General features: G+C 49.3%; 2 protein-coding genes and 2 long non-coding RNA genes across 11 annotated transcripts; 1 reads left to right on the top strand and 3 right to left on the bottom strand.

Moving 5' to 3' along the window:
• Positions 1-162,082: 162,082 nt before the first annotated feature.
• Positions 162,083-165,325, top strand: LOC123377492. Its single transcript, XR_006582277.1, has 4 exons — positions 162,083-162,246; positions 162,687-162,912; positions 164,092-164,185; positions 165,192-165,325. It is a non-coding gene; the product is annotated as an uncharacterized LOC123377492 (long non-coding RNA).
• A 102,886-nt stretch (positions 165,326-268,211) lies between these two features.
• On the bottom strand, positions 268,212-276,991 carry LOC123344353. The gene is made up of 4 exons (XM_044980477.1): positions 276,802-276,991; positions 275,888-275,939; positions 272,887-274,715; positions 268,212-272,842 (listed from the first exon to the last, which is right to left on the bottom strand). The coding sequence occupies exons 3-4, from the start codon at positions 273,808-273,810 to the stop codon at positions 268,238-268,240; spliced, it is 5,529 nt and encodes a 1,842-aa protein (XP_044836412.1). The 5' UTR covers positions 273,811-274,715; positions 275,888-275,939; positions 276,802-276,991; the 3' UTR covers positions 268,212-268,237.
• A 55,512-nt stretch (positions 276,992-332,503) lies between these two features.
• Positions 332,504-1,016,557, bottom strand: PLXNA4 (plexin A4). 8 transcript variants are annotated; one of them, XM_045028652.1, is made up of 34 exons: positions 1,016,483-1,016,557; positions 1,008,319-1,008,662; positions 1,003,353-1,003,463; positions 944,553-945,810; positions 922,340-922,522; positions 683,929-684,060; positions 571,541-571,641; positions 527,725-527,848; positions 519,966-520,119; positions 513,861-513,960; positions 511,643-511,757; positions 475,970-476,170; positions 464,163-464,259; positions 460,751-460,941; positions 451,965-452,116; positions 450,986-451,103; positions 442,548-442,684; positions 439,974-440,141; positions 434,715-434,808; positions 428,603-428,842; positions 427,369-427,515; positions 421,104-421,338; positions 420,346-420,488; positions 414,960-415,228; positions 410,594-410,660; positions 402,990-403,136; positions 388,555-388,714; positions 381,021-381,124; positions 377,199-377,298; positions 375,129-375,319; positions 369,136-369,305; positions 360,887-361,099; positions 341,943-342,093; positions 332,504-337,055 (listed from the first exon to the last, which is right to left on the bottom strand). In XM_045028652.1, the coding sequence occupies exons 4-34, from the start codon at positions 945,729-945,731 to the stop codon at positions 336,960-336,962; spliced, it is 5,679 nt and encodes a 1,892-aa protein (XP_044884587.1). In that variant the 5' UTR covers positions 945,732-945,810; positions 1,003,353-1,003,463; positions 1,008,319-1,008,662; positions 1,016,483-1,016,557; the 3' UTR covers positions 332,504-336,959. The 8 variants fall into 8 exon arrangements, with proteins under 8 accessions (XP_044884587.1, XP_044884577.1, XP_044884594.1 ...); XM_045028642.1 differs by lacking the exons at positions 1,003,353-1,003,463; positions 1,008,319-1,008,662; positions 1,016,483-1,016,557 and adding an exon at positions 998,848-999,201; XM_045028659.1 differs by lacking the exons at positions 1,003,353-1,003,463; positions 1,008,319-1,008,662; positions 1,016,483-1,016,557 and adding an exon at positions 983,428-983,589.
• LOC123376590 lies at positions 632,488-637,466 on the bottom strand. Its single transcript, XR_006581840.1, has 3 exons — positions 637,399-637,466; positions 636,564-636,680; positions 632,488-635,021 (listed from the first exon to the last, which is right to left on the bottom strand). It is a non-coding gene; the product is annotated as an uncharacterized LOC123376590 (long non-coding RNA).
• Positions 1,016,558-1,153,433: the final 136,876 nt, after the last annotated feature.

Below are 1,153,433 nucleotides of genomic sequence, written 5' to 3'. Positions count from 1 at the left end.
GAAAAAAACTCTGCAACTACAAAGCTCACCATCTCTACTATGAATCTGATCTCAGAACTGTATTCATGTCTGTATGTATACTGATCTTTTAATCAATACGCTCTTTTCTTTTTTAATAAAATTTTAGTTTAGTTAATAAGAATTGGCTGTAAGTGGGAATTTGGGTAAGATCTGAAATATTCATTAACCTGGGAGGTAACGTGTCAGATCCTTTGGGATTGATAGAACTTTCTTATATGATGAATAAGATTTTCAGTAATCCTCATCAGATTTGACTAGGGTATCTGGGTGGAGGCCTGAGGCTGGGTTGCTTTAAGGGAACTGTGTTGTTGGCTTCTGGGCAACCAGTAAGGTATTGTAGAAGCCTCTTCGTGCTGGCTTGGTGAATCTAAGTATTGGAACATCCACCAGATTGTCTGCCCCATTCTTTGCTGTTTACCTTAATTGAGTAACTCAGCATGGCTCCCCAGGACTCTGGTCAAGGGAGTTTTGCCATTGAATTCAACGGAGCCAGAATTTCACCTAAGAACCCTCTGTCCATCCACTGAACAGATATGGCATGGATAGCAACAATGCGAGCTTCCCATATGCTGCCCCGAGCCTTAGCAATGAACCTGGAGGGACCGCTGATAGGAATTTGAGGAGAGTCCAGTCTCCATGGCCCACGCAGTCCTTGACATCTCTGCATAGTCTTCCACCTATGGTGCCAGTTGTGATGGTGCTTTTGCTCACCAATGCTGCCAATTCATTTCCTAGAGGCCAGTGGATAGTTGGGCACCTTTCAGGCATTATCATGGTGGGATCAGGAGCACCGCCAGCTTTTTTGGCGTCCTAGGTGGCAGAAGGTCCCGCCCCCGAAATACCGATGACGACTGCGGCGGCCAAAGATCCAGCCACTGCAGTCGCCGCCCCCCAAATGTTAGCACCCTAGGCGATTGCCTAGGTTGCCTAATGGCTTGCGGAGCCCTGGGTGGGATGCTTTCAAACCCATAACCTGGAGACAAGAGGCTCCATATCCCACAGCCAAACCCCCTGAGTCATTGATTTTTATAAACGTTATCACAAAAGAAAAGATCAAGAGCTACTGAAAAAAAAATCAATTGCATTGGAAGTCAAAACAAGTTACTCTTATTATCCAAAGAATTTAAAATAAGATTAATACTCTGGCAAAACCTGCTTTGAGTATAAAGAAAGCTTTTGACCCAAATGTCCATCGACATCTTCCCCTTGGCTGGAAGGTAGAGGTCATCACACTGAGGAGTCCATGAATATATCAAATCACAGCGAAATCAAACTAAATCCCTTGATAGCTTTGGACAGTAAACTGCTGGTCTTAATCTTAAACATCAGTAATGTTATCAAAATGGATTCTGTTTGCTTAGCTCTATCAGGGGATCTGTGGCCCTGCATAACTACTTAATCACTGAATGGAGGGTTGGAGAAACACAATGATGGTGGCATTACACTGGGATGTTTGCCTCCTAAAGTGGCATTGCCAACCTCAGAGCTTTTACATATGAATGCAACAGCAGGGTATCTATCTGCAAATACTTTGTGGCTCTCTGCAGCTCCATATAATAATGCTAAGTATTTGCATGTGTAAAAAGCAACAAAGAGTCCTGTGGCACCTTATAGACTAACAGACGTATTGGAGCATAAGCTTTCGTGTGTGAATACCCACGTCGTCATAATACCCTGACGACGTGGGTATTTCACCCATGATGCGTCTGATGAAGCAAGTATTCACCCACAAAACCTTATGCTCCAATACATCTGTTAGTCTATAAGGTGCCACAGGACTCTCTGTTGCTTTTTACAGATCCAGACTAACACGGCTACCCCTCTGATATTTGCATGTGGTTGCACTTTTCATTCAAGTGTGTCAAGGCACTTGCCACAAGTGGTTAAATGCTGTCTCCTCAGTTTTATACAAGGGAAAAATGAGGCTGAGGGGTTGAATGAATCCTCTTAGTAGTAGTATTACAAAATGGAGATTAGAGACCTATTTGTGCTAGACACTGTACAGAAACATAGAGCAAATCCTTGCCCTGAAGAGTTTATGATCTAACTAGACTAGGCAGACAAAGGAAGGATTGTTATTCCTATTTTAGAGATGGGGAGCTGAGACAGTGAGAGATTATGGACCAGATTTTCAAGTGCAGTTGAACCCAGACCTTCTGAATTCTAGTCCAGAGCCTTAACCACAAGACCATTCTTCCTTCTGCCATATAGCAAATCAATGTCAGAGGTGGGAGCAGGACCAAGGTCTCCTAGTCCTCTGACTCCATCTGCTAGACTGCTAGTTTCTCATTCAATTTTTCCATCTCTGTTGTCTAGGATTATCACCACCTCCTAATCAGAATATTGTCAGGAGAAAAGAAGAGCTCAGACTAGAAGGAAAGCTAATTTCCAAGTGGTTCACAAGAATTAGTTCTGGGATTTGATGTGATACTTTGAAGAATGTCTCTCAGCTTTCCAGGAGGCCACCAGGTAGTTGCTGCTATTAGGTATAGATGAAATCTCCCAGGCTATAAGACCCATCACTGGACTATTCATATAATTACTGATTTCTCTTGGCTACTGCCTTGAAATTATTAACAACACATTTGGGAATGGAAGCTCTGTGCATTAAAAAGGAGAGAGTAAAATATCTGTATTAATTTGCCTAATTGAAAGTAAGTAACAGCATGAGGTTGGGTTCATATTCCAGGGCTTCCAAAGGGAGCTCAATGTTGACAATTGGGAAAAACCTGAATTCTTTACTCTTTCTTTGTCATTCTTTACTCTTGGTCAAATCCTGAGTGGTCCTGAGCACTTGCAGCTTCTGTTGCAGAAGGCTTGGCCCGGAGAGTTTTGCCTGAGCTAGGACTCTGTAGAAACTGAAGAATAACCCCAAAATGTTGGCTCGTTGTCATCATTAAGAGTTTTGCCTGAGTAGGTGTGACATTGCCCAGGGTACAATCTGGACAAGCTGATTCCCCTCAGCTCTCCAACCTGGAGTGCCTTTTACACTGCTTTGCTGGGAGAGAAACCACTCCTGGTCAGCTCACACACAGCTCCAGCATGTAAATCACTCCCAGTTATATTGTATGAGTGCATTAGCCAGCCACCCATGAAGTACACTGCAGGGCAACATCAGCAAACTCCCAGTCCCAGACCTCCTCCCCCCAACCCAGATCTGTGTCTTCTACTGCCCAGCACCCTCTTGGACAATACAAGCTCATATAAAGTCCATCATTTCATTAACAGAAAACAATTTGCACAAATCTTGTTATCCCAAATGAAGTTTCCCAAATACATACTGTGTTAGAAAAAAAAATAAAACAAGTTAACTACAGAAAGATGGATTTTAAGTCAAGGAGTCAGTAGCATAGCTGGGAGTCACCCTGAAATCTCTTGAGTCCCCATCCAGTGCTCTATTCATACATAAAACCACCTTTCTTAGGGTTTTTTCAGTGCAATTCATTTTTTCCTGTCTGTCTGCACTTCCTTGTTTGTTTGTTCCCCTTGTTCGTATCCTACAACTCACTAGAGAATGACAGAACGACATGCTGCTCAGGTATGAAGGAAGGGCAGGAAAGAGGCCATTGTTGTCCCTATGGGGTTAGACTACACATGCTATTTCATGCTGATTGCAGTGGGAGCCACCAAGAAACAGAGGGAACTATGACTGGGTTTTAAGGAGCTGCTTGCCTGTTTATCTGCAGGGGCAGGAGCTTGTCTACCGTGAGAGGTGAGGTACATCCATAATCATGCAGCTTTCCTTCTCCTCATTGCTCTTCTCAGTGTTCCTCCTGGATTTGTCTAGCAGGACTCCCCTCCAGAGGATTCTGATCCTCAGGTTGGGAGACAGTGTACAACAGACTATAAAACTAAAACTGGAAGAAAATGTTGAGCTGATCAATGCATATGCTATTGAACAGCTTGAAACTCAGGCTAGAGGACTCAGATGTTGAAAAACTCTCTTACTCCCAATGAGTAAATGCATGACCTGTCTCTGTGAATTGAAACAAAGAACTCTTATATCCTGCATCGTGATGAGCCTTGAAAAACCTGACTCTGCCATTCCAGATGTCCTATTTCAGTTCTATAACTCGATAAACATGGGATGTAGCAAGAGGAAATGGCAACCTCTGGAATGATTTAGACATTTAAGCAAGAGGAAAGGTTAATGGAGTTGAGTTGATTCTTAACAGAAAAGGAGATAATTGGAGGTGACTTTACAGATGTCGTCAGACTTAGGAAAGAAATTGCTGATAGTGTTGGCTGAGATGCATATTCATCCTGGTGTCATGGTTCAATGACTAGGGGGTATAATTTAAAACTTGGGCCATTTGGGTGTGGCTAGGGAGTCCTGGGAGAACTCCAGTGTCTCATGTAAAGGGTAATAGACACATGGAATAAGTTACAAGGGCAGCAAAGAGTTTATACATCATAATAATACTTTGGATTTCTACAGTGCCTTTAATCTAAAGATCTTAAAAGGCTTTACAGACATAGGGACTGATTCTTTACCTGCTGACACAAGTATAAATCAAGAACAACTATTTTGGAGTCAGTGGGGCTATACCAGTGTAACTGAGTGAAGAATCAGGCCTATAAATCATAACACAACATGCCAGAGAGGTAGGTCATTGTTATTCCTCTGAGGCACAGAAAGGCCGAGTGACTTATCTAAGGGTACCCAGGAAATTTGTAGCAAAGCCAGCAAGTGAACACAGGATGGCTGACCCCTGATCTTGTTCTTAAACTAGCGATATATGGGGCCTGATTCCTTCTCACTTTTAAACTGATTCACCCGTCATTGAAATCAATGGAAAGGTTCATATTGATTCAATGGGAATTGGCTCCAGCCCTCGCTCCGGCTTTACCACAGCATAATGCCACTGACATAGTGCAGTCGCTACTGATGGAGAGAGGTAAATAGTGGTGTCCTCCAGGGGTCTGTACTGGGACCAGTCCTATTCAACATATTCATAAATAACCTGGAAAAAGGGGTTAAGAGTGAGGTGGCAAAATTTGCAGATGATACAAAACTACTCAAGGTAGTTAAGTCCAAAGCAGACTGCGAAGAGTTACAAAGGGATTTCACAAAACTGGGTGACTGGGCAACAAAATGGCAGATGAAATTCGGTGTTGATAAATGCAGAGTAATGCACTTTGGAAAACATAATCCCAACTATACATATAAAATTAGGGGCAAATTAGCTGTTACCACGCAGGAAAGAGATCTTGGAGTCATTGTGGTTAGTTATTTGAAAACATCCACTCAAAGTGCATCAGCAGTCAAAAAAGTTAACAGAGTGTTGGCAATCATCAAGAAATGGATAGATAATAAGACAGAGGATACCATATTGCCTCTATATAAATCCATATAAATACACCCACATCTTGAATACTGTGTGCAGATGTGGTCAGCTCATCTCAAAAAAGATATATTGGAATTGGAAAAGGTTCAGAAAAGAGCAACAAAAATGATTAGGAGTATGGAACAGCTTCCATATGAGGTAAGAGCAAGAAGACTGGGACTTTCATCTTGGAAAAGAGATGATTAAGGGGGGATATGATAGAGGTCTATAAAATCATGACTGGTGTGGAGAAAGTAAATAAGGAAGTGTTGTTTACTCCTTCTCATAACACAAGAGCTAGGGGTCAGCAAATTAAATTAATAGGCAGCAGGTTTAAAACAAACAAAAAGAAGTATTTCTTCACCCATTGCACAGTCAACCTGTAGAACTCCTTGCCAGAGGATGTTGTGAAGACCAAGACTATAAAGCACCTGGCATTAGTAGGGTGACCAGATAGCAAATGTGGAAAATTGGGACAGGGGTGGGGGGTTAATCAGTGCCTATATAAGAAAAAGCTCCAAATATTGGGAAGAAAGAAGATCCGGGGAACTACAGGCCAGTCAGCCTTTCCTCAGTCCCTGGAAAAATCATGGAGCAGGTCCTCAAGGAATCAATTCTGAAGCACTTAAAGGAGAGGAAAGTGATCAGGAACAGTCAGCATGGATTCACCAAGGACAAGTCATGCTTGACTAACCTAATTGCCTTCTATGACAAGATAACTGTCTCTGTGGATGAGGGGAATGCAGTGGCTGTGTTATTCCTTGACTTTAGCAAAGCTTTTGATACGGTCTCCCACAGTATTCTTGCCAGCAAGTTAAAGAAGTATGGGCTGAATGAATGGACTATAAGGTGGATAGAAAGCTGGCTAGATCGTCAGGCTCAACGGGTAGTGATCAACAGCTCCATGTCTAGTTGGCAGCCGGTATCAAGCGGGGCACCCCAGGGGTCGGTCCTAGGGCCGGTTTTGTTCAATATCTTCATCAATGATCTGGAGGATGGAGTGGACTGCACCCTCAGCAAGTTTGCAGATGATACTAAATGGGGAGGACTGGTAGATATGCTGGAGGGTAGCGATAGGATACAGAGGGACCTAGACAAATTAGAGGATTGGGCCAAAAGAAATCTGACGATGTTCAACAAAGACAAGTGCAGAGTCCTGCACTGCTACAGACTAGGGACCGAATGGCTAGGCAGCAGTTCTGCAGAAAAGGACCTAAAGGTTACAGTGGACGAGAAGCTGAATATGAGTCAACAGTGTGCACTTGTTGCCAAGAAGGCAAATGGCATTTGGGGCTGTATAAGTAGGGGCATTGCCAGCAGATCGAGGGATGTGATCATTCCCCTCTATTTGACATTGGTGAGGCCTCATCTGGAGTACTGTGTCCAGTTTTGGGCCCCACATGACAAGAAGGATGTGGAAAAATTGGAAAGAGTCCAGCGAAGGGCAACAAAAATGATTAGGGGACTGGAGCACATGATTTATGAGGAGAGGCTGAGGGGACTGGGATTGTTTAGTCTGCAGAAGAGAAGAATGAAGGGGGATTTGATAGCTGCTTTCAGCTACTTGAAAGGGGGTTCCAAAGAGGATGGATCTAGACTGTTCTCAGTGGTAGCAGATGACAGAACAGGGAGTAATGGTCTCAACTTGCAGCGGGGGAGGTTTAGGTTGGATATTAGGAAAATCTTTTTCACTAGTAGGGTGGTGAAGCACTGGAATGGGTTACCTAGGGAGGTGGTGGAATCTTCTTCCTTAGAGTTTTTAAGGTCAGGCTTGACAAAGCCCTGGCTGGGATGATTTAGTTGGGGATTGGTCCTGCTTTGAGGGTTGGACTAGATGACCTCCTGATGCTTTCCCCTCATCCACAGAGCCAGTTATCTCATCATAGGGGGCAATTAGGTTAATCAGGCATGATTTGCCCTTGGTGAATCCATGCTGACTGTTCCTGATCACTTTCCTTTTCTCAAAGTCCTTCAAAATTGATTCCTTGAGGACCTGCTCCATGATTTTTCCAGGGATTGAGGTGAGGCTGACTGGCCTGTAGTTCCCCGGATCCTCCTTCTTCCATTTTTTTAAAGATGGGCACTACATTAGCCTTTTTACAGTCATCTGGGACCTCCCCCGATCACCATGCAGTGCATCCGGACCCATGGACTTGTGCTCGTCCAGCTTTTCTAAATAGTCCCGGACCACTTCTTTCTCCAAAGAGGGCTGGTCACCTCCTCCCCATGCTGTGCTGCCCAGTGCAGTATTCTGGGAGCTGACCTTGTTCATGAAAACAGAGGCAAAAAAAGCATTAAGTACACTAGCTTTTTGCACATCCTCTGTCATTAGGTTGCCTCCCCCATTCAGTAAGGGGCCCACACTTTCCTTGACCTTCTTCTTGTTGCTAACATACCTGAAGAAACCCTTCTTGTTACTCTTAACATCCCTTGCTAGCTGCAACTCCAAGTGTGATTTGGCCTTCCTGATTTCACCTCTGCATGCCTGAGCAATATTTTTATACTCCTCCCTGGTCATTTGTCCAATCTTCCACTTCTTGTAAGCTTCTTTTTTGTGTTTAAGATCAGCAAGGATTTCACTGTTAAGCCAAGCTGGTCGCCTGCCATATTTACTATTCTTTCTACACATCGGGATGGTTTGTTCCTGTAACCTCAATAAGGATTCTTTAAAATACAGCCAGCTCTCCTGGACTCCTTAATGCAGTCTCCCCTCCCAGCTGCTGTGTAGACCTACCCTAAGAGACTTGCCCCAGGTCATACAGGATGCCTGTGATAGACAGGGACATAAACCCATGTCTCCCAAGTCCTAAGCTAGTCTTCTAACCACTGGCCCATCCTTGCTGTCATACTATAATACAAATACTAGATGATAACTATGCTGCTCAGCTCTCATTAACAAGCTGTGATGGCACGCAAAGCTGCTCACGATGCCCTGTCCATTCTGCCCATGCTGATTTAACAACAAAGTTGAAGCATTTTTGAGGGATTCTGGGAAACGGCATCTCCATTGCCCTTGGGAAATAGCATCTGCTCGTTTCCAGCCCGGCTTTAATTCCCCCCTGCCTACTGATTGCCTCAGTGCCTAAAAGGCAGCTTGTTTTTCTCTCAGGGCTTCCTGGTTCTATGGGCCTTCTTATCGCAGCTACTAAGTTTATGGTCTGCACAGCCCAGCTTCCCTGCCCCTGCCCTCAAAGCCCTTCTCAGAGTATTAGCTCCTCTCTTCCTCAGAGCTGCCCAGGCAGCATAGTCTGTGTTGAGGGTTGTCAAATGTTGAGTGGGAGGGGACAGTCTTTCCTCTATGCAGAACAGTCACTCATCACTCTCTCTTCCTTTATTCTTCTCCCTTTGTTTTCTCCCCTCTCTGTGGTGGGAGCCAACCAATTCGGATACAATGGGGCTGTGATGCAGATCAGAGCACGGACCGTGGAGGGGCCCGTGTGCTGATACCTTGGGCTGTGGCACAGACTGGATCAGGGAGCTCTGAGCAGGCCCGTGTGACACCATGTCAGGCAGTGGGGCAGGCCGGAATAGGGAGCGCTGAGGGGCCCATGTGGCACCGTGTCAGGCCTTGGCACAGTCAGAGCAGGGAGTGCTGAGATGCTGTGTGACACTGTGCCAGGCCTAGGGCTGACACCTTTCTATTCACACACAACTGAACACCCTTGCCCCGCCCCTCCTCTGAGGCCCTGTCCCCCGCTCACTCCATCCCCACTCCCTCTGTCGCTCGCTTTCCCCACCCTCACTCACTCGCTCATTTTCACCTGACTGGCTCAGGGGGTGGGGTGGGGGTTGGGGTGGGGGTGAGGGCTCTGGCTGCGGGTGCGGGCTCCGGGGTAGGACCAGGGATGAGGGGTTTGGGGTGCAAGAGGCGGCTCTGGGCTGGGGGTTGGAGCCGAGTAGTATGGGAGGGGGCTCTGGGCTGAGGCAGGGGGTTGGCATGTGCGAGGGGGTACGGTCTCTGGGCTGGAGTGTGGGTTCCAGCATGGGGCCAGAAATGAGGGGTTCAGGGTGCAGGAGCAGGCTCAGGCCCTGTGTGGGGCCAGGGATGAGGGATTTGGGATCCAGGGGGGGCTCCAGGCTGGGATCGAAGGGTTCAGATGGCAGGATGGGGATCAAGGCTGGGGCAGAGGATTGGTGTGCGGGAGGGCATCAGGGGTGAAGGCCCCAGGTAGTGCTTACCTCAGGTGGCTCCTGGGAGCAGTGGCATGTCCCCCACTCCAGAGGCACAGCCAAAATTCTCTGCGCGTTGCCCCATCTGCAGGCACCTCCTTCACAGTTCCCATTGGCTGTGGTTCCTGGCCAATGGGAGCTGCAGAGCCAGCGCTTGGGGTGCGGACAAAGTGTGGAGCCCCCTGGCTGCCCCTATGCATAGGATGAAGATGCTGCTGCTTCTGGAAGCCACGCTGAGCCACAGCAGGCAGGGAGCCTGCAGGGAGCCTGCCTTAGCCCTGCCGACTGGACTTTTAATGACCTGAGCCACCAGGGTCCCTTTTTGACCAGACAACCTGTAAGGCCAGAGTAGGGAGCGCTGAGGGGCCCGTGTGATGCTGAGTCGGGCTGAGGCACAGGCCTGAGCAGGGAGCACTGAAGGGCCCCTGTGATGCTGAGTCAGGCCGTGGTGCAGGCCTGAACAGGGAGCACTGAGGGACCTGCATGATGCCCGAGTTGGGCTGTGGCGCAGGCCGGAGCAGGGAGCGCTGAGGGGCCCCTGTGATGCTGAGTCAGCCCATGGTGCAGGCCTGAAAAGGGAGCGCTGAGGGGCTTGTGTGACACTGTGACGGGCCGGTGCAGGCTGCAGCAGGGAGTGCTGAGGGACCCACATGATGCCTGAGTTGGGCTGTGGCACAGGCCGGAGCAGGGGGTGCTTTGGCCAAGACAGACTGTGGAGCAGGGCGGAGCAGCGGGAGGCCTGTGTGGCTACACCAGAGGTAAGTGCTTTATCAGTGATAACCTGCAAGTCACACAGATGTCAGCTCTTCTTCTGTGAGACCTATAGTATTAACTCTTAAAATTCCTGCTGGCACTAGCTGGTCCCTTGGATAACTTGGGACAGTCCTGGGGAAACTCTATTGATCAGGACCAAACCCCTGTAGTTTGGGCACCGAAGTAAAGAACAGAGCATGAGAACTATGCTGAGCAGATGGAATATTGTAACCTGAATCAACTGTGACATTTTTAAGGCTGGCCTATTAATACCCATGTAGCGCTCCCTCTCTACCCGGTTACTTTCTTTAATGCCGGTCTGCTTACAGGTTTTGATGGACAGGTCTGGGTTCTTCTGGATCCCGCCACCACCTCAGCAGGGTGTATCTTGTTTTTCTTTCCCTATGAATTTATTTGGCAGTGCGTCCACCCCCCTTGCTCCTTCCTGGCAGGGTCACCAGGGCAGCTTGGGAGGAAAATTCTAACCACAGGGTAACCCCAACTTATTTGCCAGATAGTTGGAGACTCCCAAGAAATAACACAAATACATACAAAGTATTCAACACAGTAATTATATTAAAGAGGTGACAAATATAACATAACAGCGTAAAACACTATTATTAGGGTCACCGGTGCCCACGCTGATAACACCTGTGACTTTCCCCAGTCACGTGACCCGATGTAGGAAATGTAAGATCAGTGTCCCGTTGTTAAGAGTACTTTGTAGGGGCCCTTGATGACCTATGACCACGATATCTTCTCTGCCGTGGTTTAGCAGTGTGGCTGACTGGGTTCAGTACAGCCCAAAGGACTCAAGTGGGAGGGGGTGGTAAGTCCCTCCACAGGTTTAATACGCAGCAGGTTATAAAATCCCCAAACCCTCACTCCCTGGCTTGAGGACAGAGTTCAGGGAGTAGGGGGTCCCCAAAACAATTTCCCTGACTAACTAAAAGATGGTGCACTCACAAACTCCATGAATGATCCTCAGGTTCAGCACTTTGGACTCCTCGGTCACTGCAGAGGGGCTGATCTCTGCTGGCAGGGATCCTCTTCAGGCAGGAGTCAGGCTGCTTCGGTCCCAGGATTTCCCCTCACCACAAAGGGGTGCAGGGCTCAAGGTGCAGATTACACAACTGTACTAAAATCCAAACTGTAGTCTCCTACCCCAGGGTCCAGACACGCTCACAGCAGGCAGCAGCCCTGGACTCGCAGCCAGAGCAGAGCTGACCGTGTGGCGACTGGTCTCACCTAGGGAACTGGAGGGTAACTCAGCCTGGCTGGGGAAGTTTCCCAGCAAAATTCTACAAACTGGGAATCCTCAGTGAAGAGGGAAAAGCCCAGCTGAGGGATCTTGCTTTCAGGTTCCTAGAGGCCAGTTCTCAGGGGGAACCCTGCATGCAGGACTGGGACTCACCAGCTCCCCAAACAGCCAGTCCTGCCCTTGCCCTGGCTGGCTCAAGACTGACTCAAAAATGGCTTCTCCCCTTTCCTGAACTCCCTGGGAAGGGCATCTTACTCCCTATTGGTTGCCAGGCTGACTCTGAGTCTGCCTTGGCTCCTTGTCCCTACCAGGGACAGTGTGCCTCTCCCTGAGCTGCCAGCAGACAGAGCCCCAGGAATCTAGGCAATCTCCTTGGGGGTTACACCTATGTACAGAGATTCTTGGCAGCCTCAGCAGGGAAACCAGGGACTAGTGGGCCATGGAGACTGAGCTCCACTCTGACCCTTACAGGTGATTTCTCACGGGAATGGTGGTTAGGGTGGCATGTGGAAAAACTTGTGCTGCTGCTGCTGCTGTTGGTGCTGTACCTCTCTGCCTGCTCCTTCTCACCAGTGCTAAATGTGAAAACCGAGGGTTTTGCAACACATTAACCCCAATGCGAGCAAACAGCATTCACCTGCTGTTTCCAGCATGCTGTGCCTTCTGCATTCCTGAATGAGAATGAGGGATGCTGGGCCACAGTTCAGCTTCCTGTGGATGTTGTTACATAGCCAGAGCCATTACTATGAAATTACCAAATAAAACATATACATTTTCTTTCCACATGATAATAAAATTATTGGAGTGCCTCTCCTGTGACAATTATAACAAGCTAATACACAACTCCTGACTGATTCCAATAGCCATAAAAAAAATCAAAGCACATTCAACAAGCCATTAGTACTTGTCTTGGCTGCAAGCATGTCCCTTCTGAGGGGATAATAAGGTAATCAAATTATGTTTAAAAAGGTGAAAGATCTATTTTCAACCCCCATGACAAGTTCTCTCCAGAATAATGCCATTATGATGAGTTGCATGGGATGGCATGATTGTTTATTGCTTTTGGTCTAGATGCCAAAGGACATTAAGAAATTTCCCCCTTTCCCCTGCCGAGTGTAATGCTTATATTTCAAGCACTCAGGCCCCTTTAATGATAAAGAGCAGTAATTTTTTCTGCACACCTAAAACTAACTAACTAAATCGCTATATTAATACAGGTTTCAGAGTAGCAGCCGTGTTAGTAAAAAGAACAGGAGTACTTGTGGCACCTTAGAGACTAACAAATTTATTTGAGCATAAGCTTTTGTGGGCTACAGCCCATTTCATCAGATGCATGCAGTGGAAAATACAGTAGGAAGATATATGTATACACAGAGAACATGAAACAATGGGTGTTACCATACACACTATAAGGAGAGTGATCAGTTAAGGTGAGCTATTATCAGCAGGAGAGAAAAAGAACTGTTTGTAGTGGTAATGAAAATGGCCCATTTCCAGCAATTGACAAGAAGATGTTAGGAACTGGGGGGAGGGAAATAAGCATGGGGAAATAGTTTTACTTTGTGTAATGGCCAATCCACTCCAAGTCTTTATTCAAGCCTAATTTAATGGTGTCCAATTTGCAAATTAATTCCAATTCAGCAGTCTCTCGTTGGAGTCTGTTTCTGAAGTTTTTTTTTGTTGTAATATTGCGACTTTTAGGTCTGTTATCGAGTGGCCAGGGAGATTGAAATGTTCTCCAACTGGTTTTTGAATGTTATAATTCTTGATGTCTGATTTGTATCCATTTATTCTTTTATGTAGAGACTGTCCAGTTTGGCCAATGTACATGGCAGAGGGACATTGCTGGCACATGATGGCATATATCACATTGGTAGATGTGCAGGTGAACAAGTCTCTGATAGTGTGGCTGATGTGATTAGGTCCTATGATGGTATTCCCTGAATAGATATGTGAACAAAGTTGGCAACGGGCTTTGTTGCAAGGATATGTTCCTGGGTTAGTGTTTTTGTTGTGTGGTGTGTGGTTGCTGGTGAGTATTTGCTTCAGGTTTGGGGGCTGTATGTAAGCAAGGACTGGCCTGTCTCCCAAGATCTGTGAGAGCGATGGATCGTCCTTCACGATAGGTTGTAGATCCTTGATGATGCGCTGGAGAGGTTTTAGTTGGGGGCTGAAGGTGATGGCTAGTGATGTTCTGTTACTTTCTTTGTTGGGCCTGTCCTGTAATAGGTGATTTCTGGGTAATCTTCTGGCTCTGTCAATCTGTTTCTTCACTTCAGCAGGTGGGTATTGTAGTTGTAAGAACACTTAATAGAGATCTTATAGGTGTTTATCTCTGTCTGAGGGGTTGGAGCAAATGCGATTGTATCGTAGAGCTTGGCTGTAGATAATGGATCGAGTGGTGTGGTATGGATGAAAGCTGGAGGCATGTAGGTAAGTATAGCGGTCAGTAGGTTTCCGGTATAGGGTGGTGTTTATGTGGCCATCGTTTATTAGTGCTGTAGTGTCTAGGAAGTGGATATCTTGTGTGGAATGGTCCAGGCTGAGGTTGATGGTGGGGAGGAAATTGTTGAAATCATGATGGAATTCCTCAAGGGCTTCTTTTCCATGGGTCCAGATGATGAAGATGTCATCAATGTAGTGCAAGTAGAGTAGGGGCATTAGGGGACGAGAGCTGAGGAAGTGTTGTTCTAAGTCAGCCGTGAAAATGTTGGCATACTGTGGGGCCATGCGGGTACCCATAGCAGTGCTGCTGATTTGAAGGTACACATTGTCCCCAAATGTGAAATAGTTATGGGTGAGGACAAAGTTACAAAGTTCAGCCACCAGGTTCGCCGTGACATTTTCAGGGATACTGTTCGTGATGGCTTGTAGTCCATCTTTGTGTGGAATGTTGGTGTAGAGAGCTTCTACATCCATAGTGGCCAGGATGGTGTTTTCAGAAAGATCACCAATGGATTGTAGTTTCCTCAGGAAGTCAGTGGTGTCTTGAAGATAGCTGGGAGTGCTGGTAGCGTAGGCCTGGGGAGGGAGTCTACATAGCCAGACAATCCTGCTGTCAGGGTGCCAATGCCTGAGATGATGGGGCATCCAGGATTTCCAGGTTTATGGATCTTGGGTAGCAGATAGAATACCCCTGCTCGGGGTTCTAGCAGTGTGTCTGTGCGGATTTGTTCTTGTGCTTTTTCAGGGACTGACAGACAATGGCCTATTTGGTTATCTAGTCTTTCCTGTTTCCTAGAGCAGAATTATTCCCCATAGTAGATCAAATTCCTTTAAAAGAATAATGCTTGTATGGTTACAGAGGTTTTTAACAGTCTCTGGGCGCTTCTTTGAACTACCCAGGGAACAGCATTTGTTAGCCTGCTTTCATGGTCTCTTGGTCACAAATACACCCAGGCAGTTTCCCTTTCACCATGTGAACATTTACTTTGTGTAATGACTGATGTGATTAGGTCCTATGATGGTGTCCCCTGAATAGATATGTGGACAGAGTTGGCAAAGGGCTTTGTTGCAAGGATAGGTTCCTGGGTTAGTGTTTTTGTTGTGTTGTGTGTGGTTGCTGGTGAGTATTTGCTTCAGGTTGGGGGGGCTGTCTGTAATCACATCAGCCACACTATCAGAGTCTCATTCACCTGCACATCTACCAATGTGATATATGCCATCATGTGCCAGCAATGCCCCTCTGCCATGTACATTGGCCAAACCGGACAGTCTCTACGCAAAAGAATAAATGGACACAAATCAGACATCAAGAATTATAACATTCAAAAACCGGTCAGAGAACACTTCAACCTCCCTGGTCACTCGATTACAGACCTTAGAGTAGCAATACTCAAACAAAAAACCTTAAAAAACAGATTCCAACAAGAAACTACAGAATTGGAATTAATTTGCAAACTTGACACCATTAAATTAGGGTTGAATAAAGACTGGGAGTGGATGGGTCATTACGCAAAGTAAAACCTATTTCCCATGCTAATTTCCCCCCTACTGTTACTCACACCTTCTTGTCAACTGTTGGAAATGGGCCATCCTGATTATCGCAATAAAAGTTTTTTTTCTCCTGCTGATAATGGCCCACTTTAACTGATTTCTCTCATTATAGTTAGTATGGTAACACCCATTTTTTCATGTTCTCTGTATATATATATCTTCCTACTGTATTTTCCATTGCATGCATCTGATGAAGTGGGTTTTAGCCCACGGAAGCTTATGCTCAAATAAATTTGTTAGTCTCTAAGGTGCCACAAGCAGGAGACTTACACACAACCTTCTCTCTTCCCCCAGCTCACCCATTTCCTAGTCCTCCAATTATGTATACTCCCATTAGCTCAGCAGCTACCACATGGGTGTCAGTAATCCCTGCCCGCCACCCACCAGAAACTGGTTAATTTCTTCCAGTTAAGCCCCCAGCCTTCTTTCTGCTAGAGACACCTCAGTGACAGCTAGTACTCTGTCACAATGACAACCATGATCTTCACCTTCACTGGGAACTCCAGAGTGAAGAGTTTGATCTGCTACAGACACAGCTAAATGGCTAAATCCTTTAGCTGGCAGCTGTAGTAGACTCATATCATCTGTGGATCAGGTGCTGAGTGGGTTGTGTAATACCGGTATACAAGGATCAGTGCCAAGTATTCAAGGCCAATAGCAGTTTAAATCTGAGGAGAACTCTTACTTTGGCAATGATCGTCATCTTGGTCCTCGCCAGGAATTGTACAGAGGACTTTCATGGCTAAGACCATCAACCTCTAATCGCTTGAGCTAAAGAATTAACTCCTCCAACTAGCAGCTGTAGCAAGCTCACCTCCATTGTGGATCAGGCACAGAGAGGATTATTTAACACACAATGAGCAGTGGGTTAAAAACTTAAGGCATTCATGTGTATGGTAGCAAATGTGTGTGTGCACATATTGTCTTTGGGACAGAGAATGAGTCTTTCTGGGTGTCCAGAGCTGGTAACAGTAATTCCAGATAACATCTCGGTGGTTTTGAAAAAGGAAAAGGAAACAAAACCAAACATTCTGTATAATCTCCCAAGCTGCCTGTCAGTAATTCAACTCTGGATACTCTCCTGCCGCTACCGTACCTTCAGCCATAGATCTGTCTCATCTCCTTTGTAAATGAGCCTGTAGTGAGGCGGCCTGGGTCCCAGCTGCGCCTGAGAGGGCCGAGCCAGAACGGATGCCACAGTGGGCAGAGCCACCACCACCTGTTCCCGCCCCCTGGAAGTCAAGGGGCGGGACAGGAAGTATAAAGGCCCGGCCCCAGCACTCAGTTGACCGCTGGCTGCCGGAGAGGACAGATGCTAGTGCTCTAGCTCCTGCTGGGCCGGGCCGGCCCCGGGCTTGCTACCTGGAGGAGGACTGGCCAAACCTGCTCCGGGCTCGCCACCCAGAGGAGCTGCCTGAGCTTCCCCTCGCCCAGTATCCTGAGGAGCAGCCCGGCTTACGCAGCGCCCGGTACCCTGAGGAGCCCACGGTGTGGGACACTGTGGAAGACGCTGGGGATGTACAGGTACCAATGGAGGGGGAGAGTGGAAGTGGCCCGGGGGTAGCCGACCCCAGTCTGGCTGCAGCAGACCCCGAGCCAATGTCAGTGTGTTGCGGCCAGGATCCCCACTGACACAGCAGCTGACTGACTGCCGCTGCTAGGGCCCCGGGCTGGGACACAGTGGAGTGGGTGGGCCTGCATCCCCCCTGCCACCTCCTTCCCGGGTGGCAGTCTCCCCCTCACATCAACGCTCAGGCGTAGGAGCCTGGACTTACCGTAGTCAACTACTGGCTGCCCCGCCCTGCTCAAGGGCCGGGGCTTATGTACTGTATTGTTTGTCTGCTCAGCCCCTGCCTGAGGGTCTGAGCCCCTGAACTACTGTTTGTGTGCTCCACCCCTGCTGAAGGGTCTGAGCTTTAAACTGCGGATTGCCCTACTCTGACCCAGGGCCTGGGCTTCTAGACTGTTTGTTCGCTCAACGCCCTGCTGAAGGGTCTGGACCCTGACCTACTGGCTGTTTGTAGTGAGGTGCCCTGGGTCCCAGCTGTGCCTGAGAGGGCCGAGCCCCGACACCGGATGTCCACAGAGCCCCACTATGGCAGGTAACATTTTGTCTCAGTGCATAAACACACGTACCACTATATATATTTTAACACTATCTCAGCCACAAGGCCCTCCAGTAGTGTAGCAGTTGTGTATTTTATCGCCTCCTGGGTATCTTGGTTGCTGCTTCTTCCAATTCTCCCACTACTCATCAGAACAGACAGATTGTTTTACCATGTCTGCTCTCCTTCTCTGAAAGTCATTACCCAGAATGCCAAGGTTCCTTGAAGTAGCACTGAACAAGCTGTGCTGTTTTTTCCCTGTAGGCTTTTTTTACAGCAGTTCTTGGAGGAAGAAGTAATTTATCCAGAATTAAAGCATCTGGTTATCCTGCTACCTGAGTAAGTTAGCATAAAAATAAAAGAGAAACATATTGTCATCATCACAGGAGCTTTAGAACCTGTCTTGCGGTTCCTCCTGGTAGCAAGAAGCCAAGCTCTCCCTGACAGAAGGACTGGGCGGGTTTAGCAAAGTGGCCAAGTTGGCTGAGTGGAGATGAGATACGTGTGCAGTTTTCTGAGGCTAAAGGTGTCAGAGTAAGCTGCTATTTTATCATGCACCATCCTTTTATTTATTTAATTGGTATAATGCAGTAGCTCCTAGAGACCCCAGTCAGGTTCAGAGTCTCGCTGTGCTAGGCGTTGTACAAACACAGAAGATTGTCCCTGATCTGAAGCTCTTGCCATCTACCTATCACTCTGTCTGTTCATGTGTTAAGTTTCTGTAAAGCAGCTGCTGGCAGAAAGGTGCCACATGTTCTAGAATATCTGGGGCTAATGTCCTAACTTCGGTGTAAGCCAGTGATCAGACTCACCAGCTGGGGAAGGAAAAATAGAGTCAGAACTACAGGTCTCCTCAAATCCCTTCTCTAAGCAGTTGCTTTATTTCCAAAACACAAACTCAGGACCAGAATACATCAACACAAACTATTGGGTAGTAAACTCCTGCCCCCTTTCCAGCTTTAGCTAGCTGGGTGGGGAGGGAATATGCCCATGTCCCCTTCCAAGTGATAAGCAAGTGCTGGGTAACCCATTACGTGCCAGAGAGCCTTCACACCTTGTCACAGTTGGCATCTCTTACTACTGCTGAATAGTCTCCCAAGGGAAGTGGCGGAAGCCCTTTTGCTTGGAATACAGAAGACTGGAGTGGACAAAGCCCTGGAGAATCCTGGACTGGTCACTGATGCATGGATTAAATAGCTTGCCAGGTGTTTCCCACTTCTCATTGCTATGCCTTTGTGTTATACAGAACTTTCCTACAGCAGGCTGGGTACTAGTAAGTCTTGCCACAAGTCTTTTGTACCCTTAGAGCAGACTACTCTACCGTAGCTATAAATATGTTTGGGTTCCACTTACAGGCAGAATAGGCGTTTATCTAGGGCAGCAAAATATTCGAAGCAGCAGAAGTTCAGTAACTGTTTGTATGGGCGACTGCAGAATGGCTGGTCAGGACATTTGCCAAGGGCATCAGAGCCCCTGGAGCCAGCCCAGGGTATGAAGAGCTCTGCATTGTATGTAGGCATGCTGGTGAACTGGAGTGGGGTTCGGGCACCAGAGATCCCTCTCAGCCTCCTCTAGTACTCTCTTTAAGTTCTCGCCACCCTGTCCAGTGCTCCATTTCCCCCTTGTTAATCTGCTCCCTCCAATGCTCTCTCGTTCTCCTTTGCACTATAAAGACTCAGCAATCCTGAGGGCTTAAATGGGACTTAGCAGATCACAAGCCTTAGGATCCCCTGCACAGAGATGAATTTCACCCTTCTTGCTTGAAATATGTTTACATGCAGCTGTATATTATTCAGCCATTAGATGTCTGTGCTTTATATCATTTCAAATGATATGGTGCTCCCTAGTAAACAAGGCAGTCGAAACTAGAACTCAAGATGTGGGTGGGACAGTTCTCGGGGTACAAAGGACTGTGAGTCACCCTGTTATCCCCTGCCTCGGCACGAGAGAGTTGCTTGTGCTGCACTGGGTGTCAGCTCCCTGACACTACCAGCCTGTGAACCACCCAAGCATTCTCGTTTTGGGCTCAGCCAGCTCTTACTTTGCCCTGCAGTTTAATGTTAGGTGCAGCCCAATCCTTGAATCCCTTTGAAGTGTTCCCCGGTAGTGTCCAGCCCCTTGTCCACTGAACATTTACAGATATACCAGGTCGGTTGTCCCCAAGGGAACAGTGCACACACCAGCTTGTATGATTCAACTCAGGTTCAGCACCTTGCTTATTACCACAGCACTGAGATACTGTTTTTTTCACTATAACTATAAGTTTATTATCAAAGATTCAAGAGATAGCTAGTAAGGATAATGAAAACAAGTTTACATATAAAACAAAACCATAACACGATTTCTAGAGACTAAACTTAACTAACAGGCTAACCTCCCGTCTAAAAAATTCTATTTCACTCCAAAGTCCCTAAAGCTCATTGTGATCCCGTTTTCATGAATGTAAATGCACTGCCTGCTTACTTCCTAGGTGCAATATAAAGGGGTGTCTTCATTGCCTTCTCTTTATATCCCAAGCATTCATTGTCTGTACTCAGAGACAGTATAACCCCATCGCTTGTTTTTCCAGAGTGCTATTCCCCGTTGACATCATATATCTCTGACTTCGTATGTAAATATGCATCCATTGTGTTAGCTTACAATGCTTAATTTACATGCTGACAGAGAGACAAGTGAATAAACATCTTTTGTTTGTCAGAAAACCTATTTCTCCACTTCTGCTATGACACAGAATCTAAGAACATATTTGTGTCACTATCTCAGTGGGTCACACAGCTGAGGATGCCAAATTCATGACAAACTGCCGAGAAATAGGGTAGACACCCCCCCCAAACTGGTGGCTAGACTATCATAAGATATACCAAGCTAATAACAGCTAAAATGTTACTCAGTCTTAGTTTGTGAAAAATTACAGGTACATGGGCCAGGGTCACATGAGCCAGTCACATGCCCTTGCATACTTTGATGACTCATAGGAGTAGCCATTACCCATATTCTGGCTAAATCATGCACAGGAAGTCTCACCAGGCAGGGATAAACTTCTTCTATAGCCCATTGTGTTCATTAATGGGCTATCAACTTGAATGGTCCATTCACAATGTGCTGGCTAAACTGGATATAAACTACCTTGTGGATGTTACCCCAGGAGCATTTGAAATAGTGGTACATAGTCAATATTCATAACATTACATACAAAGATGATACATGCGTACAAACAGGATAATCATATTTTATCTATTGTAACTTTTCCATTGATACCTTACATGACATACTTTCTACAAGATTTGTTGCAATTGTCTAACAGTGGCAATATTAATGGTCATATGTCAATCATACAGCATCACAAGATGCACAACTCCTTAAATATATACACACATTTCAAAACAATAACAATGACAGTGTGACCATGATGTTCATTTAAGATCTCACGTGACATTCCTTGGTGAGCCAGAATTATAGACCAGAATTAGGGTATTCTTGTAATGTCTTTGCCAGGTGGGATTGACAGGTTCTCAGGTCACAGTTGAGAAGCTAGTTTGTTTGTGTCTGTTGATGTAGCTGTTTTCTTTAACAATTGCCTCCTGTTTAAGATGGTCTGTGATCCCATATATGATGACAAAATTCTGTCAGCTCTTTTAGCCTGTCCTAGTTGGCCTCCAATAGTTTCTGTTGACTGGGGTGGAACAGAACCATCAAAGAGGAGTGTGATGGTAATTTTATGTGCCTAAAATAATGTACCAAGTCATTCCACCTTTCTGCTTCTGTCCACCCTCCCATCGTTAGTTTAGATGGCCACAGCTCTCTAGGGAAGGCATCTTCTATTATCATGCGTGTGTGCAGTGCTTTTGTTGGTGCCTTCAGAGGATACAAATAATAAATAATAACAATAAATGATCACCAATCACTTGGAGATTGAGTCCTCTGTTTCTAAATCAGTTTGAAATTGGTTTTCTCTTGGTGTGAATAATTTGGTGGCAATATCTACATGCAGTCTTGATTGTTTATTTCCTTTCCCCCTCCCAGTAATGAAAATACACTTTATCAGCATTCCAAAATATGATTAATGCTTGACCTTTAAAAAGTTCCATGCTATGCAGCTGATGGCACTTCTGTGTTCTGAGGAATCAAACTGAAAGGTATTTCTAGCCACAATGAAGCATTCTTCATTAATGATTGGACCAGGAACTCCAAGAATTCCTTCCCATTCTTTTTTTTAATAAATCAGGGGCTGTTTAATCAATTGGAGTGGGTAGAAAACATCAATGTATTTATGAATTTCCTTGCTTTCTTTTCAAAAATTGGAATAAAAACTCTATTAGTTAATCACAGTGGGTCAGAGATCATTTTTAGCTCCCTTTAGCCAACACCTGTGCTATCAAGAACATTAATAACTGAGATCAATCAAAATTAAATTTGATGTCTGACTTCAGCTGTATCTGAAAAGGCACTCAGAAGCATGAAAGGAGTACGTGCTGCAAAAGCATGACAAGAATGCATGCTGCACAGACCAGAAAAGATAATACAGAGGGTCCTATTTCCAACTCGGGTGCCGAGATACAAATCTGGGTGCTTTACTCTGGCCTGTGGGCCTGACCTTGAACCCATTCAAATCAACGGCAAAGCTTCCATTGACTTTAGTGGAGTAGCATCCTGTCCTTAGGCACCTGTCTTTATGCCAGCCTGAGCACTCAAATACAAAATCGCTCACCTTCACATTGACGCATGAGTTTGAAAACAGGGCCCATTGGGTGAAATTCACCTGCGCAGATGCTTAGCACAAGGCCTGTGCTCCTCCAGGTACCCAGACCTCATACTGTCCCCTTCGCAAAGGTTGAATATCACCCACTTTGATTAACATAAATGATTGATACTAAAACATGATTAACAATGAGACATTAAATTGAGGCCTGGGCCACTTGGGCTCATCAAAGATCCCAGGCATTTCCCATGCAAACAGGGCTTTAATCCCAGTGGCCTAAAGAAGTTACAGTTGGGGTAACTGACCTACTGATGGAAAGACTCAGATTGACCCCACTGGCACTGGACTTGGCCCTGGGCCTTTGCATTCCCTTTGCACTCCCATTCTGGAGCCTCCTGCAGTTTGGCCCTAACATTAGAATCAGGTGTTTGATTGTAACGTCAGTTAGAGAGATCTCCTCATCGCTTAGTGAAAGGGGCGGGAAAGCATAGGTGTAGATAGTCAGAGGATAATCCATTCAGCTCACCTTCCTCCCCCCTTCATGCTCTGCTCTTCCTCATCCTCCTCTCCCTCCTTCCTTCCTCCTACCCGTGCTAGTGCAATAAGAAAAAAGGAAAAGTCATTCTCCATAAATGTTTTTATTCCCATGAGAATGTGTTGTGGGCGTTAAAACTCAAACACAAAGTGAGGACGGTATTTGGCTATAACAGCTCAGTGTAAAATCCTATCCCATAAAGAGGTGTTTAAATAAAGTGAGCACCTCCCTTTATGGCGACAAGGCTGTTTTTCCTATTATGCCCAAAATATGGTGATTGCGTGTAAGGGAAGAGTTATGTCTTCATATATAGGGCCCTACCAAATTCGCAGCCATTAAAAATGCGTCACGGACCGTGAAATCTGGCCTTTTGTGCGCTTTTACCCTAGACCATACAGATTTCATGGGAGAGACCAGCTTTTCTGAAATTGGGGGTCCTGAGCCAAAAGGGAGTTGCAGGGGAGGTCACAAGGTTATTTTAGGCAGGTCATGGTATTACCACCCTTACTTCTGCACTGCCTTCAGAGCTGGATCGACCAGCAGATCGAGGGATGTGATCAATCCCCTCTATTCGACATTGGTGAGGCCTCATCTGGAGTACTGTGTCCAGTTTTGGGCCCCACACGACAAGAAGGATGTGGAAAAATTGGAGAGTCCAGCGGAGGGCAACAAAAATGATTAGGGGACTGGAGCACGTGACTTATGAGGAGAAGCTGAGGGAACTGGGATTGTTTAGTCTGCAGAAGAGAAGAATGAGGGGGGATTTGATAGCTGCTTTCAACTACTTGAACGGGGGTTCCAAAGAGGATGGATCTAGACTGTTCTCAGTGGTAGCAGATGACAGAACAAGGAGTAATGGTCTCGAGTTGCAGTGGGGGAGGTTTAGGTTGGATATTAGGAAAATCTTTTTCACTAGGAGGGTGGTGAAGCACTGGAATGGGTTACCTAGGAAGGTGGTGGAATCTCCTTCTTTAGCGGTTTTTAAGGTCAGGCTTGACAAAGCCCTGGCTGGGATGATTTAGTTGGGGTTGGTCCTGCTTTGAGCAGGGGGTTGGACTAGATGACCTCCTGAGGTCCCTTCCAACCCTGATAGTCTATGATTCTATGAGAGGGGCATCTGTTAGCCGGGCGCCCAGCTCTGAAGGCTGCACCCAGCCAGCAGTAGCGCAGAAGTAAGGGTGGCAATACCATACCATGCCATCCTTTCTTCAGCACTGCTGCCTTCAGAGCTGGACAGCCAGAGATGGACGGATGCTGAGTGAGGGCTCAGCTCTGCAGGCAGCAGCACAAAAGGGTGGCAATACCATACCATGCTATCCTTACTTGTGTGCTGCTGCTGGTGATCGCTCTGCCTTCAAACCTGGGCTCCCGGCCAGCAGCAGCTGCACTCCAGCTGCCCAGCTCTGAAGGCAGCGCCACCAGTAGGAGCAGTGCAGAAGTAAGGGAAGCAGTACTGCAGCCCCTCAAACAATAACCTTGTGACCCTCCCACAACTCCTTTTTGGGTCAGGGTCCCCACAGTTACAACACCGTGAAATTTCAGATTGAAACAGCTGAAATCATGAAATTTATGATTTTTAAAATCCTATAACCATGAAATTGACCAAAATGGACCATGAATTTGGTAGGGCCCTATTTATAGAACAATAACACTTTCCCTCTCTATAGTATCATGCATCCAAGAACCTTAAAACTTAAACAGTAACGGCCAATCCAGGTCCCACTGAAGTCAAAGTGAGTTTTGCCATTGATTTAAATAAAAATAGGATTGGGCCTCACCTCATTAGGCCTCACCACATTTGTGAGGTAGATAAGGGATATGCTGCCTAAAGGAACTTAGGGCAAGCATTATACAGCCCACACCTCTGGGGTGGAGCACATCAGCTGTTTGATAGTACCCAGCAGGGTAAAGGGAGTGTGGAAGATTACTGTATCCATTTGAAACTGCAGGTGGAATTGAGGGTGGTAGAATGTAATTACTTAAGTTGGAAATTGGCCAGGACAGCAGAGTTAATACCTCTGCTCCTGCAAAGTATGCCAAGGGATCTATTGCCACAAGAGATAGGAATCCGGTATATTTTGATCTCATCTGTGAGATGGCATCTTTTGTCCGTAACACCCAGAATACCATGCAGGTGAATGCCACCGACTGAAGCATCGGCACCACCTTCTGCAGTACGCTGGATAGTTTTTGGCAGGCTGCGATCTATGTACTGACTCAGCCTGCCGCGATGCAGTTAGCAAGAGCTGAAAGGATCACAGCACAAGGTGATATGACTGCAGGCTCACAAAGCATTTTTAAGAGTGACCCCTATTCTGTTTACCTAATTCTTCAGTGCAAGAAGCCATAGGCAAAATTCTTCTCTGGAACCCGCGCAGCTAAGGGCAGAATAAAAACACTGAATTATATCTCAACCCCAACAATCCCCCCTATTTTGGTGAAAGCAAGACATTGTTGCTGAGACAGCTCCTTGGCAGCCCACGTGAAAGGAGTTGGTGGAACTTACTCCAGCTCCTAGTGCCCCCCACTTTTTGACAATTTCAGCAGAAAAGCCAAGGACTGAATGAACTGGCAGCAGTTCTTAAACCACGGCCCCTGCGGCATGTGGACAGACAGTTGGTTGCATGAAGCATAGTCCCAGCCACTGACGAGCTTTAAAAGAAGATACAAATACATTGAATTCTTTTATCACTCTTCTATGTAGGTATTTGCTTTTGTCACCTAAAGAATGTTACAGGATTGCAAAGGGCACTGCACAATTGGGAACGGGAGGGGAGGTGATCAAAGCAATTACAAAGGGGTGGAGAGGTGGTCTGCTTGACTGGGATTGGGTGGGGAGGTGATCATGAATGGTCATCTGTATGGTCAGGAATGCAAGCAATCTATTAAATTATGGTCCACGCTATGAAAATGTTTGGGAATCCCTGAACTGCCAAGTCTGAACATCCCTCTGACTCCTTAAAGGTGGTCTCTCCGAGTCTGAGATGCAACTTAGACCACCGAGGGGCTGTGTCATTGACTGCGGGTGCTTTAAATGCTCTGCAGCTGTGGCTCACAGCTTGAACACTGGCAGTCAGCAAACAAGCATGCATCCAGTGTCTCTGTCTTAAACAGCTCAGAACCAGAAACTCCGATTCCAAGAGCCTGCTTATTACATCCCAGACACACTCAGGTGTACACCAGTTCTGGTTACACCTGGCAAGATGACCGCAACATCTCCTAATGCCAAAATTTCCTGTGTGCTCTGCAACGTCCAGACCTTTCAGAGGAATAACAAGGTTTGTTCACTCCTCTAAAGAGACAAAATGCAGAGCTTATCATTTGAACTGCAATTAGCAATCACTTCAAACACAGCATTGGTTTGGTTTACATTGAAAGTAAAATAAGTTTATTAAAAAAAGCGATAGGATTTTAAATGAATTACAGTATAGAAGATTGTGATAGAAATGGTTACAAGCACATAAAAGTGAAAAAATACACTTTCTAGTGGCTAAGACTTAACACAAGCTACAGCCTTTGTTCAAGGTAGTTTCCTTTACCAATCTACCTCCCATCACGATGGCTGACCATTGCTCTGGTCAGGCTCTCCCACAAAGTCCAAAGTGCTCAGTTCCTTTGTCTTCTTGGGTGATGAACCCCAAATTATCTTTCACCTATCTTTTTATATTCCAGGAAACCTTTGAAATTGATTCTTCAGAAGGTTACCTCCAAAGTCAAGTTCATTCAAGCTGTGAGGAAAGGAGACATGGAGTCTCATGGTGAAGGAAGTTTCATGCAGGTTTCTTCCCCCCCACACTGGTGTTTGATAAAATGCAAATGGGAGGTGTTTTCTACAGTCTCCTCCCCCGTCATGATGTTGAGTGGTTATCTCCTTTCTTTTCGCCTTGATGGCTCTAATGACCTTTTATGTAAATTGCATTCCCATTATCCCTTAATATTCCCTTGGAAATACCTTCAAGGTGGCAGAACCACATTCCTTTGTCTAGGGTGGGGTAACCTCAGCCTTGCGTGGCAGACACACTGTTAGAACATATTTTGATACAGTCTCCCACAGTATTCTTGCCAGCAAGTTAAAGAAGTCTGGGCTGGATGAATGGACGGTAAGGTGGATAGAAAACTGGCTAGATGGTCGGGCTCAACGGGTAGTGATCAATGGTTCCATGTCTAGATGGCAGCCGGTATCAAGTGGAGTGCCCCAAGGGTCGGTGCTGGGGCCGGTTTTGTTCAATATCTTCATTAACGATCTGGAGGATGGTGTGGACTGCACCCTTAGCAAGTTTGCAGATGACACTAAACTGGGAGGAGTGGTTGATACGCTGGAGGGTAGGGATAGGATACAGAGGGACCTAGACAAATTAGAGGATTGGGCCAAAAGAAATATGATGAGGTTCAACAAGGACAAGTGCAGAGTCCTGCACTTAGGACGGAAGAATCCCATGCACTGCTACAGACTAGGGACCGAATGGCTGGGTAGCAGTTCTGCAGAAAAGGACCTAGGGGTTACGGTGACGAAAAGCTGAATATGAGTCAACAGTGTGCCCTTGTTGCCAAGAAGGCTAATGGCATTTTGGGTTGTATAAGTAGGGGCATTTCCAGCAGATCAAGGGATGTGATCATCCCCCTCTACTCAGCACTGGTGAGGCCTCATTTGGAGTACTGTGTCCAGTTTTGGGCCCCACACTACAAGAAGGATGTGGATAAATTGGAGAGAGTCCAGCGGAGGGCAACAAAAATGATTAGGGGGCTGGAGCACATGACTTATGAGGAGAGGCTGAGGGAACTGGGATTGTTTAGTCTGCAGAAGAGAAGAATGAGGGGGGATTTGATAGCTGCTTTCAACTACCTGAAAGGGGGTTCCAAAGAGGATGGATCTAGACTGTTCTCAGTGGTAGAAGATGACAGAACAAGGAGTAATGGTCTCAAGTTGCAGAGGGGGAGGTTTAGGTTGGATATTAGGAAAAACTTTTTCACTAGTAGGGTGGTGAAGAACTGGAATGGGTTACCTAGGGAGGTAGTGGAATCTCCTTCCTTAGAGATTTTTAAGGTCAGGCTTGACAAAGCCCTGGCTGGGATGATTTAGTTGGGTTTGGTCCTGCTTTGAGCAGGGGGTTGGACTAGATGACCTCCTGAGGTCCCTTCCAACCCTGAGATTCTATGATTCTATGATTCTATGATAATTCCCAATATGTTTGTGATTTTGAATTTGTCAGTAATATTAATGATCAGTATGTTATTAGCTTTTTATTGACATCTTACATCAACACCTTTTTCATACAGGCTATAACATTAGTGAGTTGGGGTACACTTAACTGGTCAGGCCAGCTGAAATGCACTGCCAGATGCCAGTGAGTTTCTTGCCATCTTGCATAGGGAAGCTATTAGGTCCACAATCTGAGACTCTCAAAGCAACGGCCAAAGGTAGGGAAATATTATTAATCCCATTAATAGACCATTAGTGTACATATACCCCACCTCCCACCACCACCTCTCAGGTCTATGTGAAAGGCTCTAGACACACACCCTCTGAAAGGTGAGAATTAAACCCTGAAGGTCTGACTCCTTGACCCACTCCTCTAATCACTGGACCGTGCTGCCATCCTGCCTGATTCACTCCTTGATGTGGTAGTCTAGCATTAAGTTACCTGCATCACACTGGTATTACAAGGATTCTTCAGTTAATGTTTGTAAAGCTCTTTAAGATCCATGGATCAGAGGCCCTATAGAACTGCAAGTATTATTATATTTTATTTATATTATTATTATTTATTACTTGCAAACAATTCAGGTCACTTATCTCCACTCATATCCTTGGACCCACTTACATTATTTGCAGTAGGGATGTCTCAGGCTATTAGTGACTAATGCGCTGAATAATTAGGCTGTGAAAATCTAACTGCAGGGATTTTTTTTTATTAGCAATTTTCCGTTCTGTTGTATTAATTCCATTTGGTATCGGTCTGTTTTCTTAGTGAACAATGATCACTAATACAAAATCATTTCCATGCAAAATGCTTTTCATCATCTCATTTAACAGACCATAAAATGTCTTAAGTTGATTTTATTTTACATTTTCAACCTAGTGTTGATGTTCCAATGACTTTAATTCCTTGCTTTCACTTCTCAGGGAGTATTTATTTTAAACCTCCCTCTCACCCTCTGTTCTCTCTGTTTTCTTTCATTTTTCTATTTTTTCCTCTCTCTCTCTCTGCATAACAAATGATTTCTTTTTTGCCCAGTGTTGGAAACTTGACCCTTGTGCTCATTATCTCTGAGACAGTCACATACCTGCATGCTTGTAGAGTGTGCATGGGACACTTCTGTTATTATGGAATGCAGGGGGAAGGGGGCCCACCTGGGACGTTGCTTTTTCTGCACAGATAATACTATTCCCTCCAACAACTCTGCTTTGCTGCTCTATATGCTGCTTAGTACTGGGGAGCATAGGCACACTCTGGCTCTGGCTCAATCTTTCTTTCCTGCTCTGGCCGTGGTGCTGAATGCTAATAAGCCAGGACCCATTGCAGCCTCTGCAGTTATTTTCATCCCAACAGAGCGCACTTTTGAACAACAGCATTCATCTTACAAAGCCAACTAGAATTCCTCTAAGCAAAGAGGGTGGGTATGCACAATATTCCTACTGGCTCTGGTCCAGCAAAGCACTTAAGCACACACTTAATTTTAAGCACGTGAGCAGTCCAGTTGATTTCCACGATCAGGTCTACAGACTGTATCTGAAGTGACCAGCGAGAGGGAAGTTCAGTCTTCATGAGTTTATTCAGCCCTTGGTCCCTCTGCTGAGACTGTAAAAAGGGCTACTAGCTGGAATCAAGGGGCCTTTCGTGCTGTGTCTCAGTTTGTGACAGAGAACCTCCAACTCACTTCACATGGGAATAGGTATTCCTAATGAAAGAGTAAGTTTCAGTTTTGCAGGGTGCTCTGGCATGTTTAACCTATTGCATGACACTGAAGAGAAGTACAATCGAATGAATACAATTGTTATACAAATACCTTCAGTGGCAGGCTTACAAGTGGAACAAATGGCAGAAAAGAAGAATGGTCTTGTAGTTGTGACACTAGACTGGGACTCTTGATATGTTAGTTCAGTTACAGGCTTTGCCACAGACTCTGTGGTCTCAGGAAAGTCACTGAATCTCTTAGCTCGCCATCTGTAAAATGGGGACAGTGCTTCCTTTGTCTGTTTCCATTGTGAGCTCTTATTATGTGTCTGCACAGTACCCAGCACAATGAGGCCCCAATATCAGTTGGAGGCTCCAGAGGGGAACTGTAATATAAATCACAAGAATGATACACTGTGAATGGGAGAGACAACATGTACTTGACCATTTCTATAGTTGGCTGAAATTTCTAAGAGCAGCTTTCATGAGCCTACTCTATATGAATAAAATACATCTGAATCCTTTCCGGTGTTGGCTTATTAAAATGCCTGAAGGAAGAGCACCATCTATTGAATTACCATCACCACTTCCTGTGGGGTCCCGCCTATTTGTCAGCAACTCCTATACAATAACTGACTAGGCCTAACCCTGTTTAAGTTGGGAGACCTCCTGAGAGGCCAGCCGTGGCCTCCTCAAATCACTCAGGGATTAATACACTAGGCATTTTTCAATCTTTTGGCAGTGATGACATATAACTCTTCTCTTCCTCTGCCCTTCACCCATCCTCTCTCCTCCATCTTATTATTTTTAATTATTTGTATTACAGCAGCATTGCACTAGGCCCTGTACATATGCAACAGGACAGTCCCTGAGAGAGTACAGTCTAAATATTCATTATTATCATTTTATTATTACAATTTGTATTGTGGTAGCACTTTTCATGAACTCAGAATCCATTGTGCTTGGCACTGAATAAACACAGAACAAAAACTCCTCAAAAGTCCCTACCCTAAAGAGTTTATAATCTAGGAATAAGACAAGAGGTGAATACAGAAGAACAGATGGAGGAGAACAAGGAAACAATATTGGTCAACATGATAGGCAGGGGTCTTGGCACACCCACTGGCTAACCATTGCTAGCATGGAAGAAAGGGGTAGCATGGAAGAAAGCACAAAGGAAAATAGCCAAGACGAAAGTAGAAACAGAGACAAAGGGACATGCCTAAGGTCACTGACAGAGCTGGAATTAGAACCCGAGTCTCTGGACTACCTCTTTTGTATTTCATTCACTAGACCAGGCTGCTACCTGCTTTTGTGCTGTTCCTTATGTCTCACTCTTTTTTCCTCCACTCTGTGTGTATCTCTCTCCATCTCCCAATTCCAAACCAAAGCTTTTTTGACTAATGGCAAAGCATGTGAAGAACAAATTTGCTTTGAGCCTCTCTAACGTAACTTTAAAAATGGTCTTCTGCATGTGCCATTCACCTCACAAATCAGCGACTCTCCAACGCCTTCTGCATTCCCTGCACTCCAGTAAACTCTGCTCATTTATCTGAAACTCTCTAAAAAATCATTTTTCCCCACAACAAAATGTTGTTGTCAAAAACTTCAAATCATCCCATCCATCAAGTGCATTTGTGTGTATGTGTTTGCGTGTGTGTGTGCGGGTGGGAGGGTGCATGTGAAATACATACAGCTGACACGTTCGTTCTGTCACTGAACTGACACCACATCTTGTCAGAATCTGCTGGGTTTAACAGGCACAGCAGCATTATGTATATGTGTATATATATATAGAGAGAGAGTGAGATACACAGATACACACACACACACACACACTGAATTATTGGTCAAACATTTCTTGTGGGGTAAATTAAATACACCAGAGAAATACTCTTTGTGGAAGGTGCTGTAATGTTGCAGGGGGAAAAAAAATCCCATTAAAACCACTGCCTGCAGCAAGCTTGTAATCCTCTACAGTATTTGTAAAGGAAATGGCTTATTGCTAACAAACCTATAGCTACCCCACTGCTGACTCCTCAGCCCATTCGTTACACCAATTTGCTCCTTCTAGAAAGGGGGTCGGAAACGTATTTTCTTCTTTTCTCCTGTGGTGCGCTTTGTGCGTTTCTTGTATAGTTGGTGACTGAAATCATTGCCTACTGGAGGCTCAAGTCCAAAGAAGTGCCAGTAGGTAGCACCACAGTGAGTGATCAGAGATGGGTTTAAGTGCTGTGCTAGGAGCATGGGTTTATACTGGTGCTGAGATTAGGGAATGGAAGATGCTGCATTTTTACAAATACCATCTTGGGTTAAAACCCTGGGGGGTGAATTCTACCTGGGGCACAAGGGGCCTTGCTTATGCTGGAAGTTATCAGTCACCTTGGCTTGTTCCTTGGTGGCTGCCATGCAAGTGAGAGTTAAAACTCCCACAGTACCTTATGATATACCCTGTTTCTTGGCTGAGGCTCCCTTTGTCATCAGTTAAGCAGAGTCTAACATCCCACAAAATTGGGGGATACTGCAGAGCACTCAGACCTTGATCCATTTGGCTGAATGGTCCCAGCCGTGCTGCCAGCTAACTCACAGCTCTGTCAATCTCTCCAGGGTGTCTTGAGTATCCAAAACACCCCATATACAGCCAAATGCTAATCTGAGCTTTCAGCTGCCTCTCTGGGTTTGCCTCCTGTCCTGCTGGCGAATGGCTCTGTGCAGAGTTTCACTTAGAGAGGCTGGAGAAGGACAGAGTTGATTCAGCTGCTGTTTGCCCTGGTGAGTCATGCTCATGCTTGGCAAGGAAGACTAGTTCTGCAGATTAAGGCTGAAGGGACTGGGAGCCGGCGGAGCCCAAGTCACATGCTCACACATAAGCCATGTAGGCAGATTCTGTGTCCTTGCTTGTTTTGCCCCATCTGCGCCTTCAGCTGTGGCCTGAAGGAGTTGGAAGGAACCTAACCTCAGAGCTGCTTCTCTCCGGAAGAGCAGAGCTTGCCTCGCAAGTCCTGACAGCTTGAAATATTAACCCTACAAAAGCATTTCTAAGTGGAAGCATACAAGGGTTTCCCTGTTTGCAGGAATCTGAGTTCTTGATAGAGCATTTGGTGATTATATATGTATATTAATAACAGTCCATGTTAATGAACATTAAGGTGGCCTGGTTAAACACTCAAAAGTTAGGACATGCCAGAATTATATTTGCTCTTGTACCTCCTGGTGCAGATGCACTGGGATTCAGCCTTTAATTCTATGGTCAGATATTTCACATTTCCTAGGTTATTAACACAATATAAAATCAAAGGTAACCTAATTTAACTTCAAATTTAGATGAACTAAATATGCCAGACAGTTTTCACTCTAATTTTGTGTTATACATAATGGGTAGCATGCTTTTTAAGGATACTTTGCTCTTTTCATAGGATGGGATTCTGTAATTAAAGCGATCATAATGAATATATAACAGGGCAGGCTGGAAAACAAGAATTGAATTTCTCAAAAACATTCTGAGATTTTGAAATTTGTTTTTTATTCTGATGTGGAATGAGAACAAGACCTTTCGATATTTTTCATGACAAAACATAAGAAAGAAAATGCCAGCCCAGCATAGTCAGTAACTAAGGTGTTCATCTCATATGTGGGAGATATAGGCTCAAGACCATACCCTGAAGCTCTACTCCACAGCCTACGTGAGTGCCCTAACCACTGGGCTATAGAATCAGTCAATCTGGCATAGTGAGTGTTTAATCACTTATATAAAGTGGAACACTGTCAACAGGAGAGGTTGATTCTATAACCGATGGTTAGTGCACTCAGCTAGATGTGGGTGACTTGCGTGCAAGAGCCTGTTTTGAATCAAGCAGAGAAGGACTTGAGTCTCTCACATCCCATCAGAGCTATTCTGAGATGACACCCTCCAGGCTAGCTGCGGGTGAATTTCAGAGCAGCCAAATGATGCTGATTTGGCACCCCCGGAAATTGAAGCCCGTAAGGTTGGCCCTGCTCTCTCTTTCTGAAGTCCATCCTGGACCTGAGAAACCTTCCTGATGAAATTTTTGTTGAAATTGATATGCTTCTATGAAAAAAATTGGTTTTAATGAATTGGCATTTTCCAGCTAAAACCATTTCATTGAAAAATCCCCAGCCAGCTCTAGTATGTAACCAACTTTGGTTGGGCCATCAGCAGGGCTTGAACTCAGGATATATAGAGCTAGATGCTTTATTGCTTGAGCATCAAGGAGTGAATTCATTAGCTACAAGCAGGATCAGACTGAGAAGTGGACCAACCACTAAAGGAACAAAGTCCTGAATTTGCTTAGGGCATGTCCACATGGCAGCTGGGAGTGTGCTTCCCAACTTGGGTACACGGACACACACTAGTTCTGCTAGAGTTAGCATGCCAAAAATAGCAGTATAGCCAGGGGTGGCTCAGACTACTGGTGTGAATATAAGCCCACCTGGACTCCCTGTGTACATACTTAGGTGGAGCTGCTACCTCTGGCCACACTGCTGTTTTTACTGTGATCCCAGCTGCAGTGTAGACATACCCTTAGCATGGGCTAGGTACATACAAGGGGGCAGAGTTCAGGTGGTGCAGGCAATCTTAACACTTCCATTTCCTGACTTCTGAGTACTTGTCTGTGCAACTTTCATGTCAGAAGATCTGTGGCCAATGTCCTATTTTTTCATTCCCTGGGGACAGGCGCAGTTGGTGCCTCTGTATAATAAATAATTTTCAGTGGCTCATATCTTGGCCAAATCAAAGCCAAATATATATATATAATTTTTCTCAAAAATGGCTAATTGGATTTGCTCTAATTTCCCCAAAATATTAACTTTTAGGCTGGCTAAGCCTGGAAAATTTTAGCTCACTAGTTGAAAGTTACAGAAGGTAACATATAACTGAAAGCAGGAGTTTAGGATTGAAATGCTTAAATAACCTTAACTACAGCGCTCATGAGCACTACAGCGCTAAACGTATTTGTAGGCCTGAGTAAGTCTCATTTGGGTAACTGCCAGGGCTATGAGACTTTGTGAACAAAAGAAAGTCACAGAATGTTTTACCAATATGTTCACAGTTTTGTTTTGGGCAGTTTAGTACCTATGATGTTCATACAATATTGTGAAATGTGTGAAACATATCACATTTTCACCTGTTTCTGTTGCAAATTCACATGTGCCTGGAAATGGGCCTAGTCTTGCTCAATTTTTTGCTCTTTTTTGTGCAAAATGTTTGCCATTTTCAGCTCAAAATTTCCACCCAAAATGGCCCCATTTCCCTGTGCACATTTGCAAAAATAAGGCAGTTTTCAGTTTCAGAAAACCCCTTCACATTTCAAGGGTTATTAGTTTTACTGTAGAAATTTCACAGCTCTAGTAACTCCATTGCCTACATTTCCTCTATAGCTCCTGCTCTATGGGGCCGCTGTCAAACACAGCTTTCCTTCTGTTGCCTGGACCCCTTAATTTCCCTTTCCCTTGGCTATTAATTATTGTCAATGGGCTCAATGAAGTCAATGCAAAGATTCCAATTGATTTCAATGGGCTTTGGAGCAAGACTTCGCTCTGTAAAACGTTTTGGGAGACAGCTTGCATGAAAGACACTATAAAAGAAAGGTCCAGTCCAAAACTCATTACTCAGATGAGTGCTGCTCACACAAATAATGGCTTCTTCTGTGAGGAAAGGCTTGCAGGATCAGACCCAGGAGTTATTTTGTTTTGTATTAAATGGCTGATAGGGAAGGGAGAAGTGGGCGCCCTACAGAACCATGTGGTACATTAGAAATGTTGGCAGCTAGCAGTCTCTGCTTTGGCTGATTCCCCTCCCAGCTGTTTAAGATCTGAATTGCTACAGTCCCTGATGATTGTATTTGCAAAGCTGTACTTGCTGTGTTGCTGCAAGTCTCTCCAACTGGGGAATTTTACATCATAAAGATAACAGAATAATCACCGCAAAGTTGCTGTGATGTATTGCAGTGTCTTCTGTCCTTGATAAGTTGGAATCTTTGCAAAGCAGCTGTTTGGTACACAGGAGCTGTCCCGGTGTTTGCGCTTCTGCAGAGATCCCAGCAGCCAGCACTGCTGTGAGCTGCAGCATTCCTGGTGAGTCATGCGGGGATTGGCATTTTGGGGTGGTTCTGCATCACGATACTATTAGTATTATAAAAAAGTAGTATGCTACCAACACTGGCAAAGTGCTACATCTCTGTGCAAGGAAGAGTCATGTGGCCTTGGGGGGAATGGCTGTGTACATCTTATTAAAGATTTCCTCCCCACAGCCATGTGCCTCATCACCACATGTGAGTCTAGACACAGAGCCAGCTGTGGATTTTGAGTCATGGCTTGCACTGAAGGGAGCATAGAGGAGTGGTGCTGCAGCAGGAGCTCCTGTGAACAATCCTGGCGGAGTCAACCAAAATTCCCCTGAGGAATGCATTCAGCTGCAGTAGTGCCATCACCCTTTAACCGGGTGTAGCATCCTCTGCCCTCCAGCATCATGGCTTCACCCCTACTCCTCCCATTCCAGATAAGCATCCCTCCCAAGAGCTCTTTGCCCAGCTCCCACTATTCTCCAGTCCAAGCTGGTTAATCCCAGATTTCTGCAATCTCTTGGCATATGTAATTCCCACGCAGACCTCTAACCATCTTCACTGTCCTTCTATGGACCCTGTTCAATTTCCACTATATCCTTCTCAATGTGAGGTCACCGAAGTGGGACATAGCACTTCAGACGAGGCCATGCCATTGTTTTATATTATGCCGGTGCTGTATTTAGATAGGGAGCTGATATGCCTTTATTTTCTGCATACTGTACCTGTAAGGACTCTGCTGTCTGCAAGGACAGACACGAGTTCAGTTCAATGCAGAGGAGGCAGTCATGCTGTGAACTCTCTCTCATGGAGGCTTAATTGATCAGTTAATCTAAAATCTTTGTGTTTGTGCACCAGGTTGGTCTATTGTGTGAGTTTCTGTCTCGCCCTGGTGGTTAGTCCCAATACCTGTAACAGCATGCTACTTTCCCCAGACTCATGAAGCTCTCCCTTAACAGTGGATAGTGAGGCCTGCTTTTTTTGGTGTTGAAGGTGGAGGGTTTGAAATCTACCAACAACCAGGGCCGCCCAGAGGATTCAGGGGGCCTGGGGCAAAGCGGAGGAGCTGCGGCGCTTGTACTCACCCGGTGGCGGTCCGGGTCTTCGGCGGCATTTCGGTGGCGGGGGACCCTTCAGTCGCTCTGCACCTTTGGCAGCACTGAAGGGCCCCCCCACCGCCGAAATGCCGTGAAGACCCGGACTGCTGCCGGGCCAGGGCTCGTGGGGCCCCTGTGGGGCCCGGGGTCTGAGGCAAATTGCCCCACTTGCCCCCCCTTCTCCCGGGCGGCCCTGCCGACAACTGTGGTACCTTTTCATGTGCAGCCACAATTTGTTACATTTGGAAGAACATAAGGAGAATTCTGGCCACAAAGATGGGATTGTGAAACAACAAATTGTTCAGAGGAAGTTAGGAGGCTTCCTGCTTAAAAAGGAAGTGAGAAAAGGTACCGTGGTCACTGATGGGAATATGGAGGGTGTCCAGTTTTGTGAAAAAGAAATTTCAAATATATGTACAAAGGCATAAGAGGGACGTAGCCACTGTAAATACACCACCATTCCTTCATCATATTCTCTGTATTATTCCCTATCTCGTTTTTAGAGCTGTTCCAACTCCCAGTAAAGTTAATGGAAAACCTCCCATTGACTTCCATGCGATTGGGCTTGGATCCTTAACACATGGCAGACACCTTTCTTAAACTGACTTCATCATGATCATTCAGATGCCAGAGCCTTTTCCCTATAGATTCACCGCCCAGCAATCTGCATAAAATGTTTAGACTATTTTTGCCAGTGTGCATTTGCTTTATACATGTGCATGCTGTACTGTGTCGGCCATCCTGCTGCTCATCCACTCTGCATTTAAAATCTTTCTGAAGCTTCCTCCAGTCCCCCATAACTTTGCTAAGCAAAACAACCTGGTATCATCCACAACTTCTCTTAACTCACTGTCTGCCTCTTCCATATCACTGTGAAATACATTAAATAGCAGGGTGCCAAGTTAGGGGTGATTGAATTATTCATTGCGGAGGGACAAATGTGGCCCTTTTTTTCTGTCTGCGAACTGATCCTGATCTTAGTGAATGCATTTGTTATTCATAAGCATTCTCCAGATAATTTGGATGAACATATTTCAAGCCTCCCAGCGTTTCTAAATTGTTCACTACAGCTATCCACTTTTGTTTTTCTGTGGTGGGTGTTTGTCTGCATAAGTCACATGATATTGTGTCTGAACAGGCAACTGAAACTTCAGAAAGAGGAGAATAATGAAAGATGAACAGCAAATGAGAAATAGTGAATGCAGTGTTTGGGCATGGATATCCCTATTCCTATGCACATGTGAATATCCTGATGAGGATCAGGCACTCCCCAAACACTAATGTGAGCAAAAATCCCTTTGTGTGAAAGTTAATTAGTAGCACACAACAAGGGGCATGGGCACTGCCAAACAGAACAGCTGTTTAGAATTCAGACAAATGCCCATAAATGCTGTTTGTCCCAGCACAAACTCTTAAGGTTCCACACTATTAATCTCCAGCTATTAATCTTGTTCCACTCTAAAGAGTAGCCATGCCATTCACTATGGTCTGGTCCACACTCAACATTTAGGTTGATGGAGCTACAGTGCTCAGGGGTAGCTATGCTCTCTGATATAGACGCAGCTAGATCGATGGAAGAATGCTTCCTTCAACCTAGCTGTGGCTGGAGGAGGTGGTGTTCCTACAGCAATGGTGTCCTTTCCATTGCTTTAGGCTCAGTCTACACTATGGGGTGATGCTGGCATAGCTACGAAGCCATAGCAATGCCACTATAGTCCCTGTAGTGTAGACGTGATTTTTTATTTCCTGTTTAGGCACATTTTGACTAGAGGTGGACCTGAGTAACCAAGCTCAGACTTGGATCTAGGTCCAAACTTCTTCAGTCTGGAGGTGTCTGGATCCAGGGTATTTTTTCAGCCCATATGGAGATAGGAGTCAGTTCATTTCGAGAAAAGGGCCAGTGATTGGGATTTGTGTCATATAACATATCTAGAATTTTGTTTCTGACCCAGCTCTAATTTTAACTACAAGACTTATCCTACTCCTTACCCTGCTTTCCTGAATAGGAGTCTTGACAAAGGCCTATGGAAAATCCAGGTAAATTATGTTGCTTGAGCTGCCCTTATCGGCTAGTTTATTAATATTTCCAGAGATTTCTAGCAGATTACAGGAACATGACTTGTTTTTGCAGAAGCCATTTTAGTTTAGTTCCTTCAAATGTTGTACAAATGTGGTACAGGGACCTCAGGGTTTCCCACAGAGTTTTCACAGTGAAATGCAAGGACAACAAACAGTTGCCCTGTATATGTTTGTCACTCTCCACACCAAAGGGTTCATATAAATGGAGCAAGTCAGACTTGGGGAGACGGGAAGATGTGTCTGCCCCTGTTTCCCTGAATCCCACCTTCACTTGTTTAATGCTTCCAGAAAACTATACCACTCAGTCACTTGTGGAAACCCTGTTTACAAATGATTAGTAAAGCTCCAAGGAGTATGGAAATAGGATTGACTAATTATTTTAGAGTAATCAGTGAAGTACATTTATCAGAGCTGGCAATGGAACTCAGGACAAAACCGGGAGTCAGGACTGGATTTAGGGGCAGGCGACCCAGGCAACTGCCTGTGGTGCCGGGCTTAGGGAGCTACTGGCTTGGGGTTCTGTGCATAAATAAATACAGATTTACAGATCCTAGCATGAAAATTTATCGTCTTATATGATAGGTATAAATCATGCATGCAAATCGTACATCATAGTTGTGAAATAGGCTACAAAGGCAATTAAAAAACAAGGTATTCAAAAGTATAACAAGTGGCGAGGGAGGGTGCCGAAGACTCTCCTTGCCCGGAGCGCCATTTGGTCTATAAGGAGCCTCACTCGAACACTGAAAGCAAAACAGCATCGCAGAACTCAACCAAAGCCACTGATCATCATGGAAGATGTTTAACAATTTCTACACCAAAGAACGGATGAGCCAGAGGCTCAGGCACAGATCTGTCTGTCAATAGATCTGGGATCTATTCTTCTTTCGGCAGCAAATGCTCTTCTTGATTCTGCTCCTGGTAGGCTGCAAAATCTGTACAGCTGTGCAGGAGCGAGCTGGATTCTACATGATCTCCTCATGCATCACCTTCCAAATTGCCAGTATCTTGATCACTGATGGATGATTCTCAATGCAGTCAGAGCACAGCTGGATTTTTTCAGATGCCAGGTGTTACTTGCAGCACAGATGAGAAAAGATAAAAACCCGTCTTTTGCCTTGCAAATTAAGCAGATCTGATTTAGAAGTCGTAGAGAGAGAATAAATGTGGTGCTCTACAGTGTCATTTCCACAGACTCACTTTTTTTAGATTATAGCCATTAACTTAGAAACAGTTCTCATTCTTCCACCTGCATAATTGATAACGGACTCAGAGCCAGAAAAAAACACCTGGGGTGTGTTGTGTTACATTTTCTGTAGCACAAAGAAGAAGGCTAAAGACTGGTAAACACAACTGTACTTGTTAAGATGTAATACTACCACAGGAACAATAGTCCAATTTCTGGTTCAGGAGTGCCTGCTAGTTCATCCCTCTTAGAGGATGCATGTCCAAAAACTCTTAACCATTGACTGAACGTTCCCATATCTGATATAGACCAACATGCTTGCAGGAATACCAACCAAGCTGGCAGATTGTACAGAGATGGGAGAGGGCTGACATGCTCTGGATCTCAACTCACAGGGTTTATCTACGCTGCAGCTGGGAGCTGTAATTCCCAGCTCGGGTAGATGTACATACACTAGCTTTGATCAAGCAAGTGCAAGAAAAATAGTACCTGGGCAATGGCTCGGCTAGTCATCCGAATATATATCAAGGATCTTGGATGGAATTGTACTCAGGTGGCTAGCCCATACTGCTGCCTGTGCCACCATGACTGCGTTCTTATTTCAAAGCTCCATCTACCTGCACTAGGATTTACACCTTCCAGCACCTGTGCAGATGTACCCACAGCTACGATAAATCTGCAAGGCTGAAGGAATGTAATAGTGACAGGGTGGTACGGCATTTATGTCAGTGAGACACTTATGACCTGGTACCATGTCATTGTGATGCATCGACCAAACACTACACTTTGATGACCGCAATGGCACACACTGAGGAGCCCTTACTCCACACATCAGCAGCAGCGTGGGAGAGCTGGCCGTGCCCTTGGAGCTCTGAATGGGCAGAAAGGAGAAGCAGGTCTCTTCACCACCCCAGATCCTTGGATGGCTACCGACTAGAGCTGGTAGGAAACACCCCCCCTACTTCCTACTGCCAGCTCTCCTCTGATTGGAGCAATGCCATTTGAGACAGGATTGCATGGACTGAGAGTGGGGCTGGGGAACAGGCCCAGGGAGGCGCCTGAGTGCAGAATCCCTGTGTGCCTGCGCTACACATAAGAACTGGCCACTGCCCAACGGGAAGGAGGTGCCTTATCCAGATCTAGGGTCTGAGACTGGAGGGGCCATCAAGACTGTCTGTGACTGATGGAGGTAGAGTTCCTTTTAGGCACCCGGGATTTACGTTATACTCCCACTGACTGACTGCTCTTCTCAGTGACGCTGGGGTTCAGTCCATCCTGCTAAAGGCACTGGGACAGATCTGGAGCAATTCCTGGGTGAATTCCTGCCTGCTCAAAGATTGCAAGAGTTTTGAACAACGTAGCAGGGAAGGGAGACGCCACTGCAGTGGAAGCCCAATCCCTACTTCGTCTGTAACCGTCACTCCCCACAGTGGTGGCCAGGTAGATGGACACCTCTCTGTAAAAGAGCTCTCCCACTTCATGTTGCCACCCCAGCTGAGAGATCACATGACAGAAGCACCGTTCTGTAAGGACAGAAATGTTATAGCCTCAGAACGCAGCTGGTGTGAAACCCTAGTGGCAGCTGCTCTAAGCTTTTCTAATGCCACCTTCAGAGCCAAGTGCAAATCCTCAGCTGGGTCACAAAACTGAAAATCGGTTTTGTTTCACCTTAGGCCCTCAGGTGCCTTAAATACCTCACAGTTTGGCATGCTGGGCACTTTGTGTAACAGAGACCTGTGGATCAGAACTGAGGTGTACGGGCTGAGCTGAGAAAGCCCAGGACTGGAAGACGAGGGGCGACATCGGACAGGACTAAGGTGCATTAGCAGACTTGGGGGGACTGCAGGGGTAATACAGGCCAGGATTGGAGTACGTAGATTTGTGTGACCCCAGAACCGGAGCAGTCAGGGGTATTGCTAGCCCTGGTTGAGGTGCCTGGGCAAAACAGGTAGTGGGGGGAGCCTGTACAATCCCTGCTCTCTCTTCGCCCGAGTCTAGTAAATGCTCTCAGCCCCTCATGCTCAGAGGCAGAACTAAATTCATTCACAGTGAGAGAAAGGGGAAAGAAAAGGACAATGTCAGCTACTTTATAGAAAGGAAAAACTACTGCCCGCATGAGCATCCCAGAGATTCTGCTTCCAACATAAGTCCCAAACTAAGCCCTTGCTAGGAACGTGGTCTGCTCAGTCAGGCTTCACACAAAGGGTCTCTCTCTCTCCTCATATCTATTCATTCCTAGCTCCACTTCTTTTCTCTCCTAGTTTATTTCCTCTTATTTAACTTTAACATCCTGATGTGTTTTGTGACTCTGTTTTTTCCCCCTTTTTGGTGTACTTGGGCATGAAGATTTGGAACTAGAAAGACCAGCACCCTTCAGCCTTTGTATCATCCGTACAGTAAAAATAATAGGAAAACCATCACAGTTCAGAAACAGCTTGCCTCTCTCCCCCAACCTCCCAGATCTGCCCTCGCACTTGAATCCTAACCTGAAGCACCCACTGCTGTTCCAGGATTAGACCTCCTCCCACCCCTGCCAATGCACCACAGTCCTCCTATTCCACATGCATCTCAATCTTGATGTCCGTCAGAATCAGCTTGCCTGAGGTTCTGCCACACAACCCTCTTTATCTTCATCTGTGGGGTCAGGACCTTTTGTCCGGCTTCCCACCCACCCTCAAGGATTTGTATAAATAATTTAAATCACTGGTTTAGTGTTACATGCATGTACTTGATTGCCGGGACCCTCAGCAGGTGCAAATCATCTGAGCTCCATTAACTTCAACAAAGCTTGGCCGATTTACAATGGTCAAAAATCCATCCCATACCTTACTCAAATCAACACTGGAGATCAGACTCACACAGACAGGGTTTGCACTGCAGCCCTTGGCAGATGCTGTAATCTTAGTATCAAGCTGAGTTAATTATAAATCCCATTGAAACGGATGGGCCACTAAATGTAGGCACTCAAGCCCTTGGATCAAATTCATGCTTAGCCCAAGCCCGTGAAACTGCATTGCCTTCAGTGCCAGATCTGAATTTGGCCCAATGTTTAAGAGAAAGGGTTTGTTAATACTTGAATTCAGGTGGGCTTCTTTTTTGTTTTGCATATTAGCCAATTCATTTTCTGACTCTTCCCCCCGCCTTAAATGAGCTGCAAGGGAGTAGTTTAAAAACCAGTATTAACTCTTTTCACTGGTTTCCAGAGGCAAGGCAGAGTAACCCTCTGTGCGAACAAAACATTCATATCTGCAGCTTGAAAGTGACACGACAAAACCAAATGGGCTGTAGCAACAAAAAGCCGCAGGGGATCTTCCTGCTGCTTTCTTAGGGGGTCTCTATTCACATTTTATTACTGAGGGTTTAAAACCTGGAAGCAATGGGCATCATTCTCAGATCCTTGGATCCTGCACTTGGGGCAGAGATGGATGAAGATGGTGTAAAAATGGCTTTCAGCAACCATTGCACCCCCTCTCTTGTGGGGCCATGAAGATGCCTTCCCAGCTATCAGTGTAAGTCAGGGGTGCAGGGCAGCGCCAAAATGCAGGAAGCAAAGAGTATGTATAGTATATAGTGCTCTGGCTCCATCCCTAATCCACCCCTTACATCCTACCAGGAGCTGGGATCAGGATCAGTGCAGAGCACTTACATCATCTTTACTCCAGCCAGAGAATCCTTCTGCACAGAAGGGATTCTCAGGGGGCCATTTATGCCCATTTTAAATGCCCCTTTACACTGTCAGAGCAGCATAAAAGGGCTCAGGGCCATCCTTACCCATACGCAAAGTACACAGCTGCGTGCTGCTCCAGCCCCTGCTCCGGCTTTTCCCCAGGGCCCACACCCCTGCTCCGCCCTGCCTCACCTCTTCCCTACCCCACCCCCATGGATGCCTGGGGTGAGGCCCCAAATAGCCCCCCAGCAGGGGGGTTGCATAGGGCACCAAAATAGCTAGGGATGGCCCTGAAAGGGCCTTAACCTATTTGAGAATCAGCCCTCTCTGTCTCTCCCTTTCTCTGACACGCGCACACACACACACACACACACACACACACACACACACACACACACACACACTTGAGTCCTATTTCTTGAACAAATGAGCAGGAAGATATCATTAATAAAAAAAAGAAGAGAGAAATTATTTAAGCTCGTCCGCTTTGTACCATAAGGCGGTGATAAGATGCAGCTAAAGTGGCAGCCTGCACTTTGTTCGCAATGAAGTATTATTCTGATAAGATGGAGGCAAGAGATCTTCATTGGGGTAAGGGAAAAAATATCGGTTTAAGGTTATTAAGCAGGAAGCGCCCTGCTGCACGAAATCTATAGGAAATTGCATAGTCTGTCACATTTACTTATTGAATCCCAATTTCATCGTAGCATAAGAAAAAAAAATACATCAACCTCCCTTGTAGCTCTTATTAGATTTCACAACCTTTCAATTTTAAAATGTCAGTGGCTGGTAGCAGAGTTTCTCTCTCCTTTTTCCCCCCTACATCACTGCAGTATTGTAGGTGTGGTAAAGAAACCCTAGCACAGAAACACTTCCTCTTTGAACCTAAATGCCATATACAGAGATGGAAATACCAACCCCATTCATTTGGAGCTTTCCTATTGTCCTGGGAGGATTTATTTTTACAGGGTAGGGGACAATCCTCATAGCTTTCTAAACTTATCAGTTCCCTGGATCAGTAACTTCCCAGCCCAGGAATGGATCCTATCGCCCCCTGCTCCCTCCAGCTTATAGGTCAAATTTGCCCTCCTTCACAGCAGTGTAAATCTGTTGGAACACCAATGAGTCCAGTTTATGCTGATTTAGCTGAGAGCAGAATTTGGCTCTATGGTTTGCATGAATACGTTATGATACTCCATTTAACTTTACACGCACTGCTGTGATCCTTCCCCCCACCCCAAGATTTTCCCAAATAAATTCACCTGGTTCTTCTCCCCCTATCTCTAGAGAAACGAATAACAAGGTAACCTTCCACCCCAGCTAAAATCTAAGGCACTTCTCTGATGGCCCCAGCCTTATAAATCTTCTCTTGTTATGTGGACGCTGCCGGGGAGACTGGCTCTGGAGCGAGCAGGCGTTTAGTATTTCAGAGATGCACTGGGAGGGCCATGCCATTAAGCTGTCAATCCCCTTCAAATGTACAGTGCATCGTAGCTGCTTCAGGGCAAAGCGTGCCGTTTCCTATGTTCTTAAAAATTCTCATCACCATGTAAACAGATCAGTGAAAACAAATGGTTTCTCTCAGTTAAATCTGAAGGCTAGTTTTTCAAAGGAGAGTTCAGGGTTTGGATTTCATATGAGTTGCCGGGAAAAGAAAAAGTACATGAGTTCGGAAGAAATGAATTCTCAGTCTCTGCAGAGTGGGCCTTGTGAATCCAATCTTAATAGCCTCCAGGAATGGCTTTTAATTCTGGCCCAGTTAGGGTAGAAATCCTTGTGTGATCTGAATTTATAATAGGTCTCAGGAAAAATAAATTCTGTACCTAGGTAATAGGGACAGTGATGGGGGAACTTCCAAAGGGTCAAAGGTTTAGTCTGGATAAACACTGTAGCTAATTAGCTGAATCTCACACACACTGCCCAGACCTCCTGAGTCTGCAAAACTGGGCTAGAAACCTCAAGAGACCAGCCTCTCATATAATGTTTCAGCATCTCTACTCCTAGCCCTGGTCCCAATCAGAAAGTGCAGAGCTCAGTGAAAGGGATAAGAAATAAGAACAGCTTTGAGGTTCAGTTCTACGGTGAACATAGCTACAAAACTCAGCTCCTTTAGCTTTCTGTGCAGGGCCGCCCAGAGGATTCCGGGGGCCTCAGGTCTTTGGCGGCGGGGGGCCCTTCTGTTCTGGGACCCGCCGCCGAAGTGCCCCGAAGACCCGCGGCAGGGGCCCCCTGCCGCTGAAGCGGGACCCGCCGCCGAAGTGCAGCTGGGTCTTCGGCGGTAATTCAGCAGCGGGGGGCCCCCACCACGGGTCTTCAGGGCACTTTGGCGGCAGGTCCCGGAACGGAAGGGCCCCCTGCCTCTGAATTACTGCTGAAGACCTTGCTGCATTTCGGCGGCGGGTCCCACTTCGGCGGTAATTCGCCGGCGGGGGGTCCTTCTGCCCCTCTGCCCCGGAGCGGAAGGACCCCCCGCCGGCGAAGACCGGGAGCGGAAGAAGCTCCGGGGGCCCGGGCCCCACAAGAGTTTTCCGGCCCCCCCGGAGCGATTGAAGGACCCCGCTCCAGGGGCCCCGAAAAACTCTCCTGGGGGCCCCGGTGGGACCCGGGGCCTGGGGCAAATTGCCCCACTTGCGCCCCCCTCTGGGCGGCCCTGTTTCTGTGTATGGTACCTTTATATTTTGAAGAGTTCTGCCTGTCTGCTAACTCTAGAGGCAAAGAAGCCACCATTCTATCCCCCCTTATCCACTTAACCCCTACTCCTACCTCCCTCCTTTTCACAGATCAACACCAGACCCAAATGACCGCGTGCAGCAAGCTGGGGTTGAAAGCTAACTGTTCATCTGGACCCTGCAGTCACACACGGAAGGTTCCCTGTGTGTATTTATCTATTCTGCTTTGAAATGGGAGGAGATAAGGATTTTTTAGTATGCAGTTGTAGTGTCCAGATGGCCAGTTCGTGCACAGCACGCTAGTGTGCTGTAGCTTTACACCCCATCACCTGTTGGTCTAGCCATGTCACTAACTGTTGGTCTAGACAAGGTCTCAGTTACAACAAAGCCTGTTGCCAACTCAGTCCACATATCTATTCAAGGGACACCATCACAGGACCTAATCATATCAGTCACACCATCAGAGACTCGTTCACCTGCACATCTACCAATGTGATATATGCCATCAATGTACAATGCCCCTCTGCCATGTACATTGGCCAAACTGGACAGTCTCTACATAAAAGAATAAATGGATACAAATCAGACATCAAGAATTATAACATTCAAAAACCAGCTGGAGAGCAGTTCAATCTTCCTGGCCGCTCAATTACAGACCTAAAAGTCACAATACTCCAACAAAAAAAACGTCAAAAACAGACTCCAATGAGAAACTGCTGAGTTGGCATTAATTTGCAAACTTGACACCATTAAATTAGGCTTGAATAAAGACTGGGAATGGATGGGTCATTAAACAAAGTAAAACTATTTCCCCATGCTAATTTTCTCCCCTACTGTTACTCACACCTTTTTGTCAACTGTTGGAAATGGGCCATCCTGATTATCACTACAAAAGTTTTTTTTCTCCCGCTGATAATAGCCCACCTTAATTGATTAGTCTCATTAGAGTTGGTATGGCAACACCCATTTTTTCATATTCTCTGTTTATATATATCTTCCTACTGTTTTTTCCACTGCATGCATCCGATGAAGTGGGTTTTAGCCCACGAAAGCTTATGCCCAAATAAATTTGTTAGTCTCTAAGGTGCCACAAGTACTCCTCATTCTTTTTGCTGATACAGACTAACATGGCTACCCACTCCGAAACCAGTTATACCTCTGTGACCTTCTTGGATTGAATTGATTTGCACTGTGGTAACTGACTAGAATTTAGTGAGCAACTTTGGATGACGCACCATGATGGAGGGTGTAGTTTTAGAATAGATGGAATAGGACAGCATATCATGACCTTAGCTGTGTTGGCTCTGCAGGGTTAATGGGAGTTGTGACGCTGGTAAACCACATGCCAGCTCTGGCCAAGGTGGTGGGTGTTAGCTAAGAACTGTCAGCCTCATAGTTGGAAACCAAACCGGCTCACCTGTATGTTAGTTTTGTTCAAAAGAGGTATTAGTCTTATAAAAATGCATTTAGTATTTAGACTCTATGAAATGCTTGTAAATTGCAACATGCATTAATCTCACTTGTAATGTCTGTATTCCGCGCTACAAGGTGAAATAAAAGTTTGTTTTATGACTGTGAAAATGCCTGCTCTGAGCTTGTGAATTCAGATGGAAAGATTGGCACCCCCGACCCATCCAGGAGGACTATCAAAAATTAAGTGGGCCATCACAGGACAAAAACTTTGTTAAAGTGCCCATCCACCCATGGAGAAGTATGTGCAGAAGGCCTTCTCCATCCCTTTGAATGCTGGAAGAGGGAGATAAAAATAGCTAACATGAAGATTTCTCATCTCTTTGCTGTTTGGACTCTCACAAGGGCTGGAGCTAAGAAACAAAAAGCAGAGATCCCCAGGGTTGCCCTGGGTTAAGCCCTAAAAAGACATTCAGATTACTACATATCTGTCACATTTTGTGTCACGGACTGAAACTCGTTTGTGTCTATGTGTTTGCTTGCTTTATCTTTTAAATAACTCTCCTATTTTTTTTCTCCTAGTTAATATACCTTTAGTTAGTTTATTACAGGATTGGCTACAGGTGTTGTCTTTAGTGTGAGATCTAAGGTGCAAATTGATCTGGAGTAAGTGACTGGTCTCTTGGTACTGGAAGCAACTTGCATTTTTTTTTTTGTGTGGTGTGTATATGTCCATTTTTCATTAAGTCCAGCTTGCCTAGGTGACAAGATAGAAGAGCCTAAGGGGACTGTCTGTGATTCCATGGTAAGACTGTTACAGTGATTTAAGAGTTCACATTTGTTACAGGGTTGGTGAATTCTAATTATAGAACACACCACCATTTTGGGGTGTCTGCGCTCCTTTGACGGTCTGCCTTAGGTTGGCAATCTTGGTCGTGAGCCACTCCGGATAGCGTGACAGGAGTAAAAAGGGCTAAAAGCTTATTTTAGGAGCACTAGCTCTGAATAACAATAATAATTAATAATATCTGGCTATGGCACTTTCCATCCACAGATCTCAAAGTACTTTACAAAGTAAGGTGCGTATTATTCTACCCATTTTATGGATGGGAAGACAAAGACACACATGGGGAGCCAATATGTTGGCCAAGATGGTGCCAGTTTTCACATTGCATAGCACAGCTTCTCTTTACAAATAAAAACATCAGGCCAGATCCTCCACTGGTGTAAATGGGCCCAATGATTTCCACCAGCTGAGGATCATAAGGGCTTCTTATTCATTTGAAAAGAGATGCGCAACATTACATTATTCCCAGGGGCCAGAGCCAAATCTTGAAGGTCTTTCCTAATTTTTTACTCAGTCCTTAGTCAAGAAAACTCCCTCTGAAATCAATAGGAACCTTGTCGCAGTAAGGACTGAGTAAAATCTAAGACCTTAGGCTTTGGCTCTCTGACAGTGCTTCTTTTCTATTGTTTCTAGCTAGGCCATCTCTGTTATTAGCTGTCAGTATTCCTAAGGGATATTCATAGTCAGCAGGGCCAGAAAAGCCCAGTTCCCTCCTGCCCTCCTTATATATGCCTGGACTGCGTCATGCTCACTGATATCTCAGCCATTCCTGAATGTCCACCACATGTGTCTCACATGCTTTTCCTGAGAGTCTATTTCATCACCCAGTTTTGCGAAAACTTTCGTGTACCCTGGACTTTTCCTTCCTTAGCTACAGGCCATTTCTCCTTGCCCTGCTGCCTTCTCAGACTAATTCCCTTCCTTGACTTATATTATTACCTTGAAGGTTTTTATAGGTTGGGACCATATCCCCCCTGAGCCTTCCCTTTTCTAGTCTGTAAACATTGCTCTCCCTCGCCCTCAGTCTCATCCCACAGAGTGTATCTTTCCCTCCGTTTCATATTGCATTCCAAAAATATTTTCCTCTGAGTTAGCCAGACCTTTCCTCCATTGTGGGGACTAGCAGAGCTATGGGCTCACAGTGATGGTTCTGGTGCAAAGGGGGCAGCAGGGAGATGAATAGCTCGGTAGCACAAGGCAGCAGTTCACTGTAGATCTCCTCACCATCTGCTCAGGTGGAGGGTCTTTGTTAAGTTAGTGCTGGGATGACAGCACTGAAGACTGAGGGTCAGAGCCACAGCCGGTGTAAATGGGTGTAACACCGTTGATTTCAGTCTAGGTTTCTAATATGGAGGGTGTCTGAGTGACTTCACTGGCAGTAAGCCAGCTTACTTCAGTTAAGGTGCTGGACATAAGCTCTTCTCTTTACCCACAGGACAGAAGCATCAACCCAGAGCTGCTGGGGCCTCCTCCAGGGTGGAAGAGCCATTTAGGGTCCATTGCCCACTCAGTCAGTGGCCTCTATGCTCACACTACCAGCAGTGAGCGTTCGGACACTTATATGCTAGAAAAATTGATTGAGATGGGATGCACAAAGTTGGAGGTTGGGGACCAATGTTCCCTCTAATTTTTTCCATCCATGTGAGGGATGAATTTTTGTTATGTGCACCAATATTGAGGTGATGTGCGCCACCAGTGGAAACAAAATCCTAGATATAATATATATATTTTAAAAAGTTGCCATAGGGATAATTGCTCCAGCCAGGACAGGTTAGGCATTTTAGAACTTACTACTGAAAGAATTAAATTTAAGCATAAGAGAGAAATAAAGATTATGAAATGCATAGCCCAGTCAAAAAAGTAAAATAACAGCACTTTGAAAGAATAAAATTACAGAGAATATATGCAAAAAGAACAGGAGTACTTGTGGCACCTTAGGGACTAACAAATGTATTCGAGCATAAGTTTTTGTGGGCTACAGCCCACTTCATCGGATAGCCCACGAAAGCTTATGCTCAAATAAATGTGTTAGTCTCTAAGGTGCCACAAGTACTCCTGTTCTTTTTGTGGATACAGACTAACACGGCTGCTACTCTGAAACCAGAGAATATATGTGCATTGCAGGAAGTATCAAGAAGTAACAACTACAATAATACAAGTATGTGTTGGGAGGTGAGTGTGAAAGACAGTGTGTGTGGGGTATGTGTGTGTGTGAGAGAGAGAGAGTGTGTGAGAGACAGACAGTGTGTGTGTGTGTGTGTGAGAGACAGACAGTGTGTGTGTGTGTGTGAGAGAGTCACGCTATGTGTGTGTGAGAGAGAGAGAGAGAGAGAGAGAGACATGCTGTCCCTTTAAGTAGATCAGCACTCACCAGTCTGAAGCCTGTTTGTTCAGACACAGTAGCAGCCACAAGCAAGCTCCGTCCCACATCCCACTCCTGAGCCCTGTCATGTCCCCTGCCCCAGCTCTGCGGAGATGGGGTACAGGGGCAGGAGGGTGGGGGGAGGGGGACATTTTGACATCAGCGACCCCCTTCCCCGCCACTCTGCACAACAAGCAAGAGGCTCCTGGGAGCCGCTGGCTGGGGCTCAAGGCAGAAGGAGAGAGAGGCACCTGAAGCGCGCGGCACTTGACAGAGTGCTGGGCGACTGCGCAGCTTAGAAGGAACTTAGTTGGGGACAGAGGTTCACTTCCCTGCTCCACCATAGACTTCCTGGGTAAGACTTCTTGGGCAAGTCACTTCGCCTCTCTGTGCCTCAGTTGCTCTCAGTAAAAGGGGGATAATAGCACTGCCTTACCTCACAGGCCATGTGTGTGACTAAATCCATTAAAGATTCTGAAGTGCTCAGATACTACAGTGCCATTTAAGTACCTTATCTAGCACTCATTTCATACAGGCCACGGAACAGCCATTGGACGGTAACAGCGTTCGATCCCTGCCAAGCTGGGCTGGAGTTGAACCTGTGAATTGGAGGGGAAAAATCTGTATTTAAAACATACGCCCCTGAATTACCCAACACATCCAGCTAACAGAGAGTCTAGCAGCTGTTTCATGCTTGCTGTAATAACAGGCCAAGGCCATCTATACAATTGATGGAGAACCCACCAATCCACCTCCAATTGCTTTGTCCCATAAAATTGCAAGATCCATCCTGGAGGGCACCCAGGGCCCGATTCTGGTCACACTCACACTGGTTTACACAGGCATTCCTTCACTGAGTTCATTAGAGTTACTCCTGATTTATACCAGTGTAAATGGGATCAGAATCAGGCCCTCCTGAATGCCTCTCCTTCATCTCAGATTCTGTTAATGGTTGTAAGTGGTGACCTGTAACCCTTCCGCCTGGTAATTCTGCAAGGGAATCAACAATTTTTCTAAGCAGAAAGGTGGCCCATAATAACACTGCAAGCATTACTAGGTCCATTTTGCTGAAATATGAGGCCAGTCACACTGGGTAAAGGGTTTTTATTAACTTTTGTGTTTGGCATTAATGTTACTCCATGATGTCTGAATGATGGAACTGTGTATGTGTGCAAAATGATGATTTCCTGTTGTGTTAATTCCTTCTGAAGCAGCTGGCATTGGCCACTGTTGGAAGACAGGAAATTGGGCTAGATGGACCTTTGGTCTGACCTAGTGTGGCTGTTTTTATATTCTTATGTTCAACGTTAACCTGTCAAATGACCCCTCTTGAAATACTTCATCAGGTTGATATTGGGGAAGATTTGGATACACTGTGAATACACTGTGTATTGATGTCATCAAAATCAGTGGCTGCTTTTGTCAAGGCAGACCTTAATAAATGACATACTGAGAAATCCAGGTTTAAATCCCTAGCTTGTAGACTACATGCAAATAGGGTTGCCAGCCCCCCAGGATTGTCCTGGAGTATCCAGGAATTAAAGTTTAACCTTTAATTAAAGAAATGTCATGTGATGAAACCTCCAGGAATTCAGCCAACCAAAATTGGCAACCCTACATGCAAATGACCTGATCCTCATTTGTCATGTGCTGAGAAGACCTATTATGTAGCACTTTCCCTGCTCCTTTCAGGGGCAACCAGTCTGAGTTAAGGTGAATTGATAGGCAAGTTATTCCTTAACTGCCTTCCTAGGGCTTCTTGCAACTTCCCCTGAAGTAGCTGGAACTGGCCACTGTCATGGAGAGGGTACTGAACTAGAGGGATCAGTGGTCTGACCCCTATGGCTGTTCCTATATTCCTATCATCAGATTGCCAGAACAGAAGCTGCCCTTTGATTCTTAAGTTTTGGTCATTTTAATATGCATAAGACACTTGTACCATTTTATTTTAATGATTTAGGCCCTGAACTTGCAGATTCGTACACATGTGCTTAATCTGAAACAAGAGTTGTTTCACCTGACATCAGTGGGACTACCAGTCTGCTTGAAGCTAAGATAACTTTTAGCCTACTGGTTAGAGAACTCACCTGGGGTGTGGACAATCTGGGTACAATTCCTTCCTCTGCCTGATGAGGAGGAGGGATTTGAACAAGGGTCTACCCCCATTTCTGATGGTGGGGCTCCCTCAATCTCTCCTGGTGAAGCAGTTCCACTTTGGATAAATACCTACAGAGGCACTGGGCCAGAGAGTGAGCCCCAGACAGAGAAAATAACTCTGTAGCCTAGGGGTTAGGGTACCCAGCTCAGAGGTGGGGGACCCAAGATACAGTCTCCATGCTCCAATGACTCTTTAATTAGTTATACACAGTGGGACAACTTCAACAGGAGACACTAAAGGAGCCCTGCATCAGACTATTCCATAGCTCAGTGGTTAGCATAGGCTTATTAAAGCTGTGAGTAACCCCTGTTCAAATCCTTTCTCCCACACAGGCAGAGGGAGGAATTGAACCTAGATCTCCTACCGCCCAGGAAAATGCTCTAATCACTAGCCTAAAAGTTATATAAAGTGTGTTCCTCTTCTAGCCAGATTTTGAATGGGGCCTGATTGGGTAGGCAGCCTCTGAGCACTCCAGCTGGATCAGGTCCCATGGGTGAGATGGGGTTTCTCTGCCTATTTCCCCCACAGTTTGTGGATTGTTCTTGGGCTTTGGCAGGAGATAGGCATCCAGACACCTAGGAGGCAGCAGTTCATAGCCTCAGAGACAGAAACAGAGGCATCTGAGGAACTTGTGTAGCAAAATGTATGTGCCGAGTGAGCTTAGGCACGTACAGGGTTAGGTAGCAGGGGAGTGGGTGTTTTGTAGATCACAGTGGAGCCTAAACTGGGATTTAGGTGTCTATGTACCTTTGTGGATTTGGGCCTAAGTCCACAGCTTGGACCACAGGGGTTCAAAAGTGCTGAGTCAGAACCCTTCAAAAATCATGACTGGCTTAAAAATCATGAGATTAAAAATACAAACCCATAAACTGGATTGGTTTATGGTCTGCCATCTGATTTTTGAGCCTTAAGTGGATTTCCCCTGCCACCAAAACATGTGTGATTTCTTAAGCTTGTAGTGAATTCCTCTGTCCTCCATCTCTGCTGTCAGCCTTCCTCTCTGTCCCCCTACAGTCATGTGGAGTGTGCAGGGGCAGCCATGTTCACTGAGGTCAACCTGGCTTCAGTCCCATTGAAAACAGTGGGAGTGGGTGGTCATTTTGAATTAGGGCAACAGTTCACAAGATTATTGCAAGAGATCATAAGAATCTTTTTAAAAAAAAAAAAAAACATCTTATATTGTGAACCAGCCAATATCTATATTGGTATTGCTCTTGGGCAGAAGCCACGAAGTTAAGATCCAAATTTCCCCTGAATTTGGGTAGTGGTTGCATCTGGGATTTTGGTTTGACTCATGATAGGTGAACGAGCTAGATGGAAAGTTTGGATCCGACTTCTTCAAAGTTTGAACCAAGGGTCTGGCTAGGTCCCATCTCTAATGGTTTTATACAGTGTTAGCCTTGGCTGACTAGGAGGGTTACACACTTGAGCTATGCTTGTTTACCCAGATAAATTGGTATTCAATGCCCTGAAGAATTAACTCTGAAGACTGGAAGTCATGCCCTGTGTATTCTGTGAAGGAAGCAACTGCAGTAGCCATCAGTTGTGGCATTGATCCTGAAGAGAAATGAACCAGCTGAACTCAGGCGTGCTGTGGAATCAGTGATGCTCAGCAGTTGCTAACTTCATTTGCAATTCACCAGTGTTAATGGATTTAAAGCATCGATCCTTCCTAATGTGTTTGCAGCTCAGGCTCCTTTTTGGCATAGCTAACACAACACTCAGCTCTTTCCAAAGCTGGGATGAGCAAGCAGAACCTTTCGCCCCCTAAGACAAACTTATTATTCAAAATGCTTGTAGGCTCACTGCTGCAATTGAATTTGGCAAAAAAGGACCGTGGCAGATAAAATCAGATTATTTCAGAGCATGGAAAAAGAACAGGCAGAGGAAACATCCTACTTGTGGTCTGGGAAAAAAGCTCCAGTACTTCCCTTATTACCATTCAAGTTTTTATATGTACATATCATGAGAGATTGCAAAGAAATGCTGAATTATCTGGATATAATGGGAACAGCGGGTAGCAAGTGTATCCACTGCCTTGCAGAGTCATTGGAAACAGGTGATTTGCCAGTCAAGCCCGTTAGGACATGTATAGACACAGGGCACACGTTTGGAATGACACTACCCGTTTTATTTAATTTAGAGGGTTCCTGGAGGAAAAGCCTGACACCCCATTCATCGTTCCTATAAAATAGTTTGATGTTCTTTCATGACACGAAATGTGTCTGAATATTTTCAGGATAAATCAAAACTGAAACCTGGGAGTGCTGTTTCCAGCTTCGTCCTCCTCCTGTCTATCACAGTTATCTCTATGCTTTCTTCCACGTGGCCCCCTACGTATGTATGACCTCCCTGAGCTCATCCGCAGGGCTCCTACCCTCTCCATATTCAAGTGCCTCTTAAAGACACCCCTCCCACCGTGCGGCTTAAATACATCATATTATTGTCTACATTCCCTGTTGTTGGTCCCCTTCCCCTCACCTCAGCCTACTTGTCTGTCCTTAGACTGCAAGCTCCTCAGAGCAGGGACCACCCTTCAGAAGTGTTTGGAAAGCACCCGGCACATAGCGGGTGCTACCACTAATGATAATTAATAACATACACTAGACAGGCAGCACCAAGTCCATTATTGCTGGTGACTTCCATTTTTACTGATTAGGAGCAGACTTGTGAGCAGTGGATCAATTGAATGGGATGGACCCTTGGCCAGGTACTGCAGTCAGCCAGATCTAATAATGATGCCTGTGGAATCAAGAACAGGACTCACAAAGACATGATTATTTGGGGCTCAGAAGTGATTCTTCCCTGGTTCACAATGAGCTGTAACTTTGCACACCAAAGCTAACAGGAAAGTAACATTTTCAAGCATGGTGAATGGGCCTATGATGTCATCTTCCTTTACATTCTTATGTCTGTACAAAAGTCTGATCCTCTTTCTTTAACTTCTATTATTTTCCTTGTACCACCTGGTATTCTCTGATCCTGTCTTTACTGTCTGGTACTTTTTGAGAGTCTCTGTATGGTCTGGTGCTTTCTAATACTAACTCTGGTAGTCCTCCTTTACTATCTTGCCCTGATACTCTCTCTATACTACCTGGTGCTTTCAAGTTGCTTCTCTCAGGACACTATCCTTATCTTCTATTCTATTCTGGTTCTTATACAGCTCCTCACCATAATATCACACCTCTCTCTGACAGATTCTCCCTCTACTATCTGGTATTCCTACTGTGATGGAGCAAGGCCGGATGGCTACAGGAAAGTACTGAGGAGCAGGTATGTTAGCTCCAGGTTAAGCAAATCCCTAGTACCATGGGAACCAAAATGGCAGTTGCTCCAGGCTAATCAAGGCACCTGGGGCCAATTAAGAACTTTCTAGAAGGCACCGGAGAGAGCTACATTGATTGGAGCACCTGCAGCCAATCAGGACAGGCTAATCAAGGCACCTGGTATAAAAAGGGGAGCTCACTCCAGTCTAGGGAGGAGGAGCCAGAGGAAAGAAGTGCGCATGAGGAGCTGGGAGCAAGAGACACAGGGAGCTGAGAACTGAGAGGGGGTACTACTGGAGGATTGAGGAAAACACCATACAATCAAGCAGCATCAGACACCAGGAGGATCCTGTGGTGAGGATAAAGAAGGTGTTTGAAGGAGGCTATGGGGAAGTAGCCCAGGGAGCTGTAGCGGTCAAGCAGCGGTTACAAGTAGCACTATAGAGACTGCTGCAATTCACAGGGCCCTGGGCTGGAACCCGGAGTAGAGGGCGGGCCCGGGTTCCCCCCTAGCCCCGCTACTCCTAATCAGACATAGGAGTAGTTGATCCAGACTATGGGTTTCATCCAAGGGGAAAACCACTGAGGGGAAGAAATCCGCCAATAAGCGCAGGACCTACTAGAGCAGAGGAGGAACTTTGCCACACTACCTACGCTCCTCAGGCCTGGTCTACACTGGGGCGGGGGCGATGGGGGGGGAATCGATCTAAGATACGCAACTTCAGCTACGAGAATAGCGTAGCTGAAGTCAACGTATCTTAGATCGACTTAGAATCACTTACTTCGCATCCTCACGATGCGGGATCGACGGCCACCACTCCCCTGTCGACTTTGCTTCCACCTTTTGCTGAGCTGGAGTTCAGCAGTCGACGGGAGAGCAATCAGGGATGGATTTATCACATCTACACTACATGCAATAAATTGATCCCCAATAGCCTGATCACTACCCGCTGATCCGGCGGGTAGTGTAGATGTACCCCTAGTATTCACTCTGCCTGAGATGTGTGTGACCTTTCAGGGACGTAGCAGCTATTTCAGCTCCAGCAAATGTGCAATACATTTCCAAACAGCAGCAAAATAACCTTTACAAAATGCACTCTGTGTGTGTGTGTGTGTGTGCGCGCACGCGCGCGCGCCCACTTTAGGTAGCAAGAGAGCTGGTGTTTACTATGAACCAGAAGTTAGCTTTACGATTTCATAATTAGGGAGGATGCTAATATTGCATGATTAGAAAATGTCACCCTGCACAACTAATTTACCAGCAGGGCCTAATTGAAGTTCAGCATCATCTCCAGCTCTTCTAACAATAACTTTTTCAGTAGGTGCTGCAGCAGCAGCAACACAGAGAAGTAGTTTAGGAGAGAGCAGTTTATTACCCTGTTTCATGGCAGATAGGAAGAGTCTGGCATGAGCAGGCTGGAAAGTGGAAATGTTCCATACCAGAGCTTAGCGTAGATGGGCTGGTGGAACAAAGGGCTTTATATATAACTGCAAATGACAGGGTTAATTATCCTGTGGCTGTTGGAGGGAGCAGAGAACATCTTTAGGCATTCTCTCCTGCAGAGCACAAGAAGACAGGTGAATTGGGCACATCATCCTATCACAATGCAATGTCACCATGATACAGATGGGTCTGTTCTTATCTAAAGTACATTCGGAATTGCTTTGTATCCTGCGTACAAGAGAGGCAGTGCTATCTCATGATTAGAGCACAGGGCTCCTGGTTTCTAATTTCAGCTCTGCCACTTTGTGTGGCCTTGGGTAAAGCCCAGATCCTGCTCTCATTTAGACTATGTAAATCCAGAGGAACTCCCTTGATGTCTGTGGCATTATTCCAGATTTACACTAACACAAATTAGATCAGAATCTAGCCCTTACGATGCTGTGTGCTACAAAAAAATCTAGATAGATAGAAACTAGATAGAGATGCATCATGCCTAGGTTTCCCCATCTGTAACATGGGGATGACATTTATTATTTATAACTTGGGAGGGGCCTGAACTACAAAGTTAGGGATCAGGAGCCAGCCTCCCCAAAAGCTCTGATGTGGTGGGTATGGGGGCTGGGTTTGGCCTGTTAGGGAGAAGTGGAAGGTGTGAGATGGAGATGGGACATTTGGATCCAGATCCTATCCCAATGTTTGTAGATGTCTGAATCTGAGGTTTTGGGTTGGGCCCATCTTTAGCTGATTGGGTGACAATGAGGAGCTTTCCTCCTGTGAAAAAGAAAAGGCAAGGAGCTGCTTCTCAGTCTGCCTGCATCTGCGGGATGCTGCACTGGCTCCCACCCACAGTGCCAGAGATAAAGGATGCAGCATCTCTTGGGGGAGTAGGGGTTAGGTGAGGAGGACTTTGGTATTCACTGATGGGGAAAAGACCCAAAGAACCTTTTTCAAGTGGGAGGAGGGATGGGGGCAACTATAATATTATGGTTCAGATCTGAGATAGGCAGTGCAGGGGGGAGGTGGGAAAGCAGGAGAGTAAGGGCAGGTCAAAGCTGGTAAGAAAAGCACCGTTCTGTGTAGACAGGAACGCAGAGGCGCTCTTGTAGTGCAGTGGAGAAACAGGCTGCAGTGAGCAGGGCCGGCTCCAGCTTTTTTGCCGCCCCGAGCAGCAGGAAAAAAAAAAGAAGATAAAGGTGCGATTGGCGGCACTTCGGCAGCAGCTCTACCGAGCCGCTTCAATCTTCGGCGGCAATTCGGCGGCCGGTCCTTCCCTCTGGACGTGCCGCCCCTTCCCGTTGGCCGCCCCAAGCACCTGCTTCCTGCGCTGATGCCTAGAGCCGGCCCTGGTAGAGAGCCACCCAAACCGCATTGGCAGAGATGGGGGACAGGTGTAGCTGCTGGCAGATATTTTGCCATTTCTGATTTCTATTAATATTTCATCAGTGGCTGGCATCTCCGGTTCAGCATCTAGTTCATTTTCCTGGCCAATCTATCAGTGTCACTTTATGCCGGCAGCCTAGCTGGATCTGCAAGTTCCCACACAATTTAATGGTTTATTCCAGCCTATAATTTGCTGTTACACTTGACAGTGCTTCCTCTCCAGCCTCTGCTCCCTCTCCACCTGCCAAAATTGAGACTGGCCTAGCTGGCAGAGCTGTGTTACTGACTTTGCATGACACGCAGGTCGCATTGAAGCCTGTAGGAGTTTTCTGTTGACTTAAATGGGCTCAGGATTTGACCCTTTAAATATGGGCTCACGGAGAGAGGTCTAGTGCTAGTGGTAATTGATGAAAGGCCTCGGGCATTGCCATTGGCTGACAGAAGCCACCAATCAATGCCTGCCATGTCAAGGAAGGCCTACCTGACACCCATTTGAATCATTTTTGCTGGTTATGTAGCTGCTTTCCGCCCTCTCTGGCTACAAGGTAGCTTGGACTGGGATGCATATAAAGCAAAGAAATTTGGCAGGATGGAGGGAATGGGGTGCAATCTCCTGGATCTCTCTTGACTTGGGCTTCATGCTGTTCTCGTCACATTCTGGAATGACCTGGAGAACCATGCCAAAGAGTTTGACGTGGTTGGCTCCACAACTCATGGGAAAGGCTGAAGCAGAAAGGCTTTGGCTACAACCCAGCATCCTTTGCACTAAGCCAAGCCTTGGGGGTTGAGGGTGATTGTTGGCTGGGTCTCCCACCCCTCCCCCATTTAATTAATTAACAGGAGAGAGACAAAAGACGTCTGAATCTGGCAGATGGAAACCCCCAATCCCCATGCCCAACAGCTTATTCAGCTCTGGCAACTAGAAGAGCTGATGCACTGGGTGGAAAACAGCACCTTTCCCTGAATCACTAGTGAGCCCTCACTGCAGTCTGATCCTCTGGTTCACAAGGACTGTAGGTGCCAGGTAGATTTTAAAGCTGAAATCTAACAAGCTGGATTTGCCAGTTTGATGAGTGTTATAGCCAATGTTAGAATGGAATCTAATAGGATAACCCCATTTCACTCAGTCCAGGGAGCATCAGCTTTCTAATTTAACGCTAGGCATTTTTCATGTCAACTTTTAACTTGTACAGTATTTCTCAAATCAGGACACTTGGTTATTCTTAACCAATGAACAATTTATTAATTCACTCACACCCACATCAGTATCAACAGCTACCACTCAAGTGTAGAGACTACTAATGGGCTAGGTATGTACTGCACACACCAATGCAGTTTTGCAAGCAATTGGACTAAGGCTCAGCGGTTATACCAAGGAATAATGCACATCATCAGGTTGTCTTATTTACTAACAATTATTAGTTTGTTAGTAGCTAACACATCTATCGCATTTCCAGTATTTCTCCGAGGAGTAAGGCACTTTGAGAGTGTGATCCCTGCTATTTGAATGGATTGATCCAAAAGAGACAAGTGTAGAATATCAAAAGCAATTGCTTGAAGTTATGGTTCAAATGTCTCTTAGATAAATTTGCTTGGACTTATAAAGGAAAGCATGCCGTTAGCGCTAGTTAAAATCTAAAATATGGTTATTTGAGGTCTCATTAGAGAGTGTTGTGTAATTTACATTAAAGAATAGAAGGAGAAATACTGTCTTTGAAATGAAATCTCACCACTTCTTATGATCCTCCACATGGTGGTGACCTCAGTTTTATATATCTTGATTCCAGGGCCTGTTGGAGGAGGCCACCCTCTGATTTCTATTGGGCATTTGAATACCGAATGCGCAGATGTCATCTTGTGTTTCTCTGCTGTTTCCATTGGTATCCAGCAGAGGGCGATGGTGTGTAACATATTTCTTCAATCCTTTTCTCATCGGAGGCTTGTTATGTTTGATTCATATCAAGGAGTGAAGTATTTACTGGATTTTCCCAACTTTTTAGCAATTTTTTTAAATAGTTCAGAGTTATACTCTGGTTAGGTGATCATATGTTTCAACTTCCCTTTTTGTGCTATACAATCAGGGCCGCCCAGAGGATTCCGGGGGCCTGGGGTCTTCGGCGGCGGGGGGCCCTTCCGTTCCGGGACCCGCCGCCGAAGTGCCGCCGAATTACCGCCGAAGCGGGACCCGCCACCGAAGTGCAGCCCGGTCCTTGGCGGTAATTCGGCGGCGGGGGGCCCCCACTGCAGGTCTTCGGGGCACTTCGGCGGCGGGTCCTGGAACGGAAGGGTCCCCCGCCGCCGAATTACCGCCGGAGACCGAGCTGAACTTCGGCAGCGGATCCCGCTTCGGCGGTAATTCGCCGGCGGGGGGTCCTTCCTCCCCGGAGCGGAAGGACCCCCCGCCGGCGAAGACCGGGAGCGGAAGAAGCTCCTGGGCCCGGCCCCGCAAGAGTTTTCCAGGCCCCCTGGAGCGAGTGAAGGACCCTGTTCCAGGGGCCCCGAAAAACTCTCGTGGGGGCCCCTGTGGGGCCCAGGGCCTGGGGCAAAGTGCCCCTCTTGCCCCCCCCTCTGGGCGGCCCTGTATACAATGCCTATTGCTTCTGGAGTGCAACAAGCATTTGCCCAGAAAACAAACAATATCCATTATAGTCTTCTAAATTTGGTGGGTATGCCCCATGCATTCTTTTATAGTATATAAGCATTTCACATTATTTAGGGCTTACGACAGAACAAGAAATATTTCCTATATATAGAGAGAGAGTTTATCCCGTTCACAGAGGAGACAAATGTGCAGCTTCCAATTTGGGGTGAAAGACATATTAACAGGACAAAGCAGACTATCCTTGGTATATTTAATTTATAAGGCAAGCAAATATATAGTTTATAATTTGGGGGTGAAAACATGTGGTTTGGATTTCTTGGGGTAACAGGCTGTTTGCCCTATTTGATCTTCAGTCGCAGGGCTAGTTATTTCTAGTTTGGTTAATTCACACTTCGCTACCCATTTTTTGATCCACTCAGGCCTTGTCTATACCATAGAGTTTTGTTGACATAAGGCAGCTTTTGTCAACAAAACAGTGAATGCTTACACACTGCAATGCGACTTTTGGTGGCAAAAATGCCCTGTTTTGGCGACAAAATAAAACCACGCCAATGAGAGACATAAGACTTTCTGCGCAAAATTTTTGTCCAAAAAGTGCCCATGTAGACACCACACTTGATTTTATCACTTTAATTGGCCTCCAGGAGGTGTCCCACAATGCTCATCCTGACCCCTCTGGTCAGAAGTTTGAACTCCACTGCCCTGCAGCCAGGTAAACAACCATCGGCCCGTCCCCCATAGAAGCCCTGGGAATTTTTGAAATTCCATTTCCTGTTGGCTCCGTGTAGAGAGGTCTCATTACATCTTCCCAGGTGACCAAGGCAGCTTATCGCAGCAAATGCTCTCCTGCTTGGACCACTGCTGAGTTGCTGGATCTGCCCAGTATATGGGGAGAGGAGGCTGTGCAGTCCCAGCTGCTCTTCAGCTGTAAGAATTTTGTTACCCGACGGGCAGATTTCTTGAGGCTTGTGTGAAAAGGGCTATGATCAGGACATGCTGCAGTGCAGAGCGAAGATAAAGGAGCTGAGGCAGGTGTAGGCAAACTGGCGCTTCGGTGCTGCACCTAACACCGGCTGGTTCTATGAGGAGCTGGACGCTATCCTTGGTGGTGACCCCACCTCCACCACCAAGAGCCCCATGGATACTTTGGCAGGCCTGGAGGCTGCGGAAAGAGGACCTAACCCAGAGGACAAAGTCATCGATGAAGAATTGGAGTTAGATGAGGATGTGGAGCTCCCAGCGGGGTCGCCTGGTGGGGCAGGCAGCCAGGAACTGTTTTCCACTCTGGAGGTGTCTAGCCAGTCTCAGCAGTTGCTCTCCGGCGAGCAAGAAGCAGGAAAGGGAGATGCCTGGTAAGTGGCTGTGGGTGGGTGCGGAGGTGGGTTCAGGGTATAAAAATGTACAAGGCTGGCTGTGTTTATGTGAGCTGGACATTTCCCTGTGAAGCTAATCAGTACAGCGGAACAGAGTGTTGATGCATGCCACGATCTCACGGGAATCCTCCAGAGAGATCTCTAGGAAAGTTTCCTAGAGGTACTCGGTAATCCTCTGCCACAGGTTCCTTGGCAGAGCAACTCTGTTCCTTCCCCCATTGTAGGAAACTTTCCCGCGCCGTTCAGCAGTCACCTGTGCAGGGACTAAAGCAGCAAGTAAGCAGCACAGGGACCAGGGCAGAAGTGACAAGTGTGTAGTAGACGTACCCTTGCTTCCCTGCTTACCCTCAGCAGCGAGATATCTGCTACAATGAGCCCCGCCTGTGGAAAAGGATGGGAGTATTTTAGAATTTTTTCCCTAGTCGGCGTCCCCATGTAGAGCACCCTCCCTCATCCAACACTCACCATGCTTTGGGTGTTCTCCGAGATGTATGCTTGCCAAGGGTCAGTGAGAAAATGATTGTTATGTTACCAGAGGTGTATTTCACTGAAATGTTTCAATAATATGGGTGAACTTAACAATCATGCTTCTGTGCACTGTTCCTTCTGCTTCGACACATATGGCCTTGAGGAACACCCTCCCCCACACCGGCCGAGTGTCTCCGCAAGATAAGAAAGCACTGAAGATGGAGCAAAGTGTCTAAACTGGAGTGCTACAGCCGTGCAGCTGTGCTGCTGTAGCATTTCAAGTGTAGACAAGCCTGTAACATCTGTTACACATGTACGCAGAGACATATTGTTACACACACAGACACACAGAGCTTTAATATCTTACACACACAAGTAGAGATTTAATGTCCCATGAGCACCCAAAGGGGAATCACACCAGTTCTATAGACTCCCCTGCACTACATTACACAAGAGTTAATTCACTAGGGGAAGCTGTAATCTGATTTCAGCTTTACAAGTCAGCGTTATTATTCTGTTCCTTTCTATTCTTTCATGCTTAAACTGATCTGCTTTCATTCTTTGTCTCTCTCCACCTCCCTCCCGTATCGCTTTCAGCGCAGCCTGTCTCCATGTTATTTTCCACCTCCTAATATTTAATTTCATTTTAAAGACATCCCATTCCCAGCTGTGCAAATCCTCCCATGACACGGCTTTCCTCTCTGTGATTTCTACCCCCTCTCTTCATTATCAGCATGTCAGATTAGGATCTGACAAGAAAGTGGAATCGACTGTTCGTCCGGAGCTTTAAAGCCTAGGAAGGATTATTTATCCGGATATAAAGGACATTTTCATTTTCTTTAACCGGAAAATATCTAAAGATTCCCAGCATCTAAGTGAACCTTTGGGCCTATGGGCTTCTTGCAATAGGGAACGGACAATCCATCAGACATCACTCCCCCCACCCTTGTGCTCTCTGATCTACTTTAAGCAGGCTAAAGGTGAGCCGGGTCTTGGATGGGAGACCTCCAAGGAAAACTGAGAGGACCGAGTTCAAAGGTGGGGTACTTGAAGATGCAAGTTATAAAGATTGAATAGATTTTAAGGCCAGAAGGGATCTATTATGACTACTTAGTCTCATCTCCTGCAACAATTATGTGCTGTCTGAAAAGACATTTCCTTTCTACCCTTTGCCACCTTTCAGTTTCATTGAGTGCCCGCTTACTCTTGTGCTACGAGAGAGGGAGAAGAGAAGTTCCCAATCCAGCTTCATTATTTTGTATACATCATCATGCCCCCTCTGACTCATCTCCTTTCTAATGTAGATACTCTCTATTTCTTAACCTCTCTTTCTAGGACAGCTTTTCCACGCAGCTAGTCATTCTCATTGCTGTTCTCTGAACCCTCTCTAATTCTGCAATGTCCTTTTGAGGTAGAGTGATCAGTAATGTATACACTGTTCCAGATGATGTAATGCCATTGATTTGTATAAAGCACTCAAATATTCTCTATATTATTCAGCATCCCATTCCTTATGCAACCTAACGTCTTGTTTGTTTTGTGACCACATCTGCATATTGAGCAGAGGTCTTCATTTAGCTGTCTGCAAGGATGCTCAGGTCCTTTCTCAAGTTGATACAGTTAATTTAGAACCATGCAAAGTGTGTAAATGGTCTAATTTTTTTCTCTCCACTCTGCATTTCTTTTAATTTATCAGCACTGAGCTTTAGCTACCATCATGTTGCTCATTAATGTAGCTTATGTAGATCTCTCTGAAGCTCTCACAGTTTTCTCTGGACTTGACTAACCTAAATAACTTTGGGTCATCTGACAATTTTGTTATGTTACCATTCACTCCCCTTTCCAGATTATTAATAAATAACATCAGAAGACCTAGTACTGGTGACTGCTGCCTCCCTACCCTTCCACACACAACTTGCACGTACATAGAGCTGGACTGAGACTGCAAAAAAAAAATCCGTGAACATTGGTCTGAATCAAAACCAAGAATTTACTTTAACAATCCTCTCCATGTGTTCTCTCAGAGTGTTCATGTAGCCTGCATTAACTCAATGAGGATCTTTGACCCACTTCCAGAGGTTTGACCACATTAGGGGGTTTATGAGCCTACCACTGCATTTATGCGCCAGTCCATTGGCTCAAGTGGTGAAGGCTGTGGCTTTAGCTCATGGGGTGTCTGGTTCAATCTCTGTGGGTAACTCGGCCAAGGTTGTCATTATGCTCAGCTGAGAGATTTTTATATCTCATGAATACAAATGTGAAAGTCTGCGTGGTCATCTTGAAATCTCTTTGATCATTCCTCCCTACTATTTATAAAAGTTTTATCATACAAGGAGACAGAAAACAAAGATGATGGAAATTGGCCATTGAATCCTACTCTTTATTTTCTGTCTCCGAGCCAATTTTTGATCCACGACACACTTTTCTTCTTGCTTCCTAACTACTGAGTTTCATGGTATAACTGACCCCAGAATTTAGTCCATCCATCTTGGCAAGGTACAAAACCCCAAATCCTGCCCATTTGTAGCCATTCTAAGTTTGCATGGCACTTAATGTTTTGCAAGAATTAGGAATGTTAAACCACTGTGCCAGGGCCAAATTCTAATTTGGATAATTGTCCTCTACCTCCCAAAAATCCACACCCCATCCTGCTGTTTCTATCTAATTGTGAGATACTTTTTCATCTCCAGTCCTAAACTGTTGTGAAGCATTCCTCTCTGTTGGTAAACAGCTGCCGCTTCCCCCCCCCACCGCCACCAGAGGTGGCTGCACTTAAATGATGGGTGAAGTGATTCCTCTTATAAAATGCTGTGAGATGAAAGATGCAATCTCTGGGTAAGCTTTCATTATAACCAGTGGTTCCCAAACTTTAACAGCCTGTGAACCCCTTTCACTAAAATGTCAAGTCTCACGAACCCCCTCCTAAAAATGAATATTTCCAGGGATTTTCTCCTTTACCTGCATATAAATTATAAAAGCAGTGATCTTGGAAATATAAAATTGGTTTTTATGACATGATTATTACACACTATTTATTATTAATTATTATTTATCATTACAGTATTTTTTTTACATTATGAAAATGGCAACACTTTCCCAAGATCTCACTTTCGTAGCTTGTATCACTTTGAATAAGCCGGTTATAAAACAAGGCTCCTATGTTTCATCAAGGAGTATCAGATGTGAAGCAGCAGCCAACTCAGCTGCCATTTAAGAAGCCAACTCAGAGAGTTCCTCCTACACAAGCATTCAGGTCTTGAGCAGTCCAGGCAAACAACGCACGTTACAACAAAGCTTAAACTTGTTCTTCATAATAATTTAAAAACCAATAGTAGCTGCCTGTTTCATTTTAAAAACAGCAAAAAATATCCACCTCCCTTTCCATTTCTTATAACGAGTCTTGAAGTTTAAATCTCCTCAGTGTGATAGACATGCTTGCTTTGATCTGCTTAGCTCTTGGAAGTCCAGGGGCTCTGGGCTGCTGGTTCTGTGCTGCCCGGGGTCCCTAGGGAAAGCTGTGTCTGCCATTAGGGAATTTTTTCCTGAGAACCCCCTGTAACATTTCACGAACCCCAGTTTGGGAACCACTGCATTATAACAATGACTAATGCCTACTGGCACAGGATGAGACATACTCTAAACTTCTTTGGTTAAGTGTATGTGTGTGGGGAGGAACATATGAGGAGGTAAAATTGAGTAGAAATTAACTTCTAAGTGAGACTAGCTCAGTGTGGCTTCTACTAGCTCAACACTAGAGGGGAAGCTCATCCAAGACAGCTTCTGTCTGCTTAGGGGCCCTCATTTCAGTCAGTTTCACACACACACTCATAGCAAATCCAGTTTCGTAACGTGTGCTCTTGTGTCTGACTGCCTGTTAGCAAACCCCCCAGCAGACTGCAGGCTCTGGGGAAGATACAAGAGAACCTCTCCCAGGCAAAATCATAATAGAAAATCCATAAAGAGTTCCCAGTTTACTCATTGCAGATGGGCACAGGAATTAGCTGTGGACTAGGGACACTGGGAATCTGGGTGCTTCTCTTCTGCCAACAGTGTTTACATGCCATTGCAAACTGTCGGCATTAGATTGGTCCTTGTCCCGATGGTTGCTGTTTGCTTCTTCCACTCGCCTGTTAGGGAAGAAGAAAAATGCCTTCTGCAGTCATGACCATATGAGTGAATAAACATAAAGTAGTGCACTTCTCCATGGCCTCTGGAAACCTGCCCCAAGCACTGGGCTGTGAAAGTGGGAGAGCGAGAGCAGGAAGAAAAAGGGAGAGACAGGGAAGAGAAATGAAAGGACAGAGAGAGGCAGAAAAGAGATGTCTGTGCGAGAGAGAAAAATGAGGAGAGAGAAAAGAAACAGAGGGAGGGATAACATGAACCATATAACATGCCCAAAGGCATTATCAAAATCTGTACATAAAAGGGTACAAAGAAGTGACGAACACCTCAATCAGGCATCACGCATGGGCGACTAATGTATCTCCAATGTCAATTCGCCTAAAACATTATTAATGCGCCACATCAACTGAAATGTGTTCAAACGATCCAGTAGCTTGTAGAAGGGATAATCGTTTGGCAGCCTGGCCACAATCAGCATGTGGGGGACACCCCCACCCACACCCACTTTTCTTTATGGATTTTTTCAGAGGAATTGATTTGGCTGAGCTGGTAAAACAAGAAACAGGCCATGACGGGATACTGTACTGAGAGAATGGGGCAGAGACAGAAAGAGAGAGAGACAGGGCCTCAGAGGGTAGCTGTTCCCTCTGAAGGGGTCAGGGGCCCAGGCTACCTTTGACAGGCTACCTTTCAACTACCTGAAAGGAGGTTCCAAAGAGGATGGATCTAGACTGTTCTTAGTGGTAGAAGATGACAGAACAAGGAGTAATGGTCTCAAGTTGCAGAGGGGGAGGTTTAGGTTGGACATTAGGCTAAACTTTTTCACTAGTAGGGTGGTGAAGCACTGGAATGGGTGAAGCACTAGGGAGGTGGTGGGATCTCCTTCCTTAGAGGTTTTTAAGGTCAGGCTTGACAAAGCCCTGGCTGGGATGATTTAGTTGGGTTTGATCCTGCTTTGAGCAGGGGGTTGGACTAGATGACCTCCTGAGGTCCCTTCCAACCCTGAGATTCTATGATTCTATGACAGGTTCCACCAGGGGGAATACATCAGCTGAGGTTCACGTGGAAGGAGTTAACTTCTTTGTAAAGAGGAAGCAGATATTATGCAGGGATGCACCTGAGCATGATGAAAGGTTAAGGACCTCACTTAGAGGGGGAAGCTGCAGAGGAGACAGATGATAGTCGGAGAGACAGAGGCCTTATAGAGAGAGGATCCCTCTAACAGACTGGTGAGACGTGGTTAGACAATATCAGTGCTCTAATGAGGGAGAAACAGGGCAGGAGGCTGGGGGAGACTACAGAGATGGGAAGTAGCTCAGGGAATAGTGAAGGACTGGTTCTGGCTGTCTCAATCTAAACAAGGGCCCTGAGCTGGAATTCAGTAGAGTGGGTGGGTCTAGGTTTCCCTATGCACCCCAAGCAGGGACTTTTAGAAAAGGAGATCCTAAACTCAGGAGATGTAAGGCTGATTAGCCCCCTCTAGAGTCACACTCAGCCTCAAGGGGATGCTCTGGAGGTGATGATGCCCCTTCTGCAGAGGGAAAAAAAGAGAGAGGGAAATGAGAATGAAAGGAAAAGAAGGGGGTACAGAGAGGAGAAGAATGAAAAAATGAGAGCAGAAAAGACAGCGAGAAAGAAAACTGAGAGCGCAAGGCTAACATGGGAAGATGAATCCTGTGGGAGTGGGTGTTATTTTTCACATTACTCTCTCCTAATCTGGCTGAAAAAACAATAAGTGGAGGAATATTTTCCTTCTGTTGCATACTCATTTTCTGTCTGAAGCCATTCATTTTAATATTAATACCCCCACCTCTTGCCACTGCACCTGGGGACTCACTCTCCCCTCGGCAAGACCTGGCTGTTCTCACCGTAAGCTCCCTCCTTCCTTAAGGATCATCCTCTGTGATAGGCTTTAGCGTGAGACACAGGTGCCAGCCTCCAGTTCAGTCTGTGCACCTCAGCTGCTGCTACAGCTGAATGGAGGGTGAGCAGCAGGATCCAGTGCTGGGTCAAAGGTTAGGAAAGGACTGAACTAGTTCTACACACTTGGTGTTTTGGGTGAGAGACTTTCCCCAGTTTAAATCCCTGATAGTTCTCTCTCTCTCGCTCCTCCTCTCTTTGGCCATTTGGCACTGACTTCTCTGACCCTTCACAAAAGCCAGCCACTGGTGGGATGAGAGCCTACTCCTCTGCAGCTCCTGCTCTCTGGAACAGCCTCCCACTCTCAATCCATCTCCTTGACTCTCCATTGTACCCCTTTAAGATATGGGTCATTTCTGAACCGGATAAGCATGGCATAGATTGGTTAGCTAGAGAGCCATCATCCCACATCTCCATGAATTAGGTGTGTTAGTCCCTGGATGCTGGCCAGTTTGGGTAACTGCATTCTACTTCCCTGCAGTATCTACCGAATACAGGATTCTTGTCAAGGACTCATTTAAATTATTATCTTTTGTGTTACAGAAGCACTTGGTGGCCCGACTGAGATTAGGGCCCCATTGTGTTAGGCGCTGTACACATGCATAATAAAAGGCAGTGCCTGCCTCCAAGTGCTCACAGTTTGAAGAGACAAGACTGACAACAGGCGTGTGGGAGGGAAAGTGAATTGCCCTAAACCACATCAGAGCTCAGTGGCAGAGTGAGAAATAGAACCCACATCTCCCGATTCCCAGACCTATGCCTGAGACACTAGCCATCATCACCAGCGCTAACTTCAGGCCTTTTAAACTGCTGTGAAGTGTTCCTGCTTAATTATAAAATGGTCCCCCCCATTCCTCCCAGATCTGGAAACAAATCTAAAATCACTGCTAATAAAATTTGTGAATGACATCAAGATTGGCGGAAGGGTAAATAATGAGGAGGACAGGCCAGTGACACTGAGCAATATGTCTCACTCGGTAAGATGGGCCCATTCAAGCAAAATGTGTTTTACTATAGCCAAATGTGACGTTTCACATCTAGGAACAGGGAACATGAGCCATCCCTACAAATTGGGGGACTATAACTCGGAAAGGGGTGACGGAGACCCAGAGTACAAGCAGCTTATCATGATCTCCCAGTGCAATGCTATGGCAAAAACAGCTAATGAGATTCTTGGATGTAGCAATGGGAGAATAGGGGTGGGGAGGTGATTTTACCTTTGTATACAGTACTGGCAAGACTGATACTTAAGTACCGTGTACAGTTCTGGTGTCCACATTTTAAAAAGGATGTTGAAAAATTGGAGAGGATGCAGAAAAGAGCTACAAAAAAATTGCTGGCTGGAGAAAATGCCTTACAGTGAGAGACTTAAAGACCTCAATCTGACTGAGAGGTGACTTGAATACTGTGTGTAAAATACCTTCACAGCAAGAAAATACTAGGTACTAAAGGACTCTTTAATCTAGCAGAGAAAGATATAACAAGATCCAATGGCTGGAAACTAAAGCCAAACAAATTCAACTGAGAAATAAGGCACACGTGATTAACAATTGGAACAAACTACCAAAGGAAGTGATGGATTCTTTATCTCTTGATGCCTTCAGATCAAGACTGGATGCCTTTCTGGAAGATACACTTTAGCCAAAACACAAGTTATGCTTTAATCATCAGTGATTGGGCTCAACACAGGGTAACTGGGTGAAATTAATGATCTCTGTTATACACTAATGTTATACAGGAGGTCAAACTAAATAATCTAATGTTTCCTTCTGGCCTCAAACTCTATGAATCTATGAATGTGGCCATACTTAAATGATGGGTGAAGCGAATCCTGGTAGTTTGTACCGTGCTTTGGGAGTCAGTATTTCAAGATGGGTTCTTAATCTCTCTGGTCCTCAGTTCCCCATCTCTAAAATAGGAAGGAACAACTCTCCTGATTTTCTCAATTTCAAAATTTTGCTGACATTTCCAATGATAGTATAGCTGGTAAAAATAGGTTGAGAGGAATTAATACAAACAGTTGGGTTTTTTTAACATATTTCTTTTTAATATTGAAATTTTATGAAATTCTACCAGCTCCAGTGGTGCTCCTAAATTCATATGTTTATAAGGTTCTTTATTGAAAGTAATTATTATTGAGCCTCCAGATACAATGGAGGACTGTAGACGTGTATAAAGAAATAAAGCAATTATAACATATAATTTTGGGATTCAGAATCTACAAGCAGCTGGACTTGACTTCTGACTCTTCAGGAGCTGAAAGTCAGATCATATAATACTGGAAAGGAAGCTTTCCTAAAGCCTTACAATAAGGTCTTGGATGCTACCTGTGTACTCGCTGTCATGAGAATTCAAGCATTCTTAATGACTGTACACACTTCTTCAGGCAGGTGCCATCCATAGTGAAATATTCATTTAGTATTTCCACATGGAGGATGGATGGCCCTGTGGATAAGTAACGATTGCTATGTAGCTCCCATGACTTGGATTCTGTTCCTGCTTCTATTCCAGTTCTCCTGTGTGTCCCAAAGCCTTGTTTACAAGTCTCTTACTCCTGCCAATGACCAGATATTGGAGAGAGAGAGAAGCTTTTGGGCCACACAGAGCTAAACAATCTGCTCCACCTTGCATGTTGCTGTGACACTGGGAGTAGCTTTCCCAGACCTGAAGAAGAGCTCTGTGTAGCTCGAAAGCTTCTCTCTCACCAACAGAAGTTGGTCTCTCTAATACCCTGGGAGGTACTGACACAGCTACAACTCCACTGCACACAATGATCAGATACTCAGATAAGTATCAGACGGGTAGCCGTGTTAGTCTGGATCTGTAAAAACAGCAAAGAGTCCTGTGGCATGTTATAGACTAACAGACGTTTTGCAGCATGTGCTTTCGTGGGTGAATGCCCACTTCATCAGATAAGTAGACCTTTTAAAGACATACACTTAATATTGCCATTGATGTAAATGGGATTTCTAGCAGTATCTCCTCACCACTGAGGGTAAGGGAGTCACACTCTGGCCCTTCATCTCTCTAGGTTAAATTCTGTCCCACTGAGGTAAGGGGAGTTTTGCCATTGACTTCAACAGGAAGAGGATTTCACCCCGTACATCCCAGTACCCAGCAGAAGACTTGCATGTTCTCACCCTTTTTTCTATATTTTGTCTCTCTCGTCTTTTTAGAATATAAGCTCTTTGGACAGGGACTGTTGTATACAACATATTTGTACTGTACCCGATGTAATCCTGATGTTGGTGGGGGTGACTTTAATACAAATAAATGAAATCTCCTACCCACCCTGGAGCTGTGACATGGCCTTCCACTAAGAACAGAATTCCCCTTTGAAAATTCACCTCAGCCTTTGTTTCTGTGGTATCCAAGCACCTCACAATCTTTAATGGATTTATCTTCACAACATCCTTGTGGGGCAGGGCGGGGCTGTTATCCACATGGTACACAGAGGGAATGGAGGTGCACAGAGGCTAAGCGATTTGCCTAAAGTCCCATAGGAAGTGTGGGGCAGAGCAGGAAGTTGAAGTCAGGTTTCTCAAGATCTTAACCACCGGATAAACTCTCTCACTTACTGTAAAAAGGAAAAAAAGCTCTGCACCATGTCAGTAAGTTTGCTCCATGGGCTCTGGAAGCTCAGTTTCATTACAAACTGCTTACCACAGCTGTGTAAGGATAGGAGCGATTTGGATAATGCTTGATTGGCCTGACACATGCACTTAAGGGCAAGACACTCCAGGAGTGTCTGAAGTGGTGATGAGATGGAGCCGGGCCTATTTAAAGCAGTGCTTTAAATTTAATTTCCTAGTTTGCGGGCAGTGGGGGAAGGCAACAGCTGTCTTATTATCCCACTGAGGGTTCCCTTAAGTGAAAATGGAATAGATTAGTCATGGAGAAAATTAAGACAAGGTCTTTAAGTCATCAGTAGTCCCCTATATGAATGCAGGGAGGGGGAGGGAAGGGAGTCAGATGTTGAGGTGGTGGAATTTTTTCAGTCCAGCATGATGGGGCTTTTATTTTATTTTTAGGTGTGTTTTGGAGCTGGAAGTGGATGATCACTTTTAAAATCTGGCCAAAATCTTCTTCCCAGTGATGAGTGAACCCCGTAGGTCTGACCCGTCTTCCCCATATCAGCCATGGCTCAATGCTGCTCAGGGAAGTGGAGTTACTTTGTTGGCATAATGGAGAGCTTACATGAGTGGGAGACAAACTGAAATGTGGACACATACACAACCAGGTTGACGCAAGACAGCTTATGGCGACTTAACTTTGTTGTGTAGACTAGGCTTTCGTCTCTCTGTGCGTCGGTTTAAAGTGCAGATGACAGCACTTCTTTACTCACCCAGACTTTCCGGTACTGCTGGGAACAGTGTGAGCCTGTCCCCGCGGGTGTGACCTCGCAGGCACAATGTGCACAAGGTCATGCTGCACAAGAGGTGCCATTTTGAAGAGCAGGCCACATCCCCCAGCCAGTGTCACCTTGTACACACAGTGTGTGTGGGGTCATGCCAGCAGGGGCGGAGCAGCGTGCGCTCCATTATGCTATCCCCCATCTGATACCAGACAAAATGGGGGGACAAACATTGCCAAAGCGAGATTGTCCGGTTTAAAACAGGACAAGTGGCCTGCCTACGCACAGGGGTGTTGAGAGGATAAATACATTAAAGACTGGGAGGTGCTCTGATACTGGGGTAATGGGAGCCAGACCTGAAGTAGATGGGGATCTGCAGATATGATGGCCCCTGCTGGGAAGGGGCTACTGTCCCCTGCATCCCTCCCACAGCTCGGCTGCTATTCTCTGACAGCAAGGGAGCTTGTAGGGCTCCAAACTAGCTATCTTGATTTAAAATCCTAGTGCAGACAGGGCATAGCTACGTGAGGGAAACCCCAGGTGTGGGGATAAAGTTGACATTGGCTGCGTACATTAAGTTAAAAACTACCTGTGCCTTGTCTCCTATAATGAAATAGCTATCTTAATGTAAAACACATATCTCTTTTGCAATGAAGACAAAGACTCACTTTTTCTGCTTGACTGTAAAGTTTCTGTCCAGACCTTCCCCCACCCTTCTGCCTGTCTGCTAGTTGCTACAGATCTAAAGTGTGGAAGCAGGGAAAGCTTCAATAAGGATTTGAAGGGGATTTTAATGCGTGTCAGTCAGTTAGCAAGAGTCAGGCCATACTGTAACCCTAATGACGTGAGACTTGTAGGAGCAAAGATAGTGCGAGGCGACAGGACAAGAACTGTGTACAAAGTTATTACGACCTTGCAATCACTAACCAAAATGCAGGCTTGCTTTTCTTAAGAGAGAGACAAATAAGATAAGCCTTTCTGCTATGTATAAACAAAATGTATTTGTTGCTTTTTACTGTCTCCATGATTGCTAGAAATTGTCTGTGACAAAGGTATAAAGGCTTGATGTAATTGTTTACCAGTTGAGAGACCTGTCCAGGACTGGGGCGACCCTGTGTCCTATGGCACTCTCTCCCTCCATTGTAATTACTGGAGAAATAATAAAGTATTTGATTTTGCTGCACCCAAACAAAAAGCGAGAATTGAGTTTTTCTTCGACAAAAGAAACCATGCACATCCTTATGCCACTGCTCTTTATCCTAAACTGGACACTTCTGTCAATTCGTACATAATGGATAACAAGTGAGACTTCTGATGGAAAGGAATCGTATCTTATATATTTAGCAAAATCTAGAATCTGCACTGGATGAAAAATTTCTACACATGCGCAAAATCCCCAGAATTAAAAAATCACTATCACCAAACCAGTGATGCATGTTTCTCCAGACTTGGCTTGATTTTTAAGTCTCACCAAAATCTGAAAACAAGCTAAATTTGACATTTCCATTCTATTTGATGAAGTTTCTCCACAATAACTGGAGTGACATTTTTAACATCTCTTCATTTCATCTTCCTTTCCAAATGTTCTCTTCTTCTGCACATGCTTTTTCTGCCACCCAGCACTTTTCTGCTCCTCCTTATTGCCGTAGGCACTGTACAAACACATAGAAAGAGACAGTCCCCGCCCCAAAGAATTTGCTATTAAATAAACCAGACTGACAGAGTGGGCGGGGAAACAGAAGCACAGAGACATGAATTGACTTCCCAGTGCCCCCCAGCAGCTGTTTGGCAGGGCCAGGAATGGCACACAAGTCTCCCAAGTTTCAAGCCAATGCCCTAACTGACTAGACGACACTGATTCACATTAGTCAGTACCTGGAAAGCATATTGTAACATATGCATGGCCACCTAGGACTTCACAGATGTAACTAGGGAGCACACTATGGCCACCTAGACATTCTTTCTTAGTAGCAAAGAAAATAGAACATTGACCCACCAGCTCTGAAAGTCCAGATCCCTGCCTACAGAGCTAAAGGACAATCTCTGTCACTTGTTGGACGCATAAGGTCTATGACATGCAGCCGAACAGTTGTGATTCTATCCAGGAGAGAGTAATGATGTGAATGCACCTGCTAACCAGCTCAGCGGAGTATTTTTGGACCAGGTATCTGTTTCCGAGCACTACACTGCATCACCGACAAGGGCTTGTCTCTTGAAAATGAACCCAGAGCTATACCGCGGACAGTGAACATGCCACATTTGTGGCGTGTCCAGGGAACTGTTTAATGCAGAGCCATGTATTTGTTTCTGTCCAATTGAGTGGGCAATGTACATTTCGAGCATTTATCCTTGCTCACCGAATCCCTGGGTGAGCATATTCCAAATATCAATATAGCTAAAGATCCATGCTTTGTTGGAGCAAAGGCTGCATCTCTGATGCAAACCAGCCACAGGGCTTCTGATAGGTCTTTGCAACTAAGCTACAGAATTGATTAGAGAATTGCATCCCCATCGTACAAGTTGGTTCACGAAACCTATATCGAGGATCTTATCCTCTCAAATTCTGTAGGGATTTAGAGTAATTTCCATAGAACCTTGTCATATATCTATTGAACCCTATGGGCTTATCTTTAAAAAAATATATAGAACTTTTCTATATACTATCATAGAACCATAGAAATGTAGCTCTGGAAGGGACCTCAAGAGGTCATCTCTGAGGCAGGATTAAGTATACCTAGATCATCCCTGACAGGTGTTTGTCTAATCTGTTCTTAAAAACCTTCAAGGACAGGGGCTTCTACAACCTGTTCCAGTGCTTAACTAGTATGTAGCTAGCAAGCCTTTTTGGAGGGGAGGAATAGCTCAGTGGTTTGAGCATTTGGCCTACTAAACCCAGGGTTGTAACTTCAATCCTTGAGGGGGCCATCTAGAGAACTGGGGTTAAAAAAACCCAACAAGACTGGAGATTTGTCCTGCTTTAAGCAGGGGGTTGGATTAGATGATCTCCTGAGATCCCTTCCAACCCTGATATTCTATGATTCTAATATCTAACTTGAATCCCACTTGTTTCAAATTAAGCCAATTACTTCTTGTTCTACGTTTGGAGAACACTTGAACAAATGTGTGTTTGTGTATAGATGTGCATATCTGGGGTGGGAGGCCCTCAAACTTTCCTGGGATTTCCTGGTCTTCAGAGGCAGCTCCATTGGCTAGCATTGAGTTCCTGTAAAACAATGTCACTCCTTTCCTACAGGGCAGGTGGCACCAGGATGGTGGTGAAAGCACTTGCTATCAACATCCCAGACAAAACCCACCCCTGGTAAAGGAGACTCAAGTCCAATAAATGACAGAAAACAATATTGCCCTACCCAGTTGTTCCCACTGTTCCTTGCCCAGTAAAGCTACTGAACGGATTCGTGTTGCTGCAGCAAATCTGCTGACCACTTTTTGTGGCATTTGTCTTAATGCTGGAATAAATCCTCCAGAATTTATTTCAAATTTGCTTTAAAACTTCATTTGCCTGATTGTAATAATAAAATGACATCATATGCAGATGTCTTGCTACTTTTTAAAAACCCAATTTCTGTTAAATGAACATTTGATTCAGTCTTTGTGTTGGGATTGTGTATGTGTGTGTCAGACAAAGCGAACGTGTGTGTGAGATGGAGCGTGTGATGAGACAGTGGCAGAAAGTCAGAGGGGGAGTTTCTGAGGGTTAGTGTGTGACAGAGAAGGGACAGGACATGTGTCGGGAGGGGAACAGCAGGTGTGGAGCTGTGCACGAGATGCTTTAGGTTCTGTAATTTAGGTGATGCAACTCACATCAGTGAGGTGTGTTTTTTTAATGAAAGTATAGAGCTTCTTACTTAGGAGAAACACCCTCAGACTACAATATTTTATAACAATATTGACTGCAGTGGGAGGTTTGCCTAAATACAAGAGAGTTCAGAGCTTGGGAACGTTTTCCGTAGTTGTCCTTGTGTGGAGGAGCTGACCAAATAATTAAGCCTCATATCATCCCTATGAGTAAGATGAATAATACCATCCTCATTTTACAGATGGGGAAACTGAGGCACAGAGCCATTAAGTGACCTACCAAAGAACACAAAGTAGAGCAGTGGCAGAGCTAGGAACCAAACATTAGAGTGATGCAATGGGTTCTTAGTGTGACTGAGAATCACGCCCATTGGTTCTGATTCTATTCTCTCACACCAGTGTAAATCCAGAGACACTCTGCTGAAATCCTTACAGTTATGCTGATGTGAAGTCTGTATGAGTCAGATCAGGATCAGACCCATTGTATTCAGACAAGACCCTAGAGAACCTTTGACAGTCTGTGCTGAAGGCAAATTATTAGCAACCTTAATGAGAGAGCTTGTGGCTAAACCTTGGTGCTGCTGCTCCGGCATACGGCTGACATTTCTAGACTCAATTTCCTACTCAAGCCTTTGGCAACTTTTAGCTGAGTTGAATCATAAGTAAATGAGTTGTGGCGTGCATCTGGAATTTTAGAAGAATGCTGCAAAAAATGCACACAACTTGCTCAGGATTGCAGGTTGCCTAAATGAAATTGTTTTGTTAAGCCATTTAGTGCCAGCGAAAGGTATCACATTGACGACTCTGGAGAAGGAAGTCATCCCTTCATCCCCAGAGCAATCACTACACAAGCAAACTTCCCACAACACTGCCCTGACTAACATGCCTCAGCAAGGCTCCCTGGAGCCCATTCAATCCTTGGTCTCTTCTGAGACTGCCAAGGAAGGGGTTAGTTCATACCAGCAGCAGTGCAGGTGTGGTGTGGACATCAGGGTAACAGGAATTGGTCTGAGAACAACTACCCATTTCATAGGACATCAAATAACCATTGTCTCTTTGTCCCCCTCCAGTGACTGATGTACATAAGAGGATAAGAGTCTCCTATTGCTGTAAACTAGGGGAGTTGTTTCCTTAGGCATTCTGCTTTTAGTGCTGCAGGTCCCGGGCTCAAGTTCAGTCCCTGCTGATGACTCCTGCTGGGGCAGTCTTGACAGTTGCTTGGATCAACCTGTGTGAATGACTTCTGCAGTCACTGCCTGAATTCATGTGATTTCTAGATGTGCAGCCTGCCCCACCCATTCCATGCCAAGTTCACGGCAAAGCAGCAGGACTATAAGGGGTACCATGCACGTCGATAATGAATCACTCAGTTATTTCGCTCAAAGGAAGAATCACTGGATTAAATTTTGCAGTCTGTTATGTGACAGATCAGAATAGAAGAACATAATAGTTCGCATTAGCCTTAAAATCTGTGAAAGTTTTTAATATGGGGAGATACAGGGAATAGGGATTCATCTACAAAAGCACAGCAGCCCATTTGAGCTCAAGCTGACTGTTTGCAGTATTGGGTTTATGACACATGGCACAGCAGAGAGCAGCAATATACATACACACTAGCCAGTTCATCACACTACAGTTCAGACAGAAAACACTGCGTGACTAGAAGATGGTTTTGCAGGATTTATATTTTTAACATAGGCGTTAGGCCTCTCCTGAGTTGGCATATTAAAATTCAGAGGCTCTCTCATGCTCTTGTCCAGTTCTGTAGTGTTTGGATTGCAAATACCAAAGGGAAATTTTAAATCCAATTCCCCATCTCCTCCTTTAAAATCCCCTTGGAAAAAAGAAATACCAAGAGAAGATTTTAAATATTTAAAGCAAGAGAGCTGTGGGTTGCAATAGTAATATCTTGTTCAGCTGAAATATTTTGAACTACCATAAGCCTCCATGTATTCATATCCATTAACTACTATTGAGGGAGAAAATATTTTTTTTCTGAAAGAACTAAGCCACCGCTAATAGATTGTTAAGAAATCCTTTAGGTGTTTTCCAAGCCTAGTGTGGCAGCTGAACCACTAAGTGGATAATACTTAGTGGAATAATACTTAGGAGTTTAGGATGTGGAGTAGGTTATTTTTTATGCAAAGGAAACAAAATTATTGGGGACTGGAAATGTGGAAAACATGGGCATCTCATTCTGCAGAGCTGTAGGCCAGGATTTTCAAAAGCAGCTAGTGATTTGGAGTGCCCATTTTGAGTCGTCTTAACAGGGCCTGATTTTTAGAAAGCACTGTGCACCCATACTCTGTAGATCAGGTCCCTTTAAGGTGTCTTATGCTGGGCACCCCCCAAAAAGGAGGCATTGTAAATCACTAGTTACTTTTGACACTTCTAGACAGAAGTCTCAATTATTGCATCAACTTAGTTGCAAAGAAACACTTTGTGTTAGCGTGACAGGTATCTTGATGCTAGCAGCAGGAGCTGAAGACAGAACTTTCAGTGCTGAAAGCATGAACTGCTACACCCGGAGCTAAAGATGCTCTCTCCTGTATGTCTATCAGTCTCATATCCTTTGTGGGCACAGAATGAGCCTTCTGCTCACCCGTGGGTTATATTAGCAGTCTCCAGCTTGAGCATTTGTGAGGATGGCGATACACCATGCACTATAGCTGCCAAAAGCAAAAGAGACAGCAATTTGGAACAGCTGCATAGCTCAGGTTAAACATCCAAATTTGGGGAGTTCCCTTCCAGATCCCTGAGCTGTGTGATATAGAAATGCCTTGTCTTTTGTATGGTTCACGTACATTAATAAAAGATAGCGATCAGACGCTTGGTTCCCCAAGGCTGCCCAGTCATCCATGGACTCATTTAGGGTGGTACACTGGTCTCATCAGCATTGAGAAATGGGTGAACTGAAACTGAAGACTAAATAATCAGCAAACACTTCCTAGCAGGGGGATAATCTGGGCTGTGGAATAGCTGTAGGGACATGATAAAAGCCACAGTCCTGCACCAGCCAGGGAGGGTCATGGGACTGACAACCTCATAGAATATACCCATCTCTAGTTTCTATGATAAGATGGTTGTAATGGGATTACCCAGAGGAAGGCAGGTCCTAATACAGACCTGTTCCCCGGGGCCTTCTTCCACCATCCAGTGAATGGGGCAGTGCAGCTGTTATCCATTTACAGAGTATTTGTGAGAGATTGAACAGCATCTTCCACTGGAGACAGCAGCTGGTATCCATGCTGACCTAAGAACGAGATGCCATTTATCCTGCTAATTGTCCAGATCTAGTTGTTGCAAGGAACAGAGAGAGATTCTGAATTTAAAGAAATTTCCCACCCCGCCTTTGGAGGAGGTCTGGCTCCTTTCCACACCACTACCTGATAGAGATAAGGGGACTGCTGCCCCAGCCCTGCCTCCAGTCCTATCACATTAGTCCTGCTGCATCCAGTCCTCCGTGCCCCAGGAAGAAGGGAGGGCAGGTCATTAAACCCAGATAGATCTAGCTCAGTCTACTGCACAAAACAACTTGCTTTTAGCACCTTTTCTGTAGTACAAGGTCATCTTGTCTTCTAGTGATTCCTTGGCCAAGGTCAGTTGATTATTATTTCTTCGGATTACAGTTACAGCTGTCAAAAATGCCAATTATTTTTGTTGGAAATGAATATATTTATGTATATTTTAAAAATTCCGTGAACAATTTTGAGTTTCTGATGAAAAACTCAAACCAGAAGAATGTTCAGTTTCCAGTAACTAAAAAATGTGTATCGAAAATGGAACATTTTACTAAAAAATATTTGGCTTCTGGTTTTCGGTGGCAATTTGTATTTTGGGTTGAAAATCCACTTTTTGTAGGGGGGAAAATGAGCAGTTTCTACCAGCTCTAATTACAGTAGCACTCAGAGACCCCAAATGAGATCAAGGCCTCGTTATGGTAGGCATAGTACATACACATAGTGTGACACAGTTCCTGCTTAGAGAGTTTATCATTTAAACAGAAAAAAAGGGCAGATAGGAAGTAATCTCTCCATTTTACAGATAGGGAACTGAGGCACAGGGGATGAAGTGACTTGCCTGTGGGTTATCAGCCAGTGCCATAGCTAGTCGACTCCCTTTCTTTAGCTAAATTGCATACTGCCAGCCTCAGCTCACCTCTGATTTTATTTTACTTCTTTTTAAGCACTGGACTGGCATTTCCTTTTCAAAACTAACAATGGTGACACTCTGCCTATCCGAACTCATGGTACTGACACTGAAAGTGGAGGTGCTGGGATCCCTGTGTTTTGAATTTGTCTTCCACCATTAAAATTATGCACCACCTTTCATTCATTGTCTTTATCTTCCTCTTTCCTTTGTGTTTTTGTTCCAGGCATCCTTTGTTTCACCTGATTTCTAATATGATTCCTTTCCTCCTCTCTCTGTGAATGTTGACACCAAACCTCCTTGCTGGACGAATGCATTTACAAACCAATATATATTGTAATTACAACCTAGAGTTTATTATACAGGGTTTCCTAGATGATATCTTTACCCAGGGTTTGTGGTGGTGGAAAATAATGAACAAAGGATGTGAGCTAGAATATCTCTCACCAGAAGTTGAGTGTGTTGGTAAAAGCAAAGTAGTCTTCAGCTGGCGGTCTTGGAAGCAACCATTTTAAAGAAGTATCAGTAGGGAAAAGTGATGGGAAGATTCCTATTCTGTGTGGGAGAGATTCCCCATGATGCCTTGCATTCCTTTGCCTCTCTAGAGGGATATCTAACCTCTCTTTCAACGGGGAGGAGATTACTGAAGGGAAGAGGGACACTGCATAAAGTTTGCAATCTACATTTCATAGAGAATTTTTAACAGTTGGAACAGGATGCTTATATTTGCAAGTTTTACCTAGTGGCTAGAGCACACAATTGTGAGTCAAGAGTTGTGAGTTTAAATCTTGGGTCTGCCACCAACTTGCTGTGTGAACCTGGGCAACTCACATAGTCTCTCTGTGCTTTAGTTTCCCCAAGGACAAACCCAGTTTTCATAGTTCTGTTCCTTTTTTTCCTGCAATCTGGCAACATAGTTAAAGTTGCCCCCAAATGTATTTTGTATATTGAGACATCAAAACTTCACAGCACAGCATGGAATGGCATTGTTTCGTGATGATGCCTTATGACCCGTTGATCCAAATGTTGCAACTTCATGGAGAGACATGCAAGGCAGCTTCCATGCAAGGCTAATGTATATAGGTGGGGTGGTTGATGCCTCATTGCCTAGTTAGAGTCTCTGGATGATACTGCCACATAGCTGGATCTGGGGAATTGACATGCAATAGTCTTCTCTGTTGGATGCTGGAGGTCCACAATCCAGTATGTGATTGCTACATCTCACTTTAGCTAGATGACTGCAACTGCATCTGTGAGGTGGACCATGCCACAGCTGTCCAGGTCTTTGTGGCTTCCTGACTGGATGACTATGATATGCCTTGAAGACCACTCAGATACTTCAGCCAGTGCACCTGTTTATTCAGCAGTGACCGCCATATAGTGCATGTAACAGCTATTTTCCAAAGTCGACACTAGCTCCATATTTGCTCCCAAGTGCAGTGCAAGGAGCTTGTTAATATCAATCTTTAACGCTATAATTCACATGCTAGGTAGAGCCAGGTGGATAACTTGTGACTTATGATAATTAATCAGACAAAGGTGACCTCTTTACACAATATCTGTAAGAAGATTTCAACTACCTTGAATTTGAAATTATCCCACTTGGTTATTTTAACTCTGTATATTGATTGTGAATGGTTCACTGAAATTATCTCATATTCAATATTCAAGCTGCGCTGCTTAGTTGGATATTCTTGTTCCCTGATTGGCTGAATGCACAAAACTTCTGGTATTAATATTCATAGACTCACAGAGTTTAACACCAGAAGGGACCATTAGTCTGACCTCCTATGTATCACAGGCCCTTAAATTTCACCCAGTTACTTCTGTGGGCACCAGTAAGTTGTGTTATGGCTAAAGCACACCTTTCAGAAAAGCATCTGAAGACATCATGAGATGGACAATCCACTTTTACTTTGGTAGTGTGTTGCAAGGGTTAATCACCCTCTGTTAAAAGTTTGTGCTTTATTACTAATTGAAATTTGTCATGCTTTAGTTTCCAGCCATTGATTCTTGTTCTGACTTTCTCCGCTAAATTGAAGAGCCCATTAGTCCCTAGTGTTTTTTCCCCATGAGAGTATTTATATACGATGATTGAGTCACCTTGAAATCTTCCTTTTGATAAGTTAAACAAATTGAGCTCTTAAAAATGCCTTATGGTGAGAGATGTAGAATCGTTTTTGTGGTTCTTTTCTACACCTTCTGGACACTAGAAATATATACAGTATTCCAAGATCTGTCTCACCAATGCCATATACAGTTAAAATTGTCTCCCTGCTCCTAGTCACTATTCCCCTGTTTTTACATCCAAGGATCGCATTGGCCCTTTTTTGACACAGCATTGCACCGTGAGTTTATGTAGAGTTGCTTGTCCGTTGTGATCCCTAAATCCTTTTCAGAGTCACTTCTTTGCACGATACAGACACCCATTCTGTAGGTATGGCCTGCATCCCTTGTTCCTAGAGGTAGAACTTAGCGAGTGGCTCTGTTTGTTTGAATGGGCCCAGCTTGCCAAGTGATCTAGTGAGCTCTGTATGACTGCCCTGCCCGCCTCATTATTTATCATTCTGCCCAGCTTTGTGTCGTCTGCAAATTTTATTAGCAGTGATTTTGTATTTACTTCCAGGTCAATGACGAAAATGTTGAATAGAAAACCCACCCCTATTCAGTGCTGATTCTCCTTTGACAACTATTTTCTGAGATCTATCACTTAAGAGATAATAGTCCATTTAACAGAAGTTGATCCAATACAAGATATTACCTCACTTCCCCTGTCTCTCTGGAATTTCCCTGGCATTCCAAGATGTAATTTGTGTGTGTGTGTGTTTTTCTGTGCATCTATGCACCCTGGATCCCCTTAATATAATATATTAGTAACAGCAATAGTGTTGGCTACAGTTTTGTATTATTTCTCCAAAATATCAGAAGGGGGTTGTTTTGGAGGGGGACCCTTTTTAATCTTTGCTTTGACCTTAAAGGACCTGCCAGTGTTATTCCATGAAATCAGCTTAACCATTCCTCATCCCTTCGCTTCTGGTTTACAAAAATAATTTCCCCGTTGGTTTCAATTTCTCCTTCACATCTGCAATTTCATTTTTTAAAAATCCCCATCCCCATCCCCATCAGTTTTGTTTGTGTCCCTGGTCCCTGCAGAGAAATTACTGATTGTGCTAATAATTAGTTGGTAGTGTTATCTGCTTCTGTCCCTCTAATAGCGATCAGAATAAAGCTGTCACCCAGAGCTGACTGACTCGTGTGATCAGAATAATGTAAAAATAACCTTCCCAAGAGGCGGCGATAGTTTTCTTGTTTTGTTTCCTTAATTGTGCTTGTTAATCAGAAAACACGATTAATTTTCACATTGCCTCGTGTGCCTTCATTTTTTTCCAGAGATAAGTTTAAGACTATCTATTCTGTGCCAATCCGTCTATTTATTTTCCATTGCTTTCCTTCCTCCCTGTTCAGGGGTTGACATACCCAGGGCCCTGGGCTGGGACCCAGTGGAGAGGGAGGGCCAAGATCCCCCATACCCCACCCCTAGCCTTAAAGACTGAGGCTTCTCAACCAAACTGCGAGGCCCACATGTTCTAACCAGTAGGCTTCCCAGTGCTCCAAGCCACCTGTTACAATGCCTTGTATGATATACTCAAGGAGCTTGTTCTATTTAGCTTAAAAAGGTAACAGTTAAGGGGAGACTTAATTACAGTCTATAAGTACCTACATGAGGAACAAAAATATACAGACAAAAGTGTAACAAGATCCACTGGCTGAAAGTTGTAGATAGATAAATTCATACTTGAAATAAGATGCACAACAGTATGGGTAATTAACCACTGAAACAACTTACCAAGGTTTCTATCACTGGAAATTTTCAAATCAAGATTGGATATTTTTCTCAAATATATGCTTCAATTCAGCCACAGCTATTGGACTTGAAGCAGGAATCACTTGAGGGAATTTCTGTGGCCTGTGTTATATAGGAGGTCAGACTAGATGATCGCAGTGGTCCCCTCTGGCCTTAAAATCTATTAATCCTCAATGTGGACTGGCATGAGAGGGGGATGAAATGGTTTGCCAGCGTATTTCACAGATATTTGCTAAAATCTGAGGAATGGAGAGACTTGGGAATTTTGAGTTCAATTCCAGACTCTGGAGGGGAGAGTTCTCTAGCGGGCACAGATCCTTCTGCCAGTTTCCCCAAAGCTAGACCCATTCGGCCCTATTCTCCTCCACACTGCCCAGGCACCAAAGAGGTATCATTGAGAGCACAGATGAGACAGTCTCATCACCTGGCCCCAACCCAGCCCAAGACATGACCCTATGGGAAGCAAGCTGCCCAGCAGACTGGACTACAGGGGCAACACCCTGAACAGATTGGTAGGATGTAGCCCAGGGCAGTGGATTTTGATTCCCTGCAGGCAGCTCTTTCTCCTCCCTAGTGTAATTTCTTAGTTTCACTTAATCTTCATTTTTGTTTTTGCTAGTTACTGGCTTTGTTGTTGACAGAGATTTCCAGCAATTTTGGTGGGAGGACAATGTTTTTAAAATGGACCTAGCAGTTGGGGCGGTGGCCTGAGAATCAGGACTCCTGGATTCCATTCCGAGCGTTGTCACTGATTATCAGTGTGACCTTTTGCAAGTCACTTAGGTAATAATTGGAGATATACCAATCTCTTAGAGCTGCAAGGGACCTTGAAAGGTCATTGAGGGCAGCCCCCTGCCTTCACTAGCAGGACCAATTTTTGCCCCAGATCCCTAAGTGGCCCCCTCAAGGATTGAACTCACAACCCTGGGATTAGCAAGCCAATGCTCAAACCACGGAGCTATCCCTCCCCCTGCTTATGCGTTGCATGCTGCGAGCTCCTTATTTGATGAGCGCTTTTTGATTGGTCATGTGGTATAATTTCTAGTCCCTGACTGGAGGAGCATTAACTCTTCAAATCAAGGGGTTGAATCCTTCTGATTGTGGGTGGGATTTTCAGAAGCACATTGGTTTCAGTGGGAACACATAGAATCATAGAATATCAGGGTTGGAAGGGACCTCAGGAGGTCATCTAGTCCAACCCCCCGCTCAAAGCAGGACCAATCCCCAACTAAATCATCCCAGCAACGGCTTTGTCAAGCCTGACCTTAAAAACCTCTAAGGAAGAAGATTCCACCACCTCCCTAGGGAACCCATTCCAGTGCTTCTTCACCACCCTCCTAGTGAAAAAGTTTTTCCTAATATCCAACCTAAACCTCCCCCTCTGCAACTTGAGAGCATTGCTCCTTATTCTGTCATCTGCTACCACTGAGAACAGTCTAGATCCATCCTCTTTGGAACTCCCTTCAGGTAGTTGAAAGCAGCTATCAAATCCCCCCTCATTCTTCTCTTCTGCAGACTAAACAATCCCAGTTCCCTCAGCCTCTCCTCATAAGTCATGTGTCCCAGCCCCCTAATCGTTTTTGTTGCCCTCTGCTGGACTCTTTCCAATTTTTCCACATCCTTCTTGTAGTGTGGGGCCCAAAACTGGACACAGTACTCCAGATGAGGCCTCACCAATTTCGAATAGAGGGGGAATGATCACGTCCCTTGATCTGCTGGCAATGCCCCTACCTATACCGCCCAAAATGCCGTTAGCGTTCTTGGTAACAAGGGCACACTGTTGACTCATATCCAGCTTCTTGTCCACTGTAACCCCTAGGTCCTTTTCTGCAGAACTGCTGCCTAGCCATTCGGTCCCTAGTCTGTAGCAGTGCATGGGATTCTTCCATCCTAAGTGCAGGACTCTGCACTTGTCCTTGTTGAATCTCATCAGACTGGCTAGTTATAAGCACTTTGGAAAATCCCACCCCATGAGTTCAAAATGTGCTTCCTGGGACTATTTGTGTAATGCATGCTGTTCCCATGAATGTTCCTGCCAGGAAACTCATTCGCTGGAATATTCGCAGAAAGCAAACACAGAAGGGCCCAAGTGTATTTGATTTTTCTATATGAACAAATGTTGACTTGAGGTATTCATTTAGTGCTAGTCTTTAACTGGATCCCACTCCTCTTCATTCAAGGAAAGGTCTACTTGACTACAGGACCAGTCTGGTTCCCATGGAAGTCATTGGGAGTTTCATGTGAGTGAAAGTGACTGGATTTGGTTTACGTGAAGATGTATTTCCTTTCTAATTTGTTGACCATCAACTTTATGAACTGAGCCCTAGCCTATTATGGGGCAAGGAGGGACCTTTTACTTTATAAACAGCAATACCTCAGACCACATACCTGGGAAGCAGGCAAATATTATTTCATCATCCTTGTTTTTGAAATGAGGAAAACAACACACAGGGGGACACTTACCCAGGCTACACCGCAGATCTATCGCACAGCTGGGCAGAGAGCCCATTTGTTTTGAGTCCAAGGCCTGTGCTTTAACCCCTAGACCACCCTTCCCTTCATAAACAATAATAACAGGTCCTATAATCAGCACCTAATAGACTGGTAGATAAGGTCCCATGGGCAGAAAATCTAAGGGAAAAAGGAGTTCAGGAGATCTAGACGTTTCTCAAAGTGAAAATATTAAAAGCACAACAGCAAACTACCCTAACGCAAAGGAAAGATAGGAGGAATAGTAAAGGGGCCGTAGCTGAAGGGAGAATCAGGCCCTATGTCCATATTCTTGATCCTGAATAATAAAACAAGACTGGGATCAAGTCCCAGCATGGTTAACTATCTCTGCCAGCTAGCTGGGGACACAGGTAAAGGGTATTTAGCCTCATGCCAGGTTGGCATCCCCAATGCCTCACCCACCCCAATGCACCTTATTTTCTTCTTCTTCTTTTTTTTTTTTTTGCAATTTGCATTTTTCATTCAATTACATGTGATGCTTATCTTCCCTTAATCTCCAGTTCCTCCGTGTGCGTGTGGGGTGGAGGGTGGAGGAGGAATGAATTCCATTTGTTTTTGTTCCACTCTATCAGACACAGCAGTTATAAGATTAAATGATAACAGTGGACCTAATAATAAAAATACAATATAATGTAATGAAAGTAATGTAGATCTAATCCTCTGTTTTATTGCATCCTGAGTGCCTTTGGTCCTATTATTTTTTCCTGTGCCTTCTGCCTTTGACTTTGCCGCATCTTTTCAAGGAAGCAAAGGGATTTGTAAAGATTATAGTATTATTCTGCACAGCACAGACTTGCTGTGGGGCATCTTTAATTACAAAACCCTATCACTGGCTATGGGAGGGGTATGTTTGTGCATGTGTCCTGGAGTACCCCAAAGCGCTACAACCAGTTCATCTTGTAAAGATTTAAACGTGTTGATTGCTCTTACTATGGCAGCTGCTACTTGGTATCTTGGATCATGCTGGATAAGACTTGTTGAGTAGACTTCTTTTCTTTTTCTCCTTTTTTAATCGTCATCCACATTTTGGAACATGCATGTTGAGCTGGAAGGCTCGCAGGAAAGGGCTGCAGCTGTCGCTGAATTCAGCAGCAGAACTCTCACTGATTTCAGTGGGAGTGGACGCTGATATCAGGTTATATTAGTGGGAATTATCTACGCTAGAGAGATCTAGAGTGGGTGAGAATAGATGCTCCAATTGTTGTGTTCTGGCCTTACAATCGACACTTTTCTGATCATGCAGGGAATAATGCATTGAACCCCAGTAGTATCTTTTATCTCAAAGTGCTTTAAAAACACGAGATTAGCCTGAAAGAGTAAAATCATTTTACGGATGGTTCAGCTGTGGGCCAGAGAGGGGAAGTAATGTGCCCAAGGTCACAAATGAGGTCTGTGGCAGTTGGGAATAGAACCCAAGCTCTCAGTCCTATGGTGTAACTGCTAGCACACAAGGCCTTCACAGCAGGCTACCGTCGGGAAATTTGACCAGTTTCTTGTAGGCAAAATGCAGTCATTGACGAAATCATAGAATCATAGGACTGGAAGGGACCTCGAGAGGTCATCTAGTCCAGTCTCCTGCACTCAAGGCAGGACTAAGGATTATCTAGAACAATCCCTGACAAGTGTTTGTCCAACCTGCTCTTAAAAATCTCCGATGATGGAGATTCCACAACCTCCCTAGGCAATTTATTCCAGTGCTTAACCACTCTGACAGTTAGGAAGTTTTTCCTAATGTCTAACCTAAACCGCCCTTGCTGCAATTTAAGCCCATTGCTTCTTGTCCTATCCTCAGAGGTTAAGAAGAACAATTTTTCTCCTTGTAACAACCTTTTATGTACTTGAAAACAGTTATCATGCCCCTCCCACAAGTCTTCTCTTTTCCAGACTAAACAAACCCAGTTTTTTCAATCTTCCCTCACAGGTCGTGTTTTCTTTAATGCTGACCTTTAATCATTTTTGTGCTCTTCTCTGGACCTTCTCCAATTTGTCCACATCTTTCCTGAAATGTCGCGCCCAGAACTGGACACAACACTCCAGTTGAGGCCTAATCAGTGCGGAGTAGAGCAGAAGAATTACTTCTCATGCCTTGCTTACAACACTCCTGCTGATACATTCCAGAATGATGTTTACTTTTTTTGCAACAGCGTTACACTGTTGACTCATATTTAGCTCATATGTTGCTCATATAATGCTGGCTTGCGGTGCTGCCCCACACAGGGAAGTGTGGAGCTCCATGCCTGTGTTACTTTACTGATATTTGGGTAGCACCCCAGCCAAAATATAAACAGGACTGAGAGACCCAAAATGAAATTGGTGGTTGAATGGATCCATAGGGGATAAAAGAAAACTCATCGCTTCGAATTTGTGGTTGAGCAACCACAGCTTTCTAGCCCCATAGGGTGTGTGACTGCCACTTGTTCCCTTCGGAAACCAGCATTTCCTCCATTAATTAGCATTTCAGGGCAGCAGGGCTTAGGAGCCCACATTTTGGTACAATTTTTCCTCACATGAAGAATTTGACCAGTAAGGTGCAAAAATTGGAGCTGGAAAAGACCTATTAAGTCATGAAGGGCTTGATTCAATGACCACTGAAGTCAACTGAAAGACTCCAACATGCTGAGTTCATTTTGCAAACCTGGCCCTTCTCTGTGCCTCACCTCAATTCCCCATCTGGGAAAGTGGGAAGATAATCCTTCTGTTGTCTATCTTGTCTAGTCAGACTGTCCTTTGTCTGGGGGAAGGGTCTGTCTCTTACTATGTGTTTGTACAGCACCTAGCACCACGGGGAACCTGATTTTGTTGACACGATTCAGCCCGATCAGATGACCATGCTCTTGCATATTCCAGGAGTCAGCGTTGCTTTTCTTTCTATTTTGCTATAGTGAAAACAAAAAATAAAATGTGTATTCCTTTTTTCCGTCTTCTGAGTTTGCTTGAGCTTGGAAGGGCTCCGAACATCCCTGGGGAGGCTAGCTCTGTCATCTGAGAAGCTTTCATTACAAAGCACATGGTACCTTTGTTATTTTTTCCCCGAAGGTTATAAAACCTGTCATTGGTTGTATGAGACATTCTACTGATTGTGACATGAAAGCGCAACCCTCACTCTGAACTACAATTACCAGCATATGTTCCAAATTTCTAGCCTCGTGTCTGCCAGCCAGCACTCAGGTGCTATTTATTCATTGATTAGACAACTTTCTGAGGTGCTTATGACTGTGGTATGTGGGGAGAGTAGAGCAGAGGTAAACAAATAGCAGTGCAACAGCAGGTAGCACGGCTCCAAAAGCGTTTGACAAATCCTGGCTACATATTCACTTGTATTGTGGTCCTCAATGGGAACTGAACCTTCTGCATCCACTCTGCCATTTGAACGGAAGAAGTGCTCTGCTAGATGTAAGTAGCAGACCATTGTAGTTGCTGGGGCCAGCCACTAGAAGGATACACAATCCCACGGATTTAACCAGAGTATTCCATTCCTTCTAGTCCTGGGTATTACTGCAGTGAAGAGTCGCACCAGAACTCATGTGGTGTGTAGGCAGCAGCTCTACAAAGTGACCCCAAAGGGAGCATCATCTGGCTGAGCTGTGCTAAGTTTGTCTAGCTGGAAGTGGCTCTTTGCATATACTGTCCTCCTCCTGCTCTCCCCATCAGCCTTTCTCTGTCTGCTGTATCTGCAGACTGGTGGCCAAAGGTTAAAGGGGCACTTAATCAAACAGGGGAGTCTCCGTCAAAAGAGGCTGAATGTGCCTGTACCAGAAAGTCACACGGGAACCGTTGCTTCTTCACTGGTTACAAGGTGACCCCCAAAAACAGCCTCTCTGGTCAGTGAGAGTGGAGGTGCTGTGTCAGCAAGAAGCCATTCTTTGCATGCTGTGCCTTACAACTGTTGAAATGGGAATGGAATGAGAAACGATAATACCCAAGAACGCAACCTTTCACCCAAGCAGCTGTACAATCACTCACAAGACCCCCGACATCAGAAGCAGGAAGCCTGCCAAACAATCCATGGGCCACTGGGTGATGCTAAAGGGGCATTCAAGGAAGACAAGGCTGTTGTGGAGAAGCTAAATGAATTCTTTGCATCAGTCGTCACTGCAGAGGACCTGAGGGAGATTCCCACACCTGAGCCATTCTTTGTAGGTGACCAATCTGAGGAGCTGTCCCAGACTAAGGTGTCAGCTGAGGAGATTTTGGAACAGATCAATAAAGCAAACAGTAATAAGTCACCAGGACCAAACATGAAATTGCAGAATTACTAGCTGTGGTATGTAACTTATCGCTTAAATCAGCCTCTGTACCAGATGACTGGAGGATAACTAATGTAATGTTGATTCTTAAAAAAGGCTCCACAGGTGATCCTGGCAATTACAGGCCAGTAAACCTAACTTCTATACCAGGCAAATTGGTTGGAACTATTAGTAAAGACTCGAATTATTAGACACACAGAGGAACATGAGATGTTGGGGGAAAGCCAGCATGGCTTTTGTAAAGAGAAATGTCTCACTAATCTATTAGAATTGAGGGGGACAATAAACTTGCACAAGGGGGATCCAGTGCATACAGGGTACTAGACTTTCAGAAAGCCTTTGACAAGGTCCCTCACCAAAGGCTTTTAATCAAAATAGGCTCTCCTGGGATAAGAGGGAAGGTCCTCTCATGGATCAGTCACTGGTTAAAAGATAGGAAACAAAGGATGGGAATAAATGGTCAGTTTTCACATTGGAGAAAGGTAAATAGCAGCATCTCCCAAAGAGCTGTACTGGGACCGGTGCTGTTCAACGTATTCATAAATGATCGGAGAAAAGGGGTAAACAGTGAGGTGGCAAAGTTTGCAGATGACACAAAATTACTCAAAATAATTAAGTCCAAAGCTGACTTTGAAGAGTTACAAAGGGATTGCACAAAACTGGGTGACTGGGCAACAAAATGGCAGATGAAATTCAATATCGGTAAATGCAAAGTAATGCACATTGGAAAATAGAATCTCAATTATATGTACAAAATGGTTGGGTCTAAATTAGCTGTTACCACTCAAGAAAGAGACCCTGGAGTCATCATGAGTAGTTCTCTGCATAATGTGCAGTAGCAGTCCAAAAACCGAACAGAATGTTGGGAACCATTAGGAAAGGGATAGACAATAAGACAGAAAATATAATGCCACATCTTGAATGCTGTGTGCAGTTCTGGCCATCCCATTTCAAAAAAGATATATTAGAATTGGAAAAAGGACAGAGAAGGGCAACAAAAATGATTGGGGATATGGAAGAGCTCCTATATGAGGAGAGATTAAAAAGACTGGGACTGGGACTTAGAAAAGAGATGACTATGGGAGGATATGATAGAGGTCTATAAAATCATGGCTGGTGTGGAGAAAGTGAATAGGGAAGTGTTATTTACCCCTACACATAACACAAAAAACAGAGAAACCAATTAAATTAATAGGCAATAGGTTTAAAAAACACTAAGGAAGTACTTCTTCATACAACGCAAAGTCAGCCTGTGGAATTTGTTGCCAGGCGATGTTGTGAAGGCCACAAGTCTAGCTGGGTTCAAAGAAGAAATAGCTAAGTTCATGGAGGATAGATCCATCAATGGCTATTAGCCCAGATGGTCAGGAAGGCATCCCCATTCTCTGTGTGTTTCTACACCTCTGACTGCCAGAAACTGGGAGTGGATGACGGGATGGACCACTCGATAATTGCCCTGTTCTGTTCATTTCCTCTGAAGTATCTGGCACTTGCCACTATTGGAAGGCAGGATACTGGGCTAGATAGACCATCGGTCAGACCCACTATGGCTGTTCTTATGAGATAAGCGGTACTATCCCTATTTCACAGATGGGGAGACTGAGGCACGGGCAGGTTGACATTTGCTTAAGGTATTACAGAAATCCAATGCCAGAGCTGGGATTAGAAATGCCAGGTTCCTGCTCCTGCACTCTACCCACTAGACCATGACAAAACCCACTACACACTCTTAACAGCCATTGTAGTTCCTGATCTTGACATCATTTCCTATTCTTTTCAGCCAGCTTGGACACAGTGTTCAATTGCTTCCTGCAGGTGTGTTGTGTTCGGGCACTGAAGCCACCTGAGCCTGAAAGGCTAGAAGCTGCTGAGCTGATCATTTCAGTTACACAATTTCCTTACAACTCCCCCACTCCCCAAACCTCAAAACCAAATCACCCGATAAACCGGTAGTGCGGCTCTTAAACACACAGATTATTTTCTGGCTGCGATATCCTAAGTGATTTACTTATCACTCACACACTTCAAGCCCAGTGACACTTGTACTGATCTGTGGCGTTCTGTCCCACAGTCTGCAATCAAAGTGTAAGGAGTCACTGAAGCAGAAGGCGTGTGATTCCGGATCTCTGTAATTGTTACCTGCACAAAGTTAGATGTCACGCTATCATAAACCTTCATCGCGGCTGAAGCCTTACTGTGCAGTTATCTCCTTACACTGGGAAATATTACATGTTGTAGAGATGGGTTTTCAATCTGTCTGTTGCGGTAAAGTCGCTGTCTCGAGGTTTTCTGAGAGTGTCTGCTTTCTCTGTGAAGTCTAAGAAACACACAGAGCTGTTGCTGACTTGTGCCTCATCCTAAATTAATCATATTTTACATAAATGCGGCACCTTTCCTTTCAAAGAACTTTACAAAACAAAGTCCATCCTGTACCTTTGAAATGCAGCCACCTCTGGGGAGGAAAGCCTTGGCCATCCCTCTATGTAACAGCAGAGAGAGAGCAAAGTGTTACAATTTCATTGAAAAAAAAATCATAAAATTGCTCCGGTTTCAGGGAAGTTTTCAAGACCTCGCAAATGGGCAAATTTTGTTGATAAATCTTCAGTGGCAAGCATTTCTACCAGCTCTGACCCCTGCCTTCCTCATGACAGTTCAGTGATGCTGAATTCATCATTGTTTGACAGACACTTTGAGATTCTTGGACATAAGGCGCTAAAGAAATCAGGAGAACTGCATGTAGAGCTGCTTCCAAATGAGAACTAGTAAATAAGCTTAATGGAAGGCCATTTAAATGTGAAGGCAGCATGGCCTAGTGGCTGGAGCACACAAGTTGGCATTAGGAACCCTGGATTCTATTCCCAAACCTGTCGTTGATGTGCTGTAATCTCTCCTGCCTATGAGGTGTGATCTCCTTCCCTCACAAACTGAGTATGGAGGGAGTCTGTAAGCACAGGTCTGTGACTCTTCCTTCGGCAGGGGCAAAGGCTGTAGCAAAGCTTGTGCTATCGAGGACCTCCGGGAGAGGGGCAGGCATAGCAGCTAGTGGTGAATCCATGCAGAAGGTAATAAATCCTCAGGCTGCAGTATCTTTTGGGAAAACTTCTCTTCCTCCCTGTCATGGAGCTGTTTCACTGGCAGTGGCTGGTGGGGAGTGCCATGCGTCCAGGAGTTTGAATCTCCTTCTCATTCCACTGGGCTTTCCCACAAGAGAGACTGAATCCTATCTGAGGTTCATTGATGAGATTTTCCAAACTAGATTTCACCCTGCTCTTTGAGTCTTGATAGCTGTCATTACGGATGCAGAAAGTCATGTCTTCTCAGGGCTGCCAGGCATATGTGCTTAAAGCCCCAAGGGTTATACCTGCAAGGCATACAGATGGACTGGAAGCTCAGCTCCACACATCTCTCTCTAGTCTGCAGACCCCATTAGGGATTCTCCCTGATCTTGCCAGGTCAGCACGGAAGCCTTTCTCTCTCTGCTGTTATTAATGTAGATGCTCTCACCTCCAGTGTGCAATTTTGGAAACCTGCATTTTCTCTGCCATTCAGACTCGACAAAGGTCAAAGGAGCAGAGAAACCTTTGGCCCTAAGGCTTCACCAGCTGATCTCCTTGGCAACATGAACTGGCAAAAGATGGATCTGTAAACAATTTTTTGTCCAACAGGAACATTTTCTGTCGGAATAAGAGGCAGACATAAAACCTAAGCAAATATCATCAGCAACAAATGATGTCAAGCCTGCAACGTTCAGGGCCCAGCATGGAAAGAAATCAAGAGTTGAGATTTGTGTCCATCAGCGAATCTGTCTCATTTCTGCCAGCCTGCAGCATGGTTTCTAGAGAGCTTCCTAGCAAGTGAATTGGGCCTTTCCTTGTACCCTGCAGTAACACCTGGGGTGGGGATCAGCCACATGGTCCTGCTTTCAAGATGGGAGCACATTTTTCTCTCTGGTGAATTATACAGCACTTTGCCAGCCAAGGACCTCAGAGTGCTGTACGGGGCTGCATGCACGGGGCTCCATGCAGAATGCACTGAATGTGGCCTCTGTCTCATTCCTGGCACAGGTCGTTAATATGATTACAGGAGGGTCCAGAGGCTCAAGTCAGGGATCAGGCCTTCCTTGCACTACGCACTCTACATAGACATGGGAAAAACACTCAGGGCACGATCCACAAAGAAGCTGTTAGGCATCTAAAAAATCACAGGAACAACCCTGCGATTGACAAAGCCCGGGCTGGGTGCCCAGGGTCCCTATACAATGAATGGGGAAAGACAGGAACCTTGGGGTATGTCTACACGCCAGTTAGACACCTGTGGCTGGCCCGTGCCAGCTGACTCATGCTTGTGGGGCTTGGGCTAAGGGGCTGTTTAATTGCAGTGTAGACGTCTGGGCTTCGGCTGGAGCCTGGGCTTTAGGACACTGCGAGGTGGGAGGGTCCCAGAGCTTGGGCTGCAGCCTGAGCCTGGAAGTGTGCACTGCAATGAACCAGCCCCGCAGCCTCAGCCCCGGGAGCCTGAGTCAGCTGGCCCGGGCCAGCTATGGGTTTTTCTTTGCAGTGTAGACATACAATCCACAAAAGCCAGCACACTAGGCATGGAGCCAGCTACAACAGCCAATGGCAGGTGCTGACAAGAGGAATGTCTGTGCCAAGCCCCACCCCTCTCACAGAGGGAAGTACCTAAGTCTGGGCTGCAGGGAGGCACCTAGCTTGGCTCAGAGACTCTGCGGCCAGGAGTCACGTGGCGTAGGCACCGAAGGCACTTCTTGCAGGAATGAGCTAGGCACTTGCCTCGCACCACACAAAACAGGAGGAGGAGATGGTGATGGTGCCTAGTGGTTAGAGCACTTGCCTGGGAGGTGGGAGACCCAGGTTAGTTCCCCCTTTTCTGCCAGAGGGGGAGAAAAGATTTGAAGAGGGGTCTTCTACCTCTCAGGAAAGTTCTCTGACCACTGGGCTACAAATTATAAGGTGGGCACCACCCCCAGCCCTTCCTCCTCCTCCGGCGGCTGGATTTTGAATGGGACCTGCTCTGGGAGGTGGCCCTGCATGCGCGTGAGGTGGCCAAATGCCTATCTTCCCCTGGTCTGTGAACTGCTCTGGGGCTTAGGCAGGAGACAGGCATCCAGATGCCTAAATTTTACCCTGAAAACTTAGCTGAGTCTAGGTGCCAACAGGATCCTCTGAGAGTTTTGTGGATTGCAGTGGATCCTAACACTTGGACTTAGGTACCTAAACCCCAAACGTAGGTTCCCAAGTCTGGTGTTTAGGTGCCTATGTAACTGTGGATCCCACCCTCAGTGCCCCAAAGAGCTTCCCGTCTTGGTGAGTGGCAATGCACAACAGATGTATGGAACAAACAGATGGAACAAGTGACAGTGACAAGAGCAGCTGCCCAGCCTTGTCGTGCCTCACAAGATGTTCAGCCCGTGAAGCCAGGAACCCTGCAGAACCCTCGCCTCACTCTGAGCACACGTTCATTGCCTGGACTTCCTTAGGTACATTCTTTCAGCCTGATCCAACCTCCACTGGAGTCAGTGGGAGTCTTCCCATCGACTTTGGTGGACTTTGGATCAAGCCCTTTATGAACATAGCGAGAAAACCCTTTGCAAAGTATAATATGCATGGGGAGAGTGAGAGATCATAAATTTTAAACTCAGAGGCAGTCCCCCACCAGAACACTTTAAGGCACTTGTCCTTTAATGGGGATTATACCAAATTTCAACAGCCCATCCCGCTGTGTGAGAGCTGCTCAAAAAATATTGATTTTTTTTAAATCATGGGGAAAGTGTTCCCCCCCCCACCCCCAAACTCTGTTCTCCAAAATGGCAATGCTGAGTTTTGCTGAAGCTTCCTAAAAGAATTGCTCAGTCACCTTCCGGCCAAGTCCAGACTTGTAACACTTCAGCCCCAAAGTTTTAAGGTTTGCAAAGTTATATGTGATTGTAAAGAGGGGGCAAGAAAGGACATACTTAGCCAACCTTAACTGCCACGCTCTCTGCGGCTCCTGCGATGCCTTCCATGCAGCCACCTGTGGGGTGAAACGCAGCAGCTGCTAAACAGGGCACAGCAGCCGTTTGGAAGAGAATGTGAAGAAAATCATGTCCAAATGAAACGACAGATTGTGAATTTCATAGGCGGAATGTACTGGTGACATTAAAGAAAGCGCAGCTTCCTGCACGCCGGATATCTGCAATTGTGACGGGTTGTGGGGTGGGAGTGGGAAGAAATGAAGTACTTGTAAGAAATCTATAAATTGCAAAGACCAGTCCCAGTTACTAAAGGAATCAGCCCCATGCCTGCAGAGCTTGGATTGGAGACCTGCTCCTTTGCTCCCAGATCCTAAGCTCCAGTGCAGTGCTGACGGAGAGCTCCCTTAGCAGTTACTAGTCCTCTGTCCTTTTTCCTTGGGCCAGCAGGAAGCACAGGCCACAGAGGTGGCTGCCTAGAATGCTGATTCTCTACTGGTGGAGACCCTTCACCCCCAGCTAGGAGACATACCAGCGCAGTTACAGCCCTCATTTCTGCTGGGAGCACCTCACCAGCAGGGCTTCAGCCCAGCTCTCCCTCCAGCATCATTTTTGGAGTATGTAGGGGGAGGCTGCCCTTTCTAGCAGCCCTTCCCCACCTTCCTGGGACTCACTGGGCTCACGATCTGAGGCACCTGGCCACCTCCAACAAAACTAGGGGGTTGTGGAATGCTTAGAATGCTAGCTCCTGTTTATCGTCTTCTCCCTGAGTTGTTTTTGTATTGTCTGTATAACACAATTATGCCTCCTATTATACCCAGCTATGGTGTCTTTATGCTGTGTTGTGTCTCTATGCCGTGACCTTTACATTTTTTTATTTTAAAATCCCCCTAAGCTCCAGACACCCTAAGATAGAGAAACCCCTTCAATAAAGGCTTTACTAAAAATATTTCTGTATTACAAGCAAAGCAACATGGACATTGTGGCATAATGCAATTAGTGACATTGGAATTTGGCTGGGAGCCGGTGGTAACCCCTCCCATGCAACCTCTGCTCTGATGCAAAGTGCTATGGGATCTTTAATGACCTCAAAGTGGTCAGGGCCTCCCTCTTACATCTCATTTGAAAGGCCATCTTACCCAATTAGCAACCTATTACTGGGGGCTAATAGACATCTAAAGGAGCCCAGGATTACAGTTAGAGCTAAAAGTCAATTACCAGGCTCCTAGCTTTGCTCCCGTCCAGTGTTAATGGGAGGGAGCAGCGATCTCCCTAATGAGAGACTGATTTATTCCAGCTCCCAAAGCCATTACTGACTGATAACCCCCGAACAATATCAATCATCGTGACTGACACTCACTGGTCGTTTAGTGCCTGATCCTGGATTCCTGACTTCCAGGGGAGTTTTTCCTCACTAAAGAGTCAGGACTGGGGATTTTTACTGCAGTTTCAACAAGGACAAAGGATTGAACAGGTCATGAAGACTGATGGGTTTTTCCAAGGGGTTTAAGGCAGTTAGGCACTCAACCCATGTTGACTTGCAGTGGAGAAATCCCAGCATTCAGTCCTTCACCCCCAGAGGTACGCAGGGTGGGATTGAGGCCTGTTGGCAGGGCTGCCTGGGGGCAGCTGGCAGTCCAAGTGCAGTGCAACCTGTGGGTAAATAGAGGAATTTGGCCCCTTTCACCAGCACTAAATTGTAGACATTCAGATTAGCCAACAGAGATGGGGAACCGCTGTTGCCTTATCTGGCATCTTAACTCAGAGAGAGACACACCTCCAGAAAGAGGACACAGCAACCTGAGGCTGGGGATGTGCCCTGTAACCCCCTAGGGCTCAGCAAGCCTGCAACACACCTTTGCCCTGACATTTCATCTGACTTGTCCTTATACCACAAGAAAATGTTGATAATAATTAACAGACCAGTCCAGAGTGAGGAAGAAGTTTCACTTGCTTGAGCAGGAGAAACAATCCAATAACATAATGCCGATTGAGAAAACTCTGAGAAGTTCTAGTGCACCTTAGGAATTGGATCCCGTGTCCCTTAAACAGGCGAGTCATCCTTGCTCAGGCCATAATGAATCCATGTGCATGTGCTGCAGACAATAGATACAAGTACTAGATGTATCTTGTACACGGTTATGGAGCCAGGACCCTGTTCCTTGAACTCCTCAGACCACCATATAAAGATGACCTGGGTAGCAGAGGGTGTCTGCAAATTCAGCCACTTAGGGACAACATAAGACACCCCATCCGAATCAGTACATTACTGTGCAAGTTGGCCCAGTGACTTATGGATCCATAGTAGCTACTCACAGGAGTAAGAATGACATGTATAAGCCACGGTTGCAGACTCAGCTCCTTAGATTGCCACTTGCGCCTAACATTATAGAATGAGTTTGATTTCACTGGGGCAAGTTTAAGTTCTGGCAGGTCCACTGAAATGTGGTTTGCAATACCTGAATTTACAGGAGGGATCATTAGACCATCTCGTCTGACCTGCATAACACACATAATCGAATTTCCCTCAGTTACCACTGTATTGAGCCCAATAACTAAAGCATACCTTCCAAAAAGGGAATCAGGCTTCATCTGATCTTCTTTTTCATAAGCTAAACAGGCTGAGCTCCTTAAGTCTCTCACTCTAAGGCATTTTCTCCAGTCCTTGAATTATTTTTGTCTCTTTTCTCTGCACCTTCTCCAATTTTTCAACATCCTTTTTAAAATGTGGTCTCCAGAACTGGACATAGTATTTCAGTCTCAGTCTCACCAACGCCATATAAAGAGGTAAAATCACCTCCCTATTCCTACTCACTACTCCCCTGTTTATGCGTCACAGAATGCCAGAGTTTTTGTGCCACAGGTTTTCACTGGGAGCTCATCTTGAGTTGCTTCTCTGTTATGATCTCTAGTCTAGAGCCTTTTCAGAGTCACCTCTTTCTAGGATACTGTCTCCTATTCTGTAGGACTGACCTGTAACACGAGAATACATTGCATCAGAACATCAGTTCCTTTTGCTATGACAAGATACCCCTTTTTTTCTGAGGTCATCACGATGCAACATGTGGTGAAGAGGTTTGGTTGCAACATCAAGATGTGAAGAATGTGTTCGCTCAGGGCAGATTGGAAAAGGTGTCGCTTTAGGTTCTCCAAGATCCCTCTGCCCAGAGTTATACTGTATTTCATGCATCTAGAATCCTCCCTGCTTAGTCTCCTCATCACAAAGAGGAAGCAGATTGGACTCACTGAATTTTTCTGCAAAGGTAAATGGAGGTGAACAAATCAATAAACAATGGCAGCTGGTGAGCTGCCTTCACACAGGAGATGCTGTTGTTATGTCTGTCTGTATACTGCCTAAAAAAAACCAGACCAAGCCAGAGTCTCCGGGCTGTATCTTTTCCACTGGGGAAACCACCATTCAAATTGATGCAGTTTTATATTTTACTTGTTGCGGATGAGGAAAATTTTTAAATGGAATCAATTTGTTCCCTTGCTCTGAAAGACAGTCTCAATTCAGTAAACAACCTCCCTAGCTGAGGATAAAGATAAAAGTCAAGGAAGATGGGTCTAGCTCTGAATGAGAGCCAAGAAAGAGCAGTGACTTCTGACCACAGTTTTTGGACAATCGAGATACTGGGATTCTATTCCCAGCTATACCTGGCCAGGCCAGGATTAGGTGCTGAGATGAACATGCTATAAAACCTTTATGCAGACAGATGGATAACACACACATCTCAAGGGTCAGGCATGGAATACGCCAGTATCCTTAACTAGGCACTATCTCCTTGGATGTGCATGGCCTCTCTCTCTCTCACTCTTCCATAGCTGAAAGTTTTAGGTAATTGGTACATTCTAGCAATAATGACCAAACCATTGTCGTTAACGCCTTTTGATGATTGCAGTCACACACCTCACTTTCTAGCTTCTGTGGATATTTTTATATCTTAGTCTATCTAGACTTGTCATGGCTAGGACACAGGGCAGGCATCTCATTTCAAATGTGTGCAGCTTCTGTTCCAGACACTTTGTCAGTACTCATGTTGCACAACCAGAAAGTAATGTTGGTAAACAGAGCACTGTATATAATCTGGTTTTAGCTGTCATGGGCACTATTTTAAAGTTCCAAAAACTTTTATTCAGGCACATGAATGTTCTGCTGGCAGCAGTTATCTACTTGTCCCTGTCATCTTCAGAGCGGTTGTCATACCTTATGATGGAACCCAAGTAGCAGAAACTGTCTACTTGTTCAATATTTACACCATGAATGACAAGTTTAACCTGTTTGTTGATTTTTGATATTACTATTAGTTCAGTCTTCTGTTCATTCAGTTTTAATCCCCATTCTCTGGCTGTTCGATACCAGTCAGTTGTAGCTTCTTGGCTGTATTCTTCCATAGAGGGGATAGAGATAAAAAGGGGATAGAGAATAAGACTGAGAATATATTATTGCCCTTATATAAATCCGTGGTACGCCCACATCTCGAATACTGCATACAGATGTGGTCTCCTCATCTCAAAAAAGATATACTGGCACTAGAAAAGTTTCAGAAAAGGGCAACTAAAATGATTAGGAGTTTGGAACGGGTCACATATGAGGAGAGATTAAAGAGGCTAGGACTCTTCAGCTTGGAAAAGAGGAGATTAAGCGGGGATATGATAGAGGTATATAAAATCATGAGTGATGTGGAGAAAGTGGATAAGGAAAAGTTATTTACTTATTCCCATAATACAAGAACTAGGAGTCACCAAATGAAATTAATAGGCAGCAGGTTTAAAACAAATACAAGGAAGTTCTTCACGCAGCACACAGTCAACGTATGGAACTCTTTACCTGAGGAAGTTGTGAAGGCTAGGACTATAACAGCGTTTAAAAGAGAACTGGATAAATTCATGATGGTTAAATCCATTAATGGCTATTAGTCAGGACGGGTAAGGAATGGTGTCCCTAGCCTCTGTTTGTCAGAGGATGGAGATAGATGGCAGGAGAGAGATCACTTGATCATTGTCTGTTAGGTCCACTCCCTCAGGAGCACCTGGCATTGGCCACTGTCGGTAGACAGGATACTGGGCTAGATGGACCTTTGGTCTGACCCGGTACGGCTGTTCTTATCTTCTTATAGGCATTATCATTACATTATTGCCAGCAAAGTCAAGGTGATGGATGATGTTCCTCAACGTCCTACAGCCTTCACCAGTGTTACAAGGGGAGTTGGACAAGAAGCTTTTAGGTATAGAGCAAAAAGTATTAGATTGAATATGCATCCCTCTTTGACTCCAGTTTTCACTTCAAAGCACTCTGTCAGCTCACTGCTGACTCATACTGCAAGCTCTGAAATATTTGAATCAACTTGCTGCTAAAACGGTACCATGTGAGAGCTCTCCATAGAGCCTCTCAGTTACCAGAGTCGAATGTTCTGTTAAAATCAAAGAATGTACAACGCAGGTGTTTGCTGAACTCTGTGTGTCTCCCCAAGATTGGACGAAAAAGCAAATATCTGATCGAGGGTGGAGTGTCCAGGTCTAAAACCAGCTTGTGACTCAGAAAGGATTTCCTCTGCTCTTTGCTTCATTTGATCAAGAATAACTCTACAGAATACTTTGCTAGGAATACTTGTAAGATTTATTCCTCAGCAGTTATCGCAATCTTTCATCTCACATTTCTTAAAGAATGGTACAACGTCTGAGCAGTGACAGTCTTCAAGGATTCACCCTTCATCCAAATGAGATTAACTAGTTTGCAAAGGAGCATATCCATGCTTCTGCCGCCATGTCTTAAGCACTTCAGGCTGTATAGTATCTTGACCAGCTGCACTATTGTTTTTCAGGGACCTGGTGGCATCTTCAATTGCTGCTTCCAATAGATGTTCTTCCTCTTTACATGTTTACTGGGATGGGTATCTCTGAAGGGTCTGCATAGATGTGAGAGCAGAATCTGACGCAGGAGCCAAAATATCTGTATAGTGGCTCTTTATATATCACCTTATTTTTCTGTTAGAAGAAATGAGAATGCAATAAGCATCATTAATAATTAGTAGTAGTCGTAACTGAATTATTAATATTAACTTTAATTCAGAAGACTCGCAAAACATTTTAAAAGCATGTGGGCCAAATTCTGCTCTGGCTTTCACTGGCATAAATCCAGTGAAACCTCACTGACTTTGTGGTGAGTTACACCGGTGTAAAGGAGAGCAGAATTTGGCTCTGCATTGGGGAAGCATTAGCAGTGACACTATGGTGAAGGCTGCTTTCAGGATTTCAGTTGAAAGGGGGTTTACGTCCCTTTCTTTTTTTAATTCAGTGGCAAAGGAGTCCAAAAGTAGTTCAGCATGACTCCTTTTCAAGCCACTGAACTCAATAGAGCAACTCTGGATTTACACCATTGTAAGTGTAAGCAGAATTTGGCCCACGGCAGACCAAATAGAGCAAATTCTGCTCGCAATTACAGCTGCGTAAGTCAGGAGTAACTCAACTGAAGCCGTGAAGAGAGCAGATGGCAGGAGAGGAAGGATGGTCCAAGGGGTAGGATGCTAGCTGGCAACTTGGGTCAACTCACTGGCTGTGCCACAGATTCTTTCTGTGACTTTGGGCAAGCTGCTTAGGCTCAGCTCTTCAAAGGTATTTAGGAGCCTAACTCCTATTGAAATCAATGGGAGTTAGGCACCTAAACACCTTTGAGGACCTGAGCCTTAGCATCTCTGTAGCTCAGTTCCCCATCTACAACATGGGGATAATAGCAATTCCCTGCCTCACCTATTCCCCGCCTTCACTTGTACCTCACCTGCAGTAGCACCAACAGGGGTGTGGTGAGGATAAATACATTAAACACTGTGATGTGCTCAGATACTATGCTTATGGGGGGCTGCCAAATTACCTAAGAGACAGAGATGGTGGTTCTGGGGTTGCACTAATGTAACAAATCACAATCTGGCCCGTGTTTATAAAGCACGTCGGGATCCTTCAGGATTGAAGGAGCCATTTAAATAAGAAATATTCTTAACCCCACCATCTCGCCCACCTTCAGCCTGCCCAATAACCCTTGGCAGTGACAGTCATGGGCACAGAATGCAAGATCCGAGATCCAGCTGTGGCCTTCCCATTCCCTGCTCTGTCCTGTCCTCATTGCTCAAGATGGTCACTTAATCCTGACATGGGTTCTCAGTGAATTATCTCATCATTACCAATAATCCTATTTGCTGGATGGGGCTGCCTCTTGAATAGCCCCCCAGGGTATGGTTTCCTTTGATCCATCCCCTAAACGTATCCTGTCCTAATGACAAGCACTCCATTCGTTGCTCACTCTCATCAGGCTGATTGATGTGGGGCATGAATTGATTGCCAGCTGGGGTCAAGACAGTCCTTCCTGCTCTCTTCCCCACATCTCATTGCAGAGTATTGCACAATTAACCAGACGCGCTATGGGGTGCTTGGCTTTCTTCTGAAACACCATGTACAGGCCACCACCCAAGGCAGGTTATTGGACTGAGATGGATGGTTGGTGTAGTTTGACATGGCAGCCCCTGCATGTCCCTTGGCTGCATTCCATAAGTTCTTATGCTGCTGTCTGAGCTCAGCATGGGTCTCCTAGCTACGGCAGTTGTTTGCCTTGCTTACCATCTTGGGCCAGATCCACAGCTGGTGTAAATCAAGTAAGTGGAGCTATTCTGATTTACTCTGGCTGGGGATTTGGCCACTTGGCTTCAGACTCTGAAAAAACAGCAGCTGCAATAGGCATGTAGACCATGCAGATAATAGCTTCCAGCTGAGACAAGCTCTTACCAGCTTAGGAAAAGCAGGCTAGTTCTTCTGGTTCACCTGGTAAAAACTTCTTTGTGTGCCCTAGTGTGATCTTGTCTGAACAGCAAGTTTACAAAGAAGGGATTTTGCCAGTCGATTGTTCACTCTAATGTCTTCATGATACCAGGTAGGAGACTCACCCTGTAATAATATAATATAATATAATATAATATAATATAATTAATATAAAAGTCATCCCAAATATATGCTGAATATCCTGGCTGCAACCTTATTATGATTATGACTGAGCCATGATTATGACTTAGTTACACAGGTGTTACTTCATCCATCAGTGAAATTCAGCCACCTCAGTGTGGAACATGGCAGTTCTTAACAGCTCACAGAAATGCTACATTACTCTGCATAGAGAAGAGGTTCCTAAACTTGGTTCGTGGCTCGTTCAGGGTAAGCCCCTGGCGGGCTGTGAGACACTTTGTTATCTGAGCATCCGCAGGTATGGCCACGCGCAGCTCCCAATGGCCACGGTTTGCTGTTCCCGGCCAATGGGAGCTGCGAGTGGCCATACCTGCAGACGCTCAGGTAAACAAAGCATCTTGTGACCCACCAGGGGCTTATCCTGAACAAGCCACAAACCAAGTTTGAGAACCCCTGGCATAGAGGATCCCCATATACAGTATTTCTATTTGGTGCTGTAGTTAACAAGCCATCTACATTTCAGCTCTACCACATGCTTTTCCAGCATTAATAATTTGCCCATTTTAAGTTGCAGCCAGACAGAACTTGCTATTTGTTAAACTCTGCAAGCCATTTGCAGTACATGAGGGCAATAACCATTGAACCTATACATTTATGAACAGTGCACTATATAATCTTATAAACCAGCAGATGGTGCTCTTTGGATTTGCTATCTACAGGTATACAGGTCTAGTTGTCTTCTACGTATAAACTCTCCAACATTATCCACATCTAGAACTGTAAGAAACTTTTATAACATGCCAGATTTACGGTTTGAGAAACCAACGTGGAATGTTGAGGGAAGCAGGGGCGATTTATGCTGCTGCATCAAACCATGACTGCTTTGCTTGAATTTTATTTTAAGTTTTTGAGGTCACGGGAACCTAATACTCGGAATGAAATCCAAGAGATACAGACACACACAGGTCAAAGCAGAAGCCGAAGGTTCCCATGCAGCTCCTGAGACCATGAACAGTCAAGTTGTGCTTAGCCTGGATATAGAGTTGGAGGGTTGTGTCTTATTTGGATTGATCTTGGTTTCATTTTTAAATAGGGAAGAAACAGACAAACATGTAAATCAGGCATGCCCATGTTTAAGTTAGAGCCCCAGGCTGCGGTGGGCGGGGGGGATTCATTGCATCCTTGCTGACTGAACTGTTTAATCTGACAAAGTGTATTGGCACCCTTCCATCTCAGCCCCCACCCCCCTTCATCTCGAAAGCGTCTTCCTCAATGTTGTATCTTTGATGCTTTTATAATGTAAAGCACTTGTACACCTGTAGGTGGGCTAAACCAGGAGTTCACTCTTTCCTCCCTGGAAAACAAATAGGGCCTCTGAACTGTTACAAGGCCACCCTGGCTGACCATTCAGCCCTGTGCTGGTTTCCTACCCTCTTGTTTATTTCTTTTATATTACAGTAGAATCTAGAGACTCTACCCGACATTGGGGATTGTGCTTGGCACTGTACAAACATAGTGAGAGAATCCTGGTTTGGAAAATTTTATAATCTAAACAAAGAAGCCAGACAATAAGGGGGAGGAGATACATAATAACAGGCAGGTGAAATGACTTGCCCAAAGTCACACGGAAGGTCATTTATAGAGCCCAGAATAGAACGTAGGTTTCCCGAGTCATAGGCCTGGTCTACGGGGGGGTTGGGGTGGGGGGTCGATGTAAGATACGCAACTTCAGCTACGGGAATAGCGTATCTTATTTCGACTTCCCTCCTGTCCTCATGGTGCAGGATCGACGGCACCTCATGGTGCAGGAGTTCCGGAATCGATGGGAACGCATTCAGGGATTGATTTATTGTGTCTAGATGAGACGCGATATATCGATCCCCAATAGATCGATCGCTACCCACCAATCCGGTGGGTAGTGTGGACCTACCCTTACTCACTAGACCATGCTGTCTCCCTGATTGGGTCTTTATCTGACCTGCTCTTGGAAATGTTCAGTGACAATGTCGCTCACCTGATTACAAGGCCCATAGGTCACTTAGATCCAAATGTGTGTCTATCAAGAATGGACCTGATACTATTTCTGTGAATCACTAACATCTCAATTAAAAATGCAGCAGTATCTTGGAACTAGTAGGTCCAGTGTTTTGGATAGTTCTGTTATTTGCTTTAGAAATGCCTTATCCACATTCTCTTCCTGATTTAGTGGTCTATGAGAGCCCTTTTATCTTTACCCAGAGACATTTGACTGGGCTGCATCTCACCTCCTTCTGGACCTCGGAACAAGTATATAATGCAGCCCCTCCTCCCTTCTTCCCACTGCCTTTCCTTTCTGAACAAGCTATACCCCTGTAGATCAGTGGTTTTCAAACTGGGCTACACGAGCTTTTGTCAGGAGGTATCTGAGAAAAAGTCTGTAATGGAGGACAATGCACTTTGCCAAGTCTCACTAAATAATCTAATCATAGGTATATTAAGACCCTATCTCAGATGGGGGTATTATTTGGAAAGGGATACACAGCCTAAAAAGTTTGAAAACCACTGCTCTATACCAATATTCCAGTCATGAGACTTATCCCCCAGGACTTTGTGATGCCAATTACATCATAATTTATCTTATATACTAATATTTCGAGTTCTTCCTGTTTATTCCCCATACTCCTTGGATTTGAATACAGACATCGAAGATGTTCATCTGATTTCCCCACTGATTTCCATCTTGTTGCTCCTACAACCCTATTGTAAATTTCCATGTCCCCTGCCCAAACATCTAACCCTTAGTTACCGTCGGTTTATTTATATTTGCCTGTGGGCTTTTGCCACCTGCCTCCGTTGAACCTAGTTAAAAGCCCTCCTCGCTAGGTTGGCAAGTCAGTTAATAAAGATGCTGTTCCCCTTCTTGGTCAGGTGGACCCCATCTCTTCCCAGTAGACCTTCTACTCAGAACAGCATCCCATGGTCAAAGAAGCCAAACCGCTCCCATCAACACCATCTGCGTAGCCATGTATTCATCTTCAGGATGCACATGTCCCTGCCTGGGCTCTTACCCTGATCTAACATCCCAACTTTAAATCCTAGTCTAGACCAGGCCTTGAAGGGTAACACAAGAATTACTACTCCACTACCTAGTTGCTCTTTACCGTGAAGACATTTTTGTCACAATTACTACTCGGATGCCTTTTGGTTTTGGTGGACTACACCTTTAAACTGCTAAGAAATCTGCCCGGACTGGGAAGACAGCTGCCATTTTGTTCTCAGAGTAGGTGCAGCCTGTTACAGCGCAGACATGCACACACAGTGCTCTCTCCCCAAGGAGACTTTGCTCTTGTTCTTTCTTCCTGTTGGTTTCCTTAACGTACCACTGAGGGCATTTTAGATTGAAAGTCTGTCTCGCTCTCTGTTTGCAAATCTCACAGTAAGGACTGCAGTGTCTGTGTATCCTGCCTTGGTTTTCACTCCTGATGCAACACACGAAAGCTGCTCTGCTAATGTGGGTTTTGAAATGCATAGCATCACCTCCATTATTTGATAAGGGTGCGGGGAATCTAATTTACAATTCATTTTTATCCAGGGCTCCCATTTCCCCATTTTTTCTGCCCTTGACCCCCCTTCCTTTAACAGCCTCTCTCTCTCCTCAGTCGCTAGCTTTGCTCTGTTGCTGTCCAAAGAGGGCATGCTGCCAGGACTCCTCTCGCTCCCTCTCCAGGACTGAATAATAAATATGAGCTAAGTGGTGGACTGATGCCAGGGCATGCTTCTCACAAATATTCCCCCTAGATCCAAGATCAATAACACTTAGCTGTTCTTCTACACTTGAAGACAGGCGAAAAACCACATCATCTTCCCATGAGCACCGGAGGAGCCCGCAAAGAAATCCATTTGCTTCCACCAGGCACCAACATGTGCTTTGAGGAACAGACCCCAGGCGTGTGCTTATGCTGTTAAATGCTCAGCGTGAGCATCATATTCTGTCCAGAGAACTGGGTGGGAGAAGGAAAACAACTGTGAACAGCACTGGGGATTTTCTCTTTCCATGGGGAAGGAGATGTGTTCCAAATGTATTGTGGCACATACTGTGCAGGTACAGATGCAGTCAGGATACCTGGCAGTGAATTTGGCAAGTGAGGAGTATTTTGGATGTGCCTAACACTTTAAGCCAAGATTCTGAGCTCATTTACACTGCTATAAATCCAGAGTAACCTCATCAATTTCAGCAGAGTTAAGACTGGATGGAAACTGCTGTCACGGAGATCTGAATTTGGTCCTTAGTACCTTGGCAATGCTCTATATTCATGCTCTGCTACTGATGTGGGTTCTTAAACAGTATCTCTAGATACATCTCATTTAGTTAGTTACAAACGCTTTTCAATTCAGCTTCCAGGAAGGTTGCCTTTTCTATCCTCTCTGGGCACCTTCGCTCTGCCATAAATTAGAGCCCTCTCTGGTGCCCCCTGGATTTCCCAGACTCGGATCTATTGATTGTCCTCATTGTTCTGCATTAAAAGGCAAAGCTCACATCACTCACCCACTTGACATTGAGTTACAATTTAGCATGCTGAACATACCACTGAGCCCATCTGATTTTTGAATGACTTAAGCGCTGGAAAATAATACATTGTTCTTGACGGGTTAATTGGAAATATCCATGTTTCTGAGTTTGCACTGGTGTTAGATACTGTCAAAGAGAGGGTGAAAGGAAGACCAAATTACAGAGCTTTAGAAGGCTATGTCAAAAATAACACATTTTTGTCTCAAGAGGGGTAGCATTCTCCCTCCATTCCTGTCTTGGATACTTGAGAAATCTACCCCTCCATCAAAGTGCCAACATCCTGGTGTAGCTCAATAGCCCCCGGCTGTGCAAGCCACAGAGGAGAGGAGTTAGGAGAGCTGCTAATTGCAGAGAGTTGGCTCTTCAGCTCAAGCTATAGTAGCTTGTACTTTTAGCTCTTGAGGTCTCCTGATTCAGTACCTGGTGAGCTGGTATTTAGCTTTATTGCATTGATGTGTTGTCTAAAATTGCATCATGGCCACATGCTTGAAGTCACTCTCAGCAGATGTAAGTGGGAGCTGAGGATGCTCAGCAGCAAATCGCAGCAAGAGTCTGATGGAATTTTAGTAGGGATGAAGTTTACGGGCTTCCATAGAAACGTAACAGGGTTCTACAGAAATCAACATGCTAAACCTAATGTAACCCCCCTATTATTTATATTGCAGTAGAAGCCCCAGTTATAGACCACGCCCACATTGCGCTAGGTGCTGCACAAAGGCAGAACAAAAAGTGCTAACAATCAGAAGTGTAGAATCTAATAGAATAGGCAAACCTTTATATGTTTAAAAAAAAAAAGAGCAGTGGTTGTCAAACTAGGGCCGCCACTTGTTCAGGGAAAGCCCCTGGCGGGCCGGGCCGGTTTGTTTACCTGCCATGTCCGCAGGTTCAGCCGATCGCGGCTTCCACTGGCTGCCGTTCACCACTCCAGGCCAATGCGGGCTGCAGGAAGGGCGACCAGCACGTCCCTAGGCCCGCGCCGCTTCCTGCAGCCCCACTGGCCTGGAGCGGTGGGTGAACTGCGGCTAGTGGGAGCCACGATCGGCCGAACCTGTGGACGTGGCAGGTAAACAAACTGGCCCTGCCCGCCAGGGACTTTCCCTGAACAAGCGGCGGCCCTAGCTTGAGAACCACTGCTATAGAGTTCTATCACCAGGGAAACAACTTTATATTACCCAAGATAGGATTTTTCTATCAGGGTTGGGTATTCTGATATATTCTGCTATTGCTCTCAAATCCTGCCACGCTCTACTCCAAAGATGTAATGAACTGGCCAGCGTATATTTGCACCACGGCCCTTTACTGGATGAAAAGAAAACTGCTCAACTGTGTGTCAGAAGCAGAGCTGTGCGAATGACGGATTTTTCAGTTCTTTTGACCTACAGCAACCTGTTTTGTTTAGTTTTCTGGGGTTTGTAGGGTTTTATAAAAGATTTTAAAATAAAACTGAGGGAAATGGCAAAATGAATCATCTTTCCAAAACAAAAAGTCAAAACACCATTTCAGCATTTCTGAAACAAACCGTTTTGACATTTCCATTTTTTTTCATTTTTCCCCAATTTGCCAAAATTAACCAGAATCCACAAATTGTTTTTGTTAACCCAAATCTGTATTTTTTGATGAAAAAGTAGTTGCATGAAAAATTTCCTGCAGCTTGAATCAGAAATTTAAAACGAAAAGCGATACTCTTTAGCTCAAGTGGCAGAAGGCTCTGCTTTAGGGCAGTGGTTCTCAAACTAGGGCCGCCGCTTGTTGCTGCTCCAGGCCAATAGGGGCTGCAGGAAGGGCGGCCAGCACATCCCTCGGCCCGCTCCGCTTCCTGCAGCCCCCATTGGCCTGGAGCGGTGAACCGTGGTGAATCACTGCTTTAGGGAAGTCTGACTTCAACACAAGTTGCTGCTGGGAAATTCTGAGCACGCATGCTGTGTGTAGCATTGTAACCTCTGCAAAATCTGAGGTGGCAGTGGTTTTGCTGAAATATATTTCCTTTGGTTTCTACTAACAGTTTTTGTTAATGGGGCACCTCTCTGTTCCCAAAGAATTTCCCAATCCCTATATCTACTGTTCAGCTCCACTGAAATAATTGCAGCCCTGGCTGGGGTGGTGGCCAGCTTCCAACTTGCACATGGCACAACAATAAAGGAAGCTTCAATTGTGGCAAGAGCAAATGCCCAATGTTATGACAAGTGCCTTGGAGTCTTGTGGGATCACCGCATGGAGCAGTTGCAGAAAGTCTCATCTGAAACAGCCCCAAAACAGTGAGCTTAATGGACCTTAATTTGTCTCCTGTGGAAAGATGAAGGATTAATTTGGCCCCGTGGCTGCAGGAAATCTAGTTGTTTCCAATCATGCATTTCCTACTAGCCCATGCCTTCCAGGTGTTTTATAGGAATATTGCAGCTATTCTTCTCTTTCTTATGAGGGATGTATGATTCAGATAGGTAAGGGAGTGCTAATATACAGACACCAGATTCTCCAAAGACCAGGTGAATGTGTATCTCAGGATACTTAGAACCGATAATTAATTACACTAAAACTCCCAGTAAAGGAAAAGAGCTAACAACTATCCTGAATATGTCCAGTTTGACCTGATGTTTGCATAATACAGACCTAAGTTTTCTGTCCTGACATGCACTGCTTCTTGTGAAAAATACAGCTTGGAGTGTTTGTTTGGAACCTATTTGTCCTTTGGTTGACCCAAAGTCCTGGGCATGGGCACAAAGGGGAATTTTCCCAAGACATTACGCTGTGGTGGCGTGCTAATCTGTAACATAGATAAATTCATGGAGGATAGGTCCATCAATGGCTATTAGACAGGACGGGCAGGGATGGTGTCCCCAGCCTCTGTTTGCCAGAAGTTGGGAATGCGCGCCAGGGAATGGATCACTTGATGATCACCTGTTCTATTGATTCCCTCTGGGGCACCTGGCCTTGGCCACTGTCTGAAGACAGGATACTGGGCTAGATGGACCTTTGGTCTGATGCAGTATGGCCGTTCTTATGCTGGAGCATGGGAACTCCTGAACATTTTCTCTTCAGCTACAGCAACCTGGGAAGGGAGTTTGGGGGCTAGTGATAGAGACAGGAGGGATTTAAGGAGAAAGATCTAGAGAAGTATCTTTTGGGCAAGTGACGACTAAGTGCCCATATATGCTAATGACCTACAGAGGTCTGAAGCACACAAACCCCATGCAGGAGAGAGGAATTGTTTAGGATGGAACATGGGGGCAAAATATAAGGGTTCAGACCAGTTCTTCTTTAATCTGAAATGGATCAGTGGTACCTATTTCTGACCCAACAAGATGTATTTGAGTCAATATAGTCTGCTCAGTTGGGGACCATTCCTGCTTCCATTGACGTCAATGGCAAAACCCTCACTTCAGTAGCACTTAAACCAGGCCTTAAGGGATGCTTTTAAAATATTTTCCCTGAAACAAGCAGCTGCTGCAGTTTCCCTATCTGCAAGATCCTCCACACCACACTCTTGCAGCATCGGTGGGGGAGGGGGTTAGGGTGCACCCTTCTGTCATGCTGCTTACGAGGGATTTTTCATCTTGTCCTGAGGCCATGGAGACCATGATGAAATGCTGAAGCTTGATCCACTAAGCCCCCCAAACTCCTCTTATTAATTATTTCCTTCTGTGTGTCCTGCCCGTGAGCTGTCACATCCATGCCTGAGTCTCCCCAGACAACGCCGCTGATGTGGCACAAGGAGGCATCAGGGAGACTAGACAACATGAGCTGTATTTAACATGCAGAGGCAAGGACAGGGATTACAAGGGTTTAAGATGCAACAAAAGGTGAGTGTTAAATTGACATTTTGATTGACTTACAATAGGAGTTGTTAGAGATGGATTAGCACGCCAAGGGCACAAGCACTGCTGGGAAAGGGAGCGGTTCTCAGAGCAGTCAAACTTCAGCACAATTAGTTCCTTAGTCGTGGAACTTCAGACTGGAGGCTTGCATTTTCCTGGCACTGAATGGAGGGTGTGTATCTGACAGTGTCAGAGAGTCTGTGCCTGTATTTAGAATCATAGAATATCAGGGTTGGGAGAGACCTCAGGAGGTCATCTAGTCCAACCCCCTGCTCAAAGCAGGACCAACCCCAACTAAATCATCCCAGCCAGGGCTTTGTCAAGCTGGGCCATAAAAACCTCTAAGGATGGAGATTACACCACCTCCCTAGGGAACCTATTCCAGTGCTTCACCACCCTCCTAGTGAAATAGTGTTTCCTAATATCCAACCTAGACTTCCCGCATTGCAACTTGAGACATTGCTCCTTGTTCTGTCATCTGCCACCATTGAGAACAGCCGAGCTCCATCCTCTTTGGAACCCCTCTTCAGGTAGTTGAAATTTGCAGTCAAATCCCCCCTCATTCTTCTCTTCTGCAGACTAAATAAGCCCAGTTCCCTCAGCCTCTCCTCATAAGTTATGTGCTCCAGCCCCCTAATCATTTTTGTTGCCCTCTGCTGGACTCTTTCCATTTGTCCCCATCCCTTCTGTAGTGGGGGTCCAAAACTGGATGCAATACTCCAGATGTGGCCTCACCAGTGCAGAATAGAGGGGAATAATCACTTCCCTCGATCTGCTGGCAATGCTCCTACTAATGCAGCCCAATATGCCATTAGCTTTTTTGGCAACAAGGGCACACTGTTGACTCATATCCAGCTTCTCGTCCACTGTAATCCCCAGGTCCTTTTCCGCAGAACTGCTGCTTAGCTAATCAGTCCCCAGCCTGTAATGGTGCATGGGATTCTTCCTTCCTCCTGTCCTTGTTGAACCTCATCAGATTTCTTTTGTCCCAATCCTCCAATTGGTCTAGGTCACTTTGGACCCTATCCCTACCCCACAGCATATCTACCTCCCACCCAGCTTAGTGTCATCCATGAACTTGCTGAGGGTACAATCCATCCCATCCTACAGATCATTAATGAAGATGTTGAACAAAACCGGCCCCATGCTCGACTCCTGGGGCACTCCGTGTGATACCAGCTGCCAACTAGATGTCGAGCCTTTGATCACTACCTGTTGAGCCCGACGATCTAGCCAGCTTTCTATCCATCTTATAGTCCATTCATCCAATCCATACTGTTTTAACTTGCTGGCAAGAATACTGTGGGAGACCATATCAGAAGCTTTGCTAAAGTCAAGATATATCAAGTCCACCACTTTCCCCACATCCACAGAGCCAGTTATCTCATCATAGAAGGCAATCAGGTTGGTCAGGCATGACTTCCCCTTGGTGAATCCATGTTGACTCTTTCTGATCACCTTCCTCTCCTCTAAGTGCTTCAAAATGGATTCCTTGAGGACATGATCCATGATTTTTCCAGGGACTGAGGTGAGCTGAGTTGAGTACAGGCAGGACTTGGCTATAGTGACTGTACAGGATGCTTTTTATTGAGACTACTGGACACAGACACTTTGTGTGGCTCTTCATAGCTAATAAACAGACTGACTACCAGCCTGGCCTTTCAAACATCATGGTAACAACTAAGCACCGTGGAGTTGAACCTGGGGCCTTCAGTACAAAAACACAGGCCTTTACTTGAGCTAAAGGAGTAGCTCTGCTAGCAGTAGTAGGCTATTACCCTTTAGTAGGGCATGGAAAAGAGTCTCTTAAATTCTGGCCTGATCTAAGCAGTCATGGAGGAGGCTGCTGAATACATTACACCCCACATAGTCAAACTGCCTTACTTGCATTAGGGATTTTAATATACAAATATAGTCCCATGCATCAAAACCTAGTGATTTATTACTATCTAGTGTTCCATCTATCGATCGGTCAATAATATTTATCTGGGGTGTCTCTCTGTTGTCAGCCTGTCAAGATAGGCTGTACACCGTCTGCAACGTAGCACTTAAAAAAACAATTGGTTTATTTCCATCTGTCCACAGCCTGGGCTCTGTTTGACTAAACATTAACAACACGCAGTAATCAGCAAAGTTAATTCCACCTTCCCTCCCCTCTGCCTTCCCACTCCGACAGCCAAACTGAAGTTTGACTCACTCCCTCTGAGTTGCTTTCCTTTTTTCTGGTGTGGCTCAGCATGCACAAAACCAGCCTCCAGTTACAGCACGATTTGAAGGTTAACTCAGCGACCTTCATCTGGCTCCTAGGAGGGATAATGATCTTGTGCTCTAATCAACAATGCAGACTCCTTTTGATACCAAAATAGCAACTGTTAAGTAAAGCCGCTTTTTGCCATTTCTTTCTTTTCTCCTTTCCCCTTTTCCTTAGTCCGCGAGCAGCTCAGAAAGCAATGGGAAATCATGCAAACTTGAAATGGACAGGAGAGAGTCTTCAATTAGCCTGCTGATCAAACTCCAATTCAATTAGTTAGGTGCCAGTGTTACGTTAGTTATGGAGAGAGTCCTGGGGAGGAAAGGTGGCAACCCTGTTAAAAGGATGCGGCTCCTTGCTGCAGCTGGACATGTGTATGTACCCAGTGTAGGACTGAGATAATGGCATTGCAGAGCATGCTCTTGTTTTAGTTCCCATTCAGGGCAGGGCCATGGACGCTCCTCTCCAGCACTAAGATCCAGAGGTAATTACACCCAGCTGCTCTTCAGAAATCTTATTTACAGTTCCCGTTGCATAATCCGGAGAGCAGGCTGCTTGTTGTTTTTTTTAAAGGCAGTTAAGTCATTGCTGTTTCAGTCTCCGACACAATGAGAGTTATTATCAGTAGAGCTGGACTCTAACTGGAATCAATGAAGGACTAACAGAATTTTTTGGTTCAAGCCCATATCCAGCCTGAAGCTCGAATCATCTTTAATACTTCACATCCTGGAGGAGCTTCCTGTGCACTGCAGACATTAATGCACCCCTGTGAGAGAGTCAGTATTATTATCCCTGTTTTACAGATTGGGAAACTGAGGCACAAAGGGCTATAGGAGACATTTTCCAATGCGTGTAGCTCACTGCATGCGTCAGCTAGGATACAGAACGTGGTTGGGTGCCCAAGGGATTTCCACCATGGGTTTGCAGTCGTTCTCTCCACCCCAGAGAGCACCGGGCAAGTGGGCCGCAAGGATGGTGTCAGAATATGTATTAGGAACTGAGCGATCCGTCTTCAGTGGACCCCACATGCTCAGTCAAGTGCTGCTGACTACGGGGCTGTCTGGACTAGGATACGAGGTGAATCTTTAAAATGTGTTAGCGGAGACTTTCAAAGTCACCTGTTTCAAGATGCTAGGGCAGACAGGGCAAGTTGTATCCGAACATGCATTAGCCGCTGGAGAGGAGCTCTCCGGCTCACTTTACTGTGTAAATGCTACACACTCACTTGCACCATAGAGCCCTGCTGAGACTAGCAAATGTCTGGTGAATCCAGGTGGCCAGTAGATCTCTCGGCACAGCCAGGAGAGCTCTTCTTCGCCTGCCCTGCTGAAGCTAGCACTCTGCTGAGTCTGCTGGCACCTTTCTTTGAAAGGCTCAAGAGGTTGGCAGGTGATTCATTGCGCAGGGTGTATGGTTGACCTCTTGTGGGCAAAGAAATGCTAATGAGTGTTGTCTCCCGGTGGAATCTCTGGTTTCCATGGCCCGGTCTCCATGTCTCTGCACCCCAAACCTTTATACACTGAGAACATCCACCTCCATCCCATGTCTCAGCTGCAGATCCCACAGCTGAGCTCTCCTTGCTGTCACAGTGGAGTTCGCTCCTCTGCTGTGCTGTAGGCTGAGGATAATTGTGGATGTGGTTTTCCATCATTACATAAATGTATCTTTTTGGAGTGCAGAAGCCCCTTCCCTTTCATGCAACAGCTTTTCCGGGAGTCAGGTGAGCAGCTTCACAACCACCATCTTGACCTACACCAGGGATTGGTGCTAAAGAGCCATTTTTTCAAGGTAACAAACTCACACGCTCTGTGGATTGGTTATAGAGGGGGGTGCATAGCACACTCTGACCCCCACTACATGGCCCTCACTCATACTTACTCACCCTACACTTCAGTGGGAGTTTTGCCTGAGTAGTGGCTGACTAAATACAGAGTATGGACCTCAGGATCTGACCTATCCTTTTGTATTACTGTACAACCCTTTAACTGTCTGTACAACAGCATGCACACTAAGCGTGCTAGTGAAATAATAATTAGTAATAAGTAATATATTCCCGGTTAACAGATGGCAAAATGGAGACACAGAGAACCACTGGCAAAAGGAGGCAGAATTGTAGCTGTTAGAATGGGCATGTGCTTTGTATACGAGAACTGAATGTACAGGAAGAGGCATGTGAAATGTCAGAGTTAGATCCTGTTTTCTCATTGTTAGTAGGGTGTAAATAACATCTAACTGTTCATCGGTAGATTGCAAAATGCTTTACAAAGGAGAGTAATGTCCTGATCCCCATATTGCGAGTACGGAAACTGAGGGCCAGAGGGGGGAAGTGGCTTGCTCAATGTCTCCAGCAAGCTAGTGGGAGAGCCAGGAACAGAATCTAGGTTTTCTGCCTCCCAGCTTAGTGCACTATCAATTAGGCTAAACTGCTTCCTCGAATAACTTCCTTGACATCAATGGAGTCACTCCAGATTTACAGCATACTAACTGAGATCAGTTGACCAGCACCTCAGCTCATGTAGCTCCATTTAAGTCCATTACATCAGCTGAAGATCTGGCTCTGGGTGTGCGTCTTTGTGTATACGTGGTATAGCGGTGCCTCTGTGTAGATGTGAGGGGTGGTTGGATGCTGGCGCTTACAAGCATGGGGAGGGAGTGTGAGGCTATGCAGCTGCGTGTGTGTTTTGTGTGTGTGAGTATTTCTTGGTCATCATCAGATAAAGGCTGAATGATAGATGGAGATTTTATTGATTTAATAGTCCCTCTTTGTGCCAAGCCTTCTACATTTGGATAAAAGGAGCTATAAATCACTCCAGATGGAATGCTACTCTGCTCTGTCTTTCTCTTCTTTCTTACCCCCTTTTAGTGAGATCTTACTCAAAAATACAGCAGAGGAAATGAGGATAAATCATAACATCTGTGGAACAGTCCAGATAAGCCACAATTTGCATTTTCATGTGATAATTTGCCACTCTCAATGTTTTCAGAATACCTTTAGTACCACATTAATTCTGTTCCCATAAACTCCAGCATGGGGAGACAGTAACCAGGAGAATGGGAAGTCAAGTGGCAGGTTTAATTTTCTTCACCAGGTCCTGTATGGCACCGAATGTATAGCAAGCTGAGTATGAATTTCACCTTTTGGAGACTATCTCACGCAGCCTTTATTAATGTTGTGGTAAATTCTATGGTCCCAAACAATATGCAGCCCAAGATTTGCTCAGCCTGCTGTGGGACAGACCCCCAGGGCCTATAAGATTCTCCTTCCCCGTGATTTAAATACTACTCAAGGACACTAGAACAGAGCTGGCATCAGTGGAGGAATTGTATAATTAAGGTCAATAAACATGAGAGACAAAAGGATCAGTTTTGGGAAAACCTACTTCAGTGTCTCTTGCTATGGTTATTGGAATAATTACCTGTTATGATTTATTTTTTAGATGGCTCTAGTTCTACAGAAGGGAGGTGGCTTGATAGCCCTAGAAAATGATGCCCTCTCTCTGCAAAACTAGCTCCCCATTCTTCCTGCTATCCCAGCAATACACTGTAACTCTCCCTGGGAACCACTTCATGGGGAAAACCCCTTCTAACTTTAGCCTAGTCTCCATGCAGCATTCTACAGCTGTGATAGAAAGACTCATGTTGGACAACCCTCAGCTGGACAGGTTCTGTTGGGATAAGCACCAGCGGTGGGTGAGCCTGATGCTCTTTGAGTTTGGGTTCTGATCGCTAAATTCACCCCATCTGACCTATCACTGAATTCTGTTGCAACAACAGGACGTCTGTCTAAAGTTGTGCAGATGTCCTCCTACATCATCTTCTTTTTAATGGGTACATTCTAGGCAGGATTTCGAGGTCAGATGGGATCATTCTGATAATCAGTCTGACCTCCTGCATAACATGAGTCAAATGTTTCCACTCATGATTCCCTCATCAAGCCCAGTAACTTGTGGTTGAACGTTATAGGCAGGCTTTTTCAGGAAATAAACAGCTCCCAGAAAATATTCACCAAACGTTTTCCTACTTCAAAAATCCCATCCCAGCCAGGGTCATCTTTCCCCCTGAACAATACATTAACCACATGGGTCCACTAATTATACAAACTGGTCACTCTTGTATATTTTAAGTGACTATAACTCACATGATTGTTGATTAAGGGTCTAATCTGAGGCCATTGAAGTCCAGGGCAAATACCCTCATTGATTGCAATGGCCCAGGATCAGGCCCTAAAGTAACATCTTTCTAAAACATGTTCTCTGTGGATGGCAATCCTGTGCGATACTGAACACTTCTGGAGAGGTGCCGAGTGCTCTCAGCTCCCACTGACCCTCATAACATATATATGAAATCAGGCATGAGACAATCTTCATCACAAGACAGATTTTGACACTTACCCACTCTACCTTTCAAAGAAAAAACTCACTTTGGCACAAAATTTCGCCTCTAGGGGATCTGTGCTGGACATTTTTTTGTTTTTGTTTTTAGGTTAATTAGTATGGAGTAGTGCAATCTTGTGCACATTTGTGCACAAGAGGAAGTAGGCTAGCGAGACATTGAGACAGACAGAGTTTCCCTGAGTGAGAAATGAAATCCACTTTCTTCATCCGCTATGTTCTTGATGTAATAATTTAATACAATTTCACTCAAAGACTTGAGATGCCCAGCTTCCTTCAGAGCACTGCAACTGGAAAGGCCGTTCTTGAGTTACGGGACTCTGATAAGTGATGGCTTTTCATTTCCATGACAATTGTGCTGAAATGTATTTATCCACTCCCCCGCCTCAAGCCCAGCAACTTCCAATCAGCATAAAGCACCATCCTTCTTATATACCCCAGTCCTCAATGTGGGCTAGGGCATAGGGCTGTGTTTAGTCAGTTGGAAAGCATTTTATTTAGTTATTGGAGATGCTCACAACACATGAGATGCAGGGTGGTTGAGTGGACCACACTGGACTGGAAGTCAGAAAGGCTATTCTTCCCTTTGCCACTGTCCAGTGCGTGACTTTTGGGGTAAATCTGTGGGCCTCAGCTCTGCCGTCTCTCAAATGGAGATAACAATACTTACCCACTCTTGTCAAGCGCTTTGAGATCTACAGTTAGGAGAAAAGCAAAGAGTGGTTATGTGCTGCAACTTCTTGTGAGAGGGCCGGTGACAGTTACAGACTTGTGACCATTCGGCTGCCTCTTTAAGTAATGGTTTGGGTTTGGTTTCTCCCTTTGAGGTTCAGTTTTTTTTCCCATTTGGGGCTTTGCCGTTTTGTGTGGTGAGAGGGGGTGTGAGATGAAGGCTGTGTGGAAGGCAGCATGTTCTTCTTTTGTTTTGTTTTCTTTTCTCTCTCTCTCTCTCTCCTTCTAACCTTCCCTGCAAAAGTCAGAAAAGGGCAAATATAGATGCCCCCCCAGATTACGCAAACCTGATTTACGCAAATCTGCACTTACGGAAAAAGTTCCGTAAACTAGAAATAGGACTTGGGGGGGGGGGTTGTTTGTTTGGGTTTTTTTTGCGTAATTGTCGGGTATACATTTCCGACTTACGCAAAGTTCGAGTTATGCAAGGCGTTCCGGAACAGAACACGTGTGTAAGTCAGGGAGAGTCTGTATGCAAATGCCATTTTGTGAAAGCTACTGGTGGGAATTGCTGAGCTACTGATGACTGGACAAGCCAGATTAGCCAAACCCTGCTGGAGGCACAGTGCAGCAGGCTAACAAACAGGAATCAGATGCACAAGCACCTGGATCCACAAAGGGGACTTAGATGTTGCAATGCTGAGCATCACAATGCCTAACCTTTAGGCATCTTGAAGATCATAGGAACACACTGTGACCCACAAAACCTGGGTTAGGTGCTCAGGCTCCCTAATTAATGAATGGGGAAAGACAGGGGCCTTAGAATGGGATCCACAAAGCCAGCATAGGCAGGTGTGAGCCATCTACGCTGGGTGTGATTGGAGCTGCCATCTTCACACAAAACAGCCTGGGGGACAGAGACAGAATTAGAATGGCTTTATAGCCCAGTGGTTAGGGCACTCACCGTGTCCTGTTCAAATCCCTTCTTCTCAGCAGGTGAAGTGGGGGTCTTGAACCTGTCTACATTCAGTGTGACTACCCTAATCGCTGGGCTAAAGGTTATAAGGAAAACAGACTCATCTCACGCCCAGCTGTCCTGTGGTTTCAGAAAGCCTCTGAGCACACCTACTTGCTCAGGACCTGCACTCAACACAGGCATCTTTCCTCTGGTTTGTGGCTCGCTTGGGGGCTTAGGTGGGAGGTAGGTGTCCGGGCACCTAGCGGGAGCAGCAATGTGCATCCTCGGAGGCAGAGACTTAGGCACCTAGGGAACTTTTACTGCACAAACGTAGGTGCTGAGTGAGTTCAAGCACCTAACAGGGGAGGCAGCAGCCGAGCTGGACTTTTGTGGATCGCAGTGGTGCCTAAAAATGGGACCCAGGTGCTTAAGTATCTTTGTGGATCCCATCTAGGACGTTTGAGGGAAGTTCTCTGGCCTGTATTATACAGGAGGTTGGGCTAGATGATCACTGGGGCCCCTTTTGGCCTTTCACCCTACAAGAAACAGGAGGAAGACGGCAGGCTGGGAAGCTGTGGGTGAGAGCTGGTGAATGAGCCTCATGCTATTGTAAGCCACAACCCTGTTATTGGTGATGCTGTGATTTATTGTAGTCTTTCTTGAGTACATTTTGGTTCTGGGCCTTCCTTCCCCCAAAGGCCAGCGAATTCAGGGATTTTTATCGTTTGCCCTATCTGGACTGGAGACCCTGCTTTCATAGAATCATAGAATCATAGACTTTAAGGTCAGAAGGGACCATTATGATCATCTAGTCTGACCTTCTGCACAATGCAGGCCACCAAATCTCACCCACCCACTCCTGTATCAAACCTGTGTCTGAGCCATTGAAGTCCTCAAATCATAGTTTAAAGACTTAAAGGTGCAGAGAATCTTCCAGCAAGTGACCCGTGCCCCATGCTGCAGAGGAAGGCGAAAAACCCCCAGGGCTTCTGCCAATGTGCCCTGGAGGAAAATTCCTTCCCGACCCCAAATATGGCGATTAGCTAAACCCTGAGCATGTGGGCAAGACTCACCAGCCAGACACCCAGGAAAGAATTATACAGCTGACCTGGGCTTCAATGCAAGTCAATGCTGCATCTAATCCAAGATATGGTGGGTCTTCTAGTCCTTCTCAGTGTGAAGACAGCCTTCTTAGCATGGAAGGGTGTCTCAGTAGACACTGTTTCCATTGCACTGTACCATGTAACCATTACCCTGTCACTGAAGCAAAAATGCCGTTGTGTTATTACCCTGTCACCACCTAACTTAATGGCGGTGAAAACTGACCGCCACTGTGCAGCCATTTCATCTGGGGAAGGGGTTGATTCAAACAAGCTGGTATTCCCTGTAAAGCCGTTCTGTTGGGTCCGGACAACTGCAAGGCCTAAGATGCATTGTGTGACCTCCACCATCCCTGATGTGGCATGGGGAGGAAGGGGTCTCAAAAAAGTGAGAGCAGCAGTAGGAGCTATCTGTGTGCCTCTATAGCCTCAGTCAGTGTAGTATCTAGACAGGAAGGATTGTCTAGTGGTTAGGGCACTTGCCTCAGGTTCAGGAGACCTGCTTTGTGATAGACTCCCTATGCGACCATGGACAAGTCACTAAGCCTGGGTCAGTGTTTCCAAGCCTGTACTTGAACATCCACACTGCATGGTAAACCTGGGTTTACAATTGCTGGAGCTGGGTCTCATAGCCGCGTGATCGTGTCCCTACTGCACTATAATGACTTTCTGACTCAGGTCTGCAGCTTGACCTGTGTCCATATTGCAAAATGACAGGGCTTGGGCCCCAGTCACTGTGGGACTCAAGCTCTGGCCCAGCCTCCTAGCAGGCTCTCATGACCCAGGTCCTGAGTGCTTGCTTGAGTCAGACTGATTTGTCTGTGGATGGAAGGGGCTCTGGGGCTCAACCCTGAGTCAGAACCCAGGGTTAGTGGACAGTGTAGATGTAGCTTTGTGCCTCAGCTCCGCATCTGTAGCATGAGGATTCTAGTCTTGCTCTACTTCACCAGGTTTGTTGTGGGGATGAATACTCAGGTGGTGGGAGCCTTAAAAGTACCTGAGAGAGCTAGATAGAGTACAGAGACCAGTACTGAAGATGACTAGTGGTATGGAAAGAGTGGGGCTATTTAGAGACTCAAAGAAGACATGATGGAGGCATGTAAAGTAAAGGATGATAAAAGGTAAATGTGGGTGCTTCTCTTTATCTTTTTCTTATGACAAAAGGACAAGACCCTATGAAAATAAAGCCAACCAAATTAACACTGTCCTTATACACTGCCCTGCCAACCTGTGGAACTCCCTGCCACAAGATATCAATGAGACCAAGAGTTTGGGGCTTGAAGAAGGATTAGACATTTATCTGATTGTGGAGCTGGAGAACATCCACAATTGCTTTAGAGAGGATAAAAGCATTCTACGGTATACAAACCTTCATTCTTCAGGGCATAAGTCTACCTCTAACTGGGGGGGTAGAAAGAAATGTCCTCTATTTGCAGGTTATTATAGTATGGCCTTTCTTGCACCTTCTTCTGAAGTATCTGGAACTAGCTGCTCTGGCAGACAGGATGCTGCACTACATGGGCCTAATCCAGTCTGGCCTTTCCTGCGTTCCTGAAATATTCCTAAGAGCGGTTGCTTTCAAGGGTGAGCGAGAGAATGAAGCACATTCACAAATGGATTTCAAATCCTGCAGAACTAGCAGAAGGGTAAAGGGAAGTTACCATAGCAACCACCACCTCCACTGCCACTGACTGCAGCATGTGAAAAACAGAAAAAGGAAATAGCTTGAAAAAAATAATAGTGGGGGGCTTGTCTACAGGGGGGAATTGTCCCAAGTAACTATTGCAGACTAAACGGTTCTGCAATTGCTATTCTGGAATAGCTGCTTGTGTGTCCCCATGTGGACACGCCATTCCGGAATAAAAGTCGTTTTACTGCAGAATAATTAGCATGCTCACAAGTGCACGAATTCATTTGGAATAGAATGCCCACAGGGGGAGCTATTCTGCAATAGATATTCTTGTCAATCTGCCCTCGTAGACAATCCCAAAGTGTCTAAAGCACCACACTGGGAGTCAGGACTCCTGGATTCTATCCCTGACTCTGCCACTTATTTCCTCTATGACTTTGGGCAATTCATGTCTCTTCTTTGTGCCTCAGTTTCCCCCCTCTATATTTGGAGATAATGATACTTCCCAACCCCACAGCAGTGGTGGTGGCTATTTGAAAACTATGTTTACAAAATGACTTGAGATCCTTGGATGAGTGCAAAGTGTTATTAGTATATTGTGCATATGAACTCTCTCTCTCTCTAACAGAATACCACATGGTTAAAGGTTTTATCAGTATGAATTTGGGATGCAGGAGAGGAAAACTATAACTGGTACAATTTAGAAACCACTAAAATGCCCTAAAATAACTATTTAATCCATAATAATATGAGACGTTGCTACTCTGGGTTTGTACAGGACCCAGCACAATGGGGTCCCCTTCTCAATCAGTCCCTAGGCACAACCATAATAAACATGAATTATAATACTACATAATAAAGGTCTGATATCTTGGGACATATCACAGCTAGAAGTGCTGTGTACCCACTTGGAAATCTGGGACTTCCACCCTTCCCACACAATGGTGTATGTCTCTGTTTGTAGTGATGGATAGTAAGAGATTAGATCTTAACCCTGTCACTGCTGCAAGCCTGTTCATTGCCAGTTCTGAGCTTCAGACTGGCATCATTTGGAGAGGTGAGGAGGGCAGTTGAGAAAAATCCCGCATTTGCAGGCAGGAGGAGGAATGATGACGATGGTGTTGATTTTGTTCTAATGGGCTGCTCTGTGATGCTACTCGGGGGATTGAATATTAGAAGTAGGCCGTGCAGAAATGGATGAGTGGGCAGAGTGAAGATGATGTGAACAAAGTGTCATGTTACGGTAAATTCTGACTTTGGTGGGACTGTGTGTGAAGTAAGGTACCACTCAGTGGGAGCCAAGGTATCAGAATCTGGCCTTGTGTGCAGCGCAGTGTTATACAGACAAAACTACACAGGATCTTTTCAGGGGGCAAGACAAAGATGCCACATTTATTACGATAATCTGATTTATGACCAATAACTAATTTCTTAATTTTTATACACACGCATTATACCTAATACCTATACACACACACACACATTTACACACACACACACACACACACATTCATCAGATGTTGTGCAGCTGCTGCATAGTTACCAGTCCTGAAGATAGCTTGATTTGTGGCTTGATTTTGCAGCTTGGGTTCGTAGCTTGTGGCGGCTAACTGGCCAGGAAAGCCGGGCACAACAATGAGCTGGATCTCTGTTGGGCATGCACCGATGCCCTTCCATGTTGGCAGCAGAATGTTACCCTCCCAAAGTCTTCTATCTCACCCATCCTTTTTGTAGGCTTTAGTTTGAATCCAGAGTTTATAGGTCTTGCTGTGTCAGGCTGCCTTTGGGTTTGGTGATTGATCACCCGTCAATTGCAGGCGTGACTTTTAGCCTTGGACCTGGCTTTGATCTTCCTTTTATTGTACCTTTTCTTTTTAGGGTGGACTCTTTTTACTTTGTTAGGGCTCTTGTCTGCATCTTCAGCCAGTGGTGTTTGAACTTTATTTCATCAGGACAGGCTGGGGCTGGAGGTTGATTCCATTATCCATTCATACCTCATTCACACATCTAAACTAAACTAATAAGATTACAGCAGGGTTTGCAAAAACGAAGGTTGGAGGAAGCTTTTACAAAATGGAGTGAGTGTTTTAAAATGGGGTTTGAATTACAATATGGCAAACAGTGAACAGAAGGTACAATGTAGGCAAGTGTAGTGAATGGTGAACAGAAGTTACATTAATAAAGTGAACAATTAAAAACAATTTCATTTATCAGTTCTACAGCAGGTATGAAAATGGCTGCAAACCCAACCCATCTGCTTGGACTTTGCGATTCAGGTACAGTGGGGACTTACTCCAGCACTACCCTTTGTTTGCATTTAAAAATGTGATGGGGGATTTGGCAAAATCTAATCCACCCCTGTTTTCCTCCCTCACTTATACACTTCTGTGTAATCTGTTTGAGCCATCAATCCATCCACCTATTGTCCTGCCACTACCAGTCCTGGAGAGTGAAGTCCATTGAATAGCACTGCATTGCTGTCAATAAAATCAACCCCAAACTCTCCCTGCCTACAGGACAGGTGGATTTTTAACTCCCCAAGACTGTAGCTTGCTCTCTCTCTGCCTGCTGATTACAAACCTGTACCAGGCCGGAGGGTAATAGAAGTAAAATATTGTCTGAGGGGGAAAAAACCCAGCTCCTGAGATCCTGGTATTCTCTATGGCAGTGGTCCCCAAACATTTTCTGTCACACACCCCCGACCTGTAATGGAATCTGCCCACACCCTGCTAGGGAGCCTGAGGCTGGAGCTGGAGCTGGAGCTGGAGCTGGAGCTGGAGCTGGGACTGGGGGTGGGGCCTGGGCAGAGATGGGGGCAGAGCGGGGCTGGTTGGCATTCCCTTCCTGCCCCCCATGGGGGCTGGCCCAGGCCCTGCTGCACCCCAGGAACATTCCTTGGCACCCCTAGGGGGCGCACCCCACATTATGGCCTTCATTCCATCCCCTTTCTCATCCCAGTAGGGACAGGGTTGGCTGTGTGACCCTCTGAATGCAATTAGTCCTTCAAAAAAGGATGGTCTTGTGGTCACGGTCTAGGGCTCAGCAGGTGCGGGTTCAACTCCTTACTCCTCTACGGACTCCATGTGAACTGAGGCAAGTCACTTAGGGCAAGATTTTCAAAAGTGAGGAGAGATTTTTGGTGCTCAACTTGAGATACCTGGAAGAGTCTTGATTTTGGGAAAGCACTGAGCCACCTGCCCTCTGAAAACCTAGCCTCTTTCAGATGTCTCAGCCGAGCAGCCAAAATTCAAGACACTCCACATTTAGGGGGAGGGATAGCTCAGTGGTTTGAGCATTGGCCTGCTAAACCCAGGATTGTGAGTTCAATCCTTGAAGAGGCCACTTAGGGATCTGGGGCAAAAAATTGGTCCCACTAGTGAAGGCAGGGGGCTAGACTCAATGACCTTGGAAGGTCTCTTCCAGTTCTAGGAGATTGGTATATCTCCAATTATTACTAGCTACTTTTGAAAATCTTTTAGTGCCATTGTTCCCCATCTGTAAAGTGAGCATAATAATACTTACTCTCTCCCACCCTTTGCCTGTGTTGTCTATATAAAATATAACCTCTTTGTAGCAGAGACTGCCCCTTACTCTGTGTCTGTACAGCACACAGCAGATTGGGACCCCAGTCTCATTTGGAGCTGGTAACAATGCTGATTCCTGCTACCAGCATCAGCTCCTTGGAACAGACATATTGCCCTTCAATGCCCATACCAGACATCAGTGAAAAGATCTGGCGTTAACCTTGGGAAGCCACTGCCAAATATATAATTTTGGTCCCTCAACTGAGCATTAAGCAAGGAGATTTTAATCAAAATAAATCCCTAGGGTTAATAAACACATAGGAGTATCTGCAGGGACAAACTAAATCATTTTCTGTATATTGTTTGACTGTCATTGTTTTACTGCCATATAAACACATATATTAAAGAAAAAAATTTAGCAGCTGTAAGTAATACATAAAGGTTTGTTGTATAAAAATGAATTATGCAAATATGATCTCTCTTCTTGTGAGTGTAATAATAAAAATGTAAAATAAATCTTAATAACGTGTCTCTAACTTAAAATGCTAGGGGGCAAAGGGGGGAAAGGAAGGGGGGGGTCAATTCAGATGTTTATTATTGAATCCAGCGCTGACTCCAACATGCCTAATGTTCTTGGAGAAATTGAAACATCTAATGTCAAATAAGATCTCCGTGGTCTAATTCTTCATTCAGAGCCCTGGGGGATAATGTATCCAACGTGGCAATCCAATAAGCTTTCACATCTTCATCCATTTGTTACCGGGGAAGCCCCCACACCTCTGCTTAGAAATAAAAAAATACCTTTAAAACATCATTATTTCTTCCATTGTAATAAATTTCACTGAAGCAACGGGTGTAATTTAAAAAAGGGATGGGGAAAGGAGGAACGGCTTATGAATTTTCCAGAATAGTATCTATCTATCTGTCTATCTTTCTATCTCCAATGGGTGTTGTAAAATTTCATCTTTACTTATCAACATTTTCCTTATGGCTCATTGGCTTCCATAAAGCTTTGGACAGTTCTAGTGGGGGACTAATAGTGACTGAAAAGGTCAGAAGAGATAAGGCAGCATCCTATGATAAGAATAATTGAATCTCAGGCTCCCATGCACAATCAGGAACAGATTCCACTCCTAGGTGTATAGCAATGCCTGACTGGCCAGGTGCATTGTGGGTGCATCCTCTGTCTTTGAAGCTTCAGGTAGTGGCCAATACCTGAGGCAGGATGCCATGCTAGATGGACCATTGAACTGATCCAGTCAATGGAGACAGACACTGCATTAGATGAACAAGTCACCTGATCCATTATGGCAGGATGACAGCTATCAGAATAGATGAGGGGTCGGCAACCTTTCAGCAGTGGTGTGCTGAGTCTTCATTTATTCACTCTGATTTAAGGTTTCGCGTGCCAGTAATACATGTTAACATTTTTTGAAGGTCTCTTTCTATAAGTCTATAATATATAACTAAACTAGTGTTGTATGTAAAGTAAATAAGATTTTTAAAATGTTTAAGAAGCTTCATTTAAAATTAAATTAAAATGCAAAGTCCCCCGGACCGGTGGCCAGGACCTGGCAGTGCGAGTGCCACTGACAATCAGCTTGCGTGCCGCCTTCGGCACACGTGCCATAGGTTGCCTACCCCTGGAATAGATCATCCACTGATCTGATCTGCTATGAGAGGGGATGAGGTACTAAAACAGATGGACCAAGGGTTGGGTGCAGTATGGTGGAAAGCAGGATATCAATATAGATGGGCCAGTGCTTTAAACTGGTATTGCAGGAATCAGGAAACTGACCCAGATCAGTGGCCCGCAACCTTTCCAGACTACTGTATCCCTTTCAGGAGTCTGATTTGTCCTGCGTACCCGCAAGTTACACCTCACTCAAAAACTACTTGCTTACAAACTCAGACATAAAAATACCAAAGTGTCACAGCGCACTCTCTTACTGAAAAATTGCTCACTGTCTCATTTTTACCATATAATTATAAAATAAATCAATTGGAATATAAATATTGTACTTACATTTCAGTGTATACAGAAGTATAAACAAGTCACTGTCTGTATGAAGTTTTAGTTTGTACTGACTTTACTAGTGCTTTTTATGTAGCCTGTTGTAACACTAGGCAAATATCTAGCTCAGAGTTGAGGAACCCCCTGGAAGATCTCTGTGTACCCCCAGTTGAGAACCACTGACCTAGATGACTGAGTGGTATGATCTTATATGTGTCAGAAGGCTGGATCATAGGCAATCAGGCCTAGTGGTCAGAGTGGGAGTCAGGCCTAGGGGTCAGAGGCCAAATGCCAGAGCCAAGGGTTGAGGCAGTGTCGGGGTCAGGAGTCAGAGCTGAGGGTTGGAACTGGATCACCAGGAGTCAGGGAAGGCAGGAGCAAGGCTGGAACTGGATGGGAACAAGGCTGGGTGCAGGGCAGGATCTGGGCTGGAGCGGTGGAGGGGCAAAGCAGGAGCAGGGCTTGGAGAGATGAGTATCGGGAAGCAGAGAGTCTGTGGGGGGGTGTGCGTTGAGCAGTCAGTGAGCTGCTGCTGCTAGGTTTAAGAACTGGCCTGCTGGCTTCCTCAGGCAGGGCGGTCCATCAGGCAGCTTAGCTGGCTTAGGACATCAGAAATACGGAGCAGCGCAGCTGAGGGCCTTACCCCTGACACTACAGCATGAATTAGGATACCAGGATATATGGACCACTATTCTGATCCAGTCTAATTAATCCAGCATTTCTCAAACTGGGGGTCCTGACTTAAAAGGAGGTCACAAGACTATTGCAGCGATTCGTGTGAGCGGCGGCTGCTGGCTGGTCACCCAGCTCTGAAGGCAATGCAGATGTCAGAGTGGCATGGTATGGGGGTAGGGGTGTCACAGCCTGAAATATTTTCAAAGGGGTTCCCAGCAAAAAAAGTTTGAGAAGAACCCCTTATGTCTTTGGAGCTGAATGGAAGCTTGATTAGCTTCCCAGAAAGGACAGTGTTAGATGTTTAGTCGTGGAAATACTGGCGATAGGTGGGACTCCGTGGGAGCTGCCTGCTGTGTTTTGGAACCCAAGTGAGCCCGGGCATGAAAGATGGGCAAAAGCTGCCGAGTTCTGAACTGGGTCTGAACTTCCCAAAGCTGGGGTACTTTTGTTTCAGCCCATGATAGAGAGGCCAGTGGTGGTGGTCCACCTTGGACTTTATAGCTTTTGTCACTGATGCTTGCAGTATCTGCTAGGTGGGAATCAGAACTTGGGATTCTAACACTGGCATGTGCTGCTGCTCCTCCTACTCCTGGGGGAGGTATGAAATCAGAAAAGGAAAGACACGCCAGTGCTCCCTGCTGAGATATAAAGCTAACGATACACTGTGCTATCACGGTTGCCCACACATTAGCACATCCACATCAAGGTAAACAGCAGTCATTAGTTGCCTTTGGCCAACATGCAGATCAGTCTGTCCCCTGGCACATTACGGAAGTGTTAATCGTTCTTTTCAGACTGAGTTTTCCTGACAGGTGGAGGAGTAATCCTGACGCCAGCTTGAATCCTAGGCTTGCAGCCTTCAATCAGAATGTAAAGAGGCTGTGAAATAATAAAGCAGTGTGACGCTTTCGTTTTGAAACCCAAAGCCATGCAAAGCTTTCCGGGTGCGGGAACTTTTAGCAAACGGCAAAACTTGGGCTCGGCTTCCTGGGAAGTATGCTAACAGCTGAGAACTTCTGCATCAACTCGGGGCCTGGTATTGAGCAAGTCTGGCCCAGAGTTTCAAAAAGAGGCTTTGGTCAAGTTCTAAGTGAGCCTAAGGCCTAGTCTTGAGCCAGCCTGGGGCAAAGTTATATGGAAAGACCAGGGCCAATTTCTGAATCAATCTAAGGCCCAGTCGTCAATGACTCTCAGGTGAAGTTACAGTGAGAGGCAAGGGGCAAGTACTGGGAAATCCTGAGGCCTAGTCTGTGGCTAGGGTTCAAATGAGTCTGAGTTTTGGGGTGATCCTTGGGACGGAGTTTCACAGAGACTAAGGCCAAGTTCTGAGGGAGTCAGGGGCAGAATTTCAAAGGGGCCCTGGGCCTAGTTTCCACTGAGGTCCATGTAACATACTGGCTTTGTGTGTGAGAGAGTATGGAGGTGGGTTCTAGTGGTTGCCTGGAGAGAAGATAAGGAATCTACTACTCTGGGACATGAATGTATCCCCATGAACTGTGTGTAGATTCCCCTGCCCAGGTTACCTGCTTCCATGGTAATGCTCCTGCTTTCCTCAGTAGCCCACAGGACACTTTCAGCAGTTCCAGGTGGATTCACTGATGGGGAACGGGGTTGGAGATGGATGGGACTAGGGTAAGAGTGGGTGGGCTGAGGGTGATGCTAGGAGAGAATGTGCATAGTCTCCCTACTCCATGTGGAGACTTATTGAGGGAGATAAGACCATCCCAGACTGCCTCATCTTCCTGCAGCCAACCACCTCCTCCAAGAGGTGTGTCTGGGACAGCTCTCAGCTGCAGAAGCCCTGCCAGTGAAGCCCCTTAAAAACAGTGGGAGGAGAAGGTAACCAAGGACAGTGATCCAGTATGGAGGGAGAGGATTCTGGCCTCCACTGATCTCCCAAGATTCAGGGCATTTGCTATTTCACAGCAGAGGTGGGGCACGTGGAAATTCCTGGATCCCCCAGTGGAACAAATGGGCTGAAACTCTATGAAGAATTGAGATTTCCTCCACCATAGTCCCCAAATTATTCGTTATAGTATTTATTACTTGTGAGCAATCCAGAATGTAAGCAAGTAAAGACATGGCCACCTGCCACAAAGAGCTTACAGTCTAAATGCAGTTCTCATTCAGTTCAAATGCTATGCACCTGCGTTTCTGGAGCTTGACAGGACAGGTTTATAGTTCCAGCTTTGCAGTGTGCGTGCAGTTTATATCCTGAGTATGTTGTCTGCAGTGAATGGATCATAGAATCATAGAATATCAGGGTTAGAAGGGACCTCAGGAAGTCATCTAGTCCAACCCCCTGCCCAAAGCAGGACCAACCCCAACTAAATCATCCCAGCCAAGGCTTTGTCAAGCCAGGCCTTAAAAACCTCTAAGGAAGGAGATTCCACCACCTCCCTAGGTAACCCATTCCAGTGCTTCGCCACCCTCCTAGTGAAAAAGTTTTTCCTAATATCCAACCTAAACCTCCCCCACTGCAACTTGAGTCCATTAATCCTTGTTCTGTCATCTGCTACCACTGAGAACAGTCTAGATCCATCGTCTAAACTGGCTTTTGTAGGTGACAAATCTGAGGAACTGTCACAGATTGAAGTGTCACTAGAGGAGGTTTTGGAATTAATTGATAAACTCAACATTAACAAGTCACCGGGACCAGATGGCATTCACCCAAGAGTTCTGAAAGAACTCAAATGTGAAGTTGCAGAACTATTAACTAAGGTTTGTAACCTGTCCTTTAAATCGGCTTCGGTACCCAATGACTGGAAGTTAGCTAATGTAACGCCAATATTTAAAAAGGGCTCTAGAGGTGATCCCGGCAATTACAGACCGGTAAGTCTAACATCGGTACCGGGCAAATTAGTCGAAACAATAGTTAAAAATAAAATTGTCAGACACAGAGAAAAACATAAACTGTTGAGCAATAGTCAACATAGTTTCTGTAAAGGGAAATCGTGTCTTACTAATCTATTAGAGTTCTTTGAAGGGGTCAACAAACATGCGGACAAGGGGGATCCGGTGGACATAGTGTACTTAGATTTCCAGAAAGCCTTTGACAAGGTCCCTCACCAAAGGTTCTTACGTAAATTAAGCTGTCATGGGATAAAAGGGAAGGTCCTTTCATGGATTGAGAACTGGTTAAAAGACAGGGAACAAAGGGTAGGAATTAATGGTAAATTCTCAGAATGGAGAGGGGTAACTAGTGGTGTTCTCCAAGGGTTAGTCCTAGGACCAATCCTATTCAATTTATTCATAAATGATCTGGAGAAAGGGGTAAACAGTGAGGTGGCAAAGTTTGCAGATGATACTAAACTACTCAAGATAGTTAAGACCAAAGCAGATTGTGAAGAACTTCAAAAAGATCTCACAAAAATAAGTGATTGGGCAACAAAATGGCAAATGAAATTTAATGTGGATAAATGTAAAGTAATGCACATGGGAAAAAATAACCCCAACTATACATACAATATGATGGGGGCTAATTTAGCTACAACGAGTCAGGAAAAAGATCTTGGAGTCATCATGGATAGTTCTCTGAAGATGTCCATGCAGTGTGCAGAGGCGGTCAAAAAAGCAAACAGGATGTTAGGAATCATTAAAAAGGGGATAGAGAATAAGACTGAGAATATATTATTGCCCTTATATAAATCCATGGTACGCCCACATCTCGAATACTGTGTACAGATGTGGTCTCCTCACCTCAAAAAAGATATTCTAGCACTAGAAAAGGTTCAGAAAAAGGCAACTAAAATGATTAGGGGTTTGGAGAGGGTCCCATACGAGGAAAGATTAAAGAGGCTAGGACTCTTCAGCTTGGAAAAGAGGAGATTAAGCGGGGATATGATAGAGGTATATAAAATCATGAGTGATGTTGAGAAAGTGGATAAGGAAAAGTTATTTACTTATTCCCATAATACAAGAACTAGGGGTCACCAAATGAAATTAATAGGCAGCAGGTTTAAAACAAATAAAAGGAAGTTCTTCTTCATGCAGCGCACAGTCAACTTGTGGAACTCCTTACCTGAGGAGGTTGTGAAGGCTAGGACTATTACAATGTTTAAAAGGGAACTGGATAAATTCATGGTGGCTAAGTCCATAAATGGCTATTAGCCAGGATGGGTAAGAATGGTGTCCCTAGCCTCTGTTTGTCAGAGGATGGAGATGGATGGCAGGAGAGAGATCACTTGATCATTGCCTGTTAGGTTCACTCACTCTGGGGCACCTGGCATTGGCCACTGTCGGTAGACAGATACTGGGCTAGATGGACCTTTGGTCTGACCCGGTATGGCCTTTCTTATGTTCTTATGTCTTTGGAACCCCATTTCAGGTAGTTGAAAGCAGCTATCAAATCCCCCCTCATTCTTCTCTTCTGCAGACTAAACAATCCCAGTTCCCTCAGCCTCTCCTCATAAGTCATGTGCTCCAGCCCCCTAATCATTTTTGTTGCCTTCCGCTGGACTCTTTCCAATTTTTCCACATCCTTCTTCTAATGTGGGGCCCAAAACTGGACACAGTACCCTCTTGCACCAAGAGTGATTTTCAAGCCAGGCCAGGCCAGTTTATGGTTTGGCACTGATAGTTGTGTTGAAACGTGGCCAGTTGAAATGAGTGTTGCTGTGGGATTGATTCTGAACCTGAAACTCAAGGCGAGAGATGAGGAAGTGGGCAGGGAGCACCCATGTGGGCTGACAAAAAATGGCTCACACAGACTAGAATGATTGAGCTTCACACATCTAACCCACTGAATGGGGCAGTGGCTCTTTAATTATTTCTACTGCTAACTTGTCCTCTTTCTCCTGTCCCACCCAGGTTATTATTATTATTATTATTCGTATTACCATAGTGCGTAGGAACCCTAGTCAAGGACCAGGACTCCATGGTGCTGGGGCTTGTTGGTGGCTAGTGAGATACAGGAAGTCAGACTATATTATCTGGTGGTCCCTTCTAGCTTGAAATTGTATGGATGGTTCTAAACCCAGAACAAAAGATAGTTGGTCCCTCAAGTCAATTCAAGACAAGTGCCAATGGATGGATACAGATGGGGGAGGACAAGGAGACAATATTGCTCAGCATGACAGGCAGCAGTCCTGGCCCACCAGTGGCCGAACTGATGTCTGTCCATTCATCTGTTGCATATAGTCTAAATCCTAAACTGTGAGTTCTTCGGGGCGTGTGGTTATTTGCTTGTACAGTACCTAGCGTAATGGGGCCCTGATCTAGTCTGGAGCCCCTTGGCTCTATACCAGTAATACTAATAAATAATTATAGTGCCATGGAGCCTGTTTAGAGTCCTTTTGTGCTATTGCAATAGAAATAATAAATGCCTGTGAACTGTAGTCCCTGGGTAACTTCCTGGTGGCCCACTGAGTAAAGAGGCTAGGACTTTTCAGCGTGGAAAAGAGGAGACTAAGGGGGGATATGATAGAGGTATACAAAATCATGAGTGATGTGGAGAAAGTAGATAAGGAAAAGTTATTTACTTATTCCCATAATACAAGAACTAGGGGCCACCAAATGAAATTAATGGGCAGCAGGTTTAAAACAAATAAAAGGAAGTTCTTCTTCACACAGCGCACAGTCAACCTGTGGAACTCCTTGCCTGAGGAGGTTGTGAAGGCTAGGACTATAACAGGGTTTAAAAGAGAACTAGATAAATTCATAGAGGCTAAGTCCATTAATGGCTATTAGCCAGGATGGGTAAGGAATGGTGTCCCTAGCCTGTGTTTGTCAGAGGGTGGAGATGGATGGCAGGAGAGAGATCACTTGATCATTACCTGTTAGGTTAACTCCCTCTGGGACACCTGGCATTGGCCACTGTCAATAGACAGGATACTGGGCTGGATGGACCTTTGGTCTGACCCAGTATGGCCGTTCTTATGTTATGCCCTCCCCCAGCCTCTTTCTCTCCCCACTCCTCCCCCTCCTTGAGTCCCCCGTGCACTGCTCGCTGCTCTCTACCCTCCCCCAAACCCATCCCCCAGCTGTCAAACAGCTGATCGGCAGCACCCTGCTGAAGAGCTGTGGCTGGTGGGTGCTGAGCACCCACAATTTTTTTTCTGTGGAGCACTGTAGCACTCACAGAGTTGGTGCCTATGCTAGGAACAAAGCACAGTGTAAGAGAAAAAGGATTTTAAAGCAATGAAAGGTCTATATGCACGTCTATTTTAACTAGCTACCTAAGCAGGCCTATCTTACCCCCGTGCAGCCCTAACCTCCGGGGGCTGGGGCTGCTCCCCTTAGCTCTCTCCTCCCTGTCCTTGAGGGACTATGTTTAAATCCAACCAAAGTTCTTTGCTCTCTCTGCTCACATGTTTGCACCATCTGCCCATGGCGAGCTGCCCGGGGGGTCAAGTCAGAGCATCAAGGAAAATGGCTCTTGCATTGTCTCTCAAGGAGCTGCTGTGAAGTATATGTTAGGAAACGTCCCTCATCCTGGGTGCATTTCCTGACTTTCCTATTACTAAATTAACTTTATACGAGAGCTGGGCAAATAACGGATTTCTCACGTGCCTGGCAGTTCTGAAAAATTGAAAAAAAAAATTGGTCCAACCTGCACCAAATCTGCTTCCTTCGAGCTGAAACGAACCATTTCATGTCTGGGCTCTATTTCACTTAACAGCAAAGGAAATAAAGGGCTGGGAGAGGAAGAGCCGAAGACCACCCTATACCTTTTAGTCCAGTGGTTAGAACAATCACTTGGGATATAGCTAGGGTGACTGGATAGCAACTATGAAAAAAACGGGACAGGGGTTGGGGAGTAATAGGCGCCTATATAAGTAAAAGTCCCAAAAAACAGGACTGTCCCTATAAAACCAGGACATCTGGTCACCCTAGATATAGCAGACTCAGGTTCAGTTCCCCCTGTACCTGAAATGGAGCAAGGACTTGAACCTGGGTTTTCCATACTCCATGTGAGGGACCTAACCGCTGGGCTAAAAGTTATGAGGTGGGACTCCTCCCACACCCAGCTCCACGTTTTGCATCTAAATCTCCCAACTTGTTTTTGGCCGAGTCTATTCGGTGAATAAGTGTCAAATTCACAACTAGTTTTGGGTCGACTGAAACTGTATTTTTCAGCAAATTAAACTATTTGTCTGAAAAAATTCAGCAGCTCCACTCTGGGGTCATAGGGCTAGAAGGGACAGCCAGGGTCTAACCCTATGCCAGGGTGCGGGATTGGCCCTCCGAAGACCATCTAGTCTATTCCCCGTGCTGGGTCAGGATGGCGTATACCTAGGCCATCCTGACAGGTGTACATTAATTCAAGGCACTAGGTTACAAGTAAATTCTCTCTTCATTTTCCTAATGGGTATTTAAGTGTCCCACTTGGTAACTTATACCAACTGATCCCCATTCAGTAACTCAGTCACTTCTCATCCCCAGAAGCTGCCATCCTTGCTGAGTTCTTACAATACAGAATTGCCATATCAGGGCTCCTCTCCCACTTTTCCTCCCCTTTCTCTTCATCATCATCCTCAGATACAGCGGATAGATCTTCCTCTGCTTGCATCAAATCCCACCCTTCGTTTCCTTTCCCCAGGGAAACCAGTTCCCATTCTCTGTAACAGAAGGAGAAGAAATGAAAGGTAACAATTATCTCTTCCAATCTGTGTGCACATAAATGGTCTCTAATAATAATAGTACTTAGCACTCTTCATCTTCAAAGTGCTGTACAGGCATTAACTAATTAAGCCGCACAGCACCCCGGCATGTAGCGAGGTAAGGATTGGAACGATTCCATGCCCACCTAGGACTTCACAGCTGTCAGCAAGCTGAAAATTCGGGCCCTAGAGACGATAAGAGGAGCAGAATCCAGGTCTTCCTGCTCTGCATGCACAGTCCCATGCTGCTTGTGGTCTTCATTTGTGCTCTTTTAATATGGTTTTTACATACGCGTTCCCAGAGCTTTCCCCCTTTTTAAAAAAAGAAAAACAACCCCCGCCCCCCACAACCATGCCCTGGACAGCAGTAGAACTGACGGGCGCAGTATGTGGGATCAATGCATTCAGTACTCATCTATCTATCCCAGGGTCTTATACTGCCACCCGCCACTGTGCTATCTGAGCACCTTACACTTATAATCAATGGCAATAGCAGCACAGGCGGCCGGTGAGCTGGTGAAGGACATAAATCCACACCATGGAGAGGCCAAGCCTAGGAGTTTATTACACACAGCGCTGGCGGAGTGTCACCTGGCTTATTAGGCTCAGAGATGCTGTCAATCAATTGATTACAATAGAATATATAGATTTTCCATGGGCGGGGGAAAGTGATGGGGTAGGCAGTTCCACACCCCGGGAGAGTTTTGCAGCAAGACAAGATAGCACATTAGCCAATGGTTAAAAGGTTACATAATGTCTCCGCCCATGGTCTCAAGTTAGCAAGTTAACATTTACTTAATTCTTTGATAAAATGTTATTAGTATAAAATATATATGTTGAATTCTGATTTGGGGTCCATAGGAATGGAGCAACTCCTTTGATTGTCCAACAGGTACATTCCTAGGGGTTAAAGCAAAGAAACAGTGAAAGTATATGGCAATAAAGATTGTCCCCTTTATGTTTTAAGGCAGGGCATTGGTCCCTGGGAAGGGAGGTGGGAGGATGCCATATCTTATACTGACATGTGCCAACTTTTCATAAACTCAAGGTTGGATCTGTGGGAAGAACGTTCCCTACAGAAGAGATTGACACAATAGGAACAGGGATCCTTTGTTCAATTTGCAACTCTGAATAAGACACAATTATTTAGTTCTTAGCTCCAACACCTGGCAATTTGCTGACCAGGCCTATTTTAGCAAAACAAGATTATCTGTTTACCCCAGCTTTCTCTTAGCTAATCACTATTTGCTAGGCCTCTGGTCTCCAGACCAAACTCTGGATTTTGGTTCTGAGAAAGAGCTGGCACAATCCATATACCAATGGAGTGGTTGTTATATAAAATGCACATGGATTTTAACCCTTCAACCGGCCACCGGGGGAGGCCCTGGCCCCTCCCCTTCTGCTTGAGGCCCTGCCTTTCCCCTTCCCCTTCTTCCCCCCCGCCCAGGAGCCCAGAGCACCCCCACTGCGGTCCCCAGCCCTGGACCACCTGAGCACCCCCAGCCCTGGAGAGCCGGGCGGCACGGTCCCAGCGTCCCCAGCCCCGGAGCGCCGGGCGGCACGGTCCCAGCGTCCCCAGCCCCGGAGCGCCGGGCGGCACGGTCCCAGCATCCCCAGCCCCAGAGCGCCGGGCGACACGGTCCCAGCTTCCCCAGCCCCGGAGCGCCGGGCGGCACGGTCCCAGCGTCCCCAGCCCCGGAGCGCCGGGCGGCACGGTCCCAGCGTCCCCAGCCCCGGAGCGCCGGGTGGCACGGTCCCAGCGTCCCCAGCCCCGGAGCGCCGGGTGGCACGGTCCCAGCATCCCCAGCCCCGGAGCGCCAGGCGGCACGGTCCCAGCGTCCCCAGCCCCGGAGCGCCGGGTGGCACGGTCCCAGCGTCCCCAGCCCCGGAGCGCCGGGCGGCCCGGTCCCAGCGTCCCCAGCCCCGGAGCGCCGGGTGGCACGGTCCCAGCGTCCCCAGCCCCGGAGCGCCGGGCGGCACAGTCCCAGCGTCCCAAGCGCCGGGCAGCACAGTCCCATGGCCCCAGGTGCTGGTTGGACAGTGTGGCCCGGTGCCAGCTGACCTGAGTCCTGGTGGCAGGCCAGCCCGCCCCAGCCCCAGCCAGCCTGGGCCAGGGAAGAGTGGGAACTGCAGAAGGGGGCCTGGAGGCAGATTGTGGGCAGGACCATGCCAGGCTGTTTGGGGAGGCACAGCCTCCCCCGGACTATGATACCTGCCGCCCATGAATGGCAAAGTCCCTAGATGACTTCATGGAGGCCCTAACATCTCTCTCTTTTCAAGGCAAAAACTCTGCTTCGGGTTGGGCATTCATTGGTTAGATTTCCTCTGTGTAATTTTTACAGTTATGCCAAAGCAAACATGCTTGAAACTCAGACATCAAGCAGTAACAGCATATTAGAAGGCAAAAACGTCAAGAGAGTTGAACAGTTCATTTACCTGGGCAGCGCCATACTAGCCAATGGAGACCTCAAGAAGTGACATCAAGACTAGGAAAGGCATCCAGAGCATTCACTAAACTCAGCAAAGTATGGATATCACAGACCCACAGTCCCAAAACAAAACAAAATTTTCAACTCAGACGCTATCTCAGTGCTAACACACGGCTGCGAGAGCTGGAGATCTATTCAAAGGTTAGATAGAAAACTAGCTGCCTGTGAAAATAAGCGCCTGTGAAAGATTCTGGGCTAGTGGTGGGCAACCTGCAGTCAGCAGGCCACATGCGGCCAGTAAGGGTAATCCGCTGACGAGCCGCTATTCAGCACAGTGTGGTGTTAACTCTGAATCCCAGGATGACTATCTAAGCCGCAACATTGTTAAATGTTACATGGCTGACCAAGTCCTATAAGAAAGAAGAGGGACAATCATATGATGCAGATATTATTTATTTGTAGGGTAGGGATACCTAGAGGCCTCACCAATATCAGGATGTTGCACAAACACATAGTGAAGAACAGACCTTACCTAGAAGAGTCCAGTTCCCTATCCACTGGGCCATACTGCCTCTGACGTAGTCACTGTCAGTGTCCTTTCATTTTGGCTAAAGCTGTTTGGGAATTTTCTAAGAAAACATTTTTCATCAGAAAATGATGATTTGGTGAAACCAAAACTATTGCAGGAAAGGGCCTGTAGCAATGAATCCCGAATCTATTTTTTTTCAATTTTTTTTAATTGTCTAAATGTCCCCTTTTCATGTTTTCAAAATGAAAAGTTTTGGTTTTGGGTTCAGAATGGCTTTGTTTCAACATTTTAATTTATATTAAAAAACAGGTTTTAAAAAAAATGTTTGAAAACAAAGCACTTCAAAATGAAACATTTCAATTGATCTGGTAAAAAAAATGTTTGTTTTTTTAATATCAGTTTGAGAAAATTTTCAAGATTTTTATTTATTTATTTATTTATTTATTTATTATAAATTTTTCCCAATTTGTGACAGGAAAAACTGCTGACAACCCAAAAACTCCCAAGGGAGGGGAAAGCTGTTTCCCACGCAGCTCTAAGTTTAGTGTCATATATTGCTGGAGCTTGAGTTGTGGGTGGGCCTTAGGAGAATACCAACACTTACTTTGTCCAGTCTGACCCCCAGTTATAAGCCCCATCCAGACTGACTGGTAGCCATGCTGCTTACCAGTCATAAGCCGGAATTATTTTTGGGAAGTTCTATGGCCTGTGTTATATAGGAGTCAAACTATATGATCACAGTGGACCCTTCTGGCCATAGAATCTATGAATGTACGAATAAACCCAATTGCGGAAAATACTTTCAGACCGTGATCAATTTCCCAAAGCACACCTGGCCTTAAAGGGACAAAGACCAGGAGATGAGACTAGTGCCTTTTTGTTGCAACTTTGAGAGAGAGAAAAAAAGAACGTCCTTAATGACTAAAGAATAATTCTTGCACTGAAGGATGCTGTGAAAGAGTTAGACCTGTTAAAGGAATAAGATCTACTGCTCAAAGCAAAAATATTTTTGAAAAGGAGGAAAGAGGCAAGACACAAATTCTCCAAAGTGATGCTATTGTTCATCAATTCAATGCCGTGGTCTCTTCGCTCCCAGTGCAAAGTGTTGCTGCTAATTAAACCAAAGCAGGTGCTGACAGGGTCCTCTCTACTTCTTGGGGGAGTCAGGGAGGATTTGGGCATGCAGCCAATGCTTTTGTCTTTGTAATGGTCACTTTACTGAGTTAAGGGGAAGGAGAAAAGGAAGCAAATACCTAATAGCAAAGGAAAAGAGGAAAACACGGCTTCTCGGCTGAAGATGATGAAGCCGGGAAGTGAGAAAGGCTTTAAAACGGCCTTTCGTTCACAGTGTAATTGGATTGCATGTGTTGGCGGCAAGCGATGATTATTCTCCCTCAAATAAAACACTTTCACATAAGTGATGACCGTGTAGAATTACCGTGGCTAAGGAGTTTAATGATGAGGATGCTTTGCACAACTCCAGCATCTTTCATCCAAGGATCCCAAAGTGCTTTATGCACAGTAATTAGCTGTGTTTCCCGACACCCCTCTGAGGACACTCCTCTGCCTGTTTTGCAGAAAGGGAGACTGGCCTTTTCTACTGGATTCTGCCACTGTAATGCACCTTGAGTGAAATCCTGGCCCCAATGAAGTCAATGGCAAAACTCCTGTTAACTTCAGAGGAGCCAGGATTCACCCCTTGTGTCCCCACAGAAAAGTGCTTCTAACAGTATATATGTGGTGGTTGGGTTTAGACATGTTTCAGGCAAGACTAACCATGATGTCCTCCACCGTTCTAGTTTCCACTCGGGCCGTGCCCCTGTGAATGGGGACTGCTGATCTGATAACCCCAGTGGTGCAAATACTTCTCCCACTGCCATCCCAAAGTTCTCTGGTCACTGCTTAAGTGGTCTGCCAGGTGTGCTCTCTGCTCTCCATTCCCCCGCGGTCATGCTGAGTGGAAGCCGCTTGCCTGTGCGACCAGCGCTGTGCACACCATGGAGCAGAATGGCCTGGTCTTTTCACAGTGATCGACTCTTCCTCCTTCAGCTTTCACATCATCTGATTCTATTGCAAGCCTGTCGCAGAAGAATTCATCCCACAAACATGCTGCCCACTGGCCTAAAGCCACTGTACAGGAACTGCTGGATCTCTGGGGCGACAAGGAGATCCAGGGCTAGTGGACACATACTTTAGTATAGGATCAGGTGACTGGCCAAGGTGGTCATTGCTCAGAACTGTGAGATAAAGGGACTGACGGCTGCATCTGCTGTCTCAGGACCCAGGACAATAACGGCAGGTCTGCCTTGTGGCTGAAAACAAGCCCTTTTTACAATGAATTGGGTGGAATCCTTGGAACTCCAGCCATGAAGCCAGAACTGCTTCTGGACAGCCCTGAAACACCACATGATGCCTTGGTGAGGAGGGTGAGGAGGGGAACACCAGTTCTCTGGACCTGGCAGGTGCCAATCTGGGAGGTAACAGGCATATTGCTGGGATCTCAGCATCTGTTTGTTGAGACCCAGGGGTCAGGGACAACAGCGGAGTCAGTAAGAAGGGGCCTATTTTACAGGCTGGAGAGCTGAGGGAAGAGTTTTCTGCATTCTTATGTGAAAGTAGCTATACCCCACGTGAGGGTGGATGTGCCCACCTTTCCCTCACCATCACTGCCTACCTGGTTTGGTTCTCCGTTAAGCTCAGCCTCCCCCTTGGTAAGCTCCCCTTTGGGGCTGCACGGGCCACAGAGCCTAATCAGGGCAGAAGTGCCTGGTGCAGTATCCATACCAACAGGCCAAACCATGTCACATGGTGAAAAAGATATCCAATCAGGACAATTTGATGTCTAACACTGGAGGATTTTGTTGCACGGAATGACATATTGGAGGCCATGGTCAATGCACCACCATCACTATGTATCTATTGGCCTGTGCTTCTCTGCAGCGCCCATCTCTGTGGCACAGCATGGCAACAGCTTAACCGTGCCCGCCAGTGCCCCATAATAGCTCAGAAGGGGAAATCAATCAATAGATTGATATATATATATAGATATATATATATACACATATATGGAGGGAGGGATAGCTCAGTGGTTTGAGCTAAACCTAGCATTGTGAGTTCAATCCTGGAGGGGGTAATTTGGGGATTTAGTTGGGGATTGGTCCTGCTTTGAGCAGGGGGTTGGACTAGATGACCTCCTGAGGTCCCTTCCAACCCTGATATTCTATGATAATATAGAGGGTTCAACTACAACAGTGATGGGCAGCAGTATCAAACCATCAGAGAGATAACCTGGATATTGCTTTTCATGTTCAAAGTGCTCTATAAATGCCTCCTTGTTAAAGAGCCTAATATTGGAACTGCAGCGAGAAATGAAGGAAGCAGAGTGCAATTTACCCTGGACGAACACACTTCCAAATTACCTTTGTGAAAATGTACCAGAGGATCTTTACATTTAGCTAAATCTGCAGAGAGACAGAAATTAGGGCTTGGGAGACCTGGGTTGTCTCTGCTCTTAAGGGGCTGCTTGCTCCGCCCCAGAGAGGGGGGTGAAGTGATTTCTCTGTTTGTAAAGCTGTTTTGGAATTAGGGTGACCAGATGTCCCAATTTTATAGGGACAGTCCCGATATTTGGGGGTGGGGGAGGGTTATATGGGCTCCTATTACCACCCCCCCACACACACACACACCCATCCCGATTTTTCACACTTGCTGTCTGGTCACTGTATTTGGAGTTCAGGTGCTCAGCACCCTTCTTTATCTGGAACATGTGAAACGACTGCCCTCCCGCCCCCGATCACTGTAAGTGTCAACACTGACTGGAGAGGAAATTTGCCCAGTTCTCAAAGTCCCTTGGAGGGAGAGAGATTTTCATTCAGTGTGAGGGCTGTGAATGTGGGGGATGCGGGAGGAGCTGCGACAGAGACAGAAAGCTGCAGAGTGCTGCTGCAGGAGACTCTGTCAGAATGAATTCTCCCATGCGTCCTTCAGTGAATCAAGACAGAAACTACCAGAGAGAGCATGAAACTTTGGGGAAGGGTTCTCTGGGCCTAGATCCTCCTCTCAGAGGCTGCAGCTTTCATTGGCTTGCTCTCTGTCAGCACCAGCGGGCACTGAGCGGGAGAAGACCTCCTTGTCCTGGCGTGATACTGTCAGTCCTAAGATCTTGAACAGAATGGAACCTTTTAATAGGCTTTTTGGAGCTCCCAAAAATGAACCTTTTGAAAGCTGAAAAAGTTGGGTCAGCTGCTTTTCCATTATCCATTTGTACTACAGGAGCAGCTAGAGACCTCAACTAAGCTGATGCTGCCGTTCTAGGCAATGTACAGAGACGCAGTAAGAAGCAGTCCCTGCACAAGGAGCTTGGAATCTCAGTAGACAAGACAGAGAAAGAAAGTGTCTGTGTCTCCATTTTACAGATTAGGAAGTGAGGCAGAAAGAGAGAGAGAGAGAGATGATATACCGGTATAAGTGACTTACCCAGGGTCACACAAGGAGTCTGTGGCGGAGGTTGCATTGACTCTGGGTTTCCCAAGCCCCAGTCTAGTGCCTCCAACCTCAGTCCACCCTTCCTCTCCTTTCCCCCTTGCTCCCCATTGTTTGTCTTTGAGGAGGTTGTCTCTGCACTGTCACATCAGCACTCTGTAGATAGCTGTGCTCATTGGCCACACAGCCCAGGTTTGCAGAGCTGAATGTGGAGTCAGGTGTGAGCCAGAATCCTTGATACAAACGTCGCTGGCTGTCCACTCCCTGTCCCACTCCCTGTCTCTGGAAACAAACCCCATAGTTTGTCTCTCTTTCTGAAACATGTTGTATCAAAGCCCCAGCTCTGAACTCCCTCGCACTTTGGGGTGTTTCAAAATCTGGATCAGAATTTTACAGTTGGGGATCATCTCTACTCATGAGCCTCACCTAATTCAGAAAAGCAGCCAAAGACTAGGGTGCCTCACTGACCCAAACAAAAAAATTAATGGTAGCTTATGTACAAGTGATCATGACTCAATCACATTTATAATATGCAAACAGAATAAAATCCAAACCAGTTATATATATATATATATATATATATATATATATATATATATATATATATATATATATAGTTCTATATATATATATATATATATATATATATATATATATATATATATATACACACATACTTCATGCTTTAAAAGGGCAAGTTTCACAAAGCTGAAAGCAGTTATGAGCCATTTCAGATGGAAGGAAGAATTTAATCAGAAAAATGTGAATGATAATTGGGAATTGTGTAAGAACACTTTACTAAATATTCCAAAAGCCACAATCCCATAAACAAGAAAGAAGGCTGCACTGCTTTAAAAACTGACCTGGTTTAGAGGGGGAAGAGAAAGCAGCTAGAAAAAATCATACATATAAAACAACTGGAAGAAAGGGGAAGTTGATGATAAAGACTATAAATAGGAAGTTAGGAATTGTAGAAAACTGATAAGGGAGGCAATGGGGCACAAGGCAAAATCTATGTCCTGCAGAGTTAAGGACATCAAGAAGGCTTTTTAAAATTATATTATGAACAAAAAGTATCCTAACAATAGTATTGGCCCGTTACTAGCTAGAAATGGTAGAACTATCAATAATAATGCAGAAAAATTCAATAAAGCTATTCTGTATTTGGGGGGAAAACAGATGATGTGGTCATATCATATCATAATGAAGACATTCTTTCCATTCCACTAGTATCTCAGGAGGATGTTAAACAGCTGGTATTAAAGTTGGACATTTTTAAATCAGCACATCTAGAAAATTTTCATCAAAGAGTTTTAAAAGAGTTGGCTGATGAGCTAATTGGACTGTTAATGTTGATTTTTCAGTAAGTCTTGGAATACTGGGAAGTTCCAGAAGACAGAAAAAAGGATAATGTTGTGCCAATATTTAAAAAGGGTGAAGAGGATGACCCAGGTAATTATAGGCCTGCGAGTTTGACATCAGTCCTGGACAAGATAATGAAGCGGCTGATTTGGGACTAGATAAATAAAGAACTAAAGGACGGTAATATAATTAATGCCAATCAACATTAGTTTATGGAAAATAGATCCTGTCAAACTAATTTGCAATTTTTTTCATGAGATTACAAGTTTGGTTGAAAAAGGTAATAGTCTTGATGTAATAGACTTCTATAAGCCATTTGATTTGGTACCACGTAGCATTCTGATTAAAAAACTAGAATGATACAAAATTAATATGGATTTTAATAGATCAAATCCATGGATTTAAATCGATTAAAAACTGGCTAACTGATAAGTCTCAAAATGTAATTGTAAGTGGGGAATCATTATGGAACATGTCTTTCTAGTAGGGTCATGCAAGGACTGGTTCTTGGCTTTATGCTATTTAACATTTTCATCAATGACCTGGAAGAAAACACAGAATTGTTACTGATAAAATTTGCAGACAACACAAATTGGTGGAGTGGTAAATAATGAAAAAGGCCAAGTCACTGATACATAGTAACCTGGATCGCTTGGTAAGTTGTGTACAGGCAAACAATATAGTCTCAGCTAAATATAGATGTATACATCTAGGAACAAAAAATATAGGCCATACGTACATGATGGGGGAATGCTATCATAGGGAACAGTGACTGAAAAAGATTTGGGGGATGTGGTGGCTAATCAGCTGAACATGAATTCCCAGTAAGATGCTGTGGCCAAAAAGGCTAATGTGATCCAGAGACATGGAAATCTTGAGTAGAAGTAGAGAGGTTATTTTATCTTTGTATTTGGCACTGGTGTGTCTGCTGTTGGAATCCGGTGTCCAGTTCGGGTGTCCACAATTCAAGAAGGATGTTGATAAATTGGAGAGGGTTCAGAGAAGAGCCATGAGAGTGATTAAAGGGTTAGAAAACCTGCCTTACAGTGATAGACTCAATGAGCTCACTCTATTTAGCTTAACAAAGAGAAAGTTTAAAGATCACATGATTACAGTCTATAAGTACCTACATGGGGAGCAGATATTTGATAATGGGCTCTTCAATCTAGCAGGGAAAGGGATAAGAAAATCCAATGGCTAGAAGTTGAAGCTAGTTCAAGTGTGACATCCCAGGTCTTGAGCCCAGACAGATGCTGCATCCCAGCCTCCACCCAATGTCTGCTGGTGGGCCGAGAAGCTAGCAGGACTATAACATTAGCCAAGGCACCACCCACCACCTATGTAAAATTCTATGTTTCTTTAATAAGAACAATACTTTGCATGTCTGTAGTACTCATCTGAATGTTAATGTTGCAGATCTCTTTGCAAACAATCAATTAGGTGTCAAAACCCCTCTAAGGAAGGTGAGCGACTTATATGAAACACTTCCCGAACTAGTGAAAAGCGGCCACCTCTGGGGTGAGATTCATCAGCTGCTAACAGCTGCCAGTAACGCCACACAAAAGTGTAAGCCAGGAAGTGAAGAATGCAGCTTGGGCACCAGGAATGGGCCATGGCCATATCCCTGGGCATCAATCCATTTAAGAACAGTTGAACGAACGCTTTAACGGAGGGAAAAGATGGTCCTGTGACTCAGGAGGAATGTGTTCAGTCCCTGACTCTACCTCAGGCTTCTCCTGTGATCCTAGACAAGTCGCTCTGTGCCTTAGTTAGTTCCCACTTCCTTTCTGCTAGTTACTTAGACTGTAAGTTCTTTGGAGCAGGGAATGTTTCCCCTGACACATTTGTACAGACAGAGAGAAAACACCTGACAGGGCCGGCTCCAGGCACCAGCTTATCAAGCAGGTGCTTGGGGCGGCAACTCCGGAACCAGGCGGCACTTTCAGGTATTCGGTGGCAATTCGGCGGAGGGTCCCTCACTCCCACTCGGAGCGAAGGACCTCCCGCTAACTTGCTGCAGATCACGGCTTTTTTTTTTTTTTTTTTTTTGGCTGCTTGGGGCCGCAAAACCCCTGGAGCCGGCCCTGACCCCTGAGACAGAAATGTGGCCTTTAGTGCCACACTGAGGTTTTGATTACTCACTACTGACTCAAAGGGAAGAGCGCCACCTCTTGGCTGGTGGCCATCCAAATACTGTGCCAGGTCTACCCTCGTTAGACTGAGACCTCCCAAGATCACAATCCAAGGTGGCTGGTGACCTACAGTTTACCACGGATTTTCCATATATGTGCAGCGCATTTTGTCTAACAAGCACATGGGGAAAATACACCATCTATAAGACAATACACAAGGTTCACTGGGTCATGGAGCTCTGCTTCTGGATCTTGTCTATTCCCACAACACAGTGGAAGAAAGTCAGACCTCTGTACATTAACCCTGTGTGTTGGAACAACGGGGAGAGAAAATGCCTTCCTCCAGGTCTGTCTGATTGTTAAACAGGCAGATACTGGCATTAGTTTTAAGTACAACATGTAATAGACCTTTGGAACTCATTGCTGCAGGACATTATATTATACACTAAAATAATGATACTTTATTTCCTTTGCAAAGTGCTTTGAGGGCTGTGGATGAAAATCAGTGTAGAAGAGCTTGTTGTTGTTGCAATAGCTAAGTGAGTTTTCACAGATTCATAGTTTTTAAGACCAGAAAGGACCAGTAGCTCATCTAGTCTGACCTCCTGCATATTACAGGCTATTGAAATTCACTCAGTTACCTCTGTATTGAGACCAGTAACTTGCCTAGGTTAGCATGTTAAGAACATTTACAAGGTAAGAACAGATTCAGCAGTTACACCAGTTATAACTTTCAGTCCTCGTGCTCTATGGTGCTCACCATCATCTGGAGTCTGGAAGGAATTTCTCCGCATGGAAGTGTATTGCACTGTGAGGTACATTATGGGAAGTTGTATACCTGCTCCTGAAGCATCTAGCATTGGCCACTGTCAGAGGCATGACACTGGGCTCCCCTCCATTGAGCTCCTGCAAATTGCATCCTTTGCCTGCCAGTGTGAATGTCTCTCGCACAGACACCCCTTACTGAGTCCCTGGCGCATTCTACAATCTGCCTCTTCCCCACCTTCCTGGGTCAGGTGGAGTCCTGCAAATGGAACGTAACTGCTGCATAAAGGTCTCCCCCACCCTCCGGTTGCTAAGCAATGGCTGTGCTCTCCAAAGTCACTGATACAGACCCTTGGCTGCGGCATTTCACTATTTCATTTGCAATTTAAATTCTCTGACAGGCAGAAGCAACCAAGCTGTTCACTTAAGATTGCACAAAGTTGGATTGAAATACAGGGACTATCCAGTGCCTCAGGCCCTTCAGACATTTCTCTTTGATAGTAATGGAGAGTTGGGAAGAGAGAGGAAGAGGTGGGAGGAGAGAAAGAGACAGAAAGAAAGAGAGGTATATGTGTCAAAGGGATGGGAGGAGGCCTGAAGGGAGAGTAAGAGAGAGGGGAAAGGAAGGAAAGGAGCCGAGAGAGAAAAGATGAGTGAGAATTATTACAACTGGGAAGTTTCCAGTCTGTTTTTGTTTGGTCACTGCATTCTCTGGCTACCAGTGCGTCTCTGCCTGGTACTATTCCTGGGACTGAATCAGCTGCACAGTCCAGCCACCCTATGTAAATGGCCTGTTTTCAACATACCCATCCTGCTACCGGACGACTGCATAGGGCTGTTCTCTTGTTCCGCAGTAAAGGTGTGTGGCATCCCTGTATGTGCTGCCCCGTTATGGTTTCCTGTTGTCCCTGTGTGCTTACTCCAGCAGGACGGCTTCCCCAAACCATCCCCGGAGTGCAGCCATGTCTGGTTAATTACTTACTGTGATCATGTCTCCCTCTAGTGGTCGGACCCAGCAAGTGTAATAGCCCACTACTCGTAGCTAAGAGAGCTCTTTAGGTCAGCTGGCAGTGGCCTGCGACTGGTGCCAAATGTCCTGGGTTTGCTCCTGGCACAGATAACGGCCATGGTTTGTTCTGTCTTGTGCCTGCCAATGACTTGTCTTGTGCCTACCAATGCAGCTGCACCACTATAGCGCTTGTGGTGGTGATGCTCTAAGCCGACAGGAAAGAGCTCTCCCGTCGGCTTACTGACTCCTGCCTCAGCGAGGGGCGGTAACGATGTGAGTGGTAGAAGCTCTCCCGCTGACATAGCACTGTCCACACCAGCACTTAGGTCGGTGTAACTGATGTCGCTCGGGGGTGGATTATTCACACCCCCTGAGTGACGTTATACCAAAGTAACCTGTAGTGTAGACAAGATCAAGCTTTCGAGATACATGGAGCTTTTCTTCAGGTCTGGGAAACATATTCAGAATGTCACAGCTAAATACAAGCTGGGCCAGCTTTTTTAACATAAGTAGTTAATGCATATTTCAAGGGACCGTTGAAGATGAAGTGGCCAGTTAACTCCAGTCACGTGGAGGAAAGGAGAGGAGGGGGAAGGCAGCTGCGGTGTGTGTGTGCTTGTGGGTTATCAATTGATGTAATAAGCCATAAACCCATGTCTCTGTTCAGTCCATGATTTTTAGAGTCCAGCAAAGTTATGAATTTAAGCTCCCAGGCTCGGATTTTGAAAGCGTTGTGCAGATTTCCTTGGAGGATGAGGACTGAGAGGTCAGATACAGAGTGATCGCTTTGTGAGAAGTGTTCACCCACAGGTGATAGGGTGGTTTTGTCTTTTACCATTTTCCTGTGGGAGTTCATTCAAGAGCGTAGTTATTGTCTGGTTTCACCAACATAATTGTTATTGGGGCATTTAGTGCACTGGATGAGGTACACCACATGTTATGAAAGGCGTGTGTAGGATCAATGGATCTTGAAAGGTGTGTTGTGATGGGTGTTTGATCATTGTGGCAGTGGTGGTATGTCTGTAGGTTTTGCATCTGTTGTTCTGGCAGGGTCTGGTGCCACTTTGATTTGGTGTGTCCTGGTCTGCGGGGAGTTTGCTTCTGATGATGAATTTGGAGAGGTTGGGGATTGTTTGAAGCCCAGAAGAGGAGGTTCAGGAAAGATTTTTCAGGAGGGAGTCCCCATTGAGTATTGGTTGTAGTTGTTTGATGGTACTCTGTATAGGTTGCAGTGTGGGGTGGTAGGTGACAACTAGGGATGTGTGGTCGGAGGGAGTTTTATTTCTGTACTAGAGCAGGTTCTCTTGGGGTATTTGGGTGGCTCGTTCCATGATGTGATCTGCTTCTCTGGTGGAATGTCCTTGTTTAGTAAAGATGGTTTTGAGTATGTTTAGGTGCATATCCTGGACATTTTCTCCGGGCATATTCTGTGGTATCTGAGTGCCTGTCTGTAGATAACAGATTTCTGGATGTGTTTGGGGTGGTTACTGGATCTCTGAAGGTAAGTGTGGTGATCTGTGGGGTTTTTGTATATAATTGTCTATAGGGTTCCTTTGTTGAAGCTGATCATGGTGCCCAGGAAGTTGATGCTAGTGTGGAAGTGTTTCAGAGCGAGTTTAATGGCCGGATGGTGGTTGTCGAAGTTGTGATGGAAATCTGTGAGGGAGTTTAAGTCGTCTGTCCAGAGGATGAAAATATCATCACTGTATCTCAGGTATATCATTGATTTTGTGGTGCATTTGCCCAGAAATTCTTCTTCTAGGTGGCCCATGATGAGGTTGGCATATTGGAGAGCCATCCTAGTATCTGTGGTTGGACAAAGTATTTGTTGTTGAATGTGAAATTTTTATGGGTGAGGATGAAATGGATGAGTTTGGAGCTGCGTTTGCGGTGGGTATCTCAGGATCATCCATTTCTTTCTCCTTGCCAAGGCAAGCAGGAGCTCTGCTAAGCTAGGTTCAGGTGGGCAGGAGCTGTTTGTAACTCACAGCTCCCTATCATCTCAGCTCATTTATCCATGCACTTAGCCAGAGAACAAGGCTAAAGTTCATACTCTCCGTAGAGGCAGAGAAGGAGCCATTCCCACAAACCCTCCCATTTTGGTTCTTTCCTCTGATTCTGGAGCCAACCAACCAACCATTCCAGAGCTGCTTTTCTGCAGCGAAACAGGCACTAAATAACAGAGCCAAGGCACCGAAGCCATCACACTTCTGGCCAGTAGAGGGAACCCTCCACCACAGTTAGATTACATTGCAAAAAGAACAAGGCAGGCAGTCCCAAGCAGCACCTCGCTGAACAAAATCTGGGGGTGTCATTCAGAGCAAGGGCTCCGGCTGCTTTCCATGCAGGCTGGTGCGAAACATTAACTCCTACAGAAAAATCTCATTAACCATTAGGAGACTGCAGCGCCTTGTATGCACTAGAGTTGCACAGCGCCTCATCCTGCTCTCGCTTTGCTGGGTGCAAAGCAGGAGTGACTCCGGTGACATCAGTGGAACTACACTGGGGTGAGTGAGAGCAGAATGGCAAATTGGCTCTGAACAATACTTCCCGCATCTGGTGTCACCAGCGGTGCTTAATTTGTGCCAGGGCTGAGCCCAGCACCTCTATGCTTGGCAGTTCAGAGCCCCAGCACATCTGGACTTGGCAGTTCATAGCCCTGGCACATCTGGGCTTTCTGCATCACTTATGAATGTAAACAAATTGCTTGAGCCCCAGCCCCTAATTGCTTGAGCCTTGGCACCTCTTTCATTGCAAATCACCAGCCTCGATTGCTTTGGTGTCGGTGGCAGTTCTGTGGCACAGGCTCCATGCAGCAAGTGGGAAAAGTCCCCAACGGGCTGTAGTTCCCAGAAACACCCTCATAGACTCACACACCAGACACACACACACACACACACACACACACACTCTGAAAATCCCAAATGTCCTGCGCCTGTCAGGGCACCTAGTTCAAGTGGAAATTATTCAAAAGAACATGCCTGCGCTGCCTTTTTCCCCGGCGGCAGGGCCAGCTCTAGACCCCAGCGCGGCAAGCACGCGCGTGGGGCGGCCCTTTCCCGGGGGGGCGGCAGGCTGGGCCGGCGGACCTGCCGCAGGCATGACTGCGGAGGGGGCACTCGTCCCGCAGGTTGGCTGGACCTCCCGTAGGCATGCCTGCGGCAGCTCAACCGGAGCCGCCGGACCTGCGAACCGTCCGCAGCTGCGGGAGGTCCAGCCAAGCCGCGCGACCAGCGGACCCTCCACAGTCATGCCCGCAGGAGGTCCGCTGCTCCCGCGGCTCCGGGGCGCCTCCCGGGCATGACTGCTTGGGGCGGCCAAAAATGTAGAGCCGCCCCTGCCCGGCGGCCTGAGACATGCCTCTCCAAACCACAATGCATTCTGGGATCTGTTCTGAAATCAGTGTAGCGGGAGAGTTAGTGTAACATCCCGATTCCCTTCCTCTCCTGTTGTGGCTGGTTCGTTAGGGGAGACCTGTTGTTCTTTGTACAAGTGCAGTCAATATGAAACAATTAGACTGGACTGATAGACAATGGTCTAGGGGTATATGGAAGATGGTCTAGTGGGTCAGGCACTGGGCTGGGACTCTGGAGACCTGTATTCAGTTCCTGACTTGGACACCCTCTGTGACTTTGGGCAAATCACTTAATCTGCATCAGTTTCCTGGCTATAAAGGAGACATTCTACCTCCCAGGGGTGCTGGGGGGCTAAAACCCATTCATGATCAGTGGGGCTCAGATACTGCGGTGATGGGGGCTGTGTAAGTGCAAAGATGGTGAGGGAAGGAAGCAGGCTGGTCCCAGATTTTGTGCTGTGCTTGCTCCCATAGAGGAGATACTGACACCGTACCTGCTTGTCAGGCTCCAGTAGGAGTAATCGCATGGCCACGTGGGACCCAGCGCTGCAGAAGGAGGTTTGTACTGGGGCAATCTGTCAGACTTCTAGATGTGCCCACTTGATCTTCCCAGGGCATTTCCTGTGTGCTGTGCTCTGCTTTCTTCGGGACACAATTTTTGTGTGAACGGATTCCAGCCCTGTCAGCCCTGGGAATTCACCTGATTCCAGCTGTCAGTGCTGCTGCTGCAGTGCATGCCTCTAGTGCAGGCAGGCAAAGCTGCTATAGCACGGCACATGCACTCCTGCTTGAAACCAGCGTGAGCTGCACCCGTTCACATTGAGCTTTCAGTGGCTTTGCCTGTCTATGCAAGGGGGTTGGCCCTGATGCATCTAAAATCGCCAGTGGAGGCCAGGCCTTAACATGGACAAAAGCTGCCCGATTTACAGCCCTGGAGCTTGAATCCCTCAGTTCACCTATCACAGGCTTATTCCCCCCACCCTCAACTGCCCCAATCCTAACCTGCAAGGGCCCTCTCTGGGGGACGGCCTGGAGGGGTGACTTCTAGTGACATCACGATCCCATTCAGTCATTGTCCTGTCTCCTGAGACAACCTACAAAGGAGCCAGTGAGCGCTGGTCAATTTTGCAACCAGCTGGCCAGAGATCCACCCCCAAACTCTTTCCACACAGGTCAGCTGCTTGTAGCAGCTTTCAGGCACTGGGTTGGATCTGCGCCAGCAGCCTAGAGTTGCGAGGCTCCTGTATCTTATTACCCAGCCCTGGCTGTGTGTTGTAGCTGACAGCAGGACCTGACCTCTTCTCCGAATTCTCAGCTTTCCTATGAAAACAAACCGGCATCTGAGGTGCAGCGAATTGATTCTCAACGCTGTAACTGAGTTACAAGCCTGAAATGTTACCGCTCCCCCTTTCATCTTCCCTAAGTTCCTTGCATTGCAAAGAGAGGATCTTCCCTCCCCACTGCATTGCACCTGGCATTGCTTTCTACCAGGCAAGTTCTGACCAGCAGAGCCATAGGCCGCGCTGCATGTTGTTAAGTGAGCTGCAATTATACATCTGCCGTGGCAACTTAACAGCAGTGCCCATCAACTGAGCAGTAAGGATGGCGTCCCATTCCAGCGCTTTACGATCCCTCCCCCGGCAGTTCAATCTAAAGGTAATCAAAGTAACTTTTATTGGGCAGGGAGCATGAGAGGAATCAGGGCAGGGTGGCGGCTTCGATATTTTGGAGGAGGAACATGCTAGGTGGCCTGCTACAGCTGTCTCAAGAGGAACATGCCAGCATCTGAGCGGCTGCCTTTCTCTCCATGACCCACTGCAATGGCTGCAGAGATGCACAAAGCCCAAGGTGAAAGGCAGGAGCAGGGGGTTGAGCGGATGCGGGATGAGACCAAGTCTCCCATCTTGTAGGGGATGATGCAAACGTGGATTGAGTCACACAGGCCTCCCAGCCACAAAGATGGCTCCACTCTTAGGGGAGCAGAGACAACCGATAGGGTGTTCTCCCTTGGACAAGGAAAAGGCAAGATCAGGGGAGGGATGGAGGGAAGGTCCCCTGGAAAGAATGCTGTTCTCTGAATTGTGCATATGGCATCGACACACCAAGTGGGGTTAGGTAGATACAGGCATGTACAAGAGACCACCGGGGGGGATGGGCAGGACAGGGGGTGCACCAGACCTGCCTAACAAGGGATGCTGCAGGATTGGACTGAGCTGCACCGGCAGCTGCCTGCAAACAGCCACAAGTGGTCAGGGCCTGGGCTTTACATCTCATCCTGCACCGCAGTGAGTGCCAGCACCAGGACCTTTGTAACGAGGGGGGTCCCTACTGAGCCCCCAGTGCCGCTCCCCACTGCACCGTGCTCCTGTCCAAGCACTTGCCAGGCTCTGATTAACTTGTGAGGTCTGTCGACACCTCAGCCCCAGCCTGGCCTGCCGCGGGGCATAGCAGAAGGTCGCTCTTGCTCACCTCTCTAAGTGTTTGACATTCAGCAGCAGACAATGAGAGCCAGAGGTCGAATATCCGGAGGACAAGCAGGGTACGGGGCATCAGTATTTGGGTTCTGCTATGAAGGAGTGAGCTGCGCCGTCAGCAGTCACAGCAGTGAACTCCAGGCTTAGCCGGAGTCCTAGCTCATTAACCTAGTGTAGGGCATTTTAGGCGGAACACTGGGGGCAGGCCCTGGGATCTCCAGAGGAGAGGCAGGTCGGCTCTTCCAGTCTCCAGCACTGGGACAGAGTAATGTTCACGATGAGTCTGAGCCAGAGCCCAGTGACTTCAGCGTGCTTTGGATTGGGTCTTATAACCACAACGGTGTGGTGGGCACTTTTCACTCCAGCTCAGCTCCTCAAAGGTGTTTAGGCACCTAATTACCTTTGAACATCTTGGCCTCAGTGCTTAAGGAGCTCGCAAGACCTGCTTTCTTCTGTATAGAGTCCAAATGATTACATGAGTCGCTCATCCCTTAAACGCACAGTCCCAAATACCAGAGATTCAGCCATGGGGGAATTCCACTGAAGGCAGGGAGGTTACATGAGAGATGAATGTGACCCTTCCCACCTTGTGTCCCTTTGACTCTGTGGAACATACCTGTTCCTGCCTAACTACGGACTTCGCTGTCACCAACAAAGATGGGACCTGGGACCTTCAGCATCAAAAGCACAAATCTGCTGCTGAAGAAACTAATTGTGTGCCTGCCAGCCCACACAACAGTCTCTGCTCTGCCATCTCAGTGCCTCCATGCAGCATCTCACACAGCTCTGCCTTTGCTCCTCAGCCCTGATCTGCAGAACGCACCCCCAGTCTGAACCTGCACCCAGTCGCACCAGGTCTGTATCTGGCCCTGGCTGGGAGAGAGCAGCAAACTCAGTTTCACTTGACCCTGTCGGAGTGTTTACACCAGCTCTGCATTTGGCCCCCGTTGTAGGGCACTGATCCTGTTGGCTGGGCCCAAGGGGAGGATAAGGGACCTATTTGTAGCATCCCCTAGTCGTCATTCCCTTTACCTCATGGCGGAGACGCTGCTTTTTGGAGGTGCAAGGGCTAATCCCAGGGCCACAGGTGTTTTTGCGACTCATATACCGACTGTGCCGGTGCATGGAGCTCCCAGCCTCAGACACTAATACATATACATGCACCTCACACCAAAGTCTCCAGCCCCCTGCAACGTTCCCTCCATACAGCAACTATGTCTCTTAAGGTCTCAAGTAAATTAGGGGCAGAATTGACCCCATCCCCGTGTCTAATGGGATACAACCGTTCAAGGCTCAGCTCCCGTAAGTGTATGATAAATGGGCTCTGCTTAAAATAAATAAATAAATCAAGAGACACCGTAGGGGATAAAGCTGCCTAGGTTCTTCCCGCATTACTCAGTCATCTCAAGGAGAGAGCTGCTATCTGCCAGCAGCTGGCTGAATCATCAGCTTCCTAATGCTGCTTGGAATGAATACAGATGCTTTGGAATTGCCTCGTGCCCGCCACAATAAAGACAACGAAAGCGGCTTTGCTATCTCCAGAATGGTGACTGACAAATTCAATCTAAAAAGCAACCCCAAAAGCAAAGTATGGTAAAGTGTGAAAGGGGGATTGGAGGTGGCAAGAACCGCTGGGCCACTGCAATCACGCTCTCGTTAGGAAAGGGATGGCTGCGCCCAGACTGGCTTGCAGGCTTTGTTCCTTTAACAAGTGTTAATTCATCTCAGCCCGTTGTTTGGTGATTTGTTGATCTGGTTTCTCTTGGAGCCACTGTAGCCTGGGGAAAGGAGATGCATATGGCATGGGCCATGGAGTAATGGTGCTCTCCATCTGGGGATGGGCCTGGCGCAAGGGGCTCACAGGTTTTTAAACCATCCCAGGTTGAGAGTGTGGGGTGTGATGGATTTGTCAGCCAGTCTTGCTCCTCTTTGGGACGCAGTAGATCCAGCGTCGGGGGATCCCATAATGTGTGTTTGCGTGTGTGAGAGACAGATCACACAGCCCTTTAGAGTCACCTGTTTGAGGGGGCCAGAATTTCAAACGAGCACATCTGCCATGTAGGCACACAAAAGAAATGGCCAGGTTTTCCCCGTCGGTTGCTGAGCCGTTCTGAAGCTCCAGCCACGAGTGTCACAGAAGGAGGTGAGCGCTTTCGAAAATGTGGTGCCTCCTGGCTGAGCTGCAGAGAGGTGACAAAATCTTTTGCAAGCGCTGATGCAACCCCCTGGTCAGTGGGTGTTACGGCTCCCCCGCTATGCTCACAACACTGAGGACAGGAGTCTGTTCCCACCCACAGCTCAAGGGCCTTGGCAGCCTTGTAGCAGCTCATCCATCTTAGCTCTGGAGAGGGCGGGTTCAATCACCGGGTTGCTAGCCAAGATGGTGGTCATCACAAGGGTCTCCTTTGGTTCAAGTGGCTGAGAGCTGTGGTTTTGGAGCTTGACAGTCCAGAGTTCTAGTCTTACCTCCCCAGGCATCTTTGTGTGTGATTAAATTAATAATTGGGCCTGTCGTCTGCAGCATGTCGATTTTGTTACCCAGGTAGGATAATTCTTATTCTTAGTTTCTTTCCACCCACCCAACCCAACCCAACCCACCCACTCAGTCTCTCCTCTCCCCTCCCTCCATCCCCTTCCCTACCCCTGCTCTCTTTCCCCCTCACAGAAGAGGTAGGGCAGATCGTCTCTCAGACTCCCTTCTATCCCCGCTCCTTGTGGTGGTAAGGAGGTGGTGACTGACCCCAGCGGTGGCCAGCATGGTGTCCACACTGATCTTTGCTCTTCCAGCTCTGCCTTAAATCACAGCAGTAGTGGCAGACCAAACGGTTCTGTGTTAGATTTAGGAACGGCTCGCAGACGGATGTCTGATTTGATGGGTCCCAGAAGCCGACTATAGGCAGAAGACACCTAGTATAGGCAGAAGCTTATTGGATGCATTGTGACAGTGTGGTGGTTCCGTGGATCAGTGACACACAGATTTCACACTATTCAGCCCTGCGGCTCTGGCTTCAGTGGAATGGCTAATGCATCCCTGGGCCGCTGTCCTCTGCTGTATGGAATCAGAACTGTGCAATGGTCCCTAGATTGCTAACAGCTCATGGAGATCCTCCTTTCTCCTGAGGAGGTAAGGACTGAGCTTTCAGAGCAAGAGGATCTAGGTTTCATCCTCACGGCAGCTGGGAAGTTCTGATGGCAGCAGCATGAGGCATCGTGACAACAGCGATGTCCTAGCTGGCCGGGGATTTGTTACAATATGGTGGAAAGTCATGTTTGTCCCCAGCACCAGAACAAACAGGACCTCCGCTCTGCGGTAGCAGATGCTTCGGGTGGGAGGGAGCCCAAGAGTTTGGCAGTTAGGAGAGTTCTGAGCACTTGCCATAGGCTGAGAGGGGGTGTGAAGGGGAAGGTTTGGCAGCAAACCGGAGCGGGAGCAGCCTCGGTTCACTGGATGGGAAAGAGGAGCTAGCGTCTCATTGCTAGGCGACGGGTTTCTAGGCGGCAGAAATCACTCTGATCTGCACAAATAAACAGCACTTGCTAAGAGCTAAGGCCCTGCCCTGGCCCTTTAAGGATGGGCAGGAGCTGTTGCCTAGCAATGAGATGCTACTTCTTCTCCCTCATCTCTGCACCAAGAGGCTCTCCTGATGGTTCAGCATCTGGCCTGACTGTGCCAGGTTCAGCTGAATAGCCGAGTCCACCCTGGGACTAGGGAAACTGGAGGCCAGTGCCAGCATGCCCCTGCTGCCCCAGGCCCGTCTTCTGCCGTCCCCATCAGGGTAAGGGGGGGCTCCCTCTCCCACCCACATGCTCAGAGGTCAGGGGAAGGGGTCAGGGATTTAGTGGCCAAGCAGTGTTGCTCTTCAGTGTTGTTCCCTGTTTTTTGCTTGGGGAGGCAAAAACCCTGGAGCCGGCCCCGGGGGCAGGGGAGGAAATCTCACCAAGAAATTCTCCAATATCTGGGTATTGCTTTAGGGCTGGCGAAGACCCCAACAAAACCCCAGGTCCAAATATCACCAGATTCTGAGAGCATTCGGATTCTGATCAGAATCTCCTGGCCTGGAGGTAGGACAGAAGGCTGGAGCCGATCACCCCTGAGTTTTGGGGCCGTCAGGATCCAGATCTGAATGTTGTTATTAATTATGTATATGTTGTGGTAGCGCCCAGGCTTGCTTGTCTGCCTATCTTCCCACCAAATCTAAACCCCTTTTCTCCCCAGAGTCCTGATCTGACACCATTGAAATCACCGGGAGTTTTGCCATTAGCTCCTACGGCCACGAGTTCACCGGAGCCAGCCTGCCCCAGTGACGGCGGTTGCACCCTACCCCAAACAGACAGGGTTTGAATTCCACACATCTCACTGACTCCGACTGTCAGAAAAATCTCTCCCCTCCGAGCTCAATCACGCTGTACAAGTTTTGCATTAATTTAGAGCTAATTGTCAGGTAATGAATCCGATTTGGCTCACCATATTGAAATCCCTTATGTTTCCAGCTGAACACTAGTAAATCATTTGCATCACAAATCTCCTGCACTCTGGATCCTCCGCTCACAGAGCTGTTGCTCATATCAGCACTGGTGCCTCCATTCTCTAGAGTGCCAAATACATGACGGGAAAATCTCCTTCCCGTTAAAGGGAGATCGTCGAGATAAACCCTCCTGCATGAACATTGGCACAGAGAGGCAGACGGAGAGTTGAATATCCCACCCGTGCTACCTGCAAACCCTTAGGGTAGATTATTGAGACAGACAGGATTTCAATAATCTAGGCCGGGGTGGCCAGCCTGAGCCTGAGAAGGAGCCAGAATTTACCAATGTACATTGCCAAAGAGCCACAGTAATATGTCAGCAGCACCCCAGCCTGCTCCCAGCATCTCCCACCCACCGGCAAGTCAGTGCCTCTCCCTCCCTCCCCTCAGCTGTTTCCTCATGTGCAGGAGGCTGGGGGGAGGGGGAGGAGCGAGAACAGGGCAGGGGAAGGGGCAGGAAGGGGTGGAGTGGGGGCAGGGTCTGTGGCAGAGCCAGGGGTCGAGCAGTGAGCACCCCCTGGCACAGTGGAAAGTTGGCGCCTGTAGCTCCAGCCATGGAGTCGGTGCCTATACAAGGAGCTGCATGTGGCTCCGGAGCCACAGGTTGGCCACCCCTGTCCTAGGCCAATGTTAACAGAAAGGGCGGCAGGTGCAAAGGTGAAGGCACTACCCAGGGACTTGGGTTAAATTCCCTCCTCTGCCTCTGACATCCTATGCGATCCGGGGCAAATCACGTAGGTCTAGCTTCACACAGGCATCTAGGCTCCTAACCTGCACTGATTTCAATAGACACTAGGAACCTAACTACCTTTCTGAATCTGGGCCCTAGTCCGTCTGTGCCTCAGTGCTCCATCTGAAAAATGGGGATAACAGCACTTCCCTGTGTTGCTGGGGTGCTGCGAGGATAAATGTATTAAAGATTGTGAGGCTTTCAGATACTAAGGTGATGCGGGCCATTGCCTTAGGTAGATGAAGGCTAGAGCTCTTTGGTTAACTCATGTTAAAGGGGCTTGATCTTTAGAAGGCAGGTGCTCAGCACTTTCTGAGAACCAGCACCTTAAGTTGCCCCCCCCCAATCACTGGTTTCTTTTGAAGGTCTTTGCCCCAGTTCCTACACCACAACACTGATGCTGTTTGTTGACTGCGTGTGTGAGACACACGGCACACCCTGGACAGCGAGACCAGACTGGTATGTTTCACTTTCTTCTCGTAGCATTTTCTAGGCACTCTTCCCAGGCGTTTGTGGTTGGAATCCCAATACTGCTGCTCACTGTCTAAACTAGAAACAAGCCAACAGAAATCAAAACGTCATTGATTTTTTTTTAAATGATGAAAATATTTATTTTAGAAATGGAGGAAGTTTTCTGAACAAAACTTTTTTTCACTAAAAAATAAAAATTCTGGTCACCAAAACATTTAGCAAATTTATGTCGATTTTCCCAAATGGTTTTGGTCATGAAAAAAAAAATCTGAAAAAGTTGCAACTTTTTTTTCCCAACATTTTCTAAATGAAACATTTTGATTATTTTCATTTGAAGTGACTTTTTGTTTCACATTTTACAGCAATTTTATTTTAATTTTGTTACATGTTTTTAAAAAGCTCAAAAGCAACTGTTTTTTTTTTCAACTTTTTGGTCTCCGCAAAATGTTTGCTGCACATCAACCTGAAACAATTTTTTTCCTGATTTTTCAGAACTTTCAGTGAACGTTAAAATCAGTTATTTGCCTAGCTTCAATTTATATTCCTAAGAGTTTTCATAAAACTTTCCATTTCTTCAAAAAGCCCCTAAATTTGAGGACTAGAATTGCATATCAGTGTCACTTTAAATAGGTCCCATTTTTGTAAGCTACCCCAGCACAGACTGGGATGTGTAATGCGGAGTAGTGGAAGCCAACAGGCAGAGATGGGCACGTCATTCATTTCAAACAGAGCTAACGGGAGTGCACAGGAGAGCTTGTTTGTGTTCAGGTAGCGCGAGTTAACTCGTCGGTGTGTGTAGCAGTGACTGCTTATACAGGGGATGCAAAGTGTGGAGGCTGTGACGGGTTTGGCAAGGGGAGGTGGAGTTGATTCGAGGGCTGTTGGGCTGGCTTTTTTCTTTCCTCATTTGGATGTACAGCAACAACCGGTTTTACAGGGCTCGATGTGAGGTGGATTAACTAGGCATTGCTTTCCGTTGCTCTTCTTTCTGCAGCATCCAGGGGCTTTAACTGCAGAAAATAAAAAGAGATGAACATGAAACAAAATAAGCCGCTGTGCCCAGGTGAGAGCTTCCTGTGCAGATCCTTCTACTTGGGACATGTGCACCCTTGTTCTAAACTTGGGGCCACCCACCCAGCTTTGTGCCCTTGTTCTAAATGCTCAGCTCTATCAGGGTTATGCTGTAATGAATGCAGAGTCTACAAACAGGCAATTGTAGCCTGGTTTTCATAGGCACTAAGCACCCATAAATCCCACTGAAGTGAACTGGCACCTTTGGAAATCAGGCCATTTCCATATACATCAAACACACCCTATTTGTGGGGAGCCAGGATTAGATCCCTGGTCCTTCAGCTTCAAAGTGACTGGATGCGCCCTCATGAACTAATGGAGAAGTTCCCATAGTAGATTTCTTAGACTCTTTGGGGGCCAACCCAGGCACGTCTTCAAATCAGGCTACTACAGTGCAGACAGCTGCATTGGTCACGGCTTTCCGGAGGGTTCTGAGTGGGCGCACCCCCCCTGAGAGCATGGATATGCCCAGACAATAGACTTGGAGAACTCCAACTACAGGTGAGTGGCCTTCTTTGCAAGACATGAGCTCTGACATGCTGCCAAGGGGCGTGAATTCCAAAGGCAGGCACTGTTGGCTGAGAAATCGCCACTAGGGGTATGTCGACACTACAATTAAAAACGCACCGCTGTGCCAGCTGAGTCAGGCGTCCGGGGCGCAGACTAAGGGGCTGTTTCATTGTGGTGTAGATGTTCGGGCTTGAGCTGCAGCCCGGGCCCTAAGACCTTGTGAGGTGGGAAGATCCCAGAGCTCAGGCTGCAGCCTGAGCCCTAATGTCTACACTGCCGTTAAACAGCCCCTTACCTCAAGCCCCGCGAACCCAAGTCAGCTGGCACGGGCCAGTTGCAGTGTAGAGCAAACCAACAGCACGAGCCAAACGTAACTGCCATCAGAGGGTACTGGATGCACGGAAGGCTCTCCGATGGCCAAGTCCTAGCCCAAGGGTGTCTCGCTCATTCTGAGGGGAAGAGACCAAGGGATCTCACCACCTATGGGCTGTAGACCACAGGGAGGGTGGGACTCCTTGTCTGCTTGGGATTTCTGCAAATATTTGACTGCCACAGGACTGTCCAACGTGGCAGCATCCAGGGTCAGAGCCCGAAAGGAAGATGGAAAGAGAGGGCTAGGGGGTGACAAGGGAAGGGGAACAGAAGAGAGAGAGAGAGAGCGAGCAGAAGAATGTGGCTCTGACAATGACCTATTAGAAGAGCCATTCTTGGTTGGCTATGGCGGGTCAGAAGCGGAGGTAGAGATGAGGGGAGTGGGCCAGCTCAGCTGGGGTATCCTCGCCCTGACACTTTGCCCCTTCACTAACCCCTCTCTCTCCAGTGCGGCATGGCCAATATCCTGCTGCTTAATGCAGGAGAGGAGATGTTTGTTTTACAACTGCAAACAAGCTTATGCAGCCATTGACTCCCTTTCCCCTCCAGCGGTTTAGCCGGAAACAATCAATTAGGCTTTGCTGAATGGATCCGACGTTTCTCAGGTGCAGATTTGTGCCCCAGGCCTGTATGCCATAAACGCCAACATCCGTTCAGCCTGTCATTTGTGCGCCGTTCCCGGCTAGCGAGGTGCCAGCCAGTGACAAGGGGTTGCTTTAAAAGGAAAAGCCAGTCACTGGGGCCAGTTCCGCTCTTTCCAAAGCGCGGTGAGCATCAGTGATGCCTGAGCAGGGAGACAGCGCTGGGCCTGGCATGAAACATGCACCGTTAGTGGGTGGGCCTGAGGATTAATTCCGCATCAAGTGTAACTCTGCTCGCCGCTGTAGTGCCACGTGGGATGTACCTACGCATGGAGTTATCCCTGATTTGCTGCCCTCGATTAGCTCCATGTGTGGACACTCTTATTCCAGAAGAAGAATGACTTGTCTGTTTAGTTTACCCCACTTTCTTCCTCTCACTCTTTGCTGAATCAATACACCCGTGCGCTGGGGCATTATGCCGCTGTTTTTCAAGTGTAATGTAAGACCCAGATCCTGCCTAGCAGCAGTCACTGCAGACCCCTGGTGTGCTGGCAAAATTCCCATTGACGTTCCAAGCTCCCAGCCTCCCACAGTGGTTTCAGTTTGGATGTAGCATCCTTCCTAATTCCCCTTCTTCTAGCCTCACCCTGTAGCCGCTGAAGGAGCAGGAGCAGTGCCGTGTGCTGCTGTGTGCCGTTAAACAGCTGCCTCTTTCCCCCTGCAAAAGTGACTGCATTGCAACCATGGGGACCTCTACTTACAATGGGCCAGATCCCACCGCCGTTATACAGGGCTCGTGGGAGGGATGTTGAGAACCCCCTGAGAGGTGTTGGGTGTCTTCAGCGCTCATTGTTTTCAGCATTTCAATGGTCATGTTGCCTGAGCAAGTCCCTAATAGCCAAATCATCCCTGGTCTGACTTTTCCATTGACTTCAGTGGGGTTACACCGGGGCTGAATTTTGTACTCGGTGTATCCTTCAAACAGAGAGGAGATTTAGATGTTATTGGTAATAATAAATAATCTGTTCCAACAGCTCTTTTCCTGGTCAGTCCCATATTCCATCCCGTGGCCAGAGGGGGAAGTTGGCTCACCCTTTTCATGAGAACACATGGAAATGATCACACCACCAGGCCTTTGGCATCCAGGGGGCTTTATGATCTATGAAAGGATAGAGCTGGGCATGTGGTCGGGGGAGACAATGGCTTCTTCCAGATGGGCTGTCCTGAGAAAGACAGACTTTTGTTTTCTCTCTCCTGAGGTGTCGCTTCAATCTGTATGACCGGGGTGTCTTCAGAAATGGAGCAGTTTCTGCTTCCGGTTACACTGGTGTGAATCTGGAGCTGCTCCATTGAAATCATGGCCCACTGTGGCTTCCTGAGACTGCGTGGCTTGGCTTAGCTGGAATTTGACCTGGTAAGAAGGGGCCTAGCTGCTGCTAATTAGTGTTTCTCTAGCGCTGCTTTATCTGACAGCATTAGGTAACTGATTTGCACCACGCCTCTTGTGAGCTAGGGGAGTAGGGCAAACTGAGGCCCACCTACGTGCTCAAGGCTATAGAGGGCATCAGCGCCAAAGCTGGGATTAGCACTTGAGAATTCCTGGCTCCCACTGCTGGGCTCAGACTATATCACTCCCGCTACTAATAAATGAATGAGCCCCACTCAGGCACTGTCTGACCTTAGCTTACCCGAAGATCTCAAACTATTATCCTGTAGGCCTAAGGGTCTCCAATGGCCAGTGTCAGATGCTTCAGAGGCAATGAACAGAACAAGGCAATTTTGAGAGATCCATCCTCTGTCATCCAGTCCCAGCTTCTGGCAGTTGGAGGTTTAGGGACACCAAAACTTGGGGTTGATGGACGTCCTCCATGAAATTATCTAATTCTTTTTTGAACCCAGTTATACTGGTGGCCTTCACAACATCCCCAGGCAACAAGTTCCATACATTGACTGTGCGTTGTGTGAAGAAATACTTCCTTATGTTTGTTTTAAACCTGCTGCCTATTCATTTCATTGGATGACCCATGGTTTTTATGTTCTGTGAAGGGATAAATAGCACTTCCCTATTCACTTTCTCCACATCATTTATAATTTTATAGACCTCTATCCGATCCCCCTTAGTCATCTATTTTCATTTAGGAATATGTTGAACAGTACTGGTCCCAGTACAGATCCTTGGGGAACCCTGCTATTTACCACTCTCCATTGTGAAAACTGACCATAATAAAGGTAATAAATGGAGATATACCAATCTCCTAGAACTGGAAGGGACCTTGAAAGGTCATTGAGTCCAGCCCCCTGCCTTCACTAGCAGGACCAATTTTTGCCCCAGATCCCTAAGTGGCCCCCTCAAGGATTGAACTCACAACTCTGGGTTTTGCAGGCCAATGCTCAAACCACTGTGCTATCCCTCCCCCTTGTTTATTCCTCCCCTTCGTTTCCTACCTTTTAACCTGTACCCTGGTACTGCCGTGTCCCGTGGCTTTTCCTCATTCCACCAGGGAGTCGTGAGTTATTCCAGCGAATGTAGCTTCATGCCACTTTTGTGCCCTACATATTCTGGGCTGCTCTAGTTTATGGCAGTCTGGCCAAGGTTGCTTATGGGCAGCTGAGCAGCCCAGAAACCCTGTAGCACCATGTGCCAGGGGCCTGACCCGATGCCCCCTCTGCCAAGGCTTGCAAGCGGGACAGTGCAGGGGCTCTGACAGAGCCCCTTTGCGGAACCCTCCCTCAACCTCTCGAAGCAGTTTAATAGCCCCTATGCACTGCTGGAGTGGTGTATAGGGGGCAGGAGCAGGGCACATGCCCTGTCCCTGGGTATTACAGGAGAAGGGGGGACCTGGGCTAACTCCTGGTTTGAGTTCTCCAGTGCTGGGTGTAGGTCTTTTCCCAATACAAACATCTCCAGCCCCAACATAACAAAATAAAGCCTCTGAGTCCAGAGGCAGTGTGGATGAAGCTAATGAAATAACTCCTCATCTGCTTCTGAATCTGCAGTCGTCTTTAGAGAGAGAGAGACTCTCACTCTTTTTCATCTCCTGAAAGCGTATGCACTCCTAGACGTCAGCGGTGGAGACTACCAGGGTTATCTTGCACCCCCACCCCTGCAATGTCCTCTTTCTGTGCGCTACCCATCAATCTTGGCGGCTCTGCCATCTGCTGATGGGTGCACAGGCCGCTTAGCACAAGCCCTGCAGATAAACATCCATCTAATGTATCTCCTGGGATACACCAGCAATGAGTACTGGGCACACATGCCCATGCTATCAGAGAGACAGGCTGCAGCTTGCATTTGTGTGGGGATGGTTTTCTGAACTCATTCTTCTCTTTGCTGGGACTGTGGAATGGGGAGGGTGGGCTCCAGTGCTCATGATGACGAGGGAAATTAAAGAGACAGCACAATGCAGTGGATGGCAGAGTTGCCTAGTGGATAACACAGTTGACTAGGACCCAGGAGACTTGTGTTTTAGTCCCAGTTCTGCTGCTGGGTGACTGTGGGTAAGTCCCTGCGCCTCAGTTTTCTCTTCTGCAAAGTGGGGATACCTTCCTTTGTAAAGCGCTTTGTTGTGCACTGATGAAAAAGCTAGGCACTATTACGAGCGGGGAGCGGGCTGGGCTGGGTTAACGTGCAGACCTGGTACTCAAGGGAGCTGAGCTCTTTTCCTTCTGCCAGAACTCACGGTGTGATCTTAGGCTAGAGTGACCAGACAGCAAAGTGAAAAATCAGGACGGGGGGTGGAGGGTAACAGGAACCTATATAAGAAAAAGACCCAAAAATCGGGACTGTCCCTATAAAATCAGGACATCTGGTCGCCCTATCTTAGGTGAGAAGGCAAAGGACAAAGCACCTCGGTGCCGAGGTGGTACCCGCTATAGCCCATGTACATAGCCAGCATTTTCATGTGACTCACGCCCAGGAGCTCCTGAGTTCTCCGCTTCCCATTTGCTCTGCTGGTTCTGTTTGCCACATGGGTCCAACTTGGCTGCCAGGTCGGGGGCCTGGCTTTCCCAGGTGCTGAGCCCTCACCGCTCCATTGGCTTTAATGAGGTTTACTGTCAGTTATTATTTGGATTACAGCAGCAGCGAGGGCTCCCGCAGAGATCAGTGGCCCATTGCGCTTGGTGCTGGAGACACACAGTCCCTGCCTGGAGAGCTTACAACCCGAACCGGGTCACTATCCCCATTTACAGCCGGGGAACTGAGGCCCAGAGAGAGTGGGTGATGCCGAAAGCCTGGGGCAATCACCCGCGGCTCTCCTGAGTCCCAGTCCAACCCATTCACCTCCTTCCCGGAACCCTGGATTCTCAGCACTGCAGATAACGAGGCCCGAAGTGGGACAAGCTGGGACTGCGAAAGCAGCAGCCACTTCTCCAAATACTGGCTTTAACCTCCCTGGGCCTCTTGTTCCCCAGCTGTAGATTGGAACCATCAGCCAGCCCTGTCTCAGCACAGCCGTGCGAGGAGAAATGAGCGACAGTTTGGTACGGTACTTTGAAGGTGTAAAGTCTTATTAAACCCTCACTAACAGCCCAGCAACAGGGGATTTAAATGCAGGGCGACTTGTGCAATGGTTAGAGCGGGGACTACAGACTCAGAATGCCCGGGTTCTATTTCCAACTCTGCCCATGAATTGCTGCATCACCGTGGGCAAATCACTTAGCTTCTCCTTGTGTCACGTAGGCTACCTGTGGCCTGTCTCCAAAGGGTGTCATAAGGCTAAATCCATGAAGGTTTGTTAAGCCCGTGGCTATCTTCCAAGGTACTGGAGATGTGCTACGTATCAGTTTCTTCTTCATACTCATCCCACATGGCAGTCCTATGAACATGTTATATAATAATACACTGCAACCAGGGCCTGATCCAATCCCTATTGAAGTCTTCTACTGATTTCCGTGGGCTTTAGGATCAGCCCCTTACTGTAAAAAGAACAGGAGTCCTTGTGGCACCTTAGAGACTAACACATTTATTTGGGCATAAGCTTTCGTGGGCTAAACCCCACTTCATCAGATGCAGGCAGTGGAAAATACAGTAGGAAGATATATATACACAGAGAACATGAAAAAAATGGGTGTTGCCATACCAACTCTAATGAGACTAACCGATAAAGGTGGGCTATTAGCAGCAGGAGAAAAAAAAACGTTTGTAGTGATAATCGGGATGACCCATTTCAAACAGTTGACAAGAAGGTGTGAGTAACAGTAGGGGAACAATTAGCATGGGGAAATAGTTTTTACTTTGTATAATGACCCAAAAGCTTATGCCCAAATAAATTTGTTAGTCTCCAAGGTGCCACAAGGACTCCTCATTCTTTTTGCTGATACAAACTAACAGGGCTACCACGCTGACCCCTACTGTATGTGTTAATGAATTAGGCTTTGTCTCACGTCTGTGTGTAGGTACGAGGAGACCCATTTCACAGATTGAATAAACGAGACACAGATGCATCCCTGATGTAACACTGTGGTACCTGTGGCATCACACCAGGGAGGACTCTGGCCCAGAAAGAGGCTATTGGCTTAAAGGACCATGTGGTCTAGTGGGTAAACAACAGCATTAAGCATGACCAGCTCTGTGTTCTAATCCTGCCTTGTACACTGCCTGGCTTTGTAATCAGGAGCAAGCCTCACCACCTCTATGAGCTGGTGTAGTTATACTTTTAGGGCCTGATCCAGAATCCACCCAAGTCAATGGTTTTTTTCCACTGACTGCTGTGGGCTTTGGGGCTGGTCCTTATTTACAGCTTGTTAGATACTCAGAGTCATAAGCATCTTGGCTGAGATTTTCAAAGCTGTCTGGGGGATTTAGACACATATTCCATTAACTTTAATGAAAGATGTCTCTAAACCCCCTAGACCTCTTTAAAAATCGCAACCCTCATTAACAACAATTGTTACTAGCAGTCCTGTGGAGGTTGTGAACATCAGAGGCGGGGGCATGCATTCCGAGGTATTAACCTCTTTAAAGCTCCATATGGTTCCCTCCAGGGGATGCTGTCTTCTGCAGCTCCCAATTAGACACCGTGTTTTGTTTTGTTAGGGTTTTTGTTTGTTTATATAGGAGAAAATTGTTACCCAGAAATAAATTTCTTTCCCCCACCCATAATGGCAAACAGAAGTGCTTTTTACACAGCCAGCCTAGAACTGCATCTGTGCGATGACTCACTCCCAGGTTGACAGAACATTTAGAGAAAGGCCCCAGGCCTGGATTCTACCTTTGCTTATTTCTGTGCTCCTCGACATAGCCGTAAATAGACATAATCTGCTGTTGTCACTCAGGAGCAGGGAGTGGTGTGAGAAACTGGGTGAAAATGACAGGGAATTTTCTCATTTTACATGCTGTGTAATTGATTTTCCATTAGGCTGTAATATATGCCCTTCCAACCCCTTTAAACGTATTGGCATATTGTAAGACATGCAGCAGGGGGGATTGGATGGTTGGCATGTGGGGGTTAATGGGATACAGAACCATTTGCCACCACGCCATCATGATGATGACAGTGCAGGCTGGGAGCACCTGGAGAGATGTCATGCGAGGCACTGAGTTCTAATCCAGACTGGGATTTCAATACTTCTAACAGTCAGTGGAGACCGGTCCATTATAAAGATATTTCAGACCTGGAACTGGGTTCTGAATGCTCCAAGGTTCTGGGAGTTTGGGGATGGGCCTGAACCAAACACTGGATCCTGAGGTTAGATCCAGATCCACATTTGGACCAGGACTCAACTTTGCACTTGGCCCTCCTCCTCAAGCCCCAGCACACTCAGGTTGAGGGAAATTTGGGTTAAAATCCCATCCTGGATCCAGACCCCATGATTTGTTCTATTTCGGGTCAAAATCCTCGTGAAAATGGGATCTCTGCAGAATGTGATGCAAACCTGTAACAAGCTGAGGTTTGGCTGGCAGCGTGGTTCAGGTTGCATCCAAATGGAAGTGAACCTCAGCAAGCTTTTTGAGGAGGGTGATTTGAGTCTGCAGTGAAAACCCCCAAACAAGGAGAGACTGGCATGGTTTGGAATTAATCCCTGCGTACCAGGCCTTCATGGCTGTTGCTACGCTGCACACAATGGGCATTTGGAAATTCAGTGATAGAACGCGGTGCCTCCTGCTCCAAAAACACTGTCCTCTGCCACTTGAGCTGAAGGAGAATTGCCTCTGACTCTTTCAAATAGTGTCCATCTGGTCACAGCTGGGCAGTTCTGATTCCATCCAATAGGAGGCAGTGGTGCAAACACATACCCATAGACTAACCAGTTCATTACAGTGCATTTTAGCAAGAGAAAAAGAATGACGTGTCTTTTAAGGCTTGTGGTTCTTCCCTTTCAGATTGATCATGTCTGTGGTTGCTGTGCTTGGCAATAGAAGATGCTGTCTTGCATGGCAGCGCACAGCAGCTCGTGTCTGTGAAGGTGTTCTAAGCAATCCCGTACACACACTGAATGGCAGGGACCTTCCCTTGATTTGGGCTTCCTTCATTCGTGAGCCCTGATCTGAATTTTGGCTGTATGTGTAGGTGTGCAGGGGAAGGAGGTTGCCTGAGCGGATGATGCATTCCCTTCCTTCTCTATAGCATCTCAGGCCACGTGAAGCAGGAGGTGATTATTAAGGAAAACAGCTAGAACTATGGACACAAACAGGCTTCCACACAACTTGAGTTCTAGCTTTGTCTCCTTTGTTTACCAGGGATCCCACTCTCTCTGGAACTGTATAACACAGAGAGATATATAGTGGCTAACTAACATAAATGCAAACACATACCAGGGCACTCCCCAAGGGCTGATCATGTTGTGCTCCCATCTCCCATGAGCCCGAGGGAACCAATTCTCCGCTCCCACGTGGAGGTCACTTTAACCGGCAATTTAACCACACATTTCTCACAGAGGCTGCTGCAGCGTCCTTCACTATCCTGATTCTTGAGATGGGCCTAAGCCACAAAACTTGGGTCCAGGTCTGAATTCTGAATCTCTTCAAAAGCTGGGGTTGTCAAAGGTTTTAGCTTGGCCCGGAATAAAGACAGGGGTCATTTACACAATTTGCATATGGATTGCAGCCACTCCTGAGGATTGAAGCCCTGTGTATCTGGTGTCTCCATTCAGGCCTATGTGACATTTGGGGGACTACCCAGACCAGTAAGGGGTTCTCGCCACCACCAGCCCTATAGCCTTGGGTACCTTGTGCTGTGGGGCTTTGGTTCAGACTCCTGGCACCAGTGGCCAGCCCACCAGCACATCATCACACCCTGGCTCCCAGCTGCCTAGTTACACCATGCAGGGTGACACCACCAGCCCTTCCAGTCCCGAATCTCCCCAAATCCAGCCTCCCTGAGCTCTTAACTACCAGACACGGGAATGTTTTCCCTCCAGTTGGTCACATGGAAGGCACGAAACCAACCCCCCAGGAAGCAGCTTCCTTTGGTGTGCACACTCCACACGGCCTGCACACCAGAGACCTGCTTGAGGTAAAAACACACAAGTGTATTTAACAGAAAAATCACCGATTCAAAGCAGCAGCAATAAGGAAAAGCAAACACAGACCGGTTACATAGAAAATAAAATAAACATCACCCTGGAACCTCAGGCTTTACATTTTCAAATGAGATAAAATCCCTGATCTAGTACAAGTTACCGATTTCTAAGCCCCTTCGTTTTCAGTGTAAACTGATTTCTACTGAAAAATTCCCGGGTTTTACAAAAAGTATTATTCACTTTTTTTCTGATTTTCACCCTACTTTTGTATCATTCAAATATATAAAAACTAACTTGTTTTATTAGGAAAATACAATACATTGCATGAGATCTATGTATTACGATAATACATTAGTCTGTGTGTATATGCAAAGCTGCCTGCTGAAGTCAGGCTATGTATTAGTCTAGAAGATACATACAATAAACAAACAGGCCCGCCCGCAAGCTCTGAGGCGTGTGCGCATCTGAACATACTGGTGAATCTCACGCCCACCACGTACACACTTCAAGCTGTTAGCAGATAACGGTTTAAAGATCTGACACTAAAATGGGAAGAAAATGAAAAGCTGGATCAGACTAGGTTTCAGAACACAAGGAAGTATTTAAAAGTTTAAAAAAAAAACAGGGGAAAAGGATGAAGTTGAGTGTACGCGCTGCAAATGGTGCGGCCCAATTATTAAATGTAAATATTTATAGGCTAATAGTTCTAAGTCTACAACAGTAAACTGTTTATTTAACTGACAGTTTTATTTGGGGATTAGAGATGTACTGTTTTCTTAAACTCAGAAGTGGCGTTGTGTTTTGAATTCTGTTTTAGTTCTGCAGCAAACCCCACTGATGACCGGAGTTCAGAGCATTAATCTACTGAATACGTTTTCCTCCTTCTTTACATCCACCAAAATAAACCCCGATATTTACCCAGAAAAATGATTAATTGTTTTTTGCACTGATTTTCACCTGTTTTAGTTGTTGTGGTAAAAAACACCGACAAATTCCCAGGAACATTTAAATAATTAAAAACTGAAAATGAATGGCCCTACCTATTGCCTCTGAACGGTTTCCCAGCGCACCCCGGGTTTCACAGAGAGCACGCACCAAGTGACTGCCCCTCAGTTTCTGGATAAAAACTTCAGTTTCAAGCCTCCTTTTTAAAGGCATTTGTTCCCCTCTCCCTCACCTGCTCCTAGCCTGGTAACTCATGGTTATTCAGAGCAGGGGGAAAATCCCAGTTGTTCTTTCCATTGACTTTAACAGTCCTTTCTAGGGGTGGACAAGGGATGAGCACTTGAAGCTGGTTTTATGAAAACAACTAGCTTGTCAGGTGCCGCTCCTTGCCTGACTGCTTCCTGCCTTGCTGTGAAGTGGAGCAGACGTTTATGAGCATGGTCGTCTATATACAAAAATACATCGATTCATAACCATGGACTGTATACATATCCCATAATGCCTGTCAACTTCAGAACATTACAGGCTGTCATAAAAGACCTTATTTGACACAGGGCCACCCGGGGGGGGGGCAAGTGGGGCAATTTGCCCCAGGCCCCGGGCCCCACAGGGGCCCCCACGAGAGTTTTTTGAGGCCCCTGGAGCGGGGTCCCTCACTCGCTCCGGGGGGCCCGGAAAACTCTTGTGGGGCCCGGGCCCCCGGAGCTTCTTCCGCTCCCGGTCTTTGCCGGTGGGGGGTCCTTCTGCTCCGTGGCGGAAGGACCCCCCGCCGGCGAATTATCACCGAAGTGGGACCCGCTGCCGAAGTGCAGCCGGGTCTTCGGCGGTAATTCGGCGACGGGGGGTCCTTCCATTCCGGGACCCGCCGCTGAAGTGCCCTGAAGACCCGGGGTGGGGGCTCCCCGCCACTGAATTACGACCGAAGAGCCGGCTGCACTTTGGCAGTGGGTCCCGCTTCGGCAGCAATTCGGCGGTGGGGGGTCCCCGCCGCAGGTCTTCGGGGCACTTTGGCAGAGGGTCCTGGAATGGAAGGACCCCCCGCCGCCGAATTACCACCAAAGCAGGGCCCCCCGCCGCTGAAGACCCCAGGCTCCCGGAATCCTCTGGGCGGCCCTGATTTGACGTATTTGTACAACACAATGACATAATATTCACTCAGTTTAACTGTTTCTTTTGGGGGTTCTGCTCTCCCCTTGAGGTGTCTGGAGCCTGATTGTCACACGCCTCTGATAGAATCAGCTCGTTCAGAATGAATGGCTGGACAGAACCTCCTCCGGGATCAATCGCCCCATCCACGGAAAGGGCCTTCCCCGAGAGTTGCCACCAAACCTTCAATTTGACCTGTGGCCTCTCAGCGTTTACCTATGACCTTGAACATTCAGACCCAGCCTCCTGATGGACTGGTAGGAGTATTAGGTTGCATAATATGCCACTGAAAAGGCAGTTCCCCTTCACCTGCAATAAAGCCTGGGTTCATCTGTGAATTCAATGCTGAATGCAACTGCACATTCTTAACCTACATACAATGCACCAGTTTCTCAGGAGCGGTGGTTGATGCCTTCTGAACTGCCATTTGTTTTTCTATCAGAAAATGGCCTTTTTTGAAAACGGAAAAGTGACTTGACATTTTTGTTGGGAGGGAGGGACGGACCCACCACCCAAAACCGTTCAATTTCAAACCCTGCCAAACAACTTCAACATTTTGAACGGAATTTAACAATTTTTTTCAACCTTCTCTCTGCATCTGGTCATTCTGATCCCATCAACGTCCAGTAGAGGGCAGACGAGCAGAGCTACCGTTCAACCATAATACACACATGCCAGTTCCTTACTGTATTTACATGTAAAGGGATACATCTTATCTCGGAAAGGAAATCTTGGGCCTTGTCCACTCGCCTGCTTCCCAGCGTAATGGTGACTCTGTGTGACAACAGGCCTGGAACAGGTTGATGGCAGTTTCTCCAAGTGGCCTTTGGTGCACTGTGAAATAGACCCTCTGTGCAAATGCCCTAATGCCTCTGCTGAGACTTGGCTTCTGAACGGTCTCCTCTTTCCTGGTGCATGTTCATTGTTCTCTTCTTTTTGCATCTGTGGTTTATTTATTTGCCTCACGTTATGGCAGGTTTGAGACTGTCGTGGGCTGCAGCCGTCAACGTCTTGTGTTTAATCAGAAGTGGAGGGTGGTCCCAGGAGGAATTTGCGCACGAGGGCTCAGCCACAAGTGGAGAACACAAAAGAATAAGGGGAACTTGGCTGTGACCCCTGCATGGGGCTGGAAGATATTTATTCTGGCACAGGACGTACGTAAACATTATAAAGAACGAGGCCATTAAACTGTCAAACAGCATTTCCGTGAGCCTGGACAATATAAAACATTTCAGAGTGGCCTGGGATTTGAACAGCAGTTTGCAGAAAGAAACGTTTGACTTGCTGGACTGGCTTTGTGAGTTGGACTCTGGCTTGCTCTGCAGTGTGTGGGTGTGTGGAGAACCCCCACAAAGAAAGATCTCAATGGAACTTGCACCTCAGTCACAGCGTTGCCTCCCCAAGGCCTGCTCCCATGGCAGCCAGTGGGAGTTCCGCTAATGATTTCAATGGTGAGGGGCCAGGCCCCAAGATAACCAGCCACTCGGTGCCCAGCAATGGACAAACAGTTCCAGACTGGGGGAAGAGGGACTCTAGCAAGGGACTCCTACAGTGACAGCAGCAGATCCTCCAAGCTAATGATAAGTGTCCTGTGGGACAGTGATCAGCTTTGCACTATAACAACAATGTAGGAAGCATGGACGAGTGGCTCCTTTGTGGCAATTATATGGTCTCATGGTGAAGGCACTGGGCAGGGACTAATGTGATCTAGGGTCAATTTGCAGCTTTGCCACAGACTCCTTGTGTAGCCTTAGGCAAGTCACTAAATCGTTGTGTGCCTCAGTTTCTCCATCTGTAAAATGGGGATAATTCTTCCCTTGTCTGTCTTACCTGTTTAGACTGTAAGACCCAGCCTTTCAAAGGTATTTAGGTGCTATTAATTTCAATGGGAGTTAGGCACCTAAATACCTTTGAACCTAGGCTCTTGGGGGCTGGGACTCTGTGTCTGTACAGCACCTAGCACAATGGGATCCCAATCTGAGCTAGGGTGCTACTGTAGTCTAGATAATTAATAACAATAGTGGATTAAAAAACACGCAACCTGAATGTTATCTGGAATACCAGCTATAGAGCAAAGAAAGAAGATTAACGGGGGAGGGGGATCTGGCAGCGAATTACTCAATTTAGTACATTTCAAACCCAATAATTATTTCTTTAAAAATAGAATTTGCTAAAACAACTTCCAGCCTTTCATTTTTTTTTCGCTGCATAATAAAGTAATTAGTAATTTGTGTCACTCCTGTAATTTTTCTGCTCGGTATAATCACAAGTGGTGACACAGTTCCACAGCACACATGCCGAAAAAAAATAAAGAGAGGGAAGATTCAGAGCTGGCATTTGAACCCCTTCAAAATAAGTAATAAGCATTTTGGTTCCTCCAAGTGATGATTGTGTCAATCACAGTAATGGATTAATTACAGAAACCCTGGATGATGGAGCAGCAGTGGGGGAAATTACTGGGGGACTGGGACAGATTCTGAGCTTGTCTCTGCCCACGTAAATCCCACAGTCATTGCAGAGAAGCTGACTCTACATTGTCACCACTATAGGAGCAGCGAGGGTGTATGGACGGAGTTACAGCACCATACTTAGGCAAGCTCTCACAGAGATCAGAGCCCCATTGTGTTGGGGGCTAATCCAGCCGCTGCCCAGAAGGATTTACACTCTAAACAGACACAGGAAGGATTGACAAGGAACTGAGATGACCTGCCTCACCTACATTCCTACAGGGAGTTGGTGGCAGGAGTAGGACCTGAACCTAGGTCAGCTGGCTCCCACTCTAATGCCTTAAACTCAAGGCGAGACCTGTAGCTGAAAAAGGTTTGACTGACACTGCTGATGTCTTGTCTCTATAAAACAGAGCTAGCCCAAGCCACAGAATTGCAACCTTCTCTCTGCCCAATATACCTCAACTCTGGAGGCCACATCTAGGGAGGAAGGGATGGCTCACTGCCTGCATTAGCTGAGGTAGGATCTGTTACACTCCTCCATCCACCAAGAGAAAATATATGTCCAGACTTTTCGTTTACGTGGAGAGACCAACTAAATGAGAAAGAATAAAAATCAAGTCTCCGTGAAAGAGCACAGTGGGCGTGTCTCCTCTGTAACAGTCAGATCTGAACACAAAATGGCCGGCAGACGCTGCAGGCAGCAGGGTCTGCCAGGTTGACAGGTGTGTTGTGCAGAAACTGGAAGGCTGATTACGCTGCTGTCTTGGAATTTAGGAGATCTGGGTTCAAGGCATATAGGAACTTTTGCAAGTCACTTCCCCTGTCTCCCTCTTTCTCTGTGTGCCTTAGTTTCCCTAACTAGACAATGGGTATATGATTCTTACCTGCCTTCGGGAAGTGCTTTAAGAGCTACACCTGAAAATCTGCTAGTAAGAGGGTTTGGGGGCATGTGTACACATCCCTGTGTGCCCTGCAGGGCCGACTCCAGACCCCAGCGCGCCAAGCGCGTGCTTGGGGTGGCATTTTGCCGGGAGGGCGGCAGGCGGCTCCGGTGGACCTCCCGCAGGCATGCCTGCGGAGGGTCCGCTGGTCCCGTGGCTCCGGTGGACCTCCCGCAGGCGTGCCTGTGGAGGGTCCGCTGGTCCCGCAGCTCCGGTGGACCTCCCGCAGGCACCGGAGCCGCGGGACCAGCGGACCCTCCGCAGGCACGTCTGCGGGAGGTCCACCGGAGCCGCGGGACCGGCGACCGCCAGTGTGCCCCCCCGGGGTGTGCCACTGTGCTTGGGGCGGCGAAATTCCTAGAGCTGCCCCTGGTGCCCTGGGCGCGTTAAACCTGGCAAAAGGTACATGATTAGGAGCCAGCCTGTGACCAGCAGGAAGCCATATAAGGCTTCCTGCCTCTCAGACAGAGCCAGGAGACTCAAGGTCAGAAGAGTCCTGCTCTGGCCCTTCCTTAGTAGCCACGAAAGGCTACTAAAAGGGAAGGGTGAGTCCTTTCTGCTCCCAGCTGGAAAGCCTGAGGTGGCTATTACACAGGGGTTTGGGTTTTGGAAATAAAGCAAATCCTGCAGAAAGGGATTTGAAGTGACTTGTAGCTGGGCCTGTATTTTTCCATTGCCAGCCAGTTAATCTTCCCTGCTCTATTGTCCTAAGTATTACTAGAGGAGGGGATACCAAGCTAAATTCCTTAACAGCTGGGACAGTACCATGAGGTGGGCCATAGAATACAAGCATAGAACTGCAAGTACCTCCAGGGTCACTAGGAGAGAGGGACAGAAGTGGTTTGAGCATTGGCCTGCTAAACTCAGGGTTATGAGTTCAATCCTTGAAGGGGCCATCTAGGGCAAAATTAGTACTTGGTCCTGCTCGTGAAGGCAGGGGGCTGGACTCAATGACCCTTTCCTGTTCTAGGAGATGGGTATATCTCCATTATTATTACTGAGTCCAGTCCCCTGCTAACAGGCAGCCCCATCACATACATAAACTTATCAAGAACCATCTTAAAACAAGTTAGGTAGTTTGCCTGCACTCTTTCCTACTGAGAAGCTGGTCCAGAAGCCGGCTCCTCAGTTGGTGAGAAACCCTCTTCTAATTTTTCATTTATTCCTGGCCAGTTTATACCCAAATAACCTAGAGAGAAACAGACGTGACAGTTAAATAGCAATACGCCGCCCTGGCAAGAAGGGTGTCATCTGTGGGAGCGACCATCTGGAGATGGGGACAATCTCTCATACCTAATGAGAACCAGGCTGAGATCACCACCCACTCATCTCACGCAGGACACTGAACGGAAATCACATTGTAATGGGAGTCACTTTCAGTGGCTGCCTGGAGGACTCAAACTGGGGACATGAGCTGCTGGTATGTCAGAGAGTAACACTGAGGGCTTGTCTTCACTGCAGAGTTAGTCTGGGCTCTTAGTGGGGTGTTGCTCTTAACCCTCCTCCTTCCCACTCGTGAAGCCCCCTCACCGAGCTGGCTCTGCATGAGCTTTCACTCGGGCTCGTGTCCCCATACTGTGCTGGGAGCATGCAGGCTAAACCACTCAAGTGCTGATAGTCCTTCCGTCCCTTCCCACAATCCCCTTTGTGTGCTCAGAAGGACAGACACGTTCTCCCACAACTCCCTGGGAAGGAATCATAGAGCAGCTCAGGTTACTGCAGCACAAAGGGACATGCCCCAGAAGTCCTAGTGGCATAAATGGGGGAACGCAGCACCAGTGAGGGCACGGGAGCTCAGGCTGGACTATGCGATGTGGCTGCCTGCACCTGGGCTAGGCTAACCCAGGCGCGGATCACTCAAGTTAATGCTGCATAAGGACGTACCCTGAGTGGTGTGAGAATATTACAGAGAGGGAAGGAGGGCTAGGCACAGGGCTGGGAGTCAGGGGATTTGGGCTGTATTTCTAACTCTGCCACAAGAGGGCACAGACAGCCTCCCAACCCCCATCTAAATAACGGAGCAGGACCAGTCCAGAATAGAGTAGGAAAGGAACTGGATTACTACCCTAGCCCATAAGACCAAGCCCTCAGACAGCTAATGCCTGTGCTGCTGTTTGTGACACGCTGATCCTTTTTGGAGCAGCAGTAAAGCAGATCTCACAGTGCATGGCCCTGGATGACACAACCTTTGCAGCTGAGGAGGAACCATGCAGCATCCCTGCTCTCCTTCCATTGCTGAGGACAGTCAGAGCTTTGCCTAAGATCGCACAGTGATTGAGTAGCAAGAATGGAACCCAGGAGTCCTGAGTCTTGGTTTCTTGTGCTAACCACTTGATTGAGCTCTGAAGCTAGACTGAACTTTGCACTATAAATTATACGTGTAACATGAGGTGAAAATGACATAGTCTTGATTGACTGGCAACATTCGTGAGGTTTCGCTGGGGGATTGGAAACACAGAAGGGAAGATGAGAGCAGCACACACAGAACTGTGCAAGTAAAGGAATGCACATAGGGGGCCTGATCCTGCCTCCATTGAAATCAATAAACATTTTGCAACTGATTCCAGCAGAAGTGGGATCAGGCTGGAACTGTCCCTATACCCAGACAAGGCAACCTTTTGCAAGATACTGTATCTGCTCCCTGGAGACAAGAGCCATCAGCCCTGCAGCACGTTCCACTGTTGTTCTCTGGGCACAGCATAAAGTATGGTAGGTACCTACAGGCACATCAGGGGCCAGTTTTTTAGCTGCCGTGGATAAGTCATCTGTGATGTGGAGTCACGGATCCTTCAAGAAAGCAGGTCCAAGAGCAAACCTGTTCTGCTGATGGAAGGCTTTGTACTGGACGTATTACAATTAGTGAGATCAGGGTCCTAGTGTGATAGACAATGCGCATACACAGAGTGAGACACAATCTCTGCCCCAAGGAGTCTACAGTCTAGGTAGACAAAGGATGGGAGAGAAAATAGAAGCCGAGGGAGGAGAAATGACTTGTCCACGGTCACGGAGCAGGTCAGTGGCAAGTCTTTTGAATCCCAGGCTGCTGGACCATGCTGTCTCCTTAATGTCATTTTTCAAAGCCCTGAACTGGCTCATTTGGAAAGTTGTTGTTTTTTATTGAGGGCTCAGTGGCATATATTGAAATTTGCATGTAAGATATATTTAAAAAGAAACGCATGTAAGAAATATTCCCATCTATTTGTATGAGTCAGGCTAATGCTTAGGTGGAAGATGTTGTCTCTCTCTTTATGGCACTTAATCTGCCACTAGGCCAAATAAATCCCCAAAGCTCAGAATTTTCTGGGGATAGAAACTCCATTTTGCAACCAGATCCAATGCTGAGCACTTACAGATCTGTCCATCCATGCATGTCTCAGGTTTCTGATGCATTTGAGATGGACATTGGCCCAGGCCATGCCTACCTGGGAAACTTGCACTGGTTTAACTCAAGGTATGTTTTTTAAACCAGTGCAGAAGCCTGCATGTATGCTCTTATTTGGGTTTCAGCCATACTGATTTCAGCTTAGCTGAAGCCTATTCAGAATCGGTTTACGCTAAACCACTCTTAAAATGAAATCAGATTGTTACACAGGGGGTTGCACTGGTTTAACTAAAGCAGTTTAGAAACAGAACTGGTGCAACTTTTTCATGTAGACAAAACTTCGGCATGAAATCCAGGCCCAGTTCGCATCGGTGATCAATTTTGCCATTGAGTTCAATGGAGGGAGGCGTCAATCTTTAGTACCAGCCTGTCATGCCTCTCCCACCTCCCACGATAGTTTCAGAGAACTGGAAAGAGGTACTGAGATGACGCCAACAGCTCTCCAGAGAGGCAGCATTTTCTCCCAGGCTAACATCGCTCTAACAGCTTTGCCCAAACATCAGTCAGTTAATCATGGTAGAGCAGGGCCCTCTGTTTACAGAGCTCCAACCACATCCATATTAATGCCATCTCTAATCCTTCTAAGTTGCTTTGGAGGCCCTAATAAGGAACTCCGATATCTTCAAGCTGAAGGATTGCCCCCTTCCCCCTGTTTATGGCTAAAAAGCAGCCCAGCTCAAAGGCTGCTCCAGGCTCCCTCAGATGACGGCATCTGGGAGCAGCCGATAAACAAAACCGGCTGATAGTTGGGGGACTGGAAACCACACCAAGTTTAAATGGCTTAGAAACTTGGCAGGAAGCACCACGTCCAGAAAGGGAAAGACAAGAGAGAGGCCCGTGTACAATGTAACCCTGATAAATCGGATTGGAGACAACTGGAAGCCGTCAGGAGCCATTTGAAGCTGAGTGAAATTCATGCACGCCAGCAGGTGACCTGTGAATCACTCCCTTCAGTTGTTTTCAGTTCCATTCCCATGGCGCGGCTGGTGCTTTCCCCCTCTCTTTTTAAAGTGCTTTTCTATTTCCAAACAACATTACAGATGTCAAAATACCTCCACTAAATGGGATTTTTAATCTAACTCAGCGGCTGGCCAGAGGAGAGGAGGGTTTTTTTAATCCATCTGGGCTGTGATGTCACTTCTGGCCCCTGTGAATTATGGACTTCATGTTCGTTTGACTGTTACCTTGTCCTCCACCTCTGCCCCCTACCCTGTTTGTTTCACCCACCTATTGTACCCTAGACCCCATATCCTGCAACTGACCCTGTGTGGGAGGATTCCTGTACTGAAGTCAATGGCACTCACTCACAGGGAGCCAATAGCAGGCTTGTGGTGTTAGATTGTAAGCTCTTTGAGGGAGGGGCTGGCTTTTCAAATGATTCTTTGTGCAGCACCTAGGGTCCTGATCTCCATTGGAGCCCCTTAGGCTCAACCTAGATTGCTAGTAAATTTAAAGGAACACAACTCAAATTCTAGCCAATGGAAAAGGAGTGAGTTAAGAGTGACAGCTGCCCAAGTTCCCCTGCAAAGTTGTGTAGCTTTACTACCCTGTTGTCTGGTTAGACTGATTTTAAGAACTTTTTTCCCTCCCCTGTTGCTGTATGAAAGACCCAAACACACTGCAGAGAAATGACTGCTCAGGGGAACAGCGACCTGGGCACCACACCAAGCACTGACAAAGGCACTAATACGCTGGAAAAATAGAAAACATCCCCCCACCCCGCAAACCAGAAGACCCACACAGCTGCCTTGGAGAGATCTAAATTAGATTAGAAAGAAGTTCCAGAGGAAAACATGCACAAATAGGGACCAAAAAACATGCGTTGGGAAAAATAATTTGCTTTCCAGCAAAAACTTTGATTGTTTTGTTGAAAAGCTGAAAGCCCCCAAACCGAGTGAAGAGTGATGGATTTGGATTCTAAAATGCTGCCTCATGGGAGTTGTAATTCAAGTGCCTCAAGCTCCCATTCTCCTTTATGGGCTGGACCCTGTAACACGCTGCTGGGGATACCCAGAGCTGTGACCTACTGTACTATGTTACCTCTCTGCCTCAGCAAGCGTGAGTTTTGCTGGCGATCAGATCTCCCTGCCACACCCAGCTGTCTTCCTCACCAGCAAACTGTCCCCGCCCAAACCTCACCTAGCAGGTAACAGTCAGCGACTTCCAGCCCCTGAGCTCCTCAGAGATGTTTCTCTGCAATGCACAGCCGTTACCACTGTGCATTGACAGACGATATTAAGTTTGCTGCACTGTTAAAGAATCAGTACCTTGCAGCTTGTTAATTTACCTGGGGTAAATACACCCTGCCCTTCACACACAGTACTGAGTTGGTTTATAGTAAAACTTTCTGAGGCAACAAAAGAGCATGGAACCAGTGATACCAAGTAAAACAGATAAAGGCAGAGATGGTTATATGGAAATAAGAGTGGAAACCCATCGAAAAATCTAAAACTTAACTTGGCAAGACAGTCTTTGTTCAAGATGGTTTCTCTCACCTCCACCCCCCGTCTCCTTCCCAGCTTTTTACTGACTAGCCTGCCCAGGACCCATCACAGAGCTCAAATGGCTTGGTTTCTTTGTCGCCTATAAGGAGAAGGATAAATAAAAATGGAGCCTCTTGCAGTTCCTTATAGCCCCAAAGGGATGTCTTTGTCATACAAGTCAGTAAAGCCTTCTAGGGATTCAGTCTTCTATGTCTCTGGGGTGCAGAAGCCATGATAATTCTCTGTGTCTAAGTTCAGGCTCAGGATAACCCCTGCTGGTTTAGCTCGATAGCTCTGCTTATGGCTAATATGTACATTGAGGTAATTCCATATTCTTTTGTCTAGGACAGACGGTTTGTCACCTGTACCTAGGCTAGGCTGTTCTAGTAACATCATACAGAGGGAATTCGTAACTTCATATCTAACATTAACACATGCATTTTACAATGATATTAATAACCAGCATGTAATTAGCTTTCATACGATACCTCACAAGGCATATTTTGTACAGATACCATTGCAATAGTGTATAGGGTATGAATACAGGGGTGCCTAGTAATCACAGGCTCTCAAACTGGATTTTATCTCCCATAATGCACCACAGCCATGCTACCACCACCTCCTCTCACCGAGAGGAAGACCCTGGTGCCTCATGGGAGATACAGTCTGACTGTAGGAAGCCTGCCCTATAAAGGAGAAGAAAGCATGCACTACCAGAATGACAATTCCCATGAGGCACTGCGGGGCAGTTCAGAATTGAAATATGTCGGCTTTTGGCTGAAACATTTCAGACGTTGATTTTTTGCTGAAAACTCAACCTTTTCTGGGTGGGAAAAAAAATGTACTTTCCAACCAGCTCTGTACAGAATCTGCAAAAGCAACCATAGAAACTTCTTGCTGAGCCCTGTGACTGGCCATAGGTTCCTGTGTCTCTAGCTACAGCTTCCTGGCAGAGATCAACAAGCTGGCAATGTGGCTGCTTCCTGCACCATCATTTCCCTTTTTTACAGATAGGCCATTAACACATCCGTGTTCGCGATCTGCAGTGCAATGGGGCAAACCTTCACTCGTGTTTAGTACAGCAAGCAATCCCAGAGACGTCAGTGAGAGCAAATGGCTGCAGAGCTGGCCTGGATTCTCGGTTTGCACTGGATCGAGGGATTAGACTGTATTATTCATTATTATTAGGGACTGTCCGTAAATTACGTAATGCATTAAGGGGTGGGTGGGTCCTTAATTTTTGCATGTTTGTTTCAGTGTTATGAAGATGTAGGAGGGATGGATGGGTCCTAAAAGTCACCAAAAAATGTGTTAGGTAATTAACAGATGGCCCCTTATTTCTCCATTTCATCCTGGCTGCCTTCAGCTCCCAGATACCACAGTGAATGAGCTGTGCTCTTAGACCCCTGCTGCCACCCCGCACCTCATATAAAGTCTCCTTTGCATGCCAACCCACAGAGAAAGAACAAAGGGAAATTAAAATAATCATATGGCTTGTATCCAGTAATATCAGAGCCCTGTGGTGCTAGGTGCTGTACAGACAGTGTGGGAGCTGGTCTCTACCCAAAACATTTAAATAGGTAAGACAGACAGAGGAAATCAAGGCAAAGTGACTGGCTTGAATTCAAGCAGATAAGGAACAGAACCCAGGTCTCCTGCCTCCTACTTTAATGCCCAGGCTGCATCAGCTTACCCCCAAGAGAACATGGCAGAGTTGAGGTGAGTGCAGTGTTGCTGCTCTGAGGCTGGTGGCCCATCTATGCTCCCTCCAGTTCCCAGCTCATCCCCTCCCGATCTGTAATGCCTAGCCCTGTGATTTCCCTCCCACCCATGGATGGACAAAGCTCTGCAGGCAGCACTCCCGGAAAAACAAGTTTCTCCCTCCCCCTCTGCTCTTGTTCTGTTAATACCAATATACCAGTATTGGGGTTTCTCCAGCCGCCTGTGGGACTCCCGCCTCCGTCCAGTCACCCCTCCCACACACGCACTGAAAAGCCAAGCGAGCGATTCCCTGTCATCAGCTCCGCACATGGGTTGGGGACAGGAAGGATGAGAAATTAAGCTGCAGAGTCAAATCCAATACAATTTTATGGGGAAATGGAAAAGCTGCCGCCCTTCTGTGAGCGCATCTTTTATCCGCAGCTGCTTTAATTAATATTCATTGGATTAGACGCGTGTCCCCCTCATCCACATTAGTCAATGCGCAATTCCTCCTCTCATGTGTGTGCCACCAGAGGCAGAGCGTAAAGTCCTTAGCTTGCACTTTCTAATACATCAAGATGCCATTCAACTGCCTTTTGCAGCTGAGCTTATAAATGAGACAAAGATCTAATCTTATTGCCCCTGGTGGACTGTGGGTTGGGGGGAAGGAACAAGGAATTGGTACCCTGGGAACATGCTAGTGGCGCTGGCGGGTTTGTCAGCATGTGACTTGTTTCTGGTTATTGGTAGCAGCCTGCTCAGTGCTGGGGTTTATTGGAAGGAAGCCTGATTACCAGCAGGGTCCCCCAGGAAAGTGGAGCTGTCCTGCTGTGGGGATGGAAGATGTGGTTTTCCTGTTGGGAGGCTGCACTGCTAACCCTACCCCACCCCCTTGTTCCCTGCAGAGCAGGGAGCTTCACAGGCTCCAGGGAAGGGGGCACGGCTGATTCTTCTCAGCCAAAATTACAGAATATCTCTAGCAAAGACCAGGGGCAGAGCCTTGTGGGTAAGACAGCAAGCTAGGACTGAGAGGATCTGGATCCATTTCTTGGCTCTGCCACAGACTTCTGGTGTGACCTTAGGAAGTCACTCACTCTCTGTTCCCCACCTCTGAACCACGGCTAATTCCCCTTTCTCCCCTCCCTCAAAACAGCACACAGAGCAGGGCCTGTAACAGCCTGGGAGTAACCTATTTTCTCTCTTTCCCTCCTCTAGCTCTAAGGCCCACCCAGAGCTATATATAGGGGCCTTAGCCCCACCCCCAGGGAGGGCTTATTCCATAAATTGCCTGTCCTCCATTTTGAATGTCTCTGTTCTCCAAACACACTCAGCTCTTGGTGCACAGAGCAGTGAGGCGCTGAAGAGCTTTACAAAGCAGTGAAAGAGAGAGGGCAGGGGAAAGGGGGGGATAGAGCCTGTGCTGTCTGGTCATGCTGCTTCCTCTGAGATTGCCGAGTGAAGGGGAGGACTGGAGTCAGCCCTACACGTGGTAACTGAGGGGACGGTGGGCGTGTGGGTGAGAGGAACTCCTTCCCACCCCCATCAGTGTGCACTCTGAAGCATTAGACATGGGAGCGTGCTGCGTTCGTGGCGCTTTACTCATGGCTCTGTAGCGGGGCAGAATGCTCTCTCCAAGACAGCTCGCCAGATTCTCTGTTGGTAGTGTCAGACTCTGTCCGCCGTCATGGGGGTATTTCTTTTGCTCTTTAGTGCTTTGAGCTCAGCCACAACCAGGCAACGGTGCTGCCAGTGGGCAGAGCGTCAGATTGAAATGTTTCACAGTGAGAGTTAACAATCACTGGACCAATTTACCAAGGGTCATGGTGGATTTTCCATCATTGGCACATTTTAAATCAAGCTTGGAAGGTTTTTTTAAAAAGGCGTCCTCTTTGAACCAGAGTTGATATTTCAGGGACATTCTGTGGCCTGTATTATATGTGAGGTCAAACCCCATGACCACAATGGTCACTTCTGGCCTTATAATCTAGGTAACTATGACCTCTTTGATCATGTTCCCATATCTTCAGGAGAAACTCTAACTGCCATGGTCCATTTTAGAACGAGTCCCTGGGAAAATGATGCTGTGTCTCCTGGGCTGTATGCAGGTTTCCCCCTCCCCGCTAATGCAGAACCCTGGAGAAGACAGGTCTGGGACAGAGCCATGTTACATGTCCTCCATTGTTATGTCTTCAGCGATGGCTGATGCTAGACACACCTGAGGAACCACACCATAGTGAACCACCAGAGACTTTTCCCTGATCCCAGTTGGTGGGCAGCTTGTGCTTTGAATTGTACTGCGCTGGCTCATGACATGTGGGCATGTCCCCTTTTAGCAGCTAGCACTGAGGACTTCTCATCATAGGCAGAGCTGTTCTACTTTAGCTCGTGGGGGACAGGTTGCTCCCAAAGTCCATGGCCCAAGCCTTGTCTGTGTGCAGCCTCTGCTTCAGGTGACAAACGTGTACAGCAGCATGACACGAGCAAACCTATCCTGTGTATTTAAGGTAGGCAGCAGAGAGGAAGGATGGTCCAGTGGTTACGGGGTAGGGGTGAGTTGGGAGGCCAGGGTTCATTCCCCTGCTCTGCCACACACTCCTGGGCATGCCTCTTAGCTTCTGTGTGCCTCAGTTCCCCCTCTGTAAACAAGGGATAACCGCACTCCTGGGGGTTTTGTGAGGGTAAATACATCTGAGATTTTGAGGTGCTCAGATACTACAGTAATGATGGCTGTAGAAGTGCCTAGGAGATGGAACATAATCCTCCCAATTACAACCTGGTGGTAGATGGGCTCTGACACCTCTTACAAAAAGTGCCAGGGGATCTTTAATACCGAGGCCCTCAGTGTTATGTCTGCTCTGGAAGGCGGATTTATATGGGATCCAAAAGGCAGCCACGTTCCCCTGACCCTTTGCGATCCCAGCAGGCGGGGGAATTGCTGAGGCTGCCTGCCACCAGCTGCATGGGCATTAGCATTTCATTTCAGCGGCTGCTCCTCGCGCGCTGGGCGCTGCCATTCATATGCAGATCGGATAATAATCCAACGCCTGTAGGCTCGTTCCGAGTAGCAGGGATTATTCCAAAACCAGCCTAGTGGAAAATGGTATCACAGAGGGGTGAGGGAGGGAGTGCAGGGGACAGTACTGCAGGATAATGGGTTGGGTGTTTTTAAGAGTGTGAAATAGCTGTAGGCAATTGGCTTTGTCCTTCCCCCAGAGCTGTCACTGCCAGCCCCCCTGGGGCGAGAGAGGATCTTAGATCAGGGAGGCAGCAAAAGGTTTGTCACCATCTCCAATGGCTTTGGTCAGCGCTCCCCTTTAAAAGAAGGAGAAAGGGAGAGTTTTTGGTGGCTCATTGTCAATTCTTCAGGTGTCAGCAGGGAGAGCCTGGACTGGCAGCCCTGCCTGCAACCGTGCTGAAGCCTCAAGGAGCTAGCAGGCTGCTCCTGTCTGAGGAATAAGAATCTGGGTATGGCTACGCTGCATGATAAGCCTAGGCTCTGAGTCAGGGTTGAGCCCACATCCCTACTTCCGTCCACACACAAATCAGTCTGCCTTGGGTCAGCAAGAACTCAGGACCTGGCTCTTAGGATCCTGCTAGAGAGGTGGGTCAGAGCCCCGACTCCCTCTGTGACTTGGGTCCAATCCCTGTCATTGTGCTGTGTAGACGCAGCTCAAGCTGCAGACTTGAGTCAGAAGGCCTGCACAGTGCAGCACGGATGTGTTACTGTGGCTGTGAGGTCTGGGTCCAGCAATTGTAAACCCAGCTTTGCAATCACAGGGGAGACGTGGGGGGGGGGGGGGACAAAGGGTCACATGCCCCTCCCCAAACGCTTGTGTCGGGCAAGGGGCCAGAGCCGGAAGGAAAGAGGCAGGGCCAGAGGCTCTCCTCTTCTGGCCACACTGCCTGGAACGCTGCCCGTTGCGGCGTAGTGACTGCATGCTCCCAGGGAGCTGCTGGCTGGCACCGGGCAGCATCTGGGAGTGGCCCCTCATGCCAGGGGGAGCCGGCGCAGCAGGAAGACAAAGCCCCCACCCCAGGTAACATGGAATGGTGAGGGGACAGGGACCATGTGGGGGGCCCCAGCCTGGGGGCGGGGAGGAGTAAAGCGGGGAGTCACGTGCTTCCCCTTAGCTGATGCCCCCTTTTGTGTCCCTCCAACATGTCGCCTCAAGCATGAGCTTGGACCCACCGAGTCCACAAGCCCAGATCCGACAAACCAGGGCTGCGTGTGCTGTGTAGACGTACATGAGAGAGCTCTGCTGGCTTTGCCATAAGGGTGCGACCGGCACTGCTCCGTCACTGGTGTGCGGCGCGTGCCACAGAGCTGCCTGAAGGCTCAGGCTCTGTTTCTGCTCTCACTTATACCCATTGTACACCATTGACTCCAGTGGGGAGTCTCCTGATTCAAACCATCGAAACTGACAGCAGAATCAAGCTTTCAGATCCCAGCCAGCTCTAGGTGTTTGGCCACCGCCCTGTGCACAGTGACAGCTCTCTGCCCCGACCAGCTTGCAATCACTCACAGCGAGACCATTTCAGCTCCTCTGAAATCCAGAGCCTCGATGAATTATCCCACGATACTTACTGAGAGCTAGAGCAATCCTGGCTTGTGAGAATGTTTGAGCTTTAGAGAAGATTTCCCCCAATTTTTGCAAACCGACAAACCAAATTTCTTTTTCAAAATGGTTTCTATTTTTATTTCTTCTAACTTTTCATTAGTATAAATTAAATTCAGAATGGAAATTCGTTTCAAACCAAACAACTAAAACTTTTTGTTTCCAAAATGTTAGAAAAGGGACATTTTGGCAATTTAGAAACTTATTTTTCCACATTTCTTTCCCGAATCCAGTAATTTGTCAAAGGTGATCCTGTCCCACAGTTTCCTTTTGGACAACTGGCATTTTTGTGGTGAAAAAACATTTTGCCTAAAAATTCCCAACCAGCTGTAATGTAAATGAAGGCACAAGACAGCAACCAATCAGGCCCTTTTGGAGGGAGGGATAGCTCAGTGGTTTGAGCATTGGTCTACTAAACCCAGGGTTGTGAGTTCAATCCTTGAGGGGGCCATTTAAGGAGCTGGGGTAAAAATCTGTCAGGAGGTTGGACTAGATGACCTCCTGAGGTCTTTTCCAACCTTGATATTCTATGAACACTCTTTGGGACACCCTTCCATTGAGTAGGACTGTACCCCTGGTGCAATCTCCTGGGTGTCCCTGGAACTACTCACCAAGGAAGGTAGTACTTGTGGTGAGTAAGCATGGGCAAATCTGGCTCTTTGAGATCATAGAGGATGGAACAGAGCTAGATGGAAGTTCCCAGTATTAGCACCTATATTAACTAACACACCAACCAATCAGCATTCAGTGAAAGGAACCCACTTACAATCCCTCCTACATTGTCTCAAAGGTGAAGCAAGGAGTCAGACTTTTTTGGCCCTGTGTCTTCTAGCCAATGCAGGAATTCGCAACATATTTCCAATTCAATTCAGGGCAGCATAAGAAGCCATTTCAAACAGAATACTTTCTCCCCGCAAGCCTCATTGCCAACAGGTTACCATGGGAACCCAGCCCACTCTCCAACCAATTCTATGAATGAACCGTTACTGTTTTTTAAAAAATTGACACCCCCTGCCCCGCTCTCTGTGATTAAATTGAATTGTACTGCAATGACTTTGCCCATGCACCTGCATGCCACTGCCCTCTAGTGAATGGAATCAGAACTGCTCAGTTGAGTATCAAAGGTCCTTTACTGCTATTAGAGATTCCCATTCATTCAAGTTAGCCGGAAGATTCAAGGGCTGTCCCTGCTGTTGCTGTTAGGTCCCGAATACCCAGGCCATGCAGCAGGGTAAGGACCATGAAGTTGTCATGTTGTAGCATGATATAGGATTTGACACCTGAGCCAGAGCTGGTTACAACCCAAAGAGGAAGAAAAAAACAACAGCATCCAGCAACTGTTCTGGTGTACGTGGGTGCGCATGGGCCCGCAAACATTAATACGCTGCGAATGAGCCTTCATTGACGTGTAATAGCTCATGCACTGTACAGAGTTGCTCCTCGGGAGGTAATAAATTGAACACGCCGTAAATAATCACCTGAGAAGCAGAGCACTTTGGAACTGGCCATCAGGACGTCCGCCCTACCTGTCATTAGCAGATGAGTCTTGAGTGGAGCCAGACGGCTCCATTATATCTGTGGGTCCAGCGTGAACTGAACCCAGACAAACGCAGGTGCATACGCCTGGGGGAAAGTCATCCAAACTGGGCCAAAGGGTGAGAAGCTAGCGGGCCGCTTGCAATGTGATATAACAGCAAAATAAAAGCTAAGGCCGTAGGGGTCTGCATGCTGTACGTATGCCGAGGCACCACGTTAGGGACCAGGGGGAGGTGGGGTCTCTGGACCCCTGGCTGTCTCTGTAGTTATGCTGGTGCTTCTGCTTCTCTATGTATGGGGCTGGAGTAGCAGGAGATCCATCTCATCCAGTCTGGGTTTAAAGGCAAAGTAGAGGAATAACGGCACTTGTTAAGGGAGAGCTATCATGCCCCTGCTCAGCAGTTAAGGAGGAAGGCTGGGGTCCCCCAAGCTGAAGGGGTGACCTACTCCATCCTGCATCCTCTAGAAGGGCAGGTGGGGCTGCCACTGCTGCCCTCCCTTGGAGGTAACTGCTGGGTGGGGGCAGCTTTAAATCACATCTGTGATGGGTGGGAATGCCCATGCTGGAGATTGCCACAGGAGGGCTTTGAATGAACCTATTCCTCTTGTGCTCTAACCAGACCACTCTTTGGACCTCCAGTGAAGGGGGAGGTCCACTCTTTGGACCTCCAGTGGTCAGGTTCCCGTGCTGCAGCCCACGTCTCAACTGACCATGTGCTCTCAGCGGGACTTGGGTAAAATCTGATATGGACCCAGGAATGAATCTGGGCCGGTCTTCCCTAAGACACTCAAACCCCACCCACAACAGGATATTAAGTGACAATGCACTCAACCAATGAAGCGTGAGAAAGAGGCGTTAGGCCTGCAGGACAACTCTCATTGTCTGATAAGTGATGCTGAGGGAGGAACACTGTCGCTACGCCCCACACACTGAATGTGCATTGATTGGTAGAACAGTGACCCGGGGAGGTAGCAGGTGATGTAACTGACTTTGTCTGGGAGGGAGAGCAAGTGATGCCGCTCTCTAGTGGCCGAGCCCCAGGACAACACAAGGGAGCTACTTCTACTACTTGTATCAGCTAAGAGAGTTTTCTTTTATCTCAAGCATTAGAGGCCTGGTGTTTGGAGCTGGATTTTCAGGGTTCTAGTCTCAGCTCCCCGGGTATGCGTGAGCTGTGTCTGTTGTCTATGTCTCATGGATGCCTAACAAGGGGGGAAGAATAATAGTTGGCAAATAGAAACACCAAGCAGGGAGCAGAGTTGTTTAAGGTGGGACAACTTGGAATCAAGCTCTTCAAATTTACATTGATTTGTTTCGAAGTAGGTGCCTTTTCCATGTCCTGATGACAGATTAGCAGAGTGGGAGGGCTGTATTTATGGCCTTGAGGTGCAGAGCAAAAGGCGGAACACTATGCTAACTGTCCTTACTAACGCCAGGTAGAGAGAAGGTTGTTCTCTTAGTTATTACAGCTCTAGAGCCCTCTGGTATTGTATGGGTTAAGGGTGCAAGAGCTGCTTTCTCGTGCTGTGCCATGAGGGATGGGGACTGTTTTCAGCGTGCAGCAGAGAAATGATGAGGCCCTTGTCTGGCATTAGTTGATACCACTGCTTGCAACCCATCCTAAATGTCATTGTCACTATGGCAATTGAAATAACACCACCCGGGGGAGGCATCCTGCTGCTTTGCTGGAGCCTTTTCAAGGGGAGTCCTGGATTCTCTGAAAGTACATGCTAGGGGGTAAGTCTACTGATGGTTAGACCCATTGAGGAAGTCACCTTTCGGATTTTTGTGAGCATTAGGTAGCCTCAGAAAGCAGCTTTTGGTTCCGATGCTTGGTAAATTTCACAGGAACCTCAGGTGTGACATATTGGATTGCACCAGTGGGACATCAGATCTGGCATCCTGACCAGAGGACCCCACGTCCAGACATGCAAGGAACACGTTAGGGCCTAATTCTCCCTCTGCGGTGATCCCAGGAGACCATCCACAATCAACAGGTGAGACTGCCAGGAGATGCGGGCAAGAGCTTCTGCGCAAAGCAAACCCAACTATAGAGCTCGCACCCCAGGAGGAATCCATCTCTTGTTTCTTTCCAAGCTCACCTTCTCTAAAAGTGACAGCAACATAGCAGACAATGAGTGCTTTATCTCCACTAGAGATCTTACTTCCAGAGAAGACAAGTGGGGCATGATCTAAGGTCCCCTGAAGTCAGTGGGAGCCTTTTGGGTCAGGGCCATGGAGTGTAACTTCTCTGATTGATGAAGCAGAGGATTTGGTCAGGCTGGTACAATGCGGAATCGTTTAACTCTTGTATTTGGAGCCTAGCTACCATGGCGTTTGGGCATACCTAGACGCAGTAGGTAGGTAGGTAGGAGATGGGTTAGATCCATCTAGCTAATTGAAGAATGCTATACCTGGCTGCGAATGGAGGGGGAGTCCTTCCTAACCACCATGCTTTTCTCCCTGAAGCATGAGATTTAATTCCCAGATTTTCTTTATGCAGTGCACACACAAGTTCTGGGAAGTTTAGTTTATCTTTCTGCCAGTGTTAATCTTGAATATCTTGATCCTTTTAATGCAATTTAGCAAGTGGAAACAGAATAGACTGCACTGTTTTCACCCAGCTTTCTGCAGCCCTCCAGCCAATGTTCAGTTGACCTCTGGTGACCCAGAGGCCTCTGTACAGGAGCCACTGATTTAAAGAAATACACTGTGGATGTTATCAAGCTTGTCCATTTGGTCCAGTAATCACCGAATAACCTCTTCATTAGATGCCATCTGAGCTGAAGACACAATTCATTTGTTCTCCACAGGTGATGAGTTGTCCTTCCAATGATTTAAAATGATTCCTGAGATCATGTGTGATTAAAATAACTCTCATTCAAATGCCTTTCCCCAAAAAGGTAATTTTTTTTAACACCAGAAATGTCATCTTTCGAGAGAAACTGCCAAGGGTTGTTAGAATATGCAAACCCCGATTATATTCTAACCACCGGGTCTCCACCTTTCTAAATCCAGCCACAGTCTCTTCCTCTGTGCACCTATGGGAATGTGAAATTCAGCACTGATCCTCAGGAGAGGCAGAGGAGCACTCTAGAATGTGAGTTGAGAGACTTGGCTTAGGCTGAATACATGCATAGATTCACTGTGATGAACTAGCCTGACCTCCTGCATAACCCAGGCCAGGGAACTGCCCCCAAATAATTCCTAGAGCAAATCTATTAGAAAAAAACATCCAATCTTGATTTGAATATTGTCAGTGATGGAGAATCCACCACAACCCTTGGTAAATATGCAGGGCCGGCTTTAGGGGAATTCCTCCGAATCCCGGGAATCGGGCCCCGCACCTAAGAGGGCCCCGCACCCTCCGCCAAAGTGCCACGGGAAACAGCGGCAACTGATTGAGCTGCCGCCGAGTTGCCGTCATCTTCAGCGGCATTTCGGCGGCAGCTCTTTCAAATGGGGCCCCGCACGTCCTAAAGCCGGCCCTGTAAATATGTTCCAGTGGCTAATTACTTTCCCCATTAAAGTGACCTGTGATCTGCTGTGTAGGGCAAGTCACTTCACCTCTTTGTGCCTCATTTTCTCTGTGTGCAGAGTCCCTCCTGGGGACAAAAATGCTTCTCCCCCTCACAAGCACCAAAGCTCTTTTAATGACAAGGCAGCTATTATCGATGAATACCTAATGCGTAGCTTTTCATCACGATGTTGAGATACACAAATATTTGGCCAGCTCTACTGGCTCCCCTGTTGTGACCTCAGGACTAGATAAGTGTGTGTTGTACCTGGGGCTGCAGCTTACAAGCTTTCAGAAAGCTACAATTGGTGCAGAATATTGACGGCTTGCAAAGCAGTGCTTGGTGCAGGGGAGAACATTACACTGCTGCTCCAGAGACTCCTCTGGCCTGTGGGTGGAACTGGAGTTGGGGGTGTTGAACTATAATGCACTAAATGGGTTGGGCTCAGAGCCTCACAGGTGTTTAGGTGCCTAATTCCCATTGATTTCAATGGGAGTTAGGCACCTAAATACCTTTGAGGATCTGGACCTTGGCCCCTAAGTACTTTTGAGATGTCTTTGTCCCTGTTTGAGACATTGGTTGTCATCAGAGATCTTCCATCTAGTACTCTCTTGTTAGAAGCAGAAGGAGCTGCCGATAGGGCTTTTTCCCTGTGCAAGTCTGGAACTCACTACTCTCCCCTTTGCTCCCCAGAACCCCCGTACATTGACTTGCAGAGCACATTGCGAGGCTGGACTCTTTTTCTAAAGGGGGCTATGTGGAGGGACCTGAGGCTCTCGGAGGTGGGGCATTAGTTTCAATATCTGTGACCAGGTTGTGGCGCTCTGTACCTCGGGGGAACACCCAGCACCCCCATGTTCATCTTTATAAAATGATTGTGTGGTATCCAAGGCAAAGTTTGTCATGTTGGGTGTCTTCGGAAGGCTCATGATACACTGAGCATGGTTGTTATAGTAATTGTTACAGTGATGTTATAGGTTATAATTTCATGTATATAGTTATGAGGCTGAAAATGTGTCCTCATGGCTTAAAGCAAGCCCAGGAAAAACTCTTCAGAAGCAGAGGGGCAGTTCACACCTCATCAGGGCAGGTATGGGACAAACCCATCCCAGCCTCACAGGAACAAAGGGCTCTGTTAGACTCTCAAGAGAGTCACCCCCGCCCGCCTTCCTTTGGTCAGTTTGGAACTGCGATGAGGTAATGCTCACCTGACTCTGAAGCGGGGTGGGTGGGAAGGGACAAAGCCAAGAGGGAAGAAAGAACACGATAAAAGGGAGAGACGTTTGCCGTGCTCTTCCTCTCTCTTCCACCTCCATCTACAGACACCACCACACCAAGCGACTGAAGCGCTGATCAAAGGGGAGAGCCTGGCTGAAGAGCACCCAGCCAGCCTGTAGTGAGAAGCATCTACGTTTGTAAGGGCATTGAAAGTGTTAAGATCAGCTTAGAATGCGTTTTGCTTTTATTTCATTTGAGTAAATCTGACTCGTCGTGCTTTGACTTTAAATCACTTAAAATTTATCTTTGTGGTTAATAAATCTGTTTGTTTATTCTGCCTGAAACAGTGCGTTTCATTTGAAGCATGACAGAAAGCCCCCTTGGGGTAACAAGCCTGGCACAGATCAATTTCTTTGTTAAATTGATGAACTTATATAAGCTTCCAGCATCCAGTGGGCATAATTGGACACTGCAAGATGAAGGTTCCTAGGGTTGTGTCTGAGACCAGAGATATTGGCTAGTGTCATTCGGTTACAATAGTTGGGAGCAGCTTACATGCCAGAGGCTGTGTGTGAACAGCCCAGGGGTGGGGGTTCTCACAGCAGAGCAGGGTAAGGCTGGCTCCCAAAGTCAAGGATTGGAGTGACCTAGCAGATCACCGGTCCAGACAACACCAGAGGGGAATGTCACACAGGTCCTCATGTGTTGTTGGACTATATGTGTTATCCAAGCCTTGGGAAGCATCCCTGGACATCAGAATCAGTTCATATGAAGGAAATTCAGCCTTGATCATAATTTCTAATATTTGTACATGGGCCTAGGTCCTTTTCTAAGCCAGCAGAACAGCCTGCCACAATATATCACTGAAGACTTAGCAGGATTCAGGAGAGGATTTGGTATTCATAAAGATTAAAGTACACCCAGAGTTACATTAGTAAAGGTTAATACCAAAGTTTGGAAGAACTAGAAACCCTCATGCTGTGAGGCATAAATCAGCCTCTAGCTAATGGGGGTCAGCAGGAAACTCCCTGTGTGAAGAGGTTATTCCATAACTCCTTGCAGGGGCGGCTCTAGTAATTTCGCCGCCCCAAGCACGGCGGCATGCCACGGGGGGTGCTCTGGCGGTCGCTGGTCCCGCGGCTCCAGTGGACCTCCTGCAGACGTGCCTGCGGAGGGTCCACTGCTCCCGCGGCTCCGGTGGAGCATCCGCAGGCATGCCTGCGGGACGTCCACCGGAGTCTCGGACCAGCAGACCCTCTGCAGGCATGCCTGCGGGACGTCCACCGGAGCCTCGGACCAGCAGACCCTCTGCAGGCACGCCTGCGGGAGGTCCACCGGAGCCGCCTGCCACCCTCCCGGCGACAGGCAGAGCACCCCCCGCGGCATGCCGCCCCAAGCGCGCGCTTGGCACGCTGGGGTCTGGAGCCGGCCCTGACTCCTTGCACCTTCCCCTGAAGCATTCATAGATTCTAAGCCCAGAAGGGACCATTAGACCATCTCCTGACCTGCTGTATGGTACAGGCCATAGAACTGCAGCCAGTTACTCCTGCACCGACCCCAATAACTTGTGTGTGACTAATCCATATCTTCCATAAAGGCATCGAATCTCTGGGGCAGAGACCACCTTTTGGTACAATGAGTTCCTGATCCATGACGATTTGCTATGCAGGACAGTCAAACAATCAAATAATAAATACTTCAGTAAAGCATCTTGTACTAACCACTGTCAGGAGACAGGACACCAGGCTAGGTGGACTTCTGGGGAAATCCAGGCAACTGTTGTGGTCCCAAATATAATCAGGGTTTTCCACCAGTCAACATACTGGCAGGAACAGGTTGCAGGACAGAAGTGTAACAATCTTTATAAAAGAAATAAAGAAATTAGTAAAACAAAGAAAGAAATCAGCTAAACAAATGAAAGACTTTTCCGGCTTTTTTAGCTCTTGTCCGTACCCTCCCTGCCGATAACCATTACGGAGGCATAACCAGCCATTTGGTTTCTTTAACTCATGAGACCGAGAACAGTGTCAGCCATTACCCACGGAGATGGCCTTAAAGAAGCCATGTGTGTCAGAGAGGCTGGGACACTGAGCTATGAACTCCCAGTGCAGCTAGCTGGAACCCCGGTGCCTTAGTTAATTAATCAAGTCGTCTGTTTCAAAATTAAACCAAGGAGGAGAAAGTCAATTAGCAGCATAGCAGCTAGTTAGGGGACATGTCTTTTAATGAGTTTTTTTCTCTTTCCTTTTTGAGTTAAGATGTCCCAGACACAAAGCTTTCTGGCTAATTACAACTCACAAAGCCCTGGATGGTCTTTCTTTGTAAATGGTTGAAAACTCTCTCTCCACACACGCACACGCTCTGCTAGACAGACCCCAGCGCGCAGCACTAAAACAAAGTGCTCTCTGTGTAAAACGCCGGAGCATTAAAAAGCCATTAATCACGGCTCTGTATTCCTTTTGGCTGGATGTTAATTTCAATGTACAGCCACCCATTCAGTTCCCCTTCAGCAGGGTGGCTGGCAGAGCTCCTAAGAGCTGGGACGATGAAGAGAATGGGGGAGAAAGTCAGATCAGGCAGAGGGGGGGAAGCCGAGGTGGGGGTGCTCTCTTGGGACGCCCGTGTTCTTTCTCTCCTCTCTGTATTTACAGCTAGAATTTCGGGACGACAAGGATTTTAAAGTGACTAGGGAGGCAATGACATTTCCCAACCTCTAAAAAAAAAAAAAAAGAAGAGGCAACGATTAATCATGTCCTGGCCCATGCGGTAACAATTATCATCATCTTAATGGTGCAGACTTCACTATCGCTGAAGAAAGGAGACGTCTGCCTGGGCTCCTGCCAGTGTAGTTCCAGTCTCGCTAGATAGCTATAGACAGCGGTGTAGACGGATTAGTGGGGCAGTCGTGTAGGCTGAGGGATACCTAGAGAAACGCTGCGTGTCGGGGGTCTGGGGGAAGGACCGTGGGTGTAGGAGTCAGGAATTCCACTGTCATGGTGATAGGGGCCTTGTGAATATCTAGCGTGAATCCAGCCTCTCCCCGGAGTAGCCAGTGGCAAATCACTTAGGGCCTGATCCAGACTCCGTTGGGAGCAGAGGCGATGCGTGGGAGGGCATGCAGGGTCAAGTGCACCCCCAGATTGGCCTGCCGGGGAGGAGGAAGAGGGGCTCTGTCTTCCCTCTGTGCCTGCCCCCCAGCATGCTCGGCCCCTCTCTCTGGCAGCCGGGCTGGGCAGGCAGCGGAGAGAGGGACACCGCCTCCCCAGCCACGCTCTCTCAGGCAGCCGCCACACTTCTCTGAGCAGGGACCCAGAGCGGCTCCGTCCTGCTCTCCGCCCAGGCCCAGCTGCCAGGGAAAGCAGCTGACCGTGCCCGTGGTGGGGGAAGGGTAGCGCAGCGGGAGAAGGACAGAGCCCCCTCCCCGCCCCCGTTGCTTACATCGACCGTTGCTGGTTTTCATGAGCCTTCCCACATTGTGAGAGTTGAATTGGGGCAAATGCTCCTGGTGAAGACGCACACCACCAACAGAAGGAGCAAGGTGTAGACTAGCACAAGTGATGTAATTACTGCCATGCCCGTTTGCTAACCCTAAGAGGGATATGATAGAGGTCTATAAAATCATCATGGGTGCAGAAAAAGTAAATAAGGAAGTGATCTCATAACGCAAGAACTAGGGGTCACCAAATGAAATTAATAGGCAGCAGTTTTATAACAAACAAAAAGAAGTATTTCTTCACACAACGCACTGGCAACCTGTGGAACTCCTTGATGGAGGATGTTGTGAAGGCCACGACTATAACAGGATCCAAAAAAGAACTAGATAAATTCATGGAGGATAAGTCCATCAATGGCTATTAACCAGGTTGGGCAGGGATGGTGTCCCTCGCCTCTGTTTGCCAGAAGCTGGGAATGGGCGACAGGGAATGGATCACTTGATGATTACCTGTTCTATTCACTCCCTCTGAAGCACATGGCATTGGCCACTGTTGGAAGACAGAATACTGGGCTGTGTGGTCCTTTGGTTTGATCCAGTATGGCCGGTCTTATGTTCTTAAGTTAGGTCAACTTAATTTTGTAATGTAGACACAACCTAAGTCACTGCAGGTTTAACTCCAGCAGAGAAGCTTGGCCGGATCTCTTTGCAGACAGATCGTAAGATGAAAGAGACGTCTGAAGAGCCCAGCCCTGTCTGAGTCTGCCGAGTGGGCAACCCCAGCAGAGACAGCAAAAACAACACCCTGTGATTTTTATTTAGCAAGAGGCTGCAGATTCCATCCCAGAGGCTACCGTGGTGTTTTCTGGCAAATCTGCCCACCTGTCATTTCCCTGTGCTTACACAAGGTCTAATTTAAGCAATCAGCGGCGGAGATGACATTATTTCTGTGCTCGGCTCGGGCTCTGAATTGGCAGTAGGGTTTCTGAAATCAGCAGGCTGGCAAGGGTGTGCAGTATGTGTGAGCCATAACAAGGGTCCCCTATTAGAGCTGACCTTTGCAGAAATGAAAGGGAAGAGAACAACAACAACAACAACAAACAAATCAAGCCTTGTCCATGGAATGGATCTCTTCGGCTTAGCCTACTCTCTGCTGCCCGCTTACTTATTTCGTCTTTATTTATTTACTTAGGAGGCAAAGTGACTTTCAAAGCTGCTGCTTCTCATTTGCAGCCTACTCCCTCCCGATTGCAGGTTGCATGCTAATTTTGGATTAGGCTCTGAAAGTGAGTGTCTAGCCGATGTCACTATGGCCAGCACGCTGCCAGGCCACAGAATACACAGCTCGGATGTGGCGGCTGCAGCCTCGAAGACTGAACAGGGAGCTGGACCCTCCCAGCCCGGATCGACAGACTTGGGCTAGCAGGGATCACACTAGCATTCTCAAAATAGCTGTATAGACAGCACTTTGATCTTGTGTCTCCAGCTGGAGCTCGGGTTCTGAAGCCCCACCCTCTGCAGGGAGGGACTCTGTGTGCCCCGGGCTCTGGGCTCTTTAAACGCATGTATGGCTGGTGAGCCGTGCTTGATTTGCAATCCTGAAGAGTAAAATCCTCAGAGCAGATGCAGCATTGGCTGTACAAGCTTCCCTTGTTAGGAATCCTTTGTCCTGCAGTCTTGCCTTCAGGCTCAGCCCCGTTACGCTAGGCACTGTACGGCCATGTAACAAAGAGACAGGCCGTGCTGTGAGAGCATAACCCAGCAGATAGAGCACTGGGCTGGGACTCAGAAGATCTGGCTTCTTTTCATGGCTGTGCTGCTGGACTGTGGTGGGAGCCCTGGCAAATGACTTTCCCTTCTGTGCCTCTGTTTCTGCATCAGTAAAATGGGGATAATGGGTTTTACCTCCTTTGTGAAGCGTGGTGCGGACTCTGGATGAGGCGCAGCATAGAAGAGGTGGATACAGCAGACAGATGTAGGACGCTCCCACTCTCCTGCTTTGCCCATGTGCCCCAGGGCCCTGGATCAGAGGGGAGTTCAGCCTCCCTGGGCCACTGAGGCCTTGGTCTCTTTGCTGAGGGTGCCAACTTTGGGCGCTGGCTTTTGGTGTGGACTCAGAAAAGACTTCTCATAAACAAACTAGGGAAATACAACCTAGATGGAGCTACTATAAGGTGGGTGCATAACTGATTGGAAAACAGTTCCCAGAGAATAGTTATCAGTGGTTCACAGTCATGCTGGAAGGACATAATGAGTGGGGTCCCGCAGGGATTGGTTCTGGGTCTGGTTCTGTTCAATATCTTCCAGGGCCGCCCAGAGAATTCAGGGGGCCTGGGGCAAAGAAATTTTGGGGGCCCCTTCTATAAAAAAATTGCAATGCTATATTCTCCTGGGGGCCCTTGTGGGGCCCACGGCAAATTGCCCCACTTGCTCCCCCCACAGGCACCCCTGGGAAAAATAAACCTTCCGCATTTCGGCACAAACCCAGTTTTGAGAAAACTTCTTTACAAGGTATCACTGGTTCTCAGCATCAGCTAGTGCTAAAAGGCACTAAAGCTCATTAAAAGGGTTGGACAAATATTTTCCATCAAAACTTTTTCTGGATCGAAAACTAGGGGTTTTTAAAAAGCAGAAAAAAATCACGGACAATGTCTGCTTTCCTTCAAAATTTGTTATGGTTTTTTTAATTGAAAAGCTGAAATTAGTCTGCCAAAACCTGAACATGGTTTGGGGTTTCAGAAGTGTGTGGCCAAATATTTGCTGCTTGCTGTGTTTGATTGTTTAAAGAAACAATAAAAAAATTCTGCTTAAAAAAAATCCAAAACTTTTGAACCACCTCAGCTTGTAACCAAACACCTGAGCCCATCCAGGCAGAGATTTTTCCAGGTTTCTGATACTCTGCTGGCTTCCTTGACTCATATCTGTCTCCATAACTTTGGGTTCATTTAGGTTAGAACATAAGAACAGCCATACTGGGTCAAACCAAAGGTCCATCCAGCCCAGTATCCTGTCTACTGACAATGGCCAATGCCAAGTGCCCCAGAGGGAGTAAACCTAACAGGTAATGATCAAGTGATCTCTCTCCTGCCATCCATCTCCACCCTCTGACAAACAGAGGCTAGGGACACCATTCCTTACCCATCCTGGCTAATAGCCATTAATGGACTTAACCTCCATGCATTTATCTGTTTCCTAGACACTGGCTCCATGGGGTCCCTCACAAACTGGAGACGGTTACTGTGGGTTTTTCTTTACTATAGCTTATGTACATACTCCACGAACTGAGCATTTGAGCTTGTTCCAGAATCTGGGATGAGCCTATGTTGTCAAAACTGAAATGGTCAAAATAGCACATACATGTGAATGGATACAAGGTGCTAAAATTAAAGTAACCCAGGGGTTCTCAAACTGGAGGTCAGGACCCCTCAGGGGGTCACGAGGTTATTACTGGGGGTTGTGAGCTGTCAGCCTCCACCTCAAACCCCGCTTTGCCTCCAGCACTTATAATAGTGTTAAATATATTAAAAAGTGTTTTTAATTTATAAGGGGGGGTGGGGTCGCACTCAGAGGTTTGCTATGTGAAAGGATCACCAGGACAAAAGTTTGAGAACCACTGAATTAACCCCTCTGGAGCCTCAGGGAATGCAGGGGAGAAGGGTCTCCCTTGGTAGGGTTGGGAAGGATATTGCTCTTCTCATGTGATCCCTCCCCCCAGTGGCTAATTTTAAATGAAGCTCCCCTCCCCTGACATGAATCTCCCTATGGCACTGAAATTACATGTAGACTATAATTTGGCATTTGAGAAGTGAAAGGGATGGGAGCCCTAATGGAAAAGCTAACAGCTCGGCTCTTCTGCAAGCCTCAAACTGCTGAATGAGCTTTAGGGTAGGGAAGGCTGTGCCTGCCAGACAGCCTGGCCCTGCCCCCTATCCGACCCCCACCCACTTCCTGTCCCCGACTGCCCCCCTTAGAATCCCCAACCCATCCTGCTCCTTGTCCCCTCACCGTCCCCCAGAGACACCACCACCACCACCCTGGGACCCCACCCCGCTCTCTGTCCCCTATCTACCCCCCACTGAGTCCTGACAGACCCCCGCTCCCCCGGAACGCCCACGATCCAACCCCCACCATTCCCTGCCCCCTGACCGCCCCCCCAACCTCTGCCCCCTCCCTGTGTCCTGACTGTCCCCAGGACTCCCTGCCCCTTAGCCAACCCCCCTGGCCCCAGCCTCTTACCCCCGGCTCCCCCCTCACCCGGAGCCTCAGCGCCTCGCTGAACAGCTGCAGCGTGTCTCCGGCGGGGCCTGAGCTCCGTCCCGCTCCGAGCCGCGTGGTGAGGGGGCGGGGCTGGGAGCTCCACGCCGAGCGGAGGGAGCTGAGCTCAACCTGGAGCTCCCAGCCCCGCCCCCTCCCCACGCGGTTCTGAGTGCAGCGGGGCTCAGAGGCCCTGCCGGAGACACGTTGCGGTGCTGTCTGAGGACGCCGCTTGATGCGCGAAGGCTCCAGGAGAGGGGCGGAGGCGGGAGCCTCAGCTGTTCTCTTGGGGGCCCCTGCGGAGCCTGGGGCCCGGGGCAAATTGCCCCACTTGCCCCTCCCTCTGGGCAGCCCTGATATCTTCATCAATGATTTAGATAATGGCATAGAGAGTACACTTACCAAGTTTGCGGATGATACTAAGCTGCGAGTGCTTTGAAGGATAGGAGTAAAACTCAAAATGATCTGAACAAACTGGAGAAATGGTCTGAAGTAAATAGGATGAAATTCAATAAGGACAAATGCAAAGTGCTCCACTTAGGAAGGAACAATCAGTTGCACAAATACAAAATGGGAAATGACTGCCCAGGAAGGAGTACTGCAAAGGGATCTGGGTGTCATAGTGGATCACAAGCTAAACATGAGTCAGCAGTGAAACACTGTTGCAAAAAAAAGCAATCATCATTCTGGGATGTATTAGCAGGAGTATTGTAAGCAAGACACGAGAAGTAATTCTTCCACTCTACTCCGCGCTGATTAGGCCTTAACTGGAGTATTGTGTCCAGTTCTGGGTGCCACATTTCAGGAAAGATGTGAACAAATTGGAGAGAGTCCAGAGAAGAGCAACAAAAATTATTTAAAGTCTAGAAAACATGATCTATGAGGGAAGATTGAAAAAATTGGGTTTGTTTAGTCTGGAGAAGAGAAGACTGAGAGGGGACATGATAAAAGTTTTCAAGTACATATAAGGTTGTTACAAGGAGGAGGGAGAAAAATTGTTCTTCTTAACCTCTGAGGCTAGGACAAGAAGCAATGGGCTTAAATTGCAGCGAGGGCGGTTAAGGTTGGACATTAGGAAAAACTTCCTGTCAGAGTGGTTAAGCACTGGCATAAATTGCCCAGGGAGGTTGTGGAATCTCCATCATTGGGGCTTTTTAAGAGCAGGTTTGACAAACACCTATCAGGGGTGGTTTAGATAATACTTAGTCCTGCCATGAGTACAGGGGACTGGACTAGATGACCTCTCGAGGTCCCTTCCAGTTCTATTATTTTATGATTCTATGAAAGGCCTCCAGGTAACCATCAGAGAGAAATAGCTGCATGTTGTTACTCGGGAGAGGCCCAAGTCTCTGTGACCCATGATGCACTTGACAGGAAATGCCCCAAATGTCTGTGGGGAGCAGCAGTTCCTCTCACACTAAATGGGATGCAAAATGGTTAGTTATAGTCCTTGCTGCAGACAGAGGGATACCCAGGTGCTTCATCCAGCTGCTTCCAGCCAGGGGCGGCTCTACAAATTCGGCCGCCCCAAGCAGTCATGCCCGGGAGGCGCCCCCGAGCCGCGGGAGCAGCGGACCTCCCGCGGGCATGACTGCGGAGGGTCCGCTGGTTGCGCGGCTCGGCTGGACCTCCCGCAGCTGCGGGCGGTTCGCTGGTCCGGCGGCTCCGGTTGAGCTGCCGCAGGCATGCCTGCGGGAGGTCCAGCCGAGCCGCGGGACCAGCGAACCGTCCGCAGTCATGCCTGCGGGAGGTCCACTGGAGCCGCCGGCCAAGCGTCCCCTCCGCAGTCATGCCTGCGGCAGGTCCGCTGCTCCCGGGGCTCCGGTGGACCTCCCGCAGGCATGACTGCGGCAGGTCCGCCGGCCCAGCCTGCCGCCCCCCCGGGAAAGGGCCGCCCCAGGCGGGTGCTTGCCCCGCTGGGCTCTGGAGCCGGCCCTGCTTCCAGCTGTCATACGAGGAGTCTCTGCTGGTCCTCAATGTGAGTTCACAGTCCCCTGCAAGCTCCAGCCCAACAAGGCCACCACCCATGAATGCCTCTCATCAAGTCCATGGGGCATGTGCCAAGAGGCTGTGTTACTTAGGGGTCCATAATAAAACGGGACTGGATTTCCTGGGCAGAAATCAAAGGAGAGGATCAGATATAAAATCTTTATAACATTGCCAGAATCCCATCAAGGACTGGTATGTTGATCATTTGCCCAGCCTCACTCGCTGCTGGCTGCTGGCTGTCTCAGGGGAGGACCTTGTGAGCTGGGCTGCATGGGGCGAGGTCAGCACTCAAACGACCACCATCAAGAAAACCCAGGTTGCTGCCAGAAGTGGTTAGTGAGTAGGTGGCACTTTCCCCAATGAGTCAGTGTCCCAGCATGGTGCCGGGGGCACTGTGCTGCTGGAGATGCCGTCTTTCGGATGGAATATAGCAGGGGTTAGCAACCTTTCAGAAGTGGTGCACCAAGTCTTCATTTATTCGCGGTAATTTAAGGTTTTGCGTGCCAGGAATACATTTTACATTTACAGGGGCTGGCAGATGGAAACCCAGACTGGCAGTGGGCTGAGTGGAACAGCGGCTGGGACCCCAGGCCAGCCCCTGCCAGACGGGGTCCCGGCCACCAGCCCCGCTCAGCCCGCTGCCAGCCCGGGGTTCTGTACCTCCAGGCCGGTAGCAGGTGAGTGGGGCCGGCAGCTGGGACGCTAGGCTGGCAGCAGCGTGCCACAGTAAATCAGCTTGCATGCCGCCTTTGGCACGCGTGCCATAGGTTGCCGACCCCTGGAACATAGACTCGAGTTCCTGATTGCTTGTGACTAGCAAAGATTGCATGGCACTGTTCAGAAGAGCTAACCATGATGTCCTGGCCAGATTAAAATCTGGGCACCTCCCTAAATGCTCCATGTCGTTTCAGCTGGATGCAGTTCTTCACTTTCTGTCCTAAACTCAGGCCAGTGCAACCATTTAGGCGACCGCGGCACTGGGATTTGGGGGGCGCCATTTTCTTCGGTAGCTATCGCGGTGGACGGATCTTTGGCCGCCCCGATCACCGCCGGCATTTAGGTGGAGGGAGCTGGGGCAGGGGAGTGCGGGAAGGGCCACCTGCAGCAAGTAATGGGGGGGGGCGGCACGCAGGGGATCTCCCCGACCCAGCTCACCCCTGCCCCGCCTCCTCCCCGAGCACGCCACGGCCGCTTCACTTCTTCCGCCTCCCAGGCTTGCGGTGCCTAAGCTGGGGCGCAGTGCTGAGCCAGGAGAGGCAGGGAGCCTGCCTTAGCCCTGCTGCGCCGCTGACTGCGAGCCCATACCCCAACCCTGAGCCCCAACCCCCTGCCCCAGTTCTGAGCCCCCAAACACCCAGAGCCCCCTCCTGCACCCCAAACCCCTCACACCTGGCCCCACCTGAGAGCCTGCACCCCCAGCCCTCACCCTCCTGCACTCCAATCCCCTGCCCCAGCCCTGATCCCCCTCCCACACCCTGAACCCCTCATCCCCGGCCCCCCTCCAGAGCCCTCACCCCCTCCTGCACCCAACCCCCTGCCTTAACCTGCAGCCCCACTTCGAATCCCTCGGCCCTATCCCCCCGCCTGGAGCCTCCTCCCACACCATGAACCCCTCATCCCTGGCCCCACCCCAGAACCTGCACACCCAGTTAGAGCCCTCACCCCCCTTCCGCATCCCCACCCCCTGCTCCAGCCCAGGGAAAGTGAGTGAGGGTGGAGGAGAGCGAGCCACCGAGGGAGGGGGAATGTAGTGAGCGGAGAGGCGGGGCCTCGGGGAAGGGGCGGGGTTAGGGTGTTCAGTTGCAACCGTGGGGGTGGGGGAGAAACTGAGGTACAGGAAGCTGCAGTGACCGAGCCATGAACAGTGTCCTGGCTCCTGTCCCATGCCCTGTCCACTGGACCATGATGATAAATCATCGTCATTAATGTGCTCAAAGGCCTGCACAAACCCTCGCCGTGTAATAATAAACAATAATTAAAACACAAAATGCTTCTCACACAGGGGCTGAGCAGGGTGCGGTTGGTTTGAACAGGGAGGAACTTGTTTGTGCTGGATAGGAAACTTGTGACTCCTAAACCAGTGGAGGTGGATAACTTCATTTGGGGGGACCGGGGAGTTGTGACATGTGTTGGAAAGTGAATGTTTAGATCTTTGGTTAGCTGCTTAATAAACTGAAATTAAAAAAGCAGCTAAAAAGCTGGTGGGTCGTCATTCAAAAAGCGGATGGAAATGACATCTTGGTCTGAATGCTCTCCATCCAGGCCTCAAAGCTGGTGGCGAAGGCGCGCATAGCTCATTTCCCGTAGTGGTGGCGCAATGCAACCTAAATAGAATAGAATTTAAAGGGGCCCCGTGCCACCCTATGTTAGGTCCAAAATGTGTGTTTTGTGTAATAATATTTTCCATTGTTATGTCGTCCCCCAGAAGGTCTCAAAGAACTATTCAAGAATTAAGTTATACAACTCCCTTGGAAGCGAAGTAAATATAGTTATCCCCATATTACAGATAGCGCAGAGCAACTTAGATGGCATATCCATGATCACACAATCTGTCACTGATAGAGCCAAGAATAGAATTCAGATCTGTTGACCCCCAGGCCTATGCTTTATCCATGAGATCACCAGCATATTAAACAGCCTAGTGAGATGCTCCACGGGCTGCATTAACAATTTTAATATATCACAAACAGTTGATACATTACATGTTTATATCATAAAAAAAAGCCTATCCAAAAAGCACGATTGGCATCAAAGGGCAATGAAAGCGTTTTTAATATTTTCAATGTCAGTTAAATGAGTATTTCTGTGCATTTTAAGCATTCCTTGCAGTGTTGTGAATGAGAGTTGCATGAAACTGTCTGGTTATGATTATCAGGGGTCCATGAATGTTTCAGTTTTGTGTCATATGGGCTCAGCGCCCTCCTAATTTTTGTTCGGAGTTTTTGTTTTGACAGAATCCCCAAAACTGAAAGCAAACCCCAAACAAAACATTAGTTCCACTTCAGCATTATGCAAAGCGGTGGATTTGACATCGTTTCGATACAGCAGTTAAGTAACCCACGTTAGCTTGGAAGGTTCATAAACCTTTTGATGCCTTTGTGTTGAGTTTGTAACAAAGCCACAAATGATGCAATGTCAGGACTCTTTATTTATCGGTATCTCCACGGTGCCCATCACCAGAGTATTAGGGCTTTCACACACTGTGTTGTTTGGAAACAAATGAAAACCCTTGAGACAAAGGATGGCCGGCAGTGTGTTTTCTGGAAGGTGTCTGCACACAGGTGGGCTGTGAAATAAGAGCTTTGTACAGTGTCTGAGGACCAAGAAGCATAACTGACTAGAACCGATACAGAAAGAAACACGTCAATCCCATTTCATTGGCTAAACCGAAAATAATGTGAATCGTGAGAAGACCAGAGTTGTCCAATTGTTTTAATGATCTCTGGTGGTATTAAGAACCAGGGATTTATCTTATTTTTTTCCCTGTCGATCTCGCTAAGCCTACTTGCGCGAAGAGGTTCTGGAAAGGAAATTACTGAGAGCAGGGGGATAATAATTCAAGTTAATACCACAGGAATTGGCTTTGGTAGTTTATAGGGCAGGCGCTGCAGGCAGAACAGGTGACTTGCCGGGGGCCCCAAACGTTCGATGACATTTATTGAGTTAGTCACTGCAGGAGTTGGGCTGGATATATATTTCCCAGGTTGTCCAGGACACCAAAAATCCTTGACAGCCAGGGTGAGAGAAGCAATTGTGGAGTAAAAATAGTTCTAGGCTCATTAGGAAGGTTTTCAGGCACTGAAATAGTCACTTCCATTGTTTTACTACGGTATGTTGAGGGATTATTTGCTCTTCACAAAGAAAACCCTGTAATAAATCTTAGAAACATGTAGAAATGTGATTCAAACCTCTAGAACTGGCTGCGTGATACGACATATTCTTGAAACCTCTGTTGACTGTGCCTGGAACCAAGATCCAGCTTGGACATTGGCATTGTCTGAGCTGTAATGCGAGCCCCCCTTTTCTCCTCTCCACTCTTGCAGAGCACTTCCCCTCCCCACCCCCCGGCTTTTGGGGAAGGCTGGAGTGGGGCTGTTTTGGGAGGAACCTGCTGTTTTCCTCTTTGCTTATGTTAATTGTATTTACATGTGTGTCAAAGGCATCGTCTTAATGTTTGGTAGAAATAAAAATGTATTTTATGAAATCGGGAAGCAGCAGATTGTGGTGCTAAGGGTCACCTGTCCCATGAACAAGGACTAGGAAAATGGCCCCAAACACTTATTTAAAAAGTTGGATTATTCTATTCCTCTCCCATGCGACTTTTTGTGAAGCCCTCCCTTAGCTATGTACATTTGGCCTATTACTGTTGAACATCGATCTATTGTGATAACATCTAGAGCAGGGGTGGGAAAACTACGGGCCGTGGGCCGGATCTGGCCCCTCAGGGCTTTGGATCCGGCCCACAGGATTGCCACTCCCATGGTACCACGGGCCCTGCGCCGCTCCTGAAGCGGCCGGCACCATGTCCCTGCGGCCCCTGGGTGGGGGTGGGAGGACAGAGGGCTCCACACACTGCCCTTGCCTGTGGGTACCACCCCCAAAGCTCCCATTGGCTGCTGTTCCCCGTTGGGCAGCACATAGCCCTCTGCCCCTCCCCTCCCCTCCTCAGGGGACGCAGGGATGTGGTGCCGGCCACTTCCGGGAGCCGTGTGGGGCCAGGGCAGGCAGGTAGGGAGCCTGTCTTAGCCCCGCAGCGCGCCGCTGCCACCCTGGAGCCACTCCGGGTAAGTGGTGTCTGGGCAGAGCCTGCACCCCAACCCCCTGCCCTGAGCCCCCTGCTACACCCCGCACCTCTCCCTGCACCCCAACCCCCTGCCCTGAGCCCCCTCATACACCCCGCACTCCTCCCTGCACCCCAACCCCCTTCCAGGACCCCCCTCCCACACTCTGCACCCCATCCTGAACCCCAACCCCCTGCCCTGAGCCCCCTCGTACACCCCACACCCCGCACTCCCTCCTGCACCCCAACCCCCTGCCTCAACCCTACATTCATGGCCCTGCATGCAATTTCCTCACCCAGAAGTTTGCCCACCCCTGGTCTAGAGACTGGCCAGATCAATGCCCCATTGTGCTAGGGGCTGTACAAACAATATAGTAAATGGCAGTCGCTTAGGTCTTCTGATCTGACATTTGTCAGGTCTGACTGAAGCTCTGCTTGAATCATTTCTTGCCTCACCTACCTCTGGTTCTTAGTGATCTAGGCCCCAATCCTGCCATTTTACAATGCAATGACAGTGGCCTATGTCTGAACAGAGCCCTACTGAAGTCTTCCGAGGGGCTGCACAGGAATCTGTACGTTGTGAAGTGCAGGATCAGAGCTCTAGTTTTATCGCCTAACTGTTCTTAATCATATAAATACGGAGGATAGTCATTTATTCATGAGATGAATGGGAACTTAGGAACGGTGAATGGGCTACATATGGAACAGGCTGGTAATGCTCAGTTCTATGTCTTCTTTGTCGTGTCTGTTTTATCTGGTGTGCCCTGCTGGACTCCGACCAATAAAGCAACGTCACTGGCACTTATAGGGAACATTCAGAAAACCAAAATGTGTGTGATACATGACAAAATACGGTATTACCATAGCAAAGCTGGCATAGCTGCATTTTCTTGCTTCTTTTCCACTTTGCTTTTGTGCATTGCTGACAATTAGTAGATTGCAGTCACCGTGCTGTCCTTGTGTTGTGACTTATTAGTGGGGATGTTAATAGTTTACCCACATTTTTGTGATGTCATATTAGTATTCAGAAAAACTCACTCGTTACAACTTTGCCAACGTGAGAGCGCCCTCAAATCCCTGTGTTGTGGTACTTTGGGTGAAAGTTACTGTAGAAAGATGAGATGAACCAAGGACCATCCCAAACCTCACCACTTCTGCTCCAAGAGCAAGGCGCACTTCTCTAGGGTGACCAGACGTCCCGATAAAATCAGGACTGTCCCAATTTTGAGGAGTTTGTCCCGCATCCCGACCAGAGTACGGTCGGGACGCCATTTGTCCCGATATTTTGTTTCTTGGTCTTTGGCGGCAATTCGGCGGCATGTGCTTCTGTCTTTGGTGGCAAGGTTTATTACCCACCGCCGAATTGCCGCCGAACTCCCGGATGGGTGAGTGTTAAAAAAACAACAATGCCCCCCCCTGCGGTGGTCCCGATATTTTCCCCTTAACATCTGGTCACCCTACACTTCTCTGACCTGCCTTCTCCGATATAAACACAGAGCAGCGCATGCATTTAAAAAAAAAACCCAAACCCCACCACAACAACCCACTTCACTACACACACAGTTCTCCCCCTGGGGTGAGGATGAGAGCGAACGAACCGCATGTGACGGATGTTAGTCCTATTAGAGAGACAAGGTGGGTGAGGTAATATCTTTTATTAGTCCAACTTCTGATGGTGAAAGAGACAAGCTTTCAAGCTCTGTGTAGCTTGTGTCTTGAAAGCGTGTCTCTTTATAAAAGATACCATAAAGATTTTATAAAAGATATTGCCTCGCCCACCCTGTGTCTCTAACATCCTGGGGTCAACACGGCTCCAACAACACTGCAAACAACAGATGTTAGTCAGATCACTTAATGCGCGACTGGAAGGCGCTCAGAGACTTCGATGATAAAAAGCTCTGCAGAATAGAGTGGACAAGAATGATTCCCATTGTCAGTACTGTGGATCAGATAGCGGTAGGAAGAACCCTTATGCTGCTGTGCATCGGTGATAAGATCTGCCTGGGGTGCGTAGGGGATTTTTCAGACGTGTATGATTATGTGTCAGTGTAATGTCTTCCTGGTTTAGGCTAATAGATTCTCATTCAGTGGAGCTACATCAAGTATGCTTTTGAAACCTGTGTAGGGTGGCAATGGACTCTCTCCTGGAGAGCACTGGGGTGGGAGGTGGGGGAGGGGAGGAAGCCAAGTGTTAATGATCAGAACTAATTCTGATTCCAGATCGCAGCCAGCTGAGCATGAAGAACGGAAGGGCCTCCCTTGCAATCTGAGAGCCTGTAGTAATCAGTGCAGCAGGGAGAGGTCAGACCTTGGCCATAAGGTTACACTCTCAGGGTTGTTACAGGAAATCTCCTGGCTGCAACCAATCTAGTGAGAGATTGCTCCAGGCTTCTGGCTGCTCCCCAGGAGAATTGGCATTTATTCTTAGAGGAAGGCTGCTTGCTCTTTGTCATATGGCGTGTGGTTGTAGGCCTGGTGTTGCTTGATGCTCAGGATTGCATGGTTCTGTCGAGTGCTCTCACACCAAAAGATGGGCGAAGTGGTTCAAACAAAATCAGAAGGTTCCTGAACCTCAGCTCAAAACTTGAATGCTTCGAAAAAGCCGCATTGACTTTTGGTATAAGAATTTCATGTGCTCTAATCCAAACAAAACAAACCAGGACAGTGTCCATAATTCAGGAGGCTTCAATTCTTGCCAAGCCTGAAGCCCAAACTCAGTAAGTTAGTGCTCCTTTTTCTAAGCTCAAAATTCACTCCCAGGCGAGGGTCAAGCAATGGTTCAAGCCAGTTCTTAATTTGTTTTGAGATGAGCCCAAATCACGAAGTTCTGATCTGCATATGTCTAGTGAGCCCTTCAAAGCTGGAGGAGATTGTATTCCAAGTTATTGGGGGCTCCTTAAATCAAAGCACTGAGACTCCATGTGAAGTGAGACAAGGAGCAGAAGCTTAGTTGATCATCCCTGCACTGTGTTGGTATCCAGCAGCGCCCACCGGATTCCCAAAGTCCTGTTACTGCATGGCAATGAGCTCAGCATAAAACCTGGAAAGGAATCACTCTCATCCGCCTCTTCTTTGGTTGTTTCAAAGTTGCGTTCAGGAATCTAGATGGGTGGATATCCATAGGACACTACAAAGAATGTTTAGCTAGGAATATAATTAATGCCACTCAACATGGTGTTTGGAAAATAGGTCTTGTCAACCCTGATGTAATTCTTTGAGGAGATTACAAATTTGATTGAGAAAGGTAACTGTATAGATGTAATATACTTAGACTTTTCTAAGGCATTTGACTTAGTGCAGCCTGACATTCAGATACAAAAATATGCCCTATACAGTAGCAATAAAGCACATGTTAAAAGTTTTAGGCATTGGTGAACTGGCAGATATCAAAAAGTTGTCCTCAATGGGGAGTCATCAAACGGGGCTGTTTCTACTGGGGTTCTGCAGGGATCAGCACTAGATCTGATGTTATTCAATATTTTCATCAATGATCTGGAAGTAAATGGGAAATTACTGCGGATGACACAATGATCTAAACGGGGAGACTTTGCCAAACCAGTAAAGCGCTTGAAACCACTATGGCTTATTGTTAAAGGCCGCCTAGTCAGCAAGCTGCAAATTGGCCATTCAGCAATCTCAGCTTGACCAAGGCAGGAGGGGAGGGAGTTGGCTGCCACAGAAAGGGCAGCTTGACCCCGTGTCCTTCCTGATAAGAATTGTGTTGAAGTTGCTGATACATTTTCGAAGAGCAGGATGTGCCCCAGGAATGTCTTTTGGCGTCTCAAGGCTGCAAACTCTGGAAAAACCCACACCTAGTTAATCAATAATCAGAAGGAGTCTCTTGCTTGATCATTGAAACTGCTTCCTTAACAAGGTTTCTTTAAGGGACATGTCATTCTATTACTAATGTATAAATAAGGGGGGAAAGTTTGAGGTAAGGGGGACCCTTCGGGACTCGTCTCTCCCTCTGGATGCATCTTGTGTTCCCCACCAGCAGACGGGCTGCCACTGTGCCACTCAAGAGCCACACTCAGCTTCAGTAATTATTGAAAGTTGGGGGTGTTTTACTAGCTTGTTGCGGACGTGTGTAAGTGCTTGAGACTAAGTAAAGTTTAGTTTTAAGTGAAATCACTCTTGTGTTGTCCTGTTTGTGCCAGCCATCTATCGGTCGGACGGCCGTGTCTCCCTTGATTTATTTCCTGACACCTCCTTGCCCAGAGTAAAAGTTACCAATAGTTTTGGGTTGAAGGAACTCTGGGTAACAGATTGGCAGAGTGGTAAATAATGAAGAGGACAGGGCAGGCATACAGAGTGATCTGGCTTACTCGTTAACCTGGGCCCATTTAAACAAAATGTGTTTAATGCAGCCAAATGCAAAGTTAGACATCTAGGGACCAGGGATGCAGGCTGTCCTTATGGAACAGAGGACCGTACCCCAGAAAGCGGTGACTCGGAAAGGGATTTAGGGGTCACAGTGGACAAGCAACTCGACGTGAGCTCCCCAAGTGATGCTCTTGCAAAAGGGGCTAATGTGATCCTTGGATGTATAAACAGGAGAGCAGGGAGGTGATTTTCGCTGTATATACAGCATTGGTGAGACCTTTGCTGGAATACCGCGTACAGTTCTGGTGTCTACATTGTAAAAAGGATGTTCACAAATTGGAGAGGAGGAGTAAATAACTATAAAATGCATGAAGGGTGGAGAAAATGTCTCATAGTGAGACACTTAAAGACCTCAGTCTGTTTAGCTTATCAAAAAGAAGATTGAGAGGTGATTTGAATTCAATGTATAAGTACTTACCTGGCGAGAAAATACTGAGTACGAAAGGGGTCTTTAATCTAGCAAGAAAGGCATAATAAGAACCAATGGCTGGAAGCTAATGTCAGACCAAGTCAAATTGGAAATAAGGAACAAATTCATACCGGTGAGGATGTTTAAGCACTGGAGCAAACTACCAAGGGAATTGATGGAGTCTCCATCTTTTGATGCCTTCAGATCAAGACAGGACGCCCCTCTGGAAGATACGCGTTAACCAATCATGTGTTATGCATCCATCAAACACACGTTATTGGGCTCAATAAGGAGTAAGTGGGTGACATTTAATGGCCTGTGGCACACAGAGGGTCGGACTAGATGATCACATGGTCCCTTATGGCCTTTAACTCTATGAATCTGTGAATATGAAGGTTTGGTTCAGGCCAATATAAAGATTTTCAGGCCATTTGCAACATTTGGAGCAGGGAATGAGCTGAGTTCCCAGTATCTGAGCTCAGATTTCAATCCCCACCTTCCCCAAATGTACATCTGGGATTTCAGTTTGGGCCCATTTCTAATTTTAAACAGTCCAGTTGGCCTGTCCCTAATCTGTCCAGATACATAAATACCTTGTACACCTTCAAGCGTTTTGGGATTGAGAGACTCAGCGTAACATCTCCATGGCCTTGCAATATTAATCAGAGGCCCTTTGATCTGCTGTCTAAAGTTATAAAGACGTTCCCAATTTCCAGGCAGCGCAGTCAGGCTCAAACTCGCAATCAGTTTTAATCACAAGTGTAACTGAGTGGATTGCGAGTGATAAGTATAGTCTGCAGACAGCTGTGATATAATGAATATGACAGATCGAAATTGGGACTGAAGGTTATTTTCGGGGAATGCAGAGAACCACAAAATTAGAGTCAGTGCAGGGGAAAGAGACAGAGATTAAAAAAAGCCGGTGCTCTGAATTCACACAGCTGGAGCTCCCCCTCCCCCGCCAGGCAAGAGAAGTTTAAGTAATCAGAATTAATTTGGAGCTAAAGGCAGACACTTTGTAATCAAACAGGTGACCACAGCTGGCATAAAACTTCACAGAGTGATAAGGCAGAAGAGCTGAAAACTAAAGCAACTCTCAGACGTCCCTGCCTTCATGAACCCAATGGAAAAAATAATTCAGTAGCCATTCCCAAGTACATGGATTCTGGTTTGTAAAAAGTTCTCAAGAGGGACCGGACAAAACCACCGGCAATGTAATGAAACACCCCTTGTTCTCTTAAAATCAAGACTAGATGCCTTTCTGGAAGATGTGCTTTAGTCAAACACAAGTGGCTGGGCTCAATACAGGGGTAACAGTGAAATTCTGTAGCCTGTGTTACAAAGCAGGCCTGTCTAGATGATCTAAGGGTCCCTTCTGCCCTTTAACTCTGTGAAAAGAGCCAGGAACTTGTGAGATTCATTTCCTCAAGTGGTCAGATCTTGCTCATGGTTACGTGGTGTAAATCTGGAATCAAGGCATTGCCATCAGTAGGGTTACTCTGGGTTTGCCCCAGTGTAACCAAGAATAGAATTTACCAAGGATTTGTAACGCTGGACCGGACCACTCATCCAACTAGTTTGAAATCCTGGGCGTACAGCATCCGTCCATCTAGTCGCTATCCTGCCTCCTGTCATACTGAGCCTATCATTGAGCCACCCAGCCTTGCATCCACCTTTTGCTGTACTGCATCAGACTCTGTTACGGTGCTTTCTGCAGGCTACATCAGATCATTGGTTCATCCTGCCCCCAGCAGTGGCTTATATGCAATGATTCATAGAAAAGTCCAAATCAGCTCACTATGCACCTGGTCTACAGTGTGATGTTATACCTGGGAGAAAAATCCCCCTTTGTCTCCCCTGGATATACCTGGAAACGTGAAGTTTGACAATCTGTAGTATCTTAATTTACATCACTATAAATCATGGTCATGAAATTATCCAACCCTTTCAAAAACGCAACGTTGACCTCAGTGGCCTCCTGGGACAGTAAGTCCCATATGTACCCTGCAGCCTGCATCAAGCCAGATGAAACAAAACCTCTTATCCAAACATCCTGAACTTTGGTGCCTTGGGTAAAGCCGAGCCAGATCCTCAGTAAAACCAACCCCCTGGCCTCCTTAGCCCATGTCAAGGCAAAGCACGGCAAAGGGCAGCCGCTGAGCAGCACATGGGCCTCTCCTAACCAGCTTTCGTTTAGACTGTACCTGGTGCTCTCTCAAAAAAGAAGACAGCATTCAGGATTGGAAACCTAGATCCTGGGCAGCTTATTGGGCCAGCAGTAGGTTGTCATCCTGTTAAGGGGCATGGCTTTAAAGTGGGGATGGCTGGGCTTGAAGGAATGGCAGGGGCTCGTAGCTCACCAAAGCAAGGGTCAATTCTTGCCTACCTATATGGCCTTGCAGAGTAATATAATCACGCTGTGCCACAGGTCCCCGTCTGCAGAGCGAGAGTAATGATACTTGTTTTGTCAACATATCTCAACACCTTTTCCTGTCCCAGTCCACCCCGACCATCTCATCACCTTCACTCCTAGATGTTAGAGACCTAATAGGCCATCTGATCCATGCACAGTTGTTTCCTATTGGACTTTGACATGTCTTTTGTCCATGCCCCTCTGCTGCAGCAGGCCTACAGGGGTGGTTATACTATTGTCACAGTAGTGCTAGAGGGTCTCATCGAGCCATACGTACACAGAGTGAGAGGCGTTCTGTGCCCTAGTGAGGTCTGAATACAAGACAGCCAAAGGGCAGGAGAGAAGAAGTATCATATCCCTATTGTACAGGTGGGGACCTGAGGCACAGAGAGGGAAAGTGACTTGCCCCAGGCCACACACGGTGTTGGTGGCAGAGCTAGCAACTGACGCCAGCTCTCCTGATCCCCAGTCCCATGCTCAATCACAAGACTGCCTTGCTGCCACTGACTGGCTAGCAGCGGGCTCAACGCTCCTGCACCCAGTGTTCTCCTTGCCGCTTGGCGGGCTGTCATTCTGCCCACGTTTCCTTCTGTTGTGCTGTCTCGGTAATCTCCCTGTAATGAAGTGCCTCTCTCCTAGATTAAAAGGCGGAGAAAAAACCATCTCCCTTCAGACAGCAGCGCTGCAGACAGAAGACGGGCGAATCCATCTGTCGTCTCCTACCAAGGGTGCTGAAGCTTAGGAAGATCCAAGGTGTTTGAGTCTCAAGTTTTGGACTTGGCGTCATTTAGCAAACCCCAGCCTTTCCGTGGGGATGCTCCCTCGCTCTTCGTTTGTGGCAGCAGCTACTGCTGCTGAGACAGATTTTCAGTAGCCAGGAAGCCAAGGGATTAAGCTACGTTTTCACAGCTCCTTTGTTCAGGGAACACAGGGGTGAGTGGACAAGGAGTGGGGAAGAAAGGAAGGGCAGAAGAAGGGAAAAGGTCCCCTCATCATTAAAAGCAGTCACTCTGTGGGATGTAGGGCCCTTGTCAAAGGCAGGAAGACTCACGCGGTCATTGACTCCCGAAAGAAGTTTTGACCCTCACTGTTTCAGTGCTGATCCCCCATTTGGCCCCAGAGCCAGCCTCTCCGCTGCTGGCAGGCAAATCCCATCCCTTCAAAGGCGCAGGAGAGGCTAGCCTGGCAAATGACCTGTATTTTTGCTTGTTTGGGCAGAACACAGCCCTGTGTTTCAAACAGACCAGGCTGGTGTCACCCCCCCAGGCTCTTGTTAGTGGGGACTGGGTAACAGAGAGGGTTAGCAATCTTGATAGCCTTTCTCCAGTTTGGATCAACTTGCATCTCTTCGGTGTCTGCTGTGCCCAAGTGAATGGGGCCGAGGGGTCTCAGTCCATTTCCCAGTGGATCTCATTGTAACTGGCTCCCCACCTCAGCAGAGAATCCAAGGCCTGAACGGGTCCTGGAGATTGAGCTCCCCTCTCACCTAGAGGTGTCCCGTCCAGCTTACGGCTATGGCTCAGTGGTGGGTTGGGGGAAGCTTGCTCCACTCCGTCTGTTACTGTTCCCGTTCTAGGGATAACACACAAAGTTTGCTCTCCAGGGCTATTCATCTGGCACCTTTCACAAGCACTAAACTCATCTGAAAAATTAATTAAAAGGAAGCTGAAATACCCCCTGGATGCACATTTCCAGGAGAGTTTCTTTATTTGGGAGCTGTTCTTCTTAGAGCTCACCAAATGGGGGGCCCAGTGTGACTGGTTTAGCAAAGAAACCGCAACCTGGCTTCCCATTTATGCACAAAGGGCTTAAGTGACTTGACCGAGCTTATCCAGGGAGTCCGTGGCAGGCACTGAGCCTGGATCTCCTGAGTCCCACTCCAGGATTTTGAAGACAAGACCATCTTTCCTCCTACCACAATGCTACTGGTGGCCCTCTGCTACCGGGAGGGCAATTTTTAGTGTCAACAGACCCCATGTCCATGAATGTCCATGAATGGAGAACAAGAAGGGATGTCATGGGATTGGGAATTGGGACATTTGTTCCCAAACACTGCTGTGCAGAATTCAGCCAGCTCTAACCAGAATCCAGAAAGGAGGTAAAGTAAACAAGGGGGGAAGGCAGGACAGAATAATCAAACTGAAGCAGAGAACGGGAGGCAAGGATCTGGGAAGAACCCAGCGAAACAACCACCCGACCGTAATGGACAACTTCTGCTGTTGGTCTCAGCCCAGTCAGGGCCCCATTCATGTCTTCTCAAAGGAGCTCAGCTGCACACACAAAGGAGGATGGATTTCAAAGGAGTGATATGGGGGAGGGAGTCTGGAACTCTGCCAAGGATACAGACTCCAAAAGAACAGATCCAAGGTGCCAGTTAAGGTGTCCTCAGATGGAGAGAGTGGGATTTTAACCCTTCATATCTAAGTACAGCGGGAGAGAGAGGAAGATTGTTTAGTTTAACAGCCTGGCTCTTGTATTTTAAAGGGTTTTTTTACATTATTTTTGTTTCCTCAGCTGCTGAAAAATAAGGACACTGCAAATTTAGTTGGGAGATTCAATGAACTAGCCAGCTGTGGCTACCTGCAGCTGATGGCTGCTAGCCAGCTGTGGCTACTGACAAGATGATGCAGGGTTTTTGGATCCTGGGATATGACTATTTAGGCTGAGTGCAGCAGTGTGGATACAATAAGAATCCACCCAAAATGGGAGCCAGACACCAAGGCTATTTTTCAGGTTAGGAAAAATTGCTTAAGACTCACCACCTACCATTGTTCCTGATTGTGATGCATTTCTGGAGGAGACTGGAAGCAGAGATGTCAAAATACCATGGGAGGGCTTATATCACATGGCATTTCCAGCATCTGGAGAAGTAGGAGATATCTTGGAAGAGAGCTTCTCTTATGAGATTTCCACACAACACGTTTAGATGGCCATTCATACTCCTGGATCCTTTACTGAACCAAACCCAAACCTTAACTCCTATAGGCAGGAGTTCCATATGGTGCGAATATTGATGAAATCCAAGGACTAATAGCCCTTCAGCCTTCTACTTAGGCATTGTAGAGGTACAAGTTTCAGTGCAAACTTTCACACACTGCCCAGTTGATATGCCTCCGTTTTAGTGGGAGGGAGAAGCATCTTTAGGGGTTTGAGAGGAGTCAGGTCTCTTCTTCGCTCCTTGGCCTTCCTGCTGACAGGGCTGCAAGCTATTTCCAGTGGTGAGGATGTGTGTCTGGTGTTGTGGACACCACTTCCCTGGGAATTAGACTGAAACCCAGCAAACTGATTTCAGATGGAACAGCCATCAGACGCCAGCAGCTTTCAGGAGCTGATCCTGTGAGATGCTGAGCCGCCTCAGCTCCCATTGAAGTCATTGAGCTGAAGGTGCCCATCACCTGGCAGGATCAGGCTCTTAGATACTATTGACCAGATCCGGATTTGAACCAGCAGCCTGAAGCTATTGTACTTGTGGCTATTATTATTTCATTTAATGCCTGTGGAGCATTGTAATGATTTCAATGGAATAAATGGGCCCAGATTGTCAAAGGTGTTAACATGATCCTGTCACTGACCAACATTACATGATTTTAAACAAGGTTCAGGGTTCTGGAATACAGAGACTTCATCCTGCTTAGTACCAGGGCACACAACCACCATTCAAATCTCTCAAGCCTTCTATTGGAGATACAGGGGAAAACAGAAAACATTTGACATGCAGAGTATTAAGTAAAGCTTCCATTTTAACAATATCCCTTCCTCTATTTCCCCTCAGCTATAGACAGTTTGTAGAAGGAAGAAAACCCCCAGCCCTGTGTGTAAGTCTCGTAGGTGGTATTCAAGATGGTAAGAGTTGTCCTTTTGGGGAATGGCAAAAACGTTAATTGAGATGGGCTGGAGCAGTCGTTGGTGTTGTTCAAGTCCAGTCTCATTTACTTGAAGACCAAACAGGACAAACAGCACAGAATGGGGAAACACAAGCCCGGCCCATGATCTCATCAACCACGTTGAGACTTAGCAGCTGAGTTCTAGCATTGGGCTGTTTAGGACTTTGCCTTTAGCTGCTTCTCTGGTCACCCAAGGGAATGATGGATAGAATAGCACGTCCCCTCCTGATCTGGTTCACCGAGGAGGCCTAATTTCCGACACACCGATTCCTTTACCCAAGGGCTGCTGGGGGCTTAAACCAGCTGAACTAAAATCATGGTTTGCCAAACAAGGCAACGTCATCGTCATCATGCTGTGTACTCTTACAGCCCGTTTCACCCAGTCACCTCCCAGCACTTCACTAAGGATGCTCCGTATCAGAACAGAGGGGGAATTGACTCATGGAGCAGCAAAGTGCTTCACCCAAGGTCCTACAGAAAGGGAGGAGCCGAGCTGAGTCTAGAACCCAGATCTTGAGCCGGCTGTGCCCATGCCCATGCTACTAAGCCATGGTGCATCCTACAGCCTTACCTAGCCCAGAGCAGAATTCTGTTCCGGGGCAGGCAGTGGCTGCCAATAATTTTGGAGCTAATGCATCCTGGGCAGAGCTCTCCTCAGCTAAGTAGGGTCAGGCCTGGCCCATACTTGGATGGAAGAGCACTGTCCATCTCAGTGATCTCACTGGAAGGGACGCAGCCATAAAGAGCTGCAGGACTGTTCCATCTCTCTCCCCCGCTTCTTGGGGGTTGGAGCAGCTCAGCACAAAGAAACGCGTGGGTTCTTCCTTGCAACCATTTCCCCTCCAGGCTCTGACCATGGTGCTAAAAGCAAATGTGTCAATGTTTGGCCGTTCATTGAATGATCTGTCACAGGAGGAGAACTCCTGGGTGACCTCCGCTACCACTATCAGGTTGGCCAAAGTTGGGGGTGGGATGGGAAAGAGGGAAGAGTACCAGGGATCTGACATGCATCCTCATCCCAGTTTGCTGTTCTACCTGGAGCTAGCTCTCAGCTAACAACAAGTATTGCCAAATTGGAAAAATAAGTGTATTGTATTGGTTTGAAGCTGAGACCTTTAGCACAGACCTCTACCACCTGAGCTAAAGGAATAATCCTATCAGCTGGTAGCAGTAGAAGGCCGTTATCCTTTAGTGGACTAGCCACCAGAGGGTGACACAATGAATGCTTTCCCTGTACATTACATAACCAGTGAGCGGTAGATGAATAAAAGCCCCAGGGACTCATCTGGAGTTTTGAAGCTTCCATCGCTGACACAAATAGATCTTGGTATCTTACGTTTGTGTAATGTCTGAGGGATTCCCACGCACTTTAAAATGTATCTACAGTCCGCACTGCTGCACTGCAGCCACCTCTTCTGTGGAATACAGGAGTTGTTTAAGGGTGCACAGCTACACCCTGCTTAGGACATGACGTGAAGGAGGATTCCAGGTTGAATTCAAAGGAAATGTGCACATGCAGAAATGTAGCCACCAGGGACCCAGAGAGGAATTAGCAGCGAGGCTGCGGTTAACAGCCCTGCTTCTGCGAACTGCCCCCAGGAATCTTTACTAGTCATGGGTGCCCAGGGCCTCGGTTTCACATCTGATCTTAAAACCAGTGTCCCTAAGGCACTGGGAAGGTATCACCTACTGAAACAGCTATGCTTTGTGCTAGTCCAGGACAGAATGCCAGCTCAGTCTGCAGCCACCGGGAAGCTGGAAAATTAATGGAATGGGCCACTGAACTCAATGGAGGTGGGTCTTGGCTACCCTGGGGACTTGCCCTCATTTCACCCCTTGATGGCCAGATACTGGTGTAAGCTGCACCAGTGCAAAGTCCTGGGACAGACCGGATAAATTGAAATAAACTGATATTGGACTGGTTCAGCTGAGGCTGGCTGCAAGCAGGGGTAACCTACACTGGTGGGAATAATCGCTTTGCCTGTTTGCACTGGGGGTTTGCACAAGTGCTGTTACAACAGTGGCTGAAGTCAGAGAAAATCCCCAGTATAAAGAAGGCCATTGATCAAGGCTGAATTTGACCTGTGTGTGTGTGTGTGTGTGTGTGTGTGTGTGATTTGCCTATCTTTGCTCGTGTGTATCTGATCTGCTTATCTTTGCTCATGTGTGTGTGTGATCTGCCTATCTTTGCTCATGTGATTTTGTGTGGTGTGTGTAATTTTGCTCAAGTTCCCCTGAATTTCTTTTATGCTCATTTTGATTCTAATAAAAATCTCCTTTACATTCCCCAGTGCCAAGAACCGAACTTTGAAATGTGAAGGTTAACAGAGACTTTCACAACAACTTTGAAAGCCGCTGAGTTGTAAGTGATCGCCACGTCCTTTAATCAGATGGCTCTTTTTGCAGCTCCAGCCATCTTCACGGATTAACTCCCATGAACTTTCTGAACTGCTTTTATGGAAAGGCACATCAAAGAGATAACTCCGCTATGAAGGAATTAATCAATTAAGCAGAAGCTGAAGAGGCTACCCTCTGCCTAGAGACTGGTCTATTTTTCCCCATTACTTGTTTTCTTTATAGTAGATTAAGGAGATTGAAACCTAGACATACATTGTTTCTCCTGGCCTGAGGCTTCCCCTTCTCCCAGCTCTTCCCTTAAGATAAATACATTATCTAGTCTGTGTTCTCGCCTCTCTAGGGACCAGCTGTCGACAAGAGCAGCAATCTCATTGACACCCAGGTTCCCTCTGAGCCGTGTGGGGGGAGCTGTTAATGGGCTAAATGACCATGCCTTGATCTGAGTGATTAGTGTGTTTTTCACCTTGGTACAAGGTCAGCCCAGTAGGAGCCAAGATGTTTAGGGTTTGTCTATTTCCAGAGACGTTTCGTACTCATAGCCCAGTTATGAAGCTCGGAAACTCCTTGAGGCGCCTAGTGAAAGCGCCGACCAGAACCATTAACTCCTCTGTGCTGAGCTGCGAGAGATGCAGATGGGTTCAAGCACCGTGTGGTCTCCTAGCACATTAACAAGTGCTCCCAGGAGAGAGGAGAATTGGGCCTTGCTATTGCTGCTGCCAGAGACAGGCAGCGCCCAGAGAGCAGGGACTTGCGTCCTATAATAAAGGGTTTATATTCTGGTCTATAATAGCCCTTTGCACTCCTTTAGCATATCCCCTCCTAGGATCGCTAGGTGCTTCCTACTCTCCATGCGTTTAGCATCACAACACACCTTTGAGCTGGCCTCATTTCAGGAGCCCAATGTGGTCTTGGCCTCTCTTAAGAAACTGAGCAAAGTGAAGGGGGGTGGAGGCTTGTGGTTAAGATGCTAACCAGGGCCCTAAGGGCTTGGCTACACTTGCAGATGTGCAGCGCTGGGAGTTACAGCTGTGTTCGTACAGCTGTGTAGGGAAAGCGCTGGTGTGTGGCCACACTCACAGCTACCAGCGCTGCAGTGTGGCCACATTTGCAGCATTTGCAGCGCTGTTGGGAGTGGTGCATTATGGGCAGCTATCCCAGCATTCAAGTGGCAGCAACGTGCTTTTCAAAAGAGGGGGGTGGGGTGGAGTGTGACAGGGAGCGGGGGAGAGAGAGAGAGAGTGGATTTTTGGAGCCGACACTTCAGCTCCCTGCCTTGCAAAATCTGAAAATTTCCTCGACCCCTCATTTACTCTTAACTGCAAATAGCCTGCAGACCAGATAAGCAGCTGCTCCAACAGACTCCCTTTCTCCCCCTCCCCCAGCTGTTTCTATCCTCAAGCAAAAACTCATCCCCCTGCCTGCCTCATTCACAGCAAGGTAGTGGGTTATCTCAATTGATTGTTCACAGTCAGTTACAGATTGATCACAGCAAACAGGAGCTGTGTTTGTTTTTTAGATAAGCAGCTCCTGGAGCCCTGAGTTCACAACAAAACAAAGAGAGGCATCATAACAAAACAAAGAGAGTAATTTAGTTAAAAGCATTCTGGGATATCTCCTAATACCCTGGAGGCCAATAACAGCGCCGGTGTGTGTCCACACCTGACGAGCAGCGCTGCATCACCAGCACTGCACTCGTTATACCCCAAGCAGACCAGGTGTACAGCCAGCGCTGCAGCCAGGGAGTTGCAGCGCTGGATGTGCCTTGCAGGTGTGGACAGTTACTAAGTTGCAGCGCTGTAAAGCCTCCACCAGCGCTGCAACTCTCCAGTGTAGCCAAGCCCTAAGAGATCGGTTGTTCAGTTCTCGGCTCTGCTACAGACTCCCTGTGTGAGCTAGTCAAGTCCCTGCCTCTGTCTGTGCTTCAGTTCCCCCTCCGTAAGGCTGGGGTAGTAGCGCTGACTGTGCCTGTGTAGATTGTTAGCTCTCTGGGGCAGCGGCCACGTACAGCATCGAGCACGACGGGGCCATGATCTCAGTTTGGGCCTGTAGGCACAGTGGTGGATTAGCCACTGGGCTAACGGGGCCTGTGCCCTGGGGCCCCGGCCAATTGGGGGGCCCCAAAAAAATGGGAGCCCCCATGCCCTGACCCCCTCCGCCTGCCCAGCACTCCAGGCAGGGAGCGGGGTTACCGCACAGGGGCTTGTGTGCCACCAGGCAGGCAGGCACAGCGAGGCAAGCCCTTGTGCATTGACCCCGCTCCCCTGCTCCGGGAAGGAGCGTCGTACCGGCGGGGCAAGCCCCAGTGCCCCGACCCCATTTCCCCGCCAGGACTGCCATGGGCGGGAGGCAGAAGGGGTGGGGAGGAGCCCCTACCTGCTCCGGCCCAGGGGCCACACAAAACCCTAATCCGCCCCTGTGTAGGCGCTCCCCTAATAGAATCATTTGACTATTCTGGAAGCATCACAGGACACGCCGCCATTGGTTCACCACTGTCACTGAAGGGAAGGCACTAGCTGTCAAATCCCCAGCCCCCAGCTGGGTCTCACCCCATTGAAGTGATGCTGTGACATGGTCCTGAAAAGCGGTGAGGAGGGGCAGCGCTGCCGGCCCTGTCATGGTGTCGGGGTCACATCGGTCTTTGCAAACAAACCAGCGCTCACTACGGTGTCCTGGCCTGTCTGCACCACCACACAATTCATTTGTCATTTGTGCCGGGCTTTTCGTCTCGTTGTTAAGTCTCCCTCTGCTTTCGCCACTTGAAAGTATATCAGTTACCATGGAAACAATGTCAGAATGCAGCTAGCAATTCCCACACACGCAGCGTTGCATAATAGTTTGGAACGTACATCCAGGTCTTGGCCGGCCTACCGGGCGGGCCAGGCCCCAGGACAGACTACGATATCTGCAGCCCGCTGACTAGCGGAGGACGGCTGCTGTCAAGATGGAGGAGCTGACTGGGGACCAGCTGACTCAGCCTGGTCTAGCCCCTGTAGATGGGGAGCACCCTGAGCCCTGCTTTGAATGCTCATTCTGATGGTCCACATGTGAGCCGCTGCCCAGACAAGCCATTCCTACCCTTCTCCAGTCTATGGGAAGACAAAGAAGACCATGCACCCACCCCGACCCATCCATACACCCCTTGTGTCCCTGCTCCCCGTCTGATGAGGAGGAGAGGCAAAGGGTGAAATCCTGGCTCCACTGAAGTTAATGGGAAAACTCCCATTGACTTCAAAAGGGCTAGAATTTCATATAGACAGAGAGTGTAAGGCCAGAAGAGTCTTTGCAGGAGGTCTGACCTCCTGTATATTACAGACCACCCCCACCACCCAGCCACCCTCATGCCAAGCCTGACAGGATGGGGGAGGGGAGATGGATGTTTTAGGGGTTCAGCAATACCATGGGGCCTCATGATCCTAGGGTACTTGTTCAGGACAATTCTGAATGAAGGTTCTTCCTACTTGATTGCTATTCTCTGGCCTGTGTGAAATGCATTGATATATAGATTTGAAAGCTAGAATGGACCTTTATGATCGTTGTCCAAGCTCCTGTATAACCCAGGCCAGAGAACATCACCTAGGGATTTCTGCATTGGTCCCATCACTTCTGCTTGAGCTACAGCAGATCTTTTAGAAAGATGTCAAGTGTTGACTTAAAGACTTCAGGTGATAGAAAACTGCTAGGTAAGTTGTTCCAATGGTTAATTACCTTCACTGTCAATAAATACATCCTCAAGGAATCCATTTTGAAGCACTTGGAGGAGAGGAACAGTCAACATGGCTGCACCAAGGGCAAGTCATGCCTAACCAATCTGATTGCCTTCTATGATGAGATAACTGGCTCTGTGGATATGGGGAAAGCAGTGAATGTGTATATCTTGACTTTAGCAAAGCTTTGATACGGTCTCCCACAGTATTCTTGCAAGCAAGTTAAAAAAGTATGGATTGGATGAATGGACTATAAGATGGATAGAAAGCTGGCTAGATTGTCGGGTTCAACGGGTAGTGATCAATGGATCAATTTCTAGTTGGCAGCTGGTATCAAGCAGAGTGCCCCAGGGGTCAGTTCTGGGGCCAGTTTTGTTCAACATCTTTATCAATGATCTGGATGATGGGATTAATTGCACCCTCAGAAAGTTTGCAGATGACACTAATCTGGGGGGAGAGGTAAATACACTAGAGGGTAGGGATAGGGTCCAGAGTGACCTAGACAAATTGGAGGATTGGGCCAAAAGAAATCTGATGAGGTTCAACAAGGACAAGTGCAGAGCCCTGCACTTAGGAAGGAAGTATCTCATGCACTGCTATAGGCTGGGGACTGACTGGCTAAACCGCAGTTCTGCAGAAAAGGACCTGGGAATTACAGTGGACGAGAAGCTGGATATGAGTCAACAGTGTGCCCTCGTTGCCAAGAAGGCCAATGGCATATTGGGCTGTATTAGTAGTGCATTGCCAGCAGATCGAGGGAAGTGATTATTCCCCTCTACTCGGCACTCGTGAGGCCACACCTGAAGTATTGCGTCCAGTTTTGGTCCCCCCACTACAGAAGGGATGTGGAAAAATTGGAGACAGTCCAGCAGAGGTCAATGAAAATGATTAGGAGGCTGGGGCACATGACTTACTAGGTGAGGCTGAGGGAACTGGGGTTATTCAGTCTGCAGAAGAGAAGAGTGAAGAGAGGGATTTGATATCAGCCTTCCTGAAGGGGGTTCCAAAGAGGATGGATCTAGGCTGTTCTCAGTGGGTGTCAGATGACAGAACAAGGAGCAATGGTCTCAAGTTGCAGTGGGAGAGGTTTAGGTTGGATATTAGGAAACACTATTTCACTAGTAGGGTGGTGAAGAACTGGAATGGGTTACCTAGGGAGATGGTGGAATCTCCTTCCTTAGAGGTTTTTAAGGGTCAGCTTGACAAAGCCTTGGCTGGGATGATTTAGTTGGTGTTGGTCCTGCTTTGAGCAGGGGATTGGAATAGATGACCTCCTGAGGTCTCTTCCAACCCTAATCTATGATTCTATGATCATGTACCTTATTTCTAGTTTGAACTTATCTAGCTTCAGCTGCCAACCATTGGACCTTGTTTTGACTTTTTCTGCTAGATTAAAGAGCTGTCTACTATCAGAAATGTCTTCCCCATGCAGGCACCTGTAGGTCAAGTCACCTCTTAAACTCTTGGATAAATAAAATAAATAGAGCTTCATCAGCCACTCACTATAAGGCTTTGAATCATTCTTGGAGCCCTTTTCTGACCCCTTTCTAATTTGTTAGCATCCGTTTGGAAGGTGAATTGATTTGTTAGTTTTAAATTTGTTTCCTAATAGGCAGGTGTTCAAATCTTGCATGATGACCGGATGCTGGAGGGAAGAGGGAAATGTACCAAAGGGCCTAGCCAACACCATATCCACCCTCAAAGGAAAACCTCTGCCACTTGCCATCATTCAAGTGGTATTCAGCCTAGGGCTCTTTTTGGACTCCTCACTGACACTAGCTACTCCAGTAGCAACAGCTGTACAATAACATTCTGCTGGCCATGAGACTGCACCCCTTTGCAGTGGGCATGGGCTGGTGACCAATGAACTGGCAACTTTCAGGCTTGATTTTTTACAACACACGATACTTGGGAATGAAATTCGAGTCACTGAAACAGAGTTTCACCTGGTGGAACAAGCCCCACCTGCTAAGCAGCCACGGCCTATCAAGAGCATATCACGCCAATGCTTTTATCTTTGGTCTTGCTCCTCCAAGTCCTGATCTTGATCTTCAAAGCCTCAATGAGCTTTCTAAGAGACTGATTCTCTCTTTGTGTCTCAGGACCTGCTATACCACAGCGGCAGTACTCCTCTAGAATAACGGAGCGGTCGACCACAGGATTGAGGCTAGTGGCAGCGAGACACAGCTTTTTCGGCAGCTGGCCCCTGGCTGTGAAAACTCCATCCCACAAGAGCTCAGAACGGTCACAAACCTGACTGACATCAGACGAAGACCCATCTCTTAGACTAGGAAAAGCGGTCAAGGTTAAGTTGGCGTAAGCTAAGGCAGTGTTGCTACCTTTGACTTCCTCCCTAGTGCAGAAGTAGGTAAACCCCTTTTACCTCAATCCATCTGACTGTGGTCAACCCTAGAGCTGAATGGAAGTAAAAGGGTTAATCTGCCTCTATACTAGTGTAGAGTAAAATCAGCGTTAACTACTCTTAACCTAACCATGGCCTCTTTTTCCTAACAGAGGACTAGTGCCCTGTCTAGGTTGTCAGCAGTGGGAATTGAACCTGGGAACCTTTAACTTCTTAAGTACAGGAGCCTCTATTGGTAGTTCTCGCAGCCATAGCTGTAGCAAGTTCATCAGTTACTATATAGCCTAGCCATATAGCTGGGGACAGAGCACTACGCTGAGTGGGCACGACTCATTAATCTAGACATACCCTTTGACACAGGTTTCCCTCAATCATCACTGATAGGACAAAGAATCAATAGCAAGAATAAAAATAAGCATAAAAACGTACTGAGGACTGAATCTGGAAGGGGTGAGGAAGTTCCAAAGAAAGACATTAGACTAGGCAATCGGTTGGTCACTGAAATTTGGAAAGGCATTCAGATGCCAGTGACTGGGGTACAGACATTAAGGTTGAGACTTTCAAAGCTGTCATGGGAATTGGCAGCCTAGTTCCAGGTACTTTGATATCCAAATCCCTTAGGTGGCTTTGAAAATCTCATCCTTGGTGTTTGTATTTTTGGCTACGTGCCTCTTCTTATTCAACCCCTTGTTAATTTTCCCTGTCAGAAACCTGGTTCCACATTGGTTTAGACACAGTCTGTCCCTTTTCCAATAAGTTCCCTAGTGCCTAATCTGTTCCCCTCCTTTTTACGCCATCAACATACTGAGACCTTGAAGTTCCCCCTGTTTAGCTCGCCCTGTAGGTGAAACTGGAAGCATTTCAGAGAAAGCTACCCCAGACGCTCTTAAACCTTTACCTGAATAGTCTGAAGTTGGCTTCCAGGACATCTGTCTGATACCTACCAACATCCACATGGGCATATTGAGACTGATTCAGACCTCGCTCAAACTCCAACTGGAGTCTTTCCATAGAGGCTCCATCAGCAGCACTTATGGTGATAGAAAGCGGAATTAAGCCCATCTTCCCTGCACTGCTGAGCAGAGCACTCACCAGTGATGATAATAATCAAAACCATCCCATGGGCTAAACCAGTGCCACCTCAATGTCCTTTATACTGTGATAAAAGAGCTAGTTTAGCTATGTGCTGCTGCCCCCTTCTGGATGGAATCCAAACTGTTCCACTCTGTGTCAGATGATCTATAGTGCTCAGAGCTAATGGAGAGTCCTCTTTTAGACTCACACAGCAGGGCTGGTGAAAAGCAGACTTGCTTCACTGAAGTTATGATTATCACCAGCAGAGGAGCTGGCTTTAGATCTTGTCCCTAATATTCTATTCCCCCTACACGTGCAGGACTGCCATTGCTGTTAGCGTGAGAGCCACACTGATTGGCTGAGTAGATTATCCATGCTGGAATCCACAACGTGGCTGTGAGAGGAGGCTGTTGTCCTAGATTTTGTACCATGTCATTCAATAGTAGGACTGCGCTCGCCCAGAATTCCCTCCCAATGCCCATAAGAAGCACTACAGGGTTTTCGGGTGGGTTCCTGGGAAACTGAACCCCAAGCATGAATGATTTTCATTTCTAATTTCCATTCCACTGTGAATATGGCAGGAGCTCCACATACAGGACTGTGTGTTGCTGTCTCGGGGGCCTTTGGGAATCCAGAGGTGTCATGTTAATCGGATTTTTCTGGTTAACGACATAAAATAAATAAATTGAGGATGACAATGTGACAGGCAAGACCCATTATCTACATAGGTAACTGAAAGCTCAGAGGCTACACGTTCTATGTAAAGAGTAATCAATCCATGGCCATGTAGGACTCAGTGGTTATGTCTATGCGGCACACCAGGGCCACTCAGAGCTTCACACAGACAGTGGGAAAGAACTCAGATCCTTCTCCTTTAAACAGCACAGAGCCCTGCCATTTAAGCTGAAGGTGCACCTCCATTAGCTGTATGGGGACTATGTCACACAGTGGATCTGTTCTGATTGCAGGTCAGTGGCAGACACACCCTGGCTAGAACACTACTGATGGAATTAGGATAACCACAAATTGCTTTTAGGGCTAACAATATACTGTTTCCAGTTCAACAAACACTACTGCAATGACGTATGAGAAAATAGAAGGGAGACAGAGAGGCAGATTTCATTCTTAATTACCCTGGTGCAAAGGTCTTTAGCCAATGGGCAGGTTTCATTCTTAGTTACACTGGTGCAAAGAACTTTAGCCAGTGGGGTTGACGAGAGAGGCATTTGGGCCAAATCTTCCTTTTCCTGTATCTACTTGTGATTACATTTTCCTCCACTCACAGTGGGTCTTTTCTCTTTTCTTTTTTTAACACCGTGATAATTTGGTCCCACGTCTGCTCTCATGTGCCCCAGTGCAGCCTTGCTGTTTCAGTGGGGTTCTGGCAGTGTCACTGAGAACAGACCCAGGCTCAGAGTTGACAGTTTCCTGTCCTTTAAACAAATTAAAAGGGAACTGGAGATTAATAAAGGTGGGTGGCTCTACAGCAGTGATGCTCACTCTGGCCAACCGCAGAGTCCAGGAGATAGTGGGATTAGAACTTGGATCTCGCAACTCAAAAACAAACTCCGGCCACTTGAGCTTAAAGAGAATTGCCCATAGTGGGTGCCAGTATGAGGCCTGTCAAACTCAGTTCTGATGCCACCCAGCAGAGGACAGTCATAGAGATGCTGACTTGCCAGTATATTATTCTAGTGCTCTTACTATGGATAATTCTCCTGTTAACAGGAGTTCTACAGGCCTGTCTCAGGGACTCTAACGCTTCCTTTCCACCACTCTTTTTGTAGTCTGTCTCGATCACAAGCTCTGCAGAGCGAAGACTCTCTCTTTGTATGTATATGTACAGCACCTAGCACGTGGGGGCTTGCGATGGGGTATACAAACCCCGTCCCAGGCAAGAAGGGGTGGGTTAACAAGCTGCTTTGGGCTCAGGCAGCCCCACCCCTCCACTCCTGCCAGGCATGAGAGTCTTGGGAGAAGCTCAGTTCAGAAGGCCCCAGCCTCGGGAGGTGGACAGAGCTCTCACGCTCAGCTCGCGGAGAGAAGCACGGCAGGCCTTCGGTGGAGCATGAGCACACAGGGTGGTAGGGTCCAGAGAGGACAGAGATGCTGCAGCAGCTCCTTATTTCTGTTTCCTTTCCTTTGTCACCTGGGGACTGAGACTAGAGGCCCGGGGAGAAGCAAGAGGGAGGGCCAGGATTCTGGTCAGACAGACATTAACCACTTGCCACAAGGGTCCGTGGGCTGGAATCCATGGTAGAGGGAGGGACTGGGTTCCCCTAGAACCTTGCCAGGAGGACTAGCCAGGCACAAGTGCCCAGAATGCTGCTCCTGGCCGAAGGCCTCACACTGAGTGGCCAGTCCCCTGTACCATATTGCCAATAATAAATAAACCTCTGAAGCAAGTCCCCGTGGCTTATTGGAGTCAGAGTCTGCTCGCAGATGCATTGCATGGCTGGCACTGACCTGTAGCCAGTGGGAGGGGGAGGTGGGCAAAGGAGGGCTGGATCGGACCCTGAGCAGTGGCTGCCTTTGAGGTTATCAATTGTGCCTTTGCAATAATCAGCAACGCATTGATTGACAGGCAAGATCCATCTCATTGCTATTATTACCCCCAGCCTCCGACACCAACGGAAAAAGACACGTGAGCTCCATGACGTGTTCTCCAGGATGGAACTTCATAAGCTGGCACGTGGCAGGGAATAAAAAGATTACAGCCCAGAAAATAGTGAACTCGGGGAGCCGTCCATCTTGGCTGGAGTGCGAGCTCTGCTGAAAGGCTGGTTTTCACCTGTTTTCGTGACTAGCTCTTGTGCGTGGTCTCCCCCATTTTTATCATGATTACAAAGCCTGTTTCTGAAGAGTACATCTTACTGCAGGTACGTCGTTGTGACGCGTGAATTAACCGAGCATGGAGTGACACACAACACTCCAGCATTCACGCCCCCCCACATTAATCAACCCTCTTAAACAATACAGTTTTTCAGCCTCTTTTCCTGCTCCTCTCCCTGCTAACTCAAGTGCTGACTGTCCATCGCGCTACACAACCAGAAAGGTGGGCAGGGTGGTGCTTGCCATTCCATGACTCTGCCAGAAGGAGGTGCTGCAGACAGTTAGCTCCAATGAGTCTTCGCTGCAGAGGATGGGAAGGAGATCCCCCAACTGAGCCATTCTGTTTAGGTGACAAAAACGAAGGTCAGTCCCAGATTGAGATGTCAAGAGAGGAGGTGTTGGAACAAATTGATAAACTAAACAGTAACAATGCAAGAGTTCTGGAGGAACTCAAATATGAAATTGCAGAACTACTAACTGGTTGAAACTATAGTAAAGAACAGAATTGTCAGACACATAGATGAACCCAATATGTTACGGAAGAGTCAACATGACTTTTGTAAAGGGAAAGCATGCCTCACCAATCTGTTACAATTCTCTGAGGAACTCAAAAAGCATATGGACAATGGTGATCCAGTTGCTATAGAGTACCTGGACTTTCAGAAAGCCTTTGACAAGTTCCCATCCCAAAGGCCCTTAAGCAAAGTAAGCTAGTGTCATGGGAAAGAGGCAAAGCCTCTCATGGATCAGTAACTGGTTAAAAGATAGGAAACAAAGGGTAGGAAGAAATGATCAGATTTTAGAATGGAGAGAGGTAAACAGTGTGGTTGCCCAAGGATTTGTCCAGGGACCAGTACTGCTCAACGTATTCCTAAATGATTTGAAAAAAGTGGGTGAACAGTGAAATAGCAAAATTTGCAGATGATGCAAAATTACTCAGGGTAGCTAATTCCAAAGCTGACTGCAAAGAGTTCTAAAGGGATCTCTCTAAGCTGGATGACTGGGAAGCAAAATGGCAGATTACATTCAAGGTTGATAAGTTCAAAGTAATGCACATTGGAAAACATAATCCCCACTATACATATACAATGATGGGATCTAAATTAGCTGTTACCACTCAAGGAAGAGATCTTGGAGTTATTGTGGAGAGTTCTCTGAAAACATCCACTCAAGGTGCAGACGCAGTCAAAAAAGCAAACAGAATGTTAGAAACCATTAGGAAAGGGCTAGATAATAAGACAGAAAATATCACAATGCCACTATATAAATCCATGGTACGCCCACACCTTGAATACTGTCTTCAGTTCTGGTCTCCCCGTCTCAAAAAGATATTTTAGAATTGGAAAAAGGTACAGAGAAGGGCAACAAAGTTGTGGCATGTGAGGAAATATTAAAAAGACTGGGACTGTTCAGCTTAGAAAAGAGATACCTAAGGGGGGATATGATAGAAGTGTATACAATCATTAATGGTATGAAGAAAGTGAATAGGGAAGCGTTATTTGCCCTTTCACAGAACACAAGAACCAGGGGTCACCAAATGAAACTAATAGACAATAGGTTTTAAAGAAACATAAGGAAGTACTTCTTCACACAATGCACAATCAATCTGTGGAACTCATTGCCAAGGGATGTTGTGAAGGCCAAGTGTATAAGTGGGTTCAAAAAAGAATTAGATCAGTTCCTAGAGGATAGGTCCATCAATGGCTATTAGCCAAGATGGCCAGGAAGACAAACCCATGCTTTGGGTGTCCCTAAACCTCTGACTGCCAGAAGCCGGGACTAGATGACAGGGGATGGATAATTGCCGTTCTGTTCATTCCCTCTGAAGCATCTAGCATCGGCCACTGTCAGAAGACAGGATACTGGGCTAGATGGACCATTCGTCTGACTGAGTGTGGCCATTCTTATATTCTGATGATAGCATAAGCAAGTGTGGCCAAAGTGTACAACCCCCTGGTACCAGTAAGCGGTAGTATGATCTTCACAGGGGTGGGTTATACACTGTGTTTGGAGTTTGATCCCTTATGTTCTTACCTAATCTGGTGGCAGGTGCTATGCAACCCCATCTCCCCCATCACTCTCCTGTCTCACAGGGTCCAGCATAATTTTCCCTCCTTGCTTTTAGATGAGCTGGCTTGTCCAAGTCCTGGGTTTTGGAGGAAGCCTTTCTCCAGCTCACCTTTCCTTCAGACACAGGAGTTGAAAGCACCTGATTGTCTCAATGTCTCCTCTGACAAGAGCCTCAGCATCTTTCTATATTGGGGTGAAAGTCACCAGCACAGAGGCTATGAACCTTGTAAGCTTTTGAGTACTCAGCACTTCACAGCACTATTATTGCAATACTGGGACCTTCCTTAGTGCCTTCCACCTCAGAGCTCATCTCCTGCCTGCAGAGTGGATTATGGATATGGCAGTAGATGAAACCAGATTCGATCCTCTTCCAACGTTACCTCCACCAGGAAGGATGCTGTCAAGAGCGTTATTCTAGAACCAGTTAATGGCATCTGGGGCCACGGATGGACCCTCCCTAACACCTGAACATGTGCAGTCTACAGTGAGTGCCTGAGTTAATGCTCTTTGCATTTATAGATAGGAATTACTTATCCCAGCTGTTCTTCTTCCCTACTAATAGGCGGGGAGCTGTAATGCTGCAGATGCAAGCAGCAACTGTCCTCCGCTCTCTGCAGAGGTAGCATAATAAGCTTTGCGAGCTTTTCCTCTCCTACGATTACACCGCACACCCTTGTGTTTGGGATAAGCAGCTCAGTGGGCAGATCCTTCCCATGTACAGGCATTTCCTTAACTCCTAGCCTGGTGTAAATACGCTTGGGCTAATGTGCCACAAACTTTCTCTCACATGGGGCAGTGCAATATAACGGGGCCAGACAAACAACAGGCCCTTGCTATGAAGCGTTAAAGGCACAGGCTGATACTGACTAGAACCATTCTACTTCATGGGCTTGATTTTCATTTACACTAAGAGCCCTTTATAAGCGCTGAAGTGTCATCACGCTAAGGCCCCGTTACGTGGCTCGAGCTGTGCGAAGGGGCCTCGGTGTAAATGAGAATCAGGCCAATTGGGTTGTGAAGCTCAATCCATCAATATTTGTAACCGTCTTGTTAAGACCCTCGCATGGAAGGTGCGATGATGGAACTATTCAAAAGGGTCCCTTGATGTTGGGTGCCTGGCTTGAGACATCTGGCTCTGGGTTTTCAGAGGAGCCAAGCACCCATGCCTCCAGGAGCTGCAGACACCACTCAGCACCCCTGAAAACAAGTCTTAGATGTCTCAACTTGGGCATGAAAAAATGGAGATGCCCAAAACAAAGGACGCATTGAAAACGTTGATCTTAATTACAAAGCTTGTGCACTAAAGCGTTAAAACTTTAGCCTGGTTCTGTCCAGCTTTGGGCCAGTCACTACATATTCCAGCCATGCTTATCACAGGGTTCGGGAAAAGCCTTTGCTGTCCAGGGGTGAGACGGCTGCGTGTGTAGGGCAGACAGAGTGCTGGGGTTTGTTAACATTGTCACTGAACTGGCGGGACCCAAGTTTTAAAGCCTTTATGTAGTAAACTGTACAGAGCTTAATGGGCCTGACTCTGCTCTGCAATACATCAGTTCAGTGGAGTCTACATAGCATAAAGCTGATGTGATGGAAAATCAGGCCTCACATATCAACCCTGGAAGAGTGAACGATTGAGTCGACTGGGTTTCGGGGTTGTCATGCCAAGGGATGCTGGCGTCTGACACCTGATGCTTAGATCCCTGAGCCCTGCGCTCCAAGGTTTGGAAACGTTCATACCTCTGTAGCTAGCACGAATGGATGCAAACTGGTGCATCACATCACCCCTAGACAACCGTCCTTTCTCCTGCACTGCTTGGCTCAAACCACTAGGCCAGACGATTTGCTGACGGTAGCCAGGGTACCTGCGTCCCAGCTGAAATTTAGCACCAGCTGGGTCATGGACCAGCAAAGCCCCTGTGCCTTTCGGCGCCCAGGACATGGGCTCCCCGCTCACTAGCAGGTTTCCAGTTAGCCCTGGCTGGGTGAAGCGAAGAGACGCCAAGGCTAAGTTATGCCTCTTTCCGAGTCTCGCTCCCCTTGACAGCAATCAGGATGACACCATCCATCTGGCCCACATTTTCCAAAGGGGAGTCGAACATCCCTCGCAGGGAACATCAAGCAGCACCGTGCTCCACGCATGCCAGGCCTGAAGCGGCTGCTGTCGGTTCCTATGTCAACACACTCCAAGAGCAAGCAACAACTCGTGGCAGGGTCTGGTGCAGACGCCCGGCGAGCTCAAAGCCTTGGGGAAAGCAGAGCCTTCCTTATCGATCGTCTGGGTCTCCCAGATGTCCCAGCCACTCCTCTAATCCCTTCGTTCAGGCGCTGGCAGATTGACAGGCTGCCCGAGGTCGGCCCGAGGATGCAGCGGGGAGGTGAGGAGAATTTTCCTTGTCAAATCATTCACACCTCAGCTTGGCTACAACAGATGGAAGTTCGGAGGAGGAAGGCAGAGGAGGAAACAGCCCACAGCATGACGAGCCCAGCAGTATATATCTGCATGGGGCCTGCCATCCATCCAGAGCTGCCGGGGCTGGGCTGCAGCATCTTGTGGGCTTCTCGCCTTTCATTGCAGACACAGTGTGTTAATGAACCTTGGCAACTGTACCAGAAAGGGGAGGAGGGTCTGCAATGTGCGGGTCCTCGGTGTTAAGTGCCCTTTCTGCCTCTCCTTGGCACTCCGGGGAGAGGCTGGTGCAGTGACAGGCGCTTTGCACACTGACGTGGGCTGTGGATAGATCACATTGCGAAAGCAGCTCAGGGGAGGCAGAGTCAGCGCAGACGGGCGCAGTGGCTCCTCACCAGCCCTGGTTGCATGGGATTCCTATTGGGCTTTACGGTTCGGGCAGGGACAGAGGGGTTGCCAGGAGCCGTCTAATTGTCTCTTGCCTTTAATGACTAACAACGATGGTTAATGATATTAGGGGTGGCTGCGGGGCCAGGAAGCTGGAAATCACCAGGTGGTGGTGTTAACTCTGCGTTTCCCCGCACCTTTCACCAGGGGCGGCTCCAGGCACCAGCACGCCAAGCGCGTGCCTGGGGCGGCAAGCCACGGGGGGGCGTTCTGCTGGTTGCCATGAGGGCGGCAGGCAGGTTGCCTTTGGCGGCTTGCCTGTGGAGGGTCTGCTGGTGGACCTCCCGCAGGCGTGCCGCCGAATCCACGGGACTGGGGACCTCCCACAGGCAAGCTGCCGAAGGCAGCCTGCCTGCCGTGCTTGGGGCGGCAAAATACCTAGAGCCGCCCCTGCCTTTCACCCCATCTCAGTGAGCTTTGCAGATAGTTAAGGAAGCCTCTCCACGAGGCCCCTTTCTGACGTCCGCAGCCCGCCTGCACAGCCACTTCTCCCCCACACTCAAAGTGTAGATTCGGTGCTGAACCTCCCAGCTCAGACCCATCTCTGTGAAACCGCCCAGATCGGCGGCAACACTGGCTTGTTCAGATCCAGAGGTTTGCGTTGGCCAGTGGTAGAAATGGGACTAGTTGCAAAGCTTGGATCTGGATGGGGGCAGGGATATGGCGCCTGGGCTTTGGTCTGCAAAAACCAGCCACCACCCTGTCCAAAAGAGACTGCAATACCCAGACAGAACTTCCGAGGAAGCTGGCCTGGCTGTGATTTTCATTCCGTCGGCAGCCACCCTTCACATAGAGGAGAAGGTGAAGTCAGAAGGGCTGTTTGATTTCCCGGCTGGCTGTCATTTCCAAGCGAAGTGCCTCTGGAAGGTCACTGGGAACGGCGGATTGTGATGATGTTGGCACATTTTTAATTCTGTCTCATTACAGCCCCTGTTAAAGCTGCATTACAATAATTGCTTTAGTTCTGCTACGGTTTTTTCAGGCCCTTTCACGGAACTGTCAGCTAAGTGTGTATGGAACTGACCCAAGCCAAAGAAGCAGAAGGAAGCCCTGTCTGGCCAGCGTAACTAGAGTTGTTTGGGACAGAGAAGCTAAGGGCAGATCAGAAGTTTGGGTGTGTAGCAGCTGAGGCAGAATAAAGTCAATTCAGGGCTGATGGGGCTGTCTCTTGGGGGCTTGTGGCGCGGTGATGACTCACCCGTGTGGCACCTCCTGCTGGTCATCTCAGGAATTAGCTCTTTCCAGCCCAGAGTGCCCTCTGCAGGCCGGTGTCTCGCCTGCCGCTGGCCCCGTGTTCCTCCCTAGTGCCCTTTACCCTAGATCCCTCTGCCCTTCCCAAGCACTGCTCCACCCTAGGTACCCTTCTCAGCTCTCAGGCAGACAGGTTCTTCTACCTCAAGAAGCAAGAGAGAGACTCTCTCCCAGTCTCTGGCCCTCAGCCCTCTTATAGGGCCAGCCATGGCCTGATCGGGGCATGGCCCCACCTGTGGCTGCTTCCCCCAATCAGCCCAGATTTTTCCCCCCGCCACAGGCCTCTCCCAGGGCTGTTTTTAAGCCCTTCAGGGCATGAGCGGGGTGACCACCGCGCTACGGGACTCAAGACCGTCAGATCCATATTTAATATCGTAGTGCCCCGGTGCTCCTGGCTCTGAGGCTGCTCCTCAGGGAGCATTTCATGGCAGCCGGGCTCTGCGGGCAGGGGCCGGCTCCAGGGGGCGTCACCAGCCAGCACCAGTCTCCTTTGGAGGAGAGGCAAGAGCGCGTCAGGGGCACAGCTCTGAGCTGTGCCGCCCGCCCTGCCTGGGGAGCGCCTGGCTGTGCAGAGGAGCAGGGCAGGGCAGGGAGGGATGGCCGACAACTAGCCAGTGCCCCAGTTCCCATAGCGTGGAGAGCCAGAGCACGAGCGAGCTGGGCAGCACCCACCAGCTTCCAATCCACTGGCTCCTGGTTGTAAAACCTCTGTGCTAAATGGAAAGCAGAAATTTGGGGAAGAGCACGTGATCCCGCATCCCGTCCCCCTCCACCTCCATGGCTTTGCGCCCTGGGCGGCTGCCCCACTCGCCCCGCCCTGGTTAGGGCCTTACCCCATCAGATGTTGAGTGTTGCTATAGCAACTCTGTTCATGGATTGTCAGTAGGGTTTGTCAGTACGGCTTGAGCTGGAAGCTGTGGTACAGGGGTCGGCAACCTTTCAGAAGTGCTGTGCCGAGTCTTCATTTAGTCACTCTAATTTAAGGTTTCGCGTGCCAGTCATACATTTTAACATTTTTAGAAGGTCTCTCTCTATAAGTCTCTAATATATAACTAAACTATTGTTGTATGTAAAGTAAATAAGGTTTTTAAAATGTTTAAGAAGCTTCATTTAAAGTTAAATTAAAATGCAGAGCCCTCCGGACCGGTGGCCAGGACCCCGGCAGTGTGAGTGCCACTGAAAATCAGCTCGCGTGCCGCCTTCGGCACGCGTGCCATAGGTTGCCTACCCAGGACTGGCGCTTCCATTAGGCGACCCTATGCGGTCGCCTAGGGCGCCAAGATTCGGGGGAGCGGTATTTTGTGCACTCCCCACAAGGCGCACGGGAGCTTCCGGTTCCGCTCCCGTCGCGCCACCGAAGAAGGACCTTCTGACGACGTGCCACGGAAAACAACGGCAGGCAATTGAGCAGCTCAGTGACTGCCGCTGTCGCCTGCGGCATTTCGGCAGAGGGTCCTTCTTCGGTGGCACGATGGGAGTGGAACCGGAAGCTCCTGCGCGCCCCGTGGCGAGCGCACAAAATGCTGCCCCCCGAATTCTGCTTAGGGCGCCAGAAACCCTGGCGCCGCTCCTGTGCCTACCCCTGCTGTAGTAGGTTGTTATGCTCTATGCAGACTTTCCACTAGAGGGGGACACAGCACACACTTTGGCAGTGTATTACATTATGTTGTGAGGTTTTGGAGCCTTTGTCTTCTGGTGATTGCAGAGCTGCCATGCTGTGTGAGTGCGTCCCTGAATGTTGTCTTTGTGTGAAGTTTGCAGCTACAGCTACGATTGAAGTCCCTGTCAAACTGAGAGCTGGGAAAGCAGGGGCCACTGCCTGTACTAGTTCCTACCTTTGGGCTTTTCATGCCCCAGTTAGTTAAAACACACTTTTAAGGAATCAGAGTGAGGCATTTTCATAGAGGGATTCTTACTCACAAAACAGAAACACCAGATCCGAACACCTGGATCTTCAGATGGATCCAGGTCTGACCTCTGAAATGCCCATCCATCTCAACGGGCTGTTGTCTCTGAGCCCTAATGGTGACCATGTCAATATCATGTTAACTCTTTCACTGCTGATCATTTTGGCAGAAATCTCTGGGTAATTTGCTTCTCTCGCTGTCTCCAAATGAATAACACAGGGGACTGTATTATCCCTTGATACATTTAATGCAGCACAAACTTCCTGTGTCTGAGGACTGAGAAGCTGGCACAGACTTCCCAGGATTTTCAACAGAGCACCATAGAACCCAGGGACCTCACTACAGAGTATATGGGTCCTTGATCTTATGTGAGTCACAAGATCTTTGTGTCGCTCAGCAGGGCATCCAATGTGTTTCACTACAGCTATTCCCCCAGAGACCCTTAATCACCAACACACCCGTGCGTCTCTGCCTCTGTCACTCTCACATACATAACAAACCACCCAGCTTCTCTCTCACACAGACACACAGTATCCATCCCTCCTGCATACCCCTACCCACCAGTATGTCGCAGCCACCCCCGTCACATACACACCTAGCACACTGTCCTTCAATCCCCAGCACGCACACACATCCATCTGCCAGGTTTACTCTTAACCATCAACACATCCCAACCCACACAACCCCACTCCCCATCACACACACAGCAAAATGCCTGACCTTTCAACCAGCCATACACACCCTCCCCATATACCGTTCACCACCAACACTGCCTGTCAATCCCCGACACGTGCACCTCTCTTCACCCGTCTCACACACACCTAGCCACTCTGCACCTCTGCCACGCACACACACTCCCTCTTCGCCTGACTCCGCGGCTATGCCCTCCGTAGGCGTTTGCTGCTATTTGAAGAACCGTCCTTAATTAGTTGAAGCGAACGCACGCCTGGTGAACTGTCGAGCTCCCCCAGAAAACCAGCCACACATATGAGCACCATTTGGTCTCATTAGTCCTGATATTTCACACAACATATTTCTGAGTTTTCTTTTGTGATGGGGATAAAGAAGCCTCCGAGGAGAACAGCCGGAGTATTTTAATGGAGGGATTCTTAGCTATCCAGCCAGTGGGAATTCTTTCTATATTAATAGGTGTTTCTGGTCCTTCACCGGCAGGTTAATCCAGCTCTCGTTGACGAGGGGCTATGTGTGTATGTTACAGGCCCAGATCCCCAGCTGCTGTGAATTAGTACAGCTCCATTGTCTTCCTTTCCGGTCCTGAAACGTGGTATCGTGTTGCGGGTTGTTGTTAAGCAGCTGATGCGTTCCCATCCCAGCGATGGCTGCGCTTCATAAAGCTTGTACTGCCAAGCGAGCTAACCCATTCACACCAGCTGAGCATCTGGGCCTGTAACATGCCTCTGCATAGTTCTGTTGGCCTGAATGGCGCTATGCCCATTTGCCTCCAGCTAACAATTTGGCTCATGGGTGTAGCCACACAACTGCTTGCAGAGAGTGAAATTGACCTCCTCTACATTCATTTCCCAGTCCAGAGGTCTGCATCCCCGGTGGTTCTAACCCAATGCAGCTGATCATTAGGTGAACGTCAGATTCTGTGGGTGACCAGTTCTTGCTGTCAGCTGGATGATCTAGGACAGTGCTAGACAGAGAGACCCCAGCCTAGGCGATGAACCAGGGCCCAGAGCAACAGCTGTCATGGCTGACTTGCCACCGCAGAGCAGCTGTCTGTGTCCAACCTTCAGCCCAGAATCCCAAGAGCAGCAATAAAAGCCGTATTCTGTCCCGCCCTCCCTTACTCTCCTGCCTCTTCTCCCCTTGTGTCTGCCTGCTTGTCAAAAACAGAAACATAGTGACCATCTTCCACCTGTCGGAGCTAAGCAAAAAACCTACCCCTTGCCTTTCCACCAAGAAAGGGTGTCCCGGAAAAGAAGAGGCTCTAGCTGATACCCTCTCTGTTGAAGGGGACTCTAATGGGGTTTGTTTCTATTTCTTTTATATAATCGTTTCATTTCATTTTCCAAGTCCTTTATCGTTTATTTAGCACCTTTTCACTTGTGTCTCCTAACCCAGACACTTCCAAACCTTAGCATGGATTTCCTGGGATGTTTGCCACCCAGCTAAGCAGGCTCAGGTCTCTGAATGCCAAACCTTATCGACAACTGTTTAATGTCAACACCTTCGACTCGCTGGGCCCATGTATTCCACCTAAATTAATACAACAGACCTGCTGGTTGCAAGTCAAATGCACTTGCCACTGGCCCATGCTGCAGACAGGTGATGAAGCAGGAAATTAAGTCTCCTGCATCTGAGGCTAGATCTACACCCGGGGAGGGGAGGGAGTCGACCTAAGATGCGCAACTTCAGCTACGCAAATAGCGTAGCTGAAGTTGGAGTATCTTAGGTCGATTTACCTGGCCGTGAGGACGGCGGCGAGTCAACCGCTGCTGCTCCCGTCGCGCGCGGTGGAGTTCCGGAGTCGACGGCAGAGCGATCGGGGATCGATTTTATTGCGTCTACATTAGACATGATAAATCAATCCCCAACAGATCGATCACTACCCGCCGATGCGGCGGGTAATGTAAACATACCCTGAGAGAAAGAATTGTCCCATGACTAAGGCCCTAGCGGAGGCCTTAGAAGAGTGGGGTTCAAGTCCTGCCTCTGGCAGAGACTTACTTTGGGTGGGTCTCTGGGACCCAGGCACTTAGGCGTTGCTCTGCTCAGTGTCTCAATGCCTAACTGATATAGGAGCATAAATCATTTTCAAAAGGGATTTAGGCACTTTGGAGTCTAAAGCCCATTGACTGGGTCAGGAAGGGGCCGAGCTGTGTTGGAAAGCAGCAGCTGCAGGGAAGCTAGACATGGATTCCCCAGGAGCCATATGCAGAGCTGTGTGTTGGGACAGGCTGTGAGTGCCTGACAGGTGCAGGTCTAGTGGGGCTTACTGGGGAGCAGCAGCGGCTGGGCAGGGTGCCAATTAGGGTTGCCACCTCGGAGGTACAAAACCCCGGCACCTCTGGGACGAGCCTGAGCCCATAAAACTGGCCAGCTGGCAGTGTGTACGGAGCATCCCAGCAGATTTCCCAGGCCAGTTCCTTCAAAAAAGGAACAATCCTGGGAAAACTGGGACAGGTGGCATTCCCAGGCCAGTGCAGAGGGCACCAACTGAGCCTGGTCTTGTAATCTGCAAGCAGGACTGGCTCTAGGCACCAACAAACCAAGCACGGGCTTGGGACGGCACAATTTCAGGGGCGGCATTCCGGACACCTTTTTGTTTTGTTTTGTTTTGTTTCGGCAGTTGCACTCCCAGAGGTATTTATTATTTATTTATTTATTTATTGCTTGGGGCGGCAAAACACCTAGAGCCGGCCCTGTCGGCAAGCCCCTATTTGCTTGGAATAGAGACTCGGCTGGGGCAGGCACTAGGCCTGGAGAGCCCTGGCTCTCGGTTGGGACTCCCCAGAGGCCCAAACAAGAGCCACTACAGCTCATGTTGAACTGAAACCATTTAAGCTTCTGTCCTAGGGGATCTGCAACCTACCCCTTTCCTGCCAGCCCTAGTAAAACACCCTCCCCCTTAGCCATGTGTCTGAGTTGTTTGGGGACCTACCAGGGCTACAGCTGGTGAAGCACCGTACACCTAGCATGCTATGGCACCCTAGGGGTTCACCAGCACTGAGCAGCCCCAGTACTGCAGAGAAATGTCCATGTTCTCTTTCCTACGGCCCCTCCTCGGAAACCATCATAGGCTCACATCTCCCCCTGCCTCCCTCTCCGGCACACAAGCCGCTTACACACCCAGCTGTGCTGGGAGACCACGCCGATCAATGACAAACAGATCAGAGAGCTTCCGAGGGTCCGTGCTGTTGTTCACGTCCGTTTAATTTTCCAGGGTTGGCTCAGAAATCCTCTTGTGATTCTGGCGCAGCGATCCTATCGAGACTCTTTGATACGTTGCATAACATCGGATTCTTTTCACCAGCCTTCGCTTCTGAAGAACTGTGCAAAGGGGGAGGTTTTCTTCTTGTCTTCGCTTTTAACCCATCCTCTTGTCTTGCACCTGCTCATCAGAGATTATGCCTGTTTCCTCTCCCCGGAGCCTTTAGAAGTGGTTCAATGTCAGTACCAAATCGGCTCTGATTAGAGCACTGTACTTTTAACACAAGCTCTTTAGGCGTTTATCCTACAAGGGAAGAGAAATTGCTTTTCCTTCTGCTTTCCTCTCCTTCCCTTAGCCACTTTCTTGCTCATCTGGTCAGACCTCATAAGTTAAGCAGAGTCAGAGCCAGTCAGCCTCGACTGGGAGAGCTGAAGGTGTTGGTGAGTCAACAGGTGGCGCTCTTCCCTTTGCGTCAGTACCAATCTATCGATTAAAAGTACAGCCAGTTGCTTGACTACACTCTCGGTTTGATCTGAAAAATGTTCAAGAGACCAAATAATTGAACGTAGCCAAATTTATTATCTAAAGACAAAGCAGTACAATACGAAAAGGAGTCATGAAATTAACAGGCAGCAGGTTTAAAACAAACAAAAGTATGTATTTCTTCACACAACACACAATCAGTCTGTGGAACTCTTTGCCAGAGGATGTTGTGAAGGCCAAGATTATAACAGGGTTAAAAAAATAACTAGATAAGTTCATGGAGAGTAGGTCCATCAATGGCTATTAACCAGGATGGGCAGAGATGGTGTCCCTAGCCTCTGTTTGCCAGAAGCTGGGAATGAGCGACAGGATAACATGATGATTACCTGTTCTGTTCACTCCCTCTGAAGCACCTGGCACTGGCCACTGTCAGAAGACAGGATACTGGGCTAGATGGACATTTGGTCTGACCCAGTATGGCCGGTCTTATGTTCTTTCATGTACCCTCCTGCAGAGAAGCAATTCTTCTCTCCCAGTGTGTAGCCCTTACACAGAAGGTGTGCTTCAAAGATACACCTGCAAGACTCCTTGTATTTATAGGATGGTTACTCACAAGTTAGAAAGAATTTTGTACACCATCTAAGAGCCAGTTCCTTAACGTGTTCTGTACCTTCTCTTTCTTTTGGATACTTGCATTCCAGATACGAGTCCATGGACGAACCTCCCTGCTTGTACCAGGGCACAATATTAGTGTATTTTGCCTTTGACAGTTTTCCTATCCACTTATGCCAAATGCTGAGTTGTCCTGTTCCAAGGTATTGTGTGATATACCAGTGAATATCACACAAGCATATCACACAAGCAGATTTGGACGACCTTGAAAACTGGAGTAATAGCAATGGGATGAAATTTAATAGTGCAAAGTGCAAGGTCATGCACTTAGGGACTAACAAGAAGAATTTTTGCTCTAAGCTGAGGACGTATCAGTTGGAAGCGAGAGAGGAGGAGGAAGACCCAGGTGTATGCATTGATCACAGCATGACTATGAGCTGCCAGTGTGATACGGCCGTGAAAAGGTCAATGCTGTTTGTGCAGAGGCCGTATTGCGTGCTTTGTGAAAGTGAACCGGCCTTTCAGGAGAGGGTATTTCCTCTAAGAGTCAGGGCTGGGGCTAGGCAGAGGGCATATCAGCAGATGCCAAGAATGATGTTTTTAAGGGGGTGCCCTCAGCCTGTCTTCCATCCCTGCACTATCAGATGGGAGCTGCTGTGCAGTGACTATGTGACTCTGGCCTGTCCATCAGTAGCTGGGAGCCACCTCAGAGGATTTGGCCTGGCTGCCTTCCCCCCAATACAGCTTTTGGGATGCAGGGGACACTGCACCAGTGTGAGGTGCCTAGGGCAGCAAAAGGCCCATCACTGGCGCTGTTAATAGATAGTCTCCATTTGTTTGTGAGTAGGGGTCTGGAACTGTGCCCTATCGCATACATCTCTCTACGTACCACAGACGAGAGCCATGCTCTGCAATAGCCGTTCCCACTGCTTTCCCAGATAGCCCCTTGGATGTATTTCAAGTTGTACACTTCAAACTAAGGTCACTTTCCAAGACTTCTTCTGTCTTTAATTTATCTTCCCTCATTATCAACGTCTGCTGTGCATCTCCGAAGGCAGAATACTCTTACTCTCATACTGCCTGAAATTGAATTAGCCGAGATTAGCTCAGTCGCCCTGGTGTAGATCCACAAAGCCTTGGAGTTCCTTCTTCGTTGGCCGATGCTTGCATCTTCCTCAGCAAACAGCCAGAAAGGTCTGCAGGTGATTTGTACCATGTGGATGATATTGTCAGTGAGGGGCTTTTATCTAAATCCAGTTATCTGCAATATACAGAGGAGTATCTGATTTCGTTGCCTAATGCAATCACTCCAAACCAAAGGGCCGCAGGCGGGTTTGAACCCAGGCCCTACAGCAAAGACCTCTCCCATGTGAGCTAAAGGAGTAAGCCATTTGCCAGTAACGGCAGTAGGCTATTATCCTCTATGTAGACCAGTCACTGGGGGAGAATGTAACACACACTTCATTGTCTTGGCCCCCTGAGAGGCTGGCTGGGTTTAGGTTGATGTGGTGCTGAGCAAAGCTCAATAATGTTGAGCCTGAAAGTTCCTAGATCTAAGGACCAGACATTTACTTCCAGCCCCAAATGCATGTGGTCTTCTCCCCTCCCCCATTCTCTGCACCTGGCTCAGTCCTACGTGGAGCATCACGGCCCCATTGCTAGTAGCACTGTGGCCAGAAAAGAATGGACAGTGTAGAAAAAAGTCCTCTGTGCCCAAGCCTGGTGGATGAAACGCACCTTGCAAGCTGGATGGAGAGCACTGCTTCACCCTAAACCACAGCTCTCTTCCCCAGCTCTCTGTTTCCCCCAGCCCAGCCCTCGCTATTCTGCTGAGCAGCTCCACCTAGTTCAAGCCTTGCCTCCATCCAGGGTCTCAGTGTGAGGGGTCGAAGGCCAGAGAGCCAAACATCTCCTCCGCCAGTGCCCCTCTGAACTGAGTGGGTTTACCCACAGTGCTGGCCAACTGTCGTGTAGGGAGAAAAGTCTGGGAGCTCTCCCATAACAGGGGAAGGAAACAGATGGGGCTTTCTGCCCCTTTCTTACACAGACCATGAAACACTAAGACCAGCCCTGATTTGCATTTACGTCTCCTCCTATGTTCCTTCCTGGTTGTAGCCCCCTTGCTAGGCTTTCTCTGTTGCTATGGCCTTCCCTCCTCCTCCCACATCCCCACCCACGCCCATGCCACAAGATCTCATTGCACCAGTTTCCTTTCTAGCTGGTGGCTGAATATCACAAGTGTGTTTTCAATCAGGGCTCAGATAGACAGGGCCTAAATCTAATTAAAGCTTCGAGGGCGATCAGAATGCAACAAAAATAAGTCGTAAAAATACCTCCCGACCCTGTTCCTGGCTCCTCCATCTGTTACTGTTTTCCTAGTTCTTCATCTCACACCAAGGTTTACAAAACCCCACTGGAACGTCTAAAGCCAGGATGGTTCTGGATACCCCAGGCCCAACAGGAGAATCCAGTGTCGTAATTTGGGATGGAAACAGGTTTGCTTACTAAACGGACACAAATCTGCAGTATCACTGTCTTCCACTAAGAGGTGCTATAAGGTTAATTCAGACGCCTTTCTAAAGGGGAGCTAGCGTGGTAGGGATTGGTTATGCGGAGAGTCCTTGGAGAACCCCAGGTGAATCCTGGGGGCATATTCAGGGGCTGTAAGTTACATGTTAGTGTGTCGGCTCCCATTACAGAACTAGAAGCAAGCTGCAAAATTCACACCTGGCTCGAAACCTGGATTCTGAAACGCCGTCTCTCGTCATCCGCAAGATTAGGGGGTCTGTTTGCCTCAGGCCTATCTCTAGGCATAACCCATGATGTACAAAGAAGGAGATTTGTGTGGCTGATGTAGGACATTTATAAGGAGTGATCAGGTGCTCTGCCTTGCTAGGTGGAGGGATAGCTCAGTGGTTTGAGCACTGGCCTGCTAAACCCAGGGTTGTGAGTTCAATCCTTGCGGGGGCCAGTTAGGGAACTGGGGTAAAATTCCGTCCAGGGATTAGTCCTGCTTTGAGCAGGGGGTGGGACTAGATGACTTCCTGAGGTCCCTTCCAACCCTGATGTTCTATGATTCTGTGTGTGTGGCCCTGACCTGCTGGGGGTGTTCTAGCTAGAGTGCAGTAGCAAGGTCTGCAGTGTCTTGTGGACGCGAGTCCGGGGGGTGCGCGAGCCCCTCACGCCCCCAGGAGGAGGGGTGGGATCCTGCAGCATTCTTGTGCAATCCGCTCCAGCTCCCTCCCGCTGATCGCGGCTGGTGCGCAGCACCAATCTGAAGCTGTATCTCTCCCCTTCCAACACGGCTATCTCTTGGCAGGGGATAAATCGGCATGTAAGGGAAGGCGTTTGGGGAACGGGCGCTGTGATCGCTCAGCCTATCTGCCTTCTGCTCCCTTTACTTTTTTGTCTGAGAACATTAGCACCTTGTAATTGCTGTAGGGAGAGGTGTGCAGCTGTGTATTAATTAAAGAGAGAGCGAGAGAAGGAGGCAGAGGGAAGGGGGAAAAAAATAATACAGGCACCGCCAGGGAGTGTGTTTGTTTAATCTGCACTCTGTAAGTCAGCCTGACTTTGCTTTCCAGGCAGTTTGCAAAGGGAACGCTCGTCCTGTCTAGGAAATACAGAGTCTCTGGAGTGAAGATCCTAGGTCTGCTGGAGTGAGGGTGGAGAAAAAAGTGGTAGGCCAGCCAGTGCCAGCCTTAGCTGAGTTGCAGGATCTCGCCTGCATGCCGTGCCCCTGTTTGAAAGGCCTGTTGTGGAGGAATAAGTCAGGAAGGATGGGTGTGAAATGGCCTGGCCCCGCACCTCTGCTGCGACTCCTTGAGATGACTCCAGCTGCCCCCTTCCCTCTTGGTATCAACTGTCGGTAACAACAATAATGACCTTGGATTTATAGAACACCTGAAGGCTGCACAAAGGGTCACCAACCTGGGAGGGGGGGGCTGGGTCCCAGGGTCTGGTTGAGCTGGGCAGGACTTGGGCTGCGCGAGGGGAACAAGGTCTAAGACACTTTTCTGCTCTCTGATCCTCAGGCCAGCTGGGGCCCAAACCTGCTTCTGGAGTCACCTAGAGCAGCCTAAGGGCTGCTCTAAGGAATGCAGTCCCCTTCAAATTCCCGGCCATGATCCTGGCCTGCCCAGGAACACCCTGCCCCTGGCATTGGGGTAGGATTCCCCCTCCACTGGGGGAGCAGACTAGCTCCCTATTTCAGGAGAATCCTTGGGAGCCCTGTTCAAGAAACTCCCAACCCCGTCCTCTTTGTGCCACTGGAGCAGCACAAAGAAATCAGAGCAGAGGACCCAGAGCTGGCCTTATATAAAAGAATCACTTCACCCAGCTTTGAAATGCAGATGTCTCTGGGGTGGGATGTGGGCGCTGTTTAACAGCTGTGCTGCACAGCGGTTACTAAATGGCTATATTCGTTTATGTAACAATTTCACATAGTGCTGTAGATATGCAAAGTCCCTGGCCCAAGGAGTTTAACCCGCCAAGTTTTATCAGAGTGTCTGACTGGATGGAGCGGGAAGAATATACACAGGAAGGCCATGGGCTTGCTTGGATGGAGGAGAAGCAAGAAGGATTACATTCTTTAACTGCGCCATCAGCCTGGGATCTGAAGGAGCCCCGCTGAGCTGGGTTCTTTTCTGGCTTACACTCTGTCACCAGACACAGAGATTTGGACACTGGGACTTGGCTAACAATTTGGATGGCAGTGCGCCACTCAGCATGGGATCCAGCTCGCCCTCCCAGGGCTGTGTCAGTGTTTCACTCCCAGATCGGATGATCTCCCCGCACTGCCCGCCACATCTGACCCAGCGATTGCAAGAACGGCAGGGTCTGGGCAACACAGCGCTCTTAGCATCATGGGTTCTTTTGGCACATGCCTGGACAGTTTGCTTTAGTAGGTTAATTTGGGCTTTCCCACCGTGGCTCTCATCAGCCCTGGTGTTTAGTTCTCTTATCTTGATGAAGAGGTGGGCGGGATTTTTCGTACAGTTGTAGCCTGCCATTTTTTCCACTAGTCTCTGGGGCCTGTTTGTTTCTTGGACCATGTCCCATGCCCAGTGCAATGATGCCATGACTCAAACCCCGCCCAGTGTCATGATGCACAGGTGCTAACCCCACTCCCTGCTAGTTTGGGGAGGTTTTTTTGGACCAATCGGGCTTGTTTTGCTCATTTTTTAAAGCCACAACACAGAATTACGTGCTACAGCCCCAGCACATGGTCCATTCCACAGCCTCTACTGCTTCACTCCCTCGTCACTTATAGCAGTGCGCAGCTCTCAGCCGAGGTCGCACCTGCAACCTGATTATCTCTTAAATAAGGGCATGTCACAGTCCCAGGACTGTCATTCTGCAGCCCTGTGAGGACTGAATGGAGGGACGTGTTTGTACCAGGACAGGGGCATGTCTGATGTTGGAGTCAGCTTCTTGGGAGGCAGACAGTACTTCCTGTCTCAAATCAAGTGGCCGGAGCAGTAAATCCTGCGGGGGTCTTTTCTGGCTCTTGTACTGCTCTTGAGAACTGGCTTTCCATTGCCTTCACGCTTTCCTGAAACTTCAGTCCAAGCCATTTGAATTTTGCAGCATATTGCTTCCAAATGGTCTCCACTTCCGTTATTTCAGCTGGCTCCTTTTTTGTGCTGTAGCAAAGAGGTGTTATTGCCAGATAGACAATCCAACTCTTCCTGCTCCCTTAAGTAGCTTCTTTTACATTTGATTGATGCAAAACAGCTTTTTGCTGCAGTTTCACTGTGACGTTTCCCAGGAATGCCCAGAGAGTCACCGTTGTTCTTTACCTAGTACAAAAGGCCCCTTGCCTCCATGTTAAGGGCTGTTATAAAGAGGAGGAGGATCAATTCTCTGTGTCCACTGAGGACAGAGCAAGAAGTAATGGGCTTAACCTGCAGCGAGGGAGATTCCGGTTAGATATTAGGGAAAACTTTCTAACTCTAAGGGTAGTTAAGCTCTGGAACGGGCTTCCAAAGGAGGTGGTGGAATCCCCATCATCACAGTTTTTTAAGAACAGGTTTTGAAGGGTCTTCTTGGCCCTTTCTCAGTACAGGGGGCTGGACTAGATGAGGGTCCTTCCAGCCCTGCATTTCAATGCTTCTGTGGGAAGGCTCTCTGCTTCTTTCCCAGCCATTGTGCTTGCAAACCATTAACTCTTCCCTGGCAACCGTTCCTGGCACAGTCTCCAGCACCCTCGGGTAGGTTCGTCTCTCAAAGAGGCCAGATCGTTGCAATTCAGCTTCTGCGGCCTGTGCTTGCCCACCGGTCCACGCCCAGACCGGGCACAGTTTTAAAAGTGGGGTTTATTGAACTTAGTATCAAAGAACAAATAAATACAGCTTGCACAAGCCCCTTTTAGAGTGCGCACCACGCTGCTGGCCCAGCCAGGTCTAGCCCCACTGGCTCCCCTCCGCCAAGGGACAAGGTAAAGCTAACCCGGACAGTCCCGTATGAGTGCTGCGCTGGCAGGGGAATGTGCTAGTGACAGTGGCGTTTCCTCACTAGGTTCAGCAGCTGTGACTCTAAATGTGAACAAGGAGGGGCTCTCTAGTGTGAATGTGTCATTTTATAAGGTCCCACAACCGTGCTTTAAGAAAAGAGGCGTCTTTGCTGCTCTCCTGGAATCCACAGTTATTTCTGTCCCTGTCAACCTCAGTAAAACTGTCTTACACGGACCCTCAACGACTTGAGTGCCCCTAAATCCATTGCCCCATGGAACTAATGGAGCTTCTACATATCTGCTGGGTGCCACAGCCAAAGAGTTAACCAGGCATCTACGCACTTGTCTCGCAAAGGAACTGGAGACAAGTTGGATGGGAAGAAGAGATGACTAGTTTATGTACCCCAGGACCTTGCTACCTCTAGATTAATGAAGGTCACAGCACACTGAACTGTGGAAGGGTCACTCCATCACTAACACACACTTCCATTTCAGCAATGATTTCTATTTCAATCTCTCATCCTGCAAAAAAAAAAAAACAGATGGCTACGACTGGCCATGAAATGACCTTTGAAAACAGCCCGCGTGTCAAACGAATGGTTAGCGCGGCTGCATTTCCGGGAACAATTCTTCTTTCCCTGACTTCCCATGACATTGAATCTGTTCTCCAAAGGAAGGAAGGAGCAACGTTGGGTCGTTCTGGCCAGATTTTTCACCTGCAGCACCCATTGCCTTTAGTGCTTCTGAAAATAAGGCCAAAGGCATGACCTGAGAGAAGCAAGGAGCGGTGTCAGAAAGTATGACAGGGATGGTCGGGCTTAGGGGTCAGCACATTGGCAGTTGGACCTAGTGGATGAAGCCGGGGGGATCAGACCTGGAATGAGTCCAGATCGGGGTTGGAACAAGGGTGGAGCACGCGAAGGTCTGCGGAATCTGTTAGCATTATCAGATACTGGAGAGTTCTAAGCCATGACGTGACACTGGGCAGCATCACTCATAGTTTTGAAACCAAGACTGGCTGTCTTTCTAAACAGGCTTCTCTAGGAATGATTTGGGGGCAGTTCTCTGGCCCGTGCTACACAGGAGGTCAGACTAGATGATCACAACGGTCCCTTCTGGCCTTGGAATCTATGAATCTAATGAATCTCTTGAGCCCCAGGCTATTAGTTATCCACTGGACCAAACTCTAACCAGGAGACCACTCTGGGTCTGAGATGTGACAAAGTGCATGACATCCATCCATCCGCCCATTCACACTCACACACTCAGAGCAAGTCTGGCCGCTGTCTAGGGCACTGCTAGCGAGCAGAGAGTTCAAAGACACAGCTCCCAACGTTTGTTATGGATGCAAAGATTTCCCGCGTTCTTGACCTGGGGTCGGGTCGGCTGAAGCACAGAGCTGGGTTGAGCTGCATTATGCTGCTAAGAAGGAATCTCTGAAATTCTTCTAATGTCCCTCTATATTTCAGTGTCTCTGCTGTTCTCACTCCACTGGGATTACCAGGGAATTGGCAGGGTCCCTGGTACTCCAAGTTAGCTCACCAGGCCAGGCAAATTCTACCCCAGGCTGGAAACTCTTCAGCAGGTTCATTTACGTTTTAAAAGAAAGTAGAGGGTTGTAATGAATTAAACATGCAGATGAAACCAGCCCCCGGCATTTCTATTTCTATGCAATGCCATTTATTTCATGCTGGCCCCATATTTTCCGTTTTCGATGTGCCACCAATTTGTATGTTGACAAATCATTTCTGAATCATAGCTGTTGTGGGCAAAGCTGGGGGGTTGGGCTGGGGGGGACAGTTGGGCTTTCTGGGGAGCCCCCAGTAGGTTCAGCTTTGGCAGCGGAGACACTCACAAAATCAGTTCTCAGCTCTCTCCTTTCCTGCGGGGCCAATAAAGAACTTGACCATGGCTAGGCTGCCGGTGTCATGAGACCACTGCCAGTTATGCTGACCAGTACTGTCTTGTTTCCTTGTACTTCCCCATCTGTCAGTATCCATCTCTTGACTCTTGTCTTATACTTAGATTGTCAGCTCGTAGGCGCAGGGACTGTCCCTTTGTTCTGAGTCCACACAGCCCCGAGCACCCCGGGCGACGGATCCTAGGCACTACGGTGATACAAACAATAAAAAATAAATAAAAGCAAAAATAAATGTGTGATTTTGTGACTATTCCCAGAAAAGAAACTCCTAACTGGATAGCCCAAATCTGAAATTCCCGCTTTATTGAAATTCCCCGTGGTTATTTACAGAAGGCTCCCAATCAGGGGACAGAAGCAATGTCACATGACTCATGCACATGGCCAGTACAGGGTGAAGTTTGAAGATCAAGTAAATGCCGGGAATTCCTTGTGTGCGAGAGAACTATCTGGAAGGAGAAATTCACGAAGAAATTGCAGATTTTGCAGTCTGCTGACCGGGGCCGGTGCTACCATTAAGGCGAACTAGGCGGTTTGGCGCTGCAAGCCTAGGAGGAGAATTAGAGCGGGGGCGGCGTGCTCGGGGAGGAGGCGGAGCAGAGGTGAGCTGGGGTGGGGAGCTGCACGGCTCTCCGGGCCGGGGGGCGGGAACTGCCGCAGTGGGGGCACCTCAGGGAGGGAGGGGGGGAGCTGCCGCAGGGCTGGGGGGGGCGCAAGGTAGAAGTTTCGCCTAGGGTGTGAAACTTCCTTGCACCGGCCCTGCTGCTGACAGATAATGAAGAGGAAAAAAAGAGGCAAAAGTGGAAGAACAAAATAATTTACTATGAATCCTTCACTCGCCTCTGTCAGTCAAAGGCCATTGAAGTCAATGAAAAGAATCCAGTGGAGTTCAGTGAGCTTTGGATCCAGCCCTAAAGACTCTGTCAAAGGGTCTGATTCAGCTAAGAAGGTGGCACTTTTAAAAACAATTTTCTGAGCAGACCATCAGAAACAAATATCTCTAGGATCCACCACAGTCAGAACATTCTCAAGAAGTTACTTATCACCATTAAAATCCTTTTATCCAACTAATCCTTCAAAGGCAGGTGAGATCAGGGTGGATTAGCACAGCCTTGCAAATACATTTGAACATTTTCCGGAAAGTCGAGTGGATGCAAAACATCCTCAAATGCTTTTAATAGGAAAATACTATGTGCAATTAAGTAGCTATTAGGGACTTTCATCAACGTGATTTATGGACTGCATATCTATAAATATCCCTGCAGTCTTCATTAACAGTTTTCTATAATGAAAACAGGACCAGCACCATTTCCTTTAAACAATTCAGCTAGAAAAAAAGCTGCTTTTGGCTTAACCTAACATTTTATTCCAGATGAGCTACATGGACTTATGTAACAATCAGCCTCCGGGGCTGATGGCTCTAGAGGGACGTTATTAACTCACTTGGGAGGGCAAACAGCAGGGGTAAGTGAACAAGGTCAGAGATCACTGCATTACCACTGAGAGAGCATGAGTGTTTACTGGTATAAATAATAGTAATAATAATAATAATAAAACCCTGTAAACTGAGCATATAAGGCCTGATCCAAAGTTAATGGACAGAGATTTTAGTGCGACGGGAAAATCAGATTTGTGAACCATGTCATGGTTTTGGAGTAGCAAAAATGCAAACTACAGCAGAGGGAACCCACTTAGCGAGGGCAGCTGTTAGACAGTGAGGATCTCAAAGCACCGTACGGATATAAGGGGCCAGATCCTCAGCTGGCACAAGACGTCTTGAGAAACAAGTTGGCTGGATGCATGAAAAGCAGGGCAAAGAGGGCTTTCGGTTTCCCGTGGGAAGGGGTTCTCCTCATTTCCTGCATCCCTTGCAGCGAAGAGGTAGTCCACCCAATGCAACACAAACCAGACAGGAGGGCTGGAGTGGGGCCAGTGGCACCAGAGGTATGAGCAGGGTTGGCTGAGCAGAAGACTGAGTAGTGCGCCAGGCACAAGTTGGGGAATAGGAGGAAACGAGAACCAGGGTGAAAGTGTCGACAGGGCCAGCTTTAGGGTGATTCAGCCGATTCCCCAAAATCAGGCCCCGCGCCCCTAAGAGGGCCCCGCAACATCCTGAAGGAGCTGCCACCGAAGTCCCGCCACTGTCTTTGGCCTCAGCTCAATCGTTGCCGCTGTCTTCGGCGGCATTTCGGCGGAGGGACCTTCCTCCACGGCAGCGATCGAGCTGCCACCGAAGACAGCGGCGGGACTTCGGAGGCAGCTCCTTCGAATTGGGCCCCATGGTACCTAAAGCCAGCACTGAGTGTCGACAGAATTGGGTATGGCCTCCAAGGGGCAAAGTCTGCTTGTGTAGGCACAGCCTGGAGGCATCAGCTACACCTGAGAGGTAAGTTATTGAGAGAGAGACTAAAGGAGAACAGTTTACTGGTGACATGCTCATGCTTCTGCATCGCAGCCAACAATACGCATTTCTTCAAGATCTAACTCCAATGTAGTTGGATAAATACAACCACATTAATCATCCCTAAAGAGATTAATAGGGGATCCTAGGGAATGGGTTACCGCAAAATGGTCTGAAGTAAACACGATGAAATTCAATAAGGACAAATGCAAAGTACTCCACTTAGGAAGGACCAATCAGTTGCACGCATACAAAATGGGAAATAACTGCCCAGGAAGGAGCACTGCGGAAAGGGATCTGGGAGTCAGAGTGGACCACAAGCTAAATATGAGTCAACAATGTAACACTTGCAAAAAAAATGAACATCATTCTGGGATGTATTAGCCGGAGTGTTGTAAGCAAGACACGAGAAGTAATTCTTCCACTCTACTCTGCACTGATTAAGCCTCAACGGGAGTATAGTGTCCAGTTCTGGGCACCACTTTCAGGAAGATGTGGACAAATTGGAGAAAGTCCAGAGAAGAGCAACAAAAATGATTAAAGGTCTAGAAAACATGTTCTATGAGGGAAGATTGAAAAAAAGCCCCCTGACAGTTAGGAAGTTTTCCCTAATGTCAAACCTAAACCTCCCTTGCTGCAATTTAGGCCCATTGCTTCTTGTCCTATCCTCAGAGGTTAAGAACAACAATTTTTCACCCACGTTCTTGTAACAACCTTTTATGGACTTGAAAACTATCATGTCCCCTCTCAGTGTTCTCTTCTCCAGATTAAACAAACCCAATTTTTTCAATCTTTCCTTATAGATCATATTTTCTAGACCTTTAATCGTGTTTGTTACTCTCCTCTGGGTTTTCTCCATTTTGTCCACATCTTTCCTGAAATGTGGCGCTCAGAACTGGACAGATGAGGTCTTGTCAGCACGGAGTAGAGCGGAAGAATTACTTCTCGTGTCTTGCTTACAACACTCCTGCTAATACATTCCAGAATGATGTCTGGTTTCTTTGCTACAGTGTTACACTGTTGACTCATATTTAGCTTGTGATCCACTATGAGCCCCAGATCCCTTTCCGCAGTGCTCCTTCCTAGACAGTCATTTCCCATTTTGTATGTGTGCAACTGATTGTTCCTTCCTAAGTGGAGAATACAGGAACTAAGGCAATGGACAGCCACGTAGGAGCCACGGCCCTAAATGTGCTTTATATGCCGTAGGGATTTAACCAAATAGGTTCGGAGTGCGTCACAATCAGGGCCGGCTCTAGGTTTTTTGCTGCCCCAAGCAAAACATTTTTTGGCTGCCCCCTCCCCCCCCCTCCCAGACATGAGCCCCCCCCGCCCACCAGTGCCCCCCACTCACACCCCCTGTTGCCCCAGCACTGGGCTCCCCCCCAAATGTGGGATCTGCTACCAGCACACTGCAGCCGAGCCCTGGCCCAGCTGCGACTTTGTCCCCATGCGGGTGGAGCTGCTGGGCAGCACGAAGCGGAAGTACTTCCAGGTGGTGGCGCGGCTACGAGGTGGCGCAAAGAACACGGCCCCCTCCCTGGGCTTCGCAGCACTGCTGGTGGCCAAGGTGGATCACTTCGCGCTCACTGCCCTCACCCCGACATGCTGGCGGCCGAGGACCTGGAGAGCCCCCTGGACCTGCTGCTCTTCAGCCTCACGGTGCCCTGGTCCAGCCCCGGCAGGAGGGAAGGCGAGGATCTCCGGCTGTGGGGCTACCTGCTCAGCACCGATGAACCCAGCCGGCCGCTCACCTCCTCACACACTCCAGGAGCCCCTCGCCACCATCGCAGCTGGGGCTCGGCTCCAGGAGACCCCGTTTCCCTCCCTCCCCGGCTCCTCACACACACTGGGTAGGGCCGCCCAGAGGATTCAGGGGGCCTGGGGCAAAGCAATTTTGGGGGCCCCTTCCATAAAAAAAAGTTGCAATACTATAGTAACATGTATTTGGAAATGTAAAAAATAACTAGTGAAAATTAATTTGTAATAATTTGAAAATACACCAAATACATTATTTAAAAACATTAAATGCTTTACTGGTCTGTATACATTTGCAATTACATAATGGGCTGTTGCTGGGTGATGGTGATGGTTGGTGCCAATGGGCTGTCACTGCCTGGAGGTGGTGCTGCTGTTGCCCAGGGCTGGGTGGGGAGCTGGGCTCTGGGGGGTGCCCAGCTCACAGGGGCTGGGCTCAGGACTGTGGGGAGATGGGGTCGGAGGTTGTCTGGCTCAGAGGGGCTCGCCTCAGAGCTGGGAGTCTGGGGTGGGGGGGATGGGGTCGGAGGGTGCCCAGCTCAAAGGGGCTGGGCTTGGAGATGAGGGTCAGGGCTGTGGGGGATTGGGTCGGGGGATGCCCGGCTCAACGGGGGCTGGGCTCGGAGCTGGGGGTCTGGGGTGAGGGAGATGGTGTCGGGGGGTGCCCACCTCAGAGGGGCTGGGCTCAGAGCTGGGGGTCAGGGCTGTGGGGGATGGGGTCGGGGGTGCCCAGCTCAGAGGGGCTGGGCTCAGAGCTGGGGGTCAGAGCTGGGGGGGAATGGGTACAGGGGGGTGTCCGGATCAGAGGGGCTGGGCTCGGAGCTGGGGGTCAGGGCTGTGGGGGGAATGGGGTCAGGGGGGTGTCCGGATCAGAGGGGCTGGGCTCAGAGCTGGGGGCATGGGGTCAGGGGGGTGTCCAGCTCAGAGGGGCTGGGCTCAGAGCTGGGGGTCAGGGCTGTGAGGGGGATGGGGCCGGGGGGGTGCCCAGGTCCGAGGGGCTGGGCTTGGAGCTGGGGGTCAGGGCTGGGTGGGGAGGATGGGTTTGGGGTGGTGCCCACCTCAGAGGGGCTGGGCTTGGAGCTGGGGGTCAGGGCTGGGCCTGGGGGGTAATGGGGTCGGGGGGTGCCTGAAAACCACCTCCCTGAGACCCCCCCAAATCCAACACCCCCTTTCCTGGCCTCTGACCCCCCCCCACAGAACCTGTGCCTCCTCCCTGCCCCCTGAGTGTCCCCGGGACTCCCTGCCCCTTAGCCAACCCCCCGGCCCCGGCTGCTTGGCCCCAGCTCACCGCGCGCCTCGAGAAGCGGCCCTGCACAGCGCTGCAGCCGCATGGCTCCCGGAGGGGGCTGAGCTCCTCCCCGCTCAGAGCCGCGTGGTAAGGGGAGGAGCCGCTTGGCCCAGAGCTTGCAGCCCCGCCCCTTACCATGCGGCTCTGAGCGGGGCAGAGCTCAGCCCCCCCGCCCCCAGAGCCACGCGGCTGCAGCGCTGTTTAGGACACGCTGAGGCGCCGGGGGGATGGCGGCCATGGCGCGAACAAGCGGAGGAGGAGCGGCCCGTCTTCTGCAGCCAGGCGGGGCCGCGCTACCGGTAAGGGGACATCCCTCTCCCCCAAGTGGAGCCGGTAGCGCGGCCCTGCCCCGGCTGCAGAGGATGGGCCGCTCCGCAGCTGGCAGCGGCAGGATGAGCTGGGGCCACAGCCTTATGCCGCACCCTACATTTTGCCGCCCTAGGCACCAGTTTGTTTAGCTGGTGCCTAGAGCCGCCCCTGGTCACAATGATCTAGTGATACTATGGTATCCTGGATCTGCTGTAGAACAGCAGACTCTGCCCCTATGGGCAGGGCCGGCTCCACTGTTTTTGCCACCCGAAGCAGAAAAAAAAAAAAAGCCGCGATCGACAGCACTTTGGCAGCAGCTCTACCGCTTCGAGATGAGAGCTAGAATTGGTTAAATGGAATCAATTACATACAGTGATGGCAAAGTTCTTAGTTCAGGCTTGTAGCAGTGATGGCATAAACTGCAGGTTCAAATCAAGTCTCTGGAGTACATCCCCTGCTGGGATGGGTCATTCAGGGCCGCCCAGAGGATTCCGGGGGCCCGGGGTCTTTGGCGGTGGGGGGCCCTTCCGTTCCGGGACCCGCCACCAAAGTGCCCCAAGACCCGCGGCGGGAGCCCCCCGCCGCCAAATTACCGCCGAAGCGGGACCCGCCGCCGAAGCACAGCCCGGTCTTCGGAGGTAATTCGGTGGCGGGGGGGGGTCCCCGCCGCGGGCCTTCGGGGCACTTCGGCGGCAGGTCCCGGAACAGAAGGGCCCCACGCCGCCAAAGACCGGGCTGCGCTTCGGCGGCGGCGGCGGCGGCGGCAAGTCCCGCCCCCCCCCCCCCCCACCGGCCTCAGCCTCAGCCTCAGCCTCTTACCCGAGCGCGTCTCCGGCGGGGCCTGAGCTCCGTCCCACTCAGAGCAGCGTGGTGAGGGGGCGGGGCTGTCAGCTGCCCCGCCCCCTCCCCACGCCGCTCTGAGCGGGGCGGGGCTCAGGCCCCGTTGGAGCTCCCAGCCCCGCCCCCTCACCACGCGGCTCGGATCGGGGCGGGGCTCAGGGACCCCGGCGGAGACTCTGCGCTTGATGCGCTGAGGCTCCAGGAGAGGGGCGGAGGCGGGAGCCTCCGCTCTTCTCTTGGGGGCCCCTGCGGAGCCCGGGGCCCGGGGCAAATTGCCTCCTTTGCCCCCCACTTTGGGCGGCCCTGGGGTCATTCAGTCCTTTGTGCAGAGCTTCAGCTTGTAGCAAAGTCCCTCCAGAGGTAAGAAGCAGGATTGAAGACAAGATGGAGATGAGGCATCAGCCTTACATAGGCTTTTCCAGGTGTAAGAACCTCTTTGTACTTACTGTGGAAAATTACAGCAAAATGGAGTCTGGAGTCACATGGGCAAGTCCCTGCATACTTTGCTGAGTCACAAGGCGGATCTGCCTTCTCTCAATTGGTCAATTGTGTAGCTGATGGTCCTTAATGGGCCATCAAGCAGACTAGGCAGAGCCAACACCAACTTGTCTGGGATGTCTCCCAGAAGCACAGCGTAAGTTTGAAGTACAGACAGTACAGAGCCAATACGTATAACTTCAACTACAAAACGATACATACATACAGACAGCATAATCATAACCAGCAACCCATAACCTGGTCTTAGACACCTTAGATGACCCCCTTTACCTAAGATTTGGTGCCACTATAGGACCTTGGTTGCAAACCATGTTCTATATGGTCCCAGTTTATATCAATAACGTAACAGGGGGATATGACAGAGGTCTATAAAATCATGAGTGATGTGGGGAAAGTAAATAAGGAAGTGTTATTTACTCCTCATAAGACAAGAACTAGGGGTCACCCAATGAAATGAATAGGCAGCAGGTTTAAAACACACAAAAGGAAGTATTTCTTCACACAAATGCACAGCCAACCTGTGCCAGAGGATGCTGTGAAGGGCAAGACTATAACAGGGTTCAAGAACTAGATAAATTCGTGGAGAATAGGTCCATCAATGCCCCTAGCCTCTGTTTGCCAGAAGCTGAGAATGGGCAACAGGGGACGGATCACTTGATGATCACCTGTTCTGTTCATTCCCTCTGGGGCACCTGGCATTGGCCACAGTCGGAAGATGGGACACGGGGCTAGATGGACCTTTGGCATGACCCAGTGTGGCTGTTCTGATGTTCTCAGGGGCTCTGCATTACACTGACTCCTGATCTAGCACGGGTGGGCTGTGCATGGCTCCCCCCGCAGCCTGTAAATGCCAGGGTGAGAGGGCTCCCCTTTCTTTCCTCTCCAGCCTCATAGGCAGGGCCGGCTTCAGGCACCAGCGCAGCAAGCAGGTGCCTGGGGCAGCCAACGGGAAGGGGCAGCATGTCCAGGTTTTCGGCGGCAATTCAGTGGTGGGTTTTTCTGTCCCTCTCAGAGGGGGTCAGGGCTGGGACAGGGGTTGGGGCGCAGGAGGGGGTCAGGGTGAAGGATCTAGGCAGCACTTACTTCAGACAGCTCCCGAAAGCAGTGGCATGTTCCTCCTCTGACTCCCACCCATAGGCATGGCCAGGGGGCTCTGCCCGCTGCCCTGTCTGCAGATGCCGCCCCTGCAGCTCCCATTGGCTGGGAACCACGGCCAATGGGAGCTGTGAAGCTGGTGCTTGGGGTGGAGGCAGCATGCAGAGCCTCCTGGCTACCCCTATGCATAGGAACTGGAAGGGGGACATACCGTTACTTCTGGGTGCCGTGTGAAGCCACGGCAGGCAGGAAACCTACCTTAGCCCCATTGTGCCACCAAGTGGACTTTTAATGGCCTGGTCAGCGGTGCTGACTGGAGCCACCATGGTCCCTTTTCAACCAGACCTTCCTGTCAAAAACTGGACACCTGGCAACAGTAGTGCCAGCCACTAGACCCTGCCCTCCCCTCTGCTGCTGTGTCGGGCCCCAGATCACTCCTGCGGATTGCACACAACATAGAGGTTTATTAGCCACCTGCAAGACCCAACCCTAACTTTCGTCCAAGGCCCGGAGGCAGCTCTCCTCTTCAGAGGCGGCGCTGTTGAGGGATGGGGACAGCTTCCTCCGCCGGGCCTGCATTCTGTCCCGCAGGGCACACAGGTTCTCTCCGCGCAGCGCTGGCATTCTGTCGTGACCCTGGCGAAGGTGGGCGTGAGCACGATGCTGGTGGAACCAGCACACCTGGCCTGCACTCTTGCCAGGACGTGACCCTGGCTGCAGAAGCTCAGTTTCCAGCCCAGCCTGGTGCCCACGGCGCTCCAGGTTAGACGCTCCGGCTGTCCCGGATGTGTCCTCGGTGGCATTTCCTCCCACGCCATTGGCTGGTGTGGCCACCCCGTGTGACCTGGCCTTGCCTGGCCTCCTGCGTGTGCCCTGCTGATCCTGGACTTCCTCTCCCACCAGCGATTCCCCTTCTCTGCTTCTGGAACTTGTTCTTCTACCGGTGGGCCTCCCTCTGCTGCCGGATCTCCACTCTCTGTTGCGGGCCTGGATCCCCTCGCTGTCCGGTCCTCTGGCCCTGCCGCTGCACCGCGGGCCTTCCACCCGGCTCCTGGAGCAGCCCCGTGGGCGAGAAGGGCTGAGTCCCCGACCCCGCTGCTCTCTGAGCTTTTTTCTGGAGGACTCCATGGGAGACGGCTGATTGGAGCCCAGGGATGCTGCACCAGACTGTGAGACTCCTTTGCCTCCTTCTCCGTTGTGACTGCCGGTTGTTCTGGCGTCCCTGGCAGTGGGGCAGGCTGGGGGTGGTGGCCATGGGGCGGAAGGTCCCGCTGACGCAGCCGGCGTCCCACTGGGGTCATGCACCTTCCCCTCCCTGCGTTCGCTCACTCTCAGGTTCACCCGCTCTTGGTATCCACCATACTCTGCTGAGGGCCCTGTTTCCTCTGGAGAAGGTTCTTCTCCCCTGGTCATGCTGTCCCCTCGCCTGGCATCGGGGGAGGCTGCCCCAGATCCCTGGGGAGCCCCATTCCCTAGAAGCCCCCTGGTCCGAGCAGCTTTGGCTGGCTCCTTTCTCCCAGCACTGTCCATCTCCTCCGTGCTGGAACACAGCTGGCATCTCCTGACCTCTGCCCGCACGTGGACATTGGCGTTGAAGGTCACGTTCTTGGGGGATGGGCGAGTTTCTGAGGGGGCGGCGGGGCTCCGCATGGTGCAGCCACTGACCCGTCGACCTGCCCTCTCTTCTCCACCGATGCCCTGGAGGTGACGTGTTTGAGGAAGCCCAGCATGATTCCCCTGAAGGTGGAGCTCTTCCCCTTGCAGGGGACGGACGGTGACTCAGCCCCTCTCCCTGGAGGTGCACGGGGCAGCTGTTCACCCCCAGGCGGTGCCTCAGTCAGCACCAGGGCCTCTGTCTGCTCCGAGGGGCTGGCTGGCCACCGGCTGCTGGAGGCTGCGGACGAAACCTTGTCTCCCGCATTGTCTCTGGTTGCAGGCTGGGGATGATGTACTAGTGGGGCCCACGTCTGGCCCCCTGCTTCCTCTTCATCCTCAGCGCCAGCAGGACCTTCATACAGGGGGGCGCCAGCTCCATGGCCCAGATCCTGAGACCGCTGGTAGGATGCACCTTGCTCCCCTCTGCAGGCATCATCTGACATCTTCCTGCCCCTCGGGTGCATGTGAGTCTCTAGCTGAGCCCTCACCACGTCTGACTTCCCAGCCCCCTTGGCAGGACAAGGAGGGGGGCTGAGTCCCTCCTCACCGGCGGTGAAGAGGCTGTGGCACATCTCACATAGGTACTGGTTTCCCTGGCTCTGGGACTCTCTGATCAGTCTCTGGCCCAAGGAGCCAGCTCTCGGGAATCCCGGTTCTCCTGTGCCCACGGGGCGGGCTCTTTCTCCCAGGGCTTCCTGACGGGGCCCTCCCAGCTGGCTTTTCCAGCCTCTCCTGCGCTGCACCCAGATGTTCATTTCCCGCCTGTGTTCTTGGGCAGCGGCTCTCAGCCGCTCAGCTGCCATGTTGGCATAGATGGCCTGGGAGCGTATGACACAGGGTGGCAGGATGAAGGAGCCCAGGGCCTTCTGCGCCAAGTGGATGTCCAGCCGGTGTGCTGCGGCTCGTGGAGAAACAAGATGCACCCGTGCCAGCGTGGGCCCCTCGGGCGCTGGGCGAGAGGCTGCGCGAGAGCTTTCTCCCTCAGACCAGTCAGAGGCCCTGGACTTGCTGCACTCCAGAGACAACGCAGAGGAGGCAGGCGGTTCATATTTTGCCACGCTGGGAGTGCCCTGCCCTTGCCATCTGGGCTCAGCATGCAGAGGGCTTGGAGCTGCCGCGTCTCCTAGGAGAGTTGCTGACCCCCTTGCATGGATGCGCTGTGTCTGCCACCCAGGAGAGCTGGCCCCCGGACAGCGGGCGCCATCCCACACCTCGAGCTTGCAGCACGGGTAGTCCAAGCATGTGCAATGGCCCATTTCCAGGTGGCCCACGATTTCCAGAGACAAAGGCTGCTTCCCCCCTGGGCCATGGCAGCTGCGGCTCCGGGCTATTCTCCTGAAGCTGGATTCCAGCTTCCGCAAGATCCTCTTCTCATTCCAAATGGCTGTCTCCACAGACGAGCTCCAGGAGCGCCTGCTGGTCCCCGCCATCCGCGGAGCTCCTTCACCATCGTGGGTCCTCCACTGCCTAGGACTTTCCTCAGAGCTCTGCTCTCTCTGCTGTGGGTAAGACTCATGGGCCGCCGGGCGCAAGGCCCGTCTCTGGGACTCCTGGGCCCTGTGGGAAATTCCCAGCAACTTCTTCCTGGGAAAGTCCAGGGTGGATTTCAGCTCTGCCTTGTCCCCCGGGAAGTGGTGTGGGGAGCTGGGGGGCCCTTCCCCATTGCTCGTCCGGGAGATCTCTTGGCTTCTCCTGCTGCTGCTCCCCAGGGTTTGTTGGGACACTGCCTCAGGGCAGCTGGCTTTGCCCTCCTTCACCCCCATTTCAAGCCAGTGCTGGGACCGGTGGGTGAGGGGCTCCCTGGGGCCTGGCTGGAGCTCTTCCGATTGCCCCGTGGAGAGGGCTGTAAGACCTTGGAGGGGTGTAGGGAAGACATGAAGCAGGGGCTGGATTTGGCCTCTGGGCTCTGCTCCTGGTGGGGCAGGCGGCAGGAACACCCGTAAGGACTCCAGGATCCTCTTGGGCAGGCCCCATCTCCGCTCCAGGGCCAGTTTCCTCATGTGTGTCTCCAGGCGCTTCCTGGTTTCCGTGTGCAGGAAGAGCAGGCTGCCCGTGGAGATGCTCTCGCTGGCTGGGGCCTGGGCCTGCCTCAGGGGGCCCCTCCCAGGTGGTGGGGGTGTGAACGCGCCCAGGGATCTCAGCACCACCCGCGGTAAGCCCCACTCATGCTGCAGCTTCTTTCTCAGGATGTGTCTGTCTAGACGGTCCCTGGCCTTGGCTGTGACCAGAGGCGGGCCCGTGACCAGTGGCGGCTCGTTGTAGCCGTTCCTCTCCGGCTCCTCAGCCCCCATGCATCCAGCCAGGCCCATCTGCATCCGGGCCCTCCCCGCTACACTCCCCAGCGGCACAGCCGGAGCCTTCGGCATCATCCTCCGCAGAGACGCCGCCTGCAGCATGGGCAGCCCCCAGAAATGCACCAGCTGCTTGTGTCTCACATTCATGTCTAGTGTATTCACAGCCGTGGGCGGCAGGCAGAGCAGGGAGCCGGCCCTGGGCTTGGGTGGCTTCTGGCCTGCGCAGATCAGCCTGGGGAGGCGGATCCTCTCCCCCTCCCTGGCCACTCTCTGGGATCTCTTCACCAGGGCCGGCCTCACCCCCAGCCTGATCTCTAGGCACTTCCTCGCGAGGTGCCGCTGGAGCGCGGCCCTCCGCTCAGCAGCAAGGCCATGGGTTCTGCTGTCTCCTGCCAAGCGGCTCCCTGCGGGGATGTCTGTCTGTCTGGGCCCCAGCCGGCTTTGCCCAACACCCCTTTCTCCACTGGCCCCAGGAAGCTGCGGGCCAGCCGGCGGGGCAAAAGCAGCAAACAGCCGCAAGGACTCCTGGATCCTCCGGGGAAGGCCCCACCTCCGCTGCAGCGTCATCTTCCGGAGGTGATGCTCCAGGCGGCCTCTCGTGTCCCCGTCCATGAGCGAAGGCTCCTGCCCCAGGACGAGGACGTTCAGCTCAGTGCTCTGGCGGGCTGCGGTCGGCCCCGGCAGCGGGGGCTCCAGCACAAAGGCTCTGAGCGACCGTTCGATGAGTGCGGGGAAGCCCCATTCGTGCTGCAGCCTCTTCTGCCTGACATGCAGCTCCAGGGCCTCTCTGTCCTCCGGGCCCAGGAACAGAGCCTCCCGCGCCCAGAACTCGACTTCAGCCTCACGGGGCGGAACGTGCCCAGGGGGCGCCCTGGGGACCATCCTGCTGAGGGACTGGGTGTAGAGAGTGTCCAGGCCCCACAGGGCCGTGAGATGTTTGTGCTGCACATTCAGCTCGAGGTGGCAGACGTCCTCCGGGTGCACGAAGGGCAGGAGGAGGCTCCTGGCTTTCGGGGCCCTGTCCCCAGCAGGGATCAGCTTGGGGAGGGGCAGCCGGGACACGAGATGCAGCCTTTGCCAAGAGCGTCTCACTGCAGCGGGGACGGCCCCCAGCCGGGTCTCCACACATTTCTTTGCCACGTGGATCTGCAGCCGCTCCTGAGTGTCACGTCCCAGGCTGAGCCGCGGGTGAGGAGCAGCGACCACTCTCCTGGCTTTCCCCACGCCCCGCTCCAGGTGCACGGTGCTCTTGTGCCAGGGCAGCAGGAAAGGCCCCTCTGCATCCCTTTCCGCGGGTACGCGGGGCCTAAGCTCCGCGTGCGCTGAGGCAGGTTGAAGCAGCCGCACCGATTCCTGGATCCTCCTGGGAAGCCCCCAGCACCGGTGCATGAGTCTCTTGTGGAGGCTGAGCTCCAGGTCTCGTCTGCTGCCCTCACTGAGGAAGGACAACTCGGGCTGGAGAACGGCCACGTCCCTGTCGGCCGACGGAGGGGCCTTGGGCTGGCCGGGGCGGGGGGTAACCACCATCAGGCCCCGGATGGATTTCTGGACTATGAGAGGCAGCCCCCACTCGTGCTGCAGCCTCTTCTGCCTGACGTGCAGCTCCAGGGCCTCTCTGGCCTCCGGGCTCAGGAACAAAGCCTCCCGCGCCCAGAACTCGACTTCAGCCTCACGGGGCGGAACGGGCCCAGGGGGCGCCCTGGGGACCATCCTGCTGAGGGACTGGGTGTAGAGAGTGCCCAGGCCCCACAGGGCCGTGAGATGTTTGTGCTGCACATTCAGCTCGAGGTGGCAGACGTCCTCCGGGTGCACGAAGGGTAGCAGGGGGCTCCTGGCTTTCGGGGCCCTGTCCCCAGCAGGGATCAGCTTGGGGAGGGGCAGCCGGGACACGAGATGCAGCCTTTGCCAAGAGCGTCTCACTGCAGCGGGGACGGCCCCCAGCCGGGTCTCCACACATTTCTTTGCCACGTGGATCTGCAGCCGCTCCTGAGCGTCACGTCCCAGGCTGAGCCGCGGGTGGGGAGCAGCGACCACTCTCCTGGCTTTCCCCATGCCCCGCTCCAGGTGCACGGTGCTGTTGTGCCAGGGCAGCAGGAAAGGCCCCTCTGTGTCCTTTTCTGTACGGCTGCGAGGCCTGAACTCCGCAGGGGCTGAGGCAGGCTGGAGCAGCCGCACCGACTCCTGGATCCTCTGGGCAGCCCCCAGCGCCGGTGCATGAGTCTCTTGCGGAGGCTGAGCTCCAGCTCTCGTCTGCTGCCCTCACTGAGGAAGGACAGCTCAGGCTGGAGAACGGCCACGTCCCTGTCGGCCGACGGAGGGGCCTTGGTCTGGCCAGGGCAGGGGGCAGCCGCCATCAGGCCCCGGATGGATTTCTGGACGATCAGAGGAAGCCCCCACTCATGCTGCAGCCTCTTCTTCCTCACGTGGAGCTCCAGCTCCTCCCGGGCTCCCGGTGGGAGGAAGGGCAGTTCCTGCTCCGTGAACTCGGTCCCAGCTGCGCGGGAGCTGGCAGGTGGCGGGGCGGGCGAGGGGCCTGCGTGGAACAGCTTGGCCAGGGACTGTCGGTAGAGCGTGGGCAGCCCCCACCTGAAGCTCAGGTGCTTGTGGAGAAGGTCGAGCTCCAGGTGATCCGAGGCCGCCTGCTCCAGGAAGAGCAGCTCCCGGGGCCGCAGCTCCAGGGATCTCTGGCCCGGCCGAATCAGCCGGGGCAAGGGGAGCTTTCCCACCTGGCGGGCGGCTTCCTGTGAGTGCTGGGCCCTGCGGGGGATCAGGCCCAGACGGATCTCTATGTTTTTCCTGGTCACATGTCTCTCCAGCAGCTGGTGGCACGTGTCCCAGCTGAGCTGCTGGCGCCATGCAGTTCCCAGGGGCCCGGCTAAGGAGACAGCCACCGCTGTGGGGCCCATGGGTGCTGCCCTGGAGGGTGATTCTCTTGGAGCCCTTCTCACTGACAGCCCCCTGAGCGGCCGGCTGGCCCTTCTGCCTTGCGTGTCTGGATGTGTCCCCGGAGCTGCGGTCATGGGGGGCATGAAGCCCTGCAGGGACTCCTGCACCCTCCTGGGGAGACCCCACCTCCTCTCGGCCACCCTCCGCCGGATGTGGGCTTCCAGCTCCCTCTTGGTGGCCAGAGGGATGGGAGGGGCCCCGCTGCTGACACGGAGCTCCATGGCTGCCGGCCGGTCGCTCCCCTTGGGCCTGGGGCGCATGGGCGGGGGTGGCATGAAACACCTCAGCGATCACCGCACCAGGCCCGGCAGGCCCCATTCGTGCTGCAGCCGCTTCCTCAGGACATGTCTCTCCAGCAGCTCCCGGCCCTCGGGGGCCATGGAGGGGGTCTCCAGGGGGCAGAACTCGATGGCCACACCCAGGGGCAGCAGGGGGGCGGGTGGCACGGGCGGGCAGGGCACCATCTTGGCCAGGGACTCCGCGTACAGGGTGGGGAGAGCCGAGAGGTAGTGGATGTGCTTGTGCCTCACGTTGAGCTCCACGCGGCCCGCCTTGCAGCTGAGCAGGGGGCAGAGCCGGTGGCGGGCCAGGGGGGCCTTGCAGCCTGGGGGGATCAGTTTAGGCAGGAGCAAGTCTCTGCGCCCCAGGGCAGCCATTTTCTGAGAGTTCCTCAGCACGGCGGGCAGCGCGCCTAGTCTGATTTCCAAGCCCTTCCTGGCAATGTGCCCCTGCAGCTCCCGGGTGTCTCTGCAGCAGTGCAAGCCGGGCGCAGATTTGGACGCTCTGGCGGGGCCCTGGGAGGCCTGGGCTGGGGCTCTAGCTCTGAGGCCGGGCGTCTGGGCTGCCCTCGTCACTGGGCCTGGCCCCCTTGGAGCCCATCTCCCAGACGGCAGGGGGCCGAGCCGGGGGTGTGGAGGTGTGGCTGGCATCAGCAGGCTTCTCCCTTTGGAGCGGGAGGCGGGAGCAGGAGGTGACCTTGGCCTGGCAGGGACCCGCGCGCTGGCCCTGTCGGCGTATACCAGCCGCTCGGCTTGCCAGGCCGCCTCGTCGCACAGGGCACAGTCTCAGTTGTCACAGAGCAGCTGGCGGATGGAGCGGTGCCTGGCGGCTTGGTGAGCGTGGTGTGGGGGGTCCCGGCACAGACGGTCACGCGGCTGTTTCACCCGCTGCTTCTTTGCACCTAAAACAGAACAGCAGAGAGGGCTTCTGAGGAGAGATGGGGCCTGAACGTAGCGGGGGCCACGGGCACCCGAACCGTGACCCCACCCACCTGTACCGCCCCAACCCCGAATCCCCATTCCCGCACTGCTCCTAACCCCGAGGCCCTGCCCCGTGCCACTCCTTCTCCCAGCGCCCCGCCCGCCTGTGACCCATTCCTCCCGAGGCCTCGCCCCCACACCAAGCCCCACTCCTTCCCTCCAAGAGCCTGCCCCCGGCTTGCTCTTTCTTCTCTGCACACCCTGCCTCCTGTTGCTCGCCCTTCCAGCCAGTCAAAAGTCAGTGGGCATGGCCCCCCGGCCCCCTCATTCCAGTGCCCTGGCCCCAGGCCACTCTGCGCTGCTGCTCCAGAACCAGGCATGCTGAGCTTGTGAGAGCCCAGAGCCCGATGAAATACTCTGCCAGCACCACGCCGGGCCCCCTCTCAAACACTGCCAGTGCTGTGAACCTGGCCACGGTGAAGTCCCAGCGCCATGAACCTGGCCCGGGCATCGTGCCAGGGCCGTGATTCTGGCTGGTGCGCTGTCCCAGTACCAGAAACCCGGATGGCACATGGTCCTGGGGCAAATAACCCAGCCGGTGCCCCATCTTGCAGAAATGGGTCTCGCCAGTGTGCGGGATCCCAGGAAATCTCTCTGGCAAATGTCAGGGGCTGGCGGCACCTAGCAGCCTTGGCCTTGCAAGCCCTGGTACGATGCACAGCAATGGAGTGCCAGGGGCCTACACCCCTATCCAAGACAGAGCAGACGGGGTGAAATAAAGACAAGATCTGCTGGGCAGTGGGCAGTGCCTCCTGCTGGCAAAGCTGCCCTGTTCTGGGAAGGGCAGGTAGCTCCCCCCCGATGCTCACCATTAGCCTGCGCAAAGCCCTGGAGGACATGGGGACAACCTGCCAGAGGGGACAGACAATGGGGTGTTTGCCTCCATCGCTGCAAAGCCCCCAGACGATGGTTTGTTAGCAGCATGTCAGCTTATTCCAGCTCCAGTCAGCACCTTGGCTCCTGCTTCCATCCCCAGAGGCAGGCCAAGTCTGGGGGGCCTAGTGTGGGACCCCTGGGACAGGGTGGAGGGCTTGGGAGAAGCCCTGGGATTCTGAGCCAGGGAGCCGTCAGGGAGCGTGAGGCAGGGCCTTACCTTCTCCCTCGTCCTCCATCCCCCTCCACCGGAGCCTGCTGACCAGAAGAGCCTGCGAGAGCCAAGGAAGCGGCAGAGTTACATGGTACCCAGAATGAGGCCGTGCAGTGCCAGCCTCCCGCCCAGCCCAGCCCGGTGCCAGGGGTGCCCACGCTTCCCTGCACTTCCTGCAGCTGGAGAACTCCAGGCTCCGTCGGCCATGCCCCGGGCTCCCCACCCAAGTGTCATTGGAAGTGTCATCCTGGGTCCCCCACCCTCTGACATCGGGGCATCACCACACCAGAGTGGGTGATTTCTGCCCCCAGTGTTATGAGTCGAATGGGGACCAGGCCCTTGGGCTTCGCAATGTGCTCTGGCTTCCTCTTCTCTCCCCGTCTCCTCTGGTTCCCACCTGCGAGCCCAGCTCCCCAACTGATCTGGGACCCAAGGCAGGATCCCCAACTAACCAAACCCAAAGATCTGTCCTGGATTCCCCCTTTCTCCCCGCACCTCTTGCCTGCCCTCTCCCTGGCCGGCTGGGAGGCCAGGGACCCAGGAAAGCTTGTGGCTTTGGGCAGGAGCTGGGAGGGTTTGTTCAGCTTCCCCCAGCGAAGGGAAATAACTGGCCAGAGCCGGCTTAGTGCCATGGGTGCCGGGAAGCCTGGGACCAGGAGGGAGAGCCCTGGCATTTCTAGCACTAGCTGGTGGTCGGGACAGTAAGGAACAACCAATGAATGGAGCCACGAGCTCTGTCTGTGGCCCTGTCTCTCGCAGCAGATGTGCCCCACCAGCCCAACGGGGCCTGGTCAGAACAGGGGGCCTTGGGCGCTCCTACCTACCCACCCACCCTCCCTCCCATGGGGCTGTGTCCAGGCAAGCTCTGCTGAGAGCGCAGGATGGCTTGGGGGTGGGGGGCTTGGGGAGGGTCCTCCTACCATCCTGCTTCTCCAGGAGAAGCTGTGCTGAGTCACAATGGCCACCCAGACGACCAGGACCAGAAGGATGCAGGTGTACAACACCCAGGAGCTGTCCCAGCAGGCACAGAACCAGCTCTGTATGATCCCCACTCCCGCGTCAAACATGCTGGGGAGGACGGTCTGGACGCACACTGGGGGTGGAGACGCTACACTCTCTGCTACTGCTGTGGCTGGATGTCGCCTGAGGGGCTGTTTGTTCCAGTGACGCATCATAAAGGGCCAGGACCAGGCGGGTCCTGACATCACAAAGGGACTGCAGGCATCAGAGGTGGGCAAGACCCTGGCTCCCTGCAGCCCCTCCCCAGCACCCCATGTAGGTACTTAGAGACTGTGACAGAGTCACCCCGGAACCTTCTCTATGCTAAGCTAATGAGATTGAGCTCCGAGAGTCTCTCACTAGGTGGCAGGGTTTCTAACCTTTGAATCAGTCTTGAGGCTTTTTTCTGACTTCTCTTTCATTGATAACATCCTTCTGGAATGGCATTCACCAGCATAAGCCCTTGGAGAATGGCTTTAAATTGGAGTAACACCACAGTGAATCAGGCAGGCGCTGTGAGGCTCTGGATGGGACTGGTCCCCAGATCGGGTGTCTGTCTGTCAACATCCACCGGCCAATGTCAGAAGACGTGATACTGAGCTAGATGGACCTTTGGTCTGACTCAATATGGCCGTTCTTATGTGCCACCATCTTCCACCCTGGCACTGTTCAATTCAGAGACAGGGAGAGGAGAATTTTCAGAAGAAAATCTGATTAAGCAATTCTCTGCTCAGTATGACTAAGGATATCTCCATTTACTGTACACATTCACACAACATTGCCCATGCTTGCATTTTATCAGGAGATTGGTGACATTTGATGCAAAGCCTCAACTGCTGGAGTCACGTGATTTTATGAGACTCTCGGCTTCCATGACAACAATAACTAAGTTTCTGGCATTCATGGTTGTTCAGAAAAGAAAAAATGTGACCCAAGTGCATCCTAAAGATTGAAAACCCAGAAGGTGAATAAACAGAATCCAAATTAATTTTTTTTTAAATCATGGTTTTGGAACCAATCTCTCGATTTTTATGGGACCTGACTCAAGATTTTTGCACTCTGGAGGGTCATAATACTGAAATTAAATAGTACTAACTGTTCTGTTTGCAACACATTTGTGACCTCTTGATAACCGTCTTATTTTTCATGTAGAGTTTAAATAAATGAAAGTAAACTGAGTTGTGGAGTTTTATTTTTGATAAATCTGGGAATTAGAGCGACAGCCATTCCTGTATTATTATTAGACCTGGTCCAAATTTTCAAAAGAAATATTTTTGCTGAATTTGCTGACTGGGTCAAGACAACACAGAGCCTAGAGCCAGGTCGCTTGACGAAACATGTCTGCTGATGCACAACCTACCTTGTGTAGTGTGTGTGTATGTGTCTGTGAGAGAGCAACAGGCAGACAGTGCACACAGGTACCCCTTCATGGGCTATAAGTCTGCCTGACATAACCTGCCAGGCGTTGCCGTTGTCTTTGGCAGTACGCTGTACTCTGGTCGGAGCAGGCAATATAAAACTCAGTGTAACATTTCTTGTCAAGTTTAGGTCACACCCGTCTACTTTTTCTGGGTACTAGACCTGCATGTCGGGGCATCATTAAACCGAGGCTATTTTTTAAGGTACATGCAGGCCCCCATAGAGGTAGGGTGGGGACAGGCCTTGGGAACAAGGAGCAATGTGGGGTCGGGAGTTCGGGGAGAAGGGACAGGATAGAGGCGCAGCCTCGGGGAGAAGGGGCTGCGTGGGGGCAAGGGAATGGGGAGATGAAGCGGGATGGGGGCAGGGCCTTGGGAATAAGGGGTTATGTGGGTGCAGGGAATTGGGGAGATGGGGTGGCATGGGGGCAGGGGCTCAGGGAGAAGGGGCGGGGTGGGGGCAGGGCCTCGGGGAAAAGGGGCGGGATGGGGGCAGGTATTTGGGGCTTAGGGTGGTGTGGGGACAGGGCCACGGGGAGAAGGAGTTATGTGGGGGCAGGGGCATGGGGACAAGGGGTGGGGTGGGGGCAGGGCCTCAGGGAGAAGTGTGCCAGGCTCAGATATAATGACATGGGCCTATATCTTCAAAGGGTGTCTAGGCAACTAACGCTCAGTGATAAGATTTAGACCCTGGTCCTTGTGCCAATGGGCTGGCAATGTAATTTCCAGCCTGGCACATGGCAGGGGGCAGGGGCAAACAGTGGTGCATAGGAGATGGATAAAGAAGGACCAAGGTTACAGCCAGCTGGTTATTTACTGAGGTCCCCACTTCAGCAAAGTGCCTTGACTTCAGTGAAACTCGAAGAGCTTCAGTTGCTTAGCTGTAGTGAGCCCAGTGTGTGTGGGGGTGGGGGGTGGGGGGGGTGATTCAGTTGTCTCGGAGTTGGTTGTAAATACAGCTAAAGCCCAGGAAGGGAATGGTCCTAAGTTTGTGTCTGCTGGGGAGAATGGCACTGTAACTAGGTTGCATCCAGTTAGTGTCTTAGCAAAATCCCAGAGACCAGACAATTCTGGTGCTTGTAGTTTGCCAGTTGCTAATGTGTGGTTGGAAAAGGGTGTAGCAACTCTGTCTGATCAGGGTGATACCCTAGCCAAGGCACAAGGAGAGCATGAAGGTGATTTAATTGTGTTACCTACTGACAGTTTGACAACTTGTAGCAAGAAGGAAAAGATTCCTGAACTTGTTCATGGCCAAGGGAAGAAGAATACTTCTAACCTGTTAGCTAGAAAGTCTATAAGTTTCCCTAAAAGGGGATTGTGTAGAGATCTGCCTGATGGTCCAGAGGTGATTCTAAATGTAAGTGAGACCCAGCAAGAGTCTGTGGTTGCCCAGGAAAGTGTTCCTTTAGAGCAAGCCCTAGGTGAAGAGGGTGAGAGCAGAATTTCTGAGAGGGGTGAATTGCTGCTTAGAAAAGCTCATAGGGAAGGGAATCCTCATGGTAACCTGTGCAAGCAGTTTACTGCAACTGAAGGGTGTGAAAGTGATTTAATCAAGAAAGTTTTAGTTCCTAACAGCCAGAAATTTTCTGTTGTGAATGGATCCACTGACTTTCCTTTTGAAAGATCCAGTGGGGATCGCTTTGAAAAGGTCTCAGATGGAGTAGAAGCTGTTAAGGAAGTTGAGCAGCCCTATAACCAAGCGGCTGGGTTTGACCAGCTTGTTGGGAAAACAATGGTGTTGGAACAGGAATGTCTCCATGCTGATTCTGTGAGTGAGCAGTCTGTGCTTCAGGGTCTGAGGACAAATTTGGTTGCTGGTGTTTCAGAGCTAAACGGTTTTATGGCTGAATGCTTGAGGATGCAGGGGAGAGCAAGCAAACGCTCACCCTCAGACCCTTTGAATTTGTGTGGTATCTCTGTAAGACAGAGTCCAGCCTTGGAATCCATAGCAGCTAAGAAGTTAAAAACTAGTGTTTGTGTTAATGCAAATTACCTGCCTGGCTGGGAGAAGAAAGACTTGCTAATAGCTGTTAGGGCAAAGAGCCCACCCCATCAGCCAGTGACTTCTGTTAGGCAAAAGCAGATCCAATCCTCTATTGTTCAAACCAAGTTTTACCTTGAGTTTGTAAAGAGATTCAATCATGTTACTGAACATGACTTTGATAAACCATTTCTGTTATACACTGGTACGGCCTCTAGCCCAACACTAGCTGTAGTGAGACAGACCCAAGGAGGGGAAGCTCTTGGGATGCAGTCAGTGATGTTTTGTCATCCCTTCCTGCATCAATTTTGCGTTGGGGGTGTGACGTTATTGATATAAACTGGGACCATATAGAACATGGTTTGCAACCAAGGTCCTGTAGTGGCACCAAATCTTAGGTAAAGGGGGTCATATAAGGTGTCTAAGACCAGGTTATGGGTTGCTGGTTATGATTATGCTGACTGTGTACATGTATCATTTTTAATTGAAGTTATGAATATCGGCTCTATACTGTCTGTATTTCAAGTTGGTGCTGTGCTTATGGGAAACATCCCAGACAAGTTGGTGTTAGCTCTGCCTAGCCTGCTTGATGGCCCATTAAGGACCATCAGCTACACAATTGACCCATGGAGAGAAGGCAGACACGCCTTGTGACTCAGCAAAGTATGCAGGGACTTGTCCATGTGACTCCAGACTCCATTTTGCTGTAATTTTCCACAGTAAGGACAAAGAGGTTCTTACACCTGGAAAAGCCTATATAAGGCTGATGCCTCATCTCCATCTTGTCTTCAATCCTGCTTCTTACCTCTGGAGGGACTTTGCTACAAGCTGAAGCTCTACACAAGGGACTGATGACCCATCCCAGTGGGGGATGTACTCCAGAGACTTGATTTGAACCTGCAGTTTATTCCATCACTGCTACAAGCCTGAACTAAGAACTTTGAGATCACTGTATGTGATTCCATTTAACCAATTCTAGCTCTCATCTCTACCTTTTTCCCTTTATGAATAAACCTTTAGATTTTAGATTCTAAAGGATTGGCAACAGCGTGATTTGTGGGTAAGATCTGATGTGTATATTGACCTGGATCTGGGGCTTGATTCTTTGGGATCGAGAGAACCTTTTTCTTTTATTGGGGTGTTGGTTTTCATAACCATTCATCCCCAGGACGAGTGGCACTGGTGGTGATACTGGGATACTGGAGTGTTTAAGGAAATTGCTTGTGTGACTTGTGGTTAGCCAGTGGGGTGAAACCGAAGTCCTTTTTATCTGGCTGGTTTGGTTTGCCTTAGAGGTGGAAAAACCCCAGCCTTGGGCTGTGACTGCCCTGTTTGAGCAATTGGTCCTGAATTGGCACTCTCAGTTGGGTCCCGCCAGAACCGCCTTGTCACACCCCCCTTAGTCATCTATTTTCCAAGCTGAAAAGTCCCAGTCTTATTAATCTCTCCTCATACAGAAGCCGTTCCATACTCCTCATCATTTTTGTTCCCCTTTTGTGAACCTTTTCCAATTCCAATGTATCTTTTTTTAAAATCAGGTGACCACATCTTCATTCAGTATTTAACATGTGGGTGTGCCATGGATTTATATAGAGGCAATATGATATTTTCTGTCTTATTATCTATCCCTTTCTTAATGATTCCCAACATTCTGTTCACCTTTTTGACTGCCGCTGCACATTGAGCTGATGTTTTCAGAGAACTAGCCACAATCACTCCGAGATCTCTTTCTTGAGTGGTAACAGCTAATTTAGATCCCATCATTTTATATGTATAGTTGGGATTATGTTTTCTGGTGTGCACTACTTTGCATTTATCAACATTGAATTTCATCTGCCATTTTGTTGCCCAGTCCCCCTGTTTTGCGATATTTTTTATAGCTCTTCGCAGTCTGCCTGGGACTTAACTATCTTGAGTAGTTTTCTATCATCTGCAAATTTTGCCACCTCACTGTTTACCCCTTTTTACAGATCGTTTATGAATATGTTGAATAGGACTGGTCTCAGTACAGACCCCTGGGGGACACTGCTCTTTACCTCTCTCCATTCTGAAAACTGACCATTTATTCCTACCTTCTGTTTCCTACCTTTTAACCAGTTACTGATCCATGAGAGGACCTTCCCTCTTATCCCATGGCAGCTGACTTTGCTTAAGAGCCTTTGGTGAGGGACCTTGTCAAAGGATTTCTGAAAATCTAAGTTCACTATATCCATTGGCTCCCCATTGCCCACATGCTTGTTGACCCTCTCAAAGAATTCTAGTAGATTGGAGAGGCATGATTTCCCGTTACAAAAAACATGTTGACTCTTTCCCAACAAAAAATATGTTCATCTATGTGTCTGACAATTTTGTTCTTTACTATAGTTTCAACGAGTTTGCCTGGTACTGAAGTCAGGCTTACTGGCCTGTAATTGCCAGGATCACCTCTGGAGACTTTTTTTAAAAATTGGCATTACATTAGATACCCTTCAGTCATCTCATACAGAGGCTGATTTAAATGATAGGTTACATACCACAGTTAGCAGTTCTGCAATTTCATATTTGAGTTCCTTCAGAACTCTTGGGTGAATACCATCTGGTCATGGTGTCTTATTAGTGTTTAGTTTATCCATTTGTTCCAAAACCTCCTCTAATGAAATCTCACTCTGGGATAGTTCCTTAGATTTGTCACCTAAAAAGAATGGTTCAGGTTTGGGAATCTCCCTCACATCCTCAGCCGTGAATACCCATGCAAAGAGTTCATTTAGTTTCTCCTCAATGGCCTTATCATACTTGGGTGCTCCTTTAGCATCTCAATTGTCCAGTGGCCCCACTCGTTGTTTAGAAGGCTTCCTGCTTCTGATGTACATAAAAAAAAATTGCTATTACTTTTTGAGTCTTTGGCTAGCTGTTCTTCAAATTATTTTTGTCCTTCCTAATTGTATTTTTACATTTCATTTGCCAGAGTTTATGCTCCTTTCTATTTTCCTTACTAGGATTTAACTTCCACTTTTTAGAGGGTGCATTTTTGCCTCTCACTGCTTCTTTTAATTTCTTATTTAGCCACGGTGGCTCTTTTTTGGTTCTCTATGTTTTTTAATTTGGGGGGTACATTTAAGTTGAGCCTCTATTATGGTGTCTTTACAAAGTTTCCATGCAGCTTGCAGGGATTTCACTTTTTGCGCTGTACCTTATAATTTCTGTTTAACTAACCTCCTCATTTTTGTGTAGTTCCCCTTTCTGAAATTAAATGCTACAGTGTTGGGCTGCTGCGGTGTTTTCCCCACCACAGGGATGTTAAATTTAATTATACTATGGTCACTATTACCAAGTGGTCCAGATCCTGTGCTCCACTTAGGACTAAATCAAGAATTGCCTCTTCCCTTGTGGGTTCCAGGACTAGCTGCTCCAAGAAGCAGCCATTTAAGGTGTCAAGAAATTTTATCTCTGCATCCCGTCCTGAGGTGATATGTACCCAGTAAATATGGGGATAGCTGAAAACGCCCATTATTATTGAGTTTTTTTATTTTAATAGCCTCTCTAACCTCCCTGAGCATTCCACAGCCACTGTTACCATCCTGGTCAGGTGGTTGGTAATATATCCTTACTGCTGTATTCTTATTATTAGAGCATGGAAGTACTATCCGTAGAGATTCTATGGTACAGTTTGGTTCATTTAAGACTTTTACTTCATTTGATTCTAGGCTTTCTTTCACAGATAGTGCCACTCCCTCTCCAGCACGACCTGTTCTGTTCTTCTGATATATTTTGTACCCTGGTATTACCGTGTCCCAGTGATTATCCTCATTCCACCAAGTTTCTGTGCTGCCTATTATATCAATATCCTCATTTAATACGAGGCACTCTAGTTCACCCATTTTATTATTTAGACTCCTGCCATTGGTATATAAGCACTTTTAAAATCTTGTCACTTTTTAGCTGTCTGCCATTACATGATGTAATTGAATGGGACTTTTTTTTCATTTGAGTGTTTCCTCATCAGATCCTACCTGTAGTTTATCATCTTCCATCCTCTCCTCCTTACTAGGACATAGAGAATCTCCATTAATAGAGCCTTCCCTAAGAGAGGTCTCTGTCCGAACCACGTGCTCCTCCGCACCTGTCGGCTTTCCCCCAGCCCTTAGTTTTAAAACTGCTCAGTGACCTTTTTAATGTTAAGTGCCAGCAATCTGGTTCCATTTTGGTTTAGGTGGAGCCCATCCTTCTTGTATAGGCTTCTGCTTTCCCTAGGGGAGACCTCCCTCCTCCCCCAGGGGCTGTGCTCAGAGTTAGAAGGAGGGAAGGGATGGGCTTGTGGTTGGCCTGCAGGTCTCTGGGGGTGCACCTGTGGGGTCTGATCCCAGCTCTGCTACAGACCCACTGGCCATGTTCCAAGTTGGCCTGTCTGCATCACTGATTCCCCAGAGATAAAACTGACTTTCTCCAGTTGGGCTGGTTGGCAATTCGCACACAGAACAGTTTTCTGCCAGAGGATGCAGATTCATCACAATGGAAACGGTTTGCTTTTTGCCAAGGGCCGATGGAACACAGACAGATTCTCTGCAACTTGGAGTCTTTAAACCATGATCTGAGGACTTCAATGGCTCAGACACAGGTTTGATAGAGGAGTGGGTGGCTGAGATTCTGTGGCCTGCGTTGTGCAGGAGGTCAGACTAGATGATCATAATGGTCCCTTCTGACCTTAAAGTCTATGATTCTATGACAAGGCTCCGCTGCAAACCTGCCTGCTTCCCTGCCAATTATATCGCCCAGCTCTCCAGAAACCCAGAATTCCCGGCTCCCAGTTCTTCAGCAACCTGCCTGGCGAGCTGACAGGAACTCAAGATCCCAGGAGGCTGGTTCCCAAGCTTTGAACTCCTTGCTCAGCCAGCATTTCCTGGCTCCCAGATACCATTCAGGCCCCCGGCGGGACTATGTTTTGAAATGATCACCGTGAAATGTGTTGATTTTTCAAGACCCCAGTTTTCAGATTCTGCTGCACAGAGAATTTCAGAATCAGAACGAAATCGCCTTTCAAAATTCTGAGCTCCTCCCTGAAACTGAATTACTGTTTTCTGCGCAGCCGGAGTGCTGAGATCCCCATGCGGGAGGTGCCACACAAAGTGTAATGTACTGAGTGGAAGCGCCTGGGGACAGGGACCATTGCTGGGGGGTGGTATACAGCATCTGGCACTATGGGGTCCTGATCCTGATTGAGGCCCCTAGGTGCTGCTCCAGTGCAGCACTCATTATTACCATACAATCACTTTCCTTGACTGCAGCACACACGCCATCCCCACAAACAATAGAACCAAACATTTGGTTCTCATCAGTGTCCAAGTGCTGAGATGTTGACAGTGTTCTCTGTACCTGTCTGGGATAGAAAGCAGCTCCGCTGCTTACGTGCCCAGCCCCGTTCAGAGTCCACACTTTCCCTGCAGCGGATAGTGATATTACAGCCCTGAAACAGTGCAGGGAATGGCACCCAAACTGGGTGTCCAGGAGTGAAAGGCCAGGACCTCAACTAGTGTAAACTGGTATCACTTCCACTGACGTCAGCGGATTTACACCAGCTGAGAATCTTTTTCTCGTGGTTTCCCTCTCCTCCCTGCAGAGATGATATGCCAGGGCTGTGCTGGTATAAACGACAGCCACAGTTGGCCTGTTGCATTCTGGGCTCCAGAAAGGAACACGGGAGGCGCATTCTGGGCTCCAGAAAGGAACACGGGGGGCTCATTCTGGGCTCCAGAAAGGAACACGGGAGGCGCATTCTGGGCTCCAGAAAGGAACACAGGAGGCGCATTCTGGGCTCCAGAAAGGAACACGGGAGGCGCATTCTGGGCTCCAGAAAGGAACACGGGAGGCGCATTCTGGGCTCCAGAAAGGAACACGGGGGGCTCATTCTGGGCTCCAGAAAGGAACACAGGAGGCGCATTCTGGGCTCCAGAAAGGAACACGAAAACAAAGCCGGGAGGTCTAGAAACAAAAGGGAAAAATGAAGTCAGTAATTTAAGAGACAAAAACTCAGGCACAAAACCCAATCTATTTAAGAAGCCTGCAGCAGGTTTTAGACACCTTGATTAATCATAACTCGCTACATATTATTTCCCTATAAACAAACGACAATGTTACTCATATAAACAGCTTTATCTTGACAGCTGCAAAATGTCAGGATTTAATGTAGAACGAGCAGAGACTCACCATATGTTACCACTCTGGGCCTGAAACGCTATAATCCCCAGCATATTGCCTTCCGGAAGCAGTGATTACAAAAGAGAAGCCAGCTCTCCCCTCCTTTTAATTACATTCCTTGTCTCCAGGTTCACATTGTCTCCTTTCTTTCCTAACGGCTTCGAATAAATCAGGGGAGCTCTAAAGTTGCTGGGTTATTTTGAGGGTTTTTTTTTCCCCCTTGATTGCCATTACCAGACAGTGGAGGAGAGTTTATGCATTTAAAGATGACAGGAATAATGGCAGCTGGACAAGGTATTGGACAGTTCAAGCGATTCTCTGATAGGGTTCGTTCTTCTCTTCCTGGCTCAAAGCTGCTTTAGCCACTCTGCTCCCTCACCCCGAACAGAACGGCTGGTGGATCTTGGGCCAAATGACCCCCTCCCACCACTGCTGCCACCCCCTAGGGCCTACCCAGCCCTACCCCCTTGTCATATGTTTATATGCAGTATGTTATTCAGCCACTAGATGTCTCTGTGTGATTGCCAGACAGAGTGTGGTCCCTGGTAAACAAGAGAGACAGAGTTGGAACCCAAGCCGCGTAGAAACCTGTTTCCTTGCGTTTCTAGTTTGAGGCTGTTAGGAAGGATGATCTTATGGTTAAAGCTCTGATCTAGTGCTTAGGAGATCTGGATTCAGTCCCTGGCTCTGCCACAGACTCCCTTTATGACCTTGGGCAAGTTACTTAATCATTCTGTGCTTCAGTTCCCCATCTGTAAAATGAGGATAAAAATACTCCCTTTCCACCTTTTAGGCCTGATTCCCATTTACACTAATGCCACTTGACATCACTCTGGGAGTGTAAAGGGGCCTTAAAGTGTATGTAAATTACAGTCAAGGCCCCTTTATCTAAAATTCACACCCTCTTTATAGCCCCTTTATGCTAATGGAGTGATGTGAAGGCGCCTGAGTGTAAATGAGCATCAGGCTTGTCCATTTAGACTGTAAGTGCCTTGGAGCAGAGACCGTCTCATACTCTGTGAATGTAGATGGCCTCGCCTGGCTCCAGGCTGGGGCCACTTGGCATTACTATAATACACATAATAATAACCCACTGGATTCTTTCCTCCACCACTGTGGCTCAGCCCTGATCCAGTTGGGTGGAGACCATAGGACTATGGTACCAGATCTGTCTCTCTCCGGGTTTTATACTGCTGCCCATCACTGTGGTATCTGAACATCTTCTCTCTCCTGGGGGCATTGAGTCAGCCAGTACTCAGGAACCATGGTGATAAACACCGTCTTCACCAGAAAGACGCACTGCTTCCTGGTGCACCTTGGAGGTCTCTCATGCATGCGCTGAACACACCCAAACCTGCTTGTCTCGCATGAGCCAAGCCCAAGGTAACATGGCCACACCCCAGTAACTAAAGCATATAAATGTGGAGCCACATTATTCCCAATGATGGCTATTACAAAGGGAGAGAGGAAAATGACTGCACCTGACCATCCCCGTAGCAGATAGAGGATGTCAGTGGGAGCCCAGCCCTCTAGCTCAGCCTGATTGGATCCTGATTAGGCAGCATGAGTTCAGATCACACAGTTGATCAGCTGCAATATGTTGTCCCACAGATGACTGGCCAGCTCCTGGCTCCTCTTGGGCTGCTACAGAGCTGCAGGGCTGAGGTGGAAGAAGGTCACAGCTCTGCATGTCAGTTACAGTGTCCCAAATTGAGTATAAGTGGGATGGTCAGGTGATGCAGTTGAGAACACAGTTATAGCAGATAATACCCACCTACCCCTTCCAGCCAAGTAGACAGCAGGGAGGTTGTTCTGGGTGTTAGCAGAGTACAGGTCCCAGGTTCAGTGTGTATCTGCAAAGGTGCTGCACAAATGAAATCGATGGGGGTGCAGGTGCTCTGCAGCTGGGAAAATCAGGCCCTTAATGAATAGGGACCCAGCTACCTCAGAGACTGCCATGTTCTCCACAATCTCCTCCCCAGACAAATGTGCTCCTCTGGGGTGATGCAACTGGATAGATCCAGGTTCTAAATAATCAAGCCCTGGGAACATCTGGGACCGCAGGTGTAGAACTCCCTGCCTGAGGAGTGCAGATATGAGCCCAAGCCTGACTGTGTCCAGATCAAGGTGTAAAATACACCTTGTGGATAAAGCCTTCCATGCTGATAACAGATACTGGGGAGGTCATTGCAGATCCAAAATGAGAAGGGGGTTATTCTCCAAGCCTGTCTTGTCTGTGACTGAAATCTTGGAAGAACCCAGCATCCTTATAAGCTTTTAGCAGAAACTGGTGGAAATTTTGCAAGACTATTTTTGGGTTAAGTTCTGGTAAGGCCCCCTTGCAATCCTGTAGCACTGAGGAATCCAAACCCAAAAGAGGAGCTAAGAGCCTGAAATTCCAATCCTAATCCGGATCCAGATCTGAACACAGCCTTTCTCAGCTACCACTGCAGTGTCCCGAGCAGAGTCTATGTCCCTGACCAGGGCTTTGGAACAGCTGCCAAAGACCTTCCCCATGAGAATCCACCCCAGGCTTTGCACTGGGCCCAGGGCATGCTGGGACGGGACTTTGGCCGTGGAGTATGGCTACCCGTTCTGTGCAGAGGGGATCGATCTCACTCTTGAGTGTCAGGGTCTGACTCTCCCCTGCCCAGCGCCTCGTCTGGTCATTTGCACCCATATAAAGTGAGTGCAGCATGGGTATAAAATCCTACTGTAATTAACCTACTGGCTCATGACTGTTACCCTGAGATACAACCAGTAGGGGGCCCTCTCCCATGCAGGAAAGGGACCTGTCACCTGAGGGCAGAGTCTACCTGGGAGCTGGAGCTGGAGCAGCAGACTGGAGGAAGTAACCTGAAAGCTGGCAGGGCAGGGCAGGGCAGGGCACAGCAGAGTGGGGCAGGCCAGGCCAGGCCAGGCAGCAGGTGACCGGAGAGCTGGGGCTAGAAGGTGGGCAGGGGATCAGCCCTTTGCCAGTTGCTGGCAGGGTGATAACAGTATCAGCAGCAGGAGGATACAGGGCAGCGGCCTGAGGAGCCAGAGTGCAGTTACCCCTGTACTCTGGGGTGTACCTGGGGGCTGGGCTGGGGATTGCTGGTTTGATCTGGTAACTGATCAAGCAGTGGTGCTGTGGGCGGGTTTGCACTGAGTGTCTGGGACAGCCGCAGTAAAGGAACCCTCCGCTACTCAAAGTGTCTGTGTTTATGGGACCCCACCAGGAGTTAGAGCTTGAAGAGCCTGGTGCTGGCAGCAGTGTACAGCGCGACACAGAGCTCGCTAGCGGCCGGCCGGAAGGGAACGGAGTAGCCCGGCGGCGCTCTACAATGAGGTCGGTGACGGTGCCATTACACAAGGTGGAAAGCAGTGACGAATGCCGCTGGGTGTACAGCAAACACTGGGCATGTGCAATGTTCCAAAGGTTTGGGGGTTTAGTGGAGAAGTAACCAAAAGTTTGGGTGTGGCGTCTCAGTGTTCATGGGATTCTTGTAAAAAGAGGCTAAGATCTGAGATGACCCGTATAGTATGTCCTGCCCAGGGCAGAACCCCGGGTGTGACAGGCTGACAATATCCAGTAATGTCCTGAACAAACTTTTACTTAATTCAATGAAAATGTATCGAATTAGGGTTAATACCCTTGGGGTACATTATATGGGACATGCACATGTCTATGTATCCTTGGGCGGGAGTATGGAACATCTTGAGCAGGAAGACAAGATTAATGCAATCTCTGGAAGGGATGAGGAAGTTCTAAGGTCTTTCTGGAACAACACGTGTGCAGTGGATTTCCTTAGGAAATACCTTGAGGTGAGAGGAATGCAAATTCTCCCCCTCCAAAACCAGCCTTTTGAAGATATGCTCTGGGGAGGGAGACCCTTTGTATACTAACTACCTGTTTCTGGAAACTCCAGATCAAAGCCCCTTGATCTGTGTAAATGGGTGGACTAAACTTATCCTGGGGTGCTTGCTCTGAGCTCAAGCTGTGATGAACTTGTAACCCAAAGAACTCCCCTAGGGTGGGGGATTGACGGACCGACCCTGTCAGCACCCATGTTTGAATCGGCATGAACTCTGGTAAGCTTATTAGCGAGCATGCTATTAGCTTATTAGCGTTCTTTCATTGTTTTTAGTAGGTTTTTCTCTGTACTGCTTTAACCTTTAAGAATAAAGTAAGCCTGCCTAGAAGACTCTGCGTGGTAACTTCTATCCATAGCAATCTCACTGTGGTACCAGTCTTGGAAGAGAAAGCAAGCAGATCTGTTTAGGCAGAGCATCTGCGCTGGGAAATGCACAGTGAAGGCAGCGAGCTGTGCAGCCTGGAAATACTCCAGTCAGAAGGGAGGGAGATGTGGCTCTTCACCCAAGAGAGGCAACGGCTGGGGAGCCGGGAGCCGGATAGTTGGCGCCCTGTCTGGACCACTGAGGGGAAATACAGGTGCAGTTGCCCTGAGCTGTGACCCAGGGGGACTTGGAAACCAAAAGGGAACCATGTTATTTCCCCTCCCTTCACAAGGGACTGCTTTGGCTGTAGAAAGTCCAAGAGGAGGTAGCTCTTCTGGCTAGCTATAGTGGTTTGCCTTTCCCTAGTCATTGCTGTAGCCCAGTGTCTGGGTAGGTTTGGGGAAGGGGGCTCTTCTAGTGAATTGGGCTCAAGCCACCCACCTTGGACCTGGATTACAAACACCTTGAGGAGGGAGGTGGTTCAGCTCCAACATTGGGTTTGGTCCACTAACAAGCCAAGGACCACTTACAAAATTCGGATCCCCACCTTGATTACGATGTACTCACCTTACCATAACTCCTAGAGATCCCAGCTGAGATTAGGGTCCCGTTGCGGTAGGTACGGTGAAGACACATAGTGAGAGGGAGCGCCTGGCCCAAAGAACTTGCAGTGCCAGGCAAGGCAGTCTTGTCACCCCCATTTTACAGCAGAACTGAGGTGGCATGTAGAAGTTAAGTGACTTGCTCAAGTTCACACAGGGAGTCTGTAGCAGAACCAGGAATTGAGCCCGGCCTCATTCTGACACTAGCCACTTTGGGACTGGCCTTGGTTCATGAAACCCCTCAGGGTTTAGAGAAGGATGGCATCAGGCTTTGGCTCATGCTCCAGCATCCTCCCTGCACATCAGCCCTTCAGTTAAAAGTCTTTAGCTTCATAGAATCATAGAACTTAAGATCAGAAGGGACCATTATGATCATCTAGTCTGACCTCCCGCAAGATGCAGGCCACAAAAGCTGACCCACCCACTCCTGAAATAATTCTCTCTCTTGACTCAGATGTTGATGTCCCCAAATCCTGATTTAAAGACTTCAAGTAGCAGATAATCCTCCAGCAAGCGACACTGCCCCATGCTGCGGAGGAAGGCGAAAAACCTCCAGGGCCACTGCCAATCTACCCTGGAGGAAAATTCCTTCCCGACCCCAAATATGGCGATCAGCTGAACCCCGAGCATGCGGGCAAGACTCACCAGCCAGACACTCAGGAAAAAGACTTTCAATATCCCAACATTGACCCTCGGTACTAATTACCAGTGGTGGCACGTTATTGACCTATTGACTAAATCACGTTATCCTATCAAACCATTCCCTTCATAAACTTATCAAGCTTAATCTTAAGCTTCCATGCCTCGGGGCCCGCAGCTCCCTTGGTGAAACGAAGGAGAGGAACTGATCTACTGCCGGCACACGGCAGGGAGATAGATGGCCCTGCAAAGCAGCTTTACTGCTGAGTACATATTGTATTTCTCGGCCTCGTTGGAATCCGCCCAGCGACAGCTGTTTACCAACCGGAGGTTGAACTTTGGTTGTGCTAGGAGGAGAGGCTTTCACTCCCCATTTGTGAGGCCCTCCTGGCAGAAAGGGAAGGAGCGGGTGGACAGGGAGTGAGTGGCACTGGGGAAGTAGAGTGCAATCCCAAAGGGATTAGAGCAGTGGTGGGCAACCTGCGGGCTGCATGCGGCTCATCTGGGGAATCTGACTTCAGGCCATGAGACATTTTGCTGACGTTGAGCGTCCGCAGGCAGGCCGTAGCTGACACCCTCACCACCTTGAGTCCTGCGATGCAGGCACTGGGCTGGGTTCAGCAGACCCGCACCCGAGTCAATCCTGCCTCCCAGGTGTATGTGAATCCTGCCTCTCATGTTGCCAGGGGTGAAAGTAGAAATAGGGACTTACCGGTACGGGGCTGGGTTGGGGCCGGCTCTGGCACCCAGAAGGGGCAGGGCCTCGGGTGGAAGGGGCGAGGGTGGGAGGGTCAGAGCCAGCCCCGGCCTGTCCTGTACCAGTAAGTGGCCTCTCACTTCCCCCGCTGGGGTAGCAGCAGCAGCTGGGGGCTCCGGCAGCAGTTTAAAGGACCCAGGGCTCGGCCACTGCTACCGCCATAGGCCCTTTAAACCACTGCTGGAGCCTCCAGCTGCCGCTGCTACCCCAGGGCTCCGGCAGCAGGGTTCTGGGGGCTATTTAAAGGGCCCGGGGCTCCCCTGCCTCTACCACCCCAGGCCCTTTAAATAGCCGCTGGAATCCTGGGGTAGCAGCAGCAGCCGGGGGCTCCGGCAGCGGTTTAAAGGGCCAGGGCCGTAGAGGCAGCGGGAGCCCCTGGCCCTTTAAATAGCCCCCGGAGCCCCACTACTACTCCAGGGTTCTGGGGGCTATTTAAAGGGCCCAGAACTCCCTGCTTCTACCGCCCCAGTCCATCAAATAGCCGCCGGAGCCCTGGGGTAGCAGCGGCGGGGCTCCGGCGGCTATTTAAAGAGCTCAAGGCAGTAGAGGCAGTGGGAGCCCTGGCCCTTTAAATAGTTCTTGCTGGCATGCCGTACCAGGGCGTACCAGCTTACTTTCACCATGTTGCTGACCTAGCATCAGGTCCCCTCCAGTGCCCGCAGGATGCGATGGAGAAGGAGTTCTCATATGAGGAGCTTGCTGCACGAATGGTTCCAAACCAGTTTTCATCCTAAATCCTCTCCATGCACATTTCCTTTCACCCAGACCATTTGCAGAGCCTCACCTTTGGGGCTGAAACGAGGTGTCTTCTTTGGGATGATAGGGTGGGGGGAGGTTGAAAGGAGGAGCACAACTGGCTCCTCTAATGTTGAATGAGGAGCTAAGGGTGATGGGGGGGGGGGAGGGAGCAGCTTTCCCCTTGATTTGAAATCTGTATTTCTTTGTAGCATGTTAGAGAAGAGACGATGCACACTGTGCTCTCTCTCTTGTGTGGAGACGTTACATTTGTTCTTTCAACTTGTGTTCTCCCTTTATCTAACACAAGGCATTTGAAACTGCAAGTGCCTTCTTTGCTCTCCATGTCTGCGGCTGAGGAAGGCCGTGACTCTGTGGTAAATACAGCCACATTCTTCATCAGACATCCAGGGCAGATTAATTAATGGTGACAGGAGCAACTTCGCGGTGCCGAGGGGAGGGCTACAGAGGCCCAGCTTCATCCCTGGAAGAACTCCATTTGGGTTACCTCTTGCCCAGATGGCAGGAAATGTAGGAAACTTCTATAGGAACCAGCAAAGGACACTAACATTCCAAAAATACCAGCGCTATTTGGGAGGACCAGTCGATCAAATGTGGTATGTGAAGCCAGATCCTATAGGGAGGGTTCTTCTCTTCTGTTCGGGGTCTTATCCTGTGGCCGTCACTGTGTTATCTGAGTGCCTGGGTTTGCGCTAGAATTGGAGGATCAGGAAAATTAGTGGAGTCCTCTGAACTGAATTATCCTGTTAACCAGTGGCTAAGGACCAGACTAATTGGCGAGCGGTGGTTTGGAATGTGGCCCATTGGGCGGATGAGGAATGACGGGATCGATGTAATTCCACGCTATGGACTGTTGGTGATTTGAGCGAACCCTGGATTGCCAGGGGTCGACAGCGTCCAAGCTCTGACTGTGCCAGAATGTGGGAGGGTCTTCCTTGTAACAATGAGGAAAATGTTGTTTACAGATACGGCAATGGACCCAGAGCGCTCAGCCTGTTGGTGGATGGACCAGCCGATGAGCTGAGCTTGCCTGAGATCTATGACTATTGGCAGCGCTCTGAGTCAGAACAGCTGGTTATTGTACTGCCATCACCAGATCAGAATGAGCTGTTCAGCTCAGCGGCAGCATCAAGAGATAACGGAGGCTTAGCCCTAAGCAGCAATAACCACATGACAAGAGAGACCAGCATAAAATCTATGGTAGACATTTATTCAGCCACTGAAATAAGCCTCTGTTGCCTAACAAATAAAACAAATGGGATACTAGAGTCCAAAGTACAGTAAGTAAATCATTGTTAGAAAAAGCTACCACGGAAGGTATCGTGAGGGACGGCTGAATGGGCATAGATACAGTAAGAGCCCTTACCAGCCGCTGGGCAGGATTTGAACCCTGAACCTTTTCTGAGGTTCCGTCAACGTTTACTTCCACATTTCCCCCCACAGCAAATTTAAAAGCCATCAGTTGTACAAGGGAGGGGGGATGAGCCATGGCACAGCTGGCTCTGGCTGTTGTCCCAAAAGCTTGGCCAGCTTTCAACTCAAATGTCTGACCCCACACTGGAAATGCACACGTGTGGCTAGATCTTCAGTTGGGGTAAATCAATCTAGCATTGGCCACTGTCAGAAGACAGGATATTGGGCTAGATGGACCTTTGGTCTGCCCCAGTATGGCCGTTCTTATGTTCACTGATCTAAACCATCCAAGGCAGATGGCCAGCCAGCATCTTTCTGAAAACCTCAGTGAGGGAAATTCCATAACCTCCCTGGCAGTCTGTTCCATTGCCCTACTGTTCTTACAGTTAGGAAGTTTTTCCTGAGATTTAATCTAAATCTGCTCTGCTGGAGTTTGAACCTGTTGTCTCTTGTCCTGCCCTCTGCAGCAAGAGAGAACTTTTCTCCATCTTTTTTATAGCTGCCTTTCAAGTATTTGAAGACCACTATCATGTCCCCTCTTAATCTCCTCTTTTCCAAGCTAAATACACCCAGTTCCTCCAGCCTTTGCTCATATGACTTGCATTCTATCCCTTCGATCATCTTTGTCACTCGCCTCCGGACCCTTTCCAGTTTCTCTACATCCTTTCTATACAGCGGTGACTAAATTTGGACACAGTACTACAGCTGAGACCTCACCAGCGCCGAATAGAGCATTACTATCACCTCCCATGACTTGCATGCTCTGCCTCTGTTAATGCAACCCAAAATTGCATTTGTTTTGGGGTTTTTTGGCAGCAGCAGCATCACATTGTTGACTCATGTTGAGGCTGTGATCCACCATGACTCCCAGATCCTTCTCAGCAGTGCTGCTACCAAGCCAGTTATCCCCCAGTCTGTATGTGTGCATTTGGTTTTTCTTTCCTAAGTGGAGAACCTTACATTTGTCTTTGTTGAATTTCATTTTATTGCCTATAGCCTAGTTTTCCAATTTATCAAGATCCCTTTGAATTTTAGTTCTATCCTCCGAAGTGTTTGCAGCCCCACCTAGCACTGTTTCATCTGCAAATTTGATCAGTATGCTCTCTATTCCTATATCCAGGTCATTAATAAAGATGTTAAATAACACTGGACCCAGAACAGATCTGTGTGAAACCGCACTTGACACCTCCCTCCAATCTGACATCATTCCATGCATCCGACGAAGTGGGTATTCACCCACGAAAGCTCATGCTCCAAAACGTCTGTTAGTCTATAAGGTGCCACAAGACTCTTTGCTGCTTTTACAGATCCAGACTAACATGGCTACTCCTCTGATACTTGATTCCATTCATAGTTACTCTTTGTTTGTGGCTGCTTAACCAATTATATATTCACTTAATGGTAGTGGAGCTACACTGATTTATGGCAGTTAAGAATCTAGCCCTTGAAACGTAAAACAATTCTCAGCTCACCATGGGGAGGGATTACTTTGTTTGTGCCATGATATGACGGTGCAGTGTTGTGATGTGGACACGCAATATTGCGACATGGCAATGCAATGTGACACTGTAATCTATATTGTGGCACAGCGAGGCAAACATCGAGAAGACATTTACCAATCTGCATTGGCAATGAGGTAGTTCTTTGCAGCAGACACAACTGGAACTGCTTTGAGATGCTTTGCAGAAGCCTTTGGCTGAGATAAGACTCCTTTAGCCAGGAGGCGAGCCTGCTAAGTGTAGTCTCTAGAAAGTGTGTTATGGTTTTGTTTTATATGTAACTTTTTGTTTCCATTATCCTTACTCACTAGTCCTTTGATAATAAACGTATGGTTGTTTTCACTATCACTATATCTCAGTGCTGCGGTGTTAAACTGAGTACTAATCCTGAGCTAAATCACACAAGCTTGTGTGGGCGCCGTTCCCTTGAGGATTTGGTGTCTGTGAAAGTTCAGGGGATAAGGGGCCGAACACTACAGGGGAATGATTAGAAGGGGCGTGGGGATAGGAGTGCACCTATCGTTAAACTGCAGGGCAAAGCAAGGGCTGGCAGAGCCCAGAGGAAAGTGCTTGTGTGGCTCACAGACTGGTGATGTCAGAGACTGACACCCCGTTAAGCACAAGCAAGTCTCCCTCCAGCTGGAGGCCGGGGAGGACATGGTGACTCACAGTCCTGGGTACCCGAGAACCGTCACGCTAGGGTCATGGCTTAAGGGCTTCTTGACAAGAGGCTGCGGCTACCACTGTCAAGCCACCAAAGCACTGGCAGCTGTGACTCTCAAGAGCCCTGCAGGGCTTCACCAGCAAGTCACTGCTCTCGGCTGCATACACCGGAGAGATCTCTGAAGGTTTCATCCAGCACAGGTAGTAAGGTCCATAGAAATTTGCAGCTGAGCATCTGGCAAATTGCTGGGGGGACTAGACAATAGCTCTTCCTCAATGAGCAATTTGAGTGGGTTCTCCACTTGGGAAGAGAATGAGCCATGCTTTTCACTAGGAAGGAAACACATATTTGGAGGTTAATTTCCCAAAAGCGTGGGGCACATTGGCTTGTTTGTTTTCTCTGTGCGCAAGAGGAATATAATGGACCTGCTCATCCGTAATAGACCAGACTATTAGCAGAGCTAACGAGGTTGTTCCTTTGGGGTTCTAGGCAGTGATTGGTGTTCAAGTGCTGAATTCAAATGTTGTCCCCTCTTGGTGTTCTGCAGGAGATTTATCAGTGCAAAATGAGACATTTTAAGGATCCCCCAGAACCGTTCTGACTTTCCCAGTAACTGCGCAGTTCCTTTGCAGGATGTGGTCTTGGGGGCATGTGCTTATGTGCCCACCGCCCTCTTGATTTACAAACTGGGGTTGAACCTGGGATCTCCAGAGCTGAAAGCACAAGCTGCTACAGCTTTCACTAGGAAGCCAGTCCTCAAGAGCTGGGGGTCTGCAACGGCTCTGCAGGTCAGCAAGGGGAAAAGAGGCCTGTGAAGTACCCTCACCAGTGCTCTACACCCGTGGTTCTCAAAGCCGGTCCGCTGCTTGTGCAGGGAAAGCCCCTGGCGGGCCGGGACGGTTTGTTTACCTGCCATGTCTGCAGGTTCGGCCGGTCGTGGCTCCCACTGGCCGTGGTTCGCCGCTCCAGGCCAATGGGAGCTGCAGGAAGCGGCGCGGGCCAAGGGATGTGCTGGCCGCCCCTCATGCAGGCCCCATTGGCCTGGATCAGCGAACCGCGGCCAGTGGGAGCCACGATCGGCCGAACCTGCGGACACGGCAGGTAGACAAACCTGCCCGGCCCGGCAGGGGCTTTCCCTGAACAAGCAGCGGACCGGCTTTGAGAACCACTGCTCTGCACTATGCTCTGATGGTGGTTTTCACTGCCAGTCTCTTAAACTAAGGAGGGTTAGGCCTGGGCAGTGCTTGGATCAGAGGCCTCAGAGGAAAATGTGGGATGATGCAAGGAACTGAGTTGTTGATTCTGGAGAAATGGCCCAGCAGAGTGCTAGGGGAGGCTGTGCAGCTGGCGGTGCTCCCTTAATTTTAAACTTGGGTGGGCATCAGTAGCTATTAAAGACCCCAACCCACTTCTTACAGGTGCAGGGGAGTCCCAGTCAAAGTCCACCTCTGGGTAATTTATGGTCTGCCTCCCAGAATCCTCCCTGCTGTTTTGAATGGGTGCTTCACTTCTTGTCCTAAGCTGTTGTGCAGTCACATTCCACCCCAGAGCTTGCTGCATTTCAGAGCTGTGTGACCCAATTCCTGGCATGAGATTGGAGAGTGTCTTTAGGCTGTAAAAGAGGCCATTCCGGGGTTTTCATGCAGGGAAGGGCAGCCGAAGTAGAACTACCGATGCTATTGGCCGACACGGTCAGTGGCATTGCATGGAAGCCGGCTCATGAAGTTCATTCACAGGTGACTGATTTGTCAGTAACATTTTTCAGCCTGACCCCTAGGTACACGAAGGAGGATTCCTTCTCTCATGGAAATTAAATGATTCTGGGATTAGTGAGCTAGGAATTACGACGTCTTCCCTTCGACTCCCTCTGGCTCTGAACATCAATCAGATAATTGCCTGGGACATGGAACATCTCTTCCTGCGCCCTCCTGCTGGCCCCCACTACTAAATCTTATCTCTGTACTGGCTTGACTTCATCCGGGCTGGGTTCATGCTGCTACGTATTCTGGACCTGGATTACCCTGGTCATTGGCCTGTGGGAGCGTAGGAGGAAAGAGAAGGGAGAGGAGTAGCTTTTCATCACCACAAAGGCTGAGCAAGAAAGCAAAGGGCTGTGGAATTGTGTTGTACTGCAAGGAAATTCTGATTGCCCTGTATGCATTGTTGCTTAGCACTGGAGTACATACTAGGGGAGAGTCCGGGGTGGAAAATGCATAGGGAGGTAGGGGCATGATCCCAGGCGCCACTTCTAAATCAAGCTCTACACTCTGGTGATGCCAAAATGAGATGCCACCTGCAGTAGATTGTGCAGATCTTCATAATATGTATGTCCCTCTTTCTCTGCATGTTTGATCAGCGGTGAACTAGCTGATTGACTACCAATGCTAATGTTAAACAGTCATGATTGGGCTTCAGCGTTAACGTGCCATTGAGGTGTGCGGGGGCCGTTCACACCTCTCGGAGATACATGTTCAGGCTGCATCTTTTTACACCTGGTTCGTGACGTGCAAGTTTTCTTTGCAGCCACGGTGGCTGCCTCTCTTCTACTGGCATCTCTTCTCCCCACCTCTGGAAGGAATAGACCTGCATGAGCCATGTCCCAAGCTAAAGGGTCATTCCTGCTTCACATGTGACTAATTTGATCCATGCAAATGTGGAGTGTGTGGCTGGTTCATGGTAGCAGTTGGGGCTGCTGCTGGTGAATGGTCAAACTCCCAGTCCATAGAGCCAGTAGAGGGAAGAGTAGCAGGGCTGCTGAGGGAAAATGTCTCACCACCGGGGGGGAAAGAGGGGTATTTGTGCAGAGCCTAGGTTACTCACAATGGACATAGGCCCTTCATTCAGCGTTGGGTTGGATTCCCTGGTCAGAGCATTTCCTCCTCTTTGCAACGTAGCCCTAGGTTTTAAAAAAAATCATTTGCATAATAATATTTTTTCCATGTTGTGGGAAGGGGAAACACCCCCGTAGTCTCTTTGTGGGGACTGGAGCTCCACTAAGAGAAGAGAGCGACTGCCAGACCTAGGACAAGAGCTGGGTGGTTGCAGTCCATTTCATAATGGCCAGGTCCTCACATCACCATGAATCCATGATTTCCAGAGACCTCCGGGACATTTTCTGCTTCAGCCTCTGGGGCTGCCGGACTCTGGAGCTGGCAGCCAGCAGGACCCTGACAGGGTTCGAGTGACAGGCGACAGCTTTGCACAGTGCGGATGGAGCAGGGATGCCTCAGGCGAGCGTTTTCTCTTTGTGAAATATGGTCACCCTGCAGCTCCCAGCTGCCGTGGGCATAGGGGGAACCCCACAGCTCCCAGGCACCACGGTGGCGGGGGAAACCATGGAGGCGCAGCAGCAAAAGTCACACACGGGTCACGGCTTCCGCGAATTTTTGTTTATTGCCGGTGACCTGTCTGTGACTTTTACTAAAAATAACCATGACAAAATCTTAGCCTTAGTGATGACATTGACTCCCCTGTTAGGCGTCTCAGTCGGGAGGCCAGTAACTGAACAGGCCACGAAGACTGAGCACACGCTCTTTGCCTAGGGGGAGCTTCCTTCCAGCTCAAGGTTGAGCCTTGCTGGGCAGCCAGCACTGGGCACTGAGTGTCTGGGTGGCTGGAAGGACTGTGTCAAGGTGCTCATGCACTGCCACTGCTCTGGTGGCACTTTTCAACAGGACAAAGTCCTTCCTTGGGGAGGCAGCTGAGCTGCAGAGAGGGACCCTCGGCTTCAGATGCATCTGAACACCAGGGGAAGATACATGTGTAACCCACTGCTGAGTGGTGTTACGGGTCTCCGTCTTTGTTCAGTTCATAGAGGATATGAGTCTGCTACTGAGCCACTAGGGAGGCCTAGTTCTTTCGCTCAAGCTGTAGCCACTTGTGCTTTTAGCTCTGGACTGTCCCCGGTTCAGTTCCCCAGTGTTAGCCAAGATGATGGCTATCACACGTGGAAAGGCAAGACTTAGTGACTAGCAACATAAGGCACCTGCGCATGGGGAGTATGTGTATCCTCCAACCACTACACAAGAACGGCCAGGCTGGGTCAGACCAATGGTCCATCTAGCCCAGTATCCTGTCTTCCGACAGTGACCGGTGCCAGATGCTTCAAAGGGAATGAACTGAACAGGGTAATTTTGAGTGATCCATCCTCTGTTATCCAGTCCCAGCTTCTGGCAGTTCGGGGTTTAGAGACACACAGACCATGCGGTTGCATTCCTGACCATTTTGGCTGATAGCCACTGATGAACCTGTCCTCCGTGAACTTCTCTCATTCTTTTTTTGAACCCACTTATACTTTTGGTCTTCACAACATCTGCTGGAAAGAAGTTCCACGGGTTGACTGTACATTGTGGGAAGAAGTACTTCCTTTTGTTTGTTTTAAACCTGCTGTCTATTAATTTCATTGGGTGACCCCTGGTTTTTGTGTTATGTGAAGGAGTAAATAACACTTCCTTATTCACTTTGTCCACTCCATTCTTGATTTTATAGCCCTCTATCCTATCCCCCTTAGTTGCCTCTTTCTCAGTAAAGTGGCTGCTTTCTTTGGAAAATCTCAGCTTTTTGACAAAAAATGCCTGGCCCAAAATTGAAATGTTTCCATTCTGAAATGGTACCTCATGCCCAGCAATGCACCTGAGTTATCGTCTGAGTGTTTCATGAGCCCATTTTTCTCCATGGGCCGGGTCTTCAACCAGACTTCACCTCTCATGATGCAACACGGCCATGAGACTGCCATGGTGCACTGCCTCCCGTCACCAGCAGATGGGAGATGTGGTCCATCCAGGGAGCCTGGCCTATCAGTAAGAATGAGCTTGAGATGCTCAACCCATAACTCCCATGAGGCACCATGGTGGCATTTTAGACTTGAAATATTTCAGTTTTCAATGTTTTCACCGAAAACTCGAAACGTTCCATGGAAACCCCGTCCCCTCCATTTTCTGACCAGTGCTAGATGAATGCACAGAGGAAGCTTATGAGGGGGTTGTTGGTGCTGCCAAACTGCACCCTCTGGCCCACCCAGTGTGCCATGGTGCTGACGGCACGCTCTCTGCTCTGCTGTCATGGAAACCACGCTCTCCTCAGCTCCTTCCTGAACAACTTTGTGCAGTTTGCCAAGCTGCCATAAGCTGGCTCACCATCCTGGTTGAGACCATCTCCCCTCTGCCTCCCTTCCTTGCCAATGAGAGGGACGTGATCTTGGCATCTGCATCCACAGTCACTAAAATGGCTAAATGCAAGGGAACCTTCTCAGGTCATTACCCCTGGCAACGGGCCATTAGACCCTTCCTCAAAGTGTCGGCAGCAGTGACTGATGGCAGCAGATTTTGGCCCTGGGGCTGACCTCATTCCTAGCTGGCAGCGAATGGAGGGACGGGAGAAGGGGGATAGACAATAAATTATTCATGATGCACCGGGCAGGGGGAGCCCCTTTTATGATTTGCATGGGGGAGACACCTATTTCTCTAGCCTGATGCATCCCATTAATCAAGGCTGGGTGTGGGATAATGTGTGCGTTGCCTGAGGCCTAGACTTCTCTCGTCAGAGAGCCACGGGGGAGGGAAGGGGGAGGGCGCAGTGTTGCTGACACACTCGTTACCATCGTGATTTCAGAGCAATCTCATGAGCAAACTGGCAAATTTTGCCTCAGCCCCCGCCACTTGGTCACTCCAGCGGCCTGCAGTTCCAGGGCACCCTTGTGCAATGTGCAGGACAGAGCCGGTGTGGCCGGGTGGAACTGCCTCTTTTCCAGCTCAGCAGCATCAGCCTCAGTTGAGGAGGAATGCCTGAATCTTCCAGGAAGGAACCAGGGGGGCTGTGAGTAGTGGGAAGGAGCAGAGGAGGGTTGTGGGGAGCTGATGCCTGCATTTTTTTGTGAGTACTTACAGTTGAATCAGCAATTGGTCTCGTCACACACACACACACACACACACACACACACACACCGACCCAGAGAGAGGGGGAGCCCCAGATCTAGAAGACAGATGACAAACCATGGCTTATTATGATTATGTTAATTTTCTGATTGCCAATCCCAGGGCAGAGCTCATAATTTTGTGGGGTGCTGACTCATGATATTTGAACTCCTGGGATTGGCTGGTCAAGCCTGTTAGCTCAGGAGAAACTGCACAATTTGGGGTGGGGTGCGGGGTTCTGCTGACGCATTTTCCGTGGCCACACAATAAATTAGTAACACTGCTCTAGGAATTGAACCCAGGTGACTGAGAGCGAATGCACCCCTCTATTCGTATCCTACACACAACTGTAATAAGCTCTGTACAGAATCCGCCTTGTGAGGTGTTGTTTGACAACGAATAAATCGCTGGTCAATAATTTCATGATGAAATGTGTGTAGCAACATTGTATGCAAAGTTATGAACATAAGTCAAAATCATGACTGAAATGTGCTTATCAGGCAAGTCAGGAGAGGGGTTGAACCTGTTTCTCAAAGACAAAGAACAAGCTGATGCTTCTAGCCAGGTGTCATCAAAGTTGAAGGGTTGTCACCTATCAAGTGGCCATTCTTTGCAAAGGAAGGGGAGGCGGGGGGACAGGAACAAACAGATCTGTATCTTAGCAAACAACAGCATAGAACTTCTTTCACCAGGAGACTCCATGACTCCAACCTCACCGTGGGAATGAACTTTATCTAGAGGTAACCCTGAGGAAAAAGCATTTCAAACGGGGACTGGACTATAAAGCGAGGGGCAAAAAGACCCCCAAGGACTCTCTCTCCCTATTTACCTCTTGCTTTTTCACCTAATGCGACAAAAGAAGCATCCATAGGATTTTGGAAGAGATCCTGACCTGAAATTTGGTCACCCTATTGCTGGGAACCAATGGTAAGAATTTCCTCTTGCATCAAGTCTAGTTTGTTACATTTTAGCTCTAGAAAGCATCTCATCTTTCTCATGGCACCATTTCTGACTTTCATGCCTTGTGCTCGTACTCACTTAAAACCAGTTGCTGGGTAGTTAAATAAGCGTTTTATTCTTTAATCAAAATGAAGCCAGTGCTGTGAATTGTGTGGGTAGCTCCAGTTAGGGTAGCAGACTGTTGTATCTTTACCCACTTAGCAGGGCAATGGACCGAATATATCTGGACTGCCAGGAGAGGGCTGAACAGCACAAAACCCACATTTTGGGAGAAAATCTGGGACTGGGAGTGTGCTGGGGTCACTCTGCAAGTACTAACCCAGGCTGGTGGAATCCAGAGTGTGGCTGGTGTTTGCTGGCAGGCGGCTGGGGTCAGAGTTGCTGGACCAGGGCCATGGCTAGACACAGATGCTCAGGGTGTGACCTGCATTCTGTCTGGCTGCTTGTGAGGAGCCCAGGTTGGGAGCTACAGCAGCAATGCATTGTGGGGCACCCCAGGTTGCAGGGCAGGGGCGACACAGCCCCTCACTGGTCTGCATTGTCAAAATGATGTGACTCCTAGCTCCCTGGTTTAACCGCTAGACCATATTTTTGCCTCTGTGTAAATCACTTCCCCCTTCTGGTGTGCGTTTGTGTGTGTGAGCCTGCTTGTGCTCACCCACTACTGCCCTCTTGTGGGTGGAATATGTCAGAGTTGTGCTTAATGCACTTGAGCCCCTTTGCTGGCTGCCTTAATGGGGCGGTTCCCTTTGGTGGGGTGAAGGCAAATAGGGTGGCCTATTGTCACTGTTGTCTGTAACTGTGTGGGTGTGTGTAGCAAATAGTTTGGGGCGGCGGATATTACCAGCAGCTAACTGAAAGGCCCTTGAGTATAAGCAATAAAACACAGCCCCATCCACTACCTTAAACCGCGACAAAGCCGAGGGTTATTAGTGTCTGTTACAGCTGTCTCCCTGCTGCTTTCCTTTTTTTCCCTCGCCTTTCTGGTGTTCTGTGTGGCCGCCCCTCCCGGCCTTGGGCTAACAAAAGTCACAGCCTGGCCCTGCTCATTGAAATGGCCTGTGCAGACTAACTGGAGCCATTGCTCTGCTCAGGGAGGGGGGCTTTTGTGCTCCTTTGTTTAGACCTGGGCTCGGTGTAGAGGTGCTCTGCCCAGGTATGCAAGACCTAATATGGCCACATAGCTAAGTGTATGAGTAATGCCTGTGGCTCAGAAACTAGCCCAGACATGTCTGTGCCACCTGAAGTCTCCTCTCCTCCCCTCTAACCAGGGGAACCAATCAAAGTTACTGGCGGGAAACTGCCTAAGTTTGCTTTTATAACCAGACATTTTCTAATCAGACCTTAGGAAAGATTCCTGCATTGCTGCCTGGTCTGATCAGCCAGGAGTTCTGGGGGAGTCCTTTCTCCGCTCTCGTTTTATTTTTGAGCGTACCCCCATTTTTAAACTCCCCTCCCACGAACAACGAATTTTGCCTGGAGATCTCCTGATTATTGTGAGCGAATTGAGTCCTCTGATGCTGAAACTGCTGTACCTGCTTCTCCCTTTGCTGCTGTCCTGGGGATTGGTAAGAACTCCCTCTTGCAAACCCCCCTGTCCTAGCTGCTAGCCTTGTTTCCCCAACGGACAGACCCAAGTTAACTACTTGGTCTGTATCTGTAATCTGCTTCTAGCTTGCAGCCGCCCCACTGCTGCAGCCACCACTGGGCACACACCACTCTGACTTCTGAAACTACCCTTAGCATAAGGTGCACCCATTAGGTTAGGTTTAGCCTTTAGTGTAAATAAATTGTAATTTCATTTTGCATAGCTGTGGTTAAGTTAGGTTTAGCATTGTACTCTGTAAGTTAGGCTTAGAGAATTGTTGCACTGTGTTTTGTTACTTGCTAATTTGTGTAGTCTTGGTTAAGTTAGATCATAGATAAGATTTTGCTGTGTTCTGTATAATTGTGATTAAGTCTGTCTTCCCACTGTCAGCCCCCCCCCCCCGCCCCCCAGGCTTCCCCAGCCATTTATAGTCTGTTTGTTCTTTGTGTCTCCCTAAGTTTAAATCTCCCTCCACCTCATGCTCTCTCTCTTTTAATTCCTTCCCTCACGTGTTCACCCCGCTCCTATTGCTGAAGTCTAGCATAAAACCCCATTGGTTACTTTTTCCTCTCTGATACACCTCACATTCTACATTTACACCACTGTGACACATTTTTACCTAGAATTGTTTGTTATTTGACATATTTTTCCATAACTGTTAGTTGGTTATATGCTGCTGTGACACACCCTTTACATAGAAAATTGTTAGCTACCTGTTACATTTATACTTCAGTGTTAATTCGTGACCCACTGTATTGTATCCTACTGGATTGTACCCCACTATTGAAACCCCCCCTTACTGTTCACCAAAAGAAACCCCTCCCCAATTGTCTACCTTAACAAACCCGATACCCCTCACCATTAAATTTTCTCTGTTTTTGCATTTGCTTAATAAAGTTTATTTTGCACCCCACCAGTGCAGTAATTGTCCCCCAAGATCCCCTACCTGCTGGCAGGGACAATTAGGAAACACTATTTCACTAGGAGGGTGGTGAAGCACTGGAATGGGTTACCTAGGGAGGTGGTGAAATCTCCTTCCTTAGAGCTTTTTAAGGTCAGGTGTGATAAAGCCTTGGGTGGTATGATTTAGTTGGGGATTGGTCCTGCTTTGAGCAGGAGGTTGGACTAGATAACCTCCTGAGATCCCTTCCAACCCTGATATTCTATGATTCTATGCCTCTTGACCATAGCTGCAGAGAGAGCAAGGCTAATTGACGTGAAAACCCCACAAGCAACTTCTTGAACAGCCACACGCTATGAAATATCAACCGAGGTGGCTAGATTTAGCAGCCACAGGAAGTGGCAGAAATCTCAGAAGAGCAGTTGTCCTGGGCGACTGCCCACCCCGACATTGCAGTCTAGAATTTTGCAGCTGGTCGAATTAACGTCTTTAATGTATTTCACAAATTTAGCCCTTCTCGGGTTTTTTGCCAGGCTGTGAATTAGCCAGCACATTTGTATGACCTTATTTGTTAGTTGCGATTATTCAAATACTTGTGTGAATAAACATTATCATCTCAATTGTTCGTAAATCAGGCTGTTGAGTTTGATCTTTGTGCTGTGTGATTGGCTTCCTAAGTCACATGGTGTTATTTCTGTCCATTGATTGAATGGCCCTTTTCATCTTTGCAAACATTCATTATTGCTTGGATCCATTATGTGAATACTGCAAAAGGGCTTTCCCCTATGGATTCCCCCATGGCCACAAGGGGATAGCTGGGGCCACTGCTCGTGGGGATATTTACAACGCGTGTTATTCACAACTCTTTCTACAAACATTCCTGTCAATAGGAACTTGTTTGCTTGAAGGCTCACAGATAAAAGGGGCCGTGAGTACAAGTGGAAGCAAAGAGGGGGCTTTGTCGAGAGTTAAGGAGGCTCTTTCAGTTAAGGCAGTGGATTGGGACTCAGAAGATCTGGGTTCATATCTATGGGGTGTCACATGCGTCCTGATGATCAGTTAACAAGAGTGGATAGCTTAGTGGTTTGAGCATTGGTCTACTAAATCCAGGGTTGTGAGCTCATCTTTGAGGGGGCCATTTAGGGACTTGTGGTTTAAAAAAAAAAGTCTGGGGATTTGTTCTGCTTTGAGCAGGGGGTTGGACTAGATGATCTCCTGAGGTCCCTTCCAACCCTGATATTCTAATTGTCCAGTTTTGCCAAAAAAAGTGGGGTGCGACCTGTACTGGGATGCAGAGGAACGTGCGGAGGGGTGGGGGAAAGAGGGCAAGTGGCAATCATAGACTACCAGGGTTGGAAGGGACCTCAGGAGGTCATCTAGTCCCACCCCCTGCTCAAAGTAGGACCAATTCCCAACTAAATCATCATGCCAACCGTGCGCAGGAGGGAGGGCTCAGGAGAGTGGCTCGGGCTGGGCCAGCCCCCCATGGGCAGGCGGCAGGGGGCCTTGGGCCAGCCCCACGTGCAGAGGGCAGAAGGGAACCCCGGGCTGGCCCCGAGCAGGCGGACAGCATGGGGGGCTTGGGCTGGCACCCTGAAGTGTCCCAGTTGCCCTTTGGGAAAATATGGTCATCATAGTCCAGCACTAATGTAACATGTATTTTAATCCTATATCATTTCCATGAATATTCCCCAGGCACCTTTTTGTTGTAGGAACCCAGATCTGGGTGCATGCCAGCTCTCACTTTATTTGAACCAGTTCACCTATCTTGGAGCCACCTGACCCGTAGACACCATCAGCCACCAACGCCATCGTATGTTCGAGGCCCGCTAATTCTATTGACTTCAGTGGAGTTAATTACCACAGGGTGAATGCTTGATCTGGACCCAGGTCTCCATCTAATGGTGCCATGCTTTCCTCGGGAATCCTAGGCTGTTTCTGGTGGTCTCTGGACAATATGTTTGATATTTTACAGCCTGAGCTAACGGGGATTTTAATTGGTTTTAATTTTTGAAACAGGAAGATTCATGGCTCCTTTAAGACTCTGGAATAGGTTAACAGGGGCCTTCCCATCCTGTTCCTCATGCCAGAGCCGCAGGGGCTACCAGGCAATTAACCAGCGACTGCACTGCCGAGACCAGATTGTATTAAAGATAAACAGATGTGAGCAGATAAAGCGGCCAAAGGAATCTGAGCCTTGTGTGTCTTATCTCTTAAAGTGCTCAATAGATTCTCAGATCCAAAGTTCAAACTGCAGTCACAGCCCTGCAGTATCTCATGCCATGATGTTTATTAGGTTCTGCTGCTGGAGATCTCAGCCCATTAAACTCGCCAGGTGAATGAGAAGGTCAGTGGTTTGAAGGGGAAGGAGGAGTTATGTTCCTGTCTGGTTTTTCTGATCATCGCATCCCCTCCTCTAGGGAAGTTAGACTGTACTGTGCCTATACTGTCTGATGTGTGGCCATGGTGGAGGTCACTGGCAGCCATCTTGGTATCAGCTACTTGCTGAGTTGGTTCTGGTATTGTCAGGCCATGAAGCTGCTAGGATGGTTTGAAGGGCTGGGAGAAGGAACTGGACATCACATTATTGTCCAGGGGAGAAGAACTCCAAGAGTCCATGACTGCATTTTGTTTCTTACTAGGCTTTCGATGGCCAGGGCACCCCTCTGGTGAACTCGCCCAGGCGTGGTGCTCAGAGCCACTGGATCAGACTCTCCCTGTTGGGGTCAATCGGAAGTAGCATGCTTTCTCTCCCTACCTGGAAGAGATACTATACTAGCTAACTCACTAGGTGTCTGCCCCAGTCTGCTGTAGGGGTTATCATGCAATTAACCAGCAAAGTGGGAAGTAGCCTTTCCAGAGCTGAGGCCAGCCTCCCCATATAAGTAGCAGGGGGCAAACAACCTAACTGATTTTAAAATGGAATCATAGAATCATAGAAGATTAGGGTTGGAAGGGACCTCAGGAGGTCATCTAGTCCAAACCCCTGCTCAAAGCAGGACCAATCCCCAACTAAATCATCCCAGCCAGGGCTTTGTCAAGCCGGGTCTTAAAAACCTCTAAGGAAGGAGATTCCACCACCTCCCATAGAGCCTGATAAGTTTCTGAATGGCCTTTTATGACGTGGCTGCCAGTGATAGCACTGGCCTGGACTCGGTGACCCAGGCAGTCCCTTCCAGTTTGATGTGGCTGATTTCTTTCCAGGCATCCAGGAAAGGTACCGTAAACAGGGCCAGCTTTAGGAAGTGTGGGTCCCGATTCAAATATCCGGCGGCGGTCCGGATCTTTGGCAGCACTTCGGTGGCAGGTCCTTTACTTGCTCCGGGTCTTCCGCGGCACTGAAGGACCTGCCACCGCAATGTGGCCAAGACCCGGAGCTAGCGAAGGACCCGCCACCGAAGATCCAGACTGCTGCCGGGTGAGTAAAAATTAAAAAGTTAGGCGATCTTCTTTAGGGTGCAGGGCCCTCTTAGGCACAGGGTCTGATTTGGGGAAATCATGGGCATCTGCCTAAAGCCGGCCCTGACCGTAAATTATAACATCAGGGATCCTCCAAACTCATGACTCATCAGGAGGGCAAATCCTGGCATGAAATGTGCAGATGAGCAAGGCATGTTATTAGCATGTGTGTGTCAGGGCAATATTAACTCTTCAAAGAGGCTAGTCCTCAGCAGGGCTCAGTGCAGACCTGGATTCCAAATCTGCCATATTTAGGTTTTGGTTTGGGCTCATTGCAACCAATGACACTAAAGTAAAGTTTAGCTCAGGGGTGGGCAAACTTTTTGGCCCGAGGGCCACTTTGGGGTTCTGAAACTGTATGGAAGGCTTGGTAGGGAAGGCTGTGCCTCCCCAAACAGCCTGGCCCCCGCCCCCATTCGCCCCTCCCACTTCCCACCCCCTGAGTTTCCCCCCTCAGAAAACCTCCCCCCTGCTCCTTGTCTCCTGACTGCCCCCTCCTGGGACCCCCCGCCCCAACTGCCCCCCGGGGACCCCACCCCTATCCAAACCCCCCAGTCCCTGTCCCATGACTGCCCTGACCCCTATCCACACCCTGCCCCCCTGAAAGGCCCTCCAGGACTCCCACACCTATCCACCTCCCCCCGTTCCCTGTCACCTGACTGCCCCCCCCCGGAACCTCCGCCCCATCCCACTCCCCCCTACTCCCCGTCCCCTTACCATGCCACTCAGAGCAGCAGGACTGGCAGCCGTGCCGCCTGGCCAGAGCTAACCACAACGTCGTGCTGCCCAGCAGGAGTGCGCAGCCCCACTGCCCAGAGCGTTGGCGGCACGGCAAGCTGAGGGTGTGGGGGACAGGGGACAGTAGGAGAGGGGCTGGGGACTAGCTCAAGGGCCAGGCAGGATGGTCTTGCGGGCCAGATGTGGGCGGCATTTTGTGCGCTCCCCACGGGGCGCGCAGGAGCTTCCAGTTCCACTCCCATCGCGCCGCCGAAGAAGGACCCTCTGCCGAAATGCCGCAGGCGACAGCAGCAGTCATTGAGCTGCTCAATTGCCTGCTGCTGTTTTCCGTGGCACATCGGCAGAAGGTCCTTCTTTGGCGGCGCGACGGGAGCGGAACCGGAAACTCCCACATGCCCCGTGGGGAGCGCACAAAATGCCGCCCTCTGAATCCTGGCGCCCTAGGCGACCGCATAGGGTCGCCTAATGGAAGCGTCAGTCCTGCGTGGGCCACAGTTTGCCCACCTCTGGTTTAGCTTCTGTTTAGGCTTCCAGTAAGGTCCCCTGGACACAGCCTCTTACTTGTGGACACCGTTGTTCTTCTTAGAACTAACAGCGGCCATGTGGTGACCTACCTGTCCTCTTATTCTTCTCATGCAGAAGTATGAAGGCAGTGCCAGACCTTTCAGCCAGAAGGCTCTGAAGATAAGAGAGGAGGCTTGTCATACATAGCTAAGGGATTCAGGAGCAGACGTCCCAGCGCCATGCAATCCTACATAACCTTGGCAAATTGGAAAATTTCCCTTATATCTACATAGATCAGTCGTTGTTGACATGCAGCCACTTCTGGGCTGGACCAGAGGAGCACCAGCAACAATACAGGGTTGGGAGTGAAGAATGCTGTAACCATTTGAAACGACTGGATCTTGAAGAGCCGCAAGCGATAGGGTGACCAGATGAGAGGAAGAAAATAGCGGGACACATTTGTGGGGGGGGTCGCTGGTAGAGCAAAAAAATTAAAAAAAAAAAAAAAGCCGGAGCGCAGCAAAATATTGGGACAAATCGCATCCCGACCAAACATCGGTCAGGACACGGGACAAATGCCTAAATATCGGGACAGTCCCAATTTTATCGAGACGTCTGGTCACCCTAGCAAGCGATCCCATGAACACTCCAGCAGCACAGTGTCCCTTAGCACCCTGCTGGGACACTGGGCCAAGCACTGTCTCAGAATGTTCTCGCCAGGCTGTGGGAATTTGTCGTCAACACCTACAGCACCCAGAGTTTTCCTTGGTGCTCTCCCAAATACATACTAGCCAAGGCTCACCATGCTCTGTCCTGGAGCTTGGCCTAGACACTTTGAGATGGCACTAGAGTCTTTCCCCTGCTGATCAGGCAATTTGGCTTAATGAGCCACTTCCTTTCTTTTAGCCTTTTTCTTTGGAGTCAAAGAAAACTATTCAATAGGCAACTTTCCTCCTCTCCCCTTTATTCCCTCTCTCTGACATGCAAACTGGGTTTTTTCACCCAAGTAATCTAAGCTTTACAGGACTGCTACACTCAGGCTATTTCAGATATTCCATCGGCATCTCCTAGCCAGATTTATCTCCACAGCGATTCAGTGCCTCCTGATAGCATTGTCCTTCTGCTAATTGAAATTCAGTCCAAAGGAAGAAACAGGACCATTTTCCAAAGAAACAACAACAAAAAACCCTAAGCAAGCCTCCGAGGTGACCCCCACAGACAAGAGCCACCCCAGTGGCTCTCACCCCTCCCTTCCGGCGACTTTTCTAGGAAGCAGAATTATTAGAAGTGTCAAAGTTAGACTCAGGACTCACAGTTTGTCAGACCACTCTGTTTTATTAGCACAGCACTCTGCTAATAACACCCAGATAATGTGAGCACCATGCAAGACACAAACTATCTTATTTATACAGATAAAAGGGTGAGAACTTAACAAGATAACAAAGGAAGCAGAATCAGATAAGTTTACCTGGGCTAGGCGTGCATATCTTATTTCCTTACTAACTATTACCCATCTTCTGTTAATGTTTTGCCATTAGCACCATTGTTTATGCCTAATGTTTTTTTTCCTGGCACCTGTATTTCAACATTTCTTATTTCTGCTTAAAGGTACATACAACATTTCTTTAATCCATTCTTATTTTTACAATATAATTCATTCTACTTTCACAGAAGTTACACAGCGTAATCTGGCTAATTAAAGGAGTTTATATGCATCTGAAAAACCACGGAGCTGATCACAGGGAACAATCCTATCTGTACCATGCCCTTCTTCTGGGGTTAGCCCAGACATCTGTAAATCTTTAATATTTGAGTGACTTTAATCTCATTTTTCCAGATGTTTTCCCTATCAGCTTTGTCGGCTCCAATTCGCAGCTCCGTTGTTTGCTGACCTTGCCATTGTCTTTCTCTTTCCTTCCCAAAGATTTTAGCATGTGATTTGCAGCGTGCGTTTGAAAGCGCAGTGCACCCTACCGGGTATAATGCTGTTTAGCCATTTCTGGAGAAGGGCTCTGAGGAAAGGGAAATATTTGTAACGCGCGGTCAGATGACCATCTCTGCCTCTTGCGGCTGCAAACCTGCGAGAGGGATCTTGTCACAAACACACGGCAAGCCGACCAAGTGAAACCCTAGCACAGGGGTCGGCAACCTTTCAGAAGTGCTGTGCCGAGTCTTCATTTATTCACTCTGATTTAAGGTTTCACGTGCCGGTCATACATTTTAATGTTTTTAGAAGGTCTCTTTCTATAAGTCTATAATATATAACTAAACTATTGTTGTATGTAAAGTAAATAAGGTTTTTAAAATGTTTAAGAAGCTTCATTTAAAGTTAAATTAAAATGCAGAGCCCTCCGGACCGGTGGCCAGGACCCCGGCAGTGTGAGTGCCACTGAAAATCAGCTTGCGTGCCGCCTTCGGCACCCGTGCCACAGGTTGCCTACCCCTGCCCTAACACTTACCTTGCAATAAATATTTGAAAGTCGCTTGCCTTTTTTTCCATGCACGCCAAGGAAGGCGTTGTTTCCTTGTGTCCGCCTCGACATCACCGCCTGGTCTTCCTGCTGGGAAGCATCAAGGATGGAGGCCGGCACCGTTCAAAGTCACGGAGACGATACGGCGAGAGACTTTTTTTTTAACGAAAGGCAAAACAAGCTCCAACGGGTGGAGGATAACGCCAGGCTAGAACGAAGGTGGGTTGTTTAACAGTGAGGGTCAGTAACCATTGTTACTGAAGGTCATGATGGTTTCGCATTCACTCGACATCTTTAAAACAAGCCTGGATAGCTTTCAAAACAAATATACGCTAGCTCAGCCAGAAGTGGTGGGCTGGCCACAGGAATCTCTGGGTGAAATTCTCGGCCCTGTGTTATACAGGCGTGTAGAGGTGCAGACTCACCCCTGCGGCGCCTCCTACTGGTGACTTCTTGGAATTAGCTCGGTTCCAGCTCCGGACCGCCCTCTGCAGGCCGGTGATCCGCCTGTCCTCTGGCCCCTGTGTCCCTCCCTGGACTCGGTGCCATTTTACCTGGGGTGCTGCCCCTGGCAGTAACCCCCAAGTCTTAGGGTCTCCCCTCCCCAGGGAACCCCCACCCACTATCCCCACCTCGCCTCGGTATCAGGCTACTGCCAGTCATTGTCTAGCCCCCACACTCTGGACAGACTGCAGTATCAGCCAACTCAGCACTGGCAAGGTTGGGTTTGGACCTGCTGCCTTGGCCTACCCCTGGGCTGCCCTTTGCAACCCCCAGTACCTGTTAGCCCACTGCTAGGCCGCAGCCTGGGGCTTTCCAGGCTGGAGCTCCCCAGCTCCTCTGCCTTTCCCCAGCCCTGCTCCCCTCAGGTACCCTGTCTCCAGCTCCCTGCAGCCAGGCCCGTCTCCCTCTACAGGCAGAGGAAGATGGCTGCTTCTGGCTCACAGCCTCTTATAGGGGCCAGCTGGGCCTGACTGGAGCATGGCCACAGCTGAGCCTACTTTTCCCAATCAGCCCAGGCTTCTTGCCCCAGCCCCAGCCCTCTCCTGGGCTGTTTCAAGCCCTTCAGGGCAGGAGCAGGGGACCACCCCGCTACAAGGAGGTTGAATTGGATGATCATAATTTGGCTTTAAAATCTATAGACCAGCGCGTCAGCTGGTGGAAACTGTCAGAGCTCCATGGAAGCCAGTGGAACTCTCACAAGTTAGACCAGCGGAGGAACTGCCTCAGGTCAGTTATCTAGGGCTCTGTATAGCACACACTACGGTAAGAGGTTCACCCTGCCTGATGCAACACAAGGCAGCCCTGCTCCAGCAAAGCAATAAAGCACATTCGTAACTTTATGCACTTGGGTCGTGCTAGTGAAGCCAGTGGCACTGCTCACCTGCTTAAAGTTAAGCACATGCTTAACTTATGTGCATTGCTGGACCAGATTGCGTCACAAGTGCTACCTGAGCTCCTCCTCTGATTTGGATGTGTCCTCACAACAGCGTGTGGCCCGAGGATTATTTCACAGATGGCTCTGGAGGCAGGGGGAGGTTGTGTGACTTGGCCAGGGTCACACAGGACCTTGGCAGCAGATGTGAGACGGCAACTCAACAATCTTGCGCTCCAGCCCAGAGCTTCCCCACCCTGCCCCAAGCCCTCCCTTGCTCCCCCAGACAGGGCCGAGAAATTCTTGTCACTAATCTTGGCTTGAGAGCGAACAAGAGATTTTCAAAACTGCCAAGAGGAGTTGGATGCCTAGTGGCCATTCCGCTGAATGGGAGTTGGGCAACTAAATTCTGTAGGCTGCCATGAAAAACCTGAATCTAGCTCAGTAGAATGACATTGGGCCAGCCCCTCCATTGCAATTTGCTTTTAATCCTTTGGAAAATGTACTGCCAGGGGCTGAAATATTCCATGTTGGGTCTGGGCAAAGTGATGACCCCACCCCTTTCGGATTAAGCACAATGGAGTCCTCGCTGCTGATTGGTCAGTAGGCACTTCCTTGAGCCCAGGGTCCCACCCAGAGGGTTCAGGGGGGCTTGTGCTCAGGGAGCCAGTCTGGGCTGACACCCAGGCTGCACGCTGCTGTTCTAAGCACACTAGTTCAAGCCGAGCTAATACCTGGCTGCCTACCCGGGCCGGGTGGCTCGTTCCCAGACATACCCAGAGAGGGCAGAATTTCTCAATGGTTGTAAGAACTTTTTAGTTCTAGTTTTCCCCACTAACCGCGGCTCAGAAATGGCTGACTATGTTTGCTGGAAAAACTCACAGGCCCAGCCTGGAAAAATTTCAGCCTGCACGGCCAAAGTGCGGCACAAAGTTCTAAGCAACAAAAGCGATCTCCTTATAACGGGAAGTGCCGGACACCCGCCGCGCTGCAGCTGTCTTTTTCCAATGGAGATAAACAGCCAGCAAGAGCAGCCGGCTCAAGATCCCAGCACTGCACCTGTGTTACGGAGCGGCGTGGTTAAACGTGCAATGCTTGGGCCTGCAAACGCGCACATGAGTCACTTTGCTCCAGTGAGCCGGTCACTGCATTTGCTGGCCCCAGAGTGGCCCTGATCGTTGATATTAGACCCTTAGGGCCAAATTCTTCCATCCATTCTCAGACCAACCGCCTTTTGCAGGGCCTGGGCCTTTTGCCTAAGAGCTTGTCTACACAGGGACACTCAGGGAAGCCAAGCATGTGAATTTAAAGTGGAGGCGTTAAACAACATTAAGTCGCTTATGTGGACTCTCTTGGTCAGAATTAAAGTGCCTCCCCCTTTGATTTAGCTTAATTCTCTCCCAGAAGTGACTCAAAGCGCAGAATGAGGAACTCGGGATTTGGGCCTTAAGAGAAATGCATGCGAGTCCTTCATGCACCTCGGGGTGTAGACACAGTCCAGGCCTGAGCCTGAGTCCACACAGGTGTGGCACCAGTGACTTTAGTGGGGTTGCGCCCAGGGCTGGCTCCAGGCAGCAGCACGTGCTTGGGGCGGCCAACGGACAGGGGCAGCACGTCCGGCTCTTCAGCGGTGGGTTCCTCAGTCCCTCTCAGAGGGAAGGACCTGCTGCCGAAGAATGAAGCGGGGACGGTAGAGCTGCCACTGAAGTGCCACCGATCGCGGCTTTTTCTTTTTTTTTCCCCGCCGCTTGGGGTGGCAAAAGTGCTGGAGCCGGCCCTGGTTGCGCCTGATTTCTGCCAGTGCACGTCCGAGGAGAAGCAGCCCCTCAGGCTTGGCACCAGGCCCCGCTGCATCCGAGCAGCAATTTCCAGCCATTTATAACCCCAGTAGTATCCAGCCAAGGCTTTTAACAGGTGCTCGTGGGCACGCGCCTGGCGGAGGGCCAGGGCTCAGTGGCCAGCTGGTTCTGAACGCTCTGGGGCGGTGGGGGGAGCAATGCGGGCACCGTATCAGCAGGAGACCCAGTGTCGAGTGCCAGCTCTGCCCTGGACCTGCTGGGCGACCCTGGGAAAGTCACTCGTCCTGGAGCCCTGACCACGCTTTGCCGAGGAGCCTGTACGCGCTTTGGAACAGGTGGCGCAGAGGCAGGAGGGGAGACGGTCGTGGGAGGGGAGTAGGGGGCTAAAGGACAGGAATTTGGAGGAGCAGCACCTCCTCTGTAACCACTGGGGCTGGAGCAGCAGGGGGGCAGGATGGCGGGAGCGAATGAGAACAGACGATTGACAACCCCCCCTCCGCTTGGCTCCTGGTATCCGCTCTCTCAGACACAAAGCAGGCCCCTCTTGAGTTATGGGGCTATAATTCTATCTGGGAGGACGGGGGAGAGCCATGGTTTATGGCCTCGCCAGAAACCCTTGATGGCATTCCAGCCCCGTAACGCACAGCTGCCTCTTCTGGAGCTAATTCACTGGAGGCCTTTGATAGCATAAGAGAGGCCCAGGCCGGCGCTGCACCCTCCTCCTGCCATCAGCCAGGCTCAGCGTACTGCAGCGGGCGAGTTCCTGGCGCGCCCGTGCGGCCGGCTTGGCGTGGGACGCGAAGGGAGCCAAGAGCTTCAGGAGCCGCTCCCATCATCGGCTCGGTATTCACAGCCCGGGGCTTCACACCCCAGTGGCAGGGAGAACGGAGGGCTCCAGACCTGCATTGGCTGGTAACGAGGCTAGTCTGGCTCTTCCTGCAAGCTCGATGGGCTGAGGGCAGGGGTGAAAGTGAGCCGGGCCGGGCCGGTACAGCACAGCATCCCGGTAAGAAGCCGGTACCGGCCGTATGCAGCCCACATTAAAGTGCTGCCGCAGCAGCAGCTGGAGCCTCAGGCCCTTTAAATCACCGCTGGAGCCCGGGCGGCGCGGGCCAGGCGGCCTGGAAGGGCTGGATGGGGATGCTGACCCCCCAGCCACGTCCCTTCCGCCCAAAGCCACGCCCCTTCGGGGACCAGAGCCGGCCCCAGCCCCCGTACCGGTCAGTCTTTGGGGTTCCTTTCACCCCTGGCGGGGGGTATCGAAGGACACAAGGCCAGGAATTCCGCGGGTAGTCAGTGGCCCTACGCCAGCTGAGGTGCTGGCTCAGGCCGTTGGGTGAGACACTGGGCTAGGACATGGCTGGCCACCACGCCTTGCACCTGGCTAGCAGGCCACGGGTGTTAGCAGGGCTGAGTGCCAGCACTCACACCACCTTCTGAACGTGGCTGCGGCAGCGCCCCCCAGAGGCTGCACCAAGCCATTACAGGCTGAAAAAGGCTGAACAGCAGGGGGAGAATCCCCTTCCTGACAGTGGGACCTATTACTTGGCCGACCAGTTCCCCCTGGGCAGGGCTGGGTGACGCATTGCTCAGGGCTATTCAAACAACCTGGGAAAAGCCCCAGGAAACAGACAAGGCTTAAGCCTGTGCTGGTTGAGGGGTGAGGTCTTGATGCCCTTACAGGTCATCTTCTCTAGCAGCTAAACGGCTCTAATGCACGTGCAGAAAGAGCAGGCCGTTAGGTTCACGTCCACCAACCTCCAGGGCTAGCCACAAACTCCAAACTTAGCAGAGCTCATCCTGTCACCCCTCGCCTCGGCCTAGACTGTGCATGTATCAGTGACATTAAAACTCACTCGGGTGGCACTAGTATGAGCCAGTGGTGTATGGAGCAACCCCTTGGTGACTTCCTGCTTCCTCCAAACACTCCCTGTTGCAGGGTTGCCCGCTCATAGGAATTTTCTCTCTGGCTCCCTTTCTGGGAGCTGGCCCCTTCAATTTGGCACCGAGAAGCAGCTACGCCCTGGAGTGGTCATTTTGCAACTGGCTACTGCAGTTCGCTGCCTCTCCCTCTCTTCCTGCTGGTAAGTACCAGCCTGATTTTAAACTGGGCTCAAAATCTCATGAGAACAAGTTCTCTTGAGCTGGTCCCAGCCAGTCCAGAAGGCGGCGGCCCAGCCTGCCTCATGGGATTTCTAATCTGTCCACATCCCTGGGCCTTGCTCAGTGCCGCGGTACGGGATCGGCGTGCTGGGGAGTCGGTGCTACGTGGGCCCATCCCACCACGCCAGGCTGATGGCAGAGCATGGGTAGATCATTCTGTTAGGAACAGTGTTTGAAGAACTGATAAGAAACACTAACACAACACAGCTGGTACCAACCCCTCACTTATCTCACTCTTTCCCAGGGTTTTGTGAGACAATGCTGCTTCTCAGTATTTTTCCACTCTGGGATTACCCAGAAACCTCTGTTAGCCTGACTTCAGTCAGGTTGGCATAACTGGTTTTTGTGTTACATCTTTATTCAGGCCTAACAATTCTGTAGTGTATTATTGAGGGCGAGCTCGTGTACAATAAGGCTTTGTCTCTGGAGGCGATAACGTTCATGAGGCGCTTCTCAGCTAGAGTTGATGCAACTAGGAAATTCAAAGCAGAACATAACGTGGGATGGGAAAATGTTATGCCCCATTTTTTTTCTTTGAGCCTCTGCGTTTTGGGCAAAGGTCAAGGTTAGGTCTTACGTCAAGCCCTACGTCTATTATGGTAGCACCTGGCTGGCCCAGCTGGGATCGGGCCCTGATGTGCCGGGCGCTGTATGTACATGCCGTGAGAGACAGTTCTGAAGCCACTGCGCTCGGCGTAGTCAAGGCAGCCCGAGGGGCAGGGCGCAGAAACACAGCGAGGGGAGTGAGTGGCTCAAGATCACCTGGCAGGTCCATGGCAGGCCTCCTGCGCCCCGGTGCTCTAGCCGCTAGGGTGCACTGCCTCCCGGCGGATCAGTCCCAAGCAGGTTTGCTTCTCCGTCCCAGTGCAAGAAGAGAAAGGGGTGCTTGGCTAGGGCAGAGCAGGAAGCTCAGGGGCCCAGCCGGGCCGTGACCTCTGGCCGGGCGGTGTGCAGCTCCGGGGGTTTGGCTCAGGATAAATAATTAGTTATCCCCACCCCCCTGCTGTTTATCACCGGCTTCACCTCCCCAAGCAATAGCATGGGTGTGCTTAGGAAAATCAATCTGCAGCCCAACACGCCATCCACCCCTGTTAACAGGGGGCACGAGGGAGCCACTCAGAGCCAAACCATGTGTGGCGGCCGGCTGCCCGCAAAGGACAGTCCACTAGCAAAGCCCCAGTGATCAAAGGAGCCCCCTGAACCACGTGTTCTGCCGAAAGCTGCTTGGTCTCCGCCTGGGCTGTGATTCACACCACGGCTGCTCGTCCCCGTCCCCATCTCGGGGAGACTCACGCGGCAAGGCGTGGAGGGGCTCGGGCCTTGCAAGCAGTCCATTGGGGTGCTCCCTCGTCCACCTGCCGGCCAGCGGGTGTGGGGGAGCTGCTGGGGAGGCTAAGTGAAACGTCCCTCAGAGCAGGTCCCTTCTCAGCTGCCATCTGGGATTGCTTATAGGCTGCAGACCACCTTCCAACCCCTCCCCCGCACTGCGTCCCCCCCCGCCGTAAGGGTAAAGCTCGTCTGGGCAGGAGCCAGAACTTTCTCGGGGGCTGATCCCAAACGGTGCAACTCCCCGGAGATTAACACCCATCACAACCCTCCCCACGTCCCACGCCCGGGGCAGGGTGCATTGGCGCAACCTGCCGTCTCTAACCACAGCAGAGAGCAGCAGGTGTCTTTAACACCCCGCCCAACCCCGCCAAAGCAAGACACGGCTCCGCACACGCGTCGCCTCCTGGGGCGAGGAGGGGAGCACAACACGTGCCCACCTGGCATGGCGCGTCGTGCTCTCCTGGGAGGTGGTCAAGCATCGCGCTGATGACTATAAGCCCCTGCAGAGAAGGGCCCTGTTTTCCCATGTCATTTACTAGGGTTGCTCACGGACGCTGATGAACTTGGGCAGCGGTTCCTCGATGGAAGGAGCGTGGGCCCCAGCAATGCTACGAAGCAGCTCACAGGCCCATCTAGGGAGCGGCCTTCGCACTGCGACAGCAAAGCTGGGCACGGCTGGAGCGCCGGCTGTGGGGCTGGATGCGCTGTCTGCCTGGGCCGTGGGTAGGTGATTGCAGAAAACGGAATCCCTTGCCCCGCCCCTGCCCGAGGCCCCGCCCCCTGTCCACTCCATCCCCCCTCCCTTTGTCACTCGCTCTCCCCCACACTCACTCATTTTCACCAGGCTGGGGAAGAGGGTTGGCATGTAGGGGTGGGGGGAGGTCTCCTGCTGGGGGTGCAGGCTGTGGTAGGGCCGAGGGGTTTGGAGTGTGGTGGGGGCCTAGGGCTGAGGCAGGGACGGGGTGCGAGAGGGGATGCGGGGTGCAGGCTGTGGTAGGGCCGAGGGGTTTGGAGTGTGGTGGGGGCTTAGGGCTGAGGCAGGGATCGGGGTGCGAGAGGGGATGCGGGGTGCAGGCTGTGGTAGGGCCGAGGGGTTTGGAGTGTGGTGGGGGCTTAGGGCTGAGGCAGGGATCGGGGCGGGAGAGGGGATGCGGGGTGCAGGCTGTGGTAGGGCCGAGGGGTTTGGAGTGTGGTGGGGGCCTAGGGCTGAGGCTGGGTTCGGGGTGCGAGAGGGGATGCGGGGTGCAGGCTGTGGTAGGGCCGAGGGGTTTGGAGTGTGGTGGGGGGCTTAGGGCTGAGGCAGGGATCGGGGCGCGAGAGGGGATGCGGGGTGCAGGCTGTGGTAGGGCCGAGGGGTTTGGAGTGTGGTGGGGGCTTAGGGCTGAGGCAGGGAACGGGGTGCGAGAGGGGATGCGGGGTGCAGGCTCTGGTAGGGCCGAGGGGTTTGGAGTGTGGTGGGGGGCCTAGGGCTGAGGCAGGGCTCGGGGTGCGAGAGGGGATGCGGGGTGCAGGCTGTGGTAGGGCCGAGGGGTTTGGAGTGTGGTGGGGGCTTAGGGCTGAGGCAGGGACGGGGTGCGAGAGGGGATGCGGGGTGCAGGCTGTGGTAGGGCCGAGGGGTTTGGAGTGTGGTGGGGGGCTTAGGGCTGAGGCAGGGATCGGGGCGCGAGAGGGGTTGCGGGGTGCAGGCTGTGGTAGGGCCGAGGGGTTTGGAGTGTGGTGGGGGCTTAGGGCTGAGGCAGGGATCGGGGCGGGAGAGGGGATGCGGGGTGCAGGCTGTGGTAGGGCCGAGGGGTTTGGAGTGTGGTGGGGGGCCTAGGGCTGAGGCAGGGATCGGGGTGCGAGAGGGGATGCGAGGTGCAGGCTGTGGTAGGGCCGAGGGGTTTGGAGTGTGGTGGGGGGGCTTAGGGCTGAGGCAGGGATCGGGGCGCGAGAGGGGATGCGGGGTGCAGGCTGTGGTAGGGCCGAGGGGTTTGGAGTGTGGTGGGGGCTTAGGGCTGAGGCAGGGATCGGGGTGCGAGAGGGGATGCGGGGTGCAGGCTGTGGTAGGGCCGAGGGGTTTGGAGTGTGGTGGGGGGCCTAGGGCTGAGGCAGGGATCGGGGTGCGAGAGGGGATGCGGGGTGCAGGCTGTGGTAGGGCCGAGGGGTTTGGAGTGTGGTGGGGGGCTTAGGGCTGAGGCAGGGACGGGGTGCGAGAGGGGATGCGGGGTGCAGGCTGTGGTAGGGCCGAGGGGTTTGGAGTGTGGTGGGGGGCCTAGGGCTGAGGCAGGGATCGGGGTGCGAGAGGGGATGCAGGGTGCAGGCTCTGGTAGGGCCGAGGGGTTTGGAGTGTGGTGGGGGCTTAGGGCTGAGGCAGGGATCGGGGTGCGAGAGGGGATGCGGGGTGCAGGCTCTGGTCGGGAGTTTGGGTGCGGGAGGGAGCTCAGGGCTGAGGAAGCGGGGGAAGGGGTGCGGGCTCCAGCTGGCGCTTACCACAGGTGGCTCCCAGGAAGCAGCAACATGTTCCTCCTGGCTCCGCAGCTCCCATTGGCCATGGGCCTGTGTACGGGGGCAGCGGGAGGAGACCCCTGGTCATTCCTGCACCTAGCAGAGCTGCGTGGAGCCGGCCGCTGTGGCCAACTGGACTTTTAACGGCCCAGTCAGCTGTGCGGACTGGAGCCACCGGGGCATGCCGGTGGCAAACCGGCCGCCTGGGGGCTCGGCCTGCGGCGTGAAGAGGGCCCCACTACCCTCCCTTTAGATGGGGGAGCCTCAAAACGCTTTGCTCTTGCAAGTGGGGGCTTGCTATGGAAAAGGCTGGGAACTGGTGGTCGGGGTTGGTGCAGTGCCCTGGGCCCTTTCTGCTCGCGTCCTGCCTGTCCTGGGGGTGGGGGGGGGCGCACTGAGAGCCCTTGGCTTGCCAGCTCTTTGCTCCTTTCCCTGGCATTAAATCCACGCACAGCAGTTTTTTTAAACAAGGAGCAAAAAATACAGAATGCTGCAAAAACCCTCAGCCACCTGGCTCTCGGGATCCACCTCCCCTGCCCCCGAGCCTCGTGCCAGGGCATCGGCCTAAGGACTCGACCGTGCTGCTGCCAAAGACCCAGCTAGGCCTAGGTGCAATAGACAGTTGCCACGTTGGGGAGGGGATGTGCCATGGGGTTTCCTGTGAATTTTACTAGTTGATGCCTCCACTTGTTAATGAGTCTACGCCCCCTTCTCCTCCCCTACCTGCCAGGGTGGGTAAGGCCAGGGGAGAACCTAGAACCCCTTGAAATACGCTTCCAGCCAAATACCATTGTGAGATGGGCCAAGAGCAATGTCTGGCTTAGCACAGCGCCTCCTACTGGGCTGGCCAGAGAGCGCTCACCTGGCTGATCCGCTTCCTGTAGGCCGCAGCCTGAACACGACTAGCAGCAACCGTCTGTGTCCTGGCTACAGTTAAATCCTCAGTGGTGGCTAACGGCTCCAGCGTAGACATGCCTGTGCCGAATGCACATGTCCCGCTCCCCAGGGAGCAACCTCTGCACAGCTGAGACCTCGCTTGCACTTGCTGGTCTGTATTGCTTTGCACTGCTCATCTGGGGAGAGGTGCCTGCCACCACCCATCATTAGCCAGCACGCTCTGCCCCCGGCTAGCTGGGCAGCAGTCTGCTTGTCGTCTCCCTGGGCATTAGCGCTCTGGCTGCTGTCTGAGTCAAGCCACTGCTAAATCCTCTGCTAATAACAATCAAGCCAAAGTATCCATCCTCTTGTAACTCGATGAGTAGCAAGGGATGGAACGTGGGTGGCTCCCATGAGCCTTCCTCTGGCTGGCTCTGCCGTGCTAAGCAGTGGTAGTCCTGCCTGGTACTTCGGTGGGAGATCTGCAGGGCAGGGCATGGTGCTGCCTGAGGATGAGGGATGTGGGCGTGCTGCTGAGTAAGTATGTGTCATTCCTCTCTCTGACTCACTGCTCTCCACCCCCCAGGGGCCTGTCTTTGGAGTGGGCGGTAATGAAGGATCCTGCTCACGCTTGGCAAGGGAAGATTTCCAACCGAAGAGCGGGGGTGATATTAACCACAGCTTCCTGGCCAGCCTGGTGATTTCATTCTAACCTCCCCCTGCAAGTCCAGTGAGCGACCCTAGTTGTCTGCACCGTTGTGTGTCCTGCTGAACAGCTGCCCTGTTTCACCCCAGCTGTGGGCGCTTTTCAGCCTCAGGTGACATGATTCCTGTGTTGCTTGTGATTATCTATGTCGCCTTTGGCACGAACGGTGCTGCATGAGGGGAAGGAGGTGAGTGCGGCCCTGTCGTGACTCTTTGCCTGACCGATACGAGGCACTGTGTGTCTGACAGGAAGCTGGAGGCTGGACAAGAGACGGCCACCCAAGTGCGTCCTCGCTGTGCGCCATCGCTCATCACCCCCTTTTGTTACAGTAATGGCAGCATTGGCCACTGACTTGTATGACCCTGGGCAAGTCATGGCACACTTCCGTGCCTCAGTTTCCCTTCCTAACCCTTTGCCTTGTCTGTGTAGCGTGTAAGGGCTTCGGGGAAGTGACTGTGTCACACTATGTCTTTGTACCGTGTCTTGCACAATGGGGCCCCCGGCCAGGGCTACTGAGTAAGTAGTGACTGATACACTTGCTATGTAGCCCAGTGGAACCCTGCCTAGGTGCTGTGGGGCGGGGGGCGCTCCTTTTCCCCGCTCACACAGGCTTTCTTGCTTGTTTTCATGCGCCCTTTTCAGCTGATCAGCAACAGGCTGGGATCAATAAGCAGCTACTTGCGTCCCAAAGGCCTGGACAAATTGCGTTTGTACCGTGGCCTGAAAAGCCCATCGATCTTGCCAGCTTTCTTCAGCCTCAGCAGCTTCCGGGGCCTTAACCCCTCGGTGCGCAGGGACAAGGAAGTGCGACGGGAGCAGGGCCGTGACAGCCACGGGGCTGTGAAGCAGCGTCACCAGCCGCCGTGTTTCGAAAGGCAGGCGAATGGGGGAGGTGCATGAGATAATGGGATTCACTTCACTGGTTTGAAGCAGACTCACGGTCCAGGCAGAGCTAACCAGACAGGCTGGCTGGACCCGTGGTTAGGGCACTAGCCAGAGCCTTAGGAGACCTGGGGTCAATGCCCAGCTCTGCCACAGGCTCTCTGGGTGCCCTTGGGCAAGTCCCTTAGCAACTCTGTGCCTCAGGCCCTCAGCGGGCTTAATAGCACAGTCCTACCTCACTGGCGCGGTGGGAGGAAAAATACACCTACGTCTGTGAGGTGCTCAGACGCAGCGGTAATGGGCTGGCCAAAGGAGTAGCAGCGAGAGCCCTGCCACATGCATGCTGCTCCCCACATACTGTGGTCAGTCGGGACTGTGGGTGGTGACTTCCCCAGGGCTACTGACTGGCAGAGCTGGGCAACATTTTGCACCCGAGTCATTTAATTGCCAAAAAATGCAGCCTCGGTCAACCAGACCTTTTGGTGACTTTGACACACAGCATTTTAGCCATTCACAATATGACCAGAGAGGGGTGGGGGTCGTGTTTAGGGCACAGAGCTGGGATGTGGGAGACCCAGATTTGATCCCCTGCTCTGGAATGGACTTACGAGGGTTTTTTTTTTGATAGACTGAAAATTGTGAAAAAAATCAGGTGGGGGGAGGGGGGTGAATTGCCTTTGAACCTGACCAAGCACGTCTCCATCTAGCTTTGCTAATGAGACCCAGTTGTTGCCTGACACAGGGCTCTTCCCCTGGTGCATACACACACCTGCCTTGTCACAGCCTATGGGTCTCAGGGCTCAGCCAGAGTGGGGCCAGTGCCCGGGAGGGGCAGCCATTCACCACCCACCGAAGACTCAGTGGAATGATTTCCAGGGACACCGTGGCTTTTCCTTTGCAGGCCCCTGTCTGCTCACCAAACAAGCCTGGACCCACTTAGCTCTTTGTTTGCTGGGGAGGGAAGGGTTATGAGACATGACCCAGCCACCTTGAGGTTCGATGCTGACAGCAGAGCTTAGCTGGGCTGCATTGGTGGCTTGTACCTTGGGGCTTGAACATTGGGGGCTGGAAATTGTTTCCTCCTTTGGTCAGATGGCAACAGAGTTTGTTGACCTTAGAGGCAAGTTCCAAGACCATGGCTGACAAGGCCCCAGCCCCAGCATGGGCAGCCTCACAGACCAAGCCACCTATTTCCACAGTGGAGAGGATTTGGGTCACACTTATAGGACCTGCAAGGCTGGCTCAGCCCAGGAGGGTCCCTCTGGCCCGGGTTCCTGTCTCTGACAGTGGCCAGCACCAGCGGCTTCAGAGGAAGGTGCAGCAAGTCCCCTCTTGTCACTTTGACGTGTGCACAGTGGCTGTCAGTCAAACGCTCCCACTTGGGAATGGTGCCAGTTCCCATGAGCTCAGCACAGGATTGAATGACTAGGCAGGTGTCATGCGGGGGCGAGGTAGGCCCAGAGGGTGCAGCATTGCACGTCCAGGGCACCCCCCATGGGAGGCTGGATATTCACTAAGGAATATCCCTGTGGGCTATGGCCAGGCCGAGGGAGCGGAGGAACTTTGCAAGCACAGCTGGGGGTTCAGAGTTGGTGCACTTCCCTCAGGGTCCGTCCTGCCCTCTGTGCCCAAGCACGGTGCTAGAGGGTGGGGCTGCCTCTGCCTGGGCTGAGCTCCTGACCACTCGCAGTGACGCTCCCTGGCACGTTTCACAGCTGGAAGAGGGTAACAGCCCCGCACCAGGGCCTGGGGAAAGCTGGATACTGTGCTGCCTTGTGGGCTCGGTGTGGCTCGCTAGCTTCTCGTTGTGCATGTGCTGGTGCCTTTGTTTGCCCGGCTGGGCTGCGTTTGGCTGGCTGTCTCTCTTAGCGGCTTTGTAGCATTGCTTGAAGGCCAATGCCACGTTAGTCCCTGGGATGGGCACAGGGCCCGATCCCGGCTCACAGGGAGGGCCCGAGCCAATGGCCAATCAAGTCAGTGGAAAGACCCCATTGGCCCGAGGGGCAGCTGGCTCGGCTGCAGAGTCCCTGGTATGCCACTGCTTAAAGGGCCAACCTGTGCGAGTCCTCGGCCGCCTTCGAGCTGGTCACGTGACTCCCAGCCCCAGCACTTAAGCAGCGCCAGTGTCAAAGAGAAGGGGGGCCCCCGATTCCCGTCTCTCCACCCTTTTTGTAAACTCAAGCTGTTGATCTGGTGAAGCTTTCCGCCACGCTCTAGAACTGCGGGGAGAACGGGGGAGGGGAAACGTCAACGCCATTTTGTTGAAGGTTTTTTTAACATGTCAAGTGGTGTCAACATTTTAATCTGCGAAACACTCCGCCCAGGTGTGGCTTTCAGCAGTAGCCCATCCTCCGCGTTTGGGGTGCAGGCTGGGGTTCTCCTCCCCCGTCTCTGTGTCGCATCCAGCCCCCCCGGCTCCACACAGTCATAGATGTCAGGGAATCACAATGTTGTTCTTTTTTATTTATTATTTTTTTAATAAACTTTATTCTATATTACAAATAGTTTTTTTTTTGTTCTGGACTGCAAAATAGGAATGCCTTATATTTACATACACAGGTATACAATTAATTATAACAAAGGTACAGAAGCTTTGCCTTTACCAAGTAACAACGGCTTTCCAATTTAAATAGTAGAGAGCTTTCTCCTTTGTAACTAGGATCATTTCCAAAGAAAACAAACCAACAACGACAACAAAAATGATCCCGACCTCCTTTCTGATGCGGTCGTCTCTTTGAGGCGCATAGTAACACTGTCGTCCAAGGATATGTCTTTACGTTGAGTTCGTGTTTAAGGTGGAAGCTTTATCAAAGCCAGCGGGGAGCGTGAGCCATCTGAGAAAATTTGTGTCCAGTTCAGAAACGAGAAAGGGACTGGCCTGTTGCTTGAAATGACCCAGCTGTCACTTATACTGGTTTGTTAGCCAATGCAGTATTTGGGGGCCCTTTGAGAGCACGTTGGGCTAGCACCTAGATCTCCCTTTGATTCCCCCCACCCCCGCTGCCCCACCTCACTGTGTTGGAAAATGGTTTGCTCCCAGGATTTGCAAAAGGCCAGCACCGACATTTAAAACAACACAGAGTTTGTGCAGGATATTTCTGCGTTGGCTTGGACACGGCAGTTATTGTGCAGGATGCAGCTTGGGCACTGTCGGGTTGCTGGCTTAGCTCAGCAAGCTGAGACAACTAGAGAAAGGGTGTCTTTGCAGAGGGGTTTCAGATCAGGGGAGAGATGGCTGGTCAGCCACATGGATCTGTTCTCTCCTCATGTTCTCCTTGCTTGCCATTTACTGGAAGCTATTCCCTCTTTAACAACAGCATCCCTCCCCTACGGCAAAATTCTGCAGGGGGAGCAGAATTTCAGAGTCCAGCTCTCTGGATACTTGAAGGTATTCAACCAGCAGAATGCTGGAGTCTAGAGGTAGAAGAGGATCTTATAGAGAGTGGCATAATCTAGATCTCTGAATCAGACGCATTGGGGCTGGACAGCTCATTGATTGCATTGGTGAGAGTAGCTCATTGAAGTTTGAGTGGCTCTATTGATGTCAATGGAACTACCCTGGTTTACAGCAGCTGAGAAGCTGGCCCAGTGGCTATCCTGATCTGCGTGTATAATTTTAGTCCCTCTCTGCCTCCCCTCGGCAATCTTGCAGATGAAGCTGCAGTGCCGAGTATGGGACTCTAGGTCCATATCCCAGGCACACAGGAATGCAGCCAGCTTGCAGTGTGCAGAGAGAAGGAACCCAGCAGAGACATTTGAGAGCAGAAGGACAAATCTGCTAACGAGCTGAACCCTGGTACAGCTGAGCAGCTGCAAACCCTGCTGGACTCAATGGAGTGATTTCGGAAGGAGCCTATCTCAGGATCTGACCCCACGCGTATTTTCATCGAAAGGGAAATGCAGACATGTACTAACCATAGAATGTTTCCCCCTCCTTTTAATATAAAGGTTCCCTCTCCCCGCCCTCCCTGAATGTTGCTCCCTGGTGAAAAGTCTCTTGCAGGTGATCTGTTTCCAAGCAGAAACAAATTGTTGAGGTAAACGCTCCATTTTTAGAACAGAAAAGCCAACAAACAAACAACGCCGACAACAACAAAAAATCGCACTCGTGACCATTGGATCAGCGTAAGCAGCTTTATATTCACGCTCGCCTTTTTTTTTTTTGGTAAGATTTTCTGGGTTTAAATCTTCTCTCAATATCATTCTGCAAATTAATTCTCCCCCTGAAGCCTGGGCCCTGCCGTGCACCTCTAAAATAGTGTGGAGCACTCGGAACTCAATTGACCAAAATAATCCTTAATACTTAGCACTTCCCGTTTTCAAAGTGCATTGCAAACAATCATTAACCCTCTCGGCCTCGGGACGGGCACAGCGCTGCTAGTCGCCCGTTCCACAGACAGGGGAAGCGAGGTTAAGGACGTGCTCAGGGCCGCCCGAGGAGGTAGGTGCAAAACTGAGCTTAGAATTCAGGCATTCTTGGCACTGGGCTCACTCCATTAGATCAGGCTGCTTCCCTAAGAACAGGAACAGCTGCTGTGTCAAAACTAGGAAAGGGTGAGGGAATGAGTTGGAGGCGTCATTCGCCCCATGCACAACGGGCATGGCAGCTCGCCGAATCACAGCGGCAAGTGGTCCTTCTTTGCATCCCGATCCATGGCAGAATGAGGGTGCTGCTCTGCCACAGCATCGCCACGCCTGTTCTCCCACCTGTCCTGGAGGACGCTGCGGCATATGCGTATCTAATGCATGTCACAGGGGCTATGCTGAGCACGCTCAGGCTGCTGACACACACCGGTCGGTGGTGGGGAGAGGGCCTCGCAGTGTGACTCATAGGAGCTTGGATGGTGGCAGGGAACTCCCCACTACGCCCTCCAATGGTAGGAGACTACTGAAAGCTCATCCCGAGGGTCACTGGGCTGCTCAGTCCCTGCTGGATTAACCTCATTTGCAGATGCAGTGGGCCAGATCCACAAACACTGTAGTTCCGTTGACTTCAGTGGCACCACCATTTACTGATTTACACCAGTGGAGGAGCTGGACCATGGGGGTCTTTTCTTGGTGGCCATGCGGAGTCCCCTGCTGGGGGAGGCACACACATTTACATACCACACCCTCTTCCCTGCATCTTCAGACCCGCACAGTCAAGGAGAAAAGGGGCCAAAACGGCTTCTGGCGGGGGTGGGGGGGAAAGCTGTCTGGATTTATGGCTGATAGCGTCTCTGCATGTGGCACTTTCAAAACGGGGTGGCCTATCCTAGCACAGAAAGCCACAGAACTTTGGTGATGAACAAACCCCTGAAGGCTGAACGACGGGGTGTTCTCCGAAGTCTCCACAACAGAGGCATCTGGACCTGGGTTTGCCTGTACTGCAAGCTGGGGACAGCTTCCAAGCCCAGAAGATGGGGCTGCTTCCCTATTTCAATTTACCTGGTAATGTCAAAGGGACACTAAGAAAGTTGTGTGGCCTATAAATAGCAGCTTCCAAACTTCAGGAGGGTTGCTACCGGGTGCCAGGGCTGTCCCTCGTGATGAGTTGTTTTTTTAAAAAAAGGAAAAACCTGTCCCATCTTTTCCCCCAAAATTTTACACATTTTCCCCTCAACCTTTTCTTTTTAAATTCAAACCATTTTCACCAGCTCATAGATTCACAGCGCTTAAGGCCAGAAGGAACCATTAGATCATCTAGGATAACCTCCTGTATCACAGAACCCCAGGGTTAGACGGGATCGCAAGGGACATCTAGTCTAACCCCCTGCCAAGATGCAGGATTTGTTGGGTCTAAGCCATCCCAGACAGATGGCCACCCAGCCTCATTTTGAAAACCTCCAGTGAAGGAGCTTCCACAACTTCCCTGGCAGTCTGTTCCATTGGCTGTTCCTACACTTAGGAAGTGTTTCCTGAGATTTAATCTAAATCTGCTCTGCTGGAGTTTGAACCTGTTGCTTCTTGTCCGGCCCTCTGTGGCAAGAGAGAACAATTTTTCTCCATCTTTTTTTGGCCGCCTTTCAAGCATTTGAAGACTGCGATCATGTTCCTCCTTAATCTCCCCTTTTCCAACCTAAACATGCCCAGTTCCTCCAGCCTTTGCTCGTATGACTTGCATTCCATCCGTTTGATCATCTTTGTCACTCGCCTCTGGATCCTTTCCAGTTTCTCTACATGCTTGCTATACAGCGGTGACCAACACCGGACACAGAATCTCACAGGCCACTGAATTTCACCCTGTTATGTGTGTATTTAGCTCCATAACTTGTGTTTGGCTAAAGTATAACTTCCAGACAGGCATTCTGGATTTCAAGATATCAAGAGGTGGAGAATTCCTCACTTCCCTAGGTAGTTTGTTCCTGTAGTCTCGAGAATTGGTCAAAAAATTTTTTTTTTAAAAAGTGTGTGTATGTGTATGTGTGCGTGTGGGGGGTGGTGGTTAAATTCAGTTACAATGTTGCCAACATTTATTTTTCAGATCTCAAAATTCAATGAATTTCAGACAGGTTTAACTGACGGGACCTTCAACAAGGACGTTCCCGCTGGAGGAAACACAGTTCATTCTCCTCACCCTGGCTTTTCTGTTTGTCTTGCCGCAATTGCCAGTGACTGAATCACAGATAATTAGAGCTGGAAAAATCAATCACAGTCAGAAACGCCTGTCAATTTTCTGCTGCCATTAGGGCCTGATCCAAACCCCCCTGGAGTCAGTGGGAACGTTTCTACTGACTTCTATAGGCTTTGTGTCAGGGCCTTACTTGTCACTCTCAGGTTTTTTAAGGCTGCCGCTCTTGATTGAAGTCTTTTCTCCAAATCCCAATGTTCAAAATGAGCAGCAGGCCACAAGAATGATACTCCGGCCATATTCTCCTAGCAGCAGCTGAGTGTAGGCCTGTCATACTAATAGGCATAGGTGTCAGAGGCAGGAAAGACAAGTAAAAGTTGAGTTTTTTTGTCCATCCCTCTGTGAGTGCAGGATTGTACTTTAGGGCCGTCTGTCTAGTCACAACTCAGTGCTATTCCCAGCCCAGTTTAACTGGACTCCATCCATTTGGGTTTCTAGCACTTCCCTTAAGAGACTATGCCAAAGATCCACACTTTGTGGCTTTGGTTGTTTTCTACAGTAGAGCTTATTATTAGGCCATTTCCTCTTGATATCAGCCAACGTTTTCTTGTGCTGTCTCATCTCTTGACCACTAGTTACATCTGCCTGTGGACTGCTGTGAGTGGCATGTAACCCTTTTGCTGCCCCAAGTGGCGAAGAAAAAAAGAAAAGATAAGCCGTGATTGGCGGCACTTTGGCGGCAGCTCAGCTGCGCCGCTTCATTCTTCGGCGGCAGCTCAGCTGCACCGCTTCATTCTTCGGCGGCTGATCCTTCCCTCCGAGAGGGACCAAGGGACTTGCTACCGAAGACCCGGACGTGCCGCCCCTTTCCATTGGCTGCCCCAAGCACCTGCTTCCTGCGCTGGTGCCTGGAGCCAGCCCTGGCTGGCTCTCTGCACCAATGGGGAAAAAGGCCATTATACTTTACAAAATCTATCACTATTAATGACCAAAATCTGAATTTGTTGCCCTGACCATCTCTCGTTAGGGTAAGAGCCTCCACTTGGGGATGATGGTTAAGATGGTTCAATTAGCCAGCATGGCACTTTTGACAAGCAATCCAATTATCAACCAGCTATCAGCTGGCAAAGCCTCTTTAGATCTTAGCTTTCATGCCTGGGCACCAAACTCTGAATGAGACGAAGAGGTAATCACAGGAGTCAGAGCCTCAGCTTGTCTAAATCAGTGCTGCAGCTCCTTTAAGCCAGTGGAGTGATGCAGGTGTCCAATGGATGAGGATCTGCCCTATGAATTGAATCTGCCCAGGACCAGTGTGGGGCCAGTCCCATCTGCAAGGAAGTAGGCTGTGGTTCCAGGGTTTCTCCTGGGTTTGTATCATCCCTACGCTTCACAGTGTTTGCTAAAGGTTCCACCATTACAGACCTCAAAGTATGGCTGCAATGCTGAGTTACTCAGCCATTTCCCCAACCTACTGCCTGTCCACACACAAATCCCTCTCACCGGGCTAGCTGGGGATACAGGCTACACTACAGTCTGGGTTCCGTTCTCACTCACGCTGCAGTGAGGACTCAGGCTAAATCACTCGAGTGCTGATTGTCTTCCAGTCCCCTCCCACAATCCTCCCATGTGCCCAGAAGAACAGCCAAGTTCTCCCACAATTCACTAGGAAAGAATCATAGAGCAGCTCAGCTTACGCAGCACAAGGATCCACGGGAGGTGCTCCAGTCGTCCTAGCAACACAGATGGAGGAGCGCAGCACCAGTGAGGACATGGTCGCTTAGGCAATGCTTTGTACTGTGGCTGCCACATGCTCAGACCCAGGTGCCAATCCCCCAAGTTAACTCTTCCTTTCCCTTACCTAAACCCACAGGGCCAGGGCTAGGATTTGTCCGGAAGTCTGCCAGAATCCCCCAGGCCTGCCTCGTGACATCTGGTGACATTCAGAGCTCTTTAATTGTCTTGCCTGCAGCATGTGGGTCACACCCATGAAATAGCAACACGTGATCTAGGAACTCTGGGCCCCGAGACGAAGCCAGGAGGGTGGAGCATTTCTCCACTGATTCAGCTTTGGATCAAACCCTCAATGGGTAGCTTAAATCCCAGGCCTGAGCGTGACATACCACTCAGGTTGGGTGGTCACAGGCAGCCAGAGAAAAGACATAGGCAAAGGAATCAGGAAAGTAACTCACCTAGATTATAGCAAGGCTCATTCTTCCTTCTGTTAGTGTGTCTTTGTTTTTAATTGTATTTCACATGCACATAAAAAAAATAAATTAAATTGGGGAGGGGGGAGCCAAGACATTTCCTAGGACCGTGGATTACAGGGAAGGTGGGAGTACGGGGGGCACAGGGGCATGGAGAGCAGAGCCCACACATTCACATCACAATTTCGGCACATTTTCAAGGCAAAACCAACCAACCAAAAGCTCAGATACAAAAATAAAAATGAAGCAAAATATAGATTTGTTTAAAATCCTCGGGGGTGGGGGGGAAGAAGGGGGTCGGGGTTTGAAGCTCACAATGCTTCCCACTTCCAATGAGTTTTTCATTCTCGCCAGTTCTCTGAGGTGTTCAAGTTCTTCTTTGACAAATTAAAAAAAAAAGTTGAAAAATTCTGTACCGACAAAAAATTAAAATAATGAAAAGCCTGCAACTCTAAACAGAATCAGGACACGTCTCTTCTTTCGCTTTTTTTTTTTTAACTTCTCTAGCTGTGCAAAATCACACATGTTTCCTTCAATACCTCTTACACACACACACATATATATATATGTATGTCGCCTTCCCTCCCTTCACATGTGCAAACAAAATCCATCTCTGGGCAGCACAGCTGGCTGCCGGTCACTCATCTCTCTGAAACCAGCTTTTTATCCTTAGATCCGACCAGCCTGCTGAGTAAAAGTCATGGGAATAGGGTCTGTATTTATCATTTGTGGCACTTTGTCAAAACCTTTGGTTTCTTTCATTTTTAATGTATTTTTTAAAAAAGCAATTTGTGTGTGTTTCCTTATCACTGGCTCCCATGGCTCTTTCCACTTCACTGCCATAACCATCTGATCAGGGACACACTGCAACCTAACCAAATTATTAAAACCATGACGTTGCCAACCCAAACCAAAACGTCCCCAGCACTCAGTCCTCTAGCAAGTGTTGAAATGTCCATAAGGTGCGTGACAAGTTGGTCAGTTGACCAACGTAAAAGAAAGCAAGCACAACAAATAGAAATCACACACACACTCACACACAATGCCTGGTATTTAAAAACCAAAATGTGTCCCTAAGCTTTCCTGTTTGAATATAAATCTTGCAACAGCCTCCTTACTACTGTTGAATCATCGTTCATTGGCCATTGTAGAAAGCACTGCCTATGTATTTAAGTGTGTGGATGAATGAAATCAGCTTGATAACTAATTCTTTCCCCTACTCTGCCCACCCTTCAATCCACGGGCAATACCCTGTCACACAGTGTTTTTGCTTTGATAGCAAGTTATATGAACCAGACTGCATCTGACCATCACCTCCCCATCACACTCAACAGATGTCCTCTTCCCTGCATCCTCCAAAGCTTATCCTCTGTGGATGGAAGCAGCTGGCTGCAGTCCACTCCTGTGCATGTTCTTAGCAAGCATTCTTGTTTTCCTTGAGGGACGGGTGCAAACCCATCGCCTCCTTCCATCCTCGCTCAGTGATGTGCCAAATTCGAGGTTTTCTGGTTTGTGCTCTGGGGTCGGTGTCTCCGCCACGCTGAGCTGAGATGGTATCAAAGTGAGCAGTTTGCGATCATACAAAACGAGGAGAGGACTGGGTCTCTCCTGTGTTTCGTTACAAGATGGCTTGGACCTCGGAGATGCAGCTGTTCTGGGAAAGTGGAGTGGACAAGCATCATCTCACATCCATGCCCATTCCAAGACGACCGTGACCTCGGGAGGGAGGGGAGGCAAATGAATGCTGGCACCAGGGACCGGAGGAGCAGGGATATAGTTTGCAGGCACCAGCTGTGCTTTGAAAATGAGTCAATTGTCGGGGAGGGAGATGAGAGTGGGACATGAGGAATGTCTGGGGACAGGAAAGGAGAGCAAGGGGGAGAAGGGTGGCTCGGTGTTTACCGAAAAAACAGTCACTTAGTTTGGAATATTAAAGAAGAAAACTTTGCACTGTTTTTAAGAAAAAGGCCCAATAGGTGTGAGGTCACTTCCCCCCCTGGCAGCGAGGTCACTTCCTCCTGAGAGCAGCCTGAGAGGAAGTTATTGATGATTGTCCCACGGACCTATGCAGCAAATACCCCACATCATTCAGCAAAAACCATCTTGTTCCAGCTCAGAAAGAGAAGCAAACAAAAATCCCATGGTAGAACTTATCCATTTCCTGGGCCGTCATGATTTTCAAGCCAGAATGAAGCGTGGTTCCTTTGTCTTCTCTGGGACGTGGTTGGAAACGGGGTGCTATACACCGCCAGGAGGACACAATTACCACCAATGGGGTACAACTAGGCAGAGAGCATTTTGTTGCAGTTACATGGTTGACAGGACACACCGGGAAAGACTGGGATGGACACAGATCTGTTTTAAAAATAATAATAAACGTACGAAAAACTGGGCGGGGGGCAAGGTGAGGCCCCCACCTTCCCCCATCCATGGAGAACGGCTCACGTTGCTGTTCACCCAGATAGTTAGTGTCCCCAGTTCCACGCCGGTCCTGCTCCAATTTCAACCAGGTCCCTGGGGCTTCCCAGATCTGCCTTGAATTCCCATCTGTGGGATTGAGGTTGACCAAAGGCGCTGTAACGGCTTTGCTGGAGAAGGATCCAGGTTCACTCCTGCCCCCGTTGGGATCCCTGGAGGCAGGCTAAGCAAGGGGAGTAGCTTCCCCTTGGCAAGACTCTAATAATACTGAGTTTGTTTCCATGGCCGTTCTGGGGCTCTGGGCCCAGGAGGGCAGTTAAAGCAGCATGGCAGAGGCCACCTTCCAGCTTCCCATCTGGATACAGCTGATCTGGTATTTCTAGGGCGAGGGAGGAAGGGGAAGCTGTGAACAAGAGAGCTCCACCTGAATGTCTCCATGTCCCCCAATGCTGAGATTGCTCCACCACCACTTCCCGGGAATCCTGCAGCCTGGCCTAGAGGTTTGGAGAGAGGAGAGAGAGGAAGAGAGAGAGCACTGATCAGGTGACTCTGCTTACACTTGCACTTGGTAAAGATGGTGATCTTGACTGAGGCACGGCTTGGTTTTTCCCTCCCAGGGGTCCCCTGGCAGGCCAGTTCTCAGCTGTCTATGCTCATGAGGGTTATGACTTGTTCAAGTTTGTAGGCGAGTTTCTGTTTCCCGGCCTGGTCATCTTGATCGAGGGCTCCGAGAATCTGCAAAGGAGAGAGAGAGAGAAGAGATGGCGTCAGTCATTACGAGCAGGCCCACGTCCTGTCTCACAAACGAGGGCCAGGCGGTCTGTAAATGGAATGGGGGAGCGGGGAGGCCGGGCGGACTGTAAATGGGATGGGAGGGGGGGAAAGGCCAGGCGGTCTGTAAATGGGATGGAGGGAGCGGGGAGGCCAGGCGGTCTGTAAATGGGATGGGGGGAGCGGGGGGAGGCCAGGCGGTCTGTAAATGGGATGGGGGGAGCGGGGGGAGGCCAGGCGGTCTGTAAATGGGATGGGGGGAGCGGGGGAGGGGCCAGGCGGTCTGTAAATGGGATGGGGGGAGCGGGGGAGGGGCCAGGCGGTCTGTAAATGGGATGGGGGGAGCGGGGGGCCCCAGGCGGTCTGTAAATGGGATGGGAGGAGCGGGGGGCCAGGCGGTCTGTAAATGGGATAGGGGGAGCGGGGGGGCCAGGCGGTCTGTAAATGGGATGGGGGGAGCGGGGGGCCAGGCGGTCTGTAAATGGGATGGGGGGAGCGGGGGGGCCAGGCGGTCTGTAAATGGGATGGAGGGAGCGGGGGGGGCCAGGCGGTCTGTAAATGGGATGGGAGGATTGGGGGAGGGGCCAGGCGGTCTGTAAATGGGATGGGGGGAGCGGGGTGGGCAGGCGGTCTGTAAATGGGATGGGGGGAGTGGGGGAGGGGTCAGGCAGTCTGTAAATGGGATGGGGGGAGCGGGGGGGCCAGGCGGTCTGTAAATGGGATGGGGCGAGCGGGGGGGGCCAGGCGGTCTGTAAATGGGATGGGAGGAGTGGGGGAGGGGCCAGGCGGTCTGTAAATGGGATGGGGGGAGCGGGGAGGCCAGGCGGTCTGTAAATGGGATGGGGGGAGTGGGGGAGGGGCCAGGCGGTCTGTAAATGGGATGGGGGGAGCGGGGGGGGCCAGGCGGTCTGTAAATGGGATGGGGGGAGCGGGGGGGACAGGCGGTCTGTAAATGGGATGGGGGGAGCGGGGGGGGGCAGGCGGTCTGTAAATGGGATGGGGGGAGCGGGGAGGTCAGGTGGTCTGTAAATGGGATGTGGGGAGCGGGGGAGGGGCCAGGCGGTCTGTAAATGGGATGGGGGGAGCGGGGGGGGGGCCAGGCGGTCTGTAAATGGGATGGGGGAGCGGGGAGGCCAGGCGGTCTGTAAATGGGATGGGGGGAGCGGGGGGGGCCACGGGGTCTGTAAATGGGAAGGGGGGAGCGGGGGGCACAGGCGGTCTGTAAATGGGATGGGGGGAGCGGGGGGCCAGGCGGTCTGTAAATGGGATGGGGGGAGCGGGGGGGCCAGGCGGTCTGTAAATGGGATGGGGGGAGCGGGGGGGGCAGGCGGTCTGTAAATGGGATGGGGGGAGCGGGGGGGGCCAGGCGGTCTGTAAATGGGATGGGGGAGCGGGGGGGCCAGGCGGTCTGTAAATGGGATGGGGGGAGCGGGGTGGCCAGGCGGTCTGTTAATGGGATGGGGGGAATGGGTCAGCTTAGCCCGTGGCCCCACACGGCAGTTTACCAGGCAGGGAGGGAGGTTCTGACAGGACAGTGATTGTGCAGGCCGAAGCAGCCCCCCTTCCGCATTTAGCAGGGTGCTTTCACTGTCTGGGCTCTAGAAGCTGCTCCCTTGAGAGGGCAGGTTGGCAGAGACACTACACCTCAGGCTGGTGTCGCAATCTGTATCAAAAAGGTGTCACGTGAGGGATCAGATACGAACCGGCGACACGCTGGTGCCGCCAATCACTGCCGGGGTGGGGGTGTACACGGTGTGTATAAAGGGTTAGCAACACGGGCTAGAATTATGTTCTTAAAATGTGTTTGGCAAACCAGGTATAAGCCCAGTCTGCCCTAGACAAAGGGATGGGGATTTGCTCTGCTGAGCAGCCTGCTCGTGAGGCAAGTGACAGTGAAGGTCCATTTGCAGAGAAGGTAACCAAAGCCATCAGCCTAGTGAGGGGCGGGCAGAGCCACTGGACTAACACCACCGGGGAGGAACCAGCATGAAGTCTTCAGCAGCCCACATGGCCTCTACAATCAGCAGGAGAAAAGGAACTTTATCTGAGAACACATTTCAAAGGCTTCCTGGTCTGTAAAGAGAGTGGGAGCCCACCCCTAAGTTATCCTCCACCTGATGACAAAGGAACCGGGCATTTTGAGATGTGTGAAGGATCCTGGCCAGACAGGAAGGAAAAGACAGAGGTGAGAAACCCTTCTGGGAAGAAGGGAGGCTAATTTGTAAAATCAGGTTTTAGTCTTAGAAGTGTATTTTTACTTTTGGTTGCTTGTAACCCTTCCTTATCTTTATTCCTTATGCTGGGTCCTTTGTTAACTATACTTGTTTTACTTTGCACTAATTGGAGGGGAGCATCTGATTCACCCTCCCAGCCACGGAGGTGAGTGGTACATACGCTGTAGGCCGGCCATTCTGCACAGGGGGGAGTCTTAGCCATGTTGCACTCACCCTATGCGGCAAGGGGCACCCAGTCAAGGGAAGACAGCCCAGGGACTGTAGGAGACTACAGGGCCCTTAACAGCACAATGCTGGATTTTTGACACGGGTGCTTTTCGAGTACTAAACACTGCCCTTCTCCTGGTGTTGCTGCAAAGGGTTCTCTCATTAGCCCTTTGCATCTGGATACTCAGGTTCTGAAACCAAAACCAATTAGGGGCTTGATCCTGCAGCCGTTCACCAATGAGTAGTTCCAGTAGACTTACTCCATTGAGTAAGGGCTGAAAGGTTGGGCTGTAGATCCCAAGTGAAAATGCTGTTAGCCATTTAGTAGTCCCAGTCCTCAGTGGCACACGTCATGACAGCACTGCCCCAAAAGCACACCTGGCCTATCTCTGCTCAAGAGAAGCTGGAAGGACTTGGAGGTGCATGGGCAGAGCTCTGAACTGGAACAGCAGGGGAGCTGCAGGCTAGGGCTAAGAAGCACTGGCAGAGCAAGGTGGTGCCAGACCCTGGCATAGCAGGTATTACTGAATCATAGAATATCAGGGTTGGAAGGGACCTCAGGAGGTCATCTAGTCCAATCCCCTGCTCAAAGCAGGACCAATCCCCAGACAGATTTTTGCCCCAGATCCCTAAATGGCCTCCTCAAGGGTTGAACTCACAATCCTGGGTTTAGCAGGCCAATGCTCAAACCACTGAGCTATCCCTCCCGCTAGGCTCAGGAGGGAGATGCATTGGGGACTCAGGACTGAAGTCACAAAGGATGCTGCAGAGATGTCCCTCGGACTGATTTTGCAGGGAATGCTGCTGAGTATGGTGCATCGGCAGAGCTTTTTGAGGGCTTAGCACTGAAAGGGCATCAGGGGAAGACAGAGCTGCGCCATCAGAGCCGTTAGGAAACTTAATGACCGAAGAGCAGGGGATGTGGGCTGCAGGTTTGGCTAGAAGTGGCCGAGTGAAGCAGTCTGGGGGCACTGCATTCCAATGGCAGTGTTGTGATGCATGCAGGGCCGGTGCAAGGATGTTTCGCGCCCTAGGTGAAACTTCCACGTTGTGCCCCCCCGCACCCCCCACCCTGAGGCGCCCCCCTCCCCGCGGCAGCTCCCCCACTCCGCCCTGAGGCACAGCCCCCCATGGCAGCTCTCCACCCTCTGCCCTGAGACACCCCCCCGCCCCAGGTCACCCCTGCTCCACGCACGAGCACGAGCACCCCGAGCACACCGTCGCTGCTTCACTTCTCCCGCCTCCCAGGCTTGCCGTGCCTAAGCTGATTGGCGCCACAAGCCTGGGAGGCGGGAGAAGTGAAGCAGCCACGGCATGCTCGGGGAGGAAGCGGGGCAGGGGTGAAGTGGGGCGGGGAGTTCCCCTACGTGCCGCCCCCCCCCCTTACTTGCTGCAGGCGGCCCTCCCCGCTCTCCCCCCGCCTAAATGCCGGCGGCAGCCGGGGCGGCCGAAGATCTGGCTGCTGCGGTTGCTGCCGAAGAAAATGGCACCCCCCAAATCCCAGTGCCCTAGGCGACCGCCTAGGTCGCCTAAATGGTTGCACCGGCCCTGGATGCATGGGATGTGGGGAGTAATTTGCAGAGGGCCTGCTGGCTCTAGCCAGTGCAGTTAGCCCCTGTCAAACACCAGGTCCACTCACAAATAGAGCCCTGTGCGGATGCGGATATACGTGGAAATAAATTTGTATCTGTGCAGGGCTCTGCTCACAAACACTGAGAGAAGTGAGAGCCCTCTCTCCTGCTCATCTCTGTCTGGATCTGACCGGGGAATGGCTTCTGTTTCTCTAGCGGCTTGAGAGAATTTGTTTCCCCTGCTAATCCCTCGCCTTAGTGCTGGCAGATGTTGGCCATCCGCACCAGCGGTTAAGTCAGCTCTTTTTAATTAGATTGCAGAATTTCCTGCTTGCCTGGTGTAGCTCATGAGACACAGCCGGCTGTAACTAACCCCCCTGCCCGGCCAAAACTCCCCTCATCCCCGCTTTGCACCGTGCTCAGTTGGGCAGCCTGAGTTTATCTGAGCTGAAATCAGCTTCCTTTTGTTTCTGCACCCAGGGCCTCCGGCATGGTGCCGATGGACATTCAGTTGCATGCGATGCAGAGACGAGACGGGGCTCCGGGTGCTCTATGGGATACAGAACAGGAAGCAAACACTGGGAAGTAGACCCTGAAGGGCCCAGTTCATCCCTGGTGTCACTCCACAGCAAGGCCAGGTGAGAGTGAAATAACAAGGGAGGAGAGTGGGGCGGGTGAGAAGCCTGCACAGTCTGAGTTGCTGCTCTCCGTCCCTCACCCGCACAAGCCCTCTGTTGAAAATAAACCGGACGGGCACCGGTGAGCGATGGGGTTTCTGGCCTGGCCGGCCTGTGCTCTCAGGCAGTCTGGCAGCACGCCCCACTTCCCCTCTCGCTCACCTCCTCGCTGTACTTGCCCACGTAGGAATAGATCTCGGAGAGCGCGCTCATGGTGTTAAACTCGTTCATGTGCATGCGAGACTGCTCCGCCAGGTAGGCGTTCATGTCCTGGTCGCTGATCGCCGGCATTTTGCCGATGTCCGAGTAGTACCTAAGGGGGGAATGGAGAGAGCGACGGGTTTGCTTGGGGAACAGGCGAGGGTCTGGGCTGGCCGAGGCTGCCAGTTAACAACAGGCAGGTGGTATGGAAAAGCTATGTGCGTATTTGCACCATGGGAGCTGGGGCACTTCCTGGGTGTGAAAACACAACAGCCCTCGGAGGGGGTCAGCATCATTCGCCTCATGCTAGAGATGGGCAATCTGAGGCACAGAGAGGAAAAGGAATTTACCTAAGTGCCCCTAGTGAGTCAAAGGCAGAGCTTGGAAAAGAACCCAGACCTCCTGGCTCCCACCCCTGTGCTCTAACTACTGAACCACTCGCCCCAAGGTGGCATCACCTCCCCTAAGAATCCAAGGTAAATCTTCCCCCATAGCCACAAGGGAATAAGCAGCACCCTCTATCCCCCTGTGATGTTGTGTTCCAAGGGCAGATCTTCAGAGGCACAGATCTGTGCACGCTCGACTGGCACCCACACATCAGGGGTTGTTATTTATGGCAGCACCCACCGTGCGCTCTCATCAGCCTCAGGACTTTGGAGATGGTAGGAGGACATCAGCTCATAGACTCATAGACTTTTAGGTCAGAAGGGATCATTATGATCATCTAGTCTGACCTGCACAACGCAGGCCACAGAATCTCACCCACCCACTCCTGTAACAAACCCCTAACCTATGTCTGAGTTATTGAAGTCCTCAAATCGTGGTTTGAAGATCTCAAGGTGCAGAGAATCCTCCAGATAATCAGCTGGGGCCTTAGACAATTATTAATGGTTCTGGGGATTGCCTGCTTCCTCCTAGTGAGCTGGACCATGCAGTCCTGTTTGGTGACAGCACATGTGGAGGGCTCGTCCTGAGAATGGACTCTGCCAACCGCGGCCGGGCTGCAGCTCAGCGGCAGCTTTCTTCTTTGGGGAACGCTTTGTCCTGCCCTCACTGTAAGGTGCTCGGCACGAGGAGTCGAACTGCACTGGCCAAAGCTGCCGCCCATCAGGTAGGTGAGCAGTGGCACTGCCGGTTCAAGAACTGTGCTAAGCAGAAGAGCAGAACTGGGTCCAACCCAAAACCCAGGCTCCAAACAGCCCCCGAGTTCAGCTCTGGAGCTCAGCTCTGCAGCTCTGGCCCAGGTCAGCTGAATCAAAACCACTGTCAGACACAACGTGGGATCAGGCCAGTGCTAAGTGCAGCATGGGGACTGCGGAACCAGACTGCTGGCCAGGGGAATCAGGAGAACCCTATTGCTAGGAGCCGGGGATCTGGTGCTCTCATTATGAGCAGACAGCCCAAGCAACTGCATACAAACCACCCCACCTGCCAGGATAAAAGGTGCTGGATACTGATTTAGTACGGGACAGGCAATTTTCTATTTCAATAAGGGATGTCCCTTGTGAAACGGGACTGTTGGCAACCCTATGCCACATCCATATTGCCAACTGCACATATGCATGCCCCCAGATGTCCCCCACAGGCTGTACCCCCACGTGCACCCCTGCATGCATCTCCTCTCATCCCAATACCTCAACATAGACAACCCACAGTACACACAACCTATGCCAACTCCATTCACACACCCACATGCATCCACAATCACGTCCACACTCCAACCTTCCCAGCACGTCCCCGCCACAACCCCACTGCACCAAAAATCTACCAGCATCTCCCCTTATTTCCCCCCAGATCAGTCTTATAAACACATGTGCTGGCCCAGCGCAGCAGTGAGCTCCCTGTGCACCCAACCTGCTCATGGGGGGAAATCCCAGCCCCAATGGCAAAACTCCCACCGACGTCCATGGGGCCGGGATTCCACCGCTGGGATTTGGAGCTGCGGGGCTACTGCTGCTGCTGCTGCACAGGGCTTTGCACACTGGGCTGTCTCTCTTTAAGGAAGTTGCTATTTTCGATGTCCTTCCTCCCCCGGGTACAGCAGGGCTTGGAGGACAAAGTTTGCAGAAGGCAATCAGTCACTGTCACTCGCAGCTGTGCTCTGCTGTCAACTGGTTAATTAGACACCAGCATTTACATTTTTAATTTCTGCAATTTGACATTTTGTGCACAAAAAAACCCTCTCGCCAACGGGATCCACAATTTTATAATTAGGAGGCAGAAAGGACAAGGAGCCAAAATAGCTGACAGGTGTCCTGTAAACAGCTCCGAGCCACCTGCTGAGCCACAGGCCGCCTTCCGTGGCAGGGAAATTGGACACCGACGTGCTGTATGAGAATCCCTCCATGAGGCAGGCAAGGGAACACCCCTGACTGCGCAGGGTGGAGAGCGGAGTCGTCGCCCACGAAACGGGGCCCTGTTGCTCTCCGGGCAGGGGATGGCCATAAGCTGCAGTGGGAGAGTCCGGCACGTTGTAGTACCCCCGGCTCCTCCAGGTGGCCACGGTGATTGAGCATTGATTGTGTATGCCTGCCCACTTATACTGCTTACACCACTGCGTGGCTCTGAGTTACTATCCCCACTTCACAGAGAGGGGCTGGGATAACGCCGAGGCCACAACAGAGCAAGGACTAGAAGCCAGGTGTCCTGACGCTCAGCTCTGTGCATAGTCTACAGCTTCCAGATCAAGACTCCGAGAGGACGGGGAGAGGACAGTGCAGTCTCCAAGACCCTTGGTCTTTTTGATGAGGCTGCCAACAAGAGCACCAAATCAATGGCAACTGTGGTGTTAGTTTCTGTAACAAAGGCACCTGTCCACTGGGAACTGGACTGAGAGCCAGTCCGGAGCCTCCAGGTCTCCTGACTGACAGCCTTGTGCCCCACTCACTGGACTGTACTACCTCAAGTGGAAAGTGATCTTGGCGTGGTACTTGCCTGATGAGCCTTTGCAACCTGCCCTGCCACTTTGATAACTGGCTCCAGAGCCTGATAACACAATTGGGAAGAGTCTGGATTCAGGCAGAGCATCCCGTAACCTCCTCAGGAGCCAGCTCTGCAGAACTGACTCCAGAAGAAACAGAAGAGCTCAGGGACTCAAACGCCTGCTGCCCATGGCCATGGCTAGTGGGCTCACAGGGGAAATGCTGCCTGGCAAGCCCAAGCTGCAAACTCGGCCCATGCTCTCCCCACATTTACCGTTGCCCAGTCAGCTTAACTTCAGTACCCGGAAAGATAATGGAGCAAATAACTAGGCAATCAATTTGCAGACACCTAGAAGATAATCAGGTGATAAGTAACCGTCAGCAGGGATTTGTCAAAAACAAATCGTGTCAAACCAACCTGAAAACTTTGACAGGGTAACAAGCCTTGTGGATGGGGGGAAGTGGTAGATGTGGTATATCTTGACTTTAGTAAGGCTTTTGATACTGTCTTGCATGACCTTCTCATAAAGAAACTAGGGAAATACAGCCTAGATGGAGCTACTATAAGGTGGGTGCATAACTGGTTGGAAAACTGTTCCAAGAGAGCAGCTATCAGTAGTTCACAGTCATGCTGGAAGGGCATAATGAGTGGGGTCCCGCAGGGATTGGTTCTGGTTCTGTTTAATATCTTCATCAATGATTTAGATAATGGCATAGAGAGTACACTTATAAAGTTTGTGGACAATACCAAGCTAGGAGGGGTTGCAAGTGTTTTGGAAGATAGGATTAAAATTCAAAATGGTCTGCACAAACTAGAGAAATGGTCTGAAGTAAATAGGATGAAATTCAATAAGGACAAATGCAAAGTACTCCACTTAGGAAGGGACAATCAGTTGCACACATACAAAATGGGAAATGACTTCCTAGGAAGGAGTACTGCAAAAGGAGATCTGGGGGTCCTAGTGGATCACAAGCTAAATATGAGTCAACAGTGCAAAAATGTTGCAAAAAAAGCAAACATAATTCAGGGAGGTATTAGCAGGAGTATTGTAAGCAAGACACGAGAAGTAATTCTTCCACTCTACTCCGCACTGATTAGGCCTCAACTGGAGTATTGTGTCCAGTTCTGGGCGCCACATTTCAGAAAAGATGTGGAGAAACTGGAGGAAATCCAGAGAAGAGCAATAAAAATGATTAAAGGTCTAGAAAAGATGACCTATGAGGGAAGATTGAAAACAATGGGTTTGTTTATCCTGGAGAAGGCTGAGGGGGACATGATAATAGTTTTCAAGTACATAGAAGGTTGTTACAAAAAGAAGGGAGAAAATCTGTTCTCTTTAACCTCTGAGGATAGGACAAGAAGCAATGGCCTTAAATTGTAGCAAGGATGGTGTAGGTTGGACATTAGGAGAAACTTCCTGTCGGGGGGGTTAAGCACTGGAATAAATTGCCTGGGGAGGTTGTGGAATCTCCATCATTGGAGATTTTTAAGAGCAGGTTGGACAAACACCTGCCAGAGATGGTCTAGATAATACTTAGTCCTGCCTTGAGAGGACTGGATACAGGACTAGACGACCTCTCGATGTCTCTTCCAGTCCTATGATTCTATGCTACAGGGTCTCTGCTGCTCCTGCTCAGTGCTCCTGCGTTGCTCTCAAGAGGGGGGCTTTGGGGGCTGGGTAACTTCAGTAATGGTTCTGTTGGAGCATAATCCCATGTTCCTCTGAGTTAAAGCTTCCAGTTAAAGTGCCCAGCTGGCTGAGAAATGAACACGTATTTTGGCACATGGAGGACTCCGTGACTAAGTGCAGTCAGCGCAGCTTGTGGGGAAGAGAGGTGGGGATCAGAGCCCACAGTGCAATGTGAGTGCATTGATTTATGGAACCGAAGAGTTGCCAGTGGAGAGAAGCCCTGCTCTTTATAAATATTCCATGGGCGCCCTCCCACTGGGTGAAATGAGAGAGCACTGGGATTACATCACATTCAAAATCAATAAGGCCTTTGGTGAGAAGCCGCAGCACACTATGTAAACGGGCCCGGCTTGAGAACCAGTCTGAACCTTCCCTTGCCCTCCAGTTAATAGTGTCATCAGAACGGTCGGTTGGGAGGAGAAATGTGGCCTGGCAAGCCCAAACCGCACACTCAGCCCAGGCTCTCCCCCACATTTACCGGTGCTCTACCAGTAGCGTGGCTCCCTTACTTGTGGGAGCTGGGAAACACCCCACACTGGCTAGCGGCAGCTATTGCAGAGTGGAACAAGTCCCAGACTTTGAGTGTGAAGCTTCGTTTCTGAGGGGCAGGGCTTTGAGGCAGGGATTCCTGGGTTCTGATCCCAGCTCTCATGCTATCTAACTTTGGGCAAATCCCTTGGCCTCAGGTTGCCCTTCAGTAAAATGGGGACAGCAATGCTGTATCCATCTCACTGGGGAGTTGTGAGAATTCGCTGGTTAACGTTCAGCAGGGCCTTGAAGATGGAAAGTGCTATACAAATGTTAATGGTCAGATTGTGGTATTTCGCCACTTGCCTCCATAGGAGCCAGTGTGGAGCCACAGTGTCCACTGGGGAGGGGTGCCTCAGCAAGGTGCAGGCCAAGGGACAGGTGTACTGAACAGGCTGTGCTGCTCTGCAGGCCGGAGTGGCAGGAGAACGGGGTCGTGGCATGACTGGGATGAACTGACGGTGCACTTCCTGCACGCCCCCTCAGTGCAGGGATTGCCTCTGCGGTCACAGACTGAGAACCCAGGAGTCCCCTGGTCCTCAGCACCTCCATGTGAGGGGCTCGCCCAGCCTGGCCTTGTGGTATTTTAACATGACCCTAGGCAATGCCTCCAGTAGACCACGAGCGTCAACTGCTCCTCCTGTAGGCAGCGACCCCCAGCAAATGCCACTAAAAGGTTGTTGGCATAGATGGGCCCCTCTCTCCTCCCAGGCATGGGGCAGTAACAATGCTGCCCACAGGTGAGGCTCCCCAGGTGGAGGCAGTGTCTCCCACAGGCAGTCTCTGCTCCAGAGGGGCTGCCCCCCCGACAATGTCTCCCCCCACCACCAGGCAATCTTAGAAGAGTCCTTCCACACAAAGCTGCTCACCATTGGCCCCTCACAGTGAGTGGATCCAAGATGGCGGCTGGCCATGAGCAGCCACTGCAGGACCTCACACAGCCCTGCACTTTGTCCCCCTACCATTTTTCCAGTGAATTGTAACCCTCTCCCAGGTGCCGGGTTGAGCGCTCTAGAGATTGATGCCCTCTGTGTGTGCAGAACAGGCTCTGCTGAGGCAGCCCAGGAGCAAGCTAACCCCACCCTGCTCCCTGTGAATGTGCCTCAGATCTAACCTGGAGGGGGCTGCAGTTCAGGCTCTGAAGTCCATTCCTTGGCTTCCCCGCTGAGACTGCCAAGAAGGGGGCCTGGTGTTCAAATTGGTGGTGGTGCATTTTGAGAGGTGGACACTGGACCAACTACAAACCGGACTGAGAACCAGCAACAGGCCACTGTGCATCCAGCCAAACGCAACTGGAGCTGGTCGGGAATTTGTTGCCAAAGCACTTGTCTGTCCATGCTTTAAATAAGGCGAAAGGCTCCTATGAGAAATACCCATGAAGAGGAGAAATATATTGCTGAGAAGAAATACATCGCTGAGGAGCCTAGTGCTTTTGGTGAAAAATGTTGATTTGTCAAAACTGAAAAGCTTTGATTCCTGGTCGGTTTCAATGAATCGCCCAACTCGAAAAAATGTTGAAAAAAAAAACATTTCAAAATTGTCAAAATGCGTCATGTGGACACTTTCTCAATGAAAAATTCCAGTTTTCGGATTCAAAGCTTTTTGTTTAGAAATGTCAGCTAAGTAGACTAAAAAAGAGTTAGAAAAGATTGAAATCAAAACAAACGTTTTGAAATTCTCAAAATGAGACGTTTCGATTGACGCAAACAAATCTTTTTTCTGGTGTTTCAGCGTGTGAACATTTTCAAGACTTTGAAGTTTGGTCCCGATTCAAGACAGGGAAAAAATGTTAAACTCTCAAGAATATTTGAGGGACAAGAAAACAGTTTCCTGGCCAGCTCTAATCACACCAATTCTTAGCCCCTGCTTCCCTGCCTGGAGCTTGTAGTGATATCCTAGATCAGAGGTCGGCAACCTTTCAGAAGTGCTGTGCCGAATCTTCATTTATTCACTCTAATTTAAGGTTTCGCGTGTCAGTCATACATTTTAATGTTTCTAGAAGGTCCCTTTCTATAAGTCTATAATATATAACTAAACTATTGTTGTATGTAAAGTAAATTAGGTTTTTAAAATGTTTAAGAAGCTTAATTTAAAATTAAATAAAATGCAGAGCCCCCCCAGGCCGGTGGCCAGGACCCGGGCAGTGTGAGTGCCACTGAAAATCAGCTCGCGTGCCGCCTTCGGCACCCGTGCCACAGGTTGCCTACCCCTGTCCTAGATTTTCAGTAGGGAGCTAGTGGAGAGGAGCTTCTAGCAGGGAGGATGCCAGGCTGCCTATCTCACCATGTGAATCCCCCTCAGCCAGACTTCGTCCTCCTGCACTGTATACAGAGTAGCCTCTCTGCAGCGCTCGTGAAGTGCTTGGAAGCCAACTGTTTAGTGTTGCAAGGACGTGTACCTGCTCCAGTACTCGTGTCACACCCCTTCCTGTGCTGCTAACATCCCCTTCACTTCTGTCTCTCTTCCACATCATAACCCAGGTGCTCTGTACAGCTGGGTGACAGCCCAACCGAGGTGGCACTGGAGTGGCACTCCAGATACCAAGCTCAAGTGCCTGTGATGGCATGACAGTTCAATTTACAGCAAGCCAGCTCCAGCAGCCTGCTAGGACTGGGAGCTCTGCAGCTCGAGTCTCCTCTGTTATTCCAGATCAGTCATCCCTGCAGAAAGGCGGGGACAGCAGAGAGGGGAGATTGGGAGGCGGAAGATGGCATCTCCTACAGCTCCAGCGCTGCCCGTTTTGTATGTCTTCCCTTCTTCTCTCCGGTGGCTAGCGACCCATGTAGGTGGGGGTGACTGTGCTGCACAACAGAACGAGTTCAGCTCATGGGGGGTTGCCTGGGCACTTCTCAAGCCCTCCGTTAGCACCAGTCATTCTCTGGGATTAATCAGAGATAAATCACCTTGCTCACTTCTCCCGCATCCAGCAACACTCCTGTGCAGAAATCTCTGCTCAGTGCTACAATTGGAGTTGCAGCTAGCAAGGGATGTGAAAGGTAACAAGAAGGGTTTCTATGGGTATGTTAGCATCAAGAAGGTGGTCAGGGAAAGTGTGGGACCCTTACTGAATGGGGAAGGCAACCTAGTGACAGATGATGTGGAAAAATCTGAAGTACTCAATGCTTTTTTTGCCTTGCTCTTCACAGATAAGGTCAGCTCCCAGACTGCTGCACTAGGCAGCACTGTATGGGGAGGAGGTGACCAGCCCTCAGTGGTGAAAGAACAGGTTAAGGACTATTTAGAAAAGCTGGACATGCACAAGTCCATGGGTCCAGATCTAATGCATCCGAGGGTGCTGAGGGAGATGGTTAATGTGATTGCAGAGCCTTGGCCATTATCTTTGAAAATGTGTGGTGATCAGGGGAGGTCCCAGACAATTTGAAAAAGACAAATATAGTGCCCATCTTTTAAAAAGGGAAGAAGGAGAATCCGGGGAACTACAGACCAGTCAGCTTCACCTCAGTCCCAGGAAAATCATGGAGCAGGTCCTCAAGGAATCCATTTTGAAGCACTTGGAGGAGAGGAAGGTGATCAGAAACAGTCAACATGGATTCACCAACGGCTAGTCATGCCTGACCAACCTGATTGCCTTCTATGATGAGATAACTGGCTCTGTGGATATAGAGAAAGTGGTGGATATGATATACCTTGACGAAGGCAAAGCTTTTGCTATGGTCTCCCACAGCATTCTTGCCAGCAAGTTAAAGAAGTGTAGATTGCATGAATGGACTATAAGGTAGATAGAAAGCTGGCTAGATCGTCGGGTTCAATGGGTAGTGATCAATGGCTTGATGTCTAGTTGGCAGCCAGTAGCAAGCAGAGTGCCCCAGGGGTCAGTTCCGGGGCTGGTTTTGTTCAACATCTTCATTAATGATCTGGATGATGGGATGGACTGCACCCTCAGCAAGTTTGCGGATGACACTGAGCTGAGGGGAGAGGTAGATATGCTGGAGGGTAGGGATAGGGTCCAGAGTGATAGGAGAGGTAGATATGCTGGAGGGTAGGGATAGGGTCTAGATAAATTGGAGGATTGGACCAAAAGAAATCTGATGAGGTTCAACAAGCACAAGTGCAGAGTCCTGCACTTAGGAAGGAAGAATCCCATGCACTGCTACAGGCTGGGGCCCGACTGGCTAAGCGGCAGTTCTGCAGAAAAGAACCCGGGGATTACAGTGGACGAGAAGCTGGATATGAGTCAGCAATGTGCCCTCGTTGCCAAGAAGGCTAACGATGTATTCGGCTGCATTAGTAGGAGCATTGCCAGCAGATCGAGGGAAGTAATTATTCCCCTCTATTCAAGCACTGGTGAGGTCACACATGGAGTACTGCATCCAGTCTGGGTCCCACCACTAAAGAAGGGATATGGACAAATTGGAGACTGTCCAGCGGAGGGCAACAAAAATGATTAGGCGGCTGGGGCACATGACTTAGGAGGAGAGGCTGAGGGAACTTGGCTTATTCAGTCTGCAATAGAGAAGAGTGAGGGGGGATTTGATAGCAGCCTTCAACTACCTGAAGGGGGGTTCCGAAGAGGATGGGGCTTGGCTGTTCTCAGTGGTGGCAGATGACAGAACAAGGCGCAATGGTCTCAAGTTGCAGTGGGGGCGTTGGGGGTTTCTAGGTTTATCCAACCTTGTTTTTTATTAGGAAAAACTATTTCACTAGGAGGGTGGTGAAACACTGGAATGAGTTCCCTAGGGAGGTGGTGGCATCTTCATCCTTAGACGTTTTTAAGGCCTGGTTTGACAAAGCCCAGGCTGGGATGATTTAGTTGGGGTTGGTCCTGCTTTGAGCAGGGGGTTGGACTAGATGACCTCCTGAGGTCTCTTCCAGCCCTAATAGTCTATGGTTCTATTTTAATTTTCATAGTTGTAGGAAATTCAGGTTGGAGTTAGGGCAATGCTGACAGCGGGGCCCAAGACACCCACACAGTGGGAGGTGGGGGGAAGGGAGGCTGTGGGCCTGGCACAGCAAAGCTGAGACCCCTGGCCAGGGCTGTGAGTAGGGGGATGAGCTCCCGGCCGAGGGGGAGGCCACCCCACTGCTGAATGGCTTCTGCCTGGCGATGACCCCTGTGCTCCGGCTGCTGAGTGAGCGAGCAGTGAGCGAGCCATGAGAGCAGGGCTGCTGCTGCAGGCTGGTGACACTGGATCCCTGCAGGCATGAGGCATGGGCAGTGTTAGAGCAGAGACACCCCAGCTGAGGGGGAGGCCATCCCACTGCCTGGGGATGGCCCCCGCACGCTCGGCCGGTGAATGAGTGGGGCTATGACAGTGGGACTGCAGAGGGCGCCCTGCAGGGTGCTGGTGGTGTGGGGGAGGCTGCGTGTGGCAATTGTTCTCAATGGATATTCTTCTTAATCGCTTTCGATATGTCAGGTGAAATTGACATTTACTAGCAATGTGTTTACTTTACTGCCTCCAACCTGTATGACCCACTGGATCATTCCTTGGCCGATGCGTCTCAGTTAACACTGCCCCTCCGCCCCACAGGTGCTGTGCAGAACAAGTAGCTTCCACAGGAAGGTGTGACAGGCTGGAGGAGAGAGGATGCAGAACCCTTCCCTGCTTTAGGCATTTGGAGACGCAGTCCTTGGTGGATGAAACTAGACATGGGTGTGTGAATCCAATTGAACAAAGCATCCCCAATGGACCAATCCAAGTGCTCCTGGCTGCCTGCCCTGCGAACTCCACCTGCTGTTCCCCATCCCTCATAGCTACCTCCAGCACTCTCTGGCCATGCCTTCCACCCTCCTGGGTCCAACCTTGGTGGGTCCATGGACCCTCTCCCACCTTATGGCTCAGACCCTCCTCTGTCCACCCCTGCATACACTCTGGCTTATCTACCCATGCTCATCACCATGGCAGTGCAGCAGCTGGGCCCTAACAGTTTTCTCAACTGAGAAATCAGTTTTTGGAGAGGCTTTTAAACCACGTACCCTACAACCAAACTAGGCTGGCCGTTATAGAACCCACCAGTTTCGCTTTCTCCCATCGCAGTCCGACCATAGCTAGGTGAGTTCTTAGCACATATATGTTTCTTAGCCCTGGTCTACACTAGGGGGTGGGGAATTGATCTGAGTTACTCAACTTCAGCTACGTGAATAACGTCACTGAAGTCGACGTACTTAGATCATCTTATCGCGGTGAGTCGATTGCTGCCGCTCCCCCATCGACTCTGCCTGCGCCTCTTGCTGAGCGGGAGTACAGGAGTCGAGGGCAGAGCGCTCAGGGATCAATTTATTGAGTCTAGACTAGACACAATAAATCAATCCCTGCTGGATCCATCGCTGTCTGCGGATCTGGCCGGTAGTGAAGACATACCCTTAGGAACCGATTGATGTAGTATCCAAGCCCATCAGAAATTCATGTAGTAGAGAATCCTGGTAGGCGAAATGGCCACGTCCTTACTGAGTCTTTACTCAGTTTTCACTTAGCCCTTACGCAGCCAAGCAAGGGCGAGGTAAAACTGGAGGAACAGCTGACTTTGTGGTACAGCTCAGAAATTTCCCACCATTGTAGCTAGCCCCTTGAACAAAAGCAGGGCTGGCTCGTATGACTGGGCACTTCTGATCGGTGCTGGGTGGAGTGTATCAGACCTGCTGGTGGGCATCTCACTCATTTTTAGCAAAGGGAAAGAAATTACTCTCCTCCCTTCTGCATGCTCCCTGTCCCCTTAGGAGAATGAGCTTTACAATTAATTATTTCTTGAAAGAAAACGAGCCAAATCAGTCAGAGGAATAAACTTGGCCCCTTTGCTTATGCCTGTGGCAGAAAGCAATGCACTGTGCATGGGGTATCATAAACCCTGTTTTATGGGACCTGTTTCACAGGCTGCAGAATTAGAGCAGTGCCCTGCCATGCTGTCACTGCCTGCACCCAGTCACTCATTAACTCATCAAGGGAGAAGAGACCAACTCTGGTGCGGCCCTTAGCGCTGATCTCTTCCAGGATGCCCTGGGCTTGGCTAGTGGAGCTAATCGCCTTGCTTGGGATTTTTTTGTTGTCGTCGTTGCTGGTTTGGGATCGTGCTCATTAATAATCGTTTTAGCATCTGAGCAGCCTGTAACAAATCCATGTGCTGCAGACGGCAAACGCAATTACAGAAATAACATAATTAGGGTTATGCAATAGCATTCCGAATCCTGCACGCTGCGAAGGAAGAAGCATGCAAATGGGAGTTCGGTATCTGACAGACCCGGCACTGGTAGATCAGAGACGGTCTGGAGAAAAGCTTGGTAATGAACTAGCAGCAAATTGGAGCAATTCAAGCCCATGAAGTTGTTTCATCTGTTGAATCGTATGCAGATGGACTAAGGGGTTGTTTTGGTCGGCTGGTAGGCATCACAGCTGCTTAAGTTTATGTATTAGCTCTCTCAGCTGGGTACCCCCACAAGCCTCTGTTACACCAAATTGGTCTGATTGCAGCGAGAGCCTAGGTTCAAGGCAGGAATCTCAGCATCTAATTGGGGTATGAAATATTTAGTCTTATAGCTGAACAGATGGCCCTGACTCCAAATGAAGCTCAACTCACCCATTCTTCAGATCAAGAGATCTGCTATTAATGGCTTGTAACTAGTGTTCTACCTTTGCAGGCAGCCTCTTGTGTCTTGATTTTATGGCTTTTTCGGCTCCTTACCCTCTCCAAGGGGAACTGGTGGGGCTGTTGTGCCAAAGGCTAGTAAGTCTTCAGCCAGCCTTGCTGTAAAGACAGCTAATCCTACAGTGAATGCCCCAACCTCCGCAAGGCAGGGGAAAGGAACTAACATCTGCTCATTAAAGACCCTTTGAGGGCCATATATTGTACCCTTGCAAATACAGTCTGCCTCCCCTTTCCACTGTCCCATCTCAGCCGCCTGCCCATGCTCCCATCTCCACTGCTCCCCCAGCACCTCTCAGCTCCCTGTTCTGCCCAGCCCAGCCTAGCCCACACACGCTTCCTGCAGGCATCCTACAGTCCAGAGCCAATGAGCATTTGAGGAGGTCTGCAAAAGGGAAGAAGTGGGGCTAGGAAGGACAGGACAGGCAGCACAGGGATGCACCCCTTCCAGCCTGCCACTGAATAGATGAATCGAGTGATTTAATTTTAAGTGGCTCCCTCTCTCTGTTCTCATGTTGCGATCTGTGATGAAAAGATTAGAAGTTTCTAACTGGTGAGCATCGCTTCCTTAAAGTGGATCTCAGCTCATCTGATTAACGCCAGCCTTCTGCTGGAGGCAGCACGGCCTAGTGGGTATAGCACTGGACTGGAACTTAGGCGAAATAGGTTCTAGTCACCTGCTTGTTGATCTTTGGCAAGTCACTTCCCCACTTCATGCCTCAGTTTTCCCATCTGTAACAATGGCACTAATGATACTGACCTCCTTTGAGCTCTACAGGTGACAAGAGCTGGTTATTATTATTATTTCTATTGACAAGACCCCTCCCTAGTGATCAGTTACATTTTGAGCCTCCTCTGTGCCAGAGGGGCTAGAAACTCACTGTTGTTTAAAGTGAAAGCTGAAATTTCCAGCAGTCCTTTGATCTCTCTTCTGAACTCCTTGGAGTTGGTGAACCACCCTGATGTTACTATTTAAAGTCTCGATATTTTTTTATAATTAGAGTTTATTCCGCGAATAAGTTTTTGTTGCACAAGGTCAGACCATTTCATAACCAGCTCTCTTTTCTGGCTGTAAAATGGCCAGAAGAGGTTAGCCAGCTTTTCAAACTCTGTTGAACACCTGGATTTTAGGGTATCATAATTCAGGAACCCCTTGTCCAGTTCACTTCAAACATAGCAGAAAAATTGTCTCCTGGCCCCAGACTCAATCCACCAAGGTTGAGACTTAAATTTCTTTGATGGCAGAATTTGGAAGGGGTAAGAGTGTGTCTAAAATAAAGCTCATAAATGTCGCTTCACCATGTACTCAGAGTAGTTACTGCTACTGCACAGTAAGAGCCTGCGGAAGAGCATCAGGGGTGAGAGGGAAGCACCTGATCTTTTCTTTGTGCCACCACCTGTATCTTAAATGCTTAATGCGATGCATGGGCATAAGCTGGAAACGTACAGTGGCTTTTGGTCTTTTGTCCCCCCTTTTGGGTCCCTGCGTTCCTGCCTTCATGCCACAGGCTTCTGTACAGCAACGATTTATTGATCGTGACGAATGCAATTAAGCCGTGTTAATGAAGTTCAAACAAGTGTTATCATAAATTTGGCAGCGTGGAGAGAAACGAAAGGTCAGCCGCAGCCCTTTGTCATATTTCCAGCGCTAGTGAATGCTAATGAGCCGGTCCCAGCCAGAACACATTCCCCTTCTCAGTGCTCTGGGATTACGTTAAGTGCTCCCAAATCCCCAGGATTTCTAGGCTCAAAGGGACAATATTGGCACTGAAGCAAACTTGAACAGGTTCTGATCTCAGTTCCGCTGATGTAAATCCAGGGTGACTCCAGTGAAGCCTATGGCCTTACACCAGTGTAGGTGAGATCGGCAACAGGTCCACTCTCTCCTCTGTCCTTTCCCCTCTGTCCGGCTGCAGAACAAGGAAGAGCTCCAATCAGACAACAGCGGCACATCTTGGGTCTTGAAAAGCCACCTGTCACTCTAGAACCACCGGTTGAGTGTTGCTGGTACACACACACACACCTGGTTGTCTCTTCCTGTGTTCTCCATCTCATTCTCCTGCCCCTTCCTACCTTCACCTTTTGTGCCAGAGATGCCCAAGCTCTGGCTGGCTCTAGCTAGTTTTCGCTGCATGTTTTCACCCAGAGGTGGCCTCAGCTACAGAGACTGAATCCAGAACTCAGCTCTTCCAAATCTCAGGGCTGTTCAGATCGGGGTTCTGGTTAGAGCTCAGCTCCACGTCCAGCAGCACTGAAACCTAGAAGTCCATTTAAACCATGGACCCAGAAGAGCAAGCTGGGAATATGTCAGGGTCTGAACCTGCTTTTGTTCCCCCCCCCCATCCTGCACCCACAGCCCAAGCTCTGCATGGGTAGTATTTTGCCTGGGTGCTCATCCATACCCAGCACTTACTTTCACCTGGTGCTGCTGGATGTTCTGCTTGAAACATGTACCATGTATTCCTGGGGGAATACTGTGCCACTGTGCATGCGCATAATTCATGTACCATGGATACTTTTAATTGTTTCCGCAGAAAATAGCTTTTGCTGGGAAGTTGCTGCAGTCCCGTCTTTTGCCCACCAGAGGGCACTGTGGCACTAGAACAGAGCAGCCACTCCCGGCCAGCCCCAGCTACCAGAGGGAAGAGAAAGAACCTGCAGTGCCTTCTTCACAGCACCTGTCAGGCCTGGTCAGAAGACAGACAGTGAGAGGCACATGGGGCTGCTGGGAGTGTGTGTCACAGACGGGTTCATACGAGCTAGTGCGGATAGACTGGGCTGGAGCTGAATGGGAGTAGAGGCACAGGGTCACAGGGGGATAGGGTGCGGGGCCACATGGGGATGGAGGAGGGGGTGCAGGGCCACATGGGGGAAGGGGAGTGGCTGAGTGGGAGCACAGAGATACATGGGGTTGGGGGGTGCATGGACACCTGGGGACAGGGAGGGGGGGGTCTGAGTGGGGGTGGAGGGACACATGGGGACAGGTGGAGGGGACTGGCTGAGGGGGTGCAGGGCCACATGGGGATGGGGGGAGTGGGTGTCTGAGTGGGGATGGAGGGACACAGGCAGATGTGCCTGACTGAATGGGAAAGGCTGGGGGTCAGCCAGGGGCTGCATGGAGGAAGCTCCCTAACAATCCCTCCCCGTCGTCCCAAAAAACCTATTCCATACTTTTCCCACCCATACCCAACAACCCTCCAAATTCACTCCCAGGCTCCTTTCCAGCAATTACTTCCCTCTTCCTCAGCTCCTCCGTTGCCCCTGACTCCCCCAAGCCGTTGCACTGCTTCTGAGGGGTGTGGGAAATATGGTTCTGTATTGTAGTGTAAATGAATTATCACTCAGGGTTCTGCATTAATATGCCTGGTAAGGAATCTGTCAAAAAACATTTCCTGAATCTTTTTTGCTGTCTGTATTGTTACAGACATATTTGCTGACGGGTATTTTGAAATAAATTACTACAATAATTGAAACTGGTGGATTATATTGTGTTGTTTTGACAAATAAAAATATGCAGAATGTTTAATTGTTTGGCGCGGAGTTTGTAATTTTTTGACGCAGAATTACCCCAGGAGTAACCATGGCTGCTGACCCTGCTTTGATGTCTTTTGAGCACCCTTACATACAAGTAGCTGGCTTGGAGCACGGGGGTGTCTGGGATGGGCTAGCTAAGTTAGCATTAATTTTAGATAGATGCATACTAGGACAGATACCTGGCTTTTGCTCCAGAGTTCCTCCAGATAGATATTGTCACCAAGCACCCGTGCACAATCACTCTTAGCTCTAATGTTCCTACACAGGACAATTCATCTGATTTCAGGTTCCTTCTTGCAAACTCCTTAGCAACTCAGAAACTCTCTGGCTGTGACTCCCTGTCTTTAAAACCCAACTGTCTTGAGTGACGATCCTGTCAGCTGACGATGACTATTGCATTAACTGGAATAACTCACACCCTACCTGGCTGTAAAAAAGTAGCAAGGAATTCATTAGCAGTTGGGTGCAAATCCGTCCTATCTTCCATCCTTAACACACCCATCACCCTAGGATCTAGGCACTGCTTGCTGGTTTCTCTGAAATGGAAGCAACAATCATCCTCATTCCAGGTGCATTGTGCATCTCAGAGCCAGGCACTTGCATTTCAGAAAAGACAAGAGTGGCAAAACCGACATTGATATTCACAGACTCACAACCTGCTTTGGGCTTCAGCTAATACAACAGCAAGGAACCTTGCAAAGTTTTTGTAGACCATTAAAAATCACCCCAGCAGCTCCCGGGTCTGTCTCAGATAAAAGCTGGCAATATTAACTAGCAGTGGGAGCTTTGATGCACCTGATTTATGAATGCAGACTCATCCAGTTGTTCTGGGAAAGCTTCCAAGAAAGAGTAACACCTACTCTTAATGGGCACACGATCCAGTTTTAATGAATACAGTGCTGGTAAAAGCCCTGGAGACTGAAGCTATCTATTTATCCAGAGAAGAGGCACAGCACTGGGACAAGCTCTCCATACCCCCCTTCCCACCAAAGTGCCCTCACCCCACAACCTGAAGGACAGAGACACCTCTAGGGATGGGAAGGGACTTTGGTCACCATGACCCTTTCAGTCCTTGGACCTATCAGCTGACTGCTAATGAGAGTGACTGTACAAGTTGCAGTGGAGGGTGTGAGCTAGGTATCTGTCCATTGAAACCAACATCCCATTTCACACAAACCACCAAAGAGCTACCAGATCATAACATCTTTGGGTCGTGAATGACCTGAATGCACAATCCACAAATAAATATCTCTATAGCTCATTCCCAGTGTCCAGATACAGCCTGTTCCCAAGCTCTTTACATATGAGCAAACTTGGGCACAGTATAAGAAACAGGTCATAATTAAGCAAGGTAGCTCCTAAGTGCCCGATTGGTTGCTAAGAAACTACATTCGTAAAAAATGGAAGTGTCTAAACTGCTGCTAAAAATAATTGTCTGGACAAAATCAGTAACCGACAGTAGCTGCATTAGAAAGGATTTCATTTAACTCTGACTAAAGCATAGAAACCTTTAACCAGCTATGGTCTCCTTTCGCTGACATATCAGAATGACTAACCCCTCCATTAAAAGAAATATACTGTGATATACAAAGGTATAGCTACAATAACGAAGAATTCATATAAACCAGTGTGGTGTATGATCAACTGTAGACAGTATCTATCTATCCAGCCAGCTGAATAATTGTTTAAAACTGTGCACAGTTTTATATGAACTCCCTGATGTTAACCTTGGGTCCATGTTTAGTGTACAGCAAGCATTTTCCAGCTGTGCATTTCCAAAACCTGTCAGTACTGCCTACCAAACATGGGGACATTGGAAAACAAACTATGCATTAAATTCTACAAAGCTTCCTCAAGCAAACTCCTACTGAAGTCCATAGAAGCTTTGCCAGAGCTGGTCCCATAAGATCTACCTCTCTATTATTAAGATGAAAAGAAAAATCTTACATTAACTGGGCACAAAGCACTGACTGAACTGTGCAGATAGGAACTGGGAGAGTGCACAGTCCACTGCACAGCAGTGAGTATGCAGGTGGGGGAGTTTATGGTTAGGGTGTTTGGGCAAACCCCTGCTCTGTCAGAGAATGCCTGGAGATCTTTAATTCCAAAGTAGCCTGTCCCTTTGTTCTTCAGGGTTTCATCCAAAGGACCCAACACATGGTCACCTGCATGGAAATCTATTAGCTTCAGAAGGTAAACAAGGCAGCTGAACCAGGATTTGCACTGGTGGCTCTGCAGTGTGTAGAGATTCCACACCCAATGCTTAGAACACAGAGCCATCCTTCCCAGACTGGGTGGCAGGCCTCAACCCCGATCAGTCACACTATCCATCTCCCTCAGACTCCACACACCAGTTTCTCCGCCAGAGAAATGACATCCGAAAACAACCTCAGCATATTCCTCTCACTGACCTGTCCATCTTTGGCGTGAGGCATATCGAGCTAAATGGCCCAGATGGTTCTTTCCATCGGGTCTTAAACCAAATTAAATAGCTAAGCGCTGCAGCCTTCTAATGCAGCTCCGTTACCGGCGGCAGCACACGGGACACCAGGCTGCAGCCTCTGCCCACAGAGCTGGCCCACATTGTACAGCTCTGGCTCATGCCAACCCGTCTCCTCGGTGTAGGACTCACCTTTCCACCCAATTCTTGTAGCTGGGGATGTCCTTGGCATACAGAAGCTTGTTGGAAGGGGAGTCTTTGCCCAGACGGTGCTCCGAGGTTGAACAGGAGTCCATGAAGGTCTGAGCCACCACCGAGAGGCAGGCATCTGTGATGCTGTTCTTGTGGATGTCGAATACGAACTGGGGGTTTTTGATCATGTTGACCCAGAACCGTAGTGGCAAACTGCAGGGAGGAAGGCAGAGGTGGAAGAAGATGGTTCAGTCGGGGTGTTGTTTCACAGGCGATCTCGCTACTCTACAGTAACAACAGGATTGGAGCATGTGACTGGGAGGCAGGATTTCTGGCTGTAAACTGCTATGCAATGGCTCAAACTCATTCCTGATGGGACTCTACTCAAGTCAAGGGAGTTGACTCCAGAGCTGGCTTTGGTCCAGGGCATCCTTAGATTTTTCACGGAGGGCCAGATTCGGACACCTTTATTCACCTTGAGAAGCAGCTTACTCCGCAAGGAGCCCCACTGACATCAATGGAACTAGCTGGGCTGGCAGAATTGGCCTCTTACCCTCTCGGTGGTTCCTATTAATGTCTGTAAAATGGGGATAATACTTACCGGCCTTGCAAGGGTGTTGGGATGAGACCTGACTGCTAATCACTCCACCCTATGTGGCCAGAAGAGGTCATATATGTGCAAAGCCTTAGTAGTATTAATGCTTGTAAGTGGGGAGCAGTCTGGCTTTTCGGTCTCAGCAATACCTGGGGTGGACATGGACAGATAATACTGGGGAGTTGGGATTTAGCTTCACAGCTATAACTCTGTGCACCAGTTGATACCGTAATGGCATGTAACCACCCTGTGGCATCCTGCAGAGCTGGATCCTCAGGCAGCCCCCAGTTCCAGCAGGCTGGGCGTTGCACAACTCTGTGTTTATAACTAGGAGTTGGGAGATGAATCCTTGCTATCAGAGCCCACCCACTGGATCTCCATCTCCAGGGTTTTGGTAAGTCCAATTTCAAATGTCTCCGGGGCTGGGGCTTCTATCACTTCCTGGAGGGAGATTACTCCACCCTAACAGATCTTCACAACAGTGGGTTTTTCCTAACAGCCAACGTACATTTTCCTTTCCTTAATTTCATCCCATTGCTTCTGTGACGTTATTGATATAAATGGGGACCATATAGAACATGGGTTGCAACCAAGGTCCTGTAGTGGCACCAAATCCTAAGTAAAGGGGGTCATATAAGGTGTCTAAGACCAGGTTCTGGGTTGCTGATTATAATTATGCTGTCTATATGTCTGTATCATTTTTAGTTGAAGTTATGAATGTTGGCTCTATGCTGTCTGTATTTCAAGTTTGTGCTGTGCTTCTGGGGGAAGCCTCCCAGACAAGCTGGTGTTAGCTCTGCCTAGCCTGTTTGATGGCCCATTAAGGACCATTAAGGACACAATGGACCCATGGAGAGAAGGCAGACACGCCTTGTGACTCAGCAAAGTATGCAGGGACTGGCCCATGTGACTCCAGGCTCCATCTTGCTGTAAATTTCCACAGTGAAGACAAAGAGATTCTTACACCTGGAAAAGCCTATATAAGGCTGATGCTTCATCTCCATCTGGTCTTCAATCCTGCTTCTGACCTCTGGAAGGACTTTGCTACAAACTGAAGCTCTGCACGAAGGACTGTTGACCCATCCCAGCGGGGGATGTTCCAGAGACTTAATCTGAACCTGCAGTTTACTCCAGCACTGCTGCAAGCCTGAACTAAGAACTTTACCATTACTGTATGTAATTGATTCCATTTAACCAATTCTACCTCTCATCTCTACCTTTTTCCTTTTGTAAATAAACCTTTAGATTTTAGATTCTGAAGGATTGGCAACAGCGTGATTTGTGGGTAAGATCTGATGTGTATATTGACCTGGGTCTGGGGCTTGGTCCTCTGGGATCGAGGGAACCTTTTTCTTTTATTGGGGTGTTGGTTTTCATAACCATTCATCCCCAGGACGAGTGCACTGGTGGTGATACTGGGAGACTGGAGTGTCTAAGGAAATTGCTTGTGTGACTTGTGGTTAGCTAGTGGGGTGAGACCAAAGTCCTTTTTGTCTGGCTGGTTTGGTTTGCCTTAGAGGTGGAAAAACCCCAGCCTAGGGCTGTGACTGCCCAGTTTAAGCAATTGGTCCTGATTTGGCACTCTCAGTTGGGTCCCGCCAGAATCGCTCTGTCACAGTGGCGTAGTCGTGCTTGGATCCACAGAACCAGGTCAATTAAGCTTTGGGTCAGAACCCCACGCTATCCAAATTTTAACTTTGGGATTGAGAGTTTGCTTGGTTAAAGATCAGTGACCATGAGACAGAAAGCATCAGGAAAAGCAAGGAAACTGCAAGCCTTGAGAGACAGCCTGCAGTTTGATTATGAGCAAGAACTGGCAGAAATTCGAATGGAGAAAGAGGCTGAGGAGAGAAAGAAAGAAGTTGCTAAGAGAGAAGAAAAAGCTCGTAAGAGGCGTCTGGAGCTGCTGGCTGCTGAGGAGAAAACTCGACAAATGCAACAGGAGACAGCTAGACTCCAAATCCAAGTCAAAAAAGCAATGGAAGAACAGCAGAGACTGTATCCTCTTGAAAGTCCAGTTTGTAACAATGTTGGTATGTTGTATAAATCTGAGCAGTTGTCTGGGGGTAACCAAATGTACCCCAACAATGCCACCTTTTATGTCAATGCTGTTACTGTGTGTTCAATAGGGGGTGGCCCCATAAATTGTGCCAGTGCTATGGATGGGAATGGTAATGGAAAATTCATAGAGAGTGTAAAAGTCAATGGTAAAAGCTGTTTAGGGCAAATTATGGCTTCTAACATCACTCTTGTTAAAGCAGATCTGGTCAAAGAGGAAGATTATTTACCAAATCAGAGTGTGAATGTTGTGATCCTCTGTGAGTTTACTGTCCGTGTGCCTTTAGCCAGAATCCACCTTGAGTGGAATGGGGCTCAGCATGAAGTGATAGCTGGTGTCAGGAAGTTATTGCCTAAAGATCTTTTAATTGGGGAAAATGTGAAAGCTTTGTTCAGTCCAGGTAGCCAGTCACAGGAGAGGAATAATCTTAAACCTGTGTCTATTGTGAGCAATGATTTGCCTGAGGAGGGTTGCTCCAAAGGTTTGTCTGTGCAAAAAAGCAGTGTGTCTGGGAATGAAGTTTCTGAATGTCTGTCTGATGTCTCAGAAGGAAATCTGGAGTTAGATCAAGAGCAGAAAGATCTCATTGGGGAGGAAAATGTATCTCAGGTTAAATCCCTAACTGAGGAAGGAGTGGGTAAATTTGTAATGGGTAATGGATTGGTGGCTAGTGCAGCTTGTAGAAGTAAACCTGAAATGGGTAACTGTGATTTGCTAAAAGTAGCTCAGTGTAGTGAAAAGAGCAGCAGCTTATCTGTTGGGAGAGGCAATGTGCCTGGAAGGGAAAGTTTGGAGGAGCCTAGGCAGCCTTGTGAGCTGATGGCTTTGTCTAATCAGCAGTTTGGGAAGGGAGGGATAGTGGAAAATGAGTGTCCATATCCCTTACCTGTTTCCTGTGTGGAGAAATGTGACAGTGGAGGGAATGTGCCTATCTCTGTCAGGAGTATTGACTTGCCTATGAAGGAAGCTACCCCAGTCTCCAAGCAGTTGTCTGTGAACAGCCCTGTGTGCTGGGACAAGGGAAGTGAAATCCCAAGCTGTGTGTCTGGTGAAGGAGAATGTGTCTCCGGCTCTTCTGTGTCTGTGGAGCAAACAGAAGGGGCCTTTCAGCCTGTGATGGTTGAGGGTGATTCAGTTGTCTCGGAGTTGGTTGTAAATACAGCTAAAGCCCAGGAAGGGAATAGTCCTAAGTTTGTGTCTGCTGGGGAGAATGGCACTGTGACTAGGTTGCATCCAGTTAGTGTCATAGCAAAATCCCAGAGAACAAACAATTCTGGTGCTTGTAGTTTGCCAGTTGCTAATGTGTGGTTGGAAAAGGGTGCAGCAACTCTGTCTGATCAGGGAGATACCCTAGCCAAGGCACAAGGAGAGCATGAAAGTGATTTAAGTGTGTTACGTACTGACAGTTTAACAACTTGTAGCAAGAAGGAAAAGATTCCTGAACTTGTTCATGGCCAAGGGAAGGAGACTGCTTCTGACCTGTTATCTAGAAAGTCTGTAGGTGTGCCTAAAAGGGGATTGTGTAGAAATCCGCCTGTGGGGCCTGAAGTGAGTCTAAGTGTAGGTGAGACCCAGAAAGCGGCTGTGGTTGCTCAGGGAAGTGTTCCTGTAAAGCAAGCCCTAGGTGGAGAGGGGAAGGGCAGAATTTCTGTGAGGGGTGAATTGCTGCTTAGAGAAGCTCCTAGGGAAAGGAATCCTCATGGTAGCCTGTGCAAGCAGTTTACTGCAACTGAAGGGTGTAAAAGTGATTTAATCAGGGAAGTTTCAGTTCCTAACAGCCAGAAATTTTCTGTTGTGAATGGATCCACTGACTTTCCTTTTGAAAGATCCAGTGTGGGCAGCTTTGAAAAGGTCTCAGGTGGAGTAGAAGCTGTTAAGGAAGTTGAGCAGCCCTATAACCACCTGGCTGTGTGTAGCCAGCTTGTTGGGGAGACAATGCTGTTGGGACAGGAATGTCTCCATGCTGAATCGGTAAGTGAGCAGTCTGTGCTTCAGGATCTGAGGACAGATTCAGTTACTGGTTTTTCAAAGCAGAACAGTTTTATGGCTGAATGCTTGAGGAGGCAGGGGAGAGCAAGCCAGCTCTCACCCTCAGACTCTTTGGATTTGTGTGGTATCTCTGTAAGACAAAGTCCAGCCTTGGAATCCATAGCAGCTAAGAAGTTAAAAGCTAGTATCTGTGTTGATGCGAATTACTTGGCTGGCAGGGAGAAGAAAGACTTGCTAATAGCTGTTAGCACAGAGGGCCCACCCCATCAGCCAGTGAATTCTGTTAAGCAAGAGAAGTCAGGGTTTAATCCTGCAGGACAAGAAGGAAAGAGAAGACTGAATTTTGCAAAGGGAAGCCACAGGTTAACCCTAAAAGGCCCAAACTCCAATGGTATTGAGCCAAGGGTGTGGCATGACAAACATGTTTGTAGATGGACACTTGCAATCAATTTGTTGTTATTGCTAATGCTAACTGTAACAATGTATAATGTGCCTAATCTTTTGGAAAATCCCTTGAACATGTTGAAAGGAATACATGAAAACACACTTTATGTTAAAGGGCCTTGCTATACTGATGTTTCACAGTTAATGCCTGTAAACAGTGTTGGAACTTTTCACAGGGGAAAATACATTCCAGACCTGATGTGCTGTATGAAAGGGGAAACTGAGGCACACTACCATATTGCGTTCATGGCTAAATGCCAAAAGTCCTGTACTATGAACAACATCAATATCTACATTGGTTTAATGTTAATTGGGTTCAAAACATTGGCCAAAGCTGGTATGGATAAAGTAGCTGTTTTCTTTAGCTCTTGGCAAGATCACCTGAAACATACAGGAACCATCCTGCAAAAGCTAACCAAGTTATACCTTAAGTTTGTAAAGAGATCCATTCATGTTATTGAACAGGACTTTGATAAACCATTTCGGTTATACACTGGTACGGCCTCTAGCCCAACACTAGCTGTAGTGAGACAGACCCAAGGAAAGGGGGCTCTTGGGATGCAGTCTGCGATGTTTTGTCATCCCTTCCTGCATCAATTTTGCGTTGGGGGTGTGACGTTATTGATATAAATGGGGACCATATAGAACATGGGTTGCAACCAAGGTCCTGTAGTGGCACCAAATCCTAAGTAAAGGGGGTCATATAAGGTGTCTAAGACCAGGTTCTGGGTTGCTGATTATAATTATGCTGTCTATATGTCTGTATCATTTTTAGTTGAAGTTATGAATGTTGGCTCTATGCTGTCTGTATTTCAAGTTTGTGCTGTGCTTCTGGGGGAAGCCTCCCAGACAAGCTGGTGTTAGCTCTGCCTAGCCTGTTTGATGGCCCATTAAGGACCATTAAGGACACAATGGACCCATGGAGAGAAGGCAGACACGCCTTGTGACTCAGCAAAGTATGCAGGGACTGGCCCATGTGACTCCAGGCTCCATCTTGCTGTAAATTTCCACAGTGAAGACAAAGAGATTCTTACACCTGGAAAAGCCTATATAAGGCTGATGCTTCATCTCCATCTGGTCTTCAATCCTGCTTCTGACCTCTGGAAGGACTTTGCTACAAACTGAAGCTCTGCACGAAGGACTGTTGACCCATCCCAGCGGGGGATGTTCCAGAGACTTAATCTGAACCTGCAGTTTACTCCAGCACTGCTGCAAGCCTGAACTAAGAACTTTACCATTACTGTATGTAATTGATTCCATTTAACCAATTCTACCTCTCATCTCTACCTTTTTCCTTTTGTAAATAAACCTTTAGATTTTAGATTCTGAAGGATTGGCAACAGCGTGATTTGTGGGTAAGATCTGATGTGTATATTGACCTGGGTCTGGGGCTTGGTCCTCTGGGATCGAGGGAACCTTTTTCTTTTATTGGGGTGTTGGTTTTCATAACCATTCATCCCCAGGACGAGTGCACTGGTGGTGATACTGGGAGACTGGAGTGTCTAAGGAAATTGCTTGTGTGACTTGTGGTTAGCTAGTGGGGTGAGACCAAAGTCCTTTTTGTCTGGCTGGTTTGGTTTGCCTTAGAGGTGGAAAAACCCCAGCCTAGGGCTGTGACTGCCCAGTTTAAGCAATTGGTCCTGATTTGGCACTCTCAGTTGGGTCCCGCCAGAATCGCTCTGTCACAGCTTCTAGTTGTCCTGTGTCCATAATACCATCCTAAACAATTCACCTCTACCACTGGTGTCTACACCCTCCAGATACCAGCAGGCAGTGTTAATACATCCTTCTTGGCTACATCACCACCTGATCTTCCCCACGGACTCCTCTGGAGCAAGGAAACTTGTGGACTGAACGTCAGAAAAAAGCATCCCAGTAGACAATCACATTAGGCTCCAGTGAAACAGTCTCCCCAAGGGAAGCACCCGAAGCCCAGTTGCTGGAGATATTTGAAACTCAAACTGAGGAAGTGCTAGGAGAATAGAGGCCTGTGCTAGCACCTGCAACAGCAGCAGGCAGGAGGAGGAGGAGCTGGGGAAGGTGGCCTGGAACAGGTCTTTGGCATCTCTAACGTCTCTGATGCTAAGCTCCAGCCAGCCACAGGTAGCGGGGAATGCTGGCTGGGAATGATGAGGCCTGTGAAGTGACTTGGAGTTAATTTAATCTGATTGAGAAGAGATCATTTCTTCCTCCACCCCTACCCCTGTTAAATAAACCTCCTGCTCATTTAGTCTGAGTGGCTGCAATCAGCCTTAGATTAGCACCACAGATAATGTTAATAATATGCTAATGTTTCATTAGCTGAAAGCCTCTTTGATGCATGGGGTTTCTTTTTTTATTTCACGGCACTGTGCCGACCTGCCAGTCACCATGGCTGGTAAAAGGAGAAAACTCATCAGCTGGGAGTCCTGTGGTTCTCCTCTGCTGTGCCTTTTATAGTCCCTCCTATTTACACAGAAGAAGGGAGGGAAAGATTCCCCAGGGGACTCTTTGCAACAGGGAGACGAAAAGGATAAAAGCAGCAGGGATCCTTCTCTCTCGAGATCTCAGCCCCCTGTCTCTAGTCCAGTACGGGCAACAAGTGTGGGGAGGGAAGCGTTGTCTAGTGGTTGGAGCAGAGTCAGGCTCTACCTAGCTCTGTCCTCACTTGGTGCTTGTGTGGCCCTGTCACCACTTGTGCACCTCACGGCCCTTAATGGCTCTATCCCCACAGCACCCCTGGGACTTACCGTGACCCCTTTCACAGAGGGAGACACAGAGACCAAAGGTATGTCTAGCCTGTCGTCACAGGGTGTGATCTCAGCTTGAGAAACACCTGCGCTAGCTTTCATCCAGCTCAGTCAGGTACCGGAGCAATGAAGCTGCGGCAACACGAGCTAGGTGCATGAGTAATTACCCAGGGTCCAGCCCGCACCAGCTCACGTACGTCTCCTGGGGCTACAATCACACCCCCGCCCCCGAATGCAGTAGAGATGCACCCCAAGTAATTTTCCCCAGATGACACCGGGAGTCTGCGGCAGAGCCGGGAGATGAACCCAGGTGTCCTGCAGCCCATGCCAGTGCCTTACCCACAAGCCCATCCTCCCCGGGCATCAGAACCCCAAACCTTTCCCCCTCCGCCTGGGACCCGGAGCAGGGCCGCGCCGGAGGGATCACACTGACCAGTTGCTCTTCCAGGTGTGCCGCACGTGGGGGTCGTGGATGTTGTGCTTATCTGCCTGCTCGTCCAGGAAATCAAACATGTACTTGATGGCCAGGGGCAGGGCGCTGCCGCGGTGCGCCGTGCTGAAGATCGTCTCAAAGAGGTCGTCGACAAACTTCTGCAAAGTGCCCTGCGGGGTCAGGGGAGGAGGAGGAAGAGAGTGAGACACTGCCCTGGGGCTCTGATGTCCTCCCTGGGGAATTTGGGTTGCCAGGCTGGCTCAGAGGAGTGCTACTAGACTGCAGCCCTGGAAGTAGCGACTGAGAGCTGGTGCCATCTGACAGCTGTGCAGTGGGAAATAAGCTGGAGCTTTAAACCCTGTTGCCAGGCACACGTATCACTGGGATCCCCCTCGGCCTTGGACCTGGATAGCAGCCTCAGCAAGCAGCCACAGACTGAACAGGCCAGGTAAGCTGCCTCTCTCTCTCCTTAGAGAGGGCTGAGGTGCAGTGGTGGGGAACACTCAGCGGAGAAAGGGAAGGGTTTGCTCTCCTGTGTTGTTAAATGGGGTCCTCCTGTTGGCCCCCAGGTCACAGAATGCCAAGGGATTTGTGCGCAGCATCAGGCACATTGCATATCGCAAAAGGGACTGGGAGATTTCAGGTTTGGGGTCAGATCTGCCGCAGGTGTACACTGGTGACACTCCAGTGAAGTCAATCTGCTCCAGTGTGTTGTGGGGATGGGGATGGGAGAGGTGGGCATTTTGCATGCGAGAGAAGCCCGACCTGTGCACTGAGCAACAAATGATTGATCCTGCTCCCAACGATATTTTGCCATCCTCTGCACTGGGAGTAGGGCCTGAAAGAGCATCCATCGTGCAATGCATAAGTGGAACCTGACTTCGATATATGCTAGTGTAGAGCTTGATGAGGTTTCCTCTCGCTCCCATAGGAGAGATCCCAGATCACCATGCTTAGAGACCACCGTGATCACTGCCTCATCAGCAAGAACAGGACACCTAACGGGACAATCTGAACGTGAGGGGTCTGGAGGTTGAGTGGGCACATGTACTTAACACACCTAGCATCTTCAATGGCCCAGGGTCCTCCCCATGAGTGATGAACACCATAAAACCACACCCCACTCTTCCTATGAATTCAATCTCTGCTCGCAAGTGAAACAGCGAAGAGTAATGCAGGTCAGGATTGGTGTGCAGGCAGAAGCCAGGAGTGGTGCCCAGGTCTGGGATAGGAGGGGTGACAGAGATCACAATGGAGGTGCATTGATAGCAGGTGCAGTGAGTGCTGGAGGTCAGGTGGGTCAGGACTGGGGGTGCAATGAGGGAAGTGGTGTTGAGGCCTGCGAGTGGAACAGAGGTTCAGGTAGGTCACAGCTGAGGTGCAGTGACCAAGCTGGTGCACGCTGAGGGGGCGCAGGCTTGGCAGTGGAAATCCGAGGGCAGGGCGGGTCAGGAGGACCGGGCTGCCACCGGACTGGAATGGCAAGGTGAGCTCCAGGCCAGGATTGAGATGCAACTGGCAAAGGTGGTTGTGTACGAGCTCCAGCCTGTGTTCCCAGCACTCCTCTTTCAGCAGAGCTAGGAAATCTCCACCTACAACATGTTAATAACTGTAATTGCTTAACCAGTTCAACTCCTAAAGTGACAAATTCCCTGCAATGGAAAGGTTCGTGCTGTCACGGCAGATGCACGACAAGATTCCCCTGGCTGGAAGTGGAGTGCCGAGTTCTGCCAGGGTGGGTAGAGTTTACACAGCACTAACAAACGCACCAAAGCTTAATTAGCAGGCTGATGTCCCTTGCTGATGCCCCATTTGATTTATTCTTTGAGAAACAAACAGAGAGAGAGAGAGAGAGCGCTCCTGAAAAACAGAACAAAACCCTGCAGCACGGGGAGGGCCGGGAGGGGAAATCTGACACAGAGGAGCCGCCCTCAGCATCAGTTTCCAGGGGGAATTGATTCTCTCATTGGCCCAGCCGAATGCAGAGAAACCCTCCAAGGCTTCTAGGCAAAAGATTCCAGTTCTCAGAGGTCAGGGACTTAGCAGGGTAAAAACCATTCTCAGTTTAGCGAAGTATCCCCCGGACTGTGTTAGCAGCAATTGCTCTTCCCTCACTCTCAGAGGCACAAGATGGGGAGAGGAAATTTCTCTTATACCAAGTGCCAGGATGGGGGGGAATAGGCTTTCTGGTTTTCCTTGTCGCTGTGTCAAATTCCCAGCTGGCTCCCTGCCTGGCTCCCAAGAGAGGGCAGACGGGACAGGCAGAATCTGGAGTTCTGTTTGTGGTCCACCAGTATCTGAGCTGAACACCAAGGATGTTCAGTGGCATCCAGATCCCCAGCAGGTGTAAATCAGCCTTGCTCCAATGACTGTTGATTTACATCAGCTAGGGATCTTGCCCCATGGGGGTGCCCCTTTATTTTTACGTTGCCGGACCCATTATGGCCCCTAGATGCTATGGGGAAGGGCACATTCAAAGACAGACAGAGCAATTGCATACTCTGTGTCCATCGACAGAAGAATAACCTGGTTAGAATTTCCTATTCAGTTGCTGGGGATTAGACACCAAAGGCTGTCCCATCAGGGGACTGAGCATACAGCTGAAACACCAGAGCAGGACTTATGAGTTGACAGAGTCCCCTGTCCAGTGGACAGACTCAGACTGTGTGTGTGTGTGTGTGTGAACACAACTATGGCTGTGCACACGAATTCACCACCACTACATCTCCACCGGTCGGAGCAATGGTGGCTGCTACAGAGTAGGAAAGCCTCAGGCTGTCTTGCCACTGTATTGTCCAACTCTGCTCAGAATCGGATTAGATAACTTGATGGTTATAAACGCCTGAGCCTTGTCTACACAGCAGCTTCCAACACCGCTACTGCTGATGGGTCTGCCCCAGAGGAGAGTGACGTGCCGGTGCCAGAGGTTCCCGCTGCAGGATGTGGAAGATGTGCCAGGTGAGCCTCACCCTCTGACAGGTCCTTGTGTGAGCTGTGCTAAGACTGGCCCTCTTCATACCCCTTATCCCCAGGCTGGTGGGCAGACTCCTGGGGCCAGAGAAGAGCGGGCCCAGCAACCTCTCTAATCAGGGGCAGTCGCACAAAGCCCCTTGGTTAGTGGGGAAGTGCCCCGGTCAGCACTGCTAGTTATTCACATCCATGTAATGCTAATAATGCCTGGACATGCTTTAGGTATCTGCCTATCAACCAGCAGTGCTGAAAACTGCCCAGCCCTGACCCAGCGAAGGAGAGACTTTCAGTTTCCATGGATGGAGTCCAAAACCCATCCTTGGCCTCTATAATGAGACTGCCAACAAGGGGAGAATACAGAATGGGAGATAACTGGCTTGGCAGCAGCACTGCTGAGAAGGATCTGGGAGTTATGGTGGATCACAACTTCAACATGAGTCAACAATGTGATGCTGCTGCAAGAATAGCATGTTCAATCTTGGGTTGCATTAACAGAGGCATAGCATGCAAGTCACAGGAGGTGATAGTACTGTTTTACTCAGCACTGGTGAGGCCTCAGCTGGAGTATTGTGTCCAATTTTGGTCACTAATGGATAGAAAGCATGTAGAGAAACTGGAAAGGATCCAGAGGCGAGTGACAAAGATGATAAACGGGATGGAATGCAAGTCATATGAGCAAAGGCTGGAGGACCTGGGTATGTTTAGTTTGGAAAAGAAGAGATTAAGGAGGGACATGATCACAGTCTTCAAATGCTTGAAAGGCTGCCAAAAAAAGATGGAGAAAAATTGTTCTCTCTTGCCACAGAGGGCAGGACAAGAGGTAACAGGTTCAAACTCCAGCAGAGTGGATTTTGATTAAATCTCAGGAAACACTTCCTAAGTGTAAGAACAGCCAATGGAACAGACTGCCAGGGAAGTTGTGGAAGCTCCTTCACTGGAGGTTTTCAAAAGGAGGCTGGGTGGCCATCTGTCTGGGATGGCTTAGACCCAACAAATCCTACATCTTGGCAGGGGGTTAGACTAGATGTCCCTTGCAGTCCCGTCTAACCCTGGGGTTCTATGAGTCTATGATTCTGCTAGAGATCTTTGTACAAGTAACAAGACTTAAATGCAGCCAACTCCTTTTGCCCAGGCCCCTGAACAGCCACCAGACGTTAATGACTATTGGCCACTGTGGACCCGAGCCAGATTTCCACCATCAATAAGGCAGCGAAAGGCTGTGTGGCCCTCTGCTGATCCCCTGAGCCAGCATGTCCTCCCATGTTCTAGTCTACAGGTTCTTATTTCACTCCCATCACTGCAGTATCCGAGGACCTTCTGGTCATGCATTACGCAATGGGATGAACATCGGTCACGTGGTTTGTTCTCTCCTCCTCTCCACTATGCTAGGGTTTGTTTTATACCCATACCTGGTCGCTGTATTGGGGTCAGAGGAGGCAGACCAAAGCAGCACGCTCTGCATGGGGAGCAGAAGGTGGGGAGGTTTGGGATGATCCTTAGTTCTTGGGGGAGTTCACTGCGCAGTCTGGGACCAGCCCCAGAAACCTCTGTCTCCTGCACAGATGAACCTGACCCTGGTGGTGGAGAGTTCTGCTGGACCACGGGAGTGGAGCTGTCAACTATGGTTTTCATCCCAGGGCTTCAGGCTCTTTAGATACCCTGGGTCCAGGCTACAGTGCGCCTTGAAGATAAGGACTGAGAACGGACCTGGACTCGAGCACCCTGTAGTGGCTGTTTCCATCCCCAAATGCAGCATCCCTTTGCAGCCCCTGCCTGCTGCGCTGCCAGCAGCATTTGAGGTGTCAACAAAATCAATTCCGGGTCAATAACTAGGTGCCAGCACCGCGTGACATTGAGGTGGGGCCGTGCAGAAGTTTAGCATTTATGGGACAAAAGTTATAGATCTGTCAGGCAATCTGCCATGCAGGGCTGCGCGGGACGAGAGAGTGAGTGCTCACTGCCAAGGACCAATGTGCTCCCCGCAGCCCGTCAGCCCAGGCAGATGCCTGCTGCTCTCCCCGTCAAGCCAGCATGCTCCACTGAGCGCTTCGCTCCCTCCTTTGTCCATGCATCAGGCAAGATGGCTCCCCCAGCTCTCTGTGAGTGACATAACCTAACCTGCGGAGAGGTGAGCGTGTTTGTCTCAGCCCATCCCGCTGAGCTGCCCCTCCACGATGCATGATGAAGCATCTAACTGGCTGGTACGCCTTCCAGCGCAAGCACCACTGGTGAGACAGCCTGGTGTCCGCGTGGGCCAGAGGGAGGGGTGGGACAGTGAGTAACGTTCCCTACGGGTTTGTGGCATAACTCACAGTCCCATTTTGCCAGGCTGGCTTTGTCCTTTGAACATGTCCAGGACGTGCTCCCTAGGCTCCCCTTGACCTCTTGAATCACATGTGGTCGGCTCTACAAACAATTCAGGGTATATCCTCAAACCAATCTGCTCCTGCCCACATAATTCTGCACACACAGGGATCCCTGTGCAGGAAGCCACTGTTGGTAATGCCACCGTTCCTCCCTCGTCCAGGCTCACAGCCTCGCTGCTGCCCTCTCCCTCCCCCTCCCCAGTCTCTCACTAAACCCTTCGTTCATACCACCAGAAGCCACCCTCCTTTTCTCACTAACCCGTTGTCCGTGCCTTCGTCGCCTCCCACCTTGACTATTGTAACCTGCTTCTTCCTGGTCTCCCCTCTTCTCCCCTCTCCTCCAAGCCAGCCGACCCAAACCATTGCTCCCAGAGCCAACTTCCTGTCCCGTCGCTCTGCACATGTTGTCTCCCCGCCTTCTGGCCCTCTCCACTGACTGGCTCCTAAATTCAAGCTCTTCTCACTTTCTACTGCGCTCTCCCCACGTACTTCCCAAGCTTCTCCCTTTACCCTCCCTTGGCTTCACACCTCGTCTCATGCTTCCCCTTACACTGGGAACAGTCTCTCCTGTCTTGCTCGTGAAGAGTCCCATCTCCTCCTTCAACCCCTCTGAAGCCCACGTCTTCAAAGTTCCACTGCCCTTCTCCAGCATTATACCTTGGTGGCCAGCAGCCGGGTCAGGTAGATCTCGGACACCATCTTGCTGCCCCGGTCACCTTCTTTTTGGTCTCCATGCTCATGATTCTTGACTAGATGCCACATCTTGACACCGCTCTCCAGGTCAGGTGTGATCATGGGTGTGCGGGAGCGCAGGCTGTCCGGGCTGCCCGTGTAACGGATCATGTTTTCTGGAACACAAAGCCACAGCTTGCTCAAGAATCAGCCCTCCACCTTCAGGAAGAGGTGGCCACATTCAGGGGGTCAAGGTGTTTTTCCAGGGAAATACTCTGCGGTCGTGTCTGCTTTAAAAATGGAAATCCACTACCAAATTCCCCACAATGGCTGCCTTAGCTGCACCTACAACATCCGCACACATCTAGATGTTCCTAGGCAACTGAGCAGATACACCGAAAAACTTTCCTACAATGAGTTCAGTTCGCCCGGGAAAGGATCTCCCGGGGGAAAGGATGGGAGCCTCATCCCGCCGCACAAGGACGGCCAGGCTGGACAAGACACTAGTATGTTTAGAAAAGGAGATGGTCCAGCACTGGCGATGTGCTGCTGGACAGGTTACTGCTGTGACTGAGGGCAGGCAGCCACTCCTGGAAATGGGTTCCTTTGTGTGTAATCAGAGCAGGATTCTGAGAATCCACAGCTCTCACTGGCTCCTGCAGAAGTTGCAGATGCTGAGCAGCCATCTGGGCGAGGCCCAAAGAGCTTCACAGTCCATGGGCTTGTCTTTGGGTGTGTGCTGGGCCTGGTACACCTCTCCCCGCAGCCATTTGCTCCCTCCTTCCCCCAATGCACCCCATTCACTGCTCACCACTGTGTCATTCCCTTCTCCAAAGGGGGCTGCTCAGCTCATTGCACCCTGGGTCCCTAAACATGCCCACGTGGATGGCGTGACTCCCCATTGAAAGCCACCTCCAGCATTACTACTTCCCTTTCCACAGGCCTGGGGTGACAGCCTGGGCAACCCCCGCCGGCTCTCCAGCAGTGCCACAAGTTAACTGTATTTCAACTGTAGTTAACACACAGATGGTGCCCCTTCCAGTAGCAGGTTCTGAAGCAGCTTCATTAATGCATTACTGGCCTCCCTGTATTAATTACTGGATGGAGTACCCATGTTCCCTCTGGCTGCTGCTCCCTTTACTGCAATTAACAATCACTTCTGACTCACCACATTTCCTCCACTGGGCCCTCAGCCCTTCTTCTAAAAATCCAGTAGCACAGAAGTCAGGAAATATAACAATAATGAAACCACCCCAAACCCCTTTTTTGCAAAGGTCATAGTGTCCTTCCAGAATGGCAACAACGCTGCAAAGAACATGAATATTAATAAGTCCTGGTGCATTGCTCATGTCCTTGGAGTAAGGGGAAGCGAGTTCCTCTGGACATTGAGTAACTGTACTTTCCCCCAAGCTACAGAGGATGAGGAGGATCAGACTTACTTTCATATATTTAAAAAACTGGATGAGGCAGCTGGATCCAGGGCAGTGGATGGTTTGTATCATTCTCCTGTTGCAGTCTGGAAACTCATTTCCCTTTAACCCTCACCTGCTGCTGCACTTTTTGGGCCAGATGTCCAATCAACAGGCAGCTACGCAGGTGGGGGCATCAGCGGCCGGTTGGGAAGGAGAGAGGAGATGGTCTTGGTGACTCAAGAAAGCTAAGTTCTATTCCGGGCTTTGCAGCAGAATTTCTGTGTGACCCACTTCATCCCTCATGTCACCTAGCCTCAGTCTCCCCATGTGTTAAATGGTAATAATGGAACCTGGGCTGCTCAGTAAAGTGCTTGGAGAGCTAACGCGCTAGAGAAGTGCTAACTTTTACTGTTCCAGGTGTAATCTCACCAGGCCAAAGTCACCTGGATAAAAGAGTGATCTTCCATAGACACCATTAATTAGAATAACGTAGCCCTTGGATTGTCCAGTGCTTTTCATCATCACTTGCTGTACAAATGTCAGTTGGCTGTGGCATGCTGTTCCCTTTGCACGTGCTCAACATCTCCCCACCGTTGTGGCCACCAATATCTCCCCTAACGTATATCAGCAAACAGGCCCTTACCGTACTTGCTAGCTGAGGTCCTGGAGACAGTGGAGTTGTTGACAGCATTGTAGGCAGTGACCTGCTTGGAGACTAATGCTACCACCGATCCATCTGGCACCTGTGGAGGAAAGAGAACTTAAGAATAAGCCTCCTAGAGCTGGCCAAAAAGCACACCCGATAACATAAAGGAAACCCAGCCAGTGAAACTCGAGTGATCAATTACTGTCCCTGCTGGAAGGATCTCATCATTAGTTACTTATGACCCACCCCTGTAAACCCTTCCTCATGGGAGTGAGGCCAAACCCTGCTCACTCCTCTCCTGCCCCCCACTGCAAATCTGGAATCACTCTGCTCAAGTCAATGGGCCTACTTGGTATGAAGGTAGAATCTGGCCCATATAGGGACTGACCCAGAGCCCACTGTAGTCAATGGGAGGCCTTCCATTGACTGCAATGGACTTTGGAGCAGGCCATTAATGGGCTACTCCCATGAGCAAGGGTTTGTAGGACAAGGACACGGAATTGGCTCAAGGGCCTTGTCTTTGTACATGTCTGTGAAGTGCCCAGCATGAGATCCATACCCACACGATTGTTTTTATAATGGACAAGAGACTGCAACAGGCTTATCTTTTAAACGTGGGGAAGTGCCAATTCTTCTAATTGTTCAATAGTCCATAGAACAGAAGTGTGACATTCAAAAGATCCATGACACAAGCTCTTATAATGAGAGATGGTCTGAAGAGTCTGAAATAGGGTTTGGCTAGAGCTTGGGGTTCAAGATCAAGACACACCAGGTTCTGAGGTTCAGATCTGATGGTCCCCAAATCTCCTCAGCTGTTCTCACAAGGTTTCAGCCACAACTAGTGGAAGTTTAATGAGACCAGCTGATCTTGCAAATTCTCCATCATTTTTGGCTGGAATCTGATTTCAGCCTCATCTATGTGGGGCCTGGAAAACAGGCCCACTCCAGTGATGGATCCAAACCAGAACCAGTGATGGGTTAGGATCTGGGAATTCAGATCCTTTCAAGTTTTGAGGAGGTTGGATCTGAGCTTCTGATTCAGGCCATCTCCATGGGAAAAGAACTCAACACTCAAAGAGAAGCTGATGTTAACAGAGACAGTAAATTCATTGGGGAGGCCAAATTCTGAGATCTAGGGGAACAGCTGGGACCCGGTTCCTTGTAGTGCCCCTCACAGACTGAAATTAAGTTGCTCCTCCAAGGTCTCAGCAAATTAGTTGGGCATGACACGTATCAGTATTCTTCCCCCTAGACAACACTTCATGGGAATGGGCATTTCATATACAAGGTGACAAACGACCTCCTGGCATCAGAGCAGACATGCACAGACTCCTGATATGGCACAGGACTTTGCCACACCAGCAGGGCATTGCCACTACTGCAACAGAGGAGGAAAATGGTGTTTCTATTGTTCTGCCCCTGTAGATGGCAGCTGGATATCTGTTGTGCTGCAGGAAGTCTCACATAACATCTCAAAGGGGGAGAGAGCCTCTTGAAATGAGACAAACCTTCCGATCCATTAGCTAGGCATCTGTGTGGCTTCCTTTCAAAAGCAAGTGAAACAATAAGCAATTCTGAGCCAGTGGGGAAGCGAAGCTGTATCAGGAGCATTTTGGAAAAATAAGAAGTTATAAAAAGAAGAAACCTCTCCCACCCACCACCAAAACCTGTGAAGAGCCACTAGCTCTTGTCTCTGTAATAATAATAATTAGCTCTTATACGGAATCTTTTCATCTTCAAAGCACTTTACAGATACTAATTAATCAGCTCTCTCAACCCTTGCGTAAGATCTCTGGGTATTAGCCACATATTACAGGTGGGGCACTAAGAGGTTAAGGATCAGGTTTGTAAATGTATTTACGCACTTAAAGACGGAGCTAGACCCCTAGTGGGATTTTCCAGAGCGTGTCGGTACCGAACTCTCACTGACATCGGATGTTTAACAGGGAGGGTGATTAACCATCGGAACAACTGAAGCTACGGTGGATTCTCCGTCACAGGCAATTTTTAAATCAAGACTGGATGCTTTTTTCTAAAAGATCTGCTCTGACTCAAACAAGGGAAGCTCTCTGGCTTGGGTTCTATGGGGGATTGCACTAGGTGATCACAACGGGCCCTTCTGATTTGACAATCTAGGAACAGGAGTTAGGTGCGTTTCAAAATCCCACTCGGCACCTATCTACAGCTTCAGGCACCTAACTCTGTTTGGCAACCTGGTCCCATGTGACGTGCCCAGGGAGCCAGTGCAAGTCTTAGAACAAGGAGCTCCCAGCCCTGTACTCAGTGTCAGATCCTTAGCTAGTGTAAACTGGTGTGGCTCTACTGACTCCAGTGGAGCTATAGTGGTTTACACCAGCTGGGGATCTGGCCTATAGCATTTACCAGCCGTAGATCTCAAAGTACTTTGCAGCAGTAGGTAAGGACAGCTGTCCCTACTGGCTAGTATCATTATCCCCTCAGGGAAATGACACCCCCTCTATGGGGACAAAGTGGCTGAGCTGGGACTAGAACCAGGATCTGGTCAGCGCCCTCACTGCTGGACAAAGCTGCTGTCTGTTCCACTGCTCTCCCTCCAGCTTCCAGACAACAGGCCATCTCCTACCGCTGCTAATGTCAAAGATCCTCCTTCATTAAAGCCTCCCCTTTAAGAGGGTGGCGGCTTATCTCTCCCTCTAGCCCCACCCCAAATAGTTTGCAGGAGGGTTTTTATTAGGCATCACTGGACTGATATCAGTATGGACAATGCCAGCACTAGTGGCCTGGGGAGAGATACAGGGCCCCTTCCTTCCCAGTGATTGGCAGCTGAGTAGCTGTCAGTCTTCGTCCCTTAAAGCAGAGTTGTTTTCCCTTCTCTTATTCCCCTTCCTACTGTTGATCTGCCCTCTTCCCCGCCTATCGCACAGGGCAGAGTAGGCAGGGGGAAATCCTCACCAGAAGAATCATGGGAGGTCGGTGTTAGAGCTGGCCATCAAATTTTTGTCTAGATATTTTTTTGCTGGAAAATGCTGATTCAACTAAACTGATTTTGGGTGTGAAATTGCATCGATTCTGATGAAATTTTCCACAAAAACAAATATTTTGGAAACAGAAGCAAAATTGTTTAGGAAAATTTTGAAATTTCATTTCAGAAACAAAAATTGTGTTTCAAAATGTAGTTTACTTTAATATTAGTAGCATTATTTTTACATTATTTCAAGACCCATCAGTAATAGTGCAGAATATGATGTCATATCATGTCAAATCATGTTCTCATCTGACATAATATAATAGCAGAAACCGTTTTTATTGAACGTTTATATTATTTATTTTTAAAAACCATTCAGGGCAGCTGCTACTTAGTTCAGCTTGAAACATCTTATCCTACTTTCTAGCTCAAAGTGTCTCCTGTTTGTTGTAGTGAAACAGTCTGACGCTTTGTGGGGGGAAAGGGGGAAACGACAGAACTTATTTACAGAGTGTCATTGCCTGGGATTGCTCTTTGCTTGTTCCAGCCCTGGATCTCAGACAGGGCTGGCAGGGGAGCAGCAGCTCAGATGATGAGAGCAGCAGTGTAACACTCCTGTGGAGAAAGAGAGAAGGTGCAAAGCGACTGTGTTAGGAGGTGCAAAGAGACTGTGTGAGGAGACCAGATGGTGCAACAGCGACAGTCTCTGGGGTGAGATCTGTCGGTGGCCTTTGGAGAAGGGGTAGATGGGTTGGGGCAGAGAGACAAGTGTTGGCAGTGCCAGTCCAGTTGTTTGTTTGGCACTGAGCACTGCTAGCAGAGGCAGGTAACTTGGCCAGGCCTGTGTCCCTGGCAGAGGGCTCCTGTCTCGTTACCTGGTAGTGCGCCAAGGTATTGAGTCTCTTCCAGTCGTTCTCTATCTTGGTGGTGATGTCTTCGTCCTGCAGGATCATTCGGGCCCCACTCGTCTGCCGCCACTCTGCAGGGAGAAAGGGCACATTTCACTCTGCTCTGCCGAGTCCCAGAGAGAAGGAGGCAGCTCAGCATAAACCTTGCACATGTAACATGGAGACCACGTACCATCAAGCATGACAACACCGGCCCATAAACATCTGTCAGGTGACCCAAAGATACACACAGTGCACAGAGATGCACACGACACCTTCCCTAGGGCGACCAGATGTCCTGATTTAATAGGGACAGTCCCGATTTTGGGGTCTTTTTCTTATATAGGCTCCTATTACCCCCCACCCACTGTCCTTATTTTTCACACTTGCTGTCTGGTCACCCTACCCTTCCCCCCACACATGGGAAAAGGCACACTCCATATACCTGCCCATGCCACGTATACCCCTGCAAACCAGGTACAGGTGAACCTTCAAAGATTCAGGGAAGTACCCAAAAGCATAAACTACATGACAAAGTTCTGAGTCAGTTCTTACATTACCTGAACGGGTTTGCTTGCTCAGGATAAAACACATATATCCCACTACCATTCATCACACACACACATGGCCCCAAAGTCTAACTCCTGGCTGAGATGAGCACAGACCAGCTCCTGCGAACTCAGCCGTTGGGATCATGCAATGTAGCTGTTGCCCACAGACCCCAAGGGCCTCTGAGTCTGGTCGTAGGGCCATGGACTTTTTGGGCTGCAAGGTGTAGCTGATTGATGTCAGCTGAAGAGCTGAGCCATAGAGTGACAGCAACTTGGGTGTGGACGGTGCTGTCCTTAGGGGTTTGCACAGCACCAAGTGGACCACTGGGCTCAAGCAATACTAGTGCTTGGTGCTTGTACGGCACTTTTCACCCGCAGATCTCCAAGCGCTGCCTGTAGGGAGGGGGAGGTCCATTGACACTCTTACAGACGAGGAGACTGCAGCGCACAGCCAGCCAGGGGCGAAGCTGGAGACAGAACCCAAGCCTCTTGCCTTCCAATCCCACGCCCTGCCCGTTATAAGACCCTGCCTCCTCCAACACAACCCTACCCAGCCATATGCAAATGCATAGGGATCCTGTTTCTCACCAGCTACAGCAGGCATCTAATCTAATGCCTATCAGCATGGTATCTAAATGCCAAGTGCTGGAATGAGTATGTGGTGCTGGTAATTGTCTCTACGTTCTGCTGACCGGGCAGTCCCATCTGGTGGCTGCCTTTGGGAGAATCTTGTGTTGAAACTAGGGTTGATATATACCTCCATGTGAACGGGACAGCCCCAGTTTCCCTCAGACTGAAGACTTGCCTTATTTGCCCCTGGGCTAACCACGTGTGGGAATAGCCAATAGTACCATGAACGTGACCAAAGATGTCAAACAGTAGTTTAATTGGGAGAAACTACAGCCAACCATGGGTTAGTCATAGACAACTTTGGTTTAACCAAAGGCAAAAAGAACCAGCCATGGTTCAACCATCGTGGTCACTGCCAAATACAGCTGAACCATGAGCCCGGTCATCATAAACCATATCCATGTCCTTGAGTTAATTAAAATGAACCGCTGAATGTGGAAACATCACCTGCCAACTCTCTTTACTGCTTCTAATGTAGAAAGTCAAGAATTGTTGAAAATTTCTTTTGCTTTCAGCATTTTTCTCAACCCACAATTAAACTTTACTCATAAAACTGACCCTTGCTTTTACTATTCATTTTAATTAGAAGAAGATCAGGTGCTGAGTGTTTATTGCTGGATGCCACTGAGAACAGAGATCTCTCAGGGATGTAGCAGTTGGCTGGTCAGTAACAGTTACCATGGTTAGGGATGACCCCAGATTGGCCAGGATTTACCCCAACTCCTTAAATCACACCCGTGATATCACGGTACTGTCAAAGCACAACCCTTTGTTCCGAGCCACACCTGCCAAGAATCCCAGAGCCCAGCTGTTCTAGACCCAGGTGGGAGGGGAGGAGCATGCGGAAGGAGCTCTTTCTATTCCAGAGTGTCCCATAGAGTGTAATAGCTGGCATTTCAGTGCCTCCTAGGCCTTTCCTCATTGGATCCCTTATCCTTGCCAGTACTGCCTGCTCCTGTGTCTAATTCTCCCCCCACCCCAAAAAAGCAGCACCCCTGGTCAGTGACACTGCAATTGTTCAGTGCCATATACACTCCTGCATAGCTAGGTCAGTAGACAGACAGACAGGCCCGATTCTCAGTTTTGTGGGTGGGTTGGGAATGGAGGGGAAACATAGCTTTTGTCTCTCTTTGCTCTCCCGGTATTCTAGGACTGTGCAGGGCTGATCTAACTCATGCTCTGCTTCCGAGGGGCCGCGGGGGGAGAGAATAGCCACAGTGCAGTGCACTCCAGTCACCCCCTCAGATTCCCCCACCCCCCCATCTCCTGGGGACTGGCAGCAGGGCTAATGTAGAGCCATGACACCAGCTCCACACTCTTCAGGGAGTGCCCTGTGCGGGACGTCTTCTCATTTCCACCCACTTTAAGGCCCCTTTAATCAGGCCCCTTGATTTTACATTTGTTTCTCATCAGTTTCATTCGTTTTCTCCCAGGCTAGCCCAGGGCTGCGTTTGGGTTGGGAACTCCGCAGGGGAATGTCCATGGGTGAAAATCCACTGAAAGGTTTGAATCCTGAAGCTCTTACTCAGGATTTCTTGAATTTTTTTCCTCTGGCCAAGCGCCATGGACTTCAGCAGGCATCTGGGGCCGGGCTGAGAAGCGACTCCAGAATTTGGCCGACTGACTTTAGTGGGAGTTTAGTCTGAGTAAAGACACCCTTTAGTAACTAACGTCTCACAGTTTACCCAGCTGTTCCTTAAATCCCCTTTCCCTCTGTGCTAGCACTGACGGGGTTGGTCACTCCCAGCACTGAAAGGGAAGTGCTCGATATGGGGAGGACAGGAAGGAGATAAAGGTGACCCCTGCATTCATATTCACAGCACCGAGGGAAGATTGTTAGCTTTCTCCTCAGCCGCTGCTCCCCGTCCCCTCTCCCATCAGATCAGCGCACTCCTCACAGCACCGGCACAGAGGAGAGAGACACTCCAATCCAATTTGTTACACTTCCACTTTCCAGAGAGCGGGAGGGAGGTAAAAATCCCATTATCTTTATCTTGCCTTCCAATCGGGAGTGGCGGTAAATGCAAACTCAAGAGACAGTGGCTATGAACTCCATATTTCATTCAGCAGACAGCGTATCCTTTTATCGCACGCAGGAATTACTTATTTTTTTAAAAATCCTCTTTTAATTCAAGAGAAAAGGGAAATTCCAGAGGCCTTTGACAAGAGGGGTTATTTGAGCTGCAGCTGATGTCTGGGTGGGGCTTGCGGACTCCCAGGGAGAAGTAGCCTGGAATCTTGGAGTCCTACTGTTTAATCCCATTAACCACTTCCCCTTCCCTGCGAGGTTCCCCGTGGTGCTGTGCAGTGGAATGAGTTAACCCTGCCCACAGCCCCTCTGAGGCAGGTGAGCATTAACAGCCCCAGTCTACCATGGAGGAAACTGAGGCAGAGAGAGATTCAGGGGGAGATTTTCAAGAAGGGCAACTAGGTGCTTGGGTCCCATTTCAAGTCAGTGAACGTTGGTCACCTCACTCCCAGATGTGTCTTGGATGGGCTTGCCCAAGGACACCCCAAGAGTTCATGGCAGAACGCAGATCCCCCAACTGCTAAGCCTGGGCGTTAGCCAGCTTTAGCTCTTGAAAGGTAGAGACTGTAACACACTTAGCCAATCCTACCAGGCCCCAAACGCCTAGACGTTTTGGGAGTATCCCATCGACTCCAAACCCTAATAGGGCCTGGCCAAGATATTCTGATGTGATCAGTGACTTTGGATGTTTCATTTTTTGGGCCCCGAACTGCTAGTGCCCTAAAGGGGCCTGATTTTCAAAGGGTGCCCACCAGGCACTTTCCGAAACCTGGACCCCCTTAAAGCATTTCAAGCTGCACCCCCAAAAATTAAGGCCCCCCAAATCACTGGTTACTTTGGCACCCAAGTGCTGGAGTAGGCAGGACACTTTTCACACCTAACAGTGAGCGCCAGACATGGGATGGGCCGGCTCAGGGGATTAGACTTGAGATGAGGAGCCTTTCCTCCCTATGCTACGGGTTCCAATACCCCCAGACAGGCAGTGACTGAAAGCTGTTACCATTAGCTGACTGGTGGCCTGTGGGAAGTGAGTTGGGAGCCTCCGCCCTGTTCTTAGCGGGCAGGTCTCCACACTGCTGACACAAAGAACATCGCAAGCAGGTAGTGGTTGGCACCGCTGGTGGGCAGAGGGGCCACGAACTCCCACCGCAGAGGTGAGAAGGGAAGAGCCCCGCTAGGCCCCATCTCGTCCATCACCATGTCGGGGCAGGGCCGTCCCGCTCCTGTATTAGTATTTAATTCAAATGGGTCATAGAGACTAAATGAACTCCCCATCCTAGAGTTGATCCTTCCAGGTCACAGCTCACCTGCCCTGCTATCGCCCAGGCTGTACCTGTCCACTACCCAGGGCTGTCAATCAATCACTTTCCACCAGCTACACTCCCTGCTAAAAGCAACCAGAGCACAGCAAGGAGGGAATTTCTCCATTTGGAGAGAGGCTGTTTTGGGATCCTCCCCCACCCCTTAACGCTCGTTTAAAGATGTGGCTATTGCGTTAGTTAGGGGGTTTTGAAATGGGCGCTGTAAAAAGAAGCCTTCAGTAATTTGGCTCTTGGACTAAACTGTAACCTTGAGGTGCCCAGAATGACGGAGTTCAGCCAACAAGCCCCTCAGGGCGTCCTTGTAACTGAACAACAGTAGGACACTTTCAGCAGCTACACACCTCTGCTCCCACCGCAGCTCCCCTGCACTTAACAACACAAAAGAACTCATTAGCTAGCCTGCTGCTTCCTTCCCTGCACAGAGAGCCCCGCAAAGCAGCCCTGGCAATGCAAAACAGAGACCCATGGAGATTAAGGTCAAGAAGGGCCCACTGAGAGCCAGTCTGACCTCCTACATAACATTAGCCAGAGAAGTTCACCCAGTGAGTCCTGCTGTTCAAAGTGGTCACACCAGGGTGGCACTGATCCCCAGAGCTTCATGCTCACCTAGGCTATGAACATGCGAAGAGCAGACCCCCCTCTCGTCCACCTTGTGTCCCTTTCACTGTCACTGAAGGACCCCCATGTTCCAAGGAGCTTCTGTCTCTCCGGGAGGAATGGCTGTGGCTCCCTCTGGACGTACACCCCTCTTCCCCACCGGTCTCCTCCAAAGAGGGTGACCTCTCCATCCTCCCTGGCAGGTGAGCTAAGAGAGCCTGTTGCTTTACTCGCTGCTGGGAACAGGCTTGTCCTGGATGAGGCATGCCTAGGTCTTTTCCATCTCCAGTGTGGATGCCTCATGTTAATAAGCTCTTTATTAATCAGCCCCTTTACGGGCATGAAAAGTTATGTCCTTCCCAGGGGCAGGTGTGTATAATGCCTGTTAATCCCCGCTGGACCCACTACCCCTTCCCCATCACTCAGCGGCTCCAACGCATTTGTAAGGACCAGAGCAGAGATCACATGGCTCATTAGGGTCCTAATCCGAACTCTCCCAGGAAGTGGGGGGCGGTTTTGATACAGGATTCTGGTTCAGATCCAGCTGAGAGATAGGTCCACGCTCGGAGGTTCAGAGTTGGATCTAAACCTGCTCACAGTTTGGAGAGGGCGTGGGATCTGGGGGTCTTGTTCAGGCCTAGCTGATTAAGGCCAAAGCACGTTAACCTTTAGCTCATTTGTCCTCTAGATCACCATTGTCTGAGGTGGTTCGAATCCAGCCTCAGCCCCTCATAGTGCTTATGGATCTCCTGGCTCCCTGTCCTACCAACGCTCCTACGTATTCCGCAGTCCCCTAGCAGACCCAGCACCCTCTGTCAATATATCCAGCCTGACTCCGCCGCCCCCCGGTCTCCAGTTCCTGGCTGGCCTCACTCTCACCCTCACCCAGTCCCTCGCTGACACTCGTCCGCTCCAAAAATATCTCGGGTTCATTCTTGCTAATTTATATGATTTGGTTTTTATTGCTGCTGCTTTTGGCAGCTTGTTCCATTATTTTAACCACCCTTTGTGAGCAAGAATCCTGCTGCAATTGCTGACAGGCATCCCTCTCCTTCCCCCTCCCCCGCCCTTAACTTCAATCCCTGACCTCTCATTTCTGCCTTCATTATCGTCCTGAATGGTTTCTTGGCATCAGTCCATTCCTTTTCCTCTTGGTTTCTTGTCTGCTTTTGCAGGATTTTATAGACTCCATAATTTTCCACTCAAGTCTCTTTCGTTTAAGGTCACAGAGGGCAAATTCTGGCTAGTCTGCTACCAGGATGCAATCGCAAGTACCATACCAGGGACCATAAGGGTGGCCCTGAGCAGCACTTAGTACAGTGCTGTGTCTGTCCATCTATCCTCCTGCCAGAACCTCCAGCAAAGAGGAGCTATCTGGGACCTGCTGTTATACCCGATTGCAGATCTCTCAGCCTTCCCCGTGCTTTCACTTCAGAGCTAGGCTAGAGAGGTTTCTGGACTCAGACCGTGTTTGTGCAACCCCAAACATTGCAGCTTAGAGAATGTGCCTGAGAACTGGACTATGAACCCAACTAGACATGTAACAAACTGACATGTCTCGTTCCATTGTCCAAGCCGAGTGAAGTGCTGAAGAGCAAACAACGTGTCGAGGTGAAAAGCGCATGAGCTCTGTGAAGTCCTTTGGTTTATAACACTCTAAAGCGGTAACGTAATGTAGGGAGGAGCCTACAAGCACTCTGGAGCCCTGGGTGCGTATCTCCCGCTCCTACGCAGGGAGGAGACTCAGCTACTTTCCTGGCACTCCCCCTTGTCCCTGCTGCTCTCCACTGTGGGATCTAGGCAGGGTAGGCAACCAGCAGGGGGTGGGTTGTGTTGGGGACCATGGGGAGTCACATCGCCCATCCCTGTGGCCAGTGGAGCTGAGGGCTGGAAATCAATACTACCTGGGCCAAGGGGCTGTCTCAGCGAGGGCGCAAACCCCATCTGAACCCTCCAGCCTGACAGAAGGACTAGCAAGAGATCTCAGCAAGAGGGACCTAACTGAGATCACCGTCACTCCTGGGGGTTTTCCAGCAGGATGGGGCAACTGGGCCCTAGGGTTCTCAGCACGGCAGCGACCCTTTCCAGTCCTTGGCCAGCTGGGCTCCCCTGCGCCGGAGCAGGAACGCAGGCTTCTCTTCCCTCTGGGCTGTCCTTGAGGCAGGAGGAGCAGAGGTGTATGGTCTGGAGGGCAGGGAGGGTCTAGTGTCTCCAGTTATTGATCCCGCCAGCCCACCTCTCATTTCTGCTGCTCTGCTCTGAACACGTCCCAGTGGGTCCCCTTCTGTCTGGTGAGGTGGTGGCTCAGAACTGAACACAAGGTCCCAGCTGGTTTGAATTACAGCCCTCCCTGCTCCCCCCCCCCGACCGTGATGGGGCACGTGCTCACATACCCAGGTCCATGTCAGCAGCTTTGGGCCTATGGGAGCACGGCACATTCTTGAAGATGGCGTCAAGAATCTTCTCCTTGACTTGCGTGATGGTGTCGCAGTTGAGGATCTTCACGGGGATCTCTGGGCTGTTCACGTTGTCGGGGTTCACGCAGCTCAGGACCTGAGGGAGGGAGACAGAAGGGCAGTGAGAAGAACCACACCCTTGGGGAAGACATGGGACCCCCTCATCGCTATTCCTTCACAGACAGCTCAGAGCTAGCCACAGGGTCCTACAGCATGGGTGGCTCCAGGGCAAACCTGCAGGTGACTCTAGCCAGGAATGGTACAAGAATCATGCTCAACACCTGTATGATTCATTAACCTGGTCATTCTCCTCCCTCACTGGAGACCCAAACAAGGTGTCTATATCGGTCAATCAACGACGGGGCTGCCTACACTCCCTTACACCGGGGTCATTTAGCATCACACAGGGTCTGCTCTTGCTTCCACTGAAGCTAATGGGAAATGTCCCACTGTCTTTAATGGAAGCAGGGTTTGGCCCTTACGGAGTCCAAGCTGCCTGCTCAGGATCTTACAACAAGCAAGATGCAGAGAGATGTCTGCTCTCCTCGTCTGTCTCTCTTCAACCCCTTCCCCTCTATGTGGGGACCTCTCCCAATGGAGTCACAATACCCAGCTAGCTCATCAATTTCCTTGAGCCTCACCTTGGTTTCTCTTCTGTGATTGCCATCCAGGAGCCCATTACTGCCAGCCCTGCATTTGCCATCAGGATACTTGTCCCATTAGGAACGGGACAGTGGCCAACCAATCAACTCATTTCACACAAGCCACCGACAAAATGCTCACAGCTTTCGATCAGTGCTGACCCTGGGCTAGATCTGAACTGATGACCTAGTCCTCCGAGTCTTCCACAGCCCCTTCAAGAGCTTCACAGTTCAATAAACGGCTCCTTGGTTTGACTGTCCAGGTAGCCTGGTCTTGAATCCCTGAACTCCTAGTTTCTTTTCTGTCCAAACTCTTCTGCAGAATGAGGGGACAGGCACTGGAATGGGTTACCTAGGGAGGTGGTGGAATCTCCTTCCTTACAGGTTTTTAAGGTCAGGCTTGACAAAGCCCTGGCTGGGATGATTTAGTTGGGGATTGGTCCTGCTTTGAGAAGGGGGTTGGACTCGATGACCTCCTGAGGTCCCTTCCAACCCTGAGATTCTATAGCCTCTGCATCAGGTGAATTCCATTACTTGGAAAGACAAGGATTCTTGAATAATTACATCTTGCTCTGGTACTTGGCACAAGAAACGTTACCCAACTAAAGAGGCCTCTGGCTCCTCGGAGGACAACAGCATCTGCTCCCCAGCCTCTGTGCAACAGCTAAATGCAAAGCAGATGGAGTCCAGGCAGGGGAGGGGATGTCTTAAAGTCATACACAGAATGTAATGGAAATTTGGCCACTAACTCACGGACATTTATAAGTTCAGCATTCTGTTTTTTTCTTGGCCAGGGAGGGTTAAGTGTATAAACTTTTATAAACGTAAGGCACCTCTATATTTTGGAGGGTAGTTAAATTGAGCTGTTGGTTGCATGTGATTGTTAAAGTTCCCATGGCCCTTTTACAGGAGTAGGGGTGTTAATCTTGGTGTCCTGGCCAAATTATTTTGACTGTAAATTTCCCTGTACTGTTCCATTGCTCCAGGAGTCACTAGATACAGGATTCTTCTTCACTTCCTGTCCTAATCTACTGAGCAGTGCTGTTCTGTGTTATTAAAGGAATGTCACGTGCCACCCCAGAGGCGGCTGCTTTTCAGTGGTGGGTGAAGCAGTTACTGTACGTTGTTTGCAAAGGGCTTTGGGATCTTCTGAATGAAAGGTGCAATATACATGTAAGATATTAATACGATTATAATACTGTTATTTATGTGTCACTCCAGGAGTGGAGGAAACACATGAATTCCGCTAATAAACAAGCCAATAATACAATAACAAGTAAGATTTCTATAGCATCTTTCACCTCAAAGGATCTCACAGAGGTTTACAAAGAGCATCACTACAATGAAGCCATTGCTGGGGGTTAACAACTTGCCCCATCATGCACAACTCTAGAGACGGGACATTTTGATCAAGGACACCTGGGCAAAGCTCAGCTCCTGTGAAAAATCCAGAGAGAGGAGTTTTTGCTAAGGTGTTTCCCCTACAAAATGAATGGCGCAGGGCTCCTTTGATCCATAGCTGACGTACGATGGATTGAGCTGACCTTGATGAGAATGGACCCTGTCAATTTCATCCCTAGCAAGGACGAAAGCGGTCCTGATGGTGCATGCTGATTATTTACCATCCTGCCGCTCATGGCAAGAGCTCACAGGAGAGTGAGTGTACGGCTGTATGTCCGTGTCCGGGTTTGCCAGCAGCAAGCTCCCTTTAATTTTACAGCAGCCACATAGAATCATAGAATCTCAGGGTTGGAAGGGACCTCAGGAGGTATCTAGTCCAATCCCCTGCTCAAAGCAGGATCAAACCCAACTAAATCATCCCAGCCAGGGCTTTGTCAAGCCTGACCTTAAAAACCTCTAAGGAAGGAGATTCCACCACCTCCCTAAGTAACCCATTCCAGTGCTTCACCACCCTACTAGTGAAAAAGTTTTTCCTAATGTCCAACCTAAACCTCACCCTCTGAAACTTGAGACCATTACTCCTTGTTCTGTCATCTTCTACCACTGAGAACAGTCTAGATCCATCCTCTTTGGAACCCCCTTTCAGGTAGTTGAAAGCAGCTATCAAATCCCCCCTCATTCTTCTCTTCTGCAGGCTAAACAATCTCAGTTCCCTCAGCCTCTCCTCATAAGTCATGTGCTCCAGCCCCCTAATCATTTTTGTTGCCCTCCGCTGGACTCTCTCCAATTTATCCACATCCTTCTTGTAGTGTGGGGCCCAAAACTGGACACAGTACTCCAAATGAGGCCTCACCAATGTCAAATAGAGGGGAATGATCACATCCCTCGATCTGCTGGAAATGCCCCTACTTATACAACCAAAATACCATTAGCCTTCTTGGCAACAAGGGCACACTGTTGACTCATATTCAGCTTTTCATCCACCGTAACCCCTAGGTCCCTTTCTGCAGAACTGCTGCCCAGCCATTCGGTCCCTAGTCTATAGCAGTGCATGGGATTCTTCCGTCCTAAATGCAGGACTCTGCACTTGTCCTTGTTGAACCTCATCATATTTCTTTTGGCCCAATCCTCTAATTTGTCTAGGTCCCTCTGTATCCTATCCCTACCCTCCAGCGTATCAACCACTCCTCCCAGTTTAGTGTCATCTGCAAACTTGCTAAGGGTGCAGTCCACACCATCCTCCAGATCATTAATGAAGATATTGAACAAAACCGGCCCCAGCACCGACCCTTGGGGCACTCCACTTGATACCGGCTGCCAACTAGACATGGAACCATTGATCACTACCCGTTGAGCCCGACCATCTAGCCAGTTTTCTATCCACCTTACCGTCCATTCATCCAGCCCAGACTTCTTTAACTTGCTGGCAAGAATACTGTGGGAGACTGTATCAAAAGCTTTGCTAAAGTCCAGAAATAGCACATCCACTGCTTTCCCCTCATCCACAGAGCCACACTGATGTCCAAACTCAAGGTGGCCACCTGGCTTCACATTCGACAATGGAAACAAAACAGCCTTTTGCAGACTCAATCAAAAGATGCAATTAGATCTAGGCACCTTTTCAGGATAAGGCAGGGAGGTTCCTTCTTTCCCTACCACAGCATCACAGAATCATAGAATATCAGGAGGTCATCTAGTCCAACCCCCTGCTCAAAGCGGGAGCAACCCCAACTAAATTATCCCAGCCAGGGCTTCGTTAAGCCTGACCTTAAAAACCTGTAAGGAAGGAGATTCCACCACCTCCCTAGGTAACCCATTCCAGTGCTTCACCACCCTCCTAGTGAAAAAGATTTTCCTAATATCCAACCTAAACCTCCCCCACTGCAACTTGAGACCATTACTCCTTGTTCTGTCATCAGCCACCACTGAGAACAGCCGAGCTCCATCTTCTTTGGAACCCCCCTTCAGGTAGCTGAAAGCAGCTATCAAATCCCTCCTCATTCATCACCTAGAACTGACCCTTGGAGGAAGCAGCCAGCCCTTTTTACCAGCTGGTTGGGCCCTTCTGGTAGCTCCCAGCCCTTCTAGCTGCTGGAGGACCAATTCTCACTGGTTCCACCTGCAGTTGACCCTGGGAGGGCTTTTCTTAGGCCATTCTTGGAGGTCTAAATTTGTTTCTTTGAGTGGGGTGTGCCACAGCACAGGGCAACAAATACTTTGTACAGCCCATCACAGTCCATTCCAGTGAAAAGGTCCTCAGGGTGGGGATGGGAATGGATGTTCTCCCTTAAACTGTGAATGGGGTTGGGAGAGATTAGATACACAGATACTCTCATAATGGAACAGGAGCAGTGACTGTCCAGTCCCTGATGGTGACTAATGCCACCTGTTCTGGAGGAAGATGTCAGCTCCCAATAATGCCCATTGTGTGTATCAGCACTCGGATAGTACCTGTGATGTGCGCCCTAGGGAGATGTCAAGCTATTTTAACTTTGTTGCCTTTCAGTTTCATGGGGTGTCCTCTCCTTATGGGATTAGAAAAACTCCCTCTGGACCAGTCATTCTATGATATGCCTTGATCACATCACTTCTCACTTTTTTCTTTCCCAGACCAGTCATGCTGGAGGGACGAGGGGAGAACACGACTTAATTTGGAGGTAACTCTTCAAAGAGCAGGGCAGGGGCTCCCAAACGCTCTGCTTTGGAAACGTAACCCATCTCTGCGGGAAATCCAAACCAAACGCAGAGAGGGAACCATTATGCCTGTCACCTCCCTGTACTTGCAAAGGCCAGAACCATAGTTTCTCTGGGCTGGGGGCTGTGTAGCCTCTGTTCCCGTCTCTTTCCCATTATACTGCACTGCAGATAGCTGGATTCTTGCAGCCCCCGCAGCTGTACAAATCTGAGCTCTCCCTGCCTCTCACTTGTTTCTCAGCCAGTGTCCAGTTTTCAGTGCAGTTCTACACTCCTCCTCCCATGCAGTGCAATTTAAACACTGTCGTCTGGTGTACATATCAGTGGAGGTCAGGCCTCTTTATTCAGGTTTTTTATGTAACACATTTATTACTTGCCGAAAACAATCCCTTTTCAAGGCCCCGAAACTCAGAGAGACAAGCTGTGGAGCTTGGAGCTAACTTCCTCCATGCATTGCAACTGTGGGGTGAACTGTCCGCTCCCGAGTGGGACAGCTGGAGATGCCCCTAATGAGTCTCTAAGCATTCCCCATAACCAAATGCATGGCCGTGAAAAACATGTCACAGACTGTGAAATCTGCTCTTCCTTCGTGAAAACTGGGGTTTTTTGGTCCACTTTTAACCTATACTATATAGATGTCACAGGGGAGACCAGCGTTTCTCAAACTGGGGTCCTGACCCAAAAGGCAGTCATGGGGGGGCTCACAAGGTTACTGTGGGGGGGTCATGGTATTGCCACCCTTACTTCTGCGCTGCATTCAGAGCTGGGCGGCTGGAGAGCGGCGGCTGCTGGCGAGGCACCCAGCTCTGAAGTCAACGCTCCACCACCAGTAGCGCAGAAGTAAGGGTGGCAATACCATACCATGCCACTCTTACTTCTGTGCTGCTGCCTTCAGAGCTGGGCGTCTGGAGAGCGGCAGCTGCTGGTGTAGGGCCCAGCTCCACAGGCAGCACAGAATTAGTGGTGGCAATACCACGGCCTCCCTACAATAACCTTGCGCTCCCCCAGAGCCTCTTTTGAGTGGGGACCCCCACAGTCACAAAGCTGTGACAGTTCAGATTTAAATATCTGACAGGATGAAATTTATGACTTTTAAAATGTATGACCATGAAATTGACCAAAATGGACCATGAATTGGTGGAGCCCTATCCATAATGCCCTGGGCTGGTGGACATCCCCTTTGCCCCTTTCATGTAGGCTGCGGGATCCAATGGGGGGTTTCTCCAGGATCCCCCAGGATACAAATGGCCAGATTCACTCCAACTCAGCAAACCGAATCCCACGCATGCCTGGAGAGATTCTGTCTGGGGAGGGCAGCTTTAAACTCCAGTGGGGTTGCCACAGGACTCCTCTGGTGGAAGCTGACCAGAAGATGAGTATCCCCTGCCTGGCCTGGTTCCACCCCTTCCAGGACTGGTTCCAACCATGTATTGGGTTGCATGGGACAGCTCCAGTCCCCATGGAAGGGCAGAGCTTGCAGGCAGCTTGTGCCTGGGGACTTTCCATTGCAGCCTGGCTGCGCTCCGGGTTAGGGCAGCCAGTGGGTGACGCGCACCCCAGGACCGTAGTTCTCACAGTGGTCCAGTGAAAGGCACAGACACACTCCTTAGAGCCGGGAGGGGGAGGCTCCTGGTGGCTTGCACTGCTTTATTGTGCTTTCCAGCTAGCTAGTCTTGTATGGGCTGTGTGCTTCACCGAGACTTTGATACTCACACCAATGCATGAGCAGCCAGCACCCAGCCATTCACAACCTGTCCCCGAGCCCTGCAGAGAACCACCAGACAGCTCCTGAGACGAGACATTTCTGCTCCCCCTTTGTCACCTGCCCTGCTTTACCCAGGCCTCTCCTGGGAGGTCACTGGAAGAGCTGAGGGAAGGCTTTGCAGGTGTGTAATGCCACATTGAGCGGCAGCAAGCTGGGCACCAATCACGGAGGCAGCATGGTCTAATGGACAGAGCACAGGAGCAGGCGTCTGGAGACCTGGGTTCTAACCCCAGCTCTGCCCTTGAGCTGCTGGGTGACCTTGGGCATATCATCTCTTTGTGCCTCTTTCCCTTCCCATCTCTTATCTGCTTACATCACAAGCTCTTCAGGCACACGCTGATCCCATACAGTGTGTATATGCAGCACCCTGCTCTCAGCTGGGGCTTCTAGGTAAATAATAATCACAGCCTGGGGATGTTTACACTGCAGTCACGCCTGGACACATCTGTGCTGTGACATGGAGACAACTGCACCCAGAGGCTTGAGGACAGCAGTGGGGGAGTGCCAACTCTTCCTCGCCTGCTCTTAGCCCTGGAAGGAGGCATTCAGTGGCAGTGCTTGGCAGAAATCAATCCAGGAGGTAATCCCCAAAGAGGAGAGACACAGGAGAGCCCTTTCATGGCTCATTAGTGGTTTCTTTCCCTCTGATGGGCCTTACTCAAGGGCTGCTTGGAGAATTTTTCTCCGAACAGGGTACGGTGTCGACCGATGTTAATTGATTAGGCTATTAGTTCTACAGCCGTCGCAGTGCGCGGGGACCACACAGTGTGCGCCTGCCGCTCAGAGACAGACACGCGCTCAACATTTATCGGACACCCCACCACACACACCAACTATAAAATCCTCTCAACAGCTTCAAAGGGACTTTGGGGCCTTTGCTCCTCTGCCTTATTTGTGTCAATTTGTGTTATTTGTGGTTGGACAGGAGATGGGTCATCGTTCATTCCCAGCAGAGGAAGGCAGGGAGGTGGTGCAGGGTGAGGGGCTTCACATCTAGTGTCTTACTCTGCACAGAGCCGCTGAGCGTTTGCAACTCCCAGTGAAGGCAATGAGCGCTCAGCACCTTGCAGACTGGGAGCTAAATGGCTCTAAGTAGGGTGACCAGATGTCCCGATTTTATAGGAACAGTCCCGATTTTTGGGTCTTTTTCTTATATAGGCTCCTATTACCCCCCACCCCCTGTCCTGATTTTTCACATTTGCTGTCTGGTCACCCTAGCTCTAAGATACGGAACAATCTAGGTGAGCTTTATAAAAGGCTTGTAGACCAGGCAGAGGTTCACTCCCATGTGATTAAGGCACAGAACATCAGGTGGCGCTATTAGAGACAGCACTCTCAGTTCTATTGCTCTGAATGTATAGGAATCAGAGTTTGGAGAAATGCTCATTGTCGACTGTGATGCAACTTTTTTTTCGAGCCGAGCATCTGACCACTAAAAATCTGTTCTCCCGTCATCTCTCTCTGACTGACGATTCCTTAGGTACCTGCTGCCTCCAGGGGGCACTCACACCAGTAGACAGAACATTACACAATGCCTAGACATTGCCTTCCTCTACAGCATGTGGGCGCAGGTCACTTACTGGGATTATCTGGGTGTTTCTCACTTAAATCACTTCCCTGTCACTGCAGGGACCTCAGGCACCTGGTGCACCTTGGTCCCTCTTACTCTGCCTGTGGCACATCACAGTTTAATCTCCTGTGGGCTGCAATACTTTGGTCTCATTTTGGTGGTTGGGGGTGGTGTTGGTAGCGTGTCATACACAAGAGGTTAAACTACAGGATCTGGTGGGTCCTTCTGGCCTTGAACTCTAGGACTCCGTGACGTCACTTTCTAGATAGACCAGCAGGACTTTGCTGCCATGGATGGGCAACCCAGTTTGGAGCTGAACCAGCCCCAAGCAGTGTAACCTAGTCAGCCAGGCACATGGGTGAGGTTCAGAAACCCCCGACGGCAATACTGACTCCCTAAATTGCTTCACTTCCCCTCATTCTGTTTTCAGTAATCATTTAAATAAAGCTATGAATAATAAAACATTGTATATAAAAAACCTCATCCTTCCCCAACCCTAGACTGGCACCTCATGGCAATTGCTACAAACAGCCGTTTCCAAGTGTCATGTACCAGGGACCCTGGGCATGTTGGGTGGATTAGGATCGTATAGCCACACCCTGGCACATGCCAAACCCTGTGATTGCTCTCCAGACATAGTGCAAAACTCTTCAGAGGCGACCAGCTGACTTAGAGAGGGGAGGGATCGGGATTTGCTTCAATGGCATTTCTATCACGTTAACAGCAATCTAAAGCAGTTCTTCCTTTGTTTCATTTTTTAAAACAACTCCAAAACAACATCTATTTACGGGGAAAAAACAACCCAGTTGAAACAAGAGAGAGACCAAAAGGAAGAAAAGCCTCATTCGTATTCTGCTTCTTTTTAATCTCCATCGCCGGAGCTGATCTCTGCAAATCGGCTAAGATTCCTATCGGGATATATTTGCCTGCTCTTGAGATGTAAGAGGGAAAGCTGATTAACATCAAACAACACACAAGTGAATGGAAGAGAGCTCTGTTCAGGCTGATGCATAATTACTACCCCGTCTTTATATCCACCAGCCTTAAAGGATTGGAGGGATTTCCTTGGTGGAAAGGATTCCTCTGTCAATCTGGGTCTCTATTTTTCTCTCCCTTGCCGTGTTTCTCAAAGTGAGATCTGGGCCCCATGACACTAGGTGTGGACAAGCACGTAGTGAGACAGTCCCTGCCCTAACAGCTTACAATCTAAACAGGCAAGACAGACAAAGAGCAGGGAAACGGAAGAATTATTATTTTATACACATGCAGTGGAGGCACAGACAGATTAAGGGACTGGGCCATGGCCACACATGGAGTTGGGGCCTGACCCTGCACTCTCCTGAGTCCCTGCCCAAGTTCTGGACCACAAGAACATCCTTCCCCTTATCTCACACCCCTCACCTCATTAGCAAAGCAATTAATCACTCTCTCTTTCCTATTCGCTCGCCCTCTCTTTTCCCCAACCCCTTTTCTCTGAACACCCAAGGGTAGCTTGAGGAGTTGGGTGGGTTTCCCCTTGCATTCCCGCTTCACTTGGGGTGCACACACAGGGAAATATCAAGTGGAGTAGGGAAGTGGTATTAACTTTGTATACAGCACTAGAGACAACATTATTGGAGCCCTGGTTTTGGTTCCCATACTTCAAAAAGGGTGAAGACCAATTGGAAAAGGTTCAGAAAAGAGCCACGAGAACGATTTGAGGTCTGGAAAACTAGAAAACCTGCTTTCTAGTGGAGAGACCTAAGAAGTTGAGTCTACTTAATTTATCCAAGAGAAGGTCAAGGGAGGACTTGGTCCTGGTCTGCAAGTACCTACACAGGGAAGAGATTTCTGATACTTGACAGCTCTTTAGTCTAACAGAAAAAGGCAGAACACGATCCAAGGGATGGAAGCTGAAGCTAGACAAATTCAGGCTACAGATAGGCACAATTTTTTTTTAACAGAGAGTGCAATTAGCCATTGAAACAATTTACCTAGGGACATTCTCCATCACTTGAAGTCTTTACAACAAGACTGGAAAAAAGAGATGCTCTGACTCATGTCATGGGCTTGATGCAGGAACTGTGGCTCAGATTTTCCCTGGCCTGTGGTTTATAGGCAGTCAGGTTGGATGAGGCCTTAGAGGCTATAAATTTTAGACTGATGTGGGGGAGTTCTGTGGTTTGCTGTGGGGGGAAAGTCTGGCTTTCCTTTTGAGAAGCTATGATAGATCTTTACACTGAGTTTCTGCAATGCAAACCTTGGTGCTAAATGCCTCAGCAGAGTGAACGGGAAGTGACTTTTCATGTGGAATACCTTTAAGAGTGGATGTGAAGGATGCTGTTGGGAGGAAGGGGTCACAATACTGAGATGCTGTGTGAACCAGCTCTAGAACAGGATGGCTTTTGTAGAAGCTAGGGATGGAAAAGACCTACTAGCTCATCCAGTCTATCTCAACACTGGCCAAGGAAGGGTCATTCTCTCTGCTTTCTTCAGTCTAAAGCAACGCGGCTTGTCCCATGTTCCTTAGGAGACTGTTCCACAGGTGAATAGGTCCTCCAGTCAGTAAGTTATACTTGATATGCAGCCTCAGTATTCCCCACTCCATTTCATCCTGTTTATCCTAGTTAGGAGCCGATAGACAATAGTCACTGTTAAAAGCCAACACTTGGCCGCAGTTAACAGCACTGTGAAGCTACCGCAGTATTACACTCAGAATAGGAAATCAACTGCAGTAAGGGATATAAACCCTCATGCTTCAGGGCATAACCCAATCATTCTTAGGGGTCAGGAAGAAACTTCCTTGGGGTAGGTAAATCCATAACTACCTTCTGCAGGGTTTTTGATACATTCCTCTGAAGCAGCTTGTACGGCCAATCTCAGAGACAGTATACTGGGCTAGATGGAATTTGGGTCTGATCCATTATGGCCATTCCAATGGGTATGTCTACACTACCTGCCGGATCGGCGGGTAGTGATCAATCTACCAGGGACTGATTTATCGTGTCTAGTTTAGATGCAATAAATCGATCCCCAATCACTCTGCCGTCGACTCCTGTACTCCACCACGGCAAGAGGTGGAAGCAGAGTCGACGGGCAAGTGGCGGCAGTCGACCCTGCGCTGTGAGGACACGAGGTAAGTTGACCTAAGATACGTTGACTTCAGCTACGCTATTCTCATAGCTGAAGTTGCAAATCTTAGGGCGAAGCTCCCCCCCAGTGTAGTGTTCCTGCAAAATAACTGTGGTATCTCAGAAATCACAGTATGGCAACTTGGAGCAACTACTGGATATTTCATGGATGTTCTGGAGATGATAACGACCAATGATCTTTGGAAAAGTTATCAGAATTTTTCCCGACCTCAACAAAGCTTCTGTTCAGGGCTGGCTTGAGTTTTAGGTTCCATATTCCAGGATGTTCTTATTTGCTTTGAACCAGCTGATTCTCCTGTCTTTAACCCTTTAATTCCTATGTACCACTTAGGCACCACATTGGGAGCTGCTCAAAGATCAAAGGTGTTGCTGATCTGAGACTTCTCTACATCAGCGAAATGACCTGCCACTGACAATGGATGTCAAAGAGGGGGTCACCCCAGCTTCTGTTCAATGGTTTGACAGCATCAGTCTGCTGAAATTCTTTGCTCACACACAGCTGATCTTCCTGGGGAAGCCTGCAGCTCCCTACCTGTCCTCACCCATCCCCATGCCTGCCCTCCTCACTTCCCCAGCCGCGACATCACATAGCTTCTCCCACTGCACAGCTGCTGGGCACAGCTGCAGCTCCCATGTCAACCACCTGCCGCAGCTGGTCTCCCGCCCCCACGCGCATCGTCCCTGGGCACTGCCGTCCTTCAGTTCCCTACCTCCATTTCCCCTGACGTAGCTCCCCTCCTCTACTGCTTCTGTCTTCCCCATTGCTCCAGCTCCCCCACCAGCTGCCACTGTCCTTTATCTCTGCTAACAATGCCACGGTGGGAGGGTTAACTGAGAGCTGGCGCGGCTATCTCCTCAGCACACAAAACTTGTGTTTTTGCTGGTGGGTGCTCCACCCCCGCTCTGCCCTGCTCCCACTCTGCCCCCTCACCAGGGCCCCACCCCCACTCCCTCCCCTGAAGCTCCCTCCACTCACCCCCCCACTCGCGTCTCTTCGCCTCCTCCCCCAAGCACCTCCCGCCTGCTACTTTCTGCCCTCTCCTGCCTTAAGGACGAGTGACGAGGGGAGAGGGTGGAGAGGAGTCAGCAGTGGGGGCCTCGGGGGAAGAGGTGGGGTGGGAAGAGGCGCAGCATGGGCGGGGTCACAGGGGAAGAGGCACAGCATGGGCGGGGCCACGTGGGAAGAGGTGGAGCAGGGGTGGGGCCATGGGAGAAGAGGCAGAGAGTGGGGGCGGGGCCATGGGGGAAGAGGCGGAGTGGGGGCGGGAAGAGGCATGGCATGAGCGGGGCCACGGGGAAGAGGCGGAGTGTGGGCGGGGTCACAGGGGAAGAGGCGGGGTGTGGGCAGGGCCATGAGGGATGAGGCAGAGTGGAGGCGGGAAGAGGCGCAGCATGGGCGGGGCCATGGGGGAAGAGGCGGAGTGGGGGCAGGGTCACAGGGGAAGAGGCGGGGTGTGGGCGGGGCCACGGGGAAGAGGCAGAGCTGGGGTGGGAGGAGGAACAGCGTGGGTGGGGCCACGGGGAAGAGGCGGAGTGTGGGCGGGGCCTTGGGGCAGTGTGGGCGGGGCCTCGGTCTGTGGCTGTAGAGCACCTCCTATTTTTTCTGTGGGTGCTTGAGCCCCGGAGCCCCCACAGAGTCGGCGCCTATAGCCTCGTCATACAGGAGATCTGGGATTCTTACCCTCGCCTCTTCTCCCTGCCAGCACAAATTGCACGAACCATAAACCAGCCAGGCGGTTACTCGGCTGTCACTACGTTACCGGGGACACATCTTCATCCCCACTGCAAATCCTGCACGCAAGTCATAGTCGTCCTGCTCCATAGTCTTCGTGCAGGGGGTGAGGGGTGCAGTACAAACCCGCACACGCAGATGGGGAGAGGAAAGGAATTGCCCCCTGTCCATATGTCCTAGACAAATGAAACGCACGGAGCTGCTGAGGCGGCAGGGACTTCACACGGGGAAACGCCGCAGCAGGAGCCTCTGCCCAGTGTGGGAGTGAGCATTGGGGAGGAGCCTCGGTCCGATGGCAGAGAGGAGAGCGGAGGAGGGACGCTGTGGCCAGGCAGAGGGAGCAGGATGGAGGGCACTGGTGCTCCCTATTAACCAGCATCAGCGAAATGCCAGCCTCCTGGGGCGGAGCAGTGCGAGATCCTCCGGCAGAAGCACCACAGAAGTCGGGGGTGGGTTGCTCAGAGGAAGGGTCGGCTGAAGGCTGCAGGGGCAGGAAGGTCCCGGGCGAGAGCTAGAGGGAGAAGGACTCGGGGGGCCAGCTGAGGAAGGGCAGGGAAGAGCTGACAGGCAGGACAGATGGGTGAAAAGCAGCCCTGCACCTACGGGTGGAGGGCTGTTGGAGGTCAGAGCAGTAGGGAAGGAGGCCAGTGGAAGCTCAGAGGGAGGGGTGGAAGGCCCCCCAGAGGTCTGAGATGCCAGGGCAGTGCTGCAGTGGGGTCAGAGGCCCGTAGGAAGCTGTGAGCCTGGCTGCGGGGGATGGAGGGATATAGGCCTGCTCCCCGGAGCGACAGAGTAATCCGCTCTCAGCCATTTGCTTCTCATGAGCAATCTCTCCCCATCTCTCCCCCACCCCAGCGTACACGGCCACGGTGGGACACAAAAAGCATATCGCGAGCTCCGTTTGCAAGCACAGGCAGCCCCGCGAGCACAGGCCGCCCCGAAGCACTCTCTTTGCAGGAACCCGAGCACTGCGGTTTGGGGATGGCTGTTAGCGTAACCTCGGCCTTCGTGGAGTTGGTGCCCAAAGAACGTGCCCCTCGGACTAGCAGCAGATGCAGAGTTCCACTGGGGCGCAGTCAGCGTACATCACACTGAACCAGCAGCAGTGCAGCCTCGCCCTGGTCTGGAGCTCAGATCTCACGCCCTCACTCGGCACCACAAATGGCCCCCCCATGGTCTGTCTCCTCCCGCCTTGTTCCCTTTATTCTCTTCACACACACACGGCCCTGTATGAGTCTCAGCCAGGCCCACACACAACCTGCCAGCTCTCCCTGCACACCGTGCTGCCCAAACCCTGCCTGAGGAGACGCTGGTCCAGCAAGGCTGTGTCCTTCCGGCAGCATAAATGGCCATTGTCCAACCTGGCAGCAGCCCGGCCGCCGACCCCTCCGGAAGACACTTTCCCCAGCAGATCCCAGGGGCTGCTCTGAGCACTCACCAGCGTCTTGTAGTCAATCTGCTGCCGGATGAGCTTGTCCTCGCTCAGCGAATAGCGGGCTTCCCCGGTGATGGAGTCAATGGGGCCCTTTTCCATCTGCTGTTTGATGGCGCAGAAGAGGGAGAACAGCGGCTCGCCAGCGCATTCCTGCACGGAGACACGAGGGAGGGAAACCCGGTGATGTCCGGTGCCGCAGATCATCGGTTCCTACATGCCGGCTTCCAAGCACAAGCCCAGCCCTAAAGGGGGAACCGTCTCCTGCCGGGCTTTGGTACTGCACTGCTGGCACTTGGCCCAGGGTCACACGAGCCCCCACCCTCTCTGCTCCAGACGACTCTCCTCTTCTCTCCTTCCATTCCATTCCCCGTCCTCTCACCCCTTTCCCACTCATCCCCCCACTCTCCTCCCACTGCTTCTCTCTCCCCGGCACGTCCATCCATCCCCTTTCTCTCCCAAATGTCATAACGCTCCTCCCTTCCCCTTCACGCCCTCCGCGCTCCTCCCCTCCCCTCTCCTCCCCTCTCCTCCCCCTCCCCCTTCCCTGCACTGCTTCCCCTCCCCCCTCCCCTCCCCCTTCCCTGCACTGCTTCCCCTCCCCGCTCCCCTCCGCCTTCCCTGCACTGCTTTCCCTCCCCGCTCCCCTCCGCCTTCCCTGCACTGCTTCCCCTCCCCGCTCCCCTCCGCCTTCCCTGCACTGCTTCCCCTCCCCGCTCCCCTCCGCCTTCCCTGCACTGCTTCCCCTCCCCGCTCCCCTCCGCCTTCCCTACACTGCTTCCCCTCCCTCCTCCCTTCCGCCTTCCCTGCACTGCTTCCCCTCCCCCCTCCCTTCCGCCTTCCCTGCACTGCTTCCCCTCCCCCTCCCCTCCGCCTTCCCTGCACTGCTTCCCCTCCTTCCCTCCCCTCCGCCTTCCCTGCACTGCTTCCCCTCCCTCCTCCACCTTCCCTGCACTGCTTCCCCTCCCTCCCTCCCCTCCGCCTTCCCTGATCTGCTTCCCCTCCCTCCCCTCCACCTTCCCTGCACTGCTTCCCCTCCCTCCCTCCCCTCCGCCTTCCCTGCACTGCTTCCCCTCCCTCCCCTCCGCCTTCCCTGCACTGCTTCCCCTCTCTCCCCTCCGCCTTCCCTGCACTGCTTCCCCTCCCCACTCCCCTCCCCCTTCCCTGCACTGCTTCCCCTCCCCCTCCCTCCGCCTTCCCTGCACTGCTTCCCCTCCCCCTCCCCTCCGCCTTCCCTGCACTGATTCCCCTCCTTCCCACCCCTCCACCTTTCCTGCTCTGCTTCCCCTCCCCCCTCCCCTCCGCCTTCCATGCACTGCTTCCCCTCTCTCCCCTCCGCCTTCCCTGCACTGCTTCCCCTCCCCCCTCCCCTCCGCCTTCCCTGCACTGATTCCCCTCCTTCCCACCCCTCCACCTTCCCTGCACTGCTTCCCCCCCCCCTCCCCTCCGCCTTCCCTGCACTGCTTCCCCTCCCCGCTCCCCTCCGCCTTCCCTGCACTGCTTCCCCTCCTTCCCTCCCCTCCCCCTTCCCTGCACTGCTTCCCCTCCCCGCTCCCCTCCGCCTTCCCTGCACTGCTTCCCCTCCCTCCCCTCCCCCTTCCCTGCACTGCTTCCCCTCCCCGCTCCCCTCCGCCTTCCCTGCACTGCTTCCCCTCCCCCTCCCCTCCGCCTTCCCTGCACTGCTTCCCGTCCCCCTCACCTCCGCCTTCCCTGCACTTCTTCCCCTCCCCCTCCCCTCCGCCTTCCCTGCACTGCTTCCCCTCCCTCCCCTCCCCCTTCCCTGCACTGCTTCCCCTCCCTCCCCTCCGCCTTCCCTGCACTGCTTCCCCTCCCTCCCCTCCCCCTTCCCTGCACTGCTTCCCCTCCCTCCAATCCCCCTTCCCTGCACTGCTTCCCCTCCCTCCTCCCCTCCACCTTCCCTGCATTGCTTCCCCTCCCTCCCCTCTGCCTTCCCTGCACTGCTTCCCCTCCCTCCTCCCCTCCCCCTTCCCTGCACTGCTTCCCCTCCCTCCTCCCCTCCACCTTCCCTGCACTGCTTCCACTCCCCCCTCCGCCTTCCCTGCACTGCTTCCCCTCCGGCCCTCCCCACCGCCTTCCCTGCACTGCTTCCCCTCCCTCCCTCCGCCTTCCCTGCACTGCTTCCCCTCCCCGCTCCCCTCCGCCTTCCCTGCACTGCTTCCCCTCCCCGCTCCCCTCCGCCTTCCCTGCACTGCTTCCCCTCCCTCCCCTCCGCCTTCCCTGCACTGCTTCCCCTCCCCCCTCCCCTCCGCCTTCCCTGCACTGCTTCCCCTCCTTCCCTCCCCTCCGCCTTCCCTGCACTGCTTCCCCTCCTTCCCTCCCCTCCGCCTTCCCTGCACTGCTTCCCCTCCCCCCTCCGCTCCGCCTTCCCTGCACTGCTTCCCCTCCCCGCTCCCTTCCGCCTTCCCTGCTCTGCTTCCCCTCCGTCGGTCCGCCTTCCCTGCACTGCTTCCCCTCCCCGCTCCCCTCCGCCTTCCCTGCACTGCTTCCCCTCCCCGCTCCCCTCCGCCTTCCCTGCACTGCTTCCCCTCCCCCCTCCCCTCCGCCTTCCCTGCACTGCTTCCCCTCCCTCCGCGCCGCCTTCCCTGCACTGCTTCCGCTCCCCCCTCCCCTCCGCCTTCCCTGCACTGCTTCCCCTCCCCCCTCCCCTCCACCTTCCCTGCACTGCTTCCCCTCCCCCCTCCCCTCCGCCTTCCCTGCACTGCTTCCCCTCCGTCCCTCCCCTCCGCCTTCCCTGCACTGCTTCCCCTCCCTCCCTCCGCCTTCCCTGCACTGCTTCCCCTCCCCCCGCTCCTCCGCCTTCCCTGCACTGCTTCCCCTCCCCGCTCCCCTCCGCCTTCCCTGCACTGCTTCCCCTCCCCCCTCCCCTCCGCCTTCCCTGCACTGCTTCCCCTCCCTCCCCTCCGCCTTACGTGCACTGCTTTCCCTCCCCCCTCCCCTCTGCCTTCCCTGCACTGCTGCCCCTCCCCCCTCCCCTCCCCCTTCCCTGCACTGCTTCCCCTCCCCGCTCCCCTCCGCCTTCCCTGCACTGCTTCCCCTCCCCGCTCCCCTCCGCCTTCCCTGCACTGCTTCCCCTCCCTCCCCTCCGCCTTCCCTGCACTGCTTCCCCTCCCCGCTCCCCTCCGCCTTCCCTGCACTGCTTCCCCTCCCCGCTCCCCTCCGCCTTCCCTGCACTGCTTCCCCTCCCCGCTCCCCTCCGCCTTCCCTGCACTGCTTCCCCTCCCCCCTCTCCTCCGCCTTCCCTGCACTGCTTCCCCTCCCCTCCCCTCCCCCTTCCCTGCACTGCTTACCCTCCGTCCCTCCCCTCCGCCTTCCCTGCACTGCTTCCCCTCCCCCCTCTCCTCTGCCTTCCCTGCACTGCTTCCCCTCCCTCCCTCCCCTCCGCCTTCCCTGCACTGCTTCCCCTCCCTCCCCTCCTCCTTCCCTGCACTGCTTCCCCTCCCTCCCTCCCCTCCGCCTTCCCTGCACTGCTTCCCCTCCCTCCCCTCCGCCTTCCCTGCACTGCTTCCCCTCTCTCCCCTCCGCCTTCCCTGCACTGCTTCCCCTCCCCCCTCCCCTCCCCCTTCCCTGCACTGCTTCCCCTCCCCCTCCCCTCCGCCTTCCCTGCACTGCTTCCCCTCCCCCTCCCCTCCGCCTTCCCTGCACTGATTCCCCTCCTTCCCACCCCTCCGCCTTCCCTGCACTGCTTCCCCTCCCCCCTCCCCTCCGCCTTCCCTCCAGTGCTTCCCCTCTCTCCCCTCCGCCTTCCCTGCACTGCTTCCCCTCCCCCCTCCCCTCCGCCTTCCCTGCACTGATTCCCCTCCGTCCCACCCCTCCACCTTCCCTGCACTGCTTCCCCTCCCCCCTCCCCTCCGCCTTCCCTGCACTGCTTCCCCTCCCCGCTCCCCTCCGCCTTCCCTGCACTGCTTCCCCTCCTTCCCTCCCCTCCCCCTTCCCTGCACTGCTTCCCCTCCCCGCTCCCCCTCCGCCTTCCCCTCACTGCTTCCCCTCCCTCCCCTCCCCCTTCCCTGCCCTGCTTCCCCTCCCCGCTCCCCTCCGCCTTCCCTGCACTGCTTCCCCTCCCCCTCCCCTCCGCCTTCCCTGCACTGCTTCCCCTCCCCCTCCCCTCCGCCTTCCCTGCACTGCTTCCCCCCCCCCGCCCCTCCGCCTTCCCTGCACTGCTTCCCCTCCCTCCCCCTCCCCCTTCCCTGCACTGCTTCCCCTCCCTCCCCTCCGCCTTCCCTGCACTGCTTCCCCTCCCTCCCCTCCCCCTTCCCTGCACTGCTTCCCCTCCCTCCAATCCCCCGTCCCTGCACTGCTTCCCCTAACTCCTCCCCTCCACCTTCCCTGCACTGCTTCCCCTCCCTCCCCTCCGCCTTCCCTGCACTGCTTCCCCTCCCTCCTCCCCTCCACCTTCCCTGCACTGCTTCCCCTCCCTCCTCCCCTCCACCTTCCCTGCACTGCTTCCACTCCCCCCTCCGCCTTCCCTGCACTGCTTCCCCTCCTTCCCTCCCCTCCGCCTTCCCTGCACTGCTTCCCCTCCCTCCCTCCGCCTTCCCTGCACTGCTTCCCCTCCCCGCTCCCCTCCGCCTTCCCTGCACTGCTTCCCCTCCCCGCTCCCCTCCGCCTTCCCTGCACTGCTTCCCCTCCCCCCTCCCCTCCGCCTTCCCTGCACTGCTTCCCCTCCCCCCTCCCCTCCGCCTTCCCTGCACTGCTTCCCCTCCTTCCCTCCCCTCCGCCTTCCCTGCACTGCTTCCCCTCCTTCCCTCCCCTCCGCCTTCCCTGCACTGCTTCCCCTCCCCCTCCCCTCCGCCTTCCCTGCACTGCTTCCCCTCCCCGCTCCCTTCCGCCTTCCCTGCTCTGCCTCCCCTCCTTCCCTCCGCTTCGCCTGCACTGCTTCCCCTCCCCGCTCCCCTCCGCCTTCCCTGCACTGCTTCCCCTCCCCGCTCCCTCCCCCGCCTTCCCTGCACTGCTTCCCCTCCCCCCTCCCCTCCGCCTTCCCTGCACTGCTTCCCCTCCCCCCCTCCCCTCCGCCTTCCCTGCACTGCTTCCGCTCCCCCCTCCCCTCCGCCTTCCCTGCACTGCTTCCCCTCCCCCCTCCCCTCCACCTTCCCTGCACTGCTTCCCCTCCCCCCTCCCCTCCGCCTTCCCTGCACTGCTTCCCCTCCTTCCCTCCCCTCCGCCTTCCCTGCACGGCTTCCCCTCCCTCCCTCCGCCTTCCCTGCACTGCTTCCCCTCCCCGCTCCCCTCCGCCTTCCCTGCACTGCTTCCCCTCCCCGCTCCCCTCCGCCTTCCCTGCACTGCTTCCCCTCCCCCCTCCCCTCCGCCTTCCCTGCACTGCTTCCCCTCCCGCCCCTCCGCCTTCCCTGCAGTTCTGTCCCTCCCCCCTCCCCTCTGCCTTCCCTGCACTGCTTCCCCTCCCCCCTCCCCTCCCCCTTCCCTGCACTGCTTCCCCTCCCTCCCCTCCGCCTTCCCTGCACGGCTTCCCCTCCCCCTCCCCTCCGCCTTCCCTGCACTGCTTCCCCTCCCCCCTCCCCTCCGCCTTCCCTGCACTGCTTCCCCTCCCCCCTCCCCTCCGCCTTCCCTGCACTGCTTCCCCTCCCTCCCCTCCACCTTCCCTGCACTGCTTCCCCTCCCTCCCCTCCGCCTTCCCTGCACTGATTCACCTCCCCGCTCCCTTCCGCCTTCCCTGCACTGCTTCCCCTCCCCCCCCGCCCTCCCCTCTGCACTGCTTCCCCTCCCTCCCCTCCACCTTCCCTGCACTGCTTCCCCTCCCTCCCCACCGCCTTCCCTGCACTGATTCACCTCCCGCTCCCTTCCGCCTTCCCTGCACTGCTTCCCCTCCCCGCTCCCCTCCACCTTCCCTGCACTGCTTCCCCTCCCTCCCCTCCGCCTTCCCTGCACTGCTTCACCTCCCCGCTCCCTTCCGCCTTCCCTGCACTGCTTCCCCTCCCCGCTCCCCTCCACCTTCCCTGCACTGCTTCCCCTCCCTCCCCTCCGCCTTCCCTGCACTGCTTCCCCTCCCCCTCCCCTCCCCCTTCCCTGCACTGCTTCCCCTCCCTCCCCTCCCCTCCCCCTTCCCTGCACTGCTGCCCCTCTGCTCTGTCCCAAATCAACGAGCTGGATCATTGTCCTCTGGTGTAAATCCTGGAGAAAACAAGTTAATAATCCTAAGCAACGTGGCCCCTTTCTCAGCTCCTACACCCGTCTGCCATTTAATTAGCTTATCTGCCTGCCGCATGTTGCTCCCATGTGCCCGTCTAGTGCCCTTACCAGGCTGGTGTCTAGGCTAGGGCGGGAAGACAAGAAGCTGAAGGTGGGGGGGGGAATGTATCTTATAAAAGCAGAGCTTTAGCGAGTCACCTCGTTTGAGCCCCTCTTTTCATCTGAAAATGGGAACCTGGTACTAGGAGCTACTGAAATTACCATCCAGGGACGTTCCAAACCTTCCTGCTAGGAGAGGCTGTGCCTTGGGGGCGGCTGGCTGGCTCAGGGGAATGGCACTGGGAGAGAGTCTTTTGCCTCCAGCTGGCCAGTTCCCATCCTGCCCCGGAGTGGCTGGAAGGACGAGGAATCTGACGTGTGCTACTGGAAAGCTCAGGCCCATGTCTGAAGTCCAAGTGGGTTCTGTCTCTAGGGTGGGGGCCCAGGGGCGGCACGGTGGGCTCTCACAAGGCAACATCATAATGAGCACCTCTGCTGGCAGTCTCAGCATGGGAACCAAGGCTACAATACCATCTCCTCCCTAGTGAATTCAGTGCTGGTGTCTTGCACACTGAACGTCTTGGCCACCCACAGAGCACGCAAACTTCCACTGCATGCTACTCAGGAGAAACCCTGTTAGGGGTGGGTCTGAAATTCATACTCCGTGGGCCTCTCATTCCTGCCAATTCTGCAGGCGAGGGTGCCAGTGCCATGGACAGAGAACCAGACTGAGAACCGCCAACTCCTCCCACCTAGCCCAGCTGTCAGGAATGGCTTTCTGTCTGTGCTGGGAGGAGAGGCTCCAGGCTATCACGGAGGCAGCACACTCCCCTCCTGACCTTTGGAAAGGTCTAAGCCCAGGGTGAAGGAGGTCTGGTGAGGAGCCTGGTATGAGAGTTACCGAACTGCCTTTGAAAACCAGGATAAGGTAAGGCCTCCTCGTCACCAGCCACTGGACCCAGAAGGTCCCACCAGTGAGGATAAGGGTCTGGTGGGGTCAGAGCTGCACTCTGAACGGGCTGTGATAGAGCACAGCCTGAGCTTTCTGCTGCAATGTGCTCCCTCACCTGCTCACTGAGGCCCCATCCTGGCAGAAACACCCCTCAGGGACCCATCTCTTGTACACTGCCGACAAAAACCTGCCAGCCAGCTGCTCTGAGCAGCGTTCCGTCCTCCTGACCTCCTCTTGGTCTCACCCAGTTCTCACGCCTTCCTACTGCCCCTTTCTCGCAGCATTCAGAAATAATGGCCTGAGCCCGTGATCCCTTTCCTTAAGCCTGGCCCTCCTTGCAGCAGGGCCTGTCCTTTCTCGTGTGTCTGGAAAGCGCCCAGCACCGTCTGCCCACCCCCACCACCAAATCATCCATGAGTGATGTGGTCTCATGGCCAGGCGGGCCACCCCCTCTTACCTTGAGGAACTTGTACAGCAGGAAGGTGAACCAATTAGTGAGCATCTTCTCTGCCACAGACTCCGTCCTACAATCACCCCCGGAAGAAAAAGAGAATGGGAGATGGTTAGTCACGCTGATCAGACGGACCGAAGGAGCTTACTGCTAAGGGTAAGAGGTGTCTGAGCAGGTCAGGGCCACGCACGGGACAGCCCGGGGTGGCAGCAGCTTGCCGTCCCCTTACTGAAGCAAACTACAGAGCATTGATTATTACTGGGACGAGCAAACCAGATCAGACTAAATCAAAAGCACCTGAAATCTTTTCCCACCCACCAAAATGACTGCAAACCTTTATTTGGAGGTTTGGAAAACTCTGGATTAACTTCTCTCCCACCACACGCCATGCCCTGCACCTTCTGGCTTGGATTGAAAGTGCCTGCGTACTGTGTGAGATATCCGATGAAGTGGGCTTTAGCCCATGAAAGCTTATGCTCAAATAAATGTGTTAGTCTCTAAGGTGCCACAAGGACTCCTGTTCTTTTTGTGGATACAGACTAACATGGCTGCCACTCTGAAACCACACACACAAGGACACACTGGAAATGTCCAACCGAGAGGGCTCCAGGGGCCAAGTGCCCCCCATGTGTAGCTCCAGGAAAGTCACTGTCTGGGTTGGCCATAAGATTCTGGTTACCCATCAGGAAGGAGGAGAGTCTGTGAGACTTTGGGCAGGTCACTTAGCTGCTCTGTGCTTCACTTCCCCAGCTGTACAATGGGCTCACCACATCGCCCTGCCTCCTGGGGCCATTAAAGATTGTCAGGCGCTCAGACACTGCGGTGATGGGGGCCAAATAAATCCCTAAGATGGATCCAAACCAGTGGAGGAAATTCACCTGTCGCTGAGTATCAGGGCAGCTGGATCTGTTGACGGAGCTGGGGGAGTTAAAAGCCCTCCTCAGAATTGTGGGGCTCTCGCTCTGTTACGAGTCGATCCGTACTCAAGCAGAACCCGCACTGACTCTCCAGTGGGAGCTCTGCCTGGCGAGGGACTGAGTCAAAACCGCCGCGCCAGACACCAGTTACACCGGCATGAACCCAGAATAACCCCAGCATGGTCAGGGACGCTCCTCTGGGTCTCTGTGCGGTTCCTCTCTCTCTATTGTTAGGACACGCGAGTTTGCTGAACCACCAGAATGTCCTTGTTTCTCTTAATGCCGCCTCTCTGCTCTTGGTGTACCTCACTGCCCTGACTTAAAGACTTGTCGGCTTCCTTTGGTTCCTAGCTAGTTTTGCTTCCTGCTTTGCATGCATAAGCCACACGCTGCGGGTCTGGATGGCAACCATTGCAGGGGCGTGGGTTTGTATGTTCGTTCCTGCGTCTTTGTATTCTGGGAGCAGCCTCCATTCAGTCCAGAGCCCCACTGTACGAAATGCCGCGCAAACACACATTGAAGATCCCGCTTCCCTGAAGAGCCTGTTTTCGATTGAACACTGTTCCCATTAGAATGTCTCCGTTCCCGCGGATACCTCTCGCCCGGTCCGGGGGTGGTGAAAGCAGACCCGAACTTCCAGGCCCTGTCTGACAGGACCATGCTCCTTTTACTATGCAGCCCGGTGAGCTGATAACAAGCTCTTGCCAGCCTCAGAGTCTAGTCTGGGAACTCCCCGGTGCCTTTTCTGTATTTCCTTTCCCGCCGCCTCTGGCTGCCCAGGTGGCTGTGTATGCAGATTTCCCCCTTTCGAATCTGCCTGATTCGCCCACCCGCTTCATTCAGTGATTGCCACTAGCCTGTTGGTTGGTTGCTGTGTCCCACACGGCCCATGATCACGGAGTGTCACGCAGCCTGGTGCTCACATGACCCGTGTTCATGGCACAGCCTGACGCCTGCTGCTCCCTGAGTTTCACACGACCTGCTGCTGCAGCACAAAGATGGCCTGATGCTCACAGTGCATCCTGTGGCCTGGTGTTTCGCGAGTGTCATGCAGCGCACAGCTCGTGGCATGGCACGGTGCCCACGCTGCACCACATGGCCCGATGGTGCAGCGTGCTGTGCACCCTGGGGCAGTGCCCATTCTGCATTATATGGCCCAGCCCTGAAGCCTCATGCTCACCGCATGTCATAAATCCAGTTCCACGTCGATAAAGAAAACCGCATGCCCTGTTGGCCCTGCCGGCTCTGGGGACCCTGATACCTCTTTATTCAGTTATGGATCTAGCATCCTCAGCACTGTCACAGAGATGCTGCAATGGGATTTTACCAGCTAGCACCAGATGGGAAACCCTCTCCGACCGTCTCCTTCCTCCCGGCAGACATGCTGACCCAGACCGTGGAGGGAGGGATTCAGGCTCCGCAAATGAGTGAGATTGCTGCTTGCCAGCAGAGGCTCCATGGGGGAGAAGGAGTTAAGCACCAAGCAGCCTGGCCCCCATCATGGCCTAGCAACAACCTCATTCGCATTCCAAAGTAGAAAAGGGCCTGGGGGCTTTCGTGTTCCCTTGTAAGATCAGAGGGTTCTGTTCCGGCACTGCCCAGCGGGGGACCTCTATTTCAGGAGAACAAGCACCTCGCTGACCTCTGCCAGTGCGCTCCCGCCTTGCACTCAGGTGGAAGCTTCTGCGCAAGTTCCAGGGGACTCGTGCAGTTTGTCAGGAGGAGGACGGGGCAGAGAGAACAGGTGGCGGGAGAAGACAAGGGGGGTTGGGCAGAAAGGGAACAGTGTCCAGAGTGGAGGAGGAGAATGGGGGAAGAAAAAAGAAGCAGAGACAAAGGGAGGAGAGGGAAGGAGGAGCGGGGGGAAAGAGAGGGCGGCTGGAAGCGAGAGCAGGAGATGCAAAGATACCAGAGACACCTCCAGGAGGCGAATGGCTGGTGGGAATTTTGCCAGCACAGCTGTAAGCCTAGAATTATGACAGCGGGTAGTTACTTTACAAGAGTAAAACAAAATACAAGCAAGAGCTGCTTTGTGCTCCTGGCTCCCTACTCAGCAGCCTCAAACGCTGAGAGACGGCTGCACTTGTCCTCTGTTCCACTGATACTGCTCGATGGGCTGCGTGCCACGTAGCGCCCTCCCTCGCAGACGGCACCAGGCGTTCCTCCGCCAGAGCCGCTCGCTCCGTTGTTAACAGCACGGCCAAATTATACGGAGGGCCAATCTCTGCTCAGCTTGTGCTGGTGTAACTCCACTGAGGCCAGTGGGGTGACTGGGGATTTACACCAGTTTCACTGAGAGCAGAGAGAGACCCGGAACGTCTGGCTTGTCCTGGGAAAATCAAGCAGGGTCAGGTGGGTGACCCATTCCATTGTGCAGAGGTACTGATGGGGACTAGCTGGGAGGGTTCATGCCCTGGCAAAAGGGGGGAGCATTAGCTGAAGACAGCACAGCAGATTTATGACTAGAGGACTTCCAGGCACTGGTGTTTTAAATGAGACCCTTCAACTCCAGCAGGAGCCAGCCCAGGCTTCTGCCCCAGCTCAATCACTTTGATTTGCTCAGTCTACTCCGCTTCCTGGTTTCAGATGGAGGCAGAGACACTGTGGGTGCAGTGGTTCCAGCTTGGATCATACCCAACATACCCTCCTTGAGAACTCCTAACAGAGCCACGGCACCCCAGGACTTCACAGTCACCACTATACTGCTCATTGGTGCCACTCAGGGCTTGGCAGCCACAGCAGGGATAGAATTTGCATCCTGGTGCTCCTAAAGACAGTGCTTGAATGGAGATGCAGTCCCTGTCACTGGAGCTGAAGGAGACTCTCCATTTGCTCATATTGGAACAGGGACTGTGACACACAGCTGAGCAGTTCTGGTGCCATCCAGTAGTGGGCAGTGGTGCACATACACTAACCTAGTGGTTGTCAAACGTCTAGCTCATGGGTGGTGTATTTATATGGCCTGCATAACGTACTTAGATTATCAGGCTTTCATTTAAAAAAAAAATAAAGTCAGTTTCTACCTATTGTGGCTTCAGAAACAACCTTCTAGATGTGACCTTCTAGATTTTTTTCCAGAGATTACAGATTGAAAACTTGTCTGTAAGCAAAAAACAAAGAAACAAGAACAACCCATCCCTCCGGACACTGCGTATAAGCGAAGCAGGAAGGCCTGCCTGAGTCTGCAAGCAGCCTGAAACAAGGACTTGGGGAACTGGAATGCTCCTGCCCCAGATCATCTGGTTGAACGATCAACTTTAAACCCCAATGGTGACACCTCAGTGTCAACATTAACTATTTAATCACTGATTATTTTAGTGGCTGGGGAGGACCAAGAGTGGGAGCTGCTGCTGGGAAGGAAATTCAGGGAAGAGGAGAGTACCAAAGAGAGGAGGATGCTGCCAGTAGAGGGCAGCTGGGTGCACACACTAGCCAGCCGCCGAATGGTGACTCACCTCCTCAGCAGCAGCTTGGGGTGGTTTTTGCTCTCCAAGTTCTTGTCAATGAGGTCGGCCAGGAGCTGCTTGAGGACATCGGTGGCGTACTCCAGCTTGCTCTGCAGCACGGTCATGATGAGCGAGGCCACGTTGCCACGGTCCCGCATGGAGAAGCTGCGCTGGGACTCCAGCGTGCGGATGAAGGACAGCAGGAACACCTTGTTGTTGATGAGTTGGGCGAAGAGCTTCAAGCCTTTCTCTACCCGCTCCTGCCGATAGCCGGGGACCTGGGGGGGAAGAGGAAAATGGCTTCCTTCATATTCAAGCCACCATAGGCACTGACTCCACGGGTGCTCCGAGGCTCAAGCACCCACAGAAAAAAATAGGGGGTGCTGAGCACCCACCAGCCACAGTAGTAGGGTAACCAGATGTCCCGATTTTATAGGGACAGTCCCGATTTTGGGGTCTTTTTCTTATATAGGCTCCTATTACCCCCCAACCCCTGTCCTGATTTTTCACACTTGCTGTGTAGTCACCCTACACGGTGGTTCCGGCCCCCGGGGCTGCCCGCCGATCAGCTGTTTGGTGGGCCCAGGCATGGCAACGGGAGCATCAAGTGGCTGGCAGGAGGCACTGGCGGGGCCTCGGGGAGGGGGCAGAGTGAGGGCAGGGCCTCAGGGCAGAGCAGGGGGTGGAGCATCCCCGGGGAAACAAAAAGTCAGCGTCTGTGAAAGCCACTAACTCTCCCCTGATTTCATGGCCTGATGAGGTCACACTGCAACAGTGTACACCATTGTAACGAGGGGCCAGGCCATGCCAGCTCCTACTAACCCGCCCCACACATGCACTCCACCCCATTGGCACTTGGCTCATGCCAACCGTGACACCAAACACCCCTGTATTCACACCCTGCACACAAATCATCTTTGTACAATATATGCCTGCCGAGGTATCATTTGAAAACTAACAACTCACTGATCATTAATATTCTTGCATAAGGTACGTACATGATGGGTATTAAGGGTTGTGAATCTATGCTGGCATTATAACCGACGTCTGTGCCCAGATCCACGCTGGCGGGGGGGGTCGACCTAAGATACGCAATTCAGCTACGTGAATAGTGTAGCTGAAGTCAGTGTATCTTAGGTCGACTTACCTGGCCACGAGGACGGCGGCGAGTCGACCGCTGCTGCTCCCCCATCGACTCCGCTTCTACCTCTCGTGAGCTGGAGTTCCGGAGTCGACGGGGAGCACACATACAAGTGGGGGAGGAAACAGGATGGAGTGTACATCCAGTAGGAGAGAGGAGCTGGGGCTGGGTTTTACTTTTCAGAAGACTCAATTTCAAAGGTTTCCTGATCTATAAAGACAGGGGGGTTGAACTCTAAGTGATAAGCAACTGAATCAGCTGACTGTGTACAATATTACTGTATTGTACAAGTATCAGAGTGAGGCCTTTTCTGAAAGCTAATGACGCACAATGATTAATGCCACGTGAAATGTCTGTATTAACACTATGTAAGGAATTATGGATACTCATTGATATTAGGCTGTACAGTCTGCCCATACAGGAGGGGATGTCACAGCTGTCTACCTGTCTCCTACATACATTAAGCATGGTGGAATTAGAAACAACAGAAGCCCCATTTACACAGGGGGGATGGGAAGCCCACAGGAAGGAAAGAACAGCATGAGATCATCCTGCCTCTTGAAACAAAGTCATTTAACTTGCATCCGAAGAAGTGGATATTCACCCACGAAAGCTCATGCTGCAAAACGTCTGTTAGTCTATAAGGTGCCACAGGATTCTTTGCTGCTTCATTTAATTTTGGAAGACATAAGCAAGGGCAGACACCATCTTTGGCATCCATCGCTAGGCAGACAGAAGGTGGTAGGGCTCTTGCAGGCTGAGAAAGGTGGGTCCTTCAACCAAGGGGGGTTGAAGACTTGGAACGGAATATAGGTGAGAATCCTACTTAGGCAAAGATCTTTCACCTAAGAAGACAAGGGAAGCCAACACCTTGTACTTCTGTGGAAGGTCCAGACTGAGGGAATCAGCCATGGCTGGGAAGAAGAATGACTGATGAGAGAAACCACCTGGAACAAAGCCTGTATCTTGCTAGATTAAATTTTAGACTTTTAAAAGCATATTTTGTTTTGTTTTACTTGTCACTCTTTCTCCTTTCATTCCTCACACGAGTTCACTTCATCCTATGTACATTTTGTTAACAAATTCATTTCATTTCTACCAACAACCCACTCTACACTGTGTTTAGAGGGGAGGGGGGATTTACCTGCGTTAAATTAATAAGCTGTGATGTCCTTTCCTGCAGCAGCCCCTGCTACTCCGGTTCACACTGACGGAGCTCCTCCAGCCTTCCCCTTTGCACGCACTGTTTGCAATCCAGCCCCCACTCCAGCTCGCCAACCCACCTCAATCCTCACCTATCGCAGTGACTATTCCAATCCTGCCCCCGTCCCAGAGCTCCGCCAGTGCCCCCCCCCCATGTAATTCCATTCCTGGGCTCCTACACGCAGCTCAACCGATAAACCTAAAACCTGATGACCTGCATAACCCCTGCTAGTCTAGTCCTGGTGCACGTTCCTGTATGGAGCCATGCCGAGTTGCATTTTCCATTCCACACCCCGTGCCACGGTCCAGGCCCGGGGACTAGACAAAGGCCCCAGGCTCATTTCCACACATCACCTGAACCCTGAATGGCAGCTTCCCAGGAGCTGCCTTCGCTCCTGGGACAGCTGTCCTGCCAGGCACCTGGCTGCGGGATGGAGCATCAGTGCTGCTGTGCAGACTGATAGGTGGACTGAGGGTTCAGCTTTGATGTTTCCAGATTTTGTGTTTAACTGCCTCACTGTCAACTCCTTTAGAGGGGTCAATTTTTTCCCAGAAATTACAGATTGCAAACTTGTCTGTACGCAAAAAACGGAACAAACAAGTACAACCCATCACCCCTGCCAGTGAGGAAATAATTAGCCCTAACTCGCTTGCTTGCATGTTTAATACTGGCTAATCCCATGGAAATTTTGGAGCAGCATAAAGTTTATTTCCGCTGTGTCTGGAAGTAGTTAATTAGTTAAAAAGGTGGTGGGAATGAGAACCTGCTCTGAATAGGCCCCGTGCTGGGGATTTTTCCCAACTGATACCTTCACCAAGCTGGCAAGGCATGGTGTGTGTTTGTTTCATACACTTTAACTCTTTATTGGCGCTAGAAAGAAGGTAGCAGACAGGGCCGGCTCCAGGCACCAGCGAAGCAAGCAGGTGCTTGGGGCAGCCAACGGAGAGGGGCGGCACATCCGGCTCTTCAGAGGGAAGGACCTGCCACCGAATTGCCGTTGAATGAAGTGGCAGCAGTAGAAGTGCCAATCGCGGCTTTTTTTTTTTTTCCGCCGCTTGGGGTGGCAAAAGCACTGGAGCCGGCCCTGGTAGCAGAAAAGACCCTGCACTGGCTTCTTTAGCAAAGCAGACTGGCAGTGGAAGTGCTGCTGTCGCCTACGAGGTGGAAAAAACGTGCCTGGATTTGAATTATGGGGAAACAGAGCAAGAGGTCAAAGGGGTCAGAAGAAATGGTTCGATTTCTGAGCGCTGGAAGGTTTGGTTGGCTGCAATGCACTTGGGAAAAGCTCTCGCTCTCTGTGTATGTGTGTATATGGGATCATGCACTAAGTGCATTGGATAGGCCAATTTCTATTCTAGTCCACTGGTGTTTGCTAGTGTAAATGAGGGCAGAATTTGGCCCTAGGCGTGCAAGCACCTTTGTGTGTGCACGTGTGTGCGCAAATGCATTGTTTGGGGGAAACTGTTTATTCAATAAAACCAAATGAGGAGAGCTTGGGGAGAGCAGGACAAGGCCCAGGGTACGTCTGTGCTCCGGGTACATGGCTGTCCCATGCTCACCAATAAAAAGCCACTGGGCACCACAAAGTAGCATCCGAGCTGCTTCACTACTTCCCTTTCCTTACTGGGGCGCGAGAAACAACTGGCCTCCCTGATAGCCCTCCCGGGAAGATGCTGGCAAATAAGGAAGCTTGAACGGTCACTGCTCTATGCAAGCGTGTTCCTCTAGCGTTAGCTGAATTTCAGCCCCCATGAAAAGGAGTGAGAGCACCAGCTACATCCAATGACTCCACCGTCCAGGGTAGAGCCTGTGCCAGCTTCCCCTATGCAGCTCTGCCAATGCACCTCCGTCCTGGCCTCAGGCATTCCCGGTTAGCCCATTCCTGGGCTTCTCCACAGCATAGAGCCTGCCAAGATTGACAGGGAGCTCTGCCAACGCACCCCTCAGGCTTGGCTCGCAGCACGGCCCAGCTATCCCAGCCCAGGTCTCCCTAGAGCAGAGCTTGGCTGCTGCGCCAAACTCTGACGTGGTCTTTGCAATGTGGACAGACGCTCACTTGGGACTAGTATAAGGCTCACCACACTCACTCCCACCAGTGATGTGCTGCACTGCACCAACCCGCAGCCCCCTGCTCAGCTGCACGATAGGGAGGTTCCCTGGGCAGAAAAAGCCCAGGGAAATTGAGCTCCCTCCAAGCCCAGTGAGTGTTTGAAGCTGAGCACTAATGTGGCTAGTTGGTTATCCCATCCCGAAGAGCAATGCCGCTACAGAGCACGTTTTACATGTTAACAAAATATCTTCTCTGGGTGCTGCCAATCCTTTCTGAAAGTACTGCTGTGCGCATGGGCAGCGCAGATATCCCAGGTGCGCCGCGCCCAGAGGCCGTGCAGACGTCCCGGGTGTGCCGCGCCTATGGGCAGCGCAGAGGTCCCAAGGACCACTGTGCCCATAGGCAGCGCAGATATCCCAGACGCACTGTGCCCATGAGCAGCGCAGATGTCCTGGGGGGCACCATGCCTGGAGGGCTGCACAGACGTCCCGGGGGCCAGCGTGCTACCGGGAAGTGCACTTGCCAGGGAATGCTGCAATGCCATGGACGGGTATGTGGATCTGCCTGGGGCCCCATCTCTAGTGTCTGTTCAGCGAAAAACTCAAGAGCACACACACTCCAGCAGGAAGAGGACCCGATCCCATGAGGAAGTTAATGCAGTGGAGACAGGCAGACAGACACACACACATCCTGGCCCTCTTCAATATGGACGCACCACTCATCCCAGCACTGGTGGAACGCTCCCTTTTTTCTGGTCTCCCCCCTGTGAGCCTGGCATCCGGGCTCATCCGGGAGACCCACCATTATTTCAGCTGTTGCAGAGCAGCCTCCCAGTGAGCTGATGTGGTGTCTTTATGCTGCATCAATACAGATTAGGCCGTGTCACAAGGCAGAGACCTCGCTCGTGTCACTCAGTGTCACGGTGCCGTGACAGACAGAATGGGGAGGCAAGGGCCAAGCAGGCCTCTGGAGGGAGGAGATGGTCATTGTTCCTGCTTACCTCCAGATCCCGCAGGACAGGGTGGTCTTCAATGCCAGGGAAAAGCACTCTCATGGTGTAGGTGCGGTAATCAAGGAAGGGGATGCCAGCACCATCCAAGTCGCTCGTCAGCTCGTGAATGTCTGTCTGAAGCTCTGCAAAAGCTGAGACAAAGAAACCCATCCCCAGTGAAGCGATGGTCCAGATCTACCCTGACCCTACCTGGAAGGTCGTCAGGCTAACACCTGTATGGGTGTAACCAGTGACGGGGGAGGAGGAGGATGTGCAGATGGAGAGATAGGTGGGGAAGGAGCAGGCTGTACTTGCTCACCCACCAGCCTCTGCCCATCATCTAATGCCAGACAAAGGGTCCATCTAGACAGAGCCCCACCCTGATTTAGGAAACTCAGTTTTAACAGGGCTCCAGCAAACCCCATTCTAATCACCATTTGTCCAGCCTGGGTGGATGGGGCCAAACTGTGTCAGAACCAGAGATGAGCCTGACTGGGTCCGAAAATGCTCCTGAGCTCCAAGGATGACTGGCTCCTGTACCGGATTCAGATGCAGTGGCTGAACCTTATCTTTTGAATGGACCCAACTGGATGTTGGATCTAAATTGGCCAGAACTTTGGAGAAGGGTGATCCAAAGCCAGATCCGAACTTGGTGGATTGGGGTCCTCTAGCTAGAGCTGTGTTTTCACTGCAATCCTTCAGGGACTGAATATCTTCCTTTCAGCATGTCCTCTGCCAGGCCTGGGGGCCCCACCTCTCCATCGTACCTTCCTTGCACTCCAGTGCCACCCTGGACTCCAGGTTGTCCATCTGCATCTGCAGTCGCTTGAGGGTCAGGTCGCTCTCGCGGGACTTGCGCTTGTACGCAATCAGCACGGCCACGATGAAGATGATGAGCAGGCCACCAGCCACGGCAATGCTGACGATGGCCGGCAGGCTGAGCGGGCTGTCAGGAGAGATGTAGACCATTCCTGGGGAGAACTCCAATCCTCCCACTCGAGCCTACAGGGGAATTAGCAAACAGACACGTTACAAACACCAGCAAACAGGACCTCCCAGAGCGTGGCTACTCCTCTGAGGAACTCTAACCACCTCAGCCTGTAGCAATAGCACCTAAGCCAATGACCTTCCCTGCTCTCCCAAGCTAAACAGTGTCTGAAGCACTCAGTGCTCGGATGGGAGACCGCTAACCCCAGAACAGTGGTGCCAGTGACACAGGAGGTGGCACGCTTCCTTCTGACTAGACACTGAGCCCAGCATGGTGCTAGAGGCTGGCGTTGGCAGTAAAGTTCACGTGGCGTGTGATCTATAAACACCTTCTTGTGCGAGCAGAATTATTAGTCCCAGTGTCCTGGCTGAACTGCAGCTTGGGTATGTTCTGTCATCTGCTGCCTGACCCTGTTGTGTTGTGTTGTTCTGCGCTGACCCCACCCCACCCCAGAATGTGCATCGGCCTCTCAGCTGCGTTGTGATGAGACAGCCCCCGTTACTGGGCAGGGTGCTAGAAGAAGCCAGATGACATGTCAAAGCCCAGGGACAGTTTGCAGAGCTGGCAGGAAGAACAGTCTTCTACTGATTTGTAAAACTGAACAAACTGGATCCAGAAGCCACAGGGGATGAAAAAACACGGAGCCCAGCATGTCCCCTTAGGGTGAACATCCCCATCAGAGCCCCTGCTCCGTTACTCCAGGGTAACGCAGAGCAGGGCTTAGCCCTAGCGCGTTGCTTTGACCCCTTAGTGCTCTTGGCTATTGCTTGGAGCCGGAGCCGGAGCCATCCCTTGGGTACCCGGAAGTGACGGGTCGGTCCTGGAAGCGATGGATTCGTCACTTCCACCCTGGGCCCCGCATCCCCCTAGGGACGGCCCTGCTTGGAGCTCTAGGTGGACTCCTAGGGGTCACTTCCTGGTGAGGCGATACCATGCAGCAGGCACCCCAACCGATCGTGCTGCTGACCCCCAGAGGTTTCCCCCCCCGGATCACCTCTGAGACGGGGCTGGTGGCAGCCCGTGTGTCGTCAGAGCCTGCCCATAGCTCCAGACTGCAACCCTAGCGGGTTAGTTGTTACATGCTGTTCCCAGTCATTTGTGTAGAGTGGGACACACTTGGCCCTGGGCAGCGTTACCGCCCTGGGGTGGAGCCCCGCGAGCAGGGGTGGCAGAGAGGCGGCGGGGGAGGGGAAGGCAGCGGCTTGGCCTAGAGAGCAGCGTACGTTACTATCGTCCCCAGGAGCTTTGTGCAGGGCCTGTGCCCCCGTCAGCCTTGTCGCTGGGGTTAGCGGATCCTGCCTGAGCTCTTCTTCCCTGCCAGGCACAGCAGGCCCTGCCTGAGACGCTGGCTGCTGCCGAGGAGCACCCAGGGCGTTCCAGCAAAGCCTCGGCGCCAGGCTGGAGCCGCCCCGTGCCACACGGCCCAGCTGCCCCGCAGCACCGACGGCCGCACCACCCAAGTCATCCCCTGGAACTGGGATTGGGCAAGTGCTCCCAGCATGCGGCCTGGCCCCTTTCCAGCACAGTTCCCTCCATCTTAATATGAGCCCCCCACCCCATATTCCCAGCCCCCACAACCATCCCCCCCTCCCAGTCAGGTGGCCAGCCTCATTCGCCCTGCCTGTTCTCAGCTGGCAGCCTGCTCCCTGGCCTGCCACCTCACTCATCTCTGCCCCATTTCACTCTCCATGGTGGGGGCACACAGGCCACCTCCCTGTGCTGCAGTGGGAGCCGACTGGCCCTGGGAAGCTTGGCTGAGGGAGAGGGTGGGGGGGCAGCAGTGGGAGTGGGGCAGGGGCTCACAGGGCGTCCCTGCTGAGCAGGCTGGCAGGAGGCACACCCAGGCTCCTGGGCAGGCAGTGATCCTGGAGAGCCCAGATGTGGCTCCGAGTTGTCTGAGGAGAGACCGCTCCTCTAGTGCCTTGGATTTCATGGTCTTGTCTGCAGGACTCACCCACCTCTGGAACTAAAGGGGCCAGATCTTCAGGGGGTGTAAATCGACACCGCCCCTCTGTGCCGTTACCCTGACTTGCACAAGCTGAAGATCTGGCCCAGCGTGTCTGCCATGGGAAGGTGAAGGGCTGAGTGGGCGCTGCTGGGATTGGGATTGGGACCTGCGGCTCCAGGGTCTCTGCATGTAGAACCTGCTTATCAAGAGCTTGCTAAAAATGAAACACCCGCTCGGTGATGGAAGGGTGATGGAAGGGTGATGGAAGGGAAGCCTGGATTTCCTGCAGAGCGTTCTTGCGAATGCGTGTGCCATGCATAGTGAGAGGCAGCTCTAGAGGCCAGGGCACTGTCTGAGGAGGAGAGCAGGGTGTCTGTCCTGGGGAGTGTACAGGAGCTGCCGAGAAGCAGGGATGAGATTAAGGAACAGGAAAGCTAAACTAAATGTGAGACAATGCTCCCTACCAGAGAGACGCCTCAGCTCATTGGCTTGTCTCCCAAAATGAGGCTGCCCGGTTGCAGGGACTATTTCACATGGACAGGGCCGCCCAGAGGATTCCGGGGGACTGGGGTCTCCGGCGGCGGGGGGCCCCCGCTTCAGCGGTAATTTGGCGGTGGGGGGTCCTTCCACTCCGGGATCCGCCGCCGAAGTGCCCCGAAGACCCGCGGCAGGAACCCCCCGCCGCCGAATTACCGCCAAAGCAGGACCCGCCGCCGAAGTGCAGCCAGGTCATCGGTGGTAATTCGGCGTCGGGGGGGGCCCCGCCACGGGTCTTCGACTGCACTTCGGCGGAAGGACCCCCCGTCAGCAAAGACCAGGAGCGGAAGGACCCCGCTCGAGGGGCACCGAAAAACTCTCGTGGGGGCCCCTGCTGGGCCCGGGGCAAATTGCTCCACTTGCCCCCTCCCGCCCCCGGGTGGCCCTGAACATGGACGTGATTGAGCAATCTTGCCCTGCCTGGGGGACGTACTAGATGTGACCAGACAGTAGGGTGACCAGACAGCAAGTGTGAAAAATCAGGCTGGGGTGGGGGGTAATAGGAGCCCATATAAAAAAAAAGCCCCAAATATCGGGACTGTCCCTATAAAATCGGGACATCTGGTCACTCTAGCAGACAGGCTGATCAGCAGCTCCTAGGATTCTGTGAGTTAACATCCTTGCTCTCAGCTCTGGTTTCACAGGAAGCAACCTGGTTTCCTTGTCAGTTTCTTCTTCTCTTGCCTTCTTTGACCTCGTTTGATTTCACTGCACTGAGGCTAACAATCCGAGCCTCTTGCAAACATACTGCTCAGATCCTTCCTGCAATTCCGAGGACTGGGGGAGACAGAAATCAGCGGAAACCTGGAATCCTGCACTACATATATGGTCCAAGCACAGAGCAGATGCCTCCATATCCTTTCTACACACACATAGCCTGGCCAAGGACCTCGATCTGGACATACTTTCTGGGAGTGAGACTCTGTGTGGTATCAGGTCTCTCCTCCAGCCTCAGGCCAAACTGGAATCCAGCACCAGTGGCAGTAGATTTGTCCCAGATCCTCTACTCACAATCTAGCTTACGATAGGATGATCGTTGTGCTAATTCTATTGTTGCAACAGGACTCTATACATCCCAGCACATGCTCCCTCCCTCCCAGACCTAGCCCTGGAGACCTGACCTCCACACAGGAGTGACTAAGGATTTGGGAGACAGCCTCAGTTGAGGTTTCCATGCAAACCCTATTCTCGTCATCCATTTCCCCCTCACACCTCCTCTCACATACTGTACACGCATCTCTCTCTGCAGCTTCTCCCCTCTGGAAGAGCTCTCCTGCGCCTCTCACCTCAGTGACCCTCTCCCCCTTTTCATAGCTCATCTCAAAACCATGCACTCGATCCAGGTCTTTTAGTTTTCTCTCTCCTCCTGTTATTTAACTCTGTCACTGTTTTGCTGATCCTTGCACCGAGAGCTGACCGAGGGAGGGAACACGCTGACATCAACACGAAACATTATCACTGTGGTTTCCTACTTCACTATCCCACTTTGCAATTGTTCATACAGTCTCACAAGCCCTTGTGGACCTAGGTGAGTGTTACCACCCCGCAGCTTCCCAGCAACGAGGATGGTTAGTGATTTGCTCAAGATCATGCAGCGTATCACTGGCAGAAGGACCCAGGAGATCTGACTGTTAATTCCCACCCCCCTCCTCATCCTCACAGTGGAGTTCCAGTGAAACAGCGAGGCACTAACTTGAGGAACAACAGTGTCATACTGGAGAAGGCATTCCCCAGAACAGCTGTTCCCTTGGTTAATTCCAGCTTCTGTGCCATTCCTAAAACAGTGGCTTTTACTGCAGGTAACCGTCTGTCCTTGATTCGCAGCTCAGCCATTATCAGAGCAATGGCTCTGTGTTTGCAGATTTGTGGCATTAACTCACCCTTAGTGCACTGTCATGTTACTGGTTTCAGAGGGGTAGCTGTGTTGTTCTTTTTGCTGATACAGACTGAGGAGTCCTTGTGGCACCTTAGAGACTAATAAATGTATTTGGGCATATAGCTTATGCCCAAATACATTTGTTAGTCTCTAAGGTGCCACAAGGACTCCTCGTTCTTTTTGTCGCGTTACTGATGCTCACAAACACGTTTAAACACAACCATCTTCCCACGTTTCTAATGGGGCCTTTCCTGTACATGGGAAGCCTCATTCTATGACTCTCTCTACCTGCCCAGAGCTGCAGTGATCAGAGAATCCCTGTGTCATGGAAAGGCCCGATTCTGCTCTCAGTCTCACTGAACCCCTTGGGTTCATTTGCCATCCTCCTGCCTCTTGGCTTATCTCCCAGGCCTTGGCTTTGCCAGCCCGTGACTGAGCACCCTTTTAACTACATCCATGAAAATGCTGGCAGACTCATTATGGGCTATTCAAAAGCCCTGGAATTAAAGCAGAGAATGGCATCCCTAGTGCTTCCCCTGGAGGATCATAATGTGCTCTACAACTGTGGATTAATTGAGCCCCGCATTATGGCTGGCACGGATTATCATCTCCATTTTACAGCAGGAGAAACTCTGGCATAGGGAGGTGAAGTGACCAAGGTCACAAAGTGAGTTTGTGGCAGAGGTAAAAATGGAAACTGGGGCATCCTAACCACCAGTTCTCTGCTCTAACTCAGAAAACACTCCCTCCTTATGTACCCAAATATTATATCTCCAGCAACCTCTACAGATTTCTCATCATTGAAATTAGAACCAAAAAAATCTACCCTACCAGCCTGGAGAGGGGAAGGGGAATAAATTGATCAGGGTCAATCAGAAACATTGCCCGTCCACATTTGCAGACAGCAGCCTTGTCTGTTGGCATGCCCAGGGTGTAATGTCATTTGCAGATTCATTTCTTCCAAGCAATAGGATTGCAGAATGCAAATGATTTTGCTGACTCATTCTGTATGACACTATTCAAAGTGTGGAGAAGAGGAGGATAAAGGAGTGGTGGGGGGGGGGGAGGAGCTACCTCTCAGGCCACAATTTCACCACTGTCTTCATTTTTCATAGGAATAATACTAAAAATAATACTAAATTATGTCGGCGGCAGCGTAATCTTTTGGCACCAAAGCCCAAAGATCCATTCACCCTATGGTCAATGCCCTGCACTTCCTTTCTTTTCCTAGGTGGCAGTTTTTAACTCTTTCCATGCTGACTATTGCTGCAGCCAGTGCTAAGCCAAGCAGAGCACTCCCCTCCCAGCCCCCCCCCCGGAGCATTTGGTGACATGGAGGCATCATGCCCCATACATGTAGCCACATTGCACAAGTACTTTGGCACCACACAACTGATCCCATGCAAAGCAGAGAAGTGGGCTTCTACTGAAGGGATTCCCTATAAGGAGGGTGCCAGCAAGAGGAGGCTATTCGGGGCTGTATGCTGGTAAGAGATCCCGCATGAGCTACAAGGGTCTCCAACTTTGTTTATTTTAACACTCCCACCCAGGACTGGGGCGTTGCCTTCTGGAGAGGGTCACCAAATTCCTAGTGACTACCATAATGGGCTCCAAATTCCAAAGGATCCCGGAATTCTCAGTGGTTCCCATTCTCTCGGGGTTTCCCATTAACGCCCGGCTTACCATCACTTTGTGCCTTCCAATGAGGTTTGGGGACTCGCACAGCAGCTGCACGTCCGACACGGTCACCACACATGGCTTCTCGCCTATCAGCACGGTGTAATTCAGCTTGGCGTTCCCTCCAGTCACCGGCGGGATTAGGTTCTTCCCCTGGACCGAGAGGAGCAAACCCACAAACGTCTCAGCAGGGTGTAACCTGCCATTGGGTTGTCCCTGTGATATGAGTGCCACCACTAGACATGCCCTCCTTGGCTCGTCATTTATGGCCTTCCCCAATGAGTGTAAATCCTGACTCACCCCTGGAAGATCGGGACAGATTGGTACAGGGTTCCCCTGAGTCTTGTCTCTTTGGAATTACAGGCCTATATTTGCAAAACTAGTCTAGTCTGTGCCTGCACAAGCCACTAACTGGACCCACAAAACACACTTACACCTGCAAAATGGTGACCTGTTTTGAATGTGAAAGTGTCTTTTGTCTGTTTGCACACACATTACATACAGGGGCCCATACTGGAAAATGTAGGCCATAAAGTGCTCTTGCTTGCTGTCTGGCTCACAGAATGTCTCACACCACAAAGGGGCTGTTCTCGGATTTGCACAAATGGCGAGTGAGCAAGCTTTATCATTCCAAACGTGCTGCATCTGGCCGTCATAACAAACATATTGTCACGTACGGCAGAGACATGGGGCCAGATTCTCAGCTGGTGTAAATCAGTGTGGCTCCAGGAAAGTCAACAGAGCTATGCTGCGTTACACCAGCTGAGGGTCTACTCCGTGTACTTCCATTAGGGTGAACTGTCAAGAAGTGAAAAGGTTAGTTGTTCGAAGCTCTGTCCCTTGCGGTTAGGATGTTATGGAATATCACAAACGTTCTCGCTCCATGCTTCCCTTTTCAGTGCAGTTTCTGCTGCTGCTAAATCTAATCTGTACACCAGGGTCCTACAGCACAAGACAATATCTGCTATGGTTCGGGGTAAAGTTAAGAACGCTGTGCTGCGATTGGTGGGATGTTAGCAGGAGCAGTGCTGCGATTGGTGGGATGCTGGTGGAGTCTCTGTTGTGATTGGAGGGATGTTGGCAGGCCCTCTGTTAGGACTGGTGATGCTGGGACTGGTGGGATGCTGGTGAGGGCTCTGTTGGGACTGGTGGGATGTTGGCATGAGCTGTGATTGGCCGGATGTGTTCCTGGAGGGCATCATCATTCTCTGATGCTGCCCCCTGACCCCCATCTCCTCACCTTTAGTATGATGGGCGTTCCTGGCTTCAGCTCCAGGATCCCCGAGGGGTTGAAAGCCTCAAAGACTGGGTTTGGGTAGTAGGTGAAGTTGGTTTTGTTGAGGATCAGCAGGGACTGAACATTATCCAGGATAAAACCAAACTCTTCTGGGCGCTCGGTTAGCTCGGGCTGGTGATTTGGGTCCACGGCCAGTGCTGGGGCCTGGCAGGTCATCTCCGTGGCGTTCTGTACCTCGCAGATCTAGAGGGCATGAGCCAAGAGGGAGCGTTATCAGAGCAGCCCCTCCCCCAACAGACACTTTGCAAGCGACTGAATCCCTTCCAATAAAACAACACCCCACCCACGGCTGGGGAGAGGAAGGTACTGGGCTGCTGGGAGGGACCAGCTTGGGCACCACAGTCACTCCACCACTGCGGTCAGCACCTTGAGAGCACACTCAGCTGGGGCCACAGCATGGGGAGTCCGTCGCTCCTGCAAGTGAGTCCTCAGTTACTCCGGCTCCGGCACATTGTGGGGGCCAGTGGAAGGGCAGCTTGCCCCTGTTCCATGGGGGGCTTTGAACTCCAAGGATGCTGGCGTCAACACTTCCCCCCCGGAATGGAAAGCTCTGCCTTGTACTGCAACCCGAGCTCCAGATCCCCTTCTCCCTGGTAACTGTCCAAAAGCTGCACCTGCGGAAGGATCTCAGTTTTGTCAGCGGCCACAATCCCAATAATGGGCTGGTCGACTGAACCTGCCTTCCCCCGCCCCTCAAAGTTTGGAGTATCCAAACTTTGGCTCCAGAGGGTGGCCTGGCATTTAAGGCACTGCACTGGGACCCAGGAGATCTGGGCATTCCTCTTATTCCAGAACAAGAGTGTCCACACCTGGTGTTCATCAGGAAGAGTTATTCTGGAATAACTCCCCATGTAGACAAGGTGCTTCAGAGCCCCACCTGTAAAATGGGTGTAATATTACTTTGTCTGTCCTGCCTATTTGGACTGTTAGCTCTTCAGGGCAGGGACTGTCTCTCACCAAGCATACGTGCGGCACCCAGCAAAGGGGACCGTATCTCAGCGGAGGCCTCTCAAAGTTACTTTAGTACAAATAATCATGAACCCAAGCCTGGCTTTATGATTTTCCTTTTCAAACATCCCTTTCACTGTTTGCCACAATCCGCCCCTGCTCAGACAACGTTCACTATTACGTCTACTTTAATACAGGGGCTGGAGTCGATTTTGCCCAGATTAATTCAGATGAGAAAAGTGATTTGGACCAAATGAAATGCAGAGGATGCAGCCATGCAGATGAGCTGCACTGGGACAGCTCTGCTCTAGCACTGAAAGGCCGAAGATCAGCCTGTGCACAGGAGCTCAGGCTATGACTGGGTACCAAGAGCTCTCACCCGCCGAGTCAACCAGCAGTTCGCAAGTTTAAATCCCTCTCCGGGGGTCATCTGCCCATGACAGCTGGGCAGTCTACATGGGGCCTGATTCTGATCTAAGCTTGGTGTAACTCCAGTGGCGATCTGCTGGTTTGACACCGGAGTAAGTGAAATTAGAACATGGCCTGTTGGCCAGGACCGGCGCCAAGTTTTTTGACGCTCTCAAGCAAAAAAAATTTCCTGCGCTCCCCACCCTCTGGCCCCACCCCAACTCCGCCCCATTCCAAGTCCTTCCTCAAATCCCCGGCCCTGCCTCTTCCCCCGGGCATGCCACATTTCCCCTCCTACCCCTCTCTCCCAAGCAAGCCTAGGAGGGAGCGGGGAGAAGCAGAGCAGCGGCGTGCTCGGGGGAGGAGGCGAGCTGGGGGGGGGGAGCAGTTCCTCTGCCCCCCCTCCCCAGGGTTACTTCCTGCGGCCCTCCGCACGCCCCCCACCGCCGCAGCTCACCTCCGCTCCGCCTGCTCCCCTGGGCGTGCCACCGCCGCTCCGCTTCTCCCCCCTCCTTTCCAGGCTTACCGCAAAACAGCTGATTCGCGTGGCAAGCCTGGGAGGGAGCGGGGAGAAGTGAGAGGCGGCACGCTTGGGGGAGCAGGCGGCAGTGGAGCGGAGGTGAGCTCGGGGGGAGCGGTTACTTCCTGCGGCCCTCCCCGCTCTCTCTGGGTTTGGCCCTACCTCTCAGGCTAGGAGCCATTACATGGCACCGCTGGGATAAAGGGAGGTGGCAGGACAAAAGGGGAGGAGTGTTGTCTAGTGGTTAAAGCAGAGGATGGGAAATCAGGACTCCTGAGTCGTATTCCTGGCTCTACCACGGATTCACTGGGGTAACATGAATTCCCCCTCTGGTCAATTCAGGAGCAGCATAGCCAGCCCTCTGCAGCCAGGAGATCCACCAGGACTTAATGGCCTGGGTCTGCTGTTACTTACCCTGGTGTAAACAGGGGCGGCTCTAGGAATTGCGCCGCCCCAAGCAGGGCGGCACGCTGCAGGAGGCGCTATGGCGGTTGCCGGTCCCGCGGCTCTGGTGGACCTCCTGCAGATGTGCCTGCAGAGGGTCCGCCGGTCCCGCAGCTCCGGTGGACCTCCTGCAAACGTGCCTGCAGAGGGTCCGCTGGTCCCGTGGCTCTGGTGGACCTCCCGCAGGCACGCCTGCGGATGCTCCACCGGCGCCATGGGACCACCAGACCCTCCGCAGGCATGCCTGCGGGAGGTCCACTGGAGCCGCCTGCCGCCCTCCCGCTGGCACGCCGCCCCAAGCACGCGCTTGGCGCACTGGGGTCTGGAGCCGGTTCTGGGTGTAAATTGGGAGCAGCTTCACCAGCCAGTGGTGTTACACCAGTAAGTGAGAGAAGAATTTGTTCAGTAGCACCTGGGGTTTCAGAAGCCACGAACACAGTACAGCTAAAGTCAGTGGGAGCTGTGAGCGCTCAACATCTCTGAAAATGAGGGTCATTTGGCCTGATTTTCAGAAGTGCCAGGTACCCCCAAACTCCAGGGAGCCCATGGAAGCTGGAGGTGCCCAGCGTCTTTGAAAATGAGGGCACTAGTGCCTGTGAGGCTATTGGTGATGTGTGTCCGTGCAAAGGTAAAAGTGAGCAAAGCAAAGAATCGATGCCAAACTCCCTGAGAAAAGCCTGGGCCAGTGTCAGCTGGTGTCCCCTGCAGCAGAGACCTTCCCTAAAAAGCCACCCCTGTGTATAGCAAGGTAAGGCAGGAGGCACTATGAAGCTGATGCTAACCTCCTAGCCAGTCACAATGACCCTTTCTAGTTTGCACCTGTGGCAAATTCAGGCCAATTAGCTACCTGGAGAGGGGTAACAATTAGCCCGGAAGGCTTAGCCAGCAAAATAAGGTTCAGCTGGGGCAGGGGTTAGGAAGAAACTAATCAGGTTCAGCTGGCCCCAGTTGCTAGAGACCTTTTTAAACCCTCCCTGACAAGGCAGCTGGGGAGGGCGGAGGGGAAGGAGGATGAGAGAAGCAGGGCAGCTGCTAGCAAGGAGGGACAGCTGAACTCTGAGACTTGCTGCAGGACGGAGGGCATTCTCCCCAGGGGGGGAAAAGAAACTAGAGCTAGGGGGCTGGCTGAGAAGGAATCAGCCCGGCCTTGTGAGATTGAGAAGGTTTTTTTTTCCCTTGTGCCCTAGCCTGTGCCTCTGAGGCTGGGAAGGACTGAGCTAACAAACAGAGGGGCAGGTATTTTGCCACACACCCTTTTAATTTTGCTCCAGAATCACCCAGGGATGTCTCTGGGTTTTATTTGTTATGGGTTTGTTTGGTGGGTTTTTTCGCTTGATGTTCCAGCATCCGGATGTGTGGTTTCCTTCGGATGAGACAGGGTTTTAAGAGAAGGAAGCTCATTTCTCCCTCCTTGCCCCCCCCGGCTCTTTTGATCTCTGCTCCTCACAGCAACAAGCCCCGATTAAAGCCTGCCCCTGTCAGTCTCCTCGCCCTGCCGCGGGGACTCCTGGGCACAGGCGAATCTCTTCTCGCTGCCGCGGCTGGCCCAGGCGGTGTCACTCCAGATTTAGCTCGACATGAGCGCTCTGGGAGCTGGCATAGAGCCTAATCGAGAGTGGCTTGGCCTATTATACCGGCGAGGCGGAAGGGATGGGGTGGGAAAGGAGGGTGCTGGCTCTTGGTTTGTTGAAGGGATGTATTATTGGAAGGGACCTTGGAGCTTTCAGGGTAATTTCTGCACCAGTCACTTCTGCTAGGCACATAGATCTTCACAGGCTAAAGGGTTGGTGGCATTTTGCAGGGCCTTGTGGGTAACAGATGTAGTTGTGGGTGATAGATGTAGTTTATTGCTGTGCTGTTGCAGAGGCAGAGAAGAGGTGCCAGGGAAGCCAGCGTGTGGGTTTAGCTCCTCGTCATCACCAACCACCAGGGGAGAGGATGAGGATGAGGAATTCCAGCCTGGGATTCCCTGGGACTTTGCTGGAGGAAAGCATTGGTTGGTGGGCTGAGGCAGGCCTCTGTACCTGCCTTTGCCTCCCTCACTCAGAGTCTGGGCCTGATCCCAGCAGAGGCAGAATGCCATCAGCTACTCAACCCTTCTCAGGCTGTGCTCAGCATCCTGCAGGAGCAGGGCCTTGGCCAGCAGTGCCAGAGCCTCAGGTCATGCCCAGGCTGGACTATTGTGTTCACAGTAAGTGGAATCCAGCCACTCCCCTGGGTCAGCAGCCTCTCTCTGTAACTCGCTGTGGAGAACACATCAGGGATGGCTCCAGAAGGCTGGGGACAGCTGACATTTTGAGGGCTGGTTTCTCAAGCAGCCTCATGACTGTCACTCTTCATGTCAGCAGAAGGGCAACACAGCCGCTGCCTGCTTCCTCTCTCCGTGAAAATGGGCCTGCCAGAGCCTCAGCCGCAGTGTGAACAGGCAGCTGGAGTCTGAGGCATCACTCAGTGCTAGCTGTCGGTGGGCAACGAGCATGCAAGGCCACGGGGCCTGGCTGAGCAAGAGTGTGGGTGTTTCATAGGGTCTGGAGCTGGTAGTAAGAACAAATCCTCTGCTCTTCTCTGGGGCTTTTCTTCCAAGGGTTTCACAGACTCGTAGAACTGGAAGGACCTCAAGAGGTCATCTAGTCCAGTCCTCTGCACTCAAGGCAGGACTATGTAACACCCACTAGACCATCCCTTGCAAGTGTTTGTCTTACCTGTTCTTAAACACCTCCAATGATGGAGATTCCACAACCTCCCTAGGCAAGTTGTTCCAGTGGCTAACTACCCTGACAGGAAGTTTTTCCTAATGCCCAGCCTAACCCTCCCTTGCTGCAATTTACACCTACTGCTTTTTGTCCTACCCTCAGAGGTTAACAAGAACAATTTTTCTCCCTCCTCCTTAAAACAACCTTATATGTACTTGAAAACTGTTATCATGTCTCCCCTCAGCCTTCTCTTCTCCAGACTAAACAAACCCAGTTTTTTCAATCTTCCCTCACAGGTCATGTTTTCTAGACCTTTTTGTCATTTTTGTTGCTCTCCTTTGGATTTTCTCCATCTTTCCTGAAATGTGGCCCCCAGAACTGGACACAATACTCCAGCTGAGGCCTTATCAGCACAGAGCGGAGCGGAATAATTACTTCTTGTGTCTTGCTTACAACACTCCTGCTAATACATCCCAGATGATGTTGATTGTTTTTGCATTAGTGTTACACTGTTGACTTATATTTAGCTTGTGGTCCACTATAGCCCGCAGATCCCTTTCCGCAGGACTCCTAGGCAGTCATCTCAAAGCACTTTGCCAACATTAATAGGGTGTTGCTAACGTCACAGCAGGGTGTTCCCAGTCCCTGCTGCCCCAGTGTGCCCGACTTACCTTCCACCCTCTGGCATGGCAGCTGGGTGACCCGCATCATTAATATCGGAACGCAATGTGGGGCCTTGTGTGCAATAGGCAATCGGTGACAATTCCTAGATGACAAGTGTCCACATAACAGAAACTATCCCTGCCACTAACTGTCGCAGCAGAGACTGGGGACCACCTGGATCTTGGAGAATCAACTCTCCTCTCCCTGCTGCAGGTTGGATTTGAGGCACACTGGGCAGGCGGGCTTGCTTGGGCTGCTGACGCTCTGCCTGTTTTGTGGCTAAACAGGAGACTCCAATCTCCAGTGCTGTCCCATAGCCCCTTTCACCAGCCCAGCCACGTTCCTTAACACCGCTCCCCTTCCCAGCAGCAATACTCACATTGACATGTTCCTTCCCACCATGCTTGGCCCGGATCTGAGGGTTCTGGATAAGGTCCAGGTGAGTTCCCCACACGGCTATGGGGGTGTTTCCACTACAGAACAGAAAGAAGGAACAACAAGAATTGCCTGTTATCGAGGCCCAGAACTGAATGTTGCAGTGATGGGTGATCTGCAAATCCCTTGGACAGACAGGCAGAGACGGGCTTCCACACCCCTGGTCTGGGAGGTGATGCCCCGTCTATCAGGTCCAAACGTTCACACAAGAATTTCTGCTGCCACGTCACACTGTAAACCCCCGTCTGATTTGCTGTGACTCCCAGGTACTCCCCTCCCTCTGAGCACCTGTGGCTTGGGTTCTTTCTCACTACGGGTATTAGCTGCATCTCTCCAGGGTGCATATCTTGTTCTGTTGTTTCTGTGACAGGGTCTCAAACTGCTTTGAACACAGAGGCCCCCGCCTTCTGGTGCTCTCCTTCTCAGATCTGTCACCTGCTTTACACTCACTTACTAAACATTCATTGCAAAGTGTATGAATGAGTTGATTGTACCCTCATGGGCACACTGATCTCTGGAGATCAATGGCAGAATCGAAGGGTCTCTCTATATAGCAGCTGGGAGGTGTCATTCCCAATGCGGAGAGACATACCTGCACAAGAGGTGTTCGCACTAGTGCCTCGACGTTGCAGTGACACGGGCAGTGACTCGGGCTAGTTGCCCCAGTATAAACCCACCTGAACCCCTCGCTATGTAATCAGACTAGCCACCATGGCCACACTGCTGTTTTTAGGTGCTAGCTTCCCCTCTGTCTCGCTGACATCTTCACTCAGCCCGCTCCATCTTCCCCCCAGGCTTTAGGTCAACCAGGATTTTCCCCAGCCGGAATCCCTGAGCATCCCGCTTGGCAGTAGCTCAGAGCACAGTCACCCTGGGTCACGGGAGGATGAACAGTGTCTCTGGTTTTAGAAGCGAATGGAGACTGTTCTCAGTGGTACCAGATGACAGAACAAGGAGTAATGGTCTCAAGTTACAGTGGGGGAGGTTTAGGTTGGATAGCAGGAAAAACTTTTTCACTAGGAGGGTGACGAAGCACTGGAATGGGTTACCTAGGGAGGTGGTGGAATCTCCTTCCTTAGAGGTTTTTAAGGTCAGGCTTGACAAAGCCCTGGCTGGGATGATTTAGTTGGGGATTGGTCTTGCTTTGAGCAGGGGGTTGGACTAGATGACCTCCTGAGGTCCCTTCCAACCCTGAGATTCTATGATTCTATGAGACACCAGTAGCTTTGTAAGGATTTCTCCAGCACTCCCTGGCCTCCCTGCTGTGGTGAGAGCTCTCTACCTGACATTAAATGGCCATCTCAATCTCTCTCTTCCTTTATTGTGCATGCTGAGAAATGGAAGGGAAGAAACTATGGGATGTTGAGGACGTGACACTGCATTAGGTGGAGAGATGATGGCTGTCTCTACAACTCCTCACCTCCTACTCTCCCCACCCCACCTCTGGCTCCGGGCTTGGCTGGGAACATCTCGCCTATGGCAGATGGGGATGCTGCTGACAGCTTGTGTGTCAGATAATGCTGGGGTCTGGGATTTTTCTCAAGTGGATCCCTGACTGGACGGGAGGCTCTATGATGTTTTCTTTACTCTTCAGAGCCAGCTGATGCTAAACGTAACTCAAATCAACCCCAGACCATCTGTTTTAATGGAACCTTGTAAAACTCTACTCACCCAGCGTGAGTAATATTTTTTGGACGTGTAAGTCAAATAAGATCCGTTTGTTTCTATTATTGCCATGGAAAATGGCAGGTGAGTGGAATTTGTGCCTGGCCTGATACAGACTTTGCAAGGCTGGTGTAATGACACTCATTCAGCCTTCAGAGATCTTAACTCAGAAGTCAGGGGCAAGTCGAAGAGAGACCCATAAGTTGCTGTGATGAAGTGTATTGTACGATAAAACTCTCTCATCTGGCACCCTGCCCTCTAGCAGTGGCCAATACCTGCAGCTTAGAAGGTGACCTTTCCCCTGCCAAGAATGCAAAACTATAGTAGAGGCAAGAAGGAAAATTCTTCCCTGACCTTGGCAGTTGATCAACTTACAGCCTCAAGCAGGGGGGTCAATTAAACCATTCTTGATTTAGTTCAAAGAGCCGCACATGTCACCACTGGCCATACAGTGATCCAGCCCTTTCTGAAAGCCCTGCTTTGCTGCTTGCCTCTGTGACTGCCTGTAGCGGAGCGCTCCAGAGATTAGCTCCACACTAGGAAAAGAGATGCTGAGATACAGTGCTAATGTAGGATGCTCTGTCCTGTCCCCGTTCTCCGTTCTCCAAGGCTTTGACTTCAAGAAGAGGCTCAGAAGTGGAACTGAAGGCAGGACTGAGGTGCGCTGGATGCCTTGTATTAGACTGCCACACTTGCTGGCACTGTGCCTGACTCAGTGTCAAACTGAGAAGTGGATAGTGAGGCCAAGTGGTTGGAACAGCGGTGGTCAGGCCTAGCGGTCAGGCTGGGGACCAGAGCCAGGGGTCAGAGCAGGAATCAAGAACAGGGTTGGAACAAGGCCAAGGCAGCAGCAGGCGCAGGCTGGAGCAGGAGCAGGAGCAGCGTGTAAGACCCTCCAAGCGGCAGGGGATACTCCGGGCGAGGTAGTGACGTTGAGCAGGCTGGAGTGGCTGCTCTCAATGGGAGCCCCCATCCCTGGCCTTGGGGACTCCTGGTTAGACCTGAGCCTGTGGATTGGCTGAGCCCTGGCAGATAGACGTGCAAGCTGCGGCCGAGGGATAGCTCAGCAGCTCAGCGGCGCTAACTGGCGGGGCTCAGCGAGCACTCGTCGGGTTCAGAGGTGACTCATTACACTCAAGCCATTGCTGTTCATCTCCACCAAATGAACACTGGTGATTCCCCCCTACTAGCCCCTTAGAACAGCAAGGGGCGGAGGGACTAACTGGAGAGCGAGATGCATCCTCCCATCTGTCCGTGCTACCCAGCTGGCAGCTGAACAGACACTCAGTCCGAGGGCACCACAGGTTTTCATTTCTGTCTATAGCAATGGAGCACTGAATGGCTCAGGGGAACGGGCACTGGGACAGGGAGTCTCTCCGCCCTGCTATTCCAGCCCAGAGCCGTCAATCCAGCGCCTTTCGCCAGCACTAAACTCGCTTTCACCGAGGAACAGAGTAAAGCGCTTTCTCATTTCAGCAATAACCTGAACTCTGTGACTAACAACCCCCCCCAAATGAAAAATCCAGACGCTGAAGCCGCAAGCCCAATGTGGAAAGATTCAATCTGGCAAAATTGGTAAATTCCCCACCGTAATTAAAGTCATTAATTGATTTGTGAAAACATCTTCTGGATGGGAGCTGAGCCGGGGTCTTTACAAGACACGACCTAATCCCCAGACACTCCAATCACTCCAGGTTGACAGGGGAGCTGAGAGCTGTGATGGATGGATGAGAGGAGACTCATATTTCTTATTTGGTATCTTTTAAAGGAAATACTAGAGCATTTAATGACCAATTTCTCTCTTCACTGGGCCAGTCTCGCAGGCTTGTGACAGTATTTGTCTAAGGCTTTGCTTCCTTCCACACTCAGGGCCAAAGTCTCCTCTCAGCTACTGTTCTCAGTGCGACCCCGCTGGAGCAAATGGGGTTGCATCAGTGGAACTAAGGGGAAAAGCTGGGCTTGGCACAGGTCAGGGCCATTAGAATGTGCAGCTTGGTGGGCAGGGGCCATGTCTGTCTTTGTGTCTGTGCCGCACAATGGGGTCCTGGGGCCGCTGGGTGCTACGGCAAAACAAATACTAAAACAGTCACAACGGGGTATGGAGCAACTCGGGACTGAGTGACCGGCGCGGTGTGGACCTCTCTGTCCTGGAGGAAACTCGCGAGGGTTCCAATGGCTGCGAGGTTTGGTTAGGATGACGGTTCAGTAATAGGGAGGCATCTCCATGCTATCTGAACCTTTTGGGCCTGCAGACGTGGGCTGGAGATCTAACGAGAGACCCCGCCAGGCCACAAATCGCCTCCGGCGCTTGCAATTTGGAGACCAACTGGAGCAAGTGCAGGAAAGCAGTGGAAAGTAAAGGGATTGTCTGTGATGGGGTAACACGCACTAGGAGGGTGTGATTTCTAAAGCGCACAGTAATTGGCCGGTGTAGACACTGTTGGCGGGCACTGAAGATTCCCTAGTGTGATTTGACGGAGCACAGTTTCAAACAGCGCAATGTTAAAGCACACAAGGGAACCTTTAGTGCTCACCGGCAGGGTCTGAATGGACCAATTAATGTGCAACACGTTTGTGCAATTGAGAAATCACGCCCCTGGAGAGCACATTACCCTATGGTGTAGAAAAGCTCAAAAAGGAAGTAATGTGACGCAAACTTGCTCGAAGCTCATTCGGAAAGGAGCAGTTCAAGTTCCAGAGGGTTTTTATTTTGTCTGCCAAACCCAGAGGGCATCACAAAATTCTCTACTGAGCTCCTCTGGGAGATACATCAGCATAGGTCTAGCCAGCCACAGGGGAAAGTGGAAGAGTCTGCAACAGAAAAGAATCCAGTCCTTTCCCCTACCGCCTATAGGGAAAATCCTGGAGTTGGGAGGCAAGCATGGAAGTTGGGAGGTGGAGGGGTTGGCATAGAAGTGAAGGGTGAAACTCTCCAGTCCTCAGTACCAGGGCAAAAATCTCTAACCTCAGACATGAGACCACCTTGTAATTAAAACAATTGCCACGGTATTCCCAAGACATGCATTCGGCAAAGGCTCCTGTGTGGATTTTGCTTCCTTAAGCAGGGAAGTTGTGCCCTGCTAGAGGAGATGCAAAAGGCTTCTTAGACACAAGCACTGCACAAAGTCCCCTTGCGGCTCCTGGAAGGAACACAGCTACCATCCGAAGTCACCATCGAACTCTTCCTAGTCAACGGAAGATCTTCCATATGCATGGCGCATGCGCACACATAAGACACAACACACAACGTGCTTTGGAAGCCACCCTGCTGAAGAGCACTATATACAACGTAAGGCATCGTCACCCAGGCGTAGCCCTGTGAGCACCCTCCGCTCCCATTAGGCTCTTTGGCCCTGATTCAGCAAAGCACATGCTTAGGCCCCATTGAAGTCAAGGCCACATCACCTAAGTCCCACTGGAAAGTGCATGGCTGAACTGGGGTCTTAATCAGCAGGAGAAGCCCACCCGCCTGGATCCAGCTGTGCAACAGAGAACAAACGGGAGCCAGGGACAGAGGAAATGGGGTCTGTATTAGTACCTGATGATGCTCCACTCTGGCTCAATCCTCAGGATGGTGGGGTCCTCCATGTACTCAAACTGCAACTCCTGATGTATCTTGGCCTTGTCCACCCTCACGGACACCTTCACCTTATCAAAGCCGTCGTCCGAGGCCGTGGTGTTACAGACAATGTGCTTCGTGGACCTCCTGTGAGCGGAACGAACAGCCAGGCATAAACAGTGTGAGCAGGACAATGTCACCATGAAAGGGCTCTGCCACCAACCCTGCTGCCCAGTCCCCATTCAGTGCTTTGTAACCAACCCATCCCTAACCTGGGGAATTCCCTACTGTGGACTTGGTGGGAACAGAATAACACGTGTATCTGAATAAAAATTAGCATCTACATTCACACTAGCTAGGATCAAACTGCAAGGGCTCTCAGTGCTCAGGACTCAGGGCATAAACAGAACCCGACAAGAAACATTTCCGTCCAGGGACAGCCCTGCATGATTAAGAGCCTGATGAGTGCTTGGTTTCTTCCTTCAAAGCCTCAGCAGTGACCACTGCCATAAGAAAGGCCGTGGGTTGGTTCTGCATCAGTTTTCCCATCTGTAATATGGGATGACACCACCCACTTCACAGGGGGACCAGTGGGCTCAGCTAATTAATGTTCACAGTGCATTTTGGGATCTTTGGACGGAAGGTGCTAATGCACTGGGAGGTATTTTACTGTAATTAGAGAGGAGCCCGAACCAAAACCCCAGTTTGTGGCAAGGTTCAAACCCCGATTTAGGTCTGAATTTTGCAGCTGGCCTCCCACTCTGTAATGGGTGGAGCAAAGACCCAAGGTCCTACTGCCTTTGATTTTTAGGAGTCAGTGATCTGTGACTATGTCTCATCACTAACTACAATCACAGGAAGATCAAACTGAGCTCGTTGTTACCTGCATGCTTCACGTCTGCTCCCTTTCTATCCTCCAGCCTCCCTTCAGCTGCCTTCACATACAGTGTCCGTCTACAGGCTCCACTGCTCCTCCAACACTAACTGTTCACTCTTCTTTGATTTAGTTGGGGATTGGTTCTGCTTTAGCAGAGGGTTGGACTAGATGACCTCCTGAGGTCCCTTCCAACCCTGCGATTCTATGATTCTTTAAGCAGTGTCGATGCAGCTGCAGTGCCCATGTGAACTCCTAAATCCCAGGCTGTTACCACATGACCATAAATTACAGGCGTCAGGTCACCACACACCCGTGAATGACTCAAAGGGTTTGAAAAATGCAATAGTGACAGCCCAGGAGACTGAAGTCTTGTAACCCCAGAACAGATGCAGCGTGGGCCATGATAGCTGTGCAATTTCCCCCTCCATCACCTTGCCAATGTGCCTCCACCCTGCAATGGGCAGGCCTCCTTGGACGCGGGAGAAGCATTCACTCTCAAGCCCTGGTCAGTGTTTGGCCTCTCTGGGAACCACTGGTTGCTACTTGCTACATTAGTGTTGATCGTGGGGATGGTAGATTTTGTGTTGTAGATGTCACTAAGACCTGGGCTTGGACTCCTTTTCATGTGGATTAATGAACACCCAGTAGAGGACACTGACTCTTGGACACCACCGTCCTGGAGTGGAAGTGCACTGCTGATCTAGAGCTGAAAAGTTCTGTGTTCTTGTCTCTAGCTGAGCCATCCATTTCACCATCTTGCAAGATCTTTTGCACAGTACTCCCACAATGACTAGCAGAGCACGGGTCCCGCGGAGAACGGTAATGAAATTTAACCAGGGACCATCGAAAATGTACATCAAATACTAATCAAAACAGTGAAATGAATCCTGTCTTCCCACCCAAGGACACGCACAATAAAGATCCTCTCATGGACTGCAGGAGGTGGGTCTCTATCTGCAGAACAGAACTGACACACAACAAGAGATGTGCTTGTGTGCATAGAAGAGAGAAACTATAATGGGCCTGGCTACTATGATTTATATCTGCTTCACACCTATACTAATACGGTCCTCAGGGTGCTTAGGGAAGGTCTAGCCAGTCTTTGGTTTCATGCTCCCTCCCTTTTGAGTTACACCTTTCATGGTGATTTTTAATTTTAATATAAACTGTGCCTGAATGATTTTGGTACTCACAGATGCAAGGGGGAGGGGGTGACAGTACTGTCCTGTCCAGGCGACACGGTCACTCCACTTCCCCTAAGAGCGCTACCCATGTGGCTCAGATGTGACTAGTAACACTCCCAGCTATTCCAGTCCGAAGACTCCAAACGTCTCAGCCAGTGAACCTAATCCCGCATCCACAATCCCCCCTGCTAGTCCAGTTGTCACCTCTCCATGAGCTGGGACCCCCTGTATGGCGATTAGGTGAGGAGAACTAATATCCTATAGGGACCAGGGTGAGACCCAATGAGCTCCCTTTCATATGGGGAAGGTGCTGGAGCACTGTAACCACGTTCCACATGCTCAGCCCAGCACCAAGGACGCTGGACAGACAGAGGGGGGCTAGTTCTTAGCCTGGTGCCCCAACAGTCCCATCAGAAAACGGCGCCAGCCACATCCCTCCGTTCGCGGCTCCCTGCCCCCGGCACGGGCCGCAGGGAAGGACTATGTGCACACCTGTAAAAGAGACAGGGCTGCCGGCCAAATGTCACCACAACGTTGCTGCCAGCATTCAGGTTGGTGCCTGTAATGGTCACCTGTGTGCCCCCCGACACTGGACCCCGCTTTGGCTTCAGGTCAGAGAGAGTCAGAGTCTGTGGAGAGAAAGGGTCACATTGAGAATGCATTGGGGGTATGTTTGCCGGTCGGTACCACTAGGAATGGGGTGTCTTTAGTATTTTGCCTTATTCTATTGGGCTGGTAAGCAACAGAGGCCATGAGCCTTGGCGACCATGATCCCATTGGTTTGTCTTGTCTTGTCTCTTACCTTTTCCCCCCTGAAACTGGGCCAAATGTCCCAGCTGCTCATAGATGTTCAATGATTTCAAAAGGGAGTTGCAGGCATAGAGTGACCAGAGCCAAGGGCCCCAGGGTCTCCCTTGCCCTTCAGAGAAAGCTCAGAAGTAACTTTGCTCTGATACAGCAGCGCCCCAGGAAGCCAAGCCATTCAGATCCTGCACTGGCTAAATGGATCGGAAGCGGCACTGAACGTGTGTTATACCAACCGCATGAAGAAATCCGACAGGGTGTAACAGAGACAAAAACAATAGAGACATTACTCAAAAACCCAGTTGATGTTAATAGCAAATGAGCTCCTTTCTATAAGTTTTCGAAGCCAAGGTATAGAATGTGACAGGATAATAACCCTGCTATGGAATTCTATAGGGGGGTTGAATAATAATAATTGGACATATACCAATCTCCTAGAACTGGAAGGGACCTTGAAAGGTCATTGAGTCCAGCCCCCTGCCTTCACTAGCAGGACCAAGTACTGATTTTTGCCCCAGATCCCTAAGTGGCCCCCTCAAGGATTGAACTCACAACCCTGGGTTTAGCAGGCCAATGCTCAAATCACTGAGCTCTCTCTCCCCCCTTCCATTCTGTAGGAAGCTGACCACTCTCTAGTCGATTACATAGGACTGCCCCATAAGGGAAAAAGGAAAGGAAGGGTAGCCTTGTGCACTGGGGCTCTGAAGATCTGGGTTCAACACATGGCTCTGTCACAGACTTGCTGGGTGACCCCTGAGTAAGTCACTGGATCTTTCTGTGCCTCAGTTACTCATGTGTTAAATAAGGGTAATAATACTACCTGTCTTATCTTGTTAGATGGTGAGATCTTCGGGGCAGGAACTGTCTGGGACTGGGTGTATCTACAATGCCCGGCACAACAAAGCATTTATCTGCTACACTCCTACTAAGGGAAGGTATCATTTCCAAATCATCATTTCATTTAGCTCGTGCTCTTTTTTTATTTTATTTTTTTTTTTTTTAGCTGCTCTTCAAAATATGCCCAGATGCTGGACAAATGTATCTGAAAAGATTCCTTAACGGCCAAGAAAAAATGAACTCCCCCCACCCCTCCAATCAAGATACAATAATCCTACTCCGAAGGCACAGATTACAATGATACCGAAACATAGAGAGGAGGCGTCCATTTTCAGGGAGAAATTTGAAGTTACAGTGTATTCTTTCATTAGCATTTTAATAGAAAAACTTTCCACTCACTCCCAAGTGAAAAGCTACTATCTGCATTTAAATGAAGTTTTTTTTTCTTTTTAAGAATGATAGCACAAAAGCTTGAAGCTCTCCCAACTCCTCTGAACAAGCAGGTACAATACATTATCATATTCCTGAGCTTTGGAGACCATTGATAAAATTGTATAAAACCACCCAACACACGTACTGGTTCCCTCATTCAGCAGCCCCATCACCGGCTAATCATTTTGAAAACACACTGAAACACAACAGAAACCTTTCTGCTCTGCTTTCATTCCAAATGAAGTTAGCACTTAGAAAAGGGGCTGAACTGACAGCAGCCCAGGAGTGTGAAGTTTCTCTACACAGCAGGGTAAGCTCCCTGCATTGGCACCTTGCTCTCATGGGATCATCCTTCGGTGAGATGCAGGTGCAATCACCATGTCCCACTGATTGATTCCTTAGCCTCTCACTCAAGACTGCCAACCAGGGTGCAAATTAGTGCTGACTGTCGAGGTCCTGGCTTTGATGCAGTTTCCTGTCTAGCTAGCAGGATTTGGACTGAGAATCACCAGCTCATTCCACATAAGCCACTAAACAGCCATTGGATGTTGGCTACTTTCAATCACTAAGAATCCCAGTGAAATTTGCCCCAGTGTCCTAAAGGTGACAGGCTCCATATCCCTGTCCCAATCTCCTGAGGCATCTTTCACCTCTTCTGTTTAGTTTTATATGAAACCTATCCAAATGACTTCACCAGCCTGCCTTCAATGGTCCTCAGCAAAAAGGAATCCCAACCAAGATGCCCTGCTGCAGAGGGTCACTGAGTTTTGGGGAGTATTATCAGAGGATTTGTGGCTCAGGGTATTTACACTAAAAATCAGACTCCAGACTCTTTACCGTTTCCTTGTTGGCAAAATGCAACCGAAAATGCAAGGAGGATTAGTGGAGCTGTAACAGGCTGAATGGATGGAGATGGAGATGTCCAATCCATCTTCCACAAACAGTGCGTGTCCTTCCTTGGTGCTTTCGTCCTCTCTTCCCTTTATTTCCTTCTTGTGAACCCGCTTCCCCACCCTGCCACTGGCACAATCTGCACTTACTGATGTTGCCACCCAGGGTATCCTACTCCAGAGCCTCACTTCTCTGCCTGCTACCACCATGCCTGACCTGGGGCCATCCTTCTCCCAACCCTTCCTGCTCCCGTGGCAGCTTCCCCTCCTTGATCACTGAGCATCGCTCTGTCCTTGCAGCTGCCGTCCCTGAGTCTAGTATGTCAAATCCCGCTACAGCCTTGCGAGGCCTGTCGTGATGTGTAGGTAAAGTAACCATCTCCCTGGGACTGGGGCTGAGCAGAGCCAGGAATATGACTTGCCGACGAGGGAGCGATGAACATGGGAGAAGGCATCAGATGGGTGGGCTAGGGAGCAGCTGTTTTCCCTGTCTAGCACAACGCTATGGAGGTATTCAGCAAAGAAAACCCCACTGATGTTAGACTCAGGCACGGATGGAGTAAGTGGCAGCCAAAAGGTAACAGCCAGCAGAAGAAGCTGTTACCAACGGACAAAGGTAACAAGCTAAAGGGTAATGTCTTGTAAGAGCCCTTCTCTCTGCCTGATGGGAACTCTCTGTCTAGGCCAGGCGTCAGCAACCTACAGCACACGTGCCAAAGGTGGCACGCGAGCCAATTTTTGATGGCACGCGGGGCGGGCTGAGCTGCTCAGCCCACCTCCGCTCTGGGGTTCCCACGGCTGGCCCCTTGCCAGCCGAGGTCCCGCCGCTGGTCCCACTCAGCACCCGCTGCTGGCCTGGGGGAAGGAACCCCAGGCTGGCAGCGGGCTGAGACCCTGGCTGGCAGGAGCAGGCAGGGGCGGCTCTCGGCACCAGCAAAGCAAGCACCTGCTTGGGGCAGCCCATTTGCAGGGGCGGCAGGGATAGCCTGGGATCTGAGAACCAACAGGGGGCTCTGGGAGTTGTAGTTCCTTGGTTAGCTCCCTGCCTATAGAGCCAGCCCTGGAGCAGGGAAAGAACTACATTTCCCAGCATTCCTTTGGCCACTACCAACTGGAAAGGAAGGCGGCGGACCTCATGTGGCAGCCTGCTGTGAGTGGAGAGTTGCACTGTGAAGCGTAGGGACACCATATTTTAACATTCAAAAAACAGGACACTCCACGGGGAGGGAGGGTAGCCCCACCCTGCCACCATCCACTCTCTCTGACTGCCCCCCACAGAAACCCCAACCCATCCAACACCCCCACCCGCTCCCTGTCCCCAGATCACCCCCTCCCGGGACCCCTGCCCCTAACTGCCCCCCAGAACCCCACCCCCTATCTAAGCACCGCTGGTCCTTGTCCCCTGATTGCCCCCTCCCGGGACCCCTACCCCTAACTGCCCCTTGGGACCCCAGCCCCTATCTAAGCCTCCCTTCTCCTTGTCCCCAACTGCCCCCTCCAGAGACCCCCCCCCCAACTTTCCCCCTAGGACCCCACCCCCTACCTGTCCCCTGACAAACCCCTGGGACTCCTATGCCTATTCAACCGCTGCCTGTCCCCCGACTGCCTCCCCGAACCCCTGACCCATCTAGCCCCCCCTTCTCCCTGCCCAACTGCCCCCCCAAACCTCCACCCCATCCAACCCCCCCTGCTCCCTGTCCCTTGATTTCCACCCCCCCCCGGAACGCCCTACCCCTTCTCCAACCCCCCAGCCCCCTTACCGTGCCACTCAGACCAGCGTGTCTGGCTCCGCGCAGCGCCAGACACGCTGCTGCATACATGCTGCTGTGCTCCTCCGTGGAGCCCACAGCCCTCCCCTCCCCCCAGCACCTGCCTTCCAGATTTGAACACCTCAAAATTCAGGAGTGCTCAAGCTCAGTTTGGGCAGCAGTTACTTCATTTCTCCCAAATCAAATATACTGATCCACTGTAACTTGCTGTGGAAAAAGTAGGTTAAAATTGAGCAAGAAATGCTTTCCAGTGGTTATTAGGACTGGAATTGGTATTTTCAACAGCCATTGCCTTTTTTTTGTTTGTTTGTTTAAAAGGAAGACAGTGATATTGCACTGGCAAATTCCCCATAGAAAGAAAGAGTGGAACAAAAGAATAATAAAGGCACCTCAACTTTTCCTCATTTATGGAGGACAGTCTTATAATATGCATCCAGATATCCTCCAATCACACAAGCTGAAAATTGTTCCACTTTACTGCAGCTCTGTAACCATATGGGAACCGATCCTGTCTGTGTTTTGTGCACATCTAAAATTCCTGCTGAATGACCCACTCTGGGAGCCAGTTACCAGTGACCCAGGGCTGCGGTGGAAGGAGGGTGCAGGTGTGTGTCAGGGGGGGAGAGCCCAGGGCTGGGGCGGCAGGAGGTGTGTGTGGGGGCACTGGTGGGTGGGGAGGGGGGAGCCCAGGGCTGGGGTGGCAGGGGGGTGGGGGGAGGGCACTAGTGGGGGGGAAAGGGGGAAGCCCAGCACTGGGGCAGCACGGGGGGTGGGTGTGGGGGGGGGAGAGCCCAGGGCTGGGGCAGCAGGGGGGTGTGGGGGGGAGCCCAGGGCTGGGACGGGGGGCAGCCAAAAATTTTTTTGCTTGGGGTGGCAAAAAACCTAGAGCCAGCCCTGGGAGCCGGTGGCTGAAACCCCAGAGAGGGGTGGGCTGAGCACCGCTCTGGGGTTCCCACTGCTGGCCCCTTGCCAGATGGGGTCCCACTGCTGGTCCCACTCAGCACCCGCTGCTGGCCTAGGGGAAGGAACCCCAGGCTGAGACCCCGGCTGGCAGGAGCCAGCGGCCGAAACCCCAGAGCTGGGCAGGCTGCGCCGCTCAGCCCATCTCCGCTCTGGGGTTCCCACTGCTGGCCCCTTGCCAGCCAGGGTCCCGCCACCGGTCCCACTCAGCGCCCGCTGATGGCCGGGGGGAAGGAACCCCAGGCTGGCAGTGGGCTGAGATCCCGGCTGGCAGGAGCCAGCGGCTGAAACCCCAGAGCAGGGACGGGCGGAGACGCTCAGCCCGCTGCCACTCTGGGGTTCTGGCTGCTGGCCCCTTGCCAGCCGGGGTCCCCGCCGCAGCCCCACTCACCTTGCTTCCGGTTGGAACTCCAGTGCAGGGCCCCTGCCAGACAGGGTCCAGGCCTCTGTCCCTGCTCAGCCCTACCAGCCGCCAGCTCCACTAACCTCAGCTGCCGATCTGGGGTTCCAGCCAGTTAACAACTGATCACTCAGAAGCCTGTGTGCAGCTTAAAGTATCCAAATACGTGCCACTAGACATTGGAAAACTCAGCAAGGAAAAGCAAGGGCAAGGATCACACTAAACTAATAAGCTCTGCATTTTAATTTAATTTCAAATAAAGCTTCTGAAACATTTTGAAAACCTTGTTTACTTTACATATAACAGTAGTTTGGTTATATATTATAGACTTATAGAGAGACCTTCTAAAAACGTTAAAATGTATTACCGGCACGCGAAGCCTTAAATTAGAGTGTATACACGAAGACTCGGCACAGCACTGCTGAAAGGCTGCTGATCCCTGGTCTAGGCACTTCTCTGTCCCCATAACCGTAGCTTCTGAATAGCACTGGGAGAGCTAGAGGTTAGCGAAACATCCCTAGCAGAATGTGAAAACCGCGGCTATTGACATTTCATTACCAATGCCCGTTCTGGTGAAAAATGATGCTCAGATGCATTTAAACCCCTTTGAGGCGAAGCCAGCTCTCTTTGGGAATGAAGACAGCATCTCACTGAAAACACATCGAGATCTGCTGGCTTCACGTATGCACATTCACTGACACAAAAAGGGCCGAGTAAGCCCAGCACACCCTAGCAAGGGGCCTTAGCAGGTCTCTTACACAAGTGGTCCATGAGGGAAACGAGGGGAGACGGAGTGAGGGGGAGTTGACTGCACACAGACAGACGATTCCCTTCTCACATCAGTTTTACACCAGTGTCACTCCACTGACTTCAGTGGCATTACTCCTAATTTACATTGATGTAACTGAGCGCAGAGTCAGGCCCAGAGCCTCCTTGTTTGCCTGCCACACCTTATCGCGGACTGATGCCCTGAGCAGAAAGTACAAATCCACTTGCTTGCTGCTACCTCCTTAAAACAGCAGCATTGCTGCCGTGTCCAGGTGGACATTCGAATACAAAGTTGACTCCAGATAAAACCCAAAGCACAGCCTTTTGTTGTGGGGACAGCGGGAATCCTGCACATCCCCTTCTTCTGAGACTCTTCTTTGCAGAAATAAGGGATGGTAAAAGATGTGTCATGCTTGAACGTACGGGCCCAGGACAATGGATAGAGGCACTATCAGAGCTGAGCCCTGGGCTCTGACCACATCTCTCTCCAGCCTCACACATCAGGCACAGGATGTTCCTCTTGGAACATGTGGCCATCCCCAGGACTGCAGCCAGGGCGGGGTGACTGTCCATGGAGCGGCGGTACTAAGGATCAGTGTGTATCCCATACCAGCGGTGGCTCTCACCTGGGTGGCGGTATCGGTGAGCTCTATTGCCTTCCCCCACCCCCTTCAGCAGCTCCTGTTAGTTTCCCAGCTCCTTTTCCAGGGCTGGCTCCAGGCTGCTGCTGTGACTGAAATGCTCATTAGCACTTATGTTGCAGTGGGGCTCCTCTGGGAGCAACAGGCATGACCCACCCCGGCATCTACCATGCAGCTAACGATGGCATCTGCAGGCATAAGTGACCCTGAGAGCCAGGGTGGTGACACACTCCCTGATGGGGTTTGCAGGGTGCCCACTGGATAGGCCGAGAGTTTGCTCCCAGCTGTCACCCAAGCTGTTCCCTTCAGCTGCTCACTCTCTCACGGCACTGTTAGCCTGGCGAAGAGCCTTTCAGTCTTCGCACTGCTTTCTTGCCATTAAATTCTGGTGCTGTCTGGCTATTCCTTAGCCTTTGTGGTCCCAGGCTTGGGACACAAGATGGCTTCTCAGGCCCAGAAGAACCAAGTGTGCTCCCCGCGCTTGGCCCAGGAGATCTGGGCCAGCTCTTCCCCCATCGCCCCTCAGGCCCAGCAGAGCCAAGTGTGTGTCTCCCCTTGGCTCAGGAGATTTAGGCCAGTTCTTCCCCTGTCATCCCTCAGGTCCAGCAGAGCTAGACCACGTCCCTACACACTGCCCCTCAGGCCCGGGAGAGATGGGCCAGCTCTTCCTCTCCCGCAACACCCCCCAGGCCCAGGGCTAAGCACTAGTTCTCCTCAGGATTTGGGGGTAGGTGGGAGGAAGGTCTCACTGCATCAAAATAGTCTGAATACCAAGGTTCTTGTGTTTTAAGCCAGGCCCATCCATCTAGTTTCTCCCCATCCCCATCATCTCCAAGTGCTTGCTGTGGTACCTGGAACAGGAACAAGAGGGCAGCCATGATGAGATGGAGAATATTTGGGATGGGCTAGAAAAGCTCCTGAGGATGACAGTTGCCTGGATCAAACACTGAGTTCCCTGCAGGCAACAATCCTAGCCCATTCCCTATTGGTTCCCCAGTATAGTCTCCATGGCTGCAGGGATGGGGTTTCCTCAGTTTCCTTTGGGAGACTGGTCTATAGTCCAGTGTATCCCACCATTCAGATTTCTGGTTAATCAGCCCAAACTGTCCTCCAGATCACAGCACTGCTTTCCCCAATGCACCCGGAAGGCACCAGCACCACTTGCTACAGCTGTTGCACCTATAGGAACACCAGCCAATGGCATGTAGATTTCTAGCGGGAAGGAATGGTCATGCATGCTGAGTATGGGCCCTGCTGCTGGGGTGGAGGGGAAGGGGGAAGAAGGAGCGTAGAGGAAGGTGAGAGAAAATGACAGACAGACTCCATTCCTATTCAAGCTCAATGGAAAGACGTTAACTGATCTAAATGGCAGTTGGATGGGATCTTAGTTCCTTCTGATCCCAGGGGGATGCTCTGTTATGGGGCTTACCATAAAGTAGTACAGCTGGGAGGACCTGGCCATGAACTCGGGCTTACACTCGGCCACGCAGATCTCCACGAATCCGGCGTGCTGGCTGGGTTTGGCCTCTCCCATCTCGCACACTATCCTGCATGGAAAGCACAGAGGGGAGGGCAAGGGGTTCGGGTCAGTTCACGCTGGTACAACTGACCTGTCTCTGCAGAGCCCGCAGCCCTGGGGACAGACCCTGCTCACTCCTTGCCGGCGCTGGACCCAAAGGAATCCCTGGGGAAAGCTGTTCTCTGATCAGGTACGTCTCTGGACCATTTGGCCAGCTCCTCAGCTTGTGTAAATCAGCAAAGCTCCACTGAAAGCCATAGAACTAGGATAATTTACACCTGCTGAGGATCTGGCCAGTTAGTCTCTCCCCTCTCCTCTTACCAATCCATTTGCTAGTCCAGCACAGCAGTAGGACTCACCTTTGGGTTGGGCTGTGGGTTCCAATCCCACATCGGCTCTTGGGCTCCCACTCATTGCTAGCCACTGCAGTGCAAATTCAGTTCTCAGTGCTTCTGTCCTGAAGATGGGACCTAAACCAGCTCTCTTCTGCCCATCGCTGGTGGCTGTCAACCAAGGTGGGGCAGAGATCCCAGGAGTAGGGGACAATCCACATGCCCTTACTCAACAAAACCGGGGAGGGGGGCGTGGGAGCTCCTGCTGGGAGCATGAACAGGGAAGACCACAACAGACTCACTGCCACGCCATAGTCTGATGCAGTGCTTTGGGAGTGACTTTGTGATTGCTGGAATAGGAGAGGAGCTACGCATTATCCAACCCTCCTCTTCCTGGGCTGTTTGTGCGTGGTTTGTCTGCACAAAGAATACATTCAAATACTGGCTTCTCCTGGCTTCCTAGGGGCTCTGACTCCTCTCACGGAGCTAAGGGGGAGGGGGCAGCAGAGGCTATTACTGAGCATTTTGTTTCACAATCCAGTACGAGTCCAACTTACTGTTCTGCCGGGATGTATCCTTCCACCAGTGGTTTGCACTCCACTCCAGCCACTTTGACATGAGATGCAATGTCCCGGAACTCCAGGCCCAGATTCTCCCCCCGGATGGTCACTTTGGTTCCTCCTTCCCGAGGGCCTGTCACCGGGATGATCTGAAGAAAAGAGGCAAGAGCAAACAGATAAACACACTGGCATATCAAAGGCCACCAAGGCAGAAGTGGTATCAGCATCTCATAGACTATCGCAGGCTCACGTCACCGTGAATGGCTTCCTCCCAAATACATCTAGAATCATAGAATATTAGGGTTAGAAGGGACCTCAGGAGGTCATCTAGTCCAACCCCCTGCTCAAAGCAGGACCAATCCCCAAACAGAATCTTACCGCAGTTCCCTAAATGGCCTCCTCAAGGATTGCGTTGTTGTGTCTCGCTTCTGGTCCCAAACACATGGTTTCCAAAATTCCACCCCATGGGATACATCCCGTTGCCTCTCCTACGTGAGCAATGCTGCACCAGGCCAGCTCTGCATGCGGCCTACCAAGGGATACCTGGGAACAAGTCTATCTACTTGTGCGGGGGTGGGACTTTTGCACTGAGATTAAGCTCCAGGTTTTGTACATGTCCATCAGCCTTAAAACTTCATCAGTGGAAAGCTGTGGGGGAAGAGAGGGAGCAGAAGGAGAAGAGGAATCCAAGACAGAAAGGTCCAACCAATCTCTCCTACATACTCAGGGCCTGATCCAAGACCCATTGACGTCAGGACATGGACTCCCATTCAAGGAGCTTTGGATCGGCCTAAATGATTTGCCATATGAGATGATGAAGGAAAGGTGCTTCTCATGATGGTTCCAAAGGCCTTTGCTGCCCATTCACATGATGCCCTGGGTGCCATCTGCCAGCACTGGCATGGATCATGCCACAGTGAAATGATGGGGCGTGGGAATTCCCTGTTAGATGTTCTCACCTGTTTGCTATTAGCACTGCCAGCTGGGAAGCCATGCTGGCAGCTAGATTCTTGCCTTGCAGTTTCCCCGGCAAAGATATCCTAGATGCTGGCAAGAGCTGGGAGAACCTGGCGGCTCTCTGCTGCTTTCCAGTGCTGAGTTTGAAACACCTCCCACAAACTGCACTGTCAAGGCCCCACCTGCCATTACCGTGGGCACCAGAGTGATGATGGACCCCATGGGAGAGGACCAAGGACTGCAAAGGGGTATGGTATTGGGATTTGCAACCCACCTCCTACAGCTATAGGACTGCTCCACTGACTCTCCAGTATCTGTGCCACCAACCCAGTTTGTACCAGCATGCAAAGGACAGAGACTGTATATAAGAGGGGAGATGGTGAGTTATATTCCCTAGGCCACGTATGCATAGATAGCTGGCAACAGTGGGTGTGTAGCTAAATTATAGCCCCAAAGGGTGCCAATCAGTAACAACTCAGGACCCAGCTGCTACAGCTGCTAGCTAAACGCATAACAGGCAGCATACGGAATAGAACTGACACTCTTCTGCTGCAAAAGCAGACATCTCTTCTCCGTGCAGCCCTTAGGCTTCAGAGCGGAAGTGGGTGAGACACTGGCAGACCCCGGAGCAGATCTGACTGTACTCTATCCAGCAGGGGGCAGCTGTTCTTGATCAGTTTAAGTTTGAGAAAGCTCGATTTTGCAGAAGCTCCTGTAACAGGCCCAGCCTGGAGACGGCACAGTGAGCCTTGGTGTAAGGGGTAACCTGCTGCAGCCTGCTCTTTGCAATGAACCAGCGTTTTTCCAGTGGTGATGAAGTGCCCCGCCATATCATCCCCACCAAACCTGGCAGCTCCAAATCACCAAAGTGAGAATGATCATTTGTTCTGTCCATTGGTGTTTCTTTGAGAGCTTCACACTGGAGCCAGTTTGAGCTAATCTCCTAAATCCAAAAAAAAAACCCTTCTCCACAGCTGACTGCAATTTCTACACCAGGCCAAGCAAAAAAAGCCCCCATTCCAATGCCCCTGAAGTTGGAATCTGAGATTCAAATCCCAGCTCTGTGTGTCACTCCCACCTCTGACACCTAGTAAGATGCTTAATTCCTGTGGGACGGTGCCTTGAACACAATGTTCTCAGAAACAGCTGAGGAGATTTTCCTCAGCCTTGCCAAAGATTTCACCTTTGGGTGGAGATGCTGTGGTGCTAGGAGCTACGGAAAGGCAATTAGAGAGAGAGAGAGAGAGATGAGAATTTTTCAGAAAGCGAGGAGTATGTTTAAAGAGTAGAGCTAGCAGAAAACAGAATTTTCTGTCCAGCAGGAAACTCCAACATTTTGAAATTTGTTTTCTCCTGTATTGCGACAAAAAGTCAAAATCTTGAAATGTTTCCCAGAGTGGAAACCTTCCATTACTGTTGTTCTTCACGATATGTTGCACGTGTCCATTCCACGCTAGATGCCTATGCGCCCCAAGCACAGTTGCTGGAATTTTTTCCCCTCAGCGGCACCCGTTGAGGCAGCTTGAGAGCCCTCTGCTGCCGCAGGCCGTTAGTGCCAGTATAAAGTATCCGACAGCCCCTTCAGTTCCTTCTTTCCGGAAAACTCCGACATAGGGGGGCAGGAGGGTGGGTTGTGGAATGGACATCTGCAGCACAGCTTGAAGAACAACAGTTACGGAAGGTTAGTAACCGTTTTTTTTTCTTCGCGTGATTGCACATGTGCATAACGCTCTAGGTGACGCCCAAGCAGTTGACTAGGCGGAAGGATCGGAGTTAATGAACACACAGACTGCAGCAGAGCTCAACAGTACAGCTCAGCCAAACTTGGCAGCATCTCTGGAATGCTGAGGGATGGCGTAATGGGAGGAGAACATGTACACTGATGACAAGGTTGCTGCTTTACAAATATCCTGAATCGTTCAGTACCAGGGTTGGTACCAGAGTCTGGACTGGCTGCTGCCTGAGGGGACAGTGGTGCCCATCTTTGCAAGGCCACTGAATAGGAGTACCTGGAATACGCCCTGGAAACTGGGGAAAACCTCCATGGGTTCCAAAATGACCACTGGACTGGGGTAGGTCCCCAGTGACCTCCTGACCAACTACGCAATGTTATTCCTATGCCTGGGTCCATGGAAGGGTGGAAATGCCTGGAGGAGTAATGAGAGCAGCTCTTAGGATGGAAGGTCTAGGACCTGATCTCCCACTCGGAAGAGGACGAGTCTCTGTCCAGTGCCACGGGAGTGCCATTCCCACCAGTGCCAGAGATCGATGTCATAGTGGAGAGGTCTACTGCGTGGCAAGCATAGCTGGTTTCCCTTTTGACAGTACCAAAGGGTGTGGTACCGAATGTTGAAAGGACCCAGAAGGTTCACTCCTCTGCACCGGTACTGATAACACCGACTCCTGTACTGTCGGTGATATAGGTACTGACAGCGAGAGAAGGTCCCTGGCAGTGGGAAACGCCTTGGTGTGGTGGGTACCGAGATAGCATTGGTGCTACACACTGCTGCAAATATAGAAGGCTCTTCTGGGACCAAACTTAATGGTATCAACTTCCGTGTTATCAAGGCAGAGGAGCGCTTTGGTTGAGATCACACTCTACTCTGCTCCCCATGCCTGGCTGTCTTCAGTGCCGGGGATCGCCCCCTTTTGGCCGGCCCTTTCTTATACCTTTTTCTGGGCATTGGGAATAGTGATCGGTCCAGTAGGAGGAGCACTCCTTCCCGAAGTCAAGGCACTCGGTGCTGAGTCTGACTGGCCTGGCTCAGATTGGGGTCTCACTCGCTCATCCCTCACATCACTCCTGTGCTCATTAAAACTAGAGATGGGGAAGAAACAAACACTCAGCTCCCAACATGCGAGCAGCTCGGGGAGCTTGGATCTGGGTGCAAACTTTGCTATGTTGGGCCCCTCTGGGATCAAACGGTAGGATTTTCAAAAGCACTCCGCGTTGATCGAACTCTGCTCCCAATGATGTCAGTGGGAGTTTTACCAGCTGACTTCAGTGAAAGCAAGTTGAGGCCTACACAGCGCTTTAGAAAAGCCCATTCATTGTGCAACTTTGGCCACTGCCATGAGTAATTAAACATGGGGGAGGCCTCATTTCTTAGAAGACCGGATTAAGGAGGCTACCAGATCAGCAAGCTGAAAATGGAGTGTTTGTGCTAAACGTCAGCTAAAAGACAGAATGCCTGAGCGAGCTAAGAGAAGAGGGGAGACACCCTGGGAACCAATTACTAAGAGCAAGCTAACAACGGGCAAGAGAATCAGGGGTGTAACCATGAAGTAAAGAGTGAAGTCGAACATGGACAGAGCACGCTGTGTATGGGTTAGTTCCTGCAAAGTAACTAAGCCAATCCCAAAATGCGGGATGCAATGTAGAGTGAATGTAATGTGATGTGTAAAGGTATATAAAAGGAAGGGGGCTGCTGTGTAACTTTGGATGTGTGGCATGCCCTGTACCCAGCCCCTACGCTTGAGCCTGATCGACTCAAGTGTAGTTTGACTGTATGGCAATAAAGAAACCTCAGTGACGAGTTCCGAGTCGAGCTGAGCTCTTGGGAACTGAGTGGATAAGGTCTCCGAGACGACTGAGTGGAGAAGATCTGAGAAGCCACCCCAGGATACTCCTCAGAGGTCTCAGAGGCTACCCCAACAAAAGGCCTGATCCAAAACCCATTGAAATTGAAAGATTCCCCATGACTTCAATGGGCTTTGGATCAGGCTGCCCAGGTATTCCCTCAGCTCCTGTGGGACAGCGTTCTAACCTGCAGACCACACACTCACGCACACAGGAGAGCGTGTTATTGCTTGAGTCTAGATTCAGAGAAAAGAGAGAAGAACTGGCCGCACGTTTCCATCCTGGTTCAAACAAATGGGACACGGATTGTCAGTTTCAGTCTGGGGAGCAGAGGGAGGGTGACTGAAAACTGCCAAGAGGCCTAGGCACCGCCATAAATACATTCAGCCAAGAGACCCCGTGTCACAATTTACACCTGCTGCTAACGACAGCCTAATGCTTCAGCTCTCACTTGTCATTCTTAAAGAGCAATTTTATAGTCCTCTAATTTCATTGACTGGCAATATAAATGCAGGAGCCAGTAAATAACCGGGGAGCTTTTGTGTTGTTGTGTGTGTGCGTTTTTAATTTTCATCCGCTCTACTCCTCGTGGATATTTTCTTGGCTCCCCGCCAGAACGAGAATGCTCTCACCAACTGCTCCAGACATACCATTAGCTGCAATATATATCCAGCCACTTGAGATTACTTCCATGCTAATGGCTCAGAAAAAGACTTTCCAAGAGCTACTTATGAGCATGCCAGACAATCAGAATATTTCATGAGCGAATAGAGCAATGATCTGGAGGAGCCGTGGGGCCGACGTGGCCTGGAGGAAATGCCATCAGAGACAGCAATGCACCTCCCTGCTGCATCTGAAGGATGGAGCATAGATGCTTTACCACCTGTTGCACAAACACAACAGGCGCAGGGAGGAAGCCTGGTGCAAAAACAGGGGGTGGATTCTCAGAATTGTCAACTGCAAGATATGGGCTTGATGGAGGGACTGTGGGTGGAGTTCTCTGGTCTCTGTTATGCAATAAGTCAGAGTAGAGGATCTTAATAGTCCCGTACAGCCTTAAAATCTCTGGGTCTATGAGAAAGTTCTGAACCCTTGGCGGGATTTGGAAAAAATAACTTTGGAAATAGTTTTCAACTTTCCTCCCAATATCAGTTTCAAGTGAAAGTTTTCAGAAGTAGCCACTAACTCTGGGTGCCCAGCTTGAGATGCATTGGCCTGGTGTTGGGAGCTGGCTGAAGACAATAGGAGCTGTGAGTGCCAGGACCTCTGAAAAATCAGGTACCCAGAAATGCAAACACCCAGAATCACAGGGGTGCTTTGGAGAAGGCTGGCAGTTTGTTTGGGATGGACGAGGATGTGCTGAACACAGAGAGAAGCTCCGCTCACGGAAGTTGGGACCCCAGTGGAACTACGTATAAAGGATCAGGATTCCCAGCAGGCTTTGTTCTCAGGAGACTTCCAGCCCCAGACCACACATTCAGACAGACTTTGCTACAGAGTCTGTACCTCTGGATTCTGAACAGAGCTGGCAGAGCCCTTGGAGATTTGCTTATCACCAGCTGAGATCCCTGGACCCTGAGAAAGAAACCCGCTGGCAAACTCTACCATTTTTTATTTGCAAATAACGCATTAGCCATGGCGAGGACTGGCTCACCTCAGTCCTGTTTCATCCCAACAGGCCAGATTGCCTACTTTGTCCCACTTTGACCCAGACATAGGACCTTTGTCCTCCGGGGGCTGTCCTTTGCCCTCCCTCAACCTTGCAGAAACTGCTGCCCGCACACCATCCCCGCACCCCGAACCCCAAGAACAATGCTCATGTAAGTGGCCTTTGGAAAATGGAGACAGTGACTAATCTGGGGGAGGGGCAGGGTCTTCTCCTCGATGGACTGGTCTCCACAGATCTCCCAATAGCTGCAGATTTAGGGGGTCAGTTACCTAGGGAAGGAGAGCCAAGCCCTTCCGCAGTGGACAGTTTGGTAGACATCTGGGAACTCCCCCTTCTTGTGTTTTGTGCCACCTAGAAGATGATATGGGCCTGTATATTTAAGGATCAGTTCACCTTCCACCGCCACCCAGCCACATCTGGGATGGAAGGCACAGCAGCACCACACCAGGGTTCATTCTTAACACTGTATTGCTGCAAACAGCTGGGCAGGCACTGAGCACCAAACATACCACTGGGTCACAGGCGCTTTTATTTTTCCTGGTGGGTGCTCCACCCTCTCTCTGCCCCTGGCCCCGCCCCTTCTCTGCTCTTTTCCCTGAGGCCCCACCCTCGCTCTGCTCCTCCCGCCCCTGTTCTGCCCCTTCTGCCAATGCCCTGCCCTTGCTCTGCCCCTTCCGCCCCTGTTCTGCCCCCTTCCTTGAGGCCCCCTGCCTGTCCGTCGCTCTCCGCCAGCCACCAAACAGCTGATCAGCGGGGCCCCAGGGAACAGCTGCGATGGGTGGGTGCTGAGCACCCTTTTTTTTCCCCATGGGTGCTTGAGCCCATGTGGGGATTCTCAGTGGGGGCAGTCGTGTTATTTCATCAGGTGCCGACTCCTAAAGTTGCTGTTTCTAATCTGTCTCTCTCCCACTCAGACCTCTCCATCTCTCTAGTCATAACCCTCCCTATGCACTTCTGGACGAGTTACTCCAGAACTTACATCCCTAGCACCAGCAGGAAGGAGAGGAATCTCTTTGTCTACCTAGGGAATTATATGGTCCCCATCATTAGTGCTGAGATCTGTCTTAACTACCTGGTGACTATAATGGCACTCATCACCACCGTATCTGAGCACCTCCCAAGGGATAACAACCAAAACCACACGAGACCTGAGACCTCGTTTTCCTCTCTAGTTGTCTTCTCTCTCCTCCCATCTCTCCTACTGCCCCTCTCCCTTTCTTTCTCCCTTCACCTCTTTCTCCTTGAACAATGCAGATGACAGGAACCTCACAGGAAAGCATCCCATTGTAGGTTCCCCCTGTTTCACTGAGGAGGCATTCCTCCTGAGAGCAGCCTTGTTCTCCCTTTGACAGTGACTGACACACCTCCGAGTTCTCTTGTTTTGGCCAGACCTGTGTACTCTGAGAGAGGTTTTTTTTCCCATCTGCTTCCTCTGAAACATCAGGGATGGCAGCAGCTGGAGATGGGACATTGGGTGGGGTGGGGTGGGCCAGGGCTCCGAGGTGGCTTGCTTGGCTGGGCTGGTTCTTGATTACATGCTCAGGATCACCACATGTGGGACCGGGAGGGAATTTTCCCCCAGAGCAGATTGGCAGTGAGCTTGGGGATTTTTCCCCTTCCCCTGCAGCATGAGAGTGTGGGTCACTTCCCAGGACTATCTGGGTATATCTCACTTAAACATTTCCCTGCCATTGGGGGTCCTTCCTGTGCTCTGCCTATGGCAGAGAACAGTCTAGTCGCCTGTGGGCCGTGACACTTCAGTCTCATTTCGGTTGTTGGGTTTTGTGTGCGGGTGCTGGGTGATGGCGGTGGCCTGTGGCATACAGGAGGTCAGGCTAGATATGCTGGTGGTCATAGAAGCATAGAATCGTAGGGCTGGGAGGGACCTTGAGAGGTTCCCCTGCACTCACAGCAGGACTAAATATTATCTAGATTGTCTAACCTGCTCTTAAAAGTCTCCAGCAATGGAGTTTCCATCTATCTGGCCTTAAACTACACAATTCTGTAATTATCCCGCTCACGTGAAGGCTTGAATGCTGGAAGGCCCGTGTTCTCCAGGGCCATGGTGCCTCTGAGGGGGCTTCCCACTCATAAACAATCAGGTGGTGTAAATGGATGTCAATGGAGTCCTGCCAGTTTACACCAGGTGGGCCTCAGATCTCAGCATAATCTAGGCAGTGGTTCTGTCTGTGCTGCTGGTGTCAAGAAGCATTATTGGCAGTCTGCACTCTCACTTCACTTCACACCCACAAAGTGCTCCGGAGAGTGTGGAGTTGGCAGGATGCCTGGGATCAGGGCTGGGATTCAGCAGCCAGCTCCAGGTGGGGGGGGGAGGGGGCTGTGTCATCCCAGCTGGGCTGCTGTCATGGAAGGCACCGGGGACTCCTCCATGAGACATGTTGAGTCTGACCTCCCATCGCAAGAGGCAGCGGGTGCTCTGCTTGAACTGACAGAGCTTAGCCCTGGCGCAGTTCCAATGCTGAGCCAAAGACAAAGCAGAGAAATCCACCAGCTCAAGAGAGATGGGCTCTTTAAGCTGGTGACCTGACACTAACGAGAGTGCGGAGAACAACTTACGTCAGTGATCCGGGGATTGGTGCATTTGCCTTTGGTCCCGGACAGTTCCAGCCACTGGTTCTCTGGGATGGGGCAGTGGTGCTTCAGCGTGCACTGGTTCTGTCCCTCGCACCAGCCACACTCGAAGTCTGGGTCGGCTTTCAGACACAGGCCGCAGCTGTCCCGCATGGCCCCACACTTGTACAGGTGCACTGTGGGGACAGCGAAGGAGAGAGATCCTGAGGGGTGTACACACCATGGAGGGAGGGGAAGTCTGGAGGGAGGGCTGAGAGGGGTAACTAGGAGCAATGGATCAGAAATGGACATAGAGAAACATAGGCCAAATAGAAGTTATTATATATTCTATAGCCAATAACATATTAGATGGAAGGAGAGTCTCCGAAGGGGCATAAAGAACGGAAGCCCAGTCGCTACAGTCCTAGGTTGGGCAAAGATCAGGAATCTCACAACATTTTAGTTGCATCAGAGCCAGGAGGAAGAATGTGCTAGTGGTCAAGGCACTGGCTGGGGAATCAGGAGATAAGGGTTCAGTTCCCACCTCTGCCACAGACTCCCTGTGGACCTTTGGCAAGTCACTTAGTCTGTCTCAGCCTCGATTCTCCATCTGTAAAATGGGGATAATAATCCAGCTTCTATCCCACTTTTTATCTGTCTTGTCTATTTGGATTGTGCCCCTTTGTCAGCAAGGGCCGTCTCTATGTACATTCACAGTGCCTCAGGCAATGGGGATCTTTGTTGGGGCCTCCAGGTGCTATCATAGTACAAATAAGTAATAAAGAATGATAATTAATAACAGATGCAGAATTTCTGGGCATTGGTTTGAATCCAGAATTGAAAAATGAGCATTTCCCCTTCTTCCGCCACCTCAGGAAATGTGGGAGTTGAGGGACTAACTTTGGTCCTTCTCTAATACAAATGCCAAGGATTAAAACTCATCTTTGATTTTTGGTATAATAATATGCTATTATGAAGATGTGAAAGCATTTTCCATATTGCAACTAATGAGCCTTGATAACTAAAGCTACACAAAGAACTGATTTTTTGGTTCCCTGGCAATTCGGGGGGAAAAAATTAAAAAATGGTTTCGGGTCAATCCCAAAAGGCATCTCCAACTTGATCTGCAAGAATCCCTCACTAACCCCAGACCTGGGTCCATTCTCAGCAGAGATTGCCCGTGGAATGGAGTAGTAGGGTGGTTTGGTGATGGGCCTCAGATCTCAGCATAACCTATGCAGTGGCTCTGTCTGTGCCCATCTGGGATTTGGCTGGGCCAATCAAACCCCATGGTCATCGGTGACTTTGGCCAAAATCTGGACTCCCATCTCCAGAGAGGAAAGGCCAGTGTTTAACAACCACATTGCATTACCGAGTGCACTGGCCTAATGGAGTTTGTAGTGGGCCCCTCTGGGGTGACATCTACTCTCGTTCTCGGAGTCACAGTCAGTCTGTCTGTCTGTTAGACTTCACCCAGTGAGCACATAGGCTATGCTAAATGTACTGTGTCGAGTCTCATGGAAATCAGATAATCCAGTGACGCTGAGCAGAGAGCATCCTCGCAGGGTGGTATTATTTGTACAGCACCTAGCACATGCTGAGCACGGCATAGGCAGGTCCTTGCCACTCAGAGCTTGTAGTCTCCATATGGAACAGTCTGTGGCAAGCCCTTCTGCTCTCTGCAGACTGCAGCATGGACTCAGGCTCACAGCATGCTGTGGCAGGGGAAGTGCTTTTAGAACAGCTGATTAGAAGGGCTGGGTTTCTCCCACTGTGAAAATTATACTGTTAACTTGGCCATTCATGTGCCACTGACGGAAAACCCCTTTGATTCCCTCCACACAGTCAATAGCCATTCACGCCCATTACACTCCATGCCACTGACTTTCAAAAGCCAGCAATTCAAGAGAAGGGACAGAGTGGCTTAGGGGATCAGTAACAGGCTGCGGGGCCTTTTGCCTCTCGACTGAGGATTCAAACCCAGTCTAGGTTGGTGGTGACCAACAATGGTGACTATGTGATAGCTGCTATAGGGCCACTAGGCTAGAGGTCACAGTCCAGGGGACAGTGGCCAGCTATGGACATCACCGATGGCCTTCCCTCCTGGCAGCCTCATCAGAGAGGCCCTGGACGGAGTGGACAACGGACAACTGACTCCCGCAGAGCAAGCCAGGCAGCCCTGCGGCTGCATGGGAAGAGGCTGCTCTGCCTGCTTGGAGCCTGGTCAGAGCAGCGCTGATGTGCTCGGCCACCAAGCTGCCAGCGGAGAGGAGGGCCCTGGCACATTGTCCGAACAAGCCGATCAGCAGCTTAGAAGAACTTGTCACCTGTCACTAACTGATTATCAGCCGCCGCGTCCCTGACAATGTGCAGGCAGGAAAACAGCTGCCCAGGGGATCCAGCGGAGGGGCAGAGATCACGGAGGAGGGTGCAGGGAGAAGAAGAGGGAACAGGGGGGCATCCTATGTGGGAGAAGACGTGTTGCCCTCCTGTCGCGCTCCGGTCCCCACTCCCACAGTGCAGCAGGGCAGGTTCTGGAGAGAACCACATCCCCAAACCCCCCAGCCAGAGGGAGGGCCTCTAGATGCCGTAGGGACAGTGAAGTGGGAAGATGCAGAGCTGAGGAGGAGGAAGGAAGTAGGAGAGAGGAGAAGCGAGTGAAGGGAGAAGCAGGGGGACAGGAAAGTGGAAGGGAGGGGGAAAGGAAAACCTCTAAGGGAAGCGACGGAAGGCGAGAGAGGATCTGAGAAGAGAGGGAGCCCAGGGCCACTGGGTAACTGAGGGCAAGGGGCAGGAGGGAAGGAGAGGCTGGCGAAGAAGTGGAAGATCCAGCTGCAGTGAAACTCTGGACTAATATGCTTGTCTCTGGGATGTGGCTGAATGGGCGATAGCGCCCCAGCGAGAGTCAGATCAGCCCCTGGCCATCTGCTGCAATTAACTGGAGCCAGGTTCTCTGGCCAGGAGTGGGCCTCAGTCCTTTTCCATTATCACTTCACTTCATTCAACCTTCCCTCGCCGGCACGCTGCCCCCTCCCTCCCTGTTCATTACCACATCGCATCTGAACCGAGACCAGAGACGAGCTGCGGGTGCATTAACTTGAAGAGCCTTATTGAAAGGGAGGTGAAGGGGAGAGAAGGAGGGGGAGCAGGGATAGGGAGGGACACAAGAGGAGACAGGGAGAGGGGAAGAGGAAACAGAGAAGGTGGAGAGCGTGGGAGGGAGCGGGGGGAGGGGAGTCCCACTTCTCAGGTGCTCGGAGGAAAAACAGAGCACAGAAATTAGTAATTTGCGGAGTGCACAGAACAACCATGAGGTAGATTGCACGGATAAACGGTGGCTGCTTTGTTAAGTGTGTGGAGTGATGTGGTCTGTTGCTAAGGTTACCGCTTCCAAGGACAAGTTGAAATAATTCTTTACCTTTGTTCTGCGCTGGGTTGTCAATGTTGAAATTCCCATTCCACACGACTGTCAGCTCCACCGGCAGGCTGTTAATCTCCATCCCTTCATATGAATACTAAAAACAGCAGAGAAAAACAAAACATCAGGCCCAGCGTGTGGGGCAGCCCCCACCATGAGCCCCAGACACGGGAAATGGCACCCTCTCCACACACCACTGACTGCAGGGACTCCCACTGCTGAGCTCTCAGAGGGATGGTGACCAGCCATTCTCAGTGCAGGGAACTTCTCTCTCTCTCAATGTCTGATGGCCCTGAGGTGCTAGCAGTTAAGGGAACACCCTAGGAGTTAGGTGCATCTCTTAGGTGCGTCTTCCTGATTTTGCATGTATCTCTGAGGTGTACCTTGTAGCTGTTGGGTGTATTTGCTATTGAGTGCATCTCTGAGATGTACCTTCAAGAGATTGAGTGTGCTTTCTTGTTATTTCATATATCTTTGGGGTGTCCCATCCAGTTATTGGATGCATCTCTGTGGCATTGGGTATATCTTTGAGGTGTTGGGTATATCTTTGAGGTGTTGGGTATATCTCTATGGCTTTGGGTGTATCTCTGAAGCATTGCGTGTATCTCTGCGGTGTGGGGTGTATCTCTGAGGTGCATCTGCATGGGGCTTGGTGCTGAAATCGGCATAATCCCACAGAGATTAACCGTATATCAGCTAGAGAAGACTTATTCCCTTACAGAATCACAATCATTAGAATAGATTCAGACAATTATAGGCAGATCAGAGAGATCAGCCCAACAACCAAGCACTCATTTTACTGTATTTTACAGAACCCCGCAGTGCCACATCACTGGCATCTTACGTTTGCTTGGCATCTTCCATCTCAAAGAGACAGAAAATGTTTTACAAGCTGGGTGCAAAATGCAGCTACCTCTGGGGTGGAAGGTGGCAGCTGTTTAACAGTGCAGAGCAACACTACACAGCAAATCAGCATGATGTGAAGAATGCTGTACTGAGTTGACACTGGAACGGGGATTTTAATCTGACTACAGTTACCAGGACTGGAATTCTGCTAGGCCACCAAGGCTAACATCCCTACCCTTGAGACAAGGCTCATTGGATTTTTAATGGACACAAGTGGTGAGAATATGGGTTTCCTATCTCATTTAAAAGACCCCACTTCAGTGCCCCAGGCCCACATGCCTGCATGATTGCTGCTCTGTTTATTCAGAAGGAAAACCACTAGTGACCAAGTCACCAAGGCCACAGTGCGTGGCACGCTCTGCTTCCCCACGCGGCTCCTCTCCCATCACCAGACTGCGGCAGCCCACCTGGAGCAAGGCAATTCGTGCAGAGAGCATGGTGTCCATTCTTTCCTTGCTAATTCAAGTTAAACTCGAACTCTGGCTGGGGGGTGCCTTGAAACTTGTAAACAAACCCAAAGTAACGGCTTGGTGGCAGGGCTTAAACAAAGCCCTGATCCCACCCAGGGCTCTGGGATAGGAGTAAGAAGCTCCGCTCCTGACCCAGCTCTGCCCTGCACTCCCCTGGGAAAAAGCAGGCAAGTCTTCTTAACTGGCCTGCTGGCGCCTGATTGGTTATTGTCCCTTCCTCGCCCTCCAGGCCCTGGAGGGCTAAATTTTGTGGTACCCAGGCCTGGGTAGGTTTTCCTAGGCAGAGGCATGTCAGGGCGCTGATGACTCTAGAGATCCCGTCACATGGACCCACTTCTAATTAGCTGCTGAGAACTAAGATTACAGCCCAGATCCTCACATATCTAGGTACCTAACTCCCACTGATTACTTGTGGCTGTTCTTGAATCTCTGTGGTGCTGGCCCCTGGGCACCCGTCTTGGGTCCATACTGCACTACTTTGTTGCTCGCACTGTTAAGGACTAGCCTGATGCTTCTGAGGGAGGCCTGTGAAGCAGAACCTGATGGTCAAACTGGGCTGGGCAGCAGCTTCCATGACAACGAAGATTCCAGAGCCTACTCTTAAGAGGAGGGCAAGCTACTTTCAGGGATGAGAAAAGGGATTAAGAGCTGATCTGAACCTTCAAGCCAAACTCAAGTGGGAACCTTTCCTGAGGTTTGAGTCACATTTGCTCCTTTCTCCCCTCAACCCGTCATTTTATGCTGCTTCTTGCACTTCCTGCGAGACAGGAAGCAGAACTGCTGACAACCCACAAAGAACGGTGACGGATCCTGGGGCGCTTATTCCAGTTTTGCTCTGTCCACTCTTGGGCCAAACGCCCACTTGACGTCAATGGGAGTTTGTCTAGATACAGACTGAACACAAAGTTAGTAAGGCCCCAGGATTTGGCCTGGGATATTTCTGGCCCACTCTAAAGCACAGGAAAGGTGTGGAGACCCCACAAGACCACCCCCTCGCATGAGATTCCCAGCCTGATTTCCGGACCAAATGGCTGTGCAGAAGCCAAGGCTCTGAACCTTTTGCAGGTGGGTTCACCCAGGACTACAAACTGTCATGTAATTGCAGGGTAAAAGGTATGATGATTTCTGCCCATTACAGCAGAGTTAGTGCTAGTTACATGGTAATTTCTTTCAGAGCAAGCTAAACGCAATTAGCCTGTAATCTGCAGGAACCTGTGATTATGATTTAGTTGCAGGGTATTTACGGGTAAGAGCTGTGTGGTTACCATGGAGGTAAAGTGTGCTCCCAGGATAGCAGTGCCCTGTACTGTATAGTTGCACCCGCCAATCTGCTCCGTATTAGCATTTTTATGACACTTCTCCATGTCACCGGGAATAAACGGTGGGATAATTCAAAACAGCCTCTCCCCCAAACATTGATTTTCCTCAGAGCACCCTTTCACCACAGCAAGGCCAGACCAGCCTGAGACACAGGACTGCCGGACAGGGAAACTGAGGAATGGATTCTCTGCACTTCTGTAGCATCTGCAGATCTCAAAGCACTTTACAAACACCAGTTAATTAAAACTGGCAACACCCTGTTGGATAGGTAGCTGCTAATGTCCCCATTTTACAAGGGAAACTGAGGCACGGAGCGGTGACAGGATTTGCCGAGGGTCAAACAGTGAGTAAGTATGAGCTGCAAAGAGAACTCAGGAGTCCTGGTGCCTAGGTCTGCGCTCTAATCACTAGATCACACTGGCCAGGCAAAGAGAAGCTGCACAGCAGCACACACTATGCTTCTCTCCACCAGCCCACTTTGAGGGTCGCAGGAGATTTTGAGAAGGGTCTGAACTCTGGAGCACTTTCCCAAACCTTTTAAAGTCCCCATCATCACTAACTGACCCCATGGATTAAACAGCAGAGGAAGCCCCTAAATGCTAAAGCCGCCTAGTGGTTAAAGTAAACAGGTGAGAGCCGGGAAACCTGGGTCCTTCACATCCTGGCTCTGCTGCTGACTTGCTGTGGGATCTTGGGCAAGTCACTTTGGTTCTCTGGGCCTCAAATTTCCCCACCTGTGTGATGGTGATAAAAATACTTCCTTGCCTCTTTGCACCATTGTAGGAATGAGTTAAAGCCAGGAAAGCCGTGGGAGATGGCACGATGGGAATCCTATCAGAAAAGATCACAGGGAAAGCCAATGAATGTATCATCTCCCCAGGTGAACTGGCTCCTTCCCACAGCATGTTTTTAGTCTGCAACCCCCCACCCTCTGCTTGAATCAATGCCTTCTGCCCACATTGCTGCATGGGGAGATGCCCAGCCAGCTTCCAAAAGGAGCCTTCATCTTTATGAGACAGTGAAACGTGTCAATTTGTTCTGAATACATCCTGAGCCTGCTGATCTGTCTGAGGCTGCCTTTGCAGACAATTGCCTGATGACAGAAAAGGACTCGCACCAGACAAATGAAAGCCAGTCGGAGGGAGGGGAGGCTTATTCCTCGAGCCGCGATGGCTGAAAGTGTATTGTTCATGGCACAGGATGGTTCTAGGGAGGTAGAACTGTCCTCTGCTGCTCCTTCATGCCAATGAGATGCCAGCGGGAGCTTCGTCAGCTGCCGCAGCTCCAGTGTGAAATGCACGCTTCGCTGAGGGCCAGTCAGTATGAATGATCAGATGCGTTCCTGGGCCACATAGCACCAGGGGGCACTTTTAAACACAGGTATAGTCACATGAGTGACTAACAATATGCACTTTCTGCCTCAACAGCTCATCTCCCTGAGCGTGCTGGGAGTTAGCACTGCAGAGCCAGCACAGTAGGGAACAACCAGCTGGATCCCATCCTGCCTCTCCTGGAGCCTTCCATCCACTGAGGATGTCCGTGCCAGCAGCAAGAACCCAGCTGGCCTTTTAGATCTTGGGCTGTTTGCAGCACTGGAAGTTGCGGTGGGGATGACATTTTTAACTTGTTAACTCAGCAGAGCTGATCTGCAACTGGAATCAACTCAGAGGGAATAAACACTGGGATTCACAGATCTCTCTTGGCAACACTCCTTCGACTCGGCCGGTCTGCACCTGCTGAGGAGCTGAGCCCAAGGCTGCTCATCTTACTGTCGCTGTCCTGGGTTTGAAGGCTGTTCTCGAGGGGGTACAAAGCAATTCACAGGGCAAAACAAAAACCACAACACTCTTGGTCCTGCTTTCCTGGTTTGACTCGGAGTCATTGAGGGCCCAGTCCAAAGCTCACTGGAGTCACTGGGAGTCCTTCCATTGGCCCTAAAAACATGCATTGAGTATGTTGGCGGGTAGAGAGAAGGGCCTGTCAGTCTCTGGGATCCATGGTGGAGCGGCAAGTTTCCTGTGGTTTGGAAAACTTCGAGCATCAGGGTTTGTGTCTGTATACTGCTTAGTGCAGCTTTCCCCAGGGTATTACACAGGGTCTATCCTCCCCTGGCTATGCACAGGTGACTCCTGTTGACATTCATGCGTGCTGCTGCACACACGGAGCAGAACTGACCCCAAAGGGCCCAGGGAGACTGTCCTCTGCTAAGTAGAGAACACCTGAAGAAGGCCCCTTGTAGGCCCAGAAGTTTGTTGGAAGCAATCTGGTGGGCCAATACAAAGGGGTCGTATTAGCTGCAGGGAAGTGCCTGACAGAATCAGAGTTAGCACATTCAGTATTCCCAGCCATTTCCCAGGCCTGTCTCGCTTCCAGACACTATCACGGCCATGCCCGCTTCGTGGGCACTCGGAGAGCGCAGCAGGTGCACAATGCTCCTGCCTGCCCACGTGGCTCTGCTGCACTCAGGGAACATGTTACACCCGCACACCAGAGGCTGCACCACCCTCCAGTTAATTCCCAGGTGCATTCCAAGTGCTGCCTCTCTTTGACAATGGTTTGGCTCTGGCTAGCTCAGAGACCACCTCTTTCTTTGCACACAGAGGTTCAGCATTAGGCCCGGGCACCACTTATGTCCCACTTGAGCCCTATTTTGCATGAGACTGATGGTGCAGTTCCAGCTAGGACACCCCAGGCACCGGATTGGTATATTCGGTGCATTGTCAGTAGCAGGCTCTGGAGTTTGCTCACAGCCCCCTGAGTCTGTTAACCTTCCATTTGCCAGGGACAATTTGCCCCTGTAAAATAGATATCGATAACTGTGGGCTGGCAAAAATTAACCATGAATGCAAATCTCAGCCCTTCCGCCTCTAACAACCGGAGTCACAACCACAGGTCGAATGTGTGTGCAGAATACGAAGCACAAATTGTAGAAGCTCAAATTGCACCTGCAAAGGAGAGGCTGCTCTTTCACAGATGTAGCTCAGTGCTCACGAGCTGATGAAGGGCTGCCTGAGGAAGCCATTTGCAGAGCATACGAAGTTTGATCGGTCCTACAAACTCCAGAAACTATATATATATTCGGGAGTACCAGCTATTGGCTCTTTATTTACTGTTTACATGTACACAGATAGAGAGCAGCCCTGTGATATATACCAAACAGCTTCTGGCCACAGTCCCTCTACATAGCTTAAATCCTTAAGCCACAAGGCACTCTACACAGAATGGCTGTTTGATGCAGGGATGGTTAAACTCTCTGATTATTGCTGTGTCTAGAGAGAGGCTGGGAGTAGAACAGTAAAATCAAGTCTATCGCTACATAACTGAACTTTACAAACGTTAACTGTTTAATCCACAAAGCCCCTCTCGTTTTCTAGATGGGGAAACCAAAGTGAAGAGACTTGCCCAAGGTTACACACACAAGCAGTAGCAGAGATGGGATGAGACATTGGTGTTCCTGCCTCCCACCCCCAGGCACTATTCACTAGCCCCCACTGCCTCTGTTCCTGAAATGCAATCGGAAAAAATGCTCCAGCATTTGCAGCTAGGAAAGAGTGTGCCACAAACCAAAGTTGCTATGTAGTTCACCAAATGCAGAAGATAAGAACTGCCATACTGGGTCAGACCAATGGTCCATCTAGCCCAGGATCCTGTCTTCCGACAGTGGCCAGCGCCAGGTGCTTCAGAGAGAATGAACAGAACAGAGCAATTTATCAAGTGATCCAGCCCCGCCATTCAGTCCCAGCTTCTGGCAGTCAGAGGTTTAGGGACACTCAGAGCATGGGGTTACGTCCCTGACCATCTCATCTAATAGCCATTGACGGACCTGTCCTCCATGAACTTCTCTCACTCTTTTTTTAACCCACTTCTACTTTTAGCCTTCACAACATCCCCGGCAATGCAGGTTGATTGGGTGTTGAGTGAAGAAGTACTTCCTTTTGTTTGTTTTAAACCTGCTGCCTATTAATTTCATTGAGTGACTCCTGGTTCCGGTGTTATGTGAAGGGGTAAATAACGCTTCCTTGTTCCCTTTCTCCACACCAGCCGTGATTTTAAGGACCTCTAGCCTATCCCGCCTTCATCCTCTCTTTTTTAAGATGAACAGTCCCAGTCTTTTTAATCTCTCCTCAGAGGGAAGCTGTTCCACACCCTTAATTATTTTTGTTGCCCTTCTTTGTCTTTTCCAATTCTAATACATCGTCCTTTGAGATGAGGCGAGCAGAACTCCATGCAGTATTCAAGGTGTGGGCATATCATGGATTTATATAGTGGCATTATGACATTTTCATGAGCTGCAGCGTGGGGAGGTGTGTATATGGGGGGGAACGGGGCACAAATGGATCTTTAACAGGGTCCATATGTCGCCCGTCTTGATTTCACATCTGGTTTCCGTGACTGCATTACACATTTCTGTGTAAACCTAGACTGAGTCTGGAGCTATGAAACCTCGACAGATTCTGTGGGGATTTTATTACCACAAGTACCCTTAATTAAAAACCCAACATCAGTCTAACAGGCCTATGAGACTGCGTATTTCCACAGAGCCAGGCACGAGCAGTTAGAGAATCAAACACCCGGCTTGCGTGGAGAAAGGTCAAAGGTCAAGATCACAGGACAAATCCCATTTGTGGCCAGCCTCAGACCAGCACACCCAGGGCAATGCCACGAGGCCAAAGTGTTTCATCACCTCTCCACCCAAGGCTTGGCCTCCACAGGGAGCGGGAAACATCCCCAGGGAGGCTGCACTGTATTATGATTTAGTACTTCCTCTTGTGTCCCCTGAGTATGGTAAGGGTGTTCTTGTGGCGAAGACTCTGGGCTGAGATTCCAGAAACCTGTGTCTGGCTCTGCCACAGACTCCCCGTGTGACCTTGAGCAAGTCATTTAGCCTGTCTCTGCCTCAGTTCCCCACCCATCAATCAGGGATAGTAACCCTTCTGTTCTCCCACCTCGGTCTGTCTGGTCTATGTAGATCCCAGCATCTAGCACAAGGGGGTCCTGAACTTCGCTGGGCCTTCTAGGTGCTACTTTAATATACACACATAAGAATTATTAATTCTGAATTAAGATATGTGTGAGTGCCCAACCCTCTGCCCATCTTTGATTTACACATAAGAGAGCAGTTCTAATGTCTCCTACAAACAGGGTCACAATGTCTCTCTCTCTCTCTCTGTGCCACCCAGACAAACACTCCTGAGCTCAGTAAAGTCAAGTGCAATAAGTTCCCATCAAGGCAACTCATCCTCACTCGGTGTGGAGCTACACAGGGGTCTCAGGCACACAGCGCTGAGGCTCACGTGTGCAGGGGTACGACGAGGAATAAGATGCAGCACTGGCAGGGAATTAACGGCCAAGGATCAGTCCATGCAGCTTGCGAGTGCTGGGGCCAGCCAGGGGCAGAAGATCAAACCGAGTGGGCGTGTGTACATAGATCACAGGAGTTAGTGATGGCAAAGACCTTCGTGGTCCCCCAGTCCATCTCTCACCCACCTGCCAGCTGCCTGTGCATGATGCTTGCTGAGAGCTTTGGCCAGTCCAGCTTCAAATGACTGCAAGCAGCGGGGCTCCCATTGCTTCCCACAGGGGAGGCTGTTCTGCGTGCTAATAGATCTCACCGTTACAGCCATTCTTCCTGATAGGTTTTTTTTTTTCAACACTCCTCCTAAACGCTCTCTGCTTTCATCCCCTCACTCTTGGGCCAGCCTGGCTGCAGCACACAGAATAAGAAGTGCAATATGTAATGGCAGGCAGGGTCTGTCTGGGTGATAATTGCATGCCTTGGGTGATGTGATGGAGCACGAGGCCCAGGCTGAGAGGCTCAAACCACCTGACAAGAGCAATAATTGCTCCGAAATGCACTGCCTGGTGTGACTTATTGCAGTTATTAAATGAAATATTGCCACAAAGGCCAGAAGACAAGGCAGAGCCGGACTCAGCCTTCCAGAGCCAGAGGTGCGTACGGCATCACTCACGGCCACTCAGAGAGGCTGATCCCCTCCCAGTGGCCTCAGAACATTTCTTAATTGAAGTTGTAACTATTTAAAACAAGAGGGCCTGATTCTGATCTCAGCTACCCCCGTGTAAATCCAGAGTAACTCCACAAGGCCAGTAGAGGAAGGGCCCGATTCTGATCTCAGCTACTCCAGTGTAAATCCTAAGCAGCTCCCATGACTTCAGGAGAGTTACTCCCAATTTACCAGTATAACTGAGATCAGAAATTGGGCCTCGCATTTCTTTTTTTGTGTGGGGCTGGGTAAGGACAGGGCTTACTGGGGGGAAATGAGGGAGTTGGCTAAAGCATGCCGCACCCTAGCAGTTTGGGACTGCTGCCATAGGCTGTAGAGGGACTGTTGTAGCAGGGTGCAGGTTAGCTCAATCCCTGGGGCTGCTCTAGCTTATGCCTGGGACCAACAGAATCTGGGAGGCACAAGGGTGGACTAAAACCACCTCCTTTGCTCCTGTGTTGAGACCATCTCGGCTGGAATGGAGAATCTGGCAGCACCAGCACAGGCAGATCCACTTCCTGCCCTGAAGAGCTCAGTTCCCAGGGACTGATGGCTAAGTAACGAAACCCATCAGCACAAGGGACGCCCAGGGGGACCCTCGTGGCAGTCCCAGCAAGGAAGCCAAGGCCTGAAAGGGCCGTGCAGATGGAATGTCATTTTTCACCTGGAGAGGGGTCGCTGTAGACACACCGAGAGGGGCATATGGGGGAAACTTGCCCTGCTGCTCCCCATGCCCATGTAAGGTATCTCAAGCTGGGCCCCCCTAAAATGGAGACACTAAGTCACTGGGCACATTTGAAAATCCTGACCTTCATCTCTGGGGCTGCCAATCCAGCACCGGATTCACTGTGTCTATATCCAGACTGATACTGAACCATATAACAGTGTCCCTGGGAATTCACGGCGTAGACTGGCTGGCTGCTTTCTCTCCCCACTACAGCTTTATGGCCAGCTATAAAGACCTTAGCAGATCCCTCTAATATTCCTCTTAACTTCCGTCTTTCACTCACATGAAAGGAAATGGAAGGTGTTTAATGGGCTCTTCATTTTTCAAACCACAAATTTCTGCAAAATCCTGAACTCAAGCGCTGCCCAGTAATGGAAGCAGGGGGACAAACAGGGGCTGTGATGGGGAAATGCTCACTTGTAACTGATCATAAAATGCGGTTAACGGCCTATAACCTTCAACATGCTGTTTAATGCCACAGAATACTGCCTGAGTTTGAGCGCTGGAGCTGGGGGGAAGTGGCTGATGCCTGTAATTAAGCCTTTGAGTAATAAATCATCAAACAACAATAACAATAATAATGATAATACAGCAAAATCTATACATGAAATCACCCTGCCTGGGCAACCGCCTGCCCTGAAAGACCCTTCCCCACTCACACACACTGCTGGACAACCAGCTTCAGTAAGAAACCACTTTTGGCTCTTAAGACGGGTTTTCCTCCCACGATCCTCATATCCACCCTGTGAGGCAGGGCAGAGTTAGTAATCCTGGGTCACACAGGGAGGAAATTTAGCACAAAGAGACAAAGTGACTTGCCCAACGTCACACAGTGAGTCACTGGCAGGGTGAAGTTGTGATTCTAACCATTTCACACCCCTTCTCGCTCCGGGCCCTTTAACACTCCCTGTTCTTTGCCTGCCCGTCTATCTGGGTTCTCATTTGGCCCCATCACAGTGGTACTGACTGTGTTAACCTTGATTCTTCCCATTACTGTGTGAAATACGCTCCCTTTACAGCTGCTGCTTTGGCTTCCAATTGATGGCCCTTCTGAACAAATGCTTCATCTATTTGGCTTCTCCTGCAGGACAAACTGCGCATGTCAGGATGCTCATGACTAGTGGAGTAGGGGTCTAGGAGTTAGGACTGAGTTCAAGTCTTGGCACTGCCGTTCACCTGCTGGGTGACCTTGGGCAAGGCCCGTCAACTGTCTGTGCCTCAGTTTCCCCATTTGTAAACTGGAGATGATGATCCCATCCTGATAAGGGGTTGTGAGGCTCAATTAACTAATGTCTATAAAGCTCTTTGAGATCATTGGATAGAAGATACTGCAGAAGTGCTCTGGATTATAACACTAGGGTAATAACTTGGCATTGTGGCGAAATGGGAGTGGCTGGGAGACGTGGTAGGGGACTGGAACCACAGGGGCAGCTGCATGAGAGTTGAGGAGACCTGACAGAGCAGTGGATGGCACCCCAGCATTGCTACAGCAAGGGGCGCCGCAAATCAGGATTGAAGTGCATTGGCAGAGTCGCATGCAGCACCCAGCACTGTAATGCCAAGGGGAGCAGAATGACGGGATTGAAGCGCTGGAATTAGCAGTGTGTGATGCCCCAGGACTCTAAAGGCAGCGGATCTAGTCATAAAACCTAGCTTTGATGTAGCACTTTTCATCGCTAGATCTCCAAGCACCTCACAACCTTTAATGGATTCCGCCTCACACCCGGCAGGGGAGCAGGGAGGTGCTATTAGCCCCCTGTTACAGAGGGGGAACTGAAGCAGAGAGGGTGGGCTTCAGAAAGGGAGTCAGGGGCCATTGAAATCAATGGGAGATAGGAGCCTAACTACTATTGGGAATCTGGGCCTAAGTGACTTGCCCTGGGCCACACAGGAAGCCTCTGGCAGAACAGAGAACTGAACCTGGGTCTCTTAAGTCTTAGGCTAAGGTCCTAATGACTGGATTGAGGTGCACTGGCAGGGCTGTGCGGGAAGCCCAGAGCTGGACTGGCGGGGGGGGGCTTCAGCCCTGGGTCGAAGTGCAATGCAGTTGTGCGAGGACAGCCTGAGCAGCTTCCTCCCAGGTGTTAGGCAGCACTTCCCTCACGTCCCCGCGATCTCCAGCCAGGCCAAGGGAGCTGTGAAATGTGGCTCCCACTCCTGGGAATGAGGGTGAGGCGCACGCTGTGGTGTGGGTGAGGGGCCCATCTGCAGTGGTACGTGTGGGGCTGATCTGAGGGCAGCTTGTTCCCTGCAGTAAACAGGGATGGAAACTAGGAATTTGTCACCTTCCTTCAGGGTTCCCACCAGGCCAATACTGCGGGGCTCCTTCCCCTCGCCCACCCCCACCCCGCTGCAAAGGGCCCGCCCGCGGGACTCCCTCACCGAGGTGTTCTGGCACTGCACGCTGGAGCTGTTAAACCTCAGGGCGGGGACCCGCTGCTCGTTGCCCTGGATATTCAGGATACACTCATAGCCCCGCTGCCCCGACTGCGGCTGTGGCAGGTTCTTGGCTTTCAGGGTGATTGGCTTGATCACTTCCACCGGCACCAGGATCTTGTCTGCCTGGAGCAACTGAGGACAGTCCTGGGGGGAGAGGAGAAAACATGCCAAGCCAGTTAGTAGGAGGTCCATGCCCCAGACTGAGTCCTCCTGTGCGCTACAGATACCTCCCAATACCCCCTCACTCCCCCGCACACTGCAGGCTTGGCCTATGAGGACTGGAAGAAGCTCCATATGGAACTCCTCGGTGCCTGTGCCTTAATCAGCTGGTGGGAAACATCTATAAAGAGTCCCTCTCCGCTGGGACTCAGCACTGCTCCACTGCCAAGGCACTGAAAGAGAAAGGCTGGATGTAGGCACAAAGCACCGCCACCCTCACTAGCCAACGAACACTCAGTGGAAAAGCTAGACATGGGATCATGCCACAAAATGTAAGTGCCTTAAGTTTGGAGGTGTTGAGATCGGGGGTTCAGGCTTCACCTACCGCAAGGGGAGGGACAAATAATGGACGAATCAAAACCCTGGATCCAAATATCCTGAAATGTTGGGAAAGTTCAGCGCTGGAAGGGAATCTGATGGCTCAGGCCCATCTAGGAGGCTCTGTCCTGAGCTAGTCACGTAGCGCAGCCCCCAATAGATGGGCTGCCCCTGCCTTTCAGAGAGGGAAGGAATTTAACCCTCGGAGATTCTTTGGGGGCATTGGGATGGCAGTTTGGATCAAAGGGGCTCTGTGAGCATAAGACCTGCTCTACACACACACACGGAATTAACGGCGTGCAATTAAACTGATTTAGCTAACCCAGCGCAACTCTGCAGGTGGGCACTTTACCTGAGTTTAAACCTTAGCTTCGCCAGCTAAACCAAAGCAAGCCAGGTTTAACACCCCTGCGGAGTGTCCCCATACAAAGTTAGGCCAGTTATCTCCAGCTGTTTAACGTCACACTTTTAGTTAACAACTTCTGTATGCAGACAAGGCCTGAGAGATCATCATCAGGGATCTCTCACTGCGCTGCCCCCAATCCTTCACACCGCCTGCCCTCTGCCAGGGTCAGAGCACCATAGGGCAGAGTCTGCTACATCAAGCACACCGTGCAATCCGGTTCACTTTGTCTTGCTTGTTCACACAAAAAGCACCTGACAATCAATCTTTATAATCTATACGGGCAAATGCAGGTGAACCATGTATGTCCCTAAGTTATTGTGTAGGTTGCATGTAGGGGCGTAGGAGGGGGAGGTTTAGCATGACTTATGTAGGAGTGGGGAGGAAAATGGAAGCCTTGAAAGTGGGATTTATGGCTTGAGAGAGTCTGGGACCTTGTTCCTGCAGGTGCTGGGAGTATCTTACGGAGGCAAATATCTAAGGAAGATGGAGAAATGGATTCGACATGTAACATCGGCACTTATACCAGCTAGGAACAGAACGATGAGGGACATCAATGGTCACACTGCAGTGTGAGCTGATTCTCTACAGGGGTCAGGAAGATATCCCAGCCACACCCACCACATGGGATAAGTTAGATGCGTTAAGGTGTGGGACGGTTCACCCCTGCCCCGAAGCTTCGGCACTTGGCCATTGTCTGAGTGGGGACACTGGACCGATAGTCCATTGATCTGTCCTGGCATTGCCACCTGTATGCACCTACATCTACGCTATGTTACTAAGAGCCTCCGAAAAGCTGCTGCCAAGAGATGAAGTGATGCGGGTTTGCCAGGGACTCCTCAGATGGCCAGCACAGCTGGGGAGAGGCTGGACGTGACCACCAGGGGAGCGGCCTCCCTCAGAGGAGCTCCTACTGAGCCACAGCCCGGTTCAGAAGTTGCCTGCCCCTGGCAGAACCTGCTCTCCTCCCAGACAAGCCCCCTCCCACTTTTGCAGAGTTGCCCCCTGGAGATACACGGGTGAATCCATCCAACGGCAACGGCACTGTTAAGAGTAATGGATTCTCAATGAGGGAACAGCCACTTTGCCTTCAACGAGGCTTTGCCAAGGCTAAGTTCTATATGGGCTTGAATATACTTAGCACTGTGGCAGGGCTGGGACAACTTCCCCTAGGCATCCCTGACAGGAATGCATCCAGCCCGGCCTTGAACAAAAGGCCACTCTGGCAGCACTAAGGGGCTATACTGTTGCCTTTGCCAACCAGAAGAGGATTTTTCTCAGTATTACGGCTCCACACCACCCTCACCGGAGCCTCCGAAGCAGGTAGCACCTCACCTCAGGCCTGGCCCAAGGGTTAAACTGCTACTCAGTGGGAGTGAGGCAGAGTACAGCCCAATGTTATAGAGATCAACAGAAAGGCAGATGGTTGTGGGGGCAGGTGGAATGGAAATGGGGTGGCTCCCAGAGTGAGTGGGCCCCAGTCATGGCTCAGTTTTGTAGAGACTCGAGGATGAAGATATCTGTTCATTTGGATCTGCGTGGGGTTCACTACAGTTACAAATCCAAAATCTCAAACGGAAATGCCACCAGAATCCATGAGGGCCACCATGTTTCTGGTGAGACTCATTCAGCCCTGTGCAGTTCTCATGGTCTCAATGCAAATTCCCTCAGCAGGCCCCAGGTTTGCTTGAAAGCAGGTGCCCACTCAGCGATCGCATCAGTGAACATGGTGTCCGAATTTAAACTCTGTAAGGGAGCCAGGCACTGGGCGCGCTCTGCATCACTTCCAATTTGATCGCTAGCCATGCTGCTTGGCTTTCATTGCACAGGGTACCTGCTTCCAAAGGCGACTGAAAGCCTCAGTTTTCTCCCTGCCTCAGTAGGGGCTCAGCCCTCCAGACAGGGTCACCTGTGGCGAAGCTTCCCATAGAACACATCCCAAAATCACCCCCTGCTCCCGCACCGCCCAGAAACCCACCCCAGTGATGGCTTCTGCCTCCAGCTACAGGGTTGCAAGTGGGGACACATTTACACAGCAAATCCTTGGGGCAGAAAGGTGGGCAAACCCTATCTGCCACTGGGGCAGGGGATTCTCTTGACATACATCAAATATAAAGGCCTAAGAACCAGGTGGGAGGCTGAGGGGAGGAAGATATTACCTGGGAGTCACTCCAAGCCCCAAAGACTGAATTTTCTTGTTTCCCTTTATCCCTGGTCCCCCGCATCCTGCCACCACTGCCGCCGCCACCGCCAACCGCTCCCCACAAGCACCGTAACCTTTCTGATAACACTTGTTTCGAGTTCATTAACAAGCGGTGGTTGCGGCAGCCCCAATAAAGGACTCGTTTGCATATAAAAAGGTTTGCGGCTCTGTTAGGAAGTTCATTATAGATAATTGGAGAGGCGAGCGCCATAAAGAGGAAATTCTCACAATGTGGCTTTATCTGATTGACCTAATGTTCTTTCTAATTGAAATTTAAAAAGGCAATTTCTTTGGATGATGTACAGTACAAAGCCAGGGCGCTCTGTCCTGGTCCCGGGTTCGAATCTGCATCCAACATTTACTTCCTACGAAGTGTCAGGAGGAACTAGCTAATAACCTTGATCCCGAAGATACTCTGCGGTAATTAGTTAGGGGTGTTTGCTCAGGACTGTACCTTTAAAGGCAAGAAGTCTGCCTGCTAGCGGCAGGGGGATTCAAGAGAGTGAAACGTACACTGCCATGGACACTACATTTGTTCTTCCTTTGTTGTTTTCCTTAATCTGAAATACATATCACCTAGGCTGGAAAAGCACCTCTTGCTCTGTGTGTACGGAAACCATAACAGACCCACCCTGAATGACTGAAGCATGTAAGGGCCTGATCCCGCTACCGCTGATTAGTAATTAATGGGAGTCTTTCTGCTGTCTCCAATGGGAGTTAGATCAGATTCCAAGAGAACAAAAAAAAAACCTAATCTCATTTATACAAGGCATGCATTGCAGAGTGGATCCTTGTTAATTTATTTAACTTGTGTAGTTTAATTCTATAATTTCGTGTAACTCTTTATATTAAGCTAATAAGCACACACTCAAAGCTTGTAATTCGCCCTGTTGGCACAGACACCCACTGCAAATGGCTGAATTTTGCCAGTTAGCACATCAGTGAACAGAGAATAAAACAACCAAGGATGCTATAGCATTTTGTCAATGGTAGTTTAGTTTTCACTATTTATAAGTCCTTGTAGTATGCTCTAAAGCTTCAAAAATAACAAAGGCTTATATAAGAACTGACATATTGGGTCAGACCAATAGTCCCTCCAGCCCAGTATCCTGTCTTCCGATAGTGTCCAGTGCCAGATGCTTCAGAGGGAATGAACAGAACGACAATTTCAAGTGATCCATCCCCTAACACAGTGTTTCTCAAGCTATTTTTTTTCCAATGTGCCAGGGACCGGTGCCATATTATTATCCTATTCGATGCTCTTATGAGGAAACTCGCCACGGACTGGCAGCCAATGGCTCGCAGACCGGCACCGGTCCGCAGACCACCACTTTGAGAAGCACTGCCCTAACGTCCAGTCCCAGCTTCTGGCAGTCAGAGGTTTAGGAACACCCACAGCATGGGGTTGCATTTCTGACCATCTTGGCTAATAGCCATTCATGGACTTATCCTCCTGTAAGGTCTCTAATTTTTTTTGATCCCTCTTATACTTTTGGCCTTCACATCTCCTGACAACAAGTTCCACAGGTTGACTGTGCGTTGTGTGAAGAAGTACTTCCTTAAGTTTGTTTTAAACCTGCTGCCTATTAATTTCATCAGATGATTCGCAGTTTTTGTTATGTGAAGGGATAAATAACACTTCCCTATTCGCTTTCCCCACACCTTTCATGATTTTATAGACCTCTATCATATCCCCCCAGTCATCTCTTTTCTAAACTGAACAGTCCCAGCCTTTTTAATCTCTCCTCATATGGAAGTTGCTCCATTTCATGCTCCTAATCATTTTCGTTGCTCTTATCTGCACCTTTTCCAATTCTAATATATCTTTTTTGAGATGGGGCGATCAGAACTGCACTTAGTATTCAAGATGTGGGCATGCCATGGATTTATACAGTGGCATATTTTCTGTTTTTAAGTCTACCCTTTTCCTAATGGTTCCTAACACTGTTAGCATTTTTGACTGCCACTGCACATTGAGCAGATGTTTTCAGAGAACTCTCCACAAGGACTCCAAGAGCTCTTTCTTGAGTGGTAACAGCTAATTTGCCTCTAATTTTATATGTATAGTTGGGATTATGTTTTCCAATGTGCATTACTTTGCATTTATCAACACTGAATTTCGTTTGCCATTTTGTCACCCAGCCACCCCATTCAGTGAGATCCCTTTGTAGATCTTCACAGTCAGCTTGGACTTAACTATCTTGAGTAATTTTGTATCGTCCACAAACTTTGCAAACCTCACTGTTCACCCCCTTTTCCGGATCATTTATGAATATGTCGAACAGCACAGGTCCCACTATTTACCTCTCTCCATTCTGAAAACTGATTGTTTATTCCTTCCCTTTGTTTCCTATCTTTTAACCAGTTACTGATCCATGAGAGGACCTTCCATCTTGTCCCATGACTGCTTAGTTTGCTTAAGAACCTTTGGTGAAGGACATTGTCAAAGTCTTTCTGAAAGTCCAAGTACATTATATCCACTGGATCCCACTGGTCCATAAGTCTTGGCAATATGAGACGTCTGTCTATCTTCTAATATGGGCCTCACCACTATAGTATATGAATGACCCCTCTACAGGAGCTTCTGTTAAAACTTTGCCGAGAGGTGGAGAGAGATCTCCAATATTGTGCAGACTATGATGGATGTGGCTTAACAGAGAGCAGATTAGTGACTTTCTTCTGCATGGTTGCATCTATACACATTAATGAAGTTTTGACACCTCACCAGAACACTGTTCCACCAGAGCTAGGATCTGGCCAGGATTTGGGTTGACACCCTTCCTCTTATGAAAAGCATTTGGGGATCTTTGATGGCCATATGATCAGGACCTTGGTTTTAAGTGTCATGGCCAAATTGTTCCATTTTCTGGACGCTAAAGGGGAGAAATGTGTTAAACTATTTTAAATTCCAGGTATTTTAAATGGGAAAAGGTACCGCACCCATGAGGTTGGCCACTTACATGCATCTCTCAATGTCCTCTCTGTGTCCCTGGGTTCCCGGTTTGGGAGAGGCAAAACCACATACCTTCACCTCTGCCATCTGGTCTCACACAAAGCATTCAGAGGATGAAAGCCCCACATCTCCCCTCCATTATCTCTCTGCTCTTCTCCCCCCATTGCACAGCTCTTTTGCAGTGAGATTCAAGCAGAGGTGCCACTTAAAGCCCAGCACCAAAGGGTGAGAAACAGGCTAATACAAACATCACATGGATTATGAGGATTAGCATCAGTGTTGGTACTAATTGGCTTGACACCCTCACTGGGAGTCTCAGCAGGCAGTGGTACCCATTTACCAGTGATATGTGCATTGGAGAGAGACCGGCAAATGACAAGACAAACAAAGCTAGACCTTCAGCCCCCATTTAGATTACCAAAACCTCTTCCTTTCTGGCTTCCACTCCATACAAGACACAGCCACTAAGAGCATCTGCCTTGGCTATCCAACTGACCACAACACCCTACGTTTTGGCTCTATCCACCAGCTCCTTCTTCTCCAGTAGGTCACATTCAGATTTCTTTTCTTCACCATCAAGGCCCTGCATACCCTTGCCCCTCCTGACTGAGTTGACCTGATCCCTCATCATTTCTACCCATCCGCTCTCCCAGGGCCGCCATCCTCAATGCCCGGTTTGTCCATTCCTCCCACCGCCATCTTTATGCTTTGTTCACTCCATCTCCTATAACTGGAATCCCCCTGCTAGACTGATACCCCTGGCCACCATCACCAGATCCTCCTCATTCAAACCCCACAAGACCCAATGCCCAGGAGAAATGAGACAAAGACATTTATCTAGCGCATACACTTTGAAAAAATAAATCTCTGCTCCAACAGGCTGTGTATTAGCCTTGGCTGGATGACTGCATGTCATAGGTCTCACCCCCACTTGGAGCTGTTGGGTTCCAATGTGGGGACCTGCCTTAGTTTCCCTCTAAACTAAAATCCTAGTTTAGGTCTGGTTCTCGCTGCCACCAGTCAGGTTAAAGTGTCTGACACACTGCCTGTCCCCCAACTTTCCCTGGGGAACACAGATTCAATGTCCCTGAATCTCTACACACAGGGAAGCAGCCCACTTCCCCCCTCCCTCTCTCCTAGCCACTCCGGAGAGATATACACCGAGTCAAATCCTTGACTCAACACAAAGAGGGACTTACCTCCCCCTCCCCCTCCCCTTCCCTAGTCCTGGGAAGAGATACCTGATTCAAACTGCTTGAATCAAACCCAGGAGGAACTCTCTCTTCCCCCCTCCCCTTCCCCTGAATTTCCACAAGAGAAGGAATTAACCAAGTCCAAGAAAAGAAAAGAATTTATTAAGAGAACAAAAAGAAAGTAACTTGTCTCTGTAATCCAAGATAGAACCATACAGGGTCTAAACTTATCAATCTCTGGAGAGAATCCCCCCTCCTTTCTTTCTCAGTAAAAGCAAAGTAACAGCAAACAGGAATAAAGAATTTCCTTTAGCAAACACACAATTGCAAATATAGAAAACAACTCAAAAGACTAATTCGCCTTTTTAATTAATACTCACTATTAAATAGTAGAAACTACTCCAGGAGAACTTGGAGACATGACTGACCTCTCTTAGATCCAAAGAGAGCTCTCTAACAAAGAACACAGACAAAGGCTTCCCTCCACAGAGATTTGAAAAAATCTTGTCTCTGATTGGTCCTCTGGTCAGGTGGTCATCAGGTACTGCATGTTAACCCTTTACAGGTAAAAGAGACCTTAACCCTGATCTGTTTATTTATGACACGCCCCCCAAATCGCAGACAGTGGGGGAACCACACTGGCAGTGATTTCCTTCTAGAACTTTAAAATAAACAGATTAACAAAACACATGCACTATTACATATACTACTAAGTATGTAAACAACAAGGTATTTGACATTGAACAACACTTTTTATGCATTTGACCGGACATACTTGGCAACATCCTTGCCCATCCCCTCCCAGTGGAAGGACTTTCCCAACCTGTCCTTGGTTCTGTTCACCCCAGAATGACCACTGGGATGTCATGGCCCAAGCTTAAGAGCTTGTACCGGTCTTAGTTGGAACTACCAACTGTTTTTGAGGATTCTGGCCTTTCTGGTGTCCACCAGAAAGAATCTTGTTATATAAAAGTCCTTGTTTTACAACAAACTGGGATCAATTAGACGAGCTGAGAGGCGGTGGGTTGCTCCGTGCCGCCGCCCAAGCTTTCTTAAGGCTGTCATCGGCTTCCTGCTCAGTCTGGAACTGTTCTCTTGAGGTTGGAGACACCAGTTCCTCCGTAGACCGTGGACTTGGTCCCTCTGGAAGCGATGTAGGTGATGAGGTTGTTTCCGTTGACTGTGAACCGCTCTCCGCTGGTGCACAAGGTGATATTTCAGGCTCTGGCTGAGCCTCTTGGGTAGAGTTGTCTGCTGCTTCTGCCAGTTCAGGCCCATTGGCGCCCCCTGGCGGTGGAGTTGCAAGCGCTGGCGTCAGTGCTGGCGCTGGTTCTGCCGCTGGTTGCTTTTCCAGTTCCGGTCCTGGGACTGGATGTACTATGGCTGCTGTAGTTGTTGGCATGGGATCCAGTTCCACCCCCTCTGTCTGGGTCTCTGGTAACACAGACGGGGTCCTGGTGGATGGCTCAGGAACAGGGATGGGAGTGCCTGCTTGTTTGGCCTGGCTGCGGGTGACCACTCCCCCCTTCTTGGCCAGCTGCACATGGTTGGCCAAGTCTTCCCCCAGTAGCATGGGGATGGAATAATTGTCATAGACAGCAAAAGTCCACTTTTCTGACCAGTCCTTGTACTGGTCTTCAGGGATGCTGTACCCATGGCAGGTCCTTTTAAAATTTTTCAAGAAGGCCTTAGTGTCCTCACCTGCCATGTAGGTGGGAAATTTCTTGGGATGGGGAACTGTGCCTGGAGAAGGATTGTTAGGGTTGGCTGGAACATGTGGGTTAGCTCTGGCTAATTCCAGGTCTTTGTCTTTTAACTCCATTTGTCTTTTGTGCTCAGCCTTTTTGGCTGCCCCTCTGGCTCTGTGGTCAGCTTCTTGTTTCTCCAGCTCCCTCTTGTGGTTAGCCTCTTTGGCTTGTTGCTTTTTCATGTCTTTGTGCTTTCTGGTGCTGGCCACACCCCTCTGCAGTCAGGGAATTGGGTTGCTTGCTTCCCAATTCCTACCCTGTCTACTCGCGATTGAATAGAAAGAAACAAAAGCTTTTGATTTGCAAATGGTGTTTGCTTGTTTGCTGGCTTACAAGAAACTAGAAAATCTGGTTTGGTAACTTGCCTTTAGCAATTTTTAAGTACCTCACAGTGGGGTCCTTCTAACAAAGCCTGTTAGAAAAACTTACACCTCTTTGCTAGCTGTTTTTAAGCAGACACCCTCCGAGACTCTTGGGCCCTTGCTCGAGAGAACTTAAAGGATGCTCAAGCGGAGCAAAAGGTCTGGTATGATAGACACACCAGAGAGCGTTCCTTCAAGGTTGGAGACCAGATCATGGTCTTGAAGGCGCAGCAGGCCCATAAGATGGAAGCGTCATGGGAAGGACCATACATGGTCCAGGAGCGCCTGGGAGCTGTTAACTACCTCATAGCGTTCCCTGATTCCTCTTTAAAGCCTAAAGTGTTTCATGTTAACTCTCTAAAGCCCTTTTACCCCAGAGAATTACAGGTCTGTCAGTTTACAGTCCAGGAAGGAGATGACACCGAGTGGCCTGAAGGTGTCTACTACGAAGGTAAAAGAAATGGTGGTGTGGAAGAGGTGACCCTCTCCACAATCCTGGGACGTCTACAGCGGCAACAGATCAAGGAGCTGTGCACTCACTTCGACACCTTGTTCTCAGCCAACCCAGGACGGACTGAGCACACCTGTCACTCCATTGACACAGGTAATGCTCACCCGATTAGAACCCAACCCTACCGGGTGTCACCTCATGCCAAAGTTGCTATTAAACAGGAGATTGACAACATGTTGGAGATGGGTATCATCCGCCCTTCTACCAGTGCATGGGCATCTCTAGTGGTTCTGGTTCCCAAACCAGATGGGGAAATACGCTTTTGCGTGGACTACCGTAAGCTAAATGCTGTAACTCGTCCTGACAACTATCCAATGCCACGCACTGATGAGCTATTGGAAAAGTTGGGACGTGCTCAGTTCATCTCTACCATTGACTTAACCAAGGGGTACTGGCAAGTACCACTAGATGAACCCGCCAAGGAAAAATCTGCCTTCATCACCCATGCAGGGGTGTATGAATTTAATGTGCTTCCGTTCAGACTGCGGAATGCACCTGCCACCTTCCAAAGGCTGGTCGATGGTCTACTAGCGGGATTGGGAGACTGTGCAGTTGCATAACTCGATGATGTGGCCATTTTCTCTGATTCATGGCCCGAACACCTAGAACATTTGAAAATGGTTTTTGAGCACATCAGGCGGGCAGGACTAACTGTTAAGGCCAAAAAGTGTCAAATAGGCCAAAACAGAGTGACTTACCTAGGACACCAGGTGGGTCAAGGAACCATCAACCCCCTACAGGCCAAGGTGGAGGCTATCCAACAGTGGCCTATCCCAAAGTCAAAGAAGCAGGTCCATTCCTTCTTAGGTTTGGCCGGCTATTACAGGCGATTTGTACCACACTACAGCCAAATCGCTGCCCCACTAACTGATCTGACGAGGAAAACCCAGCCAAATGCAGTTAAGTGGACTGATGAGTGTCAGAAAGCCTTTACCCAGCTTAAGGCGATGCTCATGTCTGACCCTGTATTAAGGGCCCCGGACTTTGACAAACCCTTCCTAGTTACCACCGATGCATCTGAACGTGGGGTAGGAGCGGTACTAATGCAGGAAGGACCGGATCACAACTTCCATCCTGTCGTGTTTCTCAGCAAGAAACTGTCTGAGAGGGAAAGCCACTGGTCCATCAGTGAAAAAGAATGTTACGCCATTGAATATGCCCTGGAAAAGCTACGCCCATACGTTTGGGGCCGGCAGTTCCAGCTACAAACTGACCATGCTGCGCTAAAGTGGCTTCACACCAACAAGGGAAACAACAAGAAACTTCTCCGCTGGAGCTTAGCTCTCCAAGACTTTGACTTTGACATTCAACACATTTCAGGAGCTTCCAACAAAGTTGCTGATGCACTCTCTCGTGAAAGTTTCCCAGAATCAAGTGGCTAAAAACTGTTCTTACCATGTTTTCATGCTTAGTAGTCGATGTAATAGTGCATGTGTTTTATTACTCTGTTTGTTTTACAGTTCTAGGAGGAAATCACCGCCAGTGGGTCCCACTGTGGCGATTTGGGGGGGCGTGTCATAAGTACTTAGTAAAGGGTTAAAACATAGTACCTGGTAGGCACCTGACCTGAGGACCAATCAGGGAAGAGAATTTGAAACTCCTAGGAGGGAACTTTTTCCCTCTGTTTCTGTGTGTGTTGTTCTTAGCCGTTTGAAGTTACAAGAGTCCAGATGTTTTAATCAAGTCTGCTACAAATTTCCACCTTTCTGAACTAATTTCTTCTAGTCAAAATAGTGAGTATTAGAAAGGTACTTTGTGTCCTCATCTAATAATCCTATGTTTGCAATTCTGTGTGTTTGCTATTGATTATTCTTAATTCTGCCTATATTGTTTGTACTGAGAAGGAGAGAGGATTCTCTCCAGAACTTAGCAAGGTTATACCCTATGAGTGTCCAGCTTGGACTCATAAAGATTCTGTATTTTCTGGTTTTTCTTTTAATAAATTCTTTTTATAAAGATCTGATTAAATCCCTCTACTGTGGATACAGGGGGAGGGGCTAAGAAACTCCCTCTCGGTGGTGAGACAGACTTATCTCCGGGCAGAGAGGGGAGGGGGAAGGTTTCTCTCTCTGTGAGTTGATCTGTGTTTCCCCAGGGAACGTCTTTGGAAAGAGGCAGGGGGAAAACAGGGGTGTCCCGGCCCACGAAATTGACCGGGTGGTGGCGGCAAAAAGGGGACCTACCCTAGGATTTTAGGGTGGGGGGATACATGCTGGTCCTCAACTTGAAACCCCCCAGTTTCAAGTGAGGGTAAAACCATGACACTGCATATATTCATTGACGATGCGTATCCCTGCCCTTCCACCTCATGTCACCGCTGAAATGAGATAGTAAGTGTCATAGGGCCACCCTGTGACTGTAAGCTCTTAGGGGCAGGGACCATGTCTTCAAAACTGTACTGTGCAGAACATGGCTAATGACTGCTGTGCCAATGGAAAGGGCTGGATTGACAGTCCTGAAAACAGATGTCTTTTACTCACAGAACAACTACAGCACGGAGATGCTATGGTGATGGGCACAGAATAGCTTGATAGAGAGGGATTTTTGCCATTGATTTCAGTGGTGTTAGGATTTCACCCAGAGAGAGAGAGAAAGAGAGAGATGCCAATGGCTGGATGAGCCTTTCACTGATCTCCCCTCTCCAGTACTGGAGTTACAACAGCACCAATGGTGCTGTGTCCACACTCAGAAGGGGCCCTGCCCCCTGCTCCACCCCAAGGCCCTACCCCTGCTCAGCCTCTTCCCCCAAGGCCTCCGTCACTCCCCCCCTTTCCGCCTCCTCCCCCCATCGCCCCCTGTTCGCTCCTCTCTGCCCCCTCATGCAAGTGGTGGTGGGAGCATCGGGAGGAAGACGCTGAGCGGGGGCAGGGCCTCAGGCAGAGCAAGGGTGGATCCTTGGGGAGAAGAGCCCAAGCAGGGACATGGCCTCAGTATGGGCGGAGCAGGGAGCGGGGCCATGATCTGGGCACTGGGACTCACAAAAGATTAATCCGGCCCTGCCCCTCTCACCCTTAAAGCTCATCCCGCCAGGTCAGGACTGAGATCGTGGGAAGGCAGAGCAGGGGAAGTTTTCCTTGTATTGACCCACACTACAGGTACAGCATGGGAAAACACAAGGCTGTAAGGCTGGCAATCTGGCACCTTTAGACTCCTTTGAAAACACACAGCCACTCTGCCAAAAAAATCCCAGTGGAATAAACCAGTGCACTTAGGTGAAGCGATAAGCAAGCCATCTCTGTACACGGAGCAGGTGGACATTGTTGATTTACAGCGCACACTATGTTTACATTATTACACCACTAATTCTTATTGCTGTAAAATTAAATTTAAAATTTACAGGAAGGGTATCGGGGAACGTTATTAGGTTATAAAGTGGAATCAGGTCAATGCTTTGCCAGCAGGATTCCAGGCTTCATAAATTTCTGGATATACATCCTCCAAATTTACATCGGCACTGGCAGCAATCAAACTGGCTCCGAAAAGCTCAAGTGGCCAAAGAATTGTTTAATGCACCGTATATTTTATCTGTATTTCCGAGGTTTATAATGCCATTAGAGTGACTGAGGGAGAGCAAAAGTAATAATATATAAAAAAATGCCCATAACCTTAAAGGCAGCTGATGAGGAGAAGGCAGTGGGATTTATGGAAAGTGTAAACATCTGCAGAGATAATAACAGAATAATTGAGGACTGGCATAACTGTGGCGACCAGCAACTCTGTCTTAGTTAAGGGTCTGTCAGGGATTCCATTACAAAGACCAGCTCTGTGTCCTTAGACACTGAACGGGGTTAGTTTTGGGTTAAAAGCCGACTCAGCCCCCGAAGCCGTACAGGGTGCGCCCTTGGCATTTCAGGGCATACACCACATCCGTGGCCATCACCGTTGTAGGTCACCGCAACCCGGATCACGTTCTCCAGGAAAACCTTCAGCACCCCGCAGGTCTCTTCATAGATCAGCCCCGAGATGTGCTTCACGTTGCCGCCGCGAGCCAACCGGCAGATCGCAGGCTTTGTAATGCCCTGGATGTTGTCGCGTAAGACTTCGCGGTGCCTCTTAGGACCTCCCTTACCCAGCCCCTTTCCGCCCTTGCCACGACTGGATCTGTTTAGTGCTCGGGAAAGGTGCCTACTTGACAGCCCGGAGACTAGCCCTCTATCCACAGAACAAGTACTTGTCCAGTGCCAGCTTTGTCTACTGTGTTCTAGCACTATGTGTCAATTGTGACCTGGAGGGACTACCCCACTAGGCGCTGCAATACTGGGGTGGAAAGGCAGAAAATAAATTCAGGCTTCATAGTTCATTGTTTGGCCTTTGTGTTGTGACCAGGGCCACCCAGAGGATTCAGGGGGCCTGGGGTCTTCAGCGGCGTGGGGCCCCCGCTGCCGAATTGCCACCGAAGACCCGGCACTTCGACGGTGGGTCCCGGAGCTGAAGGACCCCCCGCCGCCAAATTGCCACCCAAGACCTGGAGTGGAAGAAGCTCTGGGGGCCTGGGCCCCACGAGAGTTTTCTAGGGCTGCCAGAGCAAGTGAAGGACCCCACTGTAGGGGCCCCAAAAAACTCTCGTGGGGGCCCCTGTAGGGCCCGGGGCAAATTGTCCCACTTCCCCCCCCCCTTCTGGGCAGCCCTGGTTGTGACAGCCATAGAGGTGTGATGATGTATGATGGTGGTTGCAGTGATGTCAGCCCCCCTGTACCAGGAACTACATTAAGCCCATCTCATTTCACACAGGTCACTAACAGCCTTGGGATGGTACCTTGAGGTCTCTGCTGACTTGGGATGGATTCATCCCTCCGGGTAATTCAAAGAGAGGGTCTTCAGTCTGGCAGCACCAACTCTAATATACAGCTGGCCAATATGTGGAGAGGCAGAGTATGCAGCCAGACTGGGGACCAAGGTACAATCCTGAGCTTGCGTCTTTGTTGTCCAGGATGGGAGGGGCTGGGAACATGGTGCTGTGAGCACCACATGTCCTCCAGGGAGGAGCAAGGGGAAGAGCCAGTGGGCCAGGCCCTAGGGTGAGGATGAAGGGAGCACTCCATCTGACACAATCAGGAAGGAGAGGAGACTGCCACAGTGTGAGGCCATTGCCATTGGAGATATACTGGGGGAAATCTGACAGGACACCCCCATATGCTCACACATACTTTGACAAAGTGCCAGCTGGCTGCAGTGTTGAGAGAAACCTAGGGCTAAGGAGGGGGATGAAGAGAGTGGATAACATGCTCCTCTGGTCAAGGGAATCCATCTCCCCACCATTTCTGATTCCACGAAGCCCCTTCATGCCAACTCTACATTCTTCCGACAACATGGCTTTCAGGGGACTGAGCTGGGGATGAGCAACTCTCCATAGCAACATTCACCCCCCTGTAACACTGTGAGGGTCTCCCATGGCAAGATCATAAGATCATGCTGATGCTCTTCACATTACGTTATGCAGGTGTTCTCTCTATGCTGTCCAACCCCAGAGAGATAGGCTATTGGCCAGCTGGGGATTGCATGTCAACATGACTCCTGACAAAGCCATAGGGGACAGGAGACTTGGGGGGACATATGGAGGCTCTGGGCCTTCAGGAGAAAGCACTCATCTCCTGTGAACAACTTGACATGTCAGAATCCTCAACAGGATTCTGGTCCATCAGGATTGCATGGCCACACCCCAGTCCATTACATGAGCCGGTAAACCCAGCCCCCCACTAGGAGAAATTTAGTGGCCTCCATTTCTACTCTGAAAAGGGATTGAAAAACAGTGGCGTAGCCAGTTCTCACAATTCTATCACAAGTCTTGCAACATTTTACACTTGCTTAAAGCCCCAGCTTCTGGAGTCATGTGATTACCTGAGACACTCAGCTTTCATTTTTAAAAAAGAGCAAGCTTCTAGCACTCATGCAGAGAAAAGCTTAGAAATGAGACCCAATATACCTCAAAGGCTCAAAAACCAAATAAAATTATTTTTTAAAACAATTTATGATTTGTAGGGGGGCTGATTCATGATTTTTGAATGTTTGGGCATGGCAATCCTGCAACTCGCCTCCTGGGCAGCATATTTATTGTCCCACAGTGATAGAGTGGCCAGATAGCAAGTGTGAAAAATTGGGACATGGGTTAGAGAGTAATAGGCACGAATATAAGACAAAAGCCCTGAATATCGGGACAGCTGGTTACCCTACACAGTGACTTTGGTTACAAGCACCCAGACCTGCAGATCTGAGAGTCAGCCCGCGTCTCTCCCAACCCAGCTGAAGTGCACTAGATGTGTACAGAGGTCACGGGGCAATGGAGGTGCACATCTCTCCACACATTGCTAGGTGCAGCTCCCGTAGCTGGAACACTTGGCTGTTCTCTTGATGATGCATGTGGCCATGCAAACAGACATAGCAGTAGTGCCACTTTATTTCTGTCTCTAAACCAGGCTGCTACAACTCTGAAAGCATCCACAGAGCTGAGCTGTCAAAGGGACTTAGGATTTAGTCCCTTTGCTACAGATACAAACTTGAGGCTGCTTCCGGATATACCAGCATCCTGGGCTACAAACAAGATGCAAGGTGTTTATTAGCTGAGGATACAGTGACTATCCAGTAAAGGGGAAGCACACTCAGCTTGGCCTCATGCTGAACTGACTAATGACCAATGGAAGACGATTGGGAGCAGTGTAAGCTTAGGGGGCTCTTCCTAACTCTGGGTGATCCTCAGCTGCTTTCTCTGGCTCCTGCAAAACTGTCAGCCCCAGCTGACTCTTATCCCTGCTCCCCACTCCTAACGGGGCTTCTGAAGGTCTCAGTTGATGGATGGGTGACACAGCACCAGGCGGCACGAGGGTCTCTTCCGCCCTTCCAAGAAGCCACTACAGGGCCTTTATCCACCCCCATTTTCTGCATGTTTCCGAATACTGGCTGAACTGATTCAATCACTGAAGGCCTGATCCATCCATTTCATTATACTGGGTATTTATTCATGGTCCACAGCAACAGGAATACGGAGGCCAGAACCATACCCTTCACTACTGAAGACAACGGCAGCTTTGCCATTGATTTCAACAGGAACAGGAGCAGCCCTGCTGATGCCACAAGGAGCCCCGCCGTCCCCCAGTGCAGGAGGATTGGATCTGGCATTCCTGTTTGGGCTGTTTATAGAGCCAAGCCCAAGGCTGGAAGCTCAGACCTGGATTCAAATATTCCCCCAGTTCAGGGGGTTTGGATGCACACTTCCTGCTGGAGATGCTCTCTGATTCCTTGCAATGAGGGTATGATCCCTCCTACTCTAAAGGAGGGAGCTGCACTTGAAAACAGGGACATCTCCAGGGTGCTGGTTGGCAGTGATTAAAGAACGTCATTTCAGGAACCAGCTGGAAACGCAGTTTCACTGCATGGTGCCACTTGTTCCTTTTACTTTGGCACATCCCACAGCGACCAATGGGCCCAGCTCACACCACTGCTCATGGGGATTTTGCATGGGAAGAGTAAAAGGCTGCAGGACAGAGTGTAGGAAGTGGTTGCAGACACCGAATTCCAGGGCTGCTGCCAGCATCTCTGCAGGGTTCATGGTATTGATCTAAAGCAAGAAACAATAAGACAAAAGTGCCTCACTCAGATGTTAAAATTTGGGGCAACACTCACAACGCCAAAGGTGGGTGCACAACGTAGGCAGCTAGCTGCCCTGGAGCCACCTCCCTGAGCTCTGTCATTGCGGCTGATCTGGTGTGGAAGAGTCACATCACTGTGTTGCTCCTGAAGGTAGCTGAGGGGGATGGATAGAGGCTAAACGTGCTAAGCACAATGGGGCTCTGATTCTTGATTGGGGTTTTAAGATTCTACTGAAATACTAATAATAGGGTCTGTTATTGATCAAAACCACAAGAGCCCTTGAATGAGCTGGTGTCTGTCACAATCACAACTGAAGATGGGATGAAACACTTTCTAAAGGCTGAGGTCTGATCTGAACTCCCCATTCAACTGGGCTTTCACTGGCACGCCGGCAGCAGGCAATGTAAACCACCGTGGGTTGACACAAAGACGAAGCTTTGGGAGGACATGGCAGGGGTAAATCTGAATTAGAGAGGTCGGGGAAACCTTTTTTTCCCAGCCTGCAAATATTTGAGAGTTCAACATCTCCCCATCTTGAAGTGTGATAAAAGCAAAAATCTCCAACATATTAGTGAAGTGAAAGAGTGATTATTTTTTTTGCCCCATGTTGGGCAAACCCTTTTGTTTCAAATTTGACCTTTTCTTTTTTTAAACCCCCTTTTCACTCTCATTAGGTTAGCTTTCAAAATGAAAAGTTGTTTAGAACCAGAAAACTGGAAAATGTCTAAAAACATTACAACCATTTTAAAACTTTTTTTCCTCAATTTTTTTTCCCCCCAAGTCAGGAAATCCTTCAACATGTGCCTGTTTTGTGAACATGCACAGTAGAGACTTGTTAGAGCATCACAGCTAAAAACCTCTGGTGACTCCATCGCCACTGAGCATGCTCCAGCCGAGGGCAAGTGAGCTGAGCAGGACTTTCCCTGCAATGGCAGCTCCAGAGTGCTGTGGGCTGGGTTGGGGCCAGGTGATGAGACTGTCTCATCTGTGCTCTCAGAGATACCTCTGGTGCCCAGGCAGTGAGGAGGAGAGGGCAGAATGGGCTTTGGTTGAGGAGCCTCAGTCTTTGAGGCTGGGGGGTGGGTGGACCTCAGCCCTCCCTCTCCACTGGGTCCCAGCCCAGGGTCCTGGGTATGTCAAACGACTCCTCCCAGCAAGGAGTAAAAATCTGCTGCCCTGGGCTACTTCCTACCAGTCTGTTCAGTTTGCGGTGTGGCCCCTCTAGTCCAGTGTTGAGCACTGCCTTGCCATGGTCCCAGGCTCCTTTGGGTAGGGCACCCGCAGGTTGTTGAGGACGGGCCCTGTAATGTCTCTGGGGTTCGGTCACTCAGTTAGCTCAGGTTCTGGAAGCGCCTAGGTTCCCTTTGCAGTTTCCCTGGACTGGGGAGACAGTGTTCACTCCCTGTTGGCTGCCTTGGCTGGCTAATGCTCCTTCCCCTCAGGCAGGGAGGCAGCAAGCTCCTGCCTCTGCACCACTTAGCCCCGAACTGGGCCAGGTTCTCTCCTTTTGTTCCCCCTCCAGGCCTGGCATTGGCTGTGGGTATAATGGGGCGGGGCTAGCTGGGCCCAGAGGCTCTCTTTAACCTCTGCTGTGCTGGCTGGCAGTTTCTCTGCTTCATCACAGCATGTTTTCTTAATCATTCTTGTGGTTCTTTGAATCTTCTCCAATTTTTCCAACATCCTTCCTGAAGTGTGGACACCAGAACTGGACACAGTAGTCCAGACGTGGTCACACCAGTGCTAATAGAGAGACAATAATACCTCCCTACTCTTACTCAATATTCCTCTGTTTATATACCCAAGGACCCCATTAGTCCTATTGGGGGTAGTGTTGCACTGGGAGCTCATGTGCAACTGATTAGCCAACATAATCCCCTGGTCTTTTTCAGACTCACCCCTTCCCAAGATAGCCCCTGGAAGTAGAGTTTACATTCTTTGCTCCTGGATGTATGGCTTTACATTTAGCCCTGCTGAAATACATACTATTCCAGCTCACTTAGTGATGCAGATCACTCAGTATCAGCAACCTGCCCTCTTCATTATTTACCATGCCCCCAATTTTTGGGTCCTCTGCAAACTTTGACACCAATGATGTCATGTTTTCTTCCAGGTCATTTATAAAAGTATTAAATAGCATAGGGCCAAGAATCAAGCCCAGCAGGATCCCACTAGAAACACACCCACTCTCTGATGATTCCCCATTTCCAGCTACATTTTGAGACATTTCAGTGGGACAGTTTTTAATCCATTTAATATATGCTGTATTGATTTCATATCATTCTGAATCAAAATGTCATGCAGTACCAAGTCAAATGCTTTACACAAGTCTAAGTCTCTATTACAGCAACTCTGTTACCATTATCAATCAAACCTGTATTCTCATCAGAAAATGAAATCCAGCTACTTTAGGCCCTTATATGGCCCCATAGCATCAAAGCCCCTCACAGTCTTTAATGGGTATTGTAACGGGGGCGAGACTCACCCCTGCGGTGTCTCCTGTTGGTCCTCCTGGGAATTAGCTCCTTTGACCCAGAGCATTCTCTGCAGGCTGGTGCCTCACTGCTGCTGGCCCCTGTGTCCCTCCCAGACCTGGTGCCCCTCATCCTCAGGCACTGTCCCCTGGCAATACACCCACTCTCTGGGTCTCCCCACCCAGGGGAACCCCCACTTCACCTCAGGGGCTACTGCCAGTCATCATCTAGCTCCCTTTCCCTGGGGCTGACTGCAGTCTGTATAAGCCAATCACCACAGGCTGCCTCTCCCTACCCTGGGCTGCACCCTAGTATCTTTCTGGCCTTTGACAAGGCCATAGCCTGGGGCTTTTCCAGGTAAGAGCTCCCTTACCCTATTCCCCAGCCCTGCTCCCCTCAGGTACCCCGTTCAGCTTCCCAGCAGCCAGGCCCTTCTCTCAGTAGAGACAGAGACTGACTTTGCTCCTGGCCCACTGCCCTCTTATAAGGGCCAGCTGAGCCCTGTGGCCACAGCTGAGCCTGCCTCCCCAATCAGCCTGGGAACTGCTTGCTCCCAGCAACAGCCCTCTCAGGCTGGAGCAGGTGACCACCCCCTACAGGTATCCTCACAACACCGCTGTTAGGCAGGGCAGTGCTATTACCCCCATTTTACAGGTTGAGAACAGAGGCACAGAGAGCCTTAAGGGTATGGCTACAGTGCACACCAGGCCTGGGCTCTGACTCAGGTTTCAGCCCAAGCCCTGCTCCCATCCACACAAAAATCAGTCTGACTCAGGTCAGCCAGGACTCAGAACCCAGGCCTCTGCTAGCGGGATGGGCCAGAGCTCAAGTCCCACTATGACGTGGGCCCAAGCCCTGACATTTTGGGTATGGATGCAGCTCAAGGCACAGATCCATGCGAGAGAGTCTGCGTAGTTCAATACGGACATGTTGGCATGGCTGTGAGACCCGAGTCTAGAAATTGTAAGCCCGGTTTTACAATGCAGAGTGGATGCTCAAGTCCAGGCTTGGAAACACCAAGCCCGCAGACCTGGGTCCCACAGACCAGGGCCGTCCAGAGGATTCAGGGGGCCTGTGGTCTTCGGCGGCGGGGGGCCCCTGCCACTGAATTGCCGCTAAAGACCCGGCCCTGCGGTGGTGGGTCCCGGGGCGGAAGGACCCCCCGCCGCGGGTCTTCAGGGCACTTCGGCAGCAGGTCCCGGAGCAGAAGGACCCCCTGCTGCTGAATTGCCACTGAAGTGAAGGACCCTGCTCCAGGGGCCCCGAAAACTCTCGTGGGGGCCCCTGTGGGGCCCAGGGCAAATTGCCCCACTTGCCCCCCTCCATGGGTGGCCCTGCCACAGCCCCGGGTTGACAATGCAGTGTAGACATACACTAGGGGATTTGCCCAAGGTCACAAATGAAGTTTGCAACAGAACAGGAAATTACACCCAGGACTCCCAAGTCCAAGCCCTCTGCTCTAATCACTGGACCATGCTGTCCCTGAGGTTAGTTTGACAAGATCTCTTTTCCATAAACTCATGTTAACCAGCATTAATTATACCACTCTCCTTTAATTCTTTATTAATCAAGTCCCAAATTAGCCATTCCATTATTTTGCCCAGGACTGATATTTAATACTCCTATTATGGTAGCACCTAAAGGTCCCCTTGCACTACGTGTTGTGTGGACATGGGCTCACATTGATTAAACTGTGAAATAGCTCTCCAGGGAAGAGGCGAAAGCCCCCTTGCTTGGGAATTTTAAAAATGGATTGGACAAAGTCGTAGAAAATGTGGCGCAGAGAACAGTTCTGCACAAACTGGATGACCTCATAACGTACATCTTTCCACCTCTAGTTTTGATGAATGTGCGTCCTTCTTTCTAGTATGGACTCCTTTCAGTGAACATGGATACTCATCTTCAGTACTTCTGCAAAGACTTTTATCAGAGGATCTGAAAACCCTTTATACACATTAAATCATTAACCCTCAGAACAGTCCCGTAACATTGTATAGATGGGGAAACTGAGGCACAGAGTGGTTAAAACCCATAGCCACACAGTGAGTCCATGGAGGTGCTAGCAACAGAAGCCAGATCTTCTCATTTCCAGTCCCCACTACAGGAGCTGTCACAGTGGGGCAGAGATGAAAGGAGCTGTCATGCCAGTTGGGCACAAGTGCCCCTGCTGCAGTGTTTTCAGCCCTTTTGCAGTCTCTGCTCCTTTCTGCCTCACGGTTGCAGTGAAGTTGCAGCAGAGAAGGGCAGAGAGCATTCGGGAGCATCTTGCGCACGGTCCGCTGCCCATCAAGTGTGATAGCCCTGGATAAAAGGAGAGTGTCACTGCTCAATGAAGGGCCAAACCACATGGGGACAGGGTTACTTAATGTACCTGAGCCTTTTTTTCGGGGCACCCCATACACAGCCCTCAAAAATGAGACTATATATGAACAGGAGTTTGTAACAGAGTCTCCACCTCTAGAGCGTCCCTGCATGGCCTGCGACAGCCCTGCAGACGGCCTGCCTCGATTTCCCTCTGAGGTTTGCAGAAATCATTCTCACAGCACAAATCTTGAAAACAACATTCCCACTCACTGGGGGGTCTAGTTTGTTTAACCTAGTCCAGCAAAATGAGCCCCCTTTTCACCCAGGGTTTCCACAGCCTTCCTCCTGGGATTACTAAATCCTGGCCAGCCTGGCCCACAAACTCACCCCTTTAGATTAGGGTTTCAAGCCTTCCTTCTAGGCACTGTGGGTTGGCAGCGTTGTTCTTCCTTCCAGCAGCTCCTCTTGCTCAAGTTCCACTTCACCCAAAGCCTCTCCCTTAGCCACCCCTTAGGTCTGATTCAGTCCCATGGCCACATGAGCTTCATTTTACCGTCCTGGGGAGGAGAGCTGGCGGTGTCCAGGTGGGGCTGAGACCCGTCTCCCTTTAAAGGGCCAGCCACCCTGTGACAGAATTCTTCTTGGGAGACTTCCCTTTTGCACCCAAAGTGTTATAGCTGCGTGACTCCCTCCTCCCCCGAGGCTACCCCTGTCCCGCTCAGATACTCACCTGGCCCAACAGAGCTCAATGACAAATTTCCCGTTGCCTTGAGTGGGATCAGGCTCTACAGCTTTTATTTTGAAAAAAAAACATGGATTTGAAACCCTTTGGCCTCTGCAGTTGGAAGGTCAGGAGAGTGACAGTGGGATTGTTCCCACCCTCCTTCTCCCACAGATTGGTGACTGCAAGAGATAAAGCCCAAGCCAAAGCAAATAGATGTGTGGCCAATGGGAGGGTCTGGCCACAGACTCCTGGGACTATGGGAAAGGAGTAGCCCAGGCTGAGTGGAAGACGTATTCCAGTGTCACCTTTTATCTGTTGGCTTAACATCGCCCCTTCCTGAGAGCTTTTCCCCTTGGCTGAGGCCCAGACGCTCAAAGCTCCCAAGGGAGCAAATGCAGCTGAAGTTAAAATGCGGGAAAGACAAAGCCACATACTTCAGAGGCAGGTGAACACCCAAAGCAGGCTCTGAATGGCGGGGTTTTTCCTTCTTCCTTGTACTAGTGGCAACTGCCGGCTCCCAAATAATACTACACTCCTGACGTCCTGTGTTGTAGATTGCAAGCTAGATAGTCAGAAAGTCCCACAATTGCTCTGGGCATCACAGTATTGTGACACTGTATCAGTGCATCAGGTGAAACAGCATCATCTCACACCAATGCAACGTAGCAGTGGGAAAAGCGAAATGTTGCCACGCGTTGCCACGCTGTGATTATTTTGTCCCACGGGATAAATAAGCTCAAACCACTACAGCAACTAGTCCAACTGGTAAGAGTTGGGGGTATGGTTAGTCTATGGTGCCAGAGGCTTCTTTCACCTCCATCATACCACCTCTCAGTGCTGCTCAAGCACATCACAGCAGTACGTCCTTGGTTAGCCACTACCCATGGAGGCCAGGCAAATTCCCCAACAAGGAGCAGACCTGCAGAGGCCACATTAGGTGGGTGGGAAGGGGAGTGGAATGGCAAGATGTGGGGTGGGCACTGGGAGACCAAACCTGTTTGAAACAAATCTCAATTCCCATTGCAATTTGGCAAGAGACCTCGGCAGAGAGAGCAGCTGCAGAGCAGCCCTGAGCCAGCAGCGATTTCCGGCAGATACAACTCTGCAGAAATAAGGAATCCTGATAAGACGCAGATGAAAAGCAGATGCAGTTCTCTGTGCGCTGGCTGGAAGATGGCAAGGACAGCAGGCATGAAGGCAATACAAAACCAGACTGAGTCACACAGCGCCGGGTCACATCTAGTCTCTCTTCTTCCCCATCCCATCCCCGGCCAGTATAAGACTGTTCCCTAAAATCAGTTCTCTAGCCCAGTTCTAAATGTCCCAAATGACAGGGCTTATTAATACTATTGGAACTGCAATTGTACCTGGAAGCCAAATCTGAAATCAGAGCCCCATTGTGCCGGGTGCTGTACAAACACACCGTAAGAGACAGTCCCGGCCCCAAAGACCTTACAATCTAAATAGATAAGGGAGTGAGGGAACCAGAGCAAAGAGAGGGGAACTCACTTTCCCAGAGTGAAGAGAGGGGAGCTGGTCATTGGCACAGCTAGAAATAGAAACCACATCTCCTGAGATGCCATCCAGCACCTTATCCACTAAACCACTTTTCAGTCGTTTCCACTACACCCTTGTCTACTTCTCAGTCTAACAGATCTAAGATCTAATGGATAGGGAATGTCTTTTGACAGTCTACATTTTCCTTATTTAATCTCATCTCATTACTCTGTTACACCCTCCTCTTGAAGATCCAAGTCCTCTCCTTTCTTGGTGTTTGCAGTAGAGATGGGCTGGGACCAAGCCCGCATTTTGGAAATTCCCTCAGTCTCTAGGGAGTCCAGAGCCACATCTGGATTCAAATCTGTGACTCTGGACTTTCTCCAGCTTCCACCTTTCAAATACTTGGAAAGGACGGTCCTCTGTAGGACTGTGCCTTTAACTATCCTGCACTCTAGGGGGTTTCCAAAGACTTCAGCCAATTAGAATGAAAGTACCGATCCTTTCTCCACTTGCACTGTCCAGCTGGGGGCGCTGTGGAGGCCAAGCTCCAAGATGCCTGCTTGACTGTGTCTTAATTGAGCTGCTGTTGGCTCCCAAACTCCGCTCTCATCCCTTCACCTTCACTCCTCTGACAATCCTCTCTTCATGCTCATGCAAATGCAGCAGGTTGCCTGCAAGTTGCTATAGTAACAAAACCTCACTCTTTTTTCTTAATGACAGACAGGTGCCAGGATAAATGAGTGGATAATCAACAAGAGGGGAAGAATTAGAGGCAGCGATATTGGCATCTCTATAGCTGTCACTGGATTCCCCGTGGAATGACGGCCCCATTAATGAGCAGAAATGGAATTTTTCAGCAGTGACACCTTAAGCAGCTGCGTCTCAGGACAGGGACAGTAGCTGGTAAACTAGGCACGGGTTGGAAGTTGAGTTGTTGTCACAGTAACGACTGGACATGTATCACTTCAAGGCCCTGTCCACAATACAAGTGCAACCAGTCCCTGACACTATTCAGAAAACAGACAACCACAGATGTCTCTGCACAGGAGTCTTTTCCCAGAACACAACCATGATGGGCTAGCTGTGTTTCTAGCAATGCATTCTGGGAAAATATGGGTTCCTTTGCCGTAGTGCCTTAGGAGGGGATAGAGAGCCCAGAGGGCATTCACACAAAACAGTGAGGCATAGGGCAATGCATTATGGGAAGCAGGAGGACCGGTGCAATTGAGTTACATGGGCCTGGGTAGAAAGTCCCAACTACACTCCAAAATAACGTGCCCAAGAGGTTACAGGAAGTTCAACTCGTGCCACCTCAGCATTGGGGATATTCAGGACAGGACAGAGGTGCATTGGCAGAGCTGGGAGGAGAGGGAGAGGGAAGAAGTTTCACCGGCACCTGCCTGCACATCTCTGACCAGCACCTGGTTCCCAATGTCACTCTCCGCCCCCCTTTTTCACAAGCACAGTCACCCGCCCCCCCCCCCAATGTTTACTCAGTCAGAACAAGCAGGGGGACAAAGAGAAATCAGCACATTTCACCGCAAAGGCCTCCGGCGCAGCTCCTCATTGAGTGCGAGGCAGGCACAAGCACTTGGGGACTGGGTGCACGGCTTCTCGGCAGCTGTTCCCCCGCGTGCGGCTCCCAGGGCTTTCTCTTGCTTTTGACAAATTAACATCTGAAGCAGTTGCTCTTTTATGTGGGCTTTACTGTCGTTAGCACGTACAACTCAACATAAAACACTTTGGTGCGCGGGTTTTTTCTTCTTTTCCCTTTTAGATGACAGATGAAAACCCTTTTACTGAAAAGCTTGTTTGGGGGAGGCAGAAAAACACATACACACTCACAAGCCGGATGAGCATGGAAAGATGAAAACCTCCTTCAAGGTAATTAAATGATTATGTATCTTTTAAACCCAGCAGATAAAGATTTGTTATCTGGGTTAGCTTTTTGCGTTTCTTTTTTCCCATACAAAGCTAAAATCCTTGCAAGGACCAGAACACGATAGTGTTCATCTGACAGAGCAATACAGCACAAAAGGAACCTTAATTCTTTATCCCATCAACTCAAGTAGGTTACTCCTGGCTTACCATCAAGCCTTAAGACGCAACATGAGAATGCCATTCTGGATCAGAGCAGATTTTCACCTATAGGAGGCAGCATTGCTCTAGTGGGTAGGGGCTCTGCTTACTAACCAGCTGTGTGCCCAAGGACAAATCACTTTGCCTCAGTTTCCCTTCCTACTCCTTGACTGTCTTGTCCATTTAGATCAGGGGTAGGCAACCTGTGGCACGTGTGCCGAAGGCGGCACGTGAGCTGATTTTCAGTGGCACTCACACTGCCTGGGTCCTGGCCACCGGTCCGGGGGGCTCTGCATTTTATTTAATTTTAAATGAATCTTCTTAAACATTTTAAAAACCTTATTTACTTTACATACAACAATCGTTTAGTTATATATTAAAGACTTATAGAAAGAAACCTTCTAAAAACATTAAAATGTATTACTGGCACGCGAAACCTTAAATTAGCATGAATAAATGAAGACTCGGCACACCACTTCTGAAAGGCTGCCGACCCCTGATTTAGATTGTAAGATCTTTACGCCTATACTGTGCCTAGCACAGGGGCCATGATCTCAGTTGTGGCATCTAGGTGCTACTGTAATGTAAACGATAGTCTCATATGCTGTCTCCAACACTGGCTGGTACCAGATGCTTTAGCGGAAGATGCAGGACACCTACCTGTGGAATAAACTACCTCTCTCCTTCTTCCTAAGGGATTCTTAAACCTCTTTGGCTTTTGTAAATGACTCCTTGGACAAAACAGTTTAGTATTTAAATCTCTGATCTGCTTCCTCATCTTCCGTCTCCTCCACACCCAATAGAATAATATCAACTCCTTTTATAAAGCCAGATCTCGCTTGGTATATTTCAAGCCAGCAGACTTAGCCTTCAAAAACCTGCTGTAAAAGGAAATTATATGTCAGGGTGAAGTATTTCTGCCACAAATCACCCTGAGACATCGTCAACTCTATTTGATTGAGTTCAGCGCCATAATCATAAATACTCTTGTTTTATGGGCCCTGCTGAAGTTCTTAACCAGAAGTAAACACGCCTCTTCCAATCAGCTTCAAAACAACTGTATTCATGCCCACCTTTCCAGCGCTGATTCACCAAACTCTTGCCTGGCTTAGGCATGACATGCAGAGCCAAAGTCCTGACAGTGAACATCTGTCTGTCTGTGTAATTTACAAAGCACACGCCACCATAGTATCTAGGCACTTTCTGTGAGCAGGGTCAGGGCAGTATCCTGGCTGAATTCCAAGAGCCAATTCTGCACTCTTAAACCAAGCAAAACTACTATTTAATTAAAGGGCCACAGGCAGGGCCAGATTACCCATAGGCTAATAAGGCTATAGACTTAGGCCCTCCTATTTTTAGGCCCTACATTAGGCCCTAATTTTTAAGCCCTTTAAGCCCTCCATTCCATATTGAAGTAACAGCTGAGCGACGGTAGCGGGGGCCATCGGAATTTTTTTGTCTCATTAGATATTGCTTTGTACAAATTAATCCATCAAAAGTGCAGATTCAGCTGATGGTGGTTGTGATTCTGTCTCTGTGGGCTAAGTAAGTGTTTGTGGGCCCAAGCAATATTGAACTTTGTACAGAGTAGGCTTACACTGCACGATAGAAACTGTGTCGAAGAAAGGAGGATGGCAGAAATTGAAGGAGGCCAAAGAAAGATGGGAAAGATAAGATGCAGTGCTGAAAGGTACTCTCTTTCTCTCCTAACGTTTATGCCTCCTACTAAGGCCATGGCTACACTTGCAAATTTGCAGCGCTGCAGCAGGGTGTGAAAACACACCCTCTCCAGCGCTGCAAATTGCGGCGCTGCAAAGCGCCAGTGTGGTCAAAGCCCCAGCGCTGGGAGCGCGGCTCCCAGCGCTGTACGTTATTCCCCACAGGGAGGTGGAGTACGGACAGCGCTGGGAGAGCTCTCTCCCAGCGCTGGCGCTTTGACTACACTTAGCGCTTCAAAGCGCTGCCGCGGCAGCGCTTTGAAGTGCAAGTGTAGCCATAGCCTTAGTCTGGTGGTGAGGAAGTCCAGGCGAATACCAGCCCAAGTGAACCTGCTATGCCTGATAAAAAGGACCAGCTTCCTGTGACTTCTCTAGCTGCAGTCTCACCCCACTCCTCTTAAGACTTTCCCAGTGATATTAATACAAAAATATCCTTCTCCAGCGATCCAGGCGAGTGGGACATGACTTCTCAAGATCTCATGGCATATTGGACTGAGAAGGGCTCACAAAAATGCCAGAATCTAGATGCTGCCTTTTCACTGACAAAGCGAGAGTACACTAATCAGAATCGTTCTCTGACCAAATCGGTGTTTGAATATGTGAAACCTAACAAACAGATTGGCAAGCGAGAATGGCCCTTCTAAGAAGAAAGTGAATTGTTTTTATTGCTGCCTGGTTTCTGATACCAAAAAGTGGGGAATGTTCTGTGAAGGTGATTGGAAGAAGACTGCATACATTACCAATCACGCAATGAGTGAGCAGCATGCATTGTCAGTTAGCAGCTACCATGCCCGAAAGAAAGTTAGTGGCAGAATTGATACCCAAATGGAAAACCAATTTTTAGAAGCTCATGCTTATTGGAAGAACATTCTCAGATGAGTAGTTGAAACCATAGTTTTTCTTGCTGAGCGTGGTCTGCCATTCTGTGGCTCAGATGAGACTGTTGGATCGAAACACAATGGCAATTACCTTGGCATTTTAGAGCTAATCGCTAAATTCGACTCTTAGCTCAGCATCAATGAACACGCAAATCGTGGAAAAGGCCATACATCACATCTCTCAAAGACTATTTATGATGAATTCATTGCACTGCTGGCAAAGAAGACGCTATCAGCCATTGTAGACGAGATCAAAGATGTGGGATATTTTTCAGTGTCCGTTGACTCAACACCGGATGTGTCACATGTAGATCAGCTGACTGTCATCTTGCGTTATGTCTACCCAGCGGAACAGTTGAGTATTTCATGCCTTTCATAAACGTCACCAACACAGGGGAGAAATTTGCCTCGTATCTACTCATTGAAAATGGGATTTGATGTCAGCCTTTGTTGTGGCCAAAGCTATGACAATGCAAGTAATATGAGTGGCAAATATTCAGGGATGCAGGCCAGGACAAAATGGTTGACTACATACCATGTGCTACACACTCACTCAACCTTGTTGGCCAGTCTGCTGTTTATTGTTATGTTGAAGCAGTTTCTTTTTTTTTGGATTTGTCCAAGAATTGTACATTTTTTTTCTCTGCATCAACCAGTCATTGGTTGATTCTTAGAGATTCACCACCCAAGGGATGCCTACTGCCCAAATCACTCTCAGGGACATGGTGGGGTGCCAATGCTGAATAAATAATATGTAAATATGTGTGTAGAGAAATGTTTGATGACTTCATAATTTTTTTTGCAATATGTAATTCATACTTAGGCCCTCCCCTCCCACAAGCCTTAGGCCCCTCATAACCTTAATTCGGCCCTGGCCACAGGAAACTGGTCCCAAATTAGGAACCAAATCTTGAGGTCTTTATTCCAACTTTTATTGACTTCAGTGGGTGAGAACTGAGCATGGAGCTCAAGATCTGACCCTTGGTAATTATATTCTGCCTGTCTAAAATTCCCCCTGCATGTTCAACTAGGGTATCCTTCTCTCCTTCTGTGGATCTCGTTCAGTGCTGCTGGTGCTGTTATAATGGCTGCCATGTTCCACCCCCAGGGTTGTCACATGCCATGTCGTAGGTGGTGAAAAGGAGCCTATACTGCAAGGAAAATCTTGGCCCTGCTAGAGGTGAAGTAGATGACCTCATAGCCCATAGGATTTAGGGTTTAAAAGAGAACTAGATAAATTCATGGAGGTTAAGTCCATTAATGGCTATTAGCCAGGATGGGTAAGGAATGGTTTCCCTAGCCTCTGTTTGTCAGAGGGTGGAGATGGATGGCAGGAGAGAGATCACTTGCTCATTACCTGTTAGGTTCACTCCCTCTGGGACACCTGGCATTGGCCACTGTCGGTAGACAGGATACTGGGCTGGATGGACCTTTGGTCTGACCTAGTATGGCCATTCTTATGTAGGATAATTCTTCAAAGCAAGCTGGTACCCTATCAAATCAGTAAATAACAATAAAAGACACAACAGTTCTCATCAGAACATACTGTACGAGACTATGAGAGAGACCAGCAAGGGAGTCAGACCTATATATACCAGGAGACGTGAGGAACATCTGAGGAAAGTGGGATATAGACACAAGCTTTGACTACACAAGCCCCTGAGGGATCCCTATCAGCACTCCAGCACGTAAGAGGGGTCATGAATATAAGCACAGCCAGAACATGTGCTACCAAAGTGGGAAGACTGAGTTCACACTAGGCCTGGGGTTTGGTTTCAACATGCTGCAATAGGAGATGGAAAGACAGTCAAATTAAGGTGAGTGGGGCAGCAAATGGGCCAGATTGTGGGGGAGGGAACAAGTCTGATATGCTGAAATGCTGATTAAATAGGAGGAGTTGCTGGCAATTGCACATGTGATGAAGTTCCAGCAATGCTTGTTTGCTTGGCAAGAAGTCACTAAACTGCTTAGCTGTGTGTCTGCAAGATTGCAAATGGGATGCTCTGTCCATCACACTAGGACTTTAAGGTGGTATGAATGCCTGCTCAATTGATACTGCAGATATATCCTTCTCCCAAGTGGTATGCAACATCCCCCTTCCCTGGGGAAGTGAAGAACTTCCTAAAGCAGGGAAAGTGCACATCATGATAGCAAGAAGGGCATTAGGGATGGAGAGGAAAGACCAACAGAAAAAGGTTCACTTAATGACATGGTGTTTTGAATGCTTTGGAAGATGACGGAAAGAAGGCAGGCTGTAGAGGAGACAGAAACTGGGTCCCAGCTGATGCCCACACTGGGCAGTGAAACATCTCATCCACATTCATGAAAGGCTCCTGAGGGTAGGTGAAGGGATAGCCGTATCCGAAGAAGCTCGAAGGCCATATGGCTTGAGGAACCAGTGCTCCAGCACAAGTAGTTAGTGGGTTTGGCAGGAATGGTTAAAGGACTAGAATTGAAAAGGACACAACTTGGAGACATGGAATGGAATTAATAGAGGAAAATATTGGGCTGAATAACAGGAAATACTCACTGAGAAATCTCTCAGGCATGGAATAATGTCTCCAGGAGGTGGTGGAAGACCTGCCACTTGTGAAATTTAAAGGAGACTGGACAAAATATTTCAGAATATTCTCTGGGCCAATCCCCCATTGGCCTTTGTGGAATGGACTAGATGCTTTAGAAGGTCTTTCCCAGCTCCAGTTTCTTTGATTCTATGGTGTAGTTAACTGACGAATGCCAAACATGTGGAGACCAGGCCAGCAACCGCACAGAACCTGCCCTGCAGCCACGTGGCATTCCTCATGCTTCCAGGCAGCAAACCACCATGGTTGATTTTGATTTTGGAGGTTGTCCGTCCCTATTGATGCTGAGTCATCTTTCCAAATACTCAGCAGTGCTTCATCTACATGAGGCAGCAGGACAAAGAATGTCATATCCTGATCTGAGCTGCTTTTTGCCAGATGCTGGGTCCAAAGTGAAAGATGATTGTGCCTGTGCCTCATTTGTAAACCAAGAGACTAAGATTTTTCTCAAGCCACTTAGGAGAATACTGTAACTTTATGGGAGTAAAGTTCCTCTACCAAACGGGGCGACTGAGTGTGCAGTTCACACAGCCAAACATATAATATATCTCAAAAACAAATCAGCTGAAGGTATGAAGCAGCCACCTAAACTGCTGCTTACTTGTTCATGTTTTGAGAGGAGAATTAGGCTACCAGCATCCACTCCAGTTCTCAAAAGCAGGAGGGTGGCACTCCATCTAGATGGCACCAGTTGCAGAGGAAAGGACCGTTTTTGATCAAACAGCACTGCCACCTACCAGTTTTCTCGACTGGGTAACTAGGCATCTGCATGTGCATTGCAGCTTGAACGAAGGGATGGCCAAGGATCCAAACCACGGTGGCATCGCACTGCAGCACCATCAGAAAGCAGAACCATGTGCAACAGAAAATATTACCTATGAGATGAGTTGAGGCCCCACCTGATCCAGAGGTGAAAGGTGGAAAGAAGCTGTGACAGGCAGGGGTGTTTGACCGGGGCCAATTCCGGATGATGCTTGATCCTGGGGAATAACAGCCATCTGGCTGGGAAAGAAACACCAAACGCTGGACTGACGGCCGGAACAGCTCGTCTTCGTGCCAAGTCCCCAGCAAGTTTCAAAGCAGACTAACAGTGAAGGCTGAGTCCCAACAGGCCACGTACCGGCAATCTCCTGCCCATGAATATTTATGTCCTGCACAGTTGTCGCTGTAGTTCAAGATTGCTGCCTCCAGGATTGAACTGTCAACCCACAGGCTGCTAAAGAAGAAGGGTGGCTTCAGAAGTGAGAGGGAAGAGGGTGCAGTAAATGTGTGGCGGCCCAGCAAAAGGACTGGGGACAGACTGGCTGGGTCACAGACCAGGGTGCTATCTATAGCCCCCAGAGAGGCAAGGGTGTCATCTCAACATTGTCAATTTAAGGTTTTATACCTTACGAACCTTCACGGCCAGGAAAAAAAATTGTTACCTGTCAGCGGAGAACAGGGATTCCCAGCTTTCTGCTGGAGTTCAGCGACAGTCTCTGTGCCCGGTGAGTCATGAGATATCAGACCTTGTAATAGATACTGGTCCCTCTGGAGAGGCGATAAACAGGCCAGCTCGGGTCCTTTACCCGCCAGGCCAGAACGCTTTCATGCTTCTCCTCACCACGAAGTCATGAAGTGGCTTTCCATCTGTATTCTCCTGAGCTCCGCTCGGCGGTGACTGCTCACCGGGTTCCGGCCAGGCTGGGCGCAGCAGCTAGTTCTGGTGCTAATCCGTAGGGCCCAATACAGCCCTGTCTTAGGCAAGTGGCACTGAGGCCTCTCCTCGCCTTCCAGGGGCAGCTGCTTACAGCAGTGATGGACTGGGAAATCAAGGCTCCCAGTAACCAGGAGCACAAGCCTAAAAGCCGCTTCCTTCCCCCAGCAGCCCCCCTCACCCGTACGAGTGCGTCCTATCTTTGCAGCCCCCTTGGCTTCGAGAGCCAGGAAGCCTGCTTGTCGGTGAGCAGTGGCAGCTGTAATGGCTTCCATCACTGACGCTCCCTACGTTCCTGTCTTACATTCGGATGTCCAAGTCAAGCCCGGGAAAGGCTGACAACACATTATGTATCCGCGGCGCCTGCTCCGCCATGCGTGGCAGGGACAACAACCCAGCTGGGGAGAGCTCTTGGCTCAGCTCAGAAATGCGGGCACTCAGACGCTGACAGCGAGTCGGACCGCACCGGCTGGCGGCAAGCACCTCTGCGCCTGACGCCCTGACAGTTTGAGAACGGACCCAAACGCAGAGCAAGCCCCGGCGATGGCAGCGCTTGAAAACAGAACCAGAGCACTCCCCCGATCGAACAGGCTGTGCTTTTGTCCCGCCAGCTCTCTCTCCAGTGGTAGCACTTTGATCACCCTCGCCTCTATTCCTGGCAGCTGGCTTCAGCCGTCAGACATTGCAGCAATGCCCGCGTGCGACCCGTTACCGTGCTGAGGGATTGGGGTAGCCAGCCAGCCGGCTGGGGTTAAGTTATTTGGCTTTCAGCCTGATCTCAGAGATGCTGGCCCACATCAGCAGGTGTCCAGCGCACAGAGCAGCAAGGGCCGGGCTCAACGGAGTGAGGGGAAAGTAGGAAGAGGCAGCAAAGTGAGGAAGGGAAGGGGAAGGTGAGTTGAGGGGAGCATGAGAGTGAGGGGTGGGAATGAGGGAGGGGGAGTGACAGGGAGAAAGTTGCAATGAGGGGGTAGAAGGGACAGGAATGGGGGGTGGGGAGGGGCAGGGAGGGTGTTGCAGTGGTGGTGTGGAAGGGACAGGAATGGGGAAGACGGGGAGGATGTTGTAGTGAGAGGGTGGAAGGGACAGGAATGGGCGATGAGGAGGAGCAGGGAGGATGTTGTAATAAGGGGCAGGAATGGGGGAGGGGCAGGGAGGGTGTTGCAGTGAGGGGGTGGAAGGGACAGGAATGGGGGAGGGGAAGGAGCAGGGAGGGTGTTGCAGTGAGGGGGTGGAAAGGGCAGGAATGGGGGAGGGGGAGGGCTGTTGCAGTGACAGGGAGTAAGGGGCAGGAATGGGCGTGGGGGAAGAGGGGGGCAGGGAGGGTGTTGCAGTGACAGGGTAGAAGGGACAGGAATAGGGGAGGGGCAGGGAGGGTGTTGCAGTGAGGGGGTGGAAGGGACAGGAATGGGGGAGAGGGAGGGGCAGGGAGGGTGTTGCAGTGAGGGGGTGGAAGGGACAGGAATGGGGGAGTGGGAAGAGGAGGGGCAGGGAGGGTGTTGCAGTGAGGGGGTGGAAAGGGCAGGAATGGGGGAGAGGGAGGGGCAGGGAGGGTGTTGCAGTGAGGGGGTGGAAAGGGCAGGAATGGGGGAGGGGGAGGGTGTTGCAGTGAGGGGGTGGAAAGGGCAGGAATGGGGGAGGGGGAGGGGCAGGGAGGGTGTTGCAGTGAGGGGGTGGAAGGGACAGGAATGGGGGAGAGGGAGGGGCAGGGAGGATGTTGCAGTGAGGGGGTGGAAGGGGCAGGAATGGGGGAGAGGGAGGGGCAGGGAGGGTGTTGCAGTGAGGGGGTGGAAGGGGCAGGAATGGGGGAGGGGGAGGGGCAGGGAGGGTGTTGCAGTGAGGGGGCGGAAAGGGCAGGAATGGGGGAGGGGAAGGAGCAGGGAGGGTGTTGCAGTGACAGGGTAGAAGGGACAGGAATAGGGGAGGGGCAGGGAGGGTGTTGCAGTGAGGGGGTGGAAGGGACAGGAATGGGGGAGAGGGAGGGGCAGGGAGGATGTTGCAGTGAGGGGGTGGAAAGGGCAGGAATGGGGGAGGGGGAGGGCTGTTGCAGTGACAGGGTAGAAGGGGCAGGAATGGGTGGTTGGGAAAGGAGGCAGTTTGTTGGTTTCAGTCAGACATAAGCATTGCCCAGCCCCCGAACCCTCGGTGTCCCCCCCGTGTCCCTTCCTACCTCTGGCAGCTTGACTCGCCCTTCCTGGAAGGAGCAGGAACGGGGGTCGTGGGTGCAGACGTGGCGATATTTGCACCAGTGACACCGATAGGGGCTCTCCACACAGGACAGACACCTGGGGAGAGAGAGAGAAGAACTCACTGAAGCCCTCAAGAACCCAGGGAGCGCACACACTCCCCTGTCAAGGGCCCCCCTGTCCTACGACCCAGAGGGGAGCACAGTCTCCATGGCCCACTCAGTCCTTGGTCTATCTGTTGAGGCTGCCAATAAGGAAACTGGTTCATGCACATGCCAGTCATGACGGTGTTTTTGGTCAGTGGCGGTGAGCAGAATGGGCACTGCCAACGCTGGTGTGAATCAGAGACGTTAGGCCTGATTCCAAAATCACCTCGGTAAACCCAAAGTAACTCCCGAGAGGTCAACAGAGGTACCCGGGTATTACACCCCGTGTCAGAGAACAGAATTAGGCCCGTTATGACCCTTATCTGCCTGTATAAAATGGCTCTGAATGCACCTTTCCAACAGGGTACAACTCTCTGGTGAGCACGGGGTTAATTTGGCTCCACTCCCCTCTGCCCTGGCACAGGGTGGGCAGGGGGAGGGCTATCAGAGCAGCTACTCGAGAGGCAAGCTCATCACCCAGGGTCAAAGGACAGGTCGGCTTTTTTGCTTATTTTCCCCATATGTTACCATCTCTTGCTTTCTTGGGGGAGAGCCAGGCTGACTGCAACTGCGTGTCCGTGCTCATTACTTCTTTGTGTCTTGTGTGGACTCACTAGGAACTGAACTGAGATCAGCGCCGTCAGATGGTAGGACTCTCAGTTGCTCCCTGCGCACCTGTTCATCTGGCCAGGATGGCCAATGCAGGTCCCACCCGTGTAAGGGAGGGTTTAAATAGTGCTACAAGGGGGAATTTCACTAGCACTGATGTGCCATTTGATCCTTTAAACATGCATGTGTGAAAAATACCACCCAGCCACATCAGGCAGACATCACTTCTCCGTCCTCTCTGAAATCTTGCTCTGTGTCAATCCACCCTAAGCTCTGATGCAAAGAGCTGGTTTTTAAATTGGTAACAAGTACTTACTCTGATAAATCAAATTAAAAATGGATAGCGTATTATAGTTTGTCAAGTCAGAAACCAAAACATGCCATAAATATTTAACACCCCATCACTTTCGTTTCTTTTTTTTCCCTCCCGGCTGCTGTTTGTCAAAGCAGCGGGGACACGGAAATAGGATTTGCCTTTGCTTGTGAATCACTGCGCTGCAGTAATTATCGCCTCTTGGCACTTCCGGAGCCCTGTCTGGGAAAGGTGATGGCCTGGGCGTGGGGGCACAGCCCATCTGCCTTGCTCAGGAACAGAGCAATCCACTGAAGAGGGGTCCCCCCTCTGCCTTGGCATATGAATCCTACACACTCATCTCCTGTGCAGTGATGACTCTAGTCCCACATCGGATGTTCTAAAGGAGGAGTTCTCGGTGGCTCGGTCCAGACCACCCTGCTCTTCCCATAATGCTTAACAGGATGGGCGTTCCAGCCAGATCCCAGATACACAGCAGGAGAATCCAGGATGGAAAAGGGGTTCCTGGTAGGAAAAGGTTATTCTATGGCCAATCAGCCTGTGGTATCAATCCCGTTCCTAGAGTACAGTGTCCACATCACACACAAAAACAAATTTACCATTAATTGGCCCTCTGTCCATTCAAGGCCCAATCCTGCCAACACTTAGTACCGAGCCAGGTGCTAACTAACTGGAGTGGTCCCAGTGACTGATGGCATGAGCAAGGATTGATAGAGCACAAGAGTGTGCAGGATCACGCTCCACATGAGTAGCCGCTAAAGTCCACATGGCCATTTGCCAAGGTTGTGACTCAATTTCCACTCAGTCAGTCCTCTGACAAATCCCCACTGATGTGGTGTTTTGCCTGAGTACAAACCAAGCCAGCTCAAAGTCCATGACTAGGAAGTTTAATAAGTTGTTTCCATGTTGTCCTGCACGTTTCCAATAGCAGGAGGGTACCTGTCACCCAGCATAGGCTAATCTGTGGGACAGATGTTCTACCAAGCCCCAAGAGACATGACTGCAGGTCTCCTCGACACCTAAGTGGCCGTCTCTGTGCTACCTGAACCAGCCAGGGTGGGCAGCTGGGACGGATTCAAAGCAGCATGATAAGGTTGTGGGAGGAAGATGCACGTCAGGGGAATACAAACTTACGAGTTGTGGACGCTGCAGTTGTAGAAGACAAAGCTGGTGCTGGCGAAGGTCATGCCTGTCTCCTTGGACTTGAGCTGGAGCTGGACAATGTGATGGTCTCCTGTGGAAAAAGCATAAGGAACATAAGAGGTGACTGGACGATTGTATTGATAACCAAATGAATCATTAACGGCCAGGTCAAAAATCTGCACCATCGCACAGCCCACAGCAATATCGCCAAACGGGACCAAGAATTTTATGGCAGTTTTTAGGCTCCCAGCTTGGGATGTCTAGGGCTTGATTTTCAGAAGCACAGAGCACCTCCAGCTTCCTTGGGTTTGAATGGAGGGCTGTGTATTCCACTGTCAGGCCAAAAGGGTCTCAAGCCAGACGCCCAAAGATTGAGGCACCAAGAATCAGTGGCCACTTAAGAAAATGCTCTTATTATTCTGAATTTGTATCCCAGTAGCGCCTAGAGGCCCTAATTCAGATCAGAGGCCCGCACAGAGGTAGAGACAGTCCCCTACCCCCAAAGAACCTGCCATCTAAACACGCAAGACAGAGGTGGGATTGGGAAGAGACACAGGCACAAAGAGGGGAAGTGACTTGTCCAAGGTCACACAGCAGGTCAGTGGCAGAGTTGAAAATAGAGCCCAGGCCTCCTGGCACCCAGTCCAGTGCTGTGTGTGTCTGAATTGAGCTGTCTGCCCCTAATTCAGATAGTAAGGTCCTGGAAACAGGGTCTGCCTTTGTGTTTTGTACAGCATTACTCACACTGATCGTGCGCGACAAATAACACTTCATAACACTGCTCTGTTGCCACATCCCCTTTCTGCAGACTCTAGACTTCTTCATGCAGGAGGCTGGACTAGATCTAATACTGCAGGGTCTTTGCCAGCCACGGCTTTTATAGGCTTGTCTACATTTTAAATGCTGCAGCAGTGCCACAGTAGTGCTTCAGTGTAGACACTACCTACACCGACAGGAGGGGTTCTCCTGTTGACATGGGTAATCCACCTTCCCAAGAGGCAGTAGCTAGGGCGACGGTAGAATTCTTCCATAGACCTAGCACTGTCTACATCAGGGGTTAGGTCGGCTTAACTAAGCGGCTCAGGGGGATGGATTTTTCACACCGTGAGCGAAGTTATACTGATCTAATTTCCTAGTGTAGACCAGGCATAAGACTGTACCTCAAATTGCTTATAAATGTTAACTAACCTAAAGCTTTCAATACCTCTGTTAGGGAGGGAAGGGAGAAATAGGGATAATTCCACCTGCCGCTGAAATGCAGCTGCTTCTGGAGTGGAATGTAGCCACTGTTAACAATGCTACGCTCCACTCCATGAATAATAAACTTCAGCAGACAGAAGCCTGCAATGCCACATGGTGGTAGGAAATAAAGCCAATGGGTAACATTTTCCAAAGCACCTAAGTAACTTAGGAGCCTAAATCCCATTTTCAAAAGGCACATATGCATTTGTGACTTAGGCTCCTGGTCATTTATAGAGCCCTGTAAATCCACAGATATTCACTTTGTATCCGCGGACCATTTTTGCAGATGGCGGATTGGATGCAGATACAAATTTTGTATCCGCACAGGCCTCTAAATATAGGCCCTCAAAGGCAGAGAAGCAGCTTTCTGCAGCTCATAGCCTATGAGGCTGCTTCCCTGCCTTCCAGAGCCTACAACCCTCCCAACGCCCCTACAGAGAAAGGGGAGGTGATAGATCAAGACAGGAAGCAAAATCCCCCATGCTCCTATCACGGCAGTTTAAGCAGCCAAGCAATTTAGGAAACCACTCCTGACTTCATTGCTGTTCCAGGTCAGTCGGAGAGGGAAGCCACACTGATGTACTCTGCAGAAGCAGCTGCCTCCCTCTTCAGCTGACCTGGTATGGCACAAATTAATCAATGGCTGAGCAACAGGAGAGCACCTTTGCCCCTGTCATGTACCCCTAACCTTTGCATCCCCCTCCTGAGCCCACGTGGGGAAACTGTCCTGGAATCACAGAGCACCTGTCACTGCTCCTCACTCCCCCACACAGGAGAATGACCTGCCAAGCCGAGAGGTGCCGGGGCTCAGCCCGGGCAAATCCTGACAAAAAAGCGATTGTATTCCCCTTGCATGCTTCCACAGGGTGAACAGTGGCTGGTGCAAAGAAACTGGGATTGGTGAGCTCTTTAAACCACAAGCTGAGGACTTCAATAGCTCAGACATAGGTCAGGGGTTTGTTACAGGAGTGGGTGGGTGAGATTCTGAGGGCTGTGTTGTGCAGGAGGTCAGACTAGAAGATCATAATGGTCCCTTCTGACCTTAAAATCTATGAGTCTATGAGACTTAATAAATCACAAGCTAAATAGGCCACAGACTTTTTTATTTCATAGCTCAGTTTGTGATTTTGAAGCATTATTGAGGTGAGAGGTTTGTTTCATTACTTTTAATGTAAAAAGCTATTTGTTCTGATGCCGGTTGTATAATCAGATTGATGTTTAAAATAACAATAACAACAATAATAGTAATATTAATGTGCATGTTTATTAAGCTATATAGCTTTCTTATACAGTACACAACACATGCACACAGACACTCCAGGTAGCGTGCAGCTGTGGGTGTGGTGCATATGTGGATACAGATAAAAGACGAATTGCGAATCGCGGGGTGGATACAAGTTGATTCCTGCGGACGTGGATCGGATGCAGATCCACATTTCTGAATCCGCACAGGGCTTTAGTCATTTAGGTGTTTTGGAAAACGTTATCCAATGTAATTTTTAGCTGTATGTGTTATCACATCATCAGGCTGTCAGCTTCCACAATGATGGGTGTGTTGGGGTGGCGGGGAAGAGACAGAGAGAGATCACATTTGGAATAGTGCATCTAATTCTGGGCACCTCAGCCCCAGAACGGATCCCTCAAATTGAAAGAATCAGAGAATCACAGAATATAAGGGTTGGAAGAGACCTCAGGAGGTCATCTAGTCCAACCCCCTGCTCAAAGCAGGACCAACCCCAACCACTGAAGAGCAATGAAAGAGCAATGAAAACTCACAAGGAAAGATTCGAGAGGATTAAATATGCATGGCTTGGCCAAGCAATGACTAAGGACTGTCCCTCTAGATTTTTAAACTACACGCATCACTGTGCTATCAGAGCTTGGCATTTCCTAACCCCTGTCCGTTTTTTGAAATTTAGACATGCTGTGGTTGAACTGGTTATGGTATTCCAAGGAGACAGCTAGGAATAATGGGCCAGATCTGGAGTCCTCACACAGGCAAACCTCCCAATGATGTCAGCAGGAGCTATGCCTGAGTACAGGCCCCAGGACTAGGCCTAATAAGTAGGAATTGCGCACAGGAAAATGTAGGTAGATTGGGCCTGACCCCTGAAGTCCTTACTTCAAGAAGCTCAGTCAGTGGGAGTAAAATCTAAGATAAGAGCACCGATGCGAGGAAATATTTCCAGGTTTCTTTTAGACAGTGGACCCTTCTCAGTGATGGGAGTCCCATCTCTTGGGTCATTTAAAATCAGCCAGGGGAAAGTTTACCATTGGGAATACTCTTTCAAACGCCAATGCGGGAGCTGGACTGGCCAGGGCTGGCCAGGTCTTTTCCATCTCTTACTAATCAGAGTCTATGATAATTCAGGCCAACAAGTGAGAGGCTGAGAGCGGAGAGGAGGAGAGAGCGATGTTAGTGTGGAGCTAATCGGACTGAGGACATGAACACTGAAAGCTACGGCAACGGTGCTTCATTCTGCAGGCTGAGGGGGACACAACATGCCCCCAGAAGGGGAGGCCGGGTGGATTGCAGGATGACTGGCTGGCCTGCTGAGCCTTGTGGTGTCACAGGAATGGAAGGGCACGCCTGCTCTCCGTTGCTGGGGACTCATTTTCTGGGTGAACGTTTTGCCCCCATTTATTTCCGCTGCTTGCTGCCAAAGGCTGGGAGCCTGGGCGGGGTGAGTGTGACCCAACGGGGGCGCGGTGCTACATTCACAAGTGATGAGTGAGTGGTGTAAGTTACACTCCCTTACAGACAGGCCCTCCTTACACCTGCTCTGCTGAGGTGGGATGAACCCAGGAACCAGCCTGCTGGGGGGACGTGCAGCACCTCGGGTGGGGGTTCTCCTGTGAACATCACACTGTGCTGAGTCCTGAAGGGGGTGCCCTCTGCGAACTCCACCAAGGCCAATCCCCGTGTGAATAGCAGCCCCGGGGGCTGGGAGGAGCTGCTGAGTTCCCCAGGGGATTGCCATGCTCAGGTGTATGTTGAGTCTTTAGGGGGTTCCTCTCCTAGCATTGAGCCCCCCTAACATTGGGGGCTCAATACCACGGTGAAGTCTCTTTCTGCTTTCCCCCACCTAATCACATCTCTTCGCTTCCTTCCATGCTGCTCCCCTCTGAGCATGCTCTCCCAGAGCAACCTCCGTGCACCACTCTCATCCCATAGGGAACATGCACTGCTCACAGGCTGCCAGCCCTCCATCCACAGCAGACACTGAGCCTCCCCTGGAGCCGACCCCTCCCCCCATTATCCAGCTCCCAAATCCACCCACTCCTTTTCTCACTCCTCATCTACCCCCATCCTCCATCCACTCCACTGTCATTAACCCTTTCTGCCTCTCCACCAACTCCAAACCCCGCATACCTCCCAGCCGGCTCCCTTGGGCCCACTCGCAGCGGATGTTATATGGTTGAAGTAACTGCAGTAATTTTATGATGAAGGAGCCCATGTTTAATTCAAGGCTTTGACCTGGCTGGTCCTTCCACCTCTATTATTTTCCTCCTCACCAGAAAGATTCATTAATCAATCAGGCCAAAGCAAGTTTGACAATTCATCTCCACACGCACATGTACACACACACACGCACACACTCCTGAATACATTGTGCCACCAGCTCTCGACTCTACTGCCCATCTGCTGCCGATGGCTTTGACAGCTCTGTTAACTGCTTCATATTTAACAACTCTGCCAGTGCTCTGGGGACTGGCTGGCTCCGGGGGTTGGGAACAAGCTATGGAACCTCCCTCCCCTCTCTTCAATCCACCCTCTGGCGGTCTGCACCAAGGGCCGTATTTTCAGAGGTGCAGAACACCAGCCATTGACGGTGATGGGAGCCGTGGGAACTCAACCGCTCTGGAAATCAGACTCTAGAAGTGCCCCTTTTTCTCCGTCACTCTAGTGTCACTCCTTTCGTTTGCTCGTGGCTCTGAGCCGGGTCCCTAATGGACAATGGTCCACACCAGAGAAGTCCCCATCACAAGCGCTGCGAGCTAGCATCCTTCTTGGTAGGCTAGTCAACAGCAGGCAAGGATTGAGTGGGAAGTGGAGACGGGTACTGCCTTCTGACTCCTTAGCTTACTCCAGAATTGAAGCACAAGCGGGGAGAGCTTGTGGGCCTCCAGGCATCTTTCACTGGGACTAAATTCACCGCTAGAGTTCACAAATAACACAGAGAATAAGAATGGCAGCTTTTCCCTGCACCTGCCCACCCGCCTGTGACCCAATTTAAGGCCTTGGGGGAAGCCTAGCAGCATAGGCACCTCTTACAGTGTCTTGCTGCGCAACTAGGGGGAGCTATAGCCCTACATGCACCTGAAATATTGCGTTCATTTCTGAGTGCCCATTGCAGAGGGCTGCGGACAAACTGGAGACAACAGAGGGAAGAGAAACCAAACAGATCAGGGGCTAGCATGGAAGGATAAGCACATCTGGCTTGGGCAAGGGGTTATTATGGGAAAGGGATAGGATAACAGATTGCAAATACCTGAAGGGTGTAAAAGCCAGAGAAGAAGAGACTGATTTAGGGAGCTGCACGCAGAGATGTAACTAGGAGGAGTGTGATGAAATTAAGGAGGGAATCATTCAGGCAGAATAGCTGGATAAAGTACCTGACACGGAGATGTACTGGTCTGGGATGCAAGCCCCATCATGTGAGATGGATAAGACTGGACTGGACAAAATGCTCGTAAATGTGCTGTTGCTACACCGGCAGCGTTAGGGCCCGTACGGACACATGCCCAACCAATAATGTCCTGTTCTCCCAGCTGCTGTGCTCTCACCAACAGGTCAGAGGGAAGCAGCGCACCCACCCCAGTGTTCACGTAGGGAAGGCCTGAGACACTCACCGTTCTCCATGATGATCTGGGGCACCTCCTTGGCAGCCGGGGAGATGCATTGGATCTGGTTCCCCACCACCAAGCCGTCCATCTCGGAAAGGTCCTCAAAGGTGCAGTTGACCCCTGCTGACAACTCAGGGACGTTGTAGGTCTCCAAGACCAGCTGCAAGCAAAGGGGGCGGGAGAGAGAGAGAAAGAGAGTGCTGAGCTCAACGACAGACAGACGAGGCCAGCAGAAGAGAATTACACTGGAGAGGTTGGACAAAGAGCCTCTTGCTAGATAAAGGATCCTCCTTCAACAGAAAGCAGCGACTCTGGGGAGTGGGGGATGGAATGCAGATGTAAACACAAGTGGCGTGTGGCTATGCAGGGGCGGTGGCTGCTGCTTCACCGTGCAGGGTGAGTTCAAGTCGGGTCAGTGGCGTGGCGTGCTCGACATCGGTCATGCAAGGGCGTCTTTGGAATAGGCTGTGAAGACTGGGGCTTGCTGGCCCCTTGGCACAAGGTTTCTGAGGAAGGTGACTATTACTCACAAGAGGCACTCTGCGGACTACAGAGAAACTGTAGCGCTCCAGTCTAACTCTCTACGCCTCCTCTCCTAGCATCACCAGCAGAGGGAGCTCTCTGTCACCAACAAGTTCCTGTGTATAGAGAGTCTAGTTACAGCCTTCAGTAAGCCACCAGCATCCGCTCCCTCTAGTGGGCCAGCTGAATTACTTCACCTTTACAGGAAGCTCAGAAATGCCTGCCCCGTTTGATCACTCGGTTATAGGAGCAGCAGGCCTCGAGGTCACAATGTGTTAGGGCACTAGCATCATAAATAAAAGGACACTCTGGAATCCCTGACATCCCCTGGCTTTGCCACTAATAAAGTGTAATGAAATAAACAAATCAAACAGCTGGTTTCCAGGACGTTCACGTTCTCACAAAGCCTCACTGGGATTCTAATTATGACTCTGCTCTCAGTCAGCTGCATCCACCCCACCACCCCCACATGCCATGGTAACAAACCGTGGCCACAAATATACAGACATCAACAGCGGCAGCAGGGTACTTCCACACTAGTAGCACAAGCCCCCTGCCAGCGATCTAAAGGCGTTACTTCGCTCATGGTTAGTAAATACCAGAGCCTTATCCTTGCTGGGGCCAGCCACTAGAGGGCGACATGCATGCTCCCCCATTACATAAGCTAGTTCTGAGCATGAGGTCCGTGAGAGTCTGAGTCTCATCTGAGACCCAATCACATGCAGCGGGAGTGCAGCTACCAGCATAATGGACCTGTCCCTCTGCCCATCCATGAAGCAGTAGAAGGAGGGAACAAAATCCCACTCGTTGCCTTCCCATGGTATGTTCTCATCACCCAGTGAGGTTCATTATGGGAGTTGTGTGCCTTCCCCTAAGGCATCCAGCATTAATCACCTCAGAGACAGCAAGGGCGCAGAAGAGAGGGACCATTAGTCTGACCAGTCTTACAATTCACCTGTAAATTCATTGCCTGGTTAAGGGGAGCAGTTTGTTTCTGCCAAGTTATGGGTGGGGAGAGGGAGAAGCCCTGAGGACTGGGGTGGGCTTGTCCCTGGGACAACACATAGTGCTTCTATTGAATAGCTCCACCTCTGTCACTTTCTTCCTCCCACCAATGCACCCGGACCAGCAGTGGAGGGGAAGGCTGGAGCTCTCACCAGCCCGCTGCCTCAGCCAGGGAACTTGCTCACAAGTGTGTAAAATGCAGAATGCAGATTTGTCGCTTCTCCGAGCACAGTCACCAAGGAAAAGGCCTGGAAAGCTTGGGCACAAATGTGATAAGCCTGGAGCTGCCACCAATGAACAAAAGCTCCTGCTTTGGAACCCCTGCAGTGGGTAGAGAATGCCCTCTTCTCCAGCACCTTTCTCCTCTTGCACAGTCCTAGGACTGAGCCAGACCCAGATGTGACTCCCAATTCCCTGGGCACTTCTGCTGCCAAAGAAGAGTCAGTGTTGCCATATGGACAATACCTTCCATAGGTCTAAGCACGGGCTGAGCAAACAGGCACATTCTCTACCCTCATGTCAGGGAAGAACTTGGCATGATCGCGGAACAGGCTCTCCCCTAACCAGAACTGCCCAAAACTCAGTGTAGTCTCCATGATCCAATCAGTCTTTGACTTGTGCTCGGGTTTGCCAATAAACCATCTGAGATGGTGGTTACTGTGCTGTGGACACCAGTCCACTAGGAGCTGACTGAGACCCAACAACTCAGTTCATATGGGCCATCAGACAGCAATATGCTGAGGACAACAATAGCTCTGGGCTGACTTGCACTGCCATGGTGACTCAATAACCCTGAGCCAGTTTTTATTCTAACATAGGAGAATTCAAAGTCTATTGAGAGAATTAAAAATAATAAGTTGCACTCCCAGAACAAACAATTTACGATGTTTCTGATCACTTTTGTCGTACACCTGGGAAGGTTAAGTCACAGGAAAGGTAAGAGGCAGAAACAAAGCACAGGGACTGGACATACAGGCTAAAAAATAGACCTCAAACACCCTACCATAAATACCTGAGGGATGGCCAACTAGTGGACCTTGAGCACTCCACTGAGCCCACAAAGAATGGGGAGCTACTGACTGGCTCAAAGGAACACTGAAGGGAGATGGAGCTTTTCATTTCTAGGCTGTGAGTTCAAATCCAGCCCAGGTCAATATGACCAGAAAGAGTTACCATGTGGCAGCTGTTCAGTGGTCTGTATAAAATAGGCCCCCGTTCAGCTCCTAGTGGGCACACGTTCACAACACAAAAACTCCAATATAATGGGCACTGCTGACAGGTTGGAAACTGAATGAGTCCTTTACAATGAACTCCCTTCTTGTCCCTAGAAAAGGCCTTTCCACAAGGAACAGAAACACTCGTTGCTCCACTGGCGTCATAACTGTCCTGCTGCCTTTAATAGCTCTCTGCCACAGGGGCCACATCTAGCGCCGAGGAAGAGAGGGGGTTGAATGTAGCAAAGCATAAACCCTGGCAGAGATGAGCTGCAGGCTGCTATTTCTAGCGTCCCCATACCTCTGCTCTGGGGTGTTCAGTGTTGAAATTGTACCAGGCCTGGGTGCTTTGGTAGTTCAAGAAAGAGACCCTGGTCCATGAAGTGAAGGGAAATTGAAGTATATTAAATGGTCCTAGCACACCTCCCCACTGCAGTCCCAGAAGCTGAATTCTAACACAGCCAATGCCAATTGCCCATATTTTGCACACGGCTATAGAGTCCAATATCTTTGGTGTCTGAGGTAAAGAAGTTGGCTGCAATGGGTGAGCATTCCTCTTTGATGGATCTGTGGTTCCTCTTCAGAACTGCATTCAGCTCCTCGCAATGAACTGCAGAAAACAGTTCCTAACCTTTTGTAACTGTTGTTCTTTGAGATGTGCTGCACACATCCATTCCACTCGTGAGGTGCGCCACCCCACGCACAGTCATGGGAAATTTTCCCCTCAGTGGTACCTGTCGGGGAAGCTCGAGTGCCCTCTGGTGCCATGTGCCCATGCATGCTGGTGGAAAGGGCCCAGCCGTCCCTGACCTCCCTCAGTTCCTTCTTGCTGGGCAACTCCGATGCAGAGGGGTAGGAAGGTGGGTGGTGGAATGGACACGTGCAACACATCTCCAAGAACAACAGTTATGCAAGATTAGTTATTCATTTTTCTTCTCTGAGTGATTGCTCATGTGCATTCCACTGGAGGTGACTCATAAAGTAGGAGGAGGGAGAGGCGCTCATGTGCACACAGACTGGAGTAAAACTCCTCAAAATGTAGCATCATCTCTGGAGTACCAAATAATGCCGTAATGGGATGCGAAGGTGTGAAGGACGCTCTACAGATCTCCTGGATGGGGACTTGTGCAAGGAACGCCGCCGAGGCTGCTTGCGATCTTGTGGGATGTGCCATCACTTTGCTTGGCAGGGAAATACCTGCTGAATCCCACACAAATGCAGGAAGTTATCCAAGATGGAATTCTTTGTGAAGAGACCAGGAAATCCTTCATTCTGTCTGCTATGGCCTTGAACAATTGAGTTGACAAACAAAACTGTTTAGTCATGTCTATGTAGAATGCCAGCACCCTTCTAACATCTCATGTGTGCTGATGTTGCTCCTCTCTATTGGCATGTGGCTTTGGTAAGTAAATTGGCTGGTTCATATGAAAATTAGATACCACTTTGGAGAGAAATCTTGGATGAGGGTGCAAGTACACTTTATCCTTAAAAAAGATTGTGCAGGGCGGTTTGAATGTCAGAGCACACAGTTCAGAGATAGGTGCAGTAAGAAACATGTTGTTAGAGGCTAAAATGGTGACCCCATGGTCTTCAATAAAATTAGGTTCAAGTCCCAGGGCGGGATAGGTTCCTTTATTTGCGGGTACAACCTTTCCGGGCCCTTCACATATCTGATTGTCATATCCTTAGAGCATATAGAATAGTTATCCACATGAGTATGAAAAGCTGATATTGCTGCCAGGTGGACCTAGATAGAAGATATTACTAATACTTGCTATTTTAGGTGCAGTAGATAGTCCAGGATATCCTGGATAGAGGACTGCATTGGCTAGGCTCCAGACTGACAAGACCAAACAGAAAAATGCCTCCATATTGACATGTAAGCAGCTCTGCTAGAAGGCTTTGTACTATTTAACAAGACATAGTGAACTTGCTCTGAGCAAGACTTCTCTCTAGAAGTTAGCCATAGACCCTGCAGGCCGTTAAATGAAGGGCCCACGGGTTAGGGTGGTGCAGTCAACCATGATCTTGGGAGATCAAGTCCAGGTGCAACAGGAGCAAAATTGAAGCCTCCACTGACAGATCCAGTAGAGTGGAAAACTAGTGCTGTCAAGGCCTGGTCCACTTGATCATTCTCAGCACTCTGTGTCTGATTGGGGGGAAGGTGTAGTAGAACTTTTTCATCCACGGTAGCAGGAAAGTGTCTGTGACAACTCCGATGCAGAGGGATAGGAAGGTGGGTGGTGGAATGGACACGTGCAACACATCTCCAAGAACAACAGTTATGCAAGATTAGTTATTCATTTTTCTTCTCTGAGTGATTGCTCATGTGCATTCCACTGGAGGTGACTCATAAAGTCAGGACTGTGGCCTTGCAGGGAGAAAAATTATTGGCATTTCCTGTTGTTTTTGGCTGCAAAAGGTCTATCTGGGGAGTCCCCCACTGCTGGAAAATGTATCTGGCAACATCCAGGTGGGAAGACTACTCATGGTGACTCGTAAATGATCTGCTTAGGCGGTCCGCCAGCTAATTCTGCACCCTGGAAGGACTCAAGGTCGATTGAATTGGCAATGCAAAAGTTCCATAGATGAACTGCTTCCTGACAAAGCAGGGAAGAGCGAGCACCTCCTGGCCTGTTGAGGTAAAACATGGCTGCCATGTTGTCTGGGAGAACAAACGGGTTTTTTCCCTTGATGTGCAGTAGGAAGATCTGACAGGCTAGGCAGACAGCCCTTAGCTTCCTGACTTTCATATGAAGAGAGAAATTCCTTGAGGACCCCAAACCTTGAGTTCAGAGAGGGCCCAGATAAACCCCCAACGCCAGGGCAGATGTGTCCATCACCAGTGTCTGTGAAGGTTGATGGTGGACAAAGGGAATGCCCACACAAACATTGAGTGAATCAGTCCACCAATCTAGCGAAGTGAGAACCTGAAAGGGCATAGTGAGTACAGTGTTCAGATGGTGCCAACTTGGCGATTAAATGGAGGCCAGCCAGACCTGAAGAGTCCTGAGGTGCAACCTATGTGCATAAGACCATATGCCCCAAGTGCCTCACACCGTTTCGAGATGCTGTAATTGGGTGAACCTTGAAAACGGTCACAAGACAGCAAATTGTTTTGAATTTTAATGTTCTGGCTTGGGTAGAGGCCAGCACTGCTCCTATAAACTCTATCCTCTGAACTGAACAAAGAGTAGACTTGTCTGTGTTGATCAGTAAACCCACAGCTTTGAAGATTGACTGGATGAGTTGAACACTAGAGAGAAAGTGACCCCTGGATCAGACCTTGACTAGCCAGTCATCCAGGTAAGGGCAGACTCTGTACTCTTAGTCTCCTCAGGAAAGCAGCTGCCACTGCCACACGTTTTGTGAAAATCCAAGGACCTGCTGACATGCCGAAAGGCAGCACAGTCAACTGGTAATGAAAGTGCTTTAGTATGAACCTGAGAAACTTTCTGTCACCTTGATAAACTGCCACATGAAAGTAGGTGTCTCTTAAATCAAGGGCAGTGTATCAGTCTCCAGGATCCAGGGAGGGGATTATGGAAGCCAAGATGACCATGCGAAACTTTATCTCACACTTCTCTACGGACACAGAACAGGAACGTCTCATGTATGACCTGTAAACAGTGGGGAAACCCCACAGATTCCAAAAAAGCCACTGGACAGGTAGTGGCAGTGACCCCTGGCCACCCACTCGATGGCACTCCCACCGAAGGTTCCCTATCAGGGTAGTAGTCCCTTGACGGAGAGTAGCAAGAGTGGCTCTGAGAGTGGGAAACAGGAGCCAATCTCCGATTCAAAGGACCAAGGAGAGGCCACTCCCAACAGTGCCAGAGACCGATGCCTCATCAAAGAAGGACGCAGTGCAGCCAACATTTCAGGCTCCCCCTTCAGCGGTACCAATGGACGTGCAGTTTGAGACAACTGAGGCTGACACAGCATTGAGTGCTGCACCAATGTTGCTGGTGCCCCTCTGTCTGCAGGTACTGAGCGGAGCGGTCTCCTGCACTGCCAGACATACCAGCACTGAAAGGCTCTGAATGTCTCTCTGCAGTGGGGCCGGTACTGAGATGCTCTCAGGATGGTGCAGTTCCGCATATGTAGAAGGTGCTCCCTCAAGCCCCGGACTCGATGATACCTGCCTTGGTGCCGGAGTCAACAGTGCCACAGAAGAGGAGTGCTTAGGTTTCTGCTGCACTCTACTCTTATTCCCACGCTTCTCTGTCTTTCCTTGTCTGAGGCGTAAGGACTTTGTGGATTTGGCAATGATCCTGAATACTAGCTTCCCTGAAACACTTCAAGTAACTTGAGTGTGGGTCACTCACGGGCACTGGCCTCGTGCAAGAGATGCAGGGCTTGAAGCCCAGTGAGTGAGGCACCCCTTTGTACTGACTAACGGAAAAAGCCCCAACTGGGGACCAAAAGAGAAAAGGTACACTCTCTACAGTATTAACTAAGATGCTGTGATTCTAGAAACTGATCTGCAATTAATTTACAATGAACACACTGAGAGCACCTGCTAAGGTAAGCCAAGCAATGCCAACGACTGCCACAGGCAGTTAGAAGGAACTGAGAGGTTTCGGGAGTGGCTGGGCCCTTTATATTGGCACACAGCAGCAGAGGCTGCTCAAGCCGCCCCATTGGGTACCACTGAGAGAAACATTTCTGACGACTGTGTGCGGGGCATGCACACACCATGAGTGGAATGCACATGTGCAAACACTTGAATAAGAAAGATCCCCTCCATGTTCCTAATCGGGAACAATCAAAGTGGAGAGCCTCCTCCCTGGGTGAGACCCCAGTGTATGTCAGGGAGCACCCAGGGAGACTGTGAGTTCTATGTAGACATCCGGCCAGACCAAATATATCCAATAAAGCTGCTAGTCCTTCCCACTGAGCCCGAGTGTGTCAGTGAAAGGTTACGGGTAACCAGGGACATAGTACTGGCAATGAGGATGAGACCTCTTTAGGCTTCCCTGGAAGAAGGAGACACCATGGAGATGAGGGTCAATCCTGCTTACCAGCACGTTGTACTGGGAGACGGAGATGTTGTTGGGATGCACGGTGAGCCGGACACACTGCTTCATCTCCGAGGCGAATCTCCGAGGCTCGCTGGAGCGCTCGCACCGTTCCTTCCTGGTGCACCTAAGAAAAAGGGAACACAGAGCCAGAGATTAACGACAAAGCCACGTGGCACGGCAAGTGATTGCCATGGGACACAAGAAGAGAATCTGTGCCACGGGGGCTGCCACCGGCTAAAGGAGAAGGGGGTAAGTGCCATCACCCCTTCACCACAACCTCACAGGATGATCTGACTGTGTCTCACCAGATTCTGCGGGGCTGGCATTTAGCAATGCACAGCAGCCATTTCGGCTAGGAAGTGCAGCCCATATCCAATCAAAACTACAGGGGGAGTTTTAAGTGGGTAGAATCGCTGCACGTGCAGTGCACTTCACTGGGGAGTTATCTGAGCCTTGGGCTAAAAGCATCTGGTGCCGTCAGAATGCAGCACCGGTTCTGAGGGATGACGTAGCTACAAAGTGAAGCTACACAATGCTGTGTTGCAGGAGGTGCGTAGAGAGGATCCAAGCCCAGCCCCAGGAAAAGATGGACAGCTCTGGAGACAGGTCCTCTACTTATGAACAGAGCAGTGCAAGCTTCCCTCACTATGCAACCCTACATAGCTCAGCCCTGACCTCTGGCAGAGAGGGCTGCCCAGTCTGCATGGCACATTTAATTCTTGGCCTCTCTGCCCGTTAGTACCTCTTCTGTTGGTGACTTTTGGGATGTGGATACCTGTCCATTGGAAATGGCCTGAATCCTCCAACTCAGTTCCCACTGGCCCCTGTTAGCCTTTGGAGGGTAACAGCTTTGGGTCAAAAACAGCCTGGGGACCAAGCAGTTAAAGATCACATGCCCCTTTACCAGCTAGGCTATGGGACACCAGATCAGGATTGGACAGAATATGGGGTACCAGTGGCTGCAACAGTCATATTGCATGCAAGGTACATTCCCTTTGCTCAGGTCACTGCACCTAGGTAGCACATGGGAACAGGAGGTTGCTGCAGGCAGGAGAAATCATCTGGGAGTTGGAAATCCTAGGGTACTTCCCTCACCATGGAATAAAGAATCCTCCAACAGGAACATAAGAACGGCCATACTGGGTTAGACCAATGGTTCATCTAGCCCAATATCCTGTCTTCCAACAGTGGCCAGTGCCAGATGATTCAGATGGAATTAACAAAATGGAAATTTATCAAGTAATCCATTCCCCGTCGTCCAGTCCCAGCTTCTGGCAGTCAGAGGTTTAGGGACACTCAGAGCATGGGGTTGCATCCCTGACCATCTTGGCTAATAGCCATTGATGGACCTATCCTCCATGAACTTCTCTAAATCCCTTTTTGAACCCAGTTATACTTTTGGCTTTCATAACATACGCTGGCAACGAGTTCCACAGGTTGACTGTGCGTTGCGTGATGAAACACTTCCTTTTGTTTGTTTTAAACCTACTGCCTATTAATTTCATTGGGTGACTCCCTGTTGGTGTGTGAAGGGGTAAATAACACTTCCCTGTTCACTGTCTCCACACCATTCATCATTTTATAGACCTCTATCATACCTTCCCCCAATCTTCTTCTATCTAAACTAAACAGACCCAGTCTTTTTAATTTCTCCTCATATGGAAGCTGTTCCATACCCCTAATCATTTTTGTTGCCCTTCTCTGTACTTTTTCCAAATCTACTGTATCTTTTTTGAGATGGGGTGACCAGAACTGCATGCAGTAGTCAAGGTGTGGGTGTACCATGGATTTATATAGAGGTATTATGATATTTTCTGTCTTATTATCTATATCTTTCCTAATGGTTCCTTACATTCTATTTGCTTTTTTGACCGCTGCTGCACATTGAGCAGATGCTTTCAGAGACCTCTCCACAATAACTCCAAGATCTCTTTTCTGAGTGGCAACAGCTAATTTAGACCCCATCATTTTGTATGGATGGTTGGGATTGTGCATTACTTTTCACTTATCAACAGTGAATTTCATCTGCCATTTTGTTGCCCAGTCACCAAGTTTTGTGAGATCCCTTTGTAACTCTTCGCAGTCAGCTTTGGATTTAACTCTCTTGAGTCATTTTGTATAGTCTGAAAACTTTATCACCTCACTTATTACCCCTTTTTCCAGACCATTTATGAATACATTGAACAACATCGGTCCCAATAGAGATCCTTGGGGGACTCTGCTATTTATGTCTCTCCACTGTGATACCTGACCCTTTACTCCTACTCTTTGTTTCCCATCTTTTAACCTGGTACGTCCCTTCCCAGAAAAGGACATAAGGGATTCCCAACTTTCCCTGGCTCACTAGGTGTCCGGAGGCAATTCACTGAGGACTCAGTTTTCAAAAGTGGCCACTGATTTTGAGGCTCCAATGCCCAGAGATTCTTCGAGATGCTAAACAGCCACGATTCCAGTCAAACTCAATGGCAGCTGTGAATGCACTGGGGAAAGCCAGCCCTAAGTGTCCCAATTACGCACCCCAAATCACCAGTCACTTTGGAAAATGTTTGCTCAAACACATTTGGGTCTCAGTTTCCCCATCCATAAAATGGGGCTAATAATATTCACCTCTCCCCCTCCCAGAGGCTGTGAGGATGGAGTAAGGGTCGGACACTACTTTGAAAGTGTAAAGTGTTCCAGGGGTGCTAATATTATCTGTGCTGTTTCAGATTGTCTCGGATCATCTCAGGAGGGCCCCGTAAACATGGCACTAGAATATGAATTGCTAGGCTTGAGACGATTTCTTTCCAAATCTTTTTTCAACCAGCATGAAAAATACAGGCTCCATGCCTGTTGCCCGTCACATTCAGCGTCTGCCTAGAAACCCACAGGGTTAATATAACAGGACAGCTCCAATTGCATGCCAATTACCTTTTGCCATTAAGCTAATGGTATGAATTTGCAAAGGTTGTTTCAATGGATTGTATTATTAGCAGCAATATTGCTTCCATTCAAATCTGCTCAGAAGTTTAAGTGTGGGTGTTAAATTGTTCACCTACTTCCAAACTTGTGTGCAAGGGGAGGGACTGAGAAGTATCTGTACTAAGACGCCTCACTCTTTGGAGCAGGAATGATTTCTTATTCTGAGCATGTACAGCACCTAGCGTAATGGGGCTGTGGTCTTTGAATGAGCTCTCTTGGTGCTACTGCACAACAAATTATATCAATTAAATAATCAGAATATTATACAGCAGAGTACAGCTGCAAGGTATGAGCTAGAGATAGGTCCAACCCCCCTGAGCATGTCTGAGATTTGGGGCAGCCTAGATCTGCATCCAAACTTTGGCCCCTGGGCTTCTTTCTTGTGGCTGAGCCTGGATGAGACAAGAATCATCATCCAAAGCCTAAGTCGCTGATTGGGGGAAAGTTTCTCACTTCCTGGGTTGGGCTGGAAGTGTAGGAACTGGAGATCTCAGCTATTCTCATGAGATTTGCAGCCTGAGTTAGCAAATCTGGAACGTGACAGCCACACATTATCTTTGCACTTATATAATATACCCCCTTCTTGCTAGGAGCCAATGTCTCATTAGTCTTCTTTACTGCTGCTGCAAGCTGGATGGGGAATTTTAAATGCTGGGTCTCCAGAGGGCTGGAAGGACAGAATGCTAACTGCTCTGAATACCACAAGTCAGCCCTCTCCGCGGGAACGCCAGTGGGAAATGCTGCTGAGAGATTTCTGCACGCCACCCTTACAGCAGAAAATGGACACAAAACACTGGAGGAAAAGCTGTGACATGAGGAGTCTTCTCCTGGGCATAGCCCAGCAGGGCTGGCCTTACGGGTGGGTAACGTGGGCAGCCACCCAGGCCGCTGTGGTTAGTGGTGGCACCATGATCAAGAGGCAAGGAGCGTGGCAGGTCTAGGGTGCAAGGCCACAGAAGGGAGCTCGAGGCAATTGGGCGGGGGGGAGGCCAGCAGGGCCTAGGGGAATGGGGGAGGGGAGCCTGGGAAGGCAGAAGGGAACAGGGGCAATGGGGAGCCCAGGGAGGCAGTGCGGGCTGGGAGGACGGGTGAGGGGCCGGGAGAAGCCGTGGAGGCTGGGGGGGGGGGGGGGATAGGGGAATGGGGGGGAGCCGAGGGAGGCAGCAGGGGCCAGGGGCAATGGGGAGATGGATGGGGAGCCCAGGGAGGCAGTGCGGGCTGGGAGGACGGGTGAGGGGCCGGGAGAAGCCGTGGAGGCTGGGGGGGGGGATAGGGAAATGGGGGGGAGCCGAGGGAGGCAGCAGGGGCCAGGGGCAATGGGGAGATGGATGGGGAGCCCAGGGAGGCAGTGCGGGCTGGGAGGACGGGTGAGGGGCCGGGAGAAGCCGTGGAGGCTGGGGGGGGGGGATAGGGGAATGGGGGGGAGCCGAGGGAAGCAGCAGGGGCCAGGGGCAACGGGGAGGTGGGTGAGGAGCCTGGGGAGGCAGCGGGGGATGGGGGGACGGGTGAGGGGCCGGGAGAAGCAGCAGAGGCCATGGGGACGGGTGAGGGGCCGGGAGAAGCAGTAGGGGATGGGGGGATGGGTGAGGGGCCGGGAGAAGCAGTGGGGGATGTGGGGGATGTGTGAGGAGCCTGGGGAGGCAGCGGGGGCCAGGGGGCTGGGTGAGGGGCCAGGAGAAGCAGCAGAGGCCATGGGGACGGGTGAGGGGCCGGGAGAAGCAGTGGGGGATGGGGGGATGGGTGAGGGGCCAGGAGAAGCAGTGGGGGATATGGGGAATGTGTGAGGAGCCTGGGGAGGCAGCGGGGGCCAGGGGGCCGGTGAGGGGCCAGGAGAAGCAGCAGAGGCCATGGGGACGGGTGAGGGGCCGGGAGAAGCAGTGGGGGATGGGGGGATGGGTGAGGGGCCGGGAGAAGCAGTGGGGGATGTGGGGGATGTGTGAGGAGCCTGGGGAGGCAGCGTGGGCCGGGGGGGATGGGTGAGGGGCCGGGAGAAGCAGCAGAGGCTGGGGCGATGGAGGGCTGGGTGGGGAGCCCAGGGAGGAAATGGGGGCCAGGGCAATGGGGGGATGGGTGGGGTGGGGAGCCCAGGATGCCAGTGGGGGCAAGGGGCGATGTGGGGCCGGGGAAGGCAGCAAGCCCAGAATGAAGGGCTACTGGCCTGATGCCAAAAAGCTGATGGAAGAGTTATTTGAGGGACATACACACCTCATGGGCAATTCCTCTCATTCCAGCACTAATGAAATGCCCTGCTTTGCTGAAGTCAGTCAGGCAGACACGTAGGCTCAGATCCTCAAAGGTATTTAGATGCCGAGCTCCTGTTGATTTCAGTAGGAGCAAGGCACCTAAATACCTTTGGGGATCTGGGCCCTGATCAGCATTCTGGTGATCGTAGCCAAAAATGTGTTCCAGCTCTCAGTCAGTCTGCACCTTTCCTCCACTGAGCAGCATGAACCCACATGAGGGACTTCCCAGGGGAACTGGTGAGACAGCATGGTCCAGGGCAGTGGTGCCCAAACTTTTCCCCTCGCGCCCCCCCTTATCAGTAATGGCATCTGTCCCTCCCATCCCCCCCATTCCTGCACACTGGGCTCAGCAGTGGAGCTTGGGATGAAGGCAGAGCTGGGCATGAGAAGCTGGGGCTAGAGCCGGGGCTGGTCTGGGAGCAGAGAGGGAATGAGGGCAGAGCTGCCTGGGGGCGGAGCTGGGGAGGAGTGGAGCTGTGGCTGGGGGCGGAGCTGGGCTGAGGTGGAGCAGTGGAGCTGCGGCTGGGGGTGGGGGCGGAGCTGTGGCTGGGGGCGGAGCTGGGGTGGAGTGGCACTGTGGCTGGGGATAGAGCTGGGGGTGGAGCTGGGCTGGGGGTAGAGCTGGGGGCGGAGCTGAGCTGGGGCGGAGCAAGGGGAGCAGTGGAGCTGCAGCTGGGGGTAGAGCTGGGGGTGGAGCTGTGGCTGGGGGCGGAGCTGGGCTGGGGGCAGAGCAAGGGGCCAAATGGATCTGCGGCTGGGGGCGGAGCTGGGCTGGGGGCGGAGCAGGGGGAGGAGCTGTGCTGGGGTAGAGCTGGGGGAGGAGTGGATCTGCGGCTGGAGGCGGAGCTGGACTGGGGCAGAGCAGGGCTGGGTGCTCCCTACCCACCCCCTGTGGGTGCTGGCCCAGGCACCACTGTGCACCCCCCCCCGAAACGTTCCTCTGCACCCCCCAGAGGGCGTGCCCTACAGTTTGGGGACCACTGGTCTAGGGCATTGGACTGGGACTCAGGAAACCCAGGATCTATTCCCAGCTCTGCCATTCACCTGCTGTGTGACCCTCCCCTTTGTCTCCTGTTCCCCCCTATGCCAGTCATGTCTATTTAGACTGTACGCGCTTCAGGGCAAGGACTGGCTCTCAGTAAATGTTTGTACAACAAGCTGGGACTTCAAGTGCTGCTGTAATATAAATAATTATTCTATCCAATAAACTATGTTAATATAATGTCAAGGTTGCAAAGTCAAGCACTCAAGAGTTAGGATATGCCACAACTGGGTTCCCGCTGCACCCTTAATTTGCCCCCGTCCCCCGTGCACATGCATTATGATACAGCCTTTCACTGCGTGGTCACATATTACTTTTCCCCACACAGTCTTAATTCTACCACTTGAGTGCTAGATTCTGCAGCCTTAACATTTTATTTATTTGTTTTTTAAATGTAATTTCCTAATTTAAAAAAATGCAGCAATGTGACCAAACAGAAATTATATCCAATGGTGCCACAGTGATCCCCAACTTGGGTCACCAGCAGGGTTCAGCCCATTAGATCCACAGCACAGACCTCTACCACGTGAGCTAACAAAGCAACTGGCAGCAGTTGCAGGTTACTCTTATGTGGACCAGCCACTAGAGGAAGATGAGACACAACCTATGCCAGAAAATTTCACAGCTCTTTACTGACAGCAGAGGAATGGTGAGACTCGGACTCCTGGGTTCAATTCCAGGTTCTGGAGGGGAATGTGCTTTAGTAGTTATAGACAATTCTGCCCTGTCTCCTGCAGCTCCTATCTGCCCCACCTTGGCTCCTGTCCCTGTATCCTCGCTCCTGTCCTCATCCACTCCTTGGTTCCTGCTTTACTCTTCCTATTCTCCCATTCTGCTGCATTCCAGTCAGGCAGCTTTCTCCTTCTGCTGCTCCTCCCTTCCTGGGTGCCAGCAGAGGGAGCATTGAGCGAACAGGAGAGACTGTCTCCTTGCTCTCAGTATCTGTGCCTGACACCACAGACAAATCTGACTAGTGGCGGGAACAATTGCAGGGAAAGTCCTGCTCAAACCCTCAATCCCTGGGCTGGAGCATGCCCACTGCAGACAGAATCTTCAGCAAATTTAGGGGCCAAACTCTAACAAATCTCTACTGAGAAAGTGCAAACAGGTTGTTGTTTTTTTAAGGCTTGTAATGTGTCCAAATTTGGGTGGATTTTCATGGGGCAGCAAAAGGCACAGCCCTGACAAAAGGCAAACCCCATGCCAAGTTTCAAGTGCCTGGGTCAAAGCAGAGAGGTGCTAAAGCATTTTCCCCTAATCTCATTCTCAGAAATGGCTGAACCATTCTAGCTGAAATGTAAAAGTATTGAAATAAAAGAATCAGCCTGAGGCAAATACCCGGCATGGAAAATTTCAGACGAAATGATTTAAGTTTGACAAAGTTATAAACAACTGAAAACAGGGTCTTATAATGGGAACTGTCACCCAACCTTAACTATAGGCATCACTACCAGCTACACATATGTTAAGTAAGGGTTCTTGAAATATATGTCCACTATCAAAATGTGAGTCACATGAAAGAATTACAGCCTGTCTAAACAGCTGAGCTATTTGAGGGAATTTGAGACAAGTGGACTGAATAGATTAAAAACCAACCACTGATATGACTTCTTTGATAAGACCCTGCATAGCCCCGAACCTCATAATGTTGCCTTGACTGTTGTATTCTCTTACCCAGTGCATCTGATACCTTCTTTATTACTGCGTATCCAGGAAAATAACCTGCACTGCCAACAATTCTATTTCCCTGTAATAAAACATCAGTAACTCTAAAATATCAGGTCTGTCAATACACGGGGATCCTTTTTCACTGCTGTATAATCTAATTCAGTGCTGTTCACACTGAAATTAGCCTGGGCATTGTTTCTACCCAATGGCATCACATTACATTTAAGACTTATAACATGTCATATTCCACCCTGGAGCCCATTCTCATAAGATTATGGTGTAAAAGAGCCGCTTCCCTCTGTGCTTTAACCACTCCTGCTACGTCAGTATCGGCTGCACATTAAACAAACAAACATGTCCTGGCTCTGTCTGTCTAATCAGTACAAAGATTAAGGAATCTGATCCCAGTCCAGAGCTGGATGGAATCCCAGCTCTGGGCTGGGATCAGATTTCTTAATACGGAATCCCATTTCCTCAGCCGCTTCCATGAAGAACAAATAGTGTTAACTCCAACCCTCTAGGCTCTACCCATTGATCGATTATTTTAATAATATGAAATTTATACTTTGCACTTGTACAGCATCTGGTCCACGGATCTCAAAGGGCTTTGTTCAGAGCTAATTAATCGTCACACAACACCCCTGCGAGGTTGATATTATTCCCATTGTTCAGATGGGAAATGGAGGCACAGAGAGAGGAAATGACTTGTACAAGGTCACACAGTAAGTCTGTGGCAGAGGCAGGAACAGAACCCAGTGCTCCTGAAACCAAGGATGAGGTGAAGGCATTGCACCGGGACTCAGGGGATCAGGGTTCACTTCCCAGCTCTGACCGAGACGCCATTTGGGACTTTGGGCAAGTCACATGATCTCTCTGGCCCAGGTTGTGAGACCCTTACTCTGAGTGAGTAGTGAATTCAGTGGGATTACTTGTGGAGTAAGGGTCTATTCAACGTTAGCAAAAGGTTCACAATTTGACTCTATGTCTGTGCTGCAGAAAAAACCCATCGCAGCAAGTCTCAGAGCACAGGTTAACTGACATGGGCTTGTGGGGCTCACGCATTAGGGTTGCCAACCCTCCCGGATTGGTCAGGAGTCTCTCGGAATTGATCTCCCGGTGGCTACTGAAATCAATCTGGGAGATTTTAATAGGCTGCTCAAAAACTGGTTGGTGGCGCAGTGTGGCTAAGGCAGGCTCCCTATCTGCCCTGGCTCCGTGTGGCTCCCCCAGCACAGAGCTCGCACCCTCTCCGCACCCCAACCACCTGCCCCAGCCCGGCAAAAGTGAGTGAGGGGAGAGTGAGCGATGGAGGGGGGGATGGAATGAGTGGGGGCGGGGCCTCAGAGAAAGGGTGGGGCAGGGGAGGGGCCTCGGGGCAGGGGCAGGGCAAGCACGTTTGGGTTTCTGCGATTAGAGTTGACAACGCTCCTCATGCTCTATGAGTGTAGACATTCCTCCTTGGTCAGGGGCCTGGGGCTCTGAAACCTGCCAACGGGGGGTAGGTCTAGACCCCAGTCTCTCGCCCCAGTGGCATTGTCTACACTGGTATTTTTCAATAGGCGGGTGGTGACGCACTGGGATGGGTTACCTAGGGAGGTGGTGGAATCTCCTTCTTTAGAGGTTGTTAAGGCCTGGCTTGACAAAGCCCTGGCTGGGATGATTTAGTTGGTGTTGGTCCTGCTTTGAGCAGGGGGTTGGTCTCACTAGATACCTCCTGAGGTCCCTTCCAACCCTGATATTCGATGATACTGTGATTCTATGAAACAGGATCGTCTCCATCCCCAAGAGCGAGAGAGAAACAGGATCCAGGGGGTCTCCATCCTTTCGCCCCAGGAGGAAAGCAGTGATTTCACAGCACTGGCCAGAGCGAGGGGAGCAGGATGGCGTATTTGCAGGTGGGCGGCAAAGGGTCCAACTGACAGGATTCTCCCCCTCCTGATGCAGGACTGGATGGGCAGCCCTGGAGTCCAGGGATCAGTACACTCAGGTCTGGCTCCCCCACCAGCCCCAAGAGGAGAATGGGAGAGTTCTTCCCAAATTGAACAGTGCAGGAAGCTCTGTGTCTCCAAGCCCCTGCACATGTACAGCACTGGCATCTGCCACTTTCCCCCCGAGTTCCCAGATAACCCACGGGTCTGATCACACAGTGTGGAAGGGCTAGGGGAGCGGGAAGGGTTATGGTTTCACTAGAAATGCTGATGCAGGGTTTCCAGGATGACACTTACAGAAATGTGCACCGATACGACAGCCTGCCACTGACCCTAATGTGTTTGGGCACAGTATGGGCCCGGATGACAACTTGCAGAGAGATCCCCCAAGACCCAAAATGACACCAAATTGCAGATGGAGACCAGTTCCTTATACAGATCCTGGTCCCAGTTTCCTCATGAGCCCTGATTCTAATCCTTTTCTTTAGTGTTTTCATCCAAAGAACCTGACAAAGGCACATCAGTATCATCATCCCCACTTCTCACAGGGGCAAACTGAGACATCGAGGAGCTAAGTGACTGGCCTGCGGTCATACAGCGAGTCAGTGGAGGAGCAGGGACTAGACCCCCACCCCCAGGTGTCTTGAGTCCTGGGCCCATGTCCTAGCCACTGATAGGGTGTCATTGTGGGATGGAGCCTCATGCTGAGTGAAATGAGTGGAGGCTCCTGTGGACAGAGTCAGGGACAGTACAATTCTTACCCGCGGCTGGGCACTGGCTTATCTGAGCGGATTGATGCAGGGCCACCCAGAGGAGGGGGCAAGTGGGGCAATTTGCCCCAGGCCCCAGGTCCCGCAGGGGCCCCTATGAGAGCTTTTTGAGGCCCCTGGAGCGGGGTCCTTCACTCACTTCGGGGGCCCCGGAAAACTCTTGCGTGGCCCGGGCCCCCGGAGCTTCTTCCGCTCTGGGTCTTCGGCGGTGGGGGGTCCTTCCGCCCCAGAGCTTCTTCCACTCTGGGGCCCCCGCTGCGGGTCTTCAGGGAACTTCGGCGGTGGGTCCCGGAGTGGAAGGACCCCCCACCGCTGAATTACCATCGAAGCGGGGACCCCCCACTGCCGAAGACCCCAGGCCCCCTGAATCCTCTGGGCGGCCCTGGATTGATGTGCCAGGTTTGCCTACACACTCTCTAGAGCTCTGTAACCCGACAGGACCCAACTACAAATGTCGGCTTCAGGTCAGGTCAGAAAACAACACAGCCCACTTGGGCTTGCGTCAGGTCACCTCTGATGGCCTCCTTCTGCCCGTGGGGTTGGCGCGGCAGCTGCATGCCCTGCTCCTGCCGGCCATCGCCACCTCGCTGCACTGCCACTCTCAGCTGTTACCGGCCTTTGCTGAGTAGGTTCCTGAGTCATTTCCCACGGATCAAGCCTTACACAGCGACATCTCCCCAGACCCCTCTCTCTTAGCTCTGTAAACAGCCCTCGTCCTGCTTGATTCGACCTCGGCCCTCTGAAATAAGGAATCCCGGTCAGCTCAGAGATGCCATCCATGAACTGGCCAGCAGAGGGAGCTCTATGGAAGCCAAGTGCCATCATGATCATGGCATATTCAGCCAGCAAAAGGAAGGCTCGCCTGAGCCTAGAGATGGGGCTGCATGACATTGGGATCAGAAATTCCTTGGTGTTCAGAGCGGTTTGCATGGGGGGTTGGGCTCCGCCCCATCTCCCCGGTTAGTCTGTCTGTTGTGCGAGATGGAGCGTGACAAGATGAACTGCTTTGGGGGATGGATTTTGCTTCAAGATGCCAAGTGCCAGATATGGAACAAATAAGCAGGTACCAGGCCCACAAACTGGTCTCATACAGGCACTGCAGAAAACCAGCCTCATCTCTCCTGAGCTCACCCTCCTCTCCTAGCCTGGGAAGATAGCGAGGCTGGGGCAGGAGGGAGGAAGCTGAAATTTGCTTTTCCTTCTACAGGATCCTGGCAATTTTCTGGCTGGAGTCGAGAAAAGGGATAAGGAAACAAAACGGCACTAGCACGTAAAGTTTAAGGTCAGCTCCTGCGATGTTTTGACATTTCCAGTCTCCCCCAGGGTCCTAAGGATAGGAACACCAGAAATGTCGAGACGTAGATATAATTGACCTTAAACTTTCTGTGCTAATGTGGTGAATCTTGATTCTTTCCACCCCCTTTGCCATCCCCTTGCATCAGAGCGGGCGGGGGCGGGCGGCTGGTTTGCTTCCCATTCCTGCTAGAGAACACGCAAGGCCTACCCACCTCAGGCTGAAAGAGGTTAAACCGCCCCAAAATATCAACCCCGGGTGCTGTCATTGCAGGGTGGAAAGGCTGTAAACACCCCCAGAGAGAGAGGGACACAACTAGGGGAGGAGGGATGAAACTCAGCAAAGGATGCATCCGAACTGTGACATCCATTAGAGCAGGGAATGTTATCACGGATGCTACAGCAACACCCGCTCAGATCAAGGCACCATGTGCTACAGAGACACCATCCCGAAGGGCTTACTAGCTAAATTGACAAGGAGGAGTTATTACCCATGGGGAAACCCGGCACAGAGCGGCTAAGTGACTTGGCTAAGGTCACACAAGGAGTCTGTGGCAAAGCTGGGAACTGATCTCATGAGTCCCCGTCCACTGCTTTACCCACAAAGCCTCCTTCCTCTCCAGTAGCCCCATCACTTGGGACATTTAAAACTAGCCTGGAGAAAATATCAGGGGAGCTGGTCTACACGGCATGGCTAACCGATTGACAGTTGGGGTAGTCAATAGGCAAACCGCCACCCAAATCCAGACCACCAGACTCTTTTGAACAGATCCCAAAATCTTTTTATTTACTTATTATCATTATTGTTATTGTCTCTGGACTCTGGACCTTGACTAGACCTTGACCAAGAAATTTGGATCTTGACAAAAAATAATTGACTACCCCTGACCTACAGTAATAGGCCTTTTCCATCTCTGACTCCTAGGAGCCTTGCACTCGCCGCCCGTGGTGTTACTGGGAGAGCCCTGGAGGCAGGGGGCAAGAGGCCAGTGATCTTGCTGCCCCAGGAAGCGGTCCAGGAGGGCAGGGGCTGGCTCCTTCACCTGCACATCTCTGGCCTGCCCCCGACCCTGTCACTTAGCCAAACAGAACGAAGATGATAATTGCGCTGGCTGCTAATCTATTCTAATGCATGGTAATAGAAGCCGAATTGCTGCCCTGATAACTCGCCCGGCTCATGCTGCAGAACCTCAGCGCAGTCTCTGTCCTGTTATCTCTGTCCCCAGGTGGGCCCCTCCCTGAATCGGAGTGATTTAATAAACGTTCCCCCAAGGCCTCGGGGGCATGTGTGCAAGGGATTTGCTCTCCCGCCTCCCGCCCTACAAATTCAAAGATTTCATAAATAACACCCCTGCTCCCGGGGGGCCTGTCCCCCTCCCCCTTTCTGGAGCTGCGGATTGTCTTGTCATTGCTCAGTTTACCCATGGGATGTGGGTAAAGGGAGTGGCAGCCCAGTGACTCTCACCCCCAGCCACAGAAGGATCCAAGCTCCATTAGGGGCCCTGGGAAGCCCAGAACAAGCACTCTTGGTTCTGAGATGGCCCAGCAATGGCCCTGACCCACACTAGACAAGCTCCCGATGAGGAAGGGCCAAGGGTGGGTTGCAAGGGGGTGGGGGGGGGGGTCTATGGTTCATTAATGCCAGAAATGAATGGAAACACTTCACATGCAAATCCCTGGAAATTCGGAGCCTTTGTCTCATGAAAAATTAGAAACGGTTTGCCGGCCCGGGAAATGAGTGGGGAGGAGGGAGGGCTGGGGACAAGAAAATGCACCTCTCAGCTGGCCCTCTTCAGCGTGACAGAAAGACCCCATTTCCCCCTTTCCCACTGCGTGACGGTCGCCGCATTCTGAGAGGGCTCAGGAACACGAGGGATGGGGCAGTGGGAAGGAGAGGTAGAAATGAACTGGAGGGCATAGCTCAGTTCCACCATGCTTAAGACCCAGGCATGCAAAGTTACATGGGCCCAAACACGTAGGAAGAGGGATAAGCAATGTGTAAACAAAAGTTGGGAAACAGACGGATCCACAGTCACTGGTACATAACCCTCGACCAACGCATCAAAATGTCTGTGTAGATGAGGCGGCTGGATGGGATGAGCCCGCTGATGCTGAAGAGGAGGGTGGCAGATGTCATCTCCTATAATCCCTGCCCTTTCTCCTTGGTGGATCTTGAGACCCTGGGGGAAAACCCTGGTGTTTGTATGGCTGCTGAGGATGGAATTGTTTCCTTTTTGTCACCGGAGTATAGATTCCAAGAGATTTCATTGTCGCCCAGGTGCAGGGAAGTGATGTAAGAACTCTCCTCCTCCAGGTGTCAGAGTCCAGATTAGGTTCAAGTTCGACTCTGACTCATGAGCTGCCCACCTCATGAGAACAGATTCCAGTCACATCCAAACTGAGAAATCGGCCCCTGCTGGACTTGGCTCTGGCCCAGAACCATCCCACGGGGTTGGGTTCAGATCCGTGGATTCAGATTTGAATCCACTCACAGCAGACGTTCAAAGGTCTCAGGACTCAAGGCTCTGATTGTGACCTAAAGACAGAGAAACACTCTAGCCAGCCCAGATACCTCGATGCTGGGGGAGGTGCTCTCACAGGGGCACAGAGCAGGAGTAACTCCACTGAAATCAGGATGCAAACCCAGCATAAAGGGGATTCGAATTAGGCCTATTCACTGTCTGTTGAGATAGGGGAATAGTAAGATCTATAAAACTAGAGCGAGGCAGGAGGAACAGAGGACAGTGGCACTGCCCAAGACAAAAGCCTCTTGGTGCAGACACCAGCCCCACCTCACCCCCTTTCACTCTGCCGTAGCCATCCCCACAGTCCGAGGTGCTAAGCACCATTTGAATATGGCACAAGGCGTGAGGTAAAGGTGTTATTATTCAGGTCAGTGGTTCCAGTGAGATTATCCAGTCTAATGGAGCAGCTTGCATGGACCTCCCCTAAGCCTGAACTTTCGCTGTTGGAGAATTCCCAGCCAAGTGGAAAATTAGAACGAAAAGGAAAGAGGGGATTGTAGGGAGGAGAGGATGATTACGTTCTGCAGAACTTAATTTGTAACTACAGCGATGGAAAGAATAACTCCCAGCACCAGTGGACAATCCCTGGCAAACGTATTTCAATTTAGATGCCGGCTCTGCTGCTGCCGCTACAGCATTATTTGGTGCCCGGCTTATGCTGCTCTTGTTGATTTAATTTTCCACCCAAGATATCCGCTTTGTCCCCAGCCTGTGGATTCTGCCTCCTCCCTGCCAAGGTTAGAAGAGTCCATAGCCCTCTCCCCACCCACTGCTGCTCTGTCTGCTGACAGCTCGGCCGCTGTACTCAGTGCCGGACAGGTCCAGCAGACAGGACTCAGGGGGTGGACAAACCTTGTAGTATTACAGCAAGCGAGAGAGAGGCCTGTGATCGACACACAGAGACAGCCCACCTAGCTATTATGGTCAATGCACATTAGAACACCTAGGGTATGTTTTCACTACCCACCGGATCGGCGGGTAGCGATCAATCGAGCAGGGATCGATTTATCACGCCTAGTCTAGATGCGATAAATCAACCCCCGAGCACTCTCCCGTTGACTCCTGTACTCAGGGGCCGCGAGAGGCGCAGGCGGAGTCGACGGGGGTGCGGCAGCAGTCGACTCAGCGTGGTGAAGACACCATGGTAAGTCGATCTAAGTACGTCGACTTCAGCTACGTTATTCATGTAGCTGAAGTTGCGTAACTTAGATTGATCCTCCCCGCAGTGTAGACCAGGGCTATAAAATGTGAAGGGGAGAGAGAGAAAGAATGGGAATGGGAAAGTCCAAGTAGGGGTTAGATGATGCACCCATGGCCACATTAGAAAACAGTGCAGAGCTAAGGACAGGGATAACATTGAGTGGGAGGGGGTACATATGCATTAGGGTTGCCAACACTCCAGGATTGTCCCAGAGTCTCCAGGCATTAGAAATTAATCTTTAATTATAGATTATGTGGTGTGATGAACCCTCCAGGAATATGGCCAATCAAAATTGGCAACCGTCACATGCATGCATGCCACAAAGGCAAGCCCATCCTCTCCTGCTCTGGTGAAGGTAGTCAGCCATCCTGGGGTTTCTGAGACCATCCTGATTTTCATGGCTCTGTTCTCCTTGGACAGTCTGAGAGCCAATCAAGTTCAGGAGCTTGGTTTGTGACCTCATGGAAAAGGTGGTTTCTGCAGCAGCACACAACTTCTTCCTGATGTCCTGCTGTGACCAGGACAGAGGGAAAAACGCCCCCTACTGCATCATCATCACCACTGCCTGCAGTAGCAGTGGTTCTCAAACTATGGGGCGGGCCTCCCAAGGGAGGCGCAGGAACCTGTCAAGGGAGGCGTGAGCTGTGTGGTTTGTTTTTTTTAAGAGCTCTGGCTCTCAGCCCCGGGTGGCTGGGGCTTGTGCAGAAGGGCTGTGCACATGCAGGAGAAAGGGATGAGGGACAGCCGGAGCCACCCCCGACCTGGGGCTGACAGCTGGAACCCTGTCACCCGGGCTCAGGCTCTCCTTCCCCCACCCCCACCATTCCCCAATCCCTCATCCGGAGATGGGTGGTGGGGTGACGGGGCTGACAGATCGGGCTGTTGGGGCTCCAGCTGTCAGCCCAGGAGCAGTAAGGCTCCAGCTGTCAGCCTTGGGGTGGCAGCAGCAGCACGGAAGTAAGGGTGTCAATGGGGCACTAAGTCTGCTGTGAAAAGTGACACTGACAAATATCACTTTCCACATTTCTGCCCTTCTGTGCTGCTGCGGGCGCGGCGCTGCCTTCAGAGCCGGGCGCCCGGCCATCAGCCGCTGCTCTCCCCTCCGCCTTCAGAGCCGAGCGCCCAGCCATCAGCCGCTGCTCTCCCCTCTGCCTTCAGAGCCGGGCGCCCAGCCAGTGGCCGCTGCTCTCTCCTCTGCCTTCAGAGCCGGGCACCCGGCCATCAGCCGCTGCTCTCCCCTCCGCCTTCAGAGCCGGGCACCTGGCCAGCGGCCACTGCTCTCCCCTCTGCCTTCAGAGCCAGGCGCCCAGCCAGCGGCCACTGCTCTCCCCTCTGCCTTCAGAGCTGGGCACCCGGCCAGCAGCCGCTGCTCTCCCCTCTGCCTTCAGAGCTGGGCACCCGGCCATCAGCCGCTGCTCTCCCCTCTGCCTTCAGAGCCGGGCACCCGGCCATCAGCCGCTGCTCTCCCCTCTGCCTTCAGAACTGGGTGGTGGTATATGTACTTGTGTGGCGGCGGGGGTGCTGGTGATGGGCATAAATGACTACAGACACAAAGAAGAGGGGCCCGACCAAATACATTTGAGAATCACTGCCTTAGAAGGCTCCATCCCAAGTCCTGGGCTGACCCCAGCTAGTGTGTGTGATCTGCCAGACTCACAGCACAAGGGATGGGCATGGATCTAGCAAGCCATGGACTAGAAAGATCTCTCTCTAACACCCTACCCAAGGTGCGCACATGTGACTCCGCAGAGGAGCTGACAGACTAATGAAGGCAGCAATGAGCATTTCACAAGCTGAAATGGTTTTTAAAAGGAGTTAGATAAGAACACAGGTACTAATGCGACAGGAGGACTTGGGCCTGTGTCCAGATGTTGGGGAGCTGCACCAGAATCAGCTCTGATATCAGCCGACTTGGCCTGTGGTTTGCAAGAGATCAGACTAGGTGATCACAATGGTCCCTTCCGGCCCTGAAGTCTATGGGCCAGATCCTAGTTCCATGGGAAGCTACATCGGTTTACACAGCTGAGGATCTGGTCTCATGAACTACAGGTAACATGTAGAACTATAGCTATCAAGGCATCAGGGCCGTTAGTTCACCTTGATTTCCCACACGACCCCATGTGCTGATGTGCAGCAAAGCCTGGGTGAACTCTGACCCTAAACCTCTTCCCAGGAGTTCCATATATTCCTCAACACAATGCTCTGATCACCTGGTCTGCAGGGGAATGGGCCTGCACACAAACATAGATGGTGCCTGGAAGGCCAGCAGAGAGCTAATTTATATTTCATGCCTCTGGGAATGAGGTAAACAAATTTTGCCTTGAAGGTTAATTCTCCCCAACGAGGAAAGGAACGAGTGAACGAAAAGCTCTTTCACAGCGTCTCGCTCTTCCCCTTGGAAACAGGCAGGAGACCCTGCTTCTCCTAGCCCCTGACTGCAGCCTGCACCAAGTACCCTCCTGTCTGTGAAGCTCATGCTAACAGGCAAGCCACACAGGAAGGTTGCTCTTGTGGCTTAGATACTGGGCTAGGACTCAGATCTGGATCCAATTTCCAGCTCTGCCACAGACACCCCGTGTCACCTTGGTCAAGGCACAGATCTCCCTGGGCCTGTATTCCCCGCCTGTAAGGTTCTAATTCCCTACCTCACAAGAATGCTGGGATGTGATGATGGGCCAGATATGCACCCAGGCAGAAGGAGAAGGGTGACCCACTGGTGAGCCAGGCAGTCCCTGAAGCCAGGGCCAAGAGGATAAAGGTGAGTGTTCTCAGCAGTCCTGCTTCTAGCTAAGGAGCATTAGATTGCTCCTTAATCAGGGACAAGAAAACCTCTGTTCATTCTTGGTCTGGAGCTGATGACCCTCAAATCCCACCCCAGCAACTCTACCAGTTACACTACAAGATAATCCCCATTAGCTATTAGCAGTAGCAGTCCAGATAGTCTTTTTGTCAGATCTGGAATCTGCACAGGGCGACAGCACTTCAACGTGGACTATTTCCTTCCTCCTGTCTCCAAGCCAGGGGATGAGCACCCTGTCGAAATGCACTCCTATTCCTACCAGGCTGCAGTGGAGAGAGCTGTGACTTGTAACTTGATGGCCTGTCCCAGGTGTGTTTTTAAGCCTCTAAGTTCCAGCCTCTGGTGCCTAGGGTCACCACACAAGGTCTCCTGAAGTCCTGGCCTGGACTTCTCGGTTATGGAACAGGCTGATGATTGCACTTCCCCCAGTGGCAATCAAGGCAGAATTACTGGTGGAAGAAATGTAAAATATTAGACTCCCCTTCAAGCCCTGAGTGTCCTAGTCAGCCATGGAGTACAAGGCCAGCCTCTACACTCCAACCTGGTCTGTCACGAGCAATCCACTAAATCCATCAATTTCCCGCATCGCTCAGGAGAGGATATGAAACACAAAAGGTGGCAGAACACTAATCCATTCTCTCTATAAAACAACCAATAATAAGCGGAACATTTCCTATTACCTGCCACACATTCAGACAATTACGCTGATTGATTCCAGTCAGGTTTTACGCCCCACTTTATCCATCAGCAAAAGGCTTCGTTGCCATTTAATAGAACAGACCAGAACATGCTTAATGCAGCCTGGCAAACTGCACAGTATCGGCATTACCAGTCACAATAATTGATGAAGTAACACAGCATTAGTATGGCCAGGTTTTGTGCAATCTCTGTATGGAAAGTGAAATAAAAAATCTATTAGAACGTCCACACAACAGTGAGTCCTCCAATAATTCTTCTCTTATTTTTAATGAATGTAGTGCTGGTGGAAAGGGCTAGTCTGACAGTCTTGGAGACAGATGTCTTCCACTCTCAGAACAACTACAGCCCTGAGATACCATGGTGATGGGCACAGGATAGATACAGTAGAACCTCTGAGTTACAGACACCTCTGCAATGGAGCTTGTTCGTACCTCTGAATGTTCGTAACTTTGAACAAAACATTCTGGTTGTTCTTTCAAAAGTTTACAACGGAACATTGACTTAATACAGCTTTGAAACTTCACTATGCAGAAGAAAAATGCTGCTTTGCCTTTAGCTTTAGTAGTTTATGTTTAACACAGTACTGTGCTGTATTTGCTGCTTCTTTTTTGGGTCTCTGTTGATGCCTGATTGCGTACTTCCGGTTCCAAACGAGGTGTGTGGTTGACTGGTCAGTTCGTAATTCTGGTGTTCATACCTCTGTGGTTCTACAGACAGAGAGATATTTCCAGTGTTGTTGTAGCCAGATTTGTCCCCGAGATTAGAGACACAAAATGGGGGAGGTAATATCTTGTACTGAACCATCTTCTGTGGGTGAAAGAGACAAGCTTGTCCTGCCTAAAGATAGGACTCTTCTTCAGGATCTGAAAGGCCTAGTATGGTTCAAATTAGAATTAAGCATTTAGATGGCTAATGAGAACATCCGCAGATACCTTAGTGCAGGTGTTCTCAAACTTCATTGCACCGCAACCCCCTTTTGACAACAAACATTACTTCACAACGCCGGGCGGGGCGGGGGGGGCCCCAAAGCCTGAGCCTCACTGCTCTGGGGTGTGGGGGGCAAAGCTGAAGCTCAAAGGCTTTAGCCCCAGGCAGGGGGCCTGCAACCTGAGCCCTTCCCCCCAGGACTGAAGCCCTTGAGCTTTGGCTTCGGCCCTCGGCAGTGGGGCTCGGGCTTCAGCAAGTCTAAGCCAGCCCTGGCGACCCCATTCAAAGGGGGTCGGGACCCACAGTTTGAGAGCCACTGCCTTAGAGAACAATATATGTATATAGTTCTTGCATCCTCTCTGAAACAGCTGGTACTGGCTATTGTTGGAGACAAAATAATGGACTAAACAGACCACTGGTCTGACCTGGTACAGCGCTCCTATGATCCGTCTCCTCTAATACAGCTAAGGTAAGCAAGGAATTTCAGGTCTTCCTGGAGAGAAGGGATGGCTGGGTGAGTACAGAGGGGGCTCTGCAGGAATTGGGGTTAATCCAAGCCAATGCTGAAACTACAAGAGTTGGTTCACATCCCGCCCCTGCAAATTAAACCACAGGGCACCTATCATGAAATCTACACATTAGTAGAGCTATCACTCTAGCCAATCACTAGCCTTCCTCCAACCCCCAAGCTCCATCTGTGGTAAACACCCTGTGTGTCTCTCAACCCAGACAATCCAGTGATGGAAAAACACCTATTAGCTAATGCAGTCTATTTTCTGCCAACAGAGGGTAGGTCCCTACAGCACATTCACTAGCGTTTTGTCCAGTCTCCTGTTAAGATTTCCACCACTTCTACTGGAAAGACAACTCCGCAAGCTGACGGATCTCACTGGCAGGAACTTTCCTCTGACATTCAGCCTCCACTGTCCCATTATTCTTAGTAAACACTCCATGTATTACATTATCTAATCCCCTTCCCTCCTTGGTATTCACACCCTTCCAGTACTTGTGAACTGCTATCACGTCTCCTCTTATTCACTCAGCCAAGCTAGATGTATTCGAGCTCTAACTCTCTCCTCAGCAGCCAGCCCCTCCTGCCCCCTAATCATTTTTAGTTGCTCTTCTCTGCCCGCCCTCCCCTTTGTCAATCCCTGCCTGGTGCCTGGAACTGAACGTGCTATTCCGGGTGCAGTAGCAGCAGCGTCACCCAGACCACCCTCCTCTGTGATGTGATGCCCCAGGCACGCACTGGACTTTCTTTAATGCCGTATCGAACTGCAGACTCATGGACAGATCACTAGCTGCCGGTGAGTTGTGCTTCCTTCCATCAGGGCTCAATGTAGCCAGTATGGCCTGGGTTTCCAGAAGCACAGAGCACTTGTGACTCCGCACAAAGTCAATGGGAGACGTGGATCGTCGGCACCTCTGAAAATTAGACCCTGAATCGCAGTTACTGTCCACAGGCAGCTTTGACCCACCATCGATGTCCCTGCTCTCCCAGGCTTCTCTGCCCTTCTGAGTAGATTATCTTTCTGCAGATGTATTAGCTTGTATTTTTCCAAGTGGGATCACCCCTCTTCTCCTACAAAATCAAGCAATCAATCAATCTAACAAAGCCCTGCCGGCAAAGCATCTTTGACCAAGGCCCTGTGTCATTTTATCAGATGCTGAAGCAATAGAGGGAGATGGCTAACAGCCAAGTCCATTGAACAGCAAGTTCTAGTCTTGTTTATTAATCTGTGCGCCTAGCACTGGCTGCATTGTGCAGAAGGGTCTATAATATGGATTCCAAATAATTAGAGGAAGGTCACTGGCAGGTATAGACCTGGGCAATCCACAGAAACAGCCAGCTCAGGCTGAGCAGACAAGGGGATGCTGACCTCAGCTGTTCTTGGAAGCCTGGCTTCCAGGGGGGCAATTCAATAGGCAATTAAAATGTGCACAGTTCTAGCTGGGTGGTTTGTTGTTGGTTTGTTTTTTTGTTTTAAAGGCTCATCTGCTAGACTGGCAGCTTGTGTGAAAACTGGCACGCTAGTAGAAAAGGCTCCCTGCCCCTGGCTTGGGAATCCACTTCTCCACTGTTTGGGAATAACCAGTGGAACACAACATGGTCCCCTTTTACCGCACCCTTTCATCTAAGGACCTTGTAGTAGGAAGAGGGCCAGAAACATAAGCCCTCGTATCAGAGGCCTGGTATGAGGCCCGAGGCCTGGGCTAAAGTAGCTGTCAAACCTTTGCTGATATAAAGGCTGAGTTAGAGGCAGGCCCTGCTCACAGAATCTGGCAAGAACAGGGCTGACATTGCAAAAACACACATTCCTAAGAAACAGACCTAAGAGTGCTCTGCAGACATTTAGCGTCACAACAGCCTTGTACAATTATCCCCTTGCCTTAGGCAGGTAAACTGAGGCCTAGAGTAATTAACTAGTAATTTGACCCAAGGGCACACATCCAGTCAGTGGCAGAGCTAGGAATGAAGCCCAGGAACACTGGATCTGCCGCCCCTAAACCACACATCCTGCAGAACTCAGGGCACAGATGGAGAAGCTAGAATACAGTGGGGACAATTTATGGTGGCTCTGCCACAGACTCCCTTTGTGTCCTTGGGCAAGTCACTGAATCTCTCTGTGCCTCAGTTCCTGCATTGTAAAATGGGAATCATAATACTCCCCCTCCCTCTCTATCTTGTAAACTCCTCAGAGCAGGGACTCTCTCAATGTGTGTATGTACAGCATCTAGCACAATAGGGTCCTGATCTCAGCTGGATCTTCTAGGTCTTATCATAATACTAATAACATAAATAACGAATAGGGTTGGCTGAATATTTACCATCAAAACAATATTTTAACAGAAAATTGGGTTTTTGTCTAAACATTTTTTTTTGATGGAAACGGTCTGTTTTCCATGGAAATTTTGGCCTTTCATTAAAAACAAAAAACAAAAAGCAAAAAACTATATATATATTCAGAAATGCCAGCACAGTACCTCAGAGGAGACATAGTCCAGATGCCTCATGCCCCCATTCTCCTCTATAGACCAGCTTCCCCAGACAGCCTCCATGATGCACTGCAGCCAGGGACTCCCATGATGCACCACAGCAGCTCAGCAAAGAGGGGAGACTGTGATGCATTATGGGAGATGTAGTCTGGCCACGGACACTGGCTCATAAAGGGTAATGGGAGCATGAAGTGTCCAAACTACAGTGCTCAGGGAGTACCATGGTGGCATTACTGAATCAGAAAAAATTGAGTTCTGGGCAAAATATTCAACCTTTTGCTGAAATCTCAAAATTTTGTGTGTCAAATGCTGATGAAAATGTCCCCCCCTTCACCCCATTTTTAATTAAATTTTCAAGGGGAAATTTTTTGTCTAACTAGCCCTAATAATAATAATAATAATAATAATAATAAAATCCTGCTGGTCATGATAAGAATCAGTGCCCCTAAGAAACAGACAGATTGCACAGTGCTGATAGGCATACATTGTGTGTATCTACATACTTCCTCCCAGCCTTCACTGCTCCCAACCAATCCTCCAGCCACTCAGACACAACCAGACAGTCATGGCTCAATCTCAGCCAGTGTTTACCCTAACGATTTTCTCCCTCCTTCCCTCCCCTCCCCAAAAAATAGTTAGTGACTAGTTCCAAAGGGGGAAAGGGACCATCAATAACACAAGGTAATGCTCTGGGTGCAGCTGGGAAGGAGGAGGCCAGCAATGCAGAGCCTGGAAAAGTTGGCTCACTCTTTGGCTCTAATGAGGGGCTGCTCTCATTAAAACATGAGCTGGATCCAACCATCTGTTCCTGCCCTGGCCTGTGATGAATTCCCACCAATCTCCAAACTTACATGGCCTCTAAGTGGTAGCTTAAGGAAAACTAACAACTCCGTTAGCAAGTCAATGTCAAGGTGAGATGCAGCAGGGGTGTCCAGATATTTCCCAGTAATGGGAGGAGACAAGAGTCAGATCCAGGGGGATCCTTTGGCTAGCTCCTGGCAGGTTGCATTTCTCAGGTGATTCTCGACCCTCCCATCCCTTGTGTCCCAATAGAGTGACCAGCAGGCTGCATTTCAGACCAGTTTGTGTCAGTGACTTTGAACCATCGTATGTTGGGAGTGATGGCGTGAGGGGATATCCATGCATAACGCATCCATCACCCATCTAGAGGCACCTAAGATAAGCTTAGCATGTATCCTACTGGTTAGATGAGGGAGAATATGGCCCTTTGGCTAATCACATTACAGATGGAGAACTTGGGGCACGGAGAAGTGACCTAACAAGGCCAAAGTCACAAAGTAAGTCAGTGGCAGAGGTAGAGACAGAACCCAGGAGTCCTGATCCTTTGGGACGACACTGCTTTATATTACACTCACAAAGACACCGCTGGTACAAACCTCTTTCTCAACCGAAATCAAAGAAGGAAAAAAGAAAGGATGAGAGAGCCAGCGAAAGCGACTTTGACTTGAGCCAAGCTGAACACACATTTTAATGGGCATCTTTACTCCCCGCTGTTGCTGCTGAAAGGCTTGTAAAAAGATCCTGGCTTCCCCTTCACGCAGTTAGTGAGCTAATCAAACACAATTCAGAGAAGGCGCCTGACGGCAGTTCAAAGGCTGCAACTAATAAAAGGGAGTTGAGGTTTCTTAGCAGGACCACTGAGTCGCTGAATGGAAAAGCAGCTCCCTGCTCTGGGGCAGCATGGGGGAGCTGCCAAACCCCATCCTGCTCCAATGTCATTTCAGAGCCAGTCCTGCCTGTTGCATCCTGGGAGAAGTAAGGAGCAGTTTAGCAATTACCTCTGTGGGAAAGGGTCCGAAGCAAGCCCCTTCTGGAACAGCAGGGGCTGAGATTCTCCTCTGAATTCCCCAGCGTAACTCCATGATTATGTGTATTACAATAGCACCCATAGGCTTCAACTGAGCTCAGGGCCCCTTTCTGCTGGGTGCTGCATATACCCAGAGTGAGAGACAGTCACTGCTCTGAAGGGCTTACAATCTAGACAAAGGGAGCAGAGTTATTTCCCTTTTCCAGGTGGAGGACTGAGGTACAGAAAAATTAAGTGACTTGCCCAAGGTCACACGAGGAGCCTGTGGCAGAGCTGGAAATAGAACTCAGATCTCCTGGGTCCCAGTGCAGTGCCCTAACCACTAACCCTCCTTCCTCTTGGTGGAGACATCAGTGAAGTTATGCACATGAGAGGAAAATGAGGCCAGCAGCGTGTACAGGTAACAGGCCGGATCCTGACCTCAGTTACACTGGAGTAAAACTGGCATGACTACGGACTGCAGTGACACACTGCCGCCGATGGAGTCACGCCAGATTTACCCAAATTTCTGCCCTCTTGGTGTTCAAACTGTTCTGAAAAGTGAGCTAACCCCCACTGCGTTCATCCCAAGGGGGAAGCTACAACATCCATTTTTTGCAATCCATTTTCCGGTAGACGTTTGGTCTATAAATGTCTCTGACCCCAAAAGAGACAAGTTGCTATGTCAGATATTTAAAGATATAGTATTGCACTGCTTGGCCTTAATTTTGGGCTTCAGCAGGCTTCTTATATTATGTTAATAATGTCATAATCATGTCAGGGCTACAGGCCAGTCCCATAACGCTCCGGAGTGCAATATGTTTAATAGCTACTATTGTTATTAATCGATTTTGCTGTCCTTTGCTGTATGCGTGTTTTTTTCTTTTAATGTTTTTTATTAGATTCCCCAAACATCCAGGCAGAGTGAAAAGTCAACCCGTTTGCAGCTACTTTTACTTTTAATTCAGGGGAGATCTTCTCCCACTTTCTACCAGGCTCAATAGGATATTAACTGTAACACTCAATAGCTGAACCGATCAGTGCCTGAGCTGCCAGAGCTGCAACCGAATGACGAACTATCAATGGGACAGGAAGACTCCCACTCGGAACCTTTCCTCCTCCTCGCTCAGGCCTTGTAGATGGTGGGAGGGACTTGTTGATTTCAGTATTATGCTTTTAATTCTCTAGGGCAGAGAGAAGAGCATGGGGTAAGAAACTCTTGTTTACATGTTGGCAGGGCCAGTTCAGCTCGGGGCTCCATTGTTGAGAGGCACCGTACAAACACATAGGGGGAGACAGTCCCAGCACATCTCTTTTTGAACTCCATGGGACTATGCACGGGGTTAAAGTTACTCCCATACCTGTTTTCAGGATCGAGGTCTAAGACAAGAAGTGACACATAATGGGAAGGGGGAGAGAGATGCAATCAATTCATGTATTTTTGTATACATTTGCAATCTACCTTTGCCCCCAGTAACTATACACATATCAAATCAGTGACAACTGTCCCAATCTACCCCTCATGCCGTTGTTAACTGGTTGATTCCTTATAGACACCATTGCAGAGGGAGGGCCACCAATCGTGGCTTTAGATGAGCATCAGTGAATTAAAAAAAAATAATACCTCTAGCCAGCAACCTGTGTTAATGTGTCCGACAGAGACGCACCATTCACACAGAGCCATAATCCGGCGGGGTGACATTCAGAGAGCAGAACAGACACAACAAGAAAGCTTTATCTCAATTAAAATCCTGACCCTTGCGCTTCATGGAATACACAAGCCTAGTTGGCAGGGTTGGCCAATTGACTCTGACCTGCCTTCAAAGAGGGCAGAGGAACAGAAGCGGTTTTGACTGCTGGTTCCTGACTCAAAGAGGTTCCAAGGGAGGACACAAGTGGTGGGAGCTCCCTCTCACAGCCTCTTCCAGAGCCAGGCCCTTCCACCTCCCCACGGCCCCCTGAGTCAGGCCCTTCTCCCAGACCTACTTTTTCCTGGCAGCACCACCTGCTGCCTTCACGCCAAACCTAAGCAAGACAAAGCAGCCTGCCGTCTCTCAATGAGTCCAACATTCCAGGGCCAGGCAATGGGATGGAAATGGGTATTTAAAATACTGCCAGCCAGCGCTAAGCTGCAGCGAGCTGCACGGCGCTACTGAGGAGGAATGACACTCCCAGGCATGCGGTAGCTAGATTGTGATTATTTTCTGAATATATCTCAATTCCAATGTAGATCTACTCTCCCGCCTGGGGCCAGAAAGAAGCACAGAGGGGAGAGACTATGCTGCAAGTCAAAAGAGCAGGCAGCTCTCCTCCCCTCCAAACCTGCTGCTGAGATAGAAATGGATCCTTCCTCTTTTAACCCTTCTGATGCTGCCACTTCTCTGCCAGACAAGCAAATGCTCAGGGTGATGTAGGCACAGGCTGTATCGCCAAGAGGTTACACAGCCAATGAGGATTCATTTATCTTTCATCCATTGATACTGATGTCCCATGGTCTAATTCTCTGGTCCCCACTATCCTAAACCTGCTTGTTAGATTGCAAGATGGAAAAGACCTGCACGCCCTATGGCCAGCACTGGGTAGGCCCCTACTGGACAGTGTATTCTTCTCTGGGCCAATTCTACCTGTCCATCGTACTTCTATGACTCCCACCACTAGAGTATCTGAGCGCTTCACAATCTTTAGAGGGGTAGCCGTGTTAGTCTGTATCAGCAAAAACAACGAGGAGTCCTTGTGGCACCTTAGAGACTAACAAATGTATTTGGGCATAAGCTTTTGTGGGCTATGACCCACTTCATCAGATGCATATAATGTAGGGGTTTAATGTAGGGTGTCAATTAATCGCAGTGAACTCACTCCATTAACTCAAAACAAATTAACTCGATTAGAAAAATTAATCTCGATTAAGCGCAGTTTTAATCGAACTGATAAACAATAATAGAATACCAGTTAAATTTATTATAAATAATTTCTGGTGTTTTTCTACATTTTCAAATATATTGATTTCAATTGCAACACAGAATACAAAGTGTACAGGGATCACTTTATATTTATTTTTATTACAAATAGTTACACTGTAAAAAAGAAACAAAAGAAATGGTATTTTTCAGTTCACCTCATACAAGTACTGTGGTGCAATCTCTTTATCATAAAAGTGCAACTCACCAATGTAGATTTTTTTTGCTACATGGCTGCATTCAAAAACAAAACAATGTAAAACTTTAGAGCCTATAAATCCACTCAGTCCTACTTCTTGTTCAGCCAGTCCCTCAGACAAATACGTTTGTTTACATTTACGGGAGATAATGCTGCCCACCTCTTTTTTTACAATTTCACCTGAAAGGGAGAACAGCATTCGCATGGCACTTGTGTAGCCAGTGTTGCCAGGTATTTATGTGCCGGATGTGCTAAACATTTGTTTGTACAGTACTTGTATGAGGTGAACTGAAAAATACTATTTCTTTTATCTATTTACCGTGCAAATATTTGTAATAAAAAAATAATAAAGTGAGCACTATACACTTCGTATTCTGTGTTGCAACTGACATCAATATATTTGAAAACGTAGAAAAACATCCAAAAATATTTAAATAAATGTTATTCTATTGTTTAACAGTGCAATTAATCGTGCGATTAATCATGATTATTATTATTTTAATCTTGCGATTAATTGTGATTATTTTTTCAATCATCTGGCAGTCCTAATTGAATGTCTTTATCCTCCCTCTGAGGGAAGGCCGTGCTATTATCCCCCCTGCCCTGATGGGGAACTGAGGCACAGAGAGGCTAAGTGACTTGACCGCAGTGATGGAGCAGGGAACTGAATGCAGCTCTCTCAAGTCCTAGGTTGGTACCCTAACCACTGGATCTTACTTCCTCTCAGCTCTAAATGTCCCCCACAAAAAGGCTCCCATGGCTTCCCTTGGAACGCTGTTCCACAGCTGAATGGATCTCACCATTAGGAAATTTCCTTAGCATTCAGCACAAACTTTCCTTAACCCGCCCCCCAGTGCTCCTTGCTATAACCTCTTGGCTCCCTTGCTGCTTAGACCCTTACAATCCTTAGAGGCAGCTGCCTACCACAACCCACCCTGGGTCACTGTGTAACCAAGCTTCCCAGCTATCGTTCTTTTAACTTCTCCTGATCCCTCACTCCAGACCCTTCAGCACTTTTGAGACTCACTCCTGTCTTTGCAACAAGATCGCCAGCAGAAGAGTGTGTCTGTTCCTGGCATGTAGCTTCCTAGCAGCGCCCTGTGCTGGCTGTGGCTCAATTTGCCAGGGGCAACTAGGCTGTGATGGGGGAAGGGAAGGAGGAGGAAATAGATTTGCAATTAAACATTCTTGTTCTTTGCATTCGCACATCTTATAGGCCTAGGTCTAGCCATCGCTATCGCAACACGGCCCCCGTGAAAATTCAACACTCGGGCCTCCAACCACCACCGGGTACTAGCCCAGGCCGGTGGATGGGACATTTCCCTGGAAGTCGTGAGTCCTTTGTTCCATACCCAGCTGTGACATTGGCCAAATCTCTTCATTTTTCTTTGCCTCAGTTTCTTCCTCTGTAAACAGCTGATGATGCCCCAGCTCACCAGTCTAAGGGCACGTTGTTCTGTTACTGGGGATCTCCCTATTCTCACAGGAGGAGCCAGTGGTACCAGATTGGAATATATTCCATTTAAATATTCTAAGCCGCACTCTGAACAGACTGAGTAAAGAGGGATGGGGGAGGGAAGGACTCCCGTATCTCCCCGCAAGGCCAGGGTTCAGGCTTTCATCTGGCTGCCCTAATTCATGGCAGGGGGCTAAGGAATTAAAGCAACGGCTTCTGCCTTGGGAGACATTTCATGCTCTCAATTCAATGCTATTCCAAAGCAGCTAAGGAAGAGGCTTGGGGTGAGAGCTGATGGGGGAAGGAATGCTGCAGAAAGGAGAAAGAGGCTCATTGCTCAAAGCCCAGAAGGAAATAAGGGGTCTGTGTGTTGTTGAGGGTGGTGGGGTGTCGGGGGGGGGAGGAGAGTGGCAGAGGATGCGGGGCTGGATGAAACCAAAGCATATAGAGAGAACTGGAAGAAAATAATCTAGGCAAATGTGGAGCCTCAGCTCCCCTCAATGTCTGCTCCCCAGAGAAAGTCCCCACATCAGGACACACTGAGCAGCTCGATCCTTTGCTGCCATATGCAAGCTGTCCACAGCTAGCGGGACTCCGCACAGCCAGCCCAGGTTTCCACCCAGCTCAGCCCTTGGGAGCACTTTTCATTTCTCGCCGAGACTCCTCCTCTCGTGCAGAGCCGCTGTGCGTGGAGGGGACAGTGACAAAGGCCCCCTCGCTTGAGAGCAGGGATGACATGAGGCAATTCAAGGGTTAGCGTGCGTGAGAGGGCGGAGGTGCGAATGTGTGTGTGTGAACATGACAGGGAAAGCTAAGGGGTGGTGTGAGAGAGTGCGCACGGGTGGCCGTGCTAAGGGGAGTTCGTTGGTGTGTTTGTGCGCGCAGAGAATGCGGTGTGTGTTTGTGCGTATGTGTGTGCAAAAAACCCCAAGAGGACTCTCTCTGTATGTGTGTGTGAGTGCGTGCAATAAGAGCAGACAGGCCTGTGTGTGCGCCGTGTGTGCATGAACATCCATACCAGGAGGCAGCTGAGTGTCCTAAAAAGTTCCTAGCGATGATTTCAGGAGGGAAAGCCTCCTGCTTTTCCCCCTTCTGAGACCTGCCAGGAATCTGACACTGTCAAGGATGATGAAATGTCAGGGAGAAAACACATTCGGAGGCAGACGTGACCCCGCCCTGGGAGAACTCATTCGCTGTGCCATTTTCTCTCATTGGCAGGTTATTGGCTGCAGAGATACTGAGGAATGTCTGACAATAAGACAGAAATCAATTCCCTGGAAGCAGCCCTATGACGGAAACCAAATTTTCCAAATCATCCATCCATCATAACTCTCTGTGATTTTGCTCCAGAGGCTGCAAGGCATTGCAAGGAACCCTACAGGGCATTCATTATTCTGATATGTAGCAAGTTAGAAACGCAGTGGAACTGCTTACCAGAAACCCAGCGTGAAATTCTGTATATAGCAAAGAGCGGCCCAAGCTGCAAAACTCAGATCAGGAGTTTGGCCTCCCCTAGGGTGTTCAGATTTGGGGTTTCAATACACCCACTTATACAAACAGGCCCTGATCATGAACATTCAAGTCAGCATCTGGACACCACTCACTAGATTCAAACACAGCATAACTTTCCCCTGCACATCTATTCTGCTTTCCCATGCCTGCATCCACCATGCAGCTCCACCAATGTGCACTTCAATCCTCATCTACCAAAGCACCAGGTAACCTAGGCCTCCTAATGCACATCAATCCAGACCCGTAGCAACCCTGGCTATGTCAGTCCCAGGCTCTCCTCTGACCACACACATAAATGCTGAACAGCACCATCCACTGACTGCTACCCTAGTCTTGGGCCCCCAACATGCTGCTGATGCATCTCAGTCCTGACCTGCAGCCTTGCCTGAGATTCCAGTCCTGGGCCCTGTGGAAGGCAGCCGAGGCACCTTGACTCTGATCTACGGGACGCTCAGCAACTGTAGCCCAGAGATCCCCACACAGCTGTGCTGGGGCGACCTGTGGCAGACGGACAATATCCTGTAATATCCTGAACAAACCTGATGGACTTAAGATCAACTTTACTGAATTAAGTTAAAACCTTATTGAATCAGGGTTAATACCTTTAGGGTCCATTGCATTAAAAATTCACTTGTGTATGTGTTATTGCCAGGGCTGCCCTTACCCATATGCAAAGTACGCAGCTGTGTAGGGCACCAGGAAATTTGGGGCACCAAATTTCCTGGTGCTCTGTGCAGCTGTGTGCTGCTCCAGCCCCTGCTCCGGCTCTTCCCAAGGGCCCTTGCCCCTGCTCCGCCCTGGCCCCACCTCTGCTCTGCCCCCACTCCCCTGAGCTCTGCAGCATGGCTGGGCTTGAACTCACCGGCGGCGGGAAGTGCAGACCCCGCCCCAGCTGCGCCGCCAGTGAGTAGTTCCCCCCTGCCCCCTAAGCCAGCCCTGCTCCCCCCACCCCGGGGAGGCCTGGGGCCTGCCCCCTGCTTCCCCCACCCCATGGAGGCCTGGGGACAGCTCCCCTGTTCCCCGCCCCCACCCCGCAGAGGCCTGGGGCCCCACTCACCCACCCCGCGGGGGAGGCTGCGTAGGGCCCCAGAATAGCTAGGGACGGCCCTGGTTATTGTGGCACTGAATGTACCTTCTCTAGTAGGGAGGGGAGGATGCTAAGGAACTTCCTCTATTATCGACCTTTTGAAGCCACCCCGCTTCCAACTGGATCCTCCAGGGACCAACAGACAGAGAGAGGGGCTGGGGAGAAGTAGCCTGGTTTTAAACTGGGTGTGACGTTATTGATATAAATTGGGACCATATAGAACATGGGTTGCAACCAAGGTCCTGTAGTGGCACCAAATCTTAAGTAAAGGGGGTCATATAAGGTGTCTAAGACCAGGTTCTGGGTTGCTGGTTATGATTATGCTGTCTGTATGTCTGTGTATCATTTTGTAGTTGAAGTTATAAGTATTGGCTCTGTACTGTCTGTATTTTGTATTATGCTCTGCTTCTGGGAAATATCCCAGACAAGCTGGTGTTAGCCCTGCCTAGCTGGCTTGATGGCCCATTAAGGACCATCAGCTACACAATTGACCCATGGAGAGAAGGCAGACACGCCTTGTGACTCAGCAAAGTATGCAGAGACTTGTCCATGTGACTGCAGACTCCATTTTGCTGTAATTTTCCACAGTGAGGACAAAGAGATTCTTACACCTGGAAAAGTCTATATAAGGCTAATGCCTCATCTCCATTTTGTCTTCAATCCTGCTTCTGACCTCTGGAGGGACTTTGCTACAAACTGAAGCTCTATACAAGGGACTGAATGACCCATCCCAGCTGGGGATGTACTCCAGAGACTCAATTTGAACCTGCAGTTTATTCCATCACTGCTACAAGCCTGAACTAAGAACTTTGCCATCACTGTATGTAATTGATTCCATTTAACCAATTCTACCTCTCGTCTCTACCTTTTTCCCTTTGTAAATAAACCTTTAGATTTTAGATTCTAAAGGATTGGCAACAGCGTGATTTGTGGGTAAGATCTGATGTGTATATTGACCTGGGTCTGGGGCTTGGTCCTTTGGGATCGAGAGAACCTTTTTCTTTTATTGGGGTGTTGGTTTTCATAACCATTCATCCCCAGGACGAGTGCACTGGTGGTGATGCTGGGAGACTGGAGTGTCTAAGGAAATTGCTTGTGTGACTTGTGGTTAGCCAGTGGGGTGAGACCAAAGTCCTTTTTGTCTGGCTGGTTTGGTTTGCCTTAGAGGTGGAAAAACCCCAGCCTAGGGCTGTGACTGCCCAGTTTAAGCAATTGGTCCTGATTTGGCACTCTCAGTTGGGTCCCGCCAGAATTGCTCCGTCACACTGGGTCAGGGTGTTCTTCCTGATCCAGCATACAGACAGGATCACTGGTCCATGGAGGGCCCCAATCCTTTGGGAAGGGTTCGAAGGACTGGCCTACTGAACCTCAGAAGACGGGTGCTGAAGCTGTGATGAACTGGTAACCCCAAGGAATCCCCCTTGGGCGGGGGGTTTGAAAGACTCCATGTTCGAGTTGGGGTCGTGCCTGGTAAGCTTATTAGTGCGTAGGTTCATCTACTGTTTTTAATGTTTTCTCTGTACGGCTTTTTCCCGTAAGACTAGAGCAGGCTTGCATCGGAAGTGCTGTGTGGTACCTGGAATCTGTAGCCATTACACCTGTTAACTGTCTCTGAAGAGAAAGCAAGGAGGTGCGCTTCGCTTGGCTAACCTGTCTGCGCTGGGAAATGCACAGCGGAAGCAGCGAGCTGGGCAGGCTGGAGATACCCCAGTCAGAAGGGAGAAAGATGTGGGTCTCCACCCAGAAGGGCAATGGCTGGGGAGCCAGCAGCCTGACAGCGGGCGCCCTGGCTGGACCACTGAAGGGAAATACAGGGGCAGTTGCCCTGAGCTGTGGCAGATCCTAGTCCTGATGTACAACATGCCATGCTCTGGCAGCCCTGCCTCGTGTCCCGACTCGCACACAGAACTTTGCCAATGCTCCTCATTCTTGACCTGTAGCAACAGCCCCCCACCTCCCCACCTCCCCTGAGCAGAGACTGCAAAGTGGCTGCTCTGTCATGGAGACAAATCACAAGTACGACACCAAGCTCGCCAGGTCTGCTGTAGTGAAAGGCTCATTCGGAAACCCGCTGCACAAACTAATTAGCCTCCCACCCCGCCCCACTGCCCTCTAGCTAGGAAGAACTAATCAAGGGAAAAGCCTGTTATCAAAATACATTTACCAGGCACCAGCGTATTCCAGTTTGCGGGGCCCGGTAAAATCCGTGTGTCGCCTCAGGCAGCCACAGCCGTGCCGATGAATCAACCTGCGAAGGGCACAGGCCTGTCCTGCACCACTATTTATGGGAAAGCAAATGGAGTGCTCCTGAAAGGGATCTGAGTGGCATCTTGGCAGGCTGAGATCAGAAAAGGGGCAGGGGCAGTGCCAGCTGGCTCCAGGCTGACCCTGCTACCTCTACCTGTATGGATAGTAGGGTGTCCAGGCCTTGTCACTGGCCTTTCTGCTGAGGCCACCAGGTGCAATTCAGGGTGGTTTGTTCAACGTCCACACCTGTACACCACAGACGGATGTGATTTATCAAGAGCCAACCACTGCCTCAGAGCCTTTCGGACGTTAACAAGGGATTTGCTCTCTCTGGACCTAAAACTCATTTCACAAAGCCATGAAAGAGCCTCCAAGATGATGACACGTTTTGGGCACTTCTGCTCTGCTCCAGGTGAGATCTGATGCTGAGGTGCTAAACGGAGAGGTACATTAGATATGCCTCAACCGACGGATTACGATTAAAGGTTACATAGATGTGATGCAAGATGCTGAATAGCCCAGTATAAATCCACCGAGCCATCTGGTCCCCCTGCTGCGAGCACCTTTATGCAAAGCAGAAAACATCCTCTCCTCTTTCAATAACCACCTGAGAAAGCGATGGATTCACTCTGTGTCAAGGCCCATTGCGGGCAGATTACTCCACTCTGCCTAGCTCTCTGACCAAGCTTCCGCTACAGACTCGTCTGAGTGCCGGCTGAGACAGCGCATGATCCGAACCAGCCACAGCTTGGGGATGCAGCTCAACGGCTACGCCCCGCTCTCCCCCAACTGCCACTTCCGAGCAACCCCTCAGAGAGTTCCAAACCAAATTCCATGTTTCAGGATTTTCTTCCAACGTTTTTCTCCTATGTGACTCCAACCAGTCCAACAACCTTAACTCTGACCAACAGCCATTCCGACTGCACTAGGAAATGGGGCTTAAGCTCAGCTACGCATGTAGGTGGAAGAACAAACAGGGCAAAAGGAGCAAAGTGCAGATCTGAACTTCCCCAGCATTCGGAGGTTCGGCTCAGCTCTTCTGTGCCAGCCACAAGCTTCAGAGCCAGAGCTGGGTTTGAATCTGAAATCTGCCACCATTCAGCGGAAGTCAGGCTCACCTCTAACAAACAATGTACCTTTGTTCTGACTGGAAGCTCTCAAAGCCCTCTGCAGACAGCAAGGCCCCTGCGGGATTAATGCCCGGGGTAGGAAGAGCATAAGAAGCCCTCCAGACCCCACACAGGGTTCCAGTCGCAACTGCAGTTCCTGGGTCTAATTCAGGGGTAGGCAACCTGTGGCACGGGTGACGAAGGCGGCACGCAAGCTGATTTTCAGTGGCACTCACACTGCCCGGGTCCTGGCCACCAGTCCGGGGGGCCCTGCATTTTAATTTAATTTTAAATGAAGCTTCTTAAACATTTTAAAAACCTTATTTACTTTACATACAACAATAGTTTAGTTATATATTATAGACTTATAGAAAGAGATCTTCTAAAAATGTTAAGATGTATTACCGGCACGCGAAACCTTAAATGAGAGTGAATAAGACTCGGCACCGCACTTCTGAAAGGTTGCCGACACCTGGTCTAATTCATCATTGCCCTGCTCTTGTGCAGTTGTTTACACCAATGCAAAACATTACCATTCTGACGTGACAGCAGTTTACATCCTGGTGTAACACAGACAATAATGAATTGGGCCCCTGAGGGCGGGTTTCTTCAGTGAAACTGTGGGTGCAGGATACCTCCCAGGATCAGGCTCAAGCCAGGAGCAGGAATCTACATGCTCCACCATCCCATTCACTCGCCAGTGCTCCGAGCTGACGTTCTGAACAGCGTGGGGCTTGGGGTGCTCTTCCTGTCCCCCCCTCTGAATCCCTCCTGGCCTTCCCATGCAAACATCACTTCCCAGAGCGGGCCCCGACATTTCCTGTCTCCCATGGCAGCGCTTGTTAAAGGAGTTCAGAGCGGGAGAACCTCAGCCCATGGGGGAGCAACATCCTTTCAGCCGACTAAAAGTCAAGCGAGAGAAAGACTTCTAAAGAGCTCGCGCCTGATCTTATCGCTGCCTCTGCAGGCGGCTTGGGTTACCGGAGACTCTCTTTAGCGACTCAGAAGACTTTGACCAAGAAAGGTAAAGTCAGGGTCGATCAATGAGACTGTGCCTACTCTGTGGCATCACGTTACCTGCCGAGGCGAGACAGCGTTATTTTCTGGTCTGGGCATGAGTCTGTGGGAGGAAGAAAAATAAGAAAAAAGCCCCCAGACTAGGCCAGTTGTTTAAGTGCAGTTTTCCTTTGTACCAGGACAGTCTGTTAGAAATGAGCCTCGAGACTTCTGGATGGAGAAGCTTCCCCAGATCCCAGGGTGAAAGGGGGCGGACACCGGAGACCAGAGCTAACTGACGGGATAGATGCCCTCTCAGACAGGACTTTCTGCCCCAGAAACTCTTGTTTCCCCATGGTGGTAGCTAATCGCTAGCCAGGCCCAGCCTGCTCCGCTGGAGGACAGCCGAGAGAGCAGCCTGAGGCAGTCTGGGTGACAGGGCCAATGCATCGCAGCACCTGCACAGAGCCCCGCACGGGGACCCAGAGAGGCAGCTTGTGCTTCCCCTGTCCCAGGACTGTTTGGGGTCAGTTCCTCCCCTGGCATAAGATAGGGCAGTGCTGTGGGGTGCTTCCCACAGACAAGCTGGGCAGGGTGCTGTGAAACTCTTGTTCCAAACAGCCGGCTGGAGCCAGATGCAGAATAAAGCCGCGCTCTTCAAACACTGAGCGGTCCCTGAGCATCACCAGGGTTTCCTAAACCGAGGAAAAATAACACACACATACACACACACTCTCTCTCTCTCTCTCTCCCTCTGGCTTGATTTCAGCAAGAGCAAGGTCAGGTCCCAAGGCTGGGAACTAGCAGATAAATCTCCTGGCAACTCCTTCTTATCCCATTCCCTGGCTGCAGACTGTGCCTGCAGCTGGGCGATGTGCTGTAGCCAGCAGTTCCTGCTGTGACTGCTTAGCCTCGGCCAGGATTTAGGCTATGTCTGGCCTGGAGCTAGAGCTGGAGCTGGAGCTGTCATTTCCAGCTCAGGCAGACGGACCCACACTAGCTTGATCGGCGCTAGCCTGCTAATAACAGCGTAGCCATGGCCGGTGGGACGGCTCAAGTACAATCCCACCTGAAACTCTAGCTATGGACTTAGGCAACTGGGCAAGCCATGGCTAGGCTGCTATTTTTCGTAAGTTAGCTCAACGGGTATGGAATGAAACCTTCCAGCTCTAGGCCAGACATACCCTTACAGCGTCCCTACATAGCAGTGACACTAGGCAGCCCAGCCTGCATTAAACCACAGACTCCTGCCTCTGGCCAGCAGCCTCAGGAAAGAATCCCCTTCCGGTAGTCACTGCAACCACGTCCTAGCTCCACGCTGCCGCTGCTCAGGGCTGGAGGAACAGCAGCTTGTGGCCTAACTTGGTGCTATACGTTGCTAAGATCCTAACTGGTGACCATGTGTGTTTGCAGGAGCAGGGTACGTCTGTAAAGAGGAGGGTGTTTTCACACTCTTTCATCTCCATAAGTGGCACGGGCCCTCTGCTGCAGCTGGCGAGACTGACGTGGAGTGGTGGGGGTCCAGGTTTGGAAGAAAGGCAACCATGTAACTCAGTGTGTGGGGGTGAGGGAGTGAGAGGTGTTGGCCAGTGCGCATTTATGTGGCATACATTTGCATGCGTGTCTCTGTGTGCATGTCTGTTTTGGCACATGTGGGTTGCATGACAGGCAAGAGCGTCGTTGCGGGAAGATGGGGGGTGCTTGTGCATGCTGGAGGTGATTGGGGTGCTGGTGCCTCGGGCTGTGGATGTGTGTGCTTTGGGCAAGTATTTGCTGGTGGGTGTGGTTTTGCATGCTGGGACTGGCATGTATCCCTGTGCGCCTGGCCACAGCCATGTGCGTGCAGGATGCTGCACAGGTATTCATATGGCCACAAGCCAGTGACTCCTCCCCCCATCCAAATAGGGAGGGGGAATTATGGACACAGCAGGTTTATCCCCCATCCTAAAATATACATTCCTTGCCTGAGATTGAGCCACTCTCCAACGTCTTGGAGTCATGATCAAACATCTGGGGAGGATCCTTCCATTTGCCTCCTTGCTCCTCTCAGTCCCTCAACCCTCAGCTGTTCCATGGCTGGGAAGCACTGAGACACCGTTTGGAGCAAGCCCAGAGACAGAGGAGGCAGGGCAGGCGGAGGGAAGTGGCGGGGTGAGGGGTCGGTCCCCAGATTTGGAGGGCGCTGCTGGGCAGGACTCGGCTCAGGAGGCTGGTTGGCACGATGATGCCTCTTGCGGCAGCAAGTGGAAAAGCAGCGATTTGTTTCCCACTGAGAGAAAACTTTCACCGTCCCGTCCTCGTGCTCTGGTTCAGTGACACTATCGTGACCTTGCAGTTGGCCTTGGTTCACCAGCTGCCTTCTGTCCTAGGCACTTGGTCTCTCTGTGCCAGCCTGGTTACCGCCCCTCCCTCAGCCTCCCTGGAGACCTGTGCAGAAGCCGAGCCCCATGTTTTCAATTTACACCATCTAAATGATTCATCACAGCCTAAAGAGGCCTAAACGCAGCCCCGGAGGGGAGCTGAGCCACTGAAAGGAGAGGAATGAGATGAGAGCTAGAGATACAGCAATGCAAAGCTCCAGTGACCGGCTCTCTTCCTTGCCATGTAGAAGCCAATCAATGTCCCTCCCTACCCCCTCCTCACGCTTCCCCCCACCCCCGTCTCTCTCTCTCAATAGAGTCAAATTTCCCCCTGTAAGATTAGGATGGGAGAGTCACAGAAATCAATTCCTGGGCGCTGGCACGCTGCCCCTTGCACAGAGAATTCAGGATCGCAATGCAAAGTTGGATCACAAAGCAGTCACCAGACACCGTCCCAGCTCCCAGCCCTCCGGGCTAAAGCATTCACTAGAGATCAACGGCTGGAGACTCAGAGCTTCCAGAGAACGGATGGATGGGGCTGTGGGGTAACCTTAGAAGCCGCGTGCACTGACATCTACACTGAGCACCTCAGTTACTGATGCTCAGATCCAACAGTGAGAAGCACTCTAGAAATAAACAGACAGCTACGCGCACCCGACAGGCCACCCTTCTCCGTTAGGTGAGCAATTTACGGCATGCCCACGGCATAACCCTGCACTGCCATTAATTAAAGATGATTGATACTGGAGAGGAAGGATGCTCTTGTAGTTAAGGCACACGCCTGGCAGTCTGGAGCTGCGAGTTCCATTCCTACTCTTTCAGCGAGGGCCTAGACAAGTCACGTCTCTGCTCCATGCCTCAGTTTCCCCATATGTAAAACAGGGATCACTTTACCTCAAAGGAGGCTGGACTCCTTCCTGCTTACGAAGCGTTTGAGACCCTTGGCTGAAAGGTGACACAGGGTGATGTATTAACACTAGTGACAGGCAACGGTTCTGACAAGTTTTCCTGGAGATCTCGTGTGGGCGGAGGGGTGGGGGTTTGATTGGACAACAAGTCTAGGAAAGGCTGATTAATGAACTTCACAATGTTCTAAGGTTCAGTGCCAATAAGGACCCAAACACCCAGGTGCTGCTCCCCTGAGGCAGCTGGACAGCTTAACTCTGCAGAACAGGAGCTGGAGGTTATGGGAAACCAGGGATATCTGGCACTGCCGGCTGCTTGCCTGGCTGGAAATGCCCTGGACAGCCTGGCTCATGTGGTTTGGCCCTTCTGTTTCCAAGCCCAGTGTGAGGGGCAGAGGCAGGCAGATAAAAAAAAATAAACCCAGAGATCGCAGAGAAGACAAAGAACTCCTGGCACCTTCTCAGCCTCCCGAGTGCCTAGTTCACTCCAGGTTTGGTTTAAGGGCGAAGCGTCCTTTGCCAGGCCGGGTGGTTCTACCTGGAGCCAAACTTGCTCACCCAGCCCCACCAGATCAGACGTATTACAGGAGCTTTGGAGAGAGGCCCCGGGACGCAATGGGGCGGGAACAGGACAACAAGGCAAGGGCAGAGAGTGGTGAAGTGGCCACAGCACTGTCGTCTTTTCTTAGGGAGTTGGGGTCACTGACTTATACCGTTTCCTAGTAAAACCCATAGAGCCTGAGTCTCCTCCCCCCAGCACTACCTTCCTGAGGTCAGTGGCGTGGCACTGGGGGAAGCGAGGGAGGACTCGGGTTCTAGGCACACAGTGGCTTCGCCCAAGGACAGGCGAGGCCGTGGGCAGCAGTGGCCCGGAGCTCACGCCTGGGAAGCAGGACGAAGGAAAGGAATTTAGAGGGAGGATTTACATGTTTTCCTTTCGGAGCACCTCAAAAGCCAAGGTGAATTAGCCCTCATGGCCCTACCGTAAGGCATGTAAATAAAGGGCAGCCCCATTTACAGAGGAGGAAGCAGAGGTTAAGCAACAAGCTCCCAGGTCTGTCCTAAAGTTGGGAATAGAACCCAGGAATCCTGCTGTGCTGGCCAGTGTATTAACAACAAGGTCATCCTTCCTCCTTAAGGGAGGAGAAGGGGGGTGTTGGGGGGAAGGTTTGCACATGGGATTCCTAGTCTTGAATCCAGTTCTCCTTTCCCTACTATACGCTGGCTAGCATTTTCTTTAGCTCCCTTGCACCAAGTTGCTGTGCAATCTGCAGTTGTCTCTGCCCCTTTTCTCTCTCTGGGGATTTATTGCTAGGTGCATTGATTGCTTGATCCCTGCCACTGACCCTGGGTGGCTGCAGCAATAGCCTGAGATGAAATATCTGGTATTGCCATGGTTCAATCAGCAGCTAATGTGGTGTGATGATCTCTTCTATGCATCTGGAATCCCTATCACTGAGCCAGTCGGGTAGCAATGACACCTACTTCTCCAGGCCAGACCTCGAGACCCAGATTTACATGCTTCCTCCAATAGAAGAAATGAGCTGGGTGACGTCAGGCTGGTATTCAAGGCACACCTGGGTCTGTGCTCTAACTTCACCCACCTTTCAGGGACTCCACTTTCACCTTGCAGGTAAATGAATGGGATTTAGCTAGACAATGGAAATACCCTCCCTGCCTTATCTGCATTGCCATCCCCCAGCCCGACGTCCAATAATTGTCTGAAAAATGTCTGAGCTGCTTTTTAATGCTAGACCCTGGGCAGGGCCCCCCATTCCCGCTCGGTACGGAGGCGGCCGTGTTTGGTTCTTGGTTTGGAGAGGAAGGGATACGTGACGTATTCATGATGTTTGTGCCACAGCTCAGGAACTTTGGTGATGCGGCCGTGTGCTTCATACATCACTATCACAATCACCATCAAACTAATGCACTGCACTGGACAAGCATACCTGTGCCCCCACTCCTCGGGGCTGATCCACACAGGATAACAGCCTGCTACTGCTCTCCAATTAAGGAATGAGTCCTTCAGCTCCAGTAGTAGAGGCTCATGCTTTAGACCAAGAGGTGCTGGGTTCACTCCTCCGCCTGGGGGGTTCTCAGCAGTGATGGGTGCCCGAGTCACACCGAAGTGTTCTTCAGGTTCCTATAGACTTGGGTAGGAGGGAGGATCTGTCACTCCTTGCACCCTCAGAATACGCTGCACGTGATCAGCAGCCACACAGCGCCAGATCCCACAGGTGGGGGGTTCAGCGTGCTTTGACAGCCCCGACACCCCCTATGTGCCTACACAAAGGGTGCTGGGCTGGCAGAGGCACCATACGCTTCCCCTATGCTGATGCCTCCAATATGCCTCAACCTGAACCCAGAGGAACCATCTCTAGAGCTGGGCACGGAGTTCATGGCTGCTCTGCAGAGACCCTCACTGAGGAGACCAATCAGTGCACAAAAGGTGGCTGTTTGTTGGGAGGTGGACACCTGCCTGCTAGGAAATGAACCAAGAGCCACCGATTCATTGCATGCAAGCCACCAAGCACCGATCAGACACTAATGGCATTCAGTCACTCTGGGATGGATGGAGCTGATGACTTAGAGATAAGAGGCCTCCTAGCACATTGCCAAGCCCACACGCCAGCCAATCCCTCTGTCCCGTGAGGGTCATTTGACATAAAGCTGACTGATTCCAGTGAAAGATGCTACATAAACAAATCAATAATGGCAATCCACCCAGGTCCTTGATACAGAAGAGGTGGGCCCCTTCGTTGGCTAGGTCACTGATAGCAAAAAGCACTCTGCTCGGGTGCCACGGTGATGGGCCCGGGAGAAGAAGAGCAGAGGGAGAATACACCAAACCTGGCTGTTGAATACAAGTGTTGGCCTCACGTTCTCAGACCAAGAGGGACTAGCAGGGCCCTGGATGCAGCTTGCTCGGTATAGCTGGGGTAACATTTACAAACCTCAGCTCAGGCCAGGTGTGCCCAGGATCTCCTGAGTGAGTGCAGGGCCTAAGCAAAGGCGGGACCTGACTCCTCGTTTTGGGCATATTCATCCCCGCTGCCCCCAGCTGCACTCTGCTGGTCTATATATGGCCATGAAGATCAGACATGCTGCCAGGCCACGGGCTCCATTGGCATGTGATGCCATCCCACCATTCACAGCTTGCCCCAGCCTTGAGCTCGACAAGCCTGAAACCCAGCTCTCTCTGGCACTGGAAGAGGGTTCTCTGCAGGGCAGAAGGGGAGATGGGTGTTGAGGTTAGTGAGAGGAAGCCTCGGGGTCAAAGGAAAACAATACAAAGTGCTGCAATGTCAGCAGGGCCTGGGGCCACCTCAACTGAAGTTCTGCATTCATTCTAGAGGCACCTGGCAAGGCTGTATTTCAGAGTATGGCTTCCTTCCCTGCAGTGCCATTTTAGTGAGCAGACTCCCTCCTGAACGCTGATCCTGGGACCCACGCGGGGTGGAAATTATCTGCTCAGACTTTGCCCACTGTCCCAGAAGAGCCAGATGGATCTGCATTGAAACAGTTGGGCTGACATTTAAATTGTTGTCACTAGGTTTCAGAGCTAACACTTGACTGAGATGAAACGGGGCAGTTCTCCCTTACACGTTACCTATGAATGTGGCCCCCTGTGCCTATGGAATCCTGAGGTCCTGATTCTCCTCTCCAGATAGTGTAAAGCAGGAGTCACTCCCTTGAAATCAACAGCAGTCAAAACAATGTAAACAGTAGAGAGTCAGTGGAGAGCGAATGGGCCGGATTCAAAACAGAGTGGAGCAAACAGGAGCTTTTCCATTGATTTCAATGGACTTTGGACCAGGGTCTTGCTGAGTCCCTCCTTATCCACTCACATGTGCACTCAGAAGGGAGAAACCCAGACTGCCTTGTCTCTGTCATTATTCTCTTTACCATTCTAAGTGAAAGGAAGACGACTGCTTCAGCAAGGACACTCTCTCTCAGTCTCCGAGGCCCCAACTGAGCTGCTCGGATCGCATTTTCGAGTGATGTCTTGTGCCCCACCAGGGACAGCCCTGTCCATTTGCAGCTTTGCTGCGTGCCCTGGTAGAGAGTGAGAAAAGCGCACGGGAGGCAGGGCCGGATGGAGGGAAATGCCATCGGGCCGTACTCACGTGTTGTGAAGCACACACCAGCCACAGTGGGGGTCCCCGGAGCCCAGGCACGCGCTGCAGGTCTTGTACTGCCCGCACGACTCCACAGGCACTCTGGTCAGCTGCGGGAGGAAGGGAGAGAACATTTCAGTCTTGCTACACTGCTCCCAGTTCCTTTCTGGAGCGCAGGGTGTGAAGCCATTCACGCTCCTTGCTGCAGCAATCTGGAGCCAAGCCTCTCAGAAGGGAACCTGTGCAGAGCTCCCCAGGCCAGCCACGCAGGGAATGCCACAGTGCGGCCCCTGAATAAAGCTGTTTGTAACACATGTTGGTCCAAGTTCCAACCCGGCACAACCCTATTACAATCAATGGCGTTACACCAGGGGATTCTGCCCCACACCCTCTCCCTTGCTCACACACACCCAGCACTGAAACAAACACCCACGCACAGGCTCACGTCCACCCCGCCCCACACATACTGCCCTGTTGCTTCAGTTCTGTTTGGACAGACCCGGGCTCAGCACAGCAGACAGCCTGTTTGCAAAGCTCGGCTCTAGAACGCATTGCTAAATTGCTAATTCATCTGATCAACACACCTTCGGCTTATGCCCTGGAGGGCAACTGCGGGGCCTGAACTGGTACCACAGGCTCTGAAAGTATCTCTAGATACCTCTCTCTGGGACTTATATGGCCCCCCTTTATCACAGCATCTGATCCTCACAACACCCTAGCGAGCTAGTGCAGGCCTATTATCCCCATTTTACTGATGGGAACTAAAGCACCGGAAGACTAAGTGCCTTGACCAAGGGCACACAGGAAGTCTGGGGTGGAGCAGGGACATGAACCCAGTCCTAGGATAACAGCCTACAACCACCTGGCCATTCTTCCATTCTAAGAGCTCTCTCCTGGTCTCTTGTCTCCAGACCTCTCTGCCCCGCCTACTCCATGGTGAATATTTCCTTGGTCAATAAATCGCACACCAAGCGTCGCCCACAAGCCCATCTTTTCTTCTGGAAACTCCAGCTATTTTATTTTCCACGTGCAGCTATCATTCCTCTAGCCCTCGGCCCCCTGGACTTCAGCTCCAACTTAGGGCAGCTGAAGGAATTTCAAAACCTCCCGGCGGTTGTTTATACACCGCACTTCGCTCCACTTGGGCTTTCTGTTTACACACAGTTTCACTTCCTGGTTTTCCTATCCTAGCCCAATGCTGTTGCCAACTGACACATTGGCACCGTGTCTCTTTGTCCCCTCTAGTGGCGAGACAACATAAAGAGGTTTATGACTTTCTCCATGCCTCCAAGCTGCTGCTCCAAGCTCCTGTAGCTCAGTGTGTAGAGGTGCTAATCTCCAGAGAAGGCTATAGGATATAAGCAGTCAGAGAGCTGGAACTAGGGGCACTGTGATCTGAAAGAGACGGCTGCTTGGCTGCAGAGGAGTGTTTTAACCCATCCCACCACGAGAAAGCATCTTTGCATATTCCTTGCTCTCTCTTTCTTTCTTTTTAATTAAAACATTTCACAGAGTCATAGAGTTTAAGGCTAGAAAGGACCTCTCTGATCATTTAGTCTGACCTCCCGTATAACAGGGCAAAGATTTCCATTTTTTTAAACCAAAATCTACATTTTGTGTCCAATGACCTGAGAGTGTCTTTTCCACAGAATGAGCTTCAGAGTGGATCCGTAATATACAGTCAATCGCCCATACCTTCCTACCAGCCCATGATGGCAGGGCAAGTTTATTCCTTCAGATGATACAGTATGTTATTACCCTGATGAAACACCACTGAGAACTGCCAACAATAAACTGCTGAACAGCTCCTAGTGACAGATAACAAGAGAGGACATCCGGTTCTTGTGGGCAATTTTTTAAAAGGATCCAGGTGGGTTTGAACTGTGAAATGTCAGACTAAGATTAATTCTGATGGTAACTTTGCATGAAACAAGAACAGGTTTGTTTGTTTTAACATCACAAGCAAAATCCTAGAGTTACACAACATCTGTGAAAATCCTTTGTTTTGTTTGGAACCTGTTTTTTTTAACCTGTAAACCATCACAGTCCATGGGAAAAGGTTTCAAATCCATATTTCATAGGTCTGACAGGAATTTTCCCAGAAATCCTCAGATGGACCCATGGCATATTTTATTCATCCATTTGACCATTGCCTATGGTAAATCCCCCAAAGAAACCAGCTGCTGCAGCTGGGCACTTTTACATAACTATGGGCAAACATCAAAAGCTCAAAGAAACCTCTAGAAGATTGGGCCTACAAAAGTGGCCACGGAAATCTCATGAGTACAGGCCAAAGGGGCAGAGGAAATAGGTAAAATAATACAGGGAAAACAGGATACAAACTTTTTCACACCTTAAAAAGTTTTGGTGGAAGGTTCAAGAGGTTATGGGGATGCTATGGGGGGCCTGGGGTAGAGAGTCTATAGAACCATAGAGTTTATGGTCAGAAGAGACCATTAGATCATCTAGTCTGACCTCCTGTATAACACATAGAATTTCACTCAGATACTCAGATACTACGACCCGCAGGCCACATCCAGCCTGCAGGACTGTCCTGCCTGGCCCTTGAGTGCCCGGCCCTTGAGCTCCCAGACAGGGAGGCTAGCCCCCCGGCCCCTCCCTTGCTGTCCCCCCTCCCCTGCAGCCTCAGCTCGCCGCACTGCTGGCGCTCTGGCCGGTGGGCCTGTGAGCTCCTCTCGGGCAGTGTGGCAGGCTCCGGTCGGGCCGCATGGCTGCCAATCCTGCCACTCTGAGCGGCATGGTAAGGGGGCGGGGAGCAGGGGGGTTGGATTTAGGGGCAGGGGGTCCCGGGGGACAGTCAGGGGGCAGGGAGCAGGCAGCAGTTAGATGGGGCGGAGGTTCTGGGGCAGGGCGGTTAGGGGACAGGGAACGGTGGGGTTGGATAGGTGTGGGAGTCTGGGGGACCTGTCAGGGGGCAGGAGTGTGGATGGGGGTCAGGGGTCAGTCAGGGGATGGTGGGTTGGATAGGGGGTGGGGTCCTGGGGGGTGGTTAGGGGTGGGGGGGTCCTGGGAGGGGGCGGTCAGGGGACAAGGAGCAGTGGGGGGTTGGATGGGTCGGGAGTTCTGAGGGGGCCAGTCAGGGGGCGGGAAGTGGGAGGGGGCAGAGAGAGAGGGGGCCAGGCTGCTTGGGGAGGCACAGCCTTCCCTACCCGGCCCTCCATACAGTTTTGCAACCCCGATGTGGCCCTCGGGCCAAAAAGTTTGCCCACCCCTACTCCAAAGGCTTTGCCAATACAGCTCTACCAGCAGAGCCCCCTAGTGGAGATGCAGCTTATGCCGTAAAAGGTGTTCTTTTGCCAGTCTAGTCAAACCTCCCTGAACGACAGAACCTGTACTGGTAAAAGAACTCTTTTCCCAGTATAGCTGCACCTACATGGACTGTTTCGCCTGTATCGCTATGTCAGTCAGGGCGTGTGTGTGTTTTTTTCATGCCCCTGACTGTGCCAATCAAACTTGGCATGGTAAACCTGGCCTTACACCTATCTCTCAGAAAGGCATCCAGTTTTGATTGGAAGACATCAAGAGATGAAGACTCTATGACTTCCCTTGGTAGTGTGTTCCACTGGTTAATCACCCTCCGTTAAAAACAGGGCTGGGCTGGTTCTTCCTTTCTCAGGTCTGGTTGGGCCATCCCTAGATTTTAACCCAGTAAAATACTTGCAAAAGTAGCTCATAATTCAGTGGTTAAAGACTGTAAATCTGTCCTTCCCTAATCCAAAAGCAATTTATTATGTATTTGACCTTCATCCACCTTGAAGGACAGAAACTTGTAAATACAGGTGGGTCTAAGCTATGAAGTTCAGATCCAGATCCAAACTACCCTGATGTTAGACAGGGTTCTGCTCTGATTTGCCACTTTAATTGAAGACCTCGACTTCCCCAAAGTCTGACAGGGCTCTAGTCCTGTTTGCACCCGTCTGACATGAAGGGGTCTGAGCTGTGAAGTTTAGATCAGAATGTGCACTTCTCCGTCATCGCATGGGGTTCCAGTCTGGTGTCCTGGTCCACACGCACCTCTAGTTGTGACTACAGCATTAGAATGAAAATGGAGCTCTGGGGAAAAGACAACACTCAGTCAAGCCAGAAGTAAAAGCCTGACTGTGCTAGAAGCAGGTGTTAACTACCCAGGTGAGGTGGCCTCATTGGCAAATTGTTGCAAAGATGTAACAGAAATTAGCTACCTTTGTAGGTTTTTGTATCATTGCCCATCACTGTGGTATCTGATCACCATTCAGCCATCCAGTGAGAGCAGCAGCAGGACCTAGGGAGTATGGTTATTTCACATACCTGGCCCTGTACTGCATGCATCCCATTTGGTGAACCTGAGACACATGGGTATGTGCTACAGCAACACATCTTGTTTTGTGTTAATGCCTCCAAGACACACAGCTACCCAGTATGAACTCACATCAAACCATGCGCCATGTTCCGTGGTGTAGGCCCTAGTGAGAGGGGTCCAGTATAACCACTCCTATCATTGTGTGCTACTGCTGGTACAGTGGGCCCTGTATGAATTCATCTCAAGCAGCTTTATTGTGAGATTAATTACAATTGTACCAGGCTGATAAATGTCTTGAGCTGCAGTGTCAGCCCTTCTAATTAATAAAGGGTGAGACCACAGAAAACAAAGGAGCTGTGACTGAAAGGAAAGCCACCGAGGGGTCATCAGCTTAAGAGAAGGGAACATCGAGCAAATAAGACAACATCAGAGCTCATATTTCACCCTGGAACATAATCTGCAATTAATTCAGCTCATCTCCGTGAGTCTGAAGTCTCAAGAACTGTCTGTGCCCTCTAGGAGCAATCAGCCTTTGACGCTGCCCCAAAGAAATATGAAAAAGAAAAGTCCACACAGCCCTGCAATCACGTCTTCTCCTCATCATTACTGATAGAGGCATTAGAAGAGACGGTTACTCACCGTAGTAACTGTTGTTCTTCGAGATGTGTTGCTCCTATCCATTCCAGTCAGGTGTGCGCGCCGCGCGTGCACGGCTCTTCGGAACATTTTACCCTAGCAACTCCGGCGGGCCGGCTGGCGCCCCCTGGAGTGGCGCCGCTATGGCGCCTGTTATATACCCCAGCCGGCCCGTCCGCTCCTCAGTTCCTTCTTGCCGGCTACTCCGACAGTGGGGAAGGAGGGCGGGTCTGGAATGGATAGGAGCAACACATCTCGAAGAACAACAGTTACTACGGTGAGTAACCGTCTCTTCTTCTTCGAGTGATTGCTCCTATGCATTCCAGTCAGGTGATTCCCAAGCCTTACCTAGGCGGTGGGGTCGGAGTGAGACGTGGCGGAGTGTAATACTGTGGAGCCGAAGGCTGCATCGTCTCTTGATTGCTGCACCAACGCATAGTGGGAGGCGAAGGTGTGGACAGAAGACCAGGTAGCCGCTCTACAGATGTCCTGGATGGGGACATGGGCCAGGAAGGCGGCCGACGAGGCGTGCGCTCTCGTCGAGTGAGCAGTGAGGCGGCATGGTGGCACGCGAGCAAGCTCGTAGCACGTCCGAATACATGCCGTAACCCATGAGGAAATTCGCTGCGAGGAGACCGGCTCGCCCTTCATGCGGTCGGCGACTGCTATAAACAGCTGGGTCGAACATCGGAAGGGCTTCGTCCGCTCGATGTAAAAGGCAAGCGCCCTGCGGACGTCCAGGGTGTGAAGCTGTTGCTCACGAGGTGAGGCATGCGGCTTCGGGAAGAAGACCAGGAGGAAGATCTCCTGGTTGAGGTGGAAGGCCGACACCACCTTAGGGAGGAAGGCCGGGTGTGGCCAAAGCTGCACCTTGTCTCCGTGGAAGACGGTGTATGGTGGACCAACCGTTAGAGCACGGAGCTCAGAGACTCGTTTCGCTGATGTAATTGCGACGAGGAAGGCTGTCTTCCAGGAGAGGTAGAGCAGAGAGCACGTGGCTAGAGGCTCGAAGGGCGGTCCCATAAGCTTGGCCAGAACGAGGTTCAAATCCCAGGTCGGGGCAGGACGCCGCACGGGCGGGTACAAGTGGTCCAGGCCTTTAAGGAAGCGGGAAACCATCTGGTTGGAGAAGACGGACCGACCTCCCGTAGATGGACAAAAGGCGGACACTGCTGCCAGGTGTACCCTCAAGGAGGCGACCGCCAGACCTTGCTCCTTAAGGTACCAGAGGTAGTCCAGGATGGTAGGGACAGGGACTACGAAGGGATTGAGGCCTCGTTGGTCACACCAGAGCGCGAATCGCTTCCATTTCGCAAGGTAGGTGGAGCGAGTGGAAGGCTTTCTACTCTCTAGCAGGACTTGCTGTACCGCCGCCGAACAGTCCCTCTCCGCGTGGGTCAACCACGCAGGTACCAAGCTGTAAGATGGAGGGACCGCAGGTTCGGATGGTGGAGTCTGCCGAAGTCCTGCGTGATGAGGTCCGGCCATAACGGAAGGGGGATGGGATCCCGAACGGAGAGCTCGAGCAGCAGGGTGTACCAGTGCTGCCTCGGCCAGGCCGGAGCTACGAGTATGACGTGGGCTCTGTCCCTCCGAAGCTTCTGTAGCACACGGTGCACGAGCGGGAACGGAGGGAAGGCGTAGAGGAGGTGATCCTTCCAGGAGTAAAGGAAGGCGTCCGACAGGGAGCCTGGCGAGTGACCTCGGAACGAGCAAAACAGGTGGCACTTCCTGTTCTCCTTGGAGGCAAATAGGTCTATTTGGGGAAACCCCCACCTCCGGAAGATTGTGTGCACGACATCTGGACGGAGGGACCACTCGTGGGAGAGGAACGACCTGCTGAGATGGTCGGCCAGCGTGTTCTGCACTCCCGGAAGAAAGGACGCTTCCAGGTGAATTGAGTGGGTCACGCAGAAGTCCCACAGGAGCAGCGCTTCCTTGCAGAGGAGGGAGGAGCGGGCTCCGCCCTGCTTGTTCATGTAGAACATCACTGTCGTGTTGTCCGTGAACACTGTCACGCAGCGGCCTTGCAGGCGGGTGCGGAAGGTGTGACACGCCAAACGGATCGCTCGCAGCTCGTGGATGTTGATGTGCAGAGCGAGCTCCTGGGGTGACCAAAGACCTTGGGTGTGAAGGTCGCCCAGGTGAGCCCCCCAGCCGAGCGCTGAGGCATCCGTGGTCAGAGTGGCGGATGGGCGAGGAGGGTGAAACGGGACTCCCGGACACACGACGTCTGGGTCTAGCCACCAGCTGAGGGACTCGAGGGTTGGCTTGGTGACCGTGACCACCATGTCGACAGGGTCTCGATGCGGGCGGTACACCGACGCTAGCCAGGACTGGAACGGGCGAAGGTGGAGCCGCGCGTACGCGGTAACATACGTACAGGATGCCATGTGGCCCAGGAGGCGGAGGCAGGATCGCACCATCGTGGTAGAAAAGGTGACGAGGTCTCGAATGATGGAGACCAGTGTCTGGTGCCGAGATCGCGGTAGGCAGGCCCTGGCCAACTTGGAGTCGAGAACCGCTCCAATGAACTCCACCCGCTGCGACGGAATTAAGGAGGACTTCTCGGCATTGATGAGAAGACCGAGCCGTTGAAATAGAGACAGGATTTCTGTCATCTGGTCCATTACCAGCCGCCGAGACATTCCGCGAACCAGCCAGTCGTCGAGATATAGGTAGACGTGTATATGACGACGGCGGAGGGCTGCGGCAACCACTGCCATGCACTTGGTAAACACCCTCGGTGCGGTGGATAGGCCGAATGGTAACACTACGAACTGGTAGTGTGCGTTGTTGACCACGAAACGTAGGTAGCGTCGATGGGGAGGGTAGATCGCGACATGGAAGTACGCGTCCTTCATGTCGAGGGCGGCAAACCAGTCTCCCAGATCCAGATAGGGAATGATGGTCCCCAGGGTGACCAGGCGAAACTTGGGCTTGAGCAGATACTTGTTCAGCTCTCGAAGGTCCAGGATAGGACGTAGCCCTCCTTTCGCTTTGGGGATGAGAAAATATCGGGAATAGAATCCCCTGCCCCGCCTGTCTTGAGGCACTGCCTCTATGGCACCCACGCTCAACAGAGTCTGGACCTCTTGTAAGAGGAGTTGCTCGTGAGAGGGGTCCCTGAAGAGGGACAGGGAGGGTGGGTGGGAAGGGGGGGGGCGAAACAAACTGAAGGCGGTATCCCGACTGGACTGTTTGAAGCACCCAGTTGTCCGTTGTTATTTGGGACCATGCCGAAAAGAAATGGGAAAGGTGGTTGTAAAACAAAAGGGTAGGATCCGGTAGGAAGAGTGATGGGCCGTCCTCGGGCGTCCCATCAAAAGGCCTGTTTGGACCCTTGAGGGGCCTTGGAAGGGGCCTGGGCCTGGTTGCGTCTGTTGCCGGATGGTCGACGGCGATTTAGGCCAGGCCGCCTGCTGTTGTAGGGACGGTACCGTGGCTGAGTGAAAGGCCGGGAGGGTTGCTGCCTGAAGGACCTGCGCTGTGTTGCCGGTGTATGCATCCCGAGAGTGCGGATGGCTATGCGACCGTCCTTCAGGGTCTGGATCCGGGAATCAGTTTTTTCCGAGAACAGACCCTGAGTATCAAAAGGCAGGTCCTGCAGCGTGTACTGCACCTCCAGTGGTAGGGTGGAGGACTGCAGCCAGGAGATGCGCCTCATAGTCACTCCTGAGGCCAGGGTCCTTGCTCCCGAATCCGCGGAGTCAAGAGCAGCCTGGATGGAGGACCTGGAAGATTTTTTCCCTTCGTCCAACAGCGCTGAGAACTCCTGGCGGGAGGCTGTTGGGAGCAGTTCTGTAAACTTCGCCAGGGACACCATGATGTCATAGGCGTACCTGGCGAGGAGAGCCATCTGATTGGCGATCCGAAGTTGCAGACCGCCATCAGAGTAGACCTTGCGGCCCAACAGATCCATCCGCCTCGCCTCCTTAGACTTCGGCGCTGGGGCGGGCTGACCATGCCTCTCCCTGTCATTGACCGACTGTACGACCAACGAGTCTGGGGCCGGGTGAGTATACAAATACTCATATCCCGTGCGGGGGACGGAGTACTTTCGCTCGACCCCGCGGGCAGTAGGAGGGACGGACGCCGGTGACTGCCAGATTGTCATGGCGTTCTTTTGGATCGTACGGATGAACGGTAAGGCCACCCGTACTGGAGCCTCCGCTCCAATGACGTTCGTCACTGGGTCCTCGTCCTCCTGAACCTCCGCCACGGGAAGATCGATGGCCTTTGCCACGCGGCGAAGCAGGTCTTGGTGGGCCCTCAAGTCTATTGGTGGAGGATCTGTGGCAGATGCTCCGGCCACCGCCTCGTCTGGTGACGACCACGAGGATAAGCCCTGGACTACAGCCTCCGTAGATGGATCTTCTAACGGTTGGTCGGCTGGCTCGGGCTGAGGATGCCTCTGGGGGTCAGGCGGTATCGAAACCGAACCCGGTGGCGAAGGGGGCGGTCTACTTACGGTGGTCTCTGGTACCCTGCGCTTGGAGGCAGGGGCCCGTGGAGGGAAAGGCACCCCCTGAGTCTCGTATTGGGCCCAGGGGACCCAGAAGCCCCACTGCTGTGCACCCTGAGGTTGACCATGCGGAGCAGGCGGAAGGTGCCCGTTGCTGCCTGCCCCGGAAGCGACCGACGCGGGGCGAGATGGCCATGGGGGTGCAGAGGCGCTGATGGACTGCGCCGTCGAAAGTGGCAGCCTGTCCCCGGACGGTGCCAAGGATCGGTGCCGGTCATCACGGTACCGGGATGGTGACCGAGACCAACGTCCGCCGCGGTGCCGGGAGCTCGACCGGTGCCAGGAGCTCGACCGGGATCTGGACCGGCGGTGCCGGGAGCGGCTGCGAGAGTCACGGTGCCGGGAACGGTACCGGGAAGCGGACCTCCGTCGGTGCCGACGCGAAGGCGATCGGGACCTGGAGCGACGCCGGGAGTGCGACCGGTACCGCGATGTTGAACGGTACCGGGACTGCGACCAGCGTCGAGACAGCGACTGGTACCGCGATGGTGAGCGGTGCCGGGACCTTGAGCGGCAGGATGGTGACCTTCGTCGGGACCGGGAACGAGACCGGGACCGGGAGCGCCGTCTGTGCCGTCCGTCCGGAGAAGGGGGCCGAATCATCATGGCCGGCTTTCCCGCCGATACAACAGCCCGCACCGGCGGTGCCGGGGGCCGGAGGCTCGGTGCCTCTGTGAGCTCTATGAGCTCCCGCGCCGTTGAGAAAGTCTCAGGCGTGGATGGCAGCTGCAGCTCAACCGCGGTCGGCACCGGGGAGCATGGCGATGCCGGACTCGACGACCCTTGGGGCGCCGGAGGCAACGGAACGGTGCACGTCCTGTGCATGGCCACAGCCGGTACCGTAGGTGGTGGTATTGGCTGGGCTTCTTGACCCTGAGCGTGGGTCTTTGCAGCTACCTTCACCGGCTTACGCTTCCTGGATGGCGAGAGGGAGCGGTGCCGGGTCGCCGGTGCCGCTGGCTGAGGTCGAGGAGCCTCGGTGCCGAAGCGGCTCGGGGCCGCCAGTGCGCTACGCGCCGATGAAGCCCTCGGTGCCGGCGCGGTCGGTGCCGGGGGCTGGAGCGATGCCTCCATCAGGAGCTGCTTCAGGCGAATGTCCCGCTCCTTACGCGTCCGGGGCTTAAATGCCAAACAGATAGGGCACTTATCTGTCCTGTGACTCTCCCCGAGGCAACGGAGACAGGAGTCGTGTGGATCCCCGACCGGCATATGCCGCTGGCAAGATGCGCAGGGCTTAAAGCCCGGTGCTTTGGGCATGAGCCCGCACCGGTAGAGGAAAAGGGGGGGAAAAAAACCCCTTATCCTTATCCTAAAACTATCTAACTAACTGAACGAACTATCTACACTAAGTAATGAAACAACTATGTACAGAAAAAGTAGCGAGAGCTAGGGTTGTGGAGGACAGAGAGCACTCCACAGTTCCAACTGGCCGTCACGGGCGGTAAGAAGGAACTGAGGAGCGGATGGGCCGGCTGGGGTATATAACAGGCGCCATAGCGGCGCCACTCCAGGGGGCGCCAGCCGGCCCGCCGGAGTTGCTAGGGTAAAATGTTCCGAAGAGCCGTGCACGCGCGGCGCGCACACCTGACTGGAATGCATAGGAGCAATCACTCGAAGAAGAATCGAGACATCTTCTGCAGTGAAGGCTGAAACAATCTCTGAAACCAGATTTTGATTCCCACCAGGAGCAGCAGAAGTGCCTTAAAAGTGGGGGGGCCACCAGTGCCCAAACCGTGGCCCTGCCCCCCCGTGCCACCCTTCCCCCCCAAGCCCCTGCCCTCACATCACCCATTCACGCCGAGGCCCTGCCCTCGCGCTACTCCTTCTCCCCGAGCCCGCCTCCCTCCCGGCCTGTTCCCCACACTCCCGCCTATTCCCTGTACCACCTATCCCCTTTTTAAAGTGCTGGCGCCATGGCCCCTGGTCCCCATGTTCCAGCACACCTAATTCCCACCCCACCTCTCTGACACACTCAAACCATTCCCGATGACACTTCTTAGGAGTGATCTTCTACCGAGGTGGAATTCTGATGAGTGTTTGGGACACACCTAACCAAGGGTGGGGAGATCGGAGATCCCAAACATTGAGGTGCCGCTGGTGCAGAACAGCACGAGCTGGGATATTATTTATATTACTATTGTGCCTAGAGGCCTAACCAATATCGGGCCCCATTGTGCTTGTCGGCAGATACACTTAGTAAGAGGCTGTCCTGGCCTCAAAGAGCTCGCAATCTACATAGACAAGACAGATGAAGGACGTGTTGCTATCCTCATCTTACAGATGGGAAACAGACTATGATTGGGTGATTTGCCCAGGGTCACACAAGGAGTCGGTGGCAGAGCCAGGAGCTAAACCTAAATCTCCCATGTCCTAACTGAGTGCATAGGCGCCAACTTGCTCTCTACTCAGAGTGGGTGCTCGACCCCCCCCCACCACAGGCTCGCCCCAACTCCACTCCTTCCTCCAAGCCCCCTCCCTCCCTCTTCCCACCCTTGCTCTGCCCCTGGCCCTGCCCCCACTTCACCCCTTCCCCAAAGCCCCACCCCCACCCTGCCTCTTCCTCCCACCGCTCTGCCCCTAGTCCCACCCCACCCCCAGTCCACCCCTACCTCCAAGGTCCCAACCCACCCTCGCTCCACCCCTGCCTCTTCCCACCCCCTCCCCCGAGCACCCCTCCTCCCCATTCCTCCTCCTCCCTCCCAGTGGCTCCTGCACACCACTGAACAGCTGTTCTGCGGCGCACAGGAGGCGCTGGGAGGGATGGGGAGGAGTTGACCGGCAGGGGTGCTAGGGCCGGGGAGCTTGGCTGCCGGTGGATGCTCAGCACTCACTCATTTTTTTCCATGGGTGTTCGGCGCCTATGACTGAGTGTCCTAACCACTAAGCCACCCTTCCTCACAAATCAACTGGAAACCTGAATTCCAATCTTTACATTAACCATAAGTAGGACCAGCTCCCTCCAAAAACCACCTCTTTCATCTCTTTCTAGTATAACTGAGTTACATGGAGTCATTTAAAACAAAATGATGGAGGTCTTGGATTTGGCTGACACTAATCAGCTAATCCTGCTAGAAATTTGGCTGCCCCTTCTGCCATTATACAAGGCTCCTGCTATTTGCTCAGCCCTTGTTTTCTGGTTTCCATATTTGACTCTTTTACAGTGTCAGTATATACACGTTCCTTTTTTCTAAGCTGCCGCCATTCTGGTCAAAATGTGAATTATTGCTCCATCTCTGCTCTTATAATTGGCTGTTAATACAGCAGCTGGATTTATTCAGTCTGATGGACTAAGTCAATTTACATGTACAAAAAGGCATCTTAAGTAGCCAATTTCCTTCCCAATAGTCAAAAGATACATTTCCAAAACACTGAACGTGACTCTGTCAAGCTGTGTGGGTTCAGTGAATGCTGCTCCTATCTTTCAAGGCTCAGCTGGCCCCCAAAAAGCTGCAGCAAGATTAAGAGAGGCTGATTTCATTTCAAAGCCCTGAATAGAGCATTCACGCTAATGCTGTTTGTTGAATAGGTTGAGACAAAAACCACCCAAGAACCAGGTTCTGAGTTCCCTTAGCAAAGCTCCTGAGGATGTGGTTAGTGCAAAGGACTCTGGGAGAGCTGGGATGCCAATCCAGCTTGGGCCATTGACCGTGTGATCTCAGGAAAGTCTCTGCAACTCCTGTGCGTAATCCCAGCAGGAAGGTGTGTGAAAAGCAGGAACCCAACTGAAAACCAAACCCTGGGCCTGATCCACCCACCTCTACCGTATACTGGTGTGAATCAGGAGTAATTTTTTATTTACATGATTCTAAAACCAGTTTAAGAGGAGATCCTCCAGTTGCACTAGAAATGGATCCTGGGTTCCATTCCAGTCCACAACATTGAGACACCTAATGCAAGTGACATCTCACCTCCAATGGGGTGTGGGAATGACACTGCAAACTGCACACAGCTGTCCTCTACCAGCACAGCCAATGCGAACGCCACCCTCCCTTCCCAGCACAGCCAATGCGAACGCCACCCTCCCGTCCCAGCACAGCCAATGCGAATGCCACCCTCCCTTCCCAGCACAGCCAATGCGAACGCCACCCTCCCGTCCCAGCACAGCCAATGCGAATGCCACCCTCCCTTCCCAGCACAGCCAATGCGAATGCCACCCTCCCGTCCCAGCACAGCCAATGCGAACGCCACCCTCCCGTCCCAGCACAGCCAATGCGAATGCCACCCTCCCAATGCGAACGCCACTCTCCTTTCCCAGCACAGCCAATGTGAACGCCACCCTCCCGTCCCAGCACAGCCAATGCGAACGCCACCCTCCCTTCCCAGCACAGCCAATGCGAACGCCACCCTCCCTTCCCAGCACAGCCAATGCAAACGCCACCCTCCTGTCCCAGCACAGCCAATGTGAACGCCACCCTCCCGTCCCAGCACAGCCAATGCGAATGCCACCCTCCCTTCCCAGCACAGCCAATGCGAACGCCACCCTCCCGTCCCAGCACAGCCAATGCGAACGCCACCCTCCCGTCCCAGCACAGCCAATGCGAACGCCACCCTCCCGTCCCAGCACAGCCAATGCGAACGCCACCCTCCCGTCCCAGCACAGCCAATGCGAACGCCACCCTCCCTTCCCAGCACAGCCAATGCAAACGCCACCCTCCTGTCCCAGCACAGCCAATGCGAACACCACCCTCCCGTCCCAGCACAGCCAATGCGAACGCCACCCTCCCGTCCCAGCACAGCCAATGCGAACGCCACCCTCCCGTCCCAGCACAGCCAATGCACATGCCACTCCAAACTATTCCTTCTCAGTGTAAAGCTTCCTCCCAGCAAATCTATTCTCCTATGCTCAGAACGTTGAAAACCAGGGGCTTTAATTAAGGTGAGTTAATTGGAAGCAGCAGTAGCTGCCGAGAACATATGACACAATAATTAAGCTTGAGGTCAATGTGGCTGTTGCGTGGCACTGGTAGGGTAAATTACCTGTTCAAGTCACACACTCATTTCTGCCTATCACCGTGTCCAGGATCTGCCCTCCCTCCTCTGTTATCCCCAACTCTCCTCTCTAGCTGTGTGAGCGGGTTCTCCTCTGTGCAGCCAGTGACACTCCCAGCAATAGACAGAGGGAGATCATATGGGGCAAACATAAAGGTGAAGGAAAAAGACTACTGAGTTCTCTACACTAAGCCAGAGAATTCACAAGGAAAAAACAAAACCCACCCCACTAGCTCAGGCCTCTGGAGGGTTCAGAGCCTCTTCATCCAGGACCAGCAACAATCTTTGCCTCTCCCCCCTAACTTTCCTGCAAGCACCCAACTTTGGTCAACTTGCAATTCATGCTGTCCCTGAGCTCCACTCCTGATCCACGCACCTCAGCTCCCTCCAAATCCCCAGCCTGGTTACTGATGAATCTGGCCTCACGTGGTCCCACAAGTTAAGTGTTTCAAATAATTGCAGGCTGCAAATCGTATAACAAATGAGATTTGGCAAGATGTTTGCACTCAAAAGCCTTCAAAATGGAGAGCCTAGTGTCACAATTAAAGGAGAGAAAGCCCAATCTTAATGAGCACCGGTTCCTGTGCGGTTACTGAGGCGTGCATGCCGAGTGAGGGATAGATCATTAGCTAGGCTCTATAAAGACTATATATAGATTTAATTGGGCCCAGCAATGGAATTTATGTCAAAGCGCTGGGTTTTTCGAAGTCCGGCACCACTTGAGGGCTAATGTCAAAGGCGTGAAAAGCTAAATCACCCAGGGAAAGTCGGATTGTTACTGCTAATGATGATGGCTACCATGTTCCACCCTCTCCCCAGGTCACCTTGTTCCACCATCTCCTCAAGAGGAGTTCCATCCCCTCTCTCAGTTATCCGGTCCCATCTTCTTGCCAATGCATCCACACCTTCCCTCTCCTCACATTAGCACACCTCACCCACTCCCTGGCACAGTCTCCCCCGTCCCCACCGTCTCCCCAGCTTGTTTGTAAATGTTTGGGGTTTACAGGAAGCAGCTGATGTGGGAGCAGATGTTGTACGTAGACGTTAGTCTGGTACAGGGAGCAACCAGCTGAGAAACAGGAAGGAACCTTCATTCAAAGGTGAGCTGATTTGGAGGGGGAGGGGCAATCAGAATAATTTCAGCAACGTAACATTTTTCATTCCCATGAGCCTCAGCACTTCCTGGTTTTGGGTGGAAGCAGAGCTGTTCAGATGCCCCTAGACAAGCTGTCCTTACAGCATTCCCTTATGACACTGCAGGAACCAGGACTCTCAAGAGCCAGCTTGTTCCCCTCCAGTGGGTGGGAAACCTTTGGATTTCCCTATGAAACAAATAGCTGAAACTCCTGAGCTCATCCACCACTAACCCAAACATGTCCAGGCCTCATTCACTGTGTGACTGTAATCCACTCGATTGAACAACTTCTTCCTCGGCCTTGGAATTCAAAGCACTTTACAAAGGTGGACAAGCATCATTAGCCCCATTTTACAGGTGGGGAAACTGAGGCTCAGAGACACAAAGAGACTCAACCAAGGCCACACAGCGAGCCAGTGGCACAGTCTGAATTAGAACATAGGTGTCCTGTCTGGTAAGCTCCTGCCTAAAGCGGGGCATCACTAAAAACAGGGTGCTGCTTCCTATCCCAGTTCCTTGGAGGAAATACATGTCCCTGCATGGAGAGGGACAGTAAATACTTCCCCTGCTGTGACACTGGCACACCAGGTTCCAGCTCATGCCAAGGTCCCCATGTCTCATCTGACTACTAACAAACACATAGCTGGGATCAGCCTGGCTTACCTGTGTGTCTGTATTGTTAAAACAGGTATTAGAATGATAAGAATGTGTTTAGTGTTTGGACTTTATTGAATGCTTGTAAATTGCTCCATGCCTTAATCTCACAGGAAACCTCTATATCACATATTGTAAGGCACTACTTGAGCATTTGTACTGAGGGGCTTGTCTGCGTCACTGTAGTGCTTTACCGAAGACATTACGCCGCCTCCTGTCAGTACAGTTAATCCATCTCCCTGAGGGGCTGTAGCTATGTCGATGGGAGAAGGTCTCCTGTCACCATAGCACTGTCTACATGGGGGCTTAGGTGTGGATTTTTCACCCCCTTGAGCGACGTAGTTATACTGATATAGGTTTGTAGTTTAGCCCTGGTCTAAGTTCCCATGACTGTGTAAATCACGAGAACGAAGAGAGACATTAACTAGTGTGATGTGCTGGTCTCCAACAGAAGATGGTATGTCCAGCCCAAAAGGGAAGGTCCTTCGATACCAGGCAGGCTATTGTGGGACATTAAAGAGGACAAAATACTGTTGTTCTGCTGTCCCTCCCATGAAGACGAGTCATGCAAGTGGATTCCTCCTATCAGTTGAGACCACAGCTCAGAGCACATGGGAGGAGGGGTAAAAACCCCTAACAAGAAGAAACTGTATCTCTGTGCTGCTTGGACTCTGGGGTGCAAGGTTTCTAGGCATAAGCTGATTAGCCGAGGTTAATCCTAAAGGACATATAGACCTTGTTTATTATAGATGCTCCCATTACCTTTCGAAACTTAAGATAATAACTCATGTGTGTATCTATGTTTACCTGCTTTAACCTTATAAATGACTCTTGTTTCCTTTTCCTATTAATAAATCTGTATATAGTTTATCAAAGGATTAGCTAATAGACTTGTCTTTGGTGTGAAATCTAATGTGCAATTGACCTGGGGTAAGTGACTAGTCCTTTAGAACTGGGAGTAACTAGAATATTGTTGTGATTCTTGGTGTAAGGGATCATCTATCAAAACGCTAGGCTCAGCTGGGTGGCAAGACAGATTGGAGAACCCAAGGGGACTGTCTGTGACAATGTATGAGGAGTTTACAGGTGATCATTGGTTGGTGAAATCTAAGTATAGAACTCACAGCCAATTTGGGGTCTGTGCCCTGGTTCTTAAGAGTCTGCCCTGAGGTTGGAACTCACTGCAAGGCAGCTTGACACCCCTCGGACCACTCAGTCTCTCTCCCTTCACCTGTCCGCTCTGTTCTCCACCACGAGTAGTTTTCCATGCAGTGCCCTCGGCTCTCTGCTGACACTGTCTGAGCAGCGTTCATCGGTCTGCCCCAAACACAACTACGATAGCATCAACAGAGATACCGTAAGGTCAGGCCAGCTGATCTACAAACTAGAGGCCTAAGATCGAAGACCAGGGAAGTTGAAGAGCAATAAGCTGCAGTCACAATTCATCTGGGCTTTGGCTAACAAACTCTTGCCAATAAAAGAGCGAGAGATACTTTATTCATGACTATTTGAATACCTGTTCATCCATGGAGCTGAACCCACTGCCACAGTGTTAACAAGGGTCTGAGTCTAGAGCTAACAAGCAGCCCTGGTAGGAAAGAGAGCGGCCTGGGCTCTCAAATACATGTTGCAATTTGTTAAACGAGGGAAAACCAGCAAGTGCCATTACTGCTGGAGGAATCTCATGAAGACTCAGCTGTATACTCAGAAGCTTGGGCAATCATTAGTGCTACCCAGCTGTGGTCGTTTTCAGGCATCTGTACAATTGTTTCTTTGGCTGATGTTCAGCTGGGTTCTGACACCCCAGAGTTTCAGGTTGGAATGAACCAAAATGCTCCAAGAAAAACTCAGTTGGAAACTGCAGCGTTTTCCACGGTTTCAAGTTTCACACATCTGCGATCAGAGCTGGGCCTAAGATGAAAAATTCAGATCCAGACACTGAAACCTCCCTCCCAGCCCCTCGAAGTGTATTTCTGTCGATGGATCAGAAGGCCAGGTCAGGGCTGTAGGTTCTGTACATTCTCTAAAGGATGTTCTAGAGTGTTCAAGTTCAGGGATTTCATAGATTCACAGAGTGTAAGGCGAGAAGGGACCATTAGATCATCTAGTTTGACATCCTGTATGTCACAGGCTATTACATTTCACTCCACCGCCCCTGTATTGAGCCCAATAGCTTGTCTTTGACTAAAACATAACTTGTGATTGGCTAAAGCATATCTTCTGGGAAGGCATCCAGTCGGGTTCTGAAGACATCAAGAGATGGAGAATCCCTCACTTCAGTTAGCAGCCTGTTCCAATGGTTAATCGTCCAAACTCTTAACATTTGTGTCTTTTTCTCATTTGCATTTGTCTGGCTTCAGCTTTCAGCTACTGGTTCTTGTTATGCCTTTCTCTGCTAGATTAGATAAGCCTTCTGATGATGGTATTTTCTCCTCAGGAAGGTGCTTGTACACTCTAATCAAGTCACGCCTCAGTCTTCTTTCTGATAAATGGGTTGAGTTAGTTAAGTCTCTCACTATGAGGAATCTTCTCCGGTCCTCAAATCATTGTTGTAGCTCTTCTCTGCACTCTCTCCAATTTTTCAACATTGTTTTGAAAATGTGGACACCAGAACTGTACACAGTATTGGTCTAACCCAAGCTATGAACAGAGGGAAAGTCACCTCACTACTCCTACTGCCCTGTTTATATACCAAAGGATTGCATTAACCCTATTTGCCACAGCATTGCATTGGAAGCCCGTGTGATGCCTAAATCCTTTTCAGAGGCACTGTCTTCTAGGTTACAGTCACCTATTCTGTAGGCATGGCCTGCATTCCTTGCTCCAGATGTATAACATCCCATTTGGCTGTATTAAAATGCATTTTGTTTGAAAGGACCCAGCTGACCAAGGAGTCCAGATCACTCTGTATGACTGCCCTGTCCTCATCATTATTTTCCACTCTGCCATTTTTGTGTCACCCGCAAATGTTATCTGCAGTGCTTTTGTATTTACTTCCAGATCACCGATGAAAAAGTTGAATAGTGTTGGGTCTACTACTGATCCCCGTGGAAACCCAACAGTAGCAACCCCATTCAGTGATGATTACCCATTAACGACTACTTTTTGATATGTCAGTTAGCCCATTCTTAATCCATTTAACGTGTGCTTGATACTGTATGATTTTTTTATTCAGCATGTCATGTAGTACTAAGTCAACGCAACTATGCAGTTACCTTTATCAATCAAACTTGTAGCCTACTCTAAGAACTAAATCAGGCTTGTTTGAAAAGACCTACTGTCCATAAAACCATGCTGGCTGATTGATTCAGTTTGACACAATTTAGAGACAGGCACCAGAAGCAACATCTGGGTTTGGCTCCCCCGTCAGAGTTCAGGTTTGATCCATTCCTTGGGGTTTTGTTCAGGACCATCTCTCTCCCCACCATTAAAGCTGATCTCTAGTGGGAGCTTCTCTTTCCTTTGTGTTTCTATCTTCTTGGACTGAGGTGATTTCTGACCACTGGCTGGACCAAGGAGTTGAGACTCCAGCTCCTTAAGCCACATGCACACATGGAACCCAGAGCACTTGTGGGAATGGATGGCTTAGGAACTGGTAATGAGGCACTAGATAGCTGATTCAATCTAAGGACTTGATTACCCTCTGATGGCTCTTTGAAAGACTATGTGAAATGGGGGTCTTGATTCAATTCTGCATTGTCAGGCACCCACATCACAAAATCCACCACTAGGCAGGATCCTCGCCCAAGAGAAAAGACTGAACAGGCAGAGAGACTGATGGTGTATGATGGCTGTAGGGAAAACACCATCAACTGCACCACACCTGAGGCACAGTTCCCCCGAGACAGAGATGCCAAACTACACAAAGTCCCTACAGAGCTTTTGCTGATACTATCCAGGTGGTCTCCAGGATGGTATCTTGAAAGCGAGTGGGATCAGCACACTGAGACATGTCAAAGGAGCTCTCCACACGGAAGATCAAAGCAATTCTAACACTGTGGCTCTTATTACACCTAGCTCTTTAAAGGAATCACTTACAAAAGCCCGCAGTGCAATCTGAGTTGGACTCAGGGATTTGCTAAGATGCATTTCACGTGCTTTTCAAGTGAACACCAAGTCTTGTTAACACAAACCTTTGTATCCCAGGCCACAAAGAAAGAGGGGGTCTATTTGGCATCAAGCTACACATAGAAAGAAATACTGCAAGGCTAAAAGGGCTCGTCCTGATCCACCCTCTCAAACGTTAGCACTGCCCTATCTGTCTGTAAGGATCCAAGAATGGGGTCTTTGGTTTCAGTGGGTCTAGAACCTGGGGCTGTGGGGAGCCTAGGTTTCTGACACTCCCTGGTTGTCCAAGGTAGAATGTATGGAGATATATCTATCTCATAGAACTGGAAGGGACCCCGAAAGGTCATTGAGTCCAGCCCCTGCCTTCACTAGCAGGACTGATGAAGCAGCACCTCACAAATCCGGGAAGGTCAGTCCCCACAGGAAATCCTATCGGCACGCCCAAGGCGTGCTGTCGCCTGATTGGCTCGCACCCACTACTCAAGCCAGGAAGTGACTGAAGTGGACTGTCCAAGCAGCCGGGCAGATTCTCAGTTGCTGATGCATTGGACCCAGTTCTTGCCTGTGTCCTGCAATCTGTATCCAGCCCCTGTTCACAGTTCCTGCTCCAGTTCTAGCCTGTTCCTGGTTCCTGCCTCAGTCCTGCCCTTGTCGTCTGTTCCTGCCCTGTACCTGATCCATGCCTAATCCTGGCCTCGTCTCTGGCTCCTGCCCCTACACTCCACTCCTGACCTTTGGCTACCAGTCCTGACTCGACCCTGGCTCCTCTTCTGGCTACCAACGTTGGCTTGACTCCTGACCATGACCCTCAGCTCCATCCCCAACTCTGACTCCGGCTCTGGCCCTCGACTCCCGACTCTGACCATTAAGCCTGACCGCCTATGCCCCAGTTCCTAATACCATCAGGTAGCAGGGCAGGACTCTGAGTTCATAGGGCTTGTCTCTCATTCTGCTCTCCTAACTCCCATCACTACCAAATTCCATGGGTACCAATTGTTTGGCTGTAATTTCAGGATGCCAGAGCCTCCGCTCTCATTGACTCAGAGCACTGGGATGGCAGGGAAGCCCCGCCCCTCAGATCAGCCAGAGTGACTAGGTACAAGTTTCCCTGGGGGCCAGCCCCCACATAAAACAACAGCCTCCCTTTCCAGTGACACTTAACAGGACAGGAAACTGCTGACCCCGCCAAGCCGCTCCAGCAACGTGCTCGCTGAGTCCCATTTCAAGGGCTCAGAGCTGGGCTGCAGAAACTGAGGGACCTTAGGAGAAACAGCAATGACCTCTCCACCTCCCCACATCACCACATCCTTTGTCCCGCTAACACAAGTGCACACCTTGTCGGAACTGCAACAATACCGGCACTATTCACCGATACATCTCAAAGCACTTTACAAAGCGGGGAGAGTAGCATCATCCTGGGGGAAACTGAGACACAGAGCAGTTACGTGGCTTGCTCAAGGTTAAAGAGCGAGTCTAAGGCCTCGTCTATACACAAATTTGCATCAGTTTAATTTAACCGATTCATTTAAGCCAGTAAACCCCCCCGACATGGGCACATTCATTTCTGCTTCTGAGTGGCTTAGCTTAAACCTGTTGCCCATCAACTTGCACTAAAGTGAAATAAGTCTGGTTTTGAACCAAAATCAGAGTGTCCACACAGCCTTTTGCACTGGTTTCACAGTACATTGATTTAAAAATCTTACCTTATGTTAAACTGATGAATCTTCCTCCTGTAGATTAGTCCTAAGGCTGAGCCCCAGGAGCCCAGCCTGAGGCCTTTGCACTGAACCAGAGCTCTTTCTGCCTGGCCAGCATTGCAACTCCGGTCTTTTGGTAAAGGATGGCCAGTTGAGAAGAGCTGTCCTGGTGTTTGTATTACACACACGCTGCACATGCTCACACACACAAACATGCCTGCACACACGTGCCCATGCAGTCAGCTGATAACATTTGCAAGCGCTTGCAGATTTACACAGTGCAGAGGCAGCTGCAGAGAGCACTTTACTTACCGGATTCCATTTCGCACCAGTGAACTGTAAAATTATAACTCCATCTTTTCCCAGCCTCTTCTCTCTCTCTCTACCTCACACACACACAGGCTGCAATGATGAACAAGCTAAGAAGAAGTTTAACTTTAGGCCAGGTCTACACTGTCAGAGTTTTTTTGCCGAAAGTTTTATTGACGATTCAAAAGTGCTAAAAGAAAATGGTTGCTGCATGTTCAAATTGTCTTGCTCTGTCGCCATAGTGCGTCCATACTTGGGTCAGTAGTTCTGACAGTGAGAGCAATGCACTGTGGGAAGCTGTCCCATAGTTCAGCTCTCCACCTTCTGCCTCTAGGTCTTGTGGGAAGGCAGAGTGGATCACAGCACATCATGGGTCCTGGCTCACTGTCCCAGCATTCCATGTGCTTCCATCTTCAGTTTGCAGCATTTTTCAACGTCCCTTGAGTTCTTCTCACCCCGCCATGGATCCTGTGCTGTCCTCCCATGCTCTGCTAGCTGTCAGTAGCACACTGCAAATGGCAGTGAAGTTATTCTTGAAGTTCCGAAGTCAATGGGAGTCACAGTTGCCTGATGTGCTGTCCGACACCGATAGGATCAACATGAGATTGCTTTTGGCATTCATAGAGCAGATGACGAAGTGGGTATTCACCCACGAAAGCTTATGCTCCAATACATCTGTTAGTCTTTTAAGGTGCCACAGGACTCTTTGTTGCTTTTTATAGAGCAGATGCACATGGTGGACTGTCACTTTTGGGCTCGTGAAACAAGCACTGAGTGGTGGGATCGCATAGTTAATGCAGGTCTGGGATGATGAGCAGTGGCTGCAGAACTTTCAGACGAGGAAAGGCAGTTTCCTGGAACTGTGTGCTGAGCTCACCCCAGCCCTGCGGCGCAGGGACACCCAAATGAGAGCTGCCCTCTCTGTGGAGAAGCGTGTGGCAATCACAATGTGGAAGCTGGTGACTCCAGACTGCTACCGCTCGGCTGCAAGTCTCTGGTCTTTCCATGAACATACTCTGCACTCCTCCAGAAAAAGCAGCTCCCCTCCATGTCTTTTATTGCCACCAACAGCAGGCATCAAAAATAACCCTCCAAGGAGAATGAGGCCCATATGTTTACAGAGCACAGGAGAACAGGAACAAATACAAGAACTGGAGATCAGATTCAAATCCCACTGAAGTCAGTGAGTGTCTTTCCTTCGCCTGAAATCAATGGGAGTTGGCTGGGGTCACTGGTATATTTTCTGCTTTAGTCACCTGAGGGATTACAACATTCTTATGGGTTTTTCTTTAGTAAAATAGAAATCAAGTCTTGTGCCCAGCTTCCTTTCTTCGATGGATGTTTGTATCCTTCACGAAGGATGTATAGATTTTATAAGAAACACATCTCAGGCTTGCATGGAAAATAGGGGACATTTGTAACCCCATCATTTTTCATCTTTATTCCTTTCCTTGGAGTTGGCCCAGTAATCCATTGCGAATTCAGCTCTTTTTCCCATCTGGGATTTCTGCAAATGTGTTTATTTGTTCCAGTGGGGAAAAAAATGTCCCGAAATGAAGAACGGCACAGCAGTCAGGCCACCGGCCTTGGATTCAAGCCCCTGCTCTGCCACAGACTTCCTGTGTGACCTTGGACGAGTCACTATCTCCGTGTTTCAGTTCCCCAGCTGTATAGGCCTTCCGTATCTCACAAGGGTGTTGGGAGGTGCCCCAGATGCGATGATACTGAGGGTCATTTAAGAACTAGAAAGAGATACAGAGATACGGATGAGATGGATTCTCTATCTGCGGGCTTGATACAGGAATCACTGGGTGAAATTCTGTAACCTGTGTTATGCAGCAGATTAGACTCAATAAGAACAATGGTCCCTTCTGTCTTTACACTCAATGAATCTATAAGTATTTGCCAAATAGTTGCAATAATAATTTCCACCATGTGATGAGAATAGCTGGGATAGGCATATATAGACCTTCCATACAATTTAAACTTTTATCTTTTTGATGGGTTTCATCTTGGTGAGTTTTAAAATAACTTTTCTCTATCAAGATTTAGATTTCAGAAGGTATGTTCTCTGTCCTAGAGCCCAGTTCCAAACTAGAAAGGCTACCATAATTGCCTTGTTTGCAGGAAGAATAAGAATCTCTGGTTTTAGACAAGCAGAAGAGAAAGTGGAGGTGATAAAATTTACCATAAGTCTGAATTTATTTTTATTTTGCTGATGCCAGGATGTTTGACTGACCGGCTTTGTCGTGCTTTCTCTCATCAGTTATTTTTATAGGGGTTTTATATTGAGTCTTCTGTAAACTGGTGACATAATGTCTTTTTAAGACAGTCGACCCAGAAAAGACCATACTAACTTCTCCAAAATGGTCCTGGACATCTGGACTTTTGCTGTTTCCGGTGAGTCCAATGGGCTCTGTGATATGGCAAATACCAAAAAACTTTGAAATTACTGACTTAAATGAGACTTTTCTGAGTTGATGCTCACTAAAAACAATCTAATTCAAACTCAATTGGACTGAGTTGTAGGCTCCAAGGTAGACCTCACACCTGATTTGCCCCAGGACTTTGGTGGGAGGCTCTGCAAAGCAGAGTAAAATTCGTAAACGATAAGAATCAGGGGTAAGGCTGAGAAGCCTTTAGGTCAACACACTATCTGAGGGAAGACTGATGTTCCAGAATCTCCAGCACTGATCACCCTGGGGAGAGGGAGTCACAACATCCACAAATAGGTCACACCAGCCTTCAGCCAATCTCTCCCTAGACCAAGGGAAGGTCCACTTGGGAGCAGCACTGTGTCAGTAGAACATTACCAGCCGGATCCTTGTCTCCATGTCCTGCACCTGCTCTAGGTGAGTCCAGAAGACACCGAGAGCAGAGGAGTTCACGAGCCCCTTGTCATTTTCAGTGTCACACTTTTTCTATGTTTCTGTTTTATGTCTGTCTTGGGTGAGGTCCCAGCTTTTTGTTTACTTTATTTGTAGGATGTGAAAATGAAAGTAAGTGGGGGCGTGTGAACATCCTTAAAACCCCAATGGGGAAGGTGTAAAAAGTTCCCCAGGTTTAAAGAGGTGTAAATATTGTCTCACAAAGATGCTCATTGTGTACTTGGTTTAAAAGATCTGGAGAGACCCTGAGATTGTCCTCTCTCATTTCTGGTGAGTAAGAGTTGTTCAGCTTCTGCTTATTAAGTGTGTTCTGTTAAAGAGTGTGCGAGGGCTGGTCAAAACTTCTCCATAATGACTGTTTTTGGCGGGAGATTGGGGTTTCCGTTAAATGAATATTTTTGTGGAAAGCATCTCCTTTCCATAGAAAATGTCAACTTCTCATAAAAAAACGAGGATTGAAATCTAATCCAATATTGATGCAAACTTGCTTGACTTTTTTTATCTGATCTTGATTTGATTCTGCTTTGATAGATGTGGTGTTTTAATCTTAGTTTTGCTTTCTTAGGAATAGCTTGGCTTTGGTGATATGTCCTCTTGATTTTATTTCAGTTGTCTAAGAGCTTTCATAAATGTATAAAACAGAGACTGACGGAGTCACATTTCTTTCCATAGGCAACATGGGTCCAGAATCAACAAGAGCCAGGGGTGGACACCAGCCAGTCAACCTAAAAGCCTGACTAGATCCTGCTAATAAGTCTCTGGTTCTCACCCTGTTAGCTTTTGGAAGAAAAGTCGACGTATATATCGATTCACCTTACTGCCACACTGTTTCTGAACTGCTATTTACACGGGGTCTGTTCTCTGAATCACCAGGCTGTTACAGCAAGCAGTGCTGTGACATGCAGAACTAATGCTAGCAGCGAAGTGTCCAGCATGCAGCAGGAAAGACCCATCTGTGGTTTTGCTAGTGAGCAAAGACAGACTCAACCGCCTTTGGATTTCTTCTAAATTGCCGTATTGATTACCTAAGTTATGAATTTTATTTTTGATTCAAGTCCCCTTCAGTTGGATTGGCAAAGTAATGGGGATTTAAATACTAGTGGCTTGCAACTTTGTTGGTGTAAGGTGCTTCCTGAATTTCACACTGCATCAGATCCAGGGTCCATCTAATCCAGTATCCTGTCTCTGACAATGACTCACAGTAGATGCTTCAGCAGAAGGTGCAAGAACCCCACAATAGACAGATGTGGGATAAACTGCCCCCTCCCCACAGGTCTCATCTTGATCTCTAGTAATCAGTGTTTGACTTAAATCCTGAATCATGAGCTTTAATATTCCTACCAACATTGTTGTTGTCATTAATTATAACAACTCTGGATAGTGTTTGCTATCCACGTAAATATCCAATCCCTTTTAAAATTGATACAGACAAGCATGTTCTGAGTTTTAAAGGCATTTCACACTTTTTATATTCCTGCCTTTGCCAGCAAGTGTATTTTTAAAAAGGTGATGCCACAGCAAAAGACCCTGACACTCCTCAAGACAGAAGCCAACTGCCTTAGTCATCATCAGTGAGACTGTCACCAAAATGCAGAAGAACTGCTAGAGTCCACTCCAGGAAGCAGTGAATTGTATTCATTTTCTGGATGCCCCTCTGTACTGAGTGGTAACATACCCCCAACATATCCATCCAACTTCACAGCACAGCACATTTACATAGCTTGATGTTGTGCCTGTTTTATTTTAACCATGAGTCGGCCAATCCAGTTTTTACCATTCAGAATAAGGAGGTTACACCCTATATCCCTATATACTGGAGCGGGGTGCGGAGGTGTTGATCAAGCAGAGTAGGACAGCTGGTACTCTGACAAATTGCAGAAATTCCTACTGGGATTGTGAAGGACAGGAGAAGAGGTATCCTAATGCCAACAGGGATGTTGCATATGGTTTAGCCTTTCTGGTGATTGTGTCAGAGGCGGTTTGAAGAGAAATCCAATGTTCAGGGTTCTGCAGAGGTACAATGATAAACTAAGCTGGTCATTAAATGCAGCATGTGAAAGACTGACTAAGAGGGAGAAAGAATACAAGGAGTTAGAAGAACAGACTCATTAATTAGGCAGAGGGATACTTTGAAGTGGAAATTAGAGAAAACTCAGGAGACACAGGAACTCAGGATGTAGACTTGACTGTATCTTCTAGGCGACAGACTAAGCTCTGGATCCCAGACAAGAGAGGGTTGTCTGAGAAGGCTAAGCAAATTGATATGTAGGACTCTCATAAAGAGGAAGCACAAATCTGTGAGCATATCACCATAGATAGGACTTCCCCAAGGCTTTTGGAAATATCCCAGAAGCTTATAACATGAGTTTCTGAGGTGGACACTGACTACTACTAACCCTAGAGTTTGGCTGGATAAAGTGAGTAGAGACTTTAATTAGTCATGCCAGGAGTTGATGATACATCATACAGAAGTGATAAGCCCAACAGCTCTTACTTATAAAGTTATATGTTATGATGTGATGTTCATCGTTTTCGAAGAAGACCTTAACATCTATCAGGTTGTGAGCTGTCCACAATGCGTCCGCAAATGGCTGGTAAGGCCAATACGGGCACGGAATGTTCTGCCACATGTCGGGCAGACATGCGTGGGCACCACTGTTACAACATTTGCAGCTCTGGCTTTACGGAGTGCTCGCTTCTCTTGTGCTAGTGTTATCCTTCTAGCTTCAGATGTCTGGCAGCCTTGGTGGATCAGCGTACGCCATGTCGATCGGTCTTGTGCCAGGGTTTCCCAGGAGGTGACGTCGATATCCAGGGACTTAAGAGAGGCTTTCAGCGTATCTTTGTATCGCTTCTTTTGTCCCCCGTGCGATCGCTTTCCTTGAGACAGCTCACCATAGAAGAGCTGTTTGGGGATGCGGTGGTCTGGCATCCTCACAACATGGCCTGCCCAGCGTGTCTGGGCTTTCATAAGCAGAGTGTAAACTGATGGCAGGCCTGCTCTGGAAAGGACTTCTGTGTCAGGCACCTTATCCTGCCACCGAATCCTCAGAAGTCTGCGGAGGCAAGTCGTGTGGAAGTGGTTCAATTGCCTAGCGTGCCTCCTGTATACAGTCCAGGTCTCACTGGCATACATCAAGGTAGTTAGCACTACTGCTCGGTAGACTTTAAGCTTTGTAGCAAGGCTTATTCCACGGCGGTCCCACACGTTGGTCAGCAGTCCGCCAAATGCAGAGCTTGCCTTGGCGATTCTGCAGTTGACCTCGATGTCAATTGTCACTGCACGGGAGAGGGTGCTGCCAAGGTATGTAAATTGGTCCACTGCTTGCAGCTTTTGCCCCTTCACTGTGATGATGGGCTCTTGGTGTTGGGCTTTCGGAGCTGGCTGGTGCATCACTTCGGTTTTCTTTATGTTGATAAGAAGGCCAAAGTTATCGCATGCTGCTGCGAATTTGTCCATGCTGGCTTGCATTTCCTGCTCTGATCCAGCATTCAGGGCACAATCGTCAGCAAAAAGGAGGTCTCGTAGCACAGTCTCCTTTATCTTGGTGACAGCCTGGAGTCTTCGCAGGTTGAACAGTTTCCCATCAGTCCTGTATCTCAGGCTGACTCCCAAGGAACTGTTCTGAAAGGCGTCTGACAGCATGGCTGAAAACATCATGCTGAACAGGGTCGGTGCCAACACACACCCTTGCTTGACGCCATTTGTGACGGGAAAGGCCTCTGAAGCTTCTCCGTCGTCCAGAACACGAGCCGTCATGCCGTCGTGGAACTGACGTACCATCAGGATGAATCTATCAGGGCACCCAAACTTCGACATGATACGCCACAGACCTTCACGACTGACAGTGTCAAAAGCCTTAGTGAGATCCACAAAGATGGTGTACAGTTCACGATTCTGCTCTTGACACTTCTCTTGGAGCTGTCGGACTGCGAAGATCATGTCCACAGTGCCACGCTCTTTACGAAAGCCGCACTGTGTCTCGGGTAATAGACCCTGTTCCAGGTGGTCAATCAGGCGATTCAGCAACACTCGTGCAAGGATCTTGCCTGCGCTGGAAAGCAATGATATTCCTCTATGATTGTCGCAGACTTTTCGATTTCCTTTCCTCTTGTAGAGGTGTACGATGGATGCATCTTTCAATTCCTGAGGAATAGACCCTTGATTCCAGAAGGACTGAAACAGTTGAGTGAGTTTGTCAACAAGCACTGCACCACCATCCTTATAAACTTCTGCTGGGATCGCATCAGATCCTGAGGCCTTGCCACTGGACAGCTGGCTGATGGCCTGTAGGATTTCAGACTCTGATGGTGGAACGTCCAGACTGTGGTTGATATCCGCCTGGGGCATTCTATCAATCGCCTCGTTATTAATGGAAGATGGGCGGTTCAGTACAGATTGAAAATGCTCAGCCCAACGCTGTAGAATCAGAGTCTTCTCAGTAATGAGAGTTACACCATCTAAATCCAGTAAAGGAGAGCTCCCTGAGGGCCGAGGTCCGTACAAGGATCTGAGGGCTTCGTAGAACCGTTTGGCATCGTTTCTATCAGCAAACATCTGGATTTCACCTGCCTTGGCACTCAACCAGGAGTCCTGCATCTTGCGAAGCTTGTTCTGTACGGTCCTGCGAGTGTTGTTAAAGGCATTTTTCTTAGCTGATGACGACGGGTCGTTCTGATGAGCACGGTAAAGGCGGTGCTTTTCAGCAAGTAAGGCCTTGATCTCTTCATCGTTTTCATCAAACCAGTCCTGCTGTTTCCTGTGTGAGGGTCCAAGAACCTTTAGTGCAGAAGAGTGCACAATATTCCGGAAGCGTTCCCAGTCCTTCTCAGCATTTTCCTCTAATTGCAGCTCTAAGAGTTGGTTGTCAAGATCTTCTGCTAGTAAAGCTGCTGTATTGGGGTTCCTCAGTTTACTGACGTTAATCTTTTTCACCACAGCTCTGTTTCCCTGCGGACGTCTCTTTGGCTTGATGTAAAGGCTTAATTTAGAGATGATGAGTCTATGATCAGTCCAACAGTCAGCACTCGGCATGGCCTTAGTCACCCTTACATCCTGTCTATCTTTCCTCCGCACGATGACATAATCAATGAGATGCCAGTGCTTGGAGCGTGGATGCATCCAGGACGTCTTTTTGCGAGTGGGCAGGCGAAGATAGTATTGGTAATGATCAGATCATGAGCCACACATGTCTTCAGGAGTAGTAGGCCATTGCTGTTACATTTGCCGATTCCATTTTTTCCAATGACGCCATCCCAGGCAGAGTGATCAGATCCTACTCTCGCGTTAAAATCGCCAAGTAGAATCAGCCTGTCGGTACGCTTCACGGATGAGAGTAGGGCATCAAGATCTTCATAAAACTTGTCCTTTACTTCATCCGGATTCGTCATTGTGGGTGCGTAAGCGCTGATTAGTATAGCTTGCTTTCCTCTCGGTAGTGGAAGATGCAGTGTCATGAGTCGGTCGTTCACACCCTTGGGAAGACTGGCAAATTTGCGGACAAGTTGATTCTTAACCGCAAAGCCAACTCCAGATTCACGACGTTCGTCACTGCTACGTCCACACCAGAAGAATGTGTAACCACCCCCTATTTCTGTGAGCTGACCTTCGTTGGCTAGACGAGTTTCACACAAGGCTGCAATATCGATGTTAAATCTTGCGAGCTCTCTAGCGACCAGGGCTGTTCTTCTTTCTGGTCGATCTGCTGAGGGGTTATCTTGAAGCGTGCGTACGTTCCATGTACCAATAATGAGTGGTGTCACCTTGCGGTTTGTTATTTGAAGTTTTGTTGTTCGACCGCATAAGATGGGATCCCCTCCAGCCGCGGTAAGCTGGCCAGGGTTCTGTGAAGCAAACAATGTTTAGGGCACCTTTTCTAGCCCCTTCCTCTTGCTACGGAGGTGAGCAGTGCGGTCCTAAAAAGGGCTGCTCAGTCACTCAGGTAGACGCCGAATCCAGCTGTTGCTTCGATCAGCAAGAAGACGACCATTAGACCTGAGCCGCCTGTGTGCAGGTCCACGGCTACAGCTCCCAGTGTATCCACACCTGCTGCTTCGTCGCTCGCCCATCGCCACAGGACTTTGAAATTTACGGAAGTTAGATGTCAAGACTTGCGCGTGGATTGGATTAAAGTGAGGGAGAGGTGCGCATAGTCAGCCTCACTCTCTCTTCCCAGATCCCATCTTGCTCCAATGGCAGGACAAGAGTCGAGACGGTTGGAGATGGGCTGGGCGCAGTGGTTGACCAGGGCATCTTTCGTGTCTTGCCGTGCTCTTAGCGTACCACACCGCTTGCAGAAACCGCCTTCATGACCGTTGGTCCTATTCTAGAAGGTCTCATCCGCTCAATCCGCCGGAGTCTGTCTTCACATGCTCGGGATAGACAAAGCCCTATCTCACCGGAGGTCTAAGCCCAACGGCTACCCTCAACCTGGTTTAGCCAGCCTGTCGAAGCTGTTATACGTAACGGATGACACACGCGGGACGCAGTCTGATGAGATGGTTCTGTATTACTGCTGAAAGCAGTGGTGACACACACGATCACCCTCGCTGAAGTAGTTGTGTCTGGAGAAAGTTACCCATTTTTGTAAGGGACTGCAAAGAGTTGATGGTCGACCCAGATAAGAGCCCTATGAGGGAAATCGTTGCTTTAGCTCAGAAAGGATGGCTGGCAAGAGGTTCTCCATGGAAGGCCTCTAGTAACTTGCTAGGTGGGCTCTTGAATCTGGAAATGCTCAGCTAGCGTTGGAAGGTGGAGAACGATCTTCCCCATAAAGTGGGGCAAAGGATCAGGTAATAAGGAACCAAGTGCCCAAGGGAGCAATTCAAAGAAGAAAGTTCAGGTTATAAGACTTGGAAGAAGACTCAGAAGAAAGGGGTTAGGGATGGAAGGTCTGAGACCAGACAGCCTGTCCAAGCAGTGAACGGTAAATTGGAAATGTCCTTGATAACTCATGAGGCCCCAAAGTGTGGCTGCTGGGGCAGAAGCCCAGGTGAAATGGTACAAATCAACCCATGTGCCATGATTATTCTGGTGCCTATGTGGGAAAAGACCACCTGCATTACAATACACAGTGAAGAAAGCAAAGACTGCTTAGTACTTTCAGTGCCATTAACAGAGCGTGAGGAAACTCACTTCTCCAGGCCCTGAGTGAGTCAGAATGCTGTGAAAGAAGTTCAGCCCCTCCCTGAATTCAAGAGGCAGCTAGACGAAAAGGTTCGGTTGACCAGGAGTGCCGGAAGAGGGTAGGCGGGGGGCCATGGGGGCCCTCCCACATTTACCAGCCATAACAGCAAGTGTCGGGGGGTAGGGGGCGGTGAAGAGTGAGCTGGGGACGGAGTCTTGGGGGGAAGAGGTGGTGTGGGAGTGGGACCACAGTTTGGGCCCCCCCACACTTTTAATGAGCTTTTGCTGCTCCTGCAGTTGACTGATGTTCTCTAGACACTGAGCAGCAAAGGGAGGAGCTAAAGCAACTAGATGTGTTTTCAAAAGTCTTGGGGGTGTGGAGAAACAAATGTAAAGGTGGTTAGAATCCCCACAGTGCCAGGGGCTCTGCCTATTTTTGTTAGGCAGTGCTGATTACTGAGGCCTGTTTATGAGCCCATACGAAAAACAATGAATGCTCTGATGGAGAGGAAAATTATATGCAAACACAGTTCTTTTAACACACCTTTTCTTTTACCTTTTCAGTTTCACGTTCCCTTGTCCTTTGCCCTCTCCCCATTTACTGTATTCCTGGATTAAAATCCCACATCTCTGAGTTGTGAAATGCAGATGGGATTCTTATCCAGGACTACAGAGAGACAGACAGAGACTGACAAGGTTTACGGACTGTGAACCTGGAGGGGGAAGCGCACCCACTGGGATTGAGAGCAACCCGCTCATTTTGGAGGGAAAAGCATTTAAAACATGTGGCTCTTGAGAGCAAATGGACATGTTTGATAGCTCAGCAGAGGGCTGGCCCACCTTTATCAGGAGACTGGAACCGTATGTAATAGCTAATGATGTAAATGATGAGAAAAGGTGATGGTTTTACTCAGCGTAATGGAGGCTAAAACGTATAACTTGCTGTGCCGCATAACAGCTCCAGTTAAATCCAGACAAAGTGTTTGCTGAGATGGTGGAAACTCTTCAAACCACTTATCCCTGAAGCCACCGGGGACTGCAAAGCATTTCTGCTCGTATAAATGGGATCAAAATGAAAATGAAGCAATTGCTGAACATGTGGCTAAATTGAGGAAATTAACAGCGCCTCCGGTGCATACATGTAGCCAGGCTATACACAGCGAGTAAATGCTGTGATTTGAACAGCGCTGTACCTGTGTGGTTCCTTTGTATTACCTTGGTTGAGTGAAGGGCAAAAGACAACAGTGTGGCTGGTGGTGGAGCCAGGCCAACGCGCCTCTACCTGGACCTGGAGGGAGCACCTATATGGGATAACAGAGGAGCTCAGTCTCCATGATGCAATCCCTGGCCTCTCCGCTAAGACAGCAAACAAAGGAGCCAGCTAGCACCAATTCTGGTGGCTTATGTGATGTTGACTCCTGCCCTCTAGGAACCGAATTGAGACCACTGACAAGTTAAATATAATCATCAGAAGGTAACGGACAAGTGCACCTAGTAGGTAAGGCTCCATATACTACTAACAATCCCCTGAAGCCATCCAGCCCTCCTGCTTTTTAAGTGTTCACATGCATATCCTATACCCATCCTCTGTCCATATAACTGCAGCTGGACATCCTGGAGAAAAGACGACTGAGGAAAGGTATAATGGAGGATGAATGAAGGGAAAATGGTGGCAGAAGAAAATTGGGACCAAGGAAAGTTCCAGTAGAATATTAGTAGTTTGGATTATGGAACTGGCCACCAAGGAAGGCCTTGACGTCACCCTCACTGGGAATATTCAAGGCGGGACTGAACCCCTATCTATCAGAGATAGTTCTTCGTAGATGGACTGTCTCAGTGATGCTGCAATGGGGAGTACACATCAAGATTTATACATGGGGAACATGTGCATGGGGGAGCAAAAGTCTTTCTATCATCTACACTTGCCTTCTCGCCTGTTGTACAACAGATCTGCCTTCTCCGTGTGGTAGCTAAGGATCCATCGGTTCCCATTATAAACATCATTTCCAGGGGGTTACAATTCATCCATTTTACTTTACATCTAGCTGGGGGACCTGATACACAAATTATTGGCTCAAAATACCACGGATGTTGATTCCTAAAACAAAAACCCAGTTAAGGGAATGTGATGTTTAATCGCAGGGAGGTTGGTTTGGGACAATGTTCTGTTCTAACTTAGAACGAACGCTGAAGGTTGAAATGTGGTATTTGAGAGGAAGGGAATCAAACTGAAGAATCGACTCCCTTTTACCAAATTTAAGGATCCAGTTTCCCAGCTCGGCTTTCTTCCCTCTTGTTGGTTGAATTTAGACTAGGGGTTGCCACTTGATTGAAATCGTCATGTTGCGAGGTTGTGACATTACTGATGATGGCTACGTAATGATGCAGCATCATGACACAATGTCCTACCCCTACTGTGCTAGGATTTCTTGAATGGTCCTATTGATTTGTCTTAAATGGCCTGGGACAAAGCCATCAGAATTGCTACTGTCATTGGTTTTCAAGACATGTTCGAGATTAGGGGCCTTGATGCAGCTGCATTGCTAGAGCGCTTAAGAGAAGACACTCCTACGGCGACAGGAGAGAGCTCTCCCATCGGCGCAGTTAATTCACCTTCCCAAGACGCGATGGTTTCGTTAACAGGAGAAGCTCTCCCATCACCATAGCACTGTCTACATGGGGGGTTAAGGTCACACCCCTGAGCAATGTAGTTATACCGACATAGGTCTGTAGTGTATACCTGACCTAGGAAGGAGTCACACCCACCAGCCAAATTGTGAGACCAGGACAAAGGGACAAACGCATACAAAGCCAACCTATTCTACCTCCGTCCCTATAGCCACCTCTTACCCATTAACTTCTCATTAAGCTGCACTCAGGTTTTGGTTTTAACCTCCCTAGGGCAGCTACATTACAGCATGTGCTTTTCTAACTTGAAAAATTCCCAGAATTCAACAGTAAAACCCTGAGGTCAAGGAGCCTGACATATTCATCCTCTTATGGGTTTCCCGCCCTTCTTTTTAAATGGCAAGGCCATGTCCGGGGAGCAACGCCCTGCCTCTTTTGTGTAAGGCCCATCCTATTTGAGTAATGTCCCCCCGATTCTGAATAAAACCCCGCCTCCCTTTGAACACAGCCCAGCCCTCGTGAAAGAGTCTCACTTTGATTCTTGGCATAGTTGGGAAGGATTTAGATGGTGTAAAGATAGCAGTGAAAATAAAGAGCCTCTCCCTTAATGCCAAGTAAAGACAAGGTGCAGCTAATGTAAATCCACGTTTTAGAAGCAATAAGGAAAGAAATGAGTGAAGTCTTAGGTGATATTTTAGCAGTGCTCAGGTGACACAGGAGCACTGAAAAAACATGAAGCCTAGCACTATTATTCAGAAATGGGAGCACACGATTAGACAAGCAATTATATACCGGGAAGCTTAACATAAATTGTGGGTAAAAATATCAGAAACAATTTTGTAGGATTTAGCAAGAGAGCACCTTGTAAAGCATAATTGGATTAGAGGAGACAGCCAGCGTGGATTTACAAGCATGAGGCCCTTTGCTTAACTAACCTGTTGGAGTTCTTTGAAGCTACAGCAATACCGTCAGGGTAGGCAAGGGAAATGTAATAGGTGTAATGCACTTAGATTTCCCAAAAGCAATCGGTGAGGTTGTACAGCAAGATTATTGGCTAAGGGAAGGAGTCATGGTATAAAAGCAGGCTGGCTAGAAAAGTGACTCAGAAGCAGGAATAGCCAGAGCGTAGGGTGTATTGCCTATGCTGGGAAGAGGTTTGTCAGTAAAGTTAATACAGTGGTTTGCCTGAAGGTTTCAGGGTTTTGAGATCTCTTGTGTTTTGATTCTAGCATGAACTACTGACCACTCCCAACCTGCCAGCAATAATGCACAGCGCTTATGTTCCTGGAGCCTTAGCAATCCTGCAGGAGGGAGAGTTTCCCCTGGAGAGGAGCTCAGGGCTAGTCACCCTGCAGAACAGGTAGAATTTTGAGCCTGGAAGACGACATAGCACTTTCCATCTATTCTTCTCTAGCACGTTTTAAAAGGCAGGCGAGAATCATCACTGCTGTTTTACCAGTGTTGATCTGAGCCACAGAGTGGTGAAGGCACTTGCCAAGCAAGTAACAGAACACGGGTCCCCTGATGCCTGGGCTCTGGCCACCGGACCGGGCTGCTGCTGGGGTCTGTTCCCAGTACTGAATGGAACACTTTTTGTGTATTAGCATTAGCTAACAGTGGCAACCCCTATACTGCAGAAACTGGGTTTTTTAAGCACCCTCTGTGTGGTCATTATTTAACCTGCAGCGAGTGGCCACCCTTCCAATGTAAGCTCAGCCCTGTTCACTGGGTCTGGTGCCCTTGGGATAGGATGGATCAGGGATCACTAGTGGGCTGCGTAGCCTTTCACCTCCAGGGTAGATTGGCAGTGGCCCTGGAGGTTTTTCGCCTTCCTCCGAAGCATGGGGCAGGGGTCGCTTGCTGGTGGATTATCTGCTACTAGAAGTCTTTAAATCATGATTTGGAGCATTCAGCAGCAGAGTCAAGGGAGAGAATTAGTTCAGGAGTGGGTGGATCGGCTTATGTGGCCTGCATCTTGCAGGAGGTCAGACTAGATGATCATAATGGTCCCTTCTGATCTTGAATTCTATGATTCTATGTCAGCTGTGAGCGAAAGCTCTTGCCATCTGAAGACCATCCAGTGATTGGGGTGAAAGAAGCTGGTGGGTTTGTGGCCCATTTCTAAACAGGCTGGTATCCACCCCCCTAAAATAACATCGGACCTGGCATGCTTGGCTGCCTCGTGACCAGCTCCCGGAGACTGAGCTCTCTTCTCTCCACTCCAGGTCAGGCCCAAGGCACTGCAGAGGAAGCCTGCACTGCCCCTGCTCTGTGCATGCCAGGCAGATTCTGCCCTATCACTCTGGTGTAAATATGGAGTAACTCCTGTGGATTTATTCTGGGCTTACACCGAGATGAGAATATGGCCCAAAGAGAGGAGGCCAGTGGCTGGGGGCTGATAATATGACACCTCACACCAACACACAACGCTCTCCAGGGCCACCCGGGGGGAGGGGGGGGGCGGGAGGCGAGTGGGGCAATTTTCCCCGAGCCCCACAGGGGCTCCGCAAGCTGCTCCAGGTTTTCGGCAGCACTTTCGCGATGGGCCCTTCACTCGCTCCGGGTCTTCGGCGGCGGGTCCTTCAGTGCAGCTGAAGACTCGGAGTGAATGAAGGACCCGCTGCTGAAGTGCTGCCGAAGCCTCGGAGCGCCGCCGGATAAGTACAAGCACCTCAAGCTGCGGGAAAAAAAAAAGCCACGATCGGCGACACTTAGGCTGTTCTACCACCACCGCTTCATTCTTTGGCTGCAATTCGTCAGCGGGTCCTTCGCTCCAAGAGGGACCCGCCGCTGAATTGCCGCCGAAGACCCGGCCCTGCCCTGCCCCAGGCGCCCTGAATCCTCCGGGCGGCCCTGCCGCTCTCCAAGCTAATGCCATTCCAGGAACCCAGGCCCTAGGTCGCTTTTTGGACAACATTCCATAACAATGGGCAACATTTTGCTCCCCGCTCCAGCTGCTTTTCTGGGCTGCTCTTGGAGCCATTAAAACTGATAATGATGGAATTTGGGCTTAAGAAAACGCCCCTCCAGTCCAACAACAAGTTCTTGCTCTGCAAAAAGGGCCCATGCTTCCAGTGTCCCTCTCTGCTGCGCTCCCTCATCAGCTGGTCCAAAGGAGACTGGGAAGAGACAGTCTGTGGGCTTGAAAGCAGGAGAGATGCTCCCAAGAATCTCCACCTGTCAGCAATATGAGCCCAAAGGCTCTCTCTAAGCAGCCGGGGGACCCAGTTCCAGCTCTTTGCATGTCGGTGTTTCATTGGACAGAGAGCTCAATGCAACCCACACGACCTTCAGAAAACCCATGTCGTGTCTCGGTAGTTTCCACACTTATCCCCACTCCGCTCTCTCTTTTTTCCCCGTGTTCATTTCCCTCCCACTCTACCATTCCCCCCTCCATCCCTCTCCCCTACACTTCTCTCCTCTTTCCCTTCTGATCTCTCCTCCACGCCATCCTTCTGTTCTACACCCACTCTGTCTCCGTCCCGGTCTCCCAGGGAGCCCCTCCTACTTCTCCCCTCCCTCCTTCCCTCTCCTGTACAACTTGACCCGAGTTTTTATGGATCAGTCTATTTACAAAGCTTAAGCTGAAAATCAATTTCAATTATAAAAATCCGTTTGCCGTATCAATCAGTCATAAAAAGCCTCTGTGAGTTATAGAAGGAAGGTTACACCTGAAAGTGGGGGGTGGGGCTAATAACTCATTTTCCCTTTGGAACAGCCCCCTGCATTCATTGGACAATATTCATCACCGTCATTACCCTTTGCATTATTAATGGCGTAACAGTGAGATGAATGGGACCGGAGTCATTTTTAAACAAATAACACTGGCTGTAACTTGATTTGCAAGCCACCTCTTGACAAGAGCCCTCATTTTTTATATGGGGTGGGGAAGGGGAAATCATTCATTGTGTCTCTTTTTTGGGGGTAAACGATCGATCAAACTGCACTGCAGGAAGCTAATTAATCCTTCCCAACTGGACTGCTGTATCATGTCTCTTAGTGTAACAGGGCTATTTACATTTTTTATTAATTATAATTGTTATGGGTGCCTTTATCGGGACTCGTGCTGCTCTGGAGAGACAGACATTCCGATGATTGTGAAAGGCTCTCAAAGATAGAACGGCATCCTGTGATTCCGCTCTCTGCCACTGGGGGGGCGCAATTATGGGGCTGCTGCTAATTAATGGTAAAGGAACCTCCCACTGACTTCCCTGGGCTTTGAGTCAGGGCCCTGGTTAGTAAGGGGGAGGTGTTCCACTTCAGGACAGGGGGGAGTATATAGCATTGTGTGTGTGAAAGACACACCCACAGACATCGTGACTGAAGGAGCCAACGCGAGTGAAGCAGAAGGGAAAGAGACCAGCTACCTGCAACTATGAACAAAGAAGTGGCAGCATGGTCTAGTGGTCTGAGCTCAGGCTGGGGGCCAGGATTTTCCTATATCTAATCCTGGTTCTGCTACTAACTCAGGACAGTCCCTTCAACTCTCTGGCTTTCCCCATCTTGACAAAGCCCTGGCTGGGATGATTTAGTTGGGGTTGGTCCTGCTTTGAGCAAGGGGTTGGACTAGAGTCCCTTCCAACCCTAATCTTCTATGATTCTACCTCTAACACTACACTTCCCTCATGTCCAAGAGATACAAGATTTAGTTCAAAGAGCTTTGGGAATGCAAAGCAGTAAATGGATTTCCAGAAGCGCTCAACATCCAGCAGCTCCCACTGAAAAAAATCTTGCCACTTCCGTGCCTACATTTGTCTAGCTGCGTGCCTCACAACTGTTTACCCCCAAAGCCCCCTGGGAGGCAGAGCAGTGCTATTATACCCATTGTACAGATGGGGAACTGAGGCACAGAGAGGCCAAGGCCCAGATCTTTAAAGGTATATTGCTTTTCAATGAGACTGAGGCTCCTAGGTGCAACTCTGAGTGGAGCAGCGACTAAAACCTTTAAAAAGGTAGGCCTAAGTGACTTGTCCCAGGTAGTCTGTGGCAGATCAGGGTCTTGAACCTGGGCCTCTCCATTCACCACCTGGCACCCCAACCTTTTTCCCTAACAGGTCGCTGAGCCCTTTGGAAAGCCTACCCCAGTGTTATTAAGGGGCCCAGTCCTGATGTAGTCACTAAGTTTTACCCACACTGGTGAAAGTTTTGGCATGAATAAGACTCCTCCCTAGATACAGCGAATGGCTTTGCTTTCCAGGCACAATTACCCTGGGCCCAGAACTGATCAGTGCGACAGACTTTCTGACTCTTCTCTGAGGAACCAAGTCATGCAGCCTCTCAAGGTCAGGTGAGAGACACAGATAAGAACGTCTGGATTTAATGAGCACACCCCAGAGAACCTAGAAACCTGCTCAAAACAGACCTGTAAATCAAGGCTATTCTCCTCCTGCCTGCTTTCATTCCTCTCCAGTTAATCTTGCCCCAGACGGGTTACAAACAAACAACTGCCACCTTAACGAGCCAGGCAGACATAACAGCCTCCCCTTTATGTGTGACGTGAGAAAGGAGTCTGCTAAAAGGGAAAGCAGAGACCCCAAAGAGACAGGCGGGAGACAGGGACTCCGATCCTGTTCCCGCCCGACTGAGAGAGAAACAGACTAGACAGTAACATTTTGGCATGAAGACCTGGGAGTCGTGGGCTCTGGAGCAGGGCTGCAGCCGTGCCATGAGAGGGGTGTTTATCACGAATCTCAGGCATGCAAGGGAAAGCTGCCCCTTTTCAGGCACTGCATGGCAGGCAGGGATTTTGCTTGGTGACCCCTTAAGAGCCAGGAACCCCATTTCCCTGACTTAGTGCCTGCACTACAGACCCGAGGGATAAGCTGAGACAAACATGGAGAAGGTGAGCTGCTGTCCTTCACTGAGCAGCCACGAAACCAGGGTCTATCACCACCAACCTGCTAAGGTATCCCCTTGACACTAATCACAACAGCAGCTGCCAGACTAACGCCCGCGGGAAACTCTGTCACTGGAACCTGACCCAAGCACACCCAGGAACAAGTCTCAGGCTTGGAGTTTAAACTCACAGTTGAAGGCGAGAAACCGCTCCTTAATGCCAGAGCACCTGCAGATAGTTAGTGCTAAATCGTCAGGAGTTATTAGAGGTGATAACTTACACATCTGCGTCCGTATACTCACTTCTCCACCGCTATGTCTCTCCCCGTTTATCTGCAGCCGCACACAGCCCAGCTCTCTGCGGATGCAGTGCCTGTATCTAAAGTCTATATCACACGTGCAGTTACCCTGGAAGGCTGTGTAACCCCTTTGGGGTTTAGAGAGCATGGCCCCTTTAAATCTTTTTCCTAAGTGGGGAGAGGGAGCAGTGAGAGAAAGGAGGGAAACTCCAGGGGGTGGCTCTGAAGCTCCAAGGAGAGAAGGGCTGCAGCAAGCAGACCCTCGCAAAGTGAAGCAGCAGAGAACCTGCCTGAAGCCTGGGAAGCTGATCGGGGACACCCAGGACAGGAGCCAGGAGGAGCACCGTGCCTGGGAGGAATCGCTGGAGAAGGACAGGCCGGAGCTGGACCCAGTATCACGGCTGCCCAGAGCTCCATGGGGCTGGGAGTACTGGGGCTTGTGACTCTGCATTGGGAACAAGGAGGGAGGCTGTAGCTAGTTAAGTGGGGAGGTGGTCGCTCTGTGTGGCTTTGCAGAGAGCGGCAGAAGAGGGCACCGGAGGGGTTTGTTGGGGGAAAGTTCACAGGCGCCGAAGACGACCAGGTGCACCCACGACTCACCACCGGACTGGAACTTTGCTCAGGACTCCCGAACTCTGTGTGCAGACACATTGCTCAGTGTCTGCCCTTCCAGACTGTGCTACCACTGGGCCCGTGGGGCCTTGGCTTGGATGCAGCCCTGTTCTACAGCTCCCCCTATATTTCCCCTTGTTGTATTTCTCCTCTCATCCCTCTGTAAATAAATATTTCCCTTTCTTATAGCCACTGTACTTTTCTGGTGGGTGGGTCTGTTCACTCTGGGGGGTTTGGGGGTGGAAGGGATTGCCTTCCTGCGCACACCTTCTCTTGGCCAGAGCTGCCTGCAGAGCAGACTCCATCTTGGCCATGCGGGCACTAAAGTTACAGCTGGATTTACTGCTTGGGCCTACAATAAAGGACATAAGATATGACTGTTTCTCCTACGAGGGCTGGATCCTGCATAGCACCTGGGTGGCATGTTGCCTGTGTCAGGACAGCAGGCTCAGGAGTTCAAGGGAAGCCCACTCTGTGTTAAGACGACGCTGCTCAATTACTCCTGCTCAGTAGCAGGGAGGAAGCCAAGGGGGAGCTTCATCATTGGCCTGAGGAGGATCATGCTGGAGCCCGGATCTCTTCAAACACATCCATTTCCTGCCCCTTTTCTTATCTCGTGTAGGAGCGGGACTGCAAGGGTACCTGACTGCAGGTCAGTTCAAGGGGCAACGCACAGCCCCCACTCACACTTAGCCTGGAGGGCAGCAAACACTATTCAGGCGCTTGCAGGATTAAGGTTACCACTGTTAATAACTAGGAGACGTGACCTTTTCTTTCCGATGAGACCTTGCTACCATGAGCGAAGCCTCACTCAGCTCAGGAGTAGTCCTGGGATTTTCAAAAGAGCCTAAGGGAGTTAGACACCTAATTCCTATAGGGATTTCACAACCTCAGTCCCCTAAACTCTATTTAAAACCCCAGCTTGATTGTCTGCAGGAAGCAGCTAACAGAATAACTAGTTTATTGGAACAGCTTTTTTACCTGAAATCTGAACACACTCTCTCTCTCTCAGAGTAGCATTTTTTTCATTATCTCAGTAAAAACCCTAATACTCTTGACAGCCACTGGAAATGGGGCAGCTTCAGATACAGCTGCAGAACAATGATCACCTTGTTCTCTATCCTGGGAGATGTAGACCAGCTTCCAGTCTGTTGTCAGAGGGGAATATCTAACCTTTCCTTTGCACTGAGTGCACGTGATCCACCACTAATGGGGACGAGACAGTGAATTGAATGAATTTGTTCAGTGAGTTGGCTCAGAAGTAGCGTCAACTAAATTTAACACCTGATTTTCCAATACCTGCACCAAAATTACACCCACAAAAATGCATGCACCCATGTAAATGTAATACATGGGCAGAATGTCTGTTGTATACCCTTTCAGTGGCTGCATCCAATAGAGTACAACAGCCTACTGTTGCTGCCAGCTAATGGAGTTACTCCTTTTGCCCAAGCAATAGATCTTTCTGTTGATCCCAGGTACAGCTAGTCAACATTATTTCATCAAAATGTTCTTTGATGAAAAATGGCTTTCTGACCAAAAGAAAAAATGTTGCAGAAAAGTTTCATTTTGGTTTAATTGTTTTGTTGAAAAAAAAATTTTGTTTGGTGAGAAAAATACCATTTTCTTCCACTTTTTTTTACTGCTTCCTACTGGGGGGGAAAAATGGAGCAGGCGTAAAAAAACTGAGAGAAAGTAGAGGGGTGGGTTCCTCACAAAAATGAAAATTTTAAATTAAAATTGTTTTGAAATTTTATCATTGAAAGACGGAAAATGTCATGAAAAATTTTGAACAATAGGATTCTGTTTAGATGTTGTTCAAAACTGTTCAGGAAATATTCTTCCTTTTTTGACCCATAGGACAAATCCCACTGCAAGGTCCAATTAATGATGTTTTTTATTTTGTTCTCTGCTGCTTTTGCTAAAGTTGCAATCATGGAGTTATGATTTTGATTTCCCTCTCTAATTGGAGTATACATCCTAATTATTTGCTAATAAGACTTTTATAAGAGACAGTATTTTGTTTTTCAGACCTGTTTCTAATTATCAGTAGATAAGCAATTACCATCCAAACACGGAGGGCCAAATGCAGGGGTGTGTGTAACGCAGTGTAAGTTAAACTTTAGGCTTTGCCTACACTAGCCTGTTTGCATTGCAACTACCCCTCTGAGCAGGATGGAGCGGGACAAGTCTAAAGGCAGTAGTCACTAGTGCATTGTATATACTAATGCTAGCTTTGGGGGAGTTGCATCACCAGTAGCAAGGATGGGAAATTTTCATGGGGAAAAACAGTTTGTGCACATAACGTTCTAGGCTTCTTTATACTCACATAGACTCAGTGGGCCAAATTCAGGGGAGTCTAGCTACACCACGAGAAGTGGACGCTGGTCTGAAAACCAGCTCTAAGGAAGCCTAAGGCTGAGGGTACTAAAAATAGCCTAAAGTGATGTCAAATTGTACCTATCAAGGAACCTAGAAGAAGGTGAATGTAGATTCACTCTAGGCTTATGCAAACACACTTGAATCAGCTTTGAAGCTGGCCCTGTGGGTGAAATTCCCTCCAGTGTAGGGGACCCTCATAAGGCCCCATACACAGGATAAGTCTCACTTAAGACCTAAAGCTGTATGGTGCTGAGCACTGTCACCTTTATCGCAGGAAGTGTGACGAAGTGGGGCTGTTCTTAATGTTCCCTCTGAATACTGTGTGGGGGCCTCAGTTTCTGGCCGACCCTCTGTCGCCCAGCAACTAATGGCCAGGCCCTTCCCCCCTGCAAGGGGATGCTAAAGGTGTGGGAGAACAAAGAGGTCAGGTGACCTCCTGGCCCGGGAAAGGAACTGAGCAGAGGAGGAGGGGCTGGAGGGGGTTGGCAGTCTGGAGCTGGCTGGGGACGGGAAGTGAGGGCAGACGTGGGGGTCTGGCTCACTGCCCCCCAGAATGGACCCGGCCGAGCGGTCCGGCTCGCAGTACCTACAAGCTCTGTTTTAGCCCGTGTTCCTGTCATTGAATAAACCTCTGTTTTACTGGCTGGCTGAGAGTCACGTCTGACTGCGAAGTGGGGGGCAGGACCCTGTGGCTTCCCCAGGACCCCGCTGAGGTGGGCTCACTGGGGGAAGCGCACGGAGGGGCAGAGGATGCAGAATGCTCCAAGGAGAGACCCAGGAGGTGAAGACGTGTGAGCTTCTTGCCCTGAACAAGTCTGCTCCAAGGGAGAGGAGGCTCCCCAAAGTCCTGACTGGCTTGGTGGGGAGCAGTTCCAGAGCATCGCCCAGTGACTCCGTGACAGGAAGTGTTCAGGACCTTGCTGGACTGGGACCATAAGAAGGACTTGTCCAGTCCCTCTGCACGGAGGTGAATCTCACTCTAGTTAAACATGAACAACCATCTCCCTCCTCCATGAGAATCCACTATGGAATTAATTACCGTTGCTCTTTAGTAGTATCCGAGTCCTTTAGTCCTCAGCTCTAGTTCAAACAGAAATTAATTCAGGGCAGTCCTATGGCCTGTATTATGCAGGAGGTCAGACTAGATGATCACAATGGTCCCTTCTGGCCTTATAATCTAAGAATTTTTTAATTTACTTTAATTCGCTTTGACAAGCATATATCTGTGATGTTCAACACCATTTGGAACAACCTCAGCCTGCTCCCAGAAGGTGAGGGCTTAGTAAGCACCTGGTCTGAAACACCTACATTCTCTGGAGCTGCAGTTTAGATCTTGCCAGGAGAAACCTGATAATTCATCCCCCTGCAGTGGAAAAATATAATTCCATGGACCTCCTGGTATTTCAGATGAGACCTTGAAAACAAACACAAGGTCCTATTGTGACGCTCTGTACCTTGGGGGAACACCCAGCACCCCCATATTCACCCTTGTAAAATGATTGTTGTGTGGTATCCAGTGCAAAGTTTGTTACGTCGGGTGTCTTCGGAATGCTCATGATATACTGAGCATTGTTATTATACACCTCTACCCCGAAATAACGCGACCCGATATAACACGAATTCGGATATAACGCGGTAAAGCAGCGCTCTGGGGGGGCGGGGCTGTGCGCTCCAGCGGATCAAAGCAAGTTCGATATAACGCGGTTTCACCTATAACGCGGTAAGATTTTTTGGCTCCCGAGGACAGTGTTATATTGGGGTAGAGGTGTAATAACTGTTACAGTGATGTTATAGCGATGTTATAGGTTATCATTTCATGTATATAGTTATGAGGCTGAAAATGTGTCCTCATGGCTTAAAGCAAGCCCAGGCAAAAACTCTCCAAGAACAGAGAGGCAGTTCACACCTCATCAGGGCAGGTATGGGACAAACCCAGCCCAGCCTCACAGGAACAAAGGACACTGCCCTAGGCAGCAACAGAAGATTCTGTTGGATTTCGAGTGAGTCACCCCTCTTCCTTTGGCCAGTTTGGGACTGTGATGAGGTAATGCTCACCTGACTCTGAAGGAGGGGGCAGAGCCAAGAGGGAAGAAAGAACATGATAAAAGGGAGAGACGTTTGCCATGCTCTCTCTCTCTCTCTTCCACCTCCATCTACAGACACCACCACACCAACCGACTGAAGCGCTGATCAAAGGGGAGAGCCTGGCTGAAGAGCAACCAGCCAGCCTGTAGTGAGAAGCATCTACGTTTGTAAGGCCATTGAAAGTGTTAAGATCATCTTAGAATGCGTTTTGCTTTTATTTCATTTGACCAAATCTGACTTGTTATGCTTTGACTTATAATCCCTTAAAATCTATCTTTATAGTTAATAAATCTGTTTGTTTATTCTATCTGAAGCAGTGCGTTTGGTTTGAAGTGTGTCAGAGGCTCCCCTTGGGATAACAAGCCTGGTACATATCAATTTCTTTGTAAAATTGACAAACTCATATAAGCTTCCAGCATCTAGCGGGCATAACTGGACACTGCAAGACGGAGGTTCCTAGGGTTGTGTCTGGGACCGGAGATATTGGCTAGTGTCATTCGGTTGCACAATCCAAGGAGCACCTTACATGCCAGAGGCTGTGCGTGAACAGCCCAGGAGTGGGGGTTCTCACAACAGAAGAGGGTAATGCTGGCCCCCAGAATCAAGGATTGGCGTGACCTAGCAGATCACCAGTCCAGATAACACCAGAGGGGAACATCACTGCTCCCAATGAAGACTGAAGATCATAAAGGTTTGTCCTGGTGGTTCTAGTAAAAAATCTGCCTCCCCACCCCACTCTTCTCTATTGTGCAGTGCACTGCTGCTCTCTGGTTCTAAGCTTGGCTGCATTTCAGTGAGGGGCATAGGGATTCCTATTTCTGGCCACTGTCAGCAGCAGGATACAGGATTAGATAGACTGTCGGTCTGATCCGCTATGGCAGTTCCTAAGTAAATCATTTCCTAAACATTTTTGGATCCTAGTGAATAACTGATGCTAAGTAAATATAAACTGAGGCTACTCTGTGTGTTGAACTTTTCTTTCATTGGAAGTTTTTTAACACTTTATAAACAAACATTAAGCAAGCTTCTTTTATCTGCATAAGGAGAGGCCGGGCAGCAGAGGAAGAATGGAGACTATACTCATGCAACATAATGTATGAGTTTGCATGTGTTTTACAGATGACGACCATCATCCTGACCATTCTTCGGGTTGTCTGTGAAGGCAAAACTACCAGGATTCCCGCTGACACGGTGCGGGGGGGGGAGCTGAAGTCCGGAGTGGTGCCAAGTGCAGCAGCTGGATTTGTATTGACTGATATATCCGTGGCTCCCCAATGTGTTTAATGAGCCTGAATCCAACACATAACCTCAGGCAATACCTGGGAGGACTCTTGGAAGAGTTAGTCAGTGATGGGCAACTATGGTTCCACAACTGGGCAATTGGTGCCCAGTCAATGGAACAACGATACATGTTTAAGCTGGAAGATGCTTTGATACAAATTCAGCTAGATGGAGAAGACTTCCAGGTGACAGAAAACCTTGCACCCTCCTTTGACTCATCAGTCAATGATGCCTTCATCTTGATGTCTGGAGCATTCCCTACTTTCGACCTTATTCCTGCCCTCAAGTCAAATATTGAAGCTTTGAAGACAAACATGGAAGCATCCAGAAGCAGCTCTTTAAGCGGCAGAGAGGCCTGGTGAACCTGGGATCAGCTCCTGATGAGGCAATGGTGCTAATTAATCTCTACCACAACCTGGCTAGTAGCCCTTCCCATCATGTCCCTGAAATTGCCACGGTCAGTAAAGACATCTCCATTCGACAGCCAGGTTCACCGTTAATAATCAAGGTGCTAAATCAGATTGACAGATGCCTTTGGGATTTATGCAAAATCCAGATATCAGCCCATCTAGTTCCCCAGGAGGTTCTCAAAGAAATCTTAAAGTATGTGTCACCAGAAGGGGTGGACTTTGATCCTCTTCAAAGTGAAGTCGCATACAGCATAGGGAGTGCCTTCCAAATCCATGCTGATGTTGAGAAGATAGATGTGGCATTTTTGCTAATTTTGCCTGATGCTGAATTGCATTACATGTATCAGCTGAAATTAGTTCTCAGTGTCGGTTACTGGCTGAAAGATACCTACCTGCAATTTGAAACTCCACCCATGTTTGCCTACCAATAATCCAACATCAGTAGACGGTACCCAGAACAAATATGAATTGACAAATCAAAGAGGATCACCGCTTATGCTTTATCAAGCTGTGCCTAACAGATGCTGATGAAGTGATGTGTGGTTTGAAGTCAGGAAGTGACTGAGAAATGTAAACTGTCCATCACAAATTCCAAAGAAGTTGTCAAGATCAGAAAGACACTTGCTGATTCCCAGTGGTTGGTTAGCACCCAGGAGTCAAGTGTAACTCTTGTCTATCCTATGTAAGATATGCATGTTGCGATTCACCTAACATCCAGTGTTAACCTGATAGCTGTGCTACCAGATGCCTTGATCTTTGTAGGAAACTTAATTCTACAGCCAAAATATCACCAGGATGAAGTAGAGACTGCTGATACATTTAGAGGCCACAGACTCCTAGTTGACCAGAACCATTGATCACATGCTGGAAAACAAAGATTCTAGAATTGTCTACCTGGCAGTGAATGACCAGCAGATGCAAGTCTTTTACAGTGGTTGGCCACTCAAGACACAGCAGCCTCCTTGTCCCCTCCTATGCCTATTGTTGTTATTAGTGGCTGCTGTATGGCTTTCTGGAATAATCCCACTCATGTTTGCATTGGAAGGCGAGCTGGAGCAGCCGGAGCAGACATTTGAACAACTCTGGGAGATTGGGAACACACTCCTAGTTGTGCGAGACAACACTATAAAAAACCTGGAAACAACCAAATTATAACCTAATTTTGTGTGTTACTAGTTACTACTGGAGTTCCAGCTCCTGAAGGCCTTGTTCTCTTCTTCCTCTGCCCTTACATGGCAGGGCTTCCACTGATTTTGCTGATTGTTTTGTGTGAAACTAAGTAAGGGTTCCAACATCTGCCTCCTAAGTATCAGTCGATTTACTAGAGTATGCACTTATTGCCTGTTAATTATGTATCAATTACTCAAAGAGTTATGCATCACTTAATTTTATAGTTTGATAATATTGCAATGAAAGCTGCCTACGTGAGAATGGCAACTATTCTAATGGCAAATGGCAAGTCTTGGTAGGTGGAAAGTAGATGTGTTAACAGCAAACCCGTCTTCTGTTCAAAAAGAGGGAACAAGAAGGAAAAGTTGCCCCAGATGCATAGGAAAACGCTTAAACATCTTTAGTAATAAACGATATAACATTTCTTGAGAACACAAGTGACAGGAGCTGTTCAAGGCCAGCTGAAAACACGTATAGGAAGTTTAACTTGAATGAGTCCTTTCAAAATGTTACTTTCAAAAGCCAACTCCATGGTCAAGGCCATTCACCTCCTTGTTTTCATTCTTCTTCAATTAATCCCATTCCAGAGAAGTACCAAATAACTCTAGTAGGACCAGGCTTATGGGAATGCCACTGTTGTGATTAGTCTGTTCAAAGAGGAATGTGTACATAGGGTCTGCAGAGGCTCTGCGGACAACAGAGCATGCAAGAAGGGGAGAGAGAGACCGAAGACAGACAAGAGAGGAAGAGAAAAGATCTGTATCAGAAGTAAAAAAACTAAAGACAGTAACAGCTAGGCCTGAAGACCAGGAGGTCAATGTGGGAAGTTCAAAACCAGGGAACTCTGTAGACATAAGTAACTGCTGACCTGATTTCCAGATGTGGTGGGCACCAAGCCTCTGTTGGCAACAGCAGAAGTTGAGGATGCTCAACAAGGCCATGTGTCTTTAATTGATAGTAGGTTTTCTACTGTGCTAAATAAAGCTGCCAACTTAACTCTCTCTGTCAGGGGAAGAAAGCATTAACCCTCTCAGCCCTACTGCCAATTCCTGGCCTTTAAAAAGGATTGTAAGGCACCTCCAGAGAAAAGAAGTTTTTTTCTCAATGATCCCTGAGAAGTCAGAGACCTGTCTTTACTGGCATGAGATAGCCAACAAGCAAGCCCGACCAGACCTGAAGAAAGCACCTGAGGATAAGTGAGTGAAGATCAGACACAAGATATATGAGACCACACTGAGTACCTTCTGCTGCCCACCAGCCAGGATCATCCAGATGATTAACTACAACAGGCTTCCAAAACAATGCCCAAGAGAAACTAAACAGAACTTTAGCCCCACACTGTTGCAACATAAAATGAGGAGCCACCGCTGAGTGAAATGTTCAGTTCTAGATGATATTTGACAACCTGCCAGAATACCTAGCCTGCAGATCTCTGTAGCGAACTTTGCAGGAATCACCCTGGATTAGAGGCAATCGCTGACATGTTAGGGTTCATATATTCCTTTATCTAGAATAGATTTGTATTTGGTTGCATCCAAGTATACACATATGTAATCCCAAAAGCAGATGTTACGGTTCATGCAGAAATGCTGATCTACTGTATATTCTGGTGATAACTTAAGACCCACTATATAATGCCTGAGTGATTGTTTTGCAAACAGAGTTTACAGAACTATTCATTCCCCTCCTACCTATATTGAACTTTCGTTGTGATTCTTTCTTTTAATTTCCTTTCATTCACTTTTGTTTAATAAAAGTATAGTAGTTTACTAGACTCAGAGATCGAATTTCTAATCCTGGAAAAGCACACAAAAAACTAGGCTCTTAGGTAGCAAAACCAAGCCTTCGTTCAACCTCTAGTCAAAGGATGGGTCCACTTGGAATGAGATGACTGAAACCAGCCTTTCCCGACTACTATTCAGACAAAATGGGCCAGATCCTCAGCTGGTGTAAATCAGATTCACTCAATTGACTTCAGTGACACACCAATTTATACCCAGTCTGGCCCAGTGGGTCCCCGCTGCACAGGACAAGTTGAGACATTTCCAGCTTGTCTATACACAGAAATTGCACTAAATTTAACTTAAAATTGGTTTAGTTAAACCAGAGCAAGGTTTGTATGTGGGTTCTCTTATATCTGTTTAAAATGAGTTCTATTGTTTTAGCTTGCACCTGTACATTAACCAACACCAGCTAAACGGATATAAGCTAGGTTTAAACTGATAGAATAGAGGCCACACACAAAGCTGCTTTGTTTTAAATAATTCAGCATTAAAAAAAATCACATTGTCAATTAAAATGGGACAACTCTTTGTGAGAGGTCAGAGGCATTGGAAAAAATAGGATTAAGAGTCCACTGAACTGGAAGCAGAGAGATAGTGAAGGAAAGATGGTTTGAGGCTTCAAATAAAGGTCTGGGGGCCAAGAGAGACAGAGACTAGATAGACAACACAATTCTTTGGAGCTGGTCAGCCATCGCTGGCTACAGATGGAAATGTTGCCACAGTGCATGGTGTCTCAGACTAGTATAATGAAAACCCAAGCCCCAGCAGACTTTAATTTATGCTTCACTGTTTTTCGTAAGATTTACTTTTTATAAGCACTCCTTCTGTGCCCAAGTTCCAGTTCTGCATAAAAATATCTCAGAGATAAATGGGGGTTTTTTTAGGTTATTTAAAAAAATATATGTGATGCAGCACAAATTGACCTCTGTAATACACAGCCTTTCTGAGCAAGCTAATAAAAGAGATGCAGCCTGCCTCCAAGGAGGGATTCTTTGCTGCGGATGGAGGAAGAAATGCAGAGCCTAATACCCACAGTAATGTGATAAGTGTACACGTTGTACACTTATTACATGTAGTGCATGTAGTGCTTGTGTATGCATTTATTTGTGTTATGTCTGTTTATGTGACTGCTGTGAATGTATTCATGTTGTGGTGGGTTTACATGCTGTATGCATGTGTGTGTTCTATGTACTGTGGAAGGAGGGATAGCTCAGTGGTTTGAGCATTGGCCTCCTAAACCTCAGGGTGTGAGTTCAATCCTTGAAGGGGCCACTTAAAGATCTGGGGCAAAAATCAGTACTGGTCCTGCTAGTGAAGGCAGGGGCTGGACTCAATGACCTTTCAAGGTCTCTTCCAGTTCTAGGAGATATCCATATCTCTCTCTATGTATATACACTTAAATTGTACATTATGTGTGTATATATAAATATACGTGTGTTGTATGTTAGATATCACATATTGTATGTATAAGTAGTATGGTATGTGTATTATTTATTAAAAGTACTGTGCGTGTATGTTTAAATCATCTTTGCATGTGTGTGTTTTATATATAGTGTATTATGTTGTGAGTATCTTATGTTTATGGGTACATATTCATATGCTCTATACAGTGTGTGTTGTGTGGTATGTGTATTTTATATATTGTGTAAGGCATGTTATATGCATAGCATATGTATTGTGTAATAATAACCAGGCAATGCATGGTACACATTTCATGAGTTGTGTGTGCTGTGTCTCATCTGTATAATGTAACAGGATTGTGTGTGCCATGCATGTTCTATATAGTATTGCATGTCCTGTGTATCATATGTATTGTGTAATGTGGCTGTGTGATATGCATGTTATTTATAGGTTGTTTTGGGTGGGCTGTGTTTTATTAGACATGTCATGTAACGCACGTGTGCACACAAGTGGGTGTAGAGAGATAGGGCCCTGTGAATGCTGTCTGGTGGAGATGTACTCTGGGTAAACACGGCTGTGTCACTGGCATAGACACAGGCCGACATTTCCACTGCCTCGAGGGAGAATAATTTATGTGGCTGCACATTAAGTTTGTCAAACAGCTCAGACAAAAGAAGATCCATCTCAGATCTAATCTCCAGGATATGGACAGCGAAAGCAGCAGGCTGGAAAACTCTGCATGCATGAAATTCACTCAGCCTTCACGCATCCCCTTCCTCCTTCTCAAAAGTTATTATGGGAAAGGGGAAACAAACGGGGAAAGGAGAAAGTTATTGATGTAAACAAGGGAAAAACATGCACACAAATAAGTGTACAGTGCAGCGGCTGGAGGTTCCTACATGGGGAGAGAGACTATTCCCCTTCCCCACATCCTCCATCAGCAGGGGATGGCTGGAGCGAGATTAAGGGACAGATCCTCATCTGGTGTAAACTGACATAGCTCCATTGAACTCAATGTTCTCGTTGCTTCTCTAGTGTGAGGGAGTGTTGCCCAATGATCACAGCAGGTGTCATGGCGCTTGGGATTCTATCCCCAGCTTTCCTACTCACTCATAATGTGGCCTCAACCAAATCACTTGTCTTCCTTGTGCCTCAGACTCCTCCTGTATGAAATGGGGGTGATGATATTCACCTACCTCCCAGGGCTGAGGTGTGCACTAAAGAGCCAATGTTCATCAAGTGCTTTGAGACCCTCAGTTAAAAGAGACTTTAGACTCATGTAACTGAGTGTGGGGGCATATTTATTTATTTAACAAATTTGTCTCTTATTAGATCAGACACCTGTTACAGGCACAGCATGATTCCCATTCATTTCCCCATGTTGCTCCGTTTTCTAAGGCTAAGTGTACACTGCATTCCAACAGCAGGTGCCTCTATGAGATGATCACCCCAGAGCTAACAGGTATGGATGGGTAAAGCGGAAGTAACACGGCACTGTATGTGCAGCACTATTAGACACAGCGTTTCTGTACATATTTGCATCCACGTCAGCTGAGAAATTCTTCCCATGCACCACAATTGTCATGGGTGCCCATCTGGGGCATGGGACTATACACCTCTACCCCGATATAACGTGACCTGATATAACACAAATTCGGATATAACGTGGTAAAGTTCTGGGAGGGGGGGCTGCACACTCCGGTGGATCAAAGCAAGTTCGATATAACACGGTTTCACCTGTAATGCGGTAAGAGTTTTTGGCTCCCGAGGACAGCGTTATATCGAGACAGAGGTGTATTTCTATTACCCAATCACCTCCCACATGCGTACTGCGCCTCTACTTGCTTCTGCTGATGCCATCAGCTGCCAGCTGCTACTGCTTCTGTGCTGTGCAGAACAGAAATCTTGCCCAGCCATCCATCCCACACTCATTACTGTGCTAGCCGAGCCGGCGGCTACAGTTACTGGCAATCTACCATGTGCTAGATGCCCAGGAACAGTAAATGAAGGTGCTTTTACAACATTTGGACAAACACTGCCTCTTCCTTACAGGGAAAGCCCACCTCCACTGAAACACTGCACGCTGTCCCACTCCCACAAGGATGACGGGGCCACAGAGAGTTTCCCATACAGTTAATGAGAGAGAAAAGCTAACGGAGGGGACTGGGAGAAGGAGACACAGCTTGGAGGAGCACGCATTAACGGGACAGAGTGACCACGCCATCAGGGGGGCTAACCCAGGGGCACCAACTGAGTCAAACCCGGTGGTGTTTCATTTAGAGGAGCAGAGAATGTCCCCCGCCATCTGAGTGATCGGGCCATTCAGAAACAGGAGCGATTCCTGTGGGGGCTGTTTAGGAATCCCATCTGCCAACCTGGCCAGCACCACGTATCTGTCCGGCTCTCCTCCAGGGTGGGCGTCCCGCAGTGACACAGGGAAGGAGGTGACGGCTAGATTGAGTGCAGGCTGCTCAGTGGGGTGTGAAACCCCTGGTGTTATATAACACACACACACACACACACACACACACACACACACAAACCACGCTTCTGAAACAGATGGAAATAATTCCAGGCCAGCGCCTGCTTTGCAAATACGAAAAGAAGCAGCCGTCCCGATCCGCGGCGCTGCTGCTAGAAGCTGACTCATCGCGCAATCCAATTACTGCTTCCACGAGCCAGTCACCACGTGGGCTGCCCCGTGAATGCCCTCAGCCCTAGCCCCTATGGGCTGCTGGCTGCTTTCGCCAGGGGGTCAGAGAGCTCAGTCAGGCACAGCACATGAGCTTAATGCAGCACTTCTGAACAGAAGCTGCCTGATGCTGAGCTCAGTACGGCCTGCTTGGAGCTGGCTGGGAGAGTGGTGAGAAAGGTGCTCTCCGCTTCATTTTAAAGCCCTAAATAGGTACGTTCTGGCTATGTCTGAGCCCAGACCTCCTCCTTGAGCCTGTGTGTCCTCTGAGATGGTTGCGTCCTTCCTGTAGAGAAGAGACGGGGCTTGGCAGTCATGACTAGCCAGGCAGTCCTTTACTTTTGAACACAGACAGCATCCCTCTGGCCCAGCAGTTCCCAGACTGTGTTGCCTGCTGTCACTAGGACACAGGGTCTCCCCAAATCCTGATCCGGACTAAAGAGTCAGGAGAGGTAATGCCGACGACACTGCAGACACCACCTGCAGGTCAGGGATCCCACCATCATGCCTTATCGTAGCAGGCCCTGAGGTGTGGAACTGACTCACACCTCAGTTTCATTCTTCGCAAAGCTCAAGGGCTTTTCTTTATTTCAGAGGTGCTTCTTGCAATGGCCACTGCTAACCAAATACTGATACCAACCTCCCTCCCAATCGCCCTCTTCCCTTCTGGGTGTGGTAGAGCCCCTTGTTCACTTGAATTTTCAAGAGACTATGCTTTCAGTTGGATGCTAATGATGGTATTTTTCCTGCACAGGGCCCTGAATGCTTTGGCTAAAGAATGAGGAGTCATTTAAGAACATAGCTAGTCCTCCAATGCTGACTATATACATTACCACCTGGTATGGGGCTCACGGAACTGAAGGCTCCGTCTTCTGGGCTGCCGTGGAAACGAGATGAAAGAATTGGGATGAAATGGGAGAGGTATGCACAAAGGCCAAAACCTGGCCCAGAACTGGGTCCTACCGTCTCCGGACGAAGAAGTGCCGATATATACCGGATGCCTGGCTCCTCATCCCCAACCAAACTGACGGCAATGAGAAAGTCCTAACCTCATGCCCTGGTGCAGCAACAGCCTCTCACTCAGACCATCTTTCCAGACCCACCGGGAAATCATCCATTTGGAGGATCCACAGTGCCAGACATCCAAACCCACGTGCATACATACACACAGTCCCTGCTCCCATGCTACTGAGCCGCTCCGCACCATGTCCTGTGGCCACCCAGGGTATGTCTACACTGACATTAAAACCCCCTGGCTGGCCCATGCCAGCTGGCTCGGGCTAAGGGGTTGTTTAATTGCAGTGTAGACTTTTAGGCTGGACTAGCACAGTCACCAGCGCAGGTGGAGGGAGCATGCCAGGAATAGGGGGGGCGGGCACTGTAGGTCAGCATTAAGGTGCCTCAGGCAGTGCCTGCCCTTTGCGATGCCTGATTGTAGCACTAAACTGACCCACTCAGTACACAAAGAGTAGCGTGGAAAGTAGCATCAGAGAATGGAGCAAAAAAACAGGCTTTCAATTCCAGCCAGAAAACCTGCCCTCCTCCTTCGTCAGAAACCAGTAGAATGTACAGATGATCCATCCATCCATAGATGTATATTTGGAAACTACTTAATAGAGTATTCGCCCCCAAATCAGTCTCTTTACTGTGCAAATAACCACCTGAGGATACCTAACAGCCTGCAATAGCCTTACAAATATTAGGTGTATTCGCTTCCTTATCATTATGCAGCTCCTGGTGTCATGAAAGTATTAAATAAAAAAAATCTTATTCGGGGCTTTATTTGGGGGAATGTAGGAAATTTAAGAATAGGATCCATCAGCCTGAGGGAAGAGGAGTGAGAGCTGCTGTATCAGAAATGTGCAGATGGTTTGCAGGTACTTGGGATGAAGATAAAGAAGAGTGATGGGGAGGCCGAGATACTAGAGGGAAAAGAGGCCAGGAGACCGGGGCTAGGGACAGAGACTGGAACATTAAATGTTGTGCATTCCAACAGTACAGGAGTTCCAGCTACATTACCATACTGGGAGGGATGTTCTTTTTCCTCTACTCTCTCTTGTGCCACCAGAACTCCCTACCTGGAAATGAAGGAAATCCTGGCAGGATTGTCTTGTGGTTAAGGCTCTGGGATCCCAGAGACCTGCGTTTACTTCTTGTCCCTTGGTAAAGTTATTTCTCTGTTGGCGCCTCAGTTCCGTTATCTGGATAATGCTTCCCTACCTCACAGGGATGTTTGTGAGAATAAATTCAACAGGGCTTGATTCTCATTTACACTAAGACCCTTACAAGCAGGCTCTTAAAGTGGGCAAACAAATCGACTGAGGTTCTTATACCATGTCAATCAGTGTGGTAGCAGTGCACATACAGCACTAGGTAAGAGTCAGGTCTTATTTAAGATCATTCCAAAGAGTGGAGTGTTTGCACTCCTTCGCTGCCCACATCGACTCCCCTCCCACGGTCATGATTGCGGACAAGAATCCCATAGGACACTCCTGGCTCCCTGCAGCAGCAGAGCCCACACCTGGGCCCATCCCAGCCTGGATGGTGATTGAATCGGACCGCACCGCCTCACACTACGAAAACAGACTTTCAAAGCCACTTGTGCACCCCAGGAGGCAGCTCCTGCTCTCTCCCCTCAGCGCTGTAAAAGGCTGGGAAAGTGGCTAGATACATTGCGTAATGGAGTAGTAAATTACAGCTGCCCAGGTTTTCCCTTATCTCAAGAGTTTAGCCAAATCAGAGGGGAATGAAAGCCTCAAAACTTCCGTCCTCACCTCCCTCAGAATGTGCTGGAGTCCAAAGCTCTAAGAGGAGGGGAATGATAATGCGGGTGGCTACAGCACCAGATGGAATCCAGATGCAGTGCAGTCTCACTGCCTGCCCAGGCTGTACCCTCCACTCCGTCCCTTTCAGATGTTTACAAGGAGGTGTGTTTAATTAGCCAGGGAGCATCCTTGTGCTGGCTGGGCAAATCAGCTCCGACCACTTCAGCACCAGAGCAGCCGGGATTTGGTTGTAGCCGGTTGGGATTTCACGCACCCTTGAACAATCAAAAAATAATCAACTATGCATCGATGCAAGTTTTTGCAGAAAAACTTTGTCATGCACACCTTGACCTTAAGAGACTACACCCTGCATACAGGCCCCGTGGAGTGCTTCTGCCCAGACCCAGTGCTCTAACCCAGTGGTTTTCAACCTGGGGTCCATGGACCCCGGGGGTCCACAGACAATGTCTAAGGGGTCCATGGAAGCTTGTTGTTACCATAGAACAGTGGTTTTCAACCTGGGGGTCCACAGACTATGTCTAAGATTTCCAAAGGGGCCCACACCTCCATTCTAAATTTCTTAGGGGTTCATAAATGAAAAAAGGTTGAAAACCACTGCTCTAGACTGTGCATGCAGTGACTTGGGTTTGTTACACAGTGGACACTGGGTACTCCATGGGAATTTCTTTCAGACCCCTCTCCTCCCTCATGTTACAAACACGCACACACACAGAGTTAGTGTCCCAAGTTCCTACGAGGTGCTTCAATCAAATCACTGAGATGCAGAGAGAGGGATACCTAACCATGAGTTTTAGTATTATATCTGCACTACTGCTGCGCAGGGTGACCAGATAGAAAGTGTGAAAAATGGACATGAGGTGGGGGGTAATTGGTGTCTATATAAGTGTCATAAACAGATAGTTAAGGGTTAAGGTCTGTTTTACCTGTAAAGGGTTAACATGTAGTACCTGGTGACCACCTGACCAGAGGACCAATCGGAGATAAGATTTTTTCAAATCTCTGTGGAGGGAAGCCTTTGTCTGAGTGAGAACTCTTTTTGAATCTAAGAGGACAGTCATGTCTCCAAGTTCTCCTGGAGTAGTTTCTACTAATTAATAGTGAGTATTAATTAGAAAGGCGAATTAGTCTTATGATTTGATTTCTATATTTGCAATTGTGTGTTTGCTAAAGGAAATGCTTTATTCCTGTTTGCTGATATTGCTTTTACTGAGAAAAGGGGGAGGGGGAATTCTCTCCAGAGATTGATAAGGTTATACCCTATGAGTGTCCAGCTTGGGCTCATAGAGATTCTGTATTTTCTTTTTATTCTTTAATAAATTCTTTTCTATTAAGGACTTGTTGGTCTTTCCTTGGGTGGATTCTCAGGGAAAGGGGAGGGGGAGGTATCCCTCTGTAGTTGGATCCTGGTATCTCTCCTAGGAAAAGGGAGGGGGGAGGAAGCAGGGGGAATGGTTTGTTTCTCCTGGGTGTAAGAACTCCATGGATTTGGGGCTCTTGGAATCCCCTAGGATTTTGGGGAAGGACTGTGTCTCAATCCACATTTCTTGATTGAGTGGTGGCAGCGAGAAGGAACCCCACCCTAAGGGTTAGGGTGGTGGCAGAATACCTGCGGGTCCCCATCTTTGAACCCACAAGCTCAAAGTGGGGGTGAGATCCCATAGGACATGGTGGCATGCGGGTCCTCACTTTGAAACCGCCCAGTTCCATGAGTTTTAGTATTATATCTGCACTACTGCTGCGCAGGGTGACCAGATAGAAAGTGTGAAAAATGGACATGAGGTGGGGGGTAATTGGTGTCTATATAAGACAAAACCCTGGATATCAGGACTGTCCCTATAAAACTGGGACATCTGGTCACCGTACTGCTGCGTGAGCACTAGCTAAACCCCCGAAGTCCTATCTCAGCACTGGGCAGAGTGAACAACTTGGATTGGATTTTCTGAGGGTCGGCCACTTGTGTGGATGTTGTGAAATCCTGGGCAGGAATCTGAAGAAGATACCTGAAAACACAAACTCTCACACAGACAAGGTCACCAACCAAGGAACACTGACTTACAGACAAAGCACTCCTGCACACAGAGCAACAAACACCCACACACCCACAATGCCTAACACAAACACACCCACGCACACAATGAGTTTGTCGCCTCGATTTTTCAGATAGCACTGGGTTGGGGAAAGAGAGGAGCAAGCCCAGGGAGGATTGGCTCCTACTATTTGCAGTCCCCTCCAATCCCTGTTAATTGCATTGCAGGAGTACTTACAAACCTCAGTCAAAGATCAGGGCTTTGTTGTGTTAGTGCTGCACAAACACGTAATTAAACCAAGCACAATAGGCAACCAATGTAGAGAGCCAAAGTTATGGAGACCACAGTAACCACAAAAAAATCACTTTTAGTGTAGCCAGTAGCACTTGTGCAGATCACCAAGACACTGGTTTTCAGAGGTTCTGAAGATCCCATTGACGGTCCCATTCCCTTCCACTGGAATTTTGATTGGTCAGCACTTCTGAATGTCCATAGTTCAGGAAGGCACTTAATTTTCAAGAGGTGCCTAGTTAAATGCTTTCCTGAACTGGATCTCAATTGCCATGAGATGTGTAGGCATAAGGCCCCAGGTGAGCACTATGCGTGGTTCTGAAGGACCATTTCTGTTTTCCCTTTATTTCCATGTTACCTAAGAAGCAAGGGGAGACAATAACCAACACAAAGCCACTAAAATTACAAGCTTTTTAATTCAGTTCTGAGCAATTATACAAGACATATGGGCTAGTTGTGAAAGCCTGCCTGTGTCAGAACTAATATAAATTTTAAATCTCCAGCCTCTTCAAATTAATGTGAAATGTAAGTTTCCACATTCTTTGATTAAACATTCTGCTGTGTAATGACTACTTTATTATCCCCCCCACCTCCAAATTACTGATTGTTGTCTTACATTATGGCCTCATTGGCACTTATTAAATTAACAAGACTGTGAAACACTTAATGAATCGAAACTCATCAAGTGTTTCCAAAGTTAATAACTAATCTAAAGATTTTTTTTAATATATCTGCTTGTGAAATTTATACATTCCCTACACAATCGCCGGATGGCCCTAATCTCATGAAAGATTTATTACTGCACAGCTCTGTGATTTATTCGTTTGCTGGAGCAACATGTAGCAAGCTTCTTTTTTTTTCCCTTTTCCCAAGGCTTATTTCAAACTGTTAGAGCTACTCAGAGAGAGAGAGAGAGAGAGTGAGTGAATGAGTGTGTGTGAGAGAGCGAGAGAGAGAGTGTGTGTGTGTGTGTGTGTGTGTGTGTGTGTCAGAGACTGTAATTTAGAAGTGGAAACTGGAAGATGTAAAGCACAACCCAGAGAAAAGCGATTGTGCAATCGCCGTGACAGATGCTGGATCAAGAACTTTCTACTCCGACATCCAAAATACAAAGGAGTGTATTTCCTCAAGCTCTCCGGGACCAGACAAGCCTTCTCACCAGGAAAATCAGCAGAGATAACAGTGCGATGTGCAGCGGCCTTACCCCACATCAGGAATCAAACCCCAAATACAGCGTGAAGACTTATCTTGGGCAGATTGTCATCTCCCTCTGAGAGAGACCTGACAGGTCTGTCTCTGTTACATTTTGACAACACTTGCCATGCTGATGAGGTATTATGGACTGGGTGATCCCGTGTGACTCTGAGCCAGTAATACTGTATGTCTGAGGGCACCTGACGGTGTGTGGCTGTTGGCCTGTCTGTGTAAATGCTGTGTGAATTGTGATGCGCCTACAGGAGCGTGGGACTGTGGTTGGATTAGCCTGGCTGCGTGACTCTGGGGCTGCCACTATGATGAGTGGATGGGTGGGTGTGCGTGGGCCGACGTGACCCTTTTGGTGATAAAGCAAGCAGTGTGGGTGTTTGTGTAGACTGCCATTGTGTGAGTGAGAGTGGGTGTGTCTGGGACACTCAGGGCAGTTGTCTCTGTAGGGAGGGAGAATGTGAGCGTGTCTGGGAGACAAGTGGGTGCGAGTCACCGGCTGTGTGTGCACAATAGCTGCTAGAGCCTACGGGTGACTGCGCTCGAGTGCGACTGCCTCTGTGTCTCCAGGAGGGAGGAGCAGGAACCGAATTAGCTCATTCGCCATCTCTCCTAGAGCCTCAGTAGGGGAAGCACAGAATGTGAGAAACTGAACTGTGGCATCGCCAAGGCCACATAGCAACCACTGGGTCCTCTGACAGACACTCCTGCCCCAGGCTCCCTCAAGGACGGCGGGCCGAAAAACAGCGCAGACAGGAGTGGGGACAAGAAACCCAACTGATTTAACATGGTGTTTGATACATTTCTGAAAGGGATTATACAGAGCTGCCTTGTGATAGGAGGGCCTGGACTCTGAGCCAAGAGTCCTGTCAAATCCTCTGCTCTTACGTTTTAGTATTAAAAGTAGAGCTGGGCAGAAGTTTTCAAACTAAAGGTTGGGGGAAGGGTTGGGGGGGGAGAAATGCAGATTTCTGTTGACCCAACATTTTGTTTTGGTTAAAAACCAAAACTTTACAATATTTTCACAAATGTACATTTGTCAATTCGAAAGGACTTTGTTTCGAAATGTCCTTTAATTTTATTTAAAAATTAGAAGTTGTTAAAGAACTGCTAACAATCAAAGCTAAATGTTTAGTTTGACCCAACATGATTTTTTCCCCCTTTTTGACTGTTTGATTCACTGACAATTTTGGAAAAAAATTCTTTTCGGGTTGACAAAAAACAAATAGTTTTCTTCAATTTTTTGGAATTGCCAGTGAATTTTTTTTAAAATGGTTATTCACACAGCGCTAATTCAGAGTGAATAACCCTGCCTCTGTGAACAAGATGGAGTTGGAAGATCTTGAGTGAGCTCAATGTCTCAGATTAGGAAGTCACCCGGTGTAACAGAATTATTGGAAAAGTCTTGGCAGCCTGGATCCAATGGGCACCAACACTGTCTCAGATGGTGCTGAAGAGCAGTTTTGGGGAGGTGGGAGACCAGTCTCAGACTCTTGTAGGAGGGAGAGGAGGGAACTCGCTGATGGGCATCAATGGAAAAGGAAGGAACCCTAGAGAGGGGGCAGAGGAGGGTAAGAAGGCCGGCAGGACTACTGTACCAGGTGCTTTGTAAAAGGTCTCGACTCAAACCATCACAGCAGCACCAGGTGCTCTAGCTGCCCAGAGGAAGCCTCGTACAACTTGGACAGGATTTACATCTCACCCCTTGTTTATATAAATTACACCTCTCTGCCAGAAGCATGACACATGTCCCCTAGGAAGCTACCCTGCCCCCGCAATCCCCCATCTATGTTCCCGACTAGCTTGGGGCTGTTGGATTTGCGACCATCCACTCCGACACCCCATCAATCTTGGCACGCCTTTTATAAACGCAGTAAGAGATATCCCTTCACTAGGACATCGCCGTAAAACACAGGCCTGCTGTACAGCCTCCGCAAGAGAGAGCTCACATATGTAACTATGAGGACTCCTGATGAGAGAGCGAGGATCAGGGGGATGGAAGGAGCATGAAATATGACCCAGCCTTGCAGAGCTGGATGGCAAAACCCATCAGGCGTACGCAAGCGAAAAATTCTCGCACAATTTATGTTCCTACAGCCGAGACCCAGAAGTGGCCTTTTAACTGAATTTTCGACCAGTTCTACACAATGCATCGAGGAGAGAGAGGCACAGAAGGGCCTTGGCTCAGGCCTGAGGCGATCACGGAGGAAAATGCAATTACATCTGGCTGCTGAACTCCTCCTCGCTGCCTTCCCCCGACTGGGTTTGCGCTCTTGTCTGGGAGAAGTCAAGTCATGTGCAAGAGAAAGAGATCAGAACAAATGGCACTGCTGTTTTCTTTACACAGTCCCCTCCCGAGCAAATAAACACAGGAGCCTAGGAACAGATTAGACACGGTGAGCGGATGGATGGCAAAGGGGGCTCCAGTGCAGACCCCATGAGCCATGCTGCAGGTTGGCTCCTGCTGAGTATTGTCTAGTCTGACTGCAAACGATGCAGGTCCCTTGGGAGTGTTCCTCCGTCAGGAAGGGTTTTCCTAATGTCTAATGCAGGGGTAGGCAACCTATGGCATGCGTGCCGAAGGCGGCACGCGAGATGATTTTCAGTGGCACTCACACTGCCCAGATCCTGGCCACCGGTCTGGGGGGGCTCTGCATTTTAATTTAATTTTAAATGAAGCTTCTTAAACATTTTTAAAACCTTATTTACTTTACATACAACAATCGTTTAGTTATATATTATAGACTTATAGAAAGATACTTAAATTAACTTAAATTAGAGTGAATAAATGAAGATTTGGCACACCATTTCTGAAAGGTTGCCGACCCCTGGTCTAATGTTTCATACCCTGGCTCCTCATTTCCCCCCATACACCTAAGGTGATATTTAGATTTTGAGCAAGTCACTGTGTCCCCAGACTCATTCATGGCCAGGGGAAATGCTTCCACTGCTGCACTTCCTTAGAGATTCCACCACAGAGAGCAGCTTTAGCATGAGGCCAGGACTTCATCAGAGCCCCAGTTGGCGGTAGGCTGACGTGTGTGTGTGTGTGCGCGTGCGCGCGTGCACGCACGTCTATAAGCCCCTCCAGCAGGAGAAATTTGCACCCTCTGATGTGTGCACCAGGGTCTGAGTTGAGTTCTGCCACAAAAGACTCAGGAGTGAATAAGACCCCAAGCCTGGGATCTCCACTTCTAGAGCATGAGAGCAGGTCACTGAGCTCTCAAGTCCTGCCTCTGGCAGTGGCTGACATGGCAGAGGAAATTCACCTGGTCAGACTGGAAATAGGCCCCACAGGTAATTACCTTCCTCCCCAAAACACAAGATCTGCCTAATCTAGTCATTGGGAGGACATACAGGGGTGGGAGCCAGGGACTCCTGAGTTCTAATCCCAGCTGTGGCTCTCACTCTCCTCTTGGGCAAGTCCCTGCAACCTCCCTGCCTCAGTTCCCCCTCCCCATACAAAGGGGACAATGAGATTCCCCCACCTCATAGCGGGGCTGTGAGGGTCAATCAATTCTTGTTTGTAAAGAGTTACATATTATCATTTTATCTGGCACAGCTGCAAATACCATCCGGGGGCATTACGTTGTTGTCTATAATCACTAAGCAAAGACAGGAACGCACAAGAATTAAGCCTGATTATTATTAATTATTTGTATTACAGTCGCAGCTAAAGGCCATAACCAAGGCAGGGGCCCCATTGTGCTAGGTGCTGTACATACAGATCATGAAAGACCATCCTATCCAGAAGAATTTACAATCTCAAAAGACAAGGTAGACACTGGGGGGAATTGAGGCATAGAAAGATTAACTTACTTGCCTGGGGTGCCATAGGAAGTCTATGGAAGAGTTGGGAATGAACCTAGATCTCCTGAGTCCTGCTCCAGTGCCTGACTCATAACGCCAATCTCCATCGAGCCTGGTGTTGCGCTACTGTAATTAGAATGGCAAGGATGAGGTCTAGATGATCATGCTCCTTCAATCTGTACTCACAGGAGTCCCTCCTACTCCACTGAGGATGCCTTCTCATATAAGTACTACCCACATGAGTCCGTACAGCAGGGCTGGGGCCTGGCCAAGCATCCAGAGAAAGAGGAAGAAAAGTTTGTGTTTAGAGGATAGATTTTCCCCCTCGAATGAGGGAATCAGCCCTCCTGGGAAAGAGGTGCACCAACTTCAAACTGCAGACGGAGCAGAGCCCTTCAAAAGCAGCCTGCCATACTGGCAGTGGCGGCTAGTTCATAAATTATCCCTGAAGCCTACTGCATTTTTAATCAGCCCCTTCCCTGATTACTCCCAGCACAGGGCTCCAGGACCCAGTGCTGAGTATTTATCTTGCTTTAATTAGATTAGAAAAGCCGGGGTATTCAATAAACTGACTAATCAAGGGAGGGGATCAATACGGCATGTGGCAGGGCCCTACAAGCAGTGAATTAGCCCTGGAAGGAGCCAAGATTAACCTTGTGTGAGCCAAGGCTGGAGACAAATGTGCCTTCATCTGCTCCCACCACCAAAGGAGAGAGGGACGGGATAAGTGTGTTCATGCAGCTCATGCAAGTCACAGGGTAAGGCTGAGAAGTTAAACCAAGGCCCCAGTCACTTGCAGCCTGTGAAGATCCCATTACAGTTTTCATAAAGTTGGGGGATTTACCTGTGGGTAGTTACATTCTGCCTCCCTAAGCTCCCCCTGAAGTTTCAACTGAACATGGTGTCCTTCAGTTGGAGGAGTTCCTATTCTAAACAGTTGAGCAGCATTGCCATGTACTGTTAGCAGCTGCTGAGTTCCACCCCAGAGGCAACTGCATTTCAGTGACAGGTGATTCAATCCCTGTGTATCTGGCATGCAATGAGTTTGCAAACTTTGCCACACATGTGAGGATCATTCAGGGTAAACAGTATGTTTGGTTGGGTCCCATTAATCTCTAAACCCTGAACCATCATTTCTATCTTTCACTCACTTAGTGGGGCAAATTTCAGGGAAGAGCTGAGGTCTCCGCTGCTTTACTGTTTTGCTAAAGGCCCATCACACTAGTATTTCATGCTGGATGAAGTACCACCTACCGAAAGGTGACCAGAACAAACAGCCAAACACGGGGGGATGATGGCCCAAATTCTGCTATACACAACTCAGCTCAAGCCAATGCCAACTTATTCCAGGGCTGAATTTGGCCCAATGATCTGGTTTGGCTATTGCTTAATATGATTACAGGGGAGAGCTTTAGCCTGGGGGACAGAGGCACAAGGAGAAAGGGGACCCTGAATTAAGCACTTCACATAGTAGGTTTAGAACCCAGGACAAGGGTTACTCATAGGAGGAAGGTATAATAGAACAGGAGAGGCTAAACCTCCCGTGGTGCAGCCCCCGCTGACCCACCACCGAACGAATGGGACATGGTGGTCCCACCTGTGCTCCGCCTCATCCCCTCCCTGCTCCACCCCTTCCCCGAGGCCCCACCGCCCGCCACAGCTGCTACCTGGGGAATCTCTCCTTCCCCCTCCTCTACTCCACCCCCATTTTCTGGAGGTCCACTTGCCTGCTGGTCCCTCCTCTCCTCCACCCCTCCCTGTGAGACCCCCTCCCCGCTACATCCTGCCTCTCCCCTCTCTCCCCAGCAGTTGGAGGGGGCTCAGCTCCAGCTGGTGGCCTGGATCTCAGGGCTTGGGCCGGCCAGTGGGGCCAGCAGTTCGGGAGTTTGGGGAGGCTTGGGCCAGGGCCTAGACTGGTGCTCAGGCCAGCCGGCAGCCCGAGGGTTGGGGCAGTTCGACTGTGGCTCCTCCAGCCATTGGGGGGGCGGGTTTGGGGCTCCGGTGGGCATGTGGGGATGGAAAGGAAGGAGCCTGAGGACCGGGGGTGCTAGCCTTCCCGAAGGGGAGTTTCACTCGCAGCCCATGGTGTTACATCTCTGATGATACCCAGCAGCCAGCTCAGACACAGACTGTGGAATGCTACGAGCACTGCCAGCAGATCGAGGGATGTGATCATTCCTCTCTATTCAGCATTGGTGAGGCCTCATCTGGAGTAGTGTGTCCAGTTTTGGGCCCCACACTACAAGGAGGGTGTGGAAAAATTGGAAAGAGCCCAGCGGAGGGCAGCAAAAATGATTAGGGGGCTGGAGCACATGACTTATGAGGAGAGGCTGAGGGAACTGGGATTGTTTAGTCTGCAGAAGAGAAGAATGAGGGGGGATTTGATAACAGTCGTCAACTCCCTGAAGGGGGGTTCGAAAGAGGATGGATCTAGACTGTTCTCAGTGGTAGTAGATGACAGAACAAGGAGTAATGGTCTCAAGTTGCAGTGGGGGAGGTTTAGATTGGATATTAGGAAACACTATTTCACTAGGAGGGTGGTGAAGCACTGGAATGGGTTCCCTAGGGAGGTGGTGGAATCTCCTTCCTTAGAGGTTTTTAAGGTCAGGCTTGACAAAGCCCTGGCTGGGATGATTTAGTTGGGGATTGGCCCTGCTTTGAGCAGGAGGTTGGACTAGATACCTCCTGAGGTCCCTTCCAACCCTGAGATTCTATGATACTGTGCTGTCTAGCTGTACTGATTGTCTGAGCAGGGTCAGGGCCGCCCAGAGGGGGGGGGGGCAAAGGGGGCAATTTGCCCCGGGCCCCGGGCTCCGCAGGGGCCCCCAAGAGAAGAGCGGAGGCTCCCGCCCCCGCCCCTCTCCTGGAGCCTCAGCGCATCAAGCGCCGAGTCTCCAGCCGAGCCCCTGATCCGAGCCGCGTGGTGAGGGGGCGGGGCTGGGAGCTCCAACGGGGCCTGAGCCCCGCCCCGCTCAGAGCGGCGTGGGGAGGGGGCGGGGCAGCTGCCTCCGCTCGGCGTGGAGCTCACAGCCCCGCCCCCTCACCACGCGGCTCTGAGCGGGACGGAGCTCAGGCCCCGCCGGAGACGCGCTCGGGTAAGAGGCTGGGGCTGAGGCTGGGGCCGGGACGGGGGGGAAGCGGGACCCGCCGCCGCCGAAGCGCAGCCCGGTCTTTGGCGGCGGGGGGCCCCTTCTGTTCCGGGACCCGCCACCGAAGTGCCCCGAAGGCCTGCGGCGGGGGACCCCCCCCGCCACCGAATTACCGCTGAAGACCGGGCTGCGCTTCGGCGGCGGGTCCCGCTTCGGCGGTAATTCAGCGGCGGGGGGCTCCCACCGCGGGTCTTCGGGGCACTTTGGCGGCGGGTCCCGGAATGGAAGGGCCCCCCGCCGCCGAAGAGCCCGGGCCCCCGGAATCCTCTGGGCGGCCCTGAGCAGGGTACTCAGGGTGTCTGCTCCTAATTCACGTGCGGGGATGAGCCCCTGAGTCATGCATACAACTTACTGTGACGTGTTCCTCTGGGAGTCTTTCCTCCTCCCTTGTAGCCTTAATGAACCAGTTCACTGTTAGGAAGCACAGAGCAGGCCCCACTTTGATTCTAAACACATAACTCCCCTTCCCCCATAGTGCAGCTGGACAATCAAACAATAATAGGCTGGACCATGGGCCAGGGGAAAATTTCTTCCTGACCCCTACTGGTGATCAGCCAATGCTCTGAAATATGAGGATTGAGAGCCCTGCTCATTTCTCCCATTTCTCTCATTTCTCATTTCTCTAGATCAAGTCACTGCGTGTTACTGATTTAATAGATTTAAGGACCATTGTGATCAATCTAGTCTGACCTGCTACCCAACACAGGCCAGAGAATTTTGCCCAGTGAATCCTGCATCAAGCCCATATCTTGTGGTTGAGCTAGAACATATCTTTTAGAAAGACATCCAATTTAAAGACTGCAAGTGATGGGGAATCCACCAATTCCCTGGGTAAGCTGGTGCAATGGCTAGTTACCCTCACCAACATCTCAATAAAAATATGGTGTAACTTGGTTAAAGTTCCACCTGTTGAGACTCTTTGTAAACGGATTCACTTTCCCCCTTTGGGGCATTTGTCTCTCATGTGGACGTGCTCTGGCTCCCTCCACTGATGCCAACACTCCTACAGCTCATGGCGAAACCCCTGGGAGTGAACCCATCCAAACCAGTCACGCAAGGGGAGGAGGCAAGGGGAATGCTAGTGCTTCCAGCCACATGCACTCGGGCCAGGCACTAGTTACAAGGAACCACCTGTCTTCTCCCAGCCACCCATATCATCCTTTCTCAAGTATGGGGCTAATCCAGGGAGCTGTGGTGTACCTCCCATGGGGTGCTGGGTACCTCTGCTCCGACAGTTCTCAATCACAATTGCAGGGGCTCAGCTAGATCGGGCCCTAAGCTAGTTTATTTTGTCTTCCTCTATTCACCCTGAAGCAGTTGGCGCCTGCTCTGAGTTGTACTGATCTCCCCCCTACCCCATTTTGTTCTGATCGTGCAAATGAGCCTCTCGCAGTGTCAACAGCTGTTGCTGGCAAAACGAGGGACACCACCAGACAAGGTTCCTGCTTGGGAACTAAATCTTCCCAGTTAAAGTTCTTGAGGATCTCCATTAAGTTTATTGAGCTTGCAGGAGGTCTCAACTACAGCTCAGCGTTTTGTGCTCAGCTGTTCAGATCGATGTGGCAAAACATTTAACAATTTAACAACCTGGTGTGGGGGGAGGCTTGCAGTTAGGAGTGTGTTTATTCCAGGCGTTACCATTAAACAGCAAATGCGCCGAGTTACTGCGTGTCGGTGAAGCGCAGTGAGAGTCAGAAAAGCAACTGTAACCATGGGGCTCCATAGCTATTTTCTCCGTAGAGATGGGAAGATGATGTTATACCCCCAAGTTGTTCAGTTCCAGGGGTTGGGGCTGGCCCATCAGAGTGATCTGAGTCTGCTCTGAAGTTCAGATCTAGATCCAACCCTGCCAAAGTCCGAGTGTGTTTGGGTCTCAAGTGGTCCCTACTGAGTGTCTCAGGTCAAGTCATTTACAAGAAGGTTTGTTTTTATAACTCCAGCACTGCAAGCTGCCCCGGGGATCTGAAAACCCAGCTGGGCTCTTGCATTGGCAGGAAAGATTCTGCCATCAGAACTTAGTTGATGAGACCCGTCCATTAGCAGACTCACTCTCCCACAGCTCTCTGGGCTTTGCACGGCTAAGGAGGGTCAGGATAGATAAATGCACACACTTCCATTGGCTTCAGTGGGAACGGCTCACCTGTACTGGGGCAAAGGGTGGCTCTCTGTTGGTAAAATTAGCAGACGTGACTTGAAGACTCCTAGGGATCTGATATTGGGATGTGAAGAAAGAAGATGCTCTTGTTAGAGTCACTGTCTACTCCAGTGCGATGCTTTCCAGCTCTTTCAGTGAGATTTAGGATTAGTGGGGTTATATTAGTGCCTAGAAGCGGTGACTGCGATCCAGACCCCAACTGCGCTTTACAATACCCATAGTGAGAGTAGATCCCCTCAAAACAGACAATGTGTGGGAGGGAAACAGAGGTGAAGAAGTTTGCCAAGATCAGTAACAGAGCTGGGAATGGCACCCAGGTCTGCCATGTCCCAGTCCAGGGCCCTGTCAATGGGAATGCACCACTGCTTTCCTCAAGCTAGCCAATGGGACTTGAAGACACCCAGGTAGCTGCTGCCAATGGGCCGCTGAATAAGAAGATGCATCTTCTAGAGCAGAGGTGGGCAAACTATGGCCCGTGGGCCACATCCAGCCCGCGGGACCCTCTGCCCGGCCCCTGAGCTCCTGGCCTGGGAGGCTAGCCCCTGGCCCCTCCCCCGCAATTCTCCCTCCCCTGCAGCCTCAGTTCACTGCACCGCCAGCAGGCTGCAAGCTCCTGGGGCAGCGCAGCTGAAGAGCCGTGGCCTGACCCGGTGCTCTGTGCTGCACAGTGGCGTGGCTGGCTCCAGCCGGGTAGTACGGCTGCCTGTCCTGGTGCTCTGGGCAGCTGTAGTGCCACCAGTGCTCCAGGCAGCACAGTAAGGGGGCAGGGAACAGGGGGTGTTTGATAGAGGTCAGAGGATTTGGGGGTGGTGGTCAGGGGCAGGGTTGTGGATAGGGGTCAGGGCAGTCAGAGGGTGGGGAACATGGGGGCAGAGGTCCCGGGGGGCAGTCAGGAATGAGAGGAGAGGTTGGATGGGGTGGTGGGGGGCAGTCAGGGGGAAGGGGTCCAGGGGCGGTCAGGGGACAGGGAACGGGGGTGGTGGTGGATGGGGCAGGAGTCCGGGGGCGGGGGGCCTGTCAGGAATGAGAGGAGAGGTTGGATGGGGTGGTGGGGGGCAGTCAGGGGGAGGGGGTCCGGGCGCAGTCAGGGGACAGGGAGCGGGGGTGGTGGTGGATGGGGCAGGAGTCCAGGGAGGGGCCTGTCAGGGGGCTAGAAGCAGGGGGGGTTGGATAGGGGGCAGAGGGACGGGCCACGCCTGGCTATTTGGGGAGGCACAGCCTCCCCTACCCGGCCCTCCATACAATTTTGGAAACCCGATATGGCCCTCACGCCAAAAGTTTGCCAGCCCCTGTTCTAGAGTCACTTCGCCGACTAGCACTGTGCTTTCCAACTCGCTCCATTGCTACTTCATCTTTCCTCTGCGTAAGCGGCGAGCACCTGATTTATCTTTATTAGCCTCTTCTGTTGCCACCGTTGTTACATTTTGTTGAGTCAAGAGACACCGCTGCGTGTTTTAATAACGCGATCGGGAGCGAGGAGAAGCAGAGCTGAGGTAATAGGCAGTCTGGCAGAGGTCAGAGAAAGCAGCCACGCCGCATTGACGGAAATATGGACCCAGACCCACTTCTAACTAGGAATCGCATGGAACGTGCCTACGCAACTGGCAAAAATAATAGAGAGCAACAGCGTTTGTTTTTCCTAAGAGGAGTCTTGTCTCCCTAGGGCCTGATCCTGCAAGGTGCCCTATCCTGAGCTCCTCACTTGGGATTTACTCAGTCCTTACTCAGGCAAACTCCCACTGAAATCAGTGAGTCAAGAACCCAGAGCTTGGCTCTGCCTGCATGCTCATTTACATGTGTGTGTATGAGCTTGGGGATTGATTCTCTTTAAATACAGACAATGGAACAAGCATAATAGCAAAGTAAACATTTATATTCCTCATAATATTGGTATTATGATAGCATGCAGAGTTCCCATTTGAGATCAGGGCCCCATTGTGCTGGGAGCTACACAGACACAGAGTGAGAGACAGCCCCTGCCCCCAAAGAATTGCAATCTAAATAGGCAAAGAGCATTAAAGGGGAAACCGAGGCACAGAGCCATGAAGTGACTTTCCCCACGTCATACAGCACAATGGCAGAGCCAGCTCTAGACCCCAGCTTTCTCGACTCCCAGCCCAGTGCCCAAACCCTAGGCCCTGATAAAGCAGCTCCCACACACCTGAGTAATCCTTGCTTATGTGAGTAGTCCCAATGAAGTCAATGGGAGTACTCATGTGAGGAAGTCCCCAGCATCAGGCCAAGCATTGTACGGTAATAGAAGTCTTGGTCCCAATCCTGCAACTGGTTCAACACACTGACATGAATGGGGCTCTGTGCAGAGCAGCCGGTCACCCATTCATATGAGCTTGCAGGATCAGAGCCTTCCAATGTACACTGTTTAACATAATCCAGGTGGCCCAATCAGCTAATCAGGCTGCAAAGGGGGGGCTCGAGGCTGGAGACAGGGCCATCCCTACCCGTATGCAAAGTACGCAGCTGCGTAGGGCACCAGGAAATTTGGGGCACCAGATTTCCTGGTGCCCTGCACAGCTGCGTGCTGCTCCAGCCCCTGCCTCACCTCTTCCCCAAATCCCCCACCCCCTGCTCTGCCCCCACCCCACCTCTGCCCCCACTCCACCCCCTTCCCCTGAGGACTGCAGCAGGGGTTGGGCCTGCACTCACCAGGCAGCGGGAAGTGGAACGACCCAGCCCCAATCCGCTCTGCTCTGCCAGCTCGTGCCCCTGCCTCCCAAGCCTGCTTCCCTCCCTGCCCGCCCCTGGAGGCCTGGGAACACACACACACACCCTGTCTTAGGGCACCAAAATGGCTAGGGATGGCCCTGGCTGGAGGCGATTAATTAAAGAGAAGCTCACCTGCGAGCGACAGGAAGGGCTTCTATAAACGACAGGAAAATGGAAGCAGCAAGGAGCAGTCTGCAGTCACTCCCTGGGAGGAGGGTTTGTGGGGCTGCAGAGACAAGTTACCTAAAGTTCCTTCCCGGGAGGGGGAGTGAAGAGACAGGCAAACCCAGGAGGGTAGGGAAAACCAGGAGGGGAGGTATGGAAGCGGCTCAGGGAGCAGCAAGGTGCAGGGGACGGACCTTGGCTGCTGTGTAGAGAGTCCCTGAGGTGGAACCTGGAGGAGAGGGTGGGCGCGGGTTCCCCTGCCAGCCACGGCAGGAGTGGCAGCATGGGGCTGTGAAGCAGAAGACTGCCTGAGACTGCTGGAGAGCAGGAATCTGAATACGCTCCACACCACTCACTGGGGAACTATGATAGAGACCTAGCTGAAGAGCTGAGTCACGAAGAGGACAGCTGTGGCTCCTGAGAGCAACAGAGGAGCTGCAGAGGAGAAACTGCAGGGGTGTAACCACTGAAAGGGGCGTCAGTCTTGACCAAGATAATCCCCAGAACTGCCAGGAGGTGGCACCATCCAGTGGTGAGTAGAGCAACCCATCCCAGAAGGTCATTTCCCGTCTTCCACTTCCAGGATGGTACGTTCTTTAAAAATTAAACCATTAAAACCCACTTGGATGGGGAGGTAATGAAGATAAAACTGAGAATTATACACTGAGCTACAACTGTCTACATACGCATAGCTTAAAATTCAGATCAACCCACCAGCCAGTCAAGCAAAATGGGACTCTGACGCTGGCCATGTTCAAAAGTTTCATATATATGTACACTTAAAACACACTCACATTATGGATAGATGGTTCTCTATAGCGTGTGCGTGGCTCAGAAAAATCTTTGGCCCAGAACAATCTCAAACCAAGATCTATTGACACAGTGCAGCCAAGAGGATATGAGCGCCCTCATTGCCAGGAGGCGTGGAGATGGATCGGCCATGTGCTTCGGATGGAAACTGGTTCCATCACCAGAGTAGCAATGAGATGGACACCTGAAGGGAAGTGAAAACGAGGCCATCGGAAATGAACCTGGCGAAGAGCTGTGGAAGCTGAGCTGAAAAACCCGGGGCACAGCTGGGGAACCATTGAAAGACTTGCCAGAAACAGACAGGAGGGGAGGAGCTTCGTCGCTGCCCTAAACGCCAGAGGCGTAATGGGAACATGATGATGATGATGATATATACAATAAACAAAACTATCGCTAGACAACTATCTATAATTGTGTGATTACTCTGTGCGTGTGAATGTACGTATACACACACACAGAGCAAACAGGAACCACACATGCACTGAAACCTAGGAATTTACTACTAATCTCCAGAGTGAACACATTCACGCCCCTGGCCCCCTGGGGTACGTACCCAGGTGGCTAGCCCAAGTTGCCACAGCCACACTGTTATTTTCAGTAAACTGGCTCGAGCAGAGCTAGTGCATGTCTGTCTACCAGTGCTGGGAAGCACCCTCCGAGCTGTTGTGTAGACATAGCCCTAGGAGCACAAGTAATGACAAGGCGCTGTCCAGGACCCAGTGCTGAAGGTGACTACCGGTACAATCTCACCCTGTGCTGTGCTGCTGGTACAATAAGTAATAACATGATCACGATTAAATATTTATGATGGAATGTTTTCCCCCTGCAGCACAAAAAACAGAAACTCTGAATTAATGACCAGTTCAGTGCACGTACAATGAGAGAGGGGGGATATATATATATATGTAAGAGGCAAAGTGGAGGTTTTATTTTTACAGAGCAGGCTCAAAGTCTATTTGCACCACTGAAATGTGCTAAGTGCTGTAAATATCAAAGCAGCATTAAAGAAATCTGGCGTTTTCACACTGACGCTAAAAGGACAGATTTCAGTTTTCAAGCTGTAGGTGGATGAGCACTGGGCTTCATGCCGCACATGGCTGTAAGATGCTGCTCATATTTCTGATGAAGAGCTCTGCTAACGGACCTCCCCCAGAGCTGGGGCACTATTCCTCCTAGGCCAGGGGTGGGCAAACTTTTTGGCCTGAGGGCCACATCTGGATTGTAAATTGTATGGCGGGCCATGAATGCTCACGGAATTGGGGGTTGGGGTGCGAGCTTCGGCTGGGGGCCCTGGAGTGGGGCTGGGGCTGAGAGGTTGGGGGTGCAGGAGGATGCTCCAGGCTGGGACCGAGGGGTTCAGAGGATGGGAGGGGAATCACGGCTGGGGCAGGGGGTTGGGGCATGGGAGGGAGTCAGGGGTGCAGGCTCTGGGCAGTGCTTACTTCAAGCTGTGGTTCCTGGCCAATGGGAGCTGTGGGGGCGGCGCTTGGGGTGGGGCAGTGCACAGAGCCCCCTGGCTGCCCCTACATGTAGGAGCTGGAAGGGGGACATGCTGCTGCTTCCAGGAGCCACGTGCAGCGTGGCAAGCCCCAGACCCCGTTCCCCGGCAGGAGCTTGAGGGCCGGATTAAAATGTTTGGAGGGCTGGATGCGGCCCCCCCAGGCTGTAGTTTGCCCATCCCTGTCCTAGTCTCATCTTGGGTTTCTGGCCTGACCTGCTATGGGAGACGTGGTGCTCCTGGACAGCTGTGCAGGATGTGTGGCTACATCTACACGTGGAGCCGGGATGCAAATCCCAACACAAGCAGACTTACTCGCACTAGCTCTCATCTAGGTAGCACACTAAAAATAATTGTGTAGCCACACTTGCCACCCCTAGGACCTAGTCGTGGCATTCGAGTGGGTTTGTACTCAGGATGAGTAGCCTGTGCTGCTACTCACCGCTGCCTGCGCTACCGTGGTGACACTAGTAGTTTTAGTGAGCTCACTGAATGACAGCCAGCGTGAGCATGTCCCCTTGAACTGGGAATCACACCCCAGTGCAAAGCGTAGATGTTGTCTTAGATCCACTTAATTTCTTTTGGGAGCAGCTGCATCCTTTGTTATTCCAGTTCTAGACCATACACAGAACTCCGCCAATGGGCCTCAAGCCTGACTCTGCTCCCCTGAGCTATATCAGTGTTAGGCTGCTCACAGCTCTGCCAATACTGATCTGCTGCAGCTCTTTGCTATTCCGCTTTTAGGCCACACCTAACTCTGCCATTGCACTGTTAGCTTGACCCGCTGCACCCTCTGATGTTCCAGTCCTGGCCATTACTACTGATGGGGCATGAGGCAGGACAGACTGCCGCTTGGTCTTCTGTAACCACTAGTTACTGTGAGTCATGAAGGTTGGGTCCAGAATCTCATGTTCTCAATGTGTTTGGCTCTGGGGTTTTGCTTCACGCCTGTCATTAAATTATATAGCACATGCCACCTGAAGAATTCCAAAGCACTTTAAGACTATCTGTTCATGTGCCTCAATACCTTTTAATGGATGGAAGAAGAATGGCTTAACTGTGTGTCATAGGCTCCATACTGCTAACTGTAAATGGAGATTCTCCTTTACCTCAAATAGCAAAGACTTGTGCTTTTGCAATCCTATCCCTGTTATCATGGCAATGTTCTCAGCAGCCATGGTGTGCAGCACTGTGAAAACCAGGAAGTCTTTGGATAGGTTACAATATTACACCAGGAGCACTCTACTATAACTGCAATGCAGACATGTCTGGAGTGGAACCCTGCAATTGCCCCCACACTGTTGTCCGGCAGTTTACAGGAGGAAGTGAAGAATCCTGAACATAATGGAAACTTCAGGAGGAATGTCATAATCTGAACTGGAATCTGGCCATTCTGCCGGGTCACAAATATAAAAACGATGGGGTTTAGCTTAGCAAGCTCCGCCTGTCTAGCTAGGCATTTCCCATGTGCCATCACAGCAAACCCATTCTCAAGAACGGCTTATCAGTTCTCCAGGAAGGACCCTATTGTGCTTTTGCAGAGAGCTGGGCCGTACCGTGCTCTCTGCACCCCAGCAGCACGGATCTCTATCTCATTTCTTCAGCTCTGGAGTTTTCTTGGCCAACATCCCTCTCCCTGCCCTTTGCTCCGACCAGTTCTCCCTTGGGCTCCATCACAGCAGTGATCCTGCTGAGTCATGCATGCTCTGGGCCCTGCCACGCTGTCCAGTTTGCACCCTTCAGCCTATGACTACACTTTCACAAAGAGAGCCACTTAATCTTTCAGTTACTCCAGAGTACTTCCTCGCCTCTTGCTCCAGCAGAGCCACTGGCCATTCACCTGCCAGGAATTAATGTGCCTCATTTGGAGACACCGAGCTAAAGGCTGAGATACTGAGGACTAATCTCTCTGCTGTTAATGCGCTTGGCCAGGTTTCAGCAGCTCAGTATCCCATGGATTAGCAATAGCCACCCTGCCAATGCTCTGAATCTCAGCCCTGGCAACCGCTGTTTGAAAGCTGGCACAGCCCGACTCACAAAAAAATATAAATCCCAGCCTGTGATGCTCCCGCACTCCCGACGCAAGGAGCAGACGGGAACTTTTCTGGGCTGCCTGCAGTGGGATCAGCTCATTGAAGATGTGGTGCACTCAAACCCCGGCCAGCCAATCAGCAGCATGAGTGAGCTCCAAAGGGAGCTGAGGCCACCCCCTTCAACCAGAGGGATGGGCTGCCCAGGTGCAGGATCTTTGGGACTGCAAGGGGAAAAGGAAGAGGGCCCCGTAGGAGGTGCCACCTAAAGCCTTGTCTGTGTCCTTTGTTAACCACATGATCTTTAACAAAACCCAGCGTTAGCTAATCAGACTTCAGTTATGACCCCCCCAGGCTTGAACTTTCAACCCTTCCAGGAGGGGGACCCTCTACAGAGCTTCAAACCCAGAGCCTGGCACAGCCTTGCCATCCACGCCAGCCAGCCTGGGGGATCAAGGGATCTTCAATTCTGCTTCTGGCCTAGAGGCCCAGGCTGGGCTGAAGCCACTGATTTATGGAACCACACTTAACCCGTCATCCCCCGGCACCATCACAGCCTGGTATTTCCCCTTCTAAGGTTTGGGCCCATCCCCTTGTCTTTGGAAACCGGACTTGGACCTCACTCAGAGACTCAGTTCCTCCCATAATAGCAAGAGAGTCTTCCTTTTGGAAAGTGAATTATGCACCCACCCACCAGGTAAGCAAACGAGAAAACGCGGCAACACAGGCCTGGCCTAGCGCTCCAACAACTGCATAACGCAAAGCAGTGAGAAGACTCCAGTATGAGGATCACACGTGGTCTTTCCCTCCCAAGCCAATAAAGATGCAGAGGGCTGAGGAAGCACATTCATGTCATTCACTGGTGACCTCCGACTGGCCCTTTTGGGAACAGCCCCAGGGGAGGAATCTGGATCCAGGCCACCTCAGCTTTAGGGACAAGTTATCTGACCCCGGAGCCCTGTGCATGGTAAAAACGATTGGGTGGGGACGCTGTTGGGACTTCACAAAGGGATAAGAAGAGCTTTCCCGTCTGGAAGAAAATCTCAAGTCGCAGCTCAGGCGGGAGCCCTGGATAAGCAGCCTGAGATATAACTCAGTGCCCTCGCACAATGAAAAGGTGCCCATAGCTTAGTTCAGCTTCCCTGTAAAGATCACTGATGCAACAATAGCAAACAAGAGCAGGGAGGTGGGATTCAGCCCTGAGATCCCTGACTTTCGGTGCACAGCACTTCCACTTCCTGAAGAGCTGAAGGAGCCTGATGAGTGCTCTCAACCGGCAGAGGGGCTTAGAACATGTCCCATCACATTTCTGAAGCGAGAACTCAAGCCTGCGCGCACACACCGTTGAGCAGATGTAGAGCTTGGCCGGCTGGCGTGTCCCTGCAGGATGCATCCCAGCACTGATGGCTGCATTGCTTCAGGCCCAGGCCCAGCAGGTGATGAGCACGCCAAGCGAAGGGAATTAAATGTGCCTCTGAAGCACTAGTCAAACCTTGACATCTGCCTATGAAATAAGAGATGGTACATTCTAGGGCCTGACTGAAAGCATCCCACTGACAATGGGCTTTGGATCAGACTCTTAGACAGCACCGTCTATCTGAGGGGCTCGAGCACTTTATGTACATGAAGGTTGGCTAAATCTCAAGTTCAAAACACCTGCATGCCTTGGAAAAACAGGTCCAGTCACAGCAACATGGACTCAGTGCTTCATTTCCCCCAAGTAAATCAGCAGAGAAGCAGGAATTTAGTGTGCGGGGAACTGTCAGGTGAGACCTCCTAACCCTAGGTGCCGCATGAATGTGCCATGGTGAAGGGAGCTGTACAAATATGTACAGAGATGGATGCTGGGGCCATGATTCAGGCAATGCATTTAAACCACACACTTAACTGCTTTGCTGAATTGGGGCCTAAATCTCCACAGCATTGTTTGTTTGTAAAAGATCTTTGTCCCAGTGCACTTGGTCAAAATTGGTCCTCCTTCCACTAGTGGGCAATGTCCTGCCCACTTTCTATGACCCTCCACCCCAGAAGTGGCTGCATTCCAGTGTTATAGATCCCAGTGTAAACGCCCATTAATATTGGCAAGAACGGTGTTATATACACACAATAAATAGTATTTTAAGCCTCACAACGCCCCTGTGAGATACGCTGATATTATGCTGATTTTACAAATGAGGGAAACTGAGATAGACGAAGGCCTTGGCATCTTATCTCAGAAAAGGAGTGGCTCATCTGGGAATAGAACCGCAGAGTCCTAACTCCCAGGACTGTTCCCCCTATAGCAGTGGAGATGGTGACAGGAAATTTTGGTCTGACGTCCACATGGGCTCCCTCATGCTGATGGCAGCTTTACAGCTGCCGGTACTGTTGTGCTCTCATCTCCTTGATAAAAAGCCTCCTTTCCCAGCGCTAAGTGCTTGAGGGATGCCCCTCATGTGTTTGCAGCTCTGCCCCAGTGATTTTATGGTTATTGGCTATTGTTCCAGCTTTCTCAAAGGAATCCAACATTAAAATAGCTTTCCATATTCCTTGGGTAAGTTCCATCATCTCCGGGCAGCAGCCGTTCGTTCATGTCATCTGAGCGAGGCTGCCGCCGCCGCTGAGCACCTCAATCCCGTCTTCCTGACGCGGTTAATTAAAGCAGAATTGCTCAATAATTCCACTGTGCATTCTCGGGCACCTGGTCGCTCACCTCTCGTGTGCACAGACAACTGATTTTTAGGCTGTTAGTACAGGGGGGACTGGAACGAGAATATTAATTCCAGCTACCGGGGAGAAAGCTTCGCTGGTTCACAAGTCTGTAGGCAAGGCCAAGTCATAAGAGGTGCTGAACCCCCACAATTCTTATGAAAATCACTGGGTGCTGAAGGTGTTCAAGGACTTGCAGGGTAGGACCCAGTTTTGGGGGTAGGGATCTAGAGTTAAAGTGACTTCTCTCCGCTTCATATTCAGTGCTTGTGTCGTTATTATTATGTATCTATTGTGGTAGGACCTGGAAACCTCAACTAAGCTCAGAGCTCCATTGTGCTAGGCGCTGTATACACACACACACACAGACGGTAAGAGAGAGCCCCTACTCAGACCAACTGACAGTAACAATACAAGGCAGACAAAGGGGGAGTACACAAACATTAGCCTTGTATTTCAAAAGGGAAATTGAGGCACAGACTAAGTGATTTGCCAAGGACACATGGGGAGCCTGTGGCAAACGGGGAGTTGCACCCAGATCTCCTTGACTCCTAAAGCAGTGACTTAACCACAAGCCCATCCCCTTCCTCTTAGCCTGTCTAGAAAAGGACAGGACCAAATTATGATTTTCCCCTGGCATTGACTGAAATGTCAATTGAATGAGACCAAACAGCGTTTTATACTCTTTGGGACTACTGATATGGACAAGAGTCCATAAGGACACACGGATCACAGCTCTGATCTAGTTAATGGATATTAGAGACACAAAGTGCTTCCAAATGTGCACAATTAGTTTCATCTGATAATTAGGTAAAGGGGTGAAAGCGCCTTTCTAGGAAATATGGTAATAGGTATTGATTGGGAAATGGTACTGCTTTACCAGAGCCGGGATGCAATATAAGGTTAAAGGATTTTAATTAATGAAAAAGCTTTTTTATGAAATGACGATGTCATTCATGGAGAGAGCAGTCCATGACCTCCAGTTAAGTGGAGACACTTTTTAATAGGGCACTGCATGTAAGATCATTACTCGCTCTTCTTCTCTGCTGAATAAATAATTAGCACTTATGGAAGAGCACAGGCCTGAGTCTATAGTTAACGCTCGGCCAGGGTTTTCCTATTCCATTTTCCTGGGGCGATAGACTTTCTCATGTAAAATCGGTGCTACTGAAACTGGACAGGGCAGGAGACTGAGGTCCTCTGGATATCCATGGAACAGGTACAGGACTCTCCACCACTGTAAGCTTCTCCACTAACATGACTCAGCCCTGCCCTGGTGGGACCATATCAACATATGTGAGCGAAGATCCATGAGGGAGCCAGCTGGTGCTGGCGGAGAAGGGGATTTTTGTAAGACAGCCTGCATGTCCATTGTCCACTAGGAGGTGGATTATAGGCCTGATCCTATGCCCACTGAAATCAATGCCACACCTCCCATTGACTTCAATGGCACAGGATTGGGTTCTAAGGCTTCTAGATTGTTTCACAAAGGCCATCAAACTGGCATCAGATAGGATGAACTGCGAACCGGGACAGCATCTGAACTGGTGGTCTAGAAGTGAAAGGCCCTGTGCCTATCTCCTGAGCCATCTGTTTCCGCAAGGAAATGACTTTCTGTTGGTATATAAAGGTTAATCTGTTTTTAACTCATACAAGTGTAAGCAGAAATAAACATTAGCTCCTTTATGACTCTTTCTGGCATTTGCACTGCTTCCATTTGAAAACCGAAATGTAATGAATTCTAAATGCAGTCCAGAGCAGGAACTGTCAATCCTTTAATTGGTCAGCATGCATTACTGCTGACATGTTCGATGGAGTTATTTCTTTTTAAGGAGACTCTATCAACGTAAGTTGGGACCCAAATGGATGGTGAGTTTACAACACTTGGTAATGGTTCTGCTACCAAGGCAGCTGTGCACTCCAAAAATGATTAAATCAGAGTGAACTAAATTTACCTTCATCCCAGGCTGATGCTCCTTTCGCTGTTAATGATTTAGCAGAATAGCTCTTCTAAACCGTAGACCATAGACCACAGAACATCCCTCAGCCCATGCCGCTTCCCGCAGCGCCCATTGGCCTGGAGCAGTGAACCGTGGCCAGTGGGAGCTGCGGTCGGCCAAACCTGCGGACGCTGCAGGTAAACAAACCGGCCCGGGCCGGCAGTGGATTTCCCTCTTGGGCTTCGTGCCAAAGGTTGCCGATCCCTGCTGTAGGCCATCTAGGGCAGATGATTCAGTGCCCCACATGGCATTCCACTCACAGGCTCCAAAGCAGCAGGACTTGATTATCCTGACAGCCACAGCAGAGCACAGACAGGACCTTGCAAATGTGCCTTTTATTAAGGAGCAAATATGTAGGTCTGGCCCCACCTAAAATGTGCTACAGAGAATTCCTTGTTAATGGGACAGATCCTGAGCCCCAGAGTGTTCTGATACCCACTTCAGGGGGAACAGGAGCAGGGCTTTTCAACTAAGGCAAGTTTTATTTTCTATTTTGTTCCTCACCATGGCATCTTTCTGCATGCCTAAATTCCAGCTGTAAACTGTCTCCCGCCGAGCTGGGAACCCCAACAGAGCAGCACTGTGCAATACTCAGAAAAAGTGAAACTGACCAGACAGGCTAACCAGGCCAGGCCAGCCTTGCTGCCAGAGCTGAATGAAGTGCACAAAGCATACAAACCTCATCTAGGAGGGCACAGTGGATAAAATTCCTTCAGTTTACGGTGGTGTTAGCAACACACCAAAGGGCATTTCTTCTTTTAACTCTGTGATTAGAGATCCATTCACACCCCTTTTAGTGAATTTGGTAAAAGCTAGCCAAATCCAATGAAAAAAATCAGAGAAAAGCAACATTATCCACTGAAACGTCAGACAAATATCGATTTCCTCATGAAGAGCTTACTCGGATGCCCTCAGAGTGTCAATACGCAACATTAAAATTTCACAGGTTCTTGACCAAGGTGACTTTCCCTAAGTAAGAATGATCTACACATCAAGCCAGCCCACTGATCCTGCCACATGTGGCAGATGTGTGGGCTTTCAGGAACCCATCCCTCTGCTGGATCAACAGAAAAGCACCCTTCATCCATATTATACTCTGTTACACATGAACGGAAACTGAGGTGCATAGAGCTTAAGTGACTAGCCCAAGGTCCCAGTAAATCAGCAGCAGAAACAGGGAAAGAACCCAGGAACCTAGATACCATGGTGATGGGCACTTTGCAAATACGATAGGCAGATCCCTGACACTTGTGCACTGCGTTAACCTACAGCCACATTCTCTCTTAGGGCCCGATCTAACAACGACTGAAGCCAGTGGTATTTTTTTCTATTGACTCCAATGGGAGTTGGATCAGGCCCTTAATCCCTCATGGCTTTGTGACTGCAGAGAATTTCCTCTGCATCACATCTCAGCACGCAGATGGGTTAAAGTGAACGTCAATCACATCAAGCCTGATTGTGAAGAGCCCTTGGCTGTAGAAAAGCACTGAGCGTCCACTGGCTGCACATCTCTGTCTCCTTTCCCCCACTCTCTGCATTTTGCGTCAGCTCATCCATATGCACTAACGTCCTGAACTCTCAGAACCAAGCCCAGCAGCACTCCTGGGTTAAATTAAACCAGGGCTAGTCTCTGCTGGGGTCCCAAGTGCTAGTCATGCTCCAGATACTGTCTTTTTCAGTGTGGTTTAGTGGTTAGAGCACAGGGCAGGGTCAGGACTCCTGGGTTCCCTGTTCCCAGCTTAACCTCTTAATGCCTCAGTTTCCCCATCTGTTAGACACTATAATAGCAATAAAGGTGCTGTGGTATCTAAGTGCAGAGTGCCATCGTTATTCCCTTTCCTCTCCAATCCTCCTCCTTTTCTCTCAGGAATGTCATGGGGGAATAAAAAATCAGGAGATGCTCTGAAAAACTGAAAGGGACCTCTCCCCTCCACCCGACTGAGGCTAGGAATACAATTCTAATTTTATTGTCTCAGCCACTCCATTATCCAAATAGCCCCCTCACTCTCCTGGTGCATTTGCAGACACATTAGTATAATGGTGCTGTTAAACAGCTGCTGCCTTCCACCGCAGATGCACGTCAGCGGTGGAAAAAGCCGTGATGATCCCTGTCTATCTCATAGGGCTCTCACTAATTTTAGGGGAGCTTGAGCACACCAGGGTTGCAGAATCAAGTCTACATGGTGTAAAACCCTTTGAGATCCTATGTAAGTGTGCATAGATATATGTTACAGGCATGTATTTTGGCACACATTTGATCACCACATTATAAACAAAGACACCTTATACTGTCTAGTTTATCATTTATAAACCATAAGATTTCTGCTTGAAATACCGGGACCAATTCTCTATCATAGCCTCCTTTCTCTCAATTTCTGGCATACATCTGGCAGACTCAGAGAAGCTGGGAATTTCCTTACAGTAGGGAAACACCAAGGATCGTATAGCATGCAGATTTGCTCCATGTTTCCCTCCACCATTCATTCAGCCCCCCACATATGGGATCTGGCTAGAACATCGCTACACCTCAGCTATTTCCAGGAGCTGGAAGGAGCCCTCGGAGTCATAGATTCCAAGGCCAGAAAGAATCATTGTGATCACGTCTGACCTCCTGCATAGCACAGGCCAGAGAACGTCCCTGAAAAAATTCCTTTTGAACCACATACATCTTTCTTTAAAAATTGCCAATGGTGGAGAATGCACCACGACCCTTGGAAAATTGTTCCAACGGTTAATGACCCTCATTGTTAAACATTTATGCAATACTGCCAGTCTGAATTTGTCTAGCTTCAGCTTCCAGGCACTGGATCTCGTTATACTTTTGTCTGCTAGTCTGAAGAGCCCAAGATTAAATATTTATTCCCCACGTAGGTATTTATAGACCATGATCAAGTCACTTCTTAACCTTCTCTTTGTTAAGCTAAATAGATTGACCTCCTGGAGTTTATCACCACATGGCAGGTTTTCTAATAATTCATTCTCGTGGCTCTTCTCTGAACCCTCTCTAATTTACCAACAGCTTTCTTCAGACAGCTGGGTAAAAGCTAGAGCAGCCCTAAGGGAGCTCTGACTTACACCAGGTAGAAGAAGCAGAGAAGTGCAAAGGTGCCATAAAGCTTTTGCTCCCTGTACCAAGCAGACCTCAGCCAGAGCTGTGGATTGAGCAGATGATAATTCCCCACGTTTAATATTAAGCCTGGGGTAAATTTGCACCAGAGAAGACAGATTGTTCTTTTCTGGGGTAGGATGGTGGCTAGATATAAATGGCAAAAAAAAAATTCATCTCACTGAGATACATGACATGTTTCCAGGCATCTGATCCAGGCCCAAAACAAAAACCAATTGTTCAAGAGAATCTCAGCTGCCCAATAAAAAATTGCCCATTGCTTCTGTAGGACTCAGCGGGGGAATTAGGGATGAGCCACCTGCCCACCAAATAATCTCCCCCCATTTTTGCTTTTGAGAAAAACAGACCAAAACCTGCAATTTTTCACCTTGTGTGCAATTCCCCTCCCCCGCTCTCAATACCTGCATCTATGAACTTTCATTGTTGGGGGCGGGAGGAGTCAGAATTAAAAGCCTCAAACATCTTGCTGCATCTACCTTTAGGTAGAAAGAATAAGCCCCCTAAATCCTTCAGAACAGGTTCCCGTGGTGGCAGGTGGAAGAATCGGTGAATCCAGATGGTTATCTGCTCATGTGATTTTTATGCCACAATTCGTAGTAAATGGATTGATTGTCTGTTTAAAAAAGAAATACAGTCTGATGGAGAAAAGGGAAGGTCGTCTGGCCTGCGTGGGAGTGGGGAGAACCTGTAATAAAAGACGGTTACTCACCTGTAGTAACTGTTGTTCTTCGAGATGTGTTGCTCCAATCCATTCCAGTTAGGTGCGCGCGCCGCGCATGCACGGCTCTTCGGAAGATTTTTACCCTAGCAACTCCGGCGGGCCGGCTGGGCGCCCCCTGGAGTGGCGCCGCTATAGCGCTGAATATATACCCCAGCCGGCCCGTCCGCTCCTCAGTTCCTTCTTGCCGGCTACTCCGACAGTGGGGAAGGAGGGCGGGTCTGGAATGGATTGGAGCAACACATCTCGAAGAACAACAGTTACTACAGGTGAGTAACCGTCTTTTCTTCTTCGAGTGATTGCTCCAATGCATTCCAGTTAGGTGATTCCCAAGCCTTACCTAGGCGGTGGGGTCGGAGTGAGACGTGGCAGAGTGTAAAACTGCTGAGCCGAAGGCTGCGTCGTCTCGAGACTGCTGTACCAACGCATAGTGGGAGGCGAAGGTGTGGACCGAAGACCATGTGGCCGCTCGACAGATGTCCTGGATGGGGACCTGGCTCAGGAAGGCGGCAGACGAGGCTTGCGCCCTCGTGGAATGAGCGGTGAAGCGGCCCGGGGGTACGCGAGCCAGCTCGTAGCACGCTCTGATGCACTGAGTTACCCAGGAGGAGATGCGCTGGGAAGAGACCGGCTCGCCTTTCATGCGATCGGCGACTGCTATGAAGAGTTGTGTAGACCGCCGAAAGGGTTTCGTCCGCTCGATGTAAAAAGCGAGCGCTCTACGGACGTCGAGGGTGTGGAGCTGTTGTTCCCGAGGCGAGGCATGGGGCTTCGGGAAGAAGACCGGGAGAAAGATGTCCTGATTGAGGTGGAAAGCCGAGACCACTTTTGGCAGGAAGGCCGGATGCGGACGAAGCTGCACCTTGTCTGTGTGGAAGACAGTGTATGGCGGACCTACCGTCAGCGCCCGTAGCTCCGAGACTCGTCTAGCCGATGTTATGGCGACGAGAAAGGCCGTCTTCCAGGAGAGGTAAAGAAGAGAACATGTGGCCATCGGTTCGAATGGTGGACCCATGAGTTTGGACAGGACGAGGTTCAAATCCCAGGTTGGGGCCGGACGCCGCACCGGCGGGTACAATCGGTCCAGGCCTTTCAGGAAGCGGGAGACCATCGGATTGGAAAAGATGGAGCGACCTTCCAGAGAAGGACGAAAGGTGGACACCGCTGCCAGGTGTACCCGCAAGGAGGAGACCGCCAGACCTTGCTCCTTAAGGTACCAAAGGTAGTCCAAGATGGTAGGGACGGGTACAACGAAAGGGTTGAGTCCTCGTTGGTCACACCAGAGGGCGAACCTCTTCCACTTCGCCAGGTAGGTGGAGCGAGTGGAAGGCTTTCTGCTCTCAAGCAGGACTTGCTGCACGGCCGCCGAACAGTCCCTCTCTGCGTGGGTCAACCACGTAGGTACCAGGCTGTAAGATGGAGGGACTGCAGGTTCGGATGGTGGAGTCTGCCGAAGTCCTGCGTGATGAGGTCCGGCCATAACGGGAGGGGGATGGGATCCCGAACGGAGAGCTCGAGCAGCAGGGTGTACCAATCCTGTCTCGGCCAGGCCGGAGCCACGAGTATGACGGTGGCTCGATCCCTCCGCAGCTTCTGGAGCACTCTGTGCACGAGAGGAAAGGGAGGGAAGGCATAGAGGAGGTGAGACTGCCAGGGATACAGGAAGGCGTCCGACAGAGAGCCCGGCGAGTGACCTCGGAACGAGCAAAACTGGAGGCACTTCCTGTTCGCCTTGGAGGCGAAGAGGTCGACCCGGGGAAACCCCCACCTCTGGAAAATCGTATGTGCAACGTCGGGACGAAGGGACCACTCGTGGGAGAGAAACGACCTGCTGAGATGGTCGGCCAGCGTGTTCTGCACTCCCAGAAGAAAAGACGCTTCTAGGTGAATGGAGTGGGTCACGCAGAAGTCCCACAGGAGGATCGCTTCCTCGCAGAGGGGAGAAGAGCGGGCTCCGCCCTGCTTGTTTACATAGTACATCGCAGCGGTGTTGTCCGTGAGTACTGTTACACAACGGCGTTGTAGGTGGGAGCAGAAGGTCCGGCAGGCGAGGCGGATGGCACGGAGCTCGCGTACATTGATGTGTAGCGCGAGTTCCTAGGGCGACCAAAGGCCTTGGGTGTGAAGCTTGCCCAGGTGGGCCCCCCAACCGAGCGCTGAGGCATCCGTGGTCAGCGTAACGGATGGGCGAGGAGGATGGAACGGGACCCCCGCACACACGACCTCCGGGGTGAGCCACCAGCGGAGGGAGTCGAGGGCCGTCCTGTTGACCGTGACCACCATGTCGATGGGGTCTCGATGAGGCCGGTACACCGTCGCGAGCCAGGACTGGAAGGGGCGAAGATGGAGCCGCGCATATGCGGTGACATATGTGCAGGAGGCCATGTGACCCAGAAGGCGTAGGCAGGAGCGCACGGTTGTGGTCGGGAAGGCGACGAGATCCCGGATGATGGAGGCCATCGTCTGGTGCCGGGCGCGGGGAAGAGAGGCCCTGCCAACCGTGGAGTCGAGAACCGCTCCGATGAACTCCAGCCGCTGTGTTGGGAGCAAAGTGGACTTCTCGGTGTTGATGAGAAGACCAAGCCGCTGAAAGAGAGACAGAATTTCTGCCATCTGTTCTATCACGAGCTGACGGGACTGAGCTCGGACCAGCCAGTCGTCGAGGTACGGGTAGACGTGCATCTGACGACGGCGGAGGGCTGCTGCTACGACTGCCATGCATTTTGTGAATACCCTCGGTGCCGTGGAGAGTCCGAATGGCAACACGGCGAACTGGTAGTGGGCGTTGTTGACCACAAACCGAAGGTAACGCCGATGAGGAGGATAGATCGCGACATGGAAGTAGGCGTCCTTCATGTCGAGGGCGGCAAACCAGTCTCCCGGATCCAGGGAAGGAATAATGGTCCCCAGGGTGACCATACGAAACTTGGGCTTGAGCAGATATTTGTTCAGCTCGCGAAGGTCCAGGATAGGACGTAGCCCGCCTTTCGCCTTGGGGATGAGAAAATAACGGGAGTAGAATCCCCTGCCCCGCCTGTCTTGAGGCACTGCTTCTATGGCACCCACGCTCAACAGAGTCTGAACCTCTTGCAAGAGGACTTGCTCGTGAGAGGGGTCCCTGAAGAGGGACAGGGAGGGTGGGTGGGAAGGCGGGGGCGAAACAAATTGAAGGCGGTATCCCGACTGGACTGTTTGAAGTACCCAGTTGTCCGATGTTAAGCGGGACCACGCCGAAAAGAAATGGGAAAGGCGGTTGTAAAATAAAGGGGAAGGATCCGGTAGGGAGAGTGATGGGCCGTCCTCGATCGTCCCATCAAAAGGCCTGCTTAGCCCCCTGAGGGGTCTTGGAAGCGGCCTGGCCCTGGTTGCGGCGGTTGCCGGACGGACGACGGCGATTTTGGGTCGGTCGTCTGCTGGTATAGGGGCGATAGCGCTGTTGATAGCGGGAGGGCTGCGGCCGGAAGGGCCTGCGCTGCGTCGCCGGCGTGTGCATTCCGAGCGTGCGGATGGCAACACGCCCGTCCTTCAGGGTCTGGATCCGAGCATCCGTCTTCTCGGAAAACAGACCCTGGGTGTCGAAGGGGAGGTCCTGGAGTGTATATTGCACCTCCGGCGGCAGGGTGGAGGACTGCAGCCAGGAGATGCGCCTCATTGTCACGCCGGATGCCAAGGTCCGAGCCCCGGAGTCCGCGGCGTTGAGGGCGGCCGTAATAGATGACTGAGAGGACTTCTTCCCCTCGTCCAGCAAGGCGGAGAACTCCTGGCGTGATGTGGAAGGCAGGAGCTCCAAGAACTTCGCCAGGGACGTCAGAATGTCAAAGACGTACCTGGCGAGGAGGACCATGATGTTTGCGATCCTCAGCTGCAAACCCCCGGCGGAGTAGATCTTGCGGCCGAGCAAGTCCATGCGCTTGGCGTCCTTGGACTTAGGCGCAGCGGCAGATTGGCCGTGCCTCTCCCGGTCGTTAACAGATTGGACCACGAGGGAGTCCGGGGTTGGGTGGGAGTAAAGGTACTCATAGCCTGATGGTGGGGCTGAGTACTTCCGCTCGACCCCGCGTGCTGTGGGAGGAATGGAAGCGGGGGTCTGCCAGAGCGTAGTGGCGTTCTTTTGAATGGTCCGGACGAAGGGTAACGCCACGCGGACGGGAGCATCCGCACCCACCACATTGGTGATTGGGTCCTCATCCTCCTGGACCTCCTCGACGAGAAGATTCATGGATGCCGCCACCCTGCGAAGCAGGTCTTGGAAGGCCCGGGGGTCAATGGGCGGGGGTTCGCTGGCCGCAGCCCCTGCCACCGCCTCGTCCGGCGAGGATGACGAAGATGCACCCTGCAGAACCGGCTCCGGCTCTACGTCCGGTGGGTGAGCCTCCTCCGAACCGTGAAGCGTGGGCGATTGGCGGACCGGATGAGCAGATGGCTCGTGCGGAGGAGAGGGAGGCGGCCGGCTAACAGTCGCTTCAGGGACCCTGGTGCTGGTGGTCACATCCCTCCTGGGAAACGGGATACCCTGACCTTCATGCTGTCCCCACGGGACCCAGTAGCCCCACTGCTCATGTGGAAGTCCTTGTGGGGTAGGCCGAGGGTCGATACGCAGAGCGCCGACGGGACGGTGACCATGAGCGTGGACTCCGGCGGTGCCGGGAGCTCGACCGGCGCCGGGAGCTCGACCGGGACCGGGATCCGCGGTGCCGGGAGTGACTCCGAGAGTCGCGGTGCCGAGACGATCGCCGATGGTACCGACGGTACGGTGACCTGGATCGGTGCCGGGAGTGCGACCGGTACCGAGATCGAGAGCGGTACCGGGACTCAGACCGGCGTCGGGATGGTGCTCGGTGCCGTGAAGAGGAGCGGCGACGAGACTCGGAGCGGCGGGACGGGGACCTGCGCCGGGACCTGGACCGGGACCGGGACCGGGACCGGGACCTCGACCGTCTTCCACGCCGCTCGTCAACAGAGGGCGGTCTTGTCATCCTGGCTGGCTTGCCGAGAGAGACAACAGCCCGCACCGGCGGTGCCGGGGACCGGAGGCTCGGAGCCTCTATGAGCCTGATGAGGTCTCTGGCAGAGGAGAATGTCTCCGGCGTTGAAGGCAGCCTTGGCTCAACCTCGGTCGGTGCCGGGGAGCGTGGCGGTGCCGGACTCAACGGCGCTTGCGGAGCCGGAGTCGAGGGCTCAGGGCCCGCTTTACGCACTGCCGCAGCCACTCTCGTGGCGGACTCTGTGCGTGCCTTCGCTACCGCCTTCGCCAGTCTCTGCTTGCGTGCAGGCGAGAGCGAGCGGTGCCGGGTCGTCTTAGGCGGCGGTTTAGGTACCGTGGCCACGGTGCCGGCGCCGGTCGGTGCCGCGGGTGCACTCTGCACCGAAGAAGCCCTCGGTGCCGGCGCTGACGGTGCCGGGGGCTGGAGGGACGCCTCCATAAGGAGCTGCTTGAGGCGACTGTCTCTGTCCTTACGCGTCCGCGGCTTAAAAGCCTAACAAATGGCACACTTATCTGTACGGTGTGCCTCGCCCAGGCAACGGAGGCAGGAGCCGTGAGGGTCACCCACTGGCATAGGCCTCTGGCACGCTGCACAGGGCTTAAAGCCCGGTGCCTTGGGCATGAGCCCGCACCGGGGAGGGGGAGGGAGAAAGTACTCCCCCTATCCTTATCTAAACTAACTACCTATACTAACAGTAAAGAACTATATACAAAAACAAGTAGAGAGAGCTAGGGATGTGGAGGACTACTGAGCACTCCACAGTTCCGACTGCCGTCACGGGCGGGAAGAAGGAACTGAGGAGCGGACGGGCCGGCTGGGGTATATATTCAGCGCTATAGCGGCGCCACTCCAGGGGGCGCCCAGCCGGCCCGCCGGAGTTGCTAGGGTAAAAATCTTCCGAAGAGCCGTGCACGCGCGGCGCGCACACCTAACTGGAATGCATTGGAGCAATCACTCGAAGAAGAACCTGTCCGTGCAAAAACCTGTCCATGCAACCGGGCTTCTCCTGTGCTACTCGCTCCTACTGCCTGACTCTGGTCTCCTGGTAACCTGACCCTGCCTGCCGCCTGACACCTCTCAGTCTGCCCCCTGGCATATCTCAGATTCTAACCTCCTGGCATCTGACCCGGCCTGGATTCCAACTCCTGCTCTGATCACTATGTCAAACCGCCCACGTCCTGGCCGGGACAGCCTCCTGAGTCCCTCCCAAGCTAGATCCCTAACCCCATCGGAATGCCCACACGGGCAGTGTTCATGTGGCCATCTTAAAGTTGCAGGAACAACATCATGTGACTTAGGTGACCAATCACATTCCCATCGGGGGTCAAACAACTATGAATAACCACAGAGGCTTGTGCAAATCAAAGCCTGAGGATAAGATGTTAACAGAAAACAAAAGCTAAGTCAATTAGCTAGATGGGAAATAAATCCTTAGCTGGGAATAAGGAGTAGGAGTGAAATGCACCTCTGTGCAAAGCGCCATTTAAATATTCAAAATAGGGGTGATGTGTCTTGGGCTGTCCCTGTGTGCTACCGTGAATTTCACTGCGTAGCAGCATTTCTCGAAGTGGAGGGGTTCGCCCGCTGCAAGGGACTAGCCAGAGGCAGGGACAGATGTCTCAATTGTTCACCAGTCTCAGCTTTCTTTTAAAAAGAGAATTCTCTCACTGTTAGGACCGCGAAGAGAACCTTCAAAATGTGACCGACGTCTGCTTGAATTTGCGGTGAGCCTGAAACAATAGCTCTGAGGTGCAAAGTGCCTCAATCATTTCACTGAGATGCTACCGATGATACTTGAAAAGTTCACGCTGTTAACTGTTTGTCTCAGGGCTCAGAGACGCATGTAAGAAAGGGCAGGAGGGATCGTATTACGAAGATTTACACCAGTGTGGGGCACTAAGGACTAGCAAAGGGTGAAGTGTGTGGAAAAGGGCAGGTCTTTCTTAACACATGGCAGAGCTACATGGGGGAGTGACTGGATTTATTTTCCAGAAGGTGAGAGCTCAGCTTTCCAGCTGATGAATGGCAGGAAAAGCAGACAGGCCCTCAGCTCCCATACAATTCTCTTCCTGAGTATTTCTGTGCAAGAGTCGTGCCCCCAAATGCTACCCAGCCCAAGATGCCCAGCCCGCTGTCAAAGAAGGGGATTAACATCAGATGGGTTCCAGTGCAAGGAAATTCTAGAAGTGTCTCTGTTTACCACCGGCCTGTCTTGGGGACTGGTGTTTCCAATCAATTAGTCATGTCATTGGAGGATTTCTCTGCTAATTATTTGAGTTTATTATTTCTGAAGCCAGGTTACACTCAGAATTCCAGAGGTCAAATGGGGTCACGCAGCCAATCAGTTCCACATTTTCCTAAGCGAAAAGGCCCAGCGTAATCAGTCACTGCCAAGTGGTTCATAATGACCAACCCACTAGTTAATGGCCCGAGGCGAAAGCCTTAGGGGCAGTTAATGCTCTTAGAGAGCAAGAAAGAGACAGGCTGAAACTAAAGGCAAATGGCCACTTTGGAAGATATTACAGGACCGACACTGGAAAGGAGGCAGCAGCCCCTGCTCAGCCACTGATGTCTGTAGATGGGTTTGCTTCTTACGCCAGTTGGCAGGTCAGGGACCCAACCTAGGCTGTTGCTTTGCTTCACTCAACTGCTTCAAGCCATGACTCCTGGGCTCATTTCCTTGGGGGAGGGGGAAACAAGCAGCCTTCTTTGGAAGGGCTCTTCCACTGGAGCCTGATGCAACTGGAACATGCCTGTGGAGATTGATGGTTCGGGATCCAAGCAGTAAAGGGTGTTGCATTTCCAAAGCGCTACACTACGAATGCCCCATTCACACTCCTGTGAAGTGAATTAGTAGCATCCCCATTTTAAAGAGGGGGCAAACGCAGGCCAGAGAGGAGAAGTGATTTCCCAAGGTCATACAGCACAAGGACAGGAACTCAGCAACCCACTGGGCCATACACAAATCCCCCATGTAGCCATGAGCTGTGAGCTCTGCCCTCCACTTCTCCCCTCGCACGTGGATTTAACGTTGGCAAAAGGGGTCAACTTGAGGGCCTGTTTCTACAGGCCAGGGGCAGCCCACTGCATGCTTCCCCATGCTGTGGCCCAGCAATGGGTCACACCTCTGCCCTGAAGAAACCACTGTAGAAGGGAGAAGAACAGGAGTACTTGTGGCACCTTAGAGACTAGCAAATGTATTTGTGTAGAAGGGAGAGTAATTCAGCCTCAACGGCACCTGTAGAGGCTGCCAAGCAGGGAGCAAGCAACCCCAAACTCATTTTGCATTGCCCACCAAACGGCCAGCTGCTTCCATGTGATGATGTTGAGTTTGGCGTTTACCAAACCTTGCAGCTACGATCCAGACGTCAAATCTCTTTTGATCCTACCACCCCCTACTGTGCTGCACGTATTTCAGGAGCGTCCACACAAATACCATAGACAATGAAGCCTTTCAGAGCCTGCTAAAATAAAATTGCTATCCTGCCACCATCACTTTCTCTTCACACCCATGCTCCAGTCTCTTTCCTCTGGCTAGATGGCATGGCTCCCAGACATCATTCCAGCACCAGCTTTACGCCTTGGTTTCCTGGCCAAACTGCCTCTTCTCTTTGGACTAGCAACTTCTCTGCCAAGGGATGTGCCTGTTCCACCTGCTTGGATAACGCGTAACACAAGTGATATCTACATTTCTGTTCCTTATTGGCATTCACAGGATGTGATTCATGATCGGGTGATACTGGAGGGAAAAATAAGAGGCAGATTGATCGTCTGCTTCTGGTCAGGGGGCTTATGGGAAAGGATTGGAGGACCATCGTGACTCGACTGTTGTGAGTTCCCTTGGCTACATGCCTTCACTGTAGTTACCTCGGGGTAGCAACACGCATTAACAGCTACCTTGGGGTCTACCCTGGAGCTCAGGGGGTGCCGCCTACCTCGCCTGAGCCTGGGTTAAGTTTGCCATGAAGACGAACGCTAGACTAGTGAGAGGGCCAGGCACAAAAGCCTGACGTACGTGTATTGTCGTTGAGAATCACTCCATTCCCGTGCCTGGTATACCAGGCATGGGTTAAAGGCTGCAGTCTGCGGCAGCGGCTAGTGATCAGCAGGTTCATTTCAGATCGAGCTTCAGGAACAAGTCCGTTGCCCGCCCCTCTTCCTGGGGCCCACTGGCTGCCCCAATAAAGCACAGAGAGGCTTCTCCTTCTGCAGCACCCGTGGCTTTATTTACACCATGTTCCCCCACCACCAGTGATATGCTATATACAGCTTGCAGGCCTTGCAATCTCCTCTTCTGAGTCTGCCCTCAGCCCGGAGACTGACCTTCCCCTGGCCATTCCCCCCTTCTTCAGGCTGCCAGCCAGCCTGTATAGCCCTCAGGCCTGCGGGTGCAGCCAGTTCTAAAGGCCAGGCACCAGACTTCTCCCCAGCTCCAATCTATTTCCCCTAACTGGGGCTCGCTGAGCAGGGGCTAATTACGTGCCTTTGCACCAGCACCCTGCTACAGCTTCCCCAGGTGTGAATGCTCATCCAAAACTATTACAACGACCTTACATTAATTTAGTGTCTTTCACCACCAGACTTTATAAGCTAATACACACATTATGCACAGGGAGTCATTTATCCATCACTGAAATGCAGCCTCCGGGCGGGAGGAGACAGCAGCAGTTTAACACTGCGCAGTTAAAGACAATAGGTAGATAACAATCCCTATAGCCAGTTAAAACCATGGCAGGGATTTTAGGGAGGCAGAATGGTAATGACCCAAGCTGGCACTGAGTTAGGACAATAGGACTAGTGAGTTTACTCTTTGGAAGAGGGTCATTAGAGCCTTAATGATCAAAATGGTCAAAACCTCTGAAATTTTACACTTGCTCCAAAAAATGGTACATGGGGCATTTGATGGACAAATGGCACTGGCCATCTGGGACCCTGACTCAGAGGAAAGCAAGCCACATAGTCACCTACCAGATTTCAGAGCAGCAACCCTGTTAGTCTGTGTCTGCAAAAAGAACAGGAGTCCTTGTGGCACCTTACAGACTAACACATTTATTTGAGCATAAACTTTCCCACGAACGCTTATGCTCAAATAAATCACCTCCCAGAACCACTTTCTGCATCATCTTGTCTCACTCAGTTCTCATTTGTCGCCAGTCAGGGCTGTAACCAGGGTGGGGCACAAAGCTACGGGGTTGAAAAAATGATGAAAAAAATGGTAAGGGGCACAAATACGCTTGCTTGCCCTGAGCACTAAAATGCCTAGTTACAGCTCTGTCTCCAGTTACAATCAGAAACTTCACAGAGACATTAAAGTTTAAGGCACCTTTTCAAACATTCAACAACAAAAAAGAAGAAGAAAAAGATTCAGTTTGAGTTTTGAGTGAAGGTTTTTGCTGGATCTGATTTTATCTGATCCAATATATTCATCTCCAACAATAATTGCTATAAGATCAATGAAAGGAGAGCTACAGTGCAGTATTATTAAACTGGGAAGTTGTGTTTACTTTACACACAAGAGTGGCCAGGCACTTTCGCTCTCAGAATGACCTTTCCTTTAGATGATGATGATGACAAAAACAAGAAAGAACAAAAGTAAAGTGTGCATGAGAGAGAGAGAGCAGTGTGTCTCTCTCTTCAGACAGTCTGCGCTGAGCTCTGACAACAAAATGGCTACTGAACATTGTACATGTGAAGGAAGCTTAGAAATTTAAAGGTGCAGTGTATAGATAGTAAAAGGCATCTGACTTCGTTAACTCCATGCACCACAGCAGAATGGGTATAATGAAATTCTCAGAGACAGCAATTGTTTTCTTCTAAGAAAGGGCACAGATAGGAAGGTTCAATAACCACCAACGGAAGCAGCTTCCAAGCCCCACTGAAAACGGGAAGGATGTGGGAAACAAGCAGTGCACTCTCTTCCACCCAACTCCCCAAATGATCTGGGGCTCTGATTCAGGAAAGCACTTAAGCACCGGCTTCACTTGAAACATGTACTCAACTACAATTGTGTTGAAATACTTAAAGCCCCTTCCTTGTGGGCACTGGTGCCCTATCCTCCAGGATTGAGTGGAATATCAAAGGGGCGGGGGCGGGGGTTGATTAAGAAATGGTGACCTGAAAACGTAAGGCACTTGAGAGGAGGAGACCTGACTGTCAGAGCAATTGGCGGAGACAGATGTTTAATGGAGTCCAGGATTACAGAGCTGCCAGGCTCCTCATGTAATCACCGGCTTCTTAGATTCCCTCTTTTCTCATCTCCCGGGTCTATTACAGGGTTGGGGGGAAGGGGGAGGATGGAGATTTTCAGATTTGCCACTAAATTCCTCAAGATTAGAAGGAGGTGGCTTTCTGAGCTGCACTTAATATGCTGACCTCTTCTCAACTGCAACCACAAACAGCCAATCTGCCTCCGTTTAGAGCCACTGGAAATCCATGAGCGGGGAGAGAGGAGGAGGAGAAGAATTAAAACCAGACACTTTGGTTCTAACTCCAACGCTCCTTTCAGGTCCCAAGGTGGTTCAGTCATTTCACAAAACATGCTGAGTGTTTCCACATAGGCCATCCCACAGCAGAGCAAACCCATGGCCCATCTAGCCAAGCAGACTGTCTCTGTCAATACCAGAGAATTTGTAATGCACTTGATCAGGCAACACTACACCACAGAGGAAATGTCTGCTTAACTTTCCAACTGGGGATCAGTTCATGCCCTGAAACATGAGACTCAACAGTCCTCATATCCATCCCAGTGAATGGCACCGTTGAGTCTATTCTTCATGTGCAATCTAGTTCTTTTCTTGAATCTCAGTAACATCCTGCAGCAGGGAGTTCCTCCGATCCATTAGACATTGTTCTTAGAAAATATTGTCTTTCTCCCAAATTAAATCTGTCACCTTTTAATTGCATTGTGTGCCTTCTCTTCCTTGCATTATGGAGAAAAGTTGCCTCTGAGCAGCATAAGGAGGAACTATCTTGGAGCTGCAAGAATTCTTTTGCAGACCAAGAGCTTAAATTCAGCATTGGCAAGGGGTTAAGGAAACTAACAGCCAGATGAGACTCAAATAACGCCAAAGCTGGTAGTCTTAAAGCATTGGTTATAGACCTAATGCAGCACACTTAGGACAGGAAACAACTACGGTATTGTCATGTGGCCACTGTGAGTGAACAGGAATCTTTGAAAGGTAACGACTGTACCAAGTGCTACATCACCCTTGAAATAGTCACATCCAAATGGCACAGCAGCACCCCAAAGGCTGCTGCTTTCCACTGCTGCACACAGAGAGGAAGGATGGTCAACTTGTTAGGTCACAAGTCTGAGACTCCCCTAATTTAATTCCCTGCTTTGCCAAAGACTTCCTGTGTGTGCCATGGGCAAGTCACTTAGTCTCCTTGTGCCTCAGTTCCCCCTACAATGGGGCTCGGTAGATAAAAACATTAAAGATTGTGAGGAGCCCCATGCAAGTACCTTAGATAGATGGAATCCAATGGCAAAGTTCTACACCTTTTATCATTTTTTTTGTTCTCCTCTGGACTCTCTCCAATTGGTCCACATCTTTCTTAAAGGGTCGAACTCAGAACTGGACCCAGTACTCCAGCTGAGGCCTCACCAGTGCCAAGTGGAGTGGGACACTTACCTCCCAAGTCTTACAGGCAACATTCCTGTTAATACACCCCAGAATATTAGCCTCTTTTGCAACTGCATCACACTGTTGACTCATATTCAATTTTGCCATCTGCTATAACCCCCAGATCCTTTTCAGCAGTACTACCACCTACCCAGCTGTTCCCCATTTTGTAGTTGTGCATTTGATTTTTAATTACTAAGTGTATCAGTTTCCGCTTATCTTTACTGAATTCCATCTTGTTGATTTCAGGCCAGTTCTCCAATGTGTCAAGGTCATTTTAAATTCTAATTTTGTCCTTTAAAGTGCCTGCAACCCCTCCCAGCCTGGTGTCATCCGCAAATTTTATAAGCATACTCTCCATTTCATTATTCCAATCATTAGTGAACATTCTGAATAGCACCAGACCCAGGACTGACCCCTACAGGACCTCACTGGATACGCCCTCCCAGTTTGACAGAGAACCATTGATAGCTATTCTGAGCACAGTCTCTAAAACAGTTATGCACCCACCTTATATTAATTTCATCCAGGCCACATTTCTCTAATGTGCTTATGAGAATGTCATGTGGGACCCTGTCGAAAGCCTTACTAACATGAAGATATATCCTGTCTACGGCTTGCCCCCATCCACTGGGCCAGTAACCCTATCAAAGAAGGCAGAAGCAGATTACGGTCTCTCCGGCCCTGAGCCAGAGCAGGGGGGGGGGCCCGGCTCCAGAATTTCCACCTCTGGTCCCACTCCCCTTCCACCCCTTCTGCCTGCAGCCCCGCCTATGGCCCCACCCCATTCTGCCCCTTCCCTGGCGGACCCGCCCCTGTTCCACCCGCAGCCCCACCCCATTTCACCCCTTCCTCCGCAGCCCTGCTCCTGTTTCGCCTACAGTCCCACACCATCCCCCCCCCTGCAGCCCCACCCCCATTGACTCCTTTCTGGCCCGCCCGCCCTCCCACTACGGCCCCAAGGCCGAAGAAGCGCTGTTCCCCTGCCACAGTCCCGGGGCCGCGGGGGAGCGAGAGCTCCTCCAGTCCCCAGGGTTGCAGTGGGGGGGTCCGGGCACTAGGACTTCCCCCACCCGACCCGCCCGGCGCTTCTGCTGGGGACCAGGGTCAGAGCACTGGGGCTTCCCCTGCCCACCCCACGGCTTCTGCCAGGGCTCCGGGTTTCTGCTGCCCCGCGGCAGATTTCTGCTGCAGCACCCTTTTTCCAGGGCCCCTCAATTGGCTGGGGGCCCTGAGCATGGCTAATCCGCCACTGAAAGAAGGAAACTAGGAAGGTTTGGCATGATTTTGACCAATCTTTGACAAATCCTGATGTTTCTGACAAATCCTTGCTGGCTGTTCCTTACAACCCTATTATTCTGTAGGTGCTTACAGACTGAGTAATCATTTGTTCCAGTATCTTTCTAGGTATCGAAGTTAGGCTGATGGTCTATAATACTCTGGATACTCTTTGTTCCCCTTTTTAAAGATAGGCGCTATGTTTACCCTTTCCCAGTTCTCTGGGAACTCACCTATGTTCCATGAGTCCTCAAAGATAATCACTTAGGGGCAGGCTTGTCTACATTACCCACTGGATCGAAGGGCAGGGATCAATCCAGCGGGGGTCGATTTATCACATCGAATCTAGACGCGATAAATCGACCGCCGAGCACTCTCCCATCGACTCTGGTACTCCACCAGGGCGAGCGGCGCAGGTGGAGTGTAAGCTGGCGCGTCGGGGCTCAACCCTCCTGCTGGGCCGGAGGGGAGCCACACCGACTCGCTCCTTGTCCCCTCTACGTGGGAAGTCCAGACCCTCTGGAGCAGGGGGGCTGGATAACAGCAAAAAGTCTCAATGTGAGTCCAGTCCCTCTGGAGCCGGGGGGCTGGATAACGGCAATCAGTCTCAATGTGAGTCCAGTCCCTCTGGAGCCGGGGGGCTGGATAACGGCAATCAGTCTCAATGTGAGTCCAGGTCCAGACCCTCAGGCCGGGGCCGCACAAGGCACACAGTCACTAGGTGTACGCCCGGCCCTCAGTTAGGGCGGGCAGCCGGACAGCAGTCCTTGGGCTCAGACCTCTGGAGCAGGGGCTGAGCAATAGCAAAGTCAACGTAGGCTCAGGCCTCTGGATCAGGGGCTGAGCAACAGCAGAGTCAATATAGGCTCAGGCCTCTGGATCAGGGGCTGAGCAACAGCAAAGTCAATATAGGCTCAGGCCTCTGGATCAGGGGCTGAGCAACAGCAAAGTCAATATGAGCTCAGGCCTCTGGAGCAGGGGCTGAGCAACAGCAGAGTCAATATGAGCTCAGGCCTCTGGATCAGGGGCTGAGCAACAGCAAAGTCAATATGAGCTCAGGCCTCTGGAGCAGGGGCTGAGCAACAGCAGAGTCAATATGAGCTCAAGCCTCTGGATCAGGGGCTGAGCAACAGCAAAGTCAATATGAGCTCAGGCCTCTGGATCAGGGGCTGAGCAACAGCAAAGTCAATATGAGCTCAGGCCTCTGGAGCAGGGGCTGAGCAACAGCAGAGTCAATATGAGCTCAGGCCTCTGGATCAGGGGCTGAGCAACAGCAGGTAATTGCAGGCTTCCGTGCCTGAGCGCTGAGGTGAGGGGGAAACTGCCACCCGCGAGTGGGGTGGCAGGGGGAACACAGGCCCGCCCACTCCACTGTGTTCCAGCCCGGGGCCCTATTAGCGGCTCACGGCCGCTGGTCAGTGGGGTCCTGACCGCAACACACTGACATAGGCACCTCAATGTCCGTAGCCTGACAAGGGTCGGCTATCCCCGGGCTACACTCCATATCCCCCTCGGGGCCTACCTGCTCACTTGTACCAGGTCCGGGCCAGTCAAAGGTCCTCGGCTCTTCCGGGTCCGGGCTTGGTGGGAGGTCTGGTAGCACCTCCGGAAAGTCCGGCCAGACCTGCTCCGGCGGCTCCTCCGGGTAGCAGGGCCGGGGAAGCCCCGGCGGCCCCTCTTCTGGGGGGGCGCAGGGGCGGTCCGGCGGCTCGTCCCAGTACCGGTCACGGGGCAGCTCTGGCGGCTCCTCCTCGTAGTGGGCGCGGGGAAGCGGAGGCCAGTCTGGGCAGCTGTCCTGGTTCCTAGAAGGCTCCTGGGCAGGAGCTCCCGCCGGCACGTCTGCTCTCGGCGGCTGCTGGCTCCTGACTGAGCTCTGGCGTCTTCCTTTTATACTTCCTGTCCCGCCCCTCGACTTCCGGGGGGCGGGGACAGGAAGTGGTGTCTCAGCCCACTTGGGCGTCTGACAAGGAGCTCCCTCTGCTGGTCCGGAGGGGAGCCACACCGACTCGCTACATGGAGTCAACAGGGGAGTGTCAGCAGTCAACTCACCGCAGTGAAGTAGATCGAAGTACGTTGACTTCAGCTATGTTATTCACGTAGCTGAAGTTGCATAGCTTAAATCGATCGCCCCAGTGTAGACCAGATCGAAGAGTTCAGATATTGCTTTACCTATTTCCTTATGTACCGTAGGATGAATTTCATTAAGCCCTGCAGACTTGAATACATCTAACTTATCTAAATATTCTTTAACCTGTTCTTCCCCTATTCTGGCTTCTGTTCCTTCCCCCTTGTTGTTAATATTATGTTAAGTATCTGGTCACAATTTATCTTTCTGATGAATACTGATTCAAAATAGGCATTAAACACCTCAGCTTTCTTGATGTCATCAGTTATTAGCTCTTCTTCCCTGCTAAACAGAGGACCTACAATTTTGTCTTTCTCTTGCTCCTAATGTATTTATAAAAGCTTTTCTGATTGCCTTTTATGTCTCTTGCCAGGTGTAACTCATTTTGTGTTTTAGCAGATGGCGGAAAGAAGTGGAGATGGATCACCTACATCCCTTCATGTAACAGGAGTTCCTTGATGGTCCATTTCTTTTCTGTTAGACCTCAGTTCCATTAAGACCAGCATGATTTTTAACCTCCCCTTGCACATTATCTATGTTGATATGCCCTCAACCCTGTACAACATGGGAACCCCCTAATCATTAATGGAGTTCATTTCCCCATCTGTGAGCTAAGAAAGTGCCCTTTTGCCCACTTTACACACAGGTAACTGTCACACACAGAGACTTTTCCAAGGTCACACAAGAAGTTTGTGACACAACCAGGAATGAAACCCAGATCTCCTGAGGCCCTGTCTGGTCCTCTAACCACAAGACCAGCCTTCCTTCCAATACACCATGTCTAATAATACCAGATCCATGAATAAATAGATAACTTCAATCCATCCCCTTTCCTCAGCACCAAATTTGCTTGAAAAAGCATTCCCATGGCAACAAAGAGCTACATCCACGCGCAAAAAGGCTACAGATGAGGCCACCAAACACAGCGATGAAATTCCAAACACAAATGCTGCCCTGCAGGACTGAGCAGAGAAACATGACCCAACAGCCACTGGAATCTCTTCTCCTCCTTTGAATGGGACAGTCTGTGCATCTCAACTCCCTCTGCCTGCTGCCCATGGCACCTGTATTCAGCCCCATCCAGGCGCCGAAACGGAGCAGGCAGCACAGCCCAGAGAACACCAAAGCACCGGCTGCTCATTCAATGTCTGCATGCTGGCAGCAGAAGAGTTAAAACAGGGCTAAATTATGACTCTTTGCCATAATATGCATTGTGCTGATAAAGAAATTATTTCAAGAGAGTCAGCAGCTCAATATGCTGCCGTTTTGCCTTTGGGCCAGAGAGCTTTTATCATTCTTGGCCAAGAAATACAGGCAGGCTTGATCTACACACGCACACACGCACCCGGTGCCTTTCCCCTTTCCAGCTTAGCGCTAGGCCAGTGTGGTGCTGACTCTGTCATTTCTTTGAAGGGATCCACCTGATCTTATTGAACAGATACTTAATGAGGCAAAGGGAAGGGCAGGGGTAGGCTGAGAGTTAGCACTTAACGTATCGCTAAGCATTATGGCTGGGACTGGTAGGGACAGAAGAAAAGAGTGAGAGAGAACACAAATCACACCAAACCTTTGCTGAAAACTGGGACCAAACTCAAACCATCTTCAGGGAACTGTCACCTCCTACCCTCTTGTCTATTGTTTCTGGCCTGGACTGGGAGCAGATCTGCCCAATTACAGAAAGAACATCTCTCCCTCCTTCGGATTTTATCACAAGCTTTGTGATATTTGATTTTTTTTTCTTAAAACATCAGCTGCCAGAGTCATGGGATAATAGGAGAATCTCAGCTTTCACTTTTTAAATAAGTACATTTCTAGGCCTCATGCCTGTGGAGAACTGGGAAATGCGACCCGAGTGTAATCTAAGGGCTCAGAATCCGGAATCCAAATAAAAAGAAATCCAATTAAAAAAAATCTTATGATTTTTAAGCCAATCTTGTTATTTCTGGGCACCGACTCGGGATTTTGGAACACCTGGGATTAGCAATACTATTGAGGAGACCTATTTGGAATAACTCACACATTTCAAATTTTCCATTTGTTGGCATTGTTTCGTCTGCGAGAGACAGTGGGGATTGCAGCGTATGATGTAGATGGTTTGCAATGTCCCATGTGACTGAATAGGCCAATCCGAGATTTGCATGATCTTTGGCAGTTATTGCAAATGTCTGTATCTTGGCTGGGAGCTGCTTGCTTTTTCTCTTCAAGCTGTAGGAGCCAGCTTCTGTCATGGACTTTGATACCCTGATGGAGACAATGGCGCCACTTGTTATGATCACTTGCCAAGACTTCCCATTGGTCAGGATCAATTCCAAATTCCTTTATATCTCACTTGCATGTGTCTTTCTAGCGAAGCTTGGGATGTGCTGTTCTTGTTCCCTCTGATAGCTTCCTGTATAGCATGTCCTTGGGTATGCATCCATCTTCCAACTTACTCAGATGGCCCAGTCAGCAAACTTGTCTTTGCTTGATCAGGGCTGTCACACTTGGTAAATTTGCCCTTTGAAGAACCTCTGCGTTGGTAACTTTATCCTGCCATTTGGTGTTGAGTATGCGGCGTAAACAGCGTAGGTGGAAACTGTTCAACCTTTTCTCCTAGGAGCATAAGTTGTCCATGTTTCCTAACCATACATGAGAGTGGTGAGGATGCAGGCTTGGTACACTAGCATTTTGGTCTTAGTGGTCAGCTTTGGGTTGTTCCATGCTCTTTTAGTCAGTCTCTGAAGGTGGTGGCAGCCTTTCCAATGAGAACATTTAGTTCTTCATCCAGTGAACGGTTGGTGGTCACTGTAGAATCTAAACAGCTGAACATCTGGACTACTTGTAGCTGGTTTGCATTTAAGGTAATTGAAGGATCTTGTGGAACCCTCTGTCCTAGTACAACCATTTTCTTGATGCTGATGATGAGAGCAAATGCCTGACAGCCACTTGAAAGGCAGTCCATGAGTTCTTGTAGTAGATCTTCATTGTGGGCTATGAGGACAGCATCATCAGCGAATAGAAGTTCCCTGATTAGCACCTTTCTGACTTTGGTCTTTGACTTAAGTCAGGACAGGTTGAAGAGTTTTCCATCTGATCTTGTGTGGAGACACACTGCATCTTTCATGTTCTTAAACACACAGTTCAAGAGTACCGAGAAGAAGATTTCAGAGTGTAGGGGCAAGAACACATCCTTGCTTCACTCCGCTTTTCATCTCAAAGCTGTCTGAAGTGGACCTGTCAAACTTTCATGTTGTTGTGGAATGAACATATAAGATTTAGCAGAGTTGGTGAGCATCCTATCTTTTCTAGTATTGCAAACAGACCTGCTCTGCTGATTGTGTCGAATGCTTTGGTTAGGTCCACAAAGGCGATGTACAATGGTCAGTTTTGCTCTCTGCACTTTTCTTGCAGTTGACACAGAGAAAATATCATGTCTATAGTTGATCTTCCAGCCCTGAATCCGTACTGTGATTCAGGGTAGACACGATTCGCCAGCTGTTGTAGGCCAAGAAACTAGAAACATTCCATATAGTTAAAAATAATTGAAATCTTATGCATAGGCTATATTTGAAGAAACTAATTAATGAAGAAACTAATAGGCTCTAGACTGGGGCAGATCAACACCTCAGTTAACTCAAGAGGGGGGACATTGTGACATCAGAAGTTACTCAATCAATCATCACCTTATTCTCTACAGCTAATTTGCATGCAGCTATTCTATTGGCTGTAATGACTCAGTGGTATTAATACATCTCATGAGGCAAGTAAGTATCAATCTTCCCTATTTTGCTGATTGGGAAGCAGACACCAAGAGGTTCAAGATACAGAAGCTGGTCCAATAGAAGATATTACCTCACCCACCTTGTCTCTCTAATATCCTGGGACCAACATGGCTACAACAACACTGCATACTTTTAATAAATCTGTTTTCAGACAGAGCATCCTTTCAGTAGTCCCACCTCAGTGATTTTGTTAAATTCCTTTTAAAACATATTTTATATGAGTATCTCATACTGCTGTGCCAATATTTAGAAGATCCTAGGCCATGCATCAGCCCTGGTGCAGCCCACATACCTATCTCCCACCCACACACATTCCTGTCTGCAACCATTTTAACTTCAGCTTTGCTGCTGCTGCTGCTGCTGATGGTGGTCAAAAAGAGGTTACCCACCAATAATCAGAGTTATTCGGGCTGACCTCTGCAGAGTCCCACTCTTGACATGTGCCATCCTAAGAGTGGGGATGTGCAAAGGCTGTTTCAAAGAACAACAGCCAATTGCAAGTGAACTGCTCCCAGAGCAATGCATTAGAGTAATGTCATCCCAATAGTGCATGAGACAGGAAGTGAAATTTCAAGAGTGAAATTGACTCAAATGTACCAAGTAAACAAATTTTAAAAAATACAGGGGGGGGAACACCCTCTCCATTTTCTTGTCATATAGAGGTTACTTTTGGCAACAGTAAGTACAACGTTGTCAGAATGCAGTATTTGCCAACCATTACTGTTCAAAAATCATGAATCAGCTCCCTTCCCCAAATCATGAGACTGATTAAAAAAACATGAGCTTTGAACATTAATAAGTGTAGGGTTCTTGTTACTGGTCTTCTGGGTTTTGAACCCTTAAGTTTCATGTTTCCCAGCCCTTCTCTGAGAACTTGATGTCTAGGAATGTAACTTCTATTTAAAAAGAAAGTTGAGATTATCATGTAATCACATGACTCCAGGAGCTTGGGGCTTTATGAAACAATACCAAATATCGTGAGACTCACAAGAGTCGACAACACTGATATGGCAATATGATTTTTGGCTTCACTGTCTCCTTTCAAATAACATGCCTGAGCTCACAGTGTGACAACCCAGATTAGAATCCAAGAGTTCCTGGCTCCCAGTCCTGGGCTCAGACTGCTAGATCACACCGTCACCTGAACACTTCTGCGTGAAGCAGGTGTGGAGACATCCTCAGCAAGCAGATCAGAACAGAGATGGCTCACAGAAGAGGGCAGAATGGAGGTGTGTGGGGGACGGGAGGCTGCCTCAAGTAAACCCTACAGTACCAAGATCAGAAGTGGGCAGTGAAACAGAGAGGAAACAAGAGAGATTGGATATAGGCAGGGACAGAGCTAAAGGGACAACAAGGCATTTGACTAGGGTCCCAATCTTGCAAGCTACGCCATGCAGACAGCCCCCCATGAACACCCTGTAAGTCAATAGGACTCTGAGCAGGGGTCCACCCATGGGGAGCAGCTCATAGGATCAGGGCCTTAATGCGGAAGGAGAAAGGAAGGCAGTGTAGGGGCTTGAGGAAGGGAGGTGAGCTGGCTGGAAGTGGGAGAAGAAGCAGGAGAGGTGTAAGAGGTTCTGTGAGCCTGATTCCACACGGCCTTGTATGGCTCCCATTCTGCTCTGAAAGCACTTTACGCCCACTTTGCACAGGCATAAATGACTGCACAAGGCAGTGCAGAATCAGGCCATGTGGGTGTATGTCTCTGTGTGTGTGTGTGTGTGTGTATGTGAGAGAACGATTGACTCTCATGTACCGAAATTCCAATCACCGCGGGGGAATGTCTCCACACACTGAAATTGATGATAAAAACCTGCCAAACTGATGGAGGAGTTGGAGGGGGGGAGGAAAGTGTCATCAAGACAGATAAGTGAGGAAATGACACCTTTGAGCAGCAGCTTTCCTGTCAGCACCTCACAACGCCTCCCATTCACGGAGAAGCAGCCACCCCGCTCATAAGTCACTCGGTGCCCTTTGTGAATCCTTAGACTAAATGGCAGATTTCATGATAAATCATGACAGATCCGCCATACACACCAATCCTACCCACTCCAGGGACAGGCACTTGAAACATATGTTTTCACTGCTTTATTATACAGCTGCACCTTGGCGAAATAATGGAGCCTTTGCGGCTCTCCTTGATCTTTTGGTTACAAATCAATCTCTCTCTCTCTCTCTATCACTCTCTCCCTATTCATATTTATATAGAGTGGAGCCCTTCTGCTGCATCCCGTTCCTAAGCCCACGGGTGCCTCCGACCGTGCCGACAAGTCCTGGTTGTCACGTCTGAGCATACAGAGTTGCTGCTTGAAAGGAACGTGCTGGTATCGGTCACAGAAGGCAGGCTTGGAGCCAGGCCCGCTCTTTACTTTGAATCTAGGCAGCACATGGCACTGTTGTCATTTAGCCACCTACCTCCCGGCTCCCACAAAAAGCCCTAACCGCACGCTGAAAACAAAGACAATTAGGGGCTGTGATAGCACATGAGCATACCGGGGGGGCCTTCTCGGAGCACCATCTAAGAGAGCAAGGGGCTGGGAAACAGGACTCTCAGGGCTGGTTTATATTGAGTATTTATACAAGTGCAGCTGCACTGCGCTGAGCCCGGAGAATGGGGCCGCACGTCTCCATGCAGGGCTGGAGCAGAGTGGCTACCTTGGGACAAGTATCTCCTTTAGTGCCCGTGCCCAGCTCGGCCCCTGGCACTGGCAGGAGGTGGCAGGATAACACGACTAACTTCTCGTTTGTTTTCTAAAGCTTTGTGGTTCGCCTTTAACCCCAGAATCACGTGTCAGCCAGAAAAGCTAGAATCTCCCACAAGCTGCGGGACTTTAAGTCCAGGCCATAAGACACAGGCTCTCCTGAACGACTGGCTCTCGTTTACCATCTCTCAGTAGATCCTGAGCTGTTTCCAGCTCCAGAATAATAAAATCCTGATTGTAAAGGGTTTTTCATCCTAAAGGATCTCAAGGTGTTTTATATGGAGAGGAATCACTTCACCCACCCATGATCTGCAGCTGCCCCCGGAATGTCAGGGTTGAGCACCATGGCTCCGATCCTGCAAAGCACTGAAGCGGTGTTTAACTTGAAGCACAGGAGTAGTTCCAGTGGCTATTCATGCACTTAACGTTAAACATGTGTCTAAGTGCGGGACTGGATCAGGACCTTACAGCATAAAGCAACACTGCGGAACAGCTCAGGACAGGCCGTGAAGAGGAATACTACCCCCAACTACAGCTGCAAGGGGGTTTGGGGAGGCAGGAAGTAATGCCCTGAGTGGGAACCGAGCCCTGGCACTGGAGCTCACGCGCATGCTGTCACGCGATGCCAGGGAACGTTTAGGGATGGAGCTGAGTTTATAAAGCTGATCATTAGCTGAGCATCCAACTCCCGACCAGGCTTGGAAATGTCAGCTTACGTTGTTGGGCCCATTTCCCCCCTGACTCTCGGGGAGAAATCTCACCTCCGGTTCTGCACAGGCCTGAAGACGCCAGGAGCACTTTGTGGGCACAACCCAGGCAGTTTATATGCAGCACAATTAACAGTATCCTGGGAATCTCTATGAAAAACAAATACCCACCACAGCCACAGGAATTGCTCTCAACCCCCACCCCACCCTTCTCTCTGCCCAGCCCTTGCAAATGCTAATTCATTTCAGCACCTGAAGTGCAAGATATCATGAGCATATAGGGAACGTCCTTACTAGGGTAGTTATGCTGTCTCCAGCATGGCTGGCTGCCCTACAGAAAGCATCAGGGACAGGCACTGGCTTATGTTGCTTTGAATGTTTCACCAAATCAGATCATATATAAAATAAAAACACCCTGTGCTCTGTTGGCTACCCCCGATAGCTTGGCCACCCTCAGTGCTGTAAGACAGGGACAGTGGTTTGATACAGTTGAGGGCCAGGACTCCTGGGTTCTATTCTCAGCCCTATCATCACCCTGTATCCCTAAACAGGCCACTTCACCTTGTTTAGCTCCAGTTTAGCCATGTGTCATATGGATCTGGCAATACTGCCATGAGCTAGGTAGCACAGCTGGACAACACTCCAGCAACATTATCTTTGACATTTCAAAGTCTGACAAAAAATGAGAAAAAATATTGATGAGACATGCAACCCCTGTGATGCATCGTTAAATGACTATAACCCTTAGTCGATGGGGACCACATCCTGAAAGAAATCTTTCCCAAACTCCCTCTTCTGGCCTTCAGACAACCCCACAGCCTCCCCAAGCTCATCATCAGAAGCAAGCTCCCCAGAGATCACGACCCACCAACTCACTCTGCCAGAACAACAGATGCGAAACCCGTACACATATCTCCACTGCTACCAAGATCAATAACCCCCCCACAACACACCTTTCAACATCCATGGGTCCTACACAGGCCTATTACCACATGGGATATACCTCAGTCAGTGCAGTAAATGCCGCAATAACAACTATGTGGGTGAAACCAGGCAATCAATGCGCTCTCAAATAAACTCACACAGAAAAATGATAAAAGACAAAACACTATATCACCTGTGGGCAAACACATCTCATAAAGAGATCACTCTGTATCTGACCTCTCAGTCCTCGTCCTCCAAGGAACCCTGAACAACACCTTCAAAACATGAGGAGCTTAAATTCATAACTTTGCTGGACACTAAAAATCATGGACTTAATAATGATACTGGATTTATGGCTTATTGCAACAATCTGTAACCCACTAACCCTCCCTTTTTGTCCTGTGACTGCAGAGGTGTTAACAGGCCACTGTACTTTGAATGGTCCCTTGAATACGTGCTAACTACTTATGCTAAACAATCTGTTCAAGGCTGTATTTATCTGTGACCCTCTGAGTACCTTTCCCAGACCTGAAGAAGCTTAGAGCTCTGTGTAACTTGAAAGCTTGTCTCTCACCTTGTTTTCTAATATCCTGGGACCAACATGGCTACAACAACACTGCAAATATTGACAACATTTAAGTACAATCTTTATATTTTATAATTCTATGGTAAAAATGAGAAAGTCGGCAATTTGTCAGTAACCGTGCGCTGTGACACTTTTGTATTTTTATGTCTGATTTTGTAAGCAAGTAGTGTTTAAGTGAGGTGTCATTGGGGGTTCGCAAGACAAATCGGACTCCAATAGTCTGGAAAGGTTGAGAGCCACTGTCTTACAGCACCAGTTATGGTGGCTTGGCTGTTTAGCTCAAGCAGTAGCAGCTCAGAAGGTCTCTGGTTCAGTCCCTAGTTTGTAGGCCAGGATAGGGGTACCCACATAAAGAGGGCTTGCTTGGGAGGAAAGTGGATGTCAGCTTGCTAGAGAGGGAGGAGAGGAAGAGAGAGCTGGAAAGTACCAGAGGAAGGAAGGTCTGTTGGCTATTGGTGCATGCAGAGTGACCCTGGGACAGGGGGAGGGCTAAGGGAGGCTTTCAAAGCACATGCTGTGTCTGACTCCTGAGTGGCTGGGAGAAGGGAACTGGGCAGGAGGGGAGACTGAACAGGAATTCCGCTGAGTGGAAAGAATTAGCAAAGCACGTCCTACCCAAAGGGACTTGCACCCCCCAGGTGACTGGCAGTGGACTAGGGAGCCCTACAGGCAGCTGATTTGCCAGCTGGTTGTCACTGTTACCATCTGAGGGCTGCTAGGTGGCCTCCATGAAATGAGTCAGTGGCTCCCAGAATGCAGAAAACCCTATCCCCACTGGCACCAATTGGCACCCTTGCTGGCAGTCTCCGGTCCCACTAAGAGCCATCTAGTGGCAAGCAGGGCATGAGCATTCCTTTATCACACAAAGGACCAATGATACATTTTCCCTTTCTCGTGCCTTCCAGATGGTGATCTCAAAGTGCTTTACAAGCCTGCACAACTCCACTGATTGTGATTGGTTAAGCCCCTGTCCTAAGCTATGGGCGCATTAGAAAACTTCATACACCCCCAAAACCTCATAATGCACAATGGACTTCAAGAGCTCTGGGAAATGAGCATTGTGCCCAGGCACCCAACATAACCCCCTAGAACTCTCAACAACAATACACCGCAGCAGCCCTGCGATCTCCCACACCCAGCAAGGCAAGCCCCCTCCATAGGCCTGGAAGGGAAGGTGGCTGGAAGCAGGTGGAGCTCTCACCCTGGATGACAAATTGTCCCCTTCCTGATGTCTGGTTTTATTGGTACTTTAAATAACATAAACTTCCATCTAAACTTTCACCTCTAGTGTGGCTGGTTCTGAGATTTCCCCCACAGGACCTCTTTGCCCCAGACTCTAGTTCCCTCTGCCCAATAGAGGTTCCAGCCCCTCGTATATTCTGCTTGGAGCAAAAAGAATGGTACCTGCTAGTATAATTCAGCGCTGCTCCTGCACTCTTCAGTGCCGGCCCACTATAAATATCAGTCCAATCGTTTCTAAACCCAACATATCACAAGATGCTCCCTGAAGCCTCAGCATCTCTTTAGTGGCTGCACTTGCTGCTTCAGACATTCGGGTGCCAGTCGGCCAGCCAGAGAATCAAGGCTTTCAAAGCATCCCAAACAACCTGGGAGGCTTACCTGCTTCTCAGACATGATGTACAGGTGCTCGTGATCCACTGAAAAGGCCATATCCCGTAATATGGGGCCGGTGTCCACCACCTGCACGATCTCGTACTCCAGGGCGCTATTGGTGGGGCCATCTACGCGGATCTGCAAAGCAAGGACAAATGGGGAGAGAGAACATGAGTGTCTTCCCTTCCTGGCACAGGGTTTGCAAGCCAATCAGTGGGCTATGAATTACTAGCTTACTCCACCATGGAAACATAGACCACTCCAGGGGAAGCTGCATCACAGCCCAAACATTGCTAGGCTTGTTCCTTGCATTCCCAGCCAAAGGCTAATACTAGGAGCCAACCCTTGTCCAGGACATCCTGGAGGGATGGATAATTTATGTAACAATCTACGAGGATGGTCCTAGGTACATTTCACCTCACACAACGTTCCCAGCTGTGGGGCTTGCATGGAGGAGCAAAGGTAAAGGTAAAATAATGCTTTAGTAAGTTTCCTATTGGGTTAGAGGTGGAACATCTCCATGTGAACGAATATTTCTCCTTTAGCCAGCAGGTGGCACTACAGGAAATTGCCGACATTGGGTTTCGTGGAATAATCTATTCACACACACGATGTGCCTCCATCCCTACTGTAGCAGGGTGGCTACCCGCTCCGGCCCTTTGGGGCTTTAAAACAGCCCTGGGAAGGGGCTTTTGGCTGGGCTGATTGGGGAAGTGGCTGCAGCTGGGGGCCACGCCCCAAACTGAGCCCAGGGCCTTATAAAAGCCCAGGGAAGCCAGAAGCACAGACAGTCTCTCTCTGCCTTCAGGGGGAGATGGGTCTGGCTGCTGGAAACTAGAGAGAAGGTACCTGAGTGAAGCAGGGCTGGGGAAAGGCTGAGGAGCTGGGGAGCTCCAGCCTGGAAAGCCCTAGGCTGCAGCCTAGCTATAGGCCAAAGGTACTGTGGGTTGCAGGGGGAAGCCCAGGGGTAGGACAAAGCAGCAGGTCCAAACCCTCCTTGCCAGGGATGAGTTGGCTGAGACTGCAGCCTGCCCCAGGGCGTGGGGCTAGACAATGACTGGCAGTAGCCTTACACTGAGGCAAGGTGGGGATAGAAGGTGGGGGTTCCCTGGGGAGGGGGAAACCCAATTACAGGTTAAAGAGGCACCAGGGTCCTGGGAGGGACTCGGGCCAGTAGCAAACAGGTGGATCACCTGCCTGCAGAGGGCGCTCCGGGCTGGAAAAGAGCTAATTCCCCAGAGCAACCAGTAGGAGGCGCCGCAGGGGTGAGTCGGACCTGTTACACTACATACCACCCAGGCCCCAGAGTGAGAGTACTGCACAGGAAAGGCAAGGACAGGGTTGCCCATGGACTCCTTCCCCGTGACGTAGTCCCCACAGGCAAATGAGGCACTGAGATAAGGCCCTGTAACACCACAGGGCTGTCACTTCAACTGCACATTGTGATTCAGATCCAGCTGCAAGCCGGCAGCTGCTTAGAAACTCCTCCAGCAAACACACAGACAGCCCCCAGCCCTCTCCCGATATGCACACACCTACACACACACACACACCGTTCCCCATACACACACTCCTGCAACATAGGATCACCGTCAGAACCATGCTCACGGCAGTACCCCCACTCAGTAAGCCCAGGAAGTGCTAATCCAAACTGGAGAGGAGCTGGGACCGCACAGACCATGGGCTCCGAGGCACAAGGGTTAGCTCCAGGGCACTCTCTATTTGGATGGGCTTGTCTTGCATGCCTAGGTGGCCCATGCTGGGCCCATCATCATAGCATCAGTGATGGACACTGAAGTGCCAGTGTCTTAAAAGGCTGAACGGAGACATAGCGAGTTACTCCAGATAATTCTTTCCTGGGTGTCTGGCTGGTGAGTCTTGCCCACATGCTCAGGGTTTAGCTGATCGCCATATTTGGGGTCGGGAAGGAATTTTCCTCCGGGGCAGATTGGCAGAGGCCCTGGAGGTTTTTCACCTTCCTCTGCAGCATGGGGCACGGGTCACTTGCTGGAGGATTCTCTGCAGCTTGAGGTCTTCAAACCACGATTTGAGGACTTCAATAGCTCAGACATAGGTTAGGGGTTTGTTATAGGAGTGCAGGAGGTCAGACTAGATGATCATAATGGTCCCTTCTGACCTTAAAGTCTATGAATCTATGAGACACGAGTCTTAACACAGAGACAGCATCCCAACCCAAATGTTATGATCTGACAATTTTATCTGGAGGGGGCGGGAGGTTTTAAAAGTGGCCACCTGAGGATGCAGATGGGTGAGGCTGGACGTGTGGGGCTGGATATTTGAGACCAAACCTCCCAAGTATCAAAACCACAGCAACCCTGTAATAGCAGCAGCTTATTACACAACCAATCTGCTCTGTGTATGTTCAGTGTATGTTTGCTCTGCAGGCCCAAAAGAACTATGGGAGGGAGACGTGCACGCCTTTCCTCCTGCTGCATCAGCAACGTATGGTTGCCCTCTGGACAAATCCAGGGGGTTGCCCAGGTCTCATCTAGGGCATGTCCTGCAAACCTTTTATTACTGGTGATGATGCCAGCAATGCCCCTCTGCCATGTACATTGGCCAAACTGGACAGTCTCTACGCAGAAGAATAAATGGACACAAATCTGACATCAGAATCATAACATTCAAAAACCAGTAGGAGAACACTTTAATCTCTCTGGTCAATAACAGATCTAAATGTGGCAATTCTTCAACAAAAAAACTTCAAAAACAGACTCCAACGTGAAGCTGCAGAACTGGAATTAATTTGCAAACTGGATACCATCAGATTAGGCCTGAATAAAGACTGGGAGTGGTTGGGTCATTACAAAACCTAAACTTAATTTCCCCAATACTAATTTCTCCCTACTGTAATCACACCTTCTTGTCAACTGTCTGTAATGGGCCACTCTCTTACCACTTCAAAAGTTATTTTTCTTCCCTTGGTATCCTGCTGTTAATTGATTTATCTCGTTAGACTGACCTCACACTTGGTAAAGCAACTCCCATCCTTTCATGTATTTATACTTGCTCCTGTATTTTTCACTCCATCATCTGATGAAGTGGGTTCTAGCCCACGAAAGCTTATGCCCAAATAAATTTGTTAGTCTCTAAGGTGCCACAAGGACTCCTCGTTGTTTCTGCTGATACAGACTAACACAGCTACCATTCTGAAACCTGGAAAGGAAAGAACGCCAGTGGAGTTTGCAGGACTGTCAGTTGGAAAAGGTGTTCAGATACCATTATTATATGGCCGTAGGACCTAGAGGCCAACTAGGTGATGGCCCATTGTGCTGCACAAACATACTGAAAATGACAGCCCCGCCCCCAAAGAGCTTGCAGTCTGCAAGGGGGTGAGACACGCAAGTGGGTGAGACAAACAAGTGGGTCAGGAGGGGAGCAAAGGGGGCAGCAAAAACAAGAGGAGGCATGCAATTCCCTCCAGCAATGGGTCCCACGCAGATGCTTAGAACGGCAGGGAGCTTTTTCCTTGCCACCGAGCGCGTTTCATCTAGAAATTACCCGCCACAAACATGGCATCCTATGATGCCAGTCTCCTCTCAGAGTAGAATATCACTTATGATCTAGGGAGGTCACTGATTTTAGGACCATTGGAATTGCCATAATGGATCAAACCAACAGTCCATCTACTTCAGCCTTCTGTCTCTGACATGGGCTAAGCAGATGCTTCCGAGGAAGGTGCAAGAAACCCCACCGTAGGCAGATGTGGGGTAGTCTGCCCGCCAACCCCAAGCAGGTCTTAAACCCTGAAGCAGGAGGTTTTCGATCCCTCCCAACATAACATTAACTAGATAACTCTGCATACTCTTGCTATCCAGATAAATGTCCGATCCTTCTTTGAATATTATTAGTTTATTCTTGGCCTCAATGGCATCCTGTGGCAGTGAGTTCCACAGTCTAATTCCTCATTGTGTGAAAAAAGCATTTGCTTTTATGTTTTGAATTTGTTGCCATTTGATTTCACAGACTCTTCCATTCTCCAGTAGCCAAAAGCCAGGGGACCTTTCGCCAGCCAAACCACCAAAGGGCTGGCAAGCCTGAAAGCCCCAGCCACTGCTTCTCCCCCGCACGGTGACTCAGGAGGAGTAATGGGCTCTTCCTGGAAGGAGGGAAGGCAAAGCCCAATGTGAATATGATAGTGGGTGAATGAACAACGGCTTGGTGCTCTGCACTCGCGTTCTCAATTTGCTGCTGACTAACGCAGGCCGAGGGCTACCAGGGCTTAATGATCCAGGTCAGTCACTTTCCAGCTCCCACGCCCTCTCTCAACGGAGTACAGAACAGGCCGCCTTCCCCTCTTCCTGCTTTCTCCTCTCACCCCAGAGGAAACAACAGGACACTGGCTCTTGACAATACTGAGAAACCAACCAGTTTCCTTCTCTTACACCCAGTCTGTGAGCTCGTTTCTTTTAACTCAACCTTTCAGCCAGGAAAATCAATCACTGAGTCATTCTGTATAATAGGTGGGAATGGAGCAGAACCCTGCTGTACCTGAGAGAGAGGCACAAGGAGAGACAGACACAGAGAGGAGTCAGGAACGAGAGGACATGAACAGAGAGTAGAGCTGGTCAGGCCATACAAACTGAACTCAGTCCTCACCAATCCCAGGTGAGGCTGCAAAGAATTCTTACCCCCATTTGACAGATGGAGAAACTGAGGCACGGAGCAGTTAAAGGGCTTTCCCAAGATGACATAGCAAGTCAGTAGGGCATCGGAGTCAGGAGTGCCTGGATCCCAGCCCTGTGCTCCACCCACCAGATCTGCCTTCAGGAAGAGCAAGAAAGTAGCGCTAACCATTGAGCAGCCTGGAAGAGGCTCAAGAATTTGCAGCCACTTGGTCACCTTGATGGGTCTGGTGACAGAGTCACTCTCAATAACTCCTACAGGAGGTGGTCAGATCACAGACTCCTGCACTGAACACTGTCTACTCCTTCTGTTATTTATTATTGTCTAGGGCCGGGGTTCTCCTGACACATTTTTTGCTGGCCGCAGACTGCAGCCACCAACTCTTGCTGGTGGCCGCTCTGAAAATTCTTCCAAGCTCGAGCCCTACCACGTCCCGGTGCTGAAGCCTGAGCCCTGCCGCCCCCGGGACGGTGGGTCGGGAACTCACCAGCCACCTGAAGAGTCCCAGGGTCCTCCAGTGCCATGCACACTGGCCTCCCATGTCTCCAGAGGTGCTGCCCAGGGCTGTGTGGTGCAGGGTGCCGATCCCCGCGGGCAGCACCAGCAAACGCCGAGGTGGTGCATCCAGGAGCAACAGCTGGGTGCTGCAGGGAGGGGCCGCTGCTTTCCTCCCCTGCCCCCCATCTCCGCCCAGGAGGCTGTCATGGCTGCAAAAAAATCCACTAGTGGCCACATTTTAGAAACCCTGGTCTAGGAGAATGACGTCATTGGCTCTCTTTCCTATTCACAGAAGTGCATCACGGACAACTGGCTCCCTTACCTTCCCCTTGCCCACCATTCCCTTGCGGGAGCCCCTTTGCTAGAGGGAGGTCACGTGAACTGACTTTTTTGCTGGTGCACAGTGGGGCCTCCCTGTGGACAAATGCAGGCACAGTATCCACAGGATTCGAGGAGGAGCCTTCCTCAGATGCTGGTATGGGCCATGGGTTAGGTGGTTTTGGGTGTGATGGGGGACACCACAAGAATGGAGTGCAGAAAAGTGTGGGGATCTAGGCTGCCTGCCCCCAAGGGGAAAAACTTCCTAAAACCTTGGGCACCGTGCGTTGGCTCAGAAATGACCACAGCCCAAAACGTGGCAAGAGCTTCCCAACAGGCCGACTCACCAGAAAGGACCTGTTCTGCCAGCTAGTCTAGCCTGTACCCAGGGCAGGATTGTTCCCTACTGTGCATTCCCGAGGCCCAGGGCTCTTTCCAGCCCGCCTTCAAATGGCCCAGCTGACAGAGCCTTCCACCTCTTCCCTTAGGAGACTATTCCTCAGCTCGGTCGATATCACTGTCGGGAAGCACTCCCCGGTGCCGTTCCTGTCGCTCAGCTTCATCCTCAAGCTCCAAGTTCTACTTGCTTGCATGATCCTACATAACCTCTTCCCCCTCCAGGGGGTTTCCATCCTTCTGACACTCGCAGCTCCCCGTATCGATCTCTGGCCGGGCTAAACGAATTAGGAAACCCTATCAAGAAGCTACTTTGGTCACTGGTTTCCATCACTCTTAGCTGCTGCCGGGGTCAGGTGTGTGCACTGAGAGGTAAGCCAGCAATGACCACCTCCGGGCTCAGCCAGAGCCCTCATCCTGCGTTGGGCCCGTTAGAGAAGACGCGCTCCCAGACGGAAGAGGCAGGCAGAGGAAACAGCAGACTGGAGTTACCGATCTGTGCAGACACAGTGTGTGGTCCCCAGGGAGCTCCCTCTGAATGTACGGTGCAGGTAAACAATTGCAGCAGCCTTGCACCGGGAAAGCAGCGATACTAGGGGAGAAGCAAGAACGTGATTTCACAGCCACCGCTAACCTAATTGGCTGCAAAGTCATTCTGCAGCTATAGGGGGAGGAGGGAGGGATCAACCTTGTTCTACACACTCATTTGTACACACAGAAACCAAACTGTCCCTACCGTTCAGTACAAATGAAGATTCTAGCATGGGGTTAGTACATTGGATCCACTTTTCCCTGGCTATGCGAGTTGGTCATTTCATACGTGTAACGCACTGATGACTGTGTTACCCGGCCCTGTCTGTGCCTGTGCGAGTCTGTTACGGCTCTGCCAGGGAGCCTGGCTCTTTGTCTCTAGTTGCAGAGAGAGGCTCGAGCTTTAAGCTCCAGAGTGCCCTGGTCTAATCCATTCTGCACTGGCCAACGCGGCAACTGTTGAGTCCTTGTTCTATCCCCAATGTTAAGAATAGGGGGTAACCATGATGGCGCAGCTAGATCCCAAATAACCACGTGTATGAACTATGTACAAATATGCAGGATCTATCTACCTATGTCCACTGCTGTTCTGGCAGGCCTCTGGTAGCAGGCTCCCAAACTGCTTAAAGGGATGTTACACAACAACATACTACAGCAGCCATTGCATGTACCCTTCCCTCTCAGTTCTGAGCATAACATTCACCTGGCTGGTTTCACCCTCTGTTTAGAGGCAGAGCCATTTCCTGGTTCCCAGGCCCCAGCCCAATGCCACCATGGTGGGGTTTCCAGCAAAGGGAATATTTAAAGGGAAAATAAAGAAGGAGCACATCAAAACGGAAAACAATCATCGCTCAGCGCGGGGCCTACAGCAACCTCCCTCTGCTGTTCTGGGAGCGAATCCCCATTTGGGATTAGCTACCTGAGCCTGACAGCGGGCGGGCGGCTTTGGCCTCCTGCCCAGGGAAGCATCAGATGTAAAGGCCGAAGCCACTGTGCCGGAATGATACCAAGAGTGCTTGAAGGAGACTGGCCTGCGTCCAACTCTGCCACAGGCCTCCCGGTGCCAGTACCATCACTCTGTGAGCTCACTGGGACAGGGCCGGCTCCAGACCCCAGTGCGCCAAGCACGCGCTTGGGGCGGCATGCCGCAGGGGGCGCTCTGCCTGTCACCGGGAGGGCGGCAGGCGGCTCCGGTGGACCTCCCGCAGGCGTGCCTGCGGATGCTCCACCGGAGCCGCGGGACCAGCGGACCCTCCGCAGGCACGTCTGCAGGAGGTCCACTGGAGCCGCTGGACCGGCGATCGCCAGAGCGCACCCCGCGGCGCGCCGCCCTGCTTGGGGCGGCGAAATTACTAGAGCCGCCCCTGCGCTGGGAACTAACGAAGACCTGCTAGGCCCCCTTCAGATCTGTGCAGGTAACTGGATCCAATGCCCAAGATTTGTGTTACAGATCAACCTCCCTGCACCCCCACAGCTGTAGTGGGTGTGAGGATGAGGGAGGCATGGAGCATTGATCCACTTCAACCCCCCCACCCATACACTGCCTGATCCAAGGGGTCTCTGCTCACCCCTATGCTTGGGCTTAAAAAGGAAAGAGGATTTGCCATGAGGATTCCCCGTGGCTTTGGCCCGGCAGAGTGGCCGCTGGGGGAACCAGCAGCTGACGAGGATTAAAGAGAGACCGAACTGCGAGTTGTCCATTGTATAATACACAGGTGGTGTGGAGGGAGCCCTACGGGCGGAGGCTGTACAACCCAATTGCCCTCCCGATTTAATACAAGTGCTGGGGATGTGCCAATACATCGACAGGCACAATCTCCAGAGAGTTCTAATGAACGCTCAACCCAAATGGAACTCCCCTGCATATAGACCCACACACGCCACCCAGCACCCCCAAACCTCGTACGTATCCAGTCATGCTCACCCCGACACTCAGCAAATACCCCCACACCTAATATGGGCACTCCTCGACCCAGTGGATCCCCACACTCCCTCTACCAACACACACAAACCTGCAATCAGTGCGCACCTACGCACACCCACACCTGCAATCTGCATCGGTGCACCCTCGCCTGTGATCAGTGTGCACACCCAGCACACACTCACCTCTACACATGGTTTACAAACACACCTGGTACACACACACCGCCCCATTACAAACGCATCCAACTCCAATGGCCGTATAGCCACATGCTCACCTGCTCAACATGTACACAAACTCATCTACCTCCAGTACCACTGCAGTAATCCCTACTTCCAGTGCATGCCACACCTGATGTACACACACACATTGCGTCCATGCACACAGCCATCCACCCAGGCCATTCCACCCACCCCACACTAAGCCAATCTGGCAGTTGGAAAGGGCCCTGCCATAATGACATTAATTCCGCTCCTTGGAAGACTATAGTCCTTGGGTTTTATTCCGCAAGGCGGGTTGCTATTAAAACATCAGCATGACGCTTCCCAAAGGTCAGCTATTGGGGGACCCGGCCTGGCAGCTGGCTGTTTGTTTGTTTGAACATTATCTGGGTCTGGCTATTTATTTGCAGCCATTGAAGTAGCAGACAATAAATATCTTCTCCCAGTAGCAAACAGATGCTTGCACTCAAGCATTCTGGCTAGCATGGGCCTCAAAATGATCTCCTTAATGAGCAAACAATGCTATTAATCTTTAAAGATGCAGGCTCCCTCCTCTCCACCGCTCACAGCCTCGGCCACGGCCAGCCCTGAAGGAGTTCTTTTGAGACACCCATGAGATCAGGAGGCTGAAAGAAGGAAGGAGCTTCCTTCATTACGCTGGCACTCAGGAGCTTTATCTGAGCTGCTCCAGCTGGCGTGGGGTCCATGGCTGGGAGAGGCTTTGCTGGGATCTGCTGGGATGAATGGGTGGCTGGCTGGCTGGTGCCTGGGAGCAGATCTCCCCTGGGACAGGAGGGGCTGATGTAGGAGTTCGAAATTATTTGGCTGAGGTAGCAGGGTATGTGATGTGTGTCGACAAGGAAGAAATGGGTGTAACCCCAAAGGAGTGGTAGGTACTAGGAGGGAGGAGATAGGAAGAGAATGCTGATGAAACACAACTCACACTAGTGGTAAAAAGCACACATTTTTAAGCGCACTAGTAAAGCACAAACACCTGCATTTTGCACTGTGATAAGCAGCGTTCTGCTATTGAATCAGATATAACACCACCAGGCTCTTACATAGCACTTTCCAGCCATAGATCTCAACATGCTTTACAATGAAGAGCAGTATCGTTATCACCATTGTACAGATGGGGAAACAGCATCCCAGAGAGGTGAACTGATTTGCTCAAAGTCACTCAGCAGGCCAGTGCTGAGAACAGAACCCAGGGCTACAGACTCCCAGTCTAGTGCTCTGTGCATTAGGACACATTATTTTTTCAGGATGGAGGGGAAGGGAGAAGGGGAGAAGTTTGTAGAAAAATAGCATCCTTGTCACCTGGTCCATCGATTCTGCCTGCGTTTTCTTCCCCCAAAGCCATCTCCCTTTGCTTGGGACATCACAGCCAGTTTCCCTGCATAACTCGATCCACTCATTCTTTAAATCATGTTTGTAACACACTTTGAACTCCACTCTGCTTCACTGAAGCCCAGGGGAGTTTACTTACAGTGCTGCAGGCTGGGAACATGCTGCTTTATTCCACTATAACGCAAACAGCACTGGGAGAAACACTAACTGAACAGGAAGTAAGGGGGGAGTGGAGCGTGGCTCCAATGCATAATATGCTGAGTAACCCAGTTAACCCCTTGATGAGCACTTTACTACAGGACATTTGGTGGCAGTACTATGATGTTGTTGTTACTCCAGTGGCTGAACAGGCAGCAGACTAAGAACCTGGCTGAATGAGAGTCATTGTTAAAAAACAATCAGGGGCAGAGGAATGCAGAGTCGTGGCTGGATCAGCAAAGTTGCCCCCAAACAGCACGTCGCCCAACACTCTCCGGGCGGCGTCAGCAGGCCTTTCGCTGATGAAGTTAACGGAAATTCATCCGCTGCCCAGATGCTTCTAGGCCACCACTCCAGCAGCTTCCACTCAGGTAGCACTAATGCTTGATTTTGGCCATGAAATTGCCCAATTTCCCAGGGGGGATGCCTAAGTGACTGGAATGAGGATTATGGGGCTGTATTTCAAAGCCGGCGGCCCGCAGGTCACCGGGATCAGCACAAGCAGCCTCCACCTGGCTGCACAGGGAAAAACAGAAACCCAACGGCAACAGCCACGTTTGAAAAGAAAAGAAATTAAAAGGACCGTGGGAAAGAGCAACCCTTATCTGACTGCCAGCCCCCCTTGTTATCTCCAATTATTCACGGTAGCCCCCTGCCCTTTCACTGCACCCTTGACACGCGAGTCTCAGCGCTCTTTATAGTCACGACTGGGTTACGTTCACAGCACCCCTGCAAGGCTGCCAACTAGAGTGACCAGACAGCAAGTGTGAAAAATCAGGCCGGGGGTAATAGGAACCTATATAAGAAAAAGACCCAAAAATTGGGACTGTCCCTATAAAATCGGGACATCTGGTCAGGGGGCCTCGCATTTTGGGGCGCCCAGGGTGAGACACCTTAAAGGAGCCTGATTTTCCGACAGGACCGGGCCGCCTGCCCTCTGAAAATCAGGCCGCTTTCGGGTGTCTCAAGTTGGGCCCACCATAAACTGAGCCACCCACGGCTCTTTCAAAAGCCTTGGCCAGAGCCCAGTCCAGCTAACAACCAGCTCTTGCGCTAAGCTCTAGGCCATACTCCCCCTCGTCCCCTATTTCTTATTGAAAACATCCTCATTTCCCCCGATTGGATTAAGGGGTTGAAAGCTCCGTTTCCAAAAGGTCCACGTAGTCTTGGAGCTGAGCACATTAATTCCGATCGCACTGAGTGGCGCCCGGCTGCAGTGTTACGGCTGCACCGGGGCCTCTCTAATACCTTATTGCTTTTCCAATATCAGTTCCTCCCTGTTTTATGAACCTAATGTCTCCCAGCAGACTCCGGCACCGCTGGCTACTGTTGCTGGTGTGGGGAGGGGGCAGAGAGACAGCAGACGGCGTATGATCTAATGGCAGGATGTTATTATGATGATCTATTTCTGCTGTTCCATTGATTTTGGTTACATGATGTAGCTCTATCGATCTTGGCAAAGGGGGAGCGGGCTGGCGACACCATCTTTTCCCCATTTTCCCTCCGTCTCGGCGCACGCTCACTGGCCAAACGAGCTGCTCTAATTTGTCTAATGTCCATTAACAGCTGATCAATTTATAATAAAACTTTGCACTTTTATAGGCCTTTTTACTGACGGGTCTGAATGTCCTCTCCAAGCGCTACTGAGTGAAGGGACAAGGCTCCCTCTCCAAGTCAGGTGAGCGTCGTTAGCCCCTTTTTCCAGATGGGGAAACTGAGGCATGGAGCAGTTCAGTGACTTGACAAAAATCAGTGAAAAAGTGAAGAATGGCACCCAGATCTCCTGGTTCGCAACTTTATCTCTGAGCCATGAAGCCAACCTGCCTTTTCTAGTTCTGTCCGGATAAGGTTTTGAGACTGTTGATCTGACTGATGCCCATAGACCCATGGGTGAGAGCTCAGGGTTCACCTGACAATCCACCACTGCACTTGGTCTTGTCAGAACGTTGCATGGCCAGTTGGGCATTCTTTCCTTTCCACACCCAGGGGTTTCAGAGCCTCTCCAGACACTTCTGTTTCAGTGATAGTTGCCACTCACACCAGGGGTGAGGCAAACCTGGCCGGGCAGAGTCAAAACCAACCCCAAACCATGGCCAAAGTGACCCCACACCTTCACTTCAAACTTGCTGGCAGCCTAAGCCCTCACCTGAGACTGGGATTGACCCTGACCCTTCACCCCAACTGGAACTGACCCCAAAACTTCCCCCCCACTCCCAAATGCCCACACCTCTGCAAAGGCTTGCACAACCACATACAACCTGCAAATGCGTCTGCAAACACAAACACGCATCCTGCAGACTCCACAGTGCCCGCACACCCAAAGACCAACTCCACTACACCTCTTTGAGAGAGACGGACCCACCTGCCCCAGAGGGATCCTGATGTTGCCTGCTGTACAGTCACTCGCTGTGGAGGCGAGGCTCCGGGCTTATGCATTTCGCCTGCAAGGACTAAACTTTATGGTCAATGTGATCAAATAATTTTAACAAATAATTCACAGCAGTGTTACCAGAGTCAGGGGTGGTCAATTCCTCCCGGAGCATTTTCCATGCAGCAAAACATCGGTTTTCAAGGAAAAGGATTTCCTAAAACACCCCCGGCTAATCCGTCTAACCAACATGCATTCCACTTTAATCCCACCGCATGCAATCAGCTGGGCTCCAATAGCATGCACAGAGAGCTCCACAACTGGCAGGATTGGGGAGTCTAATCCTTGCACAGAGTCACCCACTGACCTCTTGGGTAAATCAGCCAGCTGGGATGAAAAATTAGGTCAAAGTGAGAGCTGCCTGAAGGCTGGGTCTGAGCTGTGACTTGCTGGTGACACACGTGCCAAAGGAGCCGACAGCTCCTCCCTACTTAGGAGAACCAGGTGGAACCAAGAACTACAAACCATCCATTTGTATTTTCTGTGTCCTGGAGGTCTCCACATGGCAGCCTCATGCCTGTGTTTCATGGGGCAGTGTTGCATGAGAAAGGGTATAGTGCATAACACCCATTAGAGAGACAGAGAGACAGAACTTTGCATCAACAGATAGACAGACACATAGGATACAGAAAAACACTCTCTGCCCCAAAGAGTAGATCTAAATTAGACAAAGATAAGTGCTTGGGGCAAGAACTGTCTTTCTGTTCTGTGTTTGTACAGCCCCTAGCACAAGGGAGTCCTGGTTCATGACTGGGGCTTCTACCGCAACACAGATAGTAATGACACCAGGGAGCTATTAGCACTGGGAAGAGAACCCAAGTCTCATGCCTCCCAGGCCACTATTCTAACCACTGGACCATGCTGCCTGCCAGATAGAAATGAGCAGGACATCTTCCTTCCTGTCTCCCTATCTGAGTGAGACTTTGTGTCAGGTGTGCATGAGATTAACATTCACCAGCCAGTTGACAGATGACATAATTTTTGAAAACGTGGTGTACACACACTCCCATGGCGCCGACTGATTGATAAATTAGACACTCACAAGCCACGTGCTAATCAATGCAAATCATTAGTTTGTAACAACACAAGGCAAGCTCGGCAGGGCTCATTTTTCAAGGTAATGGCCTGCCAAGCAATCAGTGTTCAGCAATAAGCCATGCCAGGGTGTCATTAACAGGCTACTGGTACATACCTAAGCTGTGAGGCAGAGGCCCAGTGGTTTCCAAGCCCTACCCTGAGAAGTGGACTGTGCCACTGTTTTTTTTACAAAGGGAGTGAGATGTATATAGCCCTGAAAGTGCGTTTCCTGTGGTTTCCTGTATACTACACCTTTGCATTTCTTTGCTCCTCCTAGTGTGCAGAGACAGCAGCCAGTTTGCATTCAGATTCTGGACACATGTTACAGAGGAGTCACATACACTGCACATTCTCCCTGGAGGCTTTACTTTTGTGCTTTCTTCAGTTTTCTCCCCTTACTAGAAAATAAAAGTAACTTTTGGCTGAAAGGTCCCGTTTTGCCCTTTGTCTATGGAGGTATAACAGGGAGAACCCAAGGATCAAGCCTGTGTGGCCACCCTGAAAAGTTACCAGCAATCTCAAAGCAAATGGCAGGGTCCAGCCCACATTTTGCCAAATGTAGAGACCTTTCTAACATCATGGACTGTAGATCTAGATCCAGACTCTTGGCTCCGCCCCCCAGTGCTAGCCAATGTAGCTGATCTGGCACCGTGCGGGAATCAGGCTGTTCCAGGAAAGGGGCCAGAGCATCTGACTTCCCTGCCAGAGCGAGGGGAGGAATCAGGAGCAAAGCCAGCTACACTCGGCCCCTTACTCGGACTGGACTGCTAGGCGCCTCTCCAGCCCTCTGCGTCTATCTGGCATTATGCTACTTCTGTATGAAACATGACATTTCAGCACCAGGACAGCACCTATGTGCCTTATCTTTTCCATGTGTCACTGTGCCAGACAAAATAGTTCCTCTAGGAAGAAAAGCAATACAGACTCCGAGGAGGAACGAAGCCATTCTGCAATACAAGCAGGTGGCAGCAAACACTACGGGAGGCATTGAGTTAATAACATGGTCTCCATTACCCTGGCCATGTCGAAAGAGGTTCTGGGACGCAGGAGCTGGCCTGCTGGATGAGGATGTGCCATATGAGTTTGGTCCAAACTGAAGCTCAACATCTAACCCCTCTAAGGATTGGCCATTCTTGGTGTAACACACCAGACAAGTGTGTCTTTGTCCCCCTCTAGTGGCAGATCCACATAAGAGGTTTTATAAGTTCACGGCTGCCTCCAAGTTAAGAGATTTGATCCTTAGCTCACGCAATAAGGACTCACGCTAAGAGGTGCCAAGTTCAATCCCCCCTGGTAACTGCATGATCCACTGGCAGAGCCTGTTGGTTAGAAAAGAGTTGTCCCCTTGTGCAATGGAACATCCCAAAGGAGTATTCCACTGACAGTGTCAGGGGAGTTTAACTTTAGTATTATGCAGCTCTGTTAGCACTTAGGAACTTCCCCACTGTCAGTATGCTGCACGCTTCAGGCAACTCCAAACTCAGCCCCTCCTTCTCCAAAAGGCACAGGGTCCTGTCACTTGAGCGAAAGAATCCCCAGTAGCCTATGACACACAGTTGAGCCCTTCTGATTCCATCCAATAGAGGGCAGCAGTTCATACGCAAACTAACAGGTTCCCTACGGTATTAATGGCTGCTCCAGACCTGATCTCTTTCCAGGTCCTTTGGTCTGCCTCAAGCTGGCAAAATGTCATTAGTGTGCCACAAACATTCGTGGGAGGGGACAGCTTGTTTAAAGCCATTCATCACACTGTTGACTCCCGCTCTGGTTCTCTGTACAGAGCGAGCAAACAGATGTTTTCAGTCGGAATGATTTTTAGTTCGGATTAAGGGAACAGCAAAACTGAAAAACCCAAAAGTGAAGCCTGTGCGAGAGAGTGCAGTGTGTGTGTGTGTGTGTGTGTGTGTGTGTGTGTGTGTGTGTGTACACGTCTCCTGTGTAAAAGTCTGCACAGTGCTCGACACAAAAAATGGCTGCCTGTTGCTGCAGAGCACTTAGGGACAGACAGACCACTGAGTTGTTACAGTGACATTCTGCTGGGACAGGGAAGGAGTTTTTGATGCAAGACAGAGCAGCAGAGGGAAAGCAGACCGGCCAGCTGCAGCGGTACATAAGGACATAACAACGGCCATACTGGGTCAGATCATAGGTCCATCCAGCCCAGTATCCTGTCTACCAACAGTGGCCAATGCCAGATGCCCCAGAGGGAATGAACTTAACAGGTAATGATCAAGTGATCTCTCTCCTGCCATCCATCTCCACCCTGTGACAAACAGAGGCTAGGGACACCATTCCTTACCCAGCCTGGCTAATAGCCATTTATGGACTTAACCACCATGAATTTATCCAGTTCTCTTTTAAACCCTCTTATAGTCCTAGCCTTCACAACCTCCTCAGGCAAGGAGTTCCACAGGTTGACTGTGAGCTGTGTGGAGAACTTCCTTTTATTTGTTTAAAACCTGCTGCCCATTAATTTCATTTGGTGGCCCCTAGTTCTTATATTATGGGAACAATTGAATAACTTTTCCTTATTCACCTTCTCCACACCACTCATGATTTTATATACCTCTATCATATCCCCCCTTAGTCTCCTCTTTTCCAAGCTGAAAAGTCCAAGCCTCTTTAATCTCTCCTCATATGGGACCCATTCCAAACCCCTAATCATTTTTGTTGCCCTTTTCTGAACTTTTTCTAATGCCAGTATATCTTTTTTGAGATGAGGAGACCACATCTGTACTCAATAGGTGCCTCTAGAGGGTGATGGACCAAGATTACCAACACCAAGAGCTCAACAATCAGAAGTCAAAGCACAAGAAGGCCCAAGATTTGTTTGTAGCAGGAAAATTCACACAAAATTCATTCCCTGGACTGGTATCACTGCAAGCACCAAAAAACCGGAAACAGACAAGAATCACGGCTAGGGTCATGGGGAGGGATGGTCCCAAGCTACTGCTGGCCAATCAGAACATGACAAGCAAGCTCTCTGAGGTGCTTTGGCTTGGTGTACTTGCTGTGGGGTGGGCTATCTGCTGTCCTGTTCCACGGGCCGCCTCCCAGACAGGACAGGGGCCTTCAGGGTCACGGCCTAGCTCCTTCTTTATAAACGCTTGTTCATGGAGCTGGAAGCCAGAGATTCCTCCTGGAGATGAGATCATCCATCCCACCAGGCCTGGAATGCAGTGACCCCAAGAGCCGGGAAGCCCCGCAGGGGTGCGCCGAGCAGCATCACAAAGGGCCCTTTGACTGATCCACAAACCAACGGAAATCAGACTGCCTGGGCTCTGAGCTGCCCACCATTCTGCACTGAAAGGAAGTCGGCTGACCTCTGGCAATCGCAGATATTGCACACATGTACTGCACACATTGGGGCGCAGGTGCCACCCCCCCACACACACACACAAGTCCAGATGTACCCGCCCCACACATTGAGGCCCTGACAAAGACATACATACACCCGTTGGCGTACAGCCAGATATGCACAATTATACTGGGCACAGTCACCCCAACACACACGGACACGGGGGCACAGGAACTAGTGGGATGCACACAGACCTATCCACACAATCAGTGTGACCCAAGCATGTGCACATACACCCCCACACTAGAGCAAAGGAACATCACACACCCCCCTACTGTGTGCACCCAAACTAAGCTAAGTGAGCACACACTTGGATTGGGGATTGCACGCGCACACACACACACACACGCATACACAGACCCGGGCAGCAGCAGGTGGCAGGCAACATTAAGTATTGCAGAAGAAACACTGCCCCTCAGATTCAGGTCCTGGCAGATAAAAAGCACACACTCGGTACCCTTTACAAAGTGACAGCTCCAGGTTAAGCCCTCTGCTGCACTAAGCATTTGGGATCTTAAACTGTGTTTCAAAGTAGGGTGTTTTCCAAGCAGACTTTGGCTCCTTTCAGAACTCCTGTGGTAGGCACTGGGGGCTGATTCGCCGTCAGCCTGAAGCCATTCACGCAGGGTGTAAAACATCGCCACCAATGCCCGATGACCACACAGGTCACGATGCATCAGAGGGACATGGGACAGCGTGCTTGGCTCTCCTGTGTGCTCTGGGAACTTACGCTTAAGGGATACGGAGCAGTGGCTTGGGAACTGGAGCCCGTATGTGGAAAACCAGCCCGAATTCCCCCCCTCACATACCTTTAGTGAACTAAGAAAGGGGGCGACCCAAAAGACAGGCGCTCCTAAGTAATCACACAGTCCTCACCCCTCAGCCGGCCACCTCCCCTGTGGCTGAGGCTAGGAGGGTCAATGCAATGAGATGCCCCATCTCTCTAGGGCCCAGTCACCAGCCCCATTGCCAGCGTTGTGCTCTGCAAAGGTTAGTGTAATTCAATTTCAGAGTCTCTTCGCTCCTGGGCTCCTCAACACCAAGGTGACCTATTAAGAAGTTAATATCACATAAAAACCATCCCTGGAAGCCTTTATAACCTTCATCATCTGTTTATCTACAGCCAAAAAAGAAAAGAGCTTATCTTCCAATATTGCCACAGCTAAAAGGGAAGTGCTGTCTGGGGACAAAGCTCCACATTTGCCCTTTCTCCCCTTTCATGTGAGCAGCCCAGGAAATTGATCCAGAGTTGGACTGGTAAAGCAGGTCTGTTCCCCTCCCTTCAGCTTTCATACACTGATCCCCTACAGGTGTCTCTCCTTTCTCCCCGATCGCCCGCCGAAAGCCAGCTCGATCGTCAGCCAATCGCCAGCGAGAGCCACCTCTCCCATCAGCCAGCCCAATGGGAGACTTCCTCTCCAGTTGATCAATCCTTTCCATTGGCCAAGCCCTCACTTCTTCTCCCTTTTGCCAGCCAAGCCCAGCTGGATAGGTTGGGGCTCCTACTAAGAACGGGGCGCTGTGGTGCTGGAGAGTGAGTATACGTGTTCTTTCGGGGTGGGGGGGGAAACAGAGCTGTAAATTGCCCCCTCTCTCCATCCGAAGAAGTGGGTATTCTCCCACGAAAGCTCATGCTGCAAAACGTCTGTTAGTCTATAAGGTGCCACAGGATTCTTTGCTGCTTTTACAGATCCAGACTAACACGGCTACCCCTCCGATACTTGATACCCCTCTCTCCAGTCACTCTGCCAAGGGGAGGGATTAAGTGACCACGTAGCAGCATCTGCAGCTCGGCCACCCGCTCAGAAAAGGTCTCCCCGACCCCTCCTTTGCAGTTCCTTCCATTGACACCTTCCGTCTCTGGTGTACAGAGCGCCCATTGTCCCGGTATCCCACGCCAGCGCTAGGCTGCGTCACAGGGGCCCCGCGCGGCACTCTGGCCATTACAAAAGCCCCTCTCATCCAAGGATTCCAAAGCCCTCGACAGCCCTTCACAGGACAGAAACACCGGTGCCTGAGCGATTTCATTTTGAACCTGAGAGTTTCCTCAACATTTTTTTGATGGGGTCTTGTTTGAGGTGCCCACCCATGCAGATGCGCAGCTCCTGGCCTGGGCTAATCCCCCTCTCCAGCAGGAAGCAGCTCTCACTCTGATCTCCCTTGCTTGCAGAGGGAGCCAAAGGGGGGTTAACATACGTATCAGTTCCTGGCCCTGAACCAGCACTGCTGACAGTTCACAGCCACCAGCAGAGAGGCAAGAGCAATGCCCGGCCCTCAAAGCGACTCCAAGGGGAGGCCACACTCACTCCATGTTCTCAGACTAAACAAATCTATTTGGCACAATTGCTATTTTGAATTCTCTGTACTGGATCCCCTCTCCCCCTATACATACACAGCCCCTGTTTCCAGTCAAGCCTGTGCTTCACCATCCAGGGTTGCCTCCTGGTTGGAGTAAGGTACTGGGAGGAGACAGGTTCTAATCTTGGGGCTGCTGCTGATTTATTCATGGTGCCTCATTTTCCCCATTTAGAAAATGTGAAGAAGAAGAAGAAGAAGAAGAAGAAGAATACTCTCACAAATCTGGGCTGTACCACATATGGACTGCATGGATTCCACTTTACTGCACACTAGGGACACTTGAAACTTCATGGAGACAATGGGGCTAGAACTCAGACTCTCTTGATCCAAAACCACAGGCCCCTCCCCCTTGAGCTAAAGGAGAAACTCCATTAGCTGTCAGCATGATAGAGCCTATGACACAATATTAAACAGTTTTGATCCCATGCAATGGAAATTAATGGGATACACCCATAAACTCACACATCAGTTCATTGGTCACCTACCATACAGGGCTGTTGAGAGGCCTAATCCATGTGTATTTGGGATCCTCAGATAAAAGGAACTATATAGACCAAATAATTATGGCCAGTAATAGTATCAGCATAATGGGCAGAAATTTCTTGCCCTCTTAACACAGAGGTTTCTGCTAGATTCTTCAGAATTTTGGTCCCTTCTTGTTAATTGCATATTCTGAGCCAGTGATTGAATTATCCAGTAACATCAGTCTAACTGTGATCAAAATTAATCAAAACAAAGGCTGGAATGTGCATTATTTGTTAAAATAAAGGATTTGACTCTAGAGGTTTTGATCCAATTAAACGGAAGATTAAATTAATCAACCACTAGAGTAAGTGAAAGACTCTCATATGTGTAAAAAACACTTTGTAATAACGCAACAAAAGCTTCTGGCTAGAAGGTTCGGGGCAAGCGTCTCATAAACAGACATGATCCCAACTTCATGCAGAAGACCTATTCGAGATTATGGGAGTGAAGACCCTTGCCCTGTAGAGGGAGCAGGCCCCATGTATGCACTTAAAGGATTAGCAGGTTTTCTGTGAAAGGTCCTGAAAGATACACCCAGCATGAAGGGCAAGGTGCAAGACACCATTAAGGAAGAAGTAAGAGAGTGAGAGGAATTGAAGTGGTGAGTGGTGACCATCTGTTGCACCAGGATGAAGGCAGGGAGACTCCTGGGAAGGGAGGATGGCTAACCGACCAGGGACCGCTTTAGATAGGGCCGGGGCTGGGAAGCTGATCAGTGAATCGGATGCTTGACTGAGCCAGTAATTGAGTCATCAGTGAGGCTGGGTTGACTCCATCAAAGATGGAGCTGGAGGGAGGGGTTGGGAGTTCCAATATGTTTCAAGACCACTTTGCTGGTTTAATACCGTCTCCTCCTGAAGTAGTGCAGGCGTGTTATTCCATGGGAGCACCGGCCTGTCTAAGGAAAGGCTGTATTCTCTGGGGTTCTCATGGGCTGTCTCTAGGCAAGCCGTGTTGGGATCTGCGTGGTGCATAGCCATCACACAGCACAGAGGAGATGTAACAAGAATCGTCTCCTCTCAGCCAAGTAACTCAATCCAAGCACTGCATTTCACCATCTCCGGTGGGCCCCTCACAAGCCCTCCATCAGGCTGCAAGCCACCTCAATGCAGCACACTCCAGCGTTGGATCCAAGCAAGAGCAGGCCACGCAGCTGATCAGACCGAAGAATCTGGCCTGGTAACTGGAGTGAAACTCCAGGAGCCAGAACATCCAAGCTATTTCCCCCATCCCTTTGTGCACTTACATATACAAAGTCAAATTGTTTCTAGAGTTAGCCTTGCAACGTTGCCTCTGCATGCAAGGGAAACTCACCCCTAGGGGCGTCAGTTTGCAGTCAAGAACGAAGAGCACGAGAGGGCACATGGGCAGCAGCCTCTGGAGCTTTGCAGCACCTCCCACAGTGGCCATCAAGAATCCCCAGGGTCTGAATGGTTCAGGGGGTTGGTGCTTGGCTTTTAACTCCCTTTGACTGGTTCATATCTGCCCCCAACTTGACGGTGACCAAAAATGATTACAGCCTTATAGCTGTGTGTCATGAGCTGGATCTGCTTCTCAGCCAGCTTCTTAATTGGTCTGGTGTCTATGGCACAGAAACCACAATCACAGCTGGAAGCTCAATTGGCAGTACCCCCCCGTGACCCAGGGACGCGCTCCTTCCCAATCAGCAAGGCGCATTGGCACACTAATCTGGGAAAGCTTGCTCTGCCACAACCCTGCTCTCTGGGCCCCAGGTCCCCAGGGACGTCCAACCAGCACCTTTCCCCGTGATCTAAGCAGTAGTTCTCAACCTTCCCAGACGACTGTAAGCCCTTCAGGAGTCTGCTTTGTCTTGCGTACCCCCCAAGTTTTACCTCACTTAAAAACTACTTGCTTACAAAATCAGACATAAAAATACAAAAATGTCCCGGCACACTATTGCTGACAAATTGCCGACTTTCTCATCTTTACCATAACATTATTAATCAATTGGAATATAAATGCCGTACTTACATTTCAGTGTATAGTATACAGAGCAGTACAAACAAGTCATTGTCTATATGAAATTTTGGTTTGCACTGACTTTGCTAGTGTTTTTTATGTAGTCTGTTGTAAAACCAGGCAAATAGCTAGATGAGTTGATGTACCCCCTGGAAGACCTCTGTGTACTCCCAGGGGAATGCGTACCCCTTCTTGAGAACCACTGATCTAAAGCAGTGGTTTTCAAACTTTTTAGGCTGCGTACCCCTTTCCAAATAATGTCGACTACCGTGTACCCCTATCTGAGATAGGGTCAGAATATACCGATGATTAGATTGCCAAGTCTTACTAAATAAAATGCATGGTCCACCATTACAGGATTTTTGTCACGTACCCCCTGATGAGAGCTCGCGTACCCTAGAGGTATGTGTACCCCAGTTTGAAAACCACTGATCTAAAGCATTTAAGGACAGACGGAGCATGTGACAGGCTCAGCGTTAACTGTGGAGCACAGGACGCAGCCACTTCTCCGGGCTGCCTCCCGCATCCCTCACCTTCCAGCCCGGGGCCTCAGGGAGGGTGGGAGAGAGAAAGAGCATGTCATTCACGGGAGAAGAGCGATCGCTTTCCTTTGGGAACCTGAGTTAACCCAGTCAGTGAAACTCTATCCGAAGTGGTTTTGACATAAGGTCACAGAGCGAGACAAGGCAAGGTCGGGAGTTCAACATCAATACAACAAGTGCCAGTCACTACACAAAAGGCCGGGGGATCAGATATACCTATCAAGTGCTGCCTGGGAGGGAGAATGTTGAGACACGTAATTGCAGCCACTTTCATCCCCGTGGATTTTCGTATCGACCCCTTCGGTTCACACGGCTCTCCCTGGCTGGGCTGCTCCCCTTGGTGCCCCCGACGGGCACTGCTGTCACGGCAAGAGGTGACACCTCCCTTCCAGAGTGAAGTCCAAGACCATCCAAGAGGTTCCTTCACCTGTAACCAGCTCTCCTGTCAGCTGTCAGTGGCTTACTGGATCCTCCACTCCTCCAGCCTCTGACACCAGTTCAGGCACCACTAGCTAATGCAGTCTGCAAACCTCCTCAGGCCCCTTCCTCCCTCGTCCCACCTCCCCCAGGGGCTCCAGCAAGGCCCATTCACGCTCTGACCCAATGGAGGACAGAGTAACTGAGAGACAGGGGATGCGAGGGGTCAGATTCTTCTCTCACTTGCATGGGGCTAATGGCCAGTGGCAGCTCATCAGCCTAGGTAAATGAGGCCCAGCCTAATCAAAGAATTGAGAAGCGAGTTCCCCCAAACTACCCTTTGGGTATATGTACAGATTTTTAAGGCCCGTTAAGCATGTCTACATTAAATAAGACTTGATCTGCTTTAAATCTGTCCCATTACTCGCACATTCTCCATAGTGGAACGCGATGCCGGAAACGGTAGTGCTGCGGGTGAGGCACAAATGGCGGCATAGGTAATAGTGCCTCAGGAAGCTGCCTTGTTACCACGTCAACTTACTACCCTCAGGAGTCACTTTATGAGGGCGTTGCTGTGGTAACCGGGGCATGGTGAGGCTGGGGCAGAACCGCAGTGGTTAAGGCTGGTTCTCACAGCGGGGCTGCGAGGGACCTGCCTCCCAACACTGACACTGCACTGGGCTTCCTGCACAGCTGAGGGACCCAAGACACCAGGCGCAGGTGCAATCATCCTCGATGGTGGAGCAGAGATCCCCAGCCAAGACTTCAAGGAGTAGGAGAAGTCCCAGCCACAAGAGAGGCCACCCTTCTGCTGAACAGTTCCTGCTCAAGGATGGCTCCCACAATCCTGGCTGGTGGTTGAGAGAGGGAGCGGGGCCACGACAGTGGAGCTGCAGAGGGCTCCCTGCAGGGCCACGGTCCACTGACACCTGACCCCTGCAAAGGCAAGATGCATTGAGGAGGCTACGGCCCTGGCAGGGCAGAGCAGAGACCCCTGGCCAGGACTGCAAGGAGGAGGACGTATACTGGAATTTGTGAGACCGTGATATGTGCCTCACCTGTCCAAAAAGCCACCAGCTGCCACTGCTAACAGCACTAGCTTCAGTGGAGTTACTCCTCACACCATCATATGACGTGGCTTCCACAGAGTTACACCCAGTTTACATGAGAATAACAGAGCTGGCCTCAGTGGAGTTACTTCAGATTTGCACCGAGGTAGCAGGGCTGACTGTAGTGGAGTTATTCCAGATTGACACCATTGCAAGAGGAGAGTCAGGCCCTAAAACCTCCATGCAAAGAACAAATATCTTCTCACTAAATCTTACCACCCAATATTTGAGTTCTTTCCCCATCCCCAAAGGTTTGCTTTTTTGGGTGACATTTCCGTTTCCAAATATAAATGTGCAAAATCCAGCACACTTCAAGGCACAAACTGATCTTCAGCCAAACAGCTGTTCAAAACCTCTAAAATGCCGAGGATTTTGCTTGAAAATGGGCCCGGAGTTCACATTTGCCCAATTTCACTCAAAAGTTGACCCCCTCCCTTGCAGTGAAAATTCTCGACATTTCTGGGGGTTGACTTTGTTCTTGCAAAATTGAAGAAATGGAAACCAAATGCAGTAACCTCACGTATGAGATCTTTAAATTACCCCAGAGGATATTTCATACAGCGCTAGGGAAGATATATTTGCAATTGACCAGAGCTTACACGTCCCATCTCCGGGTCTCCCTAGCAAAAGGAAAGGGAAAGGCATCCTTTTAGTTTAATAACCAATTCTGACCAAGCTTAGCCCAGGTTTCCTTGCTGGGTGGAGGAGAGTGGTATGAGGGGAAGGGTAGGAAGGTGACCACAGGTGCTCAGATACCGTGGTGATGGGCACAGCACAGGAACCTGACGAGAACGGAATATCCGGAGTTTGCATTCTGCAGTCTATTATATTTGGCCACTTGTGTTTTGAGTGATCCTTGGAAATGGACAGCAGGCCTGGGCATTATTATTAGCTGATGCTTCTCTGTGCAGCAGATGGCGCAGTTGCAACAGGTGACCAGCTGCAGCCCACTTCCCTCCCCCCCCCCCCCAACCTCCAAATGGTGTCTTTCTGGGGTCCTGAATGAAATGTATAGTCCCTTATTAAATGCAGGCAAGCACTAAGTCTGTCAGCCCTGTGTCGTCCTGGCACTCCTTTGGGCATTCCTTGTGAAGCTCTGTCTTGGGGGAATGTACAAGAGGCCCAGAGAAGATGAGGGATCGGATCTTGAGCTCAGATACACAGGACCAGCCTACTCCACATTGACACCAGTGTCAATGAAAACAGAATCTAGCTGTCCGAAAGAGTGAGGAAAATTCAGGCCCAATGGTGAGGATAACCATCAGCTTCATAGTCACTGCCGGGAATTGACAGAACCCCCATCCTTTGAGACCAGAGGTGCATGTGAAGCAAAACCCTAGATCAAAATCTCCTGGGACATTGAGAGCATCAAGATCCTTATCACAGGCTGAGCCCTGCAGCTCTCCCAGGGATATTTAAAGAGGAACTAGATGGAGGACTGGAGGATAATGGCCCATGGGGAGCAATCCAGCCTTGGTGGTAAGATGTGGGGAATTTTTCACCATCCCTAATTCTCATAATGTTCTCCCAGGCTGACTTAGCCTGGCATCAGTGACAATCAAGGCAGAGGGGGACCGGATCCCAACCATCTGCTCTAGGACAGAAGCATCTCTTTGCAGCAACTTCATTCTGCCTTGTCTTGCAATAAGGCGTCTCTGCACCCTTCTGGACCCAGAGATCTGCTGTGCAGCAAACTACCTCATTAGCTGTAACAGATTGGCTCCTCTCATCAATGCTGCAATGATTCCCCCTGGACTAATATTTCTGTCCAGGAGTGACAGCGGAAGGCACCACTAAGCCTTTATTTTCTGGACTCCAGACTATCTTTGAAGTCTTGGCTTTGCAGTTTAAAGGGACACGTTCCTCCCTTTAGGGCAACTGGCTGCTTTTGCTCCCATCCTCAAAGCCGAAAACGAAAACTTATTTCTCTGCCAATTTTGTCCTTGGCCGATTCCCTCCCACCCCCTTGTGTTTCTGAATGGAGCCGAAATTAACATGGCTCTTTTTTTGTCTCGGTTTTGTTTTACTCCCTTGGAGGAGGAAGAGACAGATGATTAGAAAAAGGAGAAACTTGTGTTTGCACACAGATCTCTTGGCAGCCGGGGAAAAGGAAATACAGTGGAGGAAATATTAGTCTGTGCGCATGTATCTTGGCAAGGATGGGAAATGAAATACAAGAGGGGGGTGGATTAGGATCGTGAGAGTTTTAATGAGACCTTCTTTTAATATATAAAATTTTCCCAGGTTTGGAGCTGCACCTCTCTGATTGGCCCATTGCCAGATGATGCCAACAAGTGATGGCAGCTAACAGAGCGCCATCCACCCAGATGCCATCTTTATTCATTCACTAGCATTAAAATCCCGAGCTGGAAGATGTTTTGGGGACCATTTTGCCTTACAAAAGGCATAGTTTTATGGAAACAAATTTTTGACCCCAAATTTGCCAAATAGCTTTGCTAAGAATGTTACCTGCACAAGAGGATGCAGTTACTTACAGCAGCCACAGGGTGGCAGCATACATATGAAAGCAATCCACTGTGGGACTATTAACACACTGAAATATACTGTTATGCTGCAAGGCCTGCTTGCTGTGAAGTTCCTGGGCTATGCCCACTTTCTGTCCCTGACCAGAGAACCACCTGCTCCCAGAGAATCCTCCCCAGGTTTTACACTGAGCCTGTGGCAACCTGGGACAGAACTTGGGGAGTTCACTGAAAGCTGTGTGAATGCTCATGCAGTGTACAAGAGGATCAATAAAGCTCCTAGCTATGCTTCTCCTTAATGAGCCCCAGCACCTTGATCTAACGAGCTCCAGGGCGGCTGAGGCACCACACCTGCCTTTGAAGTGGTTCCGTTATTGCTGAGGCAGGATGTACAATGACGAGCAACAGAAGAACTTTGGACACCAGGCCTCTCTTGGTGTTTGTAAAAAGCCATGACTGGAGACACAATACATGAGTGCCCACTCCTCTCGCACGGTTTAGTGACCTGAGTGCATTGCGAAGTCAAATCCCAATCCTGCGCCCTCCGTACCTCACTTCCCATTCTCCGCCTTGGTTTCCCCCTCTGTAAAATGGAGATAGTGATGGCTCCCTACACCTCTCCCAAGAGTCTTGTGAGGCTCAGTTAGTGAATGTCTGCATCATGCTCTGAAAATGAAATCTATGTAGGAAGTGTTCACTGGAGGAGTCTGCAATGGCCTGAGGGAACAGGCACCCACAAAGAATGTCCCACACGGCCTGGTGACAGTTGAGCTGTAAACACTGGAAGAACAGCCCCTTCCCTTGGGCTCCAGCTTTCACTGTACTTACACCCATCTTACAGCAGTTCATGTCAGTTGACCTCAGAGTCATCACTGCTGACACCAATGTTAGATCAGAATCAGGTCCTTCCTATCTAAGTGCTTCCACCTCTACCCCACCTAAAAGCCGGGCAGACAGGGACGCACAGAATTTAAAGGTGGGTGGGAAAGATGAACTGAACCTTTCCAAAGGGGGTGGGTGACTGAGATTGATCAGGGTGCAGTTCCGTTCTAGTCTCCCACCCTCAGCACCGAAGTATCTGAGAACCTTCCAGTCATCCTGCAATAAGTGACGTGACTATCGTCTGTCACATGTGGGTCACTCTTCCTAAGCCTCACTCCAGGGGGAGAATTGTGCGTGCAGCGGAGCAGTTTGTCTTAGTAGGCTTTTGGTTATGGTTACAATAGCTGCACTGTTGTGTGTTTCTATTACAGAAGACAAATCAGAGAAATGTGCCTGGCACTCGGAGCAGAAGGTGGGGAGGTTTGTGATGGTCCTTAATTCCTGAGGGAGTTTGCTCCATAGTCTTGGACTAACCCCTGAGAAAATTCTGTCTCCTGCTCAGACAAGCTTTGCCCTGAGGGTAGAGTTCCACTGGGTCAGAGGAGTGAAGTTGTTGACCATGGTGTTCACCCTGGAGCCTTCGGTTCTTTTAGATACCCGGGCCCAAGCCATTGAACATCTTGAAGAGAAGGACTGAAACCTTGAACCGGGCTCAATATTCTATGGGAAGCCAGTACAGGGAGCAGGTAACAAGAGTGATGTGTTTGTGGTAGCCTGTGATGCTGAGGAAACGCACTGCAGCATTGGGATTTTCCAAGGGCTGATGGCTTCATACCCAGGTATATCGCATTGCGGAAGTCCAACTGGGAGGTTACGGAGAAGTGAATAACTGAGGCCAGGTCACTGTCCAGCAGGATGTGCTGGAGTCTTCTAGCCAACCAGAGATGGTAGAAAGCAGTATTCATGGATGCCGTTATGTGAGAATTTAGCATCAGTGAGGAATCCAGGAACGTCAAACTTCAGATTGAACTGACCGACTGTGGGTGTCAAACTTCAACCCAAAGAGAAGGCACCATAGCTGCAAACTCTTCAAAATGCTTCCCACTGCCCACCAGCATCACCTCTGTCTTGCTTGGTTTCAGCTTCCGCCAGCTGTTCTTCATCCATGAGCCGAAACTGTCCAACCCAACTTGGCAGCAGTGGTGTGGTTGTACGTGGTGAAGGACAGGTAGAGTGATGTGTCATCTGCATTTTGTTGGCCCTTGAGTCCATGGCATCTTACTAGTTCACCTTGTGGCTGTTTGAGTTTTGAATAGAGATGGGGGTCTGTTTTTAATTTGTCTAAACCATTTCACTTATCCAAAGGGCCTCATGACCCATGCTCCTTGCCCATAGCATGCTCCTTGTCCATAGCATGGACACTTTCTGTGCTGGAGCCCTAGAGAAGCTAATGGGAGCTGGACAGAATGGAAATCCTGGGGAGATGGGCTGTTGGGCAGAACAACAGGTGCACTAACACCTGTGAATCATCACTGAAGGAACCCTTAAGGATCTCAGATTCTAACCATGCCTGAGCGCTTCACTCCATGACCTTCTGCTGCCCCAATCAATACAGAGTAGAAAGCAGGAGGTTACCTGCTGTGTGGCCTATAAGGATTGCCCTTCTGTATCTCATGCAGAGTTGTCACCAACAATCTCCAGTGCTCTGTCCAGTACACTTTTAAATTAGTTCAGCTCTCATCCTTTCCCTTCAGAGGCCTCAGTATATCCCCCCACTAGACAATTTTTTTCTGATTTTCAGGCTCCCTTTGAACATCCCCACCCCATTGCTTCTAGCTCTATGCCCATGAACCACCCTCCACAATTCCCCTCATTCCTTGTTGTTTGCACCCTCTGAATGCTTGTAGTTAACTCGTCTCCAGTCCACTGAGTCGCCAACCCCAACACAAGACACGTATTCTTTTCATCTCTCCTCAGAAGGCAATTGCTCCAGCTTGTTCGTCATTCTTGTGGCTCACCTCCTATCCTGCTCTCTTGTGAATGGAGGTTTGTGGGATTCATACGTGTCATCGTTTGCAAAATAAGTCAATTTTTTCTCTGGAGATCCACCTAGGGTGAGGATCTTTACATGCAGGGTTTAAGTATATTCAAAACAACCCAAACGACCATGGAAATTCAGAGAGGGGTTTATACAGATTCCATGGTGAGGAATGTCAAATGGGGGGGGGTGAACAGACAGACAGACAAGCTAAGCCCTCAGTCAGTTACACATTGTGTAATTTAGCTCCTGTAGCTTACATGAGCTCATAACTTACAATAACTCAGGTTCCCATGCACACATTTACTAATATGTAACTTACACCCCTCTGCAGCTGGCCCCGGATTTCCAAGGCTCCGTGTAGCAGGGATTTGCATCCTAACTCCTCTGGCTCAGCGTCCACTACCCCCACACATTCCAAGTGAGCTGATCCTGATGGGACACTTCAGAGTTGCTGGCAAAGGCAAAGTGTGCCAGGCAGCAGGTCGCCTCCCGACATCTGCTCAGCACATTTCCCATCCCCTACCCGAGGAATCCTTGGCTGGGATGTTTGTACAAACGTGTGTATTTGCTGTGTCAACACACATCAGAGAGCAAACGCATTAAAAGGAAAAGGAAACAGACTGGGAGCAACAGCCTCTCCAAACCTCACTCTGCGGTGACTCTTCTGCATCATCGGGGGGTTCTCCAATGTCCCCACTTTGCTACATCCAGGAAAGCTCTGCAGGTACCTTATCCCAGAGCCAACCTGCCCAGCGGACCACTCGGGTTGGGTCTTTGTGGCCAGAAGACTGAGGGGAGGAGACTTTAAGTAAGACACCTGGATATGGAGAGTGCATATAAGTAACCTTGAAATAGGAGTCTCCTTGGTGCAGTGGGTTAAGGCACTGGCTTTTCATCTTCGCGGGTCTGAGTTTAAATTGGGAATTGTAACTCTGCTCACGAGAAGCTTGAGAGCAGAGCAGGGGATGCTGCAGTTCAGGGCATCGGTGTTGGAGTGGAGGCAGCAAGTGGTGCAGGTCAGTACAGAGGTGCACTGGCAGAGATATATGAATTAGCAGAGGGGAATGCCGGTCAGGATGGGGAGGCAATGGCAGAGCTGGGAAAGGGGATTGAAATGAAATGTATCCCTATTTCAAATCCTTCTAGTCCTGATCATCTAAAACACTAGTCTACATGGCTTGACATACAGGATAATTTTAACTGCGTCCTAACTACATCAAATCATCCATCCAAACTTGGCCCCCAGATGAGAGACATATTTGTGCAATAGGATCCAATATTTACCAAACATCCAGTGATCCAAATAGTTTGGTGCATTTCTGGGGCCATTCAGAGCAGCATTTTTAGGCTGTAGAAGGAAACAACAGCGCCGAGACATACAGAAGACCTTTAAAGCAAACAATTCCTCCAAGCTCCTCACAAACTGGGTCCAGCTGTTTGCAATATTTGCTCACTTCCCCTTTAGTCTGGCACAGAGGGAGAGAGAGAGACAGTGTGTGTGTGTGTGTGTGTGTGTGTGTGTACAAAATAGACAGAGTTACAAATCTGAAGCCAGCTACCATGGCCCAGATGTCACTATGTTTCCTGGAGTAGAACTCAGATGCTCCTGCTTCAAAAGCAGAGGCACTTACCACTCATCATGCTAAAGAATCTCCATCAGCTGGGCCTTGACACACAGGAAAGAGCTGTTTACTTCTATCCAGTAGAGGGCAGCAATACAAATGCACATTAGAAAGTGCAGTTTTGAACATGCAATTATGGATAAAAAGAAACTGTGTTAAAAGTATTCAGGTTGCAAAGTCAAGCACTCAGAAGTTAGGAAATGCCAGAATTAAGGCTGCCTGTGAAACTTTAATTCAGCTGCCTTGAGCATATGCATCCAGGGACAGTCTTTCATTACAGGGTCACATACTATTTTTGCTCTCCAGGAATCGCCCTTACCCCTCATCCCCACTGCATGTCTGAACTGCACCGATGACATAAACTGGCACCTGAGCATTCACCCATCCAAGTCCAGCCAGGCGGCCAGCACAGCAACCGCAGCGGCCAGTGTGATCCGCTGCACACCTGCCGCCAACAGGCGGAACCAGGCTTGCGTGGGGACAGGGGAGCTCCCTGCATGCAGTGACCCGAAAGCGTAGCCTGTTTGTAAGGCAGTTAACACCGAGCGGCCTCGAAATTCCCACCTCGCTCAGGTTGGGGCGAGCGCTTGTCAGCGAAAAGCCTGGCGTTCCCAGAGAGAAACGGCCTCTCGGAGAAAAAAGTACAGCAGCAGCAGAGGAGCTTAAAAAAAAATCAATGTAAAATTATTTGATCGACACTTCAAAGGGAGCAAGTAGAAAGGGCTGCCTGGCGTGCTGCATACAGACTCTCCCACTGCTATGCTCCATGTGCAGAGGGAACTGCACATTGGGGAGCGTCCCACCACGGCACCGAAATCCCTTTTCCCTTTCCTGCCCGCACCTCCACAGCTCTGCCATGCTTGCTAATTAGTCAATGGCGCACTTACCAGGGCCTTCCGTCCCGAAGGCACTCGGGCGACTCAGCTCGGGCATAGGCACCGACTCCGGGGGTGCTCTGGGGCTGGCCCCCAATCCACGTCTCCCCCTTCCCCCAGCACCTCCTGCCCACCTCTCCTCCCTCCCGGCAGCTGTTCCATGGCATGCAGGAGGCACTAGGGCGGAGGGCGAGGAGCGGGACAGGAAGAGGTGGGGGCGGAGTCGTGGGGGAAGGAGTGAAGGGGCGGGGCCCGGGGCGGAGCAGGGGTCACGCACCCCCTGGGAACCAAAAAGTCCATGCCTATGGTGCAGGGGTCTGGACAGCTCAGGTTGCCAGGAATGGGAGGATCCTTCACCTAATGGGGAGCAGGTGGGTAGAACCCAGCCCAGGGGGTCACTGCCCCTCTGTTGGCTCTTCGGGAACTCCCAGTCCAATCTCTAGGCTACTAGGAACAGACTCATACCTTGCCCAGTGCCGGGATGCAGCTTCTGTCTCTCCTGTCCTATGGCTGCTGAGGGTCTATTCAGTCCCGAGGGCTACCCTAGCTCTGCTGTGGCTCCGTAGGCTTAGTGGTAGCTGCAGAATATCATAGGAATCCCCCAGAACCCCCATTGCATGGAGGAGAAAGCAGGGGCCAGAGCCAGCTCTGCATCTGCTTCATCTGGGGTATTCCTCTGGGCCACAAGAGCAGTGCTTCACATAGAGCAGTGAAGAATTCCCATCTCTCTGGGGAAGGAATAACTCAAGTTAGCTACACTCCAGTTACTCCTCTCGAGTTAGCCCAGCTTGAGTTAGAGCAGGCCAGGCACACTGCGATATCACCCTGGAGACGCTGCATCCGCCCAGGTGCTGCACTCACTTGCGGTGCCACGAGCACTCCCCGTGCCCCGTGACGGGCCAGCAGCTAGAGTTAAAAGCACCAATGTACTCAAGGGCAGGGGGTTTGTGAGTGGGTGGGACCGGAGTTATAATCCGAGTTAGCTTGGCAGTGAAGACCAGCCCCTAGAGTTTACATCATGCAAAACACCACCACATAGGCACTGATTGGCCTCCTTGTCTTAGCGTGGACTAGATTCAAAGGAGCCATAGAAACTGAATCCTGTCCCCCAAGCACACATCATACCGGGAGGGGGAACCCTGCCAGCCAGTGTGGAAATACACTGGGGGAGGGGGCAGCATGGGGAAAGCCTGCACTGCTGTTCTGTGGGTAACGTGCTTAGATCCTCCTGCCCCCTCCCAAAAACAGACCCACCACTTAAAGCTAGAGGAGACTCGCCATTAGCAGTTAACAAACAGAGGGCCTATGACACACAGCTGAGCCCTTCTGATCACATCCAGTAGCAACGTATATAATCCCCCATTCATTGCACTACAAGGGTTTCTCTCTCACATTGGGAGGAAGAGAGAGAAAACTAAAAAGGGGGCGACAGTATGGAGCAAACAGCGAGTGGTGTTTGGATTCTTTGCTTTCCATGGTGATGCAGGCTAATAATTGTATTTACCCAGCTCCTGGTGCCACAAGTCTCCGCATCATGGACTGGCGGCTTGAGCCCATTCCTCCCCCGTGATGGATTGTGATAAGTCGAGTTGCTTGTTAATAACTGTACAATTTACCTAACAAATTTGGAGCTTGTAGTACAGCTTCCTTAATGTGTTTAATTTATTGTTACATTTCCTTCAGGTTAATGGTTTGAGAGTCCGTCAGACTTTAATCTCTACAGTTATTATAAAGTGCTTGTTTCTCGTTAAAATGGAAAATGGAGTCAACCGAGGAGATTTACTTGTGATAAACTGGCCAGAATAAATCTCTCGCCTTTGTGTGCCGGGGGCGGGGGGGAATGAATGCCAGCTGTTTAAAATGCTAGAGAGACACTTCAGCAAAGCTCCAGGGCCTGTTATAGATTAATGAGGCCTCTGCACCTTTCCTGTTGGTCAGTCAGGAAGCTCTATAAGGACCTGCACCGATTCTCCGTGAGACCAATGAAAAGACTCCCATTGATGTCCATGGGAGCAGACCCTGGCGCTCAGAGTAGCATGAGGCGCATGGAGCCCAGATGGAAGAGCCAGGGCCTGTGTGCCTGGGACAGCTGACAGGGAGGTAACTTGCTAAGCAGGCAGTCACACTTCAGAGCATGTAATCTACAAAGACCTATGAGGTGCTTTACTCAAAGTGCCAGAGCTTGCAGAAGGGATCCAGAGGCAGGGGTGGAGTCCAGGGACTTGGAGGATAGTCAGATGACTCCACACAGCACAATCACTGCTCCGGGGATTGAATCACCTGAGATGCGCTAGTGGGAAAATTGGGTTGATTTTGCTGGTTGGAGAATGGACAGCTGCTACAGATTTGAAGGTTTAAGGGATCCCAGCATTGAGTATTGAGATCACACTCAGCAAAGCGGGCGGGGGGGATCCAGAAGAGTTGTTACAGTTGTGGGGTGTGTAGGCATCACAGCCCGGGGCCGAAGGTTAACCAGACAAGTTATCCAGCAACTAGTGCACAAAACTCAGACCTCCCCAGGGGGTTTCTCAAATAATACATGAAGCTGATAATTAAATAGCTGCTAGTCCTGTGGCTAGGGCACTCCCCTGAGAGCCCCACATTCAATAGCTGCTAGCCCCGTGGCTAGGGCACTCCCCTGAGAGCCCCACATTCAATAGCTGCTAGCCCCGTGGCTAGGGCACTCACCTGGGAGCCCCACATTCAATAGCTGCTAGCCCCGTGGCTAGGGCACTCCCCTGAGAGCCCCACATTCAATAGCTGCTAGCCCCGTGGCTAGGGCACTCATCTGGGAGCCCCACATTCAATAGCTGCTAGCCCCCTGGCTAGGGCACTCACCTGGGAGCCCCACATTCAATAGCTGCTAGCCCCATGGCTAGGGCACTCACCTGAGAGCCCCACATTCAATAGCTGCTAGCCCCCTGGCTAGGGCACTCACCGGAGAGTCCCACATTCAATAGCTGCTAGCCCCCTGGCTAGGGCACTCACCGGAGTGCCCCACATTCAATAGCTGCTAGCCCCCTGGCTAGGGCACTCACCTGGGTGCCCCACATTCAATAGCTGCTAGCCCCGTGGCTAGGGCAGTCCCCTGAGAGCTCCAGATTCAAGTCCCTGCTCTGCCTGATTTGGAGCAGGGACTTGAACGTGGGTCTCCCCCATGCCCTAACCACTCAGCGATAGGGCCAGTCTTGGGTGTGGGATTTCTTCCCCCACTCCCATATCCTGGACCTGAGAAATCTCCCTGATGAAAAATGTGTTAAAATCAAAACATTTAGTCAAAAAATTCCTGATCAGTTCTCCTAGCAACCATGTCACCAGAACGATAGCTCTCTGCTGGTCCTCCACAATCCCGAAGTAGGAACCAGAGAGACTGAGCTTAGATAGTGATTGGAAACGTATCACATAGGATCCATACAGATGGCAGGTATTTAAAACTGCAGGGCCGGCTTCAGAATGTTCTAGTAGCCTGGCCCTGCACAGAACCCCTTATGCCCCAAGGAATCTCTCACTCACACAAGCTGGTTTGCAGTAACTAGCTTGCACCATTTGCCTCTGCAGCACGAGCAGCGCTGTGCATTTCCCTACAGGACAGGCCCTATGCAGCCAGCCGTCAGGAAAGCAGCCCCATTAATCTCTCTGACAGGGAGCTGGAGGGAACACACCTCGCATGGGTGTGGCGCAGCTCAGCCCCAGGGCCTGTCAGAAAGAAGAAACTGCCCTGGTAAGTATCATGCAGTGCTGAGCATTTATCTGCAGATGCAGCATCAGTTGCAGGTAAATTGCAGCCCAGGGGCATGAGGCAGTGCCTTCCATTGAAAGACAAGTGGAGGGATGGGGGTTACTTAAAGCATGAGAAAGTGGCAAGAGGCGGCAGCTACCCAGCTGTAGCCAGCAGGCGTTGGCAGTAATACCTTCCCTACCCTTCTCAAAGCAGAGCTCAGCACGCCCGCTCCATGGAGAGCTCTTTCCAACCACTTCTTAGCGACTTGGGACTCGCCATATGTGGGTTCAACCAACGTCTAGGCAGAGCAGCCACTAAGGAGACATGGATAGGGCCACGGGGAGGCTGAGGGGATGGTACTGCAGGGGAGCGAACCCCTGAGATTCAAATCCCAGGCTGGGTCACACCAGGATGAATGAGTTGGATGGTCTCACTCCAGTGCCTTTGTCCACAGCAGAAAGCTGACCACACAACATAGCATAAGCTCAGGATTGAGGGGCATTAACAGATCTGTCCGGAATCCCTAGACTAAGGCCCCAAAACACTTTAGCACGTGCTTAACTTTAAGCATGTACATGTGTCCAAAAGAAGTCACATGCATCAGTGCTTTGCTGAAAAGAGGCATTGAGTAGCAGGGCTGGTGCCGTTAGCAAAGCTGGGACGGCCCTGGAGTAGCTGGGGGACAGGAGTGAAGTGCAGTGGCAGAGCTAGCGTTCATTCGGGATTGGCATAGTGGAGTGTGGTGAAGATGAAGATTAAGCGGAGAGAAGGGGAATGGATCCCAGGGCTGAAAGAGTGGATCAGGATGTCTGTGAGTGTGTGAGAAGCTTGCCCAGAGCCTGCCCTCACTAAGCCACTAGCCAGCAATGCAAACAACCTCAAACCTGATCTGTCAGAGTTCCCCTGGATAAAATGTAAGGTTTTAAGGACAGGAGCATGTAGTACTGGAGGTTGAATCCCGCTGGGAGACAGGTCAGGAAAATCTGTGTAATGCTCTGTGCATAGCACAGTCAAGATCCTTGCTGTGACGGGCCTCAACCCAAAGGCTCCTGTAGCAGAGAAGCTGAATATTTATGAGTGTAAGACAAGGAGCAGGACACCTATGAGACACAGGTTTCAACTTGGAAAAAAAAAAAAAAATGGGGAAGATCACTACTTGAGCCATCTGATTGTGAAGAGAAAATAGCATCACAGCCAGGAAAGCGTAAGGCCCTTTACCTAGCTCTCTGTTCCCAAGAAGGTGTGCTGACAGCTGACAAGTGAATGGTACCCCACACACAAACACAGAACCGTCCTTTCCCAGCAAGGCAGCTGCTGGTTTCAATCATGTGCCACCATCCCGTAGACATCTCCTCACTCCACATACGCTCAAGGAGAGACCTCCCCACACACACTATCTTAGTCCCCACACCCAGACATTTCCATTTGCAGGAGGCACTCGATTAGATTTGAGATCCTAGGGTTCAGAGTCCTTAGAGAAATAACTCAGGTGGGATCCCATAGTCTGGAAACTCCTCCACAAATGGTGGGGAGGTGCCACACCATGCTAGTGAAATACCCACCATCAAATCTAACCCACGGGAGACCGTAAGATACCACTACTCTTCAGTCTCCAATTAACCGCGGCCCCCTGTGCGATGCAAGACATCCAGAATGCCGAGTGGTGTGGTGGCCCACCGCTGAGCCACAACAGAGTCTGACATAGATGTGCCAGGAGGCGTGGGATGAATTGGCTTCCAGTTCCGTGGCTGCTGTTGAGCACTGGACCCAGGGGTAGGATGTTAGCCAGTCACTCACTCCAGGCAGATGAGTGCTGCCAGCACCATTCTCCATGTCTACACCCAGTAAAAAGGGTAATAGAGGTGACGCACCAGGCCCCACTTGCAGGGCCAGCTCCAGCGTTTTTGACGCCCGGCGCAGGGAAAAAAAGGGAAAAAAAAGCCGTGATCGGCTTTTTCATTCTTCAGCAGCAATTCGGTGGCAGGTCCTTCCCTCCGAGAGGGACTGAGGGACCCGCCGCTGAATTGCTGCCGAAGAGCCAGACGTGCTACCCCTTTCTGTTGGCCGCCCCAAGCACTTGCTGCGCTGGTGCCTGGAGCCAGCCCTACCCACTTGTTCCAGGTGCTAATAAGAGACGCTCATCTCTAGGTTGGTCTATGCTGCCTCTAACCAGCTTCTGCCACATGGGCATGTTACATCTTCCAAGCTCAAAGCCAGGTGGCTCAGACAGGCTTAACCCATCCGTGGAGTCCCCCATCCGGGGGCGACATTCACAGCATGCACAGCTATCTTGCATGTCATCTCAGCGGAGACTTAAACCTCATGATGCATAGCAGCCAGAAGGGTGCCCCCTTCCTTGTCAGAGTCAGACAGAGGCCTGCTAAGCTCCTCCCTGTGCTAGTGGACTTCTCCAGTCTGAGCAACGCTGAGCTCCATCAGCAGAGGTGCTGCTGCTTCTATCAAGACCATGCTGGTATTTCTTCTGAAGGATTTTGGTTTGCTTTTATTTCTCTCTTCCAGCCAGGAAGGTTAGCAGGGTCAACCAGGCACTGGATCCCCCTTCCCTTGTAGGGTTTCAACGAGGAAGGAGACACAATAGTCAAAGAGGAGAGTTTAGCCCTGGGCGGAAAGTTGTCAATGTGTCAGGCAGAAGCCTGCCACCCCCCTCCCTTTGCCTTGCATGGAGAGCTATTTTAAGTTACATTTGCGGCTGCCTTTTTGATTTCCCTGGCAGGGCTGCTCCATGACATCAGCGCAAACTGCGAGCCAGCAGAAACCCTGGGACTGTGAAAGCGAGCGCTGCCGCACACAGCACTCCTGGAGGGAGGGAAGAGATTGGATCGCAAGGATCCCTGCCCGTGAGGGTACATCCACCTGATCCTAGTGGATGATCCCTGCTCATGAAGGTGTGAATCCACCCCAAAAGGCCCCTAAAAATATGCCCTAGAGGCAAGTGGCGGATGGAAAGGGTAGGCTGATGCACTATAAGCATCAGACACAGTCAGTGTGCTTCCTCCCCAGTACAGATCCCCAACTAGTAAATGGACATAGATCATCTGGCTGGTAAATGACCAGTTTTTGTTTGACTGGGCACAATGACCAAGACAGACGGGGATGCTTTTATCATCCCAAGCACCCTAGGCCAGTCTGCACCCACCTTAGTGAAAGGTCCTCCTGGAGCCCAGACCAGAGGATCACGTGTATGCAGGTAGCACATAAGACTTTCTTGGCTAGCCAGGTGAACGGAGTGCAACTAGAGTGGAAATCCCAGGCCTTGAATGTCTGACAGTACTGAGCAGTCTTCTCCATGGGTGAAAAAGGTACAGAGTCTGAGGTTTAAATTCCAGCAGCATCAAGGAAAACACTCCTCTCATACTGCAAGTGGCAGACAGTGCTTCCAACGAAATCTAGCTTATCCTACTAATTCTGCTGAAGAACAGGGAAGGGGAAGAGAGATCCACCTAATAGAACTGTGCCAATCATAGAATCATAGAACTTAAGATCAGAAGGGACCATTATGATCATCTAGTCTGACCTCCCGCAAAATGCAGGCCACAAAAGCTGACCCACCCACTCTTGAAATAATTCTCTCCCTTGACTCAGCTGTTGCAGTCCCCAAATCCTGGTTTAAAGACTTCAAGTAGCAGGTAATCGTCCTGCCCCATGCTGCGGAGGAAGGCGAAAAAACTCCAGGGCCACTGCCAATCTATCCTGGAGGAAAATTCCTTCCCGGCCCCAAATATGGTGATCAGCTGAACCCCGAGCATGCGGGCAAGACTCTCCACCCAGACACTCAGGAAAAAGACTTTCAATATCCCAACATTGACCCTCGGTACTAATTACCAGTGGCAGCACGTTATTGACCTATTGACTAAATAGTGTTATCCTATCAAACCATTCCCTCCATAAACTTATCAAGCTTAAACTTAAAGCCAGAGAGGTCCTTCGCCCCCACTGTTTCCCTCGGCAGGCTGTTCCAGAATTTCACTCCCCTGATGGTTAGAAACCTTCGTCTAATTTCAAGCCTAAACTTCCCGACTGCCAATTTATATCCATTTGTTCTCGTGTCCACATTAGTACTGAGCTGAAATAATTCCTCTCCCTCCCTGGTATTTATCCCTCTGATATATTTAAAGAGAGCAATCATATCTCCTCTCAACCTTCTTTTGGTTAAGGAAAACAAACCAAGCTCCTCAAGTCTCTTTTCATACGACAGGCTTTCCATTCCTCGGATCATTCTAGTGGCCCTTCTTTGTACCCGTTCCAGTTTGAATTCATCCTTCTTAAACATGGGAGACCAAAACTGCACACAGTACTCCAAATGAGGTCTCACCAACGCCTTGTATAACGGGACTAGCACCTCCTTATCTCTACTAGAAATACCTCGCCTAATGCATCCCAAGACCGCATTAGCTTTTTTAACGGCCACATCACATTGCCGACTCATAGTCATCCTGCAATCAACCAGGACTCCGAGGTCCTTCTCCTCTTCCGTTACTTCCAACTGGTGCGTCCCCAGCTTATAACTAAATGGACCAGAGTCTCAAGAATCAAGCACACATTATGTCTAGATACTTTAGGGATGTGCCAGAGCTGCTACAAATACCACTGACGGCATCAATTGTTCTCAGCCCACAAGAGGGCCTGCCAGCAGTTGGCTGCAGAGGATGATGATTGTTAGCTGTCTCACATTCCTGGTCTCCAATCTTCCGGAGAAGTGGGCATCTCACTTCCGTGGAACCAGGCACTCTCTGATGCCAGGTGCAATCCTTGAACAGCTGTGCCGATGTGCTGTGATGTTCCTGTTCCGAGGTGCATTAGAGGACAATGGGGTCATACGATGTAACATGTTTGAGAATCCCTGGAGTAAACAGAAGAGGCCAGCCAGACCAACCAGTGGCTGATGTATTGGTGGGAGCATTAGAGCCACTCTGGCATGCAGCTACAATTTAGCAGACACAATAAACCCAGCACCGGGAAAGTTCTCCTACCAAAATAGGGCTTTTGCTGGCTTCAGGAGAGAAAAGCACCTGCGAGAGTTCAAATAAAGACCTAAAGGGAGGTGAGAATGGGAGAGACAGATGATGGGGAGCAGAGTGCTAGGAGGTACATTGTAAGGAAGGAGGGCCTGGTAAATCTAGGGAACCGTGATGTTAAGGGGAGAATATCGGTTACTGTGTTATTGAGGCTGTGTCACTTTCTATCAGGAACACTCCATATTTCAATTTGACTGTCTGACATGTGGTATAAATAAGCCCATTGTTTCCTAACTATAGCCTGCGCTACCTAATGTCAGCTTGTGCCCATGTTCCTTATAATTAATAAAAACTAAAAGACGGCTGTACTTAGAGCCCACCGCCTAACGGGAAAGGGCTGTGCTCTTACCAAGCTCCAGAAAGTCCCCAGTGATATTTCCAGGGTTATTAGTGTTCCGAAATGTCAGCACCGTGCTCCTATTTACCCATCAGCAGGCATCTCATGGACAGCTATGCTGCTGTCAGGACCCTGCCGCAGCTAAAGGAATTAAACTCCAAAGAGGCACCCGGGAGGCAGCGTGGGTAATTGGGCTGAGTCAAAGCCCTGGGACTTCTGGAGAAAACGGCTGGTTGTGCTCCTAAATATCACTCGACCATGGAACGGCTCCTGTGTAAATATCCGCCCGCGTGTGGCCCCGCTCTCAGAAAGGTCAGATGTACAAATACAAAGAGAAGCGGAGGAGGGAAAGTAAGGAACTGAAGAACAGATTGTAACAAATACTTGGCCACTCAGGGGCTCCATGGCTGTCGCTTTGCTTCACACCACAGACACTTGGAACTTCATAGTGACAGTGGAGAGGGAACTGATACTATCCATGGAGGACAGGTCCATCAATGGCTATTAGCCAGGATGGGCAGGGATGCAACCCCATGCACTGAGTGGCCCTAGCCTCTGTTTGCCAGAACTGGGAATGGATGACAGAGGATGGATCATTCAATCATTGCCTGTTCTGTTCATTCCCTCTGAAGCACCTGGCATTGGCCACTGTCAGAAGACAGGATACTGGGCTAGATGGACTATTGGTCTGATACACTATGGCCGTTTTTATGTTCTTATGCTATTCCTGCTCCACAAGTATGGGCCCCTACCACTTGAGCTAAAGGTGAATATCCATAAACGGTCTGGGGACTATGACACACGGGTGAGCCATTCTGATTCCACCCTGTGGAGGGCAGTGGTGGGCTCACAGATGAACTGGCTAGCATGTAATCATGGTGGCTGTGACAGATTTCAAAACAAGAGATCCTCTGATTGAAATAAAGAGAGGCTGAGTCCTTGAAGGTCTGTCTACACACTGCAATGTAGCATCACAATGCAATATCAACACATTATGCCATGACACAGTGACGTTGCAACACCAGTTGGGAAAAACTTTTAAATTCTGCACAAACCAGGATGCCACCAATAGCATCAAGGTAGGTGGCACCTCGGATGGTGGGGGGCTTCAGCCATAATTCCAACCCTGTCAACATCCTTGTTAGGAAGCCACTGAAATCTCTCCAAAAGACAGTCACCTGGTGGTGCGATAGCAGAGCAGAACTTAACCAAGCTGTAGAATCTCCCACCTAGTAGCCAGATTCTGCAACCTGTTCGGTAGGGCTGCTGAGACCACAGTCTGGTCACTCCTGTTCTGCTTTAATGGGTGAGTCAGAAGAGGGTTTTCCCCTTGGGCAGACCCACAGGGAAAAGTCATGCTGAGTTTATCTAGGTGGAAACTTATTCTTTCCTCTCTTACAGCAGCAAAACAATTGGACTAATAATCACCCACCAAATCTGCAAGGAAGATGAGAGCGGCAGGTCGGAGCACATCACTAGGATCTCTTACCTGCACTCCTGGCTCTCATCCGAGTCAGCTGTAAAGTGAGGACAAGAAGTTACTAATTTATTCCCCTCTCCAGAAGCTGATGCTCTGGGGGAGCTGGGGACTTTACAACTTTGTTGCCAGAGTCCTTCATAATAGAGACTGGATGGGTGTGATATGACACTCACAGGAACTTGGTGTCATGTGCGGTTCTGGTGGAGTGGGGGGCTAGGGTTAGGACCATCTTGGTGCCCCTGCCTCCCTCCCTCCCCAGCTGCAATTCTGGAGGAGCTGGGGGTTAGGGGGTGGAACACAAGAGCTGTTTGACAGCGCATGACTTTAGGAAGTGGGAAGGAAGAACACCACCACGTCCAATTACAAGCAACTGGGGGAAGGAAGAGGAAAGAAGGGATTTTAAGAATGCATTTGCTCATGATGGACTCTCATCACACCCCGATTGCTCCCAAAGTGCCAGAGGATCTTGCGACCCAGTGAGGTCAGGACATCCATTTCTAGTCTCTTCCAAAAGACAACTGGTTTCACTTTTGAGGCTGGTTTCTGCCCCTATCATCTTTGAGGTGCAGATAATAAAGTGAGAGATAAAAAGACTTCCTTTAATGGAAAGATAAAAAGACTTCCTTTAAAAAGTGGAAGTCAAATCCTAGTGAGGCAAATAGAAAGGAGCATAAACACTGCCAAATTAAGTGCAAGAGTATAATAAGAAAAGCCAAAGAGGAGTTTGAAGAACGGCTAGCCAAAAACTCCAAAGGTAATAACAAAATGTTTTTTAAGTACATCAGAAGCAAGAAGCCTGCTAAACAACCAGTGGGGCCCCTTGATGATCGAGATACAAAAGGAGTGCTTAAAGATGATATAGTCATTGCGGAGAAACTAAATGGATTCTTTGCTTCAGTCTTCACGGCTGAGGATGTTAGGGAGATTCCCAAACCTGAGCTGGCTTTTGTAGGTGACAAATCTGAGGAACTGTCACAGATTAAAGTGTCACTAGAGGAGGTTTTGGAATTAATTGATAAACTCAACATTAACAAGTCACCAGGACCAGATGGCATTCACCCAAGAGTTCTGAAAGAACTCAAATGTGAAGTTGCAGAACTATTAACTAAGATTTGTAACCTGTCCTTTAAATTGGCTTCGGTACCCAATGACTGGAAGTTAGCTAATGTAATGTCAATATTTAAAAAGGGCTCTAGAGATGATCCCGGCAATTACAGACCGGTAAATCTAATGTCAGTACCGGGCAAATTAGTTGAAACAATACTTAAGAATAAAATTGTCAGACACATAGAAAAACATAAACTGTTGAGCAATAGTCAACATGGTTTCTGTAAAGGGAAATCGTATCTTACTAATCTATTAGAGTTCTTTGAAGGGGTCAACCAACATGTGGACAAGGGGGATCCAGTGGACATAGTATACTTAGGTTTCCAGAAAGCCTTTGACGAGGTTCCTCACCAAAGGCTGTTACGTAAATTAAGCTGTCATGGGATAAAAGGGAAGGTCCTTTCATGGATTGAGAACTGGTTAAAAGACAGGGAACAAAGGGTAGGAATTAATGGTAAATTCTCAGAATGGAGAGGGGTAAATAGTGGTGTTCCCCAGGGGTCAGTCCTAGGACCAATCCTATTCAATTTATTCATAAATGATCTGGAGAAAGGGGTAAAAAGTGAGGTGGCAAAGTTTGCAGATGATACTAAACTGCTCAAGATAGTTAAGACCAAAGCAGATTGTGAAGAACTTCAAAAAGATCTCACAAAACTAAGTGATTGGGCAACAAAATGGCAAATGAAATTTAATGTGGATAAATGTAAAGTGATGCACATTTGAAAAAATAACCCCAACTATACATACAACATGATGGGGGCTAATTTAGCTACAACGAGTCAGGAAAAAGATCTTCGAGTCATCGTGGATAGTTCTCTGAAGATGTCCATGCAGTGTGCAGAGGCGGTCAAAAAAGCAAACAGGATGTTAGGAATCATTAAAAAGGGGATAGAGAATAAGACTGAGAATATATTATTGCCATTATATAAATCCATGGTACGCCCACATCTCGAATACTGTGTACAGATGTGGTCTCCTCACCTCAAAAAAGATATACTGGCACTAGAAAAGGTTCAGAAAAGGGCAACTAAAATGATTAGGGGTTTGGAGAGGGTCCCATATGAGGAAAGATTAAAGAGGCTAGGACACTTCAACTTGGAAAAGAGGAGACTAAGGGGGATATGATAGAGGTATACAAAATCATGAGTGGTGTGGAGAAAGTGGATAAGGAAAAGTTATTTACTTATTCCCATAATACAAGAACTAGGGGTCATCAAATGAAATTAATAGGCAGCAGGTTTAAAACAAGTAAAAGGAAGTTCTTCTTCACGCAGCGCACAGTCAACTTGTGGAACTCCTTACTTGAGGAGGTTGTGAAGGCTAGGACTATAACAGCATTTAAAAGAGAACTGGATAAATTCATGGTGGTTAAGTCCATAAATGGCTATTAGCCAGGATGGGTAAGGAATGGTGTCCCTAGCCTCTGTTCGTCAGAGGATGGAGATGGATGGCAGGAGAGAGATCACTTGATCATTGCCTATTAGGTTCACTCCCTCTGGGGCACCTGGCATTGGCCACTGTCGGTAGACAGATACTGGGCTAGATGGACCTTTGGTCTGACCCGGTACGGCCGTTCTTATGTTCTTATAATAAGGGAAACCAGGATTTCTCATGGTTGGATGCAGTAGCTTGATTCCCCCAGAACAACTGTGCTTCTTTGTAGCTAGCTACATGACTCAGCAGTTCAGGAACAGGCATTGTGAGTGGCCCTGACGAGAGAGCCTCTCTTTAGTCAGAGGAGAACTAATTCCTCCACATGGTGCAACAGGGCTCCGTGGTGCTATAGCTATATATATATTTTATATATATAACAGATGACAGCTATAGCACCACGGAGCCCTGTTGCACCATGCACCTCTCCATGCTGCTTTCCCGTAACACTGCAGCCATTCCCAGCAAGGTCTGCAACAAAAGGGAACAGGCACCACAGGCCCTGTAGGCAGACGCTGGAACAGAGTGATCCACGTGATCTCTAGATCTACTTAGAAGAGGGTAGAATAAGCGCCGTGCTCACATCTCTGAGAGAGAGGTCCATCGGTGGAGGATTGAATGACCGCTTGTGGGCTGAGTGCAAAGGCTCTCACTCTTGGGTCACACAGGCAGAGGCATCCCACGTCATAGTGAACGAAGGCCATTGCCATGTGATAGCTGTTCTGGGGCCTAGTAACTGGACTGAGTCAGTGGCTCCAGTCCAGGTCCCAGTTGTTCACCTCACAGAAACCACCAGCACTAATTGGCCTCCTTGCTGGCAGTCATAAGAAGTACCCAGGAGCAAATGGGCCATGTTGAGGCATGCTAGGGGGAACACCTGCCATTGCTGCTGTGGTTGTGGGGTGGATTAATAGGACTGCTGGCTCCCATCCATCTGGCTCCCTTCAGCTTCACTGGGAGCTGTAGATATTCAATACCTCTGAAATGTGGCCACTTTGCTAATCAGTTTTAAGTGCCTGGCATTAGATGGCCCAAAATGGCAGCTCAGGTGCCACTGCGGCTTCTGCCTACCTGCACCAAGGAATCTTGTTTAACAAGCAAGATGAAGGGAAGAGGGGCTTGCAGTGAAGTTCAGTGGAGCTGAGGTCTCCACCCATAGATTTGCCAGAACTCTCCACCTGCTGAGGACCAGTTTTGTGATAAAACCCCAAATTGAAGGGCAGAAAGAAAACAAAGGGTGGATTTCAATACACTCTGTATGCACATACCTGCGGAACTCCATGGCCCAGGACAGATCTGGTCATGTGCCATGGCTGAACTTTTAAAAATGGCTGGATAATTGTATGATTGATAGCACCATCTGTAGTAGTGTGCGCTAAGGTGATGGAACTCAAAGTCTCATTCTTTACAATCTGAGCTGATCATCGCAGGAGTCAGTAAGTAACTACACACTTGCTCACTCCTCATACAACACTGTACAATTCCCTAGGTCCTCTCCTAAGTTATCTGTATTTACTTCTTCTCTAACATCAGAGTTTTCACTACTGCTGAAGCAGGGGTGGGCAAACGACGGCCTATGGGCCGCATCCAGCCCACCAACCATTTTAATCCAGCCCTCGAGTTCCTGCTGGGGACTGGGGCTTGGGGCTTGCCCCTCTCTGGTGCTCCAGTTGGGGAGCAGGGTTGGGAGCCGCTCCGCACAGCTCCCAGAAGCAGTGGCATGTCCCTCCTCCGGCTCCTACACATAGCAGCAGCCAGGCTCTGCACACCGTCCCCACCCCAAACGCTGCCCCTGCAGCTCCCACTGGCTGGGAACTGCGGCCAATGGGAGCTACAGGGTGGTGCCTATGGATGGGGCAGCACACAGCACACAGCAGAGCCACCTGGCTGTGCCTCTGCTGGCACTAAACATTAAAAAGGTTGTAGAGCAGTTTTTAAACTAGGAGATGGGGGAAAGCCGACTGCTGCAGAGGAGCGTGTGGATCGGACACAGACTTCTCTTAGAGGAGAGTCTGATGATAGAGAATCTCCAGGTTATAGTCAGGAGCAGAGGAATGAGAAGTATAATGTAAGGGCCGGATCAGATGATAAACAGTCACATAAAAAAGAATCTGGCACATCAGAAAAAGGCAGGCTAATAAACAGGGACAAGTTTTTAAAGTGCTTGTACACAAATGCCAGAAGTCTAAATAATAAGATGGGTGAACTAGAGTGCCTTGTGATAAAGGAGGATATAGATATAATAGGCATCACAGAAACCTGGTGGACTGAGAGCAATCAATGGGACACAATCATTCCGGGGTACAAAATATATCGGAAGGACAGAACAGGCCGTGCAGGGGGAGGAGTGGCACTATATGTTAAAGAAAGTGTAGATTCAAATGAAGTAAAAATCTTAAGCGAATCCACAGGTTCCATAGAGTCTCTAAGGATAGAAATTTCATGCTCTAGTAAAAATATAACAGTAGGGATCTATTCTCGACCACCTGACCAGGACAGTAATAGTGATGATGAAATGCTAAGGGAAATTAGAGAGGCTATCAAAATTAAGAACCCAATAATAGTGGGGGATTTCAATTATCCCCATATTGACTGGGAACATTTCACTTCAGGACGAAATGCAGAGATAAAATTTCTCGATACTTTAAATGACTGCTTCATGGAGCAGCTGGTACGGGAACCCACAAGGGGAGAGGCGACTCTAGATTTAATCCTGAGTGGAGCGCAGGAGCTGGTCCAAGAGGTAACTGTAGCAGGACCGCTTGGAAATAGTGACCATAATACAATAGCATTCAACATCCCTGTGGTGGGAAGAACATCTCAACTGCCCAACACTGTGGCCTTTAATTTCAAAAGGGGGAACTATACAAAAATGAGGGGGTTAGTTAGACAAAAGTTAAAAGGTACAGTGACTAAAGTGAAATCCCTGCAAGTTGCGTGGGCCCTTTTTAAAGACACCATAATAGAGGCCCAACTTCAATGTATACCCCAAATTAAGAAAAACAGTAAAAAAACTAAAAAAGAGCCACCGTGGCTTAACAACCATGTAAAAGAAGCAGTGAGAGAGAAAAAGACTTCCTTTAAAAAGTGGAAGTCAAATCCTAGTGAGGCAAATAGAAAGGAGCACAAACACTGCACTGCCAACTTAAGTGCAAGAGTGTAATAAGAAAAGCCAAAGAGGAGTTTGAAGAACGGCTAGCCAAAAACTCCAAAGGTAATAACAAAATGTTTTTTAAGTACATCAGAAGCAGGAAGCCTGCTAAACAACCAGTGGGGCCCCTTGACGATCAAAATTCAAAAGGAGCGCTTAAAGATGAAAAAGTCATTGCGGAGAAACTAAATGGATTCTTTGCTTCAGTCTTCACGGCTGAGGATGTTAGGGAGATTCCCAAACCTGAGCTGGCTTTTGTAGGTGACAAATCTGAGGAACTGTCACAGATTGAAGTGTCACTAGAGGAGGTTTTGGAATTAATTGATAAACTCAACATTAACAAGTCACTGGGACCAGATGGCATTCACCCAAGAGTTCTAAAAGAACTCAAATGTGAAGTTGCAGAACTATTAACTAAGGTTTGTAACCTGTCCTTTAAATCGGCTTCGGTACCCAATGACTGGAAGTTAGCTAATGTAACGCCAATATTTAAAAAGGGCTCTAGGGGTGATCCCGGCAATTACAGACCGGTAAGTCTAACGTCGGTACCGGGCAAATTAGTTGAAACAATAGTAAAGAATAAAATTGTCAGACACATAGAAAAACATAAACTGTTGAGCAATAGTCAACATGGTTTCTGTAAAGGGAAATCGTGTCTTACTAATCTATTAGAGTTCTTGAAGGGGTCAACAAACATGTGGACAAGGGGGATCCAGTGGACATAGTGTACTTAGATTTCCAGAAAGCCTTTGACAAGGTCCCTCACCAAAGGCTCTTACGTAAATTAAGCTGTCATGGGATAAAAGGAAAGGTCCTTTCATGGATTGAGAACTGGTTAAAGGACAGGGAACAAAGGGTAGGAATTAATGGTAAATTCTCAGAATGGAGAGGGGTAACTAGTGGTGTTCCCCAAGGGTCAGTCCTAGGACCAATCCTATTCAATTTATTCATAAATGATCTGGAGAAAGGGGTAAACAGTGAGGTGGCAAAGTTTGCAGATGATACTAAACTACTCAAGATAGTTAAGACCAAAGCAGATTGTGAAGAACTTCAAAAAGATCTCACAAAACTAAGTGATTGGGCAACAAAATGGCAAATGAAATTTAATGTGGATAAATGTAAAGTAATGCACATTGGAAAAATAACCCCAACTATACATACAACATGATGGGGGCTAATTTAGCTACAACGAGTCAGGAAAAAGATCTTGGAGTTATCGTGGATAGTTCTCTGAAGATGTCCACGCAGTGTGCAGAGGCGGTCAAAAAAGCAAACAGGATTTTAGGAATCATTAAAAAGGGGATAGAGAATAAGACTGAGAATATATTATTGCCCTTATATAAATCCATGGTACGCCCACATCTCGAATACTGTGTACAGATGTGGTCTCCTCACCTCAAAAAAGATATTCTAGCACTAGAAAAGGTTCAGAAAAGAGCAACTAAAATGATTAGGGGTTTAGAGAGGGTCCCATACGAGGAAAGATTAAAGAGGCTAGAACTCTTCAGTTTGGAAAAGAGAAGACTAAGGGGGGACATGATAGAGGTATATAAAATCATGAGTGATGTTGAGAAAGTGGATAAGGAAAAGTTATTTACTTATTCCCATAATACAAGAACTAGGGGTCACCAAATGAAATTAATAGGCAGCAGGTTTAAAACAAATAAAAGGAAGTTCTTCTTCACGCAGCGCACAGTCAACTTGTGGAACTCCTTACCTGAGGAGGTTGTGAAGGCTAGGACTATAACAATGTTTAAAAGAGGACTGGATAAATTCATGGTGGCTAAGTCCATAAATGGCTATTAGCCAGGATGGGTAAGAATGGTGTCCCTAGCCTCTGTTCGTCAGAGGATGGAGATGGATGGCAGGAGAGAGATCACTTGATCATTGCCTGTTAGGTTCACTCCCTCAGGGGCACCTGGCATTGGCCACTGTCGGTAGACAGATACTGGGCTAGATGGACCTTTGGTCTGACCCGGTATGGCCTTTCTTATGTTCTTATGTTCTTATGTAGGAGCCGGAGAGGGGGACATGCCGCTGCTTCTAGGAGCCACTTGAAGTAAGCGCCACCTGTAGCCCAGAACCCCCTTCCACACCCTGAACTCCTCATTTATGGCCCCACCCCAGAACCCACACCCCCAGCCAGAGCCCTCACTCCAACCCCAATTTCGGGAGCATTCATGGCTCACCATACAATTTCTATACCCAGATGTGGCCCTCGGGCCAAAAAGTTTGCCCACCCCTGGGCTGGAGGCAGGAAATCAGAGCTGATGGACCAATGGACTGTGTTGCTATAGCAGAAAGAGGGGTATAGGTCTTGATGAATCAATGGGGTGATCCCATACAGCAGGGAGCAGTATAGCCAACCTCATGGACCAGTGGTTTCTTCAAATATATCAGGAAACAGAATACTCAATTGAAAGGATCAAGGGGCTTATCTACTATGGTGACTTCTATGGTCTAGGTTCCTTATCAGCAGGGTGCATACAGAGACAACTGAACACCAGTATTCATTGTACCACTCTAATCCACAGTACCAGGGGAAGGAAAAGGGGTCCTCTGTGCGCACAGCACCACTGCAATCACCAAGATTGCCCTGTAGCAAGCTCACCCTGGGGAAAGCCAGCTCTGCTTGTTCCCCTCATACCTGCTGGGGATGGAGCTGCACGCAGAATGCCGCTAGCTGCTCCTACGCTCTGTGCATGCTTTGCTTTAATGAACTCAAGCGCCTGTCCCCACTCCTGAATGCCCCAGAGGGGGAGGGACACGCTGTCTGTCAGAATGATACGAGCAGCAGTGAAATTTAAGTGCCTGCCATTGCACCTTTGGCACTAGGGCGTTAAGATATAAAAGGGCTGACACTGAAATGATCCATGTCCACCCATGTCTGGGGCAGCAGATGGTGGTGGCTCTGCAGGAGTCCCAGGCATCTGGGAATGGCCGGGCCTTACTGTAACACCTCCTGCCCCGCAACCCACGGGCCCAGCATGGGAGAACAAGAGCTACAGGTTTCTGTCCCATTCATCTCCCAGCAGCTGAGAGAAGCGAGGAGGCAGCTACATGATGTTCGCAGACACGCAGAGGCAATGGACTCCAGTGCCCGGAGCAGTGGTGTGGGGAAGTGGGAGGGAACGCACCGCACACACATGTGCCTCGCCCGTAGGTGCCCCGAGATGTCAGCATTAATAAGCCTGCCTGGAAAGCCAATGCCAGCTAGAGAGAGCCAATTGGGGGGTAGGTGGGGCAGGTGGGCCTGGCTGGGATACTGGCAGGCAGGTGGATTGGACTGCAGTCTATTTACTAAGCAAAGGAGAGAAATAAAGGAATAATAAGCAAGTAAGCCAGCAATACCATTCTCTGTTTGGGTGTCTCCATGATCTCTCCCTTTTTCCTAGTGTGTCTCTCTCTCTCCACCTCACTTATATACCTAAGCTCCCTCTGAATCCTCCTTCAAAGAATGTCTGAAAACCCATCTCCAGCTCCTGGCCTTATGCCCCACTCTGGACATGTGTCTCATTGCACCGTGTCTTCCCACCAGGTCCTAATACGCCATCAGCAATAGTAAGTCCTTTCGGGGAGAGGCCTTTGTTTGGCACACAGCTCACACCATACAGTGCTGTGCACATTTACTGTGCTGTAACAGCAGACATGGGCCCAAGCGGGTATGCTGGATCCAAACCCCAGGGCTTTAGGGAACATCTCTCTATAATGGATTGAACCGGGTGACCAAATCTCAACCCTCCAGAATGCAGGTGCTTGGATCCAACCCCAAATTCAGACTTCCCAATGAAACCAATCTCTCGTTATAATAGTTTGTCTCTAGGTCTCCTCCCTTCAATTTCAATAGCCTTTTAGCAATGAGCAGGCAGGAAAGTGTTGTGAAAGTTAAAACATCAAGTAACTGGATCCTTCACTCTCAGGGCCTGGATTCTCCTCTTGTGAACCAGAAGTGGAACAGGTATATGCAAGATCAGACCAGTCCTCCGTGACTGACCCTCTCCCTCTATCCTCCTCCTTCCCAATGGCATAGCATAGCAGTGCCCCCGGACCTGGCATTCTGTCATAATAACATCGGCATTAGAGGAACGTGCACATACGGCGAGGATCTTGTTACCTTTTTCACATGGGTATCAGACCCATTTCCCAGCAGCCCTTCCTTAGCAACTCCTTGGATTCAGTGATGCTTTGCTGTAGCTCACTGGGAGATCCCCCCACCACACCCTTCAGTCAGCCTGGTTTGGAAACACACATTGCTGGACAGGAAGCTGGATGTCTCCCTGCACCAGGTGGGGAAAAACAAGCAAACTGAACTAAGGACTGAGACACTGCACCTGCTGAGCTGTGTGAGCATCTCCTGAGTGTGCAGGACCGCACAGCAAATCCCTGCTGGGAACACACCGCTCAGGTTGTGTTAGCCTTCAGAATAGCAGGGGAGTTTAGACAATCTAAAAATGAGGCACTAAACACTGGCCACACCAGTCAGAAACAAAGAACGCAGGCGCCGTGCTTGGTCCTCACATAGCCCTGTTAACGTACCTCAGCTCTGCCCAGAAACACCCCTGTTCCTGCAGTGCCGGGCTCCCCACACAGCCCTGCCAACGTACCTCAGCGCTGCCCAGAAACACCCCTGTTCCTGCAGTGCCGGGCTCCCCACACGGCCCTGCCAACGTACCTCAGCTCTGCCCAGAAACACCCCTGTTCCTGCAGTACTGGACTCCCCACATGGCCCTGCCACCGTACCTCAGCTCTGCCCAGAAACACCCCTGTTCCCACAGTGCCGGGCTCCCCACACGGCCCTGCCAACGTACCTCAGCTCTGCCCAGAAACACCCCTGTTCCTGCAGTACTGGACTCCCCACATGGCCCTGCCACCGTACCTCAGCTCTGCCCAGAAACACCCCTGTTCCCACAGTGCCGGGCTCCTCACACAGCCCTGCCGACATACCTCAGCTGTGCCCAGAAACACCCCTGTTCCCGCAGTGCCGGGCTCCTCACACAGCCCTGCCGACATACCTCAGCTGTGCCCAGCAACGCCCCCATTACCGCAGTGCTGGGCTCCCCACACGGCCCTGCCAACGTACCTCAGCTGTGCCCAGCAACGCCCCTATTACCGCAATGCTGGGCTCCCCACATGGCCCTGCCGACATACTTCAGCTGTGCCCAGCAACGCCCCCATTACCGCAGTGCCGGGCTCCCCACACGGCCCTGCCAATGTACCTCAGCTCTGCCCAGAAACACCCCTGTTCCTGCAGTGCCGGGCTCCCCACACGGCCCTGCCAACGTACCTCAGCTCTGCCCAGAAACACCCCTGTTCCTGCAGTACTGGACTCCCCACATGGCCCTGCCACCGTACCTCAGCTCTGCCCAGAAACACCCCTGTTCCTGCAGTGCTGGACTCCCCACATGGCCCTGCCACCGTACCTCAGCTGTGCCCAGCAGCACCCCCATTACCGCAATGCCGGACTCCCCACACAGCTCTGCCACTGTACCTCAGCTCTGCCCAGCAATGCTCCCATTACTGCAGTGCCGGGCTCCCCACACGGCCCTGCCAACGTACCTCAGCTCTGCCCAGCAGCACCCCTGTTCCTGCAGTGCTGGACTCCCCACACGGCCCTGCCAACGTACCTCAGCTCTGCCCAGCCACACCCCCATTACTGCAGTGCTGTTCCAGTCCAGGATGCCCCACATGGCCCTGCCAATGTCCCCACTCCTGACCTACAGGACATTCTGCTATTCCCAGCCTGAGCTCCCCATACCCAGCTCTGCTAGTACACTTCAATCCTGACCAGCAATCGCCTCCAGCTATTTCAGTTGTGGTACTCGTACAAGCACCAATCCCCTATGAGCTTCCCATGCCATCCTACCAATAGAGCCCAGTCCTGACCTGCAGCACCTCATGCTGTTCCAGTCCTGCTCCTGCGCTACCACCCCCCAAACACATACACACTCACAGCTCTGCCAGTGCACCCTAGGAGTGATCAGTGGCACACACTTCGGGTTGCCAGTCCTCCAGGATTGCCCTGAAGTCTCCAGGAATTAAAGGTTAATCTTTAATTAAAGATTATGTCATGTGATGAAACCTCCAGGCATACGTCCAACCAAAATTGGCAACCCAGCCTGCTGTTCCAGTCCTGGGCATCTGCCTCACAGAGACTGCCAGCCTTTTGCCAGGTTGTGTGATGGGCTTACAACAGAGATGAGGCCACTACGCTGACTTTCGCCGGTGACCTAACAAACAGCGTTTCAGCCCCATGTGTGCTTGGGGCTTCCTTCCTTACTAAGTGCCCTAGCCTTCTAATGGCCATCAGGGCTGCTACTGAGCTGAACCCGGCTGGCAAGGGTAGCAGTGGAGTCTGTTTCCATAGGCAGCAGCGGGAGGGAGAAGCTGCACCAGGAGCAGCCATCGCTCCTCCACATGTTAATGAGTAGCTTTGTTCTGCATCACCTAACTGTATAATAGCAGCAGGAATTAATATGACCACTAATTAATAGCGCAGAAGAGCAATCAGAGCAGAGTGAGATACATCCTAATGAGTTCGCTTGGAAAGGGTCAGGAAGAGGAATGCTGGAGACACTCTGCTGGTCAAGGCCTCTGAACCCTGCCAATTGGGCCAAGCTGCCACCACTAACATGCCTCACCTTTTGCCAAAGAGAAGTGACTTCTCTTTGCCAAGGATAAAAGAGGCCTGCATGCCCTCTTGGCATCCCACACCCTTGCAAGATGCACAGGGACACATTTCTTGGGTGAGTTGGAAGCCAGTTCAAGAAGGAGACGTTTGCATTTGTTGTTTCTCAAGGTGAGACTGCTCTCCCAGCTGTTTCTGCTGAAATCCAGTTCTTATGTAATCAAGTGGCACCTCTATCTGCCTGTCTTTAATGCTCCCATCTCTGTAGTACTCAGTTAGGGCTAAGCAATCCATCTATTCAACTGTAAATACCTAGTAATCCCAAAGAAACCACAATACTTACTGTATAGATAAAGATGTATAGAGAAAAGGAGAGTTCTGTTAGAAGAATCACTTTACCGACCTCTGACTTGCAGCTGTCTCTGGGGTGGAACACATGACAGCTGTTTAACGGCTCTCAACAACTTTGCACAGCAGGTTAGGTCCAGGGATACTGTATCCAACCAAAATTTCAGGTGGAGTTTAGGAAGGTAACACATATTCAACCCAGCTGAAATTTGGTCAGGACACCAGAGTTAATATCACCGCTTTTGCACACACAGAATCTTAGTTATGTGCCAGCACTTCTAGGATCACACTATGATGGGGTATGGGAGCTGGTACTGACTCAGGGGAAAGCCTTCTGAATCCCTAACACCACTTCCTGAAGCACCTTGCAGGCCTCCTCTCCAAATAATGACCAGGTTAAACTTTGCTTAGTTATTAAGAGCAGATAACATCACAGCCCAAGAGGTATTCCCTACAGATCAGAGCAACCCCCTGCATGCTGCTTAGACAATACTGCAACCTGCGCAAAGAGAGCAAGATGGGCTTTACAGGGGAAGAAGGCAAAGAGATGAGCGCATTTAACCCCCGACACCCTCGGCTTGGAACAGGGGGATACTGTAAGAAACACAAACTGCCAACTCTTATTTACTCGTATTTCGCAGTGTGACGCTAATTTGACAATTAATGTTCAAGCTGATAATGGCTTGCCCCACCTCTCCAAACTGCTGCACCTGCTCCCGGTCGGAATCCAGCACTTCCCTGGAATTCACAATGAAGTGAAGGCAGCAGCAGTGAGATCATAACAGCACCTTGCAGCCAGGGGGAAAGCAGATGAAGAGAGCACCTTGAAAATGTGGTATCCCCCCCAGGATTATCATGGATGGGAATATTGCCACGCTGGGGGGCTGCAGGTGAAGAGGCTGCACCCTGGATGGCCATTTGCAGTGCACAAAAACAACTTTATTGAACCTATTAACTTATAGACAATGCTCACAGTCTTAGATTCCAGTAGATAGTGCTCTACTAACTAATTAGTGCGCACACACACACACACACACACACACACACAGAGCTTACTTAGCACTCTTGTAACAGCCACCTCTTCCTCCCACTAATTCCTCGGGTGCTCTCGAGGATCTCATGTGAGATGCTAGGCAGCTCACTCATGGAATCCCAGGACAATCTTTGATTGCACGTGGAGAGATCTGTTTTAGGCCACCATCACGATTGGGGGCGTTGTTTTTTTGCAGTGGGCCAAATAAATCAAATCCCCACATTTCTCTTATTTCTATGCAGTCATGATCATGACAGGGAACCAAACACATTCCTTAGAGAGGAACTTTCACTGCAGGGCAAACAACACCTGAGAACACGGTGAGTGATTCAGTAGGTGGCATTCTTCCCTCTAAGCCAGTACTGAACCAATGCCCCAGCATGGTGCTAGGGGGCGCTGTGCTACAGGTACCACCTTTTAGAGGCACAAACCAACATGTGCTGATTGTCCGTGAGATTAGATTGTGCTCCCACCCCAATGCACACCAGCAGCAATTCCATATGAGTCATGCTAGTGTCAGCAAAGGATCAGGCCTATGACCTCTAAAGACCTCCTGGCAGTTTTCCCCAAGGGCAGTGGGTCCCAGCTAAACCCCTCCCGTGATAGCACCATTTGTGTCTTAGCAGTCTTAGGGCTCTTTAGTTTCAGTCTGCAGAGGGTTCTCACCCCTTCATTTCACTAGGAATCTCCAGGTTCCAGTCTAAAACCTCAGAGCAAAGCTCAGCCAAAATCACCTGCTTTAGATACAGAATCCTAAAGAGGCCCTGACTTCACTTGAAAGAGGAGAAAAATCTATGTGGCAGGGATCAGACCCAGATCTATATGGCCTCAGCTCAGGAGGTTCTAATCCAGGATCCATCCTGGACCTATCTCTGCTGGAAAAGTTGATGACTAGGGCCCTACCAAATTCACAGCCATGAAAAACATGTCACAGACCATAAAATCTGGTCTGTTCCCCGCCCCCTCCCCTGGTTAAATTTGGTCCTTTGTGTGCTTTTACCCTATATTATACAGATTTCATAGAGGAGACCAGTGTTTCTCAAGCTGGGGGTCCTGACCCAAAAGGGAGTTGCAGGGGGGGGGTCACAAGGTTATTTTAGGGGGTTGCAGTATTGCCACCCTTACTTCTGCACTGCATTCAGAGCTGGGTGGCTGGAAAGTGGTTGGTGAGGCACCCAGCTCTGAAGGCAGCGCCCTGCCAGCAGCAGCACAGAAGTAAGGGTGGCCATACCATACCATGCCACTCTTTACTTCTGCGCTGCTGCCTTCAGAGCTGGGCAGCCGGAGAGTGGCAAGGGTGGCAATACCATACCATGCCATCCTTACTCTGTGCTGGTGCTGGCAGTGGCTCTGCCTTCAGAGCTGGGCTCCTGGTTAGCAGCTGCTGCTCTCCTGCTACCCAGCTCTGAAGGCAGCGCTGCCGCCAGCAGCAGTGCAGAAGTAAGGGTAGCAGAACTGCAACCCCCCCTACAATAACCTTGTGATCCCAACCCACCCCCCGACAACTCCTTTTTGGGTCAGGATCCCTACAATTACAATACTGTGAAATTTCAAATTTCAATGGCTGAAATCATGAAATTTACGATTTTTAAAATCTGATGTCCGTGAAATTGACCAAAATGGACCGTGGATTTGGTAGAGCCCTGTTCATGACTCTTCAGCAAAACTAGGCTAAGTTTCAAGTTTGCATCAGGAAACAAAGGAGATGCCAGCTGCATTGGTAAAGCACCCCTGGGTATCTCCAACACGGCCACAGGCCTGCTAGTGGAAGGCCCTGGGTGAGAACTTTAAGAGTGGATGGTGGCAGCCAGGACTGAGCTAGGGGAAAGGAGATGCTTCACAGCATCTCCCTATTCTATCCCTTGAGCAGTAGCAACTGTTGTCATAAACCGCATGTTGGTAACCTGGTGTGAGAGTGGATGTGAACGGCAGGCCAGGAGGGTGTGGAAGGGCAGGGGGGAAGCGAGTACAAGGCAAAGTTGGCCAATACCACTCACCTGCAACCAAACTTCTCGACAGGAAGAGGAAACAAGGGTCAACTGAAAAGCATCCTGAGCACCCCCACCTGTTGGGGCTTGAACGCTTCCATGGAGCTAACACTGTGCGGCACTGAATGCTCTTTACAAGGAGAAGAGGAGGGGAGATTGCTCACCTTCACCCCCTCCTGGTAATCTGTTTAGGGATCAAAAGACCTGGCTCTCAAAGGCAACAAGGAAAAACATGTTCTGGTGAAATTGCCGTGTGCTCCCCAGGTGTTTAATACCAGCTCAACCTCTGTTTCTTTGAATGCAGTTCCATTAGCTTCATTAGCAGCACAAAAAAGGATGCTAATGGGTTTGTTTTGTTCTGAAGGATGGATATTTCCCTCCCTGGGTGCTTGCAGGTGCGGGGGATACCCACAGGCTGCTACTGCACCTAGCTGGGTCTGCTGAGAGCAAGCCAACTATGTCCCAAGGCACTGCAAGGAATCCCCCACTCAGCGGCTCCCGGGGAGGAGTGAAAGTGCCCAGTTTTCTGGTTCAAGGAGAGCCTAATCTAAAGCTGTGCACATCTGCTCTCATGTGTTGGGACCTACTTCTTCCAACTCTGCTCGCCCCACTCCTGGGAAATAAACATAGAACCTAAGCCAACAAAAGCTGCCTCTCGCCCTCCGCTTGTATCCTGTAATAACACACCATAAAATTAACTAAATTCCACTGCTGTATAATATGCAGCATAAAAGCTGCAGCAGTATGACTGCAGGGCACAGTGGCATTAATATTTCCATCAGCTCCCCTTCACTCAGTGCCAGAGTTTTTACTTAAAACCTCCCCAGTCAAATAAAACAACACACACAAGCAAAGGGGAATGGAAATATTCAAACCGTTCTCCCCACCAGGTCCCCACTCACAGACACCCCGACAGACCCACACATAAATGTACTTCAGCAGGCCTGCCTGTAAACCCCAGTGTGCGGAATTATACTTGATATGTGGACACAGTTACAAATGTGCGTACACAGATCCAGACCAGTCTCTCCATCGGGCACCCAGAGACACTCAAGGGTGCAGAGCCACACAAACACACATACACCCCATTTTGCACTTACACTCAACATGCATGCGTGTGTGTGTGTGCACATACAAATGTGCATGGACAGACCCACACCTGTAATGCTCCAGGCACCCGCATATGCCCCAGCATGAAGTCACAGCCGTTCCCACACAAACCCAAACCCGATGTGTAAGCACATCCCAATATCCTGATGCATGCGGGCGTGCCTACCTTAATGTGTGTTCACCTATGCCCCCAATGCATACTTGTGCCCAAACTAAGTGATTGGGCAACAAAATGGCAAATGAAATTTAATGTGGATAAATGTAAAGTAATGCACATTGGAAAAAATAACCCCAACTATACATACAACATGATGGGGGCTAATTTAGCTACAACGAGTCAGGAAAAAGATCTTGGAGTTATAGTGGATAGTTCTCTGAAGATGTCCACGCAGTGTGCAGAGGCGGTCAAAAAAGCAAACAGGATGTTAGGAATCATTAAAAGGGGATAGAAAATAAGACTGAGAATATATTATTGCCCTTATATAAATCCATGGTACGCCCACATCTCGAATACTGTGTACAGATGTGGTCTCCTCACCTCAAAAAAGATATTCTAGCACTAGAAAAGGTTCAGAAAAGAGCAACTAAAATGATTAGGGGTTTAGAGAGGGTCCCATATGAGGAAAGATTAAAGAGGCTAGGACTCTTCAGTTTGGAAAAGAGAAGACTAAGGGGGGACATGATAGAGGTATATAAAATCATGAGTGATGTTGAGAAAGTGGATAAGGAAAAGTTATTTACTTATTCCCATAATACAAGAACTAGGGGTCACCAAATGAAATTAATAGGCAGCAGGTTTAAAACAAATAAAAGGAAGTTCTTCTTCACGCAGCGCACAGTCAACTTGTGGAACTCCTTACCTGAGGAGGTTGTGAAGGCTAGGACTATAACAATGTTTAAAAGGGGACTGGATAAATTCATGGTGGCTAAGTCCATAAATGGCTATTAGCCAGGATGGGTAAGAATGGTGTCCCTAGCCTCTGTTCGTCAGAGGATGGAGATGGATGGCAGGAGAGAGATCACTTGATCATTGCCTGTTAGGTTCACTCCCTCAGGGGCACCTGGCATTGGCCACTGTCGGTAGACAGATACTGGGCTAGATGGACCTCTGGTCTGACCCGGTACGGCCTTTCTTATGTTCTTATGTTATGTTCTTATGTGCATGTGCATTCCCATGCTCTGATGCCATCCTGCGTACACACACATTCACAGACACACACCAGCAGACCCAAACGTGTGCAATCTGGTGCAATGACTGACTCCAATTAGCCGCACAGTAGCAGGCAGATTTGCTGGGGTTCCCTGAAGTTTGCTCCATCACTGAAAGCAACTGAGCACTTACAGTCGTCTCCCATTACAATGACAACACATCTTAATTGCACTCACTCAAGGGTGGGTGTGAATTACTGTGAAAGAAGCTAAACGCCTGGCTCTTTTTAAAACAAACATCAGAGATAAGTCTTCTTGCTCAGTTCTCTGGCAGCCTCCGATGGATCCTGGATAGCTCAGTACGTCATAAACAAACAAAACAAGTCAATGGGGATTCTTTGGCATCCACCACAATGATCCTGCATGTAGAGTATACACATTCTCATTCCCCTTTGCTTGTGTGTGTTGTTTTATTTGACTGGGGAGGTTTTAAGTAAAGAGTACAGATTATAAAATATAAATATATGGAGATATACCTATCTCAGAGAACTGGAAGGGACCCTGAAAGGTCATTGAGTCCAGCCTCCTGCCTTCACTAGCAGGACCAAGTACTGATTTTGCCCCAGATGACCCCCTCAAGGATTGGGCTCACAACCCTGGGGTTAGCCCAAACCACTGGGCTATCCCTCCCCATGGAGGTGAGTGCTAGGTTCTAGGATCAGAGAGTTGGGGTCAGTGGTGCGGATCACCAGCTACTCGAAGGCTTTGTCTAGTCAAGAAAAATCAGCCCTATTGGTAAATTGGTTTAAATGCACTGGTAAATTACCAATTTAAACTGCACTGATTTAACTGGGGATTATTTTAGTGCAGCTACACTGGGGGTTTATAATCAATATAGTTTTATATTGATAGAGTTGTATAATCAGTATCGTTTAAACCAGTGCAACATGTTGAGTCTGAACTTTTGATGAACTGAAACTTAACCCAGACTTGATATCTCTGTCTGAAACTTTTAATCAAAGCTCTGACCTGCGAACTACTCATGACACCCCCCCTCCCCTTAAGTAGCCATCTCCCCTTTTGTCTTTTTAAATTTACATTTTAACCTGTTTTATCCTGTAGAATCTTGTTTGATTATGCATGACCATTATAATCTGTTAATCACTTTGTTTACTTCTGTGTATAAATATTGATGCTCACCCCTAATAAACTTGCCACACTTACCCCGAAGCCTTTTAAGCTAAGGATAAGTGTGAGCCCATTGATCAACGAAGTGTTGTCTGGTCTCTGACAGATTGTGAGCCCCATACCAACTCCGCACGAACTCGGGTGCTGGAGAGGTGAGTAAGGACTTGCTTTTTACCTAACAATTTGGGGGCTCGTCCGGGATTTCCTTCTGGTGCGGTGCCTCTGTCCAGTGGTCAGACCACTCATATACGAATTGGCAGGCGCCACGGGAGATTTCTCCCAGCCAATTCAATATTGAGGGGTCGTGTACAGGACAGCAGGATAAACGCCAGTTGGAGGGCTCCTGTCAGACACCATGGGTCAAGGGACTAGCGTGCCTCTTGAGAGTCCGCTGGGGATTGTAAATAAGTTATGGAACGAAGGGAAACTCCCAGTACAGACAGGAATGTCTAGGAGGAAGTTGTACACACTGTGTGTAAGGAATTGGACTGGGTATACCGCGGTATTGGCCAACCCGGAGATGAGGTGGCCTTCGTATGGCTCTTTCGAACAGGCTGCCTTAAGAGGAGTAAGGAGCCAGATCGAAAAAGACCATCCGGGACAGTTATGTTACTGGTTTTGTTGGGACACAGCAGCAGAGCTGTGGAAATCTTTAAAAATTATGGCAGTCAGGTATTCTCCCGAGAGTGAATCCCCTCCATGTTATTTCGATGAAGGGTGTAAACCACGGCGTGTTTTAACTCGTCAGTTGGTCCCCACTGCACCTGCCCCTATTCCTCCACAGGGGGACTCTCTCCAGAGCGCAGAGGGGAATCTGCAGGACTCCAGATTGAAATCTCTGCAGAGGGATAAGGAGGAATGGAGGGGCACACCTCGGGAGGAGTTTTGCATGGGAGAAAGAAAGGGAAAGTAGTAAAAAGAAAGAGAAAAAGGAAGAATATAAGTTAATGGCTTTAGCTTTTCGCGGTGGTATTCGAGGCAGAAGCCGTGGCCGTGGCAGGGGATTTCAGGGTGCTCGGGGAAAAGGGTCCTGGCAACCCCAGCCACCAGGAAATTGTTTTCAGTGCGGACAGCCCGGTCACTTTAAACGTGAATGCCCCTGGGGACGCCCAGAGGGTCCGGTCGCATCCGCAGATACTTACACCAGGGACAAATACACCCCTGCACCACCAGCCCAGCCCGTTCCTCAGGCCTGGATCAACTACGGGCAACAGCAGCAGCTGCAGCAAACTCAGCCTCCTCAATGACGGTACCCCGGGGGCGAAGGCAAACAATGTGATGGTCTTATTTCCTTAATGTCTTTAGCTGGCTCCTTCCTCACTTTCTCCCCTCCCAGCAAAGAGCCTCGTCTAACCCTTTCAGTCCTAGGACTGCCTGTCTCTTTCCTCATTGATACTGGAGCTACTTTCTCTCTTTTAAATCATGCCCCCTCCCTGGCTATCCTCTGAGGTTAAAACTGCAACTGGGGTGGAAGGGCAACCCACAGTCTCTGGGACTCATTTTGCCTCTAAATGTTATTTATGCTGATAAATGTTTTTCTCACCGTTTTCTTTTTTCCCCAGCTTGTCCGATCCCTTTGATGGGCCGGGATTTACTCTGTAAGCTTGAGGCTACTTTAACCTGCACTCCTGAAGGGGTAGGATTATTGATGACAGTGTTAGGAGATTCGGCCCCAACTCAGGGTAATTGGGAAACCCCCCCCTCTCTCTCCCCTGACCTCACTGACTTGCCTTCAACCCTCTGGGGAATTTCTGACACTGATGTTGGCCTGCTCCTTTCGGCAGAGCCAGTAAGGATTCAAGTAAAGCCCTCCTTAGCCCCCCCGTCAGTCCCTCAATACCCCCTGTCGCTGGAAGCCCGGGAGGGCATCCGCCCCATTATCGAGGGATTCATTGCACAAAAGTTAGTCCGCCCTCAGCGCACTCCCTGTAACACCCCTATACTGCCTGTCAAAAAGCCTCCTAAAAAGGACGGAGACCCTATTCGTTGGCACTTTGTACAGGATCTACGGGTTATTAATCAGTATGTGGTCCCTCTTCATGCAGTAGTTCCTGATCCAGCTACTATCATCAGCCAAATCCCCTGGGATGCTGAGTGATTTACTGTTATTGACTTAAAATCAGCCTTTTTCAGCATTCCTGTGCACCCAGACTCTCAGTATCTCTTCGGTTTCACCTGGGAGGGACAAAGTTATGTCTGGCAACGACTTCCTCAAGGCTACAGAGACAGCCCCACGATTTTCAGCCAATGCCTCCGCCATGACTTGGAAGGCTTCACCAGTCCGCAGGGATCCATGTTAGTCCTATACGTAGATGACATCCTACTAGGTAACCGCGAAGAAGCCGCCCTCCGCATCGATGGTAAGGCACTTTTATTATACCTACACACCAGAGGCCACAAGGTAGACCCTAACAAGATTCAGTGGGTCTCACAGAAGGTCCTATATCTGGGCTTCCTGTTAACCCCAGAGGGGAGACAAATGGACCCAGTCCGCATAAAGACTATCCAAAACTGCCCTCTGCCAAACACCAAGAAACAACTTCGAGGTTTCTTAGGATTAATTGGCTTCTGTCGCCCCTGGTTGCCGTCCTGCGGGGAGTTGAGCAAACCGCTCCACCGACTCACTGCTAACCTTGCTCCTGACCCTTTGCAGTGGTCCCCAGACACGATCCAAGCCTTTCAGTTACTCAAGGACAGTGTGGCCTCCTCCATGTCTCTCCGCCCCCCCAATTACAGCAAACCCTTTCACCTTTTTGTCCATGAGAGGGGCGGAATTGCTAGTGGCGTCCTTACCCAGCTGAGCGGGCCCCACCATTTCCCGCTTGCTTTTTACTCTCAGCAGATCGACCCTGTCGCTCAGAGAACCCCATCTTGCACCCGGACTCTGGCAGCAGCTGCCCTGCTGATCACAAAGGCAAAGAGCCTGACCCTGGGTCATTTTACCACGGTCTGAACCTCTCATGCCTTGTCAGCCCTTCTGCGTAGGGGCACGACCCAAGTCTTTTCGGCCCATCGTCAGCAGCAGCTAGAGGCCAAACTCCTAGAAGACACTAATCTAATTTTTGAAAGGTGTGGGCCCCTTAATCCAGCTACCTTGCTTCCTGACCTGCCAGTCCTCCAGGATCAGCACGACTGTGTGAAAGTAGTTCATAGCATCTTACAAATAAGGAACAACCTGTTTGACGTGCCACTGGACAACCCTGATTGCATCCTCTTCTCGGACGGAAGCTCCTTCTATGTTAATGGCAAGCGTTTCACCAGTTATGCAGTCACCTCTGAATGGGACATTCAAAAGGCCGCCTCACTGCCAGGCAACTGGGGAGCCCAAGCCGCCGAACTCTATGCCCTGGCCCGAGCTTGCCAGTTGGCCGCTGGTAAGACCGTTACCATTTTTACTGATAGCAAGTATGCTTTTACCCCGTACCAGTACCCGCTGCTGAACTACAGTCGTGGGAAAGCCTCGGAGCCACTCTGGTCAAAGGGACCTGGCTTATGCCGAATGGCCGAGCCTGCCTCCCCCGCTCCACATACCCCGTGGCAGTTCGCTGGCACCATGATAAGGGGGGTCACTACGGCACGCACGCCTTGTGGACAACATCGCTCGCTTTTGGTATGCTCCAGGCATTCAACCCTACTGCCTGTCAATAGTGAAAGCATGCAGCACATGTCAGCGTAATGGACCTGCTCCGCCTCTTAACAAAATTAAGGGTAAAAGACCTCCGCCTGCTGCTCCATTTCAACATCTTCAAATTGACTTTGCAAATATGCCAAAGGCTTTTGGGAAAAAGCACCTCCTTGTTTTGGTTTGGCTTCTGACTTCATGGGTCGAAGCTTTTCCTACTGCTAATTGTACTGCTGCCACAGTGACAAAGATTCTCCTTAGAGACATTGTACCCCGTTTTGGCATCCCTCTCATGCTTGACTCAGATCGCAGACCCCACTTTACTGGTAATGTCCTTGGCCGTTTAAAACAAGGACTGGGCATTTCACACTCCTTTCATACACCCTACCACCCCCAGTCTAGCGAAAAAGTTAAGCGTATAAATAGAAAGCTTAAGCTTACATTGGCTAAATACTGTCAGGAAACAGGGTTAAAGTGGCCTCAGGTACTTCCCTTGGTCCTGTTTCACCTTCGTACTCTCCCAACCCGTGTATTGGGATTATCCCCCTTTGAACTGCTCTATGGACACCCCCCTTTCAAAGGCGGGGCGCTACCACGTGCTGATGTTTCACTATTGGGAGGGGATCATATGACCGCGTGCCAGTTTCTCTCCCTACAGGCTCGCCTCCGTACCCTTTGGAAAGCCTCGCAGTTTTCCCAGACCGTGCCACTAGAAAAACAGATCCACCCATTCCAACCAGGGGACTTCGTCTGGGCCAAAAAGTTCGTTCGTGGCGACACCCTCCAGCCGAGATTTACTGGACCCCACCAGGTTCTTTTAACAACCCAGACTGCAGTGTTCCTGGAAGGACGCAAATCCTGGATCCACCACTCCCACGTCAAGCCAGCCGTAGTGGACCACAGTGACAGACCAGCAGCTCTTGCCACCACTGAGGACACTGCCTCTGACCAGTGGACCAGCTTACCTCTTTCAGACATCAGACTTAAATTGACTCGAAAAAAATGAGAGGACCTTTTATTCTGACAACTGTATGTTTTTTATTATGCCTTTTTAGTTTATTTTCTGCTTATGAAAATAATGCTTTTATTAGATATTCCCACGAGGTTAAAACTCGTATTTTAGGAAATAGAAGTAATTGCTGGGTATGTACTCAATTTCCAGTAAATGCAAAACAGGAACTCCCCTTCACACCCATTCCCCTGACCACTGCTAATATGACTTGGATGCCACCGGCTAAAGTAAAAGATCCAGTCCAACACAATCTTACATGGAACAAAACAGGAGTGCCAATTAACAGATATCTCAGGGTAACAAATCAGACAGAATCACTGTGTTTTGTTAAAGAAAAGGGGTCAACTTTTGTGGAAACCAGTAAATGCAACATGTATTTTAATGGCACCGCCTTTAGTAAAAATCTTGGCTTCAAGCCTTGCGCATCCCACTTATCCCATATGTGGATCCCTCACCCCGATACAACTTTTTCATGGGTGGGCAAAACTTCAGAGTCAGCTTTTAAGAAGCCCTGCTCAGATCACGAGGGTGTCCAACTAATTGTTAAGGGATATATGATTGCCTTCTACAACTGCTCAAGCAGTACTACACTACACTTTGAAAACACCACTACCAAATTGTGCCTCTGCGGTTCGCACAACGACCCCTCTGCGTTACCAGGGGAACAGTGGTCCAACGGGTGGTGGGTTACCTCCTACTTTGAGAAATGGAATACCCAAAACGCAATGTATGAAACATACTGGGTGTGCGGGCCCAAAGCTTATTACTTTCTCTCCCCTGATTGGACAGGGTCATGTTATTTAGCGTGGCTCACACCGCCTTCTCGCATCTCCCTCACCCCCCCCATTTTCCCCACATTCGTAACATCCGTGAAACCTTCAAAGATATTAATATCCGTGATGGTTTGTCGTGGCAGCGGTGGGCTGGTCTTATTAGCTTAAGGCGTGGTGTCATCCGTCTACAGGGACTACTAGAATCTTTAACCAATAAAACTGCGACCCTATTTAAGAATCAGGCCGGGGAAATGTCCCAACTGCGCCAGTTAGCTTTGCAAAACCGAATGGCTTTAGACATAATGTTAGCAGCCCAAGGAGGAACTTGCGCCCTCATAAATGAAGAATGCTGTGTTTTTGTAAATGACACCTACCCTGACACCTTTCAACGTACCAAACATCTAAGGGAAATGGCTAAGAACTACTCCTCTGGCCAGCCACCTTATGATTGGTGGGGAGCCTTATGGAATTGGCTGCCTGGATTTGGGTGGGTTAAAAAACTCTTGGTGGGTATTGTTGGGACCATAGTAATCCTTATAATACTGTGTTGCTGTATTCAGTGTGTCCCCTCCCTCATAAACTCATGTGGGTCAGTTTATTCTTTTCCTACTTCAGCCAAAGGCCTTACTCTCTTCGAGTTGGCCCAGGCTGAAATTGCCAAGTGGCCCTTGGCTCCTTAAAATGGGGTGTAGCTTTTGGTAAATAGTTATCCCAAAGCTACAAATGGAGGAATGTTGAGTCTGAACTTTTGATGAACTGAAACTTAACCCAGACTTGATATCTCTGTCTGAAACTTTTAATCAAAGCTCTGACCTGCGAACTACTCATGACACCTCCTCTCCCCTTAAGTAGCCATCTCCCCTTTTGTCTTTTTAAATTTACATTTTAAACCTGTTTTATCCTGTAGAATCTTGTTTGATTATGCATGACCATTATAATCTGTTAATCACTTTGTTTACTTCTGTGTATAAATATTGATGCTCACCCCTAATAAACTTGCCACACTTACTCCGAAGCCTTTTAAGCTAAGGATAAGTGTGAGCCCGTTGATCAACGAAGTGTTGTCTGGTCTCTGACAGATTGTGAGCCCCATACCAACTCCGCACGAACTCGGGTGCTGGAGAGGTGAGTAAGGACTTGCTTTTTACCTAACACAACTATTCTCATATACGCAAAGCCTAAAAGCACCATTGGATTTACCCAAGGAGCTGGCTTAGCCATGCAGAGAGCAACAGATGACACAGACCTTAGCTAGACTAGGGAAACAAGTAGTTTTTAAAAATCAGCATAGCTAACAGAATACCAAGACAGAAACTTGGAACTGGACTTGGCGTTGCACAGAGAGCTAGTGCAGAGAGCAGGACAGTGGGGTATTGTGGTCCCACACAGCGGCGACTCTAGGTACCAGCACTCCAAGCGCGTGCCTGGGGCGGCAAGCCACGTAGGGGCGCCCTGCTGGTCCTTGCGAGGGCAGCAGTCAGTCATAGCAATGAAGTCAGCAGAGTTACTGTAGATTTATACTGGCATAACTGCAGCATTAGGCCCACCAATTTATGGGAATTCTAGATAGAGAAATCAGATTGGATCTAACCCAGCTCCCTGCCAGCGCAGGACCATTCCGTACTATACATTCTCCAGTTTAGTTGTGAACGACCCACTGAAATCAGCTGCACTGAGTCTGTTCCATAGCAGTGGCCTGGGTTCAGCAAGCTTGCAGTTTTCCAGCGGTCTGATTACAGTGATGCTTCTGTATTTGATGCAGTCTTTGGTGGCATGCCTGCAGGAGGTCTGCCGGTCCCACGGATTCGGCGGCAATTCGGCGGCAGGTACGCCGAAGCCGCAGGACCGGCGGTCCTCCCACAGGTAAGCCGCCGAATCCGCGGGACCGGGGACCTCCCGCAGGCATGCCACCAAAGACTGCCTGACTACCGTGCTTGGGGCGACAAAAAGGCTAGAGCCACCCCTGATCCCAAACATGTCTTGCAGCATGAAGTCCAACTTGTAGGTTAAAGCTCTGGACCCTGAAACCACATCAGAAAGAGCACACGGTGTCCCAACTCCAGCAGGAGGAAAGCGGGAGACAAGACAGCCCAAGGCAGTGCCAAAAAGTATGCTCCAGCCTTCTAGCCGTCCAGCTAACTTGCTGGGAATAGCCAAAAGCCCAGAAGATGCTTCAGGACCGTTCTCGGAAGGCAGGCTGAAGAATCAATACAACAAAGAGGAAACCTTGACAGCCTGCCACCCTCCCTAATCATAGGAAAGATGTTTCTACACAAGGCTGAAAGGCCCAGTGCAGAGCGGCACGCAATGCAAGCTTTGCCCTCACTTAACATCTCAACTCCAGCTCCTCCCTGCGTTGGTGATCTGCTCTTAAGTATCTTGGAGTGCTTGCTAGGGAGCTGCTGCGGGTGGGCCTCTGGGAAGGCTAAACTGGACACTTGACAAGCAGCAGGATGGGCTAGAAGTGCCAATATACACCTGGTAACTACTGGACAGAATTATACACAGATAAATATCTGAGCATGCTGGCATGTGGATCAAATCCTGCTCTTGGTAACAGCGGTATAAATCCAGAGCAACTCTATTGACTTCGGTGCCATTTACCAGGCCTGATTCCAATCTCATTATTATTATTTATATTGCAGTAACACTGAGAAGTGCCAGTCATGAACCATTTTGCTAGGCTCTCTCCAAACACAGGGGGGAAAAGACAGTCCCTGCCCCTAAAGTGCTTCCAATCCAACCCAATTATACTCCTGTGTAATACCATTGACTCCAGTGGAGTATCTCCTGATTTATAGGGATGTGACATCAGAATTAGAGCTGTGTGCAGATATATATATATATTTTTATTCTGTGGCTGAAAGGAAAAGAAAAACACCAAATTGTTATGAATTGATCTGAAATGAAAATTTTTCAGCAAACCAAAAAAACTGTTTTTTTTTAAATTTTGGATCAAACTAAATGTATGATTTGTTTCATTTTCACCATTTGAAAACATTTCTAGAAACAATGAAAATTTTAAATGAAAATTTTTTTGGAATCAAAAAGTCAAAACATTTTAAATTTTTCAAAAACTTTGTTTTTGTCAAAAAAAAAATGGTGAATTTGACACAAATTCCTGAAATGTTTTTCTCAACCCAAATCTGCATTTTGCTTTGAAAAACAGTTTTGTCTACAAAATTTCACCCAGCTCTACCCAGAATCAAGACCAATGAATGCATTATTTCAGTGAAATGACTCTAGATTTCTAGAATGTAAAATCTGGCTCATTGATTTCAGAGGAGTTATTCCTGATTGACACTGGTGTCAGGGAAGAATCAGGCCTAATACATAGCAATGAAGTCAGCAGAGTTACTGTAGATTTATACTGGCATAACTGCAGCATTAGGCCCACCGATTTATGGGAATTCTAGATAGAGAAATCAGATTGGATCTAACCCAGCTCCCTGCCAGCGCAGGACCATTCCGTACTATACATTCTCCAGTTTAGTTGTGAACGACCCACTGAAATCAGCTGCACTGAGTCTGTTCCATAGCAGTGGCCTGGGTTCAGCAAGCTTGCCGTTTTCCAGCGGTCTGATTACAGTGATGCTTCTGTATTTTGGTGCTCATACTTCTCCCATTCTCTCTTCAAAACCCTTTTCGCGCCGACATGGTATAAGGTGCTTCGGAGGATGAATGGCACTTTTAAATTGTAGCTGTACCCATCATCCTGATGCCATTATGGGAGCAGCGAGGAGACAGGGCTGTTTGTTTCCACAGGCAGCCATCCTAGAAGAGCCCCCACTCCCACACCCTTGTTGCAGGCAAACCCGCCACCTCTGACTTTCCGACAGCTGGTCTCAGAATGTCTGACTCCCACACAGCACCAGCTGCTGAGCATTGTCTTGTGTGCTCAGCCTGCCAGCTCTCACCAGTATCGGCATGTTATCAGCTCCAGTTTGCCATGTGGCCACTTTGCAAACAGGAGAGCCCCTGGGGCCCGGTCTAATCTCTAGCAAAGTTCAGGGCTGTAATTCTCTACCGATGATCGCAAGCATGGAAGCACATTGTAAAGCTGGAATATGAAAGAAGGGTTTGATTCCCCACTGATTTTGAACAGCCTGCCCACCCCCAGAACCAAAAGGAGTCAGGGTGGGTAGAGGACCTCGCGCCCTCCAAAGCACTGTGTCCCCAACCCTGCTTGCAACCAGGGCATGATCCTGCAAGGTGCTGAGCGCTCTGATCTCCCAGGGAAGTCAAGGCAGGCTTCCAGATTTGTAGAGAAGAAGCGTCCCAGATGGGGACATTATTGGACAGATGCTTGCAAAGGATTAGGAGTTTCCAGTCGCTCAGAGTGGTGCCTACACAGATAGAGAGACAGCCAGAGGAGAGCCTGTATTCAAAGTAAACTGAAAAAGTATCTCCAGTAAGTGGATTATGTGAGCAGGAGCATCCAACATGAAGCTTCCCTTGCCATCCACTCCTGGCTTGGATAGTAGGTAATATTACAGTCCATTTCTGCACCTGCTGCAGCAGCAGCAGCTCTGCAGTGAGATTAACGTGCCTGCTGACAGAGAAGGGAAACAATCTGCTTTTTTCAATTCCCCCGCCCCTGTAGGAAGGGCTATCTTGAGCTCCATCGTAGGGCTTTCTATAGCGCCCACCTCTGTGGTAGCAAAGTGCGTGTCAGGTATAGCCAGTCCCCAGCGGAATTCTGCACTTCCTTCTTCCCCTGGCTAAGGACATTACATTCCTGTTTGTTTTGGGATGAGATATAAAATGGATATCCTGTCTAGCTATGGTAACTAAAGATACCATGGCACTTTGGCAAGCACAGAGGTGTTAGTTCCAATGTACTGGACAAATTCAAGCACAGGCAATTACATTCGGCCACCCTAATTATTCTTATTCTTAATAATAAATAAATAAGTATCTGTATTGTAGTTGCACCAGGATCCTCAGTCAGGACTCCGTTGTGCTAGGTGCTGTACAAACACAGAACATAAAGACAGTCCCTGCCCAAACCTGCTTACAGATCCAATAGTCTTTTCCATTCCTGTCCTAAATGGATGTATAATGTTACTGTGCACTGTTAGCCGTCTGCCACTTTCCACCGCAGACATGGCTGCACTTCAGTGGCGAAAGAAGTCATCCCTTTGTATCGTTTGCACACTAATTGGTCTCACTGAGAAAGCATTTTGAGATCCTTTGGGATAGATGGGGTTATATGAAAACTAGACATTACTAAGGGATCATATCCCCCTCTGGCTGGGCCATTACTTTTGGTTGCTGTAAAGATGACTGTGATGTCACAAGCAGACGGTTATGGCGCATCAGATGGGGGGAAGGATAAACCGCAGAAGCAGATGGACACAAGCTACAAAGATCCTTTTCATGCAAAATGTCCCTGGTAATATATTTTTTTAATGACAGAGAAAGAACTAAAGAAAACATCTGATGTGTGAGCAGAATGGTCTCTAAGTAGAATATTTTCCAATTTTGCTGTGAAGCAACAGGAGCTTTTTAAGCAATTAAGTTTTCATTTAGCCCCTTTGGAACCTAATCTTGCATTCCCTTTGCACTCTTGTCCCCTAACATACAAACACATTTGAAATCTCTCGCTCTCTCTTTGACTTTATTTGTAGAAAGTCAATGGAATTTATCTGTTTCCCCAGGACTTAATATAGTCAAGTATCTTACAGGGTGACCATATATCCATTTTGGATGGGACAGTCCCTATTTTAAGCCCTGTCTCAGCCATCCCAACTTTTTTGGCAAAAGTGGGCATTTCTCCCATTTGCTCCCGCCAACTGATCAAGTTGGCAAGAGCAAACAGGACAAATGCCCATTTTTGTTAAAAAGGCGGGGTGCAGTGTGGAGGAACGGGCGGGGGCGAGCAGAAAGTCCAGCCCCTTGCAGGGGGAGGTTGGACTGGGGGCGGGAGAGGGTTCCAGTGCATGGGGGGCCAGCAGGGTTCCAGTGACAGCCTCAAATGGGGGGGGGAACCTGCCAGGGTTCCAGCAACCAGCCACAGCCTCAAATGGGGGGCCGGCAGGGTTCGAGTGACCAGTGACAGTCTGGAGGGGGCGCCTCGGGCGAGCAGCTGGGGCCAGCCCTGTCGGGGTGGGAGGGCCGGGGCCAGCCCTGTGTGGTGTCCCATTTTCCCTTTTATAGTGACTTTCATCCCCAAAGATCCCAAAGTGTTTTCTAGTCTATAGCTATAAACATTAGAGAGAGAGAGAGAGAGAGAGAGAGAGAGAGAGAGAGAGAGAGAGAGAGAGTCTGATTACGCTCTCACACCAGTTTTAGGGAGTTACTCCCGATTTACACTAGTGTAAGTGAAAGGAAAATCAGGCCTATCTAGATGTACTTCATCTGATGAAATGCAGCTACCTCTGGGATGGAATCCAACAGTTTGTAAAGCATCCAAAACTGCCACTGACATTCACCGGACATTTAAGTGAACGACAAACACAAGATGGAGTCCTTGGAGCAGTAGGGATGCAGTTGGGGCAGCTCAGTGCACATTGCACCATGCACCCCCCAGTCATAGTAGTACCATTAAGGCCATGTCTACACTAGGAAAGAAGGTGCATTTTTAACATGTGTTAGCTAATACATGATAACTAACACCTGTTAAAAGTAAACTTTGTTCCCTAGTGAAGACAAGGCCTAAATAATGGACACAATATCATCGTCTACACCAGAGCAGGTCCTAAACACCAAGTGCCTCGCTGGCCTGAGGAGCCAAGCAGACAAGTTGTAGAAGTGGGTGCTATAAAAAAGCACAAGGACACGCACATCCCTGGTAAAATTAGGGAGCTTCTATTCCCTATATCCGGCAGCTCCACTTCCTCAAGGCAGCAGTAATTGAAAAACAGGGATGGAACCTCCTTTCCCTCTTGAAAGAGCCTGGCTGGAGACTAAATCACCCCGACAATGATAAATACAGGCATTTACTTTGGGCGAGCAAGCTCAACACACACCAGCATATTTACTGTGAAAACTGCAGCACTATGCTTTCCCACCCCCGACTCCTCAGCCCCCCTCGCGCCGAGATCAATGCTCGAGGCTGTCTCCTCTCTTACACTAACACGCTCTCCTTTTTTCCTTGTCCTTTTTTCCCCTTCTCTCTCTTTCTTTGCTGTATGTAATGCACAGTGCATAGTCACGGATGCTGCCGTTTACCTCTTGCCCAGGGCATCATGTCACCAGTTGTGTCAAATTAGCTTCCAGAGGAATCTGGAAAGTTACCCTCTATCTGGGGGCCAGGAGATGCTAAATGTTAGGCAAAGAGGAACACCTCTACCCAAATGCTCAGCTGCATTCAGATCTCTCGCTCAATGATAAAGCCAACAGTGTTTTTCAATTCCATTGGCTGCAGGTACCGTGTTATCAGGCTCAATGGTGGGGAGCAGAGATTGTTAAAACCAGGAAATATCTTTCATTCAAAGAGCACTTTTTATCCCAATGAATCTCAAAGCACTTTCCAAACCACAGCCTCCACGCTCCATTTCTGCCAGCAAAGGTCAGGAAGAAAGGGAAGAAGAATGCTCTGCCCGTGTGAAAGAGCAGGGGAATATAGAGAGGCAGAATATGATGAGTTACCCAGACAGAAATTTGGGCAGGAGACCTGGGTTAACTTGGGCCCAGGATTTTGGAAACATTGGACCACATGTATTGACCCGACAAAAAGAGAAACTGGGTGTGACCAGTATTGGGTAAATCCCAATTCGAAATGGAGCCTGCCTTTTGAGGGGAATGGCCCAAATACAACAGCACAATTAACTTGTTAATGTAGGACAGACTCTAATAGGCAGTTAACTCTTTCCCTGCTGGTTTTTCCTTTAACACGTCCAGCATCACCATCACTCCATTGCCATTTGTGAAATCAATATAGTGTTTGCACGTCTAGCAGCACAGCTGGTACATTCTACCCAGATGTTATCTATGACAGGGCTAATTTAAGTTCAATGAAGCCGGTCACCCTACAAACTACAATTGATTTAAATTGTCACCCAAACTTGCACTAGCAACTATTCTCAGCAAAGGGGTAAATTCCCTCCCAACCTCCCTGAACTGCACTGGAGACTTGCATTCAGCTGCCTGCCATCCACGCTTTGCTCATGACAGCTGCATTGTTGCCTCATGACAGTGACTGAACTGCTTGTTGCTGAGGAACTAGGGTCTAACGTGTACCTTATGCACCTGCATTGTGGGGCGCCTTCAGCTGGAACAGGTCCCAGGAGTGTAAGCGTTCAGCATAGCAATCGGGTCTTGCCTTGCACTGTGACCTGTGCACAAGCTTCACCTCAAGACCAGAGATTCAGGACTCCATGACCAGAATGGTTATATTTCCCCTTCACTGACATTGTCCAGGATGTCAACCTGGTCTTTCACTTAAACAGGAGATTGGCTTAAGCCTCAAAGTCCAGATCCAGGTTGGAGATTCTGGAATGTTTGGATGCTGAATTTTGGTTCAGCCCATTACCTCTACAAGGGCATGCCACGGAGTTCAGATCAGATTTTAGACCTCCACAGAGCTTAAGCTTTGCGATCTGGGGGGGTTGGTTTGGATCCATCGCTAGTTAAATGTCAGAACCAACATGGACCTTTAGTTCAAACTCAAACTGATCCTTGTGAGATGCATAAAAGCCAGATAAACTTATTTTTAAATTACTTTTTCATACCAGTGCTGTCTCCATATTTCTGGGCTTCAGCTGGGGGCAGAAGCAGGAGTGCTGAGACACACCGTGAGAGGTTATTATTTGACACCTATGAAAGTCAGAAGTACTGGATAGATCCATGACACGTATAGTTCTTATGAGCTTCCCAGCCCAAGGCTAAAGATCCAAGAAGTGTGGATAGGAGCTGAAATTCTGGGGTTCCTCTCAAAACTTCCCAAGGGCTGAATGTCATTACAAAAAATCCAAACATTACAAAATAAAATTGCATATCATGTTAAGGGAAAAAAGCAGTTGCCGTTGTGGCCACAGAGCAGTGGTTGAATGGGCTTAGTAAGCTATTTTGGGGATTTACCCAGTAATCCTGCTACAGCAGCCAGGTGAATACTGTAGGTAGGAGCAAGGCCGGCTTTAGGCCGATTCCCCAGAATCGGGCCCCACGCCTTAGGCGCCTTTTTAATTTTTAATTTTTTTTACTCACCCGGCAGTGGTCCAGGTCTTTGGTGGCACTTCGGTGGTGGGGGGTGGGGGGGTCCTTCACTCGCTCCGGGTCTTTGGTGGCATTTCGGCGGTGGGGGGTCCGCGGAAGACCCAGAGTGAGGGAAGGACCCTCCGCCGCCGAAGTGCCGCTGAAGACCCGGACCACTGCCAGGTATTCGAATCGGGCCCCGCAGTTCTTAAAGCCGGCCCTGGGTAGGAGCTTGCCTTTATGGAATCCAATCTTCCAATCTCTCACTCTCTCTAAACTGAGAAGCAAACCTTTTGATGGTTAGCTATTTTCGGTGCTGCTGTTGTACAGGTCAGGTATTAAAGAGAGGTGATAAAGGATGTATTGAGGTAGCCTCTCCATTATTTCAATATCACTTAATTAAATACAATAGAAGCAGTCTTAAACTAGCCATGTTTGAAAGTGCTGTTGGTACATACAGAGGATATTAACAGCAACTTCTGCATTTTTTACTGAAAACATGTCGGGGTATGGACATTTTGTATCATTTTCCCTCCACCCCAACACACAACTTCCACCTCCCTAACATTAACCTTAGAGGTTTGGGTCTAAAATTAAAAAAAAAAAGTAAATACTCCTGCAAAAAATGTCTAGAAATATTTATTCCAATTTGGCTATGCCTGTATTCATAGCCCTCTTGCATTTGATGTTTATCAAATGAGTTTATTAGCAGGAATTTCCACCGATTTTAAGTATGGCTGAAGATTCATCGGTAGTGAATTTAGCATTCATAACTACAAATGGTCACCCCAGAAATCTGATTCCAAGAGTTACCATCATTCAATCAGGAAATGAAAACGTACCATGTAACAATCAGACCAGCCAGACTTTTGGATAGCAAGTACTTGAGATGAACTGCTCACAAACGAGCTACTCACAAAAATTATTCTGCAAATAACTCGAAAGAACAAATGACTTTGAGAAAATCATGATCTGGTGGAGATCTGGGCCCCATGTTACACAGCTGCCAGGTTGAGGAGTAGGATCTCCAGTATGCCTCGCTGGACCACCCAAGCTCCATTAGAATTTATACCCTTCAAATACTTTTCAGACAGCTGATTTTGCAAGCAAAGGACACCAACTAAACCACACACATGTGGCAGGACCTTCAGCTATGAAAACATGAGCCTGGCCTGGAGGACCCACTCCATTTGTGATTGCAATATGAGGGCTTGTATCCTCTGCAGACCGCAGCTACTAGAGGGTGACATTCACACACACTCAAGGTGTCTTGAAATTCCAGCCAGGAGAAGGCAGTGCACACACACACACACACACACCATCATGTGCCAGCAATGCCCCTCTGCCATGTACATTGGCCAAACCGGACAGTCTCTACGCAAAAGAATAAATGGACACAAATCAGACATCAAGAATTGTAACATTCAAAAACCACTAGGAGAGCACTTCAATCTCCCTGGACATTCAATAACAGACTTAAAAGTGGCCATTCATCAACAAAAAAAACTTCAAAAACAGCAATGAGAAACTGCAGAATTGGAATTAATTTGCAAATTTGACACCATCAAATTAGGCTTGAATAAAGACTGGGAGAGGCTGGTTCACTACAAAAAGTAATTTTCCCTCTGTTGATACTCACACCTTCTTGTCAACTGTGGGAATGGGCCACATCCACTCTGATTGAATTGGCCTCATTAGCAGGGCTGGCTCTAGGTTTTTTGCCGCCCCAAGCAAAAAAAAATTTGGCTGCCCCCACCCCAGCCCTGGGCTCTCACCCCCACCCCCATCAGTGCCCTCCCCCACCTGCACCCCTTGCTGTCCCAGCCCTGGGCTCTCTCTTCCCCCCCCCCACCCGCACCCCCTGCCACCCCAGCCCTGGGGTCCCCCCCACCAGTGCTGACTCCACCCGCTCCCCCCTCACCTCCAGCCAGTCCTGCACTGGCAGGGTCAGGGTAAGCAGCGGGGCTCCCAGGCCACGCCTTAGCCCAGTGTCCCTCCAGCCAGGGCTCCCGCCCACAGGACCGGCCGGGATCCGGGAAGGAGGGCAGAGCCGGGGGACCGCCCCATCAGGGGGCTGAGGAGCAGGTTAGCCCCAAAGGGAGCGAAGCCCCAGAGAGCGGGATGCAGGCCCCATACAGCAGTGCCCCGCCCTTTATGGCCCCGCTGCTGCTGCTGCATCTGACTGCCCTGCCGCAGTCCCTGGGCGGCTCAGGCTGCTTCGCCCAGCCCTGGCTGCGGCACTGGGGAGCGGCCGCCCTGCGGCACCTGCAAGCAGCTCCGTGTGTCCCGCGGGGTGACCCCAGCCTCAGTGTCCCCCACTCAGAGCCTGCCCGGCCCAGCCACAAGGTGTGAGTGCTGCTCCCCATGGCACAAACCGCAGCGGCCCCAGGGTGGCCCCCGCACATGACAAGCTGCTGCTGCCAGGGCCGGCTCTAGGCTTTTGCCGCTGGAAGCAAAAAAAAAGGTGTCCGGAATGCCGCCCTTGAAAATGTGCCGCCCCAAGCACATGCTTGGTTTGCTGGTGCCTTGAGCCAGTCCTGCTCGTTAGCACTGACCCTCTACTTGGTAAGGCAACTCCCGTCTTTTCATGTGCTGTATATTTATACCTCTCTACTGTATTTTTCACTCCATGCATCTGATGAAGTGGGTTATAGCCCACGAAAGCTTATGCCCAAATAAATTTGTTAGTCTCTAAGGTGCCACAAGGACTCCACATTGTTTTTGCTGATTCAGACTAACACGGCTACCCCTCTGAAACTCATTACAGGGTTATTCTATCCTTCTCCCATTAACTCTCATTTGGCAAATATATATACATTTTGGATTAATGGGGGTATGATTGATTTATGAGGCAAGATTATTGGAGTTTATATATAATTCCATTACTCTTGCCACATAAATCAATCATCGCTCTAGCCAGCCAAATGCAAGATTTGGCTACCCTGTCTCACACTGAGTTGTACTTTACTCCACGAGTAGCCCCACTGACAACTTTATGGTGTTAAGATGCCTGGAACTGAATGCAATATTGTATTCTCTTATATTCTCACCTTTCTTCCGTTAACAAATACCATTTTTCTATTGAAAAGTCACTGTTGTAACAATTGAAAGAGCTCACAGAATCAGTGAAAAACACACGGGGCAAGAAAGTATGTAGTAGGGGCTTTCATCAGAATCAGAACTATTTATTTTGTTCCTAGGCATTAAAGATCAGAGAAAATAAACCCAGAGTAATTTCAATATCATAGGGGTTAGGACGGTGCAGCCTGGGCAGGGGTGGAGGGAGGGGTGGGAGTGGGGAGACCCCACTCCAACCCCCTGCAGGACTTCTCCCCACATTCCCTTCATCTCGTTCAGAAAGCCCTCCCGTTTTATAGCAGAAGAAAAAGATTTTGCAGTGATGGTGCAACTGAGCAACTATATCAAGAGGAGGGTGAAAAAACAGCATCAAAGAGGGGATGGAAGAATAAAAGAGCTCCTTTGCTGATCCACAGCTGAGCTGGGCAAAGCTTATAAAAGATAAATAATGCTGACATTACAAAGCTATGGCTAATTCATTTTCTACTTGTCACCACTTGGGATAATTGGCCTACACAACAAGCATGGGAAAAGCAGGTCGGCTTTTTTGCCTTATTTTTTTCTTAGAGGTACAACTCGGATTAGACTGTGTGTTATACCACTGATAAAAATAAAGAGAACGATCCAAAACCTTCAATCTTTAATCCAGAGAAGTTGCAAATGAATAGCTCAAGTGCCTCTGGATCAAGTGAGGCCTAGTTGTCTCTATGGTAACTAAGCCTGTGTTAGAGTAAGGCTTTACCTGGAAGCTTTGCAGATAGGGACCAGCTTGGCTCCGTTTGAAGTGTGCGTGTGGCTTGTAGTGTTGTAGTGTTGCCAACTCTCGCGATTTTATCAAGGTTCTTGCAGTATTTGGTGTTTTTCATAAAGTTCCAGCTCCTGGATTCAGCTGATTACCTTTGAATCTCCACTTTCATATATTTGTTTTTTAAAAGCAAGTCTTTAGCCATCATGATTGCAGCAAAACACTTGAAAATGTGATCCAAGTATACTCCAAAGACTCAAAGACAAATAAAGTTACTATTATTGCAACAGTGCCTAAGAACCCTAGTCATGGGCCAGAGCCCCATTGTGCTAGAAACTGTACAAACAGAACAAAAAGATGATCCCTGCTTTAAATATCTTGCAATTTAAGTACAAAACATGAGAGAAGAGGTGGATACAGACAGAGACAGGGAAGAGCACAAGGAAACAATGAACCAATACTAGTCCCATAACTGATTACTTTTTAAAATCTATCACTTTTTATAAGTCTCCTGATTTTTAAGCTAATCTCCTGATCTGATTTTTTGCAGGCTGACTTGTGATTTTTCTGATGTTTGGAGTTAGTTGCTCTGTTGTACGGCACCTGAATTTAGATAACCAGGGCATTCAGAGCGCTCTACATGGAAGAGGTTTCCATTTTATCTTTCAATGAAAGGTTTACAGAGGAGACCACACAGCTTTCTTACCATCAGCCAGAAAAATGTGTCTCAGTCATCAGAGAAAACTGCTGTTCATTTCACTCTGTTCATAACAAAAACATCCTTCTTTTAAGGGAAATCACCTTGTGATCATGAGACACTGGTTTGAAATAGAGATGGCTTCACTTGGAATCTGAATCCCCTCTGATTTTACATCTTGTGGTAGTTTTGTCAAACTCAAGGCCCTAAGGGCAAACCTGCCTTTTTCAGGTGAGGGTCCAGGATGGATCCAAAGCTGCCACTGGGGTTGGGTATGTTTTCCTTGCTTAGACTGGGATGAAATATTTTCAGCTCCGACATGACAGAAATATACAAGAAGAGCTGATCTTGGGAGAGTTCAGTGCTGTTTAACATGATCAAATCCAAACTGAGCCCCTGCTCTTAATCCTAACCTGCCTCCTCAACCCATCTCTGTTTAAAAATGCTGTGGCCAGAGAAACATATGAAGCGGTGTCTGGATATACTCCTAAAGTGTAGGATACTGCCTGGCGGGTGCTGGAACAATTTGTATAGGGGAAGTGCTGAGAGCCATTGAACCAAAGTGTAAACCCTGTATATGATGGAAACCACTTCAAGCCAGGGCACCCCTAGCACCTGTGCTGCCTAATCCACCAGGTGCCCATTGGGAGAGAGGGGTTCAGGTGAGGTTCTTGGAGGAGGAAGGGTCAACCTGCCCTTCCTTGGGTCAAGAAAAAGGAGAGGAATTTGCTGACCTAGAGAGCACAGTGGAGGAGCCTACCACATACTTTGCTTGAGATTGGCAGCAAGAGGGGCTGGAGACAGCAAGACTCTGTGTGAGTGACAGAAAAGGGTCACCTCACCCCTTCCCATACAGAACAGCATTCCCTCTTTCCCCCACCTCCAAAAGGGCACCCCTCTCTCAGAGTCATGCTCTTCTCCTTTCAATTTTGGCTGACAATTCACAACATTCTCTTTTTGCTGCTATCAAATATACAATACAGTGACTTCCAGCTGAGACAAGCTCAGTGTGAGGGGACAGCTCCCTTCTGCAACACCTACAAGAGAAGCTGCCTACAAGCCTGAGGCAGCTGGTTGGTTTGACTATCCAGTGTAGTAGTAACATGAGAAAGGCAAATGATGAGAATTGAGAAAGAAAGGAGAAACTATGCTAATGGATTCAGTGCTTCTCCAGGGTTTTGCCACCCACTGGTAGACAACAGTAACACTCAGTAGTTTCCTTTTGAGTTAGGTCCACTTAAAGCACCTGGGCCCGATCTTCCACTGGTGTAAATCAGTGAAGTTCCATTGACTTAAATGGAGTAATTCTAATTTACATGAACGGAGGATCTGGCCTCTGATGTTTGCAATGATTTTGCAGTTGTGAATATTCTCCTGGGCTCCTGCCACAGCTCAAGAACATGTTCTACAGGGGATGAGTTGGCCAAGGCTCAACCACTATCTGCTCAAGTCATTCCATGCTACTCTGCCAGCCTGTCCTTTTGCCTCATGGGAGGAGAGTGCCTACCAGGGGATGCTCCTGATTCTATTTCACAGGCGAGCGCTGTCCTTACGTGCACATCTCTTGCTCTGGCCCTGTGTGTCAGGCACACCTGGAGTTGCTGTTGATGCATTAGCAGAAGGAGAGGAGTAGACCAGCTCTTTGCAGATGAGTGGCACTCACATGCCACCAGTGAAAGTGGAAGGAAGTGAGGAAGAGAGGAAATAGACAGGGTCAGAACTGGGAGGGCCAACTAAAGAGAGAGGGAAAAAATCCAAGTCTCTCTGCCATAGGGAGCAAACTCAAACCTCTTGCTGGAACCCAGTAGCTCTTTAAAAGGAAACATACACACAATACTATAGAATATATATGGAATAAGAGCTGAACTGAAAAATCAATTAATTCCTTAATGATCAAACTGGAAAAAAATATTTTTATTTCAAACCAAAACTAACCAGGTGGTGAGAAAAACCTTATTAGATAGGAAAGTAACTTGTTAATAAATCTTTTTTTTTACCTGTAACCTTATGTTTCCAAATCCTTATATTGGAATCTTTACCTCGAGCTCTGTTAAATAAACTTCAATTTAAAAAAAAATGTCAACAAAGCTGTCCCAAGGTGTTGTGCTAAGGAGAGTACTGAATTAAGATGAAACCAGTGAACTGGGGTGCACTGCTTCCATGGAGGCGGAGGACTGGTTGGCCTGAAAATAGGGAAGTGGGCAATCCAGTTTAACAAAGCAGGATGTGTAAACTTCCAAGCTGCAGAGGGATCACAGAGCCTGGAGCAGAGCACCCTGTGCTGCCAGCAGCCAGTGGCTGGAAGACTTTCCCCTCGTAGGGGACAGACAGGTCTCCCTCTGCTGTAAGCCCAGACACCTGGAAAGTGCCCCTATACTACTCTGGCAGGTTGATTTCTTAAAAAAAAAAAAAAAAAAACCCACCTGTCAGCTGTTTGAAGTTGCTCAGGAGTTTGGAATGTTAGTGTGGATTCATGGAAGATAGGCATTCAAAGTGTATGATAAATTCATTGCTCACGTGGCTATATGTATATTATACAGTATATATATTCTCTCTCACACACACGCCCCTAGCTAGATATTCTAATCAAAGGGACAAAGCACTAGGGTTCTGGGTGAAGAACATGCCAATTTTGTAGCTCTTTGTCAGCATGCAATTACTCATGCATTACACTGAGCTTTTGTTTTGCTCCAGCAAGCCACCTTCCCCCAACTCTCAAATGCACAATTTCAGGGTTACACTCCCCCCACCTCCTCGCCGTCTGCCCCCTTCCCCATTGGACAGATGAATTTGCCAGAACAATCCAGCCCTTGCCAAAGAAGCCGCTCAAAGCAGGCAGCTGGAGACCTCAGGGTAATTGATTGGACATGGAACATTACTGGTCCGCAAACATGACTGCACAGAGAAAGTGGCCACTTTGCCAATCTGAGCACATATGAGGATGATTTTGTTAATAAACTGCCCTTAACTGATCAGTCTGCTGCAAGGAAGACCTGGGGGAGGGCATGCCAACAAGCAAGAAGTCATTGTGTCACCCCCTACAAAGAACATACACAAACAAAAAGCCCCAATGACACAGACCAAGTTTGGGACCATATTTCCACAATATCAGTTTTCAGGCATTGGGCCAAATTCTTCTCTGGCATAAACCCATCTGAAGGCAAGGGAGTAACCCCAGGGATTAGCTGGCCTACTGGGGAAGACATATTCACTTCAGTTCAGACTACAGGGCAGTATAATGCCAGCTGACGCCCCAGCCTTCATGACTCAATGGGGATTAGGCTCGAAAACTGGCTAGATGCTTTCAAATATTTTACCTGAAGTAACTTACTGTTTTTACTCAAGAAATAACAGTAACAACTTACATTTCAGACGGTCTTTTACATTTCTACGGAGACTTTTATCTCAAAGTTGTTTAGCAAGTACAGTAATCAAAATGCTCCACTGCTGAAATGCAGCCACCTCTGGCCTGGAAAGCAGCAGCTGTTGAACAGCGCACAGCAATACTACACAATAGATTAGGACAGAAAAAGAAGAATATTTTATCCAGTTCGAAGCGGGAATCTCTGCCCCTCCCTTGCTCCAGCAACATGGTGCTGGCCTACAAGAACCCTGCTCCAGGATACAAATTATATTGCATCCTTATATATATATTCCTAACTTGGTCCCATTACATCTCCCAAACTCAATTCATGGAAAAGGGTTAGATTTCTACCCAAAAATCTAACTTTTGGTTAGCATGATCAGCAGTGGTCTCAGCATACCAGCAGCTTAATCGTTGACAAATTTTTGGTGGCATCACAGCAAAGAAGTGTTTTATGGAGGGGTTTGAATGAGGATAATGCATTGGTTTTTGTAAAGTTTACAGGAGCTTCTCCAAAGCATGCAAGGCAGCGTGGGAAAAAACAGAAAAGGGGATGTTTGAAAATTTAACAAGTGGGCATTGGAAGCTGGCATTGTGGGCCAACTGGAGGCTGGAGTCTACCTTTCAGTACTGAATGAAAGATGATAGGTAGCGTGGGGATAGGCTGTGAAGGATCTGGAAAGTGAAGACAAGTAGCTTAAGTTTCATGAGCTCTTGAAGGAGGAGCCAGCAGAAGGATGCAAAGAGGGGGTCAAAGTGATGGGCTAGGAGAATGATCTTTACAGCAGAATTCTCAGTGGATATGAGCGCAAGCAAGGTTGCATTTCTCAGGGCCAGAGAAAAGGCCGTTGCAGTAATCGAGATACAGGAAGATGAGAGTCAGGAGGAGAGTTTTAGCTGTATGGATGGATAGAAAAGGCCGTATTTTAGTGATGTTATGCGGAAAGAATCAGCAAGATGCAGACGCAGCCTGGAGGTGATGCAGAGCAGCCTAGAGAGGTGTCCAGATCAAGAATGATGCCCAGGTTACGGGCCTGAATGGAGGCAGCTTGGTGGTAATGTCCATAGAGATCAAGAAAAGCGGTGACGGAGAGAGCTGGAGGTGTGGGGATGGGAAGGGGGAAGGGCAATTAAGAAGAGCTCTCTTTTATCCATGTGGAGCTTGCGCTGACGGCTAGGCATCCACCAGGACATGGCAGAGAGAGACTTAGACAGTCTGTCGGTCTGTAGCATCACGGTGGGGAACCCCAAGCTGGGAAGCCTTTACCACTATCATCAAAACAAGCAACAGCAGAGAAGGGACAACCTGCTGATGTATTTCTTTTTCCCTCCATGCTTTAAAAAATCTTCACTGGCTAAAAAGGAAAGAAAGCATGTACAGACCAGTCAGAAAATAAAAGGGGGCCAATTCCCTCATATTAAGCCTGTTATTAGGCTCAGAATCAAATTAAACTACAGGGCTTTTCACTAGCAGAGTGCTATTTTAAGGCTTATTAGACTATATTAGGATTGGCATAAATTTCCACTGACATAATATAGGCCTTTAATTGGATTTAAGGGCGAGGAGGCTGCATTAAACTAAAATCAGCCCTCGCAGGGGGAAATTCGGTATTCTCCTCACAGCTCCTCTGCTTTCCCTTGGCACGAATCCCAAGCAGTCAACCAGGCTGGGTAACCCATTCAGAACCAGATGTAATTGCTTATACTCCTCTAAATCAGGCAGATAAGCAATCTGGCTGCCAAAACTATAACACACACACCATTGCTTATTAGCAAAAGATGTACTGCTCTGGCCGGTGCTCCAGTTCACATGCGAATCTGGAGAAATGGCATTTTCTTGGAAGCTAACTGAGTACTGGAGGAGAATTCATGTTAAGTATTTGCTTGTGGAAGGTTACAATCACAGAGTCTCAAAGCCAACGCCTCAACCTTCAAAGGTCTGGTAGTACCAGAGCTATGGCTACTAATAAAAATATAATTCCTCATCTGCTTGTAATGTGGTTTGGGGGGCTTCTATATTACCTGACTCCTTCAACCATCTTCTGACTAGAAATGTACAAATCTCAGGAGGCTCAGAGGTCAGGAGTTCTGCTCAGAGAATCACCCTGTTGATTGGAACAATAGACAAATCATCTCTTCACCCCAAAGACTTCGGCAATACGGATCGAACTCTAGACAGTTGTGTTAGCATAGCATGCATGATGTGTCGTCTAGACAAACACAGTCACATTTAGGCTGGGAAGTTACAAGACATAGCCTACGGTGGACTTCAGTGCTTCCTGCTTCCCAGAGAACAAAAAATATTCTTTCACACTGTTTTGGCATTTTTCCAGTCTCAACAAAATGAGCACAAGCAATATTTAGACTGAGAAAATAGCTTAACACAAAGATGCCTGCAGACTGAAGAACACTAAAAAAATAAGTGAACCAAACATTGTGTGTCTCAATAAAGGTTCAGTTCAATACAGGCTAGGACTGGTGATCACTCATCCTGTATTTTAAGGGATTTCTTTTATCTGGCACCTAAGGTCCCACCACTGGCTTCCAATAATAAGGAGCTATTAAGAGGTGTCTGATCTCTGTTCAAGCAACAGTCATGAAGATGATCATCCCCTGTGATACAAAGGTATGGTTTTGTACCAGGCATACAAGACCATGGGCTGGTGTCCCCCTAGTAATAAGGTTTGTCCCATATTTGTCATAAACTTGCAATATTGACTCTTATAGATTCATAGACTCTAGGACTGGAAGGAGACCTCGAGAGGTCATCGAGTCCAGTCCCCTGCCCTCATTGGCCATTCCAGGTTAGAACCCTTCACAGGGTGCTGGATGGAGCCTGAAGAACCTGGCCTCTCACTTGATACACAATGGTGTTTCAGACAGAGTAGTCCTAATAAGTGACTGCACATGGCATACCTCTGCTCCCAAATCACTCTGAATAACTGCAGTGACTCCACTTATAGTTCCATGCCTCAGGGCACAGAACCCCAATATGAGATGATCTAACTCTCCTCCTCTTCCGCCCAGCTCCTCTTGAACTCTGTTGACCACAGTGCATCTCTTCACCTCTAAACTTCTCCCATCCTCCCCATATCCCCCAGCCACACATGGTCATCATTAATGGAACACTGAGAAAGCAATGAATTTGCAGCAGCCTCCACTACCCCCAGCGGCAAGTTCAAAGGATGCTGCTGTATGGCATTTAATGGTTCCAGGAAAGTGGCTCATAGCAGAATTATTGCTGCAGTATTTCAAGAGTGTGTGTGTGTGCATGTGTGTGAGATCCGATGTGTCACTGCTCTGCAGCTGCTTCTTATTAGCTCAAGCACTGAGCTGCTGGGGATGGTGATTTTTCTTTCAATGAGACAAACTTTGTTCCTTTTGTATCAATTGCTTCAAGATGTAGCTGAGAAGTGCAGACATACTGAACAGGGCTGATGGATCCAAGGTTTCCTGTGCTATATTCCAACAGACACATCCCAAGTGGGTGAAATGGCGATGGCATGGCTAGAAGTTGGGGAAAAGCTACTGGATTCAACCCTATCAAAGTATTTTGGTAGCTCCCGTCACTGTAGGGTTGGCACAAATGTCAATGCAACAGTCAAACGGTGTTAACACAGGCTAGGCAAATTAGTATGACTACAACGACGAGAAGTGATGTGACTCTGCACCCAGAACTTAACTGAATACAAACCAGATTGGATAACATTCATGCACAGCTAAATGGGGGTACCAGCAGCGAGAGAAGACCAACAAGGCAGCTAGGCAGGGGCAAGAAGCATTTGTGAGTCTCAGGAAATCTACTGGTTTTATGGACTGCAAGTCAAATCTATGGATACAAACACACAAATACAGACCTATACGTGTGCACAGACTCAGGTCCAGATCCTCAGCTGGTATAAATCAGTGCCACTCCATTGACATCAATGGAATAATATTGATTTACACCAGCCAAGGCCCACATTGTACAGAATATAGTACCAGCGACATTATGGCTGTAAATCTTGTTGAATGGTCCAAGTTCATCTGTTTTCACTAGTTCTAGGAATCTCTCTTTTCTCCGTTGCCAACTGAGACAGGTGAGCTTGTGCTGAACATCGAGGATGCTGCGGAAGTTTCCCTGACAACTGCAACCACACAGATGAGAGATCTTAGAACATCCAACTGATGGGCCTGGGTTTGCTTTTTTAAAGTCATCCATGTACCAAGAAGCAACTGTACTAGCAGACACATCTTTACTGAGAGAAATAATCACAAAGCTGCTGTTATATCTCCTTCTGCCTTAGACTCAGAGGGTTCACCAGCCATGTGAGGTAGCATGAGAAGGAAACACGCTTGATGATAAAAATAAAGATCCAGCCTGAATATTCACCAAGGACTTGAACCAAGCCTAAGCAGAACGTTTGGGGGGCGATCAGGGGATTTACTTTAAACTCCCCACATGGCCCTACACATTCTGGGACTCGAATGCTAAAATATTGGGAAAATATTGCCCTCGTAATATTTCTGAATCAGCCAAGGGCAGGAAATATGTATATAAAGAGATTTTCCACGCTCTAAAGTTGGGCCATACATTCAAACTTTTGGTTGCTTAACCAAACTACATTTCCTAAATGTTCAGGCTTTGCCCATCACTAGGTAGTTCCAGCTGAGTTAGGATGGCTCCGATCCTGCTAGAAGCCTAAGCCAATAAAGAGCATATCTTGTGACATGGCAAGACCAACAATTGTCTTTACAGATACCCTCAAAATTTACTGTCTCTCCTCTTTGGCCTTTGAATATGATTGCCCATCTAACATTAATACTCTTCTGGGCACCATTTTTGCACCAGCTGATTTTGTCCTAGGAGTTATTACAAGGAATAAGGGATTGAATTCATCAAAAGAGAAATGTAGGCTGGGTGTAGGTTTCCTGATGGTGATATCTATTAGTCTGTGAAATGGTCTCTCAACAGAAGCAGACCCATTGCTTAGGACATTTAAAGTTAGACTGGACAAAGCACTTGGGAATCTATTAGGGGGAACTATCGTGCCCCAGCCTCTGGAGAATGGACAAGATCTCATAAGACTTTTCTGTCTTAGATTTCTCTGCTCCTCTGATTACTCTGTGTTTATACCATTTGCATTTGAATTTGCTTTTATCCAGCCCCTGATGCTGAAATGTGTAGGCAGGCAATTCAGGATCTGCTGTGTTTATGTAACTGTAAACTAGGTTTTTAGCAGTTTAATTAGTAATATTAATAATGTCACCTAAGTTTAATGATACCAATTATAACACAGTAAATAGTGACAAAGAGTCCTGTGGCACCTTATAGACTAACAGACGTATTGGAGCATGAGCTTTTGTGAGTGAATACCCACTGCCACAGGACACTCTGCTGCTTTTACAGATCCAGACTAACATGGCTACCCCTCTGATACAGTAAATATTGTTTACTGGATTACAAGTAGCCATAATAAAACATGAACTTTCATGCTTGGTCAAACTTTCAAAACATATTATTTTTAAAAAGTGAAAAGGCAGTTTAACTTTCATATACCGGTGGCTCTTCTGATCTCAAAGAAGGATAATTATTACAAATAAATATTTGCAAGTGGGAGACTTTCTCAAATGACGCATCATCTCCTCTCCCGGGCTTTGCTTCTACAAGTTGAGATTGAGTTGCCCATTCCAGCCGAGTGGAAAATGTCTTTGTGATGTCACTGACCGGTGATGATGAGCTGTTCTCATTCACAGTAGAAGAAGAGGAGGAAGAGACAGAGGTAGTCAAACTGGCAGAGAGAAAGGCTAGGCTTACACCCTGCTGCTTACAAACTGTTTGGCTCCTCTGAGGAATGGCAGCTTCATAGGAGTACAGGAAAGACGTATTTGGTCAGATAGTCTTTCCATAAGCGCTCTGCGTTGGCCTAACTGGTCCCACTGATAGATGGAAACAGATTTAGGCCAGTAAGTGCTACTGAAAATCCCACCACTAGTCCATCCCCTTCTGCTTGTGCATTATCATTCTATGCCATGCCCTACATCTAGAGAAGTGACATGTTGGGTGGGGTTGTCTGGACCTGCCCACCATGGGCATGCACTAGCTCTGATTTTCATCAGAACAATTTCCTTTTCGTTAGCTCTGGTAAAAAGGTCCCAAACTGACATCTATGAAGCCTGATGCCTTTTCTTATTCCACATAACAATACAGGTGAGATATGGGCAAGTTTCCTCTATATTGCTTAGCCAATGAAACCCTAACGTAGAAGAGCCACTTCTAAGGGCAAAAGGGCATGTCAGACACCAGTGTCCACTCAGTCGCTGGGCTCTCTGCTGAGACTAGCCAGACCACCACCTACTTCCCTTCACCTCAGCTCTTCAGAGCCTCTCACACTCTCGTGTGCATCTGGTGACATTCTGACGGCTGCTCAGTGGCCAATATGAAACAAATTGGTGGATCTCAGCCCATTTCTTAGAGGGCCGGTGCCTAAATCAAAAAAGCCACCATCCCAATTGGCGCCCTGTTGACTGTGTCAGCAGACTAGTCAAGAAACTATCCTTTCGACACCTCTTTTACACATCTCCCTTCTGTTTATTTTTCTCTGATTTTGCCTGGGCAAAGATGAAGGTGGAGTGAGGAATGAGAGGGCAGGGAAGAATAGGGAGAGAATGTGTCTCTATCCACAGCTTCACAGCATAATTTACAAGAAGGGGCAACGTATAATAAATAACCCAAAGCCCCTGGGAACAGTGACCTAATCAAGATGTATAATTGCATGTCTTATCTAAATGAAAGCATCATTTCAGAAATGGTAATGTGCATCACTGTGGATTCAATTGCTATAGAGTTCAGCACTGAAGGGTAATTATAATGTTTAACAAATATATTCCCTTTGGGGGCCTGCAGTTAAAGATACCATGTCGCTTCTTCCTACTGCTACCTCCTACGAAATTACCAAACATTCCAAAATACCTCCCTGCTCGCAAGCTTCTCATGGACTTTCCGAGCTGGAACTCTGTTGCCTTTTACAGCCCAGAGCACTGCTCTCTGAACTGGTCTTCAGGAAGCCAAGAGGTGCCGATCACACGCAGTGCTTACAAACACGTGAGAAATAAGCTAAGCAAGAGGGTAGAAATTAGAGATGGAAAAGATCATTAGGTCAAGTCCAGCTCCCTGCTAGACTAGCATGGTTCCTTATAGTGTTTTGCCCAGTCTAGCTTTAAATAAATCCAAAGATGATATTCCATATATTAATAGATTACACTGTCTGGAAGTTTTGATATGATCCTTAAAATTCCCCCTTCTTAATTTCATTCCATCCTTCTCTCTTAGTTATACCTACCGGAATAATTCCCATCCCTCCGTGGTGTGTATGCCCTTCAGATATGTGTAGATTGTTACCACAAATAGTCGATAGATTATGGACATAGCGGTTATGATGTATAATTGCATGCATCATGACACCGGTATATTGCCCATGGCACAGACGCCTCCATCACAACTGGCCTCCTGGTGGACAGTCACAGCAGAGAGGACCAACAAGGGGCCCCATAGTGCCTACTGTGTTGATGTTGTGGACATTTGTCCACTAGGAACTGGACTGAGACCATACAACTACAGAACATAAGAACACAGGCCTGGAAGGGACCTTCTGGGTCACTGCGTCCAGTCCCTGCTATTGCAGGCAACCCTGTCATAAATTTATCAAGCTCCATCTTAAAACCAGTTAGCTGTCTTGCCTTAACCACTCCTATGGGGAGGCTATTCCACAACCCTCACTCCTCTGATGGTAAGAAACCTTCTAATTTCCAGCCTAAATTTATTCACGGCCACTTTATACCCATTTGTTCTTGTCCCACCATTGTTCTTTAGTTTGAATAGCTCTTCTCCCTGCCCTCGTATGTATTTATAGAGAGCAATCATAACCCCTCCCAGCCTTCATTTTGCTAGGCTAAACAAGCCAGGCTCTCAGTCTCCTCTCATAAGATCAGCTCTCCATTCCCTTGATCATCCTAGTAGCCCTTCTTTGCACCTGCTCCAGTCTGAAAGCACATGTGCCACCTGCCAGTAACAATTGCTGGTCACTACTGGGCAAGGTGAGATTGGAAAGGTGAAAGGCACTGTATCCTGGTGACAATACATTGAGCCATCCAGACTCCAAACCCACTTCCTAGCTTTCCTAGTTCATCCCATTCAGCCTGGAGGCCATGCCCCATTCCTCCACTGGGAATCCCTAATAAGAGATCTTGCAAACACTCTGCCCCAGTCACCCTCAGCTCACCCCAGTACTCGCATGTCAAGAACTACAACAAATCACAGTGGCTCATGATACTGTGGCAGGGCCATGGTCTCACCGTGATGGGAATAGAGATCAACTTAGGTCAGTGCAGTAAGTACCTGATGTGCTTTCAGGGAGAATTTTTATTCAGATTTATTTATTTATTGCTAGGAATGATGGATGGATTCAACAGGGAAGACAATCTAGTTTAGAGCAGACCTGTCAACTGCAAAATAGCTGATCCAGCTTTGGGTTATTTGCTAGGAAAACAAAATTGAGCCAGCCCTGTATTCCGAGAATCTTTTAAAATCAACTTTAATAAGAAGAAAAAAAGAGGGGGAGAGAGCAAGAGAGGGAGATTTGGTTAAATGAATCACTTCTGTGTTGTCTCCAACACCCTGATTAAAGCCATGGTAAAGAAGCCTGAACACAATTTTGTTTGCTGCAGTCTTTCCTAAAGTGTTCTATTATATCTAAAGTTTTATTTTGTCCTCTTTTGATCTGTGAAAGTAAAGCAGCAATGGAGGGGAGTAGGAGCGCAGAGAAACTGACACAAATCTTGTTTTCTTCCTTTCTCTTCACCCACATCAATAACTCAATTGGATCAGAAGTGAAGCTCGAGCAGAAATGAACCTTATGTGATTGCCAAATGAAAAGCAGAAGGTGTATTGGAAAAGCAATATTGCCAATAAAGTTAAATTACTGGACAGACAGCCTTCCCCTCCCCAACATTCGAGTCAGAATGTTTTGAAGATTGGCATAAACTTTATCTGCTTGTAATAACTACACAATGTAACCTTCTGCTCCTTTCAGGAGCCCTGTAGTTTCACCTATTGGAGAGAAACCAAGAGCTGCTGTAGGACAGTAAAGGGAGTTCAGCAGAACAGGAGGCTGTGTGGTTTCTAGGAGAGAGGGCATAGTACTGGCAACCAGGGCACCTGGGTTATATTCCCAGCTCTGCCACTGACTGACTATATGATGTTGGTCAAGTCACTTAGCCCTATGTCCCTGTTTCCCTATCTGAGAAGCAGGGATAATGATACTCACCCTTCTTTGTTAAGTCCTTTGCGATCAACATATAAGTGATCAGTATTGTGCGTTGAAATTTCAAACATGCACAGCATTGGCGTGACTCCCATTGAAGCCAATGATCAAACTTCCACTCTCTTCAAGAGGAGCAGCATTGCGAGCTTTCAAAAACCCCGTCCGATGTTCTCACCAGACTCCAGAGATGGCTGGCAGGCGGCGCAGACCTTTTCATGGAGCTTGTTTTGTACAAACTTGGATGGCTGTTTGAACTCTAAAGGCTCTGTGGGGAAGGAGGCTTGTACGAGCTTGGTTGGACCAGGTATCATGTGGACAGGTATAATGTAAGGGCAGGGCAGAAACTGATGAGCGGAGGCAGAGTGCAGGGGATGCTGATCTTGCCTTGCAGAGACACCGTTGCAATCTGTTTCTGCCTGAAAGCAGGAGTAAGGCCTCAGGAAGGAAGCACATAGCTGAATACCTTATGAGCATAAGGAGAAGCCCATATAGCATAAGACCCATTCATCCTCCACCCCTGCCCCATCCCTTTCTCACCAAGCGCACTTTGAGGAAGGGAGTAGGTGGACGGAAAACACAAGGCTCATTGCAGAGGACTGGGCCTTGCACTTAATGCTATTTGCTCACCCAGGTATCCTCCATGCGTACATTAGATCACAACCACACTGTGTTCTCTGGAGCATCAAGGTCTAAACAGGGAATTCACAAGCCAATTACACATTTGTCTTTGCATGATCCAAGGTCTCACACACTGGCCAGACACCTTGGAGGAGCTGGGCATCCTCTTCTTTTCCTTTGCTAGCGAGCGGTAGCATAGATTAGCTAGACCAAAGGCTGCCCCAGCAGCACTCACGCAGGCCTACAGTTTGCAAATGGTGATATTATGCATGCTGTGTGGCTGGGGCCCGTGCACTGTTTGGGCTTGGAATCAAAAGCGTCGGAGTGAAGGGGAAAAAAAGGCTTATTAAGCAGCGATTTTTCACTCATGGAGGGTGTGCCTGGGCAATAAGTCTGTGTGTGGGTTAAGGGTATGGGAGGAAGGCAGCGGAGGAATTCATTAGCATTTTGGTTGTTACATATTTATGTTCAGAAACAAACACGTGGAGCAAACAGAGGACACATTGGGGAGCGCTGCTTTGCAAAAAACTCGCTGACATTCACAGCTGTTCAGATTTGCTGGCAGCCTACCAAAAGACCCCAGTTCACCAAGGCACACCAGGCCAAGGAATCAGAAGAAAGGAAAAATTATTCAGATTCCATAACCTTTCCTTGGGTCAGTTCCAGTCTGAAGCCACTAAATAGGTTCTTTTGACTGGTGTCAGGGAAGGGGAGCAGTTTGCACTGACAGTGCTTCCTATTGGACAGGTTCACAGTGAAAAACCTCCGAGGGAGAGCTCTATTCCTGAGAGAGATGCAGAAGCAGCCAGAGAGCTAAAGCCAAAAGCTATAGAGGTTTCTCAGGTTAAGTTCCTAGTAGAGAAGAAACCAATCTGCCTTGAAGACAGAAACAGCCTTCCAATAAAACAGGGGGCCCACAATATATCTAGTTTTAAGACAGAGCTTGATAAGTTCATGAACAGGATTACAAGACGTGGCTGTTTACGATAGCAGCGGACAGGACTTGATAACCCTGGAGTTCCTTCCAGTCCCATGTTCTATGCAAAACGGGACGTAAACACCAAACGTGTGAAAGAAGGAGCATCTTCAGTTAACACAGTGCTTTGCAACATCAAAGTGCTTCATATGAACATAAAGGTCTTATTATATCTGAGAGCTCCTTAACTGGGCTGGTTCAGGCCTGACTGACAGAGATGTGTGCTCCAAAAGGCACCAGGCTCCCCAAAGGGTCAGGGAACTATCTCCTTTCTGCACTGGCCCCCTCCACTCCAGCGATGGGCATGCACATGACTCAGTGTATTTCAATCCAGTGATCTAAGTGTTCTGCAAGGGTAGGTCAGTAACACAGTTCTCATTTGGTACATGGCATGACTAGTCCATGCAACTTTGTGACGGAGGCAGGAATGGAACCCAGGATTCATTACACCAGCTCTATATCCTACACCTTGGCCTATGCTACATCCCCAATCAAAGCCTTTCTATTCGAGCCTTCCTGAGGCTTGCAGTCCAAAACTTTGCAGACGCTCTAAGATAAGAGGGGAAACAGTCTCATTGGGTGGGGTTGGGTTTTTCTTGTTTGTTTGTTTGTTTGTTTTTTACTACCACTGCCCCTTTCAACTCTCATCTTCCCTTCAGGCAAAATCAGTAGCACAGGCTGTTCAATAAGGCGGGCAGCGATCGATCCAGTGGGGATCCATTTATCGCGTCTAGTCTAGACACGATAAATTGACCCTCAAGCACTCTCCCGTTGACTCCTGTACTCCAGCGCCGCGAGAGGTGCAGGCAGAGTCCACAGGAGAGTGGCAGCAGTTGACTCACCGCGATGAAGTCGATCTAAGTACGTCGACTTCAGCGACGTTATTCACGTCGCTGAAGTTGCATAACTTAGATCGATTCCCCGCCAGCCCCCCCCAGTGTAGACCAGGGCTAAGATTACAATTGCCTTTAAATCACTAATGTGCAAGAAACATAATTAAATACGTTGCTTATTCAGCAAACAGGCTTTTCTTGGCGAAAACAGCCCATGACTCTCCAACATGGATGAGAGAAAGTTTCCCCAACTTCAAGGAGGGCAAAAGGCAAGTGAAACCAGCACAGTCTGATGTCTTCTATCCCTGAGCCATCATCTCAATAGGATGTCCCTAGGCATCTGGCTAATTGCTCATTGCCTCTGGCAATAGAGAAACCCAGAGGAGAAGAGAAAGGGATATAGGCACCAAATAAATCGCTGTATTGACATAAAACAATAGCTGCACAAACTGAACAGCCAATGCACCTTAACTGCCTTGAAGCCATTGCTTTGAGCCTAAAGCTCATCAAGGAAATTGAACTTTTATATAATGTTCTCAGACTGAGGAATCTGATAGCTAATTCATCCAATACAGAATGCTGGGACTGTCCTTAAAATAGGTACAGACGTGCCACCGTAACGTGATAAAAAGCTAAGAGATTCTTCACTAGAGGAAATGGAGAACTGGATGTTTCTTAGCAAGTCCTGGTGCTGGCTTCGCCTTCCAGAATATTACCGGTATCTGGAAATGCACAGAGACTTCCCTGTTTCCATCTCAAGTGGGTTGCACACAGCTCCTTGATAATGTACATTCCCAGAGGTATAATCAGAGAGAGAGGATGGGGGGTGGGGAAAGGGTAACGTGGATTGGAAAGCCAATGAGAAGATCTGGAATGTAACTCTTTGAGGGATACAAGGAGGGTCAATAAAGACTGGGGCAACCAACTGCACGAGGAAATGAGTTTTTTGGCTACTTCTGGAGTTATGCATGATAAGAAAATAAAAGTAGTAGCAAAAAGCCTCAATCATCAGGGCACCAGTTCACCACAGCAGAGATCGAGAGGGAATTCTTACTGCACAGCTGACAAGGCGCATTATGGAGATTTCCCACTTTCATCTGAAGCTTCAGACAAGGCTGATGCCAGACTAGATAGACTAGTGGGGTCTGATCCACTCTGATAAATTCTAGGTTCCTACTGAGTAAGGACCATCTGTTAGAGTCAGGTGGGCATACCCCACATGAGCAATTTTGTGAGAGGAGTGGACACTGATGGACTAGAATACTCTCTCTCAGTGGGAGCATGTGCACATTTGCCCTACCCTGGTTGGAATGCTTAGCTGTAAGTCTAATGTCTGATGTCTGCAGCCAATGAAGGAGATAAAACTTAATGCTTCTACAGTTAAGAGAGAGTAGCTCCTTCAACATAGCCAATGGGGACCCAATCTCAGGTAGGGTCTCTAGCCACTGCTACAATATAAATAATAAAAATAAGATGCATTTGGAGCAGAAAAGCCTAAGTTCCATTTCCCCCCAAAAGTGTGAACTCCATGTTGCCATAGTGTGCAGAACAACTGATGAGCTTAAGGTCTACACACCAACTGAATTCTTAGAAACCAGGTGGAGCTTACTTGGCAGAGCCCAGCAAGGAAGAAAATGCAGAATGAGTTCAAGCCCAAAAACACAAGGGCCATTGATACCTCTGCAAGAACACAGCTGTTTCTCTTTCTTCCCTTTTTTCTTTCCTCTTGAAACACAGTTCATATTACCCTTCCGAAGCTCAGCACTGCATCAGCAACCCTTGATGTCATTCAGCTAACGTAAAAAATCTGCTGGGCTTCTTTAAAAATAAAAGATTTTGGACAGTTTTCTTATTAATTGACTTGGCTTCTTAACAGTTGCATTAAATATCTCGGCAGCCACATGGGATTGGGGGAGGGGACAAAGCACAGTAGCATAAAGGAAAGGAAACTGGGGAAATGTGAAACTTTCATGTGAGATAAGACGCTTGTAACACTGGTATAATATCTCCCTGCAGTCAGGGGGTCTCCTGGTTTTAATAAAATCTCATTTTTCTTAAATTTTCCCATGTGGTCGATGTATTATATGAGAAGTTTAATGTAGGCAGGATAGGATCTAAACTCAGGTGGTCTGGACCCTTCAGAACAGCTGGGGTGCATTGTTGAGCCACAGATTGGGAAATATAAATAGTGCCAGAAAGTACTTTTTTTCCTTCCAGAATCAGAAAATAAACAACAGTGTCTGATAACTGATCCAGCCAGCCAGCCCAGTCACAGAGAGACCTGGCTCCAGCACTGGCTCAGCTTTTGGAGGGGAGGGGGACATCAACACTTGCTTTTCTTTAAAGTAACAAAAATAAAAGAAATGTTCCAAGCTGACAAGACTTGCTATTTTTTCCCCCAAGGGCATCTGCCTTTGAAAGCCACCATAGGGATTCTCAAACTGGGGGCCGTGACCCCCTCAGGGGGTCAGGGGATTACTACATGAGGGTTGTGAGCTGCCAGCCTCCACCCCAAAGCCCCACTTCGCCTCCAGCATTTATAATAGTGTTAAACATATATTTTAAAAAGTGTTTTTCATTTATAACGGGGGTCGCACTTAGAGGCTTGCTGCGTGAAAGGAGCCGCCGATACAGAAGTTTGAGAACCATCCATGCAGAACTCCTTAAGGTTCCCCTTAGGAGAGGGACATTGGATCCATTAGGAGCACTGACCCTGATGTTGTCACATACAATCCCATAAGTGGACGTCACTTACAGTTCTGTGGGTGATCCATTGTCATTTAGCATCAGTCAACCGCCTCTTCAGAAAGAAACATCAGTGGCATGGGTTGGATTTCAATACAGAAACATTCTCTACAATGGCTCCAGTCAAGAGTGGGCAGTTTCTTTTTTTAATTACAAGTTAGGCACCAAACTGTAAGCTTCAGAAATGCACTAATCAAGTAGCATTTCCATGGCTGCTGTAGCATGGAAGGAAATTCTTTGCTCTGACTAGAACGACGCAGACTAGCTAATTCAGTGCTTCAAATGCAACGTTGTTTTTACCTACCTAATTCCTCCACCTATTTCAAGGGCTACCTGGCGGGAGGAGCCAGGCTGCTGCTGCAGACAGGAAATTACAGAGGGTCAGTGGTCTAACGCAGGCAGTTAAATGTCGGGTGATCGTGTGTCCCGTTTTGGATGGAGCAGTCCCTTTTAAAGCCCTGTCCCGGCCATCCCGGCTTTTTTGCCAAAAGTGGGCATTTGTCCCATTTGCTCTTACTCCACACGGGGGAGAAGGAGGGGATTTGACAGGCAGGGCTCGGGCAGGCAGCAACGCTAGCCCCACATGGGGAGAGGGGACAAGGCTTGGGCCAGCCCCATGCGGTGTCCTGTTTTCCCTTTGGGAAATATGGGTCACCCTGGTTAAATGGTACATAACGGGTATGTGAAGCCAGCCGGTTTAACAATGTCCTGCCATGGCGATTGGCCCCTACACATGAGATCTCACATCAAGTTTTAACCAAGATTAGTTGACATAATGCTGAACACGGCTTGCTCCAGTCTGCACTGACCAGTCAGGCATGGTCAGCCTTGTTTCAGCTAATCTGACTCCTTACCATCATGGTTCAAGACAATATGATTTCCTGGTTGAAAAGGAACTCATTTAAGGCCTAGTCCTGCTTTCTTGAGGTCAATGGGAGTCTGGAGTGTGTGAGGGCTGCGGGATCAGGGCCATAGTATTGATAAAAAATAATGTCCAAGTGGATTTAATTAGGAGACAAAGGAGGTTATTTGGTGTGGCCCAAAAGAAGAATGCCAAAGATTCGGCACTTCTCTGAGGCTCCCAAAGCATTTGACAAACATGAGTGAATTTAGCCTCAGCCCGCAGTGCAGGTAAAGCATTATTAGCCTGATTCTGCAGATGGGTAAGATGAGGCACAGGGGCAGTAATGACATACCGAAGGTCACAGAGCTAGACATTGGCAAAGCCAGGGGTAGGACTTGGGAGTCCTGACACCTAGTTTTGTGCTTGAGCTAATATTTGTATTGCAGTAGCATATAGAGGCTTCCTTTGTGCTGGGCTCAATACAAACATATAGGCTCTGGCTACCCTACAGAGCTTACAACTGCGCTTACGACTAAGCCAATGGGAGAGAGCTCTGCCGTCAACTTAATTACTCCAGCCCCCGCGAGCGGTGGTAGCTATGTCGGCCAGAGAAGCTCTCCCCAGGACATAGTGCTGTCCACACCAGTGCTTAGATCAGTGTAATTTATGTCTTATTCACACTCTTGAATAAGCCCTTAGTCACACCTCCGAGCAACATACCGACATAAGCTGCAGTGTGTACATAGCCGTATAGAGAAAGACTTTAAAATCAAACTAAACAAGACAGACAAAGGGTGGGATTATTAACCTCATTTTACAGATGGGGAACTGATTTACAGATGGGGAACTGATGCACAGAGTGATTAAAGGCCCCAATTGTAGAGGCTTTGCTCTTGTGCTACCATTCTGACCTGGAAATGGTTTCCACCCCATTTTGCGCTGGTGTAGGCTCACAATGAACTTACCCAACATCACAAAGTAGTTTATAGCAGAGCTGGGAATTGAACCCAGCTCTCCTGAATCTCGGCCCAAGACTATTGCCTTTCCTTAAGAATTAGAAACACTCCCTCCCTAATCCAAGCTGATTAAAGATCTGCTCCCTTTCCATTCCTCTGATTTTAAAAGGACCCACACAACCTTATCGGACAAAGAAAACAAAAAGCAACAACCCTTTTTCCATTTCTGAGATTGATCGAGACAATGGGTATCCCTATCCCACAGTATCACATCCATTAAGCTGCTGAATTAACTCATTCAGACTCTGCTCTGGTTTCAACATACCTTTGGGGAAAAGAAAGGCTTTTTGTAATGAACACCTTTCCAAACTGATGTGAAAACGGAGATTTTAACCAAAAGGCTTTAAGCAAGACGCAAACTCATAAAGAGCCAAAATTGCAGCTGTTAAGACTTAAACCAAGGAGGCAATTCCTTTTGAGATACAATGTTCCAAGGGTCTTGATCAATCTCAGATAACACTGAACCCCAGGAGGAAAAATTAGCAACAACTGATCAACTGATCTCCCAATCTAGTGGAGGAGTAAGGACTAATCTCCGTTAATCTAATTCAATGGACTCCATTTAACATCTCCTGCCCTTTCAGACTTCTTCGGGGAATAGCCAGGGATGACATGAACTCCCTTCCTCTCTGATTCTGCAGTTGTTCAAGCAGAACGTGCAACTGCAAAAAGCTTAATGAGTTGCTATCTAGCTCCTTTTTCATTCATCCCCATCCAACATATAACCAAAACTAAAGCGAACCCTTTGTAAATAGCATTCTGATCAGCAAAGCCTTGCTTTCCCCTGTCACACCGTACCGCAGCTCCGTGCCTTCCTTCCCGAGAGCTAATCACATCACTTGCTTTGAGAGGGAAGTGTGGAATACAGCCTGCAGCAGTGTTTGTTTAAAAAGTAACTCATCCTGCCTGCGTGCTCGCTCTTCATCAAACATGAATGTCAACAAAACCTCACTTCCCGCTTTTATGAATTTTGAAACAGATTTTCTATTTCCTCCTCTTTTTCCTCCCACTTCCTCAGGGATTCCTGGAGGGGGAATGGAAGGCTCCATTTCCTGCTGCACCCAGGTCGTCCCTGGGTAAAAGCTATGGGCTCAATTCCCTATTGCCTTGTACCTCGTGTCCTTGTTGACTCGTGTACACAGTGATTGTAAAATGGTACCAGATCACGATGGTAGCATAACAAGCCCCCACCATGGGTTGTCAGTGGGGTCTGAACACATGATCCACCTATGTCTGCTCTTCGAGTTGGGGGTGTAATACCTAGTTTGAGGAGAAATACCCATGGTAGCTCTGACTGAGCGAGCATGCTAAAAATAGAGTGTAGTCGTGGTGATGTGAGTGGCAGGAGAGGCTAGCTACTAGGGGTGCCAACCCTCCAGGATTGGGCTGAAGTCTCCAGGAATTAAAGATTCATCTTTAATTAAAGATGATGTCATGCACTGAAACCTCCAGGAATATGTCCAACCAAAATTGGGAACCTTACTAGCTACCCAAGGCCTTGGATGGGTATGTACTCTGGGCCCTCCTGCTGTGGCTACACTCTCTTTTTAGCATGTTAGCTCAATCAGAGCTAGCGCAGGTATGTCTTCTCTAGCTGGAAATCACACCCTTAGCTCAAAGTGTAGAAATACGCTAAAAGCAGAGGCCTTTACCACTACAGCTAAAGGAGTAACTCCAGGAGCGGGTAGTGGGCACTTATCCTTTTATGTGGATCAGCCACTATTTTTTTTTTCAGGTGTGTGGGGGAGGGAAAGGCAGGAGACAGAAATCACACTGAACCAGTGGATTTCAGCAGCATTTTTACACTCACTTTGCAGAAGTGCAAATGGTGCAAAATAAAATAACCAGGCCCTGGGTTTGTGTAAAAAGAAAAAGAGGACATTCCCTCATTCAGACTGCTGGTCTACTTTCCCCACTTCGTTCTGCTTGGGCAGTGAAATAAGACTAGTCAATTTCCACAGTTCCGCTGCCTTGTCTCAGGGCGCCTGAACTATGCTGCTGGGACTGGTTTTCCAGCCCCGCAGAGGAAATGTTTAATTCAACTAGAAAAAGAAAAAAACAAGGAAAATATTTTTTTCCATTTTATTTTTTTTTGTAAACCATGACAACACTTTTAAACTTACATTTTTTACCTTAAAAGTATTTGACAGCACCAAGATCACATTTCCATGATGCACCAAACCATCATTAGAAGAATGTTTATGCTTTTGAAATTGGGGAAATTTTATTTTTCTCTTTAAAATGATGTATGTCATAAATTACTCCGTAATGTGCTCCCTCATCACAGGGAATTAGCCCCACCTCCACCCCTTTGTTTCAATCTGATTCCCTTTCCCTGTTTATTGATTACAGCAAGATCCAAGTCTCTTTTCTGATGGATATCTATTACTGAGCCTTGCAGCCATTTAGAACAGAGCTTTTGAAACTCACCTCAGTTCCACATGCCGAGTGGGCAACATGGATTTAATTTGAAGGTTTCTGGGATCAATAATAGCCTTTCACTTGACCGTACTTTATCCTTGTTGATACCTGTTGTCAGAACTACTAGAAGGCATCCCTTGTGATTTGCTATGCCATCCATGCAGTGTTTAAAGAAAGGGATCACCCATTATATTTCTGAGCACCTTTAAAATCCATCATATTATCTCACTACAAATACCTTGGAAATCTTCCATACAGAGAAACGGCCAAACAGCTGCAGGCATGTAGTTTTCTCTTCCATCATCAGCCATTTACTGTCCCAGATCTGCATCTTTACAACCCTTATACATTCCATTTTATACATGGCAGCTATCTTAACTAAACTAGGTACTTTCATGGATATCAGCAGGATTTATGCATAGGTATCTAGGGCATTAACCGGCCCTAAGTACCCTTCTGTTCCCAAGAAAAGGTAGCTGTCCATAATTATTGTAATGCTTTGCACTTGTACAGCAGCTTTCACTGGCAAATCTCAAAAAGATACACAAACGGGCAATTAAGTACAATCATCAGAGGAGACACCAAAGGAGACAACGGAGTGAGTTGCCCAAGGTCACATGAAACAGTGGCAGTCATGGAACCCAGAAGTCCTGATTCCCAATGCCCTATTCTAACCATCAGATCACACTCCATTTGATCAGCTAATTAATTAAGCCAGCTATTATCATTACAACATCTATTTGCATACAGTGCCCATTGCCAGTGTTTGGGAGGTGTACGATCAAGTGGACACAATATTTCCTAACAATTGAGGGCATATACTCTGTGTTCCCACTGCAATGACTGGGTCCAGAAATAGAACTGGAAGAGTCTTGACTATCTATATTCAATAGACGACCTGGACAGTAATTCATTCTTGCCTTGTGCTTCAACAGATTTCCAATAAGTGTGAATTCCAGCTTGTTTTCTCTATCATCCTGTGGTTTTGTTGAAATCAGAAAATACCACGTTTTATTTTTAATAAAGCTTTTCTGACCTCTATAGAAGGGCTGGGAATCTAATTTCAGTTTGGGCAAAAGCTCAGGCTGATATTTCTCAGCCTGTAGTGTGGCTCCATTCAGAAAAAAAATGAGAAAATGAAGTGGAAAAACAAATTGCTTTCGCCCTGATTCTCCATGCCATTCCCTGCTGCTGACTGGAGCAGCTCTCTAGTTAAAGGACCCTTGAGGAGCAACAGCTCCAGGTTGGGTCATACACAAAAGCACATTCCAACACAACAGAAGCAACAGGATGGCACTGAGTAGCCAGTCAGCCACAACATAGCACCTTGCAGCACTTTCAAAAGTCCGTTAACTAACGAGCACATGTAGAGTTAAGGGAATGTAGAGTCTCCTCCCTACAATTCTCACCTAGTGCCAGCCCTAGTACTTCTTTTTATCCAAAAGGAATGGGTCCATCTCAATTAAACCATGTGACAAGACTGGCTTGACACCATGAACTTTCAGGCCACTGCTCTGAGCAACTGGAAGTCACTATTTTTTTCCAGCTGGAATCGCCCAACTCTGACTAAGTCATAAAACCCTCAGATCAGCCCTCCCCCACAAGTGCGCCTGCTCCCCTGATACTCGGGTGTTTCACGTAATTTACCTCCTGCTCAATCATTCTCATGCACACTTTAATTGTTCTCGTACATGATCAGTATGCTAATCAGAACCTAGATAACCTCTGCACGCTACTTTACATGCTGATTCACGCTTTCCCTCATTTTAACTGGAGCCATTTTTAATTCCAGTTAGGAAATTGATTATTCACACTTCTATTTGCCTTCTTTAAAAGGAAGGCACGAGAAGCAAGAGAAGAATTGTAAATGGCTGGATTACAAACAGAAATGGAAACCTGATTCTCCTCCCCCCTGCCCCAACTCACATTCCTGATCAATACTCAGGTTGCCACTTGCAGAGAAGGTGCCATGGCCAGTCTGTTTGGGCACAAGGAACATGAGTCTTACTCTAGCAGGAGGGCTGAAAAAAGATCATTAGGAGAATGAAAAATAAATCTAAAACCAGGGCCAATATCAAGACAAGCTAGAGCCCCTCTATGCTAAAACTTTGAAAATCTCAGCCCCCTGCTTGTTTTTGACCTGCAGAGCCCATACCTCATCCATCTCCCCTCTGACCTGTTGTGGAAGACAAGGCTCCTTAGCTCATCTCTGGATAAATCTAGTGCGTTTTATACTTATAAAAAAAAGGGGCTGATAGACTTAGTTTAAGCTTGGCGCATGCAGGTAGGGGCCAGGTCCATTACCCTCCCAGTTGTGCTAATCACACACTTTAACTCTGACTCTAACCCAGGGCCACCACTTACACCGTGAAGGCACCTCACGGCTAACCATACTTGCTCAATCTCAGGTTTTTGGTCAGGATTTCTCATGCCCTCAAAACTGCCTCTAAGAATCAGAAATGTCAGCGGTGCTATGGGGAGGGAGCCACCAGGGTCATGTAACCAGATGCTGCAACCATCAGGGTGATACTGGGTAGAGCAGAGGGGAAATAGCTCTTGGAAGGTGTGGACCGTTCACAGAAGGAAAGTTCCAGAGCTCCTCTCTTCCCCTCCAACACCAGCTGTTCTTTAAGCAATGGATGAGCCCTGTATAGGCAGAACCACTTTGCCTCAAGGGCTGTGTCCTCAGGAGAAGGATCAGTCACAACAGCAGAAAACAGATCCCTCAGCAATAGGTGGCGCGCAGCATTGGTGCTGCTATTGCAAGGTGTAACAAGCCATAGAAACAGGAAGGTTCTAGAACAGCCGGACTCCCATCCATTTTGACTCTTGTGAAAGTGAAATATTGTGAAGAGCAGTCGCTAGAGAGAGAAATCCAGAACTAGCAGGACAAGATTCCTCCACACTCAGCTTTGGAAAAGCACCTCAATGCTGACCGGCCACATGGTATTCCATGCCCTAGAGAGACCACAGTGACCCGTCATGTTTACACCACCCCTTTCATCTCAATGCATTTTACAAACATAAGCTAAGCCTCACAACACTATGATCAGGCAGGTACCATCATAAAGATGGGGAACCTGGAGGCCCAGAGAGGTGAAGTGACTTGCCCAAGGTCACGTCAGCAACTACGTGCTAGAGCTGGTCAAAAAACAGGGCATGGGGGGGGGGGGTTGACAATCATGTCGATTTTCAGCAGAAATTTAAAAACTGAAATATTCCAATTTGAAAATGCTGCCATGGTGGCTCATTGGAGTTGTAGTTCACATGCCTCAAGCTTCTAGTCTCCTCTACAAGCACGGTTCTCTGGTCAGACCACATCTCCCACAACTTAGCATGGTCTCCTCTTCTTGGTGAGAGGAAGTGGTGCTTCTTGGTAGTCTCTGGCCAAGGTGCATCACTCTGCAGCCCAGTCCATGAAGGAGAATGGGGACATGAAACAACTCACATGAGTCACCATTGCAGCATTTACAAATTGAAATATTTCTGTCTGCACTTATTCGTTTTTCAATGAAAAATCAATGTTCCCTGTAGCAGGCAGACACTCCTCATGAAGAATTCCATTCCCAATTTTCCATCAAAAAGCAGGTTTGACAGAAAAATTCCAAGCAGCTCTAAAAGGGACCTGAAAGAGAACCCAGAATTACAGTCCCATGCTCAAACCACTAGATAACACTAGCTCTTACCTACAGACTTGACAAACAGGAATCAAACTGTAGGGGTCGTGAAGTGATGTGGTCAAATATCCATCAGGGCCTAGGGAGATACTACCAAATGCATTTTTTTTTATTTTGACCTACCTAAGAGCCAGAAGCAGAGCCAGCTTCTAGAAGTTAAAAGCCATAGCAGCGCATTAGCTCAATATCCAGCGATCTAATCTTTGACCGTGCATGCTCCAATGGAGAAAACAGCAGCAGCAGAGGCCAGAAGCAGAGATGTGCTGTGCATAATGCATCAGGCAAACATGCTAAGCCTGGCAGAGACAGGTAGAGAGTTTATTTAGATTTGGTCTCTTCTTTTCCAGTTGAATACATAGAGAGTCTCCATTAGCATTCGTAAAATGTCTGGCGTTGCTGAGCCGGAACCATGTTTCTAATCTGATCAGCCATTAGGAACCAGGCAGTGCTCACAGCTTCCCAAACACCTTCACCTCTCCATTAAACAAAAACAAAGCACCACTGGCAGAGCTTCTCTAAGGCTACTGGATATGGATTTTCCAAGGTGCAGCCAGAAGCACAGCCATGCATCATTAGCGCTGCCCTCGCTTGAGTTTGCACAGGACAGTCCCAATTCTTTTAAACCTAATTCTTCAAACAAACAAGACAGGAATCAAACAATTTCCTCTAGACACTCTCAAGGAACAGCAGAACGGGGGCTTATTCTCCACTGCTTTGTCCCTTTTGTCCTCACTTCCCCTGTGCCAAGTAGGGCCAAATCAGAGCAGCAGTCTTTGACCTCCACTTAGTCCAGGTGTAACTGACTAGACATGGGGCAAAGTGGTGGAGAATCATCTCCATCCTCCTCTAGCAATGCTCTGCAAATGGAAACAATCTAGGAATACAAACACATCTTCTCACATCCATGGCATAAATCAACTGACTTGAATGGAGCTACTCCTGATTTACAGCAGTGACAGCAGAATCAGATCAATTTGCTTTCCTGAACAAAGACATCTGCTCTAGAACCACTCTCTAAATAACATCTGCTGTAAAAAGCACTGTCTACAACTACTCTGAGGATGCTCTATAAATAATGCTACACTGGGGGTTGGGTGAAACCTCATTGAAGCTGGTGGTGTGACAGCTGCCCTTCATTTAGGATAGATGTAAGAAACAATTAAGCTCCTTAATTCAACAATATAGCTAAAACAATGGAAGCAACTGCCCAAAACACAGGCCACATGCAAGGTCAGTCAAGAATCTGAGCTATGTGGGAGGAGGGATTTCACTGGGAGGATGAATGCAAGCTCAGGGGACTGGAGCTGTATGTGTCCTTGGAAGAGAACCAGCAACAACGACAAACAAACAAACAAAAACACACCCCACAGAAGAATACAGAGAAGGCAGCAAGGAAGCCTCAGAGACAGCCAGAGAAGCGCTTGTAGTGTGACCCTGAGAAAAAGTTGAGCATGTGCGCTCTTGGCCAGAGTGCTGGCTGGAAAGAGGCTTAGAATTGCAAGCAAAGTTTTCTGTCCCCTGTTTGATTCCTACTGAGTTGAGAGAAATAAGACTTCGTACATTCTTTGTACAAACAGGATTGCATCAAAGAAATACCTGACTCCATCATCAATTTCTCTTTCTAATGGAAACAATCTGCAGGACCCTGAATATTGGATAACAACTTGGGTCAAAAGGGGTAACAATAACATCTCTAGAATGAGCTCTATGACTGGAACTCCATAAATGACACTGTGTGCACCAGAAATGACCAGTCCACAATGGCATCTCCGCTAGACAAGTCCCGTAAAGAATACCCGTCTTAGCTGCACCGTATAAAATATTCCAGAACACGCACTTCATTATATTATAACATCTACACTAAATGAAACCTTAGGCTTTGCTCCCATACACTACGAAGGAATTCTCTCCCCCAATGTCTCTCCCTTGCATTTTTTAATCTTTTTGTTCTCCTGCTGAGATCAATGCTCTTAATATAAAAGAAATTCCTTTCTGGTTACACTGGAGCAGAGGACACTGCAGCCCTGAACAGGAAACTTCAATTCATTTTTCTCCAATACAAATTTCTTTTTAACTCCCTTTGTAAAACAAGTGTAGAAATACCTATTACCCTCTCGCTCCAGAAACCTCAGAGCCGCGTGAGTCACGTGAAAGTTATTTAACTAAACCATCACAAAATGTAACAGGGTCTTGTTCAGAATGGGAAAACAAGATGGGGATATATAGCCAGCCTGACAGTGGAAGGGGTGGGCTATGACAGGGTAAGCTGCAATGGCTCAGATGGGACAGATGGAGTTCATCCCACTCCATTGTTTAATAACAAGTGACTATAGCACTGGTGAAAGGTACCAGATTGACAGCTCTGTCTGCAAAGTGAAATGGAAGGTGGTGGCTTGCTCGCTCTCCATTCATTTCCCTGTTGCCATTTAATAAAAACAAACATATGTTGTCAAAGAAACGTAATTGCTTTTTAACGAGGAAAATGATAAATCAATGGACTTTAAGTGAATCCAGACAACGATGGGGCACAATCTTCCCTTGAGCCTGAACGGTCTCTCCATTTCCCCTCTAGTCTATCCAACGTCAACTATGGCAACCATCTTCCTTACTCCACTCAGACACCAGATCTGAAACAGGGCATAGCCCTCATTACCGTCTCCCCTCGCCCCCCAGTTTGTAGCAACCTCAGCAATTGGTGTTTGATCCTGTGCATCAATTCTATTTACAGTGCCCTGCAATCATTAGAGAGGGAAGAGTTCTCTCTTTACCCTGGCCCTGCTGGCCTTTCTCCCTCTCTCTCTCCCCCTGCACTTCCTGCCTGAGTTCCTATTGTACTTTTGCAGTTAAGGGGCTAATTAATTCCTTAGCTCTCCCCAACCCAGGATGATCTGGTACTTAGCCACCCCTTCTCTCAATCTGGCCCTCGCCAGGGGAACAAATTAGATTTACAGTGACCCAAGAGCTGGTTCAGCTGCTGGTGCTCAGCGCTCGGTCACAAGATCATCTAACTGGAAGGTGCCATCTTAGGAGTTCAGTTTGCTTGATGCCATTTTTATAACCCTGGTTTCAATGGTCTGAAGGCAAATCTCACATCCACTGCAAGGCTTTCAATGGTGAGCTAGGGAATGGACTGTGGATACCTTTGAATGAATTGGGGGAAACCAGAGACTTTGGCAGGACAGGTTTCACATGGCACAACCAAAAGAGCCACCAGGAAGCACTATGGAGAGGGGCTATAGGAAAAGCCAGGCCGTCTCATGCCAATAGGGACCTTTCAATGAGCAGTACAGAGACCTTTGAATGCCCTGTGAGAACAGCTTCCCTGAGCCTAATCTAAAACCCAGTGAAGTCGTTGGGAGCCTCTCCATTAGCTTTAAAGGGCTTTGGCTCAGCTCCATAATACAGGTCTCCTCTTCCCAACCATGGCAGGCAACTGCAATTTGCTGAAACAAACTCTCCCATCCAGGCAATAGCCACCATGCCCAGGGATTCCCCGACTTTCAATTCTTTGAAAAGAGTCATAGATTCCAAGGCCAAAAGGGACCACTGTGATCATGTAGTCTGACCTCAGGACCCAGAACTTCCCCAAAATAATCCCTAGAGCAGATCTTTTAGAAAAAACATCCAGTTTTGATTTAAAGGATGTCAGTGATGGAGAATCCATCATGACCCTTCGTAAATTTTTCCAATGGTTAATTACTCTCACAGTTAAAAATTTACACCTTATTTCCATTCTGAATTTGGCTAGTTTAACTTCCAGCGATCAGCTCCTTGAGTCCATCACTAGAAGGCAGGTTTTCTAATCCTTTAATCATTCTCGTGGCTCTTCTGTGAACCCTCTCTAATTTATCAATGTCCTTCTTGAAATGTGGACACCAGAAGTGGACACAGTATTCCAGCAGTGGTCACACCACTGCCAAATACAGAGATAAAATGTCCTCTCTATTCCTACTTGAAATCCCCGTTTATATATCCAAGGATCACATTAGTCCTTTTGGCCACTGAGTTTGCAATGGGAACTAACCTGATTATTCACTAAGACCACCAAGTCCTTTTCAGAGTCACTGATTCCCAAGCTGAAGTCCTCATCTCTCCAAAAAAACACACATAAGTATGGCCTACATTCTTTGTTCCTAGATGTACACATTTTACATTTAGCCATGTTAAAATCCATACTATTTATGTGTGCCCAATCTACCAAGCTAGCGCTACTCAATCTGATAATTCATGGGTTTGGTAGTGTTCTTGAAATCTGTATGTGTGATGCCACTAACCCTACCCCTACTCCTAGTTTGTCTGCATGGGAAGAGTCACTCCACCATAGTTACTATGATAATTTTGAGGTTTAAGAGTGCTATAGGCCCATATTCCTCTTCTGATCCTTTCACCTGCCTTCTACATCACAGAAGCAGCAGCGTGGCTGGTTGAATGCCATCCGACCAAGGCCTATCAAGTGGACTTAATCCTAGTGAAAGGTGCCAGGAAGACAGATTCAGAGGAGGAGGAGGCCCTTATTAATTACAGAACAGCGACAGCAAGGGCAGTAGCACCCTGGTCCATCAATGTGCCCTAGTCCTGACCTCTACAGCGGAAAGTGGATTTTTGACTATATCCTGTGAAGCAGCTCTGGACCCAGAAAACCACGCCCAGCCACCCCTTCTGTGCATGCTCACAATGGAGGATGGGTTCAAAAAGGACCAGCACATCTCAGCCTAGGTGGACCAAGCAGGAGAGCAGTTGTGTGGTGCAGGCTCCTGCCGAGACGCTGGCAGGGCCCCCAAATGGTCAGGACCAGGCCCCACCACCAAGGTCCTTCAACCACAGAGGACAGCAACAATAAGCATCGACTGAGAGAGGAAGACCCTCCAGACCGCAACCATGGGGGGACTCAGAAACAAATCAGTGGAATCTGTTGGGGGACCAAAGCTAGGGTAGGAAGTGGCCCCAGGAGCAGGCATGGGGGCACCCGTCCCCAGGCCTCATATTTTGAATTATTGTTTCACTGGGCCCTGGTTTGGAACCTGGTGGAGCAGGGAGGGCCTGGGTTCTCCTACCCCTGGCTGTAGTCTCTTGCCACTGGGCGACGCAGCCATAGACTCTCGCTGCTGGACAATGTGGCCAGGCATAGACACTAAACTCCTCCCCATCCTGACAGGTCCATTCAGCACTTGGCATTAGGTAGGATCAACAATGCAGGGAAAGGATTTGTACAAGGGGAAATGCCGCCTGACACAACCAGCATCAAGATTTACAGGACCAAATTCGACCCTGGTTAAAGTGGATGCAGTTCTGTTGGCATCAATGGCGTTAAGACTGTAAGTGGTATAACTACTAGTCTTCCCTAATTTCCCCACAGAGCCTATCACGTTCAAAGTGCTACCATTTGCTCGTAAATCCAGAGCTGCTCTCCCATCACTGTCTGTGGGATGTTTGTTCTTTCCAACAAAGAAAGATGCTCTGTTCCCCAGCCAATGAGCTCCATTAATGTCTGAGCTCTGATGAAAAGAACAGCACTTGAAACCAATCCGGATGGGCTTGTGCCCTGTTTTTAATTAGCACATCATCTGTTTGCTTCTAAAAACAGCCATGTGCATGTGTGCCTGGAAGGTGAGCGACTTGCAAAAGTGCTTCACTCTCCAAACAGCCGGGAATGGGACCTGAGGGGCCACATGGCTAAGCACAGAGGACTTGGAGAGAGCAACCGGACATGCTGCACTTTTTACAGCTAACAGGGAGGCTTCTCCCAAGCAGCAGAATTCAGATAGAATCTTGTCGCTGTAGAGAAGGAGTGAACTCAATAAAGCGGATCCAAACATACGCTCAGACCACGCACCAAACATGAAGCAATTGAGGGCCAAAAAGCAGATGACCTCTTTCACCCCAAGGTTACAGCTTTTCACCCATCTCCATCCCTCGAGATTCTCATGAACACCAGAAGGACCAACCATGGTCAGACTCTCAACACTGCCAACCCAATTCTGAAGATGCAAGATTTTGAGACTGGTTTTGCATAATCATCCCAACTTTCCCAACCTAACCTCTGAACCATTTAATTATTGAGCCTTTAATTTGCTCTCTTATCGTTGGCAGCTGATTAAAATGGGCTACTCTGTTGAGACACTTCCTGTAATGTTGCAGCACAGTCTTCTCTTGCAAAGGGGCCATTTATGATCCCCCATATCAGGCTTTAGCCCTTAAAACTAAGCCGCCACTCCATGAGCTGGTCTAATTTCAGGCATGCAGATTTGGAGATAATTTCTGACAATTTGTCCCAGGAAAGTGCTTGGGTAATGGCCAGTGTTGATTATAATCCAATGAGTTGGGTTAGGGTTTTGGCCAACCACCATAGACACAAAGTCAGTAAAATGAGAGATCCGTGAAAGGACCTGGACATGAGAAGCACACACAGAAGAATAGAGGTACCCAACAGATCTAAATGCAGTGGGACTTTGCTTTGGTATCAGGAATACTAAAGCTGAAAATTGTTGATGTCAAGACACTCAATGGCCACCTCTCTCTGTCTGTGACTCTGACATGATGATCAACACTAGCCTTTCTCCTCAGGGGGTTGTCAATCATTCTCCAGGCACCATGCTCGTTGGCTTGTTCATATCTGGGACACAGTAATTCCATGTTTAAAAAAGTTTAGTTCTTCCAGCAAAGGATGAATTGAAATAAAACATCCCTGAAATCCTGCGGTGAGAAGGAAGAGTGTGTCTGCTAGGGTTCAGTCTGATAGAGGGCATTCAAGGCAAAGCAATGGACAGCATTCCCCCTATATCTGTGCTGTTCAGCCCCCTCAGTGCCCAGCTTCTCCTCTCCTTGGGTCCTGCAGCAAAAGCAAAACGCTACGGGTTTCTATGTCATGAAGAATCCACAATAATCAGTCTCAGATGTGACTCCACGATGCAAGCCAACAGGATGAAGGCTCAGGCCTGAGAGAGAAGCAAAGGTCGTATATAAAAGGATAGCGAGGGCTGTGCAGTGAAATTCAGATTATGAACGCCTCAAAAGTCTGGATCCAGGAATCTGATCCAGGCCCCATAACAGAGAGAGAAAGCAGCAGTTTAAATTCACATTGGAACTTTCCCAAGGTTGGAACGGAATTTGGATCCAGGGTCCTGGTTCAGGCCAATTCTAGCAGAAAGGGCTGGCAGAGAAGTATAGATCTGAATCCAGGTTTGGATTCCAACGATCAGGGCCATTTGGCATCAGAATCTGATATACAGATTGGCATACAGAGAGACCAGGTATGAAATTTAGGTTTAGATCCATATTCTGATTCTGAATCCCCCCCCAGTTCCAAGGGGATGCAGGCCAGATTTTGATTCAGTCCATTGTGGGGGATCAGAGCCACCCACAGAATTCAGATCCATGCCTGGGCTCAGATTCCACTCCATTCACTGCACAGCGTTTGGATTTGTTTGGCCTTGGGGCTTTCATTCAAGCTCACCTCTATTTAAAACCCAAACAAGAAATAGGGAAGGCAGGGCAAGGATTAAGATGGAAGACAAGGGAGGGGTAAATCCATTCCTGTCTTCACTGAGGTATGTTTGAAACATTCCCTTTTCTCTAGTGTACGTTCCTCATGCATAAGGAAGAGAAGTTGGGTGGGGAGAATCAAGCCATAACAGATGTTGCATCTAGCATCATTCCCTCTATCGCCCCAAGGTGGCCACACTATCGCACTATCACAATGCATCAGGTTCTTGTGAGCTTTGGGATTTCAGTAGCAAATGCCTGACATATTTTAAATACATGATCCAACTCAAAGAGACAGTGGTGTTCCCTTATGCAAAGCCTTCTCTCTGCGCACAGCCTGTCTAGGAGGAACAGAAGATTTCTCTGAAGCTTTGCCCAACCAATCTCCAGCTTGCTCTAAACCTCTAGAGATATATGGCTAAACTCGGTCCAGATGGCACTGGAAGACACAAGGCTCCAGCAAGTAGCATCCTGCTAAAGCAAGGACATCTTTACCAGGGGCTGGCCAAAATCAGATTCTGACTGAAATTGGAACTGACCTGAAATTCAAACTGAGCCCCCCTTTGGAAGGCTCAAGTTTGAAAATAATTCTTTGGCTTGCTTTTCCTTTCCACAGTATCTCTTCACCTCCCAGTTCTAGCCAGAAACACGACTGCTTGAATACCCTGAGAAAGGCTGGCCACTGGGAGGTACCTGAGATCTCACAGAAAAGTCTACATTCAGCCACGGCTCATCCAACCTGCCTTCAAAAGACTCAAGCGGTTTGGGTAGTTCTGAGGAATGCAAGCTTTGGAGTTTCTCTGAACCTGCTGAGGTTTGTCCATCATGATTTATTAGCACGTTAAAAAGATTTCCCTTCCCCCAAACTAAAATTAAGAGCTTCTCCCTCTCATAGGCATAGCACATTCTCAGAGGCTGAAGACATCATCCTTCTCATACCTAAATAGCTTTAGAAATCTGACCCGAAGTGTCCTGTGCAGCCAATTCGGAAGGGTTCAAGTGCCCAGCTATTGTCATATCACACGCCCAGGTGTTGGCAGGAGCTAAGCTCACTTATGCGTGCAGTAGGACTGAACAAGATCCAAATCCACCAAATCTTTACCTCTTCCCTAATTCTGGGTCCACACCAAGCTGTGGGGCTCCCTGAAAAAAGGAGAAGTTACATATCCTTGTGCAGTAACTGGAGTTCTTTGAGATGTGTCCCTCTATGGGTACTCCACTCCAGATGTGCTTGCGCCCTGTGTCTTTGATCAGAGATTTTTGGTAGCCATGCCCAATTGGCCCCTGCATGCACCCCACACATCCTCATGCCCCACGCAGAGACTATATGGGGCTGCCAAGGTGAACCGCCCTCTGTTCCTTCTCCACTGCAAAGACCCACAAGGGACACTCCAAAGCAGAGGGGAAAGAGAGCAGGTAGTGGAGCACCCAAAGGGCCATACATCTCCAAGGACTCCAGCTACTGCGCAAGGTGAGTCAACTCTCCTTCTTCGAGTAGTGTCCCTGTGGATGCTCCACTTCAGGTGACACCTGAGCAGTACTCCCATTAAGAAGGTGGGAGGTTTGGAGCTGAGTCCAGTATAGAAGAGAGAAACAACATTGCCTACAGCAGCATCTGATGTTGCTGCTAGTACCAAAGCATAATGATTAGAAGAAGTATACACAGATGACCAAGTTGCCACTCTACAGATGTCTGCAACAGTTACATCCTTAAGTAAGGCTAAAGACATAGATTGTGCTCTTGTGGAACGTGCTATCACTCTCGAAGGGGGTTGAATATGATTTCTGTCATAACAAATCTTAATAAAACAGGAGATATGTTTTGATAACCTCTGTTTCCAAATTACCAAACCCTTGTTTCTGTCTGCAATGGATACAAATAGTCTAGGAGATCTTCTAAATGGCTTGGTCCTATCTATTTAGAAGGCTAATGCCCTCCTGACATCTAGGGTATGACTTCTTGAGTAGTCCGGAGTGGTTTTGGAACAAAAAACTGGGAGTTGAATGGTCTAATTAATATGAAATTCTGAGGACACCTTAGGTAAAAATCTTGGATGTGCCCATAGTGACACTTGCTCTCTGGTGAATACCATAAATGGGGGAGGCTGCCATTAAGGTCCCCAAATCTCCCACCCTTCAGGCAGAAGTGATTGCTACCAGGACGGATGTCTTTATTGATAAATCGAATAAAGAACATGTAGCTAGTGGCTCAAAGGGGTGTTTCATAAGGCAGTTAAGTACTAAGTTCAAGTCCCAGCTCAGAGTAGAATCTCTGATTTGTGGCGAGATATTCAATAAACCTTTTAGGAATCTTGTCCTAGTTGGGTGAGTGAAGAGTGAAAACCCCCCTACGGGTGTGTGAAAAGTCCTCATTGCTGCTAAGTGAACCCTTATGGAATTCATGAAATGGCCCAAGTTTTTGGTTCCAATAGGTAATCTAATACCCTGGGAAAAGGAGAGAGAGTCAGTAAAATGTGACAACTGTTACACCAAAAATAATATTGTTTTCATTTCTGGAGCTAAGTATTTCTTGTAGATTGGATAGGTCCATCAATGGCTATTAGTCGGGGTGGGTAGAGCTGGTGTCCCTAGCCTCTGTTGGCCAGAAGCTGGGAATGGGCGACGGGATGGGTCACTTGATGATTATCTGTTCTATTCATTCCCTCTGAAGCACCTGGCATTGGCCACTGTCGGAAGACAGGACACTGGGCTAGACAGACCTTTGTTCTGACCCACTATGGCCATTCTTATGTTCTTTCTTACTATTTAATAAAAAGGGTTTTACTTCTGACAAACAGGATATGTTTATTCCCAAAACCATCAAGGAACCATGCGTGGAGCCTTGGAATCGGCAGGTTCTGGGTGAAGTGTTTGACTGGCATGCTGGGTCAGTAGGCAAGGACTGATCATAGAATCATCTATGATGATTCTATGATCAGTCCTTGCCTACTGACCCAGCATGCCAGTCAAACACTTCACCCAGAACCTGCCGAGGATGGTAGACTGTTCTCAGTGGTAGAAGATGACAGAACAAGGAGTAATGGTCTCAAGTTGCAGAGGGGGAGGTTTAGGTTGGATATTAGGAAAAACTTTTTCACTAGTAGGGTGGTGAAGAACTGGAATGGGTTACCTAGGGAGGTGGTGGAATCTCCTTCCTTAGAGGTTTTTAAGGTCAGGCTTGACAAAGCCCTGGCTGGGATGATTTAGTTGGGTTTGGTCCTGCTTTGAGCAGGGGGTTGGACTAGATGACCTCCTGAGGTCCCTTCCAACCCTGAGATTCTATGATGATTCTATGATGATTCTATGATAAGGAGTATGTCTCCTATGTATTCAGGGTCGAGTCCCCCGCTGGAGGAATACCTGATGCATTTTGTGTGGGCTGCCATGCCAAACTGATTGACCCCTGGGAACCCACAGGCTAGGAATATCTTGTGGAGAACTCTGGAGTTCACTTCTTATTCATAATTAAGAACGAAATGTCTGCTGAGGACATCTACCACAGAGTTCTGAATATCTGGAGAGTAAGAAGCTGTGAATAATTTCAGAACAGAAAGATGAGGAATGTGCCACCCTCCTGATGTTTGATATAATACATCCATGTCATGTCTTTTCAACCTTGTCTCTGCTGTTCTGGGTACAGATATCCGAACTCAGTACTGCGCCTATCTGAGATGACCGACTCCTTTTTGTACTGGTCTCAGTCACTGCCTACATGGTACCTTTACTCCCCCTTGATACCTGAGGTCTTCGTAGACTCCTTGTGAGATGGTGACCGAAACTTCTTGGAGATTTACTCCTTACCTCCTTCTGCTAAGGAGACAGATATAGATGACTTTGGTAGTTGGTGCCGCAGTTCCACCTACTTCTCTACTGAACTCCGGTGCCCAAGATGTCGACGTGGACAGGGCACTACCTGTACTGGGAGGTCTCTATACAGGGTGGGGTGTCCTCCACTCCTGGATCCAGAGCTGGACGTAATGCTTGCTCCATCATTAGGAGTTTAAACTTATTTTCTCTATTTTGGGGAGAATCAAACAGCAGAGGCACTGGGAGTGTCTGTCACTTATCGGAATAGCCTCATGACAGGAGGCCAGCATTCCCAAGTAAAATGAAAATTTAACCCCCAGTAGGGGAAATCTCCTAACTATATAACTACCTCTATGAATAAAAAGTGATTTTATTTTAAGAAAGAAAAGAAAAAACTAATGGAACAATTGTTCCAACAACTGTAACACTAGGAGGGCTGTACCTATAAGGTAACTGTCTGAGAAAAGCTAAAATACTAGAGAGGAGACACACAGTCGACTCTGTCTCGGGCTAAAGACAGTTGAGATGGAATTGAGGGTGGGTTGCCCATGCAAACCCATACTTGTCTCGGCGCGGGGCATGAGGATGTGTGAGTCACTTGGGCGGGCCGAATGGGCACTGCTACCAAAAATCTCCTATCAAAGGTGCCCTGAAATGGGGCACCCACAAGGACACTACTCAAAGAAGAACTATTCTTCGCTAACCAGCTCACACCTCTGGGCTGACTCTGTCATTGTCTCTCCCACTCCATGACCACACTATACCTTCCAACCCAATCCCTGGACTCCCTGAACTTCCTCCCAGATCCAGACACCTCCTCCTCTCACCAAATTCTTCCTCTCCCTTCCTCTCCAAAGAAGTTGAATCTTCTCAGTCCATTTCTCCTTGGGGTGGGGGACCATAAAGATGACAGTGAGATTGTGATGGGAGCCAGAAATGCTCATAGGCCTAAGAGGGAGGCAAAGGATTCTCTGAAGGGAAACCAACCTATTTCCCCTGGCGTTAATAAAAAATAATAATACTTTCCTCTTCCATCAAATGGATCCTTCCATTTGAGGTCCTCAAAGCACTCTGCAAATATTAATGAATGTGGCCTTGACACCTCTGTAAGATAGGATACAATATATTCTCATGTTGCAGATGGAGAAACTGAGGTACCGAGAACTTGACCAAGACACACCAAGAGTCAATGGCAGAACCAGGAATAGAAGCCTTCAGCCCCAGTCCCTGAGCTACATACTAAATGGCACTGCCTTGGTGTGACAGTGCAGTAGTGGCTGATTGAAAACCTCAGGGTGTGGAGATGCCCCCATATTTCCTAGTGAGTATTTCTCACAGCCCCTAGTTTGCTTTATGCAGGCAAGCAGCTGCTGTGTGAGCTTGCAATTATTAGTCAATCAGAGATGTAGGAGTAACCTTCTAAATAGAACCCCTGTAAAGATTCCTACCCCCTGCATTATGTGTAAGCTTACGCCCGTCCACAGCCTGGGCCTGGTTTCCATAACTGTGTCAACGGGGATATTTATATCTCTGGTCCTAGCTGTATAAACAAAATAAATAACATCCACTTGCAGCACTGACTGCACCTGCACTTATTGATCAGAGAGCCTGAGTATGAGTTCCCAGGGATAAAACCAGAAAGAATGCTACTGAGTATTAATATCTGTGCTTTGTGGTGTCCTGTGAGATCAGCAGCTTGACTCTCCATTCTCTAACGAGGGTGATCACACCCTGTACAGGGATTGCAAGCCAAGGGATGTGGGCATGGTTACACATGGAGGAGAGATTAAGCAAGACTTGAGCTGTCTGGCTCAATGAAGAGGAAACCTGATAGTGGTATTCAAAACAATGAAAGATTGCGTTCAGACATGACAGCCTCTACCCATACGCCTACAGCTGGGCCAATTCCTTACAGAGAACCACATATTCATTGGATTTGGTCCTTTTTTCTGCTCACTAATTGTTCATCATCAGATCAAGATTTCCATGGGGTGGGTTTCTCCTCAGAATCCTTCGTTGAATGGCTGATGTGCACCCTGGGGGTGAACTGTTCATTCAGAGGCTGTTCTCATGGGGTAGGTCTACCCTGTAATTAAAACCCCACAGCTCGGGGTAACGGGCTGTTTAATTGCACTATAGATGTTCAGGCTCAGGCTGGAGATGGGCCCTGTGAGATGGGAGGGTCCCAGAACTTGGGCAACTTCCCAAGACCAGACAACACAATTAAATAACCCCTTCACCCATACCTTGTGAGCCTGAGTTAACTGGCATGGGCCAACAGGGGGTGTCTAATTGCAGTGTAGACATACCCATAGCGAGACAAAGGAATGCCCTGTGGTTAAGGCAGTGGGCTGGGAGTGAGATCTGGATTCTATTCCCAGTTCTGTCCCTGATTCCCTCTGTGATCTTGAGCACATTACTGAGATGGAGACTTTTTCAGAGCTAACTAGGGGTTGTGGGTAGGGATAGCTCAGTGGTTTGAGCATTGGCCTGCTAAACCCAGGGTTGTGAGTTCAATCCTTGAGGAGGCCACTTAGGGATCTGGGGCAAAAATTGGTCCTACTAGTGAAGGCAGGGGGCTGGACTCAATGACCTTTCAAGGTCCCTTCCAGTTCTAGGAGATTGGTATATCTCCAATTATTACCTTTTATTTAACAACCCCATTTCCCTGGCAATGAATGAAAACATGCTTAAATACCCTCATTGGCTTTGAATCTTTCATCCTTACTCTCCCAGTGCCTCACTTCCCCTTTTATAAACTGGGGACTATGCTATTTCCTGTCTTCCTCCCACCCATTGTCTTGTCTAGTGCACAGCTTTTCAAGGCGACTCACTAGCACTAGGGACCTTGTCTCAGTTAGAGCCTCTAGATGCGCCTGTAATATGCATAATTAACAGTAACATTTGCAATTCATGCTGTTTTGATTGGACACATAGGTTGTGTGTTATAATTCTGCTCCTTGACCGGATGAATGTCACTCTTCAAAGCAGGCAAACCGGATTATGAAACACGCTTTCTGAGAACATTCATTTTGAATGTGCTCTTATGATTAATTGTCCTACACACTAGAACATCTACACAGAGCTAAGACAACAGCAGCATGAACACAAGAGTAGCACGTTCACTCAAATGGATTTTTTTTGCATGATTCCCAGAGCTCTACACATATGTCATAGATTATTAGGCCAGAGGGGATATTTTCCAGCCCTTTAATCATTCTTGTGGCTCTTCGCTGAAAACTCCGCAATTTATCAACATCCTTCTTGAATGGTGGACACCAGAACAGAACTGGACATTCTATTTCAGCAGCCATTGAAATGGAGAATGCCTATCAGTTGATGTGGTCCTTCCCCCAAGAGCCAGTGCTAGGCTGGTTATTACAAAATAACTTGCAAGAATTCAGCATATATACCTCCAAGGCCTGAGAACAATAAGTGCCACAGAACTTGTTTACCAGATGGCCAAGGCTCACACTTAATTCACATGTATATTCATATACATTTATGTATCAAAACTAAACCATGGAGCTTGTTAATACTTGTGTCTTCCATGAGCTATGAATAGAAATCATATGCTGGAAGAGATCTATGATAATAAAACCTTGTCCTGAAGCGCAAGAGTGTCCTCTTCACCCTATAGCTACCAGGACAGGGTAGCCATACACTGTATTTCAGTGCTCCTGGAACACCATCTGGCTCTCCTGCTATAATTTACTTATTTCTGGAATTAGCCAATCACAGCTAGCGTCAGGAAGGGCTGTCCTCACCTCTCTGAGATGAGTTTACATCGTTGGCTTGGATGCATTATGGGAGGTTCTTGCATTCCTCTGAAGCATCATGCGACAGCTATTGCCAGAAGAGAGGATACTACATCAGAAGAAGCACTGATGTGACGTCATCTAAAAAGACTAAGTATCCAGGTTCACCTCCGGTCTGCACCCTCAAGAGGGGATCCATTGCTGTTAACCATGTAGGGTGGGTGGGGGATCATCAGTGTCAAAACTGATGAGGTTTCCTTGACCAGGTGGAATTCTGGTTTTACAAAGCCACAAAAAACTGAAGAGTAACATGATGTAAACGCAGATCAATTCAGGGTTTTATTTGATAAGGACACATTTCTCTCTCGCTCACTGTCTCTTTTCTCCCCCTCCCCCAAACCCTACAAATTCAGTGGGGAAAACACTGGCACCAAGCTAAGTAAAGCGGATTTTAAGAGGCAGCGTTTAGCATAAAGATCCCTCTGATGGGAGTAATTTGGATTCTGATGTTCTTCTGGATTGTTTGCTGAATTATGCAGTAGCGGCTTCTGTCACTGTAAAAAGCACCATAGTCACGAGGCTCTAGCTAAACCTGCAGGAACAGATAGTTGGGATCACATTTTGGAAACTGAGATTTGTCTTTGATGTTGGTTAGTGAGAGAAAGAGGGAAAGGGGAAACATTTAGAGACCTACAAATTAAGGAGCGGAGAACTGGTTCAAGGAAATAGAAGAACCTGCCAGATTAGTGAACCAGTCTGCATGGAGGGTTTGGATAAGCTTGATGCTACCCAAAGCAAGGTCCCTTCTGCGCCTAATAGGTCCCACCATCACCTTTTGTGAAAATCTACAAAGCCCATGGCAGAGTGCCAGAAAACGTGGCAGCTCTCTGCTGGGCCAGCACAGTTACATGCTGTGGCATTTCTCCAGTTAAGAGGTAACCTAGAAGGCACACGGATGCCTCTGATCAACTTAAGAAGCTAGTAGCCAGCCCCCAAGAAGACTGCCAGAACTGCCAAGATTCCACTATGGAGCTGAACTGATATCTGCTAGGGCAAGAATGCAGGGACGGCAAACATTGGGCTGAATCAAGAATAGGTGTGAGGAGGAGGAAAGAAAGGAACAAGCATGGGGAGGGAACAAGGATTCCTCCGTCCAGGACAGAGTGTTGATGGCACTCAGAGGTGCAGGAGCTGAGGGCAGGGGAGAGGGAAGGAGAGAGTGAAAGGGGTGGCTGCAGGAAGAGGAGGAGAAAGTAGGATGAAGTGAACATGAGGAAAGAAAGGGATGTGGCATGGCTTGCGGCAAGAGCGGGCAGGTTTCAGGGCCCACGAGGGGGTTGCAGGAAGGCGAATGGGATCTGCAGAGGGTGGAGGCGAGTGCAGGGAGGTGAGCTTACAAAGTTTAGTTACGCTTCAGACAAACATCCAACCTTTTGGGGATGATCAGAACTTTCCCGCCAGACTGCCTGAGACTCATCCGCACAGAAACCCCAGAAACTCTCCTTACTCCCTCCCTGGCAGCACTTGGTTTAATCAATGAGGCACACCCTTCCCACCCTGCTCATCCCGGCCTCCTAAACGCAATCTGAACCCGCTCTTGTGCTGAGCTTTCACCCTGCTGCCAACGCCCACAAGGCTGGGCAGCAGCACAGGCACCAGGACACCACCACCCCCCGTTGACTAGTGTAAAGGACAAGTTTTACAAATACCATTACCAGAAGGATCTTATTCAAACGCAGGCTGGTTTGGAGGGCCAGAGGACTGAAATGCTGCCTGAGGGATAAAAGAGGGAGCCAAACTTGTAGGGCATTGAGCAAATACAAATGCACCAAGAATGGCATTAAATGGTCTCAGCTGGCCCATAAAACTGTTGGTGTTTACTGTGGCTGGGGCTGTTATTAGTTTGTGAGCATTTTTAAAAGTTACTGTAAATACACCCGAAGTGCACATGCTCAAGAGGCCAACGTTTTCATCAAGGGGCTCTGACAGCACGAGCTCCACTGTCACTGTCCTCTTAATAAAAGCACCACCTTTGTAGCATGCGGCTGGGTGCGGTTCATGTGGGAGCGTCCTTGGGAGAGCATATGTGACTGTGCAAGACACACACGCACCTGGGAAGAATGGAAGAGCAGTGAGTGTGGGTCTGCGGGAAAGGAGACGTATGCATGTTTAGGAGCACGTGTGTATGCATCACAGACAAATTCAGCATGTGCATTTGAGTATGTGTGTGTGCATGCCAGGGAGAGATAGGGAGTGTTTAGGAGCCCAGGTGAGTGCATCTGTGTAGAAGTGAGAGGGATGAAGGGTCAGCGTGTGTGTTTAGGGGTACATACAGTGCTAGCTCGATATAACGCGACCCGATATAACACAAATTTGGATATAACGCGGTAAAGCAGCGCTCCGGGGGCGGGGGGCTGCACACTCCGGCGGATCAAAGCAAGTTCGATATAACGCAGTTTCACCTATAACGCAGTAAGATTTTTTGGCTCCCGAGGACAGCGTTATATCGAGGTAGAGGTGTATATGTGTATGTATGCAAAAGCACTCACATGATATTTAGGTGTCCATGTATATGAATGCGTGTGCACGCTCATGTGTGAAACGGCCACGGAGTGTATCAGACATGAAACAGCGTGAGCAGTCACACAGAGCCCCGTCAACCAGACATACCAGCCTGCGATGGACGCTTAGCTGACCCCGAGTGGGAAGTCATGGCCACAAAGCTCAGAACGTGTTCAGCTCTGGAGAAGCCACAGCTCTGCAGAAACACAAGCCTGTAAGTTTGCTCCTTCCATGAAAATGAAGCCATTAGTACGAGTAGCTCCTTCAAGACTGGAGAGAGAAACTGCCCAGCGTTCCTGGGGGAGGGGAACAGTATAATTATAAATCAATCCAGCAAAACATTTAGTGCTCATAAACCTAAATTGCTCCAACTGTCCAGCATCTTCATCCTTGCCAGTCCATACAACTCAGCGTACACAATGGTAACTAAGAGCAGATGCTGTGAAACTATTGCAAACAGATGCAGACTTAATGAATGTGTAGGGGTTGGGGCAACTGGGCATAGAAAGATAAGCAGGTGTCAGCATTGCATCACCTATGTCCCCATCCATCATGCTGTCAGGCGGAGGCAGACTTCCTCCAGATGGCATCGAATCCAGCAGTGCGGGATGCCAGCGCAACAAAAGGAACCTGCGTCAGTGAACATAAGCATGGTGCCAGCCTGTTGGTCTGAATTGGACAGATGTAGGGGGGGAAAGCTGCTGCTTTACTGCCGTTGGCGAGAGTCTGCCCCCTCTCTCTGGGTATGTCTACACTACCCGCTGGATCGGTGGGCAGCGATCGATCCAGCGGGGGGTCAATTTACCGCATCTATAGCGGGGGTCAATTTATCGTGTCTAGTCTAGACATGATAAATCGACCCCTGAGCGCTCTCCCATCGACTCCTGTACTCCACCTCCGTGAGAGGCGCAGGCAGAGTCGACGGGGGAGCGGCAGCAGTCGACTCACCGCGGTGAGGACACCACGGTAAGTCGATCTAAGTACATCGACTTCAGCTCCATTATTCACGTAGCGGAAGTTGCGTAACTTAGATCAATTCCCTCCTCCCCCGGTGTAGACTTAGTATGGAAGCGTCCTGGCTATTACTGAATGGAGAGAGATGCAGCCGCTTGAGACAGGATAAACCGGTCACTTGTAGGATGATACGGAACTTCCATAGCTCGAAGTGACTCAGGTAACATAACTGTATAATGCCATTTGCAGTGCAGGAGGGTTTAAATTATGATCATTTGGGGGTGAAGCTAAAATAAATGTGGGAGCAAATGTTTTATGCTTCCTGGACCCGCAGCCTGTGGCTTGCTGAAAAAAGAAAAAAAAAAAAGAGAAACCTCCTGACCGCAGGGCTGCACTACACCCGAAGTGTGTTCAGATGTAGAGGAGAAGGATAACTGCAGGGAGCCGGATGCTGCTCCCTGATTCAAGGCTACCCTGCTCTAGCATATGGCAAACCAGGAGGGATCCTGCTCTAACTTTTGCTGTTGGCGCTGCGGGAGTAAGGCTTTATCTAGTTGCCATTATTATCACCAGTGGTGGAGTGGTGCTAACCATGGGAAAGTTTTAAGACAACATTCCTACCATAAGCAAGGGCAAGGAGGGTTAGCCTTGTGTCCCCGCAGCCGCAAGGGCTGAAGCCGGAGGAGTCACAGAGGTTCATTAAAGTCACCGAATCTGTGACCTCCATGACTAAATCGTATCCTTAGTTAAGAATAAGACACTGTGAAGACTATTACTGCAGAGAATGACTCCTGCTGGATGGAATCAGAAGTGCTCTGCTGAGAGTCAGACAACCAATACTGCTCACAGCTAAGGAAGACTCTCACTTAGTTCAGCTTTTGTTTTGGAGTAATGGCTCTCGGTTCTACCCCCTTCCTGATGGGCACAGCGTGCAGCTTAAAGACAACTGGGTAGTGTCTAAGTTGCCCCAACTTTGTTACAGGAGCTTCCCCATTTCAGATCATTAGATGGAAGGTGCCCTCAAAGTGCAAAGAATGATGCTGCTGAGGGCTTTGCTGGGTGTTTATTGCTAATGCACTGAACGCAGGCTATTTACATTCACTAAAAAGTACATTAGAAACACCCAACGTGGAGCAGAAGGAAGACGGTAACATCTATTAGTAAGTTTTTCCTTATTTGGAGGTCTCTGACTCAGATTCACCTCTGACATACACCACCGCCAATGCAGAGAAACTGTTGACTTCTGTGCAGTGCCTCTAGGTTTACCCTGGTGGCAGACTGATGAGAATCCATCCCTGTCTCTTTAACATAGGCTGACCTCAGAAGCTGCAAACCAAGGGAAAAGGGCATGTGGGTGTGCACTGAGCATGCCGGCAGAGCCCAGGGACCTAGAGGGGAGTTCAGGAAGAGCTGCCATAGCTTTCAACTTGCTAATTGAGCTAACTGAACTTCTGCAATTTGCCAGAGTTAACCCTGCGCTCGCTCATTGTGGGATGCAGAAACCTTGCTGCTGCAGATTTATTTTCACAGCAACAGCTCTGCTCTCGTGCCTGCATTCCCCCTAGCAAAAGGAGAGAGAAAATGTGGCTCTCCCGGATCTCTCTTTGATTGCTACATTTCCTCCAAGTGTCAGCACGTGTGTTTTTAATAACATAGACGAAGGGTCATTAAAAGCCATTCACAGGGAACGACAGTCACATAAGGAAGGATTGTAGCCCTGCTACTTCCAGAGAGAAGTGGAGAGAAAGCCACCCTCTATTTCCCTCCGGCAGGAAGGTTAGAACGCTTTTGAATAATTTCAGCACCCCCCGAATAAAGAGGAGGAGATATCTGAGAAACAGGCCTGGCTTCTTCTTGCCTTTGAGGTGCCCGCTCCAAAACATTAAAATGATGGCCCTCTGGGAATCACATGCTAAATTTTAACAAGGTTCATAGATATATTTAAGCCAAGGGGGAGTTGTGTCTAATGCAATGGGGACCTCCAATTTTGATGGGCTTTCATTTCCTTTTAATGTTAATTGGATTAGAATTTCAATTGGGTTTGATGTATATTTTGGCACGTGTGAGATAAAGATTCCATAAATATCAGCCGCACTGATGGGAGAGTAAATGGAAAAAGAGGAGGAGGGAGAGGCAGAGGTGGTTGAAACAGGGCAGAGATTAGGCCTTCGACTGCTTCCTTAGACTTGGCAAGAGCTGTAGGATTCCCTTGCAGCCTCAAACTTAATTATTAGAGAGACCAGGTGAGTGAGGTAATATCTTTTATTGGACCAACTTAGGTTGGTGAGGGAGAGAAGCTTCCAAGCTACACGGAGCTCTTCTGTGAGCTCTGTGCCACTCAAAAGCATGTCACTCTCACCAAGAAGAGTTGGTCCAATAAAAGACACATGGGACTGGGGATTCCAGAGTTAAATTCACACAGCTCAGGCACCAATTTGCTGGGTACCCTTGGGGGGAGGGATAGCTCAGTGGTTTGATCATTGGCCTGCTAAACCCAGGGCTGTGAGTTCAATCCTTGAGAAGGCCACTTAGGGATCTAGGGCAAAAATTGGTCCTGCTAGTGAAGGCAGGGGGCTGGACTAGATGACCTTTCAAGGTCCCTTCCAGTTCTAGGAGATTGGTATATCTCCAATTATTATTTATAACTACTCTGTGCCTCAATTTACGCTTCTGTGAAATGGGGAAATACCCCTACCTATCCTCAGACTCAATGGAAAAGGCAAAACAACAAATGGAAGAGTAATGGAGCCGGACATGTTAGAAAATTTCACCAAAGAAAAAAGGATCGGGTGGTTGCGACATGGACACCATATGGAAGATGGGAGACATGCTAAGCCAGCATTTAAGTGGGTACCCGAGGGAGGAAAGACAAAGCCTGGAAGGCCAATGAAAAAGTGGCAGAAGACAGTGACAGAGGATATTGGATGCGCTGGCATCACCTAGGATGAAGTACTACAGCTCGTGAATGACCATAATCAGTGGGGGAACCGGACGGCTCGGCGAGTCAGCAGCACAGGATGAACTACGAGCCTCAGGAGGATACTGGTCGGCTTGCTTTGCAGTCCCTGAATGAACAGCACTATAAAAGGGCACAGCATTACTACTACTGCATTAACTGGCTGCACTGAATTTAAGGAAGGAAAATAATTTGCATAAAGAAGGCTTTTTAAATGCACATCTGTGTATTCATCCAGCGATGGATTTCTCGTCACCATGGTGTCTAGACTGAGCTACATCACCACCAAATGGATAGAAAGATTTTTTTTTAAATCGTTTCTATTTATTATAAAACTTTAATTAGCTTTAAAGAGTGACTGTCGTGCAGTCTGACACTTTAAAGTGTTCTGTACTGTAGGAGACATAAAACATGAATCACTGCACTTGTTTTTCATCTTCCCTCTTGCCACGTTTGCTAATTACTTAATTTCCCTGTGTCGGAAGTGGGGCTTTTGCTCCTTCCCCCATGTACTTGTGCAGTGAAGTCAGGGCACAGGCAGGCAGCCACAGAGGGCTAGCCATTTAGTCGGCGGTAAGGCCAAGCCTCAGTTCTGCTCCCTTCTCTATTCTTCCGGTGAAGTTAGGCAAGCCATCCGGGGCTCTGATGTTAAGGCCAGAAGCCAGCACCATGACCATGCAGTCTGACTGCCTGCATGACACAGGCCTTTGAGTTTCACCCAGTGATTCCTACATCAAGCCCAGTCACCTGGAACTGAACCTGAGCACATTTTTCAGACAGCACATTTTGGTTTGCCGTGCCTTAGTTTTTCCCATCTTTAAAATGGGCGTGATAATACAGCGAGTCCAGCGAAATGATCACCTGCCCTTATGGCTAGTCAAACTCCAGTCCCATGAGAGCTCAACACACCCCGGTCTCCAGCTTCACGGTACCCAGGGCAGAAAAATAGCAGTCCCTTTGGTGGCTGTTATTAACAGGTCTTACTGTCCTCTGACTCCCGGGGTGCAGAGAGAGATAATGTATGACAGGCTGGACTGTGTTTTGATATCCTTGGATGTAAGCCACCAGTGGAATGACCCTTTGTAACATTAAACTGTGCTGTGTCACTGGTGGAAACTGGCTGCTTCCTTCCATCCCACCTGGATAGATGACAGTGCACAAGCCTACAAAGAGGAACAGGAGTTAGGAGCAGATCATAGAGAGGTCCAGCTTTGCTGAATGGCTGATCTGTTTGAGGCTACCTTAAAGCTGCTTTCACTTTAGGAGAGGAAAAAAAGAAGGCGTCTCGGATGCTTCCAGAGACCAAATAATAATAATGTCTGCATAATTTTATAGCACTGACTTCCTAATCTTCAAAGGACATCCCACAGTTCTTGGCAAGGTCCCTCTTCTGAAACAGAAGCTAGTCGCTAGCTCCATGCCAGCTCAGCGTTTAGCATGAGGAGATTTAAAGGTGAATGTTGATATTATTTATAATAAAATTAGAAGACAACCCCCGCTGGCAATTATTGGTGAGGTGCGCGGTGACCCTGGAACACCACAGTCCGGCACTTGCCAGGGTAGGAGCACCTGCATTAGGAACGAGCGCTCTTCTAGATGGCTCGTGGTGCTGCGTTCCCAGGGGCAGGGATGCTGAAGGCGGCAGAAGAGTGAGCTAAAATAAGCCTGGCACCTCGGTGCTACCGAACAGATTGCCCGGTACATTGCAACAAGCCAATTTTAGAAGCTGTTTCCATCTCAGGCCGGCACTGGCAGGGTGCGCAATCCATTCTCAGCTATCCTGCAGCAATCTCCCCCCCACAATCTCCAGCCTCCCCTCCACCCTAGATCAGGACAGCTGGCCCGCTGCAGTGCAGTCGACGGTCTCCTCCTGTACAATGTGCACCTTGTTGAAAGCACAGAGTGCATTGAGCCGAGTGCAGGTGGCCCAGCAACCTCTCTCGGAGGGCATGGAGTGCCCCATAGACTCACAGAGCCCAGGCCGCATGCCATCTTCCCAAACACAGCTGAGTTCAAGAGGACACTTCACACAGCAGATGTTGTACTAAAGGAAATGGCTTCTCTCGAAAGAGCAAAGAGATGTGACTTGATGGCTGGGGGAGAATCACCCCCTCCTGTATATCGCCTTCCTTCCTGCATGCTGATTTCCCTTTGCGATAGGGTCTTCCACTAACACTAATACCGACAAGGCAGTGAAGCTACTGGCAGCACGCTTCCAACTCCCTGCACCACAGTGCAGGGGAGGATGCATCGGGCACATACTAGAGCCTCCGAGACGAATCATGAGCAGTGCAACTAAGACGAACAAGACACATGCACAAATCACCTGGGACTAGATCCTGAGCTCCTTGTAAATCCCGAATGGCTCCCCTAGAGTCAATGGATTCCCGCAGATTTATTCTGCTGTAGCTGAGATCAGAATCTGGCCTGAGATCTTTATTTGATGTAACCTCCTTCCCAGATTGTCTGGTGTCATCACTCTCTGCATTAGACCTTATTTGGACTGTGAGAGCCGCAGGGCAGGACTTGCCTCCATATATTTCATTACAGCAGATCTGTGCTACTGTGGAAACATTCAGTAATAGCAGTTCCTTGCCACTGGCCTCTGTACCAGGCTGATCTTATCCGCCCCAGGTAACCTCCCGGCCCAACCAAAAAGCATCAGCTCGGACTCCCTGGGCCAGATTCTGCTCTCAGTTAAAAGGGATCAGTGACTTCAAGGGGATTGGACCCAAGTTGTTGAGAACAGAATTTGGCCACACTAGGTATGAAGAAAAGGTTTATTTGTAACTACAGCATCAGGGTGTGTTAAAGTAAAAACACCAGGATGTAACACGGCACAGAGAGAGACCGCACAGGTGTACACCGGCTTGTCCCCATCTCTACTAGGAGAATGCACAGGCCAGAATTAAGACCTCGTTGGAAAACATTCAAAGGAAAGACAGTTAAGCAAATCGCAGACCTGCCAGTGTAACATCCCTCAGCATAACAGGGGTTGAACCAGAGCCTTCCATGCAAAGTACAGGCTGCTGCCTCTTGAGCTGAAGGAGTAACTCAAAGATGGCAGCGACAGTAGCTCTCCCTGTCTATAGGGAGCAGTCACTGGAGGGGGACGCAGCAGACCTGGCTGGTGCACACACCAGCAGTCCTAACTGTTCCTTCCTAGCTAAGCTAGTGACTACCCAGGTTTCTCCTCCACAATGTTCAGCTACAGAAAGGCCTCCTCGTGGGGTGTCCCCTGGGGCTCTCAAGGTGCCATTGCTGATTCTGCTATTACCTTTCAGGGCTAAGCTCAAGAGACCAGCTCATATGCATCTGTATGGACGACTGAGCTAGAAGCTGAGGAATGTTTGGAAGGTGCTGTGCTATTTTGCCGGGAGTGCTCAACCCAGCACACATGGCAAGGTGGTGTCATTAATGCACAGAGACGCTGCTGCACCTTCATTACAGCCGGGACATGGGAGATGCCATCCACCCTTCTAGGTCAGAGCCCTGTGTGTGGCCGCGGCAAAGACCGCAAGCAGCAAATGGAAAATTCCTCGCAAAGCAGAAATGTATGAAAATCAAGACCAGCTGATCCCTCTCCCAGCACTCTTGCAGCAGCTGTCTTCCCTTCCCAGGGTGCACTCTCCTTTCTTCACACCCAACCTGGTCACTATTACTCTCTTTTACCGAGTCAGCTGTGTCTTACCTCAGGGCTGCTGTTAGGAGAGACTGAGCACCTCTCTGTGCGATGCCAGGTCCCCTACACACCCTCTGAAATCAGACTCATCTAGAAGGAAGGGTGCTCAGCACCACAGAGTCTCTTCTACCATTGTACCACTACAGGATAAGTGCCGTGGGATAGAATCAACGTCTTTGTGCGCAAAGCACCACTCACACCAATAGTACTACGAAAATAATACCACGCCTGTGCAATGCTATAGGGTGGAAGGGACTGTTACGGATGATATCCTGACCCACATAGGCAATCAGCTTATGATACAAAGGCTGGGATCATGTCAGCTGAGCTGGCACAGATGCTAATGTTATTCTTGTTCATAGGAAAATCTAATCCTATTTTTTTAATAAAAAAAAATCCTGCTTAAAACTATTTGCCTCAATGACTATTTGCCTGAGGCTTTGGTTAGAGCAGCTAATGGGGCAGTCATATGAGTAGACTAATAGATCCCACCAGGCACATCGGGTTGTGAAGAGTATAAAGCCAGCAGAACCTGTACAGGGAGAGAGGGAGATCAGAAATCTACAGCAAAGCAAGAGGAGCATCTCAACAGAAGGGGCTGCTGCAAACACATGGGCATTCCCAGCTCCTTGGTGCTGCTGATTGAAACACACAGAAGAGATTGGATAAATAAGACAGGTCGAACCATTACAGGTCTGTGAAGGGTGCGATAGATGGGAGGATTGGTTAGGATGGCCCGGGGTAAGAATAACCTGGGGGCCATGACCCCTGGGGGATCCACAACCACCCTGCCCTTCCCATATTGCTAAATGGGAGGGGGGAGCCAGCTAGATTCCAGTTACATGGGAGGCAGGAAAAGGCTGAGAACCACTGGGTATCTACGTTTTGGGGTGCCTCCCCCAACCTTCTGATGCTTCCCCCACCATGCAGCGAACTGTCTGTTGGTCGTTTACAGCCGTAGCCTCCCCTTCTGCGAGCCACGGTGTGTGATTCTTTGGTCCCCGGCACTAAGCCGGGCTGCTTGTCAGCTCAGAATCCCTGAAACAATACTGGGAAGTGGAGATCAAGCAGCACAGAGGCGACGTGTGACTGATTCTTCCCCCAGATATGTAAACATGCCAGATCCTGGCACGCAAGTGAAAACTTCATTCAGGAGACATAAAGGAGGCTGCGCAGCTTGGTGCGGATGCCAGAAGGCGAGGGCTGTCATCGGGCTCCGCCTGCGCTCCTTTCACATAATCTGGCTTTTGCAAAGGAACAGCTTTGATGGCTGAACCTGGCCAGCATGGGCGATGGCTTTCCAGCCAGACACGATCACTTTCACTCCTGGGACCCGCTGCAGCCTGATATTCAGAGTGCTCTGCTACAAAACTTGAAGGCTCAGCCAGACCCCAGAGACATCGGCATGGCTGTCTCTGCACCAGGATGGAGGAAAGAACCTGCTAATGAACTGGGTACAAATACCCATCCTAGCCTGTGCTCTCTGCTTCACACTCTCAGGCCACCCAGCCTTCCCCGGATGACCCCAGACTCCACTCAGCCAGTTGAAACGTCCTGCATGAACCTCATTGTTTAGAGAAGAGACAGTAAGACTAGTACGGCCTAGAAGACTTAATCCAACCTCAGCATGGGGGTGGGCTGGATTAGACCACCTCTCGAGGTCCCTTCCAGCCCCACATTTCTTTGATTCTATGGGGAAGGGGTTACTGAGCCTTTCACTTCTAGGTCACCGGTGCAAATCTAGACCAGGTCGGTAATGGCCAGAAGGGATTGCCTTTTAATGGCTCTTCAGTGGCCTACATGAAGTAGGCAGGTCATTGTCAGTCTGGTTCCCAATGAACAGGTATCCATGCCATCTAGTTGCTTAGGCGGGAGCAGTCATCTGAGTCAAGCTTGAAACGGTCCAGGAGGCGAGGTATAGGCGCTGGCACCATCTGTCAGTCCCATATAAGACCCACTGCTAAATAAGAGTATCCTAATGCTTAGCTTTCCATGGCACACAGGAGTCATAACACCGAAAATAAATGCCATCAGATTAGACCCCCCAGCTGTAACTAATTGTTCAATCGAGCATCCATCCAGCTTGTTTCTCTGCCTCTCATCTGGGTGGAGAAAAAAATAAAATAGGAAGAGGGGAGGGAAATGTCAGGACACAGGACAATATTAGCGCTCTCTTATAAGAGCAACAGCATGGGCCAGCCGACTGAGCCAGGGACGCGGGCACTGCCTGATTCTAACCCTGGCTCTTCCCTAACTTCCTACGAAGACATGAGCAAGTCATTTACATGATCATTGCTCCAGTTTCGTCGTCTGGAAAACAGGGATGATGCCACGTTACCTCACCTGCATTATGAGAGTTAACCAACGTTTTCCCAGTGCTTTGGAGATATGGGGCGTTATTATCCACCCACTGGTGTAAATCAGGAGTAATTTAAATGGTAAAAGTGGTATCAGAATCTGGCCCATAAAGTGCGACCCACTAGAATAATGCTTTGCACTTATTACTACAATATTCTTCTGGGGCCAGCAGCATCTTGTTCAGTGTAGATTAACTGACAGGAATAAAAAAAAACCCCAATATGTTGATTTCTCAGGACACACTGCTTGCTTTTTATCCATGCTGGAAAGAAGCCCAGATCTAACAGAAACCCACAGACACCCTCTCCCCTCGTGACTTCTTAGCTGATCCTTAATGAACTAGGGAAGAGTACAGTATCCACTGCAGCCGACTAGACAGCTCGCTGCCCGGCAGTCCCTGTACGATGCAGATTGATGCTCTTTGGTATGGTCTGTGTGGCTGCAAAAATTAACCAACACATGGGTCCCAGATAGTCTCTCATAGAGCACCCCAGGAGGGATAATTCCCCTCATTGTTATTTAGAGAGAGAGAGATGGGCCTGATTCCAAACCCCCGTCCCAATATTCCTGAATCTGGAAGGGGTTCGGGGATAGAGGAGATTAGAAACCCATGCCCACTTTTGCATCCTCTAATGGAAAGGTCAGATCGAAACATCCCGAAAATCTGGAGCCCTTGAAATTTGGGACCAGATCCAAATTTCACTGATCATGCACATCTCCATAAGCAGGCAGAGACCTGTACAACAGGTTTACTACCCCTAATCGCTCACTGCACTGAAGAGCCTGCAGCCCACACAGCAAGAACACTTACAGAATGGAACTGAACAACAGAACAAGCACTGAAGCATTGACACAGGTGAAATCTAGTTGCATGGAATCTCCTTTGAGTTTCTTGGTGACGGGAAGGGCAATTTGAAAACTCCAGCTACTCCCCATCTCTGGAGCTATACAGAGTGGTCCGAGTTCGACCATTTATAGTCAGGTTTCCTGGTCTTTATTCTGATTTAGGGTGTTTATTTGTACTGCTGGTGAGTTTGCTATGTGATATGGCAACAACTAAACCCAATGTCATTCTAGGCCAGGGACGTAATAGTTGTTCATGAGAGAGCCGTAAAGATAACCATTGCGCTTTACACAGCTCCGTGTGAGACTGACCCTGGATAACTTGTCCTGGGCACCACCATGTTACCAGAAAGCTTATTGAGCAGATGGATAAAGTTCTGGGAAGGGCAACAAAAAAGGACCAGGGGGCTGGAGGGACTGATTTGTGAGCAAAGAGCTAAACTTGAATAGCTTGGCTAAGCAATAGGATAAGGGCGGATAGGAGAACTACAGGATGGCAGGATGCACGTTAGAACGCTGCAGAAAGATGCTGCGTACTGATTCACTGAGGCACGTATGGCTCGTTAGCTCCACCAGGATATACGAGAGTTGGGCATAGCCCTCTGGATGGAGGGAAGCAGGGGCAGAGACAGGGAGGGCCCTGCAGGAAACTCCAGAAGCAGTCAAGGTTTGAGGAGAAAGCTTAGGCTGAATTTAAGTTCCGTAATTACCTGAAAAAAAAATCAGCTCTAATCCGCAATGAGACGGTGGTGATCTGGTCAGGCTGCACTCCCAGACGCACTGGCTGTTGATCAGACTCCCAAGGGAAGTGGTGGAAGCCCCATGACTGCCGACATTTCACTCTAGTTAGTAAATGCGCAATAGGGAACAATCCGGCATTGCAGGGGAGATAAACCAGATGTGCCCATATAGGCCTTCCCCAGCCCTGTGATTAAATGAGGGTAGGTAACAGGGCAGCATTCAGAAGGCCCAGCTCAACATTTTGAACCCTGGATCCCCCGAAACTCTAACCCCACTGCTCTCCACCCCTGAAACAGCAGAGCCAGGCAAAGAAAAGATTTTGGTCCCATTTTCTCAGTCAGTCATTTCTGAAAACAGCAAATGCAGAATTGTTTTGCTTACACTCAAAAATTTATACAGTGTCAGATCTACAGGGGATTTGAGATGCAACGATTTTTTTTTTAACTCAGATATGGTAATTTTTATTGGACTTGGTATGAAGTCTGTGTGCCTCAAAGCAGCGAGGAATTCATCATTTGGAGTCTAGTTTTTGTCAAGATTTCTGGGAAGGTTTTACAGCAGGAGTTAAAAGCTGGGAATTAGGCTGTCTGGGTTCTGTCCCCTACTTTGCTGTGCGTGACCTTGGACAAGTCACTTCATCTCTCCTGCCCATGTTCCCTCTCCATAAAAAGGGAGTCATAAAACTGCCTGACCTCCCAGGGATGATGAGGCTAAATTAATTAGCCTTCAGAAGCAAGATGTTAGAGAAGTGCTAAGCATTATTGTGTATTGTTCCCAGGTATACATCTTCCTTGCTGGAATGAAAAGTCCTCACCTTTCCACTGCCCCAAAACTCCAGTGGCAAGAAAAGCCAAACCCCACAGTCTTCTCAAACCCCATGTTATGTCCCCAGCCCCTTCCACTAATCAGCAGGGGGCCTTATTGATGTGCTTGTTGCCGCAGCAAAATTAACTGCTGGGGTGATTTTACCAGAACAACACGTCAATCCCATTTTCTATTATTAGGCATGTATGTATTACGTTCATTGATCCCATGCACTAAATTTCCTCAGGGGTTACCAATACTTTAGAGACACAGGCAAAAATCCATGGAAGCTTAAAGAATACTCAAAGCAACCGATTCCTAGAGGCCTCCAGGGTCTGTGTTTTCTTTAGTTTACAAAGACACATCAATACAGCTCCTTAATTTCATTTAATTATTCCTCTTGCATACCATATATGTTCCTCTCAGACTGACTTGAGGGAGTTTTCCAAGGCAGATTTGGAGATATTCAGCTCTACTCATTAGCTACACCTTACATTACCTCAGCAAGATGGTCAGGCTTTAAGACCAGTGTGAAAACATGCCTAATTTCTTTGGTTTTCACAGGAATAAAACATTGGTATCGAGGCCTCTTGTGGATGTAACATGCAATGTGCCGTTCCAAAGATCCAATAAACATACCCATTAGCTAAGCAAAAATGGACTGAGGTTTTAATACACAAAACAAACAATGAATAGGTAAATGGCATCTAAATGAACTGAAGGTAGATGAGGAGAACAGATAGATACCAGGTAGAGGGATGGCAGATCATAGGCAGACACAGTAAATGGAGAGATACAGGAAATGGATAGGTAATAGCTAGATACAATAGATAGATGATGGATAGGTACAGTGCAGGGATGATAAACAGGCACTCACAATAAATAGACAGATAAAGCAAATGATAGATAATAGTCAGATACAGTAGATGGATGATGTAGATAGGGACACTGGTTGAAAAATGGACAGTCACAGCAACACCGCCACTTTTGGTGCATATCGTGCTATTTTATCTCTAAATCTGAAGGCACTTTGCTAAAAAGGGCTGATCATGCGTATTCACGTTTGTAGAGGGGGAAATTGTGTGACAGATGAAGTGACTAGCCCAAGATCTCACAGACATCAATGCCAAAGCCAGGACTAGAACCCAGCTCTTCCAATCCCACCTTTAAATGACTAGAACCAAAGCTGTTCTGTAGGCAGAGGATAAAGCGGCAGCTAATTTTGATCTGCCTATGACCTATCGACTACATGCTGGGCCAAATTCTGCTTTCAGTCACGCAAGTGTAAATCCAGAGCAACTCCAGTCACTTCATTGAAGTTACTCCAGATTTATGCCACAATATATTAAATCAAAATCCGGCCCACCATATCTAGTACCTATCTCCTGCACTGAATCGGGCTTAGTTATAGCAGATATAAGTAACAAACAGATACAGTGCCAAGACAAAGTAGACAGACAATAGGCAGAAACAGTACTTAAATGATGGCTAATGGGCAGCTGAGAGAGTAGATGGACAGATGCAGTGGAGAGATGAATAGAATAGATAAGCAGGCATCAGACCCCACTCTGAACAATTACAGGCTGCTTCGTACATTCTAATCTTCTGCAAGCTTTCTCTCCAATAATTCCAGTTAAATTAGTTATTATCCCATTTGTGTTTGTCCCTGGAATTATTTTAGTGGCGTGGATCAAAGAGGCACAGTCGGTTTTAATGTGGCGTGCAGTCTGAAAAAGCCAGTGTATTACAAAGCGCTCCCCACTCTAATGCATTCAAGTCTCGTGCTGGAAACTGGATCTTTAACTTCTAATTAGCACATCGTGGGATCTGTCCAAACAACCCTGCCATGTCTATCCTTGCAAACACAAACAGATGAGCTCCCCCGGGGACACTCAGCCGGCTCAATGCCTACAAGAGGATAGCCTGTGCCGGAGGTTGGAGCACAATCACACTCTATAAAGAATGTACAGGGAGCAGGAGAGACTAGATCTAGCTTTGAAATTGGAATCCAATCTTTATATCCCACATTTCCCCTTCCCACCCGACCACTAGCACTCCCACCCCACCAAACACGAGAGAGACCTCATTACACGTTTAATTTAAAGCACCATCCGTGATTAGAATATTTTATGGACTGATCGCTTGCCAAACGTTCTGTTTTAAATCAAAGCTGTTCGTAGTGAAGCATATGCATTAGAAAGGAGACAGCTCTCCTTGTGTTTCAGAAACATGCAAGTGCTCAGACACAATAGCGATGGGAACCATCAAAAGGAGTAAGTGAGATAGATAAAGACGGACGGACCCTGGGTGCTGGGTTCAGATCCTTCACACCCCATGGCAGAGGGAGCAGGGAAGGCTGTGGAGGAAGCATGCTCCGCCTCTACGATGAATGAATCCTCCCCCTGAAGAGGGAGCTCCAGCCAGCAATGTCTTGGATGGGCAGGGGGATAAGCCCAATCTAGGGCCTTTCCATGGGTAATAAAGTAAAAAATGGGGGAGTCTTGGAGGAAATCTGTCCACCCCCAAAATATCGGCGAAGAGAATTCTCTACCAGGACGTTAGCCATTGAGCCTACAAACTTCACCATCCCCTCCTGTTCCTAACCTCTCTCCGGTATGCTCAAGGTCCCCAGCTTAGCTGTGATGTCAAACAAGAGTCAGTCTAGAGACCCACAGTTAGGACCCAGCCGTGCCTACAACCGGGTGAAAGGCCACAGGCAGAGGAATGCTCTCTACTCAGCCAGTACAGCATTATGGGGGCTGATGCACACTGACAGTTACCATCCTCCCAATTTGGCATAGTATGTGGGTTTCAGAGATCCTACCCCGGTAGCAAAGAGCATGTTGTGGGTAGGAGATAGACAGGCAAACCAACTGGGATCAAAGGAAAAATGACTCAAGTTTGTGAGCATGATGTAGGCCAGGCACAAAATATGGGTGAAATTCAAAAAAGTTTGGTTCATATCCCCACCCCGCTATCCCATCCAGTCAACAAACTGATGATGTCTACCACAGGGAATCCCATGAGGGCCCTCCCTGAGACCTAAGGAGCCCCCTTGGGGCTTTGTTAAGTGCATGTAATGCATTAACACTCATCTAGCATTTTTCAGCTGAGAGGGGGAGGGATAGCTCAGTGGTTTGAGCATTGGCCTGCTAAACCAAGGGTTGTGAGCTCAATCTTTGAGGGGGCCATTTAGGGATTTAGTTGGGGACTGGTCCTGCTTTGAGCAGGTGGTTAGACTAGATACCTCCTAAGATCCCTTCCAACCCTGATATTCTATGATCCAAAAGGACATTAGAAACATTAACAAACTGATCCTCGTGCCAGGTGAGATGAGTTTCATCCAATGTTTCCTCTAATTTTTTACATCCATGTGCGGAATGAATTTTGCTACGTGCACCAATATAGGCGTGATATGTGGCGGGGGTGGAGCCGAGGGGTTTGGAGTGTGGGAGGGGACTCTGTGCTAGGGCAGAGGGTTGGGGTGCGGGGGAGTGAGGGCTTTGGCTGGGGGTAAGGGCTGTGGGGTGGGGATGAGGAGATTGGGGTGCAAGCTGCCCCGGGCTGCAGCGGAGAGAGAGGACTCCCCCCGGCTCTCCTGGCTACAGGTGGGCCTTAGTGCGTCTCTCCCCACTGTGTGCCTGGGCGGCCCCTGTTAGCCTACTGCGCGGCCGCACAGCTTAGAGGGAACTTAGGTCTCATCTACAGATTACAGATGGAGAAACTGAGGCCCAAGAGCAGTCACACCCCACTGGCAGACCTCGGAACAGAACACAGGCATCCTGTGCCACCCAGCCTTTGCCCTTGATCACTGTGTTTGACAGCACACAGGCGCGTATCTCAAGGGTTAAAGTTTATTTCTGTTACTGAGGCCCATCCAAGAAGCAGCCTATTAACCCTCCTTCCCCGTGCTAAACCTCTGGTTCACGGGATACGCAGGGACCAACGCAGGCAAAACGAGCAGCAGTACGTTCATGAGTATCAGTGCCATAAAGGAAACCAAAGGAAGCAGCAGTGAGCAAATGGCAGTCAGTAGCATCAACTGCTGGTGACAGATGGGGTGATTCATCCATTGCATCAAACCCCCCTGACAACCACAACAGGCAGAATGCTAAGCACTTGGAGAGAGAGGGATTGTAGGTAGGGCTGCAGTTTAATGAAACTCTGGATGGGGTGGTGTGAATCGTGGTGTGCCCGTCTTGCCACTAATGCTACATGGCTACATCCCTGCTAAAAAAAGCAGTGTCGACATTCCCACTCAAGCTCCGAGACACACACCCCTCAGCTGGGAGTTTGGTATTGGAATGACCATAACAATTCTTAGCAGAACTGGGCAGCTTGGATGGAGATTTGCTGGAGTTTGGATCAAAGCCAACTGCAATCACTTAGTAGTGACTGCATGGTTACCACCTTGTTCTGTATTTCAGCACAGGCTGTTGCAGAGCATTCATGATTCTCACCAACCTAGCCGGAGTTTGGGGTTTGTGACTGTAGATTTAACTTAGAGACAGGCCCAAACTGGGACCCAGGTTCATATCAGAGCTGGAATCTCTCTCTCCAGTGAGCTGAAGCCATAGATGCTGAAGTTTGGATTCTGATCTGATTTCAAGCCTGCTTCTGCAGAGCTGGGGTTTTCTACCTGCTCCACCAGTCTAGGCTTTTATACTATACTCATCATACCTTGGTGTCTCTTGGTTCCTTCAGAAAGTCATACACAGCCCTGATCAGGATTCCTGGATCTATTCCCTGGCTTGCTGCATGACCGTAGGCAAGTCATGGTGCCTCTGTGCCTCAGTTTCCCTCATTTGTAAAATGACGGCTGGTTAAAAATTTTCCACTGAAACTTTTTTCCATTGGAAAATTGGGTTTTCCACTAAACAAACATTTTGGTGGGAAGTGTCTGAGTTCCTGAAAAGCTCCATTGTATCAAAAAAGCCAAAACTTTTTGGGGAAGGAGGTGGGGATGAAAAACCACAATTTTGCATAGGAAAAAAAAATCCTCTATATTCCAACCAGCTGTAATGACGACACTTCTCTGCCTCTAGTCATTGAGCTTCTGAGGTTAAATTTACCGATGTCTTAAGCTCTTTGGGGTCCCCACATGTGAGATGAAATAGCAGAGCAAACTATTTTCTAAACTGCCATGACTCGGGGCTTGTGTCAATGGGATTCTGGTGTAAGTCTCAGACCGAGGTGCAATGGGAGGAAGTTTCACTCTCTAAAGCATTTCGGGAGTGGAGTACAGTTTGTGGGAAAGATACCCGACAAAGTAATGGCTCAGATCTGCGTTACTTCCACACCCAACCCCATGGATTCCCCAAGGGTGGAGGCTAGTGCATGAGAAAGCCGTGACTGGGTCCCAATATCCTATTCTGTTTACCTGAGCATTGCATGTTCTCTGCATGTGTTTAGAAACCTCTCCTGCACATGCAGCTCACCCCCCTTGGCCTGTATAAGCCCCTGTTGTCACCATAAGAGGCCTCAGCCAAGTTCACAGCGCTCTGGCCTGTCAGCAGCAACGAACCAGGCTGAGCAGAGCTTTAGCTGAAACATCCATGGAGACACACAGGTTCCCATCAGCCAGCAGCAGTGAGGGGGCATCCATCAAACCATGAGTGACCTCAGCTCCAGAGGTCAACGCACTTAAGAGACAGGCTAAAAAGGCTCCCAACACTGCACCTGCCCCGACCTTTTACCTTGCCGGGGCTGACCTGGGTTACAGATTAATTGAGGTGGCGGCCGGGTCTCCAGCTTGGCTTCCATTAAACAGATTGTCCCACTCTGGAGAAACAGACGGCAAACAATGCAGGGGGCAAAGAGGCTCACTCATGGGCATCACTGCACTGACAAACACACACACACAGAGTGATCTATGGTGATGCTAATTAAGAGTAAATAACGCTGAATAATCACCGGGATACGAATAGCAGCTATTTAGGGCCTGATCAAAACCCACTTATGGCAATGCAGAGACTCCTATTGACTTCAATATGCTTTGGATTAGGCCGTTAGTCCCCAGAATTGGGACGGGGTGGGATATTTCTCAAAAGGGCCGTTAGACCCAGCATTTAGGGTTTGTTACGGTGTAAGACAAATGGGGGAGGCTGGTAGCAATTTCATAAATAATTCTTGTCTCTCTTTTTTATTGTTATTTCATTTCAAACAGGATGTGGGAAGGGTTGGATTTAAACAGACCCTTGCAAACCAACTAGGGTTTCTTTAATGTTAGACACTGGTTTGAACTGCAAAGCCAGCTCTTAACCAGCCCCCATGTAATGTGAATCTTCATTTGAATGGTCTGACCCAAGTCCCCCTCCGCTCATTACTGATCTTGGATACAAACCATACCCTTGTTCAAGTTTAAAATATGATCAACCCCAGATTTCCACTCATTCTTTTCCTCCAATAAATGGCACAGAATATTGGTCCCAATCCTGCCCTCATTAAAGTAAATGGGATTTTACCTTTGCCTTCAATGAGAGCAGTATCAGGCCCAATACATCACTCTACAAACATCTGCTTCCCTTCAGAAGCGTGGAGTTGATTCTCCTTTGACTTACATTTGACCTCCAAAGAGCTCCAGTAACTCCAGTAGAACTGCTCCTAATTTACAGCAGTATATGCAAGGAGACAATCACGCCCCAGTTTTCCAACATAAGCGTTCCAAGACGGAACAATAATGAAGATGACACGGCCTTCCTCTGTGTTTGAGAAAGCGTTTGTGAGATGAGACGGCCCTAATTTCCCATGGAGATCGGACAGAAATCTGAGCGTTGGTTTCTCTGTGTTTATAAAGAACTTATAATGAGCGTATACGAAGAGAATATTGTCCATGTTGCTGTAATTATGGCAAAGCGCAGCCCTGTCCTCCTTTAAAGAGCTGCACTTCCTCCTTCAACTTGTAAATGGCTCAGAGATACACAGGCCAGCTTCCCACTTGAAAAGCTGCACAGGAAGGAAAAGAGAAGCTGAAAGATCTTGATAGTATCTCGGAGCCCTTTATACTTTTTATGAAAAATAGAGCTCAGATCTCTGATCATTCTTCTGGAAACATTTAACGACACTGAGCCATTCTTCCCTGCAAGAGGGCACAAGGAGACACACATAATCTGGCAGCTGCACAGCAGTGGCGTAGCTAGGACAGGAAAACTGAGTGGGCCCCAGCTTTTGGGTGGGCGGGCAATGATGGGGGGCGAGGGGAGCGCCAGTGCCAGAGGCAGATTATGGTTTTGTGGCACCCTAGGCCACCCTTTCCATCTGCATTTCCCCCTACTGCCCCCCATCCTCCTGCCGGGGAGCGGGGTTGGGGTGTAGGGACCTGCCCTGCTCCACCGTCAGGTGGGCGGCGGAGCGCGGCAAGCCCCTGCACCCCAACCCCACCCCCTGGCAGGAGCGCTGGGTGGGAAGAGCGGGTCAGGGCACAGGGCACCTGTTTTTCCAGGGCCCCCAAGTGGCCAGGGCCGCTGGGTATGGCCCCATTGGCCCAATGGTTAATCCACCACTGGCTGCGACCTGGCCCCACGATGCACACCCCCAACTGGGGCCAGAGACCGAGGCCTGAGACCAAGGAGAGGGACATGGCCGGACAGTGAGCCGGGGTCCAGGGAGTCCCAGCTGTGGATTTGGGTGGGCCTGGATGCTAGGAAGGTAGGCCATGGCCCACCCAGCCTACCCATGGCTACACCCCTGCTGAACAGATGGACTGTGAATTTGATCATTGTTGCTGTAAGCGCAAAAGAGGGGGAGAATTAGCACTGCGGATGCAGTTGGTCAACCCAAAGAAGAAAAGGAGGAGCCTCTTCTGTATGCAAATTGAAAGCAGAGCTGCATGGGAACCAGAATTTCTGTTTCACAAGAAATTCCGCGATTTCAATATTTGTTTTTGTTATGAAATGTCCAATTTCCAGATTTTCCATTTAATGAAATTTTCCAAAAACCCCATTGTTTTGGGTCAAAACATTTCCTTTTGATAAAATTAATTTTTAATTTATATTTTGATCTAACATTTATCTCCATTATATAATAGAAAATAAATTTTGTAATGAAAATTATCTCAAGACAGAAAGTTGAACTGTTTTGTTCAAAAAATGTCAACATTACCTAAACACTTTTCAAATCCTTTTTCTAAACAAAATTTTGTCAAATTCGACAGTTGCATGGAAAGTTTTGATTTAGATGAAATTGTATTTTCCAATGGAAACATGGTTTATTGGAGAATTTTCAAGCAGCTCTGTTTCAAAGTGTGATGCCTCTTTTCAGTGTACTGTATCTTTAAATTTTTAAGAACTCTGCCGGTCTACAGACACAGCAGGTGGGATTTTCAAGAGCCTAAGTGATTTAGGATTACACATCCCATTAAAAAGAACAGGAGTACTTGTGGCACCTTAGAGACTAACAAATTTATTTTAGCATGAGCTTTCGTGAGCTACAGCTCACTTCTTCGGATGCATAGAATGGAACACACAGACAGGAGATATTTATACATACAGAGAACATGAAAAGGTGGAAGTATGCATACCAACAGGAAAAGGCTAATCAATTGAGATGAGCTATCATCATTTTTTACCTTTAGTCCTTTTGGTATGATGTCTTTTCCTGTTGGTATGCATACTTCCACCTTTTCATGTTCTCTGTATGTATAAATATCTCCTGTCTGTGTGTTCCATTCTATGCATCCGAAGAAGTGAGCTGTAGCTCACGAAAGCTCATGCTAAAATAAATTTGTTAATCTCTAAGGTGCCACAAGGACTCCTGTTCTTTTTGCAGATACAGACTAACACGGCTGCTACTCTGAAACCTGACATCCCATTAACTTTCAATGTAATTAATTTTAATTATTTTAATTAAATTAACTTTGAAGTAACTTTTAATGGGATGTGTCCACCTAAGTCACATAGGTGCTTTTGAAAAATTCCACCCAGCAGCCATTTTGTTCTCCGAGCTGCTGCAGCCTATTAGATACAGAACACACACACTGTGCTCTCATTCATGGAGGCATTCATTGTTCTCCCCACCGCTACCATCTTTAAATCTAAAGTAAGTCATCTGGGACTGAAAGTGCATGCCTGGCTATATAACCATGCCCCTTTTGCACTGGGCAGCAGACAACAGGGAAGAGGAGCTCACACCACATTCCCCAAAACCGCCCCAGGTGCACACACACCAACACCTCAGTGCTTATCTGTAATAAACCTCCAACGACTGATGCGGGGTGCAATGCCCCTCTACTCACCTCCCAATACACATTCATGCTGTGTAAAAGCCCAGTGATCCCAATGAATGAAGTTAGTTATGGATCATCACTTGTACTGTGCATAGAAGGTTTATAACACAGTTGAATGACTCAAAGTTCGCTCCCACCAGTATGGGTCATCCTGGTAATGAAAGAGTTAAAGGCTGAATTTGCCATTGCAAGGTAAATCATTCACCAGGCAAACTTAAATGGGGAAAGGGAAAAAAAATTATCACAGCCTCTCTACTCAAGGAGCATGGGAAACAGGAGAGGGGAAGGGTGAATTCAGCTATGGAAAAGGGATTAGCCTCCTTGCAGTGCACTGTGGAGCCGCACAAGGTTGGGAAGCATGCTTCCAAAAGCCTGATCTGCGGCATATTTACCCTCACAAATCAATTCAATGCTCTTGCTCTCCCGGCCTCGACGAGAGAATAACATGCTTTTCCCAGAGGATGCAACAGTCTATTTGCTAAGCTGAATTACTACAAAATTCTCCCCCCTCCCCCCTTGCCAATTTACCCATCACAATCTCCTAAGACCTGACCAGAGTCCCCGTCAGAAGAGAGGGCAGGGGCAGATTTCCACTCTGTGCTGAGCTGAAAGCCCCGCTTTAGCACTTTGCAATGCATTATCCACGGAGATCAACTCCTCGGGCTAAATCCAGAAAGACGCTGAGCGCCAGCTGGGCCTGCTGCTATCAGGGGCTTTGCTGCTGCTTGGCGGGCTCACAGCATCCCTCGGCATTCAGCCAAAGGGCTTTTCCAGCCACAAGAGAATGTGCGTGGGGAAAAGAAGCCAAGTGGGATGAGGGGAGAGGGTAGGAGCAGGGCAGCAGGGAGCTCTGTCATTATTGTGGGGAGAGCGAGGGGAACTTTGAACTCTGAGTGCACCACTGCCTGACCCTTTCCGACACCCACCGCCTGGGAAAAGAGGGAATTCCTGCCTGTTACCACCTCCCTGCCCACTGCTGACATCCCCACCCCAGGAAAAAGAGAGCTCCTCCCAGTGCCACTCTTGCCAGCCACAGCACCTGGCTCATTTGCAAAATGCAAGCCCACAGCAAAGCAGCAGGTGATCTACTGTTTCAAAGTAATAGCGTCTCTTCTGCTGTCTGCAGAGACCAAGAAATCAATGATCCAGAATGTTTAGCCCAAGTCTAGAGCTTTCCCCTTCTTTTCAAAAGGGGCTGTAAATATGAATGAATCCCCCAGACACCCCTGTGAGACATGGAGGTATGTAACTGCATCCTCATGTTACAGAAGGGGAAACTGAGGCAGAGAGCGAGACAGCAATTTACCCATTGCCATCTGTTAAGTGCAGTTTTTGTTTCCTATTGTGGTGTATTGAAGACTGCGTTGGAATGGCAAGTTATCACTTTCAGAGCAGGGTTATTTTCTGGTCCTGCTTCCAGGATAAGAGGCTCTGGAGGGAAGCGTGCAATCAGAGTCAATTTGGTAAGAGCCAGCTTAAAGCAAGGGGGGGAGGGAGGAGTTAGGGAGCAGCCTGTCTCCTCCCTCTCTGCTTTTGTGTACTTGTGTGTTATCATTCTGAGTTCTAAGAAATAAAATAGCATTATGTTGCAACTACCTTCCAACAAGAGTATTTACATTTTTAATCTAACTTCTCTCTGTGTACGTCCTGAACAGAACACCCCCATGCCCACTCCATGCTCAATCTTCCAGACTACGTTTCACCCCTACCCCCAAGGTAAGAAAACTGCCATCCCTAGGCACGGCAAAGGAAGCTGCTGAGTTCCCAGCAAAGCACTAGAGTCACAAGAACCAGAATGGAACACACCATTTAGCTCACTGTCCCCTGCCAACCAGAGGGGATATCCTCCTCCTACTTCCCAGAGCAGCTGGAAAGGCTAATGAAAGTCCGTACCAAGCTCCAAAGGCTGGAGCCTCATGGAAGTGCTAATGATCACTATTCACAGTGGAATACTGGGCTCTTATAGGAAAGTATTGTTCAGCCAAAGTTTGTGTTTGTTCAGCTCCCCACATCAGTCGCTCTCTTTCCTTGGCATTAGGGCTGGGTGAGAGCCAACCAACACAAACCTCGACTGTACACAAACAGAGCCATTATTTGCATCAGTGGGAGCACCCCTGCTTGGTTTGCATAGCTCTTTACATCATCTACATCAGGGGTTTGCACGGTATGGCTGTACCAGGAGTTCACTGGGCAGAGAGGATGGGCTAGTGTATAGGGTACTGGATGGGTTTCCGGGCACTAGTGTGGCTGTACCAGGGGCTGGCCATCAATAGGTGAAATCCCCAATGTGCACAAGACTTAACAGGGCCTTGTGGGAATATCCAACTCAACCCCCTTCACTTGCAGATTTCTCAGCCCAGACGCATGGAACCCTTGGCGCTGGGATTTTAAAGCCCTGCTGGGAACTCCACCATACTTTGGTGTTTTAAATAAGCCTGATTGAAAACCCCTTTTCTATGGGGCTCTTCAAGTCCAGAGAAAGAAGCGGCTCAAATTCTTTGCTGTGGAGTCTCACAGGAGGGAGAAGAGAGAACCCAGGAGAAAGGATCACGCGGCCGTATCTAGCCTACCCCAGCAATGGACCTTTCTCCCCGCGAGTGGAATTGCTCTGCACAGGAATCATTAAACAGAGCTGACTTGGAAAAATCCAAACCTTTTGCAATTACCATATTAGCACCACTTAGCGCAGCCTGTGAGGAGTTCCCTGCCTGCACTTGACCTGTCATTTTGCATTCCCTTTCAGGTGCTTCACCTCGATGCTCCTTCCCCCTTCTCCCCTCCAATGGAGATTATTCCTGGGGCCTTTCCAGTTAAGGAATAGCCAGTGGGCCATAAACCGTGATCGGCATAAGCACCACTGGCAGAGGTACAGGAGGCATGCCACATTGGACTAAGAGTGGAATCTCGCCTCTGGTAGTGGCCTCTGGCTTAATCTTTTGGGAAACCCAAACAATAAATCCACCAGAACATAACGTAGTTGGCCAAATGTGCGGTGCTGTGGGTATGAAGAGAAAAGGGTGTTGTGACTAAATTCATTCATCATTTAAAGGGGACGGGGGTTCCTCGCCTGCAAAGAAAGGTGCTCGAGAAAGAAATACGCGTATTATTAACTACCTAGAGAAAGATGGGCTTGTGGTTAAGGCACCACACTATGGTTCAGAAGATATAGGTTTGGTTCCTGGTTCTACCACAGACATCCTCTGGTGATGCTGGGAAAGTTACTTACTCTCCTGCTAGGCCTCAGTTTCACCCTCTGTAAAATGGGGATTATACTACTCCCTTTGTTTGCATTCTTCATTTCGAAGGTATGCTTTTCAGGGCAGAGACTGTCTGTCACTCTGTGTTTGCCCACTGCCTACCACAATGGGGACCTGATTACAGCTGGAGCCGTTCAGTACAATAGCACAGCAGGCGGTGATATTTGCTGGTTCTGCATGGCCCAGTGGCTAGAATTAAGGAGGTGAAGGAACGTGGTTTAAATAAGAAAGGTCGGAAATAATGGAAGAATCTAACAAGCTTCCCCTTGTTGGGTTGGTGGGATAACTTACAGTGTCTGGAGGGGAATAACAAAAATGACAACTTCTTATTTAAGAGTTCTTCATTCTGCTCAGCTTAATTCAAACTAAATGAGCAAGTTAGAAGAGGATAGATCAGGTTTTCCCAGAACTCCACACACACATGATATAGAGTGACAGCACTTATGGCCAATCAAACAAGACAATAATCATCTTCATCCCTAATTCTTATCATCAGTAGATCTCAAAGCACTTTACAAAGCAGGTGGGTGTAATTAGCCCCATTGTACAGGTAGGGAAACTGAGGCAGAGAGAGCGGAAGTGACCAAGATCACTAGTAATAGAGGTGGGAAATAGAAAACAGGTCTCCTGAGTACAAGTCCAATGCTCTATCCACTAGGCTACATCACCTCTCTATTACAGCATCATAACCCGCACTGATTCATATTCTGAGGGAGGGACAATGACCTAGCAAATATTGAGAGCAGGCTGTCTCTCCAAATTAACCCTTTCATGGGTTTTAAATACTGGATACATGTTAATACTCTGGGAAAGAACTAAAATAAATTAGCTTCTTCTAAACTCAAAACTCCCTGCAGCTAATCTGTGATCTCTGAGAATTGCAGTAAGTAGGGCTGCCTGAATTTTAAAATAATCTTAAACTGCTCAAGACAATAATATCTAAAAAAAAACCCGGACACACACTCATGAAAACCCAAACAAACCATATTTTAAAAAGAAAAACAATCTTCCCCATCCAAAAAAAATCTGCTTTTGGCAAATCATTGGGTGTTTTAACTCAGAGATGTGAAATCTTGTAGGAAAAACGCATTGTTATTAGTTCAGCTATAGTGCAGGCCGAGTTATTTTTAATATAATAAAAGGAGGCGATTATACGGTGCTGATAACTATCTGATGACATGTTGAGGTTTAGCAGATGGATTAATTTCTTTTTACATTATGTTGTTAGCACCACTAAAGAGCTTGTCACATACTTTAAATACAGTGGCGACTGCTGAGGAAAACTAAGCCGCCAGTGGTTTTCTGAGAGGATCTTCTCTGCAGGGTACAATGGATGTTGCCGCGCAGTTCCAAGGAAACAAAATATCTTTAGCTGGAATTGTTTGAATTTTTGAGCTTTGAATTTGAGAGGAAGGATGAGCTAGTGGTTAGGCTGCTAGCTTAGAACTCAAGAGACCTGCGTTTAATCATGAGTTCTGCCCTGCACTTCGTATGAGACCTCGGGCAAGTCACTTAGTCTCTCTGTGCCTCAGTTCCCCCTCTGTAAAATGAGGTTAATAATACAGAGGGATAGTGGGAAGAAATACTTTAAACAACAGGGCCGCCCAGAGGATTCAGGGGGCCTGGGGCAAAGCAATTTCGGGGGTCTCTTCCATAAAAAAAAGTTGCAATACTATAGAATACTATATTCTCATGGAGGCCTGGGGCGAATTGCCCCACTTGCCCCGCATTCTGGGCAGCCCTGTTAAAGGCTAGGCAGTGCTCAGATGCTACCGTAGCAGGGATAAGTAAGTTCTTTAGCTATATCTTGCTCCGAATTGCGCTGTTAAATAAAGCGTCATGTTCCACCCCACAGGTGGGCCAAGAGTGAGAAAAGTTATTGACTGGCAACTTCTGCATGGAACTTTGCTTCACCTACATTTGATGCCCTTTATAATTTGCTTTTCAAGACCATTCCTGCAAGCAGTGATTTGCTCGTCCGAATGTTTGCAGAAAGCAACTGTCAAGCCTGTGAGTGAGATCTGACTAATAACTAAAGCTAAATGGGTTGCATGAGAAAACAAAATTCGTTTTGTGCTGGAGCTAAGAGAAGTGTCTTCCAATTAGGGAACAAATAGCATGTGACTGAGGTGGGTGAAGTATAAAGCGCTTTGGATGCAAGGCATGGAATGTTGATCTAAGGTATCATAATAGTCGTTACTCTTCAAAAATTCCTTCTGTCCTACAGGGTAAATTATGTTTGATAACATGAAGTTCCTGGTTAAAGAAGGAAAAAGAAAAGAAAAATCCCTTCTACAGGAATGGAAGACTTTCACAGGAACAGGACTAAACAACAGTGGTGATTATAAAGCATTATGCCTCCCATGCTCAGACAATCAGGTTTCAGGATACCTGATGTTTTGAAGAACTCCTATTATCACTGGCTGATGAGATGGCATAGGGCCATGTGGAATAATGCATACCATTGGCATGACCCCAGATAACTCTGTTTTTGTGAAAACTAAACAATGTGTGGCTTTGCTTCAAAAATATTTTCACATGTTCACTTTCCACGAAAGCACATGGAAACTTCTGCATCCTGACAAAGAACCATGATCAGTGTGTGAAAATGCTGTGACCCTTACAGTGGGACATTCTGTTGTCGTGATGGTGGTGGTTCTGGGGTTTTAGCAGAAATCCAATCCCACATCAGGATTGAAAAGGAATTGAGTGATCATAGATTTAAACCTATTGCCTAAGGTGGGACAGAATACTTATGAACTGCCACATTGAAACAGGGCAATTAGCCTTCTAGGCTGGTATCCTATCTCACAGCAACCAGTGCCAAATGCTTCACGGGAAGACAACCTCCCAGCATACCCATAATGTACATAATTGTGTTATAATACACGTCTCGTGGAAATGTCTTCCTGCCCCCAGCTAGTGATCAGTCTATGCCCAGGAACCAACAGACTAACAGTCGCAATGCATTGTTCCTTCTAGTTGCCAATTGGAATCAGTGGAACATTACCAAATGGTATGTCCTTTAGAGCTTCTTCACACGTGTGCTGCTCTGACCAGAACAACTTTTCATCTCAGGGAGCGTCCCCATACATACACTCTCTCTCTCACACACACACGCACACCTCTCCCTCTCTCAGCAGACACAGCGCCTCAAATACCTCAGCTCTCTTGATCTGTGAAAACAATTTTAAGTGGTCTCTGCTGTTTTGTACATATAGAAAATTGAATGAAATCTATCTAACACACTGTGCAAGCCTGTATTAAAGCTACATACCCATCTGTCCCTGTTTTCCAAAAGGGTTATTATGTCAGGGACATGTGTAGCTAAGGAACCCAGAGGACCCTACTCTCAGAATAATAAACAAATAAATTGGTTGCCCTCTAACATACCTCTCCTTTTCCCTAGCTGACTGAAAAGCTAACCCAGCATTCCACCGGCTGGAATAAGAGTGTGTCAAGGCTCAGATGAAATAAGTAGCAAAGCAGGAAAGCGGGAGAAAAAGTAGGGTGACCAGACAGCAAATGTGAAAAATCAGGACGGGGGTGGGGGTAATAGGAGCCTATTTAAGAAAAAGACCCAAAAATCCAGACTGTCCCTATAAAAATCAGGACATCTGGGGACCCTAAGTAAAAGACTACTGGAAAGAATATCTGACGATTTCTACCTGGGATGTTTAGAAGAAGCCTTGTGGTATCTATATGACCTAAGAATCTGTGGATAGTCTTACTCAGTGAAATAACCTCCCAGCATGGAAGAGGTGGAAACCCTGTCACGTTAGCCACATAAAGCCAGACTAGACAGAACACAAATGTTCAGAACAATCCCGCACTGGCTGAGAGGAGAAGAACTACTCTGGGTGCCATAATAGGACTTCTTGATCTCTGCCCGCGTTCCCTAGTTTCCAGTGCTGAGATTCTGGGCTGTGCCTCTAGGGGGCTGAGCTCTGGGGAGAGGGCTGGGGGCAACGGTGGCTTTGAGCCTGGGGTTTCTGGGCTGCTCCTGGGGCCAGTGCAGCCGCAAGAGTAAATGGGAACAGCCAGACACTTCTCTAATGTACACCAGCCTCCCAGGGGCTACTCCAAGTCCAGACTACAGAGAAGTTGGAGTCCCCTTCTGTGCTTTGACATCACCCACACTCACCCTGGCTGCTCCCTCAGCCTGCAGTCTCTAGCAGGGCTTACAGGAGGGACAATACAACCCTGTTTACTGTGGCCCCACGCAGTACCTGCACTGGGAGAAATTCTCCTCCAGCTCCTTGCTGGCTCTTTATGGCTTCTGTAGGCCACCACAGCAGCGGATAGGGACTGGGGGCAGAATCCCTCCCTAGATTTCAATCTGCTGATCTTGGGTATTCAGCCTCAGTTAATCTCGTAGAAGTGCAGCATCTGATGAAGAATTAAAGCCTGGGAGACACCTTCAGCCCAAGTCTGGCTCGAAGAACAGGAGCCAACGGGGAGGCATCAGATGCTACATCAACAGAAATTGGCTGCCGCTGCTGCTCCCAATCCGGATGGCTCAAACAATGGCATTATTATGTAGTGAAGCATGTAGCTGGCATTCTATATTCCCTGGGTCATTGCTTGAGTACACGGGCTTCCCTCTCGGGCAGCCCTGGTTAAAGAGGTACATGCTTTTTATTTCTTTATCTCCAGCCGATAACCAAGTGCCAGCTGAGGCAAGGTGAAAATCTAGCGAGCTAGTCAGATAACATCACTAATCCTGGGAGCAGGGAGAGACACACAGAGGCAGGGCCTGTTGAGGATAACAGGCCACAAAGCCTTGCGTAGGTCACTGCAGCTCCCTTATTCGTCTGTCTCAATATTCCTGGGGCACTCAGTGGGGCCTGCCCTGGTCCCCTGACTTGCTCCTCTCCATTCACTGATTCCAGAAAGATAGTGGGAGGGAGACGCTAAGGGATCATCCTTGGAAAAAATGACAAGCACCAACCTCCCCACTTCAGATGAGAAATGGGTCTCATTTTTGTAAAAGCAATGGGTTCAGTCAAGGTCAACTGGAGCAACACTAAGGAGAAGCCACTGGAATATATATAATTAACTTTCACAGCAGGTCCCTCTCTCCTTCCCAGCCTGGTATGGGGTTCTGGGAGAAAGCTGGGGAAGGACACACCAAGCTGGCGTTTTAAGTCAGCAGAAGAATGGTATGAGAGAGCACTCTTGCACCATTCTAGTCTCGGGTCCGACTGGAGGTCTCACAGGCTTCTTCTTTTTTTTTTTTAAACAGACACACGCATCCCCACCCCCCACTTTGTAAATACAGGAACAGCAACACACATCCATATCAACACGTGTCACAACACATGCACCACCTAAACATACACATTCCTATACACACGCATCCCCATTTACACACAAACAATATGGAGTCACAACAACACTCATCTATATGCATATGCAACCACCCACATCCCCATATACACACACCTCCTAAAGACAGACAAACAACACAGTTGGAGCAACACATTCAAATAGACTCAAAAATAGCCCTTATGATAAAAACACAAATACACAATACACACTGTCAACACAACAAAACATACTCACATATTCCAGGATGCAGACGCCGCACACACTTACACAACACACATGTGCCTTTCAAAACAGTCTTGGGTTCCCAAGCATTAGGAGAGAAATTAAGTGAGAAATCCAAAGCATGCTCTGAATACAGTCACTGGTGGCTTGTCTGGCTATGCAATCACACAGGGTAACTGCCAGTGATGAATGCAGCCCAAACCTGGTCAGAACAGAAGTCATTTTGCTGCAGATATTTAGTATTTTCAGACAAGCCCATGAAGTGCATATTGTCCTGTCATCTTGGGTTGTACACATAAGAATGGAGGTAGTTTTATTATAATGATGATTCTGGATCAGAGTTAATTGGACTAGCTGGAATTGTTTGCTTCTGCTGCAACTCTGCAGCGCGGTCCCGTTAGAAACTGTTCACTATCTGAGTCGAGCCAATGCTTGACCTGCCACTGGGAAAAAGCGGAGACCTTGGTGCTACTGGACTTTTGCTGCTTCCTTCTGACAGGCTCTCAGCATAAAGGCCGGATCAGTGTGGGGGTGGGAGGAGACAGCAAGTAAATCTACCCTGTTCAAACACTTACACCACCACGTATGTTGGTATAACTTATGTCGCTCGGGGTGTGAATAAGCCACTCTCTGCCCCCCGGGCGACCGTAGTTACACCGACCTAAGCTCTGGAGTGGACAGCGCTGTGTGGCCAGGAGAGCTCCTCCCACTGACACAGCTATCACTGCTCATTGAGGGTGGATTAATTAAGTCAACGGGAGAGGTCTCTCCCATCGGCTTAGGGCAGCGATACTAGAGAGCTCACAGCTGAGCGGCTGCATTGGTGCACGTACACTGAGACTGTAAAAGTTGTTTTTGTGTGGCAGTGTTTCCTGAAAAGTAGGGGGACGGGGGGGGGGGGGCGAAAACAAGGACTGCTCTCAAAATGATCCATCGCAACGAGGTGCACGGTCCAATCCACCCCTAGGGCTCCAGTCCACGTGAGGGATTTAGCTAATCTCAATCGCTCACAGGGAGCGCACATGGGGATTTTCGCAACCTTTCATTTGGAAGTTGGATTGATATATATTACGCACCCCCCCCCACCAGTCCCTACCCCAAGGGAGTCTGGGGGATAAAAAACAGAGCCCCACCCCCTTCCAGGTTATACTCTCCATCCCTTTTCAACCTCCACTGGTCCAGTTTCTCCTCCACACACTTTGACAACCACCTTCTCCCCCACCCCCAACCCTCTCACCCTCTGATCTTCACGCTGTAAGCACCACTCTGCCAGCCGAGAACCAAGAGGTGTCACCTTCCCCATCACTGCCGCTCCTTGACCTCCCTGGAAAATCTACCATTGAGTAACACGATGCATCACTTCCTCTCTCTCCCTGGGACTAAGTGCCCTCCTTCCCCAGCACTCTCCCAGCCCCTGCTGACCCACTGAGTGAGTGATCCAGGTTCCTAATTTGCTTTGGCTACTTTTACCATTCAATTGTCAGTTAACGCCCACTGGAGACTAAAACCCACCGGAAACAGCAAGTGTAGTACAGTGGCTGATGGTTACAGGGACTGATCCAATGGAAAGATTCCCCTTGACTCAAATACGCTTTGGATCAGGCCCTTAGATTGTATCTCCTTGTGGTTGGCCCTGAATCAAGCATAACAGCTTGCTCCTTACTCCTTTAGCTCAGGCAGTAGGAACATGTGCCGTCTGTTGGAACGCTGCCAAACTGATATGAATGGTTGTGATTGATATGAATGAATGTGGGGAACATGAGTTTGGTATGGCTTGGTACATCTGAATTTACTAGAGGATTATGGGAGCAGGATTCTCTTCGTATCAGGTAGTTGATATGGAATTTACTGAGAGTGCTGAAATTGCACTTGAATGGCTAATTGAGCCTCTATCCATGCGTGTGTGTGTTTCAACTTGAAACTTTGGAAACGTATCAGCCGATGACCAGCTCACCCAGTAAAACACACGATCAGTGGGCTTGGTACAGGCTGACCCGGGTCAAAATGACCCTTTTGGGATGGCACCACACTAAGACTTCAAGTGAATGATTAATAAGAGGGTAAACGTCACCTGATCTTTGGTCTCTGTCTGCTCTGCAGTCTCTTCTAAATTATTAATTAGGAAAAACCAGTAACGGAATGCCCACCGGGCATATTTCTGGGACATGTCACTCCTTTGAGAACAAAAGGTATAAATGCAAAGCAGAGATAGTTAGTTAACATCTGAAGAGGTTTGTGACGCTGTAAGACAGAGAGTCTCAGAGTAGCCAAGGCCCTGGTATGAGGGACTTTTGAACCAGAAGGCCTCAGGGTAGCCAAGACCCTGCTTCGGGAGACATTTGACAGACCAAGTACCTGAGAGGGGAAGAGAAGAGAAGAGAAGAAGTCTCCATCTAGAAATGGTAGCTATATCTGCTTTGTTTGCCACTCAGGATACTGTGTAAGGCCAGCATAGTTACTGAGGGTTTATGCTTGGGGGAATTGAGGCTTATTAGGAAGACGTATTATATAACCTTTTACTGCTTGTATAATTCTTTCTCCAATAAACTGCTGTGCATTGAGCAAATTGAATCCGAATTTTCACTGGTACTGGTAACAATCTGCCCAGCTGTGGGCCATTAAAGATCCATTTCAACACCTTATGTGCTACAGGTCCCAGGTGTGATCTTCCGCAGCCAGATTACTGCAGCCAGTCGCACACAGACAGTTCAAGCCACATATAGGCTAGTACTTCACCCACAGGAGCAACATCTGTTAGATTTTCTATGGGCTAATTTAAAAAGAGGCCCAGCAGTCTCCTCAACTGCCACATAAGCTCCTATCGCATATTCACATGGCACTATAAGACTTCTGAATTAAATGTGATCGGCTTCAATACGAAACCTCAGTGCTATGAAGAGACAAACTGCCTACTCATCTCCCTGCCAGCCTACGTTGAGATGATGTCCATGACTTCTCCAGAGATCTTGCCCCTTTAGGCCGTACCTTCTCTGATGCTAACCCTAGAGCAATCCCTGACCTCCCTCTTTTGTCAGCCACCTTATGATGATATAATCTGGGAGGATCGGAGCTGGTTTCCAGCCAGGCTCAGTTGGCATCTGCTGCCTTTGCTGGCTGGGATTGAGGCTGTGATGGCTGCTGCTGCTGCTTTCCCAAACAGCAGATTCACAGCAAACCTAACAGGAATACAATCTAGGGTCTGCCAGATGAAACACCCTTCACAGCTGCAACTGTATGGAGTAGTTGGCACTTTCCACCTTGATGTACTGTGTAGTGCTACTGTGGGCTGTTTAACATCTGCCATCTTCCACACCAGAAGGAGCTGCGGTTTAGCACTAGTACCTTTTTATCAGTTGCACCTCATTTCACCTAGTAATAGCCCAAGTGTGAAATCCTGGTCCCAATGACATCAGTTGCAAAACTCCCAGTGGCTTCAATGGAGCCAGGATTTCACCTCAAGACATTAAGGCACAAGGTGCATGGGGCATGAATAGAGTTCCACCACACTACCCCCCGATTATCTTATCTATCCAGGGGCTACTATGGCCCACAGTCCCCACAACGTCTGACTGCCTACAGTAAAACCCCATGTATAGTGAAGCTGAATGAAAATCCTGAATGGCCCCAAAGCACCGTAATGTGCCAGGTGTATCCCCAATTACAGACAATGCCCTCTCAAGGGTGTTTGAACAAAAATGACTCTACTATAAATGGGATTCTACTGTATCCTTTTAATAATGACAATCAAAGGGCGGGCGACGTGTTGGAGACCCTTCTCCACTGAGTCTCTCTGGGCATGGATCTATGACCCCCAAATGAATACCGGTTTGGTTTATTGGAAGTTCTCTTTTCATTTTACTTCAAATAAGTGACCGGGGAGATGAATCACACACCTTCTGTGAACACTAAATCTTCCAGAGAGAAAATATTTATCGAGTCTCAAGCTGCCAGCCTTGGCCCCATCAGTGCCTCTGGCTTTCAGGAAATGTTTCTGGCTGATGAGAAAAAAAATTAAATGAAATGCCAGACAGACATCAGGGGATAAAGAAGGGATTTTGAATCCATCAGCAGAACATCCCTTATGAAAAATCCCATGGAATTGAATTGGGGTGAGACCAACAAGCAATAGACATTTATTAGAGGAGTATAGAAATGACTAATTACTAGGCAGAGAATGAGCTCCTGTGCATAATTTTTTTTGAACATTCCTGTAGCATTCTATAGCAGGGGACAGACTTCTCTTATTCAAATCTAGAAGATGGTTAAAGTAAAGCCTATTGAGACATTGTTTGCTTTTAATTCTACAAGACTTTCCCATAAGGGATCGGCAGGAATCGGTCACCTAAAGGTAACATGGAGATGGAAAAGCTTTGGCAGACTTGGAGCAAACTGGGTTCGCCTCAGGCATCAGGTCACGGCGAAGTCTCATCTCATTATATCTCACTGAGCCTAACACAGAGTGCGATGTTCAAGGCAGCGACAAGTTATCTTCGGCATTATCCATACCAGTACTACAAATGCTGTATATTTCTATGCTGCCTTTCATCCTGAAAGAGCAGCCTTTTCAAACTACAGGGATCATTTCCCATGCAGCCCTCTCTGGGGTGGAATGCGGTCATTGTACGGCTACCCACAGGAACACTACACAACAATGGAGAGGGGCCGAGCTGAGGAATATGGAACTGGATCCTGATCCAAATCTGAACTTTCCAAAAGTTGGGAGGGGTTGGGAACTGGGTTTCCAGTTCAGGCACATGTCTCGTAGGAACCCTTCAAGGCAGGGACCATGTCTTCCTCTTGCTGTACAGTACCGAGCACACTTTCTGCACTCCGCAGATATGCTGAGACTGTCAGGGAAGCCTACAGGAGCTAGGCACCAAACTTCCAATGAATTTGAAAGGTGGGAATGGTGTGCCAAATGCACCCAAAGGTGGAGACCATCACCAGCCCCTTGCCTACTGCCACATCAATGGCATTACCCCACATGAAAGCAGACTGACTGTCCTGCAATCCAGATGCAGGACAGTTCTGTGCAGTGGGATCAGAACAGGGCCCTTTGAGCTGTTAGTCAAAGCAATGGGTGAGTTTTAGACCATCATTGCGGTAACCCCAGGAAGCATCTGATTTATACTAATCTTCAAGCAAGTGTCATTGTGGGCCCTTTAAGGATATGTCTACACAGCATTGTGGAGTGAGCAGGAGCAAGCCTTCCAGATAGAGTTGCCAGTTTTGGTTGGACATATTCCTGGAGGTTTCATCACATGACATAATCTTTAGTTCCTGGAGACTTCAAGACAATCCTGGAGGGTTGGCAACCCTACTCCCAGACGAGATTGACAGACTTAGGATAGTGGGGCTTGTGCGAGTGCTCTAGACAGCACATTGAAGTTGCAGTTCAGGTTGGAGCTCAGGCCCTGAAGCCCACCCGGCTCCCTAAGCTTCAGAGTCAAAGTTGCTACTTCAAAGCACTGTCTATACAGCTATTTTTAGAGAGGTAGCATGAGCCCCGCTAGCCAGAGTCTGTTGACCTGGGTTGAGCGGCTTGCTACGAAACGCTGTGTAGACATTCCCGAAGATAGAGCGACCGTACTCGTAGCCGGCTCCCCTAAGGAATACATAGGGAAGAAGCAGAGCACAGCAGCAATCTGACTGCTTGGCACCACTCCAGTCAGAGGACTGACACCTCTGGGTTCTGTTGAAGTCTGTGGGAGTTTCATCATTGACTTCAACAGGGCCAGGATTTCATCCTGACCTCTGATGCCTGGGAACTCAGAGGTGAAGATGGCTGGTGACTGCAAGTGGAGAGGACCACATGAATGATGAGCCTGAGCAACAGAAGTCCTTTCTTGTGACCCATACTCACGTGAGTCTGTTTGGGGAGGAAGGCAATTTGCTCAGGACAGTCCTTCCTAACTGATCTATTTGGCAGCCTTAAATTAAACTCAGCTAACGGAAAGGGTAGTATTTGAAAGGAAGACTATTTTGGAGTAAACATGAATGCCAATAAATATCTTTCTAAAGCAACACGCACACACACACACACGTGTCTCAGGGTTCCTGTTACACAGATGCTGCAGACATTTGCATGGAAGAATGGCTTCCACCCAACATACCGGGCGATGGTCTCTCCTCCAAGAGCTTAGTTAATAGGTGCAATGATGCAAAGCCCATCAAAGTCAGTGTTTTCAATTGATTTCAGCGGGTTTTGGATCAGTCCCTAATACAGTAATGCTCCCATTCGTGTTAGTGAGTGCATGGAAGGGAGCGGTGGGGATACAAATGTCTTGAGATGCCGACTCAACTGTATAGTTTCTCTGATCACTTCCCTCCCACCCCAAAGGGCACTTAACCCTCCTGGGAGGGGGATGTATGGGAAAGGAGAGGAGAGGCCAGGAGGAAGAAGGAGAGCCATGAGGAAGGAGCAAAGACGCGATCCAGCAGTCACCACCCGACGGAGCACGCCAGCAGCAAAGCTGTTTGGACGTGATGGGACAGAGGCTGAATAAATCAATCCAAAAATGAAAGGGAGGATTATGGGAAGGGACATGAGTTTAAAAGGCTGCTCAGCAAATGAAAGGAGATTTCAGACAGGCAAAAATCAGTAGGCTGGCATATAAAGCCTTGGTGCATGAAGAGGCAGGCAAGCACCAGGACCCGAGCCTCCACCCAGCCCCCAATCCAAACCACACCGCCGTCCCAAAGGGTTATGCGACACAAAGGCCTCATCCTTATCTCGCTGCATCTGCCTGACCCGCACATAGGCCCCTCCTTCCCTGGTTGCCAACCCTATTCCCATTATCACCAAATGGGCCCCTTTTACACGCTTTGCTTCAAACTGGCCCCCATCTTTTATCTCCCAGACTCCAAACCAGCATCCTTTATTTTGTGACTCCTCCCTCCCAATTCCATCTCCTAGCCAGAAACTTCCCCCCCACACACACACATAGTTCCTTTTCCAGCAGTCCTTTCTACAGTCCCCTGCCCCCAAAAGAGATGCCTTTTCTCTGTGACACCTCCCCCTTCCAACATCCATCCTCTGATCTCCAGCAGCCCCCCCCTTTCTTCTCCACCACGGCTCCCTTCCCCCACCACCTGGTAAGCAGAGATGCCACTGCACCACAGTTTAAATTATTAATACGCAAACTTGGCCATTGGCATTAATATTTCATTCACAATTTAGATGCCTGATCACAGCCGCTGGACTGAAAGACTTTCAGGAAATGAAAACTCACAAGCCGTCCGAACGATCCCATCCTAGAGGAGCCCTGCAGTCACCTGGCAGCTCTCCTTGCAGGGATATTAAAGGGTCTCAGGGCCCCTGGGATGTGGGGGTTTCATAGAGAATCTGATGTAACTGCTAGAATTCCCCTATTGCTGCAGAACTGCAGCGCGTTAGGGGAAATTCCACCCTCTGGTACCAGGGGGAGGGCTCAGCTGGTAGAGATGCTAGTAATTGTTCTAATTGCCTCCACACTGATGAACAAGCCAGTGCACCAAGGAATGGGGATAGTGCACGTGGCAGGGGCCTCTTGACTCACGGTAATATATAATCATTTGAAAGTGAGGTGCTGCCATTGGCTCCATGGGGTGGATCCAAGAAAAACCGTAACACAGAAATTCAGATTCTCCAGGGCTGATGAGGTTCTAAAAGCAACTCAGAAGATGCTCACAATAACATCATTGCCAATTTCTCTAGCACCTTTAACCCTGAAGAATCCCAAAGCACCTTAAAGGAGCTGCATCACTCATCACTGACATGCAGACACAACTGGGCTAAGGGCTGGCAGCTATTTATGCTGCTCATGGCAACCATGAAATGGTTAGTAACCTCCCAGAATGGGCAGGAGAGGGGAATCAGCACTCTTAGAAAATGCATGAGCACTCAGCTGAGTTCAAGTCTGCTCAGGCTTCTGAAACCATCTAAGCTGAGATGTTTCAGAGCAGTCTATGGGACTCCACTGATGGAGGTGGAGTTTGAAGGGAGGAGTCACAGAGAAAAAGGGCCATTTGTGGAAGACGCATGTCTAAAACTCCTTTGAAAAAACTCAACCCTAGCCCACATGATGGCATGCTCAGTCATCTTCCATAGGTATGACAATAGTCTGCATCACACCCGCATCACTTTGTCTCATTTGCATGGACTTCACTCAATACCTTTTTCCTTGCACAACTGTTTAAGGCAGGAAGTAGAGGGAAATTGTGTCAGCTGCTACCCAAGACATTTAAGGAGCCTGAATGTGTTGGAATTTGGACAGGACTCTGAGATTAATACCCAAATACGCCAAGAAAACAAATGTTGATGATCATAAGGGGTGAGGGTCTACATTTTAAACAGCACTCATTCTGGAGCATGAATGCAATACAGAACCCACTCCGAGGGAAGAGTGCCTCCTTATCAGACAACCACAACTTCTTCTTGCAGCACCCGGCATTTCCTTTGAAGTCTCCCATCCAAAGTCTGACCTAGTCTAGTTCTGCTTAGCTGAAGATCCATAGCAAAGCTCCCCTCAATGCAACTAAATGTTGTGCTTCAAGCACAGCTGTTCAGCTGAGGACCAAACAAATCCCTTGCCCAACTTCACCAAACCATTTCCAATGGGCAGGGAGACCTCAGCGATGTCTCTGAAGAAGGGAGGCTTTTCATGCAAAACTCAGCAATTTTCTTGTGAATCTCATTTAAGGCGCAAGAGATGAACAATTCATTCTGATTCTTTATGGATCCTCAGCTGCCGCTTACTGCAGACCGGGATTCTGCCAGCCATGTCCAGTTATGTGTTTTTATCAATTGTTATTGACTTTTTCAATTATCTTGGTGACACTTTTTAAAATACATTTGGATATGAAAGGCACTCAGTAAAGTTCTGTTCCACGTCATCTCATGCTGCGGTTCTCTCGTGACTGATGGGCCAGTCCTTTCGAGCATTGCCTCAGAGAGGGGCAGAAGAGACAAGAGCCCCCCCCCCCGTTTCATCTCTGCATTCTACAGGGCTACTCCCTCTTGCCCTGACTCAGAAAAGCAATTCATTTTATTCTATATGGATTCTTATACTGTACTAACCACTGTAGCATTTGAAGTGTCTTCTAATAGTGCATGAAGCAATGTGACTAACATCTGTTAAGATTGGAGAACTCAAGTTCATCCCTATTTAGCAAAACACTAGTGTTTTACTTACCTCTGTTTGAATCTCTACACCCACAGCCCTTTTACCAGCACCTTTGGGACACTATTCCAACACCCATTTACTCTTACTCTTTTCCCCTACCATCCAGCCAAACGTTTCTTTCCTTAGCTCCCGTCCGTTGCTTCTTGTCCTACCTGCCTCTGGCGACTGTGACTAAACCCCCTTTAGTCATTTACAGTTCTACACATGTATCTGAGAATGCTTATTACCCTTATATCTGGAATCTCTCCTGTACGTTTATCCTTCTACAAGGAAAACCCCCCAGAGGGAAATGAACTCTCTTTCCCTCCAAGTATTAACATTACATTGTCGGTAATAATTAAACACGTAATAAGTGTTTGTAGTATTGCATTTAGGATTTTATAGTATCTTCCATCCAAGGATCCCAAAGGGGCTTTTATTTATAGACCTCAGTGAATTAAGGATCCCTAGCAGCTATGGAAGAATTATGCCTGTTTTACTGATGGAGAAACTGAGGCAGAGAAGTCATTATCATCTGCCTGTCTGTCTTTAAGGTATTGCACTGATACCTATCGTAGTCTCTGAGCATGCTCTGTGTAACAGAGTCTGGCAATAGTAAAGCCCCTCGTGGACTCCATGGAGTCTATGGCTTTTCTCCTGTTGAGTTGTGGAAAGGGGAAGGGTCTCGGTTTTTGAGAAGGGTGAGGGAGGAAGGGAAGGAAGGAAGGAAGGAATCATTGCTCGTTTGTATTGCAGTAGTGCCCAGAGACCCCCTTCCTGGATCAGATTCAGGACCCCAGTGTGCTATGGCATGTACAACACTGCAAAAAGAACTGACAGTCCACGTAGGAGGCAGCAGGTGGAGTACAAAGTAACAGTGAGATAATTACGATTGGTGGAATAAGCAGAGGTCACAGCACAGCAGCTGTCAATCTTTTGCCAAACACAAGGAGAGGATAGAAGCCAGATCTCCTTACCTTTCAGGATTGGGCTCTAACCACTAGACCATGTTTTCTCCACATGGATTTTAGAGATGATGATCATGTTCCCCTCAACACCTCGTATTCCCAGCCTCCAGCGGAAATGTTGCTCCCTGACTCTGAGTGTTTTATCCGCCAGGCCTTGTATTATGTTGGATGCCATTTCTATGTATTCCCTCTAGCTTGCCTGTCTCGGTGGGAACCCAGTGCAGAACTGGGGCGAAAGCAGGCTATAAAATCCAACAAGCTGAAGAGCCCTGGAGCCTAAGCCAGCCATACATCAGAATGGAGCCATCCAATTTGACTCCCATTCAATGGCTGGACTCAATGTGTGCATGTGTCAGATGTTAGCGCTGCTAAGATATGAACAGGGCTCTGGCAGTCCCTGGCTAATCCTGCTAGGAGCCATGCTTAGCCAGAAACCACTCCTTTTGCCTCTCTAACAGAAACAGCCACGGCCATCACTAAGCTGCCTTATGTTTTAATTGTTCATCAGGAAACCAGTGAGGAAGGAAAGAGCAGGTTAAAAGACTACGTTGATGTCAGTGATTCTGATACACCGGTACCTCGATATAACACCAACCAATATAACACGAATTCAGATATAACGCGGTAAAGCAGTGCTCCGGGGGGGGGGGGGGCGCACTACGGTGGATCAAAGCAAGTTCAATATAACACGGTTTCACCTATAACGCGGTAAGAGGGCACCATGAGGAGGGCACGATGGGGAATCCTAGATGACAAGGTGCTGTAAAACCCTGTCACAACTATCTCCTGACAAATTCTATCTGCAGCCACAGTAACTCCTGGCTATAAGGTGTTAACTGCATTGTGTTACAAGCACCAAATAAAAGGGTGCTGGATTCATAGGTAGTCATAGGACTCCCGACTCGGGTCTGCAAGCCTGTTCTTCTAGAGGTAGCACAAGGCACATTCCACAGAGTCAGGCTCCTAGCCCAAGAGCTGTGGCTGCAGGAGGCAGAGAGGGAAGTGGCCCACATGGTGAGTAGTATGGCCAAGGTGCTGGTGGTTAGCACCTCTGCTGTACTGCAGAGGAATATCACTTTCCATGTAATACTTGGCTCTCAAATACACTGAGTGCCAGACGCTCACAATTAGCTTGAAAAAATGTCTTTGAGACACATCCGGTCAGAAGCGTCTGGCTGGATATTTTGTGGGTTTGATTTAGGAGCTGATTTTTTTTATAATAGCTAATTAGGTAGATTTCTCGAGCTGTAATTTAAAATCTGCTAATTATCCCACCATCTGAATAAGAAAAAGAAAATCTCTCCCTCCTTGTTACCCAGGCACTAGTGAAAAATATTAAAGGTTGACAAGCTGCCAGTGGCAAAATGAACCCTAGGAATTAACTCCGTGGTGGGATCTTAATTCAATTGTCTCCACTCTCCAGATGCTTCATGAGCGACCTGCAGGCGAGTGGTCTTTCCATCCAGCTATGCTTGAAACTGATGCTCCAAAATGACACATTTCCATTAAGAATAATAGTGACTGTAGCAGTCGTTATTTGTCTCCCTGCTTTGGGGCTAAATATGATCAAGAGCTGGGGTCCCAACGAGGGGCATGATGGGAGGTTTATGCCTTCCCTTGCAGCACTGGCCATGGCTGGAGATAGAATACCAGACCGTTGGCATATTTAATCTGAGTTGGTGTATGGGATTAGGATACCCAACCAGATGTCTCATTGGACAATTCCAGCAGAGCAGAATCCTGAAGTGGGACTAGGTGCATCATTGCTCTGCCTTGGCAATTCATATATTCTTATATATACAGGGCGTCAACCTAGGCCTAAGAGATCTGTCATGTCGTGCCAGTGCTTGGCCTCTTGGAAACCCAGAGGCTGCTCTCCAACACTCTTCTGTGCAGTAGGTGACTTGCTATGCTGGCCAGCCATCCTGAATTGCACAGGATAGACTGGTTAAAATCAAACACAGCCAACAAAATTTAGGCTGTCTGGTAACCCTGGCTCTGGTCCGTTTGGAAGGAAGTTCTGAGCCTTCTGTTTAAAGTAAATTAGTCACTCATTGTAGGATTTACACCGGGGGTGGGCAAACTTTTTGATCCAAGGGCCACATCTGGGTGGGGAAATTGCATGCAGAGCTATGAATGTAGGGTTGGGGCAGGGGGTTGGGGTGGGGGGGGGGGAGTGCAGGGTGTGGGAGGGGTTGCGGTGTGCAGGAAGGCGTTCAGGGCAAGGGGTTGGGGCAGAGAAGGGTGCGGGGTGTGGCAAGGGGCTCAGGGCAGGGGGTTGGGGTGCAGGAGGGGTGCAGGGTGTGGGCTCCGGCCCAGCGTCACTTACCTGGAGCAGCGCCGGGGTGGCAGCGGCACGCACCGGGGCCAGAGCAGGCTCCCTGCCTGCCTGCCCTGGCCCCGCACCACTCCGGGAAGTGGCCGACACCACGTCCCTGCAGCCACTGGGGGAGGGAGGGCAGAGCCGGGCTCCACGCGCTGCCCTCGCCTGTGGGTACCTCCCCCAAAGCTCCCATTGGCTGCGGTTCCCTGTTCCCAGCCAATGGGAACTGCGGCGGGGGGGTTATGTCTGCAGGCGAAGGCAGCGTGTGGAGCCCTCCGCCCTCCCTCCCCAAGGGGCTGCAGGGATGTGGTGCTGGCTGCTTCTGGGAGCGGTGCGGGGCTCGCGACAACACGGGGGTGGCAATCCTGCGGGCCGGATCCAAAGCTCTGACGGGCCAGATCCAGTCCGCCGGCCGTAGTTTGTCCACCACTTATTTATACAATCGAGGATTAACCTTTTGGAGGCTGTGCTTCCATAGCTCTTTACTTATTAAAAGCACTGCAGAAACATTAACTACATCCTCAGAACACCACCATAAGTACCACTGTCCCTATTCTACAGACTGAGGTATTTAGGCAGACAAGATAAGAAAACATTTTCAAAAATGGCCACTCATTTTCAGTGCCCTGATTTTTGGCTGCCCAAGTCCAGAGGTCTAAAGCCGGATTTCCAGAAGTGCTGAGTACCCATAACTTCATGTGAAGATAGTGGAAGTTACTGGTTACTCAGCACCTCTGAAAATCAGGCCATTTATTTAGGTGCCTAAATATGAACTTAGGAGCCCAACTTTAGGCCCTCATTTTAGGAAATGTTTGGCCTTTATCCCCACAGTACATCAGTACTAGAATGCAAACACTTCTGGTGTAGAGGAAGGCAGACAGCTTGCACTCAGCATGCTGTACAACAAGGGTGAGAGGGGAATATTTGGTAAAGAAGACCAAGTTAAACCTCATCTCTTAAATTCATAGATTTTTAAGGCCAGAAGGGATGAGTAGATCATCTAATTTGGCCTCCATTGTATTCTCCCAGAGCAGACAGGACTCCAGTTTTTAAAGTCTCATCTGCAAGACTTACACACAGGAACGGCCATGGAGGGATAAGTTGAGCAATATCCCTCTGGCTAAGGGCTATCATGTCTTACCATATGATCTGAGCATTCTGAAGGCCTGAACACCTCTCCTACACAGTTAGGAGGTGAAGGTCAAGCCATGTATCACTGGAAAAGGAATTCCTTTTAGATCTGCAGTTAGTTCCTTGATGTGACATATGACCTCACATCACGAGATATTAATAATCACACAGACACAAGAGAGGCAAAGCATCCCATTTTTGGCAGATTTATCAGAAACTTTCCCAAGGACAAATTCATTCACTGCTAAAAATCAGCATATTTGCCCAATTCTCCAAATATAAGGCATTAAAACAAATAAAAAATGCTTCTAAAAAAGAAAAATCGCAACCCAGTATTTGTGTTGTTTAAACAGCAAAGTGTAGATCCCCAGTTACAAATACCAGGGTGATTCAGGTAAGATAATGTGAAGCAATGTCCCATATTGGAATCTGACCAGACAACAGTGGAGCTAATATCTATACTCTGGAGTAAACTACCCTGGAATCTGTAACTACCAGAAGTAGAGTCATGGTCTCGGTTTTAGATCTCTCTGGAAAGGTGGCACCCCAGACCTCTTAACACCACACTGCTGCTGTACTGACTCAGAGGAAAAATCCACTGACTCATCAACACCTCTGTTTCTACAACACCTGTGTGTTCCTTGGGATTTCCCTTTCGCGCAGCTCATCTCTGCATAGCTTATGAAATAGGAGAAGATCACAATGCAAGGTGATATGGCTGCAGGCCAGCAATGGCTTTATCACCTAAGCAACTGAACAGGAATAGTTTCGTCTGTACTTGTGAAGAATCTAAAACCAAAAATAAGTCAGGTGTCACAGTCCAAAAGTAAAAACAGAAAAGAAAAGGGTTCTATTTACTTCCTTCCATGCTAAAGAAACCTCCCCATAACACTCCCTGTGGAGACTTGAGAGAGCCCAGAAGTTGTGCAGCAGCAGTTATTCCAAACAGCCTGGGACATGAAAATCTGCTTTGCTAGCAGAGGGAATTCTACACAGGGCATTAGGGCTAGCCGGGAAAGCAACCTTTCCCCTCAACCAGCAGATATGGACAGAGGTGGATCTATCTCACATTTCCCCAAAGGGATGAATCTCTCAAGCTGTCCTGGTGAACTCAGAGTTGAGAGGACATCTTCTCGCTGCTCCCAAGTTCTATGACAAATGAGCCAACCTTCAACTCCTAACAGCAGAAGCCAATATATTCGGAGCGTGGCCTCTGGTGGCCCATCTCATTGTTTAAAATCAACATAGGATACTCATTAGAGCAGATCAGAAGACAAAACCAGCTTTGGTTGCTATGCCATCGGCAGACCTAAATGAGGCTGTGTCTGTGTATCTACAGAATGGAAAGCGTTAAGATTCCAAAGGCCCCACTGTGTCTTTCCACTGTTAACAGTAAAAGAAATTAAGAAACTGAACAAAAAGGGTGGGGGGGGGGGAGACAACAGGGCTGATTCAAGGAAGCCTGTTTCTGTTTTAACCTGTCCATTAAAAAGCTGGGCCTGGAGTGTAATTCAGCCTCCTTCATTAGAGCCTATAACCCATTCAGCACATTTTCAAACTGAGTAGACAGCACTAATAAAATGTGCATGGCCCAGAAGCCTTCCTGCAAAGCCTGTGGTCAGCTGGAGCTGGGACTTTATGAAGCAGCCTGGCAAGGTGAGAGTGGGAGGAGGCTGGTTCGGGATGTAGAGTCTTAGGGTTTGTTTGTTTTTTTAAATACTCTATTAACCCACAGGCTGGAAAAAAACAATAAAAAATAAATATAGACCCATTAAGCTACTTAGAAGGAAAAAGGCACCTCTGGATCACTGACAGCTGCCAATTTTCTGCCAGTTGCACTAGCCTGGGAAAGAAAGGGAGGAGGGGAAAAAAATAACCCTAGTAACAGAAGAAAAACAACTGTGTAAAACTCTCTGGAATAACAAGAGCTGCTCTGATTGTATTTCCCGGCAGCTAGGCCTTGACGTGTGTTTCGAGGGAGGGGGTGAGTGTAATGCAAACGTGTAATAAAAGTAAGGCAAATATATACCTGAAAAAAGGGAGGGGTAATTGCAGGAAAATGGGAATGGAAGGATTTTTCTTCAGCGTGAGAAATATTTGCTGGAAACCAATGTTTGTACACACTACGTAAATAAGAATTCACTCGCCCCCTCCCTGCAGGTTGGCTTTTCCAAAGCTTGCCAATGTTTTGATGTTGAAATGGACAGCTACTTCCCGATATCAGGTGACGATGAAAGGCCCTTGATGTCGCCCTGCATAATGGTGTGTTCCCATTCAGCACCCATGACACAGCGTTAGATTTTTCACAAATTATATCCCTCCGAGATGGGGCCTTCTGAGAGAACAGCATTGACACAACAGAACATGGGCCAACGGAACATCCAGGATGTATTCTTATGGGATGGGGTCTTCTGACAGAACATCCCAGGCAAATGCAGGGCCGCCCAGAGGGGGGGGCAAGTGGGGCAATTTGCCCCAGGCCTTGGGCTCCGCAGGGGCCCCTGTGAGAATGGCTGAGGCTCCCTCCCCGGCCCCACCCAACCCGACCTGACCCCGTCTCCGCCCCTCTCCCGGAGCCTCAGCGCATCCAGGAGCGTCCCTGGACAGCGCTGCAGCATGGCTCCAGCGGGACCCCTGAGCTCCGCCCCGCTCAGAGCCACGTGGTAAGGGGGCAGGGCTGCGAGCTCCAGGCTGAGCGGAGGGGGCCAGGGGGTTGGCTAAGGGGCAGGAAGTCCCAGGGACAGTCAGGGGACAGGGAGGGGGCAGAGGTTGGGGGGGGCGGTCAGGGGACAGGGAATGGCGGAGTTGGATCGTGGGCGTTCCGGGGGTCTGTCAGGACTCAGCGGGGAGTGGATAGGGGTCGGGGCAGTCAGGGGACAGGGAGCAGGGGTGGGGTCCTGGGGTGGTCATGGGGGGTCTCTGGGGGACGGTGAGGAGACAAGGAGTAGGATGGGTCGGGGATTCTGAAAGGGGGGCGGGCAGTCGGGGGGCAGGAAGTGGGTGGGGGTCGGATAGGGGGCAGGGCCAGGCAGTCTGGGAGGCACAGCCTTCCCTACCCTAAAGCTCATTCAGCAGTTTGAGGCTTGCAGAAGAGCCAAGCTGTTAGCTTTTCCATTAGGGCTACCGTCCCTTTCACGTAGGGTGACCAGATGTCCCGATTTTATAGGGACAGTCCTGATTTTTGGGGCTTTTTCTTATATAGGCACCTATTACCCCCCCCGCCCCCCCCCACACACACCCTTCCTGATTTTTCACATTTACTGTCTGGTCACCCTACTTTCACTTCTCAAATGCCAAATTATAGTCTATATGTAATTTCAGTGCCATAGGGAGATTCATGTCAGGGGAGGGGAGCTTCATTTAAAATTAGCCACTGAGGGAGGGATCACATGAGAAGAGCAATATCCTTCCCAACCCTACCAAGGGGGACCCCCCTCCCCTGCATTCCCTGAGGCTCCAGAGGGGTTAATTCAGTGGTTCTCAAACTTTCATACTGGTGACCCCTTTCACATAGCAAACCTCTGAGTGCAACACCCCACCTTATAAATTAAAAACACTTTTTTATATATTTAACACTATTATAAATGCTGGAGGAAAAGCAGGGTTTGAGGTGGAGGCTGACAGCTCGCGACACCCAGTAATAACCTTGTGACCCCCTGAGGGGTCCTGACCCCCAGTTTGAGAACCCCTGAGTTAATTAATTTTAGCACCCTGTGTCCATTCACATGCATGTGCTATTTTGACCATTTCAGTTTTCACAACATAGGCTCATCCCAGATTCTGGAACAAGCTCAAATGCTCTGTTCGTGGAGTATGTACATAAGATATACTAAAGACAAGCCCACAGTAACCGTCTCCAGTTTGTGAGGGACCCCATGGAGCTAGTGTCTATTAGTGGCTATTAGCCAGGATGGGTAAGGAATGGTGTCCCTAGACTCTGTTTGTCAGAGGGTGTATATGGATGGCAGGAGAGAGATCATTTGATCATTACCTGTTAGGTTTACTCCCTCTGGGGCACTTGGCATTGGCCGCTGTCGGTAGACAGGATACTGGGCTGGATGGACCTTTGGTCTGACCCAGTATGGCTGTTCTTATGTTCTAACCTAAATGAACCCAAAGTTATGGAGACAGATATGAGTCAAGGAAGCCAGCAGAGAATCAGAAACCTGGAAAAATCTCTGCCTGGATGGGCTCAGGCGTTTGGTCACAAGCTGAGGTGGTTCAAAAGTTTTGGGTTTTTTTTAAGTAGAATTTTTTTATTGTTTCTTTAAACAATCAAACACAGCAAGCAGCAAATATTTGGCCACACACTTCTGAAACCCCAAACCATATTCAGGTTTTGGCAGACTAATTTCAGCTTTTCAATTAAAAAAACCACAACAAATTTGGAAGGAAAGCAGACATTGTCCGTGATTTTTTTTCTGCTTTTTAAAAACCCCTAGTTTTCGATCCAGAAAAAGTTTTGACGGAAAATATTTGTCCAACCCTTTTAATGAGCTTTAGTGCCTTTTAGCACTAGCTGATGCTGAGAACCAGTGATACCTTGTAAAGAAGTTTTCTCAAAACTGGGTTTGTGCCGAGATGCAGAAGGTTTATTTTTCCCAGGGCCGCCCGTCGGGGTGGGAGCAAGTGGGGCAATTTGCGCCGGGCCCCGCAGGGGCCCCCATGAGAATATGGTATTCTATAGTATTGCAATTTTTTTAATGGAAGGGGCCCCTGAAATTGCTTTACCCCAGACCCCCTGAATCCTCTGGGCGGCCCTGTGCAAATGTACAATGTAGTTCTGTGTGCAGAATTAGAGGGAGTTCAGAGACTAAGAGAGATTGAAAAGATGGGGATTGTTTACTGTAGAAAGGAAGCGAACCAGAGGCAACATCATAAAAGAATATAATGAAGGAATGGTATCACGAAAGTAGGTCAGGAGCTTCTGTTCTCCCTGTCTGATAACGACACAAGAATAAGGGGACAATAAACGAACTTAAAAGTTGGGAAATAGCAAACTGATAGGAAATATTTTTTCACACCGTGTTTAATTAGGCTGTGGAACTCGCTGCCACAGGAAATCATTGAGGCCAAGAACTTGGTAAGATTCAAAAAGGGATTGGACATTTCTATGGATAAGAATATTCAGAGTTGGAATAGTTAATACTAACAAATTTTGGAAGAGAAATTAAACCTCACGCTTCAGGGTTTAAACTAATGTCTGTTTTGGATTAGGGCAGGGGTTCTCAAACTGGGGGTCGGGACCCCTCAGGGGGGTCGCGAGGTTATTACATGGGGGGGCCACAAGCTGTCAGCCTCCACCCCAAGCCCTGCTTTGCATCCAGCATTTATAATGGTGTTAAATATATAAAAATGTGTTTTTATTTATAAGGGGGGGTCGCACTCAGAGGTTAGCTATGTGGAAGGGGTCACCAGTACCAAAGTTTGACAACTACTGGATTAGGGGGAGACCGACTGTGGGGGAGGAGCAGATTATCTCACATCTGCCAAATGCAGGATTTCTTGCACCTTCCTTTAAAACACCTGGTGCCTGGCACAGACAAACAGGTACTGGACTAAATGGACCTGATCCACGATGCCAGTTCCTATGTTATGTGTGCCTATGGAACATCCATGATGTAGCTCTATAGGACAAGGTCTGCTGATAGCACATCCATGACACAGTATAACATGTCCCAATGGAACCTTCGCGACACAACGCTATGTGATAATACGTGCCAACAGGACACGTCCACGGTAGCACTAAGCCAATCTGCATGTCAACAGAATGTAGTCATTATGTAGCACTACCTGACAATATACCCCTGGGACATCCGTATCATAGTCCTACATGATGCCCCACAGAGCATTCATGCCATGGCTACATGCCATTACACTATGGTCTCAGCACCCCCAGACAAGCATTAATACATCAACCTCAAGACGCCTGCTTCCCATGAAACAAAATTACTGCTGTCAGATTTCATGGGCTGGCTCATTTCACAGAAATAGAGGACTTGCCAAACCAGAAGAGAACAATGGTCCATCTCTGTCTCTGGAGGCAGTGACCCACATAGGAGAAAACAAAAACCCTGTCCTAGCTGTACAGTACTGCACTGCGGGAGAAGTGATGGTGTGGGGGCAGATTTTCTTCCTGACTCCAGTTTGGGATCAGTGAATGCCTTGGAGCATGAGGGTCAAAATCCTTTGTGATTCCCACTTTAGCTAGTGTAGTAGCAGATGTTTTTTTCTTATTCATATTGGATGTGGCCTCCTTTGCTAGGTAAGTACGGTAGGAGGCAGGAGGAAGGAGAGACCCGTGCCAACAGGTTGGCAGTGTCCATTGTCAGTGAAGCTTGCTCCAGGAAGAGCCTTTCCATTTCCGGTACTCCCGACTGGCATGGAAGCAGTTCACAGCTGCGATTAACCTCTCCCCTAGCCTGTCATCTAGGAGTCTCATGCTCCGCCTATCCCCTCCTTTGCTTCAGGGCCTGGGCTGCCTTATTTCTTATATGGGACAGGAGGAGCTTTGAGTGGAAACGTATTGCCATGCTACCACATGGCATTTCGTTACCCCCTAGGTTTGCTGGCTCCAAATTCTCATCCACTTCCAAGCTGCTCCATCTAACCATTGCACAGTAGATCCTGCAGTGGGATAGCTACCTGAAGGGGAGCATGGCCGTAGCACATGAAACCTCAGGCCCCTCTGGAAGACAGACTCAAAGCATCCAGTCTGCAGCTTCTAGCTCTTGGATTCTCCCCAGCCCTGTGGCTGCTGCTCGCATTGCTAAGGCAGCCTGGCCCATGCTATACCACTGTACGTGAACTCTCATGCACAAGCTGACAAAAATCCCCCCTGTGGAATCCCTGTATGAACCTATCGCACGCAAACACAAGAAAGCAACAGGATACAACCAGGGATGGGAAGAGAATCCAGACCCTCCACCTTTCCCCCTGCATCATCTGTTTGCTAACATCCTTCCCTCCCTCCATCAGCTGTCACAGTTCTTCCCTCCTCTCATTTCATCCTCCCGCACCCCATTCTGGTCGATCCCCTCCTGGCTCCCTCTTCCTCACTAATGCTTCACCCCCCTGCCTTCCATCTCGCTTCACTCCTCCCCCGTTCTGTTTTAATTGGCTCCTCCAGATCATCCTAGTTTCCTGGCCTCTGAACCTTCAGCCAGAGCCGAATGGCCTGTGATTTCCGCTCGCCTCCGGATCTAAACCCTGTCACTGCTAACCTGCTACAGAAATCAGCAGAATGAGAAGTGTGGGGGAGGAGAGAGAGGAACGGACTAGCCACAACTCATCAGCCAGCCTTGGTCTGCAGCATTCAATTCCCAGCCCGGCCGCTGACCTACTGGGTGACCGTGGACAAATGACTTCATCTCTCTCTGCCTCGTTTCTCCACGGGGGGTAATATTGTCTTTCCCGTCTATTTACATTATAATCTCTTCAGGCAGGGACCGTCTGTCACTGCTTGTCTGGCTCCTCTCACAAGGCTTGGATGATTTTGGTCAGCGGCTACCTTCAGACAAATCAGAAGAGACGCCTCTCCCATAGAACCCCACTTCCAGACTGTGCGGTGGCGGTGAAGGGGCCGTCAAGCTCAGAGAGTCCGAGTCGGTGAGAAACATCTTAGCATGAAGTCTCTGGTTCTTCTTCTGGGGTCCCATGGTGCCAGTGCTTCCTCCCCAGCCTCTGCCTTGAGTTAATTGACAGCTGTTTGCCAACGGAAAGCAAGCTGCCCTGGCTCTAGGGTGACTGGACAGCAAGTGTGAAAAATCGGGACAGGGGGTGGGGGGCAATAGGAGCCTATATAAGAAAAAGTCCCAAATATCGGGACTGTCCCTATAAAATCGGGACATCTGGTCACCCTACCTGGCTCAGACTCATGCAAGTTGCCTGCTCTGATGCTGCTGTTTTACATTGATAATCCATCTGGAGATCAGCATTTACAATTAATTCTATTAAAGGGGGTTCAGCCTTCATTTATGAGGCAAGGAGGCTTAACGGGAGCTGTGTGTAGGGGGCATCTCTGCACGCACAGTGCTACACACGGGATTATCTTCTGGTTGAGCACCTTGCTCAGTGCAATTCAGTGTAGGCAGGAGGCTGAGGAGTGCAGGCAGGCTAAGCAAAATAGGGCACTAATTTTGGGTCTCTCTCTTTATGGACAGTCTCAGCAGAGAGGGCAGGCACTGAATGGGTCCTAGAGAGGTTGGACCCTCTTTTCCCTAGAGGTGGTGGCTCTGGGTCAGATTTGAGGCATTTTAGCAGTGTGGGGAAAGCTTCCGCTGTTGCTGTCTGTGCAGTACATGGGCTGTGGATACACAGGTGTCAGCCCCTGGAGCCATCCCTCCTGCACCTTTCCCCAGCGCTAACTTCGCTTGAATGAGAAAAGGGGATAGCCCCAGGCTGGGAGTGTTTCTATTGGCTTCATCTCATGTTAAATGATATTCTTTGCCATTAACCTCTTGCTTGTATACAGCTGCCCCTTTGCATAGCCAATATTTGGGGTCTTGCTGGGTTGTTTCCGCTAGGAAGAGAAACTGATGATACACGTCAGGTATTTCTTTGGTGCTGTCCTATTTGTTTGCAAAGGATGGACACACAGTCCAGTTTCCCTGGAAACAGGAGGAACAAAAAGGAGGCAGTTCCCTTGTTCAGAAATCCAAGCCTGCCTGTCCTGCAAGTTTTGTGCCCCGAAAAACTCTCTTTCAGCTTCCTCCCCTGGCCACATTCCCCACTGCTTCTCTTGCTCTCTCCTGGCTTTCTGCTTGTGTTTTGCCTCTTTCTGCTTGCGTTCTGTCTCTCTGACACCCAGACACATGTTAATGTAGGGTCTGAGGCATTAATCTGTTGCAATCAGTCCACAGGGAAACCCCTTAGTCTACACGGCTTAGCTTCTGCTCAGACCTTGCCATGCTGGCCAGTACTTTGGGTGATGGCTTCTATAGTTTCAGCTCTCACTACACAAAGAGACACTTAATTTCTCCTTCTGTTTAGCCTGAATGCAGGGTGCTTAGTACACCCATCAGCTTTAACCAGGTCTGTGACCTGAGGGGCAGCTGTTAACATCTTCCAGCGTAACTATATATATATATACACATAAGTCCTTTGTAGTATGTGACCTGCCTATCTCGGAGACCTCCTCTCTCCTATTCTTTTACCCTGGCAGTTAAAACCAGGAGGGGGTGCTAAGCAGGGCTGGCTTTAGGAATAGCGGGGCCCGATGCAAATACCCGGTGGCAGCCTGGGTCTTCGGCGGCACTTCAGTGGCGGGGGAAGGAGTGAGTGAAGGATCCCTCGCCACCAAAGTGCCGCCAAAGACCCGGAGCGAGTGAAGGACCCCCCCGCCACCGAAGTGCCGCCGAAGACCCGGACCGCCGCCAGGTATGTAACAAAATTTTAAAAATTAAAAAGGTGCCTAAGGCGTGGGACCCAGCCTAAAGCCAGCCCTGGTGCTAAGGCAGTCCCTAGATATGTTCATCTAGAGTCAGGACCTTGGTAGCAGAGAGCTCTGGATCACACCCCTCCATCAACTGGTTCATGAGTCTGTGGCTTTTCAGGAAGCGCTGCCAAGACAGCTTGTCCAGGTTTTTTCTAAGGGGGTGGGCTGAGTGGGGAGGGTCTCAGTTTGTGTGATTGGGCAAATGTTGACACTAGCTCAGCTGGATTTGTGAATGCCTCTAGGCACTGATTCTGCTCTCATCTGAACTGGTTTTGTAATGGGGTCACTCCAGTGACTTCAGTGGGGTTACTGCTGACCACTGGAGTCCCTAGAGATCAGGGATAAAGATAAGTAAATGACATTTCAGAGGCAGAAACAGGAGGATCAAATTGCTGCGCAGGCCTGAGATAACCAGGGCACTGTTTTTTTGGGGCAGTTCTATTTCAGCCTCCTACGTGCCTCCCTTCCCCTCTCCGTTGCGATAGGTTAATGCCAATGCCCCAGCCCTTTGCGACTCCTAGCTCCTCTTCCTTCTCAGGCACCTGGATCCATGGTGCGAATCGTCTAGCTGGCCTGGCCCAGATTGGCAGCTGTCAGATGTTCCACGTTTTCTAGAGCAGACTTGTCAGGCAGCTGTTTCCGGACTCTATCCCTCTCCCCTCCTTATATCTGGGTAGAAACATATTTTGACAGGCCAGTGATGCAGAAAATAACTTGCTGCTACCGAACTGTTGCATCCCTTGACCCCAATTAGAATGCGGTGTATGTAAAAGTGTCAGCTTCCAGCTTTCTCTCTCCCTCTGATCTTCCTAACCAAAATACCCATTGTCCAAGCCATGCCTGAGCAGTTCAGTGTGCGAAATAATTGCCGAGGTATCTAAACATAGGTATGGCCAGACTGGATCAGGGCAGCGGTCCATCTGATTCGGTCGCTAACAGTGGCCAGCATGAGCTGCTTCAGAGCAACATAATACAGGACACCTTGCAGCAAGTACTTATGGGATAACCTGCCCCAAGGAAAGCTTTTCCTCCTGACCCCTTCAGTTAGAGGTTGGCCTGGGGCCTGAAGCATGAGAGTTTACATCCATTCCTGCTAACCAATCTGCCTCCTGATGCCTGAAGTGATGGAAAATGGGCCAAGGCACCAGTCACTGAGGCCAAATTCACCATGGAATGTACCAGTGCGACTCCAGCTATTCGCAGGACTGACTTAGTTTTCCCTTTGTCCTCAGTGTTCATGTCCCTGCCTTTCTCCTTGCTGTTATCAGGTCCATTGCTAGCTGCTTTCATCCAGACTAGCATGGTCATGCTATCTTCCTGTCCCCTTGCATGTTAGAGCCAATGTGAGCTGGTGGGGAGTGCCAGTGGTGTAACAGGCCGGATGGCACGAACAAGGATGGGGAGGGTGTCGCCGGGTGTTTTGGAGCTGTGGAGTGCTCTTCTACTTGGTGAAGGCACAGTGATGATATGCGCAGTGTAAATAGCTAGTTAAATCTGTAAGAGATCAGACGGGCGTAAGGGTCAGGGATGGTTCTGAGCTGGACCACTGGATCTCAATATGCCCTACATCCACTCGAACTTGTGGACCTCAGCATTGTGGTTCGGACCCATCTCAACTAACAATAATCCTGCACTGGTTACTTGTGTCTGCCCATACGTGTGTGTGTGGCTCTAAAACATGTCTCACTTGAACTCATCAGTACCGTTGCTGTCAGGCAGGTGGAGACATCAGAAGATGCCATGCACATTAAGATCTTCATACATGTTAAACGTCCCACGCCCTGCCTACTTTTCATAGGCACGAGAGATCCCATGGCACTTTGTATAAGAGTGTTGGCTTGTCTTGGCACCGCTAGCCAAAAACCTCTCAGTGTTGGGTTGCCGTCATCTCTTACGAGGTGGCTGCATATTGGTGGTGCTGTTTATTTGTCATTCCAAAGCACTTGAGATGAAAGCCGCTATTATAGTGTCTTGCGGGAGCAAAGGTTCCTCTTAATGATAGCTCTGCATCCTGAAATTAAACAGCAGGCATGGAAGTACTGCAAGAATTCTGTACGACCTTCCGAAACCATGCCAGGAGACCGTATCCCCTGAATTATTTCATTGGGAGTAAATTCAGCACAAGCACAACGAGAGCAAAGATAATATAGCAGGGGATAAGGGGTCTAATAGACAGCCCCTAACATATGCATCCCATTTAAGACTATTCTGTCTTCCCAGCTCCTGGTTCCCCAGGACCACATCTAATGGTTGAGGATGACCCCGGCCGTGGCTTTCTTTCTTCCCATGAGGCCATTGCCTGTGTTTTTAGGATTCTTCAGCATGCGTTGTGCTCTTTGGATACTGATGCTGAATTCCTCCTTCATTATTTTTCCCTCTGACATCCCCTCTGGCCCTATTAGGCAGACATTGGGTTGAAGGTGGAATATCCTTCTGCTATCGGGTGGAATGACTCTTTGGAAAGGGTCGTTTCTCTGCTGCCCTGAGGTGACCTTCCTCAGTACCACAGAGAGTGGACTGTAATAAGGCTTGACTTCCTCAGTAAGGTAACTGTACAAGGACGGTCCTTCCCAGAGGCCTTTGTGCCTTTGTCTTCCTCGTGAGCTGGTTTACCAATAAATACTATTCTGCAAATTGGTCCAAATTCCGGAATGGTCCCTCCCACCCCGAGGTTGTGTCCCACAATGATGGAGGATACATGTGTAAAGAAGATCATAATGAATCCAGCCTCCCAGTCAGGAAAGGATCGCCCCTTCAGCACATGCCCCAGTCCCAAGCAATGAGGTGCATTCCCTGCTTCCTTTGGGAGACTGGGCTGCAGGCTGATGGCGCTCACTGCTTGGAAATGTATTATGGAATTTAGCCTTTGTTACCCCTCTGCTCAACTTTATCCCATATGTCCTAAAGCCACCTTAAGCAATGTCTCTCCCTCCCTGGGCCTCATTACTGACAAAGGAAAAACTTCCAGTGGGGAGTTTTGTCTGCCTGACTGATTTCTGTGTATCTATGGTACTTATCTGGCCCCCTTTACCATAATTCCTGAACATCGAAGGATCATTAATGTATTTGTCCTCCCAACACCTTTGTGATGGAGGCATTATGCATATTTTACAGAGGGGAAACTGAGGCACAGAGCCCAAGTGTGACCCAGGAGGTCTGTGGTGGAGCAGCAAATTGACCTAGGTCTTCTGAATAGGGCTGGCTGGGAAACAATAATTCCATTTTGCAAAAAAAATTCAAGGTTTGGAAATCTGTTTTCCTTCTGCATCAAAATGACAATGAGACCTTTTCAGTTTGTTTGGGCGCGGAAAAATGAGAGACTTTCCCACCTCAGACTGCCACTAGCCTGGTGGTTACGGCATTCAGGTGGGATGTAGGAGATACAGCCTTAAGTCGCTGATTTGGACATCCCCAGTGAATACACTAGTCACTGGGTAATAGAGTCAGTCTCTCTTATAGGCCCAATAAATAGTTAATTATAAATACAAAGTGGAACAGCTCCAATAGGAGAGATGGCAAGAAAGCCTGGGGGCTAGGGTACTTGCTTGGGAAGTGGGAGACCACTGCTACAGATCAGGGTTATGTTTCTGTGAAACATTTTGGTTTTGATGAAATAGTATTTTTAATGGGAAAAAAAGGATATTCCACCTTCAAAAAAGTTGCTTCGAAAGTATTTCCACCAGCTCTACCTACCTCCAAGTCCTGGGCTAGCACCCAAACCACTAGATTATCCAGGCTCTTGCTGATCTCTTGTTGTTTAGATCCTTCAAATAATCTTTTCTTTCCTTTTCTCTTTCTCTTGCCACCTCCATCCCCCTTTCATTTGTTCTGCTGGCAACAAACCCCGCAGCTCTGCCTGTCTGGAATTCCAGAGGCACAGGTGAAGAACGGAGACCTCTTAACTAACCGTTTGAGGTGTCAGAAGCTGCCTTCTTGCAGCTGAGCAGGGCCAGGTTGGGGAGCAGTGATGAGGGATTGGAAGGACAGTGAAGACAGGGAGCGGGGGAAAGGACCCTGCATGATCTTAGCAGAAAGATGTTACATTCAGAAGGGAGAGTAAAAACCAGTGTATTGCTAAGGGGAATTCTCACGTGAGATCTGTCAGGGAGCAGAACCACCGTAGCCCTCTGAACCAGATCAGATCTATCCTTTGCTTCCCCTGCTCCCTGTGGAGAGGGACTGGTGATTTCTCCTCTCTTCCTGCGGGAACTGCCTGGCGTCCCTGTGAGAGGTGCACAAGTGCTGGGATGGGCCAGCAAAAGGAAGCCCCTTAGTCACAAAAATTCCTACAGTGATTGCTTGCACTGCAGCAGTACCGGGGAATAGAAAGTTACTCTGGAAGACAAAGATGTCCACACAATTCCACACCCACAGCGCTCCAGAAGGAATGGCTGGAGCCCACTCAAAACTTATAGAAAAGGGAAATTTTTGCAAAAAAAAAAAAAAAAGTCAGTTTTTGCTGAAAATTATTTTATTTAAAGCTTATAAACTCCAAAATGCCAGCTTTAAACTGAAAATTTTCAGTTGCCGAAAACTGATTTTTTTTTGGAATTTTTTGACAAAAACTTGAAATTTCTAAAGAAAATGTTTGACTAAAATGAAAAAAAAAAGGTCATTTTAGTTAAAAAAAAATTTCACGGTGGGAGGAATAATTTGCCACCTAGTTCTACAAATGACAAAACAACCAATTAAGAGCAGTTTATCATCAAAACATGAAGCCGCTGCAGTAAAACACTGCAGGATTGTCTAATATGCCTGAATTTAAACTCCCAATGCAAATGTTACACAAAGTTTGTTAAGAGTTACTCAAATATACTCAAACACTGGGAAAGTTTTGTAATTTGATTCCAAAATTTGTAAATGTGCCCCCGTTGGTTATATTGTCTAATCAGGGATTTGAAATGGGCATTGCCAGGGTCCCCAGGCTGTGCCTGGCCTCTTAGAAAGTTGTTTTGTCCCTTAAAACACTGGCTGTAATAATTATTTACTACTTTGAGATTCTCTAAGTGTTTTACAAAAGTGGTGCACTGTTGTTCTCCCCATTATACAGATGGAGATACTGAGGACAGCAAAATTAAGTGATTTGCTCAAGGTCAAACAGTGCCAGAGGCAGAGCTGGTGAAAGAAGCCAGGTGTCCTAACTCATGGGAGGCTTCTGCTTCTGCAAATAGTCCCTGCTAAAAGAATGAGGAGCACTTGTGGCACCTTAGAGACTAACTAATTTATTTGGGCGTAAGCTTTCATGGGCTAAAACCCATTTCATCAGATGCATGCAGTGGAAAATACAGTAGGAAGATATAGATATACAGAGAACATGAAAAAATGGGGGTTGCCATACCAACTCTAATGAGACTAATCAATTAAGGTGGGCTATTATCAGCATTTTCCCTTCCATGATGTAAAGTTTAGAGGCCTTGTAGTGGGGTGGTTACCCACTCCAGCCCCGACAGGGTAGAAGCCAGCCCTAGGAGAGGGTTAGAGGCTAGAAGGAAAAGCCCAAGCTGATTGGGGAAGGAGCTACACCTGGGCCACGCCCCAATCAGGGCAGCTGGGCCTTATAAGAAGGCCAGGGCAGCCAGAAGCTGAGCAGAGTCTCTCCTCTAGCCGTGGAGGGAGACTGGCCTGGCTGCAGGGGAGTAAGAGGGTACCTGGGCGTGAAGCAGGGCTGAGAAAGAGCCAGAGGAGCAGGGGAGCGCCTGGTGCAAAATTGTGGGGTGGGAGTTAGGCTGATATTTTCCAGAATAATTGTCTACTGAGCGGTGGCCATCATGACAGTAAATAAATAATGGGTGATGAAAATACACATTAGTTGGTGTTTTCGTCTTGTTGAGGTCATCCTGCAGCTTCAAACAACACAGCATTTCCACCTCCCTGGATCATTAAATATTGAAAAGACTTACTGCTGTAGGCCACATCCAGCCCAGCCTCCTTCACTCCCTGCTCACTGAAGATTTGCTTCCTAGAATTGTCCAGTTCTTCATGACTCCAGTGCTGGGCCTCCTAATGCTTCCTTTGGGAGACCCTCCCACTGCCTGATAGATCTGGCTCATGAAGTTATTCCTCAGACTCATCCTAGTTCTTATCAGTCTGTTGTTTTATCAGCTCATTGGGCCAATAGTTTTTTCCATTACAAAAGCTGTCTATGTCCTTTCACTCTAGTCTCCCGAAGGGAACTTCCTTTCTCCTGCACGTGGAGAAGGTTGGACAACAAGACTTTACAAGTCTTTTTTTCCCTTTCTAACTTGTTGAATTTCAAGGGGAATTGACTTACTCTGAACTCCAATGGTATTTGAAAGAGAACTGGATTTAATGTAGCGAGCAACCAGGACATCACTGTTCCCAAACCTCACTGGTTCTGAGGCTCTCATTGTAAAGTTCAGGATGGCTCCTGGCTGGAGGGAGACTGGCTCCTCCTGTGTTACGTATATGGGTGCCTTTTGAGTGGCATGGAATGCTGAAAGGATGCGGACAGCTCCAATCCCTGTGAGATCTGGGGTTTCTCAGATGTCCAGCAGGGTTTACCACGGTGTGGAAGAGACAGGATAGGGTGCAGAGGAAAGAGACATGGAACACAATGAAAGAACAAGAGGGATCATCCCCTCTTGGCCTTTAGCACATGGAAAAGGGCACAGATTCCTCTGCCTGTTGGTGTCCCCATCTGGCTCGGACGGGATGAAATTCAGCCCATGTGCAGAAAGCCAGCAGAACGCTTAGTAAGCCCCACCAGTTTAAGACCTGAAAAGTCATCTAGCCCATCCCTCTGAGGGCTAAGGTAGTGCATAAACCATGCACTGGCTTTGTGCACAGTGGGGTGAATATCACCCTTTTGCGTCATTATTTTACGTTGTGTTTTCTGACCAGCATTTCCAGTCTCCTCTCCGTAGGAGCCCTAACCAGCCAAGCAGCAGGGTGTCAGAGGGGGACGTTAGCGCTCCTTGCTGATCAAGCAATAATGAAATTAATAGCCTCTTAAAGCTCTTACATTAACAATGGAGTCAGCATGTCAGGAGGTATTTACAATGTAAGTTGCACAAATGTCATTTTGGTACACTGAGCAGTTCATATTCGCAATGCTCTGCCGCGGCAGTAAAATCCATCAGCCATTCGGAAGAGAAACACACACACACGAGATATTAGCATTAAAGGTGCAGAACTGGGTTTTCCAAAGGTTGTCTGGGGGGCACATTAGCAGTCAAAGGGGCTTGTGTTCATGCATATGGGGGTGCACCTGAATCCCCTGGGAAAACTAAGTCAGATCTTGGATCTGAAGTCAGCAAAGGAAAAATGTGCTGGAGGGTTTGCAATCTACTAGATCATCCCCCCAGCTATGGCCAGTACCACTCACTTTGAATGAGTCCCTTGCTCTCCCTGTACCTTGGTTTACCCCCTTTGCAAAATGGGGGTGCTAATCTCCACCTTGCAGGCTGGTTGCAAGAACTGAACAATGGGTATTTGTATAGATCTGTGAAAGCCTTGAATTTGAGGTTCTATCCAAGTATAGAATATTGTGGCATCTTGAAGTATATTGGTTTGTTTTGATGCCAGACAGATAACTCCTCCCAAGCATTCCTTTGTCCAGGGTGGGAGGTAGGATCCAAAATCCAGTACTTGGAGGATTCATTGCCTACATTTTCAAGGGCCATTTTAAGTTTTGGTATGTGTTAGGCATGCGTATGCCCACCAGCCTCCTATGGGGTAGGAAGAACTGAAGTCAGTGAAGTTACATCAGTGATTTATTTGAAATTCACCCCCGGCTCTCTCCCAACCCTCCCCAGCACTATAAGGTTTCAAGGCAAACCATATAAGGAGTAGGGAGGCATGGGGCCTACATAAACTAATACAGGTGTTTGTGCTTCTGCAAAGTCTCAAAGCCTAGCAGAAGAACTGATGAGCCATAGCATTTTGGAGAGCAATCTTAAAGGGTTGAAATCAACGAGAAGTGTCAGTCAAGTGGCCCAACAATGCTGGGAAATCAATGCTGAATTCTAAATGAAGAGCATGCAGGGAAAATGATACCATTTGTTTGCAATTCTAATACAATGAATCAACAGATCGCTTGCAAAATGCTCCTAATGAAAATGCGCATAATAGATGTGCAGAACCAAGAGGGAGAGAGAACAAGGTGTGCGTGTTGGTGGGAAGCGGGTGAATCCAAAAAGAGGATTTCACTGCGGAATTTTGAAAGCATCCCGCTCCCTGCAGCATGGGTCTGTCATCCAGGAAGGCCAAAGAGCTTGGCACGACAGGACATAAAACTCAGCCAAGAGAGGTGTCAAGAAGGAACCACATATTGTGGATGGTCAACTGGTTTGGAAACATAACAACCCATGAGCCTAGAACCTAACCCATATAGGAACAGCTCTATGTGCTGAACATCTCAGCTAAAGGGAAGGGTGGCCGGTCCTTCAAAGAGCCCCGGCACCCTCCCTCTATTCCCCCACAATTCTTACCTGCTGGCAAAGCTTCTCGGTGAGAAGCCTGTGTTAGCTCCTTACAGCACTGGGGTTTCCTCTTTAAGGGGCAACCTGCTCCTTTCTATATAAAAGATGGGTGATTGGCCAGTTTGCTCCTTCCACTCAGGCAGTGGGATCCAGAAAGCGTTTGAGCTGTCCTGTTAAACTCTAATATACACCTCTCAGGGCTTTGCAGGAGCATGGTGAAGGGGGATCCTCCATTCCTGCAAGATTAGTGGGCCCTTGCCATGCACTCAAGGCCTGGTCCGAGGCCGGCTGAAGTCAATGGGCCTCTGAGTGGCACCATCAAGCACTGGAGGAAGAGCTGCATATGCGGGTATGTCTACACTGCATCTAAACACCCGCAGTTGGCCTGTGCCAGCTGACCTGGGCTCACAGAGCTCAGGCTACAGGGCTGTAAAATGATGACATCCGGGCTTGGGAGGGAGCCTGTGTCCTGGGACCCCATGAGAGGGGGAGGGTCCCAGAGCCTGGGCTCCAGCCCAAACCCAGACATCTACACCACAGTTTTACAGCCCTGCAGGCCAGGCCCCACAAGCCCAATTCAGCTGACACGGGCCAGTCACAGGTGTTTGAGCGCAGTGTAGATACCCCCTACATTTCTTCACCAGAAAGAGGGCTCAGGCTGATTCAGGCCCGTGGGCTGGGGAGTAAGGGGGAAAAGGAAAGAAACCCTGACCTCCTCCCCACCAATGAGGGGTGGTATCATTCCCATAGTGCTGGATCATTTATTGCTGGTTCGGGCTGGGGGAAACACAGCTTATGCCCCATTCCCAACAGAGCAGAGCAATGAAGGGTGTTCTAGAGCAGCAGGTGATGTGGTAGGACCAGGGGGATTTGAATGGAGTTTAATGAGCGAGATGATCTAAGGGGCTGTCTATGATTAACATTCTTTCAGAGAAGAGTTTTATAGACACAGAGCTACAGTCATTGCCATGAGCTGCCTTCGAGCTCCTGGGTGCTTCCTGGGCTGGCTTATCCCTCTGGCTTCCTACCCACCAGGCTCTGGCAGCAGAGGCTGACCCGAAATTGCAGGCGTTTAAAAATTCAAGGGTGCAACAAGGAGCTTTTAGGCCCCCATTGTATGTCCATAGTTTGATGCATGCTGGAGCTGTTGGGTGCGTGAATCCCAGACGCCTAATGGAACTGGCCTGGAACACATGGTGCTCTCCCATTCTTTCCCTCTCCAGTCTATGTGTTTTAAATCTGTGTCAGTAGGGTGCTCCCAGGGAAGCAGAGAGGCTGAGTAGCTTTGGAGATAGCGTTTCCCTAATTCTACGAAAGTTCCTTGATCAGTATTAGAAGAAAGAGACTCTCTTGGATTCTTTACCTTTATCACGTGACAGCCAGCTGTGTTTTCTCTCTGTGAAACTCCCGGTGATGTCTGGATTCCATCCAACACTTTTACAATTGGTTCAGACCAAAAAAAAAAAAAAAAACCCCAAACAGTGATAGATGTGTCAGGCAACTCGTTCCCATAGTCGTCGCCAGCTTTCCCAGCCAATCACCAGCAGGCAGGGCAGAATCCAGACTTCACGGGACATGCTGGCATTCAAATCCCCAGGCCTGAATTTACATGCTGCACCTCTTGGCACTGGCCAGCTCCCTGCAGCGGTGTCAGGAAATGGAGAGTACACAGCAATTAAACACCCCCCGGCTGGCCCGTGGCCGTGGGCTTGCGGAACTTGGGCAGCAGAGCTGTGAAACTGCTGTGTAGATGCTCAGGCTGGACTCTGAGCTCTGGGACCTCAAGTAGGGAGGGTCCGAGCCTGGATTCCAGGAAGAGCCTGACTGTCTGCCCTGCGAGCCTGAGTCGTCTGACCCAGGCCAGCTGCAACCATACCCCAGGTCTTTTATTCCAGTATAGGTGTACCCGGAATACCCCGACCCCTCTCCTCTCACCTCACCTAACTGCCTGTCAGAGCAGAGCTGGTGTGTGCTGGGTTAGAATTCCTTCAGGGGGGTTGCTTGCATTTATGGTGGCAGTTTCTCATTTTTCTCCCTTTTTCTCTATCCCTCTTCCCCACCCCACTTCTTTCAACCTGTCTGTCCCATTTTTCTGTTTCTCCCTGTTGTGTTTCTCATATTCACAAAGGGCAAAACGTGTATTTCCAGCCTAGGTGACTTAGTTCAGATTGAGTCCAACAGAGACTCCACGAAACAGAGTCTGAGCGCAGTGATTGGCTCAGTAACCTTCGGCTTCTTGATCTAAAATACCCAAAGCAGCTCCTTCGCCTGTAGTGGAAAGGAAGAAACTCCTGGATTTAAAGAAAAGAGAATGTTATCCCCTTTCAGTCAGGCACGTGAACCACACCCTTTGGATTGAGGATTTGCTCTGATTCAAGACGCTGGAGGCCAGATAGCCGTGCACCCGCCCTGTATGAGCCCCTCCTGGAGACAGGCGAAGATGCTATTGCACTGACAGCAGAGGTAAGCCCCATTGGTGCAAATAGCAACTTTGTCTGTCCATATTGGGAACTGCAGTATTGCAGCTACACAGTGATACTGGGACAAATCCACAATGGTCTAGCCAGAATTAGAATTAATGACAATTTTTGAAAGGGATATTAAAGCTTTTTGTGCTTCAGGGATTAAGCCAACCTCTAACTATTAGAGATCAGGGTGAGACCTATATGGCGGTAGATTATCCTGCATCTGCTCCTACATGTTTCTTATTCCTTCCTTTGAAACATCTGCTACTGGCCACTAGGGGAGAGGGATAGCTCAGTGGTTTGAGCATTGGCCTGCTAAACCCAGGGTTGTGAGTTCAATCCTTGAGGCCACTTAGGGATCTGGGGCAAAAATTGGTCCTGCTAGTGAAGGCAGGGGGCTAGACTCAATGACCTTTGAAAGTCCCTTCCAGTTCTAGGAGATTGGTATATCTCCAATTACTACCTAGATGGACCTTGGATCCAATCCAGTCTGGCAATTCTTATGTTCCTACGATCTGTCTTCTCACTTTTTGAGAATATGCTGCAGCCTCTCATGGTCCCTAGCCAATGAGAGAGTGTTGGCTTTGGGGGGTGGGTGGGATTGTGAACCAACTATCATTGGGCTCAATATGGTGTAACTGGGTGGGGGAGTTTAGTGGCCTGTGATGTGCAGGAGACTAGATGATCTGGTGGTCCCTGCCGGCTTTGAACTCTGATTCCATAACAACAGACTGCATTGAATCAGCAGCCATAGGTTTCCTGAAATGTATCCCCATCCCAGGACTGGGAGATGGAAAACAGTGAGAGCCTGGATTGGAGCTTTTGCTGGCTGGACAGAGGGGAAAGGTTGGATCGCAGAGATGTGATGGAGGAAGTGAGAGGATTTGGAAAATACCCAGGATGTGAGGCAGCTAGAGAGAGAGGGAGGAGCTGAAGAAGACTCCCAAGTTACAGGCCTTGGAGAGAAAGATGATGACAGGGAATGGGGGACCTCACACAACACCCCCATTTGAATCTAGGCTGCCAGAGGTAAAAGGCTAGCATATCACCAACCTGCCGAGTCTGCTCCGTTAGCTCATGCAGCAAGTCAATAACATCCTTTCCGAGTCCCTCTCACTGATAGTCACAAGGTTTCCTTGGGAGACATCGTATCTGATTACTAAATTGTGGGTGATGTTCAAGATTAAAATCAGATCCTGTACAAACCGTGGCTGGTAAATGGCTCGGAGAGTGGAAGAATTAGCCCAAAAGTTTTTTTTGAGGTTGGTGAAAGTTGGGATAAAGCTGTCTCTGCTTCCCAGTCGTGTTTTTATTTCTCTCTGAACTTTGTGGCTTTAGCTGGGACTACAAGGAGAAATAAGCAATTCTTTGCAGACAGGCCTTCCAAGGGATTTTAAGGAATTGGGCCTTGATCCTCCACTGCCACCATCTATTAATCTGAAGAAATAACAGCTTTCCTGTTGACTTGGATGGATGCACGACCAAGTGCTCACTCTTCCTCACAATCTTGCGAGGTTGAGGAATATTGTTTCTCTCCATTTTCCAACTGGGATACACCAAAGTTAAGTGATTTGCCCAAAGTCACACAGAGTCCAGGGCAGAGTTGGTAAACTCCTTGGGGCCAGGACCATCGTTTTGTTCGGTGCTTGTACAGCGCCTAGCACGACGAGGTCCTGTTCCACAACTGAGGCACCTAGACACTACAGCGATGCAAATAATACATAAACAACAAAAATGGAAACCAGGAGTCTCGCCTATCCCAGCCCCCTCTCCTAAACAAAGACCGTTCTTCCCTCTGGAATATGTCAACATGCCACCAGAAAAGGCTGGTCTTGTGGCATTCCCAGCCCAGTTCTGCAAACCCAGGAGGTTCAGGGGCCGGTAATTCAGCTGGTATAAATCCATGTGGTTCCATGGTGCTCAATAGAGCCATGCTGATTTACAACAACTGAGGATCTGGCCCAAGGTTTGGCAGAGCATCTGAGCTGAGCCTCTTGAACTTTACAGCCTGAAGGGATGATCACGTCCCACTTCTCCTCTGCCCAGACTTAGAAGAGAAGATCTCAGCAGGGAGTGAAGATGGCCTTCAAGAGGCTTTCTTCAGCTGCCCGTGTCCCTTGGACTACAGGGTGGATGGAGGCCCTGCCACCTCTTCTGGAGTGGAATGCGAGGGATGTTTTGGCAGGGAGACATTCTTTTGTTTATAGTAAAATACTGCAGATGGGGGCCGGTCTTTCCCTAGATTTGAGTGCAAAGGTCTGCAGTCCCCTGGATGTGTTGTGGTTCTATGGTGCACAGGAGGAGGTGTGCTAAGAGCAGTAATGGATCCCCTCTTACGGCTCACAGCTTAATGGGAGCTCCCTGCTTGCTGCCACAAATGGGTGGGGTAGTTGTGGGCACAGGCATGGCTCAGGAGTCTGCTCCCAGCTGAGCCTTAAGGCCATGGAGAGATTCTGCAGCTTGCGGTGATGAATGGATAGGATCTTATGTGCCCCAGTTCCCAGAGAACGCCCCTGGTCTGTAACCCAGATCCCTGGGGAAGAATTTGCCCCAGAGCAATGATTGTTTTGGATGGGGAGAATCCCTTCTATACAAGAGCCTTTGTGCTGTGCATTGTCCATTTGGCTGAACGTTTCTATCTGCAATACAATCAGAGACTTTTCCATGTGGGGTTTGTATCTGGATCCCACAGAGAGGCTTCTAATGCCATAAATCCTCCTTTGCCAGCCCTCCACGTGCCACCTGTTCTCTTCCCACCCCGCCCTCTGGGTTGTGTCTAGAAAAGGGTATTTCACCTCCAGAGATAAACATGATGATTTTTTCATGAGCGTGGAAAAGCCAATAACTCATAAGCCTGTCTGGGGCCTAGCAATCGCTTGAAGGTCCTTTGCACAAACAAGAGATGGATAATCACCCTTCATGGGTGAGATATCTGATTTATTCCACTGAGATTCATTGGAGGTGTTTCTTAAAGCAAAACTCTGTAAGCATTCGTCAACCACTGAGGAGGAAAGGGAATGGTGGGGGAAGGACAAGAGAATTACTCACTGTGCTCTCCTGGAATTGTTATTATATTAAACTTGTGTTCTACGGGTGTAAGTATTTTCCGATGCAGTTGAAGATCTTGCCTCTGGACAGCAAAATTACTATCCTCTGCCATAGTAAAAATTACCTGTCAGACTCCTTTAGGCAATATCAGGCTGGTTAGCTCAGAGACAGCGTTGGCAAGCTGAAGACTGCAGGGGGCGGGGGGGCAGCGCTGAGCAGGAGCGGGTACTTTATTTATTTATTTTCCGAGTTGGTGGTCGCATGTCATAATGTTATTTCCCATGTCTGGTTGAGCTTGCGTGGTGCGACAGGCCCATGTAAATGTGATGGGGCTGGAGACAGCTATTGCACTGCATAGTTCACTTTTTTGTTGTTGTTGTTGTTAAGGATGGTTCTCATTTAGTAATAATGGCTGTCAATGGTAGCTGATTTTATTGGTGTGGATGGCCAGGATAAGTGATGATTCAATATGGGTTATGATCCAGAAGAAGAATGCTAGTCGTTAATAATGTCCAGCTAACGGATATTTTAGGATATTATATGTTTGAAAATCTCACCCAGCTTTACAGTTTTCAGTCATTCTTGCTTTGGGTTGAATTGCAAACGGATGGTGGAAGGGGTGGTGGAAGATACTTTCAGACGGGAGAAGAGAAGCAATTCTACCTGTTGTTCTTGTGATGGAGACTCAGTGTCATGGTAGGGGAAACGGACTCTTGCTGAAATCATTAATTAGTAACGGGGTAACCACGACAGATGTTTGTGCAGAGCCTCTCTTCCAAAGACCCCTTAGTGCTTGACAAACCTCTTGCAAACAACGGACCTGCTGCAAACCCTTTCTCACGTGAGTCATTCTTACACAGGCGGGGCGCCACATTGAGTTCAGTGGGACTTCTGGCCAGAGTAAAGGTCTGCGGGATTACATCCTTTGTACACCCGAATCATTCATCTACCACTGAAATGCAGCCTGGGCTGAAATGCCGCAGTTGCTATAAAAGCATGGCAGCATCACCACACAACAGGTAAGGACAGGAAGTGAAGAGGGAAACTTGGGAGTGGGGGGTGGGATTTGACCCACCCAGAACCTAGTCAAGCAAAAGGCAAGAAATGCTGCATTTTTCTCTCTTTGTAAGGCCTTTGCTGTTTGAGCCCTCTCTTCCTGCCTCCCCCCCCCCGCTGCCATTCCCCTAGCCACGCCTGCCTGCTTCTCAACTTAATACGTATAGTGGCACAGCCCCTGGGCACAGACCTGAACAAAGACGCCAAAGTCAGAAGCTTGGAGAGGGGAGGAGTTTGGAATCAGCTGGAAAGTTTTGTCTATAAAACTCTAATTTATATATATATTTTTTTGCTCTTGGCACACTCATCCCTTTGGGGTTGTTTTTCCTCAGTCTGGACAGCAGCATCTTACGGGGGAGGGGTAATAGCAGGAGTCCATGACAAGACAATTGCCTTGTCCTGTAAACCCATAATATATTGGCCAAGCCTGTTGTCCCACGAAACTTATTGAGGAATAAATCAGGGCAGCTGCAGAGGGGCACAGATAATGCCTGCTATGCTCTAACCTAACACACTTCGTCTCACTTTCTCAGCAGCCGCCAAAGTTCAAACAAGACCTCCATTCACCACCTTGGCAGGCCAGCTTACCTACAGTTGGACCCAAGGCCCAGTGTCAGGATCTCCCTATTCTCTGCCTCCTCAGTGTTGCCCCGTAGGCAGTAACTGCAGGCAGATTTGCAGTTGTGTCTATAAGACCTGCTGTTTCTTAACTTTTCCTGCTTTTGATTTCACTGGCTCAGCTGCCCTCTGGCGATAATGGCAGTGCTAGTGAGACAGGGTGCAGGCAACTGCTGGTCTCTGAACCACTACGAAGCCCAAGCATGCTTGGAACAGGTCAAAGAGGGCACAGTGGTTAAAACAACAGGTCCATTCATGCTTGTGCTAAAACTTCCACTAGTGAAGTTGCAGTGTTGGGGCGATTTTAAGCAGCAGCTAGTGCAGAGAAGGCTGCAGAGATGTGCACAATGAGACCCCCACACCTGGAGTTCTGCACCACAAGCCTTCCTCAACAGAAGGGCCTGCATCTCCTCTTTAGCTACTGTCACCTCAAGAACCTCACTGCAAAAATCCTCCTTGCCTCTTGGGCACGCAGCCCTGCCTGTCCTGGGGTTGATCTGTGGGAAGGAGCACAGAGCAGAGTCGACTTTATTGGCAAATGCTGCCACTGATTAAAAACGGGCTTGAGCGACTGTATGGAGGAAGGGTTGCCATGGAAACAGGCTCTTGATGTTGTCCAGGTTTTGAAACCCCTTTTTTTCCTCTTCACTCTTCTTTGCTTCTTTTTTGTCGCCGCCGTTTTTTGTTTAATATTTGCTCGTGCTAGGTGGTGTTTTGCCGACAGCAACTTGAGTGCAGGAAGGCATCCAAGGATCTTCGAAGCGCAATTCGGATGGTTCAAACAGACTCATGCCCGCCCTATCCCCCCCTCCAATGCCTCTAGAAAGCAGGTGTTTGGACCACTAATAGGATGGAGTCTGAAGAGGGAAGACACCTGCAAGGAATTAAGATCATAGGGTGCTGGTGGACAAATTGCTATGGTTAGTGGCAAGATGGAGGGAGCGTCTTTCCCTAGAAGCCTGGGCAGGTTCTTTTCGGCCTTCTGCTGCAGAAGGAAAGGGATGGAGTAACACTGAACAGCCTTCGCTTCGATGGGAGACAGTGAGCCTGCGGGCAGCAGGGGTCCCTTTCAGTTTCGCACATCAAATCAAATTGCTGCATTCATTGTGCCGTTCCAACTGGGAATGGCCCTGATGGTGGGCAGCCGTTTTCGGAATCATGGGAAATCAAACCGGTGCCATAAAGAAAGTCTCTGAAGAGAGACAAAAATGGAACATCCCCGACCCCATCCCACCGTGGAACAGGGGCCCTCGTTCTGCTCAAGTGCATAAAAAAGTCAGCGTGATGGTTTGTTACCATTGATAGTTTAAAGAGCCATTGTCACCTGGTTGAAAGCTTTGAAGAGCCTTTTACCTAGAGACCATTTGCCCACATTTCAGACATTTGCTGTTGAGTTTTTACCTGCCTCTTATTTCATTAATCACAAAGACACTTTCATGAACACAGGCTCCCTTGCTTAAGTATTTCATCTGCTCTTGCTTCCCATCTCTCCCTTTGAAGTCCTGGCTTCCCCCTGTTCCCAACCCAAATGTTCCTAGTTTTCTGCATAATGACGACATTTGGAATGGGAGGATTTTGCAGGTGCAAATTATTAATTACATTATGGTAACATCTAGAGGGCCCAACTGGAATGAAGGGCCCCAAAGTACTGCACATATACTTATTCCCTGCTCCAAAGATTTTACAATCTAAACACACAAGTGTGGGGGACAGAGTGGATTATTATCCCCATTTTACAGATATAGAATTGAGGCACAAAGAGATTAAGTGACTTGCCCAACATCACAAAGAGTTTGTGGCAGAGGTGGCAAATGAGTTTCTATTTTCTGAGTTCTAACTTTGGCCCTTAACCACAATACCATCCTTTCTCCCGATGAATCACGAGGTGTAGTCTCTCTCCTTCTCTTCTCTCTGCATTTCTGGCGTGCCCATCACTGTGGTAATTAAGTACCAAATGTACTGGTTAAATAGGAAATGTCCACTCCTGCCACGTGTGCATCTCATCTATTCTAGAGTTATCCTGTCTAATCTCTCTAAAAATAATGATGCATTTTTTTATTTGTTTTTGGATCCAAGGATCCAAGCACTTTACAAAGGTGAGTACTATTATCCAGTAGCAGAGCTGGAATGAGACCTTGAAGCTCATTTGCACATACGCATAGTATGTATGGTTTCAGATAGGACTTTAAATTTGAAAAATAGGTTACTGCAATTCTTATGTAGTGTCTGGTTTTATTGTATTTTAATAGGGAGCTGGTAACAGGTCACTGAGGGTAAGAGAAGGCCCAGAAGTCTTTCTGCGGGAGCGTCCCAATCCGTGTTGTCAGGAAAGGGGAGCAGCAGTGGTTTCTTTTCAGAAGGTGTGAAATACACCTAGATCATGAAGAACATGGTAATGGTAAAATTGCTGAGGTCAGGAAGTTAAGGAAGAAAGGGGGAATTCATACTAAGCAGCTGCAATAGATTGAATCAGGATAAAAGAGTGTTCAGAGCCAGAGCAGATATCAAAGATCACCGGTAATGCTAGTACTCATGGGTGATGTTTAATTACTCTGTCTGTTAGGAGGTGCATACAGCCAAACAAGTAAGTTCTTGAGCTTCAAGATGCTTCTCTCTTCTCAGAAATCAAAACCAAATGACAAATCAGCCGTAATAGGTAGGGCTAGGAAGATGGAGGGAAGTCAGAGCATGTCTGGAGTCAAGGAGAAGGCTGGTTTGTGGCTTATTGAGGAGGCACATGGTCAGCATAAGATGACAGGCTTAGTTAGGGCTTCTGGGCTCTGTATTCCCAGTATAACACCCTAATAATTGGTATGTCACATGCTCTGCAAGTGGTTGGTCTAGTGGAAAATAACAGCCTGCTGCAGTTGCTACTTTTAAAGAAGTTATTCCAATAACTCAAATGGTAGTGGGCTGTAGCATGGTACTGAATGTCTCTGGTTCAAATCCTGCTGATGACTTGTATAGGGGTCATTACTGATTCATATTAAATTGTAGATCCATAGATTTAAAGCCCAGAAGGGACCATCAGGTCATCCAGTCTGACCACCTGTATAACAGGCCATAGAGTTTCACCCAGTTACCTCTATACTGACCCATATCTGTGAGTGATATCTACCTCACAAGGAAGATGTGCATGTGGTCCTCCAGTGCTTTGAGATCCTCCAGTGAAAAGTGCAGTAGAAGTACACAGGATTGTTCTCTCTCGAGCCATACAAACAACTCACCAGGTTTGTGCTGTGTATGCACAGGGCTGGTATTTTTAGTGCAAGAGGCCACAGTGGCATACCTACACCAGGGGTTTGGAGAGGTGAAATTAACCAGATGAGCATTTGTCTCGGAGGGTTAACAAACCCATTCATAGCAGGGTTTACTCACGTCATTTTCCACCAGGATGAATAGACCAGAAGCCAAGTGGTCACTGACTTTATTGTGCAGACAGGAACTAACTTTCATTTACATAGCACCTTCCATCACAAACAATCCCAGAACACTTTGTAGCCATCACTGCATCATCATTGTAAAGCAGCTACTGCAGGGGTGGACCATGGCAGCTGTTTAATAGCAGTCAGGAACACTACACAAGAATCAAAGATATGGGCGGGGTGGAGAATCATCTGATATCAGAGTTCATCTTTAAACCAGTTCCCATCGTGCTGTAACAGTGACCCAAATATCACTATGTAATCAACATCCGAGTACTGACACCTTACATTTCTATATAGTACGTTTCATTCCCACAGGTCGCAAAGCACTACATTAAAAAGAATTGCCTGTCCCATCATTTGAAATGCAGCCACTTCTGGGGAGGAATGCAGCACAAATCAGTGATTATGGGTGGAGTGTTCTTCCCTTTCCCTTTTACTCTTGTGCAGTGTTCCTGAGTGCAGTTAAACAGCTGCTAAGTTCCACTCCTGCAGTGGCTGCTTTACAACAATGGATGCAGTGACGGCTACAAATTATTGTGGGATTGTTTGTGACGGAAGGTGCTATCTAAATGTAAGCGATCAGCAAAGAAGCTTTAACTGCTTTTCAGTAGGGAATTTGGGGATGCTGAAAATGGCTGATACAGAAATGCACTCAAATCTGAACAGAGTGAAGTGTGATGGGTCCTTCACTAAAAGCCACTTTGGACAACCTCATTAGAAGGGACCCTCCTTGAGTGAAGGGCTTTATGGCCGATGTTTTGAGAAAGGGGGGCAGGAAGGAAAAAAGAAACCTGGTCTATATTTGCAATTGCAGCCTGTACATTAACAGAATTTGTAATGAAATGGGGGGGGGGGGAGGGAGAGAGAGTGTAATGCTGCCTCTAAAGGACAGAATAAACACAGCATACCTATGTGCTATAGGCCCTATACTGCTTAAAGTAGGAAGATTCCCCTTTAGTTTAAATGGAGGGGCCTTCAGCTTCTGGCTCTGGAGAATCTGAGTTTGATCTTTGCTGTCACCTATCAAGTTCCAGCTGGCCACTGTTTTCAGGAGAGTGACAACCGTGAAGTCCTAGGTGGGCACAGATTTGTTGCAGCATGAAGTGTTGCTATTAAATCCTTGACAGCCACTTGCCCGCTGCCTGCCTGGTGTCCTGCTGCTGGCACACGGAAGCCATCAGTTGGCCAGGGGGACTATTGCATAAGCCTCACTGGGGACCTCGATAGCGGATTAGCTCCTTGAACATCTTCCTTATTGCCACCAGCTAGGGCCGATGTGTAACGATGACCCACTGGGTAATGCTGAATCTGAAACCGCTACCAGCCCTTGATATGGGATGGAAGAAATGACTAATTCCCCCTTCCTCTAGCCCTGTAAAGCACTGGCCTTCTGGAGAAATCCCTTCTCATGCCAGCCAAGGACCTTGCAAAGCTCAGCCAGGACACCCTTCAGGTAGGCAAGTTAAGGCAAAAAAGTGTGTGATTATTCTCCCCCCTTTCACTGCTCTTGGGCAGAACTCAGCCTGTGAAATGCTTTGGATTCAATGGCCTGTAATTATGTAATTCCTCCTCGTTATCTTTTCTAATTGTTCTCAGTGTTGTTTCCTAAACTGATTGGAAACAATAGCAGACTGGGATGGAGTGGGAGGCAGATGGGAGCATGGCAGGCTGCCAGCATGGTGCCAGGCTCCCAGCAGGGTCTGTGTGGGAGGAATACGCTGCTGCTGCAGAGAGATGGATGCTGAAACCTGAACAGAGGATGTAGCTGAGTCCCGCCAGGGAGGGAGAGGCTGGGAGGGGACAGCTCATTCAGCTCTATGTATGTGATCTGTATTTACAGTGCTTCATCATTCAAGAAATTTCACCCCCACTTCCCATCCCCGAGGGGCTCGCTGTTTTCCTCCTCTCCAGCACTCTGATGACGTAGGTTAAACCCTCATGGGGGTTTTGCCCCAGCACCAGGAGAGAGCGTGGTCCTCTCCCCCTGGTATTGGGTTGTTTGTTTGCTCGCCAGAAAGAGGTTGGCTCATTAGCTTTTGGGGGATGTCTATGAGTGGTTAGAGGGGGCACTTAGCATTGGTGGGACACCTTGTGGGGTTTCTTTGAATTTAACTGGGGGGGGGAGAGGGGAGGCGTACTGCTGCAGAGATGGCAGTTGTGGCTCTGTGCTTTTTGCAGGTCACTCTGGGGGGTGGGTGGGTGTTTATGATATGCTGCCAGCTTGGAGACAGTTTAGTCAAGCAGGTGCCTCACTCCCCCGGCCCGATCACATTTAAGTGGCTCAAGGAGGAGCCCATGCTAGGTGGAAAGGAAAGAGTTTGAAGTGAAAGGCTGCCGATAGCGCCAGTTAGTCTGAGGAGGGCCAGAAAAGCCCAGCTGGGTTCTCTCTCTCTCTCTCTCTCTGTGTGTGCGCACGTGCGCGTGTGTATCCATTTCTCAAAATCTGTGGGACCAAGTAATTGTGGCTTTATGATATGTCACGTGACTGTGACTTTTGCATTAACAGGGTGGTTGTGTTGCATTGTGATGTCATGTACCCTGCAAGAAGTTCACAGGAGAATCTTCATTTCCACCTCAGGCCCAGGTTACAGGAGGCGAGACAAACCTGTGGAAATTTGGACTGATTTGCCAATATGGAGAAAGGCTGCAGCCTTCTGTGAGGCAGCAGCCAATTCCTGTTAGAGTCAAATTGTTTGGCTTGGAGGTGGCTTTTGGCTGATCTCTGGGTTCCAGGGTTCGTTCATTCTCATTATGCAGTTAGATTAGGGTTGCCAACTTTCTACTTGCACAAAACCGAACACCCTTGCCCCGCCCCATCCCCGCCTCTCCTCTAGGCCTCACCCCATCTCCGAGGCCCCAGCCCCCACTCACTCCATCCCCCGCTCCCTCTGTCGCTCGCTCTCCCCAATCTCACTCACTCATTTTCCCCGAGCTGGCTCAGGGGGCTGGGAGGGGGTGAGGGCTCCGGCCGGCAGTGAGGGCTCCGGGATGGGGCCAGAAATGAGGGGTCCGGGCAGGGGGGTGGAGCCCAGGGCTCCAGAGTATGAGAGGGGGCTCCAGGCTGAGGCAGGGGGTTGGGGTGTGGTAAGAGGTATGGACTCTGGGCTGGGGGTGCGGGTTCTGGGGTGGGGCCAGAAATGAGGGGTTCAGGCTGCAGGAGGGGGCTCCACACTAGGGCTGGGGGATGCAGGGGGATGAGGACTCTGGCTGTGGATGCAGCCTCTGGGGTGGGGCTGGGGATAAGGGGTTTGGGATGTAGTAAGGTGCTATGGGCTGGGACTGAGGGGTTCAGAGGGCGGGAGGAAGATCAGGGCTGGGGCAGAGGATTGGGGTGCGGGAGGGAGTCAGGGGTGCAGGCTCTGGGCAGCACTTACCTCAAGCAGCTCCCAGAACCAGCCAGCATGTCCCCCCTCCAGCTCCGATCCAGAGGCACGGCCAGGCAGCTCTGTGCGCTGCCCCGTCTGCAGGTGCCACCTCCGCAGCTCCCATTGGCCATGGTTCCCGGCCAATGGGAGCTGCGGGGGCGGTGCTTGGGGCAGGGGCAGTGTGCAGAGACCCCTGGCTGCTCCTACATGTAGGAGCTGGAGGGGGGACATGCCGGCTGCTTCCTGGGAGCTGCACAGCGCAGAAGCTAGCAGGGAACCTGCCAGCCCCGCTGTGCTGCACCTCCAACCGAACAGCCGACGGCCCAGTCAGCAGTGCTGACCGGAGCCGCCAGGATCCCTTTTCAACCGGGTGTTCTGTCAAAAACCGGACGCCTTGTCACCCTGTGTTAGATTTGTGTCTAGTCTCGGCCTTGAATGTCTGCAGTCACTGCAGTTTCACAACCTGCCAGCCCAGTCATCGACTGATGGAGGTTGGAGGTGGGGAGAAAGAGGGAATTTCTGATAACGGCCCCTTGCCTTTCCCCTTCCTCCAAGTCCAGTTTTGTTTTGCTTTGCTTTTTCATTACCGTTTAATTAGGTGCGCACAGTCGGTCTCTCACAGCACTTCACAGCTGAGAATCTCTGGGCCCTCTTGGCACCTCTCTGGACCATACCGGGTTATGAAAAGTGATTCCTTAGCCCGGGATCTGAGGTGATCACTCCTGCTGCAGACCAAGGCTGGCTGATGAGTTGTGGCTAGTCCGTTCCTCTCTCTCCTCCCCTACACTTCTCATTCTGCTGATTTCTGTAGCAGGTTAGCAATGACAGGGTTTAGATCTGGAGGCGAGCGGAAATCACAGGCCATTCGGCTCTGGCTGAAAGTTCAGAGGCCAGGAAACTAGGATGACCTGGAGGAGCCAATTAAAACAGAATGGGGAAGGAGTGAAGCGAGATGGAAGGCAGGGGGTGAAGCGTTAGTGAGGAAGAGGGAGACAGGAGGGGGATCGACCAGAATGGGGTATGGGAGGATGAAATGAGAGGAGGGAAGAACTGTGACAGCTGATGGAGGGAGGGAAGGATGTTAGCAAACAGAAGAAGCAGGGGGAAAAGGTGGAGGGTTTGGATTCTCTTCCCATCCCTGGTTATATCCTGTTGTTCTCTCGTGCAAGTGTGCGATAGGTGCTCTCCTGAGCCTCAGTCCAGTGCCTACGGCTACATCTACACTCCAGTCAAAGTCCCACGGCACGGCACAGCCACGGCTGGCCTGGGTCAGCTGACTCAGGCTTGTGGGGCTCCAGCTGTGGGGCTAAAAATTGCAGAGGGGGCTGTGAAACTCTGCAGGGGAGTTGGGTGTCAGTTGACCTGGGCTCTGAGACTCGGTGCCACGGGTACTGCCCTATAGACATTCCCTTAATCACAAAATCACCTGGCTGCCTGGTGGAGACAGGTATTGGAGCCTGAGGAACCACTCACTGTCAGCAGCTCAGACGGTGCTGTGGTGCCTAGGAAGGGAGCCTACTACACCTGCAACCCTGGAGAGCGAGAGAGAGGAGCAATTCCCTCCCTCTCACCCCCCACACACTTTATATACAGACACAAAATGCTAAATCATCAAGCAAAGCTGTTCCAGTCCATGCCTCTCCTGGCAGGTGCATGGGAAGAATGTGAGGCCCTGACATCAGAAGAAGAGCCTCAGACAGATATATCTATATCTGGATACACACACACACACCTACCTGCCCAGAGGATTCAGGGGGTCTGGGGCAAAGCAATTTTGGGGGCCCCTTCCATAAAAAAAAGTTGCAATATTATAGAATACTATATTCTCGTGGGGGCCCCTGCAGGGTCTGGGGCCAATTGCCTCACTTGCCACCCCCTCTGGGCGCGTGTGTGTACACACACACACACACACACACACACACACACACCCCAAGCTGTATTTTATCTTCTCAAGAAGTAAGTAAGGTTGCCAGGGGTGGGGGTCCCAAAGGTGGGACTGCAGGAGAGAACAAGCAGAGATCAGACCAGGAGAAGGAAGCAGGTAGAAGAGAGACAGATTTCATGCCCATCCTTCCCAAGCAAACACACACAGAGCAGATAAGTACCACCCCTCCACACCCACCTTCCCGACCCTGACACCAAAAAGACGGATCCGCTGACACATGCACCTAGCCCCACTCACCCAGACACCAGGGGTGAAATCCTGGCCCCACTGAAATAAATGACAAAAATCCCATTGACTGCAGTGGGTCCAGGATTTCCTCCCAGATACACAGTCATATACCCCAGACCCAATCACCATGTGCACACTGCACAGCCATCCATCCAAAAGAAACTGCGAGGATTTTCAAGCTAGAGTCTTCCAGGCCCCAGGATATATTACTTACCAGGGGTATTCATTCCTGTGACCTGCCCATGCACAAAACTAGAGCTGGTCCCAATACTATTCGTTATCCACTGTGCCCAAAAATCAGAAAATCCTTCATGAACTAATCCCAATTTCCATGCACTGATTCATTCTGACAAAGCATTCCCTGAAGAGTTACAGTGCAAGTTTCCAGACAAGTTGTTTGCAAAACGTCTCACTTTTAACTGTTGTTCTGCAATTGGTCAGCCTGCGGCTGATGGCAGTGTTGTGCTCCCCTATTGGTTGTTTGGTCTCTTGTTTTAAAAAAAGTTTGTCAAACAAGAAATGAAGTATTTTAGGCGTGAATGTTCAGAAGTCAACTGAGGAGATTCCCTAAAATTTCCCCCAATACACAGCAGCAGTTGGGATATGGATAAACATGAATCACAGATAAATGCACTTGGCACTTTTGATCATAGTAATATTAGTGAATAAAGAGTGGGTCACACTCTGAAAAGGGCGCTGTATTTATCGTGTCGTTACACGGCACTCAGTGTAATTGTTACACTACATCAAAGTCACTTTGATACAAGTACAGTGATTTGGCTTTTCATTATGTAACTACCATTAATTCATATAATCAGAACCTCAATGACATGGCTGCTTTACTTAGCACCCCCTGGTGCATTTAATACAAGCACCATTAGAATCCAGGTTTATTAACTACATCCTGTTTACAATGTATTTATTCTCAATCACTTGGTGACCTTTCTGGTTGTAGGAATTAGTGGTAATTACAGGTAGCAAAAAATGCACAACCACAGTGTAACTACACTGTAATTATCAGAGTGTGTGACCTAAAAGGGGTTGTGTGCAAGACATTCTCTTTCTCTCCTATATCTAAATATGGATAGATCTCTCTCTGTGGGTGTAATTATAGATCTATATAATTTACACACAGACACGCTGTACAAGGATTTTACAATGCAGATACAGTAGTAGGTGGTGCAGGGAAGCAAGGAAAACTATAAACTATATTTAAAAAATGATGGTTAGGCAGAGCATTTGACACCTCCGGTATCAAGAGATACATTTGCACTGAAATAATATCCTATTTGCTAACAATCCAAATGTGCATTTCCCAGAGCCTGAGCAGATGCAGCAAGCCTTCTAAAACGACCGAGAAAGCATCCCTGCCTGTCAATTAATAGCGGAGAGGAGCAGGCTGTGCTCAACATAGTAAACAAACAGTCCAAATTCTTCCAAGAGATGGCTGGGTATTAAACTGCTGACTCAGACTCCTCATAATACCACCCGAGATGTAAACCAGCCGTCAGAATAGCACTTTAAAAATCTCCTCTTTATTACAGGAATCAGAGAAGGTGGCAGCAGGAGCACGCATTGTAAGTATCTCCACTAACAAATGCCTTCATCAAATATGTCTGGTGCATGCGGATGTGTGAGGTGAGCATGTGTCTCTATCAAATGTTTCTGGCAGAGGCATTTAGAGGCAAGACATTCTAAATACCGGGTTGCTGCTGCTCTTTGTGAGGCCGTAACAAAAGGAGAGATTTGAAGGTGCCATTAGCGGCATGCTGAAGGGAGCGCGGCTTGCAAGGCCTGGCTGTCTCACGTCACTCCAATCCCAGGGCTAGCGGGGCCTTAGCGTTCATTCCTTTAATAAAACACGGGATAAAAGAGACATCTTGGCTCACTTCCAACAGCCATCTGGCCTCCGGGCTGCTAGGCTGGGGTTTCCAAAGCCACCTCTGGGATTTGGGATGCTGGGAAGCAGGCATCCGAATCTCCTAGGCAGCTTTGAAAATTTCAGCCTTTGGTGCTTACAGTTAACCAGGCATCTCACAGACAGGCCCAGCACAATGGGATAGTACACCCCGCTGTGCTCTCTCCATTCAGAGTGGACAAGACCAATTGCGTGTCCGGGGGGTGGGAGAAGCAGGGTTCTGCCATGGAGCAGCGCATTGTCCACGGTCTCCCACCCTCCGTAGTTCTCTAGGCCAGTGCTTCTCAAGTTATCTGATGTGGGGGACCAGCAATTTTTCCCCCCCAATGTGCCAGGAACCGGTGCCATATTATTATCCTTTTCGATGCTCTTATGAGGAAACTCGCCACAGATCGGCAGCCGATGGCTCGCGGACCGGCACCGGTCCACGGACCACCACTTTGAGAAGCACTGCTCTAGGCTGCAGTCAGCACTGTAGGACCAGGCGGAAGAACAGGCTGTGGGGTATCATTGCAAGCTGCAGCGGCTATTCACATCAAACAGGCTTCCTCACCCGGATTCTCTTGTGAGAACATCACACTACGGCAGCCATAATGGTACCCAAGATTTGCCCCTCGTGCAGCTCCCCGGCAGCAGCAATGGTTGGAGCATCAGGAGGGGTTTGGAATTAGATGACAGGATGGTAAAACCCCAGCCCCTGTCTAGATTATAGCTTCCCATAATGCTGCCACCTGAGAGCTGCAGTGGACAACTACCAACCTGGACAGGGCAGCGATGTCACACACTCCCACAATAAGGGCATGGTTTTCTTTCTAGGCACACGTACTGCTCCATGGACATACTGTGCAGGGTCACCAGGAGAGTCAACATGGTCTTTTCCATGGCATTTTCCGTGACTGACAACTTCCTCTCTTCCCAGTTCATCCTCAATCCAAGCCTCAGCTTCACCCACAAAGAAGGGTCTAAACCAACCTGTGAAACTCACTGCTGCTTGATATGACTGTGGCAAAACTAGTTTAGCACATTAAGAAAAATTACATGGATAAGAGTAGCATAAGCAGTTACTCTGATTGGAATAAAAATTACAATAGTTATTCAATCCTATTGCTTCAGGGCTTGTGCTGATTAGCACATAGGACATACCTTCCTTGCCCCAACTACGGAATAGATTTTCACAGTTAGGTTCCTTGTGTGGGAAGCGAGGGGAAAGGGTAGTAGTGGGGTCAGGGGTTGTGTCTTCCTCTGAAGCCTTTGGAACTGTCTGCCATCAAAGCTAGGCTAGAGGGCACTTGTCTGTTAGGATATGACAATTCCTAGGTATGAAATGAAGAGGCAGTTTCCAAATCATTGTCTGGCCTACACCTGGCTGGTACACACTGGCATAGAATATTATATCCCCTTTTAGAGGTTAGTCCACTTGAGGATAACAACGTACTACTGCTACCAGAGTTACTCCTTTAGCTCAAATGATAGAGGTCTAGCTGCAGCTCTGAAGGTTGATGGTTCAAACCCTGCTGATGACCCATGAAGGAGGCACCACAGAAATATTAGTGGAAAGCATATATATTGCTATTGCAGCCTCAGCAAGTCATACCTTCAAGCCTGCTTTATTCCGGGCTCTCAAGAGAGCCTGCATGCTCCCAGCATTGCAAGCACTAGAAACCTTACAGTTTTCCTCCTCATTTATTCATGAAGGTACAATGGGCCTTGCCAAGTTCATCCCAACTCAACTCATGCAAAGCCTGGAATGTTCCAAACAGCATTTAACTAGCAACAGGTGGCAGGGGTTCTGCTACTGCAGGCGATGATACAACTCCAGGAGGAAAAGGGAAAGATACCAGAGTATGAACTCAGTCCAGAGCAGGCTGGCCTGCAGCTGTCTCTTCTGTGGCTTCAGGGCCTCCCACTGGGCTACAGAGAGTCAGCCAGCAGCAGAAAGGGGTTGAAACACAGCCGCTATGGGGAGCTATTTGCAATTGACATTCAGTATGCACAGAGATGGATAATTAGGCTTGGAAGGATCTGATTATCATTAAATGTCAGCTAACGTTGCTTTCACTGTACACACTAAAACTGACAAAAATATAGTTCCATCAATGATGATGGAAATTTACAGGCAGGCAAAGAAAGAAAAATGCTACCTGAGAACTTTTAGTGTTTGATTTAAGGATATTTACTTGGTATATTTTGGCACGTGATGTTGACAATCTGTGTTTTAACAATTATAAAACTCTAACTTTTTGAATCTCAATGTCTACTGGCGTTAAATAATTATCATCAGATCTCCCCATTGTCTGACCTGCCCCCATAATTTCCAGCCACTCTAAAAATTTAAATAGATAAAAAAATTAAATGCTTAAAATAAAGGCAAATATTGTCCAGCGAAATTATAAAAATGTAAGAATCGAACGTTGCTAAACCTTTGGCTAATGTAACATGGACACGTCAAATCCAAGATGATTAGCCAGTTCTCTCCCACCCCCGTGCACAGGTTGTGTTGAGATGAAGATGATACATGCAGCCTTGCAGAGAAAGTATTCACCCATTTGTCCAGCATTTTCTGGGCCCCGGTTACCACTCACACTAGTAAAATGCAGTACCACATTTTGCATCCTCCAGACCGAGAAAATTTTCACCTAGCAGAGCTGTTCTTTTTCATCAAAGAATCAGAGGATAGTTTAGGGCAGGGGTAGACTGGGAGGAGGAGGAGGAGCTGGCTTGGGGATTTTCTCCCACGTCCCAGTGGGCAGCATTAGGACTTTGTCAATATCCCATTTTTAGCCCAGGTGAAAGAGGAAAGGCACAGAGACAGGGAAACAAGAGATCAAGCAGTAGCATCCAGGCCAAGCCTTAGCACAAGGCTTCTCAAACTCTTCCCTACCAGGGCACCGCCCCAAGGACCGCACTCAGACCTAGCCAGGATCTTTCTCCCATTTAGCAATATGGGAAGGGAAGGGTGGTCTTGACATTTGTTTGCAAACCTTCCCTCCTTCCCCACTGCCCTAGAGGCCCATGACCCACTGTCATTTCCACTTGATTCATAGACATGCTGGATCTGAGTGTGCACGGCCACCCCATAGCACAACGAGGATCCTGATCCAAACCTCTAGGTACTACCGTAATACCAATGATAATAGGCGGTCTGGTGCCTCTGGCTTAGGGCAGATCTGAAAGGGGGTTATAGGGCCCTCCTCAGACACAAGCACCTCAATTCATTGCAGCAAGAACCTTGCAGAGAGCACACAGGGGCTTTGCTATGCTTGATCTCGGTCAGACTCTGCCACTCAAAGGGGAAGGATCTGGGGACAGAAGGGCGGGCCCATAGTCCCATTCCCAGAGATGGCCTGTGGGCTTCAGAAGAGATCACTATGTGTTGGGGTCACCTCACGTGCAGCCCATGTCTGAATCTAGCCACTCCGAGTTCCGGCACCTCTGAACATTGTCCTGTGAGAGAGGCTGGGGGAACTGGGAAGAAAGCAAGTAACTAACCCGACACTCCCTCCAGCTTAGAGTCCACAGACAAGCAATAGGCCCTTTTACAAAGAGCAACAATGGCTCTTGAATAAATTCAGTGGAACAAAATAAAGGTGAAAAAAACACATCCAGAGGGTATATTTGCGTGCATGGAACTGGCCGAGTTAAATTGTTGGCCAAGTCTCTAACAAAGCATGGCCTAGTCCTGGTCAGAGCAGGGTACTGCGTATTAAACTCACCGGGTCTATTGTCAACTCTACAATCATCTCACTATGGGACCTTCTACAAGTCATTTAACAGGTCTGTGCCTCAGTTTCCTCACCTACAAGATGGATATAATAATTCATACCTGTTTTTGTAAAGCGCTTAGAGATTCACTAATGAAAGGTCTTATAGAAGTGCAGTGTTTGTGTATGTGCATATGCGCACCTGCGTACACGTGACAATGATTGATAAATAGTGAATAAACTGAAAAACATGGGATAAGTGGTATTAATTTTGCAGCTTCAAACTTTTCATCTGCACTCTGCCTGCTAATCTAACTCCGTCGGGACAACTTCTAACATTCCAGCAGGTTCAACACAGCTGCTGTTTAAAAGAAATCTACTTACAGTCTAAAAATATCCCAAACTCATGCCAAAAATAACTTTATACCACAACATTATGTATTCCATAGTTCTTTTGTAGCTATAATCTTTCCCTCTTCACACCCACACATACACCCTCTATAACAGATAGAGAAATATTCTGATCTTGATAGAAATCCCTCTTTATGTATATTATTATATTTTCAAGATGGAATGAAATTCACCCCTGTGCAAAGGGCCAACACAAAAATGGGCTTAAGTGGTGCATTTTATAGAGGGGTGAATTTTGCCCATTTAGAGTACAGACCACCAGAGAACCTACAGTACATAGACCTATCTGTGCTGGTGATACAGGGCACCTATCTCCAGCCAGAAATGACGGGATAGCGTCTCCTGAGAGGGCTTGCACGTAGTTACAATCGTATCCATTGGAGCTGCAATTGAAAATTCAGCAGCATTAATAGATGGAATGGGCCTATCTTTAAAGCACAAGTCTAGGGATCAGAAGTTTCTGTGTCTCTTCCTCACTCTGCCATTCAGTCTGTAGGTGACTTTGGGACAACCACGTAGCCTCTCTGTGCCTCAGTTTCCCCATCTGTAAAACGAGGATACTACCACCTGCCAGTATTCAGGCTTAATTCATTAGAGTTTGCTAAGTGCTCAGAGGTGTTCCATCGAAACTGCTATAGAAGAGCACAGTATTATCAAAGGTACTATATATTTGGGTTAGAGGTGACGTGTTGGCTATTAAGACATGATCGATGGGGCTGAAGAAAGGCAGCAGAAGAGAAAACTCTGCGCTGGCAGTTCTTGTTTAACCTGTCTAATACACATAACGGCACAGAGAATCCTTGAATTCTGGCACCGGTTAGAGGCCCCAGCTGAGATCTGGGCCCCATGGTGCACAGCATAATGCGCACACATGACTATGGCCCAAAGAGCTTACAAGCTAAACAGACAGTGGAGGGTGGAAGAAAGCGAGTGTTGTTCTCCCTGCTGTACAGATGGGGATCTGAGGCACAGGGGAGATTAGGTAATTTGCCCAAGGTCACACAGAGAGTCAGCAGCAGAGGTGGGAACCAATTTCAGATCTCCTGAGTCTGCAGGCTGGTGCTTTAAACACAAGAGCATCTTGCCTCTCGCTTGGCCCGTCCACCGATTGCACTAGATACTTGGCACCCACTTCCCCTGTGAAAACAGAGAGCAGGGAAGAACATGCCTGGCCAAGAGGGAGTGTCGGTCACGCTGTGTCTGGAGGGTTGCACCCCACACCCTGCCTTGAAGCCCTCATCTCCAAGCCTCTGCAGCTATAGCAGTTCGCATGGAATTCTGCGTCCTTTTGCCTGCCAGAGTGTGGCGCTAAATCCCTTTGCTCTCTCTCTGCCTGTCTTCTCGCTCCCATTCCCCGGGGGCGAGGCACAGGGTAAAGGTGATCAGCTGTTCATTCCCCGCTCTGCTATGGAAATAATGGGGGCAACCTCTGCTTTGCCCCCTCTTCGACCCCAGGAATAGTGGATTATGGGGGGAGGTGGTGAGTCAGGCCAGTGCCACCTGCTAACGCTCAGCCTCGCTTTGCCCTCCTGGAAGGTTTAATCCCTTCACCGCTGGGAGAAAGGCCTCTGTTTTATTGATATATGCATACATAAAATGCAGGCAGTTCTGGCAAGGGAAAGATTAATTCCATTAAAGAAGGAGGAGGGATGCACTAGAGAGAGACTTCAGGAGGGGAGAGGGGCTGATCGTTGAGGGGTGAGTAGACAAGGCTCACGATATGATTTACTTACTGAGACAGAGTGGCACGACCTGTGAAGCTTAGATCCTGATCCAGAGTCCAGTGGGGTTCAGATCCAGGCTTCTCATTTGGCCCATTATGGAGATAAGGAACCAGCCATGCATCTGGACTTTCCCGAAGATCAGGCATGTTCAGAGGTGGGAGTTTGCCTGAGTCCCATCTCTGGGTTGTCATCCCCTTACAGAATAGCTGGTGGGCAGCTCTGAGGTCCGGCCAGCAGTGCTGTATGGGAGACTCAGCTCCAGAAAAAATGGGTATGCATCTTCTGGAACCCCTCAATGGAGACTGAACACACAGGACCTAACCAGATACAGTAGTGGAAAGTAGAGGAGAAGGCAGGGCTTGGGGCAGGAGGAAAAGGCAGTTCTAAGCACGTAGGCTATGGTCGCTTAGGCACGGGTGGTGTCTCTAAACTCTCTATTCCCGGTGATCCGGCGCATCTCTGAACCCTGCCCAGAGCTATTGATATAACGATATTGGTTCTGGGTGTCATTTCTTTACCAAATGATTTAGAGCAATACAACCCCTAGTGTAGATGCAGTTGTACCAGAATAAAGGTGTCTCGTATCAGTATAAATTATTCGCATTCCCATGTGGGAATAGCCATACTAGTATAGGCACTTTTATACCAGTATAACTGCATCCGCACTAGGGGAGTTGTTTCACTTTAATTATAGTAGTATAAAGAAGGCAGTACAACTTTTGCATGGAGGCAAACAAGGCCTTACATTCAAGCTACAATGTCTGGGCTCGTTCACATCTGGGGTTTCAATCCACTCTGCTATACAGACCGGAACCAACTGCACAGTTCAGCTCTGGATCCAAGCTTCCCCAAACACTGGAACGGTGTGGAAGTGGAAAGGGATTTGGACAGGGCCAGCGCTTCCATTAGGCAACCCTACGCGGTCGCCTAGGGTGCCAGGATTCGGGGGGTGGCATTTTGTGCGCTCCCCACGGGGCACACGGGAGCTTCCGGTTCCGCTCCTGTCGTGCCGCTGAAGAAGGACCTTCTGCCGATGTGCCGCGGAAAACAGCGGCAGGCAATTGAGCAGCTCAATGACTGCCGCTGTCGCCTGCGGCATTTCGGCAGAGGGTCCTTCTTCGGCGGGGCGATGGGAGCGGAACTGGAAGCTCCCGCGCGCCCCGTGGGGAGCGCACAAAATGCCGCCCCCCGAATTCTGCCTAGGATGCCAGAAACCCTGGCGCCGCTCCTGGATTTGGACCCATTGTTACCAAGTCCTAGCAATCTCTGGAGAAAACTCCCACTTTATCCAAACATATTGAAAGGTGTCATAAAAATCAATCAGTGAAATGTGATGTCACAAATGTAACTGAATGATACATATGTTCACCAGGCCCCCCTCACACTTGGTGTCTCCTTTGGCCAATGTTGAATTATAATGGAACATACACAAATATATGAAGCATGCATAAATAACCCAAGCATGCATTTTTAATTATGGAATCCTGATAACTTTCCCACTCCTAACAAAATCAAAATGAATTAAACTCAAGTAGCTGTCAGTGGCATAAAAAACATCTCATCATTTAAATGGCAACATGAAATGTATGCCTGAATTGCAGTATGACTGGGACAGTTTGTTGTAATGATGCCGATTAACAGATCTATCCATTTAATAGTTTCCAATGCAGAAGGAGATAGCAGCTCAGGTGATATCCAAATGGAAAGGAAGGAAGGAAAGAGCATCACCAGGGAAGTAGCAGGATCAAATCGAGGGGAAAATTTCAGAGAAATGATCAGCAAAAACCTTCTGCCAGTGAGCTCTATTAGACAGTAAGACGTCCCCAAGGTACGGGGTAGAAGCTCCATTGCTTGGGACGTTCAGAACAGACAGGATAGAGAACTAAATAATATATGGTTGGGAACACTTGGACAGTAGCAGAGACAGTTGACTAGATGCAGACACCTCCTTCCCCAGGAGACACTAAGGAGGCTGAGTTCAGCTGGGATGGTCCCCAGACTTAGCTGTCCAAGGGCAGATGGAAGGGAATTCTCAGTGTAGGGGCCCTTGGCTCTGGAGTTTGGATGGTTGACCTATAGGACATGGTGCAAGAGCCATCTTGGATACCATGGGGATGAGCCCGGTGTGCCCTGGATTAGGTGTACCCATCTTTCAGCGTTCCCTGGAGACCTCTTGCAGCCCAGCCTAGTCCTCGGTCCTTTTAACCCAGGCGCTCCGGGATGTATGCTCACTAGTACTTTGTCCAGTCTAGTTTTAACACTGCAGGCAATTAGGCGCCCACCCTGACTGTCTATCCATCCATGTTAGATATTTCCCAGAGGCCCCATCACCATGTTACCTAGGAGCCACTTTCCTTGAGCCACTTCCTATTTTACAGCTTACGTGAGCGCGCCATTGAGAAATCTGTCCCTGGCTACTGCCACCAGCAATCACGCCTTTGCTGAGTGAAAAGCAGCAGCATTTTACATATTTGTTAATATTTGTAAATCAGTGGTAAAATGGACAATATTCCATTTGGGGGGAAAAAAAAGCTTCTGGAGATATGAAGAATTCAAGTCAAAGGAAAAACAATTGCTCCTGCCTTGGCGAATGTGACCTTCCACCAGTTTCACTGATTGAGAAATTTGTTTCCTCCCTCCAAGCAGCTGTAACACACGGTACTAAAATAAAGAAGAAAGTCTGAAGTTGTCACAGACTCTATTCTCAATTGCACACAGACTGGATACAGCAGCCTAGGATGGAGTCACTAGGGATACCAATACATTTCCCATGGCAAGCTCATTATCTCCACCACCAGCTCCCTCCTCAGAAACTGTCCCAGGGCCAGTAACTAACTTGGATCCACACAAAGCATTTTCAGGGTGAAACTCTAGTCTATGCTGGAGACACTGTAGCTTTAACAGATTAAGGGAGAGAGGGAGGAAGGGAATATGCTGCATAATAAGAGAGCAATGAAATTAATGGCAAATAAGTTTAGAATCAATGAAAGGAGATATTTAATTTCAGAGCACTTGTGTTAACGTGTGGAACTTGCTGTTGCAGGAATTCAGAGAGTCAAATGTTGTTGGTGGGTTTTAACGAGGGCTGGATCATGGAACAATAACATTCACATAAACACATACTTCAGGGTGCAAACTGATCCCTGCAAGAGGGTCCGGAAGGAATTCTGCATAGATTTGTATATTCCAAGGCCAGAAGGGACCGTTGTGATCAGCCAGTCTGACCTCTTTTCTTCGACAGGCCAGAGAACATTCCCAGAATGATTCCTTTTGAATTAGGGCATAGCTTTTACCAAAAAAATAAAAATCCAGTCTTAATTTAAAAATTACCTGTGATGGTGAATCAATCACCACCCTTGATAAATTGTTCCTATGGTTAATTACCCAAACTGTTAAAAATGTACACCTTATTTCCAGTATGAATTTGTCTCGCTTCAACTTCCAGCCACTGGATCTTCCTGTACCTTTCTCTGCTAGACTGAAGAGCCCATCATCAAAATATTTGTTCCCATGCAGGTACTTACAGACTGTGATCAAGACAGCCGTTAACCTTCTCTTTGTTAAGTTAAATAAATTGAACTCTTTGAGACTATCACTATGAGGCATATTTTCTAATCCTTAATCATCATTTTCATGGCTTTTCTCTGAATCCTCTCCAACTTATCAATGTCTTTCTTCAATTGTGGGCACCGGTACTGGACACCCTATTCCAGAAGCGGTTACCCCATTGCCAGATACACAGCTTCTTCCTTTACCATGTCCATCATGACAATTAACTAAATGTATAATCTTGTGGTTAAGGCACTGGACTGGGTCTCAGGAGACCTAGTTCAATTCCATGCTCTGCCACAACTTCCTGTCGGACCTCGGGCAAGTCACTTAGTCTCTCTGTGCCTCTGTTCCCCATCTGTACAATGGGGATAATAGCACTGCCCTACCTCACAGGGGCATTGTCAGGATAAAGCCAAATTAAAGACTCAGTATAGTAATAGAACTATGTATGTGCCATTGATCGGCAGCATGTAGCGAACCTAGCTCAATGGGCGCTGATCTTGGGTGTGGCCTCTAGACATTACTGTAACAAACCACGGCCAAGATTTTCAAGAGATCAGCACTGGGCACCATCTAAAAATCAGACCCCTTTGAAGTGTTCCAGGTTGATCACCCAAAATCCCCGGTCACCCATGAAAAACTTGGCTAACCACAATAATAGGGAGTGGGGCTACATGAGAAAGGGATCACTTTCCCTTGAAGAAACCAGACCAGTGCGCTAGACTTGACAGACCAGTCATTGCCGGTTCCTAAGAGGAGCATAACAGATTTTCACCAAAAGATTTCAAACAGAAGTGCTTCCCTTCCCCCTCCCCCTTTGCATTAGTTTCCCTGTCATATGCAAATATTAAATCATGGCATATATTAGAGAGCGGTTTATTTATTTAAGTAGCAGGAAATCATCTCTCCTTTTAAAAAGAAATACATTTGCGGGGTTGGGGGAGAAAGACACTTCAGCTTTGTTAAATAATACCAAAAAAAAAAAAAGCCACTTGAAAAAAAAGCTGCGGAGAAACACCACATTATCGGGAGGTGTTTAAAATGCAGAGAGTAGGTTTTAACTGTTCCCGAGAAGCATGACTGTCAGATAGAATGGGGGCCAGGAGGTTAAAACACAGCCATCATAACCTTTATTACTTCATTTTTGCGAAGCCATTAACCCACAGGAGGGACCACAGATGTGCCACAGCAACAGCAACTGGAGTGAAATTCAATACTCGCATCAGAACCTAATTTATGATCAACCTGCCAGGAGGAGATGGGGGGCAGGGGGGAGTTGGAGAGTGGCATTTCCGCACGGCAATATTGCGAGGAGACAGAAAGCAGCACATTTGGGGTGAGAAGAGTGTGCATTAAAATCTGTTTCCAACCCCCTACTTACCCCCCCACAACTGGAGAGCAGATGTGGATGGAGGCAGCGCTGCTGTTGGTAAAGGGCCTTCCTGAGTGATGTCAACTCCTAGGGGCAGGTGAACATCAGAGATCCTGCATAGTGCTACTGAAATATGAATAAAAATGATCTAGAGAACTCAGCTGGGATCAGGGCCCCAGCATTCCAGGCGCTGTGCAGACATATAGTGAGAGACAGTCCTGGCCCTGAAGAGCTTGCAAGCTAAACAGACAAGACAGGGTGTGTGGGGAAACAGAGGCATAGAGAGGGGAAGGGATTTTCCCACAGTCACATAGCAAGACAGTGATAGAGCAAGAAACTGAACCCAGGTCTCCTGAAACCCAGTCTAGTGTCCCATCCATTACGTCAGGTTGGCTTTATTCCATCTCCTCTCCCTGCCTGTGTCTCTTCTTCCACATTATCTCCCATATGCAGCACCCAACCAGCCCGGTTTGTCAGGCCACTCTGGGTGCCCCCACCCCCATGCCATAAGCATCATGTGACCATGTGGCATCTTCACAGCTGGATGCATCACTACCACCACCCAGGGATGCTGTGTTACAATCAACCATCAAAATAAATCCACAGCCTTAATTGGTCTACAGGCTAGAAGCCTGATCTCAACAAGGTGCTGAACACCTCCTGGGAGATGCTGAGCATTCTGCACTCCGCCTGACTTCACGGGGAGCGAAGGGTGGCTCGTCACCATAGGCTTGTAGGATATAGGAGAGACCAATGGATATTGTGACTGTCCCAGCTTTTTAACTGGCTGCATTGTCACTGGCACCCTGGGTTGTTGCTGACATTGTGACTTCCACAGAATCTCTCTCTCTTTTAAATGCATCCCTAAGTATTTTTCCTGATCTTTTAGCAGATTAAAGTTCATTTGTGCTGACAAAGGGAATCAATCATTTACAGGTGTATGCATGCTATGCTGTTGACAGGATTTCTTGCTTTCAGAGCCATGTAAGTTTCATGCTGCTCAACGTTTTCCTAGGCAGGTTTCACATGCCTGTAGGCCGAGGCTGGTGAGTTATTTTCACTGGGTAATCTCACAGCAGTCACACTAAACTCCTTCATACTCAACTCAGTAACAGCACGTGCATAATGTCAGGGATGCTTTAATCGACTCCAGTCAACTGGCTCCCAGGCCTGTCACACATCCAGCCTCCACAGATTAGAAGAGCTGCCCAGAGATCTTGCTTTCTCAACCACGTCAATGCAAACACGAGGATCCCGTTGCACTGCAGAACCCGCCAAAGACACGATTAAAATCCCCAAACCTTCTATGGAACCACATCAGGACTCTTACACTCAACTTCTATGCTGAGGCTCAATGGAAAGCCACCTGGAGCGTTGGGACACTCAAAACACACAGCTCGTCGTTGACCCTGCCAAGGAACCACCGGGTTTTGATTTCTGTCGGAAAGTCTGGTGTAGACTGAATCGCATCAGGACATCTCCTGGGAGATGTGGGAAACCCTCTGTAAACGGAAAATGAGGCAAATCCCTGCATGCAGCTGTGGTCACCAGGCGAAAACGATGGAGCACATCATAGCTGATTGTCCCCTTTGTTCTTTGGCTGGGGCCCTAAAGGTGGATCACCACCTCACTGCTGCAGCAACGTACTAGCTATCAAATCTAGATATACATTTGTAATTGTTGCTACCTACCCAAGCCATACAAAAGAAGAAGAACTGGGGTGAACAGAGAGTCTGTAGCAGATCAGGGAATTGAATCCAGGCCTCCTAAATCCTAGGCTGATGCCTTAACTACTGGACCATCCAGCAAGCGGACTGAGGAGTCTGATAACCATGAGATTGAAAGCTTGTTTACACAGTACAACTTTCATGCACGCTAAGGAACTTTTTAGTGCATGCCAGTACATGAGCCAGTTAGCAACACACTGGCGCACTTTAGAATTTACATCCCTCTAGAACCATAGATTAGGGATGGAAGAGACCTCAGGAGGTCACCTAGTTCAATCCCCTGCTCAAACCTGGACCAACACCAACTAAAATCTAGTGGGCATGGCTACAGTGTGTAGACAAGCCCAGAGAGTCAAGATGAGAGGAAGACAAAGGAATATCCAGAGGTAGCGAATGGATGGAGACTCCAAAGGAGGAGCCAGTGGACAACCTAACAGTGAGGAGGGAGACCTGAAATGACAGAACATCCTGAGGAGACAAGGGCAAAGGAAGTTCAGGTAAGGAGGCAATGGACTCTCTGTAAAGAGATAAAGGGGATGAGGGCAGCCTAGGCAGGTCCACAGGAAAGGAGGACAAGGACATTTGAGGTGATGAGGTTGCACACTGTCCATAGGAGACAAGAGGCATGAGACTACAGGACACAGAAGACAAGAGAAAGTCAAGGCGTAAGTTACCTTCAAGGAGACGGTAGGCCGTACCCTAACCCCAAAGTGAACATTTGGAGAAGTTCAATTCCTTTCTAAACCCCCTTTACTCTTCCTTTCCATAATGCCCTCCCATTCTCCCCACTTGCCATTTTTCTTCCACCACTCCATGTCCTGGATGGGATCGAAGGCCGAAGAGTGGAGGCAAATGCAGGGAAAGGCTGTCCTCCCAGCAGTCAGTGCTGTGAAGCCGACAGACAGCAAGGTTTCCAGCCCACTCCCACTGGCCGCAATGGAGTTGCACCTGCTTAGATCAAGGCTGAATTGAGTCCACAGCATTTGGATGGTTTGAAGAAGCACCCAACTAAATCAATCTTCCAGCTACTGTTGGACCATCACTAGTTTCAGCTTCTGCAATACATTCATACATAATACTTAGCATTTTGTAACCTTTCGGGCTCTAGGCATTTCTCTATAGTTGGTTAGAATTATTAACCATCCACCTTTGCCTCCCCCCCCCCCTTTAACTAATCATAGAATCATAGAATCTCAGGGTTGGAAGGGACCTCAGGAGGTCATCTAGTCCAACCCCCTGCTCAAAGCAGGACCAAACCCAACTAAATCATCCCAGCCAGGGCTTTGTCAAGCCTGACCTTAAAAACCTCTAAGGAAGGAGATTCCACCACCTCCCTAGATAACCCATTCCAGTTCTTCACCACCCTACTAGTGAAAAAGTTTTTCCTAATATCCAACCTAATCCTCCCCCTCTGCAACTTGAGACCATTACTCCTTGTTCTGTCATCTTCTACCACTGACAACAGTCTAGATCCATCCTCTTTGGAACCCCCTTTCAGGTAGTTGAAAGCAGCTATCAAATCCCCCCTCATTCTTCTCTTCTGCAGACTAAACAATCCCAGTTCCCTCAGCCTCTCCTCATAAATCATGTGCTCCAGCCCCCTAATCATCTTTGCTGCCCTCTGCTGGACTCTCTCCAATTTATCCACATCCTTCTTGTAGTGTGGGGCCCAAAACTGGACACAGCACTCCAAATGAGGCCTCACCAGTGCTGAGTAGAGGGGAATGATCACATCCCTTGATCTGCTGGAAATGCCCCTACTTTTACAACCCAAAATGCCATTAGCCTTCTTGGCAACAAGGGCACACTGTTGACTCATATTCAGCTTTTCGTCCACCGTAACCCCTAGGTCCTTTTCTACAGAAACTGAGAAATGGGGAAACTGAGTAACAGAAAAGTCTAATGACTTGCCCAGGGTCACACACTGAGTCAGTGGCAGATCCCAGAGCCTGTTACTCCCACTCCAGTGCTTCATTCCCCTTGTAAAATCAGAGATGGGCCACAGCCAAAACCCTGGATCTGAACTTCACGGGAGTTCGAATAAGGATCCAAAGTCAGTAGCTCGAGCCGGTCTCTGTTTAAAATTCAGCACTGGGTTTGGAAACAGGATAATGACAACGATCAGTCAGTCCTGGAGGAGGGAAGTGGGAGGAAGCATACAGAGTGGATTCTGTCAGGAAACACAAACAAACAAACAATAGCTGGGCTCCCTACAGACAATTAAGCAGCAGTTAATGAAATCACCTGCTACCAACAGGACTAACAAAACAGAAAATAGAAAATAAGTCACGTCAGTGCCTGCCAGTACATCCCTGGCACCGGGAAAGGGGCCTGATGGCTGATACAAATTTAGTGCCAGTGATATCATCTTGCTTAGTGGGGCCCGCATGCCGCAGAGCACAAAAGGGCAATGCTGCCATCACAACGTTTGAGAGGACGGTGCCTGGGATTTCCTTATCAGGGAAGAGAGCAGCATAGCAGCTTAAATGAGCTGGATCACAGGATGGGAGATAGAGACAGGTGCGGGAGGCTGCAAAGTTGGGTCATGATGAAAATCATGGACTTGGGGAAACAAGTCTCTTTTTTTTATGTTATTAATTAACAGTGCCATATGGCGGTGTAATGAGTTTGTGGTCGTTTATGGACTTCACAATTGTCGCTGCTGCATACCACTCCGATCGCTACAGCAACAGCAAAGATAGAACTCGGATCCTCCTATTCCACCGGCCTGCCCTCCCGGCTTGAGCTGAAGGGGAATCTCTGTTAGCAGTATAAGGCAAATGACACACACATGAACCGTGGTGATTCCGTCTAGCCAAGGGAGGTGGTGCACATGCAGATTAGCCACTGTGTTGCAAAGTTAAAAACAGAAAGAACACTTTATAAAATGTAGCCTTTCACTGTTTGCCCTTTGCAGTACTTTTTGTACATCATTCACAATATTGTCAAACCCAAACGTTCAAGAATCATGAATTTGGCCTGAAAAAATTGTGAGTTTGGCTTAAAAATCATCAGATTTTTTAAAACAATTTTTTACTTCCCTTCTGGTTTTTTAACCATTAGGTTTAATGTTTTCAAGCTTTTCTCCATAACCAGGAAGCCTAGAAACTTTGTTCTCCCCTTTCAAATGAAATCTGAGATTCTGACATAATCTTATGACTCCAGGAGCTGGGGCTTTAAGAAAAACACCAAATATCATGAGACTTTCAATAAAATCTGCATGATTCACCTTAGACAGAGAAACCAGTATGGTAAATTTTAACCCTCCAATCTTTTCATACACTGGCCCAATGCTGCTTCTATTCCACGTGTCCATCCAACCCCGGGGCAAGTAATTTGTTTTTGAAGGACAAGAAAACTTCCATTGGTTTGTCTACATTAGCATTACCCAGCATAACAAAGGCCAAGTGAACAGATTTTGCTGCTTGAGCCACTGTATTTTTATGACAATTTTACAAGGCTACCTTAAACACTATCACAAACTTACGTCAGACTGTAAACGCTTTCGGACAAGGATCGACTCGTACTTGGTATTTGTACAGCATGTAACACAATAGGCCCTGCATGCTGATCTGGGCACTACAGTAACAGAACTGAGTCCTGATTTATAAACAGCGTTTGTTCCTTTATAACTGTGTCAGTTACAGGATGAGATTTTTTTTTTTTTTAACTAAGACAGTTAAGAGCAGTACAATGCTCCTAGTCTGGACACAATTAAACCAGTATAAAGGTACCTTATACCAGTATAGCCTATTTCCCTTCACAGGAAAAAACTGCTCATTCCTGAAACTTTCATATTAAAGAAAGGGTTACATGATTTTTTTTTATCATTTATTTCACAAAAGATGCTCCCAGGTGAGACCTACTCTGATGCATCCACGCCATCTAAAATGCTAAAAGATGTTGAACCAGGATCATTAATGCAGAAAGCCTGCAAGATTCTGCAGAGCTTCATATATCATATGCTTAGACAGAGAGAAGTGTCCACACAATACCAAAAGCACCACACACAATAACCTCAAACATCACTCTAATGCCTAGAATCCAAGGCCGCTCAGAGGATTCAGGGGGTCTGGGGCAAAGCAATTTCAGGAGCCCCTTCCATAAAAAAAAGTTGCAATACTATAGAATACTGTGGGGCCCGGGGCAAATTGCTAGAATCTCTGTGGAGTCAGTGTGAAGTGATAGAAACAGCTACACGAATGACTGGGCGCTCTTTTTATTTAGAATATGACCAGGTTCAGTCATCACTGGGAATCGTGGTTTGATACCATCCGCTTTTTACGTTCCCAGCCATTTACTTCTGCAAGTTTCCTGCAATGACAGATTCTTACCCTGACAGCACAGTTCTGCAGTCCAAGAGGCAGCGAGGAATTGCATTAGCATGCATACCCTGTACTTATTGTTCAGGTTAGTTCTATCATCAATACATTCCCCCCACACCCTGAGGAGATAAATCGATCACACATGAAATCCATGACAGAAACATGGGGAGTGGGGAAATGATCAAAGTATCTGCAGCGTGCAAAACCCCAGCCACCTCATCTGATACCACTGGTAATAACTAACCCCCTGATAACCCTGTTTTAATCATGTGTATCACAAATGAGGCAAACACAGGGAGATTTGTGCACTGCCAGGTCACTGTATTTAATTAGATTTCATCAGAAAGATTCTGAAAAATTAATACGGTGAGATTTGTGCCAGCATCAGTGATAACCTTTTCCCCACAGCGCTATAATTTATTGTCAGCCATCAGTTCAGAGAAAAAGTTACTGAAAGTCCTGAGGCAGATTAATTCCAAAACATGTACACAGACCACAGCAACAGGAGGTTGTGAAGCTCGCAGGGTTATCACAACAGTATCTTGCATTTATAGCACCCCTTAGGCACCAAAGATCCTTTGCAAATATAACAAAAGGGATCTACAGTACAAACTACGAGTAAAATTTTCAAAAGTGCCTAAGTCTCTTAGGAGCTTAAATCCCATTTTCAAAAGTGACAGGCACTTAGGCTCAGGTTCTCAAAGGTATTTAGATGCTTAATGCACAATGGGAGTTAGGTGCCTAAGTACCTTTGAGGATCCAGGCCTTAGGAAGCATGGAACTTGGACTGCTTTTGAAAATTTTACCCAGTGTCTATACAATAGGCAGAGCTGGCAGCAATGTCATTAATTAAGGTTGCCTAACACTTGCTATTAATCACCCACCACTAAAATGCAATCGTCACCTCTGGAGAGGAACACAGCTGCTATTTAACAGCGCAGAGCATCACTATTTAATATACTGGTTAAATGCATGCAATTAAGAACCAGCCATAGCTATCATAACAACCTGCTACTTTTAGGTTTAGGCCAAATGATAGAGGTTTGATGTTTTGGAGCAGAAGGTCCCAGGGCTGATCCTGGATATAGACAACAGTTTCTGTATTAAAGCTGGTTGAAGAAACTTGGATGGAGCCACGTTCTGTTAGAATATGCAGTTCTGTCAGAATCGAAGCGCTTCATGAAATTGTGTTGGTTGTTGTTCTTCTGAAACAAAATTCTGGCACAAAGTTCCAATATTTACATTCTTAGCCATTTTTGGCTTTTTTTTTTTTTAGGGCTGTTGATTAATCGCAGTTAACTCACACGATTAACTCAAAAAATTAATCGCACTTAAAAAAATTAATCACAATTAATCACAATTTTAATCATACTGTTAAACAATAGAATCCCAATTGAAATTTATTAAATATTTTTGGATGTTTTTTCTACATTTTCAGATATATTGATTTCAACTACAACACAGAATACAAAGTGTACCGTGCTCACTCTATATTATTTTTGAGTACAAATATTTGCACTGTAAAAATAACAAAAGAAATAATATTTTTCAATTTACCTCATACAAGTTCTGTAGTGCAATCTCTTTGTTGTGAGAGTGCAACTTACAAATGTAGGCTTTTTTTGTTACATAACTGCACTCAATAACAAAACAATGTAAAACTTTAGAGCCTTCAAGTCCACTCAGTCCTACTTCTTGTTCTGCCAATCGCTAAGAGAAACAAGTTTGTTTACATTTACAGGAGATAATGCTGCCCACTTCTTGTTTACAATGTCACCTGAAAGTGAGAACAGGCATTCGCATGGCACTTTTGTAGCTAGCATTGCAAGGTATTTATGTACCAGATGTGCTAAACATTCATATGCCCCTTCATGATTCGACCACCATTCCGGAGGACATGCTTCCATGAGGATGATGCTTGTTTAAAAAAAATGCGTTTATTAAATTTGTGACTAAACTCTTTGGGGGAGAACTGTATGTCTCCTGCTCTGTGTTTTATCCGCATTCTGCCATATATTTTGTGTTATGGTTGTCTAGGACAATGACCCAGCACATGTTGTTTGGTTTAAGAGCTTTTTCACTGCAGATTTGACAAAACATAAAGAAAAGTTCCAATGTGAGATTTCTAAAGATAGCTACAGAACTTGACCCTAAGGTTTAAGAATCTGAAATGCCTTCCAAAATCTGAGAGGGATGAGGTGGGGAACATGCTTTCAGAAGTCTTAAAAGAGCAACACTCTGATGCGGAAACTACAGAACCTGAACCACCAAAAAAGAAAATCAACCTTCTATTGGTGGCATCTGACTCAGATGATGAAAATGAACATGCATTGGTCCGCACTGCTTTGGATCGTTATCAAGCAGAATCCATCATCAGCATGGACACATGTTCTCTGGAATGGTGGTTGAAGCATGAAGGGAAACAAGAATCTTTAGCACATCTGGCACGGAGATACCTAACGATGCTGGCTGCAACAATGCCAGGCAAACACCTGTTCTCACTTTCAGGTAACATTGTAAACAAGAAGCAGGCAGCATTATCTTCTGCAAATGTAAACAAATTGTCTGAGTGATTGGCTGAACAAGAAGTAGTACTGAGTGGTCTTGTAGGCTCTAAAGTTTTACATTGTTTTGTTTTTGAATGCAATTATTTTTTGTACATCATTCTATATTTGTAAGTTCAACTTTCATGATAAAGAAATTGCACTACAGCATTTGTATTAGGTGAATTGAAAAATATTTCTTTTGTTTTTTACAGGGCAAATATTTGTAATAAAAATAAATATTAAGTCAGTGATGTGCACTTTGTATTCTGTGTTATAACTGAAATATATTTCAATATTTGAAAATATAGAAAACATCCAAAAATATTTAAATAAATGGTATTCTGTTGTTGTCTAACAGCACAATTAATTTTTTTAAATCGTTTGACAGCCCTACCTCTTTTTAAATACACATAACTTTATGAATTACACCCATGCAGTGAATCAGTGTGAAGCAATGCAAACAGCTACAAGAATGACAGAGTTCTTTTTGTTTTGAATACCACCAGGTTCAAGCATCACTGGGAATCACGGTTTGTTACCATCCAATTTTTAAGTTCTCAGCCATTTTCAGCTTTTTCTTTTTTTTATAAATACACATGACTTTACAAATTACACCCATTCAGCAGCATGGACTTTCAGCTACTAGTATATTATAATACAAAATAAAGTCAAAATCAAAATGAAATGTTTCAAATGACCTAAATATATGTATAATTTTCCTTCAGGGAGAAATTTGAAATTGTCAGGTTTCACTCCTATTCAGGATGAAGCCAGATTTCAAAATCCATCATGAAACACAAGTCCCATCCTCCCTACAGCTCTATTCTGTATGCATGAGGCCACAGCTCATTACAGCTGTGCAGCAGTTTCAGAGCTGGTCTTTACATGAAAGGGTGAATATAAGCAGAATAGCTTATATTCCAAAAACCTCCATGTGTGGACAAAACCTAAGATAGGAATGGAGTAACACAAACAACAAGATTTTAGTAGCCAGGATTGTAATCTTTGGGGCAGGTACCTTTTTTTTTTTTTAATCAGATGTGGTTACAGCACCTAGCACAATGAGGCTCTAGTAACTGATTGAGGCCTTAAGATATTACTGTGGTGTTTTGAGGATCACCGATATCAGTGAGGGGTTCTGTCACCGCTTGCTCTGTAACCTTGGGTGCCTAAGTGCTATGTTCCCACCCCACCTGCCCTCAGTCTAGTTCCTCCTTGCAGGGCGACCTCCACAACCCTTCTAGCTCCGAGTCTCCCCAAATCCATCTACCTCAAGTTCTTAACTACTAGACATTCAGACCTTTCCCCTCTGGTCCATCCCCCCCGAAGGAGTGAAACCTGCCCCCAGTTATCAGTTCACTTTGGCACACACCCGCCACATGGTTTGCACAACAGACCTGCTTGGGGTAAAAATAAACCAAAAGTTTTTTTTAATAGACAAATCAGACTCAATGTTGAAACAGTAAGAAAAGCAAACACGAACAAGAGACACAGAAAATAAACATAAAGATGCAACCTCAGGCTTCACACGTTGCTATTAGCTAAATCCCCCTTTCTAATACAAGTTACTCACTGCCTCTGAACTGTTCCCTAGCTCGCCCTCTGTCGTGGGGGCAGACCTAGTGTTTCATGGGAAATACCACGCCTAGATGCTGCTCTAAGCCAATGCGTGAGAGCTCTCCTGTCGATTGAATTACTCCGGCCCCCGCGAGCGGCAATAGCTGTGTCGGTCGCAGAAGCTCTACCGCCACCATAGCACTGTTCACACCGGCGCTTAGGTCAATGTAACTTACAGTTGCTCAGGGGGGTGGCTTAGTCACACCCCCAAACGACATAATTTATACCCACCTAAGCTGTGGTGTGTACTTAGCTTTAGCTTTTTAATCTGGGTTTTCTTTCAGTTTCAATGTTTTCCCATTAACTCTACTGGTCCACCATTGTCTTTTCCTGGCTGGACAATGGATGGGTACTTAAATTTAGTTTCATATAAACAACTGACTTGAGTGGAGTCCCTCCTGGTTGTGAGGTGTATTTGAAATTGTAGTACTGGTCATGAGCATACTATTCTATACCCATAAATACATAGCTTCGTAACCACAGTCTGTGTCTATATCTTATAAAGACCATCAAGTTCAGAACGTTACAAGCTTTCCCAAAAGACCTTACTCGACATATTTTAACACATAGGAACGCTGTATACAACCAGCTGGTTCAATCTGTTACTCTCTGAGGTTCAGACCCCCTGTTCACCCCTGGGAGGGGTCTCAAACCTGATTGTCACAATTATCGTAACACATAAGATCAATACTGACCCTCAGTGGAATGCGGCCTCAGTTTTGTATCTGAGCGATAGCATCTGCAGTCCCATGGCGTCCCTTACCACCACAACAAGGCACAAGTTCAGCACCAATTCAGAGGGCAGAGCACCAGCTACCGAACCAGCATCACTTCCTGCAGCACCTCCATTTCTCTTCAAGGTCTCCCATCCAAATACAAAGCCTGCCTAACCTTGCTTCACTGAGGAAATCATATCGCTCCACAACACAAGGTGGCATGGCTAGCACGGCGTGGTGTCGGGGTACACACAGAGACATATGCAGTGGCAACTGAGGCATGTGCTTTATTGATGATCACCCAGAAAGGATATAGTCTGGGTGTGGTAAAAGCTACAGGAATACTTAGATCGTAAACTCTTTGGGGGCAGACCATCTTCTCCTTCCGTCCTGCCACAACAGGGCACAATACCCAAGCAGGACTACAATGGGGGCACTGCATTGATTAATAATCCTATCCCATCCTTGAATCTTTACACCGGCACCCTCAGCAGGCAATCATAGGGCTGGGAATTTCAGCAAGCAGCAGAGAGCTGCTGTGCTTGCTTATGGTTTAACTTAAAGGGGGTTTCCAGGCCTGAGCCACGTTCTTAATTTATCCTGGCTTTAAAAAAAAAAAATGTTAAAAAAAATTGATTGACCTTTGAGGCAGACCCTCTGGATCCTGAACGACACACATCCCCACCCAAAGTTATCACTACTAATAGATTTCATAGAAGCCCATTTTTGTGGGGTTCATTAAAAAAAACAACACTAATGTTTTGTGCTCCCCCTAGCGAGTCTGAACGATGCCAATTCCTGCGGAGCTCAGGGTGCACCAAACACGAAGCCAATGCAAAAAAAAGGCGCAGCATTCCAAGCCGGAGTTGTTGTTAAAACAAAACAAAATAAACCTACTGCATCCATTCTAATTAGAATCAAAACCCACCAGGGGGCAGAGGCTGGGCCGGGGGAGGAGAATGCCAGAGGAAAGAGATCAAATTGGCAAGGAACAAAAAGATGTTTTATCTCTGCCTGCCGCGTGGGTTTCGCAACCAGTGCCAAGCTGGAAACAATATTGTTGGGTTTTTTTCCCCTAAACGTATGTGACAGCATCCCTTTCAATAGAGGACATTAATGGTTTGTATGAGGACTTGCACAAATCAAGTGAGAGCAAAACCTATGCTCCGTAGCAGAGTTTGCAAGCTGCAGGGCAGGCTGTCCTAAGGGTAGAAATGCAGTTAGTGACAGAAACAGCCCTAAAAAGGGTAAGTAATCATAGGATTGCGCTGACTCCAAATCACAAGCAGCATCGGGGAATTGGGTGTGGGGCGGTGGGAGAGGGAGAGGAGGGAAGAAGATTCTTCAAATTAGTTCATGCTGAAAATCACTAACAAGGTGAGAGGTTTCTTTTCGCCTTTTCATTAAAAAGTTATCTTATAAATCAAACCCCTTGTTCCTGTGCTTCAGGTGTTGGCTGAGAGAAACTCCTTTTCAATAGCCCTGGGGCCACTTATACAACCTGCCGTCTCCACAGGTAACATGTCCAATTACGTGAGCTTTGTTTCCTGTGGTTTTTACAAACAGATCTTGACTCTTTAAAAAAAAAAAAAAAAAAAAACCCACCCTCCGTACACGCATTAGTAGCTCTGCTCTTACAGACATACGCATTTACCGAATGCTCTCTGACTAATCCACCAGCACACTTCTGGATGTGTCTCCCGCCATTGGAACAACACACTCACACTCCTCTGGGTACCTTCACGCCCTCCGTGTGACTCAAAGGGGGCACACACTCCCTTTGTAATGTGCATTAGAGAGGTTTCCAGCTGAGAAAGCACCTCCTATTATCTTCTGCATCAGCCAAGCAGGGGACGTGTAGGGACAATTCTTCTTAAATCCAGGGAGCTGGGTTTGAGTCTCGCATTGGCACTGCAAGTCCAGCCTAGGGTTGCCACCTCTCCCCATGTTTCCAGGATCCTCCCAGTAATGACAGGTGGTCCCACTCCTGGCACACCTGGGTTGTGGGATGGCAAATGGCCCTGAAAGAATTTTGATGGCCCACAAAACGTGCCAACATTTAACCACTTGCCATTTCTCAGAGTATCACAAATGTTATGCTGACAGGTGCTAATGGCTGGGCAGCAAGTGAGTCTGAGGGCTTGTCTACACTGGCACTTTACAGCGGTGCAACTTTCTCGCTCAGGGGGGGTGAATAAACACCCCCCCCCACCCCGAGCACAGCACTGGAAAGCGCCAGTGTAGACAGTGCCCCAGCACTGGGAGCTGCGCCCCTCGTGGAGGTGGGGTTTTTAGAGAGCTCTCTCCCAGCGCTGCGCCGCGACCACACAAGGCACGTTAAAGCGCTTTAGCATTGCCCGTGTAGCCTAGCCCTTAGGGTGTGTCTACGCTTCAGAGTTCTTGCGCTGTAAGTTTCACGGGTGATAGGGAGCCAGTGAAAGAAAAGTGCTGGCTTGAATACTCAATTCCTCAGGTGTCAGAGAGTGTTTACATTAGCAGCACTTCCATCGGGGATGAGAGCAGCGCTCTAGGGCAGCTCTCCCACAGCGCAGCTCTCTCCAGTTTGAGGATGGGTCTTGTGGGAAGGAGCGTGTGATCTCAGGGCATCCATGATAAACTCCAGTAGCTCAGCAGTGCTCCAAGCAGGGGATCGTTTGCAGGGGCGGCTCTAGACATTTTGCCGCCCCAAGCACAGCAGGCAGGCTGCCTTCGGCGGCTTGCCTGCAGAGGGTCCGCTAGTCCGCCGAAGCCGCGGGACCAGCGGACCCTCCGCAGGCACGCCTGCGGGAGGTCCGCCGAAGCCGCGGGACCAGCAGACCCTCTGCAGGCAAGCCACCAAAGGCAGCCTGCCTGCCGCTCTCGCGGCGACCGGCAGAGCGCCCCCCGCGGCTTGCCACCCTAAGCACGCGCTTGGCATGCTGGTGCCTGGCGCCGCCCCTGATCGTTTGCGTGGCATGGTCACCTGGCCAGATAAGTGAGCACTTGCCAAGAATTAATTTGCAAACTGGACACCATCAGATTAGGCCTGAATAAAGACTGGGAGTGGTTGGGTCATTACAGAACCTAAACCTAATTTCTCCACTACTAATTTCTCCCTACTGTTACTCACACCTTCTTGTCAACTGTCTGTAACGGGCCACTCTCATGACTACTTCAAAAGTTATTTTTCCTCTCTTGGTATCCTGCTGTTAATTGATTTATCTCATTAGACTGACCTCACACTTGGTAAGGCACCCCCATCCTTCATGTATTTATACCTGCTCCTGTATTTTCCACTCCATGCATCTGAAGAAGTGGGTTTTTTACCCACGAAAGCTTATGCCCAAATCAATTTGTTAGTCTCTAAGGTGCCACAGGGACTCCTCGTTGGGTGTTTTTGCTGATACAGACTAACACGGCGACCACTCTGAGACCTGTCACTTGCCAAGAAAACAGGAAGGGGAGTTTCAAAGTTCCCGGGGCTTTACAGGCAGGGCCGGCTCCAGGCACCAGCGAACCAAGCAGGTGCTTGGGGTGGCCAATGGAAAGGGACGGCACGTCCGGCTCTTCGGCGGCGGGTCCCTCAGTCCCTCTCAGACTGAAGGACCCGCCGTCAAATTGCCGCCGAGGAATGAAGCGGCACAGTTGAGCTTCCACCGAATCGCGGCTTTTTTTTTTTTCCCCCCTTCGCCACTTAGGGCAGAGCCTGAGCCGGCCCTGTTTACAGGGCGAGGGGTGGATGTCTGTTTACCTGGCAACAGAGCAGCAGAGCAGCTGGCTAGAGTGGTCACCTAGGCGCTGTGGGATATCCCCAGGAAGCTAAAAGCTATGTAAACAGGAGGAACGTGTCTTCACTTGCACCTCACCGGTAAGAGCTGTACGCCTCTGGTGGAGCTGGTTTTCTTTCTGTGGTGAAACTTCTGAGTTTCACTGCAAAAAGTCATTCGCAAGTGTAGCTGCTCCCATGGTTTTTGCACAAAAAAGGGACTTTTCTCGCTTTAAATGGCAAGTGTAGACATGCCCTTAGATCCAAAGACAAACGTAGGCCTCATTCAAGCCAACAAGTGTGTCCTGTACCCTCCTTTAGGCTCAGCAGAAGGAGCAGTCAAGCCCCTTTATCTAGTGAGAACAGCTGCAGACAAGGGGAGGGGGAAGGGAAGCGCTCCAGGTACTAGGCTGCATGGCAGGTCAAAGTGAAGCTGTGTGAACTGAGGGGTTTCCCAGGTTGCAAATGCAGGGGAGAGGCTGTGTGTGTTGGAGACAGAAAGCCCAGAGAAAGAGTTATGAGCATCATCACCCTGAGAGAAAGCAGAAACAGAGCTTCTTGGGCACACACCTCACTGGAGAGGCAGACGGGGAGTTTGGAGTAAGGAAATGGTTGGCTGCTCTTATTTGTTCCTTCTGTGTGTTCCTACCTACTTCAACAACAACAACAACAACAAAAAACCCCACCAAGAATATACCTGACTCAGATCACTGATTTCTCATCTGAGCTGAAACAACCCTGCAAGGCCCCAGACTTTGGCTAATCGCTTGGGCCAAAGGAAGAGTAATAATGTGCATTCCTATGGGGCCCGCCATCCGAGGATCTCAGACATCCATGGCTTAAGCCCCACCCCCGCCCCGGGAGTAGGGAAATATTACCCTCCATGTTTTGTCAAGGGGGAAATTGAGGCACAGCGAAGGGAAGTATCTTGTCCAAGATCACAAATCTGTGTTACAGCCAGCAAACCTCCAGCAGGGGAAGGGGGGATTGACTCCACATCCTATGAGAGAAGCAGCGACTTGCTGGGTTTTGCCAAGCAAGAACTTGCCGCTTATTCACTGCTTGTTGCTAATGATCCTCAAAGAGCAATGATCCAAGGCGAACATATTCAAACACAGGGCACCCAAAACAGAGCACATTGCCTACGGTTAACAGCCTCACAGTGTCCATTTCAGCAATATGTACGTGCACCACCACCCTCTGCTGAATGGAATCAGAACTATTCAGTTCTGTGTCTTAGGCCCTATACTGTTAAAAGCTATTGGAGAGTCTCCTGTAGTTCAAGTGGCAAGGGCTGGGGCATTTGGAGAGGAACTGATTCTAGGTAGAACGTTCCCCCAAAGGTTTTCATGAGGCATCAACAGCTCATTTAAAGGAAGAATATCACAGAGTGAAGGGGAATTGTTCATGGTTCAAACACAGAGCAGCTGGTGAACAGAGCAGATCACAGTATTTTGAATGACATTGCAAATTTTGGGGGGGAAAAAAAAACCAAGAAAAAAAAAAAATCTTCCCCCCATGAATTACATCTTCCCGCCAGCTCTCCTGTTCTGCAGCCAGGTACTTAGATCACAAAACCACCACCATGAATGACACTGAATGGGATATGAGAGTCTCAGCAAAGAGGTCAGAGAGGGATGAATGAGTTATGGAAACAAGCTACCTTCTGGCAACACACAAATACTCCAGGGGTGATTCCTCCAATGGAGGCATGAGCAGACAAGGGGGGGGGGGCTTTTTATTGCTTCCCCCAAGGAAGATAACGTATGCAGCCAGATCCTGTTCTCGGATGAGTTTTGTTCACTTGGATGGAAGGAGTGACTCCAGTGTCATTTCAGTTCTTGAATCAGGCCCTTGGTCTCCAAGGCTGTCAGTCTGAACACCGGCAATCAGCTCACTCCCACCTCTAAGAATGGGCTGCCAGGCTTTGACAACCACACCCAACTACAGCCTGGACCAGAGATCAGCAGCCGGATCAAAGGGAGGAAAAACACAAGGCAGGAGTGGCAGACACATAGGAAACAGCTACCCCAGGCAAATGGGGGTGAGAATAATGTGGCTCATGGTGAAAGAGAGATGGATGTGCAGTGTCTTATCGGGGACTGGCTGTTATTCCAACTAGCTTCCTGATAACATAAGAAGCTTAATCAACTATGCAAATGACGGCCTATCTGGAGACAGGGGGAAATAGAAAAATAAACCCAGAGATTGTGCATTAGACTAGCCCATGAAATAAGGAAGGGAAAAAAAGAGGTTCCTTCTTTTGATAAAATTCTTTCAAAAGATTAAATTAAAGCAGAATTAATTAGGAGAATCGCACTTAACCCAACTCCCCGTTAGAGGGGTCAGCAGGCAAGAGGCAATCAAGTGAAAGACAGACGCAAGAGGCACTAAAAGAGCTAGCCAGCCAGGGAGAAAAAAAATCAAACAAGAGTTCACCATTTTTGGCTGGGCCGTCTAGCTGGGCGCTAGATGGAGCGTTGGACAGCTAAAGAGCCCCACGTTGTCATCACTGGGAAGCTGGAGAGGCAGACGAAGAAATAAGCTGATTACTTACTATCCCATCAAGTAACAAATGAGAGGAGAAGGATTGTTGGGTGGGGAAAGTCAGCAATGCAGAGACCATTGATGCCTTGGGTTTTTCTTTAGTCCCACTGCCCCACGGTATCCTGCGGTGTAACTGTAGGAGGGCAGTGCATGGTTATCCACAGGAGGAGACTCGCACACCACAAGGAGCAGACTGTCTAGCCCAGCAGCCTGCATACCCCACGGTGCCTGCAGCATAGCACGTGCTGCACGTGCTGCAGCACATAGAACCCCCACCTGCCCAAAGGAACCGGAAGCATTGCTGCAAATCATGGCGTCCCTCAGTGCATGGCCCACAGAGGCCTGTAGGGTGCAGCACCCCCCGTGGCCAGCAAAAGAGCCCACCGCAGGGCATGGCCAACTGTCCTCTCCAACCTGAGAAGAGCCCTCACGGCATAGCGCTCCAGCTGCCTCCAAAGCAGCCCCCTACATGGCATAGCATCCTGTCCCGCCTTACCAGGAAGAGCCTGCCCCATGGGTTAGCCTTGGGACAACTTTGGCTGCTTCGGAGTTAAGTCAGCTGAGTTCAGATTGCAGTTTACCATGGGAAAGCACTTGGTGCACCATCACCTGGCCCCTGCTTCTCTCAGCCAGTGGTCCCTTTGATTCTGATGTTTCTGTTGGGCTGGTGTTTTTAAGTAAAAAGGCCTGGTGCAGCACTGCCAACACAAAACACTTGGTAGCGGCAGCAACCAACTGCCCCTAGACTTTGAAGTACAGATTGGATCTAGGGGAGTTATATTGTCATTCACAGGTCTCATTGCATGGCTCCGAGACCCCATCTCCCATGACACGCCAAGGTGCTTCTGAATCAGAGCCTCGGGAAGGGGTGGGGGGGGGAAGACAGCAGCACGCAACACACACAAGAGAGAGAAAACAAGTCAAGGAAGTGCTCAGCACATACAACCTCTCAGCACCTTGATGGCTGGATGGTTTAATAGCTAGGGGAGCTTCAAGGGAGCCAGGTGATGCTCTGTAAATAGCAGAGTTCCCAGCAAGAACCAGCAAATAGCTTCTTTCAAATCCGGTTCTTGCTGGGAACTGTAAATCCTTCACAGTGGATGGAAAGGAGTTTTGCTGCTGTACTAGGCACCGTGAGGAACCTTGATAGCTTTGCAGTATGTTGCATGTACAGGCTGTAGCTGGAAGGGCCAGGGTTCTAAGCAGTGCAGTGATGTAAATGATGGTGTTGTGTTACACGCTGGGTGGGAGTGGTAACTTGCACTGACTGGGCACTCAGCAGATGTCCAAAACAAGTGTCACGAGTGCTAGTTTGGAGCCAAGGATCAGCCCCGTGGTTTGTAGATTAGATTTCGAAATGGCAAGGAACTGATTCCACAACAATTTCTGCAACCATGGAATTGCAGCATACATCGGGCACTGACCATGGGGGAAAACCCTCTTCTCGTGCAATCCCACCTCCACCTCAGAGGAGATTAGAGATAGTAAAGAAATGGGCCCATCCTCAGATGCTGAAAGAGGAAGTGGAACTGGATGCCACAAGGGTCTGGTAATGGGACACACAAGCCTATATCTATCTAGGTCCTTATATTGCACCCATCACTCTGGTATCCAAGTGCCTCTCACCTTTAGATCATGCTGGAGTACAACCAAATGCCATTACCATCTGTGGCTTTTAAGAGGCTTACATGGACCAAATTAGTGGGTCTCACTCCAGTTCCCAGTAAGCAGTTGCCCAGGTAAACCCCACCACTGCTCTAATTGGGCTCTTTTGTTGGCAGATTCAGCACAGGTGTCAAGGACGGGATGGGCCGCAGAGATTGAACCACTCTTCTGAAGCATGTGGGCCATGGAGATGGAACTACATTAATCTAGAGAACCATAAACTCTTACAGGGTCACACATCTTTCATAATATGGCTCTACATGTTTGGAGGATGAAGAGAACTTTCAGAGGTATCAATAAATAGAACAGAGAGGGATGCATCTTCCAGCTCCATCACCAGAAGATAGAATAATTCTCAGACTCCAGCTGATGTCAGAAGCTGGGAGGAGACAACCTCTCAGCAGATGTGGGAGACTTCACACTGTTATTTTGCATTGCAGTCAAGTCCAGTCACCAAATATTTAAAAAAATAACTTTCACAAATCATACTCCCTCAAAGCAGAAGGAAGGAGAAAAGTTGGTTTCTCTGCTGACACCTTGCATGGAGCCGTCAGCAACCGAGTGGCCTCCAGGGAACATCAAAACCAGCTCATCATCAGCTGCATATTCAGAAACCCAATCACATGGATAAATAGTAAAGGATCATTGTGTTTACCTGCAATTAATGGGAACTCACCAACTCCACATGACAAACCTGGGAGTCTTTTAATTTGCTCAGTTTCTTTGGACACAGATGGAATAAGGGGTGAAAAGAAAAAAAAAGTCTCCCTCCTTACACAAGTGCTTTAGTATTCTGCAGCCGTGCTGCCCAATTACACAAACCCACACACAGCCACCATTACCACACTCGCTCCTCTGCTGTTTTCCCGGCTCCAAGAGCTATTTATCCTGGTAAAATGTTGTTGAATAAATAAATCTATTCCTCCCCCTACACAGCTACGGCGCCTGGTTACAGCACAGCCCTGTTGAGAGAGTTGGGTGGAAATCACTCCCTGCAGGGTTGAACTGATGCAGCCCTCTCTCTAGGCCAAGCCTCAACCCCACACGCACATAGAACCTCCATTCTGCTTTGCATGGTCATCTGCCCTTCCCTAACATTAGGGCTGGTTGATGTGCAGCTTGGCCACAGCTTCCTTGCAGTCTATAGATTGATCTATCCACAATTCTAGGGCCCCCACAGAGTTTTAGTGACCACAGGTGATCAGGTCTTTGGTTTTATATCTCTTCTAAAGACATATAATCTATGTAGGGAATTTATAAAGCCACAGTACTATATATCTAAGCACCTCACAATCTTTAATGTATTAATCCTTACAGCACTCCTCTGTGCAAGGTAAGTATTATCCCCATTTTACAGATGGGAAACTGAAGCCCAGAGAGGTGAAGTGATTAGCCCAAGGTCACACAGTCTGTGGCAGAGCAGGGAATTGAATCTGGGTCTCCCAAGTCTCTAATCACTGAACAACCCTCCACTCAGCTCAGTGGTTTGTGCATTGGCCTGCTAAACCCAGGGTTGTGAGCTCACTTCTTGAGTGGGCCATTTAGGGATCTGGGGCAAAATCAGTACGTGGTCCTGGTAGTAAAGGCAGGGGGCTGGACTCAATGACCTTTCAGCTCTATGAGATAGGTATATCTCCATAAGTGACACCAGCTTTCAATTAACATTTCCAGTTTCTAACATGTGCTTGTGCGTGGGGGATTTTCCCTCTAGACCACTTTGCTTTTTGTCCTTTTTATCTCTTCATTCTGTTTCATTCACTCTTTTTCCACTCCATCTCTAGCTTGGTTTTCCCTTTTCTTTCTTCTTTGTTGTCTTGGTTACATGGCCAGACTCTCGATACAGGGCTAGTTTTCATTCTAATGATGTGTTCTTGTAAAGCACAATATTTTACTTCAATTGTCTGTCACTGGAAAATTCCTTTGACGGATATAACATTTGTATATCAGCCAACTGATATTGCTTTATGACTGGGTAATTTGCAGTGCTTCCGCAAATGGTGCATCTTGAGAACCTGAGATATGATCTGTATCATTTATATAAAACACAAACACACACCAGTACATTCTTAACTGCGGAGAAACAGGGTTTCTCCAAAATGGTCTGCTAATTACTTGCAGCAAACCTTTCAGTATCAAGAAGGAAATAGATTCTGCACCTTTAAGGTAAACAAGTGTATTATAACTCCATCCCTTATGCAATATTGCTCACCCAATCTGGCTGACCCAGAAACAGATCACCAGGTATGGCCCTGCAGGTTACATTACACCAGCTGTCTGCAGGGTGGGGAGAGCAGTAAAATACATCGTTGCTGGGATCTATTGGGAGACAGGCACTGGGAGGCCCTTGGCCTTGGTCCATAGGGGACATAAGTTCATCTGAGCCTACACGGGTTATTTCAGAGACTGATTTGCCCCAAGGAGGTATTTCTCTAACCCCAAATCAAACACTATGCTAATTGGATGGGTTAGCAGTGGCAGCATCGACGGGGAGAGCTGGAACCAGGTCTCTCGGCCACTCCACTTCCCCTGCTATTAAACAAGACCTCCAGGGTGACGAGACCAAACCAACTGTGAAGCCCCAAAAAGCAGGCGCCAGTTAGTCCCAGGTGAAAATCCAAGGCTCTTGAGCAGACCTAGTGGCAAGGCCATGCTCCTGCAATGCGAGGGAGCAACGTCTGAGCATCAGACCGGCCCTTTAAATTTCCCATGATGTGTCAGATCTGGAAGGGAAGGGAACCTCGTGTTCTAAGATCAGAGCCGTTGCTCACTGGCCATCCTTCTAGGCTGAACAGGCGTCACAGGAGCAGCATTGCTGGGAGTCGCATCCTGTTCTCCTAGCAAGAGGGATGATGGAATGAGAGAGATTTCTGCAGGGAACGGGTACCCCAGATTTGCTGGGCTAATGCAGCTTTCCGCACACTGCCTGGGGAAAGCTGCCTCTCAAAAAGACACTTCGTTGGCTGACTGCTGATCCCAGCCCCTGTGCTCCTGCACTGCTCTCACGTCCATTCCCTGTTAGCGACAGTCTGCAGAACATTATTCACGTTTAGTAAACATGGAACAAAAGGCAGCTCTCCAAGGTTCCCGTCAGCAGCTCAGCTTCCCTCCTCTGATTCTTTACCCTAAAAGGATGCCCCTGCTCTCCACCACACACTGTAAAAATAAAAGCCCTCCCAGCCTGTATGCCCAGGTTTTCTATGCTCCCAACAGAAAGAGATCAGTTCCTAGAGTCTGTAAAATGACCTGCAAAGGAGGGGGAAAAGGAGAGAGCTTTTGCATCTTATGATACATAAAGAAGGTATGAAAGTATTGGGGGTGGAGCCTAATTTTCTTTTTTTTAACATTTGTAATTCAGATCTCATCTCCCCTATTTTTTCCTAGCAGACACTATAGGCTGTTGGAGAATTAGCCAGGTTACGATGACATCACAAATAACAGGGAAGTGAAAAGTAATTAAATGGTGGAGGGGAAAATTATTTTTACTCAAATGGTTTTACGAACGACTTAGCTTGTTTGGGTTGAGACCATTTCACTCATGTCTGACCACACAGCAGTGAGAGAAAAATACTCTTATTGACCATTCAGCAGCCCTACCCCCCTTTAATTAAGGACTGAAACAGTTCCCAATGAACATATCTTGGTCCTCCAGGGCAGACCTCCACGGGAACAGGGAAGGCTGGACCAGACTTGACATGCCTGATACTCCTAAGATAAAAAGCAAGCAGTAGATACCTGTGACCAAGTGACTTCCCTCACCCTGCTCCATACACAGTCCACACAAGTTGTAACAGGTCACCAGTTAACGCCCCCCACCCCTCCCCCTCCCACACACACACACACACAACCCACTCCCCCACACACACTCTCTCGGGGTTTCATTTTGAATTCCCTTTGTGAATAAAAGTAAACACCACAAAATCCAGCCCAAGTGTTCTTCCCAAGATTGGCAGCTTCCAAGGCTCCTCCACGAGGACGGCTCAGTACACATCCTAGTTTTCCACTCTAGAGAGCCGCTCCCACACCTCTATAGTCTGATGTGGTAACGATGCACAGCACTTCGCAGCAGGCACATCCTCCGGCTCTGTTATGCAGGCAACCACTACCAGCCTGTTCCTGCATCATACAGGGCTCTAAAAAGGGGGCGCAGAGCCCATTTTTAGCATTGGAAGGTTACCTTTAATGGCTGTTAGTAGCTGAAGAATAAAACACCTGCCAAAACCACTGGTAAAAGTCTTTCAGTCTTGGCTTTAGCTTCAAAAGATAAACACTAGTGCCCCATATAATAAATGACAGCAGCTGTTACAATACAAAGCTATAGCTAAGCCACGGACATGTACAGTTCATTTGGAGGGTACCTAGTAACTTTGAGAGGGACTTAAGCCCAGATACCATAAAGAGAGTATTTATTTATATGGCGTCGACCATGGTTACCCAGTAAACACAATGCTTATTACCTTTCAAACACAGCTCTTCTTTCATAGAAATCCTTCTCCCTTTGCATAAACCACACATTCAGCCTTACCCAGATAAAGCAACCACTAACTTCCATGCTAGGTTTGTGGTAAAAGCATGTCTGGTCACATCGCTCTGAAGCAACATCTCCAAAGCATGAGTCATATTTCTTAATAACCCACAATGCCAGTAAGTTCTTCCTCCACAGCGCACACAGACACCCTGTGATCAGCCATTTAATTAGACAGTCTGAGCTGAAAAAGTTTTTACTTGGATCTACGCTACACCAGAGTCTGAAGGTGGCTAGACCCACGGCCACGCATCTTCTGGAAGGTGCAACATTAGAAAACTTGTCCCCTCAGTCATGTCAGCCTAATCCCTCAGAGCTGAAGTGCAATCTTGCACCAACAAATACAATTCAACTCACAAAATAGGTAACCGTGCACCAGGCCTATAAAATGCTCCCCACTCATCTCGATGCAGCCAGTCTCCATAGCAACTAGCAGCACTGACTTCGGAAGGCCACACTGGACCAGGCCTACCTTTTTCATCTTGCCACTTTTGGTGCCCACAAATGCCAGTGAGTGGTTCTTGTAGACGTAGGCGATCACAGATGTCATCCTGTCCCCATCTTCGGTGAAGATGGGGAGTCCTCGCACCATCTCCGATACTCCCAGAGGGGCATTCATATCCAGGCCGCAGAAATTGTCATCAATTGTTAACAACTGTGAACAGAAAGGGGAAGGGGGAGAGAAAGCATGAGGCCACTGAACATGGATTAATAATACAGGAGTACCTAGGGGACCCCAGCCAAGATCAGAGCCCCATGCCGATGCTCTACAAACACACTGTCAGAGACATTCCCTGGCCCAAAGATTTTACAATCTAAAGAAACAAGACAGACAAACAGCCAGGGATGCTGGAATGGGGGCAGCTGGAGCCCAGCAGTTTTGGGGAGCCATGGACCATCCACCTGACCCTGAGAGCAGTCCTGGCCCATGTCCCTGCCCCGCCGGCCTCCCCACCCAGGGCAAATGGAGGGACCCCAGCTCTCCACAGCTGCCCATGCAGCTCTTACCATGGCTGGGCTGCGGGTCCGAGGCCCCACCCCCAACCGGAGCCGGGTCAGGATAAGAACCACGCGGACAGCTGTGGGGAACCTCGGACCTTCCACCTGCCCTGGGTGCTCTTGGGTCCCCCACCCCCATCCTGAGCAGGTGGAGGGTTGTGGCTTCCCGGCCCAGCTTCAGCTTCCGGTTTGGCCAGGGGTAGGGGGCTCTGCCCCCCCCCGCACTTTTGGGAAGGCAACTAGCCCATTGTCACAGCAAGTCAGTAGTAGAGTCATGCATAAAACCCAGGGCCTCCTGAATCCTTGTCCAGTGCCCTACCCACTAGGCCACATCACCTCATCCTTTTGCCTATTAGTTTATCATTCATGACCTAACAACCAAGCCCATGGTCTGTAAAGAATCTCAGCTTAAATATTCCCAGGTTGTGTCTGAAATGCACATAAAATCACAAGGGACTCATTTCCCAGCCCTGAAGAAGGGTTCTGTGTGGCTCGGACGCTCGTCTCTCTCACCAACAGAAGTTATTCCACTAAAGGATATTACCTCACCCACCTTGTCTCTCTAAGGGAATCAGAGTCAGAAGTCCTGGGTTCTATGCCCGCTCCCCCAATCACACAATGTGAGCTTGGTCAAGTCAGCTAACCTCTCTGGGTCTCAGTTTCCCCTCTGTAAAATGGAGGTCACTAACACCTACCCACCTCAAAGGGGGATTTTGAGGAGGATTAACTCATTAAGTGTCTGTAAAGCACTTTGGGCCCATGGAGGACAGGTTCTGTAACTGGAGCTCTGTAGTGGCTCTCTCTTTATTTCCAAGTGCTGAAGACATCCGTAAACCCCTAACAACCTGAAAAAACTGCCCTGCCCACTTATACACCTTCACAGCCACTACAATCTGTTGGGCTACTACTGTCTCTTTCTGGACTTGAATGCCTCAGGATTGGCAGCAGAGGACCTTCATATTTGGAACTTGGTCCACGAAAGCCTAAAGTGGACAGTCATCAGATACAGTGGAAGCTGTGAATACATTTGATTTAGCATATGGTTAGGCTTCTTTGATGTTGCTTCCTAGGAGATCAATAGGCAATGCATTTGCTGCAGCAGACAGCACTGGCAGAGGCATCTCTTCTACCCTAGCTTTAGGCATTACGGTTTGTTGAAGAGGGCATTGGACTGGATGTTAGGAGACCCTATCCTGTTAACAGAGTTTTTCTCCTTTAGCTCTAGTAGCAGCAATACACGCTTTTGCAGTTCTATCAGTGCTGGTGTTGTGACATTCCAGTTGGTCATGGCACGCTAGGTGGTGACAAGAAAGCAGCCCTAGATGGCCAGAGTGTGGTGTATAATAGCACATTTGCCAAGGCAATAGGTTCTATGAACATGATTCATCAAAGCACATAAGCATGTGCTTAAATGCTTTGCTGGATTGAGGCCTATAAGTGTTAATTAAATAAGTGCGCAGAATGTCTATCTAATTTTCTTAGATCAATAATTAATGATCATGAGCATTACTGTTATATTTGCTTTATATTTGCTCATATCTTCCTTGACACATAGATAGAAATTACTGATCTTGCTTGAGTTCCCTAGCAATAAAAGCCTGCAGTTGATCAGCTTTGTCCTCACCTGGCAATTACAGGGAATAATTGCAGATGGTTTTATTGAACAGGAGAGTAATGTGTCCTAAAAATAGTTATAAACATACAAAGCACCCCCAAAGCATTTAAAGAGCTATTAGAAAAGAATAACAAGACCTGAGCTCTAGCCTGTTACAATCATTAATCTCTGGGAACTGCACCTTAGGAGTTAAAATATCAACTCAGAGAGCAACCATGGATCAAATCTTAGGGCTCCATGAGTCACAGTTGGGTGCCATGAGTTTACACGCCAGTAGACAATTTAGCATAAAAGGTATGTGGCCAAACTCCAAAGGCCAAATTCATCCTGTGTGTAAGAGAACTGTACACGGTGATTACCCTGTAGAACTCAATGGAGCTAGATACCATTGGGACAAAGACGCTAGTAGTATTTGAACAAAGTTTGAATATTTATATGGATGGGAACATCAACAGTTACATTAAATAGGATAAAAAATATAAATGGGATATAAATAATCATGCTTCAGGGACTCAGTCAACCACTAACTGCATCAGGAAGAAACACACACTGAGTTGATTATTCAATAGCTGTCTGCTACTGGGTTTCTCTCTGAAGCATCTGGTACTGGCCATTGTCAGAGACAGGACAGCAAGCTACATGGACTGTTGGTCTGAGGTAGAATGGCAGTTCTTATGTTCTAGGATGAGTAAATTGCACCAAAATTCACTTGCAATCAGGCCCAGTTCGACCAGAACCCTTAGCGAACCTTGCTGTTAATGTGATTGATGTTTCACATGTGTAACAAAACCAGGCCCACATTTAGCCTGGTCCACTTGTCAGACAGAGAGGGAAATGAAGAAGTCCCATCCTATTGGTGTGAAAAAAAAAATCCCCCTATTTCTTCTCATGGCTTTGAAGAAAGAAGGGGGAACCTATTTCGCCACTAAAATGATGCATTTCATTAATGGGAACCAAGACACTTCACCCTGGATCCAGGATATGAAACCCCACCCAAAACATCAGGGTTGGCAGCAGGCAAGCACTGAGAGGTGAAGGCTGGTTGGCACGTGATCGTTAGACATGAGGTCAAGGCATCCCTGGTATAACTATCTACCCGCATACTCCACTCACCTCACTGCAGCAAACACTGACCTGTCTGGCTGAAAGAGCTTAAGGGCAGAAGGGACCATTGTGGTCATCTCGTCTGCCCTCTTGCACGATGCAGGCTGTAAAATCTCGCCCAGTGATTCCTGCACTGAGCACTAGCTCAACCAGCAGTTCTTGAGTACATCTCCCAATAAGTGGAGACTTAACTCTGATCACCGTGACTTATTTCCTTCTGGCTGAGACTGGACCTGGTTCCAAATGAACTCGCAGTTTGCATTGAAATCAGATCGATGTCACAATTGTGTCCATTTTAGATGCAAAACAAAAAGGTGAAAACCTGTTGATTTCATCCAAGCTTTTCCAAGCAACACAGTCTGGTGCTCATGGGTACTGTTCAAGAGTGAAATGCCTGCTGTCATCCTCAGAAGAGGCAGCTGCAGGACCAGGGTCCTCCACAACATTCTCTAACCCTGCCAGACCACGTCTAGTTCCGTCTCCATGGATCAATCACTTTCTCTGAGGCAAATGCCAATAATAGGGATACTTTTTGCTATGCAGGCAACTGTCCTCTAGGTCCAAAAATGAACTGAGGCTAGCAAGTGAGACACACCACATGGTAATGATTTTCAGCTAATATGATTCTTTCTCCAAGATCGACTACAAAAAAAGTCCCCTATCTATACCACTACCCAGCCCCTTGCAGTTGTGGCTCTCAGCTATAGTGTGTATATCTTATACACAGCTAAGACAATAATATACCCGTCTCCTTTAGTCAGCAGAAACATTAAAGTAAGTTCAGATTTATGCTGGGGCGGTCAGGAGCTGCGAGTGCAGGTTTATTTTCAATTCCAGACACTCCTAAAGGCAATATAGAGTAGCCGGGCTAAATTCTCCAGAGCCTTCTCAGTTAATTTTGTATTAACTACTTTTAAGAACAAAAACTGCAGCTAGTGCGTTAATGCACCAGGAATGCCAGATGTTCCAGGATGGCTGTTGGCCGAATTAGGACATCTGAAAGATGCAAAAGGACATACCCAGGGAACAGGAATAGGATCAGTGTCTTGCCCCCTCTCACTCACTGTGTCAGTTCGAATCCAGCCTAGAAAATCATATTATGAGCTGAAGCCAGTTGTGTGACTGAGACACAGAACTGGACACCAGGAAATTGGGGTTCAATTCCTGGCTCTGACACAAACTGTGTGACCTGTGGCAAGTCACTTCATCTTTCTGCCTCAGTTCCCCACGTGTAAAACGGGGATAATAAGAGAACCCTCCCTCCCCAGTGTATTATGAGGACAGATTAATTTGTAAGGTGCTATTACAGCAGTGGTCCCCAAATTTTGAGGGTCACACACCCCACTTCCCCCATCCACGCCCCCCAGCCCTCCCCGGAGCCAGGGCAAGGAGTGGGGCCATGGCTCGGGTTGGGTGAACTGTGACACAGACAGGGATAAGGGGCTGGGGCCACAGCTGAGGGTGGGTCTGGGGCCGGAGCTGCAGCCAGGTACCGAGGCTGAGGGCAGGGCAGGGGCAGAGCCGCAGCCAGGCCATGGTGGGGACTGGCAGCCAGGCCCACGGCTGGGTGCGGCTCCATCCCTGATCCCGCCCCCAGCTTAGACGCCAGGCTGGGAATGCAGCCCCCGCCAGGGGCTGAGGCTGGGAACAAGGCTGGGAACAGACTAGTGGCCAGGGCTGAGGCGGAGGGCAGGGGCAGAGCCAGGCCACTCTGGGGACTGGCAGCCGGACCCCCAGCCAGGTGTGGAGCCACCCCGCGGCTGGGGATGAGGCCAGGCACAGGGTTGGGAGCTGGGGCTGCAGCTGTATGTGGGGCCAGAGCAGAGCTAGGGGTGGGGCAGGGCTGGGTGGCACTCCCCCACACTCCCCATGGGGACTGGCCCGGCCTAACACCCCACCCCGGGGACCACTTATACCCACGGTGTTCTATAGATCAGAAACACTGTCACATGAAATAGTTGGCAGTTGGCCATTAAATTAACAAGGGGGCAGGACTGTTCTCTAAGCCCTAGCAGCTCCCGCTCCAGTTCAGGGCCGAGGCACATCGGCAGGACACTTGGGGATACTCTCACTGCCTGTTTTCATCGTCCCCATTCTGTGGATGGATAAACAGAGGACTGCAGTGTGCAGAGCTGCCAGTGGGACACGCTGGCCGAGCAGTACATTTGCTTAGGAAAATCAGGAGGATGTGCGAAGAATGGTTTGATTTAGTGAGGGATTCTGGCAGGACCGTGATGGTCCCTAGATTAAGTCCATTAAAAAGAGCTCCAAGCCCTCCTGAAAAGAATGACTTTGCTGGGCCAGCTGTGGCTTGTGCCCATCTCTGCTCTTGCTAGGGATTGTCAGGGCCTCCAAGAACTTGAACGTCAGCAGAGGGATTACAGTTCTGACGCGCCTCCTTCCACCACCTCATCTGATCCCACAGGCAGAAGAGAGCAAGTTGGCCAAGCTGGCGGATTTAAGTGCCAGATATCAGGGAGCCCGGCCTGAACGGGAGCTGCAATAAATCTCAATTGTCCTTTAAACATCTGCTTTAGCTATGTGTCTCTAAACAGCCCCAGACAAAGAACACTGCCTAATCCATATTTTGGGGAAATCCTACAGATGGGATTAGCTATCCCCAGTTCCGCCTCGCTTTCATTTTGGCAGCGTCTCTCACACTAATCAAAGCACCAGAGCAGCAGAAGGGCCTTTTTCCAGGGATCTCAACAGTCTGCAAAGTTATCCCAGAGATTCACTGGGGATCAGGCTGTCCTCAATGGCCAGGCCTTGCTTTTGATTTACAGCTAATAGCTAGACGTTTTCTCTTTATACAGTGGCTGGTACTTGGCTACTCACGCAGTTATCACGGGCTTGGCTACTGCAGTATGCATGCACACACTTAAACTGGTCATGCTTCCAGCAGAGCCGACCCCGACAGCCGATAGGAATACAGTTTCAGCATCAGAAGGCATTTGGGTCTTTGCAAGGAGATAACAAGCACCTCTTCCATTGGCTGATTTCAAGATCTTTTCAACAGAAAGTATCAAAAAAGGCTAATTTGGGGAGATAGTTAAACGACAGGCAGGACAGAAGCGCTAAGGAAATCTTTATCCCGTGTTTGCAGGGATATGGACTGGAGGGTCTAGCAGGTCTGTTCCATCTTGTGGGCTAGAAAGATGGAACACACAGGCCACTCGCCGAAGAAAGCATAGACCACCAGCCAACCATTCTCTTCAGCAGTTAACATGCAGCCAAATGACACCCAAATCCATCAGCGCCCTTCGGCAAAGGAACTCTGTGATACAATGGGAGTGGGACTAGAAGCCAGCATTTGGCATTACATTATAATTACAAACTGCACTTCGCTCGTGCAACCACAGCAATGCTTACTGTGCAATTACACGTCCCTGCATACAAATGACAGTGCAGTTACAGTTACTTTACCAATTACAGAGCAATTGCACCCACTACGCCAAGAGATTTTCACCTGTAATTCAGGAAGCAAAGAAGGGGAGGGGGAGGGGGAGTGGGAGGGGGAGGGAAAGTTACTCTAATTGACTAGGGTTTGAACAAATGTTGGGTTTTTTGGCTTGTAGTTTAAGCGTAAATTCAAGGATTGGTGGCAAGCTTGCAGAGCACTGTACAATCTTAAGGTAGCACATACCTGCATTTATGTTACCGTTCTGCTCCCAGCACATGGCTTGTGCAAGTCTGTCCCATGTACCTCACATTGTAAAAACTGCAATTTCCTGAAGAGGCAGCTGCATTTCTTATGGAGGCTAGCAGGTTTGGTTCAATCTTCAGGCCTTCTGCTAATAGAGCTGGGCTGATTACTTGTTGCAAATAATCATTTGAGAGTCACTCACAAACACACCCTGATTTCCTGACTAATCAATGTTTGTGGCATATTTGAGGAGGCATTTGGATGAACAATTTTCAGCTAGGGAGTGTTTGCAAACTCTTCCCTCTTTCTCATGCATGGTGTGGGATTGGTCACGAGTCACAGGGTAGTGGTTCCACATCAGAAATGAACTGGGAGCCTGCGTTGCAAAGCTAACAGTGAAGCAAGCAGCTGTGTTCTGCACCAGCTGAAGCTTCTGAATGACTTTCTAGGGCAGCACATTGCAATCATCCAGTCTGGAGGCCACAAAAGCCAGGATAACTGGTGCTTTCTGCAGCAAGAGAGGGTCATGGTCACCTTCCAGCTAAACAGAGAGAACAGGGTACTTCCAGACACCATTAAAAATCAAGTAGTTGAAGAGCAAGACAGATGTAACCCCACCATGTTGAATACGTACCACCCATAGATGGCACACCTGTGCCCTACCCTCCAGATGCATCCCCCTACCAATCAGCATCACCAGCAAGCCTCAGTCAACTCATTTTCAGCCATGCCTGTAGCTTAGCCAAATGCTGGGAAAGCAGACTGGCTGCATTGTCTGAGCCTGATGAGAGATGCGGAGCTGAGTTGGAGGCTCCAGGATGTTTTCTTAGTGGACAAGGCCTCCACATTCCAAAACCCAAACACCATGATTGCATCAGCAGAGAGGCTGAGGATCTGAGACCAACTTTTCAGCAGCCAGGCCTTCCTTTGGCAGGTACAATTTGCACCCACAAAAGCACAGGTGCTGGAACTAGGGGTGCTGCTGCACCCCCTTGCTTGAAGTGGTTTCTATCATATACAGGATTTACAGTTTGGTTCAGTGGCTCTCAGCACCCCCACTATCCACATTGTTCCAGCCCCCCTGCACAAAAGAAGCTGGCCTTGCAAGCCCAAGTCTTGGATGGGAACACATCAAGCTACCCAATCACAGGTGCAGATCAGGCCATCGGAATGCAACTACTAGGACTTGTGCCTGCAGTTCATTTGCAGGCATGAATTCTGCCCACAAGGCCAAGTGGCATCTACAGACTAGCTAAAAACATACCCTGAATGTGCAAGGAACCTGAACTCCCCATTTGTGCCCCCAAAGTAACCCCTGCCACTCAGGGTTTGAGAAGCATATGGCTGATGTGTGGTGGGGAACAGTGGTTCCAGGGCTCTCAGCCTAGTACTTTCCATGAGCTCTGAAGTTCACTGATCTTTTTTCATACTGAAAAAGATTATTGACTGGAGAGAGACTCCCTTTGAAGCCACTAAGGTCTATTGAGTAAATATGCATTTAGGCATCTTTTAAAAAGTGAAGTATTGATCAGGTAAGCTGCAACAGGTCTCTTGTAAGAACATATCCCAGCGGCAAAGCTGTGTATTGTATTATATATATATATATATATATATAGACAGTGGCACTTCACTTTCTTTAGTGCTGCTGCAATCAAGAGTGTGGTGCTGTTGCTCCATCATGGAGAAGAAAAGTCTCTTGCCAAAAGGAACTGCTCTGCATAAGCATGAAGCTGCTTTCCAAAGAGGGAAAAGCCCTGTTATAGACAGCTGCTGCATTCCACCCCAGGCTGCATTTCAATGATAGACTAAAGGATTCCTCTAGAATTCACTCTTGTAAGGCACTCAGCTACTACAGTGATGCAGGCAGTAAAACCACCAGAATGGAATGGAATGGAATAGAATAGATTGTGTGGGATCCTGCTATTATTTATATTATGGTAGCAGCACCTAGGGGCCCATGTCATGGATCAGAGCTCCATCGTGCTAGGTGCTGTACAAACACAGAACAAAAAAAAACAGCCTTGCCCAAAAGGCCTTAGATTGTAAAATCCTGTCTACATTCGAGACCTTATAGCAACACAGCTCTACTGACAGAACAATGAGCAATGGTCTCAAGTTGCAGTGGGGGAGGTTTAGGTTGGATATTAGGAAAAAAAAATTCACTAGGAGGGTGGTGAAGTACTGGAATAGGTTCCCTAGGGAGGTGGGGGAATCTCCTTCCTTAGAGGTGTTTAAGGTCAGGCTTGACAAAGCCCTGGCTGGGATGATTTAGTTGGGGATTGGTCCTGCTTTGAGCAGGGGGTTGGACTAGATGACTTCCTGAGGTCCCTTCCAACCCTGATATTCAATGATTCTATGATTCAGCTGCTCTGCTGTAAGATTTCTTGTGTAGCCGCTCTATGCCGACAGGAGAGAGCTCTCCCATCGACATAATTAAACCACCCCTCAATGAGCGGCTGTAGCTATGTCAGTGAGAGAAGCTCTCCCATCAACATAATTAATCCGCCCCCCCCAATGAGCAGCTGTAACTATGTCAGTGGGAGAAGCTCTCCCGCCGACACAGTCCTGTGCACATTACCACTTATGCCAGTGAAATTTATATCGCTCAGGGGTGTGTTTATTTTCACATCCCTGAGCCACATAGGTTTTGCTGACATAAGTGGCAGTGTAGACATGGCCTCAGTTCCTCTCTCTCTCCCCTCCCCTTTTGGTGTCTCCCTGGCAAGGCTTACATATAGTACTTTGGGATCATTCAGGACATAAGCAGCTACATATGTGTAAGTTGTTTTCTTTTGCCAAATATGAACAGTGACGTGATCATTATTTGGATGAGCTTTTCAGTTATGCATGGTGGGGTGGGGAAAGACCCCTACAATGGCCTATTTCTGATTGATTATTCTCAAACGCGCACCAGCAGTCTAGGCGTTAAACCTGGCAAGATGCTGCTCACCCTCAACTCCCCTTCCAGGAAATGGCAAATGCAAGCACTCAGCACCTGTCAGGATTGAGTCGGGATGCCTCCCCCAAAGCCAGAACCGGGAGAGATTCTCCACTGAATAACAATTACTATAATTATTATTTTGTTATACAGACAAAATGATAATTTGGGCTGCAAAGTGCTATGCGTGACAACGGGACTATATAAATTAAACAACAACGCTGCTTTGCATTCACATAAACACCTTCACCCAATGATCTCAGAGCTGTTACAAAACATTAATTAAGCCTCACAACAGTGCTGGGAAGTTAGCTTAAGGACTGCTATGAGCACTGTGTATGTGCTCTTGCCTTTTATCTGATACAAGCAAAACAGCTCAGCTGTGTGTCAAAGGCCCTATATTTCTAACAGGTAACAGAGAATCCCCTTTAGTTCAAGTACTGTGCTTTTGGGACAGGAAGAACTGAGTTCTCTCTGGCCTTAGCATCCAACTGAAAGTGAATTTAAAGAACCCTAGTTATCACTCTAAAAAAAACCCACCACCCCTAAACTGTGGACAGAAAAACTCCCATTTACGACCTTTGTCTCTCCAGAGATCAGTACTGGAGACACTCAGAGCGCACCAGTCAGTGCAGTATAAATTCACTCAAGCCATTAAGCCCAAACTCCTACCGCATCTGTACTGTGGAAAGCCGTGGCAGCTCGTTTTAAGCAGTAATGCCATAACGATTACATGCTTGTGTTTCCTGGCTCAGGCTCTTGACCAATAGCCCTGATCCACTGGCAAGGGATGGGTCATTCGCTCATTAGTAGGAATATATTTCATTAGTCCCTTCTGCTCTCTCTCGGACTCCCCCGCTCTCTCTCCATACCCGAGTGTGCGTCTGGATAATGTCACTTGTGTGCAGGATAAATCAGCTGAACAAATCCTATTATATTTTGGAACACTGACAGCGACATGGTAATGACATTGAAACAGGGAAAATACTGTGTTGCTCCTACTGATCTCATGTCACCCACATGATCTAGCTGCCATGCCAACTTCACTATTGTACCAAGATGACAGAGGTCTCGGTTTCTCTCACCAGAGCCACCATTTTTGGGATGTACACGGACACGTCCATATTATAGATGGTTTGTCTAGCCTCTCCCATCTTTAAAGCATTACTCACACACCTACCTCCCCAGTATCTGTACCACTGTGGGAGACAGGCCACTGACTCGCTAACAGTACCTAGATTTAAACAGTGGGGGGCTGGTGAAATGAGAAAGAAACTGGGTGATGCGGATGGCACTGTTATATCAATTGTGCACACACAGCAGGAGCTGGGCCTAGAACCCTGATTTTTCAGCTCCAGATAGCATGGCTGTAACACTGGAACCAAAGGAAAACTTCTGGTGATGGTGGGATTAGATCCCTTTATGCTCGTTGGGGGGCTAGCCAGGGACTCTGATGTCACTCACACACAAGCCAGTATGTTATATAGCACATGCCTGGTGAAGGGTCATTCAGACTTGCTACATCTCATAGGCTGACATATTAAGAGTCTCGTTCTTTAGCAAAACCTGCAAGGCCGCGCTCTTTATTCTTGGCATGTGTCTAAGCAAGGGAGAGGTAGCCAGTGGGAAGGGAGACTGGCCGTGTGGCTCATGCACTAGACTAAGACACTCTATAGCTCTGGGTTCAACTCCCAACTGTATCACAAGCTTCCTCTGTGACACTGGGCAAGTTACTTAGCCTCTGTGTGCCTCAGTTCCCCATCTGTAAAATGGGCCCCAATGATTGGAGGGGAGGGATAGCTCAGTAGTTTGTGAATTGGCCTGCTAAACCCAGGGTTGTGAGCTCAATTCTTAATAGGGCCATTTAGGGATTGGGGCAAAAAAAATCTGTCTGGGGATTGGTCCTTCTTTGAGCAGGGGGTTGGACTAGATGACCTCCTGAGGTCCTTTCCAACCCTGATAGTCTATGATTCTGATTTGTCTATTTACAGTGTAAACTCTTCAGGAGAGATACAGTCTCTTACTAGGTACAATGGGGCCTCCAGGTTCTCCTTCAATAGTAATAACAATGAACAAGTTGCTGTGCTGCTTTGGGGAGATTTGCTTTCTACAAAGTCGTGTGCTGGGTGCGATCTCATAGGACACCCCAGGAGCATTGAAACATCATGTAAACATTTTTTTAAGGACATTGCCAGTTTAGTGCACTTGCTGGTTCTTTAAATATTGAGTCCAAATCCAGCCCTGACTTACACCCTACATAACTCCGCTGGAGTCAGGGAAGTGAGAGGGGGCGGAAGTCAGTGCACGACAAGGCCCAGAGGGCAAAGCTAAATTCAAACGTACCCTTGACTCCCCTTCCTCAACAGAAGGGATATTGTGAGGCTCCGGGCCCGCGGCCAGTGGTGCTTTAAATAGCATCGGGCTTGTAGGGAGAGCCCGAGTGCCTTTGCTTCTGGCTCTTGTAGGACTCTTGGATTCTGCTGCTTTTTTTAAAAAGCGGTTACGTAACTATCCCCTTGGGCTGGCAAACTTGCAAGGCAACGCGAGGTCAGGCCTGGTAAGTAGCTGTTCACCTGGCATGTAAACAAGTGCAAGGCAATCATATGGAGCCCACAGAAAACCTTAGGCTAAGCCACGTGCAATGGAGCTGCTGGGTCCCTGGCAGCCGAAGCGGCTAAAATCAGCTCCGGAACAACAAATCTAATCGGTTGCGAGACATATGGCAAAGAGCAACCTGCAGCGGCTCAGACAAACTCAGCAAAGCTCTTTCTCCACTCAGGCAGCCAGGGCGGGGCTGCTGCTTAGCACACCTGCGAGAGACCCCGCCCCTGGGGCGGCGAGCACATCACACCAAATGCAGCGCGAACGCGGCCTGCAGAGGAGGGGGCGACACGGCGGGAGGGAGCTAAGAGACACTGCCTGAAACATCCCAGACACAACAGCACTACTCAGCAGCCTCGGGCCCCATTCCACCGTCAATGGACGTTGTGTGTGAGCAGGGTCAACAAGCAAGCAAGAAGCCAAGAGAATGGCACACAGCGCAGGGTTAGGGCAGCCGGCCATTTAAAGGGACAGAAATCTTACATATTTTTAAAGTAAATATATTTTAAAAGGGGGTTGATCTGCAGCTTTATTTTTTTCTTTACAAGAAATTTTGGAGGGGAGCAGAGAGGAGAGGAGAGGACCGGAAGGAATTTACTTCCAAGGGATATTTGTTTTGCAATGTTACAGGCTGACAAACTGAACTAGTGGAGGATTATTATTGGCGTTACCATAGCGTGTACTCTCTGTAACAAGGACTACTTTCTGCTGTGGATAATACTTGATGCCTCTAATAAATAACATGTCTAGGGCATTAGGCCCTGATTCAGCAATGCACTTAAGCACATGCTTTGACTTGAGTAGGTGCGTACGTGCTTTGCTGCAGCATGGCCTTATAAAGGCACTTTTCAACCATGAATCTCAAAGCACTTTACAGGGCAGCTATCAAGTAAAAACTATGCAAATGAGATGTCATGTTAGTATGGGCGTGTCCATTCAAATACCAAACTTCAGCCTTTGAGCATGCCCAGTGTGAACTGGATGAATAATGTGTGAATAATGCACAAGGCATTATTTCTGGGCCTGTTACTGTTCAACCTGCTGTCCTGGCTGAGCAGGAGTCAGGCTAACCTGCGTGTCTTATATGTTTAATGAAAGTGTTGTGTCCTCTCATCTGAGAGACCGGACTCCTGAGTGCTTCTGAAACATTACAAAGGCTTTGCCCGAGGTCGCAGAGGTCATCAGCAGGAGAGCTGGGACAAACCCAGTTCTCATATACTCAGCTCCACTGGGCCCCAGCTGTCCAGTCTAGAATACTCCATGTGTTCAGTACACTCTACCTACATCAGCTAATTAACCTGCATGGCTGCCTCCGTGGAGGGGTTAAGAACTGCTGGGCACATTTTACAGAGGAGAAGCTAAGGCACAACGAGGTAAAGTTCCTTGCCCGAGGTCACACAGCAAGTCAGTGGCAGAGCTGGACGCTGAACTCAGCAGCTCTAGTCATCCAGCCCTGTCCTCGTTCGACCAGAGTGCAGGGATAATAAATGGAGCCCTTCCATAGCATGTTTCACCTAGAGACGAATCTGCTTTACCAGGCAGGTAAAGGTCAGATGCGGGAGCCGTAGCACAGAGACGGGCAAGAACTTGTCCCAGGTCCCATTGTGATCATCTAGTCTGACCTCCAAGCCATAGCACCAGCCCGAAACAATTCCTAGAGAAGCTCTTGTAGAAAAACCTCCAATCTTGATTTTAAAATGGTAAGTGATGGAGAATCCACCACAACCTTTGGTAAATTGTGCCAATGGTCAGCTAAACTCACAGTTAAAAATTCATGGCGTATTTCCAGCCTGAATTTGTCTACTTTCAGCATCCAGCCATTGGATCATGTTATACCTTTCTATGCTATATTGAAGAGCCCATTATTAAATATTTGTTTCCCAGGTCAATATAGACTAATAACATCACCTTTTAGCTGTCTCTTTGTAAAGCTAAATACAGCGAGTCTGTCACTGTAGGCAGGTTTTCTAACCCTTTAATCATTCTCAGGGCTCTTCTCTGAGCCCTCTCCAATTTATCAACTTCCTTCTTGAATTGTGGACACCCAAACTGGACACAGTGTTCCAGCCGTGGTCACACCAGTGCCAAATATAAAGGTGAAATAACCTCTCTATTCCTGCTCAAGAGTCCCCTGTTGGTAATCTATGTGGATTTAGGAAAACTGAAAAAGGTAAGACGTGTGAGTAATGGAATGAAGCGGAAGGAAAATGTAAAGGAGGATAGGAGGAATACTTCCCAATGTTGCGATCATGGAAGAGTCCCTAAGGCTATAGCTTGGTAACTATCTCCCTGGTCACAGCCTCAGCAGACACTGAACCTGAGACCTCTGGATCTAAAACACATAATAAGCCTTTACAGGTTGAGCTACAAGAGCAGCTTTATTAGTTCAGAAGCACCCATGGACTCAAACTGCTATGCTGTCCACTAGAGAGAGACAGAGCCCCAGCATACTAGTGCATCTTACATCTACACTGCGGGATTTACCGAAAATATTCCCACTGGTGAGCGCAGTTACATGAATTAGTCCCACGGAAGTTGATAGGCTACTGCTATCAGGAACTACTCAGAATGAGAGAGTGCTCAACTCATACTGACATGAGTGCAAGGATCATATGTGCAAAAATGCAGAGTCCAGAACCCTTTACTGAACTTGTCCTAAACTGATCCAATCGTCATCCTTGCGTGATCCTTGCATACACGGAAGGTATGGGAATGCCACACAACCCCATGCATCGGAGGTCCCACCTCCTTAATTCAAACGCAACTGTCCATCCATTTTTCAAAGAGAAACGGATATTTTCCTATGCACTGAATAAAAGTTTTAGCTGTACAATAATCCACCACCACTCCCCTACTGTTCCTGGAGACTGAAAAGGGGAAAGCTAAGGCGAGAGGCCACACAAGGCTTTGCTTTTGGTACTACTTTTCTCCTAGCCTCTGGAAATGCTGGCACTTCTTACCACACCGCCACCCATCTCTACGGAGGCGTCTATTTTGCAGAAAGAACGCTCCAGGTGGGGATTCCTGGGAACAATTGACTAGCAAGTGGCAGTGTCGTCCAGTAGCCAGTGCACAGGACAGATTCAGGAGACCAGAGTTCTATTCTGAGCTGCGCATTGACCTACCCCATGATCTTGGGTGAATCGTGTTCCTCTTTGTTTCAATTTCTCCATCTGTAAAATGGGGATAATGATACTTTCCTTACCCAGTAAAGCACATTGGAATCTTTGGATGAAAAATGTGGTGTAAGAACTTGGTATTATTATTGCTAGGACGGGTGTTTGTTCTCCCAACAAAAGCAGAAATCAAAATTGATAACCCATTGTAGGGGAGGGGAGAGATGAATAGTAACACACTAACATTCACAGCCACTTGCGCATCACAGTTGCATGGCACGTGGATCTTCAGGACAACAGCAAGCATAGAACTCAATTGCTCCTATATTAAGAACATAAGAACGGCCATACTAGGTCAGACCAAAGGTCCATCTACCCAATGTCCCATCTTCCGACAATGGCCAATGCCAGGTGCCCCAGAGGGAATGAACAGAACAGGTGATCATCAAGTGATCCATCTCCTGTCGCCCATTCCCAGCTTCTGGCAAACAGAGGCAAGAGGCACCATCCCTGCCCCTCCTGGCTAATAGCCATTGATGGACCTATTCTCCATGAACTTATCTAGTTCTTTTTTGAACCCTGTTATAGTCTTGCCCTTCACAACATCCTCTAGCAAACAGTTCCATAGGTTGACTGTGCATTGTGTGAGGAAGTACTTCCTTTTGTTTGTTTTAAACCTACTGATTTCATTTGGTGACCCATAGTTCTTGTGTTATGAGTACAAGTACAGACCCCCTACTGCTTGAGCTATAAGACCCTCTGCCTGTAGCTGCTAGCCATAGAGGGTCTATGACACACCATTAAGCAGTCTTGGTTCTCGCCCACAGGATAGTGGTGCACCCATCAGTCACCACGTTATAACATTTTGCACTTGCACAGCATGTTCCGGGCTTGTCATCATCAATGCAGCGAGGGTGAGTGACTCGCCCAAGCTCACATAAAAAGGTTAGTGGGAGGGTTGGGAATATACCCAGGAGTCCTGACTACCATTCCCCTGCTGAAACTACTTGGCAACTCTGCCTCCCTCTGATTCACACTTTGATCCCTCAGAATAAGAGGCTATTCGAGCACTTCTTTAGCTGTCCTCCCAGCCAAGCCACTCACCAGGGAATAACTTCGAAGCCCCCCCAGATATGCCCCCCAAAGCCCCACTATCCTACAGTGGTGGGAAATTATTGTACAACCCTTTGAGAGCTCCTGAGCTCAGAAAGGTTTTTGTCCAGGGCTGCCACAAGAAACAAGAAGAGATTGAATACAGTAATTTAGACCGTCAAACTCCATTTCCTGCCAAAAGACAAACGAAAATACACACAAAAGGCAGCAGTCAGGTGGTGGCTGAGGGCCGGCGCTTGATTATCTTGGACAGATATTTCACTAGAGTATCCTGGCGGCAGTGGCTAAGGTGACACCTTTTCATTTAAGGCACTCGGCTTTGTTATGCTGCAGTTCATCAAGCAGGAGCTTGTGAAAAATAAGAATCCAATCAGACAGATGAAAAGACCAGGCTGCCAGGATGAGCGGCTGAGCTTACTCCTTCGCTCTCCAGAATAGCGAGGGTCAACGGAGGAAACCTTCCACATCACCACCCCAGACACCGTGGTTGGGTTTCAATCCCCACCCAGCACCCAGTCAGGTCATCTGCTCCCTTCCCCTGAGGTCTCCCAAGCAAGTGCTATGACACCAGTGCTATCTTCTGGGAGATACCCGCTACAATCCCATCCCACTCTGGTGTGTCAGGGCAGCAGACCCCCTGGTTGTTCCCAGCAGCAATGGGTGTAGACGGCTCCCCTGGGCCCTGAAGATGAACCGCAGAATGGAGAGTGGACTCCAACTAGCACCCTGCTCTGGGAAGTACCCTCCCTTTGGGGAGGCTGCCCCAGGAGGAGGCTCACTAGAGGAGGCTCCCCCCAAAACGTTGATCCTTGGGAGCAGTAATGTCGATGGGCTTCAGCCAGTGGGAGATAAGGAAAGACAAACGGGCAGGTGAGCGGGATCCTGAAGGGCATCCCCTAAAATAAGTTAAGGATTTTTAATGTGGATAAAAGCAACAGCACACGGTAGCCCAAGGTGCCAGCACTTCCCAGGTGGGCGAAGGCACCGGGCTTTTAAATCTTGTGAAGGATAGTCCAGTGGTTAGGGAGTAAGCCTGGGACTCGGGATTCCTGGGTTGGATTCTCTCCTCTACCACAGGCTTCCTATGTGACCATGGGCAAGTCACTCAGTGCCCATCTGTACAATGGGGATAAATAGCACTGGGGACTTGGCAGGATAAATGTTTTTAAAAGATTGGAAGCGCTCAAATACGACAGCGTTGGGAGTCCTATAAGTACCTGAGATAGAGAGAGAAACAATGCACCTGAAACCTGTGGAAATCCATTATGCCCAAACCATGGGCACCGGAACGGGGGGGCTGGAGGCCATGCCCCCCCCACACACACACACTTTTAAAAGTGGAATGGCTATGACTGCCTTCCCCTTTTTACCAGCTGTAAGGGCAAGCAACGGGGGGATGGGGCAGAGAGGAGCGAGCGGGAGAGAGGGATCTGGGGGGGGGGGCGGGGAGAAGAGGCAGTGTGGGAGGAGACCTCGGGGGAAGAGATTCTTCTTCACTTCCTGTCCTAAACTCCTTAGTAGTAGAGCTGGTCTCTCTCCTTCTCCCCCCAGTCCCCATAGGTATAGAATGACATTTCATGAAACTTTTTGAAAGTTCAAAGTTGTTTCCCTGTCACACGGTTTAAAAAGTAAACCTACTTGTGCTGGTTGTTTTTAAAACGCATTTTTTTCCCCAAAAAATTGTTATCAAACCAGCCACTGAAATGGTAGGAGCGCCAACCTCCTACCAAACTTCGCTATCCATGGAAAATGTCAATAATCATTTCGATAAACATTTGGATTTTAAAAGTGACAAATAATTGTGATGAATGAAACATTTCAAAAAAGAGATGAGGTCGGGGCGGGTAATCGCTTTGATTGGACCCATTTACGTTGGTGAAAGGGCTAAGCTTCGGGACGACACAGAGCTCTTCTTCAGCTCCGGGAAAGGGACTCACAATGTCATCGCTCAGCACAAGGGTGTCACAGATCAGGAGTTGGCGGATTTCCCAAGAGACTGTTCAAGGTGAAGTGGGCAGTTAACGTGCCTACAGTCCTAGGGCAAAGGAGGGTTAGCAGAGCGGGTTACAGATAGTGATCGGTGATGTGATTGCTGAGCCTTGTGGGATCAAATGTATTATTCAAACGTAAGCTATTCTTATCTCATATGTACACAGTGCTGACGGAACAGGGGGATGCTGCAGCGTTACCTGGAACCATTCATCACCCAAGTGAATAATGCCTGTTTGAAAAGCCACCGAGCAGTCATAAAAAATGACCAATTTTCCCTGATTTATGCTGCAGATTAGTAACTACTGCCTTCTGCCCTTAAAAGGGAAGGAACGTGCACTATCTTTCATTCATCCATTTATCTGCTGTTCTTCATTCTTCCCTTTCTGAAAACTTTACTTGGTGAGAAAGTTTGTGCTGCCAAAACCCTGCTGCTCTTGGTTAGTTTACTCCCCTTCACTCACTCTCACTCTCACACACACACACACACACACACACACACACACACACACACACACTCTCTCTCTCTCTCTCTCAGATTTTGTAAGCAATGGCACCTGGTACTTTGCCTCCAATTCACTCTGCAAGCCAGGCCAGCTCAAGCCTTAGGGCCATTAGCTGGAGAGACTCAGACCAGCTTCTTCTGCCCAAGCGATGAGCATGAGGCTTGGTGCACGCAGGCCAGCTGAGTCACCAACTCAACAGCTCATTCCGCTTGATGCCAGCGGTCACAGCTGCCGCTCTGGCTCAGCAGCAAGGCGCTCTGACTGGCTGGAGCAGTCAAGTGCAGCACGCCCCTCCCCGTCTGCTCTGTAATTATTCGTGTGCATGCTGCAGTCCCGTTACTGCCGCGTGCCGGGATGGCTCACTGATAAGACTCTACGAACTTGGTTGTGGCTGTGAACAACCATTGCACGGGGAAGGAGAAGGAAGCAGCCACAAAGCGGGAGGGAATCGGATTTTCTGTTAACTGCTTGCTGCCCTATTCAAAAAACATGGGGCCGGAGGAGCCGTACCCTGTGATCCAGCTCACGGCAATGTGTCTACAGCGTGGGGGGCTATTGCTGTAGCGTTTAGGAATGAACTCTTTGTTTACTACAGGAGAGCAAAAAAATCAAGACCTATGTTTGACCACATCTCTTAAAAGCCCAACCAGCTCCGCCTAATCTCTGTCAGTCTCACTGTAGCATTCCCAGAGCTTCTCACCACCCACCCCGTGGGTCCGCCGAGGCCTTTGGCCAGGCTGGGGACTTCCGTTTCTGATGGCGAGGCAGCAGTGTAGCCTGCCACCCTTCAATTCCCATTGTGCTGACAGGCAAAGCCGCTCTGTGGATACATTTTACACATGCAGCCATGCTGGCGGATGGCTGACAAGGGCTGTAACTGGGGCAAATCACCAATGGACAGAAGGCCCTAGAGAGACGTCTATCCCAGACATCTCTGCAGCCACCTCCACTTACTGAAAGACTACACTGTCCAGGCTTAGGGGCTGGGTTCTGCCCGCTGTATTTAAGTTGAGGAATTAGTACCGTTCCCGGGGGCAGCCCACTGAAATCCAGAGGGCTGCTTCCCGAGCAAAGTGCTTCTGGACGTAAGGGTTCAGAATCGAACAATACTCCGAATCGTGCCTTTCATTCGGGGCTCTCTACGCACTTTCTCCACTGTACAGATGTAGACTGAGGCCCAATAATGCTTTGGCAGCTTTCCCTGCCTGGGTCACAGAGCAAAGCTGGGAAAGGAACAGAGTCCCAGTCCCTTGCTCCAACCACCAGGCCATGCTCTCCCTCCAACTCTTTGCTCACGTTCTCCTATGCAATGTAATAGTTGTTTTCGTCGAGGACTCATTATAGGGACCACAGGGAGCTAACTGTCCCTTTTATGGCTTAGCAATGCCACTGAAATGATGGGGTTAGTGAGGTTCTGTGTTTTGTTTCAGCGTCCCAAACTCCCAGCACGACTCGCTGCAGGAGTATGTCTACAGGCAGCACATACCCCTATGTGGGGAGGTTTAGCGGCCCAACCAAGTAACCCCAGCGGAAAGTCCTCAGCTTCAACCTAAGGGCAGCTCTTTGAAACGGCCATGTGCCAGAAAATCAAACCCAGATGTACCCCTGGGGTTGATCCTTCTCCCACTGGAGTCAACAGGAGGGTTGCTTTGGCTCCAATGGGCAGAAGGAATCTGATTCAAAGAGAGGGCCTGATTCTCATCTACACCAAGGCCTCTTTCTACCAGGAGCAGAGATGGGATTTCTGCCCACTTTCAGGCTCCTTTACGCTGCCAGTGGGCTAAACATACAGGGAAACTACCCACAGAAACTAAATCAGACAATTTCTCTGCCAGTGAACCAAATGGGGACTCCCCAGAAGAAAGCGGGGTGGGTACCGTGCGAATCAAAGAGGAGGCATTCCAAGTCTGCCACCTGACTGGGGGGCATTCCACAGGGCTTAGTTTGCAATGAAAGAGGCGCCGGAGCTCTGGCACTTATTTTACATTCATAACTGATACAGCAAGCCCAGAGGTGCCGGGGCTATGAACTGCCTGCCAAGCCTAGAGGTACCAGGCTCAGCAATGCAAGCCCAGGCACAAATTAAGTGCTCACGTTCCGACTCTGCCATTCGTCCGGGGGGCAGTGGAAGCACACTGTGTTTTCCATTCTCCCTTTGCTCAGACTTGAACTTGCCTCTCACTTGACAGAGCTAATTAAGACGGAAAAACCAAAGCACAGCGCTCTAACTATTACATGCAGCCCCGATGCAGTGCACGCTGTACTGCTGATTTCGGTACAGCGTATCAAAGGCTGCAATACACCGCCCGGGTTGAGGCAGATCCCAACAAGTGTAGCCTACACCATCAGTCAACACAAGCATGCTTGGGCTTATTTGCAGAATAAACCCAAGCACCTCGCCCCCTCCCCCCCCGAATCTTCCCCTTGAATCTTGTAGTATTTAGCTCTGATCTTCAAGCTATTCCCTTATCATTTTTTGGTGCACAGACATTGCAGAACTGGCTCTGCATTGGGAATTGGGGACTTCAGTGGGTTAATGGTCTATGTTCCAGACCCCTAAAAAAAAAATCAAGCCATTTCTTAGCAAATCTCACTGTGCAAATTAGTTTAGACTCTGCCTCAAATTAAGATTTTTGGGGTAAAATTCCACTCAGAGGTGCCACCATAAGGGGTCAGGGTTTCAGTGGTGCAGAGGATTTGTGCTGGTCTTCTGGATGGAGGTGGAATTTCATCTCTAATTAATTATTTTGTGGAATAAAAACTAAGTAAATAGGAGGATTCCCTCAGAATATCTCAAAGCACCTTACACTAATTCTTTAACAAATCACAACCCTGCTGTGAGGTAAGAAAGCATTATGCTCCCCAATATACAAATAGGAAAATTGAGGCACAAAGAGGTCACATGGTGAGTTGGCAGCAGAGCCTGGCATGGAACCCAGTAGCTATAGCTCCTAGTTGTCTGATCTACTCAGTAGGCCACACTGTCCTGGTACAAAACAGCCACATAAAGTAGCTCAGGTGGTGGAGCTCAGCATGGCTGGTTAAACACGTGACTTACCGCGCTGCTACAGGGAATGTCCTTGACTTTGAGCCAGGCCAGATCTAAGGTCCCCTCTCCCCTGTAGCAGGACTGAAGCCTTTCTTTGATGCGGTCGTTGATCTTTTTCAGGATGAAGATGCACAGAGCAGACTCATCCAAGGACTTCATTTTCCTCTTCTGCCCCTTGGAGAAGACTGTGAAAAGGATATCGTCGTCGGGGCTGGCACCCAAGGACCTGGCCAAGATGGCACCTGCTTTTGATAAATAGGCTGCTTGGAGGAGCCGGTACTCCACCCCGTTCTTCTCGCAGCCAATGGGCACCTCAACGTAGGAGTTGAAGGCTGCGTCCTCCTTGCAGAGCCGGACCAGCTTGGAGGTGTAGACCTGCTCCTTGGTGGTGGAGCCAGGCGGGGAGATCATCTCGGGCTGCAGGGTCAGAAAGTAGACGAAGTTGCCGCTGCTGAAGCCGTAGATGTAGTAGATGTCGAAGTCTGGGATGATGGTGAACGTGTCTGAGGGGATCTTGATCATGGAGGCCACGAACTCGTCGTGAAAGACGTAAGCGAACATCCCGTCCGCCTCGGAGTTCTTGGTGAGCTTCCTGCTGGAGATGGTGGGGAAGTACTCCGGCTTGCCGTCCACGGCTGTGGCGATGAACAGCTTGTCATCCATGTGGCTGTAAGAAACAATGACTCCAAAAACAGAGCCACTCTCGTTTACCCCAGAGAGGTAATGCTCCTTCTTATGGAAGGGCTCTCCCAGCTTGAAGAGGTCCTCCAGCCTCAACAGCTTGCAGATCCCCTGGTAAAGGCTCCCACAGGCGATCAATCTGTTCTCCTTGTAGTCTATCAGGAGCATCTTGTTGATATTGTTAGTGAGAGTCAAGGGTTCATTGCAAGTCTGGACTATCCTGGGAGGATAGCACTTTGGGTTATCCTCATCCGGACCAGTCTGGTGGGTCACCAGAACTTTTAGGTCATTGGAGAGTTTGTAGATCCTGTTGACGGCCCCCAAGTAAATGTGCCCAGTTTTTTCATCAACCACCAAGTGGTTAAAAGTCCCCTCTGCCTGCTCTCCGGGGAAAGTGGCAAAGGGCCTCTTTGGATGAGGCGGCTGTTGCCTAGCGAGGGATGACATCATAGTAGATAGGAGCAGGTGGGAAATCAGGCAAGTCCATTTCCACATGGCCGCCGACATGGTTAGAAAGTTTTGTATTCCCAAGCGAGTGAGGATGCGGAACAGCAAGTGTTTTCAAAGTCCCTTCGTGGATTTTGTCCTACAAGCAAAGGGAGAGGAAAACAAAAGTATATTACTATGGAGAATTTCCCGCCCCTCCAGCCTTCAAAACCATGTCATCCTCAGAGCACATTTAATTGCTAATGCCACCTTTCTCATCTCTGCTCTCGCTCTATAAAACCAGCACAAAGGAACCCTCCTGGAAAGAAAAGACGGGCAGAAATCTCATGGCAGATTAATAACCAGCCACACCCCCCCCATAACACAACAGAGAAATGCATTGGAAGCAAGCATAATGTAAAGGGTTAATGGCCACAGATATGGATGCGTATTTGCATTACGAAGCCCTGGCTTTGACAGGGGTCCCCTTGTGCTAGGCACTACATAGGCACATAGTTCCTGTGCCTGCGTTTACAATCCAAACAGACAAGACAGAATGAATTATGATCCCCTTTTTACAGATGGGAAACTTGAGTAGAAGAGAGATTTAGTGACTTCCCCAAGGAATGGGTAGCAGAGATAGGAATTAAACCCAGATCTTCTGTAGCCAAGTTCAGTGCCTTAACCACCCTTTCTCTCTGGTAGAGAGTCACCTCTTTCCTAGAAGTAACTAATAGAGTCAGTGTCCCTCCCTCCCTCTTCTCCTGGTGCCGTTCCACTTTGTGTAAATGAAATATTCATAGGACCAGACAGGAGGAGAGCCAGAAAGAGACACTGACTCTATAGCCTGGTTTTTGGCCCTGACCTAGGACATGGGACACCTAGGTTTAGGTCCCTGCTCCAAATCAGATAGGGCAGGAACTTTTTTTCTGCATCAGAATGAAATCAAAATTTTGAAACCTTGAAATCTTTCATGAAACAAAACGGTTTTCTGTTCAGCCCCAGTGGGAACCCAAACCTTTCCGTTTCACGCCTTGGAGCTGCAGTTTTTAGTGCAGACAAAGATGATACATATACTGGCACTCTGTGTCCTTCTAGCCTGTCTACACTATGCACATAAAGGAGTTTCCCAACACCATTGTCCCGTATCACTGCAAACGCTGAATGGTGCTTTAACTATGTAGGTTTAAAGAGACAGCTGTAAGTTGGCATAGGTTTTAAACACACAGCTAAGTTCCCCTCTTTACCCGGAGACAGAACCCTGCTTTAGCCATGTTTGAAGACAGCTCCATTGTTATTGGGTTCCCTGACATAGTTGCATCTGTATGGTAGCCAGGACCTGTGAAACTGCACCTCCTCCTCTTCATAGCTGCTTATTTAACAAAAGCCAGTTCAGGTCCTTTGAGTCCTGCAGAGCTCATACAGCTACCGGAGACTGAGCTGGATTTCATTCTGGCTCACACATCACATGTCGAACTTTCAACTAAGTGCTGAGCGCAAAAGTCTTATTAGAGGCAACCATTAGAGCATGCTCCAAATCAAAGACAGTCACAATCCACACACCCCTGAACATTAGGCTGTTCAAAGCCTGGGTCAGACTTTCACGAAGTGCCTCTTCTCTCTTTGTCAGGAGCAGAAGCAAAACTCCTTTGGAACCCGTCTCAAAGGGCAAGGCTCTGCCACCCCTACTCATGCTGAGTTGTTCCACTGATATAAATGGTGTTAATTATGAAACAAGGGTGGTGAGATCTGGTGCTAAGGATTGCAAGTGGGAAGGTGAACACAGCAGGATTTTCAGATCCCAGAGAGTTGAAGGTGCGGCTAAGGCCTTAGAACCACTAGGCTAGATCCACACCTAGTGTGAATCCACTAACATCAATGGAGCTACAAATATGGGGGAGGGATATCTCAGTGGTTTGAGCATTGGCCTGATAAACCCAGGATTGTGAGCTCAATCCTTGAGGGAGCTGGGGAAAAAGTCTGTCTAGAGATTGGTCCTGCTTTGAGCAGGGGGCTGGACTAGATGACCTCCTAAGGTCCCTTCCAACCCTGATATTCTAGGATTTACATCAGCTGAGGGTCTGGCCTATCTTCTTGTGACTTGGAAACTGATCAGATCTGACCAGAAAGCCACCCAGAAGGAATAAATCTGGCATCACACAGTCACTTTTCCGAGTTTTTACGCAATTCAGGTCTACACAAAAATCTCACAAAGGACAGTTGCATTTCTCTCCTCCACCCACCCCCAGCTTTAATTTTCCAGCTGCTGCATTTGACACACGCTGGGCAGAGGTCATGCTGAGTTTACTTGAGGCATGTTTACTTTGGCCTTCTGGTCCAACAAATATTTTGAAAATCAAGTTTACACAACAAAGTTCAAGAGACTCCCTCTCCCTCTCTCTCTCTTTCATCAGTGAGAAACAGTTCTCTCTGCAGCCAGCCAGTCACACGGGGCTGTAAGCAGGGCTTTTAATAATCTTTATTATGATGGATAGAGTCGCGACGGGATGAGTTGTCCCTGTGCAGCGATTCCTCTTCAGCTCCTGTCTCGAGGGTGGACTCTTTCAAAGGAGAAAGCTGGACCCAGTGTTCTGAAATGTCACACGGTGCCCCCCAAAACTAGTTCTTGTCACTTGTGAATTACAATCTGTGTTTCTAATGGCTGCCTAGACACCGGGGTGATTGGAGCACTAGAAATACATAAGGGGAAAAGCATCTTTTAAGAGAGGTTTTTATTACTTTTTCCTCTCTCTCAGCCCTGCAAAGACAGCACAGCTACAGGATAAGGAAACAGGTTCTATGGTGGCTCATGGGTCAAGCATCACACTGTTAACCAAGGCCCCAATCCTGCAGTGAGGTCTGCCTATACAGAGCTCATGGTTGGGTCAGGAAGCTAGGGTCCAAACGCAAAGGAAAATTCATCCCATGGTAGCAGCTAGGCAAGCTGACTGAAAACAACTTGGCTACACAGGGGTTATGGAGAACACACGCCAGCCTGTAGAAGCTTGGAGGCATAAGCCAGAAAGAACCCAGCTTGACTTTCAGATGCCACAAATACTTTTACAGAGTATAAAGTGCACTTCAAAATAGTAAGCCTCATGGGGGAAAGTCTTCACATACAGGGAGAAGTCTAACAAGCGTCTGCCCTGCCAGTCACTGAACAAGACAGCCCCTGGCCTAAGATGTTCATCATCTAAACAGATCGGGGGACGGGCCTGGGGGAGGTTCTGCCTTAGAGGTTTGGTTGGTTTCTTTATTGAGGTGTGAGGGGCAGGCAAGGCTTAGTGATCTGAGAGATTCATAAAAGAAAGGAGTGTTGACAAAGGTGAACACCCGACGTCCTGAGACAGAGGGAGTGCTAGGCACAGGGACAGCAGAGCTGAAAGCACTCAGGAGATATAGGGTCTATTCCTGACTCTGCCACTGAGCTGCTGTGTGACCTTGGGAACATCCCTTCACCTCTCTGTTTCTCCTCCCACCTTTTGTCTCGTTAGTCTGTTAGTTCTTCAGGACACAGACTGTCTATTACCAGGTAAATATACAGCATCAAGCACAATGGGGACCCAATCTCTGATGGAGCCTCTGGGTGCTACAATCATTGTTTGGGTTTATTTAAAAAAACAACGAAGTGTTTGTCACAGCATAGGGCAGAGACATGGATGCCTGTAATTAGTTATTTACTGAGCAGAGAGTGGGCAGCGTTCCTGCCACATCTTAGATGAGGCACCAGAGAGAAAGAGAGCGTTGTGCATCTCAAAATGCTTATCACCCACATCAGGGGATGGTGAAATTACAGCCACTGGGAAGACAGAAACAATACAATGCAGTAAGAATACCCAGCTAGTCACACCGCAGGGCCTGAAAGAGACTGATTAGAAAACAAATAAACATGGAAACAAAAGATAGGAAGGGAGCAGAAAATGAGATCTGGCATTCAGGCTTTGATCTATTTCAGTGGTTCTCAAACTGTGGGTCAGGACCCCAAAGTGGGTCACAACCCCATTTTAATGGGGTTGCCAGGGCTGGCTTAGACTTGCTAGGGCCCCGGCCTGAAGCCCAAGCCCCACCGCCTGGGGCTGAATCCGAAGCCCGAGGGCTTCATTCCTGGGCAGCGGCGCTCAGGTTACAGGCCCCCTGCCTGGGGCTGAAGTCTTTGGGCTTCAGCTTTGCCCCTCCACACCACCCAGGGCAATGGGGCTCGGGCGGGCTCAAGCTTCGGTCCTCCCTTCTGGGGTCATATAGTAATTTTTGTTGTCAGAAGGGGGTCGCGGTGCAATGAAGTTTGAGAACCCCTGATCTATTTGCTTACCAGGGAAAACAAAAAAAACCAGAGCCCAAGTCAGCCTCGTGCAGAGATCTACAGTGCAGCCTGCACTTAAGGATTTGACTAAGTGTGAAGTTGTGGCCTGTGGAGACTTCATGTCCCAGCATGCAATGCTCTATCTTGATCCAAGTTGACCATCAAGATAGATTAGTGCATGCTGGGACCTGTAGTCCATATTGAAAAAATATGCAAATTACAGGCACTGTATCTCAAGTTACTGAATGCTCCTCAGCTGAGACACAGTATTGAGTGATCACATCTGTGCTGCCTGGGTATCCACATAGAATCACAGATTATCAGGGTTGGAAGGGACCTCAGAAGATTGTATAGTTTAACCCCCTGCTACAAAGCAGGACCAAATCCCCAGACAAATTTTTATCCCAGTTCCCTAAATGGCTCCTTCAAGGATTGAATTTACAATCTGGGGGGGTTTAGCAGGCCAATGTGCAAACCACTGAGCTATCTCTTCCACCCTGAAGCAATTGCACATAACACTGAGCAATACCCCCAAAGCTCTGTCCCAGCATGCACTGGGCTCAATGGAAAATCTGAGATGAGTTCTCTATGCTTCTTCACCCCCATGGGACTTTGGAGCAACTGGGGTGGGGCAGATTGCCCTCGTCCATGGAAAACTCTCCATGGTGCCCCTTGCAGAGTCTCATGGGCAGCATCCCCTCAGAGGCTGCAGCCAATCCAGTGCAGGGACAGCTGCCTGTACATGCTGGCCTGACCTCCCTCTGTATGCCCCACCCACACCAGAGCAAAGGGGACACTGCGAGACCTAATGCAGCATCACGCAGCACTAACAGCTCACAGGATTTCCGGGATGACACCGCTAGACAGAGCAGCCAGCCCCTCTGCCACACCCCCTAGGCCCATATGGCCCTGATCCTGCATGACCTCCATGGGATGCCAGAGAAGGAAGATATTGCTCTCCCCTTCTGCACCCCAAAGGGGAGCTGCACCAGAGCAGAGGTTACATTGTGCATCAAAATGGCACCTGGGAACCTAGGAATTGTCAGACTGGACCAGACCCAAGGTCCAACTAGTGCAGTGTCTTATCGCCATCAAAGACCAGTACCCGCTGCTTCGGAGGAAGGTGGATGAACCCCCCAGGAGCAGAAGCAGGACAATCTGCCCCCTACATTCAGTCTCATCTTGGTTAGAGGATACCATTAGGCCCTTCCTCAGGAACCTCTCGTGGGCGATTCCAAAGACAGGCCAGCGTGCAGCCCTCTGGGAAGAGGTCAGCGCATCCCATGGTGAGGGCAAAGTTTAGGAGCAATGGGGCTACAGGCAACTCACGTGATATTCAAACTACAACACAAGGATCGCATGACATGTTAAGCTCATCCTAAAACGCAGCAAGTTTCAATGGGAAAAATGAAACAAGCTCCTTTTTGCCCAAGGAAGGAGAGGGTGGATTCAAAAGCAGTTTGTACACAGCGGGGGCAAGGGGTTGGCATGTGAATCTGGAGCAGTGCACAGGGAGGGGTGAGTGCCAAGCCAAAGCAGGGGGAGAATTCGGGTTTGGATTCGGATTCGGCAGCACCAAGGTCACACAAAAGACTGAACTCGCTTCACAAGCTGTGGCAGGGGCTCAGATTTAAAGCAGCCCGTGCTGGAGCCCAACCCTGATTTCCCCTGACTGCTATTGTAAACCCTGCCATGAATCTCTGCCCCACCACAGCTGGATCATCCCCCGGCATAAACACAGGAGATTAAACATTCCTCCTTTTGTGACACACACCCGCTTCTGGTATGAACAGGTGGAAAACGGATGAGATCAACGGATCTTGATTATAGTCCCATCCAACCGCAGAGATTGTGAAAGATCAGCTGTGAGATTTGGGCCCCTGGGGGGCTGATCCTCTGCCAGAACAATCACTGATGATATTCCAGCTGCACTGGGCCAAGACAGGCCCCTTTGGGTTCAGGATCAGCTAGGTGCCAAAAATCAAAGGACAGGTTTGAATCTAGGATACGAATGAGACACCATCCCACAACCAGAGGCGTTAGGGGGTTTCTCAGCCAACAACTCCAGCCCCCCAACTGGTCTGTGATTAGAGAGAGAGTCAGGTCTCCGCTGCGACACAGAGCCTGACCAGAGTGATTCGGCGAGTTCTCTTCAAGCCTGTGCCCAGTTCTGCTAGGAGACGCCTGCTGTATGGGTTTAGCAGTTAATGAAGCCCAGCACTAATCTGGCAGTGCATTCCGCTGTTTACTTTTGCTCCACTCATGCACAGCTATTCATTTCCCGGGACACAGGAGGCCGGACACGTATGCTGACGAGGCAGGCTCCCAGCAACAGAGTCGCTGTGAAGCAATTCAGCACCAAGTGCAGCTACACAATCCCTTTAATCTCAGCTAAACATTTTCCTGGCTTCTTTTAATAAACCCTGATTACCATGGACAGAGGCTTTTCTTTGGAAAGTTGCATAGAGCGAGAACTCATACAAGGACATTGTCAACAACTCCCCAACAAAGACCGGCTTCTAACTTCAGCTAAATCCTTCCTCCCTGAACTTGCAGTCGGTTTGTTGCCTGATGGAAACTGAAGGCAGTTCTCTCTTTGAGGGGGCCCCACTTTACAGCAGCTTTTCTCTTGAGCCTGTGGCAAAAAACACATCCCAGCAAAACCTGCAGCTTGTCCTAAATAGAGAGCTTAACTTCTGCAGTAGGTTACGCCCAAGGCATTTAAAGCACCAGCTATGCACCGTGATGTTCATGGATCTCCAAGGCTATTCTGTTTGGGTTCTTGGATGGTGCCCATCACCTCAGTATCTGAGCCCTCTCCAGAGGTCATCACTGAGTGAGGCAATTACCGTCGGTCTTGTGTGCTTCTTTCCTTCTCCAAAGGGGGGAAATTGTATGCAGACTTTATTTGTACTTTTCCATTTATGAATGATGCGCTCTGGGTTTCTATCAGCGAAGGCAGGTCAAAGCAGCGCACTTCATGCTTGGAAGGGAAAGCTGTCAGGTTTGGAGTGGTCCTGCGACCCTCAGCGAATGTGCTCCCCAAAGACTACAGCAAAAAAAAAAAACAATACCTATGGTGTCCTAGCAGTAACTATGGTGAGCAGAGCAGGATGCTCTAGTGCAGCAGTTCTCAATGCGTGGGCCATGTTAGCACACAGCTGTGTGCTAAAGGCCGCAGGGCCCATGTGGCTGGGGTCCGGGGCCGCCAGGGCTCCCCTTCCCTTCTCTGCCTCACGCGGAGGGTTCAGGGCGCTGGGGCTGCGCTGCCTTGCCACACAGCGGGGTCCAGAGCTGCCCTGCCATCCAGCCCTGCAGTGGGGTCCACTCCTGGCCCCACTCTGTGGAGGGGTCTCTGGGCAAGGGCTGGTGCTGGGCATAGGGGGGCCACAGGGGTTCTCAACCTGTGGCCCAAATAACACATTGTGGGCTGCATATGTGGCCCACAACGATAAATAGGTTGAGAACCACTGGTCTAGTGGTTCGGCACTAACCCACAACTGGAAGACCTAGGTTCAATTCCTTGCTCTGTTACATACTTCCTCTATGACCTTGGGCAAGTCACTCTGATTGTGCCTCACCTCCCTAGCTTGCAGGGGTGTTGTGAGAATAAATGCATGGAAGACTGTCAGAAGCTCAGATATCACACTAATGTGGGTCACATAGGTACTGAAGATAGACAGAATAGCCTTGCACCACCAAAGTAGGTTGTTAGTTCAAATCCTGCCTGGGTTGGTGGTGACTAAAACCTTGACTATCTTGGTGGCTTGTTCTCTGTACCTTTTGGAAGGTACCTTTTTGGAAACAAGATCAGTTGCAGAGATGAGTGGCAGCATGGTGGTTAAAGGACAGAACGGCAAGCTGGATTCTACTCCAGGCTCTGCCACCGACTCACTATGAGCCATTGGACAAGTCACCTCCCAACTCTTGATCTCCCTTTCATGAAATGGCGAGATAGTTGTCTGCAGTGAGGATCTCTAAGAACCGTGTAGTCACTAACCAATGAAGCCTCACAACAGCCTTATGAGGTACTGCACATAAGAACGGCCATACTGGGTCAGACCAAAGGTCCTTCCAGCCCAGTATCCTGCCTGCCAACAGTGGCCAATGCCAGGTGCCCCAGAGGGAGTGAACCTAACAGGTAATGATCAAGTGATCTCTCTCCTGCTATCCATCTCCACCCTCTGACAAACAGAGGCTAGGGTCACCATTCCTTACCCATCCTGGCTAATAGCCATTAATGGGCTTGGCCTCCATGAATTTATCCAGTTCTCTTTTAAACCCTGTTACAGTCCTACCTTCACAACGTCCTCAGGCAAGGAGTCAACCTGTGGAACTCTTAGAGAGCCGCACTGGGAAGGCAGGAAGGAGAGAGATTAATAGGTGTATTATGGTCATGCCTAGGGTTCCAGATAAAGATCGGGGCCTTGTACAAACAGATCATCACAATCCCTGCCGCAGAGAAATGACAGTCTAAGGGCCTGTCTATATGAACAGTTAGTCAGCAGCAAGCTGGCGTGCAAAGCTCTCTTGCACTATCCCTGCCGTGCACTAACTGTCCTTGTTGACCCTGCTGCCACGCACTAAAAATTCTCTAGAGGACTTTGATCTACACCACTTTGAAACAGGAGTAGATCAAAGCGTGCTCGGGAACTTCTACTGCGCAGCAGCAGGGCCCACACGGACCGTTAGTACCCGGCAGGCTTCCACAGGATTTCCATCCCAGCCAAAGCAGTTCAGATCAGCAGCCAAACCGAGCACCTTAGCCTTTCGGAGCAGTGAACAGCACTTCCTAGACACCACTGCTCTCCCAGCAATGGCAAGGAAGCCGAACGTGAGGATCTGACTCAGAAAACCTACAGCCTCTCCATGACTCAGCAAGCAGCTCTTTTCATGCTGGCTCGGGCTGGTAGACAAGGTTGCCGTTGCAGTCTAGTGCCGGTGGGCGGATGTTTTCCCCCTTTGTAATTTTAGTAAGATCAGGAAGTCACGAGTCTCTAGCAGAAGTCTATACTCACGTAAATCGGCGAGTGAGCCAAACCCCATAACAACAAACCATATTTCAGCTGCCTGCCTGAAATCCTGGCAGAGAGAAACCAAGTCAGTCAGTCAGTCCATAACCACAGAGACTTTGTGGTCATCAGCTATTCCACTCCATGCAGCCACAAGGGGAACTCAAATCATATACTCAATGAAACAAGTCCCTACTGCCTGAGCTACCGGAGAAACCCCACGAGCTGTGGTAGCCTTGGGCCTTACATCTAGAGTGGGGAAGACTGCATGCAAAAAAAATCAGGGGAGCCTTCCTTGTCTTCCGGGTCTGGCATTCAGAAAGCAGAGAAGGCGAGGCCAGAGAATTCTGGCCCAGCTCAGAACTAAATAGGCATTTGAGGATCTCCCAATCTAATCCCATTTTGTTCAGGAAACCGCCTCCCCACTCAGTGCCACTGACTGCCTCTGCTCAGGGGATGCCTGCTCCCCGATTACCCCAGACATATAATGGAGCTAGTGACGGAGACGCATTGGCAGAGGCAAAAGATTTCAGGGTAGGAGCAGCACTGGGGTGCATCGATAGAGCTGAGTTCAGGGCCAAGGACTGGTATAAGCAGGGGCACTAGCAGAGCAAGGAAGAGGGGATTAACTCAGCACTGGAATAGCAGGCAGGGTGGAAGGTCGCCCACAGCACAACTAGCCAATCCATTTTTACCACTGTAGAGTATAGAGGCTCCAACTGAGATCAGGATCCCATTAGGGCACAGACTGTTTCTCACGATATATCCATCCATACAGTTCCTAACACCAAGAACTTACTGTATTAAATAGACAAAAACAGACAACAGGTGGGAGAAAGGATGCATTATTATTATCCCCATTTTACAGATGGGAACTGAGGCAGAGAGATTAAGTGACTTGACCAAGGTAACACAGGGAAGTCTGTGGCAGAGGTGAGAAACTGAACCCACAGCTCCTGAGTCCTAGTCCAGTGCATTAACTACCAGACCAAAGCCCGACTTAGTCAAGAGAGGGTTTCCAATTATCTCTGAAGCATCAGTTATGGGGCACTGGTGATCCGACAGGACCAATGGCCTGATCTGATACCACAGATTCACTGGCCCCTTGTTCCTATATGAGCCAAACGAGCCGTGGAGGAAAGAGTGCTATGTTATAAAGAAGGGGTAGTTGAACCATCCCAAGTCTTCACCCACAACTGGAACTCAGCATACAAAGATTGCCATTAAAAAGCCAAAATTCTCCTCTTCTAAATGTAGGTAGTGTGACCAGATGTCCCATTTTTGGGGACTTTTTCCTTATATAGGCACCTATTATCCCCCACCCCCTCTCCTATTTTTTCACAGTTGCTATCTAGTCACCCTAAATGTAGGGGAATGCCAAGGATATCGCAGATAACACCGGGTGGTAACCATAGGTGCTGGAACGAGGGGTGCTGCTGCACCCCCTGGCTTGAAGTGGTTTCCATCATATACAGGGTGTACAGTTTGGTTCAATGTCTCTCAGCACCCCTACTACAAAAACTGTTCCAGCACTCCTGGTGGTAGCTACTGGTAAATGCTGACTTTTTAAATGGTAGCCACTACGGCTGAGATTAGAAAACGTTTATCATCTCCTTGTGCTTGCTTTACTTCAAAGCATTGCCTAGTTCTGACTAGAATTGAGACCCGGAATGCAAAAATGTTGCCAGATACGCGGTTGTGTGATATTTCCATCATCACTGGAAGCACCCTACATTTCATGGTAAGTCGCATACTATTATTTTTGTCACCCTGCTTTCTCTGCCCCCATCCACTTGTTCATCTCATCCACCTGCCACAGCTTGTCGTTTAGACTGTAAGGTCTTTGGAAAAGAGACCATCCTTTTCTGTGTTTGTACAGCCCCTAGCGCAACGGAGCTCTGACCTGACTGGGGTCAGGGCACTGTTACAGATTAAACGTTTAAATGAAAGGCTGCTCCAAACTCCAGCTCAATTTTGCAGCTCCAATAGAACTGCGCAGGAAGGGGCTCTCCTACTGAATGAAATTATGGCTCAGGAAAGATATACTGAAAAAAAAATAGCATAATGGCATTAAACAAAATAGTTCTTGCCAAATTATAGCAAAGTTGGCCCTCATCTGAAGCCTTGGGATAAAGTCCCAGAGAGTAGGACATCAGAGGCCAAAGAAAACAAGAGATGGCACGTTTCGAGGACTTTTCCTCAGGGCATGTTTGATAAAAAAAATCCCTCTCCTCAGATTTTCCCTTCAGTTGGGTTTTGTCACAGTTAACCTCAAAGGCAGTGCAGCTGTCACCCAAGACGCAGGAGAAATGAGGTGAGTAAAGTGTAATGGAGAGCGCTGTACTTGTGCTGGCAGAGGCTTCCTGCTGGGAAGCAATTCTGAGCCAGGCAGTGGCAAGGGTGATTGACTCTAAGTGGTCTTCTGATAGCCATAATAAAGCCTATTTGGGCAGCTCAGATAAGTAGGGACTCAACTGTTGTTTTACTCTGTTCACGGGTATTTAGGGGGAGAAGGCGGATGTGGCTTGATACGTTTAATGCCTAACACGACACTATCGTTACCCCATTTCACAGAAGGGAGGACGGAAGGTGGAGGTTATGGTAACCAGCCCCAGGACACGACCAGTGGAGCAGCTGGGTCCCCCCAAACAGGTGGCAACAATCTCATTAAAAGTTCCCTTCTCTGACAAACCATTACGTCATCAAACCAAAGGTAAAGAACAAACCCAGCTGCAGCACAGGGTCTGAATGCCAATGGGGAGTTATTCTTACTGGCCAGGACAGCGCTTGCACCAAGGTTACAGACACCGGGTCCTATGTTCTAGTCTCAGGATACTAATGGAATAGACATCACGGATGTAGGTAGGATTAAATATGGACAAGAGACAAATACTTGCTATACTGATACAGACAAGCTTATGAGAGAGATTATAGATTGATACTGTGTATGATCAATTTACATATTATTTGCACACATACTGAATATTTACAGTATAATAGAGAGCCTGTCTATATATATTTCTGCACAGATCAATACAATTCATGAGAACACTGTGTGATGCAGGAAGTTTCTGGCGTGTCATAAGTGGCACAAGTAGCAATGCCTATACAGTATTTAAGGCTGCCTAACATTTTCCATTATTAGACCCTGTTTTCAGTTGTGCACAACTGCCAAATTTTAACCATTCAGGCTGAAATTTTCCATGTTGGGCATCTACCTCCAGAGCTGAATTTCTGGAGGGAAAGCTTCACTAAAAACAGTTCAGCCATTTCAGAGGACAAAATTAGAGGAAAATGCATCAGCTGTAAGATTTTTTTTTAAACGTTTCTATAAGAAGCTCTAGCACCTCCATGCTTTGGATCAAGGACCAATGTTTGGCAGGGGGTCACCCTGGTATCAGACATGCACCTTTTGCCCTCCCTGTGAAAATCTGTCCAATTTGGCCAAGTTGCTGTTTGCATACACTCAGTAGAAGCTTGTTAGAGTTTGGCAGATAAAGTCTTTGAAGAATACATCTGCACTGAGCATGCTTTATCCCCTCACAGCTCCTATATGCTGACTGGACTGTACGTGCACCAGCTCCAACAGAGCACGTGAGTATGCTCGAGTGCAGGGTTTCAGGGACGGAGCAGGACCTTCCCTACAATTGCTCTTCCCAACAGCCAGGGACCATTGTGGCACTCACAGTCTCTCCTCCGCTCTCGCCGTGCCCCCTGCTGGTGCCCAGACCACAGCATGGAGAAGGTTAATTAGCCAGACTGGAATACCCAGGGATGAGAGGGTGGGGGAGTTTCCAGTTAGCTTTTCTAAGGACTACATATAAAACAATACAGTAAGAGAAAGTTAAGAGGGGGGGATGTGATCATGGAGTTTAAGACTATACCATAATGCATGCACACATACAACACAGCTGAATTAAAGTTGCACAGACAATCTTAACCCTGGTATATCCTAACCTTTCTTTGAGTGTTTGATGTTGGAACGTGAATGTACAGACACACACACACAGTTATATATATCCTGTGTGCATAGGACACCCCTCCCCAACCTTGTTTTTAAGGACAATACCCTGTCCTCCTTCAAACCTCTATTCAAGACCAACTTTTCCTGCGACGCCTACAAGAAATTGCCCACTGAGAATAGCCAAAAACAGGACAAGATGGGATGGCTGATATTTGGGGGGGTGTAGATTTTGAAACCACATAAATGATTTGGAAGCCTCAGGTTGTGCGGCGCCAGTCTACATGTGTGTGTGTTACTGTTAGCCTGGCTCCCCATTGTTGGTTATACCTACTTGTTGCATCTTGTGTTGAATTAGACTATAGGCTCTTGTCTCTTCCTAGGTGTTTGTGCAGCACCCATACAATGGGGCTCTGAGCCTGATGGCATATTTGGACTCTACCCCGGTTAAAATACTACATTTGTGTGTGTTACAGTAACCCCTGGAGGCCCCAGCTGAGAAGGCCTCCTTGCTAAGCACCGTACAAACAGAGAGCGAGAGACGGCCCCTGCCTCTCAGATCTTACAATCTAAAAAAAGGACAAAAGAGGGAAAGTGACTTGTCCAAAGTTCTACGGCAGCGTGTGGCCCAGTGAGGGGCAGCAGACTGATTGCCGGGCAAGTGCCCAATCCATAAGACTACTCTCCCACTTGTGCATTATATACGCACACTCTCAACACAGATCTCCCGCCGATGCAGTTCCACATACTATAATCTCCTTCCTGCACGTTTTATAAACATGCCCATTCTGATGGCTCCCGGGGTTATAAATTCACATAAACAAAAAACCAACACCTTACCCCGCCCAGCCCATAACTACTTTGCCAACGCCAGCAGAATAGTCACATTACACACTCGAGCTCCATTGCTGAGAACACTTTAAATAGTTCAGTGGTCATTGCATTCAATTTAGAGCCTGAATAGATGCTTCCAAGGCATCCTGAAGTGATAAGGTGCCGAGAGGCCTGGGGCTCGCGCTGCAGCTCCACCGGGGGTCGCCTCATCCGGCTGTTCTGCCACTAAAGCTTTCTTGGATTTCAATGTGCCCTTCCGCACACAAGCAAACATTTAAATGAGCCGCTGTTGGGACTGCCTCGCAATGCCACGCTCCAGGCAGCTTGTTGTGCTGCAAAGCACATCTGTAGAGAGTGGATTCTTCCTCCTTTCATAAATATCCTCTCCGGTTAGATCCTCAGACATCAATAGGAGCTGCAGGTGCTCAGAGCCTCTCAGAATCTGGCCCTTTGTTTGCACATACAGACGCTTGGTGCTATCAACAGTCATTCTAGAGCAGCCACAACGAGGGCGAGGTAATTGCTTAGCTGCTCACAGGATTCGCTTTGCTAAGGGGACAGGTATAACACAGACCAACCAAAACCAGGACCACTAATCCAAGCCCCTTCAGATTTCCCCTGAAAGGGAGGGTTATGGGCTTGAATCTCAGGATCCCGGAGAATTAATTATTTCAGATCTGGGTCAGCTCCACTAGAACAAAGTTGCTTATTTTCTGGTTCTGGTTCAGGTGCAACCAAAATGTCACCACCGAACACAAACCTGATCCAGATCCAAACACCATCTGCTTTGTTCATCTCTGGTTTACCCACAGCCTAAAAGGCAGTTGTGCATGAAGTGAGGGGTATTTGGAAGTGGGGGGGTGTTAGAATTGGGTCTGCTCATCCACAGAATCAGGGGTGCAGGAACAATTTGTATAGTGGGGGTGCTGGGAGCCATTGAACCAAACTGCAAATCCTGTATATGATGGAAACCACTTCAAGTCAGGGGGTGCAGGAGCAGCCCTAGTTCCAGCACCTATGCATAGAATCCTAGAAATTAGAGGTGGGGTGCTAGATACCATGGTGATGGGCACATTAGAAAGGTCATCAGCGGGATGTACAGAGAGAAAACTACTAAGTCATCTATTCCCCATTGTTCCTCACAGTACAGTTAGTACAGAATTACTCTTTGCAGCGTCCCATCACTTCTGTCTCTCACCTTCCCCGTTTTTTGCAAAGTGGGGATAGCAGACACTTCACCTACCTCACGGGAGTGTGGGATTCTGTAGCTACTGCTTAGAAAGTGCTTTGAAGATGCAGAGCATTATAGAATTGCCAAATGCGGTAACAAGCCAGCTATATCGATCGATATCTTTCTATCGATAGATATATAGAGAGAGTGTGTGTGTGCACACAGTATCAGAGGGGTAGCCATGTTAGTCTGGTTCTGTAGAAGCAGCAAAGAATCCTGTGGCACCTTATAGACTAACAGACGTTTTGCAGCATGAGCTTTCGTGGGTGAATACCCACTTCTTCAGATGCAAGCACACACACACACACATACCACTGCCCTCTATGGGTTGCAATCAGAAATGATTAACCTTTAATCATAAGCTCCCTACTGCTGACAGAGATTCTCCTTTAGCTCAAGCCATAGAATGCCTTTGTTTAGGAGCAGGAGAATTCAAGTTCGATTCCTGCCATTGCTGGAAGTTCCGAGGAGCCAGGATATGCAGTTTAGTGACAGCTGTGGAATCTCAGGCGGCCGCGGATGGATTAGAGTATTATCCGGCAAACACCAGGACTAGGAGGACATCTGAAAGCAGCTCTGCAGTTTGCTCTCATTTCAGAAGTTAACCCCTGTAAGACTCGTGCTTTGGCTGCAAGGTGTTGGGGCTGAAAATCCAGTACCTGTTCCTGAAGGCAGGACTGCTTAATTGACTACAGCCCTGGCTGGAATGGTGCTGACACACCGGGCAGCAGGGGCAGTTTCACAGAGAACATCTCCCCACAAGTTTTAAAAAATAAACTTAATCAGCAAAACAAATCTAAAGCAGCTAAAAATAGAACCAAGGAGTCCTCTGCAGAGCAACCCGGGGTCCTGCTGCCTTGCTCCTCACTGTCAAAAAGATACAGACCAGTGTTACAAAGTTAGACTGAACAGCAGCTGCCATACAGACCATATCGTTGGCTCATCCAACCCCACATCCCAGCTCCTACCATGCTGTTTGCTTTTGGCCCAAACTCAGATCTCCCCCTTGCTCCAAAAGCACATGCCCCTACCACTCACACAAAGGGAGACTCCCCATTAGCTGTCTGCATATAGGGGCTATGGTGCACACAGTTAAGCCTTTAATTGCAAACAGTGATGATATGGGATCAAAACCGTCAAATACACAGATACAAGAGTTTCTCTGCTGTACAGTGAATGAACAGTAAGAAGACAATTGTCCACTGGTACATAATGTTGATCGTACTACCCCAGCCCTTGCCCCACCAAATTAGCTCCTTTCAGCTAAAAAAGTTCTCTTATTCGCAGGGACAGCTCCAGGCATCAGTGCACCAAGCGCATGCCTGGGGCGGCAAGCTGCAGGGGGCGGCCTGCCGGTCGCTGTGAGGGTGGCAGTCGGGCTGCCTTCAGTGGCGCGCCTGCAGGAGGTCCGCTGGTCCCGCGGTTTCAGCAGCAATTCGGCGGCAGGTACACCGAAGGCGCAAGACCGCCGGACCTCCCGCAGGCGTGCTGCCGAATCCACGTTACCAGTGGACCTCCCGCAGGCGTGCCGCCGAATCCACATTACCAGCGGACCTCCTGCAGCCGTGCCGCCGAAAGCCACCTGACTGCCGTGCTTGGGGCAGCAAAATACATAGAGCCGCCCCTGCTTATTCAGTAGAGAAAGTTCCCTCTCTTACTGGCTACAGGAAACAAGGTAACATTCCATTGGCGGTTTGTTTGGTCTGACCTGTGCAGAAGAGCAAGTGCTGCTGCAGCTGAAAGCTAGGACATCAGAATGGAGAGTCTCTACACGGCACTAAGAAGTCAAAAATAAACCCTTCCTCCGCGACATACTCTGCATCCACACCTCCAGCACACCTCACCCCCAAAGAGACTTGAAAAGTAAAGCAGAGGAGGCCTACGTGATCTGGATTGGTTACGGAAATGCATCTCTTCTGATAAATCTGCACTCGCTTGATCATCCTGCTTTCCACGCCCCCCATGTTGCACAGCTGGATCCTGAACTGAGAAAAGAAATACAAGGCAGCAATGGCCAAGGTGCCCAAAAGGGAGTTGGGATTTTGGGTGCCTCCGCTTGGGACCCCTGACAGGGGCTTGCTTTGCAGACAGTGCTGAGTGCCTGCCCGCCCTCTGAAAATCAGGCCTTAAAGGGGTCTCCCGTTAGGCCTCCCAAAATGATTAGTTGCTTTTGAAAATCTTGGGCGCTAGCTCTCGCCGGGCAGGATTTGCCAGTGGAAGCCATGTTGGTGAACACTGGTGACCGGAACAGTTCAAAGAGTCGCAGAGGGGAGAGAGAGCGCGTGCGAGTTTAGTTGGTGCACCAACTCCTTTTAGTCCCCATATTCGCCGGGTGTGTGCGTGTTAACACAAGAGGTTTGTGTCTGTACAGCACCTCGCGCCATCCTGACTGGTGCCTTTGAGCAATGCCACCACACAACTACTGAACGGGCAGCGGCCAGGGCACTGGGTTTGTCTCTACACAACAGCTGAGAGGGGCAATTCCCAGCATGGGTAGACAGACACACGCTAGCTCTGCTTCAGCTAGAGCCTAAAAACAGCAGCGTGGCCAGGGCGGCATGAACTAAGCACCCCAGTACAATTCAGCCTGACCCCCTCTGTACATACTCAGGCAGCCAGCCTATGCCGCTACCACAGCCATGCTGCTGGTTTTCGGCGCTAGCTCGAGCGGAGGTAGTGCCTATCTGTCTACCTGTGCTGGGAATTACACCTCCCAGTGGCTGCACGGCTGTCCCAGAGCACCCAGTGCAAGGGGGGAGAGTAGCTTGACTGATGTTAATCCTTTGTTCCCTGGAGAGCAGATTCAGGATAAAGGTTATAAACTGGCTGCTTGGGGCTTTCGGAAAGGTCGGAGACAGGGCCATAAAGCTGGGTTGAACTCCAGGTTAGAGTTGCTTGTTACAGGCCTTCTCCTCAGAGATAACGCCCCTGCTGACTGCCTCCGTCCTGGCTTTCTGCTCACGTATCCCCCAGCCATCTTACAAGAGCTGGTGCGCAGCCTGAATCCAGGGGAATGTCTTTACATAAAACTAAAACCCATTTCTCTGTAATCCTGGCAGTCCAAATGCGGCAAAGTGGATGGCACAGGGTTTGGGAGAATGTGAGGGACCCTTAGTCAATCCCCTCCAGAAGAATCTATGCTGCAAAAGGCAGATTAGGAACCCAAGAATGGGTCAAACGGCATAAGGAACTGACCTCTGAAGAGACAACAAGCTCTGAGCACAGAGCAATACGTCCTACAGTTTCAAATACGCTCTCTGAACCCCGAGCTCCTGGGTGGGTGGCTTTTTCCATGCTTAAGAATATGCAGTTGTTGCAATAACCTTCTGCGTTAGCAACGGCAATGACCAGACCCTGGGAAGAGGCTAATTATGGGTGGCATAGTAAGACACCCAGTAAGACTGCACAGGAGAGAACAAGACAGCTGCACACAGAGCAGGGTCTGGAGTCTTTTTGTCTATTGTAGTACGGAACCTTTTGAGCAACTCAGATTACAAAAGAAATGGGGGGTGGGGGCAGTTTGGAAAAAGCTTTTTATTCCAGCTTTAAATTGCATTAGTTTCTAAGGAACTTCTTCCTTGTGGGCCAGGTTGCTTGCTGGACCCCCGTGCAAGTGAAAAAGCGGGTGTGACATTCCTTCTTGCACGCCAGCTCACGGGACTCACCCATGTAGCAGCATGGAGTCGGGGAGAGAGTAACCTCTGGCCTCATCTATACTTAAAATGTAGGACAATATAGTGTCTGCGCTCAGGAAAGTGAAAAACCCACCCCACGAGTGGCTATGCTCCCTAACCCCTGGCACAGACTCAGCTAGGTTGAGGGAAGAATTCGTCCATCGGCCTAGCTATGGTCACTTGGAGAGGTGGGATTACTGCAGAAAAACCCCTTCCATTGCTGTAGTCTGTGTTGACACCGCGGGGTTACAGCTGTAGCTGGTGCACCATGGGGCAGCTACTAACACTCAGGTGAGAGGGGAGTGCGTGGGATCTTGGCTAAACCCATCCAAGCACAAGCCAGCTAGGGCAGGGGAAATAACCTGCCTCAGGTCTAGGGCTGGCATGGAATACTTCCCCCACTCAGAGCACCTTGGAAGAAATAGGGAGGAGGGGAGATGAATGCGTCACAACCTGGGTCAACACAACTAACCACTGCCGCTAATTTAGGGGCTTCTGGCAAAGCTGAGAGCTAAAGATTTTCCTCAGATGCAAGAGGGTGGGAAGGAGAGGAACAGGGAACTCCTGGTAGCATGACTCTCCTACCAGTTCCCCCCACACCTCAGATCCCCTGCGAGACACCCTGGAGATGGGTGTCCTTTGAATGACAGTGTCACCCTCTAAGTGACATGGCTGCAAAGGAACTACAGAATCATGGCAGATACCGGGAAGGGTGTGAAATAAAGAGCTCGGATCCCTTCCCCCAAAGCCTGGGTCAGGACAGGACAGGCTCTTTATCCGAAATTTAAAAAAATTAAAAGGGGACCCAAACAGATACAGATATATGCCAACTGTGTGCGCGCGGACACACACACACACTCTCTTGAATTCAGCTCGCAAGATGAATCAAAGGCTGAGGGCTGCCGGGTGTCAGCCGTGGAGATGTGCCAATGACAGCAATTCTTGACAGCCCTTAATAACACCACTTACAGAAGCGGGCACGGGAGGGGCTGGGTGGGGGGAGATGGAGGATTCTATTAGAGGCTGGTTCTTAATCAATCTCAGCATCCATGCCAAAATGGGTTACAATCAAGCGTTGATGGCTACATAATTGCAGTCCACGCTTTGGACCTGTTATTCTAACAGCCAACAGAGGGCACAACAGGGAAAGCAAATTAGGCTCTCTGAATTGGGGAGGGTCCCATTGCTTAAAGGGTATTTGGGATATTGGGAAGCACTGTTTTCTGGATGTTGTAGACTTCAGAGAACACCTTATATGTGCTCTGACGTGTGCATGATGTTTTCACATCCCTCTATGCTGAGCTCTAACACACCTCGTACTCTCTTGCAGCGTCTCTGTTTTTAACTCTTCCTTTGTATTGAGACTGGTCCAGAAGGCAAAGTCACCTACCGCTCAGTGGCAGACGGGGATAGCTCAGTGCTAATGTAGACACGAGGACAAACGGATATAAATTGTCAGTCAGGAAATTTAGGCTTGAAATTAGACGAAGGTTTCTAACCATCAGGGGAGTGCAATACTGGAACAGCCTACCGAGGGAAACAGTAGGGGCGAAGGACCTCCATGACTTTAAGATTAAGCTAGATAAGTTTATGGAGGAGATGGTATAATAGGATAACGGGCTTAGTCAATAGGTCAATTGAGTGCCAAACTGGTACTTAATTGGGTCAAATTGGGTCAATGATATGATATTCTTAACCTCTTTCAGAGGGTATGGCTGGAGAGTCTTGCCCGCATGCTCGGGGTTCAGCTGACCGCCATATTTGGGGTCGGGAAGGAATTTTCCTCCAGGGCAGATTGGCAGTGTCCCTGGAGGTTTTTCGCCTTCCTCCGAAGCATGGGGCAGGGGTCACTTGCTAAAAGAGTGGGTAGATCGGCTAATGTGGCCTGCATCTTGCAGGAGGTCAGACTAGATGATCATAATGGTCCCTTCTGATCTTGAATTCTATGATTCTATGATTCTATGAACATGCCTAGTGCCAGAGCAGGGGAGTGGGAGTCCGTGTTCCTAGATTCAATTCCTGGCTCTGCAGTTGACTCGAGATGTGACCCTGAGCAAGCCACTTAACTCTGTGCCTCAGTTTCCCCATCTATAACTATACGTCCTACCCACGCCTGGAAATGTTGTGAGGCTCACTTACTAGGTGTAGTGTTGCGAGTGCCTCCCATGAAAGGTGCTACAGAAGTGCCATGTGTTATGATTATTTACTTCACGCTCAGAAAGTACCTATTTCAAATACCACCACCTGGAGTGGCTGAAAAATCAGGCATGCAAAGTACAGAGACTGTGCACTGAAGCGGAAATTGACTTGATAGATGCTTCCCCCTTCTAATGGATAATACTTACCTAATTATGCCTGCTTGCTATTTCCTTTTCCTGATCTCTTTGCGAAATTATGTATAGAAAACCTAGTCTTAAAGTTGCTATTTTCCTTCAGATTCGTCCCTTGGAGCCATTTGTCCAGTGAAATAGAGCTAAGGAGACAATTCCCTTGGTCAGGGGGGGAGAGGAATAGATTTGGGTTTTGACATGCATTCTCTTCGCTTTTCTTTCTGCTGCATGAAATTTGTTTCCCTCCTCCCCCACTTTCCAATCAAGGCTGCTCTGAGTCTCTCTTCTTGTCTCCATGTTGACTAGATGTTATTAAAATGTTATGACACTGCCCCGCTGTAATAAAGCTCCACTCAAAGATGTTGCCACGCAGGTGGCTGAAAAGCCACCCTGGCTAAGGTGAGATGCTGCTGGAATTGGTAAATGAACGCAGAATCAGGACAAGCAGTCGGTAGCTGTAAAAATATAAGATTACGGCAGGAGACAACACAGTGCTCAGCTGTGATTTGGAGAGTCACTTTAAAGGCGACACGGTCTTGGTAGGTAGGACCCAAACTATGGCCTATATCTTTATTATACCAGGTTGCAAAATTCATGGCATTCTTTAGATGACTTTTCTTCAAGCAAACATGTTCACACCAGCAGTCCGGGGATCAAAAGCAACCCTTCAGCCGCAAACCACCGTGATGCCGTCCAGCACTCGTGAGCAAACCCGTAACAAACAAACTAGTCCGCCTGCAGCCTCATATTTCTGAGAAACAGTAAAACAAGTCCACACACGAGCAGCCCTATTAAAAACCAAGACAGCGTCAGTGACTCTGAGCCCTAGTGAGCAGCTCTAAAATAACAAGCCAGAGGGAAAAGGCATTTAGGTTTTCATTTTGTTGAAAGGAAGAGGAAAGAGCTCAGGATCTATTCTGCAAAAAACAAAGGGAACTGCCTGGGGCCAGGGTGAACTTAGTGTAAATGAACATCGGCACAGGATGCAGGGGGCTGGACTGCAGAATTTGGGACCCTCTGAACATGGCGCTGGAAGGGACTTTGAGTCCAGTACCCTGCTATTGCGGGAAGCACCATCAGTTAATCCCATTCGTGGACTTCTGGAGCTCCATTTTAGAACGAGTTCAGTTGTTTGCTCCCACTCTTCCTACCAAGAGGCTGTTCCAGGATGGTTAGAACCTCTCTAATTGCCAGGCTAAATGTTTTCATGGACAATTTATACCCATTTGTTGTTGTGCCAACACTGTCCTTTAGCCAATGTTGCTTATGGCCCTTATGTGTTGATAGAGAGCAATCGGATCCCCTGTCAGCCTTCACTTGGCTAGGCTAAATAAGCCGAGCTCTTAGGCTCTCCATTACCCTCATCATCCTGATAGCCCTTGTTCCACACCTGTTCCCTGGTGAATTCAGTCGACCATGATGTGGCGCTGGGGAAGGATGACAACCACACGCAGCCTGGCACCCGAGCACAGCTCTGCAATAACGAAAAACCAGGGTGCATCCCTTGATCCTCTTGAGCAGTCTGACAACACCAAGCCAGCAGGCATGCAGGCCAGGAGTTATAAGTGACTCCAGGGTAATAAGCAAACATGAGCACAGCCACTGAAGAGCAACCCTACAATAACAAACCAACGTGTCCCCAAGGAAACCCATTCCACTCCCCATCATGCAAGACTATATAAACCCCATATGAAGTCATCAAAAATACCTCTCCGGTCTCCTTTTTACATGCGATATCACCCCTGGGTATAGTCAGCTCTCTCCAATAACCCGCACTAGACTCTGTCCTTCCCCTTTCACACGGGGTACAATTCTGCCTTTGGATGCACTCCGACTGCCACCGAGGCAGGAGATCACACCCAAGGGCCCATTCTGCAAGACACTCTGTGCCTTTTGATGCGGGCTGAGCATCATCGGCTCCCTTTAACTTTAGTGGGACATGAGGGGTCTCAGCACCTCTCAGGATCAGGCCCTAGCCCAGCGAGAATCCTCAGCAAGATTTTGCCTCTAATGAGGCCCTGGAACCCCCCTGAATTCTGGGAGAGGGGGCGCCGTATTCAAACCCACCCCTTGATGTTTTGATTCCCAACTCCATTTTCTCACCCCAAACTCAGATGCTGCTAATACCTCCTCGGGAACCTGATCTTGCCATTTTCCCACCAGTTGAATGGAGAGCTCATGAAAACAGTCCAAACTCTGGCCTCCAACCTACACCCTCCCTTCTCAGATCAGAGCCAGAAGCCTGCTCCAGACCCAGACCCTGCTTCCTTGGCCCATCTCTTAGCAGAAAGGGAAATATAAAATCAAAAGGTCCGAAATTCACCTGATGAAACAGCAGCAGCGTTGATGCCTGGAAAACTAAGTTTTCCCTGCTGCATGTTCCTTATTGACTGATATGGGGGTGGTGGTGGTGGAGGGAAGAGTTAAAGAACATTCAGAGACACCCCCCACCCCCAGTCCTTTAAAGAGATGCCTCCACACTCTGTACAGCTGGAAAGAACAAGTCTAACTCCGAGCTGTAACAGGCAGGTGAAAGGAGTGTTACAGTGTCACCAGGAGGCATGGCCACAGGCTGCACTGGATATCCCACTCAGAGCCACGCAGGCAGGAAGCTTTGGCCCTGCTACCGGCTGAGGCTTTTCGTGTAGCGCCAATCCCACGCCCGGCTCAGTAACAACTCAGAGTCACTGCCGTAAAACAATCCAACCCACCCACAAACACGGCGAACAATCAAATGCACCCGGGTGCAGGGAAAGCCCCTCCTCAAGTCTCTCCATTAGCTTCGGGGAAACCAGGGTCAGTCTGATCCACCTCCATTACAAATGGCAGTCAGTTCAGGTCACCCGGAACCAGCTCTTTCAGCTGTATCTCAATGAAGGGATTTTCATCCTGGAGCATATCATTGGCCCATCTAAATCCAGTCTGCCACTCTTTGCTGCACTAAACCATTGGTCCATCCCATCTTGTATCCCACCTCCTGCCATACCAGCCTCCATCAGTGCTGGCATCCTGCCTCCACACGGTAGCTATTAACAGATGCTTCAGAGATGCAAAAATAAATCCTACGCTGCCCCTGGCCAATTGTGCAATGCTGCAAAGGATGGGGTAGAAAACCCCTCTATCGACAGGGCACGCCTTGAAACTTGAGATCCGAGTGTTCTTTTCTTAACCTGAAGAATTGCACAAGGCACCGATGGCCATATCATGTTCAGCACCCCTAAGAGCCCCTTCAAGACACAGAAGGTGTTGCTCTCGCACCAAGGAAGCCTCATGCTGGAACTTTTTCATCAGGCTCCTTCGGGACAAGAGCAGGATGAGGAGCAGAATAAATCCTCACTCCTGACCTCAGTTCCTGGCAAAGCCAGTTCCTCCGGTCACGGGCACAGCTAAAGCAGTGAAACAAAGGGGAGCAATCGCTCCCGTAGCCACTGTCCTGGCACAGGAGCCATTACCCCTTTCTGCAGAGAGGATCATGAGTCAGACTCCTCCCCCCACCCAAGTCTGGTTCCTTGACAGCACATGGAATCTCAGGAGGCCATCGGTGGAGACTAAGGGAGATTTCCCAAGAGGAACAAAGGGCAGTTCGTTCCCCAGTTCCACTGAAAATCAATAGATCCCTTTGTGCCTTTAAAAATCTGCCTTGCATTTTCTGGCCCCACTGACTCACTCATCTCAGGTGCCTTGGGGTGCGTCTGTGCTAGCATCGCCCCTTCTCCAGCTGCCAGCTAACGGGGCATGAAAGGCAATTAGAGAGGATTTGCCTGATTGATCTCCTAGTTTATTTTTCCTCGTAAGGCCACTAATGCAGCTTTGCCCAGAAGTCAGTAGCAATGATTGATGAGATTTCCTCATTTCCTGGGCTTTGATAAACCCATCAAAGGTGCTTGAAAGCAGCAAGGACTCCTGCTGCAGGAGTGAAGTTTTGTTAAGTGCTCTGCGTAAGCCCTAGCGAATGCAGGTAGGAAGGGAAGATAGAAGGGCAGTGCTGATGCACCCGCGGCACCTCTGCAAGAGAGTAGCAGTGGGGTATAACCCAGTCGTAAAGCGCCACCAAGGTCTTTGTGACACAGAAACTCCTGCGGTCTAACACATCTGTAGCTAGATGTAAGAAACACGATAGGCCCCAGCCAACCCACAAACCCATGGAAGCGTAAGGGATAGAACCCAGGAGTCCTGCTTCAAAACGCACTGCCACTGGACTGTAATGTTCAGCTGTGCCTTGCTGTTTTCTCACTCGCATCACCACTGGAGGAAGCCTCCATTCATGGGCCAATGGATTTGAACGAGGTCAAGTATTAGCCCCAGCCATCACGACGCTGGGATCACAGGGGACTTTACTGATTCCAGACTTCCCCCGTCACATGACCACGCCGAAAGCAGAGGTAGAATCCAGGACTTTCCTGCTGCCAATGCTCCGCCCTCAACCACCTGTGCAGCAGCCACTAGAGGGCAACACAAACCCTGGAGCAGGCCTGGTTCCATCCAGCAGAGGTCACTAACATGTGCACACATTCTAGGAACTCTCCCTGAAGCCAGCAATTCCCCCCCATGACTTCCATAAGCGCTATCACTGCTTGGCCCCTCTCAGGATCAGGATCTTAGACAATCCACCACACAGCATCAATCTGTGGATGGTAGTGGTTCCAGGAGTGACACTGCTGCGCCTCCTACTGCGTGTCAATTCCCAAGGCTGCCACGTGACGTCTGGCAGTATCACTGGTGGGCAGAGGGAGGAGTGACTCAAGAACACCTATGAACATATGACAGAGTTGAAATTGGTCCCATTCATAGACAGTAGACAGGGGGTAATGACACCCTGTTTCATATATAAGCATTCACACACATCACGTGGCATCAGATCCATTGCCCTGAGCTGCGTCCTGCCCCATTAAACCATCTCACGCTGTAAGTGGGTGTTCTAATGCATGTGAAGTCACCTGTTGTAACGTCACCTCAATTAGCAGATACGGAGCCCCCAATTGCCGTGGGTAATTAACAAGTAGGATCAGTGCAGCAATTACCCAGAGAGAGCCCCACACAGCAGGAACTTCCATCCCTGCCTATTGCAGTGGGGACAGAAGTCAAGCTTTCCTTCTACCATCCTGCATCTGAGTCCACACCCCTGGGCTCGTACAGGGGACAGAGAAATAAGCAGGAGTAGAATGAGCAAGATAGGAGACTGCATTTACCAGACACTCATCACAGATCCTGTGAGTATGGTATTTGTGATGGATGAACAGACATATTATTACAGGACTTAATGCAAACGCTTCGCCCCAAATGGTGACACACGATTACTAGTTTGGAAATGACGAGGCTAATTATAACGAAACGCTTCACTCAAATCCCCCTCTAAAGGGCATATCTGATGAAGGAACAAACTTATGACGGAAACATGCTGTAGGATTTGATGAACTGGATCAGACCCCTGGGCCATCCAAGTGCAGTTTCCTGTGTCCTGCAGTGGATGGTGCCCAGCACGGCAGAGGAAGGTGGTACATACGCACACGCACGCACACACACACACACACACACACACACACACACACACGCGATCTGGGCAACTGAGCAATGATGCCTGGAGAAGACGTGGGTGGGGAGGAATCAAGCCACATCATCGGGCTCTTTATATCCCGGTTCTGTGTTTAAAGATGAACTGAAACACCTTTCAATAACAATGCTAACTTATGTGTTTCTATAGCAACTCATCACCATAGCATCTAAGCACTGCACAAAATAAGGCTCCATCCTGACTTCCTTGGGGCTTGGCAAGGATCCACCCATGTTGATTTGATTGCAGGGTCAGGGACCATGTGGCAATTGTCCATGCTGGAATCTGTTCTTCAGCTCCCAGGAAACTCAGCTGGTGGTTGTTTGTTGGTTTCCTTGACCATGGTTGCGCCTTTAGCAAATAGGTAGGTGCAAGAAGCTGCTGCCAACTTGATCAGGGCTTTGGCTAAGTCTAATCTTCTGCTGTTGCTTGTCCTGCAGGCAGGTGACCTGTCTAGATCCTTGCACAGCCCATCATTGTCCAGCTAGGGAACTGAGGCACAGAGAGGTCCCGTGCCTTGCCCTAGATCACTCATTGTAACAGAGCTGGGACTCAAACCCAGATCAAGACCCAGTCCAGTGCCTTAAATCACAAGGCCATGCTCCCTCCACCACCGAGTCCCACTGACTGCAGATGCACACGCTTCATTGCAGGCTCTTCGCGGCATCGTTCCCGAAGAATGCAACCATCTCAGTAGGTCTCTAGGGAGGACTAAATGCAAGAGTGGGTCCTCGCTGAAAGTCTCCGCAAAGGTCTGTGTGAAGGAGGGATTTGAAAGGGTGGACAAGGAGAGGGAGGAGTTCCAGCCACTAAGGATGGATTGGAAGATGGTGCAAAGAGACAAGTGGGAAGATGGAACTGCTGGGTGCCTTAAGACTTTGGCAGGGGGAGGTGGACAAGTGTGAATTTATGATCCCTTTGTGCAGCACCTCAAAAGTGCAAACATGCAGCAGACAATAATAGCGGCACTAGTGTAAAGTGAAGGAAGGAGGCATTTAAAATTGATAACGAGCCGCAGATACATATCAACGAGCCCTTACAGGAATGCACTGGGCTAAGAGAGACAGGACAGGACACAGAGGCCTGAACATGCAAGGGTACAAATCCAGCTCCAGCCCCTGCATCCTCCAGCTGACAATGCAGCCTGCAGTCCAGCCACACAGGGATAATCAGAACAGGGCAGCGCTCCGAGTGGAAGAGCTCGTGCAGCGCAGAAGGCCAGGTCTGAGAAGCAACACTCACAGGAAACATGGCAAGATGGTACTATGAGCGATAGTCACTAATCAGTCCTTCAACCAAGATGTTCTCATCCCTTCTTCTATTTTCCTTCCACTTTAATTTCACTTCTCTCCATCTTGGTCACTTTCATTCTTGCATTCAAAGGAAAAACAGAAAAACCCTTTTGTGGTTTCACATCGACAGGGAGTTGCGGGACCTAAGTCTTGACTGTCCTACCAACTCACTCAAAGGATTCGGGCCACTTGCTTCACCCCCCTCCGCTGTGCCTCAGTTTCCCACCTGTGAAACAAGGGTAGCAAGGCTTATCGTCTCAAAGGAGAGCTCTCAGCCTGAATTCATTATGGCTGATAAAGCTTTTTGGGATACATGTGCTATTTAAAGCTTTATGATTTTATTATACATACAGATCTTCAGCTATACACAGGGAAAGAACATAAGTCCTTCTGTTCTAAGAAAACAGACCTCGACCACTTCACCTAAAGGAGATGCTTGAGCCTTCTGTCTCTGGGAACCCAAACACTAGAGCAGAGGTAGGCAACCTATGGCACGTGTGCCAAAGGTGGCACGCGAGCTGATTTTCAGTGGCACTCACACTGCCCGGGTCCTGGCCACCGGTCGGGAGGGCTCTGCATTTTAATTTAATTTTAAATAACGCTTCTTAAACATTTTAAAAACCTTATTTACTTTACATACAACAATAGTTTAGTTCTATATTATAGACTTATAGAAAAAAGAACAGGAGTCCTTGTGGCACCTTAGAGACTAACAAATTTATTTGAGCATAAGCTTTCGTGGGCTACAGCTCACTTCATTGGATGCTGTAGCCCACAAAAGCTTATGCGCAAATAAATGTGTTAGTCTCTAAGGTGCCACAAGTACTCCTGTTTTTTTGTGTGGATACAGACTAACACGGCTGCGACTCTGAGACTTACAGAAAGAGACCTTCTAAAAACGTTAAACTGTATTACTGGCACACAAAACCTTAAATTAGAGTGACTAAATGACTCGGCACAGCACTTCTGAAAGGTTGCCGACCCCTGCACTAGAGAGCCAAAATCAACATACACTCGGAGCAGGTCTATTATTCTACCCAGCAGAGGGCAGTACTGCAGAGCACGGACACGACAATGCAATGAATATGCAACCCCACTCTTCAGTAAGTGTTTGTGTCCCCCTCTAGTGGCTGGTCCACTACCACAGCTACCAGAATCAACCTTCAGCTCAAGTGGTAGAAGCTCATGGTCTTCATACTCTAAATCCTGTGTTCAGCTCCCAGTGAGAGCTGATGGCATCCCCCCACCGCTCCATACATCCAGGAAGAAACATGGGATCAAATGGGGAACAGAGAACTGACTGCAAAGGGACAGATGTTCATTGACATAAAAGGAAAATCCAAGCATAATGGAAGGGGGAAGGCAGTTTCCCTCAGAGTCCCATGTAAAAGGGGGGAGATTATTATTAAAACAAAGAATTCAAAGAAAGATAAGACCGTGTTAAAAAGAAAACGAACCCCCCCATCCCCAAAGTAATAACAATTAGAGTCGGTCTTAGGGGCTTCTATCCATTGGGGGAGGAAGGGCAGCCAAAACACTTGAAAGCTAAACATTTTTCAGCCAAGTCCCTCCTCCCCCCCCCCAAATTCATTAAAAACAAAAATTTCCTGGGGAAGTTTCCATTTCAATGGAAAAGTCATTTTCCATCAAAGAAAATGTGAAGGGAAATTTTAGCCCAGCTTGAACAGCTATACATCTATTCCTTTTGAAAATTGCCAGGTTTACAGCCTCCGTTCTGTCTCTTCGCACAGAACAGATGAGAGAGCTTTCTCCTCTGCACCTCCTTTCATCTAGAGCAACCTTCCTGTCCCTCTCCATATACTCCCATTAAAAACCTCTTTCCCCCATCCCGACACACGTCTAATAAACAGAGGAAAGAGAAATGAATTAGCAATGGGCTAATCCAGATCTGAATCCCCCCCTCCCACTTTCATCCATCTCACTTAGGAAGTATAATTATGACTTAATTAGTAATGTTTGCAAAGCACTGCAGAGCCACAGAACTCAAAAGTAGTACCATCATCCACAATTTACAGACGGGAAAACTGAGGCACAGAAAGGCTAAATGACTTGTCCAGCAAGTGACTTGTGACAGAAGCAGAGTCTCCTTCCAATACATTTTGTACAAAGATGCTATAAAAATACAACAAAGCTGCATTGTGCATCAAGTGCTTGCTATTCCATCGATAGCCTCTTGCAACAGGATACCCCGCTTTCGTCTCCTAACTGAGTTTTCTTTCTAATGTAACATTATGGACAAATCCCTAGTCAAAAAAAAATAACACAACAACACACACTGTTGATGATCAAATATGCTCTAACCAAGTAAAACAGAAACACGAGCACAGAATTTTCAAACCCGTTCCCACCATCCCAGTGTAACCATCTTCCCTTCCAAAAATAAAAATCAAGCAAACAGTTTATAGAAGAAATGAAGTGGCAATTTCCCAGTTCGGCTGGGGATCAATACATGGGCTTGTCATGGTTTTTATTTCAAAGGGGCTGTGCTCCTTTCTCAGAAGCCCAGACTGACAGAACTCCAGTGCTTGACTTATGATTACTTCATTTCGGCAAGATATTTTGCATTTAAATCTCAGCCAGGATTTGATTTACTGTTAATTCATTGCTCCGATTCCTATAATTCTAAATTCAGTCACCAAACAGTTTAATGCTGATAGAATCACCAGCGCGGTTCTTTATGAATGGGCGTCAGGGGAATTTTGTTAGTAAGTGCATGTTAGCAACTGTTATTCACTTCAGAAGGAGTGAAAAAAAATCTATACACACAATTCTTGGTTCAGGTACCAGCGCTTCCAGAGATTGAGAAACATACTGTGCCACTTAATGATTTAAGAGCAAAACAGCTCTGGGGTTATAAACTATGCTTCCCCCCATCTTTCCTCTCCAATATGGTATTTCACACTCAAATGGAATCAAAAGCCGGTTCAGAGAGTGGTTCATTTTGGAAAACATTTACATGCATTCAATGCTGCGTTGGCTTGGAGAGTTCATCTAGCATCAAGATTTATTTCCCCGGTCCTTGTACATCACAGGCAATGAGGACAGGGGGAGAAAAGTGTGAGAATAGATCATGCAGATGCGTTTAATGGAAACTGATTCCATATTGTCTGCATTAGAGCCACACATTCACCCTGTCAAAAGGACAAGGTAAAGTTCTAATGCCAGTCACCTCACATTAATTGATGGCTCAGAGTCTTGGTGTGGAAACCCAGACAGGCCACTTGCACACAAACAGATACAGCTGGAAGGGAAGTCAGAAAACAGACATTGCAGCCAGGAGAGATGAGGGTTGGCTACAGAGGCGCTTGCTACCAGGTCACCAGTTCAAATCCAGCCTGGGTTAGTAGCAGCTGCAATTTAGTACCTCTGCAAACAATTCAGTCAGTCTTGGTCCATTTCCTAGTGGGACAAGGGTCCCGAAAACAAAATCCACTACTGAGATCAACACTAGGTGGCAGCCTCAGCAGTGAGGTCAAGGACAAAATGACCTGTCAATGCCCAGAGCAGGTTTGCCTGCAGGGTAGGGATGCACTCTAGTGGAGGGAGGCAAAGGAGCACGGAGGGAAGCTTGCACGGATCCTGTTCTCTGGATTTCAGTCTGCCCTCCAGGAACATCAATCAAGCACCTTTCGCCATCAAATTCACCCAGGCACTTAAGGTGGACGGAACTAGCAGAGTTCTGCTTAGGGCCTCCATCCAAGAGCAGCCCTACGTAAGGTTTCTAAAGTGCTTCTCATCACCAATAATGCCCAGGCCTGGGGGAGCATTGGGAGACACTCCCTGGATGCCTTGGCTAACATGGGATCACTAGCAAGCTGCAGGAAGAAGATCTTTAAACCTAGAGGGCCCTTTAAAAAGTTTTCGGCCCCTGGGGGACTTTATACGAGTGCTGTGAACAAGCATGTCTGCATTATGGCACCATAGTCATGCTCGTGGCTATAGTAAATGCTCAGCTGGAACATTTTCAGTGTTTAGGTCCTCTTAGCTGGGCAGGTTTTGTTTATGTTACAAAGGATGCCAAAGAGCAAAGAATGCACCAAGTTAGAACAGCAGAAACACTAATTAAGGGGAAAAAAGACAGCTACATAGCTCCAGTAGTACCAGGCAAAAAAATAAAGAGAAAGGGCCGCTTTTATCCAAAGACAGCTACTACAATAGGCTTTCATCATCACAGTAATACTTAGCATTTCTGTAGTGCCCGCAATCCACATGCGTTACAATCCACACTTCCCAGGCTGTTGTAAAGACTGGCACCCCAAATTTAAAGAGGGGAAACTGAGGCGGGGGGGGGCAGGGCGGCTGACTCAGCCAAAGTGGCCCAGCATGTGAGTGACACGTCTAGAACAATTACACATACTTCCTGACAACCCAGCCTCATGCTTTAATTACCAGGCCAGGCTTTCCTCGTTTTAAGGCATTCTGGTGCCACTTGAATTTCAACATGTTTGAGTTGTCTTTGGGATTTTGCAAGTATTTCATCCTGAATATTCCCATTCTCATGGTGATTAAAGCACAGGGACTGGGAGTCAGAAGAGCTGGATCTTGATACAGACTCACTGCTTAAGACCTTGGGCTAGCTATTAGGTTCCAAACTAACTTCTGTTACAGTCAGTGGAAAGACCCCTTTGAGTTGACGGGAGTTGGGCTGAACCAATTGTCGCCTCGTGCCTCAGTTTCCCCATCCGTAGAATGGGGATAATTATGCTTTTTCAAGGGCTCCAAGATCTCTGAAAGACCAAACACCGCAGGAGTGCTCAGTTTTCTTCGCTTGAGCAGCTTGTGGGAAAAGCAGAGAGAACCCCAAACTCTCATGAGCGAATGCGCTTGAAACACAACTACGCTCCTCATCCAATGCCCAGCACTGCGACAGCACAGCACTTTGCGCACACAGACTAATTTGTTGGTCAGGCCTCCGTGACTGTTGTTGGGAGGAGTTACAGTCTATTTGGAAAACAATACAAGAAAGAAAAAGCCCTTCAAAAACACAGAAAGGCAGGCACTGGGATTGGGCCTTTACCCAGTTCTTGCTACAGAGAGTGTCACCATTAGCAACCTGCTCAGTCAGTAACATACCCTATGAGGCGTTCAGGATGACAACCCCACCCCAGACTACACTTGCAAGCAAAAAGATGGTCTAATGCAGAGATGGCCAAACTGCAGTTTGCGAGCCACATGTGGCTGTTTTACAGTTAAAGTGCAGCGCACCAAGCACCCCTCCCGTCCCTCTCATAACCAGACTGCGGGGGTGGGGGGAAGCAGCTCAGGGCTTCTGCCCTGCAGCAGGGTGGTGGGGCTTAGGGCTTCTGCCCTGCAGGGAGGGGGGGTCTTGGGACTTCTGCCTCACAAGAGGTACCCGCCAGGGCTGAAGCGTCCAATCCCAGCAGACACATCCTGGCTCTCCACTCAGAGAGTCAGTAAATTTGGCCACCCCTGTAGTGGATAAGATCCTAGAATGGGACTTGAGAGACCCAGGTTCAAATCCCAGCACAACCGCAGACCCTTTATGACTTTGGGAGAGTCACCTAATCTAGCCTAGACCTCTATTCCCCCATATATAAAACAAGGATAATAAATCCCTACTTCCCAGAGTGCAGACACAATGAAATCCATTAATGATTGTCAGATGCAATAGTGTTGCGGGCCATGTAAATACCTAGACTAGATGACAAAATAAGGCACCGTCTCTTTAAGATGTTAGACTAGGATGGTGTTGAGATCCTAATCCGCAAAGCATGGCGCTGTTGACCCCAGAACTGAAAAGGCTCCCCCATTAATACTGTCACAACACACAGCAGAGGCGTGCTAGCTCACAAACACGAGGCGTCTCAGATTTTGCTTTTCAATTTTCCTTCCAAACAGGAAATGAATTCCAAATAAGCGTTAACCCCAACTAAGCCTGAACTCCAGTAATACTTCCGACTCACACGCCTTTCCTCTGAGGAGCTCAGAGTGCTTTAACACATAAATTAACCCTCCCAACACCCGCTGGGAAGTAGGTAGCCATTATTGTACCCATACACAGATGGGGAAACTGAGGCACAGAGAGGCAAAGTGGCTCATTAAGGCCAAAGGGGGAGGCAGTGGTAGCGGCGACCACAGAACTCCAGACTCCTGGCTCTCAGTTCAGCCAGTGGATGTGAAATTAGAGGACTAACGACCCAGCCCAACAAAGCCAGAGACGTCGAAATCCAGGTCCTTAACTCAATTGTGAGCCATTTAAAAAAACTAACCTATTATAACTCAGTGGCAAAGGTTCACTTGGGAGCCTTGTCCTCAGTGCTGGTGCGCCTGGATCACTTTGGTTTGCCTCAAAGCAAACCAAACCCAGCGCCAAACCACTCCATGTACACAGAGGGGACTGGAGGTAGTTTGATGGGGAAGGTGTGAGTATTTTCTCTCTCAAGGGAAAAACTCTGTCTAGGGAAGGATTTTCTACAGCCCTCATCACCATAGTAGCCAAGAGCTGGATTGCAAGCTGAATGGACTCAACTGCCTTTCGTGCCTGGAAGGCAGCTACAATTATCCAGCAAAGACTCCCAAACAGCACCGGGATTTATCATAAGGAAGTATTTTTAAATGCCCATCTTCGAGGTAAGCCACACCTAAATCATGCAGCTGTCATGAAGTTTGCATCCCATTGATTTCTCCGACTGCCACAAATTCAAGACAGGACTGAATGGCAGATTCTTGTGAAAGGCTGGGGGCTGTTTTTTTTTTTTAAATGAGATCTAACTAAAAGGAAACACTTATTTTAAAGGTGTCCCCACATTGACTATATTCAGGCTGGGAAGAAAAATCTTATCCTTTAGGATTTTTTTTTTTGTATGTTTCAATCTGAACATGTAAGAAAAACAGACATAGCTACATAGAGCACATCTGTTGCACTGTTTGAAGCCGATCTCTTATAAAGAGCATGTTTAATAAGAGCTCCCCCCCCAAAAAAAACTAGACAAAATGATAACCTACATGTTTCTCCGAGCCCTGAAGCCTTCAGACTGTGGCTGAAGGGTGGGGAGGGGAGAGAGAGAGAGAGAGAGAGAGAGAAAGCACCTAATCTCACACTGAGAGGCACACACTGTAATTAAAAATCACAAAAAAGGCAAAGGCAAGCAACCCCATGCTCCACTGGTTCACTGCATTCACAGATTTAAGTAGCTTTTATAAACACCCGGGTGAAACTGAGGACAGATAAAGAGAATAAGTTAACATGCTTTATGCCTTCTAAAATATTTGTGGAGTGCTGGTGCATGCTCAAGATAAGTCCTTCGGGGTGGGGGGTGGGGTAGAAGGTATTGAGTTGGCTGTAAAATTCCCTGGAACCTTTTTCATGGTTTCCCTGGAATGATAGCAACCTCTAGCAGTCACAGCTGTGCACCTGCCACACAGATCCAACCCCTTTTTCAAAACACACACACACGCACACACGCCCCTACCTGTGCGGCAGTTCACTCCCATCCACCGCCTAGCTAACTTGAGTAACAAATCACATGTTCCTTGTGGCAGAGGGAAGCCATGGAACTCCAGTGCATTACACCAAGCTTTTTGCATAGATGCTAATTAATGCCTGAATGTTGTACTAGAAACCAGTTTAGTGCAGACTCCAGGTTGCACTTTATATATATAAAAAAAATACAACCCCGTATTTTGCATAACCACCTCTTCATAAGAATAAAGATGCCATTTATAGGAGAGAGTGTTTCCTCAAAGCAATAACTTTATAAAATCCTAGAAGGGAAGTGGGTGATGGTATATGGGGAGGTTTCTCTCTCTTTATATATACACACACACTATAAAGCTAAACAATATTCAAACTGATGAGGCTTTGCAAGCCTGGATTTAGCTGGGAGGACCTCATCTGCTGCTGGAGTATTATATTTCTATCAAAACCATGTGCCGCTCAGTGTTTAGATCACTTTTCCCTGTCTACATAATTTAGGGGCATATGTCTGATAAATGAGGAGCATCAATATTCAGGTTTCAGTTGCAGTACACAGAGGCACAAAGAGATTTATCAGGACTAACTGTGCAGGCTAGATTTAGATATATTAAAAAAACCTCACCAACAGCTTGTGGAAAAGAAACTGTTTTCTCTTTCCCTAGATATTGCCAATCGGAGGTGGGTGTTCCCCCCCCCCCTCAATCAAGCAAAAGGGCTGTTTCTCTCTCTCTCACACACACACACACACACACACACACACAAAACTATAATTCTCCCAGGGAAACAGGGTCTGCTACCAACCTTGTCAAGTGAAGAAAAAGTTTGAAAATACAGTATATGGGAACTAAGGGAGAGAGAGAGATCACAGTGGTTTGCCCAGGCAAAGCATCTTCTGTCAGATTGGATGGCTTTTGCTTTACAATGGATACACACACACACACATACACACACACACACACTCCAGCTTTACTCAGAGTTCAACAACAGCCCCAATAATAAAGCCTGTACACATTTTCCTATGTACACATACAGAGGAATACACCTATCTATAGAGAAAGACACACACCCCAATTTTTGGGCCCACAAAAACCCCAATATAAAGTCTCTCACCCAGACCATGTTCTCTCATTTCTTTAGCATTTTCCACACAGGTGTTTTTTGGTTTTTTGTTGTTGTTTTTTTTAAAGAGAAGGCATCATCTGCCTCTATTTCTGGCAGGCAAACCAGAATAACTTCAGTCTCTGGCTCTCACAGGGGAATCTGCTGGGGAAACTTTATCACCCCAGCGCTGATTTTGCAGTGGAGGCTGGAGGGGAAGGGGAAAGGAAGAGGAAAGACTACCGCAGAAGCAGCAGCTGGAGTGTGTCTGTTTCTTCCAGAAAAGTTCAACAAACGGGGAGCTTATGAAATTTGGGGCGGGGGGGGGGGGGCGGAACGTCGAGACTAGGCGGCCGCGGTGGGCTAGGATCTGGCAACCCCCATCCCTTTCCAAGGGCCGATCTGGGAGGAACGCTCCCAAAGCCCATCCTGGCAGCCCCCTGCCCCGCTAGCGGCTGCCAGATGTGGGGGGCGGGATCCCCCATTCCCGCGGCTGAGAATCCGAGCAAGGGACCTCCCGGGAAAGCTGCAGGCCGGCAGAAGGGGGAACTCAAGAGGCGACGGCAAATACACACACACACACACACACCCCACGCCCGCCACCTCACTGAAACTTGCCTGCTAACAAGTCGCTGGCTCTGGCTTTTCGAACGGCGCGGACGGGCAGATGCTGACGATACTAGATCGACATCTGGATCTAAGGACCAGCATCCGCTCCTCGCGCACAAATCGCCCATGCAGCAACCTCCCTCCCTCCCTGGAGTCGTGGCTCGTTTTAAGCAGCCGATCTGGATTGAATCTCGGCATCCATGCGGATTTCATTTTAACACACCCACCCACCCTTTTTGGAGGGGGGAGGGTGCCGGCTCTGGGGGGAGGGTTAAGGAATCCCTCCCCCTTGGTTAATAGCATCAGGGATTCCCCCCCCCCCCACCCTGCCAAGCGCCCAGGTGTGGCAGGGGAGGTAGGGTCTCTACCTGCCCCTACGCCCCCGGGCTGGCGAAGCTCGGGGACGCTGGCGGGCTGGCTCCTTACCTGGGAAAGCTGCTTTTTTTTTTTCTTCCTTCTTCTCCCCCCCTCCCCCGGTCTTCAGTGCAGGCGCCGCATTGACACTGCAGATGGTGTCTCTGGAAATGTGTCTCCGATCCCCCCAATACTCCACGGCTGCAGCGCCCAGAGCCCGTCCCCGCGCCGGGCAGCTCCTTCCTCCAGCGTCCGAGACGAAATGCCCCGCCAGCCCCCCCCCCTCCCCCAAAATACCCCCTCCCTCCCCCCCCCAATCAGCACGGGGGGGCCGGCGCTGAGCGCGCGGGTTGGGCTGCGGTCCGGAGCGGCACCTCTCCGCCCGTTCCCCCGGGGCTGGCGGAGGCGACCCGGGGCTTCTTCACTCAGCCATGCCCGGCTCCGCGGCTGCTCTGTGCCCGCCGGGGAGGGCGCCCACTGCGGCTGTCTCGCCAGCCTTGCTCCCGCCGGCGCTGGCGCTGGCTCTGGCTCGCTCTCCAATGGTGGCTGGGGGAAGGGGGTGGCTCAGTCTTTAGACACACACAAGCGCCCCCCCCCTCCAGCCCAAACAGCCCAGGCCGATCCTGTAGCAACGTGGTGGGGGCGGCGTTGGCACCCAAAATCCACCCTCCCCGATCCCGCTGTGCAGCGCTCCCGGCCACTTGCTCCTGCGTCCGGCCCCCGCTCCAAGGCGCGGCGGGTGCTGGAGGGGCCCCGGGCTCGCCTCCCTCCACCCCTCCCGCGGCAGCTTCGCTCAAAGTTTGCTGGAGCTCGGCGGCCACCAAACTCTCCGCGGCTCGCGGCTGCCTCCGGCTCGCGGCGGCGCGTGCACTGAAGCGCTGCCAAGCCTGCAACTCCGGCTGCCTTGATTTCACTCTGCCCCCCCAGTCTCTACTCGCTAGTGACACCTAGGATCTCCAACCTGATTGGGCTAATTGTGAAATTTCATTGCCGGGGGGGGGGAAGGGGGAGACAAGGGCTCAAGGCAGCGAACACACACGCTGCTCCCCCCCCCCCGCTCAAAAATAAAAACCCCTCACACGCTGCCCCCCCCTCCCCGCCTTGTGCGCTCTTGTGCACACGGGGGAGGATCCGACCAGGGTAGCGAGGGGCTGGGGAAAGCACAGGCGGTCGCTCCCGCCGCCTGGCTGAAGGCTGGTCCGCCTGGAGCGGCTGTTCCGCCGGCTGCTTCTTCCTTTCGCCGCGGGGAAGGGGGAAAGCTCATCATTTATTTTATCCGCTCCTATTAATCAATCTTTGCTCGGCTTAGCCTCCTCCCCCCCCCCCGCGCTGCCTTCCAGATCAGGCACGTGAGACTTAAAATCCCCCCCCCCCCGGCAAATCGCACCTCCTCTTGCCAGGTAAAGGGCCAGCCCTGTGCAACTCAAGAGGGCACAGACCCTGTCTGCAGCAGCGCGGGGGGAAGGGTGGGCGTTGCTTTTAAGGAATTAGTGGCAGCCAGAGCAACAGGTCTGTCTCTCAATTCAGTATAAGATAAGCAGAACAGATGCTATGGTGATGGACGCTTGACAAATGTCCAAGACAGAAAGGGAAGAGAAATGCATGTGCAGCGCTATACACGGGTGCCATGTACAGCCTCCAGCCGGGGGAAGTCTAAGGTACCAATCCCGCCTCTGCAGGACTGTCCGTGTTTGTGCAGAACTCAGCCCAATGCCCCCACAAATTCCTACCTGGCAGCTCTGAGCTCCACTATAAATACAAAACTAATAGATTTCAGAGGAGCAGCCGTGTTAGTTATTTACAAAAATAACAGGTATTTTTGTGACCTCTTAGGGAGCAGGACTGTGTCTCACTAGGTGCGTGTACAGCACCTTGCACAAGGTGAGCTGATCAAGGCCTCGAGGTGATGCCACAGTACAAACAAATATCAAGTTTTGAATAGTCTGTATTTCACCTTTAAATGCTCACAGTACAACACTGGGCAGAAAGCTATTTCCCTCCCCTTTTGCACCAGTACATTTTTTTAAACAATATTATGTTTTCCTTGAAACAAATTTTATCTCCCTAGGGTGTGTATATTCATGTGGGTTGCCTGAGCCCTGGTTTACATTTCCTGATGGATGGGCATTTTTTTTCTTAAGGTGGTGCATAAAATGTATTTATTATTCTTTATCTCTTGCGTCTTGCAAGGAATCATTTGTTTTCATTCAGAGAAATGAATGCCATGTGAAGCCTGAAGAGTAATAACACAGCCAAATGACATGGGAAGAGCAAGACAAATCTGCAAGATACAATGGCAGGTGAATAACCTCTGCAGATCACTGCTATTGTGAATAGTACAGTATTATTTAATGCCCATTCTTACCTGCACTTCCGTTTAATAATGCATATGAAAATCACTGGGAAAGTCAGTTCTGCCTTTAAAACTCAGCTATCCCTAAAACAGACGATGTAGATTAACCAATTTTTTGTTTTAATCTGAGGAGGTAGACGAATCAATGTGATTCTTTCTACTTCTTAAAACAATGGCTCAAGTCAATATATTGCTCATATCTCTGGATTCCATAAGGATGAGTGACAAATGAGACTTTATTTATAGGCTCTTTCATGCACAAAGCTGTGGGGGTAGAAAGGGGTCAAGACTGGATAACCCATATGGCCTCTTCTGACCCTATGAATAGCTGCAGTAAAAGAGCCCCAGGACATATTATCCAGATCTGGAGAACTGTCATCCAGATTTATTTATTTTTGCTATTGATTTTAATGACAGCAGGATCAACCGGTGCTGTGTAGATGCAAAGTATCAGAGGGGTAGCCGTGTTAGTCTGGTTCTGTAGAAGCAGCAAAGAATCCTGTGGCACCTTATAGACTAACAGACGTTTTGCAGCATGAGCTTTCGTGGGTGAATACCCACTTCTTCAGATGCAAGTGGTGGAAATTTCCTGGGGCAGGTATATATAAGCAAGCAAGAAGCAAGCTAGAGATAACGAGGTTAAATCAATCAGGGTGGATGAGGCCCTGTTCTAGCAGTTGAGGTGTGAAAACCAAGGGAGGAGAAACTGGTTCTGTAATTGGCAAGCCATTCACAGTCTTTGTTTAGTCCTGAGCTGATGGTGTCAAATTTGCAGATGAACTGGAGCTCAGCAGTTTCTCTTTGAAGTCTGGTCCTAAAGTTTTTTTGCTGTAGGATGGCCACCTTAAGATCTGCTATAGTGTGGCCAGGGAGGTTGAAGTGTTCTCCTACAGGTTTTTGTATATTGCCATTCCTAATGTCTGATTTGTGTCCATTTATCCTTTTCCTTAGAGAAAAGGATAAATGGACACAAATCAGACATTAGGAATGGCAATATACAAAAACCTGTAGGAGAACACTTCAACCTCCCTGGCCACACTATAGCAGATCTTAAGGTGGCCATCCTACAGCAAAAAAACTTTAGGACCAGACTTCAAAGAGAAACTGCTGAGCTCCAGTTCATCTGCAAATTTGACACCATCAGCTCAGGACTAAACAAAGACTGTGAATGGCTTGCCAATTACAGAACCAGTTTCTCCTCCCTTGGTTTTCACACCTCAACTGCTAGAACAGGGCCTCATCCACCCTGATTGATTTAACCTCGTTATCTCTAGCTTGCTTCTTGCTTGCTTATATATACCTGCCCCAGGAAATTTCCACCACTTGCATCTGAAGAAGTGGGTATTCACCCACGAAAGCTCATGCTGCAAAACGTCTGTTAGTCTATAAGGTGCCACAGGATTCTTTGCTGCTTCTGTAGATGCAAAGACTCTCATCCTGAGAGTTGCTGAGCACCCACAACTTTCAGAGGAGTGGCAAATACTTAGAATATAAGAACAGCCATATTGGGTCAGACCAAAGGTCCATCTAGCCCATTATCCTGTCTACCAACAGTGGCCAATGCCAGGTGCCCCAGAGGAAGTGATCTCTCTCCTGCCATCCATCTCCACCCTCTGACAAACAGAGTCTAGGGACACCATTCCTTACCCCATCCTAGCTAATAGCCATTAACGGACTTAACCTCCATGAATTTATCCAGTTCTCTTTTAAACGCTGTTATAGTCCTAGCCTTCACAACCTCCTCAGGTAAGGAGTTCCACAAGTTGACTGTGCACTGTGTGAAGAAGAACTTCCTTTTATTTGTTTTAAACCTACTGCCCATTAATTTCATTTGGTGACCCCTAGTTCCTGTATTATGGGAATAAGTAAATAACTTTTCCTTATCTACTTTCTCCACATCACTCATGATTTTATATACCTCTATCATATCCCCCCTTAGTCTTCTCTTTTCCAAGATGAAAAGTCCTAGCCTCTTTAATCTCTCCTCATATGGGACCCATTCCAAACCCCTAATCATTTTAGTTCCCCTTCTCTGAACCTTTTCTAGTGCCAATATATCTTTTTTGAGATGAGGAGACCATATCTGTACGCAGTATTCAAGATGTGGGCGTATCATTGATTTATATAAGGGAAATAATATATTCTCTGTCTCCCTTTTAATGATTCCTAACAACCTGTTTGCTTTTTTGACCACCTCTGCACACCGCGTGGACATCTTCAGAGAACTGTCCACAATGACTCCAAGATCTTTTTCTGATTAGTTGTAGCTAAATTAGCCCCCATCATATTGTATGTATAGTTGGGGTTATTTCCCCCCCCCCCAATGTGCACCGATCAGAATCGAGGCCTCATTGTGCATTAGGGTGGAGAGAGCTTAGCAAATCAGAGCTGTTTCCATGCACTCTACCTGCAATGCCTGATTTTCCCCTTGCTCCACATTCAAAAACATACTGTTTAGCATCCCTTTGCTAATAATGTCCTAGATTTTGATGCAGTTGACACACTGCCCATTTAAACGGTTGGAGATTTCTTCCCTGATGGTGACTGGGTGTATAGCTCACAGCATACACATCCTTTCATTTTGTCCCTTGTTATCCAACCACATACAGGGAGCATTTATGACAACATCCAAGGCTTCTAAGCAGAAAAACATTTTTTCTAGGGTATTTTTACCCGTAAGTCTCAATTGCCCCTAACTACAGGGCACGGAAGCCAATTAAAAAAAAGAATAAAAGAGGGTGGGGAGAACCCTCCAAGTTGTTCTCCTCCTACCATTTTACAGGTCTGTAAGCCAACCTTGTATTTAAGTTGATAAAAGCCAGATATTCTTGCTCAATAAATCAGTTGATGCTGCTTGAGGATTTTTTAGCTTGGGCTGAATCAGAGTTAAAAACCTAAATTATAGCGCCACCTGCAGGGGGCTCGAAATTTCAGCAGCTCTGGAAACCACAGGCCACAGCGAGGAGTGTATTTAAAAAAAACAAAACAAAAAACACAAGACACGCAAGACAGCCTGGTTAGGGGTTTTCCTGACAGTGTGTAATTGCACCCAGACGCACTCTAGGGCATGCACGTGGCTGGGATAATGCCACTTCTCAGCTCCCTTACGGCCATCATTTCGCCTAGTGTCTCACAAAGCTGCTCCAGGCCTGGGTTATCCTAGCATGACACCTCCTATTGCTCCAGCATCCTGAAGGAGCACCCTCAATCAAAAGCTGTTAATTTAATTTTCTGTACACTAAATGCCACAGTGAAACAATGAGAACTCAGGATGGTGACGCAGCTCGCAGAAGGCCACCCGCTTCACCCCCTCCCCCCCGCCTCAGATGTTTGAAGCTTAAACAACTTCACCAGCTCGGCCGACACCCAAAACAAAATTGGCCTCCTCTATCGAGCTGTCACCATTTTTGTCTCTGACAAAGGAAGTCTTCATCCTGCTATTGGAGTATAAAAATTTCATTACAATTGGTTTTAAAGCTGGTCCAGTGCTTAGCATGGTCATTCCTTACACTCCTAGGACAAATGGAGACCAAGTATCGCTCTCTGGATTGGCTGAGACTAGAAGAGACCACACCAGCCGACTGCACAGACTACATGCCCTCGGTTGTTGCCAGGAAAAAGGAGGTGGGAAGTATGTGTGAAAAGCAAGAAGTCTTGTCCCTTAATCTTCGCTTGAGAGATTTAAAATTAGAATAACCCGATAGGCCTTTTCCAGATCTACCTTCTAGGGATCTACAATCTTGTCCCTAATGCCAGCTGGGGGTTGGGGTGTTTTTTTCCCCCCCAAGCTCCACAAGATTCAGAAAGCTGCTCATTTGTTCTGCAGTTTTATCAGCCTCCAGTATGGGCACACAAGGAAAAAAAAAGACAGAACGGCTGGAAAGGGAACACAAACAGCCGGCAATGAAGAGGAGGATGGAGAAGGGGAGGGGGGAACGTGGGAAGAACAGGATTCTGTCAGCAACGTAGTCAATTGCCTGCTTCTGGAGGAGAATCTAGGTACAAATACTCAAGTGACAGGGAAGGAGTGAGTCCCAAGGAGGATCTGGAAAGCACCTGTCTCTCTCTTTTTACCATACTTGTGTGGGGTCCAAAAAGCACCGCCCCCCCCCCCCCCACTCATATGCTCTTGCTGCTAGGATATAACTAGGCATGCAGTGGGACATGATAGGACCGGGTCATCTAGAGCAAAGATGAGCTTGGCCTAGCAATCCAGCAGGAGGAAGGATGCCTGGGTTCCATTCCTTTCTCTGCCACTGACTGGCTACGTGACCTCAGGCAAGTCACTTAACTCCACTGTGCCACAGTTTCTCCCCTTCTGCAAAATTTTCCCTCTGTGAGGCAGCAGATAAGTAGTGCACAGCTTAACATTTGCAGATGTGCATATGAAACACCAGGCTACACAATGAGACACTCTGGTCAATCAGTGCCCATTAAAATGTTTCCCTTCTGGACACTGCCAAGCAGCTGGACTATTCGTGTACTAGATGTGTTGCCTATCAGACTTGTTTTCATCAGTTTTTGCAGGTGCCTAGGAGTCGTTTCTCATTGTCCCTGTGAGAAAAAATTGGTTAACAGGCAGGAGGGGGATGGTCAGAAATCAGATCATTAGAGATCAGAGAGACCTAATAGTTTAGAGAGTCCTCCCTCTTCCTCCCCTCAGCAGTCCAGGACTCTTCCCTACAGTATGTATTCTGCTGCGTTATCCAGTCTAGTTTTCAACTCAAGCAATGGGGCTTTCACCACTTCCCTTGGGAGACTGTTCCCCAGTCAAACAGCTCGCACTGGCAGGAAGCTGTTCCTGATTATTCAGCCTTATTCTCCCCCCTCCCCCATCTCCTGGTTGCTACCCCCTTAGGTCTAAAAACACTTTTAGGCTTTTCAGTCTCCCAATCTTCCACCCCTCCTGCCCCCACTCCCCACCCCACCCCCACAACACTCCAATCTCTCTCTTCTCTAGAGAGATAATAGCAAGATAATCTCTTTTATTGGACCCACTGATGTTGGTGAAACACAACAGAAAGACCCCAAGCTGGTGCAATAAAATGTATTACCTTACCCACCTTGTCTCTCTAATAGCCGGGGACCAACACCGGGAAGGTGGTGATGTGGCGCTCAACCACAAGGTGAACGGCTCTGGATCCTTTTTTCTCCCCTCTTGTCCCACATGGTGGGTTGAGAAGAAGGATCTGGTCTTGCTTCTTCCCAGAGGGGCTCAGCCGACAAGACATTCGTTCCCATTTTGCTAGCGCCGCCTAGCCCTGGGGTATGCTACCAAGGTAGTGCTCGACAGACAGTTACCAACCCCTTCACCTCATCTTGCAAACGCTTTCCAACCATCGAGGCTCTCCTTCCTCTCCCTTTGGGTCCCTGAAAAGCTGCCTGTCCTCGGAACCCCACTGAACTATTCCTCTTCTCCCACACTTCAAATGTTTGTGGGCCATTCTAGTCAGACCCTGGCTCTCGTGCGTCCAAACAGCAAAGGGGCAGCTGGAGGAAGGATGGGTGAAATGAGATCCAGGGGACCAGCGAGGACAATGATAAGGAGTGCATAAAGCGTAGCCCGGCGCTGTGGAATTAAGAGGACATGAGAGAGAAGACATTTCAAACTGCAGGAGACAGGCCAAGGGGCCATGATACGGAAGCAGGCAGGTGGAATGACAGAATACAAGGAGGACAAATTCATTGCCTTTTCATTATGGAGGACAATACAAATAGGAAGAACAATCAATATCGAGCAAGGGAGGTGGGAGAATACTGCAGGGAGATAAGGACCTGGGATGTTCAGCATGGAGGGGTGAGGCAGAGTAACTGGTACAGAGCTAAAAGAACAGGAGTCCTTGTGGCACCTTAGAGACTAACAAATTTATTTGAGCATAAGCTTTTGTGGGCTACAGCCCACTTCATCAGAAGCATGCAGTGGAAAATACATTAGGAAGGTGTATGTATGTGTGTGTGTGTATATATATATATATATATATATATATATATATATATATATATATACACACACACACACACACACACACACACACACTAACAAGAATGATCAGTTAAGGTGAGCTATTACCTTAATAGCTCATTAGAGTGTGTATGGTAACACCCATTGTTTCATGTTCTCTGATAGCAGCCAATGTAGACATATCCAAGCTAGCCTGGGTAGTGACAGGGTCAGCTCCAGCGTTTTTGATGCCAAGGGTGGCAGAGAGGGTCGGGGGGATCCGCAATCGGCTTTTTCATTCTTCGGCAGCAGGTCCTTCCCTCCGAGAGGGACTGAGGGAGCCACCGAAGAGCCGGACATGCTGTCTCTCTCCGTTGGCCATCCCAAGCACCTGCTTGCTGCGCTGGTGCCTGGAGCCGGCCCTGGGTAGCGAATGCAGCAAAGCTGTGGCAGCCTGGACTAAACACCCAAGTACATCCCAAGGCTCTCTGGTGGCTGATACTCAGACCGCTCTGTAGCAATCACTCCTGATCCTGGGGGTTCTGACTCATGATTTTTGGTAATAGTAGGTGGTACAACCAGGCATGGAAAGAGAGGGGCGTGATTTCATAGGGGGCGAGATACAAGAAGACAAAGAACGCCTATATTTGCATACCATCCTCATCACCATGGTATCAGACTAAAGAGGACAGAAGGAGAAAGAACAGAAAAGAAAGGGGTTAGTGAAGAAAGAAACAGGAAGGGGAAGTGAAATCCATTTCCCTGATGAACAACAGAACTTGTTAAAGAATCAATGGACAGTCCCCACTGTATCCTTTATTTACAGTTAGAAGAATGCTGTTAAGTCCCTTTATGTAACCATCCTTTAAAGTTGCCCATTTTCAAAGGGAATATCCTCTTTATCTCAATGTAGAGGGGCTTAGTCGATCGATCCTTCCCATTACTCAGTGCTTACAAATAAAAACAAACATGCATGTATGCTAGGTCCTGCAGTTAAAGCAGTACAGATGCTGTGCACACTATGACAGCCCTCTGCCCTGCTTTGTATATGTGTAGGACCTACACTAAGGTGTCACTACTTTAGCTTCAGCACCAGGAGGGTTATTCTGCTATGAAAATGGACCATTTTGGGAGTGAATTTGAAAGGTCTTTGACCCCTTTGCAGTACTGGGCCTTCCCTGTAAGAGTTGGTGTCACATCATCTAGAGCAGGGAGTTGAACTCCTTATGCATCTAGGTGCATAGAAATGGTTAGAGCAGAGCAGTGATCTGTCTAGTCCATGATCCTGTCTCAGCCCATGGCCAGGACTAGACACTTCAGAGGAAGGTGCCAGACACCCCATAGATGACATCTATAGAAGTCTCATCAGGCCATGCAGTTAGTGGTTAGCATATACCCTGGAACCTTATTTTATTCAAGTGGATATGGTTATCCATATAAAATGCCCACTCCTTTTTTGAACCCTGCTAAGATCTTTGCCTCAATAACACTTTCTGGAAGCAAGCCGCACAAGCTAATTAGGCTGTATTAAAAAAAGTATGTCCTTCAATCGGTTTTAAATTGGTCACCTTCCAGATTGATCAGAAGATTCCTTGATCTTGTATTTTGAGGACAAGAAAGTAGGAGTGCTCAGTTTACCTTCTCTAGGCCATTCATTATATTGTATACCTTCCTTGAATCCCTTCTGATTCATGCCCCCTCGAAACAGTCAGATTTTTTCCTCAGGCTCACCTCATATGGACGTCTCTCCATGCCTCTGATCATTGTCACTCCCCATTGCTGGACGACATTTCTATTTAAACTGTTTGGATTACAAGCTCTTTGGGGCAGGGACTGTCTCTAACTATGCGACTGGTTCCCGTTGTGCTGCCTGCTGTACAAATCTCAGTTGCAGCCTCTCTAGACACTACCATAAGACAAATAAAATAATGCTGTCCCTTTAAACTCAGTTAATGTCTCATCTCATGACTTGACAACAGCCCCACCCCCACCCCTGTAACTGCTTTTATACAAGTTCCCGATGAAGGAATAAACTGCCAAAGGAATAAAAGCTGCAAAAGGAATAAGCTTGCTGTGCATGTTGTAGCCCTTTATATCTATGAAGCCCCACTGAAGCCCCTCTCAAATGAATAGAGAGATAATGTTAATGGAATTATGCATTGTGTCTGATCGGGGACTGCCACTGAAAGATAAATGCCAAGGCAAAGCTGAGGCATTTAATCAAAAATAAACCACCTCACCATTTTTCTTCTTCCAAAGAAGCAAACCACGGTCCTGTCACTGCATATTATTTTGTTGGCATTATCTCTTATTTCCAAATAATTCAATATAACGGGGAGGGGGGAGGTGGAAATGTGAAATCAAATTAATTAGAGTGACCCAACAAACTTGTGTTTGCACTGGAAGATTTAACATGGCAGCAAATCTAGTAGGAGACAAATTGCCTTCGAATTAATTTAAGGGAGATAATTTGGGGCATATCAAATTTATTTAGGATCAATTTTAATAAGCGAAAATAAAGTCAAGCAGTGGGTGATACAATCGGCCAATCAAAAGCCAACTCTAGTAGCAGTTTCTACAGTAGACTGACAGTTACTTAGGAAGCCGTTATGTGGAAAGCTTCATTTTTGTATGGCTGAGACAATTAAAAGGACACTCTCATTTCAACCAGCTGAACCTGTTAGTTATGAATAAATTCTGATGAATTTGGCCCTTCTCCCCGTTTGCAAGTAGCCAGAGCCCTCAGCACATTTTGAGGCTCTGAGGTAAAATTCACTTTGGTGTGGATAGCCAGCGGAAGGCCCCGTGCAGCACTTTAGCTATCAAAATGGCACACAGCCATGTTATATGGTCCAATACATTGGGCACCGGACTGGGTTCTGCCATGAACTCACTGGGACACCTTGGACAAGTCACTTCCCCTTTGTGCTAATGTAATATAGCCCCATCTGTGCGCTAGGTAGACTACAGAGAGGAATGGAAACAGGGACCTTGCCCCCCCCGCAAAGAGATTACAATCTAAATACATTGGGTTTTAACACAATTTTGTACATGTTTATCTTTATAAGCCTTGGGAGTTGACAGTATATATTGGGCCAGATCCTCAGCTGCTGTGATACAGCCTCGCTCTACTGGAGATAGATTTACACCCACTTGATCTGGCCCATTGTATTTATTGAGCCAATAGCTGGTGGTGGAAGACAGTCACTGCCATTCCCCAAGGACATTCACTCGTGACCTGAATGCATTTACATTCCCAGACCAGGGACCGTTTTAAAACTGGAGTTTCACTGCTTAGTATCCAAAAATATCACACCCAGCTGGCGCAAGCTCCCCTGCTGCAGAGATTTTCCAGAGCATACCAAACTCTGCTGCTGCAGCCACTCCCTGCTCCCCTTTAATCCCCTCAGCAGACGTTCAATTCGTAAAGAGACAAGGCGCAGGTAAGTGTAATCCTGGTATTCCCATAGGAGGGCTACACATACAGTGACCATACTCCATGTGGGACAAGAAGGAATTAGACCCTATTTCAATGGCGGGAGGGGAAGGAGAGAAGAGGAGATGGAAGGATATTGTCTCCAGGGGATAAGTGGAAGTCACTAGTTTTTAGTGGTCCAAGCAAGACAAGACTTTTAGAGTCTTTAGGTTTTGGCTTTAAACTCCACACCAAACGGCTCCTCATCATAAGTGAGGGCTCCCCTTGACGTACATTGAAATGTCAAAGTAAAATGCCAAAGTAAAAATTCACCCAAGCAGCACTAACACATCATTATTGTAATGATTGATTAATAATAATAATAAATCAGAGAGCCATTACGATAGGCACTATGCACTATAAACAATGATCGCATCTCTTATCTGCTGGCATGTTTTCCCTGCAGGGGCGGGGGGATGGGGGGTGGTATTAACCCATGAGTGGTAGGGCCAGTTTGGGAAGTCAGGGTTTCAAGCAACCACGTCTTTCACTGGTCCAATCTACCAAATACGAGGATGTATGAGAAAGATTTCCTCAGATTATCTGGCACTGTAAGAGATATTGCATCCAAAAGCAATGAGGAAAATCTGTGCCTGACCCTGGGAGAAAGGAGAGACATGGCACCACGCTACAGAGCAACATGCCACCAGATCAGGAACAGACAGGGGTCAGCCTCCCATCCAAGCACAGCATGGAACCCTATTCTGAGTGGGTGATATTCCCACCCTGAGCGACACCTGTAGGGTCTGCTTCTCCCTCACCATCAGAAGAGACCAGGGTGCATCATGGAACCCATGGTCCGACCAGGAGCCTGGCCTATGCAGGAGAATGGGAGTATGAGGCACCCAAACCATTGCTCCCATGAAGCAAATGCGAATAGAAATATTTTGGGTTCCAATATTTCCCCCCAAACTCAACATTTTCCAGCCAGCTCTCATGGCTTACTCCCCTGCCCATACAGGAATGAGCTATACCAGTATAGTCACCTTTATACTGGTATAACTGCATCCACTCTTGGTGGTTGGTACCACTCGGAACAGTTTGTGTGAAGACAGACCTCACCCTTTAGCTTGTACTGCCAACGAACTGAAATGAGAGCAGTCCCAACACCACTTACTCACCCCAACCTGTGTGTTACGGTAGTTACTAATAAATACTAGGCATTCCAGTACTTCCAGGAATGGCCTGGGCCCATCTCCACCGGCATGACTCTGCACACACAGTGCATACAAAGTCACACTGCAGGGAGGACACCATTTTGAAGAACAGACTGCCCTGCCCCCTGCACTAGCGCAGTGTGAACTTCAAAATGGCCCCATCCTCCATGCCATGCGGGATACCAGACAAAACCAGTAAACCACATCTGGTTTATATCACTCTGGACAGGGAACAAGTCAGACAAAAGCAGGACTGTCCAACTTAAAACCAAATGAAGGGCCTGCCTACGGCGTGTCATCACTGCTCATCCTGTTGGAGAACAGAAGAACTGTTCACAGTCCCTCTTAGGAAGCATGGTTGTTACTGCCCAGGGTTTGTTGTCCCCTGTCAACGAGGATGCAACTGGAAATGATACATGCCGGGCCATCAAAGATTATGAAGATTTAAAGGCCTCCCAGTGATTTATGCCTCTGTAATTAAGGGCTTTTAAATTTTAATTTAAAAGTTATGGGAGTTGTCTTTCCTTCTGAAAAATGCATTTATGGTTGGCTGCTTGGGTGAACGGAATAGCATTAAGCCCCACTGTATCTGCTAGCCCTGAGATCACAGCACTTCCTCAAGCATAGGCAGTGGGGTGGGATAGAAGAGGAGAAATAAATGCCAACTTTTGACTGCAGCTTTAAGATCCTGCAATAATAAATCAGCCTATTCCGAGCCATCTAGGTGAAATTAGCTCTCTGTGTCCTAGCTACTTTCTTGAGAAACTCTCCAAGACTCTTCAAGGGGTACTGCCAAAAGAGGACAACAAATTGTGTCCCAAATCTTTTTGTACTCTGAGAGAAAGTTATTCCGACAGCAGAAAGTCTCGGGTAGAGTGCAGAACAGAGTGGTGTGGAATCATTGCTGCAGAACCCGTAGATCTGGTTACTGGGGAATTCCCCCGACACGTGAGCCTTCCCCAGGTGGTACCGACAGATTCCCAGGCCAGAAGGAACCATTGTGATCTAATCTGACCACCTGTAGAGTGCAGGCTAGACAACTTACCCAAAATAATGCCTAGGCAGCCTACAGCACATCTTTCAGAAAAAGATCCACTCTTGATTTTAAAGTTGTCGATTATAGAGAATCCACCATGACTCTTGGGTAATAGTGCCAATGGTCAGTCACTCTCACTATTAAAATGTGTGCCTTATGTCCAGTCTGAATCTGTCTAGCTTCCACTTCCAGCCATTGGATTGTATACATGTCTCTACTAGACTGAAAGGCTCATTTTTTAAATGTGTCCTCCCCAGATACATACAGACTGTAATCACATCACCCCTTAATTGTTGTGGCTCTTCTCTGAACCTTCTCCAATTTATTGGCATCCTTCCTGAGTTGCAGGTACCAGAACGGGACATGGTTCCTCTCTACTCCTACATGAGATTCTTCTGTTTATGCATCCCAGGATCGCATTAGCTCTTTTGGCCAGAGCGTCACACTGGGAGCTCATCTTCAGCTGATTATCCACCATGAACCCCAAGTCTTTTTCAGAGTCACTGCTGCCCAGAATAGAGTCCCCCATCCTGTAAGTATGGCCGACGTTCTTTGCTCCTCAATGTACACTTATGAGTTTGTACATTTATATACTCTAAGCCACCTTCTTCCCAGCTGCAGCAATGTGTTGGAGGCACAGCTGCTCTCTGGCTATCTTTGACTGCTGAGAAGGTCCCTTTGGGGGCCTATGGCAGCTGAGAGCAAGGCCTCAGCGCCACAACAAAGCTGTGCTGGTTTAGTTCGCTCAGCTCTTTTGCGTATCCACCTTTGTTTCAGTTTAGCAGTGCCTATCAAGTGAGGTCAAGTTGATGGCTTACTAAAGTAAGTTCAATCAGTAATGGCACTCACATCAACATGCAAGATTCCACACATGTGATTGCACCAAATTAACTCATCCAATACCACTTTCTCCTGTAGACTAGACCAGAGTTACAGCAGCCTGGAGATCACTGGCTAGGCAGGCTCCCAAGCCAGCTCCGAAATCCCAGGAGCTATGAAACTGATCAAGTCACCTCGCTCTCCCTACTTCAGTTCCTACACAGAGTCCAGAGCAGAACCCAAACAAATCAGATCCATGGTCTGGTGACTATTAAAGCATTCTGGGATGGAGTCTCAGATAGCACAGTTTAAACATATTTAGAACCCACTTGGCAATGAATAGAAACTGGACAGGATTTAGGCTGGCTGAGTGACCTTGGGCATGTCACTTCATCGTTATGTTCCTCATTCCCCCCCCCCCCGCCCCATCTGTAAAATGGGGATAGTGGGACCAATCTCCTTTGCAAAGCACTTTGAGATCTATGGATGAAAAACACTAGCGTTAATTATTATTGAGGCTGCTAGACAGACAGACCCTGTGGTTTTCTCTAGCTCCCAGACTAACTAGACAGCCCGTGCTGCATTGCGTCACCATTCAAGGTGTCTAAAAAAACCTGAGCTGGATTCCAGAGTCACAGAAAGGACTGCTGATTGCAGTACCACTTAGATGCAAAACCGAGAACTTTGGAGGCTGTAAAGGAGTCTACTCACCATTAGGAATTACCACTCTCTGACTGGGCTAGCAGCCCCTGCCGATAGTCACTCTGACACTGTGATGATTTCTCCATCAGGTAACTCAGACCTCCAGGCAGCTCACAATCTTCAGTCCACCCCTTCCCGGGTCCCCCTGGGCCACTTCCTACCTCAAGGCTCTTGCTTTCCTTCTGGGGCTCCCAGTTTTTTCCCCTGTTTTGTCACAGTCTCTCCCAGGCCTCCTTGCCTGGCAAACGTTCCTCAATATTTCTGTTTGGTTAGGATCCCTCCCTGCTCTGAGCTTCCATCCAGCTCTTTCCCTAGCTGCACCATATCACCCCATAAGCCTGGCTCTTTATGGGGAACTGCCAGATTCCCTTCAGGCGGAGCTCATTCTGTAATCAGGTTGGCTTAACCCCAGGTTGGCCTTATTGGAAATCCTGGGGCAAGCCACCCTGTTACAAGGTTCTTCTTCTATTTTGGCTTGGGCAAAAAGCCAGGTTTCAGGCTGCTGCCTGCTTCCGTATTTTAGTGCCCTGGTCACGGTTTTAAAATTAGATTTCCCTCATAAAGTAATGGAGCAAACTCAGACCCTCTTTGATTTCTATTTACAAACCCCAAAGGGACCTGTTTTCCAGTTCAAGTTCGGAGGCAGCTGAAATCTCATGAGAACAGCAAATCTCATGGTATTTCCAGGAGGGAGGAGGTCACAGGGGAAACAGCTTGAAAAGAGCTTGATGTCTTATGAAACCTCAAACTCCTCTGTGGTGTGGGAGGAGATAGATGATTAAAACCATAAGGAGAGAGCAATTAAGAAGCATAGGGCAAGAGAGAAAGGGGACGTTCAGGGTGAGGTTAGAGAGGAGATGGAAGGGATGGGGCAGAGAGATCCAGGGAGGCTGTTCCAGACAACAGCAGCGGAGGAGAAGGCCCAAGCGTTGACAGGATGAAGGGACAAAGAGGGGGCTTGAGTCAAGATGAGCAGACAGGTAGGTGTGAAGAGTGAAAGTGAGTTGCAAGGTAGGATGGAGTAAATACAACTCACCGGCTCAGCAGGTGTTGTGTGTCCCCCTCTAGTGGCTGAACTAACTAAAATAAGGTAGGAGCCTACTCTTACTACCAGCTTTTAGTGCCTAAGGTCTCAGGTTCGAAACCTGCTGATGAGCTGCAGTGGGGAAGAGATGTGATTGTATAAATCCACTGAGCACTCGAACACTCCCCAAATCTCCTGACTTCAGTCCAGCAGAATACCTCAAGCGACAGGGAGTGATTCTGATCCCAACCCGGTGTTACACTAGCCTCATTCCATTGGCTTCAATGGAGTTACTCTCGCTCTAGTGGCAGTAAGACCAGCGTTATACCCACTGTACCTACGTACTGTAGGCTCTGATATTTAGAAACCAGGATGATGTGGCTGGCTGAACACAGTACATAGGCTGCTAGGCCCCAGCCCTGCCATGAATTTTGCACAGATCAGAGCACTGGCCGGTATCTGATTACGGTTATGAGGTCCAAAGACAGGGCATTAGGCTAGGAGTCAGGACAACCCAGTTTCTGGTCTCAACTCTGCCACTGACCTGCTGTGTGACCCTGGGCAAGTCCCTCCATCTCTCTGTTGCCCCTCCCACTCATTGTCTGTCTTGTCTACTTAGCCCGATAGCTCTTTGTGTCAGGGGCTGTCTCTCCCTGTGCACATAGACTGCCTCATGCTATGGGACCCTAATCTTGATTGTGACCCCTAGAGCTACTGTAATACAAATAATCATTTCCATCCCATCTATTTTTGATGTGCTACCGATCTATATTAAACAGTTGGTGATTAGTACATTTATGTCGCGTTAAATCTAGATGTTTGCTTTTCGTGATGTGTGTATATATACATGGCTTTTAACTTTATGTACGGTAGAGTGTTTTAATTATAAAATCAATATATTTTTTAAGACTTTCAAACTTATGAATGCTGCGCTGTGCAACGTTCATGGCTGGGTGTAGCGAGCGTTCTCTGACTCTTCGTTTGTGCAGTACATAAACCGCATCTATAACAACAGATCAGCAGACTTTTTTGTCACCCAAGAAGCTATTCATTCCTTATTATGTTGGCTGAGTCTCTCTTCCCCATTGAGGCCTCATTCCTGCCAGCTGATCCACATGGGTTGACCCCTGCACCTCTGAAGCCCCATAGGAAGAGACAGTCCCTGCCCCGAAGAGCTTGTAATCCAAACAGTTTAAATAGAAATGTCATCCAGCAATGACTAGTGACAATGATCAGCGGCGTGGAGAGACATCCATATGAGGTGAGCCTGAGGAAAAGAGCTGACTATTGAAAGGCTATAAGAAGTATTATCTAGTGGGTAGAGCACTGGACTGGAAATCCAGAGACCCAGGTTCAATTCCTAGCTCTAACAGAGACCTCCATGCTCCATCTGTAATATGGAGAGAATACTTCCTGGGGAAGGATAAAATCCATAAAGGACTATGACATGCACAGATACTGTGGTAATGAGGGTTGTGTAAGTAGCTGGAGTCATAGGATGAATAATTACAGTCAGCTTTCATATAGCTACATCAGTAGCTATCAAAGCACTTCACAGCCTGTATTATATTTATCCTCACAACACCCCGTGTAAGGTAGGGAAAAGCTAATATCTCCATTGTACAGATGGGAAACTGAAGCACAGAGAAACCAAGTGACTTGCCCAAGGTCACACGGGAAGTCTTTGGCAGAGCATGCGATACAGAGGCTCCTTTGAAAAGGGTCCAGTTCTTTGCAAACAACTTTGGTCTCGCACCTGACAAACTCACTACACCAAACACATGTCTTGCAGGATATTTATCTCTAAAAAGTGGGTAGAGCACTGGACTAGCACGTGAGGTATCTCCAGAAAGCTCGTAACTTCTAAAGAGTCATAATCCTTGCAAGCTGTGTATCTGGGCAATATTTAAGGAATATTAGAACTATACTGACAGTATGCTTTATGGACTTGGAGTAAAAGTTAGGGCTTGTCTACACTTGAAAGTCTACTGCGGCACAGCTGCTGCTGCAGCAACCCTTCAGTGTAGACACTCACTACAGCGACAGGAGGGATTTTCCCATCAGTGTAGTTAATCCACCTACCCGAGAGGCAGTAGCCTTTCACTGAGTAGCCTTTCACTGAGGGGACACCTTGGGGAGCAGGGATGCTCCAATGAAAAAATGGATCCTGGTTTCTGTGAAACCAGCCAGCTCTGCAACAGACTGAATTGGAGGTGGGGGACCTACTTTATCAGATAGGAAAGGTGACTATGGATAAATGTGGACTCAGGTTCATGTTCTATGATTTTGTTTTGCGGTGTAACCATTTGTTTCCACTACTCTCTCTCGGTTCTAGTTAACTCTCCATTCTTTCTTAAATAAACCTACTTTTGTTTGATTGTAATTGCTCACAGGTGCGGTGCAGTTTCAAGGAGCGGTGGTTTAAGGTAAAACTAGTAAACCAAGTCACACTGCTGCTTTGGGGCAGAGCAAATGGGATTTTTGTGGATAGCCAGCGTCAGGAGCTGGATATCACAGGGGAGCGATTCAAAGGGACTCAGGTGCTCCTATTGTTAACCTGCAAGGCGAAGACAGAGCTGGTATAGGAGAGTATTTGATGGGCTAACAGGCTCAGAATTAGGAAGCTGACACCCAGTTAAGCACATGCAAATCTCTCTCAGGCTGGAGACCAACAATCCTGGTTGCCATGAGAACGGTCATAGACCAGGGAACTGAACCTGAGTCTCCCAAGTCCTAGCCTAGTGCCCTAACCACTGGGTAGACAGGTCTGCCTCACAGGTCTGCCTTGAAGACCTGACAGTGGTATGAGCCATCAAAAAGTTAGGCCCCCTACCCTAGAGTAAAGCTGTTTCTCCAAACCTTTGAGCTCAGTTTTCTCCAGGTATAAATCCATTGGGCCAGAGCTCTGCAGTTGGCATGTCCATTGTAGTCAGTGGAGCGATGATGATTTACACTAGCTGAGGTGCTGTCCCACATTGACCTCCATAGAGTTAGAGCTGCATAAAGGAGAGGAGAATCGGTCCCCTCAGGCCTACAGAGTCGGGAGACACATATCAAGAGAACAGCCCCTCTCACCGTACTTTGGAATTTCTGCTGCTAGCCAGGCATTGGCAAAGACGGAGGACGTGATTTAAACAAACCTGGAACTTCCCAAAAGGTCTGGTTTGAATTCTGGAGCAAGGGAGGGGCTGTGGTGAATTAGGTATTTGCCCATGGCCATACTGGATCAAACCACTGGGCCCACCATGGATGCGCCCATTTGCCCTATAAATACACATAATCTTACAGAGCTTTTGGCCTTGGTGGGAAGGTGCCAGGAATAAGAAGGGGAAAACATAACAGGAGTTAAGAGCACTTGTCAGTTAGAGGAGATGAAGATACAACAGTTACCAAATGGCTGCTTTAAAGCTGCAGCTGCCTTGCACAATTTAAAGTGCCAGCCCCCTGAAAAGCATGCTAGGAAAAAGTTCCTACAAGGCAGCAACTTTACCTTAAGAAGAATGAGTGGGGATTAGGCAGTTTTCAAGACAGGTGTTGTGTGTTTTGTCGTTACGTTGTCGTGTCAGTTATATCCTGTGGCAGAGAGTTCCACGGGTTAATTCTGTAAAACAAAGAGGCAGGATAACTCACACTGAGGTATTTAGTAGTTTAACTGATTGGTAAAAGCTTATCTAAGGAGTCAAAGGGTATTGCTGAATTACCACTTCCAATGAAAGTTAACTCCTTGGCCGTAAGTATTTTTATTAGGATTTATTGAGCAGCATTAGGGGCCTCAGTGAAAAGTAAGACATGGTCCTTATCCCAAGGATCTTATGTTCTAAATGAGAAAGACAATGTCAATGTGGTTCATACACATAATGAACTGGGTGACCAAATGATAATCTGTTCTCAAGGCACTGTGTATTTGTCAGAACAAACTCCATAGGGAGTTCAGAAAGGGACTGGCATGAGAGGGGTTAAATCCTCATTTTCCCATTTGTGAGGGGTTTTTCCTTCACAGTACTTTGTTCAAATTAAGGGCGTGGGCAGCATTGTCTAATAGTTAAAGCAAGGGATGGGGAGTCAGGAGACCTGGCTGCTCCTTTAGACTCTGCCAATGACGCTGTTTGTGACTTGGCAAATCACTTCTTATTATTTAATGTTGGTAGCAGCAGCTAGAGGCCCAAACCAAGATTAGATCCCCATTGTGTGAAGTGTTGCAAATACATACAATATAAGAGACACTCCCTAGCTTACAAGACAGTGAGTGGGGAAACAAAAGTATCATTATCATCCCTGTTTTACAGATGGGCTGCTTAGGTATGGTAACCTCAAATGGGGAGATTCAGTTTCCCATTCAAGGTCACACAGGGAGTTTATGCCAGAGCCAGGAATTGAACCTATGTCTTGTGAGTTCCAGTCCAGTGCCTTAATCACCATATCAACCTTCCTCCTTATTTAGGTCCTGTACCTATTTAAATCAATGGCACAATTCACATTAACTTCAGTGGGACTGGGAATGGGCCCTTTAGCCTCAGTGTGCCTCAGTTTCTGCAACTGCGAAATGGGCATGATTCTACCTCCCCACCTTCACATAGTCCATGGAGATCCTCCCATTGTGAGCAAAGAGGCACATCAGTACAAAGTGGGATTACTATCACCGCTGCTGCCTGCCACTGCAGAGGGACCCACAGTTACTCCAGGCAATTAAAGCCAATGAATCGATTCATTTCAGCCAGTCTGCTGAAAGGAAGATAGAAGCCTCCTATGGAGGCAGGAGCTGTGACCACTCATGTAAACACAAGTTAATCAACAACTCGCATTAAATAAGTATAGTCAGGTGATGACCCCAATTTCTTTTATTCCCGGGTATATTTCTTCAGCAGCAGCTCACATCAGCATTTACAGCTTATTTCTTTGCCACTTATATCTAATTAGGATCCACATTCAGAACAAGTACAGGCAGTGGTAATTACACCGGCCGGCCGCACAGGAAGTGAGGAGCTCATTCATACTGCCTGGTGTGGCTTTTGAGGGTACCTCTGCACTGCAATCAAAGACCCACAGCCAGGGGTGCTGGAACAATTTGTATAGTGGGAGAGGGCTTTAGAGCCATTGAAACAAACTGTAAACCCTGTGTATGATGGAAACCACTTCCATCAGACACCGCAGCACCCCTAGTTCCGGCACCTATGCCCACAGCACAGCTGTGGCTGGCCCAGGTCAGCTGACTCAGGCTCGGACTGCAGGGCTAAAAATTGCAGCGTCGATGTTCAGGCTCAGGCTGGGCTCTGAAACCCCATGAGGGGCACGGACCTCAGAGCCGGCGCTCCAGCCCGAGCCTGAACATTTACATTGCAATGTGCGGCCCTGCCTCCTGCACCCCAGGAGCCCAAGTCCATTGAGCCGGGCTCTGAGACTCAATGCTGCGGGGTTTCTATTGCAGTGGAGACGTAACCATAGGTGCTGCTGGAGTTCAGGATGGAGCAGCTATGGCTCTTCCCGCGGACAAATTGTTTGTGGGACTTATACCGATGCTTTTTGAGTCAGGGGTGCGCCCCTTCATTCCCAAGAGTGGACCCTGACAGCCCAATGCATCCCGTAGAGTCCTGGCATAGCTAGAGTGGCAGCATTAGTATTACATGTATTACACACAAGCCCCAACCATGATCAAAGCCCTGTTGTGCTAGGTCCTGCACATACACATTGTAAGAGACAGGCCCTGCCCCGAAGAACTTCCACTCTAAATAGACGAGAGACAAAAGGTAGGAGAAAGCTATTCTGGGGTCCTTCTATGCCCCCTCCCCCCATCACTGCAGTATCTGAACACCTCACAATCTATAATATATTTATCCTCACATAACAGGTGGGGAACTGAGGAACAGATAATCTAAGGCTCTGTCTACACTAGAAAGTTGTACTGCTTTACCGGTTCCTTTCTAGAGATAGCAGCACAATGGTCCCTAGGGTGGGCTCAGTTATAGCAGTATAAAGGTGTGTTACACCGGTATAGTTTATTTCCACATGGGCAGAGGAATAAGTTATCCTGCTATAAGTTACCCTTGTAACGTTCATGCTAGAGATTGCGCTAGTACAACTATTTCACAATAAACAAAATAGTTATACCAGTACAAAACGTGTGGCTAGACCAGACCAAATCTGTGCGCATAAGGTCACACAGGAAGGCTACGGGAGAGCTGCAAAATGAACCCTGAGCTTCTGGAATGCAGTCCAGGGGTTTACCCACAATGCCTCCTCTTATCTGAAATCAACATGTAGCCCTCACAGCATCCAACACTGCCTGGAAGTTGTCCTTCTGGTGTAATGAAGAGCACATTATAATGCTACGCCACAGGACTGGACAGGGAGCAGAGAAGAGTACACAATCCGATTGAAATTATAAGGAGAATTTAGAAATGCAGACTGTAATTGATTTTCAAAAAGCAGAATATGGACACAGGCACTGAAAGAACCCTAATCCATTGTGTAAAGTGCAATTGGACCTTTAAGGGCCAAGTATAGTGAGAAATTTAATATCACAAGTCACTATGAAACCCCCCAGTGGATTATGATTTCATTAGAACATTCAAACTTGTCAGCTGCACAAGCATGCCAGGGATTGTGCAATTCGAAAGAGCCAAACACTGGCTCCGGGAATGAGTTTTTTTCTTCTCTGAGTTGAGCTAATTTTTATAGTTGCAATTACTTCTAATCTAGTTGCTACCTTAATACAATTTAATACATCTGGGTAAAATAGCCTCCTTTTATAGATAATGCTTGTATGGCCACAATAGCACCAAATAGACTGCAGAGCACCACAGGGAATTCATTCCATCCTGGGAAGACCTGAGCCAACAAGCTCCACTCGCTCAGTTTATAAGGTCACTGGAATCCCTTGGTGGGAATTACTTCCTTGTAAATTACTGCAGCTCGGCTATTATTGTGTGTCAAATCTCAGCTCTTACAGGTGGTAACCTTATCAGGTGAAGAGGCTGCCTGCAGATATTGTTCCCCTAGTCACAAGGAGGCTTGATTTGTTTATAGGGAGAAGACAAGCAGTGTAGGCTAGTGAACCGAGCACAGGCCTGGCAGCCAGGAACTTAGCTAGTATGTTGATTGGCGCCAATAGACACTAGCTAGAGCAGGGGTGGCCAACCTGTGGCTCCGGAGCCACATGCGGCTCTTCGGAAGTTAATATGAGGCTTCTTGTATAGGCACCGACTCCAGAACTGGGGCTACAGGCGTCAACTTTCCAGTGTGCCGGGGGGTGCTCAGTGCTCAATCCCCGGCTCTGCCACAGGCCCTGCCCCCACTCCGCCCCTTCCTGCCCCCTCCCCTGAGCCTGCAGTGCCCTGGCATCTCCCCCTCCCCCCCAGCCTCCTGCACCCCACGAAACAGCTGATCGGAAGGTGCAGGGAGGGAGGAGGAGGTGCTGATCGGCAGGGCAGCCAGGGGGCAGGAGGCGCTGGGAGCAGGGGTGGGGGGGAGCTATTGGGGAGGCTGCTGACATTACTGTGGCTCTTTAGCAATGCACATGGGTAAATTCTGGCTCCTTCTTAGGCTCAGGTTGGCCACCCCTGAGCTAGAGCTTCTGATTTATACTACAGGCTTGCTGTGTGGTCTTGGGTAAGACATTTCTATTACTGCTTGGGTAAGACATTGCTATGGCTAAGCCATGTGTAGCCATGGAATACCTAGATACTTACGAGGGGGGGTGTATCTAAGAAGCCATGTGGTCCAGAGGCTCGAGCACTAGGCTAAACATCAAAGACTTCTGAGTTCTAATCCTGCTTCTGGACTTGCTGTGTGAGTGATCCTGATCTACATTAGAAAATTAGGTCTGTTTAATTGCCTCTCTCAGGGGTGGGACAACTCCATACCCCCAGGCAGTATCATTAAACTGACTCCTGGGCAATCCCTACAGCCTGGAGAAGGAGCCCTTGGTAAGGGTGCTGCTTGCTTTGAAATCATAGGGATGGAACCCCCACAGTAACAGGACACAACTATTGATTTTAATCTTTTTTCCTTGTGCTTGAAGAGGCAGTGAGACAACCAGTGGAGGTAGTGTTGCTATCTGCTTCTCATCCCCCTCTAAAGTTAGGCAGAAGGTGCCCTGCGGAGCGCTCTGTTTATACGTATGGGGAGGTCCTGTGAATCCTCCGTAGATATCTTGATGAAACTTTCCTGCAGGTAGTCTGCAATCCTCTGCTGGAGATTTCTGCCTTACTTCTTCTGCCACGGTAGGACATTTTCCCACACCACACAGCCACTACTTCAGCAGGAAGCACAGAAGCCCAGAGGCTAGCAGCATGTTGTCCCGGGCAGCACCCTGATGCCTGCAGGAGCTGTTCCCTTTCAGCCTCCGTTACCTTCAGGAGTGAGATATCAGCTAAAATCACCGCCATCTGTGGAAAATGATGTCAGTATTCCACATATACTTATACCTATGAGCTCTCCTGCCCCAGGGCCATACTTACCATGGCTGCTGTGACTGCCGCCGTGCTGTATGAATCCCAAGAAGTGAGAATGTAGTGCTGACAACTTGCGCGGATCAAGGGGAGTAAGTTCAGTATCCTAAGTTTCAATTTATCTCATGAAGATGCTGACAGTGGTACTTCGGTGTATTGTATCTTCAGCAGCTGCAAATATGGCCTTGAGGGTCTCTCCATCCACAATGGTGGTGCATCTGATCCACATAAGGAGAAGAAGGAAGAGGGCTCTGGATGACATGTTCCAAGAGATCCTGCAAGCCTCTGATGCTTCACACAACAAGCACAGGGTTTGGAGTATCACCCTTGCAGGCAGCATGGACAGGGATGGCCTGGAGAGGAGAAGGGTGCAGGAAAAGGATAGGGATGTGCAACGGAGATCCTTGAACTTCTCAGGTAGCAAACAGACATGCTGCAGACTCTGATGGACCTGCAGGTTCAACAATCCCATGCTCACCTCCCTCTGCAGCCCAGAAAGAACTGCATCCCAGGACCTCCCTATGCCCCCCCCCAACATCTTGCATGGCATCAGGGGCGACTGCCCAACCCCTACCACTCCATCCCTGGGGACATTAAAGACATTCACAGTTTTTAAGGTCAGGCTTGACAAAGCCCTGGCTGGGATGATTTAGTTGGGTTTGGTCCTGCTTTGAGCAGGGGGTTGGACTAGATGACCTCCTGAGGTCCCTTCCAACCCTGATATTCTATGATTCTATGGCTGTCGCACATACACTGACCTGTGAAAGACACAGTGGGTGTATATGTATCTGGAATGGAAATCACTGTTCTTTCCCCTTCATAAGTGCTTTTCCCTCAATTTATTAAGTTATAAATGTTTTTCTATTTGCATCATTATAGAGCAGGGGTTGGCAACCTCTGGCACGCGGCTCTCCAGGATAAGCACCCTGGCGGGCCGGGCCAGTTTGTTTACCTGCCGCATCGGCAGGTTTGGCCGACCGTGGCTCCCACTGGCCACGGTTTGCCGTCCCAGGCCAATGGGGGCTGCGGGAAGCAGGGCGGGCGAGGGATGTGCTGGCCGCAGCTTCCCGCCAGCCCCATTGGCCTGGGACAGTGAACCGCGGCCAGTGGGAGCCACGGTCAGCCGAACCTGCCGACGTGGCAGGTAAACAAACTGGCCTGGCCCACCAGGGTGCTTACCCTGGAGAGCCGCGTGCCAGAGGTTGCCAACCCCTGTTATAGAGCAAAGCTCTGTTTTTGGAAACATAATTAACCTTTATGAGTTCACAATATATGCTGGGTGGTGCTGACATCATTCATAGACAGTATTAACAGGTGCATTGGCAATGTTGTATTACTACACACACAGCATTTACCAAAGAGTTTATACAGGGCTACAGAAGACCAAGGACAGGTAAAGCAAACTACAGCAACACATACTACTTTGGCTCACTACTAAACTGGTCTTTCAAATCCTCCTTGAGCCTGCTGCTCAAAGTCAGTAGACAGCCAATCCGCCTCCGCCTTCTCCCCCAACAGAAACTTTTCCTGCTTTGCTTCACAGATATTATGCAGGACACAGCAGGCAGCAATAACCATTGGAATTTTTTTTTCACTGAGGTCTAATCTCATGAGTAGACAGTGCCAGCAATCCTTCAAACCACCAAAGGCACATTCAACTGTCATTCTGCACCTGCTTAGCCTGTAGTTGAAGCGCTCCTTGGTGCTATCAAGGGGGCCAGCACATGGCTTCATGAGCCATGAGAGCAAGGAGTAATCCACTGGTTGGGAAAGAATGTCCGGGCTTGCAGCTTTCTGAACAGTCCTGTGTTCTTAAAGATGTGCACGTCATGCACCTTCCCTGACCAACCCACACTGATGTTGGTAAAGCATCCCTGATGATCAACCAGTGCTTGCATTACCACAGAAATGTAGCCCATTCTGTTGATGTATTCTGTGGCAAGGAGATCTGGTGCCAGGTGGGGATATGTGTGCCACCTATCACCCCACCACAGTTTGGGAACCCCATTGCTGCAAAACCATCCACTATGTCCTGCACATAGCCCAGAGTCACAGTCCTTTGAAGCAAGAGGCAATTAATGGCCCTGCACACTTGCAACCCAGCAGTCTGCACGGTGGATTTCCCAATTCCAAACTGTTGCAAGTTTCCACAGTGCGATCACCACTTGCTTCTCCACTGAGAGTGCAGATTTCACTTTGGGGTCACTGTGCTGGAGGGCTGGCATCTGCTCTGCATACAGCTCCAAGAATGTGGCCTGGCACATCTGAAAGTTCTGCAGCCACTGCTCTTCGTCCCAACCTGCATGAAAATGCGATCCCACGAGCCAGTGCTTGTTTCTCAGGCCCAGAACTGGCATGCCACTAACAACCTTGAATTGTTTCTTTCTACGTCCCACAGCAATCTAGGCTCTAAAGGAATCCTCATGTTCCCCACGGCTCCTCTTGTGTCTCTACAAATACTGCAGGATCGGGTGTCTGAGGCTCACAATTATTACAACAGCACAGAGCTGTGCAAAATCCATGCTGCTGTCACAGATGGCAGACAGAGAGGAGGGACACACGGGTTTGTGTGGGTGATTTTGAAAAGAGGTGCGAAACATTATGGGAGGCAGATGGAATTCTGGGATGGAGAACATTGCATTATGGGACGTTGAACCCATGCTCCCAGTCACCTCTGCATGACTCTTTTTGGTCCCGTGAGGAATCGCAAAACCTTCCCAAAATACCTTGCACTCAGGGCCGGATTTTCACCTTAACCTAGTCAGAACATCTTCAGCACCTCCCCCGCCCCCACCTCCAGCTGAAAAGGAAAGAAATATAAACACAGCCTCCCCAGGAAGGCACCAGACCCTCCGCCATGCATGGCTCTCCCAGCCGGGAGGGGACTGTGCCTGTCCCCATGGCCAGCGGTCCCCGGGTGTCTTTCATCCCTCCTGCAGCTCGGCATGGCAGCCATGCTCTGGCTCTGCCCAGGTAAGTGAATGAGGCACCGGCCATGCCCCTTCCTGGCACAGGGCAGAGGCAGTGGGTGGCCGAGATTGGGAAGGATCTGGGACACTCCCAGTAGCCGCCCTGCCCAGCCGCAGCTCATAGCATCCCCAGGCAGGCTGACTCAGACACTCAACCTACTCCAGCCCCACATGCCGAGTGGCCACCAACCCACGCCAGGAGCCTGGCTGCCCATGGGGGAGGTGTATGTATTAACTTTTTAACTTTTAATCCATTTCTAACCTTTACGTGCAGCTAGAACGCCAGCGCTCCTAGGCACGTGCCTACTGTGCCTAATTAGAAATCCAGCCCTGTCTGCACTACATGGTGGCAAGTTGCACAGTAGGATAATTACCCACGATACACTGCTCTCTGCATTGCTACAAACACTCCTGGTGAGGACGCGCAGCACTGACGCAAGGCTCGTAGCGTGGACACACACAAATGATATAATAACTGCAGCAGCTAAACGCCAACATAACTTAAATCGACATAATTCTGTAGCATAGACATGGCCTTAGTCTCTCCAGCTATAAAGTAGGGATGATAAGGCTTATGATTGCTACCTCCCAGGACTGTTGTTAGGGTTAAAGAATGGCTGTAAAGCACTGGTATTTCAACCTCATCATGTCTCAGTTTTCCCCATCTGTAAAATGGGTTTACTACCTCACAGGGGTGATAAGCAATATAACACTATATCCAAGGATAGGATTTACACAGTAGTAATGGATAGAATTTAAAGCAAAAAGAGTAAAACAAGGACAAAAAGTCAGCACTGTAAGTGGCAGGAGTGATGGGGGGTGAGGAAAGTCTGTGCTAAAGATGGTATTGCCGTGAGTTTGGGAAGAGCTGTATTACTTGAGATTGCTAGAGGTGTTTAATTCAGGGTCTCCGGAGAAGGAGCAATAAAATCATTATTGCATCCCTCGTATTCTGGTTGTGCAGAGCATGGGGGCTAGGCACCCCTTAGCTATTCAGAGATTTGCAACAAATAGTTTTCTTCATCGGAAAATGCCAGCTCATCAGAACTGTTTGCAAAAAAAAAAGGTCATTTTTGACAAATTTCCTGTTTTGGAATATATAAGCTTAGTAAGTTGAAACTCCTCACTGTGACATTTTTTAAACTAAAAAGTTCCATTTATTGGTTCAAAATGACATTTCATTTAGAAGTGTAAGTTATTTTTTAGTAAAAAAAAAAAAAGTTGAAAAATGACTAAAAGGTCAAAAGCGTAATGATATATTCCAAATGACTCAACCTGATTCTTTTCCCGATTTGGGGTCACGTTGTTTAGATTTTGACATTTTGTCCTGATTCAGGGCCGGAACATTTTTCAGGAGCTCAAAAACTCTCCCAGGATGGGAAAGCCATTTCCCATTGTCATGGTCTCAGTGTTATCTTTTGAGGGGCCCCAGCTTCTCCTGGCTAACCCCCCTTAGCTCGCCTTCAGTCAGGTCAATTCCTGGACCGTCTCCCCTAATTAAGACCAGCAGCCCTTCAATTTTATGGCTTGCAATCTGCTTAAGTCCCTTGGTTCCTTTCTTGGAGGCAGCCTAGTACAGGGCTGTCACCCCTTTCCTGTCCCAGACCTTTCTGCCTTCTTTTCCTTCGCTGTACTCTCCTTTCTAGCAAGCTTTGTTTCCTCTGTTGGCTACAGCTGTGGGTGCCTGTCTCCATGATTGGCAGCTCTGGCGGCTGTGTGGGGATGTGATCGAGCTGCTTGCTTGCAAACAGGCGAGGTTCTTCGCCCCTCTCTGTCTAGGCTCAGAATGGGGTTCGTAGACCCCGTTACACCCACCCCGCCCTAGAATTGCAGGTGCCTTGCACCTCTTAGGAAAATATCACTGTCATCATTAGCCAATAAATGATCCAGGACAGGGGGGTTGCCCTATCTCTCTGCTGCCTATAAGGCACCCTGAATACCCTCAGCACTATATAATTAATAGCAATTGTCTGGGCTTCCTGGGACTGCAGGTTCACTCCCCATGGTTGTCACAGAGTCCCCAGGTGATGCTCTGGAACTGCTCCCCACCAAGCCAGTCAGGACTCTGGGGAGCCTCCTCTCCCTTGGAGCAGACTGTCTGCAGGGCAAGAAGCTCACACGGCTTCACCTTCCTGGGTCTCTCCTTGGAGCAGTCAGCATCCTCTGCCCCTCCGTGCGCTTCCCACAGCGAGTCCACCCAGGTGGGGTCCTGGGGAAGCCAGAGGGTCGCAGTCAGACGTGACTCTTAGCCAGCCGGTAAAACAGAGGTTTATTAGATGACAGGAAAATGGTCTAAAACAGAGTTTGTAGGTACAGAGAACCGGACTCCTCAGCTGGGTCCATTCTGGGGCCCAGCGAGCCAGACGCCCATGTCTGCCTTCACTTCCCATCCCCAGCCAGCTCCAAATTGAAACCCCCTCCAGCCCCTCCTTCTCTGCTGAGTTCCTTTCCCGGGCCAGGAAGTCACCTGACCTCTTTGTTCTTCCACACCTTTAGCATCCCCTTGCAGGGGGGAAGGGCCTGGCCATTAGTTGCCAGGAGACAGAGTGTCGGCCAGAAACTGAGGCACCCTCACAGTATTCAGAGGAAACGTTAAGAACAGCCCCACTTCGTCACAATGGTAGAGTCAATTTATCCTCTGGCGACAGAGACATTAAATACAATGCACTTCACAGCCTGGGGGGTTGGGGACGAGATGCTCAAATGTCGAGGTCCTATCTGCTCTGCGGGGTTGTTAAAGATCCAACAGGATGTTTTCACAAGAGAAGGGATTCCACCCCAGTGTCTTTGGCCAAAAATGTCCCCTTCTCTCTAGTGGTGTGTGTTGGCTGGTTGTTCCCCACCACCCCAGAGCTATCTGCATGGCAGCTATGCTGGATAAATCTAGTTTAGGATGCTTTTTGGGGTAAAAGGAACTGGATCAAGGTACAAATATTATTCCTTTAGTATTTTGTCTCCCCTTTTTACTTCCCTCCTCCACTCCTGTCTCATTCCCTTCGGCAGAAGGGTCCCCTAGAAAAGGACTAGTTGAGAACAGAACAGCAAGTTCAGGAGACACTACTGGGTCACAGCAGCTCCAGGAGACCGTCAAGTAGCTTTGCATTTGAGGGAGAGATCAGTGGACGGGAAGCCAGCTATGTCTTCTATGTAATAACCACGCTAAGGGGGATTGGGATCTTATCAGCACACGGCCTAGGGCTCGTAACTCAACTCTGCCACTCGCCTGCGATGCAATCTCCCCCTTATCTCCTGCTGAGGAATTCCATATCTCCAGCGCAGTTAGGATGTCTTCCCCCTGGAGAGATACTACTTGCAGATTTGCCAAATGAACAGATCCGTGTGATAAGGCTTCTGCCCCACAGAGACCTGCCGAACACTGATAATTACAATGGCTTATCTCTGCAGAAGAAAGGTGCTCCACCCTGACCTCTTTGCAGCACTTCTTCCCTTCTCATCAGCATACAGGACTAGATGTGCCACCGCTGCAGACATGCTCCTAACGCCGCACAGCTTAAAGTCCAAGAAGGTTTTAGCTCCGGTGCCCTTTTCCAACTGCTAGCTGAGCAGCTATCACTTTGAAATCCTGCCTTTCAGTCTTACCTAAAATTTCCCCCTTGCAGTTTCAGCTGAATACAAAACCATCCTTCACTCCTGCATGCTCTTAAAAAGCTGCCGTGTTCCACCCCAGAGCTGGCTGCATTTTGGTAGTGGGTGAAGCATTCCCTCTTGTATACTGTCTATATTGCATTTTGAGATCCCTGGGGATTAAAGTTGCTGTATAAATATAAGATTTGTATTAGAACGGAAATCCACAGTCATTGCAAACAACCGGCATGCTTTGAATTCTCCCTCCATCTCTTAAGACTCCTAATCCCCTTTATAAGCGATATGAAAATGCATCTGTTCTTATCCAAGGAGAAGAAAAATGCTGACAGGGGCCATTCAGCAGAGATTCTCTGTGGTTATTCATTGTCCCTGAAGTACAGTGGCCCTGACCTTTAGAATAGATACATGGGGATAAAGCAGCCGAGCTAAATCAGATAGGATGCTCTGGTTCATACGGGGGCACAGAAAAGAAGGATGGTTTTGTGATTAAAGCATTGGACTGTGATGCAAAAAACTCTTGGCTGAATTCCTGCCTCTGCTACAGCATTTCTGCATGCCCATCGGCAAGTCACTTTATCTGGATGTCAACTCCCCATTTGTTATATGGGGATAAAAATATTCCTTTGTCTAAACTGTTCTGGACAGGGACTATGTGCGCAGAACCCAGCTCCCAGCCCTGATCTTAGTTGGGGTCGCTAGGGATGACTGTAACACAAATCATCCTCATAATATATTAGTGGGGAAAACAGGAAAGTGCCAGCAAAAGTAAAAATATGCATCTCAGCAGACTAAGTAGATGATGCACATCCTTTAAGATGGACATGCCTCTTCCCCACATTTATAGCCACACTTCTGCCTGTTTTAGGCTCGAGTGCCTGCTTCATGTACTTGAGAGAGCGTTTTTGTGGCGTTCAGGTCTCTTTTTCCCTGGAAGAACCTCTCAGCTCGCCTTGGGCCTTTGGGCGACTAATCCATTTGCTATGATGTCTAAGGTTCAATCCCCCTGCTTTCTTCTTCCACGGGCATGTTTTGCTTGGTTAGCTTCCTCTTGTTATTAAGGCTGCCCTGTCCTGACCCTTCCACTATCAGTACCTGACTCCATAACAAACTGTGTGCAGTGTTGTTGTAGCCACGTAGGTCCCAGGGTATTAGAGAGACAAGGTGCGTGAGGTCATATCTTTTACTGGACCAACTTCTGTTGGTGAGAGAGTCAAGCTGTCGAGCTACACAGAGCTCTTCTTCAGGTCTGGGAAGTGTACTCAGTGTCACAGCTAAATACAAGGTAGAGTCCTAGAGCCAGGCTCCAGCCCAAGCCCAAATGTTTACACTGCAATTAAACACCAATTAAAGCACCTATGTAATGCAGTAAATTTTGTATCCGCAGCCAATCCGCAAACACAATCTGTGCATATAAAGTAGATATTTTCAGGTTTGCAGGGCTCTAAAAATTGGTGGAGGGGTAGTAGGACAGGTTCTTTCTGGATAGCCTCGGTCAAGCCACTTCACTCCTCTTTGTCTCAGTTTCCACCTTGGTATAATCGGCTGCCATCATAATCCAAACACCTGCCCTGGAAGAGTCTCGCGATCAGTATTCTTACCTTAATACCCTTCACTGAACAGCTGCTTAGATTAAACCATAGTCTCCATTGACCAGTGAGCTCCACAGCGTAGCCTCTGCTGAAATGAACTTTGTTTTCCATACACTGGTCAGTAAATATTTTCCATTTGGGATGTTTCCAGGTCTGGTGATTGGCTCTCGCACAAGAGTTCAGCGAACAAAGGGCAGTTCCCAGAATGTTGTAGCAGCTCAGATCCAGATCAGAACTTAGTGGATTGGGCCTATCATATTTTAGCCACCATTAAATGGGCTGAGATGGCTGCTCAAGGTCCAGCACAGTGTCACTTGCAGGCACTGTGTACACATCACCTCTCTCCCAGTCCCTGTTCGAAAATAAGAAACATCAGCTGTAGCAACCTGCATGGAGTCTGGCGGGAAGAGCACATGCCTCAGGAGGGAAGAGTTTGGAGGAGACAGCAGGAAATCAGGCTGTTTGCACATGCCAGGAATGCTAGCTGCAATTGCAGAGTCCCTGTAAATAGTTCTCTTAATAAAGGTCCAGTTTAGCTTTAAAAACATGGAGTCCTCGTGTGTTATTACCCAGCATGCATTCATAAAAGAGAAATGGCTGGGAATAGACATGAATCACCCACAGTGACTCGGATAAAGAGAAAGAAGATTATGCACCATGATTTCCTATTTCCTCCTACTGCCCTTCCATTTAGCTATAGTCTATCTGTACAAGCATCAGAGATGACGTAAGCGACAGCTTCCCTCCTGTGAAATCAAGGTCACCCCCAAGCCCCACAAACAGCACCCTCTCAACAGCTGCACCATGGCATAGTCTAATAATGGTGCCTGGCTGAGAACCTTGACTCCCCAGGGGAAATTTTTTGATTTTGCCAAACTTTTTAGACTTTCTGTCTGGAAATTTTTGGTTTGTTAAAATGAGCTAAAACATTTTATTTAGAGTCAGTTCAACATTAAACTGCATTGGCCTACGCTGTGGTGGTGCCTCATGGGAATTGTAGTTCAGGTGTTTCAGTGTCCCATTCTCGCCCATGGGCTGGACTTCTTGGCTAGACTGCCTCTTCCATGATGCACGGTGGTCTCCCCTTTGACTAAGCCACATGGTGCATCATGGGAGCCTTATGACAGTAGTGCCTCACTGTCAAATGCAGGTGCTGTGGTGGGGTGAGGGCCAAAGCCGGGTCTCTCAGATAGCCAGACGACTTACAGCTTTGAAGACAAGGAGCCGGGCTCTGCTCTGACTGGGATTTGCCGACACTACACGAATACAAATAATAATAATGCTGTTATTCCACTGTGACATGTGCCCTTTTGTGTCTGGTTATTGCTTACAGCCCGGGGAAGCGGCGTGTGTGGCGATGCGCCCATCTCCGGCATCTGATAGCGTACGAGCCACTTGAGCGTCTCTCTCCTGGTTACCATGATACTGTGATTGTTACCTGTTGTCTCCCTCTGTCTCCCCAGTGCCTGTCGGTAGATTGGATAAGGGAGCTGATGGATGGATAGATTAGACCCTGCATACGTTCTTTGGGTTTATAAAGCAATATTTTCTGTCTGATTTGGCACATCTGATTCATTGTTAGCGCTGATAAGCACAGAGCATAGAATAATAGGGCGCTATTGTAGCAGAGACACTACTGCCGTTCACACACCTGCAGTGAGCCTCCATTCACAACATTTAAAAAAAAAGCAAGCTGACAAATGTAATCAATTTACAGCGAACCAGCTGCAAGGTGAAACGGGAATAACCATGTGCTTTGCCACTCAAGGTTCAGCAGAGGTCCACGCAGCAATTGCAATGTGGCGAGGTTGTTGTCAGCCTTTCAGGGGAGTTACCTCCTCGCTGTACGAAGGCTGAGGCCCAGATAATCCAATTTCACGTCCAGCCTTTAGAGTGTTATTGGATCTTCCGGGAATTGATGAATGCTGGCGCTCCGGAAGGGGGGACAGAGTGAAATAGCCAGCGGCGGAGGTTTCTTGTCTTTTGTTACAGGGCAGGGGAAGTGGTTAGCAGTGGTTGCAACTAAAACTCTCCTCCTTGAAGGTACCACCCTGCATCTGTGACCATTGTGTGTTTTAAACAGAGCTATTGAATTCAATCAGGAGTGCTCCAGGAAACTGAGTAGTGCTACAGCAGGGGTGGGCAAACTTTTTGGGCCGAGGGCCCCATCCGGGTGGGGAAATTGTATGCAGGGCCGAGGCAGGGGGTTGGGATGTGGAAGGGAGTCCGGGGTGTGGGAAGGAGTGTGGTGTGCAGGAAGGGGCTCAATTGGGGCAGAGGAGGGGGTGCGGGGTGTATGAGGGGGCTCAGGGAAGGGGGTTGGGGTGCAGGAGGGGTGCAAGGTGCAGGCAGGGGGCTTAAGGCAGGGCGTTGGGGGGCGAGGTGCAGGAGGGGTTTGGGCTCCGGCCCAGCACCGCTTACATAAAGCGGCGCCGGGGTAACAGGGGCGCGCACCGGGGCCAGGGCTGGCTCCCTGCATGCAACTCAGGGATTTCACCACTAAAATTAAGGAAAAAATGCTCCATGGCTGCTAAGGTGCCCCCACCTCAGGAATGCCCCAACAAGAGTTATAACACCCAGGGTTGTAAAGTAGAGACACCCAGGTGCTGGGAAGTTTAGGGAGGAAACAAAAAGCCCCCAGGAATGGGGAAAATAGATAAGCTAAGCTCTGAGCAGTGCACAAACTTCTGCTGACCATCTGCACAAACAAAGAAGGTCATAAATAAGTTGCAATTTGGGCATGAGAGATAAAATGTAAAAAAGAGTTGAGCAGGGAGGAGAAAACATGGGTGCCAGTGCGTGATTGGTTAAATTTTGTTACCTGGGGTACTGAATAATGTGATAGGTTTAGTGAAGTTAAAGGCCGTAGTTAGTTTTACCTATATAAAGTAACAAAAGACCAGTGCTTTTGGGAACCATTTCCAGACTGGAATTTAACATCAAGCTGCTGGAACTCTGACCTCTCTGCACGACCGTGCCGTGCAAAGGCATCGCTGGAACCCCCAGACGAGAGAATCCTAACTGGCCATCGGGTGAATTTTGTCTGTATATTGGAGGTGGTGAGCATAAGAAATTTGCTTAGTATATGTATTTTGTGTGTGTTGCTAATAAATAAATGTTTAGAGTGCAGCTGTGTAAGGCTCTCTCACTGGAAAAAGGTTCTGCAGACCCGTAAAGCCCCTAGGAAAAGGGCAGTACTTAAATTGACCAGGTTTCTTCCTGAGCCCAGTGGATAAGAATAGGTGCCTTATATCCTGAGGGTAGGGGTGCCTAAATTGATTGGGTCACGCCTTGAGCCCTCGGTAGGGTATGGGCGAGGTGCCCTAGATTTTTTGCAGGTAACATAACTTACCGCACTGGGGCTGGTTTCTTTATGTGTCATGGTAGGACTGGTTTTAGTGCCACCCAGTGTGACATCACGACCCCTGATAGCCTAGCGACCAGTTCCTATCATCATGTTGGGGCTGGCTTCAGTACTGCATGGGACCAGTTTCAGAGGGGTCAGTTTTAGTTGGTCGGAGCCAAACCAAAACCTGAAATCCAAATACTACTAAATTTGGGGGAAGTTTGGATACTGCTCCATATTTGCTTCTGGCTCCTTTCTCTATAACAAATCAAATCAACCTCCTAGAGCTGGATGCTTCTAATCTTTGAGAACAGCGTGTTGCAGACCCAGCTCACAGCTATACCTCTTGGACCCTGGTCTAGCTTTAGCATCATGTTGGGGCTGTTTTGGGCCTGCGATGGGGCCAACATCAGTGCTGGGGATTTATAAACTCCTGTTCCAGCCTGACTTGGAAGCACAAGGTTGAAGGCCAAATGCCTCCATTTTCTGAGCTGTGCCAACTATAACTTTCCAGCCATACACACCAGAGGAAATTTTTGCAGGTACTTAGAAATGGTTTGTTTTATTGTTCTGGCTAATTGAGCTCTGTACTCTCCAGGCAGAGTCTTGTAATGACGCAGGTCAGCATCTCCGTCAGACACCCGGACCGTTCTATGCACTCGTTTTGAATGCCTCTAGAAAACTGACATCTGCCCAAGTGGCCCCTGGAGCAGCAGTTTAAAAGCAATCCCGGTGTGCTCCAGTGGGCAGTGGGTTCTGCTGTCCGGTCCAAAGGACAGAGGGAAGTAATTTTTCTCACACTAGCTTTGAGTGTAGAGGGTGAAATTTGTGTGGTGACAGTAAATAGAAACGTCGAGTGCGAGCCAGGGTGGAGCACGCGTGCGTGCGTGCATGTGTGTGTGTGTGCAGAGAAACCATTCCATCTCAAGATGTTGTTGTAGAGCAGGAGTCGGCAACCTTTCAGAAGTGGGGTGCCAAGTCTTCATTTATTCACTCTAACGTAAGGTTTCGCGCGCCAGTAATACATTTTAACCTTTTTTAGAAGGTCTCTTTCTAGAAGTCTATAATATATAACTAAACTATTGTTGTATGTAAAGTAAATAAGGTTTCAAAATGTTGAAGCTTTATTTAAAATTAAATTTAAAATGCAGAGCTCCCCAGACCGGTGGCCAGGACCCAGGCAGTGTGAGTGCCACTGAAAATCAGCTCGCGTGCTTCAGCGCCTGTGCCATAGCGAGCCCACCTCCCCTTCCTCTCTCTGATCCCCTTTGCTGATGCACTGGAACTGAGCTCATTGAAACCACCGTCCCCAGAGGCAGGCCTCTCTTCCGGGGTATCTGTTCTCAGAGCCTGCAGCAGCCTGACGAACCAGGGAGACGGAACAAAGCAATGCTGGGTGCCTGGGGGGGGGCGGTCTGGTTCCCTGAGGCTAATCCTGTCATGTGAAAGGGCCCTAGGCCAGCTAAAACCCCAGCCTCCCAAAATGCTGAGGGCAGCTGCCACCGTCAGGTCACAACCAGGAAACCATTGAGAATGTCGCCATGCAGTGCCAAGCTACTAGGGTGAGGTTGCCTTGCCCAGTGGTTCTGAACCGATGGCTCATGGACTGACAGGCGTCAGGGAATCACAACCGCCCTGCCCTTCCGACATGGCTAAATGGGATCCTGGCTAGGTGGGAGTGGGGTCCTTATATGGAAAAGGGAGTCCCATACAGCTGTAACCCCTGCTTGCCAGCAGGGGCACTCTAGCCCCTCTCGTGGTGGCTAGAGATTGATGAGCCTGCTATGGCTTTGGCTAAGAGAGATGCATCTTGCAGCTCATGCATTTAGCTCCAGAGATCCCAGGTTGGAGCTCCACTGCCAATGCCTGTGTGTGGGTCAGGGTTACAAGTGGTGGCCCATAGTGGGATTTCAGGCAATTCAGCTGAGATGCACTTGCCTGCCCAGGGGGAGGTATGTAACCCCCCTGCTTGCTTGGAGTGGCACTCTGTGCCCCTCTAATGGTGGGTAGGCCCCCTAGACATTGATGAGCCTGCTCAGAGAGGTGTGTCTTTTAGCTCATGCATTGAGCTTCAGAGATCCCAAGTTTGATCTCTGCTGCCTGTGTGGGTCGGCATTACATGGCAAACATGGTGAACCACCACTCTAGTCTTTAATGGAGGACTCAGGACTCCTGGGTTCTATTGCTTGCTCCTTCACTGATGTGCTTTATTATGGTCAAATTTAACCTCTCTGCGCCTCACTTCCACTTTTGAAAATCAGTGGTTGTCACAACAGGAGGTGCTGAATGCTTTTGAACACCTGAGGCCGGATCCTCAAGGGTATTTATGCACATAATTCCCATTGAAGTCAAATCCCTAAATACCTTTGAGGCTCTGGGTCCTGGCCCTTAGGTAGGATCCTAAGCAGGAGCTGAGTTCTTTGGAGAATCCAGCCCCAACTGGAGGTGCTGAGTACTTGGAAATCTGATCCTGGGCTCTTCTGAAAATCTTTCCCCAGGTTCCGCAGGGCATGGAACATGACTTGTTATTTGGAGAGGCCTGGCACATACTAAATAGAATAATAATGCTAATGTTTGTAAAGCACTGTAAGATCCATGGATGAATAGGAGAGCTATATAGATGCCAAACATTGCTTTCCCTTCTTCCCTGCAGCAGGCAAGTCTGAAGCCAGCTGCATTGCTTGTAAAGCCGAAGGGAGCAGCACAAGATGTATATACACACACACTTTTTTTCAATGTGAGTGTCAAGATCAGAGTGTCAGGTATAAAATGCTGCCAGAGCCTGGTAGGCAAAAATTGACAAGGGAATCCAGTGTTATCTGGAACTGTTCTCTCCAGAGAGGCTGAAAATCTTTGATAGGTTCACTCCAGGGGGAAATAACTTTGGTGGATAAGAGGCGTTGATGTGTGGAAACCCATGTGCATTCCACAGCAGCAGCAGGGTTTGAAACTGACATGTATTCTTCTCCCTCTCCCACGTCACTCCCTGTTTATTTTATTTTCCCATCTTTCAAAGCAGCTCTGGGTCTCCCCGCTACTGGGAGTGTTAAAAAGAACCAAGTCACACCAGTGCCCCACAGCATGTGTGAGTGGGAGCAGCAAAAACGGGGAAGACGGGGAAGGAGGGAGAATGTCAATAGGCAGATCTGAAAAGCAAACCTAGGAAATGACTGTGAGCTTGTCCATACTTGAAACCCTCCAGCTGCAGAGTGGCAGCTGTGTTGCTGGAGCGCTTCCATGTAGACACTATCTACACCGATGGGAGGGGTTCTCTCACTGGCATAGTTAATCCAGCCCCACCCGACCCGAGAGGCGGCAGCTACGTCGATGGAGGAGTTCTTCTGTTGACCTAGTGCGGTCTTCATGGGGTCTTAGGTAGGCTTTACTGCACAGCTGAGGGTGTGGATTTTTCACACAGCTGAGCAATGTCATTTTCTAGTGTACACCAGGTGTGTGTGTGTGTGTGTGTGTGTGTGTGTGTGTGTGTGTGTGTGTGTGTGTGTGTGTGTGTGTGTGTGACGTCTCCAGTGATGCAGAGAAAACAGCTTCCATGAATTCTCCCATTTTGGAGAGGAGGGATGGAAAAATGTGAAAATTAAACTGAATCCTGATTTTCTTCTTCTGATTAAACTCTCAAGCAATGGCCCAGTCAATGAGATGTTTGCATAACTCAAGGATCTCCCTCTCTCTCCATTCCTGCATACCTAGGGGCAGATTCTTTGCTGCATCTCCCCTGGAGAGCCACAGCACACCCCAGCTTCTGTGCTGCTGTGGGAGCCGAAACGGCCCCCAACACAAGTCAGAGCAGGTCTCCCTAATGGCAGCCTCCTACAGAATCCCTGTAATGCCCGGCACCGTGGGCAAGTACTCTTCCATTCCTGGTCAGTCAGGGGCACACACTATGCAGGGCCTGCAAGGGTTGGTGATAGTGCAGGGCTGCTTATATAACCCACTGGTGAGTGTGTGTTATGGGTCCCCCCGCTGTGCCAACCCACAGAGGCTTTGAGTTGTTACAGCCCCCAGCTACAGGAGGGTGTCTCTTTAGCTCAAGCTGTAGCAATTCATGTATTTAGCTTTGGAGGTCCCTGCTTCAGTCCCTGGCGAATCACCCAAGGAGGTGGCCTTCACGCCTATAGTGGTGCTCCACTGTGTTGGGGGACTTCTTATTTGACCAGTTACAGCTGCTTCAAGTCACCTCTGTACGCTGCAGGGAAAGGGTCAGGATTGTGAAAAGCCCCATTCTTACACCAGGATTAACTCCATTGCAATCAGCAGCGCTCCACCAGTGTGATATAGGGCTGAAGCCGGAGCGAATCAATCAGGCACCTGCCATTCCAGTCAGCACCTGGTTAAGCCTAGCCCAGGACCTGCATCACAGCTTGCAAACAGGTGGGTGTAAATCAGAGCTTCTGAAGTTGTCAGCATGCTGGCCTCTCTGTCCCAGAGCTGTTGCCTCTCTGCAAGGACATAGCCGTTGATATGCCATTGTTCATCTGAAATTGGCAGAGGGCCGGCAGCACTAGGCCCGAATGCATGACCAGCCACCACAAAGGGATGTCACGAAGATAGTCATGGTGAGTCTGCAGGGACTGCAGGTGTATGTGTTTCCTTCTGGAGGAAGACTGATAGGATGTGTGCGTTGCTTATTTGTACCTGTTGGAACCATTATCAGCCTTATGTGGCAGGTTGTTTTCATCTGTCATAGCCCTGCATGTAGCTTTAAGGGTGAAGGCGTCTGATTAAAGTTTTGGGAAAGAAATAAGCCAGCGCATATAAATCAGCTGCTAATATGTGGCTAAGGCAACCGCCAATGATACAAGAGGCTGTGTTCAACTCCACATCAACGACATGCGTACGCCATCTTCTGTCCCAAACTGCTGCATAATATTCTGCTGGAGCGAATACCAGTGCCAGCACTGAGGTCTGTACAACATTTCCCCCTGCTCTCCAGGAGGTTCCTACTAGCTTCTGGATCAAGGCACTGGTGGAAGTGATCTTTTTTTTTTTCAGGTGTTCTAGATGGGGATGATGTGCTAGACTATGGTCCAGTTTGACTCTTAAGTGACGACTGGCTGCAAAGGGAGTGGGCGATCCTCAGCATGGACTGTCGGGGTTGATTGGCCTGGCAATTGTTCACATGGAAGGTTGTGGCCACTGTCTTAGACTCACTTAGTGTAAGTCTCCACTCATTAAAGGAAGTAGCCATTGCTCCAGGCTGAGTGACCCTTCACTATCGTGTAGCTCATTACCCACATCAGCAAGAGAGATCTTCTCCACATACTTGGCCTTAATTGTTGGTAGGTCCTAAGAATATATGTTGAAAAAGAGAGGAGCCAGAATAGATCTTTGTAGAAGTCTGGTATGGAGATGCCTAAGCTGGGTGATTTTGTCTGCAGCTTGCAAGATGAAGCGCCGATTCATTATCATTTCCACGATAACCCGCCCCCGGGGCTTACAGGGAATAGTCTGCAGCAATTTGGCGGTCAACCCTCCCATGCCAGCCAACATGTCCACCAGAATGATGCCAACTTCCCTGCCCTTCTCAATGGCATCTTCAATGTTTTGTGTTGGGCAACTAAGTTGCTCTTGGGTACACCATCCACATCTGAAGCCAGCCCGGACAAAGGGAGAGGTGGTTCAATCATCTCACTGATGTGCACCAGAATCAATCTCTCCCTGAGCTTGTATGTAACACAGGCAAGAGAGATGGGTTGACAGCTCTTTGAATCTTTCAGTGATTTTCCTGGCTTCGGAACGGCTTCGACTTTTGCCCCACACCAGATTTTTGGGATGCAGTTGTCCTGGCAATGTTGATGAGGAACCAAAGCAGCCAGCTTTTGGGCCTAGGTGAAAAGGAAACTCTGCATGGATACAATCCACACCTGGAGTGTTTCCTGTTCCCATAGGCTGTCTAGCCTGGTCCAGGACTTTGTCTAAAAAGAAATGCCCAGGAAGTGGTGAAAAATCAAATTAAAACTTCAGTGGGACACAATGTATTTATCTGAGAGGGCTGGTCTACACTGGGGGTGGGGGGTGTCGATCTAAGATACGCAACTTCAGCGACGTGAATAGCGTTGCTGAAGTCGAAGTATCTTAGATCGTTTTATCTCGGGTCCTCACGGCACGGGATCGATGTCCGCAGCTCCCCCGTCGACTCTGCTACCGCCATTCGCTCCGGTGGAGTTCCGGAGTCGATGGGGAGCGCGTTCGGGGATCAATATATTGCGAAAAGATGAGATGCGATATATCGATCCCCGATAAATCAATCGCTACCCGCAGATGGGGCGGGTAGTCTGGACGTACCCAGAGACATGCACCTTAGAAATACCTCTAATAAAATAACAGCAGCCAGGCTACACAAGACTTTGGGACAAGCAGTGAAGTCAGCTGCCAGATCCACCATTAGAACGGCACAGCAGACGTTCGGATTTTAGGTGGGCAGAATGCAATTGCCTCCAGTCACGTCGCTTAGTGTTATAACATGTTTGCTAATGGGAAGACCACCACCGAAAGGGATCCCCTCACATGCCCTGCTGCTGCCTCACTGATGAGCGCTCCTCGGGGTAATTTTTAAGAGATTCTTAATCTGCTGCTGGATAGCAGAGGTGGCAGCCTCAGCAGCTGAATCCATCTGTCAGCTGCTGTCACCATTTAACAGCGGGTCTCCTCGCTGCAGCCAATGTGTTTAACTCTAAGGGCCTGGCTGTACAGCATAGCTTCCCACTCCATGCCCCTGGGATAGGATGGAGCCGAAATGCTCTCTCTGTGGTTTGCTATCCAGCTATGCCGCGTCTATTAAAACTATTTAATAATAAGGTAGATCAATGCTGATGAAAGCTGCCAGTTCACTGAAGGCACCACAGTCCCTCTATTTAGCTGCAAAACAGGTGCACCATTGAAATCGGCCCTTATACCTCCACTCACCAATGAGCTTTAACCCTGCTCTGGTAGGATCACACCAAGGAGAGATCAGTGTCCATGGGTCATTCCCCTCCCCCACCCCCACCTCCGCTGAGGCTGCCAACAAGAGGAACAACCATCTACACCGGGTGGGGTTCTCTGGCTCATGCAGAAGGTCAGATTAGATCAGCAGTTCTCTAACTGTGGGTCAGGACCCCAAAGTGGGTCACAACCCCGTTTTAATGGGGTCTCCAGGGCTAGTGTTGGACTTTTGGGGGCCCAAGGGCTTCTGCTCAGGGCAGGGGGCTCAGGTGGGCTGAGGGTTCAGTCCGTCCCCTCCTCCCCCTGCCCCCAGGGTCATGTAGTAATTTTTGTTGTCAGAAGGGGGTCGCAGTGCAGTGAAGTTTGAGAACCTCTGGAAGATGATCAAACCTGACCCTTCTGATCCTAACATCTATGAATACATGACTGTGTTTTTTGTGACATGGCCACCGGTCTCCTAGAAACTCCTCCTCCCATCCCCTTCTCAGAACTCATTCTGATGTTCAGTTCTCCACCCTGATCGCCTTTCTGGGTTATCGACTCCTAGCCTCTTACTTTATTATTCATTATTATTAATGATTATTATCTATATTATGGACCTAACAGAGATCAGGGCTTCATTGTGCTAGGCACCGTACAAGCACGTGGTAAGAGAAAGTATACACCCTGAACAGCTTAATTAAAGCTCAGCCTTCTTGGGGAAAATGCTGTTCTCCCACAAGGTGTTGATCTTTGGCTTCCCTCACAGTGTGTTGTCATCCTTTATTGTGCTATCTGTCCGATTCAGACTCTAAAATCCTTGGAGACCTTTTCTTCTTGCATGTCTCTAACAAAGCATGTCAGAAAGAGAGGTAGTCCCTGCTCTGACTCAGCTACAGACAAACATCTGAACCTCCAGCACCTTTGGAACTAAGACAATTGACACCAGCTGAGGATCTGCTCCCTGATCAATGTTCTTCCTTGTTTTTGTGGCTCTCCTTCCTATAGCCCATCAATCTCTACTCCTATACTGGAAGTGCACACGGTGAAAAACGGGTGTGGTGGAAGAGGACTACAGGGTGGAATGGGGGAGTCAATTGGAGAAAAAAGTCCTTCTCTGAACTTGAGTCAGAGATTCCAGTTTGATTTGGTTCATGGCCTGGATGAAGATTAGAGCCAGCTCTTCTGCTTTGTGAATGTGTTCAGAATCATTGGTTTAAATGGCAATACAAATGCCATGTCACTGCTTGGGGTGAGCTGACTGCAGTCTGTGGTCCTAGCAGTAAAGCATCCCCCCAGAGACATGTGCTACTGGAAATCAGGGATGCCTCAGGTCTAGTCCTGTGACTTGGTGTGTGACTTGGGGCTAGTCACTTAGACTGTCTGCCTCCGTTTCCCCATGTGTAATAACTTCCCTGCTTCAGAGGGTTATTTAAAGGCTTGATTAGTTAATGGTCATAAAGTGCTTTGAAGATGAATATGGGAAAAGTAGCTTGAGTCCTCAGGATGATCCACAAAGGAAAAGAAGGGACTAGAAGGATTATAACATCACAAGTGACGACAGCTGAATAACAGAGAAGGGTACCGAATTTTAGTTAGGCTTTTAAAAACTTTTATTTTATTTTTGTTAGCTTCCACTCAACTCAAACCCCTGAGAAACACATGGGAGAAAAGGAGGTTTTGTTAAAGATGCACCATAAAGAAGCATAAAAGAGCAAACCCCTCAGTTTGTTTTCCTTTGCAGGTCACCTTTAATGATGGAGAAGCTAACGTCTCTCCCGCTCTGCTCTGCGGTACGCTCATTCACACATGACTGCCAGCTCTGCTTCCTTCAATCTATTCCCTAGCACGTGGGAGCGGCATCACTGAATGTCTTGAATACTCTCAGCACTTAAGGTTTCATTGAGATTTGTGCATTGTTACTCCAAAGGCGCCTAGTCACTGCCACCTCTGTTGTTTGCAGAGCTAAACGCCTGCACTACCTGCGTCAGGGCTGAGCGCAGTGCCAACCCCCTCAGCCATCAGCAAATCCAATTTTATGGACATGGCTAAACTTATGTGATGTGCGGTGGATTAATTCTGGGAGCTTTCGTGATGTTGTAATTCAAGCTGGTTTCATAAGCCGGAGAGAGTGGCACTTGGACATTTTCACATCACAGGGCCAGTCAACAGGTGGCCACGCTGAGATGGATAGGCCAGGCCTTTGCTTGGCCAAAGGTCAACACCACTCTTAGTGCCGCATCAGATTGGTCAAAGGCTCTAAACAGGCAGCCCAGATGGGTTCATTTGATTTCACAGATGCGAATAGGTCAAAAGGCGACTAGCGATGCCAAGCATTGCGTGCGTATTGCCAATTTGCCATGCCGTCCGTGACTTATTTGCTGGGTGTATGTATAGATGGGTTTGTAATTAACAATCACATCCTCCTGCTGAGCCAAGATGCAGCAGAAAAGACTAAATCTTAAACCTACTTGTGGCGATCTCTCCCCACACTGATCCAGCCCCTCCTGTGTCCCTCTCTGCTCATTGTTTATGTGCATCTGCTTCCCTTTTATCTCCTTAAGCCACACGCCTGCAGTGACTTTGCTTCATTCCTACTGCACTGCAGCCACTCGCTCCTCTACATTCCCGCATGCAGCATGGGTCCAAAGTGCTTCTTGGTCTGCTAGGGATGGGATTCCCCGGAAAGATGGGGAGGAGAATTCTAACCAGCAGGTAACGGGTGACAATTCTCCTGTAAAAGGGTTTGTGGGTGGGTGTGGGAATCCTCTCCATTAAAACGAAAGCCAGAAAACCCTTCACCTGGGGAACTGACTACTGTAATAGTATGTTTAATAACAATAACTAATACAGGGCATGATTATGGAGGTGCTTCTGGTATTGGAGGATCATTTATCGAGTTGCTTCTCCCGTTGGCGTAGTTAATCCACCTCTGTGAGAAGCGGTGGTGATGTCGATGGGCTTGCCGTCTACACCAGGGTTAGGTTGGTAGAACCACGTCGCTCAAGGGGGTGGATTTTTCACATCCCTGAGCAACGTGGTTATACCGATGTAGGTACAGTGTAGACCTGACCTTAGTTACTCTCCCCTGAGCTATTGGAACTTGCTGAAAAATGATGTCAGAGATCTGCTGCCATTGAAGCCACCAGAGATATGTCTACACAACAAAGAAAAACCTGCCAGCTCCAGCTCGCGGGGCTCGGGCTGCAGGGCTGTTTCATGGCTCTGCAGACTTCTAGGCTTGGCCTGAAGCCCGAGCTGTGGGACCCTCCCATCTCACAGGGTCCTAGAGCAGCAGTGGCGGAAGGTCCTTAAAAGTAGTGGGGACAACCAGAGCCTGAGCCATGGCCCCACCCTCCTGCACCACCCCTTCCCCTGGAGGCCCCACCCCCACACTGCCCCATCTCCCCCGAGGCCCCGCCCCCACACTACCCCTTCTCCCAGAGGCCCCTGAGTCAACTGGCACGGGCCAGCTGAGGGGTTTTCTTTGCTCTGCAGACATACCCTGGGAGTTTTGATTTCACTGGAAGCAGGCTTGGGAGTTTACTGGATAAAGCAAACCCTTTTCACCGGCCGATCTCAAAGCACTTTACAAAGGTGGGTGAGCAATGTTAGCTCCATGTGCCAGATGGGGAGAGCGACGCACAAACAGGTGAAGTGACTTACCCTGGGTCACGCTGTGAGTCAGCGACACAGTCGGGAATAGAGTCGAAGGGTGAAATCTTGGCCCCTTTGAAGTCAACAGCAAAACTCCTATTGATTTCCATGGGGCCAGCATTTCAGCCTCGGTACCCTAACTCTCAGCACTCTTCTCCGTTCACAGGTGCGCCTAGTGCACTGAGCAATCCTTATATTTATCTTTGGGCTGCCAGCCGTAACGTGCCTAACTTCCCCCACTGTTACACCCATTAACAACCTCGCCCTGTGTCTGCTGGAGTTTTACAAGCCAGGCCAGAACACTGGGAAACAGAAGAAGCTGGGAGCTTAAAGGGGGTCTCAGTGCAGTCCCCAATGCAGGGCTCAATTCAGAGGCAGCAAGCGGGGGATAGAAAGAGAGTGAAGGGGACAGTGAGAAGGAGCGAGAGACAGCACCAGAGACCAGGCAGCAAGCACACATCTGCTGAGCTCCTCTGGCCCCTCCCAGCACCCACCCCAGACACGTTCCCTTGTCTTTCCATAGCACCGCGGATGCAGACAGGCATCCTCCAATGCGCTCATCCTCGCCTGCCTGCCTAGCATTGTGTTTGTACCATAGTGCTTGTCATGATGGCTCTGGCTCTCAGATAAATGGAGGAACCTACTATGAACCACTGTCTGTGGCATTGTGGCCCGAATTAGACCACTAACAAAACTGCCTGGTGTCACACGGCATATAATTTGCTGCATCCAATAGCGTCAGACGATTAGAGACCTGGATAATTGTTACAGTGCTTACATTAGGCAGGCGTGCGAGACAAGGGCACAATCAGGTTGTTATCCAAGGCCACAGAAATCAAGCCGCGGAGAGTTAAGGCTCCCCAGGCAACCGTAACTCTGACCTGGTCTGTGGAGTCATTATGGTAGGACGTAGGGTCTTTCATTACATGATCATATAACACTGGCCCGTGGGAGCCTTAACGCTGCATTTCCCAGTGCCTGGGGGCTTAAATCACAATCGTAGTGTTCCATTGAAATGGTTCTCCCCCCCCCCCCCGCCCCCTTCCCAATGACATTACCTTGGAGGGGGTTTTCAGGTGTGAAAAGAGAAATAAGAAACCAGGGAAAACTTGGTTATTTCTAGGCTCAGTTCGTACATTAAGGCCCCTCTTACACCAATCTGGCTGTTTAACGGGATCTTAAAATTGAGGTAATATTATGTAAAACCACCTTCCGCTGCCAGAGTGGTGTAGGAGACCTTCGTTAGATAAGAATCAGGGCCAATGCATTTCAAAAGGAGCAAAAATAAACCCATCAAAGGATCTCTCTTAGTTCTGTGTTTGTACAGCACCTGGCACAATGGGATCCTGGTCCAGGACTGGGGCTCCTAGGTGCTACGGTGAGACACATATGAAATAATTATACTAATTGTTGCTCCAGATGCAGCAAAGACACATTTCAAAATGCGCAAAAACAGTAACTTTGCCCCTTCATTCAAGTTCCCTCCTCCACCTTTCTCTCCTCCTTCAACCCCCAGGAATGCTTCTCAGTGTGGTCACCTGCCCCCACTCACCCTCCCCTCTACTCCTGCCTTATGTCTGGTGTTCGCCTTGTCTAGCCTAGACTGCGTTCCTTCTCTTATTGAAAACAATAAGGGTCTGTCTGCACTGCTTTGTAAACCCGGGTCTGTGGAACCCGTGCTTGTGGACTCGGTGTGTCCAAGGCCATGTTTGAGCATCCACACACTATTGTAAACCTGGGTTTACAGTTGTTGGACTCGGGTCTCCAAACCACACTGACGCATCCATACTGCACTACACAGGCCTTCTGACTCAGGTCTGAGGCAGGCTTGAGCTGCATCCACACTGCAAAATGACAGGGCTTGGGATCAGACACACACCCCCTGTCTCCCAGGCGGGTTCTAGGAGCCAGGTCCTGCGGGCTTGCTGACCTGAGTAAGACTGATTTGTGCGTGGCCAGTAGCAGGGTTTGGAGTCAAACCTGAGCCTGAGCCCAGATTTACAATGCCGTGTAGACATATCCCCAGAGCTCTGCCATAATCTGAATGAGAGCAAAATCAAGACCTTAGAAAAAGCTTTTGGTGCAGGGAATGTGCAAAGTGCTGTGCAACGATACACTTATTACTATTCTTTATGCCGTGTATTGTGGTAGTGCCTAGAGACCCCCACCCATTTGGGGTCCCTTTGCACTAGGCACTGTACATACACATAGTAAAAGGACAGTCCCTGCCCAGAAGCGCTAACAGACATAACAGGTGAGTGAAATGGACATGCAGGCAGTGGGAAATTAGGAGAAGGAAATAAAAATGAGGGGTGTTATAGCATGGACTAGCTGATGGCACAATTCATAGATGCTAGCCAGCAGCAGTAATTGCAACCTGCCAGCTGATGGATATTCTTAGTAGTAATTAAAGATTTCTGTTTGGGCAGAAATTCCTGCTCTACTTTGACCTGCTCAGCTTGGCCCTGATCCAAAGCTGACTGACGTCACTGGAAAAGTTCTCATTGATCCGAATGGACTTTGGATCACGCCCTTTGATCAGCTAGAAACACAGTTGCATATGGACAACTGGTGCATTAGCACTGGGAAGAAATGCAAAGATAGAGTTAATATTTTGGTCAGACGTGCAAGGGCTGAAAAACAAATAAAGCAGCGAAATAAGTGGGGACAAATGTACAATCCGTACCAGGTGTTTGCAAAAGTGGCACCCATTGGCCAATGTTCTTTTTCTCATTATAACTCATTTGCAGATCAAAATCAGGAATTATCTCCAGGGACGTTTTCGGATGTAAATAGATGACTAGGCATGTTCGTATCATTTTTGCCATCCCTAGTATTTATGCTTTATATTGTTTCCTGGGCACACTTCAATCAGATCGTCTCGAAACTCCCAGCCAGATCAGGAGTGTTTTGACTGAAATGAAGATTAAACATTATTTGGGGATGATTCATAGCCACTGGCAACAAGATCAGCGAGAACTTTTGGGGCCTCTAGGGTGGAAAGTGCCGTATAAATGTATGGCATTTTTTATTTCTCGTCTTATCACAGCACAATTGTTCACATCCTCTTTGTAGCATCCTTCTGTCTACTTAAATACCAGAGTCTTAGGCCTGGTCTACACTGGGGGGTGGGGTGGGGGATCGATCTAAGTTACGCAACTTCATCTACTTGAATAACATAGCTGAAGTCGACATACTTAGATCAACTTACCGTGGTGTCCTCACCGCGGCGAGTCGATTGCTGCTGCCTCCCCGTCGGCTCTGCCTGCGCCTCTCACCGAGCTGGAGTATAGGAGTCGGCGGGAGAGCGCTCGGGGTCGATTTATCATGTCTAGACTAGACACGATAAATCGATCCCCACTGGATCGATCACTGCCCGCTAATCCGACTGGTAGTGAAGACATACCCTTAGATCCTCACCCACACAGCTAGATTCCACTCTGAGTTATATCAGTGTAAACAGTGGAGTCCCTGACACTCTCCCACTCTCTCCAGGCTCTTTATCATCCAAGCTGTTCTCCCCAAATCTGAACTGAAATCCCTGGACCAAACATACCCAGACTTTGAAAAACTTTAGATCTGGATTCATACGTCGCCATGCAGCCCTTTATCTCTAGGATATTTATCTCTTTTCTATGGGTTACATCCTATCACTGATTTGTAGGCATTGACTTCAATGGCATCTTCTGCTTAAAAGGAACGAGATGACAGGGGCCTCCCATATGGTGCCCAAAACTGTACGTGCTGCCCAGGATTTTCCAAAAGTGACCTGTGATCTTGGATGCCCAGTTCAAGACACCTTAAAGGGGGCTCAATTCCTGTGAACTGGTGCTCAGCAGTTTCAGAAAATCAGGCCCTCTCTGTTTTTGAAACTCCCATCATCAAAATATATGAACACCGCATGATCTTTAATGTATTTATCCTCACAGCACCCCTGGGAGGTAGGGCAGTGCTGTTCTCCTTATTGTATAAATGCAGAAGTGAGGCAAAGAGAGAGACTGTGACTTGCCCAAGGTCCCATAGGAAGTCTATGGCAGAGCAGGAAATTGAAACCAGGTCTCTCAAGCCCTAGTCTAGTGCCCTAACCACTGGACCATCCTGCCACTGTAAAGATGCCCAACATGTTTCTAGTTGGGCTACTGAAGTAATTGGTCTCTAGACAATCCTGCAGTACGGCCAACCCCAAACATTCAAAAATTACGAGTGTGGCCCTCAAAAATCATCAGATTGGCTTAAAATAATCCATGAGATTTTAAAACTAAAACCTGCTGAGTTTGGAGCCTTGAGGTTTCACATTTTCAAATTCTTCTCCACAATCGTGAGGCCTAGTAACTTACTTACTATTTTAAATGAAAGACAAGACTGTCAAGTAATATCCTGATTGCAGAAGCTGGGGATTTAAGAAAAACACACGAGAGTAAAAAACACTGATCTTGTGCCGCTATTCCAAGCAAAGTCTAACCAGTGCTGTGTAAAGTAAGAACCCCCCTTCTGGCTCTCATATTTACACAACCCCTGTACTCCCCTTCCCTGTAACTATTGGACATTTTACCAGGCCAACAGTGATCATATGGGCTGTGCTGAGTGTATTATACTTGGCCTTCTTAGCCGTATGTATTCAAGCAGGTGCCTTTGCCTCTTTGGGCTTGTGAATTCTTCCTTCCCCAGTCGCTATGTGCAGGTTGGTAGAAGATGAGGAAAAAGGGGAGTTAATTTCCAGGGCTATTTAGGCATTAATTTGATTTCTCAGTCCTGGCACATAGCGCAGGGGTGGACACTGTTTTGTTTGCTGCTAAGCGTGGGTGGCGCATATAAGAAGCTTGGGGAGGCTAAGTCTCCCCCGAAAACGCTGGCCATGCAGGAGGGCAAATGCCATGGATGCGTGGGTCGCCTCCTTTCGGATGCACGCCAGCCCGCCGCCTTTGGAGCACCAGCAGGGAAGCCCCCTAGAAGTGGGGGGCCACTGGTGCCCAGACTGTGGCTCTACACGCACTCTGCCCCAAGGACCTGCCCCCTCTAGGCCTCTTCCCCCGAGGCTCCGCCCTCACTCCATCTCTTCCCTGTAGCTCCCCCACCAAGGAGAGGAGCGAGCAGCTGGCAAGTGGCAGACGGGCGGGGACGCAGGGGAAGAGGCAGAAAGAGGCAGATTTGGGGAAGAGCTTTGAGGGGCGGAGCCTCGTTCTGGGCACCGGTGGCTCCTCCACTTCTCAGAAGCTTCCAGCACTCATGTGCAAGCCTCCCCCAAAGGAAGACTAACGCGCTGCCTGTGTGGCGGAGATTGATGGTCACTTGGTGGATAGTCCAGAGGGGAGCTGGACCTGCTAAAGGGAAGGGACTGTTTGGGAAGCCATGCTGCCAAAGGAAAGATGTCTTCCTCATTTGGTGTAACTGCGTCTCCTGCATCCAGCCAAGACATTCAGGGATGGAGAAGCAGCTTCGCAGCACCTCCGGGTGATGGGTTGGTATTTTCTCCATTCTACAGCTGAGAAACAGAGAAAGGAACTGACTTTTCCAAAGCCATCTTGCTGGCTTGCTTAGATTAGGTATTTGAAAAGTATTAATATTGTGGTCTCACAATAGTTTGCTATTCCTGACTTCCTGCCCTGAGCTGTTGCATAGAGTTGCTGGGTGCCATTTAAGAACTGCAGTATTTCACCCTAGTGTTGGATGAAATGAGCCCAGGTATATTGTATACATATGGGATTGATTCTGATTTCATGTTGGTGTAAATCAAGGGAAATTCCACTGAAATCAACAGTTACCCAAGGGTAAAGCCAGTGAAAATGGGAGGAGAATCAGGCCTGTGGTTTGTAACGAGCCGATGAAAGCCACCTGTGCGGTGTGGCCAAATCTTGCAATTTTATTGCCAGTCTTACAATATTTAGCAGTTTTTTTCTTAAAACACCAGTACCCGGAGTCAGGGGATTACATAAGAATCCCACCACTCCTTTAAAAAAAAAACAAAAACAAAAGTACATTTCTAGGTCTGGTGCTTGTGGAGAAAAGCTGGACAACATGAACCCTAAAGGCTGGGAAATCAGGAGGCAAATAGAAAGAACCCAGATTTTATTACTTCTTTTAGAAAATGCCATGATCTTTGAACACTTGGGGATGGGCCACCACGGAGATAGTAACAGCTCGATCTCCTCGCTCTGCCAGCCTATGTTCTCAAAAGCTTCTTCCAAGCGTCCAAGCTTCTTCCAAGCTTCCAAGCATTCACAGCCACCAGCAACAAGATCAGCAAGAACTTTTGAGGCCTCTAGGGTGGAAATTGCTATTTAAACGTAAGGCATTTTTTATTTCTCGTCTTATCTCCGCTAACATCCCAGCCTCATCTTCACATTTCCTCCACTCAGATCTCAGCTGAATGCTCTAGAAACAAAACAACAAGAAGTCTTGTGGCACCTTAAAGACTAACAAATGTATTAGAGCACAAGCTACAGACAGCTGATGTGGTTAGGTCCTGTGATGGTGTCACTTGAGTAGATATGTGGATAGAGTTGGCAACAGGGTTTGTTGCAGGGGATGGTTTCTGAGTTGGTGTTTCTGTTGTGTGGTGTTTGGTTGCTGGTGCCACAAGACTCCTTGTTGTTTATATTGTAGAAGGAAACCCATTTCTAGAGCGTTCAGCTTTGCTGAAGAAATGGTTCCGAGAAGGTCTGTTTAAAGATGGATTGAAAAGCAGTCGGTGTCAAGCTGAGATCTGAGTGGAGGAAATGTGAAGATGAGGCTGGGATGTTAGCAGTGATAAGACGAGAAATAAAAAATGCCATATGTTTATATAGCACTTTCCACCCTGGACACTCAATTTCAGACTTAAAAGTGGCCATTTTTCAACAAACCCCCCTCCTAAAAAACAGACTTCAATGAGAAACTGCAGAGCTGGAATTCATTTGCAAACGTGACACCATCAAATTAGGCCTGAATAAAGACGGGGAATAGCTGGGGAACGGGACACATCCACCCTGATTGAATCATTGAGCCACAACTTGGTAAAGCAACTCCCCATCTTTTCTCATGCTGTATATTTATGCCTGCCTATTGTAATTTTCACTCCGTACATCTGATGAAGTGGGTCATAGCCCACGAAAGCTTATGCTTTAATAAATTTGTTAGTCTTTAAGGTGCCACAAGACTCCTCGTTGTTTTTGCTGAAACAGAGTAACACGGCTGCCCCTCTGAAACTTCCACAACATGAGGCTCTGCTCTGCTTTAGACCTCTCAGCTGTTGTGCAGGCTGGAGCAGACCCTCAAGACAGGCTTTATTTTCTTCTTTCCAGTGAAAAGTGTCTTAGACAATGCTTCCTGGGCTGCAGAGACTCAGCAGCTTCCTCTCACTTTTGCCAGGCAGTCTGCATCCAACATTTCCTGCCTCTCTAACATCAGGTCATTGAACGACCTGGAAAGTACATCTCAAGTAAGTGGAGTGCATTAGTTTCCACTAATGGAACATTTGTTATCCTGCTCTTTTCAGCACTGGTGCCAGTGAAATGAACGGTCTCCAACCACTATAATTCCTTCATGGGGGATTTAAAATTAAAAAAAGAAACGGCAGCAGCTTTCGCAGCCACATGGTTGACTTGTGGTTTGGGGGAAATGAACAATAGGTGCTCTTCAACTGATATTAAAGATCACCGATTAAATCTGAACAACTGGCGCTGTGCACTGCAGATGAAAAATTAGCCTCCAACTTCTAGCAGACTTGCAACATGGTCCAAGCCACGAGGGAGTGGGGTGAAGTCTAAGCCCAACTGACCAGTGTGGGTACATGTCACACATCTTGTAATTAGAGCTGGGTGGGAAATGCTCTTCTGGTCTGTCACGGGGTGGCTGGCCCCTGGAACTGAAGTCGGTCCAGCACCCCTGTGCCAGAACAGGGCACAAATGTCCCAGTTAAGGAGGTGGGCCTGCCTGCAGCTGCGGCAATAGGGGGTCGGAGAGACCCAGTGAAAGGGAACTGGCTGAGAGAGGATTAGAAAACTGTTAGAAGCAGGAGCAGCAGGATTGCCAGAGTTCCCTGGAAGGGGAGGCAGTGTGGCCTCAAATGCCAAGGGTGAGCTGAGGAACTGGTTTGTTTGTTTAAAGACTGGATAATAAACCCGCCTAAAAGAACCTGTGGGTTGGCAGAGAGGCCTCAGCAAGCTGGGGGGAAGCCCAGCCTTGTTACACCATCTCACAAATATTTTTGAGAGTTTGAATATTTTCCTCCCCATCTTGAATTGGGGCAAATTTGACACCATTAGCTCAGGATTAAACAAAGACTGTGAATGGCTTGCCAACTACAAAAGCAGTTTCTCCTCCCTTGGTTTTCACACCTCAACTGCTAGAAGAGGGCCTCATCCTCCCAGATTGAACTAACCTCGTTATCTCCAGCCTGATTCTTGCTTGCATATATATACCTGCCTCTGGAAATTTCCACTACTTGCATCTGACGAAGTGGGTATTCACCCACGAAAGCTCATGCTGCAAAATGTCTGTTAGTCTATAAGGTGCCACGGGACTCTTTGCTGCTTTTACAGATCCAGACTCACACGGCCACCCCTCTGAGACTTGACAAAAAGTTAGAATCTTGCAATTATTCACTAACTGAAACCCCCCCTTTTTTCTGGGGGGGGAGGGACGACCCTCAAAGTGTTTTGTTTGGACTTTGACCTTTTTAATGTAAACCATTTTTCAGTCTAAATTTCTAAACAAAACATCGTTTTGAATGAAAACCCGGATTTTATTGCTGTTGTTTAGAACATATCAACATTAAACATGGGGACAATTCCTCAACTATTTTTCTGGATACTTTTTCAGATCAGGAAATTTGTCCAATCTGATCCTGTGTTGCAAGTGATTTCAGTTGCAATGGACCCTGAGCAGCGCTGGCTATAATGTCCATCCTGACATCTGCAAAGTGCTTTCCATTTCCACATGGAGATTAGTGAACTGGAGCAGCAGTGGCTGATTGCTCCATTACATCGCCTTGTCTCCTTTAATGGTTTGATAAAAGGAGGGTGACAGGAAGATAAATAGAGATAATACTTTAGGCTTCTTACACTAGAACCATTATCATTAACGGCATTAATTAGCTTATAATACACTGTATAGAAACATCAAACACAACCATTCTAAGGGGAAGGAACCTGATAATTGTCAGTAACATGATAGCATAGCTTTAGCACATAGCAAGCCTTCAAGATGGCTGGCCCTGCAACACAGCATTTCAGGGTAGAATTCCCCTGGCCGCATCGCAAACAACATTACAAGCGTTAACAAAAAACATCATTACGGGATGAGCCTCGATAGACCGGGGTGTCATAATGGACTGTATAGACGTTAACATTCAAGTCACTGGTTCCAACCCTGGCCAAGTTGGGAGAGACTAAAGCTTGTTAGCATTTGGAGGATGAAATGAATTATGTTGGTAGGTTGCAGTCCAGATTCTGCTTATCTCAGGTACTTACATGGCTCCCATTACTGTAATGTCTGAGCATCCCACTCTATTTAATGTATTTATCCTCACAGCTATATCTCCCTTTTACAGGGCTGAGGGACACAGACGCTATGTGACTTGCCTAAGGCCACACAGGAAGTTTGTGGCAAAGCAAATAATCAAACCCCCCACTCCCAACCCCATGCTCGTGCCACACCGCTGGATCACCCTTCCCTTGGGGGCAACAGTCAGTAACACAGAAGCCACAGCTACAATGAGTACTCTCAATGCCAGCAACCTCACAACGGCCAAGGAGTGACTACTCCATGAAATCGTGCTGCAGTGGGCCACCGGGGCTCATTTTCTGAGGGTGTGGTGAAGGTGAAAGAGATGCATGCACTGCTGATCCCAGGGCTATCGCTTCTCTGCATAGCTGTGGAGGAATTCAGGCTCCTGGGCTGGGAATCCAGCTTTACATTAACAGAATTTTCTTAAAAAGAACCAAACCCCCCAAATTCCAATCACTAAATGGATGTTTAGAGTGAAGTTGGTCTAAAAAAAAAACAAAAAAAAGAACCTGGAGATTTTGGGGAAAATTCATAATGTCTAATAAAGTAATCAGTTACAAATTTGGGAATTTTTTTGACCTGCGCCAAAGGTGATCTAAACCAATAGGCTATTTTTGCAAAACATGTGTGTGAAATTTTCAGTTTGCTTTATTGTTGCTGTTGACATTTTTCAACACCCCCTCCAAAACAAATTCCTCAACATTTCAAGTTTGGAATGAGCCCCACCAGCTGTCATCGAGAGACATGCATGGTAGATCACACATTCTGCTCACCCAACCTACTTCTAAACCACACAAATCTGTGGCCACAAACAGATCATCCGTGGTCATCAGCTAAACTGCACCCATGCCACTTGAGGATTATAGAGAGACAAGATGGGGGAGGTAATATATTTTATTGCACCAACTTCTGTTGGCGAGAGAGACAAGCGTTTGAGCTTACATAGAGCTCTTCTTCAGGTCTGCTTGACGATTAAAGAAGTTTGGCTGATACCTCCTGAGCAGCAAAAGAATTCCCATGAGATCTCCATTAACATTCCCTCTTTTTGCAGAAGATCAGAAGTTAGAAATTGAGACAGTCCACTCCTGAGCAGGTGAGATTCCATCCAGCCGTGAGCAGCGGTGCACACCAGTCAGTCTATTACAGCACCTACTTCCCAACTCCTGTATTTTCATACTGTTCCCATAAGAGGAAACCATGCCAGGCAATGACAGAGAGACGCTACTGTCACTGAAACTGCAGTGTTCTTCCTGGCAGTCCATGTCACAAAGCAGTGATGCTCCTGGCATGATGGTTTAGGCCCAGATCCTCAAAGGTATTTAGGCACCTAACTCCCATTGACTGTGAGAGGTGATTAAATACTTTTGAAAGTCTGGGCCTTAGTCTTTACCCATGGGTAAGTTAGACATTTGCAAGACATCTTCACTCCAGGAAGAGCTGGTGCCTTCCACTGCTGTAAGCCGCCTGGCCAGGAGAAAAGCCTCTACTCATGAGAGACCTGGCTTCCATCCCTCACCCTGTGAGCTAGTAGGTTTGGGAGGCCGGTGGGAACATCATATTCACTCCCCGGGACACACTATGCAGCCCCCGAAGCAGCTCAGCTAGCAGGTGCTTTGAATGGGCTCCAAAAAGGCATGTCCTCCAGTCCTTCGGATCCAAGGAAGGTCACCGCAATCAGAAATTTGGAGGCTGGTTTCGTAACAAGGCAGGAGGAGAGAGAGTCGTCTTTTGAGAATGAAAACTAAAACAAAGCGGACAGCAGAGAGACTGACAGCTGGAGCCTGCTAGATCTATTGCTATTGACCATGAGCTTGTTTAAGGGGGAAGTTATTGGCTATGGTATTATCTCAGCTAAGAAGGAAAAGGAAACATCAATACTGGAATTGTAAAAGAATAATAATAAAAAAAACCCACAGCACTGCTGTGAAATAACAGGACTGCAATGACTAGCGAGACAGACATATAGATGAGGTGAGGTTATTGCAATGGCTCTCAGGAGGTATTGGGAGTGAGCATCTACATTCCAGGGTGAAAAATTATAATGAGCCAAATTTGTCAGCTTGCTGATTGCTTAGATTGGTTGTCTGGATAGCTAGGCTGAACTGGGTTCCCATGTGCCTTACAGCAAATATCCAGAGGAAGGAGATCAGGGGATTTTATTATTCTTTGCTTACATGTAGTACATGAGCTTATTGGAAATGTCTCACATTTTGGATCAAAGGGGCTGCAGATGGATTTGCTGATCTCACTCTATGTTATCCTGTCTACATGGTCCCAGGACAATGGTTAAATAATAATAAAAATGATGGTTGTGGCTTACATGCTGCTTCACAATCTTTAATGTATTTACCCTCACAACACCCCTGAGAGGTAGGGAAGCATTAGTACCACTAGTTTCGAGATGGGAAACTGAGGCACGGAGAGGCTGAGTGACATGCCCAGGGTCACACAGGAAGTCCATAGCAGAGCAGGGAATCGAATCCAGGTGTCCCATGTATTAGGCCAGTGCTCTAACCTTTCTGCTCTGGTTGCACAAAAAGAAAAGGAAGCTAGAGTGTTTGGGCCTTGCTGTATTGAACCAGATGTACATTTCCTCCCGGCTTAGGCGAAAGGACTTACGTGTGTCTGTCATTACGTATGGTTCAGAGAACAGGGGTCGGCTGGGCACGCAGGATGGTTATAAATGCAAGGAAAGCAGCTGTCTCTCTGCATCATTGGGAACCTGGGTTTATTTCCCCCGGGGAATACTTGTTCCATTTTATTTATGATCGTTAATGGCAATACCCCAAATGGAGACTGCGCCACAGCTGGGGCTATGGCGGGACTAGCTCCCAGAAGAGGGACTGTCCCAGGAGTGATCTTCAGCAGCATCAGCTTCTCCACCCCCGCACCCACCCGCCAGCCAAGACTGAAGCCATAGTGTCCATAGCCGCCCAACAAATAGTGCAGGCACTATCTTTGTTAAACACCCTGAAGGAATCCCTGGGTGTGTAATCAGTTTGGTCAGCTTGGCTCCGTCCTAGGAGATGTCCTAGGCTGCTGGCCTGTCTCCCCAGCCCAGGAAGGAGCAATGCCACGCTCAAACCACTGTTCGGGCCCTTCTTTCAAACACAGAACTCACAGAGTAACACAAGCACCACTATGCCCCTGACTGAGGCAGGCTGCAGGGGGCCCGCCCCAGGGACCTTTCCCCGTCGTCCCTCCGCCTGCTCCGGAGCCAGCCACAAAAGCCCACCTCCGTCCTGCAGTTTTCCTCTTCATCTGAGCCCTTTCAGCCCTCCGTAGGAATCACCTGGCCCCTTCCCAGCTGACAAGGGCCACCTGGCCAGTTAAGGGGCAGGCCACCCCGTGACAAGTCCTGGAGCTGCTTTTGAAGCAGGGGTGGAGTAAGATGACTCTGGATGCTGTTCCACCAAAACTCAGCTACACGGCTCCCAGCGGCAGCCGGACCACAGGACTGGCATCCAGGATCATCTCCCCCTCTCCACACCTGAGCCCTGTGCTGGTAGCAGCTGACAACAATGAGCTGCTTGCTACTCAGTGAAGCCTTGATCCAGACACCCATTGAAGTCAACAGATGCCCACTGACCCTCCAGATAAAAGGATAGTCTCGTATTTAAACAGGGACTCAGGAGCCCTGGGCTGAACTCTCAGCTCTGCCCCAGGCTGTCTGGGTAAGTCACGTCCTCTGTGTCTGTTTCCCATCTGCAAAATGGGGCTAGTGGTTTCCTACCTTACGGAGAGGCTGCGAGGATAAATTCATTGCTCAGATACTGCAGCAAGGAGGCTGCAGACCTACCGAGCTAGGCCTGTTTCTGGAGCCCTACTGAACACAGTCCTGGATTCCCAAGGGACTTGCTTGGATGCTCAGCTGCTTTGCAGACTGCATGGCCCATCGTCCACCACGGTTTGTGCTGCAATGTTGGGCCTCTGTCGCGCTGCGTGGTAGAAGGAAGGGAATGCACCCTTCTTGAATACAATAGCCATCCCTGCACGGCTCCAAGCAGAGAGACTGCTCCCTCCTAGTACTGCCACCGGGGGTGGGGAGGTTGCACGCCAAAGGACCATGCAGGAGAGCCTGTGGGTGGCTGGGAGCAGAGAGGGGTACGGGGGTGCTTTCTCCCTGTGTGTCTAGAAGCATAGCCCCCCCACCCCCAACAGCTCCTCTGGGCTAGTTCCACTCTCCCCCACGCCTAATGCAGCAGTGTGCATCTGCCATGACCGAGCCCGGTTATAGGGGCCTTTAAATTTTTTTCTTCTATTTCCTGAAATGGAGGCTGCTGCCTTTCCCCCACCCTCCTCCCACCTGACCCAGAAAGAAAAAGCACTCACTGCCACCTATAAACTATCCCTCCCTAAAGCCTCCTGGAGGTCTCCTGTGGTGCAGCCTGATGAGGCTGGGCATAGGTCACTGGAGAGAAAGGCAGCTCCTCCCCCTCGCAGAGAGAGCGAGCTCTCTTCAGAGATGCACAGAGAAGGCCTCATTCGGATCTTGATTGCAGCTGCAATGTTCTCCTGCAGGCCTGGCTGCAATTTTTTCTCTCTGGTCTTCCAGAGCTTGTCAGTTTCAGAAGCAGGATTCTCCTCCCACCCCACCCCCCTACTTTGTCTTCCCAAAATAGGGAGAGAAAACAAGGGCCTGCCCCCACTTCCTTTAGAGAACACGATGGGAGTAGATCAGTGCACTGTAATTATGTGCAGACTTCTCCAGGTGCAAAGCCCCCAGACAAGATGAGTCACAATCTGTCGGATGGAATCACCAGCTAAGTGCCACCTGGCTTCTCAAAGGGACAGCACCTGTTTAACATTGAGCCAGATTCCCACCCAGTGTAAACCAGCATAGCTTCATTGTTCATTCACACTAAGCTGGGGGGGAGAGGTAGATAGGCTGGAGGGTAGGGATAGGGTCCAGAGTGACCTAGACAAATTGGAGGACTGGGCCAAAAGAAATCTGATGATGTTCAACAAGGACAAGTGCAGAGTCCTGCACTTAGGAAGGAAGAATCCCATGCACTGCTACAGGCTGGGGACCAAATGGCTAGGGAGCAGTTCTGCAGAACAGGACCTGGGGATTACAGTGGATGAGAAGCTGGATATGAGTTAGCAGTGTGCCCTTGTTGCCAAGACGGCCAACGGCATTTTAGGCTGCATTAGTAGGAGCATTGCCAGCAGATCGAGAGAAGTGATTATTCCCCTCTATTCGGCACTGGTGAGGCCACACCTGGAGTATTGCGTCCAGTTTTGGTCCCCCCCCCCCCCCACTACAGAAGGGATGTGAACAAATTGGAGAGAGTCCAGCGGAGGGCAACAAAAATGATATGGGGACTAGGGCACATGACTTATGAGGGGAGGAGGAGGGAACTGAGGTTATTTAGTCTGCAGAAGAAAAAAGTGAGGGGGGATTTGATAGCAGCCTTCAACTAGCTGAAGGGGGGTTCCAAAGAGGATGGAGCTTGGCTGTTCTCAGTGGTACCAGATGACAGAACAAGGAGCAATAGTCTCAAGTTGCAGTGTGGGAGGTTTAGGTTGGATATTAGGAAACACCGTTTCACTAGGAGGGTGGTGAATCATGGAATGGGTTACCTAAGGATGGAGATTCCACCAGCTCCCTAGAGGTTTTTAAGGCCCGGCTTGACAAAGCCCTGGCTGGGATGATTTAGTTGGGGTTGGTCCTGCTTTGAGCAGGGGATTGGACTAGAATCTAGATGACATCCTGAGGTCTCTTTCAACCCTAATCTTCTATGATTCATTGACTTCATCTATTTTTTTTAAGGCCAACAAGGGCCATTATGATCACCAATCTGAGCGCCTGTAAAGAGCCACAGGATCAGAGCAGGAGAGGTGGGATTCCTGCATTCACACTTGCTTGTAAATTCTTAGCTAAGCAACAGCTATTTGTCTATCTAGGCATTTATACGCCCCCATCGTCCTAGTATCTAGGTACCCCACACTCATTAAGGGGCTTATTCCCACCACATCCTTGTAGCATTATCCCATCCATTTTACAGATGGGGAATGGAGGCACAGACTGATAAAGCAACTTGCCCAAGGTCACCCAAGAAGTCTACGGCAGGGCGAAAAATTGAACCCAGGTGTCCTGGGTCACAGTCCAGTGATTTAACCACAAGCCCACATGGCCTCTGAGGGCAACAGCATTCCATGAAATACCATGGAACGTGGGAGAGTCTATAGTTCTCTATTAAAGTAGTGGTGGGAAAGCACGGGGGGGAGGGGGAATGTTTGTAATAAAGGAACAACCAAGTACTAGGTCTATTCACTGAACGTATTTGAGTAGGAGTCAGTTAAAGGCTGCTTCACAGTAATTGTATCACACATTCACGTTTATCTTGCCATAAAACATTTGAGTTTTCTTTATGCTCCGCCGAGGCAATTAATTCCTGCTAGAAAACAGGGCAAACTCACAGAACAGTTGTATGGCAGAAATGAGCAGAGAAAAAAAAATGAAGCCTTTGGAAATAGAGGGCCAAATTCCACCCTTGGATGGGAACCCAGGGACCCCCTTGTCCTCCCTATCAGCCCCCCCCAAAGGCAAAGCTGCTGTAAATGTTCTGGTCCCATCGACAAATGAATACTAAGGGAACCAGTTTTGCACCTCCGCAGAGCTGTCCGTTCTGAGATGGCTTAGGTAGCCAAGAGTAATATTTCATTAATAAGCCAGAGGTCTCCAATCTGGAGGCGATAAAGCCTGGCGCTTGAGGGTGACCATGTTAAGAAGAACATGCATCTGATGAGGGAGTGGAAACGTGCTCCCTAAACCTGCAAGTCTTTAAACCGGCTTGTTTGATTCAGCCCCATGGCTACAGAAAGGCAGACTTGGGCACCTCCTGCCCAACCCTCTCCCCTGCAGCTCCGCACTGAGCTGAGAGTGCTCGGAGCTGCTGTCTCTCCCCTGCTACAGCTGCTCAGCAGCATCAGGCAGGCTGTTGTGTCACAGAAGAGGGAAGAGAGTAGCTCTGGCCGCTCTGTTGCCTGCTTCCCTGGTGAGTCATGGGAGCCTCATGGACAGAACAGGAGCTGAGGGGAATAGTAACAGTGTTGACTGTGGCACCCTGACCTTTCTGAAAGAGTTTGTGCAATCACCCGTCTGGAGCGGTTGTGCAAAGCTGGTGCAGATGGGGGCTTGCAGGCATGGTCCCAGCCCCAAGGAGTTTGCAACTCAAACAGGGGTAGATAAATAAAATCAGAAATACAAACGGGCTATAGTGGAGGGCAGCAGACACCACGGAGAAGCTATTGCTCCCTGGCACTTGTCTTCCAAATGTAATTGGCCCCACTAGGGCTGACAAAAGGCTGAGAAGATTTGAAGGTTCAAAAGGGTATGAAGCTGAGACTGTCCTTCAACACTAAAAGCACCAGCCTCTGTCATGTGATCTAAAGGACTATGCTCTGTGTAGTAGTAGGCTCACAAACCACTTATGTGGCACAACCATTAGCAGGAGGACAAAGAGCCACTTTCCTATTGTGTGTTACACACCACCCTGACCTGAGGAAGCTCATCTCTACTCTCTGAGGCCTACCAAAGTTCAAGCCCCCTGCAGGGTGTCACGTATGTAACCAACCCCACCCTTGTGCTGAGTGGGGGGGGTTTGAACCCTGGTCCTTGCAACTGTTCTATTTATTCATGTATGAAGCTTGTGCCGCTTTGGATTGAGACCACTGGGAATTGGAAATAGTTACCCACAGGGCAATGTAATACCTCCCACCTGCTGGCCTGTCAAGATACCTCAACTCTGCCCAGTGGTGACGGAAGGGAGGTCAGGCCAAGATTCTCACCAGTGACTCACAAGTCTGGCTGCCTCATTTTACAGGTGCCCAACTTGAGTCACCTTAAAGGGGCTAAGTTTCAGAACATACACAGTACCCACCCTCTCAAGGTCGAGCCCTTTAAGGCTGTCCCAAACATGGAGGCACCCAAAATCACCAGTCCTCTTAGCCTCCATGGTCCATTTAGTACTTGGGGTCTCTGAAGAGACTGCCAGCTAAAGGAGCTAATCATTCTTTGTCCTTGTACGGAGACCTCACCTGGAGATCTCAGAGCACATTACAGAAGAAGGATTAAATCAAGATTCACATGCCCCGGCAGTGAGGTGGGTCAGTGTTGTTCTCCCAGTTTTCAAATGGAGAGGACAATGCACAGCACAGAGAGGAGATGTGACTTATTCGGTGTCTCAAAGAGAGTCTGCCATAGAGCTGTGAGTAGAGCACAGATCTCCGGGCTCCCACTCCTGGGCTGCAACCACAAAGACCATCCTTCCTCTCCCATACTAGGTGGGAAGTAGACAGGGCTCCACTAGGACCTGAATTTTGAGCCACAAACTCAAGGGGAATTGGTCCTGCTTTGAGCAGGGGGTTGGACTAGATGACCTCCTGAGGTCCCTTCCAAGCCTGATATTCTAAGATTCTATGAAGGCCAAGGAGCAGCCCTCAGATGTCAATGACTCTAAGTTACTCTCAGATGGGCTTCAGTGGCTGATAGTTATACTAACCACCGTGGTTGCACTATTCCCTTGTCATCGTCCTCCTCTCGCTCGCAATATCCATCCGTTGTCTATCAGCCTATGTTGACAGTAAGTTCCCTGGACAGGGAGTGTCATTTGTATCTGGATAGTGTCTAGCACCATGGGGCCCTGGTCCCCAGCTGACCCAGATGGGATCAGTCTCTCAGCGCTGGGCTGGATCCATTCCTAGGCCCTTGGGAAGTCCACCCCCAAATCTGTTCTAAATGTTTTTTTCCTTTCACCATTTTCTGCTGGAGCTCTGATTTTTCTTGCTTTGGAACACACACACACACACACACACACACACGTTCAGCCCCCCCACCCCCCTGGTTTTTAGATATATAATGGCAACTAAAGAAAATCACTTAATTTCCCATTAATAAGACATACACATTTTGCTTTCTTCTTCCCCCTGCCGTCCCTCTCAGTTCTTTCCCTGATTCCAGGCTCAGTTGCCGTGTGCTCTGCAGGAACATCTCCTCTGTGTTTGCCATCTCTGCAGGAGATGTTATTGCCTCTTGTCACTTGGATTCGCTTTTCCTCTCCACCCTCCTTTCCTGCCGCCATTTCCCACTCAGAGCACGACTGAGTCTGAAAACTAATTTCAAGCTACACACCTTCGAGCTCACTCTCGCCATGCTGGGATATTTAGCAAACATTCACCCTCACAGGTGTCCCAGAGCCTGGGCTCCAGCCCCGGCCTGAATGTCTACACAGTGATTTTTCAGCCCCGCAAGCCTGAGTCAGCTGGCCTGGGGTCAGCTGCAGGTTTTTTATCCCTGTGTTGACACACACACACACACACTCTCCGCCTGCGCTGTAGTCCCCCGCCTGTACACTGAAGAGGACACGCCTTTGAGGATGATGGGGTTCGTGAACTGTAGGTGTAAGGGGGGTGGTTTTTATCAAGCCGCTCTCCATAGCACCGGGGCACCCAGCTGCAGCTTCTTTCTCCCATTGCTGGGTCTGTGGAACTCTAAAAGGGGTCCCAGGAGAGTAAAGCCCCAGGACTGTTTGATGAACCTAGGAAGTCAGATGGGTGGGACTGGAGTCCATTGGCCAATGAGAGAGAGAGAGAGAGAGAGAGAGAGAGAGAGAGAGACCAGGATTGCTAGGATTGTTCATTGGATCAGTGCCCACTCTTTTGGGGCTAGATATTTGTAAGCCCCAGCTAGGCAGATCTGTCCTTGCAAAGGTAGGGGTGAGTGTGTCAGAGCAAGAGAAAGTGCAGACGATGGAGAGAGGCAGCTCCAGCTCAGGGATGTTGTGCCTGCACAAAAGCAGAGAAGACAGCGAGGCCGAGGAAGAGCAGAGCAAGGCCCAGCGGAGCAGCAGCCGCCACCAGGAAATAGGAGCTCATCTCCTCTTCGGAGCCCTGCGTCCACTGAGCACATATGAAGGTGCTTGTTTACACTGCTGCCTGCGGAGGCCAGCCGTGCCTGAGCCGTGACAGGAGCCTTCAACTTGGCCTGCCGTGAAAATGCTGCGGAATAAACAACCTCGCCCGTTGAGCCATATGTCTCTCATTGTGCCGCTCGTGCCTCCCTCCGTCGCACTGTGCGGCGGATTGCCAGGAGCAGGGTGCCTGTCAGACGGTGGGGTTTCCCTCTCCCTCTCCCTGTCTCTTTGGTGCAATGCAGTATTTTCTGCTCTAGCTGCTTAACTCAATGGAACCTTGCAAGTGTTAAAGAAAACAAGGGGTTTGATCTTGCAGATCTCTCCCTGCGTGGATGCTCAGCTCGGAGAGGTTTCGGAGGGGCAGGCCTGGGAAGAGGGTAGCGAAGAGGAGCCGTTTATAGGACAGGTTTCCAGGCTGGGCTGTTAATAAGCACAGTAGTGGCTAGAGATCAGAGGAGCAGCAAAAAGTTTCAAGATTCAGATCCAAACTTTCCCGAAGTTTACAGCCAAGGTTCTGCCCCACGCCTGTTCCTAGCAGCGACACAAGTTCTCACACCCACGCCCTTTGCCCCAATGACCACGTGAACTCAGTGGGGTTTTCCCTGACTGTGCCCCCTCTGACCCTCGGCGTAACGATAATGGGAACACCCACCACTCCTGCACGTCACACCCGGAATGTCTAGGGCTGAGCTAAAGGATCTAGATAAAATCACTCACCTCCCCTACATCTCATTCCTGCCCCCTCACCCCCAGCTCCAATCCAAAGCTTTTCTGAAGTCAAGCAAAGTTCAGCGAACTCCTCTTACTACCCCTTCTTTATTCCATGGTTGATCATTTCCCTGTTGTCTCTGCTCACCGCTGTGCCAGGACCAGGACCGGGAGAGCCCAGATCCCATAGGAAGCACCGTTCCAGTCTGACCTGCAGCAGGAAAAACTGGAATTCTCATGGTCCAGGCTGTTCGCTTGGGATTGCCAGCCAGTCTCTGCAGACCCAAGATACTCAGCTACATACGGGAAATGTCGAGGGGCGACTCGCAGACTGTGAACCACTTGGCGCTCATCTATTTCTATGATTATGGTTTGTATTCCAGTAGCCTCCAGGGTCCCACTGCATTAGGTACTGGGCCTAAACTTAGATGCTGATGCAGCCGTAAGCCATCTGTCCGTGGGATATACAATCGCTTTGTGTGTGCGTATGTTAAGGGGATGTATTTAGGGAATCTCCTTAAAGTCCAGTCCCCTGCACCTTCCCAGTGAAAACAACAAGGGCTTTGCAACATCCCATTAAACAACAGTATCGTGTCCTCCTTCGCCACCCGTCCTGAAGAAGCAGAAGCTGGTTTACATCTCCTTCCCCTAGTCAACATGGCTCGGTGATGAATTTAAGGGAGGGGGAACTCAACGTAGCAGCAAACTGTGGCTTATCCCCAGAGAGACGCTTTCTGGAAATGCCCTCGCTCACCCTTGCTCTGCAGCGCTAACAAAAAATATATCTACAGCCCAGACTGCACAAGGCTCCCGCTTCTCACCCCTCTCGCTGTCCATTCTAATGAGAACACGGCAGCGCTGCGCCTTCCCCGGCAGCCGAGGCGCTGGTTTGAAGCAATTTGGAGTCAATTGAATGAAAAGGAATAAATGAGTGGATATTGCAGTTTATGGATGGCTGAGTCAACCCCACAGGCAGTGATTAGAGGCCCCCAGTCCCTTTTATGCCCACAGCAAGAAAACAACTTAAATTTGTTCCACTTTTGCTCCAAACAGGAGCTGAATTTGTAGTGGGCTGGGCTGTCAATTATGCCGTCTTTTAATATTCATCTGGAGGAAAACACACCGGTGCAGATTTCTTTTTCTTTTCTTTTGTAAAAGGGGACTGCCATTTAAGACTGGTTTATTTGGCTCCAGCCCCCTCCTTTAATCAGAGGAGCACAGGAAAGGCATTCAGGGAAGTCAAGAAAATACACAAGAGCAAATTCCTTGCCCTCCCTGGCCCTTGGCACTTAAATCAGTGGTGCACCCAGCCACGCATCATTTGTGCAAGAAAGCGTTTTAACGCAAGACTATCAGCTCACGCTGGGGGATAATTTTCCTTGCTGACACCACCGATAGGCTAAAGAGAATCTTTGCCACCCCTCTATCTGTTTACAACCTCAGATATGCCCCAGCAAGAAAGCTTCAACTCCAGAATGTGGTTCAGACTCTGGACTGGGACCCCGGGAGTCCATCTCTGGCTTTGCTAGTGATTTCCTGTGTGACTCTGGATAAGTCACTTATGGGCAGATTTTTAGAAGTGCTGATTGCCTGCTGCACCCACAAACTTTGCTGGAATTTGTGGGCGCTCCGATCCTTTGAAAATCAGGCCATTAAGTTTTCCAGCTGTAAGATGGGACAGTAACACTTGCTTTCTCCCTTCCTTTGTCCGATTGAATTCCACAGCCTTTCCCAGTTGTAGTTCCTCCTGGGCATTGATGCACACAAGGCAAGAAATAGCCTTTTGCCCTGAAGAGCCAACAAGCTAGACAGACAAAGGGGCACAGAGACAGAAAGTGACTTGCACAAGGTCAGACTGCCGGTCAGTAGCGGAGGCAGGAATAGAACCCAGCTCCTAATCCAATGTCCTACCCACTAGACCACACTGCCTTGCCATTTTTCTACACATAAAGGAAGACCTTAAATCTTCAGTCTCACTTCCTCTCGTTTTATCAGCGTTACAGGCTTTGAGGTTTTATTTATTTATTTTTTAAATGGAGAAAAGATGCAGTAAAGTTTAAAATGCATTTGTCAACCTATACTCCTTACAAACGTCTTTTCCAATCTCCTGGGAGAACGGCTACCATGGCATCAGAAGATGAATTCATCACCTCTAGTTGCCTCCTTTTAAAACTGATAGAAGCCCATCATTTCAGAGTATTTCATAGAAATTACAAAAACGTTCAGAGCACCAGCTGTTGAATCCAGATCAGGGCTTAAAAGGATACAAAAAATAAAACCCCCTCTGAGGATCTATGTGAATAGAAAAAGCCTTTTGGACGTGATCTTAACTTTCCTTTGGGTTCCTACCTGTTCAGTTCGTTCAGTGTGTGTGCCATTTTATGACTTGAACAGTGGGGGAGTCAGATTTCCAGGGCACAAATACAATAACACGTTAGCTAGACTGGGACCTTTCATATTAACAAGAACATAAGAATGGCCATACTGGGTCAGATCCAAGGTCCATCTAGCTCCGTATCCTGTCTCCTGGCAGTGGCCAGTGCCAGGTGTTTCAGAGGGAAAAGAGCTGTATCTTATGTGTGTTTCAGAGTTAAATGCAATGCAACATATTTAAGCTGCAGGGTGGTCTAATGAAGAGTGCACCAAACTAGGCTGCAAGAAACCTGCGTTCTAGTCCCACCTCTACTCTATCATCTTGGGGAAATCATTTCACCTCTGCTCCCCCTCCCAGTCTTTACCTATTTGGACTGTTAGCTCCAAGGACCCTATCTCACTGTGTGAATGTACAGCACCTAGCACAATGGGCCCTTGGTCTTAGTCGGACCCTCTAGAACACATTCCAATGCAGCTAATAACATTAATGAGCTACATAAAGCAGTGGTGCAAAAACAGTGACATTCAGTCATAAGGCAGCATAAACAATGGAAAAAAGATAATGTACATTTTATAGTCAAAGAGAGGTGGAGACTGAAGAAACAATGCTCGAGAGATGCTGGGAGACTGTTCCAGACAGCAGGAGCTGCAGAGGAGAAGGCTCTCACACCACATGTGCGTGGGAGAGAGAGAAGACACTGGCACCTAGAGGAATGGAGGGAACAGAGTTAGGAGAAGAGAAAGACAAGATCCATTAGGAAGGACAGAAGAAGCCCAAGAAGAGGCCAGAGTCTGTCTCATTACAGAGTATTTCTATTGACGTTAGTGGAATTACTCAGAATTATACTGGTGTAGCTGAGACCAGAACACAATATGAGCTGGTTAGAGCACTGGGCTGGGGTTCAGGAGATATAGGGTCAGCTTCTGACCCTGCTATGCTCTTCCAGCATGAACTTGACCAGTCACTTATGGCCAGATTTTCAAAAGAACTCATCTTTACAGCTGGCTGGGAAATGATTGATTGTGATGCCCATAAGATTTTGTCAAAAGCCCCCAGACTCAAAATGAAAACCCTAATTTTTTTTGTCAAAACCAATTTTTCCCCATGACAAATTTCACTTTCAGCCAACCCCCATTTTTCAATGAAAAAATTTTTTTTTCCTTACAAAAAATTCCAACCAGCGGTACACTGCTCCCCTTTAATCATCCAAGCAGAGGCCAGATTTGCAAAAGTTCTCAGCATGCAGCAGCTCCCGCTGTTCCCAAGCTTCAGAAAGTTTTACCTTGTTTGTAGCATAGTTGCACTAGAGGATGCTGGAAGCGCTGGCCCTTGATCCTTTCCCTGAGCAGCAAGGAGCCAGGGACCCACCTTAACTGGCCCCTAGCCATATCACTGATGGAGGGGGCTTCCATGGCCAAAGAGGAGCTAACAGAATAGCCCAACATTGCATCTTCTGCCATAGGCACATAAACCAGGGAAGTGGGGGTGGCCTGCAAGCTGCTGTGTTCCAAATATTCTCAGCTTGTAAAGGGGGGCTGCTGGTTGCTCTAGCTTACCAGACCCAGCCAGCTCCAGAGTCTGGGGTGCAACCTTTCCCTCTGATCTTAGCTCTGCCATTGGCCTGGATCAGGATGCAGATATTGATGCTCTTAGACCATGGCTGATGGATGCCTACATTTGCTTTCGGGAACAGCTACTGGTTTAAAAAAAAGCTTTCTGGCTTCTCTTTTGTGCCTTTGAACTGACTCTTCAGTTTTAGATAATGGCTAGAACAAGTTATAATGTTTTGCTGGGCAGGAAACCTTGCAGAGTAAGTCTCCTATCTGCTCAGTCTAGCTCTGTGCTAACTGCTGCATTACACAGCTGGACATGGGGAAATGAGAGAGAGAGAGAGAGAGAGAGAGAGCACCCACAGTCAAGCCCAGATTTTCAAACGAGATCAGCAAGTTGGGTGCTGAGCACCTTTGAAAATCTGGGCCCATGTGACTTGCCCAACATTACACAGGGAGTCTGTTGCAGAGCTAGAGGCTACACCTTGATTAGCCACAAGAACCACCCTTCTTCTGATCAGTGGAGCTGGAATTATGGGTATATATTTTAATGGTCTTCCTGGTTCAGCGCTGCAGTGAGGGCTGGTCAGAATATTTTTGTCTTAATCATTTCTCAACTGAAAATTAGTTTTTCAGGTAAATGAAGTGTTTTCACAACAACTACCACTTTCCATGGAAAATTTCAAAAATTGTGTCAAAACACTCAATACCCCAAAACTCCCAAATATTTCAGTTTGGATATGCTGCTGTAGTGCCTGACATGAGCTGTAGTTCAATTACCTTATGTCCCCATTCTCCACTATAGGCTGGGCTCCTATGCCAGAATATATCTCCCATGATGCACTATGGTCAGGGACTCCTATGATGCACCAGCTCCCTTCTTCAAGAGGGGAGACCGTGGTGCATAATGGGAAATGTAGTTCAATCAGGGACCCTGACCTGTAGATGAGAACAGGAACATGAGGCACCTGAGCTTCAACTCTCCTGAGACACTATGGTAGCATTTCCAAATCAATTTTTTTCCAGTTTTCAGACAAATTTTTGTTTTGAGGCCAAAGTGTTTTGGTTCCCAGGCAAAATTTTTCAGTATTCAAATTTTCAAATGGAAAAAATAAAATCACTTTTTTCCTATGGAATCCCCCCTTCCCATTTTTCAGCCTGCTCTATCAGCTGGCTGAAAAACAAAACAAAACTCAATGTTAAAAAAAACAGAACTCCCAATTCTGTCTCTCATACGGTCATTTAATTTCAGTACTTGTGAAGGACATTGACTTGAGAGCACTACACAGGAAGAATTTCATGCATCTGAAGAAGTGAGGTATTTTACCCATGAAAGCTTATACCCAAATGAATCTGTTAGTCTTTAAGGTGCCACCAGACTCCTTGTTGTTTTTACACAGAAAGAAAGAAAATCAGTCATGTCTCCTATGCACAGATCAGGGCACTGGGTGGGCTGCAGTGGTAAAATTTACCCCATTACCACCTTAACAGTCCTTCCACTCTCTGTGGAGACAGATAAGATAAGAGAACCAGCTCTGACTTGGACACCTGTCTAATCGTAGCCCATTTCACACAGGCCACCCAACAGCTGTCAAATGGCGACAACCTTCAGTTGGCCTGATCTGGATTTATTTCAAAGCCGGTGACCTGAAGGCAAAAGCTTTCTGTATCCTGTTACTAACTGCCGTGAGATCAAAAGAACCGGTATAACTCACTGAAATAACAATATCAGAGGACGCAGAACTACATCCACAGTATTTGAAGGTGTGAGACCTGAAGAGTTCTGTGAAGCTCGAAAGCTTGTCTCTCTCACCAACAGAAGTTGGGCCAATAAAAGATATTACCTCCCCCGCCTTGTCTCTCCAATAGCCTGGGACCAACATGGCCACAACACCTGCAAACAAGGATGAATAGGGATAATGAAGGGAGGCCAAGGGTGTGTTACTGAAAGGAACCGAGCAAAGGAAAATTTAAGCTCTAGCTCTGACATTTCCTGGCAGCAAGACTGTAGAATATTCTCCCAAGGGAAGAGGTGGAAACCCCATTCATTTTAATCATTTAAAGTCAGGTTGGCCAAAGCACTCAGGAGTGCACTGTGGGGAACAATCCTGCACTGGCCAGAGTGGGATGAGATGATCTAATAGGTCTTTTCCATCTCTAGTTGCTATCATTCAGTCCCCTGAGTCATCCATTTTCTTCAGTGCAATTGCTCACTTCCTGCTCTGCTGCTGATTCGCCTTGCTAATCAGCGGAACAATGGCTCTCTCATTAGTTTTCATACTTATCACTCAGATACGTCTTTCATTACAGAGCAGAATCTTACTACAATTACTGACAAAGGAGAGAGCAATTAGGAGCTTTGTCTGAAGTCCCGCCGTATGTGCTGCAGGGTGCCCCATATTATACTCACTATGACATGCAGATTGTTAGCTTATCAAAGTGGGCCGAACAAAAACCAATGGAAGGAAACAGGAACATAGACCAGTCCCCCAAACGGAATAACTCGGACTCCCATTCAGTGACATACAGGATCAAAGCACAATCCTACGCTAGCAAGGAAAGGGACAAGAAGGCCCTACCAGTTCTTCTCCATCCATGCCCACCCACAGACCCTATAGCAGTGGGTGTTAATATCACTCTCAGCCGCAGAAGGGCAGCCAGTCTTCATGACATGCCTCCCTGACTCAAAGTCTCTCTTCCTAAGCCAGAACTTCTGGTTACTATTGTGGCTCGTGTTACCTTCCTATAGCCCTGTCTGCAATGGGTAGCTGCATGCTTAAGTATCTGACTCTGGTCACAGCTGAGTCACATCGCTCTAAAACACCTGGGAGACAGCTGAACTCATATGCTATAGTCACAAGAACAGCCATACTGGATCAGACCAATGGTTCATCTAGCCCAGTCTCTTGTCTTCCCACAGCACCTGGTGCCAGATGCTGCAGAGGGAATGAACAGAGCAGGGCAATTATCAAAGTGATCCATCCCCTCTTGTCCAGTCCCATCAGCTGGCAGTCAAAGGCTTTTCTGGATGTCAGAGGCCTGGTCTTAATGGGACCATGTGTCCCTATGGGGGTAGCTGAAGTTATTAGGGATGAGAGAATGTGCTGGGACAGATTTAGAACACACTGGAAATCAGCCACTCAGAAGACGATCTCCATACTTTTGGAGTTTGCTCCCGATTTGGCTCTGGCAAAATGCAAGTTCTACTTGGCTCTTTGTATTACACCCTGGTCATCTGAGATGCAACACAAGGACTTCCCAGCCAGAATCTTTGCTTGCAAGGACCAGGTTTCCAGCCAGTTAGAAACACCAAGTTGAAAATTATCCTCCTCTCTCTGGATGAAAAAATGCAGTGCAAGTGCTACGTGAAACATACGTGTTAAGTAACTAGCAGCCAGACTCCTGTTTCAAGGGAGAGATATAGTACTCCAGAGCAGGGTTTGCATCTTATTCAAATGATCAAAGCCCCCTGCACTCCTGCACAAGGCCCCAATACAGGGGCCCAGGGCTGGAGATGTGGGGAAAGGATGGTAAGTATCTGTGCAGGGGGTCTGTTGTGTAGCCCACCGCCCAGCATGGCCACATGCAGTGGCTCCTTCAGAGTAGAAAGGGATGGAGCAGCCTTCTACGTGCACCCGTGGGTGTCAACAAGACTAGTGGCAGCTGCTCCGTGGACAAGGGTTCCCCAGCCGATTTACTCGAGATGGCGACGGAATGCGTGCCTAAGCAATTTAAGGGCTGAAGAGAATACTGACATCAGGGTAGGCTTGTCACCTCCTGTCCTCAAAGCAAGTAGCGGTAGGTTCAGGGTTATGATCTAGAGAAGAAATGTGAATGTTCAGAGGTGCCTCTCAAACACTGGGGTCTGCAAATCTGGGGGCTCCTGGATCATATGAGAAGTCTGCTCCTCCCTGCCTCTGCTCAGGCAGGAAATCCCATGGGAACAGATGTATTTTTACACTTCTGGTCCCAGTACCAAGGAGTTCAGAGGCTACATGAACTTCAGGGGGCAAAACTAACAAGGACAAACATTCAATCACTTTTTTTTTTTTAAACCACACACACCCTTGAACAGCTTAGTTTTGGAGCAGATCTTGTTCTGTCCAAAACCCTTGCCCACCTCTAGTAAAGAGAGGAATTTTGAGCCAGCTTTGGTAATGGAGTCTAGCTTCCATCCGATCCATAGAATCACAAAGGTAGAAATGGGAGAGAGTAAAGGCAGGCCTTGTTCCACACCCTCCCTTTCCCAATACCTTGGGAAGTTTCTGATCTGAATCAGACCTGCGCTCTTTCCTTAGAATAGGAGAAGCCAAAATGCCATATCCAAACTCACCCCCTCAGTATTGGAATGCACCCATCTGAATTTTGTATCTCCTAGGTCACCCGTTCCACCCACACACCCACCCACCCACCCACACACACCCCGTTTCTCCCAGTGGCTGATGCAGGATTGTCCCGCTCCCTGCACTATATTCCCCAGCGTACGTTTCAGCAGACTGGAAACAAACTTCCTCCCCCTTACCCTGTATTTCAGTACAAAGCAAAGCAGCCGCCTTAAGATGCAAACCAGCAATGTCCTCCCGAGCCAGACAACTATCGAACTGCCGCGCCAGCATTTTTTACAGCAGTTTAAAACACCATCAAGGCGACATCAAACTGCCTTTTACATCTAAACCAAAATGGTTATGGAATGGAGCCTAGAGTGAAATGCTAAATTGGATCCTATCAAATCAGCATCAGCCCGCACCGCCTAAGTGGTAATGAATGGCTCCTAACAACGGAGTTCATCATTATAAAGTAATGACAAAAGATACATAACCATCGAGGTCTCCAGCAGCACAAGCAGCAGCCACTCAGCGCCTGCCCCCCTTCACGTTGTCTGTTGCCTGCTGATGGGCTCGTATGAGGGTAAAGCTTTTGGTGCGGGGCAGCTCCAGATTGCGTCTCCTCTCTTGAACTGAAAGTGGTTCAGGGCTCATTCCGGATAAATTATTCAGTCTAAACAGAGATGTAATAAATCTTCAATGGGGAACAATAGATGGCTCTTCCCTTGGGGACACAGAGGCTACAAAACTAGCCTCCTGCTAACAGGGCCGGTGCAACCTATTAGGCGACCTAGGCAGTCGCCTAGGGTGCTACGATTCGTGAGGGGTTGGCATTTTCTTCAGTGGTGACCGCGGCAGCCAGATCTTCGGCCGCCCCAGTCGCCGCCGGCATTTAGGCGGAGGGAGCTGGGACAGGGGGGCGCGGGGAGGGCAGCCTGCAGCAAGTGGGGGGAAGGCTTGCGCACCTGGGAGGCAGGAGAAGTGAAGCAGCTTCAACGTGCTCGGGGAGGAGGCGGGGCGGGGAGCTGCAGCACAGCTCCCCGGGCTGGGGGGAGCTGCCACGGGGGGCACCTCAGGGCGGAGGGGGGGTGGGGAGCTGCCGTGAGGGAGGTGCCTCAGGGCAGGGGTGGGAGGGAAGCTGCCGCAGGGCTCGGGGAGGGGGTGGAGCAGAAGTGAGCTGGAGTGGGGAGCTGCCGCACGGCTCCCCGGGGTGGGGAGCTGCTGCGGGGGGGTGCCTCAGGGCGGAAGATGGGGTGGGGAGCCGCCGCGGGGGAGGGGGCAGGGAGCTGCCGCAGGGCTCAGGGATGCGGGAGGGTGCAAGGTGGAAGTTTCGCCTAGGGCGCGAAACATCCATGCACCGGCCCTGCCTGCTAAGCAATAGTTACATCCCACCACAGCTGCTGATGGGCAAATTTACAAAGGTATCGTTTGTTTCCTTGTATTGCTCCAGGAAGGGCTGCCGTTTGGCCACCTATCATTGCACGTGGGGGTCCAGGAGCCACGACAGATATACAGACACAGAGATACCTCACACTTTCCTGTTTTGTAAATCAATGGATGCTAGTTTCTATACGATGTACCCGGAGCCTCGGCAATGGCACAGAACAAGTTATTTTAAAACATACGGGAAAGACCTATGAGGTCAAGGGCTACCCCAGACAGCACAGGGTTATTCCCTACAACAGGGGTCGGCAACCTTTCAGAAGTGCTGTGCCGAGTCTTCGTTTATTCACTCTCATTTAAGGTTTCGCGTGCCAGGAATACATTTTAACGTTTTTAGAAGGTCTCTTTCTATCAGTCTATAATATATAACTGAACTATTGTTGTATGTAAAGTAAATAAGGTTTTTAAAATGTTTAAGAAGCTTCATTTAAAATGAAATTAAAACGCAGAGCCCCCCGGACCAGTGGCCAAGACCTGGGCAGCGTGAGTGCCACTGAAAAAAAATCAGCTTGTGTGCCGCCTTTGGCACACGTGCCATAGGTTGCCTACCCTTGCCCTACAATATACTGCTGAGTGTTTTGTCCAGAGTTAACGTCACATCCCAGGTAGCTGGTCTTTCACCACTCCTCTTTGAAGACTCTGGCCTTGTCATTCCTGGATGGGCACAACTGGGCGGAGACGGGCAGCACTGCTGAGAATGCTATTCGGCCCTTATGAAGCATTGCACCAGTCTGGAACCATCGGCCGTATCTGTGAAACTCTGGACTCTATCCCCATACACGGTAATGGATGTGAGCTGGTTCATCCAATTTCTCTGATCAGTGTGTGCCAGGCATGTAACATGGCTCCAGGAAATTGTAGCGGAGGACACAGCTTCCTAAGGGGAGCAGCTTGCACAGTGTTAGAAAGCTCATGAAAAAAATATATCCCGTGCACACTGGTCAGAAGAATTGTGCTACATCCCAGCATCACTAGACAGCACGTTTCCAACCACATAGTGGAGGGGGCTGGCCCAGATCCTCACCTGCTGGGGACCAGTGCAGCTCCAGGCACTGTGCAGATTTACACTGGCTAGGGTCCTGGCCCACCCGTGTTTAAATCCTCCATTACATTGCACGCCCACTCCCTCCTCTCCTGCCATCTGCCAGGCACTCCGTGCCCTGGGCCAAGATTCATTGCTGACTGTTCTCGCTTCGCAAGCCTTTCCCGTCCAAAATATGCCCAAGTGCTTCTGCAGATTCCAACTGTTCCTCTCAGCCAGAGAGGTGGCCAAGTTCTCAGCCGTGCTGTCGTTTCCCTGCTCCCACGCCAGCCAATAACAGCTTTGGCCTCTCCTACCTGTCAGGATCATCTGGAAAACCTCTGACCTACTTGTCCCAGTCCTCCTCCTCCACGCAGCATCTGCAGTGCTGTCACCCAAGAAGCAATTTACAGCATAGGAGTTGGACTATGTCATGTGCACTCAAGACATAGTCAGGGGCTTCCTCTCTCTCCTTTGTGGCAGCACGGTCCTCCGGGAATCCATGGTGCTCACTCCTAATGGATGCTGCATTAGCTAACCCAGTGATTCAATTAGTTCGAAATGCTCTCTGATGGCACAGGCCGACTTTCCTCCTCCTCCGTTTACTGGGCTCCTGGAAATAACGAAGCTGCTTTTTAAGGGAGGGTCCAGCAGAAGAGGCATCCCATCTTTTGCCTTGTTACTGCTACAGTGGCTATGTTTGCTCAGGGTTTCTCTGGACGGATCATTAGTACCGATTTTGAGATGGAAACTCTTCCATCGTCGCCTCTCATCATTTCTGCTGTCCTTCAGTGGGTGATAGTTACTCCCCGAGTCAATCCGGGACGGCCAGCACAGTGTTAGGGGGCACTCCAGTACATTGCTGGAGGGGCCATCTTTTAGCTGAAGCACAAAACAATGGCCTTGCTCACCTGCCATCATTCAATATCCCCCAGTATGTATAAAGTAGAGTGTTAGTTCTGGCCAAATTCCAATCTGAGCAATTACAGTATATTCTGCCTATATGAAAAATTCACCTCACAGTTGGAATTGGATAGGATGTATCTCTTCACTTCCTGTCCTGAGCTCTGGGGTAGCTGCATTTCAGTTGTGAAGTGACGACACGTGGGTCGCATTTATGCATAGTGCCACAAATCCCCAGCCTTTTAGGAACGTCACCATTGTCACTGTGCTGCATCCCTTGGCATGACATGGGGAAAGCAACAGAAACACTCCTGCCTGACCAGCACAGCGGAGCTAAAAGAGACTCTCTGTTAGCTATTAGCGGTAAGGAGCTTATGACACCCAGTTGAGCAGTTCTGATCCCATTCAGTAGAGGGCAGTGGTGCACATACACAGCAACCAGCTCATCACAAACATGCATACATACAAAACCAGCTGTGCTTCTTTCAAGGTGACGGGAATACGATCAATGTAAGATTGCGGTTGTTCAGTCTGGATACCCTATTTAATAAGAGTATGCAAACTATGATGCTTTCTTACAAACATCAGAATGTGAGGAAAGACACGGACAAAACAGCCTGGGGATAAACTCGATGCATTCCGGTTGGGAGAATGCAAAGCCCATTTTATTTTAATATTTTAGGAGTGAGCATCCACAACCTGCTTGTGGCTTTGTTCCTGGATTTAGGGGTTATATCATATCCTCAGCCCATGGAAATAATGAAGAGTATCTTAGGCACATATTCCGTGCATGTATAAAATGATGCTACACAGAATATGCAAGAATGACATGTATAATAGCTGATGTGGTCAAAACTCATGGGGGATTTTGTTAATGTCAATGAGAGTTGTGTGACCAAATCCCTAGGTCCGTTTTGAAAACCTCAACCAACGTGCATTGTTATTTACTTACTGACCTGGTTTTCAGGAGTGCTGAGCACCCACAACTCCCACTGAAGCCTATGGGAGCTGGGAACACCATTGAAAATCAGTCTACAGATCTATCTCAATATATATACATGGCAGAGGTCTCCAAACCGTGGGGCGCTTCCCCTAGGGGGGCACAGAGGAACGTTTGAGGGGGTGCAGTGGGGCATGGGCTAGCCCCCAATGGGGGCAGGGTGGAAGCACCCCCAGCTCTGCTCTGCTCCCACCTGCAGGCCCAGCCCTGGCCCCGGACCACAGCTCGGCTGCAGCTTCCGCTCCTGGCCCCAGCTCCTGACCTGCCCCCAGCCTTGGCTCCCGGCTGCAGCTCTGTTCCAGCCCCACCCCAACCCCCTTACCCCTGTCCCTTCCCTCCCCACACCCTCAGGAGCTGTGACCCCACTCCCAGCCCTAGCTCTGGTGTGGGGGGAGGCATGACCATGAAAAGTCGGGGGACCACTGCTATATGGCTTGTTTAGATGTAAATATGGGAGGGGAGGCGTGCAGCAGGGTAAATACACACACATGGAAGTGCGAGGCCAGAGAAAGGATAGTGTAAATGTAAAGAGGAAGATTCAAACAGACACAGCAGCCTGCAAGTCAAACGTAACGCCAAACAAATTGGCTTACTGTTAACAAGAGCACTAGCTGGGTCAAGGATGACGAGAGGAAATTAGGAACGAGAAGGGAGGTGGAAATGGAGTCACACTGGAAGACGAAATAAGCAAAGTCAGACAACACTGCTTAGCTGCGTGTTATGGCAATGTCACAACCACAGGGGAGGATGGTTTTGCATCCCATGTGTTTTTTACGTTTCTTTTTTTATATAAGAAAAAGCACCAAATATCGGGACTGTCCCTATAAAATCGGGACATCTGGTCACCCTAGTCCTAAACCAGGAGAGTCATGAGTGTGAGACAGCAGCGGTGTAGGTTTGAACCCAAGGAAACAGCACTGCAGAGCTCTCGCTGTTCAGCGTGAATGCCCTGAGCCTGTTTGTGCTCAGTGCTCTCCTATCATGGCTGATGGCAACTGTGGGGTTAAGGCAGCTCCTATCGAGAACTGCAGCAAGCTGTTTGCCAGACTTCAAGCCTCTGGCAAACAAGCAGGCCCTTCTTGGCTCCCTGGAAACCGATTGCTGACTCGGTTCAACTCAGGGTGAGAAGCACCCCTAAGCTGCTGCCACGTGTGGAGCAGATTCAGAGGTTTTATTTTAACTGTTAGCATGTCAGGGGCAAATCCCAAAGTCCTTACTCAGGCAAAACCTCCCACTGTTCGGCCTGTTATATCCCTCCCCTAGCAGCTGGTCCACCGAGATGTGCATCTGCTTCAGCTACTAGCTAAAGAAGCTAGCTCAAGCTTTTAGAACTGGAAGCATGGGTGGTGGGTGAACACACCCTTTGGGGGAGGCTGGCCCCCAGCCCTTCCTCCTCTGCTCGAGGCCCCACCCCTTCTGCCTCCCCTCCCCCGCCAGGGCCCAGAGCGCACCCCCCCCATGGCAGCTAGCCCCCCAGCGTGCTGGGTGGGCGGTGCAGCCGGAGCACCCCCAGCCCCAGCGTTGCGGGGGGGCAAGCGGGGTGGCCGGAGCGCCCCCCAGCCCAGAGCACTGGGCGGGCAGTGTGGTCCCAGCGCTGGGAGGACAGGCAATGCAGCACAATGTGGCCTCTGCCCGGGGGCTCTCGCGTGCACTGCGCCCCCCAGCCTGCCTGCTCCAGCCTCTTAGCCACAGAAGGGAACAGCAGGCAGGAGGAGACCTGGTGGGGGTGGAGCATGTGCGGGGCCATGCTAGGCTGTTTGGGGAGGCACAGTCTTCCCCTGCCTATGATACCCGCTGCCCCTGACTGGAAGTGCCTGGTTCCATCCACAATGGCAATCGGTACAGAAGGGCTGCCAGATTCCTCCCCGCCCCCATCGTTATTAGTGGAGATTGTTCTACAGCACAAGCAGTGAAGCTGCTTCTGTCAGACCCGAGGGTCTCACAAGCCCCAGCCAGGACTGGAGGAAGAGACTCAGTGAGACAGACACCATCTTGGCCAGTGCACCGGGGACTGAACTGGGAACCCTCTAGAGCAGAGATCGGCAACCTTTGGCACGCGGCCTGTCAGGGAAATCCACTGACAGGCCGGGACAGTTTGTTTATCTGCAGCATCCGCAGGTCCGGCCGATCGCAGCTCCCACTGGCACGGTTCACCCTTCCAGGCCAGTGGGGGCTGCGGGAAGTGGCGCCGGCCGAGGGATGTGCCAGACACCGCTTCCCGCAGCTACAGATGGCGCTAAAGAGTCAAGCGGCCCTAAACGGGGCTGTAACAGACTCTTATGCTCTGTGGATCGGGCCCCGGGGACGAGCCAAAATACCCACAGCAGTGGGTTACACTAACACATTTACAGCTGGCAAATTATCTCCCCCCTGAGGATTTTTCAGTGATGGGATATGTAGCCTCACACCTCCAGGCATCTGGTTCAGAAATGCCAAGAGTGAACAGGACACAGAGAAGAGCAGCTCTGTCACAAAGGGAGTCCTTGCAAGGGGAAATCAGAGGAGGCAATGACCATGCTCTATCTAGTCTGGGACTAAATAGTGAGCTGGGTTTCAGACTCCAGGGTGCCTCTACCAGCACAAAATCCTTGCAGAAGAAGGGGAAAAAAATATTGGAATATTTATCCAGCTAGGGAAACAGTTATACTGCAACAAATCCATGGCTCACAAATGCAACCATTCTGCACTCTGCGGCTACTCAGAACTTCATGGGGGCATCAGAGATGGAACTCAGATACAAAAAACATAGCCTCCTATTACTCAAACTAAGGGAGAATCACCATCAAAAGTGTACAGTATAGGCCATATGCTACACAGTTGAGCGGTTCTGAATCTGTCCAGCAGATGGCAGCCTGGTAGCCATATGCACTAGCGACTTGATTACAATGCCTTACGTACCATTTATTGTGTTTCTTCACTGCAATTATTTGGATCTGGATGAGAATTTTTCCTTCATCTTCAGCTTGCCCTCCTGCACGCAGTGAATTCAAAGCTGCATTTATAAAGTATGGAACTGGTTACAATGTCACAAAGTTAGCATTGTCAGGAAAGTTTGCAGAACCCCAGCCAGAAAACCAAGCTCTTTTTTTTTCCATTTGATAAAAGCACTCACAAGTCTGGAGAGCATTTATATAAAAACTGTTAAGGAAACCCCCAGGATCAGGCAGCAGGAGGGAGAGGTGGGTTGTTACGGAGGAAACCTTCTCTTAAATCATGCAGCTATCCTGGAGAGAGGTTCAGAAGAGCTCATAAAAAGGAAACAATATTAATATGATGAATGGTTAGTGAGAACATGCACCAACTTCATTTAGTGGATGGAATCAGAACTGCTCAACTGAGTTTCATAGACCCTGTACTACAAATGGTTAATGGAGATTCTCCTTTAGCTCAAGGGGCAGAGCTTTTGGAGCCTGAGGTGTGCAGTTCTATCTCTGCTGTCACAATGCAGTTCTAATTAGCCACGGTGTGCTGCATAGAGACATGCATGACCTAAGCTCTTTGGGGCAGAGTCTGTCTTGTACAGCGTTGGGTACACTGTTGGTGCTGAAATGTTCACAGTTCCTAGGGGGCCATATATTTGGCCCAATACTTAACATCTTCAGTCTCCTTTCCAAGTATTAATGAAATCAGTTCTCACGGCAACCCTGTCTGTGAGGGAGGGAAGAATTATTTATAAATACCAATTTTACTGAGACCCAAAGGGGTGAAGTGACTTGCTCAAGGCCACCCATGGAGTCAGTGCCAAAGCTAGGATTAGAACTCAGGAACCCTGTGATCAGGTCACAGCAGTCAGTTGGTCAAGCAGGGTTAGTCACCTCCCCCACCCCATTGCTACAGTCCCTCTCTCTCTCAATTCAAATTGAGTGAGGCCCTGAAGAGAGAAATCCTTAAAGGAAGAAAGTCAGTTCTCATCCTTGCTGCAAAGCATGATTCCCACACTTGGTAGGTCTGTGCAAAGCAGGACCATGCAAAGAAAACCAGCCCTTCCTGGGGGTGTGGGAGCCATAAGGATACGTGGCATAATTTTCCATTGCTGAAAGGGAGCAGAGGGACCCTTTGTTTCTGAGATTCCTTTAGCTGCTGATCAATGTCACGACTTCCCCTCAAGTCAAACCAAACCTCAGGCCTGGATTTCCTCCTGCTAACAGCAGCTTTTCTTCCACCCTCCTGATACAATATAGGATCCCAGGGGTGCTGCCAACAGAACGACTCCTTTAGTGAAGGGCCCGAGGTCGACACCCAGGATCCAAGCTCGGTCTCCCGCTGACAAACAGAGCTGTGAATTCTGCCAAGCTGATCAACGGGAAGGGGAGGCTGCTAGAGGAGCAATGACAGATCAGACTTCCCCAGATGGGGAAGAAGAGAGGACCTCACACCAGTCCTCCATCTCAGAGTCAGCAGAGTTGGCCCATTTAGAATGAGGCAGCACAACTCATTGAATTCCCCTGGTTTTTTTTAGTCCAGGGGAATGAAAAACTGTTGATCGTTAGCAACTGCAACAAACAGAAGGAGCCAAAGGACAAAGTTTGCAATTAGGGTGACCAGAATGCAACTGTGAAAAAACGGGACGGGGGTGGGGGGGTAATAGGCACCTCTATAAGAAAAGGTCCCTGTTATGTCCTAGGGGCAGCCGGTGTAGGAAGCAATCACTTGAGGCCAGAGAGCAGACAGCTAACCAAAACCTCCATTTTATTTACAGAAACAGAGAGCCCACTCAGCCGGTTGAAACTGGCTGAGCTATCCCTTAATAGTCTAACTCAGTTGCCATAGTAACAAAACCCATGACAACCAAATACACAACATATTCCTCCCCCCCTAATAAGAACATCCCCTAAATAAAACACACACTAAACTAGAGAAGGAGGGTAGACTGCCTCCATTCCCGGCTAAACCCTGGGGATTATTTTGCCCCATAACCGTGGGTTCGCCCTAACTAAAGATCCAGCCGATGAGGAGGCCTTCTGTCTCTAGGTGGATTACGGCGAACTTCTGGTGTTGTTGCACCCGAAAGTACTAGGGGCTCAGGGTCCGCAGCACGAATAGGTGAGGAGGTGGTATCAGCTCGTGCTGGGCAAAGGGGTATCTCAGCTGCCGGCAGTAATGGAGGAGAACAGTCAGGAACAGGTGACTCATGATTCGGTGTCTCACCAGGAGGGGTGAAGTCAGACCCCTCAAGTGCAGATGGGTCCTGAAGACTGGCATGACCTGGCAACAGCTGATCTACATGTCGCCGCCAGGTAAGATTCTCTGCAGTCCGGACTGTATAGGAAACAGGTCCTGTTTGAGTGATGACTGTGGCCGGGACCCATTTAGCTCTGGAAGTATAATTCCGAGCCAAAACTGGCTGCCCTGGGCTAAAGGTTCGGTCTTTTGCTCTGGGTGCCCGTCTGATTACTTGATATTGCTGCTGATGTTGCACAGTTTGTCTGGGTTCAGAAGGTTTCAGCAGATCAAAGCAAGTGTGCAGCTGTCGTCCCATCATTAGAAAGGCTGGGGAAGCCTGGGTCGTAGCATGAGGTGTGTTTCTATAGGAAAGTAAGAAGGTATCCAGACGCTTTTGAATGGAGTGTTGTCCCTTTGCTGATTTCAAAGCGTTTTTCATTGTCTGCACAAATCTTTCAGCTAATCCGTTGGTGGACGGATGATATGGTGCTGACGTGATGTGGTGTATCCCATTTGCCTTCATAAAATTTTGAAACTCCTGAGAGACGAACTGCGGTCCGTTGTCGCTCACAAGTTGTTCTGGCAGACCAAAACGACTAAAGAGTCCTCGTAGTTTTTGGATAGTACTCTCTGCAGTAGTGGACTGCATTATAGAGACTTCTGGCCATTTAGAATGGGCATCTACTGCCACCAAGAACATGCTTCCTTCAAGGGGGCCAGCAAAGTCAACGTGAATACGTTGCCACGGGTTTTCAGGCCAGTCCCATGGGTGTAGGGGTGCCCACTGGGGTGCATTTCTTACACTCTGACATGACATACAAGCTTTTGCCTTCTCTTCAATAGCACTATCCAATCTAGGCCACCAAAAATAGCTTCATGCAATTTCCTTCATGCGCACTATTCCACAGTGACCGGAATGTAGCTGTTCTAACATCTGTGATCTCAGGGGTGGTGGAATAATGACACGCCTCCCCCACAACAAACAACCAGATTGGACCGATAACTCCGTCCGCCTGGACATGTAGGGAACAAGGTCGGGTGAGACCGGAGAGGTTTGTCGAGATTTTCCATGCATCACCAGGTCCATAACTTGGGATAATACTGGGTCAACGCGGGTTGCCTTCTTTATCTGAGTAGCAGTGATGGGTGTATTCTCTACCTGTTCAAAGTAGAAGATTTCCTTTTGGGCATTATCTTGATGTTTGACCGGTAAAGGCAACCTTGAGAGGCCATCTGCATTGCCGTGCAGAGTGGATTTCCGATATTTGATTTCATATGTGTGTGCAGAAAGTATCAATGCCCAACGTTGCATACGACTAGCAGCTAATGGGGGAATGCCTGTGTAGGGTCCAAAAATTGATGTCAGAGGTCGATGGTCTGTAAGAAGAGTAAACTTTCGCCCAAACAGATACTGATGAAACTTCCTAATTCCAAAAACAATTCCTAATGCCTCACGTTCGATTTGGGCGTAGTTAGTTTCTGCTTTGCTTAGAGTGCGTGAAGCAAAAGCAATAGGTCTTTCTTCTCCCGAAGGCATAATGTGTGACACGACCGCTCCCATTCCATAAGGGGAAGCATCGCAGGCCAATTGCAGGGGTAAGGATGGATCAAAGTGCGTTAGAACTTCAGAATTTAACAATGCATCCTTAGCTTTGTTAAATGCAACATCACAGGCTTCAGTCCACTTCCAGGCCTTGTTCTGCCCAAGGAGCTCATGAAGTGGTTTTAGCAGTGTGGCTAACTGTGAGATGAACTTTCCATAATAGTTCAGTAGTCCTAGAAATGAGCGCAGCTGGCTTACATTTCGAGGTGGGGGAGCCTCCATAATAGCTTTAACTTTTGTAGGGGCCTTATGAAGACCTGCAGAATCGATGATGTGTCCCAAATATTCAACAGAGGGCTTGAAGAATTCACACTTGTCTTTGCGAACTCGTAGGCCATACTCTTCCAGTCTTTGTAGGGTAGCCTCTAAATTCTTTAAGTGATCCTCTTCATTTCTTCCAGTGACCAGGATATCATCCAGATAGCACTGAACTCCTGACAAGCCACACAAGATCTGGTCCATAGCCCTCTGGAACAGGGCGGGAGCCGATGTGATTCCGAAGGGTAGGCGACAGTATCGATAAAGCCCCTTATGAGTCACAATAGTCAACAGCTCTTGGGACTTTTCATCGACGTGCATCTGTAAATATGCTTGACTCAGATCAATCTTACTGAACTTTTGTCCCCCAGCCAGGCCTGCGAAGAGGTCATCGATGCGGGGAAGCGGGTATTGCTCTGCACACAACACTGGGTTGACAGTGACTTTAAAATCACCACAAATCCGGAGAGAGCCATCTTTCTTCACTATTGGAATGATAGGAGTGGCCCATGAGCTATGGGTAACTGGTATTAGGACTCCATTGGTGACCAGGCGCTCCAGGTCTGCTTCAACTTTTGGCCTGATGGCATATGGCACAGTTCGGGCTTTCAGATATTTTGGTGGACTGCCAGGTTTAATGTTCAATGTCACAGTGATTCCCTTCATACTTCCCAAATCATCTCCAAAAACAGCAGCATGTTTCCTTAGTATAGGGGTTAGACTGGTTTCTTCTTTAGTCATCCGGTGCACTTCTGCCCAGTTCAGCTGAATCTTCCCAAGCCAAGACCTACCCATTAAGGCTGGGTAGTCACCTCTCACCACAAACAGTGGCAATTTAGCCGCCTGTCCATTGAGCTCCACCTTAACATCAATAGTGCCCAACATGGGCACAGCTTCACCTGTATACGTCTTCAGAACAGTTTTTATTGCCTTAAGCGGAAGATGCTGTAGCTTTTCCTTATACACAGTCTCAGGAACCAGCGAGACAGCTGCACCGGTGTCTAGTTCCATGCGTATAAGTTTGCCCTCCAATAAGGGGGTTACCCAGTATTCATGTGAGCCCGCTGCCAAAGACAAAACATGCAGTGGCACTTCCTCTTGTGAGGAGGTGTCACCTTGATCATCCTGGGTCTGCTCTAGGGTATGCAAGGTTCCTCTTTTTGTCGGCCAGACCACAGGCCTCTTTTTCTTTTGTTTACAGGCATACTCAATGTGTCCCTTTTTGCCACAGTGTCGACACACCAGGTCCTTACACCAGCATTCTGATGCCTGGTGACCCAGCTTACCACAGCGGTAACATTCTTGACTCTGCACCGTTTTGTGGGTCAGTTCTTGTGACACTTTTTGCACCCTAGGGGATGCACCGATGTATTGTGCCTCCCTTGTAGCCAATTCCATGGAGACAGCAATATCAACAGCCTTCTGTAATGTAAGCTGAGCCTCTGTCAGTAGGCGCTTCCGTATAGCTTCACTGCAGAGGCCACACACTAACCTGTCACGCAGGGCATCATTTAACATCTCTTTAAATTCACAGTGTTCTGCTAGCTTTTTTAAAATGGCTACAAATTGTACAACTGTTTCATCTTCCTTTTGGTCTCTTTTGTGGAACCTATATCTTTCAACAATTACCAATGGTTTTGGGGAGAAATGAGACCCCAGGATTTCCACAATGTCACTGTAAGATTTAGTCTCAGGCTTAACAGGGTGTAGTAAGCTGCGTAGCAGAGAGTAGGTTTTAGCCCCTACAACAGTTAAGAATATTGGCACCTTCTTCACTTCTGTAATGTCATTTGCAATACCAAAAAGCTCAAAACGCTCAGTATACACATGCCACTGCTCTGTATTCTCATCAAAAGGCTCCAGGGGCCTGGTCAGAGTAGCCATGATTTTTAGTTTCACTTTCACAGTCAGTGCAAACAAGCAGCTTTTTTTCTTTGTTTGGTCTTTACCTTGACTTCTACTTCCTTCTGTTACTGGAGCAGCACCAGGATCCCACCCTCGTCGCCAGTGTTATGTCCTAGGGGCAGCCGGTGTAGGAAGCAATCACTTGAGGCCAGAGAGCAGACAGCTAACCAAAACCTCCATTTTATTTACAGAAACAGAGAGCTCACTCAGCCGGTTGAAACCGGCTGAGCTATCCCTTAATAGTCTAACTCAGTTGCCATAGTAACAAAACCCATGACAACCAAATACACAACAGTCCCCAAATATGGGACTGTCCTTTTAAAAAAAGGGACATCTGGTCACCCTATTTGCAATATATATCCATCGAAGCACCTAGTAGATCGGCCAGGTTGTCTCCCCTTGGCCAATGCAGGATTGCTCTCTATGGTACATTTTAAAATACATTATTCTTTTTATCACAGTAGCACCAAGATCAGGTACATAGATCAGGTACCAAGATCAGGTACATTGCCTAGCACCCCCTGGTGCTAGGCAATGTACAGAGATGTGGCAAGGGACAGCCCCTGGCCTGAGGAGCTGACAAGACAAAGGGTGGGAGGGGAAACAGAAGCAGAAAGAGGTGGAGGGACACACAGCAGTTCACTTGCAAGACTAGAACTTGGGTTTCCTGTACCCCCGGCCAGTGCCTGAGCCACTAGAGCATGCTGGGACAGGCTAGCTAGTCTAGGTTTAAATATCCCAGGTGCTGGAGTGCCCAGCACTTCCCTTGGGAGACTATTCCACATCTGTGAGAGATTCTGCAGTCAGGAAGTTTTCCCTGATGTTCAGCTTTAAATGTTATCCCTCTCGGTTCCCTCCTATTTACACTCCTGTGTATGGTACTGAACAATTCCTCTCCCTCCTTGCTGTCTGCAACCTTCAAATCTCTCCCGACTGCGATCGTGTGTCCTCTGCCCTTAGTCACTCACTGCTTAGCCACGCTCGACAGATTTAGCTCTCTTAATCTTTCCCTGTAAGTCAAATCCCTCCAGCTCCTTGATTGTTTTTCCTGCTCTTCTCTGAGTTCCCTCCAGTTTGTCAATATCTTGCTGGCAGTGTGGTGCCCGGAATGAAATGCAATATTCCAGAGGTGGTTGCACAGCAGCCACAGAAAGTGCAACGGATACCTCCCTGCTTCCTAAATTAATTGTAGCTAGCAGCCGCTTCCACCCTACAGGATCCCCCCAGTTACAGCCACCCCTTGCAGATCACAAATACCCACTGGCACGATGCCTCAAAGGTTGGGGAGGAGGCGTGAATTGAAGGCAAACGCCATGGGATCTTCACATGTCTCACCTCACAAGCCACGGGCTGCCTAGAAGAAAGAAAATGGAGGCCCACGCATGGGGAGAGGTTTAATGCTCTTTTATTAGCAGAGCAGTAGCAGGTCCCCGCTTGTGAACTCTCACAGCTGAAGCAGCAAGCTCCACCACTGAAGGCCTCGTGTTACACCAGTACACTCATGTTACACCCAGTGACCATAAAGGGACACACCATTCTGTTCCTCCCTCCAATGCTTTATAAAGCCCTCAAGAGCTGAAAAACAGATCCACGTGTTCCACACTCCTGGCATTACTCAGTCTTCAGAGAAACACCATCACCATTGTGTCCCCTGCACAAAGTCCATAGCACAGCAATTGCTTGGGCCTGACCCAACCTTAGAGCCTCCTAAACTCCTCCTGACCTCAGCAAGTGTCTTGAGCGTGCGACAGACACAGGATCAGGTCCCTACACCCACACGGGAAGGATCGAGGACTGAGCTTACCCTGAGGTGTAGGTCTATGGAGCTGAAGCATTTCACACAGCTGGATGCTTTCATGTCACAAGGGTGTTAAATGTTGTAACCTGGGCCCAGGCAATGGAGATTAGTCTCTTACCAGCACTTCCATACATCACCATCCATTACAACAGCCCCTCTGTGCTTGGCATGAGGGGAAGGCCACGAATGGCTGGGAGCTGGTTTGCCTGTCATAAAAGAGAAATAATCAGGGTGAGCTGCCATTTAATCCTTATTTGTGAGTCACGCGGTGTCTGTGCAGGAATGTAAATCCGCCCCCGAGAAGACAAGCGTGGCATGAGAAAGTCCCCCACACCAGCCCCAGGGCTGCCCGTGCGCCCCCACTCCACAGCATCAGCTCCTCCTAAACTACCTCTTGGCACTGAGGTGCAGAGAGCTTTGTGCTGCACAGCAGCTCCTATGGGAACCGGAGGCAGCGATTTTGGTATGGGCTTAGGGTGACCAGATGTCCCGATTTTATAAGGACAGTCCCAAATTTTGGGTCCTTTTCTTATATAGGCTCTTATTACCCCCCACCCCCATCCCAATTTTTCACATTTGCTGTCGGGTCACCCTATATGGGGTCCTGAAATCCTGCCCCTACCCCTAGGGCAGCAAAACTGCAGCAGTTCCCCAGAAGCTACAGAATTACCCACATGCCCCAGTGAGGAGCTCAGCACAGATGGGTTAGATTGCCTAGACAGATTCCAAGTCCACCAGAGCTGCCGTGGATGGAGCAGAGTATGCCCCAGATTACTGCAGGGGAAGACGCTCTCACTGATCTAGGAGCCAGGAAATCTGAGCTCTGCCACTAGGTCTGTCGTGTGAGCTTGGGCAAGTTTCTTCCCCCGTTTGCCCGTCTCGTCTGTTTAGACTGTAAGCTCTTCAGGATAGAGACAGTCTCCCACTATGTGTAACCAAGGCCCTTTGGTTTCAGTTTTTACTGAACAATGTCTGGGTCTTACAAAAACTGTTGTGTGATTTTTACTGATATTTCACCTGAATTTTGGACCTCTCGGTCACATGAAAATACAGTGTTAAGAAAACCCAATACATGACATTAGGTCGATGTGTTTATGTTAATAAATTAGTCTAAGTGTACATGTGATGCTGTCTGTTAAAGTAAGTCATGTAGTGGGAGATGCACATGTGAATGTACTATTCATGTATAGTTCATGAAATAAACGACAGCATTAAACTGCTTTCATTTTTAATCATCTAATTTTTCTGTCTTTGTTACTACCCCCACCCACAATGTTTACACAGAAAACTGTGATGTTGATTTTTTGCACCAATTTTCACCCATTTTTTAAACTTATGTAATAAACATTGATAAATTCCCAGGAAATTTTAAACAAACTAAAAATGAAGGGCCTTGTGTGTAACCCACTGCTGAGTGTGTTACAGGGCCCCCTCTCTAACGAGTTGTTACATCCACCACTTGTAGAGGCGTGGCTCTTTAGGTCAATCAGTAGCAACTCATGTTTTCAGCTCTAGAAGTCACTGGGGTGCAATTGCTGGCATGTCAGCCAAGAAGGCAGGCATCATATATGTACAGCACCTTGCACGATGAGGTCCAGATCTCAGTTGGGGCTTCTAGGCACAAACCATAATACCACTACTAATAATAATCTGAACACATGTTATCAGAGTTCCGCCTGCTTGATGGCAAACCTCCTTCAGGTGGAACGGCCTTGTTGCAAAGCAACAGTGGCAGCCAATCTGTAATAAGATGACTCTGTCTTAGGGTAGGGGCATTGTCTGCCCATTCACAGTGGAAGCTCACTGGGGCACAGACTGTATTTCCCTATCGGGCTAAGCACTCCAAAGCTGGCAATAACACTTAATCTTTGCAGAGCAAACGAGCGGAGGAATCTCACAAAGATCTATATTGGGAGTGGGACCCTCTAATGTTTTTATTAATGATTCAGACATGGTAGATCATTAAATTTGCAGACGATAATAAAATAAGGGCAGTGGTTAAGCCTCAGAAGGATGTAACCGTTTCACAAGATAATCTTGATAGATCAGGTGAACAGGCTCAGAGGTGGAATATGAAATTTAATGTGTCTAAGTGTAAAACGATGCAATTGGGTAGGAATAATCTCCAAGCTAAGTGCACGTTAAATGGCCCTGAAATAGCCATAGAGAGGAATATGATCTGGGCACACCGACAGAACCAACATTTACATTCTCTGTCCATTGTGAAGCAGCAGTAAATATAGAACGTTTCAGGGTCAGCCCTGCCCGTCGAAGCCAATAGAAGAAGCACTGTAGCAAAGTTGCTTCTCCAGCCCACCATCTTGGGGCTGGATGGACGGAGGCAGCAACTCTGCCTCAGTTTCCCCCACTGTTCTTTGGCCTACTTGGGTCATAGACATGACCTTACCTTCTGGCCAGACCACTTTATAGACTCCAACCCCTCCCAGGGCCTCAAAAAGGAAGGAAGTAGACTTCTAGGAGGGAGGCTGGCTCATCTGATTAAAAGAGCTTTAAACTAGACACTGGGGGGAGACGGTTGGGAGAGGTCCTGGTGCTCTCCACGCCAAATTTATACATTGGGAGTGAGAACAACAAGATAACAACAGATATAGCCAGAGGGGGACAGGCAGGTGTAAGGAAGAGGGGGGGGACGGATACTAGATCTACAGGTCATGCTGGTAGTACTGTGTCCCTACCGAGTTGGGTGAAAAGAGTGAGAGGAGCCCAACAGCAAAAATTAGGATGTTTGTTCACCAATGCAAGAAGCTTAGGTAATAAAATGGAGGAACTGGAGCTCTTGGTCCGAGAATTGAAACCGGATATCGTAGGAATAACCGAAACATGGTGGAACGGTAGCCATGACTGGAGTACAGGTATGGAAGGGTATGTGCTGTTTAGGAAAGACCGATGCAAAGGTAAAGGTGGGGGAGTAGCATTGTATATCAATAATGAGGTGAAATGTAATGAAATAACTAGCAAGGCAATGGATAATACGGAGTCTGTCTGGGCAATGGTCACATTGGGGAAGAAAACTACTAGAGCCTCACCCGGGATAGTGATTGGGGTGTGCTATAGACCGCCGGGATCTAGCCTGGAGACGGATAGAGAGCTCTTTAATGTTTTTAAGGAGGTAAACACTAATAGGAACTGCTTGATCATGGGGGATTTTAACTTCCCGGATATAGATTGGGAAACAAATGCTAGTAATAATAATAGGGCTCAGCTTTTCCTAGACGTGATAGCTGATGAATTCCTTCATCAAGTGGTTGCTGAACCGACGAGGGGGGATGCCATTTAGATCTGGTTTTGGTGAGTAACGAGGACCTTGTTGAGGAAATAGTTGTAGGGGACAACCTTGGCTCGAGTGATCATGAGCTAATTCGTTTCAAAATAAATGAGAGGATAATCAATATTGCATCTGAGACTAGGGTTTACGATTTCAAAAGGGCTAACTTTACTAAACTAAGGCGACTAGTTAGGGAAGTGGACTGGACTAACATATTTAGGGATCTAAAGGCAGATGACGCCTGGGGTTACTTCAGGTTGAAGTTGCAGGAGATGTCAGAGGCATGTATCCCGAGAAAGGGAAAACGGCTCGTAGGTAGCAGTTTTAGACCGAGCTGGATGAGCAAGCGTCTCAGAGGGGTCATTAAGAAAAAACAGAAAGCGTACCAGGAGTGGAAAATGGGAGGGATCAGCAAAGAAACCTACCTTATTGAGGTCAGAGGATGTAGGGAAGCAGTGAGAAAGGCAAAGCGACGGGTGGAGATGGACCTAGCGAAGGGGATTAAAACCAATAGCAAAAGGTTTTTTAGCCATATAAATAGGAAGAAAACCAAGAAAGAAGAAGTGGGACCACTTAAAACTTTGAACGGAGTGGAGATTAGGGATAATCTTGGAATGGCACAATATCTGAACGAATATTTTGCCTCGGTCTTTAATGAGGCTAATGAAGGGCTAAGGAATAGTGATAGAGGGACCGATGGGAATGAGGATATGGGGGTAGACATTACGGTATCGGAGGTGGAAGCCAAACTTGAACAGCTTAACGGAAGTAAATCGGGGGGCCCGGATAATCTTCATCCTAGAATATTAAGGGAATTAGCGAGTGATATTGCTAGCCCGTTAGCGATGATTTTTAATAAATCTCTAAATTCGGGGATTGTACCATTTGACTGGAGATTAGCTAATGTAGTTCCTATATTCAAGAAGGGGAAAAAAAGTGACCCGGGTAAATACAGGCCTGTTAGTTTAACATCTGTAGTATGCAAAGTCATGGAAAAAATTTTAAAAGAGAGAGTGGTTACGGAGCAGGAGGCGGATGGCAACTGGGATAGTTTACAGCATGGATTTACGAAAGGTAGATCGTGCCAAACCAACCTGATCTCCTTCTTTGAGAAAGTAACAGATTTTTTAGACAAGGGAAATGCGGTGGATCTAATATATCTGGATTTTAGTAAGGCGTTTGATACGGTACCGCATGAGGAATTACTGGTTAAATTGGAAAAGATGGGGATTGAAATGAAAATCCAGAGGTGGATAAGGAGCTGGTTAAAGGGGAGACTGCAGAGGGTAGTATTGAAGGGGGAACTGTCGGGTTGGAGGGGGGTTACCAGTGGAGTTCCTCAAGGTTCGGTTTTGGGTCCGATTTTATTCAATCTATTTATTGCTGACCTGGGAACCAAGAGTAGGAGTGGGCTGATAAAGTTTGCGGACGACACCAAGTTGGGAGGTATTGCCAATTCGGAAAAGGATCGGGATATCCTCCAGGGAGATTTGGATGACCTTGTAAACTGGAGTATTAGTAACAGGATGAAATTCAATAGTGAGAAGTGTAAGGTTATGCATTTAGGGATGACTAACAAGAATTTTAGTTATAAGGTAGGGACGCACCAGTTGCAAGTAACGGAGGAGGAGAAGGACCTAGGAGTCCTGGTTGATCGTAGGATGACTATGAGCAGGCAATGTGATGTGGCCGTTAAAAAAGCTAATGCGGTCTTGCGATGCATTAGGCGGGGTATTTCTAGTAGGGATAAGGAGGTGCTAGTCCCGTTATATAAGGCGTTGGTGAGACCTCATCTGGAGTATTGGGTGCAGTTTTGGTCTCCCATGTTTAAGAAGGATGAATTCAAACTGGAACAGGTACAAAGAAGGGCCACTAGAATGATCCGAGGAATGGAAGGCCTGTCGTATGAAAGGAGACTTGAGGAGCTCGGTTTGTTTTCCCTAACCAAAAGAAGGATAAGAGGAGATATGATTGCACTCTTTAAATATATCAGAGGGATAAATACCAGGGAAGGAGAGGAATTATTTCAGCTCAGTGCTAATGTGGACACGAGGACAAACGGATATAAATTGTCAGTCAGGAAATTTAGGCTTGAAATTAGACGAAGGTTTCTAACTATCAGGGGAGTGCAATACTGAAACAGCCTACCGAGGGAAACAGTGGGGGCGAAGGACCTCCATGACTTTAAGATTAAGCTAGATAAGTTTATGGAGGAGATGGTATGATAGGATACCGGGCTTAGTCAATAGGTTAATTAAGTGCCACACTGGTAAATAGTACAATGGGTCAATGATATGATATTCTTAACCTTTTTCCAGAGGGTATGGCTGGAGAGTCTTGCCCGCATGCTCGGGGTTCAGCTGACCGCCATATTTGGGGTCGGGAAGGAATTTTCCTCCAGGGTAGATTGGCTGTGGCCCTGGAGGTTTTTCGCCTTCCTCCGAAGCATGGGGCAGGGGTCGCTTGCTAAAGGAGTGGGGGGATCAGCTTATGTGGCCTGCATCTTGCAGGAGGTCAGACTAGATGATCATAATGGTCCCTTCTGATCTTGAATTCTATGATTCTATGAAAAGCCAATCAAAATATGAAAACAACCAAAATTTCAACCCAACCACCTGCCTCTTCCTCCCAGCCCTCCTCAACCAGTACAGTCTTTCCCCCTGCCTCCCCCCAGGCTTCTGTGCCTCCAATAACCCCACTAGCTGATGGTTGGTAGGCTCCTCCCTTCACTGCTACTCACCAGGACTCTGCTTCCAGTCAAGCTCCAACTCACACTGGGAGTAGCTTGTCTTCTCTCTCTGCTTCCTCACCTTCTTTCAGGCTGCTTCCTAGGGAAGGGACCAAGGCTGAGCCTTGCCGCTCCATCTCCCACTGCATTCACCCAGCTCTCCCCCAGCTGGGTCTGGTCACTGAGTTGTGCCACCTCATCTCCAGCCGATAAGGATCAGCTGGGGCAAAGGGGGAGGGAGGTAGATGATCTGTCATGGGTTAAAGGGCCACCCAGCCTGTGTCAGTCACCCACACAAATGAGGGCATAGCCAGGCTCCATTAAGGACACCACAAATGTTAATTGGACACTCCTGGGCCTCTGCTCTTTCTGATTCTAAACATGTTCACAGGCAGAGCTGGCAGTCCCGCCTTCACTTAAGGTTGCTCGACACTTCCCATGCTAATGATCCTGCTCTCTATTATAACTTTGCCAAACTTTAACCTTTTGGGCTGAAATTTCCCACCCTGGGCATCTGCCTCAGGCTGAATTTTTAGGAAAGTTTCAGCAAAAACCATGCAGCTGTTTCCAAGAACAAGATTAGGGAGGAATATATTGTTTTGCCATGTTAAAACCCCCCACAAGCTTACAAGTGTTGTGTAAGATGCTCTAGTGCTTTGGAACAGGGATTTGACATTTGGCTGGAGGGTTGCTAATGTCACGGACGTGGCTTTTGCTGTTCCTGTGCAAATCTGGCCATGTCCTAAGCCTCCAAAATATCTCATTTCACAGGCTCAATTTGCTAGAGATTAGCAGCTAAATTCTCCAAAGATTCTGTCTGCACTGAGCATGCTCCATCCCATTACAGCTCCTACATGTCAGCTGCATGGTACATGTGCCATCCACACAGAGCAAGTGTGCCATCTCCAGGCAAGGGCTGCAGGGGCTGAGCAGGACTTTTCTTGCAATTGCTTCTCCTGACTGCAGGGAGATAATGTGGCACCAGCACAGGAACTGTGAAGAGAAAAACTCTCTGTTCTGTGTTCTCAGCCCTGGTGCGCAGGCAGCAAAGAAGAGGAGGAAAAGAACGGTTACTCACCTGTAGTAACTGTTGTTCTTCGAGATGTGTTGCTCCAATCCATTCCAGTTAGGTGTGCGCGCCGCGCGTGCACGGCTTCTCCGGAACTTTTTCCCTAGCAACCCCGGCGGGCCGGCTGGCGCCCCCTGGAGTGGCGCCGCCATGGCGCTAAATATATACCCCAGCCGGCCCGTCCGCTCCTCAGTTCCTTCTTGCCGGCTACTCCGACAGTGGGGAAGGAGGGCGGGTCTGGAATGGATTGGAGCAACACATCTCGAAGAACAACAGTTACTACAGGTGAGTAACCGTTCTTTCTTCTTCGAGTGATTGCTCCAATGCATTCCAGTTAGGTGATTCCCAAGCCTTACCTAGGCGGTGGGGTCGGAGTGAGACGTGGCGGAATGCAATACCGCAGAGCCGAAGGCTGCATCGTCTCTAGACTGCTGCACCAACGCGTAGTGGGAGGCGAAGGTGTGGACCGAAGACCAGGTGGCCGCTCTGCAGATGTCCTGGATGGGGACATGGTTCAGGAAGGCGGCTGACGAGGCGTGTGCCCTTGTAGAGTGAGCGGTGAGTCGGCATGGTGTCACGTGAGCAAGCTCGTAGCATGACCTGATGCATTGAGTCACCCAGGAGGAAATGCGCTGGGTAGAGACCGGTTCGCCCTTCATGCGATCAGCGACTGCGATGAAGAGTTGGGTGGAACGCCGAAAGGACCTTGTCCGGTCGATGTAAAACGCCAGCGCCCGACGGACGTCGAGAGTGTGGAGCTGTTGCTCCCGGGACGAAGCATGGGGCTTCGGAAAGAAAACCGGGAGAAAGACGTCCTGATTAAGGTGGAAGGCCGAGACCACCTTTGGTAGGAAGGCCGGGTGAGGACGAAGCTGCACCTTATCAGCGTGAAAGACGGTGTAGGGGGGGCCACCGTCAACGCTCGGAGCTCCGAGACTCTCCTTGCAGACGTTATGGCAACCAGGAATGCCGTTTTATAGGAGAGGTAGAGGAGAGAACACGTGGCCATAGGCTCGAATGGCGGACACATGAGCCTGGCCAGGACGAGGTTCAAGTCCCAGGTCGGGGCAGGGCGACGTACTGGCGGGTACAAGCGGTCGAGGCCCTTCAGGAAGCGGGAGACCATCGGATTGGAAAAGATGGTTCGACCCTCCACCGACGGACGAAAGGCGGACAGTGATGCGAGGTGGACCCGCAAGGAGGAAACCGCCAGACCCTGTTCCTTAAGGTACCATAGGTAATCTAGGATGGTAGGGACAGGTACCACGAATGGGTTGAGCCCTTGCTGGTCACACCAGAGCGCGAACCTCTTCCATTTTGCCATGTAGGTGGTACGAGTGGAAGGCTTTCTGCTTTCAAGCAGGACTTGCTGCACCGCCGCCGAACAGCCCCTCTCTGCGTGGGTCAACCACGCAGGTACCAGGCTGTAAGATGGAGGGACTGCAGATTCGGATGGTGGAGTTTGCCGAAGTCCTGCGTGATGAGGTCCGGCCACAATGGGAGGGTGATGGGCTCCCGAACGGAGAGCTCGAGCAGCAGGGTGTACCAATGCTGCCTCGGCCAGGCTGGAGCCACGAGTATCATGGTGGCTCGATCCCTCCGAAGCTTCTGGAGCACTCTGTGCACGAGTGGAAACGGAGGGAAGGCATAGAGGAGGTGAGTCTGCCACGGATACAGGAAAGCGTCCGACAGAGAGCCCGGCGAGTGCCCCTGGAACGAACAGAACTGGAGACACTTCCTGTTCGCCTTGGAGGCGAAGAGGTCGACCCGGGGAAACCCCCACCTCTGGAAGATCGTGAGAGCAACGTCGGGACGGAGGGACCACTCGTGGGAGAGAAACGACCTGCTGAGATGGTCGGCCAGCGTGTTCTGCACTCCCGGAAGAAAGGACGCTTCCAGGTGAATGGAGTGGGCCACACAGAATTCCCACAGGAGGATCGCTTCCCTGCAGAGAGGTGACGAGCGGGCTCCGCCCTGCTTGTTCACGTAGAACATTGCTGTTGTGTTGTCCGTGAATACTGCCACACAGCGGCCTTGCAGCTTGGTCCGAAAGGTGTGACACGCAAAACGGATTGCTCGGAGCTCGCGGACATTGATGTGGAGTGTGAGCTCGCTTGCTGACCAGAGGCCTTGAGTGTGGAGGTCTCCCAGGTGAGCCCCCCATCCGAGCGCAGAGGCGTCCGTGGTCAACGTTGCCGATGGCCGGGGAGGGTGGAACGGAACTCCGGCGCACACGACCTCCGGGTCGAGCCACCAGCGGAGGGAGTCGAGAGCCGTCCTGTTGACTGTGACCACCATGTCGATGGCGTCGCGATGCGGGCGGTACACCGTCGCGAGCCAGGACTGAAACGGACGAAGGTGAAGTCGTGCGTACGCGGTGACGTATGTACACGATGCCATGTGGCCCAGGAGGCGGAGGCATGACCGCACCGTCGTGGTCGGGAAACTGACGAGGTCTCGGATGATGGAGACCATCGTCTGGTGTCGAGCGCGAGGGAGACAGGCTCTGGCCATCGTGGAGTCGAGGACCGCCCCAATGAATTCGACTCGCTGCGTCGGAATCAAAGTTGACTTCTCGGTGTTGACAAGAAGACCGAGTCGCCGAAAGAGGGCCAGGACCTCTATTATCTGACTCTCCACGAGCTGTCTGGACAGACCGCGAATCAGCCAGTCGTCCAGGTACGGGTATACGTGTATCTGGTTCCGTCGCAGTGCTGCGGCAACGACCGCCATGCATTTGGTGAATACTCTGGGGGCGGTCGAAAGGCCGAATGGCAACACGGCGAATTGGTAGTGGGCGTCGTTGGCCACAAACCGAAGGTAGCGCCGATGAGGGGGGTAAATAGCGACATGGAAGTAGGCATCCTTCATGTCGAGGGCCGCAAACCAGTCTCCCGGATCCAGGGAGGGAATGATGGTCCCCAAGGTGACCATGCGGAACTTGGGCTTGAGTAGGTATCTGTTCAGCCCGCGAAGGTCCAGGATAGGACGTAGCCCGCCTTTTGCCTTGGGGATGAGGAAATACCTGGAGTAAAATCCCCTGCCCCGCCTGGAGGGAGGCACCTCCTCTATGGCACCCACGCTCAACAGAGTCTGGACCTCTTGTAGGAGGACTTGCTCGTGAGAGGGGTCCCTGAAGAGGGACAGGGAAGGTGGGTGGGAAGGAGGTGGAGAAACAAACTGAAGACGGTATCCCGAGTGGACCGTGCTGAGCACCCAGCCGTCCGACGTTACTCGGGACCACTCCAAGAAAAAACGGGAGAGGCGGTTGTGAAATAAACGATGAGGATCCGTAGGGGAGAGTGATGTGCAGCCCTCGTGTGTCCCATCAAAAGGGTTGCTTCGCTGCCTGTGGGGCTTTGGAAGCGGCCTGGCCCCGGTTTCGGCGGTTGCCCGACGGGCGACGGCGATTTTGGGCCGGTCGCCGAGCCGGGTAGGGTCGGTACCGCGACTGATAGCGGGAGGGCTGCGGGCGGAAAGGTCTACGTTGCGTAACCGGCGTATGCATCCCGAGTGTCCGGATCGCCACCCGGCCGTCCTTGAGCGACTGGATCCGCGAATCCGTCTTCTCCGAGAACAATCCCTTGGTGTCAAAGGGCAAATCCTGGAGAGTAAACTGGACTTCTGGAGGCAGGGTGGAAGATTGGAGCCAGGCGATGCGCCGCATCGTGACCCCTGTTGCTAAGGTCCGTGCCCCTGAGTCCGCCGCGTCGAGGCCGGCTGTAATGGAGGAGCGAGAGGACCGCCTCCCTTCCTCCAACATTGTGGTGAAGTCCTGGCGGGATGTTGACGGCAGGAGGTCAGTGAACTTGGCCAGAGACGTGAGTATGTCGAACACGTATCTGGCCAGGAGGACCTGTTGGTTACCGATCCTCATCTGCAGGCCCCCTGCAGAATAGACCTTTCGGCCGAGAAGGTCCATCCGCCTTGCCTCTTTCGCCTTTGGGGCAGCGGCCGGCTGGCCGTTACGCTCCCTATCGTTAACGGACTGTACCACCAGGGAGTCCGGAGTTGGATGCACGTACAGGTACTCATAGCCCGATGGAGGGACTGAGTACTTCCTTTCCACTCCCCTGGCTGTGGGAGGCACGGAAGCGGGCGTTTGCCAAATGGTGGTGGCGTTTCGTTGGACCGTGCGCACAAAAGGTAACGCAACCCGGAGTGGCACGTCTGACCCCACCACGTTTGTGATGGGGTCCTCGTCCTCTTTTACTTCCTCTATAGGGAGGTCCATAGCCGTCGCCACCCGGCGGAGTAAGTCTTGATGCGCCTTCGCATCAACGGGGGGCGGCTCCCTTGATGCCGCGCCGGCCACTGCCTCATCGGGAGAGGATGAGGAGGATAACTCCTGAACGACCTCAGCCGAAGAGGGGTCCACTGCGTGGTGGGCTGAGGGTTCGGAGGGGCACTCTGGCACCACCGGAACGGCTGGCGGTGGGGATGGCGGTGGTCGGGATATCGATGCCTCTGGGACTCTGCGGTGGGCCGCTGGAGGCCTCGGTGGAGCAGGCATAGCGTCCGACTCATATTGTGCCCATGGGACCCAAAAACCCCACTGCTGGGCCCCGCTAGGCTGGGCTGGCGGCGTTGGAGGCGGGAGCCCATAGGCTTCTGCGCCGGAGGCGACCGACTCAGGGCGGGAAGGCCAGGGAGGTGCCAAAGAGGGTCCAGGGCACACCGCCGGGGGATGCTCTTCCCCTCGGCGCTGGGAAGGCGACCTCGCTCGACGGTCTTCACGGTGCCGGGAGCTCGACCGGTGCCGGGAGCTCGACCGGTGCCGGGAGCTGCGCCGGTGCCGGGGGCTGGTCCGGTGCCGGGAGCTCGACCGGGAGTAAGATCTCCGATGCCGAGACCGACCATGATCACCGCGGTGCCGGGAGCTTGACCGGTGTCGGGAGCTCGACCGAGAGTGCGAACTGCGACGCCTGGAGCGTCCGCGGGAGTCACGGTGCCGGGACTGAGACCGGCGGTGCCTAGCTGGTGGCGACCTCGATCTGGTGCGACGTCGGGAGTGCGACCGGTACCGCGAAACGGAGCGGTACCGGGACTTCGACCGACGAGGAGACTGCGATCGGTGCCGCGATGGGGTGCGGTGCCGGGAGCGCGATCGGCGGGACGGCAAGCTGTCGACGGTGCGGGAGCGAGACCGGGACCGTGACCGACGTCCACGCCTCGATTCCATGGAGGGTGGCCGGACCATTGCCGCCGGTTTTCCCCTGGAGACGACAGCCCGCGCCGGCGGTGCCGGGGGCCGGAGGCCTGGAGCCTCTATGAGCTGTATCAGCTCTCGCGCAGAGGCGAACGTCTCCGGCGTCGACGGCCGCCGAAGCTCGACCACGGACGGCACCGGGGAGCGAGGCGGCGCCGGACTCGACGGCCCTTGCGGCGCCGGAGTCACAGGTGCAATGCACTGTTTGTGCAGAGGCACCACAGGGGCTGCAGGCTGCGGAGTCGCCTTGGCGGAGTCCTGCACGCGCGCCTGAGCCAAAGCCTTCGCTAGTCTTTGCTTCCTGGCGGGCGAGAGGGAGCGGTGCCGAGTCTTCGCAGCCGCTTTCTTCGCCGGCGGTGCCGCAGTCGGTGCCGGCGGTGTGTCCTGCACGGGAGGAGGCCGCGGAGGCGGCGCGGGCGGTGCCGGTGGTTGGAGGGACTCCTCCATGAGGATCTGTTTTAAGCGGCTATCTCGATCCTTGCGGGTCCGCGGCTTGAATTTTAAACAGATCTGGCACTTGTCAGTTCGGTGCCCTTCGCCTAAGCAGCGGAGACACGCGTCGTGCGGGTCTCCTACGGGCATCGGTTTCTGGCACCCCGTGCAGGGCTTAAAGCCCGGTGCTTTGGGCATGAGCCCGCACCGGCTAAGGCAAAAAAAGGGGGAACCCCCCTTTTTTAGCCTAACTAACTAACACTAACTATGCTAACTGAACAACTATAACTAACTATGCTAACTATGTACAACAATGAACTAGAGAAAGCTAGGGACGTGAAGAGCTATCAAGCACTCCACAGTTCCAACTGCCGTCACGGGCGGTAAGAAGGAACTGAGGAGCGGACGGGCCGGCTGGGGTATATATTTAGCGCCATGGCGGCGCCACTCCAGGGGGCGCCAGCCGGCCCGCCGGGGTTGCTAGGGAAAAAGTTCCGGAGAAGCCGTGCACGCGCGGCGCGCACACCTAACTGGAATGCATTGGAGCAATCACTCGAAGAAGAACAATCTGACTCCAATGCCTAGCGATGAAAATAGGACAGAGATGGGAGAGAGAGGTAAGTGGTAGATAGAAGCAGAATAGAGCCAGGGGTGGGTGGATAGGAGCAGAATAGTTGTGAGGGTATCGCAGGAGGTGCCAGGATGAGGGAGAAGTGTATAGGAGCAGAAAAGGGCATTGACATGGTGGGGACATGGGGAGAACAGTCTATAACATGGGCAGGCAAACTTTTTGGCCTGAGGGCAGCATCGGGTTTCATAAATTGTATGGAGTGTCGGTTAGGGGAGGGGGTCGTGGCCCCGGCCCCACCTCCTATCTGCCACCCCCCAGGACTCCTGCCCTATCCAACCCCCCCTGTTCCCTGATGGCCCATCTGGCACCTCTGACCCATCCACACCCTCCCACTCCCTGTCCCCGACCACCCCTAGACCCCCCGCACCCCAGCCAGTCCCTCCTCTCATTCCTGATGGACCCCTGGAACCCCTGCCCCATTCAACCACCCCTTCTCCCTGTCCCCTGACTGCCCCCGGAACCCCTGCCCCTGACTGCCCCCGGCTGCCCCTCCAATACCCTCCTCCTTCCTGACTCCCCCCCCCCGGGATCCCTGCCCCCATTCAATCCCCTGTTCCCTTCCCCGACTGCCCCTCCCCCTATCCACTCTCTCGCCCCCTGACCACTACCCCAAACTCCCCTGCCCTCTATCTAACCTCCCCCCACCCCTTGCTCCCTGCCCTTTACCACGCTGCCTGGAGCACCGGTGGCTGGTGGCGCTACAGCCACACTGCCCGGCTGGAGCCAGGCCATGCCCCCACCACCATGCAGCTCAGAGACTGAGTCAGGCTGGGCTCTGCAGCTGCGCTGCCCCAGGAGCTCACAGCCCTGCTGCCCAGAGCACTGCGCCGGTGGCAGAGCGAGCTGAGGCTGCAGGGGAGGGGGAACAGCAGGGGAGGGGCTAGGGGCTAGCCGCCGGGGGCTCGGGGGCCAGGCCGGATGGTCCCGTGGGGCGTAGTTTGCCCACCTCTGGGCTATAACCACCAGAGCACATTCCCCTCCAGAACCTGTAATTGATCCCAGGATTCCTGAGTCTCATCATTCCTCTGCTGTCAGCGAAGAGCTGGGAGACCCCTTGGCAAAAGGTGTCGCTCCTCCCCCTCCAGTGCTGGTCCACCCAGAGGATGACAACCTACTATTGCAGATCTTAAGGTGGCCATCCTGCAGCAAAAAAACTTCAGGACCAGACTTCAAAGAGAAACTGCTGAGCTCCAGTTCATCTGCAAATTTGACACCATCAGCTCAGGATTAAACAAAGACTGTGAATGGCTTGCCAATTACAGAACCAGTTTCTCCTCTCTTGGTTTTCACTCAACTGCTAGAATAGGGCCTCATCCTCCCTGATTGAACTAACCTCGTTATCTCTAGCTTGCTTCTTGCTTGTATATATAAACCTGCCCCCGGAAATTTCCACCACTTGCATCCGAAGAAGTGGGTATTCACCCACGAAAGCTCATGCTGCAAAACGTCTGTTAGTCTATAAGGTGCCACAGGATTCTTTGCTGCTTTTACAGATCCAGACTAACACGGCTACCCCACTGATACTTAATATTGCTATCATAGAATCATAGAATCATAGAATCTCAGGGTTGGAAGGGACCTCAGGAGGTCATCTAGTCCAACCCCCTGCTCAAAGCAGGACCAAACCCAACTAAATCATCCCAGCCAGGGCTTTGTCAAGCCTGACCTTAAAAACCTCTAAGGAAGGAGATTCCACTACCTCCCTAGGTAACCCATTCCAGTGCTTCACCACCCTACTAGCGAAAAAGTTTTTCCTAATATCCAACCTAAACCTCCCCCTCTGCAACTTAAGACCATTACTCCTTGTTCTGTCATCTTCTACCACTGAGAACAGTCTAGATCCATCCTCTTTGGAACCCCCTTTCAGGTAGTCGAAAGCAGCTATCAAATCCCCCCTCATTCTTCTCTTCTGCAGACTAAACAATCCCAGTTCCCTCAGCCTCTCCTCATAAGTCATGTGCTCCAGCCCCCTAATCATTTTTGTTGCCCTCCGCTGGACTCTCTCCAATTTATCCACATCCTTCTTGTAGTGTGGGGCCCAAAACTGGACACAGTACTCCAAATGAGGCCTCACCAGTGCTGAGTAGAGGGGAATGATCACATCCCTCGATCTGCTGGAAATGCCCCTACTTATACAACCCAAAATGCCATTAGCCTTCTTGGCAACAAGGGCACACTGCTGACTCATATTCAGCTTCTCGTCCACTGTAACCCCTAGATCCTTTTCTGCAGAACTGCTACCCAGCCATTCGGTCCCTAGTCTGTAGCAGTGCATGGGATTCTGCCGTCCTAAGTGCAGGACTCTGCACTTGTCCTTGTTGAACCTCCTCATATTTCTTTTGGCCCAATCCTCTAATTTGTCTAGGTCCCTCTGTATCCTATCCCTACCCTCCAGTTACTCCATTACCTCAAGTGGCAGAGGCCTGTGTGGTGGAACTAAAGAGCTGGTTTGTTTTTAGCAGGGGAGTGGTTTTGCCCTCCTGGGAACATGCCATCTCCTCCAGAATAAGAAAGGAAAAACTAGAGGAGTTAAGAGCACAGCTGGAAGAGAGGCAGCAAGACGGGAGACACAGCCAGCAGCCACTAGTTGAAAAATGACCGCTTGAGAACAGCAATTGTCTAGCTGTGCCAAATGTACAGGTCAACAGGCCCATTACATATCGACCCTGCAGGAGGGAGAGTCAGCCCAGACCCGGCAGGCAGCCACAGAGGAAGGTGTGGTGGAGGGGGAAGGTAGAGGCTGCTTCTATATCTTCCTTTGACACAATGGCCAAGATTCTCAAAAGTGACTAGTAATTTTGGAGGCATCAATGCTGGGGGTCCTGATAAAAGGTGCTTTGGAGGGGCCTGGTTTTCAGGAAGTGTTGATCACCTACCTTCTAAAAATCAGGCTCCTTTAAAGCATCTCAAGTTGCTCCCCCCCAAAATCGCTAGTCGCCCTTGAAAACCTTGGCTAATCAGTTTACCAAAAAAGCCCATTTTAAAACAGGAAGATTTCAAACATGTTTGGCCAAGTGCTGATTCCATCTACATCAGTGGAAAGCCCGAGAAATTCCACCAACTTCAGTGGAGTTACTTGGATTTTTGCCGATGTCACTGAAATCAGAGTTTGATCCATGTAATATAGACATGGCTGAGTTATCCTCAAACTGATCCCGGCTCATGTCTGGTTCTAACTTCTGCTGCAGTAGTGCTGATTCCAAGAAAAACACAATCAGCAGGGGACTGAGCTGGAGACATGTCGGGGCAGAAAGACTTTCAAGAAGGGAGATGGCCTTTGAAACTGGGGGGTGAGAGAGACAGTGCAGCAGTTAAACGTTTAAGACTGACTTATGTCTTCTTTTACAAATGGAATGATGTGGAGAGTTATAAGCGGAATAAGCTTTTAATCTGCAACGCTCTACAAATCGAAGGTGAACCTCATTAAGTTGGAGACTTTGTGTGTTAAAAATGAGAATCATTTTACCCAATGAGGAGCTCTTAATAGGTGATGTTTTTGCTAAATTATCGTATTAACCACAAGATAATTAACAAGCATTTCCTTAATGTGGGGCTATACTCACAAAATCACAAAATGAATCTTATCGCCTATAAACCATCAAGCCAGAATAAAAATGGGCTTTTTAATCACGATGACAGGCGTCCTGAAGGAAAAGTGCAGGGTCCCCTGGATCACTTTAGTTATTGGGAACTAGTCTGAAAAAAGATTATCTAACTAATCTGATGCCTTTGGTCTCATGGCAACCCAAAGTTTTATCAACTAGATGTACGTATAGGAATTGATTAATCTGTCACTGAAACATGGCAGACGTTTAATGGCACATAGAGACACTACACGAGAGCTTAGGAAGTGATGACTAATATACACTGACTAGCATACATATATATTATGCTGATAATAATTGCACATCTTAAACATTGACGTATACCTGTTAAGCATTAATAGGTGGCTATATAGCCAAAATTGGCCTATACCGTTACTATAATCCTGAACATTTATGCTAAGTATCCTATAACACCTTGCATTAGCTGAAGTAAGCCTTCGCTTAAATAAATAGGAAACCAGTCAATGACAATTTATCTAACAACAGGAAAGGAGTTGCCCACACAAACCTAGGAAGTCCCTTCATCCCTCTTAGTACCTGGGATGTATGTACTCAGAACAAAGATACAGGTGCATCGTAATCTGGAACGCACACCATGGTACCAGAACAAACAGGGCAAAAGCTAACTAACAAAATGATGTATATGGTACCCTTTTCTGGTAAACAAGTAGGGTGTAAAGAATGGCTTTGGGGCATAGCTTTGGGGTCACACTTTCTTAAGGTGAATGTAACATCGATGCAAGGAACTGCTCTTCAGAAACTGGCATCATATGCAACATTTTTTGTACCATATTAATAAACCAGACTAAGAGTGGTTATTTGGGTTTAAGTATGTTTCATGATCAAATAAGGAACCAAAGTGTGGTCAAGCAATTGACTGTTGCCATTTACCAACAGGAAGGAAAGTGAAGAAAATAATGTCATACCCAGCTGACTCTGCAGAGGAGTTTTTAAATTAAATATGGAGATATACCTATATCTCATAGAGCTGGAAGGGACCCCCAAAAGATCATTGAGTCCAGCCCTCTGCCTTCATTAGCAGGACCAAGTACTGATTTTTGCCTCAAATCCCTAAGTGACCCCCTCAGGATTGAACTCATAACCCTGGGTTTAGCAGGCTAATGCTCAAACCACTAACCTATCCCTCAAGACAGATGAATTACTTATGTAGGAATTAGGCCAGGATCCCCTAATTTAACAGAAAATGCTATGGGGCAAGTGGTCAGGAGCTCAACTCTATGTGTCAATTGAAAGATGGCTGCCCCAGTAGCCCATTGCACACAGCAGCATGCTGGGTATTGGCTCTGGGCTAACTCAGAGAAAAAAGAGTGCCATTGACACTAGTTTCGTAGAATGGCTTGGATGCTTAGACTCGGGGAGGGGCCACTGGGTCCAATTACCAACCTCCCCAAACAGCCTCTAGCCCATGGCCACTATGTTCATCATCACAGCACCAAGGAGGTGATCCTGAAAAGCCGACCATTGGCTGCCATAGGCTGGCTGGTACCATCTGTATTTGCAGTAGTTCCAGCCTAATGCCAAAGCTTCCTGGTGCCTGTCACCTTCGTTCCCTGTCTAACCTATCTACATTTTTTACCCTGCATTCATCACCGTGGTATCCAAGCACCTGTTGTGACAAGTCTTTCTGTCTGCTGCTAATACAGCCTTTGCCCAAGGACACGCAATAAGTATGTGGCCAAGCCAGGAATGAACCAAGGGCTCCTGAGTCCCAGCCCTACCCACTAGGCTACTCTTCCTGCCCTGAGTCAGACTCTTCCACTTGGGACAAACTTCACCTGTTTCAGATCCACCTGCTACCTTATTCCAATCAAATACTGGGGTAGAGAGAAGTGCGTTTCTGATGTAGGTTTCTGGTTATGGCCCAGGTCTGCCCAGTACCGTATTTTCTGTCCTGCGTAATCATGCTGTTGGCAGTGATTTTTGAGATGTCCCGGTTCTCTTTTGATTATGGTCCTTGAGCCACTGAATTAATTTCAGTCTGTTCTTAAAGTTCCCTTAGTTCATCAATATACCTTTTAAATTAATCTTCCCCTTTACGTGTCCAGGGGACGTCGGGAGGGGAAGGGTTTTGCCAGAGAAGAAAAGTGGCTGGGGCCAGCTGAGCAAAGTTTAAGCCACCTCTCTGCACTCACTGTCAGCAATTCACTGACACCTGCAGGCTGCCTCCACTCAGAACGACACAGCTGCAGCTTTCTTCTCAGCATCCAACTGCTCCAGTGCCTCACCGCTCAGTCCAGGGGCTCCATTCCAGATGGCCCAGGTCAGGGAAAGTTTTGCGCTGATAACAAAGTCAGGCCGCAAGCAAGGAACAAAGATATTAAAAGCAGCAGAGACTCCAAGAGGGAAAGAACAAAATAAGCGCAAAACCTGCAGGACTGGATGTCTCTGGGGCCTGGGAATAGGATAGAGAGTCCTTCACTAATCTGTTGCCACTATACTACTCATTGTGAGTGCTCACAACTTCATAATGCAGCCAGGGAGTGGCAACAGAACTCTGATCTTCCCTCTCCTAAGCCAAGCCACCTGTTATTTGGGTTAAAGAGAATCACTCCTCACTCAACAATATAGGGCTAATGATGTACCTGCAGTTCGGTAGTTCTTGGTCCAGCCAGTAGAGGGCGGCGGTAAGCATACACACAAGCCAGTCTATTACCATACCCTGCTTGGGTCTGAACTACTGAGCAGAAGTCATCAGCATCGGAGATGCAGTTTGAAATCAGTGGGTGGTTCGCTCGCTGACATTCACTCCTATGCAGAGGGCCAGCACCCGGATTATGCAGTGCCTAGATTGGGATTGTCTAAGGAACCAAAGGGAATTGCTCCCAGCTCCCATCTGGTGCCTAACTCCTTTAGACTCCTTCGCCAATGCCAGCCTGAAGTCCTGCTTGAAATAGTGTGGCATAGCCCTTTGCACAAGGATGAATTCCAGCTGCAGGGCAGGGTCTGTATGGGAAGGCACATTCGTGCTGGAATGGGAAGGAGGGCTTGCTCTGCTGCCATTCAGGCTGCAGCAGTTCTGAGGACTGAATGGCGTAGCTCATTCTCCCAGGCTGTCAATCCAGCTCCTTCCACCAGAATGAAGATGTTTAAAGAAAATGTAAAAGAAAAGTGGATAAAAGAAAAACATTGCAAGGACCCTGGCTTGCACACTGTTTCCAAATCTCTGTATCCAAGAGCACTAGGCAGATGGCTGTGATATACGCTGGCATGAAATATGTATGGACAGGATCATAAGGAATCTTTTGACATAACACCTCAAAACAAATTTCCATTCCTTCCTGCCGTGACTTCACCTCTTCTCACCCTAACTTTCATCCTTGGCAGTTGGCCCAATTTCTTCTGCAGCTGCTGTCAGCTCTTCAAAGAGGGAGGTGAAGCAACTTCATGTGAAGTGTTTGGGGAGGGGGCTTCAGAATGTCCTCTGCAGAGGGTAGAGACAAAAACTCAGTGCCGGCAAAAACTAAAGAGTTTTAATGTTTTATATGCTTCGGTCTAAACAGAAAAACACCTGAAAACTATGAAGGAGACCCACGTGCAGAGAGATGCACCTTCAGGGATAATCATAGAACTGGAAGGGACCTCGAGAAGTCATCTGGTCCAGTCCCCTGCACTCAAGGCAGAACTAAGTATTATCTAGGCCAGTGGCTCTTAACCTTTACTGCAGCCTGCACCCCTTTGGGTCTCAAAATCTGTTCTTGGACCCCTTATCAAAAATCAAAATGTGTTCTCGCAACCCTTAAACCTAAAAAATACATTCTCGCATCCCTTAAATCTAGATATATTTTGTTTGTATATTACAGTAATTGTTAAAATATGTATAATGTTAATAAATACATAGGTTTGATTAAATAAAGTAGTTGTACTTACGTGCCTGTGCTTAATTTGTGTTTTCGATGATTTACCTGCTAAAAAAAATCTGGCATGTCTCGCACCCCCAGAGGGTGCGTGCACCCCAGGTTAAGAACCACTGAGCTAGACCATCCCTGACAGGTGTTTGTCCAACCTGCTCTTAAAAATCCCCAACGATGGAGATTCCACAACCTTCCTGGGCAATTTATGCCAGTGCTTAACCACTCTGACAGTTAGGAAGTTTTTCCTAATGTCCAACCTAAACCGCCCTCGCTGCAATTTAGGCCCATTGCTTCTTGTCCTATCCTCAGATGTTAAGAAGAACAATTTTTCTCCCTCCTCCTTGTAACAACCTTTTATGTACTTGAAAACTGTTATCTTGTCCCCTCTCAGTTGTCTCTTCTCCAGACTAAACAAATCCAAGTTTTTCAATCTTCCTTCCTAGGTCATGTTTTCTGGACCTTTAATCATTTTTGTTGCTCTTCTCTGGACTTTCTCCAATTTGTCCACATCTTTCCTGAAATGTGGCACCCAGAACTGGACACAATACTCCAGCTGAGGCCTAATCAGTGTGGAGTAGAGCGGAAGAATTGCTTCTCATGTGTTGCTTACAATACTCCTGCTAATACATCCCAGAATGATGCTTGCTTTTTTTGCAACAGTGTTACACTGTTTACTCATAGTTAGCTTGTGATCCACTCTGACCCCCAGATCCCTTTCTGCAGTACTCCTTCCTTGGCAGTCATTTCCCATTTTGTATGTGTGCAACTGATTATTCCACTTAGGAAGGAACACTTTGCATTTGTCCTTATTGAATTTCATTCTCTTGACTTCACACCATTTCTCCAGTTTGTCCAGATCCTTTTTAATTTTAATCCTGTCCTCCAAAGCATTTGCAACTCCTCCCAGCTTGGTATCGTCTGCAAACTTTATAAGTGTACTCTCTATGCCATTATCTAAATCATTGATGAAGATATTAAACAGAACCAGATCCAGAACCGATCCTTGCAAGGCCCCACTCATTAAGCCCTTCCAGCATGACTGTGAACCACTGATAACTACTCTCTGGGAATGATTTTCTAACCAGTTATAGTAGCTCCATCCAGGTTGTATTTCCCTAGTTTGTTTATGAGAAGGTCATGCGACACAGTTATCAAAAGCCTTACTAAAGTCAAGATATACCACATCTACCACTTCCCCCCTATCCACAAGACTTGTGACTCGGTCAAAGAAAGCTATCAGGGTGGTTTGACATGATTTGTTCTTGACAAATCCATGCTGACTGTTACTTATCACCTCATTATCTTCTAGGCATTTGCAAATTGATTTCTTAATTATTTGCTCCATTAACTTTCCGGGTACAAAAGTTAAGCTGACTGGTCTGTAATTTCCCGGGTTGTCCTTAATTCCCTTTTTATAGATGGGCACTATATTTGCCCTTTTCCAGTCTTCTGGAATGTCTCTCGTCTTCCATGACTTTTCAAAGATAATTGCTAATGGCTCAGATATCTCCTCAGTCAGCTCCTTGAGTATTCTAGGAGGCATTTTATCAGGCCCTGGTGATTTGAAGACATTTAACTTGTCTAAGTAATTTTTGACTTGTTCTTTCCCTATTTTAGACTCTGATCCTATCTCATGCTGAGCCATAGCAAGGAGCAGGACAGTCATGGGAAAAACACATCCCGGGGCATAGACAGGGACACCATGGAAGGGGTGGTTCTCTTCCAAGCTCCACCCACTGCCCAAGAACCAACCCTGTCCCTTCCTGAATGGTCATATCCTATGCTGCCCGTCCTCTGTCTCCACCCCATCTCCCTTTACGGGGGAGAAGTTAGGGGGAGTGAAGTGAGGGGAGAGAGAGGCAGTGGAGGGAAGGGAGGAGAGAGGGAGTGGCCAGTGTCAGCACACTGGGTGAAGAGGGGAAAATGGCAGCCAGCTCAGAGAAGTGGGTATCAGACATACACTCACGAGTAGCCTCAATTTGAGCTCCTTTTTTTTGCATACAGGGATGTGGGAACTGGTTAGGAGAAAATAAGAACCAACATGAACCTTTCCCAGAACTCAACCCCAATTTTGAAAAAAATCCATTAACTCCCCGCTCTCCTCCCAATTCATTTTAATTTTTTGCTGCACCTCTGTGCTCTTGGATTATGGCCAGTCAGTGGAAGCGCCAATAAACCCCACTCTGGCAGATACAGCTTTAACCCATTTCTGCAAGTGTCTTTGGGGAAGGGGACAGCAAGCAGCCCATTTCTGTGTGATCTGCACTAAGAAGCTTCAAAAATTCAGAGAGTTTTCTCTCTTTGTGTAGCAAAAACTGACGGCTCCAAGATTTGTGGGAAAGGAAATCAGTTTGGAATTTAATCGTGCTTTGTGTGTACGCGGGCACATATAAATCCTTTGTAAATAATAAATAAAGGAGGGGGAGGGATGATCTCAATTCTTGCCTCCACAAAGCACTGGGAATTTGCAGCGTCCTTCCTAATCACCACTCCGTTTCCAATGCGTTTGGCCACAGAAGCTGCTGACTTGAACTGTGCAACGTCTCTTTCTCTTTCTCTCTTTCCCTCTTGCTGAGCCGCTTTCTTGGATCACAAAGCTCAGAAGTACGATTTGAAGTTTCAAAAGGAACACTGCGGTGAATAAGATAATCAGCACCGACTAATTGGCCGCTGCTACTCTCAGGGGAATTCCCACCCCTCGTGCCAGCCAAACGAAACAGAGTCCGGCTAATGCCTTTGGGTCAAGCTTTGAAATACATGACGTGGGATCTGTGGCAGAAGAGAGGGTAAGGAGAGTTATGCTGTCACGTGCAATCTCGCCTAAGTGTTTTTACACCAAGGGAGGACTTGTTATGAGTAATGTTGGGTACCAAGTGCCAAAAGCAATAATCTCCAACATTGCGGTGATTTGGCCCACTTGAGGCGCTGTACTTATATGGCTGAGGAGGCCATATTTAACAAAGACACAGCAACCACGTGGGAAAGAGCCTCTTTTGTCACTTGGGGTAGGGGGGTTAGAGCAGGGTGACTCGGGAGACCTGGGTTCTGGGCCCAGCCTTGCTGCTATGAACCCCCAGCTCAGACAGGCTAAGGCAGGGGTGGGCCACATCTGGGTATGGAAATTGTATGGCAGGCCATGAATTCTCACGAAATTGGGGCTTGGGTGCAGGAGGGGGTTTGGGCTGGGGCAGGGGGTTGGGGTGCGGGAGGGGGTTTGGGCTGGGGCAAGGGGTTGGGGTGCGGGAGGGGGTTTGGGCTGGGGCAGGGGGTTGGGGTGCGGGAGGGGGTTTTGGCTGCGGCAAGGGGTATGAGCTCTGGACTGGGGGTTGGGGTGCGGGAGGGGGTTTGGGCTGGGGCAGGGGGTTGGGGTGCGGGAGGGGGTTTGGGCTGGGGCAGGGTGTTGGGGTGCGGGAGGGGGTTTGGGCTGGGGCAGGGGGTTGGGGTGCGGGAGGGGGTTTGGGGTGTGGGAGGGGGTATGAGCTCTGGACTGGGGGTTGGGGTGCGGGAGGGGGTTTGGTCTGGGGTAGGGGGTTGGGGTGCGGGAGGGGGTTTGGGCTGGGGCAGGGGGTTGGGGTGCGGGAGGGGGTTTGGGCTGGGGCAGGGGGTTGGGGTGCGGGAGGGGGTTTGGGCTGGGGCAGGGGGTTGGGGTGCGGGAGGGGGTTTGGGCTGGGGCAGGGTGTTGGGGTGCGGGAGGGGGTTTGGGCTGGGGCAGGGTGTTGGGGTGCGGGAGGGGGTTTGGGCTGGGGCAGGGGGTTGGGGTGCGGGAAGGGGTTTGGGGTGTGGGAGGGGGTATGAGCTCTGGACTGGGGGTTGGGGTGTGGGAGGGGGTTTGGGCTGGGGCAGGGTGTTGGGGTGCGGGAGGGGGTTTGGGCTGGGGCAGGGGGTTGGGGTGCGGGAGGGGGTTTGGGCTGGGGCAGTGGGTTGGGGTGCCGAATGCGGATAGGGCTCGGGCAGGGGGTTGGGGTGCGGGAGTGGGATTGGGCTGGGGTAGGGGGTGGGGGTGTGGGAGGGGGTTTGGGGTGTGGGAGGGGTTATGAGCTCTGGACTGGGGTTGGGGTGTGGGAGGGGGTATGAGCTCTGGACTGGGGGTTGGGGTGTGGGAGGGGGTTTGGGCTGGGGCAGGGGGTTGGGGTGCGGGAGGGGGTTTGGGCTGGGGCAGGGTGTTGGGGTGCGGGAGGGGGTTTGGGCTGGGGCAGGGGGTTGGGGTGCGGGAGGGGGTTTGGGCTGGGGCAGGGGGTTGGGGTGCGGGAGGGGGTTTGGGGTGTGGGAGGGGGTATGAGCTCTGGACTGGGGGTTGGGGTGTGGGAGGGGGTTTGGGCTGGGGCAGGGGGTTGGGGTGCGAAAGGGGGTATGAGCTCTGGACTGGGGGTTGGGGTGTGGGAGGGGGTTTGGGCTGGGGCAGGGAGTTGGGGTGTGGGAGAGGGGGCTCTGGGTGGGGCTGAGGTGTTTGGAGTGTGGGAGGGGGCTGCAGGCAGAGCAGAGGGGTTCAGAGAATGGGAGGGGGCTCCGGGCTGAGGCAGGGAGTTGGGGTGTGGGAGAGGGGTTTGGCGTGTGGGAGGGGGGCTCTGGGCAGGGGGTTGGTGTGTGTGGGGGGGTGAGTACTCTGGGGTGGGGCCAGGGATGAAGAGTTTGGGGTGCAGGAGGGTGCTCTGGACTGGGACCGAGGGGTTCGGTGGGTGGGAGGGGGATCAGGGCTGGGGCGGGGATTGTGTGCAGGTTCTGGGCAGCGCTTACCTCAAGCAGCTCCCAGAAGCAGCGGCATGTCCCCCTGTCCGGCTCCTACGCGGAGGCATGGCCAGGCACTCTGCATGCTGCCCCGTCTGCAGTCGCCGCCCCTGCAGCTCCCATTGGCCATGGCTCCTGGCCAATGGGAGCTGCAGAGCTGGTGTTCAGGGCGGAGTCAGTGTGTGGAGTCCCCTGGCAAGCCCCAGACCCCACTCCCTGGCTGGAGCTTAAGGGCCAGATTAAAAGGTCTGATGGACCGGATGCAGCCCATGGGCCATAGTTTGCCCACCCCTGTACTAAATAATTCCTGCCCTGAAGAGCTTTTAGTCTAGATAAGACAGACCAAGGATTGGGGGGGGAAACAGAGGGACAAAGACCTGGCCCAGTATCCTGCCGTGATTGCTGGAGCTGGCACAATAACATTGACTGTCTACGATCTGTCTATGGTACATACACTGCCGCCATCACCATAGTATCTGAGCACCTTGCAACCAAAAATGTATTTATCACAATGCCCCTGCTATTATCCCCATTCCTCCTCAGTAACGAGCGATAATAGCACTATCCTATTGGGGAACTGAGGCACAGAGAGGCGAGTGACTGACCCAGTGTCCCACAGGGAGTCTGTGTCAGAGCCGAGAATTGAACCTGTCTCTCCAAGTCCCGCATTAACCCCCTAACCACTGGACCATCCTCCTGTTCTGAAATGCTGAACTCTGCAAGGATTGAGGATTTTTTTTGCTTGGAAAAAGTTTTCATCACCCAATTCCATTGATCTCTAAAGGATACGGTATTAAAAAATAGTTACCCAGTGTCAGAGATGAACAGAGGGCAGCCCATGGAGTATTGACAAAGTATCTGGTATTGATATTTGAAATTTAGGCTTTCAAACTGGTCACTATGTTTTCTCATAGACTCAATAACACCTTGGCGGAGGCCCTGATTCAGGAAAGCACTTAAGCACGTGCCTAGTTTTACGCACATGCGGAAATCATGTTGACATCTATGGGATTTAAGCATGTGTTTAAGTGACTTGCTAAATAGGGATAGATTTTTTAATCTATTTTATATAGATTCTTATATAGGTTCTCACCACCATAGTATGTGAGTGCCTGCTTAAGTGGCTGACGAATGTGCTCTCAACTCCTCTATTCCTCATTGCTGTGTGACAAATGTATGTGATGCAATACATGGGAGGTGGGAGGGGGTGACCCTCTGCCCTGGTCGATCCGATATCCATATTGGACCAAACGGCTCAGTCCACCTCAACAGCCTGGTCAGTTCACAGATAATGGACTCAGACATGGTCCAGTGAAAACAAGCCCCTAGTTTTTGTGAAATATTTATCCTTTCCCCTTTCAGTATCTAACCAGGTCTGATTATAACAGGTGTCACCTCAATTATACATAAACACACAGACATTTTTAACATGTAAAACAGGTACAGTCACCTGTCACACTGTGTAAACAAATCAATCCATCCAGTGGCGACGCGTGGGAGGGCACAAGGGGTCAAGTGGCCCTAGCAGCCGGCTGGGGCAGAGAGAGGAAGGGACGAGGCCAGAGCTGGAAGAGAAGAGGCAGGGCCAGAGCCTTTCCTCTTCCAGCCATGCTGCCTGGGACGCTGCCCGCTGCAGTGCACCTGCTGACTGGGAGAGCGCCTGGCTGCGGAAGCAGCAGGCTGCCTCCCACCCAGGCTCAGCTTCTGGGGACAGTGGCCAAGCAAGCCGGAGCTCCCGCCGCCCCTCTGGCATGCTCAGAGTCGGTTCCTCTCCCCAGAAGCTGAGCCGCCGCCACCACTCCCTGTTCAGGCTCAGCTTCTGCGGACAGGAGCCGACTCTGAGCATGCCGGGGGGGCTCCAATTTGCTCAGCCGCTGCCCCAGAAGCCAAACCCAGGCGGGAGGCAGCCCACTGCCACTGCAGACAGGCACTCGCCCCGGCAGCTATCCATCCATCCATCAAATATCTTTGGTTGGCACTCCCCATTCTCTGCACCATAAAGAATCTTTTTCACCCTCTCTCACACACACTCTCACACACCCTCCTTCTCTGTGGCTCTCCGAAGGGAGCAATCACTCTCTCTTTATAATGCTCTCCCACTGTGAGCCGTAATACCTTTTATTGGGTCAATATATCAGTTCGAAAACAGAAGCTATTCCCGTCTTCAGGTGATGGCCAAGAAGTGACCTATGTGAGTCTGGATGCCTGTATATTATAGCTGTTATGCTGGCCCAAGAGGAGGTATGGTATACTTACCTCACTTAGTTTGTTCTCTGTTCTTTATTGCATTTCCTGTATTGTAAACAGCCCTAATAAAACATCTTTCTGAAGGGCTCTCCACTGAGTAGTAAATATCGTCCCTGTTCCACCACCTTGGATAGACATCAATCAGCTGCAGGCAGCCTCCTGGGATTGTCATGTATATCATTCAAGGATAGGCTTTGGACAGCCAGGTGACAGCAGCAAGATTGCAGAGTTTCTGCTAGGAACTGACCCTCCTAAAGATTACCGCAGGAGTGTGGGGTGAACCATGGTGACTTAGTAAATAGGAAGGTTTCCTCTGAGATTCTCAGCAGGGTTTCTTTAAACTATCCATGAAAAAAAGGTGTCTGTGAAATCAGCCGTCTGGCTGGCCTGGTGTAAGAGCTACAATACTTCACGGTGTTTTGGATTCTCACACCAGTGGACATCAGGACCTAATTGTGCACCTCAAGCCACAGACCACCAAAGTCAGCAGGAGCTTCTCCATTGACTTCACAGGACATAGGACTGGAAGGTACCTCCTGTGTCATAAAGTCCAGTCTCCTACTATCACAGGCAACCACATCATACAAGCATGTTCATAAATCTATCTAGATCCATCTTAAAACTAGTTAGGTTGCTTGTCTCACTCCTCCGCTGATTAGAAATCTTCTAATTTCCAGCCTCAACTAGTTATGGCTAGTTTATACCCAGTTGTTCTTGTGCCAGTGTAACGATGACAGACCCTGGTCATTGGCAGGGGGGATTGAACCTGGGACCTCTAGAGTTAAATGCAGGAGCCTCTACTGCACAAGCTAAAAGCCATATGGCTGTTAGCTAAGGCTGTAGAGCAGACTCATTAATCTCTCTCTAAGTGGTCTCGGTGCCACTAGCTGGGACAGAACACCGGAGGTGTCTGGGTTACACCAGCATTGTCCTTCAGTTTAAATAGCTTTTAACCCTTCCTTGTGTTTACCCCCTGGATGTAATTATAGAGAGCAATCATATCCCTGCTCAACCTTCATTTTCCTAGGCTTAAACAAGCCATGATTTTTTAATCTCTTCTCGTAAAACAAGCCCTGCATTCTCCTGATCATTCTAGTCACCACCTATTCCAGTTTGAATTCATCTTTCTTGAACGTGGGTGACCAGAATTGCACCCAGTATTCCAGATGAGGTCTTCACAGTGCCTGGTATAACGGCATTGGTACTTCCTGATCTCCACTAGAAATCCTCACCGGATACCTCCTAGGGTTGCATTTCCCTTTTTCACAGCTGTAGCACATTAGTGGCTCATAGTCATCTTGTGATTGAGTAAGCTGTGGGTCAGGCCCCTGGTAAAGTAGACACCAAGGGGAGTGGCTGGGATTTTTCATTCCAATTCCTTCTGCCAGGTAATCATAGGAAATCTCCTCCACACCTCTGCTCCAACAGCTGGTGCCCTTCTAGGCAGATGAAGGAGCTCTCTGGTGTGAATCCTCAGCACCTTTTCTGAGCTGATTTTGGTCAGAAGTAGAAGTGGCAGAAGGATACTTCACAGCAATTTTCCCTTCCCAAGTGTAGTACTTCCTAAGTGTAGTTTTGCAATTGTCTTTACTGAATTTCATCCTGTTGATTTCAGACCAATTCTCTACTTTGTCAAGGTCATTTTGAATTCTAATCCTGTCCTCCAAAGGACTAGCAATCCCTCCCATTTTGGTGTCATCCACAAATTTAATGGGCATACTCTCCACTGTATTATCCAAGTCATTAATGAAAGTATTCATAGAATCATAGAAGATTAGGGTTGGAAGGGACCTCTGGAGCTCATCTAGTCCAACCCCCTGCTCAAAGCAGGACCAATTCCCAGACATTTTTACCCCAGTTCCCTAAATGGCCCCATCAAGGGTTGGACGCACAATCCTGGGTTTAGCAGGCCAATGCTCAAACCACTGAGCTATTTCCCCCTCCACACACCCACCCCAGGACAGACCCTCTACAAGTCTCTGATAGATATGTTGTCCCCCCACAAATGAAACATACTCAAATGAACTCTTTGAGTATGATCTTTCAACCGGTTATGCACCCACCTTTTAGTAATTTCATCTAGACCATATTTCCCTATGCTTATGAAAATATCATGTGGGACTGTGTCAAAAGCCTTACTAAAATCAAGATATATCATGTCTACAACTCCCCCCCATCCACTAAGGCAGTAACCCCGTCAAAGAAGGAAATTAAGTTGGTTTGGTATGATTTGTTCTTGACAAATCCATGCTGTCACTATGTGTCCTAGCCTTTCTGATTTTGTCCCTACATCCTTTTGCCTTCCTCCTTCACCCAAATTGCCTTCAACCTTCAGATTTGCAGCTAATTCCTCCCTGTTGGTCAGTATCAAGTCTGAAATGGCTCTCCACCACCAACAGCTACTTCCTCCATCTTCTGAAACAAGAAGTTGTCCCCAAGATATTTCGCAAACTTTCTGGGCATTTTGTGTTTTGCTGTATTATTTTTTTCCACGAGATGTCTAAGTAGTTCATAGTCCCTCATTACTATCGGGTCTTATGTTCTGGATATTTCTGTTGTTTGTTCTCGGAATGCCCTATCCACCTCCTCCTTCTCCTGATTTGGTGGGCCGTAGTAGACCCCTACCAAGACATCACCCCTGTTTTTTCCCCTTTTATCCTTACCCAGATACTTTCAACTGGTCTGCCTCTCACCTCCTTCTGGACCTCTGACCAAATGAATACATTCTTCATACACAATGCAACACGTTCTCCCTCTTCTCCCTGTCTGTCCTTCCTGAACAAGCTACACCCCTCATGAGATTTATCCCACTAAGTCTCTGTGATGCCAATTAAGTCACAATTCAACATATGGACCAATACTTCCAGTTCTTCTTGTTTATTCCCCAGATTCCTTGCACTTGTGAATAGACATTTAAAATGTTGAGCAGATTCTCCCACTGTTTTCCTTCTTGTTGCTCCTATGACCCTGTAGTAATGTTCCATGTTCTCCCTTCCCCTCCCGCCAGCATTTAGCCCTCTCTTAAGGTCTCCTTTTTAAATACCAACCTGTGGCTTTTTGTCACCTGCCACCACTGAAGCTAGTTTAATGCCCTCCTTACTAGATTGGTGAGTCGATGTGAAAAGATGCTGTTCCTCTCCTTCTTGAGGTGGACCCCATCTCTCCCCAGAGTAACTGCATGTGAGGATAACCATTTAATTGTGACCATTATGGGATCAACTTCTGGCTGCTCACCTTTGGCAGAGTCCTGAGCAATGCAGCCATTTAGTAGAGCCAGCATAGAGTAAAGAGGATGGGAGGGCTTTGGTTGTTGTTTAACCTGCATATGAGGGACATCAAAGGTTTTTCAGTGAGAGTTGCATTTTAACGGCATTAGCTCCTAACTCCATCAGGTAAGCCCTGTGGACTATGATTGATTGATGCATAGCTATTCCCTTTACCTTACAGTTACCTATCTATAATAAGGGATGGTTATCAGAGGCACCTGAAGATAACCTATAACAGCAGCAGACATGCTGGCGATAACAACGCATCCAGGCTCCACAGTGAATTAAATCTGAGAACTCAGAAGCTAAATCCTCTCCAGTTGGACAGGAGACAAGAGAATTCATGCTGAATAATGTATTCACAGGCTGTCTTTCGCAATTTGGCTTCCAGCCTGTTGACCGATAATAGGTGCCATCTCAGAAGCAAATGCAACACATGCTTCCACCAGTAGCTCTCATTGATGGTGCGGCTGGCTTCTTGGCCAATTGGACTGTACTCTGGTTGCAATGTGTCCCAAAGCAAGCTCAGCTGTTTACACTTTGATTCCAAGCCCAGTAAAATCCAGGCAAAAGATTTTCCCTAGGGATTACCACTTGGTCATGGCTGCCCTGGGACAGGCAATCAATGCCAAATTCAGATTTGTTTAAAACAGAGTTCAAAGCCTCTTACTGGATAGGGCTAAATGACAGATGTGAATGAGCACGGAGAAGGATGTCAAAAGTTTCTGCAAGAGTGATTAGGTAAAATTTGTAGCCAAAGAATGGCCTGGTGGATAAAACACAGGTCCTGGTACTTGGGGATCTGGGCTTTGTGACCTGCAGTGAGTCCTTCATCCTCTTTATCTGCATAATGGGGATAATATGTACCTCCCTTACAGGGCAGTGAGAGGCTTAATTCATTAGCATTTTTACTGTGCTTTGAGGTCCTCTAATGGAAGGAGGCTATGCAAGCTTGAGGTATAATACTTACAGCATAAGTAAGTCAACATAGGAACCAATATGCTGCTGTTATAGGTTATCTTCAGTGCCTCTGATAGCCATAAGTCCGGGGCTGAAATTCTCACCTCCTTTCCAGCCAGGTAAAAGGGCCAGAGCAGAGTAAGAGGCCCAAAAAAAGCCCCATTTCTGGCAGGAAGAGCATCCCCTGGCGCAGGCACTGCAGAAAAAAAGTCATAAGCCTTAATATAGGGCCAAGGCTGGGAGTGGTGGCAGTGGAAAGAAAGTGCAAGGCCATAGCATGCAGCATTGCAAAGGTCCTGGGCAGTGCTGCACCCGACTAGGGCAACTGCCATCACTTCAGCTTCGCAGTGTTATTGTAGCTGGGTTGAGCCCAGGATATTAGCGAGACAGGGTGGGTGAGGCCATGTCTTTTACGGGACCAACTTCTGTTGGTGAGAGATTAGCTTCCTGTTAGGGAAGAGAGGTGCTCAGAGGGTCACAGCTAAATACAAGGCGGAACAGATTGTTGAGCATAAATAGCTAACACAAACTCCAAGGAGCAATTCAAGATCAAGTGGCCAGTTAACACCTCTGCAGTCATAGGACAAAAAAGGGAGGGTTAGTGGGTAACAGATTGTTGTAATAAGACATAAATCCAGTGTCATTATTAAGACCAGGATTTTTAGTATCTAGCAAAGTTATGAATTTAAGCCCCCAGGCTTGTCTTTTGAAGGCGCTGTGCAGATTTCCATTGAGGACGAAGACTGAGGTCAGAAATAGAGTGATCGCTTTGTGAAAAGTGTTCACCCACAAGCAATGGGTGGTTTTGGCTTTTATCATTTTCCTGTGTGAGTTCATTCAAGCGCGTATCGATTGTCTGATTTCACCCACATAGTTGCTATTGGGGCATTTTGTGCACTGGATGAAGTACACCACAGGTTGAGACAGGTGTGGGTAGGACCCATGGATCATGAAAGGTGTATTGTGGGGAGGGGTCCGGATTCTGGCGTGATGTTACAACATGGGCACTTGGACACTTTTATCATTATTACTATTTGTATTCCCTAGAGGCGCCAGCTAAGGTCACGGTTCCATTGTGCTAGGTGCTGCACAAACTAATAAGAGACCATCCCTGCCTCAAGGAACTCACAGTCTACATGGAAAAGACAGCCACAGGGTGGGAGAGACAGAGTATTCATTATCCCTGTTTTACAGATGGGGAAGTGAGTCTGTAACGGGGCACAGACTCACAACAGCAGCGCCTCTTGCTGGTTGGTTTGGGAATTAGCTCTTTCAGCGGTGCCCCTTCACCAGTGACGTCTCGCCCATCTTTACTCTCTTGGTCTCCACCGTCCGACCCACGTCACTCCCGGACCACAGCATCTGCTTCTGGACACTGTCCTCTGGCTGTGCCTGCTCCTCTGGCTCTCCCCACCTTCCGGGGGACCGGCAGCTTCTGCCTCTCTCACTCGCCCCAGTGGCTCACTGCAGTCCTCATCTAGCCCCTTCCTCCAAGGGCAAACTGCAGTCTGGCTTAGCCACTCTCACCACTGGCAAGTGCGGAGGAAAGACCCAGGGACCCTCTAGCAGCAGCCACTTACTGCCCTCCTCCAACTCTCCTCCACTGCCTACTTCCCTGGGCCTCTTCCCCGTAGCCCCAGCACCTCCTCTACCCCTGTGTGTCAGGGTCCCTGTCTGGCAGTCGTCAGCCGAGAGCTCTCCCAGCCTCTGCTGACCCGACCCGACCCTTCCTGTCCTGTCCTGTCCTGTGTGCTTCTCTAAAAGACAGTTCCTCTCCCTTTGCCCTCCAGGGAGAGTCTCTGCTCCTCTCTGCCCTGCAGCCTTCTTATAGGGCCCAGCATGGCCCTGATTGGCTGCTTTCAAGCCTCCACTTGATTGGCTTCCAATAAACCCTTCCAGGATTGGCTGGGGCTCTTCACAGCCTCTCTGGCTCGCTCTAACCCCTTCATGCCAGAGTGGGGCAGCTGCCCCACTGCAGAGACAGAGAGACTAAGCAGCTTGCCCAAGGTCATGCACAGAGTCTACGGCAGAGCTGAGACTAGAATCCATAACTCCCAGTCTAACAAGAGCTACCTTCCTCTCATCTGCCCTGATTTCCTTGTCTTCTGAGCAAATGAAGCAGTGTAAACACTGCGCATGTGAACAACAACAAACATAACCAAGGTCCATTCGCCTTGTATTAATAGCCGCGTTCATCTTAGCTTATGAACTCCGGTGCATTAGAACTCTCCAGCCAAAGGGCATCAGCCCTGCCTCGCAGTGAGGACTTCGCTGGCACTTTTTTGCCTAGGCTTGTGTTTCGTTACAGTCAGCAGGAAAGCGCCTGCTGGTTTTATTCAGCCGATCGTGTTGCACTTTACTGAGCTGCAAACATGGCTGGGGTTTTTTGGTAACCTAGTTTCCACTCTAAAATGACAGAGCTTGTTCCTCCGGGGACAAGGAGAGCGATGCCCTGGTGAGCTGGCGCATTCCATCAGCACACTCGCCTCCCCAGGCCGTTACCATTTGCCCATGTCACAGGCGCAGGTGGGAGGGATGCGAAGGAGAACGCATTAGGTATTTGCTGCACCTCTCTGTTCTCTTGCTGCTCCTGTGTTTTTCTCTGGAGGGCCTGGTTCACAGCAGTGCCTGGTGGTTCCACTGGAGTGAAAGACAGTGGTGAACTCTGCTCTCTGAGACAGCTGTACTCAGCTAATCTCTACCAGTTCTACACTCCTGGCTCTGTGTGTTTCTTTTTCCCTAAAGCAACTCATCATTGCCCTGCTGTGACCCGCCTGACCCCATCTGTAGAGTGAAGCTGGCTTTCCTGCTCAGCAGCAGCCCGGATTAGTGGTCTGTAAATACAAGCATCTTGGTGCCCATGTGTTGACCTTTGACTCAGTACCTGTTCCCAGCAGACGTGATGGGTTTGTCTATTTGCCTTGCTGCCTGTAGTGACGGGATCCAACGCTGAGGTAAGGTATGTGGCGTTGTTGCACTCTGAACTCCTTAGTTTAGAGCTGATCTTTCCTGGAGTTCAGAGCCAGGAGTTTGGTCCAGCTTATTACAGGAATAAAAGACCAGCTCTGAAGTTCGGACCTGGATACAGAACCCCAGCTCATGGATCTTCCAGTCCAGGTTCAATCACCAGGGAGATGGTCCTGTCCTGCTGTCTCCCTTGGCCAGAGCCTCCCAGAGGTGCAGCTTGGCCACCTTCTTCCCCCGCCAGAAGGCATTTTATCAGGGAGCTGCTCCTGTGCCTGTTCTCTCCACCCCAGCATTTTCCACACTCTTTTTGCTTTGTGTACTCTTGTGCCTCGGCCACTCCCCCATGGCTTTCACTGCACCCCCTTGTGCATCATGGCATCTACCCGCCTCCTCCTCCTCCCTCCCTTTCTCCCATGGGCAGCATTTCCCCATCCTTGTTCCCGTCACCTCTCTTCAGTTCCCACCATCACTGCCTGCTCCTCTTCCCCCTCTTCCCACCAGCACAGATCCTGATCCCACATGCACACCCGACTCTGCCTCAGTGTTTACCCCAGTCCTGGCCCTCTCTCCATCCTTCTCTCTGGCCGCGGTAAATGCAATCTTACCCCACTCATCTCTATTCACAATGCTGCTGTAAACATCATTATCCTACCCCAGTGGTCCCCAACATTTTTATGTCACGCCCCCTCTTACCCGTAATGTCTGTTTGCCCCCCCAGGAGCCGGGGCCGGGAGTGGGACCGGGGACCAGGAGCCGGGAGGCGAGGCTGGGGCTGGGAGCAGGGCCTGGGCCGAAAGCCAGGAGTGGGAACCGCAGTTGGGAGCGGAGCCAGAGCCCGGGGCTGGGCCACGGTTGGGGGTCAAAGCCGGGGCCTCGGCTGGGGCCGGAGTTGGAATGGAGCTGGGGGCAGAGAGGGGCTGCGTGGCGTTCCCTCCCTGCCCGCCCCCGGGTGCTGGCCCAGGCCCCGCTGCACCCTCCTGAATGTTCCTCTGTGCCCCCTAAGGGGGCACGCCCCACAGTTTGGAGACCACTGTCCCAGCCTGTCATTTTGCCCACGTCACATCCTCTCTTTGCCTCCCTCCACTGCCTCCCTCCTTTTCTGTTACATCAAACGTAAGCTTGTCTTCACTTTCCAGGCATTTCCTGGCCTATCACCCCCCCCACACACCTATCAAGACGCTGACTCTCTCCTCCCATCAGCTCAAGATGCCAACCTCCCTTCACCCACTTTCAGACAAGCCCCATGGTGGTTTCGCCCATCTTGTCCCTCCCAATACACAACCACAAAGCTACCTCATTGTCCTCCTTCAAAACCCTCCTCAAAACCTTCCTTTTCCACGATGGCTACCAAACACTCGACGACGGTTAGACTGCTGGCGGGGGCCGAGACCACTGCCTGCCATGCTGACCAATATTGTCTCAGTGTTTCCTTCTGCTTCCCCTTTGGTCTGTCTGTATCCCTCTGTTGTCTCGTGTTTTATACTTAGGGGCAGGGATTCTCTGTTTGATCTGTGTCTGTACAGCACCTAGCACACGGGGGTCCTGGTCCAGGCCTAGGGCTGCCAGGCGCTACGGTAATACAGAAAGTAAATAATAATAACAACAATGTACTGTCCAGTATAATACTGAAAAGTCCAGCTGGGATTTACCATTTACTGTGATCATGGCAGAGGAGCAATAGCGGGATTAGGGGTCCTCAAATTAAGCCAAGAACCCCAGGGATGGGCAGGAGTCTGTCATTTCCAGCCAAGCCTTTGCAGATTCTCCTTGAGGCCAGGCCTGGTTTGGGTGCCAATATTCTCCACCTGGAAATGAAAAAGAGAGACAGCCACTATTTTAAAATCAAGCAAATGTTTCGCAGCTATGGAGCCCTCCCTGATCCTCACGACAGCTGACTGAACAGGGCTGGAAATGGGTCTGAACTAAAACCTTGGCTGTAAACAGCCTCGGAGCTGAGGTCCTGAATTCAGGGCTGAGCTTTCCAGCCAGCCGCTGTCTCCACCAGAGGCCAAACCAAACCTGACCCCTAAATGCTAATCTGCCCTCCCCACTGTGTTCTACTTTCTGAGCAGAGGAAAACCTTGCTGCTCTGCTCCAGCTTTAATCGCCTCTGAGGGCAGCTGCTCCAAAGGAAGCATCGTCTATTTCACTCCAACAGTCAGAGCTGAAGAACGACTCCACTGCATGACACAGAACCAGAGCCTCTGGGTTACAGCCCTGGTTAAGCCTGGAAACTAGCCTTCAAAGCTTTAGTAAAAGTGCATTTCCAATAAAAAAACAACAACAACAAACCTCTGCCCCCAATGAGTATTGTTGTTCAATTGCAGTCAACATGCCCAGTACTATTAACATAAGAACATAGGACCGGCCATACTGGCTCAGACCAAAGATCCATCTAGCCCAGTATCCTGTCTTCCAACAGTGGCCAAAGCCAAGTGCTTCAGAAGGAATGAACAGAATGGGTAATCCTCAAGTGATCCATCCCCTGTCGCCCATTCCCAGCTTCTGGCAAACAGAGGCAAGAGGCACCATCCCTGCCCCTCCTGGCTAATAGCCATTGATGGACCTATCCTCCATGAACTTATCTAGTTCTTTTAGCCTTGGCCTTCACAACATCCTCTGGCAAAGAGTTCCACAGGTTGCCTGTGTGAAGAAATACTTCCTCTTGTTTGTTTTAATTGTGTCTCCTGGAAAATTACCAAGCTAAATCACCCTCTTAAAAGAAAATATATGTATATATTCACGACTTCCAAGCAAAGACCCTTCTAACTGAACGAGAGGCCCAAAAACTGGAGCAGGACTGGGAGCAGCTAATTCTAGTTAGAGCTGGGCAGGAAACGGTTTTCCCATCCCATGAAACTTTGAGAGATTTCAGAAATGTTCCCATTCCACACTGGGTCAACAGAAGAATCCTTCCATTGGCCTAGCTGTGTCTACACCGGGTATTAACTCTGCTGCTTAGAGTTGTGGATTTTTCACACACCTGTGCACTGGCCTAACTCTTAGTGTAGATCTGGCCTGAGTCTCCCACGTGTGAAGTAAGTGTCCTGACCACAGGACTATAGCCACAGTTTCCCTGTGGCCCAATGAATATTTAATGATGTATACAACATAGGACCACTCCATGGAAGAGACTGAAAGAGATGTACTCTGGCATAGCCTGGTGGTTAACGCACTCACCTCACATCTGCGAGACCCAGTCCAAGCCCCTGCTTGGAATTTGGCAGTGCAGACACTTGAATCGGAGTCTTCTCCATCAGATGGGAGTGCCCAGAGGTGGTGATTGGTTGTTCATTCATTTGTTCTCTCGGCCGTGCTGTATCTCCCTCTCCCACCTGAGGAACTTTTCTCCACAAAGTTTTGAGGGGGAGGGATAGCTCAGTGGTTTGAGCATTAGCCTGCTAAACCCAGGGTTGTAAGCTTAATCCTTGAGGGAGCCACCTAGGGATCTGAGGCAAAAATCAGTGCTTGGTCCTGCTAGTGAAGGTGGGGTTGGACTCAATGACCTTTCAAGGTCCCTTCCAGTTCTAGGAGATGGGTATATCTCCAATTATTATTTCATCAAACCTGGTATGGCCCTGGGAAAAGTTTCAGTTTTGACCAATTGGCATTTTCCAGTGAAAAAATCATGTAATCAAAAAATTCCTGACCAGCTCTATTTCTAGTCCTTACAACTCTGGCACTAAAGGAGTTATGAGACAGATACACAAAAGATTGATTCCCCAGGTCATTGAGCAAAAACCAGCTCCCTCCCGCTCCTCCCAGAAGATTTGTGATGGCAAATGTCGCATTAAATGATTGTAACCTTTGCTAGTCTGTATTGGCCAAACAAAGAGGAACCTGGGTACTTCCATAACTTCTTGGCAGGACTAATGGAAATCAGCAGACCCTTGCGGGGTTCTTCAACAAAAGTCTTGACCCCATATTAGACAAATCTTCTCCATACTGCACAGACCTTCAAGCAACAGGCTAGCAATATTATCACAGCTATTAGATCTGTGTCTGGTAGATATAGGGACACTTAAACGTCCTATGGCCCATGACTATAGCTTTTTTGTTAACCTCTCACTCTACCTATTGGAGGATAAATTACTTTATAATAGCCCATCCTAGCTCAATTTGTCAACGAGGCCACAGTGGGGATGATCTCGGTATCAGACCATGCGAATGTCAATCTAAAGCTTTCCCTGCTGGTGGCTGAGACTTCTAGATAGGATGCAGACTTTGCACCTCACGGACGTCACCTGTGTGGCTTTCATCAATGATGAGCTGGAGACCTTTCACAGCCCCATCAACTGCAATATTACGGGAAGCAGCACCAGTTTACATCAGGGCAGGATCAGAGTGCCTTCGTCAGCCAAAAAAAAAAAAAAGACCCTGTAACAAAAAAACAGAAACCTTTGCTGAAAAACTTTAAAATGTAGATCAAGACTATGCCAAAGAAGCCACCCCTGACAAACAGTAAGTCCTGGTACAAATGAGATATGAATTAAACAGGCTCAGAATTTACTATGTTTCACCTTAAACAAGATTACTAGGAGCCAGGGGAGAGGGCAGGCAAACTCCTAGCTTAGAAACTGAAATCAAAATCCAATCGAGGTGAAATACCCTTAGTATGCAATGCCCAAAGGAAGACGTACATGACACAGAGAGACATTAATAACGTTATTTGGAATTATCCAAAGCAGATCCCCCAGCCACTATGGCAGCCTTGAACCAATCCCTGGATGGAGCTTTGTTGCCATACATCTCAAAAGCCCAGAAGGAGTGCTACAAGACACTCTGCTCAGCCTCCAGGAAACAGACCTAGCTGTGAAAGAAACGGAACATGGTAAAGCCTATGGAGTTTTATAAAAAAAGAAAAATGGGATCCAATATTCCACTGCTCTGTTTAATGAGGCCCAAAAGAGTGGTTCCCTACTTTCGCAGTGCAAAAGGCAATTCAACCCATTATACCCAACCCAGGGAAAGATCCCGCTACCCGCACAGGTTACAGGCCCATTTCACTGATAAATTCTGAGGTGACGATTCCTGCCAAAGCCCTTGCTTGTACACTGGCAAAAGTTATTAATCTAATTGTCTATGACGCCTTAGTTTCCCCTTGCCTGGTATGGACAAGTCTGAAGCCAACTGTCTGTGAGCTAAAGAGCAGCCCCTTCAGAGGGTCCCATTTATTAACAACAAAGATTAACGTGATCATAAGCAAGACCTTGTTCAGGTGCCTCCTTGGAAATCCACTGGTAGGATCAGTGCAACTAACCGCTAAGTCCTTTAACCATGGGCACTGCAGACCAAGCGCTTCCGCTGGACCCAGGGCTTCTAGGCTGCTCCTGCTCCCTGCCCGTGGAGAGCGGCCTCCAGTTGTCTCTTCAGGACACTCCTGTTCCTTTCACCTGGGGGACAGTCTCTCTCTCTCTCTCTCTCTCTCCCTCTGGAGCCCTTCCAGTTCCTTCCCCTGAGCTACTCCTGTGGCCTACCTGGGAACACTCTCCCCCAAGGGTTACCATTTCCCCTGCAAGCCCCTTCTCATCAGAGGCACATTTTTCCTGGGAATACTTCCCCCGACGGAGCTCAGGCAGCTTTGTTACAGGGCACGTTGTTCTTCTACTTATTGGCCATTGAACAGCTGTCTTGGGCAACCAGTTCCTTGCAGGTGGGTCTTCAGAGGACTGTCATGGGCAGGCGAGGCCCTGACCCCCTTAGAGGGCCAGTTGCCCCATGAGAACCTCAGGTAACTCATTGATAGAACCGCAATATCACAGCATTCAGCGGAACCTTTGGTAGCATTATAGCTTAATGCTGAAAAAGCCTTCGACAGGGATGCTTGGCATGATCTCTTTGAGGGCCTTGAGAGAATGGGATTCGGTGATCACTTTATCAAGTGGATTAAACTGCTCTATAGAATCATAGAATCACAGGACTGGAAGGGACCTCGAGAGATCATCTAGTCCAGTCCCCTGCACTCAAGGCAGGACTAAGTATTACCTAGACCAGGGGTAGGCAACCTATGGCACGTGTGCCAAAGGCAGCACGCGAGCTGATTTTCAGTGGCACTCACACTGCCCGGGTCCTGGCCACCGGTCCAGGGGGCTCTGCATTTTAATTTAATTTTAAATGAAGCTTCTTAAACATTTTAAAAACCTTATTTACTTTACATACAACAATAGTTTAGTTATATATTATAGACTCACAGAAAGAGACCTTCTTAAAATGTTAAAATGTCTGACTGGCACGCGAAACCTTAAATTAGAGTGAATAACTGAAGACTCAGCACAGCACTTCTGAAAGGTTGCCGACCCCTGATCTAGACCATCCCTGACAGGTATTTGTCTAACCTGCTCTTAAAAAGCTTCAATGACGGAGATTCCACAACCTCCCAAGACAATTTATTCCAGTGCTTAACCACCCTGACAGTTAGGAAGTTTTTCCTAATGTCCAACCTAAACCTCCCTTGCTGCAATTTAAGCCCATTGCTTCTTGTCCTAGCCTCAGAGGTTAAGAAGGACAATTCTTCTCCCTCCTCCTTGTAACAACCTTTTACGTGCTTGAAAACTATTTATCATGTCCCCTCTCAGTCTTCTCTTTTCCAGACTAAAACCCAATTTTTTCAATCTTCCCTCATAGATCATGTTTTCTAGACCTTTAATCATTTTTGTTGCTCTTCTCTGGACTTTCTCCAATTTGTCCCCATCTTTCCTGATATTTGGCACCCAGAACTGCACACAATACTCCAGTTGAGGCCTAATCAGCACGGAGTAGAGTGGAAGAATTACTTCTTGTGTCTTGCTTACAACACTCCTGCTAATACATCCCAGAATGATGTCCAGAATGATATGCTAACTCCTCCTTTCATCTTATCACGCCCGCACTTGTTTCAATATGAATGTACCAGGGAGCAGAGCTGGGTTCAGGCACAGTTATTCTCCCTCAGCAGGCGAGTTTGTTTTCTTGCAGTGAACCGTTGATAGGAGTCAACTCTTGAGCTTATGAGCTGACAATGTAATGACAAATGCAATACTGCTTTCCTGCGTGCCTGCCCTCTGTCAATGGCACGGCCACACGGCAGCATGGTGCCCAGCCATCCCAGCACAGGACTGTCCCATCACAGCTGCCTCCTCCGCTTCCCTTAGGAATCTGGAGGCTGATTCGTTTTGCACTATGCAAGCAAACAGGCAGCGTGCAGCAAAAAGAGCTTGGCTAGCAACAGAGGTGCTCACGGGTGGAGGGGTGGTGGGAGGGAATTAGACAGCTGCCTGGAGGCTTGCAATGAGTTAGGCATCTGCAGACCAAAGCTAGCTTCGCAAATACAAAACAGCCCCAGCCTATGCAATCAGAGCTTCAGCCGGGCAGTCAGAGATCATAGCAGCCGCCGTCACGGTGGTACGAATGCAATTTATAACACCGGTGTATTGACATGATAATGGGAAATACTGCATCAGTAGAACTCTCCCATCCATCACCGATCAGCACCACAGCCTGCTTGCTCAGGGACCAGGCTGGGGGAGGAAAGGGAGTCACCTGTGACGGCTTGAAATGTCCTCCTGGCTCAGCAGAGAAAAGTCTGCTAACTCAGGACTGGAGAGTGCCTAATTCCAGATTTACAGAGAGCGGGACTGCATCCAGGTGGAGAGGGCACTAGGATTATTTTGCTTGCAAAGTAAGAACTAAGGTCTGAATCCACACCTCTTACTCACATGGGTAGGCCTTAGCCATACAAATAGACCTCTCAGAATCAACGAGACTACTGACATGAATAAGGGCCATAGGACTGAGCCCTGACAGAAGACTTGACTGCAGTGTTTTAGTTTATGAAGAGAGTAAAGTGTGAAAACACAGGATGAAATTTAGAACAAATCAAAGGAACTACCAGCTCAGAACACAGCCCAATCAAATGCAGTATCCTCCCGCCAGCTGGAGCAGTTTCTGATAGTTCCGTGAATGATGAAAAGAACAACAACCAACCAACTCCATTTTGCATCCCCCTAAGTGTGCAGTGCTGGGCATACATGGAAAATTCCTTCCTGACCCCTGCAATTGGTTGATGCCCTGAAGCATGAGTACTGATTCCACTGCTCTTATCATGAATTAACTACAAGTGTTTTTCATGGCCACTCAGTGCCCCTTACTGTGGTATATGATAAAATTAGCTAGTCCCTTTTTAAACACATCTGTGGCCATTAACTTAATGACCAATGCACCATGCACTCTTTGCCTATTGAAGCCACTTAAAGGAGGTTGTTGAGTTAAATACTGTAGGCATAATATAGACCTGGTCCATGTAGGTGCAATACCCCAAAGTTTGGCCCAGTATCTGAATGTAAAAGAGGTTGGCTAGTTTTATAACCAGTAGTTAGCTACGCATGCTAAGATAAAGCCAATCAAACTTCATGCTTCAGGGTGTAAAGCCATAGGAGGCAAGAAGCAATGTCCTTCCCTCTCCCACATGTACCATTGCACAATTGGCCTAAGCCAACTGGCTTTTCCCTCAAGCATTAGATACTCTTCTGCCCTAGCCAGTGTGCCGGATCAGAAGTCTTTTAGCTCCCGTGTTCCCGCAATGTTCAGCACAAGGCACTTTTCAGTCCTCAGACTGACAAAACAGTATTGCATTTCAGGGTGCTGGGTTTGGAGATTAAATCTGAAAACTCCTGATTTCGGCTATCCTAAACCAATATTACCCCCCCCCCCCATACACACACACACACAAGTGCATAGACGTATGTACAAAGGTGATTTTTTTTTCAAAAATGCCCATATGTGGATGGCTGCTGACTTATCTGACCTGCTTGCCCATGGAGTTGCACCATTGGGCATTTGACAGGCAAGTGGCTGGAACTGGCATTACTGTCTGTGAGCTGGCTTGCAAATAAAAGAATTTCAAGGGGGCCACTGAGCAGCTGCTGGAACCAAGCAGCTACTTGAGCTTCACCAATGCCAAAGAGGCACAATTGTGTCCCTGTCTCCGCTGTAGTGTATAAATATTGACCAGCTAGGACTTGACAGCTGTTACTAAGGACTTGTCTTCACTACCACGCTACATCGGCGCAGCGTAGTGCATCTGATCAAGCCATGCTATGCCGATGGGACAGGAGAGCATTCTCCCACTCCACCTCAACGAGAGACAGAAGCTATGTCGGCGGGAGAGCATCTCCCACCGACATAGCGCTGTGTAGACTCTGCTTTAAGTGGATGTAACTTACGTTGCTCGGAGGGGTGTTTTTTCACACCCCTGTGCAACAAGTTACATCGACTTAAGCTGCAGTGTGGACAAGCCCCATGATACATGACATGGCCAATCAGAATGTCTTGATGAAAGCAGGAAGAGCCTAAAAGCTCAGGCCCTTCTGCCTTGAGCTAAAGGGGAGGCTGTGTGAGCTTCTTAGCAGGATAGGGCCTATGACCCACAGCTGGCCAGTTCTGAGTTCATCCAGCAGAGAGCAGAGGGGCAAAGAAGCACTACCCATTGTATTATAACAGTCTGGTTTAAAAATTAAGGTTGCCATTGAAATAAGCAACATGAGAGGCTGGGCAGAGAAGACTCATGTCAACTCATCCCTGGGAGAGATGTGTTTTAGGACCGTTAGCTCCATGGAGAGAGTAGCATCTTCTGTATAAAAATGATCTTCTTGACAGAACACCCACCCCGCAACCCCAAGAAGCCTTGAAAACTGTCATTCTTAAAACTGAACAGAAAGATTGTAGCCTAAAAAGGAAAACATTGCTGCTGAATTATTTTATCTTTTTTAAATGCGAGAATCTCAAATAAACAAACCACCAAATAGATGATTCCTTACTATTAGTATTTGTATTTCTGCAGCAGGTCGGAGCCGCAGTCAGACACCATGACCCTATTTTGCTAGGCACTATGCGCACAGAAAACAAAATGAGGGGCTTGTCCCTAACGGTAAGTGCAGTGTATGAAGCTATGGAAGTGGGAGCCCTTTATAGACCCTGCGTAGTGAGGTGCTGATGCTTTGGGCTCTGAAGGTGAAGTGTTTGAACCCCACTGACAGCCTGAGCAGGGTTGGTTATATTTGCACGTTGACTGTAAGTTCTTTGGAGCAGGGGTCACTGTTTTTAGTTTTGCCTTTCCCACCATTGGCAGTTAACCTAAAATATGATCAATATTAATAATCAAGCTTCCCAGGCAGCAGGAAGGATTGCGGGGAGAGACATTTCAAAATGATCATTATAACAAGAGGATTCCCCCTGGTTAACTCAGCTCTGAGAAGGTTGAACTCAGACCAGAGATTTGGGCTTTCTTAGCTCTGTCTGTGTTTATTCCCTGTTAAACACAAACACCAATTTCCCCCTCCCACCCCGCAAGTTATCATCTAAACACTCTGGCTTAACATCCCCTATTTCAACGGCCACTGCCATGGCTTAAGTGACACATGTACAAATGTTGACTCTTAGCCCTAAGATGTTGCTGATTCCAGACTCAGCCAAGGCCACTATCATTTCAGTGCATCATATAATTCAATTTCCTGGAAAGTGCTGTTGTCATGTAACATAATGCAGTGCTGTCTCTTGGCAGGTGCTTCTGAGAAACGACGGTGACTGAGCTCTGCCTTGCTGCAATCAGGAAGAGATGGCATGTTGGCCTGTCATAGAGGAGGCACATCTTAGTTCCTCTAAACAAGGAGGGCTGAGGAGGGTGGAGTATTCCCCTTTACGGATTCTTTTTTCCTACCCGTGTAAATTTAGTGCCAAAGTTCTCTCCCCACAGACCAGCCGCGATAGCTTCCCTATATCACACCCCTGACTTGGAGGAAATACCTTTTGATGGATAATATAGTCCTTGGTGTCTCTGCTAAGGATGCCAATGAGGGCTTGTCTACACTACTGCGTGGGGTTGATCTGAAGTCAACGTACTTAGATCTACTTACCGCGGTGTCTTCACTGCAGTAAGTCGACAGCTGACGCTCTCCTGTCGACTCCGCTTGTGCTCCTCATTCTGGTGGAGTACCGGAGTCGACGGGAGAGCGCTCAGGGGTCGATTTATCGCATCTATACTAGACGTGATACATTGATCTCCACTGGATCGATCGCTCCCCGCCGATCCGGCGGGTAGAGTAGACAAGCCCTTAGTGCCAGTTGACATGGACCATTGTCCACTAGAAACAAGAGTAACACCGATATATTGCATTTCAGCCATGGTATGGTCACCAGATGATGATGCTTGGTCAGAACTGACCTGGGCAGAATTGAGCCTGTGACTGAGAGGTGAAAAGTTGCCCTGAGCCATCGCACTTTGACTGCACATGCGCGCGCACACACACACACGGTTCAGAAAGGCCATGCGCTCCATTGCTACTCAGCCCCAGGAAGGGCTTACAGCTATTGTACATGCACCAAGGGGTGGAGGAGCCAAGCCAGTTGAGTTCGGGAAGATAGTTAGTTCATTTACTGTGTGGAGGGAACACAATGAAGTTGATTTGATGCTGTGTTGTCAGCTCCACTGACTGCCCGTGCATCTGCTTTAAAATTGGCTCTCCATCTTGGTATCCTGATATGAGTAGAAGAAGCAGGTGCATCAATAAACTGCCATGGGGGCTTGCCATGGCTTGCGTTTTGCTACACCTACCGCTGGTAGTGGCCAAGGACTCAAAAAGTAACAGCAAAAAAGTTTTTACGTACATCAGAAGCAGGAAGCCTGCTAAAGAATCGGTGGGGCCATTGGGCAATCAAGTGCTAAAGGAGCACTCAAGGAAGATAAGGCCATTGCAGAGAAGCTAAATGAATTCTGTGCATTTGTCTTCACTGCCAGAGGATGTGGGGGAGATTCCCACACCTGAGCCATTCTTTTTAGCAGGGCCGGCTCCAGACCCCAGCGCGCCAAGCGCACACTTGGGGCGGCATGCCACGGGGGGCGCTCTGCCTGTCGCTGGGAGGGCAGTAGGCGGCTCCAGTGGACCTCCCGCAGGCGTGCCTGTGGAGGGTCTGCTGGTCCCGCGGCTCCGTTCGCTGGTCCGTGGCTCCAGTGGACCTCCCGCAGGCATGGCTGCGGATGCTCCACCGGAGCCGTGGGACCAGCGGACCCTCCGTGGGCACGTCTGCAGCAGGTCCACTGGAGCCGCGGGACCGGCGACCGCCAGAGCGCCCCCCGCGGCGTGCCGCCCTGCTTGGGGCGGCGAAATTACTAGAGCCGCCCCTGCTTTTTAGGGGACAAATATGAGGAACTATCCCACTTTGAGGTGTCAATAGAGGAGATTTTGGAACAAATTGATAAATTAAACAGTAATAAGTCACTAGGACCAGATGGTGTTCACCCAAGAGTTCTGAAAGAACTTAAACATGAAATTGCAGAACTACTAAGTGTGATATGTAACCTAACATTTAAATCAGCCTCTGTATGAGATGACTGGAGGATAGTTAATGTGGATGCCAATTTTTAAAAAAGGCTTCAGAGGCAACCCTGGCAATTATAGGCTGATAAGCCTAACTTCAGTACCAGGCTAATCGGCTGAGACTGTAGTAAAGAACAGAATTATCAGACACATAGATGAACACAAGTTGTTGGAGAAGAGTCAACATGGCTTTTGTAAAGGGAAATCATGCCTCACCAATCTACTAGAATTTTTTGAGGAGGTCAACAAGCATATGGGTCAGAATGATCCAGTGGATATAGTGTACTTGGACTTTTAGAAAGCCTTTGATAAGGTCCCTCACCAAAAGCTCTTAAGCAAAGTCAGCTGTCATGGGATGAGGGAAGGTGCTCTCATGGATCAGTAATTGGCTAAAAGACAGGAAACAAAGGATAGGAATAATTGATCCGTTTTCAGAATGGAGAGAGGTAAATAGTGGTATCCCCCAGGGATCTACACTGAGACCAGTGATGCTGAACATATTCATAAATGATCTGGAAAAAGGGGTGAACAGCGAGGTGGCAAAATTTGCAGACGATACAAAATTACTCAAGATAGTTCAGTCCAAAGCTGACTGTAAAGAGCTGCAAAGGGATCTCACTAAACTGGGTGACTAGGCAACATGAAATGCAGATGAAATTTAATGTTAATAAATGCAAAGTAATTCACATTGGAAAACATAATCCCAACTCTACATACAAAATGATGGGATCTGTTACCATTCAGGAAAGAGATTGTGGAATCATTGTGGAGAGTTCTCTGAAAACATCAGCTCAATGTGCAGCAGCAGTCAAAAAGCTGTTAGGTTAAGAACCATTATTAGGCAAGGGATAGTATAAGACAGAACCATCAAGAAAGGGCTAGATAATAAGACAGAAAATATCACAATGCCACTATATAAATCCATGATACGCGCACACCTTGAATGCAGTTTTGGTCACCCCATCTCAAAAAAAGATATATTAGAATTGGAAAAGGTACAGAGAAGAGCAATAAAAAATGATTAGGAGTATGGAGCAACTTTCATATGAGGAGAGATTAAAAAGACTGAAACGTCTCAGGTTGGAAAAGAGACGACTAAGAGAGATATGAGAGAGGTCTATAAAATCATGACTGGTGTGAAGAAAGTGAACAGGGAAGTGTTATTTACTTCTTCTCATAACACACGAACTAGGGGTCATGCAATGAAATTAATAGGCAGCAGGTTTAAAACAAACAAAAGTACTTCTTCACACAACACACAATCAACCTGTGGAGCTCACTGTCGGGGATGGTGTAAAGGACAAAACTATTACGGGGTTCAAAAAAGAATTAGGTAAGTTCATGGAGGATGGGTCTATCAATGACGATCAGCCAAGATTGTCTGGGATGCAACCCCAGGCTCTGGGTGGCCCCAGCCTCTAACTGTCAGAAGCTGGGAATGATGGATCACTTGCTGATTGCCTGTTCTGTTCATTCCTTCTGAAGTACCTGGCATTGGCCACTGTCTGAAGACAGGACACTTGGCTAGCTGGACCATTGGTCTGACCCAGTGCGGCCGTTCTTATGTTCTAACATCACAAGCATCCAACAGCTGCTTAGTGCTCTGGACTTTCACCATCCATTTTTCTACCGGACAAGCGTTTGCATCCCAAAAAGCACTACCGGAGTCAGCAAAATCTGGCCTCCAATCTCAACAGGGAACCTAAGAAATCAGTGGGCCTATTGGCTCAACTAAGGAATCCTTCCAGCCTGGACAGCAGAGGGACCCATTGGGCAGGGCAATCAGGGAAGCTTGCTCTGCTTGGCCTGCACCCATTTTGGGGAGGAGGGTGTGAAGAGAGGCCCAGAGGGGATGTGGTGCCCAGCACCTATCACCAACACTAACATGGCAAATATAACAGTGGTGAGACGGAGCTCTCCCTGCACCTGTGCAGTGAAGAACACTCATACAGCAGGTGAAATTCACCCAAGGCAGGGAGTTAAGTGGGAGGCACAGATGGGTGGCCGAGGGGTGAATTTTACCCAGCTTACCCGGCGTGTGATGTTGTTTCAATGGCACGTGTCATCCAGTCAGCAGAACTTTCTGTCCCCGTTCTTGAAGCCTCCGGTGAAGCATTTCCAATAACTGCTTTGGACCCACTGCTGCTTGGCAGGATCCCTGCTGCGAGCTTGAAAAGCAGCGGCCAAGTCCAAATGAAGACAAAGCACCTGGAGCCGTTGATGGACGACTGGCAGCGCTGCCGTCAGATTGGCCTCTCATACAATACGCAAACGGAGACACAAATCAATGCAAAGTGTTTAAACCCCAGGAAAAAAAAATCAACGCATCTATCACACTTAGTTATAGGTCCCTTTTAGACCAGACACTTGCATCAGTTTGATATCAGGGACAGGGATGTATTAAACCTATCCAGACGTTAGGGCCACCAATATCATGAGGCCCCAGCCCTCACTTGCAGTGGCAGGGTCTTTACACTTGTGACACAGAGGCCAGCTGGCAAAGAGTTCACGGAGCTTTACAGGCAACGCCTGTCTCAGACCTGACAAACTCACTACAGCTAATACCCTGCTTTCAGGGTACTGAGCCATAAAGGGTAGCATGTGAGGTCTCTACTGAAAGCTGGGAACGTACTGAGACTGCTAAGCATTGCAAGATGTGTGTACAGGTGATATTTAAGGAATAATGTAACTATATTGAAAATTATGCCCCTATGGGTATTAAAGTGAAATTCAGTCAGTCAGGGAGTCATGTGTCTCAGTGATGGCCCATTCAAGCAGGCAGGACATGTCACCCCTCCCTTTCTAGCTGATGATGTATGTATGGCTCAACTGTCTACTGTTGCAACGTCCCAGAAAAACCAATGGGAAATCACCAGAGTTACACTATAAACATTGAACTCACTTGGACGTGCAGAGGAACAATATGACAGTAAGAGCATCGCCCCGGCTGTGAATCAGAACAAACCACTGATTCAGTGTAGCGCCGGGCGGAGAAAGATTCTCTGCATCCATTCACTGAGGTGGGACCTTGAGGAGCAGGGGCGTTTCATGAACGATTGGGTTCTGGCTCCTTGGGGCCAGCAAACGCTGCAGAAGTCTGAACTCTTGGGTGAGACTCTAGTTTATTAGCTAGGAAATGCCACTATTAATAGCGTTAGGCCCTAGTTTGCATTTTATGGTTTTGTTTTGTACGTCACCATTTGTTTCCATCATGCACAATTGTCTCTGTTTGAATCTGGATTCTCTCTTTTTTGCGACACTTTTGAATGGATGCAGGGGCTGGGGGGATGCATCTCTTGTCAACTGGCCGAGCTGGCATAGCCCAGAGGAGACTGCATGAGTGGCTGACAGGCTGGTTGTGCTAGGGAGCTGGTACAGGCAAGTCTCCATTACACTGGAGGAAGGAAGCGCCGAGGTGACACACAGCCCTGGCTGCCCCAAGAAGCACCACACCGAGGGCCCCACACTCTTTAATGTATGTCTGCTCACTACACCGCTGAGAGGTGCCTATTTTACAGAACAGACTATGTCATGTGCTAAAATCATACGGGCAGCCTTCTGCAGAACTGAAAAGGGAACCTAGGTATCCCAGGCCTGCTGGACCATCCTTCCTCCCAGGGCATACAGCTCCCTTCTTTCCTCTCTGGAGCAGCAGGCCTGGCAATGGGATCCCCTCTGTCTCCCTGGAGAGGAAGGCCTGGCTGCAGAGGGCTCCCTACTATTTACCCATCTGCTGGGGTGAATCTGTTTGGGTGGGCGGGGGCTGCACACTCCTTCTGCCATACACAGAGCCCTCTGCTGGGGGTGAGGTCGGTGGAAGCCCCCGGAGCAATGGATTTGGGAGTTGACTCGCCATTGAGTTGCAAGAGGCATTTCATCCCTTTCACAGCTATTGCTTCAGGCTGTCTACAGACTCAGGCAGTCACCATTGTGTCAATCACACCTGGGTCCTGGCTTCAACCTTTTCTTCACAACCCAAGATTGCCAGAAATATTCATTAAAAAAAAAAGTGCACTTTGACGCCAATGTGATCACATGACTCGAGGCCTTGATTTAGAAGGTGGGTGCTGGAGCCACCGAATGGTCCAGGGGACTGGGATCTCCCACTTCTAGGTTTGAATCTGGCCCACCACAGTGGCTGGAAGTCACTCCGATATGACTGAGATGAACGTCCCTGGTGCTCAGCTGCCTTCCTAGGGACAGGTCTCAGCATAACAGTCCCCCCGCCCTGCTCCCCAAAATCACAGGAAGACATTGTTCATAGACATCTCAGCCTTGAGGCTATGGCCTTAACTGGCCACCGAGACCTCGCTACTCTTTCCCCACATAGGCTGGTCCCAAGAAGCCCAGGGTCAGGGCACATTTGTAAGGCAGGGAAATCAGCAATCCCATCCATGATTTAGGGACACCCTGTGTGATAACTAGGCAACATGGGCTGGGACGGGAGCTGGGAAGCCAGAGAGAGCCACAGCAGTGTCCTGTCCACGTCCAGAAACCTTAGTGAAGAATTTCCTTTATATTCAGTACGACCCATCCTGTCCCTTCTGCGCCATGAGACAATTGCGACAGACAGTCCTCTAGTTTCAGAGGGATTCCCTCAGGTTCTGCCCACCTCCTAGATGATTGTTTCTGGTTTGCTGGGGGACCCCTGCCAGCCTGGGACTGCAGAATCACAGCTCCTACAGAAAGCAGCAAGCTCTGACCCTGCCTGCTGGCCTGTGCTGGAAGAGGATGCACCCAGAACCTTGACCGACATGTCAGATAGGTCCTGTGAGGCTGCATCCAGGGACCCTGTGACTGGAGAGACAGAGCCTGGGGCAGCGAAGGGGGCTATTCTCCTCTTCACCCGCGTGGGGAGGAAGTAGGGTTGCCCGGTGTCTGGTTTTTGACCGGATCACCTGATTGAAAAGAGACCCTGGCAGGTCTGGTCAGCATTGCTGACAAGGCCGTTAAAAGTCCAGCTGGCACGGGGCTGGCAGGCTCCCTATTCAGCTCCATGCGGGTCCCGGGAAGTGACATGTCCCTCCAGCTCCTAGGCATAGGGGTGGCCACGGGGGCTCCATGTGCTGCCCCTGCCCTGAGCGCCAGCTCCCCAGTTCCCATTAGCCAGGAACTGTGGCCAATGGGAGCTGCAGGGGCGGTGCCTGCAGACAGGGGCAGCACGCAGAGCCACCTGGCCATGCCTATGCCTAGGAACCAGAAAGTCATGTTGGCGCTTCCTAGGAGCCACCTGAGTTAAGCACTGCCCAGAGCCTTTACCCCCTCCCATGCCCCAAGCTCCTGCCCCAGCCCTGAGCCCCCTCCCAAACCCAAACTCCCTCCCGGAACCTGCACCCCACACACCAACCCCCTGTCCCAACCCAGAGCCCCCTCCTGCATCCCAAACCCTTCATCCCCAGCACCACCCCAGAGCCCGCACCCCCCAGCCAGAGCCCTCACCCTCTCCCACACCCCAACTCCCAGCCCAGTGAAAATGAGTGAGTGAGTGAGGGTGGGGGGGTGTGAGTGACAGAGGCAGGGGGGTGGAGTGAGCGGGGGCGGGGTCTCGAAGAAGGGGTAGGACGGGGTGGGGCCTTGGGGAAGGAGTGGGGGGCAAGGGTATTTGGTTTTCTGCAATTAGAAAGTTGGCAACCCTAGACTGTTTTGTCACCTGTATACGTGTAACCCACACAACTCCTGGGTGTGGTGGTCTGTCCCAGCTAGTGGCACCGAGACCACTTAGAGAGAGTTAAATGAGTCTGCATTACAGCCTTAGATAATAGGCAGTTGGCTTTTAGCTCATGCAGTAGAGGCTCCTGCACTAAGCTCCAGAAGTCCCCAGTTCAATCCCACCTGGGGTCTGTTGGTGTTACACAAGCACATAGTAAGAGCCAGCCCAAGCTTTTACAATCTAAACAACCCAGACGGACAAACAGCGAGAGAAAGGAGGTGCAGATGTGCAGCTGATGCACAGAGCTACTAAGTGACTCACCCAAGGTCACACAGTGAGTGTAGGACAGAGCTGGGAACTGAACTCACCTGTCCCATCCCAGCACCTTAACCACCAGCCCACCCTTCCTCTCAACTGTGATGAAACTCTTGCAGCTCACTCCAAGCCCTGTGCTCACTCGCCCCAGGGTGGGAGCCCCTCAAATGAACAGGCACCATCTGCGAGTGGCAACAAGGGGAGAATATGGGAGCTTCTCCCATTCAAGTCATTGTATGTTCCACTCATGCAGCAAGGATAAGAGAGGATGCTGCAAAAGCCACTGGCCGCCCGTTGCCTGAGGTCTGTCGCTTATTCTGTTCAAGGGGATTCTGAGACGTAAATCATTCTGTTGCTGTGGCAGCTGACAAGTGTGTATCTCAGCCAGGGATGGGTTGTTTTCCCCTCCCCCGCAGTCTCTCCTCTGTTACACGGTGAAGAACACATCATCGATTCACCTTCAACTGGAAACGAGTCCAAGGTCCTGGACCCATAGCAATCAACTGATATCAAGGGCAGCAGCATCCTCTTCCTTTTTCTGGGATGGCGTGTGTCAGAGAGAGTGGCAGAGAATAGAAATGGGAGGATGGGCTGCCTCTCACTCATCTATCCATCCAAGGGATTTGGAGACCCATCGATTTATCCATAGCACTTATACAACACTTTGCAGCTTCAAAGCACTGTGCAGTAACCAATTAACCCTCCCCGTACTCTGGGAGGTACGGGGAACTGAGGCCTAGAGAGGCTAAGGGATTTGCTCACTGGCAGAGAAGGAGGTGGCATGGAAGGATGGTCTTGTGCTCCAAGCACCAGACTGTCCAGGCAGGAGTTGTGGGGTCTCTTCCTGACTGCGCTACATACTTAGGCCTGATCTACACCTAAAACGTAGGCCGACCTAACCACATCACTCAGGGGTGTGAAAAATTCATCCCCCGAGGGGTGTGATTAAACCGACCTAATCTGTGCTGTAGACACTGGATGGACGGATTCTTCTGTTAACCTAGCTACCACCTCTCAAGGGGGTGGATTTACTACAGAGAGGGAAGAATCCCTTCTGTTGCTGTAACTAGTGTCTACATTGCCACGGCCTAGCTGCTATAGCACTGGCAGTGTAGTCACACGCTTGCTGTGTGAGCGTAGGCAAGTCGCTCCAGTTCTCCCACTCCCAACTGTAGAGGGGGGTAATAATTCTGCCCTAGGTCCTAGGGAAGCTGGGAGGGTGAAGTGACGTTTACAAAGATCATTCTCATGGCCAGGATTAGAACTCAGCAGCTCCTGCTCTGTGCTTATTTCTCAAGACCATGCGACCCCTAGGGTTGACTTTTTAGTTCTTTGCTGCTGACAAGGCTGAAGGTGTGGGTGGGAAACGGAATCACCAAGGGCAAAGGTGGGATTGGAAACTCTCTGGGGTACAGGCCGCAGAGATGACCCCTACCTGCCAATAGGGGAGGGGCAGAGTGAGGGCAGCAGCTTCAGCACATGGTACTGAGCATGCTCAGTCTGTGTGAGCATGCTCAGTACAAGCCAAGTGGCCTCTGGCAGGCCAGCTTTTTGTTCGGCCTTTACACAGCACCTAAGCACAATGGGATCCTGGCCCATAACCAGGGCGCTTAGGTGCTACCGCAATACAAATAAATTATACTACTGTTACTAACAGGATGACAAGTGACTGGACCCAGTGGCTCAGATGAGATCCATTTCTGGTTGGGATCAATGGACCTGTTCCGTTAGGCCCTAAACATTTATTTCCATTTTCTCCCACTGCAGCAAAATCTCTTCAAACATATGCAGATTTACTGTTCTACCTGAAGAATAGAGAGACATTTTCAGTCCATTGAAGAAATAGAAACACATCAAGGAACGCAGCAAGGGTGAAGTCGTTAGATAAAATACTTTCTATATTTATACACTGACATATGAAGGAGGTTTTGGTTTTTATATATATGTCTATATATACACACTATAACAATTAGATGATATGATTAAATTAAGAAGTTCAGGCCAAGCTTTCCATATTATAAAGCTGTATTTTCATCTGAGCTTCTAGTGATGACTGCAAGCCAATCAACTTTTCATATTGGCATCAGTTTAAACTATGGCCTTAAATCACATAGCTAATAATGGAGGAGCATTTTTGCACAGCATCTTCATCCAAAAAGGGATCCCAAAGTGTTTTTTTTAACTGACCAATAAAGCTATGGGCTAAACCCAATTTGCCTTACTCCCTTCAAGCTAAGTGGGACTGCTTATTTTACATAAGTAAACTATATTTGTCTGGAACCACTTCAGAAAAAAATTCAGCCACCTCTGGGATGGACCTCAGCAGCTGTTTAACAGCGCACAGCAATGCTGCACAACAGTTTTAGCTGCAAAGTGAAAGAACACTTTATCCAGTTGAACTTTCAGGGGGAATTTAAATATGCAGAATGTCACTTAAATTCTACACCATTTAGATGTAAACACACACACAGACATACTCGCACAGCAATCTATTTGAGCTCATCTGGTAAAACCCAGGGTCTGTTTTGCATAGAAATGTTTGGGTCTGATGAGGAAAGAAATGAAATGTGCAGCCCAGCTACCCTGAAGTTTATACATGCAAATCTCACTTTGATTAACAGATGTGTTACCTAAATAGGCCTAGAGATGTTTAGCTTCTTCCTTTGACAGTTTGGTGACAAAAACCGTTGCTGTATCAACAGAATTCTGCCTGGAATAAACATGAGGGTAAATGACAGGTAATCTAGGCTGGAGTGCGAGGAGGCTGAGGCAAACCACTGGATCGCTCTGCACAATGCTGGTTTATTGAACTGCACAAACTGAGACCCAGAATGAGATTAACACACTATAGTTCTGTCCACTTACCTTTATGGATTAAGGGCTTGATTCAAAGCCCACTGAAGTAAACGGAAAGACCCCTATTGACTTCAATGGCTTTTGAGTCAAGCACCTGTAAAGTGAAGGGATGGACAACATTGACTAGATATAACGCAGGCAGGCACAACCACCATCTCTGTGTCCTGCCAGCCCTGAGTCTCCTTACGGTCTCACACACCAAACAGCTCCTGGCAGGACAGTGCTGACTCTTCCAACGCCCCTCAGGCCTGACCTGCTGCACCACCTGCCATTACAGTCCTGGGCCACCTCAACAACACTGAAAATCACAATGAAACAGCTCATTCGAGCCCAACTGGTTTTTTTTTTTTAGACTTTTCAATTCACAGCAAAAAAAACTTGTTTTCAGTTCCACACAAAACCTTTTTTTTTCAGAATTGCTGGGGGTGGTGGGCAGTGTGGGAATTGTATGCCCTGGTGGGATGGTGCGTATAGCTTGGGGTTTATGTGTCTGTAGCGTATACCTTGATGGGATGCAGCATTTATCGTAAGGGAGGGTGTATGTGTAGCATATACCGGGGCGGGGCCGGGGGGTGGGGGAGGAGGCAAGCGTGTACCATGGTGTGCATGTGAGGAGGGAGCAGGTTTGCACCAGGGTGCATGAGCTTGTGAGCGGAGCAAGTGTGTACTGTGCGGGGGAATAACGTGTCCAAAGCGTGAAGGGGCTGTTGGCCCCTTATTGAAATGTAGTGGGGTTTTGGTTGCCCAGTCCCAGAGTGGGAAAGATCACTGGGCGAGGGGGGTGTTACGCACCAGACCCAGAGGGCGGGGACGAGGCTGGGCGAGGGGGCGTTACACACCAGACCCAGAGGGCGGGGACGAGGCTGGGCGAGGGGGCGTTACGCACCAGACCCAGAGGGCGGGGACGAGGCTGGGCGAGAGGGCGTTACGCACCAGACCCAGAAAGGGGAATGTGGCTGGGTGAGGGGGGCGTTACGCACCAGAACCAGAGGGCGGGGGTGTGGCTGGGCGAGAGGGCGTTACGCACCAGACCCAGAGGGGGGAACGTGGCTGGGCGAGAGGGCGTTACGCACCAGACCCAGAGGGCAGGGACATGGCTGGGCGAGGGGGCGTTACGCACCAGGCCCAGAGGGGGAGGAAGTGGCTGGGCGAGAGGGCGTTATGCACCAGACCCAGTGGGAGGAACATAGCTGGGCGAGAGGGTGTTATGCACCAGGCCCAGAGTGGGAGGAAGTGGCTGGGCGAGGGGGCGTTACGCACCGGACCCAGAGTGGGGAACGTAGCTGGGCGAGAGGGCATTACGCACCAGACCCAGAGGGCAGGGACATGGCTGGGCGAGGGGGCGTTACGCACCAGACCCAGAGTGGGGAACGTAGCTGGGCGAGGGGGCGTTACGCACCAGACCCAGAGGGCAGGGACATGGCTGGGCGAGGGGGCGTTACGCACCAGACCCAGAGGGGGGAACGTGGCTGGGCGAGAGGGCGCTATGCACCAGACCCCCACCCCCTCCTGCAGTGTCAGAGCAGCACGTCCAGGTCTAGGCAGAAGACACCGGGCTAGTAAATTGGTTGTAGTTTATAAGGTTTATTGGAGGCCGCTGCACTGAACCTTTCCCAAGCCATGTCCTCACTGGGCTTAGACCGTGAAGGGCTCTTTACTCCCCAAGGAGAGGGCTTTGGTGTAAATAACTTGTGTATGTGTTTAAGTGAAGTGCAACAATCACTGGTTACAAAGGTAACAATTGAGTTAGGAGGATCTTGGAGTAGGGGCACTCTCACCCCTGCCCAGCGTTCCCTTGAAGAGACTGAGGTAAACACGCAGGAACCCCTGGGCTCAGTTCTCCCTGTGATGCAAGTCCTATTCACACGGGGCCAGGAGGGACAGTCAAGGTGGGCAGGCACCTGGGTGAAGTGAATCACCGTGGGGACTTCGATTCTCTCTTCACGCCACTCAGCCAGGGTACAGCGCACATAAAGAAACTCCCCTGCTACAATGGGACAAATGCCCAGTTTATACATGGTCTGTGCACGCAAGGGGAGTGAGCACATACCAAGGTGTCTGTGCATGACGGGGGACGCAAGTGCCTACTGGGGGAGGGCGTTGCTGGGGGAGCCAAGCGTCTACTGGGATGTTTGCTAGTGCCAGGAGGCCAAGCATGTATCTTGCACACTGGGGGCAGGGAGGAAGGGGGTGTGCACATGCTCAGGGGGCAGGCAGGTGCTGCGGGGGCGAACACGTACCAGGGTGTGTGCAGTGGGGGAAGGAGCTGAGCAGGTACTAGGGTGTGTGTAGTGGGGGAAGGGGACCGAACACGTACTGGGGTGTGTGCGCGTGTGAGGGGAGGCAAGCGTGTACGAGGGTTTGTGTGCACATGAGGGGGGGGAGCAAACATGCACAAAGGAGTGTGTGTGCGTGAAAAAGGGCAAACTAGTATGGGGGGTGCATACACGTGAGGTGGCCAAGCATATACTGGGGCAGGGAATGTGATAGGTGGAGCCAAGCATGTACCATGGCATACACTAGTGCTAAGGGAGGCCAAATTCATACTGGGAATGTGTGTGTGCGCATTGGGGGGACCAAGTGCATACCAGGATGTCCACCCATGAGGGGGAGCGAGTGTGTACCGGGATGTGCACTCACAAGGGGGAACGAGGGTGTACCAGGATGTGCACTCATGAGGGGGAGCGAGTGTGTACCGGGATGTGCGCACACACAGGGGAATGAGCGCATACCAGGATATGCACACACGAGGGGGAGAAAGCATGTACCAGGATGTGCACTCACAAGGGGGAACGAGGGTGTACCAGGATGTGCACACACAAGGGGGAGCGAGTGCATTCTGGGATGTGCACTCAAAAGGGGGAACGAGTGTGTAGTGGGATGTGTGCACCCGCAGGTCCCAAGCGTGTACCGGGACGTGCGCACAAGAGGGGGAGCGATCATGTACCGGGATTATGTGGGAAACCGTCTGGCTCTCCTATCCCCTCTCACCATTCAAGCTGGCCAGTCACGAGTGGAGGAGAGGAAGCTCTGAGAGCTTTCGGATGTGCTGCTCGTTACCATGGAAACGCCTTCCTCAGTAGCCAGGCTGGCCGTGTGTCTGTCTGTCTAGCTCTGGCTGCATGGGGCGCTGGGAGGGAAAGGGGCGGTGGGGCCGGGAAGGAGTGGGTAGTGATGTGCAGAATGGTTCTGTTCGCTGGGCTCCCAGTGCTGCAATTGAGAGACACCCCAGCAGGCCAGGGCAGTGTGCTGATGCCTCCCTGCAGGAGCACTCTAGTGTAGGCAGCGAGCAGCAATCTGACCACCCCAATCGCCCCCGGCTCAGCTTCCTCCTGGGGCAGCCCGGGCTGCTGCCGAATGCTCTGGAGATACTAACACAGTAGCCGTGCGAGCACAGGCACCGACTCTGTGGGTGCTCTGGAGCTGGAGGAAAAATTAGTGGGTACTCTGCATCCACTGGCAGCCAAGCTTCCCGCCCCGCCCCACCCCTGCCCCACCTCACTTCCACCTCCTCCCCTGAATGCGCCGTGTCCCCGTTTCTCCACCTCCCTCCCAGCTCTTGCCGCTGCCAAAGAGCCGTAGCAGGCTCCGGGAGGGAGGGGAGAGGAACGGGAACATGGCTCACTCAGGGAGGAGGCGGGGAAGAGGCAGGGCCGGGGCAGAAATTTGGGGAAGGAGTCGAATAGGGGCAGGGAGGGGGCAGAGTTGGGGCGGGGACTTTGGGGAAGGGGTTGGAATGGGGGTGGGAGGGGGCAGGGCAGGAGTGGCGGGGGCCAGGGTGAATGCAATGGCCAATGCCGACATGTCTAATGAGAACATGGTCTGAGGTAAACAGAATGAAGTTTAATAAAGCCAAATGCAAAGTGCTCCACTTAGGAAGGAATAATCAGTTTCACACATACAGAATGGGAAGAGACTGTCTAGGAAGGAGTACAGCAGAAAGGGATCTAGGGGTTATAGTGAACCACAAGCTAAATATGATTCAACACTGTGATGCTGTTGCAAAAAAAGAAAACATGATTCTGGGATGCATTAAACAGGTGTGTTGTGAGCAAGACCCGAGAAGTCATTCTTCCGCTCTACTCTGCGCTGGTTACGCCTCAACTGGAGTATTGTGTCCAGTTCTGGGCACCGCATTTCAAGAAAGATGTGGAGAAACTGGAGAGGGTCCACAGAAGAGCAACAAGAATGATTAAAGGTCTAGAGAACATGACTATGAAGGAAGGCTGAAAGAACTGGGTTTGTTTCATTTGGAAAAGAGAAGACTGAGCGGGGACATGATAGCAGTTTTCAGGTATCTAAAAGGGTGTCATCAGGAGGAGGGAGAAAACTTGTTAATCTTGGCCTCTAAGGATAGAGCAAGAAGCAATGGGCTTAAACTGCAGCAAGGGAGGTTTAGGTTGGACATTTAGGAAAAAGTTCCTGTCAGGGTGGTTAAACATTGGACTAAACTGCCTAGGGAGGTTGTGGAATCTCCATCTCTGGAGATATTTAAGAGTAGGTTAGATAAATGTCTATCAGGGATGGTCTAGACAGTATTTGGTCCTGCCATGAGTGCAGGGGACTGGACTTGATGACCTCTCGAGGTCCCTTCCAGTCCTAGAGTCTAGAGTCTATAAAACATCCAGTGGTGTCAGAGAGGAGACAGTTTATAAGGCCCTCAGGCTTCATGGCATCAGCCACCCACTAAGGGATGGGGTGAGGAAGGACCAGGGGTGAGCTGGAGCCGGTTTGCACCGGTTCGCACGAACCACTTGTTAACTGGCTTCCCTGCGAGGGAAGCTTTGATGGGCTCTGGCTGGGAAGGGTGTAATACCTCCTCCCGGCCGCCAGGGGCGCCGTGCTGCGCTGCGGGAGGCATGTGAGCTGCCTCCTGGCCCTGTTGCTGCTGCTCCTCGGACCTCTGGCCCTGGGGCTCCTGCTGCTGCCTGGTGGGTCCCCGGCTGTGAGTATCTGCACCCCTCCCCCGCTCCCCCTGCCTGCACCCCCGGCCCCATTGCACCCCCTGCCCTGCAGCCTGCACCCCCTGCCCTGCCCCATTGCACCCCCTGCCTGCAGCCAGCCCGTCACCCTGCCCTGCCCCATTGCACCCCCTGCCCGCAGCCTGCACCCCCTGCCCCATTGCACCCCCTGCCCGCAGCCTGCACCCCCTGCCCTGCCCCATGCACCCCCTGCCCTGCAGCCTGCACCCCCTGCCCTGCCCCATGCACCCCCTGCCCGCAGCCTGCACCCCCGGCCCCATTGCACCACCTGCCCTGCCCCATTGCACCCCCTGCCCGCAGCCTGCACCCCCGGCCCCATTGCACCCCGTGCCCGGCCCCTTGCACCCCCTGCCCGCAGCCTGCACCCCCTGCCCTGCCCCATTGCACCCCCTGCCCTGCCCCATGCACCCCCTGCCCTGCAGTCTGCACCCCCTGCCCTGCCCCATTGCACCCCCTGCCCGCAGCCTGCACCCCCTGCCCTGCCCCATTGCACCCCCTGCCCGCAGCCTGCACCCCCTGCCCTGCCCCATTGCACCCCCTGCCCTGCCCCATTGCACCCCCTGCCCGCAGCCTGCACCCCGTGCCCTGCCCCATTGCACCCCCTGCCCGCAGCCTGCACCCCCTGCCCTGCCCCATTGCACCCCCTGCCCGCAGCCTGCATCCCCTGCCCTGCCCCATTGCACCCCCTGCCCGCAGCCTGCACCCCCTGCCCTGCCCCATTGCACCCCCTGCCCTGCCCCATTGCACCCCCTGCCCGCAGCCTGCACCCCCTGCCCTGCCCCATTGCACCCCCTGCCCGCAGCCTGCACCCCCTGCCCTGCCCCATTGCACCCCCCTGCCCTGCCCCATTGCACCCCCTGCCCGCAGCCTGCACCCCCTGCCCTGTCCCATTGCATCCCCTGCCCTGCCCCATTGCATCCCCTGCCCGCAGCCTGCACCCCCTGCCCTGCCCCATTGCACCCCCTGCCCACAGCCAGCCCATCACCCTGCCCTGCCCCATTGCACCCCCTGCCTGCAGCCTGCACCCCCTGCCCTGCCCCATTGCACCCCCTGCCTGCAGCCAGCCCCTGTCACTCTGCCCCAATGCACCCCCTGCCCAAAGCCAGCCCGTCACCCTGCCCTGCCCCATTGCACCCCCTGCCCACAGCCTGCACCCCCTGCCCTGCCCCATTGCACCCCCTGCCCACAGCCAGCCCCTGTCACCCTGCCCTGCCCCATTGCACCCCCTGCCTGCAGCCAGCCCCTGCCCTGCCACCCCCCTGCCCACAGCCACCCCCCATTGCACCCCTTGCCCCCCCGGCCGCAGCCCCTGCCTGCAGCCACCTCCTGCTCCCAGCCGCTCTCCCTGTGTGAGTGTCTGCATCCCCGCTCCCCCCCCTGCCCACAGCTGCCCCCTGCTACCCTCCCCCGCCTGCAGCCTCTGCCCCCCCCGCCCCCAGCCAGCCCCTCTCTGCACCCCCTGGCCAGAGCCAGCCCCTGCCATCCATCCTGCCACATCCCCTGCCCCCTGCCTCAGCTCCTGCCACCCCTCTTCCCAAAGCCCCTGCCCCTGCCAGCCCCTGCCACCCTCCCCTGCTCGCAGCCAGCCTTGCCACCCCCCCTGCCATCTGTCCTGCCCAGAGCCAGCCCCTCCCTGCCCTCCCCCTGCCCAGAGCCAGCCCCTCCCATCCGTCCTGCCACAGCCCCTGCCACCCCCCTGCCCCCTGCCACAGTCCCTGCCTGCAGCCAGCCCCTGCCCACAGCCCCTGCCACCCCTCTGCCCCCTGCCTGCAGCCCCTGTCTGCAGCCAGCCCCTGCCCACAGCCCCTGCCACCCCCCCGACCCCTGCCACAGCCCCTTTCCCCGCCACAGCCTGCCTACACCACCTGCCCACAGCCAGCTCCTGTTGCAGCCAGCCCGTGTCACACTCCCTGCCTCCAGCTAGCCCTGCCCCACGCCCCTGTCTGCAGCCAGCCCCATGTCCACTGGTGCCCTGCAGTTCTCAGGGCACTAACCCTGCATACCTGCTTCAATGAGGGGGGCGGGCAGGGAGCAGCTGGGACCCACACATGTGCACACCCGAGGGTGACCAGACAGCAAGTGTGAAAAATCGGGACAGGGGTGAGGGGTAATAGGAGCCTATATAAGAAAAAGACCCAAAAATTGAGACTGTCCCTATAAAATTGGGACATCTGGTCACCCTAGCACACCCCCAGGGAGTGGCGGGGACCCACACATGTGAAATGGAGCTCATTTCTAGTTCAGGCCCATCTTTTTAAAAAAGAACTTTAGGTAGGGTTAACATACATCTGGAGATGTCAGGCTTTTAGGTTCTTAAATCGCTGTCTGGGTGGTAAATTTTAAAAATTCCTCACGGGAAAATACGGACGTATGGTAACCCTATTGGTACAAAAAATACATACTGTGCCACATCCCTTAAACCAGAACTTTTTATAGGGAACCGGTTGTTAAGATTTTAGCAGCTCATCACTGGGAAGGACCATCCGCTCTGGTCAGGTTATTCCATAGCTGTCTGTTCTGCGGCTGGAGACAAGATTCTGTCTGGTAAGTCCCATGGCTTAGCTCAGCCAGAGAACGTGGGCTAAGGCAGAGAGCTCCATGGGAGCAGCTTTTAATACTGCTGCCAAGCCAAGGAACGAGTGCCTATCTGGATCCCAATAGGAGCCAGCTCCCAGGTCTGATGCCCCTCCCCCCCATTCCTGCTTGGGGTCCCTCGAATGGTGGCCACTCATGAGATCACCCACCCTGTCCAGCCTTCCCCCTCTCCGATCTGCAGCTGAACCAGACTCCTTCCAAGCCCACACCCAAAACAAAGGGGACGGGTTCAGACCTGGGGATTCAGATCCAACCTTCCTCCCAAATGCAAAGGTGGGGAGGGAGCCCCCAACCTGGGGTTCCAGTTCAGACCCACCCTGTGTTATTACTGTGTCGCCCCCTCACAATCCAAGCTGTATGATCAGGCCCGAGTGCTGGCCCCATTAACGGCAATGGGTGCTTCACCACCAGCTTCCCCGGGACAAGGATTTAGACCAAAGCCCTTCAATGGTGAAGAGGACAATGAACAGCTCCTCTACAAGGGGTCAAATCACAGCCAAAGAGCCCAGTCCTTCAATGTGCTTGGCACCATCTGCCAAGCACTGCCACAGCTCCCATTGCAGGAACTAGTCAGCCTTGTGCCAGGTCGGAGTCTCAGTGAGCTCACTTCCCGAGTAGGGTGATCAGCAAGTGTGAACAATCAGGACAGGGGATGGGCGCCTATATAAGACAAAGCCCCAACTATCGGGGCCATCCCTATAAAAGCAGGACATCTGGTCACCCTATTCCTGAGTGAGATCATCCTCCCTTGGAAGCACTGGACTAAATGCCTGCAGCTGACTAATGAAATACGCTCTGCCTTTCTCGGCCTAGATGGAGGCCAAAATTTTTGTTGCTGAAGGACTGACCTTTCCTGCCCCCAAAACACTGCTGCACCACAGTGCTAGTGCAGGGGGTTGTGCATCTGATTGGGGTAGTGAACGGGACTCAGCCCCTTTATATACAACACACTCCACTAAAGCCCTTCAGTGCTAGATAAATGACATATATTCTCCTGTAGGGAGAAATTCACTCATAGGCAGCAAATACTTAAGTTTCACCTACTAGGGTTAGGACCAATGCACAGGCTTTGTGGTGGCGCTCTGCACACGGGGTGGATTTCACCCATTATGATCACATCCACTACTGTTCTTTTCCATGCATTGTATTTATTCTGCGTAGTATTTATTTATTGTGGATGGCTTCTGTATTTTACTAAGCTGCAAGAAAATATGTAAACAGCAAATGATCAAAACAATCTCTCTTTGTATCTAAGTGCACGCCAGCCAGATGGAGATGCTTAGCAAGACTAGCCATTGTTTAGCTTTTCTGAATGCAGGTGTTTTCTAGACACATCAGTAATGAATCCAATAAACAATTCCTGGAGGTGTAAGAAGCTCTAGTGCTCACTCCCGCCCCTTTTACAAAGAACTGAATGAAACTTTTTTTTGAATGTGGTGGTAATATTTGCTGCCACACTCACAGCACTAGAAATGGAAGTCGCCTGCTAACGGCGCAGGTTTATTCACCAGTGTGCCTGAAGCCTGAACTAAAAGGGATTGCTTCCTGAAGTGAGAGCATAGTTAACTCAGTACTCAGAGTTAATTAACAGTGTTTGGCCTCTTAAGGTTGCCAGCAAAGAAGCTAATTGGGACCAATTGTGGTGGTACAGATACCAGATCAGACTATAAACAAGGATACCTGATCAGCCTATAATCCTGTTCTGTATCAGGCTCCATTCCTAATCTATATGGGACTATACATCAGGATAGCATAATAATAATCCTTAGCGGAGTTTAATACATCCTGTGGCATGTGTGAGATAGAATTTTACTTGAAATATATACAGAGCTCTTGTTGATTCTTTTATCAGAGGGGTAGCCGTGTTAGTCTTGATCTGTAAAAAGCAACAGAGTCCTGTGGCACCTTATAGACTAACAGACGTATCGGAGCATGAGCTTTCGTGGGTGAATACCCACTTTGTCGGATGCATATAATGGAAATTTCCAGAGTCAGGTATAAATATGCAGGCCTGAATCAGTCTGGATTCTTTGTTACTGGCTTCCCCAAATTTAATGCGTCCCTTTTCCCTCTCCTCAGTTGAGTTTGCTTTGTTTCATGCAACGGACTCCGTGTTTGCACAGGAGGAGTACTGCCCGTCAAGGGAACCCGGGGGTGGGGGTTAGTTTTCTCAGGTTTCTAGGTGGGGACTCAAGCCAGTGCTATTGAAGGAGGCCGTAGAGAAATAAGCACGACTCCAACCACACCTAGCAGAAGGATTACACATGACCTGCTTTTCTGAGGGAGATTTCCTCTCCTAGGGCTGCACGGTTCCTGGGTGTGTTTCTCCATCCACAGCATAGTCTGTTTGCCTAGGACAAAGGCCGCTAGTTTGGGATTCTCTGTACAATGGTTATTATGGGAGGCTTCATTTCTTTTGTCACTATGGAGCGAATGCCTGTTGCCTTCATGGCCTTGCGATTTGTTAGGGGCATATCAGAGTAGTTAGAGACAGATATAAATCAAAGGTACAACAGAAATAGCCGGTGGAATTATATGTTTAAAATCTGATTTTTCTCGCCAGTGCTGGGAGCTGCTGAATCATTTGGTCTCTCTCTCTCTTTCTTTCATACACACACACAAACACGGCAGGCACCCATTCTCAGTATTTGATCCAATTATCTCCTGAATAAATCTAGGCTCTGATTCAGCAAAGCACTGAAGGATGTGCTGACGCATCTTGCTACCTTTCCCTACACCAAAACAAAACACACACACACTTTCACTCCACAGTGGCTTATTTTGAAGATGAAGGAAAACAGAGAGGGGGGAAAAAAAGAACAAAAGTAAAGTTTCCAGGAGAGAGCACAGTATGTGTGTGCCTCTTTTCTAACACGCTGCAGCAACACTGAGAACAAATTCTGCCAAACTCAGAGTTTTTAGAAATTTTCACATACAATACGCAGACAGCAAAAGACATACCACACATATCCTCCTCTGTTATTCTCTCACCTGCAATGGCTGGAAAAGGTCAAAATTAGGGCTGTTGATTAATCGCAGTTAACTCATGCGATTAACTAAAAAAAAATTAATCACAATTAAAACATTTTATCATGATTAATTGCAGTTTTAATCACACTGTTAAACAATAGACTACCAACTGAAATTTATTAAATATTTTTGGATGTTTTTCTACATTTTCAAATATATCGATTTAAACTACAGCACAGAATACAAAGTGTACAGTGCTCACTTTATATTATTTTTTATTACAAATATTTGCACTGTAAAAATGATAAAAGAAATACTATTTTTCAATTCACCTTATACAAGTACTGTAGTGCAATCTTTTTGTCATGAAAGTACAACTTACAAATGTAGCTTTTTTTGTTAGATAACTGCACTCAAAAATAAAACAATGTAAAACTTTAGAGCCTACAAGTCCACTCAGTCCTATGTCTTGTTCAACAAATCACTAAGGGTATGTCTACACTACAAGACTATTTCGAATCAACTTAATTCGAATTTGTGGAATCGACCTTATGAAGTCAAAGTTGTGTATCCACACTAAATACACTAGTTCGACTGTGTGAGTCCACAGTAACGGGGCCAGTGTCTACTTTGGAAGCGGTGCACTGTGGGAAGCTATCCCACAGTTCCCGCACTCCCCGCTGCCCATTGGAATCCTGGGATTTCCCCCCAATGCATGCTGGGGGGAAAAATGTGTCGAGGGTGGTTTTGGGTAACTGTCATCATTGAACCGTCAATCACGCCCTCCCTCCCTCCCTCCCTCCCTGAAAGCGCCTGCGGGCAATCTGTTCGTGCACTTTTCTGCTCAGTGACAGCGCGGGCGCCACAGCACTTTGAGCACGGATCCCGCTGCAGTTATGGCCGTTGTCAACTCCTCGCACCTTATCGTCCACCTCTTCCACAGTCAGCTGATGAGAAATAGGGCTACTATTCAATGGTGCTGCGAGCACTGGTGGACCATGGGGGACGTTTTACCAACATCAACGTCGGGTGGCCAGGCAAAGTTCATGACGTGCGTGTTTTCAGGAACTCTGGTCTGTTTAGACGCCTGCAGGAAGGTAGTTTCTTCCCGGACCACAAAATAAGTCTTGGGGATGTGCAGATGCCTATAGTGATCGTCGGGGACCCAGCCTACCCGCTAATGCCCTGGCTCGTGAAGCTCTGTGCAGGCGCCTTGCACAGCGACAAGGAACTCTTCAAGTACCAGCGAGCAGTGAGCAGCGTGACCTGTGACTGTTCAGTTTCTTTACAGAGAAGCTGAACCTGCCCCTGTTTCTTTACAAAGTGACTGTTGACTAGCATCTGCAGTTACATACCCCGCCCACCCCGCTTCCCCAACTTCCAACACATGTTTAAAAATAAAATACATGTTCCACTGTAACTTTACAAAGGTTTCTTTATTGATGACTTTGCGTTACAGGGTTGAAACTGGGACACGGACTGTGCTGGGTAGGGTGTGCAGTGATGTAAAGACCGCCTGTAAACTCGAGGAATGACAGGCTCCTGCTCCCAGAGCGGTCTGCAGTGCCGGACTGGATGTTTCAACGGAGCCTGCCATCCCTCCTTTTTGGGACTCTGTGTGCGGGGGCTATGTGGTCTTTTGGCGGGGGAGGACGGATACAGATTCCTCTGCTGCGTGGCTCTGTGGTCCAGGACAGGGACCGTTGCATGAGATCTGTAACCCCCCTCCCCCGCTACAAAGTCACGTACCCCCCCACCCACACAGAACCTGCAAACCACCTCCCATACCGACCAGGGTGCGTACTGACTGCAGTGTGTGTGTGACCTGCTGCTGATCCTGCCCCCATGTCTGTACCCTGGTAAAGGTGATTGTCCTGTCAAATTACCAACCCCCTTCCCCCGCTTCAAACACAGTCTCCTCTAAAAGAACATGACGGAAACAGTAATTAACAGAAAAGTATTTTTTATTATCAACTAGACAGTTAGGGGATGAAACTGGGATGGGGGCTTGGGTGAGGCGGGAAGGAAAGGACTTCTCAAAATTTAGGGTATGAGAGCTTTTGGGTACTTGAGCACTCTGCTGGGGTGCAGTGACAGTTTACACGGCCTCTGGCGCCCCTCCTTCTGGTTATTTTGGGTGAGGGGGGTATGGGACTTTGTGGCGGGGGAGGGCGGTTGCAGATACACTGCAGGGGGGCTCTGTCCTCCTGCCTGAGGTCCTGCAGAACATGCACAAGGCGCAGGAGCATGTCCGTTTGCTCCCTTATTAGTCCAAGCAGCGTTTGAGTCGCCTGCTTGTCTTCCTCACGCCACCTCTCCTCCCGTTCACTGTGTGAGCGCTGGTACAGAGAGAGGGTCTCCCTCCACTGGCTCTGCTGGTCCGCCTCATCTCGGGAGCACCCCATAAGTTCAGCAAACATCTCGTCCTGTGTCTTTTTCTTTCGCCGCCTAATCTTTGCCAGCCTCTGTGAGGGGGATGCTGTGGCGGGTCTGGAGACAGTCGAAGCTGTGTGATGGGAAAAAGGGAGTGAATTCCTTGCAAAGATAAATTTTTGCGAACAATGAACACAGTCTAGTCTGTCTCTGTGAATTCTGGATTGAGATCCCAGTGCCTGATGGGGCAAAAACCATTTTCGGGGGTGGTTCTGGGTAAATGTCGTCAGTCATCCCTTCCTCCGGGAAAGCTACAGCAGACAATCATTTCAAGCCCGTTTTCCCTGGATTGCCCTGGCAGACGCCACAGCGTGGAAACCATGGAGCCTGTTTTGCCTTTTGTGCCTGTCACCGTATGTGTACTAGATGCCGCTGACAGAGGCGGTCCAGCAGCGCTACACAGCAGCATGCTTTTGCTTTTGCATGACAGCAGAGATGGTTACCAGCCATACTGTACCATCTACCATACCATAAATTGGTAATAAGATGGGCATGGTTACCAGTCCTTTTGCACTGCACCATTTGCTGCTGTCATAAGTGCCCCTGGCTGCTCTTAGCCAGGGGCGCAAAAGCCAAAATTGGGAATGACTCCCTGAATCAATCCCTCCTTTTTGGTATCTAAAAATAGAATCAGTCCTGCCTAGAATATGGGCAAGTGTACTAGAGAACCACTGTATCAGAGAACCAGAGAGCACAGCTGCTCTGTGTCAGATCCTGCATAGATTATGAGTTGTATGCTATTCACAGGGGGTGCTCCTGCAACAACCCCACCTGTTCATTCCATTCTTCCCCAGCCTTCCTGGGCTACCATAGCATTGTCCCCCCACTTGTGTGATGAAGTAATAAAGAATGCAGGAATAAGACACAGTGACTTGTTAGTGAGAAATGAGTGGAAGGCAGCCTCCAGTTGCTATGATAGTCCAGATAGGACATTAAGGAGTGTGGAGGAGAGGAGCCCAGCATCCTGCTGCTAGTCCAGGGGCAATTGAATCTTTTCTTTACACATGAAGGATTGGGGGCTGATGAAGCTCAGCCCCCTGTTGCTATGATGAAGACGGTTACCAGCCATACTGCACCATCTACCATGAAAAATTAGGTTCACCTGACACTGGGGGACCTGACAGATGGTAGTCGGCATGGTTACCAGTCCTTTTGCACTGCCCCATGTGCCAATAGGCTGATGATGAGGACGGGTACCAGTCGTTTTGTACCATCAGCCACCCATGGCGGGGGGGGGAGCAAGGATGTTGGTGTTGAGTGCTGCACCATCGCGTCTATCTGCAGCATTCAGTAAAGATAGGGTGACATGTAAAAGAGTCAAGAGAGGATTGTTTTCCCTTTCACTTCTGGGGGTGGGTGGGGGGCTGCGTAAATTGCCTAGCTATGCCCTGACCCACCACAGACACTGTTTTTGACCCTAGAAGCATTTGGAGCTCAGCCAAGAATGCAAATGCTTTTCGGAGACAGCAGGAACTGTGGGATACCTTGCGTCCTCAGTCCCCCCTCCCTCCATGAGCGTCCATTTGATTCTTTGGCTTTCCGTTACGCTCGTCACGCAGCAGCGTGCTGAGTCTCTGCTATGCCGTCTGTCCGGAGATTTTTTAAAAATACTTTGGACCAGGCGTAACATTACAGTAATTCCCCTAATTAGATGCAGGAGTCTCCGAGCGAGATCACCCTGAGGACGGTCACTGAAGGAGATAGAGAGCGCATGCTGCGTGAAAGCCAGCACAAACCAGGGGCCTATGCAGCCGTGCTCGGGGAGGCAATGCTCCCTGAGTACCTCATGAAAGCCTCGCGCGGAAAAGTGTGCTACCATGGAGCACCCAATAAGGCAGCTCTCCCCAGGAACCTCCTGCGGAGGCTTTTCGATTACCTCCAGGAGAGCTTCGTGGAGATCTCCCAGGAGGATTTATGTTCTATCCCCATATATAGAGAGACTTCCTTTTCACATACTTCAGATTCCTGTTATATTAAGAATAAAAGTTTACATGGTTAAAGCACTTACCGACTGCTCCTTCCCCTGATTCAGGATCCGGGTTAATGGCCAGGGACGGTTGGTAGGGGATCTCCGTGACGGTGATGAAGAGATCCTGGCTGTCGGGGAAACCAGCGTTGTAAGCGCTGTCGCCTGCCTCGTCCTCCACAAACCCTTCCTCATCTTCCCCGTCCACGAACATCGCCGAGGAACTGGCCGTCGACACTGTCCCATCGTCAGAGTCCATGGTCACTGGTGGGGCAGTGGTGGCAGGCTCCGTAGCGTCCGTTTGCCGCTTTGATTTTTTGGTAGCCTTGTCTGGGGTCCTTGATTTTCACGCGGCGCTGCGTTGCATCCCGCCTGTATCCTCTGTCTCTCATGGCTTTGGAGACCTTCTCGTAGGTCTTTGCATTCCGTTTTTTGGAGCGCAGCTCCGAAAGCACAGACTCCTCGCCCCACACACCAATCAGATCCAAGAGTTCCCGGTCAGTCTATGCTGGGTCCCTCTTTCTATTCAGAGATTACATGAACTCCTCTGCTGGAGAGCTCTGCATCGCTGCCGGTGCTGCTGAGCTCGCCCCGATGTCCAACCACGAAATGAGATTCTAACTGTCCAGACAGGAAAAGGAATTCAAATTTTCCCGGGACTTTTCCTGTGTGGCTGGTCAGAGCATCCAAGCTCGGACTGCTGTCCAGAGCGTCAACAGAGTGGTGCAGTATGGGATAGCTCCCGGAGCTAGTAAGTTCGATTTGCATCCACACCTAGCCTAATTCGACATAGCCATGTCGAATTTAGCGCTACTCCCCTCGTCGGGGTGGAGTACTGAATTCGAACTAAAGAGCCCTCTAGGTCGAATTAAATGGCTTCCTGGTGTGGACGGGTGCGCGGTTAATTCGAATTAACGCTGCTAAATTCGAATTAAAGTCCTAGTGTAGACCAGGCCTAAGAGAAATAAGTTTGTTTACATTTACTGGAGCTTATGCTGCCCACTTCTTGATTATAACATCACCTGAAAATGAGAACAGGTGTTCACATGGCACTGTTGTTGCCGGCGTAGCAAGATATTTATGTGCCAGATGCACTAAAGATTCATATGTCTCTTCATGCTTCGGCCACCATTCCAGAGGACATGCTTCCATGCTGATGATGCATTTTAAAAAAATTATGTGTTCATTAAATTTGTGACTGAACCCTTTGGGGGAGAACTCTATGTCTCCTACTCTGTTTTACCCACATTCTGCCATATATTTCATGTTATAGCAGTCTCAGATGATGACCCAGCACATGTTGTTCATTTTAAGAACACTTTCACTGCAGGTTTGACAAAATGCAAAGACGATGGCTACAGTACTCGACCCAAGGTTTAAGAATCTGAAGCACCTTCCAAAATCTGAGTGGGACGAAGTGTAGATCATGCTTTCAGAAGTCTTACAAGAGCAACACTCTGATGCGGAAACTACAGAACCCAAACCACCTTCTGCTGATGGTATCTGACTCAGATGATGAAAATGAACATGCTTCGGTCCGCACTGCTTTGGATTGTTATCAGGTAGAACCAGTCATCAGCATGGACACATCTTCTGGAATGGTGGTTGAAGCATGAAGGGACATATGAATCTTTAGCGCATCTGGCACGTAAATATCTTGTGACGCTGGCTACAACAGTGCCATGCAAACGCCTATTCTCTCTTTCAGGCACCATTGTAAACAAAAAGTGGGCAGCATTATCTTCTGCAAATGTAAACAAATTTGTTTCTCTGTCTGAACAAGAAGTAGGACTGATTGGACTTGTACGCTCTAAAGTTTTACATTATTTTATTTCTGAATGCAGGTTTTTTGGGTACATAGTTCTACATTTGTAAGTTCAACTTTCATGATAAAGAGATTGCAATACAGTGCTTGTATTAGGTGAAGTGAAAAATACTATTTCTTTTCTTTTTTACAGTGCAAATATTTATAGTCAAAAATAAAATGAGCACTGTACACTTTGTATTCTTCGTTGCAATTGAAATCAATATAATTGAAAATGTAGAAAACATCCAAAAATATTTAAATAAATGGTATTCTATTATTGTTTAACAGTGCGATTAATCACACAATTAATCGCAATTAATTTTTGTAATCGCCTGACAGCCCTTGTCAAAATTACTTTGGAAGACACTAGCATCCTGCATGTACCACAAGCAGGCACTTCCCCAGCCTCCATCAGCTGCAACAAGCTTTTAAACCAAACAGATCAATAGGAGCTTTTAAAAATTATCATACAGATCCACAGGCTTGGAATTCAGCATCCACTTCCACAGCTGTAATGACAGCATGTTCACATGTAACTGAAATCTACAGCAGACCCAGGCACATATCTGAGACAATGGAATCTAAAATGGACTTTACAATGTAAATTTATACTAAGTACCAGTTCCCCCCCCCCTCCCCCAGCCCAGTGGTTCATTTTATTTGGCTTGTTTTTTTGGCAAGACTTTTCCTAGCTGGAGAGACAATGCTGCAGTCGTTCACGTTTTTATTTCTACAACTGGTGAGGCCATTGACCTATGGCAATTTACTCCAGCTGAGGATCTGTCCCATTTTACTTAAAGTGGGCTGATGGCCTTGGTTTGGAAAGATCTTCCAGGTGGTCTGCGAATTCAGGAAAGGGGAGGAGCCATTTTTGAGTCAGTCTGGAGCCAGCCAAGGCAAGGGCAGGACTGGCTGTTTGGGGAGCTGGTGAGTCCCAGGCCTGCATGCAGGGTTCCCCTGAGAACTGGCCTCTACGGACCTAAAAGCAAGATCCCTCACTGGGCTTTTCCCTCTTCACTGAGGACTCCCAGTTTGTAGAATTTTGCTGGGAAACTTCCCCAGCCAGGCTGAGTTATCCTCCAGCTCCCTAGGTAAGACCAGTCGCCACACGGTCAGCTCTGCTCTGGCTGTGAGTCCAGGGCTGCTGCCTGCTGTGAGCGTGTCTGGATGCTGGGCTAGGAGACGACAGTTTGGATTTTAGTACAGTTGTGTAATCTGCACCTTGAGCCCTGCACCCCTTTGTGGTGAGGGGAAATCCTGGGACCGAAGCAGCCTGACTCCTGCCTGAAGAGGATCCCTGCCAGCAGAGATCAGCCCCTCTGCAGTGACCGAGGAGTCCAAAGTGCTGAACCTGAGGATCATTCATGGAGTTTGTGAGTGCACCATCTTTTAGTTAGTCAGGGAAATTGTTTTGGGGACCCCCCTACTCCCTGAACTCTGTCCTCAAGCCAGGGAGTGAGGGTTTGGGGATTTTATAACCTGCTGCGTATTAAACCTGTGGAGGGACTTACCACCCCCTCCCACTTGTGAGTCCTTTGGGCTGTACTGAACCCAGTCAGCCACACGGCTAAACCACGGCAGAGAAGATATCTTGGTCATAGGTCATCAAGGGCCCCTACAAAGTACACGTACCAACGAGACACTGATCTTACATTTCCTACATCGGGTCACGTGACTGGGGAAAGTCACAGGTGTTATCAGCGTGGGCACCGGTGACCCTAATAATAGTGTTTTACGCTGTTATGTTATATTTGTCTCCTGTTTAATATAATTACTGTGTTGAATATATTGTATGTACTTGTCTTATTTCTTGGAAGTCTCCAACTCTCTGGCAAATAAGTGGGGGTTACCCTGGGGTTAGAATTTTCCTCCCAAGCTGCCTTGGTGACCCTGCCAGGAAGGAGCGAGGGGGGTGGACACACTGCCAAATAAATTCATAGGGAAAAATAAAGAAGATACACCCTGCTGAGTGGGTGGCAGGATCCAAAAAAATCCAGACCTGTCCATCAAAAACCTATAAGCAGATTGGCATTAAAGAAGGTAACTAGCTGGAGAGGGGGCACTATGCTCGGGATGGAAAAGAAACAATTCCCTTGAGGGAACGTGGGTTTTGATCCCACCCATAGGAAAAAAAAAGTGTATCTAGCCACTTGAATCCCCTTGTCAGCAGCTTTTGTTCAGGGGTGGGGATGCCTTAAGGGCCAGGGCCGAAGGTGATCAGTGATTTTGGGGAAGGAAGTTCACACACTTTAAAGGGAGCTGAATTTCACAGGGCCAGTGCTCAGCACTTTCTGATTCAGTTCCTTTTAGGGTGTCAAGTTGGGCACCCAAAAATCGAGCCGCCTCCTCTCTTTTAGAAAAGCTTGGCCTGGGTTTGACAGACACATTCATTTCCCATAAAGATCGTCTCAGTCTTTCTGTCTCTCTCACATACGTAACTGGCCCCCATTCCACAGTATCTGAGCACCGCACTGCCTTTAATGCATCACAACACCCTGTAAGGTAGGGAAGTGTGTTTGGCCCTATTTGACAGACTAAGGCATATACAGCTGGGAATTAAATCCTAGGCTAGCACCCCAATCTCTGAGACATCCTTCCTCCTTTCACGGTAGATACATTTAATTCCATGCAGCTTTCAGTATGGGTAGGAGGTTGCAGGTCTTGCAGATGAGAACCATGGGCTGCTCCGCATGGAGATTAAAGACTCCCTTGCACTTTCCTCGAGAGGAAGAATTTGTTCTGAGGTGCTTGGCCAGAATTACCCCTTCCTTGTGTTCCAGTGACTGCTGGTTTCCAACCCAGAAGCAATGCAATTTGCAATGCAATTTCTCCAGGAGGGAAGTGTTTCCTGTATGTACGGAGTTTGCAGAGTGGCACAGATCCCCCAGCCAGATACTGTCATTAAGTGGAAAGTTACGCAGGGTATAAATCAGGGGGAGTTTGATACTCAGGAGGTGCAGAGCTCCTCCCGTCTGCTGCTGTAACGCTGCTAAACTCTGCAGGAGGGGAGCTGGAGAGACGCTGAACTCCACAGTTTGGATGACACGGGATGTTAAGGGGCTGACCGGAAGCCCAGCAAAGTCAATGGAAAGACTATGGAACTCCCTTTCAGAGGAAGTGAGAATGACCAGACCTCAAGCCTCCAGAACAAAATACAAGACTCGCTTGTTCAGCCTCGCCTGCCCGCAGCAACAACTCAGGGAAAGCTAGGAGTGGGTGTCCCCTCCCCACACCCATACCCACCCACTCACCCAGCAGAGAGCCATGTCCGGCAAGCATATGGGAAGGAGGGAGAAATCTAGCCCTGTTGTTGGCTCTTTCGCAAGAGGGATAGCTCACTGGTTTGAGCATTGGCCTGCCAAACCCAGCGTTGTGAGTTCAATCCTTGAGGGGGCCACTTAGGGATCTGGGGCAAAAATCTCTCTGGGGATTGGTCCTGCTTTGAGCAGGGGGTTGGACTAGATACCTCCTGAGATCCCTTCCAACCCTGAGATTCTATGATTCTAGGGCCTGGGGTGTAATCAAGGAGGCCTTGCCCCCACCCTAGTGCTATTGGAACAGGAAGTTGAGGGGAGTAGAAACCATACAGGCTGCAGTGGGTGCTGCCTTCCCCATTAGAAGCACATATTTAGTCACAGAGGCACTGGACCTCACTCCCTCTTAAAGGGGCCAGTCACTGTGTGACAGACCCTATGTCAGTTAGCTCTGCTCTAAGGAGGTGTTTAGGTACTACGGCGATGAGGGCCTGATGTGATCTTGAATGGATGGATTAGACAGACAGAGAAAAGAGTTAACACCACCCCTAATTGCTCCATCTAGCAATGATCCTTCTCCTCACCCCTCTAGCACCCTTCATGCCGGGATCGCAAAGGACTGTAAAACATAACGATCCCTGCAACACCCCAATTATCCTCAATGTATGGTGGGAAATGGAGGCACAGAGCAGTTAAGTGATTTACCCAAGCTCACACAGTAAATCAGTGTCAGCACAGGAAACAGAACCCATGTGCCTCAGTTCTTAGTCTGCTCCTCCGACCATTAGACCACGCTCCCTTCCAAAGCCCACCGCTCGCAATCTGACATGTCAGCGACAGCGAAGAGGGCCTGAGCAGCAGGAACTGATTCCTCCAGGGCTGGTCCCTGGATCGCACTGTAACAGGTGCTGCACAGAACTGAGATGGCTCAAAGAGATTTCACGGAACAGGGGAGGATATTATTGCCTTGCTCAGAGAATCTCACCCTCCTTGGTTAACCAAGGCTCAGCGCAACAGATTTATTGCTGTCTCTGGTTTCCTGGCGGCAGCAGCACCAACCAGAGTTGTTCCTAAACCGAGCAATATTATGGTGACATCAGATTAAAGAGCTTCCATTTAAAAAGAAAACAGAGGAGACTTAATAGTGATTGGTAACGATGCAGCCACTCACTGTATTACAGGCTCCCTGATGGATGTGCTCCCCATTCAAGGAAAACGTGCTGCACAGTTAGTGGATGATGTCGCTAGACTCAGTGCCCTAAACCCAGTGTTCTTAGGTTGATATGCAGATCCCAGCACATCCAGAGCTTCCGGTAGCATTAGCAGCAGCCACACAGCATGCATCCTAAAAGCTCAAAGTGGATTCACAACGGTCTGCTGTGTTACTGGAGGCTACTTAAGACGGTGGTGTTACCCCGGCTCTTTCCCAGCCTGTAAAAACAAACCCACACAGGCCTGTTTGCTGCAGCATTTCCTAGATGCTTCCTTATCGTTCCTATGAGGCCACAAACCGTGACCTGAGAACGGGAGGTGTGCAGAGGCCGGGAGCTTTCCTAGCCACCCAATGTGCAACCATGATTGCCAGCTAAACCAATGAACGGGCCACTCTTTGCGCCAGCCTCAGGTCATGTGCCCCTGTCCTGGGGTGGCCAACCCCAAACATTCCAAAACTCACGAGAGACGGCTTCAAAATCCGAGCTTACAAATAAACGGGGGTTCTTTTTCTTTGCCTTCTGGACTTTGAGCTTTCCAATTTAAACTCAGGTCACATTTCCAAGTTTTTTCTCTGCAATCATGCGGGCTAGAAATGTACTTGTTTCTCTGTAATGAAAGCTGAGATTCTCCTGCAATCATCTGACACCAAGAGCCAGGGCTTGAAGTGAAACAACAAATATAATGAGACCTCACAATAAAATAGCGAGAGTTGGGAACTCTGCAGTTGTTATCAATGCCCAGGCTCCTCACCCCCACAACTAACTTCCTTGCAAGTTGCAAGCCATATTGTTTAAAGGGGGCCATGGCAGAATATCGTTTTTTTTTTTTTTAAAGGAATCACTTTAGAAGAAATTCAAGCTGACAGTGGCCACTTTAAAAATAATTGGCCATTGAAAAAATACAAGTAAAGAAAACCACTTGAAATGAGGAATGGGGTAAATGAGTATTGGCAGCTTGGCTAGAGAAGGAGGTAGGTCAGTAAGGACCTGCCATGCCTCCGGTCTCCTCAGCTTCCATCCTGAAATCCACCTCCAACCAACCCTTCAACGGAAATCATGAGATTAGCTTTAAAATCATGAGAGTATGTAAATATAATAAATGTGGGGTTCTTTGTATTTGCCTTCTGCTTTTTGAGCCTTTAGGATGCACTGGGTGTGACGGGTTCAGTCACAGAGCCCCCCTTGGGACTGTTACCTGATGTGCTGAGACTACCTCTGAGACTGTTTCTTCTGCCAGTTTGGGCCTCCAGCACCCTGTCTTGTTGAGCCAGATACACTAATCTGCTGCAACACAGACCCAGGGTCTGGCCCGCATCCCCAAAGCTGCAGACTTAACTGAAAACGGCTTAGCAAGTGATTCTGTCTCTAGCACCCAGACACCCAGCTCCCAATGGGATCCAAACCCCAAATAAATCCATTTTACTCTGAGTATAAGCTGTATCAGAGTAAACTCATAAATTGTCTGCCCTTTATAACACTGATAGAGAGAGATGCACAGCTGTTTGCTCCCCCAGGTATTAATTACTTACTCTGGGTTTATTAATAAGCAGAAGTGATTTTATTAAGTATTAAAAGTAGGATTTAAGTGGTTCCAATAATAGACCAAACAAAATCAATTACCAAGCAAAATAAAACAAAACACGCAAGTCTAAGCCTAATACAGTAGGAAACTGAATACAGGTAAATCTCACTCTCAGAGATGTCCCAATAAGCTTCTTTCACAGACTAGACTCCTTCCTAGTCTGGGCCCAATCCTTTTCAGACCAACGTTGACGTTTATGGCCTGGGTCCAGAATCACTCCCACCCCCGTAGTTACTGTCCTTTGTTCCAGTTTCTTTCAGGCATCTCTTTGGGGTGGAGAGGCTATCTTCTGAGCTGAAGACAAAATGGAGGGGTTTCCAGGGCCTTTTATATTCTCTCTCTTGTGGGCGGACACCTCTTTGCTCTCCTGTGCAAAATCACGGCAACAAGATGGAGTCTGTAGCCACCTGGGCAAGTCACAGGTCTATGAACGATTCAGCTTTTTCCAGGCTGCTGCCATTGTTTACATGTTAGTTTGAACGTTCCCAGGAAAGCTCAGATGTGGATTAGCATCTCCCAGAATCCATTGTCAGTTAAGTGTTTCTTGATTGGGCACTTACTGAGAATAGTCCTTTCTCAAGAAGCTGACCAAATGCTTCATTGATGCTACT

This window comes from Mauremys mutica, chromosome 1 (genome assembly GCF_020497125.1).
Source record: "Mauremys mutica isolate MM-2020 ecotype Southern chromosome 1, ASM2049712v1, whole genome shotgun sequence".
Taxonomy (NCBI): domain Eukaryota; kingdom Metazoa; phylum Chordata; order Testudines; family Geoemydidae; genus Mauremys; species Mauremys mutica.
Note: the sequence above shows the minus strand (reverse complement) of the source record. Positions and strands in the feature narration are given on the sequence as shown.

Coding starts and splice junctions, on each gene's coding strand:
- PLXNA4 (XM_045028652.1), bottom strand. CDS start 945,731: ATGTCGGCGGCCATGTGGAAATGGACTTGCCTGATTTCCCACCTGCTC. Junction 520,120..527,724: donor TCTCCCAGTACAACGTGCTG/GTAAGCAGGATT, acceptor CTTTGCTTGCAG/CTGGTCTTGGAGACCTACAA. Junction 377,299..381,020: donor ATACCTTGGCGCACTACCAG/GTAACGAGACAG, acceptor TTTCCTCCACAG/GTGCCAGATGGATCGGTGGT.
- LOC123344353 (XM_044980477.1), bottom strand. CDS start 273,810: ATGCCACCCCCGCCCATGCGCCCCAGGCCCAAGGGGAGCGACCGGCCG. Junction 272,843..272,886: donor CTCCGTCGGCCGACAGGGAC/GTGGCCGTTCTC, acceptor CAGTGAGGGCAG/CAGACGAGAGCTGGAGCTCA.